At 46.2% G+C, this 1,124,018-nt stretch overlaps 40 protein-coding genes, 1 long non-coding RNA gene and 2 pseudogenes across 48 annotated transcripts in view; 20 read left to right on the top strand and 23 right to left on the bottom strand.

The window, feature by feature from the left end:
• The first annotated feature begins 74,571 nt into the window (after positions 1-74,571).
• LOC147648754 (serine/threonine-protein kinase PAK 3-like) lies at positions 74,572-87,769 on the top strand. The gene is made up of 15 exons (XM_086866510.1): positions 74,572-74,924; positions 76,582-76,619; positions 77,063-77,194; positions 78,677-78,811; positions 79,084-79,425; positions 79,872-79,961; positions 80,361-80,535; positions 81,551-81,614; positions 82,075-82,123; positions 82,894-83,006; positions 83,599-83,716; positions 84,140-84,239; positions 84,704-84,900; positions 86,250-86,387; positions 87,504-87,769. The coding sequence occupies exons 1-15, from the start codon at positions 74,648-74,650 to the stop codon at positions 87,603-87,605; spliced, it is 2,070 nt and encodes a 689-aa protein (XP_086722636.1). The 5' UTR covers positions 74,572-74,647; the 3' UTR covers positions 87,606-87,769.
• A 5,941-nt stretch (positions 87,770-93,710) lies between these two features.
• On the top strand, positions 93,711-104,029 carry LOC147648753 (uncharacterized). The gene is made up of 2 exons (XM_086866580.1): positions 93,711-93,891; positions 102,836-104,029. Exon 2 carries the CDS (start codon positions 102,868-102,870, stop codon positions 103,606-103,608), a length of 741 nt encoding a protein of 246 aa, XP_086722706.1. The 5' UTR covers positions 93,711-93,891; positions 102,836-102,867; the 3' UTR covers positions 103,609-104,029.
• A 1,293-nt stretch (positions 104,030-105,322) lies between these two features.
• On the bottom strand, positions 105,323-118,857 carry LOC147648752 (serine/threonine-protein kinase PAK 3-like). The gene is made up of 15 exons (XM_086866534.1): positions 118,477-118,857; positions 116,774-116,811; positions 116,199-116,330; positions 114,578-114,712; positions 113,964-114,305; positions 113,434-113,523; positions 112,860-113,034; positions 111,316-111,379; positions 110,571-110,619; positions 110,080-110,192; positions 109,370-109,487; positions 108,848-108,947; positions 108,191-108,387; positions 106,706-106,843; positions 105,323-105,589 (listed from the first exon to the last, which is right to left on the bottom strand). The coding sequence occupies exons 1-15, from the start codon at positions 118,751-118,753 to the stop codon at positions 105,470-105,472; spliced, it is 2,088 nt and encodes a 695-aa protein (XP_086722660.1). The 5' UTR covers positions 118,754-118,857; the 3' UTR covers positions 105,323-105,469.
• Positions 117,142-140,529, bottom strand: LOC111946101 (uncharacterized). The gene is made up of 3 exons (XM_086866595.1): positions 140,344-140,529; positions 123,638-124,373; positions 117,142-117,457 (listed from the first exon to the last, which is right to left on the bottom strand). The coding sequence occupies exon 2, from the start codon at positions 124,371-124,373 to the stop codon at positions 123,648-123,650; it is 726 nt and encodes a 241-aa protein (XP_086722721.1). The 5' UTR covers positions 140,344-140,529; the 3' UTR covers positions 117,142-117,457; positions 123,638-123,647.
• Positions 140,530-144,681: 4,152 nt separating this feature from the next.
• Positions 144,682-151,058, bottom strand: LOC147648751 (uncharacterized). The gene is made up of 7 exons (XM_086866482.1): positions 149,635-151,058; positions 149,166-149,254; positions 148,681-148,866; positions 147,152-147,291; positions 146,836-147,046; positions 146,350-146,595; positions 144,682-146,114 (listed from the first exon to the last, which is right to left on the bottom strand). The coding sequence occupies exons 1-7, from the start codon at positions 150,981-150,983 to the stop codon at positions 144,682-144,684; spliced, it is 3,654 nt and encodes a 1,217-aa protein (XP_086722608.1). The 5' UTR covers positions 150,984-151,058.
• Positions 151,059-158,747: 7,689 nt separating this feature from the next.
• On the top strand, positions 158,748-291,159 carry LOC147648746 (uncharacterized). The gene is made up of 3 exons (XM_086866540.1): positions 158,748-159,484; positions 229,421-229,933; positions 290,692-291,159. The coding sequence occupies exons 1-3, from the start codon at positions 158,847-158,849 to the stop codon at positions 291,047-291,049; spliced, it is 1,509 nt and encodes a 502-aa protein (XP_086722666.1). The 5' UTR covers positions 158,748-158,846; the 3' UTR covers positions 291,050-291,159.
• On the bottom strand, positions 167,393-181,021 carry LOC147648750 (serine/threonine-protein kinase PAK 3-like). Its single transcript, XM_086866525.1, has 15 exons — positions 180,781-181,021; positions 179,076-179,113; positions 178,501-178,632; positions 176,884-177,018; positions 176,270-176,611; positions 175,734-175,823; positions 175,166-175,334; positions 173,624-173,687; positions 172,879-172,927; positions 172,388-172,500; positions 171,678-171,795; positions 170,914-171,013; positions 170,253-170,449; positions 168,766-168,903; positions 167,393-167,658 (listed from the first exon to the last, which is right to left on the bottom strand). Exons 1-15 carry the CDS (start codon positions 180,857-180,859, stop codon positions 167,557-167,559), a joined length of 1,866 nt encoding a protein of 621 aa, XP_086722651.1. The 5' UTR covers positions 180,860-181,021; the 3' UTR covers positions 167,393-167,556.
• LOC147648749 (uncharacterized) lies at positions 206,054-206,828 on the bottom strand. Its single transcript, XM_086866481.1, has one exon. It carries the CDS (start codon positions 206,826-206,828, stop codon positions 206,103-206,105), a length of 726 nt encoding a protein of 241 aa, XP_086722607.1. The 3' UTR covers positions 206,054-206,102.
• On the bottom strand, positions 237,810-251,340 carry LOC147648748 (uncharacterized). The gene is made up of 15 exons (XM_086866537.1): positions 250,958-251,340; positions 249,257-249,294; positions 248,682-248,813; positions 247,065-247,199; positions 246,451-246,792; positions 245,916-246,005; positions 245,345-245,516; positions 243,801-243,864; positions 243,056-243,104; positions 242,565-242,677; positions 241,855-241,972; positions 241,332-241,431; positions 240,671-240,867; positions 239,184-239,321; positions 237,810-238,075 (listed from the first exon to the last, which is right to left on the bottom strand). The coding sequence occupies exons 1-15, from the start codon at positions 251,232-251,234 to the stop codon at positions 237,974-237,976; spliced, it is 2,067 nt and encodes a 688-aa protein (XP_086722663.1). The 5' UTR covers positions 251,235-251,340; the 3' UTR covers positions 237,810-237,973.
• LOC147648733 (uncharacterized) lies at positions 269,633-664,330 on the bottom strand. Of its 2 annotated transcripts, none has more exons than XM_086866601.1 (2): positions 664,166-664,330; positions 269,633-271,536 (listed from the first exon to the last, which is right to left on the bottom strand). In XM_086866601.1, the coding sequence occupies exon 2, from the start codon at positions 271,503-271,505 to the stop codon at positions 270,864-270,866; it is 642 nt and encodes a 213-aa protein (XP_086722727.1). In that variant the 5' UTR covers positions 271,506-271,536; positions 664,166-664,330; the 3' UTR covers positions 269,633-270,863. The 2 variants fall into 2 exon arrangements, with proteins under 2 accessions (XP_086722727.1, XP_086722728.1); XM_086866602.1 differs by lacking the exon at positions 664,166-664,330 and adding an exon at positions 272,415-272,582.
• On the top strand, positions 278,918-285,812 carry LOC147648747 (uncharacterized). The gene is made up of 2 exons (XM_086866480.1): positions 278,918-284,080; positions 284,152-285,812. Exon 2 carries the CDS (start codon positions 284,823-284,825, stop codon positions 285,810-285,812), a length of 990 nt encoding a protein of 329 aa, XP_086722606.1. The 5' UTR covers positions 278,918-284,080; positions 284,152-284,822.
• On the top strand, positions 296,710-546,433 carry LOC147648735 (serine/threonine-protein kinase PAK 3-like). 2 transcript variants are annotated; one of them, XM_086866530.1, is made up of 15 exons: positions 296,710-296,944; positions 298,611-298,648; positions 299,091-299,222; positions 300,360-300,704; positions 301,151-301,240; positions 301,640-301,814; positions 303,289-303,352; positions 304,049-304,097; positions 304,476-304,588; positions 305,181-305,298; positions 305,722-305,821; positions 306,286-306,482; positions 307,831-307,968; positions 309,085-309,214; positions 546,309-546,433. In XM_086866530.1, exons 1-14 carry the CDS (start codon positions 296,866-296,868, stop codon positions 309,202-309,204), a joined length of 1,758 nt encoding a protein of 585 aa, XP_086722656.1. In that variant the 5' UTR covers positions 296,710-296,865; the 3' UTR covers positions 309,205-309,214; positions 546,309-546,433. The 2 variants fall into 2 exon arrangements, with proteins under 2 accessions (XP_086722656.1, XP_086722655.1); XM_086866529.1 differs by lacking the exon at positions 546,309-546,433 and having other exon boundaries at positions 309,085-309,351.
• Positions 354,166-642,856, bottom strand: LOC147648734 (uncharacterized). The gene is made up of 3 exons (XM_086866546.1): positions 642,730-642,856; positions 364,048-365,494; positions 354,166-357,587 (listed from the first exon to the last, which is right to left on the bottom strand). Exon 3 carries the CDS (start codon positions 356,232-356,234, stop codon positions 354,987-354,989), a length of 1,248 nt encoding a protein of 415 aa, XP_086722672.1. The 5' UTR covers positions 356,235-357,587; positions 364,048-365,494; positions 642,730-642,856; the 3' UTR covers positions 354,166-354,986.
• On the top strand, positions 399,999-400,841 carry LOC147648745 (uncharacterized). The gene has a single exon (XM_086866597.1). The coding sequence runs from the start codon at positions 400,073-400,075 to the stop codon at positions 400,793-400,795; it is 723 nt and encodes a 240-aa protein (XP_086722723.1). The 5' UTR covers positions 399,999-400,072; the 3' UTR covers positions 400,796-400,841.
• LOC147648744 (serine/threonine-protein kinase PAK 3-like) lies at positions 408,811-421,508 on the bottom strand. Its single transcript, XM_086866528.1, has 14 exons — positions 421,212-421,508; positions 419,510-419,547; positions 418,935-419,066; positions 417,453-417,797; positions 416,917-417,006; positions 416,343-416,517; positions 414,806-414,869; positions 414,061-414,109; positions 413,570-413,682; positions 412,860-412,977; positions 412,337-412,436; positions 411,682-411,878; positions 410,194-410,331; positions 408,811-409,077 (listed from the first exon to the last, which is right to left on the bottom strand). Exons 1-14 carry the CDS (start codon positions 421,486-421,488, stop codon positions 408,949-408,951), a joined length of 1,965 nt encoding a protein of 654 aa, XP_086722654.1. The 5' UTR covers positions 421,489-421,508; the 3' UTR covers positions 408,811-408,948.
• Positions 428,889-430,610, bottom strand: LOC147648743 (uncharacterized; annotated as a pseudogene).
• LOC147648742 (serine/threonine-protein kinase PAK 1-like) lies at positions 440,371-446,799 on the top strand. The gene is made up of 9 exons (XM_086866548.1): positions 440,371-441,315; positions 441,524-441,587; positions 441,913-441,961; positions 442,972-443,081; positions 443,847-443,964; positions 444,358-444,457; positions 444,876-445,072; positions 445,979-446,116; positions 446,569-446,799. The coding sequence occupies exons 1-9, from the start codon at positions 441,078-441,080 to the stop codon at positions 446,656-446,658; spliced, it is 1,104 nt and encodes a 367-aa protein (XP_086722674.1). The 5' UTR covers positions 440,371-441,077; the 3' UTR covers positions 446,659-446,799.
• Positions 460,779-500,641, top strand: LOC147648739 (uncharacterized). Of its 2 annotated transcripts, XM_086866505.1 has the most exons (16): positions 460,846-461,170; positions 462,835-462,872; positions 463,316-463,447; positions 464,930-465,064; positions 465,337-465,678; positions 466,125-466,214; positions 466,614-466,788; positions 468,269-468,332; positions 469,029-469,077; positions 469,456-469,568; positions 470,161-470,278; positions 470,964-471,063; positions 471,528-471,724; positions 473,071-473,208; positions 474,325-474,480; positions 500,530-500,641. In XM_086866505.1, the coding sequence occupies exons 1-15, from the start codon at positions 460,894-460,896 to the stop codon at positions 474,442-474,444; spliced, it is 2,088 nt and encodes a 695-aa protein (XP_086722631.1). In that variant the 5' UTR covers positions 460,846-460,893; the 3' UTR covers positions 474,445-474,480; positions 500,530-500,641. The 2 variants fall into 2 exon arrangements, with proteins under 2 accessions (XP_086722632.1, XP_086722631.1); XM_086866506.1 differs by lacking the exon at positions 500,530-500,641 and having other exon boundaries at positions 460,779-461,170; positions 474,325-474,591.
• LOC147648741 (uncharacterized) lies at positions 480,556-483,654 on the top strand. The gene is made up of 2 exons (XM_086866582.1): positions 480,556-480,723; positions 481,609-483,654. The coding sequence occupies exon 2, from the start codon at positions 481,636-481,638 to the stop codon at positions 482,374-482,376; it is 741 nt and encodes a 246-aa protein (XP_086722708.1). The 5' UTR covers positions 480,556-480,723; positions 481,609-481,635; the 3' UTR covers positions 482,377-483,654.
• On the top strand, positions 487,273-493,096 carry LOC147648740 (uncharacterized). Its single transcript, XM_086866549.1, has 6 exons — positions 487,273-487,479; positions 489,144-489,181; positions 489,624-489,755; positions 491,238-491,372; positions 491,645-492,522; positions 492,922-493,096. Exons 1-5 carry the CDS (start codon positions 487,401-487,403, stop codon positions 492,329-492,331), a joined length of 1,071 nt encoding a protein of 356 aa, XP_086722675.1. The 5' UTR covers positions 487,273-487,400; the 3' UTR covers positions 492,332-492,522; positions 492,922-493,096.
• Positions 495,726-502,097, top strand: LOC147648738 (serine/threonine-protein kinase PAK 3-like). The gene is made up of 4 exons (XM_086866493.1): positions 495,726-495,875; positions 496,468-496,585; positions 497,009-497,108; positions 502,069-502,097. Exons 1-4 carry the CDS (start codon positions 495,751-495,753, stop codon positions 502,095-502,097), a joined length of 372 nt encoding a protein of 123 aa, XP_086722619.1. The 5' UTR covers positions 495,726-495,750.
• LOC147648737 (uncharacterized) lies at positions 509,743-510,967 on the bottom strand. Its single transcript, XM_086866598.1, has 2 exons — positions 510,925-510,967; positions 509,743-510,472 (listed from the first exon to the last, which is right to left on the bottom strand). The coding sequence occupies exons 1-2, from the start codon at positions 510,965-510,967 to the stop codon at positions 509,799-509,801; spliced, it is 717 nt and encodes a 238-aa protein (XP_086722724.1). The 3' UTR covers positions 509,743-509,798.
• On the top strand, positions 533,660-546,433 carry LOC147648736 (uncharacterized). Its single transcript, XM_086866541.1, has 14 exons — positions 533,660-534,050; positions 535,710-535,747; positions 536,190-536,321; positions 537,459-537,803; positions 538,250-538,339; positions 538,739-538,910; positions 540,384-540,447; positions 541,144-541,192; positions 541,571-541,683; positions 542,276-542,393; positions 542,816-542,915; positions 543,380-543,576; positions 544,926-545,063; positions 546,180-546,433. The coding sequence occupies exons 1-14, from the start codon at positions 533,774-533,776 to the stop codon at positions 546,297-546,299; spliced, it is 1,953 nt and encodes a 650-aa protein (XP_086722667.1). The 5' UTR covers positions 533,660-533,773; the 3' UTR covers positions 546,300-546,433.
• On the bottom strand, positions 639,288-678,003 carry LOC147648732 (uncharacterized). The gene is made up of 7 exons (XM_086866491.1): positions 677,838-678,003; positions 676,295-676,358; positions 675,550-675,598; positions 675,059-675,171; positions 674,227-674,466; positions 644,575-644,707; positions 639,288-639,392 (listed from the first exon to the last, which is right to left on the bottom strand). The coding sequence occupies exons 2-7, from the start codon at positions 676,351-676,353 to the stop codon at positions 639,288-639,290; spliced, it is 699 nt and encodes a 232-aa protein (XP_086722617.1). The 5' UTR covers positions 676,354-676,358; positions 677,838-678,003.
• Positions 678,004-679,558: 1,555 nt separating this feature from the next.
• On the bottom strand, positions 679,559-681,774 carry LOC147648731 (uncharacterized). Its single transcript, XR_015279990.1, has 3 exons — positions 681,733-681,774; positions 681,176-681,307; positions 679,559-679,693 (listed from the first exon to the last, which is right to left on the bottom strand). It is a non-coding gene; the product is annotated as an uncharacterized LOC147648731 (long non-coding RNA).
• A 5,553-nt stretch (positions 681,775-687,327) lies between these two features.
• LOC147648730 (uncharacterized) lies at positions 687,328-696,578 on the bottom strand. Its single transcript, XM_086866596.1, has 2 exons — positions 696,478-696,578; positions 687,328-689,419 (listed from the first exon to the last, which is right to left on the bottom strand). The coding sequence occupies exon 2, from the start codon at positions 689,299-689,301 to the stop codon at positions 688,576-688,578; it is 726 nt and encodes a 241-aa protein (XP_086722722.1). The 5' UTR covers positions 689,302-689,419; positions 696,478-696,578; the 3' UTR covers positions 687,328-688,575.
• Positions 696,579-696,744: 166 nt separating this feature from the next.
• Positions 696,745-699,812, top strand: LOC147648729 (uncharacterized). The gene is made up of 2 exons (XM_086866584.1): positions 696,745-696,881; positions 697,765-699,812. The coding sequence occupies exon 2, from the start codon at positions 697,792-697,794 to the stop codon at positions 698,530-698,532; it is 741 nt and encodes a 246-aa protein (XP_086722710.1). The 5' UTR covers positions 696,745-696,881; positions 697,765-697,791; the 3' UTR covers positions 698,533-699,812.
• Positions 699,813-756,578: 56,766 nt separating this feature from the next.
• LOC147648728 (serine/threonine-protein kinase PAK 3-like) lies at positions 756,579-769,466 on the bottom strand. 2 transcript variants are annotated; one of them, XM_086866532.1, is made up of 14 exons: positions 769,236-769,466; positions 767,535-767,572; positions 766,960-767,091; positions 765,481-765,822; positions 764,945-765,034; positions 764,371-764,545; positions 762,830-762,893; positions 762,085-762,133; positions 761,594-761,706; positions 760,886-761,003; positions 760,100-760,199; positions 759,439-759,635; positions 757,952-758,089; positions 756,579-756,844 (listed from the first exon to the last, which is right to left on the bottom strand). In XM_086866532.1, the coding sequence occupies exons 1-14, from the start codon at positions 769,312-769,314 to the stop codon at positions 756,743-756,745; spliced, it is 1,737 nt and encodes a 578-aa protein (XP_086722658.1). In that variant the 5' UTR covers positions 769,315-769,466; the 3' UTR covers positions 756,579-756,742. The 2 variants fall into 2 exon arrangements, with proteins under 2 accessions (XP_086722658.1, XP_086722659.1); XM_086866533.1 differs by having other exon boundaries at positions 765,481-766,574; positions 769,236-769,442.
• A 24,596-nt stretch (positions 769,467-794,062) lies between these two features.
• On the bottom strand, positions 794,063-847,377 carry LOC147648727 (uncharacterized). Of its 3 annotated transcripts, XM_086866504.1 has the most exons (16): positions 847,265-847,377; positions 807,218-807,325; positions 805,520-805,557; positions 804,945-805,076; positions 803,328-803,462; positions 802,714-803,055; positions 802,178-802,267; positions 801,604-801,778; positions 800,061-800,124; positions 799,316-799,364; positions 798,825-798,937; positions 798,115-798,232; positions 797,592-797,691; positions 796,937-797,133; positions 795,446-795,583; positions 794,063-794,329 (listed from the first exon to the last, which is right to left on the bottom strand). In XM_086866504.1, exons 2-16 carry the CDS (start codon positions 807,294-807,296, stop codon positions 794,210-794,212), a joined length of 1,890 nt encoding a protein of 629 aa, XP_086722630.1. In that variant the 5' UTR covers positions 807,297-807,325; positions 847,265-847,377; the 3' UTR covers positions 794,063-794,209. The 3 variants fall into 3 exon arrangements, with proteins under 3 accessions (XP_086722630.1, XP_086722628.1, XP_086722629.1); XM_086866502.1 differs by lacking the exon at positions 847,265-847,377 and having other exon boundaries at positions 807,218-807,718; XM_086866503.1 differs by lacking the exons at positions 803,328-803,462; positions 847,265-847,377 and having other exon boundaries at positions 807,218-807,718.
• A 17,361-nt stretch (positions 847,378-864,738) lies between these two features.
• On the top strand, positions 864,739-865,440 carry LOC147648726 (uncharacterized; the record flags this gene model as incomplete). Its single annotated transcript, XM_086866490.1, has 1 exon — positions 864,739-865,440. A coding segment is annotated over one exon (672 nt), but the record flags the coding sequence as incomplete, so codon positions are not given.
• Positions 865,441-871,114: 5,674 nt separating this feature from the next.
• On the bottom strand, positions 871,115-878,627 carry LOC147648725 (uncharacterized). Its single transcript, XM_086866516.1, has 11 exons — positions 878,027-878,627; positions 877,533-877,570; positions 876,595-877,129; positions 876,324-876,387; positions 875,950-875,998; positions 874,830-874,939; positions 873,947-874,064; positions 873,455-873,554; positions 872,840-873,036; positions 871,799-871,936; positions 871,115-871,346 (listed from the first exon to the last, which is right to left on the bottom strand). Exons 1-11 carry the CDS (start codon positions 878,553-878,555, stop codon positions 871,254-871,256), a joined length of 1,971 nt encoding a protein of 656 aa, XP_086722642.1. The 5' UTR covers positions 878,556-878,627; the 3' UTR covers positions 871,115-871,253.
• Positions 878,628-887,411: 8,784 nt separating this feature from the next.
• LOC111945435 (uncharacterized) lies at positions 887,412-889,172 on the top strand. Its single transcript, XM_086866604.1, has 2 exons — positions 887,412-887,820; positions 887,905-889,172. Exons 1-2 carry the CDS (start codon positions 887,530-887,532, stop codon positions 888,253-888,255), a joined length of 642 nt encoding a protein of 213 aa, XP_086722730.1. The 5' UTR covers positions 887,412-887,529; the 3' UTR covers positions 888,256-889,172.
• Positions 889,173-919,580: 30,408 nt separating this feature from the next.
• Positions 919,581-1,024,607, bottom strand: LOC147648723 (uncharacterized). 2 transcript variants are annotated; one of them, XM_086866514.1, is made up of 15 exons: positions 1,024,378-1,024,607; positions 1,022,676-1,022,713; positions 930,734-930,865; positions 929,117-929,251; positions 928,503-928,844; positions 927,967-928,056; positions 927,393-927,567; positions 925,848-925,911; positions 925,103-925,151; positions 924,612-924,724; positions 923,899-924,016; positions 923,112-923,211; positions 922,451-922,647; positions 920,963-921,100; positions 919,581-919,846 (listed from the first exon to the last, which is right to left on the bottom strand). In XM_086866514.1, exons 1-15 carry the CDS (start codon positions 1,024,454-1,024,456, stop codon positions 919,745-919,747), a joined length of 1,872 nt encoding a protein of 623 aa, XP_086722640.1. In that variant the 5' UTR covers positions 1,024,457-1,024,607; the 3' UTR covers positions 919,581-919,744. The 2 variants fall into 2 exon arrangements, with proteins under 2 accessions (XP_086722640.1, XP_086722638.1); XM_086866512.1 differs by lacking the exons at positions 1,022,676-1,022,713; positions 1,024,378-1,024,607 and adding exons at positions 931,291-931,328; positions 932,996-933,329.
• On the top strand, positions 940,087-950,320 carry LOC111945380 (uncharacterized). Its single transcript, XM_086866592.1, has 2 exons — positions 940,087-940,208; positions 948,337-950,320. Exon 2 carries the CDS (start codon positions 948,337-948,339, stop codon positions 949,060-949,062), a length of 726 nt encoding a protein of 241 aa, XP_086722718.1. The 5' UTR covers positions 940,087-940,208; the 3' UTR covers positions 949,063-950,320.
• LOC147648724 (uncharacterized) lies at positions 1,017,197-1,022,251 on the bottom strand. The gene is made up of 6 exons (XM_086866609.1): positions 1,022,119-1,022,251; positions 1,020,502-1,020,636; positions 1,019,888-1,020,229; positions 1,019,352-1,019,441; positions 1,018,778-1,018,952; positions 1,017,197-1,017,296 (listed from the first exon to the last, which is right to left on the bottom strand). Exons 3-6 carry the CDS (start codon positions 1,020,176-1,020,178, stop codon positions 1,017,229-1,017,231), a joined length of 624 nt encoding a protein of 207 aa, XP_086722735.1. The 5' UTR covers positions 1,020,179-1,020,229; positions 1,020,502-1,020,636; positions 1,022,119-1,022,251; the 3' UTR covers positions 1,017,197-1,017,228.
• A 3,331-nt stretch (positions 1,024,608-1,027,938) lies between the features above and the next one.
• On the bottom strand, positions 1,027,939-1,030,376 carry LOC147648722 (uncharacterized). Its single transcript, XM_086866586.1, has 3 exons — positions 1,030,247-1,030,376; positions 1,030,101-1,030,151; positions 1,027,939-1,029,937 (listed from the first exon to the last, which is right to left on the bottom strand). Exon 3 carries the CDS (start codon positions 1,029,914-1,029,916, stop codon positions 1,029,191-1,029,193), a length of 726 nt encoding a protein of 241 aa, XP_086722712.1. The 5' UTR covers positions 1,029,917-1,029,937; positions 1,030,101-1,030,151; positions 1,030,247-1,030,376; the 3' UTR covers positions 1,027,939-1,029,190.
• Positions 1,030,377-1,036,732: 6,356 nt separating this feature from the next.
• On the bottom strand, positions 1,036,733-1,037,843 carry LOC147648721 (uncharacterized; annotated as a pseudogene).
• Positions 1,037,844-1,039,122: 1,279 nt separating this feature from the next.
• LOC147648720 (uncharacterized) lies at positions 1,039,123-1,045,739 on the top strand. The gene is made up of 9 exons (XM_086866489.1): positions 1,039,123-1,039,164; positions 1,040,060-1,040,669; positions 1,040,839-1,040,902; positions 1,041,228-1,041,276; positions 1,042,287-1,042,396; positions 1,043,162-1,043,279; positions 1,043,672-1,043,771; positions 1,044,191-1,044,387; positions 1,045,294-1,045,739. The coding sequence occupies exons 1-9, from the start codon at positions 1,039,123-1,039,125 to the stop codon at positions 1,045,657-1,045,659; spliced, it is 1,656 nt and encodes a 551-aa protein (XP_086722615.1). The 3' UTR covers positions 1,045,660-1,045,739.
• A 5,974-nt stretch (positions 1,045,740-1,051,713) lies between these two features.
• LOC147648715 (uncharacterized) overlaps positions 1,051,714-1,124,018 on the bottom strand; it is a 96,620-nt gene continuing 24,315 nt past the window's right edge. Inside the window, 2 exon segments of the mRNA XM_086866488.1 lie at positions 1,051,714-1,052,306; positions 1,080,969-1,081,641. Coding sequence (XP_086722614.1) covers positions 1,051,789-1,052,306; positions 1,080,969-1,081,641 — 1,191 coding nt within the window. The 3' untranslated portion in view covers positions 1,051,714-1,051,788.
• On the top strand, positions 1,065,853-1,079,258 carry LOC147648719 (serine/threonine-protein kinase PAK 3-like). The gene is made up of 15 exons (XM_086866524.1): positions 1,065,853-1,066,091; positions 1,067,753-1,067,790; positions 1,068,234-1,068,365; positions 1,069,848-1,069,982; positions 1,070,255-1,070,596; positions 1,071,043-1,071,132; positions 1,071,533-1,071,704; positions 1,073,170-1,073,233; positions 1,073,694-1,073,742; positions 1,074,121-1,074,233; positions 1,074,825-1,074,942; positions 1,075,629-1,075,728; positions 1,076,193-1,076,389; positions 1,077,739-1,077,876; positions 1,078,993-1,079,258. Exons 1-15 carry the CDS (start codon positions 1,066,016-1,066,018, stop codon positions 1,079,092-1,079,094), a joined length of 1,866 nt encoding a protein of 621 aa, XP_086722650.1. The 5' UTR covers positions 1,065,853-1,066,015; the 3' UTR covers positions 1,079,095-1,079,258.
• LOC147648718 (uncharacterized) lies at positions 1,097,177-1,103,886 on the top strand. The gene is made up of 2 exons (XM_086866605.1): positions 1,097,177-1,097,344; positions 1,098,236-1,103,886. The coding sequence occupies exon 2, from the start codon at positions 1,098,263-1,098,265 to the stop codon at positions 1,098,899-1,098,901; it is 639 nt and encodes a 212-aa protein (XP_086722731.1). The 5' UTR covers positions 1,097,177-1,097,344; positions 1,098,236-1,098,262; the 3' UTR covers positions 1,098,902-1,103,886.
• LOC111943441 (uncharacterized) lies at positions 1,111,091-1,123,799 on the top strand. The gene is made up of 2 exons (XM_086866581.1): positions 1,111,091-1,111,226; positions 1,120,196-1,123,799. Exon 2 carries the CDS (start codon positions 1,120,223-1,120,225, stop codon positions 1,120,961-1,120,963), a length of 741 nt encoding a protein of 246 aa, XP_086722707.1. The 5' UTR covers positions 1,111,091-1,111,226; positions 1,120,196-1,120,222; the 3' UTR covers positions 1,120,964-1,123,799.
• The window catches only part of LOC147648717 (serine/threonine-protein kinase PAK 1-like), a 5,132-nt gene continuing 3,792 nt past the window's right edge, over positions 1,122,679-1,124,018 (bottom strand). Inside the window, exon 5 of the mRNA XM_086866612.1 lies at positions 1,122,679-1,124,018. This exon is cut by the window's right edge and continues 181 nt beyond it. The gene's annotated coding sequence lies outside the window, so the exon portion shown is untranslated.

Genomic DNA, 1,124,018 nt, shown 5'->3' with positions numbered 1-1,124,018 from the left:
GGATCCTGAGAGGAACAGGAGGGGCTTTGGTGGGTCCTGGGGAGGCTGGGAAGAGCCTGGCAGTGATTTACCAAAATAGCGATATTGATCCGGTATCAACATCAATCTGTTAATGGACAAAATCCTCTCCAACAGTTTAAAGTTACAAAGTGGATGTTTAATCACAGCACTGGGTGAGTGTGGGACTCACGCCTTAATATGCACTGCAAGTTCACAAAAGATTCCAGTGTTTATTTATTTACAGAAGTCTTAAAATATCTAAAATACTAATACATATTAATACTAATGCATATGCATAATGCTAACACTTCCCATTCCCCAGGTTTGATTAAAATGCACGGTAATGATTTAAAAAGTCATTATGCCTGCATGGTGGGCTCCTTAATTTGAGGAGGGGGTCATTTTGGCATGTAGTGGTCATCAAGAGATGAAGGAAAACCGTTCTTCCTCACTCTCACCTTTCTACCTTTACAATGGTTGACATTACAAATAACATTTGGTACAATTCCAATTTCCTTCCTTGTGACTTTTAAATGGGTTTCCAGATGTAAGGTCTGTGATCTTCCTGAACCCGTTTATCAGTTTCTCTTTTCACATTATAAGCACAGCTGACCAAACATACAATGACAAGTAATTTTTTACCTAAGTTCAAGATTCATGAACTCAAATCCTGCTTCTCACTTAAATCATTAACTCTAACTAGTTCCAGCAAGGCCTATCTCTAGCCATAATCTCTAATTTTTCTCTAATTCTTAATTGTTTAAAATTAGTGACTCCAAAAGAGGTTTCAGAGGGTCCTGCGTGGGCTGGGAGAGACTGGGAGGGTCCTTGGAAAGGCTTGGGATGTCTGTGAGAGGTTTTGGGGGTCCTGACCCTGGCAGTTGCCCCAGGGATGCGTGAAATGCCACCCGCAGCAAGATGCTGACGGGGACCGGGGGCTCCACGTTGGCCTTCATCTTCCTGGCACTGGGGCTCGGCTTCTGCCTGTGCAGGAAGGTGAGGTGGGGTCACGGGGGTCGTGTCCTCCCTCCCCACAGAGTGTGTGTGCTCCCCTCTGGGCCCCCAAGCCCGGTGTCACCCCCTTTTCTCTGCCCACACAGCTCCTGAGGCAAAAGGTTCTTGAAGATTCAAAGTCAACAATTCCCACTGTCATTCTGTATCCTGTTGGATTTTCATTCCCCTGCTTTCATCCAGGTGCCCATAGGGAGCCAGGAAGATGTGGAGCCTCCCAGCCAGGTGTCTTCCCAACACGCATCACCAGGACCACGGATCACCAGGGCTCTGCCCAACGGGGGTCACTGGGGATCATCCAACACCCATCCTCCCATGGGTGATGGAGCTGGAGCAGCGCACGAAGCTCTTCCCGCACTCGGGGCACTCGCAGGGCTTCCCTTACTGGTGACTCCGTTGGTGTCAAGGTTGAGCTGGTGGAGAAGCTCTTCCCACACTGGGGACACTCGTAGGGCCTCTCCCCAGTGTGGATGCGCCGGTGGACGGTGAGGTGGCCGTTGTACTGGAAGCTCTTCCCGCAGTCGGGGCAGCGGAAGGGCCTCTCGTCTGTGTGAATCCGCTCATGTTTGAGAACATCAGAGCTGCGCTGAAACGTCTTCCCACACTCGGGACACTCGAAGGGCCTCTCCCCAGTGTGGATGAGCTGGTGTGCCCTCAGGTAGGAGCTCCACCCAAAGCTCTTCCCACATTCCAAGCAGGTGTAGGGCCGTTCCCCTGTGTGGATCACCTGGTGTGTCATCAGGTTAAGATGTGTTGGTGAAGCTCTTCCCGCATTTCCCACACTCGTAGGGCTTTTCCCCAGTGTGAATCACCTGGTGCTGGATCAGTTGGGAGCTCCACCTGAAACCCTTCCCACATTCCAAGCACTTGTGGGGCTTTTCCTCCAGCTCTGAGCTCTGGCTGGATCTCTGGCCGTGTTCCTGGCACTGGGGGGATCTTTCCTCCTCGGAGCTCCCTGGACTGGATTTGCAGACCCTCCTTGTGCGGCATCTCTGGGGCTTTTTCTTCTCTTCCATCTCAACATAGTTTGGTGTTGAAAGACCCCCGAGCTGTTCACCAGTCTTAACAGAAGTAATTGTGAATGCCGTTTATTTCTATTATTAACACACCTTTTATAGGGTTCTACAGGGTCTGCGGGCAGAGCAAGTTACTATTGGCTAACACACACAGGTTTACATTCTTATCCTTGTACACAAGGATATTGTTTTGCTTTACTCTCTCTTCTGCAGGCAAGTTTCAAGGATTTCAGCCCTTAATATCACGACTTATTTCAAAGACTGGTTTGTGCAGACAGGCCTTTACTAATATATAAAATATAGCAACAATTCCCCCTTTCACTTTTTGCACAAACCAGGCTTTGGATGTGACTCATTCTATAGTTTCATGAAGCCAAGATAACACACAACTTAGACTTTCATCCCCATTAACATTATAAGTAAAGTCCGTCCCCCTTCTAGCACAAGAGACCTCAACCATCCAGTGATGCCCCAGCTGGAGAACCAACTTCCAATGGGGTCACTATCTTCTTTCAGGGCATGTAACCCACCCTGTAGCTGCTGCAGTTGCCCATGGATGGAAACGGAATGATCAGTAAGATTCAGACAGCACATGCCTTCAAACTCCCCACAACCATGTCCTTGTGCTAAGAGCAAAAAGTCAATTGTGGCTCGATTTTGTAATACTGCATGACATACACTACTCACATCAGCTGAAAGCTCACTTAACATTGTGGATGTTAAGTTCAATTTTTTCTTAATCTAACAAGCGAGCCTTTTTAGAGTTGCTAAGCTTTAATTCATTCAGGCTTCACTTTGACTGACTGATGTTTTTTATTTTATCAACTACATTCAGCAATTGGTGTAAGCTTGGATGGAAACAAAGTAAGTTTCCCAAAATAACAGAGTTTTCTATGTGGATTAGCAGGAATCTCATTCCATGCTCTATCTCCACAGATTAGGAATATGGAACTAATTAATCGCTTTGGTAATTGTTCTGTGAGATTGCACCACTAATAAAGGCTTTACTTACAATGGTAGTAACGAGATCAGCTACAGGGTTGTCTGCAGCCCAGTGCTGCATTACTTTGTTAGAATGACGTTTTGTCGGGGGTTCAAACATTATCCATCCACCTGAGGTATTGGTGGAACCTAACAAATCTAATTCTTCTGGGGGGCCCTATGGTAACATTGAGAACTTTGATAATTTTTGCTTGCCAGCAGGCTTCAAGTTGTCTTAATGTGAAGCCAACAGTGCAATTGCACTCTTGCAACATTGCAAATTGATTCAGTCAAGTCTCATTTCTAACTAAACCTTTAAATGCTGCTTGAGGATCCCATTCAGGGACTCCTATGAGACAGGTGTGAAAGGATCTCCAGGTGTGGCTAGGCTCACACACATTGACCTTTGGCCAGTTCAGTGTGCCAGAGTGACCCATATGTTCTGTCACTTTTGGATGTTAGTTAGCAGACAGTTGGTCAGGACTATACACAACACAATTACCATAAGCAGTTTGTTCCATGTAAATGACACCATACTTACAAACTCACAGCTAAACTTTAACGTTAAATGAACTTTCACAGATGCTAGCTCTTGAAGGGGGAAATGCTTATACTTTATACTAATTTATACTAATATAACTACTGCTATACAGGCTAAACTCTTTATCTTAAACTATCTAACTACTTTTATCACATGTGCTCTGGTATATATGTAGTCTAAGCATGAAAGCAATTTGCTGAAAGGGTAAACACACAACTACAGTTTGCTTTATATACAGTTAGATGGAGTCTCTACACTTTTCTTAGATCTTCTACAGAATTTCCTTCACAAACAGATCATGATTTAACACAATTCAGTCTTGGAACGTTCACTGCTCCCTTGATGTCAGCTGGCAGCTGATCGGTGACTGAGGGCTTTGATGTTCAGGTTGTTCTTCACATCCTTCTAAATCTTAAAACAAAAGATAACTGAAAAATTGGTAGAGACACAACATCATAATAACAACATAAAATTTCTGTTGGCAACTGTCTGTGTAGTGCTCAGACACAACTGTGTCCTGACAGCTCCACTTCTGATCCATGTCTGGAGTACCAAGGCTGTGTGGTGACTTCTCTGTTCACTGGATCTCGTGTGTTCAGAGGCAGACAGTCTGGTCAGATGGACAGGTGACCTTTTTGAACCTGTCAACAAAACACAGACACTTCTTCCTTTGAAGTTAATGAATTACACTAATCAAATGCTATTAGGGCATCAATTTCCCCCGTTTGTTTTTTTTTTTTTAAATAAAAATGAGATGCACTTCTGTTATACACATCAACATTAACACAAAACCATATACAATTAGTAAGAACCTATAGCAGTTAAAAATCAATTAAATCATAAACATTATTAATAACATATGTAATATAAAACTACTATTAATTACTAAAACACTGCACCAGCATCCCATAGTTAGCAAACAAACAGAAACAAAAAATCATCAGTGAAGGATTGGATCACCACCTCCGGAAATGATTCTCCAAGCCCACTTCAAAATTGATCCAGCTGTCATATTAATAGGGTCAAATTGCTGAGTCAAAAAGTGACTCAAATACTGATTTGGGACAGAAAACATCTGGATCTGCTGGCAAACTTTCCGTCCAGGTAAAGTCAAGGCTTGGCCAGGGCCTGGCTTTAAACTGGAAAGATGCCTCTTAACTCATTTCTAAAACAAGGTTCTCAATAGCAGCAGCTAGGAGATGCTCACAGCACAGCAAACTGTTAAAATGCATTTGTACAAAGCAAATAATCAGAAGCTTTAGGTACCAGACCAATTAAACCATGCAGCAGTTGGTTTAATCTGAAGCCTCTCCCATGGCAGCTGATCCTCAGCAATGGTACATCTTCTTAAAATTCTGGAAACACTGAAAAATAAGAAAGCTATAACAAACAAAAGCTGCAGAGATTGCAACAACCAATAGAACTCCTGGTGAAGTGAAGGGTGTCACAGACTGCATTCACTTCTATCCACAAGCAGGTGTTCATCAGTGTTCTATCACAGCTGTTTCAGTTGTGGCTATCTTCATCTCTCTAGGAAAATAACTACACTTTGCAGTTTAGACAAGTGTCTCCAATAAGACATAAAACAATTTAAATTAAACAGTATTTAAAATTAATAAAATTAATTATAACAAAAGGAAATAACAAAACTTAACCTTAAAAGAATATCTAAGTTATAAAACTTAACTTAAAAACATTCAAGCCTAAACATAATAAAACTTGACTAGTCTTAATTCTATTAACACTTAATCTATATTAAATAAAAACATAACAATCTTATTCTGTTACTACAAAGAGGCAACTAAAAGTTTGATATATACCTTTTAAACACAATATAACAGTAACATGGATTCACTATAAAGATTATAAAAATGTAACAAATCCACCACAATTCTATGTCATCTAGCCTTGAGAATAACTCACAATAACTGTAAATGTTACTAAAAATACTTATTCATAATAGGAATTTGCCTAGTATATGTTTAAATTGGTTAGGATTTTAAAGTGCAGTTTTTCTAGAGAAAAACCACAACAACACAGGATTTGGCAAGTTGCCATTCAGCTTTTGTAGCACTTTTCAGAAACATTAAGTCTAATTCTTAAACTAAAATCCAAAATCCAAATTGGTATATATGCAGTTATATGTGTTTTATATAACAAAAGGACTCACATTGAAATTACCTTATTAAAATTGTGGAAAAAACAAGCAAATGGGTAATATATACTTTGACTTAACTTTGTCTTGTACAGTAAAGTTCTCTTAACTAATTAATTTTTTTAAACCACAAATCTCATTTTTAGATAACATCAATTGGAAGGTTTTCTTAGTAGCTGTAAATCATACCATATTTTAACCTTAGGTTTTAAAACTAATTATTGCAAGGCAACTTCTGTTAATATTCACCTTAAACACCTTTTTTTTGAAAAGGGACCTATTTAAACTTTCAAAGAATCACAATAACTTCTCCAGGAAAACTCTAAAAACTACAACTAATACTTACTTACATAATTACTTAAAACACAAAATTAACTCTAAAAGGGTATATAAAAACATTCAAAAAACCCATGAATCATGACTTTTTAACAAACTGGGTACTATCCCAGTGCTTTTTCTTAGAGAGGGAGGGGGGGGTGGACTGCCTGCCCTGCTGCTGCTCTCTGCTGCTGTTATCTTTCTTCACATTCTCCACATACTCTCGCAGGAAAAAAACCCCAAAAACCTCACAAAGTTAACTTTAACACATACAGTTGTTTCTCTCAATCTCTCTTGTTCACTGAGAGGAAAAAAGGGGCACAATTTTTACAAAAGCAGGCGATGCAAAGACACAAAAGTCTCTTAGGACCAGGTGGTAACAACGGTGACCATTGCAGCTTATCAACTTCTAATTACAGTGATGAAGTTTGAATTAGATACCATATAGTTTGTGACTTTTTGGCTATTTTGTCTCTTTTTGAAGCTGTCTGAGCCACCTGTTTCTGCTCAGCTGTTTCTGTAATTGTTCAGTGTGGCCTTGGAACTTTTTCTGCACTGCTTCTGCCCCGGGGGTGCCCCTGCTCTCTGCGCACACCTCAGTGCTCCCCCATGTCCCCCTGGTTTGGGTGGAAACCAATCTAAATTTGGATTCTTTTCCTCCAGGGTAGCAAAGTTGGAACTTAAATAAGATTGTAGTGTTAAGAGTGACTCCAAAAGTGAAGCAAATAGTTCAGGATATATCACATCCTGCCGTAACTGAACAGATTCTGTTCGTTGTTTCAGCGTTGCTGTGGAATTTCTTTCTCATTATTTCCTTCTCTCTGACTCTCCCTCCCTCTTTCCATGGGCAGCACGGATAGGAGTGTTTGCCCAGCAGTGGGAGGTAAAGGAATGAGCATACCCACAAGCAAGAAGTCCAGGGAGCTCCTTGCGCAAATCAAAACCCTTAAGCTGTGGCTTTTCTAAAAAGCAGGTAAATAAATCATGTGCAGCTTGCCTTTCCATCTTACCGTCAGCGCTGTTGCAGCCCTACAAGGTTCGGCAGCACGTTACGGCCAGGACTCTCCTCTGAGGTCGCCTGGGGCGCGGCACCGTTGCTTTTCGCCGTCCTTGCTGCGGAGGACCCGTCCCCTGTCGCCGACTCCCGTGGCCTTCGCTTTTTAATGTCCCAAAGGTCCCAAAGGTCCCAAGGGTCCCATTTGTTCGGGCGCCATTTGATGAGTTCGGCGGGAGACAAGCAGCACTCAATATGAATGATCAGCAAGTCTCATTTATTGGCAACTCCAAACTCCCTATATAACATCAATAATTAGGCTCACACCTAGTGCAAAAGCAAGCTCATTATTGGATATTTCATTTAAGGACAACTCCACCTAGTTCCACCTTCTTGTGGTCATTCATATGTGCTGAATCCACATTCTTCTGATCACAGTGTCCTGTTCTCAGTTCACAGTTATCACTAAGGTCTTTTTGACTTTGCAACATCTCATACCAACTACACTCCACTGTTGTTTAATTCTTTCTCAGCTAATTGCTGCATGGGACCACGACCTTTGTTAGCCAGCCACTCTTCCACACTGTTGAGCTTCGGGAGCCTCCTGGGAAGCACCAGCCATGAAGATTCCAGTGGGCTCAGCTGCTACCTGCAGGGGTACTGGGTGTGGCCCGTTGTGACTCAGCGGTGCTAAGAGACCCCTGTGACATCAGAGAGCCCCACCACGACTCAGGGTGTGTCAGCGGCGCAGAACCCTGAGGTGCCCAGTCCCGTGAGAGCCACTCTTGCAGAAGGAAGCAGCTCCCGGGATCCATTCGCGCTTCAGGATCTCAGAGATGGAGGAGAAGAAGGCAAAACCCAAATGCTCCCAGCCACCCAGCCCCCTGCCCAGCTGGGGGCAAGACCAGGCCCTCAGCGGGCACTTGGTGGGGGCAGTGGGTGGCTCAGCCTGGCCACAGTCAGGCACTGAGGAGAAGGAGGGGCCCTTGGTCATCACGGAAGAGAAGAACCCTGACGTGGATGACGAGCCTTTCCAGTGGGGAGACCTTGGGGCCCAAGAGCCTCGCCTCTACGGAGCAGGGAGTCACCAAGAGTTGCACCAGGGGAAGGTGGCTGTGAGAGTGCCCTGGGGAGATGTGGCACAGCAACACCTCTACCAGTGGCAACAAAGGGTGACAGTCAAGGAGCTGCCCCAAGGGGAGAAGGAGGTGAGTGACCTAAAGCTGTCCCAGCAAGGGGAAGGAAGTGCGAACAGCCAGGAGAAGCAGACACATTCTCCTGCCCCCAGTGAGGAGATGCCATCAGCAGGGGTACAGAGCTCAGGCCCTGCCCCTCACAGCACCTGCTGCTCCCCCAGCCTGCCGGGAGCCCAGAGCCCCAGTGAGCAGCAGGCTGTCGCTGAGGGGAGGTCACTCCTAGCAGAGGAAGGGAGTGAGGAGGGGACCCCAGCTGAGTATGATGAAGACTGGGAACAATACACCCAGAGTGAGTCTTCCCAGGAGTGCCAAGCAGAGCCAGAGCTGTCCCAGGAAGAGGTCAGCAGCTGCCAGGACTGGTACGACTCGGAAGAGTGCAGCGAACTGGGCCATGGAGACTTCCTGGACGGGGACTCCAGCAGCCTAGACGATTCCACCGAGGAAGACAACAGCAGCACACAGGACAGCTATGAATATGTGAGCATCCTCAGCTTTGGGATCACCCCCCTGCCACAGGAGGAGGACAGCTTGGACAAAGTCAGCGTCCTCGAGCTGTGTGAAGCAGAAAGCAGGGCCCAAAGCCTGGCAGCTCTTGCGGCAGACGGGCTGCCAGTGCCTGTCCCTCGGGAGGCCTGGCTTGAGGTCCAGGCACCGGAGTCACTCCGTGCCTCGCTTTCCTCCCTGCACGGCCAAGCCTCCATGGCCCAGCAGGGGCCTGAGGCAGGGCCTCAGAGCCTGGGGCCTGCCCTGCACAGCCTCGAGGTCCCCGAGGCCCTCAGGCAGCAGCCGTCTCCCTCCAGCAAACGGCCCGGCTTCCTCAGGCGGGCACGGCGGGCGCTGCGGGCGCTGTTCCGCTGGCCCTGCTGGGCACCACAGCCACAGGAGTAGCGCCGCTGCCAGGCTTACAGATGGCAGCTGGCCCAGGGCCCCAGGGAGCCACACCTTGCCCTGGACATGGCCCTGCAGCTTCAGCTGCCATGGCTACTGTGGACTGTGCCAGGGGCATCTCCCCAACACCCAGAGTCACCGCTGTGGCCAACCCCAAACAGCAGCCATGGGGCACATTGGTGCCAGGGCGCTCAGCAGTGAATCCCAGAGTCATCAAGGTGGGAAGAGACCCCGACAGTCACCCAGTGCCACTGGCCTCCTGGCAGCACCGCCATCACCGCAAAACCACATCCCCAAGGGCCACAACTCTTCGACACTCCAGAGACAGCCACTCCACCACCTCCCCGGGCAACTTCTTCTAATGCCTCACGCCTCTGTCAGAGAAAAACTGCTTCTGATATTGAGTCTGAACTTCCCCTGCTGGCATCACGGGACATTTCCTCTCATGAAAGGATCCCACGCCAGTCCTTTGGGATTATATCCATGAAGAATGGGCACAGACCAGAGGTGCTGCTCCACTGACGTGACTGCAGAACTTTGGCTCGTACCATTCTTCCAAAAAAATCAACGTTGAGTTTAGGAAATAGTAGTAGTTAGGAATAAGAATAGGAATAGGAATAAGAAGATGAATAGGAATAAGAAGATGAAGATAGTCATTAATATAAGAAGAATAGGAATTACAGTAAGCATAACAAGTGAATAAGATTAATTAGAATAAGAAGAATAGGATGAAGAAGAAATAGTAGTAGTAAATAGGAATAAAAATTAGGAATAAGAAGAATAAGAGTAAGACGAAGAAGAAAAAATAGTAGTAGCAATTAAGAAGGGAAAGAAGAAGAAGAAGAAGAAGAAGGGAAAGAAGAAGACGATTTAGATGAAGAAATAGTAAATAGGAAGAAGAAGAAGAAGAAGAAGATCATCAAATTAAAATACACATCTGGGATCCCAGAATGCAGGGAAGGACTTTAAAAAGCACCTACTTCCACCTGATCGTCTTCTGAGCACTCTCTGCCTCTGAGACCTCCTCCCTATTTCTATGTCCCTGGCACCCATTTCTTTCTCAATAAAACCCACGTTCAATAAAATCTGCTTGTTGTCCTCCTATGGTCTCATTTGCACCTTCACTGGGGCAGAGGCACCTCTCCTGCATGGCATCCTAACCCTGGGTGGAACCATGGGCAGGGTCCCTTCCAGTCATGAACACTCCAGGATTCTGTCAGGACTCCCTTCCCTTCTTCTCTCCACTTCCAGCTGGAGAATGTGCAGCAAAGCAACCTTTGCTGTCTGCTCTGGGAGCCCACCCAGCTGCTGGACCCTGCCCAGCTCCCTTGGGAGGCACAGCAGGAGCAGCACCCTGGCAGCCTCGGGAATTGCCCTCTGGGGTCCATGGCACACACTGCAATGGGCTGGCATTCCAGCTTCCAGCAAGGAAAAGATGTTCCTGCCCTTCAAGGCAAAGTTCTCAAAGGGCAGAGACCCAAGTGGAGCAAGATCTTACAATGACATTCCACTGCCAGCCTCCATAACTTCATCCAGGGCTGCTTTACCTCCTGGATTGGGGAAAAACAAAAATCAGGAGAGGGTCTTTGGCTGGGAACTGCCACAGGAAAAGAGGGACACTGGGAGGGAAAAAGAGCAGACAAAGGAAGGCAGGAGAGAAAGGAGGACACAAATGGCAACCAGCTGAGAAGGTGGCACTCTGAAAACCAAACCGGAACTTACGGAAAAAGAACGGGGCAGAAATGAAGGATTCTGAAACTTTATTTACTATGCTTCTCTGGGCAACCTGTGCCAGGACCTCACCACCCTCACAGGGAAGATTTTCTACATTAAACATGAATTTCCTCTCTTTCACTCTGAGCCACACAAACTCGTTTGTGGTAATTCTCATAAACTGCTCAGCTCTTTGCTCCAGTGCACCCAGCAAGCAACAGGCAGGACAGTTCCACCAGCATGGAAACCCAACTCACAGCTGAGGGACTCAGAAAATCTAAACACCAGCAGAACACCAAAAGGGCACATTTATCATTTTTGCTACAATACACAGCACTGAAAGTGATAGCTAATGACAGCCTCCTAGTCACCCCAATCCTTTCTCCATTTTAAACTTTCTCTGAAATAACCAAAATAACTCTTCAAATTCCTTCATCTTTATCAATCACAGATCTTTTCAGAGCAGACTCAGGAAGAGAGCACATTAGCATGTTGTTATTCAGACATGGCTTGTTGTCCGTCTTCCCCTGCTAAATGACAGCAGTAGATACTGGGAATAACCAGGTATCCTGAGGAATTTTTCCTGCAGCAAGTTATTTTCCTATCATGGTCCATCTGTAATTTTATGACTTATTAAAAGACCAATATAAATACAGTACAGTGCCTTGCAATTACTCCCCCATATATTTATAGACCTCAAAGTCTTCCAGGTCCTAAAAACAGGAAAAACCCTGTGTCACTCTTTCAGGAGATTAACGTAGTTAGGGACTAGACACATCCTCTGTAGGACTAACTAGAAAAACAGCTGAAGCTCCAGCAGATCCTTAATAAACTTTTCAGGAATAAAATTGTGTTATTTCAGTATGCTGATTTTTTATTAATCTAGTTATTATCTTTTTATTTCTTTTCTCTTTCTGACTTTTCAAAAGCTGATGTTGCACAAAAAAGTGAGCTGTGGAAACCTGAAGCAAGCTGGGCAATTAGGGCTGAACTGCTCCATCTGCTTCACAGAGAATTTTTATTTGACCCCAGGAATGCTGGTTACTCAAGCAGACTAAACAATTTTGATTCATTTCAGCATGTGAGGACTGGGGTGTGCAGCTTCAGGCCAGGCTGGCAGGGTTGAACAGGAATTCCCAAACAGCACTGGAGTCATGGTCCCCTCAGCATACCCTGCTCCACCCAGCCCCAGCCTGCTGGGAATCAGGCTCAGACGTAAAAGCATGAATTCTGAATATCTCAGGATTGCTGTGTCGCTGCCCGCTCGGCCCTTCACGCCCCGGCTAGCTCATGCCAAGCGTCAGCGGCAGGAGTGGGGAACCAGGTGAGCACTGTGTGGCTCGACCTGGAACCTCTAGAGCTCCTTTGGGCTCGGGCTCTATAGTATGCAGGGCGACACGAGGTGCAGTAAAGGGAGAGAGAGTGCTCGGAGTCCTCCAATTTCCCAGGAACAAGTTTATTCCAGCAGGCGCAGGGAGAAGGCAATGAGGGACAGGGCTGGGATCTCGAGGAGAAAGTCCGAGCCGAGACCCTGGGCACCTCTGTGCGCCAGGTTTTAAAGCCCGTGGGCGGCTCATACAACAACCAATAATATGGCAGCAGGGGAGGTGTTGTGGGAAGGGGTTACAATACACAAATCCAATGGTAGGGACTTGGGGGAGGGAGGATAGCTATACAACCAATAGGGCATCGAGTAAAGGGTGATGAACAGGGAAGGAACCAGAACAAAAGGTGTGGTGTACATAGACTGATAGGGCTTGGGGGTAGGACCAAAGTGATGGATGGGGAACAATCTGGAAAGAGGGGAGAGGTTTACAATGACAGGCAACTGGGAACAAACCATATCGGGATAGTGGGGAGTAACTGGGGCAAACCAACTCTAAACTCAACGAAGGTGAACAAACATACTTAATGAAGGTAAACTAACAGGCGGCAACATCTCCCCCTTTCTTTTTTAGAAAGAGGAGGTTGCATCGGCAGGAGGTGCAGAGGGTTCAACAAACCAGTCTTGGGGTACGGGAGAAGGAGGAGGTGAAGAGGGAGGAGAAGGAGCGCTAACAAAATTGACTTGAGGGGAGGGGGATACAAGATGTAAAACTGATTGAACTAAACATCTTCTTAAAACTGCAAACGCTATTAAAACGATGAAAACGACGAAAACAATCCATAAAACAGTCTTTAAAATGGACGAGAGCCATCCGGAGACCCCCCATCCCGAAAAAAGACTGCTGATCCAGTCATTAGTCTCTTGGCGTATTTGGTGGATCATGCCCTTCATTTCTGTGATGGTTTTCTTGATGTCTGTACTCTTGGTGGTCAGATTCATGCAGCAAAGTCCCTCAAATTCTTTACAATCATGATTATGAAGGAGCAGTAGGAAATCAATAGCAGCGCGATTTTGTAGCGTTGCTCGCCTGGTTATCTCCTCGTCTTCGAGGAGGTCACTCAGCGCGGTTGACGTTAAATTGGCTTGCTTGACCACCCAACACTCTAATTGGCCTAATTCTCCGAGGGCTTGTGCCACAGCCAACCATGGCAGAAATACTGACACAGCAACCCGTTTTGGTTTATTCCAATGAAAAATTTCAGAGTCGCAATCAGGGTCAAGATCTTCGAGACTGCGCTTCTTAATGACCGAATTATTCTTTCGTTCCCAATTTTCAATTTGAGATGTATTGGGCGCAAACAAAGACAACCGGCCTAAAGTGCACGGCCCTCCGAGAAGGCGAGAAGGGATGCCAGCCCACGCTCAGTCCCCACAAACTAAAAATATGCCCTTAGGCAACTTAAGAGGGTAGGAACTGAGGGTTGAGGGCATCTTAACATGGGCGATGTTCTTGCACCAGGAGGCTGCTTGAAACTGTTTGTTGTCCTGCATTAAATTAGAATAAGGAGTAGGATCTGAGGGGTAGTAACGGAAATGGATACAATAGGGTGCGGGGGAGGAGTTTAACAAATCAAATTCTTGGGGCTCAGCGGTTGCCCTTTCCAAGAAGACCAGCCAGTCTCTCCATAGTAGGAGAGGGTTCTGGACAGGCCTCTTAATCTTGTAGGTGAGTGCAGAGCGGGCCACTCGCTGAGATGGCCTCCCTTTATTAGCTTCGCTGAACAAACTCAACAGGGAATCCGGATATTCATTAGGCTTTAACGGGATCCCCACCAGGCAAGTGGTCATCGGATTTCCTGCTGCTCCTGTGGATAGGCATAGCTCATCCCGTTGGAGGGACTTTGCCAACATGACCCAAACATTTTGTTTGGGTTGGGGCACGATCCACATGTTGATCTGGGTCACCAGCATCATCAGGAGTGCAGTGGTTGGTGCAACGATCGGGGTGGTCATCTTTCCGATGGCTCTTTCTGAAAACAAAACATACGAAAAGCATAACTTTAACTGAAAAGAAAGGTAGGTTGACATAACAAAAAGGGGCTTGGGTTGTTTCCTCCTCCTCCTCGGGATGGGGGATGGCTCATCCGGACACGACGTCATTGACATCCTCGACCCTATCTGGTGGCCTGCTTGGATGTCTGGGGACATAAGGTTTCACCCATCTTTGTGGGATCCACCTTAGTCCCTGGGGCGAGGATATGCAAGCGTACCCCCGCCCCCAGGTCACCAGATCGAAAGGACCCAAGATCTTCTGGGTCTCAGGGTCCCGGACCAGCACTGGAGGGCGCTGCTGCAACTGGTAGTTCTTGTTGGTCTTGAAATGCCGGGCCACTGGAGGGTTAGGGTCCTGTTCGGAACAATTGAGAAAGTTTAGCGTGTAAAGGGCTTTGCACAACCGCTCTTGTGGCGTGCAGCCCTTCACAGTCTCCCTTTGATGAGAAAGGACACGCTTGAGCGACTGATGGGCTCGCTCAACGATCGCTTGGCCGGTGGGGGAGTGTGGGATGCCTCTCTTATGTTCCACTCCCCACTCCTGCAGGAATTCCTCCAGTTTCCTGGAGGTGTATGCTGGGCCATTGTCTGTTTTTATTTCTTTGGGGACCCCCAGTACAGAGAAAGCCTGCATTAGGTGCTTACAGACATGCTCGGCTTTCTCTCCTGTGTGGGCAGAAGCAAAGACAGCACCTGAGAAGGTATCGATGGAAAGGTGTACGAACCAAAACCTGCCAAACTCAGGGACGTGTGTTACGTCCATCTGCCACACTTCGCAGCTCTCCAGACCTCGAGGGTTGACTCCCGATCCCAAGGAGGGCATTGCGGTGGATTGGCAGTGCGGGCATGTGGCCACAATGGCTCTGGCCTGATCTCGCCGCAGGTGGAATTGGCGGACCAGACCAGGAACATTTTGATGGAACATCTGATGGCTCAGCTTAGCTTGTTGGAACAGATCTGGGAGCTGAGCCATGGAAACAGGGGCAGCGAGGGAATCAGCTACCTGGTTTCCCTCGGCTACCGGGCCAGGGAGATCCGTATGTGACCTTACATGCATTACAAAAAATGGTTGCTTTCTGTGGGAAACAGCATGTATTAGCTTAGAAAGCAACTCAAACAATTTCGGGTTTGAGACCTCCTTCAGAGCAGCGTGCTCTGCTCTGGCAACTACCCCTGCAACATAGGCCGAATCAGTGATTAAATTGAAAGGTTCAGGAAACCTCTCAAAGGCTCTGACGACTGCATCCAACTCAGCAACTTGTGGAGACCCTTCCACATATTGAATATCTGCTTCCCACTGCTGAGTTTCGGGATCTCGCCAAGTCACTACAGACTTGTGAGATGCCCCGGATGCGTCTGTGAACACAGTCAAAGCTTTGAGGGGCTTTCTGCTCCGCATTTCTTTTGGAATCGGTTCAAATTTAGAATTGAAAAATTTGTGGGCAGGGGCATGGACCGAAACTTGGCCTTCAAAACTATCTAAAGCAATCTGGAGTGTCTCATTCTCCCAAAGTAGTTGATTAAACATTTCTTTTGTCAGCCTATCTGGAGACGCTTTGTCCCGAGACAAGCTGACTGGTACTCGAACGCATGCAAAATCACATCCAGCCATCTCCCGAAGCCGAGCTCGAGCTCTCCCGATGAGCTGAGCCATCAGCTCCTGTGGCCGGGTGATACTTTTGGACCTTTGATGGCTCAAGAAAACCCACTCTATGATTAAGAGGGGATCCTTAGAGCCCTGGTCCCACTGAAAAATCAGCCCACTGAGGTGTGGCATTCTCCCGAGTATGATGAATTCAAAAGGCAGGGTCGGTTCGTACCGATGTGCTTGCCTTTCGACAAGCGCATCCTCCACTTTCTCTAGGGCTTTCCTCGCCTCTGGGGTCAGAGTCCTGGGAGAACTCAGCTCTTTCTCCCCCTTCAAAAGTGTGAAGAGGGGGGCTAGGTCTTCCGTGGAAAGGCCCAGCCAAGGCCTGACCCAGTTTAAGGTCCCACACAGCGAGTGAAGGTCCGCTAAGGTTTTCGGATTGCTGTTTATTGCCAATTTTTGAGGCACAACAGTCCTCTCAGCAATCCGCAGACCCAGATACTTCCAGGGTGGCATCCGTTGAACTTTATCCTCCTGGAGTTGAAAGCCTGCAGATGTTAAAACCTTAACCACTCGGTCAAGTGATCGGGTAAGTAGATCGTCATGGGGGGCGCACACTAGGACATCATCCATGTAGTGATGGATGATGACCTCCCCCATCTCTTTGCGCACAGGAGACAGCAACGAGGAGACGTACCACTGGCAGATGGTGGGTGAATTCTTCATGCCTTGTGGCAAAACCCGCCAGTGGAACCTCCTCATTGGGGCTTCTCGGTTGAGGGTTGGCACCGAGAAGGCAAATCGTGGGGCGTCATCAGGATGTAGGGGAATTTGAAAGAAACAGTCCTTGATGTCGATTATGGCCAGATTCCAATTTCGGGGGAGCATAGTCGGGGTAGGCATCCCTGGTTGAAGGGGCCCCATGTCAACAATGATTTTGTTGATGGCACGAAGGTCGTGGAGGAGTCGCCACTTGTCTTTCCCCGGCTTTCGGATAACTAACACCGGGGAATTCCAAGGGCTGGTAGTTTCTACTATGTTACCCTTATACAACTGCTCCTCCACGAGCTCGTTGAGCGCCCTTAATTTGTCTTTTCGAAGCGGCCACTGATCAATCCAGATTGCTTCATCAGTGGTCCAATCGAGCTTCTGGAAGGGGCGCTCTACAGTGGCCGCTATTAAAAATCCCAAGGGGTTTTCGGGATTTCAATCTTTACCCCCCATTGTGACATAAGGTCCCTCCCCCACAAGGGAACCTGAAAATCCGCAACAAATGGGCGTAAATTTGCCAATTGCCCATCCGGTCCCTTAATTTGTACTACGCTCTTAGATACCTGCGCCAATTGAGTACCCCCTATACCCTGAACCTTCCCCGCCACGGGTTGCAACTCCCAATGTGACGGCCATCTCCTTTGGGGGATGATTGTCACATCTGCCCCTGTATCAAGCAGACCCCTCAAGTTGACAGATTCCGCACCCTGCTTGATGCTGCAGTCGATGATGGGTTTATTTTCACCCACCACCTCTGCCCAGTAGACGCCTGGTGCGTGGTCGTCTACCGGGACTCCCTCTGGGACAGGAATGTACTGAGCTATGATTTGCCCTTTTGGGAGAAAATATGGTGGGTGAATGCAGCGCGCTAAGAGGATGAGATCTTCCGGACCACCCGGGAAGGTGATCGGGGAGATCTCAATCTCCGGGGGTGTGTGTCTCGTGTCCCCGATGGCGATAAACTTACAGTCACGTCCATTCCCTGGCTGGTTCTCCTCCAGTGGGTCCACAGCTACCACCGTCCAGTGCTGGGACCGGAAGAGGATGTCTTTGACGGTGATAAGGTGTCGCATCCGGTAAATTTGCCACGTCCGATGTTTCTTTCCCCCTACCTCCGCGATACCTGCCCCATTTTTTGCATCGCGCGGGGCAGGTTCGCGCCACGCTCTCAGTTTTTTTATTTTTTATTAGCTGTTCCCTCCAGTACCCTCTCCCCAGATCCATTTCCCACGAGCCCCTGGCATAGGTGGGCGGTGGGACAGTCCCTCGCCATGTGACCCAGTTGTCCACATCGGTAACACTGAGTAGTTCTTGCTGGTGGAAGGATGAACTGGCCCGACGGGTGTTGGGTCACTGCCGCTGTTGGTGTTCTCCTGGCCGCCTGTGGTGGTGGTGGTACCCTGGACGCCCCCACTAACGGAACTTTCTTCTCACATGCATCAATGAGGACGTCCAAGGTTGGCGGTGGATACATGGGCAAACTAAATATAACCTGTTTGCAGATGTCATTACAGTTTGCCTTAGCCATTTCTAAGACAAGCTGCTCTTGTAGCTCAGGTTTATCAACTTGTCTTTCTATTTGCTCCTGTAAACGGTTAATAAACACGGTAAATGGCTCATTGGGGAACTGCTTAATATTTGAGAAGTTGGTCAGGGGTTCCCCCCCTGGCAGGATGTTAAATACCTTCTCTGCGGCCTCCGTGATCTTAATTAAGACAGGCCAGGGTAAAACCCTTGCCTGTTCTTCCGGCTTCCCCCAATTCCCTTCACCGCACAAGTGATCTATCGAGAGGGGGTTTTTGTCCGCGTCAACCACAGACTCCTCGCTGTGCAACAGCTCAGGAAGGATGGCCTCTAACGACTTCTTCCACCTCTGTTTCCACAGCCTATAATCAGCTGGGGAAAGGAGGCAGGCAAACAACTCTTTTAAGTCGTGGGGGACCATCTCGTTCGCAGAGAAGGTGGCTTTTAATAAACCCTTAAAGTGTTCACTTCTCCTGCCGAACTCTTTCTGGGCTTTGCACAGCTCCCTCTTTGTCTGGAAGGAGAAGGGTTCCCATTCTCGGTACCTCCCTCCCCTTCCTCTAAAACTGACCGGTGCGGCAAAGGGAATCACTACCTGTTCCGGGTTCTGGTCTTCAGGCCTGTCACTTCCTGTCCCCAAAGCGTGGGAACCGGATGGGACAGTGTGGGAGCTGGGAGGAGGGACGTGGGAACCAGGAGGAGGGGCGTGGGAACTGGGAGGAGGGGCGTGGGAACCGGAAGGAGGGGCGTGGGAACCGGAAGGAGGGGCGTGGGAACCAGAAGCCGGAAGAGGCGGGGCTGGAGGACCGACTGAGGAGGAGGGCTGAAGGGAGGAGCAGCGGCCGGAAGGGGTGGGGTTGTGGGAGGTCACACTTTGGAGACACGCCCCTGAGGAGGAGGAACCACCCAAGGGGAAGTGGGAGGAGTCAGGGTAGGATGGAAGGGAGGGGCTAGGGAGGAAGGGGTTGTTCATTGAGGGAAGAAAGGGGTTCTTGGAAGAAGGAGCACAAGGGGGGGGTCCGACCATGCGGTCCCCGCCATCTTGTGCCCCTTGGAGGCCATTTTTAGGGTTAGGAGAGGGGTCAGAGAATATAGGGGAGCATTGGAAACTGGGGGAAACTGAGGCACGGGGGTTAGAAGAGGAATCGGGGAACATGGAGGAGCCTTGGAGACTGGGGGAAACTGAGGCATGGGGGTCTGAGGGTAAAAACTGGGGACTTGTAACCTGGGAAACGTTTAACTGAGGGCTGATAACTGGGGAAACAGAGGAATGGGAAGACACTCTGGCAGCTTGGCCAGGGCTGCCAGGGCAAGGGTTCTGGGAGAGACGTGGGGAGCCAGGGATCCTGTTACCCTTGGGGGATCCCTGAACAGGACAACTTGCCCTGCAGGTCGCTCTGCAGGTCTCCCTCAACTCGGGATCAGGGGGAGAGGAACATGGGGATAGGGAAACTGGGGAAACTGGGGAATTGTGTGGCGGCTGCTTCTGCATTTTCTTTTCCTCTATTACAGCAGACCGAATTAAAATAAATAATGTTACAAATTTTTCAACTGAATTATCACCTCCATTAACTATTTCCGTTAATTTGGACCCAACCACATTCCAGAATTCTACAGAATTTGCTTTGTCTGGGGTTACATTTGGGAAATGCAGGAACAGCCATCTCACAAACCTCTTTACCCTCCCACGAGAAAACTTCTTATTCCCCCCCTCAAGGGTGCCCACAAGTTGGTAAAAAACTCTCTTTTGCTGTGCTGAAAGACGTGATCCCATCTTGTCAACCCTGGCACAGCAATCCCACCGCCCCCTGCAACCAAACAACAAATCAACTAAAATAAAAATACGGGTCCAGACCGGGCTACACACACACTCCCCCCGAGGGAGTTTTCACACACTGGGCGCCCCCTTTTCCCACACACAGGGACCACTCACCCAAGTCCGGACATTTGTTGCAGGCGACGTCCACACCTCCCGAGGCGACCGTCTGCACGTCTGACGGCTTCCGCCTCGACCTCTGGGAGCGCAACTCGGCAAAAACGAGTCTGCTACTACCAGAGCAGCTGCCGCTCACGGTCTTTGTGAAATAGGTCCACCAACGTCTCCGGGGGTCTCTACACCTCGCGAGAGGCCCCACGTTGGGCGCCAGCTGTCGCTGCCCGCTCGGCCCTTCACGCCCCGGCTAGCTCGTGCCAAGCGTCAGCGGCAGGAGTGGGGAACCAGGTGAGCACTGTGTGGCTCGACCTGGAACCTCTAGAGCTCCTTTGGGCTCGGGCTCTATAGTGTGCAGGGCGACACGAGGTGCAGTAAAGGGAGAGAGAGTGCTCGGAGTCCTCCAATTTCCCAGGAACAAGTTTATTCCAGCAGGTGCAGGGAGAAGGCGATGAGGGACAGGGCTGGGATCTCGAGGAGAAAGTCCGAGCCGAGACCCTGGGCACCTCTGTGCGCCAGGTTTTAAAGCCCGTGGGCGGCTCATACAACAACCAATAATATGGCAGCATAGGAGGTGTTGTGGGAAGGGGTTACAATACTCAAATCCAATGGTAGGGACTTGGGGGAGGGAGGATAGCCATACAACCAATAGGGCATCGAGTAAGTGGTGATGAGCAGGGAAGGAACCAGAACAAAATGTGTGGGGTACATAGATTGATAGGGCTTGGGGGTAGGACCAAAGTGATGGATGGGGAACAATCTGGAAAGAGGGGAGAGGTTTACAATGACAGGCAACTGGGAAAAACTATATCGGGATAGTGGGGGAGTAACTGGGACAAACCAACTCTAAACTCAAAGAAGGTGAACAAATACACTTAATGAAAGTAAACTAACAGGAGGCAACAAATGTCCTCCAATATCCACACAATTTCAGAAATATCCTTCCAAATTCTTCACGTCTCATCAATATCCCACAACATTCCGAAAAAATCCCACAAAATTGCAGAAAAATGCCACAAAATGGCAGAAAACTCCCACAAAATTCCCTAAAAATCTCAAAACTCTAACAAATTCCAGAAACATCCCACAAAATCTCCTCCAATTTCCACACAATTCCAGAAATATCCTTCAAAATTCTTCAAGTCTCATCAACATCCCTTAACATTCCAGAAAAATCACACAACATTCAGAAAGAATCCCACAAAATTGCAGCCAAATCCCACAAAATTGCAGAAAAGTCACAATAAAATCCTTAAATCTTCTCAAAACCATATCAAATATTTGAAATATCCCACAAAATCTTTACCAAGTTCCACAGAATCTAAGATAATTGACTCAAAATTCTTCCTGTCTCCTCAATATCCCTCAAAATTCCACAAAACCCCCACGTAATTCCAGAAACAGCCCACAAAATTTAAGGAACAATCCCACAAAATGGCAGAAAACTCCCACCAAATTCCCTAAAACTTCTCAAAACCCTACCAAATTCCTGAAACATCCCACAAAATCTCCACAAATTTCCACACAATCTAAGAAAAATCCCACAAAATTCTTCAGGTCTCCTCAGAATCCCTCAAAATTCTAAAAAAATTTTACCAAAATTCTACAAAATTCTTAAAAATGTTACCAAATTCCAGAGACATCCCAAAAAATTTCCTCCAATTTCCTCAAAATTCCAGAAATATCCTTCAAAATTCTTCAAGTCTCCTCAATATCCCTCAAAATTCCACAAAACCCACACGTAATTCCAGAAACATCCCACAAAATAGATGCAAAAATCCCATAAAATGGCAGAAAACTCCCACCAAATTCCCTAAAACTTCTCAAAACCCTACCAGATTCCAGAAACATCCCACAAAATCTCCACAAATTTCCACACAATCTAAGAAAATTCCACAAAATTCTTCAAGTCTCCTCAGAATCCCACAAAATCCCACAAAAATTCTACAAAATTCTTAAAAATGTCAACAAATTCCAGAAACATCCCACAAAATCTCCTCAATATCCCACAAAATTAAAAGAAAACCCCATAAAATGGCAGAAAACTCCCACCAAATTCACAACACCATCTCAAAACCCTACCAGATTCCAGAAACATCCCACAAAATCTCTACAAATTTCCACACAATCTAAGAAAATTCCACAAAATTCTTCAAGTCTCCTCAGAATCCCTCAAAATTCCACAAAAATTCCACAAAATTCTTCAAAATGTCACCAAATTCCAGAAACATCCCAAAAAATCACCTCCAATTCCCACAAAATTCCACAAATATCCTTCAAAATTCTTCAAGTCTCATCAATATCCCTCAAAATTCCACAAAACCGACACGTAATTCCAGAAATATCCCACAAAATTTAAGGAACAATCCAACAAAATGGCAATAAACTTCCACAAAATTCCCTAAATCGTCTCTATACACGAACAAATTCAAGAAACATCCCACAAAATCTCCACAAATTTCCACACAATCTAAGAAAAATCCAAAAAAATTCTTCAACTCTCCTCATAATTCCACAAAATTCCACAAAAATTCCACAGAATTTTTAAACTTGTCACCAAATTCCAGAAACATCCCACAAGATCTCCTCCAATTTCCACACAATTCCAGAAATATCCTTCAAAATTCTTCAAGTCTCATCAACATCCCTCAACATTCCAGAAAAATCCCACAACATTCAGAAAGAATCCCACAAAATTGCAGCCAAATCCCACAAAATTGCAGAAAAGTCACAATAAAATCCTTAAATCTTCTCAAAACCATATCAAATATTTGAAATATCCCACAAAATCTTTACCAAGTTCCACAGAATCTAAGATAATTGACTCAAAATTCTTCCTGTCTCCTCAATATCCCTCAAAATTCCACAAAACCCCCACGTAATTCCAGAAACAGCCCACAAAATTTAAGGAACAATCCCACAAAATGGCAGAAAACTCCCACCAAATTCCCTAAAACTTCTCAAAACCCTACCAAATTCCTGAAACATCCCACAAAATCTCCACAAATTTCCACACAATCTAAGAAAAATCCCACAAAATTCTTCAGGTCTCCTCAGAATCCCTCAAAATTCTAAAAAAATTCCACCAAAATTCTACAAAATTCTTAAAAATGTTACCAAATTCCAGAGACATCCCAAAAAATTTCCTCCAATTTCCTCAAAATTCCAGAAATATCCTTCAAAATTCTTCAAGTCTCCTCAATATCCCTCAAAATTCCACAAAACCCACACGTAATTCCAGAAACATCCCACAAAATAGATGCAAAAATCCCATAAAATGGCAGAAAACTCCCACCAAATTCCCTAAAACTTCTCAAAACCCTACCAAATTCCAGAAACATCCCACAAAATCTCCACAAATTTCCACACAATCTAAGAAAATTCCACAAAATTCTTCAAGTCTCCTCAGAATCCTACAAAATCCCACAAAAATTCTACAAAATTCTTAAAAATGTCAACAAATTCCAGAAACATCCCACAAAATCTCCTCAATATCCCACAAAATTAAAAGAAAACCCCATAAAATGGCAGAAAACTCCCACCTAATTCACAACACCTTCTCAAAACCCTACCAGATTCCAGAAACATCCCACAAAATCTCCACAGATTTCCACACAATCTAAGAAAATTCCACAAAATTCTTCAAGTCTCCTCAGAATCCCACAAAATTCCAAAAAAATTCCACAAAATTCTTCAAAATGTCACCAAATTCCAGAAACATCCCAAAAAATCACCTCCAATTCCCACAAAATTCCACAAATATCCTTCAAAATTCTTCAAGTCTCATCAATATCCCTCAAAATTCCACAAAACCGACACGTAATTCCAGAAATATCCCTCAAAATTTAAGGAACAATCCAACAAAATGGCAATAAACTTCCACAAAATTCCCTAAATCGTCTCTATACACGAACAAATTCCAGAAACATCCCACAAAATCTCCACAAATTTCCACACAATCTAAGAAAAATCCAAAAAAATTCTTCAACTCTCCTCATAATTCCACAAAATTCCACAAAAATTCCACAGAATTTTTAAACTTGTCACCAAATTCCAGAAACATCCCACAAGATCTCCTCCAATTTCCACACAATTCCAGAAATATCCTTCAAAATTCTTCAAGTCTCATCAACATCCCTCAACATTCCAGAAAAATCCCACAACATTCAGAAAGAATCCCACAAAATTGCAGCCAAATCCCACAAAATTGCAGAAAAGTCACAATAAAATCCTTAAATCTTCTCAAAACCATATCAAATATTTGAAATATCCCACAAAATCTTTACCAAGTTCCACAGAATCTAAGATAATTGACTCAAAATTCTTCCTGTCTCCTCAATATCCCTCAAAATTCCACAAAACCCCCACGTAATTCCAGAAACAGCCCACAAAATTTAAGGAACAATCCCACAAAATGGCAGAAAACTCCCACCAAATTCCCTAAAACTTCTCAAAACCCTACCAAATTCCTGAAACATCCCACAAAATCTCCACAAATTTCCACACAATCTAAGAAAAATCCCACAAAATTCTTCAGGTCTCCTCAGAATCCCTCAAAATTCTATAAAAATTCCACCAAAATTCTACAAAATTCTTAAAAATGTTACCAAATTCCAGAGACATCCCAAAAAATTTCCTCCAATTTCCTCAAAATTCCAGAAATATCCTTCAAAATTCTTCAAGTCTCCTCAATATCCCTCAAAATTCCACAAAACCCACACGTAATTCCAGAAACATCCCACAAAATAGATGCAAAAATCCCATAAAATGGCAGAAAACTCCCACCAAATTCCCTAAAACTTCTCAAAACCCTACCAAATTCCAGAAACATCCCACAAAATCTCCACAAATTTCCACACAATCTAAGAAAATTCCACAAAATTCTTTGTCTCCTCAGAATCCCACAAAATTCCACAAAAATTCTACAAAATTCTTAAAAATGTCAACAAATTCCAGAAACATCCCACAAAATCTCCTCAATATCCCACAAAATTAAAAGAAAACCCCATAAAATGGCAGAAAACTCCCACCTAATTCACAACACCCTCTCAAAACCCTACCAGATTCCAGAAACATCCCACAAAATCTCTACAAATTTCCACACAATCTAAGAAAATTCCACAAAATTCTTCAAGTCTCCTCAGAATCCCACAAAATTCCAAAAAAATTCCACAAAATTCTTCAAAATGTCACCAAATTCCAGAAACATCCCAAAAAATCACCTCCAATTCCCACAAAATTCCACAAATATCCTTCAAAATTCTTCAAGTCTCATCAATATCCCTCAAAATTCCACAAAACCGACACGTAATTCCAGAAATATCCCTCAAAATTTAAGGAACAATCCAACAAAATGGCAATAAACTTCCACAAAATTCCCTAAATCGTCTCTATACACGAACAAATTCAAGAAACATCCCACAAAATCTCCACAAATTTCCACACAATCTAAGAAAAATCCAAAAAAATTCTTCAACTCTCCTCATAATTCCACAAAATTCCACAAAAATTCCACAGAATTTTTAAACTTGTCACCAAATTCCAGAAACATCCCACAAGATCTCCTCCAATTTCCACACAATTCCAGAAATATCCTTCAAAATTCTTCAAGTCTCATCAACATCCCTCAACATTCCAGAAAAATCCCACAACATTCAGAAAGAATCCCACAAAATTGCAGCCAAATCCCACAAAATTGCAGAAAAGTCACAATAAAATCCTTAAATCTTCTCAAAACCATATCAAATATTTGAAATATCCCACAAAATCTTTACCAAGTTCCACAGAATCTAAGATAATTGACTCAAAATTCTTCCTGTCTCCTCAATATCCCTCAAAATTCCACAAAACCCCCACGTAATTCCAGAAACAGCCCACAAAATTTAAGGAACAATCCCACAAAATGGCAGAAAACTCCCACCAAATTCCCTAAAACTTCTCAAAACCCTACCAAATTTCTGAAACATCCCACAAAATCTCCACAAATTTCCACACAATCTAAGAAAAATCCCACAAAATTCTTCAGGTCTCCTCAGAATCCCTCAAAATTCTAAAAAAATTTTACCAAAATTCTACAAAATTCTTAAAAATGTTACCAAATTCCAGAGACATCCCAAAAAATTTCCTCCAATTTCCTCAAAATTCCAGAAATATCCTTCAAAATTCTTCAAGTCTCCTCAATATCCCTCAAAATTCCACAAAACCCACACGTAATTCCAGAAACATCCCACAAAATAGATGCAAAAATCCCATAAAATGGCAGAAAACTCCCACCAAATTCCCTAAAACTTCTCAAAACCCTACCAAATTCCAGAAACATCCCACAAAATCTCCACAAATTTCCACACAATCTAAGAAAATTCCACAAAATTCTTTGTCTCCTCAGAATCCCACAAAATTCCACAAAAATTCCACAAAATTCTTAAACTTGTCACCAAATTCCAGAAACATCCCACAAAATCTCCTCAATATCCCACAAAATTAAAAGAAAACCCCATAAAATGGCAGAAAACTCCCACCAAATTCCCTACACCTTCTCAAAACCCTACCAGATTCCAGAAACATCCCACAAAATCTCCACAGATTTCCACACAATCTAAGAAAATTCCACAAAATTCTTCAAGTCTCCTCAGAATCCCACAAAATTCCAAAATAATTCCACAAAATTCTTCAAAATGTCACCAAATTCCAGAAACATCCCAAAAAATCACCTCCAATTCCCACAAAATTCCACAAATATCCTTCAAAATTCTTCAAGTCTCATCAATATCCCTCAAAATTCCACAAAACCGACACGTAATTCCAGAAATAGCCCTCAAAATTTAAGGAACAATCCAACAAAATGGCAATAAACTTCCACAAAATTCCCTAAATCGTCTCTATACACGAACAAATTCAAGAAACATCCCACAAAATCTCCACAAATTTCCACACAATCTAAGAAAAATCCAAAAAAATTCTTCAACTCTCCTCATAATTCCACAAAATTCCACAAAAATTCCACAGAATTTTTAAACTTGTCACCAAATTCCAGAAACATCCCACAAGATCTGCTCCAATTTCCACACAATTCCAGAAATATCCTTCAAAATTCTTCAAGTCTCATCAACATCCCTCAACATTCCAGAAAAATCCCACAACATTCAGAAAGAATCCCACAAAATTGCAGCCAAATCCCACAAAATTGCAGAAAAGTCACAAAAAAATCCTTAAATCTTCTCAAAACCATATCAAATATTTGAAATATCCCACAAAATCTTTACCAAGTTCCACAGAATCTAAGATAATTGACTCAAAATTCTTCCTGTCTCCTCAATATCCCTCAAAATTCCACAAAACCCCCACGTAATTCCAGAAACAGCCCACAAAATTTAAGGAACAATCCCACAAAATGGCAGAAAACTCCCACCAAATTCCCTAAAACTTCTCAAAACCCTACCAAATTCCTGAAACATCCCACAAAATCTCCACAAATTTCCACACAATCTAAGAAAAATCCCACAAAATTCTTCAGGTCTCCTCAGAATCCCTCAAAATTCTAAAAAAATTTTACCAAAATTCTACAAAATTCTTAAAAATGTTACCAAATTCCAGAGACATCCCAAAAAATTTCCTCCAATTTCCTCAAAATTCCAGAAATATCCTTCAAAATTCTTCAAGTCTCCTCAATATCCCTCAAAATTCCACAAAACCCACACGTAATTCCAGAAACATCCCACAAAATAGATGCAAAAATCCCATAAAATGGCAGAAAACTCCCACCAAATTCCCTAAAACTTCTCAAAACCCTACCAAATTCCAGAAACATCCCACAAAATCTCCACAAATTTCCACACAATCTAAGAAAATTCCACAAAATTCTTTGTCTCCTCAGAATCCCACAAAATTCCACAAAAATTCCACAAAATTCTTAAAAATGTCAACAAATTCCAGAAACATCCCACAAAATCTCCTCAATATCCCACAAAATTAAAGGAAAACCCCATAAAATGGCAGAAAACTCCCACCAAATTCCCTACACCTTCTCAAAACCCTACCAGATTCCAGAAACATCCCACAAAATCTCCACAAATTTCCTCACAATCTAAGAAAATTCCACAAAATTCTTCAAGTCTCCTCAGAATCCCACAAAATTCTAAAAAAATTCCACAAAATTCTTCAAAATGTCACCAAATTCCAGAAACATCCCAAAAAATCACCTCCAATTCCCACAAAATTCCACAAATATCCTTCAAAATTCTTCAAGTCTCATCAATATCCCTCAAAATTCCACAAAACCCCCATGTAATTCCAGAAATATCCCACAAAATTAAAGGAACAATCCAACAAAATGCCAATAAACTTCCACAAAATTCCCTAAATCGTCTCTATACACGAACAAATTCCAGAAACATCCCACAAAATCTCCACAAATTTCCACACAATCTAAGAAAAATCCAAAAAAATTCTTCAACTCTCCTCATAATTCCACAAAATTCCACAAAAATTCCACAGAATTCTTAAACTTGTCACCAAATTCCAGAAACATCCCACAAGATCTCCTCCAATTTCCACACAATTCCAGAAATATACTTCAAAATTCTTCAAGTCTCATCAATATCCCTCAAAATTCCAGAAAAATCCCACAACATTCAGAAAGAATCCCACAAAATTGCAGCCAAATCCCACAAAATTGCAGAAAAGTCACAAAAAAATCCTTAAATCTTCTCAAAACCATATCAAATATTTGAAATATCCCACAAAATCTTTACCAAGTTCCACAGAATCTAAGATAATTGACTCAAAATTCTTCCTGTCTCCTCAATATCCCTCAAAATTCCACAAAACCCCCACGTAATTCCAGAAACAGCCCACAAAATTTAAGGAACAATCCCACAAAATGGCAGAAAACTCCCACCAAAATCCCTAAAACTTCTCAAAACTCTACCAAATTCCTGAAACATCCCACAAAATCTCCACAAATTTCCACACAATCTAAGAAAAATCCCACAAAATTCTTCAGGTCTCCTCAGAATCCCTCAAAATTCTATAAAAATTCCACCAAAATTCTACAAAATTCTTAAAAATGTTACCAAATTCCAGAGACATCCCAAAAAATTTCCTCCAATTTCCTCAAAATTCCAGAAATATCCTTCAAAATTCTTCAAGTCTCCTCAATATCCCTCAAAATTCCACAAAACCCACACGTAATTCCAGAAACATCCCACAAAATAGATGCAAAAATCCCATAAAATGGCAGAAAACTCCCACCAAATTCCCTAAAACTTCTCAAAACCCTACCAAATTCCAGAAACATCCCACAAAATCTCCACAAATTTCCACACAATCTAAGAAAATTCCACAAAATTCTTTGTCTCCTCAGAATCCCACAAAATTCCACAAAAATTCCACAAAATTCTTAAACTTGTCACCAAATTCCAGAAACATCCCACAAAATCTCCTCAATATCCCACAAAATTAAAAGAAAACCCCATAAAATGGCAGAAAACTCCCACCAAATTCCCTACACCTTCTCAAAACCCTACCAGATTCCAGAAACATCCCACAAAATCTCCACAGATTTCCTCACAATCTAAGAAAATTCCACAAAATTCTTCAAGTCTCCTCAGAATCCCACAAAATTCCAAAAAAATTCCACAAAATTCTTCAAAATGTCACCAAATTCCAGAATCATCCCAAAAAATCACCTCCAATTCCCACAAAATTCCACAAATATCCTTCAAAATTCTTCAAGTCTCATCAATATCCCTCAAAATTCCACAAAACCGACACGTAATTCCAGAAATATCCCTCAAAATTTAAGGAACAATCCAACAAAATGGCAATAAACTTCCACAAAATTCCCTAAATCGTCTCTATACACGAACAAATTCAAGAAACATCCCACAAAATCTCCACAAATTTCCACACAATCTAAGAAAAATCAAAAAAAATTCTTCAACTCTCCTCATAATTCCACAAAATTCCACAAAAATTCCACAGAATTTTTAAACTTGTCACCAAATTCCAGAAACATCCCACAAAATCTCCCCCAATTTCCACACAATTCCAGAAATATCCTTCAAAATTCTTCAAGTCTCATCAACATCCCTCAAAATTCCAGAAAAATCCCACAACGTTCAGAAAGAATCCCACAAAATTGCAGCCAAATCCCACAAAATTGCAGAAAAGTCACAATAAAATCCTTAAATCTTCTCAAAACCATATCAAATATTTGAAATATCCCACAAAATCTTTACCAAGTTCCACAGAATCTAAGATAATTGACTCAAAATTCTTCTTGTCTCCTCAATATCTCTCAAAATTCCACAAAACCCCCACGTAATTCCAGAAACAGCCCACAAAATTTAAGGAACAATCCCACAAAATGGCAGAAAACTCCCACCAAAATCCCTAAAACTTCTCAAAACTCTACCAAATTCCTGAAACATCCCACAAAATCTCCACAAATTTCCACACAATCTAAGAAAAATCCCACAAAATTCTTCAGGTCTCTTCAGAATCCCTCAAAATTCTAAAAAAATTCCACCAAAATTCTACAAAATTCTTAAAAATGTTACCAAATTCCAGAGACATCCCAAAAAATCACCTCCAATTTCCTCAAAATTCCAGAAATATCCTTCAAAATTCTTCAAGTCTCCTCAATATCCCTCAAAATTCCACAAAACCCACACGTAATTCCAGAAACATCCCACAAAATAGATGCAAAAATCCCATAAAATGGCAGAAAACTCCCACCAAATTCCCTAAAACTTCTCAAAACCCTACCAAATTCCAGAAACATCCCACAAAATCTCCACAAATTTCCACACAATCTAAGAAAATTCCACAAAATTCTTTGTCTCCTCAGAATCCCACAAAATTCCACAAAAATTCCACAAAATTCTTAAACTTGTCACCAAATTCCAGAAACATCCCACAAAATCTCCTCAATATCCCACAAAATTAAAAGAAAACCCCATAAAATGGCAGAAAACTCCCACCAAATTCCCTACACCTTCTCAAAACCCTACCAGATTCCTGAAACATCCCACAAAATCTCCACAGATTTCCACACAATCTAAGAAAATTCCACAAAATTCTTCAAGTCTCCTCAGAATCCCACAAAATTCCAAAAAAATTCCACAAAATTCTTCAAAATGTCACCAAATTCCAGAAACATCCCAAAAAATCACCTCCAATTCCCACAAAATTCCACAAATATCCTTCAAAATTCTTCAAGTCTCATCAATATCCCTCAAAATTCCACAAAACCCCCATGTAATTCCAGAAATATCCCACAAAATTTAAGGAACAATCCAACAAAATGGCAATAAACTTCCACAAAATTCCCTAAATCGTCTCTATACACGAACAAATTCAAGAAACATCCCACAAAATCTCCACAAATTTCCACACAATCTAAGAAAAATCCAAAAAAATTCTTCAACTCTCCTCATAATTCCACAAAATTCCACAAAAATTCCACAGAATTTTTAAACTTGTCACCAAATTCCAGAAACATCCCACAAGATCTCCTCCAATTTCCACACAATTCCAGAAATATCCTTCAAAATTCTTCAAGTCTCATCAACATCCCTCAAAATTCCAGAAAAATCCCACAACATTCAGAAAAAATCCCACAAAATTGCAGCCAAATCCCACAAAATTGCAGAAAAGTCACAAAAAAATCCTTAAATCTTCTCAAAACCATATCAAATATTTGAAATATCCCACAAACTCTTTACCAAGTTCCACAGAATCTAAGATAATTGACTCAAAATTCTTCCTGTCTCCTCAATATCCCTCAAAATTCCACAAAACCCCCACGTAATTCCAGAAACAGCCCACAAAATTTAAGGAACAATCCCACAAAATGGCAGAAAACTCTCACCAAATTCCCTAAAACTTCTCAAAACTCTACCAAATTCCTGAAACATCCCACAAAATCTCCACAAATTTCCACACAATCTAAGAAAAATCCCACAAAATTCTTCAGGTCTCCTCAGAATCCCTCAAAATTCTAAAAAAATTCCACCAAAATTCTACAAAATTCTTAAAAATGTTACCAAATTCCAGAGACATCCCAAAAAATCACCTCCAATTTCCTCAAAATTCCAGAAATATCCTTCAAAATTCTTCAAGTCTCCTCAATATCCCTCAAAATTCCACAAAACCCACACGTAATTCCAGAAACATCCCACAAAATAGATGCAAAAATCCCATAAAATGGCAGAAAACTCCCACCAAATTCCCTAAAACTTCTCAAAACCCTACCAAATTCCAGAAACATCCCACAAAATCTCCACAAATTTCCACACAATCTAAGAAAATTCCACAAAATTCTTTGTCTCCTCAGAATCCCACAAAATTCCACAAAAATTCCACAAAATTCTTAAACTTGTCACCAAATTCCAGAAACATCCCACAAAATCTCCTCAATATCCCACAAAATTAAAGGAAAACCCCATAAAATGGCAGAAAACTCCCACCAAATTCCCTACACCTTCTCAAAACCCTACCAGATTCCTGAAACATCCCACAAAATCTCCACAGATTTCCACACAATCTAAGAAAATTCCACAAAATTCTTCAAGTCTCCTCAGAATCCCACAAAATTCCACAAAAATTCCACAAAATTCTTCAAAATGTCACCAAATTCCAGAAACATCCCAAAAAATCACCTCCAATTCCCACAAAATTCCACAAATATCCTTCAAAATTCTTCAAGTCTCATCAATATCCCTCAAAATTCCACAAAACCCCCATGTAATTCCAGAAATATCCCACAAAATTTAAGGAACAATCCAACAAAATGGCAATAAACTTCCACAAAATTCCCTAAATCGTCTCTATACACGAACAAATTCAAGAAACATCCCACAAAATCTCCACAAATTTCCACACAATCTAAGAAAAATCCAAAAAAATTCTTCAACTCTCCTCATAATTCCACAAAATTCCACAAAAATTCCACAGAATTCTTAAACTTGTCACCAAATTCCAGAAACATCCCACAAAATCTCCTCCAATTTCCACACAATTCCAGAAATATCCTTCAAAATTCTTCAAGTCTCATCAATATCCCTCAAAATTCCAGAAAAATCCCACAACATTCAGAAAGAATCCCACAAAATTGCAGCCAAATCACACAAAATTGCAGAAAAGTCACAAAAAAATCCTTAAATCTTCTCAAAACCATATCAAATATTTGAAATATCCCACAAAATCTTTACCAAGTTCCACAGAATCAAAGATAATTGACTCAAAATTCTTCCTGTCTCCTCAATATCCCTCAAAATTCCACAAAACCCCCACGTAATTCCAGAAACAGCCCACAAAATTTAAGGAACAATCCCACAAAATGGCAGAAAACTCCCACCAAATTCCCTAAAACTTCTCAAAACTCTACCAAATTCCTGAAACATCCCACAAAATCACCACAAATTTCCACACAATCTAAGAAAAATCCCACAAAATTCTTCAGGTCTCCTCAGAATCCCTCAAAATTCTAAAAAAATTCCACCAAAATTCTTAAAAATGTCACCAAATTCCTGAAACATCCCACAAAATCTCCTCAATATCCCACAAAATTAAAGGAAAACCCCATAAAATGGCAGAAAACTCCCACCAAATTCCCTACACCTTCTCAAAACCCTACCAGATTCCAGAAACATCCCACAAAATCTCCACAAATTTCCACACAATCTAAGAAAATTCCACAAAATTCTTCAAGTCTCCTCAGAATCCCACAAAATTCAAAAAAAATTCCACAAAATTCTTCAAAATGTCACCAAATTCCAGAAACATCCCAAAAAATCACCTCCAATTCCCACAAAATTCCACAAATATCCTTCAAAATTCTTCCTGTCTCCTCAATATCCCTCAAAATTCCACAAAACCCCCATGTAATTCCAGAAATATCCCACAAAATTTAAGGAACAATCCAACAAAATGGCAATAAACTTCCACAAAATTCCCTAAATCGTCTCTATACACGAACAAATTCAAGAAACATCCCACAAAATCTCCACAAATTTCCACACAATCTAAGAAAAATCCAAAAAAATTCTTCAACTCTCCTCATAATTCCACAAAATTCCACAAAAATTCCACAGAATTCTTAAACTTGTCACCAAATTCCAGAAACATCCCACAAAATCTCCTCCAATTTCCACACAATTCCAGAAATATCCTTCAAAATTCTTCAAGTCTCATCAACATCCCTCAACATTCCAGAGAATCCCACAACATTCAGAAAGAATCCCACAAAATTGCAGCCAAATCCCACAAAATTGCAGAAAAGTCACAAAAAAATCCTTAAATCTTCTCAAAACCATATCAAATATTTGAAATATCCCACAAAATCTTTACCAAGTTCCACAGAATCTAAGATAATTGACTCAAAATTCTTCAAGTCTCCTCAATATCCCTCAAAATTCCACAAAACCCCCACGTAATTCCAGAAACAGCCCACAAAATTTAAGGAACAATCCCACAAAATGGCAGAAAACTCCCACCAAATTCCCTAAAACTTCTCAAAACCCTACCAAATTCCTGAAACATCCCACAAAATCTCCACAAATTTCCACACAATCTAAGAAAAATCCCACAAAATTCTTCAGGTCTCCTCAGAATCCCTCAAAATTCTAAAAAAATTCCACCAAAATTCTACAAAATTCTTAAAAATGTTACCAAATTCCAGAGACATCCCAAAAAATCACCTCCAATTTCCTCAAAATTCCAGAAATATCCTTCAAAATTCTTCAAGTCTCCTCAATATCCCTCAAAATTCCACAAAACCCACACGTAATTCCAGAAACATCCCACAAAATAGATGCAAAAATCCCATAAAATGGCAGAAAACTCCCACCAAATTCCCTAAAACTTCTCAAAACCCTACCAAATTCCAGAAACATCCCACAAAATCTCCACAAATTTCCACACAATCTAAGAAAATTCCACAAAATTCTTTGTCTCCTCAGAATCCCACAAAATTCCACAAAAATTCCACAGAATTCTTAAACTTGTCACCAAATTCCTGAAACATCCCACAAAATCTCCTCAATATCCCACAAAATTAAAAGAAAACCCCATAAAATGGCAGAAAACTCCCACCAAATTCCCTACACCTTCTCAAAACCCTACCAGATTCCTGAAACATCCCACAAAATCTCCACAGATTTCCACACAATCTAAGAAAATTCCACAAAATTCTTCAAGTCTCCTCAGAATCCCACAAAATTCCAAAAAAATTCCACAAAATTCTTCAAAATGTCACCAAATTCCAGAAACATCCCAAAAAATCACCTCCAATTCCCACAAAATTCCACAAATATCCTTCAAAATTCTTCCTGTCTCCTCAATATCCCTCAAAATTCCACAAAACCCCCATGTAATTCCAGAAATATCCCACAAAATTTAAGGAACAATCCAACAAAATGGCAATAAACTTCCACAAAATTCCCTAAATCGTCTCTATACACGAACAAATTCAAGAAACATCCCACAAAATCTCCACAAATTTCCACACAATCTAAGAAAAATCCATAAAAATTCTTCAACTCTCCTCATAATTCCACAAAATTCCACAAAAATTCCACAGAATTCTTAAACTTGTCACCAAATTCCAGAAACATCCCACAAGATCTCCTCCAATTTCCACACAATTCCAGAAATACCCTTCAAAATTCTTCAAGTCTCATCAACATCCCTCAAAATTCCAGAAAAATCCCACAACATTCAGAAAAAATCCCACAAAATTGCAGCCAAATCCCACAAAATTGCAGAAAAGTCACAAAAAAATCCTTAAATCTTCTCAAAACCATATCAAATATTTGAAATATCCCACAAAATCTTTACCAAGTTCCACAGAATCTAAGATAATTGACTCAAAATTCTTCCTGTCTCCTCAATATCCCTCAAAATTCCACAAAACCCCCACGTAATTCCAGAAACAGCCCACAAAATTTAAGGAACAATCCCACAAAATGGCAGAAAACTCCCACCAAATTCCCTAAAACTTCTCAAAACCCTACCAAATTCCTGAAACATCCCACAAAATCTCCACAAATTTCCACACAATCTAAGAAAAATCCCACAAAATTCTTCAGGTCTCCTCAGAATCCCTCAAAATTCTAAAAAAATTCCACCAAAATTCTACAAAATTCTTAAAAATGTTACCAAATTCCCTAAAACATCCCCAAAAATTTCCTCCAATTTCCTCAAAATTCCAGAAATATCCTTCAAAATTCTTCAAGTCTCCTCAATATCCCTCAAAATTCCACAAAACCCACACGTAATTCCAGAAACATCCCACAAAATAGATGCAAAAATCCCATAAAATGGCAGAAAACTCCCACCAAATTCCCTAAAACTTCTCAAAACCCTACCAAATTCCAGAAACATCCCACAAAATCTCCACAAATTTCCACACAATCTAAGAAAATTCCACAAAATTCTTTGTCTCCTCAGAATCCCACAAAATTCCACAAAAATTCCACAGAATTCTTAAACTTGTCACCAAATTCCTGAAACATCCCACAAAATCTCCTCAATATCCCACAAAATTAAAAGAAAACCCCATAAAATGGCAGAAAACTCCCACCAAATTCCCTACACCTTCTCAAAACCCTACCAGATTCCTGAAACATCCCAGAAAATCTCCACAGATTTCCACACAATCTAAGAAAATTCCACAAAATTCTTCAAGTCTCCTCAGAATCCCACAAAATTCCAAAAAAATTCCACAAAATTCTTCAAAATGTCACCAAATTCCAGAAACATCCCAAAAAATCACCTCCAATTCCCACAAAATTCCACAAATATCCTTCAAAATTCTTCCTGTCTCCTCAATATCCCTCAAAATTCCACAAAACCCCCATGTAATTCCAGAAATATCCCACAAAATTTAAGGAACAATCCAACAAAATGGCAATAAACTTCCACAAAATTCCCTAAATCGTCTCTATACACGAACAAATTCAAGAAACATCCCACAAAATCTCCACAAATTTCCACACAATCTAAGAAAAATCCAAAAAAATTCTTCAACTCTCCTCATAATTCCACAAAATTCCACAAAAATTCCACAGAATTTTTAAACTTGTCACCAAATTCCAGAAACATCCCACAAGATCTCCTCCAATTTCCACACAATTCCAGAAATATCCTTCAAAATTCTTCAAGTCTCATCAACATCCCTCAAAATTCCAGAAAAATCCCACAACATTCAGAAAAAATCCCACAAAATTGCAGCCAAATCCCACAAAATTGCAGAAAAGTCACAAAAAAATCCTTAAATCTTCTCAAAACCATATCAAATATTTGAAATATCCCACAAACTCTTTACCAAGTTCCACAGAATCTAAGATAATTGACTCAAAATTCTTCCTGTCTCCTCAATATCCCTCAAAATTCCACAAAACCCCCACGTAATTCCAGAAACAGCCCACAAAATTTAAGGAACAATCCCACAAAATGGCATAAAACTCTCACCAAATTCCCTAAAACTTCTCAAAACCCTACCAAATTCCTGAAACATCCCACAAAATCTCCACAAATTTCCACACAATCTAAGAAAAATCCCACAAAATTCTTCAGGTCTCCTCAGAATCCCTCAAAATTCTATAAAAATTCCACCAAAATTCTACAAAATTCTTAAAAATGTTACCAAATTCCAGAGACATCCCAAAAAATTTCCTCCAATTTCCTCAAAATTCCAGAAATATCCTTCAAAATTCTTCAAGTCTCCTCAATATCCCTCAAAATTCCACAAAACCCACACGTAATTCCAGAAACATCCCACAAAATAGATGCAAAAATCCCATAAAATGGCAGAAAACTCCCACCAAATTCCCTAAAACTTCTCAAAACCCTACCAAATTCCAGAAACATCCCACAAAATCTCCACAAATTTCCACACAATCTAAGAAAATTCCACAAAATTCTTTGTCTCCTCAGAATCCCACAAAATTCCACAAAAATTCCACAAAATTCTTAAACTTGTCACCAAATTCCAGAAACATCCCACAAAATCTCCTCAATATCCCACAAAATTAAAAGAAAACCCCATAAAATGGCAGAAAACTCCCACCAAATTCCCTACACCTTCTCAAAACCCTACCAGATTCCAGAAACATCCCACAAAATCTCCACAGATTTCCACACAATCTAAGAAAATTCCACAAAATTCTTCAAGTCTCCTCAGAATCCCACAAAATTCCAAAAAAATTCCACAAAATTCTTCAAAATGTCACCAAATTCCAGAAACATCCCAAAAAATCACCTCCAATTCCCACAAAATTCCACAAATATCCTTCAAAATTCTTCAAGTCTCATCAATATCCCTCAAAATTCCACAAAACCCCCATGTAATTCCAGAAATATCCCACAAAATTTAAGGAACAATCCAACAAAATGGCAATAAACTTCCACAAAATTCCCTAAATCGTCTCTATACACGAACAAATTCAAGAAATATCCCACAAAATCTCCACAAATTTCCACACAATCTAAGAAAAATCCAAAAAAATTCTTCAACTCTCCTCATAATTCCACAAAATTCCACAAAAATTCCACAGAATTCTTAAACTTGTCACCAAATTCCAGAAACATCCCACAAAATCTCCCCCAATTTCCACACAATTCCAGAAATATCCTTCAAAATTCTTCAAGTCTCATCAATATCCCTCAAAATTCCAGAAAAATCCCACAACATTCAGAAAGAATCCCACAAAATTGCAGCCAAATCCCACAAAATTGCAGAAAAGTCACAAAAAAATCCTTAAATCTTCTCAAAACCATATCAAATATTTGAAATATCCCACAAAATCTTTACCAAGTTCCACAGAATCTAAGATAATTGACTCAAAATTCTTCCTGTCTCCTCAATATCCCTCAAAATTCCACAAAACCCCCACGTAATTCCAGAAACAGCCCACAAAATTTAAGGAACAATCCCACAAAATGGCAGAAAACTCCCAATAAATTCCCTAAAACTTCTCAAAACTCTACCAAATTCCTGAAACATCCCACAAAATCTCCACAAATTTCCACACAATCTAAGAAAAATCCCACAAAATTCTTCAGGTCTCCTCAGAATCCCTCAAAATTCTAAAAAAATTCCACCAAAATTCTTAAAAATGTCACCAAATTCCTGAAACATCCCACAAAATCTCCTCAATATCCCACAAAATTAAAGGAAAACCCCATAAAATGGCAGAAAACTCCCACCAAATTCCCTACACCTTCTCAAAACCCTACCAGATTCCAGAAACATCCCACAAAATCTCCACAAATTTCCACACAATCTAAGAAAATTCCACAAAATTCTTCAAGTCTCCTCAGAATCCCACAAAATTCTAAAAAAATTCCACAAAATTCTTCAAAATGTCACCAAATTCCAGAAACATCCCAAAAAATCACCTCCAATTCCCACAAAATTCCACAAATATCCTTCAAAATTCTTCAAGTCTCCTCAATATCCCTCAAAATTCCACAAAACGCCCATGTAATTCCAGAAATATCCCACAAAATTTAAGGAACAATCCAACAAAATGGCAATAAACTTCCACAAAATTCCCTAAATCGTCTCTATACACGAATAAATTCCAGAAACATCCCACAAAATCTCCACAAATTTCCACACAATCTAAGAAAAATCCAAAAAATTCTTCAAGTCTCCTCATAATTCCACAAAATTCCACAAAAATTCCACAGAATTCTTAAACTTGTCACCAAATTCCAGAAACATCCCACAAAATCTCCTCCAATTTCCACACAATTCCAGAAATATCCTTCAAAATTCTTCAAGTCTCATCAACATCCCTCAAAATTCCAGAAAAATCCCACAACATTCAGAAAGAATCCCACAAAATTGCAGCCAAATCCCACAAAATTGCAGAAAAGTCACAATAAAATCCTTAAATCTTCTCAAAACCATATCAAATATTTGAAATATCCCACAAAATCTTTACCAAGTTCCACAGAATCTAAGATAATTGACTCAAAATTCTTCCTGTCTCCTCAGTATCCCTCAAAATTCCACAAAACCCCCACGTAATTCCAGAAACAGCCCACAAAATTTAAGGAACAATCCCACAAAATGGCAGAAAACTCCCACCAAATTCCCTAAAACTTCTCAAAACTCTACCAAATTCCTGAAACATCCCACAAAATCTCCACAAATTTCCACACAATCTAAGAAAAATCCCACAAAATTCTTCAGGTCTCCTCAGAATCCCTCAAAATTCTAAAAAAATTCCACCAAAATTCTACAAAATTCTTAAAAATGTTACCAAATTCCAGAGACATCCCAAAAAATCACCTCCAATTTCCTCAAAATTCCAGAAATATCCTTCAATATTCTTCAAGTCTCCTCAATATTCCTCAAAATTCCACAAAACCCACACGTAATTCCAGAAACAGCCCACAAAATTTAAGGAACAATCCCACAAAATGGCAGAAAACTCCCACCAAATTCCCTAAAACTTCTCAAAACTCTACCAAATTCCTGAAACATCCCACAAAATCTCCACAAATTTCCACACAATCTGAGAAGATCCCACAAAATTCTTTGTCTCCTCAGAATCCCACAAAATTCCACAAAAATTCCACAAAATTCTTAAAAATGTCACCAAATTCCTGAAACATCCCACAAAATCTCCTCAATATCCCACAAAATTAAAGGAAAACCCCATAAAATGGCAGAAAACTCCCACCAAATTCCCTACACCTTCTCAAAACCCTACCAGATTCCAGAAACATCCCACAAAATCTCCACAGATTTCCACACAATCTAAGAAAATTCCACAAAATTCTTCAAGTCTCCTCAGAATCCCACAAAATTCTAAAAAAATTCCACAAAATTCTTCAAAATGTCACCAAATTCCAGAAACATCCCAAAAAATCACCTCCAATTCCCACAAAATTCCACAAATATCCTTCAAAATTCTTCAAGTCTCCTCAATATCCCTCAAAATTCCACAAAACCCCCATGTAATTCCAGAAATATCCCACAAAATTTAAGGAACAATCCAACAAAATGGCAATAAACTTCCACAAAATTCCCTAAATCGTCTCTATACACGAACAAATTCAAGGAACAATCCCACAAATTTCCACACAATCTAAGAAAAATCCAAAAAAATTCTTCAAGTCTCCTCATAATTCCACAAAATTCCACAAAAATTCCACAAAATTCTTAAAAATGTCACCAAATTCCAGAAACATCCCACAAAATCTCCTCCAATTTCCACACAATTCCAGAAATATCCTTCAAAATTCTTCAAGTCTCATCAACATCCCTCAAAATTCCAGAAAAATCCCACAACATTCAGAAAGAATCCCACAAAATTGCAGCCAAATCCCACAAAATTGCAGAAAAGTCACAAAAAAATCCTTAAATCTTCTCAAAACCATATCAAATATTTGAAATATCCCACAAACTCTTTACCAAGTTCCACAGAATCTAAGATAATTGACTCAAAATTCTTCCTGTCTCCTCAATATCCCTCAAAATTCCACAAAACCCCCACGTAATTCCAGAAACAGCCCACAAAATTTAAGGAACAATCCCACAAAATGGCATAAAACTCTCACCAAATTCCCTAAAACTTCTCAAAACCCTACCAAATTCCTGAAACATCCCACAAAATCTCCACAAATTTCCACACAATCTAAGAAAAATCCCACAAAATTCTTCAGGTCTCCTCAGAATCCCTCAAAATTCTATAAAAATTCCACCAAAATTCTACAAAATTCTTAAAAATGTTACCAAATTCCAGAGACATCCCAAAAAATTTCCTCCAATTTCCTCAAAATTCCAGAAATATCCTTCAAAATTCTTCAAGTCTCCTCAATATCCCTCAAAATTCCACAAAACCCACACGTAATTCCAGAAACATCCCACAAAATAGATGCAAAAATCTCATAAAATGGCAGAAAACTCCCACCAAATTCCCTAAAACTTCTCAAAACCCTACCAAATTCCAGAAACATCCCACAAAATCTCCACAAATTTCCACACAATCTAAGAAAATTCCACAAAATTCTTTGTCTCCTCAGAATCCCACAAAATTCCACAAAAATTCCACAAAATTCTTAAACTTGTCACCAAATTCCAGAAACATCCCACAAAATCTCCTCAATATCCCACAAAATTAAAAGAAAACCCCATAAAATGGCAGAAAACTCCCACCAAATTCCCTACACCTTCTCAAAACCCTACCAGATTCCAGAAACATCCCACAAAATCTCCACAGATTTCCACACAATCTAAGAAAATTCCACAAAATTCTTCAAGTCTCCTCAGAATCCCACAAAATTCCACAAAAATTCCACAAAATTCTTCAAAATGTCACCAAATTCCAGAAACATCCCAAAAAATCACCTCCAATTCCCACAAAATTCCACAAATATCCTTCAAAATTCTTCAAGTCTCATCAATATCCCTCAAAATTCCACAAAACCCCCATGTAATTCCAGAAATATCCCACAAAATTTAAGCAACAATCCAACAAAATGGCAATAAACTTCCACAAAATTCCCTAAATCGTCTCTATACACGAACAAATTCCAGAAACATCCCACAAAATCTCCACAAATTTCCACACAATCTAAGAAAAATCCAAAAAAATTCTTCAAGTCTCCTCATAATTCCACAAAATTCCACAAAAATTCCACAGAATTCTTAAACTTGTCACCAAATTCCAGAAACATCCCACAAAATCTCCTCCAATTTCCACACAATTCCAGAAATATCCTTCAAAATTCTTCAAGTCTCATCAACATCCCTCAAAATTCCAGAAAAATCCCACAACATTCAGAAAGAATCCCACAAAATTGCAGCCAAATCCCACAAAATTGCAGAAAAGTCACAATAAAATCCTTAAATCTTCTCAAAACCATATCAAATATTTGAAATATCCCACAAAATCTTTACCAAGTTCCACAGAATCTAAGATAATTGACTCAAAATTCTTCCTGTCTCCTCAATATCCCTCAAAATTCCACAAAACCCCCACGTAATTCCAGAAACAGCCCACAAAATTTAAGGAACAATCCCACAAAATGGCAGAAAACTCCCACCAAATTCCCTAAAACTTCTCAAAACTCTACCAAATTCCTGAAACATCCCACAAAATCTCCACAAATTTCCACACAATCTAAGAAAAATCCCACAAAATTCTTCAGGTCTCCTCAGAATCCCTCAAAATTCTAAAAAAATTCCACCAAAATTCTACAAAATTCTTAAAAATGTTACCAAATTCCAGAGACATCCCAAAAAATCACCTCCAATTTCCTCAAAATTCCAGAAATATCCTTCAATATTCTTCAAGTCTCCTCAATATTCCTCAAAATTCCACAAAACCCACACGTAATTCCAGAAACAGCCCACAAAATTTAAGGAACAATCCCACAAAATGGCAGAAAACTCCCACCAAATTCCCTAAAACTTCTCAAAACTCTACCAAATTCCTGAAACATCCCACAAAATCTCCACAAATTTCCACACACTCTGAGAAGATCCCACAAAATTCTTCAAGTCTCCTCAGAATCTTACAAAATTCCACAAAAATTCCACTAAATTCTTAAACTTGTCACCAAATTCCAGAAACATCCCACAAAATCTCCTCAATATCCCACAAAATTAAAAGAAAACCCCATAAAATGGCAGAAAACTCCCACCAAATTCCCTACACCTTCTCAAAACCCTACCAGATTCCAGAAACATCCCACAAAATCTCCACAGATTTCCACACAATCTAAGAAAATTCCACAAAATTCTTCAAGTCTCCTCAGAATCCCACAAAATTCCAAAAAAATTCCACAAAATTCTTCAAAATGTCACCAAATTCCAGAAACATCCCAAAAAATCACCTCCAATTCCCACAAAATTCCACAAATATCCTTCAAAATTCTTCAAGTCTCATCAATATCCCTCAAAATTCCACAAAACCCCCATGTAATTCCAGAAATATCCCACAAAATTTAAGGAACAATCCAACAAAATGGCAATAAACTTCCACAAAATTCCCTAAATCGTCTCTATACACGAACAAATTCAAGAAATATCCCACAAAATCTCCACAAATTTCCACACAATCTAAGAAAAATCCAAAAAAATTCTTCAACTCTCCTCATAATTCCACAAAATTCCACAAAAATTCCACAGAATTCTTAAACTTGTCACCAAATTCCAGAAACATCCCACAAAATCTCCCCCAATTTCCACACAATTCCAGAAATATCCTTCAAAATTCTTCAAGTCTCATCAATATCCCTCAAAATTCCAGAAAAATCCCACAACATTCAGAAAGAATCCCACAAAATTGCAGCCAAATCCCACAAAATTGCAGAAAAGTCACAAAAAAATCCTTAAATCTTCTCAAAACCATATCAAATATTTGAAATATCCCACAAAATCTTTACCAAGTTCCACAGAATCTAAGATAATTGACTCAAAATTCTTCCTGTCTCCTCAATATCCCTCAAAATTCCACAAAACCCCCACGTAATTCCAGAAACAGCCCACAAAATTTAAGGAACAATCCCACAAAATGGCAGAAAACTCCCAATAAATTCCCTAAAACTTCTCAAAACTCTACCAAATTCCTGAAACATCCCACAAAATCTCCACAAATTTCCACACAATCTAAGAAAAATCCCACAAAATTCTTCAGGTCTCCTCAGAATCCCTCAAAATTCTAAAAAAATTCCACCAAAATTCTTAAAAATGTCACCAAATTCCTGAAACATCCCACAAAATCTCCTCAATATCCCACAAAATTAAAGGAAAACCCCATAAAATGGCAGAAAACTCCCACCAAATTCCCTACACCTTCTCAAAACCCTACCAGATTCCAGAAACATCCCACAAAATCTCCACAAATTTCCACACAATCTAAGAAAATTCCACAAAATTCTTCAAGTCTCCTCAGAATCCCACAAAATTCTAAAAAAATTCCACAAAATTCTTCAAAATGTCACCAAATTCCAGAAACATCCCAAAAAATCACCTCCAATTCCCACAAAATTCCACAAATATCCTTCAAAATTCTTCAAGTCTCCTCAATATCCCTCAAAATTCCACAAAACGCCCATGTAATTCCAGAAATATCCCACAAAATTTAAGGAACAATCCAACAAAATGGCAATAAACTTCCACAAAATTCCCTAAATCGTCTCTATACACGAATAAATTCCAGAAACATCCCACAAAATCTCCACAAATTTCCACACAATCTAAGAAAAATCCAAAAAATTCTTCAAGTCTCCTCATAATTCCACAAAATTCCACAAAAATTCCACAGAATTCTTAAACTTGTCACCAAATTCCAGAAACATCCCACAAAATCTCCTCCAATTTCCACACAATTCCAGAAATATCCTTCAAAATTCTTCAAGTCTCATCAACATCCCTCAAAATTCCAGAAAAATCCCACAACATTCAGAAAGAATCCCACAAAATTGCAGCCAAATCCCACAAAATTGCAGAAAAGTCACAATAAAATCCTTAAATCTTCTCAAAACCATATCAAATATTTGAAATATCCCACAAAATCTTTACCAAGTTCCACAGAATCTAAGATAATTGACTCAAAATTCTTCCTGTCTCCTCAGTATCCCTCAAAATTCCACAAAACCCCCACGTAATTCCAGAAACAGCCCACAAAATTTAAGGAACAATCCCACAAAATGGCAGAAAACTCCCACCAAATTCCCTAAAACTTCTCAAAACTCTACCAAATTCCTGAAACATCCCACAAAATCTCCACAAATTTCCACACAATCTAAGAAAAATCCCACAAAATTCTTCAGGTCTCCTCAGAATCCCTCAAAATTCTAAAAAAATTCCACCAAAATTCTACAAAATTCTTAAAAATGTTACCAAATTCCAGAGACATCCCAAAAAATCACCTCCAATTTCCTCAAAATTCCAGAAATATCCTTCAATATTCTTCAAGTCTCCTCAATATTCCTCAAAATTCCACAAAACCCACACGTAATTCCAGAAACAGCCCACAAAATTTAAGGAACAATCCCACAAAATGGCAGAAAACTCCCACCAAATTCCCTAAAACTTCTCAAAACTCTACCAAATTCCTGAAACATCCCACAAAATCTCCACAAATTTCCACACAATCTGAGAAGATCCCACAAAATTCTTTGTCTCCTCAGAATCCCACAAAATTCCACAAAAATTCCACAAAATTCTTAAAAATGTCACCAAATTCCTGAAACATCCCACAAAATCTCCTCAATATCCCACAAAATTAAAGGAAAACCCCATAAAATGGCAGAAAACTCCCACCAAATTCCCTACACCTTCTCAAAACCCTACCAGATTCCAGAAACATCCCACAAAATCTCCACAGATTTCCACACAATCTAAGAAAATTCCACAAAATTCTTCAAGTCTCCTCAGAATCCCACAAAATTCTAAAAAAATTCCACAAAATTCTTCAAAATGTCACCAAATTCCAGAAACATCCCAAAAAATCACCTCCAATTCCCACAAAATTCCACAAATATCCTTCAAAATTCTTCAAGTCTCCTCAATATCCCTCAAAATTCCACAAAACCCCCATGTAATTCCAGAAATATCCCACAAAATTTAAGGAACAATCCAACAAAATGGCAATAAACTTCCACAAAATTCCCTAAATCGTCTCTATACACGAACAAATTCAAGGAACAATCCCACAAATTTCCACACAATCTAAGAAAAATCCAAAAAAATTCTTCAAGTCTCCTCATAATTCCACAAAATTCCACAAAAATTCCACAAAATTCTTAAAAATGTCACCAAATTCCAGAAACATCCCACAAAATCTCCTCCAATTTCCACACAATTCCAGAAATATCCTTCAAAATTCTTCAAGTCTCATCAACATCCCTCAAAATTCCAGAAAAATCCCACAACATTCAGAAAGAATCCCACAAAATTGCAGCCAAATCCCACAAAATTGCAGAAAAGTCACAAAAAAATCCTTAAATCTTCTCAAAACCATATCAAATATTTGAAATATCCCACAAACTCTTTACCAAGTTCCACAGAATCTAAGATAATTGACTCAAAATTCTTCCTGTCTCCTCAATATCCCTCAAAATTCCACAAAACCCCCACGTAATTCCAGAAACAGCCCACAAAATTTAAGGAACAATCCCACAAAATGGCATAAAACTCTCACCAAATTCCCTAAAACTTCTCAAAACCCTACCAAATTCCTGAAACATCCCACAAAATCTCCACAAATTTCCACACAATCTAAGAAAAATCCCACAAAATTCTTCAGGTCTCCTCAGAATCCCTCAAAATTCTATAAAAATTCCACCAAAATTCTACAAAATTCTTAAAAATGTTACCAAATTCCAGAGACATCCCAAAAAATTTCCTCCAATTTCCTCAAAATTCCAGAAATATCCTTCAAAATTCTTCAAGTCTCCTCAATATCCCTCAAAATTCCACAAAACCCACACGTAATTCCAGAAACATCCCACAAAATAGATGCAAAAATCTCATAAAATGGCAGAAAACTCCCACCAAATTCCCTAAAACTTCTCAAAACCCTACCAAATTCCAGAAACATCCCACAAAATCTCCACAAATTTCCACACAATCTAAGAAAATTCCACAAAATTCTTTGTCTCCTCAGAATCCCACAAAATTCCACAAAAATTCCACAAAATTCTTAAACTTGTCACCAAATTCCAGAAACATCCCACAAAATCTCCTCAATATCCCACAAAATTAAAAGAAAACCCCATAAAATGGCAGAAAACTCCCACCAAATTCCCTACACCTTCTCAAAACCCTACCAGATTCCAGAAACATCCCACAAAATCTCCACAGATTTCCACACAATCTAAGAAAATTCCACAAAATTCTTCAAGTCTCCTCAGAATCCCACAAAATTCCACAAAAATTCCACAAAATTCTTCAAAATGTCACCAAATTCCAGAAACATCCCAAAAAATCACCTCCAATTCCCACAAAATTCCACAAATATCCTTCAAAATTCTTCAAGTCTCATCAATATCCCTCAAAATTCCACAAAACCCCCATGTAATTCCAGAAATATCCCACAAAATTTAAGCAACAATCCAACAAAATGGCAATAAACTTCCACAAAATTCCCTAAATCGTCTCTATACACGAACAAATTCAAGGAACATCCCACAAAATCTCCACAAATTTCCACACAATCTAAGAAAAATCAAAAAAATTTCTTCAACTCTCCTCATAATTCCACAAAATTCCACAAAAATTCCACAGAATTCTTAAACTTGTCACCAAATTCCAGAAACATCCCACAAAATCTCCTCCAATTTCCACACAATTCCAGAAATATCCTTCAAAATTCTTCAAGTCTCATCAACATCCCTCAAAATTCCAGAAAAATCCCACAACATTCAGAAAGAATCCCACAAAATTGCAGCCAAATCCCACAAAATTGCAGAAAAGTCACAAAAAAATCCTTAAATCTTCTCAAAACCATATCAAATATTTGAAATATCCCACAAAATTATTACCAAGTTCCACAGAATCTAAGATAATTGACTCAAAATTCTTCCTGTCTCCTCAATATCCCTCAAAATTCCACAAAACCCCCACGTAATTCCAGAAACAGCCCACAAAATTTAAGGAACAATCCCACAAAATGGCAGAAAACTCCCACCAAATTCCCTAAAACTTCTCAAAACTCTACCAAATTCCTGAAACATCCCACAAAATCTCCACAGATTTCCACACAATCTAAGAAAATTCCACAAAATTCTTCAAGTCTCCTCAGAATCCCACAAAATTCTAAAAAAATTCCACAAAATTCTTAAAAATGTCACCAAATTCCAGAAACATCCCAAAAAATCACCTCCAATTCCCACAAAATTCCACAAATATCCTTCAAAATTCTTCAAGTCTCCTCAATATCCCTCAAAATTCCACAAAACCCCCATGTAATTCCAGAAATATCCCACAAAATTTAAGGAACAATCCAACAAAATGGCAATAAACTTCCACAAAATTCCCTAAATCGTCTCTATACACGAACAAATTCCAGAAACATCCCACAAAATCTCCACAAATTTCCACACAATCTAAGAAAAATCCAAAAAAATTCTTCAAGTCTCCTCATAATTCCACAAAATTCCACAAAAATTCCACAGAATTCTTAAACTTGTCACCAAATTCCAGAAACATCCCACAAAATCTCCTCCAATTTCCACACAATTCCAGAAATATCCTTCAAAATTCTTCAAGTCTCATCAACATCCCTCAAAATTCCAGAAAAATCCCACAACATTCAGAAAGAATCCCACAAAATTGCAGCCAAATCCCACAAAATTGCAGAAAAGTCACAATAAAATCCTTAAATCTTCTCAAAACCATATCAAATATTTGAAATATCCCACAAAATCTTTACCAAGTTCCACAGAATCTAAGATAATTGACTCAAAATTCTTCCTGTCTCCTCAATATCCCTCAAAATTCCACAAAACCCCCACGTAATTCCAGAAACAGCCCACAAAATTTAAGGAACAATCCCACAAAATGGCAGAAAACTCCCACCAAATTCCCTAAAACTTCTCAAAACTCTACCAAATTCCTGAAACATCCCACAAAATCTCCACAAATTTCCACACAATCTAAGAAAAATCCCACAAAATTCTTCAGGTCTCCTCAGAATCCCTCAAAATTCTAAAAAAATTCCACCAAAATTCTACAAAATTCTTAAAAATGTTACCAAATTCCAGAGACATCCCAAAAAATCACCTCCAATTTCCTCAAAATTCCAGAAATATCCTTCAATATTCTTCAAGTCTCCTCAATATTCCTCAAAATTCCACAAAACCCACACGTAATTCCAGAAACAGCCCACAAAATTTAAGGAACAATCCCACAAAATGGCAGAAAACTCCCACCAAATTCCCTAAAACTTCTCAAAACTCTACCAAATTCCTGAAACATCCCACAAAATCTCCACAAATTTCCACACACTCTGAGAAGATCCCACAAAATTCTTCAAGTCTCCTCAGAATCTTACAAAATTCCACAAAAATTCCACTAAATTCTTAAAAATGTCACCAAATTCCTGAAACATCCCACAAAATCTCCTCAATATCCCACAAAATTAAAGGAAAACCCCATAAAATGGCAGAAAACTCCCACCAAATTCCCTACACCTTCTCAAAACCCTACCAGATTCCAGAAACATCCCACAAAATCTCCACAGATTTCCACACAATCTAAGAAAATTCCACAAAATTCTTCAAGTCTCCTCAGAATCCCACAAAATTCTAAAAAAATTCCACAAAATTCTTCAAAATGTCACCAAATTCCAGAAACATCCCAAAAAATCACCTCCAATTCCCACAAAATTCCACAAATATCCTTCAAAATTCTTCAAGTCTCCTCAATATCCCTCAAAATTCCACAAAACCCCCATGTAATTCCAGAAATATCCCACAAAATTTAAGGAACAATCCAACAAAATGGCAATAAACTTCCACAAAATTCCCTAAATCGTCTCTATACACGAACAAATTCAAGGAACAATCCCACAAATTTCCACACAATCTAAGAAAAATCCAAAAAAATTCTTCAAGTCTCCTCATAATTCCACAAAATTCCACAAAAATTCCACAAAATTCTTCAAAATGTCACCAAATTCCAGAAACATCCCAAAAAATCACCTCCAATTCCCACAAAATTCCACAAATATCCTTCAAAATTCTTCAAGTCTCATCAATATCCCTCAAAATTCCACAAAACCCCCATGTAATTCCAGAAATATCCCACAAAATTTAAGGAACAATCCAACAAAATGGCAATAAACTTCCACAAAATTCCCTAAATCGTCTCTATACACGAACAAATTCCAGAAACATCCCACAAAATCTCCACAAATTTCCACACAATCTAAGAAAAATCCAAAAAAATTCTTCAAGTCTCCTCATAATTCCACAAAATTCCACAAAAATTCCACAGAATTCTTAAACTTGTCACCAAATTCCAGAAACATCCCACAAAATCTCCTCCAATTTCCACACAATTCCAGAAATATCCTTCAAAATTCTTCAAGTCTCATCAACATCCCTCAAAATTCCAGAAAAATCCCACAACATTCAGAAAGAATCCCACAAAATTGCAGCCAAATCCCACAAAATTGCAGAAAAGTCACAATAAAATCCTTAAATCTTCTCAAAACCATATCAAATATTTGAAATATCCCACAAAATCTTTACCAAGTTCCACAGAATCTAAGATAATTGACTCAAAATTCTTCCTGTCTCCTCAATATCCCTCAAAATTCCACAAAACCCCCACGTAATTCCAGAAACAGCCCACAAAATTTAAGGAACAATCCCACAAAATGGCAGAAAACTCCCACCAAATTCCCTAAAACTTCTCAAAACTCTACCAAATTCCTGAAACATCCCACAAAATCTCCACAAATTTCCACACAATCTAAGAAAAATCCCACAAAATTCTTCAGGTCTCCTCAGAATCCCTCAAAATTCTAAAAAAATTCCACCAAAATTCTACAAAATTCTTAAAAATGTTACCAAATTCCAGAGACATCCCAAAAAATCACCTCCAATTTCCTCAAAATTCCAGAAATATCCTTCAATATTCTTCAAGTCTCCTCAATATTCCTCAAAATTCCACAAAACCCACACGTAATTCCAGAAACAGCCCACAAAATTTAAGGAACAATCCCACAAAATGGCAGAAAACTCCCACCAAATTCCCTAAAACTTCTCAAAACTCTACCAAATTCCTGAAACATCCCACAAAATCTCCACAAATTTCCACACACTCTGAGAAGATCCCACAAAATTCTTCAAGTCTCCTCAGAATCTTACAAAATTCCACAAAAATTCCACTAAATTCTTAAAAATGTCACCAAATTCCTGAAACATCCCACAAAATCTCCTCAATATCCCACAAAATTAAAGGAAAACCCCATAAAATGGCAGAAAACTCCCACCAAATTCCCTACACCTTCTCAAAACCCTACCAGATTCCAGAAACATCCCACAAAATCTCCACAGATTTCCACACAATCTAAGAAAATTCCACAAAATTCTTCAAGTCTCCTCAGAATCCCACAAAATTCTAAAAAAATTCCACAAAATTCTTCAAAATGTCACCAAATTCCAGAAACATCCCAAAAAATCACCTCCAATTCCCACAAAATTCCACAAATATCCTTCAAAATTCTTCAAGTCTCCTCAATATCCCTCAAAATTCCACAAAACCCCCATGTAATTCCAGAAATATCCCACAAAATTTAAGGAACAATCCAACAAAATGGCAATAAACTTCCACAAAATTCCCTAAATCGTCTCTATACACGAACAAATTCAAGGAACAATCCCACAAATTTCCACACAATCTAAGAAAAATCCAAAAAAATTCTTCAAGTCTCCTCATAATTCCACAAAATTCCACAAAAATTCCACAAAATTCTTAAAAATGTCACCAAATTCCAGAAACATCCCACAAAATCTCCTCCAATTTCCACACAATTCCAGAAATATCCTTCAAAATTCTTCAAGTCTCATCAACATCCCTCAAAATTCCAGAAAAATCCCACAACATTCAGAAAGAATCCCACAAAATTGCAGCCAAATCCCACAAAATTGCAGAAAAGTCACAATAAAATCCTTAAATCTTCTCAAAACCATATCAAATATTTGAAATATCCCACAAAATCTTTACCAAGTTCCACAGAATCTAAGATAATTGACTCAAAATTCTTCCTGTCTCCTCAATATCCCTCAAAATTCCACAAAACCCCCACGTAATTCCAGAAACAGCCCACAAAATTTAAGGAACAATCCCACAAAATGGCAGAAAACTCCCACCAAATTCCCTAAAACTTCTCAAAACTCTACCAAATTCCTGAAACATCCCACAAAATCTCCACAAAATTCCACACAATCTAAGAAAAATCCCACAAAATTCTTCAGGTCTCCTCAGAATCCCTCAAAATTCTAAAAAAATTCCACCAAAATTCTACAAAATTCTTAAAAATGTTACCAAATTCCAGAGACATCCCAAAAAATCACCTCCAATTTCCTCAAAATTCCAGAAATATCCTTCAAAATTCTTCAAGTCTCCTCAATATCCCTCAAAATTCCACAAAACCCTCACGTAATTCCAGAAACAGCCCACAAAATTTAAGGAACAATCCCGCAAAATGGCAGAAAACTCCCACCAAATTCCCTAAAACTTCTCAAAACTCTACCAAATTCCTGAAACATCCCACAAAATCTCCACAAATTTCCGCACAATCTGAGAAGATCCCACAAAATTCTTCAAGTCTCCTCAGAATCTTACAAAATTCCACAAAAATTCCACTAAATTCTTAAAAATGTCACCAAATTCCTGAAACATCCCACAAAATCTCCTCAATATCCCACAAAATTAAAGGAAAACCCCATAAAATGGCAGAAAACTCCCACCAAATTCCCTACACCTTCTCAAAACCCTACCAGATTCCAGAAACATCCCACAAAATCTCCACAGATTTCCACACAATCTAAGAAAATTCCACAAAATTCTTCAAGTCTCCTCAGAATCCCACAAAATTCTAAAAAAATTCCACAAAATTCTTCAAAATGTCACCAAATTCCAGAAACATCCCAAAAAATCACCTCCAATTCCCACAAAATTCCACAAATATCCTTCAAAATTCTTCAAGTCTCCTCAATATCCCTCAAAATTCCACAAAACCCCCATGTAATTCCAGAAATATCCCACAAAATTTAAGGAACAATCCAACAAAATGGCAATAAACTTCCACAAAATTCCCTAAATCGTCTCTATACACGAACAAATTCAAGGAACAATCCCACAAATTTCCACACAATCTAAGAAAAATCCAAAAAAATTCTTCAAGTCTCCTCATAATTCCACAAAATTCCACAAAAATTCCACAAAATTCTTAAACTTGTCACCAAATTCCAGAAACATCCCACAAAATCTCCTCCAATTTCCACACAATTCCAGAAATATCCTTCAAAATTCTTCAAGTCTCATCAACATCCCTCAAAATTCCAGAAAAATCCCACAACATTCAGAAAGAATCCCACAAAATTGCAGCCAAATCCCACAAAATTGCAGAAAAGTCACAATAAAATCCTTAAATCTTCTCAAAACCATATCAAATATTTGAAATATCCCACAAAATCTTTACCAAGTTCCACAGAATCTAAGATAATTGACTCAAAATTCTTCCTGTCTCCTCAATATCCCTCAAAATTCCACAAAACCCCCACGTAATTCCAGAAACAGCCCACAAAATTTAAGGAACAATCCCACAAAATGGCAGAAAACTCCCACCAAATTCCCTAAAACTTCTCAAAACTCTACCAAATTCCTGAAACATCCCACAAAATCTCCACAAAATTCCACACAATCTAAGAAAAATCCCACAAAATTCTTCAGGTCTCCTCAGAATCCCTCAAAATTCTAAAAAAATTCCACCAAAATTCTACAAAATTCTTAAAAATGTTACCAAATTCCAGAGACATCCCAAAAAATCACCTCCAATTTCCTCAAAATTCCAGAAATATCCTTCAAAATTCTTCAAGTCTCCTCAATATCCCTCAAAATTCCACAAAACCCTCACGTAATTCCAGAAACAGCCCACAAAATTTAAGGAACAATCCCGCAAAATGGCAGAAAACTCCCACCAAATTCCCTAAAACTTCTCAAAACTCTACCAAATTCCTGAAACATCCCACAAAATCTCCACAAATTTCCGCACAATCTGAGAAGATCCCACAAAATTCTTCAAGTCTCCTCAGAATCTTACAAAATTCCACAAAAATTCCACTAAATTCTTAAAAATGTCACCAAATTCCTGAAACATCCCACAAAATCTCCTCAATATCCCACAAAATTAAAGGAAAACCCCATAAAATGGCAGAAAACTCCCACCAAATTCCCTACACCTTCTCAAAACCCTACCAGATTCCAGAAACATCCCACAAAATCTCCACAGATTTCCACACAATCTAAGAAAATTCCACAAAATTCTTCAAGTCTCCTCAGAATCCCACAAAATTCTAAAAAAATTCCACAAAATTCTTCAAAATGTCACCAAATTCCAGAAACATCCCAAAAAATCACCTCCAATTCCCACAAAATTCCACAAATATCCTTCAAAATTCTTCAAGTCTCCTCAATATCCCTCAAAATTCCACAAAACCCCCATGTAATTCCAGAAATATCCCACAAAATTTAAGGAACAATCCAACAAAATGGCAATAAACTTCCACAAAATTCCCTAAATCGTCTCTATACACGAACAAATTCAAGGAACAATCCCACAAATTTCCACACAATCTAAGAAAAATCCAAAAAAATTCTTCAAGTCTCCTCATAATTCCACAAAATTCCACAAAAATTCCACAAAATTCTTAAAAATGTCACCAAATTCCAGAAACATCCCACAAAATCTCCTCCAATTTCCACACAATTCCAGAAATATCCTTCAAAATTCTTCAAGTCTCATCAACATCCCTCAAAATTCCAGAAAAATCCCACAACATTCAGAAAGAATCCCACAAAATTGCAGCCAAATCCCACAAAATTGCAGAAAAGTCACAATAAAATCCTTAAATCTTCTCAAAACCATATCAAATATTTGAAATATCCCACAAAATCTTTACCAAGTTCCACAGAATCTAAGATAATTGACTCAAAATTCTTCCTGTCTCCTCAATATCCCTCAAAATTCCACAAAACCCCCACGTAATTCCAGAAACAGCCCACAAAATTTAAGGAACAATCCCACAAAATGGCAGAAAACTCCCACCAAATTCCCTAAAACTTCTCAAAACTCTACCAAATTCCTGAAACATCCCACAAAATCTCCACAAAATTCCACACAATCTAAGAAAAATCCCACAAAATTCTTCAGGTCTCCTCAGAATCCCTCAAAATTCTAAAAAAATTCCACCAAAATTCTACAAAATTCTTAAAAATGTTACCAAATTCCAGAGACATCCCAAAAAATCACCTCCAATTTCCTCAAAATTCCAGAAATATCCTTCAAAATTCTTCAAGTCTCCTCAATATCCCTCAAAATTCCACAAAACCCTCACGTAATTCCAGAAACAGCCCACAAAATTTAAGGAACAATCCCGCAAAATGGCAGAAAACTCCCACCAAATTCCCTAAAACTTCTCAAAACTCTACCAAATTCCTGAAACATCCCACAAAATCTCCACAAATTTCCGCACAATCTGAGAAGATCCCACAAAATTCTTCAAGTCTCCTCAGAATCTTACAAAATTCCACAAAAATTCCACTAAATTCTTAAAAATGTCACCAAATTCCAGAAACATCCCACAAAATCTCCTCAATATCCCACAAAATTAAAGGAAAACCCCATAAAATGGCAGAAAACTCCCACCAAATTCCCTACACCTTCTCAAAACCCTACCAGATTCCAGAAACATCCCACAAAATCTCCACAGATTTCCACACAATCTAAGAAAATTCCACAAAATTCTTCAAGTCTCCTCAGAATCCCACAAAATTCTAAAAAAATTCCACAAAATTCTTCAAAATGTCACCAAATTCCAGAAACATCCCAAAAAATCACCTCCAATTCCCACAAAATTCCACAAATATCCTTCAAAATTCTTCAAGTCTCCTCAATATCCCTCAAAATTCCACAAAACCCCCATGTAATTCCAGAAATATCCCACAAAATTTAAGGAACAATCCAACAAAATGGCAATAAACTTCCACAAAATTCCCTAAATCGTCTCTATACACGAACAAATTCAAGGAACAATCCCACAAATTTCCACACAATCTAAGAAAAATCCAAAAAAATTCTTCAAGTCTCCTCATAATTCCACAAAATTCCACAAAAATTCCACAAAATTCTTAAAAATGTCACCAAATTCCAGAAACATCCCACAAAATCTTCTCCAATTTCCACACAATTCCAGAAATATCCTTCAAAATTCTTCAAGTCTCATCAACATCCCTCAAAATTCCAGAAAAATCCCACAACATTCAGAAAGAATCCCACAAAATTGCAGCCAAATCCCACAAAATTGCAGAAAAGTCACAATAAAATCCTTAAATCTTCTCAAAACCATATCAAATATTTGAAATATCCCACAAAATCTTTACCAAGTTCCACAGAATCTAAGATAATTGACTCAAAATTCTTCCTGTCTCCTCAATATCCCTCAAAATTCCACAAAACCCCCACGTAATTCCAGAAACAGCCCACAAAATTTAAGGAACAATCCCACAAAATGGCAGAAAACTCCCACCAAATTCCCTAAAACTTCTCAAAACTCTACCAAATTCCTGAAACATCCCACAAAATCTCCACAAAATTCCACACAATCTAAGAAAAATCCCACAAAATTCTTCAGGTCTCCTCAGAATCCCTCAAAATTCTAAAAAAATTCCACCAAAATTCTACAAAATTCTTAAAAATGTTACCAAATTCCAGAGACATCCCAAAAAATCACCTCCAATTTCCTCAAAATTCCAGAAATATCCTTCAAAATTCTTCAAGTCTCCTCAATATCCCTCAAAATTCCACAAAACCCACACGTAATTCCAGAAACAGCCCACAAAATTTAAGGAACAATCCCACAAAATGGCAGAAAACTCCCACCAAATTCCCTAAAACTTCTCAAAACTCTACCAAATTCCTGAAACATCCCACAAAATCTCCACAAATTTCCACACAATCTAAGAAAAATCCCACAAAATTCTTCAGGTCTCCTCAGAATCCCTCAAAATTCTAAAAAAATTCCACCAAAATTCTACAAAATTCTTAAAAATGTTACCAAATTCCAGAGACATCCCAAAAAATCACCTCCAATTTTCCTCAAAATTCCACAAATATCCTTCAAAATTCTTCAAGTCTCCTCAATATCCCTCAAAATTCCACAAAACCCCCATGTAATTCCAGAAATATCCCACAAAATTTAAGGAACAATCCAACAAAATGGCAATAAACTTCCACAAAATTCCCTAAATCGTCTCTATACACGAACAAATTCAAGGAACAATCCCACAAATTTCCACACAATCTAAGAAAAATCCAAAAAAATTCTTCAAGTCTCCTCATAATTCCACAAAATTCCACAAAAATTCCACAAAATTCTTAAAAATGTCACCAAATTCCAGAAACATCCCACAAAATCTCCTCCAATTTCCACACAATTCCAGAAATATCCTTCAAAATTCTTCAAGTCTCATCAACATCCCTCAAAATTCCAGAAAAATCCCACAACATTCAGAAAGAATCCCACAAAATTGCAGCCAAATCCCACAAAATTGCAGAAAAGTCACAATAAAATCCTTAAATCTTCTCAAAACCATATCAAATATTTGAAATATCCCACAAAATCTTTACCATGTTCCACAGAATCTAAGATAATTGACTCAAAATTCTTCCTGTCTCCTCAATATCCCTCAAAATTCCACAAAACCCCCACGTAATTCCAGAAACAGCCCACAAAATTTAAGGAACAATCCCACAAAATGGCAGAAAACTCCCACCAAATTCCCTAAAACTTCTCAAAACTCTACCAAATTCCTGAAACATCCCACAAAATCTCCACAAAATTCCACACAATCTAAGAAAAATCCCACAAAATTCTTCAGGTCTCCTCAGAATCCCTCAAAATTCTAAAAAAATTCCACCAAAATTCTACAAAATTCTTAAAAATGTTACCAAATTCCAGAGACATCCCAAAAAATCACCTCCAATTTCCTCAAAATTCCAGAAATATCCTTCAAAATTCTTCAAGTCTCCTCAATATCCCTCAAAATTCCACAAAACCCTCACGTAATTCCAGAAACAGCCCACAAAATTTAAGGAACAATCCCGCAAAATGGCAGAAAACTCCCACCAAATTCCCTAAAACTTCTCAAAACTCTACCAAATTCCTGAAACATCCCACAAAATCTCCACAAATTTCCGCACAATCTGAGAAGATCCCACAAAATTCTTCAAGTCTCCTCAGAATCTTACAAAATTCCACAAAAATTCCACAAAATTCTTAAAAATGTCACCAAATTCCAGAAACATCCCACAAAATCTCCTCAATATCCCACAAAATTAAAGGAAAACCCCATAAAATGGCAGAAAACTCCCACCAAATTCCCTACACCTTCTCAAAACCCTACCAGATTCCAGAAACATCCCACAAAATCTCCACAGATTTCCACACAATCTAAGAAAATTCCACAAAATTCTTCAAGTCTCCTCAGAATCCCACAAAATTCTAAAAAAATTCCACAAAATTCTTCAAAATGTCACCAAATTCCAGAAACATCCCAAAAAATCACCTCCAATTCCCACAAAATTCCACAAATATCCTTCAAAATTCTTCAAGTCTCCTCAATATCCCTCAAAATTCCACAAAACCCCCATGTAATTCCAGAAATATCCCACAAAATTTAAGGAACAATCCAACAAAATGGCAATAAACTTCCACAAAATTCCCTAAATCGTCTCTATACACGAACAAATTCAAGGAACAATCCCACAAATTTCCACACAATCTAAGAAAAATCCAAAAAAATTCTTCAAGTCTCCTCATAATTCCACAAAATTCCACAAAAATTCCACAAAATTCTTAAAAATGTCACCAAATTCCAGAAACATCCCACAAAATCTCCTCCAATTTCCACACAATTCCAGAAATATCCTTCAAAATTCTTCAAGTCTCATCAACATCCCTCAAAATTCCAGAAAAATCCCACAACATTCAGAAAGAATCCCACAAAATTGCAGCCAAATCCCACAAAATTGCAGAAAAGTCACAATAAAATCCTTAAATCTTCTCAAAACCATATCAAATATTTGAAATATCCCACAAAATCTTTACCAAGTTCCACAGAATCTAAGATAATTGACTCAAAATTCTTCCTGTCTCCTCAATATCCCTCAAAATTCCACAAAACCCCCACGTAATTCCAGAAACAGCCCACAAAATTTAAGGAACAATCCCACAAAATGGCAGAAAACTCCCACCAAATTCCCTAAAACTTCTCAAAACTCTACCAAATTCCTGAAACATCCCACAAAATCTCCACAAAATTCCACACAATCTAAGAAAAATCCCACAAAATTCTTCAGGTCTCCTCAGAATCCCTCAAAATTCTAAAAAAATTCCACCAAAATTCTACAAAATTCTTAAAAATGTTACCAAATTCCAGAGACATCCCAAAAAATCACCTCCAATTTCCTCAAAATTCCAGAAATATCCTTCAAAATTCTTCAAGTCTCCTCAATATCCCTCAAAATTCCACAAAACCCACACGTAATTCCAGAAACAGCCCACAAAATTTAAGGAACAATCCCACAAAATGGCAGAAAACTCCCACCAAATTCCCTAAAACTTCTCAAAACTCTACCAAATTCCTGAAACATCCCACAAAATCTCCACAAATTTCCACACAATCTAAGAAAAATCCCACAAAATTCTTCAGGTCTCCTCAGAATCCCTCAAAATTCTAAAAAAATTCCACCAAAATTCTACAAAATTCTTAAAAATGTTACCAAATTCCAGAGACATCCCAAAAAATCACCTCCAATTTCCTCAAAATTCCACAAATATCCTTCAAAATTCTTCAAGTCTCCTCAATATCCCTCAAAATTCCACAAAACCCCCATGTAATTCCAGAAATATCCCACAAAATTTAAGGAACAATCCAACAAAATGGCAATAAACTTCCACAAAATTCCCTAAATCGTCTCTATACACGAACAAATTCAAGGAACAATCCCACAAATTTCCACACAATCTAAGAAAAATCCAAAAAAATTCTTCAAGTCTCCTCATAATTCCACAAAATTCCACAAAAATTCCACAAAATTCTTAAAAATGTCACCAAATTCCAGAAACATCCCACAAAATCTCCTCCAATTTCCACACAATTCCAGAAATATCCTTCAAAATTCTTCAAGTCTCATCAACATCCCTCAAAATTCCAGAAAAATCCCACAACATTCAGAAAGAATCCCACAAAATTGCAGCCAAATCCCACAAAATTGCAGAAAAGTCACAATAAAATCCTTAAATCTTCTCAAAACCATATCAAATATTTGAAATATCCCACAAAATCTTTACCAAGTTCCACAGAATCTAAGATAATTGACTCAAAATTCTTCCTGTCTCCTCAATATCCCTCAAAATTCCACAAAACCCCCACGTAATTCCAGAAACAGCCCACAAAATTTAAGGAACAATCCCACAAAATGGCAGAAAACTCCCACCAAATTCCCTAAAACTTCTCAAAACCCTACCAAATTCCTGAAACATCCCACAAAATCTCCACAAATTTCCACACAATCTAAGAAAAATCCCACAAAATTCTTCAGGTCTCCTCAGAATCCCTCAAAATTCTAAAAAAATTCCACCAAAATTCTACAAAATTCTTAAAAATGTTACCAAATTCCAGAGACATCCCAAAAAATCACCTCCAATTTCCTCAAAATTCCAGAAATATCCTTCAAAATTCTTCAAGTCTCCTCAATATCCCTCAAAATTCCACAAAACCCACACGTAATTCCAGAAACAGCCCACAAAATTTAAGGAACAATCCCACAAAATGGCAGAAAACTCCCACCAAATTCCCTAAAACTTCTCAAAACTCTACCAAATTCCTGAAACATCCCACAAAATCTCCACAAATTTCCACACAATCTAAGAAAAATCCCACAAAATTCTTCAAGTCTCCTCAGAATCTTACAAAATTCCACAAAAATTCCACTAAATTCTTAAAAATGTCACCAAATTCCAGAAACATCCCACAAAATCTCCTCAATATCCCACAAAATTAAAGGAAAACCCCATAAAATGGCAGAAAACTCCCACCAAATTCCCTACACCTTCTCAAAACCCTACCAGATTCCAGAAACATCCCACAAAATCTCCACAAATTTCCACACAATCTAAGAAAATTCCACAAAATTCTTCAAGTCTCCTCAGAATCCCACAAAATTCCAAAAAAATTCCACAAAATTCTTCAAAATGTCACCAAATTCCAGAAACATCCCAAAAAATCACCTCCAATTCCCACAAAATTCCACAAATATCCTTCAAAATTCTTCAAGTCTCATCAATATCCCTCAAAATTCCACAAAACCCCCATGTAATTCCAGAAATATCCCACAAAATTTAAGGAACAATCCAACAAAATGGCAATAAACTTCCACAAAATTCCCTAAATCGTCTCTATACACGAACAAATTCAAGGAACAATCCCACAAATTTCCACACAATCTAAGAAAAATCCAAAAAAATTCTTCAAGTCTCCTCATAATTCCACAAAATTCCACAAAAATTCCACAAAATTCTTAAAAATGCCACCGAATTCCAGAAACATCCCACAAAATCTCCTCCAATTTCCACAAAATTCCAGAAATATCCTTCAAAATTCTTCAAGTCTCATCAATATTCCACAACATTCCAGAAAAATCCCACAACATTCAGAAAAAATCCCAGAAAATTGCAGCCAAATCCCACAAAATTGCAGAAAAGTCACAAAAAAATCCTTAAATCTTCTCAAAACCATATCAAATATTTGAAATATCCCACAAAATCTTTACCAAGTTCCACAGAATCTTAGATAATTGACTCAAAATTCTTCAAGTCTCCTCAATATCCCTCAAAATTCCACAAAACCCCCACGTAATTCCAGAAACAGCCCACAAAATTTAAGGAACAACCCCACAAAATGGCATAAAACTCTCACCAAATTCCCTAAAACTTCTCAAAACCCTACCAAATTCCAGAAACATCCCACAAAATCTCCACAAATTTCCACACAATCTAAGAAAAATCCCACAAAATTCTTCAAGTATCCTCAAAATTCCAAAAATTTCCACAAAAATTCCACAAAATTCTTAAACTTGTCACCAAATTCCAGAAACATCCCATATAATCTCCTCCAATTTCCACACAATTCCAGAAATATCCTTCAACATTTTTCAATTCTTATCAATATCCCACAACATTCCAGAAAAATTCCATAAAATGGCAGAAAACTCCCACAAAATTCTTTAAAACTTCTCAAAACCTGACCAAATTCCACAAAAATTCCACAAAATTCTTAATAATGTCGCCACATTCCTGAAACATCCCACAAAATCACCACAAAGTTGCACAAAATTCCAAAAAAATACACAAGATTCCAGAAAATTTCCACAAAATTCCCTAAATCTCCTCAATATCCCACAAAATTTTACAGAAAATCCCACAAAATTCCAGTATAATCTGATGAAATTGTTATCGTTCAAGAACACAGACAATCACGGAATGATTATATGAAGGTGCTTTATTGTAGAGATTTGGGATTTATGGGTACACATACCCAAATCTGACCCGACTTGGTTTTGAGTTGAACATGTTTTTGTACTCTATCGTTATATAACTTACATATTAATTGTTAAACTTACATCGTTCTATTGTATACATTGATGTTACCCAAGCATGGATTTCTCATGATCCCCCCCAGCCCCCTAACATTGTTCCTCATGTTCTTTAAACAATAATTATATCTAATTACATCTAACAATTGTATCATTTATCATCTACTGACTACACAGGTGCAGTTTCACCTGATCTTTAGCAAGCACAAGGCCTAACATTTTCCATGGCCTACTTTTCCCAGGCTTGCCAAACCTAACTTTTTTTCTAAGTCCATGAATTTTCTATGATTTCAAAGCCTTTTACTATCATTCCCCCCTTTGAAAGCATTTTCACTTCACTAGAAGTGCAAATGTTTTCACTTGATACAGTCCTTTGTTTCTGAGTTTATACTTGATGTTCTTCGAATCCTTGATTGATGTAAGCGTTGTCCTGGATGTTGTCACGAACTGGAGAACCAGAAGATGGTGGGTGAGGATCTCACATCAGTGCCTTTATTATTTTCTGGTTCCAGGATGTTTTCTTCAGTATTTCTCCCTTGAAGATGCTGTCAACTAACCAAATTGCTAAGAATACAGTTAGTAAGATGATCACACTCTCAATGATAGATTTAATCCATGAACTCACATTCCACCCTAACCCTTTGAAGATTTTGCCTAACCAACATGTAGACAAATCCTTTTGCTCTTCCTGTGCTTCGTGCTCTATTTGTTGCAATTGATTGATGTCATATTCTACATCTGCAGTCACATTTGGGGTGTGGACACAGCAATGATCAATCCATCCCTTTAAAAAACTCACACACTCCATGCTCTTTCAGGAGTAGTAAATTGTAATTGTATGTTTAGTTCTTAAAATCTTTCTCAGGTCACTCTTGCTAATTTATCTACCTGACCTGTAAGTTTGTACAACATTTCTCTCTTCTGATAGTTTGCTATAGGACCAATCAAAGACTCTAGGGTCCACCCAAATTTCACTCTACTAGAGTCTTCTTGCCAAGTGTCATCCTGATTCTGTTCCTATCCTAATCTTCCCTAGCTATGCCTGTGTCTAGTCACTGAGTTGTTTTTTAAGCAGATTTCACATTTTGACATTACTGATTTTGCCATTGTTAGCATCCGTACCGAGATTAATTTTTGTTTCATCAATTTCACCAATGCCTCTGCACCCCAATGACATTTGTTAGGTTTCATTTGTAGAACTTTATTGGAGGACCACCAGCAACCCACCGCTCTTCACAGAAGTAAACGTGAACGGCGTTTATTTCTATCTTTAGCACACCTTTTATAGGGTTCTACAGGGCCTGCGGGCAGAGCAAGTTACTATTGGCTAACACACACAGGTTTACATTTTTTCTCCTGTACACAAGGATTTTGTTTTGCTTTACTCTCTCTTCTGCAGGAGGGTTTCAAGGACTTTAGCCTTTAATATCACGACTTATTTCAAAGACTGGTTTGTGCAGACAGGCCTTTACTAATATATAAAATATAGCAACCATTCCCCCTTTCACTTTTTGCACAAACCAGGCTTTGGATGTGACTCATTCTATAGTTTCATGAAGCCAAGATAACACACAACTTAGACTTTCATCCCCATTAACATTATAATGAAAGTCCGTCCCCCCTCCAGCACAAGAGACCTCAACCATCCAGTGATGCCCCAGCTGGAGAACCAACTTCCAGTGGGGTCACTATCTTCTTTCAGGGCATGTAACCCATCCTGTAGCTGCTGCAGTTGCCCATGGATGGAAACTGAATGATCAGTAAGATTCAAGCAGCACATGCCTTCAAACTCCCCACAACCATGTCCTTGTGCTAAGAGCAAAAAGTCAATTGCAGCTCGATTTTATAATACTGCATGATGTACGCTACTCACATCAGCTGAAAGCTCACTTAACATTGTGGATATTAAATTCAATTTTTTATTAGTCTAACAAGCGAGACTTTTTAGAGTTGCTAAGCTTTAATTCATTCAGGCTTCACTTTGACCGATGTTTTTTATTTTATCAGCTACATTCTACAATTGATGTAAGCTTGGATGGAAACAAAGTAAGTTTCCCAAAATAACAGGGTTTTCTATGTGGATTAGCAGGAATCTAATTCCATGCTCTATCTCCACAGATTAGGAATATGGAACTAGGTAATCACTTTGGTAATTGTTCTGTGAGATTGCACCACTAATAAAGGCTTTACTCTGTGTAGTAACGAGATCAGCTATAGGGTTGTCTGCAGCCCAGTGCTGCATTACTTTGTTAGAATGACTTCTGTTGGGGGTTCAAACATTATCCATCCACCTGAGGTATGGGTGGAACCTAACAAATCTAATTCTTCTGGGGGGCCCTATGGTAACATTAAGAACTTTGCTAATTTTTGCTTGCCAGCAGGCTTCAAGTTGTCTTAATGTGAAGCCAACAGTGCAATTGCACTCTTGCAACATTGCAAATTGATTCAGTCAAGTCTCATTTCTAACTAAACCTTTAAATGCTGCTTGAGGATCCCATTCAGGGATTCCTATGAGACAGGTGTGAAAAGGATCTCCAGGTGTGGCTAGGCTCAGACACATTGACCTTTGGCCAGTTCAATGTGCCAGAGTGACCCATATGTTCTGTCACTTTTGGATGTTAGTTAGCAGACAGTTGGTCAGGACTATACACAACACAATTACCATAAGCACTTTGTTCCATGTAAGTGACACCATACTTGCAAACACACAGCTAAACTTTAACGTTAAATGAACTTTCAAAAATGCTTACACTAGCTTTTGAAGGGGGAAATGCTTATACTTTATACTAATGTAACAATTACTATACAGGCTAAACTCATTATCTTAAACTATTATCTAACTACTTTTAACACACGTGCTCTGGTATATATGTAGTCTAAGCGTGGAAGCAATTTGCTGAAAGGGTAAACACACAACTACAGTTTGCTTTATATACAGTTAGATGGAGTCTCTACACTTTTCTTAGATCTTCTACAGAATTTCTCTAACACGATTCAGTCTTGGAACGTTCACTGCTCCCATGATGTCAGCTGGCAGCTGATCGGTGACTGAGGGCTTTGATGTTCAGGTTGTTCTTCACATCCTTCTAAATCTTAAAACAAAAGATAATTGAAAAAATTGGTAGAGACACAACATCATAATAACAACATAAAATTTCTGTTGGCAACTGTCTGTGTAGTGTTCAGACACAACTGTGTCCTGACAGCTCCACTTCTGATCCATGTCTGGAGTACCAAGGCTGTGTGGTGACTTCTCTGTTCACTGGATCTCGTGTGTTCAGAGGCAGACAGTCTGGTCAGATGGACAAGTGACCTTTTTGAACCTGCCAACAAAACACAGACGCTTCTCCCCTTGAAGTTAATGAATTACACTAATCAAAATGCTTTTAGGATATCAATTTTCCCCGTTTTCTTAAAAAAAAATAAAAATGAGATGTACTTCTGTTATAAACATCAACACAAACCCGTATACACAAGGATTAAGAACCTATAGCAGTTAAAAATCAATTAAATCATAAACATTATTAATAAGATATGTAATATAAAACTACTATTAATTACTAAAACACTGCACCAGCATCCCATAGTTAGCAAGCAAACAGAAACAAAAAATCATCAGTGAAGGATTGGATCACCACCTCCGGAAATGATTCTCCAAGCCCACTTCAAAATTGATCCAGCTGTCATATTAATAGGGTCAAATTGCTGAGTCAAAAAGTGACTCAAATACTGATTTGGGACAGAAAACATCTGGATCTGTTGGCAAACATTCTGTCCAGGTAAAGTTAAGGCTTGGCCAGGGCCTGGCTTTAAACTGGAAAGATGCCTCTTAACTCATTTCTAAAACAAGGTTCTCAATAGTAGCAGCTAGGAGATGCTTACAGCACAGCAAACTGTTAAAATGCATTTGTACAAAGCAAATGATCAGAAGCCTCAGGTACCAGACCAATTAAACCATGCAGCAGTTGGTTTAATCTGAAGCCTCTCCCATGGCAGCTGTGCCTCAGCAATGGTACATCTTCTTAAAATTCTGGAAACACTGAAAAATAAGAAAGCTATAACAAACAAAAACTGCAGAGATTGCAACAACCAATAGAACTCCTGATGAAGTCAAGGGTGTGCATTCCCTTCTATCCACAAGCAGGTTTCATCAGCGTTCTGTCACAGCTGTCTCAGTTGTGGCTGTCTTCATCTCTCTAGGAAAATAACTATACTTTACAGTTTAGACAAGTGTCTCCAATAAAACATAAAACAATTTAAATTAAACAATATTTAAACCTAACAGTAATGATTTATGACAAAAGGAAGTAACAAACTTAACCTTAAAAGAATATCTAAGTTATAAAACTTAACTTAAAAACATTCAAGCCTAAACATAATAAAACTTGACTTTTCTTAATTCTATTAACACTTAATCTATATTAAATAAAAACATAACTTAATCTTATTCTGTTACTACAAAGAGGCAACTAAAAGTTTGATATATACCTTTTAAACACAATATAATAGTAACATGGATTCACTATGAAGATTATAAAAATGTAACAAGTATATCACAATTCTATGTCATCTAGCTTTGAGAATAACCCACAATAACTGCAAATGGTACTAAAAATACTCATTCAAAACAGGAATTTGCCTAGTATATGTTCAAATTGGTTAGGATTTTAAAGTGCAGTTTTTCTAGAGAAAAACCACAACAACACAGGATTTGGCAAGTTGCCATTCAGCTTTTGTAGCACTTTTCAGAAACATTAAGTCTAATTCTTAAACTAAAATCCAAAATCCAAATTGGTATATATGCAGTTATATGTGTTTTATATAACAAAAGGACTCACATTGAAATTACCTTATTAAAATTGTGGGAAAAACAAGCAAATGGGTAATATATACTTTAACTTAACTTTGTCTTGTACAGTAAAGTTCTCTTAACTAATTAATTTTTTCAAACCATAAATATCTTTTGTAGATAACATCAATTGGAAGGTTTTCTTAGAAGCTGTAAATTATACCATATTTTAACCTTAGGTTTTAAGGCTAATTATTGCAAGGTAACTTCTGTTAATATTCACCTTAAACACCTTTTTTTTTTAAAAGGGGCCTTTTTAAACTTTCAAAGAATCACAATAATTTCTCCAGGAAAACTCTAAAAAACTGCAACTGCATAAACTCATAATTACTTAAAACACAAAATTAACTCTAACAGGGTATATAAAAACATTTTTAAAAACCCATGAATCATGACTTTTTAACAAACTGGGTACTATCCTGGTGCTTTTTCTTAGAGAGGGAGCGGGGGGGTGGACTGCCCGCCCTGCTGCTGCTCTCTGCTGCTGTTATCTTTCTTCACATTCTCCACATACCCTTGCAGAAAAAAAACAACAAAAAAACACCTCACAAAGTTAACTTTAACACATACAGCTGTTTCTCTCAATCTCTCTTGTTCACTGATAGAGGAAAAAAGGGGCACAATTTTTACAAAAGCAGGCGATGCAAAGACACAAAAGTCTCTTAGGACCAGGTGGTAACAACGGTGACCATTGCAGCTTATCAACTTCTAATTACAGTGATGAATTTCGAACTAGGTACCATATAGTTTGTGAATTTTGGCTATTTTGTCTCTTTTTGAAGCTGTCTGAGCCACCTGTTCCTGCTCAGCTGTTTCTGTAATTGTTCAGCATGGCCTTGGAACTTTTTCTGCACTGCTTCTGCCCCGGGGGTGCCCCCGCTCTCTGCGCACACCTCAGTGCTCCCCCATGTCCCCCTGGTTCGGGTGGAAACCAATCTAAATTTGGATTCTTTTCTTCCAGGGTAGCAAAGTTGGAACTTAAATAAGATTGTAGTGTTAAGAGTGACTCCAAAAGTGCAGCAAATAGTTCAGGATATATCACATCCTGCCGTAACTGAACAGATTCTGTTGTTTCAGTGTTTGCTCTGGAATTTCTTTCTCATTATTTCCTTCTCTCTGACTCTCCCTCCCTCTTTCCATGGGCAGCATAGATAGGAGTCTTTGCCCAGCAGTGGGAGGCAAAGGCGTGAGCATACCCACAAGCAAGAAGTCCAGGAAGCTCCTTGCGCAAATCAAAACCCTTAAGCTGTGGCTTTTCTAAAAAGCAGGTAAATAAATCATGTGCTGCTTGCCTTTCCATCTTACCGTCAGCGCTGTTGCAGCCCTACAAGGTTTGGCAGCACGTTACGGCCAGGACTCTCCTCTGAGGTCGCCTGGGGCGCGGCACCGTTGCTTTTCGCCGTCCTTGCTGCGGAGGACCCGTCCCCTGTCGCCGACTCCCGTGGCCTTCGCTTTTTAATGTCCCAAAGGTCCCAAAGGTCCCAAGGGTCCCATTTGTTCGGGCGCCATTTGATGAGTTCGGCGGGAGACAAGCAGCACTCAATATGAATGATCAGCAAGTCTCATTTATTGGCAACTCCAAACTCCCTATATAACATCAATAATTAGGCTCACACCTAGTGCAAAAGCAAGCTCATTATTGGGTATTTTGTTTAAGGACAACTCCACCTAGTTCCACATTCTTGTGGTTGTTCATCTGTGCTGAATCCACATTCTTCTGATCACAGTGTCCTGTTCTCAGTTCACAGTTATCACTAAGGTCTTTCTGACATTGCAACATCTCATACCAACTACACTCCACTGTTGTTTAATTCTTTCTCAGCTAATTGCTGCATGGGAACACGACCTTTGTTAGCTAGCCACTCTTCCACACTGTTGAGCTTTGGGAGCCTCCCGGGAAGCACCAGCCCTCCCCAGCCCACCCTTGGTAGCACTTTTTCTTTTCTCTCTCCTGACGATTTTATCCCCAAAACTGCCATGGGAACATTGTATCCAAGCACATCCTCCAGCGCTGCACTTTCCTCCTGTGATTCCCTGTGCAGGGAATGTGTCTGTGCTTTTCCCTGCTCTGTTCACTGACAAACAAACCTGAGCCCGTGGGACAGTCAGAGCTCCTTCATGCCATGAAATCAGGTTGTGTTTCTCATGGCATGTTCTGGAGGAGCTTTTCTTGGTGTGTCTTGTGCTGCTGGAAATGACACAAGAGCCAGGAGGGAACAGAAGCTGCTGCTGCCCGTTGGCTCAGGGCCAGGGAACCAAGTTGTGCTCCCGGGCAGTTGGGCCCTGCTGGAAGCAGAGCCGCGTTTCCCTTGAGCAGCTCAAGCTTGTGACAGCTCCAAACAGGAAACCTCAGCAGAAAACTCTTCCTCCAAACTCAGCTGCTTTCCCTCCTGCAGCTGTTTGGGAAAGAGCCTCAAAGCACAGACTCTGCTGGGAGCCATTGGTGCATTTCCTCCCTCCCGGCAGCAGCAGCTCCTGAGCCCTTCACGGGCTCCTGGCCCTTCGCAAACCCTTCAGCTCCCTTTCAACTCTCAGCACTCACTAACATAGGTATTTCTTTCATATTTAAATTGCATTTAAACTTCTCTTTTTCTCTCCTCTCTATCTTTTTAATCTCCTCTTTATCTCCTTTAATCCCGTCAGCACCAGTAGGATGGGGATGGAGTCTTGGGGTGGGTGTGGGATGAACTGAGGATCCAGCAGAGAAGGGCAAGGCAGAGGGGAGAGGACTCAGCCAACCCTTCTCCTGCTCTCTCCTCCCCCAGGCTCCAGCTAAAGCAAGTCAGACTGGAAAGGATCCCACAAATGCTGTGTTCTCCTCCCTCTGAGCTTGGCTGGGGATCCTCAGCTTCAGCCTGGTGCAGTGGCTGAGATTCGCTAAATTGAGTTTTTTGGCTAATGCACTAAATAATGTGGTGGGTTTAGCGCTGGCTGAAATCTCCAGGGCACTTACTCATTTCTCACTGTGAAATATGGATTAGGAGAAGGGCAAACCTGGCTTAAAAGTTAGAAGGAATAAAGAAACTTTATTAACAGGACTATAAGAAATAAGAAACCAGAATAAAACCTCCAGAAACCTTTTCTCTCCCCAACCAACTTTTTCCTTTCTCAACTGACAGTGTAGGGACAAAACTTGGGATGTTAATGCAGTACCAACTATACGATAGCCTTTTCATCAGTATCTGTAGGGAGAGGAGTTTTCTCTTGTTATTCCATGGAGAGTTGTCCACAAGAAAAGACTTTTCTTGTGCTTTTTCCTTTCCATGAATAGCAGCCACCCAGGGCAAAACTCTGCCATCATGCCTTCCTCCCATTTCCACACCACTCTGAGGTGTGTTCACGGGCCATGAACTCAAGGGGTATTATTTTAAAGATTCAAGAGTTACTCTCTTCATCTGTCTTGGTGATCATCTCTGGGGACAGAAGTTTTCTTCTTCTCTCCCTGGGGACAAAGGATCTTCATCAGCTCTCATCTCTCTCTCTCTGTTCACGCATCTCATGGGATCACAGATACTCCACCACCTGCTTGGCTTCATCAATGGATACCTTTGCTCAGATTTACACTTTGAATCCTTCATTCCCCCCAATACTCTTTCATTAATGAAAGGAGTTATTTTTCAGAATGTTATTGTCCATCTCCATGGCCCTAGCAAAAGACTATTTCAGCTCATTAAAGCATCTCCTCATTCTCCTTCCACCTGAGGCTTGACTCTTCCTCGTACTGACCTTGATGTTTGATGTTGTCTTTTGCGTGTCGATCGCTCCCACTTTGCGCTCTCTGGAGAGGGGATGAAGGCTGCAGGTCTCATCTGTGTAGTGAAAGGGTTAAATGTGGCCCAAGGTGTGGCAGGCATTCCTGGTGTGGGATTTCAGCTCAGCAGCCCCTGGAAGGCAGGGGACGGTTTCCAGCTTGGAGCCGTCTGTGCAGGCCATGGCGGGGATGGGCGAGATGTCAGCAGCCGTGGCCCGGCCCAGCTTAGAGCCGGGGTGCCCCTGGGGAGGGCTTCAGCCACCCCACTGGAATGGGACTGGGAGGGCTTCCCGGGAGGGGCCACAGCAGAGCCCGGCCTGGCCTGGGGCCGGGGGAAGTCCCGCAGTCTCCATCCCCCCAGCCCAGAGCCACTGGGCTCCAGCCCAGCCCCTCCAGGCCACACAGGCCGCGGGCAGCGGGGCCAGCCACACCACAGCTCCAATACCTTTCCAGGCTGCAAACAAAAAGAGACAACTTCCCCAGCTGGAGCTTTTAAAAGGTGCTATTCACAAAGGTGATCTCACTTTTCAGTGCTGCAAAATGCTGTCAGTTCTCAGAACTGGCCAGCTCTTGGCCTGATCTCAAGCAGAGAGAAACTCCCAGCAGCCGCTCTCAGAGAAATCACTTCTGTGGGTGTTTTCTGCTTTTATCTCTAAAATGCCAAACCACCACAGATGGCCTGCTGGGAAGGGGTTCGGTGCCCCCTCACCACCCCTCGGAGGGCAGAAAGAAAGAGAGCTTCCCACGTTTCTTTCCTCTCTTAAATCTGTTGTCATCAAAGTGTTTCCAGCTTTTCTAATTGGCTTAGCAATGGGCCTGTTCTCAGAGCCAGACAGTGATTGGTTTTGCCAGGCATGGAGAAAGCTTTTAGCAGCTCCTTTTAGCAGAAATAGCATTCCCATGGCTGGCTTCTTCCCTCCTCACCAAAATTTAACCCATGCAAAACCAACAAAACTGGCCACTGGTGGTCCTGGGGCAGGGGAACCTGCAGGCTTGGAGAAAACTTGAAGAACTTGTGTGGAGCCATTCAAAAACGTAACGTGGCTTCATATCTAGACACACAGCTAAAACCCAGCTATTTCTCTATTCTTTTTCTTTTCAGCTGAGAAAGGAAGTCACAGGTGATGGGGTCTCTATTCCACATCTCTTGGGTCCCTGCCTCATAGCTCCCAATTTGGATGAAAGTTACCCATTTGGTCCCTCTGGCTTCCTCCTCCCACCATCTCCTACATCTTCCCCCATTCTTCTGTGACTTTCTTCTTCTCTTTCCTTATGACCATTGCAGCCTCATCTCTGTGGCTCACAAATGTGCCCAGGGGGCTCCAGGGGTGAGGCACAGGCCCACATGCTTCTTTGAGATGCCCCAGCAGTGCTGCAGCAGGCTGATGGCTGTGCAGTTCCTTTGGCACAGGAACAGGCATTCCTGGGTTTAGTCAGAAGCATCAGTGGCCAAAATCCCAATTTCCTTTGGTTTAGTCCCACCTCAGAGCTCAGTTGTGGGGCAGGATGTGGGTGCTTGGGGCACTGCAGCGCATGAACGATGCACGGTCCCCAGGGGTGGTATATCTGGAAACATTTATTACAAGTGTACATCACTTTTGTGCTGTTTTTCCTATTGGGTTAGAATAGTGTGAGCCTGGATAGCCAATAGTATAAATGTTCAGATGGCTGCTAAGGAATAATAGTCATGATCAATTCCATATTAGCAACATCAGTTTTATTTCCCTAGGACAAGTGCTTGTATAACAATTTCTTCTGCAAACTACTCTGCTTCTGCTACTTGTTACATTTTAGAAACTCTGTTCCATCCATCCTGCCTTGACTGAGGAGCAACCTTTGTTCTCTTAGGACAAGTTCTCTTTGTTTTCTCTCTCCACAGAGCAGTCTTGGAGTTACTCTTGGATCTCTTGAACAACAGGGTTTGGCCCATTGTCAGGCTGTAAATAATGAGCGGTGGGACCACTGGTGCTGTTAAGTCGATTTATTGCTGGAATGCATCAGAAAAGGTCTCAGTCTGAAGGCATGAGATTTTGGAGGGGTAACAAGTGGGCCATAGCTCAAAGGTAGTCACGAGTTTCTTTGTTACACAGCAATATATCACATTTTGGCCCAATGGACAGCTGACATGGAGTTTATTATTACTTAATCACCTTTCACCTTTGCCAAGTTCTGCTGCACTGTGTCTGCTTTTCACCCAATACACTGCTAGCTCACCTACACACATGTGCTTCTTAGGATAATATTTAGATTCATAGCTTACTCTATAAAATCACACAATTACAGTTGAAATCTCTCCACCATCTCACTCAATGCAGTTTCTTATTTACTTATGGCATATTCTTACTTGCAGCTATAGGAACATAAGCTTATGATTTCTCGACTAAACGTCTGTGAACCTTTAGCATTGCATGAACCCAAGCTCCTTCCAAGGCTGTAAATTAAACCCTTCAGTATCTGTGGAAGTTTCTGTCATTTCCCACAGCCCAGCAAAGGATTTGTGACCCTTTGTGACAGAGGAGAACCTGCCAGGCAATTTTGTGTTTGCTGTAGGGAAGGTTGGGTTGCTCTGCATCAATTCCCAGAGCAGCGCAGAGCATTGGCTTTGTGATGTCAGGGCATGGATGCCACCTTGTCGTGGTGACATCCCAAGGTTGCCTTGGTGCACGGAAGGCCTCAGGCTCAGAGCAGCTCTTGGGCTTGCTCAGTGCAGGAGCATCCTCCTGCTTGAGGCGTTTGTCAGTGGGCAGCTGCACACTGACAGGAGCCTTGTTTGTTTTTGTGGTGGAGCAGAGTGTGCAAACTGGCACAGCAGTGCTACAATGATGGAGCAGCTCGCTGTTGCCGTTTGCACCATTTATGTCATTGGATATTCCGGCTATTATCTGACCAACCTGGCACGTAAGTAGAGGTTTTCCCTGGCTGGAACCTGAGCTGGCTTTTGTAGGTCTCCCTGCTCTTTCTTAGTGACCGGGTTGCTATTGAAACACAAAGACCATGAGGATGCCCCTGGTTTGGTCAAGCTCCTGTCAACACCTTCAGCAAAACACGGGGTGTCTGTAGCCAGGGGGCTGCGGGCAGCATTTGCAGGGCTTCTGTTCCCTCCACGGGAGAGCCTGTGGCAGCAGAGTCTGTCATTTCCTCACTTTGCTGGCTCAATCTCTTGGGGTGACTTTACTTTTAAGATAGCTCTGAGAGCTCGGGAAGTTGAAACTGCTGGAGGCTGATGGGAGTTTTTTCTCCTGACTAATTCCTGGCCATGGCTGAGAATTGGCAGCGGTTTTAACTATTGAGAAGTGAGATCAACCTGTGAACACCACCTGAAGATGTGAGGCCGGGAATTTCTTGCTCTCTTTGGTTTCTGGCTTCTGAGGAGGTCACAGGGCTCTGTCTCGGCCTCCTCCCCCACTCCAGGCCGGACAAGGCTGCAGAGGGCGGGGTGGGGGGAGAAACGGAGCCGGCCAGCCTGACTTGGTTTGCAGTTTCTGCCACTGAACTGAAACCTGACACCATCAACATCTGCAGCTTTAGCAAGATTTTAACTCTTTTACTGCCTGCATGAGACTTGCAGATTAATCCTTTCTTTCCAGAGAGAGGGAGAGGGAGTGATCAACCATCAACCCATCAAAGAGAGTGAAGAAAAAAATTAAATTTAGAGGGGGAAGAGAAAGAAGGAGATGCTTTAATAAGCTGAAATATTTTTCTGTTAAAGCTATGGAGATGGACAGTAGTGTTCTGAAAAAATCTCCTTTAATTCATAAAAGAGTATATTGGGAGGAATGGAGTGTTTCCAAGTGTGGATTTTGAGCAAATGATGAAGTAGTTGTGACACTGTGAGATGCTGGAACAGAGGGGGAGAAGTTGAAGATTTGTGGCTTTTAAGAAGCAAAAAGAGAAAACTTCTGTTTCCAGAGATGCTCACAGAGACAGATGAAGAGAACTTTTGCCTTTGAATAACTCATTCATAAAAATGACATCCCTAGACTCATGACCCATAACACACCTCAGAGTGATGGGAAATGGGAGGAGACAACTGATGGCAGATTTCCGGGCAGCTGGCATCAGAGAAATAGAAAGCTATGAAGAAAAATAGTTTTCTTGTGAAAAACTCCATAGATAGCAGAAGAAGACTTCTGTTTCTCTACAAAGACTGATGAAAAGACTCTAGCAGGAATTGGGACTGTTGTAAACACCAAAGTTCCAAAGTATTTTTGTCTCTATGTTGTCATGTAAACAAGGGAATGGTTGGGTAGTGGGGGAGAAAAGGGTTGTTCTGGAAGTTTTATTCTGGTTTCTTATTCTTGTAGTTTTTGTCAATAAACTGTCTTTATTCCATTTAAGTTTTAAGCTTGTTTTGCTCTTGTTCTAATCCATATCTCACAGCAAGAAATAAGTAAGTTTTCTAGTGATTTTTTAGTTGCTGCTTTAAACCACACCAGTCAAGCAGGACACCTTTGAAAATGCAGACTGGGAGATCTTCTCAGATGCTGCTCTAAATAGGCCACGGTTCTCTCCAGTTTTCTCAAAGAATTTGGTTCCTTTTCCTTGCCCACTGCAGGTCATCTGAGCCGTGTGTTCAGAGGTGCCGATCCTGAGGTGAGTCAGAAAGGAACATTTGATGTTCCTGGTGTTTCAGAACTGTGCAGGGAACTGTGAGCTTGGCCTGTGGCAGTAGAGTGCAGAGGGCCAGCTGGGTGGGCTGAAAGAAGATCCATTTCCATGTTTACAACAGCAATAGCAAAGGCATTGTTGGCTATTTCCTAATTTTCCATTGCAGAGCTTTAAAAGAACTCAAAGCTCAGATTTGCAGAGAGAACGTTGCTTGCTGATAGTAGCCAGGGTGAACTCTCTAATTCAGAGCTATTTGCAGCCTGGCTGAATTAACCCATTTTGATTTAGTTGGAGAGACTTAGAATCCCATTGCTATCAAAGCTGATGATTTGTGCTTGGTAGAGCTGGTTGTAGAAATCGAGCCATAGAGAAATAAGGTTCTAAATGATAGGGAGCTGCCTGTCCCTAACTCCACCATCTGTCCACAGAGCCCAGAAGCAAGAGCAGACTCTGCTGGGGCTCCCTCTGCTCCTGGAGAAGAGGCCAAAGAGGAGCAAAATGAGCAAAAGGAGCACGAGCCTCCAGCTGTGGTCACAGCCCAGCCTGACCATGCCCAGACAGTAAGTGCCAGTGCTGGGTGCTGCTGTCTTTAGTGCAAGGCAGAGCTGCAAGTTTCTGAGCAGCCAGCACTTGCTGTTGCTGGCTGAGGATGCTGAGTGCTGGAGTCCTGCCAGCACCCAGCCATTCCCCCATCCCGTGGCAGCTGGAAATTGGGCTTTGAGCCGTCGTGCTGAGGCCCCAAAGCGCTGCTGCCTGCGGGTGAGCAGCTGGCTGCTTGGCTCAGGGAAGCTCTGTCTCTTGGCTTCTGCCAAGCCATGGCCAAGGCCTCACACGGCATTTCTGGGGCTCACAGGGCTTGCTTTGTTTGCTGTCCCTTTTTGGAAACCTCTGCATGACCTGGAGAAGTGTTCTGCAGTTTCCTTGAGTAATTCTTCACTTCTGCAGAGTCTTTTAGGCCACCTGTCTTTTGGCTTTTGATAAGCTGCAGGGAGATGATTGTGTTGTCCATGAAGCTGTGGCCGGCCATTCTTGTCCTGTGTGGCCAAAGAAACAAACTGTGTAGTTCTGAACCCTTCTTCTGAGGCAAAATCCACAAGTGGCAAGTTTCTCTTGATACGTTTTGTGGTGAAGTCTGCAGCTTTGGAAACTGCATTGGAGCCTAGTGTGGGGGCAAAGCTGCAAGTCCTTGAGTGCTGTCTTGTGCTGCTAAGAACCCCTTTAGAGATGGTTGTTTTTTCTCCTCAGAGCTGTTTTCCTCCTCCTGCCTCTTCTGTCCTGACACTCCCTGTTTAACCTATAAATTTCTGCCTGTCCCAGTGAGGTGGGACAGTTCCATGGTTTAGGTGGTTTTTGGTGACTTTGGTCATACATGCATTACATGACCCATGGCTTCCTTCATTGGCATCCCTAGGGGTGTGTCAATTAATTTGTTGGTGGGGCCTTTTGAGGATCTCTGTCAGTGCCACTCAGAATTCTCAGCTGACAAAAGAGGGAGGAGAAACACCTTGGTCCTCTTCCATATCCTGAGGTGGCCATAGAGGCTCTCTGACCTGCAGCAGAGGATCAAATTGCACACATCCTTGTCTCCTGAATGAGCAGGATTTCTAACAAGAGTGTAGATGTCAGAAGGGCAGGAGTGGCAGGGCAGGCCTGAAAAGAACATGAACTCCAGCAGTGTCTCTCCCAAGGGCTGAGCTCACCCAGGAAGCCCCTGCAGAGCCAGGATGGAGCTGTGGGACAGGGCTGGCTGTCAGTCACTAGGGAGAGACAAGCAGGACACAGCAGAAGGGGAGGGAGGCCCTTGAGAAATGCCCCACATTTCCTGTCATCTGCCCAAGAGTCTGTTGGAGATTCAGTGCCAGATGGGCCCTGACTGCACTGCCAGGGTCACTTTGGAATCTGTGCTTCCCCACGGGCAGAGAACAAGGCAGGAGAGCAGCAGCACAGAGCTTTGGGAACATGGGAGCCCATCAGCCTTTGAGTCTTGGCCCACAAATGTTGGATGAGAAGTTGAAGCCCATCTTCTCTTGCTTTCTCTGCAGGTCCATCCAGAGAAAGAGCAGGAGCAGATTGTTTTATCAGGATGGCCGTGCCAGCCTGAGGGAGAGCTGTTCCCAGCCCAAGAGCAGGAAGAGCAGCTGGGGCAGCAGGTGGAAGAGCCACTGGAGAATGGCCAGGTAAGCCTGACTCAGCAGGGGACAGAGTGAAGGGCAGGAAGAGGGGCATAAAACGCAGCTCTTGGGACTGAGCAGGCCACGAGTGCCAGAGGCCCTGAAAGCAAAGAGCCTCTGCAGAGATCAGCAGCGGGACAGGAGGTTACAGTGGAAGCAGAGGTGGGTAGGGAAGCAGAAAGAAGTGACTGAATGAGTGTGATTTTGAGGCTGAAACTGAGGAAGAAGCTGAGCCTGATGGCAGCTCCCAGGCACTCGCTCTCCATTTGTGTGTACAGAACATCGAGGCAGAGCCCCAGGCAGAGCTGCCCGAAGCTCCGAGGGCCATCATGGCAGTGAAGAGGAGGCCTGAGGAAGACAGAAGCATCGAAGAGGAGATGAATCTCCCCTGGCAGAGAGGAAATCAACAGAACCAGGTGAGTGAAAGTGTGGCAGACACTCCACTCACAGAAATTCCTCTCTGTCATTCTTCACAGGCCTCCGAGGAGGAGCTTCTGGCAGAGCTGCAGGAAGCTGAGGCTAGGATCAGGGCAAGGGAGGAGAGGCTGGAGGAAGAAAGGAGAATCATCGAAGAGAAATTTCATCTCCTCGCTCAGCAGCAAGAGGCTCTAGAAAATCGAGTGAGTGAAAGAGCGATAGGCACAGCAGTCACTGCAGTCTGGTGCTTTCTGCCCTTCTTGCCTTTCCTCTGCAGAGCAGCAGGGGGCTGGGCTGATGCCTCTCAGTGCCATCCTGCTGTAGTGTCTATCCCAGCTGCTTGGAAGGACATTTCCTGCTGTGCTCAATCTCAGCTACTGCCCTGGACAGTGGCACCAGGCATTTGCCCCTTTTGCCAGCACTCATCTCAAGGGATTCCTGCTGGCCTGCTCCTGCTCTCCTTGTTTCTTCAGGGCTTTTTGCAAGTGAACACAGTCCCCCAGACAGATTTGGAATACAAGCTGCAAGCTGTCTGTATCCCTTGGTGAATCTGCTGCTGTCCTGCTCTTTCCCTTTGCTCACAGTCAATGAGCCTTGGCACACAGGGACAAGCTGTGGTCTCTGACTGCTTTGTTCTCTTTGACTTGAGGTGGACGTGTTGATATCTCACCTGGCAGCCTGCGAAGGCTTCCAGCAAATGCCGGCTGATGAAGAGCCCCAAGGTCGGCGGCAGGCACAGGTACTGTCCCAAGCACAAGTGCTGCAGGCTGAGCACCTTCTGAAGATGGTGCAGGAAAAGAGGACTGAGGGGGAGGAGCTCCAACATTAGAACAAGGAGCTGCAAATGTGTCTGCAGCCCTTGGAGGGGGAAAGGGATCCTTGGGAGGAAGTGCAATGGTCGTTGTTGCAGTCATCCTTCAGAAAATCCAGGAAAATGGAATATGAAACTGGCCATGAATTTGATTAAAACCAACCTTGCGTTTTGACCATTTGGTTCCAGAAGTGGGCATCCAAAAAATCCAGTTGATGAGCTTTGCATGTGGCTAACAGCAACTTCCTAAGGGCTTGCATTTGAAAAGGGAACTCGGGGTAATCTCTGCCAGCCAGCTTTCTGACACAAACTCCTTTCTTCTTGCAGATCTACACAGGCTCTTCCATTCAATCTGCTGCAGCAGCAGCAGCAGCAGCAGCATCTAAAGGAGCATTTGTTCCCCAAGCTGAGCAGTGGATCCTGGGCAGTTTGTCCATGTCCAGCAGTGACACATCTGCTGCTCAGCTCCAGGAGAGCCAGGGAGACTTCGTGGAGCAACTGAGTACGTCTGGTGTATTTCTTGTCTGAGGGACAGTGTATTGTGTGCACGTGCCAGCAGAGCTGTAGCAAATGATCCTCCTCACTTTGGTGTCCCAGAGACATTTAGGACTCCCCACAGGAACTGCTGTGCTCTGAGGCAGCGAGAGAGCGCTCTGGCTGTTCCTGCTGCCTCTGAGGGCAGCTTGGACTGGCTCGGCTTTGCCTGGCATTCCCCTGCCACTAAAGGCAGAAGCAGGAATTGTTCTTGGATCAGCAGGAGGCTGTGGCCTAGCAAATGATCTATGCAAGTCCTGTGTGCTAGTGGCCAAACTGAACAGAGTATTTGATTCTGAAATTCTCCTTAGACTCCAGACTTCCCACCAGTCATCAGAACCAAAAGACTTCAGAGATATTGATTGGTTTTGGGGTTTTGTCTTTTTGTTGTGGTTCTGGTTTTAGTTTTCAGATTTTATCCTTTTTTAGTTTCTGATTTGGGGTTTTTTGGAAGAGTTTGTTTTTTCTCCACCCTGAAAGAGCTGTTCTGACCCATGTGTCTTACTGGTGTCATTTTTAGGACTGTTTTTATTGCGTCTACTATATCTACAAGGTTTTTATGAGAATGCTGTATTTTTGTCAGTGAGGACTCCTTTGAAAGTACATCAGGTGACAGCAAAGAGAGCGAGAGATGTTTTCATTGGGCCCACAATGAAGAAACAGATATTTGCTACAAGCTTGTCAGGGGCTCAGGCTGGCTGTGTCTTCTTGCCATTGCTTGTCAGTGCTCACGCTTGGCCTTTGCCAGCCTTGTGCTGTGCCCTGCTGTGCTCTCTGCGCTTCATTTCCTTCCAAGGACTGGACAAAATCAGTCTCTCTGCTGCCCATTTGTACTGCACAACTGCCTGTCTTGTTGCTGCTGTGCTTGCTGCCCAGCTGACCACAGAGGGTTCAGAGCCCCAGACAGCGGGGCTGCCTTTGGCATCTCCTGCAAGTTCGGATCTCTGCCTGAAAGTCAGCATCTTGCATTTTGTTTCCCTCAGGGAGAATGGTGAACAACGAAAATCCCATCACAAAATACATTGAACTGGAAAGTCTTGGCAGCGGGTGAGTCCAACCACAGTCACTTCTACACAGCCATGGGCCAGGTGTTTCACTGGGGGAATATCCATCAAGTGGGAAGTCAGACAAGTTGTCCACATGTTTAGACAGCGGGCTTAGTCTGCCCCATCTCTCAGTACTGGCCAGAATTTGTCAAGTGTGCTCAGAAGGCATTGTCAAAGACATCTCCATGCTGCCAAGGTCTTGCCTGCAGCAAGGAATAGAACCTGGGAAATCTGCTTGAAGGAATAAGCTGCCTTTTGGAGCTGAGGCAGTAAAGCCCAAGGCTTCAGGAACAGGCCCAGTGCCCAGGCACTTGAGGGGAAAATGCATCATCTGCCTTCTGGCAGACTCCTCCTGCAACCTGCAGCTTTTAGGCATTTACAGCAGAGCTCTCCTGTCTGGACTGGCTTCCACTGCAAGATCTAAATGGCTTCTCCTTTCTTTGCTGCTGTTTTGTTTCTAGGGGTTTTGGAGAGGTTTCCAGAGCACTTGACACTGCAACAGGAGGAGAGGTAAATGTCAACAGCCCCTGCAGCCTCTGCTGCTCTCCAGGCCTTTCCCCACTGCTGACAGCTGTGGCTGGAGCTTTGAGTAGAGCTGTGCTGAAAAGGCACAAGAAGCACAGACTGGAGCCAGCCTGCAAATTGCACTTGGAACAGGCTTTGTCCTCCTCAGCTGCCCGTAGGAAGACAAGGAGGGCAGCGGTTCCTTTCAGAGAAGGACGCCCCCACACGCTCTCAATTGCTAAAACAAAGGTGGTGTCTTAGAGCACCTCACTGCTTTTTGGGGCTACAGCTTCAGAGTCCTGAATTCTCATTTCTGGCTGCCAGCAAATACATCTGAATGCTCCTGGTAGTTCCCTAGACACGTGCAGTGCTGCACTTGGGAGCCACACGTAGGGAGAGATCTGCAAGATGTTCCTAAAAGCCCTGAGCCCTGCGCATAGCCCAGGATGTATCCACAGAGAACCAAGGCACCCATTCCTTCTTTTGAACCAAGCAGAGCAGCAGAGAGTGTGGTCAGAGCTTGGTGGGTGATCGTTGATACACCTTAGTTACCAAGTGGACAAATCGCCAGTGGCCACATGTCCTGTAACTGACCCCCAAGGGAGCAGAGAAATGGGCTGTTGCAATGTCACTCCCTAATTACTCCAATGATGAGGTCTAATCACAAGGCACTTGGGCACAGCTTGGCTGTGCCATTCCAAAATCACTTGCTCCATGTGGGTTGTGGTCTCATGCTACCAATTTTCTCAAATTACTCCTTTTCAATGTCATTTGAGGTGGCCATAAAGAAAATAAATGTGCAAGGAGTGAGTAGGAAGATACTAACCATGAATGAAATCAGAATCATGGAGAGTAATAGGAGTCCCAGGATCGTGAATTACTTAGCCAGGTGAGTGGTCACGGTCCTACTCCTTGAATGTTTGTTTACATACTACAAGCATGAGAGCTTAAAAACCCACTTTGGTCACTGGCAGGAAATAGAGTTGTTAATGATTATTTCTCTACTTATCTCCAATGGATGGGAAGAGACTGCATTTTGTCTGCATGAATCCACCCTGGCAAATGCAGACTGAACATTGTTCAAAAACCTGCATCAGCCCTATCTTAAGAATTCAATACCTTCTAAGTTCATTGCCTCCACAGTTCTTTGGGCTTGAGTTTTTCAAGTTTCTTAAATGCTGATGAACCATCCAAGAGAGGATTGCCCTTGCATTGTTGCCCCTCTTTTCCATTGCTGTGCATGCCAGGAAGACTAGGTGCTTATTTCCAGAAATGCCATGCGTGACAGGTTTTTTATCTGGGCTCTTCCTAAACTGCCTTTCTCCTTGAGACAGCACAGACTGCAAACACTGCACAGCCTAGAGGCAATGTCTATGCCTTTACTTCTGCCCTTGTCTCAAAGGGACCCAGAAACAAGGCTCAAGCAAAAAACCAACCTAGGCGTGCATGTTCACCTGCATGGCCTTGTTTCCTTTTTTCAGCTACCTTGTGCATGAGGAACTCTGGCTGGTGATGGAGTACATGGACGGAGGCACTCTGAGAGATCTCATCGATGAGATTCAAATGTCTGAAGGAGAGATTGCAGCCGTCAGTCGGGAGGTCAGGGATCCCATCTGTGCTTCCAAGGCCTTGAGCTGCATTGGCTGGGAAACAGGGGCTCAGAACGGGAAGGATTTCATGGGCCAGGCTTGGTTTCTGTGCTGCTGCTCGGCTATGGGCAAGCAAGAGCATCTCAAGGGAACTGTCTGCCAGTGCCCCTACACTCACTGGACTCACTTCCTGTACTCTTATCCCCTGCTCTTGTATTCTATCTCTGTCTCTTGCATTGGCATTTGCAGTTCTCCACTGAGAAAGGTGCTGCTCTGCTCCTGTTGGAGCAGCAGGCTCTTGCTCTCAATGGCGCTGTGTTCTGCCATTCCTCCCCATTCCCCTGCAAAGGGAACCTTCCACAGCTGTTTCCTTGCTTGTGCGATGAACTCACAGCACTACTTTTTGCCCCCCTGGTTCTCTTTTCTCTCTCAGTGCCTGCAAGGACTGGATTTTCTTCACTCCAACCACGTGATCCATCGAGATGTCAAGAGCAACAACATCCTTCTCAGAACCGATGGCTCTGTCAAGCTGGGTCAGTGTATTCTTGCTCAGCTTCAGCCTTCCAGGAATGGGGGGTGTGGGGCTGCTTTCAGTGACTGCCAGCTCCCCAAAAATGCTGCTGCTGGCAGTGCAGGGGTCCCCCCTGCTGTGGGCTGAAGGCACAGTTGCAGGGTGCACACAGCTATGACAAGGAGCCACAAGCAGCCCAGAGTGCTATTGCTCTGTGTGTGTCTGTGTGTGTTCCTTCCAGAGGGAGTGAGCTGTAATCTAAACCTTCAGGGGAACAAAAGGCACTGCTGGAGGAAGTGTAAGAAATGGGGGGATGTTTGAAGTAGCCAATTCATATTTCCTTGGCTAAAGCCCCAAGGAAAGAGAGCAGGGAGTGTTGTCCAGGAAATTCAAGTGCACATTCTCAACCTTCCACTGGAGAATTCTCTGGCTTGGTTTCCTAATTGAGAGTATTAAAATTAAAAGAGTATTTTGCTTTCTCCTCAGCTGATTTTGGCCTTTCTGCTCAGCTCACCCCTGAGCAAAATCAGCGGTGCTCGGTGACCGGGACTCCTTGGTGGATGGCACCTGAAGTGGTGAAGCGTCAACCATATGGCCCCAAAGTGGACGTGTGGTCTTTTGGAATTGTGGCAATTGAAATGGCCGAACAAAAAACTCCTTATGACAGTTTCACTGCTCGATCGGTAAGGAGCAAATACTCTCTGATCCCGCTGTCTTTCTCACCTGTCCCGTGTTCTGTGCTCACTGCACAAAATCCCATGGCCATCTGTTGGAAGTACTTCCACCAAGGCCCCTTCTACAAATGGCCCTGCAGCACATCAGCATCTGCTGGGGCTTTGGTTGCAGCACTGGGGGAACTCAAGCCTTACCTCGCCCAAACCATCTCCATTCTCAGGCAGCATTTTGCTTTGCCTTAGAAGTCGTTCCAGCTCTTTTGGCGGTGTAGATGGCCCCAAGAATAGGAAACAAGCATCTCAGAGCTGCTGTTATCTTTCCAGAAATGAAGCAAAGAAACTCAAAGCAAACCAAGTTTCTAAAACAGTGCTTTTGAGAGAAGAGGTGCAGCCCCATTCTTCTCACAGGGAAACTTGCCTGAAACCTGGAGATGAGGCTGTAAAGCCAGAGTCTCTTCTGCTTCTTGTGCAGTGCTGCTGAGACACTCAGTGACCACCTTCTTTCCTAACCCAAGCCACTTTCTCCATATCACCAAGCTGGAGCCTGGTGACAGGGAGAGCCTGCCAAAACCTCCTGTTTGTTTCCTGGCACTTTCTGGGATGGGCACAGTGATAATGCATTGACTTGAGAATCCAACGAGCACAGGCTTACCACAGGGATGACACTTCTGATTTCACCATGAATATTTTCCTTTTGCCACCTAAGGGAACCTGAAATTTTCAGAGTGCTGAGAGACAGAGCTGCAGGTGGTTCCTGTGTGCCCAAACAGGCATTTTCAACCCACTACAATTGTGGAGGCATCTTAATGTGTCTGTGTTGAAAATGAGATACCAAAGGTTTGTTTCCTTCCCTGAGGAACACCTGCTGCATTTCCTTTCTTTTCTTCCAATTACCATCATTTTCAAGAACAAGACAAAAAGCCTGAAGAGTTTTGTTTCATGGCAGCTGTGCTTAAGGGACCAACAAGCACTGCAGAGATTCTTTTCACATAAGAATCCTTGGAATAGTACAGTTAGTTAGAATAGCATAATCCCTCTTCCAAAAAGGCTGCCAAGCTGCTGGGAATCCTTTGAGAAGGAAACATGTATTTGCTGATGTAGTTGCCACTAACTAGAGCAGGCAATGAAATCAGCTGCCAAGGCAAGATCTGCTGGATGTTGGCAAAGCTGTGGCTTTGGGGCTTGGGTTTTTTCATGATACAGGAAAGTCGTCATCCAAATGCTACACGAAAGTCATGTCTGCCTCTCTGCCAGGGCAAAAACTGCCACTGCAGAGTGGAGCTGAAACAATGGGCTCTGGGAGAGCAGTTCCAGATGGGAAAGAAGCAGGTGGAGCCTTGTGTTTCCTTTTTCTCCAGGCTAAATTCCACATAGCCACAGAAGGGAGCCCACAGCTGCGGCAGCCCGAGCAATTCTCGCCTTTGCTGCGTGACTTCCTGAGCTGCTGCCTGCAGAAAGGCGAGGCGCAGCGCTGGTCTGCCAAGGAGCTGCTGCAGGTAAAATGCCAAAAGGGCTGCAGGTGAAACAGTGTCCCAGGGATGGGCTCCTCCTCCACTGAAATCCAAGGCATCAGATGAGCCCCCATCCTCCTCCCTTCCAACCTTGGTGCTGTTCAGCTGACAGTGGGGAGCAATCCTAGACTGGGCTGGGCTGGCAGGGAGTGCTGGGTTTTAGCGCTGGCTAAAATCACCAGGGCACTTACTCATTTCTTGCTGGGAGCTATGGATTAGGAGAAGGGCAAAACAGGCTTCAAACTTCAAAGGAATAACAAATTTTATTATCAGGCCCACAAGAATAAGAAAGGTCTCACCTGTGCAGTGAAAGGGTTCAATCTCACCCAGGTCATGGCAGTCACGGTGTTGGATTTCAGGCTGTGCTGGGCCCCTCTCTCTGCCCGGGAGCCGCTGGGAGGGGAGGCTCGGCCTGGAGCCGTCGCTGCACGCCGGGGAGAGGGTTTAGTGTGGGCAAGATGTCAGCAGCCGTGGCCTGGCCCAGCCTGGGGCCGGGGTCCCGCAGCCTCCATCCCCCGCCCGGGAGCCGCTGGGCTCTGGCCCGGCCTCCCCCAGGAGCACAGGCCGTGGGCGAGCAGGGCCGGCCTCACCAGAGCTCCGTTACCTTTGGGCTCCGGAAGCAAAGAGGGCCAGTGCCCGGGCTGGTGGTTTTCAAAATGTGCATCATCACAGAGGCACATCTCATTTCTAAATGGTGCAAAATGTTGTCAGTTCTCAGAACTAGCCAGCCATTGGCCTGTCTCAGGCACAGAGGAAGCTCCCAGCAGCTTCTCTCAAAGAAATCACTTCCATGCGGGGTTTCTTACTTCTTTCCCTAAATGTCAATTCATCTCAAACTAACACACAGGGACATGGAAAGGTCATCTAGTCTGTGTCCTGCAATGAGCAGAGACATCTTTCAAGAGATCAGGATACTCACACCTCAGATATTTCCAGGGGTGGGCCTCCTACCAGCTCTTGGGGCAACCTGTGCCACTCTTGCCCCATGCCCCTGACCTACTCTGACTCAATCCCCTTTCCATTTCAAAAGTATTCCCCTGCCTTTGAAGCTCTTCGCTTGGAAAATCATGCTTTCTTGTTGTTTTCTTTTCCTTTCTGCAGCATCAATTTATAACATTGGCCATGCCTGGGTCCAGCCTGGCACCTCTCATCGTTGCAGTAAAGAAGTGGAAGGAGGAGGCAGGAATGCAACAATTAATTTAGAACTGTCTTCTCCATGCCCAACTTAGAGTAGGACTGTAGAGTAGGATTGTAGAGTAGGACTGGAGAGTAGGATTATGGAGTAGGATTGTAGTGCAGGATGGTAGTGTAGGTTTGTAGTGTAGGATTGTAGAGTAGGATTTTAAATAAAATTTCTAAAATCTCAACTCCTTTGGAACATTTCTCTCCTTCTGACCCTGTGAGAAAGCTCAACATTTCCTCCTGAATTGTCAGTTTTTTCTCAGAGGTGGAAAGTGACATTGATGGCTTCTTTGGTACAGTTTGTAAGGGGGGAAGGCTCCTCTTCATTCATCCTCTCCAGACCACACTGCCTTTGGAATATGGCCACCTGGACAAGTTTTGCCCAGCTGTGGCATTTCTATTTGAGGCAGAAACAGCAATGGCATTTGCAGGAAAAACCAAAGGAGGAGCGGTGCAACGCAAACATCCTGCAGATGCAGGCTGTGCAGATGTGACTCGAGAGTATTTGGGTTCCTGCCACTTGGATTTGTATCCCTAAGAGAAATCTCTTTGGCTGGAGGAGAGTCTGGCTGAAGAGAGAAAGCAGAAAGAGCAGTGAGGGTGCTGTGCAAGGTCTCGTGTGGTGCAGAGCTCTCAGCGACTGTGAGGTGAGAGCAGGCCCGGCCTTGGCCAGGCTGGAGCCCCAGCAGAGCCCTGGCAGAGCCCGGAGAAGCCTGAGCCTCGGCAGAGGCAGGCTGGAAGGAGGCCCTTGGAGCTGCAAGAGGCAGCAGCCTGGCCCTGGCTGCCTCTTGCTGGCACCAGGCAAATCCTCCGCTCTCAGAGCCAAGCTGGCAGCTGGCTGCTCCTGAGGGGAAGCGGCGCCGTGCTGGGCACAGCACACACTGGTGCCATGGGCTGTCTGGAGTCTGCACAGGAGGAGAGAAAGGCAAAGAGCAGCCCAGGGCTGCTGCCCTGCCTGACCATTGCTGCCCTTCTGCCGCCTGCCCTGGAACTCCTGGCAATGGTCAGCAGTGTGTGCAGCACTCTGGGCACAGGGGGAGGGAGCCGGGCTGCTCCGCAGGCTCCAGCACAGGGCAGTGTCCTTCAGGCACGGCATTTCTGCCAGGGGAACCGAGGCCAGCGTGAGGCACTGACAGCAAGTCAGGGCACATCTGCACGAGCCAGTGCCTCACACAGCTCTGGGACCAAGCGCCTGCAATCCTGGAGCTCTGCACTGAGCCACAGCAAAGGTGTGAAATGAAGAGGACTTTGCAGAAATATTCAGGGGCACCAGGCCAGCCTGCTTGGTGCTCTCTGGGGCACAGCAAGCACTGTGCAATGCAGCTCGGAGCTGCTGGCAGAGAGGGACTATGGGCATGTGCCTGAGGCTTGTTCTTGAGTAGTGATTTGGGAGGGAGCAGAAGTGTCTCAGTAGGCAATTTGTGTTTTCTTCATGAATTGCTGAATGAAAGACACAATGTGGCTTTATGCAGCAAGAGCACTTGCAGAACTTACTAAGTTTGTGTTGAATTCCCAGAAAAGGAAGGAGAGGTGTTGAAGTGTAACAAATAGGGCTCGTGAATTCCATTAGCTTTAACAAACAGTGCTGAACCCTGTATTCCCCCACTGCAGTGATTCATGTCTGCAAGTGGCTATATTAGCCTTGAGAATAAAGAGAGTGGTCCTGGTAAGAAGGTAGCTGGAATCCATTCACAGGAAGAAAGTGGTTTTAGGAATCTCTTGACATCCAGAGGAGATGAGGAATGGGTGTTTCCAAAAGATTGTGTCAGGGACTGCAGTCGTGTTTGAGGCCCTGCCACATTTGATCCATGTTTGAGCAGGTTGACAAGACAATGAAGAAAACTGTATCGTTTAAGGGGTGGGAACTTGACCCTTGCAAGAGAAGCAATGTATTGGTCAGTCGGTGGGCAGTTAACTTTTGAAAGAGGAACAATGCATAATGGAGGCCTTGTTGGCCTCATCTCATGCTGGCCACGTGGGAGCTGATGCTGGAACTGGGAAAATGCCACTCCTGAGCAGGAGATATAAGGCCTGCGTCTGGGGTGGAGAGGTGAGAAGGACGAGGTGCACACTGTTTTGGTGCAGGGGATGTCCTGAAAGGGCACTGCCTACCTGCCCTCCCGCTGAGGACGATGCTTCAGCTCCTTCTCCCGCTCAGCGGGTTTTTGGGAATGCTGGGGTTGGTATGCAGTATTTGCTACTGCAACTAATAGAATAAATTTGCTTTGCAACCCCATCTGAGTCTTGGGTTCTTTTGTGCATGGGTCTCCTCCTGAACCTATGACAATGACTACCAGAGACCCTCAGGACAGCCCTACTCTCATGTTGATAAATTCTGAGATGAGATTTAAATATGTCAAATAATTTAGGGGAATGTTTAGCCTGTGAGCTTCAGCAAAGTATTGAGTATGTCTTAGTTCCATGGATACAAACGAGTAGGTGAGATTGCTGGGTGTGCACAAGTTAGGGAAGGGATTTCCCACACAGCCAGTGCAGAAATACAGTATTGCCTGCTTTCTAACTGTTTCTAAGCTGGATGTGGGGATCACACCCTGCTTGGTAACTTTCATTTTGGCCATTTCTGTTGAGCAGGTAAGAAAGGTTGAAATGAAACCTTTTCCAGCTGTTTCCCTCTGGTTTACCTTTTTGGGGGCCAAAGCTCTGTGCCGTAGGTGGCCTGAGTGTGTGAGGAGCAGTGCAGCCCCCACAAAGCTCTTGTTTTTCCCACAAGTCATCATGACTTGTTCCCAGGTGTGCCCAGCAGGAGGAAGAGCCCGCAGTGCGTGGGCACCATGCCCTGCCCAGCCGGGGCTCTCTGGCACAGAGCAGCACCAGCACCAGCACCAGCACCAGCACCAGCACCAGCACCAGCACCAGCACCAGCACCAGCACCGCTTTTCAACCCTGCCCTGCCTTGGCTTCACCTGGGGGACAGAAGCCTCTGGAAATCAGCACCGCCAGTCACGTTCCCAGCTTGGAGCAGCTGCTGCTGGTGGGCAGATCTGTGGACATGATTTTCTGAACCTGAGACAGTTTCAAGCTCTCAGGGGCTGATCTGTTCCCAAGGGAAAGTCTGTTGAGAACTTTCTTCTCTCTCAAGGACTGTAGTGAAAACAAGGTTTTAGTTTCTCAAAATAATCATACAGATGTTCTGAGAGTGTTTCTCTCTTGTCCCACCAATGGGATGAGGGAGCTGTTGTTTCTTCTACCAGTCAGCCTAACCTGTATTGGAACACCTTATAAAAAGGGTTGAAAAACCCCAAAATAAGGGCTTTAAGGGCTTTTGCCTCATGAAATAAACCTCTGGCTGTTTCGTGATTCAAACCCTCGTGCTCCACTTTGTGTCCTCTAGCGACACAGATCCGGCCAGTTCCACCGCTTCCAAAGGGGAATTAAGGCAGAGGTAGAGACGGACACACAGAGCAGCCCTGGGCTTGTCCAATAAATGGACAAATGTATGGGGGAATGGGTTTGGAATTATTACAGCTCTTTTGTCAATAGTGCCTTTTCTCCTGCCCTTTTCTCCATTCACATTTCCTGTCCTTTCTCCCTCACATTTCCACCCCTTCCCAACCAAGACTGTCACACTTCTCCTGATCATTTTTACTCATGATTCCCAGCCTTTTCACCTCATGTTCCTCACACTTTTCCTCTCACATTTCCCACCTTTTTCTCCCCTCTTGGTTCTCTCCTTATCCCAGTTTTCCTTCTCAAAATTTCTCCTTATGTTTCTCACTTTTCTCCTCAGCGTTCTCACTTCTTTCTTCTCATGTTTCTCACACCTTTTTCTTCACATTTATCATTCTTTTCTCTTCATGTTCCTTACACTTTTCCTCTCATATTTTGTGCCCTTTTTTCACTCATATCTTCTGCCTTTTTCCACCCTCAGGTTTCTCTTTTATTTTTTTCCCCTCAGGTTTCCACAATGTTTCCCTCACATTTCCTGACTGTTTTACTGTTTTTAATAGTTAAGTTTCTCATGCTCTTCCCCTCATATTCTCTCCCTTCTCTCCCCTTATGTTTCTCACCCTTATGCACTCATGCTTCTTAGAATTTTCCCATCATCTTTCCTGCCCTTTTCTCCTGTCACCTTCTTCTCCTATTTTCACTCACATTTCTCACTGCAACACCATGGACCAGCCCCTGGGAACCCCAAGGAATTCATATCAGGAGCCAGAGAACCCATTCATCATTTCAGTGCCATAATTAGATTACAAACTGTCAGTGAAATACCTGAGAGGAATGACAGATTTGTCTTTATAAACAAGCTGTGGGTCTGCTGATACATGAAACCAGCACTGAGAGATAGAAGAAACAATGAGAAAGTTTCCACTGATGGATGAATGGAAAATATCTATTTGTCTTTACAGACTGTAGGATTGCTGATAAATGAGATTAAATATTGAAAAATGAAAGAAATAATGCAAGAAAACCATAAATTCCATAAGAGTTAAAAATTAAGAGGGAGGGTTACACATTAGAGGGGAATCTTAGGTATCAGGCATTCCGGGAAGTCTGTACCTCTCCAATACCTCAGGCAGTGGGGAAAGAGAGGGACACGGAGCCGGGAAATTGGGATGAAAACAAGGTTGTGTCTTCCAAAAATTTGAGAGACCCCAGGGGAATGCCCCATGGCCTCTCCCTTTATTCACATGAAGTCAAAGGACTCCCCTGTATCCTTTTTAGACATAAACCTCTGGGGTTTGTGGATTAATTTTCCTGACATACTCAATCAGACAGCTCCCAACCTTCTTCCCAACCAATCCACTCAGATGAGGAACACAACATTTCACCATGGGATGGATCAGATTACCTTTTAGCAGAAAATCGAGGCAGAGTTTGTGGAAAGGTGAATGACTCAAACTGCTCTTGGCAAATAGATCACAAAGGAAAAGTGGAGGAACAGATAAAAAAGGAAATAAAAAAGCAGCTCTTGTACTGGTCCAAACGTAGAAAGGATGGGAATGGGACATAGTCTCATGGTACACTCACAGACCGTGGGTTAAACAAATGCTGTTTCTCCTCTCATGTGCTACAGCAACTCTCATCTTTTTACCATGCACCACACCTTGCTGAGTGCAGCTCATTCAGCAGCTGAGCAAGGGGATGCAGGTGGCAGCCAGGCCTCCTGAGCCACAAACGGCTACAAAAGGACAGAGAATGAGGGCACTGAGAGCAATCCCAAAAACAAAGAACACCCAGGAAGAAAAAACAGAGGCAATGAGTGAATCTGCTTGGAGATAGGGCCAGGGACTTGTACATAAGGAAGCAATGGGAGAAGTCACCAGTTTCAGAAAATGTTACTAATTGACAAGGACTGCTGCTCAAACCAAGTCCCGCTACATTCCTGAACTTCCAGAAGAACAAACACTTCACAGAGCCAGGAATATCGGGTGTTATACAAAAAGGACACGCAGCAGGCGGATCGGGAAGGCTGAACCTTCCAAGCACCTCGGCCAGTGTTGGGCAAAGGGACAGGGACATGCGGCCGGGAAAATCAGGACAAAAACGAGGCCGCGTCCTCCAAGAACTGGAGAGAGCGCACGGCAAATGCCCCATGGCCTCTCCCTTTGGGCAGCAATAAAGTCACTTGCACACCACTCCTCTGGCTCCTTGGGCCACACAAACCTCTGGCGCCGGGAATTTTCCCGCCCAGCCCCGGGCACAGCGCAGCCACCTCCGGCCTCCCGACACGAAGCGGGACGAGCCAGCGCTGCTCCGCCACCGCCTCCTGCCGAGGCCCCAGCGGCAAGGAGACCGCGGGCAGCCGCTCCCGCAGCGCCCTCAGCCCAGGGCCAACACGGGCCGGCCACGGCACAAGCCACCCGCCACAGCCCCCTGCCGCCCCCTCCCGGGCCCGCAGGGAGCCCCGAGCCCCCGCAGAACCGAGCGCGGCTCCCACCTGCGATGGCCGGGGCCGCCTCCGAGCTCCGCCGCCGCCTCACCGGGCTCCGGCCGCTGACTGCCGCCGCTGCCGGGCCCGCACAGACGCTCCGGCAATGGCGGCTCTCCTGCCCCACGGCCGCCCTGGGGGCGCCAGCGGGGCCGGGCTTGTCCCCGCTCTGCCCAATCAGCGCGCGCCAGAGCCACGAGTGACGGCAGAAGCAGCCAATCGCAGCCAGCGGCGGGCTCTGCACACGGCACGGCCTCGCCTGCCTTGGGCTGAGCTCGGCCATTTCTCGGCCCCCTGGGCTGAGGAGCGGCCCCGGCGCTGGGCCCGGCCCGGGCAGGAGGCCAAGGAAGCGCCGCTGCGCTGAAGCGCCGGGAGCTCGGGGTGCCCGGGAGCTGAGGGCGCTGCGAGCTGGGGGTGAGTCCGGGATGGAGCAGGGCATGCCGGAGCGAGGCCAAAACTCTGTGACTCTCCTTCCTGTCCCGGGCGGGGAGCAGAACACACAAGGAAAGGCTCGGGGGTCTGGATGAGGGTGGGGACAGTTCAATCCTTGGTCACGGGCACAGCACACCTGACTTGGGGAAATTAATTGAATTTATTGCCAAACGTATTAGAACAAGAAAATGAGAAGAGAAGTAATTCTTACGGAAATGCATCTTCCCCCCAGCTGTCCCTCCTTCCCGGGCTTGACTTTCTGCCCCTCTCCGTCCCCCTCCCCGCCCAGAGGCACAGGGATGGGGGTCACAGTCAGGTCATGTCACTGCCTCCCCCTGAGGGCCAGGAATCCTTGTCCTGCTGCAGCCTGGGGTCCCTCGCAGGGGCCAGAGTCCCTCAGGAGCAGGCTGCTCCAGCGGGGATGGCCAGGGGGATCCCCGAGTCCGGCCAGGAGCCACTTGCATGGCTGTGCAGGGGCTTCTGCCGGGCTCGGGGCCTCTCTCAGGCACCCCCTGCTCCGGCCCGGCCTCACTGCCCCCCTCACCCCCCATGCAGCGAGTGCCCGGGCAGGGAGATGCACGATTTTCCCGGGGCTGAATCTTGGTGTTTTCTGAGCTTTATTGGGCTAAATGTTGGAGTTTTTTTTTTTTGTAGGGGCTGCATCTTTCTATTTTGAGGGGGATGTCAGATTTTTTGTGTTTTGGAAGTTTTTGATCTGTCTTTGTTAGCGTTCAGGAACACACATAATCACAGACTGATTGTATGCAGGTACTTTATTGACGCGTTGGGGAACTGGGGGTATCAGCAACCCAAATCTAGCTCCATTGTCTTTGTCCAAAGTGCACATATTTCTACAATTTCAGCTGTAGCAGTAATCACTATAACAACCTTATCAATATTGCTTCATTAATAAATCTTCATTAATTTTATCTATATTGCTTCATGAGAGTTAGCTCATCCTTGTATGAACATGTATGACTCTTATCTCTGGGTGGGTGTCTTGGAGACCCCAAGTACCAGTTCCCGTTACCGTAAACATTTCAGTTTCCTAGACCATCCCTAATACCCAGCATTCATGTGGGCTACCTCTACATGATTTTAAGAAACATTTTCAGAAGCATTTAACCCCATAGCAACATATTTCCCCCCTTTGAAAATATTTCACTTTACTATAATAAGTGTAATGCTTTCACTATATACAGTCCTTTTTCTGAGATTATACTTGATGTTCATCTTCGAATCCACAGTTGTCGTAAGCGTTGTTACACTCTGGAGGACTTGGAGATGACAAATGCAGATGTGGATCTTTGTCCCATGTCAGCGCCTTTATTATCTTCTGGTTCCAGGATACTCTTTTCTTTATCTCTCCTTTCAGAACTGCACAGATTAACCAGATTGCTGAGAACACAATCAGTAGGATTATCAGACTCTCAAGAATAGTTTTGATCCATGAGCTCACATTCCATCCTAACCCTTCAAAACTTGTATCTACCCAACTTGTGGTCAGATCTTCCCTCTCTTTCTGTGCTTCATGTTCTATTTGTTTTAAGTGATTAATGTTGTGTTCTACATCTGCAGTTCCATTTGGGATGTGGATGCAGCAGTGATCAATTTGTCCTTTTAGGTACCCGCATACTCTGTGTTCTTTCATCAATAACATATCTAAAGCCAATCTGTTTTGCAGGGTCATTTTAGTTGTGGCTTGTAATTGTACATTTAGCTCTCTAAATCCCTCTTTGGTAACTCTTGCCAATCTTTCTACCTGGCCTGTAAGTTTGTACAACATCTTTCTATTGTTATAATTTGCTATTGGACCAAGCAAGGATTCCAGAGCCCACTCAGATTTTACACTACTGGAGGGTTCCTGCCATGTTTCTTCATCTTCAGCTTTGTTTTTCTGAACTTCTCGTCTCGTCCTTATTTGCAGAAGTTCATGCTCTCCCTTGAATGGGGACCTTTTCCAAATTGGGCATAAGGTGGGGAGGCCTAAAGTAATCTCTTTTACTTTTTTACCTACAGGCAAATGTGTTGTCCAGGTGCCATCGCTTGCTGCCCATCCAAATTGGCCTGGACTCTGAATTGTTCTTCTGCTACATATTACCTTTTGGATCACTTGTCCTATCTGGTCATTTATTTCACCTTGTTTATGTTTGATTCCTCTGCAGGCACATCCAATTTACAGAGCTACCACAAGTGGTGGCATTTGTTTTATTTCTTCATCATCAGAAGTATAGTCCTAAGTTTTGTTCCATACCCACCAATTCACTTTGTCTGCCTCCATTCTATTGCTGGTTGCAGTGTTCCATACCCCTGGATCTGTTTCATTTTCAGAGCCTTCCCACTTAATGCACCAAGGGGTGTCTGCCATAGATTGGAATTTCTGAAGCACACTCATTGACCATGCACTGTCCCAAGCTTCAGCCCGATCTTTTCCTTCCTGTCCTTCACACTTCCACTTCAATACTGGAATCTTTTCTTTAATAACCGTTGCTATCTTTTCATAACACCATCCATAATTCCCTAATCCCCCATACCAGCCTAGTTTTGGTTCATACTTTCCTCCATTTTCATGACAATCCCATGTAGATGAATACTTTGGCTTCACAGCATTTTCAAACACTGTCTTATTTGGGTACTCGTAATCTATTTGCAATACACAGCTCACATTTTCATTTTTATTCTTTTGTATTTCAGGAAATTTTGATGTTATCATTCCCCAATTTATTAGGTCTCCTGTTGCCTTTGGTATTGGCAGACAGGCAGTTATTTTGCTGGTGTTTTGCATGTTGGCCAAATCTTGAATTAATCCAGTCATCCCATTTTCTGCCTGAATAGTATTAGAGACTTTTATCACTTGTGTTTCTGGCTGCACCCCCACATCCCTCTTCATTCTAAAATGAAGAGTTGTCAGCTGATCCTTTTGCATTTCACATCCCAAGGTAACATTGATTCCTACTGATGGCACTAAAGGCCATGAAATAATCACCATTACAGTCACTAGCAACCTAGACATTTGAAACAATCAAACCTGCTTTATCTGCAGCTTTGTTGGCCCTACAGTTTGTGCAGTCCACAGTGCAGGGGAAACCTTCTTCACTCTGGTGTAATGTATGCAGGGATCCAGTCCAGCTCCTTTGACTGCTGTCAAGGTAGTTAACAGTACCTGATAGGGTCCATTCCACCTTTCTTTTAATGGTTCTTCCTTCCAGCTTTTACCGTACACTTCATCTCCCGGGGGGATGTCATGAACTGGATTCTCAGGAGTCAGCGGCCTGTTCCACACAAGGGTGCTCCGAAGTCGAGCTCGAGCTTTTCCAAGAGACAGAACATAATTCTACACCTCTTGCTTCCCTGTAACATGTACATTTGGATTAGGTTCAGGGCATTCATATGGTTTCCCATCCAATATCTCATAAGGACTGACTGACATCCCACTTCTAGGCTTTATCTGAATCCTCAGCAGTGCTATTGGTAAAGCTTGTGGCTACTGCAATTTAGCCTCTTGGCATCTTTTGCTGATTTGCCTCTTCAATGTCTGATTCATCCTCTCTACCTATCCACTGGATTGGGGTCTCCATGGTGTATGGAGATGCCAAGCTATTCCCAGTAACCTACTCACCTCCCTCACTACTGTGGCTGTGAAATGTGGCCCCTATCTGATGATATTCCTGGAGGCACCCCAAATCTTGGAATGATTTCTTGCAGTAACCACTTGACTGTCTCCTTTGCTTGATTTGTGTGTCAGGGAAGAGCTTCTGGCCATCCTGAAAATGTGTCAACCCCTACCAGTAGATGTTTGTATCCTTGAGTTCTTGGTAATTCTACAAAATCTACTTGCCAATAATCTCCTGGTTCTACTCCTACCAGAATTTTCCCTAATTGTGCCTGTCATCTAGCCACTGGATTGTTCTTTAAGCAAATTTCACATTTTGACATTACTGATTTTGCCATTGTTAACATCCGTACTGAAATTAAATTTTGTTTTAACAATTTCACCGATGTCCCTGCACTCCAATGACATTTGTTATGTTTAATTTGTAGAACTTCTCTCATTATCAAGGGGGGTACCACTACTTGTCCCTGTGTAATCACATACCACCCTTCTGAATTCTTCTGTGCATTCAGTGAGTGTCCCAATTTCTCATCCTCTATTGAATATTTTGGTTCTGGGGGTAAATTGAATTGAGATACATTAGTTTTTAAAGGTATCAATGCCATTGCAGTTTGCACTTCTCGAGCAGCTTGTCGGGCTGTCCAGTCTGCTTTCCGATTTCCCACATGAATTTTGGAGCTTCCTGATTGGTGAGCTTTACAGTGTATGATTGCTACTTGCTCTGGCTTTTGTACTGCTTTTATTAATTGCAGGACTGCATCTTGATGTGTGTGCCTTGAGGAGACAGCAGTCCTCTTTCTTTCCCCAGTGCCCCGTGTACATGCACCACTCCAAAAGCGTGTTTTGAATCAGTCCAGATATTTACTTTGTTCCCTTCACTCATCTCTAATGCCCTGGTTAAAGCAACCAATTCTGCTCGTTGGGCAGATGTGTTTGCTGGTAAAGAACAAAGCTGGATTCAAAGGTTTAGCTGTCTTTAATGTGAAATCATCGTGCTCGGTTAGGATTGCCTGGAATTTCATCATCCTGCTTGGAGATAGCCAATGGCCCCCCTTTTGTTCTAAGACAGTGGTCACCATGTGTGGCACATAGACATCTATGTCTCTACCCATCGTGAGTTTCCTGGCTTCTTGGATCAGCATCACAGTGGCTGCAGCCGCCCGCAGGCATGAAGGCCATCCAGCACTCACGTTGTCAAGTTGTTTGGAAAAGCAGCCTACCGGCCTTTTCCAGCTTCCCAAAGGTTGGGTCAGCACTCCCAGTGCTGGGTGTGATCTTTCATGCACAAACAGCTGAAAATCTTTGGACAAATCAGGCAATCCTAACACCGGAGCTGTTGTCAATGCCTCCTTCAGTTTGAGGAAGGCCTCCTTCTGTGGTCTGCCCCAGGTAAGCGGTTGTGTCTTCTGGGCTTCATACAGGGGTTTTGCAATTAGTCCATAGTCCATGATCCATAGGCTGCACCACTCTGTCGTCCCAAGGAAAACTCGTAGCTCATGCAGGTTCTGGGTTTCTGGAATAGCACAAATAGCTTGAATACGATTAGTACCCAGCTTACATTGCCCTTGTGAGATTTCATATTCCAGGTAAATCACACTCTGCTGGGCAATTTGTGCCTTTTCTTTAGACACCTTATATCCTCCCATTCCTAGCTGATTTAAAATTTCAATTGTTACCTTTATGCAGGTTGTTTTCTCTTCTGTAGCTGTCAGTATATCACCAACATACTGTAACAGCAGGTATTGTTCTCTTGGTACTTGCCCATTCTCGTTCCAAATCTCCAGCTCCTTCGCCAGCTGGATTCCAAATAGGGTTGGACTGTTCTTGTATCCTTGTGGGAGTCGTGTTCAGGTGAGCTGAGTTTTCCTTCCATTGTCTGGATTTTCCCATTCAAAGGCAAACAGTTTCCTACTTTCTTTGTCAAGTGGTATGCAGAAAAAGTCATCTTTTGAATCAATTACAGTAAACCATTTCTATTTCTCTTTCACAGATGTCAACAATGTGTAGGGATTAGCTACCACTGGGTAAATATCTTTAGTTATTCCATTTATTGCTCTTAAATCCTGTACTAGTCTGTACTCACCATTTGGTTTCTTCACTGGAAGTATTGGTGTATTCAATTCTGATTCACATTCTTCTAAAATTTGGTACTTCAAAAATTTATCAATAATCTTTACTATTCCTTGCCGTGCTTCTGGCTTTATGGGATACTGTTTAACCTGGACAGCTTTTGCTCCTTCTTTTCATTCTACATGTCCTGGTTGTGCCAACTTAGATTTTCCTGGTATGTCTGTTTCCCATAGAGAGGGAATTACTGCATCCTCTACTTCCCGAGGGATAGCAGGGTCTGGTTTTTCTTTTATCATTAAGATTTGTCCTGTCTTTGATTCAGGTATTTTCATTGAAAGCTCCCCGTTTTCAAAAGTTATCACTGCATCAAGTTTTGCTAATAAATCTCATCCTCAAAGTGGAATTGGACACTGAGGCATATCTAAAAATTCATGTGTTAACACTTTGTTTCCAAAACACAAATCCAGGGGTTGCAGGAATGGTCGATTCTCCTCCTTCCCTGTGGCTCCAACTATTGTTGCTGTTTTGTCTCCTGCTTGCCCTTTTAGATCATTTAGCATAGACTATGTAGCCCCCGAATCCACCAGAAATTTTACTTCTTTATCTCCCAATTGTATAGTTACTAAAGGTTCTTGTGTTGGTTTTTGTTCCGATTCTAGTCAGCTGTTGTACTCCCCCAGCACCATTAATTTGGAAGCATTTTGATTCTGCTTGAACTGCTTGCCCTGGTTAAACCGATTTGGACATTCATTTTTCCAGTGCCCCTCTTGTCTACTAGAAGCACATTGATTTAACCCCAGTCTTGGCAAAACCCATCCCCCTCGTCCTCTGCCAAGTCCGCCCCTCCCCAGTCCACGATCACCTCTGCCGCATCCTCTGAAACCTGGATTCTCTCTTCCTTGGATCACTGCCAAAAGATTTTGCTGCTGCTTTTTACTAGCTTCCTTTTCCCTGTTACTGTATACTTTCCAAGCCACTTCAAGTAATTGATTCAAATTCCTTGTATCTTCTCCTTCTGACTTCTGCAGTTTTCTCCTAATATCATCCTGCGACTGCCCAAGAAAAATGAATGCCAGCTGAACATTCGCTGTTCTGTTTCTACTTGAAGATCTGTATACTTTCTTGCTGCCTCATTAAGCCTTTCCAAAAATGCAGCAGGGGATTCTTTCTTTTCCTGTCTTACCTCATACAATTTAGACCAATTCATTGCCTTAGGTACAGCATTCCCAACCCCTGTCTGGAGCCACTCTTGATATCTCTTCAGGCTCCGCATGTCCCCAAAGGCATTGGGATCCCACCCTGGATCCTCGGTTGGAAAGTTCTCATCTAAAGTCGCCGTCAGCACCCCAGTTCTGAGATCTTCTCTCACCTTCTCCTTGGCTGCTCTAAGCACCATCTCTTTCTCAGTAGAGTCCATTAAATTCTACACTTTTACTTGTATATCATCCCCAACTGGATCTGAGTTTTCATAATCATTTTTACCACCCCTGCTACTTTATCAGGGTTTTCTCTCTAAGTTCCAGCTGATTGTTTCCAAATTATCAAGTCTGCGGGTGAAAAAGGAACTTCCACAAACATCAGCCCTTCTACTGCTACTCCTTGTCTCAAGGGGGCAATCACAGTCCGCCTTTGTCTGCCCAAATCTTTTCCCGTTCTACCCAGAACCGGAGCAAGCTGTGACTGAGTCTGATGGGATACCGGTGTCGCTGATTTATTATCATCACCCCTGCTACTGCTGTCTTCCTCCCCAGCATTTTTCACATTTCCTTGTATCACGGTTAGATTTGGATCATCTCCTGGAGAAGCAGGATCAGGTGAAGGCGGTAGAGGAGGATAAAGAGGGAAAGGTGAAGTGGGATTAGGCGAGATAGGGTTAGGTGAAATAGGATTGGGTGAAGTGGGGGCAGACAAAACAAAATTGGGTTCTTTTCGTTCTGCTGAAACCACTTGTAAATCAACATCCATCTCTTTCCCCCGACACAAACTTTCTTTTAATGCCAGGTGCTCTAAACAACTTTTTCTTTTACACAGACTTCACATTTATCACTCACACGTGCCTTAGCTGCCATCAATCCACACTCAGCCTGCCATTCTGGCTTGTCTCACAAATAGAAAAACAAATCAACGTACGAAACTTCATCCCACTTTCCTCGGGCTTACAGAACAACATCAACTGTAAAATGGTGTTCTGCTGCAAAGATCCATTTCTCAGCCACTTTTCCCCACTGTCCAGGTCATATCCTGGCCACCGTGTATTACAATAATCAATCAACTTTACGTAAATCTTGCCCAAAGTTTCCCTGTTTGCAATGTGCTAATAAGCACCCCAAAGGAGAAGTAGGTGGTACAGGGGCATTGCCACCTCAAATCCCTTTAAGCTTCTCCATGTTACAGTTACAATACACCACACACCACTGCTGCCCAACCTGCAGCGCTTTCGCACTTGTCTGACAGACGGCGCCTGGGCAATACCAGGAATTCCTCCAGCCCAACTGTGCGAAGCTTTGGCTGCGTCTTATCGGCAGGCACCAGAGCAGACCGAAAAGCACCTCACCTCTCTCAGAGGGACGTTGTGAGCAGCGCAGACGGTCGCAGCCGGATGGGCTTCCCGAGAATCCCTCGGTGCCGCCTGGAGCGTGATCGGGTCGTGAGCTCGCTCAGCAGCACTCACAGGGTCCCATCTGGGTCACCAAAATGTTAGCGTTCAGGAACACACATAATCACAGACTGATTATATGCAGGTGCTTTATTGAACTAGGTGTATCAGCAACCCAAATCTAGCTCAATTTTCTTTGTCCAAAGTGCACATATTTCTACAATTTCAGCTGTAGCAGTAATCACTATAACAACCTTATCAATATTGCTTCATTAATAAATCTTCATTAATTTTATCTATATTGCTTCATGAGAGTTAGCTCATCCTTGTATGAACATGTATGACTCTTATCTCTGGGTGGGTATCTTGGAGACCCCAAGTACCAGTTCCCGTTACCGTAAACATTTCAGCTTGCTAGATCATCCCCAACACCAAGCATTCTTGTGGCCTACCTCTACATGATTTTAATAAGCATTTTCAGAAACATTTAACCCCATAGTAACGTCTTGATGTTTGGAGGATGTTTGTGCTGAATCTTGGTGTCCTGGAGGTTCTTCCAGACACAAGATGCCCAATGACTTCCTGCGATGAACTTGGGCAAGAAAGAATCCCCACCCCTAGACACTCTTCTCTTGTTTTTTCCCCAGACCAGGATTTTTCATTCCCAAACGGAGGCCAGATGGAGGAGAAGGAAAAGCCCCAGAGATCCCACACGAGGAGGGGCTGCAAACCCAGCCCAAGGAGCTGTGAAGAGGAAAGATCCCCCCTGTGCCAGGAAGGTGGCCAGAGATCCAGCCAGAGCTCGGAGCTGGGGGTGAAGCCTCATGGAGGGGAGAAGCCCTACAAGTGCTTGGAATGTGGGAAGGGCTTCAAAAAGAGCTCCTACCTGATCCGGCACCAGGTGATTCACACTGGGGAAAAGCCCTGCGAGTGTGGGGAATGTGGGAAGAGCTTCAGCCAGAGCTCCAGCCTCATGCGGCACCAAGTGATTCACACTGGGGAAAAGCCCTACAAGTGTGGAAAATGTGGGAAGAGCTTCAATGACCGCTCCAGCCTTAGGAAGCACCAGAGGAGCCACACAGGGGAACGACCCTACACCTGCTTGGATTGTGGGAAGAGCTTTGGGTGGAGTGACACCCTGAGGACACACCAGCTCGTTCACACCGGGGAGAAGCCCTACGAGTGTCCAGAGTGTGGGAAGAGGTTTCAGCGCAGTTCCACTCTCATCAGACATGAGCGGATTCACACAGATGAGAGGCCCTTCCGCTGCCCTGACTGCGGGAAGGGCTTCAACCGCAACACCATCCTCACTGCCCACCGGCGCATCCACACTGGGGAGAGGCCCTACGAGTGTCCCCAGTGTGGGAAGAGCTTCTCCAGGAGCTCTAACTTGACCCAACACCAACGGAGTCACCATTAAGGGAAGCCCTGCGAGTGCCCCAAGTGTGGGAAGAGCTTCGTGCGCTGCTCCAGCTCCATCCCCCATGGGAGGATGGGCGTTGGATGATCCCCAGTGACCCCCGTTGGGCAGAGCCCTGGTGATCCGTGGTCCTGGTGATCCGTGTTGGGAAGACACCTGGCTGAGAGGCTCCACATCTTCCTGGCTCCCTGTGGACACCTGGATGAACACACGAGCAGGAACATCCATTCAGACACAGATCAACAATGGGAATTCCTTGGGGAAAGCTGATTTGTTGACTTTCAATCCCAGAAAATTGTTAAAAGTAATGGAATTCACAAGCCCTATTTGTTTCACTTCAACATGTTGTTCTTCCCAACACCTCTCCTTCCTTTTTTTGGAATTCAACACAAATTTAGAGTAAAAAAGTTTTCTAAGTGCTCTTGCTGCGTGATGCCACATTGTGTCGTCCATGCAGAAATTAATGAAGAAAACACAAATTGCCTGCTGAGACCCTTCTGCTCCCTTCCAAATCACTACTCAAGAACAAGCCTCAGGCACATGCCCATAGTCCCTCTCTGCCAGCAGCTCCAAGCTGCATTGCACAGTGCTTGCTGTGCCCCAGAGAGCACCAAGCAGGCTGGCCTGATGCCCCTGAATATTTCTGCAAAACCCTTTGCATTTCACACCTTTGCTGTGGCTCAGTGCAGAGCTCCAGGATTGCAGGCGCTTGGTCCCAGAGCTGTGTGAGGCAGTGGCTCGTGCAGATGTGCCCTGACTTGCTGTCAGTGCCTCACGCTGGCCTCGGTTCCCCTGGCAGAAATGCCGTGCCTGAAGGACACTGCCCTGTGCTGGAGCCTGCGGAGCAGCCCGGCTCCCTCCCCCTGTGCCCAGAGTGCTGCACACACTGCTGACCATTGCCAGCAGTTCCAGGGCAGGCGGCAGAAGAGCAGCAATGGTCAGGCAGGGCAGCAGCCCTGGGCTGCTCTTTGCCTTTCTCTCCTCCTGTGCAGACTCCAGACAGCCCATGGCACCAGTGTGTGCTGTGCCCAGCACGGCGCCGCTTCCCCTCAGGAGCAGCCAGCTGCCAGCTTGGCTCTGAGAGCGGAGGATTTGCCTGGGGCCAGCAAGAGGCAGCCAGGGCCAGGCTGCTGCCTCTTGCAGCTCCAAGGGCCTCCTTCCAGCCTGCCTGTGCCGAGGCTCAGGCTTCTCCGGGCTCTGCCAGGGCTCTGCTGGGGCTCCAGCCTGGCCGAGGCCGGGCCCGCTCTCACCTCACAGTCGCTGACAGCTCTGCACCACAGGAGACCTTGCACAGCACCCTCACTGCTCTTTCTGCTTTCTCTCTTCAGCCAGACTCTCCTCCAGCCAAAGAGATTTCTCTTAGGGATACAAATCCAAGTGGCAGGAACCCAAATACTCTTGAGTCACATCTGCACAGCCTGCATCTGCACGGGATGTTTGCGTTGCACCGCTCCTCCTTTGGTTTTTCCTGCAAATGCCATTGCTGTTTCTGCCTCAGATAGAAATGCCACAGCTGGGCAAAACTTGTCCAGTTGGCCATATTCCAAAGGCAGTGTGGTCTGGAGAGGATGAATGAAGAGGAGCCTTCCCCCCTTACAAACTGTACCAAAGAAGCCATCAATGTCACTTTCCACCTCTAAGAAAAAACTGACAATTTAGGAGGAAATGTTGAGCTTTCTCACAGGGTCAAAAGGAGAGAAATGTTCCAAAGGAGTTGAGATTTTAGAAATTTTATTTAAAATCCTACTCTACAATCCTACACTACAAACCTACACTACCATCCTGCACTACAATCCTACTCTATAATCCTATTCTACAATCCTACTCTGCAGTCCTACTCTATAATCCTACTCTAAGTTTTTCATGGAGAAGACAGTTTATAAATTGATTGTTGCATTCCTGCCTCCTCCTTCCACTTCTTCACAGCAACGATGAGAGGTGCCAGGCTGGACCCAGGCATGGCCGATGTTATAAATTGATGCTGCAGAAAGGAAAAGAAAACAACAAGAAAGCATGATTTTCCAAGCTAAGAGCTTCAAAGGCAGGGGAATACTTTTTAAATGAAATTGGGATTGAGTCAGAGTAGGTCAGGAGCATGGGGCAAGAGTGGCACAGGTTGCCCCAAGAGCTGGTAGGTGGCCCATCCCTGGAAATATCTGAGGTGTGAGTATCCTGATCTCTTGAAAGATGTCCCTGCTCATTGCAGGACACAGTCTAAATGACCTTTCCATGTCCCTGTGTGTTAGTTTGAGATGAATTGACATTTAGGGAAAGAAGTAAGAAACCCCACACGGAAGTGATTTCTTTGAGAGAAGCTGCTGGGAGCTTCCTCTGTGCCTGAGACAGGCCAATGGCTGGCTAGTTCTGAGAACTGACAACATTTTGCACCATTTAGAAATGAGATGTGCTTCTGTGATGATGCACATTTTGAAAACCACCAGCCCGGGCACTGGCCCTCTTTGCTTCCGGAGCCCGAAGGTAACGGAGCTCTGGTGAGGCCGGCCCTGCTCGCCCACGGCCTGTGCTCCTGGGGGAGGCCGGGCCAGAGCCCAGCGGCTCCCGGGCGGGGGATGGAGGCTGCGGGACCCCGGCCCCAGGCTGGGCCAGGCCACGGCTGCTGACATCTTGCCCACACTAAACCCTCTCCCCGGCGTGCAGCGACGGCTCCAGGCCGAGCCTCCCCTCCCAGCGGCTCCCGGGCAGAGAGAGGGGCCCAGCACAGCCTGAAATCCAACACCGTGACTGCCATGACCTGGGTGAGATTGAACCCTTTCACTGCACAGGTGAGACCTTTCTTATTCTTGTGGGCCTGCTAATAAAATTTGTTATTCCTTTGAAGTTTGAAGCCTGTTTTGCCCTTCTCCTAATCCATAGCTCCCAGCAAGAAATGAGTAAGTGCCCTGGTGATTTTAGCCAGCGCTAAAACCCAGCACTCCCTGCCAGCCCAGCACAGTCTAGGACTGCTCCCCACTGTCAGCTGAACAGCACCAAGGTTGGAAGGGAGGAGGATGGGGGCTCATCTGATGCCTTGGATTTCAGTGGAGGAGGAGCCCATCCCTGGGACACTGTTTCACCTGCAGCCCTTTTGGCATTTTACCTGCAGCAGCTCCTTGGCAGACCAGCGCTGCGCCTCGCCTTTCTGCAGGCAGCAGCTCAGGAAGTCTCGCAGCAAAGGCGAGAATTGCTCGGGCTGCCGCAGCTGTGGGGTCCCTTCTGTGGCTATGTGGAATTTAGCCTGGAGAAAAAGGAAACACAAGGCTCCACCTGCTTCTTTCCCATCTGGAACTGCTCTCCCAGAGCCCATTGTTTCAGCTCCACTCTGCAGTGGCAGTTTTTGCCCTGGCAGAGAGGCAGAGATGACTTTCCTGTAGCATTTGGATGATGACTTTCCTGTATCATGAAAAAACCCAAGCCCCAAAGCCACAGCTTTGCCAACATCCAGCAGATCTTGCCTTGGCAGCTGATTTCATTGCCTGCTCTAGTTAGTGGCAACTACATCAGCAAATACATGTTTCCTTCTCAAAGGATTCCCAGCAGCTTGGCAGCCTTTTTGGAAGAGGGATTATGCTATTCTAACTAACAGTACTATTCTAAGGATTCTTATGTGAAAAGAATCTCTGCAGTGCTTGTTGGTCCCTTAAGCACAGCTGCCATGAAACAAAACTCATCAGGCTTTTTGTCCTGTTCTTCAAAATGATGGTAATTGGAAGAAAAGAAAGGAAATGCAGCAGGTGTTCCTCAGGGAAGGAAACAAACCTTTGGAATCTCATTTTCAACACAGACACATTAAGATGCCTCCACAAATGTATTGGGTTGAAAATGCCTGTTTGGGCACACAGGAGCCACCTGCAGCTCTGTCTCTCAGCACTGAAAATTTCAGGTTCCCTTAGGTAGCAAAAGGAAAATATTCATGATGAAATCAGAAGTGTCATCCCTGTGGTAAGCCTGTGCTGGTTGGATTCTCAAGTCAATGCATTTACGCTGTGCCCATCCCAGAAAGTGCCAGGAAACAAAGAGGAGGTTTTGGCAGGCTCTCCCCGTCACCAGGCTCCAGCTTGGTGATATGGAGAAAGTGGCTTGGGTTAGGAAAGAAGGTGGTCACTGAGTGTCTCAGCAGCACTGCACAAGAAGCAGAAGAGACTCTGGCTTTACAGCCTCATCTCCAGGTTTCAGGCAAGTTTCCCTGTGAGAAGAATGGGGCTGCACTTCTTCTCTCAAAAGCACTGTTTTAGAAACTTGGTTTGGTTTGAGTTTCTTTGCTTCATTTCTGGAAAGATAACACCAGCTCTGAGATGCTTGTTTCCTATTCTTGGGGCCATCTACACAGCCAAAAGAGCTGGAACGACTTGTAAGGCAAAGCAAAATGCTGCCTGAGAATGGAGATGGTTTGGGCGAGGTAAGGCTTGAGTTCCCCCAGTGCTGCAACCAAAGCTCCAGCAGATGCTGATGTGCTGCAGGGACATTTGTAGAAGGGGCCTTGGTGGAAGTACTTCCAGCAGATGGCCATGGGATTTTGTGCAGTGAGCAGAGAACACGGGACAGGTGAGAAAGACAGCGGGATCAGAGAGTATTTGCTCCTTACCGATCGAGCAGTGAAACTGTCATAAGGAGTTTTTTGTTCGGCCATTTCAATTGCCACAATTCCAAAAGACCACACGTCCACTTTGGGGCCATATGGTTGACGCTTCACCACTTCAGGTGCCATCCACCAAGGAGTCCCGGTCACTGAGCACCGTTGATTTTGCTCAGGGGTGAGCTGAGCAGAAAGGCCAAAATCAGCTGAGGAGAAAGCAAAATACTCTTTTAATACTGTCAATTAGGAAACCAAGCCAGAGAATTCCCCAGTGGAAGGTTGAGAATGTGCACTTGAATTTCCTGGACAACAGTCCCTGCTCTCTTTCCTTAGGGCTTTACCCAAGGCAATATGAATTGGCTACTTCAAACATCCCCCCATTTCTTACACTTCCTCCAGCAGTGCCTTTTGTTTTCCTGAAGGTTTAGATTGCAGCTCCCTCCCTCTGGAAGGAACACACACAGACACACACACAGAGCAATAGCACTCTTGGCTGCTTGTGGTTCCTTGTCATAGCTGTGTGCACCCTGCAACTGTGCCTTCAGCCCACAGCAGGGGGGACCCCTGCACTGCCAGCAGCAGCATTTTTGGGGAGCTGGCAGTCACTGAAAGCAGCCCCACACCCCCCATTCCTGGAAGGCTGAAGCTGAGCAAGAATACACTGACCCAGCTTGACAGAGCCGTCGGTTCTGAGAAGGATGTTGTTGCTCTTGACATCTCGATGGATCACGTGGTTGGAGTGAAGAAAATCCAGTCCTTGCAGGCACTGAGAGAGAAAAGAGAACCAGGGGGGCAAAAAGTAGTGCTGTGAGTTCATCGCACAAGCAAGGAAACAGCTGTGGAAGGTTCCCTTTGCAGGGGAATGGGGAGGAATGGCAGAACACAGCGCCATTGAGAGCAAGAGCCTGCTGCTCCCACAGTAGCAGAGCAGCACCTTTCTCAGTGGAGAACTGCAAATGCCAATGCAAGACACAGAGATAGAATACAAAGCAGGGGATAAGAGTACAGGAAGTGAGTCCAGTGAGTGTAGGGGCACTGGCAGACAGTTCACTTGAGATGCTCTTGCTTGCCCATAGCCGAGCAGCAGCACAGAAACCAAGCCTGGCCCATGAAATCCCTCCCGTTCTGAGCCCCTGTTTCCCAGACAATGCAGCTCAAGGCCTTGGAAGCACAGATGGGATCCCTGACCTCCCGACTGACGGCTGCAATCTCTCCTTCAGACATTTGAATCTCGTCGATGAGATCTCTCAGAGTGCCTCCGTCCATGTACTCCATCACCAGCCAGAGTTCCTCATGCACAAGGTAGCTGAAAAAAGGAAACAAGGCCATGCAGGTGAACATGCACGGCTAGGTTGGTTTTTTGCTTGAGTCTTGTTTCTGGGTCCCTGTGAGACAAGGGCAGAAGTAAAGGCATAGACATTGCCTCTAGGCTGTGCAGTGTTTGCAGTCTGTGCTGTCTCAAGGAGAAAGGCAGTTTAGGAAGAGCCCAGATAAAAAACCTGTCACGCATGGCATTTCTGGAAATAAGCACCTAGTCTTCCTGGCATGCACAGCAATGGAAAAGAGGGGCAACAATGCAAGGGCAATCCTCTCTTGGATGGTTCATCAGCATTTAAGAAACTTGAAAAACTCAAGCCCAAAGAACTGTGGAGGCAATGAACTTAGAAGGTATTGAATTCTTAAGATAGGGCTGATGCAGGGTTTTGAACAATTTTCAGTCTGCATTTGCCAGGGTGGATTCATGCAGACAAAATGCAGTCTCTTCCCATCCATTGGAGATAAGTAGAGAAATAATCATTAACAACTCTATTTCCTGCCAGTGACCAAAGTGGGGTTTTAAGCTCTCATGCTTGTAGTATGTAAACAAACATTCAAGGGATAGGACCGTGACCACTCACCTGGCTAAGTAATTCACGATCCTGGGACTCCTATTACTCTCCATGATCCTGATTTCATTCATGGTTAGTATCTTCCTACTCACTCCTTGCACATTTATTTTCTTTATGGCCACCTCAAATGACATTGAAAAGGAGTAATTTGAGAAAATTGGTAGCATGAGACCACAACACACATGGAGCAAGTGATTTTGGAATGGCACAGCCAAGCTGTGCCAAAGTGCCTTGTGATTAGACCTCATCACTGGAGTAATTAGGGAGTGACATTGCAACAGCCCATTTCTCTGCTCCCTTGGGGGTCAGTTACAGGACATGTGGCCACTGGCGATTTGCCTTGTCCACAAAGCCTGTTCCAAGTGCAATTTGCAGGCTGGCTCCAGTCTGTGCTTCTTGTGCCTTTTCAGCACAGCTCTACTCAAAGCTCCAGCCACAGCTGTCAGCAGTGGGGAAAGGCCTGGAGAGCAGCAGAGGCTGCAGGGGCTGTTGACATTTACCTCTCCTCCTGTTGCAATGTCAAGTGCTCTGGAAACCTCTCCAAAACCCCTAGAAACAAAACAGCAGCAAAGAAAGGAGAAGCCATTTAGATCTTGCACTGAAAGCCAGTCCAGACAGGAGAGCTCTGCTGTAAATGCCTAAAAGCTGCAGGTTGCAGGAGGGGTCTGCCAGAAGGCAGATGATGCATTTTCCCCTCAAGTGCCTGGGCACTGGGCCTGTTCCTGAAGCCTTGGGCTTTACTGCCTCAGCTCCAAAAGGCAGCTTATTCCTTCATCTCGGCTATCAGCTTCTAAACTGTGCAATTCTAATCCTGAGCATGGAGTATTTCCTTTAGCAAACTCTTGGAGAGAAATGTTCCTGAGAACTGTTATCTGACAGCTCTCATTGGAGGTAGGTTGTGCTTTCAGGCAAGCAAGATTCTTCTCCTTTCATTAGTGTGGTCAGATGATTTGGAAACATCCAAAAATGTGAAGGAAATGAATCCTGAGCTGTCCCACACTTGAGAGACAAGCAGATTTCCCAGGTTGTGTTCCTTGCTGCAGGCAAGACCTTGGCAGCATGGAGATGTCTTTGACAATGCCTTCTGAGCACACTTGACAAATTCTGGCCAGTACTGAGAGATGGGGCAGACTAAGCCCGCTGTCTAAACATGTGGACAACTTGTCTGACTTCCCACTTGATGGATATTCCCCCACGGAAACACCTGGCCCATGGCTGTGTAGAAGTGACTGTGGTTGGACTCACCCGCTGCCAAGACTTTCCAGTTCAATGTATTTTGTGATGGGATTTTCGTTGTTCACCATTCTCCCTGAGGGAAACAAAATGCAAGATGCTGACTTTCAGGCAGAGATCCGAACTTGCAGGAGATGCCAAAGGCAGCCCCGCTGTCTGGGGCTCTGAACCCTCTGTGGTCAGCTGGGCAGCAAGCACAGCAGCAACAAGACAGGCAGTTGTGCAGTACAAATGGGCAGCAGAGAGACTGATTTTGTCCAGTCCTTGGAAGGAAATGAAGCGCAGAGAGCACAGCAGGGCACAGCACAAGGCTGGCAAAGGCCAAGCATGAGCACTGACAAGCAATGGCAAGAAGACACAGCCAGCCTGAGCCCCTGACAAGCTGTGGCCCCCGTTCAGGACACAACAGCATTGCCTTGGAGATCAGACACAGCCAGGTGCAGATCAAGGCCCTTTTGTGTCCCAGCAGGTGAAGGTAGACACCAAATCAGCTGGGATCTTTTCTCAGCCCCACCAGGTCTTTTCTGAGAGCACAGCACTGGCAGCTGTCATGGGCAAGAAGCAGATTAAATGGGTTGTGCTGCAGAATCACAGAGGGCTTGATGTGTTTTCCCAGAGACTGATCTGAGCAGGGCTTGGGCCAATAGGTAGGATTCTAAGAGTCATGGGAATGGCTGGGAATCAGGGATGAAAAAGTGCCATGGATCTGAGGAATACACAGCACAGGGGCTGCAGGCTCGCTCCTGAGAAATGCCTGCAGTGCTGTTTTATCTGATCACACCACGTGGATGTGTCTCTTGGACACATCTTTAGAAAAATAAAACTAGGATATTAATTACAGGTTGTTATACAAGTATCTGTTTCTTCATTGTGGGCCCAATGAAAACATCTCTTGCTCTCTGTTTCTGCTGTCACCTGATGTAGTTTCAAAGGAGTCCTCACTGACAAAAATACAGCATTCTCATAAAAACCTTGTAGATGTAGTAGAGGCAATAAAAACAGTCCTAAAAATGACACCAGTAAGACACATGGGGCAGAACAGCTCTATCAGGATGGAGAAAAAACAAACTCTTCCAAAAAACCCCAAACCCAAAACTAAAAAAGGATAAAAACTGAAAACTAAAAACGGAACCACAGCAAAAAGTCAAAACCCCAAAACCAATCAACATCTCTGAAGTCTTTTGGTTCTGACGACAGGTGGGAAGTCTGGAGTCTAAGGAGAATTTAGGAATCAAATATTCTGTTCAGTTTGGCCACTAGCACACAGGACTTGCATAGATCATTTCCTAGGCCACAGCCTTCTGCTGATCCAAGAACAATTCCTGCTTCTGCCTTTAGTGGCAAGGGAATGCCAGGCAAAGCCGAGCCAGTCCAAGCTGCCCTCAGAGGCAGCAGGAACAGCCAGAGCGCTCTCTCGCTGCCTCAGAGCACAGCAGTTCCTGTGGGGAGTCCTAAATGTCTCTGGGACACCAAAGTGAGGAGGATCATTTGCTACAGCTCTGCTGGCACGTGCACACAATACACTGTCCCTCAGACAAGAAATACACCAGACGTACTCAGTTGCTCCACGAAGTCTCCCAGGCTCTCCTGGAGCTGAGCAGCAGATGTGTCACTGCTGGAAATGGACAAACTGCCCCGGCTCCACTGCTCAGCTTGGGCAACAAAGGCTCCTTTAGATGCTGCTGCTGCTGCTGCTGCTGCAGCAGACTGAATGGAAGAGCCTGTGTAGATCTGCGAGAAGAAAGGAGTTTGTGTCAGAAAGCTGGCTGGCAGAGATTACCCCGAGTTCCTTTTTCAAATGCAAGCCCTTAGGAAGTTGCTGTTAGCCACATGCAAAGCTCATCAACTGGATTTTTTGGATGCCCACTTCTGGAACCAAATGGTCAAAACGCAAGGTTGGTTTTAATCAAGTTGATGGCCAGTTTCATATTCCATTTTCCTGGATTTTCTGAAGGATGACTGCAACAACGACCATTGCACTTCCTCCCAAGGATCCCTTTCCCCCTCCAAGGGCTGCAGACACATTTGCAGCTCCTTGTTCTAATGTTGGAGCTCCTCCCCCTCAGTCCTCTTTTCCTGCACCATCTTCAGAAGGTGCTCAGCCTGCAGCACTTGTGCTTGGGACAGTACCTGTGCCTCCCGCCGACCTTGGGGCTCTTCATGAGCCGGCATTTGCTGGAAGCCTTCGCAGGCTGCCAGGTGAGATATCAACACGTCCACCTCAAGTCAAAGAGAACAAAGCAGTCAGAGACCACAGCTTGTCCCTGTGTGCCAAGGCTCATTGACTGTGAGCAAAGGGAAGGACAGCAGCAGATTCACCAAGGGATACAGACAGCTTGCAGCTTGTATTCCAAATCTGTCTGGGGGACTGTGTTCACTTGCAAAAAGCCCTGAAGAAACAAGGAGAGCAGGAGCAGGCCAGCAGGAATCCCTTGAGATGAGTGCTGGCAAAAGGGGCAAATGACTGGTGCCACTGTCCAGGGCAGCAGCTGAGATTGAGCACAGCAGGAAATGTCCTTCCAAGCAGCTGGGATAGACACTACAGCAGGATGGCACTGAGAGGCATCAGCCCAGCCCCCTGCTGCTCTGCAGAGGAAAGGCAAGAAGGGCAGAAAGCACCAGACTGCAGTGACTGCTGTGCCTATCGCTCTTTCACTCACTCGATTTTCTAGAGCCTCTTGCTGCTGAGCGAGGAGATGGAATTTCTCTTCGATGATTCTCCTTTCTTCCTCCAGCCTGTTCTCCCTTGCCCTGATCCTAGCCTCAGTTTCCTGCAGCTCTGCCAGAAGCTCCTCCTCGGAGGCCTGTGAAGAATGACAGAGAGGAATTTCCATGAGTGGAGTGTCTGCCACTCTTTCACTCACCTGGTTCTGTTGATTTCCTCTCTGCCAGGGGAGATTCATCTCCTCTTCGACGCTTCTGTCTTCCTCAGGCCTCCTCTTCACTGCCATGATGGCCCTCGGAGCTTCGGGCAGCTCTGCCTGGGGCTCTGCCTCGATGTTCTGTACACACAAATGGAGAGCAAGTGCCTGGGAGCTGCCATCAGGCTCAGCTTCTTCCTCAGTTTCAGCCTCAAAATCACACTCATTCAGTCACTTCTTTCTGCTTCCCTACCCACCTCTGCTTCCACTGTAACCTCCTGTCCCGCTGCTGATCTCTGCAGAGGCTCTTTGCTTTCAGGGCCTCTGGCACTCGTGGCCTGCTCAGTCCCAAGAGCTGCGTTTTATGCCCCTCTTCCTGCCCTTCACTCTGTCCCCTGCTGAGTCAGCCTTACCTGGCCATTCTCCAGTGGCTCTTCCACCTGCTGCCCCAGCTGCTCTTCCTGCTCTTGGGCTGGGAACAGCTCTCCCTCAGGCTGGCACGGCCGTCCTGAGAAAACAATCTGCTCCTGCTCTTTCTCTGAATGGACCTGCAGAGAAAGCAAGAGAAGATGGGCTTCAGCTTCTCATCCAACATTTGTGGGCCAAGACTCAAAGGCTGATGGGCTCCCACGTTCCCAAAGCTCTGTGCTGCTGCTCTCCTGCCTTGTTCTCTGCCCGTGGGGAAGCACAGATTCCAAAGTGACCCTGGCAGTGCAATCAGGGCCCATCTGGCCCTGAATCTCCAACAGACTCTTGGGCAGCTGACAGGAAATGTGGGGCATTTCTCAAGGGCCTCCCTCCCCTTCTGCTGTGTCCTGCTTGTCTCTCCATAGTGACTGACAGCCAGCCAGCCCTGTCCCACAGCTCCATCCTGGCTCTGCAGGGGCTTCCTGGGTGAGCTCAACCCTTGGGAGAGACACTGCTGGAGTTCATGTTCTTTTCAGGCCTGCACTGCCACTCCTGCCCTTCTGACATCCACACTCTTGTTAGAAATCCTGCTCATTCAGGAGACAAGGATGTGTGCAATTGGATCCTCTGCTGCAGGTCAGAGAGCCTCTATGGCCACCTCAGGATATGGAAGAGGACCAAGGTGTTTCTCCTCCCTCTTTTGTCAGCTGAGAATTCTGAGTGGCACTGACAGAGATCCTCAAAAGGCCCCACCAACAAATTAATTGACACACCCCTAGGGATGCCAATGAAGGAAGCCATGGGTCATGTAATGCATGTATGACCAAAGTCAGCAAAAACCACCTAAACCATGGAATTGTCCCACCTCACTAGGACAGGCAGAAATTTATAGGTTAAACAGGGAGTGTCAGGACAGAAGAGGCAGGAGGAGGAAAACAGCTCTGAGGAGAAAAAACAACCATCTCTAAAGGGGTTCTTAGCAACACAAGACAGCACTCAAGGACTTGCAGCTTTGCCCCCACACTAGGCTCCAATGCAGTTTCTAAAGCTGCAGGCTTCACCACAAAACATATCAAGAGAAACTTGCCACTTGTGGATTTTGTCTCAGAAGAAGGGTTCAGAACTACACAGTTTGTTTCTTTGGCCACACAGGACAAGAATGGCCGGCCACAGCTTCATGGACAACACAATCATCTCCTTGCAGCTTATCAAAAGCCAAAAGACAGGTGGCCTAAAAGACTCTGCAGAAGTGAAGAATTACTCCAGAAAACTGCAGAACACTTCTCCAGGTCATCCAGAGGTTTCCAAAAAGGGACAGCAAACAAAGCAAGCCCTGTGAGCCCCAGAAATGCCGTGTGAGCCATTGGCCATGGCTTGGCAGAAGCCAAGAGACAGAGCTTCCCTGAGCCAAGCAGCCAGCTGCTCACCCGCAGGCAGCAGCGCTTTGGGGCCTCAGCACGACGGCTCAAAGCCCAATTTCCAGCTGCCATGGGATGGGGGAATGGCTGGGTGCTGGCAGGACTCCAGCACTCAGCATCCTCAGCCAGCAACAGCAAGTGCTGGCTGCTCAGAAACTTGCAGCTCTGCCTTGCACTAAAGACAGCAGCACCCAGCACTGGCACTTACTGTCTGGGCATGGTCAGGCTGGGCTGTGACCACAGCTGGAGGCTCGTGCTCCTTTTGCTCATTTTGCTCCTCTTTGGCCTCTTCTCCAGGAGCAGAGGGAGCCCCAGCAGAGTCTGCTCTTGCTTCTGGGCTCTGTGGACAGATGGTGGAGTTAGGGACAGGCAGCTCCCTATCATTTAGAACCTTATTTCTCTTCAGCTCGATTTCTACAACCAGCTCTACCAAGCACAAATCATCAGCTTTGATAGCAATGGGATTCTAAGTCTCTCCAAGTAAATTAAAATGGGTTAATTCAGCCAGGCTGCAAATAGCTCTGAATTAGAGAGTTCACCCTGGCTACTATCAGCAAGCAACGTTCTCTCTGCAAATCTGAGCTTTGAGTTCTTTTAAAGCTCTGCAATGGAAAATTAGGAAATAGCCAACAATGCCTTTGCTATTGCTGTTGTAAACATGGAAATGGATCTTCTTTCAGCCCACCCAGCTGGCCCTCTGCACTCTACTGCCACAGGCCAAGCTCACAGTTCCCTGCACAATTCTGAAACACCAGGAGCATCAAATGTTCCTTTCTGACTCACCTCAGGATCGGTACCTCTGAACACACGGCTCAGATGACCTGCAGGTGGGCAAGGAAAATAAACCAAATTCTTTGAGAAAACTGGAGAGAACCGTGGCCTATTTAGAGCAGCATCTGAGAAGATCTCCCAGTCTGCATTTTCAAAGGTGTCCTGCTTGACTGGTGTGGTTTAAAGCAGCAACTAAAAAATCACTAGAAAACTTACTTATTTCTGGCTGTGAGATATGGATTAGAACAAGAGCAAAACAGGCTTAAAACTTAAATGGAATAAAGAAAGTTCATTAACAAAAACTACAAGAATAAGAAACCAGAATGAAACTTCCAGAACAACCCTTTTCTCCCCCACTACCCAACCATTCCCTTGTTTACATGACAACATGGAGACAAAAAACTTTGGAACTTTGGTGTTTACAACAGTCCCAATTTCTGCTGGAGTCTTCTCATCAGTCTTTGTAGAGAAACAAAAGTCTTCTTCTGCTATCTATGGAGTTTTTCACATGAAAACTATTTTTCTTCATAGCTTTCTATTTCTCTGATGCCAGCTGCTCGCAAATCTGCCATCAGTTGTCTCCTCCCATTTCCCATCACTCTGAGGTGTGTTATGGGTCATGAGTCCAGGGATGTCATTTTTATGAATGAGTTATTCAAAGGCAAAAGTTCTCTTCATCTGTCTCTGTGAGGCCTCCTGGAAACAGAAGTTTTCTTTTTGCTTCTTAAAAGCCACAAATCTTTAACTATTACTTCTCCCCCTCTGTTCCAGCATCTCACAGTGTCACAACTACTTCATCATTTGCTCAAAATCCACACTTGGAAACACTCCATTCCTCCCAATATACTCTGTCATGAATTAAAGGAGTTTTTTTCAGAACACTACTGTCCATGCCCATAGCTTTAACAGAAAAATATTTCAGCTTATTAAAGCATCTCCTTATTTCTCTTCCCCCTCTCAATTTAATTTTTTTCTTCACTCTCTTTGATGGGTTGATGGTTGATCACTCCCTCTCTCTCTCTCTCTCTGGAAAAAAAGGATTAATCTGCAAGTCTCATGCAGGCAGTAAAAGAGTTAAAATCTTGCTAAAGCTGCAGATGTTGATGGTGTCAGGTTTCAGTTCAGTGGCAGAAACTGCAAACCAAGTCAGGCTGGCCGGCTCCGTTTCTCCCCCCACCCCGCCCTCTGCAGCCTTGTCCGGCCTGGAGGGGGGGAGGAGGCCGAGACAGAGCCCTGTGACCTCGTCAGAAGCCAGAAACCAAAGAGAACAAAAAATTCCCGGCCTCACATCTTCAGGTGGTGTTCACAGGTTGATCTCACTTCTCAATAGTTAAAACCGCTGCCAATTCTCAGCCATGGCCAGGAATTAGTCAGGAGAAAAAACTCCCATCAGCCTCCAGCAGTTTCAACTTCCCGAGCTCTCAGAGCTATCTTAAAAGTAAAGTCACCCCAAGAGATTGAGCCAGCAAAGTGAGGAAATGACAGACTCTGCTGCCACAGGCTCTCCCGTGGAGGGAACAGAAGCCCTGCAAATGCTGCCCGCAGCCCCCTGGCTACAGACACCCCGTGTTTTGCTGAAGGTGTTGACAGGAGCTTTACCAAACCAGGGGCATCCTCATGGTCTTTGTGTTTCAATAGCAACCCAGTCACTAAGAAAGAGCAGGGAGACCTACAAAAGCCAGCTCAGGTTCCAGCCAGGGAAAACCTCTACTTACGTGCCAGGTTGGTGAGGTAATAGCCGGCATAGGCGATGCCATAAATGGTGCAAACGGCAGCAGCGAGCTGCTCCATCACTGTAGCACTGCTGTGCCAGTTTGCACACTCTGCTCCACCACAAAAACAAACAAGGCTCCTGTCAGTGTGCAGCTGCCCACTGACAAACGCCTCAAGCAGGAGGATGCTCCTGCACTGAGCAAGCCCAAGAGCTGCTCTGACCCTGAGGCCTTCCGTGCACCAAGGCAACCTTGGGATGTCACCACGACAAGGTGGCATCCATGCCCTGACATCACAAAGCCAATGCTCTGCGCTGCTCTGGGAATTGATGCAGAGCAACCCAACCTTCCCTACAGCAAACACAAAATTGCTTGGCAGGTTCTCCTCTGTCACAAAGGGTCACAAATCCTTTGGTGGGCTGTGGGAAATGGAAAGACAGAAACTTCCACAGATACTGAAGGGTTTCATTTACAGCCTTGGAAGGGGCTTGGGTTCATGCAATGCTAAAGGTTCACAGACGCTGAGCAGAGAATTCATAAGCTTATGTTCCTATAGCTGCAAGTAAGAATATGCCATAAGTAAATAAAAAACTGCAATGAGTGAGATGGTGGAGAGATTTCAACTGTAATTGTGTGATTTTATAGAGTAAGCTATGAATCTAAATATTATCCTAAGAAGCACATGTGTGTAGGTGAGCTAGCAGTGTATTGGGTGAAAAGCAGACACAGTGCAGCAGAACTTGGCAAAGGTGAAAGGTGATTAAGTAATAATAAACCTCTTCAATGTAGTGCATTAGCCAAAAATCTCAAATTAGCGATTCTAAGCCATCACTGCACCAGGCTGAAGCTGAGGATCCCCAGCCAAGCTCAGAGGGAGGAGAACACAGCATTTGTGGGATCTTTTCCAGTCTGACTTGCTTTAGCTGGAGCCTGGGGGAGGAGAGAGCAGGAGAAGGGTTGGCTGAGTCCTCTCCCCTCTGCCTTGCCCTTCTCTGCTGGATCCTCAGTTCATCCCACACCCACCCCAAGACTCCATCCCCATCCTACTGGTGCTGACAGGATTAAAGGAGATAAGGAGGAGATTAAAAAGATAGAGAGGAGAGAAAAAGAGAAGTTTAAATGCAGTTTAAATATGAAAGAAATACATATGTTAGTGAGTGCTGAGAGTTCCAAGGGAGCTGAAGGGTTTGCGAAGGGCCAGGAGCCCGTGAAGGGCTCAGGAGCTGCTGCTGCCGGGAGGGAGGAAATGCACCAATGGCTCCCAGCAGAGTCTGTGCTTTGAGGCTCTTTCCCAAACAGCTGCAGGAGGGAAAGCAGCTGAGTTTGGAGGAAGAGTTTTCTGCTGAGGTTTCCTGTTTGGAGCTGTCACAAGCTTGAGCTGCTCAAGGGAAACGCGGCTCTGCTTCCAGCAGGGCCCAACTGCCCGGGAGCACAACTTGGTTCCCTGGCCCTGAGCCAACGGGCAGCAGCAGCTTCTGTTCCCTCCTGGCTCTTGTGTCATTTCCAGCAGCACAAGACACACCAAGAAAAGCTCCTCCAGAACATGCCATGAGAAACACAACCTGATTTCATGGCATGAAGGAGCTCTGACAGTCCCACGGGCTCAGGGTTGTTTGTCAGTGAACAGAGCAGGGAAAAGCACAGACACATTCCCTGCACAGGGAATTCACAGGAGGAAAGTGCAGTGCTGGAGGATGTGCTTGGATACAACGTTCCCACGGCAGTTTTGGGGATAAATTTGTCAGGAGAGAGAATAGAAAAAGTCCTACCAAGGGTGGGCTGGGGAGGGCTGGTGCTTCCCAGGAGGCTCCCGAAGCTCAAGAGGACAAAGCCCAGACCTTGTCCAAGCTGCGAGCTGGGTCTGAGCCAGAAACCAGGGGGTGGCAGAGACATTGCTGCTGAAGGGCTTCAGATTGCCAAAGCTAAAGTGAGGATCAAGGAACAACTTGAGGTTACAGAAGTCCCAGTGCCCACGTTCCATCCCCTCATTTCAAGCTGAAAGCAGAGCTCTACTTGTGACTCTGCTTTTTAATTATCAATGTCAAACTTAAAAAAATTCCCTTAGAAAGACCCCATGAAGGTTCACACTGTGAGAGCTCACTCGAGGCAGCCCCAACTCCTGCCCTGGTTCAGTCCCTCTCAAGCCCACTGTGCTTTCCAGCTGCTTTGCTCCAGCTCCCCCCAGATCACCACGAATTCCACTGAACTGAAACAAATCCAAATCCTCGTGGGTCGGGACAAGGGCAGGGAGAGGTCACTCAGGGATCACCATCAGGGCCACAACAGCCCGACATGGGGAAATTCACTGAATTTAGGATTGAGCAAATCAGACCAGGAGAATGAGGATTAAAATCAATCTTGAGAAACACCTCCTCCCGCTCTTGAACTTTTCTGTCCGGGCCGCTGCTCGCGGGGCACAGAGAGGGGCCCGGCCGTGTCCCTCCAAACCTCCCTGGGAATCACCCCAGAGCCCTCAGCCTTCCGTGTGCCCATCCCCGGGGCCCCTTGTCCCTCCCAATGGCTCCCGTGGCTCTCCCAGTCCATCCCAGTCACTCCCAGTCCATCCCAGCCTCTCCCAGTCCATCCCAGTCACTCCCAGTGACCCCGCCTGTCCATCTCGCCTCTCCATGGATCTGCCGCCCCTCAGCCAATCAGAGCGCGTCTCTCTGATGACTCATCAGTTGCCGGGCAGATCCACAGAGCCGAGAACCCCGCGCTGGACTCGGCCGCCCAGTGCCGCGCGCTTCATTCCCAGTCCCTCCCAGTGCCACCACAGTCCCTCCCAGTGTCACCACAGTCCCGCCCACTGCCACCACAGTGCCTTCCAGTGCCACCAGTCCCTCCCAGAGGCCCCAGAGTCCTTCCCACTCCTTTTTAGCCCATTCCCAGTCTATTCCGAGTTCATTCCCACTTCACTCCCAGACCTCCACATTCTCTTCCAGTGTCGCAGTATCCACTCTCATCTCTTTCAGTGCCACCCCAGTCCCGGCCAGTCCAATCCCAGTCCCTCTCAATGCCACACCACACCTCTCCACTCTCTCCCAGTGCCCATCCCAGCGTGTCCATCTCGCTGGTGCCCTCCAGCTCCCAGCCCGGCCCCGGCCGCCTGCTCTGCTCCCGGATGGATTTCTCCCCTGCCCACATCCAGCTGAGCTGCTCCCAGGGCCAGCAGCAGCTCTCGGGCCACGTGCTGGCCACTGCCGTGCTCCCCAGCGGGGACTGGAGCCAGCAGCTCCTGGTGCTGCTGGAAACCGCCCCCGGCAATGCGGGCTCAGCTCCAGCTGCCAGGTGCAGCACGGCAGCCTGGAGCACCCCCTGAGCCGGCACTGGGGCACGGCCCGGCCCCCACAGCGCCGGGGGCAGCGGGGGAGGCACTGGGGGGGCCCAGAGGGGGATTGGGGTGTGCTGAAAGGAACTGGGAGGGAGTTTGAGATGGCCTGGTTTAAACTGGGGAAGGGATTGAGGTGCTTAGGATGGCTGGGAAAGGGTTTGAAGGATGTGGTGGAGGGTGGGATGGGGTTCTGGGGGTCTTGCTGGACCCTGGGAGGGAGTTTGGGGTTGCTGGGTGTCACTGGGAGGGATTTGAGTGAGCCTGGAGGAGCTGGAAGGAGATTGGGCATTGGAAAGCAGGGATTGGGATGAGGTTAGTTGTGCTGGAAAGAGACTGGGAGGAGTCTTGATGAGTCCTGGTGGGGCTGGGAAGGGACTGGGAGAGGGTTTGGGGGTCCTGGGGCAGTGGGGGGAAATTGGGAGGGGGCTGTGGGATCCTGAGAAGAACAGGAGGGGCTCTGCTGGGTCCTGGGGAGGCTGGGAAGAGACTGGCAGTGATTTACCAAAATAGCGATATTGATCCAGTATCAACATCAATCTGTTAATGGACAAAAACCTCTCCAACAGTTTAAAGTTACAAAGTGGATGTTTAATCACAGCACTGGGCGAGTGTGGGAGTCACCCCTTAATATGCACTGCAAGTTGACAAAAGATTCCAGTGTCTATTTATTTACAAAAGTCTTGAATATCCAAAATACTTATATATTAATACTAATACATATTCATAATGCTAACAGCTCCCATTCCCCACTTTGGATTAAAATTCATGGTAATGAGTTTAAAAAGTCATTCTGCCTGTGTGGTTGGCTCCCTAATTTGAGGAGGAGGTCGTTTTGGTGAGGAGGGGTCATCAAGAGATGAAGGAAAACCGCTCTTCCTCACTCTCACCTTTCTACCTTTACAATGGTTAACATTACAAATGACATTAGGTACAGCTCCAGTTTTCTCCCTTGTGACTTTTAAATGGGTTTCCAGATGCAAGGTCTGTGATCTTCCTGAACCCGTTTATCAGTTTCTCTTTTCTCATTATAAGCACAGCTGAACAAACACACAATGAAAAGGAATTTTTTAAGTAAGTCCGAGATTCATTATCTCAAATCCTGCTTCTCACTTAATCATTAACTCGAACTACTTCCAGCAAGGCCTATCTCTAGCTAAGAACTCTAATTTTTCTAAAATTCTTAATTTTTTTAAATTAATGACTCTAAAAAAGGTTTCAGAGGGTCCTGGGTGGGCTGGGAGAGACAGGGAGGGTCCTTGGAGGGGCTTGAGGTGTCTGTGAGAGGTTTTAGGGGTCCTGACCACTGCAGACCCCCCAGGGATGCTGTCAAACGCTGCCCACAGCAAGATGCAGATGGAGATTGGAAGTTCCGTGTTGGGCTTCGTATTCCTGGTACTGCAGCTCGGCTTCTGCCTGTGGAGGAAGGTGAAGGGGGGTCCCATGGATCATGTCCTCCCACCCCCAGAGCGTGTGCTCCTCCCAGGGACCCCCACTCTGGTGTCACCACCTTTTCTCTGCCCACACAGCTCCTGAGGCAGCAGGAAAAGGTTCTCTAGGATTAAAAGTCAACAAATCCACTCTCCCAAAGGAATTCCCATTGCTGGTCTGTGTCCCAGTGGATGTTCCTGCTCCAGTGTTCATCCAGGTGCCCACAGGGAGCCAGGAAGATGTGGAGCCTCCCAGACAGGTGTCTTCCCAACACGCATCACCAGGACCACGGATCACCAGGGCTCTGCCCAATGGGGGTCACTGGGGATCATCCAACGCCCATCCTCCCATGGGGGATGGAGCTGGAGCAGCGCACGAAGCTCTTCCCGCACTCGGGGCACTCACAGGGCTTCCCTTACTGGTGACTCCGTTGGTGTTTGGTCAAGTCAGAGCTCCCGGAGAAGCTCTTCCCACACTGGGGACACTCGTAGGGCCTCTCCCCACTGTGGATGCGCCGGTGGACGGTGAGGTGGGAGTTGTGCTTGAAGCCCTTCCTGCAGTCGGGGCAGCGGAAGGGCCTCTCGTCTGTGTGAATCCGCTCATGTTGGAGGACATGGGAGCTGGTCTGAAACCTCTTCCCACACTCAGGACACTCGTAGGGCCTCCTCCTGGTGTGGATGCGCTGGTGTGCCCTCAGATTGGAGTTCCACCCAAAGCTCTTCCCACATTCCAAGCAGGTGTAGGGCCGTTCCCCCGTGTGGATCACCTGGTGTCTCATCAGGTCAGAGATACTTCTGAAGCTCTTCCCACATTTCCCACACTCATAGGGTTGTTCCCCAGTGTGGATCACCTGGTGCCGGATCAGGTGGCAGCTCTGGCTGAAGCTCTTCCCACATTCCCCACACCCATAGGGCTTTTCCCCAGTGTGGATCCTCTGGTGCTGGATCAGCTGGGAGCTGTAGCTGAAGCCCTTCCCACATTCCAAACACTTGTGGGGCTTCTCCCCCAGCTCTGAGCTCCAGCTGGATCTCTGGCCGTGTTCCTGGCACTGGGGGGATCTTTCCTCCTCGCAGCTCCCTGGACTGCGTTTGCAGACCCTCCTTGTGCGGGATCTCCGGGGCTTTTCCTCCTTCTCTTCCATCTGGAAAAAATTTGGGAATGAAAATTCCTGGTTAGGAGGAAAAAAAGAGAGGAGAGCGCCTTGGGCTGGGGGATGCTTCTGTTGGGAAGGCAGAATTTGAAAGAAATTATAAATATGTCTCTTTAGCCAGAAAGGCTAAGGAAGAAATACAAATGAAAGCACAGTTTGAATAATTCAAAGAAACCAGGCTGGTGTGCCAGAGCACGTTCTTTTCCCCAGTAAAACCAAGCTGAGACCCCTCTTCCCAGCCTTATAAGGAAAGGTCTGAAGAACCCTGAGATAACTAAAAATATGCAAAACCAGCGATTTCTATAGGTCGAACACAAATGTTACTGTATTAGGATACTTAGAAAGATTGGTTAGTAAAGGAATAGAATATTCAATGTATAGGTTATATATGTAATTGTAAAAGAGAGTTCTCTTGGTTCTCTTAGTCTCTCTTAACTCTTGGCTCTCTTGCTACTCTCTCTTGGCTCTCTCTTAGCTCTCTTGTTTCTCTTAGCCTTCTTGCCTCATACTTTCTACACTCTTGCTGCTCTCTTTTTCCTGCTCTTTCCTGCTCTTCTTTATCCTCTTTTTCCTGGCTCTCTCACTTCTGTTCTGTTATTCTCTTTCTTAGCAATCTTAAAGTCTTGAACTCATGTATTCATATTTTACCCCCTTTTGTATTGTTCTCTCCGAGCCTGCTTTGCGCTCTATCTGTCGGCTCATGGCAGGCTCTCCCTCTCTCTCTCTCCCACGCCCTGAAATAAACAACTAACATCTAACTCGACTATAGAGGTCTCTGCCGAGTCTCAGACCGTCCACCCCCGATGTGTCTCCTACATGCCTCCTTGCCCAGGTTCGTCTCAGAAAGACATTGGGCATCTTGCGTCTGTAAGAACCTCAAAAACAACAGGATTCAGCCCAAACAACAAAACACAGATCACAAACTAACCAAACAACAAGATTCAGCCAAAACCCCCTGCACAATAGAAAGGTTCAGCCCCTGCAAGAAACTAAAGCACCAACGTTTAGCACAGTAAGGCTCAGAAACACCAAGATTCAGCCCCATAAAAATCGTGGATTGCCCACTGTGGTCACCCGCTGCATGTGGGGAGGCAACGCACCTGGGGCTGGGGGAGCTCCAGATACAGGGATGAACTTCGTGCTGCTTCCTCTCCCTGCTCCTCCTCCTCCTCCTGTGGCCCTACTCGACCTCACACTCCTCCTCCTCCTTCTGCACAACCCCAGGTACATATATTTTGACCGTTTTGTTCTTCAACCCTGCTTCTCCTTCCCTTCTCCTCCTGCCCCCAGGCCCAGCACCCACTGCCGCCTCCCTCTTCCCCCCCAGTCCCACAGCATCCCACCGCAGGGGCACGGATGCAGCTGGGCCAGCTCGGCCTGGGGCAGCGCTGGGCTCTCGGCCGCTTCCGCCCGCACTCGCTCCCCACTGCAGCCGCTCCCGCCACCACAGCGCGGGGGGGCCCGGCCTTGGCGCTCCCCCCTCCCACCTCCCCAAATTCCCCTCCAGGGGGGCGCCAAGGCCCGGGGGGGAGGGGCGCAGCTGGGCTCCAGCTGGGGAACGCTGGCAGCTGCGGCTCTGCCTGGACACTGATGAGTCATCAGCGCCGCGCGCTCTGATTGGCTCAGCCCTGCCTGAGCCCTGCGCCTGCACCAAGGGGGGACACCCTGCTCCAGGGGGGATGGCCCCAAAACGGGGCAACCCCAGCAAAGGAACAACAACAAAGCCTCTTTACAAACTGATCCCCTCAACCTCACTGCACATAGGGCCAGGGACGTGGACATAAGGAAGTGACAGGAGGAGCCATCAGCTGCACAAAATGTTATTAATTGATGACACAGACTGCTGCTCAGCCAAGGTCCTGCTAAATTCATCAACTTCCAGAAGAACAACAAAGACTTAACACAACCATCAATATCGTTAGCTATACAAAAGTGGGGTGCATATTAAGGGGGTATGTAGGAGGTGCATTGGGAAGTCTGTGCCTGTCCAGGACTTCAGCCAGTGGGGAAAGGGAGAGGGAGATGTGACCAAGAAAATTAGGATGAAAAGGAGGCTGTGTCTGCCAACAATTGGAGAGACCCCATGGGAAATGTCCCATGGCCTCTCCCTATTTTTATGAATGAAATTACTGTTACAGGACTCCTCTGTCTTCCTTGTGGACAGAAACCTGTGGGGATGTCAATTTTTCCACACACCCTGGGGCTCCTCCGCAATTCCTTCCACCGTCCGGGCCGGCGGGCAGTGAGTGCAGCTGAAGGGGCCTCACCCAGTTTGGGGGATCGGCTCCCTCGGCTGGCGGCGGCACCGGGCACTGATTGGGTACCCGAGAGTGAGCAGGAGACAGACGAGGGACGGATCAGGGCGGCTCTCAAGAGTCGGCAGGGAGAGAGCACTGAAAATCTCAGCAGTGACTACAGTGGCATCTTCGGGGAGTGAACATGGCAGGGCACCCAGGGAGGGGACAAAAGGGAAAGCCACAATGGGGTCCCAGCAAAAGGGATGAGGATCCCAAAATATCTCTCAAGGGTCCCATGGGAGCATGTGGAGGTCGTTTGCACATTCTCCCAGAGGGAATTAAGGACATGGACACCCAGGGGGCAATAAGGGAAGTCCAGAAGGGATTTAGGCAACAGGGGATGGATGGTGTTGGTGTGCTGGGAAGGGACTGGCTGAAGGGGAGTGTGCAGGAATGTGCTTAAGGCAAGAAGCAGCAAGAGCAATCCATGGGGTAAGAAAAATAATAATGGAAGAGTAAGAGAAAAATACTGAGGATTGTGATGTTTTCCAGAAGATTCTTATCCTCAGAATTTGCCAGAAGATCCTTTGTATCCCAGTTTTGGAGGACAGGAAAACAAGGAGGTGAGGATTTCAGGGGGTTTCTCTGAGCTGGGAGCGGCAGGAGCGGGCGCAGAGCTGCGGCACCGGGAGCACGGGCTGGGGGCCTGTGGGGAGCTGTGGGGCCGGGCCGGGGCTGTGGGGCAGCCGGGGCTCAGCGCCGGGCGCTGCCTGAGCCCAGCACCCCCTGGGCAGGGCCGGCAGTGGCCCCCGGCCCCCAGGAGGCTGCGGGACGCCCCGGCCGCTGCCCGGCCCCGTGGAGCTGCCGGCCCTGCCCGCCGGGGGGGCCGCCTTTGGACACTGCGGCAGGACAGGGACCGGCTCTGGGATACGGGCTGGGGAGGGGAGCCTCAGCACAGCCAGCACGAGGAAGGAACAGCTCACAAATGGCGATTAGACCTGCAAGGATCCACATGATCTTTTAAGCATTTCCTGCTGGGTCCCTGGAGACAGGAAGGATTTTGCAGAAAGCTCAGCAGCTGCCACAGGATGAGCACCCACAGGCACTGAGGGGGGCTGCAGCAGCGACAGAAGAAGCCCCTGCAGCACTTGCTCACAAAGGCTCAGCAGCTGAATGCAGCAAGGGATGAGCAAAAGGCCAAGCTGAAGGCAAAGGCCATGGCAAAGTTCCTACAGCCCCTGAGGGATCAAGCCCAGGGCCCAAGGGGGCCCCAGCACCCAGGGGACACCCTCGGCCACAAGCACCTGGCACAGGCATTGCCCTCCTGGCCAGGGCACAGCCCACCCAAACAGCCCCTAGCAAGGAATCAGCCTTCCAGCTGCAGGGCACAAGGACACTGCAAGCACAGACAGCAGCACCCTCAGCACCAGCAAGTCCAGCCCTTGATGGACACGCATTCTTAGCGGTGGCACAGCTCCCATTCCACCAGGGACCCACCACACTGCAGCCCTTGGGAACATCCAGGGTGGCTCTGGATCCAGAGGAGACCTTTCCTGATGGACACAGGGGCCTCTCCATCCACTCGGAATCTTACACCTAAAGGTGCTAGGGAATATTTAAATTATTAAAGCACTAAGTGGGAAAGATGAGTGGGTGTGTTTCACTCAAACACTATTAGCTGATGTGGGGGATGGGTTTGAAATGCCGGAGCTTTTATTTGCTCACAATTGTGATTCTAATTTACTAGAAACGGATTTGATGGCTAAATTGGGAATGCAAATTAATGTTGCAAAAGGTGATACAGAGGCTGGTTCTGCTGTACCTCTGTGTCAAATGTCTGGCAGAGCCACGGCTGAAGTGAACCCACAAGTGTGGGCAGCCCCAGGGAAACTGGCAAAATTAGATATGGAGCCTCTCCAAATTTCCCTGAAGCAACCAGGACAAGAGGTGTGGAAAAGCAATCCCCTGTTCCAAGGGAGGGAAGGAAGGGCTCACAGCCTGTCTGGGAGTCCTGCTCAAGGCACGGCTTGGGCAGCCAGGGATGGCTCCCTAGAATGCTCCTATCCTGCCAAACAAGAAATCCAATGGAATCCACAGAATGCTGCAGGACCCAAGAAGAAGAAATGAGATGATGAAACCGAGGCACCCCACACTCTCAGATCCTTACACCAGCCTCAACCAGGTGCCCTCCTCACACTGCTGCCATTCACAACTTGATGCAAAAGATGCTTTCTGGGGATCTGCCCACTTCCAGAGGATGCAAACACAATCCTGCCTTGGGCTGGCAACAAGAGCTAGAAGGGAAAATGCTCAAGACATGGACGGTCCTTCTGCAGGGATGCACGGAAGCACCGGCCTGATTGGGGCAAGCCTTGCAGGAAATATCAAAGGAATTGACCTCACCCCCAGGGACTGGCTCAATGCAGGATGTGGATGACTTGATCCAGTCAGAAAAACAAGGAGAAGAGGTAGAGGAAGCCTCTGTGAAATGGCTTCATTTTCAGGCTAAAAAGCAGCTTTGAGTATCTGGAAAAAGAGAAAGAGCAAATGGTAGAGAAAATGTTTAAATATTTGAGACCTATTTTGACTGAAGCTTTGTCATGTATTGACCCTGAGAGGGTCCAGGGAATCTCAGAAATAATGTTTCCCCGGACTAAAAAGGAGCTGAAGCAATTCTTAGGATTAACAGAGAATTGCAGGAGCTGGATTGAGGATTCTCTTTCGCAGCCAACACATTGTGTGACTTCTTTAGCCCCAGATAGTCTAAATGCTATGGAGTGGACATAAGAAAGAGAACAAAACTTAACAAAATGAAAAAAATAAAATGATTGATGCCCCAGCCATGGCTCTTCCACACTCAGAAATCTGAATTGCAAGGGAATATTAAACAGGCCACCCCTGAGCCTGCACTGAAGGCAACGCAGCAGCAGCCAGGGCTCCCCAGTGGGGGAAGCCCCTGCGCCTGCCCACAGATCCTCTGCTCAAATCCTCGGCCTGGCCACCCTCCTTTGCCATCTCCAGCCACTGCAGGACAATCCTTGCTCTCACTCTTGCAGCTTCAGGCCTTTCTGTGCCTGCCCTCGCCACAGCTGCTGGGGAAGGCACCGGGACAATTCCACTCTGCCTCTCAATTCCACTCACACTCTGCCCTGCCTGGGATTAGCTGCTGGCAAAATAGACCAACTTGAAAACGGCTTCAAATCTAATTTCTCTAAAGGGACTTGGTTTGCCTTTGCCTTGGGGAAAGGAATTTTAATGTTTCTTTTCCACCACTCAGCACAGATGAAATTAACATCTCAACAGATTGGGAATAGCCCAAAAGATTCCCCCCAAGACAACGACCATCAACAAAACATCAACAGCCAGCAGCAAACATCAACCAACATCTGACCCAGACACTGCCCCAGGCACAGCTGGAGACACCTGGTCTGGAAAAGGCTGAGCGGGAAATCCAGGAGTGCCCGCCTAATTCCCATCACAGGCACAGAAATCCGGCTGCAACAGGAAACCAAATCCTAACAACTCCACACCTTCAAACCAATGAACATTAAACCAACGGATTTCTATGGGGTCAGACTGTATATAGCTTAGGAAACATCTATTAAATTTACATGTCTTGGAATGACTTTCTCTGCACACCCAGCCAAAGTGAGGAATTAATGATTTCTGTTGCACATTCTGGCCAGACTCAAGTCATGCCTTGATTTTATATTGTTGGAGAGTTTTTATTCATCCCACAGTTTTGGTGACAAGACTACACCATTATTATGCTTTTCCTTAATAATCCTACTTCTATTTTGTTAGTTAGACTGGTAGTGCTGGGCCAGGCTTGCGAGAATCAGTTTTTAGACTTAGGGCAAGAAGTAGAAAAAAACTTTATTGCTTTGGATTCTTTTGGGAATGTGTGTGCGTGGCTGTTATGATGGCAAAAGTTTGGTGTGCGTTTTTGAATGTTCACCCTTATGCCTCCGTTTTAAAAACTAAGAGGTTTAAAGGTGACCCCCATAAGTTGTAAAGAGATAGTATAGTATTTTTTTCTTCAAAAATGTCACTTTTGGAGTGGCCATATGTGAGTCATCCCATGGCCACCTGGGAAGAGAAGTTTCATTCCAGGCAGCCAGGAGAGGAGCTTTAGAAATGCAAATTAACACTGATGACCCAAAGCCTGCACAATGGCCCAGTGGCTTCCTGCCTGCAGGAGGAATTGGACTGATTCCCTTTGCCCCTCAGCCCAAGCTCTGCCTGCTTGCACAGATGGAATTTGCACAGCTAAAGGCAGAGCCCATTGTGAGGATATCTGACTCTGCAGCAGAAATTGGTTCAGCTGCAAAGGAAAACAGAAAATGGAGAATGTTGTGAAAACTTCACTAAAACAAGTGGGGGGGAATCATCCCTGTCCCCACTCCAACATGTGCTGTCACTGTCTATGTTATATAGGGTGTATCAGACCACTGGGGTTTATTTGCTACCAAAAGTTCAGGGAAATCAGTTGGGAATCCAAGTATGTGATGATTTAATGAGAGAAAAGCTGACAATTGATGCAGCCCTGGCTAAAGGGGGCGCCCAGAAATGGGGAAAAGATGAACGGCCGCCAGAAGAAATCCTGCAACACCATGGAGCAGACCCTGGGACCCCTGATGAATTCATAGCAGGTACCAGAGAAACCATTTGTCATTTCAATGGGATAATTAGATTACAGGATGTCATTAAAATAATACCCAACCAGACAGCTCCAGCTCCTGACCTTCCCCCAAACCAATCCACTCATATGAGGAACACAACATTTCACCATGGGATGGATCAGATTATCTTTTAGCAGAAAATCGAGGCAGAGTTTGTGGAAAAGTTAAGTAACTCAAACTACTCTTGGCAAATAGATAGCACTGGAAAAATAGTAAAACACATAACAAAGGAAATAGCAAAGCAGCTCATGTACTTGTTCAAACGTGGAAAGGATGGGAATGGGACAGAGTTTTGTGCTTCCCTCACAGACCACGGGTTAAACAAATGCTGTTTCTCCTCTCATGCGCTACAGCAACTCTCATCTTTTTACCATGCACCACACCTTGCTGAGTGCAGCTCATTCAGCAGCTGAGCAAGGGGATGCAGGTGGCAGCCAGGCCTCCTGAGCCACAAACAGCTACAAAAGGACAGAGAATGAGGGCACTGACAGCAATCCCAAAAACAAAGAACACCCAGGAAGAAAAAACAGAGACAGTGAGTGAATCTGCTTGGAGATGGGGCCAGGGACTTGTACATAAGGAAGCAATGGGAGAAATCACCAGTTTCAGAAAATGTTACTAATTGACAAGGACTGCTGCTCAGACCAAGTCCCACTACATTCCTGAACTTCCAGAAGAACAAACACTTCACAGAGCCATGAATTCTCCGGAAGCCCATCCAGCTGCGACCATCTGCGCCGCTCACAACGTCCCTCTGAGAGAGGTGAGGTGCTTTTCGGTCTGCTCTGGTGCCTGCCGATAAGACGCAGCTAAAGCTTCGCACGGTTGGGCTGGAGGAATTCCTGGTATTGCCCAGGCGCCGTCTGTCAGACAAGTGCGAAAGCGTTGCAGGTTGGGCAGCAGTGGTGTGTGGTGTATTGTAACTGTAACATGGAGAAGCTTAAAGGGATTTGAGGTGGCAATGCCCCTGTACCACCTACTTCTCCTTTGGGGTGCTTATTAGCACGTTGCAAACAGGGAAACTTTGGGCAAGATTTACGTAAAGTTGATTGATTATTGTAATACATGGTGGCCAGGATATGACCTGGACAGTGGGGAAATGTGGCTGAGAAATGGATCTTTGCAGTAGAACACCATTTTACAGTTGATGTTGTTCTGTAAGCCAGAGGCAAGGTGGGATGAAGTTCCGTACATTGATTTGTTTTTCTATTTGTGAGACAAGCCAGAATGGCAGGCTGAGTGTGCATTGATGGCAGTTAAGGCACGAGTGAGTGATAAATGTGAGCTTTGTGTAAAAGGAAAAAGTTCTTTAGAGCACCTGGCATTAAAAGAAAGTTTGTGTCGGGGGAAAGAGATGGATGTTGATTTACAAGTGGTTTCAGCAGAACCAGAAGAACACAATTTTGTTTTGTCTGCCCCCACTTCACCCAATCCTATTTCACCTAACCCTATCTCGCCTAATCCCACTTCACCTTTCCCTCTTTATCCTCCTCTACCGCCTTCACCTGATCCTGCTTCTCCAGGAGATGATCCAAATCTAACCGTGATACAAGGAAATGTGAAAAATGCTGGGGAGGAAGATAGCGGTAGCGGGGGTGATGATAATAAATCAGTGACACCGGTATCCCATCAGACTCAGTCACAGCTTGCTCCGGTTCTGGGTAGAACGGGAAAAGATTTGGGCAGACAAAGGTGGACTGTGATTGCCCCCTTGAGACAAGGAGTACGAGTAGAAGGGCCGGTGTTTGTAGAAGTTCCTTTTTCACCCACAGACCTGATAATCTGGAAACAATCAGTTGGAACTTAGAGAGAAAATCCTGATAAAGTAGCAGGAGTGGTAAAAATTATTATGAAAACTCAGAATCCAGATTGGGATGATATACAAGTAATAGTGGAGAATTTAATGGACTCTACTGAGAAAGAGATGGTGCTTAGAGCAGCCAAGGAGAAGATGAGAGAAGATCTCAGAACTGGGGTGGTGACGGCGACTTTAGATGAGAACTTTCCAACCAAGGATCCAGGGTGGGATCCCAATGCCTCTGGGGACATGCGGAGCCTGAAGAGATATCAAGAGTGGCTCCAGACAGGGGTTGGGAATGCTGTACCTACGGCTATGAATTGGTCTAAATTGTATGAGATAAGACAGGAAAAGAAAGAATCCCCTGCTGCATTTTTGGAAAGGCTTAAGGAGGCAGCAAGAAAGTATACAAATCTTCAACTAGAAACAGAACAAGCGAATGTTCAGCTGGCATTCATTTTTCTTGGGCAGTCGCAGGATGATATTAGGAGAAAATTGCAAAAGTTAGAAGGAGAAGATTCAAGGAATTTGAATCAATTACTTGAAATGGCTTGGAAAATATACAATAACAGGGAAAAGGAAGCTAGTAAAAAGCAGCAGCAAAATCTTTTGGCAGTGATCCAAGGAAGAGAGAATCCAGGTTTCAGAGGATGCGGCAGAGGTGGTCGTGGACTGGGGAGGGGCAGACTTGGCAGAGGACGAGGGGGATGGGTTTTGCCAAGATTGTGGTTAAATCAATGTGCTTCTTGTAGACAAGAGGGGCACTGGAAAAATGAATGCCCAAATCGGTTTAACCAGGGCAAGCAGCTCAAGCAGAATCAAGATGCTTCCAAATTAATGGTGCTGGGGGAGTACAGCAGCTGACTAGAATCGGAACAAAAACCAACACAAGAACCTTTAGTAACTATACAATTGGGAGATAAAGAAGTAAAATTTCTGGTGGATACGGGGGCTACATATTCTGTGCTAAATGATCTAAATGTCTCCAAACTGGAGACAAAACAGCAACAATAGTTGGAGCCACAGGGAAGGAGGAGAATCGACCATTCCTGCAACCCCTGGATTTGTGTTTTGGAAACAAAGTGTTAACACATGAATTTTTATTTATGCCTGAGTGTCCAATTCCACTTTGAGGATGAGATTTATTAGCAAAACTTGATGCAGTGATAACTTTTGAAAACAGGGAGCTTTTAATGAAAATACCTGAATCAAAGACAGGACAGATCTTAATGATAAAAGAAAAACTAGTCCCTACTATCCCTCAGGAAGTAGAGGATGCAGTAATTCCCTCTGTATGGGAAACAGACATACCAGGAAAATCTAAGTTGGCACAACCAGGACATGTAGAATGAAAAGAAGGAGCAAAAGCTGTCCAGGTTAAACAGTATCCCATAAAGCCAGAAGCACGGCAAGGAATAGTAAAGATTACTGGAAAATTTTTGAAGTACCAAATTTTAGAAGAATGTGAATCAGAATTGAATACACCAATATTTCCAGTGAAGAAACCAAATGGTGAGTACAGACTAGTAAGGGATTTAAGAGCAATAAATGGAATAACTAAAGATATTTACCCAGTGGTAGCTAATCCCTACACATTGTTGACATCTGTGAAAGAGAAATAGAAATGGTTTACTGTAATTGATTTAAAAGATGCCTTTTTCTGCATACCCCTTGACAAAGAAAGTAGGAAACTGTTTACCTTTGAATGGGAAAATCCAGACAATGGAAGGAAAACCCAGCTCACCTGGACATGACTCCCACAAGGATACAAGAAGAGTCCAACCCTATTTGGAAGCCAGCTGGTGAAGGAGCTGGAGATTTGGACATGTTCTGAGGAAGAACATGGAGAATGGCATGTTCTGAGGGAGCAATACCTGCTGTTATAGTATGTCGATGATACACTGATAGCTACAGAAAACAACCTGCATAAAGGTAACAATTGAGATTTTAAATCAACTAGGAATGGGAGGATATAAAGTGTCTTAAGAAAAGGCACAAATTGCCCAACAGACTGTGATTTACCTGGGATGTGAAATCTCACAAGGGCAATGTAAGCTGGGTACTAACCTTATTCAAGCTATTTGTACTATTCCAGAACCCCAGAACCTACATGAGCTACGAGTTTTCCTCAGGATGACTGTGTTGCCTGTGGATCATGGACTATGGACTAATTGCAAAACCCCTGTATGAAGCCCAGAAGACACAACCACTTACCTGGGGCAAACCACAGAAGGAGGCCTTCCTCAAACTGAAGGAGGCATTGACAATGGCTCCGGCGTTAGGATTGCCTGATCTATCCAAAGATTTTCAGCTGTTTGTGCATGGAAGATCACACCCAGCACTGGCAGTGCTGACCCAATGTTTGGGAAGCTGGAAAAGGCTGGTAGGCTGCTTTTCCAAACAACTTGACAACGTGAGTGCTGGATGGCCTTCGTGCCTGCGGGCAGCTGCAGCCACTGTGATGCTGATCCAAGAAGCCAGGAAACTCACGATGGGCAGACACATAGATGTCTATGTGCCACACATGGTGACCACTGTTTTAGAACAAAAGGGGGGCCAATGGCTATCTCCAAGCAGGATGATGAAATTCCAGGCAATCCTAACCGAGCACGATGATGTCACAATAAAGACAGCTAAACCTTTTGAATCCAGCTTTGCTCCTTACCAGCAAACACATCTGCCCAACGAACAGAACTGGTTGCTTTAACCAGGGCATTAGAGATGAGTGAAGGGAGCAAAGTAAATATCTGGAATGATTCAAAACATGCTTTTGGAGTGGTGCATGTACACGGGGCACTGGGGAAAGAAAGAGAACCATTGTCTTCTCAAGGCACACACATTAAACATCAAGATGCAGTCCTGCAATTAACAAAAGCATTACAAAAGCCTGACCAAGTAGCAATCATGCACTGCAAAGCTCATCAATCAGGAAGCTCCAAAATTCATGAGGGAAATCGGAAATCAGACTGGACAGCCTGACAAGCTGATCGAGAAGTGCAAACTGCAATGGCATTTATACCTTTAAAAACTAATGTATCTCAATTCAATTTACCCCCAGAACCAAGATATTCAATAGAGGATGAGAAATTGGGATGCTCACAGAATGCACAGAAGAATTCAGAAGGGTGGTATGTGAGTACACAGGGACAAGTAGTGGTACCCCCCTTGAGAATGAGAGAACTTCTACAAATTAAACATAACAAATGCCATTGGAGTGCAGAGGCAGTGGTGAAATTGTTAAAACAAAATTTAATTTCAGGATGGATGTTAACAACGGCAAAATCAGTAATGTCAAAATGTGAAATTTGCTTAAAGAACAATCCAGTGGCTAGATGACAGGCACAATTAGGGAAAATTTGGGTAGGAGCAGAACCAGGAGATTATTGGCAAGTAGATTTTGTAGAATTACCAAGAACTCGAGGATACAAATATCTATTGGTAGGGCTTGACACATTTTCAGGATGGCCAGAAGCTCTTCCCTGTCACACAAATCAAGCAAAGGAGACAGTCAAGTGGTTCCTGCAAGAAATCATTCCAAGATTTGGGGTGCCTCTAGGAATATCATCAGATAGGGGCCCACATTTCACAGCCACAGTAGTGAGGGAGGTGAGTAGGTTACTGGGAATAGCTTGGGATCTCCATACACCATGGAGACCCCAATCCAGTGGATAGGTAGAGAGGATGAATCAGACATTGAAGAGGCAAATCAGCAAAAGATACCAAGAGGCTAAATTGCAGCAGCCACAAGCTTTACCAATAGCACTGCTGAGGATTTGGATAAAGCCTAGAAGCGGGATGTCAGTCAGTCCTTATGAGATATTGGATGGGAAACCATATGAATGCCCTGAACCTAATCCAAATGTACATGTTACAGGGAAGCAAGAGGTGTAGAATTATGTTCTGTCTCTTGGAAAAGCTCGAGCTCGGCTTCGGAGCACCCTTGTGTGGAACAGGCCGCTGACTCTTGAGAATCCAGTTCATGACATCCCCCCGGGAGATGAAGTGTACGGTAAAAGCTGGAACGAAGAACCATTAAAAGAAAGGTGGAATGGACCCTATCAGGTACTGTTAACTACCTTGACAGCAGTCAAAGGAGCTGGACTGGATCCCTGCATACATTACACCAGGGTGAAGAAGGTTTCCCCTGCACTGTGGACTGCACAAACTGTAGGGCCAACAAAGCTGCAGATAAAGCGGGTTTGATTGTTTCAAATGTCTAGGTTGCTAGTGACTGTAATGGTGATTATTTCATGGCCTTTAGGGCCATCAGCAGGAATCAATGCTACCTTGGGATGTGAAATGCAAAAGGATCAGCTGACAACCCTTCATTTTAGAATGAAGAGGGATGTGGGGGTGCAGCCAGAACCACAAGTGATAAAAGTCTCTAATACTATTCAGGCAGAAAATGGGATGATTGGATTAATTCAAGATTTGGCCAACATGCAAAACATCAGCAAAATAACTGCCTGTCTGCCAATACCAAAGGCAGCAGGAGACCAAATAAATTGGAGAATTATAACATCAAAATTACCTGAAATACAAAAGAATAAAAATGAAAATGTGAGCTGTGTACTGCAAATAGATTACGAGTACCCAAATAAGACAGTGTTTGAAAATGCTGTGAAGCCAAAGTATTCATCTATATGGGATTTTAAGAAAATGGAGGAAAGTATGAACCAAAACTAGGCTGGTATGGGGGATTAGGGAATTATGGATGGTGTTATGAAAAGACAGCAAAGGTCATTAAAGAAAAGATTCCATTATCAAAGTGGAAGTGTGAAGGACAGGAAGGAAAAGATTGGGCTGAAGCTTGGGACAGTGCATGGTCAATGAGTGGGCTTCAGAAATTCCAATCTATGGCAGATAGCCCTTGGTGCATTAAGTGGGAAGGCTCTGAAAATGAAACAGATCCAGGGGTATGGAACACTGCAACCAGTAGTAGAATGGAGGCAGACAAAGTGAATTGGTGGGTATGGAACAAAACTTAGGACTGTACTTCTGATGATGAAGAAATAAAACAAATGCCACTACTAGTGGTAGCCCTGCAAATTGGATGTGCCTGCAGAGGAATCAAACATAAACAAGGTGAAATAAATGACAAGATAGGACAAGTGATCCAAAAGGTAATATGTAGCACAAGTACAGTTCAGAGTCCAGGCCAATTTGGATGGGCAGCAAGCGATGGCACCTGGACAACACATTTGCCTGTAGGTGAAAAAGTAAAAGAGATTACTTTAGGCCTCCCCACCTTATGCCAAATTTGGAAAAGGTCCCCATTCAAGGGAGAACATGAACTTCTGCAAATAAGGACTAGACAAGAAGTTCAGGAAAACAAATCTGAAGATGAAGAAAGATGGCAGGAACCCCAGGCAGTAGTATAAAATTTGAGTGGGTTCTGGAATCCTTGATTGGTCCAATAGCAAATTATAACAAATAGAAAGATGTTGTACAAACTTACAGGCCAGGTAGAAAGATTGGCAAGAGTTACCAAAGAGGGATTTAGAGAGCTAAATGTACAATTACAAGCAACAACTAAAATGACCCTGCAAAACAGATTGGCTTTAGATATGTTATTGTTGAAAGAACACGGAATGTGCGGGTACCTAAAAGGACAAATTGATCACTGCTGCATCCACAGCCCAAATGGAACTGCAGATGTAGAACACAACATTAATCCACTAAAACAAATAGAACAGGAAGCACAGAAAGAGAGGGAAGATCTGACCACAAGTTGGGTAGATAAAATTTTTGAAGGGTTAGGTTGGAATGTGAGCTCATGGATCAAACCTATTCTTGAGAGTCTGATAATCCTACTGATTGTGTTCTTTGTAATCTAGTTAATCTGTGCAGTTCTGAAAGGAGAGATAAAGAAAAGAGTATCCTGGAACCAGAAGATAATAAAGGCGCTGACATGGGACAGAGATCCACATCCACATTTGTCATCTCCAAGTCCTCCAGAGTGTAACAACGCTTACGACAACTGTGGATTCAAAGATGAACATCAAGTATAAACACAGAAAAAGGACTGTATAGAGTGAAAGCATTACACTTATTACAGTAAAGTAAAATATTTTTAAAGGGGGGAAATGTGTTACTATGGGGTTAAATGTTTCTGAAGATGTTTCTTAAAATCATTTAGAGGTAGGCCATAACAATGCTCGGTATTAGGAATGGTCTAGCAAGCTGAAATGTTTATGGTAACGGGAACTGCTACTTGGGGTCTCCAAGATACCCACCCAGAGATAAGATTCCGACATGTTCATGCAAGGATGAGCTAACTCTCATGACGCAATATAGATAAAGTTAATGAAGCAATATTAATGAAGCAATATTGATAAGGTTGTTATAGTGATTACTGCTACAGCTGAAATTGTAGAAACATCTGCACTTTGGACAAAGACGATGGAGGTAGATTTGGGTTGCTGATACCCCCAGTTCCTGCACGCTACAATAAAGCACCTGCATACAATCAATCTACAATTATGTATGTTCCTGAATGCTAACAAAGACAGATCAAAAACTTCCAAAACACCAAAAATCTGATATCCCCCCAAAATACAAAGATTCTGCCCCCACAAAAAAAAAAAACCACCAACATTCAGCCCAATAAAGCTCAGAAACACCGAGATTCAGCCCCGTGAAAATCGTGCATCTCCCTGCCCGGGCACTCGCTGCATGGGGGGTGAGGGGGGCAGTGAGGCCGGGCCGGAGCAGGGGGTGCCCGAGAGAGGCCCCGAGCCCGGCAGAAGCCCCTGCACAGCCATGCAAGTGGCTCCTGGCCGGACTCGGGGATCCCCCTGGCCATCCCCGCTGGAGCAGCCTGCTCCTGAGGGACTCTGGCCCCTGCGAGGGACCCCAGGCTGCAGCAGGACAAGGATTCCTGGCCCTCAGGGGGAGGCAGTGACATGAGCTGACTGTGACCCCCATCCCTGTGCCTCTGGGCGGGGAGGGGGACGAAGGGGGGCACAAAGTTAAGCCCGGGAAGGAGGGACAGCTGGGGGGAAGATGGATTTCCGTAGGAATTACTTTACTTCTCGTTTTCTTGTTCTGACACGTTTGAGAATAAACTCAATTAATTTTCCCAAGTCAGGTGTGCTGTGCCCGTGACCAAGGATTGAACTGTCCCCAACCTCATCCCGACCCCCGAGCCTTTCCTTGAGTGTTCTGCTCCCCGCCCGGGACAGGAAGGAGAGTCACAGAGTTTTGGCCTCGCTCCGGTATGCCCTGCTCCATCCCGGACTCACCCCCAGCTCCCAGCGCCCTCAGCTCCCAGCGCCCTCAGCTCCCGGGCACCCCGAGCTCCCGGCGCTTCAGCGCAGCGGCGCTTCCTTGGCCTCCTGCCCGGGCCGGGCCCAGCGCCGGGGCCGCTCCTCAGCCCAGGGGGCCGAGAAATGGCGGAGCGCAGCCCAAGGCACGCGAGGCCGTGCCGTGTGCAGAGCCCGCCGCTGGCTGCGATTGGCTGCTTCTGCCGTCACTCGTGGCTCTGGCGCGCGCTGATTGGGCAGAGCGGGGACAAGCCCGGCCCCGCTGGCGCCCTCAGGGCGGCCGTGGGGCAGGAGCGCCGCCATTGACCGGAGCGTCTGTGCGGGCCCGGCAGCGGCGGCAGCAGCGGCCGGAGCCCGGTGAGGTGGCGGCGGAGCTCGGAGGCGGCCCCGGCCATCGCAGGTGGGAGCCGCGCTCGGTTCTGCGGGGGCTCGGGGCTCGCTGCGGGCCCGGGAGGGGGCGGCAGGGGGCTGTGGCGGGTGGCTTGTGCCGTGGCCGGCCCGTGTTGGCCCTGGGCTGAGGGCGCTGCGGGAGCGGCTGCCCGCGGTCTCCTTGCCGCTGGGGCCTCGGCAGGAGGCGGTGGCGGAGCAGCGCTGGCTCGTCCCGCTTCGTGTCGGGAGGCCGGAGGTGGCTGCGCTGGGCCCGGGGCCGGGCGGGAAAATTCCCGGCGCCAGAGGTTTGTGTGGCCCAAGGAGCCAGAGGAGTGGTGTGCAAGTGACTTTATTGCTGCCCAAAGGGAGAGGCCATGGGGCATTTGCCGTGCGCTCTCTCCAGTTGTTGGAGGACGCGGCCTCGTTTTTGTCCTGATTTTCCCGGCCGCATGTCCCTGTCCCTTTGCCCAACACTGGCCGAGGTGCTTGGAAGGTTCAGCCTTCCCGATCCGCCTGCTGCATGTCCTTTTTGGATAACATCCTGTGAAAAACAAAGTTCACATAATTTTTATAAAATTAAAAGTTTAATAAAAAAACAATTAGGAGAAAAAAATAATGTGTACAGATCCGGCCGGGTGTCTCTGCATTCAGGCAAGAGAGCAGACCTTACTAACAAAGGATTGTCTCTTAAAAACAGAATCCTACTACATGTCCTTACATTCTTATACATATTCATACATTCTTCTTAGGATGTTTGGTGTTCTTCTGTTTAGTTTTCTCTTGCCCCCTTCTCAATGGATCAATCCTCTTGGCGCCATCGAGATTTACATTCCCTGATACCAGAAATGCAATAAATTCCTCCCCCCCACCCCGAGTTCTGGTCACTGCTGTCTTCATCTGGATAAGATAGTTTATAAAAGAAAAGAAGATCTCCAGCTATCTTTTTCAGTCTTTGGGTTACACAAACAAAAGTAGTTTTTGTTTTAATGCTATGTCCTAGCTTAACATACATGTATTATACCACTATTTCTAAGTTTCATTAATAACAGAAATAAAGAAGACTATATTATTACAGCTAAATTTTCTAATCTTATACATATAATATTCATTATAGTACTTGCGAAAAGCCAATAATATGATATGCGTTTATAACAACCCGATATTCCTGGCTCTGTGAAGTGTTTGTTCTTCTGGAAGTTCAGGAATGTATTGGGACTTGGTCTGAGCAGCAGTCCTTGTCAATTAGTAACATTTTCTGAAACTGGTGATTTCTCCCATTCCTTCCTTATGTGCAAGTCCCTGGCCCTATCTCCAAGCAGATTCACTCATTGCCTCTGTTTTTCCTTCCTGGTTCTTCTTTGTTTTTGGGATTGCTCTCAGTGCCCTCATTCTCTGTCCTTTTGTAGCCGTTTGTGGCTCAGGAGGCCTGGCTGCCACCTGCATCCCCTTGCTCAGCTGCTGAATGAGCTGCACTCAGCAAGGTGTGGTGCATGGTAAAAAGATGAGAGTTGCTGTAGCACATGAGAGGAGAAACAGCATTTGTTTAACCCATGGTCTGTGAGGGAAGCACAAAACTCTGTCCCATTCCTATCCTTTCCACATTTGAACAAGTACATGAGCTGCTTTGCTATTTCCTTTTTTATCTGTTTCTGCACCTTTTCCTTGCTGATCTGTTTGCCATCAGCAGTTTGAATCATTTAACTTTTCCCAAACCTCTCCTTTTTCTGCTAAAAGGTAATCTGATCCCATCCCATGGTGAAATGTTGTGTTCCTCATCTGAGTGGATTGGTTGGGGGGAAGGTCAGGAGCTGGAGATGTGTGGTTGGTTATTATTTCAATGACATCCTGTAATCTAATAATGCCATTGAAATGAGAAATGGTTTCTCTGGTACCTGCTATGAATTCATCAGGGTTCCCAGGGTCTGGTCCATGGTGTTGCAGGATTTGTTCTGGTGGTCGTTCGTCTTTTCCCCATTTCTGGGTGCTCCCTCCAGCCAGGGCAGCATCAATTGTCAGCTTTTCTCTCATTAAATCATCACGTACTTGGATTCCAAACTGATTTCCCATAACTTTTGGTAGCAAATAAACCCCAGTGGTCTGATACACCCTATATAACATAGACAGAGACAGCACATGTTGGAGTGGGGACAGGGATGATTCTCCCCCACTTGTTTTAGTGAAGTTTTCACAACATTCTCCATTTTCTGTTTTCCTTTGCAGCTGAACCAATTTCTGCTGCAGAGTCAGATATCCTCACAATGGGCTGTGCCTTTATCTGTGCAAATTCCATCTGTGCAAGCAGGCAGAGCTTGGGCTGAGGGGCAAAGGGAATCAGCCCAATTCCTCCTGCAGGCAGGAAAGCCCTGGGCCATTGTGCAGGCTTTGTCCCATCAGTGTTCATTTGCATTTCTAAAGCTCCTCTCCTGGCTGCCTGGAACAAAGCTTCTCTTCCAGGGCAGACATCCCCTGACTCACATGTGGCCCCACACAGAATCTGCTATTTATTTTTTTAAACAATATTTTATTAACTCTTTATCTGTTAAAGCGCCAACTTTAAAGCTCTTCTAGTTTTCAAAGTGCAGCTTAAGGGTGAACATCGAAAAACTCATACCATCATTTTGTTATCACTAAGAGTCAAGTACAAATATAAAACAAAAATGAGAAAGCAATCAGGTGTTTTCTTTTTATTCTCCTAGGACTAAAAACTGATTCTCACAACATTGTCCCAAACAGAACCAACAATATAGAAGTAAAATAATTACAAAAAATTATTCTAACGGTGTAATCTTTTTTCTGAAACTGTAAAAGCAAAAACTCTTCAACAGTGTCTTTAGAGAAATAAGGTGTTACTTGATTCTGGCCAGAATGTGCAACAGGAATAATTTCATGCACACTTAGGCTGGGTGTGCAGAGAAAATCTTTCCATGACACATGAGTTTGACTAGATTTTCCTAAATTTATACATTCTGACCCCATAGAAATCCATTGGTTTAATGTTCATTGGTTTGAAGGTGTGGAGTTGTTAGGATTTGGTTTCCTGTTGCACCTGGATTTCTGTGCCTGTGATGGGAATTAGGTGGGCACTCCTGGATTTCCTGCTCAGCCTTTTCCAGACCAGGTGTCTCCAGCTGTGCCTTGGGCAGTGTCTGGGGTAGGTGTTGGTTGATGTTAGCTGATGGAATCTTTTGGGCTATTCCCAGTCTGTTGAGATGTAAATTTCATCTCTGCTGAGTGGTGGAAAAGAAATATTAAAATTCCTGACGCTGCCCGCTGTGGCCCGTAACGCTTTAGGCTAGCTCTGCTCACTGGCCGCTTGCAGCGTCAGGAGTGGGGAACGGTCTGGGAGCTGTTTTCCCCAGACCGAACCTTCAGAGCCCTGGTGCCACTATAGGCTCTGCGGAATCACGGCGTCGTGGGCTTCGGCGAAGAGATGGAGGAGACCCAGAGTCTAAGCAGCTTTCCAGGAAGAAGGATTTATTGAGGGAAAGGGAACAGTGACGGGACAAGGGCTGGAAAGGTGCACAGGAACCCCAAGGCTCTGGGCAAGCAGCACCTCTGTGCGCCTCAATTTAAGGTGGGGAGGGTACAAACACAGGAACCAATCAGGGTATCTCAGGGGAGGAGATGGGGGGAGGGCTTACAATGTTGGGGACCAATAGGAATAACCTGTGGGAGGGGCGGCAATCACAATGCCAATGGGGCCTCGAGTGAGGGATGAATGACAGGGAAGGAGCTAGAACAAAAGGTGGGGTTTACACAGATTGATGGGGTTCAGGGGCAGGAACAGGGTGATGGACAAGGAAGGTTCAGGAAAAAGGGGAGGGGTTTACAAAACTGACAAGCGGGTAAAACCATTCCAACTCATGGGGGGAATAACATTGAGAACAAACCATTTAAATTAATAATCAGAACAAAATGAACAGGCGGCAACATCTCCCCCTTTCTTTTTTAGAAAGAGGAGGTTGCATCCGCAGGAGGTGCAGAGGGCTCAGGGTACCAGTCTTTAAGGGAGGGAGAGGGTGGAGGCGAGGAGGAAGGAGAAGGAGCATCAACAAAATTAACTTGGGGAGGAGGAGATACAAGGTGGAGAACAGATTGAATTAAACATTTTCTCAGAATGGCGAACGCAACTAAAATTATAAAAATGATGAAAACAATCCATAAAACAGTTTTCAGGATGGATGAGAGCCATCCGGACAGTCCCCAGTTGGAAAAGATGTTGGTGGCCCAGTCCTCATGTTCTTGTTTTATCTGGTGGACCATGCCTCTCATCTGTTCGATGGTCTGGCGAATGGAGGGACTTTTTGATGTCAAGTTCATGCAGCAAAGCCCCTCAAATTCCCTGCAGTCGTGGTTGTGCAGGAGCAGCAGGTAGTCTATGGCCGCCCGATTTTGGAGGGTGGCTTGCCTGGTGATTTCCTCGTCTTCGAGGAGGTCGCTTAGCGCAGCTGACGTTAAATTTGCTTGTTTTACCACCCAACACTCGAATTGGCCTAATTCTCCAAGGGCTTGAGCAGCGGCCAACCAGGGCAGAAAAACAGACACTGCTACCCGTTTTAGCTTACTCCAATGGAAAATTTCTGAGTCGCAGTCTGGGTCTAAGTCGTCCAGGCTGCGCTTCTTGATAGCCGAATTATTCTTTTGGCTCCAATTTTCGATTTGGGTCGTGTTGGGTGAAAACAAGGACAGCCGGCCCAGTGTGCACGGCCCTCCGAGAAGGCGAGAGGGGATGCCTGCCCATGCCCGATCTCCACAGATCAAAAATAAACCTTTGGGTAACCGAAGAGGGGAAGGATTAAGGGTTGAGGGCATCTTTACATGTGCAATGTTCTGGCACCACTTGGCTGCCTGGAACTGCTTGTTCACTTGTTCCACCTTTGGATATGGGGCAGGATCAGAGGGATAATAACGGAAATGAACGCAGAATGACGCCGGGGAGGAATCTAAAAGGTCGAGCTCTTGGGGCTCAACGGTCGCTTTCTCAAGCGTGGCTTGCCAGTCTCTCCAGAGGAGGAGGGGGTTCTTCGCTGGCCTCCTGATCTTGTACATTGGCGCTGAGCGGACGACACGTTGAGCCGGCCTTCCCTGATTGGCGTCCTGGAGCAAGGTGGTAAGGGAGTCGGGAAACTCTTCAGGCTTCAAAGGGATCCCCACCAGGCATGTTGACATTGGGTTTCCTGCTGCTCCGGTGGAGAGGCACAGCTCGTCGCGCTGCAGGGACTTCGCCAACATGACCCATACGTTTTGCTTTGGCTGAGGCACGATCCACCCTTCCATCTGGGCCACTACCAACATCACACCGAAGATGATCCCGGCGACGCTTGGGGCTGTCATGTCTTCAGGGATGGCTCTCTCTAAAACAAAGCAAACATAAAACATAACTTAACTAAAAGGTAAGTCGGCGTAACAAAAGGGTTCAGGGTTGTTTTCTCCTCCTCTTCGGGTTGGGGGTGGCTCACCCGGACGCAACAGTGCCGGCATCCTTGACCCCATCCGGCGGCCTGCTCGGATGTTTAGGGACGTAAGGCTTAACCCACCGTTGTGGGATCCACCTTAGTCCCTGGGGCGAGGATACGCAAGCGTACCCGCGCCCCCAGGTCACTAGGTCAAAAGGACCCATGATTTTCTGGGTCTCAGGGTCTCGGACCAGCACCGGAGGGCGGTGTTGCAATCGGTAGCTGTCGGCAGTCTGGAAGTGCCGGGTCACTGGAGGGTTGGGATCTTGATCCGAACAATTTAGAAAGTTCAGAGTGTAAAGGGCCTTGCACAGTCGTTCTTGTGGTGTGCAGCCCTTCACAGTCTCCTTCTGGTGGAAAAGGACACGCTTGAGCGACTGATGGGCTCGCTCAACAATCGCTTGGCCTGTGGGGGAGTGTGGGATGCCTTTCTTATGTTCCACTCCCCACTCTTGCAGGAATTCCTCCAGTTTCCTGGAGGTATATGCTGGGCCATTATCTGTTTTTATTTCTTTGGGGACCCCCAACACAGAGAAAGCCTGCATGAGGTGTTTGCAGACATGCTCGGCTTTCTCCCCTGTGTGGGCAGAGGCAAAGACAGCACCCGAGAAGGTGTCGATGGAAAGGTGCACAAAACGGAACCTACCAAACTCAGGGACGTGTGTTACGTCCATCTGCCACACCTCGCAGCTCCCCAGACCTCGAGGGTTGACCCCCGATCCTAGGGAAGGCATGGCGGTAGAATGACAGTGCGGGCATGTGGCCACAATGGCTCTGGCCTGGTCTCGCCTCAGGTGGAACTGACGGACCAGTCCAGGCACATTCTGGTGGAACATCTGATGACTCAGCTTGGCTTGCTGAAACACATCAGGGAGCTGGGCCATTGAAACAGGGGTAGCGAGGGAATCTGCTATTTTATTCCCCTCTGCTACCGGACCAGGGAGCTCCGTGTGTGACCTTACGTGCATTACGAAGAAAGGCTGCTTTCTGTGGGAAACAGCATAGATCAGTTTAGAAAGCAGCTCAAACAGCTTAGGATTGGAGACCTCCTTGAGAGCTGCATGTTCAGCTCTCGCGACCACCCCTGCTACATAGGCCGAATCTGTAACCAGATTGAAAGGTTCAGAAAACCTCTCAAAAGCTCTAACGACTGCATCCAACTCAGCAACTTGTGGAGATCCCTCCACGTATTTAACATCTGCTTCCCACTGCTGAGTCCGAGGATCTTGCCAAGTCACTACTGACTTGTGAGATGCTCCGGATGCGTCTGTAAAAACAGTCAGAGCTTTGAGGGGCTTTCTGCTCCGAACTTCTCTTGGAATTACATCGAACTTTGCGTTAAAGAATTTATGGGCAGGGGCGTGGACCGAAATTTGTCCGCAGTAACTATCCAGAGCAATCTGGAGGGTCTCGTTCTCCTGTAACAGCTGATTGAACATCTCCTTTGTCAGCTTATCTGGGGACGCTTTGTCCCGAGACAAGCTAACAGGCACCCGAATGCACGAAAAGTCACACCCAGCCATTTCCCGAAGTCTAGCCCTAGCTCTCCTGATGAGCTGAGCCATCAGCTCTTGTGGCCGGGTGACACTTTTGGACCGCTGGTGACTCAGGAAGACCCACTCTATGATCAAGAGCGGGTCCCTGGAGCCCTGGTCCCATTGAAAGATGAGCCCACACAGGTGTGGCAGTCTCCCCAATACAATAAATTCAAAGGGTAGGCTCGGTTCGTACCGATGCGCCTGTCTTTTGACTAGCGCATCCTGTACCTTCTCTAGTGCTTCCCTCGCTTCTGGGGTCAGGGTCCTGGGAGAACTTAGCTCCTTCTCCCCCTTCAAAAGTAAGAAGAGGGGGGCTAGGTCTTCAGTAGTGAGGCCCAGCCAAGGTCTGACCCAGTTCAAGGTCCCACACAGAGAGTGAAGGTCTGCCAAAGTTTTCGGATTGCTGTTGATGGCCAATTTTTGAGGCACAATGGTCCTCTCAGCAATCCGCAGACCCAGATATTTCCAGGGTGGCATCTTTTGAACTTTATTTTCCTGGAGTTGAAAACCTGCCGATGTTAAAACCTTAACCACTAGGTCAAGAGATTGTGTAAGTAAATCGTCATGGGGGGCACACACTAGGACATCATCCATGTAGTGATGGATGATGACCTCCCCCATTTTGGAGCGCACAGGAGACAGCAATGAGGAGACATACCACTGGCAGATAGTCGGTGAGTTCTTCATGCCCTGGGGCAATACCCGCCAGTGGAACCTCCTCATTGGGGCTTCTCGGTTAAGGGTGGGCACCGAGAAGGCAAACCGTGGGGCATCTTCAGGGTGTAGAGGAATTTGAAAAAAGCAATCCTTGATGTCAATTATCGCCAAATTCCAATTTCGGGGGAGCATGGTTGGGGAAGGCATCCCTGGTTGAAGGGGCCCCATGTCTACAATGATTTTATTTATCGCACGAAGATCGTGGAGGAGTCGCCACTTGTCTTTCCCCGGCTTACGAATGACAAAAACCGGAGAATTCCAAGGGCTCGTTGTCTCTACGATGTTGCCTTTTACTAATTGCTCCTCCACGAGCTCGTTGAGCGCCCTTAATTTATCCTTTCTGAGCGGCCACTGATCAATCCAGACCGCTTCATCCGTGATCCAATCCAGCTTCTGGAAGGGGCGCTCCACAGTGGCCGCCACTAAAAATCCCGGGGGGTTTTCGGGATTTCAATTCTTGCCCCCCATTGAGACATGAGGTCTCTCCCCCACAAGGGAACCTGGAAGTCTGCGACGAATGGGCGTAAATTAGCCAATTGCCCATCCGGCCCCTTAATTTGCACCACGCTCTTTGAAACTCGAGCCAATTGGGTGCCCCCTATACCCTGTATTTTCCCCGCCACAGGTTGCAACTCCCAATGTGACGGCCATCTCCTTTCGGGGATGATCGTCACATCCGCCCCTGTGTCAAGCAGACCCTTCATGTTAACAAACTCCGCACCCTGCTTGACGCTGCAATCAATGATAGGCTTATCTTCACCCACCACTTCTGCCCAGTAGACGCCTGGTGCGTGGTCATCTACTGAAAATCTTTCAGGCATTGGGATAATTTGGGCAATAATTTGCCCTTTCGGCAGGAAATATGGTGGGTGAGTGCAGCGCGCCAGGAGAGTGAGGTTCTCCGGACCACCCGGGAAGGTAATCGGAGAAATCTCAATCTCTGGGGGTGTGTATTTAGTGTCCCCGATGGCAATAAACTTACAGTCGTGTCCAGTTTCCATCTGATCCCCCTCCAGAGGGTCCACAGCCACCACTGTCCAGTGCTGGGACCGGAAGAGGGTGTCTTTGGTGGTGATGAGATGTCGCGTCCGGGATACGTGCCATGTCCAGCGTTTAAGGTCTCCCCCCTCCGCGATACCTGCCCCATTTTTTGCATCGCGCGGGGCAGGTCCGCGCCGCGCTCCTAGTTTTTTTTATTAGATACTCCTTTATGTACTCTCTCCCCTGAACCGTCCCCCATCGGCCCCTGGTGAGGGTGGTTGGCAGGACAGTTCTTCGCCATGTGGCCCAGCTGTCCACACCGATAGCATTGCGTGGTTCTCGCCAGCGGGATAGCGGTGTGCCCCGCCGGGTGCTGGGTCACTGCTGCCGTTGGTGGTCTCCTGACCGTGTGTGGTGGTGGCGGCACCTTGGACGTCCCCACTAATGGCACTTTCTTCTCGCACGCATCAATGAGGGCGTCCAGGGTCGGCGGTGGATACATAGGCAGACTAAAGATAACTTGTTTGCAGATGTCGTTGCAATTGGCTTTTGCCATTTCGAGGATAAATTGTTCTTGCATCTCAGGCCTATCCACCTGTCTCTCTATTTGTTCCTGCAACCGGTTCACAAAGATGGTAAATGGCTCATTGGGGGATTGTCTGATGTTCGAAAAGTTGGTAAGGGGTTCCCCCCCCGGCAAGATGTTAAATATTTTTTCAGCGGCCTCCGTGATTTTAATCAAAACAGGCCGGGGTAGAACCCTAGCCTGTTCTTCTGGTTTTACCCAATTCCCTTCACCGCACAGATGATCAATTGAGAGAGGGTTTTCATCCGCGTCAACCGCGGACTCCTCGCTGCGCAACAACTCAGGAAGGATGGCCTCCAACGATTTCTTCCACCTCTGTTTCCACAGCCTATAGTCAGCTGGGGAAAGGAGGCAGGCAAACAACTCTTTTAAATCGTGGGGGACCATTTCGTTTGCGGAGAAGGTGGCCTTTAACAGGCCTTTAAAATATTCGCTTCTCCTGCCAAACTCTTTCTGAGCCTTGCACAGCTCCCTCTTCGTCTGGAAGGAGAAGGGCTCCCATTCTCGGTACCTCCCCCCCCTTCCTCTAAAACTAACCGGTGCGGCAAAGGGAATTATAACCTGTTCCGGGTTCTGGCTCTCAGGCCTGTCACTTCCGGTTCCCGAAGCGTGGGAACTGGTGGGAGGGGCGTGGGAACCGGAAGGGGAGGCGTGGGAACCGGGAGGAGGGGCGTGGGAACCGGAAGGGGAGGCGTGGGAACCGGGAGGAGGGGCGTGGGAACCAGAAGCCGGAAGAGGCGGGGCTGGAGGACCGACTGAGGGGGAGGGTTGAAGGGAGGAATGGCGGCCGGAAGGGGTGGAGTTTTGGGAGGTAACAGTTTGGGGACACACCCCCGAGGAGGAGGAACTATCTGAGGGCAAGTGGGAGGGGTCAGGGTAGGAAGGGAAGGAGGAGCTAGGGAGGAAGGGGTTGGACTTTGAGGGGAGGAAGGGATTGTGGGAAGAAGGAGCACAAGGGAGGGGTCCGACCATGCGGTCTCCGCCATCTTGTGTCCCTCGGGGGCCATTTTGGGAATCAAGTAGGGTATGGGGAGACTTAGGGGAAGATTCAGGGGAACACCGGGAATTAGGGAGTGTAAGGGAACCAGGGTTCTGGGAGAGTAACTGGGGATCAATAACTTTATCAACCTGGGGATTTGGAACTTGGAAAGGGGAAAACTTGGGAGTTATTAACTGGGGAAGTAGGGGAATGGGTAAGGGCTCCGGCAGCTTGGCCAGGGCTACCGGGGCAAGGGTTCTGAGGGAGGCTTGGGGAGCCAGGGAGACTACTGCCGACTTCGGAGCCCTGCATTTCACGGGTTGCTCCGCAGGTCTCCCCCAACTTAGGGACAAGGGACGAGGAGCAGGGGTTTGGGGAAACCGGGGAAACTGAAGAAACTGGGGAAGGCTGCGTTGGCTGTTTCTGCTTTTCCTTCTTCTCAACTAAAGCGGTCCGAATCAGAACGAAAAGCGGGATTAATTTGGCGGCTGTCTTGTCCCCCTGAACTACTAAAACCGTTAATTTGGACCCGACCGAATTCCAAAATGACACAGAAAGAACATCTTCGGGGGACATATGGGGAAAATGCAGAAAAAGCCAACGTATCAGCCTCTTAACCAACCCACGTGAATATTTGTGCTTCCCACCCTCAAGGAGACCCACAACTTGGAAATAAATCCCCCTCTGCGGAGCCGACAAACGCGCACCCATCTCTTACACCCCCGGCTCCACAGTCTCACCACCCCCCAACGGCAAACGAGAAATTAAAGAACTAAAACAAGGGTCTGGACCCGAATCACACTCACTCCCCCCCCCAGGGGAGTCTACCAAGGAGCTACCAAGGGGCTCACACACACGCCCCCCCCGCCTTCTCCCCCACCGGGGAAAACTTACCAAGTCCAGACAGTGGCCGTGGGAGGTGTCCAAAGCCCCAGGAGCGGTCCCTCGTGCGCGGAGAGATTGTCGCTCCTTCCCCCGGGAGCGCCGCCGGACAAAAACCGGCCTGCTGCAACCGGGGTAGCTGCCGCCCAAAAGTCTTTATAATCCAAAAACGACTCCTCCGGGGGTCTCTTCTCGCTGAAGAGGCCCCACGTTGGGCGCCAGCTGACGCTGCCCGCTGTGGCCCGTAACGCTTTAGGCTAGCTCTGCTCACTGGCCGCTTGCAGCGTCAGGAGTGGGGAACGGTCTGGGAGCTGTTTTCCCCAGACCGAACCTTCAGAGCCCTGGTGCCACTATAGGCTCTGCGGAATCACGGCGTCGTGGGCTTCGGCGAAGAGATGGAGGAGACCCAGAGTCTAAGCAGCTTTCCAGGAAGAAGGATTTATTGAGGGAAAGGGAACAGTGACGGGACAAGGGCTGGAAAGGTGCACAGGAACCCCAAGGCTCTGGGCAAGCAGCACCTCTGTGCGCCTCAATTTAAGGTGGGGAGGGTACAAACACAGGAACCAATCAGGGTATCTCAGGGGAGGAGATGGGGGGAGGGCTTACAATGTTGGGGACCAATAGGAATAACCTGTGGGAGGGGCGGCAATCACAATGCCAATGGGGCCTCGAGTGAGGGATGAATGACAGGGAAGGAGCTAGAACAAAAGGTGGGGTTTACACAGATTGATGGGGTTCAGGGGCAGGAACAGGGTGATGGACAAGGAAGGTTCAGGAAAAAGGGGAGGGGTTTACAAAACTGACAAGCGGGTAAAACCATTCCAACTCATGGGGGGAATAACATTGAGAACAAACCATTTAAATTAATAATCAGAACAAAATGAACAGGCGGCAACAAATTCCTTTAAAAGAAAGATTAAAATTCCTTTCCCCAAGGCAAAGGCAAACCAACTCCCTTCAGAGAAATAGGATTTGAAGCCATTTTCAAGTTGGTCTATTTTCCCATATTCTAATCCCAGGCAGGGCAGAGTGTGAGTGTAATTGAGAGGCAGAGTGGAATTGTCCCGGTGCCTTCCCCAGCAGCTGTGGCGAGGGCAGGCACAGAAAGGCCTGAAGGTGCAAGAGTGAGAGCAAGGATTGTCCCGCAGTGGCTGGAGATGGCAAAGGAGGGTGGCCAGGCCGAGGATTTGAGCAGAGGATCTGTGGGCAGGCGCAGGGGCTTCCCCCGCTGGGGAGCCCTGGCTACTGCTGCGTTGCCTTCAGTGCAGGCTCAGGGGTGGCCTGTTTAATATTCCCTTCCAGTTCAGATTTCTGAGTCTGGAAGAGCCATGGCTGGGGCATCAATCATTTTATTTTTTTCATTTTGTTAAATTTTGTTCTCTTTCTTATGTCTATAAAATTGAGACTATCTGGGGCTAAAGAAGTAATAGAATGCTCAGGCCAGAATAAAGAATCCTCAGTCCAGTTCCTGCAGTTCCCTAATTATCCTAAGAATTGTTCCAGCTCCATTTTTGTCCTGGGAAACATTATTTCTGAGATTCCCTGAACTCTCTCTGAATCAATACACCACAAACCCTGAGTCAAAAATTGTTTTAAATATTTAACCATTTTCTCTACCATTTGCCCTTTCTTTTTTTTCAGATACTGAAAGCTGCTTTTAGCCTGAAAATGAAGCCATTTCACAGAGGCTTCCTCTACCTCTTCTCCTTGTTTTTCTGACTGGATCAAGTCATCCACATCCTGCATTGAGCCAGTCCCTGGGGGTGAGGTCAATTCCTTTGATATTTCCTGCAAGGCTTGCCCCAATCAGGCCGGTGCTTCCGTGCATCCCTGCAGAAGGACCGTCCATGTCTTGAGCATTTTCCCTTCTACCTCTTGTTGCCAGCCCAAGGCAGAATTGTGTTTGCATCCTCTGGAAGTGGGCAGATCCCCAGAAAGCATCTTTTGCATCAAGTTGTGAATGGCAGCAGTGTGAGGAGGGCACCTGGTTGAGGCTGGTGTAAGGATCTGAGAGTATGGGGTGCCTCGGTTTCATCATCTCATTTCTTCTTCTTGGGTCCTGCAGCATTCTGTGGATTCCATTGGATTTCTTGTTTGGCAGGATAGGAGCATTCTAGGGAGCCATCCCTGGCTGCCCAAGCCGTGCCTTGAGCAGGACTCGCAGACAGGCTGTGAGCCCTTCCTTCCCTCCCTTGGAACAGGGGATTGCTTTTGGACACCTCTTGTCCTGGTTGCTTCAGGGAAATTTGGAGAGGCTCCATATCTAATTTTGCCAATTTCTCTGGGGCTGCCCACACTTGTGGGTTCACTTCAGCCGTGGCTCTGCCAGACATTTGACACAGAGATACAACAGAACCAGCCTCTGTATCACCTTTTGCAACATTAATTTGCATTCCCAATTTAGCCATCAAATCCGTTTCTAGTAAATTAGAATCACAATTGTGAGCAAATAAAAGCTCCAGCATTTCAAACCCATCCTCCACATCTGCTAATAGTGTCTCAATAAAACACACCCACTTATCTTTCCCACTTAGTGTCTTAATAATTTATATATTCCTTAGCACCTTTAGGTGTAAGATTCCAAGTGGATGGAGAGGCCCCTGTGTCCATCAGGAAAGGTCTCCTCTGGATCCAGAGCCACCCTGGATGTTCCCAAGGGCTGCAGTGTGGTGGGTCCCTGGTGGAATGGGAGCTGTGCCACCGCTAAGAATGCGTGTCCATCAAGGGCTGGACTTGCTGGTGCTGAGGGTGCTGCTGTCTGTGCTTGCAGTGTCCTTGTGCCCTGCAGCTGGAAGGCTGATTCCTTGTCAGGGGCTGTTTGGGTGGGCTGTGCCCTGGCCAGGAGGGCAATGCCTGTGCCAGGTGCTTGTGGCCGAGGGTGTCCCCTGGGTGCTGGGGCCCCCTTGGGCCCTGGGCTTGATCCCTCAGGGGCTGTAGGAAGTGTGCCATGGCCTTTGCCTTCAGCTTGGCCTTTTGCTCATCCCTTGCTGCATTCAGCTGCTGAGCCTTTGTGAGCAAGTGCTGCAGGGGCTTCTTCTGTCGCTGCTGCAGCCCCCTCAGTGCCTGTGGGTGCTCATCCTGTGGCAGCTGCTGAGCTTTCTGCAAAACCCTTCCTTTCTCCAGGGTCCCACCAGGAAATGCTTAAAAGATCATGTGGATCCTTGCAGGTCTAATCGCCATTTGTGAGCTGTTCCTTCCTCGTGCTGGCTGTGCTGAGGCTCCCCTCCCCAGCCCGTATCCCAGAGCCGGTCCCTGTCCTGCCGCAGTGTCCAAAGGCGGCCCCCCCGGCGGGCAGGGCCGGCAGCTCCACGGGGCCGGGCAGCGGCCGGGGCGTCCCGCAGCCTCCTGGGGGCCGGGGACCACTGCCGGCCCTGCCCGGGGGGTGCTGGGCTCAGGCAGCGCCCGGCGCTGAGCCCCGGCTGCCCCACAGCCCCGGCCCGGCCCCACAGCTCCCCACAGGCCCCCAGCCCGTGCTCCCGGTGCCGCAGCTCTGCGCCCGCTCCTGCCGCTCCCAGCTCAGAGAAACCCCCTGAAATCCTCACCTCCTTGTTTTCCTGTCCTCCAAAACTGGGATACAAAGGATCTGAGTCAGCTGGCAAATTCTGAGGATAAGACCCTTCTGAAACACATCCCAATCTTCAGTATTTTTCTCTTCCTCTTCTTTTCCATCATCATTTTTCTTACCCCATGGATTCCTCCTGCTGCTTTTTGTCTAAAAAAAAAAGTCCCTGTTGTCTAAATGCCTTCTGGACTTCCCTTCTTGCCCCCCTGGGTGTCCATGTCCTTAATTCCCTCTGGGAGAATGTGCAAACGACCTCCACATGCTCCCAAGGGACCCTTGAGAGATATTTTGGGATCCTCATCCCTTTTGCTGGGACCCCATTGTGGCTTTCCCTTTTGTCCCCTCCCTGGGTGCCCTGCCATGTTCACTCCCCGAAGATGCCACTGTAGTCACTGCTGAGATTTTCAGTGCTCTCTCCCTGCCGACTCTTGAGAGCCGCCCTGATCCGTCACTCGTCTGTCTCCTGCTCACTCTCGGGTACCCAATCAATGCCCGGTGCCGCCGCCAGCCGAGGGAGCCGATCCCCCAAACTGGGTGAGGCCCCTTCAGCTGCACTCACTGCCCGCCGGCCCGGACGGTGGAAGGAATTGCGGAGGAGCCCCAAGGTGTGTGGAAAAATTGACATCCCCAGAGGTTTCTGTCCACAAGGAAGACAGAGGAGTCTTGTAACAGTAATTGTATTCATAAAAAAGGGTGTGCCCATGGGACATTTCCCATGGGGTCTTATTGTAGTAGCTAAAACACTCGCTCGCGGTGAGAGACTTCTCCAGGGTCAAGCTGTTCAAGTATAAGCGATTTATTATAAGAGTAAAAGGAGGGGAGACCCGTGTCCGCCACCAGCCTTGGCGTCCACGTGGTCTGGGGGAGGGGAGAGAGAACAGGTAGAGCAGGGAAGGTGAGGTTGGAAGGGAGAGGGAGGGAGTAAGAGAGCGAGGCTCCTGCTACAATCGATTATATGCTTTCCTATAGTGAATATTCTAATTCTTAGTAACCAATCACCATGAGACACACCCACTAAAGAATTTACATACAGCCTATGAGCTTCCCTATTTTAACATACAGTGTTGCATTTTACACTTCACAGAGCTTTACAAGTTCTATCCTCGTTTCTTTACCTCTGGACTTTCCTATCAACAGGACATTGGTTTGTCAGCAGGGATTCTCCTTCAACTGGCTAGGCTATTTTCCTTTGGTCATATAGTAACTCAGTATCTTATGATTCAAAGCAGGCTTTCATTTCTATCTCAATTCTAGGCCTCATACCTTCAGAATCTTTTGTTAAATAAACACATTCAGGTTTCCCTGCTTCATCCTCCCCAACAGGGTCTCTCCAGTTGTTGGCAGACACAGCCTCCTTTTCACCCTAATTTTCTTGGCCACATCTCCCTGTCCCTTTCCCTACTGGCTGAAGTCCTGGAGAGGTACAGACTTCCCAATGCACCTCCTACATACCCCCTTAATATGCACCCCACTTTTGTATAGCTAACGATATTGATGTCTGTGTTAAGTCTTTGTTGTTCTTCTGGAAGTTGATGAATTTAGCAGGACCTTGGCTGAGCAGCAGTCTGTGTCATCAATTAATAACATTTTGTGCAGCTGCTGGCTCCTCCTGTCACTTCCTTATGTCCACGTCCCTGGCCCTATGTGCAGTGAGGTTGAGGGGATCAGTTTGTAAAGAGGCTTTGTTGTTGTTCCTTTGCTGGGGTTCCCCCTTTTTGGGGCCATCCCCCCTGGAGCAGGGTGTCCCCCCTTGGTGCAGGCGCAGGGCTCAGGCAGGGCTGAGCCAATCAGAGCGCGCGGCGCTGATGACTCATCAGTGTCCAGGCAGAGCCGCAGCTGCCAGCGTTCCCCAGCTGGAGCCCAGCTGCGCCCCTCCCCCCCGGGCCTTGGCGCCCCCCTGGAGGGGAATTTGGGGAGGTGGGAGGGGGGAGCGCCAAGGCCGGGCCCCCCCGCGCTGTGGTGGCGGGAGCGGCTGCAGTGGGGAGCGAGTGCGGGCGGAAGCGGCCGAGAGCCCAGCGCTGCCCCAGGCCGAGCTGGCCCAGCTGCATCCGTGCCCCTGCGGTGGGATGCTGTGGGACTGGGGGGGAAGAGGGAGGCGGCAGTGGGTGCTGGGCCTGGGGGCAGGAGGAGAAGGGAAGGAGAAGCAGGGTTGAAGAACAAAACGGTCAAAATATATGTACCTGGGGTTGTGCAGAAGGAGGAGGAGGAGTGTGAGGTCGAGTAGGGCCACAGGAGGAGGAGGAGGAGCAGGGAGAGGAAGCAGCACGAAGTTCATCCCTGTATCTGGAGCTCCCCCAGCCCCAGGTGCATTGCCTCCCCACATGCAGCGGGTGACCACAGTGGGCAATCCACGATTTTTATGGGGCTGAATCTTGGTGTTTCTGAGCCTTACTGTGCTAAACGTTGGTGCTTTAGTTTCTTGCAGGGGCTGAACCTTTCTATTGTGCAGGGGGTTTTGGCTGAATCTTGTTGTTTGGTTAGTTTGTGATCTGTGTTTTGTTGTTTGGGCTGAATCCTGTTGTTTTTGAGGTTCTTACAGACGCAAGATGCCCAATGTCTTTCTGAGACGAACCTGGGCAAGGAGGCATGTAGGAGACACATCGGGGGTGGACGGTCTGAGACTCGGCAGAGACCTCTATAGTCGAGTTAGATATTAGTTGTTTATTTCAGGGCGTGGGAGAGAGAGAGAGGGAGAGCCTGCCATGAGCCGACAGATAGAGCGCAAAGCAGGCTCGGAGAGAACAATACAAAAGGGGGTAAAATATGAATACATGAGTTCAAGACTTTAAGATTGCTAAGAAAGAGAATAACAGAACAGAAGTGAGAGAGCCAGGAAAAAGAGGATAAAGAAGAGCAGGAAAGAGCAGGAAAAAGAGAGCAGCAAGAGTGTAGAAAGTATGAGGCAAGAAGGCTAAGAGAAACAAGAGAGCTAAGAGAGAGCCAAGAGAGAGTAGCAAGAGAGCCAAGAGTTAAGAGAGACTAAGAGAACCAAGAGAACTCTCTTTTACAATTACATATATAACCTATACACTGAATATTCTATTCCTTTACTAACCAATCTTTCTAAGTATCCTAATACAGTAACATTTGTGTTCGACCTATAGAAATCGCTGGTTTTGCATATTTTTAGTTATCTCGGGGTTCTTCAGACCTTTCCTTATAAGGCTGGGAAGAGGGGTCTCAGCTTAGTTTTCCTGGGGGAAAGAACGTGCTCTGGCACGTCAGCTTGGTTTCATTGAATTATTCAAACTGTGCTTTCATTTGTATTTCTTCCTTAGCCTTTCTGGCTAAAGAGACATATTTATAATTTCTTTCTAATTCTGCCTTCCCAACAGAGGCACCCCCAGCCCAAGGCACTCTCCTCTCTTTTTTTCCTCCTAACCAGGAATTTTCATTCCCAAATTTTTTCCAGATGGAAGAGGAGGAGGAAAAGCCCTGGAGATGCCGCACAAGGAGGGTCTGCAAACGCAGTCCAGGGAGCTGTGAGGAGGAAAGATCCCCCCAGTGCCAGGAACACGGCCAGAGATCCAGCCGGAGCTCAGAGCTGGGGGAGAAGCCCCACAAGTGCTTGGAATGTGGGAAGGGCTTCAGGTACAGCTCCCACCTCATCCAGCACCAGGTGATCCACTCTGGGGAAAAGCCCTACGAGTGTGGGAAATGTGGGAAGGGCTTCAGAGATATCTCTAATTTGATGACACACCAGGTGATCCACACGGGGGAATGGCCCTACACCTGCTTGGAATGTGGGAAGAGCTTTGGGTGGAGCTCCACTCTGAGGGAACACCAGCTCATCCACACTGGGGAGAGGCCCTACGAGTGTCTCCAGTGTGGGAAGAGGTTTCAGACCAGGTCCAGTGTCCTCCTACATGAGCGGATTCACACAGACGAGAGGCCCTTCCGCTGCCCCGACTGCGGGAAGGGCTTCAACCGCAACTCCAACCTCACCGTCCACCGGCGCATCCACAGTGGGGAGAGGCCCTACGAGTGTCCCCAGTGTGGGAAGAGCTTCTCCAGGGGCTATCACTTGACCCAACACCAACGAAGGCACCAGTAAGGGAAGCCCTGCGAGTGCCCCGAGTGCGGGAAGAGCTTCGTGTGCTGCTCCAGCTCCATCCCCCATGGGAGGATGGGCGTTGGATGATCCCCAGTGACCCCCGTTGGGCAGAGCCCTGGTGATCCGTGGTCCTGGTGATCCATGTTGGGAAGACACCTGTCTGGGAGGCTTCACATCTTCCTGGCTCCCTGTGGGCACCTGGATGAAAGCAGGGGAATGAAAATTCAACAGGACACAGAATGACAGTGGGAATTGTTGACTTTTAATCCTCGAGAACCTTTTGCCTCAGGAGCTGTGTGGGCAGAGAAAAGGGGGTGACACCGGGCTTGGGGGCCCAGAGGGGAGCACAAATGCTCTGGGTGAGGGAGACACGACCCCCAGAACCCTCCCTCACCTTCCTGCGCAGGCAGAAGCCGAGCCCCAGTGCCAGGAAGACGAAGCCCAACACTGAGACTCCAATCCCCATCAGCATCTTGCGTTGGGCAGCGTTTGATGGCATCCCTGGGGCATCTGCAGAGGTCAGGACCCCCAAAACCTCTCACAGACACCCCAAGCCCCTCCAAGGACCCTCCCAGTCTCTCCCAGCCCCCCCAAGACCCTCTGAAACCTCCTTTGGAGTCACTAATTTTAAACAATTAAGAATTTTAGAAAAATTGGGGGTCTTGGCTAGAGATAGGCCTTGCTGGAACTAGTTAGAGTTAATGATGAAGGGAAAAGCAGGATTTGAGATAATGAATCTCGGACTTAGGTAAAAAAATTACTTTTCATTGTATGTTTGTTCAGCTGTGCTTATAATGAGAAAAGAGAAACTGATAAATGGGTTCAGGAAGATCAGAGACCTTACATCTGGAAACCCATTTCCAAGTCACAAGGGAGGAAACTGGAGTTGTACCAAATGTCATTTGTAATGTCAACCATTGTAAAGGTAGAAAGGTGAGAGTGGGGAAAAGCGGTTTTCCTTCATCTGCTGATGACCCCTCCTCACCAAAATGACCCCCTCCTCAAATTGGGGAGCCAACCATGCAGGTGTAATGACATTAAAATCATTACCATGAATTCTAATCCGAAGTGGCACATGGGACGTGATAGCATTATGCATATGCATTAGTATATGCATATATACATATATACATTCATATGTATTAGTATTTTGGATATTTAAGACTTTTGTAAATAAATAGACACTGGAATCTTTTGTCAACTTGCAGTGCATATTAAGGGGTGACTCCCGCCCTCGCCCAGTGCTGTGATTAAACATCCACTTTGTAACTTTAAACTGTTGGAGAGGTTTTTTTGTCCATTAACAGATTAATGTTGATACTGGATCAATATTGCTATTTTGGTAAATCACTGCCAGTCTCTTCCCAGCCTCCCCAGGACCCAGCAGAGCCCCTCCTGTTCCTCTCAGGATCCCACAGCCCCCTCCCAATTTCTCCCCACTGCCCCTGGACCCCCAAACCCTCTCCCAGTCCCTTCCTAGCACAACCAGGACTCATCAAGACTCCTCCCAGTCTCTTCCCAGCACAACCAACCTCATCCCAATCCCTGCTTTCCAATGCCCAATCTCCTTCCAGCTCCTCCAGGCTCACTCAAATCCCTCCCAGTGACACCCAGCACCCCCAAACTCCCTCCCAGTGTCCGCCAGGACCCCCAGAACCCCATCCCACCCTCCCCAACATCCTTCAAACCCCTTCCCAGCCATCCTAAGCACCTCAATCCCTTCCCCAGTTTAAACCAGTCTATCTCAAACTCCCTCCCAGTTCCTCCCAGCACACCCCAATCCCCCTCTGGGCCCCCCCAGTGCCTCCCCCGCTGCCCCCGGCGCTGTGGGGGCCGGGCCGTGCCCCAGTGCCGGCTCAGGGGGTGCTCCAGGCTGCCGTGCTCCACCTGGCAGCTGGAGCTGAGCCCGCATTGCCGGGGGCGGTTTCCAGCAGCACCAGGAGCTGCTGGCTCCAGCCCCCGCTGGGGAGCACGGCAGTGGCCAGCACGTGGCCCGAGAGCTGCTGCTGGCCCTGGGAGCAGCTCAGCTGGATGTGGGCAGGGGAGAAATCCATCCGGGAGCAGAGCAGGCGGCCGGGGCCGGGCTGGGAGCTGGAGGGCACCAGCGAGATGGACACGCTGGGATGGGCACTGGGAGAGAGTGGAGAGGAGTGGTGTGGCATTGGGAGGGACTGGGAATGGACTGGGAAGGACTGGGGTGGCACTGGAAGAGATGGGAGCAGGTACTGGAACACTGGAAGAGAGCGTGGAGGTCCTGGAGTGAAGTGGGAATGAACTCGGAAGAGACTGGGAATGGCTAAAAAGAAGTGGGAGGGAATCTCGGGCCTCAGGGCGGGACTGGTGGCAATGGGCGGGACTGTGGTGGCACTGGGCGAGACTGTGGGGCCTCTGGGCGGGACTGTGGTGGCACTGGGCGGGACTGTGGTGGCACTGGGAGGGACTGTGGTGGCACTGGGCGGGACTGTGGTGGCACTGGGAGGGACTGTGGTGGCACTGGGCGGGACTGTGGTGGCACTGGGAGGGACTGTGGTGGCACTGGGCGGGACTGGGAATGAAGTGCGCGGCACTGGGCGGCCGAGTCCAGCGCGGGGCTCTCGGCTCTGTGGATCTGCCCGGCAACTGATGAGTCACCAGAGAGACGCGCTCTGATTGGCTGAGGGGAGGTAGATCCACGGAGGAGTGAGAGGGACCGGGAGGGCATTTGGGGTGATTCCAATGGACTGGGAGAGGCTGGGATGAACAGGGAAAGCCACAGGGGCCACTGGGAGGCCCCGGGGATGGGCACACAGAAGGCTGAGGGCTCTGGGGTGATTCCCAGGGAGGTTTGGAGGGACACGGCCGGGCCCCTCTCTGTGCCCCGCGAGCAGCGGCCCGGACAGAAAAGTTCAGGAGCGGGAGGAGGTGTTTCTCAAGATTGATTTTAATCCTCATTCTCCTGGTCTGATTTGCTCAGTCCTACGTTCAGTTCATTTCCCCAGGTCGGGCTGTTGTGCCCCTGATGGTGATCCCTGAGTGACCTCTCCCTGCCCTTGTCCCGACCCACGAGGATTTGGATTTGTTTCAGTTCAGTGGAATTCGTGGTGATCTGGGGGGAGCTGGAGCAAAGCAGCTGGAAAGCACAGTGGGCTTGAGAGGGACTGAACCAGGGCAGGAGTTGGGGCTGCCTCGAGTGAGCTCTCACATTGTGAACCTTCATGGGGTCTTTCTAAGGGAATTTTGTTGAAGTTTGACATTCTTTATTAAAAAGCAGAGTCACAAGTGGAGCTCTGCTTTCAGCTTGAAATGAGGGGATGGAACGTGGGCACTGGGACTTCCATAACCTCAAGTTGTTCCTTGTTCCTGGACAGTTTAGCTTTGGCAATCTGAAGCCCTTCAGCAGCAATGTCTCTGCCACCCCCTGGTTTCTGGCTCAGACCCAGCTCGCAGCTTGGACAAGGTCTGGGCTTTGTCCTCTTGAGCTTCGGGAGCCTCCCGGGAAGCACCAGCCCTCCCCAGCCCACCCTTGGTAGCACTTTTTATTTTCTCTCTGCTGACGATTTTATCCCCAAAACTGTCGTGGGAACGTTGTATCCAAGCTCATCCTCCAGCGCTGCACTTTCCTCCTGTGAATTCCCTGTGCAGGGAATGTGTCTGTGCTTTTCCCTGCTCTGTTCACTGACAAACAACCCTGAGCCCGTGGGACTGTCAGAGCTCCTTCATGCAATGAAATCAGGTTGTGTTTCTCATGGCATGTTCTGGAGGAGCTTTTCTTGGTGTGTCTTGTGCTGCTGGAAATGACACAAGAGCCAGGAGGGAACAGAAGCTGCTGCTGCCCGTTGGCTCAGGGCCAGGGAACCAAGTTGTGCTCCCGGGCAGTTGGGCCCTGCTGGAAGCAGAGCCGCGTTTCCCTTGAGCAGCTCAAGCTTGTGACAGCTCCAAACAGGAAACCTCAGCAGAAAACTCTTCCTCCAAACTCAGCTGCTTTCCCTCCTGCAGCTGTTTGGGAAAGAGCCTCAAAGCACAGACTCTGCTGGGAGCCATTGGTGCATTTCCTCCCTCCCGGCAGCAGCAGCTCCTGAGCCCTTCACGGGCTCCTGGCCCTTCCCAAACCCTTCAGCTCCCTTTCAACTCTCAGCACTCACTAACATGTGCATTTCTTTCATATTTAAACTGCATTTAAACTTCTCTTTTTCTCTCCTCTCTATCTTTTCAATCTCCTCTTTATCTCCTTTAATCCCGTCAGCCCCAGTAGGATGGGGATGGAGTCTTGGGGTGGGTGTGGGATGAACTGAGGATCCAGCAGAGAAGGGCAAGGCAGAGGGGAGAGGACTCAGCCAACCCTTCTGCTGCTCTCTCCTCCCCCAGGCTCCAGCTAAAGCAAGTCAGACAGGAAAGGATCCCACAAATGCTGTGTTCTCCTCCCTCTGAGCTTGGCTGGGGATCCTCAGCTTCAGCCTGGTGCAGTGGCTGAGATTCGCTAATTTGAGTTTTTGGCTAATGCACTAAATAATGTGGTGGGTTTAGCGCTGGCTGAAATCTCCAGGGCACTTACTCATTTCTCACTGTGAGATATGGATTAGGAGAAGGGCAAAACAGGCTTAAAAGTTAGAAGGAATAAAGAAACTTTATTAACAGGACTACAAGAATGAGAAACCAGAATAAAACTTACAGAATGCCTTTCCTCTCCTGAATAACTTTTGTTGTTTTTTTTTTTAACTGACAGCATAGAGATAGAACTTCGGATGTTAAAACAGAATTCATTACACAAGTTTTTTATCAGTTTTTGTAGGGAGAGGAGTTTTTTCTTATTGTATCATGAAGACTTTTTTACAAGAAACAGGTTTTGTGTGTTTTTTTATTTTTACAAATAGCAGGCATCTGGGAAAAAAATTTTCTATTGTGACATTTTTCTCATTTTTACAGCCCTCATAGAGGTGTGTCTATGGGTTATGAATTCATGGGGTGTTATTTTAAGGATGAGTTGTTTGAAGGCAGATGTTTTCTTCATTTGTTTTTCTGATCATCTCTGGAAACAGAAGTTTTCTACTTCTCTCCCTGGGTGCAATGGGCATGTTATTGTTTTTATTTATTTTCTGTTCAAGCTTTTCATGGGATTACAGTTATTTTAACATTTGTTTCATTAATGGATGCTTTTGTTTAGATTTATAGTTTTAATACTTTATTTTATACTTTTTTCATGAATTAAATGAGATATTTTATTCTATCAATGATTATCCCTATGGCCTTACTAAATGATTATTTTAGTTTCAATTTCCATTTTTTCATTTCTTTTCTATCTGAGGTTTGGCCTTTTTTTTTACTGACTTTGATGTTTTTATGTTGTTTTTTTGTGTGTTATTATTTTGTCCTTTTCTGTCCCTGGAGAGATGAACAAGGTTTGTAGGTCTCATCCCTGTATTGAAAGGGTTAATATCTTGCCCAGGCTCATAATCTTCCTAGTGTTCCAAATAAATAGGTACTGTGAGGGATACATATCACAGGTGAGCACCCACTGCACAATCTGCTTTGGATTAAATCCCATCTCCGTCTTCATCAGCTCACAGTCACTGTGACACTATTCCTGCATGGAAGAAACAGGCTGGGATGGCCCTTTCTGCTTTTGATCCTTTTATTGGCAAATGAAATATTCTATTTGAAAACCTTCAAACCCTGGAGTTTCTTTGTATTTTCACCTGAAAATGCTGCCAGTCGAGGTTCCCAAGTGTGTGGTACGTGTTTGTGTGCACAGAGCAAAGGTGTCAGCCTGTGTGCGTGGCCCGGGTGTCTGTCAATGCCCATTGAAGCAGACGGCTGGAAGGGGGCTCTGCCCGCCCTGCGCTGCTCCGGGGCTGGGGCTGGGCTGGCAGAGGCTGCAGAGCGCTCTGAGAGGCACAGCCTCAGCCCCGGCCGCCATCTTGTGCACGGTGGCACAGCCTCAGCCCCGGCCGGCATCTTGTGCACGGTGGCACAGCCTCAGCCCCGGCCGCCATCTTGTGCACGGTGGCACAGCCTCAGCCCCGGCCGCCATCTTGTGCATGGTGGCACAGCCTCAGCCCCGGCCGCCATCTTGTGCATGGTGGCAGCTCTGAGGGCTGTGCGAGGGACGCTCTTCCCCAGCGCTGTTTCACGTCCTTTCCTTTCCCGGGATGGCATTTGGAAATATTTCTTTGGCCCTATCAATACACAACTCACTGTCTTACTCACTTCATGCTTAGAAGGTTCTAAGAAGAAAATGAAAAGCATAGTGTGATTACGATGAGCAAAACGTAATCAAGAAAACAGTACTCCATAGTGTAGGGCCTACAGAGCAGGGATTTGTTTATTCAACACCAGGAGTGAGGGGGAAGCTCCACCACAAACTCACTTGTCCATTCTTTGCACAGGACAAGCTTTTAAACTTTTTAAACTTAATGGGCACATTCTACTTTCCTAAGCTTCATATTTTCTAATTCCATGATTGTGGAAGCCCTTGCAGCAGGGCTCTACATGAGGTAGTTGTCAGCGTCCTGGTGGTTGTTTTTGATGAAGGCTCAGGAGCTACCTGAATTCAAAAGGCCTTTTTGTTACACTTCAACACTTTCCTTTTCTGGGAATTCAACACAAACTTATGGTCAGTAAGTTCTGCAAGTTCTCTTGCTGTGTGAGGCCACATTGTGTCTTTCATTCAGCAATTCATGAAGAAAACACCAATTACCTACTGAGACCCTTCTGCTCCCTCCCAAATCACTACTCAAGAACAAGCCTCAGGCACATGCCCACAGTCCCTCTCTGCCAGCAGCTCCGAGCTGCATTGCACAGCGCTTGCTGTGCCCCAGAGAGCACCAAGCAGGCTGGCCTGGTGCCCCTGAATATTTCTGCAAAGCCCTCTGCATTTCACACCTTTGCTGTGGCTCAGCGCAGAGCTCCAGGATTGCAGGCGCTTGGTCCCAGAGCTGTGTGAGGCACTGGCTCGTGCAGATGTGCCCTGACTTGCTGTCAGTGCCTCACGCTGGCCTCGGTTCCCCTGGCAGAAATGCCGTGCCTGAAGGACACTGCCCTGTGCTGGAGCCTGCGGAGCAGCCCAGCTCCCTCCCCCTGTGCCCAGAGTGCTGCACACACTGCTGACCATTGCCAGGAGTTCCAGGGCAGGCGGCAGAAGAGCAGCAATGGTCAGGCAGGGCAGCAGCCCTGGGCTGCTCTTTGCCTTTCTCTCCTCCTGTGCAGACTCCAGACAGCCCATGGCACCAGTGTGTGCTGTGCCCAGCACGGTGCCGCTTCCCCTCAGGAGCAGCCAGCTGCCAGCTGGGCTCTGAGAGCGGAGGATTTGCCTGGTGCCAGCAAGAGGCAGCCAGGGCCAGGCTGCTGCCTCTTGCAGCTCCAAGGGCCTCCTTCCAGCCTGCCTGTGCCGAGGCTCAGGCTTCTCCGGGCTCTGCCAGGGCTCTGCTGGGGCTCCAGCCTGGCCAAGGCCGGGCCCGCTCTCACCTCACAGTCGCTGACAGCTCTGCACCACAGGAGACCTTGCACAGCACCCTCACTGCTCTTTCTGCTTTCTCTCTTCAGCCAGACTCTCCTCCAGCCAAAGAGATTTCTCTTAGGGATACAAATCCAAGTGGCAGGAACCCAAATACTCTCGAGTCACATCTGCACAGCCTGCATTTGCACAGGATGTTTGTGTTGCACTGCTCCTCCTTTGGTTTTTCCTGCAAATGCCATTGCTGTTTCTGCCTCAGATAGAAACGCCAGAGCTGGGCAAAACTTGGCCAGTTGGCCATATTCCAAAGGCAGTGTGGTCTGGAGAGGATGAATGAAGAGGAGCCTTCCCCCCTTACAAACTGTACCAAAGAAGCCATTAATGTCACTTTCCACCTCTAAGAAAAAACTGACAATTCAGGAGGAAATGTTGAGCTTTCTCACAGGGTCAGAAGGAGAGAAATGTTCCAAAGGAGTTGAGATTTTAGAAATTTTATTTAAAATCCTACTCTACAATCCTACACTACAAACCTACACTACCATCCTGCTCTACAATCCTACTCTATAATCCTACTCTACAATCCTACTCTGCAATCCTACTCTATAATCCTACTCTAAGCTGGTCATGGAGAAGACAGTTCTAAATTAATTGTTGCATTCCTGCCTCCTCCTTCCACTTCTTTACTGCAACGATGAGAGGTGCCAGGCTGGACCCAGGCATGGCCGATGTTATAAATTGATGCTGCAGAAAGGAAAAGAAAACAACAAGAAAGCATGATTTTCCAAGCTAAGAGCTTCAAAAGACTTTTTAAATGGAAAGGGGATTGAGTCAGAGTAGGTCAGGAGCATGGGGCAAGAGTGGCACAGGTTGCCCCAAGAGCTGGTAGGAGGCCCATCCCTGGAAATATCTGAGGTCTGAGTATCCTGATCTCTTGAAAGATGTCCCTGCTCATTGCAGGACACAGACTAGATGACCTTTCCATGTCCCTGTGTGTTAGTTTGAGATGAATTGACATTTAGGGAAAGAAGTAAGAAACCCCGCACGGAAGTGATTTCTTTGAGAGAAGCTGCTGGGAGCTTCCTCTGTGCCTGAGACAGGCCAATGGCTGGCTAGTTCTGAGAACTGACAACATTTTGCACCATTTAGAAATGAGATGTGCCTCTGTGATGATGCACATTTTGAAAACCACCAGCCCGGGCACTGGCCCTCTTTGCTTCCGGAGCCCGAAGGTAACGGAGCTCTGGTGAGGCCGGCCCTGCTCGCCCACGGCCTGTGCTCCTGGGGGAGGCCGGGCCAGAGCCCAGCGGCTCCCGGGCGGGGGATGGAGGCTGCGGGACCCCGGCCCCAGGCTGGGCCAGGCCACGGCTGCTGACATCTTGCCCACACTAAACCCTCTCCCCAGCGTGCAGCGACAGCTCCAGGCCGAGCCTCCCCTCCCAGCGGCTCCCGGGCAGAGCGAGGGGCCCAGCACAGCCTGAAATCCAACACCGTGACTGCCATGACCTGGGTGAGATTGAACCCTTTCACTGCACAGATGAGACCTTTCTTACTCTTGTGGGCCTGATAATAAAATTTGTTATTCCTTTGAAGTTTGAAGCCTGTTTTGCCCTTCTCCTAATCCATAGCTCCCAGCAAGAAATGAGTAAGTGTCCTGGTGATTTTAGCCAGCGCTAAAACCCAGCACTCCCTGCCAGCCCAGCCCAGTCTAGGATTGCTCCCCACTGTCAGCTGAACAGCACCAAGGTTGGAAGGGAGGAGGATGGGGGCTCATCTGATGCCTTGGATTTCAGTGGAGGAGGAGCCCATCCCTGGGACACTGTTTCACCTGCAGCCCTTTTGGCATTTTACCTGCAGCAGCTCCTTGGCAGACCAGCGCTGCGCCTCGCCTTTCTGCAGGCAGCAGCTCAGGAAGTCACGCAGCAAAGGCGAGAATTGCTCGGGCTGCCGCAGCTGTGGGCTCCCTTCTGTGGCTATGTGGAATTTAGCCTGGGGAAAAAGGAAACACAAGGCTCCACCTGCTTCTTTCCCATCTGGAACTGCTGTCCCAGAGCCCATTGTTCCAGCTCCACTCTGCAGTGGCAGTTTTTGCCCTGGCAGAGAGGCAGAGATGACTTTCCTGTAGCATTTGGATGACGACTTTCCTGTATCATGAAAAAACCCAAGCCCCAAAGCCACAGCTTTGCCAACATCCAGCAGATCTTGCCTTGGCAGCTGATTTCATTGCCTGCTCTAGTTAGTGGCAACTACATCAGCAAATACATGTTTCCTTCTCGGAGGATTCCCAGCAGCTTGGCAGCCTTTTTGGAAGAGGGATTTTGCTATTCTAAGTAACTGTACTATTCCAAGGATTCTTATAAGAAAAGAATCTCTGCAGTGCTTGTTGGTCCCTTAAGCACAGCTGCCATAAAGCAAAACTCATCAGGCTTTTTGTCCTGTTCTTGAAAATGATGGTAATTGGAAGAAAAGAAAGGAAATGCAGCAGGTGTTCCTCAGGGAAGGAAACAAACCTTTGGAATCTCATTTTCAACACAGACACATTAAGATGCCTCCACAAATGTATTGGGTTGAAAATGCCTGTTTGGGCACACAGGAGCCACCTGCAGCTCTGTCTCTCAGCACTCTGAAAATTTCAGGTTCCCTTAGGTGGCAAAAGGAAAATATTCATGGTGAAATCAGAAGTGTCATCCCTGTGGTAACCCTGTGCTGGTTGGATTCTCAAGTCAATGCATTAACGCTGTGCCCATCCCAGAAAGTGCCAGGAAACAAACAGGAGGTTTTGGCAGGCTCTCCCCGTCACCAGGCTCCAGCTTGGTGATATGGAGAAAGTGGCTTGGGTTATGAAAGAAGGTGGTCACTGAGTGTCTCAGCAGCACTGCACAAGAAGCAGAAGAGACTCTGGCTTTACAGCCTCATCTCCAGGTTTCAGGCAAGTTTCCCTGTGAGAAGAATGGGGCTGCACCTCTTCTCTCAAAAGCACTGTTTTTGAAACTTGGTTTGCTTTGAGTTTCTTTGCTTCATTTCTGGAAAGATAACACCAGCTCTGAGATGCTTGTTTCCTATTCTTGGGGCCATCTACACAGCCAAAAGAGCTGGAACGACTTCTAAGGCAAAGCAAAATGCTGCCTGAGAATGGAGATGGTTTGGGCGAGGTAAGGCTTGAGTTCCCCCAGTGCTGCAACCAAAGCTCCAGCAGATGCTGATGTGCTGCAGGGCCATTTGTAGAAGGGGCCTTGGTGGAAGTACTTCCAGCAGATGGCCATGGGATTTTGTGCAGTGAGCAGAGAACATGGGACAGGTGAGAAAGACAGCGGGATCAGAGAGTATTTGCTCCTTACCGATCGAGCAGTGAAACTGTCGTAAGGAGTTTTTTGTTCGGCCATTTCAATTGCCACAATTCCAAAAGACCACACGTCCACTTTGGGGCCATATGGTTGACGCTTCACCACTTCAGGTGCCATCCACCAAGGAGTCCCGGTCACCGAGCACCGCTGATTTTGCTCAGGGGTGAGCTGAGCAGAAAGGCCAAAATCAGCTGAGGAGAAAGCAAAATACTCTTTTAATTTTAATACTCTCAATTAGGAAACCAAGGCAAAGAATTCCCCAGTAGAAGGTTGAGAATGTGCAGTTGAATTTCCTGGACAACACTCCCTGCTCTCTTTCCTTAGGGCTTTAGCCAAGGAAATATGAATTGGCTACTTCAAACATCCCCCCATTTTTTACACTTCCTCCAGCAGTGCCTTTTGTTCCCCTGAAGGTTTAGATTGCAGCTCCCTCCCTCTGGAAGGAACACACACAGACACACACAGAGCAATAGCACTCTTGGCTGCTTGTGGTTCCTTGTCATAGCTGTGTGCACCCTGCAACTGTGCCTTCAGCCCACAGCAGGGGGGACCCCTGCACTGCCAGCAGCAGCATTTTTGGGGAGCTGGCAGTCACTGAAAGCAGCCCCACACCCCCCATTCCTGGAAGGCTGAAGCTGAGCAAGAATACACTGACCCAGCTTGACAGAGCCGTCGGTTCTAAGAAGGATGTTGTTGCTCTTGACATCTCGATGGATCACGTGGTTGGAGTGAAGAAAATCCAGTCCTTGCAGGCACTGAGAGAGAAAAGAGAACCAGGGGGGCAAAAAGTAGTGCTGTGAGTTCATCGCACAAGAAAGGAAACAGCTGTGGAAGGTTCCCTTTGCAGGGGAATGGGGAGGAATGGCAGAACACAGCGCCATTGAGAGCAAGAGCCTGCTGCTCCCACAGGAGGAAAGGCATGTCAGCTTTTGAAAGAGCACCAGAAACTGCTGTTGTAGACTGTCCCCTGCAAAGCAGCCAGGGTGACGGCAGCTGCAGTGCATGTGCTCAGTAGCAAACATCTATTGGGCTGCACTGCTATCCTTTTCAGCTGAGGAATAAAAGAAATTAGTCTCTTTTTTTCTTTCCTGTTTGTTTCAAATCCTGCCACCACACCTTTGCTTTAGAGACAAGGAATGTAGTGCAGACAGGCCAAAGTTTAGCTAGGCAAGGTGGAGAAGTGCAAATGCCAATCTGAGAGACAGAGCTATAATACAAGAGCAGGGGATAAGTGGACAGGAAGTGAGTCCAGTGAGTGTAGGGGCACTGGCAGACAGTTCCCTTGAGATGCTCTTGCTTGCCCATAGCCGAGCAGCAGCACAGAAACCAAGCCTGGCCCATGAAATCCCTCCCGTTCTGAGCCCCTGTTTCCCAGACAATGCAGCTCAAGGCCTTGGAAGCACAGATGGGATCCCTGACCTCCCGACTGACAGCTGCAATCTCTCCTTCAGACATTTGAATCTCGTCAATGAGATCTCTCAGAGTGCCTCCGTCCATGTACTCCATCACCAGCCAGAGTTCCTCATGCACAAGGTAGCTGAAAAAAGGAAACAAGGCCATGCAGGTGAACATGCATGGCTAGGTTGGTTTTTTGCTTGACTCTTGTTTCTGGGTCCCTTGGAGACAAGGGCAGAAGAAAAGGCATAGACATTGCCTCTAGGCTGTGCAGTGTTTGCAGTCTGATCTGTCTCAAGGAGAAAGGCAGTTTAGGAAGAGCCCAGATAAAAAACCTGTCACACATGGCATTTCTGGAAATAAGCACCTAGTCTTCCTGGCATGCACAGCAATGGAAAAGAGGGGCAACAATGCAAGGGCAATCCTCTCTTGGATGGTTCATCAGCATTTAAGAAACTTGAAAAACTCAAGCCCAAAGAACTGTGGAGGCAATGAACTTAGAAGGTATTGAATTCTTAAGATAGGGCTGATGCAGGTTTTTGAACAATTTTCAGTCTGCATTTGTCAGGGTGGATTCATGCAGACAAAATGCAGTCTCTTCCCATCCATTGGAGATAAGTAGAGAAATAATCATTAACAACTCTATTTCCTGCCAGTGACCAAAGTGGGTTTTTAAGCTCTCATGCTTGTAGTATGTAAACAAACATTCAAGGGATAGGACCATGACCACTCACCTGGCTAAGTAATTCACGATCCTGGGACTCCTATTACTCTCCATGATCCTGATTTCATTCATGGTTAGTATCTTCCTACTCACTCCTTGCACATTTATTTTCTTTATGGCCACCTCAAATGACATTGAAAAGGAGTAATTTGAGAAAATTGGTAGCATGAGACCACAACACACATGGAGCAAGTGATTTTGGAATGGCACAGCCAAGCTGTGCCAAAGTGCCTTGTGATTAGACCTCATCACTGGAGTAATTAGGAAGTGACATTGCAACAGCCCATTTCTCTGCTCCCTTGGGGGTCAGTTACAGGACATGTGGCCACTGGCGATTTGCCTTGTCCACAAAGCCTGTTCCAAGTGCAATTTGCAGGCTGGCTCCAGTCTGTGCTTCTTGTGCCTTTTCAGCACAGCTCTACTCAAAGCTCCAGCCACAGCTGTCAGCAGTGGGGAAAGGCCTGGAGAGCAGCAGAGGCTGCAGGGGCTGTTGACATTTACCTCTCCTCCTGTTGCAATGTCAAGTGCTCTGGAAACCTCTCCAAAACCCCTAGAAACAAAACAGCAGCAAAGAAAGGAGAAGCCATTTAGATCTTGCACTGAAAGCCAGTCCAGACAGGAGAGCTCTGCTGTAAATGCCTAAAAGCTGCAGGTTGCAGGAGGGGTCTGCCAGAAGGCAGATGATGCATTTTCCCCTCAAGTGCCTGGGCACTGGGCCTGTTCCTGAAGCCTTGGGCTTTACTGCCTCAGCTCCAAAAGGCAGCTTATTCCTTCATCTCGGCTATCAGCTTCTAAACTGTGCAATTCTAATCCTGAGCATGGAGTATTTCCTTTAGCAAACTCTTGGAGAGAAATGTTCCAGAGAACTGTTATCTGACAGCTCTCATTGGGGGTAGGTTGTGCTTTCAGGCAAGCAAGATTCTTCTCCTTTCATTAGTGTGGCCAGATGATTTGGAGACATCCAAAAATGCGAAGGAAATGAATCCTGAGCTGTCCCACACTTGAGAGACAAGCAGATTTACCAGGTTCTGTTCCTTGCTGCAGGCAAGACCTTGGCAGCATGGAGATGTCTTTGACAATGCCTTCTGAGCACACTTGACAAATTCTGGCCAGTACTGAGAGATGGGGCAGACTAAGCCCGCTGTCTAAACATGTGGACAACTTGTCTGACTTCCCACTTGATGGATATTCCCCCAGTGAAACCCCTGGCCCGTGGCTGTGTAGAAGTGACTGTGGTTGGACTCACCCGCTGCCAAGACTTTCCAGTTCGATGTATTTTGTGATGGGATTTTCCTTGTTCACCATTCTCCCTGAGGGAAACAAAATGCAAGATGCTGACTTTCAGGCAGAGATCCCAACTTGCAGGAGATGCCAAAGGCAGCCCCGCTGTCTGGGGCTCTGAACCCTCTGTGGTCAGCTGGGCAGCAAGCACAGCAGCAACAAGACAGGCAGTTGTGCAGTACAAATGGGCAGCAGAGAGACTGATTTTGTCCAGTCCTTGGAAGGAAATGAAGCGCAGAGAGCACAGCAGGGCACAGCACAAGGCTGGCAAAGGCCAAGCATGAGCACTGACAAGCAATGGCAAGAAGACACAGCCAGCCTGAGCCCCTGACAAGCTGTGGCCCCTGTTCAGGACACACCAGCATTGCCTTGGAGATCAGACACAGCCAGGTGCAGATCAAGGCCCTTTTGTGTCCCAGCAGGTGAAGGTAGACACCAAATCAGCTGGGATCTTTTCTCAGCCCCACCAGGTCTTTTCTGAGAGCACAGCACTGGCAGCTGTTATGGGCAAGAAGCAGATTAAATGGGTTGTGCTGCAGAATCACAAAGGGCTTGATGTGTTTCCCAGAGACTGATCTGAGCAGGGCTTGGGCCAATAGGTAGGATTCTAAGAGTCATGGGAATGGCTGGGAATCAGGGATGAAAAAGTGCCATGGATCTGAGGAATACACAGCACAGGGGCTGCAGGCTCGCTCCTGAGAAATGCCTGCAGTGCTGTTTTATCTGATCACACCACGTGGATGTGTCTCTTGGACACATCTTTATAAAAATAAAACTAGGATATTAATGACAGATTGTTATACAAATATCTGTTTCTTCATTGTGGGCCCAATGAAAACATCTCTTGCTCTCTGTTTCTGCTGTCACCTGATGTTCTTTCAAAGGAGTCCTCACTGACAAAAATACAGCATTCTCATAAAAACCTTGTAGATGTAGTAGAGGCAATAAATACAGTCCTAAAAATGACAGCAGTAAGACACATGGGGCAGAACAGCTCTTTCAGGATGGAGAAAAAACAAACTCTACCAAAAAACACCAAATCTGAAACCAAAAAGTATAGAAACTGAAAACTAAAAACAGAACCACAACAAAAAGACAAAACCCCAAATCCAATCAATATCTCTGAAGTCTTTTGGTTCTGACGACAGGTGGGAAGTCTGGAGTCTAAGGAGAATTTAGGAATCAAATATTCTGTTCAGTTTGGCCACTAGCACACAGGACTTGCATAGATCATTTGCTGGGCCACAGCCTCCTGCTGATCCAAGAACAATTCCTGCTTCTGCCTTTAGTGGCAAGGGAATGCCAGGCAAAGCCGAGCCAGTCCAAGCTGCCCTCAGAGGCAGCAGGAACAGCCAGAGCGCTCTCTCGCTGCCTCAGAGCACAGCAGTTCCTGTGGGGAGTCCTAAATGTCTCTGGGACACCAAAGTGAGGAGGATCATTTGCTACAGCTCTGCTGGCACGTGCACACAATACACTGTCCCTCAGACAAGAAATACACCAGACGTACTCAGTTGCTCCACGAAGTCTCCCTGGCTCTCCTGGAGCTGAGCAGCAGATGTGTCACTGCTGGAAATGGACAAACTGCCCCGGCTCCACTGCTCAGCTTGGGCAACAAAGGCTCCTTTAGATGCTGCTGCTGCTGCTGCAGCAGATTGAATGGAAGAGCCTGTGTAGATCTGCGAGAAGAAAGGAGTTTGTGTCAGAAAGCTGGCTGGCAGAGATTACCCCGAGTTCCCTTTTCAAATGCAAGCCCTTAGGAAGTTGCTGTTAGCCACATGCAAAGCTCATCAACTGGATTTTTTGGATGCCCGCTTCTGGAACCAAATGGTCAAAACCCAAGGTTGGTTTTAATCAAGTTGATGGCCAGTTTCATATTCCATTTTCCTGGATTTTCTGAAGGATGACTGCAACAACGACCATTGCACTTCCTCCCAAGGATCCCTTTCCCCCTCCAAGGGCTGCAGACACATTTGCAGCTCCTTGTTCTAATGTTGGAGCTCCTCCCCCTCAGTCCTCTTTTCCTGCACCATCTTCAGAAGGTGCTCAGCCTGCAGCACTTGTGCTTGGGACAGTACCTGTGCCTCCAGCCGACCTTGGGGCTCTTCATCAGCCGGCATTTGCTGGAAGCCTTCGCAGGCTGCCAGGTGAGATATCAACACGTCCACCTCAAGTCAAAGAGAACAAAGCAGTCAGAGACCACAGCTTGTCCCTGTGTGCCAAGGCTCATTGACTGTGAGCAAAGGGAAAGAGCAGGACAGCAGCAGATTCATCAAGGCATACAGACAGCTTGCAGCTTGTATTCCAAATCTGTCTGGGGGACTGTGTTCACTTGCAAAAAGCCCTGAAGAAACAAGGAGAGCAGGAGCAGGCCAGCAGGAATCCCTTGAGATGAGTGCTGGCAAAAGGGGCAAATGACTGGTGCCACTGTCCAGGGCAGCAGCTGAGATTGAGCACAGCAGGAAATGTCCTTCCAAGCAGCTGGGATAGACACTACAGCAGGATGGCACTGAGAGGCATCAGCCCAGCCCCCTGCTGCTCTGCAGAGGAAAGGCAAGAAGGGCAGAAAGCACCAGACTGCAGTGACTGCTGTGCCTATCGCTCTTTCACTCACTCGATTTTCTAGAGCCTCTTGCTGCTGAGCGAGGAGATGAAATTTCTCTTCCATGATTCTCCTTTCTTCCTCCAGCCTGTTCTCCCTTGCCCTGATCCTAGCCTCAGCTTCCTGCAGCTCTGCCAGAAGCTCCTCATCAGAGGCCTGTGAGGAACCAGAGAGAGGAATATCCATGAGTGGAGTGTCTGCCACACTTTCACTCACCTGGTTTTCTTGATTTCCTCTCTGCCAGGGGAGATTCATCTCCTCTTCGATGCTTCTGTCTTCCTCGTGCCTCTTCTTCACTGCCATGATGGCCCTCGGAGCTTCGGGCAGCTCTGCTTGGGGCTCTGCCTCGATGTTCTGTACACACAAATGGAGAGCAAGTGCCTGGGAGCTGCCATCAGGCTCAGCTTCTTCCTCAGTTTCAGCCTCAAAATCACACTCATTCAGTCACTTCTTTCTGCTTCCCTACCCACCTCTGCTTCCACTGTAACCTCCTGTCCCGCTGCTGATCTCTGCAGAGGCTCTTTGCTTTCAGGGCCTCTGGCACTCGTGGCCTGCTCAGTCCCAAGAGCTGCGTTTTATGCCCCTCTTCCTGCCCTTCACTCTGTCCCCTGCTGAGTCAGCCTTACCTGGCCATTCTCCAGTGGCTCTTCCACCTGCTGCCCCAGCTGCTCTTCCTGCTCTTGGGCTGGGAACAGCTCTCCCTCAGGCTGGCACGGCCGTCCTGATAAAACAATCTGCTCCTGCTCTTTCTCTGGATGGACCTGCAGAGAAAGCAAGAGAAGATGGGCTTCAGCTTCTCATCCAACATTTGTGGGCCAAGACTCAAAGGCTGATGGGCTCCCACGTTCCCAAAGCTCTGTGCTGCTGCTCTCCTGCCTTGTTCTCTGCCCGTGGGGAAGCACAGATTCCAAAGGGACCCTGGCAGTGCAATCAGGGCCCATCTGGCACTGAATCTCCAACAGACTCTTGGGCAGCTGACAGGAAATGTGGGGCATTTCTCAAGGGCCTCCCTCCCCTTCTGCTGTGTCCTGCTTGTCTCTCCCTAGTGACTGACAGCCAGCCCTGTCCCACAGCTCCATCCTGGCTCTGCAGGGGCTTCCTGGGTGAGCTCAGCCCTTGGGAGAGACACTGCTGGAGTTCATGTTCTTTTCAGGCCTGCCCTGCCACTCCTGCCCTTCTGACATCTACACTCTTGTTAGAAATCCTGCTCAGTCAGGAGACAAGGATATGTGCAATTTGATCCTCTGCTGCAGGTCAGAGAGCCTCTATGGCCACCTCAGGATATGGAAGAGGACCAAGGTGTTTCTCCTCCCTCTTTTGTCAGCTGAGAATTCTGAGTGGCACTGACAGAGATCCTCAAAAGGCCCCATCAACAAATTAATTGACACACCCCTAGGGATGCCAGTGAAGGAAGCCATGGGTCATGTAATGCATGTATGACCAAAGTCACCAAAAACCACCTAAACCATGGTATTGTCCCACCTCACTAGGACAGGCAGAAATTTATAGGTTAAACAGGGAGTGTCAGGACAGAAGAGGCAGGAGGAGGAAAACAGCTCTGAGGAGAAAAAACAACCATCTCTAAAGGGGTTCTTAGCAACAAAAGACAGCACTCAAGGACTTGCAGCTTTGCCCCCACACTAGGCTCCAATGCAGTTTCCAAAGCTGCAGACTTCACCACAAAACATATCAAGAGAAACTTGCCACTTGTGGATTTTGCCTCAGAAGAAGGGTTCAGAACTACACAGTTTGTTTCTTTGGCCACACAGGACAAGAATGGCCGGCCACAGCTTCATGGACAACACAAACATCTCCTTGCAGCTTATCAAAAGCCAAAAGACAGGTGGCCTAAAAGACTCCGCAGAAGTGAAGAATTACTCCAGAAAACTGCAGAACACTTCTCCAGGTCATGCAGAGGTTTCCAAAAAGGGACAGCAAACAAAGCAAGCCCTGTGAGCCCCAGAAATGCCGTGTGAGGCCTTGGCCATGGCTTGGCAGAAGCCAAGAGACAGAGCTTCCCTGAGCCAAGCAGCCAGCTGCTCACCCGCAGGCAGCAGCGCTTTGGGGCCTCAGCACGACGGCTCAAAGCCCAATTTCCAGCTGCCACGGGATGGGGGAATGGCTGGGTGCTGGCAGGACTCCAGCACTCAGCATCCTCAGCCAGCAACAGCAAGTGCTGGCTGCTCAGAAACTTGCAGCTCTGCCTTGCACTAAAGACAGCAGCACCCAGCACTGGCACTTACTGTCTGGGCATGGTCAGGCTGGGCTGTGACCACAGCTGGAGGCTCGTGCTCCTTTTGCTCATTTTGCTCCTCTTTGGCCTCTTCTCCAGGAGCAGAGGGAGCCCCAGCAGAGTCTGCTCTTGCTTCTGGGCTCTGTGGACAGATGGTGGAGTTAGGGACAGGCAGCTCCCTATCATTTAGAAACTTATTTCTCTTCAGCTCGATTTCTACAACCAGCTCTACCAAGCACAAATCATCAGCTTTGATAGCAATGGGATTCTAAGTCTCTCCAAGTAAATTAAAATGGGTTAATTCAGCCATACTGCAAATAGTTCTGAATTAGAGAGTTCACCCTGGCTACTATCAGCAAGCAACGTTCTCTCTGCAAATCTGAGCTTTGAGTTCTTTTAAAGCTCTGCAATGGAAAATTAGGAAATAGCCAACAATGCCTTTGCTATTGCTGTTGTAAACATGGAAATGGATCTTCTTTCAGCCCACCCAGCTGGCCCTCTGCACTCTACTGCCACAGGCCAAGCTCACAGTTCCCTGCACAATTCTGAAACACCAGGAGCATCAAATGTTCCTTTCTGACTCACCTCAGGATCGGCACCTCTGAACACACGGCTCAGATGACCTGCAGTGGGCAAGGAAAAGGCACCAAATTCTTTGAGAAAACTGGAGAGAACCGTGGCCTATTTAGAACAGCATCTGAGAAGATCTCCCAGTCTGCATTTTCAAAGGTGTCCTGCTTGACTGGTGTTGTTTAAAGCAGCAACTAAAAAATCACTAGGAAACTTACTTATTTCTGGCTGTGAGATATGGATTAGAACAAGAGCAAAACAGGCTTAAAACTTAAATGGAATAAAGAAAGTTTATTGACAAAAACTACAAGAATAAGAAACCAGAATAAAACTTCCAGAACAACCCTTTTCTCCCCCACTACCCAACCATTCCCTTGTTTACATGACAACATAGAGACAAAAATACTTTGGAACTTTGGTGTATACAACAGTCCCAATTCCTGCTGGAGTCTTTTCATCAGTCTTTGTAGAGAAACAGAAGTCTTCTTCTGCTATCTATGGAGTTTTTCACATGAAAACTATTTTTCTTCATAGCTTTCTATTTCTCTGATGCCAGCTGCCCAGAAATCTGCCATCAGTTGTCTCCTCCCATTTCCCATCACTCTGAGGTGTGTTATAGGTCATGAGTCTAGGGATGTCATTTTTATGAATGAGTTATTCAAAGGCAAAAGTTCTCTTCATCTGTCTCTGTGAGCTTCTCTGGAAACAGAAGTTTTCACTTTTTGCTTCTTAAAAGACACAAATCTTCAACTCTTACTTCTCCTCCTCTGTTCCAGCATCTCAGTATCACAACTACTTCATCATTTGCTCAAAATCCACACTTGGAAACACTCCATTCCTCCCAATATACTCTGTCATGAATTAAAGGAGTTTTTTTCCGAACACTACTGTCCATCTCCATAGCTTAACAGAAAAATATTTCAGCTTATTAAAAGCATCTCCTTCTTTCTCTTCCCCCTCTAAATTTAATTTTTTTCTTCACTCTCTTTGATGGGTTGATGGCTGATCACTCCCTCTCTCTCTCTCTCTCTCTGGAAAAAAAGGATTAATCTGCAAATCTCATGCAGGTAGTAAAAGAGTTAAAATCTTGCTAAAGCTGCAGATGTTGATGGTGTCAGGTTTCAGTTCAGTGGCAGAAACTGCAAACCAAGTCAGGCTGGCCGGCTCCGTTTCTCCCCCCACCCCGCCCTCTGCAGCCTTGTCCGGCCTGGAGCGGGGGAGGAGGCCGAGACAGAGCCCTGTGACCTCGTCAGAAGCCAGAAACCAAAGAGAGCAAGAAATTCCCGGCCTCACATCTTCAGGTGCTGTTCACAGGTTGATCTCACTTCTCAATAGTTAAAACTACTGCCAATTCTCACCCATGGCCAGGAATTAGTCAGGAGAAAAAACTCCCATCAGCCTCCAGCAGTTTCAACTTCCCGAGCTCTCAGAGCTATCTTAAAAGTAAAGTCACCCCAAGAGATTGAGCCAGCAAAGTGAGGAAATGCCAGACTCTGCTGCCACAGGCTCTCCCGTGGAGGGAACAGAAGCCCTGCAAATGCTGCCTGCAGCCCCCTGGCTACAGACACCCCGTGTTTTGCTGAAGGTGTTGACAGGAGCTTTACCAAACCAGGGGCATCCTCATGGTCTTTGTGTTTCAACAGCAACCCGGTCACTAAGAAAGAGCAGGGAGACCTACAAAAGCCAGCTCAGGTTCCAGCCAGGGAAAACCTCTACTTACGTGCCAGGTTGGTCAGATAATATCCGGAATATCCGATGACATAAATGGTGCAAATGGCAGCAGCGAGCTGCTCCATCATTTTTGCCAGTTTGCACACTCTGCTCCACCACAAAAACAAACAGGGCTCCTGTCAGTGTGCAGCTGCCCACTGACAAACGCCTCAAGCAGGAGGATGCTCCTGCACTGAGCAAGCCCAAGAGCTGCTCTGACACTGAGGCCTTCCGTGCACCAAGGCAACCTTGGGATGTCACCACGACATGGTGGCATCCATGCCCTGACATCACAAAGCCAATGCTCTGCGCTGCTCTGGGAATTGATGCAGAGCAACCCAACCTTCCCTACAGCAAACACAATATTGCCTGGGAGGTTCTCCTCTGTCACAAAGGGTCACAAATCCTTTGGTGGGCTGTGGGAAATGGAAAGACAGAAACTTCCACAGATACTGAAGGGTTTCATTTACAGCCTTGAAAGGAGCTTGGGTTCATGCAATGCTAAAGGTTCACAGACGTTGAGTCGAGAATTCATAAGCTTATGTTCCTATAGCTGCAAGTAAGAATATACCAGAAGTAAATAAAAAACTGTATTGAGATGGTAGAGAGTTTTCATCTGTGATTGTGTGATTTTATAGAGTAAGCTATGAATCTAAATATTATCATAAGAAGCACATGTGTGTAGGTGAGCTAGCAGTGTATTGGGTGAAAAGCAGACACAGTGCAGCAGAACTTGGCAAAGGTGAAAGGTGATTAAGTAATAATAAACCTCTTCAATGTAGTGCATTAGCCAAAAATCTCAAATTAGCGAATCTCAGCCACTGCACCAGGCTGAAGCTGAGGATCCCCAGCCAAGCTCAGAGGGAGGAGAACACAGCATTTGTGGGATCCTTTCCAGCCTGACTTGCTTTAGCTGGAGCCTGGGGGAGGAGAGAGCAGGAGAATGGTTGGCTGAGTCCTCTCCCCTCTGCCTTGCCCTTCTCTGCTGGATCCTCAGTTCATCCCACACCCACCCCAAGACTCCAGCCCCATCCTACTGGTGCTGACGGGATTAAAGGAGATAAAGAGAAGATTAAAAAGATAGAGAGGAGAGAAAAAGAGAAGTTTAAATGCAGTTTAAATATGAAAGAAATACATATGTTAGTGAGTGCTGAGAGTTGAAAGGGAGCTGAAGGGTTTGGGAAGGGCCAGGAGCCCGTGAAGGGCTCAGGAGCTGCTGCTGCCGGGAGGGAGGAAATGCACCAATGGCTCCCAGCAGAGTCTGTGCTTTGAGGCTCTTTCCCAAACAGCTGCAGGAGGGAAAGCAGCTGAGTTTGGAGGAAGAGTTTTCTGCTGAGGTTTCCTGTTTGGAGCTGTCACAAGCTTGAGCTGCTCAAGGGAAACGCGGCTCTGCTTCCAGCAGGGCCCAACTGCCCGGGAGCACAACTTGGTTCCCTGGCCCTGAGCCAACGGGCAGCAGCAGCTTCTGTTCCCTCCTGGCTCTTGTGTCATTTCCAGCAGCACAAGACACACCAAGAAAAGCTCCTCCAGAACATGCCATGAGAAACACAACCTGATTTCATGGCATGGAGGAGCTCTGACAGTCCCACGGGCTCAGGTTTGTTTGTCAGTGAACAGAGCAGGGAAAAGCACAGACACATTCCCTGCACAGGGAATTCACAGGAGGAAAGTGCAGCGCTGGAGGATGTGCTTGGATACAACGTTCCCACGGCAGTTTTGGGGATAAAATCGTCAGCAGAGAGAAAAGAAAAAGTCCTACCAAGGGTGGGCTGGGGAGGGCTGGTGCTTCCCGGGAGGCTCCCGAAGCTCAGCAGTGTGAAAGAGTGGCTAGCTAACAAAGGTCGTGTTCCCATGCAGCAATTAGCTGAGAAAGAATTAAACAACAGTAGAGTGTAGTTGGTATGAGATGTTGCAAAGTCAGAAAGACCTTAGTGATAACTGTGAACTGAGAACAGGACACTGTGATCAGAAGAATGTGGATTCAGCACAGATGAATGACCACAAGAAGGTGGAACTAGATGGAGTTGTCCTTAAATGAAATATCCAATAATGAGCTTGCTTTTGCACTATGTGTGAGCCTAATTATTGATGTTATATAGGGAGTTTGGAGTTACCAATAAAGGAGACTTGCTGATCATTCATATTGAGTGCTGCTTGTCTCCCGCCGAACTCATCAAATGGCGCCCGAACAAATGGGACCCTTGGGACCTTTGGGACCTTTGGGACATTAAAAAGCGAAGGCCACGGGAGTCGGCGACAGGGGACGGGTCCTCCGCAGCAAGGACGGCGAAAAGCAACGGTGCCGCGCCCCAGGTGACCTCAGAGGAGAGTCCTGGCCGTAACGTGCTGCCAAACCTTGTAGGGCTGCAACAGCGCTGACGGTAAGATGGAAAGGCAAGCAGCACATGATTTATTTACCTGCTTTTTAGAAAAGCCACAGGTTAAGGGTTTTGATTTGCGCAAGGAGCTCCCTGGACTTCTTGCTTATGGGTATGCTCATTCCTTTACCTCCCACTGCTGGGCAAACACTCCTATCTATGCTGCCCATGGAAAGAGGGAGGGAGAGTCAGAGAGAAGGAAATAATGAGAAAGAAATTCCAGAGCAAACACTGAAACAACAGAATCTGTTCAGTTACGGCAGGATGTGATATATCCTGAACTATTTGCTTCACTTTTGGAGTCACTCTTAACACTACAATCTTATTTAAGTTCCAACTTTGCTACCCTGGAGGAAAAGAATCCAAATTTAGATTGGTTTCCACCCGAACCAGGGGGACATGGGGGAGCACTGAGGTGTGCGCAGAGAGCGGGGGCACCCCCGGGGCAGAAGCAGTGCAGAAAAAGTTCCAAGGCCACACTGAACAATTACAGAAACAGCTGAGCAGAAACAGGTGGCTCAGACAGCTTCAGAAAGAGACAAAATAGCCAAAAAATCACAAACTATATGGTACCTAGTTCGAAATTCATCACTGTAATTAGAAGTTGATAAGCTGCAATGGTCACCGTTGTTACCACCTGGCCATGAGAGATTTTCGTGTAACATCGCCTGCTTTTGTAAAAATTGTGCCCCTTTTTTCCTCTATCAGCGAACAAGAGAGATTGAGAGAAACAACTGTATGTGTTAACTTTGTGAGGTGTTTTTTTGGTTTTTTTTTTCCTGCGAGAGTATGTGGAGAATGTGAAGAAAGATAACAGCAGCAGAGAGCAGCAGCAGGGCGGGCAGTCCACCCCCCGGCTCCCTCTCTAAGAAAAAGCACCGGGATAGTACCCAGTTTGTTGAAAAGTCATGATTCATGGGTTTTTTAAAATGTTTTTATTAACCCTTTTAGAGTTAATTTTGTGTTTTAAGTAATAATGAATTTATGCAGTTGCAGTTTTTTAGAGTTTTACTGGAGAAATTATTGTGATTCTTTGAAAGTTTAAAAAGGCCCCTTTTCAAGAAAAAAGGTGTTCAAGGTGAATATTAACAGAAGTTACCTTGCAATAATTAGCCTTAAAACCTAAGGTTAAAATATGGTATGATTTACAGCTTCTAAGAAAACCTTCCAATTAATATGATCTACAAAAGAGATTTGTGGTTTAAAAAAATTAATTAGTTAAGAGAACTTTACTGTACAAGACAAAGTTAAGTTAAAGTATATATTACCCATTTGCTTGTTTTTTTCACAATTTTAATAAGGTAATTTCAATGTGAGTCCTGTTGTTATATAAAACACGTATAACTGCATATATACCAATTTGGATTTTAGTTTAAGAATTGGTCTTTATGTTTCTGAAAAGTGCTACAAAAGCTGAATGGCAACTTGCCAAATCCTGTGTTGTTGTGGTTTTTCTCTAGAAATACTGCACTTTAAAATCCTAACCAATTTAAGCAAGGCAAATTCCTGTTTTGAATGAGTATTTTAGTACCATTTGCAGTTATTGTGAGTTATTCTCAAAGCTAGATGACATAGAATTGTGATGGATTTGTTATGTTTTTATAATCTTTATAGTGAATCCATGTTATTGTTATATTGTGTTTAAAAAGTATATATCAAGTTATGGTTTTTTTTAGTATAGATTAAGTGTTAATAGAATTAAGAAAAGTCAGGATTTATTGTATTTAGGCTTGAATGTTTTTAAGTTAAGTTTTATAACTTAGATATTCTTTTAAGGTTAAGTTTTGTTATTCCCTTTTGTCATAAATCATTATTGTTAGGTTTAGATATTGTTTAATTTAAATTGTTTTATGTCTTATTGGAGACACGTGTCTAAACTGCAAAGTATAGTTATTTTCCTAGAGAGATGAAGACAGCTACAACTGAGACAGCTGTGACAGAACACTGATGAACACCTGCTTGTGGATAGAAGGGAATGCAGTCTGTGACACCCTTGACTTCATTGGGAGTTCTATTGGTTGTTGCAATCTCTGCAGTTTTTGTTTGTTATAGCTTTCTTATTTTTCAGTGTTTCCAGAATTTTAAGAAGATGCACCATTGCTGAGGATCAGCTGCCATGGGAGAGGCTTCAGATTAAACCAACTGCTGCATGGTTTAATTGGTCTGGTACCTGAGGCTTCTGATCATTTGCTTTGTACAAATGCATTTTAACAGTTTGCTGTGCTGTAAGCATCTCCTAGCTGCTACTATTGAGAACCTTGTTTTAGAAATGAGTTAAGAGGCATCTTTCCAGTTTAAAGCCAGGCCCTGGCCAAGCCTTGACTTTACCTGGACAGATCTGTTTGCCAATAGATCCAGATGTTTTCTGTCCCAAATCAGTATTTGAGTCACTTTTTGACTCAGCAATTTGACCCTATTAATATGACAGCTGGATCAATTTTGAAGTGGGCTTGGAGAATCATTTCCGGAGGTGGTGATCCAATCCTTCACTGATGATTTTTTGTTTCTGTTTGTTTGCTAACTATGGGATGCTGGTGCAGTGTTTTAGTAATTAATAGTAGTTTTATATTACATATCTTATTAATAATGTTTATGATTTAATAAGATTTTTAACTGCTATAGGTTCTTAATCCTTGTGTATATGGGTTTGTGTTGATGTGTATAACAGAAGTACATCTCATTTTTATTTTTTTTTTAAGAAAACGGGGAAAATTGATATCCTAAAAGCATTTTGATTAGTGTAATTCATTAACTTCAAGGGGAGAAGTGTCTGTGTTTTGTTGGCAGGTTCAAAAAGGTCACCTGTCCATCTGACCAGACTGTGCCTCTGAACACACGAGATCCAGTGAACAGAGAAGTCACCACACAGCCTTGGTACTCCAGACATGGATCAGAAGTGGAGCTGTCAGGACACAGTTGTGTCTGAACACTATACAGACAGTTTACCAACAGAGATTTTATGTTGTTACTATGATGTTGTGTCTCTACCAATTTTTTCAGTTATCTTTTGTTTTAAGATTTAGAAGGATGTGAAGAACAACCTGAACATCAAAGCCCTCAGTCACCGATCAGCTGCCAGCTGACATCAAGGGAGCAGTGAACGTTCCAAGACTGAATCGTGTTAAATCATAGTCTGTTTGTGAAGGAAATTCTGTAGAAGATCTAAGAAAAGTGTAGAGACTCCATCTAACTGTATATAAAGCAAATTGTAGTTGTGTGTTTACCCTTTCAGCAAATTGCTTCCACGCTTAGACTACATATATACCAGAGCACCTGTGTTAAAAGTAGTTAGATAATAGTTTAAGAGTTTAGCCTGTGTAGTAATTGTTATGTTAGTATAAAGTATAAGCATTCCCCCCTTCAAGAGGTAGTGTAAGCATCTTTGAAAGTTCATTTAACGTTAAAGTTTAGCTGTGAGTTTGCAAGTATGGTGTCATTTACATGGAACAGACTGCTTATGGTAATTGTGTTGTGTATAGTCCTGACCAACTGTCTGCTAACTAACATCCAAAAGTGACAGAACATATGGGTCACTCTGGCACACTGAACTGGCCAAAGGTCAATGTGTTTGAGCCTAGCCACACCTGGAGATCCTTTTCACACCTGTCTCATAGGAGTCCCTGAATGGGATCCTCAAGCATTTAAAGGTTTAATTAGTAATGAGACTTGACTGAATCAATTTGCAATGTTGCAAGAGTGCAATTGCACTGTTGGCTTCACATTAAGACAACTTGAAGCCTGTTGGCAAGCAAAATTAACAAAGTTCTCAATGTTACCATAGGGGCCCTCAGAAGAATTAGATTTGTTAGGTTCCACCAATACCTCAGGTGGATGGATAATGTTTGAACCCCCAACAGAAGCCATTCTAACAAAGTAATGCAGCACTGGGCTGCAGACAACCCTATAGCTGATCTCGTTACTACACAGAGTAAAGCCTTTATTAGTGGTGCAATCTCACAGGACAATTACCAAAGTGATTAATTAGTTCCATATTCCTAATCTGTGGAGATAGAGCATGGAATGAGATTCCTGCTAATCCACATAGAAGACCCTGTTATCTTGGGAAACTTACTTTGTTTCCATCCAAGCTTACATCAATTGTAGAATGTAGCTGATAAAATAAAAAACATCAGTCAAAGTGAAGCCTGAATGAATTAAAGCTTAGCAACTCTAAAAAGGCTCGCTTGTTAGACTAAGAAAGATTGAACTTAATATGCATGATGTTAAGTGAACTTTCAGCCGATGTGAGTAGTTTATGTCTTGCAGTATTACAAAATCGAGCCACAATTGACTTTTTGCTCTTAGCACAAGGACATGGTTGTAAGGAGTTTGAAGTCATGTGCTGCTTGAATCTTACTGATCATTCAGTTTCCATCCATGGGCAACTGCAACAGCTACAGGATGGGTTACATGCCCTGAAAGAAGATAGTGACCCCACTGGAAGTTGGTTCTCCAGCTGGGGCATCACTGGATGGTTGAGGTCTCTTGTGCTGGAGGGGGGACGGACTTTACTTATAATGTTAATGGGGATGAAAGTCTAAGTTGTGTGTTATCTTGTCTTCATAAGAGTATAGAATGAGTCACATCCAAAGCCTGGTTTGTGCAAAAAGTGAAAGGGGGAATTGTTGCTATATTTTATATATTAATAAAGGCCTGTCTGCACAAACCAGTCTTTGAAATAACTCGTGATATTAAGGGCTAAAGTCCTTGAAACCTTTCTGCAGAAGAGAGAGTAAAGCAAAACAATATCCTTGTGTACAGGAGAAAAAATGTAAACCTGTGTGTGTTAGCCAATAGTAACTTGCTCTGCCCGCAGGCCCTGTAGAACCCTATAAAAGGTGTGCTAAAGATAGAAATAAACGGGGTTCACGTTTACTTCTGTGAAGAGTGGTGAGTTGCTGGCGGTCCTCCAATAAAGTTCTACAAATGAAACATAACAAATGTCATTGGGGTGCAGAGGCATTGGTGAAATTGATGAAACAAAAATTAATCTCGGTACGGATGCTAACAATGGCAAAATCAGTAATGTCAAAATGTGAAATCTGCTTAAAAAACAACTCAGTGACTAGACACAGGCATAGCTAGGGAAGATTAGGATAGGAACAGAAACAGGATGACACTTGGCAAGAAGCCTCTAGTAGAGTGAAATTTGGGTGGGCCCTAGAGTCTTTACTCGGTCCTATAGCAAACTGTCAGAAGAGAGAAATGTTGTACAAACTTAGAGGTCAGGTAGATAAATTAGCAAGAGTGACTAGAGAAAGATTTAAAGAACTAAACATACAATTACAATTTACTACTCCTGAAAGAGCATGGAGTGTGTGAATTTTTTAAAGGGATGGATTGATCATTGCTGTGTCCACACCCCAAATGTGACTGCAGATGTAGAATATGACATCAATCAATTGCAACAAATAGAGCATGAAGCACAGGAGGAGCAAAAGGATTTGTCTCCAAGTTGGTTAGGCAAAATCTTCAAAGGGTTAGGGTGGAATGTGAGTTCATGGATTAAATCTATCATTGAGAGTGTGATCATCTTACTAACTGTATTCTTAGCAATTTGGTTAATTTACAGCATCTTCAAGGGAGAAATACAGAAGAAAATGTCCTGGAACCAGAAAATAATAAAGGCACTGATGTGAGATCCTCACCCACCATCTTCTGGTTCTCCAGTTCGTGACAACATCCAGGACAACGCTTACATCAATCAAGGATTCGAAGAACATCAAGTATAAACTCAGAAACAAAGGACTGTAACAAGTGAAAACATTTGCACTTCTAGTGAAGTGAAAATGCTTTCAAAGGGGGGAATAATAGTAAAAGGTCTTAAAATCTTAGAAAATTCAGGGACTTAGAAATAAAGTTAGGTTTGGCAAGCCTGGGAAAAGTAGGCTCTGGGAAATGTTAGGCCTTGTCCTTGCTAAAGATCAGGTGAAACTGCACCTGTGTAGTCAGTAGATGATAAATGATACAATTGTTAGATGTGATTAGATATAATTATTGTTTAAAGAAGATGAGGAACAATGTTAGGGGTCTGAGGGGGATCATGAGAAATCCATGCTTGGGTAACATCAATGTATACAATAGAACGATGTAAGTTTAATAATTAATATGTAAGTTATATAACGATAGAGTACAAAAACATGTTCAGCTCAAAACCAAGTCGGGTCAGATTTGGGTATGTGTACCCCTGACACCCAGATCTCTTAATAAAGCACCTACATATAATCATTCGTGATTATGTGTGTTCCTGAACGCTAACAATTTCATCAGATTTTACTGGAATTTTGTGAGAAATTTGTGGAATTTTGTGGGATATTTTGTAAAATTTTGTGAGATATTGAGGAGATTTAGGGAATTTTGTGGGAAATTTTCTGGAATTTTGAGGATTTTTCTAGAATTTTGTAAGATTCTGAGAAGACTTGAAGAGTTTTTTGGTATTTTTCTGGAATTTTGTTGAACACTGTGGAGATGTTGTGGATGTTTCTGGAATTTGGTAGGGTTTTGTGAAGATTTAGGGAATTTTGTGGGATTTTTCTGGAATTTGGTGGGATTTTTCTTGAATTTTGTGGGGCTTTTCAATAATTTTGTGATTTTTTTTCTGGAATTCTGTGTAAATAGGAGGAGATCCTGTGGGATGTTTCTGGAAATTGGTAGGGTTTTGATAAGATTGAGAGTTTTTTTTTATTTTTCTGCAATTTTATGGGATTTTTCTGGAATTTTGTAGAAATTTATGAAGATACTTTGGGATGTTTCTGGAAATGTGTAGGGTTTTGAGAAGTTTTAGGAAATTTTGTGGGTGTTTTCTGCCATTTTGTGGGATTTTAAGGAGACTTGAAGGATTTTGTGGGAGGTTTATAGAATTATTGGGATTTTTATGGAATGTTGTGGGGTTTTTGTGGAATTTTGTGGGATTTTGAGGAGACTTTAGGAATTTTGGGGGATTTTTCTTAGGCTTTGTGGAAATTGGAGCAGATTTTTTGGGATGTTTCTGGAATTTGGTAGGGTTTTGAGACGTTTCAGGGATTTTGGTGGGATTTTTCTGGAATTTCATGGGATTTTTCTGAGCTTTTGTGGGATTTTGATAAAATTTAAATACTTTTGTGGGATTTTTTTTGAATGTTGTGAAATTTTGTGGGATTTTGAGGAGTCTTGAAGAATTTTTGGGGGATTTTTCTGGAATATTGTGGGATTGTTCATTAAATTTTGTGTGATGCTTCTGGAATTTCATGGGGGTTTTATGGAATTTTGAAGGATATTGTGGAGACATGAAGAATTTTCAGGCATCTTTCTTAGATTTTGTGGGAATTTGTGGAAATTTTTTGGGATGTTTCTGGAATTCGGTGGGATTTTGAGAAGATTGATGGAATTCTTCGGGGGTATTTTTTTGGAATTTTGTAGGATTTTTTGGAGTTATTCTGGAATTATGAGGAGATTTTGTGGGATGATTCTGGAATTATTGAGGTTTTTGTGAAATTTTGAAAGATTTTGGGAAGAGTTCAAGAATTTTGTGGGCTTTTTCTTAGATTTTGTGGAAATTTGTGGAGATTTTGTGGGTTGTTTCAAAAATTTGATTCGGTTTTGAGAAGATTTAAGGACTTATTTTATTTTTTTCTGCAATTTTGAGGGATTTATATGCAATTTTTGGGGATTTTTTTTTAATTTTGTGGGATTTTTCTGGAATGTTGTGGGATAATGAAGAGACCTGAAGAATTTTGAGGGATATTTCTGGAATTTTGTTGAAAGTGGAAGAGATCTGTGTGGATGTTTCTGGAATTTTGAGGAAATATTTTGGAATGTTGTGGAAATTGGAAGAGATTTTTTTAATGTTTCTGGAATTTGGTGACATTTTGAAGAATTTTGTGGCACTTTTGTGGAATTTTTGTAGAATTTTGTGGGATTTTGAGAAGACTTGAACAATTTTGTGGGATTTTTCTTAGATTGTGTGGAAATTTGTGGAGATTTTGTGGGATTTTTCTGGAATTTGGAGGGGGTATTGTAGAATTTTGAGGGATATTGAGGAAACATGTAGAATTCCGCGGGATTTTTCTTAGATTTTGTGGAACTTTGTGGAGATTTTGTGGGATGTTTCAAAAATTTGGTAGGGTTATGAGAAGATTTAAGGATTTTTTTGGGTTTTTGCTGCAATTTTGTAGGATTTTTCTGGAATTTTGTGATATATTGAGGAAACTTGATGAATTTTGAGGGATATTTCTAATATTTTCTGGAAATTAGTGGAGATTTTGTGAGATGTTTCTGGAATTTGGTGAAGGGAGAAAATTTAGGTAATTTTGTGGTATTTTTTTCAAATGTTGTCGAACTTCTCTTAAATTTTGTGGAATTTTCTCAAATTTTGAGGGATTTTTGTAGAATTTTGTGGAAATTGTGGAGATTTTGTGGGATGTTTCTGGAATTCAGTAAAGTTTTGAGAAGATTTAGGGAATTTTGTGGTATTTTTTTCTTTAATGTTCTGTGATTTTTTTAAAAATTTTGTGGGATATTGAAGAGATTTTTGTGGAAGTTTCTTGAATTTTGTGAGATTTTTTTCAAATTTTGAAACATTTCGAAGACTCATGAAAATTTTTTAGGCATTTTTCTTAGATTGTGTGGAAATTTGTGGAGAATTTTGTGGGATATATCTGGAATTTCGTGAGCCTATGAGAAGATTTAAGGAATTTCTTGCTTTTTTTCTAGAATTTTGTGGGATGTTTCTAGAATTTTTGGGATTTTTTTGGAATGTTTTGGGGTTTTGTGGATCATTGTGGGATATTGAGGGGACTTGAAGAATTTTGAGGGATTTTTCTAAGGTTTTGTGGAAATTTGTAAAGATTATGTGGGATGATTCTGGAATGTCGTAAGGTTTTGAGAAGATTTAGGAAATTTTGTGGGTGTTTTCTGCCATTTTTTGGGATTTTTCTGGAATTTTGAGGGATGTTTCTGGAATTTTGTGATGTTTTTCTGTAATTTGGGTGATTTTGAGGAGACTTGAAGAATTTTGATGGCCTTTTTCTTAGATTTTGTGGAAATTAGTGGAGATTTTGTAGGGTGTTTTTGGAATTTGGTGGGCTTATGAGAATATTAAGGTAATTTCATGTTTTTTTTCTGGAATTTTGTGGACTATTCTGGAATTTTGTGTTATTTTGAGGAGACTTGAAGAATTTTGAGGGGTTTTTCTTAGACTGTGTGGAAATTTGTGGAGATTTTGTGGGATGTTTCTGGAATTTGGTGGGCTTATGAGAAGATTCAGGAAATTTTCTGGAATTTTGAGGGAATGTATCTGGAATTTGGTGGGATTTTTTTGGAATGTTGTGGAATTGTATGGAATTTTGTGGGATTTTGAGGAGACTTGAAGGATTTTGTGGGGTGTTTCTAGAAGTGTTAGGATTTTTTTGGAATGTTTTGTGGTTTCTGTGAAATTTTTTGGGATATTGAGGAAACTTGAAGAATTTTTAAGGATTTTTCTTAGGTTTAGTGGAAATTTGTAAAGATTATGAGGGATGTTTCTAGAATTTGGTAGGGTTTTGAGAAGATTTAGGAACTTTAGTGGGTGTTTTCTGCCATTTTTTGAAATTTTTCTGGAATTTGGTGGGATGTTTCTGGAATTTTGTGGGTTTTTTTGTAATTTGGGTGATTTTGGAGAGACTTGAAGAATTTTGAGTACATTTTTCTTAGATTGTGAGGAAATTAGTGGAGATTTGGTGGGGATATTTCAAGAATTTGGTAGGGTTTTCTGAAGTTTTAGGGAATTTTGTGGGATTTTTTTTGAAAGTTGTGGTAATTTTCTGGAATTTTCTGGGATCTAAAGCAGCCTTGATGAATTGTGTGGGATTTTTCTTAGATTGCATGGAAATTTGTGGAGATTTTTGTGGGATATTTCTGGAATGTGGTAAGCTTATGAGAAGATTTTGGGAATTTTGTGGGTTTTTTTCAGGAATTTTGTGTAATGTTTATGGAATTTTGTGGGATTTTGAGGAGACTTGAAGAATTCTGAAAGGTTTTTCTTAGATTGCGTGGAAATTTGTGGAGATTTTGTGGGATATTTCTGGAATTTGGTGGGCTTATGAGAAGATATTGGGGGTTTTGTGGATTTTTTTCTGGAATTTTGTGGGATGTTTCTGTAATTTGGTGGGATCTCTTTGGAATGTTTTGGAATTGTCTGGAATTATGTGGGATTCTGAGAAGACTTGAGAGATTTTGTGGGTTGTTTCTAGAATTGTTAGGATTTTTTTTGAATGTTGTGGGGTTTTTGAGGAATTTTGTAGGATATTGAGGAGCCTTGAAGAATTTTGTGGGATTTTTCTTAGGCTTTGTGGAAATTTGTGAAGATTAAGTGGGATATTTCTGAAATTTGGTAGGGTTTTGAGAAGATTTAGGGAATTTTGTGGGTTTTTTCTGTAATATTGTTGAATGTTTCTGGAATTTTGTAGGATTTTGAGGAGACTTGAAGAATTGTGTGGGATTTTTCTTAGATTGCGTGGAAACTTGTGGAGATTTTTGTGGGATATTTCCGGAGTTTTGTAAGCTTATGAGAAGATTTAGGGAATTTCGTGGGGTTTTTTCTGGAATTTTGTTCAATGTTTCTGGAATTTTGTGGGATTTTGAGGAGACTTGAAGGAATTTGTGGGATGTTTCTGGAATTTTTAGGATTTTTTTTTTGAATGTTGTGGAGTTTCTGTGGAATTTTGTGGGATATTGAGGAGACTTGAAGAACTTTGAGGGATCTTTCTTAGGTTTAGTGGAAATTTGTAAAGATTATGTGGGATGTATCTGGAAGTTGGTGGGCTTATGAGAAGATTTTGGGGACTTTGTGGGGGTTTTTTTTGGAAGTTTGTGAGGTGTTTCTGGAATTTGGTGGGATTGTTTTGGAATGTTGTGGTAATTTTCTGGAATTTTGTGGGATTTTGAGAAGACTTGAAGAATTTTGAGTACATTTTTCTTAGATTGTGTGGAAATTAGTGGAGATTTTGTGGGATGTTTCTGAAATTTGGTGGGCTTACGAGAAGATTTTTGGAATTTGGTGGGATTGTTTTGGAATGTTGTGGTAATTTTCTGGAATTTTTTGGGATTTTGAGGAGCCTTGAAGAATTGTGTGGGATTTTCCTTAGATTGTGCGGAAATTAGTGAAGATTTTTGTGGAGATTTTCTGGAATTTGGTGGGGTTTTCAGAAGATTTAGGGAATTTTGTTGGATTTTTTTGGAATGTTGTGGCAGTTTTCTTGGATTTTGTGGGATTTTGAGGAGCCTTGAAGAATTGTGTGGGATTTTTCTTAGATTGTGTGGAAATTTGAGGCGATTTTGTGGGATATTTCTGGAATTTGGTGGGCTTATGAGAAGATATTGGGGGTTTTGTGGATTTTTTTCTGGAATTTTGTGGGATGTTTCTGGAATTTGGTGGGATTTCTTTGGAATGTTTTGGAATTGTCTGGAATTCTGTGGGATTCTGAGGAGACTTGAAGAATTTTGAGGGCCTTTTTCTTTGATTGCGTGGAAATTAGTGGATATTTTGTAGGGTGTTTCTGGAATTTGGTGGGGTTTTCAGAAGTTTAAGGGAATTTTCTGGAATTTACTTGTAAAGTTGTGGTAATTTTCGTGAATATTGTAGGATATTGAGGAGCCTTGAAGAATTGTGTGGGATTTTTCTTAGATTTTGTGGAAATTAGTGGAGATTTTCTGTAATTTTGTGGGGTTTTCAGAAGATTTAGGGAATTTTGTTGGATTTTTTTGGAATGTTGTGGCTGTTTTCGTGGATTTTGTGGGATTTTGAGGAGACTTGAAGAATTGTGTGGGGTTTTTCTTAGATTGCGTGGAAACTTGTGGAGATTTTTTGGGATATTTCTGGAATTTGGTAGGCTTATGAGAAGATTCTGGGTAATTTTGCTTTTTTTTCTGGAATTTTGTGAGATGTTTCTGGAATTTGGTGGGATTTCTTTGGAATGTTGAGGAATTGTCTGGAATTTTGTAACATTTTGAGGAGACTTGAAGGAATTTGTGGGGTGTTTCTGGAATTTTTAGGATTTTTTTGGAATGTTGTGGAGTTTCTGTGGAATTTTGTGGGATATTGAGGAGACTTGAAGAACTTTGAGGGATCTTTCTTAGGTTTAGTGAAAATTTGTAAAGATTGTGCGGGATGTATCTGGAATTTGGTGGGCTTATGAGAAGATTTTGGGGACTTCGTGGGGGTTTTTTTTGGAAGTTTGTGAGGTGTTTCTGGAATTTGGTGGGATTGTTTTGGAATGTTGTGGTAATTTTCTGGAATTTTGTGGGATTTTGAGGAGCCTTGAAGAATTGTGTGGGATTTTCCTTAGATTGTGCGGAAATTAGTGGAGATTTTTGTGGTGATTTTCTGGAATTTTGTGGGGGTTTCAGAAGATTTAGGGAATTTTATTGGATTTTTTTGGAATGTTGTGGCAGTTTTCTTGGATTTTGTGGGATTTTGAGGAGCCTTGGAGAATTGTGTGGGATTTTTGTTAGAATGTGTGGAAACTTGTGGAGATTTTGTGGGATATTTCTGGAGTTTGGTAGGCTTATGAGAAGATATTGGGGGTTTTGTGGATTTTTTTCTGGAATTTGGTGGGATGTTTCTGGAATTTGGTGGGATTTCTTTGGCCTGTTTTGGAATTGTCTGGAATTTTGTGGGATTCTGCGGAGACTTGAAGAATTTTGAGGGCCTTTTTCTTAGATTGCGTGGAAATTAGTGGAGATTTTGTAGGGTGTTTCTGGAATTTGGTGGGGTTTTCAGAAGTTTAAAGGAATTTTCTGGAATTTTCTTGTAAAGTTGTGGTAATTTTCTTGAATTTTGTGGGATTTTGAGGAGCCTTGAAGAATTGTGTGATATTTTTCTTAGACTTTGTGGAAATTTGTGGAGTTTTTTTGGAGATTTTCTGGAATTTTGTGAGATGTTTCTGAAATTTGGTGGGATTTCTTTGGAATGTTTTGGAATTGTCTGGAATTTTGTGGGATTCTGAGAAGACTGGAAGAATTTTGAAAGCCTTTTTCCTTGATTGCGTGGAAATTAATGGATATTTTGTAGGGTGTTTCTGGAATTTGGTGGGGTTTTCAGAAGTTTAAGGGAATTTTCTGGAATTTTCTTGTAAAGTTGTGGTAATTGTCTTCAATTTTGTGGGATTTTGAGGAGACTTGAAGAATTTTGAGGGGTTTTTCTTAGATTGTGTGGAAATCTGTGGAGATTTTGTGGGATGTTTCTGGAATTTGGTGGGCTTATGAGAAGATTTTGGGAATTTTGTGGATTTTTTTGGAATGTTGTGGTAATTTTCTTGAATTTTGTGGGATTTTGAGGAGCCTTGAAGAATTGTGTGGGATTTTCCTTAGATTGTGCGGAAATTAGTGGAGATTTTTGTGGTGATTTTCTGGAATTTTGTGGGGGTTTCAGAAGATTTAGGGAATTTTATTGGATTTTTTTGGAATGTTGTGGCAGTTTTCTTGGATTTTGTGGGATTTTGAGGAGCCTTGGAGAATTGTGTGGGATTTTTGTTAGAATGTGTGGAAACTTGTGGAGATTTTGTGGGATATTTCTGGAGTTTGGTAGGCTTATGAGAAGATTCTGGGTAATTTTGCTTTTTTTTTCTGGAATTTTGTGAGATGTTTCTGGAATTTGGTGGGATTTCTTTGGAATGTTGAGGAATTGTCTGGAATTTTGTGGGATTTTGAGGAGACTTGAAGGAATTTGTGGGATGTTTCTGGAATTTTTAGGATTTTTTTTTGAATGTCGTGGAGTTTCTGTGGAATTTTGTGGCATATTGAGGAGACTTGAAGAACTTTGAGGGATCTTTCTTAGGTTTAGTGGAAATTTGTAAAGATTGTGTGGGATGTATCTGGAAGTTGGTGGGCTTATGAGAAGATTTTGGGGACTTCGTGGGGGGTTTTTTTATAAGTTTGTGAGGTGTTTCTGGAATTTGGTGGGATTGTTTTGGAATGTTGTGGTAATTTTCTGGAATTTTGTGGGATTTTGAGAAGACTTGAAGAATTTTGAGTACATTTTTCTTAGATTGTGTGGAAATTAGTGGAGATTTTGTGGGATGTTTCTGAAATTTGGTGGGCTTACGAGAAGATTTTTGGAATTTGGTGGGATTGTTTTGGAATGTTGTGGTAATTTTCTGGAATTTTGTGGGATTTTGAGGAGCCTTGAAGAATTGTGTGGGATTTTCCTTAGATTTTGCGGAAATTAGTGGAGATTTTTGTGGTGATTTTATGGAATTTGGTGGGGTTTTCAGAAGATTTAGGGAATTTTGTTGGATTTTTTTGGAATGTTGTGGCAGTTTTCTTGGATTTTGTGGGATTTTGAGGAGCCTTGAAGAATTGTGTGGGATTTTTCTTAGATTGTGTGGAAATTTGAGGCGATTTTGTGGGATATTTCTGGAATTTGGTGGGCTTATGAGAAGATATTGGGGGTTTTGTGGATTTTTTTCTGGAATTTTGTGGGATGTTTCTGGAATTTGGTGGGATTTCTTTGGAATGTTTTGGAATTGTCTGGAATTCTGTGGGATTCTGAGGAGACTTGAAGAATTTTGAGGGCCTTTTTCTTTGATTGCGTGGAAATTAGTGGATATTTTGTAGGGTGTTTCTGGAATTTGGTGGGGTTTTCAGAAGTTTAAGGGAATTTTCTGGAATTTACTTGTAAAGTTGTGGTAATTTTCGTGAATATTGTAGGATATTGAGGAGCCTTGAAGAATTGTGTGGGATTTTTCTTAGATTTTGTGGAAATTAGTGGAGATTTTCTGTAATTTTGTGGGGTTTTCAGAAGATTTAGGGAATTTTGTTGGATTTTTTTGGAATGTTGTGGCTGTTTTCGTGGATTTTGTGGGATTTTGAGGAGACTTGAAGAATTGTGTGGGGTTTTTCTTAGATTGCGTGGAAACTTGTGGAGATTTTTTGGGATATTTCTGGAATTTGGTAGGCTTATGAGAAGATTCTGGGTAATTTTGCTTTTTTTTCTGGAATTTTGTGAGATGTTTCTGGAATTTGGTGGGATTTCTTTGGAATGTTGAGGAATTGTCTGGAATTTTGTAACATTTTGAGGAGACTTGAAGGAATTTGTGGGGTGTTTCTGGAATTTTTAGGATTTTTTTGGAATGTTGTGGAGTTTCTGTGGAATTTTGTGGGATATTGAGGAGACTTGAAGAACTTTGAGGGATCTTTCTTAGGTTTAGTGAAAATTTGTAAAGATTGTGCGGGATGTATCTGGAAGTTGGTGGGCTTATGAGAAGATTTTGGGGACTTCGTGGGGGGTTTTTTTGGAAGTTTGTGAGGTGTTTCTGGAATTTGGTGGGATTGTTTTGGAATGTTGTGGTAATTTTCTGGAATTTTGTGGGATTTTGAGGAGCCTTGAAGAATTGTGTGGGATTTTCCTTAGATTGTGCGGAAATTAGTGAAGATTTTTGTGGAGATTTTCTGGAATTTGGTGGGGTTTTCAGAAGATTTAGGGAATTTTGTTGGATTTTTTTGGAATGTTGTGGCAGTTTTCTTGGATTTTGTGGGATTTTGAGGAGCCTTGAAGAATTGTGTGGGATTTTTCTTAGATTGTGTGGAAATTTGAGGCGATTTTGTGTGATATTTCTGGAATTTGGTAGGCTTATGAGAAGATATTGGGGGTTTTGTGGATTTTTTTCTGGAATTTGGTGGGATGTTTCTGGAATTTGGTGGGATTTCTTTGGAATGTTTTGGAATTGTCTGGAATTTTGTGGGATTCTGCGGAGACTTGAAGAATTTTGAGGGCCTTTTTCTTAGATTGCGTGGAAATTAGTGGAGATTTTGTAGGGTGTTTCTGGAATTTAGTGGGGTTTTCAGAAGTTTAAGGGAATTTTCTGGAATTTTCTTGTAAAGTTGTGGTAATTTTCTTGAATTTTGTGTGATTTTGAGGAGCCTTGAAGAATTGTGTGATATTTTTCTTAGACTTTGTGGAAATTTGTGGAGTTTTTTTGGAGATTTTCTGGAATTTTGTGAGATGTTTCTGAAATTTGGTGGGATTTCTTTGGAATGTTTTGGAATTGTCTGGAATTTTGTGGGATTCTGAGAAGACTGGAAGAATTTTGAAAGCCTTTTTCCTTGATTGCGTGGAAATTAGTGGAGATTTTGTAGGGTGTTTCTGGAATTTGGTGGGGTTTTCAGAAGTTTAAGGGAATTTTCTGGAATTTTCTTGTAAAGTTGTGGTAATTGTCTTCAATTTTGTGGGATTTTGAGGAGACTTGAAGAATTTTGAGGGGTTTTTCTTAGATTGTGTGGAAATCTGTGGAGATTTTGTGGGATGTTTCTGGAATTTGGTGGGCTTATGAGAAGATTTTGGGAATTTTGTGGATTTTTTTGGAATGTTGTGGTAATTTTCTTGAATTTTGTGGGATTTTGAGGAGCCTTGAAGAATTGTGTGGGATTTTCCTTAGATTGTGCGGAAATTAGTGGAGATTTTTGTGGTGATTTTCTGGAATTTTGTGGGGGTTTCAGAAGATTTAGGGAATTTTATTGGATTTTTTTGGAATGTTGTGGCAGTTTTCTTGGATTTTGTGGGATTTTGAGGAGCCTTGGAGAATTGTGTGGGATTTTTGTTAGAATGTGTGGAAACTTGTGGAGATTTTGTGGGATATTTCTGGAGTTTGGTAGGCTTATGAGAAGATTCTGGGTAATTTTGCTTTTTTTTTCTGGAATTTTGTGAGATGTTTCTGGAATTTGGTGGGATTTCTTTGGAATGTTGAGGAATTGTCTGGAATTTTGTGGGATTTTGAGGAGACTTGAAGGAATTTGTGGGATGTTTCTGGAATTTTTAGGATTTTTTTTTGAATGTCGTGGAGTTTCTGTGGAATTTTGTGGCATATTGAGGAGACTTGAAGAACTTTGAGGGATCTTTCTTAGGTTTAGTGGAAATTTGTAAAGATTATGTGGGATGTATCTGGAAGTTGGTGGGCTTATGAGAAGATTTTGGGGACTTCGTGGGGGTTTTTTTTGGAAGTTTGTGAGGTGTTTCTGGAATTTGGTGGGATTGTTTTGGAATGTTGTGGTAATTTTCTGGAATTTTGTGGGATTTTGAGAAGACTTGAAGAATTTTGAGTACATTTTTCTTAGATTGTGTGGAAATTAGTGGAGATTTTGTGGGATGTTTCTGAAATTTGGTGGGCTTACGAGAAGATTTTTGGAATTTGGTGGGATTTTTTTGGAATGTTGTGGTAATTTTCTTGAATTTTGTGGGATTTTGAGGAGCCTTGAAGAATTGTGTGGGATTTTCCTTAGATTTTGCGGAAATTAGTGGAGATTTTTGTGGTGATTTTATGGAATTTGGTGGGGTTTTCAGAAGATTTAGGGAATTTTGTTGGATTTTTTTGGAATGTTGTGGCAGTTTTCTTGGATTTTGTGGGATTTTGAGGAGCCTTGAAGAATTGTGTGGGATTTTTCTTAGATTGTGTGGAAATTTGAGGCGATTTTGTGGGATATTTCTGGAATTTGGTGGGTTTATGAGAAGATATTGGGGGTTTTGTGGATTTTTTTCTGGAATTTTGTGGGATGTTTCTGGAATTTGGTGGGATTTCTTTGGAATGTTTTGGAATTGTCTGGAATTCTGTGGGATTCTGAGGAGACTTGAAGAATTTTGAGGGCCTTTTTCTTTGATTGCGTGGAAATTAGTGGATATTTTGTAGGGTGTTTCTGGAATTTGGTGGGGTTTTCAGAAGTTTAAGGGAATTTTCTGGAATTTACTTGTAAAGTTGTGGTAATTTTCGTGAATATTGTAGGATATTGAGGAGCCTTGAAGAATTGTGTGGGATTTTTCTTAGATTTTGTGGAAATTAGTGGAGATTTTCTGTAATTTTGTGGGGTTTTCAGAAGATTTAGGGAATTTTGTTGGATTTTTTTGGAATGTTGTGGCTGTTTTCGTGGATTTTGTGGGATTTTGAGGAGACTTGAAGAATTGTGTGGGGTTTTTCTTAGATTGCGTGGAAACTTGTGGAGATTTTTTGGGATATTTCTGGAATTTGGTAGGCTTATGAGAAGATTCTGGGTAATTTTGCTTTTTTTTTCTGGAATTTTGTGAGATGTTTCTGGAATTTGGTGGGATTTCTTTGGAATGTTGAGGAATTGTCTGGAATTTTGTAACATTTTGAGGAGACTTGAAGGAATTTGTGGGATGTTTCTGGAATTTTTAGGATTTTTTTTTGAATGTCGTGGAGTTTCTGTGGAATTTTGTGGGATATTGAGGAGACTTGAAGAACTTTGAGGGATCTTTCTTAGGTTTAGTGGAAATTTGTAAAGATTGTGTGGGATGTATCTGGAATTTGGTGGGCTTATGAGAAGATTTTGGGGACTTCGTGGGGGGTTTTTTTGTAAGTTTGTGAGGTGTTTCTGGAATTTGGTGGGATTGTTTTGGAATGTTGTGGTAATTTTCTGGAATTTGGTGGGATTTTGAGGAGCCTTGAAGAATTGTGTGGGATTTTTCTTTGATTGTGTGGAAATTTGAGGCGATTTTGTGGGATATTTCTGGAATTTGGTGGGCTTATGAGAAGATATTGGGGGTTTTGTGGATTTTTTTCTGGAATTTGGTGGGATGTTTCTGGAATTGTGTGGGATTTCTTTGGAATGTTTTGGAATTGTCTGGAATTTTGTGGGATTCTGCGGAGACTTGAAGAATTTTGAGGGCCTTTTTCTTAGATTGCGTGGAAATTAGTGGATATTTTGTAGGGTGTTTCTGGAATTTGCTGGGGTTTTCAGAAGTTTAAGTGTATTTTCTGGAATTTTCTTGTAAAGTTGTGGAAATTTTCTTGAATTTTGTGGGATTTTGAGGAGCCTTGAAGAATTTTGTGGGTTTTTTCTTAGACTGTGTGGAAATTTGTGGAGATTTTTGTGGGATGTTTCTAGAATTTGGTGGGCTTATGAGAAGATTTTAGGAAATTCGTGCGGGTTTTTTTGCAAGTTTGTGGGGTGTTTCTGGAATTTTGTGGGATTTTGAGGAGCCTATAAGAATTGTGTGGGATTTTTCTTTGTGTGGAAATTTTTGGAGATTTTTGTGGGATATTTCTGGAATTTGGTAGGCTTATGAGAAGATTTAGGGAAATTTGTGGATTTTTTTCTGAAATTTTGTGAGGTTTTTCTGGAATTTTGTGGGATTTTGAGGAGTCTTGAAGAGTTTTGAGGGGTTTTTCTTAGATTGTGCGGAAATTTGTGGAGATTATGTGGGATGCTTCTGGAATTTGGTAGGGTTTTGAGAAGACTTAGGAAATTTTGTGGGTGTTTTCTGCCATTTTTTGGGATTTTTCTGGAATTTTGAGGGATGTTTCTGGAATTTTGTGATGTGTTTGTGTAATTTGGGTGATTGTCCTGGTTTAGGGTAAATTTGGGAGAAAACCTCCAGTGGGTTCCCCCCGGGAAGCAAACCCACGTGGCCCCTTTCTCCCACCCCCCATCCAGTTCGGGAAGAGATTTCCCTGAGAGGAGTGGAAAAAACCTGTTTATTTCCCAGGCACAGCACTACCCAGCACAAAAATGAACGATATCAAATTACAAAACCTCTCGCCCTTCAGCAGAGATGAGGAACTTCAGAGGGTCTCTTTCCTGGGGGTGTTGGCTCTGTTATCAGTCCCTCTGGCGCTGGAAAATGCCGCTGCCCAGGCCGGGCTCCCGGTAGTCCAGGGGTGCTCCCGGTGCTCCCCCGAGTCCCCAGTCCAGAGCAGCTTCGATTCGTTTCAGGAAAAGGGAAAGAAAACAGTCCAGGAAGACCTCTCTGCCCCGGCTAGCTGGAAAGCCAAGGCGATCTGTGTCTTGTTGTCTGTCTGTGCTGTAGTCAAAACTCCCGATGCGGGGGGAGCAAGTGCAGTCTGATAACAGACTCGGTGCTTCTTTTCCACTCACTTTTACTCTCAGATGGAATTTTAAGAATACAAAACCTGTGACGGGGTTAGGTGGACGAATGGGGATACAATTTAACATCATAATCAACCCAGGACACACGCCCACTGTGCTTTCCAGCTGCTTTGCTCCAGCTCCCCCCAAATCACCACGAATTCCACTGAACTGAAACAAATCCAAATCCTCGTGGGTCGGGACAAGGGCAGGGAGAGGTCACTCAGGGATCACCATCAGGGGCACAACAGCCCGACACGGGGAAATGAACTGAATTTAGGACTGAGCAAATCAGACCAGGAGAATGAGGATTAAAATCAATCTTGAGAAACACCTCCTCCCGCTCCTGAACTTTTCTGTCCGGGCCGCTGCTCGCGGGGCACAGAGAGGGGCCCGGCCGTGTTCCTCGAAACCTCCCTGGGAATCACCCCAGAGCCCCCAGCCTTCCTTGTGCCCATCCCCGGGGCCCCTTGTCCGTCCCAGTGGCTCCCGTGGCTCTCCCAGTCCATCCCAGCCTCTCCCAGTCCATCCCAGTCACTCCCAGTGACCCCGCCTGTCCATGTCGCCTTTCCGTGGATCTGCCGCCGCTCAGCCAATCAGAGCGCGCCTCTCTGATGACTCATCAGTTGCCGGGCAGATCCACAGAGCCGAGAGCCCCGCGCTGGACTCGGCCGCCCAGCGCCGCGCACTTCATTCCCAGTCCCTCCCAGTGCCACCACAGTCCCGCCCAGTGCCACCACAGTCCCTCCCAGTGCCACCACAGTCCCGCCCAGAGGCCCGGGAGTCTCTCCCACTCCTTTTAGCCCATTCCCAGTCCATTTCGGATTCATTCCTCCTTCCACTCCCAGACATCTGCGCCTTCATCCAGTGTCCCAGTATCCACTCTCATCTCTTTCAGCGCCATCCCAGTCCCTGACAGCCTGTTCCCGGTCCCACCCGACGCCACACCACTCCTCTCCCATCTCTCCCAGTTACCCCCCAAGCTCATGCCAGTCTGTCCCCGCTGATCCCCAGTGCCCATCCCAGCGTGTCCATCTCGCTGGTGCCCTCCAGCTCCCAGCCCGGCCCCGGCCGCCTGCTCTGCTCCCTGATGGATTTGTCCCCTGCCCACATCCAGCTGAGCTGCTCCCAGGGCCAGCAGCAGCTCTCGGGCCACGTGCTGGCCACTGCCGTGCTCCCCAGCGGGGACTGGAGCCAGCAGCTCCTGGTGCTGCTGGAAACCGCCCCCGGCAATGCGGGCTCAGCTCCAGCTGCCAGGTGGAGCACGGCAGCCTGGAGCACCCCCTGAGCCGGCACTGGGGCACGGCCCGGCCCCCACAGCGCCGGGGGCAGCGGGGGAGGCACTGGGGGGGCCCAGAGGGGGACTGGGCTGTGCTGGGAGGAACTGGGAGGGAGTTTGAGATGGCCTGGTTTAAACTGGGGAAGGGATTGAGGTGCTTAGGATGGCTGGGAAGGGGATTAAAGGATGTTGGGGAGGGTGGGATGGGGTTCTGGGGGTCCTGGTGGAAACTGGGAGGGAGTTTGGGGGTGCTGGGTGTCACAGGGAGGGATTTGAGTGAGCCTGGAGGGGCTGGAAGGAGATTGGGGATTGGAAAGCAGGGATTGGGATGAGGTTGGTTGTGCTGGAAGAGACTGGGAGGAGTCTTGATGAGTCCTGGTGGGGCTGGGAAGGGACTGGGGGAGGGTTTGGGGGTCCAGGGGAAGTGGGGAGAAATTGGGAGGGGGCTGTGGGATCCTGAGAGGAACAGGAGGGGCTCTGCTGGGTCCTGGGGAGGCTGGGAAGAGACTGGCAGTGATTTACCAAAATAGCAATATTGATCCAGTATCAACATCAATCTGTTAATGGACAAAAAACCTCTCCAACAGTTTAAAGTTACAAAGTGGATGTTTAATCACAGCACTGGGCGAGTGCGGGAGTCACCCCTTAATACGCACTGCAGGTTGACAAAAGATTCCAGTGTCTATTTATTTACAAAAGTCTTGAATATCCAAAATACTAATACATATTAATACTAATGCATATGCATAATGCGAACACTTTCTGTTCCCCACTTTGGATTAAAATGCACGGTAATGAGTTTAAAAAGTCATTCTGCCTGTGTGGTTGGCTCCCTAATTTGAGGAGGAGGTCGTTTTGGTGAGGAGGGGTCATCAAGAGATGAAGGAAAACCGCTCTTCCTCACTCTCACCTTTCTACCTTTACAATGGTTGACATTACAAATGACATTTGGTGCAACTCCAGTTTCCTCCCTTGTGACTTTGAAATGGGTTTCCAGATGTAAGGTCTCTGACCTTCCTGAACCCGTTTATCAGTTTCTCTTTTCTCATTATAAGCACAGCTGAACAAACATACAATGACAAGTAATTTTTTACCTAAGTCCAAGACTCATTATCTCAAATCCTGCTTCTCACTCAATCATTAACTCGAAATACTTCCAGCAAGGCCTATCTCTATCTACGATCTCCAATTTTTCTACAGCACCTAATTGTTTAAAATTAGTGACTCCAAAGGAGGTTTCAGAGGGTCCTGGGTGGGCTGGGAAAGACTGGGAGGGTCCTTGGAGGGGCTTGGGGTGTCTCTGAGAAGTTTTGGGGGTCCTGACCTCTGCAGACCCCCCAGGGATACTGTCAGACGCCACCCACAGCAAGATGCTGACGGGGATTGGAGTTTCCGTGTTGGGCTTCGTCTTCCTGGCACTGGGGCTTGGCTTCTGCCTGTGCAGGAAGGTGAGGGGGGATCCCGGGGATCGTGTCCTCCCCCCCCAACAGAGTGAGTGTGCTCCCCTCAGAGCCCCCAAGCCCGGTGTCACCCCCTTTTCTCTGCTCACACAGCTCCTGAGGCAAAAGCTTCTCGAGGATTGAAAGTCAACAATTCCCATTGTCATTCTGTATCCCATTGGATTTTCATTCCCCTGCTTTCATCCAGGTGCCCACAGGGAGCCAGGAAGATGTGGAGCCTCCCAGCCAGGTGTCTTCCCAACACGCATCACCAGGACCACGGATCACCAGGGCTCTGCCCAACGGGGGTCACTGGGGATCATCCAACGCCCATCCTCCCATGGGGGATGGAGCTGGAGCAGCGCACGAAGCTCTTCCCGCACTCGGGGCACTCGCAGGGCTTCCCTTACTGGTGCCTCCGTTGGTGTTGGGTCAAGTTAGATCTCTGTGAGAAGCTCTTCCCACACTGGGGACACTCGTAGGGCCTCTCCCCACTGTGGATGCGCCGGTGGATGGTGAGGTTGCCGTTGCGGTTGAAGCACTTCCCGCAGTCGGGGCAGCGGAAGGGCCTCTCGTCTGTGTGAATCCGCTCATGTTTGAGGACATCAGAGCTGGTCTGAAACCTCTTCCCACACTGGGGACACTTGTAGGGCCTCTCCCCAGTGTGGATGCGCCGGTGTGCCCACAGACTGGAGCTCTGACCAAAATTCTTCCCACATTCCGAGCAGGTGTAGGGCTGTTCCCCTGTGTGGATCACCTGGTGTGTCATCAAATTAGAGATCTCTCTGAAGCTCTTCCCACATTTCCCACACTCATAGGGCTTTACCCCAGTGTGAATCTTCTGGTGTTTCCTCAGGTTGGAGCTCTGGCTGAAGCTCTTCCCACATTCCCCACACTCGTAGGGCTTTTCCCCAGAGTGGATCCTCTGGTGCTGGATGAGCTGGGAGCTGTACCTGAAGCCCTTCCCACATTCCAAGCACTTGTGGGGCTTCTCCCCCAGCTCTGAGCTCCGGCTGGATCTCTGGCCGTGTTCCTGGCACTGGGGGGATCTTTCCTCCTCGCAGCTCCCTGGACTGCGTTTGCAGCCCCTCCTCGTGCGGGATCTCCAGGGCTTTTCCTCCTCCTCTTCCATCTGGTAGAAATTTGGAATGAAAATTCATGATTAGGTGGAAAAAAAGAGAGGAGAGTGCCTTGGGCTGGGGATGCCTCTGTTGGGAAGGCAGAATTAAAAAGAAATTATAAATATGTCTCTTTAGCCAAAAAGGCTAAGGAAGAAATACAAATGAAAGCATGGTTTGAATAAGTCAAAGAAACCAGGCTGGTGTGCCAGAACACGTTCTTTCCCCCAGTAAAACCAAGCTGAGACCCCTCTTCCCAGCCTTATAAGGAAAGGTCTGAAGAACCCTGAGATAACTAAAAATATGCAAAACCAGCGATTTCTATAGGTTGAACACAAATGTTACTGTATTAGGATACTTAGAAAGATTGGTCAGTAAAGGAATAGAATATTCAATGTATAGGTTATATAAGTAATTGTAAAAGAGAGTTCTCTCTCTTGGCTCTCTTTGTTCTCTTAGTCTCTCTTAACTCTTGGCTCTCTTGCTACTCTCTCTTGGCTCTCTCTTAGCTTTCTTGTTTCTCTTAGCCTTCTTGCCTCATGCTTTCTACACTCTTGCTGCTCTCTTTTTCCTGTTCTTTCCTGCTCTTCTTTATCCTCTTTTTCCTGGCTCTCTCACTTCTGTTCTGTTATTCTCTTTCTTAGCAATCTTAAAGTCTTGAACTCATGTATTTTACCCCCTTTTGTATTGTTCTCTCTGAGCCTGCTTTGTGCTCTATCTGTCGGCTCATGGCAGGCTCTCCCTCTCTCTCTCTCCCACGCCCTGAAATAAACAACTAACATCTAACTCGACTATAGAGGTCTCTGCCGAGTCTCAGACCGTCCACCCCCGATGTGTCTCCTACGTGCCTCCTTGCCCAGGTTCGTCTCAGAAAGACATTGGGCATCTTGCGTCTGTAAGAACCTCAAAAACAACAGGATTCAGCCCAAACAACAAAACACAGATCACAAACAAACCAAACAACAAGATTCAGCCAAAACCCCCTGCACAATAGAAAGGTTCAGCTCCTGCAAGAAACTAAAGCACCAACGTTTACCACAGTAAGGCTCAGAAACACCAAGATTCTGCCCCATAAAAATTGTGGATAGCCCACTGTGGTCACCCGCTGCATGTGGGGAGGCACTGCACCTGAGGCTGGGGGAGCTGCAGATACAGGGATGAACTTCGTGCTGCTTCCTCTCCCTGCTCCTCCTCCTCCTCCTGTGTCCCTACTCGACCTCACACTCCTCCTCCTCCTTCTGCACAACCCCAGGTACATATATTTTGACCGTCTTTTTCCTCAACCCTGCTTCTCCTTCCCTTCTCCTCCTGCCCCCAGGCCCAGCACCCACTGCCGCCTCCCTCTTCCCCCCCAGTCCCACAGCATCCCACCGCAGGGGCACGGATGCAGCTGGGCCAGCTCGGCCTGGGGCAGCGCTGGGCTCTCGGCCGCTTCCGCCCGCACTCGCTCCCCACTGCAGCCGCTCCCGCCACCACAGCGCGGGGGGGCCCGGCCTTGGCGCTCCCCCCTCCCACCTCCCCAAATTCCCCTCCAGGGGGGCGCCAAGGCCCGGGGGGGAGGGGCGCAGCTGGGCTCCAGCTGGGGAACGCTGGCAGCTGCGGCTCTGCCTGGACACTGATGAGTCATCAGCGCCGCGCGCTCTGATTGGCTCAGCCCTGCCTGAGCCCTGCGCCTGCACCAAGGGGGGACACCCTGCTCCAGGGGGGATGGCCCCAAAACGGGGCAACCCCAGCAAAGGAACAACAACAAAGCCTCTTTACAAACTGATCCCCTCAACCTCACTGCACATAGGGCCAGGGACGTGGACATAAGGAAGTGACACGAGGAGCCAGCAGCTGCACAAAATGTTATGAATTGATGACACAGACTGCTGCTCAGCCAAGGTCCTGCTAAATTCATCAACTTCCAGAAGAACAACAAAGACTTAACACAGCCATCAATATCGTTAGCTATACAAAAGTGGGGTGCATATTAAGGGGGTATGTAGGAGGTGCATTGGGAAGTCTGTACCTCTCCAGGACTTCAGCCAGTAGGGAAAGGGACAGGGAGATGTGGCCAAGAAAATTAGGGTGAAAAGGAGGCTGTGTCTGCCAACAACTGGAGAGACCCCATGGGAAATGTCCCATGGGCACACCCTTTTTTATGAATACAATTACTGTTACAAGACTCCTCTGTCTTCCTTGTGGACAGAAACCTCTGGGGATGTCAATTTTTCCACACACCTTGGGGCTCCTCCGCAATTCCTTCCACCGTCCAGGCCGGCGGGCAGTGAGTGCAGCTGAAGGGGCCTCACCCAGTTTGGGGGATCGGCTCCCTCGGCTGGCGGCGGCACCGGGCATTGATTGGGTACCCGAGAGTGAGCAGGAGACAGACGAGTGACGGATCAGGGCGGCTCTCAAGAGTCGGCAGGGAGAGAGCACTGAAAATCTCAGCAGTGACTACAGTGGCATCTTCGGGGAGTGAACATGGCAGGGCACCCAGGGAGGGGGACAAAAGGGAAAGCCACAATGGGGTCCCAGCAAAAGGGATGAGGATCCCAAAATATCTCTCAAGGGTCCCTTGGGAGCATGTGGAGGTCGTTTGCACATTCTCCCAGAGGGAATTAAGGACATGGACACCCAGGGGGGCAAGAAGGGAAGTCCAGAAGGCATTTAGACAACAGGGACTTTTTTTTTTAGACAAAAAGCAGCAGGAGGAATCCATGGGGTAAGAAAAATGATGATGGAAAAGAAGAGGAAGAGAAAAATACTGAGGACTGGGATGTGTTCCAGAAGGGTCTTATCCGCAGAAATTGCCAGCTGACTCAGATCCTTTGTATCCCAGTTTTCCAGGACAGGAAAACAAGGAGGTGAGGATTTCAGGGGGTTTCTCTGAGCTGGGAGCGGCAGGAGCGGGCGCAGAGCTGCGGCACCGGGAGCACGGGCTGGGGGCCTGTGGGGAGCTGTGGGGCCGGGCCGGGGCTGTGGGGCAGCCGGGGCTCAGCGCCGGGCGCTGCCTGAGCCCAGCACCCCCCGGGCAGGGCCGGCAGTGGCCCCCGGCCCCCAGGAGGCTGCGGGACGCCCCGGCCGCTGCCCGGCCCCGTGGAGCTGCCGGCCCTGCCCGCCGGGGGGGCCGCCTTTGGACACTGCGGCAGGACAGGGACCGGCTCTGGGATACGGGCTGGGGAGGGGAGCCTCAGCACAGCCAGCACGAGGAAGGAACAGCTCACAAATGGCGATTAGACCTGCAAAGATCCACATGATCTTTTAAGCATTTCCTGGTGGCTCCCTGGAGAAAGGAAGGATTTTGCAGAAAGCTCAGCAGCTGCCACACGATGAGCACCCACAGGCACTGAGGGGGGCTGCAGCAGCGACAGAAGAAGCCCCTGCAGCACTTGCTCACAAAGGCTCAGCAGCTGAATGCAGCAAGGGATGAGCAAAAGGCCAAGCTGAAGGCAAAGGCCATGGCACAGCTCCTACAGCCCCTGAGGGATCAAGCCCAGGGCCCAAGGGGGCCCCAGCACCCAGGGGACACCCTCGGCCACAAGCACCTGGCACAGGCATTGCCCTCCTGGCCAGGGCACAGCCCACCCAAACAGCCCCTGGCAAGGAATCAGCCTTCCAGCTGCAGGGCACAAGGACACTGCAAGCACAGACAGCAGCAGCCTCAGCACCAGCAAGTCCAGCCCTTGATGGACACCCATTCTTAGCGGTGGCACAGCTCCCATTCCACCAGGGACCCACCACACTGCAGCCCTTGGGAACATTCAGGGTGGCTCTGGATCCAGAGGAGACCTTTCCTGATGGACACAGGGGCCTCCCCATCCACTCGGAATCTTACACCTAAAGGTGTTAGGGAATATTTAAATTATTAAAGCACTAAGTAGGAAAGATGAGCAGGTGTGTTTTATTCAAACACTATTAGCTGATGTGGGGGATGGGTTTGAAATGCAGGAGCTTTTAGTTGCTCACAATTGTGATTGTAATTTACTGGGAAGGGATTTGATGGCTAAATTGGGAATGCAAATGAATGTTGCAAAAGGTGATACAGAGGCTGGTTCTGTTGTACCTCTGTGTCAAATGTCTGGCAGAGCCATGGCTGAAGTGAACCCACAAGTGTGGGCAGCCCCAGGGAAATGGGCAAAATTAGATATGGAGCCTCTCCAAATTTCCCTGAAGCAACCAGGACAAGAGGTGTGGAAAAGCAATCCCCTGTTCCAAGGGAGGGAAGGAAGGGCTCACAGCCTGTCTGGGAGTCCTGCTCAAGGCACGGCTTGGGCAGCCAGGGATGGCTCCCTAGAATGCTCCTATCCTGCCAAACAAGAAATCCAATGGAATCCACAGAATGCTGCAGGACCCAAGAAGAAGAAATGAGATGATGAAACCGAGCCACCCCACACTGTCAGATCCTTACACCAGCCTCAACCAGCTGCCCTCCTCACACTGCTGCCATTCACAACTTGATGCAAAAGATGCTTTCTGGCAATCTGCCCACTTCCAGAGGATGCAAACACAATTCTGCCTTGGGCTGGCAACAAGAGCTAGAAGGGAAAATGCTCAAGACATGGACGGTCCTTCTGCAGGGATGCACGGAAGCACCGGCCTGATTGGGGCAAGCCTTGCAGGAAATATCAAAGGAACTGACCTCACCCCCAGGGACTGGCTTAATGCAGGATGTGGATGACTTGATCCAGTCAGGAGGACAAGGAGAAGAGGTAGAGGAAGCCTCTGTGAAATGGCTTCATTTTCAGGCTAAAAATCAGCTTTGAGTAGCTGAAAAAAAAGAAAGGGCAAATGACAGAGAAAATGGTTAAATATTGGAAACAATTTTTGACTGAGGGTTTGTGGTGTATTGATTCAGAGAGAGTTCAGGGAATCTGAGAAATAATGTTTCCCAGGACAAAAATGGAGCTGGAACAATTCTTAGGATAATCAGGGAACTGCAGGAGCTGGACTGAGGATTCTTTGTTCTGGCCTGAGCATTGTGTGACTTCTTTAGCCCCAGATAGCCTCAATTTTACTGAGTGGACATAAAGAAGAGAACAAAACTTAACAAAATGAAAAAAATAAAATGATTGATGCCCCAGCCATGGCTCTTCCCGACTCAGAAATCTGAATTGGAAAGGAATATTAAACAGGCCACCCCTGAGCCTGCACTGAAGGCAACGCAGCAGCAGCCAGGGCTCCCCAGCGGGGGAAGCCCCTGCGCCTGCCCACAGATCCTCTGCTCAAATCCTCGGCCTGGCCACCCTCCTTTGCCATCTCCAGCCACTGCGGGACAATCCTTGCTCTCACTCTTGCAGCTTCAGGCCTTTCTGTGCCTGCCCTCGCCACAGCTGCTGGGGAAGGCACCGGGACAATTCCACTCTGCCTCTCAATTCCACTCACACTCTGCCCTGCCTGGGATTCGCTGCTGGCAAAACAGACCAACTTGAAAATGGCTTCAAATCCTATTTCTCTGAAGGGAGTTGGTTTGCCTTTGCCTTGGGGAAAGGAATTTTAATCTTTCTTTTAAAGGAATTTTAATCTTTCTTTTCCACCACTCAGCAGAGATGAAATTTACATCTCAACAGATTGGGAATACCCAAAAGATTCCATCAGCTAACATCAAACAACATCTGACCCAGAGACTGCCCAAGGCACAGCTGGAGACACCTGGTCTGGAAAAGGCTGAGCAGGAAATCCAGGAGTGCCCACCTAATTCCCATCACAGGCACAGAAATCCGGCTGCAACAGGAAACCAAATCCTAACAACTCCACACCTTGAAACCAATGAACATTAAACCAATGGATTTCTATGGGTTCAGACTGTATAAAGTTTTGGAAAAATCTAGTAAATTCCCGTGTCATGGAATGATTTTCTCTGCACACCCAGCCTAAGTGTGGATTTAATGATTTCTGTTGCACATCCTGGCCAGAATCAGGTTGTGCCTTGACTCTCTAGCACTAAAGACATTGCGGGAGAGTTTTTGATTTTCCCAAAGTTTCCGTGAAAGGATTACACCATTAGAAATTTTTTTTTGTAATAATCTTGATTTTATATTGTCAGTTCAGTTTGGGCCAAGGTAGGGAGAATCAATTTTTAGGCCGAGAGAGAAGTAGGAAAAATTCGATTGCCTTGAAAATTTTTTGGGAATGTTTGTGCCTGGCTCATAGTTATGGCAAAAATTCTGTATGGGTTTTTGGATGTTCACTTTTAGGCTGTTTCTGAAAAACTAGAAGAGCTTTAAAGGTGACCCTTTATCTCATACTTATTAGAGTACTGTTAAAAAAATAAACCAAAACAAAAAACAACCACATTGTGGCACTAACAAATGTGAGTCATCCCATGACTGCCCTGGAAGAGAAGCTTTGTTCCAGGCAGCCAGGAGAGGAGCTTTAGAAATGCAAATTAACACTGAAGGGACAAAGCCTGCACAATGGCCCAGGGGCTTCCTGCCTGCAGGAGGAATTGGGCTGATTCTCTCTGCCCCTCAGCCCAAGCTCTGCCTGCTTGCACAGATGGAATTTGCACAGCTAAAGGCAGAGCCCATTGTGAGGATATCTGACTCTGCAGCAGAAATTGGTTCAGCTGCAAAGGAAAACAGAAAATGGAGAATGTTGTGAAAACTTCACTAAAACAAGTGGGGGGGAATCATCCCTGTCCCCACTCCAACATGTGCTGTCACTGTCTATGTTATATAGGGTGTATCAGACCACTGGGGTTTATTTGCTACCACAAGGTCAGGGAAATCAGTTGGGAATCCAAGTAAGTGATGATTTAATGAGAAAAGCTGACAATTGATGCAGCCCTGGCTGGAGGGAGCACCCAGAAATGGGGAAAAGATGGACAGCCACCAGAACAAATGCTGCAACACCATGGACCAGACCCGGGAACCCTGATGAATTCATAGCAGGTACCAGAGAAACCATTTCTCATTTCAATGGCATAATTAGATTACAGGATGCCATTGAAATAATAACCAACCACACAGCTCCAGCTCCTGACCTTCCCCCCAACCAATCCACTCAGATGAGGAACACAACATTTCACCATGGGATGGGATCAGATTATCTATTATTAGAAGGAGACAGAATTTCTGGAAAAGTAAATGACTCAAACTGCTGTTGACAAATAGATGAGAACAGATACCAAAGGAAACAAGAAAGCAGCTCATGAACCAGACCAAACAAGGAAAGGATGGGAATGAGAAACGTTTTTGTGCTTCCCTGGCAGACCATGGGTTAAACAAATGCCAGACAGAGCTGTCCCCCTTCAAACCTACACCCCAAAATTCCTGTAACGCCAGGATTCCTCCCCGAAGAAATCTGCTAGGATCTCCCCAAATTGAGTGAAAGGGGGGATGGGACCCCCAGACTGAGCAGGAGGGGCCTGGAACACCCAAATCCAAGCACGGGGGAGTGGGTTGGAGATTGGACGGATGATTAGGAAGGGGCTAGAGTGGGAAAAGGAGAGGGCTGGGACCCCCAAAGCGTGGGGGAGGGTGCTGGGAAACTCAAATTGCATTGAGAGGGGTCAGTGGATTGGGGGAAGGAGGAGAAAGGGGGAGAGGAGAGGGAAAGGTGGGGCTGGGATGAAAGAAACCTGGTTCCCCGTCCCCGCAGCACTCGATCCCTGGAGCGATTCCCTGCGGCTTGTAGGGAGGAAGATCTGCACTGGGGGGTCCCCAAGCCCCCTGCCCATCCCAGCGTGTCCATCTCGCTGGTGCCCTCCAGCTCCCAGCCCGGCCCCGGCCGCCTGCTCTGCTCCCTGATGGATTTCTCCCCTGCCCACATCCAGCTGAGCTGCTCCCAGGGCCAGCAGCAGCTCTCGGGCCACGTGCTGGCCACTGCCGTGCTCCCCAGCGGGGACTGGAGCCAGCAGCTCCTGGTGCTGCTGGAAACCGCCCCCGGCAATGCGGGCTCAGCTCCAGCTGCCAGGTGCAGCACGGCAGCCTGGAGCACCCCCTGAGCCGGCACTGGGGCACGGCCCGGCCCCCACAGCGCCGGGGGCAGGGGCTGGCAGGACACGGAGGGGATTTGGGGCTCCTGGCCTTAACTGGCAGCCCCTCCTTGAGAACCCCTCTCCCCCTGGCCCAGCTCCCCTCATCCCCCTCTCCCAGCCCTTTCCCAGCGGCTCCCGGCCCCGCTCCGCTCACCCCAGAGCTCCTCGCCAGCAGCCGAGAGATGGAGGAGGAGGAGGGGAAGGAGGGGAAAGCGGAGGAGCGGGAGGAAGAGGAGGGGTAGAGGAGGAGCAGGAACTGCAAGAGGAGCAGCAGAGGAGGCCCCATGAAACAAAGAAATTAAGAATTAAGAAGAAATGTTTAAAAGTGGTGTCTGACAAAAACCAGACCTGACACCCTAATCCACAAGAACAGGAAAAAGAGTCAGACTGCAAGATAAGATAAGGAGCTGGAATACACAAACAAGATGCAAAGACAAAGGCACCACAGGATAAAGGAGATTCCTGGACCCTAAGCCGGAGGAAACGGATTTGAAGTCCCCCTCCCAAAAAAAAAGCGGCCAAAGGACTGAAAGGGGCACAGGGCTAATTTTAATATGAAGTGAAGACAGGCGGGGTTAGGAAATTAATATGTATTAGCCGTATCGTGTAAACCTGCTCTGTAAAGGATAAAAACGGGAAAACCCAATCAAAAAGGTGTGCATGCTTTTGGAGGAGATATCCCCCATGCACCTCAGCGCTGAATAAATTCATACCTGCTCTTATAACTACTCTGTGAGTTATAGAGTTCCTTTTATTCCGCAAATCACCCAGGTGCGTCCATCGCTCTCTGGATCTGCAGCCCCTTCGCGCCGGGAGCATCGGGCCCCGCAGCCCGCAGCTCACCGGGGACGGGAACCTCGCCCCGAAGCTCTTGGGCCGTCCTGGCAGGATTTGTTTGCAGGGGAAGGGATATTTGGAGCTCACTCGAAGTATCTTTGGGGACCCCTGTTCCTTTTTCTGGGCACGGGCAGGGCAGAGCGATGTCTGGATCTTGCAGGACTCCAAAGCTGAGCTGAGATGCCCGGTACCGGCAGGGGGAGGGGAGCAGCGAAAAGGGGGGAGCCCCGGGAGCCCCGGAGCCTGAAATGGGGGCCTGGAGAGGGGGGACCCCGAGAGCCGGGAGTGAGGGGAGCCTGGAGAAGGGGCAGCCTGGAGAAGGGATGAGCCTGCAGAGGGGGAAGCCCTGGGACACCAAAGTGGGGACCCCAGGAAAGGGAAATCTCAGGGAGGGATTTTTTCCTCTCAGTCCTGATGCTTTGGAGATTTTCATGGACACAAGACACCTGAAGACTTCTAGAGATGGACTCGGGCAGGAGGAACCCTGAATCCTAGGTGGTCACCCCTTGTTTTTCCCCCCAAACCAGACTTCTCATGCCCAAGCATTAGACGAATGGAGGAGAAGAAGGCAGAGAGGAAGATGCTCTGGGACCCCCAGGCAACAACAGTCAGTACAACAGTGGAGGCAAAAGCATTATCACCAAATCCATCTGCCCAGAGGGCAGAACTGGTTGCCTTAACCAGAACACTAGAATTAAGTGAAGGGAAAAGGGTAAACATATGGACTGGCTCAAAGTATGCTTTTGGAGTAGTGCATGTACACAGAGCACTGGGGAAAGAAAGAGGACTGCTGTCTTCTCAACGTACCCACATTAAACATCAAGATGCAGTCCTGCAATCAATAAAAGCAGTACAAAAGCCTGACCAAGTAGCAATCATGCACTGCAAAGCTCAACAATCAGGAAGCTCCAAAATTCATGAGGGAAATCGGAAAGCAGACTGGACAGCCCAACAAGCTGCTCGAGAAGTGCAAACTGCAATGGCATTGATACCTTTAAAAACTAATGTATCTCAATTCAATTTACCCCCAGAACCAAAATATTCAAAAGAAGATGAGAAATTGGGACGCTCACTGAATGCACAGAAGAATTCAGAAGGGTGGTATGTGACTACACAGGGACAAGTAGTGGTACCCCCCTTGAGAATGAGAGAAGTTCTACAAATTAAACATAACAAATGTCATTGGAGTGCAGAGACATTGGTGAAATTGTTAAAACAAAATTTAATTTCAGTACGGATGTTAACAATGGCAAAATCAGTAATGTCAAAATGTGAAATTTGCTTAAAGAACAATCCAGTGGCTAGATGACAGGCACAATTAGGGAAAATTCGGGTAGGAGTAGAACCAGGAGATTATTGGCAAGTAGATTTTGTAGAATTACCAAGAACTTGAGGATACAAATATCTATTGGTAGGGCTTGACACATTTTCAGGATGGCCAGAAGCTCTTCCCTGTCACACAAATCAAGCAAAGGAGACAGTCAAGTGGTTACTGCAAGAAATCATTCCAAGATTTGGGGTGCCTCTAGGAATATCATCAGATAGGGGCCACATTTCACAGCCACAGCAGTGAGGGAGGTGAGTAGGTTACTGGGAATAGCTTGGCATCTCCATACACCATGGAGACCCCAATCCAGTGGACAGGTAGAGAGGATGAATCAGACATTGAAGAGGCAAATCAGCAAAAGATGCCAAGAGGCTAAATTGCAGTAGCCACAAGCTTTACCAATAGCACTGCTGAGGATTCGGATAAAGCCCAGAAGCGGGATGTCAGTCAGTCCTTATGAGATATTGGATGGGAAACCATATGAATGCCCTGAACCTAATCCAAATGTACATGTTACAGGGAAGCAAGAGGTGTAGAATTATGTTCTGTCTCTTGGAAAAGCTCGAGCTCGACTTCGGAGCACCCTTGTGTGGAACAGGCCGCTGACTCTTGAGAATCCAGTTCATGACATCCCCCCAGGAGATGAAGTGTACAGTAAAAGCTGGAAGGAAGAACCATTAAAAGAAAGGTGGAATGGACCCTATCAGGTACTGTTAACTACCTTGACAGCAGTCAAAGGAGCTGGACTGGATCCCTGCATACATTACACCAGAGTGAAGAAGGTTTCCCCTGCACTGTGGACTGCACAAACTGTAGGGCCAACAAAGCTGCAGATAAAGCGGGTTTGATTGTTTCAAATATCTAGGTTGCTAGTGACTGTAATGGTGATTATTTCATGGCCTTTAGTGCCATCAGTTGGAATCAATGTTACCTTGGGATGTGAAATGCAAAAGGATCAGCTGACAACTCTTCATTTTAGAATGAAGAGGGATGTGGGGGTGCAGCCAGAAACACAAGTGATAAAAGTCTCTCATACTATTCAGGCAGAAAATGGGATGATTGGATTAATTAAAGATTTTGCTAACGTGCAAAACACCAGCAAAATAACTGCCTGTCTGCCAATACCAAAGGCAGCAGGAGACCAAATAAAGTGGAGAATTATAACATCCAAATTACCTGAAATACAAAAGAATAAAAATGAAAATGTGAGCTGTGTATTGCAAATAGATTACGAGTACCCAAATAAGACAGTGTTTGAAAATGCTGTGAAGCCAAAGTATTCATCTACATGGGATTGTCATGAAAATGGAGGAAAGTATGAACCAAAACTAGGCTGGTATGGGGGATTAGGGAATTATGGATGGTGTTATGAAAAGATAGCAAAGGTCATTAAAGAAAAGATTCCAGTATCAAAGTGGAAGTGTGAAGGACAGGAAGGAAAAGATCGGGCTGAAGCTTGGGACAGTGCATGGGCAATGAGTGTGCTTCAGAAATTCCAATCTATGGCAGATAGCCCTTGGTGCATTAAGTGGGAAGGCTCTGAAAATGAAACAGATCCAGGGGTATGGAACACTGCAACCAGTAGTAGAATGGAGGCAGACAAAGTGAATTGGTGGGTATGGAACAAAACTTAGGACTGTACTTCTGATGATGAAGAAATAAAACAAATGCCACCACTTGTGGTAGCTCTGCAAATTGGATGTGCCTGCAGAGGAATCAAACATAAACAAGGTGAAATAAATGACAAGATAGGACAAGTGATCCAAAAGGTAATATGGAGCACAAGTACAATTCAGAGTCCAGGCCAATTTGGATGGGCAGCAAGCGATGGCACCTGGACAACACATTTGCCTGTAGGTGAAAAAGTAAAAGAGGTTACTCTAGGCCTCCCCACCTTATGCCCAATTTGGAAAAGGTCCCCATTCAAGGGAGAACATGAACTTCTGCAAATAAGGACAAGACGAGAAGTTCAGGAAAACAAAGCTGAAGATGAAGAAACATGGCAGGAACCCTCCAGTAGTGTAAAATTTCATTGGGCTCTGGAATCCTTGTTTGGTCCAATAACAAATTATAACAATAGAAAGATGTTGTACAAACTTACAGGCCAGGTAGAAAGATTGGCAAGAGTTACCAAAGAGGGATTTAGAGAGCTAAATGTACAATTACAAGCCACAACTAAAATGACCCTGCAAAACAGATTGGCTTTAGATATGTTATTGTTGAAAGAACACGGAGTATGAGGGTACCTAAAAGGACAAATTGATCACTGCTGCATCCACAGCCCAAATGGAACTGCAGATGTAGAACACAACATTAATCCATTAAAACAAATAGAACATGAAGCACAGAAAGAGAGGGAAGATCTGACCACAAGTTGGGTAGATACAAGTTTTGAAGGGTTAGGATGGAATGTGAGCTCCTGGATCAAATCTATTCTTGAGAGTCTGATAATCCTACTGATTGTGTTCTTAGCAATCTGGTTAATCTGTGCAGTTCTGAAAGGAGAGATAAAGAAAAGAGTATCCTGGAACCAGAAGATATTAAAGGCGCTGACACGGGACAGAGATCCACATCCACATTTGTCATCTCCAAGTCCTCCAGAGTGTAACAACGCTTACGACAACTGTGGATTCGAAGATGAACATCAAGTATAATCTCAGAAAAAGGACTGTATATAGTGAAAGCATCACACTTATTATAGTAAAATAAAATATTTTTAAAGGGGGGAAATATGTTACTATGGGGTTAAATGTTTCTGAAAATGTTTCTTCAAATCATGTAGAGGCAGGCCACAAGAATGCTTCGTATTAGGGATGGTCTAGCAAGCTGAAATGTTTATGGTAACGGGAACTGGTACTTGGGGTCTCCAAGATACCCACCCAGAGATAAGATTTGGACATGTTCATACAAGGATGAGTTAACTCTCATGAAGCAATATAGAGAGAGTTAATGAAGCAATATTAATGAAGCAATATTGATAAGGTTGTTATAGTGATTATTGCTACAGCTGAAATTGTAGAAATATGTGCACTTTGGAAAAAGACAATGGAGCTAGATTTGGGTTGCTGATACCCCCAGTTCCTGCGTGCTTCAATAAAGCACCTGCATATAATCAGTCTCTGATTATGTGTGTTCCTGAATGCTAATAAAGACAGACCAAAAACTTCCAAAACACCAAAAATCTGATATCCCCCCAAAATACAAAGATTCTGCCCTCACAAAAAAAAACAAAACACCAACATTCAGCCCAATAAAGCTCAGAAACACCAAGATTCAGCCCCGGGAAAATCGTGCATTTCCCTGCCCGGGCACTCGCTGCATGGGGGGTGAGGGGGGCAATGAGGCCGGGCCGGAGCAGGGGGTGCCTGAGAGAGGCCCCGAGCCCGGCAGAAGCCCCTGCACAGCCATGCAAGTGGCTCCTGGCCGGACTCGGGGATCCCCCTGGCCATCCCCGCTGGAGCAGCCTGGTCCTGAGGGACTCTGGCCCCTGCGAGGGACCCCAGGCTGCAGCAGGACAAGGATTCCTGGCCCTCAGGGGGAGGCAGTGACATGACCTGACTGTGACCCCCATCCCTGTGCCTCTGGGCGGGGAGGGGGACGGAGAGGGGCACAAAGTTAAGCCCGGGAAGGAGGGAGAGCTGGGGGGAAGATCGATTTCCCTAGGAATTACTTTGCTTCTCGTTTTCTTCCTCTGACACGTCGGAATAATAAATTCAATTAATTTCCCCAAGTCAGGTGTGCTGTGCCCGTGACCAAGGATTGAACTGTCCCCACCCTCATCCACACCCCCGAGCCTTTCCTTGTGTGATCTGCTCCCCGCCCGGGACAGGAAGGAAAGTCACAGAGTTTTGGCCTCGCTCCGGCATGCCCTGCTCCATCCCGGACTCACCCCCAGCTCGCAGCGCCCTCAGCTCCCGGGCACCCCGAGCTCCCGGCGCTTCAGCGCAGCGGCGCTTCCTTGGCCTCCTGCCCGGGCCGGGCCCAGCGCCGGGGCCGCTCCTCAGCCCAGGGGGCCGAGAAATGGCGGAGCTCAGCCCAAGGCAGGCGAGGCCGTGCCGTGTGCAGAGCCCGCCGCTGGCTGCGATTGGCTGCTTCTGCCGTCACTTGTGGCTCTGGCGCGCGCTGATTGGGCAGAGCGGGGACAAGCCCGGCCCCGCTGGCGCCCCCAGGGCGGCCGTGGGGCAGGAGAGCCGCCATTGCCGGAGCGTCTGTGCGGGCGCGGCAGCGGCGGCAGCAGCGGCCGGAGCCCGGTGAGGCGGCGGCGGAGCTCGGAGGCGGCCCCGGCCATCGCAGGTGGGAGCCGCGCTCGGTTCTGCGGGGGCTCGGGGCTCGCTGCGGGCCCGGGAGGGGGCGGCAGGGGGCTGTGGCGGGTGGCTTGTGCCGTGGCCGGCCCGTGTTGGCCCTGGGCTGAGGGCGCTGCGGGAGCGGCTGCCCGCGGTCTCCTTGCCGCTGGGGCCTCGGCAGGAGGCGGTGGCGGAGCAGCGCTGGCTCGTCCCGCTTCGTGTCGGGAGGCCGGAGGTGGCTGCGCTGGGCCCGGGGCCGGGCGGGAAAATTCCCGGCGCCAGAGGTTTGTGTGGCCCAAGGAGCCAGAGGAGCGGTGTGCAAGTGACTTTATTGCTGCCCAAAGGGAGAGGCCATGGGGCATTTGCCGTGCGCTCTCTCCAGTTGTTGGAGGACGCGGCCTCGTTTTTGTCCTGATTTTCCCGGCCGCGTGTCCCTGTCCCTTTGCCCAACACTGGCCGAGGTGCTTGGAAGGTTCAGCCTTCCCGATCCGCCTGCTGCATGTCCTTTTTGGATAACATCCTGTGAAAAACAAAGTTCACATAATTTTTATAGAATTAAAAGTTTAATAAAAAAAGAATTAGGAGAAAAAAATAATGTATACAGATCCGGCCGGGTGTCTCTGCATTCAGGCAAGAGAGCAGACCTTACTAACAAAGGATTGTCTCTTAAAAACAGATTCCTACTACATGTCCTTACATTCTTATACATATTCATACATTCTTCTTAGGATCTTTGGTGTTCTTCTGTTTAGTTTTCTCTTGCCCCCTTCTCAATGGATCAATCCTCTTGGCGCCATCGAGATTTACATTCCCTGATACCAGAAATGCAATAAATTCCTCCCCCCCACCCCGAGTTCTGGTCACTGCTGTCTTCATCTGGATAAGATAGTTTATAAAAGAAAAGAAGATCTCCAGCTATCTTTTTCAGTCTTTGGGTTACACAAACAAAAGTAGTTTTTGTTTTAATGCTATGTCCTAGCTTAACATACATGTATTATACCACTATTTCTAAGTTTCATTAATAACAGAAATAAAGAAGACTATATTATTACAGCTAAATTTTCTAATCTTATACATATAATATTCATTATAATACTTGTGAAAAGCCAATATTATGATATGCGTTTATAACAACCCGATATTCCTGGCTCTGTGAAGTGTTTGTTCTTCTGGAAGTTCAGGAATGTAGTGGGACTTGGTCTGAACAGCAGTCCTTGTCAATTAGTAACATTTACTGAAACTGGTGATTTCTCCCATTCCTTCCTTATGTGCAAGTCCCTGGCCCTATCTCCAAGCAGATTCACTCATTGCCTCTGTTTTTTCTTCCTGGTTCTTCTTTGTTTTTGGGATTGCTCTCAGTGCCCTCATTCTCTGTCCTTTTGTAGCCGTTTGTGGCTCAGGAGGCCTGGCTGCCACCTGCATCCCCTTGCTCAGCTGCTGAATGAGCTGCACTCAGCAAGGTGTGGTGCATGGTAAAAAGATGAGAGTTGCTGTAGCACATGAGAGGAGAAACAGCATTTGTTTAACCCATGGTCTGTGAGGGAAGCACAAAACTCTGTCCCATTCCTATCCTTTCCACATTTGAACAAGTACATGAGCTGCTTTGCTATTTCCTTTTTTATCTGTTTCTGCACCTTTTCCTTGCTGATCTGTTTGCCATCAGCAGTTTGAATCATTTAACTTTTCCCAAACCTCTCCTTTTTCTGCTAAAAGGTAATCTGATCCCATCCCATGGTGAAATGTTGTGTTCCTCATCTGAGTGGATTGGTTGGGGGGAAGGTCAGGAGCCGGAGCTGTGTGGTTGGTTATTATTTCAATGACATCCTGTAATCTAATTGTGCCATTGAAATGAGAAATGGTTTCTCTGGTACCTGCTATGAATTCATCAGGGTTCCCAGGGTCTGGTCCATGGTGTTGCAGGATTTGTTCTGGTGGTCGTTCGTCTTTTCCCCATTTCTGGGTGCTCCCTCCAGCCAGGGCAGCATCAATTGTCAGCTTTTCTCTCATTAAATCATCACATACTTGGATTCCCAACTGATTTCCCTGAACTTGTGCTAGCAAATAAACCCCAGTGGTCTGATACACCCTATATAACATAGACAGTGACAGCACATGTTGGAGTGGGGACAGGGATGATTCTCCCTCACTTGTTTTAATGAAGTTTTCACAACATTCTCCATTTTCCTTTGCAGCTGAACCAATTTGTGCTGCAGAGTCAGATATCCTCACAATGGGCTGTGCCTTTAGCTGTGCAAATTCCATCTGTGCAAGCAGGCAGAGCTTGGGCTGAGGGGCAGAGGGAATCAGTCCAATTCCTCCTGCAGGCATGAAGCCCCTGGACCATTGTGCAGGCTTTGTCCCATCAGTGTTAATTTGCATTTCTAAAGCTCCTCTCCTGGCTGCCTGGAACAAAGCTTCTCTTCCAGGGCAGACATCCCCTGACTCACATGTGGCCCACACAGAATCTGCTATTTATTTTTTTAAACAATATTTTATTAACTCTTTATCTGTTAAAGCGCCAACTTTAAAGCTCTTCTAGTTTTCAAAGTGCAGCTTAAGGGTGAACATTGAAAAACTCATACCATCATTTTGTTATCACTAAGAGTAAAGTACAAATATAAAACAAAAATGAGAAAGCAATCAAGTGTTTTCTTTTTATTCTCCTAGGACTAAAATCTGATTCTTACAACATTGTCCCAAACAGAACCAACAATATAGAAGTAAAATAATTACAAAAAATTATTCTAACGGTGTAATCTTTTTTCTGAAACTGTAAAAGCAAAAACTCTTCAACAGTGACTTTAGAGAAATAAGGTGTTACTTGATTCTGGCCAGAATGTGCAACAGGAATAATTTCATGCACACTTAGGCTGGGTGTGCAGAGAAAATCTTTCCATGACACATGAGTTTGACTAGATTTTCCTAAATTTATACATTCTGACCCCATAGAAATCCATTGGTTTAATGTTCATTGGTTTGAAGGTGTGGAGTTGTTAGGATTTGGTTTCCTGTTGCACCTGGATTTCTGTGCCTGTGATGGGAATTAGGTGGGCACTCCTGGATTTCCTGCTCAGCCTTTTCCAGACCAGGTGTCTCCAGCTGTGCCTTGGGCAGTGTCTGGGGCAGGTGTTGGTTGGTGTTAGCTGACGGAATCTTTTGGGCTATTCCCAGTCTGTTGAGATGTAAATTTCATCTCTGCTGAGTGGTGGAAAAGAAATATTAAAATTCCTTTAAAAGAAAGATTGAAATTCCTTTCCCCAAGGCAAAGGCAAACCAACTCCCTTCAGAGAAATAGGATTTGAAGCCATTTTCAAGTTGGTCTATTTTCCCATATTCTAATCCCAGGCAGGGCAGAGTGTGAGTGTCATTGAGAGGCAGAGTGGAATTGTCCCGGTGCCTTCCCCAGCAGCTGTGGCGAGGGCAGGCACAGAAAGGCCTGAAGCTGCAAGAGTGAGAGCAAGGATTGTCCCGCAGTGGCTGGAGATGGCAAAGGAGGGTGGCCAGGCCGAGGATTTGAGCAGAGGATCTGTGGGCAGGCCCAGGGGCTTCCCTCGCTGGGGAGCCCTGGCTGCTGCTGCGTTGCCTTCAGTGCAGGCTCAGGGGTGGCCTGTTTAATATTCCCTTGCAATCCAGATTTCTGAGTCTGGAAGAGCCATGGCTGGGGCATCAATCATTTTATTTTTTTCATTTTGTTAAATTTTGTTCTCTTTCTTATGTCTATAAAATTGAGACTATCTGGGGCTAAAGAAGTAATAGAATGCTCAGGCCAGAATAAAGAATCCTCAGTCCAGTTCCTGCAGTTCCCTAATTATCCTAAGAATTGTTCCAGCTCCATTTTTGTCCTGGGAAACATTATTTCTGAGATTCCCTGAACTCTCTCTGAATCAATACACCACAAACCCTCAGTCAAAAATTGTTTTAAATATTTAACCATTTTCTCTACCATTTGCCCTTTCTTTTTTTTCAGATACTGAAAGCTGCTTTTTAGCCTGAAAATGAAGCCATTTCACAGAGGCTTCCACTACCACTTCTTGTTTTTCTGACTGGATCAAGTCATCCACATCCTGCATGAAGCCAGTCCCTGGGGGTGAGGTCAATTCCTTTGATATTTCCTGCAAGGCTTGCCCCAATCAGGCCGGTGCTTCCGTGCATCCCTGCAGAAGGACCGTCCATGTCTTGAGCATTTTCCCTTCTAGCTCTTGTTGCCAGCCCAAGGCAGAATTGTGTTTGCATCCTCTGTGAGTGGGCAGATCCCCAGAAAGCATCTTTTGCATCAAGTTGTGAATGGCAGCAGTGTGAGGAGGGCACCTGGTTGAGGCTGGTGTAAGGATCTGAGAGTGTGGGGTGCCTCGGTTTCATCATCTCATTTCTTCTTCTTGGGTCCTGCAGCATTCTGTGGATTCCATTGGATTTCTTGTTTGGCAGGATAGGAGCATTCTAGGGAGCCATCCCTGGCTCCCCAAGCCGTGCCTTGAGCAGGACTCCCAGACAGGCTGTGAGCCCTTCCTTCCCTCCCTTGGAACAGGGGATTGCTTTTCCACACCTCTTGTCCTGGTTGCTTCAGGGAAATTTGGAGAGGCTCCATATCTAATTTTGCCAATTTCCCTGGGGCTGCCCACACTTGTGGGTTCACTTCAGCCGTGGCTCTGCCAGACATTTGACACAGAGGTACAACAGAACCAGCCTCTGTATCACCTTTTGCAACATTAATTTGCATTCCCCATTTTGCCATCAAATCCCTTCCCAGTAAATTACAATCACAATTGTGAGCAAATAAAAATCCCTGCATTTTAAACCCATCCCCCATATCTGCTAATAGTGTCTCAATAAAACACACCCACTTATCTTTCCCACTTAGTGTCTTAATAATTTATATATTCCTTAGCACCTTTAGGTGTAAGATTCCAAGTGGATGGAGAGGCCCCTGTGTCCATCAGGAAAGGTCTCCTCTGGATCCAGCCCCACCCTGAATGTTCCCAAGGGCTGCAGTGTGGTGGGTCCCTGGTGGAATGGGAGCTGTGCCACCGCTAAGAATGCGTGTCCATCAAGGGCTGGACTTGCTGATGCTGAGGGTGCTGCTGTCTGTGCTTGCAGTGTCCTTGTGCCCTGCAGCTGGAAGGCTGATTCCTTGCCAGGGGCTGTTTGGGTGGGCTGTGCCCTGGCCAGGAGGGCAATGCCTGTGCCAGGTGCTTGTGGCCGAGGGTGTCCCCTGGGTGCTGGGGCCCCCTTGGGCCCTGGGCTTGATCCCTCAGGGGCTGTAGGAAGTGTGCTATGGCCTTTGCCTTCAGCTTGGCCTTTTGCTCATCCCTTGCTGCATTCAGCTGCTGAGCCTTTGTGAGCAAGTGCTGCAGGGGCTTCTTCTGTCGCTGCTGCAGCCCCCTCAGTGCCTGTGGGTGCTCATCGTGTGGCAGCTGCTGAGCTTTCTGCAAAACCCTTCCTTTCTCCAGGGACCCACCAGGAAATGCTTAAAAGATCATGTGGATCCTTGCAGGTCTAATCGCCATTTGTGAGCTGTTCCTTCCTCGTGCTGGCTGTGCTGAGGCTCCCCTCCCCAGCCCGCATCCCAGAGCCGGTCCCTGTCCTGCCGCAGTGTCCAAAGGCGGCCCCCCCCGGCGGGCAGGGCCGGCAGCTCCACGGGGCCGGGCAGCGGCCGGGGCGTCCCGCAGCCTCCTGGGGGCCGGGGGCCACTGCCGGCCCTGCCCGGGGGGTGCTGGGCTCAGGCAGCGCCCGGCGCTGAGCCCCGGCTGCCCCACAGCCCCGGCCCGGCCCCACAGCTCCCCACAGGCCCCCAGCCCGTGCTCCCGGTGCCGCAGCTCTGCGCCCACTCCTGCCGCTCCCAGCTCAGAGAAACCCCCTGAAATCCTCACCTCCTTGTTTTCCTGTCCTCCAAAACTGGGATACAAAGGATCTGAGTAAGCAAGCAAATTTGGAGGATGAGACCCTTCTGAAACACATCCCAATCCTCAGTATTTTTCTCTTCCTCTTTTCCATTATCCTTTTTCTTACCCCATGGATTCCTCCTGCTGCTTCTTGCCTTAAGCACATTCCTGCACACTCCCCTTCACCCAGTCCCTTCCCAGCACACCAACACCCTCCATCCCCTGTTGTCTAAATCCCTTCTGGACTTCCCTTCTTGCCCCCCTGGGTGTCCATGTCCTTAACTCCCTCTGGGAGAATGTGCAAACGACCTCACCATGCTCCCAAGGGACCCTTGAGAGATATTTTGGGATCCTCATCCCTTTTGCTGGGACCCCATTGTGGCTTTCCCTTTTGTCCCCTCCCTGGGTGCCCTGCCATGTTCACTCCCCGAAGATGCCACTGTAGTCACTGCTGAGATTTTCAGTGCTCTCTCCCTGCCGACTCTTGAGAGCCGCCCTGATCCGTCACTCGTCTGTCTCCTGCTCACTCTCGGGTACCCAATCAATGCCCGGTGCCGCCGCCAGCCGAGGGAGCCGATCCCCCAAACTGGGTGAGGCCCCTTCAGCTGCACTCACTGCCCGCCGGCCTGGACGGTGGAAGGAATTGCAGAGGAGCCCCAAGGTGTGTGGAAAAATTGACATCCCCACAGGCTTCTGTCCACAAGGAAGACAGAGGCAGTCCTGTAACTGTAATTTCATTCAGAAAAAAAGGGAGAGGCCATGGGACATTTCCCATGGGGTCTCTCCAATTGTTGGCAGACACAGCCTCCTTTTCATCCTAATTTTCTTGGTCACTTCTTCCTCTCCCTTTCCCCATTGACTGAAGTCCTGGACAGGTACAGACTTCCCAATGCACCTCCTACATACCCCCTTAATATGCACCCCACTTGTATAGCTAAGGATATTGATGGTTGTGTTAAGTCTTTGTTGTTCTTCTGGAAGTTGATGAATTTAGCAGGACCTTGGCTGAGCAGCAGTCTGTGTCATCAATTAATAACATTTTGTGCAGCTGCTGGCTCCTCGTGTCACTTCCTTATGTCCACGTCCCTGGCCCTATGTGCAATGAGGTTGAGGGGATCAGTTTGTAAAGAGGCTTTGTTGTTGTTCCTTTGCTGGGGTTCCCCCGTTTTGGGGCCATCCCCCCTGGAGCAGGGTGTCCCCACTTGGTGCAGGCGCAGGGCTCAGGCAGGGCTGAGCCAATCAGAGCGCGCGGCGCTGATGACTCATCAGTGTCCAGGCAGAGCCGCAGCTGCCAGCGTTCCCCAGCTGGAGCCCAGCTGCGCCCCTCCCCCCCGGGCCTTGGCGCCCCCCTGGAGGGGAATTTGGGGAGGTGGGAGGGGGGAGCGCCAAGGCCGGGCCCCCCCGCGCTGTGGTGGCGGGAGCGGCTGCAGTGGGGAGCGAGTGCGGGCGGAAGCGGCCGAGAGCCCAGCGCTGCCCCAGGCCGAGCTGGCCCAGCTGCATCCGTGCCCCTGCGGTGGGATGCTGTGGGACTGGGGGGGAAGAGGGAGGCGGCAGTGGGTGCTGGGCCTGGGGGCAGGAGGGGAAGGGAAGGAGAAGCAAGTTTGAAGAACAAAACGGTCGAAGGATTCACGTGGGAGGAGCAGGTGCAGGAGGAGGAGAAATAGTAGGAGGAAGAGGAGTGGGAGGAAGAGTAGGGCCACAGGAGGAGGTGGGAGAGAAGGAAGAGGAAGCAGGACAACGTTCCATTCTCCCTGTATGTGCAGTTCCAGGAGTGTTGCCCTGGAGGTGACTGGGGAGGGGATCCACGATTTTGATGGGACTGAATCTTGGTGTTTCTGAACTTTTTTGGGCTAAATATTGGTGTTTTGTTTTTTTGCAGGGGCTGAATCTTTGTATTCTGGAGGGGGTTTTTCCTGAATTTGGTGTTTGGGTAGTTTTTCATCATTGTTTTGATGTTTGGGCTGAATCTTGGTGCTTTGCTTTGTTACAGACACAAGATGCCCAATGACTTTCTGAGATGAACTTGGGCATGGAGGAACCCCCAGCCCAAGACGCTCTCCTCTCCTTTTCCTCCTAACCAGGAATTTTCATTCCCAAACTGTGTCCAGACGGCAGAGGAGGAGAAAAAGCTCCAGAGATCCTGCATGAGGAGGGGCTGGAAACCCAGTCCAGGGAGCTGCGAGGAGGAAAGATCCCCCCAGTGCCAGGAACACGGCCAGAGATCCAGCCGGAGCTCAGAGCTGGGGGAGAAGCCCCACAAGTGCTTGGAATGTGGGAAGGGCTTCAGCTACAGGTCCCACCTCATCCAGCACCAGAGGATCCACACTGGGGAAAAGCCCTACGAGTGTGGGGAATGTGGGAAGAGCTTCAGCCAGAGCTCCAGCCTGAGGAATCACCAGAAGATCCACATGAGAGAACAACCCTATGAGTGTGGGAAATGTGGGAAGTGTTTCAGAGATATCTCTGACCTGATGAGACACCAGGTGATCCACACGGGGGAACGGCCCTACACCTGCTTGGAATGTGGGAAGAGCTTTGGGTGGAGCTTCAACCTGAGTGCACACCAGCGCATCCACACTGGGGAGAGGCCCTACGAGTGTCCCCAGTGTGGGAAGAGGTTTCAGACCAGCTCTGATGTCCTCGTACATGAGCAGATTCACACAGACGAGAGCCCCTTCCGCTGCCCCGACTGCGGGAAGGGCTTCCAGCACAACTCCACCCTCACCGTCCACCGGCGCATCCACAGTGGGGAGAGGCCCTACGAGTGTCCCCAGTGTGGGAAGAGCTTCTCACAGAGCTCTCACTTGACCCAACACCAACGGAGGCACCAGTAAGGGAAGCCCTGCGAGTGCCCCGAGTGCGGGAAGAGCTTCGTGCGCTGCTCCAGCTCCATCCCCCATGGGAGGATGGGCGTTGGATGATCCCCAGTGACCCCCGTTGGGCAGAGCCCTGGTGATCCGTGGTCCTGGTGATGCGTGTTGGGAAGACACCTGGCTGGGAGGCTCCACATCTTCCTGGCTCCCTGTGGGCACCTGGATGAAAGCAGGAGAATGAAAATTCAACAGGATACAGAATGACAGTGGGAATTGTTGACTTTTAATCCTCGAGAAGCTTTTGCCTCAGGAGCTGTGTGGGCAGAGAAAAGGGGGTGACACCGGGCTTGGGGGCCCAGAGGGGAGCACAAACGCTCTGGGTGAGGGAGACACGACCCCCAGAACCCTCCCTCACCTTCCTGCGCAGGCAGAAGCTGAGCCCCAGTGCCAAGAAGACGAAGCCCAACACTGAGACTCCAATCCCCATCAGCATCTTGCGTTGGGCAGCGTTTGACAGCATCCCTGGGGCATCTGCAGAGGTCAGGACCCCCAAAACCTCTCAGAGACACCCCAAGCCCCTCCAAGGACCCTCCCAGTCTCTCCCAGCCCACCCAAGACCCTCTGAAACCTCCTTTGGAGTCACTAATTTTAAACAATTAAGAATTTTAGAAAAATTACGGATCTTGGCTAGAGATAGGCCTTGCTGGAAGCAGTTAGAGTTAATGATTGAGTGAGAAGCAAGATTTGAGATAATGAATCTCGGACTTAGATAAAAAATTACTTGTCATTGTATGTTTGTTTAAATGTGCTTATAATGAGAAAAGAGAAACTGATAAACGGGTTCAGGAAGATCACAGACCTTACATCTGGAAACCCATTTCAAAGTCACAAGGGAGGAAACTGGAGTTGTACCATATGTCATTTGTAATGTCAACCATTGTAAAGGTAGAAAGGTGAGAGTGAGGAAGAGCGGTTTTCCTTCATCCCTTGATGACCCCTCCTCACCAAAACGACCCCCTCCTCAAATTGGGGAGCCAACCATGCAGGTGTAATGACTTTTTAAACTGATTACCGTGCATTTTAATCCAAAGTGGGGAACGGAAAGTGTTAGCATTATGCATATGCATTAGTATTAATATGTATTAGTATTTTGGATATTCAAGACTTTTGTAAATAAATAGACACTGGAATCTTTTGTCAACTTGCAGTGCGTATTAAGGGGTGACTCCCGCACTCGCCCAGTGCTGTGATTAAACATCCACTTTGTAACTTTAAACTGTTGGAGAGGTTTTTGTCCATTAACAGATTGATGTTGATACTGGATCAATATTGCTATTTTGGTAAATCACTGCCAGTCTCTTCCCAGCCTCCCCAGGACCTACCAGAGCCCCTCCTGTTCCTCTCAGGATCCCACAGCCCCCTCCCAATTTCCCCCCACTGCCCCAGGACCCCCAAACCCTCTCCCAGTCCCTTCCCAGCCCCACCAGGACTCATCAAGACTCCTCCCAGTCTCTTCCCAGCACAACCAACCTCATCCCAATCCCTGCTTTCCAATCCCCAATCTCCTTCCAGCTCCTCCAGGCTCACTCAAATCCCTCCCAGTGACGCCCAGCACCCCCAAACTCCCTCCCAGTGTCCACCAGGACCCCCAGAACCCCATCCCACCCTCCCCAACATCCTTTAATCCCCTTCCCAGCCATCCTAAGCACCTCAATCCCTTCCCCAGTTTAAACCAGGCCATCTCAAACTCCCTTCCAGTTCCTCCCAGCACCCCCCAATCCCCCTCTGGGCCCCCCCCAGTGCCTCCCCCGCTGCCCCCGGCGCTGTGGGGGCCGGGCCGTGCCCCAGTGCCGGCTCAGGGGGTGCTCCAGGCTGCCGTGCTCCACCTGGCAGCTGGAGCTGAGCCCGCATTGCCGGGGGCGGTTTCCAGCAGCACCAGGAGCTGCTGGCTCCAGTCCCCGCTGGGGAGCACGGCAGTGGCCAGCACGTGGCCCGAGAGCTGCTGCTGGCCCTGGGAGCAGCTCAGCTGGATGTGGGCAGGGGAGAAATCCATCAGGGAGCAGAGCAGGCGGCCGGGGCCGGGCTGGGAGCTGGAGGGCACCAGCGAGATGGACACGCTGGGGGGGAACTGGGAGAGATGGGAGACGAGTGGTGTGGCATTGAGAGGGACTGGGAATGGACTGGCAGGGACTGGGATGGCACTGAAAGAGATGAGAGTGGATACTGGGAAACTGGATGAGGGCGTGGAGGTCTGGGAGTGAAGTGAGAATGAATTAGGAATAGACTGGGAATGGCTAAAAAGGAGTGGGCGGGACTGTGTTGGCACTGGGCGGGACTGTGGTGGCACTGGGAGGGACTGTGGTGGCACTGGGCGGGACTGCGGTGGCACTGGGAGGGACTGTGGTGGCACTGGGCGGGACTGTGGTGGCACTGGGAGGGACTGTGGTGGCACTGGGAGGGACTGTGGTGGCACTGGGCGGGACTGTGGTGGCACTGGGAGGGACTGGGAATGAAGTGCGCGGTGCTCGCAGGCCGAGTCCAGCGCGGGGCTCTCGGCTCTGTGGATCTGCCCGGCAACTGATGAGTCATCAGAGATGCGCGCTCTGATTGGCTGAGGGGCGGAAGATCCACGGAGAGGCGAGATGGACAGGCGGGGTCACTGGGAGTGACTGGGATGGACTGGGAGAGCCACGGGAGCCATTGGGAGGGACAAGGGGCCCCAGGGATGGGCACAAGGAAGGCTGAGGGCTCTGGGGTGATTCCCAGGGAGGTTTCGAGGAACACGGCCGGGCCCCTCTCTGTGCCCCGCGAGCAGCGGCCCGGACAGAAAAGTTCAGGAGCGGGAGGAGGTGTTTCTCAAGATTGATTTTAATCCTCATTCTCCTGGTCTGATTTGCTCAGTCCTAAGCTCAGTTCATTTCCCCATGTCGGGCTGTTGTGCCCCTGATGGTGATCCCTGAGTGACCTCTCCCTGCCCTTGTCCCGACCCACGAGGATTTGGATTTGTTTCAGTTCAGTGGAATTCGTGGTGATTTGGGGGGAGCTGGAGCAAAGCAGCTGGAAAGCACAGTGGGCTTGACAGGGACTGAACCAGGGCAGGAGTTGGGGCTGCCTCGAGTGAGCTCTCACATTGTGAACCTTCATGGGGTCTTTAAGGGAATTTTGTGAAGTTTGACATTGATTATTAAAAAGCAGAGTCACAAGTGGAGCTCTGCTTTCAGTTTGAAATGAGGGGATGGAACGTGGGCACTGGGACTTCTGTAACCTCAAGTTGTTCCTTGATCCTGGACACTTTAGCTTTGGCAATCTGAAGCCCTTCAGCAGCAATGTCTCTGCCACCCCCTGGTTTCTGGCTCAGACCCAGCTCGCAGCTTGGACAAGGTCTGGGCTTTGTCCTCTTGAGCTTCGGGAGCCTCCCGGGAAGCACCAGCCCTCCCCAGCCCACCCTTGGTAGCACTTTTTCTTTTCTCTCTGCTGACGATTTTATCCCCAAAACTGTCGTGGGAACGTTGTATCCAAGCACATCCTCCAGCGCTGCACTTTCCTCCTGGGAATTCCCTGTGCAGGGAATGTGTCTGTGCTTTTCCCTGCTCTGTTCACTGACAAACAAACCTGAGCCCGTGGGACTGACAGAGCTCCTGCATGCAATGAAATCAGGTTGTGTTTCTCATGGCATGTTCTGGAGGAGCTTTTCTTGGTGTGTCTTGTGCTGCTGGAAATGACACAAGAGCCAGGAGGGAACAGAAGCTGCTGCTGCCCGTTGGCTCAGGGCCAGGGAACCAAGTTGTGCTCCCGGGCAGTTGGGCCCTGCTGGAAGCAGAGCCGCGTTTCCCTTGAGCAGCTCAAGCTTGTGACAGCTCCAAACAGGAAACCTCAGCAGAAAACTCTTCCTCCAAACTCAGCTGCTTTCCCTCCTGCAGCTGTTTGGGAAAGAGCCTCAAAGCACAGACTCTGCTGGGAGCCATTGGTGCATTTCCTCCCTCCCGGCAGCAGCAGCTCCTGAGCCCTTCACGGGCTCCTGGCCCTTCCCAAACCCTTCAGCTCCCTTTCAACTCTCAGCAGTCACTAACATGTGCATTTCTTTCATATTTAAATTGCATTTAAACTTCTCTTTTTCTCTCCTCTCTATCTTTTCAATCTCCTCTTTATCTCCTTTAATCCTGTCAGCACCAGCAGGATGGGGATGGAGTCTTGGGGTGGGTGTGGGATGAACTGAGGATCCAGCAGAGAAGGGCAAGGCAGAGGGGAGAGGACTCAGCCAACCCTTCTCCTGCTCTCTCCTCCCCCAGGCTCCAGCTAAAGCAAGTCAGACTGGAAAGGATCCCACAAATGCTGTGTTCTCCTCCCTCTGAGCTTGGCTGGGGATCCTCAGCTTCAGCCTGGTGCAGTGGCTGAGATTCTCTAATTTGATTTTTTGGCTAATGCACTAAATAATGTGGTGGGTTTAGCGCTGGCTGAAATCTCCAGGGCACTTACTCATTTCTCACTGTGAGATATGGATTAGGAGAAGGGCAAACCAGGCTTAAAAGTTAGAAGGAATAAAGAAACTTTATTAACAGGACTACAAGAATGAGAAACCAGAATAAAACTTACAGAATGCCTTTCCTCTCCTGAATAACATTTTTTTTTTTTTTTTTTTTTTTAACTGACAGCATAGAGATAGAACTTGGGATGTTAAAACAGTATTCATTACACAAGAGTTTTTATTAGTTTTTGTAGGGAGAGGAGTTTTTTCTTATTGTATCATGAAGACTTTTTTACAAGAAACAGGTTTTGTGTGTTTTTTTATTTTTACAAATAGCAGGCATCTGGGAAAAAAATTTTCTATTGTGACATTTTTCTCATTTTTACAGCCCTCATAGAGGTGTGTCTATGGGTTATGAATTCATGGGGTGTTATTTTAAGGATGAGTTGCTTGAAGGCAGATGTTTTCTTCATTTGTTTTTCTGATCATCTCTGGAAACAGAAGTTTTCTACTTCTCTCCCTGGGTGCAATGGGCATGTTATTGTTTTTATTTATTTTCTGTTCAAGCTTTTCATGGGATTACAGTTATTTTAACATTTGTTTCATTAATGGATGCTTTTGTTTAGATTTATAGTTTTAATACTTTATTTTATACTTTTTTCATGAATTAAATGAGATATTTTATTCTATCAATGATTATCCCTATGGCCTTACTAAATGATTATTTTAGTTTCAATTTCCATTTTTTCATTTCTTTTCTATCTGAGGTTTGGCCTTTTTTTTTACTGACTTTGATGTTTTTATGTTGTTTTTTTGTGTGTTATTATTTTGTCCTTTTCTGTCCCTGGAGAGATGAACAAGGTTTGTAGGTCTCATCCCTGTATTGAAAGGGTTAATATCTTGCCCAGGCTCATAATCTTCCTAGTGTTCCAAATAAATAGGTACTGTGAGGGATACATATCACAGGTGAGCACCCACTGCACAATCTGCTTTGGATTAAATCCCATCTCCGTCTTCATCAGCTCACAGTCACTGTGACACTATTCCTGCATGGAAGAAACAGGCTGGGATGGCCCTTTCTGCTTTTGATCCTTTTATTGGCAAATGAAATATTCTACTTGAAAACCTTCAAACCTTAGAGTTTCTTTGTATTTCCACCTGAAAATGCTGCCAGCCGAGGTTCCCAAGTGTCTGGTACGTGTTTGTGCGCACAGAGCAAAGGTGTCAGCCTGTGTGCGTGGCCTGGGTGTCTGTCAATGCCCATTGAAGCAGACGGCTGGAAGGGGGCTCTGCCCGCCCTGCGCTGCTCCGGGGCTGGGGCTGGGCTGGCAGAGGCTGCAGAGCGCTCTGAGAGGCACAGCCTCAGCCCCGGCCGGCATCTTGTGCACGGTGGCACAGCCTCAGCCCCGGCCACCATCTTGTGCATGGTGGCACAGCCTCAGCCCCGGCCGGCATCTTGTGCACGGTGGCACAGCCTCAGCCCCGGCCGCCATCTTGTGCACGGTGGCACAGCCTCAGCCCCGGCCGCCATCTTGTGCACGGTGGCACAGCCTCAGCCCCGGCCGCCATCTTGTGCATGGTGGCAGCTCTGAGGGCTGTGCGAGGGACGCTCTTCCCCAGCGCTGTTTCACGTCCTTTCCTTTCCCAGGATGGCATTTGGAAATATTTCTTTGGCCCTATCAATACACAACTCACTGTCTTACTCACTTCATGCTTAGAAGGTTCTAAGAAGAAAATGAAAAGCATAGTGTGATTACGATGAGCAAAACGTAATCAAGAAAACAGTACTCCATAGTGTAGGGCCTACAGAGCAGGGATTTGTTTATTCAATGCCAGGAGTGAGGAGGAAAGCTCCACCACAAACTCACTTGTCCATTCTTTGCACAGGACAAGCTTTTAAACTTTTTTAACTTGATGGGCACATTCTACTTTCCTAAGCTTCATATTTTCTAATTCCGTGATTATGGAAGCCCTTGCAGCAGGGCTCTGCACGAGATAGTTGTCAGCCTCCTGGTCGTTGTTTTGGATGAAGGCTCAGGAGCTACCTGAATTCAAAAGCCCTATTTGTTACACTTCAACACTTTCCTTTTCTGGGAATTCAACACAAACTTACAGTCAGTAAGTTCTGCAAGTTCTCTTGCTGCGTGAGGCCACATTGTGTCTTTCATTCAGCAATTCATGAAGAAAACACAAATTGCCTACTGAGACCCTTCTGCTCCCTTCCAAATCACTACTCAAGAACAAGCCTCAGGCACATGCCCACAGTCCCTCTCTGCCAGCAGCTCCGAGCTGCATTGCACAGTGCTTGCTGTGCCCCAGAGAGCACCAAGCAGGCTGGCCTGGTGCCCCTGAATATTTCTGCAAAGCCCTCTGCATTTCAAACATTTGCTGTGGCCCAGTGCAGGGCTCCAGGATTGCAGGCGCTTGGTCCCAGAGCTGTGTGAGGCACTGGCTGGTGCAGATGTGCCCTGACTTGCTGTCAGTGCCTCACGCTGGCCTCGGTTCCCCTGGCAGAAATGCCGTGCCTGAAGGACACTGCCCTGTGCTGGAGCCTGCGGAGCAGCCCGGCTCCCTCCCCCTGTGCCCAGAGTGCTGCACACACTGCTGACCATTGCCAGGAGTTCCAGGGCAGGCGGCAGAAGAGCAGCAATGGTCAGGCAGGGCACAGCCCTGGGCTGCTCTTTGCCTTTCTCTCGTCCTGTGCAGACTCCAGATAGCCCATGGCACCAGTGTGTGCTGTGCCCAGCACGGCGCCGCTTCCCCTCAGGAGCAGCCAGCTGCCAGCTTGGCTCTGAGAGCGGAGGATTTGCCTGGGGCCAGCAAGAGGCAGCCAGGGCCAGGCTGCTGCCTCTTGCAGCTCCAAGGGCCTCCTTCCAGCCTGCCTCTGCCGAGGCTCAGGCTTCTCTGGGCTCTGTCAGGGCTCTGCTGGGGCTCCAGCCTGGCCAAGGCCGGGCCCGCTCTCACCTCACAGGCGCTGACAGCTCTGCACCACAGGAGACCTTGCACAGCACCCTCACTGCTCTTTCTGTTTTCTCTCTTCAGCCAGACTCTCCTCCAGCCAAAGAGATTTCTCTTAGGGATACAAATCCAAGTGGCAGGAACCCAAATACTCTCGAGTCACATCTGCACAGCCTGCATCTGCACAGGATGTTTGCGTTGCACCGCTCCTCCTTTGGTTTTTCCTGCAAATGCCATTGCTGTTTCTGCCTCAAATAGAAATGCCAGAGCTGGGCAAAACTTGTCCAGTTGGCCATATTCCAAAGGCAGTGTGGTCTGGAGAGGATGAATGAAGAGGAGCCTTCCCCCCTTACAAACTGTACCAAAGAAGCCATCAATGTCACTTTCCACCTCTAAGAAAAAACTGACAATTCAGAAGGAAATGTTGAGCTTTCTCACAGGGTCAGAAGGAGAGAAATGTTCCAAAGGAGTTGAGATTTTAGAAATTTTATTTAAAATCCTACTCTACAATCCTACACTACAAACCTACACTACCATCCTGCACTACAATCCTACTCTATAATCCTATTCTACAATCCTACTCTGCAATCCTACTCTATAATCCTACTCTAAGTTGGCCATGGAGAAGACAGTTCTAAATTAATTGTTGCATTCCTGCCTCCTCCTTCCACTTCTTTACTGCAACGATGAGAGGTGCCAGGCTGGACCCAGGCATGGCCGATGTTATAAATTGATGCTGCAGAAAGGAAAATAAAACAACAAGAAAGCATGATTTTCCAAGCTAAGAGCTTCAAAGGCAGGGGAATACTTTTGAAATGGAAAGGGGATTGAGTCAGAGTAGGTCAGGAGCATGGGGCAAGAGTGGCACAGGTTGCCCCAAGAGCTGGTAGGTGGCCCACCCCTGGAAATATCTGAGGTGTGAGTATCCTGATCTCTTGAAAGATGTCCCTGCTCATTGCAGGACACAGACTAGATGACCTTTCCATGTCCCTGTGTGTTAGTTTGAGATGAATTGACATTTAGGGAAAGAAGTAAGAAACCCCGCACGGAAGTGATTTCTTTGAGAGAAGCTGCTGGGAGCTTCCCCTGTGCCTGAGACAGGCCAATGGCTGGCTAGTTCTGAGAACTGACAACATTTTGCACCATTTAGAAATGAGATGTGCCTCTGTGATGATGCACATTTTGAAAACCACCAGCCCGGGCACTGGCCCTCTTTGCTTCCGGAGACCGAAGGTAACGGAGCTCTGCTGAGGCCGGCCCTGCTCGCCCACGGCCTGTGCTCCTGGGGGAGGCCGGGCCAGAGCCCAGCGGCTCCCGGGCGGGGGATGGAGGCTGCGGGACCCCGGCCCCAGGCTGGGCCAGGCCACGGCTGCTGACATCTTGCCCACACTAAACCCTCTCCCCGGCGTGCAGCGACGGCTCCAGGCCGAGCCTCCCCTCCCAGCGGCTCCCGGGCAGAGAGAGGGGCCCAGCACAGCCTGAAATCCAACACCGTGACTGCCATGACCTGGGTGAGATTGAACCCTTTCACTGCACAGGTGAGACCTTTCTTATTCTTGTGGGCCTGCTAATAAAATTTGTTATTCCTTTGAAGTTTGAAGCCTGTTTTGCCCTTCTCCGAATCCATAGCTCCCAGCAAGAAATGAGTAAGTGCCCTGGTGATTTTAGCCAGCGCTAAAACCCAGCACTCTCTGCCAGCCCAGCCCAGTCTAGGATTGCTCCCCACTGTCAGCTGAACAGCACCAAGGTTGGAAGTGAGGAGGATGGGGGCTCATCTGATGCCTTGGATTTCAGTGGAGGAGGAGCCCATCCCTGTTTCACCTGCAGCCCTTTTGGCATTTTACCTGCAGCAGCTCCTTGGCAGACCAGCGCTGCGCCTCGCCTTTCTGCAGGCAGCAGCTCAGGAAGTCACGCAGCAAAGGCGAGAATTGCTCGGGCTGCCGCAGCTGTGGGGTCCCTTCTGTGGCTATGTGGAATTTAGCCTGGGGAAAAAGGAAACACAAGGCTCCACCTGCTTCTTTCCCATCTGGAACTGCTCTCCCAGAGCCCATTGTTTCAGCTCCACTCTGCAGTGGCAGTTTTTGCCCTGGCAGAGAGGCAGAGATAACTTTCCTGTAGCATTTGGATGATGACTTTCCTGTATCATGAAAAAACCCAAGCCCCAAAGCCACAGCTTTGCTAACATCCAGCAGATCTTGCCTTGGCAGCTGATTTCATTGCCTGATCTAGTTAGTGGCAACTACATCAGCAAATACATGTTTCCTTCTTGGAGGATTCCCAGCAGCTTGGCAGCCTTTTTGGAAGAGGAATTTTGCTATTCTAACTAACTGTACTATTCCAAGGATTCTTACATGAAAAGAATCTCTGCAGTGCTTGTTGGTCCCTTAAGCACAGCTGCCATGAAACAAAACTCATCCAGCTTTTTGTCCTGTTCTTGAAAATGATGGTAATTGGAAGAAAAGAAAGGAAATGCAGCAGGTGTTCCTCAGGGAAGGAAACAAACCTTTGGAATCTCATTTTCAACACAGACACATTAAGATGCCTCCACAAATGTATTGGGTTGAAAATGCCTGTTTGGGCACACAGGAGCCACCTGCAGCTCTGTCTCTCAGCACTCTGAAAATTTCAGGTTCCCTTATGTGGCAAAAGGAAAATATTCATGGTGAAATCAGAAGTGTCATCCCTGTGGTAAGCCTGTGCTGGTTGGATTCTCAAGTCAATGCATTAACGCTGTGCCCATCCCAGAAAGTGCCAGGAAACAAACAGGAGGTTTTGGCAGGCTCTCCCCGTCACCAGGCTCCAGCTTGGTGATGTGGAGAAAGTGGCTTGGGTTATGAAAGAAGGTGGTCACTGAGTGTCTCAGCAGCACTGCACAAGAAGCAGAAGAGACTCTGGCTTTACAGCCTCATCTCCAGGTTTCAGGCAAGTTTCCCTGTGAGAAGAATGGGGCTGCACTTCTTCTCTCAAAAGCACTGTTTTAGAAACTTGGTTTGGTTTGCGTTTCTTTGCTTCATTTCTGGAAAGATAACAGCAGCTCTGAGACGCTTGTTTCCTATTCTTGGGGCCATCTACACAGCCAAAAGAGCTGGAACGACTTGTAAGGCAAAGCAAAATGCTGCCTGAGAATGGAGATGGTTTGGACGAGGTAAGGCTTGAGTTCCCCCAGTGCTGCAACCAAAGCTCCAGCAGATGCTGATGTGCTGCAGGGCCATTTGTAGAAGGGGCCTTGGTGGAAGTACTTCCAGCAGATGGCCATGGGATTTTGTGCAGTGAGCAGAGAACCCGGGACAGGTGAGAAAGACAGCAGGATCAGAGAGTATTTGCTCCTTACCGATCGAGCAGTGAAACTGTCATAAGGAGTTTTTTGTTCGGCCATTTCAATTGCCACAATTCCAAAAGACCACACGTCCACTTTGGGGCCATATGGTTGACGCTTCACCACTTCAGGTGCCATCCACCAAGGAGTCCCGGTCACCGAGCACCGCTGATTTTGCTCAGGGGTGAGCTGAGCAGAAAGGCCAAAATCAGCTGAGGAGAAAGCAAAATACTCTTTTAATTTTAATACTGTCAATTAGGAAACCAAGGCAAAGAATTCCCCAGTAGAAGGTTGAGAATGTGCAGTTGAATTTCCTGGACAACAATCCCTGCTCTGTTTCCTTGGGGCTTTAGCCAAGGCAATATGAATTGGCTACTTCAAACATCCCCCCATTTCTTACACTTCCTCCAGCAGTGCCTTTTGTTCCCCTGAAGGTTTAGATTGCAGCTCCCTCCCTCTGGAAGGAACACACACAGACACACACAGAGCAATAGCACTCTTAGCTGCTTGTGGCTCCTTGTCATAGCTGTGTGCACCCTGCAACTGTGCCTTCAGCCCACAGCAGGGGGGACCCCTGCACTGCCAGCAGCAGCATTTTTGGGGAGCTGGCAGTCACTGAAAGCAGCCCCACACCCCCCATTCCTGGAAGGCTGAAGCTGAGCAAGAATACACTGACCCAGCTTGACAGAGCCGTCGGTTCTGAGAAGGATGTTGTTGCTCTTGACATCTCGATGGATCACGTGGTTGGAGTGAAGAAAATCCAGACCTTGCAGGCACTGAGAGAGAAAAGAGAACCAGGGGGGCAAAAAGTAGTGCTGTGAGTTCATCGCACAAGAAAGGAAACAGCTGTGGAAGGTTCCCTTTGCAGGGGAATGGGGAGGAATGGCAGAACACAGTGCCATTGAGAGCAAGAGCCTGCTGCTCCCACAGTAGCAGAGCAGCACCTTTCTCAGTGGAGAACTGCAAATGCCAATGCAAGAGACAGAGATAGAATACAAGAGCAGGGGATAAGAGTACAGGAAGTGAGTCCAGTGAGTGTAGGGGCACTGGCAGACAGTTCCCTTGAGATGCTCTTGCTTGCCCATAGCCGAGCAGCAGCACAGAAACCAAGCTTGGCCCATGAAATCCCTCCCGTTCTGAGCCCCTGTTTCCCAGACAATGCAGCTCAAGGCCTTGGAAGCACAGATGGGATCCCTGACCTCCCGACTGACAGCTGCAATCTCTCCTTCAGACATTTGAATCTCGTCGATGAGATCTCTCAGAGTGCCTCCGTCCATGTACTCCATCACCAGCCAGAGTTCCTCATGCACAAGGTAGCTGAAAAAAGGAAACAAGGCCATGCAGGTGAACATGCACGGCTAGGTTGGTTTTTTGCTTGAGTCTTGTTTCTGGGTCCCTTGGAGACAAGGGCAGAAGTAAAGGCATAGACATTGCCTCTAGGCTGTGCAGTGTTTGCAGTCTGTGCTGTCTCAAGGAGAAAGGCAGTTTAGGAAGAGCCCAGATAAAAAACCTGTCACGCATGGCATTTCTGGAAATAAGCACCTAGTCTTCCTGGCATGCACAGCAATGGAAAAGAGGGGCAACAATGCAAGGGCAATCCTCTCTTGGATGGTTCATCAGCATTTAAGAAACTTGAAAAACTGAGTCCCAAAGAACTGTGGAGGCAATGAACTTACAAGGTATTGAATTCTTAAGATAGGGCTGATGCAGGTTTTTGAACAATGTTCAGTCTGCATTTGCCAGGGTGGATTCATGCAGACAAAATGCAGTCTCTTCCCATCCATTGGAGATAAGTAGAGAAATAATCATTAACAGCTCTATTTCCTGCCATGGACCAAAGTGGGTTTTTAAGCTCTCATGCTTGTAGTATGTAAAGAAACATTCAAGGGATAGGACCGTGACCACTCACCTGGCTAAGTAATTCACGATCCTGGGACTCCTATTACTCTCCATGATCCTGATTTCATTCATGGTTAGTATCTTCCTATTCACTCCTTGCACATTTATTTTCTTTATGGCCACCTCAAATGACATTGAAAAGGAGTAATTTGAGAAAATTGGTAGCATGAGACCACAACACACATGGAGCAAGTGATTTTGGAATGGCACAGCCAAGCTGTGCCAAAGTGCCTTGTGATTAGACCTCATCACCGGAGTAATTAGGGAGTGACATTCCAACAGCCCATTTCTCTGCTCCCTTGGGGGTCAGTTACAGGACATGTGGCCACTGGCGATTTGCCTTGTCCACAAAGCCTGTTCCAAGTGCAATTTGCAGGCTGGCTCCAGTCTGTGCTTCTTGTGCCTTTTCAGCACAGCTCTACTCAAAGCTCCAGCCACAGCTGTCAGCAGTGGGGAAAGGCCTGGAGAGCAGCAGAGGCTGCAGGGGCTGTTGCCATTTACCTCTCCTCCTGTTGCAATGTCAAGTGCTCTGGAAACCTCTCCAAAACCCCTAGAAACAAAACAGCAGCAAAGAAAGGAGAAGCCATTTAGATCTTGCACTGAAAGCCAGTCCAGACAGGAGAGCTCTGCTGTAAATGCCTAAAAGCTGCAGGTTGCAGGAGGGGTCTGCCAGAAGGCAGATGATGCATTTTCCCCTCAAGTGCCTGGGCACTGGGCCTGTTCCTGAAGCCTTGGGCTTTACTGCCTCAGCTCCAAAAGGCAGCTTATTCCTTCATCTCGGCTATCAGCTTCTAAACTGTGCAATTCTAATCCTGAGCATGGAGTATTTCCTGTAGCAAACTCTTGGAGAGAAATGTTCCTGAGAACTGTTATCTGACAGCTCTCATTGGGGGTAGGTTGTGCTTTCAGGCAAGCAAGATTCTTCTCCTTTCATTAGTGTGGCCAGATGATTTGGAGACATCCAAAAATGTGAAGGAAATGAATCCTGAGCTGTCCCACACTTGAGAGACAAGCAGATTTCCCAGGTTCTGTTCCTTGCTGCAGGCAAGACCTTGGCAGCATGGAGATGTCTTTGACAATGCCTTCTGAGCACACTTGACAAATTCTGGCCAGTACTGAGAGATGGGGCAGACTAAGCCCGCTGTCTAAACATGTGGACAACTTGTCTGACTTCCCACTTGATGGATATTCCCCCAGTGAAACACCTGGCCCGTGGCTGTGTAGAAGTGACTGTGGTTGGACTCACCCGCTGCCAAGACTTTCCAGTTCAATGTATTTTGTTCTGGGATTTTCCTTGTTCACCATTCTCCCTGAGGGAAACAAAATGCAAGATGCTGACTTTCAGGCAGAGATCCCAACTTGCAGGAGATGCCAAAGGCAGCCCCGCTGTCTGGGGCTCTGAACCCTCTGTGGTTCAGCTGGGCAGCAAGCACAGCAGCAACAAGACAGGCAGTTGTGCAGTACAAATGGGCAGCAGAGAGACTGATTTTGTCCAGTCCTTGGAAGGAAATGAAGCGCAGAGAGCACAGCAGGGCACAGCACAAGGCTGGCAAAGGCCAAGCATGAGCACTGACAAGCAATGGCAAGAAGACACAGCCAGCCTGAGCCCCTGACAAGCTGTGGCCCCCGTTCAGGACACACCAGCATTGCCTTGGAGATCAGACACAGCCAGGTGCAGATCAAGGCCCTTTTGTGTGCCAGCAGGTGAAGGTAGACACCAAATCAGCTGGGATCTTTTCTCAGCCCCACCAGGTCTTTTCTGAGAGCACAGCACTGGCAGCTGTTATGGGCAAGAAGCAGATTAAATGGGTTGTGCTGCAGAATCACAGAGGGCTTGATGTGTTTTCCTAGAGACTGATCTGAGCAGGGCTTGGGCCAATAGGTAGGATTCTAAGAGTCATGGGAATGGCTGGGAATCAGGGATGAAAAAGTGCCATGGATCTGAGGAATACACAGCACAGGGGCTGCAGGCTCGCTCCTGAGAAATGCCTGCAGTGCTGTTTTATCTGATCACACCACGTGGATGTGTCTCTTGGACACATCTTTAGAAAAATAAAACTAGGATATTAATTACAGATTGTTATACAAGTATCTGTTTCTTCATTGTGGGCCCAATGAAAACATCTCTTGCTCTCTGTTTCTGCTGTCACCTGATGTTCTTGCAAAGGAGTCCTCACTGACAAAAATACAGCATTCTCATAAAAACCTTGTAGATATAGTAGAGGCAATAAAAACAGTCCTAAAAATGACACCAGTAGGACACCTGGGGCAGAACAGCTCTTTCAGGATGGAGAAAAAAAAAACTCTACCAAAAAACCCCAAATCTGAAACCAAAGAGTATAGAAACTGAAAACTAAAAACGGAACCACAACAAAAAGACAAAACCCCAAAACCAATCAGTATCTCTGAAGTCTTTTGGTTCTGACGACTGGTGGGAAGTCTGGAGTCTAAGGAGAAATTAGGAATCAAATACTCTGTTCAGTTTGGCCACTAGCACACAGAACTTGCATAGATCATTTGCTGGGCCACAGCCTTCTGCTGATCCAAGAACAATTCCTGCTTCTGCCTTTAGTGGCAAGGGAATGCCAGGCAAAGCCGAGCCAGTCCAAGCTGCCCTCAGAGGCAGCAGGAACAGCCAGAGCGCTCTCTCGCTGCCTCAGAGCACAGCAGTTCCTGTGGGGAGTCCTAAATGTCTCTGGGACACCAAAGTGAGGAGGATCATTTGCTACAGCTCTGCTGGCACGTGCACACAATACACTGTCCCTCAGACAAGAAATACACCAGACGTACTCAGTTGCTCCACGAAGTCTCCCAGGCTCTCCTGGAGCTGAGCAGCAGATGTGTCACTGCTGGAAATGGACAAACTGCCCCGGCTCCACTGCTCAGCTTGGGCAACAAAGGCTCCTTTAGATGCTGCTGCTGCTGCTGCTGCAGCAGACTGAATGGAAGAGCCTGTGTAGATCTGCGAGAAGAAAGGAGTTTGTGTCAGGAAGCTGGCTGGCAGAGATTACCCCGAGTTCCCTTTTCCAATGCAAGCCCTTAGGAAGTTGCTATTAGCCACATGCAAAGCTCATCAACTGGATTTTTTGGATGCCCGCTTCTGGAACCGAATGGTCAAAACCCAAGGTTGGTTTTAATCAAGTTGATGGCCAGTTTCATATTCCATTTTCCTGGATTTTCTCAAGGATGACTGCAACAACGACCATTGCACTTCCTCCCAAGGATCCCTTTCCCCCTCCAAGGGCTGCAGACACATTTGCAGCTCCTTGTTCTAATGTTGGAGCTCCTCCCCCTCAGTCCTCTTTTCCTGCACCATCTTCAGAAGGTGCTTAGCCTGCAGCACTTGTGCTTGGGACAGTACCTGTGCCTGCCGCCGACCTTGGGGCTCTTCATCAGCCGGCATTTGCTGGAAGCCTTTGCAGGCTGCCAGGTGAGATATCAACACGTCCACCTCAAGTCAAAGAGAACAAAGCAGTCAGAGACCACAGCTTGTCCCTGTGTGCCAAGGCTCATTGACTGTGAGCAAAGGGAAAGAGCAGGACAGCAGCAGATTCACCAAGGGATACAGACAGCTTGCAGCTTGTATTCCAAATCTGTCTGGGGGACTGTGTTCACTTGCAAAAAGCCCTGAAGAAACAAGGAGAGCAGGAGCAGGCCAGCAGGAATCCCTTGAGATGAGTGCTGGCAAAAGGGGCAAATGACTGGTGCCACTGTCCAGGGCAGCAGCTGAGATTGAGCACAGCAGGAAATGTCCTTCCAAGCAGCTGGGATAGACACTACAGCAGGATGGCACTGAGAGGCATCAGCCCAGCCCCCTGCTGCTCTGCAGAGGAAAGGCAAGAAGGGCAGAAAGCACCAGACTGCAGTGACTGCTGTGCCTATCGTCTTTCACTCACTCGATTTTCTAGAGCCTCTTGCTGCTGAGCGAGGAGATGGAATTTCTCTTCGATTATTCTTCTTTCTTCCTCCAGCCTGTTCTCCCTTGCTCTGATCCTAGCCTCAGCTTCCTGCAGCTCTGCCAGAAGCTCCTCATCAGAGGCCTGTGAAGAATGACAGAGAGGAATTTCCATGAGTGGAGTGTCTGCCACTCTTTCACTCACCTGGTTCTGTTGATTGCCTCTCTGCCAGGGGAGATTCATCTCCTCTTCGATGCTTCTGTCTTCCTCAGGCCTCCTCTTCACTGCCATGATGGCCCTCGGAGCTTCGGGCAGCTCTGCCTGGGGCTCTGCCTCGATGTTCTGTACACACAAATGGAGAGCAAGTGCCTGGGAGCTGCCATCAGGCTCAGCTTCTTCCTCAGTTTCAGCCTCAAAATCACACTCATTCAGTCACTTCTTTCTGCTTCCCTACCCACCTCTGCTTCCACTGTAACCTCCTGTCCCGCTGCTGATCTCTGCAGAGGCTCTTTGCTTCCAGAGCCTCTGGCACTCGTGGCCTGCTCAGTCCCAAGAGCTGCGTTTTATGCCCCTCTTCCTGCCCTTCACTCTGTCCCCTGCTGAGTCAGCCTTACCTGGCCATTCTCCAGTGGCTCTTCCACCTGCTGCCCCAGCTGCTCTTCCTGCTCTTGGGCTGGGAACAGCTCTCCCTCAGGCTGGCACGGCCGTCCTGATAAAACAATCTGCTCCTGCTCTTTCTCTGGATGGACCTGCAGAGAAAGCAAGAGAAGATGGGCTTCAACTTCTCATCCAACATTTGTGGGCCAAGACTCAAAGGCTGATGGGCTCCCACGTTCCCAAAGCTCTGTGCTGCTGCTCTCCTGCCTTGTTCTCTGCCCGTGGGGAAGCACAGATTCCAAAGTGACCCTGGCAGTGCAATCAGGGCCCATCTGGCACTGAATCTCCAACAGACTCTTGGACAGCTGGCAGGAAATGTGGGGCATTTCTCAAGGGCCTCCCTCCCCTTCTGCTGTGTCCTGCTTGTCTCTCCCTAGTGACTGACAGCCAGCCCTGTCCCACAGCTCCATCCTGGCTCTGCAGGGGCTTCCTGGCTGAGCTCAGCCCTTGGGAGAGACACTGCTGGAGTTCATGTTCTTTTCAGGCCTGCACTGCCACTCCTGCCCTTCTGACATCTACACTCTTGTTAGAAATCCTGCTCATTCAGGAGACAAGGATGTGTGCAATTGGATCCTCTGCTGCAGGTCAGAGAGCCTCTATGGCCACCTCAGGATATGGAAGAGGACCAAGGTGTTTCTCCTCCCTCTTTTGTCAGCTGAGAATTCTGAGTGGCACTGACAGAGATCCTCAAAAGGCCCCACCAACAAATTAATTGACACACCCCTAGGGATGCCAATGAAGGAAGCCATGGGTCATGTAATGCATGTATGACCAAAGTCAGCAAAAACCACCTAAACCATGGAATTGTCCCACCTCACTAGGACAGGCAGAAATTTATAGGTTAAACAGGGAGTGTCAGGACAGAAGAGGCAGGAGGAGGAAAACAGCTCTAAGGAGAAAAAACAACCATCTCTAAAGGGGTTCTTAGCAACACAAGACAGCACTCAAGGACTTGCAGCTTTGCCCCCACACTAGGCTCCAATGCAGTTTCCAAAGCTGCAGACTTCACCACAAAACGTATCAAGAGAAACTTGCCACTTGTGGATTTTGCCTCAGAAGAAGGGTTCAGAACTACACAGTTTGTTTCTTTGGCCACACAGGACAAGAATGGCTGGCCACAGCTTCATGGACAACACAATCATCTCCCTGCAGCTTATCAAAAGCCAAAAGACAGGTGGCCTAAAAGACTCTGCAGAAGTGAAGAATTACTCCAGAAAACTGCAGAACACTTCTCCAGGTCATGCAGAGGTTTCCAAAAAGGGACAGCAAACAAAGCAAGCCCTGTGAGCCCCAGAAATGCCGTGTGAGCCCTTGGCCATGGCTTGGCAGAAGCCAAGAGACAGAGCTTCCCTGAGCCAAGCAGCCAGCTGCTCACCCACAGGCAGCAGCGCTTTGGGGCCTCAGCACGACGGCTCAAAGCCCAATTTCCAGCTGCCACGGGATGGGGGAATGGCTGGGTGCTGGCAGGACTCCAGCACTCAGCATCCTCAGCCAGCAACAGCAAGTGCTGGCTGCTCAGAAACTTGCAGCTCTGCCTTGCACTAAAGACAGCAGCACCCAGCACTGGCACTTACTGTCTGGGCATGGTCAGGCTGGGCTGTGACCACAGCTGGAGGCTCGTGCTCCTTTTGCTCATTTTGCTCCTCTTTGGCCTCTTCTCCAGGAGCAGAGGGAGCCACAGCAGAGTCTGCTCTTGCTTCTGGGCTCTGTGGACAGATGGTGGAGTTAGGGACAGGCAGCTCCCTATCATTTAGAACCTTATTTCTCTTCAGCTCTATTTCTACAACCAGCTCTACCAAGCACAAATCATCAGCTTTGACAGCAATGGGATTCTAAGTCACTCCAACTAAATTAAAATGGGTTAATTCAGCCATACTGCAAATAGTTCTGAATTAGAGAGTTCACCCTGGCTACTATCAGCAAGCAACGTTCTCTCTGCAAATCTGAGCTTTGAGTTCTTTTAAAGCTCTGCAATGGAAAATTAGGAAATAGCCAACAATGCCTTTGCTATTGCTGCTGTAAACATGGAAATGGATCTTCTTTCAGCCCACCCAGCTGGCCCTCTGCACTCTACTGCCACAGGCCAAGCTCACAGTTCCCTGCACAGTTCTGAAACACCAGGAGCATCAAATGTTCCTTTCTGACTCACCTCAGGATCGGCACCTCTGAACACACGGCTCAGATGACCTGCAGTGGGCAAGGAAAAGGAACCAAATTCTTTGAGAAAACTGGAGAGAACTGTGGCCTATTTAGAGCAGCATCTGAGAAGATCTCCCAGTCTGCATTTTCAAAGGTGTCCTGCTTGACTGGTGTGGTTTAAAGCAACAACTTCAAAAAAATCACTAGAAAAGTTACTTATTTCTTGCTGTGAGATATGGATTAGAACAAGAGGAAAACAAGCTTAAAACATAAATGGAATAAAGAAAGTTTATTGACAAAAACTACAGGAATAAGAAACCAGGATAAAACTTCCAGAACAACCCTTTTCTCCCCCACTACCCAACCATTCCCTTGTTTACATGACAACATAGAGACAAAAAACTTTGGAACTTTGGTGTTTACAACAGTCCCAATTCCTGCTGGAGTCTTTTCATCAGTCTTTGTAGAGAAACAAAAGTCTTCTTCTGCATTCTATGGAGTTTTTCACAAGAAAACTATTTTTCTTCATAGCTTTCTATTTCTCTGATGCCAGCTGCCCTGAAATCTGCCATCAGTTGTCTCCTCCCATTTCCCATCACTCTGAGGTGTGTTATGGGTCATGAGTCTAGGGATGTCATTTTTATGAATGAGTTATTCAAAGGCAAAAGTTCTCTTCATCTGTTTTTGTGAGCCCTCCTGGAAACAGAAGTTTTCTTTTTGCTTCTTAAAAGCCACAAATCTTCAACTCTTACTTCTCCCCCTCTGTTCCAGCATCTCACAGTGTCACAACTACTTCATCATTTGCTCAAAATCCACACTTGGAAACACTCCATTCCTCCCAATATACTCTGTCATGAATTAAAGGAGGTTTTTTCAGAACACTACTGTCCATCTCCATAGCTTTAACAGAAAAATATTTCAGCTTATTAAAAGCATCTCCTTATTTCTCTTCCCCCTCTCAAGTTAATTTTTTTCTTCACTTTCTTGGATGGGTTGATGGTTGATCACTCCCTCTCCCTCACTCTGGAAAAAAAGGATTAATCTGCAAGTCTCATGCAGGTAGTAAAAGAGTTAAAATCTTGCTAAAGCTGCAGATGTTGATGGTGTCAGGTTTCAGTTCAGTGGCAGAAACTGCAAACCAAGTCAGGCTGGCCGGCTCCGTTTCTCCCCCACCCTGCCCTCTGCAGCCTTGTCCGGCCTGGAGGGGTGGAGGAGGCCGAGACAGAGCCCTGTGACCTCGTCAGAAGCCAGAAACCAAAGAGAGCAAGAAATTCCCGGCCTCACATCTTCAGGTGGTGTTCACAGGTTGATCTCACTTCTCAATAGTTAAAACCGCTGCCAAGTCTCACCCATGGCCAGGAATTAGTCAGGAGAAAAAACTCCCATCAGCCTCCAGCAGTTTCAACTTCCCGAGCTCTCAGAGCTATCTTAAAAGTAAAGTCACCCCAAGAGATTGAGCCAGCAAAGTGAGGAAATGCCAGACTCTGCTGCCACAGGCTCTCCCGTGGAGGGAACAGAAGCCCTGCAAATGCTGCCCACAGCCCCCTGGCTACAGACACCCCGTGTTTTGCTGAAGGTGTTGACAGGAGCTTGACCAAACCAGGGGCATCCTCATGGTCTTTGTGTTTCAATAGCAACCCGGTCACTAAGAAAGAGCAGGGAGACCTACAAAAGCCAGCTCAGGTTCCAGCCAGGGAAAACCTCTACTTACGTGCCAGGTTGGTGAGGTAATAGCCGGAGTAGCCGATGACATAAATGGTGCAAACTGCAACAGCGAGCTGCTCCATCATTGTAGCACTGCTGTGCCAGTTTGCACACTCTGCTCCACCACAAGGAAAAACAAGGCTCCTGTCAGTGTGCAGCTGCCCACTGACAAACGCCTCAAGCAGGAGGATGCTCCTGCACTGAGCAAGCCCAAGAGCTGCTCTGACCCTGAGGCCTTCCGTGCACCAAGGCAACCTTGGGATGTCACCACGACAAGGTGGCATCCATGCCCTGACATCACAAAGCCAATGCTCTGCGCTGCTCTGGGAATTGATGCAGAGCAACCCAACCTTCCCTACAGCAAACACAAAATTGCCTGGGAGCTTCTCCTCTGTCACAAAGGGTCACAAATCCTTTGGTGGGCTGTGGGAAATGGAAAGACAGAAACTTCCACAGATACTGAAGGGTTTCATTTCCAGCCTTGGAAGGAGCTTGGGTTCATGCAATGCTAAAGGTTCACAGACGTTGAGTCGAGAATTCATAATCTTATGTTCCTATAGCTGTAAGTAAGAATATGCCATAAGTAAATAAGAAACAGTATTGAGTGAGATGATGGAGAGTTTTCAACTGTAATTGTGTGATTTTATAGAGTAGGCTATGAATCTAAATATTATCCTAAGAAGCACATGTGTGTAGGTGAGCTAGCAGTGTATTGGGTGAAAAGCAGACACAGTGCAGCAGAACTTGGCAAAGGTGAAAGGTGATTAAGTAGTAATAAACTCCATGTCATCTGTCCATTGGGCCAAAATGTGATATATTGCTGTGTAACAAAGGAACTCGTGACTACCTTTGAGCTATGGCCCACTTGTTACCCCTCCAAAATCTCATGCCTTCAGTCAGAGACCTTTTTTGATATATTTCAGCAATAAATCGACTTCACAGCACCAGTGGTCCCACCCCTCATTATTTACAGCCTGACAATGGGCCAAACCCTGTTGTTCAAGAGATCCAAGAGTAACTCCAAGACTGACCGGTGGAGAGAGAAAACAAAGAGAACTTGTCCTAAGAGAACAAAGATTGCTCCTCAGTCAAGGCAGGATGGATGGAACAGAGTTTCTAAAATGTAACAAGTAGCAGAAGCAGAGTAGTTTGCAGAAGAAATTGTTATACAAGCGCTTGTCCTAGGGAAATAAAACTGATGTTGCTAATAGGGAATTGATCATGGCTATTATTCGTTAGCAGCCATCTGAACATTTATACTATTGGCTACCCAGGCTCACACTATTCTAACCCAATAGGAAAAACAGCACAAAAGTGATGTACACTTGTAATAAATGTTTCCAGATATACCACCCCTGGGGACCGTGCATCGTTCATGGGCTGCAGTGCCCCAAGCACCCACATCCTGCCCCACAACTGAGCTCTGAGATGGGACTAAACCAAAGGAAATTGGGATTTTGGCCACTGATGCTTCTGACTAAACCCAAGAATGCCTGTTCCTGTGCCAAAGGAACTGCACAGCCATCAGCCTGCTGCAGCACTGCTGGGGCATCTCAAAGAAGCATGTGGGCCTGTGCCTCACCCCTGGAGCCCCTGGGCACATTTGTGAGCCACAGAGATGAGGCTGCAATGGTCATAAGGAAAGAGAAGAAGAAAGTCACAGAAGAATGGGGGAAGATGTAGGAGATGGTGGGAGGAGGAAGCCAGAGGGATCAAATGGGTAACTTTCATCCAAATTGGGAGCTACGAGGCAGGGACCCAAGAGATGTGGGATAGAGACCCCATCACCTGTGACTTCCTTTCTCAGCTGAAAAGAAAAAGAATAGAGAAATAGCTGGGTTTTAGCTGTGTGTCTAGATATGAAGCCACGTTACATTTTTGAATGGCTCCACACAAGTTCTTCAAGTTTTCTCCAAGCCTGCAGGTTCCCCTGTCCCTGGACCACCAGTGGCCAGTTTTGTTGGTTTTGCATGGGTTAAATTTTGGTGAGGAGGGAAGAAGCCAGCCATGGGAATGCTATTTCTGCTAAAAGGAGCTGCTAAAAGCTTTCTCCATGCCTGGCAAAACCAATCATTGGCTGGCTCTGAGAACAGGCCCATTGCTAAGCCAATTAGAAAAGCTGGAAACACTTTGATGACAACAGATTTAAGAGCGGAAAGAAACGTGGGAAGCTCTCTTTCTTTCTGCCCTCCGAGGGGCGGTGAGGGGGCACCGAACCCCTTCCCAGCAGGCCAGCTGTGGTGGTTTGGCATTTTAGAGATAAAAGCAGAAAACACCCACAGAAGTGATTTCTCTGAGAGCGGCTGCTGGGAGTTTCTCTCTGCTTGAGATCAGGCCAATGGCCGGCCAGTTCTGAGAACTGACAGCATTTTGCAGCACTGAAAAGTGAGATCACCTTTGTCAATAGCACCTTTTAAAAACTCCAGCTGGGGAGTTGTCTCTTTTTGTTTGCAGCCTGGAAAGGTATTGGAGCTGTGGTGTGGCTGGCCCCGCTCCCCGCGGCCTGTGTGGCCTGGGAGGGCTGGGCTGGAGCCCAGTGGCTCTGGGCTGGGGGGATGGAGACTGCGGGACTTCCCCCGGCCCCAGGCCAGGCCGGGCTCTGCTGTGGCCCCTCCCGGGAAGCCCTCCCAGTCCCATTCCAGTGGGGTGGCTGAAGCCCTCCCCAGGGGCACCCTGGCTCTAAGCTGGGCCGGACCACGGCTGCTGACATCTCGCCCATCCCCGCCATGGCCTGCACAGACGGCTCCAAGCTGGAAACCGTCCCCTGCCTTCCAGGGGCTGCTGAGCTGAAATCCCACACCAGGAATGCCTGCCACACCTTAGGCCACATTTAACCCTTTCACTACACAGATGAGACCTGCAGCCTTCATCCCCTCTCCAGAGAGCGCAAAGTGGGAGTGATCGACACGTAAAAGACAACATCAAACATCAAGGTCAGTACGAGGAAGAGTCAAGCCTCAGGTGGAAGGAGAATGAGGAGATGCTTTAATGAGCTGAAATAGTCTTTTGCTAGGGCCATGGAGATGGACAATAACGTTCTGAAAAATAACTCCTTTCATTAATGAAAGAGTATTGGGGGGAATGAAGGATTCAAAGTGTAAATCTGAGCAAAGGTATCTATTGATGAAGCCAAGCAGGTGGTGGAGTATCTGTGACCCCATGAGATGCGTGAACAGAGAGAGAGAGATGAGAGCTGATGAAGACCCTTTGTCCCCAGGGAGAGAAGAAAAAAACTTCTGTCCCCAGAGATGATCACAGAGACAGATGAAGAGAGTAACTCTTGAATAACTCATCCTTAAAATAATACCCCTTGAGTTCATGGCCCATGAAGACACCTCAGAGTGGTGTGGAAATGGGAGGAAGGCATGGAGGCAGAGTTTTGCCCTGGGTGGCAGATATTCATAGAAATGAAAAGCCATGAGGAAACTCTTTTCTTGTGGAGAGCTCTCCATGGAATGAGAAGAGAAAACTCTCCTCTCTACAGAGACTGATGAAAAGACTATCGTATAGTTGGTACTGCATTAACATCCAAAGTTTTATCTCTACATTGTCAGCTGAGAAAGGAAAAAGTTGGGTGGGAAGGGAAAAGGTTTCTGGAGGTTTTATTCAGGTTTCTTATTTCTTGTAGTCCTGTTAATAAAGTTTCTTTATTCCTTCTAAGTTTAAAGCCTGGTTTTCTCTTCTCCTAATCCATATCTCACAGTGAGAAATGAGTAAGTGCCCTGGAGATTTTAGCCAGCACTAAACCCACCACATTATTTAGTGCATTAGCCAAAAATCTCAAATTAGCGAATCTCAGCCACTGCACCAGGCTGAAGCTGAGGATCCCCAGACAAGCTCAGAGGGAGGAGAACACAGCATTTGTGGGATCCTTTCCAGTCTGACTTGCTTCAGCTGGAGCCTGGGGGAGGAGAGAGCAGGAGAAGGGTTGGCTGAGTCCTCTCCCCTCTGCCTTGTCCTTCTCTGCTGGATCCTCAGTTCATCCCACACCCACCCCAAGACTCCATCCCCATCCTGCTGGTGCTGATGGGATTAAAGGAGATAAAGAGGAGATTAAAAAGATAGAGAGGAGAGAAAAAGAGAAGTTTAAATGCAGCTTAAATATGAAAGAAATGCACATGTTAGTGAGTGCTGAGAGTTGAAAGGGAGCTGAAGGGTTTGGGAAGGGCCAGGAGCCCGTGAAGGGCTCAGGAGCTGCTGCTGCCGGGAGGGAGGAAATGCACCAATGGCTCCCAGCAGAGTCTGTGCTTTGAGGCTCTTTCCCAAACAGCTGCAGGAGGGAAAGCAGCTGAGTTTGGAGGAAGAGTTTTCTGCTGAGGTTTCCTGTTTGGAGCTGTCACAAGCTTGAGCTGCTCAAGGGAAACGCGGCTCTGCTTCCAGCAGGGCCCAACTGCCCGGGAGCACAACTTGGTTCCCTGGCCCTGAGCCAACGGGCAGCAGCAGCTTCTGTTCCCTCCTGGCTCTTGTGTCATTTCCAGCAGCACAAGGCACACCAAGAAAAGCTCCTCCAGAACATGCCATGAGAAACACAACCTGATTTCATGGTATGAAGGAGCTCTGACAGTCCCACGGGCTCAGGTTTGTTGGTCAGTGAACAGAGCAGGGAAAAGCACAGACACATTCCCTGCACAGGGAATTCACAGGAGGAAAGTGCAGGGCTGGAGGATGTGCTTGGATACAACGTTCCCACGGCAGTTTTGGGGATAAAATCGTCAGCAGAGAGAAAGAGAAAAGTCCTACCAAGGGTGGGCTGGCGAGGGCTGGTGCTTCCTGGGAGGCTCCCGAAGCTCAACAGTGTGGAAGAGTGGCTAGCTAACAAAGGTCGTGTTCCCATGCAGCAATTAGCTGAGAAAGAATTAAACAACAGTAGAGTGTAGTTGGTATGAGATGTTGCAAAGTTAGAAAGACCTTACTGATAACTGTGAACTGAGAACAGGACACTGTGATCAGAAGAATGTGAATTCAGCACAGATGAACGACCACAAGAATGTGGAACTAGGTGGAGTTGTCCTTAAACAAAATACCCAATAATGAGCTTGTTTTTGCACTATGTATGAGCCTAATTATTGATGTTGTATAGGGAGTTTGGAGTTGCCAATAAATGAGACTTGCTGATCATTCATATTGAGTGCTGCTTGTCTCCCGCCGAACTCATCAAATGGCGCCCGAACAAATGGGACCCTTGGGACCTTTGGGACCTTTGGGACATTAAAAAGCGAAGGCCACGGGAGTCGGCGACAGGGGACGGGTCCTCCGCAGCAAGGACGGCGAAAAGCAACGGTGCCGCGCCCCAGGCGACCTCAGAGGAGAGTCCTGGCCGTAACGTGCTGCCAAACCTTGTAGGGCTGCAACAGCGCTGACGGTAAGATGGAAAGGCAAGCAGCACATGATTTATTTACCTGCTTTTTAGAAAAGCCACAGCTTAAGGGTTTTGATTTGCACAAGGAGCTCCCTGGACTTCTTGCTTATGGGTATGCTCACGCCTTTGCCTCCCACTGCTGGGCAAACACTCCTATCTGTGCTGCCCATGGAAAGAGGGAGGGAGAGTCAGAGAGAAGGAAATAATGAGAAAGAAATTCCAGAGCAAACGCTGAAACAACGAACAGAATCTGTTCAGTTACGGCAGGATGTGATATATCCTGAACTATTTGCTTCACTTTTGGAGTCACTCTTAACATTACAATCTTATTTAAGTTCCAACTTTGCTACCCTGGAAGAAAAGAATCCAAATTTAGATTGGTTTCCACCCGAACCAGGGGGACATGGGGGAGCACTGAGGTGTGCGCAGAGAGCGGGGGCACCCCCGGCACAGAAGCAGTGCAGAAAAAGTTTTAAGGCCACACTGAACAATTACAGAAACAGCTGAGCAGAAACAGGTGGCTCAGACAGCTTCAAAAAGAGACAAAATAGCCAAAAAATCACAAACTATATGGTACCTAGTTCGAAATTCATCACTGTAATTAGAAGCTGATAAGCTGCAATGGTCACCGTTGTTATCACCTGGTCCTAAGAGACTTTTGTGTCTTTGCATCGCCTGCTTTTGTAAAAATTGTGCCCCTTTTTTCCTCTATCAGTGAACAAGAGAGATTGAGAGAAGTAACTGTATGTGTTAAAGTTAACTTTGTGAGGTGTTTTTTTGTTGTTTTTTTTCTGCGAGAGTATGTGGAGAATGTGAAGAAAGATAACAGCAGCAGAGAGCAGCAGCAGGGCGGGCAGTCCACCCCCCACTCCCTCTCTAAGAAAAAGCACCAGGATAGTACCCAGTTTGTTAAAAAGTCATGGTTCATGGGTTTTTAAAAATGTTTTTATATACCCTTTTAGAGTTAATTTTGTGTTTTAAGTAATAATGAATTTATGCAGTTGTAGTTTTTTAGAGTTTTACTGGAGAAATTATTGTGTTTCTTTGAAAGTTTAAAAAGGCCCCTTTTAAAAAAAAAAAGGTGTTTAAGGTGAATATTAGCAGAAGTTACCTTGCAATAATTAGTTTTAAAACCTAAGGTTAAAATATGGTATGATTTACAGCTTCTAAGAAAACCTTACAATTAATGTTATCTACAAAAGAGATTTGTGGTTTAAAAAAAAAATAATTAGTTAAGAGAACTTTACTGTACAAGACAAAGTTAAGTTAAAGTATATATTACCCATTTGCTTGTTTTTCCCACAATTTTAATAAGGTAATTTCAATGTGAGTCCTTTTGTTATATAAAACACATATAACTGCATATATACCAATTTGGATTTTGGATTTTAGTTTAAGAATTAGACTTAATGTTTCTGAAAAGTGCTAAAAAGCTGAATGGCAACTTGCCAAATCCTGTGTTGTTGTGGTTTTTCTCTAGAAAAACTGCACTTTAAAATCCTAACCAATTTAAGCAAGGCAAATTCCTGTTATGAATAAGTATTTTTAGTACCATTTGCAGTTATTGTAAGTTATTCTCAAAGCTAGATGACATAGTATTGTGATGGATTTGTTATGTTTTTATAATCTTTATAGTGAATCTATGTTACTGTTATATTGTGTTTAAAAGGTATATATCAAACCTTTAGTTGCCTCTTTGCAGTAACAGAATAAGATTTAAGGTATGTTTTTATTTAATATAGATTAAGTGTTAATAGAATTAAAATAGTCAAGTTTTATTATATTTAGGCTTGAATGTTTTTAAGTTAAGTTTTATAACTTAGATATTCTTTTAAGGTTAAGTTTGTTACTTCCTTTTGTCATAAATCATTATTGTTAGGTTTAAATATTGTTTAATTTAAATTCTTTATATTTTATTGGAGACACTTGTCTAAACTGCAAAGTATAGTTATTTTCCTAGAGAGATGAAGATAGCCACAACTGAAACAGCTGTGAGAGAACACTGATGAACACCTGCTTGTGGATAGAAGGGAATGCAGTCTGTGACACCCTTGACTTCATCAGGAGTTCTATTGGTTGTTGCAATCTCTGCAGTTTTTGTTTGTTATAGCTTTCTTATTTTTCAGTGTTTCCAGAATTTTAAGAAGATGCACCATTGCTGAGGATCAGCTGCCATGGGAGAGGCTTCAGATTAAACCAACTGCTGCATGGTTTAATTGGTCTGGTACCTGAGGCTTCTGATCATTTGCTTTGTACAAATGCATTTTAACAGTTTGCTGTGCTGTAAGCATCTCCTAGCTGCTGCTATTGAGAACCTTGTTTTAGAAATGAGTTAAGAGGCATCTTTCCAGTTTAAAGCCAGGCCCTGGACAAGCCATGACTTTACCTGGATGGAATATTTGCCAGCAGATCCAGATGTTTTCTGTCCCAAATCAGTATTTGAGTCACTTTTTGACTCAGCAATTTGACCCTATTAATATGGCAGCTGGATCAATTTTGAAGTGAGCTTGGAGAATCATTTCCAGAGGTGGTGATCCAATCCTTCACTGATGATTTTTTGTTTCTGTTTGCTTGCTAACTATGGGATGCTGGTGCAGTGTTTTAGTAATTAATAGTAGTTTTATATTACATATCTTATTAATAATGTTTATGATTTATTGATTTTTAACTGCTATAGGTTCTTACTGATTGTTTATGGTTTTGTGTTAATGTTGATGTTTATAACAGAAGTACATCTCATTTTATTTTTTTTTAAAAAAAAAAACGGGGGAAATGGATGCTCTAAAAGCATTTGATTAGTGTAATTTATTAACTTCAAGGGGAGAAGTGTCTGTGTTTTGTTGGTAGGTTCAAAAAGGTCACCTGTCCCTCTGACCAGACTGTGCCTCTGAACACACGAGATCCAGTGAACAGAGAAGTCACCACACAGCCTTGGTACTCCAGACATGGATCAGAAGTGGAGCTGTCAGGACACAGTTGTGTCTGAACACTATACAGACAGTTTACCAACAGAAATTTTATGTTGTTATTATGATGTTGTGTCTCTACCAATTTTTCAGTTTTCTTTTGTTTTAAGGTTTAGAAGGATGGGAAGAACAACCTGAACATCAAAGCCCTCAGTCACCGATCAGCTGCCATCTGACATCAAGGGAGCAGTGAACGTTCCAAGACTGAATTGTGTTAAATCATAGTCTGTTTGTGAAGGAAATTCTGTAGAAGATCTAAGAAAAGTGTAGAGACTCCATCTAATTGTATATAAAGCAAATTGTAGTTGTGTGTTTACCCTTTCAGCAAATTGCTTCCACGCTTAGACTACATATATACCAGAGCATGTGTGTTAAAAGTAGTTAGATAATAGTTTAAGATAAAGAGTTTAGCCTGTGTCGTAATTGTTATGTTAGTATAAAGTATAAGCATTTCCCCCTTCAAGAGGTAGTGTAAGCATCTTTGAAAGTTCATTTAACGTTAAAGTTTAGCTGTGAGTTTGCAAGTATGGTGTCATTTACATGGAACAGACTGCTTATGGTAATTGTGTTGTGTATAGTCCCGACCAACTGTCTGCTAACTAACATCCAAAAGCTACAGAACATATGGGTCACTCTGGCACATTGAACTGGCCAAAGGTCAATGTGTTTGAGCCTAGCCACACCCGGAGATCCTTTTCACACCTGTCTCATAGGAGTCCCTGAATGGGATCCTCCAGCATTTAAAGGTTTAATTAGTAATGAGACTCGACTGAATGGATTGGCAATGTTGCAAGAGTGCAATTGCACTGTTGGCTTCACATTAAGACAACTTGAAGCCTGCTGGCAAGCAAAAATTACCAAAGTTCTCAATGTTACTATGCAGCCCTCAGAAGAATTAGATTTGTTAGGTTCCACCAATACCTCAGGTGGATGGATAATGTTTGAACCCCCGACAAAACGTCATTCTAACAAAGTAATGCAGCACTGGGCTGCAGACAACCCTATAGCTGATCTCGTTACTACACAGAGTAAAGCCTTTATTAGTGGTGCAATCTCACAGAACAATTACCAAAGTGATTACCTAGTTCCATATTCCTAATCTGTGGAGATAGAGCATGGAATGAGATTCCTGCTAATCCACATAGAAAACCCTGTTATCTTGGGAAACTTACTTTGTTTCCATCCAAGCTTACACCAATTGCTGAATGTAGTTGATAAAATAAAAAACATCAGTCAGTCAAAGTGAAGCCTGAATGAATTAAAGCTTAGCAACTCTAAAAAGGCTCGCTTGTTAGACTAAGAAAGAATTGAATTTAACATCCACAATGTTAAGTGAGCTTTCAGCCGATGTGAGTAGTGTACGTCATGCAGTATTATAAAATCAAGCTGCAATTGACTTTTTGCTCTTAGCACAAGGACATGGTTGTGAGGAGTTTGAAGGCATGTGCTGTCTGAATCTTACTGATCATTCAGCTTCCATCCATGGGCAACTGCAGCAGCTACAGGATGGGTTACATGCCCTGAAAGAAGATAGTGACCCCACTGGAAGTTGGTTCTCCAGCTGGGGCATCACCGGATAGTTGAGGTCTCTTGTGCTAGAAGGGGGACGGACTTTACTTATAATGTTAATGGGGATGAAAGTCTAAGTTGTGTGTTATCTTGTCTTCATAAGAGTATAGAATGAGTCACATCCAAAGCCTGGTTTGTGCAAAAAGAGAAAGGGGGAATGGTTGCTATATTTTATATATTAGTAAAGGCCTGTCTGCACAAACCAGTCTTTGAAATAAGTCGTGATATTAAAGGCTAAAGTCCTTGAAACCTTCCTGCAGAAGAGAGAGTAAAGCAAAACAATATCTTTGTGTGTAGGAGAAAAAATGTAAACCTGTGTGTGTTAGCCAATAGTAACTTGCTCTGCCCGCAGGCCCTGTAGAACCCTATAAAAGGTGTGCTAAAGAAAGAAATAAACGACGTTCACGTTTACTTCTGTGAAGAGCGATGAGTTGCTGGCGGTCCTCCAATAAAGTTCTACAAATGAAACATAACAAATGTCATTGGGGTGCAGAGGCATTGGTGAAATTGATGAAACAAAAATTAATCTCGGTACGGATGCTAACAATGGCAAAATCAGTAATGTAAAAATGTGAAATCTGCTTAAAAAACAACTCAGTGGCTAGACACAGACATAGCTAGGGAAGATTAGGATAGGAACAGAATCAGGGTGACACTTGGCAAGAAGCCTCTAGTAGAGTGAAATTTGGGTGGACTCTAGAGTCTTTACTTGGCCCTATAGCAAACTATCAGAATAAAGAAATGTTGTACAAACTTACAGGTCCGGCAGATAAATTAGCAAGAGTGACCAGAGAAAGATTTAAAGAACTAAACGTACAATTACAATTTACTACTCCTGAAAGAGCATGGAGTGTGTGAGTTTTTTAAAGGGATGGATTGATCATTGCTGCATCCACACCGCAAATGTAATTGCAGATGTAGAATATGACATCAATCAATTGCAACAAATAGAGCACGAAGCATAGGAAGAGCAAAAGGATTTGTCTCCAAGGTGGTTAGGCAAAATCTTCAAAGGGTTAGGGTGGAATGTGAGTTCATGGATTAAATCTATCATTGAGAGTGTGATCATCTTACTAACTGTATTCTTAGCAATTTGGTTAATTTACAGCATCTTCAAGGGAGAAATACAGAAGAAAATGTCCTGGAACCAGAAAATAATAAAGGCACTGATGTGAGATCCACACCCACCATCTTCTGGTTCTCCAATTTGTGACAACATCCAGGACAAAGCTTACATCAATAAAGGATTCGAAGAACATCAAGTATAAACTCAGAAACAAAGGATTGTATCAAGTGAAAACATTTGCACTTCTAGTGAAATAAAAATGCTTTCAAAGGGGGGAATAATAGTAAAAGGTCTTAAAATCTTAGAAAATTCAGGGACTTAGAAATAAAGTTAGGTTTGGCAAGCCTGGGAAAAGTAGGCTCTGGGAAATGTTAGGCCTTGTGCTTGCTAAAGATCAGGTGAAACTGCACCTGTGTTAGCAGTATATAATAAATGATACAATTGTTAGATATGATTAGATATTATTATTGTTTAAAGAACATGAGGAACAATGTTAGGGGTCTGAGGGGGATCATGAGAAATCCATGCTTGGGTAACATCAATGTATACAATAGAACGATGTTAGTTTAATAATTAATATGTAAGTTTTATAACGATAGAGTAGAAAAACATGTTCAACTCAAAACCAAGTTGGGTCAGATTTGGGTATGTGTACCCCTGACACCCAGATCTCTTAATAAAGCACCTGCATATAATCATTCGTGATTATGTGTGTTCCTGAACGCTAACAATTTCATCAGATTTTACTGGAATTTTGTGAGAAATTTGTGGAATTTTGTGGGATATATTGTAAAATTTTGTGAGATATTGAGGAGATTTAGGGAATTTTGTGGGAAATTTTCTGGAATTTTTGAGGATTTTTCTAGAATTTTGTGGGATTCTGAGAAGACTTGAAGAGTTTTTTGGTATTTTTTTTGGAATTTTGTGGAACACTGTGGAGATTTTGTGGATGTTTCTGGAATTTGGTAGGGTTTTGTGAAGATTTAGGGAATTTTGTGGGATTTTTCTGGAATTTGGTGGGATTTTTCTGGAATTTTGTGGGGCTTTTCAAGAATTTTGTGGGGTTTTTTTCTGGAATTCTGTGTAAATAGGAGGAGATTCTGTGGGATGTTTCTGGAGATTGGTAGGGTTTTGATAAGATTGAGAGGTTTTTTTATTTTTCTGCAATTTTATGGGATTTTTCTGGAATTTTGTAGAAATTTATGAAGATACTTTGGGATGTTTCTGGAAATGTGTAGGGTTTTGAGAAGTTTTAGGAATTTTTGTGGGTGTTTTCTGCCATTTTGTGGGATTTTAAGGAGACTTGAAGGATTTTGTGGGAGGTTTATAGAATTATTGGGATTTTTATGGAATGTTGTGGGGTTTTTGTGGAATTTTGTGGGATTTTGAGGAGACTTGAGGAATTTTGAGGGATTTTTCTTAGGCTTTGTGGAAATTGGAGCAGATTTTTTGGGATGTTTCTGGAATTCGGTAGGGTTTTGAGACGTTTCAGGGATTTTTGTGGGATTTTTCTGGAATTTCATGGGATTTTTCTGAGCTTTTGTGGGATTTTGATAAAATTTAAATACTTTCGTGGGATTTTTTTTGAATGTTGTGAAATTTTGTGGGATTTTGAGGAGTCTTGAAGAATTTTTGGGGGATTTTTCTGGAATATTGTGGGATTGTTCCTTAAATTTTGTGTGATGCTTCTGGAATTTCATGGGGGTTTTATGGAAGTTTGAAGGATATTGTGGAGACATGAAGAATTTTCAGGCATCTTTCTTAGACTTTGTGGGAATTTGTGGAAATTTTTTGGGATGTTTCTGGAATTCGGTGGGATTTTGAGAAGATTGATGGAATTCTTTGGGGTTTTTTTTTGGAATTTTGTAGGATTTTTTGGAGTTATTCTGGAATTATGAGGAGATTTTGTGGGATGATTCTGGAATTATTGAGGTTTTTGTGAAATTTTGAAAGATTTTGGGAGGACTTCAAGAATTTTGTGGGCTTTTTCTTAGATTTTGTGGAAATTTGTGGAGATTTTGTGGGATGTTTCAAAAATTTGATTGGGTTTAGAGAAGATTTAAGGACTTATTTTATTTTTTTCTGCAATTTTGAGGGATTTATATGCTATTTTTTGGGATTTTTTTTGAATTTTGTGGGATTTTTCTGGAATGTCGTGGGATAATGAAGAGACTTGAAGAATTTTGAGGGATATTTCTGGAATTTTGTTGAAAGTGGAAGAGATCTGTGTGGATGTTTGGAATTTTCAGGAAATATTTTGGGATGTTGTGGAAATTGGAAGAGGTTTTTTTTATGTTTCTGGAATTTGGTGACATTTTGAAGAATTTTGTGGCACTTTTGTGGAATTTTTGTAGAATTTTGTGGGATTTTGAGAAGACTTGAACAATTTTGTGGGATTTTTCTTAGATTTGTGGAAATTTGTGGAGATTTTGTGGGATATTTACAGAATTTGGAGGGGGTATTGTAGAATTTTGAGGGATATTGAGGAAACATGTAGAATTCCGCGGGATTTTTCTTAGATTTTGTGGAACATTGTGGAGATTTTGTGGGATGTTTCAAAAATTTGGTAGGGTTATGAGAAGATTTAAGAATTTTTTGGGATTTTGCTGCAATTTTGTAGGATTTTTCTGGAATTTTGTGGTATATTGAGGAAACTTGATGAATTTTGAGGGATATTTCTAATATTTTCTGGAAATTTGTGCAGATTTTGTGAGATGTTTCTGAAATATGGTGAAGGGAGAAAATTTAGGTAATTTTGTGGTATTTTTTTCAAATGTTGTGGAACTTCTCTTAAATTTTGTCGAATTTTCTCAAATTTTGAGGGATTTTTGTAGAATTTTGTGGAAATTGTGGAGATTTTGTGGGATGTTTCTGGAATTCGGTAAAGTTTTGAGAAGATTTAGGGAATTTTGTGGTATTTTTTTCTTTAATGTGGGATTTTTTTCTTAAATTTTGTGGGATATTGAAGAGATTTTTGTGGAAGTTTCTTGAATTTTGTGAGATTTTTTTTGAATTTTGAAACATTTCGAAGACTCATGAAAAGTTTTTAAGCATTTTTCTTAGATTGTGTGGAAATTTGTGGAGAATTTTGTGGGATATATCTGGAATTTCGTGAGCCTGTGAGAAGATTTAAGGAATTTCGTGATTTTTTTTTAGAATTTTGTGGGATGTTTCTAGAATTTTTAGGATTTTTTTGGATTGTTTTGGGGTTTTGTGGATCTTTGTAGGATTTTAAGGAGACTTGAAGGATTTTGATGGCCTTTTTCTTAGATTTTGTGGAAATTAGTGGAGATTTTGTGGGATGTTTCTGGAATTTTTTGGGTTTTCTGAAGTTTTAGGGAATTTTGTGGGATTTTTTTGGAATGTTGTAGTAATTTTCTGGAATTTTGTGGGATTTTGAAAAGCCTTGAAGAATTGTGAGGGATTCTTCTTAGATTGTGTGGAAACTTGTGGAGATTTTTTGGGATATTTCTGGAATTTGTTGGGCTTATGAGAAGGTTTTTGGAATTTTGAGGGGTTTTTTTCTGGAATTTTGTGAGGTGTTCCTGGAATTTGGTGGGATTTTTTTGGAATGTTGTGGAATTGTCAGGAATTTTGTGGGATTTTGAGGAGACCTGAGAGATTTTGTGGGTTGTTTCTAGAATTGTTAGGATTTTTTGGAATGTTGTGGGGTTTTTGTGGAATTTTGTAGGATATTGAGGAGCCCTGAAGAATTGTGTGGGATTTTTCTCAGGCTTTGTGGAAATTTGTGAAGATTATTTGGGATATTTCTGGAATTTGGTAGGGTTTTGAGAAGATTTAGGGAATTTTGTGGGTGTTTTCAGGCATTTTTTGGGATTTTTCTGGAAGGTGGCGGGATGTTTCTGGAATTTTGTGATGATTTCTTGTAATTTCGGTGATTTTGGAGAGACTTGAAGGATTTTGAGTACATTTTTCTTAGATTGTGAGGAAATTAGTGGAGATTTTGTGGGGATATTTCAAGAATTTGGTAGGGTTTTCTGAAGTTTTATGGAATTTTGTGGGATTTTTTTGGAATGTTGTGGTAATTTTCTGGAATTGTGTGTGATTTTAAGCAGCCTTGATGAATTGTGTGGGATTTTTCTTAGATTGCATGGAAATTTGTGGAGATTTTTGTGGGATATTTCTGGAATGTGGTAAGCTTATGAGAAGATTTTGGGAATTTTGTGGGATTTTTTTTGAATGTTGTGGTAATTTTCTGGAATTTTCTGGGATTCTGAGGAGACGAGGAATTTTGAGGGCCTTTTTCTTAGATTGTGTGGAAATTAGTGGAGATTTTGTGGGGTGTTTCTGGAATTTTGTGGGGTTTTCAAATGTTTTAGGGAATTTTCTGGGATTTTTTTGGAATGTTGTGGTAATTTTCTGGAATTTTGCGGGATACTGAGGAGACTTGAAGAATTGTGAAGGATTCTTCTTAGATTGTGTGGAAATTTGTGGAGATTTTGTGGGATGTTTCTGGAATTTGGTAGGGTTATGAGAAGATTTTTGGAATTTTGTGAGTTTTTTTCAGGAATTTTGTGAGATGTTTCTGGAATTTTGAAGGATTTCTTTGGAATGTTGTGGAATTGTCTGGAATTTTGTGGGATTTTGAGGAGACTTGAAGGATTTTGTGGCGTGTTTCTTGAATTGTTAGGATTTTTTTGGAATGTTGGGGGGTTACTGTAGAATTTTGTGGGATATTGAGGAAACTTGAAGAATTTTGTGGGACTTTTCATAGGTTTAGTGGAAATTTGTAAAGATTATGAAAGATGTTTCTGGAATTTGGTAGGGTTTTGAGAAGATTTTTGGAATTTTGTGGGATTTTTTTGGAATGTTGTGGTAATTTTGTGGGATTTTGTGGGATTTTGAGAAGCCTTGAAGAATTGTGTCGAATTTTTCTTAGATAGTGTGGAAATTAGTCGTGATTTTGTGGGATATTTCTGGAACTTGGTAGGCTTATGAGAAAATTTAGGGAATTTTGTGGATTTTTTACTGGAATTTTGTGAGGTTTTTCTGGAATTTTTGGGGATTTTGAGGAGTCTTGAAGAGTTTTGAGGGGTTTTTCTTAGATTGTGCGGAAATTTGTGGAGATTATATGGGATGCTTCTGGAATTTGGTAGGGTTTTGAGAAGACTTAGGAAATTTTGTGGGTGTTTTCTGTCAGTTTTTGGGATTTTTCTGGAATTTTGAGGGATGTTTCTGAAATTTTGTGATGTTTTTATGTAATTTGGGTGATTGTCCTGGTTTAGGGTAAATTTGGGAGAAAACCTCCAGTGGGTTCCCCCCGGGAAGCAAACCCACGTGGCCCCTTTCTCCCACCCCCCATCCAGTTCGGGAAGAGATTTCTCTGAGAGGAGTGGAAAAAACCTGTTTATTTCCCAGGCACAGCACTACCCAGCACAAAAATGAACGATATCAAATTACAAAACCTCTCGCCCTTCAGCAGAGATGAGGAACTTCAGAGGGTCTCTTTCCTGGGGGTGTTGGCTCTGTTATCAGTCCCTCTGGCGCTGGAAAATGCCGCTGCCCAGGCTGGGCTCCCGGTAGTCCAGGGGTGCTCCCGGTGCTCCCCCGAGCCCCCAGTCCAGAGCAGCTTCGATTCGTTTCAGAAAAAGGGAAAGAAAACAGTCCAGGAAGACCTCTCTGCTCCGGCTAGCTGGAAAGCCAAGGCGATCTGTGTCTTGTTGTCTGTCTGTGCTGTAGTCAAAACTCCCGATGCGGGGGGAGCAAGTGCAGTCTGATAACAGACTTGGTGCTTCTTTTCCACTCACTTTTACTCTCAGATGGAATTTTAAGAATACAGAACCTGTGTCTGGGTTAGGTGGACGAATGGGGATACAATTTAACATCATAATCAACCCAGGACACACACCCACTGTGCTTTCCAGCTGATTTGCTCCAGCTCCCCCCAAATCACCACGAATTCCACTGAACTGAAACAAATCCAAATCCTCGTGGGTCGGGACAAGGGCAGGGAGAGGTCACTCAGGGATCACCATCAGGGCCACAACAGCCCGACATGGGGAAATGAACTGAACTTAGGATTGAGCAAATCAGACCAGGAGAATGAGGATTAAAATCAATCTAGAGAAACACCTCCTCCCGCTCCTGAACTTTTCTGTCCGGGCCGCTGCTCGCGGGGCACAGAGAGGGGCCCGGCCTTGTCCCTCCAGACCTCCCTGGGAATCACCCCAGAGCCCTCAGCCTTCCGTGTGCCCATCCCCGGGGTCCCTTGTCCCTCCCAATGGCTCCCGTGGCTCTCCCAGTCCATCCCAGCCTCTCCCAGTCCATCCCAGCCTCTCCCAGTCCATCCCAGTCTCTCCCAGTCCATCCCAGTCACTCCCAGTGACCCCGCCTGTCCATCTCGCCTCTCCGTGGATCTGCCGCCCCTCAGCCAATCAGAGCGCGCCTCTCTGATGACTCATCAGTTGCCGGGCAGATCCACAGAGCCGAGAGCCCCGCGCTGGACTCGGCCTGCGAGCACCGCGCACTTCATTCCCAGTCCCGCCCAGTGCCACCACAGTCCCGCCCAGTGCCACCACAGTCCCTTCCAGTGCCACCACAGTCCCGCCCAGTGCCACCACAGTCCCGCCCAGTGCCACCACAGTCCCTCCCAGTGCCACCACAGTCCCGCCCAGTGCCACCACAGTCCCTCCCAGTGCCTCCAGTCCCTCCCAGAGGCCCCAGAGTCCCTCCCACTCCTTTTTAGCCATTTCCAGTCTATTCCTGGCTCATTCTCACTTCACTCCCAGACCTCCACGCCCTCATCCAGTGTCCCAGTATCCACTCTCATCTCTTTCAGTGCCACCCCGGTCCCTCCCTGTCCATTCCCAGTCCCTCCCAATGCCACACCACTCCTCTCCACTCTCTCCCAGTGTCCCCAGCGTGTCCATCTCGCTGGTGCCCTCCAGCTCCCAGCCCGGCCCCGGCCGCCTGCTCTGCTCCCTGATGGATTTCTCCCCTGCCCACATCCAGCTGAGCTGCTCCCAGGGCCAGCAGCAGCTCTCGGGCCACGTGCTGGCCACTGCCGTGCTCCCCAGCGGGGACTGGAGCCAGCAGCTCCTGGTGCTGCTGGAAACCGCCCCCGGCAATGCGGGCTCAGCTCCAGCTGCCAGGTGGAGCACGGCAGCCTGGAGCACCCCCTGAGCCGGCACTGGGGCACGGCCCGGCCCCCACAGCGCCGGGGGCAGCGGGGGAGGCACTGGGGGGGGCCCAGAGGGGGATTGGGGGGTGCTGGGAGGAACTGGGAGGGAGTTTGAGACAGACTGGTTTAAACTGGGGAAGGGATTGAGGTGCTTAGGATGGCTGGGAAGGGGATTAAAGGATGTTGGGGATGATGGGATGGGGTTCTGGGGGTCCTGGTGGACACTGGGAGGGAGTTTGGGGGTGTTGGGTGTCACTGGGAAGGATTTGAGTGAGCCTGGAGTAGCTGGAAGGAGATTGGGGATTGGAAAGCAGGGATTGGGATGAGGTTGGTTGTGCTGGGAAGAGACTGGGAGGAGTCTTGATGAGTCCTGGTGGGGCTGGGAAGGGACTGGGAGAGGCTTTGGGGGTCCTGGGGCAGTGGGGGGAAATTGGGAGGGGGCTGTGGGATCCTGAGGGGAACAGGAGGGGCTCTGCTGGGTCCTGGGGAGGCTGGGAAGAGACTGGCAGTGATTTACCAAAATAGCGATATTGATCTGGTATCAACATCAATCTGTTAATGGACAAAAACCTCTCCAACAGTTTAAAGTTACAAAGTGGATGTTTAATCACAGCACTGGGCGAGTGCGGGAGTCACCCCTTAATACGCACTGCAAGCTGACAAAAGATTCCAGTGTCTATTTATATACAAAAGTCTTAAATATCCTAAATATGAATACATATTCATAATGCTAACACCCCGCATTCCCCACTTTGGATTAAAATTCACAGTAATGAGTTTAAAAAGTCATTACACCTGCCTGGTTGGCTCCCTGATTTGAAGAACAGGTCGTTTTGGTGAGGAGGGGTCATCAAGAGATGAAGGAAAACCGCTCTTCCCCACTCTCACCTTTCTACCTTTACAATGGTTGACATTACAAATGACATTTGGTACAACTCCAGTTTCCTCCCTTGTGACTTTGAAATGGGTTTCCAGATGTAAGGTCTGTGATCTTCCTGAACCCGTTTATCAGTTTCTCTTTTCCCTTATCAGCACATCTAAACATACAATGACAAGTAATTTTTTACCTGAGATTCATTATCTCAAATCCTGCTTCTCACTTCATCATTAACTCTAACTAGTTCCAGCAAGGCCTATCTCTAGCTAAGATCTCCACTTTTTCTAAAATACCTGATTTTTTAAAATTAGTGACTCTGAAAGAGGTTTCAGAGGGTCCTGGGTGGGCTGGGAGGGACTGGGAGGGTGCTTGGAGGGGACTGAAGTGTCTGTGAGAAGTTTTGGGGGTCCTGACCTCTGCAGACCTCCCAGGGATGCCGTCAAACGCTGCCCACAGCAAGATGCTGACGGGGATTGGAGTCTCCGTGTTGGCCTTCGTCTTCCTGGCACTGAGGATTGGCTTCTGCCTGCACAGGGAGGTGAAAGGGGGTCCTAGGGGTGGTGTCCTCCCCCCCCCCACGAACGTGTGTGCTTCCCTCGGGCCCCCCAAGCCCGGTGTCACCCCCTTTTCTCTGCCCACACAGCTCCTGAGGCAAAAGGTTCTCAAGGATTGAAAGTCAACAATTTCCACTGTCATTCTGTATCCCCTTGGATTTTAATTCCCTTGCTTTTATCCAGGTGCCCACAGGGAGCCGGGAAGATGTGGAGCCTCCCAGCCACGTGTCTTCCCAACACGCATCACCAGGACCACGGATCACCAGGGCTCTGCCCAACGGGGGTCACTGGGGATCATCCAACGCCCATCCTCCCATGGGGGATGGAGCTGGAGCAGCGCACGAAGCTCTTCCCGCACTTGGGACACTCCCAGGGCCTTCCTTACTGGTGCCTCCGTTGGTGTTGGGTCAAGGCTGAACTCTGTGAGAAGCTCTTCCCACACTGGGGACACTCGTAGGGCCTCTCCCCAGTGTGGATGCGCCGGTGGATGGTGAGGTTGGAGTTGTGCTTGAAGCCCTTCCCGCAGTCGGGGCAGCGGAAGGGCCTCTCGTCTGTGTGAATCCGCTCATGTTTGAGGACATCAGAGCTGGTCTGAAACCTCTTCCCACACTGGGGACACTCGTAGGGCCTCTCCCCAGTGTGGATGAGCTGGTGTTTTCTCAGGGCGGCGCTCCACCCAAAGCTCTTCCCACATTCCAAGCAGGTGTAGGGCCGTTCCCCCGTGTGGATCACTTGGTGTCTCATCAGGTAAGATGTGCTGGTGAAGCTCTTCCCACATTTCCCACACTCGTAGGGCTTTTCCCCAATGTGGGTCATCTGGTGCCGGAGCAGGTCAGAGCTGTACCTGAAACCCTTCCCACATTCCAAGCACTTGTGGGGCTTCTCCCCCTGCTCTGAGCTCTGGCTGGATCTCTGGCCGTGTTCCTGGCACTGGGGGTATCTTTCCTCCTCACAACTCCCTGGATCGGGTTTGCAGCCCCTCCTTGTGCGGCATCTCCGGGGCTTTTCCTCCTCCTCCTCCATCTGGACACGGTTTGGGAATGTAAAATCCTGGCTGGGGAGAAAAAAACAACAGGAGAGCACCTTGGGCTGGGGGTTCCTCCTTGTCCAAGTTCATCTCAGAAAATCACTGGGCATCTTGTATCTGGAAGAATCTCCACAACACTAAGATTCAGCCCAAACACCCTCCAAACATCAAAACAGATCAAAAACTAATCAAACAAGATTTAGTCAAAATCCCCTCCAAAATAGAAATGTTCAGCCCTCACAAGAAACCAAAGTACCAACATTTAGCCCAATAAAGCTCAGAAAACACCAAGATTCAGCCCCGTGAAGATCGTGCATCTCCCTGCCCGGGCACTCGCTGCATGGGGGGTGAGGGGGGCAGTGAGGCCGGGCCGGAGCAGGGGGTGCCTGAGAGAGGCCCCGAGCCCGGCAGAAGCCCCTGCACAGCCATGCAAGTGGCTCCTGGCCGGACTCGGGGATCCCCCTGGCCATCCCCGCTGGAGCAGCCTGCTCCTGAGGGACTCTGGCCCCTGCGAGGGACCCCAGGCTGCAGCAGGACAAGGATTCCTGGCCCTCAGGGGGAGGCAGTGACATGACCGGACTGTGACCCCCATCCCTGTGCCTCTGGGCGGGGAGGGGGTCGGAGAGGGGCACAAAGTTAAGCCCGGGAAGGAGAGAGAGCGGGGGGGAAGATGCATTTCCGTAAGAATTACTTCTAATTTTCTTTCTCTGAAAAGTTGGATAATAAATTCAATTTAATTTCCCCAAGTCAGGTGTGCTGTGCCCGTGACCAAGGACTGAACTGTCCCCACCCTCATCCCGACCCCCGAGCCTTTCCTTGAGTGTTCTGCTCCCCGCCCGGGACAGGAAGGAGAGTCACAGAGTTTTGGCCTCGCTCCGGCATGCCCTGCTCCATCCCGGACTCACCCCCAGCTCGCAGCGCTCTCAGCTCCCGGGCACCCCGAGCTCCCGGCGTTTCAGCGCAGCGGCGCTTCCTTGGCCTCCTGCCCGGGCCGGGCCCAGCGCCGGGGCCGCTCCTCAGCCCAGGGGTCCGAGAAATGGCCGAGCTCAGCCCAAGGCACGCGAGGCCGTGCCGTGCGCAGAGCCCGCCGCTGGCTGCGATTGGCTGCTTCTGCCGTCACTCGTGGCTCTGGCGCGCGCTGATTGGGCAGAGCGGGGACAAGCCCGGCCCCGCTGGCGCCCCCAGGGCGGCCGTGGGGCAGGAGAGCCGCCATTGCCGGAGCGTCTGTGCGGGCCCGGCAGCGGCGGCAGCAGCGGCCGGAGCCCGGTGAGGCGGCGGCGGAGCTCGGAGGCGGCCCCGGCCATCGCAGGTGGGAGCCGCGCTCGGTTCTGCGGGGGCTCGGGGCTCGCTGCGGGCCCGGGAGGTTGTGTAATAAATGGAATTGATTCGTGCTGACTAAACTGTAACTATTTGGAAAGTTATTATTAGAAGCAACCAAAAGAATCAGTGTTACAAGGCAGATGCACCCCTTTACAGATGTTAAATGTTAAAATTGAGGTACAGAATGTAGTTTAGAAGATAAGTGATGTCTCATGACCAAAACGGCCTTGAGATGGACAAAATTAGAATGACTTTAAGAATTGGGCCTAAAAATCAGTAAATATCAGACTAATTAGTAGAGTAACATAACACAACGCTTAGTACGCACACACAAACCTGTAAGATTATCCAAAGGACAACGAGGAAGAGGAGAAGCCTTTGCCAAAAGACCACCAAAAGAAGACTGAAGATCCCCCTAACAACAAGTGAAGCATGTGCCTTGAAGAAAAGTGACGTAAAGTCAAAAAAATCAGAAATGGGAGGAAACATACGGGAAGCATTAATGAATATGCATAAGCATACAGTATATAAGTTTAGCTTGAAGTGCTTTGTTCTGTAGGTGAGGCAGGGTGAGGAACCCCCTCCGTACCCCAGTCGGTTTTGCTTATGCCTTAACCATTTGTAACCACTGGCCAATTATATTCACACACACACACATACATATCTATATCTATATCTATATCTATATCTATATCTATATCTATATCTATATCTATATCTATATCTATATCTATATCTATATCTATATCTATATCTATATCTATATCTATATCTATATCTTCTATATCTGTCTCTGTCAATATATAAATATATATCTGAATATATCTATTAAATTGTATCTTTCTTACTAAATTGTATGCTTTCACGAAATTGTATTCTTTTATTATTTTGTATCCAATTTATTAAAGTATATTATCAATTAATTAGATTGATTATTTGGAAATTTGAAAGTCATTTATAACAATTTGGTGCCAAATCCCGGGAACTCCAATCTAGGGGAAGAACGGCTAATCCTGGGAAGGAGCTCCCCACCAATTTTTTAAGGTGGTGCCGAGGTTAGATGGTGCTCCCGTGGAAATAGAAGTTCCACTGAGGATAAAGCAGCAGCAAAAGAAGCTGGCTGCAGGAGGCGTGCAGAAGAGCTCCCGCAGAGTGCCGGCCAGAGATAAAGGTGCCTGTAAAACGCCTTGTGCAGCAGAAGCGCCGGGCAAACGGAGCGTGTGAGTGCCACGGGGCTGGGCAGGGGGGAGCTGTGTGCCTGTGTGTGTGTGTGCAGGCTCTGAGACCGGGCTGGGCAGCCCGGACCCCCAAAGGGAGTGCAGACCTCCGGCCGCACCGCCTTCTCGGCTCGCCGCCAGGAGACCGGCCGGGAAAGGAGGGCAGTGAAAGAGAAGAACGAGTGAAAATCCCCGGCAGGGACGGGAGGGAGAGGCCCAGTCTTAAAAGCCACGGGAAAGCCCTCGGGGAGAAGGGAGTGATCTGATCGCTGAGTGAAGGGACTCAGGAGGAGAGAGATTGAGGCAGCTTCAGCTGCCTTTAAAAAGAGAAAAGAGTTGGGAACTTTAGTACGTAGCTGAGAGGGATTGGGAAGAGAAGTAGCCAGAAATGAGCAGTCGAAGAGGGGTAAAAGAAATGGAGAAAGAGAGGAAATTAGACAGGAAGCGAGTAGTTGGCAAAAGACGGGATAGAGCAACAGAGTAATATTGAGGGAGGGGGGAAGCTGAACCACGGAGTGAGGGAGGGGGATCAAGATTCTCCTGGCAGCGGAGATTTCTTGGTTGGTTGTGCCAGAGATGGGCTCAAGGGACAGTAAGTCCTTGAACCCAGGGGCTGGGAATTATAAGGGGAATTCGCAGGAGCCCGGAATATCTGAGAGCCGTGAGGGGGTTTCTCAGGAGGGGAGCATTCCTCAGGACAGTCCACTGAGGATGATGTTGTGAGTTTGGGATACATGGGAATCCCGGAGAGGAAAAACAAGCAGAAAATGATAAATTATTATATGTTTAAATAGACAGAGAAAATTATCCGAAAAGATAATTTGAATTGGCCAAAGTTTGGCTCGTTTAAAGATTGGATTTGTTGAGCTTTAAATCAGTATGTAAATTCTAAAGAACCTTTTAATCAAGAAGAGAGCGACTGTGCTACCCTGTAGCTTCCCTGGGGTGGGGGGAAAGATAAATTTATTACTGAAACACAAGAAAGCGAGAGTTATCTGTTGTATCCTTTACAAACTAAAAAGTAGCAGGAAAAAAAAAAAAAAAAAAAAGAGGTAAAACTGTTCCTTCACCTAAAGATATTTTGCTGGAAATAGAAACAGCAGCACCACCTAAATCCCATTTATCTGAAAAGTGTGCAGTGCTGGCTGTGCCAAGTGAGCTCTAACATATAACACAACTGACCATTTGTTACAACCTGGCATTAATTTGGTTTGGTTTATTATATTTACACATTCAAAAGACAAATTCTGCCTTGCTCAGAGTCTGTGAAGCACAAACATATTTTATGAATATATAGTATCTAAATGGTGTGTTACAGTTGTGTTATGTGCATTATAAGTGTTAAAAAGATGTAGCACAGGTTTTTTTCACAGAACCTTAAATTTCCGTATTTTTTAAATGTTTGTTTTTCAATATTTTGTATAGTATATATAAATGGTTTTGACTAAATGTTTTATTTATTTAACAGCAAAAATTTTGCTAAAAGAACCCCCTGTTAATTAAAGCTTTATTAATAAATTGCTAACTGAAGTTGTGTAAAAAGTAACTTTTATTGTAGTTGGCACATCTCTGGAGCTTTAGTAGTTTAAATTAAAAAGAAAAAAAGAAAAACTGCCTAAGAGAGAGAGAGAGATAAGACAGTGCTGTGAAATCTGTGCCATCCTTGAAACAAGCAGAGTTGCAGTGGCTCATAGGAACCTTATGAGGCCAAGGGTAGCAGTGAGACCAAACGTGTCAGTGACCAGAGCCCAGGGTATAAACTTTGCTACCAAGAAGACTGGCACCTCGGCCCTTGGCTGCAGCCCCAGGGGCCTTGAGGAAGGTAGAGAGTGAAAACTCCTGAGGATTATTTTCACTGTGGTCATTAAGATACCCTTGGCAACTGGCCAAAACCATAAAGCAGGATGGGACAGAATCCAAAAAAATAAGAAAGAAACAAGCGATATTAAAACAAGCAGCACAAAAGCAAACAATGAGCAAACAAACTATGCAAAAACAAAATCACAATAATTCTGATCCATGTGACAAACGCAAACAAATGTGACAAATGAAAAAACAAGATAAAATCTGTGTTTGTGGCACATCCATATGTTAATGCTGCCTGCTACAATCACAGTAATTTTGTAAAAGTATAAAAAAAATCTCAGGGAAAGAATTAGACAAAATGAGTAAGTGGTGTGAACAGTTGAAACAGCAGTATAGCAACTGAGATTGGCCAACCTTAACTAAAATAATTTTCTAGGTTTAATGCAAGAAGTAGTTATAGAATTAAAATTATTTAAACGTTAAATTTGTGAAAGACTTAAAATAGCTAAAAAAATAGCTGTGGGAAAGTGGGAGTCTAGCTCCAGACCAATTTTAAAAATGAAATCTTACTCAAACTTCCAAGACAATAAAATGACCTGGAAGATAGATTTTGAATCATCAAATAATTAAAACAGTTTGTATCAGATAATAATACTAACACCTGGCCACCAAAAACTCCTGCTGGATATTAGAGAATAACAAAAAGAAAGTAATTGTAGGATAACCATGTTGATTTGTGCTGGTATAAAACTTCTGGAGCTAACCCTTACCAATCCATAAGTGACCTAAAATTCTATTGGGAACAACCAGGTACAACAAGTAACAAATGGAAAGCCCCTGATAGAATATATTAAATTTGTGAGCAAAGAGCATACAGTGAATTACCTCAAAAGTGAAAAACAACCTGTATCTTAAGAGTTATATGACCCTCCTTCTTCGTTATACCGAGGTCCAGGAGCAATATGTTAGGAACACCACTTTATGAAACATTAAGAAACAATAAAAGAGACTTGAACCTTGACTTTCCAAAAGCAAGAAGAAACCAGAAATGAAGACAAATGGCCTGCAGAGAGATGACCCAGCCACTTGAGCTGCAGATGGATCTTAGAGACATAGAACCCAAATCTATCTATTGAATCAGTTCATAAAGCTGCAGACAGTAGTTAAAGTTGTTTCAAACCAAACCTCTACTGCCCTAAAGCTGCTGGCCAAGCAACATTCACAAATGTGAGCATTTGTTTATGAAAACAGAATTACCCTGGAGTATTTGTTAGCTGAAGAAGGGGGAGTTTGTAGAAAGTTGAACAAATCTGAGTGTTGTATAAAGATAAATGATTATAGAAAAGCCATCACAGAAATTGCTAAAGATATATATACCAGTTCAAAAATAGAATTTTATTTTGAAGACTGATTAGTGAGATAACCTTTTTAGAAGTACTTAGTGGAAAAAGTTAAAATTTATGGTATAGTGGTTTATATTAAGATTATTGTTTCTATTTTGTATAATTTCATGCCTTATTAGACTAATCCATTCAGTAATTCAAGGAATACTGAACGAAAAGAAACTATAATAGCTCAAAAAAAAAGGTAACTAAATTTGAAAGAGAGGGCAAAAAGCTTGATACAGCATGAAAAATGTTAAGAAATTAGAAATGAAAATAAAGTAAATGCAAGAAATGAAATTATTGAGAAGATAAAAAAATTAAGATTCAAGTTTATGGTTTTTTTTTAAAAAAGCACCAATAAATGTAATTAAAAAGAGAAATTGGGGATTATAATAAATGGAATTGATTCGTGCTGACTAAATTGTAACTATTTGGAAAGCTGTCATTAGAAGCAACAAAAGCAATCAGTGTTACAAGGCAGATGTACGCCTTTGCAGATGTTACATGTTAAAATTGAGGTACAGGATGTAGTTAATAAGATAAGTGATGTCTCAAGACCAAGACGGCCTTGAAATGGACAAAATTAGAACGACTTTAACATTGGACCTAAAAATCAGTAAATATCAGACTAATTAGTAGAGTAACATAACACAACGCTTAGTACGCACACACAAACCTGTAAGGTTATCCAAAGGACAACGAGGAAGAGGAGAAGCCTTCGCCAAAAGACCCCCAAAAGAAGACTGAAGACCCCCTAACAACAAGTGAAACATGTGCCGTGAAGGAAAGTGACATAAAGACAGAAAAATCGGAAATAGGAGGAAACTTATGGGAAGCATTAATGAATATGTATAAGCATACAGTATATAAGTTTAGCTTGAAGTGCTTTGTCCTGTACATGAGGCAGGGTGAGAAACCCGTACCCCGGTCGGTTTTGCTTATGCTTTAATCATACTTAATTACTGGCAAATTATATATATAAATTTTAATTTTTTGCTAAATTATATTCTTTTAGTAAACTGTATTCTTTTATACGAAATTACTATTCCATTTACTAAATTGTATTCATTTTTAATTAAACTGCCATTAACCCAAGGGACCTAGTTGTCAAAATTGTAATTTCATTGATAACAACCGGAGAGGCGGCGGCGGAGCTCGGAGGCGGCCCCGGCCATCGCAGGTGGGAGCCGCGCTCGGTTCTGCGGGGGCTCGGGGCTCGCTGCGGGCCCGGGAGGGGGCGGCAGGGGGCTGTGGCGGGTGGCTTGTGCCGTGGCCGGCCCGTGTTGGCCCTGGGCTGAGGGCGCTGCGGGAGCGGCTGCCCGCGGTCTCCTTGCCGCTGGGGCCTCGGCAGGAGGCGGTGGCGGAGCAGCGCTGGCTCGTCCCGCTTCGTGTCGGGAGGCCGGAGGTGGCTGCGCTGTGCCCGGGACGCTGCGCTGGGGCCGCCTCCGAGCTCCGCCGCCGCCTCACCGGGCTCCGGCCGCTGCTGCCGCCGCTGCCGGGCCCGCACAGACGCTCCGGCAATGGCGGCTCTCCTGCCCCACGGCCGCCCTGAGGGCGCCAGCGGGGCCGGGCTTGTCCCCGCTCTGCCCAATCAGCGCGCGCCAGAGCCACGAGTGACGGCAGAAGCAGCCAATCGCAGCCAGCGGCGGGCTCTGCGCACGGCACGGCCTCGCGTGCCTTGGGCTGATCTCGGCCATTTCTCGGACCCCTGGGCTGAGGAGCGGCCCCGGCGCTGGGCCCGGCCCGGGCAGGAGGCCAAGGAAGCGCCGCTGCGCTGAAGCGCCGGGAGCTCGGTGTGCCCGGGAGCTGAGGGCGCTGCGAGCTGGGGGTGAGTCCGGGGTGGAGCAGGGGATGCCGGAGCGAGGCCAAAACTCTGTGACTCTCCTTCCTGTCCCGGGCGGGGAGCAGAACAAGGAAAGGCTCGGGGGTCGGGATGAGGGTGGGGACAGTTCAATCCTTGGTCACGGGCACAGCACACCTGACTTGGGGAAATTAATTGAATTTATTATCAAACGTGTCAGAGCAAGCAAACGAGAAGCAAAGTAATTCCTAGGGAAATCCATCTTCCCCCCGGCTGTCCCTCCTTCCCGGGCTTAACTTTGTGCCCCTCTCCGTCCCCCTCCCCGCCCAGAGGCACAGGGATGGGGGTCACAGTCAGGTCATGTCACTGCCTCCCCCTGAGGGCCAGGAATCCTTGTCCTGCTGCAGCCTGGGGTCCCTCGCAGGGGCCAGAGTCCCTCAGGAGCAGGCTGCTCCAGCGGGGATGGCCAGGGGGATCCCCGAGTCCGGCCAGGAGCCACTTGCATGGCTGTGCAGGGGCTTCTGCCGGGCTCGGGGCCTCTCTCGGGCACCCCCTGCTCCGGCCCGGCCTCATTGCCCCCCTCACCCCCCATGCAGCGAGTGCCCGGGCAGGGAGATGCACGATCTTCACGGGGCTGAATCTTGGAGTTTCTGAGCTTTATTGGGCTAAATGTCGGTGCTTTGTTTTTTTGTGGGGGCTGAATCTTTGTATTTTGGGGGGATATCAGATTTTTTGTGTTTTGGAAGTTTTTGATCTGTCTTTGTTAGCGTTCAGGAAGACACATAATCACAGTCTGATTATATGCAGGTACTTTATTGAAGCGTGGGGGAACTGGGGGTATCAGCAACCCAAATCTAGCTCCATTGTCTTTGTCCAAAGTGCACGTATTTCTACAATTTCAGCTGTAGCAGTAATCATTGTAACAACCTTATCAATACTGTTTCATTAATAAATCTTCATTAACTTTATCTGTATTGCTTCATGAGAGTTAGCTCATCCTTGTATGAACATGTCCGAATCTTATCTCTGGGTGGGTATCTTGGAGACCCCAAGTACCAGTTCCCGTTACCGTAAACATTTCGGCTTGCTAGTCCATCCCTTATACCCAGCATTCATGTGGCCTACCTCTACATGATTTTAGCAAACATTTTCAGAAACATTTAACCCCATAGTGACGTATTTCCTCTCTTTGGAAGTATTTCACTTTACTATAATAAGTGTAATGCTTTCACTATATACAGTCATTTTTTCTGAGTTTATACTTGATGTTCATCTTCGAATCCACAGTTGTCGTAAGCGTTGTTACACTCTGGAGGACTTGGAGATGACAAATGTGGATGTGGATCTCTGTCCCGTGTCAGTGCCTTTATTATCTTCTGGTTCCAGGTTCCTCTTTTCTTTATCTCTCCTTTCAGAACTGCACAGATTAACCAGATTGCTAAGAACACAATTAGTAGGATTATCAGACTCTCAAGAATAGATTTGATCCAGGAGCTCACATTCCATCCTAACCCTTCAAAAATTTTATCTACCCAACTTGTGGTCAGATCTTCCCTCTCTTTCTGTGCTTCATGTTCTATTTGTTTTAACGGATTAATGTTGTGCTCTACATCTGCAGTTCCATTTGGGCTGTGGATGCAGCAGTGATCAATTTGTCCTTTTAGGTACCCGCACACTCCGTGTTCTTTCAACAATCACATATCTAAAGCCAATCTGTTTTGCAGGGTCATTTTAGTTGTGGCTTGTAATTGTACATTTAGCTCTCTAAATCCCTCTTTGGTAACTCTTGCCAATCTTTCTACCTGGCCTGTAAGTTTGTACAACATCTTTCTATTGTTATAATTTGTTATTGGACCAAACAAGGATTCCAGAACCCACTTAAATTTTACACTACTGGAGGGTTCCTGCCATCTTTCTTCATCTTCAGCTTTGTTTTCCTGAACGTCTCGTCCTTATTTGCAGAAGTTCATGTTCTCCCTTGAATGGGGACCTTTTCCAAACTGGGCATAAGGTGGGGAGGCCTAAAGTAATCTCTTTTGCTTTTTCACCTACAGGCAAATGTGTTGTCCAGGTGCCATCGCTTGCTGCCCATCCAAATTGGCCTGGACTCTGAACTGTACTTGTGCTCCATATTACCTTTTGGATCACTTATCCTATCTTGTCATTTATTTCACCTTGTTTATTTTTGATTCCTCTGCAGGCACATCCAATTTGCAGAGCTACCACAAGTGGTGGCATTTGTTTTATTTCTTCATCATCAGAAGTACAGTCCTAAGTTTTGTTCCATTCCCACCAATTCACTTTGTCTGCCTCCATTCTACTACTGGTTGCAGTGTTCCATACCCCTGGATCTGTTTCACTTTCAGAGCCTTCCCACTTAATGCACCAAGGGCTATCTGCCATAGATTGGAATTTCTGAAGCACACTCATTGACCATGCACTGTCCCAAGCTTCAGCCCGATCTTTTCCTTCCTGTCCTTCACACTTCCACTTCAATACTGGAATCTTTTCTTTAATGACCTTTGCTATCTTTTCAGAACACCATCCATAATTCCCTAATCCCCCATACTAGCCTAGTTTTGGTTCATAATTTCCTCCATTTTCATGACAATCCCATAGAGATGAATACTTTGGCTTCACAACATTTTCAAACACTGTCTTATTTGGGTACTCGTAATCTATTTGCAATACACAGCTCACATTTTCATTTTTATTCTTTTGTATTTCAGGCAATTCTGATGTTATAATTCCCCAATTTATTAGGTCTCCTGCTGCCTTTGGTATTGGCAGACAGGCAGTTATTTTGCTGGTGTTTTGCATGTTGGCCAAATCTTTAATTAATCCAATCATCCCATTTTCTGCCTGAATAGTATTAGAGACTTTTATCACTTGTGTTTCTGGCTGCACCCCCACATCCCTCTTCATTCTAAAATGAAGAGTTGTCAGCTGATCCTTTTGCATTTCACATCCCAAGGTAACATTGATTCCAACTGATGGCACTAAAGGCCATGAAATAATCACCATTACAGTCACTAGCAACCTAGACATTTGAAACAATCAAACCCGCTTTATCTGCAGCTTTGTTGGCCCTACAGTTTGTGCAGTCCACAGTGCAGGGGAAACCTTCTTCACTCTGGTGTAATGTATGCAGGGATCCAGTCCAGCTCCTTTGACTGCTGTCAAGGTAGTTAACAGTACCTGATAGGGTCCATTCCACCTTTCTTTTAATGGTTCTTCCTTCCAGCTTTTACCGTACACTTCATCTCCCAGGGGGATGTCATGAACTGGATTCTCAAGAGTCAGCGGCCTGTTCCACACAAGGGTGCTCCGAAGTCAAGCTCGAGCTTTCCCAAGAGACAGAACATAATTCTACACCTCTTGCTTCCCTGTAACATGTACATTTGGATTAGGTTCAGGGCATTCATATGGTTTCCCATCCAGTATCTCATAAGGACTGACTGACATCCCGCTTCTAGGCTTTATCCGAATCCTCAGCAGTGCTATTGGTAAAGCTTGTGGCTGCTGCAATTTAGCCTCTTGGCATCTTTTGCTGATTTGCCTGTTCAATGTCTGATTCATCCTCTCTACCTGTCCACTGGATTGGGGTCTCCATGGTGTATGGAGATGCCAAGCTATTCCCAGTAACCTACTCACCTCCCTCACTACTGTGGCTGTGAAATGTGGGCCCCTATCTGATGATATTCCTAGAGGCACCCCAAATCTTGGAATGATTTCTTGCAGTAACCACTTGACTGTCTCCTTTGCTTGATTTGTGTGACAGGGAAGAGCTTCTGGCCATCCTGAAAATGTGTCAACCCCTACCAATAGATATTTGTATCCTCGAGTTCTTGCTAATTCTACAAAATCTACTTGCTGATAATCTCCTGGTCCTACTCCTACCTGAATTTTCTCTAATTGTGCCTGTTGTCGAGCCACTGGATTGTTCTTTAAGCAAATTTCACATTTTGACATTACTGATTTTGCCATTGTTAACATCCGTACTAAAATTAAATTTTGTTTTAACAATTTCACCAGTGCCTCTGCACCCCAATGACATTTGTTATGTTTAATTTGTAGAAGTTCTCTCATTATCAAGGGGGGTACCACTACTTGTCCCTGTGTAGTCACATACCACCCTTCTGAATTCTTCTGTGCATTCAGTGAGCATCCCAATTTCTCATCCTCTATTGAATATTTTGGTTCTGGGGGTAAATTGAATTGAGATACATTAGTTTTTAAAGGTATCAATGCCATTGCAGTTTGCACTTCTCGAGCAGCTTGTCGGGCTGTCCAGTCTGCTCTCCGATTTCCCTCATGAATTTTGGAGTTTCCTGATTGGTGAGCTTTACAGTGCATGATTGCTACTTGCTCTGGCTTTTGTACTGCTTTTATTAATTGCAGGACTGCATCTTGATGTTCAATGTGTGTGCCTTGAGGAGACAGCAGTCCTCTTTCTTTCCCCAGTGCCCCATGTACATGCAGTACTCCAAAAGCATACTTTGAGCCAGTCCATATGTTTACCCTTTTCCCTTCACTTAATTCTAGTGTTCTGGTTAAGGCAAACAGTTCTGCCCTCTGGGCAGATGGATTTGGTGATAATGCTTTTGCCTCCACTGTTGTACTGACTGTTGTTGCCTGGGGGTCCCAGAGCATCTTCCTCTCTGCCTTCTTCTCCTCCATTTGTCTAATGCTTGGGCATGAGAAGTGTGGTTTGGGGGGAAAAACAAGGGGTGACCACCTAGGATTCAGGGTTCCTCCTGCCCGAGTCCATCTCTAGAAGTCTTCAGGTGTCTTGTGTCCATGAAAATCTCCAAAGCATCAGGACTGAGAGGAAAAAATCCCTCCCTGCGGTTTCCCTTTCCTGGGGTCCCCACTTTGGTGTCCCAGGGCTTCCCCCTCTGCAGGCTCATCCCTTCTCCGGGCTGCCCCTTCTCCAGGCTCCCCTCACTCCCGGCTCTCGGGGTCCCCCCTCTCCAGGCCCCCATTTCAGGCTCCGGGACTCCCGGGGCTCCCCCCTTTTCGCTGCTCCCCTCCCCCTGCCGGTACCGGGCATCTCAGCTCAGCTTTGGAGTCCTGCAAGATCCAGACATCGCTCTGCCCGGCCCGGCCCCAGAAAAAGGAACAGGGGTCCCCAAAGATACTTCGAGTGAGCTCCAAATATCCCTTCCCCTGTAAATAAATCCTGCCAGGACGGCCCAAGAGCTTCGGGGCGAGGTTCCCGTCCCCGGTGAGCTGCGGGCTGCGGGGCCCGATGCTCCCAGCGCGAAGGGGCTGCAGATCCAGAGAGCGATGGACGCACCTGGGTGATTTGCGGAATAAAAGGAACTCTATAACTCAGAGTAGTTATAAGAGCAGGTATGAATTTATTCAGCACTGAGGTGCATGGGGGATATCTCCTCCAAAATGCATGCACACCTTTTTGATTGGGTTTTCCCTTTTTATCCTTTACAGAGCAGGTTTACACGATACGGCTAATACATATTAATTTCCTAACCCCGCCTGTCTTCACTTCATATTAAAATTAGCCCTGTGCCCCTTTCAGTCCTTTGGCCGCTTTTTTGTTGGGGAGGGGGACTTCAAATCCGTTTCCTCCGGCTTAGGGTCCAGGAATCTCCTTTATCCTGTGGTGCCTTTGTCTTTGCATCTTGTTTGTGTATTCCAGCTCCTTATCTTATCTTGCAGTCTGACTCTTTTTCCTGTTCTTGTGGATTAGGGTGTCAGGGTCTGGTTTTTGTCAAACACCCCTTTTAAACATTTCTTCTTAATTCTTAATTTCTTTGTTTCATGGGGCCTCCTCTGCTGCTCCTCTTGCAGTTCCTGCTCCTCCTCTACCCCTCCTCTTCCTCCCGCTCCTCCGCTTTCCCCTCCTTGCCCTCGTCCTCCTCCATCTCTCGGCTGCTGGCGAGGAGCTCTGGGGTGAGCGGAGCGGGGCCGGGAGCCGGTGGGAAAGGGCTGGGAGAGGGGGATGAGGGGAGCTGGGCCAGGGGGAGAGGGGTTCTCAAGGAGGGGCTGCCAGTTCATCCCAGGAGCCCCAAATCCCCTCCGTGTCCTGCCAGCCCCTGCCCCCGGCGCTGTGGGGGCCGGGCCGTGCCCCAGTGCCGGCTCAGGGGGTGCTCCAGGCTGCCGTGCTCCACCTGGCAGCTGGAGCTGAGCCCGCATTGCCGGGGGCGGTTTCCAGCAGCACCAGGAGCTGCTGGCTCCAGTCCCCGCTGGGGAGCACGGCAGTGGCCAGCACGTGGCCCGAGAGCTGCTGCTGGCCCTGGGAGCAGCTCAGCTGGATGTGGGCAGGGGAGAAATCCATCAGGGAGCAGAGCAGGCGGCCGGGGCCGGGCTGGGAGCTGGAGGGCACCAGCGAGATGGACACGCTGGGATGGGCAGGGGGCTTGGGGACCCCCCAGTGCAGATCTTCCTCCCCACAAGCCGCAGGGAATCGCTCCAGGGATCGAGTGCTGCGGGACAGGGAACCACGTTTCTTTCATCCCAGCCCCACCTTTCCCTCTCCCCTCTCCCCTTTCTCATCCTTTCCCCGATCCCCATCCATTCCCCCCGAATGCAATCTGGGTTTCCCAGCACCCTCCCCCACACTTTGTGGGTCCCAGCCCTCTCTTTTTCCCACTCTTGCCCCTTCCCAATCATCCCTCCAATTTCCAACCCCCTCCCCCGTGCTTGGATTTGGGGGTTCCAGGCCCCTCCTGCTCAGTCTGGGGGTCCCATCCCCCCTTTCACTCAATTCATGGAGATCCTAGCAGATTTTTTTCTGGGAGGAATCCCTGAGTTACAGGATTTTTGGGGTGTAGATTTGAAAGGGGACAGCTCTGTCTGGCGTTTGTTTAACCCATGGTCTGCCAGGGAAGCACATAAACGTTTCCCATTCCCATCCTTTCCTGATTTGGTCTGGTTCATGAGCTGCTTTCTTGTTTCCTTTGGTATCTGTTCTCATCTATTTGTCAACAGCAGTTTGAGTCATTTACTTTTCCAGAAATTCTGTCTCCTTCTGCTAATAGATAATGTGATCCCATCCCGTGGTGAAATGTTGTGTTCCTCATCTGAGTGGATTGGTTGGGGGGAAGGTCAGGAGCTGGAGCTGTCTGGTTGGTTATTATTTCAATGACATCCTGTAATCTAATTGTGCCATTGAAATGAGAAATGGATTCTCTGGTACCTGCTATGAATTCATCAGGGTTCCCAGGGTCTGGTCCATGGTGTTGCAGCATTTGTTCTGGTGGCCATTCATCTTTTCCCCATTTCTGGGCGCTCCCTTTAGCCAGGGCTGCATCAATTGTCAGCTTTTCTCATTAAATCATCACATACTTGGATTCCCAACTGATTTCCCTGAACTTGGGGTAGCAAATAAACCCCAGTGGTCTGATCCACCCTATATAACATGGACAGTGACAGCTTTGGGCCATCAGTGTTCATTTGCATTTCTAAAGCTCCTTTCCTGGCTGCCTGGAACAAAGCTTCTCTTCCTGGGCAGTCATGGGATGATTCACATTTGTTAGTGCCACAATGTGGTTGTTTTTTGTTTTGGTTTATTTTTTTAACAGTACTCTAGTAAGTGTTTATGAGATAAAGGGTCACCTTTAAAGCTTTTCTGGTTTTGAGAAACAGCCTACAAGTGAACATCCAAAAACCCATATAAAATTTTTGCCGTAACTATGAGCCAGGCACAAACATTCCCAAAACATTTTCAAGGCAATTGAATTTTTCCTACTTCTCTCTCGGCCTAAAAATTGATTCTCCCTACCCTGGCCCAAACTGAACTGACAATATAAAATCAGGATTATTACAAGAAAATAAAAAATCTAATGCTGTAATCCTTTCACTGAAACTTTGCAAAAATCAAAAACTCTCCCACAATGTCTTTAGTGCTAGAGAGTCAAGGCACAACGTGATTCTGGCCAGGATGTGCAAAAGAAATCATTAAATCCACACTTAGGCTGGGTGTGCAGAGAAAATCATTCCATGACACATGAGTTTGACTAGATTTTTCCTAAATTCATACACTCTGACCCCATAGAAATCCCTTGGTTTATTGTTCATTGGTTTGAAGGTGTGGAGTTGTTAGGATTTGGTTTCCTGTTGCAGCCGGATTTCTGTGCCTGTGATGGGAATTAGGTGGGCACTCCTGGATTTCCTGCTCAGCCTTTTCCAGACCAGGTGTCTCCAGCTGTGCCTGGGGCAGTGTCTGGGGTAGATGTTGGTTGATGTTTGCTGCTGGGTGTTGATGTTTTGTTGATGGTCATTATCTTGGGGAGAATCTTTTGGGCTATTCCCAGTCTGTTGAGATGTTAATTTCATCTCTGCTGAGTGCTGGAAAAGAAACATTAAAATTCCTTTCCCCAAGGCAAAGGCAAACCAAGTTCCTTTAGAGAAATAAGATTTGAAGCCATTTTCAAGTTGGTCTATTTTCCCAGACTGTAATCCCAGGCAGGGCAGAGTGTGAGTGTAATTGAGAGGCAGAGTGGAATTGTCCCGGTGCCTTCCCCAGCAGCTGTGGCGAGGGCAGGCACAGAAAGGCCTGAAGGTGCAAGAGTGAGAGCAAGGATTGTCCCACAGTGGCTGGAGATGGCAAAGGAGGGTGGCCAGGCCGAGGATTTGAGCAGAGGATCTGTGGGCAGGCCCAGGAGCTTCCCCCGCTGGGGAGCCCTGGCTGCTGCTGCGTTGCCTTCAGTGCAGGCTCAGGGGTGGCCTGTTTAATATTCCCTTCCAATTCAGATTTCTGAGTCTGGAAGAGCCATGGCTGGGGCATCAATCATTTTATTTTTTTCATTTTGTTAAGTTTTGTTCTCTTTCTTATGTCTACCCCATAACATTGAGACTATCTGGGGGTAAAAAATTCACAGAATATTCTGGCTAGAAGAGAGAATCCTCAATCCAGCTCCTGCAATTCCCTGTTAATCCTAAGAATTGCTGCAGCTCCTTTTTAGTCCAGGGAAACATTTTTTCTGAGATTCCCTGAACCCTCTCAGGGTCAATACAAGACAAAGCTTCAGTTAAAATAGGTCCCAAATATTTAACCATTTTTTCTACCGTTTGCCATTTTTTTCCAGATACTCAAAGCTGCTTTTTAGCCTGAAAATGAAGCCATTTCACAGAGGCTTCCTCTACCTCTTCTCCTTGTCCTCCTGACTGGATCAAGTCATCCACATCCTGCATTAAGCCAGTCCCTGGGGGTGAGGTCAATTCCTTTGATATTTCCTGCAAGGCTTGCCCCAATCAGGCCGGTGCTTCCGTGCATCCCTGCAGAAGGACCGTCCATGTCTTGAGCATTTTCCCTTCTAGCTCTTGTTGCCAGCCCAAGGCAGAATTGTGTTTGCATCCTCTGGAAGTGGGCAGATCCCCAGAAAGCATCTTTTGCATCAAGCTCTGAATGGCAGCAGTGTGAGGAGGGCACCTGGTTGAGGCTGGTGTAAGGATCTGAGAGTGTGGGGTGCCTCGGTTTCATCATCTCATTTCTTCTTCTTGGGTCCTGCAGCATTCTGTGGATTCCATTGGATTTCTTGTTTGGCAGGATAGGAGCATTCTAGGGAGCCATCCCTGGCTCCCCAAGCCGTGCCTTGAGCAGGACTCCCAGACAGGCTGTGAGCCCTTCCTTCCCTCCCTTGGAACAGGGGATTGCTTTTGGACACCTCTTGTCCTGGTTGCTTCAGGGAAATTTGGAGAGGCTCCATATCTAATTTTGCCAATTTCCCTGGGGCTGCCCACACTAGTGGGTTCACTTCAGCCTAGGCTCTGCCAGATATTTGATCTTGATCCTTGCAGGTCTAATCACCATTTGTGAGCTGTTCCTTCCTTTTGCTGGCTGTGCTGAGGCTCCCCTCCCCAGCCCGTATCCCAGAGCCGGTCCCTGTCCTGCCGCAGTGTCCAAAGGCGGCCCCCCCGGCGGGCAGGGCCGGCAGCTCCACGGGGCCGGGCAGCGGCCGGGGCGTCCCGCAGCCTCCTGGGGGACGGGGGCCACTGCCGGCCCTGCCCGGGGGGTGCTGGGCTCAGGCAGCGCCCGGCGCTGAGCCCCGGCTGCCCCACAGCCCCGGCCCGGCCCCACAGCTCCCCACAGGCCCCCAGCCCGTGCTCCCGGTGCCGCAGCTCTACGCCCGCTCCTGCCGCTCCCAGCTCAGAGAAACCCCCTGAAATCCTCACCTCCTTGTTTTCCTCTCCTGGAAACTGGGATACAAAGGATCTGAGTCACCTGGCAATTTCTGCGGATAAGAGTCTTCTGAAAAACATCCCAGTCCTCAGTATTTTTTTCTTCCTCCTCTTTTCCATCATCCTTTTTCTTACCCCATGGATTCCTCCTGCTGCTTCTTGCCTTAAGCACATTCCTGCACACTCCCCTTCAGCCAATCCCTTCCCAGCACACCAACACCATCCATCCCCTGTTGTCTGAATCCCTTCTGGACTTCCCTTCTTGCCCCTGTGGGTGTCCATATCCCTAGTTAGCTCTGGGACAATGTGCAAACGACCTCCACATGCTCCCAAGGGACCCTTGAGAGAGATTTTGGGGTCATCATCCCTTTGTCCAGGATGCCCTTCTAACATTCCATTTTCTTCCCTCAATGGTCTTACCTGGACCCCACCTGTGCCTCCCTGGGCCTTGGCGCCCCCCTGGAGGGGAATTTGGGGAGGTGGGAGGGGGGAGCGCCAAGGCCGGGCCCCCCCGCGCTGTGGTGGCGGGAGCGGCTGCAGTGGGGAGCGAGTGCGGGCGGAAGCGGCCGAGAGCCCAGCGCTGCCCCAGGCCGAGCTGGCCCAGCTGCATCCGTGCCCCTGCGGTGGGATGCTGTGGGACTGGGGGGGAAGAGGGAGGCGGCAGTGGGTGCTGGGCCTGGGGGCAGGAGGAGAAGGGAAGGAGAAGCAGGGTTGAAGAACAAAATGGTCAAAGGATTCACGTGGGAGGAAAAGGTGGGATTATTCAGGAGGAGAAATAGTAGGAGGAAGCAGAGTGTGAGGAAGAGTAGGAACACATGAGGAGGAGGAGGAGCAGGAAGAGGAAGCAGCACAAGGTTCCACCCTCCCTGTATGTGCAGTCCCAGGAGTGTTGCCCTGGAGGTGACTGGGGAGGGGATCCATGATTTTGATGGGGCTGAATCTTGGTGTTTCTGAACTTTATTGGGCTAAATGTTGGTGCTTTGTTTTTTTGCAGGGGCTGAATCTTTGTATTCTGGAGGGGGTTTTTCCTGAATTTGGTGTTTGGGTAGTTTCTGATCTTTGTTTTGATGTCTCGGCTGAATCTTGATGTTTTGGTTTGTTACAGACACAAGATGCCAAATGACTTCCTGAGATGAACTTGGGCATGGAGGAACCCCCAGTCCAAGGCGCTCTCCTCTCCTTTTCCTCCTAACCAGGAATTTTCATTCCCAAGCTGTGTCCAGATGGAAGAGGAGGAGAAAAAGCCTCAGAGATCCTGCATGAGGAGGGGCTGCAAACCCAGTCCAGGGAGCTGCGAGGAGGAAAGATCCCCCCAGTGCCAGGAACACGTCCAGAGATCCAGCCGGAGCTCAGAGCTGGGGGAGAAGCCCCACAAGTGTTTGGAATGTGGGAAGGGCTTCAGAAAGAGCTCTGAGCTGCTCCAGCACTAGAGGCTCCACACTGGGGAAAAGCCCTGTGAGTGTGGGAAATGTGGGAAGAGCTTCAAAGATACCTCTAACCTGATGAGACACCAGGTGATCCACACAGGGGAACGGCCCTACACCTGCTTGGAATGTGGGAAGAGCTTTGGGTGGAGCGCTGCCCTGAGGGCACACCAGCTCATCCACACTGGGGAGAGGCCCTACGAGTGTCCCCAGTGTGGGAAGAGGTTTCAGACCAGCTCTGATGTCCTCGTACATGAGTGGATTCACACAGACGAGAGGCCCTTCCGCTGCCCCAACTGCGGGAAGGACTTCAAGCACAACTCTCATCTCAACAGACATCGGCGCATCCACACTGGGGAGAGGCCCTACGAGTGTCCCCAGTGTGGGAAGAGCTTCTCCGGGAGCTCTCACTTGACCCAACACCAACGGAGTCACCAGTAAGGGAAGCCCTGTGAGTGCCCTGAGTGTGGGAAGAGCTTCGTGCGCTGCTCCAGCTCCATCCCCCATGGGAGGATGGGCATTGGATGATCCCCAGTGACCCCCGTTGGGCAGAGCCCTGGTGATCCGTGGTCCTGGTGATGCGTGTTGGGAAGACACCTGGCTGGGAGGCTCCACATCTTCCTGGCTCCCTGTGGGCACCTGGATGAAATCAGGGGAATGAAAATCCATCAGGACACAGACCAACAATGGGAATTCCTTGGGGAGAGTGGATTTGTTAACTTTCAATCCTGGAGAACCTTTTGCCGCTGCTTCAGGAGCTCTGTGGACAAAGAAAAGGGTGTGACACCAGGCTTGGGGTCCCTGAGGAGAGCACACACACTCTGGGGGAGGCGATATCCCAACCTAAGGACCCCCTCTCACATTTTTGCTCAGGTAGAAGCCGAGCCCCAGTGCCAGGAAGACAAAGCCCAACACGGAGACTCCAATTCCCGTCAGCATCTTGCTGTGGGCAGCGTTTGATGGCATCTCTGGGGGGTCTGCAAAGGTCAGGACCTCCAGAACCTCTCAGAGACACCCCAAGCCCTTCCAAGCACCCTCCCAGTGTCCCCCAGCCCACCCAGGACATTCTGAAACATCCTTTGGGGTCACTAATTTTAAATAATTAGGTATTGTAGAAAAATTAGAGATCTTAGCTAGAGATAGGCCTTTGTGGAACTAGTTTGAGTTGATGATGAAGTGAGAAGCAGGATTTGAGATAATGAGTCTTGGACTTAGGTAAAAAATTACTTGTCATTGTATGTTTGTTTAGCTGTGCTTATCATGAGAAAAGAGAAACTGATAAACGGTTTCAGGAAGATCACAGACCTTACATCTGGAAACCCATTTAAATGTCACAAGGGAGGAAACTGGAGTTGTACCAAATGTCCTTTGTAATGTCAACCATTGTAAAGGTAGAAAGGTGAGAGTGAGGAAGAACAGTTTTCCTTCATCTCTTTATAACTCCTCCTCGCCAAAACTACCCCCTCCTCAAATTACGGAGTTAACCACGCAGGCATAGTGACGTTTTAAACTCATTACCATGAATTTTAGTCTGAAGTGGAGCATGGGAGGTGTTAAGCATTAGGAATATGTATTAGTATTAATATGTATTAATATTTTGGATATTCAAGACTTCTGTAAATAGACACTGGAATCTTTTTTCAATTTGCAGTGCATATTAAGGGGATGACTCCTGCACTCTCCCAGTGCTGTGATTAAACATCCACTTTGTAACTTTAAACTGTTGGAGAGGATTTTTGTCCATTAACAGATTGATGTTGATACTGGATTGTTGCCGCCAATTTGTTTACTTTTATTAAGTTCAGAGTTGGTTTATCCCAGTTGCTCCCCCGTTATCCAAAATGGTTTGTCCCCAGTTGCCCATCATTGTAAACCCTTCCCTTTTTCCAGATTGTTCCCCATCCATCACCCCAATCCTGCCCCCGAGTCCTATCAATCTATGTAAACCCCACCTTTTGTTCCCACCTTTTTGTTTCCCTGCCTATCATGCCTTCCTTTACGCCCTATAGATTGTACAACTGCCTTCCCTCCCCCGGGTCCCTGCCATTGGTTCTGCGTATTGTAATCCCCACCCACAACTCCTCCCTTGCTGCTGTCCCATTGGTCGCTGTATGGGCCGCCCACAGTCCTTAAACCTGGCGCAGGGCGGTGCCCAGTGTTCTCGGCTCAGACCTCTTCCCTTCAATTCCGGCTCGTACCTTGTCTCCTTCCCCTACACCTGTTGGAATAAACTTGGTCCTGGGAAATTGGGAGAGCCTGAGCACTCTTTCTCCCTTCGCCACAACCCGTGTCGCCCTGTGAGCTATAACGCCAGAGCGCAGAGGAGCTCTGGAGGTTCCAGGTTGAGCCACGCAGTGCTCGCCTGGTTCCCCACTCCTGCCGCTGCCGTCGGCCAGAACTAGCCGAGGCGTGAAGGGGCGAGCGGGCAGCGACAGCGGATCAATATTGCTATTTTGGTAAATCGCTCCCAGTCTCTTCCCAGCCTCCCCAGGATCCACCAGAGCCCCTCCTGTTCCTCTCAGGATCCCACAGCCCCCTCCCGATTTCTCCCCATTGCCCCTGGACCCCCAAACCCTCTCCCAGTCCCTTCCCAGCCCCACCAGGACTCATCAAGACTCCTCCCAGTCTCTTCCCAGCACAACCAACCTCATCCCAATCCCTGCTTTCCAATCTCCTTCCAGCTCCTCCAGGCTCGCTCAAATCCCTCCCTGTGACACCCAGCCCCCCCAAACTCCCTCCCAGTTTCCACCAGGAACGCCAGAACCCCATCTCACCCTCCTCAGCATCCTTCAAACCCCTTCCCAGCCATTCTTGACCCCCAAACCCCTCTCCCAGTTTAAACCAGTCTGTCTCAAACTCCCTCCCAGTTCCTCCCAGCACACCCCAATCCCCCTCTGGGCCCCCCCAGTGTCTCCCCCGCTGCCCCCGGCGCTGTGGGGGCCGGGCCGTGCCCCAGTGCCGGCTCAGGGGGTGCTCCAGGCTGCCGTGCTCCACCTGGCAGCTGGAGCTGAGCCCGCATTGCCGGGGGCGGTTTCCAGCAGCACCAGGAGCTGCTGGCTCCAGTCCCCGCTGGGGAGCACGGCAGTGGCCAGCACGTGGCCCGAGAGCTGCTGCTGGCCCTGGGAGCAGCTCAGCTGGATGTGGGCAGGGGAGAAATCCATCAGGGAGCAGAGCAGGCGGCCGGGGCCGGGCTGGGAGCTGGAGGGCACCAGCGAGATGGACACGCTGGGATGGGCACTGGGGATCAGCGGGGACAGACTGGGATGAACTTGGGGGGTAACTGGGAGAGATGGGAGAGGAGTGGTGTGGGGTCGGGTGGGACCGGGAACAGGCTGTCAGGGACTGGGGAGGCGCTGAAAGAGATGAGAGTGGATACTGGGACACTGGATGAAGGCGCAGATGTCTGGAAGTGGAAGGAGGAATGAATTCGAAATGGACTGGGACTGGGCTAAAAGGAGTGGGAGAGACTCCCCGGCCTCTGGGAGGGACTGCGGTGGCACTGAGCGGGACTGTGGTGGCACTGGGCGGGACTGTGGTGGCACTGGGCGGGACTGTGGTGGCACTGGGAGGGACTGTGCTGGCACTAGGAGGGACTGGGAATGAAGTGCGCGGCACTGAGAGGCCGAGTCCAGCGCGGGGCTCTCGGCTCTGTGGATCTGCCCGGCAACTGATGAGTCATCACAAAGGTGCGCTCTGATTGGCTTAGGGGCGGCAGATCCACGGAGGGGCGAGATGGACAGGCGGGGTCACTGGGAGTGACTGGGATGGACTGGGAGAGGCTGGGATGGACTGGGAGAGGCTGGGCTGGACTGGGAGAGCCACGGGAGCCACTGGGAGGGACAAGGGGCCCCGGGGATGGGCACACGGAAGGCTGAGGGCTCTGGGGTGATTCCCAGGGAGGTTTGGAGGGACACGGCCGGGCCCCTCTCTGTGCCCCGCGAGCAGCGGCCCGGACAGAAAAGTTCAGGAGCGGGAGGAGGTGTTTCTCAAGACTGATTTTAATCCTCATTCTCCTGGTCTGATTTGCTCAGTCCTAAGTTCAGTGCATTTCCCCATGTCGGGCTGTTGTGCCCCTGATGGTGATCCCTGAGTGACCTCTCCCTGCCCTTGTCCCGACCCACGAGGATTTGGATTTGTTTCAGTTCAGTGGAATTCGTGGTGATTTGGGAGGAGCTGGAGCAAAGCAGCTGGAAAGCACAGTGGGCTTGACAGGGACTGAACCAGGGCAGGAGTTGGGGCTGCCTCGAGTGAGCTCTCACAGTGTGAACCTTCATGGGGTCTTTCTAAGGGAATTTTGTTGAAGTTTGACATTCTTTATTAAAAAGCAGAATCACAAGGGGAGCTCCGCTTTCAGCTTGAAATGAGGGGATGGAACGTGGGCACTGAGACTTCTGTAACCTCAAGTTGTTCCTTGATCCTGGACACTTTAGCTTTGGCAATCTGAAGCCCTTCAGCAGCAATGTCTCTGCCACCCCCTGGTTTCTGGCTCAGACCCAGCTCGCAGCTTGGACAAGGTCTGGGCTTTGTCCTCTTGAGCTTTGGGAGCCTCCTGGGAAGCACCAGCCCTCCCCAGCCCACCCTTGGTAGCACTTTTTCTTTTCTCTCTCCTGACAATTTTATCCCCAAAACTGCCGTGGGAACGTTGTATCCAAGCTCATCCTCCAGCGCTGCACTTTCCTCCTGTGAATTCCCTGTGCAGGGAATGTGTCTGTGCTTTTCCCTGCTCTGTTCACTGACAAACAACCCTGAGCCCGTGGGACTGTCAGAGCTCCTTCATGCCATGAAATCAGGTTGTGTTTCTCATGGCATGTTCTGGAGGAGCATTTATTGGTGTGTCTTGTGCTGCTGGAAATGACACAAGAGCCAGGAGGGAACAGAAGCTGCTGCTGCCCGTTGGCTCAGGGCCAGGGAACCAAGTTGTGCTCCCGGGCAGTTGGGCCCTGCTGGAAGCAGAGCCGCGTTTCCCTTGAGCAGCTCAAGCTTGTGACAGCTCCAAACAGGAAACCTCAGCAGAAAACTCTTCCTCCAAACTCAGCTGCTTTCCCTCCTGCAGCTGTTTGGGAAAGAGCCTCAAAGCACAGACTCTGCTGGGAGCCATTGGTGCATTTCCTCCCTCCCGGCAGCAGCAGCTCCTGAGCCCTTCACGGGCTCCTGGCCCTTCCCAAACCCTTCAGCTCCCTTTCAACTCTCAGCAGTCACTAACATATGCATTTCTTTCATATTTAAACTGCATTTAAACTTCTCCTTTTCTCTCCTCTCTATCTTTTTGATCTCCTCTTTATCTCCTTTAATCCCGTCAGCACCAGTAGGATGGGGATGGAGTCTTGGGGTGGGTGTGGGATGAACTGAGGATCCAGCAGAGAAGGGCAAGGCAGAGGGGAGAGGACTCAGCCAACCCTTCTGCTGCTCTCTCCTCCCCCAGGCTCCAGCTAAAGCAAGTCAGACTGGAAAGGATCCCACAAATGCTGTGTTCTCCTCCCTCTGAGCTTGGCTGGGGATCCTCAGCTTCAGCCTGGTGCAGTGCCTTAGCTTCGCTAATTTGAGTTTTTTGGCTAATGCACTACATTGAAGAGGTTTATTATTACTTAATCACCATTCACCTTTGCCAAGTTCTGCTGCACTGTGCCTGCTTTTCACCCAATACACTGCTAGCTCACCTACACACATGTGCTTCTTAGGATAATATTTAGATTCATAGCTTACTCTATAAAATCACACAATTACAGTTGAAAACTCTCCACCATCTCACTCAATGCAGTTTTTTATTTGCTTATGGCATATTCTTACTTGCAGCTATAGGAACATAAGCTTATGAATTCTCGACTCAACGTCTGTGAACCTTTAGCATTGCATGAACCCAAGCTCCTTCCAAGGCTGTAAATGAAACCCTTCAGTATCTGTGGAAGTTTCTGTCTTTCCATTTCCCACAGCCCACCAAAGGATTTGTGACCCTTTGTGACAGAGGAGAACCTGCCAGGCAATTTTGTGTTTGCTGTAGGGAAGGTTGGGTTGCTCTGCATCAATTCCCAGAGCAGCGCAGAGCATTGGCTTTGTGATGTCAGGGCATGGATGCCACCTTGTCGTGGTGACATCCTAAGGTTGCCTTGGTGCACGGAAGGCCTCAGGGTCAGAGCAGCTCTTGGGCTTGCTCAGTGCAGGAGCATCCTCCTGCTTGAGGCGTTTGTCAGTGGGCAGCTGCACACTGACAGGAGCCGTGTTTGTTTTTGTGGTGGAGCAGAGTGTGCAAACTGGCAAAAATGATGGAGCAGCTCGCTGCTGCCGTTTGCACCATCTATGTCATCGGATATTCTGGATATTACCTCACCAACCTGGCACGTAAGTAGAGGTTTTCCCTGGCTGGAACCTGAGCTGGCTTTTGTAGGTCTCCCTGCTCTTTCTTAGTGACCGGGTTGCTATTGAAACACAAAGACCATGAGGATGCCCCTGGTTTGGTCAAGCTCCTGTCAACACCTTCAGCAAAACACGGGGTGTCTGTAGCCAGGGGGCTGCGGGCAGCATTTGCAGGGCTTCTGTTCCCTCCACGGGAGAGCCTGTGGCAGCAGAGTCTGGCATTTCCTCACTTTGCTGGCTCAGTGTCTTGGGGTGACTTTACTTTTAAGATAGCTCTGAGAGCTGGGGAAGTTGAAACTGCTGGAGGCTGATGGGAGTTTTTTCTCCTGACTAATTCCTGGCCATGGGTGAGAATTGGCAGCGGTTTTAACTATTGAGAAGTGAGATCAACCTGTGAACACCACCTGAAGATGTGAGGCCGGGAATTTCTTGCTCTCTTTGGTTTCTGGCTTCTGACGAGGTCACAGGGCTCTGTCTCGGCCTCCTCCCCCCCTCCAGGCCGGACAAGGCTGCAGAGGGCGGGGTGGGGGAGAAACGGAGCCGGCCAGCCTGACTTGGTTTGCAGTTTCTGCCACTGAACTGAAACCTGACACCATCAACATCTGCAGCTTTAGCGAGATTTTAACTCTTTTACTGCCTGCATGAGACTTGCAGATTAATCCTTTTTTTCCAGAGAGAGAGAGAGGGAGTGATCCACCATCAGCCCATCAAAGACAGTGATGAAAAAAAATAAATTTAGAGGGGGAAGAGGAAGAAGGAGATGCTTTTAATAAGCTGAAATATTTTTCTGTTAAAGCTATGGAGATGGACAGTAGTGTTCTGAATAAAAACTCCTTTAATTCATGACAGAGTATATTGGGAGGAATGGAGTGTTTCCAAGTGTGGATTTTGAGCAAATGATGAAGTAGTTGTGACACTGTGAGATGCTGGAACAGAGGGGGAGAAGTAAGAGTTGAAGATTTGGGCTTTTAAGAAGCAAAAAGAGAAAACTTCTGTTTCCAGGGGGGCTCAGAGAAACAGATAAAGAGAACTTTTGTCTTTGAATAACTCATTCTTAAAAATGACATCCCTAGACTCATGACCCATAACACACCTCAGAGTGATGGAAAATGGGAGGAGACAACTGATGGCAGATTTCCTGACAGCTGGCATCAGAGAAATAGAAAGCTATGAAGAAAAATAGTTTTCTTGTGAAAAACTCCATAGATAGCATAAGAAGACTTTTGTTTCTCTACAAAGACTGATGAAAAGACTCCAGCAGGAATTGGGACTGTTGTAAACACCAAAGATCCAAAGTATTTTTGTCTCTATGTTGTCATGTAAACAAGGGAATGGTTGGGTAGTGGGGGAGAGAAGGGTTGTTCTGGAAGTTTTATTCTGGTTTCTTATTCTTGTAGTTTTTGTTAATGAACTTTCTTTATTCCATTTAAGTTTTAAGCCTGTTTTGCTCTTGTTCTAATCCATATCTCACTGCAAGAAATAAGTAAGTTTTCTAGTGATTTTTTTGAAGTTGTTGCTTTAAACCACACCAGTCAAGCAGGACACCTTTGAAAATGCAGACTGGGAGATCTTCTCAGATGCTGTTCTAAATAGGCCACGGTTCTCTCCAGTTTTCTCAAAGAATTTGGTTCATTTTCCTTGCCCACTGCAGGTCATCTGAGCCGTGTGTTCAGAGGTGCCGATCCTGAGGTGAGTCAGAAAGGAACATTTGATGTTCCTGGTGTTTCAGAATTGTGCAGGGAACTGTGAGCTTGGCCTGTGGCAGTAGAGTGCAGAGGGCCAGCTGGGTGGGCTGAAAGAAGATCCATTTCCATGTTTACAACAGCAATAGCAAAGGCATTGTTGGCTATTTCCTAATTTTCATTGCAGAGCTTTAAAAGAACTCAAAGCTCAGATTTGCAGAGAGAACGTTGCTTGCTGATAGTAGCCAGGGTGAACTCTCTAATTCAGAACTATTTTCTGCCTGGCTGAATTAACCCATTTTAATTTAGTTGGAGTGACTTAGAATCCCATTGCTATCAAAGCTGATGATTTGTGCTCGGTAGAGCTGGTTGTAGAAATAGAGCTGAAGAGAAATAAGGTTCTAAATGATAGGGAGCTGCCTGTCCCTAACTCCACCATCTGTCCACAGAGCCCAGAAGCAAGAGCAGACTCTGCTGTGGCTCCCTCTGCTCCTGGAGAAGAGGCCAAAGAGGAGCAAAATGAGCAAAAGGAGCACGAGCCTCCAGCTGTGGTCACAGCCCAGCCTGACCATGCCCAGACAGTAAGTGCCAGTGCTGGGTGCTGCTGTCTTTAGTGCAAGGCAGAGCTGCAAGTTTCTGAGCAGCCAGCACTTGCTGTTGCTGGCTGAGGATGCTGAGTGCTGGAGTCCTGCCAGCACCCAGCCATTCCCCCATCCCGTGGCAGCTGGAAATTGGGCTTTGAGCCGTCGTGCTGAGGCCCCAAAGCGCTGCTGCCTGCGGGTGAGCAGCTGGCTGCTTGGCTCAGGGAAGCTCTGTCTCTTGGCTTCTGCCAAGCCATGGCCAAGGCCTCACACGGCATTTCTGGGGCTCACAGGGCTTGCTTTGTTTGCTGTCCCTTTTTGGAAACCTCTGCATGACCTGGAGAAGTGTTCTGCAGTTTTCTGGAGTAATTCTTCACTTCTGCAGAGTCTTTTAGGCCACCTGTCTTTTGGCTTTTGATAAGCTGCAAGGAGATGATTGTGCTGTCCATGAAGCTGTGGCCGGCCATTCTTGTCCTGTGTGGCCAAAGAAACAAACTGTGTAGTTCTGAACCCTTCTTCTGAGGCAAAATCCACAAGTGGCAAGTTTCTCTTGATACGTTTTGTGGTGAAGTCTGCAGCTTTGGAAACTGCATTGGAGCCTAGTGTGGGGGCAAAGCTGCAAGTCCTTGAGTGCTGTCTTTTGTTGCTAAGAACCCCTTTAGAGATGGTTGTTTTTTCTCCTTAGAGCTGTTTTCCTCCTCCTGCCTCTTCTGTCCTGACACTCCCTGTTTAACCTATAAATTTCTGCCTGTCCTAGTGAGGTGAGACAATTCCATGGTTTAGGTGGTTTTTGCTGACTTTGGTCATACATGCATTACATGACCCATGGCTTCCTTCATTGGCATCCCTAGGGGTGTGTCAATTAATTTGTTGGTGGGGCCTTTTGAGGATCTCTGTCACTGCCACTCAGAATTCTCAGCTGACAAAAGAGGGAGGAGAAATACCTTGGTCCTCTTCCATATCCTGAGGTGGCCATAGAGGCTCTCTGAGCTGCAGCAGAGGATCCAATTGCACACATCCTTGTCTCCTGACTGAGCAGGATTTCTAACAAGAGTGTGGATGTCAGAAGGGCAGGAGTGGCAGGGCAGGCCTGAAAAGGGCAGCTCCCAGGCACTTGCTCTCCATTTGTGTGTACAGAACATTGAGGCAGAGCCCCAAGCAGAGCTGCCCGAAGCTCCGATGGCCATCATGGCAGTGAAGAGGAGGCCTGAGGAAGAAAGGAGAAACATCGAGGAGGAGATGAATCTCCACTGGCAGAGAGGAAATCAACGAAACCAGGTGAGTGAAAGTGAGGCAGACACTCCACTCATGGAAATTCCTCTCTGTCGTTCTTCACAGGCCTCCGAGGAGGAGCTTCTGGCAGAGCTGCAGGAAGCTGAGGCTAGGATCAGGGCAAGAGAGAACAGGCTGGAGGAAGAAAGGAGAATCATCCAAGAGAAATTAGATCTCCTCGCTCAGCAGCAAGAGGCTCTAGAAAATCGAGTGAGTGAAAGAGCGACAGGCACAGCAGTCACTGCAGTCTGGTGCTTTCTGCCCTTCTTGCCTTTCCTCTGCAGAGCAGCAGGGGGCTGGGCTGATGCCTCTCAGTGCCATCCTGCTGTAGTGTCTATCCCAGCTGCTTGGAAGGACATTTCCTGCTGTGCTCAATCTCAGCTGCTGCCCTGGACAGTGGCACCAGTCATTTGCCCCTTTTGCCAGCACTCATCTCAAGGGATTCCTGCTGGCCTGCTCCTGCTCTCCTTGTTTCTTCAGGGCTTTTTGCAAGTGAACACAGTCCCCCAGACAGATTTGGAATACAAGCTGCAAGCTGTCTGTATGCCTTGGTGAATCTGCTGCTGTCCTGCTCTTTCCCTTTGCTCACAGTCAATGAGCCTTGGCACACAGGGACAAGCTGTGGTCTCTGACTGCTTTGTTCTCTTTGACTTGAGGTGGACGTGTTGATATCTCACCTGGCAGCCTGCGAAGGCTTCCAGCAAATGCCGGCTGATGAAGAGCCCCAAGGTCGGCGGCAGGCACAGGTACTGTCCCAAGCACAAGTGCTGCAGGCTGAGCACCTTCTGAAGATGGTGCAGGAAAAGAGGACTGAGGGGGAGGAGCTCCAACATTAGAACAAGGAGCTGCAAATGTGTCTGCAGCCCTTGGAGGGGGAAAGGGATCCGTGGGAGGAAGTGCAATGGTCGTTGTTGCAGTCATCCTTGAGAAAATCCAGGAAAATGGAATATGAAACTGGCCATCAACTTGATTAAAACCAACCTTGGGTTTTGACCATTTGGTTCCAGAAGTGGGCATCCAAAAAATCCAGTTGATGAGCTTTGCATGTGGCTAACAGCAACTTCCTAAGGGCTTGCATTTGAAAAGGGAACTCGGGGTAATCTCTGCCAGCCAGCTTCCTGACACAAACTCCTTTCTTCTCGCAGATCTACACAGGCTCTTCCATTCAATCTGCTGCAGCAGCAGCAGCAGCAGCAGCATCTAAAGGAGCCTTTGTTGCCCAAGCTGAGCAGTGGAGCCGGGGCAGTTTGTCCATTTCCAGCAGTGACACATCTGCTGCTCAGCTCCAGGAGAGCCTGGGAGACTTCGTGGAGCAACTGAGTACGTCTGGTGTATTTCTTGTCTGAGGGACAGTGTATTGTGTGCACGTGCCAGCAGAGCTGTAGCAAAAGATCCTCCTCACTTTGGTGTCCCAGAGACATTTAGGACTCCCCACAGGAACTGCTGTGCTCTGAGGCAGCGAGAGAGCGCTCTGGCTGTTCCTGCTGCCTCTGAGGGCAGCTTGGACTGGCTCGGCTTTGCCTGGCATTCCCTTGCCACTAAAGGCAGAAGCAGGAATTGTTCTTGGATCAGCAGGAGGCTGTGGCCTAGCAAATGATCTATGCAAGTTCTGTGTGCTAGTGGCCAAACTGAACAGAGTATTTAATTCCTAAATTCTCCTTAGACTCCCGACTTCCCACCTGTTGTCAGCACCAAAAGACTTCACAGAAACTGATTTGGGATTTTGTCTTTTTGTTGTGGTTCTGTTTTCTGTGTGGTGTTTTTTATAGATTTTTGTTTTGGTTTTGGTGGTTTTTTGGTAGTTTTTTTTTTCTCCATCCTGAAAGAGCTGTTCTGCCCCATGTGTCTTACTGGTGTCATTTTTAGGACTGTTTTTATTGCCTCTACTACATCTACAAGGTTTTTATGAGAATGCTATATTTTTGTCAGTGAGGACTCCTTTGAAAGAACATCAGGTGACAGCAGAAACAGAGAGCAAGAGATGTTTTCATTGGGCCCACAATGAAGAAACAGATACTTGTATAACAATCTGTAATTAATATCCTAGTTTTATTTTTCTAAAGATGTGTCCAAGAGACACATCCACATGGTGTGATCAGATAAAACAGCACTGCAGGCATTTCTCAGGAGCGAGCCTGCAGCCCCTGTGCTGTGTATTCCTCAGATCCATGGCACTTTTTCATCCCTGATTCCCAGCCATTCCCATGACTCTTAGAATCCTACCTATTGGCCCAAGCCCTGCTCAGATCAGTCTCTGGGAAAACACATCAAGCCCTTTGTGATTCTGCAGCACAACCCATTTAATCTGCTTCTTGCCCATAACAGCTGCCAGTGCTGTGCTCTCAGAAAAGACCTGGTGGGGCTGAGAAAAGATCCCAGCTGATTTGGTGTCTACCTTCACCTGCTGGGACACAAAAGGGCCTTGATCTGCACCTGGCTGTGTCTGATCTCCAAGGCAATGCTGTTGTGTCCTGAACGGGGGCCACAGCTTGTCAGGGGCTCAGGCTGGCTGTGTCTTCTTGCCATTGCTTGTCAGTGCTCATGCTTGGCCTTTGCCAGCCTTGTGCTGTGCCCTGCTGTGCTCTCTGCGCTTCATTTCCTTCCAAGGACTGGACAAAATCAGTCTCTCTGCTGCCCATTTGTACTGCACAACTGCCTGTCTTGTTGCTGCTGTGCTTGCTGCCCAGCTGACCACAGAGGGTTCAGAGCCCCAGACAGCGGGGCTGCCTTTGGCATCTCCTGCAAGTTGGGATCTCTGCCTGAGAGTGAGCATCTTGCATTTTGTTTCCCTCAGGGAGAATGGTGAACAAGGAAAATCCCAGAACAAAATACATTGAACTGGAAAGTCTTGGCAGCGGGTGAGTCCAACCACAGTCACTTCTACACAGCCATGGGCCAGGTGTTTCCCTGGGGGAATATCCATCAAGTGGGAAGTCAGACAAGTTGTCCACATGTTTAGACAGCGGGCTTAGTCTGCCCCATGTCTCAGTACTGGCCAGAATTTGTCAAGTGTGCTCAGAAGGCATTGTCAAAGACATCTCCATGCTGCCAAGGTCTTGCCTGCAGCAAGGAACAGAACCTGGGAAATCTGCTTGTCTCTCAAGTGTGGGACAGCTCAGGATTCATTTCCTTCACATTTTTGGATGTCTCCAAATCATCTGGCCACACTAATGAAAGGAGAAGAATCTTGCTTGCCTGAAAGCACAACCTACCCCCAATGAGAGCTGTCAGATAACAGTTCTCAGGAACATTTCTCTCCAAGAGTTTGCTAAAGGAAATACTCCGTGCTCAGGATTAGAATTGCACAGTTTAGAAGCTGATAGCCGAGATGAAGGAATAAGCTGCCTTTTGGAGCTGAGGCAGTAAAGCCCAAGGCTTCAGGAACAGGCCCAGTGCCCAGGCACTTGAGGGGAAAATGCATCATCTGCCTTCTGGCAGACCCCTCCTGCAACCTGCAGCTTTTAGGCATTTACAGCAGAGCTCTCCTGTCTGGACTGGCTTCCACTGCAAGATCTAAATGGCTTCTCCTTTCTTTGCTGCTGTTTTGTTTCTAGGGGTTTTGGAGAGGTTTCCAGAGCACTTGACATTGCAACAGGAGGAGAGGTAAATGTCAACAGCCCCTGCAGCCTCTGCTGCTCTCCAGGCCTTTCCCCACTGCTGACAGCTGTGGCTGGAGCTTTGAGTAGAGCTGTGCTGAAAAGGCACAAGAAGCACAGACTGGAGCCAGCCTGCAAATTGCACTTGGAACAGGCTTTGTGGACAAGGCAAATCGCCAGTGGCCACATGTCCTGTAACTGGCCCCCAAGGGAGCAGAGAAATGGGCTGTTGGAATGTCACTCCCTAATTACTCTGGTGATGAGGTCTAATCACAAGGCACTTAGGCACAGCTTGGCTGTGCCATTCCAAAATCACTTGCTCCATGTGTGTTGTGGTCTCATGCTATCAATTTTCTCAAATTACTCCTTTTCAATGTCATTTGAGGTGGCCATAAAGAAAATAAATGTGCAAGGAGTGAGTAGGAAGATACTAACCATGAATGAAATCAGGATCATGGAGAGTAATAGGAGTCCCAGGATCGTGAATTACTTAGCCAGGTGAGTGGTCACGGTCCTATCCCTTGAATGTTTCTTTACATACTACAAGCATGAGAGCTTAAAACCCCACTTTGGTCAGTGGCAGGAAATAGAGTTGTTAATGATTATTTCTCTACTTATCTCCAATGGATGGGAAGAGACTGCATTTTGTCTGCATGAATCCACCCTGGCAAATGCAGACTGAAAATTCTTCAAAACCCTGCATCAGCCCTATCTTAAGAATTCAATACCTTCTAAGTTCATTGCCTCCACAGTTCTTTGGGCTTGAGTTTTTCAAGTTTCTTAAATGCTGATGAACCATCCAAGAGAGGATTGCCCTTGCATTGTTGCCCCTCTTTTCCATTGCTGTGCATGCCGGGAAGACTAGGTGCTTATTTCCAGAAATGCCATGCGTGACAGGTTTTTTATCTGGGCTCTTCCTAAACTGCCTTTCTCCTTGAGACAGCACAGACTGCAAACACTGCACAGCCTAGAGGCAATGTCTATGCCTTTTCTTCTGCCCTTGTCTCCAAGGGACCCAGAAACAAGACTCAAGCAAAAAACCAACCTAGCCGTGCATGTTCACCTGCATGGCCTTGTTTCCTTTTTTCAGCTACCTTGTGCATGAGGAACTCTGGCTGGTGATGGAGTACATGGACGGAGGCACTCTGAGAGATCTCATCGACGAGATTCAAATGTCTGAAGGAGAGATTGCAGCTGTCAGTCGGGAGGTCAGGGATCCCATCTGTGCTTCCAAGGCCTTGAGCTGCATTGTCTGGGAAACAGGGGCTCAGAATGGGAGTGATTTCATGGGCCAAGCTTGGTTTCTGTGCTGCTGCTCGGCTATGGGCAAGCAAGAGCATCTCAAGGGAACTGTCTGCCAGTGCCCCTACACTCACTGGACTCACTTCCTGTACTCTTATCCCCTGCTCTTGTATTCTAGCTCTGTCTCTTGCATTGGCATTTGCAGTTCTCCACTGAGAAAGGTGCTGCTCTGCTACTGTGGGAGCAGCAGGCTCTTGCTCTCAATGGCGCTGTGTTCTGCCATTCCTCCCCATTCCCCTGCAAAGGGAACCTTCCACAGCTGTTTCCTTGCTTGTGTGATGAACTCACAGCACTACTTTTTGCCCCCCTGGTTCTCTTTTCTCTCTCAGTGCCTGCAAGGACTGGATTTTCTTCACTCCAACCACGTGATCCATCGAGATGTCAAGAGCAACAACATCCTTCTCAGAACCGACGGCTCTGTCAAGCTGGGTCAGTGTATTCTTGCTCAGCTTCAGCCTTCCAGGAATGGGGGGTGTGGGGCTGCTTTCAGTGACTGCCAGCTCCCCAAAAATGCTGCTGCTGGCAGTGCAGGGGTCCCCCCTGCTGTGGGCTGAAGGCACAGTTGCAGTGTGCACACAGCTATGACAAGGAACCACAAGCAGCCAAGAGTGCTATTGCTCTGTGTGTGTCTGTGTGTGTTCCTTCCAGAGGGAGGGAGCTGCAATCTAAACCTTCAGGGGAACAAAAGGCACTGCTGGAGGAAGTGTAAGAAATGGGGGGATGTTTGAAGTAGCCAATTCATATTTCCTTGGCTAAAGCCCTAAGGAAACAGAGCAGGGAGTGTTGTCCAGGAAATTCAACTGCACATTCTCAAACTTCTACCGGGGAATTCTCTGGCTTGGTTTCCTAATTGACAGTATTAAAATTAAAAGAGTATTTTGCTTTCTCCTCAGCTGATTTTGGCCTTTCTGCTCAGCTCACCCCTGAGCAAAATCAGCGGTGCTCGGTGACCGGGACTCCTTGGTGGATGGCACCTGAAGTGGTGAAGCGTCAACCATATGGCCCCAAAGTGGACGTGTGGTCTTTTGGAATTGTGGCAATTGAAATGGCCGAACAAAAAACTCCTTATGACAGTTTCACTGCTCAATCGGTAAGGAGCAAATACTCTCTGATCCCGCTGTCTTTCTCACCTGTCCCGGGTTCTCTGCTCACTGCACAAAATCCCATGGCCATCTGCTGGAAGTCCTTCCACCAAGGCCCCTTCTACAAATGGCCCTGCAGCACATCAGCATCTGCTGGAGCTTTGGTTGCAGCACTGGGGGAACTCAAGCCTTACCTCGCCCAAACCATCTCCATTCTCAGGCAGCATTTTGCTTTGCCTTACAAGTCGTTCCAGCTCTTTTGGCTGTGTAGATGGCCCCAAGAATAGGAAACAAGCATCTCAGAGCTGCTGTTATCTTTCCAGAAATGAAGCAAAGAAACTCAAACCAAACCAAGTTTCTAAAACAGTGCTTTTGAGAGAAGAAGTGCAGCCCCATTCTTCTCACAGGGAAACTTGTCTGAAACCCAGAGATGAGGCTGTAAAGCCAGTCTCTTCTGCTTCTTGTGCAGTGCTGCTGAGACACTCAGTGACCACCTTCTTTCCTAACCCAAGCTACTTTCTCCATATCACCAAGCTGGAGCCTGGTGACGGGGAGAGCCTGCCAAAACCTCCTGTTTGTTTCCTGGCACTTTCTGGGATGGGCACAGCGTTAATGCATTGACTTGAGAATCCAACCAGCACAGGGTTACCACAGGGATGACACTTCTGATTTCACCATGAATATTTTCCTTTTGCCACATAAGGGAACCGGAAATTTTCAGAGTGCTGAGAGACAGAGCTGCAGGCGGCTCCTGTGTGCCCAAACAGGCATTTTCAACCCAATACATTTGTGGAGGCATCTTAATGTGTCTGTGTTGAAAATGAGATTCCAAAGGTTTGTTTCCTTCCCTGAGGAACACCTGCTGCATTTCCTTTCTTTTCTTCCAATTACCATCATTTTCAAGAACAAGTCAATAAGCTGGATGAGTTTTGTTTTATGGCAGCTGTGCTTAAGGGACCAACAAGCACTGCAGAGATTCTTTTCATGTAAGAATCCTTGGAAATAGTAGGGTTAGTTAGAATAGCAAAATCCCTCTTCCAAAAAGGCTGCCAAGCTGCTGGGAATCCTCCGAGAAGGAAACATGTATTTGCTGATGTAGTTGCCACTAACTAGATCAGGCAATGAAATCAGCTGCCAAGGCAAGATCTGCTGGATGTTAGCAAAGCTGTGGCTTTGGGGCTTGGGTTTTTTCATGATACAGGAAAGTCGTCATCCAAATGCTACAGGAAAGTCATCTCTGCCTCTCTGCCAGGGCAAAAACTGCCACTGCAGAGTGGAGCTTAAACAATGGGCTCTGGGAGAGCAGTTCCAGATGGGAAAGAAGCAGGTGGAGCCTTGTGTTTCCTTTTTCTCCAGGCTAAATTCCACATAGCCACAGAAGGGACCCCACAGCTGCGGCAGCCCGAGCAATTCTCGCCTTTGCTGCGTGACTTCCTGAGCTGCTGCCTGCAGAAAGGCGAGGTGCAGCGCTGGTCTGCCAAGGAGCTGCTGCAGGTAAAATGCCAAAAGGGCTGCAGGTGAAACAGTGTCCCAGGGATGGGCTCCTCCTCCACTGAAATCCAAGGCATCAGATGAGCCCCCATCCTCCTCACTTCCAACCTTGGTGCTGTTCAGCTGACAGTGGGGAGGAATCCTAGACTGGGCTGGGCTGGCAGGGAGTGCTGGGTTTTAGCGCTGGCTAAAATCACCAGGGCACTTACTCATTTCTTGCTGGGAGCTCTGGATTAGGAGAAGGGCAAAACAGGCTTCAAACTTCAAAGGAATAACAAATTTTATTAGCAGGCCCACAAGAATAAGAAAGGTCTCACCTGTGCAGTGAAAGGGTTCAATCTCACCCAGGTCATGGCAGTCACGGTGTTGGATTTCAGGCTGTGCTGGGCCCCTCTCTCTGCCCGGGAGCCGCTGGGAGGGGAGGCTCGGCCTGGAGCCGTCGCTGCACGCCGGGGAGAGGGTTTAGTGTGGGCAAGATGTCAGCAGCCGTGGCCTGGCCCAGCCTGGGGCCGGGGTCCCGCAGCCTCCATCCCCCGCCCGGGAGCCGCTGGGCTCTGGCCCGGCCTCCCCCAGGAGCACAGGCCGTGGGCGAGCAGGGCCGGCCTCACCAGAGCTCCGTTACCTTCGGGCTCCGGAAGCAAAGAGGGCCAGTGCCCGGGCTGGTGGTTTTCAAAATGTGCATCATCACAGAGGCGCATCTCATTTCTAAATGGTGCAAAATGTTGTCAGTTCTCAGAACTAGCCAGCCATTGGCCTGTCTCAGGCACAGAGGAAGCTCCCAGCAGCTTCTCTCAAAGAAATCACTTCCGTGCGGGGTTTCTTACTTCTTTCCCTAAATGTCAATTCATCTCAAACTAACTCACAGGGACATGGAAAGGTCATCTAGTCTGTGTCCTGCAATGAGCAGGGACATCTTTCAAGAGATCAGGATACTCACACCTCAGATATTTCCAGGGGTGGGCCACCTACCAGCTCTTGGGGCAACCTGTGCCACTCTTGCCCCATGCCCCTGACCTACTCTGACTCAATCCCCTTTCCATTTCAAAAGTATTCCCCTGCCTTTGAAGCTCTTAGCTTGGAAAATCATGCTTTCTTGTTGTTTTCTTTTCCTTTCTGCAGCATCAATTTATAACATCGGCCATGCCTGGGTCCAGCTTGGCACCTCTCATCGTTGCCGTGAAGAAGTGGAAGGAGGAGGCAGGAATGCAACAATCAATTTATAAACTGTCTTCTCCATGAAAAACTTAGAGTAGGATTACAGAGTAGGACTGCAGAGTAGGATTGTAGAATAGGATTATAGAGTAGGATTGTAGTGCAGGATGGTAGTGTAGGTTTGTAGTGTAGGATTGTAGAGTAGGATTTTAAATAAAATTTCTAAAATCTCAACTCCTTTGGAACATTTCTCTCCTTCTGACCCTGTGAGAAAGCTCAACATTTCCTTCTGAACTGTCAGTTTTTTCTTAGAGGTGGAAAGTGACATTGATGGCTTCTTTGGTACAGTTTGTAAGGGGGGAAGGCTCCTCTTCATTCATCCTCCCCAGACCACACTGCCTTTGGAATATGGCCAACTGGCCAAGTTTTGCCCAGCTCTGGCATTTCTATTTGAGGCAGAAACAGCAATGGCATTTGCAGGAAAAACCAAAGGAGGAGCGGTGCAACACAAACATCCTGTGCAGATGCAGGCTGTGCAGATGTGACTCGAGACTATTTGGGCTCCTGCCACTTGGATTTGTATCCCTAAGAGAAATCTCTTTGGCTGGAGGAGAGTCTGGCTGAAGAGAGAAAGCAGAAAGAGCAGTGAGGGTGCTGTGCAAGGTCTCCTGTGGTGCAGAGCTGTCAGCGACTGTGAGGTGAGAGCGGGCCCGGCCTTGGCCAGGCTGGAGCCCCAGCAGAGCCCTGACAGAGCCCAGAGAAGCCTGAGCCTCGGCAGAGGCAGGCTGGAAGGAGGCCCTTGGAGCTGCAAGAGGCAGCAGCCTGGCCCTGGCTGCCTCTTGCTGGCACCAGGCAAATCCTCCGCTCTCAGAGCCAAGCTGGCAGCTGGCTGCTCCTGAGGGGAAGCGGCGCCGTGCTGGGCACAGCACACACTGGTGCCATGGGCTGTCTGGAGTCTGCACAGGAGGAGAGAAAGGCAAAGAGCAGCCCAGGGCTGCTGCCCTGCCTGACCATTGCTGCTCTTCTGCCGCCTGCCCTGGAACTCCTGGCAATGGTCAGCAGTGTGTGCAGCACTCTGGGCACAGGGGGAGGGAGCCGGGCTGCTCCGCAGGCTCCAGCACAGGGCAGTGTCCTTCAGGCACGGCATTTCTGCCAGGGGAACCGAGGCCAGCGTGAGGCACTGACAGCAAGTCAGGGCACATCTGCACGAGCCAGTGCCTCACACAGCTCTGGGACCAAGCGCCTGCAATCCTGGAGCTCTGCACTGAGCCACAGCAAAGGTGTGAAATGCAGAGGACTTTGCAGAAATATTCAGGGGCACCAGGCCAGCCTGCTTGGTGCTCTCTGGGGCACAGCAAGCACTGTGCAATGCAGCTTGGAGCTGCTGGCAGAGAGGGACTATGGGCATGTGCCTGAGGCTTGTTCTTGAGTAGTGATTTGGAAGGGAGCAGAAGGGTCTCAGTAGGCAATTGGTGTTTTCTTCATGAATTGCTGAATGAAAGACACAATGTGGCCTCACGCAGCAAGAGAACTTGCAGAACTTACTGACTATAAGTTTGTGCTGAATTCCCAGAAAAGGGAAGTGTTGAAGTGTAACAAACAGGGCTTTTGAATTCAGGTAGCTCCTGAGCCTTCATCCAAAACAACCACCAGGAGGCTGACAACTATCTCGTGCAGAGCCCTGCTGCAAAGGCTTCCATAATCACGGAATTAGAAAATATGAAGCTTAGGAAAATAGAATGTGCCCATCAAGTTAAAAAAGTTTAAAAGCTTGTCCTGTGCAAAGAATGGACAAGTGAGTTTGTGGTGGAGCTTTCTCCCTCACTCCTGGCATTGAATAAACAAATCCCTGCTCTGTAGGACCTACACTATGGAGTACTGTTTTCTTGATTACGTTTTGCTCATCGTAATCACACTATGCTTTTCATTTTCTTCTTAGAACCTTCTAAGCATGAAGTGAGTAAGACAGTGAGTTGTGTATTGATAGGGCCAAAGAAATATTTCCAAATGCCATCCCGGGAAAGGAAAGGACGTGAAACAGCGCTGGGGAAGCGCTTCCCTCGCACAGCCCTCAGAGCTGCCACCATGCACAAGATGGCGGCCGGGGCTGAGGCTGTGCCACCATGCACAAGATGGCGGCCGGGGCTGAGGCTGTGCCACCGTGCACAAGATGGCGGCCGGGGCTGAGGCTGTGCCACCGTGCACAAGATGGCGGCCGGGGCTGAGGCTGTGCCACCATGCACAAGATGCCGGCCGGGGCTGAGGCTGTGCCACCGTGCACAAGATGGTGGCCGGGGCTGAGGCTGTGCCTCTCAGAGCGCTCTGCAGCCTCTGCCAGCCCAGCCCCAGCCCCGGAGCAGCGCAGGGCGGGCAGAGCCCCCTTCCAGCCGTCTGCTTCAATGGGCATTGACAGACACCCGGGCCACGCACACAGGCTGACACCTTTGCTCTGTGCACACAAACACGTACCACACACTTGGGAACCTCGGCTGGCAGCATTTTCAGGTGGAAATACAAAGAAACTCCAGGGTTTGAAGGTTTTCAAATAGAATATTTCATTTGCCAATAAAAGGATCAAAAGCAGAAAGGGCCATCCCAGCCTGTTTCTTCCATGCAGGAATGGTGTCACAGTGACTGTGAGCTGATGAAGACGGAGATGGGATTTAATCCAAAGCAGATTGTGCAGTGGGTGCTCACCTGTGATATGTATCCCTCACAGTACCTATTTATTTGGAACACTAGGAAGATTATGAGCCTGGGCAAGATATTAACCCTTTCAATACAGGGATGAGACCTACAAACCTTGTTCATCTCTCCAGGGACAGAAAAGGACAAAATAATAACACACAAAAAAACAACATAAAAACATCAAAGTCAGTAAAAAAAAAGGCCAAACCTCAGATAGAAAAGAAATGAAAAAATGGAAATTGAAACTAAAATAATCATTTAGTAAGGCCATAGGGATAATCATTGATAGACTAAAATATCTCATTTAATTCATGAAAAAAGTATAAAATAAAGTATTAAAACTATAAATCTAAACAAAAGCATCCATTAATGAAACAAATGTTAAAATAACTGTAATCCCATTAAAAGCTTGAACAGAAAATAAATAAAAACAATAACATGCCCATTGCACCCAGGGAGAGAAGTAGAAAACTTCTGTTTCCAGAGATGATCAGAAAAACGAATGAAGAAAACATCTGCCTTCAAACAACTCATCCTTAAAATAACACCCCATGAATTCATAACCCATAGACACACCTCTATGAGGGCTGTAAAAATGAGAAAAATGTCACAATAGAAAATTTTTTTCCCAGATGCCTGCTATTTGTAAAAATAAAAAACACACAAAACCTGTTTCTTGTAAAAAAGTCTTCATGATACAATAAGAAAAAACTCCTCTCCCTACAAAAACTAATAAAAAACTTGTGTAATGAATACTGTTTTAACATCCGAAGTTCTATCTCTATGCTGTCAGTTAAAAAAAAAAACAACAAAAGTTATTCAGGAGAGGAAAGGCATTCTGTAAGTTTTATTCTGGTTTCTCATTCTTGTAGTCCTGTTAATAAAGTTTCTTTATTCCTTCTAACTTTTAAGCCTGGTTTTGCCCTTCTCCTAATCCATATCTCACAGTGAGAAATGAGTAAGTGCCCTGGAGATTTCAGCCAGCGCTAAACCCACCACATTATTTAGTGCATTAGCCAAAAAATCAAATTAGAGAATCTCAGCCACTGCACCAGGCTGAAGCTGAGGATCCCCAGCCAAGCTCAGAGGGAGGAGAACACAGCATTTGTGGGATCCTTTCCAGTCTGACTTGCTTTAGCTGGAGCCTGGGGGAGGAGAGAGCGGGAGAAGGGTTGGCTGAGTCCTCTCCCCTCTGCCTTGCCCTTCTCTGCTGGATCCTCAGTTCATCCCACACCCACCCCAAGACTCCATCCCCATCCTACTGGGGCTGACGGGATTAAAGGAGATAAAGAGGAGATTAAAAAGATAGAGAGGAGAGAAAAAGAGAAGTTTAAATGCAATTTAAATATGAAAGAAATACCTATGTTAGTGAGTGCTGAGAGTTCCAAGGGAGCTGAAGGGTTTGCAAAGGGCCAGGAGCCCGTGAAGGGCTCAGGAGCTGCTGCTGCCGGGAGGGAGGAAATGCACCAATGGCTCCCAGCAGAGTCTGTGCTTTGAGGCTCTTTCCCAAACAGCTGCAGGAGGGAAAGCAGCTGAGTTTGGAGGAAGAGTTTTCTGCTGAGGTTTCCTGTTTGGAGCTGTCACAAGCTTGAGCTGCTCAAGGGAAACGCGGCTCTGCTTCCAGCAGGGCCCAACTGCCCGGGAGCACAACTTGGTTCCCTGGCCCTGAGCCAACGGGCAGCAGCAGCTTCTGTTCCCTCCTGGCTCTTGTGTCATTTCCAGCAGCACAAGACACACCAAGAAAAGCTCCTCCAGAACATGCCATGAGAAACACAACCTGATTTCATTGCATGCAGGAGCTCTGTCAGTCCCACGGGCTCAGGTTTGTTTGTCAGTGAACAGAGCAGGGAAAAGCACAGACACATTCCCTGCACAGGGAATTCACAGGAGGAAAGTGCAGCACTGGAGGATGAGCTTGGATACAACGTTCCCACGGCAGTTTTGGGGATAAAATCGTCAGCAGAGAGAATAGAAAAAGTGCTACCAAGGGTGGGCTGGGGAGGGCTGGTGCTTCCCGGGAGGCTCCCGAAGCTCAGCAGTGTGGAAGAGTGGCTATCTAACATAGGTCGTGTTCCCATGCAGCAATTAGCTGAGAAAGAATTAAACAACAGTAGAGTGTAGTTGGTATGAGATGTTGCAAAGTCAGAAAGACCTTAGTGATAACTGTGAACTGACAACAGGACATTGTGATCAGAAGAATGTGGATTCAGCACAGATGAACGACCACAAGAAGGTGGAACTAGGTGGAGTTGTCCTTAAACAAAATACCCAATAATGAGCTTGCTTTTGCACTATGTAGGAGCCTAATTATTGATGTTATATAGGGAGTTTGGAGTTGCCAATAAAGGAGACTTGCTGATCATTCATATTGAGTGCTGCTTGTCTCCTGCCGAACTCATCAAATGGCGCCCGAACAAATGGGACCCTTGGGACCTTTGGGACCTTTGGGACATTAAAAAGCGAAGGCCACGGGAGTCGGCGACAGGGGACGGGTCCTCCGCAGCAAGGACGGCGAAAAGCAACGGTGCCGCGCCCCAGGCGACCTCAGAGGAGAGTCCTGGCCGTAACGTGCTGCCAAACCTTGTAGGGCTGCAACAGCGCTGACGGTAAGATGGAAAGGCAAGCAGCACATGATTTATTTACCTGCTTTTTAGAAAAGCTACAGCTTAAGGGTTTTGATTTGCACAAGGAGCTTCCTGGACTTCTTGCTTGTGGGTATGCTCTCGCCTTTGCCTCCCACTGCTGGGCAAACACTCCTATCTGTGCTGCCCATGGAAAGAGGGAGGGAGACTCAGAGAGAAGGAAATAATGAGAAAGAAATTCCAGAGCAAACACTGAAACAACGAACAGAATCTGTTCAGTTACGGCAGGATGTGATATATCCTGAACTATTTGCTTCACTTTTGGAGTCACTCTTAACACTACAATCTTATTTAAGTTCCAACTTTGCTACCCTGGAGGAAAAGAATCCAAATTTAGATTGGTTTCCACCCGAACCAGGGGGACATGGGGGAGCACTGAGGTGTGCGCAGAGAGCGGGGGCACGCCCAGGGCAGAAGCAGTGCAGAAAAAGTTCCAAGGCCATGCTGAACAATTACAGAAACAGCTGAGCAGAAACAGGTGGCTCAGACAGCTTCAAAAAGAGACAAAATAGCCAAAAAATCACAAACTATATGGTATCTAATTCAAACTTCATCACTGTAATTAGAAGTTGATAAGCTGCAATGGTCACCATTGTTAGCACCTGACCGTGAGAGACTTTTCGTGTAACATCGCTTGCTTTTGTAAAAATCGTGCCCCTTTTTTCCTCTCTCAGTGAACAAGAGAGATTGAGAGAAACAACTGTATGTGTTAAAGTTAACTTTGTGAGGTGTTTTTTTGTTGTTTTTTTTCTGCAAGAGCATGTGGAGAATGTGAAGAAAGATAACAGCAGCAGAGAGCAGCAGCAGGGCAGGCAGTCCACCCCCCTGCTCCCTCTCTAAGAAAAAGCACCAGGATAGTACCCGGTTTGTTAAAAAGTCATGATTCATGGGTTTTTAAAAATGTTTTTATATACCCTGTTAGAGTTAATTTTGTGTTTTAAGTAATTATGAGTTTATGCAGTTGCAGTTTTTTAGAGTTTTCCTGGAGAAATTATTGTGATTCTTTGAAAGTTTAAAAAGGCCCCTTTTCAAGAAAAAAGGTGTTTAAGGTGAATATTAACAGAAGTTACCTTGCAATAATTAGCCTTAAAACCTAAGGTTAAAATATGGTATAATTTACAGCTACTAAGAAAACCTTCCAATTGATGTTATCTACAAAAGATATTTATGGTTTGAAAAAATTAATTAGTTAAGAGAACTTTACTGTATAAGACAAAGTTAAGTTAAAGTATATATTACCCATTTGCTTGTTTTTTCCACAATTCTAATAAGGTAATTTCAATGTGAGTCCTTTTGTTATATAAAACACATATAACTGCATATATACCAATTTGGATTTTGGATTTTAGTTTAAGAATTAGACTTAATGTTTCTGAAAAGTGCTACAAAAGCTGAATGGCAACTTGCCAAATCCTGTGTTGTTGTGGTTTTTCTCTAGAAAAACTGCACTTTAAAATCCTAACCAATTTGAACATATACTAGGCAAATTCCTGTTTTGAATGAGTATTTTTAGTACCATTTGCAGTTATTGTGGGTTATTCTCAAAGCTAGATGACATAGAATTGTGATATACTTGTTACATTTTTATAATCTTCATAGTGAATCCATGTTACTGTTATATTGTGTTTAAAAGGTATATATCAAACTTTTAGTTGCCTCTTTGTAGTAACAGAATAAGATTAAGTTATGTTTTTATTTAATATAGATTAAGTGTTAATAGAATTAAGAGAAGTCAAGTTTTATTATGTTTAGGCTTGAATGTTTTTAAGTTAAGTTTTGTAACTTAGATATTCTTTTAAGGTTAAGTTTGTTACTTCCTTTTGTCATAAATCATTATTGTTAGGTTTAAATATTGTTTAATTTAAATTGTTTTATGTTTTATTGGAGACACTTGTCTAAACTGCAAAGTATAGTTATTTTCCTAGAGAGATGAAGATAGCCACAACTGAAACAGCTGTGACAGAACACTGATGAAACCTGCTCGTGGATAGAAGGGAATGCAGTCTGTGACACCCTTGACTTCATCAGGAGTTCTATTGGTTGTTGCAATCTCTGCAGTTTTTGTTTGTTATAGCTTTCTTATTTTTCAGTGTTTCCAGAATTTTAAGAAGATTTACCATTGCTGACGATCAGCTGCCATGGGAGAGGCTTCAGATTAAACCAACTGCTTTGTGGTTTAATTGGTCTGGTACCTGAGGCTTCTGATCATTTGCTTTGTACAAATGCATTTTAACAGTTTGCTGTGCTGTAAGCATCTCCTAGCTGCTGCTATTGAGAACCTTGTTTTAGAAATGAGTTAAGAGGCATCTTTCCAGTTTAAAGCCAGGCCCTGGCCAAGCCTTAACTTTACCTGGACAGAAAGTTTGCCAGCAGATCCAGACGTTTTCTGTACCAAATCAGTATTTGAGTCACTTTTTGACTCAGCAATTTGACCCTATTAATATGACAGCTGGATCAATTTTGAAGTGGGCTTGGAGAATCATTTCCGGAGGTGGTTATCCAATCCTTCACTGATGATTTTTTGTTTCTATTTGTTTGCAAAGTATGGGATGCTGGTGCAGTGTTTTAGTAATTAATAGTAGTTTTATATTACATATGTTATTAATAATGTTTATAATTTGATTGATTTTTAACTGTTATAGGTTCTTATTCATTGTGTATATGGTTTTGTGTTAATGTTGATGTGTATAACAGAAGTACATCACGTTTTTATTTAAAAAAAAAAAAAAAATGGGGGAAATTGATGCCCTAAAAGCATTTGATTAGTGTAATTCATTAACTTCAAAGGAAGAAGTGTCTGTGTTTTGTTGACAGGTTCAAAAAGGTCACCTCTCCATCTGACCAGACTGTGCCTCTGAACACACGAGATCCAGTGAACAGAGAAGTCACCACACAGCCTTGGTACTCCAGACATGGATCAGAAGTGGAGCTGTCAGGACACAGTTGTGTCTGAACACTACACAGACAGCTGCCAACAGAGATTTTATGTTGTTATTATGATGTTGTGTCTGTACCAATTTTTCAGTTATCTTTTGTTTTAAGATTTAGAAGGATGTGAAGAACAACCTGAACATCAAAGCCCTCAGTCACTGATCAGCTGCCATCTGACATCATGGGAGCAGTGAATGTTCCAAGACTGAATCGTGTTAAATCATAGTCTGTTTGTGAAGGAAATTCTGTAGAAGATCTAAGAAAAGTGTAGAGACTCCATCTAGTTGTATATAAAGCAAATTGTAGTTGTGTGTTTACCCTTTCGGCAAATTGCTTCCACACTTAGACTACATATATACCAGAGCACATGTGATAAAAGTAGTTAGATAATAGTTTAAGATTAAGAGTTTAGCCTGTGTAGTAATTGTTATGTTAGTATAAAGTATAAGCATTTCCCCCTTCAAGAGGTAGTGTAAGCATCTTTGAAAGTTCATTTAACGATTGAAGTTTTAGCTGTGAGTTTGCAAGTATGGTGTCATTTACATGCAACAGACTGCTTATGGTAATTGTGTTGTATATAGTCCTGACCAACTGTCTGCTAACTAACATCCAAAAGTGACAGAACATATGGGTCACTCTGGCACACTGAACTGGCCAAAGGTCAATGTGTCTGAGCCTAGCCACACCTGGAGATCCTTTCACACCTGTCTCATAGGAGTCCCTGAATGGGATCCTCAAGCAGCATTTAAAGGTTTAGTTAGCAATGAGACTCGACTGAATCAATTGGCAATGTTGCAAGAGTGCAATTGCACTGTTGGCTTCACATTAAGACAACTTGAAGCCTGCTGGCAAGCAAAAATTACCAAAGTTCTCAATGTTACAACCCTCAGAAGAATTAGATTTGTTAAGTTCCACCAATACCTCAGGTGGATGGATAATGTTTGAACCCCCGACAAAACGTCATTCTAACAAAGTAATGCAGCACTGGGCTGCAGACAACCCTATAGCTGATCTCGTTACTACATAGAGTAAAGCCTTTATTAGTGGTGCAATCTCACAGAACAATTACCAAAGCGATTAATTAGTTCCATATTCCTAATCTGGGAGATAGAGCATGGAATGAGATTCCTGCTAGTCCACATAGAAACCCCGTTATTTTGGGAAACTTACTTTGTTTCCATCCAAGCTTACACCAATTGCTGAATGTAGTTGATAAAATAAAAAACATCGGTCAAAGTGAAGCCTGAACGAATTAAAGCTTAGCAACTCTAAAAAGGCTCGCTTGTTAGACTAAGAAGGATTGAACTTAACATCCATGATGTTAAGTGAACTTTCAGCCGATGTGAGTAGTGTACGTCATGCAGTATTACAAAATCGAGCCACAATTGACTTTTTGCTCTTAGCACAAGGACATGGTTGTGAGGAGTTTGAAGGCATGTGCTGCTTGAATCTTACTGATCATTCAGTTTCCATCCATGGGCAACTGCAACAGCTACAGGATGGGTTACATGCCCTGAAAGAAGATAGTGACCCCACTGGAAGTTGGTTCTCCAGCTGGGGCATCACTGGATGGTTGAGGTCTCTTGTGCTGGAGGGGGGATGGACTTTACTTATAATGTTAATTGGGATGAAAGTCTAAGTTGTGTGTTATCTTGGCTTCATGAAACTATAGAATGAGTCACATCCAAAGCCTGGTTTGTGCAAAAAGAGAAAGGGGGAATTGTTGCTATATTTTATATATTAGTAAAGGCCTGTCTGCACAAACCAGTCTTTGAAATAAGTCGTGATATTAAAGGCTAAAGTCCTTGAAACCCTCCTGCAGAAGAGAGAGTAAAGCAAAACAATATCCTTGTGTTCAGGAGAAAAAATGCAAACCTGTGTGTGTTAGCCAATAGTAACTTGCTCTGCCCGCAGGCCCTGTAGAACCCTCTTAAAGGTGTGCTAAAGATAGAAATAAACGGCGTTCACGTTTACTTCTGTGAAGAGCGGTGGGTTGCTGGCGGTCCTCCAATGAAGTTCTACAAATGAAACATAACAAATGTCATTGGGGTGCAGAGGCATTGGTGAAATTGATGAAACAAAAATTAATCTCGGTACGGATGCTAACAATGGCAAAATCAGTAATGTCAAAATGTGAAATCTGCTTAAAATCAACTCAGTGACTAGACACAGGCATAGCTAGGGAAGATTAGGATAGGAACAGAATCAGGATGACACTTGGCAAGAAGCCTCTAGTAGAGTGAAATTTGGGTGGGCCCTAGAGTCTTTGGTTGGTCCTATAGCAAACTGTCAGAAGAGAGAAATGTTGTACAAACTTACAGGTCAAGTAGATAAATTAGCAAGAGTGACCTGAGAAAGATTTAAAGAACTAAACATACAATTACAATTTACTACTCCTGAAAGAGCATGGAGTGTGTGAGTTTTTTAAAGGGACGGATTGATCATTTCTGCATCCACACCCCAAATGTGACTGCACATGTAGAATATGACATCAATCAATTGCAACAAATAGAGCATGGAGCACAGGAAGAGCAAAAGGATTTGTCTCCAAGTTGGTTTGGCAAAATCTTCAAAGGGTTTGGGTGGAATGTGAGTTCATGGATTAAATCTATCATTGAGAGTGTGATCATCTTACTAACTGTATTCTTAGCAATTTGGTTAGTTGACAGCACCTTCAAGGGAGAAATACAGAAGAAAACGTCCTGGAACCAGAAAATAATAAAGGCACTGATGTGAGATCCTCACCCACCATCTTCTGGTTCTCCAGTTCGTGACAACATCCAGGACAACGCTTACATCAATCAAGGATTCGAAGAACATCAAGTATAAACTCAGAAACAAAGGACTGTATCAAGTGAAAACATTTGCACTTATAGTGAAGTGAAAATGCTTTCAAAGGGGGGAATGATAGTAAAAGGTCTTATAATCATAGAAAATTTGGGGACTTAGAAAGAAAGTTAGGTTTGGCAAGGCTGGGAAAAGTAGGCCCTGGGAAATGTTAGGCCTTGTGCTTGCTAAAGATCAGGTGAAACTGCACCTGTGTAGTCAGTAGATGATAAATGATACAATTGTTAGATGTAATTAGATATAATTATTGTTTAAAGAACATGAGGAACAATGTTAGGGGGGCTGGGGGGGATCATGAGAAATCCATGCTTGGGTAACATCAATGTATACAATAGAACAATGTAAATTTAATAATTAATATGTAAGTTAAATAAGGATAGAGGATAAAAACATGTTCACGTCAAAACGTAGGGGTCAGATTTGGGTATGTGTACCCATGACACCCAGAGCTCTACATTAAAGCACCTTCATATAATCATTCCATGATTGTGTGTGTTCCTGAACGCTAACAATTTCATCAGATTTTACCGAAATTTTGTGGGATTTTCTGTAAAATTTTATGGGATATTGAGGAGATTTAGGGAATTTTGTGGAAAGTTTTCTGGAATTCTGTGGATTTTTCTGGAATTTTGTGCAACTTTGTGGTGATTTTGTGGGATGTTTCAGGAATTTGGTAGGGTTTTGAGAAGATTTCAGGAATGTTTGGGGACTTTTCTGGAATTTTGAGGGATTTTTTCGGAATGTTTTAGAATTTTTCCCTAAATTTTTTGGGATATTGAGGAGGTTTTTTGGTATGTTTCTGGAATTTTGAGGGATTGGTTTGGAATGTTATGAAAATTGGAGGAGATTTTCTGGGATATTTCTGGAATTTGGTGAGATTTTTAAGAATTTTGTGGAATTCAGAGGAGACTTGAAGAATTTTGTGGGATTTTTCTTAAATTGTATGTAAATTTGTGGAGATTTTGTGGGCTGTTTCTGGAAGTTTGTTTGGGTTTTGAGAAGATTTAGGGAATTTTGTGGGAGATTTCTGCCATTTTATGGGATTTTTCCTTAAATTTTGCGGGATGTTTCTGGAATCAAGTGGGGGTTTTGTGGAATTTTGAGGGATATGGAGGAGACAAGAAGAATTTTGTGGGATTTTTCTTAGATTGTGTAGAAATTTGTGGAGACTTTGTGGGCTGTTTATGGAATTTGGTAGGGTTTTGAGAAGATTTAGGGAATGTTGTGGGATTCATCTGGAATTTTGTGGGATATTGATGAGACTTGAAGAATTCTGAAGGATATTTCTGGAATTGTGTGGAAATTTGTGGAGATTTTGTGGGATGTTTCAGAAATTTGGTAGGGTTTTTAGAAGTCTTATGGAATTTTGTGGGAGTTTTCTGAAATTTTGTGGCATTTTTCTGCAATTTTGTGGGATTTTTTTGGCATGTTGTGGGATTCTTCTGGAATGTTGTGAGATATTGATGAGACTTGAAGAATTTTGAAGGATATTTCTGGAATTGTGTGGAAATTGGAGGAGATTTTGTGGGATGTTTCAGGAATTTGGTAGGGTTTTGAGAAGATTTCTTGAATTTTGTGGGAGTTTTCTGCAATTTTGTGGGAGTTTTCTGCAATTTTGTGGCATTTTTCTGCAATTTGTGGGATTTTTTTCAGAATGTTGTGGGATATTGATGTGACGTGAAGAATTCTGAAGGATATTTCTGGAATTGTGTGGAAATGTGTGGAGATTTTTTGTGCTGTTTCAAGAATTTGGTAGGGTTTTGAGAAGATTTAGGGAATTTTGTAGGAATTTTTCTGCAATTTTGTGTAATATTGATGAGACTTGAAGAATGTTGAAGGATATTTTTGGAATTTTGTTGAAATTGGAGGAGATTTTGTGTGATGTTTCAGGAATTTGGTAGGGTTTTGAGAAGATGTAGGGAATTTTGTAGGATGTTTTCGGAATGTTGTAGAATTTTTCCTTAAATTTTTTGGGATATTGAGGAGGTTTTTTGGTATGTTTCTGGAATTTTGAGGGATTGGTTTGGAATGTTATGGAAATTGGAGGAGATTTTCAGGGATATTTCTGGAATTTGGTGAGATTTGTAAGAATTTTGTGGAATTCAGAGGAGACTTGAAGACTTTTGTGGGATTTTTCTTAGATTGTGTGTAAATTTGTGGAGATTTTGTGGGCGGTTTCTGGAATTTGGTAGAGTTTTGTGAAGTCTTTGGGAATTTTGTAGGATTTTTTCGGAATGTTGTAGAATTTTTCCTAAAAATTTTGGGGTATTGAGGAGGTTTTTTGGTGTGTTTCTGGAATGTTGTGGGATTGGTTTGGAATGTTATGGAAATTTGAGGAAATTTTGTGGGATGTTTCTGGAATTTGGTAGAGTCTTGGGAAGTTTTAGGGAATTTGGTGGGAGTGTTCTGCCATTTTATGGGATTTTTCCTTAAATTTTGCGAATGTATCTGGAATTACGTGGGGATTTTGTGGAATTTTGAGAGATATGGAGGAGACTTGAAGAATTTTGTGTTTTTTTCTTAAATTGTGTGGAAATTTGTGGAGATTTTGAGGGATGTTTCTGGAATTTGGTAGGGTTTTGAGAAGATGTAGGAGATTTTGTGGGAGTTTTCTGCAATTTTGTGGCAATTGTCTGCAATTTTGTGGAATTTTTTCGGAATGTTGTGGGATTCTTCTGGAATGTTGTGGGAAATTGATGAGACTTGAATCATTTGGAAGGATATTTCTAGAATTGTGTGGAAATTGGAGGAGATTTTGTGGGATGTTTCAGAAATTTGGTAGGGTTTTGAGAAGATTTAGGGAATTTGGTGGGAGATTTCTGCCATTTTATGGGATTTTTCCTTAAATTTTGCGAATGTATCTGGAATTACGTGGGGGGTTTGTGGAATTTGGAGAGATATGGAGGAGACTTGCAGAATTTTGTGGGTTTTTTCTTAAATTGTGTGGAAATTTGTGGAGATTTTGAGGGATGTTTCTGGAATTTGGTAGGGTTTTGAGAAGTTTTAGGGAATTTGGTGGGAGATTTCTGCCTTTTTATGGGACTTTTCTTTAAATTTTGTGGGATATATCTGGATTAACGTGGGGGTTTTGTCGGATTTTGAGGGATATGGAGGAGACTTGAAGAATTTTGTTGGATTTTTCTTAGATTGTGTGGAAATGTGTGGAGATTTTGTGGGATGTTTCAGGAATTTGGTAGAGTTTTGAGAAGTCTTAGGGAATTTTGTAGGATTTTTTTGGAATGTTTTAGAATTTTTCCTTAAATTTTTTGGGATATTGAGTAGGTTTTTTTGTATGTTTCTGGAATTTTAAGGTATTGGTTTGGAATGCTATGGAAATTTGAGGAAATTTTGTGGGATGATTCTGGAATTTGGTAGAGTTTTGGGAAGTTTTAGGGAATTTGGTGGGAGTGTTCTGCCATTTTATGGGATTTCTCCTTAAATTTTGCGAATGTATCTGGAATTACGTGGGGGTTTTGTGGAATTTGGAGAGATATGGAGGAGACAAGAAGAATTTTGTGGGATTTTTCTTAGATTGTGTGGAAATGTGTGGAGATTTTGTGGGCTGTTTCAGGAATTTGGTAGGGTTTTGAGAAGATTTAGGGAATTTTGTGGGAGTTTTCTGCAATTTTGTGGAATATTGATGAGACTTGAAGAATTTTGAAGGATATTTTTGGAATTTTGTTGAAATTGGAGGAGATTTTGTGGGATATTTCTGGAATTTGGTGAGATTTGTAAGAATTTTATGGAATTCAGAGGAGACTTGAAGAATTTTGTGGGATTTTTCTTAGATTGTGTGGAAATGTGTGGAGATTTTGTGGGATGTTTCTGGAATTTGGTAGGGTTTTGAGAAGTTTTAGGGAATTTGGTGGGAGATTTCTGCCTTTTTATGGGACTTTTCTTTAAATTTTCTGGGATATATATTGGATTAACGTGGGGGTTTTGTCGGATTTTGAGGGATATGGAGGGGACTTGAAGAATTTTGTTGGATTTTTCTTAGATTGTGTGGAAATGTGTGGAGATTTTGTGGGCTGTTTCAGGAATTTGGTAGTTGTCGTGGTTTTAAACTACTAACTAAGAAAATAACTTACTTCTTGCTGTGAGATATGGATTAGAATAAGAGCAAAACAGGCATACAACTTAAAAGGGAAAAAAAAGAAAGTTTATTGACAAACTACAATAATAAGAACACCAGAATAAACTTCCAGAAAAACCTTTCCATCCCCTATCCACCCACTATTCTCTTGTTCACATGACAACAGAGACAAAAACTCTGGAACTCTGATGGTTAAAACAGTCCCAATTCTTGCTAGTATGTTCACCAGTCTTTATAGAGAAACAGAAGTTTCTTCCTGTTAATTTATGGAGATTCTCACAAGAAAACTATTTTTGTTATAGTTTTCTATTGCCCTAATGTTAGCTGCTCAGAGCTGCTATTATTAGAGTTCACTCCTCCCATTTTCACATCACTCTGAAGTAAGTATGGGCCATGTGTCTAGAGATAACATTTTTAAGGATAAGTTATTCAAAGGCAAAAAAAAGTCTTCTTCATCTGTTTCTGTGAGCTTCACCAGAAAACAGTTTTCTCATGGCCTCTCAAGGCTTTTAATCTCTTAGTACTTCACTATACTATAATTACTCTTTACTCAAATTTACACTTTGAACGCTATTCCTCTCTAGATCCTATATCATGAATTAAAGGAGTTCTTTTCAGGACTTCATTGTCCATCTCCATAGTTTTAACAGGGAGATATTTCAGCTTAATTAAAGCATCTTCTTAATTCTCTACCTTTCTTGAAACTTCTTTTCTTTCTTGTCACTGGTAGTTTATAAAGTCTCTTTTCATGTTGATCTCTCTCTCTCTCTCTCTCTCTGGATAAAAAGATTAATCCGCAAGTCTCATCTGGGTAATGAAGGAGTTAAAATCTTGCCCAGGCTTTTGTAGATGGTTCGGGGATCTCTGCCGAACAGGAGCTGGAGCCGTCTGCGATGGAAAGTTCCTCATGGCTGCTCTGGAGCGTGTGGTCGCTGTTCCAACCTGCTGCAAGTCCAAGGCTTCCTTCTTCCTTCACTGGGCAGTTTCTAGTGAATGTAGTTACAGCAAAACCTGCAGCCGAGCCAGAGATCGGCTCGGCCCGGCCCGGGGAAAACCTTCCCCAGGCCCCCCCATCTCCCGGCCGGGAGACGGGGCAGGCCCGGCCCCATCCCCGCCCGGCCGCATGGCCTGGGCAGGGACGGGAGGCCTGGAGCTCTGCCACCCTCCACAGCCAGAAAACAAAGAGAACCCAGAGAGCTCTGCTTTTACATTTTAAGGTAGGGTTCACAAGTTGATCCCACTTTTCAATGGCCTAAACTGCTGTCAATTCCCAGCAATGACCGATAATTGGTCAGGAGAAAAGACTCCAAGCACTTCCTAGCAACTCCAACTCCCTTAAAGGTAAAGTAACTCCATGACAGTAGTTTTGAGAAGTCTTAGGGAATTTTGTAGGATTTTTTCGGAATGTTTTAGAATTTTTCCTTAAATTTTTTGGGATATTGAGGAGGTTTTTTTGTATGTTTCTGGAATTTTAAGGTATTGGTTTGGAATGTTATGGAAATTTGTGGAGATTTTATGGGCTGTTTCTGGAATTTGGTAGAGTTTTGGGAAGTTTTAGGGAATTTGGTGGGAGATTTCTGCCATTTTATGGGATTTTTCCTTAAATTTAGCGGGATGTTTCTGGAATCAAGTGGGGGTTTTGTGTAATTTTGAGGGATATGGAGGAGACTTGAAGAATTTTGTGGGTTTCTCTTAAATTGTGTGGAAATTTGTGGAGATTTGGAGGGATGTTTCAGGAATTTGGTAGGGTTTTGAGAAGATTTAGGGAATGTTGTGGGATTCATCTGGAATTTTGTGGGATATTGATGAGACTTGAAGAATTCTGAAGGATATTTCTGGAATTGTGTGGAAATTTGTGGAGATTTTGTGGGATGTTTCAGAAATTTGGTAGGGTTTTTAGAAGTCTTATGGAATTTTGTGGGAGTTTTCTGAAATTTTGTGGCATTTTTCTGCAATTTTGTGGGATTTTTTTGGCATGTTGTGGGATTCTTCTGGAATGTTGTGAGATATTGATGAGACTTGAAGAATTTTGAAGGATATTTCTGGAATTGTGTGGAAATTGGAGGAGATTTTGTGGGATGTTTCAGGAATTTGGTAGGGTTTTGAGAAGATTTCTTGAATTTTGTGGGAGTTTTCTGCAATTTTGTGGGAGTTTTCTGCAATTTTGTGGCATTTTTCTGCAATTTGTGGGATTTTTTTCAGAATGTTGTGGGATATTGATGTGACGTGAAGAATTCTGAAGGATATTTCTGGAATTGTGTGGAAATGTGTGGAGATTTTTTGTGCTGTTTCAAGAATTTGGTAGGGTTTTGAGAAGATTTAGGGAATTTTGTAGGAATTTTTCTGCAATTTTGTGTAATATTGATGAGACTTGAAGAATGTTGAAGGATATTTTTGGAATTTTGTTGAAATTGAAGGAGATTTTGTGTGATGTTTCAGGAATTTGGTAGGGTTTTGAGAAGATGTAGGGAATTTTGTAGGATGTTTTCGGAATGTTGTAGAATTTTTCCTTAAATTTTTTGGGATATTGAGGAGGTTTTTTGGTATGTTTCTGGAATTTTGAGGGATTGGTTTGGAATGTTATGGAAATTGGAGGAGATTTTCAGGGATATTTCTGGAATTTGGTGAGATTTGTAAGAATTTTGTGGAATTCAGAGGAGACTTGAAGACTTTTGTGGGATTTTTCTTAGATTGTGTGTAAATTTGTGGAGATTTTGTGGGCGGTTTCTGGAATTTGGTAGAGTTTTGTGAAGTCTTTGGGAATTTTGTAGGATTTTTTCGGAATGTTGTAGAATTTTTCCTAAAAATTTTGGGGTATTGAGGAGGTTTTTTGGTGTGTTTCTGGAATGTTGTGGGATTGGTTTGGAATGTTATGGAAATTTGAGGAAATTTTGTGGGATGTTTCTGGAATTTGGTAGAGTCTTGGGAAGTTTTAGGGAATTTGGTGGGAGTGTTCTGCCATTTTATGGGATTTTTCCTTAAATTTTGCGAATGTATCTGGAATTACGTGGGGATTTTGTGGAATTTTGAGAGATATGGAGGAGACTTGAAGAATTTTGTGTTTTTTTCTTAAATTGTGTGGAAATTTGTGGAGATTTTGAGGGATGTTTCTGGAATTTGGTAGGGTTTTGAGAAGATGTAGGAGATTTTGTGGGAGTTTTCTGCAATTTTGTGGCAATTGTCTGCAATTTTGTGGAATTTTTTCGGAATGTTGTGGGATTCTTCTGGAATGTTGTGGGAAATTGATGAGACTTGAATCATTTGGAAGGATATTTCTAGAATTGTGTGGAAATTGGAGGAGATTTTGTGGGATGTTTCAGAAATTTGGTAGGGTTTTGAGAAGATTTAGGGAATTTGGTGGGAGATTTCTGCCATTTTATGGGATTTTTCCTTAAATTTTGCGAATGTATCTGGAATTACGTGGGGGGTTTGTGGAATTTGGAGAGATATGGAGGAGACTTGCAGAATTTTGTGGGTTTTTTCTTAAATTGTGTGGAAATTTGTGGAGATTTTGAGGGATGTTTCTGGAATTTGGTAGGGTTTTGAGAAGTTTTAGGGAATTTGGTGGGAGATTTCTGCCTTTTTATGGGACTTTTCTTTAAATTTTGTGGGATATATCTGGATTAACGTGGGGGTTTTGTCGGATTTTGAGGGATATGGAGGAGACTTGAAGAATTTTGTTGGATTTTTCTTAGATTGTGTGGAAATGTGTGGAGATTTTGTGGGATGTTTCAGGAATTTGGTAGAGTTTTGAGAAGTCTTAGGGAATTTTGTAGGATTTTTTTGGAATGTTTTAGAATTTTTCCTTAAATTTTTTGGGATATTGAGTAGGTTTTTTTGTATGTTTCTGGAATTTTAAGGTATTGGTTTGGAATGCTATGGAAATTTGAGGAAATTTTGTGGGATGATTCTGGAATTTGGTAGAGTTTTGGGAAGTTTTAGGGAATTTGGTGGGAGTGTTCTGCCATTTTATGGGATTTCTCCTTAAATTTTGCGAATGTATCTGGAATTACGTGGGGGTTTTGTGGAATTTGGAGAGATATGGAGGAGACAAGAAGAATTTTGTGGGATTTTTCTTAGATTGTGTGGAAATGTGTGGAGATTTTGTGGGCTGTTTCAGGAATTTGGTAGGGTTTTGAGAAGATTTAGGGAATTTTGTGGGAGTTTTCTGCAATTTTGTGGAATATTGATGAGACTTGAAGAATTTTGAAGGATATTTTTGGAATTTTGTTGAAATTGGAGGAGATTTTGTGGGATATTTCTGGAATTTGGTGAGATTTGTAAGAATTTTATGGAATTCAGAGGAGACTTGAAGAATTTTGTGGGATTTTTCTTAGATTGTGTGGAAATGTGTGGAGATTTTGTGGGATGTTTCTGGAATTTGGTAGGGTTTTGAGAAGTTTTAGGGAATTTGGTGGGAGATTTCTGCCTTTTTATGGGACTTTTCTTTAAATTTTCTGGGATATATATTGGATTAACGTGGGGGTTTTGTCGGATTTTGAGGGATATGGAGGGGACTTGAAGAATTTTGTTGGATTTTTCTTAGATTGTGTGGAAATGTGTGGAGATTTTGTGGGCTGTTTCAGGAATTTGGTAGTTGTCGTGGTTTTAAACTACTAACTAAGAAAATAACTTACTTCTTGCTGTGAGATATGGATTAGAATAAGAGCAAAACAGGCATACAACTTAAAAGGGAAAAAAAAGAAAGTTTATTGACAAACTACAATAATAAGAACACCAGAATAAACTTCCAGAAAAACCTTTCCATCCCCTATCCACCCACTATTCTCTTGTTCACATGACAACAGAGACAAAAACTCTGGAACTCTGATGGTTAAAACAGTCCCAATTCTTGCTAGTATGTTCACCAGTCTTTATAGAGAAACAGAAGTTTCTTCCTGTTAATTTATGGAGATTCTCACAAGAAAACTATTTTTGTTATAGTTTTCTATTGCCCTAATGTTAGCTGCTCAGAGCTGCTATTATTAGAGTTCACTCCTCCCATTTTCACATCACTCTGAAGTAAGTATGGGCCATGTGTCTAGAGATAACATTTTTAAGGATAAGTTATTCAAAGGCAAAAAAAAGTCTTCTTCATCTGTTTCTGTGAGCTTCACCAGAAAACAGTTTTCTCATGGCCTCTCAAGGCTTTTAATCTCTTAGTACTTCACTATACTATAATTACTCTTTACTCAAATTTACACTTTGAACGCTATTCCTCTCTAGATCCTATATCATGAATTAAAGGAGTTCTTTTCAGGACTTCATTGTCCATCTCCATAGTTTTAACAGGGAGATATTTCAGCTTAATTAAAGCATCTTCTTAATTCTCTACCTTTCTTGAAACTTCTTTTCTTTCTTGTCACTGGTAGTTTATAAAGTCTCTTTTCATGTTGATCTCTCTCTCTCTCTCTCTCTCTGGATAAAAAGATTAATCCGCAAGTCTCATCTGGGTAATGAAGGAGTTAAAATCTTGCCCAGGCTTTTGTAGATGGTTCGGGGATCTCTGCCGAACAGGAGCTGGAGCCGTCTGCGATGGAAAGTTCCTCATGGCTGCTCTGGAGCGTGTGGTCGCTGTTCCAACCTGCTGCAAGTCCAAGGCTTCCTTCTTCCTTCACTGGGCAGTTTCTAGTGAATGTAGTTACAGCAAAACCTGCAGCCGAGCCAGAGATCGGCTCGGCCCGGCCCGGGGAAAACCTTCCCCAGGCCCCCCCATCTCCCGGCCGGGAGACGGGGCAGGCCCGGCCCCATCCCCGCCCGGCCGCATGGCCTGGGCAGGGACGGGAGGCCTGGAGCTCTGCCACCCTCCACAGCCAGAAAACAAAGAGAACCCAGAGAGCTCTGCTTTTACATTTTAAGGTAGGGTTCACAAGTTGATCCCACTTTTCAATGGCCTAAACTGCTGTCAATTCCCAGCAATGACCGATAATTGGTCAGGAGAAAAGACTCCAAGCACTTCCTAGCAACTCCAACTCCCTTAAAGGTAAAGTAACTCCATGACAGTAGTTTTGAGAAGTCTTAGGGAATTTTGTAGGATTTTTTCGGAATGTTTTAGAATTTTTCCTTAAATTTTTTGGGATATTGAGGAGGTTTTTTTGTATGTTTCTGGAATTTTAAGGTATTGGTTTGGAATGTTATGGAAATTTGTGGAGATTTTATGGGCTGTTTCTGGAATTTGGTAGAGTTTTGGGAAGTTTTAGGGAATTTGGTGGGAGATTTCTGCCATTTTATGGGATTTTTCCTTAAATTTAGCGGGATGTTTCTGGAATCAAGTGGGGGTTTTGTGTAATTTTGAGGGATATGGAGGAGACTTGAAGAATTTTGTGGGTTTCTCTTAAATTGTGTGGAAATTTGTGGAGATTTGGAGGGATGTTTCAGGAATTTGGTAGGGTTTTGAGAAGATTTAGGGAATGTTGTGGGATTCATCTGGAATTTTGTGGGATATTGATGAGACTTGAAGAATTCTGAAGGATATTTCTGGAATTGTGTGGAAATTTGTGGAGATTTTGTGGGATGTTTCAGAAATTTGGTAGGGTTTTTAGAAGTCTTATGGAATTTTGTGGGAGTTTTCTGAAATTTTGTGGCATTTTTCTGCAATTTTGTGGGATTTTTTTGGCATGTTGTGGGATTCTTCTGGAATGTTGTGAGATATTGATGAGACTTGAAGAATTTTGAAGGATATTTCTGGAATTGTGTGGAAATTGGAGGAGATTTTGTGGGATGTTTCAGGAATTTGGTAGGGTTTTGAGAAGATTTCTTGAATTTTGTGGGAGTTTTCTGCAATTTTGTGGGAGTTTTCTGCAATTTTGTGGCATTTTTCTGCAATTTGTGGGATTTTTTTCAGAATGTTGTGGGATATTGATGTGACGTGAAGAATTCTGAAGGATATTTCTGGAATTGTGTGGAAATGTGTGGAGATTTTTTGTGCTGTTTCAAGAATTTGGTAGGGTTTTGAGAAGATTTAGGGAATTTTGTAGGAATTTTTCTGCAATTTTGTGTAATATTGATGAGACTTGAAGAATGTTGAAGGATATTTTTGGAATTTTGTTGAAATTGAAGGAGATTTTGTGTGATGTTTCAGGAATTTGGTAGGGTTTTGAGAAGATGTAGGGAATTTTGTAGGATGTTTTCGGAATGTTGTAGAATTTTTCCTTAAATTTTTTGGGATATTGAGGAGGTTTTTTGGTATGTTTCTGGAATTTTGAGGGATTGGTTTGGAATGTTATGGAAATTGGAGGAGATTTTCAGGGATATTTCTGGAATTTGGTGAGATTTGTAAGAATTTTGTGGAATTCAGAGGAGACTTGAAGACTTTTGTGGGATTTTTCTTAGATTGTGTGTAAATTTGTGGAGATTTTGTGGGCGGTTTCTGGAATTTGGTAGAGTTTTGTGAAGTCTTTGGGAATTTTGTAGGATTTTTTCGGAATGTTGTAGAATTTTTCCTAAAAATTTTGGGGTATTGAGGAGGTTTTTTGGTGTGTTTCTGGAATGTTGTGGGATTGGTTTGGAATGTTATGGAAATTTGAGGAAATTTTGTGGGATGTTTCTGGAATTTGGTAGAGTCTTGGGAAGTTTTAGGGAATTTGGTGGGAGTGTTCTGCCATTTTATGGGATTTTTCCTTAAATTTTGCGAATGTATCTGGAATTACGTGGGGATTTTGTGGAATTTTGAGAGATATGGAGGAGACTTGAAGAATTTTGTGTTTTTTTCTTAAATTGTGTGGAAATTTGTGGAGATTTTGAGGGATGTTTCTGGAATTTGGTAGGGTTTTGAGAAGATGTAGGAGATTTTGTGGGAGTTTTCTGCAATTTTGTGGCAATTGTCTGCAATTTTGTGGAATTTTTTCGGAATGTTGTGGGATTCTTCTGGAATGTTGTGGGAAATTGATGAGACTTGAATCATTTGGAAGGATATTTCTAGAATTGTGTGGAAATTGGAGGAGATTTTGTGGGATGTTTCAGAAATTTGGTAGGGTTTTGAGAAGATTTAGGGAATTTGGTGGGAGATTTCTGCCATTTTATGGGATTTTTCCTTAAATTTTGCGAATGTATCTGGAATTACGTGGGGGGTTTGTGGAATTTGGAGAGATATGGAGGAGACTTGCAGAATTTTGTGGGTTTTTTCTTAAATTGTGTGGAAATTTGTGGAGATTTTGAGGGATGTTTCTGGAATTTGGTAGGGTTTTGAGAAGTTTTAGGGAATTTGGTGGGAGATTTCTGCCTTTTTATGGGACTTTTCTTTAAATTTTGTGGGATATATCTGGATTAACGTGGGGGTTTTGTCGGATTTTGAGGGATATGGAGGAGACTTGAAGAATTTTGTTGGATTTTTCTTAGATTGTGTGGAAATGTGTGGAGATTTTGTGGGATGTTTCAGGAATTTGGTAGAGTTTTGAGAAGTCTTAGGGAATTTTGTAGGATTTTTTTGGAATGTTTTAGAATTTTTCCTTAAATTTTTTGGGATATTGAGTAGGTTTTTTTGTATGTTTCTGGAATTTTAAGGTATTGGTTTGGAATGCTATGGAAATTTGAGGAAATTTTGTGGGATGATTCTGGAATTTGGTAGAGTTTTGGGAAGTTTTAGGGAATTTGGTGGGAGTGTTCTGCCATTTTATGGGATTTCTCCTTAAATTTTGCGAATGTATCTGGAATTACGTGGGGGTTTTGTGGAATTTGGAGAGATATGGAGGAGACAAGAAGAATTTTGTGGGATTTTTCTTAGATTGTGTGGAAATGTGTGGAGATTTTGTGGGCTGTTTCAGGAATTTGGTAGGGTTTTGAGAAGATTTAGGGAATTTTGTGGGAGTTTTCTGCAATTTTGTGGAATATTGATGAGACTTGAAGAATTTTGAAGGATATTTTTGGAATTTTGTTGAAATTGGAGGAGATTTTGTGGGATATTTCTGGAATTTGGTGAGATTTGTAAGAATTTTATGGAATTCAGAGGAGACTTGAAGAATTTTGTGGGATTTTTCTTAGATTGTGTGGAAATGTGTGGAGATTTTGTGGGATGTTTCTGGAATTTGGTAGGGTTTTGAGAAGTTTTAGGGAATTTGGTGGGAGATTTCTGCCTTTTTATGGGACTTTTCTTTAAATTTTCTGGGATATATATTGGATTAACGTGGGGGTTTTGTCGGATTTTGAGGGATATGGAGGGGACTTGAAGAATTTTGTTGGATTTTTCTTAGATTGTGTGGAAATGTGTGGAGATTTTGTGGGCTGTTTCAGGAATTTGGTAGTTGTCGTGGTTTTAAACTACTAACTAAGAAAATAACTTACTTCTTGCTGTGAGATATGGATTAGAATAAGAGCAAAACAGGCATACAACTTAAAAGGGAAAAAAAAGAAAGTTTATTGACAAACTACAATAATAAGAACACCAGAATAAACTTCCAGAAAAACCTTTCCATCCCCTATCCACCCACTATTCTCTTGTTCACATGACAACAGAGACAAAAACTCTGGAACTCTGATGGTTAAAACAGTCCCAATTCTTGCTAGTATGTTCACCAGTCTTTATAGAGAAACAGAAGTTTCTTCCTGTTAATTTATGGAGATTCTCACAAGAAAACTATTTTTGTTATAGTTTTCTATTGCCCTAATGTTAGCTGCTCAGAGCTGCTATTATTAGAGTTCACTCCTCCCATTTTCACATCACTCTGAAGTAAGTATGGGCCATGTGTCTAGAGATAACATTTTTAAGGATAAGTTATTCAAAGGCAAAAAAAAGTCTTCTTCATCTGTTTCTGTGAGCTTCACCAGAAAACAGTTTTCTCATGGCCTCTCAAGGCTTTTAATCTCTTAGTACTTCACTATACTATAATTACTCTTTACTCAAATTTACACTTTGAACGCTATTCCTCTCTAGATCCTATATCATGAATTAAAGGAGTTCTTTTCAGGACTTCATTGTCCATCTCCATAGTTTTAACAGGGAGATATTTCAGCTTAATTAAAGCATCTTCTTAATTCTCTACCTTTCTTGAAACTTCTTTTCTTTCTTGTCACTGGTAGTTTATAAAGTCTCTTTTCATGTTGATCTCTCTCTCTCTCTCTCTCTCTGGATAAAAAGATTAATCCGCAAGTCTCATCTGGGTAATGAAGGAGTTAAAATCTTGCCCAGGCTTTTGTAGATGGTTCGGGGATCTCTGCCGAACAGGAGCTGGAGCCGTCTGCGATGGAAAGTTCCTCATGGCTGCTCTGGAGCGTGTGGTCGCTGTTCCAACCTGCTGCAAGTCCAAGGCTTCCTTCTTCCTTCACTGGGCAGTTTCTAGTGAATGTAGTTACAGCAAAACCTGCAGCCGAGCCAGAGATCGGCTCGGCCCGGCCCGGGGAAAACCTTCCCCAGGCCCCCCCATCTCCCGGCCGGGAGACGGGGCAGGCCCGGCCCCATCCCCGCCCGGCCGCATGGCCTGGGCAGGGACGGGAGGCCTGGAGCTCTGCCACCCTCCACAGCCAGAAAACAAAGAGAACCCAGAGAGCTCTGCTTTTACATTTTAAGGTAGGGTTCACAAGTTGATCCCACTTTTCAATGGCCTAAACTGCTGTCAATTCCCAGCAATGACCGATAATTGGTCAGGAGAAAAGACTCCAAGCACTTCCTAGCAACTCCAACTCCCTTAAAGGTAAAGTAACTCCATGACAGTAGTTTTGAGAAGTCTTAGGGAATTTTGTAGGATTTTTTCGGAATGTTTTAGAATTTTTCCTTAAATTTTTTGGGATATTGAGGAGGTTTTTTTGTATGTTTCTGGAATTTTAAGGTATTGGTTTGGAATGCTATGGAAATTTGAGGAAATTTTGTGGGATGATTCTGGAATTTGGTAGAGTTTTGGGAAGTTTTAGGGAATTTGGTGGGAGTGTTCTGCCATTTTATGGGATTTCTCCTTAAATTTTGCGAATGTATCTGGAATTACGTGGGGGTTTTGTGGAATTTGGAGAGATATGGAGGAGACTTGAAGAATTTTGTGGGTTTTTTCTTAAATTGTGTGGAAATTTGTGGAGATTTTGAGGGATGTTTCTGGAATTTGTAAGGGTTTTGAGAAGATTTAGGGAATTTTGTGATAGTTTTCTGCAATTTTGTGGCATTTTTCTACAATTTTGTGGGATTTTTTCGGCATGTTATGGGATTTTTTCGGCATGTTGTGGGATTCTTCTGGAATGTTGTGGGATATTGATGAGACTTGAAGCATTTGGAAGGATATTTCTAGAATTGTGTGGAAATTGGAAGAGATTTTGTGGGATGTTTGAGAAATTTGGTAGGGTTTTGAGAAGTTTTAGGGAATTTGGTGGGAGATTTCTGCCATTTTATGGGATTTTTCCTTAAATTTAGCGGGATGTTTCTGGAATTACTTGGGGGTTTTGTGGGATTTTGAGGGATATGGAGGAGACAAAAAGAATTTTGTGGGATTTTTCTTAGATTGTGTGGAAATTGGAGGAGATTTTATGGGATGTTTCAGGAATTTGGTAGGGTTTTGAGAAGATTTAGGGAATTTTGTAGGATTTTTTTGGAATGTTTTAGAATTTTTCCCTATATTTTTTGGGATATTGAGGAGGTTTTTTGGTATGTTTCTGGAATTTTGTGGGATTGGTTTGGAATGTTATGGAAATTGGAGGAGATTTTATGCGATATTTCTGGAATTTGTTGAGATTTGTAAGAATTTTGTGGAATTCAGAGGAGACATGAAGAATTTTGTGGGATTTTTCTTCAATTGTGTGTAAATTTGTGGAGATTTTGTGGGCTGTTTCTGGAATTTGGTAGGGTTTTGAGAAGATTTAGGGAATTTTGTGGGACTTTTCTTAGATTGTGTGGAAAATGGACTAGATTTTCTGGGATGTTTCTGGAATTTGGTAGAGTTTTGAGAAGTTTTAGGGAATTTGGTAGGAGATTTCTGGCATTTTATGGGATTTTTCCTTAAATTTAGCGGGATGTTTCTGGAATTGCGTGGGGGTTTTGTTGAATTTTGAGGGATATTGAGGAGACAAGAAGAATTTTGTGGGATTTTTCTTAGATTGTGTGGAAATTTTGGAGATTTTGTGGGATGTTTCTGGAATTTGGTAGGGTTTTGAGAAGTTTTCTGGAATTTTGTGGGAGTTTTCTGCAATTTTGTGGCATTGTTCTGCAATTTTGTGGGATTTTTTCGGCATGTTGTGGGATTCGTCCGGAATGTTGTGGGATATTGATGAGACTTGAAGAATTTGGAAGGATATTTCTGGAATTGTGTGGAAATTGGAGGAGATTTTTGTGGGATGTTTCAGAAATTTGTTAAGGTTTTGAGAAATTTTAGGGAATTTGGAGGGATATTTCTGCCATTTTATGGGACTTTTCTTTAAATTTTGCGGGATATGTCTGGATTAACATGGGGGTTTTGTGGAATTTTGGGGAATATGGAGGAGGCAAGAAGAATTTTGTTGGATTATTCTTAGATTGTGTAGAAATTTGTGGAGATTTTGTGGGCTGTTTCAGGAATTTGGTAGAGTTTTGAGAAGTCGTAGGGAATTTTGTAGGATTTTTTCGGAATGTTTTAGAATTTTTCCTTAAATTTTTTGGGATATTGAGGAGGTTTTTTTGTATGTTTCTGGAATTTTAAGGTATTGGTTTGGAATGCTATGGAAATTTGAGGAAATTTTGTGGGATGATTCTGGAATTTGGTAGAGTTTTGGGAAGTTTTAGGGAATTTGGTGGGAGTGTTCTGCCATTTTATGGGATTTCTCCTTAAATTTTGCGAATGTATCGGGAATTACGTGGGGGTTTTGTGGAATTTTGAGGGATATGGAGGAGACAAGAAGAATTTTGTGGGATTTTTCTTAGATTGTGTGGAAATTTGTGGAAATTTTGTGGGCTGTTTCTGGAATTTGGTAGGGTTTTGAGAAGATTTAGGGAATTTTGTGATAGTTTTCTGCAATTTTGTGGCATTTTTCTACAATTTTGTGGGATTTTTTCGGCATGTTATGGGATTTTTTCGGCATGTTGTGGGATTCTTCTGGAATATTGTGGGATATTGATGAGACTTGAAGCATTTGGAAGGATATTTCTAGAATTGTGTGGAAATTGGAGGAGATTTTGTGGGATGTTTGAGAAATTTGGTAGGGTTTTGAGAAGTTTTAGGGAATTTGGTGGGAGATTTCTGCCATTTTATGGGATTTTTCCTTAAATTTAGTGGGATGTTTCTGGAATTACTTGGGGGTTTTGTGGGATTTTGAGGGATATGGAGGAGACAAAAAGAATTTTGTGGGATTTTTCTTAGATTGTGTGGAAATTGGAGGAGATTTTATGGGATGTTTCAGGAATTTGGTAGGGTTTTGAGAAGATGTAGGGAATTTTGTAGGATTTTTTTGGAATGTTTTAGAATTTTTCCCTATATTTTTTGGGATATTGAGGAGGTTTTTTGGTATGTTTCTGGAATTTTGTGGGATTGGTTTGGAATGTTATGGAAATTGGAGGAGATTTTATGCGATATTTCTGGAATTTGTTGAGATTTGTAAGAATTTTGTGGAATTCAGAGGAGACATGAAGAATTTTGTGGGATTTTTCTTCAATTGTGTGTAAATTTGTGGAGATTTTGTGGGCTGTTTCTGGAATTTGGTAGGGTTTTGAGAAGATTTAGGGAATTTTGTGGGACTTTTCTTAGATTGTGTGGAAATTGGACTAGATTTTCTGTGATGTTTCTGGAATTTGGTAGAGTTTTGAGAAGTTTTAGGGAATTTGGTAGGAGATTTCTGGCATTTTATGGGATTTTTCCTTAAATTTAGCGGGATGTTTCTGGAATTGCGTGGGGGTTTTGTTGAATTTTGAGGGATATTGAGGAGACAAGAAGAATTTTGTGGGATTTTTCTTAGATTGTGTGGAAATTTTGGAGATTTTGTGGGATGTTTCTGGAATTTGGTAGGGTTTTGAGAAGTTTTCTGGAATTTTGTGATAGTTTTCTGCAATTTTGTGGCATTTGTCTGCAATTTTGTGGGATTTTTTCGGCATGTTGTGGGATTCTTCTGGAATATTGTGGGATATTGATGAGACTTGAAGCATTTGGAAGGATATTTCTAGAATTGTGTGGAAATTGGAGGAGATTTTGTGGGATGTTTCAGAAATTTGGAAGGGTTTTGAGAAGTTTTAGGGAATTTGGTGGGAGATTTCTGCCATTTTATGGGATTTTTCCTTAAATTTAGCGGGATGTTTCTGGAATTACGTGGGGGTTTTGTGGAATTTTGAGAGATATGGAGGAGACTTGAAGAATTTTGTGGGTTTTTTCTTAAATTGTGTGGAAATTTGTGGAGATTTTATGGGCTGTTTCTGGAATTTGGTAGGGTTTTGAGATGATTTAGGGAATTTTGTGGGAGTTTTCTGCAATTTTGTGGCATTTGTCTGCAATTTTGTGGGATTTTTTCGGCATGTAGTGGGATTCTTTCGGAATGTGGGATTCTTCTGGAATGTTGTGGGATATTGATGAGACTTGAAGAATTTGGAAGGATATTTCTGGAATTGTGTGGAAATTGGCGGAGATTTTTGTGGGATGTTTCAGAAATTTGTTAAGGTTTTGAGAAATTTTAGGGAATTTGGTGGGATATTTCTGCCATTTTATGGGACTTTTCTTTAAATTTTGCGGGATATGTCTGGATTAACATGGGGGTTTTGTGGAATTTTGGGGAATATGGAGGAGGCAAGAAGAATTTTGTTGGATTCTTCTTAGATTGTGTGGAAATTTGTGGAGATTTTGTGGGCTGTTTCAGGAATTTGGTAGGGTTTTGTGAAGTTTTCGGGAATTTTGTGGGAGTTTTCTGCAATTTTGTGGGTATTTTTCGGAATGTTGTGGGATATTTGTTATAAATGCAAAGGCAATTTCGGGTTATATAAAAGAGAAAATTTATTATCAAACAATCATAAATTCGAACAACGAGAAAAAACCACAATAAAATAAGCAGCGCAGCGCTGGGTGGACAGGGTCTATACGCAAGGTATAGGTGCTCCCAAATCCACACCTGAGAGTCCCTTGGCCTGGGTTTTTATAGGAAGTTTGTGTCCCGAGGCCAAATTCCAAGCAGGCACCCTTTGCTAAGAGGTTCTTGATTGTTCGAAGAATAGATTTCCTGGCACTGGAGAATAGGGTCAATAGACGTTGGGCAGAGGCTCCTCATATGTAAAGAGGTCCAGGATGTCTTTTTGATATCATTTTGGTCCGGGCCATTAGGGTGGAGCAGTGGGACCCATCCTGGAGCCGATGGCTATCTCGGCTGTCTCCTCTTCCTTTGTCTAGTTTTTCCATTTCTCCAACACAGGTGGGCAGGGCGGAGATGCTCAGGCTCGGCGATATCTCGTCCGGGCCCGTTCCTTTGTTTGTTCGATGGCTCGTGTCCTGCCCATTCTTTCTGGGCTGATGTGTCTGCTTGTGATCGTTATCTGGGTACTTGGCTGCAATCTGTTGCCTCTCGGAGGAGAATCACGACCAGATCCGGAGAAGGACTTATTCCCATTATATGTTATATTTTTTATGACATCGCAATCACATATATATTTTAATTATACCTTTACGAATTTTTACTCATAGATTAATTTATTACAGTCCCCCGCCTAATAATTTATCACATTAAAAATTCATATTTTATTAAACTGTTACTGTAGGAGGAATACTTTGCATTTCTCCTAATCTATTTCGTTTTCTTCCCAATCTGTTAGTGAATCCCTATTATTTTCTTGAGGCAACATATGTTCATTTTCAAACTTTTCCAAGGCCTTAAGTGCATTTTTATTTTCCCTCTCCTCTTCTAACTTCATTAGTTTAGAAAGAGGGGCTGTTTTCCCTTGTGCTTTTTCCGGGTCTACTGGGAGGGCGGCAATTTGCATTCCTTGTACTACAGAATGTATCAATCTGATCAGACAAGGAATTAAACAAGGTAGAAAAATGATTCCGGCAACCGAACACCCTATAAAGAACACTAGTTTCTTCCACCAAGCCCCCTGTCCAAATATTTGCTCCCACCAGGAGGCTTGTAAAATGGAATTCCATTTCTGGACCGGCACATGTGCCACCTTTTTCATTTCAGCTGCTAGTCCCTTTATAGTTTCTCCGTAATCATCTATTTCCATGCAACACTCGGATTCATTGTATCTTCCACACACTCCTCCCTCCTCAGCTAGCAAATAGTCGAGAGCTAATCTATTTTGATATACAAAGGCTCTCATCTGCGAATGTTGTTTTGCTAGGAGTCCTAGGGCTTCTGAAGTGTGGTTTGAGACTACTTCTACTACAGCCTGCAACCTAATAAGCTGATTGAGGAGATAAATGGGGGTTCGGTAACCCCAACTGCCGTCATTTGCCCATGTGGCGGGCCCATAATATTGAATGATCTTCTCGGCAGGCCATTCCTCCTCTTTCCACTTATGATTGCCTCCTGCCATCGGTAGTTCTCGCTTTAATTCCCTCTTTTGTTGTGCTAACGTTTCAAAGAGGGGAGCACCTAAAGACTTACTTTCGTCTTTAGGTAACGTGAAGAAAAAGGGCCGAATTATTCCAAGTGTGCAGGATCCTTTCCATTTCCTTGGTAATTCACTGTATGCCTTTTTCCCGCATATCCAGTAAATTCCATCCGGTGCCTCCCAACCTTGGTTTGTTTTCGCCGGATCCTCCCAATATTCCCTCAGACCTTTGAATGCATGGAAGGGATTGGCCCCAGGATTTTTATTCCAACAGAGTCCAATTATGTCTACCCATTCGCAGTTATTCTCCCGAGAGTGGCTCCAATAACCCTCGGGTGGTTCTGGTTGCCAGACCTTTGTTTTGCTATCTGAATTTACCGTGAGAGTATTCACACACGGGGTGTACCCTACCAAATCGGTAAATTCTCTCCCTTCCCGACTAATGCAGAAAGTTCCAATTATTCTTTTATCAATTACCCATCCCTCGGGTCTCCGAGTAGTTCTGGATAATTTTAGTCCTGTCCATTTTAGCAATTGTTCTGGGGTTATTTCCTCTCCCTTCCATGGCCATCTTTCGGCCGATTTTAAACCACCACATATCCAACAGTTAGATAGACCTAATTCGGTGGCAATTTCTTGCATTAGATCTATAAATAGGTTCTGGTTGGGGCTGGGCAACCCCCAATTATCATATTGTTTTTCCAATTGTTCGTACTGCTCACTGAGAGAGCTTAGCCTCTCTTGTTCTAATCTCTTTTTCTTATTTTCCATTTCTCGCCTTTTTAGCTCCAGTGTTAGCTGTTTTATTTTACTTTCAGGGTCTAACCCTTCCTCATCTTTAGAAAAACAGAATACCTGGTCGAACTGTAAACATACTCGATCATCATTGCTTTTTAACAAATCTAATATTATAGGTTCGTTATTAAAAGAAGTTTTCATTTTGTGTTTTAAATTTTTCCCTTCCCAATACATTTTTCCCCCAATAGTACATGGTTTTAAGTTTGCTTTATTGTAGCAAAGAGGGTTGACTTGAAAATAAGCTATAAAAGTCGATTGCCTCTTCCCCCCAATCCAGACAGTTTTGTTACACTGTCCGCAGACCGAAATTGGAGGGACTCCCCTTATCTCTCTTTTGTTTCGGAGGTGGGTGGTTTGAATCTTTTGTTCTTTTGAGGTCCGTAATTGCTTTTCCATGATACTTGCTCCTGGGCTGGAGCACCAAACCTTTCCCTTTAATTTACACAGATTCAATTGGGAATCATTCGACCAGCATACCCCTGCGTGCAGTTCCGGAGGACAGTCGATCAATCGCTCGGTTTCTGTGGCAGTCCGGCACTGCTCACACTTCCCCAGGGGACTCTCCCCCGGAGGCGCCTTGGGACTCGTTCCCTCGGCCAAGCACATGGCTAGGTTCAGGATCATCAGGATTCCCCACCATCGCATCCCTCTGCCATGCCCTTTGCCCGTATAGGAACATACGGCGGGGATAACCATCTTCTCAGCAGCAGGGACCGTCTTCAGGGGCCCTTGAAGTCCTGATGGCGTACCTTCTCTTAAAGGTAGCCCACCGAGATGTTTTGATCGGGTCAATCCTACATGGTACTTTTACTGTTCGGCGGCACTCGATCACTAGAGGTTCCGCTTTGCAGTCGAGTTTCCCTCTCAGCCCTTTTTGGAAAAATTGAAACCACTCAGGAGAGTCTAGTTCCAACAAGCCCGCCCGGGTAGCAAGTATCAGGAAACGATTGGTCTGATCTAATTCCTTTTCTAGGCACTGGTTACACAGACCCCTAGGTTGGTTCCCTCCTAAGCAATGAGTCACCCAAATTTGCTTACAATAAGCACACTCAAAGTGTACAAATGGAAAACAGTAACAATCGGAATTTATACAACTTATCTGTCCTTCGCTTGTCATTTGTGGTGACGCCGAAACTTGATTTTCAATTCTCCCAGAGGGGTAGTGACCTTCCACTCAGAAGAATTGTAATCCGTGACGTTTTTTGCCCGAGAAGAGTGTGTCCACCCCTTCTCGGCAGTTCGAATTGCGGTATCTGTAGTCAGAAGGATGAGAAATGGACCTCCCCAATGAGGACTGAGGGGGAGCTCCTTCCACACCTTGATCAGTACTTTATCTCCCGGTCGAATCTGATGGATTGGAAATCCCAATGTTGTGCTTTGGGGAATCAATCCTCTTCTTCTTAACTCCTGTAAGTTTTTATTAATAGAAATAAGATACGGTTGGATTTGCGCATCCTCTACTTGAGGATGGGCTACCGGCATTCCATGCTTATATGGCATTCCATATAGCATTTCAAAGGGGGATAATCCTGTTCCAGAATGTGGCATGGTTCTGATATTCAACAATGCCAGGGGAAGACATTTGATCCAGGACATCTTTGTTTCAATCATCAGTTTAGATAACTGTGATTTCAATGTCTGATTCATTCTTTCCACTTGCCCCGAACTCTGAGGATGCCAGGGGGTGTGATATTGCCATCTTATTCCTAATGCTTCTGATAATTGTTTGATGACTTTTGAAGTAAAATGCGTGCCTTGATCTGAATCAATATGGTCCACTATTCCATATCTGGGAATTATTTCTTCTAATAAAATTTTTGACACCGTTTGGGCGATAGCCTTTGCTCTGGGAAAAGCCTCTACCCAATGTGTTAACTTATCTACAATTACCAGCACATATTTATTCCTACCAATTTTTGGTAGTTCTGTGAAATCTACTTGGATTCTTTCAAACGGCCGGTATGAGAGCAGCCTGCTTCCCCAAGTTGATTGTTTAAAATTTGCCCGATTTACCTTCTGGCATATCACACACCCCTGTACCTCTTGCTTGGCAAGTTCGAAGATTCCTTTGCATCCAAAGAACTTTAAGAATTGTTCTGCCAATGCCCTGGTTCCCCAATGTGTCTGTTCGTGTAACCTTCTGAGTATTCCCTTGGCTATTCCCTTTGGGACTAACTCTCTCCCGTCCGGTAACCACCATTTACCTTTTTCGAGGTAGCCTCCTACCCTTTTGAATTCTTCCAGCTCCTTTTCCGAGGGGAGCATGGAAACCTCTGGTGATTCCTTTGGGACTATCTCAGGAATACTTACTCTTAACAAAGCCGCTCGTTTTGCTTCTTTGTCTGCCCAATTGTTCCCCCTTGTGTGGAATTGCCACCCCGTTTGGTGTCCTTTCACGTGAACAACCGATATCTCTTGTGGCTCTCTGACTGCTTCCAAAATTTGCCTGATTATTTCTCCGTGTATTAACCCCTTCCCTTTGGTGTTAATCAAACCCCTTTCTTCCCATATTTTTCCAAAAGTATGAACCACTCCAAATGCATACCTTGAATCCGTGTAAATGGTCCCCCTTTTTCCTTTCAAACCCTGAAGAGCTCTTAGGAGAGCATACAGCTCACAAGCCTGTGCAGACCAGCTTGCCTGCAGGGGGCCTGATTCTATAGTTTGCCCTGTCGTGCCGTTTATGATGGCATATCCTGATTTTCGCTTTCCTTCAACTACCCTTGAGGAGCCGTCAATGAACCATTTCTCCCCTCCTTTCAGTTCCTGATCCTGAAAGTCCGGTCTTACCTTGGTTTGCAGTTCTACTGTCTCAATACAATTATGAATTAGCTTTCCTGTTAGTTCCCCAAACAAAAACTGCGCGGGATTCTGTGCAGTAGTTGTTTTTAGTTCCAGACCCGGTGAACTGATTAACATTGCTTCATATTTCAGAAGCCTTGAATCAGTTAACCATTTCTCCGCTTTCTGCTGTAAGATATTCCTTACATCGTGTGGGGTGTAAACTACCAAGGGGGCTCCAAAAGTTATCTTTTTCGCTTCCCCAACCAACAGAGCTACTGCCACAATTGCTTGCAGGCAAGTAGGCCAGCCCCGACTAACTGGATCTAGGATTTTTGACAAAAATCCTATGGGCTTTTTCTTTTCTGCCCATTCCTGGGTCAAAACTCCTTGTGCTGTTTGTCCACTCATGTCCACAAACAACTGGAACTCTTTATTAGTGTCTGGCAAAGTTAATACTGGGGTAGTTATGAGAGCATTCTTTAATTCTTGAAATTTAACTTCATCCTGTGTTGCTGCCTGTTAGTTTACTTTCATTAAGTATGTTTGTTGACCTTCGTTGAGTTTAGAGTTGGTTTGCCCCAGTTACTCCCCACTATCCCGATATGGTTTGTTCCCAGTTGCCTGTCATTGTAAACCTCTCCCCTCTTTCCAGATTGTTCCCCATCCATCACTTTGGTCCTACCCCCAAGCCCTATCAGTCTATGTACACCACACCTTTTGTTCTGGTTCCTTCCCTGCTCATCATCCCTTGCTCGATGCCCTATTGGTTGTATAGCTATCCTCCCTCCCCCAAGTCCCTACCATTGGATTTGTGTATTGTAACCCCTTCCCACAACACCTCCCCTGCTGCAATATTATTGGTTGTTGTATGAGCCGCCCACGGGCTTTAAAACCTGGCGCACAGAGGTGCCCAGGGTCTCGGCTCGGACTTTCTCCTCGAGATCCCAGCCCTGTCCCTCATTACCTTCTCCCTGCGCCTGCTGGAATAAACTTGTTCCTGGGAAATTGGAGGACTCCGAGCACTCTCTCTCCCTTTACTGCACCTCGTCTCGCCCTGCATACTATAGAGCCCGAGCCCAAAGGAGCTCTAGAGGTTCCAGGTTGAGCCACACAGTGCTCACCTGGTTCCCCACTCCTGCCGCTGACGCTTGGCACAAGCTAGCCGGGGCGTGAAGGGCCAAGTGGGCAGCGACAGCTGGCGCCCAACGTGGGGCCTCTCGCGAGGCGTAGAGACCCCCGGAGAGGTTGGTGGACCTATTTCACAAAGACCGTGAGCGGCAGCTGCTCTGGTAGTAGCAGACTCGTTTTTGCCGAGTTGCGCTCCCAGAGGTCGAGGCGGCAGCCGTCAGACGTGCAGACGGTCGCCTCGGGAGGTGTGGACGTCGCCTGCAACTGTCCGGACTTGGGTGAGTGGTCCCTGTGTGTGGAAAAAGGGGGCGCCCAGTGTGTGAAAACTCCCTCGGGGGGAGTGTGTGTGTAGCCCGGTCCGGACCCGTATTTTTATTTTAGTTGATTTGTTGTTTGGTTGCAGGGGGCGGTGGGATTGCTGTGCCAGGGTTGACAAGATGGGAGCACGTCTTTCGGCACAGCAAAAGAGAGTTTTTTACCAAGTTGTGGGTATCCTTGAGGGGGGGAATAAGAAGTTTTCTCGTGGGAGGGTAAAGAAGTTTGTGAGATGGCTGTTCCTGCATTTCCCAAATGTAACCCCAGACAAAGCAAATTCTGTAGAATTCTGGAATGCGGTTGGGTCCAAATTAACGGAAATAGTTAATGGAGGTGATAATTCAGTGGAAAAATTTGTAACATTATTTATTTTAATTCGGTCTGCTGTAATAGAGGAAAAGAAAATGCAGAAGCAGCCGCCACACAATTCCCCAGTTTCCCCAGTTTCCCTATCCCCATGTTCCTCTCCCCCTGATCCCGAGTTGAGGGAGACCTGCAGAGCGACCTGCCGGGCAAGTTGTCCTGTTCAGGGATCCCCCAAGGGTAACAGGATCCCTGGCTCCCCACGTCTCTCCCAGAACCCTTGCCCTGGCAGCCCTGGCCAAGCTGCCAGAGTGTCTTCCCATTCCTCAGTTTCCCCAGTTATCAGCCCTCAGTTAAACGTTTCCCAGGTTACAAGTCCCCAGTTTTTACCCTCAGACCCCCATGCCTCAGTTTCCCCCAGTCTCCAAGGTTCCTCCATGTTCCCTGATTCCTCTTCTAACCCCTGTGCCTCAGTTTCCCCCAGTTTCCAGTGCTCCCCTATATTCCCTGACCCCTCTCCTAACCCTCAAAATGGCCTCCAAAGGGCACAAGATGGCGGGGACTGCATGGTCGGACCCCCCCCTTGTGCTCCTTCTTCCAAGAACCCCTTTCTTCCCTCAATGACCAACCCCTTCCTCCCTAGCCCCTCCCTTCCATCCTACCCTGACTCCTCCCACTTCCCCTTGGGTGGTTCCTCCTCCTCGGGGGCGTGTCTCCAAAGTGTGACCTCCCAAAACCCCACCCCTTCCGGCCGCTGCTCCTCCCTTCAGCCCTCCTCCTCAGTCGGTCCTCCAGCCCCGCCTCTTCCGGCTTCTGGTTCCCACGCCCCTCCTTCCGGTTCCCGCGCCCCTCCTTCCGGTTCCCACGCCCCTCCTCCCAGTTCCCCCGCCCCTCCTCCTGGTTCCCACGTCCCTCCTCCCAGCTCCCACACTGTCCCATCCGGTTCCCACGCTTCGGGGACAGGAAGTGACAGGCCTGAAGACCAGAACCCGGAACAGGTAGTGATTCCCTTTGCCGCACCGGTCAGTTTTAGAGGAAGGGGAGGGAGGTACCGAGAATGGGAACCCTTCTCCTTCCAGACAAAGAGGGAGCTGTGCAAAGCCCAGAAAGAGTTCGGCAGGAGAAGTGAATACTTTAAGGGTTTATTAAAAGCCACCTTCTCTGCGAACGAGATGGTCCCCCACGACTTAAAAGAGTTGTTTGCCTGCCTCCTTTCCCCAGCTGATTATAGGCTGTGGAAACAGAGGTGGAAGAAGTCGTTAGAGGCCATCCTTCCTGAGCTGTTGCGCAGCGAGGAGTCTGCGGTTGACGCGGACGAAAACCCCCTCTCGATAGATCACTTGTGCGGTGAAGGGAATTGGGGGAAGCCGGAAGAACAGGCAAGGGTTTTACCACGGCCTGTCTTAGCTAAGATCACGGAGGCCGCAGAGAAGGTATTTAACATCCTGCCGGGGGGGAACCCCTGACCAACTTCTCAAATATTATACAGTTCCCTGATGAGCCATTTACCGTGTTTATTAACCGTTTACAGGAGCAAATAGAAAGACAAGTTGATAAACCTGAGCTACAAGAGCAGCTTGTCTTAGAAATGGCTAAGGCAAACTGTAATGACATCTGCAAACAGGTTATATTTAGTTTGCCCATGTATCCACCGCCAACCTTGGACGTCCTCATTGATGCATGTGAGAAGAAAGTTCCGTTAGTGGGGGCGTCCAGGGTACCACCACCACCACAGGCGGCCAGGAGAACACCAACAGCGGCAGTGACCCAACACCCGTCGGGCCAGTTCATCCTTCCACCAGCAAGAACTACTCAGTGTTACCGATGTGGACAACTGGGTCACATGGCGAGGGACTGTCCCACCGCCCACCTACGCCAGGGGCTCGTGGGAAATGGATCTGGGGAGAGGGTACTGGAGGGAACAGCTAATAAAAAACAAAAAAACTGAGAGCGCGGCGCGAACCTGCCCCGCGCGATGCAAAAAATGGGGCAGGTATCGCGGAGGTGGGGGGAAAGAAACATCGGACGTGGCAAATTTACCGGATGCGACACCTTATCACCGTCAAAGACATCCTCTTCCGGTCCCAGCACTGGACGGTGGTAGCTGTGGACCCACTGGAGGAGAACCAGCCAGGGAATGGACGTGACTGTAAGTTCATCGCCATCGGGGACACTAGACACATACCCCCAGAGATTGAGATCTCCCCGATCACCTTCCCGGGTGGTCCGGAAGATCTCATCCTCTTAGCGCGCTGCATTCACCCACCATATTTTCTCCCAAAAGGGCAAATCATAGCTCAGTACATTCCTGTCCCAGAGGGAGTCCCGGTAGACGACCACGCACCAGGCGTCTACTGGGCAGAGGTGGTGGGTGAAAATAAACCCATCATCGACTGCAGCATCAAGCAGGGTGCGGAATCTGTCAACTTGAGGGGTCTGCTTGATACAGGGGCAGATGTGACAATCATCCCCCAAAGGAGATGGCTGTCACATTGGGAGTTGCAACCTGTGGCGGGGAAGGTTCAGGGTATAGGGGGTACTCAATTGGCGCAGGTATCTAAGAGCGTAGTACAAATTAAGGGACCGGATGGGCAATTGGCAAATTTACGCCCATTTGTTGCGGATTTTCAGGTTCCCTTGTGGGGGAGGGACCTTATGTCACAATGGGGGGTAAAGACTGAAATCCCGAAAACCCCTCGGGATTTTTAATAGCGGCCACTGTAGAGCGCCCCTTCCAGAAGCTCGATTGGACCACTGATGAAGCAATCTGGATTGATCAGTGGCCGCTTCGAAAAGACAAATTAAGGGCGCTCAACGAGCTCGTGGAGGAGCAGTTGTATAAGGGTAACATAGTAGAAACTACCAGCCCTTGGAATTCCCCGGTGTTTGTTATCCGAAAGCCGGGGAAAGACAAGTGGCGACTCCTCCATGACCTTCGTGCCATCAACAAAATCATTGTTGACATGGGGCCCCTTCAACCAGGGATGCCTACCCTGACTATGCTCCCCCGAAATTGGAATCTGGCCATAATCGACATCAAGGACTGTTTCTTTCAAATTCCCCTACATCCTGACGACGCCCCACGGTTTGCCTTCTCGGTGCCAACCCTCAACCGAGAAGCCCCAATGAGGAGGTTCCACTGGCGGGTTTTGCCACAAGGCATGAAGAATTCACCCACCATCTGCCAGTGGTACGTCTCCTCGTTGCTGTCTCCTGTGCGCAAAGAGATGGGGGAGGTCATCATCCATCACTATATGGATGATGTCCTAGTGTGCGCCCCCCATGACGATCTACTTACCCGATCACTTGACCGAGTGGTTAAGGTTTTAACATCTGCAGGCTTTCAACTCCAGGAGGATAAAGTTCAACGGATGCCACCCTGGAAGTATCTGGGTCTGCGGATTGCTGAGAGGACTGTTGTGCCTCAAAAATTGGCAATAAACAGCAATCCGAAAACCTTAGCGGACCTTCACTCGCTGTGTGGGACCTTAAACTGGGTCAGGCCTTGGCTGGGCCTTTCCACGGAAGACCTAGCCCCCCTCTTCACACTTTTGAAGGGGGAGAAAGAGCTGAGTTCTCCCAGGACTCTGACCCCAGAGGCGAGGAAAGCCCTAGAGAAAGTGGAGGATGCGCTTGTCGAAAGGCAAGCACATCGGTACGAACCAACCCTGCCTTTTGAATTCATCATACTTGGGAGAATGCCACACCTCAGTGGGCTGATTTTTCAGTGGGACCAGGGCTCTAAGGATCCCCTCTTAATCATAGAGTGGGTTTTCTTGAGCCATCAAAGGTCCAAAAGTATCACCCGGCCACAGGAGCTGATGGCTCAGCTCATCGGGAGAGCTCGAGCTCGGCTTCGGGAGATGGCTGGATGTGATTTTGCATGCGTTCGAGTACCAGTCAGCTTGTCTCGGGACAAAGCGTCTCCAGATAGGCTGACAAAACAAATGTTTAATCAACTACTTTGGGAGAATGAGACACTCCAGATTGCTTTAGATAGTTTTGAAGGCCAAGTTTCGGTCCATGCCCCTGCCCACAAATTTTTCAATTCTAAATTTGAACCGATTCCAAAAGAAATGCGGAGCAGAAAGCCCCTCAAAGCTTTGACTGTGTTCACAGACGCATCCGGGGCATCTCACAAGTCTGTAGTGACTTGGCGAGATCCCGAAACTCAGCAGTGGGAAGCAGATATTCAATATGTGGAAGGGTCTCCACAAGTTGCTGAGTTGGATGCAGTCGTCAGAGCCTTTGAGAGGTTTCCTGAACCTTTCAATTTAATCACTGATTCGGCCTATGTTGCAGGGGTAGTTGCCAGAGCAGAGCACGCTGCTCTGAAGGAGGTCTCAAACCCAAAATTGTTTGAGTTGCTTTCTAAGCTAATACATGCTGTTTCCCACAGAAAGCAACCATTTTTTGTAATGCATGTAAGGTCACATACGGATCTCCCTGGCCCGGTAGCCGAGGGAAACCAGGTAGCTGATTCCCTCACTGCCCCTGTTTCCATGGCTCAGCTCCCAGATCTGTTCCAACAAGCTAAGCTGAGCCATCAGATGTTCCATCAAAATGTGCCTGGTCTGGTCCGCCAATTCCACCTGCGGCGAGATCAGGCTAGAGCCATTGTGGCCACATGCCCGCACTGCCAATCCACCGCAATGCCCTCCTTGGGATCGGGGGTCAACCCTCGAGGTCTGGAGAGCTGCGAAGTGTGGCAGATGGACGTAACACACGTCCCTGAGTTTGGCAGGTTTCGGTTCGTACACCTTTCCATCGATACCTTCTCAGGTGCTGTCTTTGCTTCTGCCCACACAGGAGAGAAAGCCGAGCATGTCTGTAAGCACCTAATGCAGGCTTTCTCTGTACTGGGGGTCCCCAAAGAAATAAAAACAGACAATGGCCCAGCATACACCTCCAGGAAACCGGAGGAATTCCTGCAGGAGTGGGGAGTGGAACATAAGAGAGGCATCCCACACTCCCCCACCGGCCAAGCGATCGTTGGGCGAGCCCATCAGTCGCTCAAGCGTGTCCTTTCTCATCAAAGGGAGACTGTGAAGGGCTGCACGCCACAAGAGCGGTTGTGCAAAGCCCTTTACACGCTAAACTTTCTCAATTGTTTCGAACAGGACCCTCCAGTGGCCCGGCATTTCAAGACCAACAAGAACTACCAGTTGCAGCAGTGCCCTCCAGTGCTGGTCCGGGACCCTGAGACCCAGAAGATCTTGGGTCCTTTCGATCTGGTGACCTGGGGGCGGGGGTACGCTTGCATATCCTCGCCCCAGGGACCAAGGTGGATCCCACAAAGATGGGTGAAACCTTATGTCCCCAGACATCCAAGCAGGCCACCAGATAGGGTCGAGGATGTCAATGACGTCGTGTCCGGATGAGCCATCCCCCATCCCGAGGAGGAGGAGGAAACAACCCAAGCCCCTTTTTGTTATGTCAACCTACCTTTCTTTTCAGTTAAAGTTATGTTTTTCGTATGTTTTGTTTTCAGAAAGAGCCATCGGAAAGATGACCACCCCGATCGTTGCACCAACCACTGCACTCCTGATGATGCTGGTGACCCAGATCAACATGTGGATCGTGCCCCAACCCAAACAAAATGTTTGGGTCATGTTGGCAAAGTCCCTCCAACGGGATGAGCTATGCCTATCCACAGGAGCAGCAGGAAATCCGATGACCACTTGCCTGGTGGGGATCCCGTTAAAGCCTAATGAATACCCGGATTCCCTGTTGAGTTTGTTCAGCGAAGCTAATAAAGGGAGGCCAGCTCAGCGAGTGGCCCGCTCTGCACTCACCTACAAGATTAAGAGGCCTGTCCAGAACCCTCTCCTACTATGGAGAGACTGGCTGGTCTTCTTGGAAAGGGCAACCGCTGAGCCCCAAGAATTTGATTTGTTAAACTCCTCCCCCGCACCCTATTGTATCCATTTCCGTTACTACCCCTCAGATCCTACTCCTTATTCTAATTTAATGCAGGACAACAAACAGTTTCAAGCAGCCTCCTGGTGCAAGAACATCGCCCATGTTAAGATGCCCTCAACCCTCAGTTCCTACCCTCTTAAGTTGCCTAAGGGCATATTTTTAGTTTGTGGGGACCGAGCGTGGGCTGGCATCCCCTCTCGCCTTCTCGGAGGGCCGTGCACTTTAGGCCGGTTGTCTTTGTTTGCGCCCAATACATCTCAAATTGAAAATTGGGAACGAAAGAATAATTCGGTCATTAAGAAGCGCAGTCTCGAAGATCTTGACTCTGATTGCGACTCTGAAATTTTTCATTGGAATAAACCAAAACGGGTTGCTGTGTCAGTATTTCTGCCATGGTTGGCTGCGGCACAAGCCCTCGGAGAATTAGGCCAATTGGAGTGTTGGGTGGTCAAGCAAGCCAATTTAACGTCAACCGCGCTGAGCGACCTCCTCGAAGACGAGGAGATAACCAGGCGAGCAACGCTACAAAATCGCGCTGCTATTGATTTCCTACTGCTCCTCCATAATCATGATTGTAAAGAATTTGAGGGACTTTGCTGCATGAATCTGACCACCAGGAGCACAGACATCAAGAAAACCATCACAGAAATGAAGGGCATGATCCACCAAATACGTCAAGAGACTAATGACTTGGTCACCAGTCTTTTTTCGGGATGGGGGGTCTCCGGATGGCTCTCGTCCATTTTAAAGACTGTTTTATGGATTGTTTTCGTCGTTTTCATCGTTTTAATAGCGTTTGCAGTTTTAAGAAGATGTTTAGTTCAATCAGTTTTACATCTTGTATCCCCCTCCGCTCAAGTCAATTTTGTTAGCGCTCCTTCTCCTCCCTCTTCACCTCCTCCTTCTCCCGTACCCCAAGACTGGTTTGTTGAACCCTCTGCACCTCCTGCCAATGCAACCTCCTCTTTCTAAAAAAGAAAGGGGGAGATGTTGCCGCCTGTTAGTTTACCTTCATTAAGTATGTTTGTTCACCTTCGTTGAGTTTAGAGTTGGTTTGCCCCAGTTACTCCCCACTATCCCGATATGGTTTGTTCCCAGTTGCCTGTCATTGTAAACCTCTCCCCTCTTTCCAGATTGTTCCCCATCCATCACTTTGGTCCTACCCCCAAGCCCTATCAGTCTATGTACACCACACCTTTTGTTCTGGTTCCTTCCCTGTTCATCACCCCTTACTCAATGCCCTATTGGTTGTATAGCTATCCTCCCTCCCCCAAGTCCCTACCATTGGATTTGTGTATTGTAACCCCTTCCCGCAACACCTCCCCTGCTACCACATTATTGGTTGTTGTATGAGCCGCCCACGGGCTTTAAAACCTGGCGCACAGAGGTGCCCAGGGTCTGGGATCGGACTTTCTCCTCGAGATCCCAGCCCTGTCCCTCATCGCCTTCTCCCTGCGCCTGCTGGAATAAACTTGTTCCTGGGAAATTGGAGGACTCCGAGCACTCTCTCTCCCTTTACTGCACCTCGTCTCGCCCTGCATACTATAGAGCCCGAGCCCAAAGGAGCTCTAGAGGTTCCAGGTCGAGCCACACAGTGCTCACCTGGTTCCCCACTCCTGCCGCCGACGCTTGGCACAAGCTAGCCGGGGCGTGAAGGGCCAAGCGGGCAGCGACACAGCAATCCTGAGATATTCAGAATTCATGCTTTTACGTCTGAGCCTGATTCCCAGCAGGACAAAGCAAAGGTTGCTTTGCTGCACATTCTCCAGCTGGAAGCGGAGGGAAGAAGGGAAGGGAGTCCTGACAGAATCCTGGAGTGTTCATGACTGGAAGGGACCCTGCCCATGGTTCCACCCAGGGTTAGGATGCCATGCAGGAGAGGTGCCTCTGCCCCAGTGAAGGTGCAAATGAGACCATAGGAGGACAACAAGCAGATTTTATTGAAGGTGGGTTTTATTGAGAAAGAAATGGGTGCCAGGGACATAGAAATAGGGAGGAGGTCTCAGAGGCAGAGAGTGCTCAGAAGACGATCAGGTGGAAGTAGGTGCTTTTTAAAGTCCTTCCCTGCATTCTGGGATCCCAGATGTGTATTTTAATTTGATGGTCTTCTTCTTCTTCTTCTTCCTATTTCCTATTTCTTCATCTAAATCGTCTTCTTCTTTCCCTTCTTCTTCTTCTTCTTTCCCTTCTTAATTGCTACTACTATTTTTTCTTCTTCGTCTTACTCTTATTCTTCTTATTCCTAATTTTTATTCCTATTTATACTACTATTTCTTCTTCATCCTATTCTTCTTATTCTAATTAATCTTATTCACTTGTTATGCTTACTGTAATTCCTATTCTTCTTATATTAATGACTATCTTCATCTTCTTATTCCTATTCATCTTCTTATTCCTATTCCTATTCTTATTCCTAACTACTACTATTTCCTAAGCTCAAAGTTGATTTTTTTGGAAGAATGGTACGAGTCAGAGTTCTGCAGTCACGTCAGTGGAGCAGCACCTCTGGTCTGTGCCCATTCTTCATGGACATATTCCCAAAGGACTGGCGTGGGATCCTTTCATGAGAGGAAATGTCCCGTGATGCCACCAGGGCAAGTTCAGACTCAATATCAGAAGCAGTCTTTCCCTGACAGAGGCGTGAGGCATTAGAAGAAGTTGCCCGGGGAGGTGGTGGAGTGGCTGTCTCTGGAGTGTCGAAGAGTTGTGGCCCTTGGGGATGTGGTTTTGCGGTGATGGCGGTGCTGCCAGGAGGCCAGTGGCACTGGGTGACTGTCGGGGTCTCTTCCCACCTTGATGACTCTGGGATTCAGTGCTGAGCGCCCTGGCACCAATGTGCCCCATGGCTGCTGTTTGGGGTTGGCCACAGCGGTGACTCTGGGTGTTGGGGAGATGCCCCTGGCACAGTCCACAGTAGCCATGGCAGCTGAGGCTGCAGGGCCATGTCCAGGGCAAGGTGTGGCTCCCTGGGGCCCTGGGCCAGCTGCCATCTGTAAGCCTGGCAGCGGCGCTACTCCTGTGGCTGTGGTGCCCAGCAGGGCCAGCGGAACAGCGCCTGCAGCGCCCGCCGTGCCCGCCTGAGGAAGCCGGGCCGTTTGCTGGAGGGAGACGGCTGCTGCCTGAGGGCCTTGGGGACCTCGAGGCTGTGCAGGGCAGGCCCCAGGCTCTGAGGCCCTGCCTCAGGCCCCTGCTGGGCCATGGAGGCTTGGCCGTGCAGGGAGGAAAGTGAGGCACGGAGTGACTCCGGTGCCTGGACCTCAAGCCAGGCCTCCCGAGGGACAGGCACTGGCAGCCCGTCTGCCGCAAGAGCTGCCAGGCTTTGGGCCCTGCTTTCTGCTTCACACAGCTCGAGGACGCTGACTTTGTCCAAGCTGTCCTCCTCCTGTGGCAGAGGGGTGATCCCAAAGCTGAGGATGCTCACATATTCATAGCTGTCCTGTGTGCTGCTGTTGTCTTCCTCGGTGGAATCGTCTAGGCTGCTGGAGTCCCCGTCCAGGAAGTCTCCATGGCCCAGTTCGCTGCACTCTTCCGAGTCGTACCAGTCCTGGCAGCTGCTGACCTCTTCCTGGGACAGCTCTGGCTCTGCTTGGCACTCCTGGGAAGACTCACTCTGGGTGTATTTTTCCCAGTCTTCATCATACTCAGCTGGGGTCCCCTCCTCACTCCCTTCCTCTGCTAGGAGTGACCTCCCCTCAGCGACAGCCTGCTGCTCACTGGGGCTCTGGGTTCCCGGCAGGCTGGGGGAGCAGCAGGTGCTGTGAGGGGCAGGGCCTGAGCTCTGTACCCCTGCTGATGGCATCTCCTCACTGGGGGCAGGAGAATGTGTCTGGTTCTCCTGGCTGTTCGCACTTCCTTCCCCTTGCTGGGACAGCTTTAGGTCACTCACCTCCTTCTCCCCTTGGGGCAGCTCCTTGACTGTCACCCTTTGTTGCCACTGGTAGAGGTGTTGCTGTGCCACATCTCCCCAGGGCACTCTCACAGCCACCTTCCCCTGCTGCAACTCTTGGTGACTCCCTGCTCCGTAGAGGCGAGGCTCTTGGGCCCGAAGGTCTCCCCACTGGGAAGGCTCGTCATCCACGTCAGGGTTCTTCTCTTCCGTGATGACCAAGGGCCCCTCCTTCTCCTCAGTGCCTGACTGTGGCCAGGCTGAGCCACCCACTGCCCCCACTAAGTGCCCGCTGAGGGCCTGGTCTTGCCCCCAGCTGGGCAGGGGGCTGGGTGGCTGGGAGCATTTGGGTTTTGCCTTGTTCTCCTCCATCTCTGAGATCCTGAAGCGCGAATGGATCTCGGGAGCTGCTTCCTTCTGCAAGAGTGGCTCTCACGGGACTGGGCACCTCAGGGTTCTGCGCTGCTTACACACCCTGAGTCGTGGTGGGGCTCTCTGATGTCACAGGGGTCTCTTAGCACCGCTGAGTCACAACGGGCCACACCCAGTACCCCTGCAGGTAGCAGCTGAGCCCACTGGAATCTTCATGGAGGATTTGGGCACTTGCAGCCCTTGGTGTGCCCGGGCCTGTCCCACAATCCCACAATGTGCTTGCTCACTGGTGCCACGGTCCTACCACCCTGCAGAGCCCTGGCTTCGGGGAGTGGGCTACTCTGGGCACAAGCCATTGGCCAGAGGGATGCAGCCACGGACTTGTGGGGAGTGGCTCCATGTGCAGCTGCAGCCCTGGGATGAGGAGTGTCCCTCAGCCCCTTGGCCCTGGGGCTCTTTCGTGGCTTCCCCAATAGCACAGAGAGTGGATCAAGCTTTCCCGCAGTGTGTTTGCAGGGGATGGGGGAGCAGAGCGGGCCAGGGGCACCGTGGCAGGATTTCACCATGCACACAGACCTGGGCAAGCTTGAGAAGGGGGACCATGAACCTTACCAGGTCCCACAAGGCCAAGTGCCAGGTGCTGCACCTGATCTGGGACAATTCCTGAGTCCCGGATTCATCCAGCTCAGAAGAGACCTTCACATCTGTCAGGTGCCTTTTCCCTGGCCGCTCCCAGCACCTCCAGAGCCAGCACTTGGCTGGGTCTTGGACTTTTCCTGTGCCCATGCCCACTTCCAACAGGGCTGGCCAGAGGGGAGGACCCCCAGCCTGTGCCTCTGCCCCACAGCCCCTGTGGCCAGTGTCGGGCTGCCATGGGCACGCTCCGGCGGGGAATGTCCTTGCAGCAGAAAGTGCAGAAGGGAACCCAGGGCCAAAGAGAGTCTCCTGCAGTTACTGCTTCTTCAGTGCATTGAAATACTTCCCGTGCTGGAGTGGTCTGAAGAGTGTTTCCTCATCCCACCCAGAAATAATTAGATTAATAAAAAATCAGCACACTGAAATAACACAATTTTATTCCTGAAAAGTTTATTAAGGATCTGCTGGAGCTTCAGCTGTTTTTCTAGTTAGTCCTACAGAGGATGTGTCCAGTCCCTAACTACGTTAATCTCCTGAAAGAGTGACACAGGGTTTTTCCTGTTTTTAGGACCTGGAAGACTTTGAGGTTTATAAATATATGGGGGAGTAATTGCAAGGCACTGTACTGTATTTATATTGGTCTTTTAATAAGTCATAAAATTACAGATGGACCATGATAGGAAAATAACTTGCTGCAGGAAAAATTCCTCAGGATACCTGTGTACTAGTTTGAAATCAAACCAGTGAGAGATCGCAAGTCAGAATTATAATTTAATAGGAAAATGATAAAAAGAATAAATGCAATAATATCAAAAACACTGACAGAGTCAGAATACAGCCTGGAACCCTGTTAGGGTGATGGTAGTCGTCCAGATGAGGTGGTCTTGTTGAAGCGTGATCCTCTGGAAGAAAGGGGGTCTGGTCTTCAGCTGAAAGTCCAGCAGTAGCTCCTGTCCTCTGGAAGTCCCGTAGGTAAGGGCTGCTGTGGTGTTCGAATTCTCAGCTTATATCCAGTATGGAATGCTTGGCTCCTCCCTCGGGGAGGAGCATCTCACAATGGGATGGTGAGTCATGAGATAAGGCCTTGATGAGCCATTAACAGAAAACAGTCCAGGAGGAAGTTATCTCTGAGTCATGCAGCAAGGCAGTGGTGGGCCCATTAACAGGGGACAATACAGGGGGAAGTTATCTATGAGTCATGGGGCAGGGCATTGATGGGCCCATTAACAGAAGGTAGCCCGGGGGGGGGGGGGGGGGAGGCAGGGAGCACTGCCTCACCTGGTTTCAACAGTACATGAGGATGGTGATAGAATATACTGCAACCCAGGACATAATCCACCCCTTATTCTATTACCATCTACATAATTCCAAATCAGTACCTTCCTTAAACTCCACACACACACACACACATATATATATATATATACAATGGAACCTTACACACAGTTCTCACTTAAAATGAGGTCTCCTTGTGGCACACATCGGGTTTCCCCATCTTTCCGCATTACCCACCAAGTGCAACCAGGTCCTTGAGCGAAGACAATCCCACGGATAGGTTTGCTCTTGCCTGAGGTGGGATTAATCCAAACAGTCTTTCCTAACATACCTCTCATGTGTACCACAGGGACTTTATCTCCATCCACCGTGTGCAAGGGTTCAGACTGGGCAGGACCAGCTCGATTGATGGATCCTCTGGTGTTAACCATCCAGGTGGCCTTTGATAAGTTCACTTCCCAATTTTTGAAGGTTCCTCCACCAAGTGCTTTTAGGGTAGTCTTGAGTAGTCCATTGCACCGTTCAACTTTCCCAGCAGCTGGTGCATGATAAGGGATATGATAGATCCATTCAATTCCATGTTCTCTGGCCCAAGTACTTACGAGGCTGTTCTTGAAATGCGTCCCGTTGTCTGACTCGATTCTCTCAGGGGTGCCATGTCTCCAAAGGACTTGCTTTTCCAGGCCCAAGATGGTGTTCCGGGCAGTAGCATGAGGCACAGGGTATGTCTCCAGCCATCCAGTGGTTGCTTCCACCATGGTCAACACGTAGCGCTTGCCTTGGCGGGTTTGGGGAAGGGTGATGTAGTCAATTTGCCAGGCTTCCCCATACCTGTACTTGGACCATCTTCCACCGTACCACAGAGGCTTTACCCGCTTGGCCTGTTTGATTGCAGCGCAGGTCTCGCAGTTGTGGATAACCTGTGAGATGCTGTCCATAGTAAGGTCCACCCCTCGCTCACGAGCCCATCGGTACGTTGCATCTCGTCCCTGATGACCAGAGGCATCATGGGCCCAACGAGCTAAAAATAATTCTCCCTTGTGCTGCCAGTCCAGATCCACCTGTGATATTTTCACCTTGGCAGCTCGATCCACCTGCTCATTGTTACGGTGCTCTTCATTAGCCCGACTTTTGGGTACATGAGCATCCACGTGTCGAACCTTCACGATCAGCTTCTCCACCCGAGCGGCGATGTCCTGCCAAATCTCAGCGGCCCAGATGGGTTTCCCTCTGCGCTGCCAGTTGGCTTTTCTCCAGCGATCCAGCCATCCCCACAGAGCATTAGCTACCATCCAGGAGTCAGTGTAGAGATAGAGCCTCGGCCACTTCTCTCTTTCAGCAATATCTAAAGCCAGCTGGACAGCTTTAAGTTCTGCGACCTGACTCGATCCACCCTCTCCCTCGGTAGCTTGTGCAACTCGTCGTGTGGGGCTCCATACAGCAGCTTTCCATTTCCGGTTAGTGCTTACAATTCGGCAGGAACCATCGGTGAAGAGGGCATATCGTCTTTCACTCTCCGGTAGCTCATTATATGGTGGGGCTTCCTCAGCACGTGTCACTTGCTCCTCTTCTTCAGAAGATAATCCAAAAGTCTCACCTTCAGGCCAGTTTGTTATAATTTCCAGAATCCCAGGGCGGTTCAGGTTTCCAATACGGGCACGCTGTGTAATGAGGGCAATCCATTTGCTCCAAGTAGCATCGGTGGCATGATGCGTGGAAGGAATCTTTCCCTTGAACATCCACCCCAGCACCGGCAGTCGGGGTGCCAGAAGCAGCTGCGCTTCAGTACCAATGACCTCTGAGGCAGCTTGGACTCCTTCATAGGCGGCCAAAATTTCCTTCTCTGTTGGGGTGTAGTTGGCCTCGGATCCTCTGTAGCTTCGGCTCCAGAATCCCAGTGGTCGACCCCGAGTCTCACCAGGCACCTTCTGCCAAAGGCTCCAGGACAGACCATTGTTCCCGGCTGCAGAGTAGAGCACGTTTTTCACTTCTGGCCCCGTTCTGACTGGACCAAGGGCTACCGCATGAGCGATTTCCTGCTTGATCTGGGCGAAAGCTTGTTGTTGTTCAGGGCCCCAATGGAAATTGTTCTTCTTGCGGGTAACCAGGTAGAGAGGGCTCACAATCTGGCTATATTCAGGAATGTGCATTCTCCAAAAGCCTATGGCACCTAGGAAAGCTTGTGTTTCCTTCTTGTTGGTCGGTGGAGACATCGCAGTGATCTTATTGATGACTTCAGTGGGAATCTGACGCCGTCCATCTTGCCACTTTACCCCCAGGAACTGGATCTCCCGGGCAGGTCCCTTGACTTTGCTCCTCTTGATGGCAAAACCAGCCTTCAGGAGAATCTGGATGATCTTCTGTCCCTTCTCAAATACTTCTGCTGCCGTGTTCCCCCACACAATGATGTCATCAATGTACTGCAGGTGTTCTGGAGCCTCACCCTTTTCTAGCACAGTCTGGATCAGTCCATGGCAGATAGTAGGACTGTGCTTCCACCCCTGGGGCAATCGGTTCCAGGTATACTGCACACCCCTCCAGGTGAAGGCAAACTGAGGCCTGCACTCTGCTGCCAGAGGAATGGAGAAAAACGCATTTGCAATATCAATGGTCGCGTACCACTTTGCTGCCTTGGATTCCAGCTCATACTGAAGCTCCAGCATGTCTGGTACGGCTGCACTCAGTGGTGGCGTGACTTCATTCAGTCCACGGTAATCCACCGTCAGTCTCCATTCTCCACTGGACTTACGCACTGGCCATATGGGGCTGTTAAAGGGTGAACGAGCCTTGCTGACCACCCCTTGGCTCTCCAGCTCACGAATCATCGTATGGATGGGGACCACAGAGTCTCTGTCGGTGCGGTATTGCCGACGGTGCACTGTTGCTCTGGCAATTGGTACCTGTTGTTCTTCAATTCTCAGTAGTCCCACAGCAGAAGGGTTGTCTGAGAGACCAGGCAAGGTACTCAGTTGTCTGATGCCTTCTGTCTCTAGAGCAGCTATCCCAAAAGCCCAGCGATAACCTTTTGGGTCTTTGAAGTACCCGTTCCTGAGGTAATCTATGCCGAGGATGCATGGGGCCTCTGGACCAGTCACGATGGGGTGTTTCTGCCACTCATTCCCAGTTAAACTCACTTCAGCTTCCAGTACCGTGAGCTCCTGGGATCCCCCTGTCACCCCAGAAATAGAAATGGGTTCCGCTCCCACATACCTTGATGGCATTAGAGTGCATTGAGCGCCGGTATCAACCAAAGCCGTATATCTTTGTGGGTCAGATGTGCCAGGCCATCGGATCCACACTGTCCAATAGATCCGGTTGTCCCTCTCCTCTACCTGGCTAGAGGCAGGGACCCTCTAATCCTGGTCATGGTGCACGTTGCTCTCCTCCGGTGAATATGCTCTTGATGTCCCTTCAAGAGGATCACTCATATCATCATTTCTATACCTTCTGATGTTCTGGCCACGAGAGACCGGAGCGGCGCTGGCTCTAGATGAGCTCCTTGTGGTAGTTGTCCCTCTTTTTAGTTCACGTACCCGGGCTGCTAGGGAGGAGGTGGGTTTTCCATCCCACTTCCTCATGTCTTCTCCATGCTCCTGGAGAAAAAACCAGAGGTTACCTCGTGGAGTGTATCCTTTCTCCCTGGCTGGGGAATGCCTACTCCTAATAGCAGAGACTCTTGTTGGTTCTGGGGAGACGTGGTAAATTTCTTCCTTAAGTTCCTTTTTTAGTTTCTGATGGCCCTCTTCAATCAAGCTCCGGACTTGCTCAGCCAGCCTTGTTTCCACAGATGAGACATGGGTGCGAAACGGGGCAGTGACAGTGTCCTCGTAGATTCTTAGTTTATTGGCCAGGACACCCACCCTGTCCTCACCTTCCCTCCATTGCAGTGTTGCCAGGTAACGGGAGTACATCTCTGGTCCAAGCCGTGCAAATCTCAGCCACATCTGTGACGTGCACTGGACACCATCTGGGCTCTTAGGAAATCTCTCATCTTCTGCAAAAATGATCTCCAGCACAGCCAACTCCCTCAGGCATCGGATACCCTGTTCCATTGTGCTCCATTTTCCCTGGTGCACCTGGAGGTCTTCTTTGCAGAGGTATCTGTCCCTTACACTTGTCAGCAGTCGCCTCCAGAGGCTGAGAGTTTCTTGGGTTCTCCCAATCCCCTGGTCAATGACCACATCCCGGGACAGCGATCCCAGTTGCCTGGCCTCACTTCCATCCAGGATGGTGTCGTTTGCTGCAGCGTCCCAGATGCGGAGCAGCCAGGTTAGGATGGACTCGTTCGTCTGGCGGGTGAATTCCCTCCGCAGGTCACGCAGCTCACCTAGGGATAGAGAGCGAGTGATAATCTCTGGTTCTGTCTCCTCCGCTGCGTGTGAAGGTCCTGCCTCACCCTCATCAGTCACTATGCGGACTGATTTGCTTTTTGATTTCTTTTTCTGAATGGGGGCAACTTCTACCGGTTTAGGCTGCTCTGGTTCGGTGACTGTTTGTGTGGAGGTGCTCATGGCCCTTTTGGTTCCTTTCTCCTCTGTGGTAGTCTGCGTAGACATGGACGCTGTTGTTTTGCTCTTGGTTCCTTTCTCCTCTGTGGCAGTCTGAGTGGACACGGATGCTGTTGCTTTGCTCTTGGTTTCTTTCTCCTCTGTGGCAGTCTGCGTAGACACGGACGCTGTGGCTTTGCTCTTGGTTCCTTTCTCCTCTGTGGCAGTCTGTGTGGTCATGGATGCTGTTGCTCTGCTCTTGGTTCTTTTCTCTTCCTCCTCAAGAAGACGCTGTACCACACCAAACAGTGCTTTGTTTCTAAGCATGGTGTACATGGTGCAGGCCATGCAGAGAAAACAAAACAGCAAGACTAGGCTGTCCTTGGCATCCAGAGAGAACTCAATATTTTTAAAAACTGCTGTGCCTGACCTGAAAGGCTGGAAGAAACCACTCTCCACTCTTCCCACCAAGGGCAAGGTGCGATTGTTGAGAAGGTCCCAGATGTAGCAGCCCAGACTAGGACAAGCAAACAAAATTGAGTATATATTCCGAATGGTATTCATTGCCTCACAGGTTATCATGCCATAAGCATAATAAACCAATAAAGCAATTCTCATACCATTCCCTGGTCTCAACAGGAGCAATACAACAGGCAAGTAGTTCCCCATGTGAGGGAAAATATAGAGAGCAAGATACAGTACCCATATAGACAAGCCAACCACCATGGTGGATAGGTTTCTGTTAATATGAAATTGCAATTCTGACTTTCTCTCAGGTTAATGCCCCACGTTGGGCGCCAAAATATGTACTAGTTTGAAATCAAACCAGTGAGAGATCGCAAGTCAGAATTATAATTTAATAGGAAAATGATAAAAAGAATAAATGCAATAATATCAAAAACACTGACAGAGTCAGAATACAGCCTGGAACCCTGTTAGGGTGATGGTAGTCGTCCAGATGAGGTGGTCTTGTTGAAGCGTGATCCTCTGGAAGAAAGGGGGTCTGGTCTTCAGCTGAAAGTCCAGCAGTAGCTCCTGTCCTCTGGAAGTCCCGTAGGTAAGGGCTGCTGTGGTGTTCGAATTCTCAGCTTATATCCAGTATGGAATGCTTGGCTCCTCCCTCGGGGAGGAGCATCTCACAATGGGATGGTGAGTCATGAGATAAGGCCTTGATGAGCCATTAACAGAAAACAGTCCAGGAGGAAGTTATCTCTGAGTCATGCAGCAAGGCAGTGGTGGGCCCATTAACAGGGGACAATACAGGGGGAAGTTATCTATGAGTCATGGGGCAGGGCATTGATGGGCCCATTAACAGAAGGTAGCCCGGGGGGGGGGGGGGAGGCAGGGAGCACTGCCTCACCTGGTTTCAACAGTACATGAGGATGGTGATAGAATATACTGCAACCCAGGACAACCTGGTTATTCCCAGTATCTACTGCTGTCATTTAGCAGGGGAAGACGGACAACAAGCCATGTCTGAATAACAACATGCTAATGTGCTCTCTTCCTGAGTCTGCTCTGAAAAGCTCTGTGATTGATAAAGATGAAGGAATTTGGTTATTTCAGAGAAAGTTTAAAATGGAGAAAGGATTGGGGTGACTAGGAGGCTGTCATTAGCTATCACTTTCAGTGCTGTGTATTGTAGCAAAAATGATAAATGTGCCCTTTTGGTGTTCTGCTGGTGTTTAGATTTTCTGAGTCCCTCAGCTGTGAGTTGGGTTTCCTTCATGCTGGTGGAACTGTCCTGCCTGTTGCTTGCTGGGTGCACTGGAACAAAGAGCTGAGCAGTTTATGAGAATTACCACAAACGAGTTTGTGGTGTTTCATTGGGCTCAGAGTGAAAGAGAGGAAATTCATGTTTAATGTAGAAAATCTTCCCTGTGAGGGTGGTGAGGTCCTGCACAGGTTGCCCAGAGAAGCATAGTAAATAAAGTTTCAGAATCCTTCATTTCTGCCCCATTCTTTTTCCGTAAGTTCCGGTTTGGTTTTCAGAGTGCCACCTTCTCAGCTGGTTGCCATTTGTGTCCTCCTTTCTCTCCTGCCTTCCTTTGTCTGCTCTTTTTCCCTCCCAGTGTCCCTCTTTTCCTGTGGCAGTTCCCAGCCAAAGACCCTCTCCTGATTTTTGTTTTTCCCCAATCCAGGAGGTAAAGCAGCCCTGGATGAAGTTATGGAGGCTGGCAGTGGAATGTCATTGTAAGATCTTGCTCCACTTGGGTCTCTGCCCTTTGAGAACTTTGCCTTGAAGGGCAGGAACATCTTTTCCTTGCTGGAAGCTGGAATGCCAGCCCATTGCAGTGTGTGCCATGGACCCCAGAGGGCAATTCCCGAGGCTGCCAGGGTGCTGCTCCTGCTGTGCCTCCCAAGGGAGCTGGGCAGGGTCCAGCAGCTGGGTGGGCTCCCAGAGCAGACAGCAAAGGTTGCTTTGCTGCACATTCTCCAGCTGGAAGCGGAGGGGAGAAGGGAAGGGAGTCCTGACAGAATCCTGGAGCGTTCATGACTGGAAGGGACCCTGCCCATGGTTCCACCCAGGGTTAGGATGCCATGCAGGAGAGGTGCCTCTGCCCCAGTGAAGGTGCAAATGAGACCATAGGAGGACAACAAGCAGATTTTATTGAAGGTGGGTTTTATTGAGAAAGAAATGGGTGCCAGGGACATAGAAATAGGGAGGAGGTCTCAGAGGCAGAGAGTGCTCAGAAGACGATCAGGTGGAAGTAGGTGCTTTTTAAAGTCCTTCCCTGCATTCTGGGATCCCAGATGTGTATTTTAATTTGATGATCTTCTTCTTCTTCTTCTTCCTATTTCCTATTTCTTCATCTAAATCGTCTTCTTCTTTCCCTTCTTCTTCTTCTTCTTCTTCTTTCCCTTCTTAATTGCTACTACTATTTTTTCTTCTTCGTCTTACTCTTATTCTTCTTATTCCTAATTTTTATTCCTATTTACTACTACTATTTCTTCTTCATCCTATTCTTCTTATTCTAATTAATCTTATTCACTTGTTATGCTTACTGTAATTCCTATTCTTCTTATATTAATGACTATCTTCATCTTCTTATTCCTATTCATCTTCTTATTCCTATTCCTATTCTTATTCCTAACTACTACTATTTCCTAAACTCAACGTTGATTTTTTTGGAAGAATGGTACGAGCCAAAGTTCTGCAGTCACGTCAGTGGAGCAGCACCTCTGGTCTGTGCCCATTCTTCATGGATATAATCCCAAAGGACTGGCGTGGGATCCTTTCATGAGAGGAAATGTCCCGTGATGCCAGCAGGGGAAGTTCAGACTCAATATCAGAAGCAGTTTTTCCCTGACAGAGGCGTGAGGCATTAGAAGAAGTTGCCCGGGGAGGTGGTGGAGTGGCTGTCTCTGGAGTGTCGAAGAGTTGTGGCCCTTGGGGATGTGGTTTTGCGGTGATGGCGGTGCTGCCAGGAGGCCAGTGGCACTGGGTGACTGTCGGGGTCTCTTCCCACCTTGATGACTCTGGGATTCAGTGCTGAGCGCCCTGGCACCAATGTGCCCCATGGCTGCTGTTTGGGGTTGGCCACAGCGGTGACTCTGGGTGTTGGGGAGATGCCCCTGGCACAGTCCACAGTAGCCATGGCAGCTGAGGCTGCAGGGCCATGTCCAGGGCAAGGTGTGGCTCCCTGGGGCCCTGGGCCAGCTGCCATCTGTAAGCCTGGCAGCGGCGCTACTCCTGTGGCTGTGGTGCCCAGCAGGGCCAGCGGAACAGCGCCCACAGCGCCCGCCGTGCCCGCCTGAGGAAGCCGGGCCGTTTGCTGGAGGGAGACGGCTGCTGCCTGAGGGCCTCGGGGACCTCGAGGCTGTGCAGGGCAGGCCCCAGGCTCTGAGGCCCTGCCTCAGGCCCCTGCTGGGCCATGGAGGCTTGGCCGTGCAGGGAGGAAAGTGAGGCACGGAGTGACTCCGGTGCCTGGACCTCAAGCCAGGCCTCCCGAGGGACAGGCACTGGCAGCCCGTCTGCCGCAAGAGCTGCCAGGCTTTGGGCCCTGCTTTCTGCTTCACACAGCTCGAGGATGCTGACTTTGTCCAAGCTGTCCTCCTCCTGTGGCAGGGGGGTGATCCCAAAGCTGAGGATGCTCACATATTCATAGCTGTCCTGTGTGCTGCTGTTGTCTTCCTCGGTGGAATCGTCTAGGCTGCTGGAGTCCCCGTCCAGGAAGTCTCCATGGCCCAGTTCGCTGCACTCTTCCGAGTCGTACCAGTCCTGGCAGCTGCTGACCTCTTCCTGGGACAGCTCTGGCTCTGCTTGGCACTCCTGGGAAGACTCACTCTGGGTGTATTGTTCCCAGTCTTCATCATACTCAGCTGGGGTCCCCTCCTCACTCCCTTCCTCTGCTAGGAGTGACCTCCCCTCAGCGACAGCCTGCTGCTCACTGGGGCTCTGGGTTCCCGGCAGGCTGGGGGAGCAGCAGGTGCTGTGAGGGGCAGGGCCTGAGCTCTGTACCCCTGCTGATGGCATCTCCTCACTGGGGGCAGGAGAATGTGTCTGGTTCTCCTGGCTGTTCGCACTTCCTTCCCCTTGCTGGGACAGCTTTAGGGCACTCACCTCCTTCTCCCCTTGGGGCAGCTCCTTGACTGTCACCCTTTGTTGCCACTGGTAGAGGTGTTGCTGTGCCACATCTCCCCAGGGCACTCTCACAGCCACCTTCCCCTGGTGCAACTCTTGGTGACTCCCTGCTCCGTAGAGGCGAGGCTCTTGGGCCCGAAGGTCTCCCCACTGGGAAGGCTCGTCATCCACGTCAGGGTTCTTCTCTTCCGTGATGACCAAGGGCCCCTCCTTCTCCTCAGTGCCTGACTGTGGCCAGGCTGAGCCACCCACTGCCCCCACTAAGTGCCCGCTGAGGGCCTGGTCTTGCCCCCAGCTGGGCAGGGGGCTGGGTGGCTGGGAGCATTTGGGTTTTGCCTTGTTCTCCTCCATCTCTGAGATCCTGAAGCGCGAATGGATCTCGGGAGCTGCTTCCTTCTGCAAGAGTGGCTCTCACGGGACTGGGCACCTCAGGGTTCTGCGCCGCTTACACACCCTGAGTCGTGGTGGGGCTCTCTGATGTCACAGGGGTCTCTTAGCACCGCTGAGTCACAACGGGCCACACCCAGTACCCCTGCAGGTAGCAGCTGAGCCCACTGGAATCTTCATGGCTGGTGCTTCCCGGGAGGCTCCCGAAGCTCAACAGTGTGGAAGAGTGGCTAGCTAACAAAGGTTGTGTTCCCATGCAGCAATTAGCTGAGAAAGAATTAAACAGTGGAGTGTAGTTGGTATGAGATGTTGCAATGTCAGAAAGACCTTACTGATAACTGTGAACTGAGAACAGGACACTGTGATCAGAAGAATGTGGATTCAGCACAGATGAACGACCACAAGAAGGTGGAACTAGGTGGAGTTGTCCTTAAATGAAATATCCAATAATGAGCTTGCTTTTGCACTATGTGTGAGCCTAATTATTGATGTTATATAGGGAGTTTGGAGTTGCCAATAAATGAGACTTGCTGATCATTCATATTGAGTGCTGCTTGTCTCCCGCCGAACTCATCAAATGGCGCCCGAACAAATGGGACCCTTGGGACCTTTGGGACCTTTGGGACATTAAAAAGCGAAGGCCACGGGAGTCGGCGACAGGGGACGGGTCCTCCACAGCAAGGACGGCGAAAAGCAACGGTGCCGCGCCCCAGGCGACCTCAGAGGAGAGTCCTGGCCGTAACGTGCTGCCAAACCTTGTAGGGCTGCAACAGCGCTGACGGTAAGATGGAAAGGCAAGCAGCACATGATTTATTTACCTGCTTTTTAGAAAAGCCACAGCTTAAGGGTTTTGATTTGCGCAAGGAGCTTCCTGGACTTCTTGCTTATAGGTATGCTCATTCCTTTACCTCCCACTGCTGGGCAAACACTCCTATCTGTGCTGCCCATGGAAAGAGGGAGGGAGAGTCAGAGAGAAGGAAATAATGAGAAAGAAATTCCACAGCAACGCTGAAACAACGAACAGAATCTGTTCAGTTACGGCAGGATGTGATATATCCTGAACTATTTGCTTCACTTTTGGAGTCACTCTTAACACTACAATCTTATTTAAGTTCCAACTTTGCTACCCTAGAGGAAAAGAATCCAAATTTAGATTGGTTTCCACCCGAACCAGGGGGACATGGGGAGCACCGAGGTGTGCGCAGAGAGCGGGGGCACCCTCGGGGCAGAAGCAGTGCAGAAAAACTTCCAGGGCCACACTGAACAATTACAGAAACAGCTGAGCAGGAACAGGTGGCTCAGACAGCTTCAAAAAGAGACAAAATAGCCAAAAAATCACAAACTATATGGTACCTAGTTTGAAATTCATCACTGTAATTAGAAGCTGATAAGCTGCAATGGTCACCATTGTTAGCACCTGGCCATGAGAGACTTTTTGTGTAACATCGCCTGCTTTTGTAAAAATTGTGCCCCTTTTTTCCTCTATCAGTGAACAAGAGAGATTGAGAGAAACAACTGTATGTGTTAAACTTAACTTTGTGAGGTGTTTTTTTTGGTTTTTTTTTCTGCAAGAGCGTGTGGAGAATGTGAATAAAGATAACAGCATCAGAGAGCAGCAGCAGGGCGGGCAGTCCACCCCCCGCTCCCTCTCTAAGAAAAAGCACTGGGATAGTACCCAGTTTGTTAAAAAGTCATGGTTCATGGGTTTTTAAAAATGTTTTTATATACCCTTTTAGTGTTGATTTTGTGTTTTAAGTAATTATGAGTTTATGCAGTTGCAGTTTTTGGAGTTTTACTGGAGAAATTATTGCGATTCTTTGAAAGTTAAAAAAAAAAAAAAGGTGTTTAAGGTGAATATTAACAGAAGTTACCTTGCAATAACTGGTTTTAGAACCAAAGGTTAAAATATGGTATGATTTACAGCTACCAGGAAAACACTCCAATTAACGTTATCTGCAGAATAGATTTGTGGTTTAAAAAATAATTAGTTAAGAGAACTTTACTGTACAAGACAAAGTTAAGTTAAAGTATATATTACCCATTTGCTTGTTTTTTCCACAATTTTAATAAGGTAATTTCAATGTGAGTCCTTTTGTTATATAAAACACATATAACTGCATATATACCAATTTGGATTTTAGATTTTAGTTTAAGAATTAGACTTAATATTTCTGAAAAGTGCTACAAAAGCTGAATGGCAACTTGCCAAATCCTGTGTTGTGGTTTTTCTCTAGAAAATCTGCACTTTAAAATCCTAACTAATTTGAATATATACTAGACAAATTCCTGTTTTGAATGAGTATTTTTAGTACCATTTGCAGTTATTGTGAGTTATTCTCAAAGCTAGATGACATAGAATTGTGATGTATTTGTTATGTTTTTATAATCTTTATAGTGAATCCATGTTATTGTTATATTGTGTTTAGAAGGTACATATCAAATTTTTAGTTGCCTCTTTATAGTAACAGAATAAGATTAAGGTATGTTTTTATTTAATATAGATTAAGTGTTAATAGAATTAAGAAAAGTCAAGTTTTATTAAGTTTAGGCTTGAATGTTTTTAAGTTAAGTTTTATAACTTAGATATTTTTTAAGGTTAAGTTTTGTTATTTCCTTTTGTTATAATTAATTTTATTAATTTTAAATACTGTTTAATTTAAATTGTTTATGTTTTATTGGAGACACTTTTCTAAACTGCAAAGTATAGTTATTTTCCTAGAGAGATGAAGATAGCCACAACTGAAACAGCTGTGACAGAACGCTGATGAACACCTGCTTGTGGATAGAAGTGAATGCAGTCTGTGACACCCTTGACTTCATCAGGAGTTCTATTGGTTGTTACAATCTCTGCAGTTTTGTTTGTTATAGCTTTCTTATTTTTCAGTGTTTCCAGAATTTTAAGAAGATGTACCATTGCTGAGGATCAGCTGCCATGGGAGAGGCTTCAGATTAAACCAGCTGCTGAATGGTTTAATTGGTCTGGTACCTGAGGCTTCTGATCATTTGATTTGTACAAATGCATTTTAACAGTTTGCTGTGCTGTAAGCATCTCCTAGCTGCTGCTATTGAGAACCTTGTTTTAGAAATGAGTTAAGAGGCATCTTTCCAGTTTAAAGCCAGGCCCTGGCCAAGCCTTGACTTTACCTGGACAGATCTGTTTGCCAGCAGATCCAGATGTTTTCTGTCCCAAATCAGTATTTGAGTCACTTTTTGACTCAGCAATTTGACCCTATTAATATGGCAGCTGGATCAATTTTGAAGTGAGCTTGGAGAATCATTTCCGGAGGTGGTGATCCAATCCTTCACTGATGATTTTTTGTTTCTGTTTGTTTGCTAACTATGGGATGCTGGTGCAGTGTTTTAGTAATTAATAGTAGTTTTATATTACATATCTTATTAATAATGTTTATGATTTATTGATTTTTAACTGCTATAGGTTCTTACTGATTGTATATGGTTTTGTGTTAATGTTGATGTTTATAACAGAAGTACATCTCATTTTTATTTTTTTTTAAGAAAACAGGGAAAATTGATATCCTAAAAGCAATTTGATTAGTGTAATTCATTAACTTCAAGGAGAGAAGTGTCTGTGTTTTGTTGGCAGGTTCAAAAAGGTCACCTGTCCATCTGACCAGACTGTCTGCCTCTGAACACACGAGATCCAGTGAACAGAGAAGTCACCACACAGCCTTGGTACTCCAGACATGGATCAGAAGTGGAGCTGTCAGGACACAGTTGTGTCTGAACACTACACAGACAGTTGCCAACAGAGATTTTATGTGGTTATTATGATGTTGTGTCTCTACCAATTTTTCAGTTATCCTTTGTTTTATGATTTAGAAGGACGTGAAGAACAACCTGAACATCAAAGCCCTCAGTCACCGATCAGCTGCCAGCTGACATCACGGGAGCAGTGAACGTTCCAAGACTGAATTGTGTTAAATTATAGTCTGTTTGTGAAGGAAATTCTGTAGAAGATCTAAGAAAAGTGTAGAGACTCCATCTAACTGTATATAAAGCAAATTGTAGTTGTGTGTTTACCCTTTCAGCAAATTGCTTTCACGCTTAGACTACATATATACCAGAGCACGTGTGTTAAAAGTAGTTAGATAGTTTAAGATAAAGAGTTTAGCCTGTATAGCAATTGTTATATTAGTATAAATTAGTATAAAGTATAAGCATTTCCCCCTTCAAGAGCTAGTGTAAGCATCTTTGAAAGTTCATTTAACGTTAAAGTTTAGCTGTGAGTTTGCAAGTATGGTGTCATTTACATGGAACAAACTGCTTATGGTAATTGTGTTGTGTATAGTCCTGACCAACTGTCTGCTAACTAACATCCAAAAGTGACAGAACATATGGGTCACTCTGGCACACTGAACTGGCCAAAGGTCAATGTGTTTGAGCCTAGCCACACCTGGAGATCCCTTCACACCTGTCTCATAGGAGTCCCTGAATGGGATCCTCCAGCATTTAAAGGTTTAATAAGTAATGCGACTCAACTGAATCAATTTGCAATGTTGCAAGAGTGCAGTTGCACTGTTGGCTTCACATTAAGACAACTTGAAGCCTGCAGGCAAGCAAAAATTACCAAAGTTCTCAATGTTACCATGCAGCCCTCAGAAGAATTAGATTTGTTAGGTTCCACCAATACCTCAGGTGGATGGATAATGTTTGAACCCCCGACAAAACGTCATTCTAACAAAGTAATGCAGCACTGGGCTGCAGACAACCCTATAGCTGATCTCGTTACTCACACTGAGAGTAAAGCCTTTATTAGTGGGGCAATCTCACAGGACAATTACCAAAGCGATTACTTAGTTCCATATTCCTAATTTGTGGAGATAGAGCATGGAATTAGATTCCTGCTAATCCACATAGAAAACCCTGTTATCTTGGGAAACTTACTTTGTTTCCATCCAAGCTTACACCAATTGCTGAATGTAGTTGATAAAATAAAAAACATCAGTTAAAGTGAAGCCTGAACGAATTAAAGCTTAGCAACTCTAAAAAGGCTCGCTTGTTAGACTAAGAAGGATTGAACTTAACATCCACAATGTTAAGTGAACTTTCAGCTGATGTGAGTAGTGTACGTCATGCAGTATTACAAAATTGAGCTGCAATTGACTTTTTGCTCTTAGCACAAGGACATGGTTGTGGGGAGTTTGAAGGCATGTGCTGCTTGAATCTTACTGATCATTCAGTTTCCATCCATGGGCAACTGCAACAGCTACAGGATGGGTTACATGCCCTGAAAGAAGATAGTGACCCCATTGGAAGTTGGTTCTCCAGCTGGGGCATCACTGGATGGTTGAGGTCTCTTGTGCTAGAAGGGGGACGGACTTTACTTATAATGTTAATCGGGATGAAAGTCTAAGTTTTGTGTTATCTTGTCTTCATAAGAATATAGAATGAGTCACATCCAAAGCCTGGTTTGTGCAAAAAGAGAAAGGGGGAATTGTTGCTATATTTTATATATTAGTAAAGGCCTGTATGCACAAACCAGCCTTTGAAATAAGTCGTGATATTAAAGGCTAAAGTCCTTGAAACCTTTCTGCAGAAGAGAGAGTAAAGCAAAACAATATCTTTGTGTGTAGGAGAAAAAAATGTAAACCTGTGTGTGTTAGCCAATAGTAACTTGCTCTGCCCGCAGGCCCTGTAGAACCCTATAAAAGGTGTGCTAAAGATAGAAATAAACGGTGTTCACGTTTACTTCTGTGAAGAGCGGTGAATCGCTGGCAGTCCTCCAATAAAGTTCTACAAATGAAACATAGCAAATGTCATTGGGGTGCAGAGGCATTGGTGAAATTGATGAAACAAAAAGTAATCTCGGTACAGATGCTAACAATGACAAAATCAGTAATGTCAAAATGTGAAATCTGCTTAAAAAACAACTCAGTGACTAGACACAGGCATAGCTAGGGAAGATTAGGATAGGAACAGAATCAGGATGACACTTGGCAAGAAGCCTCTAGTAGAGTGGAATCTGGGTGGGCCCTAGAGTCTTTGCTCGGTCCTATAGCAAACTATCAGAATAAAGAAATGTTGTACAAACTTACAGGTCAGGTAGATAAATTAGCAAGAGTGACCTGAGAAAGATTTAAATAACTAAACGTACAATTACAATTTACTACTCCTGAAAGAGCATGGAGTGTGTGAGTTTTTTTAAAGGGATGGATTGATCATTGCTGTGTCCACACCCCAAATGTGACTGCAGGTGTAGAATATGACATCAATCAATTGCAACAAATAGAGCATGGAGCACAGGAAGAGCAAAAGGATTTGTCTACAAGTTGGTTAGGCAAAATCTTCAAAGGGTTAGGGTGGAATGTGAGTTCATGGATTAAATCTATCATTGAGAGTGTGATCATCTTACTAACTGTATTCTTAGCAATTTGGTTAGTTGACAGCACCTTCAAGGGAGAAATACAGAAGAAAATGTCCTGGAACCAGAACATAATAAAGGCACTGATGTGAGATCCACCCCCACCATCTTCTGGTTCTCCAGTTCGTGACAACATCCCGGACAATGCTTACATCAATCAAGGATTCGAAGAACATCAAGTATAAACTCAGAAACAAAGGACTGTATCAAGTGAAAACATTTGCACTTCTAGTGAAGTGAAAATGCTTTCAAAGGGGGGAATAATAGTAAAACGTCTTAAAATCTTAGAAAATTCAGGGACTTAGAAATAAAGTTAGGTTTTGCAAGCCTGGGAAAAGTAGGCTCTGGGAAATGTTAGGCCTTGTCCTTGCTAAAGATCAGGTGAAACTGCACCTGTGTTAGCAGTATATAATAAATGATACAATTGTTAGATGTGATTAGATATTATTATTGTTTAAAGAAGATGAGGAACAATGTTAGGGGTCTGAGGGGGATCATGAGAAATCCATGCTTGGGTAACATCAATGTATACAATAGAACGATGTTAGTTTAATAATTAATATGTAAGTTATATAACGATAGAGTAGAAAAACATGTTGAACTCAAAACCAAGTCGGGTCAGATTTGGGTATGTGTACCCCTGACACCCAGATCTCTTAATAAAGCACCTGCATATAATCATTCGTGATTATGTGTGTTCCTGAAAGCTAACAATTTCATCAGATTTTACTGGAATTTTGTGAGAAATTTGTCGAATTTTTTGGGATATTTTGTAAAATTTTTTGAGATATTGAGGAGATTTTGGGAAATTTGTTGGAAATTTTCTGGAATTTTGAGGATTTTTCTAGAATTTTGTGGGATTCTGAGAAGACTTGAAGAGTTTTTTGGTATTTTTCTGGAATTTTGTGGAACACTGTGGAGATTTTGTGGATGTTTCTGGAATTTGGTAGGGTTTTGTGAAGATTTAGGGAATTTTGTGGGATTTTTCTGGAATTTGGTGGGATTTTTCTGGAATTTTGTGGGGCTTTTCAAGAATTTTGTGGGGTTTTTTTCTGGAATTCTGTGTAAATAGGAGGAGATTCTGTGGGATGTTTCTGGAAATTGGTAGGGTTTTGATAAGATTGAGGGGTTTTTTTTTATTTTTCTGCAATTTTGTGGGATTTTTCTGGAATTTTGTAGAAATTTGTGGAGATATTTTGGGATGTTTCATGAAATGTGTAGGGTTTTGAGAAGTTTTAGGAAATTTTGTGGGTGTTTTCTGCCATTTTGTGGGATTTTAAGGAGACTTGAAGGATTTTGTGGGAGGTTTATAGAATTATTGGGATTTTTATGGAATGGTGTGGGGTTTTTGTGGAATTTTGTGGGATTTTGAGGAGACTTGAGGAATTTTGAGGGATTTTTCTTAGGTTTTGTGGAAATTGGAGCAAATTTTTTTGGATATTTCTGGAATTTGGTAGGGTTTTGAGACGTTTCTGGGATTTTGGTGGGATTTTTCTGCAATTTCATGGGATTTTTCTGAGCTTTTGTGGGATTTTGATAAAATTTAAATACTTTTGTGGGATTTTTTGGGAATTTTGTGGGATTTTTTTTGAATGTTGTGAAATTTTGTGGGATTTTGAGGAGACTTGAAGGAGTTTTTGGGGATTTTTCTGGAATCTTGTGGGATTGTTCCTTAAATTTTGTGTGATGCTTCTGGAATTTTGTGGGGGTTTTATGGGATTTTGAGAGATATTGAGGAGACATGAAGAATTTTCAGGCATCTTTCTTAGATTTTGTGGGAATTTGTGGAGATTTTGTGGGATGTTTCTGGAATTCGGTGGGGTTTTGAGAAGATTGATGGAATTCTGTGGGATTTTTTTTTTAATTTTGTGGTATTTTTTTGGAGTTATTCTGGAATTATGAGGAGATTTTGTGGGAAGATTCTGGAATTATTGATGTTTTTGTGAAATTTTGAAGGATTTTGGGAAGACTTGAAGAATTTTGTGGGTCTTTTCTTAGATTTTGTGGAAATTTGTGGAGATTTTGTGGGATGTTTCAAAAATTTGATTCAGTTTTGAGAAGATTTAAGGACTTATTTTTTTTCCCTGAAATTTTCTGGGATTTATATGCAATTCTTGGGGATTTTTTTTTAATTTTGTGGGGTTTTTCTGGAATATTGTGGGATAATGAGGAGACTTGAAGAATTTTGAGGGATATTTCTGGAATTTTGTGGAAAGTGGAGGAGATCTGTGTGGATGTTTCTGGAATTTTGAGGTAATATTTTGGAATGTTGTGGAAATTGGAAGATTTTTTTTTATGTTTCTGGAATTTGGTGACATTTTGAAGAATTTTGTGGCATTTTTGTGGAATTTTTGTAGAATTTTGTGGGATTTTGAGGAGACTTTAACAATTTTGTGGGATTTTTCTTAGATTTTGTGGAACTTTGTGGAGATTTTGTGAGATGTTTCAAAAATTTGGTAGGGTTATGAGAAGATTTAAGGATTTTTTTGGGATTTTTCTGCAATTTTGTAGGATTTTTCTGGAATTTTGTGGTATATTGAGGAAACTTGATGAATTTTGAGGGATATTTCTAATATTTTCTGGAAATTTGTGCAGATTTTGTGAGATGTTTCTGAAATTTGGTGAAGGGAGAAAATTTAGGTAATTTTGTGGTATTTTTTTCAAATGTTGTGGAACTTCTCTTAAATTTTGTGGAATTTTCTCAAACTTTGATGGATTTTTGTAGAATTTTGTGGAAATTGTAGAGATTTTGTGGGATGTTTCTGGAATTCGGTAAAGTTTTGAGAAGATTTAGGGAATTTTGTGGTATTTTTTTCTTTAATGTTGTGGGATTATTTTTAAATTTTGTGGGATATTGAAGAGATTTTTGTGGAAGTTTCTTGAATTTTGTGAGATTTTTTTTGAATTTTGAAAGATTTCAAAGACTAATGAAAAATTTTTTAGGCATTTTTCTTAGATTGTGTGGAAATTTGTGGAGAATTTTGTGGCATATATCTGGAATTTCGTGAGGCTGTGAGAAGATTTAAGGAATTTTGTGATTTTTTTCTAGAATTTTGTGTGATGTTTCTAGAATTTTTGGGATTTTTTTGGAATGTTTTGGGGTTTTGTGGATCTTTGTGGGATATTGAGGGAACTTGAAGAGTTTTGAGGGATTTTTCTTAGGTTTAGTGGAAATTTGTAAAGATTATGAGGGATGATTCTGGAATTTCGTAAGGTTTTGAGAAGATTTAGGGAATTTTGTGGTTGTTTTCTGCCGTTTTTGGGGATTTTTCTGGAATTCTGAGGGATGTTTCTGGAATTTTGTGATGTTTTTGTGTAATTTGCGTAATTTTGAGAAGACTTGAAGGATTTTGAGGGCCTTTTTCTTAGATTTTTGTGGAAATTAGTGGAGATTTTGTGGGGTGTTTCTGGAATGTGGTTGGGTTTTCTGAAGTTTTAGGGAATTTTGTGGGATTTTTTTTGAAAGTTGTGGTAATTTTCTGGAATTTTGTGGGATTTTGAGGAGACTTGAAGGATTTTGTGGGATTTTTCTTAGATTGTGTGGAAATTTGTGGAGATTTTGTGGGATATTTCTGGAATTTGGTAGGCTTATGAGAAGGTTTTGGGAATTTTGTGGGTTTTTTTCTGGAATTTTGTGGTGTGTTTCTGGAATTTGGTGGGAATTTTTTTTGGAATGTTGTGGAATTGTCTGGAATTTTGTTGGATTTTGAGGAGACGTGAGAGATTCTGTGGGTTGTTTCTAGGATTGTTAGGATTTTTTTTGAATGTTGTGGGGTTTTTTTTGAATTTTGTAGGCTATTGAGGAGACTTGAAGAATATTGTGGTATTTTTCTTAGGCTTTCTGGAAATTTGTGAAGATTATGTGGGATATTTCTGGAATTTGGTAGGGTTTTGAGAAGATTTAAGGATTTTTGTGGTAATTTTTTGGAATGTTGTGTTAATTTGGTGGGATTTTGTGGGATTTTGAGGAGCCTTGAAGGATTTTTTTGGATTTTTCTTTGACTGTGTGGAAATTAGTGGATATTTTTGTGGGATATTTCTGGAATTTAGTAGGCTTATGAGAAGATTTTGGGAATTTTATGGATTTTTTTCTGGAATTTTTTGGGAGGTTTCTGGAATTTGGTGGGACTTCTTTGGAATGCTGTGGAATGTTTCTTGAATTTTTTGGGATTTTGAGGAGACTTGAAGAATTGTGTGGGATTTTTCTTAAATTGTGTGGAAATTAGTGGAGATTTTGTGGGGTGTTTCTGGAATTTGGTAGGATTTTCTGAAATTTCAGGGAATTTTGTGGCATTTATTGGGAATGTTGTGGTAATTTTCTGGAATTTTGGTGTATTTTCAGGAGACTTGAAGAATTGTGTGGGATTTTTCCTAGATTGCGTGGAAATTAGTGGAGATTTTGTGGGATATTTCTGAAATTTGGTGAGCTTATGGGAAGATATAGGGAAATTCGTGGGGTTTTTTTTTGCAAGTTTGTGGTTTGTTTCTGGAATCTGGTGGGATTTCCTTGGAATATTGTGGAATTGTCTGAAATTTTGTTAGATTTTGAGGAGACTTGAAGGGACTTCGTAAGGTGTTTCAAGAATTATTGGGATTTTTTTGAAATGTTGTGTGGTTTCTGTGGAATTTTGTGGGATATTGAGGAGACTTGAAGAATTGTGTGGGATTTTTCTTAGATTTTGTGGAAATTTGGGGAGATTTTGTGGGATATTTCTGGAATTTGGTAGGCTTATGAGAAGATTTTAGTATTTTTGTGGATTTATTTCTGGAATTTTGTGGAATGTTTCTGGAATTTGGTGGGATTTCTTTGGAATGTTGTGGAATTGTCTGGAATTTTGTGGGATTTTGGGGAGACTTGAAGAATTTTGAGGGCCTTTTTCTTAGATTGCGTGGAAATTAGTGGAGATTTTGTGGGATGATTGTGGAATTTTGTGGGGGTTTTGGATGTTTTAGGGAATTTTCTGGGATGTTATAGGAAAGTTCTGGTAATTTTCCAGAATTGTGTGGGATTTTGATGACCCTTTAAGAATTGTGTGGGATTTTTCTTAGATTGCGTGGAAATTTGTGGAGATTTTTTGAGATATTTCTGGAATTTGGTGGGCTTATGAGAAGATTTAGGCAATTTTGTGGATTTTTTTCTGGAATTTTGTGGAATGTTTCTGGAATTTGGTGGGATTTCTTTGGAATGTTGTGGAATTGTCTGGAATTTTGTGGGATTTTGGGGAGACTTGAAGAATTTTGAGGGCCTTTTTCTTAGATTGCGTGGAAATTAGTGGAGATTTTGTGGGATGATTGTGGAATTTTGTGGGGGTTTTGGATGTTTTAGGGAATTTTCTGGGATGTTTTAGGAAAGTTCTGGTAATTTTCCAGAATTGTGTGGGATTTTGATGAGCCTTTAAGAATTGTGTGGGATTTTTCTTAGATTGCGTGGAAATTTGTGGAGATTTTTTGAGATATTTCTGGAATTTGGTGGGCTTATGAGAAGATTTAGGCAATTTTGTGGATTTTTTTCTGGAATTTTGTGGGATGTTTCTTGAATTTTGTGGTATTTTGAGGAGACTTGAGGAATTGTGTGGGATTTATCTTAGATTGCATGGAAATTTGTGGAGATTTTGTGGGATATTTCTGGAATTTGGTAGGGTTTTGAGAAGATTCAGGGAATTTAGTGGGATTGTTTTTGGAAAGTTGTGGTAATTTTCTTGGATTTTGTGGGATTTTGAGGAACCTTGAAGAATTGTGTGGGATTTTTCTAAGATTGTGTGGAAATTTGTGGAGATATTGTGGGATGTTTCTGGAATTTGGGAGGCTTATGAGAAGATATTGGTAGTTTTGTGGATTTATTTCTGGAATTTTGTGAGGTGTTTATGGAATTTTGTGGGATTTTGAAGAAACTTGGAGAATTGCGTGGCATTTTTCTTAGATTGTGTGGAAATTAGTGGAGATTTTGTGGGATATTTCTGGAATTTGGTAGGAATTTGAGAAGATTCGGGAACTTTTGTGGCTGTTTTCTGCCATTTTTTGGGATTTTTCTGGAATTTTGAGGGATGTTTCTAGAATTTTGTGATGTTTTTGTGTAATTTGGGTGATTTTGAGGAGACTTGAAGAATTTTGATGGCCTTTTTCTTAGATTTTGTCAAAATTACTGGGGATTTTGTGGGGTGTTTCTGGAATGTGGTAGGGTTTCCTGAAGTTTCAGGGAATTTTGTGGCATTAAATGGGAACATTGTGGTAATTTTCTGGAATTTTGGGGGGATATTGAGGAGACTTGAAGAATTTTGTGGGATATTTCTTAGATTGCATGGAAATTTGTGGAGATTTTGTGGGATATTTCTGGAATTTGGTAGGGTTTTGAGAAGATTCATGGAATTTATTGGAATTGTTTTTGGAAAGTTGTGGTAATTTTGTGGGATTTTGTGGGATTTTGAGGAGCCTTGAAGAATTGTGTGGGATTTTTCTAAAATTGTGTGGAAATTTGTGGAGATTTTGTGGGATGTTTCTGGAATTTGGGAAGCTTATGAGAAGATATTGGTAGTTTTGTGGATTTATTTCTGGAATTTTGTGGGATGTTTCTGGAATTTGGTGGTATTTCTTTGGAATGTTGTGGAATTGTCTGGTATTTTCTGGGATTCTGAGGAGACTTGAAGGATTGTGTGGGATTTTTCTTGGATTGCGTGGAAATTAGTGGAGATTTTTTGGGATGTTTCTTAAATTTTGTGGGGTTTTCAGAAGTTTTAGGGAATTTTGTGAGATTTTTTGGGAATATTATAGTAATTTTCTTGGATTTTGAGGAGACTTGAAGGATTGTGTGGGATTTTTCTTAGATTGTGTGGAAATTAGTGGAGATTTTGTGGGATGTTTCTGGAATTTCGTGGGCTTATGAGAAGATTTAAGGAATTTCATGGGGGTTTGTTTGCAAGTTTGTGGGGTGTTTCTGGAATTTTGTGGGATTTTGAGGAAACTTGGAGAATTGCGTGGCATTTTTCTTAGATTGTGCGGAAATTTGTGGAGATTTTGTGGGATATTTCTGGAATTTGGTAAGCTTATGAGAAGATTTTTGGAATTTTGTGGATTTTTTTCTGGAATTTTTGAGAAATTTCTGGAATTTTGAGGGATTTTTTTGGAATGTCGTGGAATTGTCTGGAATTTTGTGGGATTTTGAGGAGACTTGAAGGATCTGGTGGGATTTTTCTTGGATTGTGTGCAAATTAGTGTAGATTTTGTGGGATGTTTCTTAAATTTTGTAAGGTTTTCAGAAGTTTTAGGGAGTTTTCTGGAATTTTTTTGGAAAGTTGTGGTAATTTTCTTGAATTTTGTGGGATTTAGAGGAGACTTGAAGAATTTTGAAGGGTTTTTCTTAGATTGTGTGGAAATTAGTGGAGATTTTGTGGGATGTTTCTGGAATTTGGTAGGGGTTTGAGAAGATTCGGGAACTTTTGTGGCTGTTTTCTGCCATTTTTTGGGATTTTTCTGGAATTTTGAGGGATGTTTCTAGAATTTTGTGATGTTTTTGTGTAATTTGGGTGATTCTGAGGAGACTTGAAGAATTTTGATGGCCTTTTTCTTAGATTTTGTCGAAATTACTGGGGATTTTGTGGGGTGTTTCTGGACTTTGGTAGGGGTTTCTGAAGTTTCAGGCAATGTTGTGGCATTTATTGGGAATGTTGTGGTAATTTTCTGGAATTTGGGGGGATATTGAGGAGACTTGAAGAATTGTGTGGCATTTTTCTTAGATTTTTTGGAAATTTGTAAAGATTATGAGGGATGTTTCTAGAGTTTGGTAGGGTTTTGAGAAGTTTTATGGGATTTTGTGGGATTTTTTTGGAATGTTGTGGTAATTTTGTGGGATTTTGAGGGATTTTGAGAAGCCTTGAAGAATTGTGTGGAATTTTTCTTAGATTTTGTCAAAATTTGTTGAGATTTTGTGGGATATTTCTGGAACTTGGTAGGCTTATGAGAAGATTTTGGGAATTTTGTGGATTTTTTACTTGAATTTTGTGAGGTTTTTCTTGAATTTTTGGGGATTTTGAGGAGTCTTGAAGAGTTTTGAGAGGTTTTTCTTAGATTGTTCGGAAATTTATGGAGATTTTGTGGGATATTTCTGGAATTTGGTAGGGTTTAGAGAAGATTTAGGAAATTTTGTGGGTGTTTTCTGCCATTTTTTGTGATTTTTCTAGAATTTTGAGGGATCTTTCTGAAATTTTGTGATGTTTTTGTGTAATTTGGGTGATTGTCCTTGTTTAGGGCAAATTTGGGAGAAAACCTCCAGTGGGGCTCCCCCCGGGAAGCAAACCCACGTGGCCCCTTTCTCCCACCCCCCATCCAGTTCGGGAAGAGATTTCTCTGAGAAGAGTGGAAAAAACCTGTTTATTTCCCAGGCACAGCACTACCCAGCACAAAAATGAACGATATCAAATTACAAAACCTCTCGCCCTTCAGCAGAGATGAGGAACTTCAGAGGGTCTCTTTCCTGGGGGTGTTGGCTCTGTTATCAGTCCCTCTGGCGCTGGAAAATGCCGCTGCCCAGGCCGGGCTCCCGGTAGTCCAGGGGTGCTCCCGGTGCTCCCCCGAGTCCCCAGTCCAGAGCAGCTTCGATTCGTTTCAGGAAAAGGGAAAGAAAACAGTCCAGGAAGACCTCTCTGCTCCGGCTAGCTGGAAAGCCAAGGCGATCTGTGTCTTGTTGTCTGTCTGTGCTGTAGTCAAAACTCCCGATGCGGGGGGAGCAAGTGCAGTCTGATAACAGACTTGGTGCTTCTTTTCCACTCACTTTTACTCTCAGATGGAATTTTAAGAATACAAAACCTGTGTCGGGGTTAGGTGGACGAATGGGGATACAATTTAACATCATAATCAACCCAGGACAACCTGGCACAGGCATTGCCCTCCTGGCCAGGGCACAGCCCACCCAAACAGCCCCTGGCAAGGAATCAGCCTTCCAGCTGCAGGGCACAAGGACACTGCAAGCACAGACAGCAGCACCCTCAGCACCAGCAAGTCCAGCCCTTGATGGACACGCATTCTTAGCGGTGGCACAGCTCCCATTCCACCAGGGACCCACCACACTGCAGCCCTTGGGAACATCCAGGGTGGCTCTGGATCCAGAGGAGACCTTTCCTTATGGACACAGGGGCCTCTCCATCCACTCAGAATCTTACACCTAAAGGTGTTAGGGAATATATAAATTATTAAGACACTAACTGGGAAAGATGAGTGGGTGTGTTTTATTCAGGCACTATTAGCAGATGTGGGGGATGGGTTTAAAATGCAGGGATTTTTCTTTGCTCACAATTGTGATTCTAATTTACTGGGAAGGGATTTGATGGCTAAATGGGGAATGCAAATTAATGTTGCAAAAGGTGATACAGAGGCTGGTTCTGTTGTACCTCTGTGTCAAATGTCTGGCAGAGCCATGGCTGAAGTGAACCCACAAGTGTGGGCAGACCCAGGGAAATTGGCAAAATTAGATATGGAGCCTCTCCAAATCTCCCTGAAGCAACCAGGACAAGAGGTGTCCAAAAGCAATCCCCTGTTCCAAGGGAGGGAAGGAAGGGCTCACAGCCTGTCTGGGAGTCCTGCTCAAGGCACGGCTTGGGCAGCCAGGGATGGCTCCCTAGAATGCTCCTATCCTGCCAAACAAGAAATCCAATGGAATCCACAGAATGCTGCAGGACCCAAGAAGAAGAAATGAGATGATGAAACCGAGGCACCCCACACTCTCAGATCCTTACACCATCCTCAACCAGCTGCCCTCCTCACACTGCTGCCATTCACAACTTGATGCAAAAGATGCTTTCTGGGGATCTGCCCACTCACAGAGGATGCAAACACAATTCTGCCTTGGGCTGGCAACAAGAGCTAGAAGGGAAAATGCTCAAGACATGGATGGTCCTTCTGCAGGGATGCACGGAAGCACCGGCCTGATTGGGGCAAGCCTTGCAGGAAATATCAAAGGAATTGACCTCACCCCCAGGGACTGGCTTAATGCAGGATGTGGATGACTTGATCCAGTCAGAAAAACAAGGAAAAGAGGTAGAGGAAGCCTCTGTGAAATGGCTTCATTTTCAGGCTAAAAAGCAGCTTTGAGTATCTGAAAAAAAAGAAAGGGCAAATGGTAGAGAAAATGGTTAAATATTTGGGACCTATGTTGATGGAAGTTTTGTCTTGTATTGACCCTGAGAGGGTTCAGGGAATCTCAGAAATAATGTGACCCAGGACTAAAATGGAGCTGGAACAATTCCTACAATTAACAGGGAATTGCAGGAGCTGGATTGAGGATTCTCTTTTCTAGCCAGAACATTCTGTGACTTCTTTAGCCCCAGATAGTCTCAATGTTATGGTGTAGATATAAGAAAGAGAACAAAACTTAACAAAATGAAAATAATAAAATGATTGATGCCCCAGCCATGGCTCTTGCACACTCAGAAATCTGAATTGGAAGGGAATATTAAACAGGCCACCCCTGAGCCTGCACTGAAGGCAACGCAGCAGCAGCCAGGGCTCCCCAGCGGGGGAAGCCCCTGCGCCTGCCCACAGATCCTCTGCTCAAATCCTCGGCCTGGCCACCCTCCTTTGCCATCTCCAGCCACTGCGGGACAATCCTTGCTCTCACTCTTGCACCTTCAGGCCTTTCTGTGCCTGCCCTCGCCACAGCTGCTGGGGAAGGCACCGGGACAATTCCACTCTGCCTCTCAATTCCACTCACACTCTGCCCTGCCTGGGATTAGCTGCTGGCAAAATAGACCAACTTGAAAATGGCTTCAAATCTTACTTCTCTAAAGGGACTTGGTTTGCATTTGCCTTGGGGAAAGGAATTTTAATGTTTCTTTTCCACCACTCAGCAGAGATGAAATTAACATCTCCACAGACTGGGAATAGCCCAAAAGATTCCCCCCAAGATAATGACCATCAACGAAACATCAACACCCAGCAGCAAACATCAACCAACATCTTACCCCAGACACTGCCCCAGGCACAGCTGGAGACACCTGGTCTGGAAAAGGCTGAGCAGGAAATCCAGGAGTGCCCACCTAATTCCCATCACAGGCACAGAAATCCGGCTGCAACAGGAAACCAAATCCTAACAACTCCACACCTTCAAACCAATGAACAATAAACCAATGGATTTCTATGGGGTCAGAGTGTACGAATTTAGGAAAAATCTAGTCAAACTCATGTGTCATGGAATGATTTTCTCAGCACACCCAGCCTAAGTGTGGGTTTAATGATTTCTTTTGCACATCCTGGCCAGAATCACGTTGCGCCTCGACTCTCTAACACTAAAGACATTGTGGGAGAGTTTTTGATTTTTGCAAAGTTTCAGTGAAAGGATTACAGCATTAGATTTTTTTTTTCTTGTAATAATCCTGATTTTATATTGTCAGTTCAGTTTGGGCCAAGGTAGGGAGAATCAATTTTTAGGCCGAGAGAGAAGTAGGAAAAATTCAATTGCCTTGAAAATGTTTTGGGAATGTTTGTGCCTGGCTCATAGTGATGGCAAAAATTTTATATGGGTTTTTGGATGTTGAATTTTAGGCTGTTTCTGAAAAACCAGAAGAGCTTAAAAGGTGACCCTTTATCTCATAAACACTTATTAGAGTACTGTAAAATAAAATGAACCAAAACAAAACACAAACACATTGTGAGGCTGGCACGTGTGAGTCATCCCATGTCTGCCCTGGAAGAGAAGCTTTGTTCCAGGCAGCCAGGAGAGGAGCTTTAGAAATGCAAATTAACACTGATGGCCCAAAGCCTGCACAATGGCCCAGGGGCTTCCTGCCTGCAGGAGGAATTGGACTGATTCCCTCTGCCCCTCAGCCCAAGCTCTGCCTGCTTGCACAGATGGAATTTGCACAGCTAAAGGCACAGCCCATTGTGAGGATATCTGACTCTGCAGCAGAAATTGGTTCAGCTGCAAAGGAAAACAGAAAATGGAGAATGTTGTGAAAACTTCACTAAAACAAGTGGGGGGGGAATCATCCCTGTCCCCACTCCAACATGTGCTGTCACTGTCTATGTTATATAGGGTGTATCAGACCACTGGGCTTTATTTGCTACCACAAGTTCAGGGAAATCAGTTGGGAATCCAAGTATGTGATGATTTAATGAGAGAAAAGCTGACAATTGATGCAGCCCTGGCTGGAGGGAGCACCCAGAAATGGGGAAAAGATGGACAGCCACCAGAACAAATCCTGCAACACCATGGACCAGACCCGGGAACCCTGATGAATTCATAGCAGGTACCAGAGAAACCATTTCTCATTTCAATGGCAGAATTAGATTACAGGATGTCATTGAAATAACACCCAACCACACAGCTCCAGCTCCCAACCTTCCCCCCAACCAATCCACTCAGATGAGGAACACAACATTTCACCATGGGATGGGATCAGATTACCTTTTAGCAGAAAAAGGAGAGGTTTGGGAAAAGTTAAAAGGTTCGAACTGGTGATGGCAAACAGATCAGCAAGGAAAAGGTGCAGAAACAGATAACAAAGGAAATAAAAAAGCAGCTCATGTACTTGTTCAAACATGGAAAGGATGGGAATGGGACACAGTTTTGTGGTTCCCTCACAGACCATGGGTTAAACAAATGCTGTTTCTCCTCTCGTGCTACAGCAACTCTCATCTTTTTACCATGCACCACACCTTGCTGAGTGCAGCTCATTCAGCAGCTGAGCAAGGGGATGCAGGTGGCAGCCAGGCCTCCTGAGCCACAAACGGCTACAAAAGGACAGAGAATGAGGGCACTGAGAGCAATCCCAAAAACAAAGAACACCCAGGAAGAAAAAACAGAGGCAATGAGTGAATCTGCCTGGAGATGGGGCCAGGGACTTACACATAAGGAAGCAATGGGAGAAATCACCAGTTTCATAAAATGTTACTAATTGACAAGGCTGCTGCTCAGACCAAGTCCCGATACATTCCTGAACTTCCAGAAGAACAAACACATCACAGAGCCAGGAATATCGGATGTTATACAAAAAGGACATGCAGTAGGCGGATCGGGAAGGCTGAACCTTCCAAGCACCTCCGCCAGTGCTGGGCAAAGGGACAGGGACATGCGGCCGGGAAAATCAGGACAAAAACGAGGCCGCGTCCTCCAACACCTGGAGAGAGCGCACGGCAAATGCCCCATGGCCTCTCCCTTTGGGCAGCAATAAAGTCACTCGCACACCGCTCCTCTGGCTCCTTGGGCCACACAAACCTCTGGCGCCGGGAATTTTCCCGCCCGGCCCCGGGCCCAGCGCAGCCACCTCCGGCCTCCCGATACGAAGCGGGACGAGCCAGCGCTGCTCCGCCACCGCCTCCTGCCGAGGCCCCAGCGGCAAGGAGACCGCGGGCAGCCGCTCCCGCAGCGCCCTCAGCCCAGGGCCAACGCGGGCCGGCCACGGCACAAGCCACCCGCCACAGCCCCCTGCCGCCCCCTCCCGGGCCCGCAGCGAGCCCCGAGCCCCCGCAGAACCGAGCGCGGCTCCCACCTGCGATGGCCGGGGCCGCCTCCGAGCTCCGCCGCCGCCTCACCGGGCTCCGGCCGCTGCTGCCGCCGCTGCCGGGCCCGCACAGACGCTCCGGCAATGGCAGCTCTCCTGCCCCACGGCCGCCCTGAGGCCGCCAGCGGGGCCGGGCTTGTCCCCGCTCTGCCCAATCAGCGCGCGCCAGAGCCACGAGTGACGGCAGAAGCAGCCAATCGCAGCCAGCGGCGGGCTCTGCACACGGCACGGCCTCGCCTGCCTTGGGCTGAGCTCCGCCATTTCTCGGACCCCTGGGCTGAGGAGTGGCCCCGGCGCTGGGCCCGGCCCGGGCAGGAGGCCAAGGAAGCGCCGCTGCGCTGAAGCGCCGGGAGCTCGGGGTGCCCGGGAGCTGAGGGCGCTGCGAGCTGGGGGTGAGTCCGGGATGGAGCAGGGCATGCCGGAGCGAGGCCAAAACTTTGTGACTCTCCTTCCTGTCCCGGGCGGGGAGCAGATCACACAAGGAAAGGCTCTGGGGTCGGGATGAGGGTGGGGACAGTTCAATCCTTGGTCACGGGCACAGCACACCTGACTTGGGGAAATTAATTGAATTTATTATTCAGACATGTCAGAACAAGAAAACGAGAAGCAAAGTAATTCCTACGGAAATCCATCTTCCCCCCAGCTGTCCCTCCTTCCCGGGCTTAACTTTGTGCCCCTCTCCGTCCCCCTCCCCGCCCAGAGGCACAGGGATGGGGGTCACAGTCAGCTCATGTCACTGCCTCCCCCTGAGGGCCAGGAATCCTTGTCCTGCTGCAGCCTGGGGTCCCTCGCAGGGGCCAGAGTCCCTCAGGACCAGGCTGCTCCAGCGGGGATGGCCAGGGGGATCCCCGAGTCCGGCCAGGAGCCACTTGCATGGCTGTGCAGGGGCTTCTGCCGGGCTCGGGGCCTCTCTCAGGCACCCCCTGCTCCGGCCCGGCCTCATTGCCCCCCTCACCCCCCCATGCAGCGAGTGCCCGGGCAGGGAGATGCACGATTTTCCCGGGGCTGAATCTTGGTGTTTCTGAGCTTTATTGGGCTGAATGTTGGTGATTTTTTTTTTTTTTTTGTGGGGGCAGAATCTTTCTATTTTGGAGGGATACCAGATTTTTTGTGTTTTGGAAATTTTTGATCTGTCTTTGTTAGCGTTCAAGAACACACATAATCACAGACTGATTATATGCAGGTGCTTTATTGAAGCGTGCAGGAACTGGGGGTATCAGCAACCCAAATCTAGCTCCATTGTCTTTGTCCAAAGTGCACATATTTCTACAATTTCAGCTGTAGCAGTAATCAATGTAACAACCCTATCGATATTGCTTCATTACAAAATTTTCATTAACTTTATCTATATTGCTTCATGAGAGTTACCTCATCCTTGCGTGAGCATGTATGAATCTTATCTCTGGGTGGGTATCTTGGAGACCCCAAGTACCAGTTCCTGTTACCATAAACATTTCAGTTTGCTAGATCATCCCTAATACCAAGCATTCTTGCATATTACCTTTTGGATCACTTGTCCTATCTTGTCATTTATTTCACCTTGTTTGATTCCTCTGCAGGCACATCCAATTTGCAGAGCTACCACAAGTGGTGGCATTTGTTTTATTTCTTCATCATCAGAAGTACAGTCCTAAGTTTTGTTCCATTCCCACCAATTCACTTTGTCTGCCTCCATTCTACTACTGGTTGCAGAGTTCCATACCCCTGGATCTGTTTCATTTTCAGAGCCTTCCCACTTAATGCACCAAGGGGTGTCTGCCATAGATAGGAATTTCTGAAGCCCACTCACTGACCATGCACTGTCCCAAGCTTCAGCCCGATCTTTTCCTTCCTGTCCTTCACACTTCCACTTTGATACTGGAATCTTTTCTTTAATGACCTTTGCTATCTTTTCAGAACACCATCCATAATTCCCTAATCCCCCATACCAGCCTAGTTTTGGTTCATACTTTTCCTCCATTTTCATGACATTCCCATGTAGATGAATACTTTGGCTTCACAGCATTTTCAAACACTGTCTTATTTGGGTTCTCGTAATCTATTTGCAGTACACAGCTCACATTTTCATTTTTATTCTTTTGTATTTCATGTAATTCTGATGTTATAATTCCCCAATTTATTGTGTCTCCTGCTGCCTTTGGTATTGGCAGACAGGCAGTTATTTTGCTGATGTTTTGCATGTTGGCAAAATCTTGAATTAATCCAATCATCCCATTTTCTGCCTGAATAGTATTAGAGACTTTTATCACTTGTGGTTCTGGCTGCACCCCCACATCCCTCTTCATTCTAAAATGAAGAGTTGTCAGCTGATCCTTTTGCATTTCACATCCCAAGGTAACATTGATTCCAACTGATGGCCCTAAAGGCCATGAAATAATCACCATTACAGTCACTAGCAACCTAGACATTTGAAACAATCAAACCCGCTTTATCTGCAGCTTTGTTGGCCCTACAGTTTGTGCAGTCCACAGTGCAGGGGAAACCTTCTTCACTCTGGTGTAATGTATGCAGGGATCCAGTCCAGCTCCTTTGACTGCTGTCAAGGTAGTTAACAGTACCTGATAGGGTCCATTCCACCTTTCTTTTAATGGTTCTTCCTTCCAGCTTTTACCGTACACTTCATCTCCCGGGGGGATGTCATGAACTGGATTCTCAAGAGTCAGCGGCCTGTTCCACACAAGGGTGCTCCGAAGTCGAGCTCGAGCTTTTCCAAGAGACAGAACATAATTCTACACCTCTTGCTTCCCTGTAACATGTACATTTGGATTAGGTTCAGGGCATTCATATGGTTTCCCATCCAATATCTCATAAGGACTGACTGACATCCCGCTTCTAGGCTTTATCCGAATCCTCAGCAGTGCTATTGGTAAAGCTTGTGGCTGCTGCAATTTAGCCTCTTGGCATCTTTTGCTGATTTGCCTCTTCAATGTCTGATTCATCCTCTCTACCTGTCCACTGGATTGGGGTCTCCATGGTGTATGGAGATGCCAAGCTATTCCCAGTAACCTACTCACCTCCCTCACTACGGTGGCTGTGAAATGTGGGCCCCTATCTGATGATATTCCTAGAGGCACCCCAAATCTTGGAATGATTTCTTGCAGTAATCACTTGACTGTCTTCTTTGCTTGATTTGTGTGACAGGGAAGAGCTTCTGGCCATCCTGAAAATGTGTCAACCCCTCCCAATAGATATTTCTATCCTTGAGTTCTTGCTAATTCTACAAAATCTACTTGCCAATAATCTGGTTCTTCTCCTACCTGAATTTTCCCTAATTGTGCCTGTCATCTAGCCACTGGATTGTTCTTTAAGCAAATTTCACATTTTGACATTACTGATTTTGCCATTGTTAACATCCGTACTGAAATTAAATTTTGTTTTAACAATTTCACCAATGCCTCTGCACCCCAATGACATTTGTTATGTTTAATTTGTAGAACTTCTCTCATTATCAAGGGGGGGTACCACTACTTGTCCCTGTGTATTCTTCTGAATTCTTCTGTGCATTCAGTGAGCATCCCAATTTCTCATCTTCTTTTGAATATTTTAGTTCTGGGGGTAAATTGAATTGAGATACATTAGTTTTTAAAGGTATCAATGCCATTGCAGTTTGCACTTCTCGAGCAGCTTGTCGGGCTGTCCAGTCTGCTTTTTGGTTCCCCTCATGAATTTTGGAGCTTCCTGATTGGTGAGCTTTGCAGTGCATGATTGCTACTTGGTCAGGCTTTTGTACTGCTTTTATTAATTGCAGGACTGCATCTTGATGTTTAATGTGTGTGCCTTGAGGAGACAGCAGTCCTCTTTCTTTCCCCAGTGCCCCATGTACATGCACCACTCCAAAAGCATACTTTGAGCCAGTCCATATGTTTACCCTTTTGCCTTCACTTAATTCTAGTGTTCTGGTTAAGGCAACCAGTTCTGCCCTCTGGGCAGATGGATTTGGTGATAATGCTTTTGCCTCCACTGTTGTACTGACTGTTGTTGCCTGGGGGTCCCAGAGCATCTTCCTCTCTGCCTTCTTCTCCTCCATTTGTCTAATGCTTGGGCATGAGAAGTGTGGTTTGGGGGGAAAAAAAAGGGGTGACCACCTAGGATTCAGGGTTCCTCCTGCCCAAGTCCATCTCTAGAAGTCTTCAGGTGTCTTGTATCCATGAAAATCTCCAAAGCATCAGGACTGAGAGGAAAAAATCCCTCCCTGAGGTTTCCCTTTCCTGGGGTCCCCACTTTGGTGTCCCAGGGCTTCCCCCTCTGCAGGCTCATCCCTTCTCCGGGCTGCCCCTTCTCCAGGCTCCCCTCACTCCCGGCTCTCGGGGTCCCCCCTCTCCAGGCCCCCATTTCAGGCTCCGGCACTCCCGGGGCTCCCCCCTTTTCGCTGCTCCCCTCCCCCTGCCGGTACCGGGCATCTCAGCTCAGCTTTGGAGTCCTGCAAGATCCAGACATCGCTCTGCCCTGCCCGTGCCCAGGAAAAGAAACAGGGGTCCCCAAAGCTACTTCGAGTGAGCTCCAAATATCCCTTCCCCTGCAAACAAATCCTGCCAGGACGGCCCAAGAGCTTCGGGGCGAGGTTCCCGTCCCCGGTGAGCTGCGGGCTGCGGGGCCCGATGCTCCCGGCGCGAAGGGGCTGCAGATCCAGAGAGCGATGGACGCACCTGGGTGATTTGCGGAATAAAAGGAACTCTATAACTCACAGAGTAGTTATAAGAGCAGGTATGAATTTATTCAGTGCTGAGGTGCATGGGGAATATCTCCTCCAAAATGCATGCACACCTTTTTGATTGGGTTTTCCCTTTTTATCCTTTACAGAGCAGGTTTACACGATATGGCTAATACATATTAATTTCCTAACCCCGTCTGTCTTCACTTCATATTAAAATTAGCCCTGTGCCCCTTTCAGTCCTTTGGCCGCTTTTTTTTGGGGAGGGGGACTTCAAATCCGTTTCCTCCGGCTTAGGGTCCAGGAATCTCCTTTATCCTGTGGTGCCTTTGTCTTTGCATCTTGTTTGTGTATTCCAGCTCCTTATCTTATCTTGCAGTCTGACTCTTTTTCCTGTTCTTGTGGATTAGGGTGTCAGGGTCTGGTTTTTGTCAGACACCTCTTTTAAACATTTCTTCTTAATTCTTACTTTCTTTGTTTCATGGGGCCTCCTCTGCTGCTCCTCTTGCAGTTCCTGCTCCTCCTCTACCCCTCCTCTTCCTCCCGCTCCTCCACTTTCCCCTCCTTCCCCTCCTCCTCCTCCATCTCTCGGCTGCTGGCGAGGAGCTCTGGGGTGAGCGGAGCGGGGCCGGGAGCCGCTGGGAAAGGGCTGGGAGAGGGGGATGAGGGGAGCTGGGCCAGGGGGAGAGGGGTTCTCAAGGAGGGGCTGCCAGTTCATCCCAGGAGCCCCAAATCCCCTCCGTGTCCTGCCAGCCCCTGCCCCCGGCGCTGTGGGGGCCGGGCCGTGCCCCAGTGCCGGCTCAGGGGGTGCTCCAGGCTGCCGTGCTCCACCTGGCAGCTGGAGCTGAGCCCGCATTGCCGGGGGCGGTTTCCAGCAGCACCAGGAGCTGCTGGCTGCAGTCCCCGCTGGGGAGCACGGCAGTGGCCAGCACGTGGCCCGAGAGCTGCTGCTGGCCCTGGGAGCAGCTCAGCTGGATGTGGGCAGGGGAGAAATCCATCAGGGAGCAGAGCAGGCGGCCGGGGCCGGGCTGGGAGCTGGAGGGCACCAGCGAGATGGACACGCTGGGATGGGCAGGGGGCTTGGGGACCCCCCAGTGCAGATCTTCCTCCCCACAAGCCGCAGGGAATCGCTCCAGGGATTGAGTGCTGCGGGGACGGGGAACCACGTTTCTTTCATCCCAAGCCCACCTTTCCCTCTCCTCTCCCCCTTTCTCCTCCTTCCCCCAATCCATTGACCCCTCTCAATGCAATTTGGGTTTCCCAGCACCCTCCCCCACGCTTTGGGGGGGTCCCAGCCCTCTCTTTTTCCCACTCTTGCCCCTTCCCAATCATCCCTCCAATCTTCAACCCTCTCCCCCGTGCTTGGATTTGGGGGTTCCAGGCCCCTCCTGCTCCGTCTGGGGGTCCCATCCCCCCTTTCACTCAATTCAGGAAGACCCTAGCAGATTTTTTTCTGGGAGGAATCCCCGAGTTACAGGATATTTGGGGTGTGGGTTTGAAGGGGGACAGCTCTGTCTGGCATTAGTTTAACCCATGGTCTGCCGGGGAAGCACAAAAACGTTTCCCATTCCCATCCTTTCCTCATTTGGTCTGGTTCATGAGCTGCTTTCTTGTTTCCTTTGGTATCTGTTCTCATCTATTTGTCAACAGCAGTTTGAGTCATTTACTTTTCCAGAAATTCTGTCTCCTTCTGCTAATAGATAATGTGATCCCATCCCATGGTGAAATGTTGTGTTCCTCAATGAGTGGATTGGTTGGGGGGAAGGTTGGGAGCTGGAGCTGTGTGGTTGGGTGTTATTTCAATGACATCCTGTAATCTAATTATGCCATTGAAATGAGAAATGGTTTCTCTGGTACCTGCTATGAATTTATCAGGGTTCCCAGGGTCTGGTCCATGGTGTTGCAGGATTTGTTCTGGTGGCCGTTCATCTTTTCCCCATTTCTGGGTGCTCCCTCCAGCCAGGGCTGCATCAATTGTCAGCTTTTCTCTCATTAAATCATCACATACTTGGATTCCCAACTGATTTCCCTGAACTTGTGGTAGCAAATAAAGCCCAGTGGTCTGATACACCCTATATAACATAGACAGAGACAGCACATGTTGGAGTGGGGACAGGGATGATTCTCCCCCACTTGTTTTAGTGAAGTTTTCACAACATTCTCCATTTTCTGTTTTCCTTTGCAGCTGAACCAATTTCTGCTGCAGAGTCAGATATCCTCACAATGGGCTGTGCCTTTAGCTGTGCAAATTCCATCTGTGCAAGCAGGCAGAGCTTGGGCTGAGGGGCAGAGGGAATCAGCCCAATTCCTCCTGCAGGCAGGAAGCCCCTGGGCCATTGTGCAGGCTTTGGGCCATCAGTGTTAATTTGCATTTCTAAAGCTCCTCTCCTGGCTGCCTGGAACAAAGCTTCTCTTCCAGGGCAGACATCCCGTGATTCACACGTGGCCCCCACAGAATCTGTTATTTTTTTTTTAAACAATATTTTATTAACTGTTTATGTGTTAAAGCGCCAACTTTTAAGCTCTTCTAGTTTTCAAAGTGCAGCTTAAAGGTGAACATTGAAAAATTCATACCATCATTTTGTCATCACTAAGAGTCATGTTCAAATATAAAACAAAAATGAGAAAGCAATCAAGTGTTTCCTTTTCCTTCTCCTAGGACTGAAAACTGATTCTCACACCACTGGCCCAAACAGAACCGACAATATAGAAGTAAAATTATTATGAAAATGTATTCTAATGGTGTAATCTTTTCACTGAAACTGTGAAAAGCAAAAACTCACCACAATGTCTTTAGAGAAATAAGGCATTACTCGATTCTGGCCAGAATGTGCAACAGGAATAATTTCATGCACACTTAGGCTGGGTGTGCAGAGAAAATCATTCCATGACACATGAGTTTGACTAGATTTTTCTAAATTTATACATTCTGACCCCATAGAAATCCCTTGGTTTATTGTTCATTGGTTTGAAGGTGTGGAGTTGTTAGGATTTGGTTTCCTGTTGCAGCTGGATTTCTGTGCCTGTGATGGGAATTAGGTGGGCACTCCTGGATTTCCTGCTCAGCCTTTTCCAGACCAGGTGTCTCCAGCTGTGCCTGGGGCAGGGTCTGGGGCAGGTGTTGGTTGATGTTAGCTGATGGAATCTTTTGGGCTATTCCCAGTCTGTGGAGATGTTAATTTCATCTCTGCTGAGTGGTGGAAAAGAAAGATTAAAATTCCTTTCCCCAAGGCAAATGCAAACCAAGTCCATTTAGAGAAATTAGATTTGAAGCCATTTTCAAGTTGGTCTATTTTGCCAGCAGCTAATCCCAGGCAGGGCAGAGTGTGAGTGGAATTGAGAGGCAGAGTGGAATTGTCCCGGTGCCTTCCCCAGCAGCTGTGGCGAGGGCAGGCACAGAAAGGCCTGAAGCTGCAAGAGTGAGAGCAAGGATTGTCCCGCAGTGGCTGGAGATGGCAAAGGAGGGTGGCCAGGCCGAGGATTTGAGCAGAGGATCTGTGGGCAGGCGCTTGGGCTTCCCCCACTGGGGAGCCCTGGCTGCTGCTGCCTTGCCTTCAGTGCAGGCACAGGGGTGGCCTGTTTAATATTCCCTTCCAATTCAGATTTCTGAGTCTGGAAGAGCCATGGCTGGGGCATCAATCATTTTATTTTTTTCATTTTGTTAAGTTTTGTTCTCTTTCTTATATCTACACTATAACATTGAGACGATCTGGGGGTAAAAAATTCATGCAATGTTCTGGCTAGAAGAGAGAATCCTCAATCCAGCTCCCGCAATTCCCTGTTAAACAATTTGTAAGAATTGTTTCAGCTCCATTTTAGTCCTGGGTAACATTATTTCTTAGATTCCTTGAACCCTCTCAGGGTCAATACAAGACAAAGCTTCAGTCAAAACAGGTCTCGAATACTTGACTATTTTCTCTACCGTTTGCTCTTCCTTTTTTTTCAGATACTCAAAGCTGGTTTTTAGCCTGAAAATGAAGCCATTTCACAGAGGCTTCCTCTACCTCTTCTCCTTGTTTTTCTGACTGGATCAAGTCATCCACATCCTGCATTAAGCCAGTCCCTGGGGGTGAGGTCAATTCCTTTGATATTTCCTGCAAGGCTTGCCCCAATCAGGCCGGTGCTTCCGTGCATCCCTGCAGAAGGACCGTCCATGTCTTGAGCATTTTCCCTTCTAGCTCTTGTTGCCAGCCCAAGGCAGAATTGTGTTTGCATCCTCTGTGAGTGGGCAGATCCCCAGAAAGCATCTTTTGCATCAAGTTGTGAATGGCAGCAGTGTGAGGAGGGCAGCTGGTTGAGGATGGTGTAAGGATCTGAGAGTGTGGGGTGCCTCGGTTTCATCATCTCATTTCTTCTTCTTGGGTCCTGCAGCATTCTGTGGATTCCATTGGATTTCTTGTTTGGCAGGATAGGAGCATTCTAGGGAGCCATCCCTGGCTGCCCAAGCCGTGCCTTGAGCAGGACTCCCAGACAGGCTGTGAGCCCTTCCTTCCCTCCCTTGGAACAGGGGATTGCTTTTCAACACCTCTTGTCCTGGTTGCTTCAGGGAAATGTGGAGAGGCTCCATATCTAATTTTGCCAATTTCTCTGGGGCTGCCCACACTTGTGGGTTCACTTCAGCCGTGGCTCTGTCAGACATTTGACACAGAGATACAACAGAACCAGCCTCTGTATCACCTTTTGCAACATTAATTTGCATTCCCCATTTAGCCATCAAATCCCTTCCCAGTAAATTACAATCACAATTGTGAGCAAATAAAAGTTCCTGCATTTTAAACCCATCCCCCATATCTGCTAATAGTAGCTGAAGAAAACACTCCGGCTCATGTTTCCCACTTAGTGCCTTAATAATTAAAATATTCCCTAACACCTTTAGGTGTAAGATTCCGAGTGGGTGGAGAGGCCCCTGTGTCCATCAGTAAAGGTCTCCTCTGGATCCAGCCCCACCCTGTGTTCCCAAGGGCTGCAGTGTGGTGGGTCCCTGGTGGAATGGGAGCTGTGCCACCGCTAAGAATGCATGTCCATCAAGGGCTGGACTTGCTGGTGCTGAGGGTGCTGCTGTCTGTGCTTGCAGTGTCCTTGTGCCCTGCAGCTGGAAGGCTGATTCCTTGCCAGGGGCTGTTTGGGTGGGCTGTGCCCTGGCCAGGAGGGCAATGCCTGTGCCAGGTGCTTGTGGCCGAGGGTGTCCCCTGGGTGCTGGGGCCCCCTTGGGCCCTGGGCTTGATCCCTCAGGGGCTGTAGGAACTGTGCCATGGCCTTTGCCTTCAGCTTGGCCTTTTGCTCATCCCTTGCTGCATTCAGCTGCTGGCCCTTTGTGAGCAAGTGCTGCAGGGGCTTCTTCTGTCGCTGCTGCAGCCCCCTCAGTGCCTGTGGGTGCTCATCCTGTGGCAGCTGCTGAGCTTTCTGCAAAATCCTTCCTTTCTCCAGGGACCCAGCAGGAAATGCTTAAAAGATCATGTGGATCCTTGCAGGTCTAATCGCCATTTGTGAGCTGTTCCTTCCTCGTGCTGGCTGTGCTGAGGCTCCCCTCCCCAGCCCGTATCCCAGAGCCGGTCCCTGTCCTGCCGCAGTGTCCAAAGGCGGCCCCCCCGGCGGGCAGGGCCGGCAGCTCCACGGGGCCGGGCAGCGGCCGGGGCGTCCCGCAGCCTCCTGGGGGCCGGGGGCCACTGCCGGCCCTGCCCGGGGGGTGCTGGGCTCAGGCAGCGCCCGGCGCTGAGCCCCGGCTGCCCCACAGCCCCGGCCCGGCCCCACAGCTCCCCACAGGCCCCCAGCCCGTGCTCCCGGTGCCGCAGCTCTGCGCCCGCTCCTGCCGCTCCCAGCTCAGAGAAACCCCCTGAAATCCTCACCTCCTTGTTTTCCTGTCCTCCAAAACTGGGATACAAAGGATCTGATGATGAGACCCTTCCGAAAAACATCCCAATCCTCAGTATTTTTCTCTTCCTCTTTTCCATTATCCTTTTTCTTACCCCATGGATTCCTCCTGCTGCTTCTTGCCTTAAGCACATTCCTGCACACTCCCCTTCAGCCAATCCCTTCCCAGTACACCAACACCATCCATCCCCTGTTGTCTAAATCCCTTCTGGACTTCCCTTCTTGCCCCCCTGGGTGTCCATGTCCTTAATTCCCTCTGGGAGAATGTGCAAACGACCTCACAATGCTCCCGAGGGACCCTTGAGAGATATTTTGGGATCCTCATCCCTTTTGCTGGGACCCCATTGTGGCTTTCCCTTTTGTCCCCTCCCTGGGTGCCCTGCCATGTTCACTCCCCGAAGATGCCACTGTAGTCACTGCTGAGATTTTCAGTGCTCTCTCCCTGCCGACTCTTGAGAGCCGCCCTGCTCCGTCACTCGTCTGTCTCCTGCTCACTCTCGGGTACCCAATCAATCCCCGGTGCCGCCGCCAGCCGAGGGAGCCGATCCCCCAAACTGGGTGAGGCCCCTTCAGCTGCACTCACTGCCCGCCGGCCCGGACGGTGGAAGGAATTGCGGAGGAGCCCCAAGGTGTGTGGAAAAATTGACATCCCCACAGGTTTCTGTCCACAAGGAAGACAGAGGAGTCCTGTACGCGTAATTTTGTTTATAAAAAGGGGATGAGACTGTGGGACATTTCCCATGGGGTCTCTCCAATTGTTGGCAGACACAGCCTCCTTTTCATCCTAATTTTCTTGGTCACATCTCCCTCTCCCTTTCCCCATTGGCTGAAGTCCTGGAGAGGTACAGACTTCCCAATGCACCTCCTACATACCCCCTTAATATGCACCCCACTTTTGTATAGCTAACGATATTGATGGTTGTGTTAAGTCTTTGTTGTTCTTCCGGAAGTTGGTGAATTTAGCAGGACCTTGGCTGAGCAGCAGTCTGTGTCATCAATTCATAACATTTTGTGCAGCTGATGGCTCCTCCTGTCACTTCCTTATGTCCACGTCCCTGGCCCTATGTACAATGAGGTTGAGAGGATCAGTTTGTAAAGAGGCTTTGTTGTTGTTCCTTTGCTGGGGTTGCCCCGTTTTGGGGCCATCCCCCCTGGAGCAGGGTGTCCCCCCTTGGTGCAGGCGCAGGGCTCAGGCAGGGCTGAGCCAATCAGAGCGCGCGGCGCTGATGACTCATCAGTGTCCAGGCAGAGCCGCAGCTGCCAGCGTTCCCCAGCTGGAGCCCAGCTGTGCCCCTCCCCCCCGGGCCTTGGCGCCCCCCTGGAGGGGAATTTGGGGAGGTGGGAGGGGGGAGCGCCAAGGCCGGGCCCCCCCGCGCTGTGGTGGCGGGAGCGGCTGCAGTGGGGAGCCAGTGCGGGCGGAAGCGGCCGAGAGCCCAGCGCTGCCCCAGGCCGAGCTGGCCCAGCTGCATCCGTGCCCCTGCGGTGGGATGCTGTGGGACTGGGGGGGAAGAGGGAGGCGGCAGTGGGTGCTGGGCCTGGGGGCAGGAGGAGAAGGGAAGGAGAAGCAGGGCTGAAGAACAAAACGGTCGAAGGATTCACATTGGAGGAGCAGGTGCAGGAGGAGGAGAAATAGTAGGAGGAAGAGGAGTGGGAGGAAGAGTAGGGCCACAGGAGGAGGTGGGAGAGAAGGAAGAGGAAGCAGGACAACGTTCCATTCTCCCTGTATGTGCAGTTCCAGGAGTGTTGCCCTGGAGGTGACTGGGGAGGGGATCCACGATTTTGATGGGGCTGAATCTTGGTGTTTCTGAACTTTTTTGGGCTAAATATTGGTGCTTTGTTTTTTTGCAGGGGCTGAATCTTTGTATTCTGGAGGGGGTTTTGACTGAATTTGGTGTTTGGGTAGTTTTTCATCACTGTTTTGATGTTTGGGCTGAATCTTGGTGCTTTGCTTTGTTACAGACACAAGATGCCCAATGACTTTCTGAGATGAACTTGGGCATGGAGGAACCCCCAGTCCAAGGCGCTCTCCTCTCCTTTTCCTCCTAACCAGGAATTTTCATTCCCAAGCTGTGTCCAGATGGCAGAGGAGAAAAAGCCCCAGAGATCCTGCATGAGGAGGGGCTGGAAACCCAGTCCAGGGAGCTGCAAGGAAAAAAGATCACCCCAGTGCCAGGAACACGGCCAGAGATCCAGCCGGAGCTCAGAGCTGGGGGAGAAGCCCCACAAGTGCTTGGAATGTGGGAAGGGCTTCAGAAAGAGATCCCACCTGCTCCAGCACCAGAGGATCCACACTGGGGGAAAGCCCTATGGGTGTGGGGAATGTGGGAAGAGCTTCAGCCAGAGCTCCTACCTGAGGAATCACCAGAAGATCCACATGAGAGAACAACCCTATGAGTGTGGGAAATGTGGGAAGAGCTTCAGAAATATCTCTGACCTGATGAGACACCAGGTGATCCACACAGGGGAACGGCCCTACACCTGCTTGGAATGTGGGAAGAGCTTTGGGTGGAGCTCCAATCTGAGGGAGCACCAGCGCATCCACACTGGGGAGAGGCCCTACAAGTGTCCTGAGTGTGGGAAGAGGTTTCAGACCAGCTCCAGTGTCCTCGTACATGAGCGGATTCACACAGACGAGAGGCCCTTCCACTGCCCCGACTGCGGGAAGGGCTTCAAACGCAACGGCAACCTCGCCATCCACCGGCGCATCCACACTGGGGAGAGGCCCTATGAGTGTCCCCAGTGTGGGAAGAGCTTCTCCAGGAGCTCTAACTTGACCCAACACCAACGGAGGCACCACTAAGGGAAGCCCTGCGAGTGCCCCGAGTGCGGGAAGAGCTTTGTGCGCTGCTCCAGCTCCATCCCCCATGGGAGGATGGGCGTTGGATGATCCCCAGTGACCCCCGTTGGGCAGAGCCCTGGTGATCCGTGGTCCTGGTGATGCGTGTTGGGAAGACACGTGGCTGGGAGGCTCCACATCTTCCTGGCTCCCTGTGGACACCTGGGTGAAAGCAGGGGAATAAAAGTCCATCAGGACACAGATCAACAATGGGAATTCCTTGGGGACAGTGGATTTGTTGACTTTCAATCCTAGAGAACCTTTTGCCGCTGCTTCAGGAGCTCTGTGGACAAAGAAAAGGGGGTGACACCAGGCTTGGGGTCCCTGAGGAGAGCACACACACTCTGGGGGAGGGGATATCCCAACCTAAGGACCCCCTCTCACCTTTTTGCTCAGGTAGAAGCCAAGCCCCAGTGCCAGGAAGACAAAGCCCAACACGGAGACTCCAATTCCCGTCAGCATCTTGCTGTGGGCAGCGTTTGATGGCATCTCTGGGGGGTCTGCAAAGGTCAGGACCCCCAAAACCTCTCACAGACACCCCAAGCCCCTCCAAGGACCCTCCCAGTCTCTCCCAGCCCACCCAAGACCCTCTGAAACCTCCTTTGGAGTCACTAATTTTAAACAATTAAGAATTTTAGAAAAATTAGGGGTCTTGGCTAGAGATAGGCCTTGCTGGAACTAGTCAGAGTTAATGATGAAGTGAGAAGCAGGATTTGAGATAATGAATCTTGGACTTAGATAAAAAATTACTTTTCATTGTATGTTTGTTTAGCTGTGCTTATAATGAGAAAAGAGAAACTGATAAACGGGTTCAGGAAGATCACAGACCTTACATCTGGAAACCCATTTCCAAGTCACAAGGGAGGAAACTGGAGTTGTACCAAATGTCATTTGTAATGTCAACCATTGTAAAGGTAGAAAGGTGAGAGTGAAGAAGAGCGGTTTTCCTTCATCTCCTGATGAACCCTCCTCACCAAAACGACACCCTCCTCAAATTAGGGAGCCAACCATGCAGGCGTAATGACATTAAAATCATTACCATGAATTCTAATCCGAAGAGGAACATGGGAGGTGCTAGCATTATGCATATGCATTAGTATTAATATGTATTAGTATTTTGGATATTTAAGACTTTTGTAAATAAATAGACACTGGAATCTTTTGTCAACTTGCAGTGCGTATTAAGGGGTGACTCCCGCACTCGCCCAGTGCTGTGATTAAACATCCACTTTGTAACTTTAAACTGTTGGAGAGGTTTTTTGTCCATTAACAGATTGATGTTGATGCTGGATCAATATTGCTATTTTGGTAAATCACTGCCAGTCTCTTCCCAGCCTCCCCAGGACCCAGCAGAGCCCCTCCTGTTCCTCTCATGATCCCACAGCCCCCTCCCAATTTCTCCCCACTTCCCCTGGACCCCCAAACCCTCTCCCAGTCCCTTCCCAGCCCCACCAGGACTCATCAAGACTCCTCCCAGTCTCTTTCCAGCACAACCAACCTCATCCCAATCCCTGCTTTCCAATGCCCAATCTCCTTCCAGCTCCTCCAGGCTCACTCAAATCCCTCCCTGTGACACCCAGCACCCCCAAACTCCCTCCCAGGGTCCAGCAAGACCCCCAGAACCCCATCCCACCCTCCCCAACATCCTTCAAACCCCTTCCCAGCCATCCTAAGCACCTCAATCCCTTCCCCAGTTTAAACCAGTCTATCTCAAACTCCCTCCCAGTTCCTCCCAGCACACTCCAATCCCCCTCAGTGGCCCCCCCAGTGCCTCCCCCGCTGCCCCCGGCGCTGTGGGGGCCGGGCCGTGCCCCAGTGCCGGCTCAGGGGGTGCTCCAGGCTGCCGTGCTCCACCTGGCAGCTGCAGCTGAGCCCGCATTGCCGGGGGCGCTTTCCAGCAGCACCAGGAGCTGCTGGCTCCAGTCCCCGCTGGGGAGCACGGCAGTGGCCAGCACGTGGCCCGAGAGCTGCTGCTGGCCCTGGGAGCAGCTCAGCTGGATGTGGGCAGGGGAGAAATCCATCAGGGAGCAGAGCAGGCGGCCGGGGCCGGGCTGGGAGCTGGAGGGCACCAGCGAGATGGACACGCTGGGATGGGCACTGGGGATCAGCGGGGACAGACTGGGATGAGCTTGGGGGGTAACTGGGAGAGATGGGAGAGGAGTGGTGTGGCGTCGGGTGGGACCGGGAACAGGCTGTCAGGGACTGGGGAGGCGCTGAAAGAGATGAGAGTGGATACTGGGATACTGGATGAAGGCGCAGATGTCTGGGAGTGGAAGGAGGAATGAATCCGAAATGGACTTGGGAATGGGCTAAAAGGAGTGGGAGAGACTCCCGGGCCTCTGGGAGGGACTGTGGTGGCACTGGGCGGGACTGTGATGGCACTGGGAGGGACTGTGGTGGCACTGGGCGGGACTGTGGTGGCACTGGGCGGGACTGTGGTGGCACTGGGAGGGACTGTGGTGGCCCTGGGAGGGACTGTGGTGGCACTGGGAGGGACTGTGGTGGCACTGGGAGGGACTGGGAATGAAGTGCGCGGCACTGAGCGGCCGAGTCCAGCGCGGGGCTCTCGGCTCTGTGGATCTGCCCGGCAACTGATGAGTCATCAGAGAGACGCGCTCTGATTGGCTGAGGGGCGGCAGATCCACGGAGGGGCGAGATGGACAGGCGGGGTCACTGGGAGAGGCTGGGATGGACTGGGAGAGGCTGGGATGGACTGGGAGAGACTGGGATGGACTGGGAGAGCTACGGGAGCCACTGGGAGGGACAAGGGGTCCCGGGGATGGGCACAAGGAAGGCTGAGAGCTCTGGGGTGATTCCCAGGGAGGTTTGGAGGGACAAGGCCGGGCCCCTCTCTGTGCCCCTCGAGCAGCGGCCCGGACAGAAAAGTTCAGGAGCGGGAGGAGGTGTTTCTCAAGATTGATTTTAATCCTCATTCTCCTGGTCTGATTTGCTCAGTCCTAAGCTCAGTTCATTTCCCCATGTCGGGCTGTTGTGCCCCTGATGGTGATCCCTGAGTGACCTCTCCCTGCCCTTGTCCCGACCCACGAGGATTTGGATTTGTTTCAGTTCAGTGGAATTCGTGGTGATTTGGGAGGAGCTGGAGCAAAGCAGCTGGAAAGCACAGTGGGCTTGAGAGGGACTGAACCAGGGCAGGAGTTGGGGCTGCCTCGAGTGAGCTCTCACAGTGTGAACCTTCATGGGTTCTTTAAGGGAATTTTGTGAGGTTTGACATTGATTATTAAAAAGCAGAATCACAAGGGGAGCTCTGCTTTCAGTTTGAAATGAGGGGATGGAATGTGGGCACTGGGACTTCCATAACCTCAAGTTGTTCCTTGATCCTGGACACTTTAGCTTTGGCAATCTGAAGCCCTTCAGCAGCAATGTCTCTGCCACCCCCTGGTTTCTGGCTCAGACCCAGCTCGCAGCTTGGACAAGGTCTGGGCTTTGTCCTCTTGAGCTTCGGGAGCCTCCCGGGAAGCACCAGCCCTCCCCAGCCCACCCTTGGTAGGACTTTTTCTTTTCTCTCTGCTGACGATTTTATCCCCAAAACTGTCGTGGGAACGTTGTATCCAAGCACATCCTCCAGCGCTGCACTTTCCTCCTGGGAATTCCCTGTGCAGGGAATGTGTCTGTGCTTTTCCCTGCTCTGTTCACTGACAAACAAACCTGAGCCCGTGGGACTGTCAGAGCTCCTTCATGCAATGAAATCAGGTTGTGTTTCTCATGGCATGTTCTGGAGGAGCTTTTCTTGGTGTGTCTTGTGCTGCTGGAAATGACACAAGAGCCAGGAGGGAACAGAAGCTGCTGCTGCCCGTTGGCTCAGGGCCAGGGAACCAAGTTGTGCTCCCGGGCAGTTGGGCCCTGCTGGAAGCAGAGCCGCGTTTCCCTTGAGCAGCTCAAGCTTGTGACAGCTCCAAACAGGAAACCTCCGCAGAAAACTCTTCCTCCAAACTCAGCTGCTTTCCCTCCTGCAGCTGTTTGGGAAAGAGCCTCAAAGCACAGACTCTGCTGGGAGCCATTGGTGCATTTCCTCCCTCCCGGCAGCAGCAGCTCCTGAGCCCTTCATGGGCTCCTGGCCCTTCCCAAACCCTTCAGCTCCCTTTCAACTCTCAGCAGGCACTAACATGTGTATTTCGTTAATATTTAAACTGCATTTAAACTTCTCTTTTTCTCTCCTCTCTATCTTTTTAATCTCCTCTTTATCTCCTTTAATCCCGTCAGCCCCAGTAGGATGGGGATGGAGTCTTGGGGTGGGTGTGGGATGAACTGAGGATCCAGCAGAGAAGGGCAAGGCAGAGGGGAGAGGACTCAGCCAACCCTTCTCCTGCTCTCTCCTCCCCCAGGCTCCAGCTAAAGCAAGTCAGACTGGAAAGGATCCCACAAATGCTGTGTTCTCCTCCCTCTGAGCTTGGCTGGGGATCCTCAGCTTCAGCCTGGTGCAGTGGCTGAGATTCTCTAATTTGATTTTTTGGCTAATGCACTAAATAATGTGGTGGGTTTAGCGCTGGCTGAAATCTCCAGGGCACTTACTCATTTCTCACTGTGAGATATGGATTAGGAGAAGGGAAACCCAGGCTTTAAACTTAGAAGGAATAGAAAACTTTATTAACAGGACTACAAGAATGAGAAACCAGAATAAAACTTACAGAACGCCTTTCCTCTCCTGAATAACTTTTGTTGTTTTTTTCTTTAACTGACAGCATAGAGATAGAACTTCGGATGTTAAAACAGTATTCATTACACAAGTTTTTTATCAGTTTTTGTAGGGAGAGGAGTTTTTTCTTATTGTATCATGAAGACTTTTTTACAAGAAACAGGTTTTGTGTGTTTTTTTATTTTTACAAATAGCAGGCATCTGGGAAAAAAATTTTCTATTGTGACATTTTTCTCATTTTTACAGCCCTCATAGAGGTGTGTCTATGGGTTATGAATTCATGGGGTGTTATTTTAAGGATGAGTTGCTTGAAGGCAGATGTTTTCTTCATTTGTTTTTCTGATCATCTCTGGAAACAGAAGTTTTCTACTTCTCTCCCTGGATGCAATGGGCATGTTATTGTTTTTATTTATTTTCTGTTCAAGCTTTTCATGGGATTACAGTTATTTTAACATTTGTTTCATTAATGGATGCTTTTGTTTAGATTTATAGTTTTAATACTTTATTTTATACTTTTTTCATGAATTAAATGAGATATTTTAGTCTATCAATGATTATCCCTATGGCCTTACTAAATGATTATTTTAGTTTCAATTTCCATTTTTTCATTTCTTTTCTATCTGAGGTTTGGCCTTTTTTTTTACTGACTTTGATGTTTTTATGTTGTTTTTTTGTGTGTTATTATTTTGTCCTTTTCTGTCCCTGGAGAGATGAACAAGGTTTGTAGGTCTCATCCCTGTATTGAAAGGGTTAATATCTTGCCCAGCCTCATAATCTTCCTAGTGTTCCAAATAAATAGGTACTGTGAGGGATACATATCACAGGTGAGCACCCACTGCACAATCTGCTTTGGATTAAATACCATCTCCGTCTTCATCAGCTCACAGTCACTGTGACACTATTCCTGCATGGAAGAAACAGGCTGGGATGCCCCTTTCTGCTTTTGATCCTTTTATTGGCAAATGAAATATTCTATTTGAAAACCTTCAAACCCTGGAGTTTCTTTGTATTTTCACCTGAAAATGCTGCCAGTTGAGGTTCCCAAGTGTGTGGTACGTGTTTGTGTGCACAGAGCAAAGGTGTCAGCCTGTGTGCGTGGCCCGGGTGTCTGTCAATGTCCATTGAAGCAGACGGCTGGAAGGGGGCTCTGCCCGCCCTGCGCTGCTCCGGGGCTGGGGCTGGGCTGGCAGAGGCTGCAGAGCGCTCTGAGAGGCACAGCCTCAGCCCCGGCCAGCATCTTGTGCACGGTGGCACAGCCTCAGCCCCGGCCGGCATCTTGTGCACGGTGGCACAGCCTCAGCCCCGGCCACCATCTTGTGCACGGTGGCACAGCCTCAGCCCCGGCCGCCATCTTGTGCACGGTGGCACAGCCTCAGCCCCGGCCGCCATCTTGTGCATGGTGGCACAGCCTCAGCCCCGGCCGCCATCTTGTGCATGGTGGCACAGCCTCAGCCCCGGCCGCCATCTTGTGCATGGTGGCAGCTCTGAGGGCTGTGCGAGGGACGCTCTTCCCCAGCGCTGTTTCACGTCCTTTCCTTTCCCGGGATGGCATTTGGAAATATTTCTTTGGCCCTATCAATACACAACTCACTGTCTTACTCACTTCATGCTTAGAAGGTTCTAAGAAGAAAATGAAAAGCATAGTGTGATTACGATGAGCAAAACGTAATCAAGAAAACAGTACTCCATAGTGTAGGGCCTACAGAGCAGGGATTTGTTTATTCAATGCCAGGAGTGAGGAGGAAAGCTCCACCACAAACTCACTTGTCCATTCTTTGCACAGGACAAGCTTTTAAACTTTTTTAACTTGATGGGCACATTCTACTTTCCTAAGCTTCATATTTTCTAATTCCGTGATTATGGAAGCCCTTGCAGCAGGGCTCTGCACGAGATAGTTGTCAGCCTCCTGGTCGTTGTTTTGGATGAAGGCTCAGGAGCTACCTGAATTCAAAAGCCCTATTTGTTACACTTCAACACTTTCCTTTTCTGGGAATTCAACACAAACTTACAGTCAGTAAGTTCTGCAAGTTCTCTTGCTGCGTGAGGCCACATTGTGTCTTTCATTCAGCAATTAATGAAGAAAACACAAATTGCCTACTGAGACCCTTCTGCTCCCTTCCAAATCACTACTCAAGAACAAGCCTCAGGCACATGCCCACAGTCCCTCTCTGCCAGCAGCTCCGAGCTGCATTGCACAGTGCTTGCTGTGCCCCAGAGAGCACCAAGCAGGCTGGCCTGGTGCCCCTGAATATTTCTGCAAAGCCCTCTGCATTTCACACGTTTGCTGTGGCTCAGTGCAGGGCTCCAGGATTGCAGGCGCTTGGTCCCAGAGCTGTGTGAGGCAGTGGCTCGTGCAGATGTGCCCTGACTTGCTGTCAGTGCCTCACGCTGGCCTCGGTTCCCCTGGCAGAAATGCCGTGCCTGAAGGACACTGCCCTGTGCTGGAGCCTGCGGAGCAGCCCAGCTCCCTCCCCCTGTGCCCAGAGTGCTGCACACACTGCTGACCATTGCCAGGAGTTCCAGGGCAGGCGGCAGAAGAGCAGCAATGGTCAGGCAGGGCAGCAGCCCTGGGCTGCTCTTTGCCTTTCTCTCGTCCTGTGCAGACTCCAGACAGCCCATGGCACCAGTGTGTGCTGTGCCCAGCACGGCGCCGCTTCCCCTCAGGAGCAGCCAGCTGCCAGCTTGGCTCTGAGAGCGGAGGATTTGCCTGGTGCCAGCAAGAGGCAGCCAGGGCCAGGCTGCTGCCTCTTGCAGCTCCAAGAGCCTCCTTCCAGCCTGCCTCTGCCGAGGCTCAGGCTTCTCTGGGCTCTGTCAGGGCTCTGCTGGGGCTCCAGCCTGGCCAAGGCCGGGCCCGCTCTCACCTCACAGTCGCTGACAGCTCTGCACCACAGGAGACCTTGCACAGCACCCTCACTGCTCTTTCTGCTTTCTCTCTTCAGCCAGACTCTCCTCCAGCCAAAGAGATTTCTCTTCGGGATACAAATCCAAGTGGCAGGAACCCAAATACTCTCGAGTCACATCTGCACAGCCTGCATCTGCACAGGATGTTTGCGTTGCACCGCTCCTCCTTTGGTTTTTCCTGCAAATGCCATTGCTGTTTCTGCCTCAAATAGAAATGCCAGAGCTGGGCAAAACTTGTCCAGTTGGCCATATTCCAAAGGCAGTGTGGTCTGGGGAGGATGAATGAAGAGGAGCCTTCCCCCCTTACAAACTGTACCAAAGAAGCCATCAATGTCACTTTCCACCTCTAAGAAAAAAATGACAGTTCAGAAGGAAATGTTGAGCTTTCTCACAGGGTCAGAAGGAGAGAAATGTTCCAAAGGAGTTGAGATTTTAGAAATTTTATTTAAAATCCTACTCTACAATCCTACACTACAAACCTACACTACCATCCTGCACTACAATCCTACTCTATAATCCTATTCTACAATCCTACTCTGCAATCCTACTCTATAATCCTACTCTAAGTTGGCCATGGAGAAGACAGTTTATAAATTGATTGTTGCATTCCTGCCTCCTCCTTCCACTTCTTCACGGCAACGATGAGAGGTGCCAAGCTGGACCCAGGCATGGCCGATGTTATAAATTGATGCTGCAGAAAGGAAAAGAAAACAACAAGAAAGCATGATTTTCCAAGCGAAGAGCTTCAAAGGCAGGGGAATACTTTTGAAATGGAAAGGGGATTGAGTCAGAGTAGCTCAGGAGCATGGGGCAAGAGTGGCACAGGTTGCCCCAAGAGCTGGTAGGTGGCCCATCCCTGGAAATATCTGAGGTGTGAGTATCCTGATCTCTTGAAAGATGTCCCTGCTCATTGCAGGACACAGACTAGATGACCTTTCCATGTCCCTGTGTGTTAGTTTGAGATGAATTGACATTTAGGGAAAGAAGTAAGAAACCCCGCACGGAAGTGATTTCTTTGAGAGAAGCTGCTGGGAGCTTCCTCTGTGCCTGAGACAGGCCAATGGCTGGCTAGTTCTGAGAACTGACAACATTTTGCACCATTTAGAAATGAGATGTGCCTCTGTGATGATGCACATTTTGAAAACCACCAGCCCGGGCACTGGCCCTCTTTGCTTCCGGAGCCCGAAGGTAACGGAGTTCTGGTGAGGCCGGCCCTGCTCGCCCACGGCCTGTGCTCCTGGGGGAGGCCGGGCCAGAGCCCAGCGGCTCCCGGGCGGGGGATGGAGGCTGCGGGACCCCGGCCCCAGGCTGGGCCAGGCCACGGCTGCTGACATCTTGCCCACACTAAACCCTCTCCCCGGCGTGCAGCGACGGCTCCAGGCCGAGCCTCCCCTCCCAGCGGCTCCCGGGCAGAGAGAGGGGCCCAGCACAGCCTGAAATCCAACACCGTGACTGCCATGACCTGGGTGAGATTGAACCCTTTCACTGCACAGGTGAGACCTTTCTTATTCTTGTGGGCCTGCTAATAAAATTTGTTATTCCTTTGAAGTTTGAAGCCTGTTTTGCCCTTCTCCTAATCCAGAGCTCCCAGCAAGAAATGAGTAAGTGCCCTGGTGATTTTAGCCAGCGCTAAAACCCAGCACTCCCTGCCAGCCCAGCCCAGTCTAGGATTGCTCCCCACTGTCAGCTGAACAGCACCAAGGTTGGAAGTGAGGAGGATGGGGGCTCATCTGATGCCTTGGATTTCAGTGGAGGAGGAGCCCATCCCTGGGACGCTGTTTCACCTGCAGCCCTTTTGGCATTTTACCTGCAGCAGCTCCTTGGCAGACCAGCGCTGCGCCTCGCCTTTCTGCAGGCAGCAGCTCAGGAAGTCACGCAGCAAAGGCGAGAATTGCTCGGGCTGCCGCAGCTGTGGGGTCCCTTCTGTGGCTATGTGGAATTTAGCCTGGGGAAAAAGGAAACACAAGGCTCCACCTGCTTCTTTCCCATCTGCAACTGCTCTCCCAGAGCCCATTGTTCCAGCTCCACTCTGCAGTGGCAGTTTTTGCCCTGGCAGAGAGGCAGACATGACTTTCCTGTAGCATTTGGATGACGACTTTCCTGTATCATGAAAAAACCCAAGCCCCAAAGCCACAGCTTTGCTAACATCCAGCAGATCTTGCCTTGGCAGCTGATTTCATTGCCTGATCTAGTTAGTGGCAACTACATCAGCAAATACATGTTTCCTTCTTGGAGGATTCCCAGCAGCTTGGCAGCCTTTTTGGAAGAGGGATTTTGCTATTCTAACTAACCCTACTATTTCCAAGGATTCTTACATGAAAAGAATCTCTGCAGTGCTTGTTGGTCCCTTAAGCACAGCTGCCATAAAACAAAACTCATCCAGCTTATTGTCTTGTTCTTGAAAATGATGGTAATTGGAAGAAAAGAAAGGAAATGCAGCAGGTGTTCCTCAGGGAAGGAAACAAACCTTTGGAATCTCATTTTCAACACAGACACATTAAGATGCCTCCACAAATGTATTGGGTTGAAAATGCCTGTTTGGGCACACAGGAGCCACCTGCAGCTCTGTCTCTCAGCACTCTGAAAATTTCAGGTTCCCTTATGTGGCAAAAGGAAAATATTCATGGTGAAATCAGAAGTGTCATCCCTGTGGTAAGCCTGTGCTCGTTGGATTCTCAAGTCAATGCATTAACGCTGTGCCCATCCCAGAAAGTGCCAGGAAACAAACAGGAGGTTTTGGCAGGCTCTCCCCGTCACCAGGCTCCAGCTTGGTGATATGGAGAAAGTGGCTTGGGTTATGAAAGAAGGTGGTCACTGAGTGTCTCAGCAGCACTGCACAAGAAGCAGAAGAGACTCTGGCTTTACAGCCTCATCTCCAGGTTTCAGGCAAGTTACCCTGTGAGAAGAATGGGGCTGCACTTCTTCTCTCAAAAGCACTGTTTTAGAAACTTGGTTTGGTTTGCGTTTCTTTGCTTCATTTCTGGAAAGATAACAGCAGCTCTGAGATGCTTGTTTCCTATTCTTGGGGCCATCTACACAGCCAAAAGAGCTGGAACGACTTCTAAGGCAAAGCAAAATGCTGCCTGAGAATGGAGATGGTTTGGGCGAGGTAAGGCTTGAGTTCCCCCAGTGCTGCAACCAAAGCTCCAGCAGATGCTGATGTGCTGCAGGGACATTTGTAGAAGGGGCCTTGGTGGAAGGACTTCCAGCAGATGGCCATGGGATTTTGTGCAGTGAGCAGAGAACCCGGGACAGGTGAGAAAGACAGCGGGATCAGAGAGTATTTGCTCCTTACCGATCGAGCAGTGAAACTGTCATAAGGAGTTTTTTGTTCGGCCATTTCAATTGCCACAATTCCAAAAGACCACACGTCCACTTTGGGGCCATATGGTTGACGCTTCACCACTTCAGGTGCCATCCACCAAGGAGTCCCGGTCACCGAGCACCGCTGATTTTGCTCAGGGGTGAGCTGAGCAGAAAGGCCAAAATCAGCTGAGGAGAAAGCAAAATACTCTTTTAATTTTAATACTCTCAATTAGGAAACCAAGGCAAAGAATTCCCCAGTAGAAGGTTGAGAATGTGCAGTTGAATTTCCTGGACAACAATCCCTGCTCTGTTTCCTTGGGGCTTTAGCCAAGGCAATTGGCTACTTCAAACATCCCCCCATTTCTTACACTTCCTCCAGCAGTGCCTTTTGTTCCCCTGAAGGTTTAGATTGCAGCTCCCTCCCTCTGGAAGGAACACACACAGACACACACAGAGCAATAGCACTCTGGGCTGCTTGTGGTTCCTTGTCATAGCTGTGTGCACACTGCAACTGTGCCTTCAGCCCACAGCAGGGGGGACCCCTGCACTGCCAGCAGCAGCATTTTTGGGGAGCTGGCAGTCACTGAAAGCAGCCCCACACACCCCATTCCTGGAAGGCTGAAGCTGAGCAAGAATACACTTACCCAGCTTGACAGAGCCGTCGGTTCTGAGAAGGATGTTGTTGCTCTTGACATCTCGATGGATCACGTGGTTGGAGTGAAGAAAATCCAGTCCTTGCAGGCACTGAGAGAGAAAAGAGAACCAGGGGGGCAAAAAGTAGTGCTGTGAGTTCATCGCACAAGCAAGGAAACAGCTGTGGAAGGTTCCCTTTGCAGGGGAATGGGGAGGAATGGCAGAACACAGTGCCATTGAGAGCAAGAGCCTGCTGCTCCAACAGGAGCAGAGCAGCACCTTTCTCAGTGGAGAACTGCAAATGCCAATGCAAGAGACAGAGATAGAATACAAGAGCAGGGGATAAGAGTACAGGAAGTGAGTCCAGTGAGTGTAGGGGCACTGGCAGACAGTTCCCTTGAGATGCTCTTGCTTGCCCATAGCCGAGCAGCAGCACAGAAACCAAGCTTGGCCCATGAAATCCCTCCTGTTCTGAGCCCCTGTTTCCCAGACAATGCAGCTCAAGGCCTTGGAAGCACAGATGGGATCCCTGACCTCCCGACTGACAGCTGCAATCTCTCCTTCAGACATTTGAATCTCGTCGATGAGATCTCTCAGAGTGCCTCCGTCCATGTACTCCATCACCAGCCAGAGTTCCTCATGCACAAGGTAGCTGAAAAAAGGAAACAAGGCCATGCAGGTGAACATGCACGGCTAGGTTGGTTTTTTGCTTGAGTCTTGTTTCTGGGTCCCTTGGAGACAAGGGCAGAAGAAAAGGCATAGACATTGCCTCTAGGCTGTGCAGTGTTTGCAGTCTGTGCTGTCTCAAGGAGAAAGGCAGTTTAGGAAGAGCCCAGATAAAAAACCTGTCACGCATGGCATTTCTGGAAATAAGCACCTAGTCTTCCTGGCATGCACAGCAATGGAAAAGAGGGGCAACAATGCAAGGGCAATCCTCTCTTGGATGGTTCATCAGCATTTAAGAAACTTGAAAAACTCAAGCCCAAAGAACTGTGGAGGCAATGAACTTACAAGGTATTGAATTCTTAAGATAGGGCTGATGCAGGTTTTTGAACAATGTTCAGTCTGCATTTGCCAGGGTGGATTCATGCAGACAAAATGCAGTCTCTTCCCATCCATTGGAGATAAGTAGAGAAATAATCATTAACAACTCTATTTCCTGCCACTGACCAAAGTGGGGTTTTAAGCTCTCATGCTTGTAGTATGTAAAGAAACATTCAAGGGATAGGACCGTGACCACTCACCTGGCTAAGTAATTCACGATCCTGGGACTCCTATTACTCTCCATGATCCTGATTTCATTCATGGTTAGTATCTTCCTATTCACTCCTTGCACATTTATTTTCTTGATGGCCACCTCAAATGACATTGAAAAGGAGTAATTTGAGAAAATTGGTAGCATGAGACCACAACACACATGGAGCAAGTGATTTTGGAATGGCACAGCCAAGCTGTGCCAAAGTGTCTTGTGATTAGACCTCATCACTGGAGTAATTAGGGAGTGACATTCCAACAGCCCATTTCTCTGCTCCCTTGGGGACCAGTTACAGGACATGTGGCCACTGGCGATTTGCCTTGTCCACAAAGCCTGTTCCAAGTGCAATTTGCAGGCTGGCTCCAGTCTGTGCTTCTTGTGCCTTTTCAGCACAGCTCTACTCAAAGCTCCAGCCACAGCTGTCAGCAGTGGGGAAAGGCCTGGAGAGCAGCAGAGGCTGCAGGGGCTGTTGACATTTACCTCTCCTCCTGTTGCAATGTCAAGTGCTCTGGAAACCTCTCCAAAACCCCTAGAAACAAAACAGCAGCAAAGAAAGGAGAAGCCATTTAGATCTTGCAGTGGAAGCCAGTCCAGACAGGAGAGCTCTGCTGTAAATGCCTAAAAGCTGCAGGTTGCAGGAGGGGTCTGCCAGAAGGCAGATGATGCATTTTCCCCTCAAGTGCCTGGGCACTGGGCCTGTTCCTGAAGCCTTGGGCTTTACTGCCTCAGCTCCAAAAGGCAGCTTATTCCTTCATCTCGGCTATCAGCTTCTAAACTGTGCAATTCTAATCCTGAGCACGGAGTATTTCCTTTAGCAAACTCTTGGAGAGAAATGTTCCTGAGAACTGTTATCTGACAGCTCTCATTGGGGGTAGGTTGTGCTTTCAGGCAAGCAAGATTCTTCTCCTTTCATTAGTGTGGCCAGATGATTTGGAGACATCCAAAAATGTGAAGGAAATGAATCCTGAGCTGTCCCACACTTGAGAGACAAGCAGATTTACCAGGTTCTGTTCCTTGCTGCAGGCAAGACCTTGGCAGCATGGAGATGTCTTTGACAATGCCTTCTGAGCACACTTGACAAATTCTGGCCAGTACTGAGACATGGGGCAGACTAAGCCCGCTGTCTAAACATGTGGACAACTTGTCTGACTTCCCACTTGATGGATATTCCACCAGTGAAACACCTGGCCCGTGGCTGTGTAGAAGTGACTGTGGTTGGACTCACCCGCTGCCAAGACTTTCCAGTTCAATGTATTTTGTGATGGGATTTTCCTTGTTCACCATTCTCCCTGAGGGAAACAAAATGCAAGATGCTGACTTTCAGGCAGAGATCCGAACTTGCAGGAGATGCCAAAGGCAGCCCCGCTGTCTGGGGCTCTGAACCCTCTGTGGTCAGCTGGGCAGCAAGCACAGCAGCAACAAGACAGGCAGTTGTGCAGTACAAATGGGCAGCAGAGAGGCTGATTTTGTCCAGTCCTTGGAAGGAAATGAAGCGCAGAGAGCACAGCAGGGCACAGCACAAGGCTGGCAAAGGCCAAGCATGAGCACTGACAAGCAATGGCAAGAAGACACAGCCAGCCTGAGCCCCTGACAAGCTGTGGCCCCCATTCAGGACACAACAGCATTGCCTTGGAGATCAGACACAGCCAGGTGCAGATCAAGGCCCTTTTGTGTGCCAGCAGGTGAAGGTAGACACCAAATCAGCTGGGATCTTTTCTCAGCCCCACCAGGTCTTTTCTGAGAGCACAGCACTGGCAGCTGTTATGGGCAAGAAGCAGATTAAATGGGTTGTGCTGCAGAATCACAGAGGGCTTGATGTGTTTTCCCAGAGACTGATCTGAGCAGGGCTTGGGCCAATAGGTAGGATTCTAAGAGTCATGGGAATGGCTGGGAATCAGGGATGAAAAAGTGCCATGGATCTGAGGAATACACAGCACAGGGGCTGCAGGCTCGCTCCTGAGAAATGCCTGCAGTGCTGTTTTATCTGATCACACCACGTGGATGTGTCTCTTGGACACATCTTTATAAAAATAAAACTGGGATATTAATTACAGATTGTTATACAAATATCTGTTTCTTCATTGTGGGCCCAATGAAAACATCTCTTGCTCTCTGTTTCTGCTGTCACCTGATGTTCTTTCAAAGGAGTCCTCACTGACAAAAATACAGCATTCTCATAAAAACCTTGTAGATGTAGTAGAGGCAATAAAAACAGTCCTAAAAATGACATCAGTAAGACACATGGGGCAGAACAGCTCTTTCAGGATGGAGAAAAAAAAACTACCAAAAAACCACCAAAACCAAAACAAAAATCTATAAAAAACACCACACAGAAAACAGAACCACAACAAAAAGACAAAATCCCAAATCAGTTTCTGTGAAGTCTTTTGGTGCTGACAACAGGTGGGAAGTCGGGAGTCTAAGGAGAATTTAGGAATTAAATACTCTGTTCAGTTTGGCCACTAGCACACAGAACTTGCATAGATCATTTGCTAGGCCACAGCCTCCTGCTGATCCAAGAACAATTCCTGCTTCTGCCTTTAGTGGCAGGGGAATGCCAGGCAAAGCCGAGCCAGTCCAAGCTGCCCTCAGAGGCAGCAGGAGCAGCCAGAGCGCTCTCTCGCTGCCTCAGAGCACAGCAGTTCCTGAGGGGAGTCCTAAATGTCTCTGGGACACCAAAGTGAGGAGGATCATTTGCTACAGCTCTGCTGGCACGTGCACACAATACACTGTCCCTCAGACAAGAAATACACCAGACGTACTCAGTTGCTCCACGAAGTCTCCCAGGCTCTCCTGGAGCTGAGCAGCAGATGTGTCACTGCTGGAAATGGACAAACTGCCCCGGCTCCACTGCTCAGCTTGGGCAACAAAGGCTCCTTTAGATGCTGCTGCTGCTGCTGCTGCTGCAGCAGATTGAATGGAAGAGCCTGTGTAGATCTGCGAGAAGAAAGGAGTTTGTGTCAGGAAGCTGGCTGGCAGAGATTACCCCGAGTTCCCTTTTCAAATGCAAGCCCTTAGGAAGTTGCTGTTAGCCACATGCAAAGCTCATCAGCTGGATTTTTTGGATGCCCACTTCTGGAACCAAATGGTCAAAACCCAAGGTTGGTTTTAATCAAGTTGATGGCCAGTTTCATATTCCATTTTCCTGGATTTTCTCAAGGATGACTGCAACAACGACCATTCCACTTCCTCCCAAGGATCCCTTTCCCCCTCCAAGGGCTGCAGACACATTTGCAGCTCCTTGTTCTAATGTTGGAGCTCCTCCCCCTCAGTCCTCTTTTCCTGCACCATCTTCAGAAGGTGCTCAGCCTGCAGCACTTGTGCTTGGGACAGTACCTGTGCCTGCCGCCGACCTTGGGGCTCTTCATCAGCCGGCATTTGCTGGAAGCCTTCGCAGGCTGCCAGGTGAGATATCAACACGTCCACCTCAAGTCAAAGAGAACAAAGCAGTCAGAGACCACAGCTTGTCCCTGTGTGCCAAGGCTCATTGACTGTGAGCAAAGGGAAAGAGCAGGACAGCAGCAGATTCACCAAGGGATACAGACAGCTTGCAGCTTGTATTCCAAATCTGTCTGGGGGACTGTGTTCACTTGCAAAAAGCCCTGAAGAAACAAGGAGAGCAGGAGCAGGCCAGCAGGAATCCCTTGAGATGAGTGCTGGCAAAAGGGGCAAATGACTGGTGCCACTGTCCAGGGCAGCAGCTGAGATTGAGCACAGCAGGAAATGTCCTTCCAAGCAGCTGGGATAGACACTACAGCAGGATGGCACTGAGAGGCATCAGCCCAGCCCCCTGCTGCTCTGCAGAGGAGAGGCAAGAAGGGCAGAAAGCACCAGACTGCAGTGACTGCTGTGCCTGTCGCTCTTTCACTCACTCGATTTTCTAGAGCCTCTTGCTGCTGAGCGAGGAGATCTAATTTCTCTTGGATGATTCTCCTTTCTTCCTCCAGCCTCTCCTCCCTTGCCCTGATCCTAGCCTCAGCTTCCTGCAGCTCTGCCAGAAGCTCCTCCTCGGAGGCCTGTGAAGAATGACAGAGAGGAATTTCCATGAGTGGAGTGTCTGCCTCACTTTCACTCACCTGGTTTCGTTGATTTCCTCTCTGCCAGTGGAGATTCATCTCCTCCTCGATGTTTCTCCTTTCTTCCTCAGGCCTCCTCTTCACTGCCATGATGGCCATCGGAGCTTCGGGCAGCTCTGCTTGGGGCTCTGCCTCGATGTTCTGTACACACAAATGGAGAGCAAGTGCCTGGGAGCTGCCCTTTTCAGGCCTGCCCTGCCACTCCTGCCCTTCTGACATCTACACTCTTGTTAGAAATCCTGCTCATTCAGGGGACAAGGATGTGTGCAATTGGATCCTCTGCTGCAGGTCAGAGAGCCTCTATGGCCACCTCAGGATATGTAAGAGGACCAAGGTGTTTCTCCTCCCTCTTTTGTCAGCTGAGAATTCTGAGTGGCACTGACAGAGATCCTCAAAAGGCCCCACCAACAAATTAATTGACACACCCCTAGGGATGCCAATGAAGGAAGCCATGGGTCATGTAATGCATGTATGACCAAAGTCAGCAAAAACCACCTAAACCATGGAATTGTCTCACCTCACTAGGACAGGCAGAAATTTATAGGTTAAACAGGGAGTGTCAGGACAGAAGAGGCAGGAGGAGGAAAACAGCTCTAAGGAGAAAAAACAACCATCTCTAAAGGGGTTCTTAGCAGCACAAGACAGCACTCAAGGACTTGCAGCTTTGCCCCCACACTAGGCTCCAATGCAGTTTCCAAAGCTGCAGACTTCACCACAAAACGTATCAAGAGAAACTTGCCACTTGTGGATTTTGCCTCAGAAGAAGGGTTCAGAACTACACAGTTTGTTTCTTTGGCCACACAGGACAAGAATGGCCGGCCACAGCTTCATGGACAACACAATCATCTCCTTGCAGCTTATCAAAAGCCAAAAGACAGGTGGCCTAAAAGACTCTGCAGAAGTGAAGAATTACTCCAGAAAACTGCAGAACACTTCTCCAGGTCATGCAGAGGTTTCCAAAAAGGGACAGCAAACAAAGCAAGCCCTGTGAGCCCCAGAAATGCCGTGTGAGGCCTTGGCCATGGCTTGGCAGAAGCCAAGAGACAGAGCTTCCCTGAGCCAAGCAGCCAGCTGCTCACCCGCAGGCAGCAGCGCTTTGGGGCCTCAGCACGACGGCTCAAAGCCCAATTTCCAGCTGCCACGGGATGGGGGAATGGCTGGGTGCTGGCAGGACTCCAGCACTCAGCATCCTCAGCCAGCAACAGCAAGTGCTGGCTGCTCAGAAACTTGCAGCTCTGCCTTGCACTAAAGACAGCAGCACCCAGCACTGGCACTTACTGTCTGGGCATGGTCAGGCTGGGCTGTGACCACAGCTGGAGGCTCGTGCTCCTTTTGCTCATTTTGCTCCTCTTTGGCCTCTTCTCCAGGAGCAGAGGGAGCCACAGCAGAGTCTGCTCTTGCTTCTGGGCTCTGTGGACAGATGGTGGAGTTAGGGACAGGCAGCTCCCTATCATTTAGAACCTTATTTCTCTTCAGCTCGATTTCTACAACCAGCTCTACCAAGCACAAATCATCAGCTTTGATAGCAATGGGATTCTAAGTCTCTCCAACTAAATTAAAATGGGTTAATTCAGCCAGACTGCAAATAGTTCTGAATTAGAGAGTTCACCCTGGCTACTATCAGCAAGCAACGTTCTCTCTACAAATCTGAGCTTTGAGTTCTTTTAAAGCTCTGCAATGGAAAATTAGGAAATAGCCAACAATGCCTTTGCTATTGCTGTTGTAAACATGGAAATGGATCTTCTTTCAGCCCACCCAGCTGGCCCTCTGCACTCTACTGCCACAGGCCAAGCTCACAGTTCCCTGCACAATTCTGAAACACCAGGAGCATCAAATGTTCCTTTCTGACTCACCTCAGGATCGGCACCTCTGAACACACGGCTCAGATGACCTGCAGTTGGCAAGGAAAATGAACCAAATTCTTTGAGAAAACTGGAGAGAACCATGGCCTATTTAGAACAGCATCTGAGAAGATCTCCCAGTCTGCATTTTCAAAGGTGTCCTGCTTGACTGGTGTGGTTTAAAGCAGCAACTAAAAAATCACTAGAAAACTTACTTATTTCTTGCAGTGAGATATGGATTAGAACAAGAGCAAAACAGGCTTAAAACTTAAATGGAATAAAGAAAATTTATTTACAAAAACTACAAGAATACAAAACCAGAATAAAACTTCCAGAACAACCCTTTTCTCCCCCACTACCCAACTATTCCCTCGTTTACATGACAACATAGAGACAAAAAAACTTTGGAACTTTGGTGTTTAAAACAGTCCCAATTCCTGCTAGAGTCTTTTCATCAGTCTTTGTAGAGAAACAGAAGTCTTCTTCTGCTATCTATGGAGTTTTTCACAAGAAAACGATTTTTCTTCATAGCTTTCTATTTCTCTGGTTCCAGCTGCCCAGAAATCTGCCATCAGTTATCTCCTCCCATTTCCCATCACTCTGAGGTGTGTTATGGGTCATGAGTCTAGGGATGTCATTTTTATGAATGAGTTATTCAAAGGCAAAAGTTCTCTTCATCTGTCTCTGTGAGCCCTCCTGGAAACAGAAGTTTTCTCTTTTTGCTTCTTAAAAGCCACAAATCTTCAACTCTTACTTCTCCCCCTCTGTTCCAGCATCTCACAGTGTCACAACTACTTCATCATTTGCTCAAAATCCACACTTGGAAACACTCCATTCCTCCCAATATACTCTGTCATGAATTAAAGGAGTTTTTTTCAGAACACTACTGTCCATCTCCATAGCTTAACAGAAAAATATTTCAGCTTATTAAAGCATCTCCTTCTTTCTCTTCCCCCTCTAAATTTAATTTTTTTCTTCACTCTCTTTGATGGGTTGATGGTTGATCACTCCCTCTCTCTCTCTCTCTGGGAAAAAAGGATTAATCTGCAAGTCTCATGCAGGTAGTAAAAGAGTTAAAATCTTGCTAAAGCTGCAGATGTTGATGGTGTCAGGTTTCAGTTCAGTGGCAGAAACTGCAAACCAAGTCAGGCTGGCCGGCTCCGTTTCTCCCCCCACCCCGCCCTCTGCAGCCTTGTCTGGCCTGGAGGGGGGGAGGAGGCCGAGACAGAGCCCTGTGACCTCGTCAGAAGCCAGAAACCAAAGAGAGCAAGAAATTCCCGGCCTCACATCTTCAGGTGCTGTTCACAGGTTGATCTCACTTCTCAATAGTTAAAACCGCTGCCAATTCTCACCCATGGCCAGGAATTAGTCAGGAGAAAAAACTCCCATCAGCCTCCAGCAGTTTCAACTTCCCCAGCTCTCAGAGCTATCTTAAAAGTAAAGTCACCCCAAGACACTGAGCCAGCAAAGTGAGGAAATGCCAGACTCTGCTGCCACAGGCTCTCCCGTGGAGGGAACAGAAGCCCTGCAAATGCTGCCCGCAGCCCCCTGGCTACAGACACCCCGTGTTTTGCTGAAGGTGTTGACAGCAGCTTTACCAAACCAGGGGCATCCTCATGGTCTTTGTGTTTCAATAGCAACCCGGTCACTAAGAAAGAGCAGGGAGACCTACAAAAGCCAGCTCAGGTTCCAGCCAGGGAAAACCTCTACTTACGTGCCAGGTTGGTCAGATAATAGCCGGAATATCCGATGACATAAATGGTGCAAACGGCAACAGCGAGCTGCTCCATCACTGTAGCACTGCTGTGCCAGTTTGCACACTCTGCTCCACCACAAAAACAAACAAGGCTCCTGTCAGTGTGCAGCTGCCCACTGACAAACGCCTCAAGCAGGAGGATGCTCCTGCACTGAGCAAGCCCAAGAGCTGCTCTGACCCTGAGGCCTTCCGTGCACCAAGGCAACCTTGGGATGTCACCACGACAAGGTGGCATCCATGCCCTGACATCACAAAGCCAATGCTCTGCACTGCTCTGGGAATTGATGCAGAGCAACCCAACCTTCCCTAGAGCAAACACAAAATTGCCTGGCAGGTTCTCCTCTGTCACAAAGGATCACAAATCCTTTGGTGGGCTGTGGGAAATGGAAAGACAGAAACTTCCACAGATACTGAAGGGTTTGATTTACAGCCTTGGAAGGAGCTTGGGTTCATGCAATGCTAAAGGTTCACAGACGCTGAGTCGAGAATTCATAAGCTTATGTTCCTATAGCTGCAAGTAAGAATATGCCATAAGTAAATAAGAAACTGCATTGAGTGAGATGGTGGAGAGATTTCAACTGTAATTGTGTGATTTTATAGAGTAAGCTATGAATCTAAATATTATCCTAAGAAGCACATGTGTGTATGTGAGCTAGCAGTGTATTGGGTGAAAAGCAGACACAGTGCAGCAGAACTTGGCAAAGGTGAAAGGTGATTAAGTAATAATAAACTCCATGTCAGCTGTCCATTGGGCCAAAATGTGATATATTGCTGTGTAACAAAGGAACTCGTGACTACCTTTGAGCTATGGCCCACTTGTTACTCCTCCAAAATCTCATGCCTTCAGACTGAGACCTTTTCTGATGCATTCCAGCAATAAATCGACTTCACAGCACCAGTGGTCCCACCCCTCGTTGTTTACAGCCTGACAATGGGCCAAACCCTGTTGTTCAAGAGATCCAAGAGTAACTCCATGATTGCCCTGTGGAGAGAGAAAACAAAGAGAACTTGTCCTAAGAGAACAAAGATTGCTCCTCAGTCAAGGCAGGATGGATGGAACAGAGTTTCTAAAATGTAACAAGTAGCAGAAGCAGAGTAGTTTGCAGAAGAAATTGTTATACAAGCGCTTGTCCTAGGGAAATAAAACTGATGTTGCTAATAGGGAATTGATCATGACTATTATTCCTTAGCAGCCATCTGAACATTTATACTATTGGCTACCCAGGCTCACACTATTCTAACCCAATAGGAAAAACAGCACAAAAGTGATGTACACTTGTAATAAATGTTTCCAGATATACCACCCCTGTGGACCGTGCATCGTTCATGCGCTGCAGTGCCCCAAGCACCCACATCCTGCCCCACAACTGAGCTCTGAGGTGGGACTAAACCAAAGGAAATCGGGATTTTGGCCACTGATGCTTCTGACTAAACCCAGGAATGCCTGTTCCTGTACCAAAGGAACTGCACAGCCATCAGCCTGCTGCAGCACTGCTGGGGCATCTCAAAGAAGCATGTGGGCCTGTGCCTCACCCCTGGAGCCCCCCTGGGCACATTTGTGAGCCACAGAGATGAGGCTGCAATGGTCATAAGGAAAGAGAAGAAGAAAGTCACAGAAGAATGGGGGAAGATGTAGGAGATGGTGGGAGGAGGAAGCCAGAGGGACCAAATGGGTAACTTTCATCCAAATTGGGAGCTACGAGGCAGGGACCCAAGAGATGTGGAATAGAGACCCCATCACCTGTGACTTCCTTTCTCAGCTGAAAAGAAAAAGAATAGAGAAATAGCTGGGTTTTAGCTGTGTGTCTAGATATGAAGCCACGTTACATTTTTGAATGGCTCCACACAAGTTCTTCAAGTTTTCTCCAAGCCTGCAGGTTCCCCTGCCCCAGGACCACCAGTGGCCAGTTTTGTTGGTTTTGCATGGGTTAAATTTTGGTGAGGAGGGAAGAAGCCAGCCATGGGAATGCTATTTCTGCTAAAAGGAGCTGCTAAAAGCTTTCTCCATGCCTGGCAAAACCAATCACTGGCTGGCTCTGAGAACAGGCCCATTGCTAAGGCAATTAGAAAAGCTGGAAACACTTTGATGACAACAGATTTAAGAGCGGAAAGAAACGTGGGAAGCTCTCTTTCTTTCTGCCCTCCGAGGGGTGGGGAGGGGGCACCGAACCCCTTCCCAGCAGGCCAGCTGTGGTGGTTTGGCATTTTAGAGATAAAAGCAGAAAACACCCACAGAAGTGATTTCTCTGAGAGCGGCTGCTGGGAGTTTCTCTCTGCTTGAGATCAGGCCAATGGCCGGCCAGTTCTGAGAACTGACAGCATTTTGCAGCACTGAAAAGTGAGATCACCTTTGTGAATAGCACCTTTTAAAAGCTCCAGCTGGGGAAGTTGTCTCTTTTTGTCTGCAGCCTGGAAAGGTATTGGAGCTGTGGTGTGGCTGGCCCCGCTCCCCACAGCCTGTGTGGCCTGGGGGGGCTGGGCTGGAGCCCAGTGGCTCTGGGCTGGGGGGATGGAGACTGCGGGACTTGCCCCAGCCCCAGGCCAGGCCGGGCTCTGCTGTGGCCCCTCCCGGGAAGCCCTCCCAGTCCCATTCCAGTGGGGTGGCTGAAGCCCTCCCCAGGGGGACCCCGGCCCTAAGCTGGGCCGAGCCACGGCTGCTGACATCTCGCCCATCCCCGCCATGGCCTGCACAGACGGCTCCAAGCTGGAAACCGTCCCCTGCCTTCCAGGGGCTGCTGAGCTGAAATCCCACACCAGGAATGCCTGCCACACCTTGGGCCACATTTAACCCTTTCACTACACAGATGAGACCTGCAGACTTCATCCCCTTTCCAGAGAGCGCAAAGTGGGAGTGATCGACACGCAAAAGACAACATCAAACATCAAAGTCAGTACGAGGAAGAGTCAAGCCTCAGGTGGAAGGAGAATGAGGAGATGCTTTAATGAGCTGAAATAGTCTTTTGCTAGGGCCATGGAGATGGACAATAACGTTCTGAAAAATAACTCCTTTCATTAATGAAAGAGTATTGGGGAGAATGAAGGATTCAAAGTGTAAATCTGAGCAAAGGTATCCATTGATGAAGCCAAGCAGGTGCTGGAGTATCTGTGATCCCATGAGATGCATGAACAGAGAGAGAGAGATGAGAGCTGATGAAGATCCTTTGTCCCCAGGGAGAGAAGAAGAAAACTTCTGTTCCCAGAGATGATCACCAAGACAGATGAAGAGAATAACTCTTGAATCCTTAAAATAATACCCCTTGAGTTCATGGCCCATGAAGACACCTCAGAGTGGTGTGGAAATGGTCGGAAGGCATGATGGCAGAGTTTTGCCCTGGGTGGCTGCTATTCATAGAAAGGAAAAAGCACAAGAAAAGTCTTTTCTTGTGGACAACTCTCCATGGAATAACAAGAGAAAACTCCTCTCCCTACAGATACTGATGAAAAGGCTATCGTATAGTTGGTACTGCATTAACATCCCAAGTTTTGTCCCTACACTGTCAGTTGAGAAAGGAAAAAGTTGGTTGGGGAGAGAAAAGGTTTCTGGAGGTTTTATTCTGGTTTCTTATTTCTTACAGTCCTGTTAATAAAGTTTCTTTATTCCTTCTAAGTTGTAAGCCTGGTTTGCCCTTCTCCTAATCCATATCTCACAGTGAGAAATGAGTAAGGGCCCTGGAGATTTCAGCCAGCGCTAAACCCACCACATTATTTAGTGCTTTAGCCAAAAAACTCAAATTAGCGAATCTCAGCCACTGCACCAGGCTGAAGCTGAGGATCCCCAGCCAAGCTCAGAGGAAGGAGAACACAGCATTTGTGGGATCCTTTCCAGTCTGACTTGCTTTAGCTGGAGCCTGGGGGAGGAGAGAGCAGGAGAAGGGTTGGCTGAGTCCTCTCCCCTCTGCCTTGCCCTTCTCTGCTGGATCCTCAGTTCATCCCACACCCACCCCAAGACTCCATCCCCATCCTACTGGTGCTGACGGGATTAAAGGAGATAAAGAGGAGATTAAAAAGATAGAGAGGAGAGAAAAAGAGAAGTTTAGATGCAGTTTAAATATGAAAGAAATACATATGTTAGTGAGTGCTGAGAGTTCCAAGGGAGCTGAAGGGTTTGCGAAGGGCCAGGAGCCCGTGAAGGGCTCAGGAGCTGCTGCTGCCGGGAGGGAGGAAATGCACCAATGGCTCCCAGCAGAGTCTGTGCTTTGAGGCTCTTTCCCAAACAGCTGCAGGAGGGAAAGCAGCTGAGTTTGGAGGAAGAGTTTTCTGCGGAGGTTTCCTGTTTGGAGCTGTCACAAGCTTGAGCTGCTCAAGGGAAACGCGGCTCTGCTTCCAGCAGGGCCCAACTGCCCGGGAGCACAACTTGGTTCCCTGGCCCTGAGCCAACGGGCAGCAGCAGCTTCTGTTCCCTCCTGGCTCTTGTGTCATTTCCAGCAGCACAAGACACACCAAGAGAAGCTCCTCCAGAACATGCCATGAGAAACACAACCTGATTTCATTGCATGAAGGAGCTCTGACAGTCCCACGGGCTCAGGTTTGTTTGTCAGTGAACAGAGCAGGGAAAAGCACAGACACATTCCCTGCACAGGGAATTCCCAGGAGGAAAGTGCAGCGCTGGAGGATGTGCTTGGATACAACGTTCCCACGGCAGTTTTGGGGATAAAATTGTCAGGAGAGAGAAAAGAAAAAGTGCTCCCAAGGGTGGGCTGGGGAGGGATGGAGCTTCCCGGGAGGCTCCCGAAGCTCAAGAGGACAAAGCCCAGACCTTGTCCAAGCTGCGAGCTGGGTCTGAGCCAGAAACCAGGGGGTGGCAGAGACATTGCTGCTGAAGGGCTTCAGATTGCCAAAGCTAAAGTGTCCAGTGTCAAGGAACAATTTAAAGTTACAGAAGTCCCCGTGCCCACGTTCCATCCCATCATTTCAAGCTGAAAGCAGAGATCCCCTTGTGATTCTGCTTTTTAACAAAGAATATAAAAATTCAACAAAATTCCCTTAAAGACCCCATGAAGGTTCACACTGTGAGAGCTCACTCGAGGCAGCCCCAACTCCTGCCCTGCTTCAGTCCCTGTCAAGCCCACTGTGCTTTCCAGCTGATTTGCTCCAGCTCCCCCCAAATCACCATGAATTCCACTGAACTGAAACAAATCCAAATCCTCGTGGGTCGGGACAAGGGCAGGGAGAGGTCACTCAGGGATCACCATCAGGGGCACAACAGCCCGACCTGGGGAAATGAACTGAATTTAGGATTGAGCAAATCAGACCAGGAGAATGAGGATTAAAATCAATCTTGAGAAACACCTCCTCCCGCACCTGAACTTTTTTGTCCGGGCCGCTGCTCGCGGGGCACAGAGAGGGGCCCGGCCGTGTCCCTGCAAACCTCCCTGGGAATCACCCCAGAGCCCTCAGCCCTCCATCTGCCCATCCCCGGGGTCCCTTGTCCCTCCCAGTGGCTCCCGTGGCTCTCCCAGTCCATCCCAGCCTCTCCCAGTGACCCCGCCTGTCCATCTCGCCCCTCCGTGGATCTGCCTCCCCTCAGCCAATCAGAGCGCGTCTCTCTGATGACTCATCAGTTGCCGGGCAGATCCACAGAGCCGAGAGCCCCGCGCTGGACTCGGCCTGCGAGCACCGCGCACTTCATTCCCAGTCCCTCCCAGTGCCACCACAGTCCCTCCCAGTGCCACCACAGTCCCGCCCAGTGCCACCACAGTCCCTCCCAGTGCCACCACAGTCCCTCCTAGTGCCACCACAGTCCCGCCCAGTGCCACCACAGTCCTGCCCAGTGCCACCACTGTCCCGCCCTGAGGCCCCAGAGTCCCTCCCACTCCTTTTCAGCCCATTCCCAGTCTATTCCGAGTTCATTCCCACTTCACTCCCAGACCTCCACACTCTCTTCCAGTGTCCCAGTACCCACTCTCATCTCTCTCAGCGTCACCCCAGTCCCTGCCAGTCCATTCCCACTCCCTCTCAATGCCACGCCACTCGTCTCCCATCTCTCCCAGTTCCTTCCCATCTGATCCCACTCTGTTCCCACTCACTCCCAGTGCCCATCCCAGCGTGTCCATCTCGCTGGTGCCCTCCAGCTCCCAGCCCGGCCCCGGCCGCCTGCTCTGCTCCCTGATGGATTTCTCCCCTGCCCACATCCAGCTGAGCTGCTCCCAGGGCCAGCAGCAGCTCTCGGGCCACGTGCTGGCCACTGCCGTGCTCCCCAGCGGGGACTGGAGCCAGCAGCTCCTGGTGCTGCTGGAAACCGCCCCCGGCAATGCGGGCTCAGCTCCAGCTGCCAGGTGGAGCACGGCAGCCTGGAGCACCCCTTGAGCCGGCACTGGGGCACGGCCCGGCCCCCACAGCGCCGGGGGCAGCGGGGGAGGCACTGGGGGGCCCAGAGGGGGATTGGGGTGTGCTGGGAGGAACTGGGAGGGAGTTTGAGATAGACTGGTTTAAACTGGGGAAGGGATTGAGGTGCTTAAGATGGCTGGGAAGGGGTTTGAAGGATGCTGGGTTAGGGTAGGATGGGGTTCTGGGGGTCCTGGTGGACACTGGGAGGGAGTTTGGGGTGCTGGGTGTCACTGGGAGGGATTTGAGTGAGCCTGGAGGAGCTGGAAGGAGATTGGGGATGGGAAAGCAGGGATTGGGATGAGGTTGGTTGTGCTGGGAAGAGACTGGGAGGAGTCTTGATGAGTCCTGGTGGGGCTGGGAAGGGACTGGGAGAGGGTTTGGGGGTCCTGGGGCAGTGGGGGGAAATTAGGGGGGGGGCTGTGGGATCCTGAGAGGAACAGGAGGGGCTCTGCTGGGTCCTGGGGAGGCTGGGAAGAGACTGGCAGTGATTTACCAAAATAGCGATATTGATCCAGTATCAACATCAATCTGTTAATGGACAAAAAACCTCTCCAACAGTTTAAAGTTACACAGTGGATGTTTAATCACAGCACTGGGCGAGGGCAGGAGTCACCCCTTAATACGCACTGCAAGTTGACAAAAGATTCCAGTGTGAATTTATTTACAAAAGTCTTAAATATCCAAAATACTAATACATATTAATACTAATGCATATGCATAATGCTATCACGTCCCATGTGCCACTTCGGATTAGAATTCATGGTAATGATTTTAATGTCATTACGCCTGCATGGTTGGCTCCCTAATTTGAGGAGGGGGTCGTTTTGGTGTGGAGGGTTCATCAGGAGATGAAGGAAAACCGCTCTTCCTCACTCTCACCTTTCTACCTTTACAGTGGTTGACATTACAAATGACATTTGGTACAACTCCAGTTTCCTCCCTTGTGACTTTGAAATGGGTTTCCAGATGTAAGGTCTGTGATCTTCCTGAACCCGTTTATCAGTTTCTCTTTTCTCATTATAAGCACATCTAAACGTACAATGACAAGTAATTTTTTACCTGAGATTCATTATCTCAAATCCTGCTTCTCACTTCATCATTAACTCTAACTAGTTCGGGCAAGGCCTATCTCTAGCTAAGATCTCCACTTTTTCTAAAATACCTAATTTTTTAAAATTAGTGACTCTGAAAGAGGTTTCAGAGCGTCCTGGCTGGGCTGGAAGGGACTGGGAGGGTGCTTGGAGGGGATTGAAGTGTCTGTGAGAAGTTTTGGGGGTCCTGATTTCTGCAGACCTCCCAGGGATGCCGTCAAACACTGCCCACAGCAAGATGCTGACGGGGATTGGAGTCTCCGTGTTGGGCTTCGTCTTCCTGGCACTGGGGCTCGGCTTCTGCCTGCACAGGAAGGTGAAAAAGGGTCCTAGGGGTGGTGTCCTCACCCCCCCAAGAGCGTGGGTGCTCCCCTCGGGCCCCCCAAGCCCAGTGTCACCCCCTTTTCTCTGCCCACACGGCTCCTGAGGCAAAAGGTTCTCAAGGATTGAAAGTCAACAATTCCCATTGTCATTCTGTATCCAGTTGGATTTTAATTCCCTTGCTTTTATCCAGGTGCCCACAGGGAGCCAGGAAGATGTGGAGCCTCCCAGCCAGGTGTCTTCCCAACACGGATCACCAGGACCACGGATCACCAGGGCTCTGCCCAACGGGGGTCACTGGGGATCATCCAACGCCCATCCTCCCATGGGGGATGGAGCTGGAGCAGCGCACGAAGCTCTTCCTGCACTCGGGGCACTCGCAGGGCTTCCCTTACTGGTGCCTCCGTTGGTGTTGGGTCAAGTTAGAGCTCCTGGAGAAGCTCTTCCCACACAGGGGACACTCATAGGGCCTCTCCGCAGTGTGGATGCGCCGGTGGGTGGTGAGGGTGGAGTTGTGCTTGAAGCCCTTCCCGCACTCGGGGCAGCGGAAGGGCCTCTCCTCTGTGTGAATCCGCTCATGTCTGATGAGAGTGGAGCTGGTCTGAAACCTCTTCCCACACTGGGGACACTCGTAGGGCCTCTCCCCAGTGTGGATGAGCTGGTGTGCCCTCAGGTTGGAGCTCCACCCAAAGCTCTTCCCACATTCCAAGCAGGTGTAGGGTCGTTCCCCTGTGTGGATCACCTGGTGTCTCATCAGGTCAGAGATACTTCTGAAGCTCTTCCCACATTTCCCACACTCATAGGGCCGTTCCCCAGTGTGGATCCTCTGGTGTTTCATCAGGTTGGAGCCCCGGTTGAAGCTCTTCCCACATTCCCCACACTCATAGGGCTTTTCCCCAGTGTGGATCACCTGGTGCCGGACCCGGTCAGAGCTCTTTCTGAAGCCTTTTCCACATTCCAAGCACTTGTGGGGCTTCTCCCCCAGCTCTGAGCTCCGGCTGGATCTCTGGCCGTGTTCCTGGCACTGGGGGGATCTTTCCTCCTCGGAGCTCCCTGGACTGGGTTTGCAGCCCATCCTCATGCGGGATCTCTGGGGCTTTTTCTCCTCCTCTTCCATCTGGACACAGTTTGGGAATGAAAATTCCAGATTAGGAGAAAGAAAGAGAGGAGAGCGCTTTGGGCTGGGGGTTCCTCCTTGCCCAAGGTCATCTCAGAAAGTCACTGGGCATCTTGTGTCTGTAACAAACCAAAATACCAAGATTCAGCCCAGACATCCTCCAAATATCAAAACAAAGATGACAAACTAGCCAAACACCAAATTCAGGCAAAACTCCCTGCAGAAGAGAAAGATTCAGCCCCTGCAAAAAGACAAAGCACCAACATTTAGCCCAATAAAGCTCAGAAACACCAAGGTTCAGCCCTGTGAAAACTGCGGATCCCGCTCCTCAATCACCTGCTGACTGTGGGCAGGGCAACACTCCTGGAACTGCATATATAGGGAGGGAGGAACCTTGTGCTGCTTCCTCTTCCTGCTCTTCCTCCTCCTGTGGCCCTTCTCTTCCTCACACTCCTCTTCCTCCTATGCCTGCACAATCCCACCTTCTCCTCCCACGTGCATCCTTTGACCATTTTGTTCCTCAACCTTGCTTCTCCTTCCCTTCTCCTGCTGCCCCCAGGCCCAGCACCCACTGCCGCCTCCCTCTTCCCCCCCAGTCCCACAGCATCCCACCGCAGGGGCACGGATGCAGCTGGGCCAGCTCGGCCTGGGGCAGCGCTGGGCTCTCGGCCGCTTCCGCCCGCACTCGCTCCCCACTGCAGCCGCTCCCGCCACCACAGCGCGGGGGGGCCCGGCCTTGGCGCTCCCCCCTCCCACCTCCCCAAATTCCCCTCCAGGGGGGCGCCAAGGCCCGGGGGGGAGGGGCGCAGCTGGGCTCCAGCTGGGGAACGCTGGCAGCTGCGGCTCTGCCTGGACACTGATGAGTCATCAGCGCCGCGCGCTCTGATTGGCTCAGCCCTGCCTGAGCCCTGCGCCTGCACCAAGGGGGGACACCCTGCTCCAGGGGGGATGGCCCCAAAACGGGGCAACCCCAGCAAAGGAACAACAACAAAGCCTCTTTACAAACTCATCCCCTCAACCTCATTGCACATAGGGCCAGGGACGTGGACATAAGGAAGTGACAGGAGGAGCCATCAGCTGCACAAAATGTTATTAATTGATGACACAGACTGCTGCTCAGCCAAGGTCCTGCTAAATTCATCAACTTCCAGAAGAACAACAAAGACTTAACACAGCCATCAATATCGTTAGCTATACAAAAGTGGGGTGCATATTAAGGGGGTATGTAGGAGGTGCACTGGGAAGTCTGTGCCTCTCCAGGACTTCAGCCAGTGGGGAAAGGGAGAGGGAGATGTGGCCAAGAAAATTAGGATGAAAAGGAGGCTGTGTCTGCCAACAATTGGAGAGACCCCATGGGAAATGTCCCAGGGCCTCTCCCTTTTTTTCTGAATGAAATTACTTTTACAGGACTCCTCTGCCTTCCTTTTGGACAGAAACCTCTGGGGATGTCAATTTTTCCACACACCTTGGGGCTCCTCCGCAATTCCTTCCACCGTCCGGGCCGGCGGGCAGTGAGTGCAGCTGAAGGGGCCTCACCCAGTTTGGGGGATCGGCTCCCTCGGCTGGCGGCGGCACCGGGCATTGATTGGGTACCCGAGAGTGAGCAGGAGACAGACGAGTGACGGATCAGGGCGGCTCTCAAGAGTCGGCAGGGAGAGAGCACTGAAAATCTCAGCAGTGACTACAGTGGCATCTTCGGGGAGTGAACATGGCAGGGCACCCAGGGAGGGGACAAAAGGGAAAGCCACAATGGGGTCCCAGCAAAAGGGATGAGGATCCCAAAATATCTCTCAAGGGTCCCATGGGAGCATGTGGAGGTCGTTTGCTCATTCTCCCAGAGGGAATTAAGGACATGGACACCCAGGGGGGCAAGAAGGGAAGTCCAGAAGGGATTTAGACAACAGGGGATGGATGGTGTTGGTGTACTGGGAAGGGATTGGCTGAAGGGGAGTGTGCAGGAATGTGCTTAAGGCAAGAAGCAGCAGGAGGAATCCATGGGGTAAGAAAAAGGATAATGGAAAAGAGGAGGAAGAAAGAAATACTGAGGATTGGAAGGATTTTCAGAAGGGTCTCATCCTCCAAATTTGCTTGCTTACTCAGATCCTTTGTATCCCAGTTTTGGAGGACAGGAAAACAAGGAGGTGAGGATTTCAGGGGGTTTCTCTGAGCTGGGAGCGGCAGGAGCGGGCGCAGAGCTGCGGCACCGGGAGCACGGGCTGGGGGCCTGTGGGGAGCTGTGGGGCCGGGCCGGGGCTGTGGGGCAGCCGGGGCTCAGCGCCGGGCGCTGCCTGAGCCCAGCACCCCCCGGGCAGGGCCGGCAGTGGCCCCCGGCCCCCAGGAGGCTGCGGGACGCCCCGGCCGCTGCCCGGCCCCGTGGAGCTGCCGGCCCTGCCCGCCGGGGGGGCCGCCTTTGGACACTGCGGCAGGACAGGGACCGGCTCTGGGATACGGGCTGGGGAGGGGAGCCTCAGCACAGCCAGCACGAGGAAGGAACAACTCAAAAATGGCGATTAGACCTGCAAGGATCCACATGATCTTTTAAGCATTTCCTGCTGGGTCCCTGGAGAAAGGAAGGATTTCGCAGAAAGCTCAGCAGCTGCCACAGGATGAGCACCCACAGGCACTGAGGGGGGCTGCAGCAGCGACAGAAGAAGCCCCTGCAGCACTTGCTCACAAAGGCTCAGCAGCTGAATGCAGCAAGGGATGAGCAAAAGGCCAAGCTGAAGGCAAAGGCCATGGCACAGCTCCTACAGCCCCTGAGGGATCAAGCCCAGGGCCCAAGGGGGCCCCAGCACCCAGGGGACACCCTCGGCCACAAGCACCTGGCACAGGCATTGCCCTCCTGGCCAGGGCACAGCCCACCCAAACAGCCCCTGGCAAGGAATCAGCCTTCCAGCTGCAGGGCACAAGGACACTGCAAGCACAGACAGCAGCACCCTCAGCACCAGCAAGTCCAGCCCTTGATGGACACGCATTCTTAGCGGTGGCACAGCTCCCATTCCACCAGGGACCCACCACACTGCAGCCCTTGGGAACATCCAGGGTGGGGCTGGATCCAGAGGAGACCTTTCCTGATGGACACAGGGGCCTCTCCATCCACTCAGAATCTTACACCTAAAGGTGTTAGGGAATATTTAAATTATTAAGGCACTAAGTGGGAAACATGAGCCGGAGTGCTTTATTCAGCCACTATTAGCAGATGTGGGGGATGGGTTTGAAATGCAGGAATTTTTATTTGCTCACAATAGTGATTTTAATTTATTGGGAAGGGACTTGATGGCTAAATTGGGAATACAAATTAATATTGCATAAGGTGATACAGAGGCTGGTTCTGTTGTACCTCTGTGTCAAATGTCTGGCAGAGCCACGGCTGAAGTGAACCCACAAGTGTGGGCAGACCCAGGGAAATTGGCAAAATTAGATATGGAGCCTCTCCAAATTTCCCTGAAGCAACCAGGACAAGAGGTGTCCAAAAGCAATCCCCTGTTCCAAGAGAGGGAAGGAAGGGCTCACAGCCTGTCTGGGAGTCCTGCTCAAGGCACGGCTTGGGGAGCCAGGGATGGCTCCCTAGAATGCTCCTATCCTCCCAAACAAGAAATCCAATGGAATCCACAGAATGCTGCAGGACCCAAGAAGAAGAAATGAGATGATGAAACCGAGGCACCCCACACTCTCAGATCCTTACACCAGCTTCAACCAGGTGCCCTCCTCACACTGCTGCCATTCACAACTTGATGCAAAAGATGCTTTCTGGGGATCTGCCCACTTCCAGAGGATGCAAACACAATTCTGCCTTGGGCTGGCAACAAGAGCTAGAAGGGAAAATGCTCAAGACATGGACGGTCCTTCTGCAGGGATGCACGGAAGCACCGGCCTGATTGGGGCAAGCCTTGCAGGAAATATCAAAGGAATTGACCTCACCCCCAGGGACTGGCTTAATGCAGGATGTGGATGACTTGATCCAGTCAGGAGGACAAGGAAAAGAAGTAGAGGAAGCCTCTGTGAAATAACCAAAAAAATAACGAACCAGACAGCTCCAGCTCCTGACCTTCCCCCCAACCAGTCCATTCAGATGAGGAACACAGTATTTCACCATGGGATGGGATCAGATTACCTTTTAGCAGAAAAAGGAGAGGTTTGGGAAAAGTTAAGTTTAAAAAAGTTTAAAAGTTAAATCTGCTCGTGGCAAATGGATGGCAATGGAAAAGTAGTAAAACAGATAACAAAGGAAATAAAAAAGCAGCTCATGTACCAGCCCAAATGTGGAAAGGATGGGAATGGGACAGAGTTTTGTGCTTCCCTCACAGACCATGGATTTAACAAATGCTGTTTCTCCTCTCATGTGCTACAGCAACTCTCATCTTTTTACCATGCACCACACCTTGCTGAGTGCAGCTCATTCAGCAGCTGAGCAAGGGGATGCAGGTGGCAGCCAGGCCTCCTGAGCCACAAACGGCTACAAAAGGACAGAGAATGAGGGCACTGAGAGCAATCCCAAAAACAAAGAACACCCAGGAAGAAAAAACAGAGGCAATGAGTGAATCTGCTTGGAGATGGGGCCAGGGACTTGTACATAAGGAAGCAATGGGAGAAATCACCAGTTTCAGAAAATGTTACTAATTGACAAGGACTGCTGCTCAGACCAAGTCCCGAAACATTCCTGAACTTCCAAAAGAACAAACACTTCACAGAGCTAGGAATATCGGGTTGTTATAAACGCATATCATATTATTGGCTTTTCACAAGTATTATAATGAATATTATATGTATAACATTAGAAAATTTAGCTGTAATAATATAGTCTTCTTTATTTCTGTTATTAATGAAACTTAGAAATAGTGGCATAATACATGTATGTCAAGCTAGGACATAGCATTAAAACAAAAACTACTTTTGTTTGTGTAACCCAAAGACTGAAAAAGATAGCTGGAGACCTTCTTTTCTTTTATAAACTATCTTATCCAGATGAAAACAGCAGTGACCAGAACTGGGGGGGGGGGGGGAGGAATTTATTGCATTTCTGGTATCAGGGAATGTAAATCTCAATGGCGCCAAGAGGATTGATCCATTGAGAAGGGGGCAAGAGAAAACTAAACAGAAGAACACCAAAGATCCTAAGAACGATGTATGAATATGTAGGAGAATTTATGGATATGTAGTAGGATTCTGTTCTTAATGGACAATCCTTTGTTAATAAGGTGTGCTCTCTTGGCTGAATGCAGAGACACCCGGCCGTATCTGTATACATTATTTTTTTCTCCTAATTATTTTTTTATTAAACTTTTAAATTCGATAAAAATTATGTGAACTTCGTTTTTCACAGGATGTTATACAAAAAGGATATGCAGCAGGCGGATCGGGAAGGCTGAACCTTCCAAGCCCCTCGGCCAGTGCTGGGCAAAGGGACAGGGACATGCGGCCGGGAAAATCAGGACAAAAACGAGCCCGCGTCCTCCAACACCTGGAGAGAGCGCACGGCAAATGCCCCATGGCCTCTCCCTTTGGGCAGCAATAAAGTCACTTGCACACCGCTCCTCTGGCTCCTTGGGCCACACAAACCTCTGGCGCCGGGAATTTTCCCGCCCGGCCCCGGGCACAGCGCAGCCACCTCCGGCCTCCCGACACGAAGCGGGACGAGCCAGCGCTGCTCCGCCACCGCCTCCTGCCGAGGCCCCAGCGGCAAGGAGACCGCGGGCAGCCGCTCCCGCAGCGCCCTCAGCCCAGGGCCAACACGGGCCGGCCACGGCACAAGCCACCCGCCACAGCCCCCTGCCGCCCCCTCCCGGGCCCGCAGCGAGCCCCGAGCCCCCGCAGAACCGAGCGCGGCTCCCACCTGCGATGGCCGGGGCCGCCTCCGAGCTCCGCCGCCGCCTCACCGGGCTCCGGCCGCTGCTGCCGCCGCTGCCGGGCCCGCACAGACGCTCCGGCAATGGCGGCTCTCCTGCCCCACGGCCGCCCTGGGAGCGCCAGCGGGGCCGGGCTTGTGCCCTCTCTGCCCAATCAGCGCGCGCCAGAGCCACGAGTGACGGCAGCAGCAGCCAATGGCAGCCAGCGGCGGGCTCTGCACACGGCACAGCCCCGCCCCGCGCTCTCAGGGCCCGCCCCGGGCTGCGTGAGGGGAAAGGCGGGGATGAGGAACAGCCCTGGAACGGGCCGGGCCCGAGCCGCCATTGAGCTCCCAACACAAACAAAGTTCTCCGCACCTCCCGGCTCACCTTGCCCAGCCCTGGCTGCTGGGTGCCTCCGGCTCAGCGGGAAACTCTGGAGCCTCATGCACGTCTAATTAGGAGCATCAGTGCATCGCTTTGATTTCCCCCAAAAAAGGGGACCCGCCCTCCAAACCCCTTCAGCTGAGTGGAGGAGAGATTTCTTGCAGAAAACTCCCAAAAATACCAAAACCAAAGCGAAGTGAGCCAGGACCCCCCAGCAGCGCCTCTCTGCCGTCCCAGCTGAAGCCCTCGCTGGCTGCTCCAGGCTGGAGCGTCACACTGGGAGCACTGGGAAGGGGCCCCGGCTCGGGGCGCAGCCCCCGGGGCAGCCCCACGGCCCCCACGGCAGCTCCAAGGCTCCGCCAGCCGGGATGGAACGTGGGACGGGGAGCAGGGGAAGGGACGGGGATACCGGCGCCGAGGAAACACGAGGGACACCGGGGGCACTTCACGAGCATTTAACGCAAAAGATAAAATCATAAGGGAGACAAAAGCAACAGCACCTGTAGCACCATAGCACAGGGCCACACAAGGACATGTCCCACTGCTGTGGGGTGATGCTGGCCCGAGTCCAGGCACCCACCACAGCTGCTCTCTCACTGCCCTCCACAGCCACACAGGGAGAGAAAATTTAACCAAGGGTTCATGAGTTAAGGACCCGGGACCTTTCCTCATTAAACACAGTCATGGGCAAAACAGGAAATATGAATTGAATTTATTGCCAATAAGCTCAGAGCAGGAGAATAAGAAGACCCTTAAAAGCACCTTCCTTCCACCCCTCCCTCCTACCAACTCTGCATCCTAACCTGGCAGTGCAGGGATACAGGGAATGGAGCCATGGTCAGTTCATCTCCCAGGGCTTTTCCTGCTGTTCAAGGACAGGAGTTGTTCCCCTGCTGCACTCTGGGATCTCTCCCACCAGAGAGGTCTCCAGGAACTTCTCCAACCTGAGTCCATTCCATGGGAGCAGCCCCCTCACAGTGCTGCAGCGTGGGTCACTCTGACACGGGGTCAGACCTTCCAGGACAGGCGGCTCCAGCAGGGACCCCTCTGTCCACAGGTGTCCCCTGGGGTCACAGCCTCATCTCAGGCATTCCCCTGCTCGGGCATGGGCTTCTCCAGGGGCTGTGGGGGGATCTCTGCATTCTGGTGAATCTTCAGGGGCAGTCAATCTGCAATTCCCATTGTTGCTCTGTGTTCTGATGGATATTCCTGCCCCTGTGTTCATCCAGGTGCCCACAGGGAGTCAGGAAGATCTGTCTGGTCAAGGTTGAGCTCTGTGAGAAGCTCTTCCCACACTGGGGACACTCATAGGGCCTCTCCCCAGTGTGGATGTGTCGGTGCCTGATGAGGGTGCAGTTTTGTGAAGCCCTTCCCGCAGTCAGGGCAGCGTTAGGGCCTCTCCTCTGTGTGAATCCACTGATGTTTGATGAGACCTGAGCTCCTTGGAAATCTCTTCCCACACTCAGGATGCACTGGTGTGCTCCGAGGTTGCATCTCCAGCTGAAGCCCTTTCCACACTCCCCACACGTGTAGGGCTTTTCCCCTGTGTGGATCTTCTGGTGACAAATCAGATTGGACATCTCAATGAAGCTCTTACCACATTCCCCACACTCACTGGGGCATTCTCCTGTGTGGATGTTCTGGTGCCAGATCAGGTGGGAGCTGCAATTGAAGCTCTTCCCACATTCCAAGCACTTTCCAGGCTTTTCCCCTGTGTGGATCCTATGGTGGTTAATCAGGACAGAGATCTTCCTGAACCTCTTCCCACACTCCCCACACTCCTAGGGGCTCTCCCCAGTGTGAATCACCTGGTGCCAGATCAGATGGGACCTGTTCTTGAAGCCCTTCCCACACTCCCCAGACTCACAGAGCCATTTCCCAGGGTGGATCCTTTGGTGTTCCCTCAGCTTGAAACTCCAGCTGAAGCCCTTCCCACATTCCAAGCATTTGTGGGGCTTCTCCCTGCCATGAGCTCTCTCCCCCAGCTCTGAGCTCCGGCAGGATCTCCAGATGCCTTCCTGGCACAGGGGGGATCTTTCCTCCTTGCAGCTCCCTGGGCTGAGTTTGCAGCCCCTCCTCATGCAGGATCTCCAGAGCTTTTTCTCTTTCTCCATCTGGCCATGGCTTGGAAATGACAAATCCTGGTTTGGGAGTAACCAAAGTGGGAGTGCCTTGGAGCAGAAGCTCCTCCTACCCAAGTCTATGCCTAGAGCTAAGCAGGAGTCTTGTGTCCATGATAATCTCCAAAATATCAAGATTCAGCCTGAAAAAAACTCCCCCGGGAGTTCCCCATCTCTTGTCTTTACACTTTTAGGCTTCCAGAGGTTTCAGTTCCCTGGGATGATGGGGGTCCAAGGGCTCCAGGGGTTCCCCCTCCTCTGGGGTCCCCCTTAGCGATGATCCAGGGGCTTTTGGGGGTCCATGGGCTCCCTTCTCCCCTGATCTCTGCTTTGAGATCCCAGGGATCCCAGGAGTCTCTCCTCTCCAGGCTCCCACCTCTCCAAGCTGCCAGGGTCCCCCAGCTCTGGGATCGCCCCTCTCTGCTCTCCCCACTCTGGGGGTCCCAGGGGTTCCTCTCCTCTGCTCTCCCGGGGGTCCCCAGGACCAATGTCCTCCCCCAGCCAATACTGGGCAATGGCCATGTGGACCCCAAAGATCCCCCAAGGGGCTCAGCTTTGGGGTCCTGCAAGATCCAAACCTACACACCCAGAGAAAAAAACCTCCCAGGGACGCCAGACAATATTTGGGGCTCAGTTCCTCAATCTGCAAGTTCCAAACACACCCCAATAAAAAGACCCTCTCAGGCTCCCCCTGACAGATTTGGGACCAGCTCCCCCTCCCTGCTCACCTGCAGGATGAGGTGGGGGCGATGGGCCAGTGGCTGGGGGTGCTGGGGACACAGGGGGCACTGGAACCTCCAGCTTCTCCTTCTATTCCTGTTCCTGCTCCTCCTTTTCCTTTCTCCCTCCTCCTGCTCCTCCTCCTTCCTAATCCCACCTCCTGCTTTCTGTATATTTAAAGTGGAGAACCTTGCTTGTTTTTAGAACTAGAACAAAGATTCCAGATGGAACAAGCCTTGCTGGTTTTATTCAGCAGTATCAGTGACTACAGGTCGTGTTTGCTCTGGTTTGGTGCTGTCCTCGTTCCTCCTCAGTGCTCAGGCTGGGCTATGGGGTGTCCTTGTTTGCTGCATTTTCAGAGTTCCTCTTGGATCCTTTGGGCAATAGGCCGTGCCCTGGGAGGATTCTTTATGCTCCTTTGTGACACAGGAGAAGCTTCCAGGCGGTTTTTGCGTGAGCGGCTGCTGTGGTGTCACAGGAGCGTTGCCACGTCCCCGTGGTGTTCCCGTTGCTGTGGGACACGGAGGCCTCAGTGTCCAGAGCGGCTCTGGGCGCCTGCTCGTTGCCAGAGGATCCTCCTGCCCGAGGCATTCTCAGCAGCCAGCCCAGCCCCTGACGGGTGTCCTTCTGTGCTTGCAGGGGTACAGTCTGCAGACGTGTGCAGCGCAGCCAAAATGATGCAGCAAGTGGTTGCTGCAGTTGGCACTCTGTTCTCTGTGGCTTATTCGGGGTATTTTTTAACCCACTTGGCACGTAAGTTGAGGTTTTCCCTTGGTGCAGCCTCTGTGGCTTTGGGCTTGCTGTGTGCTTTCTGTTTTTCCACTGGAACGGAGTTGACTCTGTGACCAAATTGCCATGAGGACAGGGTTGGTTTGGGAGAGCTCCTGCCAGCAGCTGCAGCTGAAAAAGGGGGTGTCTGCAGCCAGCGGGGCGTGCACAGCATTTGCAATGAGGCCTGGGGGGGTTCTGTTCCCTCAAGCGGGGAGTCTGTGGCAGCGGAGCCTGGAACTCCCTCCGTTTGCTGCTCCAGCCAAGAGCTGACACAGCCCAGTATTTTGTGCTGCTCTCTTGCTTGCTGTGTGAAGGGCCTGTGGCTCCTGGAGGGATGCTATGAAACCAAAATGCTCTCTCGGGCTTGCCTTGCTCATTTCCCACCATAGGCAGTTTTTTCCTAACAACATCTGGTTCACGTTCCCTCTCCCGTTGCAGGGCACCTCACGCGTGGATCCCCAGCAGCTCCTCCTTCGGTGAGTGGCAAAGGAAGCTTTGGTGTTCAGAATTGTGCAGCAAGTTGTGAGCTCGGCGTGTGGCAGCCGAGTGCCAGCCTGGGAGGCTGAAGGAAAGTTCCTGTAGTGTCTTTGCAGCAGCAGCAGCAGCAAAGAGATCCCTGGCAGTTTTCTCTGTTTCTGCTGAAGAGCTTTTGAAGAGCTGCAGGACTGGTTTTGCAGGCAGAAGATTGCTTGCTGGCTTTAGCCATGCTGGAATATGGAATTCCCAACAATAAGTGGCAATGTCGGCTTTAGCCCATTGTTAGTTTGAACAGCTCTGAACCCTATTTCTGCTTAGTGCAGCTGGATGTGTAGCTGAGGATAAAGAAGGTGATAACTGAGATAGAACTTCCCGTCCCTCACGCTCCCGTCTGTCCACAGGGCACCAAAGCAGCATCAGCACCTCCTCTGGCTCCCTCTGCTTGCAAAGAGGAGGCCAAAGAGGAGGAAGAGAGCAGTGAACTTCCCGCTGTTCTGGGAGACGAGGGCGAACACCCCACGGTTTGGGAAAACAACGGCGAGGCTCCCGCGGTGTGTGACAAGGACAGTGGACATCTCCCGGTGGGGGACGAGGACGGTGGACATCCTGTGGCTTGGGAAGAGGAGGGTGAACATCTTCCAGCATGGGAAGCGGACAGAGAATGTCCCATGGCTTGGAAAGATGATGATGAACCTGCAGCTTTTTGGGAAGAGGACAGAGAAGCTGCAGAGTTTTGGGAAGAGGAAAGAGAAGATGCTGTGCTTTGGGAAGAAGATGGAGAACCTCCCTCTGCTCCTGAAGAGGACACTGAAGCTCCCTGTGCTGCAGGATCCTGGGCTGAACATTCTGACAGCAGCACAGCCCTGCAGCCAGAGGGGAGCGGGGAGTGGAGCCTGATGCAGCTGAGTACGTCTGCTCTGTTCCTGTGTGCCAGAGCAGGGTGCTGTGTGTGTGTCTCAGCATCAGCTGCACCCAGGGTTGCTCTGCAGCTGAATGGCACAGGGTCATTTATTGTCCTTCCCCAGCTGAGAGCAAGGGGCTCCCGGCCCCAGGGAGTGGGGCTGCATTCTGGCTCTCATCTGAGAGGGAGCATCTTCCACCTGGTTTCTTTCAGGGAACACCGTGAGCGTGGGGGAGCCTGCCGAGAAATACCTGGAACTGGAGCAGATTGGCCAAGGGTAAGTGCAAGGCAGTTACTTCTGCACAAGCAGGGCCCAGGTATTTTGCTGGTGCAGGATGCAGTGAGAAGTCAGGAGAGCCCCAAACCCCTTCAGACACTGGGGTACGATGCTGCTGCCTCTCAGGGCTGATCAGAATTGATAACTGTGGTCAGAAGGCACCTTGCATGGCAGAGGGCTGGTGGCTGCTGTGCTGTTGTTTGAAGGGTGGATGCACTCGGGTGTTTTGTGAACGCTGCAGGCAGCAGAGATCTCCTGTCTGGGCTGGCTTTCACTGCCAGGGCCTAAAGCGCTGCTTCTTTCTTCTCTGCTGTTTTGTCTCCAGGGCTTTTGGAACCGTTTCCAAAGGACTCGACAGGGCCACGGGAGGAGAGGTCAGTGTCAACACGCCCGGCACGTCTGGCAGCTCTCGAGGGCTTTCCCCTCTGCTGGGAGCTGTGGCTGGAGCTGTGGGGCCCAGCAGAGCTTTCCTGCACAGGCTGCTCCTCTGAAGGCAGAGCAGGGTCAGCCTGCAGAGCACAGCTGGGACAGACTTGGTCCTTCTCAAGTGCCCAAAGGAAGGCAAGGAGGGCAGCGGTGTCTGTCAGAGCAGGACACACTGGCCTGGTCTTCATGTCTAAAAGTGTGAATGCATCAGCTGCTGGAGACTGAGGCCCAATTTACCTTCATCCCAGCCTCGAACAGGAACACTATTTAGCAGTTTTATCATCCTGAGTTTCATCAGGATACCTCAAGGCCTAATTAAGGAGAGATCCTGCTTGGGCTCAGTTTGGGGTTTTAGTTCTACTTCAGCTGTTACCACAGAGCCAGGGAGAGAAATGAGAAGATGGATGTGCAGAGCAAAGCTCTCTCCTAAACCCTGCAGCTGTGTTTGGGTCTGGTGTCAGTGGCAGCTGGGACAGGGATTATCTGAGCAATGGATGTGCACGTTTGCTTTGTTGTGCTATCCCAAACAGAGCAGGGACATTTGAAATCCTGGCCAAATGCCATAGAATTGCTAAAGGGTTCCCGGCTGTTTTGCTCTATGTGCACAGAAACAGAATTACCTCCTGCTTGCAAAATGTGTTGGAATAATAATCCTAAGAGTGCTGAGGCCATTTGAGAAGACTGTAGGTGCAGAGAATGTTGTTATAGCTTTGAGGCTGACAGCTGAGGGAGCATTTCTGCAGAGCTTACAGAGCCAAATGTCTCTGGCCATGAGTCCTGTAACAGCCCCAGCGAGCAGAGCAATGGGCTGTGGGAATGGCACTTGCTGAGCTCTGGTGTCCCATCCCAAGGCAGTTTGGCACAGCCCGGCTCGCTCGCTCCAAAAAGACTCGCTCCGTGTTTGCTGTGGCCTCCTGCCACAGACTGCTCCAGTTAAAGGTCTGCAATGTCCCTTCAGGTGGCCATCAAGAAAATGAGTCTCAGAGGGCAGAACAGGGAACGAGCTGTGAATGAGGTCGTGGTCCTGAAGGACAAGAAGAACCCCAACATTGTCAACTCTCTGGACAGGTGAGTGCTTCAGGTCTTCTCCCGTGCACAGGCCCTGTGTTCATCTTTCCTGGCATCCCCAGTCTGTAGCCTGTTCTGAAAATGCCTGACCCGGCCATATCTTCCCAGAACAACAGCCTGGCACTTCACTCCTTCCATGTGCTTTTGTTGCTTTGCTTTGGCTTTTTCTTCAACTTCACCCCATTTGCTGTGTTTTACAGCAAGTGCTGATAAACCCTGGTAGAAATTATTTTCCTTGGCTTCTTCTTCCCAGCCCTGTCCCATTGCTGCAGATGCCAGGAAGACCAGGTTCTTGTTTCCAGAAATGCCTCATTTGCCCATTTTTCCATGGCCCTGCCTATTTCTGAAGGGACTTTGTGCAAGGTTTTCCAAGCATTTGACTGCTTTTGCCCCAAGTGCTGCACGGCCTCCTCCCCTGGATAACTCTGGAAGTTGTGTTGCCTTGTTCCGGAGGGAATGGTGGAAGTGATGAGTTCAGATGCTGAAGCAGCTGGGGACAAGTGTTGTGGTTCCACATTGAGCTGGGCTGTGGCTAAAGTGCATTTTTCACCTGCTTGCCATCTAAGGCCTCTCCTTTCTCCCGGGTGCCTCCTTCTCCTTCAGACTGTGCAGATTCCAAGGCCTGTGCAGCCTGGCAGGAATGTCTCTCCATCTGATTCTGTCCTCATTGACAAGTGACCTGGGAACAAAACTCCACTCTGGGCTTTTCCCTGGGGGAACTGAGCAATGCACATTCATCTCTGTGCCACTGTTCTCCTCTTCCAGCTTCCTTGTTGATGGAGATCTCTGGCTGGTGATGGAATACATGGATGGAGGAACTTTGCAGGACGTTGTCAGACAGACACGCATGGCTGAAGGAGAGATGGCAGCTGTCAGTCAGGAGGTGAGGGATCCTGCTTGTGCTTCCCATGGCTGGGACACCATGGTCCTTCCAAAGAGGCTGTGAGAGCAGAGTGGCTCCATGCTCAGGCCTTTGTTTCTCTGTTGTTTTTATGAGCTGGAGAGGAAAGAGCCTCTGAAGTGAACAGCCTTCAAATATCACTGCATTTCTACTTTGCTCATGTCCCTCTTTCCTGCTGTTGTGGTACTCTCTGTCTTTTTTGGATCTGATTTCCTGTTCTCAGCTTTGCCTTGAACCTTTTGCCTGGAGCTTGTCTGCACTGCACTCCTGGGCTGTCACAGCAAAGTTGCTGTTGGCAGAATTCTAAACTGTCCTTTCTTGTATGATATATTCTGGCCTCTGATTTTTTCCCTCGTGTTTCTTGTTGTCTCTCAGTGTCTGCAGGGCCTGGATTTCCTCCATTCCATCCGGGTGATCCACCGAGATCTGAAGAGCTCCAACATCCTTCTGGGAATGGACGGCTCTGTCAAGCTGGGTGGGTGTTCCTGGCCAGGCACGGCGCTCCCGGGGTGCGGCTGTGGGGCTGCTTCCCAGTGAGGGCCAGAGCCCCACAAGTGCTGCTGGTGGCACTGCCCGGCCCCTGCTGCCAGCTGAGAGCGGCTGCCCCGTGCAGAGAGCTCAGGAGAGGAGCAGGCTGTCAGGAGTGCCTTTGCTCTGGGTATGGCCCTCCCAGAGGGGCAGGAGTTGCAATCTAAAGCTTCAAAGGAAATCAGTAAAGCCAAGCATGAAAGCTGAGGGCTTCTTTAAGGGTCCAGTTCCATCTTTCCTTGGCTACAGCCCTGAGGACATTTCCAGCTGGATTCAGCACTGCATTCCCAGACTGAGAGTGGGGAATCTTTGTGCTTGGTTTCCTCATTGCAGCTGCCTTTGACAGTGCTTGTTTCTGTCCTCAGCTGATTTTGGCCTCTGCGCTCAGCTCAGCCCTGAGCAGGACCAGTGCAGCTCCATGGTGGGCACTGCTCACTGGATGGCCCCAGAAGTTGTGACCAGTTCTCCTTATGGCCCCAAGGTGGACATCTGGTCCTTTGGCATTGTGACCATCGAGATGGTGGAAGGAGAACCTCCTTACTTCCAGCAAACGGGGGCCATGGTAAGAGGCAAATTCTCCAGGCTTTGCAGAGGCCTGTGAGCACAGGGTGACCCTGCACTGGGAGGAGCAGCTGGAGGTTTCTGCACATCGCAAAGGGAATTCCCACAGCACCTGAGCCTGAACACAGACAAATATTCTGCAGCCTCCAGCAACAATTTGCTTTGGGATTTAAGTTGTTGCAGCTCTTGTGAGGATGACCCAAATACATGAAGCAAGTGCATCAGCTCTAATGTTGTCTTGCAGAATACCCCAAACCAACCCCAACACCCACACCCAAACCCAACAAGATTTCTGGAGGAGTTTCTAAAAGAGGTTTTGTGAGATGAACTCCCCCTGGCTCTTCTCACTGGGAAACTTGTCTAAAACATGAAGATGATTGTTTAACATCCCCACACTCTAACATATTTCTTTCCTAGTCCAAGCTACTTTCTCTGTGTCACCAAGCCTGAGCTTTCAGCCACACAAACCTGCTGTTCCTTGCCTGGCAGTTTCTGGCATGGGGCATCAGGAATGCTTTTAACTTGAGTGTCAGTGGCACTGCAGAGATGCATTTGATGTAAGAATCCCTTGAAATAACACAGGCAGACCACACTAACTCTTGAAAATGGCCTGTAAAGCTGGTGTCTGTATTTGGAGAAGCAAAATGGGCTATTTCTGATGGAGTTCCTACTGACAAAGTCAGCCAATGCAGTCGGCTCTGAAGGCAAGATCATTTGGATGTTGCAATGGCTGTGGCTGCACCAGGGTTTGGGTTTTTTGGCTGGCCCAGAAGAATGAGCTGTGAGCAGCAGCATCTGTGCCAGGGAGGAAAGTGCCCGGGGAGCTGGGGCAGAGAAAGCGGGCTGGATGTGAGCACGTGTGGGTGTGGAGGAAGCTGTCAGAGCGCTGTGTTTGCTTTTCCTGCAGGCCCGCGCTCTGATCCGGCAGAACGGGAGCCCGCAGCTGCAGGAGCCCAGGCGCCTGTCGGCTCTGCTGCGGGACTTCCTCGAGTGCAGCCTGGAGCCGGACGAGGAGCGGCGCTTCTCTGCCCAGGAGCTGCTGCAGGTGAATGCCAAGCGGCTGCGGGGGAAACGGCAGCGCCAGGGAGGGCTTTTCTTGTGGGGCCCCCCTCCCATCATCTCCAGTCCCGCTGCTTTTCACACGCAAAGCCAGCAGAATCCTCGCCTGCTTTGGCTTGGCAGGCTCCTGTCGAGCTCATCTGGAGCTGGTGCCCCACCACGAGCGGGGACATCTTCAAGCACATCAGGTGGCTCAGAGCCCTGCCTGACCTGAGCCTGGATGTTTCCAGGGAGGAGCCACCTCCCACATCTCTGGGCTCCCTCTCTCAGTGTTTCCCCACTCTCCTGCTACAGCAATTCTTCTTTACATCTAATCTGAGCCTGCTTTCCTCTCTTGACTTTCAAACCATTCCCCTTTGTCCTGTTGCAACAGAGCCTGTGAGGAACTTGAGTCTGGAAAGTAACAGTTCATTTCTTTCTTTTTTATCCCTTGGGCAGCACCCATTTTTGTCATCAGCCAAGCCTCTCTCCAGCCTGACCCCTCTGATCACTGCAGCAAAGCAACTGAGGGAGCAGCGCAGGAGATGAAGCACAGGAGGCCAACTTTTCGTTATAGTAGTTAGGACAAGTAGTTAGTTATGTTAGTTAACACTGTTAGTTAGTTAGAGTAGGTTAGGACAGCCTGTTTGTTATGGCAGTTATTTGAATAAAATCTCTGTTAAACCTCAATCCCTTGAGGTGTCCTGTCCTTCTCCCGCTGTGACTCAGCTGCCCGGAGCACTGCGAGGGGAGAGCGGGCCCAGCCTCGCCCAGAGCTGAGCCCCAGCAGAGCCTGGCAGAGCCCAGAGCAGCCTCGGCATCTGCAGAGTCAGCCTGGAAGGAGGCGCTTGGAGCCTTCTGGGCTGCAGCCGGCTCTTGCTTACAAACTGTGTGCGCTGGAAAATGCCTCTGGTTCTGCGGGAGGGCAGAAGGGGCCCGGGGAAGGCCCAAGTGCTCCATGCAAGGGAAAAACCTGCCTTGTGTTTGTGAGAAAGAACTATGTTGTTGTTGCCCTTTGCTATTATGTGCTGGCTTTTGCCAATTATTATAATCACAATGATTTTGATATAGCACAGTTTGTAATCACTTTTATCTGCTTTTGATATAGTAGAATTTGTCAGCTTTCTGTGGCCGATGCCCTGGCCCCTGTGTAGCTCATATCCTCAGGACATCATTTATGGATGATATTTTAGCTTGTGGACAGTGTGATAAACATATATTATAGTTTTGGCTTTTACAGAATATTAAGGTGTATGTTATGTGTTGTGCAATATAATGTTAACTTTGGCAGAAGTAGCTGTGATATAACAACAAATGCTTTTATTTTTGTAACTAACTGACAATAATGAGAATAACTCAGATGTATTTCTGAAATAGCTGATGTTGATTTAAAGTACTTGTGGAAGTAGCTAAAACTGTCTGCACGGTCAGATAACATTTAAGGAACAGATGTGACAAGGACCCGTGCCACTGACCCTTGGGCTATCAGTACCTGTCTCCTGCTGCGAGCATGGAACGGGGCTGTTGTGAGGGAGTCACACACAACCCTCAAAACAACAATCCACAATTACTGCTCCTACTCTAAAAAGGCAGGTCAGGGGTTGAAACAAGCTAAAGAATTCCTGGAACATATAAACGAGTTCAGAGCAATGTTTGAATATGTATTAATGTTATGGATATGTATTTGACCAATGCAATGAAAAAAAATAGAAGAGTTGTTACTGATGTGCTTCTGGTTATGGCTACGCACCCAATGCTGTTTTTATCCCCTTTTATCCCTTATTAAACTTTTAAAAATTTTCAAGAGGTAGGCTCATTTCTCACAAAACCCAAGGTGCTCACACCTTGCTTTTTCCCCAAGCCAAGATTTGTCAATCCCAAACTTTGTCCGGATGGAGAAGGAGGATTAGAGGTAAAGGAAGGTACCCCGGGATCCCCAGGAAGGTCAGGAGGAAGCCACTGCCCTTTTCCCCCCTCTCCTCTGCTCCATCTCCCAGCCCAGCATTGCCCCTAGCTGCAGGACAACCCTGCTGCTAATGCCAGATTGGGGGGATCTCCTTCCCCATCCCTCTGGCATGGAGACAAATCCCATCCTCTCTTTCTCCAAACTCCTTCCTCTCTTCATTCTGCCTTTCACCCATCTACATTCCTTTACCTTTTCCATCCTCTCTGGTTCCTTCTTGTACCTTCCCCTCATTCTGCTTTTTCCTTTCCCTTCTCCCTGTCTCTTCCTCTCCTTGTTCTTCCTCCTGCAGGCACTGAGCTGTGGACAGAGACCAGGGAAAACAAATCCCTGCCACAGAACCTCGTGGAAGAGGCCGTTTGGAGCAGCTGCTCCACAAAGAAATCCAAAGGGGAGGAAAAGCCCCAAAGATCCCACAGCAGGAGGGGCTGCAAACCCAGCCCAGGGAGCTGTGAGGGGGAAAGACCCTCCCTGTCCCACGAAGGTGGCCGGAGACCCGGCCAGAGTTCAGAGCTGGGGGAGAAGCCTCATGGTGGGGAGAAGCCCCACAAGTGCTTGGAATGTGGGAAAGACTTTAAGTGGAGCTTCAAGCTGAAGAAACCTCAGAACATCCACAGCGGGGATTGGCCCTACGTGTGTGGGGAACGTGAGAAGACCGTCAGGTGCAGCTCTGCCTAGTTCTGGTGCCTCCAAAGATGGCGGTGCTGGATGCAGAGATCCATGAGGATGCAGAGATCCCCCCCCACAGTCCCTGGAGAAGCCCATGCCCGAGCAGGGGAATGCCTGAGATGAGGCTGTGACCCTGGGGGACACCTGTGGACAGAGGGGCCCCCACTGGAGCCACTTGTCCTGGAAGGACTGACCCCGTGTCAGAGTGACCCACGCTGCAGCACTGTGAGGGGGCTGCTCCCCATGGAATGGACTCAGGTTGGAAAAGATCCTGCAGACCTCTTCGATGGGAGAGATCCCAGAGTGCAGCAGGGGAACGACTCCTGTCGCTGAGAAGTGAGAAAAGCCACGGAAGATGAACTGACCATGGCTCCATCCCGGCTGGCGGAGCCTTGGAGCTGCTGTGGGGGCCGTGGGGCTGCCCCGGGGGCTGCGCCCCGAGCCGGGGCCCCTTCCCAGTGCTCCCAGTGTGCCGATCCAGCCTGGAGCAGCCAACGAGGGCTTCAGCTGGGACGGCAGAGAGGCGCTGCTATGGGGTCTTGGCTCATTTCGCTTTGGCTGGCTCTTCCCAAGCTGGGGACAAACTATTTTGGTTGTTTTCTACCAGAATTCGCCCTCTTTCTCATCCACAGGGTTTGGGGCTGTTTTCCCTATTTGGGGGAAATCAAAGCAATGCACTGATGCTCCTAATTAGAGGTGGGAGAAGTGAGGCTCCAGGGCTTCCCGCTGAGCCGGAGCCACCCAGCAGCCAGGGCTGGGCAAGGCGGGCCGGGAGGTGCGGAGGACTTTGTGTTGGGAGCTCAATGGCGGCTCGGGCCGGGCCCGTTCCAGGGCTGTTCCTCATCCCCGCCTTTCCCCTCACGCAGCCCGGGGCGGGCCCTGAGAGCGCGGGGCGGGGCTGTGCCGTGTGCAGAGCCCGCCGCTGGCTGCCATTGGCTGCTGCTGCCGTCACTCGTGGTTCTGGCGCGCGCTGATTGGGCAGAGCGGGGACAAGCCCGGCCCCGCTGGCGCCGCCAGGGCGGCCGTGGGGCAGGAGAGCCGCCATTGCCGGAGCGTCTGTGCGGGCCCGGCAGCGGCGGCAGCAGCGGCCGGAGCCCGGTGAGGCGGCGGCGGAGCTCGGAGGCGGCCCCGGCCATCGCAGGTGGGAGCCGCGCTCGGTTCTGCGGGGGCTCGGGGCTCGCTGCGGGCCCGGGAGGGGGCGGCAGGGGGCTGTGGCGGGTGGCTTGTGCCGTGGCCGGCCCGTGTTGGCCCTGGGCTGAGGGCGCTGCGGGAGCGGCTGCCCGCGGTCTCCTTGCCGCTGGGGCCTCGGCAGGAGGCGGTGGCGGAGCAGCGCTGGCTCGTCCCGCTTCGTGTCGGGAGGCCGGAGGTGGCTGCGCTGTGCCCGGGGCCGGGCGGGAAAATTCCCGGCGCCAGAGGTTTGTGTGGCCCAAGGAGCCAGAGGAGCGGTGTGCAAGTGACTTTATTGCTGCCCAAAGGGAGAGGCCATGGGGCATTTGCCGTGCGCTCTCTCCAGGTGTTGGAGGACGCGGCCTCGTTTTTGTCCTGATTTTCCCGGCCGCATGTCCCTGTCCCTTTGCCCAACACTGGCCGAGGTGCTTGGAAGGTTCAGCCTTCCCGATCCGCCTGCTGCAAGTCCTTTTTGTATAACACCCGATATTCCTGGCTCTGTGAAGTCTTTGTTCTTCTGGAAGTTCAGAAATGCATTGAGACTTGGTCTGAACAGCAGTCCTTGTCAATTAGTAACATTTTCTGAAAATGATGGTTTCTCCCTTTGTTGCCTTATGTACAAGTCCCTGGCCCTATCTCCAAGCAGATTCACTCATTGCCTCTGTTTTTTCTTCCTGGAATCAGCCCAATTCCTCCTGCAGGCAGGAAGCCCCTGGTCCATTGTGCAGGCTTTGTCTCATCAGTGTTAATTTGCATTTCTAAAGCTCCTCTCCTGGCTGCCTGGAGCAAAGCTTCTCTTCCAGGACAGACATCCCCTGACTCACACGTGGCCCCCCACAGATCTGCTATTTTTTTTTTTTTTAAACAATATTCTAATAATTGTTTATGTGTTAAAGCACCAACTTTAAAGCTCTTCTAGTTTTCAAAGTGCAGCTTAAAGGGGAACATCAAAAAACTCATACCATCATTTTGTCATGACTAAGAGTCAAGTACAAATATAAAACAAAAATGAGAAAGCAATCAAGTGTTTTCTTTTTATTCTCCTGGGACTAAAAACTGATTCTCACACCACTGGCCCAAACAGAACCGACAATATAGAAGTAAAATTATTATGAAAATGTATTCTAATGGTGTAATCTTTTCACTGAAACTGTGAAAAGCAAAAACTCACCACAATGTCTTTAGAGAAATAAGGCATTACTTGATTCTGGCCAGAATGTGCAACAGGAATAATTTCATGCACACTTAGGCTGGGTGTGCAGAGAAAATCATTCCATGACACATGAGTTTGACTAGATTTTTCTAAATTCATACACTCTGACACCATAGAAATCCATTGGTTTAATGTTCAATGGTTTGAAGGCGTGGAGCTGTTAGGATTTGGTTTCCTGTTGCACCCGGATTTCTGTGCCTGTGATGGGAATTAGGTGGGCACTCCTGGATTTCCTGCTCAGCCTTTTCCAGACCAGGTGTCTCCAGCTGTGCCTGGGGCAGTGTCTGGGGTAAGATGTTGGTTGATGTTTGCTGCTGGGTGTTGATGTTTTGTTGATGGTCGTTATCTTGGGGGGAATCTTTAGGGCTATTCCCAGTCTGTTGAGATGTTAATTTCATCTCTGCTGAGTGGTGGAAAAGAAACATTAAAATTCCTTTCCCCAAGGCAAAGGCAAACCAAGTTCCTTTAGAGAAATTAGATTTGAAGCCATTTTCAAGTTGGTCTATTTTGCCAGCAGCTAATCCCAGGCAGGGCAGAGTGTGAGTGTCATTGAGAGGCAGAGTGGAATTGTCCCGGTGCCTTCCCCAGCAGCTGTGGCGAGGGCAGGCACAGAAAGGCCTGAAGCTGCAAGAGTGAGAGCAAGGATTGTCCCGCAGTGGCTGGAGATGGCAAAGGAGGGTGGCCAGGCCGAGGATTTGAGCAGAGGATCTGTGGGCAGGCACAGGGGCTTCCCCCGCTGGGGAGCCCTGGCTGCTGCTGCCTTGCCTTCAGTGCAGGCTCAGGGGTGGCCTGTTTAATATTCCCTTCCAGTTCAGATTTCTGAGTCTGCAAGAGCCATGGCTGGGGCATCAATCATTTTATTTTTTCCATTTTGTTAAGTTTTGTTCTCTTTCTTATGTCCACCCCATAACATTGAGACTATCTGGGGGTAAAAAATTCATGCAATGTTCTGGCTAGAAGAGAGAATCCTCAATCCAGCTCCCGCAATTCCCTGTTAATTGTAAGAATTGTTTCAGCTCCATTTTAGTCCTGGGTAACATTATTTCTTAGATTCCTTGAACCCTCTCAGGGTCAATACAAGACAAAGCTTCAGTCAAAACAGATCTCGAATACTTGACTATTTTCTCTACCATTTGCCCTTTCTTTTTCTTCAGATACTCAAAGCTGCTTTTTAGCCTGAAAATGAAGCCATTTCACAGAGGCTCCCTCTACCTCTTCTCCTTGTCCTCCTGACTGGATCAAGTCATCCACATCCTGCATTAAGCCAGTCCCTGGGGGTGAGGTCAATTCCTTTGATATTTCCTGCAAGGCTTGCCCCAATCAGGCCGGTGCTTCCGTGCATCCCTGCAGAAGGACCGTCCATGTCTTGAGCATTTTCCCTTCTACCTCTTGTTGCCAGCCCAAGGCAGAATTCAGTTTGCATGCTGTGGGAGTGGGTAGATCCCCAGAAAGCATTTTTGGATCAAGTTGTGAATGGCAGCAGTGTGAGGAGGGCAGCTGGTTGAGGCTGGTGTAAGGATCTGAGAGTGTGGGGTGCCTCGGTTTCATCATCTCATTTCTTCTTCTTGGGTCCTGCAGCATTCTGTGGATTCCATTGGATTTCTTGTTTGGCAGGATAGGAGCATTCTAGGGAGCCATCCCTGGCTCCCCAAGCCGTGCCTTGAGCAGGACTCCCAGACAGGCTGTGAGCCCTTCCTTCCCTCCCTTGGAACAGGGGATTGCTTTTTGACACCTCTTGTCCTGGTTGCTTCAGGGAAATTTGGAGAGGCTCCATATCTAATTTTGCCAATTTCCCTGGGGCTGCCCACACTTGTGGGTTCACTTCAGCCTTGGCTCTGCCAGACATTTGACACATAGGTGCAACAGAACCAGCCTCTGTATCACCTTATGCAACATTAATTTGTATTCCCAATTTAGCCATCAAGTCCCTTCCCAATAAATTAAAATCACTATTGTGAGCAAATAAAAATTCCTGCATTTTAAACCCATCCCCCACATGTGCTAATAGTGGCTGAATAAAGCACTCAGGCTCATCTTTCCCACTTAGTGCCTTAATAATTAAAATATTCTCTAACACCTTTAGGTGTAAGATTCCGATTGGATGGAGAGGCCCCTGTGTGCATCAGGAAAGGTCTCCTCTGGATCCAGAGCCACCCTGAATGTTCCCAAGGGCTGCAGTGTGGTGGGTCCCTGGTGGAATGGGAGCTGTGCCACCGCTAAGAATGCGTGTCCATCAAGGGCTGGACTTGCTGGTGCTGAGGGTGCTGCTGTCTGTGCTTGCAGTGTCCTTGTGCCCTGCAGCTGGAAGGCTGATTCCTTGCCAGGGGCTGTTTGGGTGGGCTGTGCCCTGGCCAGGAGGGCAATGCCTGTGCCAGGTGCTTGTGGCCGAGGGTGTCCCCTGGGTGCTGGGGCCCCCTTGGGCCCTGGGCTTGATCCCTCAGGGGCTGTAGGAACTGTGCCATGGCCTTTGCCTTCAGCTTGGCCTTTTGCTCATCCCTTGCTGCATTCAGCTGCTGAGCCTTTGTGAGCAAGTGCTGCAGGGGCTTCTTCTGTCGCTGCTGCAGCCCCCCTCAGTGCCTGTGGGTGCTCATCCTGTGGCAGCTGCTGAGCTTTCTGCGAAATCCTTCCTTTCTCCAGGGACCCAGCAGGAAATGCTTAAAAGATCATGTGGATCCTTGCAGGTCTAATCGCCATTTTTGAGTTGTTCCTTCCTCGTGCTGGCTGTGCTGAGGCTCCCCTCCCCAGCCCGTATCCCAGAGCCGGTCCCTGTCCTGCCGCAGTGTCCAAAGGCGGCCCCCCCGGCGGGCAGGGCCGGCAGCTCCACGGGGCCGGGCAGCGGCCGGGGCGTCCCGCAGCCTCCTGGGGGACGGGGGCCACTGCCGGCCCTGCCCGGGGGGTGCTGGGCTCAGGCAGCGCCCGGCGCTGAGCCCCGGCTGCCCCACAGCCCCGGCCCGGCCCCACAGCTCCCCACAGGCCCCCAGCCCGTGCTCCCGGTGCCGCAGCTCTGCGCCCGCTCCTGCCGCTCCCAGCTCAGAGAAACCCCCTGAAATCCTCACCTCCTTGTTTTCCTGTCCTCCCAAACTGGGATACAAAGGATCTGAGTCAGCTGGCAAATTCTGAGGATAAGACCCTTCTGAAACACATTCCAATCCTCGGTATTTTTTTTCTTCCTCTTCTTTTCCATCATCATTTTTCTTACCCCATGGATTCCTCCTGCTGCTTCTTGCCTTAAGCACATTCCTGCACACTCCCCTTCAGCCAATCCCTTCCCAGCACACCAACACCATCCATCCCCTGTTGTCTAAATCCCTTCTGGACTTCCCTTCTTGCCCCCCTGGGTGTCCATGTCCTTAACTCCCTCTGGGAGGATGTGCAAACGACCTCCACATGCTCCCAAGGGACCCTTGAGAGATATTTTGAGGTCATCATCTCTTTGTCCAGGATGTCTTTTTAACATTCATTTTTTCCCCACAGTGGTCTCACTTGGATCCCACCTATGCCCTCCCCGGGCCTTGGCGCCCCCCTGGAGGGGAATTTGGGGAGGTGGGAGGGGGGAGCGCCAAGGCCGGGCCCCCCCGCGCTGTGGTGGCGGGAGCGGCTGCAGTGGGGAGCGAGTGCGGGCGGAAGCGGCCGAGAGCCCAGCGCTGCCCCAGGCCGAGCTGGCCCAGCTGCATCCGTGCCCCTGCGGTGGGATGCTGTGGGACTGGGGGGGAAGAGGGAGGCGGCAGTGGGTGCTGGGCCTGGGGGCAGGAGGAGAAGGGAAGGAGAAGCAGAGCTGAAGAACAAAATGGTCAAAGGATTCACGTGGGAGAAGGTTGGATTGTGCAGCAAGAGAAATAGTAGGAGGAAGAGGAGTGTGAAGAAGAGTAGGGCCACAGGAGGAGGAGGAGGAGCAGGAAGAGGAAGCAGCACAAGGTTCCACCTTCCCTGTGTGTGCAGTTCCAGGAGTGTTGCCCTGGAGGTGACTGGGGAGGGGATCTACGATTTTGATGGGGCTGAATCTTGATGTTTCTGAACTTTCTTGGGCTAAATATTGGTGCTTTGTTTTTTTGCTGGGGCTGAATCTTTCTATTCTGGAGGGGGTTTTGACTGAATTTGGTGTTTGGGCAGTTTCTGATCTTTGTTTTGATGTTTGGGCTGAATCTTGGTGCTTTGCTTTGTTACAGACACAGGATGCCCAATGACTTTCTGAGATGAACTTGGGCATGGAGGAACCCCCAGTCCAAGGCGCTCTCCTCTCCTTTTCCTCCTAACCAGGAATTTTTCTTCCCAAACTGTGTCGAGATGGAAGAGGAGGAGGAAAAGCCCTGGAGATGCCGCACAAGGAGGGGCTGGAAACGCAGTCCAGGGAGCTGCAAGGAAGAAAGATCCCCCCAGTGCCAGGAACACAGCCAGAGATCAAGCCGGAGCTCAGAGCTGGGGGAGAAGCCCCACAAGTGCTTGGAGTGTGGGAAGGGTTTCAGGTGGAGCTCCCACCTGCTCCAGCACCAGGTGACCCACACTGGGGAAAAGCCTTATGAGTGTGGGGAATGTGGGAAGAGCTTCAGCCAGAGCTACAGCCTGAGGAAACACCAGAGGATCCACACTGGGGAACGGCCCTATGAGTGTGGGAAATGTGGGAAGAGCTTCAGAGATATCTCTAACCTGATGCAACACCAGGTGATTCACACTGGGGAACGGCCCTACACCTGCTTGGAATGTGGAAAGAGCTTTGGGTGGAGCTCTGACCTGAGAAATCACCAGCTCATCCACACTGGAGAGAGGCCCTTCGAGTCTCCCCAGTGTGGGAAGAGGTTTCAGCGCAGCTCCCATGTCCTTCTACATGAGCGGATTCACACAGACGAGAGGCCCTTCCGCTGCCCCGACTGCGGGAAGGGCTTCAAGCACAACTCCAACCTCACTGCCCACCAGCGCATCCACACTGGGGAGAGGCCCTACGAGTGTCCCCAGTGTGGGAAGAGCTTCTCCAGGGGCTATCACTTGACCCAACACCAACCGGGGCACCAGTAAGGGAAGCCCTGTGAGTGCCCTGAGTGCGGGAAGAGCTTCGTGCGCTGCTCCAGCTCCATCCCCCATGGGAGGATGGGCGTTGGATGATCCCCAGTGACCCCCGTTGGGCAGAGCCCTGGTGATCCGTGGTCCTGGTGATGCGTGTTGGGAAGACACCTGGCTGGGAGGCTCCACATCTTCCTGGCTCCCTGTGGGCACCTGGATGAAATCAGGGGAATTAAAATCCAAGGGGATACAGAATGACAGTGGGAATTGTTGACTTTCAATCCTTGAGAACCTTTTGCCTCAGGAGATGTGTGGGCAGAGAAACGGCGGTAACACCATGCTTGGGGGATTCTGAGGGGAGCACACACGCTCTGTGGGGGGGGAGGACACGACCCCCAGGATCCCACTCACCTTCCTGCACAGGCAGAAGCCGAGCCCCAGTGCCAGGAAGACAAAGCCCAACACGGAGACTCCGATCCCCTTCAGCTTCTTGCTGTGGGCAGCATCTGTCATCATCCCTGGGGGGGTCTGCAGGGGTCAGGACCCCCAAAACGTCTCACAGACATCCCAGGCCATTCCAAGGACCCTCCCAGTGTCTCTCAGCCCATCCAGGACCCTCTGAAACCTTCTTTGGAGATAATAATATTTAAAAACTAAGAATTTTATAAAAATAATTGATATTAGTTAGAGATAGGCCTTGCTGGAACTAGTTAGAGTTAATGATTAATTGAGAAGCAGGATTTGAGATAATGAATCTCAGGTAAAAAATTACTTTTCGTTGTATGTTTGTTCAGCTGTGCTTATAATGAGAAAAGAGAAACTGATAAACGGGTTCAGGAAGATCACAGACCTTACATCTGGAAACCCATTTCAAAGTCACAAGGGAGGAAACTGGAGTTGTACCAAATGTCATTTGTAATGTCAACCATTGTAAAGGCAGAATGGTCAGAGTGAGGAAAAGCGGTTTTCCTTCATCTCTTGATGACCCCTTCTCACCAACACAAATCCCTCCTCAAATTAGGGAGCCAACCACACAGGCGTAATGACTTTTTAAAATCATTATTGTGCATTTTAATATTTAGGATATTTAAGACTTTTGTAAATAAGTAGACACTGGAATCTTTTGTCAGCCTGCAGTGCTTATTAAGGGGTGACTCCCGCACTCGTCCAGTGCTGTGATTAAACATCCACTTTGTAACTTTAAACTGTTGGAGAGGTTTTTTTGTCCATTAACAGATTGATGTTGATACTGGATCAATATCGCTATTTTGGTAAATCACTGCCAGTCTCTTCCCAGCCTCCCCAGGACCCAGCAGAGCCCCTCCTGTTCCTCTCAGGATCCCACAGCCCCCTCCCAATTTCCCCCCACTGCCTCAGAACCCCCAAACTCTCTCCCAGTCCCTTCCCAGCCCCACCAGGACGCATCAAGACTCCTCCCAGTCTCTTCCAGCACAACCAACCTCATCCCAATCCCTGTTTTCCAATGCCCAATGTCCTTCCAGCCCCTCCAGGCTCACTCAAATCCCTCCCAGTGACACCCAGCACCCCCAAACTCCCTCCCAGGGTCCACCAGGACCCCCAGAACCCCATCCCACCCTCCCCAACATCCTTTAATCCCCTTCCCAGCCATTCTAAGCACCTCAATCCCTTCCCCAGTTTAAACCAGTCTGTCTCAAACTCCCTCCCAGTTCCTCCCAGCACAGCCCAATCCCCCTCTGGGCCCCCCCAGTGCCTCCCCCGCTGCCCCCGGCGCTGTGGGGGCCGGGCCGTGCCCCAGTGCCGGCTCAGGGGGTGCTCCAGGCTGCCGTGCTCCACCTGGCAGCTGGAGCTGAGCCCGCATTGCCGGGGGCGGTTTCCAGCAGCACCAGGAGCTGCTGGCTCCAGCCCCCGCTGGGGAGCACGGCAGTGGCCAGCACGTGGCCCGAGAGCTGCTGCTGGCCCTGGGAGCAGCTCAGCTGGATGTGGGCAGGGGAGAAATCCATCAGGGAGCAGAGCAGGCGGCCGGGGCCGGGCTGGGAGCTGGAGGGCACCAGCGAGATGGACACGCTGGGATGGGCACTGGGAGAGAGTGGAGAGGAGTGGTGTGGCATTGGGAGGGACTGGGAATGGACTGGCAGGGACTGGGGTGGCACTGAAAGAGATGAGAGTGGATAATGGGACACTGGAAGTAAGTGTGGAGGTCTGGGAGTAAAGTAGGAATGAACTCGGAGTAGACTGGGAATGGGCTAAAAAGGAGTGGAAGGGACTCTGGGGCCTCAGGGCGGGACTGTGGTGGCACTGGGCGGGACTGTGGTGGCACTGGGCGGGACTGTGGTGGCACTGGGAGGGACTGGGAATGAAGTGCGCGGCACTGGGGGGCCGAGTCCAAGCGCGGGGCTCTCGGCTCTGTGGATCTGCCCGGCAACTGATGAGTCATCACAGAGACGCGCTCTGATTGGCTGAGAGGAGGTAGATCCACGGAGGAGTGAGAGGGACCGGGAGGGCATTTGGGATGATTCGAATGGACTGGGAGAGGCTGGGATGAACAGGGAAAGCCACAGGGGCCACTGGGAGGCCCCGGAGATTGGCACACAGAAGGCTGAGGGCTCTGGGGTGATTCCCAGGGAGGTTTGCAGGGACACGGCCGGGCCCCTCTCTGTGCCCCTCGAGCAGCGGCCCGGACAGAAAAGTTCAGGAGCGGGAGGAGGTGTTTCTCAAGACTGATTTTAATCCTCATTCTCCTGGTCTGATTTGCTCAGTGCTAAGTTCAGTTCATTTCCCCAGGTCGGGCTGTTGTGCCCCTGATGGTGATCCCTGAGTGACCTCTCCCTGCCCTTGTCCCGACCCACGAGGACTTGGATTTGTTTCAGTTCAGTGGAATTCATGGTGATCTGGGGGGAGCTGGAGCAAAGCAGCTGGAAAGCACAGTGGGCTTGACAGGGAGTGAACCAGGGCAGGAGTTGGGGCTGCCTCGAGTGAGCTCTCACAGTGTGAACCTTCATGGGGTCTTTAAGGGAATTTTGTTGAAGTTTGACATTCTTTATTAAAAAAGCAGTCACAGATGGAGCTGTGCTTTCAGCTTGAAATGAGGGGATGGAACGTGGGCACTGTAACTTCCGTAACCTCAAGATGTTCCTTGATCCTGGACACTTTAGCTTTGGCAATCTGAAGCCCTTCAGCAGCAATGTCTCTGCCACCCCCTGGTTTCTGGCTCAGACCCAGCTCGCAGCTTGGACAAGGTCTGGGCTTTGTCCTCTTGAGCTTCGGGAGCCTCCTGGGAAGCACCAGCCCTCCCCAGACCACCCTTGGTAGCACTTTTTCTTTTCTCTCTGCTGACGATTTTATCCCCAAAACTGTCGTGGGAACGTTGTATCCAAGCACATCCTCCAGCGCTGCACTTTCCTCCTGTGAATTCCCTGTGCAGGGAATGTGGCTCTGCTTTTCCCTGCTCTGTTCACTGACAAACAAACCTGAGCCCGTGGGACTGTCAGAGCTCCTTCATGCAATGAAATCAGGTTGTGTGTTCTCATGGCATGTTCTGGAGGAGCTTTTCTTGGTGTGTCTTGTGCTGCTGGAAATGACACAAGAGCCAGGAGGGAACAGAAGCTGCTGCTGCCCGTTGGCTCAGGGCCAGGGAACCAAGTTGTGCTCCCGGGCAGTTGGGCCCTGCTGGAAGCAGAGCCGCGTTTCCCTTGAGCAGCTCAAGCTTGTGACAGCTCCAAACAGGAAACCTCAGCAGAAAACTCTTCCTCCAAACTCAGCTGCTTTCCCTCCTGCAGCTGTTTGGGAAAGAGCCTCAAAGCACAGACTCTGCTGGGAGCCATTGGTGCATTTCCTCCCTCCCGGCAGCAGCAGCTCCTGAGCCCTTCACGGGCTCCTGGCCCTTCGCAAACCCTTCAGCTCCCTTTCAACTCTCAGCAGGCACTAACATGTGTATTTCGTTAATATTTAAACTGCATTTAAACTTCTCTTTTTCTCTCCTCTCTATCTTTTTAATCTCCTCTTTATCTCCTTTAATCCTGTCAGCACCAGTAGGATGGGGATGGAGTCTTGGGGTGGGTGTGGGATGAACTGAGGATCCAGCAGAGAAGGGCAAGGCAGAGGGGAGAGGACTCAGCCAACCCTTCTCCTGCTCTCTCCTCCCCCAGGCTCCAGCTAAAGCAAGTCAGGCTGGAAAGGATCCCACAAATGCTGTGTTCTCCTCCCTCTGAGCTTGGCTGGGGATCCTCAGCTTCAGCCTGGTGCAGTGATGGCTTAGATTCGCTAATTTGAGATTTTTGGCTAATGCACTAAATTGAAGAGGTTTATTATTACTTAATCACCTTTCAGCTTTGCCAAGTTCTGCTGCACTGCATCTGCTTTTCTCCCAATACACTGCTAGCTCACCTACACACATGTGCTTCTTAGGATAATATTTAGATTCATAGCTTGCTCTATAAAATCACACAATCACAGATGAAAACTCTCCACCATCTCACTCAATACAGTTTTTTCTTTACTTATGGCATATTCTTACTTGCAGCTATAGGAACATAAGCTTATGAATTCTCGACTCAACATCTGTGAACCTTTAGCATTGCATGAACCCAAGCTCCTTCCAAGGCTGTCAATGAAACCCTTCAGTATCTGTGGAAGTTTCTGTCTTTCCATTTCCCACAGCCCAGCAAAGGATTTGTGACCCTTTGTGACAGAGGAGAAGCTCCCAGGCAATTTTGTGTTTGCTGTAGGGAAGGTTGGGTTGCTCTGCATCAATTCCCAGAGCAGCGCAGAGCATTGGCTTTGTGATGTCAGGGCATGGATGCCACCTTGTCGTGGTGACATCCCAAGGTTGCCTTGGTGCACGGAAGGCCTCAGGGTCAGAGCAGCTCTTGGGCTTGCTCAGTGCAGGAGCATCCTCCTGCTTGAGGCGTTTGTCAGTGGGCAGCTGCACACTGACAGGAGCCGTGCTTGTTTTTGTGGTGGAGCAGAGTGTGCAAACTGGCACAGCAGTGCTACAATGATGGAGCAGCTCGCTGTTGCCGTTTGCACCATTTATGTCATCGGCTACTCCGGCTATTATCTGACCAACCTGGCACGTAAGTAGAGGTTTTCCCTGGCTGGAACCTGAGCTGGCTTTTGTAGGTCTCCCTGCTCTTTCTTAGTGACCGGGTTGCTATTGAAACACAAAGACCATGAGGATGCCCCTGGTTTGGTAAAGCTCCTGTCAACACCTTCAGCAAAACACGGGGTGTCTGTAGCCAGGGGGCTGCGGGCAGCATTTGCAGGGCTTCTGTTCCCTCCACGGGAGAGCCTGTGGCAGCAGAGTCTGGCATTTCCTCACTTTGCTGGCTCAATCTCTTGGGGTGACTTTACTTTTAAGATAGCTCTGAGAGCTGGGGAAGTTGAAACTGCTGGAGGCTGATGGGAGTTTTTTCTCCTGACTAATTCCTGGCCATGGGTGAGAATTGGCAGCGGTTTTAACTATTGAGAAGTGAGATCAACCTGTGAACACCACCTGAAGATGTGAGGCCGGGAATTTCTTGCTCTCTTTGGTTTCTGGCTTCTGACGAGGTCACAGGGCTCTGTCTCGGCCTCCTCCCCCCCTCCAGGCCGGACAAGGCTGCAGAGGGCGGGGTGGGGGGAGAAACGGAGCCGGCCAGCCTGACTTGGTTTGCAGTTTCTGCCACTGAACTGAAACCTGACACCATCAACATCTGCAGCTTTAGCAAGATTTTAACTCTTTTACTACCTGCATGAGACTTGCAGATTAATCCTTTTTTTCCAGAGAGAGGGAGAGGGAGTGATCAACCATCAACCCATCAAAGAGAGTGAAGAAAAAAATTAACTTTAGAGGGGGAAGAGAAATAAGGAGATGCTTTAATAAGCTGAAATATTTTTCTGTTAAAGCTATGGAGATGGACAGTAGTGTTCTGAATAAAAACTCCTTTAATTCATGACAGAGTATATTGGGAGGAATGGAGTGTTTCCAAGTGTGGATTTTGAGCAAATGATGAAGTAGTTGTGACACTGTGAGATGCTGGAACAGAGCGGGAGAAGTAATAGTTGAAGATTTGTGGCTTTTAAGAAGCAAAAAGAGAAAACTTCTGTTTCCAGGGGGGCTCACAAAAACAGATGAAGAGAACTTTTGCCTTTGAATAACTCATTCATAAAAATGACATCCCTAGACTCATGACCCATAACACACCTCAGAGTGATGGGAAATGGGAGGAGACAACTGATGGCAGATTTCCGGGCAGCTGGCATCAGAGAAATAGAAAGCTATGAAGAAAAATAGTTTTCTTGTGAGAAACTCCATAGATAGCAGAAGAAGACTTCTGTTTCTCTACAAAGACTGATGAAAAGACTCCAGCAGGAATTGGGACTGTTGTAAACACCAAAGTTCCAAAGTATTTTTGTCTCTATATTGTCATGTAAACAAGGGAATGGTTGGGTAGTGGGGGAGAAAAGGGTTGTTCTGGAAGTTTTATTCTGGTTTCTTATTCTTGTAGTTTTTGTTAATGAACTTTCTTTATTCCATATAAGCTTTAAGCCTGTTTTTCTCTTGTTCTAATCCATATCTCACAGCAAGAAATAAATAAGTTTTCTAGTGATTTTTTAGTTCCTGCTTTAAACCACACCAGTCAAGCAGGACACCTTTGAAAATGCAGACTGGGAGATCTTCTCAGATGCTGTTCTAAATAGGCCACGGTTCTCTCCTCTTTTCTCAAAGAATTTGGTTTATTTTCCTTGCCCACTGCAGGTCATCTGAGCCGTGTGTTCAGAGGTGCCGATCCTGAGGTGAGTCAGAAAGGAACATTTGATGCTCCTGGTGTTTCAGAATTGTGCAGGGAACTGTGAGCTTGGCCTGTGGCAGTAGAGTGCAGAGGGCCAGCTGGGTGGGCTGAAAGAAGATCCATTTCCATGTTTACAGCAGCAATAGCAAAGGCATTGTTGGCTATTTCCTAATTTTCCATTGCAGAGCTTTAAAAGAACTCAAAGCTCAGATTTCCAGAGAGAACGTTGCTTGCTGATAGTAGCCAGGGTGAACTCTCTAATTCAGAACTATTTGCAGCCTGGCTGAATTAACCCATTTTAATTTACTTGGAGAGACTTAGAATCCCATTGCTATCAAAGCTGATGATTTGTGCTTGGTAGAGCTGGTTGTAGAAATCGAGCTGAAGAGAAATATGGTTCTAAATGATAGGGAGCTGCCTGTCCCTAACTCCACCATCTGTCCACAGAGCCCAGAAGCAAGAGCAGACTCTGCTGTGGCTCCCTCTGCTCCTGGAGAAGAGGCCAAAGAGGAGCAAAATGAGCAAAAGGAGCACGAGCCTCCAGCTGTGGTCACAGCCCAGCCTGACCATGCCCAGACAGTAAGTGCCAGTGCTGGGTGCTGCTGTCTTTAGTGCAAGGCAGAGCTGCAAGTTTCTGAGCAGCCAGCACTTGCTGTTGCTGGCTGAGGATGCTGAGTGCTGGAGTCCTGCCAGCACCCAGCCATTCCCCCATCCCGTGGCAGCTGGAAATTGGGCTTTGAGCCGTCGTGCTGAGGCCCCAAAGCGCTGCTGCCTGCGGGTGAGCAGCTGGCTGCTTGGCTCAGGGAAGCTCTGTCTCTTGGCTTCTGCCAAGCCATGGCCAAGGGCTCACACGGCATTGCTGGGGCTCACAGGGCTTGCTTTGTTTGCTTTCCCTTTTTGGAAACCTCTGGATGACCTGGAGAACTGTTCTGCAGTTTTCTGGAGTAATTCTTCACTTCTGCAGAATCTTTTAGGCCACCTGTCTTTTGGCTTTTGATAAGCTGCAAGGAGATGATTGTGTTGTCCATGAAGCTGTGGCCGGCCATTCTTGTCCTGTGTGGCCAAAGAAACAAACTGTGTAGTTCTGAACCCTTCTTCTGAGGCAAAATCCACAAGTGGCAAGTTTCTCTTGATACGTTTTGTGGTGAAGTCTGCAGCTTTGGAAACTGCATTGGAGCCTAGTGTGGGGGCAAAGCTGCAAGTCCTTGAGTGCTGTCTTGTGTTGCTAAGAACCCCTTTAGAGTTGGTTGTTTTTTCTCCTCAGAGCTGTTTTCCTCCTCCTGCCTCTTCTGTCCTGACACTCCCTGTTTAACCTATAAATTTCTGCCTGTCCTACTGAGGTGGGACAATTCCATGTTTTAGGTGGTTTTTGGTGACTTTGGTCATACATGCATTACATGACCCATGGCTTCCTTCATTGGCATCCCTAGGGGTGTGTCAATTAATTTGTTGGTGGGGCCTTTTGAGGATCTCTGTCAGTGCCACTCAGAATTCTCAGCTGACAAAAGAGGGAGGAGAAACACCTTGGTCCTCTTCCATATCTTGAGGTGGCCATAGAGGCTCTCTGACCTGCAGCAGAGGATCCAATTGCACACATCCTTGTCCCCTGAATGAGCAGGATTTCTAACAAGAGTGTGGATGTCAGAAGGGCAGGAGTGGCAGGTCAGGCCTGAAAAGAACATGAACTCCAGCAGTGTCTCTCCCAAGGGCTGAGCTCACCCAGGAAGCCCCTGCAGAGCCAGGATGGAGCTGTGGGACAGGGCTGGCTGTCAGTCACTAGGGAGAGACAAGCAGGACACAGCAGAAGGGGAGGGAGGCCCTTGAGAAATGCCCCACATTTCCTGTCAGCTGCCCAAGAGTCTGTTGGAGATTCAGTGCCAGATGGGCCCTGATTGCACTGCCAGGGTCACTTTGGAACCTGTGCTTCCCCACGGGCAGAGAACAAGGCAGGAGAGCAGCAGCACAGAGCTTTGGGAACGTGGGAGCCCAACAGCCTTTGAGTCTTGGCCCACAAATGTTGGATGAGAAGCTGAAGCCCATCTTCTCTTGCTTTCTCTGCAGGTCCATCCAGAGAAAGAGCAGGAGCAGATTGTTTTATCAGGACGGCCGTGCCAGCCTGAGGGAGAGCTGTTCCCAGCCCAAGAGCAGGAAGAGCAGCTGGGGCAGCAGGTGGAAGAGCCACTGGAGAATGGCCAGGTAAGGCTGACTCAGCAGGGGACAGAGTGAAGGGCAGGAAGAGGGGCATAAAACGCAGCTCTTGGGACTGAGCAGGCCACGAGTGCCAGAGGCCCTGAAAGCAAAGAGCCTCTGCAGAGATCAGCAGCGGGACAGGAGGTTACAGTGGAAGCAGAGGTGGGTAGGGAAGCAGAAAGAAGTGACTGAATGAGTGTGATTTTGAGGCTGAAACTGAGGAAGAAGCTGAGCCTGAAGGCAGCTCCCAGGCACTTGCTCTCCATTTGTGTGTACAGAACATCGAGGCAGAGCCCCAGGCAGAGCTGCCCGAAGCTCCGAGGGCCATCATGGCAGTGAAGAGGAGGCCTGAGGAAGACAGAAGCATCGAAGAGGAGATGGATCTCCCCTGGCAGAGAGGAAATCAACAGAACCAGGTGAGTGAAAGTGTGGCCGACACTCCACTCATGGAAATTCCTCTCTGTCATTCTTCACAGGCCTCCGAGGAGGAGCTTCTGGCAGAGCTGCAGGAAACTGAGGCTAGGATCAGGGCAAGGGAGGAGAGGCTGGAGGAAGAAAGGAGAATCATCAAAGAGAAATTCCATCTCCTCGCTCAGCAGCAAGAGGCTCTAGAAAATCGAGTGAGTGAAAGAGCGATAGGCACAGCAGTCACTGCAGTCTGGTGCTTTCTGCCCTTCTTGCCTTTCCTCTGCAGAGCAGCAGGGGGCTGGGCTGATGCCTCTCAGTGCCATCCTGCTGTAGTGTCTATCCCAGCTGCTTGGAAGGACATTTCCTGCTGTGTTCAATCTCAGCTGCTGCCCTGGACAGTGGCACCAGTCATTTGCCCCTTTTGCCAGCACTCATCTCAAGGGATTCCTGCTGGCCTGCTCCTGCTCTCCTTGTTTCTTCAGGGCTTTTTGCAAGTGAACACAGTCCCCCAGACAGATTTGGAATACAAGCTGCAAGCTGTCTGTATCCCTTGGTGAATCTGCTGCTGTCCTGCTCTTTCCCTTTGCTCACAGTCAATGAGCCTTGGCACACAGGGACAAGCTGTGGTCTCTGACTGCTTTGTTCTCTTTGACTTGAGGTGGACGTGTTGATATCTCACCTGGCAGCCTGCGAAGGCTTCCAGCAAATGCCTGCTGATGAAGAGCCCCAAGGTCGGCGGGAGGCACAGGTACTGTCCCAAGCACAAGTGCTGCAGGCTGAGCACCTTCTGAAGATGGTGCAGGAAAAGAGGACTGAGGGGGAGGAGCTCCAACATTAGAACAAGGAGCTGCAAATGTGTCTGCAGCCCTTGGAGGGGGAAAGGGATCCTTGGGAGGAAGTGCACTGGTCGTTGTTGCAGTCATCCTTCAGAAAATCCAGGAAAATGGAATATGAAACTGGCCATCAACTTCATTAAAACCAACCTTGGGTTTAGACCATTTGGTTCCAGAAGCGGGCATCCAAAAAATCCAACTGATGAGCTTTGCATGTGGCTAACAGCAACTTCCTAAGGGCTTGCATTTGAAAAGGGAACTCGGGGTAATCTCTGCCAGCCAGCTTCCTGACACAAACTCCTTTCTTCTCGCAGATCTACACAGGCTCTTCCATTCAATCTGCTGCAGCAGCAGCAGCAGCAGCAGCATCTAAAGGAGCCTTTGTTGCCCAAGCTGAGCAGTGGATCCTGGGCAGTTTGTCCATTTCCAGCAGTGACACATCTGCTGCTCAGCTCCAGGAGAGCCTGGGAGACTTCGTGGAGCAACTGAGTACGTCTGGTGTATTTCTTGTCTGGGGGACAGTGTATTGTGTGCATGTGCCAGCAGAGCTGTAGCAAATGATCCTCCTCACTTTGGTGTCCCAGAGACATTTAGGACTCCCCACAGGAACTGCTGTGCTCTGAGGCAGCGAGAGAGCGCTCTGGCTGTTCCTGCTGCCTCTGAGGGCAGCTTGGACTGGCTCGGCTTTGCCTGGCATTCCCTTGCCACTAAAGGCAGAAGCAGGAATTGTTCTTGGATCAGCAGGAGGCTGTGGCCCAGCAAATGATCTATGCAAGTTCTGTGTGCTAGTGGCCAAACTGAACAGAATATTTGATTCCTAGATTCTCCTTAGACTCCAGACTTCCCACCTGTCGTCAGAACCAAAAGACTTCAGAGATATTGATTGGTTTTGGGGTTTTGTCTTTTTGTTGTGGTTCCGTTTTTAGTTTTCAGTTTTTATCCTTTTTTGGTTTCAGATTTGGTGTTTTTTGGTAGAGTTTGTTTTTTCTCCATCCTGAAAGAGCTGTTCTTCCCCATGTGTCTTACTGGTGTCATTTTTAGGACTGTATTTATTGCCTCTACTACATCTACAAGGTTTTTATGAGAATGCTGTATTTTTGTCAGTGAGGACTCCTTTGAAAGAACATCAGGTGACAGCAGAAACAGAGAGCAAGAGATGTTTTCATTGGGCCCACACTGAAGAAACAGATATTTGTGCCACAATCTGTAATTAATATTCTAGTTTTATTTTTATAAAGATGTGTCCAAGAGACACATCCACGTGGTGTGATCAGATAAAACTGCACTGCAGGCATTTCTCAGGAGCGAGCCTGCAGCCCCTGTGCTGTGTATTCCTCAGATCCATGGCACTTTTTCATCCCTGATTCCCAGCCATTCCCATGACTCTTAGAATCCTACCTATTGGCCCAAGCCCTGCTCAGATCAGTCTCTGGGAAAACACATCAGGCCCTTTGTGATTCTGCAGCACAACCCATTTAATCTGCTTCTTGCCCATGACAGCTGCCAGTGCTGTGCTCTCAGAAAAGACCTGGTGGGGCTGAGAAAAGATCCCAGCTGATTTGGTGTCTACCTTCACCTGCTGGGACACAAAAGGGCCTTGATCTGCACCTGGCTGTGTCTGATCTCCCAGGCAATGCTGTTGTGTCCTGAACAGAGGCCACAGCTTGTCAGGGGCTCAGGCTGGCTGTGTCTTCTTGCCATTGCTTGTCAGTGCTCATGCTTGGCCTTTGCCAGCCTTGTGCTGTGCCCTGCTGTGCTCTCTGCGCTTCATTTCCTTCCAAGGACTGGACAAAATCAGTCTCTCTGCTGCCCATTTGTACTGCACAACTGCCTGTCTTGTTGCTGCTGTGCTTGCTGCCCAGCTGACCACAGAGGGTTCAGAGCCCCAGACAGCGGGGCTGCCTTTGGCATCTCCTGCAAGTTGGGATCTCTGCCTGAAAGTCAGCATCTTGCATTTTGTTTCCCTCAGGGAGAATGGTGAACAAGGAAAATCCCATCACAAAATACATCGAACTGGAAAGTCTTGGCAGCGGGTGAGTCCAACCACAGTCACTTCTACACAGCCATGGGCCAGGTGTTTCCCTGGGGGAATATCCATCAAGTGGGAAGTCAGACAAGTTGTCCACATGTTTAGACAGCGGGCTTAGTCTGCCCCATCTCTCAGTACTGGCCAGAATTTGTCAAGTGTGCTCAGAAGGCATTGTCAAAGACATCTCCATGCTGCCAAGGTCTTGCCTGCAGCAAGGAACAGAACCTGGTAAATCTGCTTGTCTCTCAAGTGTGGGACAGCTCAGGATTCATTTCCTTCGCATTTTTGGATGTCTCCAAATCATCTGGCCACACTAATGAAAGGAGAAGAATCTTGCTTGCCTGAAAGCACAACCTACCCCCAATGAGAGCTGTCAGATAACAGTTCTCAGGAACATTTCTCTCCAAGAGTTTGCTAAAGGAAGTACTCCGTGCTCAGGATTAGAATTGCACAGTTTAGAAGCTGACAGCCGAGATGAAGGAATAAGCTGCCTTTTGGAGCTGAGGCAGTAAAGCCCAAGGCTTCAGGAACAGGCCCAGTGCCCAGGCACTTGAGGGGAAAATGCATCATCTGCCTTCTGGCAGACCCCTCCTGCAACCTGCAGCTTTTAGGCATTTACAGCAGAGCTCTCCTGTCTGGACTGGCTTCCACTGCAAGATCTAAATGGCTTCTCCATTCTTGGCTGCTGTTTTGTTTCTAGGGGTTTTGGAGAGGTTTCCAGAGCACTTGACATTGCAACAGGAGGAGAGGTAAGTGTCAACAGCCCCTGCAGCCTCTGCTGCTCTCCAGGCCTTTCCCCACTGCTGACAGCTGTGGTTGGAGCTTTGAGTAGAGCTGTGCTGAAAAGGCACAAGAAGCACAGACTGGAGCCAGCCTGCAAATTGCACTTGGAACAGGCTTTGTGGACAAGGCAAGTCGCCAGTGGCCACATGTCCTGTAACTGACCCCCAAGGGAGCAGAGAAATGGGCTGTTGCAATGTCACTCCCTAATTACTCCAGTGATGAGGTCTAATCACAAGGCACTTGGGCACAGCTTGGCTGTGCCATTCCAAAATCACTTGCTCCATGTGTGTTGTGGTCTCATGCTACCAATTTTCTCAAATTACTCCTTTTCAATGTCATTTGAGGTGGCCATCAAGAAAATAAATGTGCAAGGAGTGAGTAGGAAGATACTAACCATGAATGAAATCAGGATCATGGAGAGTAATAGGAGTCCCAGGATCGTGAATTACTTAGCCAGGTGAGTGGTCACGGTCCTATCCCTTGAATGTTTCTTTACATACTACAAGCATGAGAGCTTAAAAACCCACTTTGGTCAGTGGCAGGAAACAGAGTCGTTAATGATTATTTCTCTACTTATCTCCAATGAATGGGAAGAGACTGCATTTTGTCTGCATGAATCCACCCTGGCAAATGCAGACTGAAAATTGTTCAAAAACCTGCATCAGCCCTATCTTAAGAATTCAATACCTTCTAAGTTCATTGCCTCCACAGTTCTTTGGGCTTGAGTTTTTCAAGTTTCTTAAATGCTGATGAACCATCCAAGAGAGGATTGCCCTTGCATTGTTGCCCCTCTTTTCCATTGCTGTGCATGCCAGGAAGACTAGGTGCTTATTTCCAGAAATGCCATGCGTGACAGGTTTTTTATCTGGGCTCTTCCTAAACTGCCTTTCTCCTTGAGACAGCACAGACTGCAAACACTGCACAGCCTAGAGGCAATGTCTATGCCTTTACTTCTGCCCTTGTCTCCAAGGGACCCAGAAACAAGACTCAAGCAAAAAACCAACCTAGCCGTGCATGTTCACCTGCATGGCCTTGTTTCCTTTTTTCAGCTACCTTGTGCATGAGGAACTCTGGCTGGTGATGGAGTACATGGACGGAGGCACTCTGAGAGATCTCATTGACGAGATTCAAATGTCTGAAGGAGAGATTGCAGCTGTCAGTCGGGAGGTCAGGGATCCCATCTGTGCTTCCAAGGCCTTGAGCTGCATTGTCTGGGAAACAGGGGCTCAGAACGGGAGGGATTTCATGGGCCAGGCTTGGTTTCTGTGTTGCTGCTAGGCTATGGGCAAGCAAGAGCATCTCAAGGGAACTGTCTGCCAGTGCCCCTACACTCACTGGACTCACTTCCTGTCCTCTTATCCCCTGCTCTTGTATTCTAGCTCTGCCTCTTGCATTGGCATTTGCACTTCTCCACCTTGCCTAGCTAAACTTTTGCCTGTCTGCACTACATTCCTAGGCTCTAAAGCAAAGGTGTGCTGGCAGGATTTGAAACAAACAGGAAAGAAAAAAGAGAGACTAATTTCTTTTATTCCTCAGCTGAAAAGGATAGTAGTGCAGCCCAAATGCTGTTTGCTTCTGAGCACATGCACTGCAGCTGCAGTCACCCTGGCTGCTTTGCAGGGGACAGTCTACAACAGCAGTTGCTGGTGCTCTTTCAAAAGCTGACATGCCTTTCCTGAGAAAGGTGCTGCTCTGCTCCTGTTGGAGCAGCAGGCTCTTGCTCTCAATGGCGCTGTGTTCTGCCATTCCTCCCCATTCCCCTGCAAAGGGAACCTTCCACAGCTGTTTCCTTGCTTGTGCGATGAACTCACAGCACTACTTTTTGCCCCCCTGGTTCTCTTTTCTCTCTCAGTGCCTGCAAGGACTGGATTTTCTTCACTCCAACCACGTGATCCATCGAGATGTCAAGAGCAACAACATCCTTCTCAGAACCGATGGCTCTGTCAAGCTGGGTCAGTGTATTCTTGCTCAGCTTCAGCCTTCCAGGAATGGGGGGTGTGGGGCTGCTTTCAGTGACTGCCAGCTCCCCAAAAATGCTGCTGCTGGCAGTGCAGGGGTCCCCCCTGCTGTGGGCTGAAGGCACAGTTGCAGGGTGCACACAGCTATGACAAGGAGCCACAAGCAGCCAAGAGTGCTATTGCTCTGTGTGTGTCTGTGTGTGTTCCTTCCAGAGGGAGGGAGCTGCAATCTAAACCTTCAGGGGAACAAAAGGCACTGCTGGAGGAAGTGTAAGAAATGGGGGGATGTTTGAAGTAGCCAATTCATATTTCCTTGGCTAAAGCCCTAAGGAAAGAGAGCAGGGAGTGTTGTCCAGGAAATTCAACTACACATTCTCAAACTTCCACTGGGGAATTCTCTGGCTTGGTTTCCTAATTGACAGTATTAATATTAAAAGAGTATTTTGCTTTCTCCTCAGCTGATTTTGGCCTTTCTGCTCAGCTCACCCCTGAGCAAAATCAGCGGTGCTCGGTGACCGGGACTCCTTGGTGGATGGCACCTGAAGTGGTGAAGCGTCAACCATATGGCCCCAAAGTGGACGTGTGGTCTTTTGGAATTGTGGCAATTGAAATGGCCGAACAAAAAACTCCTTATGACAGTTTCACTGCTCGATCGGTAAGGAGCAAATACTCTCTGATCCCGCTGTCTTTCTCACCTGTCCCGTGTTCTCTGCTCACTGCACAAAATCCCATGGCCATCTGCTGGAAGTCCTTCCACCAAGGCCCCTTCTACAAATGGCCCTGCAGCACATCAGCATCTGCTGGACCTTTGGTTGCAGCACTGGGGGAACTCAAGCCTTACCTCGCCCAAACCATCTCCATTCTCAGGCAGCATTTTGCTTTGCCTTAGAAGTCGTTCCAGCTCTTTTGGCTGTGTAGATGGCCCCAGGAATAGGAAACAAGCATCTCAGAGCTGCTGTTATCTTTCCAGAAATGAAGCAAAGAAACTCAAAGCAAACCAAGTTTCTAAAACAGTGCTTTTGAGAGAAGAAGTGCAGCCCCATTCTTCTCACAGGGAAACTTGCCTGAAACCTGGAGATGAGGCTGTAAAGCCAGAGTCTCTTCTGCTTCTTGTGCAGTGCTGCTGAGACACTCAGTGACCACCTTCTTTCCTAACCCAAGCCACTTTCTCCATATCACCAAGCTGGAGCCTGGTGACGGGGAGAGCCTGCCAAAACCTCCTGTTTGTTTCCTGGCACTTTCTGGGATGGGCACAGCGTTAATGCATTGACTTGAGAATCCAATGAGCACAGGGTTACCACAGGGATGACACTTCTGATTTCACCATGAATATTTTCCTTTTGCCACCTAAGGGAACCTGAAATTTTCAGAGTGCTGAGACAGAGCTGCAGGTGGCTCCTGTGTGCCCAAACAGGCATTTTCAACCCAATACATTTGTGGAGGCATCTTAATGTGTCTGTGTTGAAAATGAGATTCCATAGGTTTGTTTCCTTCCCTGAGGAACACCTGCTGCATTTCCTTTCTTTTCTTCCAATTACCATCATTTTCAAGAACAGGACAAAAAGCCTGATGAGTTTTGTTTCATGGCAGCTGTGCTTAAGGGACCACAAGCACTGCAGAGATTCTTTTCACATAAGAATCCTTGGAATAGTACAGTTAGTTAGAATAGCATAATCCCTCTTCCAAAAAGGCTGCCAAGCTGCTGGGAATCTTCCGAGAAGGAAACACGTATTTGCTGATGTAGTTGCCACTAACTAGAGCAGGCAATGAAATCAGCTGCCAAGGCAAGATCTGCTGGATGTTGGCAAAGCTGCGGCTTTGGGGCTTGGGTTTTTTCATGATACAGGAAAGTCGTCATCCAAATGCTACAGGAAAGTCATGTCTGCCTCTCTGCCAGGGCAAAAACTGCCACTGCAGAGTGGAGCTGAAAGAATGGGCTCTGGGAGAGCAGTTCCAGATGGGAAAGAAGCAGGTGGAGCCTTGTGTTTCCTTTTTCTCCAGGCTAAATTCCACATAGCCACAGAAGGGAGCCCACAGCTGCGGCAGCCCGAGCAATTCTCGCCTTTGCTGCGTGACTTCCTGAGCTGCTGCCTGCAGAAAGGCGAGGCGCAGCGCTGGTCTGCCAAGGAGCTGCTGCAGGTAAAATGCCAAAAGGGCTGCAGGTGAAACAGCGTCCCAGGGATGGGCTCCTCCTCCACTGAAATCCAAGGCATCAGATGAGCCCCCATCCTCCTCACTTCCAACCTTGGTGCTGTTCAGCTGACAGTGGGGAGCAATCCTAGACTGGGCTGGGCTGGCAGGGAGTGCTGGGTTTTAGCGCTGGCTAAAATCACCAGGGCACTTACTCATTTCTTGCTGGGAGCTATGGATCAGGAGAAGGGCAAAACAGGCTTCAAACTTCAAAGGAATAACAAATTTTATTATCAGGCCCACAAGAATAAGAAAGGTCTCACCTGTGCAGTGAAAGGGTTCAATCTCACCCAGGTCATGGCAGTCACGGTGTTGGATTTCAGGCTGTGCTGGGCCCCTCGCTCTGCCCGGGAGCCGCTGGGAGGGGAGGCTCGGCCTGGAGCCGTCGCTGCACGCCGGGGAGAGGGTTTAGTGTGGGCAAGATGTCAGCAGCCGTGGCCTGGCCCAGCCTGGGGCCGGGGTCCCGCAGCCTCCATCCCCCGCCCGGGAGCCGCTGGGCTCTGGCCCGGCCTCCCCCAGGAGCACAGGCCGTGGGCGAGCAGGGCCGGCCTCACCAGAGCTCCGTTACCTTCGGGCTCCGGAAGCAAAGAGGGCCAGTGCCTGGGCTGGTGGTTTTCAAAATGTGCATCATCACAGAGGCGCATCTCATTTCTAAATGGTGCAAAATGTTGTCAGTTCTCAGAACTAGCCAGCCATTGGCCTGTCTCAGGCACAGAGGAAGCTCCCAGCAGCTTCTCTCAAACAAATCACTTCCGTGCGGGGTTTCTTACTTCTTTCCCTAAATGTCAATTCATCTCAAACTAACACACAGGGACATGGAAAGGCCATCTAGTCTGTGTCCTGCAATGAGCAGAGACATCTTTCAAGAGATCAGGATACTCACACCTCAGATATTTCCAGGGATGGGCCACCTACCAGCTCTTGGGGCAACCTGTGCCACTCTTGCCCCATGCCCCTGACCTACTCTGACTCAATCCCCTTTCCATTTAAAAAGTATTCCCCTGCCTTTGAAGCTCTTAGCTTGGAAAATCATGCTTTCTTGTTGTTTTCTTTTCCTTTCTGCAGCATCAATTTATAACATCGGCCATGCCTGGGTCCAGCCTGGCACCTCTCATCGTTGCAGTGAAGAAGTGGAAGGAGGAGGCAGGAATGCAACAATCAATTTATAAACTGTCTTCTCCATGAAAAACTTAGAGTAGGATTACAGAGTAGGACTGCAGAGTAGGATTGTAGAATAGGATTATAGAGTAGGATTGTAGTGCAGGATGGTAGTGTAGGTTTGTAGTGTAGGATTGTAGAGTAGGATTTTAAATAAAATTTCTCAAATCTCAACTCCTTTGGAACATTTCTCTCCTTCTGACCCTGTGAGAAAGCTCAACATTTCCTCCTGAATTGTCAGTTTTTTCTTAGAGGTGGAAAGTGACATTGATGGCTTCTTTGGTACAGTTTGTAAGGGGGGAAGGCTCCTCTTCATTCATCCTCTCCAGACCACACTGCCTTTGGAATATGGCCAACTGGACAAGTTTTGCCCAGCTCTGGCATTTCTATTTGAGGCAGAAACAGCAATGGCATTTGCAGGAAAAACCAAAGGAGGAGCGGTGCAACGCAAACATCCTGTGCAGATGCAGGCTGTGCAGATGTGACTCGAGAGTATTTGGGTTCCTGCCACTTGGATTTGTATCCCTAAGAGCAATCTCTTTGGCTGGAGGAGAGTCTGGCTGAAGAGAGAAAGCAGAAAGAGCAGTGAGGTTGCTGTGCAAGGTCTCGTGTGGTGCAGAGCTGTCAGCGACTGTGAGGTGAGAGCGGGCCCGGCCTTGGCCAGGCTGGAGCCCCAGCAGAGCCCTGGCAGAGCCCGGAGAAGCCTGAGCCTCGGCACAGGCAGGCTGGAAGGAGGCCCTTGGAGCTGCAAGAGGCAGCAGCCTGGCCCTGGCTGCCTCTTGCTGGCACCAGGCAAATCCTCCGCTCTCAGAGCCAAGCTGGCAGCTGGCTGCTCCTGAGGGGAAGCGGCGCCGTGCTGGGCACAGCACACACTGGTGCCATGGGCTGTCTGGAGTCTGCACAGGACGAGAGAAAGGCAAAGAGCAGCCCAGGGCTGCTGCCCTGCCTGACCAGTGCTGCTCTTCTGCCGCCTGTCCTGGAACTCCTGGCAATGGTCAGCAGTGTGTGCAGCACTCTGGGCACAGGGGGAGGGAGCCGGGCTGCTCCGCAGGCTCCAGCACAGGGCAGTGTCCTTCAGGCACGGCATTTCTGCCAGGGGAACCGAGGCCAGCGTGAGGCACTGACAGCAAGTCAGGGCACATCTGCACGAGCCACTGCCTCACACAGCTCTGGGACCAAGCGCCTGCAATCCTGGAGCTCTGCACTGAGCCACAGCAAAGGTGTGAAATGCAGAGGGTTTGGCAGAAATATTCAGGGGCACCAGGCCAGCCTGCTTGGTGCTCTCTGGGGCACAGCAAGCACTGTGCAATGCAGCTCGGAGCTGCTGGCAGAGAGGGACTATGGGCATGTGCCTGAGGCTTGTTCTTGAGTAGTGATTTGGGAGGGAGCAGAAGGGTCTCAGTAGGCAATTGGTGTTTTCTTCATGAATTGCTGAATGAAAGACACAATGTGGCTTTACGCAGCAAGAGCACTTGCAGAACTTACTAAGTTTGTGTTGAATTCCCAGAAAAGGAAGGAGAGGTGTTGAAGTGTAACAAATAAGGCTCGTGAATTCCATTAGCTTTAACAAACAGTGCTGAACCCTGTATTCCCCCACTGCAGTGATTCATGTCTGCAAGTGGCTATCTTAGCCTTGAGAATAAAGAGAGTGTTCCTGGTAAGAAGGTAGCTGGAATGCATTCACAGGAAGAAAGTGGTTTTAGGAATCTCTTGACATCCAGAGGAGAAGATGAGGAATGGGTGTTTCCAAAAGATTGTGTCAGGGACTGCAGTCGTGTTTGAGGCCCTGCCACATTTGATCCATGTTTGAGCAGGTTGACAAGACAATGAAGAAAACTGCATCGTTTAAGGGGTGGGAACTTGACCCTTGCAAGAGAAGCAATGTATTGGTCAGTCGGTGGGCAGTTAACTTTTGAAAGAGGAACAATGCATAATGGAGGCCTTGTTGGCTTGGAGTCGCTATTCTGAGCCATTGTGGCCTCATCTCATGCTGGCCCTGTGGGAGCTGATGCTGGAACTGGGAAAATGCCACTCCTGAGCAGGAGATATAAGGCCTGCATCTGGGGTGGAGAGGTGAGAAGGACGAGGTGCACACTGTTTTGGTGCAGGGGATGTCCTGAAAGGGCACTGCCTACCTGCCCTCCCGCTGAGGACGATGCTTCAGCTCCTTCTCCCGCTCAGCGGGTTTTTGGGAATGCTGGGGTTGGTATGCAGTATTTGCTACTGCAACTAATAGAATAAATTTGCTTTGCAACCCCATCTGAGTCTTGCGTTCTTTTGTGCATGGGTCTCCTCCTGAACCTATGACAATGACTACCAGAGACCCTCAGGACAGCCCTACTCTCATGTTGATAAATTCTGAGATGAGATTTAAATATGTCAAATAATTTAGGGGAATGTTTAGCCTGTGAGCTTCAGCAAAGTATTGAATATGTCTTAGTTCCATGGATACAAACGAGTAGGTGAGATTGCTGGGTGTGCACAAGCTAGGGAAGGGATTTCCCACACAACCAGTGCAGAAATACAGTATTGCCTTCTTTCTAACTGTTTCTAAGCTGGATGTGGGGATCACACCCTGCTTGGTGACTTTCATTTTGGCCATTTCTGTTGAGCAGGTAAGAAAGGTTGAAATGAAACCTTTTCCAGCTGTTTCCCTCTGGTTTACCTTTTTGGGGGCCAAAGCTCTGTGCCGTAGGTGGCCTGAGTGTGTGAGGAGCAGTGCAGCCCCCACAAAGCTCTTGTTTTTCCCACAAGTCATCATGACTTGTTCCCAGGTGTGCCCAGCAGGAGGAAGAGCCCGCAGTGCGTGGGCGCCGTGCCCTGCCCAGCCGGGGCTCTCTGGCACAGAGCAGCACCAGCACCAGCAGCACCAGCAGCACCAGCACCAGCAGCGCTTTTCAACCCTGCCCTGCCTTGGCTTCACCTGGGGGACAGAAGCCTCTGGAAATCAGCACCGCCAGTCACGTTCCCAGCTTGGAGCAGCTGCTGCTGGTGGGCAGATCTGTGGACATGATTTTCTGAACCTGAGACAGTTTCAAGCTCTCAGGGGCTGATCTGTTCCCAAGGGAAAGTCTGTTGAGAACTTTCTTCTCTCTCAAGGACTGTAGTGAAAACAAGGTTTTAGTTTCTCAAAATAATCATAGATGTTCTGAGAGTGTTTCTCTCTTGTCCCACCAATGGGATGAGGGAGCTGTTGTTTCTTCTACCAATCAGGCTAACCTGTATTGGAACACCTTATAAAAAGGGTTGAAAAACCCCAAAATAAGGGCTTTAAGGGCTTTTGCCTCATGAAATAAACCTCTGGCTGTTTCGTGATTCAAACCCTCGTGCTCCACTTTGTGTCCTCTAGCGACACAGATCCAGCCAGTTCCACCGCTTCCAAAGGGGAATTAAGGCAGAGGTAGAGACGGACACACAGAGCAGCCCTGGGCTTGTCCAATAAATGGACAAACGGATGGGGGAATGGGTTTGGAATTATTACAGCTCTTTTGTCAATGGTGCCTTTTCTCCTGCCCTTTTCTCCATTCACATTTCCTGTGCTTTCTCCCTCACATTTCCAACCCTTCCCAACCAAGACTGTCACACTTCTCCTGATCATTTTTACTCATGATTCCCAGACTTTTCACCTCATGTTCCTCACACTTTTCCTCTCACATTTCCCACCTTTTTCTCCCCTCTTGGTTCTCTCCTTATCCCAGTTTTCCTTCTCAAAATTTCTCCTTATGTTTCTCACTTTTCTCCTCAGCGTTCTCACTTCTTTCTTCTCATGTTTCTCACACCTTTTTCTTCACATTTATCATTCTTTTCTCTTCATGTTCCTTACACTTTTCCTCTCATATTTTGTGCCCTTTTTTCACTCATATTTTCTGCCTTTTTCCACCCTCAGGTTTCTCTTTTATTTTTTCTCCTCAGGTTTCCACAATGTTTCCCTCACATTTCCTGACTGTTCTACTGTTTTTAATAGTTAAGTTTCTCATGCTCTTCCCCTCACATTCTCTCCCTTCTCTCCCCTTTTGTTTCTCACCCTTTTGCACTCATGCTTCTTAGAATTTTCCCATCATCTTTCCTGCCCTTTTCTCCTGTCACCTTCTTCTCCTATTTTCACTCACATTTCTCACTGCAGCACCATGGACCAGCCCCTGGGAACCCTAAGGAATTCATATCAGGAGCCAGAGAACCCATTCATCATTTCAATGCCATAATTAGATTACAAACTGTCAGTGAAATACCTGAGAGGAATGACAGATTTGTCTTTATAAACAAGCTGTGGGTCTGCTGATACATGAAACCAGCACTGAGAGATAAAAGAAACAATGAGAAAGTTTCCACTGATGGATGAATGGAAAATACCTATTTGTCTTTACAGACTGTAGGATTGCTGATAAATGAGATTAAATATTGAAAAATGAAAGAAATAATGCAAGAAAACCATAAATTCCATAAGAGTTAAAAATTAAGAGGGAGGGTTACACATTAGAGGGGAATCTTAGGTATCAGGCATTCCGGGAAGTCTGTACCTCTCCAATACCTCAGGCACTGGGGAAAGAGAGGGACACGGAGCCGGGAAATTGGGATGAAAACAAGGTTGTGTCTTCCAAAAATTTGAGAGACCCCAGGGGAACGCCCCATGGCCTCTCCCTTTATTCAAATAAAGTCAAAGGACACCCCTGTATCCTTTTTGGACATAAACCTCTGGGGTTTGTGGATTAATTTTCCTGACATACTCAATCAGACAGCTCCCAACCTTCTTCCCGACCAATCCATGCAGATGAGGAACACAACATTTCACCATGGGATGGGATCAGATTACCTTTTAGCAGAAAATCGAGGCAGAGTTTGTGGAAAGGTAAATGACTCAAACTGCTCTTGGCAAATAGATCACAAAGGAAAAGCGGAGGAACAGATAAAAAAGGAAATAAAAAAACAGCTCTTGTACTGGTCCAAACGTGGAAAGGATGGGAATGGGACACGGTTTTGTGGTTCCCTGGCAGACCATGGGTTAAACAAATGCTGTTTCTCCTCTCATGTGCTACAGCAACTCTCATCTTTTTACCATGCACCACACCTTGCTGAGTGCAGCTCATTCAGCAGCTGAGCAAGGGGATGCAGGTGGCAGCCAGGCCTCCTGAGCCACAAACGGCTACAAAAGGACAGAGAATGAGGGCACTGACAGCAACCCCAAAAACAAAGAACACCCAGGAAGAAAAAACACAGGCAATGAGTGAATCTGCTTGGAGATAGGGCCAGGGACTTACACATAAGGAAGCAATGGGAGAAATCACCAGTTTCAGAAAATGTTACTAATTGACAAGGACTGCTGCTCAGACCAAGTCCCAATACATTCCTGAACTTCCAGAAGAACAAACACTTCACAGAGCCAGGAATATCGGGTGTTATACAAAAAGGACATGCAGCAGGCGGATCGGGAAGGCTGAACCTTCCAAGCACCTCGGCCAGTGTTGGGCAAAGGGACAGGGACATGCGGCCGGGAAAATCAGGACAAAAACGAGGCCGCGTCCTCCAACAACTGGAGAGAGCGCACGGCAAATGTCCCATGGCCTCTCCCTTTGGGCAGCAATAAAGTCACTTGCACACCACTCCTCTGGCTCCTTGGGCCACACAAACCTCTGGCGCCGGGAATTTTCCCGCCCAGCCCCGGGCCCAGCGAAGCCACCTCCGGCCTCCCGACACGAAGCGGGACGAGCCAGCGCTGCTCCGCCACCGCCTCCTGCCGAGGCCCCAGCGGCAAGGAGACCGCGGGCAGCCGCTCCCGCAGCGCCCTCAGCCCAGGGCCAACACGGGCCGGCCACGGCACAAGCCACCCGCCACAGCCCCCTGCCGCCCCCTCCCGGGCCCGCAGCGAGCCCCGAGCCCCCGCAGAACCGAGCGCGGCTCCCACCTGCGATGGCCGGGGCCGCCTCCGAGCTCCGCCGCCGCCGCCTCACGGGGCTCCAGCCGCTGCTGCCGCCGTTGCCGGGCCCGCACAGACGCTCCGGCAATGGCGGCTCTCCTGCCCCACGGCCGCCCTGAGGGCGCCAGCGGGGCCGGGCTTGTCCCCGCTCTGCCCAATCAGCGCGCGCCAGAACCACGAGTGACGGTAGCAGCAGCCAATCGCAGCCAGCGGCGGGCTCTGCACACGGCACGGCCTCGCCTGCCTTGGGCGGAGCTCCGCCATTTCTCGGCCCCCTGGGCTGAGGAGCGGCCCCGGCGCTGGGCCCGGCCCGGGCAGGAGGCCAAGTAAGCGCCGCTGCGCTGAAGCGCCGGGAGCTCGGGGTGCCCGGGAGCTGAGGGCGCTGCGAGCTGGGGGTGAGTCCGGGATGGAGCAGGGCATGCCGGAGCGAGGCCAAAACTCTGTGACTCTCCTTCCTGTCCCGGGCGGGGAGCAGAACACACAAGGAAAGGCTCGGGGGTCGGGATGAGGGTGGGGACAGTTCAATCCTTGGTCACGGGCACAGCACACCTGACTTGAGGAAATTAAATTGAATTTATTATCCAACGTGTCAGAACAAGAAAACGCGAAACAAAGTAATTCTTACGGAAATCCATCTTTCCCCCCAGCTGTCCCTCCTTCCCGGGCTTAACTTTCTGCCCCTCTCCGTCCCCCTCCCCGCCCAGAGGCACAGGGATGGGGGTCACAGTCAGGTCATGTCACTGCCTCCCCCTGAGGGCCAGGAATCCTTGTCCTGCTGCAGCCTGGGGTCCCTCGCAGGGGCCAGAGTCCCTCAGGACCAGGCTGCTCCAGCGGGGATGGCCAGGGGGATCCCCGAGTCCGGCCAGGAGCCACTTGCATGGCTGTGCAGGGGCTTCTGCCGGGCTCGGGGCCTCTCTCAGGCACCCCCTGCTCCGGCCCGGCCTCACTGCCCCACTCACCCCCCATGCAGCGAGTGCCCGGGCAGGGAGATGCACGATTTTCACGGGGCTGAATCTTGGTGTTTCTGAGCTTTATTGGGCTGAATGTTGGTGCTTTGTTTTTTTGTGGGGGCGGAATCTTTCTATTTTGGGAGGATATCAGCTTTTTGGTGTTTTGGAAGTTTTTGATCTCTTTTGATGTTTGGAGGATGTTGGTGCTGAATCTTGGTGTCCTGGAGGTTCTTTCAGACACAAGATGCCCAGTGACTTCCTGAGAGCACCTTGGGCAAGGAGGTACCCCCAGCCCAAAGTGCTCTCCTCTTGTTTTTTCCCCCAAACCAGGATTTTTCATTCCTAAGCCGTGGCTGGATGGAGGAGGTGGAAAAGCCCTGGAGAAGCCGCATGAGAAGGGTCTGCAAACCCAGCCCAGGGAGCTGTGAGGAGGAAAGATCCCCCCTATACCAGGAACATGGCCAGAGATCCAGCCGGAGCTCAGAGCTGGAGGAGAAGCCTCATGGTGGGGAGAAGCCCTGCAACTGCTTGGAATGTGGGAAGGGTTTCAGGTACAGGTGCGAGCTGATCCAGGACCAGGTGATTCACACTGGGGAAAAGCCCTACAAGTGTGGGGAATGTGGGATGAGCTTCAGCTACATCTCCTACCTGAGGGAACACCAGAGGATCCACACTGGGGAAAAGCCCTACGAGTGTGGAAAATGTGGGAAGTGCTTCAGCAAGAGGTCCAACCTGAGGGCACACCAGGTGATCCACACTGGGGAACGGCCCTACACCTGCTTGGAATGTGGGAAAAGCTTTGGGTGGAGCTCTGACCTGAGAAAACACCAGCTCATCCACACTGGGGAGAGGCCCTATGAGTGTCCCGAGTGTGGGAAGAGGTTTCAGCGCAGCTCCACTGTCATCAGACATGAGCGGATTCACACAGACGAGAGGCCCTTCCGCTGCCCCGACTGCGGGAAGAGCTTCAACCGCAACTCCACCCTCACTGTCCACCGGCGCATCCACACTGGGGAGAGGCCCTACGAGTGTCCCCAGTGTGGGAAGAGCTTCTCACAGAGCTCTCACTTGACCCAACACCAACGGGGGCACCAGTAAGGGAAGCCCTGAGAGTGCCCCGAGTGCGGGAAGAGCTTCGTGCGCTGCTCCAGCTCCATCCCCCATGGGAGGATGGGTGTTGGATGATCCCCAGTGACCCCCGTTGGGCAGAGCCCTGGTGATCCGTGGTCCTGGTGATCTGTGTTGGGAAGACACCTGGCTGGGAGGCTCCACATCTTCCTGGCTCCCTGTGGGCACCTGGATGAAAGCAGGGGAATGAAAATCCATCAGGATACAGACCAACAATGGGAATTCCTTGAGGAGACTGGATTTGTTGACTTTCAATCCTAGAGAACCTTTTGTCGCTGCCTCAGGAGCTCTGTTGGCAGAGAAAAGGGGGTGACACCAGGCTTGGGGGCCCTGAGGGAACACACATGCTCTGGGGGAGGGGATATCCAAACTTAGGGACCCTGTCTCACATTCTTGCTCAGGTAGATGCTGAGCCCCAGAACCAGGAAGACGAAACCCAACATGGAGACTCCAATCTCCGTCAGCATCTTACTGCAGGTGGCATTTCATGGCGTCCCTGGGGCAACTGCAGAGGTCAGGACCCCCAAAACCTCTCAGAGACCCCACAGGTACCTCAAAGGACCCTCTGTCTCCGCCAGCCTGCCCAGGACCCTCTGGAACCTCCTTTGGACTAACTAATTTTAAAAAATTAGGTATTTTAGAAAATTTGGAGATCTCAGCTAGAGACAGGCCTTGCTGGAGCTAGTTAGAGTTAATGATTAAGTGAGAAGCAGGATTTGAGATAATGAATCTTGGACTTAGGTAAAAAATTACTTGTCACTGTATGTTTGTTTAGAGGTGCTTATAATGAGAAAAGAGAAACTGATAAATGGGTTCAGGAAGATCACAGACCTTACATCTGGAAACCCATTTCAAAGTCACAAGGGAGGAAATTGGAGTTGTACCAAATGTCATTTGTAATGTCAACCATTGTAAAGGTAGAAAGGTGAGAGTGAGGAAGAGCCGTTTTCCTTCATCTCTTGATGACCCCTCCTCACCAAAACGACCCCCTCCTCAAATTGGGGAGCCAACCACGCAGTTGTAATGACATTTTAAACTGATTACAGTGCATTTTAATCCAAAGTGGGGAATGGGAAGTGTTAGCATTATGCATATGTATTGGTATTAATATGTATTAGTATTTTGGATATTCAAGACTTTTGTAAATAAATTCACACTGGAATCTTTTGTCAACTTGCAGTGCATATTAAGGGGTGACTCCCGCCCTCGCCCAGTGCTGTGATTAAACATCCACTGTGTAACTTTAAACTGTTGGAGAGGTTTTTTTGTCCATTAACAGATTGATGTTGATACTGGATCAATATTGCTATTTTGGTAAATCACTGCCAGTCTCTTCCCAGCCTCCCCAGGACCCAGCAGAGCCCCTCCTGTTCCTCTCAGGATCCCACAGCCCCCTCCCAATTTCTCCCCACTTCCCCTGGACCCCCAAACCCTCCCCCAGTCCCTTTCCAGCCCCACCAGGACTCATCAAGACTCCTCCCAGTCTCTGCCCAGCACAACCAACCTCATCCCAATCCCTGCTTTCCAATGCCCAATCTCCTTCCAGCTCCTCCAGGCTCACTCAAATCCCTCCCAGTGACACCCAGCACCCCCAAACTCCCTCCCAGTTTCCACCAGGACCCCCAGAACCCCATCCCACCTTCCCCAACATCCTTTAATCCCCTTCCCAGCCATCCTAAGCACCTCAATCCCTTCCCCAGTTTAAACCAGTCTGTCTCAAACTCCCTCCCAGTTCCTCCCAGCACAGCCCAATCCCCCTCTGGGCCCCCCAGTGCCTCCCCCGCTGCCCCCGGCGCTGTGGGGGCCGGGCCGTGCCCCAGTGCCGGCTCAGGGGGTGCTCCAGGCTGCCGTGCTCCACCTGGCAGCTGGAGCTGAGCCCGCATTGCCGGGGGCGGTTTCCAGCAGCACCAGGAGCTGCTGGCTCCAGCCCCCGCTGGGGAGCACGGCAGTGGCCAGCACGTGGCCCGAGAGCTGCTGCTGGCCCTGGGAGCAGCTCAGCTGGATGTGGGCAGGGGAGAAATCCATCAGGGAGCAGAGCAGGCGGCCGGGGCCGGGCTGGGAGCTGGAGGACACCAGCGAGATGGACACGCTGGGATGGGCACTGGGAGAGATGGGAGACGAGTTGTGTGGCATTGAGAGGGACTGGGAATGGACTGGCAGGGACTGGGATGGCACTGAAAGAGATGAGAGTGGATACTGGGACACTGGATGAGGGCGTGGAGGTCTGGGAGTGAAGTGAGAATGAACTAGGAATAGACTGGGAATGGCTAAAAAGGAGTGGGCGGGACTGTGGTGGCACTGGGCGGGACTGTGGTGGCACTGGGAGGGACTGTGGTGGCACTGGGAGGGACGGGGAATGAAACGCGCGGCACTGAGGGGCCGAGTCCAGCGCGGGGCTCTCGGCTCTGTGGATCTGCCCGGCAACTGATGAGTCATCAGAGAGACGCGCTCTGATTGGCTGAGGGGCGAGAGATGCACGGAGGGGCGAGATGGACAGGCGGGGTCACTGGGAGTGACTGGGATGGACTGGGAGAGGCTGAGATGGACTGGGAGAGCCACGGGAGCCATTGGGAGGGACAAGGGGCCCCGGGGATGGGCACAAGGAAGCCTGAGGGCTCTGGGGTGATTCCCAGGGAGGTTTGGAGGGACAAGGCCGGGCCCCTCTCTGTGCCCCGCGAGCAGCGGCCCGGACAGAAAAGTTCAGGAGCGGGAGGAGGTGTTTCTCAAGATTGATTTTAATCCTCATTCTCCTGGTCTGATTTGCTCAGTCCTAAGTTCAGTTCATTTCCCCATGTCGGGCTGTTGTGCCCCTGATGGTGATCCCTGAGTGACCTCTCCCTGCCCTTGTCCCGACCCACGAGGATTTGGATTTGTTTCAGTTCAGTGGAATTCGTGGTGATTTGGGGGGAGCTGGAGCAAAGCAGCTGGAAAGCACAGTGGGCTTGACAGGGACTGAACCAGGGCAGGAGTTGGGGCTGCCTCGAGTGAGCTCTCACAGTGTGAACCTTCATGGGGTCTTTCTAAGGGAATTTTGTTGTAGTTTGACATTCATTATTAAAAAGCAGAGTCACAGATGGAGCTGTGCTTTCAGCTTGAAATGTGGGGGTGGAACGTGGGCACTGGGACTTCCGTAACCTCAAGTTGTTCCTTGATCCTCGTCACTTTAGCTTTGGCAATCTGAAGCCCTTCAGCAGCAATGTCTCTGCCACCCCCTGGTTTCTGGCTCAGACCCAGCTCGCAGCTTGGACAAGGTCTGGGCTTTGTCCTCTTGAGCTTCGGGAGCCTCCTGGGAAGCACCAGCCCTCCCCAGCCCACCCTTGGTAGCACTTTTTCTTTTCTCTCTGCTGACAATTTTATCCCCAAAACTGCCGTGGGAACGTTGTATCCAAGCACATCCTCCAGCGCTGCACTTTCCTCCTGTGAATTCCCTGTGCAGGGAATGTGGCTGTGCTTTTCCCTGCTCTGTTCACTGACAAACAAACCTGAGCCCGTGGGACTGTCAGAGCTCCTTCATGCAATGAAATCAGGTTGTGTTTCTCATGGCATGTTCTGGAGGAGCTTTTCTTGGTGTGTCTTGTGCTGCTGGAAATGACACAAGAGCCAGGAGGGAACAGAAGCTGCTGCTGCTCGTTGGCTCAGGGCCAGGGAACCAAGTTGTGCTCCCGGGCAGTTGGGCCCTGCTGGAAGCAGAGCCGCGTTTCCCTTGAGCAGCTCAAGCTTGTGACAGCTCCAAACAGGAAACCTCAGCAGAAAACTCTTCCTCCAAACTCAGCTGCTTTCCCTCCTGCAGCTGTTTGGGAAAGAGCCTCAAAGCACAGACTCTGCTGGGAGCCATTGGTGCATTTCCTCCCTCCCGGCAGCAGCAGCTCCTGAGCCCTTCACGGGCTCCTGGCCCTTCGCAAACCCTTCAGCTCCCTTTCAACTCTCAGCACTCACTAACATGTGCATTTCTTTCATATTTAAACTGCATTTAAACTTCTCTTTTTCTCTCCTCTCTATCTTTTTAATCTCCTCCTTATCTCCTTTAATCCCGTCAGCACCAGTAGGATGGGGATGGAGACTTGGGGTGGGTGTGGGATGAACTGAGGATCCAGCAGAGAAGGGCAAGGCAGAGGGGAGAGGACTCAGCCAACCCTTCTCCTGCTCTCTCCTCCCCCAGGCTCCAGCTAAAGCAAGTCAGACTGGAAAGGATCCCACAAATGCTGTGTTCTCCTCCCTCTGAGCTTGGCTGGGGATCCTCAGCTTCAGCCTGGTGCAGTGGCTGTGATTCGCTAATTTGAGATTTTTGGCTAATGCACTAAATTGAAGAGGTTTATTATTACTTAATCACCTTTCACCTTTGCCAAGTTCTGCTGCACTGTGTCTGCTTTTCACCCAATACACTGCTAGCTCACCTACACACATGTGCTTCTTAGGATAATATTTAGATTCATAGCTTACTCTATAAAATCACACAATTACAGTAGAAAACTCTCCACCATCTCACTCAATGCAGTTTTTTATTTACTTATGGCATATTCTTACTTGCAGCTATAGGAACATAAGCTTATGAATTCTTGACTCAGCGTCTGTGAACCTTTAGCATTGCATGAACCCAAGCTCCTTCCAAGGCTGGAAATCAAACCCTTCAGTATCTGTGGAAGTTTCTGTCTTTCCATTTCCCACAGCCCACCAAAGGATTTGTGACTCTTTGTGACAGAGGAGAACCTGCCAGGCAATTTTGTGTTTGCTGTAGGGAAGGTTGGGTTGCTCTGCATCAATTCCCAGAGCAGCGCAGAGCATTGGCTTTGTGATGTCAGGGCATGGATGCCACCTTGTCGTGGTGACATCCCAAGGTTGCCTTGGTGCACGGAAGGCCTCAGGGTCAGAGCAGCTCTTGGGCTTGCTCAGTGCAGGAGCATCTTCCTGCTTGAGGCGTTTGTCAGTGGGCAGCTGCACACTGACAGGAGCCGTGCTTGTTTTTGTGGTGGAGCAGAGTGTGCAAACTGGCAAAAATGATTGAGCAGCTCGCTGTTGCCGTTTGCACCATTTATGGCATTGGCTACGCCGGCTATTACCTCACCAACCTGGCACGTAAGTAGAGGTTTTCCCTGGCTGGAACCTGAGCTGGCTTTTGTAGGTCTCCCTGCTCTTTCTTAGTGACCGGGTTGCTATTGAAACACAAAGACCATGATGCTGCCCCTGGTTTGGTCAAGCTCCTGTCAACACCTTCAGCAAAACACGGGGTGTCTGTAGCCAGGGGGCTGCGGGCAGCATTTGCAGGGCTTCTGTTCCCTCCACGGGAGAGCCTGTGGCAGCAGAGTCTGGCATTTCCTCACTTTGCTGGCTCAATCTCTTGGGGTGACTTTACTTTTAAGATAGCTCTGAGAGCTCGGGAAGTTGAAACTGCGGGAGGCTGATGGGAGTTTTTTCTCCTGACTAATTCCTGGCCATGGGTGAGAATTGGCAGCGGTTTTAACTATTGAGAAGTGAGATCAACCTGTGAACACCACCTGAAGATGTGAGGCGGGGAATTTTTTGTTCTCTTTGGTTTCTGGCTTCTGACGAGGTCACAGGGCTCTGTCTCGGCCTCCTCCCCCCCTCCAGGCCGGACAAGGCTGCAGAGGGCGGGGTGGGGGGAGAAACGGAGCCGGCCAGCCTGACTTGGTTTGCAGTTTCTGCCACTGAACTGAAACCTGACACCATCAACATCTGCAGCTTTAGCAAGATTTTAACTCTTTTACTACCTGCATGAGACTTGCAGATTAATCCTTTTTTTCCAGAGAGAGAGAGAGAGGGAGTGATCAACCATCAACCCATCAAAGAGAGTGAAGAAAAAAATTAAATTGAGAGGGGGAAGAGAAAGAAGGAGATGCTTTAATAAGCTGAAATATTTTTCTGTTAAAGCTATGGGCATGGACAGTAGTGTTCTGAAAAAAACTCCTTTAATTCATGACAGAGTATATTGGGAGGAATGGAGTGTTTCCAAGTGTGGATTTTGAGCAAATGATGAAGTAGTTGTGACACTGTGAGATGCTGGAACAGAGGGGGAGAAGTAAGAGTTGAAGATTTGTGGCTTTTAAGAAGCAAAAAGAAAACTTCTGTTTCCAGGAGGCCTCACAAAAACAGATGAAGAGAACTTTTGCCTTTGAATAACTCATTCATAAAAATGACATCCCTAGACTCATGACCCATAACACACCTCAGAGTGATGGGAAATGGGAGGAGACAACTGATGGCAGATTTGCGAGCAGCTGGCATCAGAGAAATAGAAAGCTATGAAGAAAAATAGTTTTCATGTGAAAAACTCCATAGATAGCAGAAGAAGACTTTTGTTTCTCTACAAAGACTGATGAAAAGACTCCAGCAGAAATTGGGACTGTTGTAAACACCAAAGTTCCAAAGTATTTTTGTCTCTATGTTGTCATATAATCAAGGGAATGGTTGGGTAGTGGGGGAGAAAAGGGTTGTTCTGGAAGTTTTATTCTGGTTTCTTATTCTTGTAGTTTTTGTTAATGAACTTTCTTTATTCCATTTAAGTTTTAAGCCTGTTTTCCTCTTGTTCTAATCCATATCTCACAGCAAGAAATAAGTAAGTTTTCTAGTGATTTTTTAGTTGCTGCTTTAAACCACACCAGTCAAGCAGGACACCTTTGAAAATGCAGACTGGGAGATCTTCTCAGATGCTGTTCTAAATAGGCCACGGTTCTCTCCAGTTTTCTCAAAGAATTTGGTTTATTTTCCTTGCCCACCTGCAGGTCATCTGAGCCGTGTGTTCAGAGGTGCCGATCCTGAGGTGAGTCAGAAAGGAACATTTGATGCTCCTGGTGTTTCAGAATTGTGCAGGGAACTGTGAGCTTGGCCTGTGGCAGTAGAGTGCAGAGGGCCAGCTGGGTGGGCTGAAAGAAGATCCATTTCCATGTTTACAACAGCAATAGCAAAGGCATTGTTGGCTATTTCCTAATTTTCCATTGAAGAGCTTTAAAAGAACTCAAAGCTCAGCTTTGCAGAGAGAATGTTGCTTGCTGATAGTAGCCAGGGTGAACTCTCTAATTCAGAGCTATTTGCAGCCTGGCTGAATTAACCCATTTTAATTTAGTTGGAGAGACTTAGAATCCCATTGCTATCAAAGCTGATGATTTGTGCTTGGTAGAGCTGGTTGTAGAAATCGAGCTGAAGAGAAATAAGGTTCTAAATGATAGGAGCTGCCTGTCCCTAACTCCACCATCTGTCCACAGAGCCCAGAAGCAAGAGCAGACTCTGCTGTGGCTCCCTCTGCTCCTGGAGAAGAGGCCAAAGAGGAGCAAAATGAGCAAAAGGAGCACGAGCCTCCAGCTGTGGTCACAGCCCAGCCTGACCATGCCCAGACAGTAAGTGCCAGTGCTGGGTGCTGCTGTCTTTAGTGCAAGGCAGAGCTGCAAGTTTCTGAGCAGCCAGCACTTGCTGTTGCTGGCTGAGGATGCTGAGTGCTGGAGTCCTGCCAGCACCCAGCCATTCCCCCATCCCGTGGCAGCTGGAAATTGGGCTTTGAGCCGTCGTGCTGAGGCCCCAAAGCGCTGCTGCCTGCGGGTGAGCAGCTGGCTGCTTGGCTCAGGGAAGCTCTGTCTCTTGGCTTCTGCCAAGCCATGGCCAAGGGCTCACACGGCATTTCTGGGGCTCACAGGGCTTGCTTTGTTTGCTTTCCCTTTTTGGAAACCTCTGGATGACCTGGAGAACTGTTCTGCAGTTTTCTGGAGTAATTCTTCACTTCTGCAGAGTCTTTTAGGCCACCTGTCTTTTGGCTTTTGATAAGCTGCAAGGAGATGATTGTGTTGTCCATGAAGCTGTGGCCAGCCATTCTTGTCCTGTGTGGCCAAAGAAACAAACTGTGTAGTTCTGAACCCTTCTTCTGAGGCAAAATCCACAAGTGGCAAGTTTCTCTTGATACGTTTTGTGGTGAAGTCTGCAGCTTTGGAAACTGCATTGGAGCCTAGTGTGGGGGCAAAGCTGCAAGTCCTTGAGTGCTGTCTTGTGTTGCTAAGAACCCCTTTAGAGATGGTTGTTTTTTCTCCTCAGAGCTGTTTTCCTCCTCCTGCCTCTTCTGTCCTGACACTCCCTGTTTAACCTATAAATTTCTGCCTGTCCTACTGAGGTGGGACAATTCCATGGTTTAGGTGGTTTTTGGTGACTTTGGTCATACATGTATTACATGACCCATGGCTTCCTTCATTAGCATCCCTAGGGGTGTGTCAATTAATTTGTTGGTGGGGCCTTTTGAGGATCTCTGTCAGTGCCACTCAGAATTCTCAGCTGACAAAAGAGGGAGGAGAAACACCTTGGTCCTCTTCCATATCCTGAGGTGGCCATAGAGGCTCTCTGACCTGCAGCAGAGGATCCAATTGCACACATCCTTGTCTCCTGAATGAGCAGGATTTCTAACAAGAGTGTAGATATCAGAAGGGCAGGAGTGGCAGTGCAGGCCTGAAAAGAACATGAACTCCAGCAGTGTCTCTCCCAAGGGCTGAGCTCACCCAGGAAGCCCCTGCAGAGCCAGGATGGAGCTGTGGGACAGGGCTGGCTGTCAGTCACTATGGAAGGACAAGCAGGACACAGCAGAAGGGGAAGGAGGCCCTTGAGAAATGCCCCACATTTCCTGTCAGCTGCCCAAGAGTCTGTTGGAGATTCAGTGCCAGATGGGCCCTGATTGCACTGCCAGGGTCACTTTGGAATCTGGGCTTCCCCACGGGCAGAGAACAAGGCAGGAGAGCAGCAGCACAGAGCTTTGGGAATGTGGGAGCCCATCAGCCTTTGAGTCTTGGCCCACAAATGTTGGATGAGAAGCTGAAGCCCATCTTCTCTTGCTTTCTCTGCAGGTCCTCCTAGAGACAGAGCAGGAGCAGATTGTTTTATCAGGACGGCCGTGCCAGCCTGAGGGAGAGCTGTTCCCAGCCCAAGAGCAGGAAGAGCAGCTGGGGCAGCAGGTGGAAGAGCCACTGGAGAATGGCCAGGTAAGGCTGACTCAGCAGGGGACAGAGTGAAGGGCAGGAAGAGGGGCATAAAACGCAGCTCTTGGGACTGAGCAGGCCACGAGTGCCAGAGGCCCTGAAAGCAAAGAGCCTCTGCAGAGATCAGCAGCGGGACAGGAGGTTACAGTGGAAGCAGAGGTGGGTAGGGAAGCAGAAAGAAGTGACTGAATGAGTGTGATTTTGAGGCTGAAACTGAGGAAGAAGCTGAGCCTGATGGCAGCTCCCAGGCACTTGCTCTCCATTTGTGTGTACAGAACATCGAGGCAGAGCCCCAGGCAGAGCTGCCTGAAGCTCCGAGGGCCATCATGGCAGTGAAGAGGAGGCCTGAGGAAGACAGAAGCATCGAAGAGGAGATGAATCTCCCCTGGCAGAGAGGCAATCAACAGAACCAGGTGAGTGAAAGAGTGGCAGACACTCCACTCACAGAAATTCCTCTCTGTCATTCTTCACAGGCCTCCGAGGAGGAGCTTCTGGCAGAGCTGCAGGAAGCTGAGGCTAGGATCAGGGCAAGGGAGGAGAGGCTGGAGGAAGAAAGAAGAATAATCGAAGAGAAATTCCATCTCCTCGCTCAGCAGCAAGAGGCTCTAGAAAATCGAGTGAGTGAAAGAGCGATAGGCACAGCAGTCACTGCAGTCTGGTGCTTTCTGCCCTTCTTGCCTTTCCTCTGCAGAGCAGCAGGGGGCTGGGCTGATGCCTCTCAGTGCCATCCTGCTGTAGTGTCTATCCCAGCTGCTTGGAAGGACATTTCCTGCTGTGCTCAATCTCAGCTGCTGCCCTGGACAGTGGCACCAGTCATTTGCCCCTTTTGCCAGCACTCATCTCAAGGGATTCCTGCTGGCCTGCTCCTGCTCTCCTTGTTTCTTCAGGGCTTTTTGCAAGTGAACACAGTCCCCCAGACAGATTTGGAATACAAGCTGCAAGCTGTCTGTATCCCTTGGTGAATCTGCTGCTGTCCTGCTCTTTCCCTTTGCTCACAGTCAATGAGCCTTGGCACACAGGGACAAGCTGTGGTCTCTGACTGCTTTGTTCTCTTTGACTTGAGGTGGATGTGTTGATATCTCACCTGGCAGCCTGCGAAGGCTTCCAGCAAATGCCTGCTGATGAAGAGCCCCAAGGTCGGCGGGAGGCACAGGTACTGTCCCAAGCACAAGTGCTGCAGGCTGAGCACCTTCTGAAGATGGTGCAGGAAAAGAGGACTGAGGGGGAGGAGCTCCAACATTAGAACAAGGAGCTGCAAATGTGTCTGCAGCCCTTGGAGGGGGAAAGGGATCCGTGGGAGGAAGTGCAATGGTCGTTGTTGCAGTCATCCTTCAGAAAATCCAGGAAAATGGAATATGAAACTGGCCATCAACTTGATTAAAACCAACCTTGGGTTTTGACCATTTGGTTCCAGAAGTGGGCATCCAAAAAATCCAGTTGATGAGCTTTGCATGTGGCTAGCAGCAACTTCCTAAGGGCTTGCATTTGAAAAGGGAACTCGGGGTAATCTCTGCCAGCCAGCTTTCTGACACAAACTCCTTTCTTCTCGCAGATCTACACAGGCTCTTCCATTCAGTCTGCTGCAGCAGCAGCAGCAGCAGCAGCATCTAAAGGAGCCTTTGTTGCCCAAGCTGAGCAGTGGAGCCGGGGCAGTTTGTCCATTTCCAGCAGTGACACATCTGCTGCTCAGCTCCAGGAGAGCCTGGGAGACTTCGTGGAGCAACTGAGTACGTCTGGTGTATTTCTTGTCTGAGGGACAGTGTATTGTGTGCACGTGCCAGCAGAGCTGTAGCAAATGATCCTCCTCACTTTGGTGTCCCAGAGACATTTAGGACTCCCCACAGGAACTGCTGTGCTCTGAGGCAGCGAGAGAGCGCTCTGGCTGTTCCTGCTGCCTCTGAGGGCAGCTTGGACTGGCTCGGCTTTGCCTGGCATTCCCTTGCCACTAAAGGCAGCAGCAGGAATTGTTCTTGGATCAGCAGAAGGCTGTGGCCTAGCAAATGATCTATGCAAGTCCTGTGTGCTAGTAGCCAGACTGAACAGAATATTTGATTCCTAAATTCTCCTTAGACTCCAGACTTCCCACCAGTCGTCAGAACCAAAAGACTTCAGAGATACTGATTGGTTTTGGGGTTTTGTCTTTTTGTTGTGGTTCCGTTTTTAGTTTTCAGTTTCTATACTTTTTGGTTTCAGATTTGGTGTTTTTTGGTAGAGTTTTTTTTTTCTCCATCCTGAAAGAGCTGTTCTGCCCCATGTGTCCTACTGGTGTCATTTTTAGGACTGTTTTTATTGCCTCTACTATATCTACAAGGTTTTTATGAGAATGCTGTATTTTTGTCAGTGAGGACTCCTTTGAAAGAACATCAGGTGACAGCAGAAACAGAGAGCAAGAGATGTTTTCATTGGGCCCACAATGAAGAAACAGATACTTGTATAACAATCTGTAATTAATATCCTAGTTTTATTTTTCTAAAGATGTGTCCAAGAGACACATCCACGTGGTGTGATCAGATAAAACAGCACTGCAGGCATTTCTCAGGAGCGAGCCTGCAGCCCCTGTGCTGTGTATTCCTCAGATCCATGGCACTTTTTCATCCCTGATTCCCAGCCATTCCCATGACTCTTAGAATCCTACCTATTGGCCCAAGCCCTGCTCAGATCAGTCTCTGGGAAAACACATCAAGCCCTTTGTGATTCTGCAGCACAACCCATTTAATCTGCTTCTTGCCCATAACAGCTGCCAGTGCTGTGCTCTCAGAAAAGACCTGGTGGGGCTGAGAAAAGATCCCAGCTGATTTGGTGTCTACCTTCACCTGCTGGGACACAAAAGGGCCTTGATCTGCACCTGGCTGTGTCTGATCTCCAAGGCAATGCTGGTGTGTCCTGAACGGGGGCCACAGCTTGTCAGGGGCTCAGGCTGGCTGTGTCTTCTTGCCATTGCTTGTCAGTGCTCATGCTTGGCCTTTGCCAGCCTTGTGCTGTGCCCTGCTGTGCTCTCTGCGCTTCATTTCCTTCCAAGGACTGGACAAAATCAGTCTCTCTGCTGCCCATTTGTACTGCACAACTGCCTGTCTTGTTGCTGCTGTGCTTGCTGCCCAGCTGACCACAGAGGGTTCAGAGCCCCAGACAGCGGGGCTGCCTTTGGCATCTCCTGCAAGTTCGGATCTCTGCCTGAAAGTCAGCATCTTGCATTTTGTTTCCCTCAGGGAGAATGGTGAACACGGAAAATCCCATCACAAAATACATTGAACTGGAAAGTCTTGGCAGCGGGTGAGTCCAACCACAGTCACTTCTACACAGCCATGGGCCAGGTGTTTCCCTGGGGGAATATCCATCAAGTGGGAAGTCAGACAAGTTGTCCACATGTTTAGACAGCGGGCTTAGTCTGCCCCATCTCTCAGTACTGGCCAGAATTTGTCAAGTGTGCTCAGAAGGCATTGTCAAAGACATCTCCATGCTACCAAGGTCTTGCCTGCAGCAAGGAACAGAACCTGGTAAATCTGCTTGTCTCTCAAGTGTGGGACAGCTCAGGATTCATTTCCTTCGCATTTTTGGATGTCTCCAAATCATCTGGCCACACTAATGAAAGGAGAAGAATCTTGCTTGCCTGAAAGCACAACCTACCTCCAATGAGAGCTGTCAGATAACAGTTCTCAGGAACATTTCTCTCCAAGAGTTTGCTAAAGGAAATACTCCGTGCTCAGGATTAGAATTGCACACTTTAGAAGCTGATAGCCGAGATGAAGGAATAAGCTGCCTTTTGGAGCTGAGGCAGTAAAGCCCAAGGCTTCAGGAACGGGCCCAGTGCCCAGGCACTTGAGGGGAAAATGCATCATCTGCCTTCTGGCAGACCCCTCCTGCAACCTGCAGCTTTTAGGCATTTACAGCAGAGCTCTCCTGTCTGGACTGGCTTCCACTGCAAGATCTAAATGGCTTCTCCTTTCTTTGCTGCTGTTTTGTTTCTAGGGGTTTTGGAGAGGTTTCCAGAGCACTTGACATTGCAACAGGAGGAGAGGTAAATGTCAACAGCCCCTGCAGCCTCTGCTGCTCTCCAGGCCTTTCCCCACTGCTGACAGCTGTGGCTGGAGCTTTGAGTAGAGCTGTGCTGAAAAGGCACAAGAAGCACAGACTGGAGCCAGCCTGCAAATTGCACTTGGAACAGGCTTTGTGGACAAGGCAAATCGCCAGTGGCCACATGTCCTGTAACTGGCCCCCAAGGGAGCAGAGAAATGGGCTGTTGGAATGTCACTCCCTAATTACTCTGGTGATGAGGTCTAATCACAAGGCACTTGGGCACAGCTTGGCTGTGCCATTCCACAATCACTTGTTCCATGTGTGTTGTGGTCTCATGCTACCAATTTTCTCAAATTACTCCTTTTCAATGTCATTTGAGGTGGCCATAAAGAAAATAAATGTGCAAGGAGTGAGCAGGAAGATACTAACCATGAATGAAATCAGGATCATGGAGAGTAATAGGAGTCCCAGGATCGTGAATTACTTAGCCAGGTGAGTGGTCACGGTCCTATCCCTTGAATGTTTGTTTACATACTACAAGCATGAGAGCTTAAAACCCCACTTTGGTCAGTGGCAGGAAATAGAGCTGTTAATTATTATTTCTCTACTTATCTCCAATGGATGGGAAGAGACTGCATTTTGTCTGCATGAATCCACCCTGGCAAATGCAGACTGAAAATTGTTCAAAAACCTGCATCAGCCCTATCTTAAGAATTCAATACCTTCTAAGTTCATTGTCTCCACAGTTCTTTGGGCTTGAGTTTTTCAAGTTTCTTAAATGCTGATGAACCATCCAAGAGAGGATTGCCCTTGCATTGTTGCCCCTCTTTTCCATTGCTGTGTATGCCAGGAAGACTAGGTGCTTATTTCCAGAAATGCCATGCGTGACAGGTTTTTTATCTGGGCTCTTCCTAAACTGCCTTTCTCCTTGAGACAGCACAGACTGCAAACACTGCACAGCCTAGAGGCAATGTCTATGCCTTTACTTCTGCCCTTGTCTCCAAGGGACCCAGAAACAAGACTCAAGCAAAAAACCAACCTAGCCGTGCATGTTCACCTGCATGGCCTTGTTTCCTTTTTTCAGCTACCTTGTGCATGAGGAACTCTGGTTGGTGATGGAGTACATGGACGGAGGCACTCTGAGAGATCTCATCGACGAGATTCAAATGTCTGAAGGAGAGATTGCAGCTGTCAGTCGGGAGGTCAGGGATCCCATCTGTGCTTCCAAGGCCTTGAGCTGCATTGTCTGGGAAACAGGGGCTCAGAACGGGAGGGATTTCATGGGCCAAGCTTGGTTTCTGTGCTGCTGCTAGGCTATGGGCAAGCAAGAGCATCTCAAGGGAACTGTCTGCCAGTGCCCCTACACTCCCTGGACTCACTTCCTGTCCTCTTATCCCCTGCTCTTGTATTCTATCTCTGTCTCGTGCATTGGCATTTGCAGTTCTCCACTGAGAAAGGTGCTGCTCTGCTACTGTGGGAGCAGCAGGCTCTTGCTCTCAATGGCGCTGTGTTCTGCCATTCCTCCCCATTCCCCTGCAAAGGGAACCTTCCACAGCTGTTTCCTTGCTTGTGCGATGAACTCACAGCACTACTTTTTGCCCCCCTGGTTCTCTTTTCTCTCTCAGTGCCTGCAAGGACTGGATTTTCTTCACTCCAACCACGTGATCCATCGAGATGTCAAGAGCAACAACATCCTTCTCAGAACCGACGGCTCTGTCAAGCTGGGTCAGTGTATTCTTGCTCAGCTTCAGCCTTCCAGGAATGGGGGGTGTGGGGCTGCTTTCAGTGACTGCCAGCTCCCCAAAAATGCTGCTGCTGGCAGTGCAGGGGTCCCCCCTGCTGTGGGCTGAAGGCACAGTTGCAGTGTGCACACAGCTATGACAAGGAACCACAAGCAGCCCAGAGTGCTATTGCTCTGTGTGTGTCTGTGTGTGTTCCTTCCAGAGGGAGGGAGCTGCAATCTAAACCTTCAGGGGAACAAAAGGCAATGCTGGAGGAAGTGTAACAAATGGGGGGATGTTTGAAGTAGCCAATTGCCTTGGCTAAAGCCCCAAGGAAACAGAGCAGGGAGTATTGTCCAGGAAATTCAACTGCACATTCTCAAACTTCCACTGGGGAATTCTCTGGCTTGGTTTCCTAATTTGAGAGTATTAAAATTAAAAGAGTATTTTGCTTTCTCCTCAGCTGATTTTGGCCTTTCTGCTCAGCTCACCCCTGAGCAAAATCAGCGGTGCTCGGTGACCGGGACTCCTTGGTGGATGGCACCTGAAGTGGTGAAGCGTCAACCATATGGCCCCAAAGTGGACGTGTGGTCTTTTGGAATTGTGGCAATTGAAATGGCCGAACAAAAAACTCCTTATGACAGTTTCACTGCTCAATCGGTAAGGAGCAAATACTCTCTGATCCCGCTGTCTTTCTCACCTGTCCCGTGTTCTCTGCTCACTGCACAAAATCCCATGGCCATCTGCTGGAAGTACTTCCACCAAGGCCCCTTCTACAAATGGCCCTGCAGCACATCAGCATCTGCTGGAGCTTTGGTTGCAGCAGGGGGGGAACTCAAGCCTTACCTCGCCCAAACCATCTCCATTCTCAGGCAGCATTTTGCTTTGCCTTAGAAGTCGTTCCAGCTCTTTTGGCTGTGTAGATGGCCCCAAGAATAGGAAACAAGCATCTCAGAGCTGGTGTTATCTTTCCAGAAATGAAGCAAAGAAACTCAAACCAAACCAAGTTTCTAAAACTGTGCTTTTGAGAGAAGAAGTGCAGCCCCATTCTTCTCACAGGGAAACTTGCCTGAAACCTGGAGATGAGGCTGTAAAGCCAGAGTCTCTTCTGCTTCTTGTGCAGTGCTGCTGAGACACTCAGTGACCACCTTCTTTCCTAACCCAAGCCACTTTCTCCATATCACCAAGCTGGAGCCTGGTGACAGGGAGAGCCTGCCAAAACCTCCTGTTTGTTTCCTGGCACTTTCTGGGATGGGCACAGCGTTAATGCATTGACTTGAGAATCCAACGAGCACAGGGTTACCACAGGGATGACACTTCTGATTTCACCATGAATATTTTCCTTTTGCCACATAAGGGAACCTGAAACTTTCAGAGTGCTGAGAGACAGAGCTGCAGGTGGCTCCTGTGTGCCCAAACAGGCATTTTCAACCCAATACATTTGTGGAGGCATCTTAATGTGTCTGTGTTGAAAATGAGATTCCAAAGGTTTGTTTCCTTCCCTGAGGAACACCTGCTGCATTTCCTTTCTTTTCTTCCAGTTACCATCATTTTCAAGAACAGGACAAAAAGCTGGACGAGTTTTGTTTTATGGCAGCTGTGCTTAAGGGACCAACAAGCACTGCAGAGATTCTTTTCATATAAGAATCCTTGGAATAGTACAGTTAGTTAGAATAGCAAAATCCCTCTTCCAAAAAGGCTGCCAAGCTGCTGGGAATCCTCCGAGAAGGAAACACGTATTTGCTGATGTAGTTGCCACTAACTAGAGCAGGCAATGAAATCAGCTGCCAAGGCAAGATCTGCTGGATGTTGGCAAAGCTGTGGCTTTGGGGCTTGGGTTTTTTCATGATACAGGAAAGTCGTCATCCAAATGCTACAGGAAAGTCATCTCTGCCTCTCTGCCAGGTCAAAAACTGCCACTGCAGAGTGGAGCTGGAACAATGGGCTCTGGGAGAGCAGTTCCAGATGGGAAAGAAGCAGGTGGAGCCTTGTGTTTCCTTTTTCTCCAGGCTAAATTCCACATAGCCACAGAAGGGAGCCCACAGCTGCGGCAGCCCGAGCAATTCTCGCCTTTGCTGCGTGACTTCCTGAGCTGCTGCCTGCAGAAAGGCGAGGCGCAGCGCTGGTCTGCCAAGGAGCTGCTGCAGGTAAAATGCCAAAAGGGCTGCAGGTGAAACAGTGTCCCAGGGATGGGCTCCTCCTCCACTGAAATCCAAGGCATCAGATGAGCCCCCATCCTCCTCACTTCCAACCTTGGTGCTGTTCAGCTGACAGTGGGGAGCAATCCTAGACTGGGCTGGGCTGGCAGGGAGTGCTGGGTTTTAGCGCTGGCTAAAATCACCAGGGCACTTACTCATTTCTTGCTGGGAGCTCTGGATTAGGAGAAGGGCAAAACAGGCTTCAAACTTCAAAGGAATAACAAATTTTATTATCAGGCCCACAAGAATAAGAAAGGTCTCACCTGTGCAGTGAAAGGGTTCAATCTCACCCAGGTCATGGCAGTCACGGTGTTGGATTTCAGGCTGTGCTGGGCCCCTCTCTCTGCCCGGGAGCCGCTGGGAGGGGAGGCTCGGCCTGGAGCCGTCGCTGCACGCCGGGGAGAGGGTTTAGTGTGGGCAAGATGTCAGCAGCCGTGGCCTGGCCCAGCCTGGGGCCGGGGTCCCGCAGCCTCCATCCCCCGCCCGGGAGCCGCTGGGCTCTGGCCCGGCCTCCCCCAGGAGCACAGGCCGTGGGCGAGCAGGGCCGGCCTCACCAGAGCTCCGTTACCTTCGGGCTCCGGAAGCAAAGAGGGCCAGTGCCTGGGCTGGTGGTTTTCAAAATGTGCATCATCACAGAAGCATATCTCATTTCTAAATGGTGCAAAATGTTGTCAGTTCTCAGAACTAGCCAGCCATTGGCCTGTCTCAGGCACAGAGGAAGCTCCCAGCAGCTTCTCTCAAAGAAATCACTTCCGTGCGGGGTTTCTTACTTCTTTCCCTAAATGTCAATTCATCTCAAACTAACACACAGGGACATGGAAAGGTCATCTAGTCTGTGTCCTGCAATGAGCAGGGACATCTTTCAAGAGATCAGGATACTCACACCTCAGATATTTCCAGGGGTGGGCCTCCTACCAGCTCTTGGGGCAACCTGTGCCACTCTTGCCCCATGCTCCTGACCTACTCTGACTCAATCCCCTTTCCATTTAAAAACTATTCCCCTGCCTTTGAAGCTCTTAGCTTGGAAAATCATGCTTTCTTGTTGTTTTCCTTTCTGCAGCATCAATTTATAACATCGGCCATGCCTGGGTCCAGCCTGGCACCTCTCATCGTTGCAGTGAAGAAGTGGAAGGAGGAGGCAGGAATGCAACAATTAATTTAGAACTGCCTTCTCCATGCCCAGTTTAGAGTAGGATTATAGAGTAGGATTGTAGAGTAGGGTTGTAGAGTAGGGTTGTAGAGTAGGATTATAGAGTAGGATTGTAGTGCAGGATGGTAGTGTAGGTTTGTAGTGTAGGATTGTAGAGTAGGATTTTAAATAAAATTTCTCAAATCTCAACTCCTTTGGAACATTTCTCTCCTTCTGACCCTGTGAGAAAGCTCAACATTTCCTTCTGAATTGTCAGTTTTTTCTTAGAGGTGGAAAGTGACATTGATGGCTTCTTTGGTACAGTTTGTAAGGGGGGAAGGCTCCTCTTCATTCATCCTCTCCAGACCACACTGCCTTTGGAATATGGCCAACTGGACAAGTTTTGCCCAGCTCTGGCATTTCTATTTGAGGCAGAAACAGCAATGGCATTTGCAGGAAAAACCAAAGGAGGAGCAGTGCAACGCAAACATCCCATGCAGATGCAGGCTGTGCAGATGTGACTCGAGAGTATTTGGGTTCCTGCCACTTGGATTTGTATCCCTAAGAGAAATCTCTTTGGCTGGAGGAGAGTCTGGCTGAAGAGAGAAAGCAGAAAGAGCAGTGAGGGTGCTGTGCAAGGTCTCGTGTGGTGCAGAGCTGTCAGCGACTGTGAGGTGAGAGCGGGCCCGGCCTTGGCCAGGCTGGAGCCCCAGCAGAGCCCTGACAGAGCCCAGAGAAGCCTGAGCCTCGGCACAGGCAGGCTGGAAGGAGGCCCTTGGAGCTGCAAGAGGCAGCAGCCTGGCCCTGGCTGCCTCTTGCTGGCACCAGGCAAATCCTCCGCTCTCAGAGCCAAGCTGGCAGCTGGCTGCTCCTGAGGGGAAGCGGCGCCGTGCTGGGCACAGCACACACTGGTGCCATGGGCTGTCTGGAGTCTGCACAGGACGAGAGAAAGGCAAAGAGCAGCCCAGGGCTGCTGCCCTGCCTGACCATTGCTGCTCTTCTGCCGCCTGCCCTGGAACTCCTGGCAATGGTCAGCAGTGTGTGCAGCACTCTGGGCACAGGGGGAGGGAGCCGGGCTGCTCCGCAGGCTCCAGCACAGGGCAGTGTCCTTCAGGCACGGCATTTCTGCCAGGGGAACCGAGGCCAGCGTGAGGCACTGACAGCAAGTCAGGGCACATCTGCACGAGCCAGTGCCTCACACAGCTCTGGGACCAAGCGCCTGCAATCCTGGAGCTCTGCACTGAGCCACAGCAAAGGTGTGAAATGCAGAGGGTTTGCAGAAATATTCAGGGGCACCAGGCCAGCCTGCTTGGTGCTCTCTGGGGCACAGCAAGCACTGTGCAATGCAGCTCGGAGCTGCTGGCAGAGAGGGACTGTGGGCATGTGCCTGAGGCTTGTTCTTGAGTAGTGATTTGGGAGGGAGCAGAAGGGTCTCAGTAGGCAATTTGTGTTGTCTTCATTAATTGCTGAATGAAAGACACAATGTGGCCTCACGCAGCAAGAGAACTTGCAGAACTTACTAAGTTTGTGTTGAATTCCCAGAAAAGGAAGCAGAGGTGTTGAACTGTAACAAATAGGGCTCGTGAATTCCATTAGCTTTAACAAACAGTGCTGAACCCTGTATTCCCCCACTGCAGTGATTCATGTCTGCAAGTGGCTATCTTAGCCTTGAGAATAAAGAGAGTGGTCCTGGTAAGAAGGTAGCTGGAATGCATTCACAGGAAGAAAGTGGTTTTAGGAGTCTCTTGACATCCAGAGGAGAAGATGAGGAACGGGTGTTTCCAAAAGATTGTGTCAGGGACCGCAGTCGTGTTTGAGGCCCTGCCACATTTGATCCATGTTTGAGCAGGTTGACAAGACAATGAAGAAAACTGTATCGTTTAAGGGGTGGGAACTTGACCCTTGCAAGAGAAGCAATGTATTGGTCAGTCGGTGGGCAGTTAACTTTTGAAAGAGGAACAATGCATAATGGAGGCCTTGTTGGCTTGGAGTCGCTATTCTGAGCCATTGTGGCCTCATCTCATGCTGGCCCTGTGGGAGCTGATGCTGGAACTGGGAAAATGCCACTCCTGAGCAGGAGATATAAGGCCTGCGTCTGGGGTGGAGAGGTGAGAAGGACGAGGTGCACACTGTTTTGGTGCAGGGGATGTCCTGAAAGGGCACTGCCTACCTGCCCTCCCGCTGAGGACGATGCTTCAGCTCCTTCTCCCGCTCAGCGGGTTTTTGGGAATGCTGGGGTTGGTATGCAGTATTTGCTACTGCAACTAATAGAATAAATTTGCTTTGCAACCCCATCTGAGTCTTGCGTTCTTTTGTGCATGGGTCTCCTCCTGAACCTATGACAATGAGACCAGAGACCCTCAGGACAGCCCTACTCTCATGTTGATAAATTCTGAGATGAGATTTAAATATGTCAAATAATTTAGGGGAATGTTTAGCCTGTGAGCTTCAGCAAAGTATTGACTATGTCTTAGTTCCATGGATACAAACGAGTAGGTGAGATTGCTGGGTGTGCACAAGTTAGGGAAGGGATTTCCCACACAGCCAGTGCAGAAATACAGTATTGCCTTCTTTCTAACTGTTTCTAAGCTGGATGTGGGGATCACACCCTGCTTGGTAACTTTCATTTTGGCCATTTCTGTTGAGCAGGTAAGAAAGGTTGAAATGAAACCTTTTCCAGCTGTTTCCCTCGGATTTACTTTTTGGGGGCCAAAGCTCGGTGCCGTAGGTGGCCTGAGTGTGTGAGGAGCAGTGCAGCCCCCACAAAGCTCTTGTTTTTCCCACAAGTCATCATGACTTGTTCCCAGGTGTGCCCAGCAGGAGGAAGAGCCCGCAGTGCGTGGGCACCGTGCCCTGCCCAGCCGGGGCTCTCTGGCACAGAGCAGCACCAGCACCAGCACCAGCACCAGCACCAGCAGCGCTTTTCAACCCTGCCCTGCCTTGGCTTCACCTGGGGGACAGAAGCCTCTGGAAATCAGCACCGCCAGTCACGTTCCCAGCTTGGAGCAGCTGCTGCTGGTGGGCAGATCTGTGGACATGATTTTCTGAACCTGAGACAGTTTCAAACTCTCAGGGGCTGATCTGTTCCCAAGGGAAAGTCTTTTGAGAACTTTCTTCTCTCTCAAGGACTGTAGTGAAAACAAGGTTTTAGTTTCTCAAAATAATCATACAGATGTTCTGAGAGTGTTTCTCTCTTGTCCCACCAATGGGATGAGGGAGCTGTTGTTTCTTCTACCAGTCAGCCTAACCTGTATTGGAACACCTTATAAAAAGGGGTGAAAAACCCCAAAATAAGGGCTTTAAGGGCTTTTGCCTCATGAAATAAACCTCTGGCTGTTTCGTGATTCAAACCCTCGTGCTCCACTTTGTGTCCTCTAGCGACACAGATCCGGCCAGTTCCACCGCTTCCAAAGGGGAATTAAGGCAGAGGTAGAGACGGACACACAGAGCAGCCCTGGGCTTGTCCAATAAATGGACAAATGTATGGGGGAATGGGTTTGGAATTATTACAGCTCTTTTGTCAATAGTGCCTTTTCTCCTGCCCTTTTCTCCATTCACATTTCCTGTGCTTTCTCTCTCACATTTTCACCCCTTCCCAACCAAGACTGTGACACTTCTCCTGATCATTTTTACTCATGATTCCCAGCCTTTTCACCTCATGTTCCTCACACTTTTCCTCTCACATTTCCCACCTTTTTCTCCCCTCTTGGTTCTCTCCTTATCCCAGTTTTCCTTCTCAAAATTTCTCCTTATGTTTCTCACTTTTCTCCTCATCGTTCTCACTTCTTTCCTCTCATGTTTCTCACACCTTTTTCTTCACATTTATCATTCTTTTCTCTTCATGTTCCTACACTTTTCCTCTCATATTTTGTGCCCTTTTTTCACTCATATCTTCTGCCTTTTTCCACCCTCAGGTTTCTCTTTTTTTTTTTTCCCTCAGGTTTCCACAATGTTTCCCTCACATTCCCTGACTGTTCTACTGTTTTTAATAGTTAAGTTTCTCATGCTCTTCCCCTCACATTCTCTCCCTTCTCTCCCCTCATGTTTCTCACCCTTTTGCACTCATGTTTCTTAGAATTTTCCCATCATCTTTCCTGCCCTTTTCTCCTGTCACCTTCTTCTCCTATTTTCACTCACATTTCTCACTGCAACACCATGGACCAGCCCCTGGGAACCCTAAGGAATTCATATCAGGAGCCAGAGAACCCATTCATCATTTCAATGCCATAATTAGATTACAAACTGTCAGTGAAATACCTGAGAGGAATGACAGATTTGTCTTTATAAACAAGCTGTGGGTCTGCTGATACATGAAACCAGCACTGAGAGATAAAAGAAACAATGAGAAAGTTTCCACTGATGGATGAATGGAAAATATCTATTTGTCTTTACAGACTGTAGGATTGCTGATAAATGAGATTAAATATTGAAAAATGAAAGAAATAATGCAAGAAAACCATAAATTCCATAAGAGTTAAAAATTAAGAGGGAGGGTTACACATTAGAGGGGAATCTTAGGTATCAGGCATTCCGGGAAGTCTGTACCTCTCCAATACCTCAGGCAGTGGGGAAAGAGAGGGACACGGAACTGGGAAATTGGGATGAAAACAAGGTTGTGTCTTCCAAAAATTTGAGAGACCCCAGGGGAATGCCCCATGGCCTCTCCCTTTATTCAAATAAAGTCAAAGGACTCCCCTGTATCCTTTTTGGACATAAACCTCTGGGGTTTGTGGATTAATTTTCCTGACATACTCAATCAGACAGCTCCCAACCTTCTTCCCGACCAATCCATGCAGATGAGGAACACAACATTTCACCATGGGATGGATCAGATTACCTTTTAGCAGAAAATCGAGGCAGAGTTTGTGGAAAGGTAAATGACTCAAACTGCTCTTGGCAAATAGATCACAAAGGAAAAGTGGAGGAACAGATAAAAAAGGAAATAAAAAAGCAGCTCTTGTACTGGTCCAAACGAAGAAAGGATGGGAATGGGACACGGTTTTGTGGTTCCCTGGCAGACCATGGGTTAAACAAATGCTGTTTCTCCTCTCATGTGCTACAGCAACTCTCACCTTTTTACCATGCACCACACCTTGCTGAGTGCAGCTCATTCAGCAGCTGAGCAAGGGGATGCAGGTGGCAGCCAGGCCTCCTGAGCCACAAACGGCTACAAAAGGACAGAGAATGAGGGCACTGAGAGCAATCCCAAAAACAAAGAACACCCAGGAAGAAAAAACAGAGACAGTGAGTGAATCTGCTTGGAGATGGGGCCAGGGACTTGCACATAAGGAAGCAATGGGAGAAACCATCAGTTTCAGAAAATGTTACTAATTGATAAGGACTGCTGCTCAGACCAAGTCCCACTTGTTGGAGTCTGGGATGCAGAGTGTGTGCATGTTTCTGATACTTAACTCTAAGATCCAGAAAAACACTGAATTTCATATCATATGAAATTCATGAGCATGTTTTCATGGTGATACATGAAAACAACTGTTAAAGTTAGATAGAAAAAGCTGAAAGTGTGTGGAGATTATAGAGTTTTCTTAAGTCACTGGGTGAAAAAGTTAGTTTAGAGAACAGAAGACAAGATGGAGGATTTAGTGTTGTCTCTTGTCCTTCTTTCGTCTTCATGTTCTTCTCCTAGAGGTTTTTGGGTAATAGTAAGTGATCGGTTAGAAAATGCCGCAGTGCATCACACAGGTGATGGGTCATTGGGTCATTAAGAAAAATAATATACGTGTCTATTGCTAACTGAGTAAGAATAAGTATAAAGATAAAAGAACTCCATAGTTCCGGGCCATTTTCTGCTATCAAACACAAAGTGAGCCACAAGGCCTTGTTGTACCATCAGAAGAAATGTACCAGATTGCATAGAATTAAGCTTGTACAGCTAGTCTGGAGAGACCTGCCAAGTTTTGTAATGACCTTCTAATAAACAAGAGAAACAAGATTCTAATGATGTCGGGAGTTTTCTTCAAACCTAAAGAACTGAGATAAGTAGGGCTCCCCACGAGGGAGAATTCAGCCCAAAGGAGCCTAAAAATCCAAGAAAAGAAAGAAAAATATAGAAGTGCAGCAGAATCAGAGAAAAAGAATATTTTAGAGAAAAGTTACAGCACTACATTCCTGAACTTCCAGAAGAACAAACACTCCACAGAGCCAGGAATATCGGGTGTTACACAAAAAGGACATGCAGCAGGCGGATCGGGAAGGCTGAACCTTCCAAGCACCTCGGCCAGTGTTGGGCAAAGGGACAGGGACATGCGGCCGGGAAAATCAGGACAAAAACGAGGCCGCGTCCTCCAACAACTGGAGAGAGCGCACGGCAAATGCCCCATGGCCTCTCCCTTTGGGCAGCAATAAAGTCACTTGCACACCGCTCCTCTGGCTCCTTGGGCCACACAAACCTCTGGCGCCGGGAATTTTCCCGCCCGGCCCCGGGCCCAGCGCAGCCACCTCCGGCCTCCCGACACGAAGCGGGACGAGCCAGCGCTGCTCCGCCACCGCCTCCTGCCGAGGCCCCAGCGGCAAGGAGACCGCGGGCAGCCGCTCCCGCAGCGCCCTCAGCCCAGGGCCAACACGGGCCGGCCACGGCACAAGCCACCCGCCACAGCCCCCTGCCGCCCACAAATGAAGCCCCAATTGAGGGCGTTCTCTGCTTGGCTGAGCGCTGCCTGAGCGCTGGGGCTGCGCCAAGGGGGGACACCCTCCTCCAGCAGGGATGTCCCGCAAATGGGGGAGCCCCACAAAGCCCTCAGGACCCCCGGGGCTGGGCTGGCCCTGCGTGGATGCCGGGAGCCACCAAAAACTCTCTGTCCCTGCCCTCTGCAACTGCACAGGGACACGGAATACAAGGAAAGGCTCAGGAGCTGGGAGAAGGATGGGAAGGGATCCTGGTCCCAGCATTGACACGAGCACAACAGACCCAGCCTGGACACACAGGGTGAATTTATTCGCAGCAGGACCAAAGGAGAACGGAGAGAAATCTCTCCAACATCTCCCCTACCCAACAGGGATATGGGGGATGGGGTCTGCAATGAGACAGCCACACGTTGGGATGATGAGCTTGGGGTGATCCGGTTACTAAAGAGGTTTCGGGGCATCTTCCAATCCTGAGGGAGGAGTAACTTGGAAGGGGAAGGCACCTGGCTCTGACACTGGAGTGGGGCCCCACATGGAAGGACATGGGGAGCCCGTATTAGGGAAGATCCTGCTGCATTTTCCCACTTTTGGGGGGTTATAAACAGTTTTGGGGGGGGTTCCTGGTCAGTTTAGGGGGTGAAGGTGACCTCTTTTTTGGGAAAATCCTGGGTTTTGCCAGTTTTGGGGGGCTCTAAATGGCTTGTGGTGGACCCCCACTCTTGTGAGTTTTGATGTTCTCCACCCACACTTCGAACTGGTCCGGACTGATGCTCCCAGCACTGTGCAGGGCAGGACCATGGGGACCCCTCCGGCCCAGCGCTGCTGCTTTGGGGCTGGTGGCCCCTGCCTGGCACTGGGGATGGGGCATGTGGGGGAGCTGGGGCTGTACTGGTGGTACTGGTGGTGCTGTGAGCTCACCTGTTGGGGGGCCAGTGGGATGTGGGTGAACATGTGTGCTCCCTCCAGGGCCCCCAGCCTGGTGTCACCCCCTTTTCTCTGCCCACAGAGCTCCTGGGCCGGCAGGGGCAGCAGCCCCTCCCCGTGGCCTCAGGCCCGGCCGGGACCCCCGCTCTGTCCCTGCACTGATTTTGGGGGGGGTTGTGTGTCCCCCCTCAGCCCTGTTGCCACTCTGCCCACGCCTGGCTGCTCGCAGTGTTCCCAATAAAGCTTCCCACTTTGCCCTGGGAATGGGGACCCCCATGTGTCTCCCCCGTGTCACCCTGCTCTGGGACTCCTTGGGAAGCACCAGAACACTAGCAGGGAACCCACTGAACCCCAAAAGGCACTGGGACACCCCAAAGCTGCCAGGGAAATTTGGGGAGGGGGTGCATGGGGGGAGCCCAGGCCAAGAGCCCAGCGCTGCCCCAGCCCAACCTGCCCTGGCTCCATCCCGGCTCCTCCCATGGAATGAGGAGGCATTGGGAAAAGGTAAGGCCAAGGGTGGGTGTTGGGCCTGGGGGGAACAGGTCAAGGGATTGAGGAGGAGGGCAGAGGAATGAGTGGAAGAAAGGCACGAGATGAGGAGGCAGGATGAAGAAAGAGGAGTGGATCCCTCCAACACCATTTGGGGGTCCCAGCCAACCTCATTTCCCCTGCACTTCCACCCCTTCTCCGGTGTCCCCCAAACCACCAGCCCCATCCCTCATGCCTGACTTTGGTGGTTCCAGGTCCCTCAGTCTCAGATTCCCATATTCCCTTCCCCTCAATTCAGGCACCTCCTGGCAGATTTTTCCTATGAGAAATCTCTGACTTTGGGGATTTTTGGGGTGCAGTTCTGGAGGGGGACAGCTCTGTCTGGCTTTCCCCTCCCTGCTGTGGCCTCTCAGCTGCCCCCCACACCCTGGGGGTGCTGGGATTTCCCTCCTGGGCACAAGGACGTTCATTCCCTTCCAGGAGCCCAATGCCCGGCTGGGGCTCCAGGCCAGGGGGTTCTTGAGCAGCTGCCCCAGAACCTCCGCCAGGGGCTCCCAGCGCAGCCGCAGCCGCTCAGCCTGGGCTCCCCAAAGCCCTCAGCAAGCCCCAAGTCCCTGCCAGGAACCCTCAACTCCCTCAAACCCAGCATCCCCCACAGCCCCTGCAAGTTCCCCCCATGGCAGCAGCCAAGGCCATGGCCCCACATGTCACTGGCCATGTCCCACCATGTCCTCACCCATGGCTGTGTCCCCACCATGTTTCCACCCCTGGCATTGTCCCCCACATCTCCATCTGTGCCCGTGTCCCCCCATGTCCCCATGAATGGCCATGTCCATGTCCTTGTGTCCCCACGTCACTCTCCATGTCCCACCATGTCTATGTCCCTCAATGTTCTCACCCATGTCTTAATTCAATGTCTTTATTTTTACCACAAAATTAGATATTTTAAAGGAAAGAAGAGAAATGAAAAAAAATCAAGGCCAAAACAAAAGGATTTCTTTGTGCTGGCTGAGCATCCCTGTGACTGAGTGGAAGGGAAGAAGCATTTTTGGAGGGGTTTCCACCCCACTGTCTCCAAAACCTTGATCTTTGCCCCACTTCATCACCATTTGGCTGTGGAAGACACCCTTGGGCAATAGGAAATCAAAATTGTGCAATCAGTGAGTCCACCCTTACTGCTGGTTGGTGTTGGGTCAAGTTGGAGCTGGTGGAGAAGCTCTTCCCACACTGGGGACACTCGTAGGGCCTCTCCCCACTGTGGATGCGCCGGTGGACGATGAGGTGGGCGTTGTCTTTGAAGCCCTTCCTGCAGTCAGCAGCAGAAGGGCCTCTCCTCCGTGTGTGTTTTCTGATGCCTGAGGAGATTTGACCTGGTCCGAAATCCTTTCCCACACTCGGGACACTCGTAGGGCCGTTCCTCACTGTGGCTCTTCTGGTGGCTGATCAGGCTGGATTTCTGGCAGAAGCTCTTGCCACACCTGAAGCACTTGTAGGGCCGTTCCCCAGAGTGGATCTTCTGGTGCTGGACCAGGACAGAGCTCAGGCTGAAGCTCTTCCCACATTCCCCACACTCGTAGGGCCGTTCCCCTGTGTGCTGGCGCATGTGGGGGATGAGATGGGAGGTGCAGTTGAAGCTCTTCCCACATTCCAAGCACTTGTAGGGCCATTGCCCCGTGTGTACTTGGTGGTGGATGAAGAGGTGGGAGGTGTGGCTGAAGCTCTTCCCATATTCCAAGCACCTGTAGGGCTTCTCCCCGGCATGAAGCTGCTCATGGACCACCAGGTTGGATCTCTGGATGAAGCCAAGGGGGGGTCTTTTCTCCTCAGAGCAGCCTGGGATGGGTTTGGAGCCCCTCCCTGTGGGGGATCCCTTTGGCATTTCCTCCCCATTGGATTCCTGCCCCTTGGAGCTGCTCAAAACGGCCTCGTCCACGAGGTTCTGCTGCGGGGATTTGTCCTCCCTGGTCTCCCTCTGCAGCTCAGTGCCTGGGGGAGGAAGGACAAGGGGAGGAAGGGACAAGGAAAGGAAGGAGTGAGGAAGGAAGAAGGGAAGAACAAGGAGAAGAAGGAGGGTAGAGAAGGATGAAGGAGAGGAAGGGACAGTAAGAAAAAAGGGAAAAAGAAAGGGATCAAGAAGGTACAGAAACAAGAAGAGGAAAGAACAAGGGGAGGGAGGGAGGGAGGGGAGGGGAGGGAGGGAGGGAGGGAGGGAGGGAGGGAGGGAGGGAGGGAGGGAGGGAGGGAGGGAGGGAGGGAGGGAGGGAGGGAGGGAGGGAGGGAGGATTTGTCTCCAAGCCACAGGGAAGGGGAAGGAGCTCTGCCCAGTCTGTCCCTGGCAGGACGGCATCTACAGCAGGGTTGTCCTTCAGCCGGGGGCCATCCTGGGCTGGGAGATGGAGCAGAAGAGAGGGGGAAAGGGGCAGTGACTTCCTCCTCACCTGCCTGGGGGTCCCAGAGCATCTTCCTCTCTGCCTTCTCCATTCGTCTAATGCTTGGGCATGAGAAGTCTGGTTTGGGGGGAAAAAAAGGGGTGACCACCTAGGATTCAGGGTTCCTCCTGCCCAAGTCCATCTCTGGAAGTCATCAGCCATGAAAATCTCCAAAGCATCAGGACTGAGAGGAAAAAATCCCTCCCTGAGGTTTCCCTTTCCCTGGGGTCCCCACTTTGGTGTCCCAGGGCTTCCCCCTCTGCAGGCTCATCCCTTCTCCGGGCTGCCCCTTCTCCAGGCTCCCCTCACTCCCGGCTCTCGGGGTCCCCCCTCTCCAGGCCCCCATTTCAGGCTCCGGCACTCCCGGGGCTCCCCCCTTTTCGCTGCTCCCCTCCCCCTGCCGGTACCGGGCATCTCAGCTCAGCTTTGGAGTCCTGCAAGATCCAGACATCGCTCTGCCCGGCCCGGCCCCAGAAAAAGGAACAGGGGTCCCCAAAGATACTTCGAGTGAGCTCCAAATATCCCTTCCCCTGCAAACAAATCCTGCCAGGACGGCCCAAGAGCTTCGGGGCGAGGTTCCCGTCCCCGGTGAGCTGCGGGCTGCGGGGCCCGATGCTCCCGGCGCGAAGGGGCTGCAGATCCAGAGAGCGATGGACGCACGTGGGGCCTCCTCTGCTGCTCCTCTTGCAGTTCCTGCTCCTCCTCTACCCCTCCTCTTCCTCCCGCTCCTCCGCTTTCCCCTCCTTGCCCTCCTCCTCCTCCATCTCTCGGCTGCTGGCGAGGAGCTCTGGGGTGAGCGGAGCGGGGCCGGGAGCCGGTGGGAAAGGGCTGGGAGAGGGGGATGAGGGGAGCTGGGCCAGGGGGAGAGGGGTTCTCAAGGAGGGGCTGCCAGTTAAGGCCAGGAGCCCCAAATCCCCTCCGTGTCCTGCCAGCCCCTGCCCCCGGCGCTGTGGGGGCCGGGCCGTGCCCCAGTGCCGGCTCAGGGGGTGCTCCAGGCTGCCGTGCTCCACCTGGCAGCTGGAGCTGAGCCCGCATTGCCGGGGGCGGTTTCCAGCAGCACCAGGAGCTGCTGGCTCCAGTCCCCGCTGGGGAGCACGGCAGTGGCCAGCACGTGGCCCGAGAGCTGCTGCTGGCCCTGGGAGCAGCTCAGCTGGATGTGGGCAGGGGAGAAATCCATCAGGGAGCAGAGCAGGCGGCCGGGGCCGGGCTGGGAGCTGGAGGGCACCAGCGAGATGGACACGCTGGGATGGGCACTGGGAGAGAGTGGAGAGGAGTGGTGTGGCATTGAGAGGGACTGGGATGGCACTGAAAGAGATGAGAGTGGATACTGGGACACTGGAAGAGAGTGTGGAGGTCTGGGAGTAAAGTGAGAATGAATTAGGAATAGACTGGGAATGGCTAAAAAGGAGTGGGCGGGACTGTGGTGGCACTGGGCGGGACTGTGGTGGCACTGGGCGGGACTGTGGTGGCACTGGGCGGGACTGTGGTGGCACTGGGCGGGACTGTGGTGGCGCTGGGAGGGACTGTGGTGGCACTGGGAGGGACTGTGGTGGCCCTGGGCGGGACTGTGGTGGCACTGGGAGGGACTGTGGTGGCACTGGGCGGGACTGTGGTGGCACTGGGAGGGACTGTGGTGGCACTGGGAGGGACTGGGAATGAAGTGCGCGGCACTGGGCGGCCGAGTCCAGCGCTCTCGGCTTTGTGGATCTGCCCGGCAACTGATGAGTCATCTGAGAGACGCGCTCTGATTGGCTGAGGGGCGGGAGATCCATGGAGGGGAGAGATGGACAGGCGGGGTCACTGGGAGTGATTGGGATGGACTGGGAGAGGCTGGGATGGACTGGGAGAGCCACGGGAGCCATTGGGAGGGACAAGGGGCCCCGGGGATGGGCACAAGGAAGCCTGAGGGCTCTGGGGTGATTCCCAGGGAGGTTTGGAGGGACAAGGCCGGGCCCCTCTCTGTGCCCCGCGAGCAGCGGCCCGGACAGAAAAGTTGAGGAGCGGGAGGAGGTGTTTCTCAAGATGGATTTTAATCCTCATTCTCCTGGTCTGATTTGCTGAATCCTAAGTTCAGTTCATTTCCCCGTGTGGGGCTGTTGTGGCCCTGATGGTGAGCCCTGAGTGACCTCTCCCTGCCCTTGTCCCGACCCACGAGGATTTGGATTTGTTTCAGTTCAGTGGAATTCGTGGTGATTTGGGAGGAGCTGGAGCAAAGCAGCTGGAAAGCACAGTGGGCATGTGTCCTGGGTTGATTATGATGTTAAATTGTATCCCCATTCATCCACCTAACCCCGACACAGGTTCTGTATTCTTAAAATTCCATCTGAGAGTAAAAGTGAGTGGAAAAGAAGCACCAAGTCTGTTATCAGACTGCACTTGCTCCCCCCGCATCGGGAGTTTTGACTACAGCACAGACAGACAACAAGACACAGATCGCCTTGGCTTTCCAGCTAGCCGGGGCAGAGAGGTCTTCCTGAACTGTTTTCTTTCCCTTTTTCTGAAACGAATCGAAGCTGCTCTGGACTGGGGACTCGGGGGAGCACCGGGAGCACCCCTGGACTACCGGGAGCCCAGCCTGGGCAGCGGCATTTTCCAGCGCCAGAGGGACTGATAACAGAGCCAACACCCCCAGGAAAGAGACCCTCTGAAGTTCCTCATCTCTGCTGAAGGGCGAGAGGTTTTGTAATTTGATATCGTTCATTTTTGTGCTGGGTAGTGCTGTGCCTGGGAAATAAACAGGTTTTTTCCACTCCTCTCAGGGAAATCTCTTCCCGAACTGGATGGGGGGTGGGAGAAAGGGGCCACGTGGGTTTGCTTCCCGGGGGGAACCCACTGGAGGTTTTCTCCCAAATTTGCCCTAAACCAGGACAATCACTCAAATTACACAAACACATCACAAAATTCCAGAAAAATCCCAAAAAATGACAGAAAACACCCACAAAATTTCCTAAATCTTCTCAAAACCCTACCAAATTCCAGAAATATCCCACATTATCTCAAAAAATTTCCGCATAATCTAAGAAAAACCCCTCAAAACACTTCAAGACTCCTCAAAATCCCACAAAATTCCAGAAAATTACCACAACATTCCAAAACAATCCCACCAAATTCCAGAAACGCCTCACAAACTGACAAAAAAAACCCCCACAAAGTCCCCAAAATCTTCTCATAAGCCCACCAACTTCCAGATACATCCCACACAATCTTTAAAAATTTCCAAAAAACCTAAGAAAAATCCATCAAAGTTCTTCAATTCTCCTCCATATCCCACAATATTCCACAGAAACCACACAACATTCAAAAAATATCCCACAAAATTCCAGAAACATCCCACAAAATCCTTCAAGTCTCCTCAGAATCCCACAAAATTACAGACAATTCCTCAACATTCCAAAGAAATCCCAACAAATTCCAGAAACATCTCACAAAATTCCTGAAAAAACCCCACAATATTCCCCAGATCTCCTCATAAGCCTACAAAATTCCACAGAAACCACACAACATTCCAAAATAATCCTAAAAATTCTAGAAACATCCCACAAAATCCTTCAAGTCTCCTCAAAATCCCACAATATTTCAGACAATTCCACAACATTCCAAAGAAATCCCACCAAATTCCAGAAACATCTCAAGAATTCAAGAAAAAAATCCACAAAATTCCCAAAATCTTCTCATAAGCCTGCCAAATTCCAGAAAATCTCCCACAAAATCTCCACAAGTTTCCATGCAATCTAAGAAAAATCCCACACAATTCTCCAAGTCTCCTCAAAATCCCACACAATTCCAGAAAATTACCACAACATTCCCAATAAATGCCACAAAATTCCCTGAAACTTCTAAAAACCCAACCAAATTCCAGAAACACCCCACAAAATCTCCACTAATTTCCACAAAATCTAAGAAAAAGGCCATCAAAATTCTTCAAGTCTCCTCAAAATCACCCAAATTACACAAAAACATCACAAAATTCTAGAAACACACCGCAAAATTCCAGAAAAATCCCAAAAAATGGCAGAAAACACCCACAAAAGTTCCCGAATCTTCTCAAAACCCTACCAAATTCCAAAAATATCACACAAAATCTCCACTAATTTCCACTAAACCTAAGAAAAACCCCTCAAAATTCTTTAGGTCTCCTCAAAATCCCACAAAATTCCACAGAAACCACACAACATTCCAAAATAATCATAAAAATTCTAGAAACACCCCACGAAATCCTTCAAGTCTCCTCAAAATCCCACAAAATTCCAGACAATTAAACAACATTCCAAAGAAATCCAATCAAATTCCAGAAACACCTCAAAAATTACAGAAAAAAAATCCACAAAATTCCCAAAATCTTCTCATAAGCCCACCAAATTCCAAAAACATCCCACAAAATCTCCACAAGTTTGCACACAATCTAACAAAACTCCCACTAAATCCTTCAAGTCTCCTCAAAATCCCATAAAATTCCAGACGATTCCACGACATTCCAAAGAAATCCCTCAAAATTCCAGAAACATCTCACAAAATTCCTGAAAAAACCCCACAAAATTCCCAAAATCGTCTAATAAGCCTACCAAATTGCAGAAATATCCCACAAAATCTCCACTAATTTCCACACAATCTAAGAAAAATCCCACACAATTCTCCAAGTCTCCTTAAAATCCAAAAAAATTTCAGAAAATTACAACTTTACAAAAAAAATCCCACAAAATTCTCTAAATCTTCTCAAAACCCTACCAAATTCCAGAAACATCCCACATAATCTTTACAACTTTCCACTAAACCTAAGAAAAATCCCTCAAAACTCTTCAAGTCTCCTCCATATCCCACAAAATTCCACAGAAACCACACAACATTCCAAAATAATCATAAAAATTCTAGAAACATCCCTCAAAATCCTTCAAGTCTCCTCAAAATCCCAAAATATTTCAGACAATTCCACAACATTCCAAAGAAATCCCACCAAATACCAGAAACATCTCAAGAATTCAAGAAAAAAATCCACAAAATTCCCAAAATCATCTCATAAACCTACAAAATTCCAAAAATATCCCACATAATCTCCACCAGTTTCCATGCAATCTAAGAAAAATCCCACACAATTCTTCAAGTCTCCTCAAAATCCCACAAAATTCCAGAAACACCTCACAAAATTCCAGACAAAAATCCACAAAATTCCCAAAATCTTCTCATAAGCCCAACAAATTCCAGAAATATCCCAAAAAATCTCCACTAATTTCCACACAATCTAAGAAAAATATACTCAAAATTCTTCAAGTCTCCTCAAAATCCCACAAAATTTCAAACAATTCCACAACATTCCAAAGAAATCCCTCAAAATTCCAGAAACACCTCACAAAATTCCTGAAAAAAATCCATAAAATTCTCTAAATCTTCTCAAACCCCCACCAAATTCCAGAAACATCCCACAAAATCTCCACTAATTTCCACTAAACCTAAGAAAAATCCCTCAAAACTCTTAAGTCTCCTCCATATCCCACAGAATTCCACAGAAACCACACAACATTCCAAAATAATCCTAAAAATTCTAGAAACACCCCTCAAAATCCTTCAAGTCTCCTCAAAATCCCACAAAATTCCAGACAATTCCACAACATTCCAAAGAAATCCCAACAAATTCCAGAAACACCTCACAAAATTCCAGACAAAAATCCAAAAAATTCCCAAAATCTTCTCATAAGCCTACCAAATTCCAGAAAATCTCCCACAAAATCTCCACAAGTTTCCACACATTCTAACAAAAATCCCACACAATTCTTCAAGTCTCCTCATAATCCCAAAAAATTCCAGAAAATTACCACAACATTCCCAATAAATGCCACAAAATTCCCTGAAACTTCCGAAAACCCAACCAAATTCCAGAAACACCCCACAAAATCTCCACCAATTTCCACAAAATCTAAGAAAAAGGCCATCAAAATTCTACAAGTCTCCTCAAAATCACCCAAATTGCACAAAAACATCACAAAATTCTAGAAACACACAGCAATATTCCAGAAAAATCCCAAAAAATGGCAGAAAACAGCCACAAAAGTTCCCTAAATCTTCTCAAAACCCTACCAAATTCCAGAAATATCCCACAAAATCTCCACTAATTTCCACGCAATCTAAGAAAAATCCCACAAAATCCTTCAAGTCTCCCCAAAATCCCACCAAATTCCATAAACATTCCACAAAATTCCAGAAAAAAATCCACGAAATTCCCAAAATCTTCTCATAAGCCCACCAAATTACAAAAAAATCCCACAAAATTCCCTAAATCTTCTCATAACCTAACCAAATTATAGAAACAACCCTCATGGTCTTTAAAAATTTCCACCAAACCTAAGAAAAATCCCACACAATTCTTCAAGGCTCCTCAAAATCCCACAAAATTCCAGAAACATTGAACAAAATTTCATAAAAAACCCCACAAAATTCCCAAAATCTTCCCATAAGCTTGACAAATTCCAGAAACATCCCACAAAATCTCCACTAATTTCCACACAATATAAGAAAAACCCCTCAAAATCCTTCAAGTCTCCTCAAAATCCCACAATATTTCAGACAATTCCACAACATTCCAAAGAAATCCCACCAAATTCCAGAGACATCTCAAAAATTCCTGAAAAAAACCCACAAAATTCCCAAAATTTTCTCATAACCTCAACAAATTCCAGAAACATCCCACAAAATCTCCACTAATTTCCACACAATCTAAGAAAAATCCCACACAATTCTTCAGGGCTCCTCAAAATCCCACCAAATTCCAGAAAATTACCACAACATTCCCAATAAATGCCACAAAATTCCCTGAAACTTCCGAAAACCCAACCAAATTCCAGAAACATCCCACAAAATCTCCAATAATTTCCACACAATCTATGAAAAATATACTCAAAATTCTTCAAGTTTCCTCAAAATCCCACAAAATTTCAGACAATTCCACAACATTCCAAAGAAATCCCTCAAAATTCCAGAAACACCTCACAAAATTCCTGAAAAAAATCCATAAAATTCCCCAAATCTTCTCATAAGCCCACCAAATTCCAGAAATATCCCACAAAATCTCCACTAATTTCCACTAAACCTAAGAAAAATCCCTCAAAATTCTTCAAGTCTCCTCCATATCTCACAAAATTCCACAGAAACCACACAACATTCCAAAATAATCCTAAAAATTCTAGAAACACTCCTCAAAATCCTTCAAGTCTCCTCAAAATCCCACAAAATTCCAGACAATTCCACAACATTCCAAAGAAATCCCAACAAATTCCAGAAACACCTCACAAAATTACAGAAAAAAATCCACAAAATTACATAAATCTTCTAATAAGCCTACCAAATTCCAGAAATATCCCACAAAATCTCCACAATTTTCCACACAATCTAAGAAAAATCCCACACAGTTCTCCAAGTCTTCTCAAAATCAAAAAAAAATCCAGAAAATTACCACAACTTTCCAAAAAAAATCCCACAAAATTCCCTAAATCTTCTCAAAACCCTACCAAATTCCAGAAATATCCCACAAAATCTCCACTAATTTCCACAAAGCTAAGAAAAATCCCTCAAAAATCTTCAAGTCTCCTCCATATCCCACAAAATTCCACAGAAACCACACAACATTCAAAATAATCCTAAAAATTCTAGAAACACCACTCAAAATCCTTCAAGTCTCCTCAAAATCCCACAAAATTCCAGAAATACATCACAAAATTCCAGACAAAAATCCACAAAATTCCCAAAATCTTCTCATAAGCCCAACAAATTCCAGAAATATCCCAAAAAATCTCCACTAATTTCCACACAATCTAAGAAAAATCCCACACAATTCTTCAAGTCTCCTCAAAATCCCACACAATTCCAGAAAATTACCACAACATTCCCAATAAATGCCACAAAATTCCCTGAAACTTCCGAAAACCCAACCAAATTCCAGAAACACCCCACAAAATCTCCACCAATTTCCACAAAATCTAATAAAAAGGCCATCAAAATTCTACAAGTCTCCTCAAAATCACCCAAATTGCACAAAAACATCAAAAAATTCTAGAAACATCCCTCAAAATTCCAGAAAAATCTCAAAAAATGGCAGAAAACAGCCACAAAAGTTCCCTAAATCTTCTCAAAACCCTACCAAATTCCAGAAATATCCCATAAAATCTCCACTAATTTCCACACAATATAAGAAACATCCCACAAAATCCTTCAAGTCTCCTCAAAATCCCACAAAATTCCAGACGATTCCACGACATTCCAAAAAAATCCCACCAAATTCCAGGAACACCTCACAAAATTCCTGAAAAAAACCCTCAAAATTCCAAAAATCTTCTCATAAGCCCAACAAATTCCAGAAATATCCCAAAAAATCACCACAAATTTCCACACAATCTAAGAAGAATCCCTCACAATTCTTCAAGTCTCCTCAAAATCCCAGAAAATTCCAGAAAATTACCACAACATTCCAAAGAAATCCCACAAAATTCCCTAAATCTTCTCATAAGCCCAACAAATTCCAGAAACATCCCACAAAATCCCCACAAATTTCCACACAATCTAAGAAAAATCCCGCACAATTCTTGAAGGCTCCTCCATATCCCACAAAATTCCACAGAAACCACACAACATTCCAAAAAATTCCTAAAAATTCTAGAAACATCCCACAAAATCCTTCAAGTCTCCTCAAAATCCCACAAAATTCCAGACAATTCCACAACATTTCAAAGAAATCGCACCGAAATCCAGAAATACCTCACAAAATTCCAGACAAAAAGCCGCAAAATTCCCAAAATCTTCTCCTAAGCCCAACAAATTCCAGAAACATCCCACAAAATCTCCCCAAATTTCCACGCAATCTACGAAAAACCTTTCAAAATTTTTCAAGGCTCCTCAAAATCCCACAAAATTCCAGAAACACCTCACAAAATTCCTGAAAAAAATCTACAAAATTCCCTAAATCTTCTCATAAGCCTACCATATTCCAGAAATATCCCACAAAAATCTCCAGAAATTTCCATGCAATCTAAGAAAAATCCCACACAATTCATCAAGGCTGCTTAAAATCACACAAAATTCCAGAAAATTACCACAAAATTCCAAAAAAATCCCACAAAATTCCCTAAAACTTCAGAAAACCCTACCAAATTCTTGAAATATCCCCACAAAATCTCCACTAATTTCCTCACAATCTAAGAAAAATGTACTCAAAATTCTTCAAGTCTCTCCAAAAGCACCCAAATTACAAAAAATCATCACAAAATTCCAGAAACATCCCGCCACCTTCCAGAAAAATCCAGAAAAATGCCTGAAAACACCCACAAAATTCCCTAAATCTTCTCAAAACCCTACCAAATTCCAGAAATATCCCACATAATCTTCACAAATTTCCACAAAGCCTGAGAAAAATCCCACACAATTCTTCAGGGCTCCTCAATATCATACAAAATTCCACAAAAACCCCACAACATTCCAAAAAATCCTAACAATTCTAGAAACAACCCACAAAATATCTCAGGTCTTCTCAAAATCCTACAAAATTCCTGACAATTCCACAACATTCAAAAAAAATCCCACCAAATTCCACGAACACCTCACAAAATTCCAGAAAAAAACCCCTCAAAATTCCAAAAATCTTCTCATAAGCCCAACAAATTCCAGAAATATCCCAAAAAATCTCCACAAATTTCCACACAATCTAAGAAGAATCCCTCACAATTCTTCAAGTCTCCTCAAAATCCCACAAAATTCCAGAAAATTACTACAACATTCCAAAAAAATCCCACAAAATTCCCTGAAACTTCCGAAAACCCAACCAAATTCCAGAAACACCCCACAAAATCTCCACTAATTTCCACACAATCTAAGAAAAAGGCCATCAAAATCCTTCAAGTCTCCTCAAAATCCTACAAAGATCCACAAAACAATCCAAAAAAATCCTAAAAATTCTAGAAACATCCCACAAAATTCTAGAAAAAAATCACGAAATTCCTTAAATCTTCTCACAGGCTCATGAAATTCCAGATATATCCCACAAAATTCTCCACAAATTTCCACACAATCTAAGAAAAATGCTTAAAAACTTTTCATGAGTCTTCGAAATCTTTCAAAATTCAAAGAAAATCTCACAAAATTCAAGAAACTTCCACAAAAATCTCTTCAAAATCCCACAAAATTTTTAAAAAAATCCCACAACATTAAAGAAAAAAATACCACAAAATTCACTAAATCTTCTCAAAACTTTACCGAATTCCAGAAACATCCCACAAAATCTCCACAATTTCCACAAAATTCTACAAAAATCCCTCAAAATTTGAGAAAATTCCTCAAAATTTAAGAGAAGTTTGACAACATTTGAAAAAAATACCACAAAATTACCTAAATTTTCTCCCTTCATCAAATTCCAGAAACATCTCACAAAATCTGCACAAATTTCCAGAAAATATTAGAAATATCCCTCAAAATTCATCAAGTTTCCTCAATATACCAGAAAATTCCAGAAAAATCCTACAAAATTGCAGCAAAATCCCAAAAAATTCTTAAATCTTCTCATAACCCTACCAAATTTTTGAAACATCCCACAAAATCTCCACAAATTTCCACACAATCTAAGAAAAATCCCACAAAATTGTTCAAGTCTCCTCAAAATCCCACAAAATTTCACAACATTCAAAACAAATCCCACAAAATTCCAAAAAAATCCCACAAAAATATTTAAATTTTATCAAAATCCCACAAAAGCTCTGAAAAATCCCATGAAATTCCAGAAAAATCACACAAAAATCCCTGAAACGTCTCAAAACTCTACCAAATTCCAGAAACATCCCAAAAAATCTGCTCCAATTTCCTCAAAGCCTAAGAAAAATCCCTCAAAATTCCTCAAGTCTCCTCAAAATCCCACAAAATTCCACAAAAACCCCACAACATTCCATAAAAATCCCAATAATTCTATAAACCTCCCACAAAATCCTTCAAGTCTCCTTAAAATCTCACAAAATGGCAGAAAACACCCACAAAATTTCCTAAAACTTCTCAAAACCCTACACATTTCCAGAAACATCCCAAAATATCTCCACAATTTTTACAAAATTCCAGAAAAATCCCATAAAATTGCAGAAAAATTAAAAAAACCCCTCAATCTTATCAAAACCCTACCAATTTCCAGAAACATCCCACAGAATCTCCTCCTATTTACACAGAATTCCAGAAAAAAAAATCACAAAATTCTTGAAAAGCCCCACAAAATTCAAGAAAAATCCCACCAAATTCCAGAAGCATCCACAAAATCTCCACAGTGTTCCACAAAATTCCAGAAAAATACCAAAAAACTCTTCAAGTCTTCTCAGAATCCCAAAAAATTCTAGAAAAATCCTCAAAATTCCAGAAAATTTCCCACAAAATTCACTATATCTCCTCAATATCTCACAAAATTTTACAAAATATCCCACAAAATTCCACAAATTTCTCACAAAATTCCAGTAAAATCTGATGAAATTGTTAGCGTTCAGGAGCACAGACAATCATGAATGATTATATGCAGGTGCTTTATTAAGAGATCTGGGTGTCAGGGGTAAACATACCCAAATCTGACCTGACTTGGTTTTGAGTTGAACATGTTTTTCTACTCTATCATTATAAAACTTATATATTAATTATTAAACTTACAGCGTTCTATTGTATACATTGATGTTACCCAAGCATGGATTTCTCATGATCCCCCTCAGACCCCTAACATTGTTTCTCATGTTCTTTAAACAATAATAATATCTAATCACATCTAACAATTGTATCATTTATTATATACTGCTAACACAGGTGCAGTTTCACCTGATCTTTAGCAAGGACAAGGCCTAACATTTCCCATAGCCTACTTTTCCCAGGCTTGCCAAACCTAACTTTCTTTCTAAGTCCCTGAATTTTCTAAGATTTTAAGACCTTTTACTATTATTCCCCCCTTTGAAAGCATTTTTACTTCACTAGAAGTGCAAATGTTTTCACTTGTTACAGTCCTTTGTTTCTGAGTTTATACTTGATGTTCTTCGAATCCTTGATTGATGTAAGCATTGTCCTGGATGTTGTCACGAACTGGAGAACCAGAAGATGGTGGGTAAGGATCTCACATCAGTGCCTTTATTATTTTCTGGTTCCAGGACATTTTCTTCTGTATTTCTCCCTTGAAGATGCTGTCAACTAACCAAATTGCTAAGAATACAGTTAGTAAGATGATCACACTCTCAATGATAGATTTAATCCATGAACTCACATTCCACCCTAACCCTTTGAAGATTTTGCCTAACCAACTTGTAGACAAATCCTTTTGCTCTTCCTGTGCTTCGTGCTCTATTTGTTGCAATTGATTGATGTCATATTCTACATCTGCAGTCACATTTGGGGTGTGGACGCAGCAATGATCAATCTGTCCCTTTAAAAAAACTCACACACTCCATGCTCTTTCAGGAGTAGTAAATTGTAATTGTACGTTTAGTTCTTTAAATCTTTCTCAGGTCACTCTTGCTAATTTATCTACCGGACCTGTAAGTTTGTACAACATTTCTTTATTCTGATAGTTTGCTATAGGACCGAGCAAAGACTCTAGGGCCCACCCAGATTCCACTCTACTAGAGGCTTCTTGCCAAGTGTCATCCTGATTCTGTTCCTATCCTAATCTTCCCTAGCTATGCCTGTGTCTAGTCACTGAGTTGTTTTTTAAGCAGATTTCACATTTTGACATTACTGATTTTGTCATTGTTAGCATCTGTACTGAGATTAATTTTTGTTTCATCAATTTCACCAATGCCTCTGCACCCCAATGACATTTGCTATGTTTCATTTGTAGAACTTTATTGGAGGACTGCCAGCGATTCACCGCTCTTCACAGAAGTAAACGTGAACGCCGTTTATTTCTATCTTTAGCACACATTTTATAGGGTTCTACAGGGCCTGCGGGCAGAGCAAGTTACTATTGGCTAACACACACAGGTTTACATTTTTTCTCCTACACACAAAGATATTGTTTTGCTTTACTCTTCTGCAGAAAGGTTTCAAGGACTTTAGCCTTTAATATCACGACTTATTTCAAAGGCTGGTTTGTGCAGACAGGCCTTTACTAATATATAAAATATAGCAACAATTCCCCCTTTCTCTTTTTGCACAAAACAGGCTTTGGATGTGACTCATTCTATATTCTTATGAAGACAAGATAACACAAAACTTAGACTTTCATCCCAATTAACATTATAAGTAAAATCCGTCCCCCTTCTAGCACAAGAGACCTCAACCATCCAGTGATGCCCCAGCTGGAGAACCAACTTCCAATGGGGTCACTATCTTCTTTCAGGGCATGTAACCCATCCTGTAGCTGCTGCAGTTGCCCATGGATGGAAACTGAATGATCAGTAAGATTCAAGCAGCACATGCCTTCAAACTCCCCACAACCATGTCCTTGTGCTAAGAGCAAAGAGTCAATTGCAGCTCGATTTTATAATACTGCATGACGTACACTACTCACATCAGCTGAAAGTTCACTTAACATCATGGATGTTAAGTTCAATCCTTCTTAGTCTAACAAGCGAGCCTTTTTAGAGTTGCTAAGCTTTAATTCATTCAGGCTTCACTTTGACTGATGTTTTTTATTTTATCAACTACATTCAGCAATTGGTGTAAGCTTGGATGGAAACAAAGTAAGTTTCCCAAGATAACAGGGTTTTCTATGTGGATTAGCAGGAATCTAATTCCATGCTCTATCTCCACAAATTAGGAATATGGAACTAAGTAATCGCTTTGGTAATTGTCCTGTGAGATTGCACCACTAATAAAGGCTTTACTTTCAATGGTAGTAACGAGATCAGCTATAGGGTTGTCTGCAGCCCAGTGCTGCATTACTTTGTTAGAATGACGTTTTGTCGGGGGTTCAAACATTATCCATCCACCTGAGGTATGGGTGGAACCTAACAAATCTAATTCTTCTGAGGGCTGCATGGTAACATTGAGAACTTTGATAATTTTTGCTTGCCTGCAGGCTTCAAGTTGTCTTAATGTGAAGCCAACAGTGCAACTGCACTCTTGCAACATTGCAAATTGATTCAGTCGAGTCTCATTACTAATTAAACCTTTAAATGCTGGAGGATCCCATTCAGGGACTCCTATGAGACAGGTGTGAAGGGATCTCCAGGTGTGGCTAGGCTCAAACACATTGACCTTTGGCCAGTTCAGTGTGCCAGAGTGACCCATATGTTCTGTCACTTTTGGATGTTAGTTAGCAGACAGTTGGTCAGGACTATACACAACACAATTACCATAAGCAGTTTTTTCCATGTAAATGACACCATACTAGCAAATTCACAGCTAAACTTTAACGTTAAATGAACTTTCAAAGATGCTTACACTACCTCTTGAAGGGGGAAATGCTTATACTTTATACTAATTTATACTAATATAACAATTGCTATACAGGCTAAACTCTTTATCTTAAACTATCTAACTACTTTTAACACACGTGCTCTGGTATATGTGTAGTCTAAGCGTGAAAGCAATTTGCTGAAAGGGTAAACACACAACTACAATTTGCTTTATATACAGTTAGATGGAGTCTCTACACTTTTCTTAGATCTTCTACAGAATTTCCTTCACAAACAGACTATAATTTAACACAGTTCAGTCTTGGAACGTTCACTGCTCCCGTGATGTCAGCTGGCAGCTGATCGGTGACTGAAGGCTTTGATGTTCAGGTTGTTCTTCACGTCCTTCTAAATCATAAAACAAAAGATAACTGAAAAATTGGTAGAGACACAACATCATAATAACAACATAAAATCTCTGTTGGCAACTGTCTGTGTAGTGTTCAGACACAACTGTGTCCTGACAGCTCCACTTCTGATCCATGTCTGGAGTACCAAGGCTGTGTGGTGACATCTCTGTTCACTGATCTCGTGTGTTCAGGGGCACACAGTCTGGTCAGATGGAGAGGTGACCTTTTTGAACCTGCCAACAAAACACAGACACTTCTCCCCTTGAAGTTAATGAATTACACTAATCAAATGCTTTTAGGGCATCAATTTCCCCCGTTTTTTTTTAAAAAAAATAAAAACGAGATGTACTTCTGTTATAAACATCAACATTAACACAAAACCATATACAATCAGTAAGAACCTATAGCAGTTAAAAATCTTATTAAATCATAAACATTATTAATAACATATGTAATATAAAACTACTATTAATTACTAAAACACTGCACCAGCATCCCATAGTTAGCAAACAAACAGAAACAAAAAATCATCAGTGAAGGATTGGATCACCACCTCCGGAAATGATTCTCCAAGCTCACTTCAAAATTGATCCAGCTGTCATATTAATAGGGTCAAATTGCTGAGTCAAAAAGTGACTCAAATACTGATTTGGTACAGAAAACATCTGGATCTGTTGGCAAACATTCTGTCCAGGTAAAGTTAAGGCTTGGCCAGGGCCTGGCTTTAAACTGGAAAGATGCCGCTTAACTCATTTCTAAAACAAGGTTCTCAATAGCAGCAGCTAGGAGATGCTCACAGCACAGCAAACTGTTAAAATGCATTTGTACAAAGCAAATGATCAGAAGCCTCAGGTACCAGAACAATTAAACCATGCAGCAGTTGGTTTAATCTGAAGCCTCCCCCATGGCAGCTGATCCTCAGCAATGGTACATCTTCTTAAAATTCTGGAAACACTGAAAAATAAGAAAACTATGGCAAACAAAAACTGCAGAGATTGTAACAACCAATAGAACTCCCGATGAAGTCAAGGGTGTCACCGACTGCATTCCCTTCTATCCACAAGCAGGTGTTCATCAGCGTTCTGTCACAGCTGTTTCAGTTGTGGCTGTCTTCATCTCTCTAGGAAAATAACTATACTTTGCAGTTTAGACAAGTGTCTCCAATAAAACATAAACAATTTAAATTAAACAATATTTAAACCTAACAATAATGATTTATGACAAAAGGAAATAACAAAACTTAACCTTAAAAAATATCTAAGTTATAAAACTTAACTTAAAAACATTCAAGCCTAAACATAATAAAACTTGACTTTTCTTAATTCTATTAACACTTAATCTATATTAAATAAAAACATACCTTAATCTTATTCTGTTACTATAAAGAGGCAACTAAAAATTTGATATTTACCTTCTAAACACAATATAACAATAACATGGATTCACTATAAAGATTATAAAAACATAACAAATCCATCACAATTCTATGTCATCTAGCTTTGAGAATAACTCACAATAACTGCAAATGGTACTAAAAATACTCATTCAAAACAGGAATTTGTCTAGTATATATTCAAATTAGTTAGGATTTTAAAGTGCAGATTTTCTAGAGAAAAACCACAACACAGGATTTGGCAAGTTGCCATTCAGCTTTTGTAGCACTTTTCAGAAATATTAAGTCTAATTCTTAAACTAAAATCTAAAATCCAAATTGGTATATATGCAGTTATATGTGTTTTATATAACAAAAGGACTCACATTGAAATTACCTTATTAAAATTGTGGAAAAAACAAGCAAATGGGTAATATATACTTTAACTTAACTTTGTCTTGTACAGTAAAGTTCTCTTAACTAATTATTTTTTAAACCACAAATCTCTTCTGCAGATAACGTTAATTGGAGTGTTTTCCTAGTAGCTGTAAATCATACCATATTTTAACCTTAGGTTCTAAAACCAGTTATTGCACGGTAACTTCTGTTAATATTCACCTTAAACACCTTTTTTTTTTTTTAACTTTCAAAGAATCACAATAATTTCTCCAGTAAAACTCCAAAAACTGCAACTGCATGAACTCATAATTACTTAAAACACAAAATCAACTCTAAAAGGGTATATAAAAACATTTTAAAAAACCAATGAACCGTGACTTTTTAACAAACTGGTACTATCCCGGTGCTTTTTCTTAGAGAGGGAGCGGGGGGTGGACTGCCCGCCCTGCTGCTGCTCTCTGCTGCTGTTATCTTTATTCACATTCTCCACATACTCTCGCAGGAAAAAAAAAAACAAAAAAACACCTCACAAAGTTAACTTTAACACATACAGTTGTTTCTCTCAATCTCTCTTGTTCACTGATAGAGGAAAAAAGGGGCACAATTTTTACAAAAGCAGGCGATGTTACACGAAAAGTCTCTCACGGTCAGGTGCTAACAATGGTGACCATTGCAGCTTATCAGCTTCTAATTACAGTGATGAATTTCGAACTAGATACCATATAGTTTGTGATTTTTTGGCAATTTTGTCTCTTTCTGAAGCTGTCTGAGCCACCTGTTCCTGCTCAGCTGTTTCTGTAATTGTTCAGTGTGGCCTTGGAACTTTTTCTGCACTGCTTCTGCCCCGGGGGTGCCCCCGCTCTCTGCGCACACCTCAGTGCTCCCCATGTCCCCCTGGTTTGGGTGGAAACCAATCTAAATTTGGATTCTTTTCCTCCAGGGTAGCAAAGTTGGAACTTAAATAAGATTGTAATGTTGAGAGTGACTCCATAAGTGAAGAAAATAGTTCAGGATATATCACATCCTGCCGTAACTGAACAGATTCTGTTCGTTGTTTCAGCGTTTGCTCTGGAATTTCTTTCTCATTATTTCCTTCTCTCTGACTCTCCCTCCCTCTTTCCATGGGCAGCACAGATAGGAGTGTTTGCCCAGCAGTGGGAGGCAAAGGCGTGAGCATACCCGTAAGCAAGAAGTCCAGGAAGCTCCTTGCACAAATCAAAACCCTTAAGCTGTGGCTTTTCTAAAAAGCAGGTAAATAAATCATGTGCTGCTTGCCTTTCCATCTTACCGTCAGCGCTGTTGCAGCCCTACAAGGTTTGGCAGCACGTTACGGCCAGGACTCTCCTCTGAGGTCGCCTGGGGCGCGGCACCGTTGCTTTTCGCCGTCCTTGCTGCGGAGGACCCGTCCCCTGTCGCCGACTCCCGTGGCCTTCGCTTTTTAATGTCCCAAAGGTCCCAAAGGTCCCAAGGGTCCCATTTGTTCGGGCGCCATTTGATGAGTTCGGCGGGAGACAAGCAGCACTCAATATGAATGATCAGCAAGTCTCATTTATTGGCAACTCCAAACTCCCTATATAACATCAATAATTAGGCTCACACCTAGTGCAAAAGCAAGCTCATTATTGGGTATTTTGTTTAAGGACAACTCCACCTAGTTCCACATTCTTGTGGTTGTTCATCTGTGCTGAATCCACATTCTTCTGATCACAGTGTCCTGTTCTCAGTTCACAGTTATCACTAAGGTCTTTCTGACATTGCAACATCTCATACCAACTACACTCTACTGTTGTTTAATTCTTTCTCAGCTAATTGCTGCATGGGAACACGACCTTTGTTAGCTAGCCACTCTTCCACACTGTTGAGCTTCGGGAGCCTCCCGGGAAGCACCAGCCCTCCCCAGCCCACCCTTGGTAGCACTTTTTCTTTTCTCTCTGCTGACGATTTTATCCCCAAAACTGCCGTGGGAACATTGTAACCAAGCACATCCTCCAGCGCTGCACTTTCCTCCTGTGAATTCCCTGTGCAGGGAATGTGTCTGTGCTTTTCCCTGCTCTGTTCACTGACAAACAAACCTGAGCCCGTGGGACAGTCAGAGCTCCTTCATGCCATGAAATCAGGTTGTGTTTCTCATGGCATGTTCTGGAGGAGCTTTTCTTGGTGTGTCTTGTGCTGCTGGAAATGACACAAGAGCCAGGAGGGAACAGAAGCTGCTGCTGCCCGTTGGCTCAGGGCCAGGGAACCAAGTTGTGCTCCCGGGCAGTTGGGCCCTGCTGGAAGCAGAGCCGCGTTTCCCTTGAGCAGCTCAAGCTTGTGACAGCTCCAAACAGGAAACCTCAGCAGAAAACTCTTCCTCCAAACTCAGCTGCTTTCCCTCCTGCAGCTGTTTGGGAAAGAGCCTCAAAGCACAGACTCTGCTGGGAGCCATTGGTGCATTTCCTCCCTCCCGGCAGCAGCAGCTCCTGAGCCCTTCACGGGCTCCTGGCCCTTCCCAAACCCTTCAGCTCCCTTGGAACTCTCAGCACTCACTAACATAGGTATTTCTTTCATATTTAAATTGCATTTAAACTTCTCTTTTTCTCTCCTCTCTATCTTTTTAATCTCCTCTTTATCTCCTTTAATCCCGTCAGCACCAGCAGGATGGGGATGGAGTCTTGGGGTGGGTGTGGGATGAACTGAGGATCCAGCAGAGAAGGGCAAGGCAGAGGGGAGAGGACTCAGCCAACCCTTCTCCTGCTCTCTCCTCCCCCAGGCTCCAGCTAAAGCAAGTCAGACTGGAAAGGATCCCACAAATGCTGTGTTCTCCTCCCTCTGAGCTTGGCTGGGGATCCTCAGCTTCAGCCTGGTGCAGTGGCTGAGATTCGCTAAATTGAGTTTTTTGGCTAATGCACTAAATAATGTGGTGGGTTTAGCGCTGGCTGAAATCTCCAGGGCACTTACTCATTTCTCACTGTGAGATATGGATTAGGAGAAGGGAAAACCAGGCTTAAAAGTTAGAAGGAATAAAGAAACTTTATTAACAGGACTATAAGAAATAAGAAACCAGAATAAAACCTCCAGAAACCTTTTCTCTCCCCAACCAACTTTTTCCTTTCTCAACTGACAGTGTAGGGACAAAACTTGGGATGTTAATGCAGTACCAACTATACGATAGCCTTTTCATCAGTATCTGTAGGGAGAGGAGTTTTCTCTTGTTATTCCATGGAGAGTTGTCCACAAGAAAAGACTTTTCTTGTGCTTTTTCCTTTCCATGAATAGCAGCCACCCAGGGCAAAACTCTGCCATCATGCCTTCCTCCCATTTCCACACCACTCTGAGGTGTGTTCACGGGCCATGAACTCAAGGGGTATTATTTTAAAGATTCAAGAGTTACTCTCTTCATCTGTCTTGGTGATCATCTCTGGGGACAGAAGTTTTCCTCTTCTCTCCCTGGGGACAAAGGATCTTCATCAGCTCTCATCTCTCTCTCTCTGTTCACGCATCTCATGGGATCACAGATACTCCACCACCTGCTTGGCTTCATCAATGGATACCTTTGCTCAGATTTACACTTTGAATCCTTCATTCCCCCCAATACTCTTTCATTAATGAAAGGAGTTATTTTTCAGAATGTTATTGTCCATCTCCATGGCCCTAGCAAAAGACTATTTCAGCTCATTAAAGCATCTCCTCATTCTCCTTCCACCTGAGGCTTGACTCTTCCTCGTACTGACCTTGATGTTTGATGTTGTCTTTTACGTGTCGATCGCTCCCACTTTGCGCTCTCTGGAGAGGGGATGAAGGCTGCAGGTCTCATCTGTGTAGTGAAAGGGTTAAATGTGGCCCAAGGTGTGGCAGGCATTCCTGGTGTGGGATTTCAGCTCAGCAGCCCCTGGAAGGCAGGGGACGGTTTCCAGCTTGGAGCCGTCTGTGCAGGCCATGGCGGGGATGGGCGAGATGTCAGCAGCCGTGGCCCGGCCCAGCTTAGGGCCGGGGTCCCCCTGGGGAGGGCTTCAGCCACCCCACTGGAATGGGACTGGGAGGGCTTCCCGGGAGGGGCCACAGCAGAGCCCGGCCTGGCCTGGGGCCGGGGGAAGTCCCGCAGTCTCCATCCCCCCAGCCCAGAGCCACTGGGCTCCAGCCCAGCCCCTCCAGGCCACACAGGCCGTGGGGAGCAGGGCCAGCCACACCACAGCTCCAATACCTTTCCAGGCTGCAAACAAAAAGAGACAACTTCCCCAGCTGGAGCTTTTAAAAGGTGCTATTCACAAAGGTGATCTCACTTTTCAGTGCTGCAAAATGCTGTCAGTTCTCAGAACTGGCCAGCTCTTGGCCTGATCTCAAGCAGAGAGAAACTCCCAGCAGCCGCTCTCAGAGAAATCACTTCTGTGGGTGTTTTCTGCTTTTATCTCTAAAATGCCAAACCACCACAGATGGCCTGCTGGGAAGGGGTTCGGTGCCCCCTCACCACCCCTCGGAGGGCAGAAAGAAAGAGAGCTTCCCACGTTTCTTTCCTCTCTTAAATCTGTTGTCATCAAAGTGTTTCCAGCTTTTCTAATTGGCTTAGCAATGGGCCTGTTCTCAGAGCCAGACAGTGATTGGTTTTGCCAGGCATGGAGAAAGCTTTTAGCAGCTCCTTTTAGCAGAAATAGCATTCCCATGGCTGGCTTCTTCCCTCCTCACCAAAATTTAACCCATGCAAAACCAACAAAACTGGCCACTGGTGGTCCTGGGGCAGGGGAACCTGCAGGCTTGGAGAAAACTTGAAGAACTTGTGTGGAGCCATTCAAAAACGTAACGTGGCTTCATATCTAGACACACAGCTAAAACCCAGCTATTTCTCTATTCTTTTTCTTTTCAGCTGAGAAAGGAAGTCACAGGTGATGGGGTCTCTATTCCACATCTCTTGGGTCCCTGCCTCATAGCTCCCAATTTGGATGAAAGTTACCCATTTGGTCCCTCTGGCTTCCTCCTCCCACCATCTCCTACATCTTCCCCCATTCTTCTGTGACTTTCTTCTTCTCTTTCCTTATGACCATTGCAGCCTCATCTCTGTGGCTCACAAATGTGCCCAGGGGGCTCCAGGGGTGAGGCACAGGCCCACATGCTTCTTTGAGATGCCCCAGCAGTGCTGCAGCAGGCTGATGGCTGTGCAGTTCCTTTGGCACAGGAACAGGCATTCCTGGGTTTAGTCAGAAGCATCAGTGGCCAAAATCCCAATTTCCTTTGGTTTAGTCCCACCTCAGAGCTCAGTTGTGGGGCAGGATGTGGGTGCTTGGGGCACTGCAGCGCATGAACGATGCACGGTCCCCAGGGGTGGTATATCTGGAAACATTTATTACAAGTGTACATCACTTTTGTGCTGTTTTTCCTATTGGGTTAGAATAGTGTGAGCCTGGATAGCCAATAGTATAAATGTTCAGATGGCTGCTAAGGAATAATAGTCATGATCAATTCCATATTAGCAACATCAGTTTTATTTCCCTAGGACAAGTGCTTGTATAACAATTTCTTCTGCAAACTACTCTGCTTCTGCTACTTGTTACATTTTAGAAACTCTGTTCCATCCATCCTGCCTTGACTGAGGAGCAACCTTTGTTCTCTTAGGACAAGTTCTCTTTGTTTTCTCTCTCCACAGAGCAGTCTTGGAGTTACTCTTGGATCTCTTGAACAACAGGGTTTGGCCCATTGTCAGGCTGTAAATAATGAGCGGTGGGACCACTGGTGCTGTTAAGTCGATTTATTGCTGGAATGCATCAGAAAAGGTCTCAGTCTGAAGGCATGAGATTTTGGAGGGGTAACAAGTGGGCCATAGCTCAAAGGTAGTCACGAGTTTCTTTGTTACACAGCAATATATCACATTTTGGCCCAATGGACAGCTGACATGGAGTTTATTATTACTTAATCACCTTTCACCTTTGCCAAGTTCTGCTGCACTGTGTCTGCTTTTCACCCAATACACTGCTAGCTCACCTACACACATGTGCTTCTTAGGATAATATTTAGATTCATAGCTTACTCTATAAAATCACACAATTACAGTTGAAATCTCTCCACCATCTCACTCAATGCAGTTTCTTATTTACTTATGGCATATTCTTACTTGCAGCTATAGGAACATAAGCTTATGATTTCTCGACTCAACGTCTGTGAACCTTTAGCATTGCATGAACCCAAGCTCCTTCCAAGGCTGTAAATTAAACCCTTCAGTATCTGTGGAAGTTTCTGTCATTTCCCACAGCCCAGCAAAGGATTTGTGACCCTTTGTGACAGAGGAGAACCTGCCAGGCAATTTTGTGTTTGCTGTAGGGAAGGTTGGGTTGCTCTGCATCAATTCCCAGAGCAGCGCAGAGCATTGGCTTTGTGATGTCAGGGCATGGATGCCACCTTGTCGTGGTGACATCCCAAGGTTGCCTTGGTGCACGGAAGGCCTCAGGCTCAGAGCAGCTCTTGGGCTTGCTCAGTGCAGGAGCATCCTCCTGCTTGAGGCGTTTGTCAGTGGGCAGCTGCACACTGACAGGAGCCTTGTTTGTTTTTGTGGTGGAGCAGAGTGTGCAAACTGGCACAGCAGTGCTACAATGATGGAGCAGCTCGCTGTTGCCGTTTGCACCATTTATGTCATTGGATATTCCGGCTATTATCTGACCAACCTGGCACGTAAGTAGAGGTTTTCCCTGGCTGGAACCTGAGCTGGCTTTTGTAGGTCTCCCTGCTCTTTCTTAGTGACCGGGTTGCTATTGAAACACAAAGACCATGAGGATGCCCCTGGTTTGGTAAAGCTCCTGTCAACACCTTCAGCAAAACACGGGGTGTCTGTAGCCAGGGGGCTGCGGGCAGCATTTGCAGGGCTTCTGTTCCCTCCACGGGAGAGCCTGTGGCAGCAGAGTCTGTCATTTCCTCACTTTGCTGGCTCAATCTCTTGGGGTGGCTTTACTTTTAAGATAGCTCTGAGAGCTGGGGAAGTTGAAACTGCTGGAGGCTGATGGGAGTTTTTTCTCCTGACTAATTCCTGGCCATGGGTGAGAATTGGCAGCGGTTTTAACTATTGAGAAGTGAGATCAACCTGTGAACACCACCTGAAGATGTGAGGCCGGGAATTTCTTGCTCTCTTTGGTTTCTGGCTTCTGAGGAGGTCACAGGGCTCTGTCTCGGCCTCCTCCCCCGCTCCAGGCCGGACAAGGCTGCAGAGGGCGGGGTGGGGGGAGAAACGGAGCCGGCCAGCCTGACTTGGTTTGCAGTTTCTGCCACTGAACTGAAACCTGACACCATCAACATCTGCAGCTTTAGCAAGATTTTAACTCTTTTACTACCTGCATGAGACTTGCAGATTAATCCTTTTTTTCCAGAGAGAGGGAGAGGGAGTGATCAACCATCAACCCATCAAAGAGAGTGAAGAAACAAATTAAATTGAGAGGGGGAAGAGAAAGAAGGAGATGCTTTAATAAGCTGAAATATTTTTCTGTTAAAGCTATGGGCATGGACAGTAGTGTTCTGAAAAAATCTCCTTTAATTCATGACAGAGTATATTGGGAGGAATGGAGAGTTTCCAAGTGTGGATTTTGAGCAAATGATGAAGTAGTTGTGACACTGTGAGATGCTGGAACAGAGGGGGAGAAGTAATAGTTGAAGATTTGTGTCTTTTAAGAAGCAAAAAAGAAAACTTCTGTTTCCAGGGGGGCTCAGAAAAACAGATAGAGAACTTTTGCCTTTGAATAACTCATTCATAAAAATGACATCCCTGGACTCATGACCCATAACACACCTCAGAGTGATGGGAAATGGGAGGAGACAACTGATGGCAGATTTCTGGGCAGCTGGCATCAGAGAAATAGAAAGCTATGAAGAAAGATAGTTTTCATGTGAAAAACTCCATAGATAGCAGAAGAAGACTTCTGTTTCTCTGCAAAGACTGATGAAAAGACTCTAGCAGGAATTGGGACTGTTGTAAACACCAAAGATCCAAAGTTTTTTGTCTCCATGTTGTCATGTAAACAAGGGAATGGTTGGGTAGTGGGGGAGAAAAGGGTTGTTCTGGAAGTTTTATTCTGGTTTCTTATTCTTGTAGTTTTTGTCAATAAACTTTCTTTATTCCATTTAAGTTTTAAGCCTGTTTTGCTCTTGTTCTAATCCATATCTCACAGCAAGAAATAAGTAACTTTTCTAGTGATTTTTTAGTTGCTGCTTTAAACCACACCAGTCAAGCAGGACACCTTTGAAAATGCAGACTAGGAGATCTTCTCAGATGCTGTTCTAAATAGGCCACGGTTCTCTCCTCTTTTCTCAAAGAATTTGGTTCTTTTTCCTTGCCCACTGCAGGTCATCTGAGCCGTGTGTTCAGAGGTGCCGATCCTGAGGTGAGTCAGAAAGGAACATTTGATGCTCCTGGTGTTTCAGAATTGTGCAGGGAACTGTGAGCTTGGCCTGTGGCAGTAGAGTGCAGAGGGCCAGCTGGGTGGGCTGAAAGAAGATCCATTTCCATGTTTACAACAGCAATAGCAAAGGCATTGTTGGCTATTTCCTAATTTTCCATTGCAGAGCTTTAAAAGAACTCAAAGCTCAGATTTGCAGAGAGAACGTTGCTTGCTGATAGTAGCCAGGGTGAACTCTCTAATTCAGAGCTATTTGCAGCCTGGCTGAATTAACCCATTTTAATTTACTTGGAGAGACTTAGAATCCCATTGCTATCAAAGCTGATGATTTGTGCTTGGTAGAGCTGGTTGTAGAAATAGAGCTGAATAGAAATAAGGTTCTAAATGATAGGAGCTGCCTGTCCCTAACTCCACCATCTGTCCACAGAGCCCAGAAGCAAGAGCAGACTCTGCTGTGGCTCCCTCTGCTCCTGGAGAAGAGGCCAAAGAGGAGCAAAATAAGCAAAAGGAGCACGAGCCTCCAGCTGTGGTCACAGCCCAGCCTGACCATGCCCAGACAGTAAGTGCCAGTGCTGGGTGCTGCTGTCTTTAGTGCAAGGCAGAGCTGCAAGTTTCTGAGCAGCCAGCACTTGCTGTTGCTGGCTGAGGATGCTGAGTGCTGGAGTCCTGCCAGCACCCAGCCATTCCCCCATCCCGTGGCAGCTGGAAATTGGGCTTTGAGCCGTCGTGCTGAGGCCCCAAAGCGCTGCTGCCTGCGGGTGAGCAGCTGGCTGCTTGGCTCAGGGAAGCTCTGTCTCTTGGCTTCTGCCAAGCCATGGCCAAGGGCTCACACGGCATTTCTGGGGCTCACAGGGCTTGCTTTGTTTGCTGTCCCTTTTTGGAAACCTCTGCATGACCTGGAGAAGTGTTCTGCAGTTTTCTGGAGTAATTCTTCACTTCTGCAGAGTCTTTTAGGCCACCTGTCTTTTGGCTTTTGATAAGCTGCAAGGAGATGATTGTGTTGTCCATGAAGCTGCGGCCGGCCATTCTTGTCCTGTGTGGCCAAAGAAACAAACTGTGTAGTTCTGAACCCTTCTTCTGAGGCAAAATCCACAAGTGGCAAGTTTCTCTTGATACGTTTTGTGGTGAAGTCTGCAGCTTTGGAAACTGCATTGGAGCCTAGTGTGGGGGCAAAGCTGCAAGTCCTTGAGTGCTGTCTTTTGTTGCTAAGAACCCCTTTAGAGATGGTTGTTTTTTCTCCTCAGAGCTGTTTTCCTCCTCCTGCCTCTTCTGTCCTGACACTCCCTGTTTAACCTATAAATTTCTGCCTGTCCTAGTGAGGTGAGACAATTCCATGGTTTAGGTGGTTTTTGGTGACTTTGGTCATACATGCATTACATGACACATGGCTTCCTTCATTGGCATCCCTAGGGGTGTGTCAATTAATTTGTTGGTGGGGCCTTTTGAGGATCTCTGTCACTGCCACTCAGAATTCTCAGCTGACAAAAGAGGGAGGAGAAATACCTTGGTCCTCTTCCATATCCTGAGGTGGCCATAGAGGCTCTCTGAGCTGCAGCAGAGGATCCAATTGCACACATCCTTGTCTCCTGAATGAGCAGGATTTCTAACAAGAGTGTGGATGTCAGAAGGGCAGGAGTGGCAGGGCAGGCCTGAAAAGGGCAGCTCCCAGGCACTTGCTCTCCATTTGTGTGTACAGAACATCGAGGCAGAGCCCCAGGCAGAGCTGCCCGAAGCTCCGATGGCCATCATGGCAGTGAAGAGGAGGCCTGAGGAAGAAAGGAGAAACATCGAGGAGGAGATGAATCTCCACTGGCAGAGAGGAAATCAACGAAACCAGGTGAGTGAAAGTGAGGCAGACACTCCACTCATGGAAATTCCTCTCTGTCGCTCTTCACAGGCCTCCGAGGAGGAGCTTCTGGCAGAGCTGCAGGAAGCTGAGGCTAGGATCAGGGCAAGAGAGAACAGGCTGGAGGAAGAAAGGAGAATCATCCAAGAGAAATTAGATCTCCTCGCTCAGCAGCAAGAGGCTCTAGAAAATCGAGTGAGTGAAAGAGCGACAGGCACAGCAGTCACTGCAGTCTGGTGCTTTCTGCCCTTCTTGCCTTTCCTCTGCAGAGCAGCAGGGGGCTGGGCTGATGCCTCTCAGTGCCATCCTGCTGTAGTGTCTATCCCAGCTGCTTGGAAGGACATTTCCTGCTGTGCTCAATCTCAGCTGCTGCCCTGGACAGTGGCACCAGTCATTTGCCCCTTTTGCCAGCACTCATCTCAAGGGATTCCTGCTGGCCTGCTCCTGCTCTCCTTGTTTCTTCAGGGCTTTTTGCAAGTGAACACAGTCCCCCAGACAGATTTGGAATACAAGCTGCAAGCTGTCTGTATGCCTTGGTGAATCTGCTGCTGTGCTGCTCTTTCCCTTTGCTCACAGTCAATGAGCCTTGGCACACAGGGACAAGCTGTGGTCTCTGACTGCTTTGTTCTCTTTGACTTGAGGTGGACGTGTTGATATCTCACCTGGCAGCCTGCGAAGGCTTCCAGCAAATGCCGGCTGATGAAGAGCCCCAAGGTCGGCGGGAGGCACAGGTACTGTCCCAAGCACAAGTGCTGCAGGCTGAGCACCTTCTGAAGATGGTGCAGGAAAAGAGGACTGAGGGGGAGGAGCTCCAACATTAGAACAAGGAGCTGCAAATGTGTCTGCAGCCCTTGGAGGGGGAAAGGGATCCGTGGGAGGAAGTGGAATGGTCGTTGTTGCAGTCATCCTTCAGAAAATCCAGGAAAATGGAATATGAAACTGGCCATCAACTTGATTAAAACCAACCTTGGGTTTTGACCATTTGGTTCCAGAAGTGGGCATCCAAAAAATCCAGTTGATGAGCTTTGCATGTGGCTAACAGCAACTTCCTAAGGGCTTGCATTTGAAAAGGGAACTCGGGGTAATCTCTGCCAGCCAGCTTCCTGACACAAACTCCTTTCTTCTCGCAGATCTACACAGGCTCTTCCATTCAATCTGCTGCAGCAGCAGCAGCAGCAGCATCTAAAGGAGCCTTTGTTGCCCAAGCTGAGCAGTGGAGCCGGGGCAGTTTGTCCATTTCCAGCAGTGACACATCTGCTGCTCAGCTCCAGGAGAGCCTGGGAGACTTCGTGGAGCAACTGAGTACGTCTGGTGTATTTCTTGTCTGAGGGACAGTGTATTGTGTGCACGTGCCAGCAGAGCTGTAGCAAATGATCCTCCTCACTTTGGTGTCCCAGAGACATTTAGGACTCCCCACAGGAACTGCTGTGCTCTGAGGCAGCGAGAGAGCGCTCTGGCTGTTCCTGCTGCCTCTGAGGGCAGCTTGGACTGGCTCGGCTTTGCCTGGCATTCCCTTGCCACTAAAGGCAGAAGCAGGAATTGTTCTTGGATCAGCAGGAGGCTGTGGCCTAGCAAATGATCTATGCAAGTTCTGTGTGGTAGTGGCCAAACTGAACAGAGTATTTAATTCCTAAATTCTCCTTAGACTCCCGACTTCCCACCTGTTGTCAGCACCAAAAGACTTCACAGAAACTGATTTGGGATTTGTCTTTTTGTTGTGGTTCTGTTTTCTGTGTGGTGTTTTTTATAGATTTTTGTTTTGGTTTTGGTGGTTTTTTGGTAGGTTTTTTTTTCTCCATCCTGAAAGAGCTGTTCTGCCCCATGTGTCTTACTGGTGTCATTTTTAGGACTGTTCTTATTGCCTCTACTACATCTACAAGGTTTTTATGAGAATGCTGTATTTTTGTCAGTGAGGACTCCTTTGAAAGAACATCAGGTGACAGCAGAAACAGAGAGCAAGAGATGTTTTCATTGGGCCCACAATGAAGAAACAGATACTTGTATAACAATCTGTAATTAATATCCTAGTTTTATTTTTCTAAAGATGTGTCCAAGAGACACATCCACGTGGTGTGATCAGATAAAACAGCACTGCAGGCATTTCTCAGGAGCGAGCCTGCAGCCCCTGTGCTGTGTATTCCTCAGATCCATGGCACGTTTTCATCCCTGATTCCCAGCCATTCCCATGACTCTTAGAATCCTACCTATTGGCCCAAGCCCTGCTCAGATCAGTCTCTGGGAAAACACATCAAGCCCTCTGTGATTCTGCAGCACAACCCATTTAATCTGCTTCTTGCCCATAACAGCTGCCAGTGCTGTGCTCTCAGAAAAGACCTGGTGGGGCTGAGAAAAGATCCCAGCTGATTTGGTGTCTACCTTCACCTGCTGGGACACAAAAGGGCCTTGATCTGCACCTGGCTGTGTCTGATCTCCAAGGCAATGCTGGTGTGTCCTGAACGGGGGCCACAGCTTGTCAGGGGCTCAGGCTGGCTGTGTCTTCTTGCCATTGCTTGTCAGTGCTCATGCTTGGCCTTTGCCAGCCTTGTGCTGTGCCCTGCTGTGCCCTCTGTGCTTCATTTCCTTCCAAGGACTGGACAAAATCAGTCTCTCTGCTGCCCATTTGTACTGCACAACTGCCTGTCTTGTTGCTGCTGTGCTTGCTGCCCAGCTGACCACAGAGGGTTCAGAGCCCCAGACAGCGGGGCTGCCTTTGGCATCTCCTGCAAGTTCAGATCTCTGCCTGAAAGTCAGCATCTTGCATTTTGTTTCCCTCAGGGAGGATGGTGAACAAGGAAAATCCCATCACAAAATACATTGAACTGGAAAGTCTTGGCAGCGGGTGAGTCCAACCACAGTCACTTCTACACAGCCATGGGCCAGGTGTTTCACTGGTGGAATATCCATCAAGTGGGAAGTCAGACAAGTTGTCCACATGTTTAGACAGCGGGCTTAGTCTGCCCCATCTCTCAGTACTGGCCAGAATTTGTCAAGTGTGCTCAGAAGGCATTGTCAAAGACATCTCCATGCTGCCAAGGTCTTGCCTGCAGCAAGGAACAGAACCTGGTAAATCTGCTTGTCTCTCAAGTGTGGGACAGCTCAGGATTCATTTCCTTCACATTTTTGGATGTCTCCAAATCATCTGGCCACACTAATGAAAGGAGAAGAATCTTGCTTGCCTGAAAGCACAACCTACCCCCAATGAGAGCTGTCAGATAACAGTTCTCAGGAACATTTCTCTCCAAGAGTTTGCTAAAGGAAATACTCCGTGCTCAGGATTAGAATTGCACAGTTTAGAAGCTGATAGCCGAGATGAAGGAATAAGCTGCCTTTTGGAGCTGAGGCAGTAAAGCCCAAGGCTTCAGGAACAGGCCCAGTGCCCAGGCACTTGAGGGGAAAATGCATCATCTGCCTTCTGGCAGACCCCTCCTGCAACCTGCAGCTTTTAGGCATTTACAGCAGAGCTCTCCTGTCTGGACTGGCTTTCAGTGCAAGATCTAAATGGCTTCTCCTTTCTTTGCTGCTGTTTTGTTTCTAGGGGTTTTGGAGAGGTTTCCAGAGCACTTGACATGGCAACAGGAGGAGAGGTAAATGTCAACAGCCCCTGCAGCCTCTGCTGCTCTCCAGGCCTTTCCCCACTGCTGACAGCTGTGGCTGGAGCTTTGAGTAGAGCTGTGCTGAAAAGGCACAAGAAGCACAGACTGGAGCCAGCCTGCAAATTGCACTTGGAACAGGCTTTGTGGACAAGGCAAATCGCCAGTGGCCACATGTCCTGTAACTGGCCCCCAAGGGAGCAGAGAAATGGGCTGTTGCAATGTCACTCCCTAATTACTCCAGTGATGAGGTCTAATCACAAGGCACTTGGGCACAGCTTGGCTGTGCCATTCCAAAATCACTTGCTCCATGTGTGTTGTGGTCTCATGCTATCAATTTTCTCAAATTACTCCTTTTCAATGTCATTTGAGGTGGCCATAAAGAAAATAAATGTGCAAGGAGTGAATAGGAAGATACTAACCATGAATGAAATCAGGATCATGGAGAGTAATAGGAGTCCCAGGATCGTGAATTACTTAGCCAGGTGAGTGGTCACGGTCCTATCCCTTGAATGTTTCTTTACATACTACAAGCATGAGAGCTTAAAACCCCACTTTGGTCAGTGGCAGGAAATAGAGTTGTTAATGATTATTTCTCTACTTATCTCCAATGGATGGGAAGAGACTGCATTTTGTCTGCATGAATCCACCCTGGCAAATGCAGACTGAACATTGTTCAAAACCCTGCATCAGCCCTATCTTAAGAATTCAACACCTTCTAAGTTCATTGCCTCCACAGTTCTTTGGGCTTGAGTTTTTCAAGTTTCTTAAATGCTGATGAACCATCCAAGAGAGGATTGCCCTTGCATTGTTGCCCCTCTTTTCCATTGCTGTGTATGCCAGGAAGACTAGGTGCTTATTTCCAGAAATGCCATGCGTGACAGGTTTTTTATCTGGGCTCTTCCTAAACTGCCTTTCTCCTTGAGACAGCACAGACTGCAAACACTGCACAGCCTAGAGGCAATGTCTATGCCTTTTCTTCTGCCCTTGTCTCCAAGGGACCCAGAAACAAGACTCAAGCAAAAAACCAACCTAGCCGTGCATGTTCACCTGCATGGCCTTGTTTCCTTTTTTCAGCTACCTTGTGCATGAGGAACTCTGGTTGGTGATGGAGTACATGGACGGAGGCACTCTGAGAGATCTCATCGACGAGATTCAAATGTCTGAAGGAGAGATTGCAGCTGTCAGTCGGGAGGTCAGGGATCCCATCTGTGCTTCCAAGGCCTTGAGCTGCATTGTCTGGGAAACAGGGGCTCAGAATGGGAGTGATTTCATGGGCCAAGCTTGGTTTCTGTGCTGCTCCTCGGCTATGGGCAAGCAAGAGCATCTCAAGGGAACTGTCTGCCAGTGCCCCTACACTCACTGGACTCACTTCCTGTACTCTTATCCCCTGCTCTTGTATTCTAGCTCTGTCTCATGCATTGGCATTTGCAGTTCTCCACTGAGAAAGGTGCTGCTCTGCTACTGTGGGAGCAGCAGGCTCTTGCTCTCAATGGCGCTGTGTTCTGCCATTCCTCCCCATTCCCCTGCAAAGGGAACCTTCCACAGCTGTTTCCTTTCTTGTGGGATGAACTCACAGCACTACTTTTTGCCCCCCGGTTCTCTTTTCTCTCTCAGTGCCTGCAAGGACTGGATTTTCTTCACTCCAACCATGTGATCCATCGAGATGTCAAGAGCAACAACATCCTTCTCAGAACCGACGGCTCTGTCAAGCTGGGTCAGTGTATTCTTGCTCAGCTTCAGCCTTCCAGGAATGGGGGGTGTGGGGCTGCTTTCAGTGACTGCCAGCTCCCCAAAAATGCTGCTGCTGGCAGTGCAGGGGTCCCCCCTGCTGTGGGCTGAAGGCACAGTTGCAGGGTGCACACAGCTATGACAAGGAACCACAAGCAGCCAAGAGTGCTATTGCTCTGTGTGTGTCTGTGTGTGTTCCTTCCAGAGGGAGGGAGCTGCAATCTAAACCTTCAGGGGAACAAAAGGCACTGCTGGAGGAAGTGTAAGAAATGGGGGGATGTTTGAAGTAGCCAATTCATATTTCCTTGGCTAAAGCCCTAAGGAAACAGAGCAGGGAGTGTTGTCCAGGAAATTCAACTGCACATTCTCAAACTTCTACCGGGGAATTCTCTGGCTTGGTTTCCTAATTGAGAGTATTAAAATTAAAAGAGTATTTTGCTTTCTCCTCAGCTGATTTTGGCCTTTCTGCTCAGCTCACCCCTGAGCAAAATCAGCGGTGCTCGGTGATCGGGACTCCTTGGTGGATGGCACCTGAAGTGGTGAAACGTCAACCATATGGCCCCAAAGTGGACGTGTGGTCTTTTGGAATTGTGGCAATTGAAATGGCCGAACAAAAAACTCCTTATGACAGTTTCACTGCTCGATCGGTAAGGAGCAAATACTCTCTGATCCCGCTGTCTTTCTCACCTGTCCCGTGTTCTCTGCTCACTGCACAAAATCCCATGGCCATCTGCTGGAAGTACTTCCACCAAGGCCCCTTCTACAAATGGCCCTGCAGCACATCAGCATCTGCTGGAGCTTTGGTTGCAGCACTGGGGGAACTCAAGCCTTACCTCGCCCAAACCATCTCCATTCTCAGGCAGCATTTTGCTTTGCCTTACAAGTCGTTCCAGCTCTTTTGGCTGTGTAGATGGCCCCAAGAATAGGAAACAAGCATCTCAGAGCTGCTGTTATCTTTCCAGAAATGAAGCAAAGAAACTCAAAGCAAACCAAGTTTCTAAAACAGTGCTTTTGAGAGAAGAAGTGCAGCCCCATTCTTCTCACAGGGAAACTTGTCTGAAACCCAGAGATGAGGCTGTAAAGCCAGAGTCTCTTCTGCTTCTTGTGCAGTGCTGCTGAGACACTCAGTGACCACCTTCTTTCCTAACCCAAGCCACTTTCTCCATATCACCAAGCTGGAGCCTGGTGACGGGGAGAGCCTGCCAAAACCTCCTGTTTGTTTCCTGGCACTTTCTGGGATGGGCACAGCGTTAATGCATTGACTTGAGAATCCAATGAGCACAGGGTTACCACAGGGATGACACTTCTGATTTCACCATGAATATTTTCCTTTTGCCACATAAGGGAACCTGAAATTTTCAGAGTGCTGAGAGACAGAGCTGCAGGTGGCTCCTGTGTGCCCAAACAGGCATTTTCAACCCAATACATTTGTGGAGGCATCTTAATGTGTCTGTGTTGAAAATGAGATTCCAAAGGTTTGTTTCCTTCCCTGAGGAACACCTGCTGCATTTCCTTTCTTTTCTTCCAATTACCATCATTTTCAAGAACAAGACAATAAGCTGGATGAGTTTTGTTTTATGGCAGCTGTGCTTAAGGGACCAACAAGCACTGCAGAGATTCTTTTCACATAAGAATCCTTGGAATAGTACAGTTAGTTAGAATAGCAAAATCCCTCTTCCAAAAAGGCTGCCAAGCTGCTGGGAATCCTCCGAGAAGGAAACATGTATTTGCTGATGTAGTTGCCACTAACTAGATCAGGCAATGAAATCAGCTGCCAAGGCAAGATCTGCTGGATGTTAGCAAAGCTGTGGCTTTGGGGCTTGGGTTTTTTCATGATACAGGAAAGTTGTCATCCAAATGCTACAGGAAAGTCATCTCTGCCTCTCTGCCAGGGCAAAAACTGCCACTGCAGAGTGGAGCTTAAACAATGGGCTCTGGGAGAGCAGTTCCAGATGGGAAAGAAGCAGGTGGAGCCTTGTGTTTCCTTTTTCCCCAGGCTAAATTCCACATAGCCACAGAAGGGACCCCACAGCTGCGGCAGCCCGAGCAATTCTCGCCTTTGCTGCGTGACTTCCTGAGCTGCTGCCTGCAGAAAGGCGAGGCGCAGCGCTGGTCTGCCAAGGAGCTGCTGCAGGTAAAATGCCAAAAGGGCTGCAGGTGAAACAGTGTCCCAGGGATGGGCTCCTCCTCCACTGAAATCCAAGGCATCAGATGAGCCCCCATCCTCCTCCCTTCCAACTTTGGTGCTGTTCAGCTGACAGTGGGGAGCAATCCTAGACTGGGCTGGGCTGGCAGGGAGTGCTGGGTTTTAGCGCTGGCTAAAATCACCAGGGCACTTACTCATTTCTTGCTGGGAGCTCTGGATTAGGAGAAGGGCAAAACAGGCTTCAAACTTCAAAGGAATAACAAATTTTATTATCAGGCCCACAAGAATAAGAAAGGTCTCATCTGTGCAGTGAAAGGGTTCAATCTCACCCAGGTGATGGCAGTCACGGTGTTGGATTTCAGGCTGTGCTGGGCCCCTCTCTCTGCCCGGGAGCCGCTGGGAGGGGAGGCTCGGCCTGGAGCCGTCGCTGCACGCCGGGGAGAGGGTTTAGTGTGGGCAAGATGTCAGCAGCCGTGGCCTGGCCCAGCCTGGGGCTGGGGTCCCGCAGCCTCCATCCCCCGCCCGGGAGCCGCTGGGCTCTGGCCCGGCCTCCCCCAGGAGCACAGGCCGTGGGCGAGCAGGGCCGGCCTCACCAGAGCTCCGTTACCTTCGGGCTCCGGAAGCAAAGAGGGCCAGTGCCCGGGCTGGTGCTTTTCAAAATGTGCATCATCACAGAGGCGCATCTCATTTCTAAATGGTGCAAAATGTTGTCAGTTCTCAGAACTAGCCAGCCATTGGCCTGTCTCAGACACAGGGGAAGCTCCCAGCAGCTTCTCTCAAAGAAATCACTTCCGTGCAGGGTTTCTTACTTCTTTCCCTAAATGTCAATTCATCTCAAACTAACACACAGGGACATGGAAAGGTCATCTAGTCTGTGTCCTGCAATGAGCAGGGACATCTTTCAAGAGATCAGGATACTCACACCTCAGATATTTCCAGGGGTGGGCCACCTACCAGCTCTTGGGGCAACCTGTGCCACTCTTGCCCCATGCTCCTGACCTACTCTGACTCAATCCCCATTTCATTTAAAAAGTATTCCCCTGCCTTTGAAGCTCTTAGCTTGGAAAATCATGCTTTCTTGTTGTTTTCATTTCCTTTCTGCAGCATCAATTTATAACATCGGCCATGCCTGGGTCCAGCCTGGCACCTCTCATTGTTGCCGTGAAGAAGTGGAAGGAGGAGGCAGGAATGCCTCAATCAATTTATAAACTGTCTTCTCCATGAAAAACTTAGAGTAGGATTATAGAGTAGGGTTGTAGAGTAGGATTATAGAGTAGGATGGTAGTGTAGGTTTGTAGTGTAGGTTTGTAGTGTAGGATTGTAGAGTAGGATTTTAAATAAAATTTCTAAAATCTCAACTCCTTTGGAACATTTCTCTCCTTCTGACCCTGTGAGAAAGCTCAACATTTCCTTCTGAATTGTCAGTTTTTTATCAGAGGTGGAAAGTGACATTGATGGCTTCTTTGGTACAGTTTGTAAGGGGGGAAGGCTCCTCTTCATTCATCCTCTCCAGACCACAATGCCTTTGGAATATGGCCAACTGGACAAGTTTTGCCCAGCTCTGACATTTCTATTTGAGGTAGAAACAGCAATGGAATTTGCAGGAAAAACCAAAGGAGGAGCAGTGCAACGCAAACATCCCATGCAGATGCAGGCTGTGCAGATGTGACTCGAGAGTATTTGGGTTCCTGCCACTTGGATTTGTATCCCTAAGAGAAATCTCTTTGGCTGGAGGAGAGTCTGGCTGAAGAGAGAAAGCAGAAAGAGCAGTGAGGGTGCTGTGCAAGGTCTCCTGTGGTGCAGAGCTGTCAGCGACTGTGAGGTGAGAGCGGGCCCGGCCTTGGCCAGGCTGGAGCCCCAGCAGAGCCCTGGCAGAGCCCGGAGAAGCCTGAGCCTCGGCACAGGCAGGCTGGAAGGAGGCCCTTGGAGCTGCAAGAGGCAGCAGCCTGGCCCTGGCTGCCTCTTGCTGGCACCAGGCAAATCCTCCGCTCTCAGAGCCAAGCTGGCAGCTGGCTGCTCCTGAGGGGAAGCGGCGCCGTGCTGGGCACAGCACACACTGGTGCCATGGGCTGTCTGGAGTCTGCACAGGAGAAGAGAAAGGCAAAGAGCAGCCCAGGGCTGCTGCCCTGCCTGACCATTGCTGCTCTTCTGCCGCCTGCCCTGGAACTGCTGGCAATGGTCAGCAGTGTGTGCAGCACTCTGGGCACAGGGGGAGGGAGCCGGGCTGCTCCGCAGGCTCCAGCACAGGGCAGTGTCCTTCAGGCACGGCATTTCTGCCAGAGGAACCGAGGCCAGCGTGAGGCACTGACAGCAAGTCAGGGCACATCTGCATGAGCCAGTGCCTCACACAGCTCTGGGACCAAGCGCCTGCAATCCTGGAGCTCTGCACTGAGCCACAGCAAAGGTGTGAAATGCAGAGGGTTTTGCAGAAATATTCAGGGACACCAGGCCAGCCTGCTTGGTGCTCTCTGGGGCACAGCAAGCACTGTGCAATGCAGCTCGGAGCTGCTGGCAGAGAGGGACTATGGGCATGTGCCTGAGGCTTGTTCTTGAGTAGTGATTTGGGAGGGAGCAGAAGGGTCTCAGTAGGCAATTGATGTTTTCTTCATGAATTGCTGAATGAAAGACACAATGTGGCCTCAAACAGCAACAGAACTTGCAGAACTTACTGACCATAAGTTTGTGTTGAATTCCCAGAAAAGATAAGTGTTGAAGTGTAACAAAAAGGCCTTTTGAATTCAGTTAGCTCCTGAGCCTTCATCAAAAACAACCACCAGGAGGCTGACAACTACATGCAGAGCCCTGCTGCATGGGCTTCCACAATCATGGAATTAGAAAATATGAAGCTTAGGAAAGTAGAATGTGCCCATCAAGTTAAAAAAGTTTAAAAGCTTGTCCTGTGCAAAGAATGGACAAGTGAGTTTGTGGTGGAGCTTCCCCCTCACTCCTGGTGTTGAATAAACGAATCCCTGCTCTGTAGGCCCTACACTATGGAGTACTGTTTTCTTGACTACTATTTGTGCATCATAATCACGCTATGCTTTTCACTGTCTTCTTAGAACCTTCCAGGCATAAAGTGAGTAAGACAGTGAGTTGTGTATTGATAGGGCCGAAGAAACATTTCCAAATGCCATCCTGGGAAAGGAAAGGACGTGAAACAGCGCTGGGGAAGAGCGTCCCTCGCACAGCCCTCAGAGCTGCCACCATGCACAAGATGGCGGCCGGGGCTGAGGCTGTGCCACCATGCACAAGATGGCGGCCGGGGCTGAGGCTGTGCCACCGTGCACAAGATGCCGGCCGGGGCTGAGGCTGTGCCACCGTGCACAAGATGCCGGCCGAGGCTGAGGCTGTGCCACCGTGCACAAGATGCCGGCCGGGGCTGAGGCTGTGCCACCGTGCACAAGATGCCGGCCGGGGCTGAGGCTGTGCCTCTCAGAGCGCTCTGCAGCCTCTGCCAGCCCAGCCCCAGCCCCGGAGCAGCGCAGGGCGGGCAGAGCCCCCTTCCAGCCGTCTGCTTCAATGGACATTGACAGACACCCGGGCCACGCACACAGGCTGACACCTTTGCTCTGTGCACACAAACACGTACCACACACTTGGGAACCTCGGCTGGCAGCATTTTCAGGTGAAAATACAAAGAAACTCCAGGGTTTGAAGGTTTTCAAATAGAATATTTCATTTGCCAATAAAAGGACCAAAGGCAGAAAGGGCCATCCCAGCCTGTTTCTTCCATGCAGGAATAGTGTCACAGTGACTGTGAGCTGATGAAGACGGAGATGGGATTTAATCCAAAGCAGATTGTGCAGTGGGTGCTCACCTGTGATATGTATCCCTCACAGTACCTATTTATTTGGAACACTAGGAAGATTATGAGCCTGGGCAAGATATTAACCCTTTCAATACAGACATGAGACCTACAAACCTTCTTCATCTCTCCAGGGACAGAAGAGGACAGAGTAATAACACACAAAAAAAACAACAAAAAAACATCAAAGTCAGTAAAAAAAAAGAAGTCAAACATTAGATAGAAAAGTAATGAAAAAATGGTAATTGAAACAAAAATATTCTTATAGTAAAGCCATAGAAATAAACAATGATATACAAAATAACTCCTTTAATTAATGAAAAAAGTATAAAAATATATTAAAACTGTAAATCTAAACAAAAGCATCCATTAAAGAAACCAAACACATGTTAAAGTAACTGTTATCCCATAAAAGTTTGAACAGAAAAACAAATAAAAACAATAAAATGCCCTTTGCCCCCAGGGAGAGAAGAAAACTTCTGTTTCCAACGATGATCACAAAAACAAATGAAGAGAACCTTTGCCTTCAAACAACTCATCCTTAAAATAAAACCCCATGAATTCATAATCCATTGACACACCTCTAGGAGGGCTGTAAAAATCAGGAAAATGTCACGACAGAAAAATTTCTTCCCAGGCGGCTGCTATTTGTAAAAATGAAAAAGCACAAAAAAATCCATTCCTTGTAAAAAAGCCTCCATGACATAACAGGAAAAAACTTCTCTCCCTACAAAAACTAATACAAAACTATTGTGTAATTAATACTGTGTTAACATCCCAAGTTCTATCTCTACAGTGTCAGGAAAAAAAAAAGGAGAGGAAAGGCGTTCTGAAAGTTTTATTAGAGTTTCTCATTCTTGTAGTCCTGTTAATAAAGTTCCTTTATTCCTTCTAAGTTTTAAGCCTATTTTGCCCTTCTCCTAATCCATATCTCACAGTGAGAAATGAGTAAGTGCCCTGGAGATTTCAGCCAGCGCTAAACCCACCACATTATTTAGTGCATTAGCCAAAAAATCAAATTAGCGAATCTCAGCCACTGCACCAGGCTGAAGCTGAGGATCCCCAGCCAAGCTCAGAGGGAGGAGAACACAGCATTTGTGGGATCCTTTCCAGTCTGACTTGCTTTAGCTGGAGCCTGGGGGAGGAGAGAGCAGGAGAAGGGTTGGCTGAGTCCTCTCCCCTCTGCCTTGCCCTTCTCTGCTGGATCCTCAGTTCATCCCACACCCACCCCAAGACTCCATCCCCATCCTACTGGTGCTGACGGGATTAAAGGAGATAAAGAGGAGATTAAAAAGATAGAGAGGAGAGAAAAGGAGAAGTTTAAATGCAGTTTAAATATGAAAGAAATACACATGTTAGTGAGTGCTGAGAGTTGAAAGGGAGCTGAAGGGTTTGCGAAGGGCCAGGAGCCCGTGAAGGGCTCAGGAGCTGCTGCTGCCGGGAGGGAGGAAATGCACCAATGGCTCCCAGCAGAGTCTGTGCTTTGAGGCTCTTTCCCAAACAGCTGCAGGGGGGAAAGCAGCTGAGTTTGGAGGAAGAGTTTTCTGCTGAGGTTTCCTGTTTGGAGCTGTCACAAGCTTGAGCTGCTCAAGGGAAACGCGGCTCTGCTTCCAGCAGGGCCCAACTGCCCGGGAGCACAACTTGGTTCCCTGGCCCTGAGCCAACGGGCAGCAGCAGCTTCTGTTCCCTCCTGGCTCTTGTGTCATTTCCAGCAGCACAAGACACACCAAGAAAAGCTCCTCCAGAACATGCCATGAGAACACACAACCTGATTTCATTGCATGAAGGAGCTCTGACAGTCCCACGGGCTCAGGGTTGTTTGTCAGTGAACAGAGCAGGGAAAAGCACAGACACATTCCCTGCACAGGGAATTCACAGGAGGAAAGTGCAGCGCTGGAGGATGTGCTTGGATACAACGTTCCCACGGCAGTTTTGGGGATAAAATTGTCAGGAGAGAGAAAAGAAAAAGTGCTCCCAAGGGTGGGCTGGGGAGGGCTGGTGCTTCCCGGGAGGCTCCCGAAGCTCAACAGTGTGGAAGAGTGGCTAGCTAACAAAGGTCGTGTTCCCATGCAGCAATTAGCTGAGAAAGAATTAAACAACAGTAGAGTGTAGTTGGTATGAGATGTTGCAATGTCAGAAAGACCTTAGTGATAACTGTGAACTGAGAACAGGACACTGTGATCAGAAGAATGTGGATTCAGCACAGATGAACGACCACAAGAATGTGGAACTAGGTGGAGTTGTCCTTAAACGAAATACCCAATAATGAGCTTGCTTTTGCACTATGTGTGAGCCTAATTATTGATGTTATATAGGGAGTTTGGAGTTGCCAATAAATGAGACTTGCTGATCATTCATATTGAGTGCTGCTTGTCTCCCGCCGAACTCATCAAATGGCGCCCGAACAAATGGGACCCTTGGGACCTTTGGGACCTTTGGGACATTAAAAAGCGAAGGCCACGGGAGTCGGCGACAGGGGACGGGTCCTCCGCAGCAAGGACGGCGAAAAGCAACGGTGCCGCGCCCCAGGCGACCTCAGAGGAGAGTCCTGGCCGTAACGTGCTGCCAAACCTTGTAGGGCTGCAACAGCGCTGACGGTAAGATGGAAAGGCAAGCAGCACATGATTTATTCACCTGCTTTTTAGAAAAGCCACAGGTTAAGGGTTTTGATTTGCGCAAGGAGCTCCCTGGATTTCTTGCTTATGGGTATGCTCTCGCCTTTGCCTCCCACTGCTGGGCAAACACTCCTATCTATGCTGCCCATGGAAAGAGGGAGGGAGAGTCAGAGGGAAGGAAATAATGAGAAAGAAATTCCACAGCAAACACTGAAACAACAGAATCTGTTCAGTTACGGCAGGATGTGATATATCCTGAACTATTTGCTTCACTTTTGGAGTCACTCTTAACACTACAATCTTATTTAAGTTCCAACTTTGCTACCCTGGAGGAAAAGAATCCAAATTTAGATTGGTTTCCACCCGAACCAGGGGGACATGGGGGAGCACTGAGGTGTGCGCAGAGAGCGGGGGCACCCCTGGGACAGAAGCAGTGCAGAAAAAGTTCCAAGGCCACACTGAACAATTACAGAAACAGCTGAGCAGGAACAGGTGGCTCAGACAGCTTCAAAAAGAGACAAAATAGCCAAAAAATCACAAACTATATGGTATCTAATTCAAACTTCATCACTGTAATTAGAAGTTGATAAGCTGCAATGGTCACCGTTGTTGCCACCTGGTCCTAAGAGACTTTTGTGTCTTTGCATTGCCTGCTTTTGTAAAAATTGTGCCCCTTTTTTCCTCTATCAGTGAACAAGAGAGATTGAGAGAAACAACTGTATGTGTTAAACTTAACTTTGTGAGGTTTTTGGGGTTTTTTTCTGCGAGAGTATGTGGAGAATGTGAAGAAAGATAACAGCAGCAGAGAGCAGCAGCAGGGCGGGCAGTCCACCCACCCGCCCTCTAAGAAAAAGCACTGGGATAGTACCCAGTTTGTTAAAAAGTCATGGTTCATGGGTTTTTTAAATGTTTTTATATACCCTTTTAGAGTTAATTTTGTGTTTTAAGTAATAATGAATTTATGCAGTTGCAGTTTTTTGGAGTTTTCCTGGAGAAATTATTGTGATTCTTTGAAAGTTTAAAAAGGCCCATTTTCAAGAAAAAAGGTGTTTAAGGTGAATATTAACAGAAGTTACCTTGCAATAATTAGCCTTAAAACCTAAGGTTAAAATATGGTATAATTTACAGCTACTAAGAAAACCTTCCAATTGATGTTATCTACAAAAGATATTTATGGTTTAAAAAAATTAATTAGTAAAGAGAACTTTACTGTACAAGACAAAGTTAAGTTAAAGTATATATTACCCATTTGCTTGTTTTTTCCACAATTTTAATAAGGTAATTTCAATGTGAGTCCTTTTGTTATATAAAACACATATAACTGCATATATACCAATTTGGATTTTAGATTTTAGTTTAAGAATTGGTCTTTATGTTTCTGAAAAGTGCTACAGAAGCTGAATGGCAACTTGGCCAAATCCTGTGTTGTTGTGGTTTTTCTCTAGAAATACTGCACTTTAAAATCCTAACCAATTTGAACATATACTAGGCAAATTCCTGTTATGAATGTGTATTTTTAGTACTATTTGCAGTTATTGTGAGTTATTCTCAAAGCTAGATGACATAGAATTGTGATGTACTTGTTACATTTTTATAATCTTTATAGTGAATCCATGTTACTGTTATATTGTGTTTAAAAGGTATATATCAAACTTTTAGTTGCCTTTTTGTAGTAACAGAATAAGATTAAGGTATGTTTTTATTTAATATAGATTAAGTGTTAATAGAATTAAGAAAAGTCAAGTTTTATTATATTTAGGCTTGAATGTTTTTAAGTTAAGTTTTATAACTTAGATATTCCTTTAAGGTTAAGTTTGTTACTTCCTTTTGTCATAAATAATTATTGTTAGGTTTAAATATTGTTTAATTTAAATTATTTATGTTTTATTGGAGACACTTGTCTAAACTGCAAAGTATAGTTATTTTCCTAGAGAGATGAAGATAGCCACAACTGAAACAGCTGTGACAGAACGCTGATGAACACCTGCTTGTGGATAGAAGGGAATGCAGTCTGTGACACCCTTGACTTCATCAGGAGTTCTATTGGTTGTTGCAATCTCTGCAGTTTTTGTTTGTTATAGCTTTCTTATTTTTCAGTGTTTCCAGAATTTTAAGAAGATTTACCATTGCTGAGGATCAGCTGCCATGGGAGAGGCTTCAGATTAAACCAACTGCTGCATGGTTTAATTGGTCTGGTACCTAAAGCTTCTGATCATTTGATTTGTACAAATGCATTTTAACAGTTTGCTGTGCTGTGAGCATCTCCTAGCTGCTGCTATTGAGAACCTTGTTTTAGAAATGAGTTAAGAGGCATCTTTCCAGTTTAAAGCCAGGCCCTGGCCAAGCCTTGACTTTACCTGGACAAATCTGTTTGCCAGCAGATCCAGATGTTTTCTGTCCCAAATCAGTATTTGAGTCACTTTTTGACTCAGCAATTTGACCCTATTAATATGACAGCTGGATCAATTTTGAAGTGGGCTTGGAGAATCATTTCTGGAGGTGGTTGTCCAATCCTTCACTGATGATTTTTTGTTTCTATTTGTTTGCAAAGTATGGGATGCTGGTGCAGTGTTTTAGTAATTAATAGTAGTTTTATATTATATATGTTATTAATAATGTTTATAATTTGATTGATTTTTAACTGTTATAGGTTCTTATTCATTGTGTATATGGTTTTGTGTTAATATTGATGTGTATAACAGAAGTACATCTCGTTTTTATTTAAAAAAAAAAAAAATGGGGGAAATTGATGCCCTAAAAGCATTTGATTAGTGTAATTCATTAACTTCAAAGGAAGAAGTGTCTGTGTTTTGTTGGCAGGTTCAAAAAGGTCACCTGTCCATCTGACCAGACTGTCTGCCTCTGAACACACGAGATCCAGTGAACAGAGAAGTCACCACACAGCCTTGGTACTCCAGACATGGATCAGAAGTGGAGCTGTCAGGACACAGTTGTGTCTGAACACTACACAGACAGTTGCCAACAGAAATTTTATGTTGTTATTATGATGTTGTGTCTCTACCAATTTTTCAGTTATCTTTTGTTTTAAGATTTAGAAGGATGTGAAGAACAACCTGAACATCAAAGCCCTCAGTCACCGATCAGCTGCCAGCTGACATGACGGGAGCAGTGAACGTTCCAAGACTGAATCGTGTTAGAGAAATTCTGTAGAAGATCTAAGAAAAGTGTAGAGACTCCATCTAACTGTATATAAAGCAAACTGTAGTTGTGTGTTTACCCTTTCAGCAAATTGCTTCCACACTTAGACTACATATATACCAGAGCACCTGTGTTAAAAGTAGTTAGATAATAGTTTAAGATAAGGAGTTTAGCCTGTATAGTAATTGTTATATTAGTATAAAGTATAAGCATTTCCCCCTTCAAAAGCTAGTGTAAGCATTTTTGAAAGTTCATTTAACGTTAAAGTTTAGCTGTGTGTTTGCAAGTATGGTGTCATTTACATGGAACAAAGTGCTTATGGTAATTGTGTTGTGTATAGTCCCGACCAACTGTCTGCTAACTAACATCCAAAAGTGACAGAACATATGGGTCACTCTGGCACACTGAACTGGCCAAAGGTCAATGTGTCTGAGCCTAGCCACACCTGGAGATCCTTTTCACACCTGTCCCATAGGAGTCCCTGAATGGGATCCTCAAGCATTTAAAGGTTTAATTAGTAATGAGACTCGACTGAATGGATTGGCAATGTTGCAAGAGTGCAATTGCACTGTTGGCTTCACATTAAGACAACTTGAAGCCTGCAGGCAAGCAAAAATTTTCAAAGTTCTTAATGTTACCATAGGGCCCCCCAGAAGAATTAGATTTGTTAGGTTTCACCCATACCTCAGGTGGATGGATAATGTTTGAACCCCCAACAGAAGCCATTCTAACAAAGTAATGCAGCACTGGGCTGCAGACAACCCTATAGCTGATCTCGTTACTACACAGAGTAAAGCCTTTATTAGTGATGCAATCTCACAGAACAATTACCAAAGTGATTACCTAGTTCCATATTCCTAATCTGTGGAGATAGAGCATGGAATTAGATTCCTGCTAATCCACATAGAAAACCCTGTTATTTTGGGAAACTTACTTTGTTTCCATCCAAGCTTACATCAATTGTAGAATGTAGCTGATAAAATAAAAAACATCAGTCAAAGTGAAGCCTGAATGAATTAAAGCTTAGCAACTCTAAAAAGGCTCGCTTGTTAGACTAATAAAAAATTGAATTTAATATCCACAATGTTAAGTGAACTTTCAGCTGATGTGAGTAGTGTACGTCATGCAGTATTATAAAATCGAGCTGCAATTGACTTTTTGCTCTTAGCACAAGGACATGGTTGTGGGGAGTTTGAAGGCATGTGCTGCTTGAATCTTACTAATCATTCAGTTTCCATCCATGGGCAACTGCAGCAGCTACAGGATGGGTTACATGCCCTGAAAGAAGATAGTGACCCCACTGGAAGTTGGTTCTCCAGCTGGGGCATCACTGGATGGTTGAGGTCTCTTGTGCTGGAGGGGGGACGGACTTTACTTATAATGTTAATGGGGATGAAAGTCTAAGTTGTGTGTTATCTTGTCTTCATGAAACTATAGAATGAGTCACATCCAAAGCCTGGTTTGTGCAAAAAGTGAAAGGGGGAATGGTTGCTATATTTTATATATTAGTAAAGGCCTGTCTGCACAAACCAGTCTTTGAAATAAGTCGTGATATTAAAGGCTAAAGTCCTTGAAACCCTCCTGCAGAAGAGAGAGTAAAGCAAAACAAAATCCTTGTGTACAGGAGAAAAAATGTAAACCTGTGTGTGTTAGCCAATAGTAACTTGCTCTGCTCCCAGACCCTGTAGAACCCTATAAAAGGTGTGCTAAAGATAGAAATAAACAGCGTTCACGTTTACTTCTGTGAAGAGCGGTGGGTTGCTGGTGGTCCTCCAATAAAGTTCTACAAATGAAACATAACAAATGTCATTGGGGTGCAGAGGCATTGGTGAAATTGATGAAACAAAAATTAATCTCGGTACGGATGCTAACAATGGCAAAATCAGTAATGTCAAAATGTGAAATCTGCTTAAAAAACAACTCAGTGACTAGACACAGGCATAGCTAGGGAAGATTAGGATAGGAACAGAATCAGGATGACACTTGGCAAGAAGACTCTAGTAGAGTGAAATTTGGGTGGACCCTAGAGTCTTTGATTGGTCCTATAGCAAACTATCAGAAGAGAGAAATGTTGTACAAACTTACAGGTCAGGTAGATAAATTAGCAAGAGTGACCTGAGAAAGATTTAAAGAACTAAACGTACAATTACAATTTACTACTCCTGAAAGAGCATGGAGTGTGTGAGTTTTTTAAAGGGACGTATTGATCATTGCTGCATCCACACCGCAAATGTAACTGCACATGTAGAATATGACATCAATCAATTGCAACAAATAGAGCACGGAGCACAGGAAGAGCAAAAGGATTTGGCTACAAGTTGGTTAGTCAAAATCTTCAAAGGGTTAGGGTGGAATGTGAGTTCATGGATTAAATCTATCATTGAGAGTGTGATCATCTTACTAACTGTATTCTTAGCAATTTGGTTAGTTGACAGCATCTTCAAGGGAGAAATACAGAAGAAAACGTCCTGGAACCAGAAAATAATAAAGGCACTGATGTGAGATCCTCACCCACCATCTTCTGGTTCTCCAGTTCGTGACAACATCCAGGACAACGCTTATATCAATCAAGGATTCGAAGAACATCAAGTATAAACTCAGAAACAAAAGACTGTATCAAGTGAAAACATTTGCACTTCTAGTGAAGTGAAAATGCTTTCAAAGGGGGGAATGATAGTAAAAGGCTTTGAAATCATAGAAAATTCGGGGACTTAGAAAGAAAGTTAGGTTTGGCAAGCCTGGGAAAAGTAGGCCATGGAAAATGTTAGGCCTTGTGCTTGCTAAAGATCAGGTGAAACTGCACCTGTGTAGTCAGTAGATGATAAATGATACAATTGTTAGATGTAATTAGATATAATTATTGTTTAAAGAACATGAGGAACAATGTTAGGGGGCTGGGGGGGATCATGAGAAATCCATGCTTGGGTAACATCAATGTATACAATAGAACAATGTAAGTTTAACATTAAGTTAAACATCGTAAATATGTAAGTATAACATCGTTATATAACTTACATATTAATAATATGTAAGTTATATAACGATAGAGTACAAAAACATGTTCAACTCAAAACCAAGTCGGGTCAGATTTGGGTATGTGTACCCATAAATCCCAAATCTCTACAATAAAGCACCTTCATATAATCATTCCGTGATTGTGTTCTTGAAAGATAACAATTTCATCAGATTTTACTGGAATTTTGTGGGATTTTCTGTAAAATTTTGTGGGATATTGAGGAGATTTAGGGAATTTTGTGGAAATTTTCTGGAATCTTGTGTATTTTTTTGGAATTTTGTGCAACTTTGTGGTGATTTTGTGGGATGTTTCAGGAATTTGGTGACATTTTTAAGAATTTTGTGGAATTTTTGTGGAATTTGGTCAGGTTTTGAGAAGTTTTAAAGAATTTTGTGGGAGTTTTCTGCCATTTTATGGAATTTTTCTGGAATGTTGTGGGATATTGATAAGAACTGAAAAATGTTGAAGGATATTTCTGGAATTGTGTGGAAATTGGAGGAGATTTTATGGGATGTTTCTGGAATTTGGTGACAAGTTTAAGAATTTTGTGGAATTTTTGTGGAAATTTTTGGAATTTTGAGGATACTTGAAGAATTTTGTGGGATTTTTCTTAGATTGTGTGGAAATTTGTGGAGATTTTGTGGGATGTTTCTGGAATTTGGTAGGGTTTTGAGAAGTTTTAGGGAATTTGGTTGGAGTTTTCTGCCATTTTGTGGGGTTGTTCCTTAAATTTTGTGGGCTGTTTCTGGAATTACGTGGGGGTTTTGTGGAATTTTGAGGGATATTGAGGAGACTTGAAGAATTTTGAGTCAATTATCTAAGATTCTGTGGAACTTGGTAAAGATTTTGTGGGATATTTCAAATATTTGATATGGTTTTGAGAAGATGTAAGGATTTTTTTGTGACATTTCTGCAATTTTGTGGGATTTGGCTGCAATTTTGTGGGATTTTTTTCTGAATGTTGTGGGATTTTTCTGGAATGTTGTGGGATATTGATGAGACTTGAAGAATTTTGAAGAATATTTCTGGAATTGTGTGGAAATTGGAGGAGATTTTGTGGGATGTTTCTGGAATTTGGTGACAAGTTTAAGAATTTTGTGGAATTATGAGGAGACTTGAAGAATTTTTTTGGATTTTTCTTAGATTGTGTGGAAATTTGAGGAGATTTTGTGGGATTGTTCCTTGAATTTGTTCGTGTATAGAGACGATTTAGGGAATTTTGTGGAAGTTTATTGCCCTTTTGTTGGATTGTTCCTTAAATTTTGTGGGATATTTCTGGAATTACATGGGGGTTTTGTGGAAATTTGAGGGATATTGATGAGACTTGAAGAATTTTGAAGGATATTTGTGGAATTTTGTGGGAATTGGAGGTGATTTTTTGGGATGTTTCTGGAATTTGGTGACATTTTTAAGAATTTTGTGGAATTTTTTTGGAATTTTGTGGGATTCTGAGGAGACTTGAAGAATTTTGTGGAATTTTCTTAGATTGTGTGGAAATTTGTGGAGATTTTGTGGGATGTTTCTGGAATCTGGTAGGGTTTTGAGAAGTTTTAGGGAATTTGGTGGGAGTTTTCTGCCATTTTGTGGGGTTGTTCCTTAAATTTTGTGGGCTGTTTCTGGAATTACGTGGGGGTTTTGTGGAATTTTGAGGGATATTGAGGAGACTTGAAGAATTTTGAGTCAATTATCTAAGATTCTGTGGAACTTGGTAAAGATTTTGTGGGATATTTCAAATATTTGATATGGTTTTGAGAAGATGTAAGGATTTTTTTGTGACATTTCTGCAATTTTGTGGGATTTGGCTGCAATTTTGTGGGATTTTTTCTGAATGTTGTGGGATTTTTCTGGAATGTTGTGGGATATTGATGAGACTTGAAGAATTTTGAAGAATATTTCTGGAATTGTGTGGAAATTGGAGGAGATTTTGTGGGATGTTTCTGGAATTTGGTGACAAGTTTAAGAATTTTGTGGAATTATGAGGAGACTTGAAGAATTTTTTTGGATTTTTCTTAGATTGTGTGGAAATTTGAGGAGATTTTGTGGGATTGTTCCTTGAATTTGTTCGTGTATAGAGACGATTTAGGGAATTTTGTGGAAGTTTATTGCCCTTTTGTTGGATTGTTCCTTAAATTTTGTGGGATATTTCTGGAATTACATGGGGGTTTTGTGGAAATTTGAGGGATATTGATGAGACTTGAAGAATTTTGAAGGATATTTGTGGAATTTTGTGGGAATTGGAGGTGATTTTTTGGGATGTTTCTGGAATTTGGTGACATTTTTAAGAATTTTGTGGAATTTTTTTGGAATTTTGTGGGATTCTGAGGAGACTTGAAGAATTTTGTGGAATTTTCTTAGATTGTGTGGAAATTTGTGGAGATTTTGTGGGATGTTTCTGGAATCTGGTAGGGTTTTGAGAAGTTTTAGGGAATTTGGTGGGAGTTTTCTGCCATTTTGTGGGGTTGTTCCTTAAATTTTGTGGGCTGTTTCTGGAATTACGTGGGGGTTTTGTGGAATTTTGAGGGATATTGAGGAGACTTGAAGAATTTTGAGTCAATTATCTAAGATTCTGTGGAACTTGGTAAAGATTTTGTGGGATATTTCAAATATTTGATATGGTTTTGAGAAGATGTAAGGTTTTTTTTGTGACATTTCTGCAATTTTGTGGGATTTGGCTGCAATTTTGTGGGATTTTTTCTGAATGTTGTGGGATTTTTCTGGAATGTTGTGGGATATTGATGAGACTTGAAGAATTTTGAAGAATATTTCTGGAATTGTGTGGAAATTGGAGGAGATTTTGTGGGATGTTTCTGGAATTTGGTGACATTTTTAAGAATTTTGTGGAATTATGAGGAGACTTGAAGAATTTTTTTGGATTTTTCTTAGATTGTGTGGAAATTTGAGGAGATTTTGTGGGATTGTTCCTTGAATTTGTTCGTGTATAGAGACGATTTAGGGAATTTTGTGGAAGTTTATTGCCCTTTTGTTGGATTGTTCCTTAAATTTTGTGGGATATTTCTGGAATTACATGGGGGTTTTGTGGAATTTTGAGGGATATTGATGAGACTTGAAGAATTTTGAAGGATATTTGTGGAATTTTGTGGGAATTGGAGGTGATTTTTTGGGATGTTTCTGGAATTTGGTGACATTTTTAAGAATTTTGTGGAATTTTTTTGGAATTTTGTGGGATTCTGAGGAGACTTGAAGAATTTTGTGGAATTTTCTTAGATTGTGTGGAATTTTGTGGAGACTTTGTGGGATGTTTCTGGAATCTGGTAGGGTTTTGAGAAGGTGTAGGGAATTTGGTGGGAGTTTTCTGCCATTTTGTGGGATTGTTCCTTAAATTTTGTGGGCTGTTTCTGGAATTACGTGTTGGTTTTGTGGAATTTTGAGGGATATTGAGGAGACAAGAAGAATTTTGAGTCAATTATCTTAGATTCTGTGGAACTTGGTAAAGATTTTGTGGGATATTTCAAATATTTGATATGGTTTTGAGAAGATTTAAGGAATTTTTTGTGACTTTTCTGCAATTTTGTGGGATTTGGCTGCAATTTTGTGGGATTTTTTCTGAATGTTGTGGGATTTTTCTGGAATGTTGTGGGATATTGATGAGACTTGAAGAATTTTGAAGGATATTTCTGGAATTTTGTGGAAATTGGAGGAGATTTTGTGGGATGTTTCTGGAATTTGGTGACATTTTTAAGAATTTTGTGGAATTTTTGTGGAATTTTGTGGAATTATGAGAAGACTTGAAGAATTTTGTGGGATTTTTCTTAGATTGTGTGGAAATTTGTGGAGATTTTGTGGGATGTTTCTTGAATTTGTTCGTGTAGAGAGACGATTTAGGGAATTTTGTGGAAGTTTATTGCCATTTTGTTGGATTGTTCCTTAAAATTTGTGGGATATTTCTGGAATTACATGGGGGTTTTGTGGAATTTTGAGGGATATTGATGAGACTTGAAGAATTTTGAAGGATATTTGTGGAATTTTTTGGGAATTGGAGGTGATTTTGTGGGATGTTTCTGGAATTTGGTGACAAGTTTAAGAATTTTGTGGAATTTTTGTGGAATTTTGTGGGATTCTGAGGAGACTTGAAGAATTTTGTGGGATTTTTCTTAGATTGTGTGGAAATTTGTGGAGATTTTGTGGGATGTTTCTGGAATTTGGTCGAGTTTAGAGACTATTTAGGGAATTTGATGGGAGTTTTCTGCCATTTTATGGGGTTTTCCTTTAATTTTGTGGGATATTGAGGAGATTTTGTGGGATGTTTCAGGAATTTGGTGACATTTTTAAGAATTTAGTGGAATTTTGGTGGAATTTTGTAAGATTCTGAGGAGACTTGAAGAATTTTGTGGGATCTTCTCAGATTGTGTGGAAATTTGTGGAGATTTTGTGGGATGTTTCAGGAATTTGGTAGAGTTTTGAGAAGTTTTAGGGAATTTGGTGGTAGTTTTCTGCCATTTTTTAGGATTGTTCCTTATATTTTGTGGGCTGTTTCTGGAATTACGTGTGGGTTTTGTGGAATTTTGAGGGATATTGAGGAGACAAGAAGAATTTTGAGTCAATTATCTTAGATTGTGTGGAACTTGGTAAAGATTTTGTGGGATATTTCAAATATTTGATATGGTTTTGAGAAGATTTAAGGATTTTTTTGTGACTTTTCTGCAATTTTGTGGGATTTGGCTGCAATTTTGTGGGATTTTTTCTGAATGTTGTGGGATTTTTCTGGAATGTTGTGGGATATTGATGAGACTTGAAGAATTTTGAAGGATATTTCTGGAATTTTGTGGAAATTGGAGGAGATTTTGTGGGATGTTTCTGGAATTTGGTGACATTTTTAAGAATTTTGTGGAATTATGAGGAGACTTGAAGAATGTTTTTGGATTTTTCTTAGATTGTGTGGAAATTTGAGGAGATTTTGTGGGATTGTTCCTTGAATTTGTTCGTGTATAGAGACGATTTAGGGAATTTTGTGGAAGTTTATTGCCCTTTTGTTGGATTGTTCCTTAAATTTTGTGGGATATTTCTGGAATTACATGGGGGTTTTGTGGAATTTTGAGGGATATTGATAAGACTTGAAGAATTTTGAAGAATATTTGTGGAATTTTGTGGGAATTGGAGGTGATTTTTTGGGATGTTTCTGGAATTTGGTGACATTTTTAAGAATTTTGTGGAATTTTTTTGGAATTTTGTGGGATTCTGAGGAGACTTGAAGAATTTTGTGGAATTTTCTTAGATTGTGTGGAATTTTGTGGAGACTTTGTGGGATATTTCTGGAATCTGGTAGGGTTTTGAGAAGGTGTAGGGAATTTGGTGGGAGTTTTCTGCCATTTTGTGGGATTGTTCCTTAAATTTTGTGGGCTGTTTCTGGAATTACGTGTTGGTTTTGTGGAATTTTGAGGGATATTGAGGAGACAAGAAGAATTTTGAGTCAATTATCTTAGATTCTGTGGAACTTGGTAAAGATTTTGTGGGATATTTCAAATATTTGATATGGTTTTGAGAAGATTTAAGGAATTTTTTGTGACTTTTCTGCAATTTTGTGGGATTTGGCTGCAATTTTGTGGGATTTTTTCTGAATGTTGTGGGATTTTTCTGGAATGTTGTGGGATATTGATGAGACTTGAAGAATTTTGAAGGATATTTCTGGAATTTTGTGGAAATTGGAGGAGATTTTGTGGGATGTTTCTGGAATTTGGTGACATTTTTAAGAATTTTGTGGAATTTTTGTGGAATTTTGTGGAATTATGAGAAGACTTGAAGAATTTTTTTTGATTTTTCTTAGATTGTGTGGAAATTTGTGGAGATTTTGTGGGATTGTTCCTTGAATTTGTTCGTGTATAGAGACGATTTAGGGAATTTTGTGGAAGTTTATTGCCATTTTGTTGGATTGTTCCTTAAAATTTGTGGGATATTTCTGGAATTACATGGGGGTTTTGTGGAATTTTGAGGGATATTGATGAGACTTGAAGAATTTTGAAGGATATTTGTGGAATTTTTTGGGAATTGGAGGTGATTTTGTGGGATGTTTCTGGAATTTGGTGACAAGTTTAAGAATTTTGTGGAATTTTTGTGGAATTTTGTGGGATTCTGAGGAGACTTGAAGAATTTTGTGGGATTTTTCTTAGATTGTGTGGAAATTTGTGGAGATTTTGTGGGATGTTTCTGGAATTTGGTCGAGTTTAGAGACTATTTAGGGAATTTGATGGGAGTTTTCTGCCATTTTATGGGGTTTTCCTTTAATTTTGTGGGATATTGAGGAGATTTTGTGGGATGTTTCAGGAATTTGGTGACATTTTTAAGAATTTAGTGGAATTTTGGTGGAATTTTGTAAGATTCTGAGGAGACTTGAAGAATTTTGTGGGATCTTCTCAGATTGTGTGGAAATTTGTGGAGATTTTGTGGGATGTTTCAGGAATTTGGTAGAGTTTTGAGAAGTTTTAGGGAATTTGGTGGGAGTTTTCTGCCATTTTTTAGGATTGTTCCTTATATTTTGTGGGCTGTTTCTGGAATTACGTGTGGGTTTTGTGGAATTTTGAGGGATATTGAGGAGACAAGAAGAATTTTGAGTCAATTATCTTAGATTGTGTGGAACTTGGTAAAGATTTTGTGGGATATTTCAAATATTTGATATGGTTTTGAGAAGATTTAAGGATTTTTTTGTGACTTTTCTGCAATTTTGTGGGATTTGGCTGCAATTTTGTGGGATTTTTTCTGAATGTTGTGGGATTTTTCTGGAATGTTGTGGGATATTGATGAGACTTGAAGAATTTTGAAGGATATTTCTGGAATTTTGTGGAAATTGGAGGAGATTTTGTGGGATGTTTCTGGAATTTGGTGACATTTTTAAGAATTTTGTGGAATTATGAGGAGACTTGAAGAATTTTGTGGGATTTTTCTTAGATTGTGTGGAAATTTGAGGAGATTTTGTGGGATTGTTCCTTGAATTTGTTCGTGTATAGAGACGATTTAGGGAATTTTGTGGAAGTTTATTGCCCTTTTGTTGGATTGTTCCTTAAATTTTGTGGGATATTTCTGGAATTACATGGGGGTTTTGTGGAATTTTGAGGGATATTGATGAGACTTGAAGAATTTTGAAGGATATTTGTGGAATTTTGTGGGAATTGGAGGTGATTTTTTGGGATGTTTCTGGAATTTGGTGACATTTTTAAGAATTTTGTGGAATTTTTTTGGAATTTTGTGGGATTCTGAGGAGACTTGAAGAATTTTGTGGAATTTTCTTAGATTGTGTGGAATTTTGTGGAGACTTTGTGGGATGTTTCTGGAATCTGGTAGGGTTTTGAGAAGGTGTAGGGAATTTGGTGGGAGTTTTCTGCCATTTTGTGGGATTGTTCCTTAAATTTTGTGGGCTGTTTCTGGAATTACGTGTTGGTTTTGTGGAATTTTGAGGGATATTGAGGAGACAAGAAGAATTTTGAGTCAATTATCTTAGATTCTGTGGAACTTGGTAAAGATTTTGTGGGATATTTCAAATATTTGATATGGTTTTGAGAAGATTTAAGGAATTTTTTGTGACTTTTCTGCAATTTTGTGGGATTTGGCTGCAATTTTGTGGGATTTTTTCTGAATGTTGTGGGATTTTTCTGCAATGTTGTGGGATATTGATGAGACTTGAAGAATTTTGAAGGATATTTCTGGAATTTTGTGGAAATTGGAGGAGATTTTGTGGGATGTTTCTGGAATTTGGTGACATTTTTAAGAATTTTGTGGAATTTTTGTGGAATTTTGTGGAATTATGAGAAGACTTGAAGAATTTTGTGGGATTTTTCTTAGATTGTGTGGAAATTTGTGGAGATTTTGTGGGATGTTTCTTGAATTTGTTCGTGTAGAGAGACGATTTAGGGAATTTTGTGGAAGTTTATTGCCATTTTGTTGGATTGTTCCTTAAAATTTGTGGGATATTTCTGGAATTACATGGGGGTTTTGTGGAATTTTGAGGGATATTGATGAGACTTGAAGAATTTTGAAGGATATTTGTGGAATTTTTTGGGAATTGGAGGTGATTTTGTGGGATGTTTCTGGAATTTGGTGACAAGTTTAAGAATTTTGTGGAATTTTTGTGGAATTTTGTGGGATTCTGAGGAGACTTGAAGAATTTTGTGGGATTTTTCTTAGATTGTGTGGAAATTTGTGGAGATTTTGTGGGATGTTTCTGGAATTTGGTCGAGTTTAGAAACTATTTAGGGAATTTGATGGGAGTTTTCTGCCATTTTATGGGGTTTTCCTTTAATTTTGTGGGATATTGAGGAGATTTTGTGGGATGTTTCAGGAATTTGGTGACATTTTTAAGAATTTAGTGGAATTTTTGTGGAATTTTGTAAGATTCTGAGGAGACTTGAAGAATTTTGTGGGATCTTCTCAGATTGTGTGGAAATTTGTGGAGATTTTGTGGGATGTTTCAGGAATTTGGTAGAGTTTTGAGAAGTTTTAGGGAATTTGGTGGGAGTTTTCTGCCATTTTTTAGGATTGTTCCTTATATTTTGTGGGCTGTTTCTGGAATTACGTGTGGGTTTTGTGGAATTTTGAGGGATATTGAGGAGACAAGAAGAATTTTGAGTCAATTATCTTAGATTGTGTGGAACTTGGTAAAGATTTTGTGGGATATTTCAAATATTTGATATGGTTTTGAGAAGATTTAAGGATTTTTTTGTGACTTTTCTGCAATTTTGTGGGATTTGGCTGCAATTTTGTGGGATTTTTTCTGAATGTTGTGGGATTTTTCTGGAATGTTGTGGGATATTGATGAGACTTGAAGAATTTTGAAGGATATTTCTGGAATTTTGTGGAAATTGGAGGAGATTTTGTGGGATGTTTCTGGAATTTGGTGACATTTTTAAGAATTTTGTGGAATTTTTGTGGAATTTTGTGGAATTATGAGAAGACTTGAAGAATTTTGTGGGATTTTTCTTAGATTGTGTGGAAATTTGTGGAGATTTTGTGGGATTGTTCCTTGAATTTGTTCGTGTATAGAGACGATTTAGGGAATTTTGTGGAAGTTTATTGCCATTTTGTTGGATTGTTCCTTAAATTTTGTGGGATATTTCTGGAATTACATGGGGGTTTTGTGGAATTTTGAGGGATATTGATGAGACTTGAAGAATTTTGAAGGATATTTGTGGAATTTTGTGGGAATTGGAGGTGATTTTTTGGGATGTTTCTGGAATTTGGTGACATTTTTAAGAATTTTGTGGAATTTTTTTGGAATTTTGTGGGATTCTGAGGAGACTTGAAGAATTTTGTGGAATTTTCTTAGATTGTGTGGAAATTGGAGGAGATTTTGTGGGATGTTTCTGGAATCTGGTAGGGTTTTGAGAAGGTGTAGGGAATTTGGTGGGAGTTTTCTGCCATTTTGTGGGATTGTTCCTTAAATTTTGTGGGCTGTTTCTGGAATTATGTGGGGGTTTTGTGGAATTTTGAGGGATATTGAGGAGACAAGAAGAATTTTGAGTCAATTATATTAGATTCTGTGGAACTTGGTAGAGATTTTGTGGGATATTTCAAATATTTGATATGGTTTTGAGAAGATGTAAGGATTTTTTTGTGACTTTTCTGCAATTTTGTGGGATTCGGCTGCAATTTTGTGGGATTTTTTCTGAATGTTGTGGGATTTTTCTGGAATTTTGTGGGATATTGATGAGACTTGAAGAATTTTGAAGGATATTTCTGGAATTGTGTGGAAATTGGAGGAGGTTTTGTGGGATGTTTCTGGAATTTGGTGACAAGTTTAAGAATTTTGTGGAATTTTTGTGGTATTTTGTGGGGTATTGAGGAGAGTTGAAGAATTTTGTGGGATTTTTCTTAGATTGTGTGGAAATTTGTGGAGATTTTGTGGGATGTTTCTGGAATTTGGTCGAGTTTAGAGACTATTTAGGGAATTTGGTGGGAGTTTTCTGCCATTTTATGGGGTTTTCCTTTAATTTTGTGGGATATTGAGGAGATTTTGTGGGATGTTTCAGGAATTTGGTGACATTTTTAAGAATTTAGTGGAATTTTTGTGGAATTTTGTAAGATTCTGAGGAGACTTGAAGAATTTTGTGGGATCTTCTCAGATTGTGTGGAAATTTGTGGAGATTTTGTGGGATGTTTCAGGAATTTGGTAGAGTTTTGAGAAGTTTTAGGGAATTTGGTGGGAGTTTTCTGCCATTTTGTGGGATTGTTCCTTAAATTTTGTGGGCTGTTTCTGGAATTACGTGGGGGTTTTGTGGAATTTTGAGAGATATTGAGGAGACAAGAAGAATTTTGAGTCAATTATCTTAGATTGTTTGGAACTTGGTAAAGATTTTGTGGGATATTTCAAATATTTGATATGGTTTTGAGAAGATTTAAGGAATTTTTTGTGACTTTTCTGCAATTTTGTGGGATTTGGCTGCAATTTTGTGGGATTTTTTCTGAATGTTGTGGGATTTTTCTGGAATGTTGTGGGATATTGATGAGACTTGAAGAATTTTGAAGGATATTTCTGGAATTGTGTGGAAATTGGAGGAGGTTTTGTGGGATGTTTCTGGAATTTGGTGACAAGTTTAAGAATTTTGTAGAATTTTTGTGGTATTTTGTGGGGTATTGAGGAGAGTTGAAGAATTTTGTGGGATTTTTCTTAGATTGTGTGGAAATTTGTGGAGATTTTGTGGGATTGTTCCTTGAATTTGTTCGTGTATAGAGACGATTTAGGGAATTTTGTGGAAGTTTATTGCCATTTTGTTGGATTGTTCCTTAAAATTTGTGGGATATTTCTGGAATTACATGGGTGTTTTGTGGAATTTTGAGGGATATTGATGAGACTTGAAGAATTTTGAAGGATATTTGTGGAATTTTGTGGGAATTGGAGGTGATTTTGTGGGATGTTTCTGGAATTTGGTGACAAGTTTAAGAATTTTGTGGAATTTTTTTGGAATTTTGTGGGATTCTGAGGAGACTTGAAGAATTTTGTGGAATTTTCTTAGATTGTGTGGAAATTTGTGGAGATTTTGTGGGATGTTTCTGGAATCTGGTAGGGTTTTGAGAAGGTGTAGGGAATTTGGTGGGAGTTTTCTGCCATTTTATGGGGTTTTCCTTTAATTTTGTGGGATATTGAGGAGATTTTGTGGGATGTTTCAGGAATTTGGTGACATTTTTAAGAATTTAGTGGAATTTTTGTGGAATTTTGTAAGATTCTGAGGAGACTTGAAGAATTTTGTGGGATCTTCTCAGATTGTGTGGAAATTTGTGGAGATTTTGTGGGATGTTTCAGGAATTTGGTAGAGTTTTGAGAAGTTTTAGGGAATTTGGTGGGAGTTTTCTGCCATTTTGTGGGATTGTTCCTTAAATTTTGTGGGCTGTTTCTGGAATTACGTGTGGGTTTTGTGGAATTTTGAGGGATATTGAGGAGACAAGAAGAATTTTGAGTCAATTATCTTAGATTCTGTGGAACTTGGTAAAGATTTTGTGGGATATTTCAAATATTTGATATGGTTTTGAAAAGATTTAAGGATTTTTTTGTGACTTTTCTGCAATTTTGTGGGATTTGGCTGCAATTTTGTGGGATTTTTTCTGAATGTTGTGGGATTTTTCTGCAATGTTGTGGGATATTGATGAGACTTGAAGAATTTTGAAGGATATTTCTGGAATTTTGTGGAAATTGGAGGAGATTTTGTGGGATGTTTCTGGAATTTGGTGACAAGTTTAAGAATTTTGTGGAATTTTTGTGGTATTTTGTGGGGTATTGAGGAGAGTTGAAGAATTTTGTGGGATTTTTCTTAGATTGTGTGGAAATTTGTGGAGATTTTGTGGGATGTTTCTTGAATTTGTTCGTGTAGAGAGACGATTTAGGGAATTTTGTGGAAGTTTATTGCCATTTTGTTGGATTGTTCCTTAAATTTTGTGGGATATTTCTGGAATTACATGGGGGTTTTGTGGAATTTTGAGAGATATTGAGGAGACAAGAAGAATTTTGAGTCAATTATCTTAGATTGTTTGGAACTTGGTAAAGATTTTGTGGGATATTTCAAATATTTGATATGGTTTTGAGAAGATTTAAGGAATTTTTTGTGACTTTTCTGCAATTTTGTGGGATTTGGCTGCAATTTTGTGGGATTTTTTCTGAATGTTGTGGGATTTTTATGGAATGTTGTGGGATATTGATGAGACTTGAAGAATTTTGAAGGATATTTCTGGAATTGTGTGGAAATTGGAGGAGGTTTTGTGGGATGTTTCTGGAATTTGGTGACAAGTTTAAGAATTTTGTAGAATTTTTGTGGAATTTTGTGGGATTCTGAGGAGACTTGAAGAATTTTGTGGAATTTTCTTAGATTGTGTGGAAATTTGTGGAGATTTTGTGGGATGTTTCTGGAATCTGGTAGGGTTTTGAGAAGGTGTAGGGAATTTGGTGGAAGTTTATTGCCATTTTGTTGGATTGTTCCTTAAAATTTGTGGGATATTTCTGGAATTACATGGGTGTTTTGTGGAATTTTGAGGGATATTGATGAGACTTGAAGAATTTTGAAGGATATTTGTGGAATTTTGTGGGAATTGGAGGTGATTTTTTGGGATGTTTCTGGAATTTGGTGACAAGTTTAAGAATTTTGTGGAATTTTTTTGGAATTTTGTGGGATTCTGAGGAGACTTGAAGAATTTTGTGGAATTTTCTTAGATTGTGTGGAAATTTGTGGAGATTTTGTGGGATGTTTCTGGAATCTGGTAGGGTTTTGAGAAGGTGTAGGGAATTTGGTGGGAGTTTTCTGCCATTTTATGGGGTTTTCCTTTAATTTTGTGGGATATTGAGGAGATTTTGTGGGATGTTTCTGGAATTTGGTGACATTTTTAAGAATTTTGTGGAATTTTGGTGGAATTTTGTAAGATTCTGAGGAGACTTGAAGAATTTTGTGGGATCTTCTCAGATTGTGTGGAAATTTGTGGAGATTTTGTGGGATGTTTCAGGAATTTGGTAGAGTTTTGAGAAGTTTTAGGGAATTTTGTGGGAGTTTTCTGCTATTTTATGGGATTTTTGCATCTATTTTGTGGGCTGTTTCTGGAATTACGTGTGGGTTTTGTGGAATTTTGAGGGATATTGAGGAGACAAGAAGAATTTTGAGTCAATTATCTTAGATTGTGTGGAACTTGGTAAAGATTTTGTGGGATATTTCAAATATTTGATATGGTTTTGAGAAGATTTAAGGAATTTTTTGTGACTTTTCTGCAATTTTGTGGGATTTGGCTGCAATTTTGTGGGATTTTTTCTGAATGTTGTGGGATTTTTCTGGAATGTTGTGGGATATTGATGAGACTTGAAGAATTTTGAAGGATATTTCTGGAATTTTGTGGAAATTGGAGGAGATTTTGTGGGATGTTTCTGGAATTTGGTGACATTTTTAAGAATTTTGTGGAATTTTTGTGGAATTTTGTGGAATTATGAGGAGACTTGAAGAATTTTTTTGGATTTTTCTTAGATTGTGTGGAAATTTGTGGAGATTTTGTGGGATTGTTCCTTGAATTTGTTCGTGTATAGAGACGATTTAGGGAATTTTGTGGAAGTTTATTGCCATTTTGTTGGATTGTTCCTTAAATTTTGTGGGATATTTCTGGAATTACATGGGGGTTTTGTGGAATTTTGAGGGATATTGATGAGACTTGAAGAATTTTGAAGGATATTTGTGGAATTTTGTGGGAATTGGAGGTGATTTTTTGGGATGTTTCTGGAATTTGGTGACATTTTTAAGAATTTTGTGGAATTTTTTTGGAATTTTGTGGGATTCTGAGGAGACTTGAAGAATTTTGTGGAATTTTCTTAGATTGTGTGGAAATTGGAGGAGATTTTGTGGGATGTTTCTGGAATCTGGTAGGGTTTTGAGAAGGTGTAGGGAATTTGGTGGGAGTTTTCTGCCATTTTGTGGGATTGTTCCTTAAATTTTGTGGGCTGTTTCTGGAATTATGTGGGGGTTTTGTGGAATTTTGAGGGATATTGAGGAGACAAGAAGAATTTTGAGTCAATTATATTAGATTCTGTGGAACTTGGTAGAGATTTTGTGGGATATTTCAAATATTTGATATGGTTTTGAGAAGATGTAAGGATTTTTTTGTGACTTTTCTGCAATTTTGTGGGATTCGGCTGCAATTTTGTGGGATTTTTTCTGAATGTTGTGGGATTTTTCTGGAATTTTGTGGGATATTGATGAGACTTGAAGAATTTTGAAGGATATTTCTGGAATTGTGTGGAAATTGGAGGAGGTTTTGTGGGATGTTTCTGGAATTTGGTGACAAGTTTAAGAATTTTGTGGAATTTTTGTGGTATTTTGTGGGGTATTGAGGAGAGTTGAAGAATTTTGTGGGATTTTTCTTAGATTGTGTGGAAATTTGTGGAGATTTTGTGGGATGTTTCTGGAATTTGGTCGAGTTTAGAGACTATTTAGGGAATTTGGTGGGAGTTTTCTGCCATTTTATGGGGTTTTCCTTTAATTTTGTGGGATATTGAGGAGATTTTGTGGGATGTTTCAGGAATTTGGTGACATTTTTAAGAATTTAGTGGAATTTTTGTGGAATTTTGTAAGATTCTGAGGAGACTTGAAGAATTTTGTGGGATCTTCTCAGATTGTGTGGAAATTTGTGGAGATTTTGTGGGATGTTTCAGGAATTTGGTAGAGTTTTGAGAAGTTTTAGGGAATTTGGTGGGAGTTTTCTGCCATTTTGTGGGATTGTTCCTTAAATTTTGTGGGATGTTTCTGGAATTACGTGGGGGTTTTGTGGAATTTTGAGAGATATTGAGGAGACAAGAAGAATTTTGAGTCAATTATCTTAGATTGTTTGGAACTTGGTAAAGATTTTGTGGGATATTTCAAATATTTGATATGGTTTTGAGAAGATTTAAGGAATTTTTTGTGACTTTTCTGCAATTTTGTGGGATTTGGCTGCAATTTTGTGGGATTTTTTCTGAATGTTGTGGGATTTTTCTGGAATGTTGTGGGATATTGATGAGACTTGAAGAATTTTGAAGGATATTTCTGGAATTGTGTGGAAATTGGAGGAGGTTTTGTGGGATGTTTCTGGAATTTGGTGACAAGTTTAAGAATTTTGTAGAATTTTTGTGGTATTTTGTGGGGTATTGAGGAGAGTTGAAGAATTTTGTGGGATTTTTCTTAGATTGTGTGGAAATTTGTGGAGATTTTGTGGGATTGTTCCTTGAATTTGTTCGTGTATAGAGACGATTTAGGGAATTTTGTGGAAGTTTATTGCCATTTTGTTGGATTGTTCCTTAAAATTTGTGGGATATTTCTGGAATTACATGGGTGTTTTGTGGAATTTTGAGGGATATTGATGAGACTTGAAGAATTTTGAAGGATATTTGTGGAATTTTGTGGGAATTGGAGGTGATTTTGTGGGATGTTTCTGGAATTTGGTGACAAGTTTAAGAATTTTGTGGAATTTTTTTGGAATTTTGTGGGATTCTGAGGAGACTTGAAGAATTTTGTGGAATTTTCTTAGATTGTGTGGAAATTTGTGGAGATTTTGTGGGATGTTTCTGGAATCTGGTAGGGTTTTGAGAAGGTGTAGGGAATTTGGTGGGAGTTTTCTGCCATTTTATGGGGTTTTCCTTTAATTTTGTGGGATATTGAGGAGATTTTGTGGGATGTTTCAGGAATTTGGTGACATTTTTAAGAATTTAGTGGAATTTTTGTGGAATTTTGTAAGATTCTGAGGAGACTTGAAGAATTTTGTGGGATCTTCTCAGATTGTGTGGAAATTTGTGGAGATTTTGTGGGATGTTTCAGGAATTTGGTAGAGTTTTGAGAAGTTTTAGGGAATTTGGTGGGAGTTTTCTGCCATTTTGTGGGATTGTTCCTTAAATTTTGTGGGCTGTTTCTGGAATTACGTGTGGGTTTTGTGGAATTTTGAGGGATATTGAGGAGACAAGAAGAATTTTGAGTCAATTATCTTAGATTCTGTGGAACTTGGTAAAGATTTTGTGGGATATTTCAAATATTTGATATGGTTTTGAAAAGATTTAAGGATTTTTTTGTGACTTTTCTGCAATTTTGTGGGATTTGGCTGCAATTTTGTGGGATTTTTTCTGAATGTTGTGGGATTTTTCTGCAATGTTGTGGGATATTGATGAGACTTGAAGAATTTTGAAGGATATTTCTGGAATTTTGTGGAAATTGGAGGAGATTTTGTGGGATGTTTCTGGAATTTGGTGACAAGTTTAAGAATTTTGTGGAATTTTTGTGGTATTTTGTGGGGTATTGAGGAGAGTTGAAGAATTTTGTGGGATTTTTCTTAGATTGTGTGGAAATTTGTGGAGATTTTGTGGGATGTTTCTTGAATTTGTTCGTGTAGAGAGACGATTTAGGGAATTTTGTGGAAGTTTATTGCCATTTTGTTGGATTGTTCCTTAAATTTTGTGGGATATTTCTGGAATTACATGGGGGTTTTGTGGAATTTTGAGAGATATTGAGGAGACAAGAAGAATTTTGAGTCAATTATCTTAGATTGTTTGGAACTTGGTAAAGATTTTGTGGGATATTTCAAATATTTGATATGGTTTTGAGAAGATTTAAGGAATTTTTTGTGACTTTTCTGCAATTTTGTGGGATTTGGCTGCAATTTTGTGGGATTTTTTCTGAATGTTGTGGGATTTTTATGGAATGTTGTGGGATATTGATGAGACTTGAAGAATTTTGAAGGATATTTCTGGAATTGTGTGGAAATTGGAGGAGGTTTTGTGGGATGTTTCTGGAATTTGGTGACAAGTTTAAGAATTTTGTAGAATTTTTGTGGAATTTTGTGGGATTCTGAGGAGACTTGAAGAATTTTGTGGAATTTTCTTAGATTGTGTGGAAATTTGTGGAGATTTTGTGGGATGTTTCTGGAATCTGGTAGGGTTTTGAGAAGGTGTAGGGAATTTGGTGGAAGTTTATTGCCATTTTGTTGGATTGTTCCTTAAAATTTGTGGGATATTTCTGGAATTACATGGGTGTTTTGTGGAATTTTGAGGGATATTGATGAGACTTGAAGAATTTTGAAGGATATTTGTGGAATTTTGTGGGAATTGGAGGTGATTTTTTGGGATGTTTCTGGAATTTGGTGACAAGTTTAAGAATTTTGTGGAATTTTTTTGGAATTTTGTGGGATTCTGAGGAGACTTGAAGAATTTTGTGGAATTTTCTTAGATTGTGTGGAAATTTGTGGAGATTTTGTGGGATGTTTCTGGAATCTGGTAGGGTTTTGAGAAGGTGTAGGGAATTTGGTGGGAGTTTTCTGCCATTTTATGGGGTTTTCCTTTAATTTTGTGGGATATTGAGGAGATTTTGTGGGATGTTTCTGGAATTTGGTGACATTTTTAAGAATTTTGTGGAATTTTGGTGGAATTTTGTAAGATTCTGAGGAGACTTGAAGAATTTTGTGGGATCTTCTCAGATTGTGTGGAAATTTGTGGAGATTTTGTGGGATGTTTCAGGAATTTGGTAGAGTTTTGAGAAGTTTTAGGGAATTTTGTGGGAGTTTTCTGCTATTTTATGGGATTTTTGCATCTATTTTGTGGGCTGTTTCTGGAATTACGTGTGGGTTTTGTGGAATTTTGAGGGATATTGAGGAGACAAGAAGAATTTTGAGTCAATTATCTTAGATTGTGTGGAACTTGGTAAAGATTTTGTGGGATATTTCAAATATTTGATATGGTTTTGAGAAGATTTAAGGAATTTTTTGTGACTTTTCTGCAATTTTGTGGGATTTGGCTGCAATTTTGTGGGATTTTTTCTGAATGTTGTGGGATTTTTCTGGAATGTTGTGGGATATTGATGAGACTTGAAGAATTTTGAAGGATATTTCTGGAATTTTGTGGAAATTGGAGGAGATTTTGTGGGATGTTTCTGGAATTTGGTGACATTTTTAAGAATTTTGTGGAATTTTTGTGGAATTTTGTGGAATTATGAGGAGACTTGAAGAATTTTTTTGGATTTTTCTTAGATTGTGTGGAAATTTGTGGAGATTTTGTGGGATTGTTCCTTGAATTTGTTCGTGTATAGAGACGATTTAGGGAATTTTGTGGAAGTTTATTGCCATTTTGTTGGATTGTTCCTTAAATTTTGTGGGATATTTCTGGAATTACATGGGGGTTTTGTGGAATTTTGAGGGATATTGATGAGACTTGAAGAATTTTGAAGGATATTTGTGGAATTTTGTGGGAATTGGAGGTGATTTTTTGGGATGTTTCTGGAATTTCGTGACATTTTTAAGAACTTTGTGGAATTTTTTTGGAATTTTGTGGGATTCTGAGGAGACTTGAAGAATTTTGTGGAATTTTCTTAGATTGTGTGGAAATTTGTGGAGATTTTGTGGGATGTTTCTGGAATCTGGTAGGGTTTTGAGAAGGTGTAGGGAATTTGGTGGGAGTTTTCTGCCATTTTGTGGGATTGTTCCTTAAATTTTGTGGGATATTTCTGGAATTACGTGTGGGTTTTGTGGAATTTTGAGGGATATTGAGGAGACAAGAAGAATTTTGAGTCAATTATATTAGATTCTGTAAAACTTGGTAGAGATTTTGTGGGATATTTCAAATATTTGATATGGTTTTGAGAAGATGTAAGGATTTTTTTGTGACTTTTCTGCAATTTTGTGGGATTTGGCTGCAATTTTGTGGGATTTTTTCTGAATGTTGTGGGATTTTTCTGGAATTTTGTGGGATATTGATGAGACTTGAAGAATTTTGAAGGATATTTCTGGAATTGTGTGGAAATTGGAGGAGGTTTTGTGGGATGTTTCTGGAATTTGGTGACAAGTTTAAGAATTTTGTGGAATTTTTGTGGTATTTTGTGGGGTATTGAGGAGAGTTGAAGAATTTTGTGGGATTTTTCTTAGATTGTGTGGAAATTTGTGGAGATTTTGTGGGATGTTTCTTGAATTTGTTCGTGTAGAGAGACGATTTAGGGAATTTTGTGGAAGTTTATTGCCATTTTGTTGGATTGTTCCTTAAAATTTGTGGGATATTTCTGGAATTACATGGGGGTTTTGTGGAATTTTGAGGGATATTGATGAGACTTGAAGAATACTGAAGGATATTTGTGGAATTTTGTGGGAATTGGAGGTGATTTTTTGGGATGTTTCTGGAATTTGGTGACAAGTTTAAGAATTTTGTGGAATTTTTGTGGAATTTTGTGGGATTCTGAGGAGACTTGAAGAATTTTGTGGAATTTTCTTAGATTGTGTGGAAATTTGTGGAGATTTTGTGGGATGTTTCTGGAATTTGGTCGAGTTTAGAGACTATTTAGGGAATTTGGTGGGAGTTTTCTGCCATTTTATGGGGTTTTCCTTTAATTTTGTGGGATATTGAGGAGATTTTGTGGGATGTTTCAGGAATTTGGTGACATTTTTAAGAATTTAGTGGAATTTTTGTGGAATTTTGTAAGATTCTGAGGAGACTTGAAGAATTTTGTGGGATCTTCTCAGATTGTGTGGAAATTTGTGGAGATTTTGTGGGATGTTTCAGGAATTTGGTAGAGTTTTGAGAAGTTTTAGGGAATTTGGTGGGAGTTTTCTGCCATTTTGTGGGATTGTTCCTTAAATTTTGTGGGCTGTTTCTGGAATTACGTGGGGGTTTTGTGGAATTTTGAGAGATATTGAAGAGACAAGAAGAATTTTGAGTCAATTATCTTAGATTGTTTGGAACTTGATAAAGATTTTGTGGGATATTTCAAATATTTGATATGGTTTTGAGAAGATTTAAGGAATTTTTTGTGACTTTTCTGCAATTTTGTGGGATTTGGCTGCAATTTTGTGGGATTTTTTCTGAATGTTGTGGGATTTTTCTGGAATGTTGTGGGATATTGATGAGACTTGAAGAATTTTGAAGGATATTTCTGGAATTTTGTGGAAATTGGAGGAGATTTTGTGGGATGTTTCTGGAATTTGGTGACATTTTTAAGAATTTTGTGGAATTTTTGTGGAATTTTGTGGAATTATGAGGAGACTTGAAGAATTTTTTTGGATTTTTCTTAGATTGTGTGGAAATTTGTGGAGATTTTGTGGGATTGTTCCTTGAATTTGTTCGTGTATAGAGACGATTTAGGGAATTTTGTGGAAGTTTATTGCCATTTTGTTGGATTGTTCCTTAAATTTTGTGGGATATTTCTGGAATTACATGGGGGTTTTGTGGAATTTTGAGGGATATTGATGAGACTTGAAGAATTTTGAAGGATATTTGTGGAATTTTGTGGGAATTGGAGGTGATTTTTTGGGATGTTTCTGGAATTTCGTGACATTTTTAAGAACTTTGTGGAATTTTTTTGGAATTTTGTGGGATTCTGAGGAGACTTGAAGAATTTTGTGGAATTTTCTTAGATTGTGTGGAAATTTGTGGAGATTTTGTGGGATGTTTCTGGAATCTGGTAGGGTTTTGAGAAGGTGTAGGGAATTTGGTGGGAGTTTTCTGCCATTTTGTGGGATTGTTCCTTAAATTTTGTGGGATATTTCTGGAATTACGTGTGGGTTTTGTGGAATTTTGAGGGATATTGAGGAGACAAGAAGAATTTTGAGTCAATTATATTAGATTCTGTAAAACTTGGTAGAGATTTTGTGGGATATTTCAAATATTTGATATGGTTTTGAGAAGATGTAAGGATTTTTTTGTGACTTTTCTGCAATTTTGTGGGATTTGGCTGCAATTTTGTGGGATTTTTTCTGAATGTTGTGGGATTTTTCTGGAATTTTGTGGGATATTGATGAGACTTGAAGAATTTTGAAGGATATTTCTGGAATTGTGTGGAAATTGGAGGAGGTTTTGTGGGATGTTTCTGGAATTTGGTGACAAGTTTAAGAATTTTGTGGAATTTTTGTGGTATTTTGTGGGGTATTGAGGAGAGTTGAAGAATTTTGTGGGATTTTTCTTAGATTGTGTGGAAATTTGTGGAGATTTTGTGGGATGTTTCTTGAATTTGTTCGTGTAGAGAGACGATTTAGGGAATTTTGTGGAAGTTTATTGCCATTTTGTTGGATTGTTCCTTAAAATTTGTGGGATATTTCTGGAATTACATGGGGGTTTTGTGGAATTTTGAGGGATATTGATGAGACTTGAAGAATTTTGAAGGATATTTGTGGAATTTTGTGGGAATTGGAGGTGATTTTTTGGGATGTTTCTGGAATTTGGTGACAAGTTTAAGAATTTTGTGGAATTTTTGTGGAATTTTGTGGGATTCTGAGGAGACTTGAAGAATTTTGTGGAATTTTCTTAGATTGTGTGGAAATTTGTGGAGATTTTGTGGGATGTTTCTGGAATTTGGTCGAGTTTAGAGACTATTTAGGGAATTTGGTGGGAGTTTTCTGCCATTTTGTGGGATTGTTCCTTAAATTTTGTGGGCTGTTTCTGGAATTACGTGGGGGTTTTGTGGAATTTTGAGAGATATTGAGGAGACAAGAAGAATTTTGAGTCAATTATCTTAGATTGTTTGGAACTTGGTAAAGATTTTGTGGGATATTTCAAATATTTGATATGGTTTTGAGAAGATTTAAGGAATTTTTTGTGACTTTTCTGCAATTTTGTGGGATTTGGCTGCAATTTTGTGGGATTTTTTCTGAATGTTGTGGGATTTTTCTGGAATGTTGTGGGATATTGATGAGACTTGAAGAATTTTGAAGGATATTTCTGGAATTGTGTGGAAATTGGAGGAGATTTTGTGGGATGTTTCTGGAATTTGGTGACATTTTTAAGAATTTTGTGGAATTTTTTTGGAATTTTGTGGAATTATGAGGAGAGTTGAAGAATTTTGTGGGATTTTTCTTAGGTTGTGTGGAAATTTGTGGAGATTTTGTGGGATTCTTCCTTGAATTTGTTCGTGTATAGAGACGATTTAGGGAATTTTGTGGAAGTTTATTGCCGTTTTGTTGGATTGTTCCTTAAATTTTGTGGGATATTTCTGGAATTACATGGGGGTTTTGTGGAATTTTGAGGGATATTGATGAGACTTGAAGAATTTTGAAGGATATTTGTGGAATTTTGTGGGAATTGGAGGTGATTTTTTGGGATGTTTCTGGAATTTGGTGACATTTTTAAGAACTTTGTGGAATTTTTTTGGAATTTTGTGGGATTCTGAGGAGACTTGAAGAATTTTGTGGAATTTTCTTAGATTGTGTGGAAATTTGTGGAGATTTTGTGGGATGTTTCTGGAATCTGGTAGGATTTGAGAAGGTGTAGGGAATTTGGTGGGAGTTTTCTGCCATTTTATGGGGTTTTCCTTTAATTTTGTGGGATATTGAGGAGATTTTGTGGGATGTTTCAGGAATTTGGTGACATTTTTAAGAATTTAGTGGAATTTTTGTGGAATTTTGTAAGATTCTGAGGAGACTTGAAGAATTTTGTGGGATCTTCTCAGATTGTGTGGAAATTTGTGGAGATTTTGTGGGATGTTTCTGGAATCTGGTAGGGTTTTGAGAAGGTGTAGGGAATTTGGTGGGAGTTTTCTGCCATTTTGTGGGATTGTTCCTTAAATTTTGTGGGATATTTCTGGAATTACGTGGGGGTTTTGTGGAATTTTGAGGGATATTGAGGAGACAAGAAGAATTTTGAGTCAATTATATTAGATTCTGTGGAACTTGGTAGAGATTTTGTGGGATATTTCAAATATTTGATATGGTTTTGAGAAGATGTAAGGATTTTTTTGTGACTTTTCTGCAATTTTGTGGGATTTGGCTGCAATTTTGTGGGATTTTTTCTGAATGTTGTGGGATTTTTCTGGAATTTTGTGGGATATTGATGAGACTTGAAGAATTTTGAAGGATATTTCTGGAATTGTGTGGAAATTGGAGGAGGTTTTGTGGGATGTTTCTGGAATTTGGTGACAAGTTTAAGAATTTTGTGGAATTTTTGTGGTATTTTGTGGGGTATTGAGGAGAGTTGAAGAATTTTGTGGAATTTTCTTAGATTGTGTGGAAATTTGTGGAGATTTTGTGGGATGTTTCTGGAATTTGGTCGAGTTTAGAGACTATTTAGGGAATTTGGTGGGAGTTTTCTGCCATTTTATGGGGTTTTCCTTTAATTTTGTGGGATATTGAGGAGATTTTGTGGGATGTTTCAGGAATTTGGTGACATTTTTAAGAATTTAGTGGAATTTTTGTGGAATTTTGTAAGATTCTGAGGAGACTTGAAGAATTTTGTGGGATCTTCTCAGATTGTGTGGAAATTTGTGGAGATTTTGTGGGATGTTTCAGGAATTTGGTAGAGTTTTGAGAAGTTTTAGGGAATTTGGTGGGAGTTTTCTGCCATTTTGTGGGATTGTTCCTTAAATTTTGTGGGCTGTTTCTGGAATTACGTGGGGGTTTTGTGGAATTTTGAGGGATATTGAGGAGACAAGAAGAATTTTGAGTCAATTATCTTAGATTGTGTGGAACTTGGTAAAGATTTTGTGGGATATTTCAAATATTTGATATGGTTTTGAAAAGATTTAAGGATTTTTTTGTGACTTTTCTGCAATTTTGTGGGATTTGGCTGCAATTTTGTGGGATTTTTTCTGAATGTTGTGGGATTTTTATGGAATGTTGTGGGATATTGATGAGACTTGAAGAATTTTGAAGGATATTTCTGGAATTGTGTGGAAATTGGTGGAGATTTTATGGGATGTTACTGGAATTTGGTGACAAGTTTAAGAATTTTGTGGAATTTTTGTGGAATTTTGTGGGGTATTGAGGAGAGTTGAAGAATTTTGTGGGATTTTTCTTAGATTGTGTGGAAATTTGTGGAGATTTTGTGGGATGTTTCTGGAATCTGGTAGGATTTGAGAAGGTGTAGGGAATTTGGTGGGAGTTTTCTGCCATTTTATGGGGTTTTCCTTTAATTTTGTGGGATATTGAGGAGATTTTGTGGGATGTTTCAGGAATTTGGTGACATTTTATAAGAATTTAGTGGAATTTTGGTGGAATTTTGTAAGATTCTGAGGAGACTTGAAGAATTTTGTGGGATCTTCTCAGATTGTGTGGAAATTTGTGGAGATTTTGTGGGATGTTTCAGGAATTTGGTAGAGTTTTGAGAAGTTTTAGGGAATTTTGTGGGAGTTTTCTGCTATTTTATGGGATTTTTGCATCTCTTTTGTGGGCGGTTTCTGGAATTACGTGGGGGTTTTGTGGAATTTTGAGGGATATTGAGGAGACAAGAAGAATTTTGAAGGATATTTCTGGAATTTTGAGGAAATTGGAGGAAATTTTTTGGGATGTTCCTGGAATTTGGTAACATTTTAAAGAATTTTGTAGAATTTTGGTGGAATTTTTTTTAGAATTTTGAGGGATTCTGAGGAGACCTGAAGAATTTTGTGGGATTTTTCTTAGATTGTGTGGAAATTTGTGGAGATTTTGTGGGATGTTTCAGGAATTTGGTAGAGTTTTGAGAAGTTTTAGGGAATTTGGTGGGAGTTTTCTGCCATTTTGTGGGATTGTTCCTTAAATTTTGTGGGCTGTTTCTGGAATTACGTGTGGGTTTTGTGGAATTTTGAGAGATATTGAGGAGACAAGAAGAATTTTGAGTCAATTATCTTAGATTGTTTGGAACTTGGTAAAGATTTTGTGGGATATTTCAAATATTTGATATGGTTTTGAGAAGATTTAAGGAATTTTTTGTGACTTTTCTGCAATTTTGTGGGATTTGGCTGCAATTTTGTGGGATTTTTTCTGAATGTTGTGGGATTTTTCTGGAATGTTGTGGGATATTGATGAGACTTGAAGAATTTTGAAGGATATTTCTGGAATTGTGTGGAAATTGGAGGAGGTTTTGTGGGATGTTTCTGGAATTTGGTGACAAGTTTAAGAATTTTGTGGAATTTTTGTGGAATTTTGTGGGATTCTGAGGAGACTTGAAGAATTTTGTGGAATTTTCTTAGATTGTGTGGAAATTTGTGGAGATTTTGTGGGATGTTTCAGGAATTTGGTCGAGTTTAGAGACTATTTAGGGAGTTTGGTGGGAGTTTTCTGCCATTTTATGGGGTTTTCCTTTAATTTTGTGGGATATTGAGGAGATTTTGTGGGATGTTTCAGGAATTTGGTGACATTTTTAAGAATTTTGTAGAATTTTGGTGGAATTTTGTAAGATTCTGAGGAGACTTGAAGAATTTTGTGGGATCTTCTCAGATTGTGTGGAAATTTGTGGAGATTTTGTGGGATGTTTCAGGAATTTGGTAGAGTTTTGAGAAGTTTTAGGGAATTTGGTGGGAGTTTTCTGCCATTTTGTGGGATTGTTCCTTAAATTTTGTGGGCTGTTTCTGGAATTACGTGTGGGTTTTGTGGAATTTTGAGGGATATTGAGGAGACAAGAAGAATTTTGAGTCAATTATCTTAGATTGTGTGGAACTTGGTAAAGATTTTGTGGGATATTTCAAATATTTGATATGGTTTTGAAAAGATTTAAGGATTTTTTTGTGACTTTTCTGCAATTTTGTGGGATTTGGCTGCAATTTTGTGGGATTTTTTCTGAATGTTGTGGGATTTTTCTGGAATTTTGTGGGATATTGATGAGACTTGAAGAATTTTGAAGGATATTTCTGGAATTGTGTGGAAATTGGAGGAGGTTTTGTGGGATGTTTCTGGAATTTGGTGACATTTTTAAGAATTTTGTGGAATTTTTGTGGTATTTTGTGGGGTATTGAGGAGAGTTGAAGAATTTTGTGGGATTTTTCTTAGATTGTGTGGAAATTTGTGGAGATTTTGTGGGATGTTTCTTGAATTTGTTCATGTAGAGAGACGATTTAGGGAATTTTGTGGAAGTTTATTGCCATTTTGTTGGATTGTTCCTTAAATTTTGTGGGATATTTCTGGAATTACATGGGGGTTTTGTGGAATTTTGAGGGATATTGATGAGACTTGAAGAATACTGAAGGATATTTGTGGAATTTTGTGGGAATTGGAGGTGATTTTTTGGGATGTTTCTGGAATTTGGTGACATTTTTAAGAATTTTGTGGAATTTTTGTGGAATTTTGTGGGATTCTGAGGAGACTTGAAGAATTTTGTGGAATTTTCTTAGATTGTGTGGAAATTTGTGGAGATTTTGTGGGATGTTTCTGGAATTTGGTCGAGTTTAGAGACTATTTAGGGAATTTGGTGGGAGTTTTCTGCCATTTTATGGGGTTTTCCTTTAATTTTGTGGGATATTGAGGAGATTTTGTGGGATGTTTCAGGAATTTGGTGACATTTTTAAGAATTTAGTGGAATTTTTGTGGAATTTTGTAAGATTCTGAGGAGACTTGAAGAATTTTGTGGGATCTTCTCAGATTGTGTGGAAATTTGTGGAGATTTTGTGGGATGTTTCAGGAATTTGGTAGAGTTTTGAGAAGTTTTAGGGAATTTGGTGGGAGTTTTCTGCCATTTTGTGGGATTGTTCCTTAAATTTTGTGGGCTGTTTCTGGAATTACGTGTGGGTTTTGTGGAATTTTGAGGGATATTGAGGAGACAAGAAGAATTTTGAGTCAATTATCTTAGATTGTGTGGAACTTGGTAAAGATTTTGTGGGATATTTCAAATATTTGATATGGTTTTGAAAAGATTTAAGGATTTTTTTGTGACTTTTCTGCAATTTTGTGGGATTTGGCTGCAATTTTGTGGGATTTTTTCTGAATGTTGTGGGATTTTTATGGAATGTTGTGGGATATTGATGAGACTTGAAGAATTTTGAAGGATATTTCTGGAATTGTGTGGAAATTTGTGGAGATTTTATGGGATGTTACTGGAATTTGGTGACAAGTTTAAGAATTTTGTGGAATTTTTGTGGAATTTTGTGGGGTATTGAGGAGAGTTGAAGAATTTTGTGGGATTTTTCTTAGATTGTGTGGAAATTTGTGGAGATTTTGTGGGATGTTTCTGGAATCTGGTAGGATTTGAGAAGGTGTAGGGAATTTGGTGGGAGTTTTCTGCCATTTTATGGGGTTTTCCTTTAATTTTGTGGGATATTGAGGAGATTTTGTGGGATGTTTCAGGAATTTGGTGACATTTTATAAGAATTTAGTGGAATTTTTGTGGAATTTTGTAAGATTCTGAGGAGACTTGAAGAATTTTGTGGGATCTTCTCAGATTGTGTGGAAATTTGTGGAGATTTTGTGGGATGTTTCAGGAATTTGGTAGAGTTTTGAGAAGTTTTAGGGAATTTTGTGGGAGTTTTCTGCTATTTTATGGGATTTTTGCATCTCTTTTGTGGGCGGTTTCTGGAATTACGTGGGGGTTTTGTGGAATTTTGAGGGATATTGAGGAGACAAGAAGAATTTTGAAGGATATTTCTGGAATTTTGAGGAAATTGGAGGAAATTTTTTGGGATGTTTCTGGAATTTGGTAACATTTTAAAGAATTTTGTAGAATTTTGGTGGAATTTTTTTTAGAATTTTGAGGGATTCTGAGGAGACCTGAAGAATTTTGTGGGATTTTTCTTAGATTGTGTGAAAATTTGTGGAGATTTTGTGGGATGTTTCAGGAATTTGGTAGAGTTTTGAGAAGTTTTAGGGAATTTGGTGGGAGTTTTCTGCCATTTTGTGGGATTGTTCCTTAAATTTTGTGGGCTGTTTCTGGAATTACGTGGGGGTTTTGTGGAATTTTGAGAGATATTGAGGAGACAAGAAGAATTTTGAGTCAATTATCTTAGATTGTTTGGAACTTGGTAAAGATTTTGTGGGATATTTCAAATATTTGATATGGTTTTGAGAAGATTTAAGGAATTTTTTGTGACTTTTCTGCAATTTTGTGGGATTTGGCTGCAATTTTGTGGGATTTTTTCTGAATGTTGTGGGATTTTTCTGGAATGTTGTGGGATATTGATGAGACTTGAAGAATTTTGAAGGATATTTCTGGAATTTTGTGGAAATTGGAGGAGATTTTGTGGGATGTTTCTGGAATTTGGTGACAAGTTTAAGAATTTTGTAGAATTTTTGTGGTATTTTGTGGGGTATTGAGGAGAGTTGAAGAATTTTGTGGGATTTTTCTTAGATTGTGTGGAAATTTGTGGAGATTTTGTGGGATTGTTCCTTGAATTTGTTCGTGTATAGAGACGATTTAGGGAATTTTGTGGAAGTTTCTTGCCATTTTGTTGGATTGTTCCTTAAATTTTGTGGGATATTTCTGGAATTACATGGGGGTTTTGTGGAATTTTGAGGGATATTGATGAGACTTGAAGAATTTTGAAGGATATTTGTGGAATTTTGTGGGAATTGGAGGTGATTTTTTGGGATGTTTCTGGAATTTGGTGACATTTTTAAGAATTTTGTGGAATTTTTTAGGAATTTTGTGGGATTCTGAGGAGACTTGAAGAATTTTGTGGAATTTTCGTAGATTGTGTGGAAATTTCTGGAGATTTTGTGGGATGTTTCTGGAATCTGGTAGGGTTTTGAGAAGGTGTAGGGAATTTGGTGGGAGTTTTCTGCCATTTTGTGGGATTGTTCCTTAAAATTTGTGGGATATTTCTGGAATTACATGGGGGTTTTGTGGAATTTTGAGGGATATTAATGAGACTTGAAGAATTTTGAAGGATATTTGTGGAATTTTGTGGGAATTGGAGGTGATTTTTTGGGATGTTTCTGGAATTTGGTGACATTTTTAAGAATTTTGTGGAATTTTTTTGGAATTTTGTGGGATTCTGAGGAGACTTGAAGAATTTTGTGGAATTTTCTTAGATTGTGTGGAAATTTGTGGAGATTTTGTGGGATGTTTCTGGAATCTGGTAGGGTTTTGAGAAGGTGTAGGGAATTTGGTGGGAGTTTTCTGCCATTTTATGGGGTTTTCCTTTAATTTTGTGGGATATTGAGGAGATTTTGTGGGATGTTTCAGGAATTTGGTGACAAGTTTAAGAATTTAGTGGAATTTTTGTGGAATTTTGTAAGATTCTGAGGAGACTTGAAGAATTTTGTGGGATCTTCTCAGATTGTGTGGAAATTTGTGGAGATTTTGTGGGATGTTTCAGGAATTTGGTAGAGTTTTGAGAAGTTTTAGGGAATTTGGTGGGAGTTTTCTGCCATTTTGTGGGATTGTTCCTTAAATTTTGTGGGCTGTTTCTGGAATTACGTGTGGGTTTTGTGGAATTTTGAGGGATATTGAGGAGACAAGAAGAATTTTGAGTCAATTATCTTAGATTGTTTGAAACTTGGTAAAGATTTTGTGGGATATTTCAAATATTTGATATGGTTTTGAAAAGATTTAAGGATTTTTTTGTGACTTTTCTGCAATTTTGTGGGATTTGGCTGCAATTTTGTGGGATTTTTTCTGAATGTTGTGGGATTTTTCTGCAATGTTGTGGGATATTGATGAGACTTGAAGAATTTTGAAGGATATTTCTGGAATTTTGTGGAAATTGGAGGAGATTTTGTGGGATGTTTCTGGAATTTGGTGACAAGTTTAAGAATTTTGTGGAATTTTTTTGGTATTTTGTGGGGTATTGAGGAGAGTTGAAGAATTTTGTGGGATTTTTCTTAGATTGTGTGGAAATTTGTGGAGATTTTGTGGGATGTTTCTTGAATTTGTTCGTGTAGAGAGACGATTTAGGGAATTTTGTGGAAGTTTATTGCCATTTTGTTGGATTGTTCCTTAAAATTTGTGGGATATTTCTGGAATTACATGGGGGTTTTGTGGAATTTTGAGGGATATTGATGAGACTTGAAGAATACTGAAGGATATTTGTGGAATTTTGTGGGAATTGGAGGTGATTTTTTGGGATGTTTCTGGAATTTGGTGACAAGTTTAAGAATTTTGTGGAATTTTTGTGGAATTTTGTGGGATTCTGAGGAGACTTGAAGAATTTTGTGGAATTTTCTTAGATTGTGTGGAAATTTGTGGAGATTTTGTGGGATGTTTCTGGAATTTGGTCGAGTTTAGAGACTATTTCGGGAATTTGGTGGGAGTTTTCTGCCATTTTATGGGGTTTTCCTTTAATTTTGTGGGATATTGAGGAGATTTTGTGGGATGTTTCAGGAATTTGGTGACATTTTATAAGAATTTAGTGGAATTTTTGTGGAATTTTGTAAGATTCTGAGGAGACTTGACGAATTTTGTGGGATCTTCTCAGATTGTGTGGAAATTTGTGGAGATTTTGTGGGATGTTTCAGGAATTTGGTAGAGTTTTGAGAAGTTTTAGGGAATTTTGTGGGAGTTTTCTGCTATTTTTTGGGATTTTTGCATCTCTTTTGTGGGCTGTTTCTGGAATTACGTGGGGGTTTTCTGGAATTTTGAGGGATATTGAGGAGACAAGAAGAATTTTGAAGGATATTTCTGGAATTTTGAGGAAATTGGAAAAAATTTTTTGGGATGTTTCTGGAATTTGGTAACATTTTAAAGAATTTTGTAGAATTTTGGTGGAATTTTTTTTAGAATTTTGAGGGATTCTGAGGAGACCTGAAGAATTTTGTGGGATTTTTCTTAGATTGTGTGGAAATTTGTGGAGATTTTGTGGGATGTTTCAGGAATTTGGTAGAGTTTTGAGAAGTTTTAGGGAATTTGGTGGGAGTTTTCTGCCATTTTGTGGGATTGTTCCTTAAATTTTGTGGGCTGTTTCTGGAATTACGTGTGGGTTTTGTGGAATTTTGAGAGATATTGAGGAGACAAGAAGAATTTTGAGTCAATTATCTTAGATTGTTTGGAACTTGGTAAAGATTTTGTGGGATATTTCAAATATTTGATATGGTTTTGAGAAGATTTAAGGAATTTTTTGTGACTTTTCTGCAATTTTGTGGGATTTGGCTGCAATTTTGTGGGATTTTTTCTGAATGTTGTGGGATTTTTCTGGAATGTTGTGGGATATTGATGAGACTTGAAGAATTTTGAAGGATATTTCTGGAATTTTGTGGAAATTGGAGGAGATTTTGTGGGATGTTTCTGGAATTTGGTGACAAGTTTAAGAATTTTGTAGAATTTTTGTGGTATTTTGTGGGGTATTGAGGAGAGTTGAAGAATTTTGTGGGATTTTTCTTAGATTGTGTGGAAATTTGTGGAGATTTTGTGGGATTGTTCCTTGAATTTGTTCGTGTATAGAGACGATTTAGGGAATTTTGTGGAAGTTTCTTGCCATTTTGTTGGATTGTTCCTTAAATTTTGTGTGATATTTCTGGAATTACATGGGGGTTTTGTGGAATTTTGAGGGATATTGATGAGACTTGAAGAATTTTGAAGGATATTTGTGGAATTTTGTGGGAATTGGAGGTGATTTTTTGGGATGTTTCTGGAATTTGGTGACAAGTTTAAGAATTTTGTAGAATTTTTGTGGTATTTTGTGGGGTATTGAGGAGAGTTGAAGAATTTTGTGGGATTTTTCTTAGATTGTGTGGAAATTTGTGGAGATTTTGTGGGATTGTTCCTTGAATTTGTTCGTGTATAGAGACGATTTAGGGAATTTTGTGGAAGTTTCTTGCCATTTTGTTGGATTGTTCCTTAAATTTTGTGGGATATTTCTGGAATTACATGGGGGTTTTGTGGAATTTTGAGGGATATTGATGAGACTTGAAGAATTTTGAAGGATATTTGTGGAATTTTGTGGGAATTGGAGGTGATTTTTTGGGATGTTTCTGGAATTTGGTGACATTTTTAAGAATTTTGTGGAATTTTTTAGGAATTTTGTGGGATTCTGAGGAGACTTGAAGAATTTTGTGGAATTTTCTTAGATTGTGTGGAAATTTCTGGAGATTTTGTGGGATGTTTCTGGAATCTGGTAGGGTTTTGAGAAGGTGTAGGGAATTTGGTGGGAGTTTTCTGCCATTTTGTGGGATTGTTCCTTAAAATTTGTGGGATATTTCTGGAATTACATGGGGGTTTTGTGGAATTTTGAGGGATATTAATGAGACTTGAAGAATTTTGAAGGATATTTGTGGAATTTTGTGGGAATTGGAGGTGATTTTTTGGGATGTTTCTGGAATTTGGTGACATTTTTAAGAATTTTGTGGAATTTTTTTGGAATTTTGTGGGATTCTGAGGAGACTTGAAGAATTTTGTGGAATTTTCTTAGATTGTGTGGAAATTTGTGGAGATTTTGTGGGATGTTTCAGGAATTTGGTCGAGTTTAGAGACTATTTAGGGAGTTTGGTGGGAGTTTTCTGCCATTTTATGGGGTTTTCCTTTAATTTTGTGGGATATTGAGGAGATTTTGTGGGATGTTTCAGGAATTTGGTGACATTTTTAAGAATTTTGTGGAATTTTGGTGGAATTTTGTAAGATTCTGAGGAGACTTGAAGAATTTTGTGGGATCTTCTCAGATTGTGTGGAAATTTGTGGAGATTTTGTGGGATGTTTCAGGAATTTGGTAGAGTTTTGAGAAGTTTTAGGGAATTTGGTGGGAGTTTTCTGCCATTTTGTGGGATTGTTCCTTAAATTTTGTGGGCTGTTTCTGGAATTACGTGTGGGTTTTGTGGAATTTTGAGGGATATTGAGGAGACAAGAAGAATTTTGAGTCAATTATCTTAGATTGTGTGGAACTTGGTAAAGATTTTGTGGGATATTTCAAATATTTGATATGGTTTTGAAAAGATTTAAGGATTTTTTTGTGACTTTTCTGCAATTTTGTGGGATTTGGCTGCAATTTTGTGGGATTTTTTCTGAATGTTGTGGGATTTTTCTGGAATTTTGTGGGATATTGATGAGACTTGAAGAATTTTGAAGGATATTTCTGGAATTGTGTGGAAATTGGAGGAGGTTTTGTGGGATGTTTCTGGAATTTGGTGACAAGTTTAAGAATTTTGTGGAATTTTTGTGGTATTTTGTGGGGTATTGAGGAGAGTTGAAGAATTTTGTGGGATTTTTCTTAGATTGTGTGGAAATTTGTGGAGATTTTGTGGGATGTTTCTTGAATTTGTTCATGTAGAGAGACGATTTAGGGAATTTTGTGGAAGTTTATTGCCATTTTGTTGGATTGTTCCTTAAATTTTGTGGGATATTTCTGGAATTACATGGGGGTTTTGTGGAATTTTGAGGGATATTGATGAGACTTGAAGAATACTGAAGGATATTTGTGGAATTTTGTGGGAATTGGAGGTGATTTTTTGGGATGTTTCTGGAATTTGGTGACAAGTTTAAGAATTTTGTGGAATTTTTGTGGAATTTTGTGGGATTCTGAGGAGACTTGAAGAATTTTGGGGAATTTTCTTAGATTGTGTGGAAATTTGTGGAGATTTTGTGGGATGTTTCTGGAATTTGGTCGAGTTTAGAGACTATTTAGGGAATTTGGTGGGAGTTTTCTGCCATTTTATGGGGTTTTCCTTTAATTTTGTGGGATATTGAGGAGATTTTGTGGGATGTTTCAGGAATTTGGTGACATTTTTAAGAATTTAGTGGAATTTTTGTGGAATTTTGTAAGATTCTGAGGAGACTTGAAGAATTTTGTGGGATCTTCTCAGATTGTGTGGAAATTTGTGGAGATTTTGTGGGATGTTTCAGGAATTTGGTAGAGTTTTGAGAAGTTTTAGGGAATTTGGTGGGAGTTTTCTGCCATTTTGTGGGATTGTTCCTTAAATTTTGTGGGCTGTTTCTGGAATTACGTGAGGGTTTTGTGGAATTTTGAGGGATATTGAGGAGACAAGAAGAATTTTGAGTCAATTATCTTAGATTGTGTGGAACTTGGTAAAGATTTTGTGGGATATTTCAAATATTTGATATGGTTTTGAAAAGATTTAAGGATTTTTTTGTGACTTTTCTGCAATTTTGTGGGATTTGGCTGCAATTTTGTGGGATTTTTTCTGAATGTTGTGGGATTTTTCTGGAATGTTGTGGGATATTGATGAGACTTGAAGAATTTTGAAGGATATTTCTGGAATTGTGTGGAAATTGGTGGAGATTTTATGGGATGTTACTGGAATTTGGTGACAAGTTTAAGAATTTTGTGGAATTTTTGTGGAATTTTGTGGGGTATTGAGGAGAGTTGAAGAATTTTGTGGGATTTTTCTTAGATTGTGTGGAAATTTCTGGAGATTTTGTGGGATGTTTCTGGAATCTGGTAGGATTTGAGAAGGTGTAGGGAATTTGGTGGGAGTTTTCTGCCATTTTATGGGGTTTTCCTTTAATTTTGTGGGATATTGAGGAGATTTTGTGGGATGTTTCAGGAATTTGGTGACATTTTATAAGAATTTAGTGGAATTTTTGTGGAATTTTGTAAGATTCTGAGGAGACTTGACGAATTTTGTGGGATCTTCTCAGATTGTGTGGAAATTTGTGGAGATTTTGTGGGATGTTTCAGGAATTTGGTAGAGTTTTGAGAAGTTTTAGGGAATTTTGTGTGAGTTTTCTGCTATTTTTTGGGATTTTTGCATCTCTTTTGTGGGCGGTTTCTGGAATTACGTGGGGGTTTTCTGGAATTTTGAGGGATATTGAGGAGACAAGAAGAATTTTGAAGGATATTTCTGGAATTTTGAGGAAATTGGAAAAAATTTTTTGGGATGTTTCTGGAATTTGGTAACATTTTAAAGAATTTTGTAGAATTTTGGTGGAATTTTTTTTAGAATTTTGAGGGATTCTGAGGAGACCTGAAGAATTTTGTGGGATTTTTCTTAGATTGTGTGGAAATTTGTGGAGATTTTGTGGGATGTTTCAGGAATTTGGTAGAGTTTTGAGAAGTTTTAGGGAATTTGGTGGGAGTTTTCTGCCATTTTGTGGGATTGTTCCTTAAATTTTGTGGGCTGTTTCTGGAATTACGTGTGGGTTTTGTGGAATTTTGAGAGATATTGAGGAGACAAGAAGAATTTTGAGTCAATTATCTTAGATTGTTTGGAACTTGGTAAAGATTTTGTGGGATATTTCAAATATTTGATATGGTTTTGAGAAGATTTAAGGAATTTTTTGTGACTTTTCTGCAATTTTGTGGGATTTGGCTGCAATTTTGTGGGATTTTTTCTGAATGTTGTGGGATTTTTCTGGAATGTTGTGGGATATTGATGAGACTTGAAGAATTTTGAAGGATATTTCTGGAATTTTGTGGAAATTGGAGGAGATTTTGTGGGATGTTTCTGGAATTTGGTGACAAGTTTAAGAATTTTGTAGAATTTTTGTGGTATTTTGTGGGGTATTGAGGAGAGTTGAAGAATTTTGTGGGATTTTTCTTAGATTGTGTGGAAATTTGTGGAGATTTTGTGGGATTGTTCCTTGAATTTGTTCGTGTATAGAGACGATTTAGGGAATTTTGTGGAAGTTTCTTGCCATTTTGTTGGATTGTTCCTTAAATTTTGTGGGATATTTCTGGAATTACATGGGGGTTTTGTGGAATTTTGAGGGATATTGATGAGACTTGAAGAATTTTGAAGGATATTTGTGGAATTTTGTGGGAATTGGAGGTGATTTTTTGGGATGTTTCTGGAATTTGGTGACATTTTTAAGAATTTTGTGGAATTTTTGTGGAATTTTGTGGGATTCTGAGGAGACTTGAAGAATTTTGTGGAATTTTCTTAGATTGTGTGGAAATTTGTGGAGATTTTGTGGGATGTTTCTGGAATCTGGTAGGGTTTTGAGAAGGTGTAGGGAATTTGGTGGGAGTTTTCTGCCATTTTGTGGGATTGTTCCTTAAATTTTGTGGGATATTTCTGGAATTACATGGGGGTTTTGTGGAATTTTGAGGGATATTAATGAGACTTGAAGAATTTTGAAGGATATTTGTGGAATTTTGTGGGAATTGGAGGTGTTTTTTTGGGATGTTTCTGGAATTTGGTGACATTTTTAAGAATTTTGTGGAATTTTTTTGGAATTTTTTGGGATTCTGAGGAGACTTGAAGAATTTTGTGGAATTTTCTTAGATTGTGTGGAAATTTGTGGAGATTTTGTGGGATTGTTCCTTGAATTTGTTCGTGTATAGAGACGATTTAGGGAATTTTGTGGAAGTTTATTGCCATTTTGTTGGATTTTTCCTTAAATTTTGTGGGATATTTCTGTAATTACATGGGGGTTTTGTGAAATTTTGAGGGATATTGATGAGACTTGAAGAATTTTGAAGGATATTTCTGGAATTGTGTGGAAATTGGAGGGGATTTTTTGGGATGTTTCTGGAATTTGGTGACAAGTTTAAGAATTTTGTGGAATTTTTGTGGAATTTTGTGGGATTCTGAGGAGACTTGAAGAATTTTGTGGAATTTTCTTAGATTGTGTGGAAATTTGTGGAGATTTTGTGGGATGTTTCTGGAATTTGGTCGAGTTTAGAGACTATTTCGGGAATTTGGTGGGAGTTTTCTGCCATTTTATGGGGTTTTCCTTTAATTTTGTGGGATATTGAGGAGATTTTGTGGGATGTTTCAAGAATTTGGTGACATTTTTAAGAATTTAGTGGAATTTTTGTGGAATTTTGTAAGATTCTGAGGAGACTTGAAGAATTTTGTGGGATCTTCTCAGATTGTGTGGAAATTTGTGGAGATTTTGTGGGATGTTTCAGGAATTTGGTAGAGTTTTGAGAAGTTTTAGGGAATTTGGTGGGAGTTTTCTGCCATTTTGTGGGATTGTTCCTTAAATTTTGTGGGCTGTTTCTGGAATTACGTGTGGGTTTTGTGGAATTTTGAGGGATATTGAGGAGACAAGAAGAATTTTGAGTCAATTATCTTAGATTGTGTGGAACTTGGTAAAGATTTTGTGGGATATTTCAAATATTTGATATGGTTTTGAAAAGATTTAAGGATTTTTTTGTGACTTTTCTGCAATTTTGTGGGATTTGGCTGCAATTTTGTGGGATTTTTTCTGAATGTTGTGGGATTTTTCTGGAATTTTGTGGGATATTGATGAGACTTGAAGAATTTTGAAGGATATTTCTGGAATTGTGTGGAAATTGGAGGAGGTTTTGTGGGATGTTTCTGGAATTTGGTGACAAGTTTAAGAATTTTGTGGAATTTTTGTGGTATTTTGTGGGGTATTGAGGAGAGTTGAAGAATTTTGTGGGATTTTTCTTAGATTGTGTGGAAATTTGTGGAGATTTTGTGGGATGTTTCTTGAATTTGTTCGTGTATAGAGACGATTTAGGGAATTTTGTGGAAGTTTATTGCCATTTTGTTGGATTGTTCCTTAAAATTTGTGGGATATTTCTGGAATTACATGGGGGTTTTGTGGAATTTTGAGGGATATTGATGAGACTTGAAGAATTTTGAAGGATATTTGTGGAATTTTGTGGGAAGTGGAGGTGATTTTTTGGGATGTTTCTGGAATTTGGTGACAAGTTTAAGAATTTTGTGGAATTTTTGTGGAATTTTGTGGGGTATTGAGGAGAGTTGAAGAATTTTGCGGGATTTTTCTTAGATTGTGTGGAAATTTGTGGAGATTTTGTGGGATGTTTCTGGAATCTGGTAGGATTTGAGAAGGTGTAGGGAATTTGGTGGGAGTTTTCTGCCATTTTATGGGGTTTTCCTTTAATTTTGTGGGATATTGAGGAGATTTTGTGGGATGTTTCAGGAATTTGGTGACATTTTATAAGAATTTAGTGGAATTTTTGTGGAATTTTGTAAGATTCTGAGGAGACTTGAAGAATTTTGTGGGATCTTCTCAGATTGTGTGGAAATTTGTGGAGATTTTGTGGGATGTTTCAGGAATTTGGTAGAGTTTTGAGAAGTTTTAGGGAATTTTGTGGGAGTTTTCTGCTATTTTATGGGATTTTTGCATCTCTTTTGTGGGCGGTTTCTGGAATTACGTGGGGGTTTTGTGGAATTTTGAGGGATATTGAGGAGACAAGAAGAATTTTGAAGGATATTTCTGGAATTTTGAGGAAATTGGAGGAAATTTTTTGGGATGTTTCTGGAATTTGGTAACATTTTAAAGAATTTTGTAGAATTTTGGTGGAATTTTTTTTAGAATTTTGAGGGATTCTGAGGAGACCTGAAGAATTTTGTGGGATTTTTCTTAGATTGTGTGGAAATTTGTGGAGATTTTGTGGGATGTTTCAGGAATTTGGTAGAGTTTTGAGAAGTTTTAGGGAATTTGGTGGGAGTTTTCTGCCATTTTGTGGGATTGTTCCTTAAATTTTGTGGGCTGTTTCTGGAATTACGTGGGGGTTTTGTGGAATTTTGAGGGATATTGAGGAGACAAGAAGAATTTTGAGTCAATTATCTTAGATTGTTTGGAACTTGGTAAAGATTTTGTGGGATATTTCAAATATTTGATATGGTTTTGAAAAGATTTAAGGATTTTTTTGTGACTTTTCTGCAATTTTGTGGGATTTGTCTGCAATTTTGTGGGATTTTTTCTGAATTTTGTGGGATTTTTCTGGAATTTTGTGGGATATTGATGAGACTTGAAGAATTTTGAAGGATATTTCTGGAATTGTGTGGAAATTGGAGGAGGTTTTGTGGGATGTTTCTGGAATTTGGTGACAAGTTTAAGAATTTTGTGGAATTTTTGTGGTATTTTGTGGGGTATTGAGGAGAGTTGAAGAATTTTGTGGGATTTTTCTTAGATTGTGTGGAAATTTGTGGAGATTTTGTGGGATGTTTCTTGAATTTGTTCGTGTAGAGAGACGATTTAGGGAATTTTGTGGAAGTTTATTGCCATTTTGTTGGATTGTTCCTTAAATTTTGTGGGATATTTCTGGAATTACATGGGGGTTTTGTGGAATTTTGAGGGATATTGATGAGACTTGAAGAGTACTGAAGGATATTTGTGGAATTTTGTGGGAATTGGAGGTGATTTTTTGGGATGTTTCTGGAATTTGGTGACAAGTTTAAGAATTTTGTGGAATTTTTGTGGAATTTTGTGGGATTCTGAGGAGACTTGAAGAATTTTGTGAAATTTCCTTAGATTGTGTGGAAATTTGTGGAGATTTTGTGGGATGTTTCTGGAATTTGGTCGAGTTTAGAGACTATTTAGGGAATTTGGTGGGAGTTTTCTGCCATTTTATGCGGTTTTCCTTTAATTTTGTGGGATATTGAGGAGATTTTGTGGGATGTTTCAGGAATTTGGTGACATTTTTAAGAATTTAGTGGAATTTTTGTGGAATTTTGTAAGATTCTGAGGAGACTTGAAGAATTTTGTGGGATCTTCTCAGATTGTGTGGAAATTTGTGGAGATTTTGTGGGATGTTTCAGGAATTTGGTAGAGTTTTGAGAAGTTTTAGGGAATTTGGTGGGAGTTTTCTGCCATTTTGTGGGATTGTTCCTTAAATTTTGTGGGCTGTTTCTGGAATTACGTGGGGGTTTTGTGGAATTTTGAGGGATATTGAGGAGACTTGAAGAATTTTGAGTCAATTATCTTAGATTGTTTGGAACTTGGTAAAGATTTTGTGGGATATTTCAAATATTTGATATGGTTTTGAAAAGATTTAAGGATTTTTTTGTGACTTTTCTGCAATTTTGTGGGATTTGGCTGCAATTTTGTGGGATTTTTTCTGAATGTTGTGGGATTTTTATGGAATGTTGTGGGATATTGATGAGACTTGAAGAATTTTGAAGGATATTTCTGGAATTGTGTGGAAATTGGTGGAGATTTTATGGGATGTTACTGGAATTTGGTGACAAGTTTAAGAATTTTGTGGAATTTTTGTGGAATTTTGTGGGGTATTGAGGAGAGTTGAAGAATTTTGCGGGATTTTTCTTAGATTGTGTGGAAATTTGTGGAGATTTTGTGGGATGTTTCTGGAATCTGGTAGGATTTGAGAAGGTGTAGGGAATTTGGTGGGAGTTTTCTGCCATTTTATGGGGTTTTCCTTTAATTTTGTGGGATATTGAGTAGATTTTGTGGGATGTTTCAGGAATTTGGTGACATTTTTAAGAATTTAGTGGAATTTTTGTGGAATTTTGTAAGATTCTGAGGAGACTTGAAGAATTTTGTGGGATTTTTCTTAGATTGTATGGGAATTTGTGAAGATTTCGTGAGATGTTTCTGGAATTTGGTAAGGTTTTGAGAAGTTTTAGGGAATTTGGTGGGAGTTTTCTGCCATTTTATGGGATATTTGCAACTATTTTGTGGGCTGTTTCTGGAATTACGTGGTGGTTTTGTGGAATTTTGAGGGATATTGAGGAGACTTGAAGAATTTTGAAGGATATTTCTGGAATTTTGAGGAAATTGGAAGTGATTTTTTGGGATGTTTCTGGAATTTGGTAACATTTTTAAGAATTTTGGTGGAATTTTGGTGGAATTTTTTTAGAATTTTGAGGGATTCTGAGGAGACCTGAAGAATTTTGTGGGATTTTTCTTAGATTGTGTGGAAATTTGTGGATATTTTGTGGGATGTTTCAGGAATTTGGTAGAGTTTTGAGAAGTTTTAGGGAATTTGGTGGGAGTTTTCTGCCATTTTGTGGGATTGTTCCTTAAATTTTGTGGGCTGTTTCTGGAATTACGTGGGGGTTTTGTGGAATTTTGAGAGATATTGAGGAGACAAGAAGAATTTTGAGTCAATTATCTTAGATTGTGTGGAACTTGGTAAAGATTTTGTGGGATATTTCAAATATTTGATATGGTTTTGAGAAGATGTAAGGATTTTTTTGTGACTTTTCTGCAATTTTGTGGGATTTGGCTGCAATTTTGTGGGATTTTTTCTGAATGTTGTGGGATTTTTCTGGAATGTTGTGGGATATTGATGAGACTTGAAGAATTTTGAAGGATATTTCTGGAATTTTGTGGAAATTGGAGGAGATTTTGTGGGATGTTTCTGGAATTTGGTGACATTTTTAAGAATTTTGTGGAATTTTTGTGGAATTTTGTGGAATTATGAGGAGACTTGAAGAATTTTTTTGGATTTTTCTTAGATTGTGTGGAAATTTGTGGAGATTTTGTGGGATGTTTCTTGAATTTGTTCGTGTAGAGAGACGATTTAGGGAATTTTGTGGAAGTTTATTGCCATTTTGTTGGATTGTTCCTTAAAATTTGTGGGATATTTCTGGAATTACATGGGGGTTTTGTGGAATTTTGAGGGATATTGATGAGACCTGAAGAATTTTGAAGGATATTTGTGGAATTTTGTGGGAATTGGAGGTGATTTTTTGGGATGTTTCTGGAATTTGGTCGAGTTTAGAGACTATTTAGAGTATTTGGTGGGAGTTTTCTGCCATTTTATGGGGTTTTCCTTTAATTTTGTGGGATATTGAGGAGATTTTGTGGGATGTTTCAGGAATTTGGTGACATTTTTAAGAATTTAGTGGAATTTTTGTGGAATTTTGTAAGATTCTGAGGAGACTTGAAGAATTTTGTGGGATCTTCTCAGATTGCGTGGAAATTTGTGGAGATTTTGTGGGATGTTTCAGGAATTTGGTAGAGTTTTGAGAAGTTTTAGGGAATTTTGTGGGAGTTTTCTGCTATTTTATGGGATTTTTGCATCTATTTTGTGGGCTGTTTCTGGAATTACGTGTGGGTTTTGTGGAATTTTGAGGGATATTGAAGAGACAAGAAGAATTTTGAAGGATATTTCTGGAATTTTGAGGAAATTGGAGGAAATTTTTTGGGATGTTTCTGGAATTTGGTAACATTTTAAAGAATTTTGTAGAATTTTGGTGGAATTTTTTTTAGAATTTTGAGGGATTCTGAGGAGACCTGAAGAATTTTGTGGGATTTTTCTTAGATTGTGTGGAAATTTGTGGAGATTTTGTGGGATGTTTCAGGAATTTGGTAGAGTTTTGAGAAGTTTTAGGGAATTTGGTGGGAGTTTTCTGCCATTTTGTGGGATTGTTCCTTAAATTTTGTGGGCTGTTTCTGGAATTACGTGTGGGTTTTGTGGAATTTTGAGGGATATTGAGGAGACAAGAAGAATTTTGAGTCAATTATCTTAGATTCTGTGGAACTTGGTAAAGATTTTGTGGGATATTTCAAATATTTGATATGGTTTTGAGAAGATTTAAGGATTTTTTTGTGACTTTTCTGCAATTTTGTGGGATTTGGCTGCAATTTTGTGGGATTTTTTCTGAATGTTGTGGGATTTTTCTGGAATGTTGTGGGATATTGATGAGACTTGAAGAATTTTGAAGGATATTTCTGGAATTGTGTGGAAATTGGAGGAGATTTTGTGGGATGTTTCTGGAATTTGGTGACATTCTTAAGAATTTTGTGGAATTTTTGTGGAATTTTGTGGGGTATTGAGGAGAGTTGAAGAATTTTGTGGGATTTTTCTTAGATTGTGTGTAAATTTGTGGAGATTTCGTGAGATGATTCGGGAATTTGGTAGAGTTTTGAGAAGTTTTAGGGAATTTTATGGGAGTTTTCTGCCATTTTATGGGATTTTTGCATCTATTTTGTTGGATATTGGAGGAATTACGTGTGGGTTTTCTGGAATTTTGAGGGATATTGAGGAGCCTTAAAGAATTTTGAAAGATATTTGTGGAATTTTGAGGAAATTGGAGGAATTTTTTGGGATGTTTCTGGAATTTGGTAACATTTTAAAGAATTTTGTAGAATTTTGGTGGAATTTTTTTTAGAATTTTGAGGGATTCTGAGGAGACCTGAAGAATTTTGTGGGATTTTTCTTAGATTGTGTGGAAATTTGTGGAGATTTTGTGGGATGTTTCAGGAATTTGGTAGAGTTTTGAGAAGTTTTAGGGAATTTGGTGGGAGTTTTCTGCCATTTTGTGGGATTGTTCCTTAAATTTTGTGGGCTGTTTCTGGAATTACGTGTGGGTTTTGTGGAATTTTGAGGGATATTGAGGAGACAAGAAGAATTTTGAGTCAATTATCTTAGATTCTGTGGAACTTGGTAAAGATTTTGTGGGATATTTCAAATATTTGATATGGTTTTGAGAAGATTTAAGGATTTTTTTGTGACTTTTCTGCAATTTTGTGGGATTTGGCTGCAATTTTGTGGGATTTTTTCTGAATGTTGTGGGATTTTTATGGAATGTTGTGGGATAGTGATGAGACTTGAAGAATTTTGAAGGATATTTCTGGAATTTTGTGGAAATTGGAGGAGATTTTGTGGGATGTTTCTGGAATTTGGTGACATTCTTAAGAATTTTGTGGAATTTTTGTGGAATTTTCTGGAATTATGAGGAGACTTGAAGAATTTTGTGGGATTTTTCTTAGATTGTGTGGAAATTTGTGGAGATTTCATGAGATGTTTCTGGAATTTGGTAAAGTTTTGAGAAGTTTTAGGGAATTTGGTGTGAGTTTTCTGCCATTTTATGGGATTTTTGCATCTATTTTGTGGGCTGTTTCTGGAATTACGTGTGGGTTTTGTGGAATTTTGAGGGATATTGAGGAGACAAGAAGAATTTTGAGTCAATTAGATTCTGTGGAACTTGGTAAAGATTTTGTGGGATATTTCAAATATTTGATATGGTTTTGAAAAGATTTAAGGATTTTTTGTGACTTTTCTGCAATTTTGTGGGATTTGGCTGCAATTTTGTGGGATTTTTTCTGAATGTTGTGGGATTTTTCTGGAATGTTGTGGGATATTGATGAGACTTGAAGAATTTTGAAGGATTTTTCTGGAATTGTGTGGAAATTGGAGGAGATTTTGTGGGATGTTTCTGGAATATGGTGACAAGTTTAAGAATTTTTTGGATTTTTTGTGGAATTTTGTGGGGTATTGAGGAGAGTTGAAGAATTTTGTGGGATTTTTCTTAGATTGTGTGGAAATTTGAGGAGATTTCGTGAGATGTTTCTGGGATTTGGTAAGGTTTTGAGAAGTTTTAGGGAATTTTGTGGGAGTTTTCTGCCATTTTATGGGATTTTTGCATCTATTTTGTGGGCTGTTTCTGGAATTACGTGGGGGTTTTGTGGAATTTTGACGGATATTGAGGAGACAAGAAGAATTTTGAGTCAATTATCTTAGATTCTGTGGAACTTGGTAAAGATTTTGTGGGATATTTCAAATATTTGATATGGTTTTGAGAAGATGTAAGGATTTTTTTGTGACTTTTCTGCAATTTTGTGGGATTTGGCTGCAATTTTGTGGGATTTTTTCTGAATGTTGTGGGATTTTTCTGGAATGTTGTGGGATATTGATGAGACTTGAAGAATTTTGAAGGATATTTCTGGAATTTTGTGGAAATTGGAGGAGATTTTATGGGATGTTTCTGGAATTTGGTGACAAGTTTAAGAATTTTGTGGAATTTTTGTGGAATTTTGTGGGGTATTGAGGAGAGTTGAAGAATTTTGCGGGATTTTTCTTAGATTGTGTGGAAATTTGTGGAGATTTTGTGGGATGTTTCTGGAATCTGGTAGGATTTGAGAAGGTGTAGGGAATTTGGTGGGAGTTTTCTGCCATTTTATGGGGTTTTCCTTTAATTTTGTGGGATATTGAGGAGATTTTGTGGGATGTTTCAGGAATTTGGTGACATTTTATAAGAATTTAGTGGAATTTTTGTGGAATTTTGTAAGATTCTGAGGAGACTTGAAGAATTTTGTGGGATCTTCTCCAATTGTGTGGAAATTTGTGGAGATTTTGTGGGATGTTTGAGGAATTTGGTAGAGTTTTGAGAAGTTTTAGGGAATTTTGTGGGAGTTTTCTGCTATTTTATGGGATTTTTGCATCTATTTTGTGGGCGGTTTCTGGAATTACGTGGGGGTTTTCTGGAATTTTGAGGGATATTGAAGAGACAAGAAAAATTTTGAAGGATATTTCTGGAATTTTGAGGAAATTGGAGGAAATTTTTTGGGATGTTTCTGGAATTTGGTAACATTTTAAAGAATTTTGTAGAATTTTGGTGGAATTTTTTTTAGAATTTTGAGGGATTCTGAGGAGACCTAAAGAATTTTGTGGGATTTTTCTTAGATTGTGTGGAAATTTGTGGAGATTTTGTGGGATGTTTCAGGAATTTGGTAGAGTTTTGAGAAGTTTTAGGGAATTTGGTGGGAGTTTTCTGCCATTTTGTGGGATTGTTCCTTAAATTTTGTGGGCTGTTTCTGGAATTACGTGGGGGTTTTGTGGAATTTTGAGGGATATTGAGGAGACAAGAAAAATTTTGAGTCAATTATCTTAGATTGTGTGGAACTTGGTAAAGATTTTGTGGGATATTTCAAATATTTGATATGGTTTTGAGAAGATGTAAGGATTTTTTTGTGACTTTTCTGCAATTTTGTGGGATTTGGCTGCAATTTTGTGGGATTTTTTCTGAATGTTGTGGGATTTTTCTGGAATGTTGTGGGATATTGATGAGACTTGAAGAATTCTGAAGGTTATTTCTGGAATTTTGAGGAAATTGGAGGAAATTATTTGGGATGTTTCTGGAATTTGGTAACATTTTTAAGAATTTTGTAGAATTTTGGTGGAATTTTTTTAGAATTTTGAGGGATTCTGAGGAGACCTGAAGAATTTTGTGGGATTTTTCTTAGATTGTGTGGAAATTTGTGGAGATTTTGTGGGATGTATCAGGAATTTGGTAGGGTTTTGAGAAGTTTTAGGGAATTTGATGGGAGTTTTCTGCCATTTTGTGGGATTGTTCCTTAAATTTTGTGGGCTGTTTCTGGAATTACGTGGGGGTTTTGTGGAATTTTGAGGAATATTGAGGAGACAAGAAGAATTTTGAGTCAATTATCTTACATTCTGTGGAACTTGGTAAAGATTTTGTGGGATATTTCAAATATTTGATATGGTTTTGAAAAGATTTAAGGATTTTTTTGTGACTTTTCTGCAATTTTGTGGGATTTGGCTGCAATTTTGTGGGATTTTTTCTGAATGTTGTGGGATTTTTCTGGAATGTTGTGGGATATTGATGAGACTTGAAGAATTTTGACGGATATTTCTGGAATTGTGTGGAAATTGGAGGAGATTTTGTGGGATGTTTCTGGAATTTGGTGACATTTTTAAGAATTTTGTGGAATTTTTGTGGAATTTTGTGGAATGATGAGGAGACTTGAAGAAATTTTTTTGATTTTTCTTAGATTGTGTGGAAATTTGTGGAGATTTTGTGGGATGTTTCTGGAATCTGGTAGGGTTTTGAGAAGTTTTAGGGAATTTGGTGGGAGTTTTCTGCCATTTTATGGGATTGTTCCTTAAATTTTGTGGGATATTTCTGGAATTACATGGGGGTTTTGTGGAATTTTGAGGGATATTGATGAGACTTGAAGAATTTTGAAGGATATTTGTGGAATTTTGTGGGAATTGGAGGTGATTTTTTGGGATGTTTCTGGAATTTGGTGACATTTTTAAGAATTTTGTGGAATTTTTTTAGAATTTTGTAAGATTCTGAGGAGACTTGAAGAATTTTGTGGAATTTTCTTAGATTGTGTGGAAATTTGTGGAGATTTTGTGGGATGTTTCTGGAATCTGGTAGGGTTTTGAGAAGGTGTAGGGAATTTGGTGGGAGTTTTCTGCCATTTTGTGGGATTGTTCCTTAAATTTTGTGGGCTGTTTCTGGAATTACGTGTGGGTTTTGTGGAATTTTGAGGGATATTGAGGAGACAAGAAGAATTTTGAGTCAATTATCTTAGATTGTGTGGAACTTGGTAAAGATTTTGTGGGATATTTCAAATATTTGATATGGTTTTGAGAAGATTTAAGGATTTTTTTGTGACTTTTCTGCAATTTTGTGGGATTTGGCTGCAATTTTGTGGGATTTTTTCTGAATGTTGTGGGATTTTTATGGAATGTTGTGGGATAGTGATGAGACTTGAAGAATTTTGAAGGATATTTCTGGAATTTTGTGGAAATTGGAGGAGATTTTGTGGGATGTTTCTGGAATTTGGTGACATTCTTAAGAATTTTGTGGAATTTTTGTGGAATTTTCTGGAATTATGAGGAGACTTGAAGAATTTTGTGGGATTTTTCTTAGATTGTGTGGAAATTTGTGGAGATTTCATGAGATGTTTCTGGAATTTGGTAAAGTTTTGAGAAGTTTTAGGGAATTTGGTGTGAGTTTTCTGCCATTTTATGGGATTTTTGCATCTATTTTGTGGGCTGTTTCTGGAATTACGTGTGGGTTTTGTGGAATTTTGAGGGATATTGAGGAGACAAGAAGAATTTTGAGTCAATTAGATTCTGTGGAACTTGGTAAAGATTTTGTGGGATATTTCAAATATTTGATATGGTTTTGAAAAGATTTAAGGATTTTTTGTGACTTTTCTGCAATTTTGTGGGATTTGGCTGCAATTTTGTGGGATTTTTTCTGAATGTTGTGGGATTTTTCTGGAATGTTGTGGGATATTGATGAGACTTGAAGAATTTTGAAGGATTTTTCTGGAATTGTGTGGAAATTGGAGGAGATTTTGTGGGATGTTTCTGGAATATGGTGACAAGTTTAAGAATTTTTTGGATTTTTTGTGGAATTTTGTGGGGTATTGAGGAGAGTTGAAGAATTTTGTGGGATTTTTCTTAGATTGTGTGGAAATTTGAGGAGATTTCGTGAGATGTTTCTGGGATTTGGTAAGGTTTTGAGAAGTTTTAGGGAATTTTGTGGGAGTTTTCTGCCATTTTATGGGATTTTTGCATCTATTTTGTGGGCTGTTTCTGGAATTACGTGGGGGTTTTGTGGAATTTTGACGGATATTGAGGAGACAAGAAGAATTTTGAGTCAATTATCTTAGATTCTGTGGAACTTGGTAAAGATTTTGTGGGATATTTCAAATATTTGATATGGTTTTGAGAAGATGTAAGGATTTTTTTGTGACTTTTCTGCAATTTTGTGGGATTTGGCTGCAATTTTGTGGGATTTTTTCTGAATGTTGTGGGATTTTTCTGGAATGTTGTGGGATATTGATGAGACTTGAAGAATTTTGAAGGATATTTCTGGAATTTTGTGGAAATTGGAGGAGATTTTATGGGATGTTTCTGGAATTTGGTGACAAGTTTAAGAATTTTGTGGAATTTTTGTGGAATTTTGTGGGGTATTGAGGAGAGTTGAAGAATTTTGCGGGATTTTTCTTAGATTGTGTGGAAATTTGTGGAGATTTTGTGGGATGTTTCTGGAATCTGGTAGGATTTGAGAAGGTGTAGGGAATTTGGTGGGAGTTTTCTGCCATTTTATGGGGTTTTCCTTTAATTTTGTGGGATATTGAGGAGATTTTGTGGGATGTTTCAGGAATTTGGTGACATTTTATAAGAATTTAGTGGAATTTTTGTGGAATTTTGTAAGATTCTGAGGAGACTTGAAGAATTTTGTGGGATCTTCTCCAATTGTGTGGAAATTTGTGGAGATTTTGTGGGATGTTTGAGGAATTTGGTAGAGTTTTGAGAAGTTTTAGGGAATTTTGTGGGAGTTTTCTGCTATTTTATGGGATTTTTGCATCTATTTTGTGGGCGGTTTCTGGAATTACGTGGGGGTTTTCTGGAATTTTGAGGGATATTGAAGAGACAAGAAAAATTTTGAAGGATATTTCTGGAATTTTGAGGAAATTGGAGGAAATTTTTTGGGATGTTTCTGGAATTTGGTAACATTTTAAAGAATTTTGTAGAATTTTGGTGGAATTTTTTTTAGAATTTTGAGGGATTCTGAGGAGACCTAAAGAATTTTGTGGGATTTTTCTTAGATTGTGTGGAAATTTGTGGAGATTTTGTGGGATGTTTCAGGAATTTGGTAGAGTTTTGAGAAGTTTTAGGGAATTTGGTGGGAGTTTTCTGCCATTTTGTGGGATTGTTCCTTAAATTTTGTGGGCTGTTTCTGGAATTACGTGGGGGTTTTGTGGAATTTTGAGGGATATTGAGGAGACAAGAAAAATTTTGAGTCAATTATCTTAGATTGTGTGGAACTTGGTAAAGATTTTGTGGGATATTTCAAATATTTGATATGGTTTTGAGAAGATGTAAGGATTTTTTTGTGACTTTTCTGCAATTTTGTGGGATTTGGCTGCAATTTTGTGGGATTTTTTCTGAATGTTGTGGGATTTTTCTGGAATGTTGTGGGATATTGATGAGACTTGAAGAATTCTGAAGGTTATTTCTGGAATTTTGAGGAAATTGGAGGAAATTATTTGGGATGTTTCTGGAATTTGGTAACATTTTTAAGAATTTTGTAGAATTTTGGTGGAATTTTTTTAGAATTTTGAGGGATTCTGAGGAGACCTGAAGAATTTTGTGGGATTTTTCTTAGATTGTGTGGAAATTTGTGGAGATTTTGTGGGATGTATCAGGAATTTGGTAGGGTTTTGAGAAGTTTTAGGGAATTTGATGGGAGTTTTCTGCCATTTTGTGGGATTGTTCCTTAAATTTTGTGGGCTGTTTCTGGAATTACGTGGGGGTTTTGTGGAATTTTGAGGAATATTGAGGAGACAAGAAGAATTTTGAGTCAATTATCTTACATTCTGTGGAACTTGGTAAAGATTTTGTGGGATATTTCAAATATTTGATATGGTTTTGAAAAGATTTAAGGATTTTTTTGTGACTTTTCTGCAATTTTGTGGGATTTGGCTGCAATTTTGTGGGATTTTTTCTGAATGTTGTGGGATTTTTCTGGAATGTTGTGGGATATTGATGAGACTTGAAGAATTTTGACGGATATTTCTGGAATTGTGTGGAAATTGGAGGAGATTTTGTGGGATGTTTCTGGAATTTGGTGACATTTTTAAGAATTTTGTGGAATTTTTGTGGAATTTTGTGGAATGATGAGGAGACTTGAAGAAATTTTTTTGATTTTTCTTAGATTGTGTGGAAATTTGTGGAGATTTTGTGGGATGTTTCTGGAATCTGGTAGGGTTTTGAGAAGTTTTAGGGAATTTGGTGGGAGTTTTCTGCCATTTTATGGGATTGTTCCTTAAATTTTGTGGGATATTTCTGGAATTACATGGGGGTTTTGTGGAATTTTGAGGGATATTGATGAGACTTGAAGAATTTTGAAGGATATTTGTGGAATTTTGTGGGAATTGGAGGTGATTTTTTGGGATGTTTCTGGAATTTGGTGACATTTTTAAGAATTTTGTGGAATTTTTTTAGAATTTTGTAAGATTCTGAGGAGACTTGAAGAATTTTGTGGAATTTTCTTAGATTGTGTGGAAATTTGTGGAGATTTTGTGGGATGTTTCTGGAATCTGGTAGGGTTTTGAGAAGGTGTAGGGAATTTGGTGGGAGTTTTCTGCCATTTTGTGGGATTGTTCCTTAAATTTTGTGGGCTGTTTCTGGAATTACGTGTGGGTTTTGTGGAATTTTGAGGGATATTGAGGAGACAAGAAGAATTTTGAGTCAATTATCTTAGATTCTGTGGAACTTGGTAAAGATTTTGTGGGATATTTCAAATATTTGATATGGTTTTGAGAAGATTTAAGGATTTTTTTGTGACTTTTCTGCAATTTTGTGGGATTTGGCTGCAATTTTGTGGGATTTTTTCTGAATGTTGTGGGATTTTTATGGAATGTTGTGGGATAGATGAGACTTGAAGAATTTTGAAGGATATTTCTGGAATTTTGTGGAAATTGGAGGAGATTTTGTGGGATGTTTCTGGAATTTGGTGACATTCTTAAGAATTTTGTGGAATTTTTGTGGAATTTTCTGGAATTATGAGGAGACTTGAAGAATTTTGTGGGATTTTTCTTAGATTGTGTGGAAATTTGTGGAGATTTCATGAGATGTTTCTGGAATTTGGTAAAGTTTTGAGAAGTTTTAGGGAATTTGGTGTGAGTTTTCTGCCATTTTATGGGATTTTTGCATCTATTTTGTGGGCTGTTTCTGGAATTACGTGTGGGTTTTGTGGAATTTTGAGGGATATTGAGGAGACAAGAAGAATTTTGAGTCAATTAGATTCTGTGGAACTTGGTAAAGATTTTGTGGGATATTTCAAATATTTGATATGGTTTTGAAAAGATTTAAGGATTTTTTGTGACTTTTCTGCAATTTTGTGGGATTTGGCTGCAATTTTGTGGGATTTTTTCTGAATGTTGTGGGATTTTTCTGGAATGTTGTGGGATATTGATGAGACTTGAAGAATTTTGAAGGATTTTTCTGGAATTGTGTGGAAATTGGAGGAGATTTTGTGGGATGTTTCTGGAATATGGTGACAAGTTTAAGAATTTTTTGGATTTTTTGTGGAATTTTGTGGGGTATTGAGGAGAGTTGAAGAATTTTGTGGGATTTTTCTTAGATTGTGTGGAAATTTGAGGAGATTTCGTGAGATGTTTCTGGGATTTGGTAAGGTTTTGAGAAGTTTTAGGGAATTTTGTGGGAGTTTTCTGCCATTTTATGGGATTTTTGCATCTATTTTGTGGGCTGTTTCTGGAATTACGTGGGGGTTTTGTGGAATTTTGACGGATATTGAGGAGACAAGAAGAATTTTGAGTCAATTATCTTAGATTCTGTGGAACTTGGTAAAGATTTTGTGGGATATTTCAAATATTTGATATGGTTTTGAGAAGATGTAAGGATTTTTTTGTGACTTTTCTGCAATTTTGTGGGATTTGGCTGCAATTTTGTGGGATTTTTTCTGAATGTTGTGGGATTTTTCTGGAATGTTGTGGGATATTGATGAGACTTGAAGAATTTTGAAGGATATTTCTGGAATTTTGTGGAAATTGGAGGAGATTTTATGGGATGTTTCTGGAATTTGGTGACAAGTTTAAGAATTTTGTGGAATTTTTGTGGAATTTTGTGGGGTATTGAGGAGAGTTGAAGAATTTTGCGGGATTTTTCTTAGATTGTGTGGAAATTTGTGGAGATTTTGTGGGATGTTTCTGGAATCTGGTAGGATTTGAGAAGGTGTAGGGAATTTGGTGGGAGTTTTCTGCCATTTTATGGGGTTTTCCTTTAATTTTGTGGGATATTGAGGAGATTTTGTGGGATGTTTCAGGAATTTGGTGACATTTTATAAGAATTTAGTGGAATTTTTGTGGAATTTTGTAAGATTCTGAGGAGACTTGAAGAATTTTGTGGGATCTTCTCCAATTGTGTGGAAATTTGTGGAGATTTTGTGGGATGTTTGAGGAATTTGGTAGAGTTTTGAGAAGTTTTAGGGAATTTTGTGGGAGTTTTCTGCTATTTTATGGGATTTTTGCATCTATTTTGTGGGCTGTTTCTGGAATTACGTGTGGGTTTTGTGGAATTTTGAGGGATATTGAAGAGACAAGAAAAATTTTGAAGGATATTTCTGGAATTTTGAGGAAATTGGAGGAAATTTTTTGGGATGTTTCTGGAATTTGGTAACATTTTAAAGAATTTTGTAGAATTTTGGTGGAATTTTTTTTAGAATTTTGAGGGATTCTGAGGAGACCTAAAGAATTTTGTGGGATTTTTCTTAGATTGTGTGGAAATTTGTGGAGATTTTGTGGGATGTTTCAGGAATTTGGTAGAGTTTTGAGAAGTTTTAGGGAATTTGGTGGGAGTTTTCTGCCATTTTGTGGGATTGTTCCTTAAATTTTGTGGGCTGTTTCTGGAATTACGTGGGGGTTTTGTGGAATTTTGAGGGATATTGAGGAGACAAGAAAAATTTTGAGTCAATTATCTTAGATTGTGTGGAACTTGGTAAAGATTTTGTGGGATATTTCAAATATTTGATATGGTTTTGAGAAGATGTAAGGATTTTTTTGTGACTTTTCTGCAATTTTGTGGGATTTGGCTGCAATTTTGTGGGATTTTTTCTGAATGTTGTGGGATTTTTCTGGAATGTTGTGGGATATTGATGAGACTTGAAGAATTCTGAAGGTTATTTCTGGAATTTTGAGGAAATTGGAGGAAATTATTTGGGATGTTTCTGGAATTTGGTAACATTTTTAAGAATTTTGTAGAATTTTGGTGGAATTTTTTTAGAATTTTGAGGGATTCTGAGGAGACCTGAAGAATTTTGTGGGATTTTTCTTAGATTGTGTGGAAATTTGTGGAGATTTTGTGGGATGTATCAGGAATTTGGTAGGGTTTTGAGAAGTTTTAGGGAATTTGATGGGAGTTTTCTGCCATTTTGTGGGATTGTTCCTTAAATTTTGTGGGCTGTTTCTGGAATTACGTGGGGGTTTTGTGGAATTTTGAGGAATATTGAGGAGACAAGAAGAATTTTGAGTCAATTATCTTACATTCTGTGGAACTTGGTAAAGATTTTGTGGGATATTTCAAATATTTGATATGGTTTTGAAAAGATTTAAGGATTTTTTTGTGACTTTTCTGCAATTTTGTGGGATTTGGCTGCAATTTTGTGGGATTTTTTCTGAATGTTGTGGGATTTTTCTGGAATGTTGTGGGATATTGATGAGACTTGAAGAATTTTGACGGATATTTCTGGAATTGTGTGGAAATTGGAGGAGATTTTGTGGGATGTTTCTGGAATTTGGTGACATTTTTAAGAATTTTGTGGAATTTTTGTGGAATTTTGTGGAATGATGAGGAGACTTGAAGAAATTTTTTTGATTTTTCTTAGATTGTGTGGAAATTTGTGGAGATTTTGTGGGATGTTTCTGGAATCTGGTAGGGTTTTGAGAAGGTGTAGGGAATTTGGTGGGAGTTTTCTGCCATTTTTTGGGATTGTTCCTTAAATTTTGTGGGATATTTCTGGAATTACATGGGGGTTTTGTGGAATTTTGAGGGATATTAATGAGACTTGAAGAATTTTGAAGGATATTTGTGGAATTTTGTGGGAATTGGAGGTGATTTTTTGGGATGTTTCTGGAATTTGGTGACATTTTTAAGAATTTTGTGGAATTTTTTTAGAATTTTGTGGGATTCTGAGGAGACTTGAAGAATTTTGTGGATTTTTCTTAGATTGTGTGGAAATTTGTGGAGATTTTGTGGGTTGTTTCTGGAATCTGGTAGGGTTTTGAGAAGGTGTAGGGAATTTGGTGGGAGTTTTCTGCCATTTTATGGGGTTTTCCTTTAATTTTGTGGGATATTGAGGAGATTTTGTGGGATGTTTCAGGAATTTGGTGACATTTTTAAGAATTTAGTGGAATTTTTGTGGAATTTTGTAAGATTCTTAGGAGACTTGAAGAATTTTGTGGGATCTTCTCAGATTGTGTGGAAATTTGAGGAGATTTTGTGGGATTGTTCCTTGAATTTGTTCGTGTATAGAGACGATTTAGGGAATTTTGTGGAAGTTTATTGCCATTTTGTTGGATTGTTCCTTAAATTTTGTGGTATATTTCTGGAATTACATGGGGGTTTTGTGGAATTTTGAGGGATATTGATGAGACTTGAAGAATTTTGAAGGATATTTGTGGAATTTTGTGGGAATTGGAGGTGATTTTTTGGGATGTTTCTGGAATTTGGTGACATTTTTAAGAATTTTGTGGAATTTTTGTGGAATTTTGTGGGATTCTGAGGAGACTTGAAGAATTTTGTGGATTTTTCTTAGATTGTGTGGAAATTTGTGGAGATTTTGTGGGATGTTTCTGGAATCTGGTAGGGTTTTGAGAAGGTGTAGGGAATTTGGTGGGAGTTTTCTGCCATTTTATGGGGTTTTCCTTTAATTTTGAAGGATATTGAGGAGATTTTGTTTGATGTTTCTTTAATTTGGTGACATTTTTAAGAATTTTGTGGAATTTTGGTGGAATTTTGTAAGATTCTGAGGAGACTTGAAGAATTTTGTGGGATCTTCTCAGATTGTGTGGAAATTTGTGGAGATTTTGTGGGATGTTTCAGGAATTTGGTAGAGTTTTGAGAAGTTTTAGGGAATTTGGTGGGAGTTTTCTGCCATTTTATGGGATTTTTGCATCTATTTTGTGGGCTGTTTCTGGAATTACGTGGGGGTTTTGTGGAATTTTGAGGGATATTGAGGAGACAAGAAGAATTTTGAGTCAATTATCTTAGATTCTGTGGAACTTGGTAAAGATTTTGTGGGATATTTCAAATATTTGATATGGTTTTGAGAAGATGTAAGGATTTTTTTGTGACTTTTCTGCAATTTTGTGGGATTTGGCTGCAATTTTGTGGGATTTTTTCTGAATGTTGTGGGATTTTTCTGGAATGTTGTGGGATATTGATGAGACTTGAAGAATTTTGAAGGATATTTCTGGAATTGTGTGGAAATTGGAGGAGATTTTGTGGGATGTTTCTGGAATTTGGTGACATTTTTAAGAATTTAGTGGAATTTTTGTGGAATTTTGTGGAATTATGAGGAGACTTGAAGAAATTTTTTGGATTTTTCTTAGATTGTGTGGAAATTTGTGGAGATTTTGTGGGATTGTTCCTAGAATTTGTTCGTGTATAGAGACAATTTAGGGAATTTTGTGGAAGTTTATTGCCCTTTTGTTGGATTGTTCCTTAAATTTTGTGGGATATTTCTGGAATTACATGGGGGTTTTGTGGAATTTTGAGGGATATTGATGAGACTTGAAGAATTTTGAAGGATATTTCTGGAATTGTGTGGAAATTGGAGGTGATTTTTTGGGATGTTTCTGGAATTTGGTGACATTTTTAAGAATTTTGTGGCATTTTTGTGGAATTTTGTGGGATTCTGAGGAGACTTGAAGAATTTTGTGGATTTTTCTTAGATTGTGTGGAAATTTCTGGAGATTTTGTGGGATGTTTCTGGAATTTGGTAGAGTTTTGAGAAGTTTTAGGGAATTTGGTGGGAGTTTTCTGCCATTTTGTGGGATTGTTCCTTAAATTTTGTGGGCTGTTTCTGGAATTACGTGTGGGTTTTGTGGAATTTTGAGGGATATTGAGGAGACAAGAAAAATTTTGAGTCAATTATCTTAGATTGTGTGGAACTTGGTAAAGATTTTGTGGGATATTTCAAATATTTGATATGGTTTTGAGAAGATGTAAGGATTTTTTTGTGACTTTTCTGCAATTTTGTGGGATTTGGCTGCAATTTTGTGGGATTTTTTCTGAATGTTGTGGGATTTTTCTGGAATGTTGTGGGATATTGATGAGACTTGAAGAATTTTGAAGGATATTTCTGGAATTGTGTGGAAATTGGTGGAGATTTTATGGGATGTTTCTGGAATTTGGTGACAAGTTTAAGAATTTTGTGGAATTTTTGTGGAATTTTGTGGGGTATTGAGGAGAGTTGAAGAATTTTGCGGGATTTTTCTTAGATTGTGTGGAAATTTGTGGAGATTTTGTGGGATGTTTCTGGAATCTGGTAGGATTTGAGAAGGTGTAGGGAATTTGGTGGGAGTTTTCTGCCATTTTATGGGGTTTTCCTTTAATTTTGTGGGATATTGAGGAGATTTTGTGGGATGTTTCAGGAATTTGGTGACATTTTATAAGAATTTAGTGGAATTTTTGTGGAATTTTGTAAGATTCTGAGGAGACTTGAAGAATTTTGTGGGATCTTCTCCAATTGTGTGGAAATTTGTGGAGATTTTGTGGGATGTTTCAGGAATTTGGTAGAGTTTTGAGAATTTTTAGGGAATTTGGTGGGAGTTTTCTGCCATTTTATGGGATTTTTGCATCTATTTTGTGGGCTGTTTCTGGAATTACGTGGGGGTTTTGTGGAATTTTGAGGGATATTGAAGAGACAAGAAGAATTTTGAAGGATATTTCTGGAATTTTGAGGAAATTGGAGGAAATTTTTTGGGATGTTTCTGGAATTTGGTAACATTTTAAAGAATTTTGTAGAATTTCGGTGGAATTTTTTTTAGAATTTTGAGGGATTCTGAGGAGACCTGAAGAATTTTGTGGGATTTTTCTTAGATTGTGTGGAAATTTGTGGAGATTTTGTGGGATGTTTCAGGAATTTGGTAGAGTTTTGAGAAGTTTTAGGGAATTTGGTGGGAGTTTTCTGCCATTTTGTGGGATTGTTCCTTAAATTTTGTGGGCTGTTTCTGGAATTACGTGGGGGTTTTGTGGAATTTTGAGAGATATTGAGGAGACAAGAAGAATTTTGAGTCAATTATCTTAGATTGTGTGGAACTTGGTAAAGATTTTGTGGGATATTTCAAATATTTGATATGGTTTTGAGAAGATGTAAGGATTTTTTTGTGACTTTTCTGCAATTTTGTGGGATTTGGCTGCAATTTTGTGGGATTTTTTCTGAATGTTGTGGGATTTTTATGGAATGTTGTGGGATATTGAGGAGACTTGAAGAATTTTGAAAGATATTTCTGGAATTTTGTGGAAATTGGAGGAGATTTTGTGGGGTGTTTCTGGAATTTGGTGACATTTTTAAGAATTTTGTGGAATTTTTGTGGAATTTTGTGGAATTATGAGGAGACTTGAAGAAATTTTTTGGATTTTTCTTAGATTTTGTGGAAATTTGTGGAGATTTTGTGGGATGTTTCTGGAATCTGGTAGGGTTTTGAGAAGGTGTAGGGAATTTGGTGGGAGTTTTCTGCCATTTTATGGGGTTTTCCTTTAATTTTGTGGGATATTGAGGAGATTTTGTTGGATGTTTCAGGAATTTGGTGACATTTTTAAGAATTTAGTGGAATTTTTGTGGAATTTTGTAAGATTCTTAGAAGACTTGAAGAATTTTGTGGGATCTTCTCAGATTGTGTGGAAATTTGTGGAGATTTTGTGGGATTGTTCCTAGAATTTGTTCGTGTATAGAGACGATTTAGGGAATTTTGTGGAAGTTTATTGCCCTTTTGTTGGATTGTTCCTTAAATTTTGTGGGATATTTCTGGAATTACATGGGGGTTTTGTGGAATTTTGAGGGATATTGATGAGACTTGAAGAATTTTGAAGGATATTTCTGGAATTGTGTGGAAATTGGAGGTGATTTTTTGGGATGTTTCTGGAATTTGGTGACATTTTTAAGAATTTTGTGGCATTTTTGTGGAATTTTGTGGGATTCTGAGGAGACTTGAAGAATTTTGTGGATTTTTCTTAGATTGTGTGGAAATTTGTGGAGATTTTGTGGGATGTTTCAGGAATTTGGTAGAGTTTTGAGAAGTTTTAGGGAATTTGGTGGGTGTTTTCTGCCATTTTGTGGGATTGTTCCTTAAATTTTGTGGGCTGTTTCTGGAATTACGTGTGGGTTTTGTGGAATTTTGAGGGATATTGAGGAGACAAGAAAAATTTTGAGTCAATTATCTTAGATTGTGTGGAACTTGGTAAAGATTTTGTGGGATATTTCAAATATTTGATATGGTTTTAGAAGATGTAAGGATTTTTTTGTGACTTTTCTGCAATTTTGTGGGATTTGGCTGCAATTTTGTGGGATTTTTTCTGAATGTTGTGGGATTTTTCTGGAATGTTGTGGGATATTGATGAGACTTGAAGAATTTTGAAGGATATTTCTGGAATTGTGTGGAAATTGGTGGAGATTTTATGGGATGTTTCTGGAATTTGGTGACAAGTTTAAGAATTTTGTGGAATTTTTGTGGAATTTTGTGGGGTATTGAGGAGAGTTGAAGAATTTTGCGGGATTTTTCTTAGATTGTGTGGAAATTTGTGGAGATTTTGTGGGATGTTTCTGGAATCTGGTAGGATTTGAGAAGGTGTAGGGAATTTGGTGGGAGTTTTCTGCCATTTTATGGGGTTTTCCTTTAATTTTGTGGGATATTGAGGAGATTTTCTGGGATGTTTCAGGAATTTGGTGACATTTTATAAGAATTTAGTGGAATTTTTGTGAAATTTTGTAAGATTCTGAGGAGACTTGAAGAATTTTGTGGGATCTTCTCAGATTGTGTGGAAATTTGTGGAGATTTTGTGGGATGTTTCAGGAATTTGGTAGAGTTTTGAGAAGTTTTAGGGAATTTGGTGGGAGTTTTCTGCCATTTTGTGGGATTGTTCCTTAAATTTTGTGGGCTGTTTCTGGAATTACGTGGGGGTTTTGTGGAATTTTGAGGGATATTGAGGAGACAAGAAGAATTTTGAAGGATATTTCTGGAATTTTAAGGAAATTGGAGGAAATTTTTTGGGATGTTTCTGGAATTTGGTAACATTTTAAAGAATTTTGTAGAATTTTGGTGGAATTTTTTTTAGAATTTTGAGGGATTCTGAGGAGACCTGAAGAATTTTGTGGGATTTTTCTTAGATTGTGTGGAAATTTGTGGATATTTTGTGGGATGTTTCAGGAATTTGGTAGAGTTTTGAGAAGTTTTAGGGAATTTGGTGGGAGTTTTCTGCCATTTTGTGGGATTGTTCCTTAAATTTTGTGGGCTGTTTCTGGAATTACGTGGGGGTTTTGTGGAATTTTGAGAGATATTGAGGAGACAAGAAGAATTTTGAGTCAATTATCTTAGATTGTGTGGAACTTGGTAAAGATTTTGTGGGATATTTCAAATATTTGATATGGTTTTGAGAAGATGTAAGGATTTTTTTGTGACTTTTCTGCAATTTTGTGGGATTTGGCTGCAATTTTGTGGGATTTTTTCTGAATGTTGTGGGATTTTTCTGGAATGTTGTGGGATATTGATGAGACTTGAAGAATTTTGAAGGATATTTCTGGAATTTTGTGGAAATTGGAGGAGATTTTGTGGGATGTTTCTGGAATTTGGTGACATTTTTAAGAATTTTGTGGAATTTTTGTGGAATTTTGTGGAATTATGAGGAGACTTGAAGAAATTTTTTTGATTTTTCTTAGATTGTGTGGAAATTTGTGGAGATTTTGTGGGATGTTTCTGGAATCTGGTAGGGTTTTGAGAAGTTTTAGGGAATTTGGTGGGAGTTTTCTTCCATTTTATGGGATTGTTCCTTAAATTTTGTGGGATATTTCTGGAATTACATGGGGGTTTTGTGGAATTTTGAGGGATATTGATGAGACTTGAAGAATTTTGAAGGATATTTGTGGAATTTTGTGGGAATTGGAGGTGATTTTTTGGGATGTTTCTGGAATTTGGTGACATTTTTAAGAATTTTGTGGAATTTTTTTAGAATTTTGTAGCATTCTGAGGAGACCTGAAGAATTTTGTGGAATTTTCTTAGATTGTGTGGAAATTAATGGAGATTTTGTGGGATGTTTCTGGAATCTGGTAGGGTTTTGAGAAGGTGTAGGGAATTTGGTGGGAGTTTTCTGCCATTTTATGGGGTTTTCCTTTAATTTTGTGGGATATTGAGGAGATTTTGTGGGATGTTTCAGGAATTTGGTGACATTTTTAAGAATTTAGTGGAATTTTTGTGGAATTTTGTAAGATTCTGAGGAGACTTGAAGAATTTTGTGGGATCTTCTCAGATTGTGTGGAAATTTGAGGAGATTTTGTGGGATTGTTCCTTGAATTTGTTCGTGTATAGAGACGATTTAGGGAATTTTGTGGAAGTTTATTGCCATTTTGTTGGATTGTTCCTTAAATTTTGTGGTATATTTCTGGAATTACGTGGGGGTTTTGTGGAATTTTGAGGGATATTGAAGAGACAAGAAGAATTTTGAAGGATATTTCTGGAATTGTGTGGAAATTGGAGGTGATTTTTTGGGATGTTTCTGGAATTTGGTGACATTTTTAAGAATTTTGTGGCATTTTTGTGGAATTTTGTGGGATTCTGAGGAGACTTGAAGAATTTTGTGGATTTTTCTTAGATTGTGTGGAAATTTGTGGAGATTTTGTGGGATGTTTCAGGAATTTGGTAGAGTTTTGAGAAGGTGTAGGGAATTTGGTGGGAGTTTTCTGCCATTTTATGGGGTTTTCCTTTAATTTTGAAGGATATTGAGGAGATTTTGTTTGATGTTTCTTTAATTTGGTGACATTTTTAAGAATTTTGTGGAATTTTGGTGGAATTTTGTAAGATTCTGAGGAGACTTGAAGAATTTTGTGGGATCTTCTCAGATTGTGTGGAAATTTGTGGAGATTTTGTGGGATGTTTCAGGAATTTGGTAGAGTTTTGAGAAGTTTTAGGGAATTTTGTGGGAGTTTTCTGCCATTTTATGGGATTTTTGCATCTATTTTGTGGGCTGTTTCTGGAATTACGTGGGGGTTTTGTGGAATTTTGAGGGATATTGAGGAGACAAGAAGAATTTTGAGTCAATTATCTTAGATTCTGTGGAACTTGGTAAAGATTTTGTGGGATATTTCAAATATTTGATATGGTTTTGAGAAGATGTAAGGATTTTTTTGTGACTTTTCTGCAATTTTGTGGGATTTGGCTGCAATTTTGTGGGATTTTTTCTGAATGTTGTGGGATTTTTCTGGAATGTTGTGGGATATTGATGAGACTTGAAGAATTTTGAAGGATATTTCTGGAATTGTGTGGAAATTGGAGGAGATTTTGTGGGATGTTTCTGGAATTTGGTGACATTTTTAAGAATTTAGTGGAATTTTTGTGGAATTTTGTGGAATTATGAGGAGACTTGAAGAAATTTTTTGGATTTTTCTTAGATTGTGTGGAAATTTGTGGAGATTTTGTGGGATTGTTCCTAGAATTTGTTCGTGTATAGAGACAATTTAGGGAATTTTGTGGAAGTTTATTGCCCTTTTGTTGGATTGTTCCTTAAATTTTGTGGGATATTTCTGGAATTACATGGGGGTTTTGTGGAATTTTGAGGGATATTGATGAGACTTGAAGAATTTTGAAGGATATTTCTGGAATTGTGTGGAAATTGGAGGTGATTTTTTGGGATGTTTCTGGAATTTGGTGACATTTTTAAGAATTTTGTGGCATTTTTGTGGAATTTTGTGGGATTCTGAGGAGACTTGAAGAATTTTGTGGATTTTTCTTAGATTGTGTGGAAATTTGTGGAGATTTTGTGGGATGTTTCTGGAATCTGGTAGGGTTTTGAGAAGGTGTAGGGAATTTGGTGGGAGTTTTCTGCCATTTTGTGGGATTGTTCCTTAAATTTTGTGGGCTGTTTCTGGAATTACGTGTGGGTTTTGTGGAATTTTGAGGGATATTGAGGAGACAAGAAAAATTTTGAGTCAATTATCTTAGATTGTGTGGAACTTGGTAAAGATTTTGTGGGATATTTCAAATATTTGATATGGTTTTGAGAAGATGTAAGGATTTTTTTGTGACTTTTCTGCAATTTTGTGGGATTTGGCTGCAATTTTGTGGGATTTTTTCTGAATGTTGTGGGATTTTTCTGGAATGTTGTGGGATATTGATGAGACTTGAAGAATTTTGAAGGATATTTCTGGAATTGTGTGGAAATTGGTGGAGATTTTATGGGATGTTTCTGGAATTTGGTGACAAGTTTAAGAATTTTGTGGAATTTTTGTGGAATTTTGTGGGGTATTGAGGAGAGTTGAAGAATTTTGCGGGATTTTTCTTAGATTGTGTGGAAATTTGTGGAGATTTTGTGGGATGTTTCTGGAATCTGGTAGGATTTGAGAAGGTGTAGGGAATTTGGTGGGAGTTTTCTGCCATTTTATGGGGTTTTCCTTTAATTTTGTGGGATATTGAGGAGATTTTGTGGGATGTTTCAGGAATTTGGTGACATTTTATAAGAATTTAGTGGAATTTTTGTGGAATTTTGTAAGATTCTGAGGAGACTTGAAGAATTTTGTGGGATCTTCTCCAATTGTGTGGAAATTTGTGGAGATTTTGTGGGATGTTTCAGGAATTTGGTAGAGTTTTGAGAATTTTTAGGGAATTTGGTGGGAGTTTTCTGCTATTTTATGGGATTTTTGCATCTATTTTGTGGGCTGTTTCTGGAATTACGTGGGGGTTTTGTGGAATTTTGAGGGATATTGAAGAGACAAGAAGAATTTTGAAGGATATTTCTGGAATTTTGAGGAAATTGGAGGAAATTTTTTGGGATGTTTCTGGAATTTGGTAACATTTTAAAGAATTTTGTAGAATTTCGGTGGAATTTTTTTTAGAATTTTGAGGGATTCTGAGGAGACCTGAAGAATTTTGTGGGATTTTTCTTAGATTGTGTGGAAATTTGTGGAGATTTTGTGGGATGTTTCAGGAATTTGGTAGAGTTTTGAGAAGTTTTAGGGAATTTGGTGGGAGTTTTCTGCCATTTTGTGGGATTGTTCCTTAAATTTTGTGGGCTGTTTCTGGAATTACGTGGGGGTTTTGTGGAATTTTGAGAGATATTGAGGAGACAAGAAGAATTTTGAGTCAATTATCTTAGATTGTGTGGAACTTGGTAAAGATTTTGTGGGATATTTCAAATATTTGATATGGTTTTGAGAAGATGTAAGGATTTTTTTGTGACTTTTCTGCAATTTTGTGGGATTTGGCTGCAATTTTGTGGGATTTTTTCTGAATGTTGTGGGATTTTTATGGAATGTTGTGGGATATTGAGGAGACTTGAAGAATTTTGAAAGATATTTCTGGAATTTTGTGGAAATTGGAGGAGATTTTGTGGGGTGTTTCTGGAATTTGGTGACATTTTTAAGAATTTTGTGGAATTTTTGTGGAATTTTGTGGAATGATGAGGAGACTTGAAGAAATTTTTTGGATTTTTCTTAGATTTTGTGGAAATTTGTGGAGATTTTGTGGGATGTTTCTGGAATCTGGTAGGGTTTTGAGAAGGTGTAGGGAATTTGGTGGGAGTTTTCTGCCATTTTATGGGATTGTTCCTTAAATTTTGTGGGATATTTCTGGAATTACATGGGGGTTTTGTGGAATTTTGAGGGATATTGATGAGACTTGAAGAATTTTGAAGGATATTTGTGGAATTTTGTGGGAATTGGAGGTGATTTTTTGGGATGTTTCTGGAATTTGGTGACATTTTTAAGAATTTTGTGGAATTTTTTTAGAATTTTGTGGGATTCTGAGGAGACTTGAAGAATTTTGTGGATTTTTCTTAGATTGTGTGGAAATTTGTGGAGATTTTGTGGGATGTTTCTGGAATCTGGTAGGGTTTTGAGAAGGTGTAGGGAATTTGGTGGGAGTTTTCTGCCATTTTATGGGGTTTTCCTTTAATTTTGTGGGATATTGAGGAGTTTTTGTGGGATGTTTCAGGAATTTGGTGACATTTTTAAGAATTTAGTGGAATTTTTGTGGAATTTTGTAAGATTCTGAGGAGACTTGAAGAATTTTGTGGGATCTTCTCAGAATGTGTGGAAATTTGAGGAGATTTTGTGGGATTGTTCCTTGAATTTGTTCGTGTATAGAGACGATTTAGGGAATTTTGTGGAAGTTTATTGCCCTTTTGTTGGATTGTTCCTTAAATTTTGTGGGATATTTCTGGAATTACATGGGGGTTTTGTGGAATTTTGAGGGATATTGATGAGACTTGAAGAATTTTGAAGGATATTTCTGGAATTGTGTGGAAATTGGAGGTGATTTTTTGGGATGTTTCTGGAATTTGGTGACATTTTTAAGAATTTTGTGGCATTTTTGTGGAATTTTGTGGGATTCTGAGGAGACTTGAAGAATTTTGTGGATTTTTCTTAGATTGTGTGGAAATTTGTGGAGATTTTGTGGGATGTTTCAGGAATTTGGTAGAGTTTTGAGAAGTTTTAGGGAATTTGGTGGGTGTTTTCTGCCATTTTGTGGGATTGTTCCTTAAATTTTGTGGGCTGTTTCTGGAATTACGTGTGGGTTTTGTGGAATTTTGAGGGATATTGAGGAGACAAGAAAAATTTTGAGTCAATTATCTTAGATTGTGTGGAACTTGGTAAAGATTTTGTGGGATATTTCAAATATTTGATATGGTTTTGAGAAGATGTAAGGATTTTTTTGTGACTTTTCTGCAATTTTGTGGGATTTGGCTGCAATTTTGTGGGATTTTTTCTGAATGTTGTGGGATTTTTCTGGAATGTTGTGGGATATTGATGAGACTTGAAGAATTTTGAAGGATATTTCTGGAATTTTGTGGAAATTGGAGGAGATTTTGTGGGATGTTTCTGGAATTTGGTGACATTTTTAAGAATTTTGTGGAATTTTTGTGGAATTTTGTGGAATTATGAGGAGACTTGAAGAAATTTTTTTGATTTTTCTTAGATTGTGTGGAAATTTGTGGAGATTTTGTGGGATGTTTCTGGAATCTGGTAGGGTTTTGAGAAGTTTTAGGGAATTTGGTGGGAGTTTTCTTCCATTTTATGGGATTGTTCCTTAAATTTTGTGGGATATTTCTGGAGTTACATGGGGGTTTTGTGGAATTTTGAGGGATATTAATGAGACTTGAAGAATTTTGAAGGATATTTGTGGAATTTTGTGGGAATTGGAGGTGATTTTTTGGGATGTTTCTGGAATTTGGTGACATTTTTAAGAATTTTGTGGAATTTTTTTAGAATTTTGTGGGATTCTGAGGAGACTTGAAGAATTTTGTGGATTTTTCTTAGATTGTGTGGAAATTTGTGGAGATTTTGTGGGATGTTTCTGGAATCTGGTAGGGTTTTGAGAAGGTGTAGGGAATTTGGTGGGAGTTTTCTGCCATTTTATGGGGTTTTCCTTTAATTTTGTGGGATATTGAGGAGATTTTGTTGGATGTTTCAGGAATTTGGTGACATTTTTAAGAATTTAGTGGAATTTTTGTGGAATTTTGTAAGATTCTTAGAAGACTTGAAGAATTTTGTGGGATCTTCTCAGATTGTGTGGAAATTTGTGGAGATTTTGTGGGATTGTTCCTAGAATTTGTTCGTGTATAGAGACGATTTAGGGAATTTTGTGGAAGTTTATTGCCCTTTTGTTGGATTGTTCCTTAAATTTTGTGGGATATTTCTGGAATTACATGGGGGTTTTGTGGAATTTTGAGGGATATTGATGAGACTTGAAGAATTTTGAAGGATATTTCTGGAATTGTGTGGAAATTGGAGGTGATTTTTTGGGATGTTTCTGGAATTTGTTGACATTTTTAAGAATTTTGTGGCATTTTTGTGGAATTTTGTGGGATTCTGAGGAGACTTGAAGAATTTTGTGGATTTTTCTTAGATTGTGTGGAAATTTGTGGAGATTTTGTGGGATGTTTCAGGAATTTGGTAGAGTTTTGAGAAGTTTTAGGGAATTTGGTGGGTGTTTTCTGCCATTTTGTGGGATTGTTCCTTAAATTTTGTGGGCTGTTTCTGGAATTACGTGTGGGTTTTGTGGAATTTTGAGGGATATTGAGGAGACAAGAAAAATTTTGAGTCAATTATCTTAGATTGTGTGGAACTTGGTAAAGATTTTGTGGGATATTTCAAATATTTGATATGGTTTTAGAAGATGTAAGGATTTTTTTGTGACTTTTCTGCAATTTTGTGGGATTTGGCTGCAATTTTGTGGGATTTTTTCTGAATGTTGTGGGATTTTTCTGGAATGTTGTGGGATATTGATGAGACTTGAAGAATTTTGAAGGATATTTCTGGAATTGTGTGGAAATTGGTGGAGATTTTATGGGATGTTTCTGGAATTTGGTGACAAGTTTAAGAATTTTGTGGAATTTTTGTGGAATTTTGTGGGGTATTGAGGAGAGTTGAAGAATTTTGCGGGATTTTTCTTAGATTGTGTGGAAATTTGTGGAGATTTTGTGGGATGTTTCTGGAATCTGGTAGGATTTGAGAAGGTGTAGGGAATTTGGTGGGAGTTTTCTGCCATTTTATGGGGTTTTCCTTTAATTTTGTGGGATATTGAGGAGATTTTCTGGGATGTTTCAGGAATTTGGTGACATTTTATAAGAATTTAGTGGAATTTTTGTGAAATTTTGTAAGATTCTGAGGAGACTTGAAGAATTTTGTGGGATCTTCTCAGATTGTGTGGAAATTTGTGGAGATTTTGTGGGATGTTTCAGGAATTTGGTAGAGTTTTGAGAAGTTTTAGGGAATTTGGTGGGAGTTTTCTGCCATTTTGTGGGATTGTTCCTTAAATTTTGTGGGCTGTTTCTGGAATTACGTGGGGGTTTTGTGGAATTTTGAGGGATATTGAGGAGACAAGAAGAATTTTGAAGGATATTTCTGGAATTTTGAGGAAATTGGAGGAAATTTTTTGGGATGTTTCTGGAATTTGGTAACATTTTAAAGAATTTTGTAGAATTTTGGTGGAATTTTTTTTAGAATTTTGAGGGATTCTGAGGAGACCTGAAGAATTTTGTGGGATTTTTCTTAGATTGTGTGGAAATTTGTGGATATTTTGTGGGATGTTTCAGGAATTTGGTAGAGTTTTGAGAAGTTTTAGGGAATTTGGTGGGAGTTTTCTGCCATTTTGTGGGATTGTTCCTTAAATTTTGTGGGCTGTTTCTGGAATTACGTGGGGGTTTTGTGGAATTTTGAGAGATATTGAGGAGAGAAGAAGAATTTTGAGTCAATTATCTTAGATTGTGTGGAACTTGGTAAAGATTTTGTGGGATATTTCAAATATTTGATATGGTTTTGAGAAGATGTAAGGATTTTTTTGTGACTTTTCTGCAATTTTGTGGGATTTGGCTGCAATTTTGTGGGATTTTTTCTGAATGTTGTGGGATTTTTCTGGAATGTTGTGGGATATTGATGAGACTTGAAGAATTTTGAAGGATATTTCTGGAATTTTGTGGAAATTGGAGGAGATTTTGTGGGATGTTTCTGGAATTTGGTGACATTTTTAAGAATTTTGTGGAATTTTTGTGGAATTTTGTGGAATTATGAGGAGACTTGAAGAAATTTTTTTGATTTTTCTTAGATTGTGTGGAAATTTGTGGAGATTTTGTGGGATGTTTCTGGAATCTGGTAGGGTTTTGAGAAGTTTTAGGGAATTTGGTGGGAGTTTTCTTCCATTTTATGGGATTGTTCCTTAAATTTTGTGGGATATTTCTGGAATTACATGGGGGTTTTGTGGAATTTTGAGGGATATTGATGAGACTTGAAGAATTTTGAAGGATATTTGTGGAATTTTGTGGGAATTGGAGGTGATTTTTTGGGATGTTTCTGGAATTTGGTGACATTTTTAAGAATTTTGTGGAATTTTTTTAGAATTTTGTAGCATTCTGAGGAGACCTGAAGAATTTTGTGGAATTTTCTTAGATTGTGTGGAAATTAATGGAGATTTTGTGGGATGTTTCTGGAATCTGGTAGGGTTTTGAGAAGGTGTAGGGAATTTGGTGGGAGTTTTCTGCCATTTTGTGGGATTGTTCCTTAAATTTTGTGGGATATTTCTGGAGTTACATGGGGGTTTTGTGGAATTTTGAGGGATATTAATGAGACTTGAAGAATTTTGAAGGATATTTGTGGAATTTTGTGGGAATTGGAGGTGATTTTTTGGGATGTTTCTGGAATTTGGTGACATTTTTAAGAATTTTGTGGAATTTTTGTGGAATTTTGTGGAATGATGAGGAGACTTGAAGAAATTTTTTGGATTTTTCTTAGATTTTGTGGAAATTTGTGGAGATTTTGTGGGATGTTTCTGGAATCTGGTAGGGTTTTGAGAAGGTGTAGGGAATTTGGTGGGAGTTTTCTGCCATTTTATGGGATTGTTCCTTAAATTTTGTGGGATATTTCTGGAATTACATGGGGGTTTTGTGGAATTTTGAGGGATATTGATGAGACTTGAAGAATTTTGAAGGATATTTGTGGAATTTTGTGGGAATTGGAGGTGATTTTTTGGGATGTTTCTGGAATTTGGTGACATTTTTAAGAATTTTGTGGAATTTTTTTAGAATTTTGTGGGATTCTGAGGAGACTTGAAGAATTTTGTGGATTTTTCTTAGATTGTGTGGAAATTTGTGGAGATTTTGTGGGATGTTTCTGGAATCTGGTAGGGTTTTGAGAAGGTGTAGGGAATTTGGTGGGAGTTTTCTGCCATTTTATGGGGTTTTCCTTTAATTTTGTGGGATATTGAGGAGATTTTGTTGGATGTTTCAGGAATTTGGTGACATTTTTAAGAATTTAGTGGAATTTTTGTGGAATTTTGTAAGATTCTTAGAAGACTTGAAGAATTTTGTGGGATCTTCTCAGATTGTGTGGAAATTTGTGGAGATTTTGTGGGATTGTTCCTAGAATTTGTTCGTGTATAGAGACGATTTAGGGAATTTTGTGGAAGTTTATTGCCCTTTTGTTGGATTGTTCCTTAAATTTTGTGGGATATTTCTGGAATTACATGGGGGTTTTGTGGAATTTTGAGAGATATTGAGGAGACAAGAAGAATTTTGAGTCAATTATCTTAGATTGTGTGGAACTTGGTAAAGATTTTGTGGGATATTTCAAATATTTGATATGGTTTTGAGAAGATGTAAGGATTTTTTTGTGACTTTTCTGCAATTTTGTGGGATTTGGCTGCAATTTTGTGGGATTTTTTCTGAATGTTGTGGGATTTTTATGGAATGTTGTGGGATATTGAGGAGACTTGAAGAATTTTGAAAGATATTTCTGGAATTTTGTGGAAATTGGAGGAGATTTTGTGGGGTGTTTCTGGAATTTGGTGACATTTTTAAGAATTTTGTGGAATTTTTGTGGAATTTTGTGGAATGATGAGGAGACTTGAAGAAATTTTTTGGATTTTTCTTAGATTTTGTGGAAATTTGTGGAGATTTTGTGGGATGTTTCTGGAATCTGGTAGGGTTTTGAGAAGGTGTAGGGAATTTGGTGGGAGTTTTCTGCCATTTTATGGGATTGTTCCTTAAATTTTGTGGGATATTTCTGGAATTACATGGGGGTTTTGTGGAATTTTGAGGGATATTGATGAGACTTGAAGAATTTTGAAGGATATTTGTGGAATTTTGTGGGAATTGGAGGTGATTTTTTGGGATGTTTCTGGAATTTGGTGACATTTTTAAGAATTTTGTGGAATTTTTTTAGAATTTTGTGGGATTCTGAGGAGACTTGAAGAATTTTGTGGATTTTTCTTAGATTGTGTGGAAATTTGTGGAGATTTTGTGGGATGTTTCTGGAATCTGGTAGGGTTTTGAGAAGGTGTAGGGAATTTGGTGGGAGTTTTCTGCCATTTTATGGGGTTTTCCTTTAATTTTGTGGGATATTGAGGAGATTTTGTTGGATGTTTCAGGAATTTGGTGACATTTTTAAGAATTTAGTGGAATTTTTGTGGAATTTTGTAAGATTCTTAGAAGACTTGAAGAATTTTGTGGGATCTTCTCAGATTGTGTGGAAATTTGTGGAGATTTTGTGGGATTGTTCCTAGAATTTGTTCGTGTATAGAGACGATTTAGGGAATTTTGTGGAAGTTTATTGCCCTTTTGTTGGATTGTTCCTTAAATTTTGTGGGATATTTCTGGAATTACATGGGGGTTTTGTGGAATTTTGAGGGATATTGATGAGACTTGAAGAATTTTGAAGGATATTTCTGGAATTGTGTGGAAATTGGAGGTGATTTTTTGGGATGTTTCTGGAATTTGGTGACATTTTTAAGAATTTTGTGGCATTTTTGTGGAATTTTGTGGGATTCTGAGGAGACTTGAAGAATTTTGTGGATTTTTCTTAGATTGTGTGGAAATTTGTGGAGATTTTGTGGGATGTTTCAGGAATTTGGTAGAGTTTTGAGAAGTTTTAGGGAATTTGGTGGGTGTTTTCTGCCATTTTGTGGGATTGTTCCTTAAATTTTGTGGGCTGTTTCTGGAATTACGTGTGGGTTTTGTGGAATTTTGAGGGATATTGAGGAGACAAGAAAAATTTTGAGTCAATTATCTTAGATTGTGTGGAACTTGGTAAAGATTTTGTGGGATATTTCAAATATTTGATATGGTTTTAGAAGATGTAAGGATTTTTTTGTGACTTTTCTGCAATTTTGTGGGATTTGGCTGCAATTTTGTGGGATTTTTTCTGAATGTTGTGGGATTTTTCTGGAATGTTGTGGGATATTGATGAGACTTGAAGAATTTTGAAGGATATTTCTGGAATTGTGTGGAAATTGGTGGAGATTTTATGGGATGTTTCTGGAATTTGGTGACAAGTTTAAGAATTTTGTGGAATTTTTGTGGAATTTTGTGGGGTATTGAGGAGAGTTGAAGAATTTTGCGGGATTTTTCTTAGATTGTGTGGAAATTTGTGGAGATTTTGTGGGATGTTTCTGGAATCTGGTAGGATTTGAGAAGGTGTAGGGAATTTGGTGGGAGTTTTCTGCCATTTTATGGGGTTTTCCTTTAATTTTGTGGGATATTGAGGAGATTTTCTGGGATGTTTCAGGAATTTGGTGACATTTTATAAGAATTTAGTGGAATTTTTGTGAAATTTTGTAAGATTCTGAGGAGACTTGAAGAATTTTGTGGGATCTTCTCAGATTGTGTGGAAATTTGTGGAGATTTTGTGGGATGTTTCAGGAATTTGGTAGAGTTTTGAGAAGTTTTAGGGAATTTGGTGGGAGTTTTCTGCCATTTTGTGGGATTGTTCCTTAAATTTTGTGGGCTGTTTCTGGAATTACGTGGGGGTTTTGTGGAATTTTGAGGGATATTGAGGAGACAAGAAGAATTTTGAAGGATATTTCTGGAATTTTGAGGAAATTGGAGGAAATTTTTTGGGATGTTTCTGGAATTTGGTAACATTTTAAAGAATTTTGTAGAATTTTGGTGGAATTTTTTTTAGAATTTTGAGGGATTCTGAGGAGACCTGAAGAATTTTGTGGGATTTTTCTTAGATTGTGTGGAAATTTGTGGATATTTTGTGGGATGTTTCAGGAATTTGGTAGAGTTTTGAGAAGTTTTAGGGAATTTGGTGGGAGTTTTCTGCCATTTTGTGGGATTGTTCCTTAAATTTTGTGGGCTGTTTCTGGAATTACGTGGGGGTTTTGTGGAATTTTGAGAGATATTGAGGAGACAAGAAGAATTTTGAGTCAATTATCTTAGATTGTGTGGAACTTGGTAAAGATTTTGTGGGATATTTCAAATATTTGATATGGTTTTGAGAAGATGTAAGGATTTTTTTGTGACTTTTCTGCAATTTTGTGGGATTTGGCTGCAATTTTGTGGGATTTTTTCTGAATGTTGTGGGATTTTTCTGGAATGTTGTGGGATATTGATGAGACTTGAAGAATTTTGAAGGATATTTCTGGAATTTTGTGGAAATTGGAGGAGATTTTGTGGGATGTTTCTGGAATTTGGTGACATTTTTAAGAATTTTGTGGAATTTTTGTGGAATTTTGTGGAATTATGAGGAGACTTGAAGAAATTTTTTTGATTTTTCTTAGATTGTGTGGAAATTTGTGGAGATTTTGTGGGATGTTTCTGGAATCTGGTAGGGTTTTGAGAAGTTTTAGGGAATTTGGTGGGAGTTTTCTTCCATTTTATGGGATTGTTCCTTAAATTTTGTGGGATATTTCTGGAATTACATGGGGGTTTTGTGGAATTTTGAGGGATATTGATGAGACTTGAAGAATTTTGAAGGATATTTGTGGAATTTTGTGGGAATTGGAGGTGATTTTTTGGGATGTTTCTGGAATTTGGTGACATTTTTAAGAATTTTGTGGAATTTTTTTAGAATTTTGTAGCATTCTGAGGAGACCTGAAGAATTTTGTGGAATTTTCTTAGATTGTGTGGAAATTAATGGAGATTTTGTGGGATGTTTCTGGAATCTGGTAGGGTTTTGAGAAGGTGTAGGGAATTTGGTGGGAGTTTTCTGCCATTTTGTGGGATTGTTCCTTAAATTTTGTGGGATATTTCTGGAGTTACATGGGGGTTTTGTGGAATTTTGAGGGATATTAATGAGACTTGAAGAATTTTGAAGGATATTTGTGGAATTTTGTGGGAATTGGAGGTGATTTTTTGGGATGTTTCTGGAATTTGGTGACATTTTTAAGAATTTTGTGGAATTTTTTTAGAATTTTGTGGGATTCTGAGGAGACTTGAAGAATTTTGTGGATTTTTCTTAGATTGTGTGGAAATTTGTGGAGATTTTGTGGGATGTTTCTGGAATCTGGTAGGGTTTTGAGAAGGTGTAGGGAATTTGGTGGGAGTTTTCTGCCATTTTATGGGGTTTTCCTTTAATTTTGTCGGATATTGAGGAGATTTCGTGGGATGTTTCAGGAATTTGGTGACATTTTTAAGAATTTAGTGGAATTTTTGTGGAATTTTGTAAGATTCTTAGGAGACTTGAAGAATTTTGTGGGATCTTCTCAGGTTGTGTGGAAATTTGAGGAGATTTTGTGGGATTGTTCCTTGAATTTGTTCGTGTATAGAGACGATTTAGGGAATTTTGTGGAAGTTTATTGCCATTTTGTTGGATTGTTCCTTAAATTTTGTGGGATATTTCTGGAATTACATGGGGGTTTTGTGGAATTTTGAGGGATATTGAGGAGACTTGAAGAATTTTGAAGGATATTTGTGGAATTTTGTGGGAATTGGAGGTGATTTTTTGGGATGTTTCTGGAATTTGGTGACATTTTTAAGAATTTTGTGGAATTTTTGTGGAATTTTGTGGGATTCTGAGGAGACTTGAAGAATTTTGTGGATTTTTCTTAGATTGTGTGGAAATTTCTGGAGATTTTGTGGGATGTTTCTGGAATCTGGTAGGGTTTTGAGAAGGTGTAGGGAATTTGGTGGGAGTTTTCTGGCATTTTATGGGGTTTTCCTTTAATTTTGTGGGATATTGAGGAGATTTTGTGGGATGTTTCTTTAATTTGGTGACATTTTTAAGAATTTTGTGGAATTTTTGTGGAATTTTGTGGGGTATTGAGGAGAGTTGAAGAATTTTGTGGGATTTTTCTTAGATTGTGTGGAAATTTGTGGAGATTTCGTGAGATGATTCGGGAATTTGGTAGAGTTTTGAGAAGTTTTAGGGAATTTTATGGGAGTTTTCTGCCATTTTATGGGATTTTTGCATCTATTTTGTGGGCTGTTTCTGGAATTACGTGTGGGTTTTGTGGAATTTTGAGGGATATTGAGGAGACTTGAAGAATTTTGAAAGATATTTCTGGAATTTTGAGGAAATTGGAGGTGATTTTTTGGGATGTTTCTGGAATTTGGTGACATTTTTAAGAATTTTGTGGAATTTTTGTGGAATTTTGTGGGATTCTGAGGAGACTTGAAGAATTTTGTGGATTTTTCTTAGATTGTGTGGAAATTTCTGGAGATTTTGTGGGATGTTTCTGGAATCTGGTAGGGTTTTGAGAAGGTGTAGGGAATTTGGTGGGAGTTTTCTGCCATTTTATGGAGTTTTCCTTTAATTTTGTGGGATATTGAGGAGATTTTGTGGGATGTTTCTTTAATTTGGTGACATTTTTAAGAATTTAGTGGAATTTTTGTGGAATTTTGTAAGATTCTGAGGAGACTTGAAGAATTTTGTGGGATCTTCTCAGATTGTGTGGAAATTTGTGGAGATTTTGTGGGATGTTTCAGGAATTTGGTAGAGTTTTGAGAAGTTTTAGGGAATTTGGTGGGAGTTTTCTGCCATTTTATGGGATTTTTGCATCTATTTTGTGGGCTGTTTCTGGAATTACGTGGGGGTTTTGTGGAATTTTGAGGGATATTGAGGAGACAAGAAGAATTTTGAGTCAATTATCTTAGATTCTGTGGAACTTGGTAAAGATTTTGTGGGATATTTCAAATATTTGATATGGTTTTGAGAAGATTTAAGGATTTTTTTGTGACTTTTCTGCAATTTTGTGGGATTTGGCTGCAATTTTGTGGGATTTTTTCTGAATGTTGTGGGATTTTTCTGGAATGTTGTGGGATATTGATGAGACTTGAAGAATTTTGAAGGATATTTCTGGAATTGTGTGGAAATTGGAGGAGATTTTGTGGGATGTTTCTGGAATTTGGTAGAGTTTTGAGAAGTTTTAGGGAATTTTGTGGGAGTTTTCTGCCATTTTGTGGCATTTTTCTGCAATTTTGTGGGATTTTTTCGGAATGTTGTGGGATATTGATGAGGCGTGAAGAATTTGGAAGGATATTTCTGAAATTGTGTGGATATTGGGGGAGATTTGTTGCCGCCTGTTAGTTTACTTTCAAGTATGTTTGTTCACCTTCTTTGAGTTTAGAGTTGGTTTGTCCCAGTTTCTCCCCACTATCCCGATATAGTTGTTCCCAGTTGCCTGTCATTGTAAACCTCTCCCCTCTTTCCAGATTGTTCCCCATCCATCACTTTGGTCCTACCCCCAAGCCCTATCAATCTATGTACACCACACCTTTTGTTCTGGTTCCTTCCCTGCTCATCATCCCTTACTCGATGCCCTATTGGTTGTATGGCTATCCTCCCTCCCCCAAGTCCTTACCATTGGATTTGTGTATTGTAACCCCTTCCCACAACACCTCCCCTGCTGCCATATTATTGGTTGTTGTATGAGCCGCCCACGGGCTTTAAAACCTGGCGCACAGAGGTGCCCAGGGTCTCGGCTCGGACTTTCTCCTCGAGATCCCAGCCCTGTCCCTCATCGCCTTCTCCCTGCGCCTGCTGGAATAAACTTGTTCCTGGGAAATTGGAGAACTCCGAGCACTCTCTCTCCCTTTACTGCACCTTGTGTCGCCCTGCACACTATAGAGCCCGAGCCCAAAGGAGCTCTAGAGGTTCCAGGTCGAGCCACACAGTGCTCACCTGGTTCCCCACTCCTGCCGCTGACGCTTGGCACGAGCTAGCTGGGGCGTGAAGGGCTGAGCGGGCAGCGACAGCTGGCGACCAACGTGGGGCCTCTTGCGAGGCGTGGAGACCCCCGGAGAGGTTGGTGGACCTATTTCACAAAGACCGTGAGCGGCAGCTGCTCTGGTAGTAGCAGACTCTTTTTTGCCGAGTTGCGCTCCCAGAGGTCAAGGCGGCAGCTGTCAGACGTGCAGACGGTCGCCTCGGGAGGTGTGGACGTCGCCTGCAACAACTGTCCGGACTTGGGTGAGTGGTCCCTGTGTGTGGGAAAAGGGGGCGCCCAGTGTGTGAAAACTCCCTTGGGGGGAGTGTGTGTGTAGCCCGGTCTGGACCCGTATTTTTATTTTAGTTGATTTGTTGTTTGGTTGCATGGGGCGGTGGGATTGCTGTGCCAGGGTTGACAAGATGGGAGCACGTCTTTCAGCACAGCAAAAGAGAGTTTTTTACCAAATTGTGGGTACCCTTGAGGGGTGGAATAAGAAGTTTTCTCGTGGGAGGGTAAAGAAGTTTGTGAGATGGCTGTTCCTGCATTTCCCAAATGTAACCCCAGACAAAGCAAATTCTGTAGAATTCTGGAATGCGGTTGGGTCCAAATTAACGGAAATAGTTAATGGAGGTGGTAATTCAGTGGAAAAATTTGTAACATTATTTATTTTACTTCGGTCTGCTGTAATAGAGGAAAAGAAAATGCAGAAGCAGCTGCCACACAATTCCTCAGTTTCCCCAGTTTCCCTATCCCCATGTTCCTCTCCCCCTGATCCCGAGTTGAGGGAGACCTGCAGAGCGACCTGCAGGGCAAGTTGTCCTGTTCAGGGATCCCCCAAGGGTAACAGGATCCCTGGCTCCCCATGTCTCTCCCAGAACCCTTGCCCTGGCAGCCCTGGCCAAGCTGCCAGGGTGTCTTCCCATTCCTCAGTTTCCCCAGTTATCAGACCTCAGTTAAACATTTCCCAGGTTACAAGTCCCCAGTTTTTACCCTCAGACCCCCATGCCTCAGTTTCCCCCAGTCTCCAAGGCTCCTCCATATTCCCTGATTCCTCTTCTAACCCCCGTGCCTCAGTTTCCCCCAGTTTCCAATGCTCCCCTATATTCCCTGACCCCACTCCTAACCCTCAAAATGGCCTCCAAAGGGCACAAGATGGCGGGGACCGCATGGTCGGACCCCCCCCTTGTGCTCCTTCTTCCAAGAACCCCTTTCTTCCCTCAATGACCAACCCCTTCCTCCCTAGCCCCTCCCTTCCATCCTACCCTGACTCCTCCCACTTCCCCTTGGGTGGTTCCTCCTCCTCGGGGGCGTGTCTCCAAAGTGTGACCTCCCAAAACCCCACCCCTTCCGGCCGCTGCTCCTCCCTTCAGCCCTCCTCCTCAGTCGGTCCTCCAGCCCCGCCTCTTCCGGCTTCCGGTTCCCACGCCCCTCCTTCCGGTTCCCACACCCCTCCTCCCGGTTCCCACGCCCCTCCTCCCAGTTCCCACGCCCCTCCTCCTGGTTCCCACGTCCCTCCTCCCAGCTCCCACACTGTCCCATCCGGTTCCCACGCTTCGGGGACAGGAAGTGACAGGCCTGAAGACCAGAACCCGGAACAGGTAGTGATTTCCTTTGCCGCACCGGTCAGTTTTAGGGGAAGGGGAGGGAGGTACCGAGAATGGGAACCCTTCTCCTTCCAGACAAAGAGGGAGCTGTGCAAAGCCCAGAAAGAGTTCGGCAGGAGAAGTGAATACTTCAAGGGTTTATTAAAAGCCACTTTCTCCGCGAACAAGATGGTCCCCCACGACTTAAAAGAGTTGTTTGCCTGCCTCCTTTCCCCAGCTGATTATAGGCTGTGGAAACAGAGGTGGAAGAAGTCGTTAGAGGCCATCCTTCCTGAGCTGTTGCGCAGCGAGGAGTCCGCGGTTGACGCGGATGAAAACCCCCTCTCGATAGATCACTTGTGCTGTGAAGGGAATTGGGGGAAGCCGGAAGAACAGGCAAGGGTTTTACCACAGTCTGTCTTAGCTAAGATCACGGAGGCCGCAGAGAAGGTATTTAACATCCTGCTAGGGGGGGAACCCCTGACCAACTTCTCAAATATTAAACAGTTCCCCGATGAGCCATTTACCGTGTTTATTAACCGTTTACAGGAGCAAATAGAAAGACAAGTTGATAAACCTGAGCTACAAGAGCAGCTTGTCTTAGAAATGGCTAAGGCAAACTGTAATGACATCTGCAAACAGGTTATATTTAGTTTGCCCATGTATCCACCGCCAACCTTGGACGTCCTCATTGATGCATGTGAGAAGAAAGTTCCGTTAGTGGGGGCGTCCAGGGTACCACCACCACCACAGGCGGCCAGGAGAACACCAACAGTGGCAGTGACCCAACACCCGTCGGGCCAGTTCATCCTTCCACCAGCAAGAAATACTCAGTATTACCGATGTGGACAACTGGGTCACATGGCGAGGGACTGTCCCACCGCCCACCCACGCCAGGGGCTCGTGGGAAATGGATCTGCGGAGAGGGTACTGGAGGGAACAGCTAATAAAAAACAAAAAAACTGAGAGCGCGGCGCGAACCTGCCCCGCGCGATGCAAAAAATGGGGCAGGTATCGTGGAGGTGGGGGGAAAGAAACATCGGACGTGGCAAATTTACCGGACGCAACACCTTATCACCGTCAAAGACATCCTCTTCCGGTCCCAGCACTGGACGGTGGTAGCTGTGGACCCACTGGAGGAGAACCAGCCAGGGAATGGACGTGACTGTAAGTTCATCGCCATCGGGGACACTAGACACACACCCCCAGAGATTGAGATCTCCCCGATCACCTTCCCGGGTGGTCCGGAAGATCTCATCCTCTTAGCGCGCTGCATTCACCCACCATATTTTCTCCCAAAAGGGCAAATCATAGCTCAGTACATCCCTGTCCCAGAGGGAGTCCCGGTAGACGACCACGCACCAGGCGTCTACTGGGCAGAGGTGGTGGGTGAAAATAAACCCATCATCGACTGCAGCATCAAGCAGGGTGCGGAATCTGTCAACTTGAGGGGTCTGCTTGATACAGGGGCAGATGTGACAATCATCCCCCAAAGGAGATGGCCGTCACATTGGGAGTTGCAACCCGTGGCGGGGAAGGTTCAGGGTATAGGGGGTACTCAATTGGTGCAGGTATCTAAGAGCGTAGTACAAATTAAGAGACCGGATGGGCAATTGGCAAATTTACGCCCATTTGTTGCGGATTTTCAGGTTCCCTTGTGGGGGAGGGACCTTATGTCACAATGGGGGGTAAAGATTGAAATCCCGAAAACCCCTCGGGATTTTTAATAGCGGCCACTGTAGAGCGCCCCTTCCAGAAGCTCGATTGGACCACTGATGAAGCAATCTGGATTGATCAGTGGCTGCTTCGAAAAGACAAATTAAGGGCGCTCAACGAGCTCATGGAGGAGCAGTTGTATAAGGGTAACATAGTAGAAACTACCAGCCCTTGGAATTCCCCGGTGTTTGTTATCCGAAAGCCGGGGAAAGACAAGTGGCGACTCCTCCACAACCTTCGTGCCATCAACAAAATCATTGTTGACATGGGGCCCCTTCAACCAGGGATGCCTACCCCGACTATGCTCCCCCAAAATTGGAATCTGGCCATAATCGACATCAAGGACTGTTTCTTTCAAATTCCCCTACATCCTGACGACGCCCCACGGTTTGCCTTCTCGGTGCCAACCCTCAACCGAGAAGCCCCAATGAGGAGGTTCCACTGGCGGGTTTTGCCACAAGGCATGAAGAATTCACCCACCATCTGCCAGTGGTATGTCTCCTCGTTGCTGTCTCCTGTGCGCAAAGAGATGGGGGAGGTCATCATCCATCACTACATGGATGATGTCCTAGTGTGCGCCCCCCATGACGATCTACTTACCCAATCACTTGACCGAGTGGTTAAGGTTTTAACATCTGCAGGCTTTCAACTCCAGGAGGATAAAGTTCAATGGATGCCACCCTGGAAGTATCTGGGTCTGCGGATTGCTGAGAGGACTGTTGTGCCTCAAAAATTGGCAATAAACAGCAATCCGAAAACCTTAGCGGACCTTCACTCGCTGTGTGGGACCTTAAACTGGGTCAGGCCTTGGCTGGGCCTTTCCACGGAAGACCTAGCCCCCCTCTTCACACTTTTGAAGGGGGAGAAAGAGCTGAGTTCTCCCAGGACTCTGACCCCAGAGGCGAGGAAAGCCCTAGAGAAAGTGGAGGATGCGCTTGTCGAAAGGCAAGCACATCGGTACGAACCGACCCTGCCTTTTGAATTCATCATACTCGGGAGAATGCCACACCTCAGTGGGCTGATTTTTCAGTGGGACCAGGGCTCTAAGGATCCCCTCTTAATCATAGAGTGGGTTTTCTTGAGCCATCAAAGGTCCAAAAGTATCACCCGGCCACAGGAGCTGATGGCTCAGCTCATCGGGAGAGCTCGAGCTCGGCTTCGGGAGATGGCTGGATGTGATTTTGCATGCGTTCGAGTACCAGTCAGCTTGTCTCGGGACAAAGCGTCTCCAGATAGGCTGACAAAAGAAATGTTTAATCAACTACTTCGGGAGAATGAGACCCTCCAGATTGCTTTAGATAGTTTTGAAGGCCAAGTTTCGGTCCATGCCCCTGCCCACAAATTTTTCAATTCTAAATTTGAACCGATTCCAAAAGAAATGCGGAGCAGAAAGCCCCTCAAAGCTTTGACTGTGTTCACAGACGCATCCGGGGCATCTCACAAGTCTGTAGTGACTTGGCGAGATCCCGAAACTCAGCAGTGGGAAGCAGATATTCAATATGTGGAAGGGTCTCCACAAGTTGCTGAGTTGGATGCAGTCGTCAGAGCCTTTGAGAGGTTTCCTGAACCTTTCAATTTAATCACTGATTCGGCCTATGTTGCAGGGGTAGTTGCCAGAGCAGAGCACGCTGCTCTGAAGGAGGTCTCAAACCCGAAATTGTTTGAGTTGCTTTCTAAGCTAATACATGCTGTTTCCCACAGAAAGCAACCATTTTTTGTAATGCATGTAAGGTCACATACGGATCTCCCTGGCCCGGTAGCCGAGGGAAACCAGGTAGCTGATTCCCTCGCTGCCCCTGTTTCCATGGCTCAGCTCCCAGATCTGTTCCAACAAGCTAAGCTGAGCCATCAGATGTTCCATCAAAATGTGCCTGGTCTGGTCCGCCAATTCCACCTGCGGCGAGATCAGGCTAGAGCAATTGTGGCCACATGCTCGCACTGCCAATCCACCGCAATGCCCTCCTTGGGATCGGGGGTCAACCCTCGAGGTCTGGGGAGCTGCGAAGTGTGGCAGATGGATGTAACACACGTCCCTGAGTTTGGCAGGTTTCGGTTCGTACACCTTTCCATCGATACCTTCTCAGGTGCTGTCTTTGCTTCTGCCCACACAGGAGAGAAAGCCGAGCATGTCTGTAAGCACCTAATGCAGGCTTTTTCTGTACTGGGGGTCCCCAAAGAAATAAAAACAGACAATGGCCCAGCATACACCTCCAGGAAACTGGAGGAATTCCTGCAGGAGTGGGGAGTGGAACATAAGAGAGGCATCCCACACTCCCCCACCGGCCAAGCGATCGTTGAGGGAGCCCATCAGTCGCTCAAGCGTGTCCATTCTCATCAAAGGGAGACTGTGAAGGGCTGCACGCCACAAGAGCGGTTGTGCAAAGCCCTTTACACGCTAAACTTTCTCAATTGTTCCGAACAGGACCCTAACCCTCCAGTGGCCCGGCATTTCAAGACCAACAAGAACTACCAGTTGCAGCAGCGCCCTCCAGTGCTGGTCCGGGACCCTGAGACCCAGAAGATCTTGGGTCCTTTCGATCTGGTGACCTGGGGGCGGGGGTACGCTTGCATATCCTCGCCCCAGGGACTAAGGTGGATCCCACAAAGATGGGTGAAACCTTATGTCCCCAGACATCCAAGCAGGCCACCAGATAGGGTCGAGGATGTCAATGACGTCGTGTCCGGATGAGCCATCCCCCATCCCGAGGAGGAGGAGGAAACAACCCAAGCCCCTTTTTGTTATGTCAACCTACCTTTCTTTTCAGTTAAAGTTATGTTTTTTGTATGTTTTGTTTTCAGAAAGAGCCATTGGAAAGATGACCACCCCGATCGTTGCACCAACCACTGCACTCCTGATGATGCTGGTGACCCAGATCAACATGTGGATCGTGCCCCAACCCAAACAAAATGTTTGGGTCATGTTGGCAAAGTCCCTCCAACGGGATGAGCTATGCCTATCCACAGGAGCAGCAGGAAATCCGATGACCACTTGCCTGGTGGGGATCCCGTTAAAGCCTAATGAATACCCGGATTCCCTGTTGAGTTTGTTCAGCGAAGCTAATAAAGGGAGGCCAGCTCAGCGAGTGGCCCGCTCTGCACTCACCTACAAGATTAAGAGGCCTGTCCAGAACCCTCTCCTACTATGGAGAGACTGGCTGGTCTTCTTGGAAAGGGCAACCGCTGAGCCCCAAGAATTTGATTTGTTAAACTCCTCCCCCGCACCCTATTGTATCCATTTCCGTTACTACCCCTCAGATCCTACTCCTTATTCTAATTTAATGCAGGACAACAAACAGTTTCAAGCAGCCTTCTGGTGCAAGAACATCGCCCATGTTAAGATGCCCTCAACCCTCAGTTCCTACCCTCTTAAGTTGCCTAAGGGCATATTTTTAGTTTGTGGGGACCGAGCGTGGGCTGGCATCCCCTCTCGCCTTCTCGGAGGGCCGTGCACTTTAGGCCGGTTGTCTTTGTTTGCGCCCAATACATCTCAAATTGAAAATTGGGAACGAAAGAATAATTCGGTCATTAAGAAGCGCAGTCTCGAAGATCTTGACCCTGATTGCGACTCTGAAATTTTTCATTGGAATAAACCAAAACGGGTTGCTGTGTCAGTATTTCTGCCATGGTTGGCTGCGGCACAAGCCCTTGGAGAATTAGGCCAATTAGAGTGTTGGGTGGTCAAGCAAGCCAATTTAACGTCAACCGCGCTGAGCGACCTCCTCGAAGACGAGGAGATAACCAGGCGAGCAACGCTACAAAATCGCGCTGCTATTGATTTCCTACTGCTCCTCCATAATCATGATTGTAAAGAATTTGAGGGACTTTGCTGCATGAATCTGACCACCAGGAGCACAGACATCAAGAAAACCATCACAGAAATGAAGGGCATGATCCACCAAATACGCCAAGAGACTAATGACTGGTTTTTTCGGGATGGGGGGTCTCCGGATGGCTCTCATCCATTTTAAAGACTGCTTTATGGATTGTTTTCGTGTTTTCATCGTTTTAATAGCGTTTGCAGTTTTAAGAAGATGTTTAGTTCAATCAGTTTTACATCTTGTATCCCCCTCCCCTCAAGTCAATTTTGTTAGCGCTCCTTCTCCTCCCTCTTCACCTCCTCCTTCTCCCGTACCCCAAGACTGGTTTGTTGAACCCTCTGCACCTCCTGCCGATGCAACCTCCTCTTTCTAAAAAAGAAAGGGGGAGATGTTGCCGCCTGTTAGTTTACCTTCATTAAGTATGTTTGTTCACCTTCGTTGAGTTTAGAGTTGGTTTGCCCCAGTTACTCCCCACTATCCCGATATGGTTTGTTCCCAGTTGCCTGTCATTGTAAACCTCTCCCCTCTTTCCAGATTGTTCCCCATCCATCACTTTGGTCCTACCCCCAAGCCCTATCAGTCTATGTACACCACACCTTTTGTTCTGGTTCCTTCCCTGCTCATCACCCCTTACTCGATGCCCTATTGGTTGTATAGCTATCCTCCCTCCCCTAAGTCCCTACCATTGGATTTGAGTATTGTAACCCCTTCCCACAACACCTCCCCTGCTGCCATATTATTGGCTGTTGTATGAGCCGCCCACGGGCTTTAAAACCTGGCACACAGAGGTGCCCAGGGTCTCGGCTCGGACTTTCTCCTCGAGATCCCAGCCCTGTCCCTCATCGCCTTCTCCCTGCGCCTGCTGGAATAAACTTGTTCCTGGGAAATTGGAGGACTCCGAGCACTCTCTCTCCCTTTACTACACCTCGTGTCGCCCTGCATACTATAGAGCCCGAGCCCAAAGGAGCTCTAGAGGTTCCAGGTCGAGCCACACAGTGCTCACCTGGTTCCCCAGTCCTGCCGCTGACGCTTGGCACAAGCTAGCCGGGGCGTGAAGGGCCGAGCAGGCAGCGACACAGCAATCCTGAGATATTCAGAATTCATGCTTTTACGTCTGAGCCTGATTCCCAGCAGGCTGGGGCTGGGTGGAGCAGGGTATGCTGAGGGGACCATGACTCCAGTGCTGTTTGGGAATTCCTGTTCAACCCTGCCAGCCTGGCCTGAAGCTGCACACCCCAGTCTTCACATGCTGAAATGAATCAAAATTGTTTAGTCTGCTTGAGTAACCAGCATTCCTGGGGTCAAATAAAAATTCTCTGTGAAGCTGATGGAGCAGTTCAGCCCTAATTGAACAGCTTGCTACAGGTTTCCACAGCTCACTTTTTTGTGCAACATCAGCTTTTGAAAAGTCAGAAAGAGAAAAGAAATAAAAAGATAATAACTAGATGAATAAAAAATCAGCACACTGAAATAACACAATTTTATTCCTGAAAAGTTTATTAAGGATCTGCTGGAGCTTCAGCTGTTTTTCTAGTTAGTCCTACAGAGGATGTGTCCAGTCCTTAACTACGTTAATCTCCTGAAAGAGTGACACAGGGTTTTTCCTGTTTTTAGGACCTGGAAGACTTTGAGGTTTATAAATATATGGGGGAGTAATTGCAAGGCACTGTACTGTATTTATATTGGTCTTTTAATAAGTCATAAAATTACAGATGGACCATGATAGGAAAATAACTTGCTGCAGGAAAAATTCCTCAGGATACCTGGTTATTCCCAGTATCTACTGCTGTCATTTAGCAGGGGAAGACGGACAACAAGCCATGTCTGAATAACAACATGCTAATGTGCTCTCTTCCTGAGTCTGCTCTGAAAAGATCTGTGATTGATAAAGATGAAGGAATTTGAAGAGTTATTTTGGTTATTTCAGAGAAAGTTTAAAATGGAGAAAGGATTGGGGTGACTAAGAGGCTGTCATTAGCTATCACTTTCAGTGCTGTGTATTGTAGCAAAAATGCTAAATGTGCCCTTTTGGTGTTCTGCTGGTGTTTAGATTTTCTGAGTCCCTCAGCTGTGAGTTGGGTTTCCATGCTGGTGGAACTGTCCTGCCTGTTGCTTGCTGGGTGCACTGGAACAAAGAGCTGAGCAGTTTATGAGAATTACCAGAAACGAGTTTGTGTGGCTCAGAGTGAAAGAGAGGAAATTCATGTTTAATGTAGAAAATCTTCCCTGTGAGGGTGGTGAGGTCCTGGCACAGGTTGCCCAGAGAAGCATAGTAAATAAAGTTTCAGAATCCTTCATTTCTGCCCCATTCTTTTTCCATAAGTTCCGGTTTGGTTTTCAGAGTGCCACCTTCTCAGCTGGTTGCCATTTGTGTCCTCCTATCTCTCCTGCCTTCCTTTGTCTGCTCTTTTTCCCTCCCAGTGTCCCTCTTTTCCTGTGGCAGTTCCCAGCCAAAGACCCTCTCCTGATTTTTGTTTTTCCCCAATCCAGGAGGTAAAGCAGCCCTGGATGAAGTTATGGAGGCTGGCAGTGGAATGTCATTGTAAGATCTTGCTCCACTTGGGTCTCTGCCCTTTGAGAACTTTGCCTTGAAGGGCAGGAACATCTTTTCCTTGCTGGAAGCTGGAATGCCAGCCCATTGCAGTGTGTGCCATGGACCCCAGAGGGCAATTCCCGAGGCTGCCAGGGTGCTGCTCCTGCTGTGCCTCCCAAGGGAGCTGGGCAGGGTCCAGCAGCTGGGTGGGCTCCCAGAGCAGACAGCAAAGGTTGCTTTGCTGCACATTCTCCAGCTGGAAGCGGAGGGAAGAAGGGAAGGGAGTCCTGACAGAATCCTGGAGTGTTCATGACTGGAAGGGACCCTACCCATGGTTCCACCCAGGGTTAGGATGCCATGAAGGAGAGGTGTCTCTGCCCCAGTGAAGGTGCAAATGAGACCATAGGAGGACAACAAGCAGATTTTATTGAACGTGGGTTTTATTGAGAAAGAAATGGGTGCCAGGGACATAGAAATAGGGAGGAGGTCTCAGAGGCAGAGAGTGCTCAGAAGACGATCAGGTGGAAGTAGGTGCTTTTTATAGTCCTTCCCTGCATTCTGGGATCCTAGATGTGTATTTTAATTTGATGATCTTCTTCTTCTTCTTCCTATTCACTATTTCTTCATCTAAATCGTCTTCTTCTTTCCCTTCTTCTTCTTCTTCTTCTTTCCCTTCTTAATTGCTACTACTATTTTTTCTTCTTCGTCTTACTCTTATTCTTCTTATTCCTAATTTTTATTCCTATTTACTACTACTATTTCTTCTTCATCCTATTCTTCTTATTCTAATTAATCTTATTCACTTGTTATGCTTACTGTAATTCCTATTCTTCTTATATTAATGACTATCTTCTTATTCCTATTCATCTTCTTATTCCTATTCCTATTCTTATTCCTAACTACTACTATTTCCTAAGCTCAACGTTGATTTTTTTGGAAGAATGGTACGAGTCAGAGTTCTGCAGTCACGTCAGTGGAGCAGCACCTCTGGTCTGTGCCCATTCTTCATGGATATAATCCCAAAGGACTGGCGTGGGATCCTTTCATGAGAGGAAATGTCCCGTGATGCCACCAGGGGAAGTTCAGACTCAATATCAGAAGCAGTTTTTCTCTGACAGAGGCGTGAGGCATTAGAAGAAGTTGCCCGGGGAGGTGGTGGAGTGGCTGTCTCTGGAGTGTCGAAGAGTTGTGGCCCTTGGGGATGTGGTTTTGCGGTGATGGCGGTGCTGCCAGGAGGCCAGTGGCACTGGGTGACTGTCGGGGTCTCTTCCCACCTTGATGACTCTGGGATTCACTGCTGAGCGCCCTGGCACCAATGTGCCCCATGGCTGCTGTTTGGGGTTGGCCACAGCGGTGACTCTGGGTGTTGGGGAGATGCCCCTGGCACAGTCCACAGTAGCCATGGCAGCTGAGGCTGCAGGGCCATGTCCAGGGCAAGGTGTGGCTCCCTGGGGCCCTGGGCCAGCTGCCATCTGTAAGCCTGGCAGCGGCGCTACTCCTGTGGCTGTGGTGCCCAGCAGGGCCAGCGGAACAGCGCCCACAGCGCCCGCCGTGCCCGCCTGAGGAAGCCGGGCCGTTTGCTGGAGGGAGACGGCTGCTGCCTGAGGGCCTCGGGGACCTCGAGGCTGTGCAGGGCAGGCCCCAGGCTCTGAGGCCCTGCCTCAGGCCCCTGCTGGGCCATGGAGGCTTGGCCGTGCAGGGAGGAAAGTGAGGCACGGAGTGACTCCGGTGCCTGGACCTCAAGCCAGGCCTCCCGAGGGACAGGCACTGGCAGCCCGTCTGCCGCAAGAGCTGCCAGGCTTTGGGCCCTGCTTTCTGCTTCACACAGCTCGAGGACGCTGACTTTGTCCAAGCTGTCCTCCTCCTGTGGCAGGGGGGTGATCCCAAAGCTGAGGATGCTCACATATTCATAGCTGTCCTGTGTGCTGCTGTTGTCTTCCTCGGTGGAATTGTCTAGGCTGCTGGAGTCCCCGTCCAGGAAGTCTCCATGGCCCAGTTCGCTGCACTCTTCCGAGTCGTACCAGTCCTGGCAGCTGCTGACCTCTTCCTGGGACAGCTCTGGCTCTGCTTGGCACTCCTGGGAAGACCCACTCTGGGTGTATTGTTCCCAGTCTTCATCATACTCAGCTGGGGTCCCCTCCTCACTCCCTTCCTCTGCTAGGAGTGACCTCCCCTCAGCGACAGCCTGCTGCTCACTGGGGCTCTGGGCTCCCGGCAGGCTGGGGGAGCAGCAGGTGCTGTGAGGGGCAGGGCCTGAGCTCTGTACCCCTGCTGATGGCATCTCCTCACTGGGGGCAGGAGAATGTGTCTGGTTCTCCTGGCTGTTCGCACTTCCTTCCCCTTGCTGGGACAGCTTTAGGTCACTCACCTCCTTCTCCCCTTGGGGCAGCTCCTTGACTGTCACCCTTTGTTGCCACTGGTAGAGGTGTTGCTGTGCCACATCTCCCCAGGGCACTCTCACAGCCACCTTCCCCTGGTGCAACTCTTGGTGACTCCCTGCTCCGTAGAGGCGAGGCTCTTGGGCCCGAAGGTCTCCCCACTGGGAAGGCTCGTCATCCACGTCAGGGTTCTTCTCTTCCGTGATGACCAATCCTCTATCAGTGAACAAGAGAGATTGAGAGAAGTAACTGTATGTGTTAACTTTGTGAGGTGTTTTTTTGTTGTTTTTTTTCTGCAAGAGCATGTGGAGAATGTGAAGAAAGATAACAGCAGCAGAGAGCAGCAGCAGGGCGGGCAGTCCACCCCCGGCTCCCTCTCTAAGAAAGAGCACCAGGATAGTACCCAGTTTGTTAAAAAGTCATGGTTCATGGGTTTTTAAAAATGTTTTTATATACCCTTTTAGAGTTAATTTTGTGTTTTAAGTAATAATGAATTTATGCAGTTGCAGTTTTTTAGAGTTTTACTGGAGAAATTATTGTGTTTCTTTGAAAGTTTAAAAAGGCCCCTTTTCAAAAAAAAAAGGTGTTTAAGGTGAATATTAGCAGAAGTTACCTTGCAATAATTAGTTTTAAAACCTAAGGTTAAAATATGGTATGATTTACAGCTTCTAAGAAAACCTTACAATTAATGTTATCTACAAAAGAGATTTGTGGTTTAAAAAAAAAATAATTAGTTAAGAGAACTTTACTGTACAAGACAAAGTTAAGTTAAAGTATATATTACCCATTTGCTTGTTTTTCCCACAATTTTAATAAGGTAATTTCAATGTGAGTCCTTTTGTTATATAAAACACATATAACTGCATATATACCAATTTGGATTTTGGATTTTAGTTTAGGAATTAGACTTAATGTTTATGAAAAGTGCTACAAAAGCTGAATGGCAACTTGCCAAATCCTGTGTTGTTGTGGTTTTTCTCTAGAAAAACTGCACTTTAAAATCCTAACCAATTTAAGCAAGGCAAATTCCTGTTATGAATAAGTATTTTTAGTACCATTTGCAGTTATTGTGAGTTATTCTCAAAGCTAGATGACATAGTATTGTGATGGATTTGTTATGTTTTTATAATCTTTATAGTGAATCTATGTTACTGTTATATTGTGTTTAAAAGGTATATATCAAACCTTTAGTTGCCTCTTTGTAGTAACAGAATAAGATTAAGTTATGTTTTTATTTAATATAAATTAAGTGTTAATAGAATTAAGAATAGTCAAGTTTTATTATATTTAGGCTTGAATGTTTTTAAGTTAAGTTTTATAACTTAGATATTCTTTTAAGGTTAAGTTTGTTACTTCCTTTTGTCATAAATCATTATTGTTAGGTTTAAATATTGTTTAATTTAAATTCTTTATATTTTATTGGAGACACTTGTCTAAACTGCAAAGTATAGTTATTTTCCTAGAGAGATGAAGATAGCCACAACTGAAACAGCTGTGAGAGAACACTGATGAACACCTGCTTGTGGATAGAAGGGAATGCAGTCTGTGACACCCTTGACTTCATCAGGAGTTCTGTTGGTTGTTGCAATCTCTGCAGTTTTTGTTTGTTATAGCTTTCTTATTTTTCAGTGTTTCCAGAATTTTAAGAAGATGTACCATTGCTGAGGATCAGCTGCCATGGGAGAGGCTTCAGATTAAACCAACTGCTGCATGGTTTAATTGGTCTGGTACCTGAGGCTTCTGATCATTTGCTTTGTACAAATGCATTTTAACAGTTTGCTGTGCTGTAAGCATCTCCTAGCTGCTGCTATTGAGAACCTTGTTTTAGAAATGAGTTAAGAGGCATCTTTCCAGTTTAAAGCCAGGCCCTGGCCAAGCCTTGACTTTACCTGGATGGAATATTTGCCAGCAGATCCAGATGTTTTCTGTCCCAAATCAGTATTTGAGTCACTTTTTGACTCAGCAATTTGACCCTATTAATATGACAGCTGGATCAATTTTGAAGTGAGCTTGAAGAATCATTTCCAGAGGTGGTGATCCAATCCTTCACTGATGATTTTTTGTTTCTGTTTGCTTGCTAACTATGGGATGCTGGTGCAGTGTTTTAGTAATTAATAGTAGTTTTATATTACATATCTTATTAATAATGTTTATGATTTATTGATTTTTAACTGCTATAGGTTCTTACTGATTGTTTATGGTTTTGTGTTAATGTTGATGTTTATAACAGAAGTACATCTCATTTTATTTTTTTTTAAAAAAAAAACGGGGGAAATTGATGCTCTAAAAGCATTTGATTAGTGTAATTTATTAACTTCAAGGGGAGAAGTGTCTGTGTTTTGTTGGTAGGTTCAAAAAGGTCACCTGTCCCTCTGACCAGACTGTGTGCCTCTGAACACACGAGATCCAGTGAACAGAGAAGTCACCACACAGCCTTGGTACTCCAGACATGGATCAGAAGTGGAGCTGTCAGGACACAGTTGTGTCTGAACACTATACAGACAGTTTACCAACAGAAATTTTATGTTGTTATTATGATGTTGTGTCTCTACCAATTTTTCAGTTATCCTTTGTTTTAAGATTTAGAAGGATGTGAAGAACAACCTGAACATCAAAGCCCTCAGTCACCGATCAGCTGCCAGCTGACATCAAGGGAGCAGTGAACGTTCCAAGACTGAATCTTGTTAAATCATAGTCTGTTTGTGAAGGAAATTCTGTAGAAGGTCTAAGAAAAGTGTAGAGACTCCATCTAACTGTATATAAAGCAAATTGTAGTTGTGTGTTTACCCTTTCAGCAAATTGCTTCCACACTTAGACTACATATATACCAGAGCACCTGTGTTAAAAGTAGTTAGATAATAGTTTAAGATAAAGAGTTTAGCCTGTGTAGTAATTGTTATATTAGTATAAAGTATAAGCATTTCCCCCTTCAAGAGGTAGTGTAAGCATCTTTGAAAGTTCATTTAACGTTAAAGTTTAGCTGTGAGTTTGCAAGTATGGTGTCATTTACATGGAACAGACTGCTTATGGTAATTGTGTTGTGTATAGTCCCGACCAACTGTCTGCTAACTAACATCCAAAAGCTACAGAACATATGGGTCACTCTGGCACACTGAACTGGCCAAAGGTCAATGTGTTTGAGCCTAGCCACACCTGGAGATCCTTTTCACACCTGTCTCATAGGAGTCCCTGAATAGGATCCTCCAGCATTTAAAGGTTTAATTAGTAATGAGACTCGACTGAATGGGTTGGCAATGTTGCAAGAGTGCAATTGCACTGTTGGCTTCACATTAAGACAACTTGAAGCCTGCAGGCAAGCAAAAATTACCAAAGTTCTCAATGTTACTATGCAGCCCTCAGAAGAATTAGATTTGTTAGGTTCCACCAATACCTCAGGTGGATGGATAATGTTTGAACCCCCAACAGAAGCCATTCTAACAAAGTAATGCAGCACTGGGCTGCAGACAACCCTATAGCTGATCTCGTTACTACACAGAGTAAAGCCTTTATTAGTGGTGCAATCTCACAGAACAATTACCAAAGCGATTAATTAGTTCCATATTCCTAATCTGTGGAGATAGAGCATGGAATGAGATTCCTGCTAATCCACATAGAAAACCCTGTTATTTTGGGAAACTTACTTTGTTTCCATCCAAGCTTACACCAATTGCTGAATGTAGTTGATAAAATAAAAAACATCAGTCAGTCAAAGTGAAGCCTGAATGAATTAAAGCTTAGCAACTCTAAAAAGGCTCGCTTGTTAGACTAAGAAAGAATTGAATTTAACATCCACAATGTTAAGTGAGCTTCAGCCGATGTGAGTAGTGTACGTCATGCAGTATTACAAAATCGAGCCGCAATTGACTTTTTGCTCTTAGCACAAGGACATGGTTGTGAGGAGTTTGAAGGCATGTGCTGTCTGAATCTTACTGATCATTCAGCTTCCATCCATGAGCAACTACAACAGCTACAGGATGGGTTACATGCCCTGAAAGAAGATAGTGACCCCACTGGAAGTTGGTTCTCCAGCTGGGGCATCACCGGATGGTTGAGGTCTCTTGTGCTAGAAGGGGGACGGACTTTATTTATAATGTTAATGGGGATGAAAGTCTAAGTTGTGTGTTATCTTGTCTTCATAAGAGTATAGAATGAGTCACATCCAAAGCCTGGTTTGTGCAAAAAGAGAAAGGGGGAATGGTTGCTATATTTTATATATTAGTAAAGGCCTGTCTGCACAAACCAGTCTTTGAAATAAGTCGTGATATTAAAGGCTAAAGTCCTTGAAACCTTCCTGCAGAAGAGAGAGTAAAGCAAAACAATATCTTTGTGTGTAGGAGAAAAAATGTAAACCTGTGTGTGTTAGACAATAGTAACTTGCTCTGCCCGCGGGCCCTGTAGAACCCTATAAAAGGTGTGCTAAAGATAGAAATAAACGGCATTCACATTTACTTCTGTGAAGAGCGGTGAGTTGCTGGCGGTCCTCCAATAAAGTTCTACAAATGAAACATAACAAATGTCATTGGGGTGCAGAGGCATTGGTGAAATTGATGAAACAAAAATTAATCTCGGTACGGATGCTAACAATGGCAAAATCAGTAATGTCAAAATGTGAAATCTGCTTAAAAAACAACTCAGTGGCTAGACACAGACATAGCTAGGGAAGATTAGGGTAGGAACAGAATCAGGGTGACACTTGGCAAGAAGCCTCTAGTAGAGTGAAATTTGGGTGGACCCTAGAGTCTTTACTTGGCCCTATAGCAAACTATCAGAATAAAGAAATGTTGTACAAACTTACAGGTCCGGCAGATAAATTAGCAAGAGTGACCAGAGAAAGATTTAAAGAACTAAACGTACAATTACAATTTACTACTCCTGAAAGAGCATGGAGTGTGTGAGTTTTTTAAAGGGATGGATTGATCATTGCTGCATCCACACCGCAAATGTAATTGCACATGTAGAATATGACATCAATCAATTGCAACAAATAGAGCACGAAGCATAGGAAGAGCAAAAGGATTTGTCTCCAAGGTGGTTAGGCAAAATCTTCAAAGGTTTAGGGTGGAATGTGAGTTCATGGATTAAATCTATCATTGAGAGTGTGATCATCTTACTAACTGTATTCTTAGCAATTTGGTTAGTTGACAGCATCTTCAAGGGAGAAATACAGAAGAAAATGTCCTGGAACCAGAAAATAATAAAGGCACTGATGTGAGATCCTTACCCACCATCTTCTGGTTCTCCAGTTCGTGACAACATCCAGGACAATGCTTACATCAATAAAGGATTCGAAGAACATCAAGTATAAACTCAGAAACAAAGGATTGTATCAAGTGAAAACATTTGCACTTCTAGTGAAATAAAAATGCTTTCAAAGGGGGGAATAATAGTAAAAGGTCTTAAAATCTTAGAAAATTCAGGGACTTAGAAATAAAGTTAGGTTTGGCAAGCCTGGGAAAAGTAGGCTCTGGGAAATGTCAGGCCTTGTCCTTGCTAAAGATCAGGTGAAACTGCACCTGTGTTAGCAGTATATAATAAATGATACAATTGTTAGATGTGATTAGATATTATTATTGTTTAAAGAACATGAGGAACAATGTTAGGGGTCTGAGGGGGATCATGAGAAATCCATGCTTGGGTAACATCAATGTATACAATAGAATGATGTAAGTTTAATAATTAATATATAAGTTATATAACGATAGAGTAGAAAAACATGTTCAACTCAAAACCAAGTCGGGTCAGATTTGGGTATGTGTACCCCTGACACCCAGATCTCTTAATAAAGCACCTGCATATAATCATTCGTGATTGTGCTCCTGAACGCTAACAATTTCATCAGATTTTACTGGAATTTTGTGAGAAATTTGTGGAATTTTGTGTGATATTATGTAAAATTTTGTGAGATATTGAGGAGATTTAGGGAATTTTGTGGGAAATTTTCTGGAATTTTGAGAATTTTTCTAGAATTTTGTGGGATTCTGAGAAGACTTGAAGAGTTTTTTGGTATTTTTCTGGAATTTTGTGGAACACTGTGGAGATTTTGTGGATGTTTCTGGAATTTGGTAGGGTTTTGTGAAGATTTAGGGAATTTTGTGGGATTTTTCTGGAATTTGGTGGGATTTTTCTTGAATTTTGTGGGGCTTTTCAACAATTTTGTGATTTTTTTTTTTCTGGAATTCTGTGTAAATAGGAGGAGATTCTGTGGGATGTTTCTGGAAATTGGTATGGTTTTGATAAGATTGAGAGGTTTTTTTATTTTTCTGCAATTTTATGGGATTTTTCTGGAATTTTTTAGAAATTTATGAAGATACTTTGGGATGTTTCTGGAAATGTGTAGGGTTTTAAGAAGTTTTAGGAAATTTTGTGGGTGCTTTCTGCCATTTTGTGGGATTTTAAGGAGACTTGAAATATTTTGTGGGAGGTTTATAGAATTATTGGGATTTTTATGGAATGTTGTGGGGTTTTTGTGGAATTTTGTGGGATTTTGAGGAGACGAGGAATTTTGAGGGATTTTTCTTAGGCTTTGTGGAAATTGGAGCAGATTTTTTAGGATGTTTCTGGAATTCGGTAGGGTTTTGAGAGGTTTCAGGGATTTTTGTCGGATTTTTCTGGAATTTCATGTGATTTTTCTGAGCTTTTGTGGGATTTTGATAAAATTTAAATACTTTTGTGGGATTTTTTTGGAATTTTGTGGGATTTTTTTTGAATGTTGTAAAATTTTGTGGGATTTTGAGAAGTCTTGAAGAATTTTTGGGGGATTTTTCTGGAATATTGTGGGATTGTTCCTTAAATTTTGTGTGATGCTTCTGGAGTTTCGTGGGGGTTTTATGGAATTTTGAGGGATATTGAGGAGACATGAAGAATTTTCAGGCATCTTTCTTAGATTTTGTGGGAATTTGTGGAGATTTTGTGGGATGTTTCAAAAATTTGATTCAGTTTTGAGAAGATTTAAGGACTTATTTTATTTTTTTCTGCAATTTTGAGGGATTTATATGCTATTTTTTGGGATTTTTTTTTAATTTTGTGGGATTTTTCTGGAATGTTGTGGGATAATGAAGAGACTTGAAGAATTTTGAGGGATATTTCTGGAATTTTGTTGAAAGTGGAAGAGATCTGTGTGGATGTTTCTGGAATTTTGAGGAAATATTTTGGAATGTTGTGGAAATTTGAAGAGATTTTTTTTATGTTTCTGGAATTTGGTGGCATTTTGAAGAATTTTGTGGCACTTTTGTGGAATTTTTGTAGAATTTTGTGGGATTTTGAGAAGACTTGAACAATTTTGTGGGATTTTTCTTAGATTGTGTGGAAATTTGTGGAGATTTTGTGGGATATTTCCAGAATTTGGAGGGGGTATTGTAGAATTTTGAGGGATATTGAGGAAACATGTAGAATTCCACGGGATTTTTCTTAGATTTTGTGGAACTTTGTGGAGATTTTGTGGGATGTTTCATAAATTTGGTAGGGTTATGAGAAGATTTAAGGATTTTTTGGGGTTTTTGCTGCAATTTTGTAGGATTTTTCTGGAATTTTGTGATATATTGAGGAAACTTGATGAATTTTGAGGGATATTTCTAATATTTTCTGGAAATTAGTGGAGATTTTGTGAGATGTTTCTGGAATTTGGTGAAGGGAGAAAATTTAGGTAATTTTCTGGTATTTTTTTCAAATGTTGTCAAACTTCTCTTAAATTTTGTGGAATTTTCTCAAACTTTGAGGAATTTTTGTAGAATTTTGTGGAAATTGTGGAGATTTTGTGGGATGTTTCTGGAATTCAGTAAAGTTTTGAGAAGATTTAGGGAATTTTGTGGTATTTTTTTCTTTAATGTTGTGTGATTTTTTTTAAAATTTTGTGGGATATTGAAGAGATTTTTGTGGAAGATTCTTGAATTTTGTGAGATTTTTTTCGAATTTTGAAACATTTTGAAGACTCATGAAAAGTTTTTTTAGGCATTTTTCTTAGATTGTGTGGAAATTTGTGGAGAATTTTGTGGGATATATCTGGAATTTCGTGAGCCTGTGAGAAGATTTAAGGAATTTCTTGCTTTTTTTCTAGAATTTTGTGGGATATTTCAAGAATTTTTGGGATTTTTTTTTTGAATGTTTTGGGGTATTGTGGATCATTGTGGGATATTGAGGGGACTTGAAGAATTTTGAGGGATTTTTCTAAGGTTTTGTGGAAATTTGTAAAGATTATGTGGGATGATTCTGGAATGTCGTAAGGTTTTCAGAAGATTTAGGAAATTTTGGGGGTGTTTTCTGCCATTTTTTGGGATTTTTCTGGAATTTTGAGGGATGTTTCTGGAATTTTGTGATGTTTTGGTGTAATTTGGGTGATTTTGAGGAGACTTGAGGAATTTTGATGGCCTTTTTCTTAGATTTTGTGGAAATTAGTGGAGATTTTGTAGGGTGTTTTTGGAATTTGGTAGGCTTATGAGAAGATTAAGGTAATTTCATGGGTTTTTTCTGGAATTTTGTGGACTATTTCTGGAATTTTGTGTTATTTTGAGGAGACTTGAAGAATTTTGAGGGGTTTTTCTTAGATTGTGTGGAAATTTGTGGAGATTTTGTGGGATATTTCTGGAATTTGGTGGGCTTATGAGAAGATTCAGGAACTTTTCCGGAATTTTGAGGGAATGTATCTGGAATTTGGTGGGATTTTTTTTGAATGTTGTGGAATTGTATGGAATTTTGTGGGATTTTGAGGAGACTTGAAGGATTTTGTGGGGTGTTTCTAGAAGTGTTAGTATTTTTTTGGAATGTTTTGTGGTTTCTGTGGAATTTTGTGGGATATTGAGGAGACTTGAAGAATTTTTAAGGATTTTTCTTAGGTTTAGTTGAAATTTGTAAAGATTATGAGGGACGTTTCTAGAATTTAGTGGGGTTTTGAGAAGATTTAGGAACTTTTGTGGGTGTTTTCTGCCATTTTTTGGAATTTTTCTGGAATTTGGTGGGATGTTTCTGGAATTTTGTGGGTTTTTTTGTAATTTGGGTGATTTTGTAGAGACTTGAAGAATTTTGAGTACATTTTTCTTAGATTTTGTGGAAATTAGTGGAGATTTTGTGGGGATATTTCAAGAATTTGGTAGGGTTTTCTGAAGTTTTATGGAATTTTGTGGGATTTTTTTGGAAAGTTGTGGTAATTTTCTGGAATTTTGTGGGATTTTAAGCAGCCTTGATGAATTGTGTGGGATTTTTCTTAGATTGCATGGAAATGTGTGGAGATTTTTGTGGGATATTTCTGGAATGTGGTAAGCTTATGAGAAGATTTTGGGAATTTTGTGGATTTTTTTCAGAAATTTTGTGTAATGTTTATGGAATTTTGTGGGATTTTGAGGAGACTTGAAGAATTCTGAAAGGTTTTTCTTAGATTGCGTGGAAATTTGTGGAGATTTTATGGGATATTTCTGGAATTTGGTGGGCTTATAAGAAGATCTGGGGAATTTTGTGGATTTTTTCAGTAATTTTGTGAGGTATTTCTGGATTTTGATGGGATTTCTTTAGAATGTTATGGAATGGTCTGGAATTTTGTGGGATTTTGAGGAGACTTGAAGGATTTTGTTGGATGTTTCTAGAATTTTTTGGATTTTTTTGGAATGTTTGGGGTTTCTGTGGAATTTTGTAGGATATAGAGGAGCCCTGAAGAATTATGTGGGATTTTTGTTAGAATGTGTGGAAACTTGTGGAGATTTTTTGGGGGATATTTCTGGAATTTGGTAGGGTTTTGAGAAGATTTAGGTAATTTTGTGGTTTTTTTCTGGAATTTTGTGGAATGTTTCTGAAATTTTGTGAGATTTTGAGGAAGGAGACTTGAAGAATTTTGAGGGGTTTTTCTTAGATTGCGTGGAAACTTGTGGAGATTTTGTGGGATATTTCTGGAATTTGGTAGGCTTATGAGAAGATTTTGGGAATTTTGTGGATTTTTTCTGGAATTTTTTGAGGTGTTTCTGGAATTTGGTGGGATTTCTTTGGAATGTTGTGGAATTGTCTGGAATTTTGTGGGATTCTGAGGAGACTTGAAGAACTTTGAGTACATTTTTCTTAGATTGTGTGGAAATTAGTGGAGATTTTGTGGGATGTTTCTGGAATTTGGTAGGGTTATGAGAAGATTTTTGGAATTTGTGGGATTTTTTTGGAATGTTGTGGTAATTGTCTGCAATTTTGTGGGACTTTGAGGAGACCTGAGAGATTTTGTGGGTTGTTTCTACAATTGTTAGGATTTTTTCTGACTGTTGTGGGGTTTTTGAGGAATTTTGTAGGATACTGAGGAGCCTTGAATAATTTTGTGGGATTTTTCTTAGGCTTTGTGGAAATTTGTGAAGATTATGTGGGATATTTCAGGAATTTGGTAGGGTTTTGAGAAGATTTAGGGAATGTTGTGGGTTTTTTCTGGAATTTTGTGGAATGTTTCTGGAATTTTGTGGGATTTTGAGGAGACTTGAAGAATTTTGAGGGGTTTTTCTTAGATTGTGTGGAAACTTGTGGAGATTTTTGTGGGATGTTTCTGGAGTTTTGGAAGCTTATGAGAAGATTTTGGGAATTTCGTGGGGTTTTTTTTGGAATTTTGTTCAATGTTTCTGGAATTTTGTGGGATTTTGAGGAGACTTGGAGAATTTTGTGGGATTTTTCTTAGATTTTGTGGATATTTGTGGAGATTTTTGTGGAGATTTTCTGGAATTTGGTAGGGTTTTCAGAAGATTTAGGGAATTTTGTTGGATTTTTTTGGAATGTTGTGGCAGTTTTCTTGGATTGTGTGTGATTTTGAGGAGCCTTGAAATGTTGTGTGGGATTTTTTTTAGATTGTGTGGAAACTTGTGGAGATTTTGTGGGATATTTCTGGAATTTGGTGGTCTTATGAGAAGATATTGGGGGTTTTGTGGATTTTTTTCTGGAATTTTGTGGGATGTTTCTGGAATTTGGTGGGATTTCTTTGGAATGTTTTGGAATTGTCTGGAATTATGTGGGATTCTGAGGAGACTTGAAGAATTTTGAGGGGTTTTTCTTAGATTGTGTGGAAACTTGTGGAGATTTTTGTGGGATGTTTCTGGAGTTTTGTAAGCTTATGAGAAGATTTTGGGAATTTCGTGGGTTTTTTTCTGGAATTTTGTTCAATGTTTCTGGAATTTTGTGGGATTTTGAGGAGACTTGGAGAATTGAGTGGGATTTTTCTTAGATTGCGTGGAAACTTGTGGAGATTTTGTCGGTTATTTCTGGAATTTGGTAGGCTTATGAGAAGATTTTGGGAATTTTGTGGGTTTTTTTCAGGAATTTTGTGTAATGTTTCTGGAATTTTGTGGGATTTTGAGGAGCCTTGAAGAATTGTGTGGGATTTTTCTTAGATTGTGTGGAAATTTGTGGAGATTTTTGTGGAGATTTTCTGGAATTTTGTGGGATGTTTCTGGAATTTGGTGGGATTTCTTTGGAATGTTTTGGAATTGTCTGGAATTTTGTAAGATTCTGAGGAGCCTTGAAGAATTGTGTGGGCCTTTTTGTTAGATTGCGTGGAAATTAGTGGAGATTTTTTAGGGTGTTTCTAGAATTTGGTGGGGTTTTGAGAAGATTTAGGGAATTTTGTGGTTTTTTTCTGGAATTTTGTGGAATGTTTCTGGAATTTTGTGGGATTTTGAGGAGACTTGAAGAATTGTGTGGGATTTTTCTTAGATTACGTGGAAACTTGTGGAGATTTTGTGGGATATTTCTGGAATTTGGTAGGCCTATGAGAAGATTTTGGGAATTTTGTGGATTTTTTCTGGAATTTTTGAGGTGTTTCTGGAATTTGGTGGGATTTCTTTGGAATGTTGTGGAATTGTCTGGAATTCTGTGGGATTCTGAGGAGACCTGAAGAATTTTGAGTACATTTTTCTTAGATTTTGTGTAAATTAGTGGAGATTTTGTGTAATGTTTTCTGGAATTTGGTAGGGTTATGAGAAGATTTTTGGAATTTGGTGGGATTTTTTTGAAATGCTGTCGTAATTTTCTGGAATTCTGTGGGATACTGAGGAGACCTGAGAGATTTTGTGGGCTGTTTCTAGAATTGTTAGGATTTTTTTGGAATGTTGTGGCAGTTTTCTTGGATTTTGTGGGATTTTGAGGAGCCTTGAAGAATTGTGTGGGATTTTTGTTAGAATGTGTGGAAATTTGTGGAGATTTTTGTGGAGATTTTCTGGAATGTGGTAAGCTTATGAGAAGATTTTGGGAATTTTGTGGGTTTTTTCAGGAATTTTGTGTAATGTTTATGGAATTTTGTGGGATTTTGAGGAGTCTTGAAGAATTTTGAGGGGGTTTTCTTAGATTGCGTGGAAATTTGTGGAGATTTTATGGGATATTTCTGGAATTTGGTGGGCTTATAAGAAGATCTGGGGAATTTTGTGGCTTTTTTTAAGGAATTTTGTGAGGTATTTCTGGATTTCGGAGGGATTTCTTTGGAATGTTTTGGAATTGTCTGGAATTTTGTGGGATTTTGAGGAGACTTGAAGGAATGTGTGGGATGTTTCTGGAATTTTTTGGATTTTTTTGGAATGTTGTGGGGTTTCTGTGGAATTTTGTGGGATATTGAGGAGCCTTGAAGAATTTAGAGGGATCTTTCTTAGGTTTAGTGGAAATTTGTAAAGATTATGATGGATGTTTCTGGAATTTGGTAGGGTTTTGAGAAGATTTAGGTAATTTTGTGGTTTTTTTCTGGAATTTTGTGGAATGTTCCTGGAATTTGGTGGGATTTTGAGGAGACTTGAAGAATTGTGTGGGATTTTTCTTAGATTGCGTGGAAACTTGTGGAGATTTTGTGGGATATTTCTGGAATTTGGTAGGCTTATGAGAAGATGTTGGCAATTTTGTGGATTTTTTCTGGAATTTTTTGAGGTGTTTCTGGAATTTGGTGGGATTTCTTTGGAATGTTGTGGAATTGTCTGGAATTTTGTGGGATTCTGAGGAGACTTGAAGAATTTTGAGTACATTTTTCTTAGATTGTGTGGAAATTAGTGGAGATTTTGTGGGATGTTTCTGGAATTTGGTAGGGTTATGAGAAGATTTTTGGAATTTGTGGGATTTTTTTGGAATGTTGTGGTAATTGTCTGCAATTTTGTGGGATTTTGAGGAGACTTGAGAGATTTTGTGGGTTGTTTCGAGAATTGTTAGAAATTTTTTTGAATGTTGTGGGGTTTTTGAGGTATTTTGTAGGATATTGAGGAGCCTTGAATAATTTTGTGGGATTTTTCTTAGGCTTTGTGGAAATTTGTGAAGATTTTGTGGGATATTTCTGAAATTTGGTAAGGTTTGGAGAAGATTTAGGGAATTTTGTGGTTTTTTCTGGAATTTTGTGGAATGTTTCTGGAATTTTGTGGGATTTTGAGGAGACTTGAAGAATTTTGAGGGGTTTTTCTTAGATTGTGTGGAAACTTCTGGAGATTTTTGTGGGATGTTTCTGGAGTTTTGGAAGCTCATGAGAAGATTTTGGGAATTTCGTGGGTTTTTTTCTGGAATTTTGTTCAGTGTTTCTGGAATTTTGTGGGATTTTGAGGAGACTTGGAGAATTGTGTGGGATTTTTCTTAGATTGCGTGGAAACTTGTGGAGATTTTGTGGGTTATTTCTGGAATTTGGTAGGCTTATGAGAAGATTTTGGGAATTTTGTGGGTTTTTTTCAGGAATTTTGTGTAATGTTTATAGAATTTGGTGGGATTTTGAGGAGACTTGAAGAATTCTGAAAGGTTTTTCTTTGCGTGGAAACTTGTGGAGATTTTTTGGGATATTTCTGGAATTTGGTAGGCTTATGAGAAGGTCTGGGTAATTTTGCTTATTTTTTCTGGAATTTTGTGAGATGATTCTGCAATTTGGTGGGATTTCTTTGGAATGTTGAGGAATTGTCTGGAATTTTGTGGGATTTTGAGGAGACTTGAAGGAATTTTTGGGATGTTTCTGGAATTTGGTAGGCTTATGAGAAGATTTTGGGAATTTTGTGGATTTCTTTCAGGAATTTTTGAGGTGTTTCTGGAATTTTGTGGGATATTGAGGAGACTTGAAGAACTTTGAGTGATCTTTCTTAGGTTTAGTGGAAATTTGTAAAGATTGTGTGGGATGTATCTGGAAGTTGGTGGGCTTATGAGAAGATTTTGGGGACTTCGTGGGGTTTTTTTTTGTAAGTTTGTGAGGTGTTTCTGGAATTTTGTGGGATTGTTTTGGAATGTTGTGGTAATTTTCTGGAATTTTGTGGGATTTTGAGGAGACTTGAATCGTTTTGAGGGGCTTTTCTTAAATTGTGCGGAAATTTTTGGAGATTATGTGGGAAGCTTCCGGAATTTGGTAGAGATTTGAGAAGATTTAGGAAATTTTGTGGGTGTTTTCTGCCATTTTTTGTCATTTTTTCTAGAATTTTGAGGGATGTTTCTGAAATTTTGTGATGTGTTTGTGTAATTTGGGTTATTGTCCTGGTTTAGGGTAAATTTGGGAGAAAACCTCCAGTGGGCTCCCCCCGGGAAGCAAACCCACGTGGCCCCTTTCTCCCACCCCCCATCCAGTTCGGGAAGAGATTTCCCTGAGAGGAGTGGAAAAAACCTGTTTATTTCCCAGGCACAGCACTACCCAGCACAAAAATGAACGATATCAAATTACAAAACCTCTCGCCCTTCAGCAGAGATGAGGAACTTCAGAGGGTCTCTTTCCTGGGGGTGTTGGCTCTGTTATCAGTCCCTCTGGCGCTGGAAAATGCCGCTGCCCAGGCCGGGCTCCCGGTAGTCCAGGGGTGCTCCCGGTGCTCCCCCGAGTCCCCAGTCCAGAGCAGCTTCGATTCGTTTCAGGAAAAGGGAAAGAAAACAGTCCAGGAAGACCTCTCTGCTCCGGCTAGCTGGAAAGCCAAGGCGATCTGTGTCTTGTTGTCTGTCTGTGCTGTAGTCAAAACTCCCGATGCGGGGGGAGCAAGTGCAGTCTGATAACAGACTTGGTGCTTCTTTTCCACTCACTTTTACTCTCAGATGGAATTTTAAGAATACAGAACCTGTGTCGGGGTTAGGTGGACGAATGGGGATACAATTTAACATCATAATCAACCCAGGACACACGCCCACTGTGCTTTCCAGCTGCTTTGCTCCAGCTCCTCCCAAATCACCACGAATTCCACTGAACTGAAACAAATCCAAATCCTCGTGGGTCGGGACAAGGGCAGGGAGAGGTCACTCAGGGATCACCATCAGGGCCACAACAGCCCGACATGGGGAAATGAACTGAACTTAGGACTGAGCAAATCAGACCAGGAGAATGAGGATTAAAATCAATCTTGAGAAACACCTCCTCCCGCTCCTGAACTTTTCTGTCCGGGCCGCTGCTCGCGGGGCACAGAGAGGGGCCCGGCCGTGTCCCTCCAGACCTCCCTGGGAATCACCCCAGAGCCCTCAGGCTTCCTTGTGCCCATCCCCGGGGTCCCTTGTCCCTCCCAATGGCTCCCGTGGCTCTCCCAGTCCATCCCAGCCTCTCCCAGTCCATCCCATTCAATCCCAGTGACCCCGCCTGTCCATCTCGCCCCTCCGTGGATCTGCCGCCCCTCAGCCAATCAGAGCGCGTCTCTCTGATGACTCATCAGTTGCCGGGCAGATCCACAGAGCCGAGAGCCCCGCGCTGGACTCGGCCGCCCAGTGCCGCGCACTTCATTCCCAGTCCCTCCCAGTGCCACCACAGTCCCTCCCAGTGCCACCACAGTCCCGCCCAGCGCCACCACAGTCCCGCCCTGAGGCCCCAGAGTCCCTCACACTCCTTTTTAGCCACTCCCAGTCTATTCCTAGTTCATTCTCACTTCAATCCAGATCTCTACACCCTCATCCAGTGTGCCAGTATCCGCTCTGATTTTTTTCAGTGCCACCCCAGTTCCTCCCTGTCCATTCCCAGTCCCTCCCAATGCCACACCACTCCTCTCCACTCTCTCCCAGTGCCCATCCCAGCGTGTCCATCTCGCTGGTGCCCTCCAGCTCCCAGCCCGGCCCCGGCCGCCTGCTCTGCTCCCTGATGGATTTCTCCCCTGCCCACATCCAGCTGAGCTGCTCCCAGGGCCAGCAGCAGCTCTCGGGCCACGTGCTGGCCACTGCCGTGCTCCCCAGCGGGGACTGGAGCCAGCAGCTCCTGGTGCTGCTGGAAACTCCCCCGGCAATGCGGGCTCAGCTCCAGCTGCCAGGTGGAGCACGGCAGCCTGGAGCACCCCCTGAGCCGGCACTGGGGCACGGCCCGGCCCCCACAGCGCCGGGGGCAGGGGGGGAGGCACTGGGGGGGCCCAGAGGGGGACTGGGCTGTGCTGGGAGGAACTGGGAGGGAGTTTGAGACAGACTGGTTTAAACTGGAGAAGGGATTGAGGTGCTTAGGATGGCTGGGAAGGGGATTAAAGGATGTTGGGGAGGGTGGGATGGGGTTCTGGGGGTGCTGGTGGACACTGGGAGGGAGTTTGGGGGGGCTGGGTGTCACTGGGAGGGATTTGAGTGAGCCTGGAGGAGCTGGAAGGAGATTGGGGATTGGAAAGCAGGGATTGGGATGAGGTTGGTTGTGCTGGAAGAGACTGGGAGGAGTCTTGATGAGTCCTGGTGGGGCTGGGAAGGGACTGGGAGAGGGTCTGGGGGTCCAGGGGCAGTGGGGGGAAATTGGGAGGGGGCTGTGGGATCCTGAGAGGAACAGGAGGGGCTCTGCTGGGTCCTGGGGAGGCTGGGAAGAGACTGGCAGTGATTTACCAAAATAGCAATATTGATCCAGTATCAATATCAATCTGTTAATGGACAAAAAACCTCTCCAACAGTTTAAAGTTACAAAGTGGATGTTTAATCACAGCACTGGGCGAGTGCTGGAGTCACCCCTTAATATGCACTGCAAGTTGACAAAAGATTCCAGTGTGAATTTATTTACAAAAGTCTTGAATATCCAAAATACTAATACATATTAATACTAATACATATGCATAATGCTAACACTTCCCATTCCCCACTTTGGATTAAAATGCACTGTAATCAGTTTAAAATGTCATTACAACTGCGTGGTTGGCTCCCCAATTTGAGGAGGGGGTCGTTTTGGTGAGGAGGGGTCATCAGGAGATGAAGGAAAACCGCTCTTCCTCACTCTCACCTTTCTACCTTTACAATGGTTGACATTACAAATGACATTTGGTACAACTCCAGTTTCCTCCCTTGTGACTTTGAAATGGGTTTCCAGATGTAAGGTCTGTGATCTTCCTGAACCCGTTTATCAGTTTCTCTTTTCTCATTATAAGCACCTCTAAACAAACATACAGTGACAAGTAATTTTTTACCTAAGTCTGAGATTCATTATCTCAAATCCTGCTTCTCACTTCATCATTAACTCTAACTAGCTCCAGCAAGGCCTATCTCTAGCTGAGATCTCCAAATTTTCTAAAATACCTAATTTTTTAAAATTATTTAGTCCAAAGGAGGTTCCAGAGGGTCCTGGGCAGGCTGGGGGAGACTGAGAGGGTCCTTTGAGGTACCTGTGGGGTCTGTGGGAGGTTTTGGGGGTCCTGCCCTCTGCAGTTGCCCCAGGGATGCCATGAAATGCCACCTGCAGTAAGATGCTGACGGAGATTGGAGTCTCCATGTTGGGTTTCGTCTTCCTGGTTCTGGGGCTCAGCATCTACCTGAGCAAGAATGTGAGACGGGGTCCCTCCCCCAAAGCATGTGTGTTCCCTCAGGGCCCCCATGCCCGGTGTCACCCCCTTTTCTCTGCCAACAGAGCTCCTGAGGCAGCGACAAAAGGTTCTCTAGGATTGAAAGTCAACAAATCCAGTCTCCTCAAGGAATTCCCATTGTTGGTCTGTGTCCTGATGGATTTTCATTCCCCTGCTTTCATCCAGGTGCCCACAGGGAGCCAGGAAGATGTGGAACCTCCCAGCCACGTGTCTTCCCAACACGGATCACCAGGACCACGGATCACCAGGGCTCTGCCCAACGGGGGTCACTGGGGATCATCCAACGCCCATCCTCCCATGGGGGATGGAGCTGGAGCAGCGCACGAAGCTCTTCCCGCACTCGGGGCACTCGCAGGGCTTCCCTTACTGGTGCCTCCGTTGGTGTTGGTCAAGTGAGAGCTCTGTGAGAAGCTCTTCCCACACTGGGGACACTCGTAGGGCCTCTCCCCACTGTGGATGCGCCGGTGGAGAGTGAGGGTGGAGTTGCGGTTGAAGCTCTTCCCGCAGTCGGGGCAGCGGAAGGGCCTCTCGTCTGTGTGAATCCGCTCATGTCTGATGACAGTGGAGCTGCGCTGAAACCTCTTCCCACACTCGGGACACTCATAGGGCCTCTCCCCAGTGTGGATGAGCTGGTGTTTTCTCAGGTCAGAGCTCCACCCAAAGCTTTTCCCACATTCCAAGCAGGTGTAGGGCCGTTCCCCAGTGTGGATCACCTGGTGTGCCCTCAGGTTGGACCTCTTGCTGAAGCACTTCCCACATTTTCCACACTCGTAGGGCTTTTCCCCAGTGTGGATCCTCTGGTGTTCCCTCAGGTAGGAGATGTAGCTGAAGCTCATCCCACATTCCCCACACTTGTAGGGCTTTTCCCCAGTGTGAATCACCTGCTCCTGGATCAGCTCGCACCTGTACCTGAAACCCTTCCCACATTCCAAGCAGTTGCAGGGCTTCTCCCCACCATGAGGCTTCTCCCCCAGCTCTGAGCTCTGGCTGGATCTCTGGCCATGTTCCTGGCATAGGCGGGATCTTTCCTCCTCGCAGCTCCCTGGGCTGCGTTTGCAGACCCTTCTCATGCGGCTTCTCCAGGGCTTTTCCACCTCCTCCATCCAGCCACGGCTTAGGAATGAAAAATCCTGGTTTGGGGGAAAAAACAAGAGGAGAGCACTTTGGGCTGGGGGTACCTCCTTGCCCAAGGTGCTCTCAGGAAGTCACTGGGCATCTTGTGTCTGAAAGAACCTCCAGGACACCAAGATTCAGCACCAACATCCTCCAAACATCAAAAGAGATCAAAAACTTCCAAAACACCAAAAAGCTGATATCCTCCCAAAATACAAAGATTCAGCCCCCACAAAAAAACAAAGCACCAACATTCAGCCCAATAAAGCTCAGAAACACCAAGATTCAGCCCCGGGAAAATCGTGCATCTCCCTGCCCGGGCACTCGCTGCATGGGGGGTGAGGGGGGCAATGAGGCCGGGCCGGAGCAGGGGGTGCCTGAGAGAGGCCCCGAGCCCGGCAGAAGCCCCTGCACAGCCATGCAAGTGGCTCCTGGCCGCACTCGGGGATCCCCCTGGCCATCCCCGCTGGAGCAGCCTGGTCCTGAGGGACTCTGGCCCCTGCGAGGGACCCCAGGCTGCAGCAGGACAAGGATTCCTGGCCCTCAGGGGGAGGCAGTGACATGACCTGACTGTGACCCCCATCCCTGTGCCTCTGGGCGGGGAGGGGGACGGAGAGGGGCACAAAGTTAAGCCCGGGAAGGAGGGACAGCTGGGGGGAAAGATGGATTTCCGTAGGAATTACTTTGCTTCTCGTTTTCTTGTTCTGACATGTTGGATAATAAATTCAATTAATTTCCCCAAGTCAGGTGTGCTGTGCCCGTGACGAAGGATTGAACTGTCCCTACCCCCATCCCGACCCCCGAGCCTTTCCTTGAGTGTTCTGCTCCCCGCCCGGGACAGGAAGGAAAGTCACGGAGTTTTGGCCTCTTTCTGGCATCCCCTGCTCCATCCCGGACTCACCCCCAGCTCGCAGCGCCCTCAGCTCCCGGGCACCCCGAGCTCCCGGCGCTTCAGCGCAGCGGCGCTTCCTTGGCCTCCTGCCCGGGCCGGGCCCAGCGCCGGGGCCGCTCCTCAGCCCAGGGGGCCGAGAAATGGCGGAGCGCAGCCCAAGGCACGCGAGGCCGTGCCGTGTGCAGAGCCCGCCGCTGGCTGCGATTGGCTGCTTCTGCCGTCACTCGTGGCTCTGGCGCGCGCTGATTGGGCAGAGCGGGGAGAAGCCCAACCCCGCTGGCGCCCTCAGGGCGGCCGTGGGGCAGGAGAGCCGCCATTGCCGGAGCGTCTGTGCGGGCCCGGCAGCGGCGGCAGCAGCGGCCGGAGCCCGGTGAGGCGGCGGCGGAGCTCGGAGGCGGCCCCGGCCATCGCAGGTGGGAGCCGCGCTCGGTTCTGCGGGGGCTCGGGGCTCGCTGCGGGCCCGGGAGGGGGCGGCAGGGGGCTGTGGCGGGTGGCTTGTGCCGTGGCCGGCCCGTGTTGGCCCTGGGCTGAGGGCGCTGCGGGAGCGGCTGCCCGCGGTCTCCTTGCCGCTGGGGCCTCGGCAGGAGGCGGTGGCGGAGCAGCGCTGGCTCGTCCCGCTTCGTGTCGGGAGGCCGGAGGTGGCTGCGCTGGGCCCGGGGCCGGGCGGGAAAATTCCCGGCGCCAGAGGTTTGTGTGGCCCAAGGAGCCAGAGGAGCGGTGTGCAAGTGACTTTATTGCTGCCCAAAGGGAGAGGCCATGGGGCATTTGCCGTGCGCTCTCTCCAGGTCTTGGAGGACGCGGCCTCGTTTTTGTCCTGATTTTCCCGGCCGCACGTCCCTGTCCCTTTGCCCAACACTGGCCGAGGTGCTTGGAAGGTTCAGCCTTCCCGATCCGCCTGCTGCATGTCCTTTTTGTATAACATCCGATATTCGTGGCTCTGTGAAGTGTTTGTTCTTCTGGAAGTTCAGAAATGTAGCGGGACTTGGTCTGAGCAGCAGTCCTTATCAATTAGTAACATTTTCTGAAACTGATGGTTTCTCCCATTGCTTCCTTATGTACAAGTCCCTGTCCCCATCTCCAAGCAGATTCACTCATTGCCTCTGTTTTTTCTCCCTGGGTGTTCTTTGTTTTTGGGATTGCTCTCAGTGCCCTCATTCTCTGTCCTTTTGTAGCCATTTGTGGCTCAGGAGGCCTGGCTGCCACCTGCATCCCCTTGCTCAGCTGCTGAATGAGCTGCACTCAGCAAGGTGTGGTGCATGGTAAAAAGATGAGAGTTGCTGTAGCACATGAGAGGAGAAACAGCATTTGTTTAACCCATGGTCTGTGAGAGAACCACAAACTGTGTCCCATTCCCATCCTTTCCACATTTGGACCAGTACAAGAGCTGGTTTTTTATTTCCTTTTTTATCTGTTCCTCCACTTTTCCTTTGTGATCTATTTGCCAAGAGCAGTTTGAGTCATTTACCTTTCCACAAACTCTGCCTCGATTTTCTGCTAAAAGGTAATCTGATCCATCCCATGGTGAAATGTTGTGTTCCTCATCTGAGTGGATTGGTCAGGAAGAAGGTTGGGAGCTGTCTGATTGAGTATGTCAGGAAAATTAATCCACAAACCCCAGAGGTTTATGTCTAAAAAGGATACAGGGGAGTCCTTTGACTTTATTTGAATAAAGGGAGAGGCCATGGGGCATTTTCCTGGGGTCTCTCAAATTTTTGGAAGACACAACCTTGTTTTCATCCCAATTTCCCGGCTCCGTGTCCCTCTCTTTCCCCACTGCCTGAGGTATTGGAGAGGTACAGACTTCCCGGAATGCCTGATACCTAAGATTCCCCGCTAATGTGTAACCCTCCCTCTTAATTTTTAACTCTTACGGAATTTATGGTTTTCTTGCATTATTTCTTTCATTTTTCAATATTTAATCTCATTTATCAGCAATCCTACAGTCTGTAAAGACAAATAGATATTTTCCATTCATCCATCAGTGGAAACTTTCTCATTGTTTCTTTTATCTCTCAGTGCTGGTTTCATGTATCAGCAGACCCACAGCTTGTTTATAAAGACAAATCTGTCATTCCTCTCAGGTATTTCACTGACAGTTTGTAATCTAATTATGGCATTGAAATGATGAATGGGTTCTCTGGCTCCTGATATGAATTCCTTGGGGTTCCCAGGGGCTGGTCCATGGTGCTGCAGTGAGAAATGTGAGTGAAAATAGGAGAAGAAGGTGACAGGAGAAAAGGGCAGGAAAGATGATGGGAAAATTCTAAGAAACATGAGTGCAAAAGGGTGAGAAACATGAGGGGAGAGAAGGGAGAGAATGTGAGGGGAAGAGCATGAGAAACTTAACTATTAAAAACAGTAGAACAGTCAGGAAATGTGAGGGAAACATTGTGGAAACCTGAGGAAAAAAAAAAAAAAAAAGAGAAACCTGAGGGTGGAAAAAGGCAGAAGATATGAGTGAAAAAAGGGCACAAAATATGAGAGGAAAAGTGTAAGGAACATGAAGAGAAAAGAATGATAAATGTGAAGAAAAAGGTGTGAGAACGATGAGGAGAAAAGTGAGAAACATAAGGAGAAATTTTGAGAAGGAAAACTGGGATAAGGAGAGAACCAAGAGGGGAGAAAAAGGTGGGAAATGTGAGAGGAAAAGTGTGAGGAACATGAGGTGAAAAGGCTGGGAATCATGAGTAAAAATGATCAGGAGAAGTGTCACAGTCTTGGTTGGGAAGGGGTGAAAATGTGAGAGAGAAAGCACAGGAAATGTGAATGGAGAAAAGGGCAGGAGAAAAGGCACTATTGACAAAAGAGCTGTAATAATTCCAAACCCATTCCCCATACATTTGTCCATTTATTGGACAAGCCCAGGGCTGCTCTGTGTGCACGTCTCTACCTCTGCCTTAATTCCCCTTTGGAAGCGGTGGAACTGGCCGGATCTGTGTCGCTAGAGGACACAAAGTGGAGCACGAGGGTTTGAATCACGAAACAGCCAGAGGTTTATTTCATGAGGCAAAAGCCCTTAAAGCCCTTATTTTGGGGTTTTTCAACCCTTTTTATAAGGTGTTCCAATACAGGTTAGGCTGACTGGTAGAAGAAACAACAGCTCCCTCATCCCATTGGTGGGACAAGAGAGAAACACTCTCAGAACATCTGTATGATTTTTTTGAGAAACTAAAACCTTGTTTTCACTACAGTCCTTGAGAGAGAAGAAAGTTCTCAAAAGACTTTCCCTTGGGAACAGATCAGCCCCTGAGAGCTTGAAACTGTCTCAGGTTCAGAAAATCATGTCCACAGATCTGCCCACCAGCAGCAGCTGCTCCAAGCTGGGAACGTGACTGGCGGTGCTGATTTCCAGAGGCTTCTGTCCCCCAGGTGAAGCCAAGGCAGGGCAGGGTTGAAAAGCGCTGCTGGTGCTGGTGCTGGTGCTGGTGCTGCTGCTGCTGCTGCTGCTGCTGCTGCTGCTGCTGCTGCTGCTGCTGCTCTGTGCCAGAGAGCCCCGGCTGGGCAGGGCACGGCGCCCACGCACTGCGGGCTCTTCCTCCTGCTGGGCACACCTGGGAACAAGTCATGATGACTTTTGGGAAAAACAAGAGCTTTGTGGGGGCTGCACTGCTCCTCACACACTCAGGCCACCTACGGCACAGAGCTTTGGCCCCCAAAAAGGTAAACCAGAGGGAAACAGCTGGAAAAGGTTTCATTTCAACCTTTCTTACCTGCTCAACAGAAATGGCCAAAATGAAAGTTACCAAGCAGGGTGTGATCCCCACATCCAGCTCAGAAACAGTTAGAAAGAAGGCAATACTGTATTTCTGCACTGGCTGTGTGGGAAATCCCTTCCCTAACTTGTGCACACCCAGCAATCTCACCTACTCGTTTGTATCCATGGAACTAAGACATACTCAATACTTTGCTGAAGCTCACAGGCTAAACATTCCCCTAAATTATTTGACATATTTAAATCTCATCTCAGAATTTATCAACATGAGAGTAGGGCTGTCCTGAGGGTCTCTGGTCTCATTGTCATAGGTTCAGGAGGAGACCCATGCACAAAAGAACCCAAGACTCAGATGGGGTTGCAAAGCAAATTTATTCTATTAGTTGCAGTAGCAAATACTGCATACCAACCCCAGCATTCCCAAAAACCCGCTGAGCGGGAGAAGGAGCTGAAGCATCGTCCTCAGCGGGAGGGCAGGTAGGCAGTGCCCTTTCAGGACATCCCCTGCATCAAAACAGTGTGCACCTCGTCCTTCTCACCTCTCCACCCCAGACACAGGCCTTATATCTCCTGCTCAGGAGTGGCATTTTCCCAGTTCCAGCATCAGCTCCCACAGGGCCAGCATGAGATGAGGCCACAATGGCTCAGAATAGCGACTCCAAGCCAACAAGGCCTCCATTATGCATTGTTCCTCTTTCAAAAGTTAACTGCCCACCGACTGACCAATACATTGCTTCTCTTGCAAGGGTCAAGTTCCCACCCCTTAAACGATACAGTTTTCTTCATTGTCTTGTCAACCTGCTCAAACATGGATCAAATGTGGCAGGGCCTCAAACACGACTGCGGTCCCTGACACAATCTTTTGGAAACACCCGTTCCTCATCTTCTCCTCTGGATGTCAAGAGATTCCTAAAACCACTTTCTTCCTGTGAATGCATTCCAGCTACCTTCTTACCAGGACCACTCTCTTTATTCTCAAGGCTAAGATAGCCACTTGCAGACATGAATCACTGCAGTGGGGGAATACAGGGTTCAGCACTGTTTGTTAAAGCTAATGGAATTCACGAGCCCTATTTGTTACAGTTCAACACCTCTGCTTCCTTTTCTGGGAATTCAACACAAACTTAGTAAGTTCTGCAAGTTCTCTTGCTGCATAAAGCCACATTGTGTCTTTCATTCAGCAATTCATGAAGAAAACACAAATTGCCTACTGAGACCCTTCTGCTCCCTCCCAAATCACTACTCAAGAACAAGCCTCAGGCACATGCCCATAGTCCCTCTCTGCCAGCAGCTCCGAGCTGCATTGCACAGTGCTTGCTGTGCCCCAGAGAGCACCAAGCAGGCTGGCCTGGTGCCCCTGAATATTTCTGCAAAACCCTCTGCATTTCACACCTTTGCTGTGGCTCAGTGCAGAGCTCCAGGATTGCAGGCGCTTGGTCCCAGAGCTGTGTGAGGCAGTGGCTCGTGCAGATGTGCCCTGACTTGCTGTCAGTGCCTCACGCTGGCCTCGGTTCCCCTGGCAGAAATGCCGTGCCTGAAGGACACTGCCCTGTGCTGGAGCCTGCGGAGCAGCCCGGCTCCCTCCCCCTGTGCCCAGAGTGCTGCACACACTGCTGACCATTGCCAGGAGTTCCAGGGCAGGCGGCAGAAGAGCAGCACTGGTCAGGCAGGGCAGCAGCCCTGGGCTGCTCTTTGCCTTTCTCTCCTCCTGTGCAGACTCCAGACAGCCCATGGCACCAGTGTGTGCTGTGCCCAGCACGGCGCCGCTTCCCCTCAGGAGCAGCCAGCTGCCAGCTTGGCTCTGAGAGCGGAGGATTTGCCTGGGGCCAGCAAGAGGCAGCCAGGGCCAGGCTGCTGCCTCTTGCAGCTCCAAGGGCCTCCTTCCAGCCTGCCTCTGCCGAGGCTCAGGCTTCTCCGGGCTCTGCCAGGGCTCTGCTGGGGCTCCAGCCTGGCCAAGGCCGGGCCCGCTCTCACCTCACAGTCGCTGACAGCTTTGCACCACAGGAGACCTTGCACAGCACCCTCACTACTCTTTCTGCTTTCTCTCTTCAGCCAGACTCTCCTCCAGTCAAAGAGATTTCTCTTAGGGATACAAATCCAAGTGGCAGGAACCCAAATGTTCTCGAGTCACATCTGCACAGCCTGCATCTGCACAGGATGTTTGTGTTGCACCGCTCCTCCTTTGGTTTTTCCTGCAAATGCCATTGCTGTTTCTGCCTCAAATAGAAATGCCACAGCTGGGCAAAACTTGTCCAGTTGTCCATATTCCAAAGGCAGTGTGGTCTGGAGAGGATGAATGAAGAGGAGCCTTCCCCACTTTGAAACCGTAAAAAGAAGCCATCAATGTCACTTTCCACCTCTAAGAAAAAACTGACAATTCAGAAGGAAATGTTGAGCTTTCTCACAGGGTCAGAAGGAGAGAAATGTTCCAAAGGAGTTGAGATTTGAGAAATTTTATTTAAAATCCTACTCTACAATCCTACACTACAAACCTACACTACCATCCTGCACTACAATCCTACTCTATAATCCTACTCTACAATCCTACTCTATAATCCTACTCTACAGTCCTACTCTAAGTTGGTCATGGAGAAGACAGTTTCTAAATTAATTGTTGCATTCCTGCCTCCTCCTTCCACTTCTTCACTGCAACGATGAGAGGTGCCAGGCTGGACCCAGGCATGGCCGATGTTATAAATTGATGCTGCAGAAAGGAAATGAAAACAACAAGAAAGCATGATTTTTCCAATCTAAGAGCTTTAAAGGCAGGGGAATACTTTTTAAATGAAAAGGGGATTGAGTCAGAGTAGGTCAGGAGCATGGGGCAAGAGTGGCACAGGTAGGTGCTGGTAGGTGGCCCATCCCTGGAAATATCTGAGGTGTGAGTATCCTGATCTCTTGAAAGATGTCCCTGCTCATTGCAGGACACAGACTAGATGACCTTTCCATGTCCCTGTGTGTTAGTTTGAGATGAATTGACATTTAGGGAAAGAAGTAAGAAACCCCGCACGGAAGTGATTTCTTTGAGAGAAGCTGCTGGGAGCTTCCCCTGTGCCTGAGACAGGCCAATGGCTGGCTAGTTCTGAGAACTGACAACATTTTGCACCATTTAGAAATGAGATGCGCCTCTGTGATGATGCACATTTTGAAAACCACCAGCCCGGGCACTGGCCCTCTTTGCTTCCGGAGCCCGAAGGTAACGGAGCTCTGGTGAGGCCGGCCCTGCTCGCCCACGGCCTGTGCTCCTGGGGGAGGCCGGGCCAGAGCCCAGCGGCTCCCGGGCGGGGGATGGAGGCTGCGGGACCCCGGCCCCAGGCTGGGCCAGGCCACGGCTGCTGACATCTTGCCCACACTAAACCCTCTCCCCGGCGTGCAGCGACGGCTCCAGGCCGAGCCTCCCCTCCCAGCGGCTCCCGGGCAGAGAGAGGGGCTCAGCACAGCCTGAAATCCAACACCGTGACTGCCATGACCTGGGTGAGATTGAACCCTTTCACTGCACAGATGAGACCTTTCTTACTCTTGTGGGCCTGATAATAAAATTTGTTATTCCTTTGAAGTTTGAAGCCTGTTTTGCCCTTCTCCTAATCCATAGCTCCCAGCAAGAAATGAGTAAGTGCCCTGGTGATTTTAGCCAGCGCTAAAATCACCGCACTCCCTGCCAGCCCAGCCCAGTCTAGGATTGCTCCCCACTGTCAGCTGAACAGCACCAAGGTTGGAAGGGAGGAGGATGGGGGCTCATCTGATGCCTTGGATTTCAGTGGAGGAGGAGCCCATCCCTGGGACACTGTTTCACCTGCAGCCCTTTTGGCATTTTACCTGCAGCAGCTCCTTGGCAGACCAGCGCTGCGCCTCGCCTTTCTGCAGGCAGCATCTCAGGAAGTCACGCAGCAAAGGCGAGAATTGCTCGGGCTGCCGCAGCTGTGGGGTCCCTTCTGTGGCTATGTGGAATTTAGCCTGGAGAAAAAGGAAACACAAGGCTCCACCTGCTTCTTTCCCATCTGGAACTGCTCTCCCAGAGCCCATTGTTTAAGCTCCACTCTGCAGTGGCAGTTTTTGCCCTGGCAGAGAGGCAGACATGACTTTCCTGTAGCATTTGGATGGTGGCTTTCCTGTATCATGAAAAAACCCAAGCCCCAAAGCCACAGCTTTGCCAGCATCCAGCAGATCTTGTCTTGGCAGCTGATTTCATTGCCTGCTCTAGTTAGTGGCAACTACATCAGCAAATACGTGTTTCCTTCTCAGAGGATTCCCAGCAGCTTGGCAGCCTTTTTGGAAGAGGGATTTTGCTGTTCTAACTAACTACTATTTCCAAGGATTCTTACATGAAAAGAATCTCTGCAGTGCTTGTTGGTCCCTTAAGCACAGCTGCCATAAAACAAAACTCATCAGGCTTTTTGTCCTGTTCTTGAAAATGATGGTAATTGGAAGAAAAGAAAGGAAATGCAGCAGGTGTTCCTCAGGGAAGGAAACAAACCTTTGGAATCTCATTTCCAACACAGACACATTAAGATGCCTCCACAAATGTATTGGGTTGAAAATGCCTGTTTGGGCACACAGGAGCCACCTGCAGCTCTGTCTCTCAGCACTCTGAAAATTTCAGGTTCCCTTAGGTGGCAAAAGGAAAATATTCATGGTGAAATCAGAAGTGTCATCCCTGTGGTAAGCCTGTGCTGGTTGGATTCTCAAGTCAATGCATTAACGCTGTGCCCATCCCAGAAAGTGCCAGGAAACAAACAGGAGGTTTTGGCAGGCTCTCCCCGTCAGCAGGCTCCAGCTTGGTGATATGGAGAAAGTGGCTTGGGTTAGGAAAGAAGGTGGTCACTGAGTGTCTCAGCAGCACTGCACAAGAAGCAGAAGAGACTCTGGCTTTACAGCCTCATCTCCAGGTTTCAGGCAAGTTTCCCTGTGAGAAGAATGGGGCTGCACTTCTTCTCTCAAAAGCACTGTTTTAGAAACTTGGTTTGCTTTGAGTTTCTTTGCTTCATTTCTGGAAAGATAACAGCAGCTCTGAGATGCTTGTTTCCTATTCTTGGGGCCATCTACACAGCCAAAAGAGCTGGAACGACTTGTAAGGCAAAGCAAAATGCTGCCTGAGAATGGAGATGGTTTGGGCGAGGTAAGGCTTGAGTTCCCCCAGTGCTGCAACCAAACCTCCAGCAGATGCTGATGTGCTGCAGGGCCATTTGTAGAAGGGGCCTTGGTGGAAGTACTTCCAGCAGATGGCCATGGGATTTTGTGCAGTGAGCAGAGAACACGGGACAGGTGAGAAAGACAGCGGGATCAGAGAGTATTTGCTCCTTACCGATCGAGCAGTGAAACTGTCATAAGGAGTTTTTTGTTCGGCCATTTCAATTGCCACAATTCCAAAAGACCACACGTCCACTTTGGGGCCATATGGTTGACGCTTCACCACTTCAGGTGCCATCCACCAAGGAGTCCCGGTCACCGAGCACCGCTGATTTTGCTCAGGGGTGAGCTGAGCAGAAAGGCCAAAATCAGCTGAGGAGAAAGCAAAATACTCTTTTAATTTTAATACTCTCAATTAGGAAACCAAGCCAGAGAATTCCCCGGTAGAAGTTTGAGAATGTGCAGTTGAATTTTCTGTACAATACTCCCTGCTCTGTTTCCTTGGGGCTTTAGCCAAGGCAATTCGCTACTTCAAACACCCCCCCATTTCTTACACTTCCTCCAGCAGTGCCTTTTGTTTTCCTGAAGGTTTAGATTGCAGCTCCCTCCCTCTGGAAGGAACACACACAGACACACACAGAGCAATAGCACTCTTGGCTGCTTGTGGTTCCTTGTCATAGCTGTGTGCACCCTGCAACTGTGCCTTCAGCCCACAGCAGGGGGGACCCCTGCACTGCCAGCAGCAGCATTTTTGGGGAGCTGGCAGTCACTGAAAGCAGCCCCACACCCCCCATTCCTGGAAGGCTGAAGCTGAGCAAGAATACACTGACCCAGCTTGACAGAGCCGTCGGTTCTGAGAAGGATGTTGTTGCTCTTGACATCTCGATGGATCACGTGGTTGGAGTGAAGAAAATCCAGTCCTTGCAGGCACTGAGAGAGAAAAGAGAACCAGGGGGGCAAAAAGTAGTGCTGTGAGTTCATCGCACAAGCAAGGAAACAGCTGTGGAAGGTTCCCTTTGCAGGGGAATGGGGAGGAATGGCAGAACACAGCGCCATTGAGAGCAAGAGCCTGCTGCTCCAACAGTAGCAGAGCAGCACCTTTCTCAGTGGAGAACTGCAAATGCCAATGCACGAGACAGAGCTAGAATACAAGAGCAGGGGATAAGAGTACAGGAAGTGAGTCCAGTGAGTGTAGGGGCACTGGCAGACAGTTCCCTTGAGATGCTCTTGCTTGCCCATAGCCGAGCAGCAGCACAGAAACCAAGCTTGGCCCATGAAATCCCTCCCGTTCTGAGCCCCTGTTTCCCAGACAATGCAGCTCAAGGCCTTGGAAGCACAGATGGGATCCCTGACCTCCCGACTGACAGCTGCAATCTCTCCTTCAGACATTTGAATCTCATCGATGAGATCTCTCAGAGTGCCTCCGTCCATGTACTCCATCACCAGCCAGAGTTCCTCATGCACAAGGTAGCTGAAAAAAGGAAACAAGGCCATGCAGGTGAACATGCACGGCTAGGTTGGTTTTTCGCTTGAGTCTTGTTTCTGGGTCCCTTGGAGACAAGGGCAGAAGAAAAGGCATAGACATTGCCTCTAGGCTGTGCAGTGTTTGCAGTCTGTGCTGTCTCAAGGAGAAAGGCAGTTTAGGAAGAGCCCAGATAAAAAACCTGTCACGCATGGCATTTCTGGAAATAAGCACCTAGTCTTCCTGGCATGCACAGCAATGGAAAAGAGGGGCAACAATGCAAGGGCAATCCTCTCTTGGATGGTTCATCAGCATTTAAGAAACTTGAAAAACTCAAGCCCAAAGAACTGTGGAGGCAATGAACTTAGAAGGTATTGAATTCTTAAGATAGGGCTGATGCAGGGTTTTGAACAATTTTCAGTCTGCATTTGCCAGGGTGGATTCATGCAGACAAAATGCAGTCTCTTCCCATCCATTGGAGATAAGTAGAGAAATAATCATTAACAACTCTATTTCCTGCCAGTGACCAAAGTGGGTTTTTAAGCTCTCATGCTTGTAGTATGTAAACAAACATTCAAGGGATAGGACCTTGACCACTCACCTGGCTAAGTAATTCACGATCCTGGGACTCCTATTACTCTCCATGATCCTGATTTCATTCATGGTTAATATCTTCCTACTCACTCCTTGCACATTTATTTTCTTTATGGCCACCTCAAATGACATTGAAAAGGAGTAATTTGAGAAAATTGGTAGCATGAGACTACAACACACATGGAGGAAGTGATTTTGGAATGGCACAGCCAAGCTGAGCCAAAGTGCCTTGTGATTAGACCTCATCACTGGAGTAATTAGGGAGTGACATTCCAACAGCCCATTTCTCTGCTCCCTTGGGGGCCAGTTACAGGACATGTGGCCACTGGCGATTTGCCTTGTCCACAAAGCCTGTTCCAAGTGCAATTTGCAGGCTGGCTCCAGTCTGTGCTTCTTGTGCCTTTTCAGCACAGCTCTACTCAAAGCTCCAGCCACAGCTGTCAGCAGTGGGGAAAGGCCTGGAGAGCAGCAGAGGCTGCAGGGGCTGCTGACATTTACCTCTCCTCCTGTTGCAATGTCAAGTGCTCTGGAAACCTCTCCAAAACCCCTAGAAACAAAACAGCAGCAAAGAAAGGAGAAGCCATTTAGATCTTGCAGTGGAAGCCAGTCCAGACAGGAGAGCTCTGCTGTAAATGCCTAAAAGCTGCAGGTTGCAGGAGGGGTCTGCCAGAAGGCAGATGATGCATTTTCCCCTCAAGTGCCTGGGCACTGGGCCTGTTCCTGAAGCCTTGGGCTTTACTGCCTCAGCTCCAAAAGGCAGCTTATTCCTTCATCTCGGCTATCAGCTTCTAAACTGTGCAATTCTAATCCTGAGCATGGAGTATTTCCTTTAGCAAACTCTTGGAGAGAAATGTTCCTGAGAACTGTTATCTGACAGCTCTCATTGGGGGTAGGTTGTGCTTTCAGGCAAGCAAGATTCTTCTCCTTTCATTAGTGTGGCCAGATGATTTGGAGACATCCAAAAATGTGAAGGAAATGAATCCTGAGCTGTCCCACACTTGAGAGACAAGCAGATTTACCAGGTTCTGTTCCTTGCTGCAGGCAAGACCTTGGCAGCATGGAGATGTCTTTGACAATGCCTTCTGAGCACACTTGACAAATTCTGGCCAGTACTGAGAGATGGGGCAGACTAAGCCCGCTGTCTAAACATGTGGACAACTTGTCTGACTTCCCACTTGATGGATATTCCACCAGTGAAACACCTGGCCCGTGGCTGTGTAGAAGTGACTGTGGTTGGACTCACCCACTGCCAAGACTTTCCAGTTCGATGTATTTTGTTCTGGGATTTTCCTTGTTCACCATTCTCCCTGAGGGAAACAAAATGCAAGATGCTGACTCTCAGGCAGAGATCCCAACTTGCAGGAGATGCCAAAGGCAGCCCCGCTGTCTGGGGCTCTGAACCCTCTGTGGTCAGCTGGGCAGCAAGCACAGCAGCAACAAGACAGGCAGTTGTGCAGTACAAATGGGCAGCAGAGAGACTGATTTTGTCCAGTCCTTGGAAGGAAATGAAGCGCAGAGAGCACAGCAGGGCACAGCACAAGGCTGGCAAAGGCCAAGCATGAGCACTGACAAGCAATGGCAAGAAGACACAGCCAGCCTGAGCCCCTGACAAGCTGTGGCCCCCGTTCAGGACACAACAGCATTGCCTTGGAGATCAGACACAGCCAGGTGCAGATCAAGGCCCTTTTGTGTCCCAGCAGGTGAAGGTAGACACCAAATCAGCTGGGATCTTTCTCAGCCCCACCAGGTCTTTTCTGAGAGCACAGCACTGGCAGCTGTTATGGGCAAGAAGCAGATTAAATGGGTTGTGCTGCAGAATCACAAAGGGCTTGATGTGTTTTCCCAGAGACTGATCTGAGCAGGGCTTGGGCCAATAGGTAGGATTCTAAGAGTCATGGGAATGGCTGGGAATCAGGGATGAAAAAGTGCCATGGATCTGAGGAATACACAGCACAGGGGCTGCAGGCTCGCTCCTGAGAAATGCCTGCAGTGCTGTTTTATCTGATCACACCACGTGGATATGTCTCTTGGACACATCTTTATAAAAATAAATCTGGGATATTAATTACAGATTGTGGCACAAGTATCTGTTTCTTCATTGTGGGCCCAATGAAAACATCTCTTGCTCTCTGTTTCTGCTGTCACCTGATGTTCTTGCAAAGGAGTCCTCACTGACAAAAATACAGCATTCTCATAAAAACCTTGTAGATGTAGTAGAGGCAATAAAAACAGTCCTAATAATGACACCACTAAAACCCATGGGGCAGAACAGCCCTTTCAGGATGGAGAAAAAAAAAACTCTACCAAAAAACCCCAAATCCGAAACCAAAAAAGGATAAAAACTGAAAACTAAAAACGAAACCCCAACAAAAAGACAAAACCCCAAATCCAATCAATATCTCTGAAGTCTTTTGGTTCTGACGACTGGTGGGAAGTCTGGAGTCTAAGGAGAATCTAGGAATCAAATATTCTGTTCAGTTTGGCCACTAGCACACAGAACTTGCATAGATCATTTGCTGTGCCACAGCCTTCTGCTGATCCAAGAACAATTCCTGCTGCTGCCTTTAGTGGCAAGGGAATGCCAGGCAAAGCCGAGCCAGTCCAAGCTGCCCTCAGAGGCAGCAGGAACAGCCAGAGCGCTCTCTCGCTGCCTCAGAGCACAGCAGTTCCTGTGGGGAGTCCTAAATGTCTCTGGGACACCAAAGTGAGGAGGATCATTTGCTACAGCTCTGCTGGCACGTGCACACAATACACTGTCCCTCAGACAAGAAATACACCAGACATACTCAGTTGCTCCACGAAGTTTCCCAGGCTCTCCTGGAGCTGAGCAGCAGATGTGTCACTGCTGGAAATGGACAAACTGCCCCGGCTCCACTGCTCAGCTTGGGCAACAAAGGCTCCTTTAGATGCTGCTGCTGCTGCTGCTGCAGCAGATTGAATGGAAGAGCCTGTGTAGATCTGAGAGAAGAAAGGAGTTTGTGTCAGGAAGCTGGCTGGCAGAGATTACCCCGAGTTCCCTTTTCAAATGCAAGCCCTTAGGAAGTTGCTGTTAGCCACATGCAAAGCTCATCAACTGGATTTTTTGGATGCCCACTTCTGGAACCAAATGGTCAAAACCCAAGGTTGGTTTTAATCAAGTTGATGGCCAGTTTCATATTCCATTTTCCTGGATTTTATGAAGGATGACTGCAACAACGACCATTGCACTTCCTCCCAAGGATCCCTTTCCCCCTCCAAGGGCTGCAGACACATTTGCAGCTCCTTGTTCTAATGTTGGAGCTCCTCCCCCTCAGTCCTCTTTTCCTGCACCATCTTCAGAAGGTGCTCAGCCTGCAGCACTTGTGCTTGGGACAGTACCTGTGCCTCCCGCCGACCTTGGGGCTCTTCATCAGCAGGCATTTGCTGGAAGCCTTCGCAGGCTGCCAGGTGAGATATCAACACGTCCACCTCAAGTCAAAGAGAACAAAGCAGTCAGAGACCACAGCTTGTCCCTGTGTGCCAAGGCTCATTGACTGTGAGCAAAGGGAAAGAGCAGGACAGCAGCAGATTCACCAAGGGATACAGACAGCTTGCAGCTTGTATTCCAAATCTGTCTGGGGGACTGTGTTCACTTGCAAAAAGCCCTGAAGAAACAAGGAGAGCAGGAGCAGGCCAGCAGGAATCCCTTGAGATGAGTGCTGGCAAAAGGGGCAAATGACTGGTGCCACTGTCCAGGGCAGCAGCTGAGATTGAGCACAGCAGGAAATGTCCTTCCAAGCAGCTGGGATAGACACTACAGCAGGATGGCACTGAGAGGCATCAGCCCAGCCCCCTGCTGCTCTGCAGAGGAAAGGCAAGAAGGGCAGAAAGCACCAGACTGCAGTGACTGCTGTGCCTATTGCTCTTTCACTCACTCGATTTTCTAGAGCCTCTTGCTGCTGAGCGAGGAGATCTAATTTCTCTTGGATGATTCTCCTTTCTTCCTCCAGCCTCTTCTCCCTTGCACTGATCCTAGCCTCAGCTTCCTGCAGCTCTGCCAGAAGCTCCTCCTCGGAGGCCTGAGAAGAATGACAGAGAGGAATTTCCATGAGTGGAGTGTCTGCCACTCTTTCACTCACCTGGTTTTCTTGATTTCCTCTCTGCCAGGGGAGATCCATCTCCTCTTCGATGCTTCTGTCTTCCTCGTGCCTCCTCTTCACTGCCATGATGGCCATCGGAGCTTCGGGCAGCTCTGCCTGGGGCTCTGCCTCGATGTTCTGTACACACAAATGGAGAGCAAGTGCCTGGGAGCTGCCATCAGGCTCAGCTTCTTCCTCCGTTTCAGCCTCAAAATCACACTCATTCAGTCACTTCTTTCTGCTTCCCTACCCACCTCTGCTTCCACTGTAACCTCCTGTCCCGCTGCTGATCTCTGCAGAGGCTCTTTGCTTTCAGGGCCTCTGGCACTCGTGGCCTGCTCAGTCCCAAGAGCTGCGTTTTATGCCCCTCTTCCTGCCCTTCACTCTGTCCCCTGCTGAGTCAGCCTTACCTGGCCATTCTCCAGTGGCTCTTCCACCTGCTGCCCCAGCTGCTCTTCCTGCTCTTGGGCTGGGAACAGCTCTCCCTCAGGCTGGCACGGCCGTCCTGATAAAACAATCTGCTCCTGCTCTTTCTCTGGATGGACCTGCAGAGAAAGCAAGAGAAGATGGGCTTCAGCTTCTCATCCAACATTTGTGGGCCAAGACTCAAAGACTGATGGGCTCCCACGTTTCCAAAGCTCTGTGCTGCTGCTCTCCTGCCTTGTTCTCTGCCCGTGGGGAAGCACAGATTCCAAAGGGACCCTGGCAGTGCAATCAGGGCCCATCTGGCACTGAATCTCCAACAGACTCTTGGGCAGCTGACAGGAAATGTGGGGCATTTCTCAAGGGCCTCCCTCCCCTTCTGCTGTGTCCTGCTTGTCTCTCCCTAGTGACTGACAGCCAGCCCTGTCCCACAGCTCCATCCTGGCTCTGCAGGGTCTTCCTGGGTGAGCTCAGCCCTTGGGAGAGACACTGCTGGAGTTCATGTTCTTTTCAGGCCTGCACTGCCACTCCTGCCCCTCTGACATCCACACTCTTGTTAGAAATCCTGCTCAGTCAGGAGACAAGGATGTGTGCAATTTGATCCTCTGCTGCAGGTCAGAGAGCCTCTATGGCCACCTCAGGATATGGAAGAGGACCAAGGTGTTTCTCCTCCCTCTTTTGTCAGCTGAGAATTCTGAGTGGCACTGACAGAGATCCTCAAAAGGCCCCAGCAACAAATTAATTGACACACCCCTAGGGATGCCAATGAAGGAAGCCATGGGTCATGTAATGCATGTATGACCAAAGTCAGCAAAAACCACCTAAAACATGGACTTGTCCCACCTCACTAGGACAGGCAAAAATTTATAGGTTAAACAGGGAGTGTCAGGACAGAAGAGGCAGGAGGAGGAAAACAGCTCTGAGGAGAAAAAACAACCATCTCTAAAGGGGTTCTTAGCAACACAAGACAGCGCTCAAGGACTTGCAGCTTTGCCCCCACACTAGGCTCCAATGCAGTTTCCAAAGCTGCAGACTTCACCACAAAACATATCAACAGAAACTTGCCACTTGTGGATTTTGCCTCAGAAGAAGGGTTCAGAACTACACAGTTTGTTTCTTTGGCCACACAGGACAAGAATGGCCGGCCACAGCTTCATGGACAACACAATCATCTCCTTGCAGCTTATCAAAAGCCAAAAGACAGGTGGCCTAAAAGACTCTGCAGAAGTGAAGAATTACTCAAGGAAACTGCAGAACACTTCTCCAGGTCATGCAGAGGTTTCCAAAAAGGGACAGCAAACAAAGCAAGCCCTGTGAGCCCCAGAAATGCCGTGTGAGCCCTTGGCCATGGCTTGGCAGAAGCCAAGAGACAGAGCTTCCCTGAGCCAAGCAGCCAGCTGCTCACCCGCAGGCAGCAGCGCTTTGGGGCCTCAGCACGACGGCTCAAAGCCCAATTTCCAGCTGCCACGGGATGGGGGAATGGCTGGGTGCTGGCAGGACTCCAGCACTCAGCATCCTCAGCCAGCAACAGCAAGTGCTGGCTGCTCAGAAACTTGCAGCTCTGCCTTGCACTAAAGACAGCAGCACCCAGCACTGGCACTTACTGTCTGGGCATGGTCAGGCTGGGCTGTGACCACAGCTGGAGGCTCGTGCTCCTTTTGCTCATTTTGCTCCTCTTTGGCCTCTTCTCCAGGAGCAGAGGGAGCCACAGCAGAGTCTGCTCTTGCTTCTGGGCTCTGTGGACAGATGGTGGAGTTAGGGACAGGCAGCTCCCTATCATTTAGAACCTTATTTCTCTTCAGCTCTACCAAGCACAAATCATCAGCTTTGATAGCAATGGGATTCTAAGTCTCTGCAACTAAATCAAAATGGGTTAATTCAGCCAGGCTGCAAATAGCTCTGAATTAGAGAGTTCACCCTGGCTACTATCAGCAAGCAACGTTCTCTCTGCAAAGCTGAGCTTTGAGTTCTTTTAAAGCTCTTCAATGGAAAATTAGGAAATAGCCAACAATGCCTTTGCTATTGCTGTTGTAAACATGGAAATGGATCTTCTTTCAGCCCACCCAGCTGGCCCTCTGCACTCTACTGCCACAGGCCAAGCTCACAGTTCCCTGCACAATTCTGAAACACCAGGAACATCAAATGTTCCTTTCTGACTCACCTCAGGATCGGCACCTCTGAACACACGGCTCAGATGACCTGCAGTGGGCAAGGAAAAGGAACCAAATTCTTTGAGAAAACTGGAGAGAACCGTGGCCTATTTAGAACAGCATCTGAGAAGATCTCCCAGTCTACGTTTTCAAAGGTGTCCTGCTTGACTGGTGTGGTTTAAAGCAGCAACTGAAAAATCACTAGAAAACTTATTTATTTCTTGCTGTGAGATATGGATTAGAACAAGAGAAAAACAGGCTTAAAACTTAAATGGAATAAAGAAAGTTTATTGACAAAAACTACAAGAATAAGAAACGAGAATGAAACTTCCAGAACAACCCTTTTCTCCCCCACTACCCAACCATTCCCTTGTTTACATGACAACATAGAGACAAAAAAACTTTGGAACTTTGGTGTTTACAACAGTCCCAATTCCTGCTAGAGTCTTTTCATCAGTCTTTGTAGAGAAACAGAAGTCTTCTTCTGCTATCTATGGAGTTTCTCACAAGAAAATGATTTTTCTTCATAGCTTTCTATTTCTCTGATGCCAGCTGCCGGGAAATCTGCCATCAGTTGTCTCCTCCCATTTCCCATCACTCTGAGGTGTGTTATGGGTCATGAGTCTAGGGATGTCATTTTTATGAATGAGTTATTCAAAGGCAAAAGTTCTCTTTATCTGTTTTTGTGAGCTTCTCTGGAAACAGAAGTTTTCTCTTTTTGCTTCTTAAAAGCCACAAATCTTCAACTATTACTTCTCCCGCTCTGTTCCAGCATCTCACAGTGTCACAACTACTTCATCATTTGCTCAAAATCCACACTTGGAAACACTCCATTCCTCCCAATATACTCTGTCATGAATTAAAGGCGGTTTTTTCAGAACACTACTGTCCATCTCCATAGCTTTAACAGAAAAATATTTCAGCTTATTAAAGCATCTCCTTATTTCTCTTCCCTCTCTCAATTTAATTTTTTTCTTCACTCTCTTTGATGGGTTGATGGTTGATCACTTCCTCTCCCTCTCTCTGGAAAAAAAGGATTAATCTGCAAGTCTCATGCAGGTAGTAAAAGAGTTAAAATCTTGCTAAAGCTGCAGATGTTGATGGTGTCAGGTTTCAGTTCAGTGGCAGAAACTGCAAACCAAGTCAGGCCGGCTCCGTTTCTCCCCCCACCCCGCCCTCTGCAGCCTTGTCCGGCCTGGAGGGGGGGAGGAGGCCGAGACAGAGCCCTGTGAGCTCGTCAGAAGCCAGAAACCAAAGAGAGCAAGAAATTCCCGGCCTCACATCTTCAGGTGGTGTTCACAGGTTGATCTCACTTCTCAACAGTTAAAACCGCTGCCAATTCTCACCCATGGCCAGGAATTAGTCAGGAGAAAAAACTCCCATCAGCCTCCAGCAGTTTCAACTTCCCCAGCTCTCAGAGCTATCTTAAAAGTAAAGTCACCCCAAGAGATTGAGCCAGCAAAGTGAGGAAATGACAGACTCTGCTGCCACAGGCTCTCCCGTGGAGGGAACAGAAGCCCTGCAAATGCTGCCCGCAGCCCCCTGGCTACAGACACCCCGTGTTTTGCTGAAGGTGTTGACAGGAGCTTGACCAAACCAGGGGCATCCTCATGGTCTTTGTGTTTCAATAGCAACCCGGTCACTAAGAAAGAGCAGGGAGACCTACAAAAGCCAGCTCAGGTTCCAGCCAGGGAAAACCTCTACTTACGTGCCAGGTTGGTCAGATAATAGCCGGAATATCCGATGACATAAATGCTGCAAACTGCAACAGCGAGCTGCTCCATCACTGTAGCACTGCTGTGCCAGTTTGCACACTCTGCTCCACCACAAGAAGAAACACGGCTCCTGTCAGTGTGCAGCTGCCCACTGACAAACGCCTCAAGCAGGAGGATGCTCCTGCACTGAGCAAGCCCAAGAGCTGCTCTGACCCTGAGGCCTTCCGTGCACCAAGGCAACCTTGGGATGTCACCATGACAAGGTGGCATCCATGCCCTGACATCACAAAGCCAATGCTCTGCGCTGCTCTGGGAATTGATGCAGAGCAACACAACCTTCCCTACAGCAAACACAAAATTGCCTGGCAGGTTCTCCTCTGTCACAAAGGGTCACAAATCCTTTGGTGGGCTGTGGGAAATGGAAAGACAGAAACTTCCACAGATACTGAAGGATTTGATTGACAGCCTTGGAAGGAGCTTGGATTCATGCAATGCTAAAGGTTCACAGACGCTGAGTCGAGAATTCATAAACTTATGTTCCTATAGCTGCAAGTAAGAATATGCCATAAGTAAATAAAAAACTGCATTGAGTGAGATGGTGGAGAGATTTCAACTGTAATTGTGTGATTTTATAGAGTAAGCTATGAATCTAAATATTATCCTAAGAAGCACATGTGTGTAGGTGAGCTAGCAGTGTATTGGGTGAAAAGCAGACACAGTGCAGCAGAACTTGGCAAAGGTGAAAGGTGATTAAGTAATAATAAACCTCTTCAATTTAGTGCATTAGCCAAAAATCTCAAATCAGCGAATCTCAGCCACTGCACCAGGCTGAAGCTGAGGATCCCCAGCCAAGCTCAGAGGGAGGAGAACACAGCATTTGTGGGATCCTTTCCAGTCTGACTTGCTTTAGCTGGAGCCTGGGGGAGGAGAGAGCAGGAGAAGGGTTGGCTGAGTCCTCTCCCCTCTGCCTTGCCCTTCTCTGCTGGATCCTCAGTTCATCGCACACCCACCCCAAGACTCCATCCCCATCCTACTGGTGCTGACAGGATTAAAGGAGATAAAGAGGAGATTAAAAAGATAGAGAGGAGAGAAAAAGAGAAGTTTAAATGCAGTTTAAATATGAAAGAAATGCACATGTTAGTGAGTGCTGAGAGTTCCAAGGGAGCTGAAGGGTTTGCGAAGGGCCAGGAGCCCGTGAAGGGCTCAGGAGCTGCTGCTGCCGGGAGGGAGGAAATGCACCAATGGCTCCCAGCAGAGTCTGTGCTTTGAGGCTCTTTCCCAAACAGCTGCAGGAGGGAAAGCAGCTGAGTTTGGAGGAAGAGTTTTCTGCTGAGGTTTCCTGTTTGGAGCTGTCACAAGCTTGAGCTGCTCAAGGGAAACGCGGCTCTGCTTCCAGCAGGGCCCAACTGCCCGGGAGCACAACTTGGTTCCCTGGCCCTGAGCCAACGGGCAGCAGCAGCTTCTGTTCCCTCCTGGCTCTTGTGTCATTTCCAGCAGCACAAGACACACCAAGAAAAGCTCCTCCAGAACATGCCATAAGAAACACAACCTGATTTCATGGCATGGAGGAGCTCTGACAGTCCCACGGGCTCAGGGTTGTTTGTCAGTGAACAGAGCAGGGAAAAGCACAGACACATTCCCTGCACAGGGAATTCACAGGAGGAAAGTGCAGCGCTGGAGGATGTGCTTGGATACAATGTTCCCATGGCAGTTTTGGGGATAAAATCGTCAGCAGAGATAAAAGAAAAAGTGCTCCCAAGGGTGGGCTGGGGAGGGCTGGTGCTTCCCGGGAGGCTCCCGAAGCTCAAGAGGACAAAGCCCAGACCTTGTCCAAGCTGTGAGCTGGGTCTGAGCCAGAAACCAGGGGGTGGCAGAGACATTGCTGCTGAAGGGCTTCAGATTGCCAAAGCTAAAGTGTCCAGCATCAAGGAACAACTTGAGGTTATGGAAGTCCCAGTGCCCACGTTCCATCCCCTCATTTCAAGCTGAAAGCAGAGCGCCCCTTGTGACTCTGCTTTTTAATAATCAATGTCAAACTTCAACAAAATTCCCTTAGAAAGACCCCATGAAGGTTCGCACTGTGAGAGCTCACTCGAGGCAGCCCCAACTCCTGCCCTGGTTCAGTCCCTGTCAAGCCCACTGTGCTTTCCAGCTGCTTTGCTCCAGCTCCCCCCAAATCACCACGAATTCCACTGAACTGAAACAAATCCAAATCCTCGTGGGTCGGGACAAGGGCAGGGAGAGGTCACTCAGGGATCATCATCAGGGGCACAACAGCCCGACCTGGGGAAATGAACTGAACTTAGGACTGAGCAAATCAGACCAGGAGAATGAGGATTAAAATCAATCTTGAGAAACACCTCCTCCCGCACCTGAACTTTTCTGTCCGGGCCGCTGCTCGAGGGGCACAGAGAGGGGCCCGGCCTTGTCCCTCCAAACCTCCCTGGGAATCACCCCAGAGCCCTCAGGCTTCCTTGTGCCCATCCCCGGGGCCCCTTGTCCCTCTGAATGGCTGCCGTGGCTCTCCCAGTCCATCCCAGCCTCTCCCAGTCCATCCCAGCCTCTCCCAGTGACCCCGCCTGTCCATCTCGCCTCTCCGTGGATCTGCCGCCCCTCAGCCAATCAGAGCGCGTCTCTCTGGTGACTCATCAGTTGCCGGGCAGATCCACAGAGCCGAGAGCCCCGCGCTGGACTCGGCCACCCAGTGCCGCGCACTTCATTCCCAGTCCCGCCCAGTGCCACCACAGTCCCGCCCAGTGCCACCACAGTCCCTCCCAGTGCCACCACAGTCCCTCCCAGTGCCACCACAGTCCCTCTCGGTGCCACCACAGTCCCGCCCTGTGGACCCAGAGTCCCTTCCACTCCTTTTTAGCCCATTCCCAGTCTACTCCGAGTTCATTCCTACTTTACTCCCAGACCTCCGCACTTACTTCCAGTGTCCCAGTATCCACTCTCATCTCTTCAGTGCCACCCCAGTCCCTCCCTGTCCATTCCCAGTCCCTCCCAATGCCACACCACTCCTCTCCACTCTCTCCCAGTGCCCATCCCAGCGTGTCCATCTCGCTGGTGCCCTCCAGCTCCCAGCCCGGCCCCGGCCGCCTGCTCTGCTCCCTGATGGATTTCTCCCCTGCCCACATCCAGCTGAGCTGCTCCCAGGGCCAGCAGCAGCTCTCGGGCCACGTGTTGGCCACTGCCGTGCTCCCCAGCGGGGACTGGAGCCAGCAGCTCCTGGTGCTGCTGGAAACCGCCCCCGGCATTGCGGGCTCAGCTCCAGCTGCTAGGTGGAGCACGGCAGCCTGGAGCACCCCCTGAGCCGGCACTGGGGCACGGCCCGGCCCCCACAGCGCCGGGGGCAGCGGGGGAGGCACTGGGGGGGCCCAGAGGGGGATTGGGGTGTGCTGGGAGGAACTGGGAGGGAGTTAGAGATAGACTGGTTTAAACTGGGGAAGGGATTGAGGTGCTTAGGATGGCTGGGAAGGGGTTTGAAGAATGTTGGGGAGGGTGGGATGGGGTTCTGGGGGTCCTGGTGGACCCTGGGAGGGAGTTTGGGGGTGCTGGGTGTCACTGGGAGGGATTTGAGTGAGCCTGGAGGGGCTGGAAGGAGATTGGGGATTGGAAAGCAGGGATTGGGATGAGGTTGGTTGTGCTGGAAAGAGACTGGGAGGAGTCTTGATGAGTCCTGGTGGGCCTGGGAAGGGACTGGGAGAGGGTTTGGGGGTCCAGGGGCAGTGGGGAGAAATTGGGAGGGGGCTGTGGGATCCTGAGAGGAACAGGAGGGGCTCTGCTCGGTCCTGGGGAGGCTGGGAAGAGACTGGCAGTGATTTACCAAAATAGCGATATTGATCCAGTATCAACATCAATCTGTTAATGGACAAAAAACCTCTCCAACAGTTTAAAGTTACAAAGTGGATGTTTAATCACAGCACTGGGCGAGTGCGGGAGTCACCCCTTAATACGCACTGCAAGTTGACAAAAGATTCCAGTGTCTATTTATTTACAAAAGTCTTAAATATCCAAAATACTAATACATATTAATACTAATGCATATGCATAATGCTAGCACCTCCCATGTTCCACTTCGGATTAGAATTCATGGTAATGATTTTAATGTCATTACGCCTGCATGGTTGGCTCCCCAATTTGAGGAGGGGGTCGTTTTGGTGAGGAGGGTTCATCAAGGGATGAAGGAAAACCGCTCTTCCTCACTCTCACCATTCTACCTTTACAATGGTTGACATTACAAATGACATTTGGTACAACTCCAGTTTCCTCCCTTGTGACTTGGAAATGGGTTTCCTGATGTAAGGTCTGTGATCTTCCTGAACCCGTTTATCAGTTTCTCTTTTCTCATTATAAGCACAGCTGAACAAACATACAATGAAAAGTAATTTTTTATCTAAGTCCGAGATTCATTATCTCAAATCCTGTTTCTCACTTAATCATTAACTCGAACTAGTTCCAGCAAGGCCTATCTCTAGCCAAGATCCCTAATTTTTCTAAAATTCTTAATTGTTTAAAATTAGTGACTCCAGAGGTTTCAGAGGGTCCTGGGTAGGCTGGGGGAGACTGGGAGGGTCCTTGGAGGGGCTTGGGGTGTCTGTGAGAGGTTTTGGGGGTCCTGACCTCTGCAGATGCCCCAGGGACGCCATCAAACGCTGCCCAACGCAAGATGCTGATGGGGATTGGAGTCTCAGTGTTGGGCTTCGTCTTCTTGGCACTGGGGCTCGGCTTCTGCCTGCGCAGGAAGGTGAGGGAGGGTTCTGGGGTCGTGTCTCCCTCACCCAGAGCGTTTGTGCTCACCTCTGGGCCCCCAAGCCCGGTGTCACCCCCTTTTCTCTGCCCACACAGCTCCTGAGGCAAAAGGTTCTTGAAGATTCAAAGTCAACAATTCCCATTGTCATTCTGTATCCTGTTGAATTTTCATTCCCCTGTTTCATCCAGGTGCCCACAGGGAGCCAGGAAGATGTGGAGCCTCCCAGCCAGGTGTCTTCCCAACACGCATCACCAGGACCACGGATCACCAGGGCTCTGCCCAACGGGGGTCACTGGGGATCATCCAACGCCCATCCTCCCATGGGGGATGGAGCTGGAGCAGCGCACGAAGCTCTTCCCGCACTCGGGGCACTCGCAGGGCTTCCCTTACTGGTGCCTACGTTGGTGTCGGGTCAAGTTAGAGCTCCGTGAGAAGTTCTTCCCACACTGGGGACACTCGTAGGGCCTCTCCCCAGTGTGGATGCGCCGGTGCCTGATGAGGTGGGAGTTGCGTTTGAAGCTCATCCCGCAGTCGGGGCAGCGGAAGGGCCTCTCGTCTGTGTGAATCCGCTCATGTTTGAGGACATTGGAGCTGGTCTGAAACCTCTTCCCACACTCAGGACACTCATAGGGCCTCTCCCCAGTGTGGATGCGCTGGTGTTTCCTCAGGTTGGAGCTCCACCCAAAGCTCTTCCCACATTCCAAGTAGGTGTAGGGCCGTTCCCCTGTGTGGATCACCTGGTGTCTCATCGGGTCAGAGATATTTCTGAAGCTCTTCCCACATTTCCCACACTCATAGTGTTGTTCTCTCATGTGGATCTTCTGGTGATTCCTCAGGCTGGAGCTCTGGCTGAAGCTCTTCCCACATTCTCCACACCCATAGGGCTTTTCACCAGTGTGGATCCTCTGGTGCTCGATCAGGTGGGATCTCTTTCTGAAGCCCTTCCCACATTCCAAGCACTTGTGGGGCTTCTCCCCCAGCTCTGAGCTCCAGCTGGATCTCTGGCCGTGTTCCTGGCACTGGGGGGATCTTTCCTCCTCGCAGCTCCCTGGACTGGGTTTCCAGCCCCTCCTCATGCAGGATCTCTGGGGCTTTTTCTCCTCCTCTGCCATCTGGACACAGTTTGGGAATGAAAATTCCTGGTTAGGAGGAAAAGGAGAGGAGAGCGCCTTGGACTGGGGGTTCCTCCATGCCCAAGTTCATCTCAGGAAGTCATTGGGCATCTTGTGTCTGTAACAAAGCAAAGCACCAAGATTCAGCTTAAACAAGAAAACAATGATGAAAAACTACCCAAACACCAAATTCAGGAAAAACCCCCTCCAGAATACAAAGATTCGGCCCCTGCAAAAAAACAAAGCACCAATATTTAGCCCAAAAAAGTTCAGAAACACCAAGATTCAGCCCCATCAAAATCGTGGATCCCCTCCCCAGTCACCTCCAGGGCAACACTCCTGGAACTGCACATACAGGGAGAATGGAACGTTGTCCTGCTTCCTCTTCCTTCTCTCCCACCTCCTCCTGTGGCCCTACTCTTCCTCCCACTCCTCTTCCTCCTACTATTTCTCCTCCTCCTGCACCTGCTCCTCCCACGTGAATCCTTAGACCGTTTTGTTCTTCAACCCTGCTTCTCCTTCCCTTCTCCTCCTGCCCCCAGGCCCAGCACCCACTGCCGCCTCCCTCTTCCCCCCCAGTCCCACAGCATCCCACCGCAGGGGCACGGATGCAGCTGGGCCAGCTCGGCCTGGGGCAGCGCTGGGCTCTCGGCCGCTTCCGCCCGCACTCGCTCCCCACTGCAGCCGCTCCCGCCACCACAGCGCGGGGGGGGCCGGCCTTGGCGCTCCCCCCTCCCACCTCCCCAAATTCCCCTCCAGGGGGGCGCCAAGGCCCGGGGGGGAGGGGCGCAGCTGGGATCCAGCTGGGGAACGCTGGCAGCTGCGGCTCTGCCTGGACACTGATGAGTCATCAGCGCCGCGCGCTCTGATTGGCTCAGCCCTGCCTGAGCCCTGCGCCTGCACCAAGGGGGGACACCCTGCTCCAGGGGGGATGGCCCCAAAACGGGGCAACCCCAGCAAAGGAACAACAACAAAGCCTCTTCACAAACTGATCCCCTCAACCTCACTGCACATAGGGCCAGGGACGTGGACATAAGGAAGTGACAGGAGGAGCCATCAGCTGCACAAAATGTTATTAATTGATGACACAGACTGCTGTTCAGCCAAGGTCCTGCTAAATTCATCAACTTCCAGAAGAACAACAAAGACTTAACACAGCCATCAATATCCTTAGCTATACAAAAGTGAGGTACATATTAAGGGGGTATGTGGGAGGTGCATTGGGAAGTCTGTGCCTCTCCAGGACTTCAGCCAATGGGGAAAGGGAGAGGGAGATGTGACCAAGAAAATTAGGATGAAAAGGAGGCTGTGTCCTCCAATAATTGGAGAGACCCCATGGGAAATGTCCCATGGCCTCGCCCTATTTTTATGAATGAAATTACTGTTACAGGACTCCTCTGTCTTCCTTGTGGACAGAAACCTCTGGGGATGTCAATTTTTCCACACACCTTGGGGCTCCTCCGCAATTCCTTCCACCGTCCGGGCCGGCGGGCAGTGAGTGCAGCTGAAGGGGCCTCACCCAGTTTGGGGGATCGGCTCCCTCGGCTGGCGGCGGCACCGGGCATTGATTGGGTACCCGAGAGTGAGCAGGAGACAGACGAGGGACGGATCAGGGCGGCTCTCAAGAGTCGGCAGGGAGAGAGCACTGAAAATCTCAGCAGTGACTACAGTGGCATCTTCAGGGAGTGAACATGGCAGGGCACCCAGGGAGGGGACAAAAGGGAAAGCCACAATGGGGTCCCAGCAAAAGGGATGAGGATCCCAAAATATCTCTCAAGGGTCCCTTGGGAGCATGTGGAGGTCGTTTGCACATTCTCCCAGAGGGAATTAAGGACATGGACACCCAGGGGGGCAAGAAGGGAAGTCCAGAAGGGATTTAGACAACAGGGGATGGATGGTGTTGGTGTGTTGGGAAGGGATTGGCTGAAGGGGAGTGTGCAGGAATGTGCTTAAGGCAAGAAGCAGGAGGAGGAATCCATGGGATAAGAAAAAGGATAATGGAAAAGAGGAAGAGAAAAATACTGAGGATTGGGATGTGTTTCAGAAGGGTCTCATCCTCCAAATTTGCTTGCTTACTCAGATCCTTTGTATCCCAGTTTTCCAGGACAGGAAAACAAGGAGGTGAGGATTTCAGGGGGTTTCTCTGAGCTGGGAGCGGCAGGAGCGGGCGCAGAGCTGCGGCACCGGGAGCACGGGCTGGGGGCCTGTGGGGAGCTGTGGGGCCGGGCCGGGGCTGTGGGGCAGCCGGGGCTCAGCGCCGGGCGCTGCCTGAGCCCAGCACCCCCCGGGCAGGGCCGGCAGTGGCCCCCGGCCCCCAGGAGGCTGCGGGACGCCCCGGCCGCTGCCCGGCCCCGTGGAGCTGCCGGCCCTGCCCGCCGGGGGGGCCGCCTTTGGACACTGCGGCAGGACAGGGACCGGCTCTGGGATACGGGCTGGGGAGGGGAGCCTCAGCACAGCCAGCACGAGGAAGGAACAGCTCACAAATGGCGATTAGACCTGCAAGGATCCACATGATCTTTTAAGCATTTCCTGCTGGGTCCCTGGAGACAGGAAGGATTTTGCAGAAAGCTCAGCAGCTGCCACAGGATGAGCACCCACAGGCACTGAGGGGGGCTGCAGCAGCGACAGAAGAAGCCCCTGCAGCACTTGCTCACAAAGGCTCAGCAGCTGAATGCAGCAAGGGATGAGCAAAAGGCCAAGCTGAAGGCAAAGGCCATGGCACACTTCCTACAGCCCCTGAGGGATCAAGCCCAGGGCCCAAGGGGGCCCCAGCACCCAGGGGACACCCTCGGCCACAAGCACCTGGCACAGGCATTGCCCTCCTGGCCAGGGCACAGCCCACCCAAACAGCCCCTGGCAAGGAATCAGCCTTCCAGCTGCAGGGCACAAGGACACTGCAAGCACAGACAGCAGCACCCTCAGCACCAGCAAGTCCAGCCCTTGATGGACACGCATTCTTAGCGGTGGCACAGCTCCCATTCCACCAGGGACCCACCACACTGCAGCCCTTGGGAACATTCAGGGTGGGGCTGGATCCAGAGGAGACCTTTCCTGATGGACACAGGGGCCTCTCTATCCACTCAGAACCTCACACCTAAGGGGGAAAATTGTTAAGGTATATTTTAATTAATAAGGCACTAAGTGAGAAAGATGAGTAGTTGACTTTTATTCAGCCACTATTAGCAGATGTGGAGGATGGGTTTAAAATGCAGGAATTTTTCTTTGCTCACAGTTGTGATTGTAATTTACTGGGAAGGGATTTGATGGCTAAACGGGGAATGCAGATTAATGTTGCAAAAGGTGATACAGAGGCTGGTTCTGTTGTACCTCTGTGTCAAATGTCTGGCAGAGCCATGGCTGAAGTGAACCCACAAGTGTGGGCAGACCCAGAGAAACTGGCAAAATTAGATATGGAGCCTCTCCAAATTTCCCTGAAGCAACCAGGACAAGAGGTGTCGAAAAGCAATCCCCTGTTCCAAGGGAGGGAAGGAAGGGCTCACAGCCTGTCTGGGAGTCCTGCTCAAGGCACGGCTTGGGGAGCCAGGGATGGCTCCCTAGAATGCTCCTATCCTGCCAAACAAGAAATCCAATGGAATCCACAGAATGCTGCAGGACCCAAGAAGAAGAAATGAGATGATGAAACCGAGACACCCCACACTCTCAGATCCTTACACCAGCCTCAACCAGGTGCCCTCCTCACACTGCTGCCATTCACAACTTGATGCAAAAGATGCTTTCTGGGGATCTGCCCACTTCCAGAGGATGCAAACACAATTCTGCCTTGGGCTGGCAACAAGAGGTAGAAGGGAAAATGCTCAAGACATGGACGGTCCTTCTGCAGGGATGCTCGGAAGCACCGGCCTGATTGGGGCAAGCCTTGCAGGAAATACCAAAGGAATTGACCTCACCCCCAGGGACTGGCTTAATGCAGGATGTGGATGACTTGATCCAGTCAGGAGGACAAGGAGAAGAGGCAGAGGAAGCCTCTGTGAAATGGCTTCATTTCAGGCTAAAAAACAGCTTTGAGTATCTGAAAAAAAAGAAAGGGCAAATGGTAGAGAAAATGGTTAAATATTTGGGACCTATATTGACAGAAGCTTTGTCTTGTATTGACCCTGAGAGGGTCCAGGAAATCTCAGAAATAATGTGACCCTGGACTAAAATGGAGCTGCAGCAATTCTTACAATTAACAGGGAATTGCAGGAGCTGGATTGAGGATTCTCTCTTCTAGCCAGAACATTGTGTGAACTTTTAATCCCCAGATAGCCTCAATGTTATGGGGTGGACATAAGAAAGAGAACAAAACTTAACAAAATGAAAATAATAAAATGATTGATGCCCCAGCCATGGCTCTTCCACACTCAGAAATCTGAATTGCAAGGGAATATTAAACAGGCCACCCCTGAGCCTGCACTGAAGGCAACGCAGCAGCAGCCAGGGCTCCCCAGCGGGGGAAGCCCCTGGGCCTGCCCACAGATCCTCTGCTCAAATCCTCGGCCTGGCCACCCTCCTTTGCCATCTCCAGCCACTGCGGGACAATCCTTGCTCTCACTCTTGCAGCTTCAGGCCTTTCTGTGCCTGCCCTCGCCACAGCTGCTGGGGAAGGCACCGGGACAATTCCACTCTGCCTCTCAATGACACTCACACTCTGCCCTGCCTGGGATTAGCTGCTGGCAAAATAGACCAACTTGAAAATGGCTTCAAATCTTATTTCTCTAAAGGGACTTGGTTTGCCTTTGCCTTGGGGAAAGGAAATTTAAAGGTTTTTTTAAGGGATGTTCCACCACTCAGCAGAGATGAAATTAACATCTCAACAGACTGGGAATAGCCCAAAAGATTCCCCCCAAGATAACGACCAGCAACAAAACATCAACACCCAGCAGCAAACATCAACCAACATCTTACCCCAGACACTGCCCCAGGCACAGCTGGAGACACCTGGTCTGGAAAAGGCTGAGCAGAAAATCCAGGAGTGCCCACCTAATTCACATCAGAGGCACAGAAATCCCGGTGCAACAGGAAACCAAATCCTAACAACTCCACACCTTGAAACCAATGAACATTAAACCAATGGATTTCTATGGGGTCAGAATGTATAAATTTAGGAAAAAATTAGTCAAACTCATGTGTCATGGGATGATTTTCTCTGCACACCCAGCCTAAGTGTGCATGAAATTATTCCTGTTGCACATTCCGGCCAGAATCAAGTAATGCCTTATTTCTCTAAAGACATTGTTGAAGAGTTTTTGCTTTTCACAGTTTCAGTGAAGGGATTACACCATTAGAATATTTTTTCATAATAATTTTATTTCCATATTGTGGGTTCTGTTTGGGCCAGTGTTGTGAGAATCAGTTTTTAGTCCTAGTTGAATAAAAAGAAAATACTTGATTGCTTTGTAATTTCTCTTTTTATGTTTGTATGTGGCCCATACTGATGGCAAAAGGATGGTATGGGTTATCTTATGTTCACATTTAAGATGTATTTTGAAAAACTAGAAAAGCTTAAAAGGTGGCCCTTTAACTCGTAAACCACTAATAGAATATTTTTTTTGTCAAAAAAAGAAAATCGGCAAAGAAGGCACCAGCAGGGAAGTGGGGAGAACACTTGAATCACCCCCAGCTGCCCAGAAAGAGAAGCTTTGTTCCAGGTAGCCAGGAGAGGAGCTTTAGAAATGCAAATGAACACTGATGGCCCAAAGCCTGCACAATGGCCCAGGGGCTTTGGGTATCAGACCATTGGGGTTTATTTGCTGCCACAAGTTCAGGGAAATCAGTTGGGAATCCACGTATGTGATGATTTCATGAGAGAAAAGCTGACAATTGATGCAGCCCTGGCTAGAGGGAGCACCCAGAAATGGGGAAAAGATGAACGACCACCAGAACAAATCCTGCAACACCATGGACCAGACCCTGGGAACCCTGATGAATTCACATCAGGTACCAGAGAAACCATTTCTCATTTCAATGGGATAATTAGATTACAGGATGCCATTGAAATAATAACCAACCACACAGCTCCAGCTCCTGACCTTCCCCCCAACCAATCCACTCAGATGAGGAACACAACATTTCACCATGGGATGGGATCAGATTACCTTTTAGTAGAAAAAGGAGAGGTTTGGGAAAAGTTACGTAACTCAAACTGCTGATGGAAAACAGATGGCAATGGAAAAGTAGTAAAACAGATAACAAAGGAAATACCAAAGCAGCTCATATACTTGACCTGGAAAGGATGGGAATGGGACACACTTTTGTGGTTCCCTCGCAGACCATGGGTTAAACAAATGCTGTTTCTCCTCTCATGTGCTACAGCAACTCTCATCTTTTTACCATGCACCACACCTTGCTGAGTGCAGCTCATTCAGCAGCTGAGCAAGGGGATGCAGGTGGCAGCCAGGCCTCCTGAGCCACAAACGGCTACAAAAGGACAGAGAATGAGGGCACTGAGAGCAACCCCAAAAACAAAGAACACCCAGGAAGAAAAAACAGAGACCATGAGAAAATCTGCTTGGAGATAGGGCCAGGGACTTGTACATAAGGAAGCAATGGGAGAAATCACCAGTTTCAGAAAATGTTACTAATTGACAAGGACTGCTGTTCAGACCAAGTCCCGCTACATTCCTGAACTTCCAGAAGAACAAACACTTCACAGAGACAGGAATATCGGGTGTTATACAAAAAGGACATGCAGCAGGCGGATCGGGAAGGCTGAACCTTCCAAGCACCTCGGCCAGTGTTGGGCAAAGGGACAGGGACATGCGGCCGGGAAAATCAGGACAAAAACGAGGCCGCGTCCTCCAACAACTGGAGAGAGCGCACGGCAAATGCCCCATGGCCTCTCCCTTTGGGCAGCAATAAAGTCACTTGCACACCACTCCTCTGGCTCCTTGGGCCACACAAACCTCTGGCGCCGGGAATCTTCCCGCCCGGCCCCGGGCCCAGCGAAGCCACCTCCGGCCTCCCGACACGAAGCGGGACGAGCCAGCGCTGCTCCGGCACCGGCTCCTGCCGAGGCCCCAGCGGCAAGGAGACCGCGGGCAGCCGCTCCCGCAGCGCCCTCAGCCCAGGGCCAACACGGGCCGGCCACGGCACAAGCCACCCGCCACAGCCCCCTGCCGCCCCCTCCCGGGCCCGCAGCGAGCCCCGAGCCCCCGCAGAACCGAGCGCGGCTCCCACCTGCGATGGCCGGGGCCGCCTCCGAGCTCCGCCGCCGCCTCACCGGGCTCCGGCCGCTGCTGCCGCCGCTGCCGGGCCCGCACAGACGCTCCGGCAATGGCGGCTCTCCTGCCCCACGGCCGCGCTGGGGGCGGCAGCGGGGTTGGGCTTGTTCCCGCTCTGCCCAATCAGCGCGCGCCAGAACCACGAGTGACGGCAGCAGCAGCCAATCGCAGCCAGCGGCGGGCTCTGCACACGGCACGGGCTCGCCTGCCTTGGGCTGATCTCGGCCATTTCTCGGCCCCCTGGGCTGAGGAGCGGCCCCGGCGCTGGGCCCGGCCCGGGCAGGAGGCCAAGGAAGCGCCGCTGCGCTGAAGCGCCGGGAGCTCGGGGTGCCCGGGAGCTGAGGGCGCTGCGAGCTGGGGGTGAGTCCGGGATGGAGCAGGGCATGCCGGAGCGAGGCCAAAACTTTGTGACTCTCCTTCCTGTCCCGGGCGGGGAGCCGAACACACAAGGAAAGGCTCGGGGGTCGGGATGAGGGTGGGGACAGTTCAATCCTTGGTCACGGGCACAGCACACCTGACTTGGGAAAATTAATTGAATTTATTATCCAACATGTCAGAACAAGAAAACGAGAAGTAAAGTAATTCCTACGGAAATCCATCTTCCCCCCAGCTGTCCCTCCTTCCCGGGCTTAACTTTGTGCCCCTCTCCGTCCCCCTCCCCGCCCAGAGGCACAGGGATGGGGGTCACAGTCAGCTCATGTCACTGCCTCCCCCTGAGGGCCAGGAATCCTTGTCCTGCTGCAGCCTGGGGTCCCTCGCAGGGGCCAGAGTCCCTCAGGACCAGGCTGCTCCAGCGGGGATGGCCAGGGGGATCCCCGAGTGCGGCCAGGAGCCACTTGCATGGCCGTGCAGGGGCTTCTGCCGGGCTCGGGGCCTCTCTCAGGCACCCCCTGCTCCGGCCCGGCCTCACTGCCCCCCTCACCCCCCATGCAGCGAGTGCCCGGGCAGGGAGATGCACGATTTTCCCGGGGCTGAATCTCGGTGTATCTGAGCTTTATTGGGCTAAATGTTGGTGCTTTGTTTTTTTGTGGGGGCTGAATCTTTCTATTTTCGGAGGATATCAGCATTTTGGTGTTTTGGAAGTTTTTGATCTCTTTTGATGTTTGGAGGATGTTGGTGCTGAATCTTGGTGTCCTGGAGGTTCTTTCAGACACAAGATGCCCAGTGACTTCCTGAGAGCACCTTGGGCAAGGAGGTACCCCCAGCCCAAAGTGCTCTTCCCTTGTTTTTTCCCCCAAACCAGGATTTTTCATTCCTAAGCCGTGGCTGGATGGAGGAGGTGGAAAAGCCCTGGAGAAGCCGCATGAGAAGGGTCTGCAAACCCAGCCCAGGGAGCTGCGAGGAGGAAAGATCCCCCCTATACCAGGAACATGGCCAGAGATCCAGCCAGAGCTCAGAGCTGGGGGAGAAGCCTCATGGTGGGGAGAAGCCCTGCAACTGCTTGGAATGTGGGAAGGGTTTCAGGTACAGGTGCGAGCTGATCCAGGACCAGGTGATTCACACTGGGGAAAAGCCCTACAAGTGTGGGGAATGTGGGATGAGCTTCAGCTACATCTCCTACCTGAGGGAACACCAGAGGATCCACACTGGGGAAAAGCCCTACGAGTGTGGAAAATGTGGGAAGTGCTTCAGCAAGAGGTCCAACCTGAGGGCACACCAGGTGATCCACACTGGGGAACGGCCCTACGCCTGCTTGGAATGTGGGAAAAGCTTTGGGTGGAGCTCTGACCTGAGAAAACACCAGCTCATCCACACTGGGGAGAGGCCCTATGAGTGTACCGAGTGTGGGAAGAGGTTTCAGTGCAGCTCCACTGTCATCAGACATGAGCGGATTCACACAGACGAGAGGCCCTTCCGCTGCCCCGACTGCGGGAAGGGCTTCAAGGACAACTCCACCCTCACTCTCCACCGGCGCATCCACAGTGGGGAGAGGCCCTACGAGTGTCCCCAGTGTGGGAAGAGCTTCTCACAGAGCTCTCACTTGACCCAACACCAACGGAGGCACCAGTAAGGGAAGCCCTGCGAGTGCCCCGAGTGCAGGAAGAGCTTCGTGCGCTGCTCCAGCTCCATCCCCCATGGGAGGATGGGCGTTGGATGATCCCCAGTGACCCCCGTTGGGCAGAGCCCTGGTGATCCGTGGTCCTGGTGATGCGTGTTGGGAAGACACCTGGCTGGGAGGCTCCACATCTTCCTGGCTCCCTGTGGGCACCTGGATGAAAGCAGGGGAATGAAAATCCATCAGGATACAGACCAACAATGGGAATTCCTTGAGGAGACTGGATTTGTTGACTTTCAATCCTAGAGAACCTTTTGTCGCTGCCTCAGGAGCTCTGTTGGCAAAGGAAAGGGGGTGACACCGGGCATGGGGACCCTGAGGGAACACACATGCTTTGGGGGAGGGGATATCCAAACTTAGGGACCCTGTCTCACATTCTTGCTCAGGTAGATGCTGAGCCCCAGAACCAGGAAGACGAAACCCAACATGGAGACTCCAATCTCCGTCAGCATCTTAATGCAGGTGGCATTTCATGGCGTCCCTGGGGCAACCGCAGAGGGCAGGACCCCCAAAACCTCTCAGAGACCCCACAGGTACCTCAAAGGACCCTCCTAGTCTCCCCCAGCCTGCCCAGGACCCTCTGGAACCTCCTTTGGACTAACTAATTTTAAAAAATTAGGTATTTTAGAAAATTTGGAGATCTCAGCTAGAGACAAGCCTTGCTGGAGCTAGTTAGAGTTAATGATTAAGTGAGAAGCAGGATTTGAGATAATGAATCTCGGACTTAGGTAAAAAATTACTTGTCATTGTATGTTTGTTTAGCTGTGCTTATAATGAGAAAAGAGAAAGTGATAAACGGGTTCAGGAAGATCACAGACCTTACATCTGGAAACCCATTTAAAAGTCACAAGGGAGGAAACTGGAGTTGTACCAAATGTCATTTGTAATGTCAACCATTGTAAAGGTAGAAAGGTGAGAGTGAGGAAGAGCGGTTTTCCTTCATCTCCTGATGACTCCTCCGCACCAAAACGACCCCCTCCTCAAACTGGGGAGCCAACCACGCAGTTGTAATGACATTTTAAACTGATTACAGTGCATTTTAATCCAAAGTGGGGAATGGGAAGTGTTAGCATTATGCATATGTATTAGTATTAATATGTATTAGTATTTTGGATATTCAAGACTATTGTAAATAAATTCACACTGGAATCTTTTGTCAACTTGCAGTGCGTATTAAGGGGTGACTCCCGCCCTCACCCAGTGCTGTGATTAAACATCCACTGTGTAACTTTAAACTGTTGGAGAGGTTTTTTGTCCATTAACAGATTGATGTTGATACTGGATCAATATTGCTATTTTGGTAAATCACTGCCAGTCTCTTCCCAGCCTCCCCAGGACCCAGCAGAGCCCCTCCTGTTCCTCTCAGGATCCCACAGCCCCCTCCCAATTTCCCCCCACTGCCCCAGGACCCCCAGACCCTCTCCCAGTCCCTTCCCAGCCCCACCAGGACTCATCAAGACTCCTCCCAGTCTCTGCCCAGCACAACCAACCTCATCCCAATCCCTGCTTTCCAATGCCCAATCTCCTTCCAGCTCCTCCAGGCTCACTCAAATCCCTCCCAGTGACACCCAGCACCCCCAAACTCCCACCCAGTGTCCACCAGGACCCCCAGAACCTCATCCCACCCTCCCCAATATCCTTTAATCCCCTTCCCAGCCATCCTAAGCACCTCAATCCCTTCCCCAGTTTAAACCAGTCTATCTCAAACTCCCTCCCAGTTCCTCCCAGCACCCCCCAATCCCCCTCTGGGCCCCCCCAGTGCCTCCCCCGCTGCCCCCGGCGCTGTGGGGGCCGGGCCGTGCCCCAGTGCCGGCTCAGGGGGTGCTCCAGGCTGCCGTGCTCCACCTGGCCGCTGGAGCTGAGCCCGCATTGCCGGGGGCGGTTTCCAGCAGCACCAGGAGCTGCTGGCTCCAGTCCCCGCTGGGGAGCACGGCAGTGGCCAGCACGTGGCCCGAGAGCTGCTGCTGGCCCTGGGAGCAGCTCAGCTGGATGTGGGCAGGGGAGAAATCCATCAGGGAGCAGAGCAGGCGGCCGGGGCCGGGCTGGGAGCTGGAGGGCACCAGCGAGATGGACACGCTGGGATGGGCACTGGGAGAGATGGGAGACGAGTTGTGTGGCATTGAGAGGGACTGGGAATGGACTGGCAAGGACTGGGATGGCACTGAAAGAGATGAGAGTGGATACTGGGACACTGGATGAGGGCGTGGAGGTCTGGGAGTGAAGTGAGAATGAACTAGGAATAGACTGGGAATGGCTAAAAAGGAGTGGGCGGGACTGTGGTGGCACTGGGAGGGACTGTGGTGGCACTGGGAGGGACTGTGGTGGCACTGGGCGGGACTGTGGTGGCACTGGGAGGGACTGTGGTGGCACTGGGCGGGACTGTGGTGGCACTGGGAGGGACTGTGGTGGCACTGGGAGGGACTGTGGTGGCACTGGGCGGGACTGGGAATGAAGTGCGCGGCACTGGGTGGCCGAGTCCAGCGCGGGGCTCTCGGCTCTGTGGATCTGCCCGGCAACTGATGAGTCATCAGAGAGACGCGCTCTGATTGGCTGAGGGGCGGCAGATCCACGGAGGGGCGAGATGGACAGGCGGCGTCACTGGGAGTGACTGGGATGGACTGGGAGAGGCTGGGATGGACTGGGAGAGCCACGGGAGCCACTGGGAGGGACAAGGGGCCCCAGGGATGGGCACAAGGAAGGCTGAGTGCTCTGGGCTGATTCCCAGGAAGGTTTGGAGGGACACGGCCGGGCCCCTCTCTGTGCCCCGCGAGCAGCGGCCCGGACAGAAAAGTTCAGGAGCGGGAGGAGGTGTTTCTCAAGATTGATTTTAATCCTCATTCTCCTGGTCTGATTTGCTCAGTCCTAAATTCAGTGCATTTCCCCATGTCGGGCTGTTGTGGCCCTGATGGTGATCCCTGAGTGACCTCTCCCTGCCCTTGTCCCGACCCACGAGGATTTGGATTTGTTTCAGTTCAGTGGAATTCGTGGTGATTTGGGGGGAGCTGGAGCAAAGCAGCTGGAAAGCACAGTGGGCGTGTGTCCTGCGTTGATTATGATGTTAAATTGTATCCCCATTCGTCCACCTAACCCAGACACAGGTTTTGTATTCTTAAAATTCCATCTGAGAGTAAAAGTGAGTGGAAAAGAAGCACCAAGTCTGTTATCAGACTGCACTTGCTCCCCCCGCATCGGGAGTTTTGACTACAGCACAGACAGACAACAAGACACAGATCGCCTTGGCTTTCCAGCTAGCCGGAGCAGAGAGGTCTTCCTGGACTGTTTTCTTTCCCTTTTCCTGAAACGAATCGAAGCTGCTCTGGACTGGGGACTCGGGGGAGCACCGGGAGCACCCCTGGACTACCGGGAGCCCAGCCTGGGCAGCGGCATTTTCCAGCGCCAGAGGGACTGATAACAGAGCCAACACCCCCAGGAAAGAGACCCTCTGAAGTTCCTCATCTCTGCTGAAGGGCGAGAGGTTTTGTAATTTGATATCGTTCATTTTTGTGCTGGGTAGTGCTGTGCCTGGGAAATAAACAGGTTTTTTCCACTCCTCTCAGAGAAATCTCTTCCCGAACTGGATGGGGGGTGGGAGAAAGGGGCAACGTGGGTTTGCTTCCCGGGGGAACCCACTGGAGGTTTTGTCCCAAATTTGCCCTAAACCAGGACAATCACCCAAATTACACAAAAACATCAGAAAATTTCAGAAACATCCCTCAAAATTCTAGAAAAAATGACAAAAAATGGCAGAAAACACCCAGAAAATTTCCTAAATCTTCTCAAATCTCTACCAAATTCCAGAAGCATCCCACATAATCTCCAAAAATTTCCGCACAATCTAAGAAAAACCCCTCAAAACTCTTCAAGACTCCTCAAAATCCCACCAAATTCCAGAAAAACCTCACAAAATTCCAGAAAAAAATCCACAAAATTCCCTAAATCTTCTCATAAGCCTACCAAATTCCAGAAATATCCCACAAAAATCTCCAAAAATTTCCGCACAAAGAAAAATCCCACACAATTCTTATAGGCTCCTCAAAATCCCACAAAATTCCAGAAACACCCCACAAACTTGCAAAAAAACCCGCACAAATTTCCTAAAATCTTCTCATAAGCCCACCAAATTCTAGAAACATCCCAGAAAAATCTCCACAAATTTCCACACAGTCTAAGGAAAATCCCACACAATTCTTCAAGGCTCCTCAAAATCCCACAAAATTCCAGAAAATTACCACAACATTCCAAAAAAATCCCACCAAATTCCAAAAATCTTCTCATAACCCTACCAAATTCCAGAAACATCCCACAAAATCTCCACAAATTTCCACACAATCTAAGAAAAATGTACTCAAAATTATTCAAGTCTCCTCAGAATCCCACAAAATTTCAGACAATTCCACAACATTCCAAAACAATCCCACCAAATTCCAGAAACACTTCACAAACTTACAAAAAAAACCCCCACCAAGTCCCCAAAATCTTCTCATAAGCCCACCAACTTCCAGATACATCCCACACAATCTTTACAAATTTCCACTAAACCTAAGAAAGATCCCTGAAAGTTCTTCAAGTGTCCTCAATATCCCACAAAATTCCACAGAAACTCCACAACATTCCAAAAAAATCCTAAAAATTCCAGAAACATCCCACAAATTCCTTCAAGTCTCCTCAAAATCCCACAAAATTCCAGACAATTCCAACATTCCAAAGAAATCCCACCAAATTCCGGAAACATCTCACAAAATACCAGAAAAAAATCCACAAAACCGCCAATATCTTCTCATAAGCCCAACAAATTCCAGAAATATCCCAAAAAATCGCCTCAAATTTCCACACAATCTAAGAAAAATCCCACACAATTCTTCAAGGCTCCTCAAAATCCCACAAAATCCAAGAAAACTGCCACAACATTCCAAAAAAATCCAACAAAATTCCCTAAATCTTCTGAAAACCCCACTAAATTCCAGAAAATCACCACAACATTCCAAAAAAATCCCACCAAATTCCAAAAATCTTCTCATAACCCTACCAATTTCCAGAAACATCCCACAAAATCTCCACTAATTTCCACACAATCTAAGAAAAATATACTCAAAATTCTTCAAGTCTCCTCAGAATCCCACAAAATTTCAGACAATTCCAAAACATTCCAAAGAAATCCCACCAAATTCCAGAAACACCTCAAAAAATTCCTGAAAAAATCCACAAAATTCCCAAAATCTTCTCATAAGCCCACCAAATTCTAGAAACATCCCACAAAATCTCCACAAATTTCCACACAATCTAAGAAAAACCCCTCAAAATTCTTCAAGTCTCCTCAAAATCCCACAAAATTCAAGAAAATTACCACAACTTTACAAGAAAATTCCAGAAAATTCCCTTAAACTTCTGAAAACCACACCAAATTCCAGAAACACCCTACAAAATCTCCACGAATTTCCACGATATCTAAGAAAAAGGCCCTCAAAATTCTTCCAGTCTTCTCAGAATCCCACAAAATTCCAGACAATTCCAAAACATTCCAAAGAAATCCCACCAAATTTCAGAAACATCTCACAAAATTCCAGAAAATCTCCACAAAAATCTCCACAAATTTCCACAAAATCTAAGAAAAATATCACACAATTCTTCAAGGCTCCTAAAAATCCCACAAAATTCAAGAAAATTACCACAACATGCCAAAGAAATCCCACCAAATTCCAAAAATCTTCTCATAACCCTACCAAATTCCAGAAACATCCCACAAAATCTCCACTAATTTCCACACAATCTAAGAAAAATGTACTCAAAATTCTTCAAGTCTCCTCAGTATCCCACAAAATTTCAGACAATTCCACAACATGCCAAAGAAATCCCACCAAATTCCAGAAACATCCCACCAAATTCCAGAAAAAAATCCACAAAACCCCCAATATCTTCTCATAAGCCCACCAAATTCCAGAAATATCCCACAAAATCGCCTGAAATTTCCACACAATCTAAGAAAAATCCCACACAATTCTTCAAGGCTCCTCAAAATCCCACAAAATCCGAGAAAACTGCCACAACATTCCAAAAAAATCCCACAAAATTCCCTAAACCTTATGAAAACCCCACCAAATTCCAGAAAATCTCCACAAAAATCTTCACTAACTTCCGCACAATCCAAGGAAAATCCCACACAATTCTTCAAGGCTCCTCAAAATCCCACAAAATTCCAGAAAATTACCACAACATTCCAAAACAATCCCACCAAATTCCAGAAACACCTCACAAACTTACAAAAAAAAAACCCACGAAGTCCCCAAAATCTTCTCATAAGCCCACCAACTTCCAGATACATCCCACACAATCTTTACAAATTTCCACTAAACCTAAGAAAGATCCCTCAAAGTTCTTCAAGTCTCCTCAATATCCCACAAAACTCCACAGAAACTCCACAACATTCCAAAAAAATCCTAAAAATTCCAGAAACATCCCACAAATTCCTTCAAGTCTCCTCAGAATCCCACAAAATTCCAGACAATTCCACAACATTCCGAAGAAATCCCACCAAATTCCAGAAACATCTCACAAAATTCCAGAAAAAAAAAGCAAAATTACCCAGATCTTCTCATAAGCCTACCAAACTCCAGAAATATCCCAAAAAATCTCCACAAGTTTCCACACATTCTAACAAAAATCCCACACAATTCTCCAAGGCTCCTCAAAATCCCACAAAATCCAAGAAAACTGCCACAACATTCCAAAAAAATCCAACAAAATTCCGTAAATCTTCTGAAAACCCCACAAAACTCCAGGAAATTACCACAACATTCCAAAAAAATCCCACCAAATTCCAAAAATCTTCTCATAACCCTACCAAAATCCAGAAACATCCCACAAAATCTCCACTAATTTCCACGCAATCCAAGAAAAATGTACTCAAAATTCTTCAAGTCTCCTCAGAATCCCACAAAATTCCAGACAATTCCACAACATTCCAAAGAAATCCCACCAAATTCCAGAAACACATCAAAAAATTCCAGAAAAAAAGGCAAAATTACCCAGATCTTCTAATAAGCCTACCAAATTCCAGAAATATCCCAAAAAATCTCCACAATTTTCCACGCAATCTAACAAAAATCCCACACAATTCTCCAAGTCTCCTCAAAATCCCACAAAATTCCAGAAACATTACATAAAATTCCAGAAAAAACCCACAAAATTCCCTAAATCTTCTCAAAACCCTACCAAATTCCAGAAATATCCCACAAAAATCTCCACAAGTTTCCACACAATCTAAGAAAAATCCCAAACAAATCTTCAAGGCTCCTCAAAATCCTACAAAATTCAAGAAAATTACCACAACTTTACAAGAAAATTCCAGAAAATTCCCTAAATCTTCTGAAAACCCCACCAAATTCCAGAAACACCCTACAAAATCTCCACTAATTTCCACGCAATCTAAGAAAAAGGCACTCAGAATTCTTCAACTCTCTTCAGAATCCCACAGAATTCCAGACAATTCCAAAACATTCCAAAGAAATCCCACCAAATTCCAGAAAAAAATCCACAAAACCCCCAATATCTTCTCATAAGCCCACCAAATTCCAGAAATATCCCACAAAATCGCCTCAAATTTCCACACAATCTAAGAAAAATCCCACACAATTCTTCAAAACTCCTCAAAATCCCACAAAATCCAAGAAAACTGCCACAACATTCCAAAAAAATCCCACAAAATTCCAAAAATCTTCTGAAAACCCAACCAAATTCCAGAAAATCTCCACAAAAATCTCCACTAATTTCCGCACAATCTAAGGAAAATCCCACACAATTCTTCAAGGCTCCTCAAAATCCCACAAAATTCCAGAAAATTACCACAACATTCCAAAAAAATCCCACCAAATTCCAAAAATCTTCTCATAACCCTACCAAATTCCAGAAACATCCTACAAAATCTCCACTAATTTCCACACAATCTAAGAAAAATGTACTCAAAGTTCTTCAAGTCTCCTCAGAATCCCACAAAATTCCAGACAATTCCACAACATTCCAAAGAAATCCCACGAAATTCCAGAAACACCTCAAAAATTCCAGAAAAAAATCCCCAAATTTCCAAAATCTTCTCATAAGCCCACCAAATTCCAGAAATATCCCACAAAATCTCCACAAATTTCCACGCAATCTAACAAAAATCACCACAAAATTCTTCAAGTCTTTTCAAAATTCCAAAAAATTCCAGAAACACTCCACAAAATTCCAGAAAAAAACCCACAAAATTCCCTAAATCTTCTCAAAACCCTACCAAATTCCAGAAATATCTCACATAATCTTCACAAATTTCCACAAAACCTAAGAAAAATCCCACAAAATTCTTCAGGTCTCCTCAAAATCCCACAAAATTCCAGAAAATTACCACAACATTCCAAAAAAATCCCTCCAAATTCCAGAAACACCTCACAAAATTCCAGAAAAAAATCCACAAAATTCCCTAAATCTTCTCATAAGCCTACCAAATTCCAGAAATATCCCACAAAAATCTCCACAAATTTCTGCACATTCTAACAAAAATCCCACACAATTCTTCAAGGCTTCTCAAAATCCCACAAAATTCCAGAAAATTACCACAACATTCCAAAAAAATCCCACAAAATACCCTAAATCTTCTGAAAACCCCACCAAATTCCAGAAACACCCTACAAAATCTCCACTAATTTCCACACAATCTATGAAAAAGGCCCTCAAAATTCTTCAACTCTCCTCAGAATCCCACAAAATTCCAGGCAATTCCAAAATATTCCAAAGAAATCCCACCAAATTCCAGAAACATCCCACCAAATTCCAGAAAAAAATCCACAAAACCCCCAATATCTTCTCATAAGCTTACCAAATTCCAGAAATATCCCACAAAATCGCCACAAATGTCCACACAATCTAAGAAAAATTCCACACAATTCTTCAAGGCTCCTCAAAATCCCACAAAATCCAAGAAAACTGCCACAACATTCCAAAAAAATCCAACAAAATTCCCTAAATCTTCTGAAAACCCCACCAAATTCCAGAAAATCTCCACAAAAATCTCCACTAATTTCCGCACAATCTAAGGAAAATCCCACACAATTCTTCAAGGCTCCTCAAAATCCCACAAAATTCCAGAAAATTACCACAACATTCCAAAAAAATCCCACCAAATTCCAAAAATCTTCTCATAACCCTACCAAATTCCAGAAATCCCACAAAATCCCCAGAAATTTCCACATAATCTAAGAAAAATCCCACACAATTCTTCAAGGCTCCTCAAAATCCCACAAAATTCCAGAAAATTACCGCAACATTCCAAAAAAATCCCACAAAATTCCATGAATCGTCTCAAAACCCTACCAAATTCTAGAAACATCCCTCCTAATCTTTACAAATTTCCACTAAACCTAAGAAAGATCCCTCAAAATTCTTCAAGGCTCCTCAATATCCTACAAAATTCCACAGAAACCCCAAACATTCCAAAGAAATCCCACCGAATTCCAGAAATACCTCACAAAATTCCTGAAAAAAATCCACAAAATTCCCCAGATCTTCTTATAAGCCCAACAAATTCCAGAAATATCCCATAAAATCTCCACAAATTTCCACGCAATCTAAGAAAAACCTTTCAGAAATCTTCAAGTCTCCTCAAAATCCCACGAAATTCCATAAACATTACACAAAATTCCAGAAAAAAACCCACAAAATTCCCAAAATCTTCTCATAAGCTTACCACATTCCAGAAATATCCCACAAAAATCTCCACAAATTTCCATGCAATCTAAGAAAAATCCCACACAATTCATCAAGGCTCCTCAAAATCCCACAAAATTCCAGAAAATTACCACAACTTTCCAAAAAAATCCCACAAAATTCCATAAAACTTCAGAAAACCCTACCAAATTCTTGAAATATCCCCACAAAATCTCCACTAATTTCCACAAAATCTAAGAAAAATATACTCAAAATTCTTCAAGTCTCTCCAAAATCACCCAAATTACAAAAAACCCCACAAAATTCCAGAAACATCCCACCAAATTCCAGAAAAATTCCAAAAAATGGCAGAAAACACCCACAAAAGTTCCTAAATCTTCTCAAAACCCTACCAAATTCTAGAAACATCCCTCATAATCTTTACAAATTTCCACAAAACCTTAGAAAAATCCTTAAAAATTCTTCAAGTCTCCTCAATATCCCACAAAATTCCACAGAAACCACAAAACATTCCAAAAAAATCCTAACACTTCTAGAAACACTCCACAAAATCCTTCAAGTCTCCTCAAAATCCCACAAAATTCCATACAATTCCACAACATTCCAGAAAAATCCCAACAAATTCCAGATACATTCCCTCAAAATTCCAGAAAAGTTCCTGAATTTTCTCATAAGCCCACCAAATTCCAGAAATATCCCACAAAATCTCCACAAATTTCCACACAATCTAACAAAAACCCCTCAAAATTCTTCAAGTCTCCTCAAAATAACACAAAATTCCAGAAATAGTCCAAAAAGTTCCAGAAAAAACCATGAAATTACCATAATCTTCTCAGAAGCCCACCAAATTCCAAAAACACCCTACAAAATCTCCACTAATTTCCACAAAATCTAAGAAAAAGGCCATCAAAATTCTTCAAGTCTCCTCAAAATCACCCGAATTACACAAAAACATCACAAAATTCCAGAAACGTCCCTCAAAATTCCAGAAAAATCCAAAAAAATGGCAGAAAACACCCACAAAATTTCCTAAATCTTCTCAAAACCTTACGACATTCCAGAATCATCCCACATAATCTTTACACATTTCCACAAAACCTTGGAAAAATCCCTCAAAATTCTTCAAGTCCCCTCAATATCCCACAATGATCCACAAAACCCCAAAACATTAAAAAAAAAATCCCAAAAATTCTAGAAACATCCCACAAAATTCTAGAAAAAAAGCAAGAAATTCCTTAAATCTTCTCACAGGCTCACGAAATTCCAGATATATCCCACAAAATTCTCCACAAATTTCCACACAATCTAAGAAAAATGCTTAAAAACTTTTCATGAGTCTTCGAAATCTTTCAAAATTCAAAAAAAATCTCACAAAATTCAAGAAACTTCCACAAAAATCTCTTCAATATCCCACAAAATTTAAAAAAAATCCCACAATATTAAAGAAAATAATACCACAAAATTCACTAAATCTTCTCAAAACTTTACTGAATTCCAGAAACATCCCACAAAATCTCCACAATTTCCACAAAATTCTACAAAAATCCCTCAAAATTTGAGAAAATTCCACAAAATTTAAGAGAAGTTCCACAACATTTGAAAAAAATACCACAAAATAACCTAAATTTTCTCCCTTCACCAAATTCCAGAAACACCTCACAAAATCTGCACAAATTTCCGGAAAATATTAGAAATATCCCTCAAAATTCATCAAGTTTCCTCAATATATCACAAAATTCCAGAAAAATCCTACAAAATTGCAGCAAAAACCCAAAAAAATCCTTAAATCTTCTCATAACCCTACCAAATTTTTGAAACATCCCACAAAATCTCCACAAAGTTCCACAACATCTAAGAAAAATCCCGCGGAATTCTACATGTTTCCTCAATATCCCTCAAAATTCCACAATACCCCCTCCAAATTCTGGAAATATCCCACAAAATCTCCACAAATTTCCACACAATCTAAGAAAAATCCCACAAAATTGTTCAAGTCTTCTCAAAATCCCACAAAATTCTACAAAAATTCCACAAAAGTGCCACAAAATTCTTCAAAATGTCACCAAATTCCAGAAACATAAAAAAAATCTCTTCCAATTTCCACAACATTCCAAAATATTTCCTCAAAATTCCAGAAACATCCACACAGATCTCTTCCACTTTCAACAAAATTCCAGAAATATCCCTCAAAATTCTTCAAGTCTCTTCATTATCCCACAACATTCCAGAAAAATCCCACAAAATTAAAAAAAAATCCCCAAAAATAGCATATAAATCCCTCAAAATTGCAGAAAAAAATAAAATAAGTCCTTAAATCTTCTCAAAACTGAATCAAATTTTTGAAACATCCCACAAAATCTCCACAAATTTCCACAAAATCTAAGAAAAAGCCCACAAAATTCTTGAAGTCATCCCAAAATCCTTCAACATTTCACAAAAACCTCAATAATTCCAGAATCATCCCACAAAATCTCCTCATAATTCCAGAATAACTCCAAAAAATCCTACAAAATTCCAAAAAAAACCCCCAAAGAATTCCATCAATCTTCTCAAAACCCCACCGAATTCCAGAAACATCCCAAAAAATCTCCACAAATTCCCACAAAATCTAAGAAAGATGCCTGAAAATTCTTCATGTCTCCTCAATATCCCTCAAAATTCCATAAAACCCCCACGAAATTCTAGAAGCATCACACAAAATTTAAGGAACAATCCCATAATATTCCAGAAAAATCCCCCCAAAATTCTTCAAGGCTTCTCAAAATCCCACAAAATTTCACAACATTCAAAAAAAATCCCACAAAATTCCAAAAAAATCCCACAAAAATATTTAAATTTTATCAAAATCCCACAAAAGCTCAGAAAAATCCCATGAAATTCCAGAAAAATCCCACAAAAATCCCTGAAACGTCTCAAAACCCTACCGAATTCCAGAAACATCCTAAAAAATCTGCTCCAATTTCCACAAAGCCTAAGAAAAATCTCTCAAAATTCCTCAAGTCTCCTCAAAATCCCACAAAATTCCACAAAAACCCCACAACATTCCATAAAAATCCCAATAATTCTATAAACCTCCCACAAAATCCTTCAAGTCTCCTTAAAATCCCACAAAATGGCAGAAAACACCCACAAAATTTCCTAAAACTTCTCAAAGCCCTACACATTTCCAGAAACATCCCAAAGTATCTTCATAAATTTCTACAAAATTCCAGAAAAATCCCATAAAATTGCAGAAAAATAAAAAAATCCCTCAATCTTATCAAAACCCTACCAATTTCCAGAAACATCCCACAGAATCTCCTCCTATTTACACAGAATTCCAGAAAAAAAAAATCACAAAATTCTTGAAAAGCCCCACAAAATTCAAGAAAAATCCCACCAAATTCCAGAAAAATCCCACAAAATTCCCTAAATCTTCACAAAACCCTACCAAATTCCAGAAACATCCACAAAATCTCCACAGTGTTCTAAAAATTCCAGAAAAATACCAAAAAACTCTTCAAGTCTTCTCAGAATCCCACAAAATTCTAGAAAAATTCTCAAAATTCCAGAAAATTTCCCACAAAATTCCCTAAATTACCTCAATATCTCACAAAATTTTACAAAATATCCCACAAAATTCCACAAATTTCTCACAAAATTCCAGTAAAATCTGATGAAATTGTTAGCGTTCAGGAGCACAGACAATCACGAATGATTATATGCAGGTGCTTTATTAAGAGATCTGGGTGTCAGGGGTACACATACCCTAATCTGACCCGACTTGGCTTTGAGTTGAACATGTTTTTCTACTCTATCGTTATATAACTTACATATTAATTATTAAACTAACATCGTTCTATTGTATACATTGATGTTACCCAAGCATGGATTTCTCATGATCCCCCTCAGACCCCCTAACATTGTTCCTCATGTTCTTTAAACAATAATTATATCTAATTACATCTAACAATTGTATCATTTATTATATACTGCTAACACAGGTGCAGTTTCACCTGATCTTTAGCAAGGACAAGGCCTAACATTTCCCAGAGCCTACTTTTCCCAGGCTTGCCAAACCTAACTTTATTTCTAAGTCCCTGAATTTTCTAAGATTTTAAGACCTTTTACTATTATTCCCCCTTTGAAAGCATTTTTACTTCACTAGAAGTGCAAATGTTTTCACTTGTTACAGTCCTTTGTTTCTGAGTTTATACTTGATGTTCTTCGAATCCTTGATTGATGTAAGCGTTGTCCGGGATGTTGTCACGAATTGGAGAACCAGAAGATGGTGGGGGTGGATCTCACATCAGTGCCTTTATTATTTTCCGGTTCCAGGACATTTTTTTCTGTATTTCTCCCCTGAAGATGCTGTCAACTAACCAAATTGCTAAGAATACAATTAGTAAGATGATCACACTCTCAATGATAGATTTAATCCATGAACTCACATTCCACCCTAACCCTTTGAAGATTTTGCCTAACCAACTTGAAGACAAATCCTTTTGCTCTTCCTGTGCTCCGTGCTCTATTTGTTGCAATTGATTGATGTCATATTCTACATCTGCAGTCACATTTGGGGTGTGGACACAGCAATGATCAATCCATCCCTTTAAAAAACTCACACACTCCATGCTCTTTCAGGCGTAGTAAATTGTAATTGTATGTTTAGTTCCTTAAATCTTTCTCAGGTCACTCTTGCTAATTTATCTACCTGACCTGTAAGTTTGTACAACATTTCTCTCTTCTGATAGTTTGCTATAGGACCGAGCAAAGACTCCAGGGCCCACCCAAATTTCACTCTACTAGAGGGTTCTTGCCAAGTGTCATCCTGATTCTATTCCTATCCTAATCTTCCCTAGCTATGCCTGTGTCTAGTCACTGAGTTGTTTTTTAAGCAGATTTCACATTTTGACATTACTGATTTTGCCACTGTTAGCATCTGTACCGAGATTAATTTTTGTTTCATCAATTTCACCAATGCCTCTGCACCCCAATGACATTTGTTATGTTTCATTTGTAGAACTTCATTGGAGGACCGCCAGTGATTCACCGCTCTTCACAGAAGTAAACGTGAACCCCGTTTATTTCTATCTTTAGCACACCTTTTATAGGGTTCTACAGGGCCTGCGGGCAGAGCAAGTTACTATTGGCTAACACACACAGGTTTACATTTTTTCTCCTGTACACAAGGATATTGTTTTGCTTTACTCTCTCTTCTGCAGAAAGGTTTCAAGGACTTTAGCCTTTAATATCACGACTTATTTCAAAGACTAGTTTGTGCAGACAGGCCTTTACTAATATATAAAATATAGCAACAATTCCCCCTTTCTCTTTTTGCACAAACCAGGCTTTGGATGTGACTCATTCTATATTCTTATGAAGACAAGATAACACACAACTTAGACTGTCATCCCAGATAACATTATAATTAAATCCGTCCCCCTTCTAGCACAAGAGACCTCAACCATCCGGTGATGCCCCAGCTGGAGAACCGACTTCCAATGGGGTCACTATCTTCTTTCAGGGCATGTAACCCATCCTGTAGCTGCTGCAGTTACCCATGGATGGAAACTGAATGATCAGTAAGATTCAGACAGCACATGCCTTCAAACTCCTCACAACCACGTCCTTGTGCTAAGAGCAAAAAGTCAATTGCAGCTCGATTTTATAATACTGCATGACGTACACTACTCACATCAGCTGAAAGTTCACTTAACATTGTGGATATTAAATTCAATTTTTTATTAGTCTAACAAGCGAGCCTTTTTAGAGTTGCTAAGCTTTAATTCATTCAGGCTTCACTTTGACCGATGTTTTTTATTTTATCAGCTACATTCTACAATTGATGTAAGCTTGGATGGAAACAAAGTAAGTTTCCCAAAATAACAGGGTTTTCTATGTGGATTAGCAGGAATCTCATTCCATGCTCTATCTCCACAGATTAGGAATATGGAACTAGGTAATCACTTTGGTAATTGTTCTGTGAGATTGCACCACTAATAAAGGCTTTACTTTCAATGGTAGTAACGAGATCAGCTATAGGGTTGTCTGCAGCCCAGTGCTGCATTACTTCGTTAGAATGGCTTCTGTTGGGGGTTCAAATATTATCCATCCACCTGGGGTATTGGTGGAACCTAACAAATCTAATTCTTCTGAGGGCTGCATGGTAACATTGAGAACTTTGGTAATTTTTGCTTGCCTGCAGGCTTCAAGTTGTCTTAATGTGAAGCCAACAGTGCAATTGCACTCTTGCAACATTGCAAATTGATTCAGTCGAGTCTCATTACTAATTAAACCTTTAAATGCTGCTTGAGGATCCCATTCAGGGTCTCCTATGAGACAGGTGTGAAAGGATCTCCAGGTGTGGCTAGGCTCAGACACATTGACCTTTGGCCAGTTCAATGTGCCAGAGTGACCCATATGTTCTGTCACTTTTGGATGTTAGTTAGCAGACAGTTGGTCAGGACTATACACAACACAATTACCATAAGCACTTTGTTCCATGTAAATGACACCATACTTGCAAACTCACAGCTAAACTTTAACGTTAAATGAACTTTCAAAAATGCTTACACTAGCTTTTGAAGGGGGAAATGCTTATACTCTATACTAACATAACAATTACTACACAGGCTAAACTCTTAAACTATTATCTAACTACTTTTAACACAGGTGCTCTGGTATATATGTAGTCTAAGCGTGAAAGCAATTTGCTAAAAGGGTAAACACACAACTACAATTTGCTTTATATACAGTTAGATGGAGTCTCTACACTTTTCTTAGATCTTCTACAGAATTTCCTTCACAAACAGACTATGATTTAACACAATTCAGTCTTGGAACGTTCACTGCTCCCGTCATGTCAGCTGGCAGCTGATCGGTGACTGAGGGCTTTGATGTTCAGGTTGTTCTTCACATCCTTCTAAATCTTAAAACAAAGGATAACTGAAAAATTGGTAGAGACACAACATCATAATAACAACATAAAATTTCTGTTGGTAAACTGTCTGTGTAGTGTTCAGACACAACTGTGTCCTGACAGCTCCACTTCTGATCCATGTCTGGAGTACCAAGGCTGTGTGGTGACATCTCTGTTCACTGATCTCGTGTGTTCAGAGGCACACAGTCTGGTCAGATGAACAGGTGACCTTTTTGAACCTGCCAACAAAACACAGACACTTCTTCCTTTGAAGTTAATGAATTACACTAATCAAATGCTTTTAGGGCATCAATTTCCCCCATTTTTTTTTTTAAATAAAAACGAGATGTACTTCTGTTATACACATCAACATTAACACAAAACCATATACACAATGAATAAGAACCTATAACAGTTAAAAATCAATCAAATTATAAACATTATTAATAACATATGTAATATAAAACTACTATTAATTACTAAAACACTGCACCAGCATCCCATAGTTAGCAAACAAACAGAAACAAAAATTCATCAGTGAAGGATTGGATAACCACCTCCGGAAATGATTCTCCAAACTCACTTCAAAATTGATCCAGCTGTCATATTAATAGGGTCAAATTGCTGAGTCAAAAAGTGACTCAAATACTGATTTGGTACAGAAAACATCTGGATCTGCTGGCAAACATTCTGTCCAGGTAAAGTCAAGGCTTGGCCAGGGCCTGGCTTTAAACTGGAAAGATGCCTCTTAACTCATTTCTAAAACAAGGTTCTCAATAGCAGCAGCTAGGAGATGCTTACAGCACAGCAAACTGTTAAAATGCATTTGTACAAAGCAAATGATCAGAAGCCTCAGGTACCAGACCAATCAAACCATGCAGCAGTTGGTTTAATCTGAAGCCTCTCCCATGGCAGCTGTGCCTCAGCAATGGTAAATCTTCTTAAAATTCTGGAAACACTGAAAAATAAGAAAGCTATAACAAACAAAAACTGCAGAGATTGCAACAACCAATAGAACTCCTGATGAAGTGAAGGGTGTCACAGACTGCATTCCCTTCTATCCACAAGCAGGTGTTCATCAGTGTTCTATCACAGCTGTTTCAGTTGTGGCTGTCTTCATCTCTCTAGGAAAATAACTATACTTTGCAGTTTAGACAAGTGTCTCCAATAAAACATAAAGAATTTAAATTAAACAATATTTAAACCTAACAATAATGATTTATGACAAAAGGAAGTAACAAACTTAACCTTAAAAGAATATCTAAGTTAGAAAACTTAACTTAAAAACATTCAAGCCTAAATATAATAAAACTTGACTATTCTTAATTCTATTAACACTTAATCTATATTAAATAAAAACATAACTTAATCTTATTCTGTTACTACAAAGAGGCAACTAAAGGTTTGATATATACCTTTTAAACACAATATAACAGTAACATGGATTCACTATGAAGATTATAAAAACATAACAAATCCATCACAATACTATGTCATCTAGCTTTGAGAATAACAATAACTGCAAATGGTACTAAAAATACTTATTCATAATAGGAATTTGCCTTGCTTAAATTGGTTAGGATTTTAAAGTGCAGTTTTTCTAGAGAAAAACCACAACAACACAGGATTTGGCAAGTTGCCATTCAGCTTTTGTAGCACTTTTCAGAAACATTAAGTCTAATTCTTAAACTAAAATCTAAAATCCAAATTGGTATATATGCAGTTATATGTGTTTTATATAACAAAAGGACTCACATTGAAATTACCTTATTAAAATTGTGGAAAAAACAAGCAAATGGGTAATATATACTTTAACTTAACTTTGTCTTGTACAGTAAAGTTCTCTTAACTAATTATTTTTTTTTTTAAACCATAAACATCTTTTGTAGATAACATCAATTGGAAGGTTTTCTTAGTAGCTGTAAATTATACCATATTTTAACCTTAGGTTTTAAGGCTAATTATTGCAAGGTAACTTCTGTTAATATTCACCTTAAACACCTTTTTTTTTGAAAAGGGGCCTTTTTAAACTTTCAAAGAATCACAATAATTTCTCCAGGAAAACTCTAAAAAACTGCAACTGCATAAATTCATAATTACTTAAAACACAAAATTAACTCTAAAAGGGTATATAAAAACATTTAAAAAACCCATGAATCATGACTTTTTAACAAACTGGGTACTATCCCAGTGCTTTTTCTTAGAGGGGGGGTGGGTGGACTGCCCGCCCTGCTGCTGCTCTCTGCTGCTGTTATCTTTCTTCACATTCTCCACATACTCTCGCAGGAAAAAACCCCAAAAACCTCACAAAGTTAACTTTAACACATACAGTTGTTTCTCTCAATCTCTCTTGTTCACTGATAGAGGAAAAAAGGGGCACAATTTTCACAAAAGCAGGCGATGATACATGAAAAATCTCTCATGGCCAGGTGCTAACAGCGGCGATCATTGCAGCTTATCAGCTTTGAATTACAGTGATGAAGTTTGAATTAGATACCATATAGTTTGTGATTTTTTGGCTATTTTGTCTCTTTTTGAAGCTGTCTGAGCCACCTGTTTCTGCTCAGCTGTTTCTGTAATTGTTCAGCATGGCCTTGGAACTTTTTCTGCACTGCTTCTGTCCCAGGGGTGCCCCCGCTCTCTGCGCACACCTCAGTGCTCCCCCATGTCCCCCTGGCTCGGGTGGAAACCAATCTAAATTTGGATTCTTTTCTTCTAGGGTAGTAAACTTGGAACTTAAATATGATTGTAGTGTTAAGAGTGACTCCAAAAGTGAAGCAAATAGTTCAGGATATATCACATCCTGCCGTAACTGAACAGATTCTGTTGTTTCAGTGTTTGCTCTGGAATTTCTTTCTCATTATTTCCTTCCCTCTGACTCTCCCTCCCTCTTTCCATGGGCAGCATAGATAGGAGTGTTTGCCCAGCAGTGGGAGGCAAAGGCGTGAGCATACCCATAAGCAAGAAGTCCAGGAAGCTCCTTGAGCAAATCAAAACCCTTAAGCTGTGGCTTTTCTAAAAAGCAGGTAAATAAATCATGTGCTGCTTGCCTTTCCATCTTACCGTCAGCACTGTTGCAGCCCTACAAGGTTCGGCAGCACGTTACGGCCAGGACTCTCCTCTGAGGTCGCCTGGGGCGCGGCACCGTTGCTTTTCGCCGTCCTTGCTGCGGAGGACCCGTCCCCTGTCGCCGACTCCCGTGGCCTTCGCTTTTTAATGTCCCAAAGGTCCCAAAGGTCCCAAGGGTCCCATTTGTTCGGGCGCCATTTGATGAGTTCGGCGGGAGACAAGCAGCACTCAATATGAATGATCAGTAAGTCTCATTTATTGGCAACTCCAAACTCCTTATGTAACATCAATAATTTGTTGCTAGAGGTCAGGGATTACCGGAGCCGCGGAAGACTGGCCTCATGCTTTCATGGTCAGCAAGTCTCAGTTTATTGAAATCTTATGCACAACTTATAATGCTTTTAATTCGCTCATACATATTGCAAAAACTCAGCTCATTATTGGTCTGCTACTATTGACGCATATTGTTCTTTGTGGTTGGCCTTGCAGTTACCAGTTCTTAATCTTCAGCTTGCAGTTCTGCATATTTTGGCAGTTTCGACATCTTGTTATCTATGTAACTCTCTCTTCAGGGGCATACTGACCCTGAGGTCTCATACTTTAACTAACCTTACAGTATCATGTCCTTTTTCTCTTAGCCATTCTTCTGTCAGGCTCTCAACAATAATTAGGCTTCTACATAGTGCAAAAGCAAGCTCATTATTGGATATTTTGTTTAAGGACAACTCCACCTAGTTCCACATTCTTGTGGTTGTTCATCTGTGCTGAATCCACATTCTTCTGATCACAGTGTCCTGTTCTCAGTTCACAGTTATCACTAAGGTCTTTCTGACATTGCAACATCTCATACCAACTACACTCTACTGTTGTTTAATTCTTTCTCAGCTAATTGCTGCATGGGAACACGACCTTTGTTAGCTAGCCACTCTTTCACACTGCTGAGCTTCGGGAGCCTCCCGGGAAGCACCAGCCATGAAGATTCCAGTGGGCTTAGCTGCTACCTGCAGGGGTACTGGGTGTGGCCCGTTGTGACTCAGCGGTGCTAAGAGACCCCTGTGACATCAGAGAGCCCCACCACGACTCAGGGTGTGTAAGCAGCGCAGAACCCTGAGGTGCCCAGTCCCGTGAGAGCCACTCTTGCAGAAGGAAGCAGCTCCCGAGATCCATTCGCGCTTCAGGATCTCAGAGATGGAGGAGAAGAAGGCAAAACCCAAATGCTCCCAGCCACCCAGCCCCCTGCCCAGCTGGGGGCAAGACCAGGCCCTCAGCGGGCACTTGGTGGGGGCAGTGGGTGGCTCAGCCTGGCCACAGTCAGGCACTGAGGAGAAGGAGGGGCCCTTGGTCATCACGGAAGACAAGAACCCTGACGTGGATGACGAGCCTTCCCAGTGGGGAGACCTTCGGGCCCAAGAGCCTCGCCTCTACGGAGCAGGGAGTCACCAAGAGTTGCACCAGGGGAAGGTGGCTGTGAGAGTGCCCTGGGGAGATGTGGCACAGCAACACCTCTACCAGTGGCAACAAAAGGTGACAGTCAAGGAGCTGCCCCAAGGGGAGAAGGAGGTGAGTGACCTAAAGCTGTCCCAGCAAGGGGAAGGAAGTGCGAACAGCCAGGAGAACCAGACACGTTCTCCTGCCCCCAGTGAGGAGATGCCATCAGCAGGGGTACAGAGCTCAGGCCCTGCCCCTCACAGCACCTGCTGCTCCCCCAGCCTGCCAGGAGCCCAGAGTCCCAGTGAGCAGCAGGCTGTCGCTGAGGGGAGGTCACTCCTAGCAGAGGAAGGGAGTGAGGAGGGGACCCCAGCTGAGTATGATGAAGACTGGGAACAATACACCCAGAGTGAGTCTTCCCAGGAGTGCCAAGCAGAGCCAGAGCTGTCCCAGGAAGAGGTCAGCAGCTGCCAGGACTGGTACGACTCGGAAGAGTGCAGCGAACTGGGCCATGGAGACTTCCTGGACGGGGACTCCAGCAGCCTAGACAATTCCACCGAGGAAGACAACAGCAGCACACAGGACAGCTATGAATATGTGAGCATCCTCAGCTTTGGGATCACCCCCCTGCCACAGGAGGAGGACAGCTTGGACAAAGTCAGCGTCCTCGAGCTGTGTGAAGCAGAAAGCAGGGCCCAAAGCCTGGCAGCTCTTGCGGCAGACGGGCTGCCAGTGCCTGTCCCTCGGGAGGCCTGGCTTGAGGTCCAGGCACCGGAGTCACTCCGTGCCTCACTTTCCTCCCTGCACGGCCAAGCCTCCATGGCCCAGCAGGGGCCTGAGGCAGGGCCTCAGAGCCTGGGGCCTGCCCTGCACAGCCTCGAGGTCCCCGAGGCCCTCAGGCAGCAGCCGTCTCCCTCCAGCAAACGGCCCGGCTTCCTCAGGCGGGCACGGCGGGCGCTGCGGGCGCTGTTCCGCTGGCCCTGCTGGGCACCACAGCCACAGGAGTAGCGCCGCTGCCAGGCTTACAGATGGCCGCTGGCCCAGGGCCCCAGGGAACCACACCTTGCCCTGGACATGGCCCTGCAGCCTCAGCTGCCATGGCTACTGTGGACTGTGCCAGGGGCATCTCCCCAACACCCAGAGTCACCGCTGTGGCCAACCCCAAACAGCAGCCATGGGGCACATTGGTGCCAGGGCGCTCAGCAGTGAATCCCAGAGTCATCAAGGTGGGAAGAGACCCCGACAGTCACCCAGTGCCACTGGCCTCCTGGCAGCACCGCCATCACCGCAAAACCACATCCCCAAGGGCCACAACTCTTCGACACTCCAGAGACAGCCACTCCACCACCTCCCCGGGCAACTTCTTCTAATGCCTCACGCCTCTGTCAGGGAAAGACTGCTTCTGATATTGAGTCTGAACTTCCCCTGGTGGCATCACGGGGCATTTCCTCTCATGAAAGGATCCCACGCCAGTCCTTTGGGATTATATCCATGAAGAATGGGCACAGACCAGAGGTGCTGCTCCACTGACGTGACTGCAGAACTCTGACTCGTACCATTCTTCCAAAAAAATCAACTTTGAGCTTAGGAAATAGTAGTAGTTAGGAATAAGAATAGGAATAGGAATAAGAAGATGAATAGGAATAAGAAGATGAAGATAGTCATTCATATAAGAAGAATAGGAATTACAGTAAGCATAACAAGTGAATAAGATTAATTAGAATAAGAAGAATAGGATGAAGAAGAAATAGTAGTAGTAAATAGGAATAAAAATTAGGAATAAGAAGAATAAGAGTAAGACGAAGAAGAAAAAATAGTAGTAGCAATTAAGAAGGGAAAGAAGAAGAAGAAGAAGAAGGGAAAGAAGAAGACGATTTAGATGAAGAAATAGTAAATAGTAAGAAGAAGAAGAAGAAGAACATCAAATTAAAATACACACCTGGGATCCCAGAATGCAGGGAAGGACTTTAAAAAGCACCTACTTCCACCTGATCGTCTTCTGAGCACTCTCTGCCTCTGAGACCTCCTCCCTATTTCTATGTCCCTGGCACCCATTTCTTTCTCAATAAAACCCACGTTCAATAAAATCTGCTTGTTGTCCTCCTATGGTCTCATTTGCACCTTCACTGGGGCAGAGGCACCTCTCCTGCATGGCATCCTAACCCTGGGTGGAACCATGGGCAGGGTCCCTTCCAGTCATGAACACTCCAGGATTCTGTCAGGACTCCCTTCCCTTCTTCCCTCCGCTTCCAGCTGGAGAATGTGCAGCAAAGCAACCTTTGCTGTCTGCTCTGGGAGCCCACCCAGCTGCTGGACCCTGCCCAGCTCCCTTGGGAGGCACAGCAGGGGCAGCACCCTGGCAGCCTCGGGAATTGCCCTCTGGGGTCCATGGCACACACTGCAACGGGCTGGCATTCCAGCTTCCAGCAAGGAAAAGATGTTCCTGCCCTTCAAGGCAAAGTTCTCAAAGGGCAGAGACCCAAGTGGAGCAAGATCTTACAATGACATTCCACTGCCAGCCTCCATAACTTCATCCAGGGCTGCTTTACCTCCTGGATTGGGGAAAAACAAAAATCAGGAGAGGGTCTTTGGCTGGGAACTGCCACAGGAAAAGAGGGACACTGGGAGGGAAAAAGAGCAGACAAAGGAAGGCAGGAGAGAAAGGAGGACACAAATGGCAACCAGCTGAGAAGGTGGCACTCTGAAAACCAAACCGGAACTTACGGAAAAAGAACGGGGCAGAAATGAAGGATTCTGAAACTTTATTTACTATGCTTCTCTGGGCAACCTGTGCCAGGACCTCACCACCCTCACAGGGAAGATTTTCTACATTAAACATGAATTTCCTCTCTTTCACTCTGAGCCACACAAACTCGTTTGTGGTAATTCTCATAAACTGCTCAGCTCTTTGTTCCAGTGCACCCAGCAAGCAACAGGCAGGACAGTTCCACCAGCATGGAAACCCAACTCACAGCTGAGGGACTCAGAAAATCTAAACACCAGCAGAACACCAAAAGGGCACATTTATCATTTTTGCTACAATACACAGCACTGAAAGTGATAGCTAATGACAGCCTCCTAGTCACCCCAATCCTTTCTCCATTTTAAACTTTCTCTGAAATAACCAAAATAACTCTTCAAATTCCTTCATCTTTATCAATCACAGATCTTTTCAGAGCAGACTCAGGAAGAGAGCACATTAACATGTTGTTATTCAGACATGGCTTGTTGTCCGTCTTCCCCTGCTAAATGACAGCAGTAGATACTGGGAATAACCAGGTATCCTGAGGAATTTTTCCTGCAGCAAGTGATTTTCCTATCATGGTCCATCTGTAATTTTATGACTTATTAAAAGACCAATATAAATACAGTACAGTGCCTTGCAATTACTCCCCCATATATTTATAAACCTCAAAGTCTTCCAGGTCCTAAAAACAGGAAAAACCCTGTGTCACTCTTTCAGGAGATTAACGTAGTTAGGGACTGGACACATCCTCTGTAGGACTAACTAGAAAAACAGCTGAAGCTCCAGCAGATCCTTAATAAACTTTTCAGGAATAAAATTGTGTTATTTCAGTGTGCTGATTTTTTATTAATCTAGTTATTATCTTTTTATTTCTTTTCTCTTTCTGGCTTTTCAAAAGCTGATGTTGCACAGAAAAGTGAGCTGTGGAAACCTGAAGCAAGCTGGGCAATTAGGGCTGAACTGCTCCATCTGCTTCACAGAGAATTTTTATTTGACCCCAGGAATGCTGGTTACTCAAGCAGACTAAACAATTTTGATTCATTTCAGCATGTGAGGACTGGGGTGTGCAGCTTCAGGCCAGGCTGGCAGGGTTGAACAGGAATTCCCAAACAGCACTGGAGTCATGGTCCCCTCAGCATACCCTGCTCCACCCAGCCCCAGCCTGCTGGGAATCAGGCTCAGACGTAAAAGCATGAATTCTGAATATCTCAGGATTGCTGTGTCGCTGCCCGCTCGGCCCTTCACGCCCCGGCTAGCTCGTGCCAAGCGTCAGCGGCAGGAGTGGGGAACCAGGTGAGCACTGTGTGGCTCGACCTGGAACCCCTAGAGCTCCTTTGGGCTCGGGCTCTATAGTATGCAGGGCGACACGAGGTGCAGTAAAGGGAGAGAGAGTGCTCGGAGTCCTCCAATTTCCCAGGAACAAGTTTATTCCAGCAGGTGCAGGGAGAAGGCGATGAGGGACAGGGCTGGGATCTCGAGGAGAAAGTCCGAGCCGAGACCCTGGGCACCTCTGTGCGCCAGGTTTTAAAGCCCGTGGGCGGCTCATACAGCAACCAATAATATTGCAGCAGGGGAGGTGTTGTGGGAAGGGGTTACAATACACAAATCCAATGGTAGGGACTTGGGGGAGGGAGGATAGCTATACAACCAATAGGGCATCGAGTAAGGGGTGATGAACAAGGAAGGAACCAGAACAAAAGGTGTGGTGTACATAGATTGATAGGGCTTGGGGGTAGGACCAAAGTGATGGATGGGGAACAATCTGGAAAGAGGGGAGAGGTTTACAATGACAGGCAACTGGGAACAAACCATATCGGGATAGTGGGGAGTAACTGGGGCAAACCAACTCTAAACTCAACGAAGGTGAACAAACATACTTAATGAAAGTAAACTAACAGGCGGCAACATCTCCCCCTTTCTTTTTTAGAAAGAGGAGGTTGCATCGGCAGGAGGTGCAGAGGGTTCAACAAACCAGTCTTGGGGTACGGGAGAAGGAGGAGGTGAAGAGGGAGGAGAAGGAGCGCTAACAAAATTGACTTGAGGGGAGGGGGATACAAGATTTAAAACTGATTGAACTAAACGTCTTCTTAAAACTGCAAACGCTATTAAAACGATGAAAACGACGACAACAATCCATAAAACAGTCTTTAAAATGGATGAGAGCCATCCGGAGACCCCCCCATCCCGAAAAAAGACTGGTGACCCAGTCATTAGTCTCTTGGCGTATTTGGTGGATCATGCCCTTCATTTCTGTGATGGTTTTCTTGATGTCTGTGCTCCTGGTGGTCAGATTCATGCAGCAAAGTCCCTCAAATTCTTTACAATCATGATTATGGAGGAGCAGTAGGAAATCAATAGCAGCGCGATTTTGTAGCGTTGCTCGCCTGGTTATCTCCTCGTCTTCGAGGAGGTCGCTCAGCGCGGTTGACGTTAAATTGGCTTGCTTGACCACCCAACACTCTAATTGGCCGAATTCTCCGAGGGCTTCTACCGCAGCCAACCATGGCAGAAATACTGACACAGCAACCCCTTTTGGTTTATTCCAATGAAAAATTTCAGAGTCGCAATCAGGGTCAAGATCTTCGAGACTGCGCTTCTTAATGACCGAATTATTCTTTCGTTCCCAATTTTCAATTTGAGATGTATTGGGCGCAAACAAAGACAACCGGCCTAAAGTGCACGGCCCTCCGAGAAGGCGAGAGGGGATGCCAGCCCACGCTCGGTCCCCACAAACTAAAAATATGCCCTTAGGCAACTTAAGAGGGTAGGAACTGAGGGTTGAGGGCATCTTAACATGGGCGATGTTCTTGCACCAGGAGGCTGCTTGAAACTGTTTGTTGTCCTGCATTACATTAGAATAAGGAGTAGGATCTGAGGGGTAGTAACGGAAATGGATACAATAGGGTGCGGGGGAGGAGTTTAACAAATCAAATTCTTGGGGCTCAGCGGTTGCCCTTTCCAAGAAGACCAGCCAGTCTCTCCATAGTAGGAGAGGGTTCTGGACAGGCCTCTTAATCTTGTAGGTGAGTGCAGAGCGGGCCACTCGCTGAGCTGGCCTCCCTTTATTAGCTTCGCTGAACAAACTCAACAGGGAATCCGGGTATTCATTAGGCTTTAACGGGATCCCCACCAGGCAAGTGGTCATCGGATTTCCTGCTGCTCCTGTGGATAGGCATAGCTCATCCCGTTGGAGGGACTTTGCCAACATGACCCAAACATTTTGTTTGGGTTGGGGCACAATCCACATGTTGATCTGGGTCACCAGCATCATCAGGAGTGCAGTGGTTGGTGCAACGATCGGGGTGGTCATCTTTCCGATGGCTCTTTCTGAAAACAAAACATACGAAAAACATAACTTTAACTGAAAAGAAAGGTAGGTTGACATAACAAAAAGGGGCTTGGGTTGTTTCCTCCTCCTCCTCGGGATGGGGGATGGCTCATCCGGACACGACGTCATTGACATCCTCGACCCTATCTGGTGGGCTGCTTGGATGTCTGGGGACATAAGGTTTCACCCATCTTCGTGGGATCCACCTTAGTCCCTGGGGCGAGGATATGCAAGCATACCCCCGCCCCCAGGTCACCAGATCGAAAGGACCCAAGATCTTCTGGGTCTCAGGGTCCCGGACCAGCACTGGAGGGCGCTGCTGCAACTGGTAGTTCTTGTTGGTCTTGAAATGCCGGGCCACTGGAGGGTTAGGGTCCTGTTCGGAACAATTGAGAAAGTTTAGCGTGTAAAGGGCTTTGAACAACCGCTCTTGTGGCGTGCAGCCCTTCACAGTCTCCCTTTGATGAGAAAGGACACGCTTGAGCGACTGATGGGCTCGCTCAACGATCGCTTGGCCGGTGGGGGAGTGTGGGATGCCTCTCTTATGTTCCACTCCCCACTCCTGCAGGAATTCCTCCAGTTTCCTGGAGGTGTATGCTGGGCCATTGTCTGTTTTTATTTCTTTGGGGACCCCCAGTACAGAAAAAGCCTGCATTAGGTGCTTACAGACATGCTCGGCTTTCTCTCCTGTGTGGGCAGAAGCAAAGACAGCACCTGAGAAGGTATCGATGGAAAGGTGTACGAACCGAAACCTGCCAAACTCAGGGACGTGTGTTACGTCCATCTGCCACACTTCGCAGCTCTCCAGACCTCGAGGGTTGACCCCCGATCCCAAGGAGGGCATTGCAGTGGATTGGCAGTGCGGGCATGTGGCCACAATGGCTCTGGCCTGATCTCGCCGCAGGTGGAATTGGCGGACCAGACCAGGCACATTTTGATGGAACATCTGATGGCTCAGCTTAGCTTGTTGGAACAGATCTGGGAGCTGAGCCATGGAAACAGGGGCAGCGAGGGAATCAGCTACCTGGTTTCCCTCGGCTACCGGGCCAGGGAGATCCGTATGTGACCTTACATGCATTACAAAAAATGGTTGCTTTCTGTGGGAAACAGCATGTATTAGCTTAGAAAGCAACTCAAACAATTTCGGGTTTGAGACCTCCTTCAGAGCAGCGTGCTCTGCTCTGGCAACTACCCCTGCAACATAGGCCGAATCAGTGATTAAATTGAAAGGTTCAGGAAACCTCTCAAAGGCTCTGACGACTGCATCCAACTCAGCAACTTGTGGAGACCCTTCCACATATTGAATATCTGCTTCCCACTGCTGAGTTTTGGGATCTCGCCAAGTCACTACAGACTTGTGAGATGCCCCGGATGCGTCTGTGAACACAGTCAAAGCTTTGAGGGGCTTTCTGCTCCGCATTTCTTTTGGAATCGGTTCAAATTTAGAATTGAAAAATTTGTGGGCAGGGGCATGGACCGAAACTTGGCCTTCAAAACTATCTAAAGCAATCTGGAGTGTCTCATTCTCCCGAAGTAGTTGATTAAACATTTCTTTTGTCAGCCTATCTGGAGACGCTTTGTCCCGAGACAAGCTGACTGGTACTCGAACGCATGCAAAATCACATCCAGCCATCTCCCGAAGCCGAGCTCGAGCTCTCCCGATGAGCTGAGCCATCAGCTCCTGTGGCCGGGTGATACTTTTGGACCTTTGATGGCTCAAGAAAACCCACTCTATGATTAAGAGGGGATCCTTAGAGCCCTGGTCCCACTGAAAAATCAGCCCACTGAGGTGTGGCATTCTCCCGAGTATGATGAATTCAAAAGGCAGGGTCGGTTCGTACCGATGTGCTTGCCTTTTGACAAGCGCATCCTCCACTTTCTCTAGGGCTTTCCTCGCCTCTGGGGTCAGAGTCCTGGGAGAACTCAGCTCTTTCTCCCCCTTCAAAAGTGTGAAGAGGGGGGCTAGGTCTTCCGTGGAAAGGCCCAGCCAAGGCCTGACCCAGTTTAAGGTCCCACACAGCGAGTGAAGGTCCGCTAAGGTTTTCGGATTGCTGTTTATTGCCAATTTTTGAGGCACAACAGTCCTCTCAGCAATCCGCAGACCCAGATACTTCCAGGGTGGCATCCGTTGAACTTTATCCTCCTGGAGTTGAAAGCCTGCAGATGTTAAAACCTTAACCACTCGGTCAAGTGATCGGGTAAGTAGATCGTCATGGGGGGCGCACACTAGGACATCATCCATGTAGTGATGGATGATGACCTCCCCCATCTCTTTGCGCACAGGAGACAGCAACGAGGAGACATACCACTGGCAGATGGTGGGTGAATTCTTCATGCCTTGTGGCAAAACTCGCCAGTGGAACCTCCTCATTGGGGCTTCTCGGTTGAGGGTTGACACCGAGAAGGCAAACCGTGGGGCGTCGTCAGGATGTAGGGGAATTTGAAAGAAACAGTCCTTGATGTCGATTATGGCCAGATTCCAATTTCGGGGGAGCATAGTCGGGGTAGGCATCCCTGGTTGAAGGGGCCCCATGTCAACAATGATTTTGTTGATGGCACGAAGGTCATGGAGGAGTCGCCACTTGTCTTTCCCCGGCTTTCGGATAACTAACACCGGGGAATTCCAAGGGCTGGTAGTTTCTACTATGTTACCCTTATACAACTGCTCCTCCACGAGCTCGTTGAGCGCCCTTAATTTGTCTTTTCGAAGCGGCCACTGATCAATCCAGATTGCTTCATCAGTGGTCCAATCGAGCTTCTGGAAGGGGCGCTCTACAGTGGCCGCTATTAAAAAACCCGAGGGGTTTTCGGGATTTCAATCTTTACCCCCCATTGTGACATAAGGTCCCTCCCCCACAAGGGAACCTGAAAATCCGCAACAAATGGGCGTAAATTTGCCAATTGCCCATCCGGTCCCTTAATTTGTACTACGCTCTTAGATACCTGCGCCAATTGAGTACCCCCTATACCCTGAACCTTCCCCGCCACGGGTTGCAACTCCCAATGTGACGGCCATCTCCTTTGGGGGATGATTGTCACATCTGCCCCTGTATCAAGCAGACCCCTCAAGTTGACAGATTCCGCACCCTGCTTGATGCTGCAGTCGATGATGGGTTTATTTTCACCCACCACCTCTGCCCTGTAGACGCCTGGTGCGTGGTCGTCTACCGGGACTCCCTCTGGGACAGGAATGTACTGAGCTATGATTTGCCCTTTTGGGAGAAAATATGGTGGGTGAATGCAGCGCACTAAGAGGATGAGATTTTCCGGACCACCCGGGAAGGTGATCGGGGAGATCTCAATCTCTGGGGGTATGTGTCTTGTGTCCCCGATGGTGATAAACTTACAGTCACGTCCATTCCCTGGCTGGTTCTCCTCCAGTGGGTCCACAGCTACCACCGTCCAGTGCTGGGACCGGAAGAGGATGTCTTTGACGGTGATAAGGTGTCGCGTCCGGTAAATTTGACACGTCCGATGTTTCTTTCCCCCCACCTCCGCGATACCTGCCCCATTTTTTGCATCGCGCGGGGCAGGTTCGCGCCGCGCTCTCAGTTTTTTTGTTTTTTATTAGTTGTTCCCTCCAGTACTCTCCCCCCAGATCCATTTCCCACGAGCCCCTGGCGTGGGTGGGCGGTGGGACAGTCCCTCGCCATGTGACCCAGTTGTCCACATCGGTAGCACTGAGTAGTTCTTGCTGGTGGAAGGATGAACTGGCCCGACGGGTGTTGGGTCACTGCCGCTGTTGGTGTTCTCCTGGCCGCCTGTGGTGGTGGTTGTACCCTGGACGCCCCCACAAACGGAACTTTCTTCTCACATGCATCAATGAGGACGTCCAAGGTTGGCGGTGGATACATGGGCAAACTAAATATAACCTGTTTGCAGATGTCATTACAGTTTGCCTTAGCCATTTCTGAGACAAGCTGCTCTTGTAGCTCAGGTTTATCAACTTGTCTTTCTATTTGCTCCTGTAAACGGTTAATAAACACGGTAAATGGCTCATCGGGGAACTGTTTAATATTTGAGAAGTTGGTCAGGGGTTCCCCCCCTGGCAGGATGTTAAATACCTTCTCTGCGGCCTCCGTGATCTTAGCTAAGACAGGCCGTGGTAAAACCCTTGCCTGTTCTTCCGGCTTCCCCCAGTTCCCTTCACCACACAAGTGATCTATCGAGAGGGGGTTTTCATCCGCATCAACCGCGGACTCCTCGCTGCGCAACAGCTCAGGAAGGATGGCCTCTAACGACTTCTTCCACCTCTGTTTCCACAGCCTATAATCAGCTGGGGAAAGGAGGCAGGCAAACAACTCTTTTAAGTCGTGGGGGACCATCTCGTTCGCGGAGAAGGTGGCTTTTAATAAACCCTTAAAGTATTCACTTCTCCTGCCGAACTCTTTCTGGGCTTTGCACAGCTCCCTCTTTGTCTGGAAGGAGAAGGGTTCCCATTCTCGGTACCTCCCTCCCCTTCCTCTAAAACTGACCGGTGCGGCAAAGGGAATCACTACCTGTTCCGGGTTCTGGTCTTCAGGCCTGTCACTTCCTGTCCCCGAAGCGTGGGAACCGGATGGGACAGTGTGGGAGCTGGGAGGAGGGACGTGGGAACCAGGAGGAGGGGCGTGGGAACCGGGAGGAGGGGCGTGGGAACCAGAAGCCGGAAGAGGCGGGGCTGGAGGACCGACTGAGGAGGAGGGCTGAAGGGAGGAGCAGCGGCTGGAAGGGGTGGGGTTTTGGGAGGTCACACTTTGGAGACACGCCCCCGAGGAGGAGGAACCACCCAAGGGGAAGTGGGAGGAGTCAGGGTAGGATGGAAGGGAGGGGCTAGGGAGGAAGGGTTTGGTCATTGAGGGAAGAAAGGGGTTCTTGGAAGAGGGAGCACAAGGGGGGGTCCGACCATGCGGTCCCCGCCATCTCGTGCCCTTTGGAGGCCATTTTGAGGGTTAGGAGAGGGGTCAGGGAATATAGGGGAGCATTGGAAACTGGGGGAAACTGAGGCATGGGGGTTAGAAGAGGAATCAGGGAATATGGAGGAGCCTTGGAGACTGGGGGAAACTGAGGCATGGGGGTCTGAGGGTAAAAACTGGGGACTTGTAACCTGGGAAACGTTTAACTGAGGGCTGATAACTGGGGAAACTGAGGAATGGGAAGACACTCTGGCAGCTTGGCCAGGGCTGCCAGGGCAAGGGTTCTGGGAGAGACATGGGGAGCCAGGGATCCTGTTACCCTTGGGGGATCCCTGAACAGGACAACTTTCCCTGCAGGTCGCTCTGCAGGTCTCCCTCAACTCAGGATCAGGGGGAGAGGTACATGGGGATAGGGAAACTGGGGAAACTGGGGAATTGTGTGGCGGCTGCTTCTGCATTTTCTTTTCCTCTATTACAGCAGACCGAATTAAAATAAATAATGTTACAAATTTTTCCACTGAATTATCACCTCCATTAACTATTTCCGTTAATTTGGACCCAACCACATTCCAGAATTCTACAGAATTTGCTTTGTCTGGGGTTACATTTGGGAAATGCAGGAACAGCCATCTCACAAACTTCTTTACCCTCCCACGAGAAAACTTCTTATTCCCCCCCTCAAGGGTGCCCACAATTTGGTAAAAAACTGTCTTTTGCTGTGCTGAAAGACGTGCTCCCATCTTGTCAACCCTGGCACAGCAATCCCACCGCTCCCTGCAACCAAACAACAAATCAACTAAAATAAAAATACGGGTCCGGACCGGGCTACACACACACTCCCCCCGAGGGAGTTTTCACACACTGGGCGCCCCCTTTTCCCACACACAGGGACCACTCACCCAAGTCCGGACAGTTGTTGCAGGCGACGTCCACACCTCCCGAGGCGACTGTCTGCACGTCTGACAGCTGCCGCCTCGACCTCTGGGAGCGCAACTCGGCAAAAATGAGTCTGCTACTACCAGAGCAGCTGCCGCTCACGGTCTTTGTGAAATAGGTCCACCAACCTCTCCGGGGGTCTCTACGCCTCGCGAGAGGCCCCACGTTGGTCGCCAGCTGTCGCTGCCCGCTCGGCCCTTCACGCCCCGGCTAGCTTGTGCCAAGCGTCAGCGGCAGGAGTGGGGAACCAGGTGAGCACTGTGTGGCTTAACCTGGAACCTCTAGAGCTCCTTTGGGCTCAGGCTCTATAGTGTGCAGGGCGACACGAGGTGCAGTAAAGGGAGAGAGAGTGCTCGGAGTTCTCCAATTTCCCAGGAACAAGTTTATTCCAGCAGGTGCAGGTAGAAGGCAATGAGGGACAGAGCTGGGATCTCGAGGAGAAAGTCCGAGCCGAGACCCTGGGCACCTCTGTGCGCCAGGTTTTAAAGCCCGTGGGCGGCTCATACAACAACCAATAATATGGCAGCAGGGGAGGTGTTGTGGGAAGGGGTTACAATACACAAATCCAATGGTAGGGACTTGGGGGAGGGAGGATAGCCATACAACCAATAGGGCATCGAGTAAGGGATGATGAGCAGGGAAGGAACCAGAACAAAAGGTGTGGGGTACATAGATTGATAGGGCTTGGGGGTAAGACCAAAGTGATGGATGGGGAACAATCTGGAAAGAGGGGAGAGGTTTACAATGACAGGCAACTGGGAACAACTATATCGGGATAGTGGGGGAGTAACTGGGACAAACCAACTCTAAAATCAAAGAAGGTGAACAAACATAATTAATGAAAGTAAACTAACAGGCGGCAACAAATCTCCTCCAATATCCACACAATTTCAGAAATATCCTTCCAAATTCTTCACGTCTCATCAATATCCCACAACATTCCGAAAAAATCCCACAAAATTGCAGAAAAATGCCACAAAATGGCAGAAAACTCCCACCAAATTCCCTAAAACTTCTCAAAACTCTACCAAATTCCTGAAACATCCCACAAAATCTCCACAAATTTCCACACAATCTAAGAAAAATCCACAAAATCCTTCAACTCTCCTCAATACCCCACAAAATTCCACAAAAATTCCAGAAAATTCTTAAACTTGTCACCACATTCCAGAAACATCCCACAAAATCTCCTCCAATTTCCACACAATCTGAGAAGATCCCACAAAATTCTTCAAGTCTCATCAACATCCTTCAAAATTCCACAAAAATTCCACAAAATTCTTAAAAATGTCACCAAATTCCTGAAACATCCCACAAAATTTCCTCCAATTTCCACAAATTTCCAGAAATATCCTTCAAAATTCTTCAAGTCTCATCAATATCCCACAACATTCCCGAAAAATCCCACAACATTCAGAAAAAATCCCACAAAATTGCAGCCAAATCCCACAAAATTGCAGAAAAGTCACAAAAAAATCCTTAAATCTTCTCAAAACCATATCACATATTTGAAATATGCCACAAAATCTTTACCAAGTTCCACAGAATCTAAGATAATTGACTCAAAATTCTTCTTGTCTCCTCAATATCTCCCAAAATTCCACAAAACCCCCACGTAATTCCAGAAACAGCCCACAAAATTTAAGGAACAATCCCACAAAATGGCAGAAAACTCCCACCAAATTCCCTAAAACTTCTCAAAACCCTACCAAATTCCAGAAACATCCCACAAAATCTCCACAAATTTCCACACAATCTGAGAAGATCCCACAAAATTCTTCAAGTCTCATCAGAATCTTACAAAATTCCGCAAAAATTCCACAAAATTCTTAGAAATGTCACCAAATTCCTGAAACATCCCACAAAATCTCCTCCAATTTCCACAAATTTCCAGAAATATCCATCAAAATTCTTCAAGTCTCATCAACATCCCTCAAAATTCCACAAAACCCCCACGTAATTCCAGAAATATCCCACAAAATTTAAGGAAAAATCCAACAAAAAGGGAATAAACTTCCACAAAATTCCCTAAATTGTCTCTATACCCGAACAAATTCCAGAAACATCCCACAAAATCTCCACAAATTTCCACACAATCTAAGAAAAATCCCACAAAATTCTTCAACTCTCCTCAATACCCCACAAAATACCAAAAAAATTCCACAAAATTCATCGTATCCTCAGAATCCCACAAAATTCCACAAAAATTCCACAGAATTCTTAAACTTGTCACCAAATTCCAGAAGCATCCCACAAAACCTCCTCTAATTTCCACACAATACCAGAAATATCCTTCAAAATTCTTCAAGTCTCATCAATATCCCACAACATTCCCGAAAAATTTCACAACATTCAGAAAAAATCCCACAAAATTGCAGCCAAATCCCACAAAATTGCAGAAAAGTCACAAAAAAATCCTTAAATCTTCTCAAAACCATATCAAATATTTGAAATATCCCACAAAATCTTTACCAAGTTCCACAGAATCTAAGATAATTGACTCAAAATTCTTCTTGTCTCCTCAATATCCCTCAAAATTCCACAAAACCCCCACATAATTCCAGAAACAGCCCACAAAATTTAAGGAACAATCCCACAAAATGGCAGAAAACTCCCACCAAATTCCCTAAAACTTCTCAAAACTCTACCAAATTCCTGAAACATCCCACAAAATCTCCACAAATTTCCACACAATCTAAGAAAAATCCCACAGAATTCTTCAGGTCTCCTCAGAATCTCTCAAAATTCTAAAAAAATTCCACCAAAATTCTACAAAATTCTTAAAAATGTTACCAAATTCCAGAAACATCCCAAAAAATTTCCTCCAATTTCCTCAAAATTCCAGAAATATCCTTCAAAATTCTTCAAGTCTCCTCAATATCCCTCAAAATTCCACAAAACCCACACGTAATTCCAGAAACATCCCACAAAATAGATGCAAAAATCCCATAAAATGGCAGAAAAATCCCACAAAATTCCCTAAAACTTCTCAAAACCTTACCAAATTCCAGAAACATCTCACGAAATCTCCACAAATTTCCACACAATCTGAGAAAAATCCCACAAAATTCTTCAACGCTCCTCAATACCCCACAAAATTCCACAAAAATTCCAGAAAATTCTTAAACTTGTCACCAAATTCCAGAAACATCCCACAAAATCTCCTCCAATTTCCACACAATTCCAGAAATATCCTTCAAAATTCTTCTAGTCTCATCAATATCCCACAGCATTCCCGAAAAATCCCGCAACATTCAGAAAAAATCCCACAAAATTGCAGCCAAATCCCACAAAATTGTAGAAAAGTCACCAAAAAATCCTTAAATCTTCTCAAAACCATATCAAATATTTGAAATATCCCACAAAATCTTTACCAAGTTCCACAGAATCTAAGATAATTGACTCAAAATTCTTCTTGTCTCCTCAATATCTCCCAAAATTCCACAAAACCCCCACGTAATTCCAGAAACAGCCCACAAAATTTAAGGAACAATCCCACAAAATGGCAGAAAACTCCCACCAAATTCCCTAAAACTTCTCAAAACCCTACCAAATTCCTGAAACATCCCACAAAATCTCCATCAATTTCCACACAATCTAAGAAAAATCCCACTAAATTCTTCAAGTATCCTCAGAATCTTACAAAATTGCACAAAAATTCCACAAAATTTTTTAAAATGTCACCAAATTCCAGAAACATCCCACAAAATCTCCTCCACTTTCCACACAATTCCAGAAATATCCTTCAACATTTTTCAATTCTTATCAATATCCCACAACATTCCAGAAAAATCCCATAAAATGGCAGAAAACTCCCACCAAATTCCCTACATCTTCTCAAAACCCTACCAGATTCCAGAAACATCCCACAAAATCTCCACAAATTTCCACACAATCTAAGAAAAATCTTCAGGTTTCCTCAGAATGTCTCAAAATTCTTCAGGTCTCCTCAGAATCTCTCAAAATTCTACAAAAATTCCACCAAAATTCTACAAAATTCTTAAAAATGTTACCAAATTCCAGAAACATCCCAAAAAATTTCCTCCAATTCCCTCAAAATTCCAGAAATATCCTTCAAAATTCTTCAAGTCTCCTCAATATCCCTCAAAATTCCACAAAACCCACACGTAATTCCAGAAACATCCCACAAAATAGTAGCAAAAATCCAATAAAATTGCAGAAAACTCCCACCAAATTCCCTACACCTTCTCAAAACCCTACCAGATTCCAGAAACATCCCACAAAATCTCCACAAATTTCCACACAATCTAAGAAAAATCCCACAAAATTCTTCAAGTCTCTTCAGAATCCCAAAAAATTCCACAAAAATTCCACAAAATTCTTAAAAATGTCACCAAATTCCAGAAACATCCCACAAAATCTCCTCCAATTTCCACAAATTTCCAGAAATATCCTTCAAAATTCTTCAAGTCTCATCAACATCCCTCAAAATTCCACAAAACCCCCACGTAATTCCAGAAATATCTCACAAAATTTAAGGAACAATCCTACAAAATGACAGAAAACTCCCACCAAATTCCCTAAAACGTCTCAAAACCCTACCAAATTCCTGAAACATCCCACAAAATCTCCATCAATTTCCACACAACCTGAGAAGATACCACAAAATTCTTCAAGTCTCCTCAGAATCCCACAAAATTCCACAAAAATTCCACAAAATTCTTAAAAATGTCACCAAATTCCAGAAACATCCCATAAAATCTCCTCCAATTTCCACACAATTCCAGAAATATCCTTCAACATTTTTCAATTCTTATCAATATCCCGCAACATTCCAGAAAAATCCCATAAAATGGCAGAAAACTCCCACCAAATTCCCTAAAACTTCTCAAAACCCTACCAAATTCCTGAAACATCCCACAAAATCTCCTCCGATTTCCACACAATCTGAGAAGATTCCACAAAATTCTTCAAGTCTCATCAATATCCCTAAAATTCCGCAAAAATTCCACAAAATTCTTAGAAATGTCACCAAATTCCTGAAACATCCCACAAAATCTCCTCCAATTTCCACAAATTTCCAGAAATATCCTTCAAAATTCTTCAAGTCTCATCAACATCCCTCAAAATTCCACAAAACCCCCACGTAATTCCAGAAATATCCCACAAAATTTAAGGAAAAATCCAACAAAAAGGGAATAAACTTCCACAAAATTCCCTAAATTGTCTCTATACCCGAACAAATTCCAGAAACATCCCACAAAATCTCCACAAATTTCCACACAATCTAAGAAAAATCCCACAAAATTCTTCAACTCTCCTCAATACCCCACAAAATACCAAAAAAATTCCACAAAATTCATCGTATCCTCAGAATCCCACAAAATTCCACAAAAATTCCACAGAATTCTTAAAGTTGTCACCAAATTCCAGAAGCATCCCACAAAACCTCCTCCAATTTCCACACAATTCCAGAAATATCCTTCAAAATTCTTCAAGTCTCATCAATATCCCACAACATTCCCGAAAAATTTCACAACATTCAGAAAAAATCCCACAAAATTGCAGCCAAATCCCACAAAATTGCAGAAAAGTCACAAAAAAATCCTTAAATCTTCTCAAAACCATATCAAATATTTGAAATATCCCACAAAATCTTTACCAAGTTCCACAGAATCTAAGATAATTGACTCAAAATTCTTCTTGTCTCCTCAATATCCCTCAAAATTCCACAAAACCCCCACATAATTCCAGAAACAGCCCACAAAATTTAAGGAACAATCCCACAAAATGGCAGAAAACTCCCACCAAATTCCCTAAAACTTCTCAAAACTCTACCAAATTCCTGAAACATCCCACAAAATCTCCACAAATTTCCACACAATCTAAGAAAAATCCCACAAAATTCTTCAGGTCTCCTCAGAATCTCTCAAAATTCTAAAAAAATTCCACCAAAATTCTACAAAATTCTTAAAAATGTTACCAAATTCCAGAAACATCCCAAAAAATTTCCTCCAATTTCCTCAAAATTCCAGAAATATCCTTCAAAATTCTTCAAGTCTCCTCAATATCCCTCAAAATTCCACAAAACCCACACGTAATTCCAGAAACATCCCACAAAATAGATGCAAAAATCCCATAAAATGGCAGAAAAATCCCACAAAATTCCCTAAAACTTCTCAAAACCTTACCAAATTCCAGAAACATCTCACGAAATCTCCACAAATTTCCACACAATCTGAGAAAAATCCCACAAAATTCTTCAACGCTCCTCAATACCCCACAAAATTCCACAAAAATTCCAGAAAATTCTTAAATTTGTCACCAAATTCCAGAAACATCCCACAAAATCTCCTCCAATTTCCACACAATTCCAGAAATATCGTTCAAAATTCTTCTAGTCTCATCAATATCCCACAGCATTCCCGAAAAATCCCACAACATTCGGAAAAAATCCCACAAAATTGCAGCCAAATCCCACAAAATTGTAGAAATTCACAAAAAAATCCTTAAATCTTCTCAAAACCATATCAAATATTTGAAATATCCCACAAAATCTTTACCAAGTTCCACAGAATCTAAGATAATTGACTCAAAATTCTTCTTGTCTCCTCAATATCTCCCAAAATTCCACAAAACCCCCACGTAATTCCAGAAATATCCCACAAAATTTAAGGGACAATCCCACAAAATGGCAGAAAACTCCCACCAAATTCCCTAAATCGTCTCAAAACCCTACCAAATTCCAGAAACATCCCACAAAATCTCCATCAATTTCCACACAATTCCAGAAATGTCCTTCAAAATTCTTCAAATCTCATCAATATCCCACAACACTCCAGAAAAATCCCATAAAATGGCAGAAAACTCCCACCAAATTCCCTACACCTTCTCAAAACCCTACCAGATTCCAGAAACATCCCACAAAATCTCCACAAATTTCCACACAATCTAAGAAAATTCCACAAAATTCTTCAAGTCTCCTCAATACCCCACAAAATTCCATAAAAATTCCACAAAATTCTTAAAAATGTTACCAAATTCCAGAAACATCCCATAAAATCTCCACCAATTTCCACACAATTCCAGAAATGTCCTTCAAAATTCTTCAATTCTCATCAATATCCCACAACACTCCAGAAAAATCCCATAAAATGGCAGAAAACTCCCACAAAATTCCCTACATCTTCCCAAAACCCTACCAGATTCCAGAAACATCCCGCAAAATCTCCTCAATATCCCACAAAATTAAAAGAAAACCCCATAAAATGGCAGAAAACTCCCACCAAATTCCCTACACCTTCTCAAAACCCTACCAGATTCCAGAAACATCCCACAAAATCTCCACAAATTTCCACACAATCTAAGAAAAATCCCACAAAATTCTTCAACTCTCCTCAATACCCCACAAGATTCCACAAAAATTCCACAAAATTCTTAAACTTGTCACCAAATTCCAGAAACATCCCACAAAATCTCCTCCAATTTCCACACAATTCCAGAAATATCTTTCAACATTTTTCAATTCTTATCAATATCCCACAACATTCCAGAGAAATCCCATAATATGACAGAAAACTCCCACCAAATTCCCTAAAACTTCTCAAAACTCTACCAAATTCCTGACATCCCACAAAATCTCCACAAATTTCCACACAATCTAAGAAAAATCCCACAAAATTCTTCAGGTCTCCTCAGAATCCCTCAAAATTCTACAAAACTTCCACCAAAATTCTACAAAATTCTTAAAAATGTTACCAAATTCCAGAAACATCCCAAAAAATTTCCTCCAATTTCCTCAAAATTCCAGAAATATCCTTCAAAATTCTTCAAGTCTCCTCAATATCCCTCAAAATTCCACAAAACCCACACGTAATTCCAGAAACATCCCACAAAATAGATGCAAAAATCCCATAAAATGGCAGAAAAATCCCACAAAATTCCCTACACCTTCTCAAAACCCTACCAGATTCCAGAAACATCCCACAAAATCTCCACAAATTTCCACACAATCTAAGAAAAATCCCACAAAATTCTTCAAGTCTCTTCAGAATCCCAAAAAATTCCACAAAAATTCCACAAAATTCTTAAAAATGTCACCAAATTAAAGAAACATCCCACAAAATCTCCTCCAATTTCCACAAATTTCCAGAAATATCCTTCAAAATTCTTCAAGTCTCATCAACATCCCTCAAAATTCCACAAAACCCCCACGTAATTCCAGAAATATCTCACAAAATTTAAGGAACAATCCTACAAAATGACAGAAAACTCCCACCAAATTCCCTAAAACTTCTCAAAACCCTACCAAATTCCTGAAACATCCCACAAAATCTCCACAAATTCCCACACAACCTGAGAAGATACCACAAAATTCTTCAAGTCTCCTCAGAATCCCACAAAATTCCACAAAAATTCCACAAAATTCTTAAAAATGTCACCAAATTCCAGAAACATCCCATAAAATCTCCTCCAATTTCCACACAATTCCAGAAATATCCTTCAAAATTCCTCAAGTCTCATCAATATCCCACAACATTCCAGAAAAATCCCACAACATTCAGAAAAAATCCCACAAAATTGCAGCCAACTCCCACAAAATTGCAGAAAAGTCACCAAAAAATCCTTAAATCTTCTCAAAACCATATCAAATATTTGAAATATCCCACAAAATCTTTACCAAGTTCCACAGAATCTAAGATAATTGACTCAAAATTCTTCTTGTCTCCTCAATATCCCTCAAAATTCCACAAAACCCCCACGTAATTCCAGAAATATCCCAAAAAATTTAAGGAACAATCCCACAAAATGGCAGAAAACTCCCACCAAATTCCCTAAAACTTCTCAAAACCCTACCAAATTCCTGAAACATCCCACAAAATCTCCACAAATTTCCACACAATCTAAGAAAAATCTTCAGGTCTCCTCAGAATCTCTCAAAATTCTTCAGGTCTCCTCAGAATCTCTCAAAATTCTAAAAAAATTCCACCAAAATTCTACAAAATTCTTAAAAATGTTACCAAATTCCAGAAACATCCCAAAAAATTTCCTCCAATTCCCTCAAAATTCCAGAAATATCCTTCAAAATTCTTCAAGTCTCCTCAATATCCCTCAAAATTCCACAAAACCCACACGTAATTCCAGAAACATCCCACAAAATAGATGCAAAAATCCAATAAAATTGCAGAAAACTCCCACCAAATTCCCTAAAACTTCTCAAAACCTTACCAAATTCCAGAAACATCTCACGAAATCTCCACAAATTTCCACACAATCTAAGAAACATCCCGCAAAATTCTTCAACTCTCCTCAATACCCCACAAAATTCCACAAAAATTCCACAAAATTCTTAAACTTGTCACCAAATTCCAGAAACATCCCACAAAATCTCCTCCAATTTCCACACAATTCCAGAAATATCCTTCAAAATTCTTCAAGTCTCATCAATATCCCACAACATTCCAGAAAAATCCCGCAACATTCAGAAAAAATCCCACAAAATTGCAGCCAAATCCCACAAAATTGCAGAAAAGTCACCAAAAAATCCTTAAATCTTCTCAAAACCATATCAAATATTTGAAATATCCCACAAAATCTTTACCAAGTTCCACAGAATCTAAGATAATTGACTCAAAATTCTTCTTGTCTCCTCAATATCTCCCTAAATTCCACAAAACCCCCACGTAATTCCAGAAACAGCCCACAAAATTTAAGGAACAATCCCACAAAATGGCAGAAAACTCCCACCAAATTCCCTAAAACTTCTCAAAACCCTACCAAATTCCTGAAACATCCCACAAAATCTCCACAAATTCCCACACAATCTAAGAAAAATCCCACAAAATTCTTCAAGTCTCCTCAGCATCTTACAAAATTCCACAAAAATTCCACAAAATTCTTAAAAATGTCACCAAATTCTAGAAACATCCCATAAAATCTCCACCAATTTCCACACAATTCCAGAAATATCCTTCAAGATTTTTCAATTCTTATCAATATCCCACAACATTCCAGAAAACTCCCATAAAATGGCAGAAAACTCCCACCAAATTGCCTACATCTTCTCAAAACCCTACCAGATTCCAGAAACATCCCACAAAATCTCCACAAATTTCCACACAATCTAAGAAAATTCCACAAAATTCTTCAAGTCTCCTCAGAATCCCAAAAAATTCCACAAAAATTCCACAAAATTCTTAAAAAGTCACCAAATTAAAGAAACATCCCACAAAATCTCCTCCAATTTCCACAAATTTCCAGAAATATCCTTCAAAATTCTTCAAGTCTCATCAACATCCCTCAAAATTCCACAAAACCCCCACGTAATTCCAGAAATATCCCAAAAAATTTAAGGAACAATCCCACAAAATGAGAGAAAACTCCCACCAAATTCCCTAAAACTTCTCAAAACCCTACCAAATTCCTGAAACATCCCACAAAATCTCCACAAATTTCCACACAATCTAAGAAAAATCTTCAGGTCTCCTCAGAATCTCTCAAAATTCTTCAGGTCTCCTCTGAATCTCTCAAAATTCTAAAAAAATTCCACCAAAATTCTACAAAATTCTTAAAAATGTTACCAAATTCCAGAAACATCCCAAAAAATTTCCTCCAATTCCCTCAAAATTCCAGAAATATCCTTCAAAATTCTTCAAATCTCCTCAATATCCCTCAAAATTCCACAAAACCCACACGTAATTCCAGAAACATCCCACAAAATAGATGCAAAAATCCCATAGAATGGCAGAAAACTCCCACCAAATTCCCTAAAACTTCTCAAAACCTTACCAAATTCCAGAAACATCTCACGAAATCTCCACAAATTTCCACACACTCTAAGAAAAATCCCGCAAAATTCTTCAACTCTCCTCAATACCCCACAAAATTCCACAAAAATTCCACAAAATTCTTAAACTTGTCACCAAATTCCAGAAACATCCCACAAAATCTCCTCCAATTTCCACACAATTCCAGAAATATCCTTCAAAATTCTTCAAGTCTCATCAATATCCCACAACATTCCAGAAAAATCCCGCAACATTCAGAAAAAATCCCACAAAATTGCAGCCAAATCCCACAAAATTGTAGAAAAGTCACCAAAAAATCCTTAAATCTTCTCAAAACCATATCAAATATTTGAAATATCCCACAAAATCTTTACCAAGTTCCACAGAATCTAAGATAATTGACTCAAAATTCTTCTTGTCTCCTCAATATCTCCCAAAATTCCACAAAACCCCCACGTAATTCCAGAAACAGCCCACAAAATTTAAGGAACAATCCCACAAAATGGCAGAAAACTCCCACCAAATTCCCTAAGACTTCTCAAAACCCTACCAAATTCCTGAAACATCCCACAAAATCTCCACAAATTCCCACACAATCTAAGAAAAATCCCACTAAATTCTTCAAGTATCCTCAGAATCTTACAAAATTGCACAAAAATTCCACAAAATTTTTTAAAATGTCACCAAATTCCAGAAACATCCCACAAAATCTCCTCCACTTTCCACACAATTCCAGAAATATCCTTCAACATTTTTCAATTCTTATCAATATCCCACAACATTCCAGAAAAATCCCATAAAATGGCAGAAAACTCCCACCAAATTCCCTACATCTTCTCAAAACCCTACCAGATTCCAGAAACATCCCACAAAATCTCCACAAATTTCCACACAATCTAAGAAAATTCCACAAAATTCTTCAAGTCTCCTCAAAATTCCAAAAAATTCCAAAAAAATTCCACAAAATTCTTAAAAATGTCACCAAATTAAAGAAACATCCCACAAAATCTCCTCCAATTTCCACAAATTTCCAGAAATATCCTTCAAAATTCTTCAAGTCTCATCAACATCCCTCAAAATTCCACAAAACCCCCACGTAATTCCAGAAATATCCCACAAAATTTAAGGAACAATCCCACAAAATGAGAGAAAACTCCCACCAAATTCCCTAAAACTTCTCAAAACCCTACCAAATTCCTGAAACATCCCACAAAATCTCCACAAATTTCCACACAATCTAAGAAAATCCCACAAAATTCTTCAAGTCTCCTCAGAATCTTACAAAATTCCACAAAAATTCCACAAAATTCTTAAAAATGTCAACAAGTTCCTGAAACATCCCACAAAATCTCCTCAATATCCCACAAAATTAAAAGAAAACCCCATAAAATGGCAGAAAACTCCCACCAAATTCCCTAAATAGTCTCTAAACTCGACCAAATTCCAGAAACATCCCACAAAATCTCCACAAATTTCCACACAATCTAAGAAAATTCCACAAAATTCTTCAAGTCTCCTCAATACTCCACAAAATTCCATAAAAATTCCACAAAATTCTTAAAAATGTTACCAAATTCCAGAAACAACCCATAAAATCTCCTCCAATTTCCACACAATTCCAGAAATGTCCTTCAAAATTCTTCAATTCTCATCAATATCCCACAACACTCCAGAAAAATCCCATAAAATGGCAGAAAACTCCCACCAAATTCCCTACATCTTCCCAAAACCCTACCAGCTTCCAGAAACATCCCACAAAATCTCCACAAATTTCCACACAATCTAAGAAAATTCCACAAAATTCTTCGTCTCCTCAGAATCCCACAAAATTCCACAAAAATTCCACAAAATTCTTAAAAATGTCACCAACTTCCAGAAACATCCCAAAAAATCACCTCCAATTCCCTCAAAATTCCAGAAATATCTTTCAAAATTCTTCAAGTCTCCTCATAATTCCACAAAATTCCACAAAAATTCCACAAAATTCTTAAAAATGCCACCAAATTCCAGAAACATCCCACAAAATCTCCTCCAATTTCCACACAATTCCAGAAATATCCTTCAAAATTCTTCAAGTCTCATCAATATCCCACAACATTCCCGAAAAATCCCACAACATTCAGAAAAAATCCCACAAAATTGCAGCCAAATCCCACAAAATTGCAGAAAAGTCACAAAAAAAATCCTTAAATCTTCTCAAAACCATATCAAATATTTGAAATATCCCACAAAATCTTTACCAAGTTCCACAGAATCTAAGATAATTGACTCAAAATTCTTCTTGTCTCCTCAATATCCCTCAAAACTCCACAAAACCCCCACGTAATTCCAGAAACAGCCCACAAAATTTAAGGAACAATCCCACAAAATGGCAGAAAACTCCCACCAAATTCCCTAAAACTTCTCAAAACCCTACCAAATTCCTGAAACATCCCACAAAATCTCCACAAATTCCCACACAATCTAAGAAAAATCCCACAAAATTCTTCAAGTATCCTCAAAATTCCAAAAATTTCCACAAAAATTCCACAAAATTCTTAAAAATGTCACCAAATTCCAGAAACATCCCATAAAATCTCCTCCAATTTCCACACAATTCCAGAAATATCCTTCAACATTTTTCAATTCTTATCAATATCCCACAACATTCCAGAAAAATTCCATAAAATGGCAGAAAACTCCCACAAAATTCTTTAAAACTTCTCAAAACCTGACCAAATTCCACAAAAATTCCACAAAATTCTTAAAAATGTCACCAAATTCCTGAAACATCCCACAAAATCACCACAAAGTTGCACAAAATTCCAAAAAAATACACAAGATTCCAGAAAAATTTCCACAAAATTCCCTTAATCTTCTCAATATCCCACAAAATTTTACAGAAAATCCCACAAAATTCCAGTAAAATCTGATGAAATTGTTATCGTTCAAGAACACAGACAATCACGGAATGATTATATGAAGGTGCTTTATTGTAGAGATTTGGGATTTATGGGTACACATACCCAAATCTGACCCGACTTGGTTTTGAGTTGAACATGTTTTTGTACTCTATCGTTATATAACTTACATATTAATTGTTAAACTTACATTGTTCTATTGTATACATTGATGTTACCCAAGCATGGATTTCTCGTGATCCCCCCCCAGCCCCCTAACATTGTTCCTCATGTTCTTTAAACAATAATTATATCTAATCACATCTAACAATTGTATCATTTATCATCTACTGACTACACAGGTGCAGTTTCACCTGATCTTTAGCAAGCACAAGGCCTAACATTTCCCAGGGCCTACTTTTCCCAGGCTTGCCAAACCTAACTTTATTTCTAAGTCCCTGAATTTTCTATGATTTCAAAGTCTTTTACTATCATTCCCCCCTTTGAAAGCATTTTTACTTCACTAGAAGTGCAAATGTTTTCACTTGATACAGTCCTTTTTTTCTGAGTTTATACTTGATGTTCTTCGAATACTTGATTGATGTAAGCGTTGTCCTGGATGTTGTCACGAACTGGAGAACCAGAAGATGGTGGGTGAGGATCTCACATCAGTGCCTTTATTATTTTCTGGTTCCAGGACGTTTTCTTCTGTATTTCTCCCTTGAAGGTGCTGTCAACTAACCAAATTGCTAAGAATACAGTTAGTAAGATGATCACACTCTCAATGATAGATTTAATCCATGAACTCACATTCCACCCTAACCCTTTGAAGATTTTGCCTAACCAACTTGTAGACAAATCCTTTTGCTCTTCCTGTGCTCTGTGCTCTATTTGTTGCAATTGATTGATGTCATATTCTACATGTGCAGTTACATTTGGGGTGTGGATGCAGCAATGATCAATCCATCCCTTTAAAAAACTCACACACTCCATGCTCTTTCAGGAGTAGTAAATTGTAATTGTACATTTAGTTCTTTAAATCTTTCTCAGGTCACTCTAGCTAATTTATCTACCTGACCTCTAAGTTTGTACAACATTTCTCTCTTCTGATAGTTTGCTATAGGACCAAGCAAAGACTCTAGGGCCCAACCAAATTTCACTCTACTAGAGGGTTCTTGCCAAGTGTCATCCTGATTCTGTTCCTATTCTAATCTTCCCTAGCTATGCCTGTGTCTAGTCACTGAGTTGTTTTTTAAGCAGATTTCACATTTTGACATTACTGATTTTGCCATTGTTAGCATCTGTACCGAGATTAATTTTTGTTTCATCAATTTCACCAATGCCTCTGCACCCCAATGACATTTGTTATGTTTAATTTGTAGAACTTCATTGGAGGAATGCCAGCAACCCACCGCTCTTCACAGAAGTAAACGTGAACCCCGTTTATTTCTATCTTTAGCACACCTTTTATAGGGTTCTACAGGGTCCGTGGGCAGAGCAAGTTACTATTGGCTAACACACACAGGTTTGCATTTTTTCTCCTACACACAAGGATTTTGTTTTGCTTTACTCTCTCTTCTGCAGGAGGGTTTCAAGGACTTTAGCCTTTAATATCATGACTTATTTCAAAGACTGGTTTGTGCAGACAGGCCTTTACTAATATATAAGGTATAGCAACAATTCCCCCTTTCTCTTTTTGCACAAACCAGGCTTTGGATGTGACTCATTCTATATTCTTATGAAGACAAGATAACACACAACTTAGACTTTCATCCCCATTAACATTATAAGTAAAGTCTGTCCCCCTTCTAGCACAAGAGACCTCAACCATCCAGTGATGCCCCAGCTGGAGAACCAACTTCCAATGGGGTCACTATCTTCCTCCAGGGCATGTAACCCATCCTGTAGCTGTTGCAGTTGCCCATGGATGGAAACTGAATGATCAGTAAGATTCAGACAGCACATGCCTTCAAACTCCTCTCAACCATGTCCTTGTGCTAAGAGCAAAAAGTCAATTGCAGCTCGATTTTATAATACTGCATGACATACACTACTCACATCGGCTGAAAGTTCACTTAACATTGTGGATATTAAATTCAATCTTTTATTAGTCTAACAAGCGAGCCTTTTTAGAGTTGCTAAGCTTTAATTCATTCAGGCTTCACTTTGACTGATGTTTTTTATTTTATCAGCTACATTCTACAATTGATGTAAGCTTGGATGGAAACAAAGTAAGTTTCCCAAAATAACAGGGTTTTCTATGTGGATTAGCAGGAATCTAATTCCATGCTCTATCTCCACAGATTAGGAATATGGAACTAGGTAATCACTTTGGTAATTGTCCTGTGAGATTGCACCACTAATAAAGGCTTTACTCTCAGTGTGAGTAACGAGATCAGCTATAGGGTTGTCTGCAGCCCAGTGCTGCATTACTTTGTTGGAATGACTTTTTGTTGGGGGTTCAAACATTATCCATCCACCTGAGGTATTGGTGGAACCTAACAAATCTAATTCTTCTGAGGGCTGCATGGTAACATTGAGAACTTTGGTAATTTTTGCTTGCCTGCAGGCTTCAAGTTGTCTTAATGTGAAGCCAACAGTGCAATTGCACTCTTGCAACATTGCCAATCCATTCAGTCGAGTCTCATTACTAATTAAACCTTTAAATGCTGCTTGAGGATCCCATTCAGGGACTCCTATGGGACAGGTGTGAAAAGGATCTCCAGGTGTGGCTAGGCTCAGACACATTGACCTTTGGCCAGTTCAGTGTGCCAGAGTGACCCATATGTTCTGTCACTTTTGGATGTTAGTTAGCAGACAGTTGGTCAGGACTATACACAACACAATTTCCATAAGCAGTCTGTTCCATGTAAATGACACCATACTTGCAAACTCACAGCTAAACTTTAACGTTAAATGAACTTTCAAAGCTCATTTCATTTCACTAGCTCTTGAAGGGGGAAATGCTTATACTTTATACTAACATAACAATTACTACACAGGCTAAACTCTTAAACTATTATCTAACTACTTTTAACACACATGCTCTGGTATATATGTAGTCTAAGCGTGTAAGCAATTTGCTGAAAGGGTAAACACACAACTACAATTTGCTTTATATACAGTTAGATGGAGTCTCTACACTTTTCTTAGATCTTCTACAGAATTTCCTTCACAAACAGACTATGATTTAACACGATTCAGTCCTGGAACGTTCACTGCTCCCATGATGTCAGCTGGCAGCTGATCGGTGACTGAGGGCTTTGATGTTCAGGTTGTTCTTCACATCCTTCTAAATCTTAAAACAAAAGATAATTGAAAAAATTGGTAGAGACACAACATCATAATAACAACATAAAATTTCTGTTGGCAACTGTCTGTGTAGTGCTCAGACACAACTGTGTCCTGACAGCTCCACTTCTGATCCATGTCTGGAGTACCAAGGCTGTGTGGTGACTTCTCTGTTCACTGGATCTCGTGTGTTCAGAGGCAGACAGTCTGGTCAGATGGACAAGTGACCTTTTTGAACCTGCCAACAAAACACAGACGCTTCTCCCCTTGAAGTTAATGAATTACACTAATCAAAATGCTTTTAGGATATCAATTTTCCCCGTTTTCTTAAAAAAAAATAAAAATGAGATGTACTTCTGTTATAAACATCAACACAAACCCGTATACACAAGGATTAAGAACCTATAGCAGTTAAAAATCAATTAAATCATAAACATTATTAATAAGATATGTAATATAAAACTACTATTAATTACTAAAACACTGCACCAGCATCCCATAGTTAGCAAGCAAACAGAAACAAAAAATCATCAGTGAAGGATTGGATCACCACCTCCGGAAATGATTCTCCAAGCCCACTTCAAAATTGATCCAGCTGTCATATTAATAGGGTCAAATTGCTGAGTCAAAAAGTGACTCAAATACTGATTTGGGACAGAAAACATCTGGATCTGTTGGCAAACATTCTGTCCAGGTAAAGTTAAGGCTTGGCCAGGGCCTGGCTTTAAACTGGAAAGATGCCTCTTAACTCATTTCTAAAACAAGGTTCTCAATAGTAGCAGCTAGGAGATGCTTACAGCACAGCAAACTGTTAAAATGCATTTGTACAAAGCAAATGATCAGAAGCCTCAGGTACCAGACCAATTAAACCATGCAGCAGTTGGTTTAATCTGAAGCCTCTCCCATGGCAGCTGTGCCTCAGCAATGGTACATCTTCTTAAAATTCTGGAAACACTGAAAAATAAGAAAGCTATAACAAACAAAAACTGCAGAGATTGCAACAACCAATAGAACTCCTGATGAAGTCAAGGGTGTGCATTCCCTTCTATCCACAAGCAGGTTTCATCAGCGTTCTGTCACAGCTGTCTCAGTTGTGGCTGTCTTCATCTCTCTAGGAAAATAACTATACTTTGCAGTTTAGACAAGTGTCTCCAATAAAACATAAAACAATTTAAATTAAACAATATTTAAACCTAACAGTAATGATTTATGACAAAAGGAAGTAACAAACTTAACCTTAAAAGAATATCTAAGTTATAAAACTTAACTTAAAAACATTCAAGCCTAAACATAATAAAACTTGACTTTTCTTAATTCTATTAACACTTAATCTATATTAAATAAAAACATAACTTAATCTTATTCTGTTACTACAAAGAGGCAACTAAAAGTTTGATATATACCTTTTAAACACAATATAATAGTAACATGGATTCACTATGAAGATTATAAAAATGTAACAAGTATATCACAATTCTATGTCATCTAGCTTTGAGAATAACCCACAATAACTGCAAATGGTACTAAAAATACTCATTCAAAACAGGAATTTGCCTAGTATATGTTCAAATTGGTTAGGATTTTAAAGTGCAGTTTTTCTAGAGAAAAACCACAACAACACAGGATTTGGCAAGTTGCCATTCAGCTTTTTAGCACTTTTCAGAAACATTAAGTCTAATTCTTAAACTAAAATCCAAAATCCAAATTGGTATATATGCAGTTATATGTGTTTTATATAACAAAAGGACTCACATTGAAATTACCTTATTAAAATTGTGGAAAAACAAGCAAATGGGTAATATATACTTTAACTTAACTTTGTCTTGTACAGTAAAGTTCTCTTAACTAATTAATTTTTTCAAACCATAAATATCTTTTGTAGATAACATCAATTGGAAGGTTTTCTTAGTAGCTGTAAATTATACCATATTTTAACCTTAGGTTTTAAGGCTAATTATTGCAAGGTAACTTCTGTTAATATTCACCTTAAACACCTTTTTTTTTGAAAAGGGGCCTTTTTAAACTTTCAAAGAATCACAATAATTTCTCCAGGAAAACTCTAAAAAACTGCAACTGCATAAACTCATAATTACTTAAAACACAAAATTAACTCTAAAAGGGTATATAAAAACATTTTTAAAAACCCATGAATCATGACTTTTTAACAAACTGGGTACTATCCTGGTGCTTTTTCTTAGAGAGGGAGCGGGGGGGTGGACTGCCCGCCCTGCTGCTGCTCTCTGCTGCTGTTATCTTTCTTCACATTCTCCACATACCCTTGCAGAAAAAAAACAACAAAAAAACACCTCACAAAGTTAACTTTAACACATACAGCTGTTTCTCTCAATCTCTCTTGTTCACTGATAGAGGAAAAAAGGGGCACAATTTTTACAAAAGCAGGCGATGCAAAGACACAAAAGTCTCTTAGGACCAGGTGGTAACAACGGTGACCATTGCAGCTTATCAACTTCTAATTACAGTGATGAATTTCGAACTAGGTACCATATAGTTTGTGAATTTTGGCTATTTTGTCTCTTTTTGAAGCTGTCTGAGCCACCTGTTCCTGCTCAGCTGTTTCTGTAATTGTTCAGCATGGCCTTGGAACTTTTTCTGCACTGCTTCTGCCCCGGGCGTGCCCCCGCTCTCTGCGCACACCTCAGTGCTCCCCCATGTCCCCCTGGTTCGGGTGGAAACCAATCTAAATTTGGATTCTTTTCCTCCAGGGTAGCAAAGTTGGAACTTAAATAAGATTGTAGTGTTAAGAGTGACTCCAAAAGTGAAGTAAATAGTTCAGGATATATCACATCCTGCCGTAACTGAACAGATTCTGTTCGTTGTTTCAGCGTTTGCTCTGGAATTTCTTTCTCATTATTTCCTTCTCTCTGACTCTCCCTCCCTCTTTCCATGGGCAGCATAGATAGGAGTGTTTGCCCAGCAGTGGGAGGCAAAGGCGTGAGCATACCCACAAGCAAGAAGTCCAGGAAGCTCCTTGTGCAAATCAAAACCCTTAAGCTGTGGCTTTTCTAAAAAGCAGGTAAATAAATCATGTGCTGCTTGCCTTTCCATCTTACCGTCAGCGCTGTTGCAGCCCTACAAGGTTCGGCAGCACGTTACGGCCAGGACTCTCCTCTGAGGTCGCCTGGGGCGCGGCACCGTTGCTTTTCGCCGTCCTTGCTGCGGAGGACCCATCCCCTGTCGCCGACTCCCGTGGCCTTCGCTTTTTAATGTCCCAAAGGTCCCAAAGGTCCCAAGGGTCCCATTTGTTCGGGTGCCATTTGATGAGTTTGGCGGGAGACAAGCAGCACTCAATATGAATGATCAGCAAGTCTCATTTATTGGCAACTCCAAACTCCCTATATAACATCAATAATTAGGCTCCTACATAGTGCAAAAGCAAGCTCATTATTGGGTATTTTGTTTAAGGACAACTCCACCTAGTTCCACCTTCTTGTGGTCGTTCATCTGTGCTGAATTCACATTCTTCTGATCACAGTGTCCTGTTCTCAGTTCACAGTTATCAGTAAGGTCTTTCTGACATTGCAACATCTCATACCAACTACACTCTACTGTTGTTTAATTCTTTCTCAGCTAATTGCTGCATGGGAACACGACCTTTGTTAGCTAGCCACTCTTCCACACTGTTGAGCTTCGGGAGCCTCCCGGGAAGCACCAGCCCTCCCCAGCCCACCCTTGGGAGCACTTTTTCTATTCTCTCTCCTGACAATTTTATCCCCAAAACTGCCGTGGGAACGTTGTATCCAAGCACATCCTCCAGCCCTGCACTTTCCTCCTGGGAATTCCCTGTGCAGGGAATGTGTCTGTGCTTTTCCCTGCTCTGGTCACTGACAAACAAACCTGAGCCCGTGGGACTGTCAGAGCTCCTTCATGCAATGAAATCAGGTTGTGTTTCTCATGGCATGTTCTGGAGGAGCTTTTCTTGGTGTGTCTTGTGCTGCTGGAAATGACACAAGAGCCAGGAGGGAACAGAAGCTGCTGCTGCCCGTTGGCTCAGGGCCGGGGAACCAAGTTGTGCTCCCGGGCAGTTGGGCCCTGCTGGAAGCAGAGCCGCGTTTCCCTTGAGCAGCTCAAGCTTGTGACAGCTCCAAACAGGAAACCTCAGCAGAAAACTCTTCCTCCAAACTCAGCTGCTTTCCCTCCTGCAGCTGTTTGGGAAAGAGCCTCAAAGCACAGACTCTGCTGGGAGCCATTGGTGCATTTCCTCCCTCCCGGCAGCAGCAGCTCCTGAGCCCTTCACGGGCTCCTGGCCCTTCGCAAACCCTTCAGCTCCCTTGGAACTCTCAGCACTCACTAACATATGCATTTCTTTCATATTTAAACTGCATTTAAACTTCTCTTTTTCTCTCCTCTCTATCTTTTTTATCTCCTCTTTATCTCCTTTAATCCCGTCAGCACCAGTAGGATGGGGATGGAGTCTTGGGGTGGGTGTGGGATGAACTGAGGATCCAGCAGAGAAGGGCAAGGCAGAGGGGAGAGGACTCAGCCAACCCTTCTCCTGCTCTCTCCTCCCCCAGGCTCCAGCTGAAGCAAGTCAGACTGGAAAGGATCCCACAAATGCTGTGTTCTCCTCCCTCTGAGCTTGGCTGGGGATCCTCAGCTTCAGCCTGGTGCAGTGATGGCTTAGATTCGCTAATTTGAGATTTTTGGCTAAAGCACTAAATAATATAGTGGGTTTAGCGCTGGCTGAAATCTCCAGGGCACTTACTCATTTCTCACTGTGAGATATGGATTAGGAGAAGGGCAAAATAGGCTTAAAACTTAGAAGGAATAAAGGAACTTTATTAACAGGACTACAAGAATGAGAAACTCTAATAAAACTTTCAGAACGCCTTTCCTCTCCTTTTTTTTTTTTCCTGACACTGTAGAGATAGAACTTGGGATGTTAACACAGTATTAATTACACAATAGTTTTGTATTAGTTTTTGTAGGGAGATAAGTTTTTTCCTGTTTTGTCATGGAGGCTTTTTTACAAGGAATGGATTTTTTTGTGCTTTTTCATTTTTACAAATAGCAGCCGCCTGGGAAGAAATTTTTCTGTCGTGACATTTTCCTGATTTTTACAGCCCTCCTAGAGGTGTGTCAATGGATTATGAATTCATGGGGTTTTATTTTAAGGATGAGTTGTTTGAAGGCAAAGGTTCTCTTCATTTGTTTTTGTGATCATCATTGGAAACAGAAGTTTTCTTCTCTCCCTGGGGGCAAAGGGCATTTTATTGTTTTTATTTGTTTTTCTGTTCAAACTTTTATGGGATAACAGTTACTTTAACATGTGTTTGGTTTCTTTAATGGATGCTTTTGTTTAGATTTACAGTTTTAATATATTTTTATACTTTTTTCATTAATTAAAGGAGTTATTTTGTATATCATTGTTTATTTCTATGGCTTTACTATAAGAATATTTTTGTTTCAATTACCATTTTTTCATTACTTTTCTATCTAATGTTTGACTTCTTTTTTTTACTGACTTTGATGTTTTTATGTTGTTTTTTTTGTGTGTTATTACTCTGTTCTTTTCTGTCCCTGGAGAGATGAACAAGGTTTGTAGGTCTCATCCGTGTATTGAAAGGGTTAATATCTTGCCCAGGCTCATAATCTTCCTAGTGTTCCAAATAAATAGGTACTGTGAGGGATACATATCACAGGTGAGCACCCACTGCACAATCTGCTTTGGATTAAATCCCATCTCCGTCTTCATCAGCTCACAGTCACTGTGACACTATTCCTGCATGGAAGAAACAGGCTGGGATGGCCCTTTCTGCTTTTAATCTTTTTATTGGCAAATGAAATATTCTATTTGAAAACCTTCAAACCCTGGAGTTTCTTTGTATTTTCACCTTAAAATGCTGCCAGCCGAGGTTCCCAAGTGTGTGGTACGTGTTTGTGTGCACAGAGCAAAGGTGTCAGCCTGTGTGCGTGGCCCGGGTGTCTGTCAATGCCCATTGAAGCAGACGGCTGGAAGGGGGCTCTGCCCGCCCTGCGCTGCTCCGGGGCTGGGGCTGGGCTGGCAGAGGCTGCAGAGCGCTCTGAGAGGCACAGCCTCAGCCCCGGCCGGCATCTTGTGCATGGTGGCACAGCCTCAGCCCCGGCCGGCATCTTGTGCACGGTGGCACAGCCTCAGCCCCGGCCGCCATCTTGTGCACGGTGGCACAGCCTCAGCCCCGGCCGGCATCTTGTGCATGGTGGCACAGCCTCAGCCCCGGCCGCCATCTTGTGCACGGTGGCAGCTCTGAGGGCTGTGCGAGGGACGCTCTTCCCCAGCGCTGTTGCACGTCCTTTCCTTTCCCAGGATGGCATTTGGAAATGTTTCTTCGGCCCTATCAATACACAACTCACTGTCTTACTCACTTTATGCCTGGAAGGTTCTAAGAAGACAGTGAAAAGCATAGTGTGATTATGATGCACAAATAGCAGTCAAGAAAACAGTACTCCATAGTGTAGGGCCTGCAGAGCAGGGATTCGTTTATTCAACACCAGGAGTGAGGGGGAAGCTCCACCACAAACTCACTTGTCCATTCTTGGCACAGGACAAGCTTTTAAACTTTTTAAACTTAATGGGCACATTCTACTTTCCTAAGCTTCATATTTTCTAATTCCATGATTGTGGAAGCCCTTGCAGCAGGGCTCTACATGAGGTAGTTGTCAGCCTCCTGGTGGTTGTTTTTGATGAAGGCTCAGGAGCTACCTGAATTCAAAAGGCCTTTTTGTTACACTCCAACACTTCCCTTTTCTGGGAATTCAACACAAACTTATGGTCAGTAAGTTCTGCAAGTTCTCTTGCTGTGTGAGGCCACATTGTGTCTTTCATTCAGCAATTCATGAAGAAAACACCAATTGCCTACTGAGACCCTTCTGCTCCCTCCCAAATCACTACTCAAGAACAAGCCTCAGGCACATGCCCATAGTCCCTGTCTGCCAGCAGCTTCGAGCTGCATTGCACAGTGCTTGCTGTGCCCCAGAGAGCGCCAAGCAGGCTGGCCTGGTGCCCCTGAATATTTCTGCAAAACCCTCTGCATTTCACACCTTTGCTGTGGCTCAGTGCAGAGCTCCAGGATTGCAGGCGCTTGGTCCCAGAGCTGTGTGAGGCACTGGCTCATGCAGATGTGCCCTGACTTGCTGTCAGTGCCTCACGCTGGCCTCGGTTCCCCTGGCAGAAATGCCGTGCCTGAAGGACACTGCCCTGTGCTGGAGCCTGCGGAGCAGCCCGGCTCCCTCCCCCTGTGCCCAGAGTGCTGCACACACTGCTGACCATTGCCAGGAGTTCCAGGGCAGGCGGCAGAAGAGCAGCAATGGTCAGGCAGGGCAGCAGCCCTGGGCTGCTCTTTGCCTTTCTCTCGTCCTGTGCAGACTCCAGACAGCCCATGGCACCAGTGTGTGCTGTGCCCAGCACGGCGCCGCTTCCCCTCAGGAGCAGCCAGCTGCCAGCTTGGCTCTGAGAGCGGAGGATTTGCCTGGTGCCAGCAAGAGGCAGCCAGGGCCAGGCTGCTGCCTCTTGCAGCTCCAAGGGCCTCCTTCCAGCCTGCCTGTGCCGAGGCTCAGGCTTCTCCGGGCTCTGCCAGGGCTCTGCTGGGGCTCCAGCCTGGCCAAGGCCGGGCCCGCTCTCACCTCACAGGCGCTGACAGCTCTGCACCACAGGAGACCTTGCACAGCACCCTCACTGCTCTTTCTGCTTTCTCTCTTCAGCCAGACTCTCCTCCAGCCAAAGAGATTGCTCTTAGGGATACAAATCCAAGTGGCAGGAACCCAAATACTCTCGAGTCACATCTGCACAGCCTGCATTTGCACAGGATGTTTGCGTTGCACTGCTCCTCCTTTGGTTTTTCCTGCAAATGCCATTGCTGTTTCTGCCTCAGATAGAAATGCCAGAGCTGGGCAAAACTTGTCCAGTTGGCCATATTCCAAAGGCAGTGTGGTCTGGAGAGGATGAATGAAGAGGAGCCTTCCCCCCTTACAAACTGTACCAAAGAAGCCATTAATGTCACTTTCCACCTCTAAGAAAAAACTGACAATTCAGAAGGAAATGTTGAGCTTTCTCACAGGGTCAGAAGGAGAGAAATGTTCCAAAGGAGTTGAGATTTTAGAAATTTTATTTAAAATCCTACTCTACAATCCTACACTACAAACCTACACTACCATCCTGCTCTACAATCCTACTCTATAATCCTACTCTACAATCCTACTCTGCAATCCTACTCTATAATCCTACTCTAAGTTGGTCATGGAGAAGACAGTTCTAAATTAATTGTTGCATTCCTGCCTCCTCCTTCCACTTCTTTACTGCAACGATGAGAGGTGCCAGGCTGGACCCAGGCATGGCCGATGTTATAAATTGATGCTGCAGAAAGGAAAAGAAAACAACAAGAAAGCATGATTTTCCAAGCTAAGAGCTTCAAAAGACTTTTTAAATGGAAAGGGGATTGAGTCAGAGTAGGTCAGGAGCATGGGGCAAGAGTGGCACAGGTTGCCCCAAGAGCTGGTAGGAGGCCCATCCCTGGAAATATCTGAGGTGTGAGTATCCTGATCTCTTAAAAGATGTCCCTGCTCATTGCAGGACACAGACTAGATGACCTTTCCATGTCCTTGTGTGTTAGTTTGAGGTGAATTGACATTTAGGGAAAGAAGTAAGAAACCCTGCACGGAAGTGATTTCTTTGAAAGAAGCTGCTGGGAGCTTCCTCTGTGCCTGAGACAGGCCAATGGCTGGCTAGTTCTGAGAACTGACAACATTTTGCACCATTTAGAAATGAGATGCGCCTCTGTGATGATGCACATTTTGAAAACCACCAGCCCGGGCACTGGCCCTCTTTGCTTCCGGAGCCCGAAGGTAACGGAGCTCTGCTGAGGCCGGCCCTGCTCGCCCACGGCCTGTGCTCCTGGGGGAGGCCGGGCCAGAGCCCAGCGGCTCCCGGGCGGGGGATGGAGGCTGCGGGACCCCGGCCCCAGGCTGGGCCAGGCCACGGCTGCTGACATCTTGCCCACACTAAACCCTCTCCCCGGCGTGCAGCGACGGCTCCAGGCCGAGCCTCCCCTCCCAGCGGCTCCCGGGCAGAGAGAGGGGCCCAGCACAGCCTGAAATCCAACACCGTGACTGCCATGACCTGGGTGAGATTGAACCCTTTCACTGCACAGATGAGACCTTTCTTATTCTTGTGGGCCTGATAATAAAATTTGTTATTCCTTTGAAGTTTGAAGCCTGTTTTGCCCTTCTCCTAATCCATAGCTCCCAGCAAGAAATGAGTAAGTGCCCTGGTGATTTTAGCCAGCGCTAAAACCCAGCACTCCCTGCCAGCCCAGCCCAGTCTAGGATTGCTCCCCACTGTCAGCTGAACAGCACCAAGGTTGGAAGGGAGGAGGATGGGGGCTCATCTGATGCCTTGGATTTCAGTGGAGGAGGAGCCCATCCCTGGGACACTGTTTCACCTGCAGCCCTTTTGCCATTTTACCTGCAGCAGCTCCTTGGCAGACCAGCGCTGCGCCTCGCCTTTCTGCAGGCAGCAGCTCAGGAAGTCACGCAGCAAAGGCGAGAATTGCTCGGGCTGCCGCAGCTGTGGGCTCCCTTCTGTGGCTATGTGGAATTTAGCCTGGAGAAAAAGGAAACACAAGGCTCCACCTGCTTCTTTCCCATCTGGAACTGCTCTCCCAGAGCCCATTGTTTCAGCTCCACTCTGCAGTGGCAGTTTTTGCCCTGGCAGAGAGGCAGAGATGACTTTCCTGTAGCATTGGGATGACGACTTTCCTGTATCATGAAAAAACCCAAGCCCCAAAGCCGCAGCTTTGCCAACATCCAGCAGATCTTGCCTTGGCAGCTGATTTCATTGCCTGCTCTAGTTAGGGGCAACTACATCAGCAAATACATGTTTCCTTCTCAGAGGATTCCCATCAGCTTGGCAGCCTTTTTGGAAGAGGGATTTTGCTATTCTAAGTAACTCTACTATTCCAAGGATTCTTACATGAAAAGAATCTCTGCAGTGCTTGTTGGTCCCTTAAGCACAGCTGCCATAAAACAAAACTCATCAGGCTTTCTGTCCTGTTCTTGAAAATTATGGTAATTGGAAGGAAAGAAAGGAAATGCAGCAGGTGTTCCTCAGGGAAGGAAACAAACCTTTGGAATCTCATTTTCAACACAGACACATAAAGATGCCTCCACAATTGTAGTGGGTTGAAAATGCCTGTTTGGGCACACAGGAGCCACCTGCAGCTCTGTCTCTTAGCACTCTGAAAATTTCATGTTCCCTTGGGTGGCAAAAGGAAAATACTCATGGTGAAATCAGAAGTGTCATCCCTGTGGTAAGCCTGTGCCCGTTGGATTCTCAAGTCAATGCATTAACGCTGTGCCCATCCCAGAAAGTGCCAGGAAACAAACAGGAGGTTTTGGCAGGCTCTCCCCGTCACCAGGCTCCAGCTTGGTGATATGGAGAAAGTGGCTTGGGTTAGGAAAGAAGGTGGTCACTGAGTGTCTCAGCAGCACTGCACAAGAAGCAGAAGAGACTCTGGCTTTACAGCCTCATCTCCGGGTTTCAGGCAAGTTTCCCTGTGAGAAGAATGGGGCTGCACTTCTTCTCTCAAAAGCACTGTTTTAGAAACTTGGTTTGCTTTGAGTTTCTTTGCTTCATTTCTGGAAAGATAACACCAGCTCTGAGATGCTTGTTTCCTATTCTTGGGGCCATCTACACAGCCAAAAGAGCTGGAACGACTTCTAAGGCAAAGCAAAATGCTGCCTGAGAATGGAGATGGTTTGGGCGAGGTAAGGCTTGAGTTCCCCCAGTGCTGCAACCAAAGCTCCAGCAGATGCTGATGTGCTGCAGGGACATTTGTAGAAGGGGCCTTGGTGGAAGTACTTCCAGCAGATGGCCATGGGATTTTGTGCAGTGAGCAGAGAACACGGGACAGGTAAGAAAGACAGCGGGATCAGAGAGTATTTGCTCCTTACCGATCGAGCAGTGAAACTGTCATAAGGAGTTTTTTGTTCGGCCATTTCAATTGCCACAATTCCAAAAGACCACACGTCCACTTTGGGGCCATATGGTTGACGCTTCACCACTTCAGGTGCCATCCACCAAGGAGTCCCGGTCACCGAGCACCGCTGATTTTGCTCAGGGGTGAGCTGAGCAGAAAGGCCAAAATCAGCTGAGGAGAAAGCAAAATACTCTTTTAATTTTAATACTCTCAATTAGGAAACCAAGCCAGAGAATTCCCCAGTGGAAGTTTGAGAATGTGCACTTGAATTTCCTGGACAACACTCCCTGCTCTCTTTCCTTAGGGCTTTAGCCAAGGAAATATGAATTGGCTACTTCAAACATCCCCCCATTTTTTACACTTCCTCCAGCAGTGCCTTTTGTTCCCCTGAAGGTTTAGATTACAGCTCCCTCCCTCTGGAAGGAACACACACAGACACACACAGAGCAATAGCACTCTGGGCTGCTTGTGGTTCCTTGTCATAGCTGTGTGCACCCTGCAACTGTGCCTTCAGCCCACAGCAGGGGGGACCCCTGCACTGCCAGCAGCAGCATTTTTGGGGAGCTGGCAGTCACTGAAAGCAGCCCCACACCCCCCATTCCTGGAAGGCTGAAGCTGAGCAAGAATACACTGACCCAGCTTGACAGAGCCGTCGGTTCTGAGAAGGATGTTGTTGCTCTTGACATCTCGATGGATCACGTGGTTGGAGTGAAGAAAATCCAGTCCTTGCAGGCACTGAGAGAGAAAAGAGAACCAGGGGGGCAAAAAGTAGTGCTGTGAGTTCATCGCACAAGCAAGGAAACAGCTGTGGAAGGTTCCCTTTGCAGGGGAATGGGGAGGAATGGCAGAACACAGCGCCATTGAGAGCAAGAGCCTGCTGCTCCCACAGTAGCAGAGCAGCACCTTTCTCAGGAAAGGCATGTCAGCTTTTGAAAGAGCACCAGCAACTGCTGTTGTAGACTGTCCCCTGCAAAGCAGCCAGGGTGACTGCAGCTGCAGTGCATGTGCTCAGAAGCAAACAGCATTTGGGCTGCACTACTACCCTTTTCAGCTGAGAACTAAAACAAATATGTCTCTCTTTTTTCTCTTTCCTGTTTGTTTCAAATCCTGCCAGTACACCTTTGCTTTAGAGACAAGGAATGTAGTGCAGACAGGCAAAAGTTTAGCTAGGCAAGGTGGAGAAGTGCAAATGCCAATGCGAGAGACAGAGCTAGAATACAAGAGCAGGGGATAAGAGTACAGGAAGTGAGTCCAGTGAGTGTAGGGGCACTGGCAGACAGTTCCCTTGAGATGTTCTTGCTTGCCCATAGCCTAGCAGCAGCACAGAAACCAAGCTTGGCCCATGAATCCCTCCCGTTCTGAGCCCCTGTTTCCCAGACAATGCAGCTCAAGGCCTTGGAAGCACAGATGGGATCCCTGACCTCCCGACTGACAGCTGCAATCTCTCCTTCAGACATTTGAATCTCATCGATGAGATCTCTCAGAGTGCCTCCGTCCATGTACTCCATCACCAGCCAGAGTTCCTCATGCACAAGGTAGCTGAAAAAAGGAAACAAGGCCATGCAGGTGAACATGCACGGCTAGGTTGGTTTTTTGCTTGAGTCTTGTTTCTGGGTCCCTTGGAGACAAGGGCAGAAGAAAAGGAATAGACATTGCCTCTAGGCTGTGCAGTGTTTGCAGTCTGTGCTGTCTCAAGGAGAAAGGCAGTTTAGGAAGAGCCCAGATAAAAAACCTGTCACGCATGGCATTTCTGGAAATAAGCACCTAGTCTTCCTGGCATGCACAGCAATGGAAAAGAGGGGCAACAATGCAAGGGCAATCCTCTCTTGGATGGTTCATCAGCATTTAAGAAACTTGAAAAACTGAGTCCCAAAGAACTGTGGAGGCAATGAACTTAGAAGGTATTGAATTCTTAAGATAGGGCTGATGCAGGTTTTTGAACAATGTCCAGTCTGCATTTGCCAGGGTGACATGCCATGCAGACAAAATGCAGTCTCTTCCCATCCATTGGAGATAAGTAGAGAAATAATCATTAACAGCTCTATTTCCTGCCACTGACCAAAGTGGGTTTTTAAGCTCTCATGCTTGTAGTATGTAAACATTCAAGGGATAGGACCGTGACCACTCACCTGGCTAAGTAATTCACGATCCTGGGACTCCTATTACTCTCCATGATCCTGATTTCATTCATGGTTAGTATCTTCCTACTCACTCCTTGCACATTTATTTTCTTGATGGCCACCTGAAATGACATTGAAAAGGAGTAATTTGAGAAAATTGGTAGCATGAGACCACAACACACATGGAGCAAGTGATTTTGGAATGGCACAGCCAAGCTGTGCCCAAGTGCCTTGTGATTAGACCTCATCACTGGAGTAATTAGGAAGTGACATTCCAACAGCCCATTTCTCTGCTCCCTTGGGGGTCAGTTACAGGACATGTGGCCACTGGCGATTTGCCTTGTCCACAAAGCCTGTTCCAAGTGCAATTTGCAGGCTGGCTCCAGTCTGTGCTTCTTGTGCCTTTTCAGCACAGCTCTGCTCAAAGCTCCAGCCACAGCTGTCAGCAGTGGGGAAAGGCCTGGAGAGCAGCAGAGGCTGCAGGGGCTGTTGACATTTACCTCTCCTCCTGTTGCAATGTCAAGTGCTCTGGAAACCTCTCCAAAACCCCTAGAAACAAAACAGCAGCAAAGAAAGGAGAAGCCATTTAGATCTTGCAGTGGAAGCCAGTCCAGACAGGAGAGCTCTGCTGTAAATGCCTAAAAGCTGCAGGTTGCAGGAGGGGTCTGCCAGAAGGCAGATGATGCATTTTCCCCTCAAGTGCCTGGGCACTGGGCCTGTTCCTGAAGCCTTGGGCTTTACTGCCTCAGCTCCAAAAGGCAGCTTATTCCTTCATCTCGGCTATCAGCTTCTAAACTGTGCAATTCTAATCCTGAGCACGGAGTATTTCCTTTAGCAAACTCTTGGAGAGAAATGTTCCTGAGAACTGTTATCTGACAGCTCTCATTGGGGGTAGGTTGTGCTTTCAGGCAAGCAAGATTCTTCTCCTTTCATTAGTGTGGCCAGATGATTTGGAGACATCCAAAAATGTGAAGGAAATGAATCCTGAGCTGTCCCACACTTGAGAGACAAGCAGATTTACCAGGTTCTGTTCCTTGCTGCAGGCAAGACCTTGGCAGCATGGAGATGTCTTTGACAATGCCTTCTGAGCACACTTGACAAATTCTGGCCAGTACTGAGAGATGGGGCAGACTAAGCCCGCTGTCTAAACATGTGGACAACTTGTCTGACTTCCCACTTGATGGATATTCCCCCAGGGAAACACCTGGCCCATGGCTGTGTAGAAGTGACTGTGGTTGGACTCACCCGCTGCCAAGACTTTCCAGTTCGATGTATTTTGTGATGGGATTTTCCTTGTTCACCATTCTCCCTGAGGGAAACAAAATCCAAGATGCTGACTTTCAGGCAGAGATCCCAACTTGCAGGAGATGTCAAAGGCAGCCCCGCTGTCTGGGGCTCTGAACCCTCTGTGGTTCAGCTGGGCAGCAAGCACAGCAGCAACAAGACAGGCAGTTGTGCAGTACAAATGGGCAGCAGAGAGACTGATTTTGTCCAGTCCTTGGAAGGAAATGAAGCGCAGAGAGCACAGCAGGGCACAGCACAAGGCTGGCAAAGGCCAAGCATGAGCACTGACAAGCAATGGCAAGAAGACACAGCCAGCCTGAGCCCCTGACAAGCTGTGGCCCCCGTTCAGGACACAACAGCATTGCCTTGGAGATCAGACACAGCCAGGTGCAGGTCAAGGCCCTTTTGTGTCCCAGCAGGTGAAGGTAGACACCAAATCAGCTGGGATCTTTTCTCAGCCCCACCAGGTCTTTTCTGAGAGCACAGCACTGGCAGCTGTCATGGGCAAGAAGCAGATTAAATGGGTTGTGCTGCAGAATCACAAAGGGCTTGATGTGTTTTCCCAGAGACTGATCTGAGCAGGGCTTGGGCCAATAGGTAGGATTCTAAGAGTCATGGGAATGGCTGGGAATCAGGGATGAAAAAGTGCCATGGATCTGAGGAATACACAGCACAGGGGCTGCAGGCTCGCTCCTGAGAAATGCCTGCAGTGCTGTTTTATCTGATCACACCACGTGAATGTGTCTCTTGGACACATCTTTAGAAAAATAAAACTAGGATATTAATTACAGGTTGTTATACAAGTATCTGTTTCTTCATTGTGGGCCCAATGAAAACATCTCTTGCTCTCTGTTTCTGCTGTCACCTGATGTTCTTTCAAAGGAGTCCTCACTGACAAAAATACAGCATTCTCATAAAAACCTTGTAGATGTAGTAGAGGCAATAAAAACAGTCCTAAAAATGACACCAGTAAGACACACGGGGCAGAACAGCTCTTTCAGGATGGAGAAAAAACAAACTCTACCAAAAAACCACCAAACCCAAAACAAAAATCTATAAAAAACACCACACAGAAAACACAACCACAACAAAAAGACAAAATCCCAAATCAGTTTCTGTGAAGTCTTTTGGTTCTGACGACTGGTGGGAAGTCTGGAGAATCAGGAGATTTTAGGAATCAAATATTCTGTTCAGTTTGGCCACTAGCACACAGAACTTGCATAGATCATTTGCTGGGCCACAGACTTCTGCTGATCCAAGAACAATTCCTGCTTCTGCCTTTAGTGGCAAGGGAATGCCAGGCAAAGCCGAGCCAGTCCAAGCTGCCCTCAGAGGCAGCAGGAACAGCCAGAGCGCTCTCTCGCTGCCTCAGAGCACAGCAGTTCCTGTGGGGAGTCCTAAATGTCTCTGGGACACCAAAGTGAGGAGGATCATTTGCTACAGCTCTGCTGGCACGTGCACACAATACACTGTCCCTCAGACAAGAAATACACCAGACGTACTCAGTTGCTCCACAAAGTCTCCCTGGCTCTCCTGGAGCTGAGCAGCAGATGTGTCACTGCTGGAAATGGACAAACTGCCCCGGCTCCACTGCTCAGCTTGGGCAACAAAGGCTCCTTTAGATGCTGCTGCTGCTGCTGCTGCTACAGCAGATTGAATGGAAGAGCCTGTGTAGATCTGCGAGAAGAAAGGAGTTTGTGTCAGGAAGCTGGCTGGCAGAGATTACCCCGAGTTCCCTTTTCAAATGCAAGCCCTTAGGAAGTTGCTGTTAGCCACATGCAAAGCTCATCAACTGGATTTTTTGGATGCCTGCTTCTGGAACCAAATGGTCAAAACCCAAGGTTGGTTTTAATCAAGTCGATGGCCAGTTTCATATTCCATTTTCCTGGATTTTCTGAAGGATGACTGCAACAACGACCATTGCACTTCCTCCCACGGATCCCTTTCCCCCTCCAAGGGCTGCAGACACATTTGCAGCTCCTTGTTCTAATGTTGGAGCTCCTCCCCCTCAGTCCTCTTTTCCTGCACCATCTTCAGAAGGTGCTCAGCCTGCAGCACTTGTGCTTGGGACAGTACCTGTGCCTGCTGCCGACCTTGGGGCTCTTCATCAGCAGGCATTTGCTGGAAGCCTTCGCAGGCTGCCAGGTGAGATATCAACACGTCCACCTCAAGTCAAAGAGAACAAAGCAGTCAGAGACCACAGCTTGTCCCTGTGTGCCAAGGCTCATTGACTGTGAGCAAAGGGAAAGAGCAGGACAGCAGCAGATTCACCAAGGGATACAGACAGCTTGCAGCTTGTATTCCAAATCTGTCTGGGGGACTGTGTTCACTTGCAAAAAGCCCTGAAGAAACAAGGAGAGCAGGAGCAGGCCAGCAGGAATCCCTTGAGATGAGTGCTGGCAAAAGGGACAAATGACTGGTGCCACTGTCCAGGGCAGCAGCTGAGATTGAGCACAGCAGGAAATGTCCTTCCAAGCAGCTGGGATAGACACTACAGCAGGATGGCACTGAGAGGCATCAGCCCAGCCCCCTGCTGCTCTGCAGAGGAAAGGCAAGAAGGGCAGAAAGCACCAGACTGCAGTGACTGCTGTGCCTGTCGCTCTTTCACTCACTCGATTTTCTAGAGCCTCTTGCTGCTGAACGAGGAGATGGAATTTCTCTTCGATTGTTCTTCTTTCTTCCTCCAGCCTCTCCTCCCTTGCCCTGATCCTAGCCTCAGTTTCCTGCAGCTCTGCCAGAAGCTCCTCCTCAGAGGCCTGTGAAGAACCAGAGAGAGGAATGTCCATGAGTGGAGTGTCTGCCACACTTTCACTCACCTGGTTTTCTTGATTTCCTCTCTGCCAGGGGAGATTCATCTCCTCTTCGATGCTTCTGTCTTCCTCAGGCCTCCTCTTCACTGCCATGATGGCCCTCGGAGCTTCGGGCAGCTCTGCCTGGGGCTCTGCCTCGATGTTCTGTACACACAAATGGAGAGCAAGTGCCTGGGAGCTACCCTTTTCAGGCCTGCACTGCCACTCTTGCCCTTCTGACATCTACACTCTTGTTAGAAATCCTGCTCATTCAGGGGACAAGGATGTGTGCAATTGGATCCTCTGCTGCAGCTCAGAGAGCCTCTATGGCCACCTCAGGATATGGAAGAGGACCAAGGTGTTTCTCCTCCCTCTTTTGTCAGCTGAGAATTCTGAGTGGCACTGACAGAGATCCTCAAAAGGCCCCACCAACAAATTAATTGACACACCCCTAGGGATGCCAATGAAGGAAGCCATGGGTCATGTAATGCATGTATGACCAAAGTCAGCAAAAACCACCTAAACCATGGAATTGTCCCACCTCACTAGGACAGGCAAAAATTTAGAGGTTAAACAGGGAGTGTCAGGACAGAAGAGGCAGGAGGAGGAAAACAGCTCTGAGGAGAAAAAACAACCATCTCTAAAGGGGTTCTTAGCAACAAAAGACAGCACTCAAGGACTTGCAGCTTTGCCCCCACACTAGGCTCCAATGCAGTTTCCAAAGCTGCAGACTTCACCACAAAACGTATCAAGAGAAACTTGCCACTTGTGGATTTTGCCTCAGAAGAAGGGTTCAGAACTACACAGTTTGTTTCTTTGGCCACACAGGACAAGAATGGCCGGCCACAGCTTCATGGACAACACAATCATCTCCTTGCAGCTTATCAAAAGCCAAAAGACAGGTGGCCTAAAAGACTCTGCAGAAGTGAAGAATTACTCCAGAAAACTGCAGAACACTTCTCCAGGTCATCCAGAGGTTTCCAAAAAGGGACAGCAAACAAAGCAAGCCCTGTGAGCCCCAGCAATGCCGTGTGAGGCCTTGGCCATGGCTTGGCAGAAGCCAAGAGACAGAGCTTCCCTGAGCCAAGCAGCCAGCTGCTCACCCGCAGGCAGCAGCGCTTTGGGGCCTCAGCACGACGGCTCAAAGCCCAATTTCCAGCTGCCACGGGATGGGGGAATGGCTGGGTGCTGGCAGGACTCCAGCACTCAGCATCCTCAGCCAGCAACAGCAAGTGCTGGCTGCTCAGAAACTTGCAGCTCTGCCTTGCACTAAAGACAGCAGCACCCAGCACTGGCACTTACTGTCTGGGCATGGTCAGGCTGGGCTGTGACCACAGCTGGAGGCTCGTGCTCCTTTTGCTCATTTTGCTCCTCTTTGGCCTCTTCTCCAGGAGCAGAGGGAGCCACAGCAGAGTCTGCTCTTGCTTCTGGGCTCTGTGGACAGATGGTGGAGTTAGGGACAGGCAGCTCCCTATCATTTAGAACCTTATTTCTCTTCAGCTCGATTTCTACAACCAGCTCTACCAAGCACAAATCATCAGCTTTGATAGCAATGGGATTCTAAGTCTCTCCAACTAAATTAAAATGGGTTAATTCAGCCAGGCTGCAAATAGTTCTGAATTAGAGAGTTCACCCTGGCTACTATCAGCAAGCAACGTTCTCTCTGCAAATCTGAGCTTTGAGTTCTTTTAAAGCTCTGCAATGGAAAATTAGGAAATAGCCAACAATGCCTTTGCTATTGCTGCTGTAAACATGGAAATGGATCTTCTTTCAGCCCACCCAGCTGGCCCTCTGCACTCTACTGCCACAGGCCAAGCTCACAGTTCCCTGCACAATTCTGAAACACCAGGAACATCAAATGTTCCTTTCTGACTCACCTCAGGATCGGCACCTCTGAACACACGGCTCAGATGACCTGCAGTGGGCAAGGAAAATGAACCAAATTCTTTGAGAAAACTGGAGAGAACCGTGGCCTGTTTAGAACAGCATCTGAGAAGATCTCCCAGTCTGCGTTTTCAAAGGTGTCCTGCTTGACTGGTGTGGTTTAAAGCAGCAACTCAAAAATCACTAGAAAACTTACTTATTTCTTGCTGTGAGATATAGATTAGATCAAGAGAAAAACAGGCTTAAAACTTAAATGGAATAAAGAAAGTTTATTTACAAAAACTACAAGAATAAGAAACCAGAATAAAACTTCCAGAACAACCCTTTTCTCCCCCACTACCCAACCATTCTCTTGTTTACATGACAACATAGAGACAAAAAACTTTGGAACTTTGGTGTTTACAACAGTCCCAATTCCTGTTAGAGTCTTTTCATCAGTCTTTGTAGAGAAACAGAAGTCTTCTTCTGCTATCTATGGAGTTTCTCACAAGAAAATGATTTTTCTTCATAGCTTTCTATTTCTCTGATGCCAGCTGCCCGCAAATCTGCCATCAGTTGTCTCCTCCCATTTGCCATCACTCTGAGGTGTGTTATGGGTCATGGGTTTGGGATGTCATTTTTATGAATGAGTTATTCAAAGGCAAAAGTTCCCTTTATCTGTTTTTGTGAGCCCTCCTGGAAACAGAAGTTTTCTCTTTTTGCTTCTTAAAAGCCACAAATCTTCAACTCTTACTTCTCCCCCTCTGTTCCAGCATCTCACAGTGTCACAACTACTTCATCATTTGCTCAAAATCCACACTTGGAAACACTCCATTCCTCCCAATATACTCTGTCATGAATTAAAGGAGTTTTTATTCAGAAAACTACTGTCCATCTCCATAGCTTCAACAGAAAAATATTTCAGCTTATTAAAAGCATCTCCTTATTTCTCTTCCCCCTCTCAATTTAATTTTTTTCTTCACTCTCTTTGATGGGTTGATGGTTGATCACTCCCTCTCTCTCTCTCTGGAAAAAAAGGATTAATCTGCAAGTCTCATGCAGGCAGTAAAAGAGTTAAAATCTTGCTAAAGCTGCAGATGTTGATGGTGTCAGGTTTCAGTTCAGTGGCAGAAACTGCAAACCAAGTCAGGCCGGCCGGCTCCGTTTCTCCCCCCACCCCGCCCTCTGCAGCCTTGTCCGGCCTGGAGGGGGGGAGGAGGCCGAGACAGAGCCCTGTGACCTCGTCAGAAGCCAGAAACCAAAGAGAGCAAGAAATTCCCGGCCTCACATCTTCAGGTGGTGTTCACAGGTTGATCTCACTTCTCAATAGTTAAAACCGCTGCCAAGTCTCACCCATGGCCAGGAATTAGTCAGGAGAAAAAACTCCTATCAGCCTCCAGCAGTTTCAACTTCCCCAGCTCTCAGAGCTATCTTAAAAGTAAAGTCACCCCAAGAGATTGAGCCAGCAAAGTGAGGAAATGACAGACTCTGCTGCCACAGGCTCTCCCGTGGAGGGAACAGAAGCCCTGCAAATGCTGCCCGCAGCCCCCTGGCTACAGACACCCCGTGTTTTGCTGAAGGTGTTGACAGGAGCTTTACCAAACCAGGGGCATCCTCATGGTCTTTGTGTTTCAATAGCAACCCGGTCACTAAGAAAGAGCAGGGAGACCTACAAAAGCCAGCTCAGGTTCCAGCCAGGGAAAACCTCTACTTACGTGCCAGGTTGGTGAGGTAATAGCCGGAATAGCCGATGACATAGATGGTGCAAATGGCAGTAGCGAGGTGCTCAATCATTTTTGCCAGTTTGCACACTCTGCTCCACCACAAGAAGAAACAAGGCTCCTGTCAGTGTGCAGCTGCCCACTGACAAACGCCTCAAGCAGGAGGATGCTCCTGCACTGAGCAAGCCCAAGAGCTGCTCTGACCCTGAGGCCTTCCGTGCACCAAGGCAACCTTGGGATGTCACCACGACAAGGTGGCATCCATGCCCTGACATCACAAAGCCAATGCTCTGCGCTGCTCTGGGAATTGATGCAGAGCAACCCAACCTTCCCTAGAGCAAACACAAAATTGCCTGGCAGGTTCTCCTCTGTCACAAAGGGTCACAAATCCTTTGCTGGGCTGTGGGAAATGGAAAGACAGAAACTTCCACAGATACTGAAGGGTTTCATTTACAGCCTTGGAAGGAGCTTGGGTTCATGCAATGCTAAAGGTTCACAGACGTTGAGTCGAGAATTCATAAGCTTATGTTCCTATAGCTGCAAGTAAGAATATGCCATAAGTAAATAAAAAACTGCAATGAGTGAGATGGTGGAGAGATTTCAACTGTAATTGTGTGATTTTATAGAGTAAGTTATGAATCTAAATATTATCCTAAGAAGCACAAGTGTGTAGGTGAGCTAGCAGTGTATTGGGTGAAAAGCAGACACAGTGCAGCAGAACTTGGCAAAGGTGAAAGGTGATTAAGTAATAATAAACTTTTTCAATTTAGTGCATTAGCCAAAAAATCAAATTAGCGAATGTAAGCCATCACTGCACCAGGCTGAAGCTGAGGATCCCCAGCCAAGCTCAGAGGGAGGAGAACACAGCATCTGTGGGATCCTTTCCAGTCTGACTTGCTTTAGCTGGAGCCTGGGGGAGGAGAGAGCAGGAGAAGGGTTGGCTGAGTCCTCTCCCCTCTGCCTTGCCCTTCTCTGCTGGATCCTCAGTTCATCCCACACCCACCCCAAAACTCCATCCCCATCCTACTGGTGGTCAGAGGATTAAAGGAGATAAAGAGGAGATTAAAAAGATAAGAGAGGAGAGAAAAAGAGAAGTTTAAATGCAGTTTAAATATGAAAGAAATGCATATGTTAGTGAGTGCTGAGAGTTCCAAGGGAGCTGAAGGGTTTGCGAAGGGCCAGGAGCCCGTGAAGGGCTCAGGAGCTGCTGCTGCCGGGAGGGAGGAAATGCACCAATGGCTCCCAGCAGAGTCTGTGCTTTGAGGCTCTTTCCCAAACAGCTGCAGGAGGGAAAGCAGCTGAGTTTGGAGGAAGAGTTTTCTGCGGAGGTTTCCTGTTTGGAGCTGTCACAAGCTTGAGCTGCTCAAGGGAAACGCGGCTCTGCTTCCAGCAGGGCCCAACTGCCCGGGAGCACAACTTGGTTCCCTGGCCCTGAGCCAACGGGCAGCAGCAGCTTCTGTTCCCTCCTGGCTCTTGTGTCATTTCCAGCAGCACAAGACACACCAAGAAAAGCTCCTCCAGAACATGCCATGAGAAACACAACCTGATTTCATTGCATGAAGGAGCTCTGACAGTCCCACGGGCTCAGGTTTGTTTGTCAGTGAACAGAGCAGGGAAAAGCACAGCCACATTCCCTGCACAGGGAATTCACAGGAGGAAAGTGCAGCGCTGGAGGATGTGCTTGGATACAACGTTCCCATGGCAGTTTTGGGGATAAAATTGTCAGCAGAGAGAAAAGAAAAAGTGCTCCCAAGGGTGGGCTGGGGAGGGCTGGTGCTTCCCGGGAGGCTCCCGAAGCTCAAGAGGACAAAGCCCAGACCTTGTCCAAGCTGCGAGCTGGGTCTGAGCCAGAAACCAGGGGGTGGCAGAGACATTGCTGCTGAAGGGCTTCAGATTGCCAAAGCTAAAGTGTCCAGTATCAAGGAACAATTTGAAGTTACAGAAGTCCCCGTGCCCACGTTCCATCCCATCATTTCAAGCTGAAAGCAGAGATCCCCTTGTGATTCTGCTTTTTAACAAAGAATATAAAAATTCAACAAAATTCCCTTAAAGACCCCATGAAGGTTCACACTGTGAGAGCTCACTCGAGGCAGCCCCAACTCCTGCCCTGCTTCAGTCCCTGTCAAGCCCACTGTGCTTTCCAGCTGATTTGCTCCAGCTCCCCCCAAATCACCACGAATTCCACTGAACTGAAACAAATCCAAATCCTCGTGGGTCGGGACAAGGGCAGGGAGAGGTCACTCAGGGATCATCATCAGGGGCACAACAGCCCGATCTGGGGAAATGAACTGAATTTAGGATTGAGCAAATCAGACCAGGAGAATGAGGATTAAAATCAATCTTGAGAAACACCTCCTCCCGCACCTGAACTTTTTTGTCCGGGCCGCTGCTCGCGGGGCACAGAGAGGGGCCCGGCCGTGTCCCTGCAAACCTCCCTGGGAATCACCCCAGAGCCCTCAGCCCTCCATCTGCCCATCCCCGGGGTCCCTTGTCCCTCCCAGTGGCTCCCGTGGCTCTCCCAGTCCATCCCAGCCTCTCCCAGTGACCCCGCCTGTCCATCTCGCCCCTCCGTGGATCTGCCGCCCCTCAGCCAATCAGAGCGCGTCTCTCTGATGACTCATCAGTTGCCGGGCAGATCCACAGAGCCGAGAGCCCCGCGCTGGACTCGGCCTGCGAGCACCGCGCACTTCATTCCCAGTCCCGCCCAGTGCCACCACAGTCCCTCCCAGTGCCACCACAGTCCCGCCCAGTGCCACCACAGTCCCGCCCAGTGCCGCCACAGTCCCGCCCAGTGCCACCACAGTCCCGCCCAGTGCCACCACAGTCCTGCCCAGTGCCACCACAGTCCCGTCCAGTGCCACCACAGTCCTGCCCAGTGCCACCACTGTCCCGCCCTGAGGCCCCAGAGTCCCTCCCACTCCTTTTTAGCCCATTCCCAGTCTATTCTGAGTTCATTCCCACTTCACTCCCAGACCTCCACACTCTCTTCCAGTGTCCCAGTACCCACTCTCATCTCTCTCAGCGTCACCCCAGTCCCTGCCAGTCCATTCCCACTCCCTCTCAATGCCACGCCACTCGTCTCCCATCTCTCCCAGTTCCTTCCCATCTGATCCCACTCTGTTCCCACTCACTCCCAGTGCCCATCCCAGCGTGTCCATCTCGCTGGTGCCCTCCAGCTCCCAGCCCGGCCCCGGCCGCCTGCTCTGCTCCCTGATGGATTTCTCCCCTGCCCACATCCAGCTGAGCTGCTCCCAGGGCCAGCAGCAGCTCTCGGGCCACGTGCTGGCCACTGCCGTGCTCCCCAGCGGGGACTGGAGCCAGCAGCTCCTGGTGCTGCTGGAAACCGCCCCCGGCAATGCGGGCTCAGCTCCAGCTGCCAGGTGGAGCACGGCAGCCTGGAGCACCCCCTGAGCCGGCACTGGGGCACGGCCCGGCCCCCACAGCGCCGGGGGCAGCGGGGGAGGCACTGGGGGGGCCCAGAGGGGGATTGGGCTGTGCTGGGAGGAACTGGGAGGGAGTTTGAGATGGCCTGGTTTAAACTGGGGAAGGGATTGAGGTGCTGAGGATGCCTGGGAAAGGGTTTGAAGAATGTTGGGGAGGGTGGGATGGGGTTCTGGGGGTGCTGGTGAACCCTGGGAGGGTGTTTGGGGGTGCTGGGTGTCACTGGGAGGGATTTGAGTGAGCCTGGAGGAGCTGGAAGGAGACTGGGGATTGGAAAGCAGGGATTGGGATGAGGTTGGTTGTGCTGGGAAGAGACTGGGAGGAGTCTTGATGAGTCCTGGTGGGGCTGGGAAGGGACTGGGAGAGGGTTTGGGGGTCCTGGGGCAGTGGGGAGAAATTGGGAGGGGGCTGTGGGATCCTGAGAGGAACAGGAGGGGCTCTGGTGGGTCCTGGGGAGGCTGGGAAGAGACTGGCAGTGATTTAGCAAAATAGCAATATTGATCCAGTATCAACATCAATCTGTTAATGGACAAAAAACCTCTCCAACAGTTTAAAGTTACAAAGTGGATGTTTAATCACAGCACTGGGCGAGTGCGGGAGTCACCCCTTAATATGCACTGCAAGTTGACAACAGATTCCAGTGTCTATTTATTTACAAAAGTCTTGAATATCCAAAATACTAATACATATTAATACTAATGCATATGCATAATGCTAACACTTTCCGTTCCCCACTTTGGATTAAAATGCATGGTAATGAGTTTAAAAAGTCATTATGCCTGCGTGGTTGGCTCCCCAATTTGAGGAGGGGGTCATTTTGGTGAGGAGGGGTCATCAGGAGATGAAGGAAAACGGCTCTTCCTCACTCTCACCTTTCTACCTTTACAATGGTTGACATTACAAATGACATTTGGTACAATTCCAGTTTCCTCCCTTGTGACTTTGAAATGGGTTTCCAGATGTAAGGTCTGTGACCTTCCTGAACCCGTTTATCACTTTCTCTTTTCTCATTATAAGCACAGCTGAACAAACATTCAATGAAAAGTAATTTTTTACCTAAGTCCAAGACTCATTGTCTCAAATCCTGCTTCTCACTTAATCATTAACTCGAACTACTTCCAACAAGGCCTGTCTCTAGCTGAGATCTACAATTTTTCTAAAGTACCTAATTTTTTAAAATTAGTGATTCCAAAGGAGGTTTCAGAGGGTCCTGGGTGGGCTGGGAGAGACTGGGAGGGTCCTTGGAGAGGCTTGGGGTGTCTCTGAGAAGTTTTGGGGGTCCTGACCTCTGCAGACCCCCCAGGGATGATGTCAGACGCCACCCACAGCAAGATGCTGACAGGGATTGGAGTCTCCGTGTTGGGCTTCGTCTTCTTGGCACTGGGGCTCGGCTTCTGCCTGTGCAGGAAGGTGAGGGGGGGTCCTAGGGGTCGTGTCCTCCCCCCCACAGAGCGAGTGTGCTCCCCTCAGAGCCCCCAAGCCCAGTGTCACCCCCTTTTCTCTGCCCACACAGCTCCTGAGGCAAAAGGTTCTCAAGGATTGAAAGTCAACAATTCCCACTGTCATTCTGTATCCCCTTGGATTTTCATTCCCCTGATTTCATCCAGGTGCCCACAGGGAGCCAGGAAAGTGTGGAGCCTCCCAGCCAGGTGTCTTCCCAACACGCATCACCAGGACCACGGATCACCAGGGCTCTGCCCAACGGGGGTCACTGGGGATCATCCAACGCCCATCCTCCCATGGGGGATGGAGCTGGAGCAGCGCACGAAGCTCTTCCCGCACTCGGGGCACTCGCAGGGCTTCCCTTACTGGTGCCTACGTTGGTGTTTGGTCAAGGCTGAGCTCTGTGAGAAGCTCTTCCCACACTGGGGACACTCGTAGGGCCTCTCCCCAGTGTGGATGCGCCGGTGGGCAGTGAGGGTGGAGTTGCGGTTGAAGCCCTTCCCGCAGTCGGGGCAGCGGAAGGGCCTCTCATCTGTGTGAATCCGCTCATGTTTGAGGACATCAGAGCTGGTCTGAAACCTCTTCCCACACTGGGGACACTCGTAGGGCCTCTCCCCAGTGTGGATGAGCTGGTGTTTTGTCAGGGCGTGCTCCACCCAAAGCTCTTCCCACATTCCAAGCAGGTGTAGGGCCGTTCCCCTGTGAGGACCACCTGGTGTCTCATCAGGCGAAAGATATTTCTGAAGCTCTTCCCACATTTCCCACACTCATAGGGTCGTTTCCCAGTGTGGATCCTCTGGTGCTGGATCAGGTGGGAGCTCCACCTGAAACCCTTCCCACATTCCAAGCACTTGTGGGGCCTCTCCCCCAGCTCTGAGCTCCGGCTGGATCTCTGGCCGTGTTCCTGGCACTGGGGGGATCTTTCCTCCTCGCAGCTCCCTGGACTGGGTTTCCAGCCCCTCCTCATGCAGGATCTCTGGGGCTTTTTCTCCTCCTCTGCCATCTGGACACAGTTTGGGAATGAAAATTCCTGGTTAGGAGGAAAAGGAGAGGAGAGCGTCTTGGGCTGGGGGTTCCTCCATGCCCAAGTTCATCTCAGAAAGTCATTGGGCATCTTGTGTCTGTAACAAAGCAAAGCACCAAGATTCAGCCCAAACATCAAAACAATGATGAAAAACTACCCAAACACCAAATTCAGGAAAAACCCCCTCCAGAATACAAAGATTCGGCCCCTGCAAAAAAACAAAGCACCATTATTTAGCCAAAAAAAGTTCAGAAACACCAAGATTCAGTCCCATCAAAATCGTGGATCTCCTCCCCAGTCACCTCCAGGGCAACACTCCTGGGACTGCACACACAGGGAGAGTGGAACGTTGTCCTGCTTCCTCTTCCTTCTCTTCCACCTCCTCCTGTGGCCCTACTCTTCCTCCCACTCCTCTTCCTCCTACTATTTCTCCTCCTCCTGCACCTGCTCCTCCCACGTGAATCCTTCAACCGTTTTGTTCTTCAGCCCTGCTTCTCCTTCCCTTCTCCTCCTGCCCCCAGGCCCAGCACCCACTGCCGCCTCCCTCTTCCCCCCCAGTCCCACAGCATCCCACCGCAGGGGCACGGATGCAGCTGGGCCAGCTCGGCCTGGGGCAGCGCTGGGCTCTCGGCCGCTTCCGCCCGCACTCGCTCCCCACTGCAGCCGCTCCCGCCACCACAGCGCGGGGGGGCCCGGCCTTGGCGCTCCCCCCTCCCACCTCCCCAAATTCCCCTCCAGGGGGGCGCCAAGGCCCGGGGGGGAGGGGCGCAGCTGGGCTCCAGCTGGGGAACGCTGGCAGCTGCGGCTCTGCCTGGACACTGATGAGTCATCAGCGCCGCGCGCTCTGATTGGCTCAGCCCTGCCTGAGCCCTGCGCCTGCACCAAGGGGGGACACCCTGCTCCAGGGGGGATGGCCCCAAAACGGGGGAACCCCAGCAAAGGAACAACAACAAAGCCTCTTTACAAACTGATCCCCTCAACCTCATTGCACATAGGGCCAGGGACGTGGACATAAGGAAGTGACAGGAGGAGCCAGCAGCTGCACAAAATGTTATTAATTGATGACACAGACTGCTGCTCAGCCAAGGTCCTGCTAAATTCATCAACTTCCAGAAGAACAACAAAGACTTAACACAGCCATCAATATCCTTAGCTATACAAGTGGGGTGCATATTAAGGGGGTATGTAGGAGGTGCATTGGGAAGTCTGTACCTCTCCAGGACTTCAGCCAATGGGGAAAGGGAGATGTGACCAAGAAAATTAGGGTGAAAAGGAGGCTGTGTCTGCCAACAACTGGAGAGACCCCATGGGAAATGTCCCATGGGCACACCCTTTTTTATGAATACAATTACTGTTACAAGACTCCTCTGTCTTCCTTGTGGACAGAAACCTCTGGGGATGTCAATTTTTCCACACACCTTGGGGCTCCTCCGCAATTCCTTCCACCGTCCGGGCCGGCGGGCAGTGAGTGCAGCTGAAGGGGCCTCACCCAGTTTGGGGGATCGGCTCCCTCGGCTGGCGGCGGCACCGGGCATTGATTGGGTACCCGAGAGTGAGCAGGAGACAGACGAGGGACGGATCAGGGCGACTCTCAAGAGTCGGCAGGGAGAGAGCACTGAAAATCTCAGCAGTGACTACAGTGGCATCTTCGGGGAGTGAACATGGCAGGGCACCCAGGGAGGGGACAAAAGGGAAAGCCACAATGGGGTCCCAGCAAAAGGGATGAGGATCCCAAAATATCTCTCAAGGGTCCCTTGGGAGCATGTGGAGGTCGTTTGCACATTCTCCCAGAGGGAATTAAGGACATGGACACCCAGGGGGGCAAGAAGGGAAGTCCAGAAGGGATTTAGACAACAGGGGATGGATGGTGTTGGTGTGCTGGGAAGGGATTGGCTGAAGGGGAGTGTGCAGGAATGTGCTTAAGGCAAGAAGCAGCAGGAGGAATCCATGGGGTAAGAAAAAGGATGATGGAAAAGAAGAGGAAGAGAAAAATACTGAGGATTGGGATGTTTTTCGGAAGGGTCTTATCATCAGATCCTTTGTATCCCAGTTTTGGAGGACAGGAAACAAGGAGGTGAGGATTTCAGGGGGTTTCTCTGAGCTGGGAGCGGCAGGAGCGGGCGCAGAGCTGCGGCACCGGGAGCACGGGCTGGGGGCCTGTGGGGAGCTGTGGGGCCGGGCCGGGGCTGTGGGGCAGCCGGGGCTCAGCGCCGGGCGCTGCCTGAGCCCAGCACCCCCCGGGCAGGGCCGGCAGTGGCCCCCGGCCCCCAGGAGGCTGCGGGACGCCCCGGCCGCTGCCCGGCCCCGTGGAGCTGCCGGCCCTGCCCGCCGGGGGGGCCGCCTTTGGACACTGCGGCAGGACAGGGACCGGCTCGGGGATACGGGCTGGGGAGGGGAGCCTCAGCACAGCCAGCACAAGGAAGGAACAGCTCACAAATGGCGATTAGACCTGCAAGGATCCACATGATCTTTTAAGCATTTCCTGCTGGGTCCCTGGAGAAAGGAAGGGTTTCGCAGAAAGCTCAGCAGCTGCCACAGGATGAGCACCCACAGGCACTGAGGGGGGCTGCAGCAGCGACAGAAGAAGCCCCTGCAGCACTTGCTCACAAAGGCTCAGCAGCTGAATGCAGCAAGGGATGAGCAAAAGGCCAAGCTGAAGGCAAAGGCCATGGCACAGTTCCTACAGCCCCTGAGGGATCAAGCCCAGGGCCCAAGGGGGCCCCAGCACCCAGGGGACACCCTCGGCCACAAGCACCTGGCACAGGCATTGCCCTCCTGGCCAGGGCACAGCCCACCCAAACAGCCCCTGGCAAGGAATCAGCCTTCCAGCTGCAGGGCACAAGGACACTGCAAGCACAGACAGCAGCACCCTCAGCACCAGCAAGTCCAGCCCTTGATGGACACGCATTCTTAGCGGTGGCACAGCTCCCATTCCACCAGGGACCCACCACACTGCAGCCCTTGGGAACATCCAGGGTGGCTCTGGATCCAGAGGAGACCTTTCCTGATGGACACAGGGGCCTCTCCATCCACTCAGAATCTTACACCTAAAGGTGTTAGGGAATATTTTAATTATTAAGGCACTAAGTGGGAAAGATGAGCCGGAGTGTTTTCTTTAGCCACTATTAGCAGATGTGGGGGATGGGTTTAAAATGCAGGAACTTTTATTTGCTCACAATTGTGATTTTAATTTATTGGGAAGGGACTTGATGGCTTCCAGAGGATGCAAACACAATTCTGCCCTGGGCTGGCAACAAGAGCTAGAAGGGAAAATGCTCAAGACATGGACGGTCCTTCTGCAGGGATGCACGGAAGCACCGGCCTGATTGGGGCAAGCCTTGCAGGAAATATCAAAGGAATTGACCTCACCCCCAGGGACTGGCTTCATGCAGGATGTGGATGACTTGATCCAGTCAGGAGGACAAGGAGAAGAGGTAGAGGAAGCCTCTGTGAAATGGCTTCATTTTCAGGCTAAAAAGCAGCTTTGAGTAGCTGAAAAAAAAGAAAGGGCAAATGGTAGAGAAAATAGTCAAGAATTCGAGACCTGTTTTGACTGAAGCTTTGTCTTGTATTGACCCTGAGAGGGTTCAAGGAATCTAAGAAATAATGTTACCCAGGACTAAAATAGTGCTGCAGCAATTCTTACAATTAACAGGGAATTGCGGGAGCTGGATTGAGGATTCCCTCTTCTAGCCAGAACATTGCATGAATTTTTTACCCCCAGATAGTCTCAATGTTATGGGGTGGACATAAGAAAGAGAACAAAACTTAACAAAATGGAAAAAATAAAATGATTGATGCCCCAGCCATGGCTCTTCCAGACTCAGAAATCTGAACTGGAAGGGAATATTAAACAGGCCACCCCTGAGCCTGCACTGAAGGCAACGCAGCAGCAGCCAGGGCTCCCCAGCGGGGGAAGCCCCTGCGCCTGCCCACAGATCCTCTGCTCAAATCCTCCGCCTGGGCACCCTTCTTTGCCATCTCCAGCCACTGCGGGACAATCCTTGCTCTCACTCTTGCAGCTTCAGGCCTTTCTGTGCCTGCCCTCGCCACAGCTGCTGGGGAAGGCACCGGGACAATTCCACTCTGCCTCTCAATTCCACTCACACTCTGCCCTGCCTGGGATTACAGTCTGGGAAAATAGACCAACTTGAAAATGGCTTCAAATCTAATTTCTCTAAAGGGACTTGGTTTGCCTTTGCCTTGGGGAAAGGAATTTTAATCCTTCTTTTCCACCACTCAGCAGAGATGAAATTAACATCTCAACAGACTGGGAATAGCCCAAAAGATTCCATCAGCTAACATCAACCAACACCTGCCCCAGACACTTCCCCAGGCACAGCTGGAGACACCTGGTCTGGAAAAGGCTGAGCAGGAAATCCAGGAGTGCCCACCTAATTCCCATCACAGGCACAGAAATCCGGCTGCAACAGGAAACCAAATCCTAACAACTCCACACCTTCAAACCAATGAACAATAAACCAATGGATTTCTATAGGGTCAGAGTGTATGAATTTAGAAAAATCTAGTCAAACTCATGTGTCATGGAATGATTTTCTCTGCACACCCAGCCTAAGTGTGCATGAAATTATTCCTGTTGCACGTTCTGGCCAGAATCAAGTAATGCCTTATTTCTCTAAAGACATTGTGGTGAGTTTTTGCTTTTCACAGTTTCAGTGAAAAGATTACACCATTAGAATACATTTTCATAATAATTTTACTTCTATATTGTCGGTTCTGTTTGGGCCAGTGGTGTGAGAATCAGTTTTCAGTCCTAGGAGAAGGAAAAGAAAACACTTGATTGCTTTCTCATTTTTGTTTTATATTTGAACGTGACTCTTAGTGATGACAAAATGATGGTATGAGTTTTTCAATGTTCACCTTTAAGCTGCACTTTGAAAACTAGAAGAGCTTAAAAGTTGGCGCTTTAACACATAAACAGTTAATAAAATATTGTTTAAAAAAAAAAATAACAGATTCTGTGGGGGCCACGTGTGAGTCACGGGATGTCTGCCCTGGAAGGGAAGCTTTGTTCCAGGCAGCCAGGAGAGGAGCTTTAGAAATGCAAATTAACACTGATGACCCAAAGCCTGCACAATGGCCCAGGGGCTTCCTGCCTGCAGGAGGAATTGGGCTGATTCCCTCTGCCCCTCAGCCCAAGCTCTGCCTGCTTGCACAGATGGAATTTGCACAGATAAAGGCACAGCCCATTGTGAGGATATCTGACTCTGCAGCAGAAATTGGTTAAGTTGCAAAGGAAAACAGAAAATGGAGAATGTTGTGAAAACTTCACTAAAACAAGTGGGGGAGAATCATCCCTGTCCCCACTCCAACATGTGCTGTCTCTGTCTATGTTATATAGGGTGTATCAGACCACTGGGGTTTATTTGCTACCACAAGTTCAGGGAAATCAGTTGGGAATCCAAGTATGTGATGATTTAATGAGAGAAAAGCTGACAATTGATGCAGCCCTGGCTGGAGGGAGCACCCAAAAATGGGGAAAAGATGGACAGCCACCAGAACAAATCCTGAAACACCATGGACCAGACCCTGGGAACCCTGATGAATTCATAGCAGGTACCAGAGAAACCATTTCTCATTTCAATGGCATAATTAGATTACAGGATGTCATTGAAATAATAACCAACCAGACAGCTCCAGCTCCTGACCTTCCCCTCAACCAATCCACTCAGATGAGGAACACAACATTTCACTGTGGGATGGGATCACATGATCTATTAGCAGAAGGAGACAGGATTTCTGGAAAAGTAAATGACTCAAACTGCGGTTGACAAATAGATGAGAACAGACACCAAAGGCAACAAGAAAGCAGCTCATGAACCAGACCAAATGAGGAAAGGATGGGAATGGGAAACGTTTTTGTGCTTCCCCGGCAGACCATGGGTTAAACAAATGCCAGACAGAGTTCTCCCCCTTCAAACCCACACCCCAAAAATCCTGTAACTCAGGGATTCCTCACAGAAAAAAATCTGCTAGGGTCTTCCTGAATTGAGTGAAAGGGGGGATGGGACCCCCAGACGGAGCAGGAGGGGTCTGGAACCCCCAAATCCAAGCACGGAGGAGAGGGTTGAAGATTGGAGGGATGATTGGGAAGGGGCAAGAGTGGGAAAAAGAGAGGGCTGGGACCTCCAAAGCGTGGGGGAGGCTGCTGGGAAACCCAAATTGCATTGAGAGGGGTCAATGGACTGGGAGAAGGATGAGAAAGGGGGAGAGGGGAGAGGGAAAGGTGGGGCTGGGATGAAAGAAACGTGGTTCCCTGTCCCGCAGCACTCGATCCCTGGAGCGATTCCCTGCGTCTTGTGGGGAGGAAGATCTGCACTGGGGGGTCCCCAAGCCCCCTGCCCATCCCAGCGTGTCCATCTCGCTGGTGCCCTCCAGCTCCCAGCCCGGCCCCGGCCGCCTGCTCTGCTCCCTGATGGATTTCTCCCCTGCCCACATCCAGCTGAGCTGCTCTCAGGGCCAGCAGCATCTCTCGGGCCACGTGCTGGCCACTGCCGTGCTCCCCAGCGGGGACTGGAGCCAGCAGCTCCTGGTGCTGCTGGAAACCGCCCCCGGCAATGCGGGCTCAGCTCCAGCTGCCAGGTGGAGCACGGCAGCCTGGAGCACCCCCTGAGCCGGCACTGGGGCACGGCCCGGCCCCCACAGCGCCGGGGGCAGGGGTTGGCAGGACACGGAGGGGATTTGGGGCTCCTGGGCTTAACTGGCAGCCCCTCCTTGAGAACCCCTCTCCCCCTGGCCCAGCTCCCCTCATCCCCCTCTCCCAGCCCTTTCCCACCGGCTCCCGGCCCCGCTCCGCTCACCCCAGAGCTCCTCGCCAGCAGCCGAGAGATGGAGGAGGAGGAGGGGAAGGAGGGGAAAGCGGAGGAGCGGGAGGAAGAGGAGGGGTAGAGGAGGAGCAGGAACTGCAAAAGGAGCAGCAGAGGAGGCCCCATGAAACAAAGAAATTAAGAATTAAGAAGAAATGTTTAAAAGGGGTGTCTGACAAAAACCAGACCCTGACACCCTAATCCACAAGAACAGGAAAAAGAGTCAGACTGCAAGATAAGATAAGGAGCTGGAATACACAAACAAGATGCAAAGACAAAGGCACCACAGGATAAAGGAGATTCCTGGACCCTAAGCCGGAGGAAACGGATTTGAAGTCCCCCTCCCCAAAAAAAAGCGGCCAAAGGACTGAAAGGGGCACAGGGCTAATTTTAATATGAAGTGAAGACAGACGGGGTTAGGAAATTAATATGTATTAGCCGTATCGTGTAAACCTGCTCTGTAAAGGATAAAAAGGGGAAAACCCAATCAAAAGGGTGTGCATGCATTTTGGAGGAGATATCCCCCATGCACCTCAGCGCTGAATAAATTCATACCTGCTCTTATAACTACTCTGTGAGTTATAGAGCTCCTTTTATTCCGCAAATCACCCAGGTGCGTCCATCGCTCTCTGGATCTGCAGCCCCTTCGCGCCGGGAGCATCGGGCCCCGCAGCCCGCAGCTCACCGGGGACGGGAACCTCACCCCGAAGGTCTTGGGCCGTCCTGGCAGGATTTGTTTGCAGGGGAAGGGATATTTGGAGCTCACTCGAAGTAGCTTTGGGGACCCCTGTTCCTTTTCTGGGCATGGGCCGGGCAGAGCGATGTCTGGATCTTGCAGGACTCCAAAGCTGAGCTGAGATGCCCGGTACCGGCAGGGGGAGGGGAGCAGCGAAAAGGGGGGAGCCCCGGGAGTGCCGGAGCCTGAAATGGGGGCCTGGAGATGGGGGACCCCGAGAGCCAGGAGTGAGGGGAGCCTGGAGAAGGGGCAGCCCGGAGAAGGGATGAGCCTGCAGAGGGGGAAGCCCTGGGACACCAAAGTGGGGACCCCAGAGAAGGTGAACCTCAGGGAGGGAATTTTTCCTCTCAGTCCTGATGCTTTGGAGATTTTCATGGATACAAGACACCTGAAGACTTCTAGAGATGGACTTGGGCAGGAGGAACCCTGAATCCTAGGTGGTCACCCCTTGTTTTTTCCCCAAACCAGACTTCTCATGCCCAAGCATTAGACAAATGGAGGAGAAGAAGGCAGAGAGGAAGATGCTCTGGGACCTCCAGGCAACAACAGTCAGTACAACAGTGGAGGCAAAAGCATTATCACCAAATCCATCTGCCCAGAGGGCAGAACTGGTTGCCTTAACCAGAACACTAGAATTAAGTGAAGGGAAAAGGGTAAACATATGGACTGGCTCAAAACATGCTTTTGGAGTAGTGCATGTACACAGAGCACTGGGGAAAGAAAGAGGACTGCTGTCTTCTCAAGGCACACACATTAAACATCAAGATGCAGTCCTGCAATTAATAAAAGCAGTACAAAAGCCTGACCAAGTAGCAATCATGGACTGTAAAGCTCACCAATCAGGAAGCTCCAAAATTCATGTGGGAAATCGGAAAGCAGACTGGACAGCCCGACAAGCTGCTCGAGAAGTGCAAACTGCAATGGCATTGATACCTTTAAAAACTAATGTATCTCAATTCAATTTACCCCCAGAACCAAAATATTCAATAGAGGATGAGAAATTGGGACGCTCACTGAATGCACAGAAGAATTCAGAAGGGTGGTATGTGACTACACAGGGACAAGTAGTGGTACCCCCCTTGAGAATGAGAGAACTTCTACAAATTAAACATAACAAATGTCACTGGAGTGCAGAGGCATTGGTGAAATTGTTAAAACAAAATTTAATTTCAGTACGGATGTTAACAATGGCAAAATCAGTAAAATCAAAATGTGAAATTTGCTTAAAGAACAATCCAGTGGCTAGATGACAGGCACAATTAGGGAAAATTCGGGTAGGAGTAGGACCAGGAGATTACTGGCAAGAAGATTTTGTAGAATTAGCAAGAACTCGAGGATACAAATATCTATTGGTAGGGGTTGACACATTTTCAGGATGGCCAGAAGCTCTTCCCTGTCACACAAACCAAGCAAAGGAGACAGTCAAGTGGTTAGTGCAAGAAATCATTCCAAGATTTGGGGTGCCTCTAGGAATATCATCAGATAGGGGCCCACATTTCACAGCCACAGCAGTGAGGGAGGTGAGTAGGTTACTGGGAATAGCTTGGGCTCTCCATACACCATGGAGACCCCAATCCAGTGGACAGGTAGAGAGGATGAATCAGACATTGAAGAGGCAAATCAGCAAAAGATGCCAAGAGGCTAAATTGCAGCAGCCACAAGCTTTACCAATAGCACTGCTGAGGATTCGGATAAATCCTAGAAGCGGGATGTCAGTCAGTCCATATGAGATATTGGATGGGAAACCATATGAATGCCCTGAACCTAATCCAAATGTACATGTTACAGGGAAGCAAGAGGTGTAGAATTATGTTCTGTCTCTTGGAAAAGCTCGAGCTCGACTTCGGAGCACCCTTGTGTGGAACAGGCCGCTGACTCTTGAGAATCCAGTTCATGACATCCCCCCGGGAGATGAAGTGTACGGTAAAAGCTGGAAGGAAGAACCATTAAAAGAAAGGTGGAATGGACCCTATCAGGTACTGTTAACTACCTTGACAGCAGTCAAAGGAGCTGGACTGGATCCCTGCATACATTACACCAGGGTGAAGAAGGTTTCCCCTGCACTGTGGACTGCACAAACTGTAGGGCCAACAAAGCTGCAGATAAAGCGGGTTTGATTGTTTCAAATGTCTAGGGTGCTAGTGACTGTAATGGTGATTATTTCATGGCCTTTAGTGCCATCAGTAGGAATCAATGTTACCTTGGGATGTGAAATGCAAAAGGATCAGCTGACAACTCTTCATTTTAGAATGAAGAGGGATATTGGGGTGCAGCCAGAAACACAAGTGATAAAAGTCTCTAATACTATTCAGGCAGAAAATGGGATGATTGGATTAATTCAAGATTTGGCCAACATGCAAAACACCAGCAAAATAACTGCCTGTCTGTCAATACCAAAGGCAGCAGGAGACCCAATAAATTGGGGAATTATAACATCAGAATTACCTGAAATACAAAAGAATAAAAATAAAAATGTGAGCTGTGTATTGCACATAGATTACGAGTACCCAAATAAGACAGTGTTTGAAAATGCTGTGAAGCCAAAGTATTCATCTACATGGGATTGTCATGAAAATGGAGGAAAGTATGAACCAAAACTAGGCTGGTATGGGGGATTAGGGAATTATGGATTGTGTTATGAAAAGATAGCAAAGGTCATTAAAGAAAAGATTCCAGTATCGAAGTGGAAGTGTGAAGGACAGGAAGGAAAAGATCGGGCTGAAGCTTGGGACAGTGCATGGGCAATGAGTGGGCTTCAGAAATTCCAATCTATGGCAGATAGCCCTTGGTGCATTAAGTGGGAAGGCTCTGAAAATGAAACAGATCCAGGGGTATGGAACACTGCAACCAGTAGTAGAATGGAGGCAGACAAAGTGAATTGGTGGGTATGGAACAAAGCTTAGGACTGTACTTCTGATGATGAAGAAATAAAACAAATGCCACCACTTGTGGTAGCTCTGAAAATTGGATGTGCCTGCAGAGGAATCAAACATAAACAAGGGGAAATAAATGACAAGATAGGACAAGTGATCCAAAAGGTAATATGTAGCAAAAGAACAATTCAGAGTCCAGGCCAATTTGGATGGGCAGCAAGTGATGGCACCTGGACAACACATTTGCCTGTAGGTGAAAAAGTAAAAGAGATTACTTTAGGCCTCCCCACCTTATGCCCAATTTGGAAAAGGTCCCCATTCAAGGGAGAACATGAACTTCTGCAAATAAGCATGAGACGAGAAGTTCAGGAAAACACAGCTGAAGATGAAGAAAGATGGCAGGAACCCTCCAGTAGTGTAAAATTTGAGTGGGCCCTGGAATCCTTGTTTGGTCCAATAGCAAATCATAACAAATAGAAAGATGTTTTACAAACTTACAGGCCAGGTAGAAAGATTGGCAAGAGTTACCAAAGAGGGATTTAGAGAGCTAAATGTACAATTACAAGCCACAACTAAAATGACCCTGCAAAACAGATTGGCTTTAGATATGTTATTGTTGAAAGAACACGGAGTGTGCGGGTACCTAAAAGGACAAATTGATCACTGCTGCATCCACAGCCCAAATGGAACTGCAGATGTAGAACACAACATTAATCCGTTAAAACAAATAGAACATGAAGCACAGAAAGAGAGGGAAGATCTGACCACAAGTTGGGTAGATAAAAGTTTTGAAGGGTTAGGATGGAATGTGAGCTCCTGGATCAAATCTATTCTTGAGATTCTGATAATCCTACTATTTGTGTTCTTAGTAATCTAGTTACTCTGTGAAGTTTTAAAAGAAGAAATAAGGAAAAGAGTGTCCTGGAACCAGAAGATAATAAAGGCGCTGACACGGGACAGAGATCCACATCCGCATTTGTCATCTCCAAGTCCTCCAGAGTGTAACAACGCTTACGACAACTGTGCATTCAAAGATGAACATCAAGTATAAACACAGAAAAAAGGACTGTATAGAGTGAAAGCATTACACTTATTATAGTAAAGTGAAATATTTTCAAAGGAGGGAAATATGTTACTATGGCGTTAAAAGTTTCTGAAAATGTTTCTTAAAATCATGTAGAGGTAGGCCACAAGAATGTTTGGTATTAGGGATGATCTAGCAAGCTGAAATGTTTACGGTAACGGGAACTGGTACTTGGGGTCTCCAAGATACCCACCCACAGATAAGATCTGGACACGTTCATACAAGGATGAGCTAACTCTCATGAAGCAATATAGATAAAGTTAATGAAAATTTAGTAATGAAGCAATATCGATAAGGTTGTTACAGTGATTACTGCTACAGCTGAAATTGTAGAAATATGTGCACGTTGGACAAAGACAATGGAGCTAGATTTGGGTTGCTGATACTCCCAGTTCCTGCACGCTTCAATAAAGTACCTGGATATAATCAGTCTGTGATTATGTGTGTTCCGGAACGCTAACAAAGACAGATCAAAAACTTCCAAAACACAAAACATCTGGTATCCCTCCAAAATAGAAAGATTCTGCCCTCACAAAAAAAAAAAAAAAAAATCACCAACATTCACCGCAATAAAGCTCAGAAAACACCAAGATTCAGTCCCGGGAAAATCGTGCATCTCCCTGCCCGGGCACTCGCTGCATGGGGGGGTGAGGGGGGCAATGAGGCCGGGCCGGAGCAGGGGGTGCCTGAGAGAGGCCCCGAGCCCGGCAGAAGCCCCTGCACAGCCATGCAAGTGGCTCCTGGCCGCACTCGGGGATCCCCCTGGCCATCCCCGCTGGAGCAGCCTGCTCCTGAGGGACTCTGGCCCCTGCGAGGGACCCCAGGCTGCAGCAGGACAAGGATTCCTGGCCCTCAGGGGGAGGCAGTGACATGACCTGACTGTGACCCCCATCCCTGTGCCTCTGGGCGGGGAGGGGGACGGAGAGGGGCACAAAGTTAAGCCCGGGAAGGAGGGACAGCTGGGGGGAAGATGGATTTCCGTAAGAATTACTTTACTTCTCGTTTTCTTGTCCTGACATGTTGGATAATAAATTCAATTAATTTCCCCAAGTCAGGTGTGCTGTGCCCGTGACCAAGGATTGAACTGTCCCCACCCTCATCCCGACCCCCGAGCCTTTCCTTGTGTGTTCTGCTCCCCGCCCGGGACAGGAAGGAGAGTCACAGAGTTTTGGCCTCGCTCCGGCATGCTCTGCTCCATCCCGGACTCACCCCCAGCTCGCAGCGCCCTCAGCTCCCGGGCACCCCGGGCACCCCGAGCTCCCGGCGCTTCAGCGCAGCGGCGCTTCCTTGGCCTCCTGCCCGGGCCGGGCCCAGCGCCGGGGCCGCTCCTCAGCCCAGGGGGCCGAGAAATGGCGGAGCTCAGCCCAAGGCACGCGAGGCCGTGCCGTGTGCAGAGCCCGCCGCTGGCTGCGATTGGCTGCATCTACCGTCACTCGTGGCTCTGGCGCGCGCTGATTGGGCACAGCGGGGACAAGCCCGGCCCCGCTGGCGCCCCCAGGGCGGCCGTGGGGCAGGAGAGCCGCCATTGCCGGAGCGTCTGTGCGGGCCCGGCAGCGGCGGCAGCAGCGGCCGGAGCCCGGTGAGGCGGCGGCGGAGCTCGGAGGCGGCCCCGGCCATCACAGGTGGGAGCCGCGCTGGGTTCTGCGGGGGCTCGGGGCTCGCTGCGGGCCCGGGAGGGGGCGGCAGGGGGCTGTGGCGGGTGGCTTGTGCCGTGGCCGGCCCGTGTTGGCCCTGGGCTGAGGGCGCTGCGGGAGCGGCTGCCCGCGGTCTCCTTGCCGCTGGGGCCTCGGCAGGAGGCGGTGGCGGAGCAGCGCTGGCTCGTCCCGCTTCGTGTCGGGAGGCCGGAGGTGGCTGCGCTGTGCCCGGGGCCGGGCGGGAAAATTCCCGGCGCCAGAGGTTTGTGTGGCCCAAGGAGCCAGAGGAGCGGTGTGCAAGTGACTTTATTGCTGCCCAAAGGGAGAGGCCATGGGGCATTTGCCGTGCGCTCTCTCCAGTTGTTGGAGGACGCGGCCTCGTTTTTGTCCTGATTTTCCCGGCCGCATGTCCCTGTCCCTTTGCCCAGCACTGGCCGAGGTGCTTGGAAGGTTCAGCCTTCCCGATCCGCCTACTGCATTTCCTTTTTGTATAACATCCGATATTCGTGGCTCTGTGAAATGTTTGTTATTCTGGAAGTTCAGGAATGTATCGGGACTTGGTCTGAGCAGCAGTCCTTGTCAATTAGTAACATTTTCTGAAACTGGTGATTTCTCCCATTGCTTCCTTATGTGTAAGTCCCTGGCCCCATCTCCAAGCAGATTCACTCATTGCCTCTGTTTTTTCTTCCTGGGTGTTCTTTGTTTTTGGGATTGCTATCGGTGGCCTCATTCTCTGTCCTTTTGTAGCCGTTTGTGGCTCAGGAGGCCTGGCTGCCACCTGCATCCCCTTGCTCAGCTGCTGAATGAGCTGCACTCAGCAAGGTGTGGTGCATGGTAAAAAGATGAGAGTTGCTGTAGCACATGAGAGGAGAAACAGCATTTGTTTAACCCGTGGTCTGTGAGGGAACCACAAAAGTGTGTCCCATTCCCATCCTTTCCACGTTTGGACCAGTACAAGAGCTGCTTTTTTATTTCCTTTTTTATCTGTTCCTCCACTTTTCCTTTGTGATCTATTTGCCAAGAGCAGTTTGAGTCATTTACCTTTCCACAAACTCTGCCTCGATTTTCTGCTAAAAGGTAATCTGATCCCATCCCATGGTGAAATGTTGTGTTCCTCATCTGCATGGATTGGTCGGGAAGAAGGTTGGGAGCTGTCTGATTGAGTATGTCAGGAAAATTAATTCACAAATCCCAGAGGTTTATGTCTAAAAAGGATACAGGGGAGTCCTTTGACTTTATTTGAATAAAGGGAGAGGCCATGGGGCATTCCCCTGGGGTCTCTCAAATTTTTGGAAGACACAACCTTGTTTTCATCCCAATTTCCCGGCTCCGTGTCCCTCTCTTTCCCCGCTGCCTGAGGTATTGGAGAGGTACAGACTTCCCGGAATGCCTGATACCTAAGATTCCCCTCTAATGTGTAACCCTCCCTCTTAATTTTTAACTCTTATGGAATTTATGGTTTTCTTGTATTATTTCTTTCATTTTTCAATATTTAATCTCATTTATCAGCAATCCTACAGTCTGTAAAGACAAATAGATATTTTCCATTCATCCATCAGTGGAAACTTTCTCATTGTTTCTTCTATCTCTCGGTGCTGGTTTCATGTATCAGCAGACCCACAGCTTGTTTATAAAGACAAATCTGTCATTCCTCTCAGGTATTTCACTGACAGTTTGTAATCTAATTATGGCATTGAAATGATGAATGGATTCTCTGGCTCCTGATACGAATTCCTTGGGGTTCCCAGGGGCTGGTCCATGGTGTTGCAGTGAGAAATGTGAGTGAAAATAGGAGAAGAAGGTGACAGGAGAAAAGGGCAGGAAAGATGATGGAAAAATTCTAAGAAACATGAGTGCAAAAGGGTGAGAAACATGAGGGGAGAGAAGGGAGAGAATGTGAGGGGAAGAGCATGAGAAACTTAACTATTAAAAACAGTAAAACAGTAAGGAAATGTGAGGGAAACATTGTGGAAACCTGAGGAGGAAAAAAAAAAAAGAGAAAACTGAGGGTGGAAAAAGGCAGAAGATATGAGTGAAAAAAGGGCACAAAATATGAGAGGAAAAGTGTAAGGAACATGAAGAGAAAAGAATGATAAATGTGAAGAAAAAGGTGTGAGAAACATGAGAAGAAAGAAGTGAGAACGCTGAGGAGAAAAGTGAGAAACATAAGGAGAAATTTTGAGAAGGAAAACTGGGATAAGGAGAGAACCAAGAGGGGAGAAAAAGGTGGGAAATGTGAGAGGAAAAGTGTGAGGAACATGAGGTGAAAAGGCTGGGAATCATGAGTAAAAATGATCAGGAGAAGTGTCACAGTCTTGGTTGGGAAAGGGTGGAAATGTGAGGGAGAAAGGACAGGAAATGTGAATGGAGAAAAGGGCAGGAGAAAAGGCACTATTGACAAAAGATCTGTAATAATTCCAAACCCATTCCCCCATACATTTGTCCATTTATTGGACAAGCCCAGGGCTGCTCTGTGTGTCCATCTCTACCTCTGCCTTAATTCCCCTTTGGAAGCGGTGGAACTGGCCGGATCTGTGTCGCTAGAGGACACAAAGTGGAGCACGAGGGTTTGAATCACGAAACAGCCAGAGGTTTATTTCATGAGGCAAAAGCCCTTAAAGCCCTTATTTTGGGGTTTTTCAACCCTTTTTATAAGGTGTTCCAATACAGGTTAGCCTGACTGGTAGAAGAAACAACACCTCCCTCATCCCATTGGTGGGACAAGAGAGAAACACTCTCAGAACATCTGTATGATTATTTTGAGAAACTAAAACCTTGTTTTCACTACAGTCCTTGAGAGAGAAGAAAGTTCTCAACAGACTTTCCCTTGGGAACAGATCAGCCCCTGAGAGCTTGAAACTGTCTCAGGTTCAGAAAATCATGTCCACAGATCTGCCCACCAGCAGCAGCTGCTCCAAGCTGGGAACGTGACTGGCAGTGCTGATTTCCAGAGGCTTCTGTCCCCCAGGTGAAGCCAAGGCAGGGCAGGGTTGAAAAGCGCTGCTGGTGCTGGTGCTGGTGCTGGTGCTGGTGCTGGTGCTGGTGCTGGTGCTGGTGCTGGTGCTGGTGCTGGTGCTGGTGCTGCTCTGTGCCAGAGAGCCCCGGCTGGGCAGGGCACGGTGCCCACGCACTGCGGGCTCTTCCTCCTGCTGGGCACACCTGGGAACAAGTCATGATGACTTGTGGGAAAAACAAGAGCTTTGTGGGGGCTGCACTGCTCCTCACACACTCAGGCCACCTACGGCACAGAGCTTTGGCCCCCAAAAACGTAAACCAGAGGGAAACAGCTGGAAAAGGTTTCATTTCAACCTTTCTTACCTGCTCAACAGAAATGGCCAAAATGAAAGTTACCAAGCAGGGTGTGATCCCCACATCCAGCTCAGAAACAGTTAGAAAGAAGGCAATACTGTATTTCTGCACTGGCTGTGTGGGAAATCCCTTCCCTAACTTGTGCACACCCAGCAATCTCACCTACTCGTTTGTATCCATGGAACTAAGACATACTCAATACTTTGCTGAAGCTCACAGGCTAAACATTCCCCTAAATTATTTGACATATTTAAATCTCATCTCAGAATTTATCAACATGAGAGTAGGGCTGTCCTGAGGGTCTCTGGTAGTCATTGTCATAGGTTCAGGAGGAGACCCATGCACAAAAGAACCCAAGACTCAGATGGGGTTGCAAAGCAAATTTATTCTATTAGTTGCAGTAGCAAATACTGCATACCAACCCCAGCATTCCCAAAAACCCGCTGAGCGGGAGAAGGAGCTGAAGCATCGTCCTCAGCGGGAGGGCAGGTAGGCAGTGCCCTTTCAGGACATCCCCTGCATCAAAACAGTGTGCACCTCGTCCTTCTCACCTCTCCACCCCAGACGCAGGCCTTATATCTCCTGCTCAGGAGTGGCATTTTCCCAGTTCCAGCATCAGCTCCCACAGGGCCAGCATGAGATGAGGCCACAATGGCTCAGAATAGCGACTCCAAGCCAACAAGGCCTCCATTATGCATTGTTCCTCTTTCAAAAGTTAACTGCCCACCGACTGACCAATACATTGCTTCTCTTGCAAGGGTCAAGTTCCCATCCCTTAAACGATACAGTTTTTCTTCATTGTCTTGTCAACCTGCTCAAACATGGATCAAATGTGGCAGGGCCTCAAACACGACTGCAGTCCCTGACACAATCTTTAGGAAACAAGCGTTCCTCCTCTTCTCCTCTGGATGTCAAGAGATTCCTAAAACCACTTTCTTCCTGTGAATGCATTCCAGCTACCTTCTTACCAGGACCACTCTCTTTATTCTCAAGGCTAAGATAGCCACTTGCAGACATGAATCACTGCAGTGGGGGAATACAGGGTTCAGCATTGTTTGTTAAAGCTAATGGAATTCAGGAGCCCTATTTGTTACACTTCAACACCTCTGCTTCCTTTTCTGGGAATTCAACACAAACTTAGTAAGTTCTGCAAGTGCTCTTGCTGCGTAAAGCCACATTGTGTCTTTCATTCAGCAATTCATGAAGAAAACACCAATTGCCTACTGAGACACTTCTGCTCCCTCCCAAATCACTACTCAAGAACAAGCCTCAGGCACATGCCCATAGTCCCTCTCTGCCAGCAGCTCCGAGCTGCATTGCACAGTGCTTGCTGTGCCCCAGAGAGCACCAAGCAGGCTGCCCTGGTGCCCCTGAATATTTCTGCAAACCCTCTGCATTTCACACCTTTGCTGTGGCTCAGTGCAGAGCTCCAGGATTGCAGGCGCTTGGTCCCAGAGCTGTGTGAGGCACTGGCTCGTGCAGATGTGCCCTGACTTGCTGTCAGTGCCTCACGCTGGCCTCGGTTCCCCTGGCAGAGATGCCGTGCCTGAAGGACACTGCCCTGTGCTGGAGCCTGCGGAGCAGCCCGGCTCCCTCCCCCTGTGCCCAGAGTGCTGCACACACTGCTGACCATTGCCAGGAGTTCCAGGGCAGGCGGCAGAAGAGCAGCAATGGTCAGGCAGGGCAGCAGCCCTGGGCTGCTCTTTGCCTTTCTCTCCTCCTGTGCAGACTCCAGACAGCCCATGGCACCAGTGTGTGCTGTGCCCAGCACGGCGCCGCTTCCCCTCAGGAGCAGCCAGCTGCCAGCTTGGCTCTGAGAGCGGAGGATTTGCCTGGTGCCAGCAAGAGGCAGCCAGGGCCAGGCTGCTGCCTCTTGCAGCTCCAAGGGCCTCCTTCCAGCCTGCCTCTGCCGAGGCTCAGGCTTCTCCGGGCTCTGCCAGGGCTCTGCTGGGGCTCCAGCCTGGCCAAGGCCGGGCCTGCTCTCACCTCACAGGCGCTGACAGCTCTGCACCACAGGAGACCTTGCACAGCACCCTCACTGCTCTTTCTGCTTTCTCTCTTCAGCCAGACTCTCCTCCAGCCAAAGAGATTTCTCTTAGGGGTACAAATCCAAGTGGCAGGAACCCAAATACTCTCGAGTCACATCTGCACAGCCTGCATCTGCACAGGATGTTTGCGTTGCACCGCTCCTCCTTTGGTTTTTCCTGCAAATGCCATTGCTGTTTCTGCCTCAAATAGAAATGCCAGAGCTGGGCAAAACTTGTCCAGTTGGCCATATTCCAAAGGCAGTGTGGTCTGGAGAGGATGAATGAAGAGGAGCCTTCCCCACCTTGTAACCATACCAAAGAAGCCATCAATGTCACTTTCCACCTCTAAGAAAAAACTGACAATTCAGGAGGAAATGTTGAGCTTTCTCACAGGGTCAGAAGGAGAGAAATGTTCCAAAGGAGTTGAGATTTTAGAAATTTTATTTAAAATCCTACTCTACAATCCTACACTACAAACCTACACTACCGTCCTGCACTACAATCCTACTCTATAATCCTATTCTACAATCCTACTCTGCAGTCCTACTCTATAATCCTACTCTAAGTTTTTCATGGAGAAGACAGTTTATAAATTGATTGTTGCATTCCTGCCTCCTCCTTCCACTTCTTCACGGCAACGATGAGAGGTGCCAGGCTGGACCCAGGCATGGCCGATGTTATAAATTGATGCTGCAGAAAGGAAAAGAAAACAACAAGAAAGCATTATTTTCCAAGCTAAGAGCTTCAAAGGCAGAGGAATACTTTTTAAATGAAAAGGGGATTGAGTCAGAGTAGGTCAGGGGCATGGGGCAAGAGTGGCACAGGTTGCCCCAAGAGCTGGTAGGTGGCCCATCCCTGGAAATATCTGAGGTGTGAGTATCCTGATCTCTTGAAAGATGTCTCTGCTCATTGCAGGACACAGACTAGATGACCTTTCCATGTCCCTGTGTGTTAGTTTGAGATGAATTGACATTTAGGGAAAGAAGTAAGAAACCCCACACGGAAGTGATTTCTTTGAGAGAAGCTGCTGGGAGCTTCCTCTGTGCCTGAGACAGGCCAATGGCTGGCTAGTTCTGAGAACTGACAACATTTTGCACCATTTAGAAATGAGATGCGCCTCTGTGATGATGCACATTTTGAAAACCAGCAGCCCGGGCACTGGCCCTCTTTGCTTCCGGAGCCCGAAGGTAACGGAGCTCTGGTGAGGCTGGCCCTGCTCGCCCACGGCCTGTGCTCCTGGGGGAGGCCGGGCCAGAGCCCAGCGGCTCCCGGGCGGGGGATGGAGGCTGCGGGACCCCGGCCCCAGGCTGGGCCAGGCCACGGCTGCTGACATCTTGCCCACACTAAACCCTCTCCCCAGCGTGCAGTGACGGCTCCAGGCCGAGCCTCCCCTCCCAGCGGCTCCCGGGCAGAGAGAGGGGCCCAGCACAGCCTGAAATCCAACACCGTGACTGCCATGACCTGGGTGAGATTGAACCCTTTCACTGCACAGATGAGACCTTTCTTATTCTTGTGGGCCTGATAATAAAATTTGTTATTCCTTTGAAGTTTGAAGCCTGTTTTGCCCTTCTCCTAATCCATAGCTCCCAGCAAGAAATGAGTAAGTGCCCTGGTGATTTTAGCCAGCGCTAAAACCCAGCACTCCCTGCCAGCCCAGCCCAGTCTAGGATTCCTCCCCACTGTCAGCTGAACAGCACCAAGGTTGGAAGGGAGGAGGATGGGGGCTCATCTGATGCCTTGGATTTCAGTGGAGGAGGAGCCCATCCCTGGGACACTGTTTCACCTGCAGCCCTTTTGGCATTTTACCTGCAGCAGCTCCTTGGCAGACCAGCGCTGCGCCTCGCCTTTCTGCAGGCAGCAGCTCAGGAAGTCACGCAGCAAAGGCGAGAATTGCTCGGGCTGCCGCAGCTGTGGGCTCCCTTCTGTGGCTATGTGGAATTTAGCCTGGAGAAAAAGGAAACACAAGGCTCCACCTGCTTCTTTCCCATCTGGAACTGCTCTCCCAGAGCCCATTGTTCCAGCTCCACTCTGCAGTGGCAGTTTTTGCCCTGGCAGAGAGGCAGACATGACTTTCCTGTAGCATTTGGATGACGACTTTCCTGTATCATGAAAAAACCCAAGCCCCAAAGCCACAGCTTTGCCAACATCAGATCAGCAGATCTTGCCTTGGCAGCTGATTTCATTGCCTGCTCTAGTTAGTGGCAACTACATCAGCAAATACGTGTTTCCTTCTCGGAGGATTCCCAGCAGCTTGGCAGCCTTTTTGGAAGAGGGATTTTGCTATTCTAACTAACTCTACTATTTCCAAGGATTCTTATATGAAAAGAATCTCTGCAGTGCTTGTTGGTCCCTTAAGCACAGCTGCCATAAAGCAAAACTCATCCAGCTTTTTGTCCTGTTCTTGAAAATGATGGTAATTGGAAGAAAAGAAAGGAAATGCAGCAGGTGTTCCTCAGGGAAGGAAACAAACCTTTGGAATCTCATTTTCAACACAGACACATTAAGATGCCTCCACAAATGTATTGGGTTGAAAATGCCTGTTTGGGCACACAGGAGCCACCTGCAGCTCTGTCTCTCAGCACTCTGAAAATTTCAGGTTCCCTTATGTGGCAAAAGGAAAATATTCATGGTGAAATCAGAAGTGTCATCCCTGTGGTAAGCCTGTGCTCGTTGGATTCTCAAGTCAATGCATTAACGCTGTGCCCATCCCAGAAAGTGCCAGGAAACAAACAGGAGGTTTTGGCAGGCTCTCCCCGTCACCAGGCTCCAGCTTGGTGATATGGAGAAAGTGGCTTGGGTTAGGAAAGAAGGTGGTCACTGAGTGTCTCAGCAGCACTGCACAAGAAGCAGAAGAGACTCTGGCTTTACAGCCTCATCTCCAGGTTTCAGGCAAGTTTCCCTGTGAGAAGAATGAGGCTGCACCTCTTCTCTCAAAAGCACTATTTTTGAAACTTGGTTTGCTTGAGTTTCTTTGCTTCATTTCTGGAAAGATAACACCAGCTCTGAGATGCTTGTTTCCTATTCTTGGGGCCATCTACACAGCCAAAAGAGCTGGAACGACTTCTAAGGCAAAGCAAAATGCTGCCTGAGAATGGAGATGGTTTGGGCGAGGTAAGGCTTGAGTTCCCCCAGTGCTGCAACCAAAGCTCCAGCAGATGCTGATGTGCTGCAGGGCCATTTGTAGAAGGGGCCTTGGTGGAAGTACTTCCAGCAGATGGCCATGGGATTTTGTGCAGTGAGCAGAGAACACGGGACAGGTGAGAAAGACAGCGGGATCAGAGAGTATTTGCTCCTTACCGATTGAGCAGTGAAACTGTCATAAGGAGTTTTTTGTTCGGCCATTTCAATTGCCACAATTCCAAAAGACCACACGTCCACTTTGGGGCCATATGGTTGACGCTTCACCACTTCAGGTGCCATCCACCAAGGAGTCCCGGTCACCGAGCACCGCTGATTTTGCTCAGGGGTGAGCTGAGCAGAAAGGCCAAAATCAGCTGAGGAGAAAGCAAAATACTCTTTTAATTTTAATACTCTCAATTAGGAAACCAAGGCAAAGAATTCCCCAGTAGAAGGTTGAGAATGTGCAGTTGAATTTCCTGGACAACAATCCCTGCTCTGTTTCCTTGGGGCTTTAGCCAAGGCAATTGGCTACTTCAAACATCCCCCCATTTCTTACACTTCCTCCAGCAGTGCCTTTTGTTCCCCTGAAGGTTTAGATTGCAGCTCCCTCCCTCTGGAAGGAACACACACAGACACACACAGAGCAATAGCACTCTTGGCTGCTTGTGGTTCCTTGTCATAGCTGTGTGCACCCTGCAACTGTGCCTTCAGCCCACAGCAGGGGGGACCCCTGCACTGCCAGCAGCAGCATTTTTGGGGAGCTGGCAGTCACTGAAAGCAGCCCCACACCCCCCATTCCTGGAAGGCTGAAGCTGAGCAAGAATACACTGACCCAGCTTGACAGAGCCGTCGGTTCTGAGAAGGATGTTGTTGCTCTTGACATCTCGATGGATCACGTGGTTGGAGTGAAGAAAATCCAGTCCTTGCAGGCACTGAGAGAGAAAAGAGAACCAGGGGGGCAAAAAGTAGTGCTGTGAGTTCATCGCACAAGCAAGGAAACAGCTGTGGAAGGTTCCCTTTGCAGGGGAATGGGGAGGAATGGCAGAACACAGTGCCATTGAGAGCAAGAGCCTGCTGCTCCAACAGGAGCAGAGCAGCACCTTTCTCAGTGGAGAACTGCAAATGCCAATGCAAGAGACAGAGCTAGAATACAAGAGCAGGGGATAAGAGTACAGGAAGTGAGTCCAGTGAGTGTAGGGGCACTGGCAGACAGTTCCCTTGAGATGCTCTTGCTTGCCCATAGCCGAGCAGCAGCACAGAAACCAAGCTTGGCCCATGAAATCCCTCCTGTTCTGAGCCCCTGTTTCCCAGACAATGCAGCTCAAGGCCTTGGAAGCACAGATGGGATCCCTGACCTCCCGACTGACAGCTGCAATCTCTCCTTCAGACATTTGAATCTCATCGATGAGATCTCTCAGAGTGCCTCCGTCCATGTACTCCATCACCAGCCAGAGTTCCTCATGCACAAGGTAGCTGAAAAAAGGAAACAAGGCCATGCAGGTGAACATGCACGCCTAGGTTGGTTTTTTACTTGAGTCTTGTTTCTGGGTCCCTTGGAGACAAGGGCAGAAGAAAAGGAATAGACATTGCCTCTAGGCTGTGCAGTGTTTGCAGTCTGTGCTGTCTCAAGGAGAAAGGCAGTTTAGGAAGAGCCCAGATAAAAAACCTGTCACGCATGGCATTTCTGGAAATAAGCACCTAGTCTTCCTGGCATGCACAGCAATGGAAAAGAGGGGCAACAATGCAAGGGCAATCCTCTCTTGGATGGTTCATCAGCATTTAAGAAACTTGAAAAACTCAAGCCCAAAGAACTGTGGAGGCAATGAACTTAGAAGGTATTGAATTCTTAAGATAGGGCTGATGCAGGTTTTTGAACCATTTTCAGTCTGCATTTGCCAGGGTGGATTCATGCAGACAAAATGCAGTCTCTTCCCATCCATTGGAGATAAGTAGAGAAATAATCATTAACAGCTCTATTTCCTGCCACTGACCAAAGTGGGTTTTTAAGCTCTCATGCTTGTAGTATGTAAAGAAACATTCAAGGGATAGGACCGTGACCACTCACCTGGCTAAGTAATTCACGATCCTGGGACTCCTATTACTCTCCATGATCCTGATTTCATTCATGGTTAGTATCTTCCTACTCACTCCTTGCACATTTATTTTCTTGATGGCCACCTCAAATGACATTGAAAAGGAGTAATTTGAGAAAATTGGTAGCATGAGACCACAACACACATGGAACAAGTGATTGTGGAATGGCACAGCCAAGCTGTGCCAAAGTGCCTTGTGATTAGACCTCATCACTGGAGTAATTAGGAAGTGACATTCCAACAGCCCATTTCTCTGCTCCCTTGGGGGCCAGTTACAGGACATGTGGCCACTGGCGATTTGCCTTGTCCACAAAGCCTGTTCCAAGTGCAATTTGCAGGCTGGCTCCAGTCTGTGCTTCTTGTGCCTTTTCAGCACAGCTCTACTCAAAGCTCCAGCCACAGCTGTCAGCAGTGGGGAAAGGCCTGGAGAGCAGCAGAGGCTGCAGGGGCTGTTGACATTTACCTCTCCTCCTGTTGCAATGTCAAGTGCTCTGGAAACCTCTCCAAAACCCCTAGAAACAAAACAGCAGCAAAGAAAGGAGAAGCCATTTAGATCTTGCACTGAAAGCCAGTCCAGACAGGAAAGCTCTGCTGTAAATGCCTAAAAGCTGCAGGTTGCAGGAGGGGTCTGCCAGAAGGCAGATGATGCATTTTCCCCTCAAGTGCCTGGGCACTGGGCCTGTTCCTGAAGCCTTGGGCTTTAGTGCCTCAGCTCCAAAAGGCAGCTTATTCCTTCATCTCGGCTATCAGCTTCTAAACTGTGCAATTCTAATCCTGAGCATGGAGTACTTCCTTTAGCAAACTCTTGGAGAGAAATGTTCCTGAGAACTGTTATCTGACAGCTCTCATTGGGGGTAGGTTGTGCTTTCAGGCAAGCAAGATTCTTCTCCTTTCATTAGTGTGGCCAGATGATTTGGAGACATCCAAAAATGCGAAGGAAATGAATCCTGAGCTGTCCCACACTTGAGAGACAAGCAGATTTCCCAGGTTCTGTTCCTTGCTGCAGGCAAGACCTTGGCAGCATGGAGATGTCTTTGACAATGCCTTCTGAGCACACTTGACAAATTCTGGCCAGTACTGAGAGATGGGGCAGACTAAGCCCGCTGTCTAAACATGTGGACAACCTGTCTGACTTCCCACTTGATGGATATTCCACCAGTGAAACACCTGGCCCATGGCTGTGTAGAAGTGACTGTGGTTGGACTCACCCGCTGCCAAGACTTTCCAGTTCGATGTATTTTGTGATGGGATTTTCCTTGTTCACCATTCTCCCTGAGGGAAACAAAATGCAAGATGCTGACTTTCAGGCAGAGATCCCAACTTGCAGGAGATGCCAAAGGCAGCCCCGCTGTCTGGGGCTCTGAACCCTCTGTGGTCAGCTGGGCAGCAAGCACAGCAGCAACAAGACAGGCAGTTGTGCAGTACAAATGGGCAGCAGAGAGACTGATTTTGTCCAGTCCTTGGAAGGAAATGAAGCGCAGAGAGCACAGCAGGGCACAGCACAAGGCTGGCAAAGGCCAAGCATGAGCACTGACAAGCAATGGCAAGAAGACACAGTCAGCCTGAGCCCCTGACAAGCTGTGGCCCCCGTTCAGGACACAACAGCATTGCCTTGGAGATCAGACACAGCCAGGTGCAGATCAAGGCCCTTTTGTGTCCCAGCAGGTGAAGGTAGACACCAAATCAGCTGGGATCTTTTCTCAGCCCCACCAGGTCTTTTCTGAGAGCACAGCACTGGCAGCTGTTATGGGCAAGAAGCAGATTAAATGGGTTGTGCTGCAGAATCACAAAGGGCTTGATGTGTTTTCCCAGAGACTGATCTGAGCAGGGCTTGGGCCAATAGGTAGGATTCTAAGAGTCATGGGAATGGCTGGGAATCAGGGATGAAAAAGTGCCATGGATCTGAGGAATACACAGCACAGGGGCTGCAGGCTCGCTCCTGAGAAATGCCTGCAGTGCTGTTTTATCTGATCACACCATGTGGATGTGTCTCTTGGACACATCTTTAGAAAAATAAAACTGGGATATTAATTACAGATTGTTATACAAATATCTGTTTCTTCATTGTGGGCCCAATGAAAACATCTATTGCTCTCTGTTTCTGCTGTCACCTGATGTTCTTTCAAACGAGTCCTCACTGACAAAAATACAGCATCCTCACAAAAACCTTGTAGATGTAGTAGAGGCAATAAAAACAGTCCTAAAAATGACAGCAGTAAGACACATGGGGCAGAACAGCTCTTTCAGGATGGAGAAAAAACAAACTCTACCAAAAAACACCAAATCTGAAACCAAAAAGGATAAAAACTGAAAACTAAAAACGGAACCACAACAAAAAGACAAAACCACAAAACCAATCAATATCTCTGAAGTCTTTTGGTTCTGACGACTGGTGGGAAGTCTGGAGTCTAAGGAGAATTTAGGAATCAAATATTCTGTTCAGTTTGGCCACTAGCACACAGAACTTGCATAGATCATTTGCTGGGCCACAGCCTCCTGCTGATCCAAGAACAATTCCTGCTTCTGCCTTTAGTGGCAAGGGAATGCCAGGCAAAGCCGAGCCAGTCCAAGCTGCCCTCAGAGGCAGCAGGAACAGCCAGAGCGCTCTCTCGCTGCCTCAGAGCACAGCAGTTCCTGTGGGGAGTCCTAAATGTCTCTGGGACACCAAAGTGAGGAGGATCATTTGCTACAGCTCTGCTGGCACGTGCACACAATACACTGTCCCTCAGACAAGAAATACACCAGACGTACTCAGTTGCTCCACGAAGTCTCCCTGGCTCTCCTGGAGCTGAGCAGCAGATGTGTCACTGCTGGACATGGACAAACTGCCCTGGCTCCACTGCTCAGCTTGGGCAACAAAGGCTCCTTTAGATGCTGCTGCTGCTGCTGCTGCTGCAGCAGATTGAATGGAAGAGCCTGTGTAGATCTGCGAGAAGAAAGGAGTTTGTGTCAGGAAGCTGGCTGGCAGAGATTACCCCGAGTTCCCTTTTCAAATGCAAGCCCTTAGGAAGTTGCTGTTAGCCACATGCAAAGCTCATCAACTGGATTTTTTGGATGCCCACTTCTGGAACCAAATGGTCAAAACCCAAGGTTGGTTTTAATGAAGTTGATGGCCAGTTTCATATTCCATTTTCCTGGATTTTCTGAAGGATGACTGCAACAACGACCATTGCACTTCCTCCCACGGATCCCTTTCCCCCTCCAAGGGCTGCAGACACATTTGCAGCTCCTTGTTCTAATGTTGGAGCTCCTCCCCCTCAGTCCTCTTTTCCTGCACCATCTTCAGAAGGTGCTCAGCCTGCAGCACTTGTGCTTGGGACAGTACCTGTGCCTGCCGCCGACCTTGGGGCTCTTCATCAGCAGGCATTTGCTGGAAGCCTTCGCAGGCTGCCAGGTGAGATATCAACACGTCCACCTCAAGTCAAAGAGAACAAAGCAGTCAGAGACCACAGCTTGTCCCTGTGTGCCACGGCTCATTGACTGTGAGCAAAGGGAAAGAGCAGGACAGCAGCAGATTCACCAAGGGATACAGACAGCTTGCAGCTTGTATTCCAAATCTGTCTGGGGGACTGTGTTCACTTGCAAAAAGCCCTGAAGAAACAAGGAGAGCAGGAGCAGGCCAGCAGGAATCCCTTGAGATGAGTGCTGGCAAAAGGGGCAAATGACTGGTGCCACTGTCCAGGGCAGCAGCTGAGATTGAGCACAGCAGGAAATGTCCTTCCAAGCAGCTGGGATAGACACTACAGCAGGATGGCACTGAGAGGCATCAGCCCAGCCCCCTGCTGCTCTGCAGAGGAAAGGCAAGAAGGGCAGAAAGCACCAGACTGCAGTGACTGCTGTGCCTATCGCTCTTTCACTCACTCGATTTTCTAGAGCCTCTTGCTGCTGAGCGAGGAGATGGAATTTCTCTTGGATGATTCTTCTTTCTTCCTCCAGCCTCTCCTCCCTTGCCCTGATCCTAGCCTCAGTTTCCTGCAGCTCTGCCAGAAGCTCCTCCTCGGAGGCCTGTGAAGAATGACAGAGAGGAATGTCCATGAGTGGAGTGTCTGCCACTCTGTCACTCACCTGGTTTTCTTGATTTCCTCTCTGCCAGGGGAGATTCATCTCCTCTTGGATGCTTCTGTCTTCCTCAGGCCTCCTCTTCACTGCCATGATGGCCCTCGGAGCTTCGGGCAGCTCTGCCTGGGGCTCTGCCTCGATGTTCTGTACACACAAATGGAGAGCAAGTGCCTGGGAGCTGCCTTCAGGCTCAGCTTCTTCCTCAGTTTCAGCCTCAAAATCACACTCATTCAGTCACTTCTTTCTGCTTCCCTACCCACCTCTGCTTCCACTGTAACCTCCTGTCCCGCTGCTGATCTCTGCAGAGGCTCTTTGCTTTCAGGGCCTCTGGCACTCGTGGCCTGCTCAGTCCCAAGAGCTGCGTTTTATGCCCCTCTTCCTGCCCTTCACTCTGTCCCCTGCTGAGTCAGGCTTACCTGGCCATTCTCCAGTGGCTCTTCCACCTGCTGCCCCAGCTGCTCTTCCTGCTCTTGGGCTGGGAACAGCTCTCCCTCAGGCTGGCACGGCCGTCCTGATAAAACAATCTGCTCCTGCTCTTTCTCTAGGAGGACCTGCAGAGAAAGCAAGAGAAGATGGGCTTCAACTTCTCATCCAACATTTGTGGGCCAAGACTCAAAGACTGATGGGCTCCCACGTTCCCAAAGCTCTGTGCTGCTGCTCTCCTGCCTTGTTCTCTGCCCGTGGGGAAGCACAGATTCCAAAGTGACCCTGGCAGTGCAATCAGGGCCCATCTGGCACTGAATCTCCAACAGACTCTTGGGCAGCTGACAGGAAATGTGGGGCATTTCTCAAGGGCCTCCCTCCCCTTCTGCTGTGTCCTGCTTGTCTCTCCCTAGTGACTGACAGCCAGCCCTGTCCCACAGCTCCATCCTGGCTCTGCAGGGGCTTCCTGGGTGAGCTCAGCCCTTGGGAGAGACACTGCTGGAGTTCATGTTCTTTTCAGGCCTGCACTGCCACTCCTGCCCCTCTGACATCTACACTCTTGTTAGAAATCCTGCTCATTCAGGAGACAAGGATGTGTGCAATTGGATCCTCTGCTGCAGGTCAGAGAGCCTCTATGGCCACCTCAGGATATGGAAGAGGACCAAGGTGTTTCTCCTCCCTCTTTTGTCAGCTGAGAATTCTGAGTGGCACTGACAGAGATCCTCAAAAGGCCCCACCAACAAATTAATTGACACACCCCTAGGGATGCCAATGAAGGAAGCCATGGGTCATGTAATGCATGTATGACCAAAGTTACCAAAAACCACCTAAACCATGGAATTGTCCCACCTCACTAGGACAGGCAGAAATTTATAGGTTAAACAGGGAGTGTCAGGACAGAAGAGGCAGGAGGAGGAAAACAGCTCTGAGGAGAAAAAACAACCATCTCTAAAGGGGTTCTTAGCAACACAAGACAGCACTCAAGGACTTGCAGCTTTGCCCCCACACTAGGCTCCAATGCAGTTTCCAAAGCTGCAGACTTCACCACAAAACGTATCAAGAGAAACTTGCCACTTGTGGATTTTGCCTCAGAAGAAGGGTTCAGAACTACACAGTTTGTTTCTTTGGCCACACAGGACAAGAATGGTCGGCCACAGCTTCATGGACAACACAATCATCTCCCTGCAGCTTATCAAAAGCCAAAAGACAGGTGGCCTAAAAGACTCTGCAGAAGTGAAGAATTACTGCAGAAAACTGCAGAACACTTCTCCAGGTCATCCTGAGGTTTCCAAAAAGGGAAAGCAAACAAAGCAAGCCCTGTGAGCCCCAGAAATGCCGTGTGAGACCTTGGCCATGGCTTGGCAGAAGCCAAGAGACAGAGCTTCCCTGAGCCAAGCAGCCAGCTGCTCACCCGCAGGCAGCAGCGCTTTGGGGCCTCAGCACGACGGCTCAAAGCCCAATTTCCAGCTGCCACGGGATGGGGGAATGGCTGGGTGCTGGCAGGACTCCAGCACTCAGCATCCTCAGCCAGCAACAGCAAGTGCTGGCTGCTCAGAAACTTGCAGCTCTGCCTTGCACTAAAGACAGCAGCACCCAGCACTGGCACTTACTGTCTGGGCATGGTCAGGCTGGGCTGTGACCACAGCTGGAGGCTCGTGCTCCTTTTGCTCATTTTGCTCCTCTTTGGCCTCTTCTCCAGGAGCAGAGGGAGCCACAGCAGAGTCTGCTCTTGCTTCTGGGCTCTGTGGACAGATGGTGGAGTTAGGGACAGGCAGCTCCCTATCATTTAGAACCTTATTTCTCTTCAGCTCGATTTCTACAACCAGCTCTACCAAGCACAAATCATCAGCTTTGATAGCAATGGGATTCTAAGTCTCTCCAACTAAATCAAAATGGGTTAATTCAGCCAGGCTGCAAATAGCTCTGAATTAGAGAGTTCACCCTGGCTACTATCAGCAAGCAACGTTCTCTCTGCAAATCTGAGCTTTGAGTTCTTTTAAAGCTCTGCAATGGAAAATTAGGAAATAGCCAACAATGCCTTTGCTATTGCTGTTGTAAACATGGAAATGGATCTTCTTTCAGCCCACCCAGCTGGCCCTCTGCACTCTACTGCCACAGGCCAAGCTCACAGTTCCCTGCACAATTCTGAAACACCAGGAGCATCAAATGTTCCTTTCTGACTCACCTCAGGATCGGCACCTCTGAACACACGGCTCAGATGACCTGCAGTGGGCAAGGAAAATGAACCAAATTCTTTGAGAAAACTGGAGAGAACCGTGGCCTATTTAGAACAGCATCTGAGAAATCTCCCAGTCTGCATTTTCAAAGGTGTCCTGCTTGACTGGTGTGGTTTAAAGCAGCAACTAAAAAATCACTAGGAAACTTACTTATTTCTTGCTGTGAGGTATGGATTAGAACAAGAGCAAAACAGGCTTAAAACTTAAATGGAATAAAGTAAGTTTATTGACAAAAACTACAAGAATAAGAAACCAGAATAAAACTTCCAGAACAACCCTTTTCTCCCCCACTACCCAACCATTCCCTTGTTTACATGACAACATAGAGACAAAAAACTTTGGAACTTTGGTGTTTACAACAGTCCCAATTCCTGCTAGAGTCTTTTCATCAGTCTTTGTAGAGAAACAGAAGTCTTCTTCTGCTATCTATGGAGTTTTTCACAAGAAAACGATTTTTCTTCATAGCTTTCCATTTCTCTGGTTCCAGCTGCCCAGAAATCTGCCATCAGTTGTCTCCTCCCATTTCCCATCACTCTGAGGTGTGTTATGGGTCATGAGTCCAGGGATGTCATTTTTATGAATGAGTTATTCAAAGGCAAAAGTTCTCTTTATCTGTTTTTCTGAGCCCCCCTGGAAACAGAAGTTTTCTTTTTTGCTTCTTAAAAGCCACAAATCTTCAACTCTTACTTCTCCCCCTCTGTTCCAGCATCTCACAGTGTCACAACTACTTCATCATTTGCTCAAAATCCACACTTGGAAACACTCCATTCCTCCCAATATACTCTGTCATGAATTAAAGGAGGTTTTTTCAGAACACTACTGCCCATGCCCATAGCTTTAACAGAAAAATATTTCAGCTTATTAAAGCATCTCCTTATTTCTCTTCCCCCTCTCAAGTTAATTTTTTTCTTCACTTTCTTGGATGGGTTGATGGTTGATCACTCCCTCTCCCTCACTCTGGAAAAAAAGGATTAATCTGCAAGTCTCATGCAGGTGGTAAAAGAGTTAAAATCTTGCTAAAGCTGCAGATGTTGATGGTGTCAGGTTTCAGTTCAGTGGCAGAAACTGCAAACCAAGTCAGGCCGGCCGGCTCCGTTTCTCCCCCCACCCCGCCCTCTGCAGCCTTGTCCGGCCTGGAGGGGGGGAGGAGGCAGAGACAGAGCCCTGTGACCTCATCAGAAGCCAGAAACCAAAGAGAGCAAGAAATTCCCGGCCTCACACCTTCAGGTGGTGTTCACAGGTTGATCTCACTTCTCAATAGTTAAAACCGCTGCCAATTCTCACCCATGGCCAGGAATTAGTCAGGAGAAAAAACTCCCATCAGCCTCCAGCAATTTCAACTTCCCGAGCTCTCAGAGCTATCTTAAAAGTAAAGTCACCCCAAGAGATTGAGCCAGCAAAGTGAGGAAATGCCAGACTCTGCTGCCACAGGCTCTCCCGTGGAGGGAACAGAAGCCCTGCAAATGCTGCCCGCAGCCCCCTGGCTACAGACACCCTGTGTTTTGCTGAAGGTGTTGACAGGAGCTTTACCAAACCAGGGGCATCCTCATGGTCTTTGTGTTTCAATAGCAACCCGGTCACTAAGAAAGAGCAGGGAGACCTACAAAAGCCAGCTCAGGTTCCAGCCAGGGAAAACCTCTACTTACGTGCCAGGTTGGTCAGGAAATAGCCGGAGTAGCCGATGACATAAATGGTGCAAACGGCAACAGCGAGCTGCTCCATCATTGTAGCACTGCTGTGCCAGTTTGCACACTCTGCTCCACCACAAAAACAAACACGGCTCCTGTCAGTGTGCAGCTGCCCACTGACAAACGCCTCAAGCAGGAGGATGCTCCTGCACTGAGCAAGCCCAAGAGCTGCTCTGACCCTGAGGCCTTCCGTGCACCAAGGCAACCTTGGGATGTCACCACGACAAGGTGGCATCCATGCCCTGACATCACAAAGCCAATGCTCTGCGCTGCTCTGGGAACTGATGCAGAGCAACCCAACCTTCCCTACAGCAAACACAAAATTGCCTGGCAGGTTCTCCTCTGTCACAAAGGGTCACAAATCCTTTGGTGGGCTGTGGGAAATGGAAAGACAGAAACTTCCACAGATACTGAAGGGTTTGATTTACAGCCTTGGAAGGAGCTTGGGTTCATGCAATGCTAAAGGTTCACAGACGTTGAGTCGAGAATTCATAATCTTATGTTCCTATAGCTGTAAGTAAGAATATGCCAGAAGTAAATAAGAAACAGTATTGAGTGAGATGATGGAGAGTTTTCAACTGTAATTGTGTGATTTTATAGAGTAGGCTATGAATCTAAATATTATCCTAAGAAGCACATGTGTGTACGTGAGCTAGCAGTGTATTGGGTGAAAAGCAGACACAGTGCAGCAGAACTTGGCAAAGGTGAAAGGTGATTAAGTAGTAATAAACTCCATGTCATCTGTCCATTGGGCCAAAATGTGATATATTGCTGTGTAACAAAGGAACTCGTGACTACCTTTGAGCTATGGCCCACTTGTTACCCCTCCAAAATCTCATGCCTTCAGTCTGAGACCTTTTCTGATGCATTCCAGCAATAAATCGACTTCACAGCACCAGTGGTCCCACCCCTCATTATTTACAGCCTGACAATGGGCCAAACCCTGTTGTTCAAGAGATCCAAGAGTAACTCCAAGACTGACCGGTGGAGAGAGAAAACAAAGAGAACTTGTCCTAAGAGAACAAAGATTGCTCCTCAGTCAAGGCAGGATGGATGGAACAGAGTTTCTAAAATGTAACAAGTAGCAGAAGCAGAGTAGTTTGCAGAAGAAATTGTTATACAAGTGCTTTTCCTAGGGAAATAAACTGATGTTGCTAATAGGGAATTGATCATGGCTATTATTCCTTAGCAGCCATCTGAACATTTATACTATTGGCTACCCAGGCTCACACTATTCTAACCCAATAGGAAAAACAGCACAAAAGTGATGTACACTTGTAATAAATGTTTCCAGATATACCACCCCTGGGGACCGTGCATCGTTCATGCGCTGCAGTGCCCCAAGCACCCACATCCTGCCCCACAACTGAGCTCTGAGATGGGACTAAACCAAAGGAAATTGGGATTTTGGCCACTGATGCTTCTGACTAAACCCAGGAATGCCTGTTCCTGTACCAAAGGAACTGCACAGCCATCAGCCTGCTGCAGCACTGCTGGGGCATCTCAAAGAAGCATGTGGGCCTGTGCCTCACCCCTGGAGCCCCCTGGGCACATTTGTGAGCCACAGAGATGAGGCTGCAATGGTCATAAGGAAAGAGAAGAAGAAAGTCACAGAAGAATGGGGGAAGATGTAGGAGATGGTGGGAGGAAGAAGCCAGAGGGATCAAATGGGTAACTTTCATCCAAATTGGGAGCTACGAGGCAGGGACCCAAGAGATGTGGAATAGAGACCCCATCACCTGTGACTTCCTTTCTCAGCTGAAAAGAAAAAGAATAGAGAAATAGCTGGGTTTTAGCTGTGTGTCCAGATATGAAGCCATGTTACATTTTTGAATGGCTCCACACAAGTTCTTCAAGTTTTCTCCAAGCCTGCAGGTTCCCCTGCCCCAGGACCACCAGTGGCCAGTTTTGTTGGTTTTGCATGGGTTAAATTTTGGTGAGGAGGGAAGAAGCCAGCCATGGGAATGCTATTTCTGCTAAAAGGAGCTGCTAAAAGCTTTCTCCATGCCTGGCAAAACCAATCACTGGCTGGCTCTGAGAACAGGCCCATTGCTAAGGCAATTAGAAAAGCTGGAAACACTTTGATGATAACAGATTTAAGAGAGGAAAGAAACGTGGGAAGCTCTCTTTCTTTCTGCCCTCCGAGGGGTGGGGAGGGGGCACCGAACCCCTTCCCAGCAGGCCATCTGTGGTGGTTTGGCATTTTAGAGATAAAAGCAGAAAACACCCACAGAAGTGATTTCTCTGAGAGCGGCTGCTGGGAGTTTCTCTCTGCTTGAGATCAGGCCAATGGCCGGCCAGTTCTGAGAACTGACAGCATTTTGCAGCACTGAAAAGTGAGATCACCTTTGTGAACAGCACATTTTAAAAGCTCCAGCTGGGGAAGTTGTCTCTTTTTGTTTGCAGCCTGGAAAGGTATTGGAGCTGTGGTGTGGCTGGCCCCGCTCCCTGCGGCCTGTGTGGCCTGGGGGCGCTGGGCTGGAGCCCAGTGGCTCTGGGCTGGGGGGATGGAGACTGCGGGACTTCCCCTGGCCCCAGGCCAGGCCGGGCTCTGCTGTGGCCCCTCCCGGGAAGCCCTCCCAGTCCCATTCCAGTGGGGTGGCTGAAGCCCTCCCCAGGGGGACCCCGGCCCTAAGCTGGGCCGGGCCACGGCTGCTGACATCTCGCCCATCCCCGCCATGGCCTGCACAGACGGCTCCAAGCTGGAAACCGTCCCCTGCCTTCCAGGGGCTGCTGAGCTGAAATCCCACACCAGGAATGCCTGCCACACCTTGGGCCACATTTAACCCTTTCACTACACAGATGAGACCTGCAGCCTTCATCCCCTCTCCAGAGAGCGCAAAGTGGGAGTGATCAACACGCAAAAGACAACATCAAACATCAAGGTCAGTACAAGGAAGAGTCAAGCCTCAGGTGGAAGGAGAATGAGGAGATGCTTTAATAAGATGAAATAGTCTTTTGCTAGGGCCATGGAGATGGACAATAACGTTCTGAAAAATAACTCCTTTCATTAATGAAAGAGTATTGGGGGGAATGAAGGATTCAAAGTGTAAATCTGAGCAAAGGTATCCATTGATGAAGCCAAGCAGGTGCTGGAGTATCTGTGATCCCATGAGACGCGTGAACAGAGAGAGAGAGAGATGAGAGCTGATGAAGACCCTTTGTCCCCAGGGAGAGAAGAAAAAAACTTCTGTTCCCAGAGATGATCACAGAGACAGATGAAGAGAGTAACTCTTGAATAACTCAACCTTAAAATAATACCCCTTGAGTTCATGGCCCATGAAGACACCTCAGAGTGGTGTGGAAATGGGAGGAAGGCATGGAGGCAGAGTTTTGCCCTGGGTGGCAGATATTCATAGAAATGAAAAGCCATGAGGAAACACTTTTCTTGTGGAGAGCTCTCCATGGAATGAGAAGAGAAAACTCTCCTCTCTACAGAGACTGATGAAAAGACTATCGTATAGTTGGTACTGCATTAACATCCCAAGTTTTATCTCTACTATGTCAGCTGAGAAAGGAAAAAGTTGTGTGGGAAGGGAAAAGGTTTCTGGAGGTTTTATTCAGGTTTCTTATTTCTTGTAGTCCTGTTAATAAAGTTTCTTTATTCCTTCTAACTTTTAAGCCTGTTTTACCCTTCTCCTAATCCATATCTCACAGTGAGAAATGAGTAAGTGCCCTGGAGATTTCAGCCAGTGCTAAACCCACCACATTATTTAGTGCATTAGCCAAAAAACTCAAATTAGCGAATCTCAGCCACTGCACCAGGCTGAAGCTGAGGATCCCCAGACAAGCTCAGAGGGAGGAGAACACAGCATTTGTGGGATCCTTTCCAGTCTGACTTGCTTTAGCTGGAGCCTGGGGGAGGAAAGAGCAGGAGAAGGGTTGGCTGAGTCCTCTCCCCTCTGCCTTGCCCTTCTCTGCTGGATCCTCAGTTCACCCCACACCCACTCCAAGACTCCATCCCCACCCTACTGGGGCTGACAGGATTAAAGGAGATAAAGAGGAGATTAAAAAGATAGAGAGGAGAGAAAAAGAGAAGTTTAAATGCAGATTAAATATGAAAGAAATACCTATGTTAGTGAGTGCTGAGAGTTCCAAGGGAGCTGAAGGGTTTGGGAAGGGCCAGGAGCCCGTGAAGGGCTCAGGAGCTGCTGCTGCCGGGAGGGAGGAAATGCACCAATGGCTCCCAGCAGAGTCTGTGCTTTGAGGCTCTTTCCCAAAGAGCTGCAGGAGGGAAAGCAGCTGAGTTTGGAGGAAGAGTTTTCTGCTGAGGTTTCCTGTTTGGAGCTGTCACAAGCTTGAGCTGCTCAAGGGAAACGCGGCTCTGCTTCCAGCAGGGCCCAACTGCCCGGGAGCACAACTTGGTTCCCTGGCCCTGAGCCAACGGGCAGCAGCAGCTTCTGTTCCCTCCTGGCTCTTGTGTCATTTCCAGCAGCACAAGACACACCAAGAAAAGCTCCTCCAGAACATGCCATGAGAAACACAACCTGATTTCATGGCATGAAGGAGCTCTGACAGTCCCACGGGCTCAGGTTTGTTTGTCAGTGAACAGAGCAGGGAAAAGCACAGACACATTCCCTGCACAGGGAATTCACAGGAGGAAAGTGCAGCGCTGGAGGATGTGCTTGGATACAACGTTCCCACGGCGGTTTTAGTGGAGAAATTATTGTGATTCTTTGAACGTTTAAAAAGGCCCCTTTTCAAAAAAAAAGGTGTTTAAGGTGAATATTAACAGAAGTTACCTTGCAATAATTAGTTTTAAAACCTAAGGTTAAAATATGGTATAATTTACAGCTACTAAGAAAACCTTCCAATTGATGTTATCTACAAAAGATATTTATGGTTTAGAAAAATTAATTAGTTAAGAGAACTTTACTGTACAAGACAAAGTTAAGTTAAAGTATATATTACCCATTTGCTTTTTTTTCCCACAATTTTAATAAGGTAATTTCAATGTGAGTCCTTTTGTTATATAAAACACATATAACTGCATATATACCAATTTGGATTTTAGATTTTAGTTTAAGAATTGGACTTAATGTTTCTGAAAAGTGCTACAAAAGCTGAATGGCAATTTGCCAAATTCTGTGTTGTTGTGGTTTTTCTCTAGAAAAACTGCACTTTAAAATCCTAACCAATTTGAACATATACTAGGCAAATTCCTGTTATGCATGAGTATTTTTAGTACCATTTGCAGTTATTCTCAAAGCTAGATGACATAGAATTGTGATGTACTTGTTACATTTTTATAATCTTTATAGTGAATCCATGTTACTGTGATATTGTGTTTAAAAGGTATATATCAAACTTTTAGTTGCCTCTTTGTAGTAACACAATAAGTTATGTTTTTATTTAATATAGATTAAGTGTTAATAGAATTAAGAAAAGTCAAGTTTTATTATGTTTAGGCTTGAATGTTTTTAAGTTAAATTTTATAACTTAGATATTCTTTTAAGGTTAAGTTTGTTACTTCCTTTTGTCATAAATCATTATTGTTAGGTTTAAATATTGTTTAATTTAAATTGTTTATGTTTTATTGGAGACACTTGTCTAAACTGCAAAGTATAGTTATTTTCCTAGAGAGATGAAGACAGCTACAACTGAAAGAGCTGTGACAGAACGCTGATGAAACCTGCTTGTGGATAGAAGGGAATGCAGTCTGTGACACCCTTGACTTCATCAGGAGTTCTATTGGTTGTTGCAATCTCTGCAGTTTTTGTTTGTTATAGCTTTCTTATTTTTCAGTGTTTCCAGAATTTTAAGAAGATGTACCATTGCTGAGGATCAGCTGCCATGGGAGAGGCTTCAGATTAAACCAACTGCTGCATGGTTTAATTGGTCTGGTACCTGAGGCTTCTGATCATTTGATTTGTACAAATGCATTTTAACAGTTTGCTGTGCTGTGAGCATCTCCTAGATGCTGCTATTGAGAACCTTGATTTAGAAATGAGTTAAGAGGCATCTTTCCAGTTTAAAGCCAGGCCCTGGCCAAGCCTTGACTTTACCTGGACAGAAAGTTTGCCAGCAGATCCAGATGTTTTCTGTCCCAAATCAGTATTTGAGTCACTTTTTGACTCAACAATTTGACCCTATTAATATGACAGCTGGATCAATTTTGAAGTGGGCTTGGAGAATCATTTCCGGAGGTGGTGATCCAATCCTTCACTGATGATTTTTTGTTTCTGTTGGTTTGCTAACTATGGGATGCTGGTGCAGTGTTTTAGTAATTAACAGTAGTTTTATATTACATATCTTATTAATAATGTTTATGATTTAATTGATTTTTAACTGCTCTAGGTTCTTACTAATTGTATATAGTTTTGTGTTAATGTTGATGTGTATAACAGAAGTACATCTCGTTTTTTGGTTTTTTTTAAAAAAACGGGGGAAATTGATGCCCTAAAAGCATTTGATTAGTGTAATTCATTAACTTCAAGGGGAGAAGTGTCTGTGTTTTGTTGGCAGGTTCAAAAAGGTCACCTATCCATCTGACCAGACTGTCTGCCTCTGAACACACGAGATCCAGTGAACAGAGAAGTCACCACACAGCCTTGGTACTCCAGACATGGATCAGAAGTGGAGCTGTCAGGACACAGTTGTGTCTGAGCACTACACAGACAGTTGCCAACAGAAATTTTATGTTGTTATTATGATGTTGTGTCTCTACCAATTTTTCAGTTATCCTTTGTATTAAGATTTAGAAGGATGTGAAGAACAACCTGAACATCAAAGCCCTCAGTCACCGATCAGCTGCCAGCTGACATGACGGGAGCAGTGAACGTTCCAAGACTGAATCGTTTTAAATCATAGTCTGTTTGTGAAGGAAATTCTGTAGAAGATCTAAGAAAAGTGTAGAGACTCCATCTAACTGTATATAAAGCAAATTGTAGTTGTGTGTTTACCCTTTCAGCAAATTGCTTTCACGCTTAGACTACATATATACCAGAGCATGTGTGTTAAAAGTAGTTAGATAATAGTTTAAGAGTTTAGCCTGTGTAGTAATTGTTATGTTAGTATAAAGTATAAGCATTTCCCCCTTCAAGAGGTAGTGTAAGCATCTTTGAAAGTTCATTTAACGTTAAAATTTAGCTGTGAGTTTGCAAGTATGGTGTCATTTACATGGAACAAACTGCTTATGGTAATTGTGTTGTGTATAGTCCTGACCAACTGTCTGCTAACTAACATCCAAAAGTGACAGAACATATGGGTCACTCTGGTACACTGAACTGGCCAAAGGTCAATGTGTTTGAGCCTAGCCACACCTGGAGATCCTTTTCACACTTGTCTCATAGGAGTCCCTGAATGGGATCCTCAAGCAGCATTTAAAGGTTTAATTAGTAATGAGACTCGACTGAATCAATTTGCAATGTTGCAAGAGTGCAATTGCACTGTTGGCTTCACATTAAGACAACTTGAAGCCTGCAGGCAAGCAAAAATTACCAAAGTTCTCAATGTTACCATGCAGCCCTCAGAAGAATTAGATTTGTTAGGTTCCACCAATACCTCAGGTGGATGGATAATGTTTGAACCCCCAACAAAAAGTCATTCCAACAAAGTAATGCAGCACTGGGCTGCAGACAACCCTATAGCTGATCTCGTTACTCACACTGAGAGTAAAGCCTTTATTAGTGGTGCAATCTCACAGGACAATTACCAAAGTGATTACCTAGTTCCATATTCCTAATCTGTGGAGATAGAGCATGGAATTAGATTCCTGCTAATCCACATAGAAAACCCTGTTATTTTGGGAAACTTACTTTGTTTCCATCCAAGCTTACATCAATTGTAGAATGTAGCTGATAAAATAAAAAACATCAGTCAAAGTGAAGCCTGAATGAATTAAAGCTTAGCAACTCTAAAAAGGCTCGCTTGTTAGACTAATAAAAGATTGAATTTAATATCCACAATGTTAAGTGAACTTTCAGCCGATGTGAGTAGTGTAAGTCATGCAGTATTACAAAATCGAGCTGCAATTGACTTTTTGTTCTTAGCACAAGGACATGGTTGTGAGGAGTTTGAAGGCATGTGCTGTCTGAATCTTACTGATCATTCAGTTTCCATCCATGGGCAACTGCAACAGCTACAGGATGGGTTACATGCCCTGAAAGAAGATAGTGACCCCATTGGAAGTTGGTTCTCCAGCTGGGGCATCACCGGATGGTTGAGGTCTCTTGTGCTAGAAGGGGGACAGACTTTACTTATAATGTTAATGGGGATGAAAGTCTAAGTTGTGTGTTATCTTGTCTTCATAAGAGTATAGAATGAGTCACATCCAAAGCCTGGTTTGTGCAAAAAGTGAAAGGGGGAATTGTTACTATATTTTATATATTAGTAAAGGCCTGTCTGCACAAACCAGTCTTTGAAATAAGTCATGATATTAAAGGCTAAAGTCCTTGAAACCCACCTGCAGAAGAGAGAGTAAAGCAAAACAAAATCCTTGTGTGTAGGAGAAAAAATGCAAACCTGTGTGTGTTAGCCAATAGTAACTTGCTCTGCCCGCAGGCCCTGTAGAACCCTATAAAAGGTGTGCTAAAGATAGAAATAAACGGCGTTCACGTTTACTTCTGTGAAGAGCGGTGAGTTGCTGGCGGTCCTCCAATGAAGTTCTACAAATGAAACATAACAAATGTCATTGGGGTGCAGAGGCATTGGTGAAATTGATGAAACAAAAATTAATCTCGGTACGGATGCTAACAATGGCAAAATCAGTAATGTCAAAATGTGAAATCTGCTTAAAAAACAACTCAGTGACTAGACACAGGCATAGCTAGGGAAGATTAGGATAGGAACAGAATCAGGGTGACACTTGGCAAGAAGCCTCTAGTAGAGTGAAATTTGGGTGGGCCCTAGAGTCTTTGCTTGGTCCTATAGCAAACTATCAGAAGAGAGAAATGTACAAACTTACAGGTCGGGTAGATAAATTAGCAAGAGTGACCAGAGAAAGATTTAAAGAACTAAATGTACAATTACAATTTACTACTCCTGAAAGAGCATGGAGTGTGTGAGTTTTTTAAAGGGATGGATTGATCATTGCTGCATCCACACCCCAAATGTGACTGCACATGTAGAATATGACATCAATCAATTGCAACAAATAGAGCACGGAGCACAGGAAGAGCAAAAGGATTTGTCTCCAAGTTGGTTAGGCAAAATCTTCAAAGGGTTAGGGTGGAATGTGAGTTCATGGATTAAATCTATCATTGAGAGTGTGATCATCTTACTAACTGTATTCTTAGCAATTTGGTTAATTTACAGCATCTTCAAGGGAGAAATACGGAAAAAAATGTCCTGGAACCAAAAAATAATAAAGGCACTGATGTGAGATCCACACCCACCATCTTCTGGTTCTCCAGTTCGTGACAACATCCAGGACAACGCTTACATCAATCAAGGATTCAAAGAACATCAAGTATAAACTCAGAAACAAAGGACTGTATCAAGTGAAAACATTTGCACTTCTAGTGAAGTAAAAATGCTTTCAAAGGGGGGAATAATAGTAAAAGGTCTTAAAATCTTAGAAAATTCAGGGACTTAGAAATAAAGTTAGGTTTGGCAAGCCTGGGAAAAGTAGGCTCTGGGAAATGTTAGGCCTTGTCCTTGCTAAAGATCAGGTGAAACTGCACCTGTGTTAGCAGTATATAATAAATGATACAATTGTTAGATATGATTAGATATTATTATTGTTTAAAGAACATGAGGAACAATGTTAGGGGTCTGAGGGGGATCATGAGAAATCCATGCTTGGGTAACATCAATGTATACAATAGAACGATGTAAGTTTAATAATTAATATGTAAGTTAATTAAGGATAGAGGATAAAAACATGTTCAACTCAAAACCAAGTCGGGTCAGATTTGGGTATGTGTACCCCTGACACCCAGATGTCTTAATAAAGCACCTGCATATAATCATTTGTGATTGTCTGTGCTCCTGAACGCTAACAATTTCATCAGATTTTACTGGAATTTTGTGAGAAATTTGTGGAATTTTGTGGGATATATTGTAAAATTTTGTGAGATATTGAGGAGATTTAGGGAATTTTGTGGGAAATTTTCTGGAATTTTGAGGATTTTTCTAGAATTTTGTGGGATTCTGAGAAGACTTGAAGAGTTTTTTGGTATTTTTCTGGAATTTTGTGGAACACTGTGGAGATTTTGTGGATGTTTCTGGAATTTGGTAGGGTTTTGTGAAGATTTAGGGAATTTTGTGGGATTTTTCTGGAATTTGGTGGGATTTTTCTTGAATTTTGTGGGGCTTTTCAAGAATTTTGTGATTTTTTTTTCTGGAATTCTGTGTAAATAGGAGGAGATTCTGTGGGATGTTTCTGGAGATTGGTATGGTTTTGATAAGATTGAGAGGTTTTTTTATTTTTCTGCAATTTTATGGGATTTTTCTGGAATTTTGTAGAAATTTATGAAGATACTTTGGGATGTTTCTGGAAATGTGTAGGGTTTTGAGAAGTTTTAGGAAATTTTGTGGGTGTTTTCTGCCATTTTGTGGGATTTTAAGGAGACTTGAAGGATTTTGTGGGAGGTTTATAGAATTATTGGGATTTTTATGGAATGTTGTGGGGTTTTTGTGGAATTTTGTGGGATTTTGAGGAGACTTGAGGAATTTTGAGGGATTTTTCTTAGGCTTTGTGGAAATTGGAGCAGATTTTTTTGGATGTTTCTGGAATTCGGTAGGGTTTTGAGACGTTTCAGGGATTTTTGTGGGATTTTTCTGGAATTTCATGTGATCTTTCTGAGCTTTTGTGGGATTTTGATAAAATTTAAATACTTTCGTGGGATTTTTTTTGAATGTTGTGAAATTTTGTGGGATTTTGAGGAGTCTTGAAGAATTTTGGGGGGATTTTTCTGGAATATTGTGGGATTGTTCCTTAAATTTTGTGTGATGCTTCTGGAATTTCATGGGGGTTTTATGGAAGTTTGAAGGATATTGTGGAGACATGAAGAATTTTCAGGCATCTTTCTTAGATTTTGTGGGAATTTGTGGAAATTTTTTGGGATGTTTCTGGAATTCGGTGGGATTTTGAGAAGATTGATGGAATTCTTCGGGGGTTTTTTTTGGAATTTTGTAGGATTTTTTGGAGTTATTCTGGAATTATGAGGAGATTTTGTGGGATGATTCTGGAATTATTGAGGTTTTTGTGAAATTTTGAAAGATTTTGGGAAGATTTCAAGAATTTTGTGGGCTTTTTCTTAGATTTTGTGGAAATTTGTGGAGATTTTGTGGGATGTTACAAAAATTTGATTGGGTTTTGAGAAGATTTAAGGACTTATTTTATTTTTTTCTGCAATTTTGAGGGATTTATATGCTATTTTTGGGGATTTTTTTAATTTTGTGGGATTTTTCTGGAATGTTGTGGGATAATGAAGAGACTTGAAGAATTTTGAGGGATATTTCTGGAATTTTGTTGAAAGTGGAAGAGATCTGTGTGGATGTTTCTGGAATTTTGAGGAAATATTTTGGAATGTTGTGGAAATTGGAAGAGATTTTTTTTGTTGTTTCTGGAATTTGGTGACATTTTGAAGAATTTTGTGGCACTTTTGTGGAATTTTTGTAGAATTTTGTGGGATTTTGAGAAGACTTGAACAATTTTGTGGGATTTTTCCTCGATTGTGTGGAAATTTGTGGAGATTTTGTGGGATATTTCCAGAATTTGGAGGGGGTATTGTAGAATTTTGAGGGATATTGAGGAAGCATGTAGAATTCCGCGGGATTTTTCTTAGATGTTGTGGAACTTTGTGGAGATTTTGTGGGATGTTTCTAAAATTTGGTAGGGTTATGAGAAGATTTAAGGATTTTTTTTGGTTTTTGCTGCAATTTTGTAGGATTTTTCTGGAATTTTGTGATATATTGAGGAAACTTGATGAATTTTGAGGGATATTTCTAATATTTTCTGGAAATTAGTGGAGATTTTGTGCGATGTTTCTGGAATTTGGTGAAGGGAGAAAATTTAGGTAATTTTGTGGTATTTTTTTCAAATGTTGTCAAATATCTCTTAAATTTTGTGGAATTTTCTCAAATTTTGAGGGATTTTTGTAGAATTTAGTGGAAATTGTGGAGATTTTGTGGGATGTTTCTGGAATTCAGTAAAGTTTTGAGAAGATTTAGGGAATTTTGTGGTATTTTTTTCTTTAATGTTGTGTGATTTTTTTAAAAATTTTGTGGGATATTGAAGAGATTTTTGTGGAAGTTTCTTGAATTTTGTGAGATTTTTTTCGAATTTTGAAACATTTCGAAGACTCATGAAAATTTTTTAGGCATTTTTCTTAGATTGTGTGGAAATTTGTGGAGAATTTTGTGGGATATATCTGGAATTTCGTGAGCCTGTGAGAAGATTTAAGGAATTTCTTGCTTTTTTTCTAGAATTTTGTGGGATGTTTCTAGAATTTTTGGGACTTTTTTTGGAATGTTTTGGGGTTTTGTGGATCATTGTGGGATATTGAGGGGACTTGAAGAATTTTGAGGGATTGTTCTAAGGTTTTGTGGAAATTTGTAAAGATTATGTGGGATGATTCTGGAATGTTGTAAGGTTCTGAGAAGATTTAGGAAATTTTGTGGGTGTTTTCTGCCATTTTTTGGGATTTTTCTGGAATTTTGAGGGATGTTTCTGGAATTTTGTGGGTTTTTTTGTAATTTGGGTGATTTTGGAGAGACTTGAAGAATTTTGAGTACATTTTTCTTAGATTTTATGGAAATTAGTGGAGATTTTGTGGGGATAATTCGAGAATTTGGTAGGGTTTTCTGAAGTTTTATGGAATTTTGTGGGATTTTGAGGAGCCTTGATGAATTGTGTGGGATTTTTCTTAGATTGCATGGAAATTTGTGGAGATTTTTGTGGGATATTTCTGGAATGTGGTAAGCTTATGAGAAGATTTTGGGAATTTTGTGGGGTTTTTTCAGGAATTTTGTGTAATGTTTATGGAATTTTTTTTGATTTTGAGGAGACTAGAAGAATTTTGTGGGGTTTTTCTTAGACTGCGTGGAAATTTGTGGAGATTTTATGGGATATTTCTGGAATTTGTTGGGCTTATAAGAAGATCTGGGGAATTTTGTGGATTTTTTTCAGGAATTTTGTGAGGTATTTCTGGATTTTGGTGGGATTTCTTTGGAATGTTATGGAATGGTGAGGAATTTTGTGGGATTCTGAAGAGAGTTGAAGAATTTTGAGGGCCTTTTTCTTAGATTGCGTGGAAATTAGTGGAGATTTTGTAGGGTGTTTCTGGAATTTGGTGGGGTTTTCAGAAGTTTAAGGGAATTTTCTGGAATTTTCTTGTAAAGTTGTGGTAATTTTCTGGAATTTTGTGGGATTTTGAGGAGACCTGAAGAATTTAGTGGGATTTTTCTTAGGTTTTGTGGAAGTTTGTGAAGATTATGTGGGATATTTCTGGAATTTGGTAGGGTTTTGAGAAGATTTAGGGAATTTTGTGGGTTTTTTCTGGAATTTTGTGGAATGTTTCTGGAATTTTGTGGGATTTTGAGGAGACTTGAAGAATTTTGAGGGATTTTTCTTAGATTGTGTGGAAACTTGTGGAGATTTTTGTGGGATATTCCTGGAGTTTTGTAAGCTTATGAGAAGATTTTGGGAATTTCGTGGGGTTTTCTTGGAATGTTGTGGTGATTTTCTGGAATTTTGTGGGATTTTGAGGAGCCTTGATGAATTGTGTGGGATTTTTCTTCGATTTTGTGGAAATTTGTGGAGATTTTTGTGGGATATTTCTGGAATTTGGTAGGCTTATGAGAAGATTTTGGGAATTTTGTGGATTTTTTTCTGGAATTTTTGAGGTGTTTCTGGAATTTGGTGGGATTTCTTTGGAATCTTGTGGAATTGTCTGAAATTTTGTGGGATTCTGAGGAGACTTGAAGAACTTTCAGTACATTTTTCTTAGATTGTGTGGAAATTAGTGGAGATTTTGTGGGATGTTTCTGGAATTTGGTAGGGTTATGAGAAGATTTTTGGAATTTGGTGGGATTTTTTTGGAATGTTGTGGTAATTTTCTTGAATTTTGTGGGATTTTGAGGAGCCTTGAAGAATTGTGGGGGATTTTTCTTAGATTTTGTGGAAATTTGTGGAGATTTTTGTGGAGATTTTCTGGAATTTGGTGGGGTTTTGAGAAGATTTAGGGATTTTTGTTGTATTTTTTTGGAATGTTGTGGCCGTTTTCTTGGATTTTGTGGGATTTTGAGGAGCCTTGAAGAATTGTGTGGGATTTTTGTTAGAATGTGTGGAAACTTGAGACGATTTTGTGGGATGTTTCTGGAATTTGGTAAGCTTATGAGAAGATATTGGGGGTTTTGTGGATTTTTTCTGGAATTTTGTGAGATGTTTCTGGAATTTGGTGGGATTTCTTTGGAATGTTGTGGAATTGTCTGGAATTTTGTGGGATTTTGAGGAGACCTGAGAGATTTTGTGGGTTGTTTCTAGAATTGTTAGGATTTTTTTTGAATGTTGTGGGGTTTTTGAGGAATTTTGTAGGATATTGAGGTGCCTTGAAGAATTTTGAGGGATTTTTCTAAGGTTTTGTGGAAATTTGTAAAGATTATGTGGGATGATTCTGGAATGTCGTAAGGTTTTGAGAAGATTTAGGAACTTTTGTGGGTGTTTTCTGCAATTTTTGGGGATTTTTCTGGAATTTTGAGGGATGTTTCTGGAATTTTGTGATGTTTTTGTGTAATTTGGGTGATTTTGAGGAGTCTTGATTAAGGTAATTTCATGGTTTTTTTCTGGAATTTTGTGGACTATTTCTGGAATTTTGTGTTATTTTGAGGAGACTTGAAGAATTTTGAGGGGTTTTTCTTAGATTGTGTGGAAACTTGTGGAGATTTTGTGGGATATTTCTGGAATTTGGTGGGCTTATGAGAAGATTCAGGAACTTTTCTGGAATTTTGAGGGAATGTATCTGGAATTTGGTGGGATTTTTTTGGAATGCTGTGGAATTGTATGGAATTTTGTGGGATTTTGAGGAGCCTATAAGAATTGTGTGGGATTTTTCTTTGTGTGGAAATTTGTGGAGATTTTTGTGGGATATTTCTTGAATTTGTTGGGCTTACGAGAAGATTTTGGGGATTTTGTGGATTTTTTACTGGAATTTTGTGAGGTTTTTCTGGAATTTTGTGAGATTTTGAGGAGTCTTGAAGAGTTTTGAGAGGTTTTTCTTAGATTGTGCAGAACATTGTGGAGATTATGTGGGATATTTCTGGAATTTGGTAGAGTTTTTAGAAGATTTAGGAAATTTTGTGGGTGTTTTCTGCCATTTTTTGTCATTTTTTCTAGAATTTGGAGGGATGTTTCTGAAATTTTGTGATGTTTTTGTGTAATTTGGGTGATTGTCCTGGTTTAGGTTAAATTTGGGAGAAAACCTCCAGTGGGTTCCCCCCGGGAAGCAAACCCACGTGGCCCCTTTCTCCCACCCCCCATCCAGTTCGGGAAGAGATTTCTCTGAGAGAAGTGGAAAAAACCTGTTTATTTCCCAGGCACAGCACTACCCAGCACAAAAATGAACGATATCAAATTACAAAACCTCTCGCCCTTCAGCAGAGATGAGGAACTTCAGAGGGTCTCTTTCCTGGGGGTGTTGGCTCTGTTATCAGTCCCTCTGGCGCTGGAAAATGCCGCTGCCCAGGCTGGGCTCCCGGTAGTCCAGGGGTGCTCCCGGTGCTCCCCCGAGTCCCCAGTCCAGAGCAGCTTCGATTCGTTTCAGGAAAAGGGAAAGAAAACAGTCCAGGAAGACCTCTCTGCTCCGGCTAGCTGGAAAGCCAAGGCGATCTGTGTCTTGTTGTCTGTCTGTGCTGTAGTCAAAACTCCCGATGCGGGGGGAGCAAGTGCAGTCTGATAACAGACTTGGTGCTTCTTTTCCACTCACTTTTACTCTCAGATGGAATTTTAAGAATACAGAACCTGTGTCGGGGTTAGGTGGACGAATGGGGATACAATTTAACATCATAATCAACCCAGGACACACGCCCACTGTGCTTTCCAGCTGCTTTGCTCCAGCTCCCCCCAAATCACCACGAATTCCACTGAACTGAAACAAATCCAAATCCTCGTGGGTCGGGACAAGGGCAGGGAGAGGTCACTCAGGGATCACCATCAGGGCCACAACAGCCCGACATGGGGAAATGAACTGAACTTAGGACTGAGCAAATCAGACCAGGAGAATGAGGATTAAAATCAATCTTGAGAAACACCTCCTCCCGCTCCTGAACTTTTCTGTCCGGGCCGCTGCTCGCGGGGCACAGAGAGGAGCCCGGCCGTGTCCCTCCAGACCTCCCTGGGAATCAGCCCAGAGCCCTCAGCCTTCCTTGTGCCCATCCCCGGGGCCCCTTGTCCCTCCCAATGGCTCCCGTGGCTCTCCCAGTCCATCCCAGCCTCTCCCAGTCCATCCCAGCCTCTCCCAGTCCATCCCATTCAATCCCAGTGACCCCGCCTGTCCATCTCGCCCCTCCGTGGATCTGCCGCCCCTCAGCCAATCAGAGCGCGTCTCTCTGATGACTCATCAGTTGCCGGGCAGATCCACAGAGCCGAGAGCCCCGCGCTGGACTCGGCCGCCCAGTGCCGCGCACTTCATTCCCAGTCCCTCCCAGTGCCACCACAGTCCCTCCCAGTGCCACCACAGTCCCGCCCAGTGCCACCACAGTCCCGCCCAGTGCCACCACAGTCCCGCCCACTCCTTTTTAGCCATTCCCAGTCTATTCCTAATTCATTCTCACTTCACTCCCAGACCTCCACGCCCTCTTCCAGTGTCCCAGTATCCACTCTCATCTCTTTCAGTGCCATCCCAGTCCCTGCCAGTCCATTCCCAGTCCCTCCCATTTCCACACCACTCCTCTCCACTCTCTCCCAGTGCCCATCCCAGCGTGTCCATCTCGCTGGTGCCCTCCAGCTCCCAGCCCGGCCCCGGCCGCCTGCTCTGCTCCCTGATGGATTTCTCCCCTGCCCACATCCAGCTGAGCTGCTCCCAGGGCCAGCAGCAGCTCTCGGGCCACGTGCTGGCCACTGCCGTGCTCCCCAGCGGGGACTGGAGCCAGCAGCTCCTGGTGCTGCTGGAAACTCCCCCGGCAATGCGGGCTCAGCTCCAGCTGCCAGGTGGAGCACGGCAGCCTGGAGCACCCCCTGAGCCGGCACTGGGGCACGGCCCGGCCCCCACAGCGCCGGGGGCAGGGGGGGAGGCACTGGGGGGGCCCAGAGGGGGACTGGGCTGTGCTGGGAGGAACTGGGAGGGAGTTTGAGACAGACTGGTTTAAACTGGAGAAGGGATTGAGGTGCTTAGGATGGCTGGGAAGGGGATTAAAGGATGTTGGGGAGGGTGGGATGGGGTTCTGGGGGTGCTGGTGGACACTGGGAGGGAGTTTGGGGGGGCTGGGTGTCACTGGGAGGGATTTGAGTGAGCCTGGAGGAGCTGGAAGGAGATTGGGGATTGGAAAGCAGGGATTGGGATGAGGTTGGTTGTGCTGGAAGAGACTGGGAGGAGTCTTGATGAGTCCTGGTGGGGCTGGGAAGGGACTGGGAGAGGGTCTGGGGGTCCAGGGGCAGTGGGGGGAAATTGGGAGGGGGCTGTGGGATCCTGAGAGGAACAGGAGGGGCTCTGCTGGGTCCTGGGGAGGCTGGGAAGAGACTGGCAGTGATTTACCAAAATAGCAATATTGATCCAGTATCAATATCAATCTGTTAATGGACAAAAAACCTCTCCAACAGTTTAAAGTTACAAAGTGGATGTTTAATCACAGCACTGGGCGAGGGCGGGAGTCACCCCTTAATACGCACTGCAAGCTGACAAAAGATTCCAGTGTCTATTTATTTACAAAAGTCTTGAATATCCAAAATACTAATACATATTAATACTAATACATATGCATAATGCTAACACTTCCCATTCCCCACTTTGGATTAAAATGCACTGTAATCAGTTTAAAATGTCATTACAACTGCGTGGTTGGCTCCCCAATTTGAGGAGGGGGTCGTTTTGGTGAGGAGGGGTCATCAGGAGATGAAGGAAAACCGCTCTTCCTCACTCTCACCTTTCTACCTTTACAATGGTTGACATTACAAATGACATTTGGTACAACTCCAGTTTCCTCCCTTGTGACTTTGAAATGGGTTTCCAGATGTAAGGTCTGTGATCTTCCTGAACCCGTTTATCAGTTTCTCTTTTCTCATTATAAGCACCTCTAAACAAACATACAGTGACAAGTAATTTTTTACCTAAGTCTGAGATTCATTATCTCAAATCCTGCTTCTCACTTCATCATTAACTCTAACTAGCTCCAGCAAGGCCTATCTCTAGCTGAGATCTCCAAATTTTCTAAAATACCTAATTTTTTAAAATTAGTTAGTCCAAAGGAGGTTCCAGAGGGTCCTGGGCAGGCTGGGGGAGACTGAGAGGGTCCTTTGAGGTACCTGTGGGGTCTGTGGGAGGTTTTGGGGGTCCTGCCCTCTGCAGTTGCCCCAGGGATGCCATGAAATGCCACCTGCAGTAAGATGCTGACGGAGATTGGAGTCTCCATGTTGGGTTTCGTCTTCCTGGTTCTGGGGCTCAGCATCTACCTGAGCAAGAATGTGAGACGGGGTCCCTCCCCCAAAGCATGTGTGTTCCCTCAGGGCCCCCATGCCCGGTGTCACCCCCTTTTCTCTGCCAACAGAGCTCCTGAGGCAGCGACAAAAGGTTCTCTAGGATTGAAAGTCAACAAATCCAGTCTCCTCAAGGAATTCCCATTGTTGGTCTGTGTCCTGATGGATTTTCATTCCCCTGCTTTCATCCAGGTGCCCACAGGGAGCCAGGAAGATGTGGAACCTCCCAGCCACGTGTCTTCCCAACACGGATCACCAGGACCACGGATCACCAGGGCTCTGCCCAACGGGGGTCACTGGGGATCATCCAACGCCCATCCTCCCATGGGGGATGGAGCTGGAGCAGCGCACGAAGCTCTTCCCGCACTCGGGGCACTCGCAGGGCTTCCCTTACTGGTGCCTCCGTTGGTGTTGGGTCAAGTGAGAGCTCTGTGAGAAGCTCTTCCCACACTGGGGATACTCGTAGGGCCTCTCCCCACTGTGGATGCGCCGGTGGAGAGTGAGGGTGGAGTTGCGGTTGAAGCCCTTCCCGCAGTCGGGGCAGCGGAAGGGCCTCTCGTCTGTGTGAATCTGCTCATGTCTGATGAGAGTGGAGCTGCGCTGAAACCTCTTCCCACACTCGGGACACTCATAGGGCCTCTCCCCAGTGTGGATGAGCTGGTGTTTTCTCAGGTCAGAGCTCCACCCAAAGCTTTTCCCACATTCCAAGCAGGTGTAGGGCCGTTCCCCAGTGTGGATCACCTGGTGTGCCCTCAGGTTGGACCTCTTGCTGAAGCACTTCCCACATTTTCCACACTCGTAGGGCTTTTCCCCAGTGTGGATCCTCTGGTGTTCCCTCAGGTAGGAGATGTAGCTGAAGCTCATCCCACATTCCCCACACTTGTAGGGCTTTTCCCCAGTGTGAATCACCTGGTCCTGGATCAGCTCGCACCTGTACCTGAAACCCTTCCCACATTCCAAGCAGTTGCAGGGCTTCTCCCCACCATGAGGCTTCTCCCCCAGCTCTGAGCTCTGGCTGGATCTCTGGCCATGTTCCTGGCATAGGCGGGATCTTTCCTCCTCGCAGCTCCCTGGGCTGCGTTTGCAGACCCTTCTCATGCGGCTTCTCCAGGGCTTTTCCACCTCCTCCATCCAGCCACGGCTTAGGAATGAAAAATCCTGGTTTGGGGGAAAAAACAAGAGGAGAGCACTTTGGGCTGGGGGTACCTCCTTGCCCAAGGTGCTCTCAGGAAGTCACTGGGCATCTTGTGTCTGAAAGAACCTCCAGGACACCAAGATTCAGCACCAACATCCTCCAAACATCAAAAGAGATCAAAAACTTCCAAAACACCAAAAAGCTGATATCCTCCCAAAATACAAAGATTCAGCCCCCACAAAAAAACAAAGCACCAACATTCAGCCCAATAAAGCTCAGAAACACCAAGATTCAGCCCCGGGAAAATCGTGCATCTCCCTGCCCGGGCACTCGCTGCATGGGGGGTGAGGGGGGCAATGAGGCCGGGCCGGAGCAGGGGGTGCCTGAGAGAGGCCCCGAGCCCGGCAGAAGCCCCTGCACAGCCATGCAAGTGGCTCCTGGCCGGACTCGGGGATCCCCCTGGCCATCCCCGCTGGAGCAGCCTGGTCCTGAGGGACTCTGGCCCCTGCGAGGGACCCCAGGCTGCAGCAGGACAAGGATTCCTGGCCCTCAGGGGGAGGCAGTGACATGACCTGACTGTGACCCCCATCCCTGTGCCTCTGGGCGGGGAGGGGGACGGAGAGGGGCACAAAGTTAAGCCCGGGAAGGAGGGACAGCTGGGGGGAAGATGGATTTCCGTAGGAATTACTTTGCTTCTCGTTTTCTTGTTCTGACATGTTGGATAATAAATTCAATTTAATTTTCCCAAGTCAGGTGTGCTGTGCCCGTGACCAAGGATTGAACTGTCCCCACCCTCATCCCGACCCCCGAGCCTTTCCTTGAGTGTTCTGCTCCCCGCCCGGGACAGGAAGGAAAGTCACGGAGTTTTGGCCTCTTTCTGGCATCCCCTGCTCCATCCCGGACTCACCCCCAGCTCGCAGCGCCCTCAGCTCCCGGGCACCCCGAGCTCCCGGCGCTTCAGCGCAGCGGCGCTTCCTTGGCCTCCTGCCCGGGCCGGGCCCAGCGCCGGGGCCGCTCCTCAGCCCAGGGGGCCGAGAAATGGCGGAGCGCAGCCCAAGGCAGGCGAGGCCGTGCCGTGTGCAGAGCCCGCCGCTGGCTGCGATTGGCTGCTTCTGCCGTCACTCGTGGCTCTGGCGCGCGCTGATTGGGCAGAGCGGGGACAAGCCCAACCCCGCTGGCGCCCCCAGGGCGGCCGTGGGGCAGGAGAGCCGCCATTGCCGGAGCGTCTGTGCGGGCCCGGCAGCGGCGGCAGCAGCGGCCGGAGCCCGGTGAGGCGGCGGCGGAGCTCGGAGGCGGCCCCGGCCATCGCAGGTGGGAGCCGCGCTCGGTTCTGCGGGGGCTCGGGGCTCGCTGCGGGCCCGGGAGGGGGCGGCAGGGGGCTGTGGCGGGTGGCTTGTGCCGTGGCCGGCCCGTGTTGGCCCTGGGCTGAGGGCGCTGCGGGAGCGGCTGCCCGCGGTCTCCTTGCCGCTGGGGCCTCGGCAGGAGGCGGTGGCGGAGCAGCGCTGGCTCGTCCCGCTTCGTGTCGGGAGGCCGGAGGTGGCTGCGCTGGGCCCGGGGCCGGGCGGGAAAATTCCCGGCGCCAGAGGTTTGTGTGGCCCAAGGAGCCAGAGGAGCGGTGTGCAAGTGACTTTATTGCTGCCCAAAGGGAGAGGCCATGGGGCATTTGCCGTGCGCTCTCTCCAGGTCTTGGAGGACGCGGCCTCGTTTTTGTCCTGATTTTCCCGGCCGCACGTCCCTGTCCCTTTGCCCAACACTGGCCGAGGTGCTTGGAAGGTTCAGCCTTCCCGATCCGCCTGCTGCATGTCCTTTTTGTATAACATCCGATATTCGTGGCTCTGTGAAGTGTTTGTTCTTCTGGAAGTTCAGAAATGTAGCGGGACTTGGTCTGAGCAGCAGTCCTTATCAATTAGTAACATTTTCTGAAACTGATGGTTTCTCCCATTGCTTCCTTATGTACAAGTCCCTGTCCCCATCTCCAAGCAGATTCACTCATTGCCTCTGTTTTTTCTCCCTGGGTGTTCTTTGTTTTTGGGATTGCTCTCAGTGCCCTCATTCTCTGTCCTTTTGTAGCCGTTTGTGGCTCAGGAGGCCTGGCTGCCACCTGCATCCCCTTGCTCAGCTGCTGAATGAGCTGCACTCAGCAAGGTGTGGTGCATGGTAAAAAGATGAGAGTTGCTGTAGCACATGAGAGGAGAAACAGCATTTGTTTAACCCATGGTCTGTGAGAGAACCACAAACTGTGTCCCATTCCCATCCTTTCCACATTTGGACCAGTACAAGAGCTGGTTTTTTATTTCCTTTTTTATCTGTTCCTCCACTTTTCCTTTGTGATCTATTTGCCAAGAGCAGTTTGAGTCATTTACCTTTCCACAAACTCTGCCTCGATTTTCTGCTAAAAGGTAATCTGATCCATCCCATGGTGAAATGTTGTGTTCCTCATCTGAGTGGATTGGTCAGGAAGAAGGTTGGGAGCTGTCTGATTGAGTATGTCAGGAAAATTAATCCACAAACCCCAGAGGTTTATGTCTAAAAAGGATACAGGGGAGTCCTTTGACTTTATTTGAATAAAGGGAGAGGCCATGGGGCATTCCCCTGGGGTCTCTCAAATTTTTGGAAGACACAACCTTGTTTTCATCCCAATTTCCCGGCTCCGTGTCCCTCTCTTTCCCCACTGCCTGAGGTATTGGAGAGGTACAGACTTCCCGGAATGCCTGATACCTAAGATTCCCCTCTAATGTGTAACCCTCCCTCTTAATTTTTAACTCTTATGGAATTTATGGTTTTCTTGCATTATTTCTTTCATTTTTCAATATTTAATCTCATTTATCAGCAATCCTACAGTCTGTAAAGACAAATATGTATTTTCCATTCATCCATCAGTGGAAACTTTCTCATTGTTTCTTTTATCTCTCAGTGCTGGTTTCATGTATCAGCAGACCCACAGCTTGTTTATAAAGACAAATCTGTCATTCCTCTCAGGTATTTCACTGACAGTTTGTAATCTAATTATGGCATTGAAATGATGAATGGGTTCTCTGGCTCCTGATATGAATTCCTTGGGGTTCCCAGGGGCTGGTCCATGGTGCTGCAGTGAGAAATGTGAGTGAAAATAGGAGAAGAAGGTGACAGGAGAAAAGGGCAGGAAAGATGATGGGAAAATTCTAAGAAACATGAGTGCAAAAGGGTGAGAAACATGAGGGGAGGAGAGAAGGGAGAGAATGTGAGGGGAAGAGCATGAGAAACTTAACTATTAAAAACAGTAGAACAGTCAGGAAATGTGAGGGGAACATTGTGGAAACCTGAGGAAAAAAAAAAAAAAAAAAGAGAAACCTGAGGGTGGAAAAAGGCAGAAGATATGAGTGAAAAAAGGGCACAAAATATGAGAGGAAAAGTGTAAGGAACATGAAGAGAAAAGAATGATAAATGTGAAGAAAAAGGTGTGAGAACGATGAGGAGAAAAGTGAGAAACATAAGGAGAAATTTTGAGAAGGAAAACTGGGATAAGGAGAGAACCAAGAGGGGAGAAAAAGGTGGGAAATGTGAGAGGAAAAGTGTGAGGAACATGAGGTGAAAAGGCTGGGAATCATGAGTAAAAATGATCAGGAGAAGTGTCACAGTCTTGGTTGGGAAGGGGTGAAAATGTGAGAGAGAAAGCACAGGAAATGTGAATGGAGAAAAGGGCAGGAGAAAAGGCACTATTGACAAAAGAGCTGTAATAATTCCAAACCCATTCCCCATACATTTGTCCATTTATTGGACAAGCCCAGGGCTGCTCTGTGTGCACGTCTCTACCTCTGCCTTAATTCCCCTTTGGAAGCGGTGGAACTGGCCGGATCTGTGTCGCTAGAGGACACAAAGTGGAGCACGAGGGTTTGAATCACGAAACAGCCAGAGGTTTATTTCATGAGGCAAAAGCCCTTAAAGCCCTTATTTTGGGGTTTTTCAACCCTTTTTATAAGGTGTTCCAATACAGGTTAGGCTGACTGGTAGAAGAAACAACAGCTCCCTCATCCCATTGGTGGGACAAGAGAGAAACACTCTCAGAACATCTGTATGATTTTTTTGAGAAACTAAAACCTTGTTTTCACTACAGTCCTTGAGAGAGAAGAAAGTTCTCAAAAGACTTTCCCTTGGGAACAGATCAGCCCCTGAGAGCTTGAAACTGTCTCAGGTTCAGAAAATCATGTCCACAGATCTGCCCACCAGCAGCAGCTGCTCCAAGCTGGGAACGTGACTGGCGGTGCTGATTTCCAGAGGCTTCTGTCCCCCAGGTGAAGCCAAGGCAGGGCAGGGTTGAAAAGCGCTGCTGGTGCTGGTGCTGGTGCTGGTGCTGGTGCTGCTGGTGCTGCTGCTGCTGCTGCTGCTGGTGCTGCTCTGTGCCAGAGAGCCCCGGCTGGGCAGGGCACGGTGCCCACGCACTGCGGGCTCTTCCTCCTGCTGGGCACACCTGGGAACAAGTCATGATGACTTTTGGGAAAAACAAGAGCTTTGTGGGGGCTGCACTGCTCCTCACACACTCAGGCCACCTACGGCACAGAGCTTTGGCCCCCAAAAAGGTAAACCAGAGGGAAACAGCTGGAAAAGGTTTCATTTCAACCTTTCTTACCTGCTCAACAGAAATGGCCAAAATGAAAGTTACCAAGCAGGGTGTGATCCCCACATCCAGCTCAGAAACAGTTAGAAAGAAGGCAATACTGTATTTCTGCACTGGCTGTGTGGGAAATCCCTTCCCTAACTTGTGCACACCCAGCAATCTCACCTACTCGTTTGTATCCATGGAACTAAGACATACTCAATACTTTGCTGAAGCTCACAGGCTAAACATTCCCCTAAATTATTTGACATATTTAAATCTCATCTCAGAATTTATCAACATGAGAGTAGGGCTGTCCTGAGGGTCTCTGGTCTCATTGTCATAGGTTCAGGAGGAGACCCATGCACAAAAGAACCCAAGACTCAGATGGGGTTGCAAAGCAAATTTATTCTATTAGTTGCAGTAGCAAATACTGCATACCAACCCCAGCATTCCCAAAAACCCGCTGAGCGGGAGAAGGAGCTGAAGCATCGTCCTCAGCGGGAGGGCAGGTAGGCAGTGCCCTTTCAGGACATCCCCTGCATCAAAACAGTGTGCACCTCGTCCTTCTCACCTCTCCACCCCAGACGCAGGCCTTATATCTCCTGCTCAGGAGTGGCATTTTCCCAGTTCCAGCATCAGCTCCCACAGGGCCAGCATGAGATGAGGCCACAATGGCTCAGAATAGCGACTCCAAGCCAACAAGGCCTCCATTATGCATTGTTCCTCTTTCAAAAGTTAACTGCCCACCGACTGACCAATACATTGCTTCTCTTGCAAGGGTCAAGTTCCCACCCCTTAAACGATACAGTTTTCTTCATTGTCTTGTCAACCTGCTCAAACATGGATCAAATGTGGCAGGGCCTCAAACACGACTGCGGTCCCTGACACAATCTTTTGGAAACACCCGTTCCTCATCTTCTCCTCTGGATGTCAAGAGATTCCTAAAACCACTTTCTTCCTGTGAATGCATTCCAGCTACCTTCTTACCAGGACCACTCTCTTTATTCTCAAGGCTAAGATAGCCACTTGCAGACATGAATCACTGCAGTGGGGGAATACAGTGTTCAGCACTGTTTGTTAAAGCTAATGGAATTCACGAGCCCTATTTGTTACAGTTCAACACCTCTGCTTCCTTTTCTGGGAATTCAACACAAACTTAGTAAGTTCTGCAAGTTCTCTTGCTGCATAAAGCCACATTGTGTCTTTCATTCAGCAATTCATGAAGAAAACACAAATTGCCTACTGAGACCCTTCTGCTCCCTCCCAAATCACTACTCAAGAACAAGCCTCAGGCACATGCCCATAGTCCCTCTCTGCCAGCAGCTCCGAGCTGCATTGCACAGTGCTTGCTGTGCCCCAGAGAGCGCCAAGCAGGCTGGCCTGGTGCCCCTGAATATTTCTGCAAAACCCTCTGCATTTCACACCTTTGCTGTGGCTCAGTGCAGAGCTCCAGGATTGCAGGCGCTTGGTCCCAGAGCTGTGTGAGGCAGTGGCTCGTGCAGATGTGCCCTGACTTGCTGTCAGTGCCTCACGCTGGCCTCGGTTCCCCTGGCAGAAATGCCGTGCCTGAAGGACACTGCCCTGTGCTGGAGCCTGCGGAGCAGCCCGGCTCCCTCCCCCTGTGCCCAGAGTGCAGCACACACTGCTGACCATTGCCAGGAGTTCCAGGGCAGGCGGCACAAGAGCAGCAATGGTCAGGCAGGGCACAGCCCTGGGCTGCTCTTTGCCTTTCTCTCCTCCTGTGCAGACTCTAGACAGCCCATGGCACCAGTGTGTGCTGTGCCCAGCACGGCGCCGCTTCCCCTCAGGAGCAGCCAGCTGCCAGCTTGGCTCTGAGAGCGGAGGATTTGCCTGGGGCCAGCAAGAGGCAGCCAGGGCCAGGCTGCTGCCTCTTGCAGCTCCAAGGGCCTCCTTCCAGCCTGCCTGTGCCGAGGCTCAGGCTTCTCCGGGCTCTGCCAGGGCTCTGCTGGGGCTCCAGCCTGGCCAAGGCCGGGCCCGCTCTCACCTCACAGTCGCTGACAGCTTTGCACCACAGGAGACCTTGCACAGCACCCTCACTACTCTTTCTGCTTTCTCTCTTCAGCCAGACTCTCCTCCAGCCAAAGAGATTTCTCTTAGGGATACAAATCCAAGTGGCAGGAACCCAAATGTTCTCGAGTCACATCTGCACAGCCTGCATCTGCACAGGATGTTTGTGTTGCACCGCTCCTCCTTTGGTTTTTCCTGCAAATGCCATTGCTGTTTCTGCCTCAAATAGAAATGCCACAGCTGGGCAAAACTTGTCCAGTTGTCCATATTCCAAAGGCAGTGTGGTCTGGAGAGGATGAATGAAGAGGAGCCTTCCCCCCTTACAAACTGTACCAAAGAAGCCATCAATGTCACTTTCCACCTCTAAGAAAAAACTGACAATTCAGAAGGAAATGTTGAGCTTTCTCACAGGGTCAGAAGGAGAGAAATGTTCCAAAGGAGTTGAGATTTGAGAAATTTTATTTAAAATCCTACTCTACAATCCTACACTACAAACCTACACTACCATCCTGCACTACAATCCTACTCTATAATCCTACTCTACAATCCTACTCTATAATCCTACTCTACAGTCCTACTCTAAGTTGGTCATGGAGAAGACAGTTTCTAAATTAATTGTTGCATTCCTGCCTCCTCCTTCCACTTCTTCACTGCAACGATGAGAGGTGCCAGGCTGGACCCAGGCATGGCCGATGTTATAAATTGATGCTGCAGAAAGGAAATGAAAACAACAAGAAAGCATGATTTTTCCAATCTAAGAGCTTTAAAGGCAGGGGAATACTTTTTAAATGAAAAGGGGATTGAGTCAGAGTAGGTCAGGAGCATGGGGCAAGAGTGGCACAGGTAGGTGCTGGTAGGTGGCCCATCCCTGGAAATATCTGAGGTGTGAGTATCCTGATCTCTTGAAAGATGTCCCTGCTCATTGCAGGACACAGTCTAGGTGACCTTTCCATGTCCCTGTGAGTTAGTTTGAGATGAATTGACATTTAGGGAAAGAAGTAAGAAACCCCGCACGGAAGTGATTTCTTTGAGAGAAGCTGCTGGGAGCTTCCCCTGTGCCTGAGACAGGCCAATGGCTGGCTAGTTCTGAGAACTGACAACATTTTGCACCATTTAGAAATGAGATGCGCCTCTGTGATGATGCACATTTTGAAAACCACCAGCCTGGGCACTGGCCCTCTTTGCTTCCGGAGACCGAAGGTAACGGAGCTCTGGTGAGGCCGGCCCTGCTCGCCCACGGCCTGTGCTCCTGGGGGAGGCCGGGCCAGAGCCCAGCGGCTCCCGGGCGGGGGATGGAGGCTGCGGGACCCCGGCCCCAGGCTGGGCCAGGCCACGGCTGCTGACATCTTGCCCACACTAAACCCTCTCCCCGGCGTGCAGCGACGGCTCCAGGCCGAGCCTCCCCTCCCAGCGGCTCCCGGGCAGAGAGAGGGGCTCAGCACAGCCTGAAATCCAACACCGTGACTGCCATGACCTGGGTGAGATTGAACCCTTTCACTGCACAGATGAGACCTTTCTTACTCTTGTGGGCCTGATAATAAAATTTGTTATTCCTTTGAAGTTTGAAGCCTGTTTTGCCCTTCTCCTAATCCATAGCTCCCAGCAAGAAATGAGTAAGTGCCCTGGTGATTTTAGCCAGCGCTAAAACCCAGCACTCCCTGCCAGCCCAGCCCAGTCTAGGATTGCTCCCCACTGTCAGCTGAACAGCACCAAGGTTGGAAGGGAGGAGGATGGGGGCTCATCTGATGCCTTGGATTTCAGTGGAGGAGGAGCCCATCCCTGGGACACTGTTTCACCTGCAGCCCTTTTGGCATTTTACCTGCAGCAGCTCCTTGGCAGACCAGCGCTGCGCCTCGCCTTTCTGCAGGCAGCAGCTCAGGAAGTCACGCAGCAAAGGCGAGAATTGCTCGGGCTGCCGCAGCTGTGGGCTCCCTTCTGTGGCTATGTGGAATTTAGCCTGGGGAAAAAGGAAACACAAGGCTCCACCTGCTTCTTTCCCATCTGGAACTGCTCTCCCAGAGCCCATTGTTCCAGCTCCACTCTGCAGTGGCAGTTTTTGCCCTGGCAGAGAGGCAGAGATGACTTTCCTGTAGCATTTGGATGGTGGCTTTCCTGTATCATGAAAAAACCCAAGCCCCAAAGCCACAGCTTTGCCAGCATCCAGCAGATCTTGTCTTGGCAGCTGATTTCATTGCCTGCTCTAGTTAGTGGCAACTACATCAGCAAATACGTGTTTCCTTCTCAGAGGATTCCCAGCAGCTTGGCAGCCTTTTTGGAAGAGGGATTTTGCTGTTCTAACTAACTACTATTTCCAAGGATTCTTACATGAAAAGAATCTCTGCAGTGCTTGTTGGTCCCTTAAGCACAGCTGCCATAAAACAAAACTCATCAGGCTTTTTGTCCTGTTCTTGAAAATGATGGTAATTGGAAGAAAAGAAAGGAAATGCAGCAGGTGTTCCTCAGGGAAGGAAACAAACCTTTGGAATCTCATTTCCAACACAGACACATTAAGATGCCTCCACAAATGTATTGGGTTGAAAATGCCTGTTTGGGCACACAGGAGCCACCTGCAGCTCTGTCTCTCAGCACTCTGAAAATTTCAGGTTCCCTTATGTGGCAAAAGGAAAATATTCATGGTGAAATCAGAAGTGTCATCCCTGTGGTAAGCCTGTGCTCGTTGGATTCTCAAGTCAATGCATTAACGCTGTGCCCATCCCAGAAAGTGCCAGGAAACAAACAGGAGGTTTTGGCAGGCTCTCCCCGTCACCAGGCTCCAGCTTGGTGATATGGAGAAAGTGGCTTGGGTTAGGAAAGAAGGTGGTCACTGAGTGTCTCAGCAGCACTGCACAAGAAGCAGAAGAGACTCTGGCTTTACAGCCTCATCTCCAGGTTTCAGGCAAGTTTCCCTGTGAGAAGAATGGGGCTGCACTTCTTCTCTCAAAAGCACTGTTTTAGAAACTTGGTTTGCTTTGAGTTTCTTTGCTTCATTTCTGGAAAGATAACAGCAGCTCTGAGATGCTTGTTTCCTATTCTTGGGGCCATCTACACAGCCAAAAGAGCTGGAACGACTTGTAAGGCAAAGCAAAATGCTGCCTGAGAATGGAGATGGTTTGGGCGAGGTAAGGCTTGAGTTCCCCCAGTGCTGCAACCAAAGCTCCAGCAGATGCTGATGTGCTGCAGGGCCATTTGTAGAAGGGGCCTTGGTGGAAGTACTTCCAGCAGATGGCCATGGGATTTTGTGCAGTAAGCAGAGAACACGGGACAGGTGAGAAAGACAGCGGGATCAGAGAGTATTTGCTCCTTACCGATCGAGCAGTGAAACTGTCATAAGGAGTTTTTTGTTCGGCCATTTCAATTGCCACAATTCCAAAAGACCACACGTCCACTTTGGGGCCATATGGTTGACACTTCACCACTTCAGGTGCCATCCACCAAGGAGTCCCGGTCACCGAGCACCGCTGATTTTGCTCAGGGGTGAGCTGAGCAGAAAGGCCAAAATCAGCTGAGGAGAAAGCAAAATACTCTTTTAATTTTAATACTCTCAATTAGGAAACCAAGCCAGAGAATTCCCCGGTAGAAGTTTGAGAATGTGCAGTTGAATTTTCTGTACAACAGTCCCTGCTCTGTTTCCTTGGGGCTTTAGCCAAGGCAATTGGCTACTTCAAACACCCCCCCATTTCTTACACTTCCTCCAGCAGTGCCTTTTGTTTTCCTGAAGGTTTAGATTGCAGCTCCCTCCCTCTGGAAGGAACACACACAGACACACACAGAGCAATAGCACTCTTGGCTGCTTGTGGTTCCTTGTCATAGCTGTGTGCACCCTGCAACTGTGCCTTCAGCCCACAGCAGGGGGGACCCCTGCACTGCCAGCAGCAGCATTTTTGGGGAGCTGGCAGTCACTGAAAGCAGCCCCACACCCCCCATTCCTGGAAGGCTGAAGCTGAGCAAGAATACACTGACCCAGCTTGACAGAGCCGTCGGTTCTGAGAAGGATGTTGTTGCTCTTGACATCTCGATGGATCACGTGGTTGGAGTGAAGAAAATCCAGTCCTTGCAGGCACTGAGAGAGAAAAGAGAACCAGGGGGGCAAAAAGTAGTGCTGTGAGTTCATCGCACAAGAAAGGAAACAGCTGTGGAAGGTTCCCTTTGCAGGGGAATGGGGAGGAATGGCAGAACACAGCGCCATTGAGAGCAAGAGCCTGCTGCTCCCACAGGAGCAGAGCAGCACCTTTCTCAGTGGAGAAGTGCAAATGCCAATGCACGAGACAGAGATAGAATACAAGAGCAGGGGATAAGAGTACAGGAAGTGAGTCCAGTGAGTGTAGGGGCACTGGCAGACAGTTCCCTTGAGATGCTCTTGCTTGCCCATAGCCGAGCAGCAGCACAGAAACCAAGCTTGGCCCATGAAATCCCTCCCGTTCTGAGCCCCTGTTTCCCAGACAATGCAGCTCAAGGCCTTGGAAGCACAGATGGGATCCCTGACCTCCCGACTGACAGCTGCAATCTCTCCTTCAGACATTTGAATCTCGTCGATGAGATCTCTCAGAGTGCCTCCGTCCATGTACTCCATCACCAGCCAGAGTTCCTCATGCACAAGGTAGCTGAAAAAAGGAAACAAGGCCATGCAGGTGAACATGCACAGCTAGGTTGGTTTTTCGCTTGAGTCTTGTTTCTGGGTCCCTTGGAGACAAGGGCAGAAGTAAAGGCATAGACATTGCCTCTAGGCTGTGCAGTGTTTGCAGTCTGTGCTGTCTCAAGGAGAAAGGCAGTTTAGGAAGAGCCCAGATAAAAAACCTGTCACGCATGACATTTCTGGAAATAAGCACCTAGTCTTCCTGGCATGCACAGCAATGGAAAAGAGGGGCAACAATGCAAGGGCAATCCTCTCTTGGATGGTTCATCAGCATTTAAGAAACTTGAAAAACTCAAGCCCAAAGAACTGTGGAGGCAATGAACTTAGAAGGTATTGAATTCTTAAGATAGGGCTGATGCAGGTTTTTGAACAATTTTCAGTCTGCATTTGCCAGGGTGACATGCCATGCAGACAAAATGCAGTCTCTTCCCATCCATTGGAGATAAGTAGAGAAATAATCATTAACAGCTCTATTTCCTGCCAGTGACCAAAGTGGGTTTTTAAGCTCTCATGCTTGTAGTATGTAAAGAAACATTCAAGGGATAGGACCGTGACCACTCACCTGGCTAAGTAATTCACGATCCTGGGACTCCTATTGCTCTCCATGATCCTGATTTCATTCATGGTTAGTATCTTCCTACTCACTCCTTGCACATTTATTTTCTTGATGGCCACCTCAAATGACATTGAAAAGGAGTAATTTGAGAAAATGGGTAGCATGAGACCACAACACACATGGAGCAAGTGATTTTGGAATGGCACAGCCAAGCTGTGCCCAAGTGCCTTGTGATTAGACCTCATCACTGGAGTAATTAGGAAGTGACATTCCAACAGCCCATTTCTCTGCTCCCTTGGGGGTCAGTTACAGGACATGTGGCCACTGGCGATTTGCCTTGTCCACAAAGCCTGTTCCAAGTGCAATTTGCAGGCTGGCTCCAGTCTGTGCTTCTTGTGCCTTTTCAGCACAGCTCTCCTCAAAGCTCCAGCCACAGCTGTCAGCAGTGGGGAAAGGCCTGGAGAGCAGCAGAGGCTGCAGGGGCTGTTGACATTTACCTCTCCTCCTGTTGCAATGTCAAGTGCTCTGGAAACCTCTCCAAAACCCCTAGAAACAAAACAGCAGCAAAGAAAGGAGAAGCCATTTAGATCTTGCACTGAAAGCCAGTCCAGACAGGAGAGCTCTGCTGTAAATGCCTAAAAGCTGCAGGTTGCAGGAGGGGTCTGCCAGAAGGCAGATGATGCATTTTCCCCTCAAGTGCCTGGGCACTGGGCCTGTTCCTGAAGCCTTGGGCTTTACTGCCTCAGCTCCAAAAGGCAGCTTATTCCTTCATCTCGGCTATCAGCTTCTAAACTGTGCAATTCTAATCCTGAGCATGGAGTATTTCCTTTAGCAAACTCTTGGAGAGAAATGTTCCTGAGAACTGTTATCTGACAGCTCTCATTGGGGGTAGGTTGTGCTTTCAGGCAAGCAAGATTCTTCTCCTTTCATTAGTGTGGCCAGATGATTTGGAGACATCCAAAAATGTGAAGGAAATGAATCCTGAGCTGTCCCACACTTGAGAGACAAGCAGATTTCCCAGGTTCTGTTCCTTGCTGCAGGCAAGACCTTGGCAGCATGGAGATGTCTTTGACAATGCCTTCTGAGCACACTTGACAAATTCTGGCCAGTACTGAGAGATGGGGCAGACTAAGCCCGCTGTCTAAACATGTGGACAACTTGTCTGACTTCCCACTTGATGGATATTCCACCAGTGAAACACCTGGCCCGTGGCTGTGTAGAAGTGACTGTGGTTGGACTCACCCACTGCCAAGACTTTCCAGTTCGATGTATTTTGTGACGGGATTTTCCTTGTTCACCATTCTCCCTGAGGGAAACAAAATGCAAGATGCTGACTCTCAGGCAGAGATCCCAACTTGCAGGAGATGCCAAAGGCAGCCCCGCTGTCTGGGGCTCTGAACCCTCTGTGGTCAGCTGGGCAGCAAGCACAGCAGCAACAAGACAGGCAGTTGTGCAGTACAAATGGGCAGCAGAGAGACTGATTTTGTCCAGTCCTTGGAAGGAAATGAAGCGCAGAGAGCACAGCAGGGCACAGCACAAGGCTGGCAAAGGCCAAGCATGAGCACTGACAAGCAATGGCAAGAAGACACAGCCAGCCTGAGCCCCTGACAAGCTGTGGCCGCCGTTCAGGACACAACAGCATTGCCTTGGAGATCAGACACAGCCAGGTGCAGATCAAGGCCCTTTTGTGTCCCAGCAGGTGAAGGTAGACACCAAATCAGCTGGGATCTTTCTCAGCCCCACCAGGTCTTTTCTGAGAGCACAGCACTGGCAGCTGTCATGGGCAAGAAGCAGATTAAATGGGTTGTGCTGCAGAATCACAAAGGGCTTGATGTGTTTTCCCAGAGACTGATCTGAGCAGGGCTTGGGCCAATAGGTAGGATTCTAAGAGTCATGGGAATGGCTGGGAATCAGGTATGAAAAAGTGCCATGGATCTGAGGAATACACAGCACAGGGGCTGCAGGCTCGCTCCTGAGAAATGCCTGCAGTGCTGTTTTATCTGATCACACCACGTGGATATGTCTCTTGGACACATCTTTATAAAAATAAATCTGGGATATTAATTACAGATTGTGGCACAAGTATCTGTTTCTTCATTGTGGGCCCAATGAAAACATCTCTTGCTCTCTGTTTCTGCTGTCACCTGATGTTCTTGCAAAGGAGTCCTCACTGACAAAAATACAGCATTCTCATAAAAACCTTGTAGATGTAGTAGAGGCAATAAAAACAGTCCTAATAATGACACCACTAAAACCCATGGGGCAGAACAGCCCTTTCAGGATGGAGAAAAAAAAAACTCTACCAAAAAACCCCAAATCCGAAACCAAAAAAGGATAAAAACTGAAAACTAAAAACGAAACCCCAACAAAAAGACAAAACCCCAAATCCAATCAATATCTCTGAAGTCTTTTGGTTCTGACGACTGGTGGGAAGTCTGGAGTCTAAGGAGAATCTAGGAATCAAATATTCTGTTCAGTTTGGCCACTAGCACACAGAACTTGCATAGATCATTTGCTGGGCCACAGCCTCCTGCTGATCCAAGAACAATTCCTGCTGCTGCCTTTAGTGGCAAGGGAATGCCAGGCAAAGCCGAGCCAGTCCAAGCTGCCCTCAGAGGCAGCAGGAACAGCCAGAGCGCTCTCTCGCTGCCTCAGAGCACAGCAGTTCCTGTGGGGAGTCCTAAATGTCTCTGGGACACCAAAGTGAGGAGGATCATTTGCTACAGCTCTGCTGGCACATGCACACAATACACTGTCCCTCAGACAAGAAATACACCAGACGTACTCAGTTGCTCCACGAAGTCTCCCAGGCTCTCCTGGAGCTGAGCAGCAGATGTGTCACTGCTGGACATGGACAAACTGCCCTGGCTCCACTGCTCAGCTTGGGGAACAAAGGCTCCTTTAGATGCTGCTGCTGCTGCTGCTGCAGCAGATTGAATGGAAGAGCCTGTGTAGATCTGCGAGAAGAAAGGAGTTTGTGTCAGGAAGCTGGCTGGCAGAGATTACCCCGAGTTCCCTTTTCAAATGCAAGCCCTTAGGAAGTTGCTGTTAGCCACATGCAAAGCTCATCAGCTGGATTTTTTGGATGCCCACTTCTGGAACCAAATGGTCAAAACCCAAGGTTGGTTTTAATCAAGTTGATGGCCAGTTTCATATTCCATTTTCCTGGATTTTCTGAAGGATGACTGCAACAACGACCATTGCACTTCCTCCCACGGATCCCTTTCCCCCTCCAAGGGCTGCAGACACATTTGCAGCTCCTTGTTCTAATGTTGGAGCTCCTCCCCCTCAGTCCTCTTTTCCTGCACCATCTTCAGAAGGTGCTCAGCCTGCAGCACTTGTGCTTGGGACAGTACCTGTGCCTCCCGCCGACCTTGGGGCTCTTCATCAGCCGGCATTTGCTGGAAGCCTTCGCAGGCTGCCAGGTGAGATATCAACACGTCCACCTCAAGTCAAAGAGAACAAAGCAGTCAGAGACCACAGCTTGTCCCTGTGTGCCAAGGCTCATTGACTGTGAGCAAAGGGAAAGAGCAGGACAGCAGCAGATTCACCAAGGGATACAGACAGCTTGCAGCTTGTATTCCAAATCTGTCTGGGGGACTGAGTTCACTTGCAAAAAGCCCTGAAGAAACAAGGAGAGCAGGAGCAGGCCAGCAGGAATCCCTTGAGATGAGTGCTGGCAAAAGGGGCAAATGACTGGTGCCACTGTCCAGGGCAGCAGCTGAGATTGAGCACAGCAGGAAATGTCCTTCCAAGCAGCTGGGATAGACACTACAGCAGGATGGCACTGAGAGGCATCAGCCCACCCCCTGCTGCTCTGCAGAGGAAAGGCAAGAAGGGCAGAAAGCACCAGACTGCAGTGACTGCTGTGCCTATTGCTCTTTCACTCACTCGATTTTCTAGAGCCTCTTGCTGCTGAGCGAGGAGATGGAATTTCTCTTTGATGATTCTCCTTTCTTCCTCCAGCCTCTCCTCCCTTGCCCTGATCCTAGCCTCAGCTTCCTGCAGCTCTGCCAGAAGCTCCTCATCAGAGGCCTGTGAGGAACCAGAGAGAGGAATTTCCATGAGTGGAGTGTCTGCCACTCTGTCACTCACCTGATTTTGTTGATTTCCTCTTTGCCAGGGGAGATTCATCTCCTCTTGGATGCTTCTGTCTTCCTCAGGCCTCCTCTTCACTGCCACGATGGCCCTCGGAGCTTCGGGCAGCTCTGCCTGGGGCTCTGCCTCGATGTTCTGTACACACAAATGGAGAGCAAGTGCCTGGGAGCTGCCATCAGGCTCAGCTTCTTCCTCAGTTTCAGCCTCAAAATCACACTCATTCAGTCACTTCTTTCTGCTTCCCTACCCACCTCTGCTTCCACTGTAACCTCCTGTCCCGCTGCTGATCTCTGCAGAGGCTCTTTGCTTTCAGGGCCTCTGGCACTCGTGGCCTGCTCAGTCCCAAGAGCTGCGTTTTATGCCCCTCTTCCTGCCCTTCACTCTGTCCCCTGCTGAGTCAGGCTTACCTGGCCATTCTCCAGTGGCTCTTCCACCTGCTGCCCCAGCTGCTCTTCCTGCTCTTGGGCTGGGAACAGCTCTCCCTCAGGCTGGCACGGCCGTCCTGATAAAACAATCTGCTCCTGCTCTTTCTCTAGGAGGACCTGCAGAGAAAGCAAGAGAAGATGGGCTTCAGCTTCTCATCCAACATTTGTGGGCCAAGACTCAAAGGCTGATGGGCTCCCACGTTCCCAAAGCTCTGTGCTGCTGTTCTCCTGCCTTGTTCTCTGCCCGTGGGGAAGCACAGATTCCAAAGTGACCCTGGCAGTGCAATCAGGGCCCATCTGGCACTGAATCTCCAACAGACTCTTGGGCAGCTGACAGGAAATGTGGGGCATTTCTCAAGGGCCTCCCTCCCCTTCTGCTGTGTCCTGCTTGTCTCTCCCTAGTGACTGACAGCCAGCCCTGTCCCACAGCTCCATCCTGGCTCTGCAGGGGCTTCCTGGGTGAGCTCAGCCCTTGGGAGAGACACTGCTGGAGTTCATGTTCTTTTGAGGCCTGCACTGCCACTCCTGCCCCTCTGACATCTACACTCTTGTTAGAAATCCTGCTCAGTCAGGAGACAAGGATGTGTGCAATTTGATCCTCTGCTGCAGGTCAGAGAGCCTCTATGGCCACCTCAGGATATGGAAGAGGACCAAGGTGTTTCTCCTCCCTCTTTTGTCAGCTGAGAATTCTGAGTGGCACTGACAGAGATCCTCAAAAGGCCCCACCAACAAATTAATTGACACACCCCTAGGGATGCCAATGAAGGAAGCCATGGGTCATGTAATGCATGTATGACCAAAGTCAGCAAAAACCACCTAAACCATGGAATTGTCCCACCTCACTAGGACAGGCAGAAATTTAGAGGTTAAACAGGGAGTGTCAGGACAGAAGAGGCAGGAGGAGGAAAACAGCTCTGAGGAGAAAAAACAACCATCTCTAAAGGGGTTCTTAGCAACACAAGACAGCACTCAAGGACTTGCAGCTTTGCCCCCACACTAGGCTCCAATCCAGTTTCCAAAGCTGCAGACTTCACCACAAAACGTATCAAGAGAAACTTGCCACTTGTGGATTTTGCCTCAGAAGAAGGCTTCAGAACTACACAGTTTGTTTCTTTGGCCACACAGGACAAGAATGGCCGGCCACAGCTTCATGGACAACACAATCATCTCCTTGCAGCTTATCAAAAGCCAAAAGACAGGTGGCCTAAAAGACTCTGCAGAAGTGAAGAATTACTCCAGAAAACTGCAGAACAGTTCTCCAGGTCATCCAGAGGTTTCCAAAAAGGGACAGCAAACAAAGCAAGCCCTGTGAGCCCCAGAAATGCCGTGTGAGGCCTTGGCCATGGCTTGGCAGAAGCCAAGAGACAGAGCTTCCCTGAGCCAAGCAGCCAGCTGCTCACCCGCAGGCAGCAGCGCTTTGGGGCCTCAGCACGACGGCTCAAAGCCCAATTTCCAGCTGCCACGGGATGGGGGAATGGCTGGGTGCTGGCAGGACTCCAGCACTCAGCATCCTCAGCCAGCAACAGCAAGTGCTGGCTGCTCAGAAACTTGCAGCTCTGCCTTGCACTAAAGACAGCAGCACCCAGCACTGGCACTTACTGTCTGGGCATGGTCAGGCTGGGCTGTGACCACAGCTGGAGGCTCGTGCTCCTTTTGCTCATTTTGCTCCTCTTTGGCCTCTTCTCCAGGAGCAGAGGGAGCCCCAGCAGAGTCTGCTCTTGCTTCTGGGCTCTGTGGACAGATGGTGGAGTTAGGGACAGGCAGCTCCCTATCATTTAGAACCTTATTTCTCTTCAGCTCGATTTCTACAACCAGCTCTACCAAGCACAAATCATCAGCTTTGACAGCAATGGGATTCTAAGTCTCTCCAACTAAATTAAAATGGGTTAATTCAGCCAGGCTGCAAATAGCTCTGAATTAGAGAGTTCACCCTGGCTACTATCAGCAAGCAACGTTCTCTCTGCAAAGCTGAGCTTTGAGTTCTTTTAAAGCTCTGCAATGGAAAATTAGGAAATAGCCAACAATGCCTTTGCTATTGCTGTTGTAAACACGGAAATGGATCTTCTTTCAGCCCACCCAGCTGGCCCTCTGCACTCTACTGCCACAGGCCAAGCTCACAGTTCCCTGCACAATTCTGAAACACCAGGAGCATCAAATGTTCCTTTCTGACTCACCTCAGGATCGGCACCTCTGAACACACGGCTCAGATGACCTGCAGTGGGCAAGGAAAATGAACCAAATTCTTTGAGAAAACTGGAGAGAACCGTGGCCTATTTAGAACAGCATCTGAGAAGATCTCCCAGTCTGCATTTTCAAAGGTGTCCTGCTTGACTGGTGTGGTTTAAAGCAGCAACTAAAAAATCACTAGAAAACTTACTTATTTCTTGCTGTGAGATATGGATTAGAACAAGAGGAAAACAGGCTTAAAACTTAAATGGAATAAAGAAAGTTCATTAACAAAAACTACAAGAATAAGAAACCAGAATAAAACTTCCAGAACAACCCTTTTCTCCCCCACTACCCAACCATTCTCTTGTTTACATGACAACATGGAGACAAAAAACTTTGGAACTTTGGTGTTTACAACAGTCCCAATTTCTGCTGGAGTCTTTTCATCAGTCTTTGTAGAGAAACAAAAGTCTTCTTCTGCTATCTATGGAGTTTTTCACACAAAAACGATTTTTCTTCATAGCTTTCTATTTCTCTGATGCCAGCTGCCGGGAAATCTGCCATCAGTTGTCTCCTCCCATTTCCCATCACTCTGAGGTGTGTTATGGGTCATGAGTCTAGGGATGTCATTTTTATGAATGAGTTATTCAAAGGCAAAAGTTCTCTTCATCTGTCTCTGTGAGCTTCTCTGGAAACAGAAGTTTTCTCTTTTTGCTTCTTAAAACCCCAAATCTTCAACTCTTACTTCTCCCCCTCTGTTCCAGCATCTCACAGTGTCACAACTACTTCATCATTTGCTCAAAATCCACACTGTGAAACACTCCATTCCTCCCAATATACTCTGTTATGAATTAAAGGAGATTTTTTCAGAACACTACTGTCCATCTCCATAGCTTTAACAGAAAAATATTTCAGCTTATTAAAGCATCTCCTTCTTTTTCTTCCCCCTCTAAATTTAATTTTTTTCTTCACTCTCTTTGATGGGTTGATGGTTGATCACTCCCTCTCCCTCTCTCTGGAAAGAAAGGATTAATCTGCAAGTCTCATGCAGGCAGTAAAAGAGTTAAAATCTTGCTAAAGCTGCAGATGTTGATGGTGTCAGGTTTCAGTTCAGTGGCAGAAACTGCAAACCAAGTCAGGCTGGCCGGCTCTGTTTCTCCCCCCACCCCGCCCTCTGCAGCCTTGTCCGGCCTGGAGGGGGGGAGGAGGCCGAGACAGAGCCCTGTGACCTCGTCAGAAGCCAGAAACCAAAGAGAGCAAGAAATTCCCGGCCTCACATCTTCAGGTGGTGTTCACAGGTTGATCTCACTTCTCAGTAGTTAAAACCGCTGCCAATTCTCACCCATGGCCAGGAATTAGTCAGGAGAAAAAACTCCCATCAGCCTCCAGCAGTTTCAACTTCCCGAGCTCTCAGAGCTATCTTAAAAGTAAAGTCACCCCAAGAGACTGAGCCAGCAAAGTGAGGAAATGCCAGACTCTGCTGCCACAGGCTCTCCCGTGGAGGGAACAGAAGCCCTGCAAATGCTGCCCGCAGCCCCCTGGCTACAGACACCCCGTGTTTTGCTGAAGGTGTTGACAGGAGCTTTACCAAACCAGGGGCATCCTCATGGTCTTTGTGTTTCAATAGCAACCCGGTCACTAAGAAAGAGCAGGGAGACCTACAAAAGCCAGCTCAGGTTCCAGCCAGGGAAAACCTCTACTTACGTGCCAGGTTAGTGAGGTAATAGCCGGAGTAGCCGATGACATAAATGGCACAAACGGCAACAGCGAGCTGCTCCATCACTGTAGCACTGCTGTGCCAGTTTGCACACTCTGCTCCACCACAAGAACAAACAAGGCTCCTGTCAGTGTGCAGCTGCCCACTGACAAACGCCTCAAGCAGGAGGATGCTCCTGCACTGAGCAAGCCCAAGAGCTGCTCTGAGCCTGAGGCCTTCCGTGCACCAAGGCAACCTTGGGATGTCACCACGACAAGGTGGCATCCATGCCCTGACATCACAAAGCCAATGCTCTGCGCTGCTCTGGGAATTGATGCAGAGCAACCCAACCTTCCCTACAGCAAACACAAAATTGCCTGGCAGGTTCTCCTCTGTCACAAAGTGTCACAAATCCTTTGCTGGGCTGTGGGAAATGACATAAACTTCCACAGATACTGAAGGGTTTGATTTACAGCCTTGGAAGGAGCTTGGGTTCATGCAATGCTAAAGGTTCACAGACGTTGAGTCGAGAATTCATAAGCTTATGTTCCTATAGCTGCAAGTAAGAATATGCCATAAGTAAATAAAAAACTGTATTGAGTGAGATAGTGGAGAGTTTTCAACTGTAATTGTGTGATTTTATAGAGTAAGCTATGAATCTAAATATTATCCTAAGAAGCACATGTGTGTAGGTGAGCTAGCAGTGTATTGGGTGAAAAGCAGACACAGTGCAGCAGAACTTGGCAAAGGTGAAAGGTGATTAAGTAATAATAAACTCCATGTCAGCTGTCCATTGGGCCAAAATGTGATATATTGCTGTGTAACAAAGGAACTCGTGACTACCTTTGAGCTATGGCCCACTTGTTACCCCTCCAAAATCTCATGCCTTCAGACTGAGACCTTTTCTGATATATTCCAGCAATAAATCGACTTCACAGCACCAGTGGTCCCACCGCTCATTATTTACAGCCTGACAATGAGCCAAACCCTGTTGTTGAAGAGATCCAAGAGTAACTCCAAGACTGCCCTGTGGAGAGAGAAAACAAAGAGAACTTGTCCTAAGAGAACAAAGATCGCTCCTCAGTCAAGGCAGGATGGATGGAACAGAGTTTCTAAAATGAAACAAGTAGCAGAAGCAGAGTAGTTTGCAGAAGAAATTGTTATACAAGTGCTTTTCCTGGGGAAATAAAACTGATGTTGCTAATATGGAATTGATCATGACTATTATTCCTTAGCAGCCATCTGAACATTTATACTATTGGCTACCCAGGCTCACACTATTCTAACCCAATAGGAAAAACAGCACAAAAGTGATGTACACTTGTAATAAATGTTTCCAGATATACCACCCCTGGGGACCGTGCATCGTTCATGCGCTGCAGTGCCCCAAGCACCCACATCCTGCCCCACAACTGAGCTCTGAGGTGGGACTAAACCAAAGGAAATTGGGATTTTGGCCACTGATGCTTCTGACTAAACCCAGGAATGCCTGTTCCTGTACCAAAGGAACTGCACAGCCATCAGCCTGCTGCAGCACTGCTGGGGCATCTCAAAGAAGCATGTGGGCCTGTGCCTCACCCCTGGAGCCCCCCTGGGCACATTTGTGAGCCACAGAGATGAGGCTGCAATGGTCATAAGGAAAGAGAAGAAGAAAGTCACAGAAGAATGGGGGAAGATGTAGGAGATGGTGGGAGGAGGAAGCCAGAGGGACCAAATGGGTAACTTTCATCCAAATTGGGAGCTACGAGGCAGGGACCCAAGAGATGTGGAATAGAGACCCCATCACCTGTGACTTCCTTTCTCAGCTGAAAAGAAAAAGAATAGAGAAATAGCTGGGTTTTAGATGTGTGTCTAGATATGAAGCCACGTTACATTTTTGAATGGCTCCACACAAGTTCTTCAAGTTTTCTCCAAGCCTGCAGGTTCCCCTGCCCCAGGACCACCAGTGGCCAGTTTTGTTGGTTTTGCATGGGTTAAATTTTGGTGAGGAGGGAAGAAGCCAGCCATGGGAATGCTATTTCTGCTAAAAGGAGCTGCTAAAAGCTTTCTCCATGCCTGACAAAACCAATCACTGTCTGGCTCTGAGAACAGGCCCATTGCTAAGCCAATTAGAAAAGCTGGAAACACTTTGATGACAACAGATTTAAGAGCGGAAAGAAACGTGGGAAGCTCTCTTTCTTTCTGCCCTCCAAGGGGTGGGGAGGGGGCACCGAACCCCTTCCCAGCAGGCCAGCTGTGGTGGTTTGGCATTTTAGAGATAAAAGCAGAAAACACCCACAGAAGTGATTTCTCTGAGAGCGGCTGCTGGGAGTTTCTCTCTGCTTGAGATCAGGCCAAGAGCCGGCCAGTTCTGAGAACTGACAGCATTTTGCAGCACTGAAAAGTGAGATCACCTTTGTGAATAGCACATTTTAAAAGCTCCAGCTGGGGAAGTTGTCTCTTTTTGTTTGCAGCCTGGAAAGGTATTGGAGCTGTGGTGTGGCTGGCCCCGCTCCCCGCGGCCTGTGTGGCCTGGGGGGGCTGGGCTGGAGCCCAGTGGCTCTGGGCTGGGGGGATGGAGACTGCGGGACTTGCCCCGGCCCCAGGCCAGGCCGGGCTCTGCTGTGGCCCCTCCCGGGAAGCCCTCCCAGTCCCATTCCAGTGGGGTGGCTGAAGCCCTCCCCAGGGGGACCCCGGCCCTAAGCTGGGCCGGGCCACGGCTGCTGACATCTCGCCCATCCCCGCCATGGCCTGCACAGACGGCTCCAAGCTGGAAACCGTCCCCTGCCTTCCAGGGGCTGCTGAGCTGAAATCCCACACCAGGAATGCCTGCCACACCTTGGGCCACGTTTAACCCTTTCACTACACAGATGAGACCTGCAGACTTCATCCCCTCTCCAGAGAGCGCAAAGTGGGAGTGATCGACACGTAAAAGACAACATCAAACATCAAGGTCAGTACGAGGAAGAGTCAAGCCTCAGGTGGAAGGAGAATGAGGAGATGCTTTAATGAGCTGAAATAGTCTTTTGCTAGGGCCATGGAGATGGACAATAACGTTCTGAAAAATAACTCCTTTCATTAATGAAAGAGTATTGGGGAGAATGAAGGATTCAAAGTGTAAATCTGAGCAAAGGTATCCACTGATGAAGCCAAGCAGGTGCTGGAGTATCTGTGATCCCATGAGATGCGTGAACAGAGAGAGAGAGATGAGAGCTGATGAAGATCCTTTGTCCCCAGGGAGAGAAGAAGAAAACTTCTGTTCCCAGAGATGATCACCAAGACAGATGAAGAGAATAACTCTTGAATCCTTAAAATAATACCCCTTGAGTTCATGGCCCATGAAGACACCTCAGAGTGGTGTGGAAATGGTCGGAAGGCATGATGGCAGAGTTTTGCCCTGGGTGGCTGCTATTCATAGAAAGGAAAAAGCACAAGAAAAGTCTTTTCTTGTGGACAACTCTCCATGGAATAACAAGAGAAAACTCCTCTCCCTACAGATACTGATGAAAAGGCTATCGTATAGTTGGTACTGCATTAACATCCCAAGTTTTGTCCCTACACTGTCAGTTGAGAAAGGAAAAAGTTGGTTGGGGAGAGAAAAGGTTTCTGGAGGTTTTATTCTGGTTTCTTATTTCTTACAGTCCTGTTAATAAAGTTTCTTTATTCCTTCTAAGTTGTAAGCCTGGTTTGCCCTTCTCCTAATCCATATCTCACAGTGAGAAATGAGTAAGGGCCCTGGAGATTTCAGCCAGCGCTAAACCCACCACATTATTTAGTGCTTTAGCCAAAAAACTCAAATTAGCGAATCTCAGCCACTGCACCAGGCTGAAGCTGAGGATCCCCAGCCAAGCTCAGAGGAAGGAGAACACAGCATTTGTGGGATCCTTTCCAGTCTGACTTGCTTTAGCTGGAGCCTGGGGGAGGAGAGAGCAGGAGAAGGGTTGGCTGAGTCCTCTCCCCTCTGCCTTGCCCTTCTCTGCTGGATCCTCAGTTCATCCCACACCCACCCCAGGACTCCATCCCCATCCTACTGGTGCTGATGGGATTAAAGGAGATAAAGAGGAGATTAAAAAGATAGAGAGGAGAGAAAAAGAGAAGTTTAAATGCAGTTTAAATATGAAAGAAATACATATGTTAGTGAGTGCTGAGAGTTCCAAGGGAGCTGAAGGGTTTGCGAAGGGCCAGGAGCCCGTGAAGGGCTCAGGAGCTGCTGCTGCCGGGAGGGAGGAAATGCACCAATGGCTCCCAGCAGAGTCTGTGCTTTGAGGCTCTTTCCCAAACAGCTGCAGGAGGGAAAGCAGCTGAGTTTGGAGGAAGAGTTTTCTGCTGAGGTTTCCTGTTTGGAGCTGTCACAAGCTTGAGCTGCTCAAGGGAAACGCGGCTCTGCTTCCAGCAGGGCCCAACTGCCCGGGAGCACAACTTGGTTCCCTGGCCCTGAGCCAACGGGCAGCAGCAGCTTCTGTTCCCTCCTGGCTCTTGTGTCATTTCCAGCAGCACAAGACACACCAAGAGAAGCTCCTCCAGAACATGCCATGAGAAACACAACCTGATTTCATGGCATGGAGGAGCTCTGACAGTCCCACGGGCTCAGGTTTGTTTGTCAGTGAACAGAGCAGGGAAAAGCACAGACACATTCCCTGCACAGGGAATTCACAGGAGGAAAGTGCAGCGCTGGAGGATGTGCTTGGATACAACGTTCCCACGGCAGTTTTGGGGATAAAATTGTCAGGAGAGAGAAAAGAAAAAGTGCTCCCAAGGGTGGGCTGGGGAGGGCTGGAGCTTCCCGGGAGGCTCCCAAAGCTCAAGAGGACAAAGCCCAGACCTTGTCCAAGCTGCGAGCTGGGTCTGAGCCAGAAACCAGGGGGTGGCAGAGACATTGCTGCTGAAGGGCTTCAGATTGCCAAAGCTAAAGTGTCCAGTGTCAAGGAACAATTTGAAGTTACAGAAGTCCCCGTGCCCACGTTCCATCCCATCATTTCAAGCTGAAAGCAGAGATCCCCTTGTGATTCTGCTTTTTAACAAAGAATATAAAAATTCAACAAAATTCCCTTAAAGACCCCATGAAGGTTCACACTGTGAGAGCTCACTCGAGGCAGCCCCAACTCCTGCCCTGCTTCAGTCCCTGTCAAGCCCACTGTGCTTTCCAGCTGATTTGCTCCAGCTCCCCCCAAATCACCATGAATTCCACTGAACTGAAACAAATCCAAATCCTCGTGGGTCGGGACAAGGGCAGGGAGAGGTCACTCAGGGATCACCATCAGGGGCACAACAGCCCGATCTGGGGAAATGAACTGAATTTAGGATTGAGCAAATCAGACCAGGAGAATGAGGATTAAAATCAATCTTGAGAAACACCTCCTCCCGCACCTGAACTTTTTTGTCCGGGCCGCTGCTCGCGGGGCACAGAGAGGGGCCCGGCCGTGTCCCTCCAAACCTCCCTGGGAATCACCCCAGAGCCCTCAGCCCTCCATCTGCCCATCCCCGGGGTCCCTTGTCCCTCCCAGTGGCTCCCGTGGCTCTCCCAGTCCATCCCAGCCTCTCCCAGTCCATCCCAGCCTCTCCCAGTGACCCCGCCTGTCCATCTCGCCCCTCCGTGGATCTGCCGCCCCTCAGCCAATCAGAGCGCGTCTCTCTGATGACTCATCAGTTGCCGGGCAGATCCACAGAGCCGAGAGCCCCGCGCTGGACTCGGCCTGCGAGCACCGCGCACTTCATTCCCAGTCCCGCCCAGTGCCACCACAGTCCCGCCCAGTGCCACCACAGTCCCTCCCAGTGCCACCACAGTCCCTCCTAGTGCCACCACAGTCCCGCCCAGTGCCACCACAGTCCTGCCCAGTGCCACCACTGTCCCGCCCTGAGGCCCCAGAGTCCCTCCCACTCCTTTTTAGCCCATTCCCAGTCTATTCCGAGTTCATTCCCACTTCACTCCCAGACCTCCACACTCTCTTCCAGTGTCCCAGTACCCACTCTCATCTCTCTCAGCGTCACCCCAGTCCCTGCCAGTCCATTCCCACTCCCTCTCAATGCCACGCCACTCGTCTCCCATCTCTCCCAGTTCCTTCCCATCTGATCCCACTCTGTTCCCACTCACTCCCAGTGCCCATCCCAGCGTGTCCATCTCGGTGGTGCCCTCCAGCTCCCAGCCCGGCCCCGGCCGCCTGCTCTGCTCCCTGATGGATTTCTCCCCTGCCCACATCCAGCTGAGCTGCTCCCAGGGCCAGCAGCAGCTCTCGGGCCACGTGCTGGCCACTGCCGTGCTCCCCAGCGGGGACTGGAGCCAGCAGCTCCTGGTGCTGCTGGAAACCGCCCCCGGCAATGCGGGCTCAGCTCCAGCTGCCAGGTGGAGCACGGCAGCCTGGAGCACCCCCTGAGCCGGCACTGGGGCACGGCCCGGCCCCCACAGCGCCGGGGGCAGCGGGGGAGGCACTGGGGGGCCCAGAGGGGGATTGGGGTGTGCTGGGAGGAACTGGGAGGGAGTTTAAGATAGACTGGTTTAAACTGGGGAAGGGATTGAGGTGCTTAAGATGGCTGGGAAGGGGTTTGAAGGATGCTGGGTTAGGGTAGGATGGGGTTCTGGGGGTCCTGGTGGACACTGGGAGGGAGTTTGGGGGTGCTGGGTGTCACTGGGAGGGATTTGAGTGAGCCTGGAGGAGCTGGAAGGAGATTGGGGATGGGAAAGCAGGGATTGGGATGAGGTTGGTTGTGCTGGGAAGAGACTGGGAGGAGTCTTGATGAGTCCTGGTGGGGCTGGGAAGGGACTGGGAGAGGGTTTGGGGGTCCTGGGGCAGTGGGGGGAAATTGGGAGGGGGCTGTGGGATCCTGAGAGGAACAGGAGGGGCTCTGCTGGGTCCTGGGGAGGCTGGGAAGAGACTGGCAGTGATTTACCAAAATAGCAATATTGATCCAGTATCAACATCAATCTGTTAATGGACAAAAAACCTCTCCAACAGTTTAAAGTTACACAGTGGATGTTTAATCACAGCACTGGGCGAGGGCAGGAGTCACCCCTTAATACGCACTGCAAGTTGACAAAAGATTCCAGTGTTTATTTATTTACAAAAGTCTTAAATATCCAAAATACTAATACATATTAATACTAATGCATATGCATAATGCTATCACGTCCCATGTGCCACTTCGGATTAGAATTCATGGTAATGATTTTAATGTCATTACGCCTGCATGGTTGGCTCCCTAATTTGAGGAGGGGGTCGTTTTGGTGTGGAGGGTTCATCAGGAGATGAAGGAAAACCGCTCTTCCTCACTCTCACCTTTCTACCTTTACAGTGGTTGACATTACAAATGACATTTGGTACAACTCCAGTTTCCTCCCTTGTGACTTTGAAATGGGTTTCCAGATGTAAGGTCTGTGATCTTCCTGAACCCGTTTATCAGTTTCTCTTTTCTCATTATAAGCACCTCTAAACGTACAATGACAAGTAATTTTTTACCTGAGATTCATTATCTCAAATCCTGCTTCTCACTTCATCATTAACTCTAACTAGTTCGGGCAAGGCCTATCTCTAGCTAAGATCTCCACTTTTTCTAAAATACCTAATTTTTTAAAATTAGTGACTCTGAAAGAGGTTTCAGAGGGTCCTGGGTGGGCTGGAAGGGACTGGGAGGGTGCTTGGAGGGGATTGAAGTGTCTGTGAGAAGTTTTGGGGGTCCTGATTTCTGCAGACCTCCCAGGGATGCCGTCAAACACTGCCCACAGCAAGATGCTGATGGGGATTGGAGTCTCCGTGTTGGGCTTCGTCTTCCTGGCACTGGGGCTCGGCTTCTGCCTGCACAGGAAGGTGAAAAAGGGTCCTAGGGGTGGTGTCCTCCCCCCCCCTAAGAGCGTGTGTGCTCTCCTCGGGCCCCCCAAGCCCAGTGTCACCCCCTTTTCTCTGCCCACACAGCTCCTGAGGCAAAAGGTTCTCAAGGATTGAAAGTCAACAATTCCCATTGTCATTCTGTATCCAGTTGGATTTTAATTCCCTTGCTTTTATCCAGGTGCCCACAGGGAGCCAGGAAGATGTGGAGCCTCCCAGCCAGGTGTCTTCCCAACACGGATCACCAGGACCACGGATCACCAGGGCTCTGCCCAACGGGGGTCACTGGGGATCATCCAACGCCCATCCTCCCATGGGGGATGGAGCTGGAGCAGCGCACGAAGCTCTTCCTGCACTCGGGGCACTCGCAGGGCTTCCCTTACTGGTGCCTCCGTTGGTGTTGGGTCAAGTTAGAGCTCCTGGAGAAGCTCTTCCCACACTGGGGACACTCGTAGGGCCTCTCCGCAGTGTGGATGCGCCGGTGGGTGGTGAGGGTGGAGTTGTGCTTGAAGCCCTTCCCGCAGTCGGGGCAGCGGAAGGGCCTCTCCTCTGTGTGAATCCGCTCATGTCTGATGAGAGTGGAGCTGGTCTGAAACCTCTTCCCACACTGGGGACACTCGTAGGGCCTCTCCCCAGTGTGGATGAGCTGGTGTGCCCTCAGGTTGGAGCTCCACCCAAAGCTCTTCCCACATTCCAAGCAGGTGTAGGGTCGTTCCCCTGTGTGGATCACCTGGTGTATCATCAGGTCAGAGATACTTCTGAAGCTCTTCCCACATTTCCCACACTCATAGGGCCGTTCCCCAGTGTGGATCATCTGGTGTTTCATCAGGTTGGAGCCCCGGTTGAAGCTCTTCCCACATTCCCCACACTCATAGGGCTTTTCCCCAGTGTGGATCACCTGGTGCCGGACCCGGTCAGAGCTCTTTCTGAAGCCCTTCCCACATTCCAAGCACTTGTGGGGCTTCTCCCCCAGCTCTGAGCTCCGGCTGGATCTCTGGCCGTGTTCCTGGCACTGGGGGGATCTTTCCTCCTCGCAGCTCCCTGGACTGGGTTTCCAGCCCATCCTCATGCGGGATCTCTGGGGCTTTTTCTCCTCCTCTTCCATCTGGACACAGTTCTGGAATGAAAATTCCAGATTAGGAGAAAGAAAGAGAGGAGAGCGCTTTGGGCTGGGGGTTCCTCCTTGCCCAAGGTCATCTCAGAAAGTCACTGGGCATCTTGTGTCTGTAACAAACCAAAATACCAAGATTCAGCCCAGACATCCTCCAAATATCAAAACAAAGATGACAAACTAGCCAAACACCAAATTCAGGCAAAACTCCCTGCAGAAGAGAAAGATTCAGCCCCTGCAAAAAGACAAAGCACCAACATTTAGCCCAATAAAGCTCAGAAACACCAAGGTTCAGCCCTGTGAAAACTGCGGATCCCGCTCCTCAATCACCTGCTGACTGTGGGCAGGGCAACACTCCTGGAACTGCATATATAGGGAGGGAGGAACCTTGTGCTGCTTCCTCTTCCTGCTCTTCCTCCTCCTGTGGCCCTTCTCTTCCTCACACTCCTCTTCCTCCTATGCCTGCACAATCCCACCTTCTCCTCCCACGTGCATCCTTTGACCATTTTGTTCCTCAACCTTGCTTCTCTTTCCCTTCTCCTGCTGCCCCCAGGCCCAGCACCCACTGCCGCCTCCCTCTTCCCCCCCAGTCCCACAGCATCCCACCGCAGCGGCACGGATGCAGCTGGGCCAGCTCGGCCTGGGGCAGCGCTGGGCTCTCGGCCGCTTCCGCCCGCACTCGCTCCCCACTGCAGCCGCTCCCGCCACCACAGCGCGGGGGGGCCCGGCCTTGGCGCTCCCCCCTCCCACCTCCCCAAATTCCCCTCCAGGGGGGCGCCAAGGCCCGGGGGGGAGGGGCGCAGCTGGGCTCCAGCTGGGGAACGCTGGCAGCTGCGGCTCTGCCTGGACACTGATGAGTCATCAGCGCCGCACGCTCTGATTGGCTCAGCCCTGCCTGAGCCCTGCGCCTGCACCAAGGGGGGACACCCTGATCCAGGGGGGATGGCCCCAAAACGGGGCAACCCCAGCAAAGAACAACAACAAAGCCTCTTTACAAACTCATCCCCTCAACCTCATTGCACATAGGGCCAGGGACGTGGACATAAGGAAGTGACAGGAGGAGCCATCAGCTGCACAAAATGTTATTAATTGATGACACAGACTGCTGCTCAGCCAAGGTCCTGCTAAATTCATCAACTTCCAGAAGAACAACAAAGACTTAACACAGCCATCAATATCGTTAGCTATACAAAAGTGGGGTGCATATTAAGGGGGTATGTAGGAGGTGCATTGGGAAGTCTGTGCCTCTCCAGGACTTCAGCCAGTGGGGAAAGGGAGAGGGAGATGTGGCCAAGAAAATTAGAATGAAAAGGAGGCTGTGTCTGCCAACAATTGGAGAGACCCCATGGGAAATGTCCCATGGCCTCTCCCTTTTTTTCTGAATGAAATTACTTTTACAGGACTCCTCTGCCTTCCTTTTGGACAGAAACCTCTGGGGATGTCAATTTTTCCACACACCCTGGGGCTCCTCCGCAATTCCTTCCACCGTCCGGGCCGGCGGGCAGTGAGTGCAGCTGAAGGGGCCTCACCCAGTTTGGGGGATCGGCTCCCTCGGCTGGCGGCGGCACCGGGCATTGATTGGGTACCCGAGAGTGAGCAGGAGACAGACGAGTGACGGATCAGAGCGGCTCTCAAGAGTCGGCAGGGAGAGAGCACTGAAAATCTCAGCAGTGACTACAGTGGCATCTTCAGGGAGTGAACATGGCAGGGCACCCAGGGAGGGGACAAAAGGGAAAGCCACAATGGGGTCCCAGCAAAAGGGATGAGGATCCCAAAATCTCTCTCAAGGGTCCCATGGGAGCATGGTGAGGTCGTTTGCTCATTCTCCCAGAGGGAATTAAGGACATGGACACCCCGGGGGGGCAAAAAGGGAAGTCCAGAAGGGATTTAGACAACAGGGGATGGATGGTGTTGGTGTACTGGGAAGGGATTGGCTGAAGGGGAGTGTGCAGGAATGTGCTTAAGGCAAGAAGCAGCAGGAGGAATCCATGGGGTAAGAAAAAGGATAATGGAAAAGAGGAGGAAGAAAGAAATACTGAGGATTGGAAGGATTTTCAGAAGGGTCTCATCCTCCAAATTTGCTTGCTTACTCAGATCCTTTGTATCCCAGTTTTGGAGGACAGGAAAACAAGGAGGTGAGGATTTCAGGGGGTTTCTCTGAGCTGGGAGCGGCAGGAGCGGGCGCAGAGCTGTGGCACCGGGAGCACGGGCTGGGGGCCTGTGGGGAGCTGTGGGGCCGGGCCGGGGCTGTGGGGCAGCCGGGGCTCAGCGCCGGGCGCTGCCTGAGCCCAGCACCCCCCGGGCAGGGCCGGCAGTGGCCCCCGGCCCCCAGGAGGCTGCGGGACGCCCCGGCCGCTGCCCGGCCCCGTGGAGCTGCCGGCCCTGCCCGCCGGGGGGGCCGCCTTTGGACACTGCGGCAGGACAGGGACCGGCTCGGGGATACGGGCTGGGGAGGGGAGCCTCAGCACAGCCAGCACGAGGAAGGAACAGCTCACAAATGGCGATTAGACCTGCAAGGATCCACATGATCTTTTAAGCATTTCCTGCTGGGTCCCTGGAGAAAGGAAGGATTTTGCAGAAAGCTCAGCAGCTGCCACAGGATGAGCACCCACAGGCACTGAGGGGGGCTGCAGCAGCGACAGAAGAAGCCCCTGCAGCACTTGCTCACAAAGGCTCAGCAGCTGAATGCAGCAAGGGATGAGCAAAAGGCCAAGCTGAAGGCAAAGGCCATGGCACACTTCCTACAGCCCCTGAGGGATCAAGCCCAGGGCCCAAGGGGGCCCCAGCACCCAGGGGACACCCTCGGCCAAAGCACCTGGCACAGGCATTGCCCTCCTGGCCAGGGCACAGCCCACCCAAACAGCCCCTGGCAAGGAATCAGCCTTCCAGCTGCAGGGCACAAGGACACTGCAAGCACAGACAGCAGCACCCTCAGCACCAGCAAGTCCAGCCCTTGATGGACACGCATTCTTAGCGGTGGCACAGCTCCCATTCCACCAGGGACCCACCACACTGCAGCCCTTGGGAACATCCAGGGTGGCTCTGGATCCAGAGGAGACCTTTCCTGATGGACACAGGGGCCTCTCCATCCACTCAGAATCTTAAACCTAAGGATGGAAAATAATTAGGGAATATTTTAATTAAGGCACTAAGTGGGAAAGATGAGTGGGTGTGTTTTATTCAGCCACTATTAGCAGATGTTGGGGACGGGTTTGAAACGCAGGAATTTTTATTTGCTCACAATTGTGATTGTAACTTAGTGGGAAGGGATTTGATGGCTAAATTGGGATTGCAAATGAATGTTGCAAAAGGTGATACAGAGGCTGGTTCTGTTGTACCTCTGTGTCAAATGTCTGGCAGAGCCTAGGCTGAAGCGAACCCACAAGTGTGGGCAGCCCCAGGCAAATTGGCAAAATTAGATATGGAGCCTCTCCAAATTTCCCTGAAGCAACCAGGACAAGAGGTGTCGAAAAGCAATCCCCTGTTCCAAGGGAGGGAAGGAAGGGCTCACAGCCTGTCTGGGAGTCCTGCTCAAGGCACGGCTTGGGGAGCCAGGGATGGCTCCCTAGAATGCTCCTATCCTGCCAAACAAGAAATCCAATGGAATCCACAGAATGCTGCAGGACCCAAGAAGAAGAAATGAGATGATGAAACCGAGGCACCCCACACTCTCAGATCCTTACACCAGCCTCAACCAGGTGCCCTCCTCACACTGCTGCCATTCACAACTTGATGCAAAAGATGCTTTCTGGGGATCTGCCCACTCACAGAGGATGCAAACACAATTCTGCCTTGGGCTGGCAACAAGAGCTAGAAGGGAAAATGCTCAAGACATGGACGGTCCTTCTGCAGGGATGCATGGAAGCACCGGCCTGATTGGGGCAAGCCTTGCAGGAAATATCAAAGGAATTGACCTCACCCCCAGGGACTGGCTTAATGCAGGATGTGGATGACTTGATCCAGCCAGAAAAACAAGGAGAAGAGGTAGAGGAAGCCTCTGTGAAATGGCTTCATTTTCAGGCTAAAAAGCAGCTTTGCTGCTTTGCTTTTTCTGAAAAAAAAGGAAGAGCAAATGGTAGAGAAAATGGTTAAATATTTGGGACCTATTTTGACTGAAGCTTTGTATTGTATTGACCCTGAGAGGGCTCAAGGAATCTCAGAAATAATGTGACCCAGTACTAAAATGGAGCTGGTACAATTCCTACAATTAACAGGGAATTGCAGGAGATGAATTGAGGATTCTCTCTTCTAGCCAGATCATTCTGTGACTTTTTTAGCCCTAGATAGTCTCAATATTATGGAGTGGACATAAGAAAGAGAACAAAACTCAACAAAATGAAAAAAATAAAAAAGAGTGATGCCCCAGCCATGGCTCTTGCAGACTCAGAAATGTGAATTGCAAGGGAATATTAAACAGGCCACCCCTGAGCCTGCACTGAAGGCAACGCAGCAGCAGCCAGGGCTCCCCAGCGGGGGAAGCCCCTGCGCCTGCCCACAGATCCTCTGCTCAAATCCTCGGCCTGGGCACCCTCCTTTGCCATCTCCAGCCACTGCGGGACAATCCTTGCTCTCACTCTTGCACCTTCAGGCCTTTCTGTGCCTGCCCTCGCCACAGCTGCTGGGGAAGGCACCGGGACAATTCCACTCTGCCTCTCAATTCCACTCACACTCTGCCCTGCCTGGGATTAGCTGCTGGCAAAATAGACCAACTTGAAAATGGCTTCAAATCTTATTTCTCTCAAGGCACTTGGTTTGCATTTACCTTGGGGAAAGGAATTTTAATGTTTCTTTTCCACCACTCAGCAGAGATGAAATTAACATCTCAACAGACTGGGAATAGCCCAAAAGATTCCCACCAAGATAACGACCATCAACAAAACATCAACACCCAGCAGCAAACATCAACCAACATCTACCCCAGACACTGCCCCAGGCACAGCTGGAGACACCTGGTCTGGAAAAGGCTGAGCAGGAAATCCAGGAGTGCCCACCTAATTCCCATCACAGGCACTGAAATCCGGCTGCAACAGGAAACCAAATCCTAACAACTCCACACCTTCAAACCAATGAACATTAAACCAATGGATTTCTATGGGGTCAGACTGTATGAATTTAGGAAAAATCTAGTCAAACTCATGTGTCATGGAATGATTTTCACAGCACACCCAGCCTAAGTGTGGATTTAATGATTTCTTTTGCACATCCTGGCCAGAATCACGTTGTGCCTTGACTCTCTAGCACTAAAGACATTGTGGGAGAGTTTTTGATTTTTGCAAAGTTTCAGTGAAAGGATTACAGCATTCGATTTTTTTTTTTTGTAATAATCCTGATTTTATATTGTCAGTTCAGTTTGGGCCAAGGTAGGGAGAATCAATTTTTAGGCCGAGAGGGAAGTAGGAAAAATTCAATTGCCTTGAAAATTTTTTGGGAATGTTTGTGCCTGGCTCATAGTGATGGCAAAAATTTTATATGGGTTTTTGGATGTTGAATTTTAGGCTGTTTCTGAAAACCAGAAGAGCTTTAAAGGTGAGCCTTTATCTCATAAACACTTATTAGAGTACTGTTAAAAAAATAAACCAAAACAAAAAACAACCACATTGTGGCACTAACAAATGTGAATCATCCCATGACTGCCCTGGAAGAGAAGCTTTGTTCCAGGCAGCCAGGAGAGGAGCTTTAGAAATGCAAATTAACACCGATGGGCCAAAGCCTGCACAATGGACATGAGGCTTCCTACCTGGGGGGAACTGAGCTGATTCTTTCTGCCCCTCAGCCCAAGCTCTGCCTGCTTGCACAGATGGAATTTGCACAGATAAAGGCACAGCCCATTGTGAGGATATCTGACTCTGCAGCAGAAATTGGTTAAGCTGCAAAGGAAAACAGAAAATGGAGAATGTTGTGAAAACTTCACTAAAACAAGTGAGGGAGAATCATCCCTGTCCCCACTCCAACATGTGCTGTCTCTGTCTATGTTATATAGGGTGTATCAGACCACTGGGGTTTATTTACTACCACAAGTTCAGGGAAATCAGTTGGGAATCCAAGTACGTGATGATTTAATGAGAGAAAAGCTGACAATTGATGCAGCCCTGGCTGGAGGGAGCACCCAGAAATGGGGAAAAGATGAACGACCACCAGAACAAATCCTGCAACACCATGGACCAGACCCTGGGAACCCTGATGAATTCACATCAGGTACCAGAGAAACCATTTCTCATTTCATTGGGATAATCAGATTATAGGATATCATTGAAATAATAACCAACCACACAGCTCCAGCTCCTGACCTTCCCCCCAACCAATCCACTCAGATGAGGAACACAACATTTCACCATGGGATGGGATCACATTATCTATTAGCAGAAGGAGACAGAATTTCTGGAAAAGTAAATGACTCAAACTGCTGTTGACAAATAGATGAGAACAGATACCAAAGGAAACAAGAAAGCAGCTCATGAACCAGACCAAATGAGGAAAGGATGGGAATGGGAAACGTTTTCGTGCTTTCCTGGCAGACCATGGGTTAAACAAATGCCAGACAGAGCTGTCCCCCTTCAAACCCACACCCCAAATATCCTGTAATTCAGGGATTCCTCACAGAAAAAAATCTGCTAGGATCTCCCCAAATTGAGTGAAAGGGGGGATGGGACCCCCAGACGGAGCAGGAGGGGCCTGGAACCCCCAAATCCAAGCACGGGGGAGGAGGCTGGAGATTGGAGTGACGATTGGGAAGGGGAAAGAGTGGGAAAAAGAGAGGGCTGGGACCCCCCCAAAGCGTGGGGGAGGGTGCTGGGAAACGCAAATCGCAGTGTGAGGGGGCAATGGACTGGGAGAAGGATGAGAAAGGGGGAGAGAGGAGAGGGAAAGGTGGGGCTGGCATGAAAGAAACGTGGTTCCCCGTCCCGCAGCACTCGATCCCTGGAGCGATTCCCTGCGGCTTGTAGGGAGGAAGATCTGCACTGGGGGGTCCCCAAGCCCCCTGCCCATCCCATCGTGTCCATCTCGCTGGTGCCCTCCAGCTCCCAGCCCGGCCCCGGCCGCCTGCTCTGTTCCCTGATGGATTTCTCCCCTGCCCACATCCAGCTGAGCTGCTCCCAGGGCCAGCAGCAGCTCTCGGGCCACGTGCTGGCCACTGCCGTGCTCCCCAGCGGGGACTGGAGCCAGCAGCTCCTGGTGCTGCTGGAAACCGCCCCCGGCAATGCGGGCTCAGCTCCAGCTGCCAGGTGGAGCACGGCAGCCTGGAGCACCCCCTGAGCCGGCACTGGGGCACGGCCCGGCCCCCACAGCGCCAGGGGCAGGGGCTGGCAGGACACGGAGGGGATTTGGGGCTCCTGGGCTTAACTGGCAGCCCCTCCTTGAGAACCCCTCTCCCCCTGGCCCAGCTCCCCTCATCCCCCTCTCCCAGCCCTTTCCCACCGGCTCCCGGCCCCGCTCCGCTCACCCCAGAGCTCCTCGCCAGCAGCCGAGAGATGGAGGAGGAGGAGGGCAAGGAGGGGAAAGCGGAGGAGCGGGAGGAAGAGGAGGGGTAGAGGAGGAGCAGGAACTGCAAGAGGAGCAGCAGAGGAGGCCCCACGTGCGTCCATCGCTCTCTGGATCTGCAGCCCCTTCGCGCCGGGAGCATCGGGCCCCGCAGCCCGCAGCTCACCGGGGACGGGAACCTCGCCCCGAAGGTCTTGGGCCGTCCTGGCAGGATTTGTTTGAAGGGGAAGGGATATTTGGAGCTCACTCGAAGTAGCTTTGGGGACCCCTGTTCCTTTTTCTGGGGCCGGGCCGGGCAGAGCGATGTCTGGATCTTGCAGGACTCCAAAGCTGAGCTGAGATGCCCGGTACCGGCAGGGGGAGGGGAGCAGCGAAAAGGGGGGAGCCCCGGGAGTGCCGGAGCCTGAAATGGGGGCCTGGAGAGGGGGGACCCCGAGAGCCGGGAGTGAGGGGAGCCTGGAGAAGGGGCAGCCCGGAGAAGGGATGAGCCTGCAGAGGGGGAAGCCCTGGGACACCAAAGTGGGGACCCCAGGGAAGAGAAACCGCAGGGAGGGATTTTTATCTCTCAGTCCTGATGCTTTGGAGATTTTCATGGCTGATGACTTCCAGAGATGGACTTGGGCAGGAGGAACCCTGAATCCTAGGTGGTCACCCCTTTTTTTCCCCCCAAACCAGACTTCTCATGCCCAAGCATTAGACAAATGGAGGAGGCAGAGAGGAAGATGCTCTGGGACCCCCAGGCAGGTGAGGAGGAAGTCACTGCCCCTTTCCCCCTCTCTTCTGCTCCATCTCCCAGCCCAGGATGGCCCCCGGCTGAAGGACAGCCCTGCTGCAGATGCCGTCCTGCCAGGGACAGACTGGGCAGAGCTCCTTCCCCTTCCCTGTGGCTTGGAGACAAATCCTCCCTCCCTCCCTCCCTCCCTCCCTCCCTCCCTCCCTCCCTCCCTCCCTCCCTCCCTCCCTCCCTCCCTCCCTCCCTCCCTCCCTCCCTCCCTCCCTCCCTCCCTCCCTCCCTCCCTCCCTCCCTCCCTCCCTCCCTCCCCTTGTTCTTTCCTCTTCTTGTTTCTGTACCTTCTTGATCCCTTTCTTTTTCCCTTTTTTCTTACTGTCTCTTCCACTCCTTCATCCTTCTCTACCCTCCTTCTTCTCCTTGTTCTTCCCTTCTTCCTTCCTCGCTCCTTCCTTTCCTTGTCCCTTCCTCCCCTTGTCCTTCCTCCCCCAGGCACTGAGCTGCAGAGGGAGACCAGGGAGGACAAATCCCCGCAGCAGAACCTTGTGGACGAGGCCGTTTTGAGCAGCTCCAAGGGGCAGGAATCCAATGGGGAGGAAATGCCAAAGGGATCCCCCACAGGGAGGGGCTCCAAACCCATCCCAGGCTGCTCTGAGGAGAAAAGACCCCCCCTTGGCTTCATCCAGAGATCCAACCTGGTGGTCCATGAGCAGCTTCATGCCGGGGAGAAGCCCTACAGGTGCTTGGAATGTGGGAAGAGCTTCAGCCACACCTCCCACCTCTTCATCCACCACCAAGTACACACGGGGCAATGGCCCTACAAGTGCTTGGAATGTGGGAAGAGCTTCAACTGCACCTCCCATCTCATCCCCCACATGCGCCAGCACACAGGGGAACGGCCCTACGAGTGTCCCGAGTGTGGGAAAGGATTTCAGACCAGGTCAAATCTCCTCAGTCATCAGAAAACACACACAGACGAGAGGCCCTTCCGCTGCCCCGACTGCGGGAAGGGCTTCAACCGCAACTCCAACCTCGTCAGGCACCAGCGCATCCACAGTGGGGAGAGGCCCTACGAGTGTCCCCAGTGTGGGAAGAGCTTCTCACAGAGCGCTCACTTGTCCCAACACCAACGGAGGCACCAGTAAGGGAAGCCCTGTGAGTGCCCCGAGTGCGGGAAGAGCTTCGTGCGCTGCTCCAGCTCCATCCCCCATGGGAGGATGGGCATTGGATGATCCCCAGTGACCCCCGTTGGGCAGAGCCCTGGTGATCCGTGGTCCTGGTGATGCGTGTTGGGAAGACACCTGGCTGGGAGGCTCCACATCTTCCTGGCTCCCTGTGGGCACCTGGATGAACACCGGGGCGGGAACATCCACTGGGACACAGACCAACAATGGGAATTCCTTGGAGGGAGCAGATTTGTTGACTTTCAATCCCAGAAAATCTTTTGCATTCAATCTTATCTTCTGGTGGCATCGAGGAATAACTGGATGGTCTTGGAGGTCTTTTCCAACCTCACTGAATTCACAATTTTGATTTCCTATTGCCCAAGGGTGTCTTCCACAGCCAAATGGTGATGAAGTGGGGCAAAGATCAAGGTTTTGGAGACAGTGGGGTGGAAACCCCTCCAAAAATGCTTCTTTCCTTCCACTCAGTCACAGGGATGCTCAGCCAGCACAAAGAAATCCTTTTGTTTTGGCCTTGATTTTTTTTCATTTCTCTTCTTTCCTTTAAAATATCTAATTTGGGGGTAAAAATAAAGACATTGAATTAAGACATGGGTGAGGACATTGAGACACATAGACATGGTGGGACATGGAGAGTGACGTGGGGACACATGGACAGGGACATGGCCATTCATGGGGACATGGGGGGACACGGGCACAGATGGACACATGGGGGACAATGCCAGGGGTGGAAACATGGTGGGGACACAGCCATGGGTGAGGACATGTGGGGCCATGGCCTTGGCCGCTGCCATGGGGGGAACTTGCAGGGGCTGTGGGGGATGCTGGGTTTGAGGGAGTTGAGGGTTCCTGGCAGGGACTTGGGGCTTGCTGAGGGCTTTGGGGAGCCCAGGCCGAGCGGCTGCGGCTGCGCTGGGAGCCCCTGGCGGAGGTTCTGGGGCAGCTGCTCAAGGACCCCCTGGCCTGGAGCCCCAGCCGGGCATTGGGCTCCTGGAAGGGAATGAACGTCCTTGTGCCCAGGAGGGAAATCCCAGCACCCCCAGGGTGTGGGGGGCAGCTGAGAGGCCACAGCAGACAGCGCTGTCCTCCTCTGTGGAGCCCAAAGAACCTGCCAGCTCAGAGATTTTGGCTCTTCCCTGGAGAGCTTCTCCCTAGGTGAGACACTTTCTCTCATGGAGAGAAAAAGTGTCACTCCCAGAGGCCTTTGAGTTGAACATGTTAATTTGTTACACCCCATTGGTTTTCCTCCCTATCAATCCACCCTGATACACGTATCCCAGTTTCCCCCGCCCCTCTCCTCTATAAATACCCCGAGTTTTCCCCTGTTCAGAGAGCTGCTGTCACTGGCTCGCTTCACTGAGGGCCCTGCTATAATAAAGGCTATTTCTCAGTGGAATGCCATACAGCTCCCTAGCCTCTCTCCCTGTCGCCTGCACGCTGCCACTGAGCTGAGACCACTCACTGGGCAGAGGATGTGCCTGTGCCCCTGGACAGTCCTTTTCAGGACGGCTTCTTCAGGGTAGTCGTGGCACCCCTGCCATTGACACCGGCGCGGCACTCCTCCAGAACTGCACCTCATAATTCCCAAACTCTGGGATTCTGCCCAGGAAAAGGCTGCCAGGAGCTGCCAGAATTGAGTGAAGTGGGGGATGGGAGGCTCAGAGCAGGAGGGACCTGGAACTCCCAAAACCAAGCAGAGGGGTGGCGTGGTGGATTGGGTGGCAGTGGGGCGGGGTGGAAGTGCAGAGGACAAGGGGCACATGGGAGCTCCATATTGGGTTTGGATGAGTGGCACTCCTCCTTCTTCTTCATCCCGCCTCCTTCTCCTCTCCAGCCCTTCTCCCGCTACTTCCTCTGCCCTCCTCCTCCTCCTCCATCTCTTCTGCTCCCCTGAGCCCAGCGCCCAGCCTTGGATCCCCATTTTTCCAATTCCTTCACATCCCACAGGAGGAGCCGGGGCAGGCCGGGCTGGGGCAGCGCTGGGCTCTTGGCATGGTCCAGGTACCACCCATGTGCCCCCTCCCCAAATTTCCCTGGTCGCTTCAGGGGTCCCAGCCCTTTTTAGGGTTTGCTGGGTGCCATGCTGGAGTTTGGTGTCTCCCAAGGAGTCCCCAGAACAGGGTGACAGATCGGGGGGACACACGGGGGTCCTGATCCATCCTGGGGCAGCATCTGTCCCTGACAGGGTACCCCCATGGGGTCTCCCAAGTCCCTCCCCACTGTCCCCCATAAACGGGACAGGGGCGAACTGGGAAGCTTTACTGGGAACACTGGGAGCAGCTGGGCAAGGGCAGAGTCACAGCAGGGCTGGGGGGGCACACGACCTCTCCAAAATCAGCCCAGGGATGGAGCGGGGGGTCCTGGCTGGGCCTGAAGCCATGGGGATGGGCTGCGGCTGCCAGCGGCTCAGGAGCTCTGTGGGCAGAGAAAAGGGGGTGACACTGGGCTGGGGGCCCCGGGGGAGCACACACGTTCCGGGAGAGGGAGGATATGACCCCCAGGACCCCCCCTCACCTTCTTGTGCAGGCAGAAGCTGAGCCCCAGTGCCAGGAAGACGAAGCCCAACATGGAGCCCTCGATCCATATCAGCATCTTCCTGCGGGCAGTGTACAGCAACATCTCTGGAGGTCTGCAGGGGTCAGGATCCCCCCTAAAACCTCTCACAGACACCCCAAGCCCTTCCAAGCACCCTTCCACTCTCACCCACCCCACCAGGACCTCTGAAATGTCCTCCCAGTCCCTTCCCAGCCTCCCCAGGATCCACCAAAGCCCCTCCTGTCCCTATCAAGATCCCACAGCCCCCTCCCAGATGCCCCCCTGGACAATGCCCTGCCCCTGGACCTCCAAACCCTCTCCCAGTTCCTTCCCAGCCCCACCAGGACTCATCAGGAACCCTCTCAGTCTCTTCCCAGCACAATGAACCACATCCCAATCTCTGCTTTCCAATCTTCAGTCTCCATCCAGCCCCTCCAGGCTCACTCAAATCCCTCCCAGTTACACCCAGCACCCCCAAACTCCCTCCCAGTTTCCACCAGGACCCCCAGAACCCCATCCCACCCTCCCCAATAACCTTTAATCCCCTTCTCAGCCATTCTTGGCCCACAAACCCCTCTCCCAGTTTAAATCACTCTATCTCAAACTCCCTCCCAGTTACTCCCAGTGTCGCTCTATTGGGAACGGTGAGAAGAACAACACAGACTCTCTTGTGAGTTGAACAGGAGAGCTCTTAAGGTTTATTACCTCAGATCTTTTTTTATAGACCGATACATGAAAGTATAGAAAGTTAAAACTCTTATTGGTCAGTGAACTAACACATCACCATCATTGGTCACTGGGGTACACCACCCCTCGACCTTCTCTTGCAAGAAAACACGAAACTGACAAACAGCACCTGCAGGGCTGTTCTCTATCTCTGAGGATTGTTTTAATTCCTCCCCATGATTTCCCCGGCCACTTTCTCAGGCGGGACTGAGAAAGTTATGCAGCCTGCTATTCTACAGGCACTGTGCTCCCTACTTTTGCTCATAGTTAACATCCACACTCCCAGTACACCCCAATCCCCCTCCCAGCCCCCCCAGTGCCTCCCCCGCTGCTCCCAGCGCTGTGGGGGCCGGGCCGTGCCCCAGTGCCGGCTCAGGGGGTGCTCCAGGCTGCCGTGCTCCACCTGGCAGCTGGAGCTGAGCCCGCATTGCCGGGGGAGTTTCCAGCAGCACCAGGAGCTGCTGGCTCCAGCTCAAGGCCACCAGCGAGATGGACACGCTGGAGGGCACTGGGAGAGAGTGGAGACACACTGGGATCAGCTGGGTGTGAAATGGTGCCAAGGCCGGTCAGCTCTTCCTCAGCTCCACGCCAGGAGTGGAACACACCTCAGGAGCAGGATGACCCGAGGTGTGGCTTAGAGCAATGCTCTACAGCACTTAACAGCTGTCAGACACAGTGTGGAGGCAAGAATGGGGGGAAGGTCTTTCATATTGGGGTTCAGGGAAAGGTTTAACCGCCCAAGGGTCCAGGGACAAAAGACACAGAATACAAGTGTACAGCAATTTATATATGGGGAGGGCTCAGGGGTGGATACAAAACTTCAACCAGTGAGGGATATCCTGGGGAGGGGAATAGGACACATGGACCAATGGGGTGCCTTGGATTAGGGGATTTCCAAAGGGGACGTCCAAGCAGGGGGTTGGCATAAGGCAGGATTGACAGGGAACATTTGGGAACAAGGGGCAGGGTGGACAAGATTGATAGGGAAGGTGCTGGAAAAAGGGGTTGGGATACAATGATGGGCAGGGCAGGGGAGGAGATAACTTTGGGTTAAACCAACAAAGCAGGGGGGTAACAGCCTGGCTCAGCTGCAGGGGGGTCCCAGGGTGTGAGGATGGAGGGTTTGGGAGGGTTCCAGCCCTGGATACATGGATGCACGGGGGTCCTGCTGCAGCGGAATGGGAGTTCAGGGGGGTCCCTTCCTCTGTTCTGGGGCTCAAGGGGTCCCGGTGCCTGAAAATGGAGGTTCAGGGGGGTCCTGGTGTCCAGAAATGGGGGTTCTGGGAGGTTTCCATTCCCGAGAATGGGGGTTCAGGGGATTCCAGGTTCCAGATAAGGGGGTGCAGGGGTTTTTGGGGCCGGGGAAGGGGGTCCCAGGGGGTCCTGGTGCCCCGAAATGAACGTTCAAGGGGGTCTCTGTGCCCAGGAAGGAGGGTTCACCCAGAAATGGAAGCGCAGGGGTTCCCCATTCCCAGTGTAATAAATGGAATTGATTCGTGCTAACTAAATTGTAACTGTTATTAAAGTTATTATTAGAAACTATCAAGAATCAGTGTTATAAAGCAGATGTACCCCTTTGCAGATGTTACATGTCAAAATTAAGGTACAGGATGTAGTTTAGAAAAGAAATGGTCAGTAAAACCAGAAAAAGGAGGAAACTTATGGGAAACATTAATGAATATGTATAAGCATACAGTATATAAGTTTAGCTTGAAGTGCTTTGTTTCATATGTGAGGTGAGGCGAGAAGACCCCCCCACACCCCGGTCGATTTTGATTATGCCTTAAGCATTTGTAACCACAGGCCAATTATATTCACACACATATATATATATATAAAATATGTATCTGATTATATCTACTAAATTGTATCTCTTTTTTACTAAATTGTATTCTTTTATTATTTTGTATCCAATTTATTAAGCTATGTTATCAATTAATTAAATTTGATTGTTTGGAAATTTGAAAGTCATTTATAACACTACTATATCAAAAGCAGTTAAAAGTGATTACAAACTGTGCTATATCAAAATCGTTGTGATTATAATAATTTGGAAAAGCCAACACATAATAGCGAAGGTCAACAACAACATAGTTCTTTATCACAAACACAGGGCAGGTTTTTCCCTTGCATGGAGCACTTGGGCCTTCCCCGGGCCCCTTCTGCCCTCCCGCAGAACCAGAGGCATTTTCCAGCGCACACAGTTTGTAAGCAAGAGCCGGCTGCAGCCCAGAAGGCTCCAAGCGCCTCCTTCCAGGCTGACTCTGCAGATGCCGAGGCTGCTCTGGGCTCTGCCAGGCTCTGCTGGGGCTCAGCTCTGGGCGAGGCTGGGCCCGCTCTCCCCTCGCAGTGCTCCGGGCAGCTGAGTCACAGCGGGAGAAGGACAGGACACCTCAAGGGACTGGAGGTTTAACAGAGATTTTATTCAAATAACTGCCATAACAAACAGGCTGTCCTAACCTACTCTAACTAACTAACAGTGTTAACTAACATTACTAACTACTTGTCCTAACTACTATAACGAAAAGTTGGCCTCCTGTGCTTCATCTCCTCCTGCGCTGCTCCCTCAGTTGCTTTGCTGCAGTGATCAGAGGGGTCAGGCTGGAGAGAGGCTTGGCTGATGACAAAAATGGGTGCTGCCCAAGGGATAAAAAAGAAAGAAATGAACTGTTACTTTCCAGACTCAAGTTCCTCACAGGCTCTGTTGCAACAGGACAAAGGGGAATGGTTTGAAAGTCAAGAGAGGGAAGCAGGCTCAGATTAGATGTAAAGAAGAATTGCTGTAGCAGGAGAGTGGGGAAACACTGAGAGAGGGAGCCCAGAGATGTGGGAGGTGGCTCCTCCCTGGAAACATCCAGGCTCAGGTCAGGCAGGGCTCTGAGCCACCTGATGTGCTTGAAGATGTCCCCGCTCGTGGCGGGGCACCAGCTCCAGATGAGCTCGACAGGAGCCTGCCAAGCCAAAGCAGGCGAGGATTCTGCTGGCTTTGCGTGTGAAAAGCAGCGGGACTGGAGATGATGGGAGGGGGGCCCCACAAGAAAAGCCCTCCCTGGCGCTGCCGTTTCCCCCGCAGCCGCTTGGCATTCACCTGCAGCAGCTCCTGGGCAGAGAAGCGCCGCTCCTCGTCCGGCTCCAGGCTGCACTCGAGGAAGTCCCGCAGCAGAGCCGACAGGCGCCTGGGCTCCTGCAGCTGCGGGCTCCCGTTCTGCCGGATCAGAGCGCGGGCCTGCAGGAAAAGCAAACACAGCGCTCTGACAGCTTCCTCCACACCCACACGTGCTCACATCCAGCCCGCTTTCTCTGCCCCAGCTCCCCGGGCACTTTCCTCCCTGGCACAGATGCTGCTGCTCACAGCTCATTCTTCTGGGCCAGCCAAAAAACCCAAACCCTGGTGCAGCCACAGCCATTGCAACATCCAAATGATCTTGCCTTCAGAGCCGACTGCATTGGCTGACTTTGTCAGCAGGAACCTCCATCAGAAATAGCCCATTTTGCTTCTCCAAATACAGACGCCAGCTTTACAGGCCATTTTCAAGAGTTAGTGTGGTCTGCCTGTGTTATTTTAAGGGATTCTTACATCAAATGCATCTCTGCAGTGCCACTGACCCTCAAGTAAAAGCATTCCTGTTGCCCCATGCCAGAAACTGCCAGGCAAGGAACAGCAGGTTTGTGTGGCTGAAAGCTCAGGCTTGGTGACACAGAGAAAGTAAAAGGAAGGAAAGAAATATGTTAGAGTGTGGGGATGTTAAACAATCATCTTCATGTTTTAGACAAGTTTCCCAGTGAGAAGAGCCAGGGGGAGTTCATCTCACAAAACCTCTTTTAGAAACTCCTCCAGAAATCTTGTTGGGTTTGGGTGTGGGTGTTGTCGCTGGTTTGGGGTTTTGTACAAGACAACATTAGAGCTGATGCACTTGCTTCATGTATTTGGGTCATCCTCACAAGAGCTGCAACAACTTAAATCCCAAAGCAAATTGTTGCTGGAGGCTGCAGAATATTTGTCTGTGTTCAGGCTCAGGTGCTGTGGGAATTCCCTTTGCGATGTGCAGAAACCTCCAGCTGCTCCTCCCAGTGCAGGGTCACCCTGTGCTCACAGGCCTCTGCAAAGCCTGGAGAATTTGCCTCTTACCATGGCCCCCGTTTGCTGGAAGTAAGGAGGTTCTCCTTCCACCATCTCGATGGTCACAATGCCAAAGGACCAGATGTCCGCCTTGGGGCCGTAAGGAGAACTGGTCACAACTTCTGGGGCCATCCAGTGAGCAGTGCCCACCATGGAGCTGCACTGGTCCTGCTCAGGGCTGAGCTGAGCACAGAGGCCAAAATCAGCTGAGGACAGAAACAAGCACTGTCAAAGGCAGCTGCAATGAGGAAACCAAGCACAAAGATTCCCCACTCTCAGTCTGGGAATGCAGTGCTGAATCCAGCTGGAAATGTCCTCAGGGCTGTAGCCAAGGAAAGATGGAACTGGACCCTGAAAGAAGCCCTCAGCTTTCATGCTTGGCTTTACTGATTTCCTTTGAAGCTTTAGACTGCAACTCCTGCCCCTCTGGGAGGGCCATTCCCAGAGCAAAGGCACTCCTGACAGCCTGCTCCTCTCCTGAGCTCTCTGCACGGGGCAGCTGCTCTCAGCTGGCAGCAGGGGCCGGGCAGTGCCACCAGCAGCACTTGTGGGGCTCTGGCCCTCACTGGGAAGCAGCCCCACAGCCGCACCCCGGGAGCGCCGTGCCTGGCCAGGAACACCCACCCAGCTTGACAGAGCCGTCCATTCCCAGAAGGATGTTGGAGCTCTTCAGATCTCTGTGGATCACCCGGATGGAATGGAGGAAATCCAGGCCCTGCAGACACTGAGAGACAACAAGAAACACGAGGGGAAAAATCAGAGGCCGGAATATATCACACAAGAAAGGACAGTTTAGAATTCTGCCAGCAGCAACTTTGCTGTGACAGCCCAGGAGTGCAGTGCAGACAAGCTCCAGGCAAAAGGTTCAAGGCAAAGCTGAGAACAGGAAATCAGATCCAAAAAAGACAGAGAGTACCACAACAGCAGGGAAGAGGACAAGAACAGAGTAGAAATGCAGTGATATTTGCAGGCCATTCACTTCAGAGGCTTTTTCCTCTCCAGCTCATAAAAACAACACAGAAACAAAGGCCTGAGCATGGAGCCACTCTGCTCTCACAGCCTCTTTGGAAGGACCACGGTGTCCCAGCCATGGGAAGCACAAGCAGGATCCCTCACCTCCTGACTGACAGCTGCCATCTCTCCTTCAGCCATGCGTGTCTGTCTGACAACGTCCTGCAAAGTTCCTCCATCCATGTATTCCATCACCAGCCAGAGATCTCCATCAACAAGGAAGCTGGAAGAGGAGAACAATGGCACAGAGATGAATGTGCATTGCTCAATTCCCCCAGGGAAAAGCCCAGAGTGGAGTTTTGTTCCCAGGTCACTTGTCAATGAGGACAGAATCAGATGGAGAGACATTCCTGCCAGGCTGCACAGGCCTTGGAATCTGCACAGTCTAAAGGAGAAGGAGGCACCCGGGAGAAAGGAGAGGCCTTAGATGGCAAGCAGGTGAAAAATGCACTTTAGGAACAGCCCAGCTCAATGTGGAACCACAACACTTGTCCCCAGCTGCTTCAGCATCTGAACTCATCAGTTCCACCATTCCCTCCGGAACAAGGCAACACAACTTCCAGAGTTATCCAGGGGAGGAGGCCGTGCAGCACTTGGGGCAAAAGCAGTCAAATGCTTGGAAAACCTTGCACAAAGTCCCTTCAGAAATAGGCAAGGCCATTGAAAAATGGGAAAATGAGGCATTTCTGGAAACAGGAACCTGGTCTTCCTGTCACCTGCAGCAATGGGAAAGGGCTGGGAAGAAGAAGCCAAGGAAAATAATTTCTACCAGGGTTTATCAGCACTTGCTGTAAAACACAGCAAATGGGGTCAACTTGAAGAAAAAGCCAAAGCAAAGCAACAAAAGCACATGGAAGGAGTGAAGTGCCAGGCTGTTGTTCTGGGAAGATATGGCCGGGTCAGGCATTTTCAGAACAGGCTACAGACTGGGGATGCCAGGAAAGATGAACGCAGGGCCCGTGTATGGGAAAAGACCTGAAGCACTCACCTGTCCAGAGAGTTGACAATGTTGGGGTTCTTCTTGTCCTTCAGGACCACGACCTCATTCACAGCTCGTCCCCTGTTGTGCCCTCTGAGGCTCATTTTCTTGATGGCCACCTGAAGGGACATTGCAGACCTTTAACTGGAGCAGTCTGTGGCAGGAGGCCACAGCAAACACGGAGCGAGTCTTTTTGGAGCGAGCGAGCCGGGCTGTGCCAAACTGCCTTGGGATGGGACACCAGAGCTCAGCAAGTGCCATTCCCACAGCCCATTGCTCTGCTCGCTGGGGCTGTTACAGGACTCATGGCCAGAGACATTTGGCTCTGTAAGCTCTGCAGAAATGCTCCCTCAGCTGTCAGCCTCAAAGCTATAACAACATTCTCTGCACCTACAGTCTTCTCAAATGGCCTCAACACTCTTAGGATTATTATTCAAACACATTTTGCAAGCAGGAGGTAATTCTGTTTCTGTGCACACAGAGCAAAACAGCCGGGAACCCTTTAGCAATTCTATGGCATTTGGCCATGATTTCAAATGTCCCTGCTCTGTTTGGGATAGCACAACAAAGCAAACGTGCACATCCATTGCTCAGATAATCCCTGTCCCAGCTGCCACTGACACCAGACCCAAACACAGCTGCAGGGTTTAGGAGAGAGCTTTGCTCTGCACATCCATCTTCTCATTTCTCTCCCTGTCTCTGTGGGGACAGCTGCAGTAGGACTAAAACCCCAAACTGAGCCCAAGCAGGATCTCTCCTTAATTAGGCCTTGAGGTATCCTGATGAAACTCAGGATGATAAAACTGCTAAACAGTGTTCCTGTCTGAGGCTGGGATGAAGGTAAATTGGGCCTCAGTCTCCACCAGCTGATGCATTCACACTTTTAGACATGAAGACCAGGCCAGTGTGTCCTGCTCTGACAGACACCGCTGCCCTCCTTGCCTTCCTTTGGGCACTTGAGAAGGACCAAGTCTGTCCCAGCTGTGCTCTGCAGGCTGACCCTGCTCTGCCTTCAGAGGAGCAGCCTGTGCAGGAAAGCTCTGCTGGGCCCCACAGCTCCAGCCACAGCTCCCAGCAGAGGGGAAAGCCCTCGAGAGATGCCAGACGTGCTGGGCGTGTTGACACTGACCTCTCCTCCCGTGGCCCTGTCGAGTCCTTTGGAAACGGTTCCAAAAGCCCTGGAGACAAAACAGCAGAGAAGAAAGAAGCAGCGCTTTAGGCCCTGGCAGTGAAAGGCAGCCCAGACAGGAGATCTCTGCTGCCTGCAGCGTTCACAAAACACCCGAGTGCATCCACCCTTCAAACAACAGCAGAGCAGCCACCAGCCCTCTGCCATGCAAGGTGCCTTCTGACCACAGTTATCAATTCTGATCAGCACTGAGAGGCAGCAGCATTGTACCCCAGTGTCTGAAGGGGTTTGGAGCTCTCCTGACTTCTCACTGCATCCCGCACCAGCAAAATACCTGGGCCCTGCTTGTGCAGAAGTAACTGCCTTGCCCTTACCCTTGGCCAATCTGCTCCAGTTCCAGGTATTTCTCGGCAGGCTCCCCCACGCTCACGGTGTTCCCTGAAAGAAACCAGGGGGAAGATGCTCCCTCTCAGATGAGAGCCAGAATGCAGCCCCACTCCCTGGGGCCGGGAGCCCCTTGCTCTCAGCTGGGAAGGACAATAAATGACCCTGTGCCATTCAGCTGCAGAGCAACCCTGGGTGCAGCTGATGCTGAGACACACACACAGCACCCTGCTCTGGCACACAGGAACAGAGCAGACGTACTCAGCTGCATCAGGCTCCACTCCCCGCTCCCCTCTGGCTGCAGGGCTGTGCTGCTGTCAGAATGTTCAGCCCAGGATCCTGCAGCACAGGGAGCTTCGGTGTCCTCTTCAGGAGCAGAGGGAGGTTCCTCATCCTCTTCCCAAAGCAGTGCAGGTTCCTCATCCTCTTCCCAAAATGCTGCTGGTTCACCCTCCTCTTCCCAAGCCACAGGACGTTCTCTGTCCTCATTCCACACCGGCAGATTGCCGTCATCCTCGTCACACGCCATGGGAGCTTGGCCATGCTCATCCCACACCAGGGGACATCCACCATCCTCGTCCCCCACCGGGAGATGTCCACTGTCCTTGTCCCACACCGGGAGATGTCCACTGTCCTTGTCCCACACCGCGGGAGCCTCGCCGTTGTATTCCCAAACTGCGGGGTGTTCTCCCTCGTCTCCCGGAACAGCGGGAAGTTCACTGCTCTCTTCCTCCTCTTTGGCCTCCTCTTTGCAAGCAGAGGGAGCCAGAGGAGGTGCTGATGCTGCTTTGGTGCCCTGTGGACAGACGGGAGCGTGAGGGACGAGAAGTTCTATCTCAGTTATCACCTTCTTTATCCTCAGCTACACATCCAGCTGCACTAAGCAGAAATAGGGTTCAGAGCTGTTCAAACTAACAATGGGCTAAAGCCCACATTGCCACTTATTGTTGGGAATTCCATATTCCAGCATGGCTAAAGCCAGCAAGCAATCTTCTGCCTGCAAAACCAGTCCTGCAGCTCTTCAAAAGCTCTTCAGCAGAAACAGAGAAAACTGCCAGGGATCTCTTTGCTGCTGCTGCTGCTGCAAAGACACTGACAGGAACTTTCCTTCAGCCTCCCAGGCTGGCACTCGGCTGCCACACGCCGAGCTCACAACTTGCTGCACAGTTCTGAACACCAAAGCTTCCTTTGCCACTCACCGAAGGAGGAGCTGCTGGGGATCCACGCGTGAGGTGCCCTGCAACGGGAGAGGGAACGTGAACCAGATGCTGTTAGGAAAAAACTGCCTGTGGTGGGAAATGAGCAAGGCAAGCCCGAGAGAGCATTTTGCTTTCACAGCATCCCTCCAGGAGCCACAGGCCCTTCACACAGCAAGCAAGAGAGCAGCACAAAATACTGGGCTGTGTCAGCTCTTGGCTGGAGCAGCAAACGGAGGGAGTTCCAGGCTCCGCTGCCACAGACTCCCTGCTTGAGGGAACAGAACCCCCCCAGGCCTCATTGCAAATGCTGTGCACGCCCCGCTGGCTGCAGACACCCCCTTTTTCAGCTGCAGCTGCTGGCAGGAGCTCCCCCAAACCAACCCTGTCCTCAGGGCAATTTGGTTACAGAGTCAACTCCGTTCCAGTGGAAGAACAGAAAGCACACAGCAAGCCCAAAGCCACAGAGGCTGCACCGAGGGAAAACCTCAACTTACGTGCCAAGTGGGTTAAAAAATACCCCGAATAAGCCACAGAGAACAGAGTTCCAACTGCAGCAACCACTTGCTGCATCATTTTGGCTGCGCTGCACACGTCTGCAGACTGTACCCCTGCAAGCACAGAAGGACACCCGTCAGGGGCTGGGCTGGCTGCTGAGAATGCCTCGGGCAGGAGGATCCTCTGGCAACGAGCAGGCGCCCAGAGCCGCTCTGGACACTGAGGCCTCCGTGTCCCACAGCAACGGGAACACCACGGGGACGTGGCAACGCTCCTGTGACACCACAGCAGCCGCTCACGCAAAAACCGCCTGGAAGCTTCTCCTGTGTCACAAAGGAGCACAAAGAATCCTCCCAGGGCACAGCCTATTGCCCAAAGGATCCAAGAGGAACTCTGAAAATGCAGCAAACAAGGACACCCCATAGCCCAGCCTGAGCACTGAGGAGGAACGAGGACAGCACCAAACCAAAGCAAACACGACCTGTAGTCACTGATACTGCTGAATAAAACCAGCAAGGCTTGTTCCATCTGGAATCTTTGTTCTAGTTCTAAAAACAAGCAAGGTTCTTCACTGTAAATATACAGAAAGCAGGAACTGGGGAGGAGGTGGGATTAGGAAGGAGGAGGAGCAGGAGGAGGGAGAAAGGAAAAGGAGGAGCAGGAACAGGAATAGAAGGAGAAGCTGGAGGTTCCAGTGCCCTCTGTGTCCGCAGCACCCCCGGCCACGGGCCCATCGCCCCCACCTCATCCTGCAGGTGAGCAGGGAGGGGGAGCTGGTCCCAAATCTGTCAGGGGGTCCCTGAGAGGGTCTTTTTATTGGAGTGTGTTTGGAACTTGCAGATTGTGGAATTGAGCCCCAAATATTGTCTGGTGTCCCTGGGAGGTTTTTATCCTCTGTGTGTGTAGGTTTGGATCTTGCAGGACCCCAAAGCTGAGCCCCTTGGGAGATCTTTGGGGTCCACGTGGCCATTGCCCAGTATTGGCTGGGGAGGACATTGGTCCTGGGGAGCCCTGGGAGAGCAGAGGAGAGGAACCCCTGGGACCCCCAGAATGGGGAGAGCAGAGAGGGGCGATCCCGGAGCTGGGGGACCCTGGCAGCTTGGAGAGGTGGGAGCCTGAGAGGAGACACTCCTGGGATTCCTGGGATCTCAAAGCAGAGATCAGGGGAGAAGGGACCCCATGGACCCCCAAAAGCCTCTGGATCATCGCTAAGGAGGACCCCAGAGAAGGGGGAACCCCTGGAGCCCTTGGACCCCCATCATCCCAGGGAAGGGAAACCTCTGGAATCCCAAATAGGAAAGACAAGAGATGGGGAAATCCTGGGAGACTTTTTTTGAGGCTGAATCTTGATATTTTGGAGATTATCATGGACACAAGACTCCTGCTGAGCTCGAGACATGGACTTAGGCAGGAGGAGCCTCTACTTCAAGGCACTCCCACTTTGTTTACCCCCAAATCAGGATTTGTCATTCCCAAGCCATGGCCAGATGGAGGAAGAGGAGGAAAATCCCCAGAGATCCTGCATGAGGAGGGGCTGCAAACCCAGCCCAGGGAGCTGCAAGGAGGAAAGATCCCCCCTGTGCCAGGAAGGCATCTGGAGATCCTGCCGGAGCTCAGAGCTGGGGGAGAGAGCTCATGGCAGGGAGAAGCCCCACAAATGCTTGGAATGTGGGAAGAGCTTCAGCTGGAGCTTCAAGTGGAGGAAACACCAAAGGATCCACCCTGGGAAATGGCTCTGGGAGTGTGGGGAGTGTGGGAAGGGCTTCAAGAACAGCTCCCATCTGATCTGGCACCAGGTGATTCACACTGGGGAGAGCCCCTAGGAGTGTGGGGAGTGTGGGAAGAGGTTCAGGAAGATCTCTGTCCTGATTAACCACCGTAGGATCCACACAGGGGATAAGCCTGGAAAGTGCTTGGAATGTGGGAAGAGCTTCAGTCGCAGCTCCCACCTGATCTGGCACCAGAACATCCACACAGGAGAATGCCCCAGTGAGTGTGGGGAATGTGGTAAGAGCTTCATTGAGATGTCCAATCTGATCCACACAGGGGAAAAGCCCTACACGTGTGGGGAGTGTGGAGAGGGCTTCAGCTGGAGCTCCAACCTCGGGGCACACCAGTGCATCCTGAGTGTGGGAAGAGATTTCCAAGGAGCTCAAGTCTCATCAAACATCAGTGGATTCACACAGAGGAGAGGCCCTTCCGCTGCCCTGACTGTGGGAAGGGCTTCACAAAACTGCACCCTCATCAGGCACCGGCACATCCACACTGGGGAGAGGCCCTATGAGTGTCCCCAGTGTGGGAAGAGCTTCTCACAGAGCTCAACCTTGACCAAACAGATCTTCCGGACTCCCTGTGGGCACCTGGATGAACACAGGGGCAGGAACATCCATCAGAACACAGAGCAACAATGGGAATTGCAGATTGACTGCCCCTGGAGATTCACCAGAATGCAGAGATCCCCCCACAGCCCCTGGAGAAGCCCATGCCCGAGCAGTGGAATGCCTGAGATGAGGCTGTGACCCCAGGGGACACCTGTGGACTGAGGGGCCCCTGCTGGAGCCCCCTGTCATGGAAGGTCTGACCCCATGGCAGAGTGACCCACGCTTCAGCACTGTGAGGGGGCTGCTTCCATGGAATAGACTCAGGTTGGAGAAGTTCCTGGAGACCTCTCTGGTGGGAGAGATCCCAGAGTGCAGCAGGGGAATGACTCCTGTCCCTGAACAGCAGGAAAAGCCCTGGGAGATGAACTGACCATGGCTCCATTCCCTGTATCCCTGCACTGCCAGGTTAGGATGCAGAGCTGGAAGGAGGGAGGGGTGGAAGGAAGGTGCTTTTAAGGGTCTTCTTATTCTCCTGCTCTGAACTTATTTGCAATAAATTCAATTTATATCTGCTGTTTTGCCCATGACTGTGTTTGATGAGGAAACAGTCTCGGGTCCTTAACTCATGAACCCTTGGTTAAATTTTCTCTCCCTGTGTGGCTGTGGAGGGCAGTGAGAGAGCAGCTGTGGTGGGTGCCTGGACTCGGGCCAGCATCACCCCACAGCAGTGGGACATGTCCTTGTGTGGCCCTGTGCTATGGTGCTACAGGTGCTGTTGCTTTTGTCTCCCTTATGATTTTATCTTTTGCATTAAATGCTTGTGAAGTGCCCCCGGTGACCCTCGTCTTCCCTCAGCTCCGGTATCCCCGTCCCTTCCCCTGCTCCCTGTCCCACGTTCCATCCCGGCTGGCGGAGCCTTGGAGCTGCCGTGGGGGCCGTGGGGCTGCCCCGGGGGCTGCGCCCCGAGCCGGGGCCCCTTCCCAGTGCTCCCAGTGTGCCGCTCCAGCCTGGAGCAGCCAGCGAGGGCTTCAGCTGGGACGGCAGAGAGGCGCTGCTGGGGGGTCCTGGCTCACTTCGCTTTGGTTTTGGTATTCTTGGGAGTTTTCTGCAAGAAATCTCTCCTCCACTCAGCTGAAGGGGTTTGGAGGGCGGGTCCCCTTTTTTGGGGGAAATCAAAGCGATGCACTGATGCTCCTAATTAGACGTGCATGAGGCTCCAGAGTTTCCCGCTGAGCCGGAGGCACCCAGCAGCCAGGGCTGGGCAAGGTGAGCCGGGAGCTGCGGAGAACTTTGTTTGTGTTGGGAGCTCAATGGCGGCTCGGGCCGGGCCCGTTCCAGGGCTGTTCCTCGTCCCCGCCTTTCCCCTCACGCAGCCCGGGGCGGGCCCTGAGAGCGCGGGGCGGGGCTGTGCCGTGTACAGAGCCCGCCGCTGGCTGCGATTGGCTGCTGCTGCCGTCACTCGTGGCTCTGCCGCGCGCTGATTGGGCAGAGAGGGGACAAGCCCGGCCCCGCTGGCGCTCCCAGGGCGGCCGTGGGGCAGTAGAGCCGCCATTGCCGGAGCGTCTGTGCGGGCCCGGCAGCGGCGGCAGCAGCGGCCGGAGCCCGGTGAGGCGGCGGCGGAGCTCGGAGGCGGCCCCGGCCATCGCAGGTGGGAGCCGCGCTCGGTTCTGCGGGGGCTCGGGGCTCGCTGCGGGCCCGGGAGGGGGCGGCAGGGGGCTGTGGCGGGTGGCTTGTGCCGTGGCCGGCCCGTGTTGGCCCTGGGCTGAGGGCGCTGCGGGAGCGGCTGCCCGCGGTCTCCTTGCCGCTGGGGCCTCGGCAGGAGGCGGTGGCGGAGCAGCGCTGGCTCGTCCCGCTTCGTGTTGGGAGGCCGGAGGTGGCTGCGCTGGGCCCGGGGCCGGGCGGGAAAATTCCCGGCGCCAGAGGTCTGTGTGGCCCAAGGAGCCAGAGGAGTGGTGTGCAAGTGACTTTATTGCTGCCCAAAGGGAGAGGCCATGGGGCATTTGCCGTGCGCTCTCTCCAGGTGTTGGAGGACGCGGCCTCGTTTTTGTCCTGATTTTCCCGGCCGCATGTCCCTGTCCCTTTGCCCAACACTGGCGGAGGAGCTTGGAAGGTTCAGCCTTCCCGATCCGCCTGCTGCATGTCCTTTTTGTATAACACCCGATATTCCTGGCTCTGTTAAATGTTTGTTCTTCTGGAAGTTCAGGAATGTAGCGGAACTTGGTCTGAGCAGCAGTCCTTGTCAATTAGTAACATTTTCTGAAACTGATGGTTTCTCCCATTGCTTCCTTATGTACAAGTCCCTGGCCCTATCTCCAAGCAGATTCACTCATTGCCTCTGTTTTTTCCTTCCTGGAATCAGCCCAATTCCTCCTGCAGGCAGGAAGCCCCTGGGCCATTGTGCAGGCTTTGGGCCATCAGTGTTAATTTGCATTTCTAAAGCTCCTCTCCTGGCTGCCTGGAACAAAGCTTCTCTTCCAGGGCAGACATCCCGTGATTCACACGTGGCCCCCCACAGATCTGCTATTTATTTTTCGTTAAACAATATTCTAATAATTGTTTATGTGTTAAAGCACCAACTTTAAAGCTCTTCTAGTTTTCAAAGTGCAGCTTAAAGGTGAACATCGAAAAACTCATGCCATCATTTTGTCATCACTAAGTGTCACGTTCAAATATAAAACAAAACTGCGAAAGTAATCAGGTGTTTTCTTTTTATTCTCCTGGGACTAAAAACTGATTCTCACACCACTGGCCCAAACAGAACCGACAATAGAGAAGTAAAATTATTAGAAAAAATTACTCTAACGGTGTAATCCTTTCACTGAAACTGAGAAAAGCAAAAACTATTCAACAGTGTCTTTAGAGAAATAAGGCATTACTTGATTCTGGCCAGGATGTGCAACAGGAATAATTTCATGCACACTTAGGCTGGGTGTGCAGAGAAAATCATTCCATGACACACGAGTTTGACTAGATTTTTCTAAATTTATACAGTCTGACCCCATAGAAATCCCTTGGTTTAATGTTCATTGGTTTGAAGGTGTGGAGTTGTTAGGATTTGGTTTCCTGTTGCACCTGGATTTCTGTGCCTGTGATGGGAATTAGGTGGGCACTCCTGGATTTCCTGCTCAGCCTTTTCCAGACCAGGTGTCTCCAGCTGTGCCTGGGGCAGTGTCTGGGGTAGGTGTTGGTTGATGTTTGCTGCTGGGTGTTGATGTTTTGTTGATGGTCGTTATCTTGGGGGGAATCTTTTGGGCTATTCCCAGTCTGTTGAGATGTTAATTTCATCTCTGCTGAGTGGTAGAAAAGAAACATTAAAATTCCTTTCCCCAAGGCAAAGGCAAACCAAGTCCCTTTAGAGAAATAAGATTTTAAATCATTTTCAAGTTGGTCTATTTTGCCAGCAGCTAATCCCAGGCAGGGCAGAGTGTGAGTGGAATTGAGAGGCAGAGTGGAATTGTCCCGGTGCCTTCCCCAGCAGCTGTGGCGAGGGCAGGCACAGAAAGGCCTGAAGCTGCAAGAGTGAGAGCAAGGATTGTCCCGCAGTGGCTGGAGATGGCAAAGGAGGGTGGCCAGGCCGAGGATTTGAGCAGAGGATCTGTGGGCAGGCGCAGGGGCTTCCCCCGCTGGGGAGCCCTGGCTGCTGCTGCGTTGCCTTCAGTGCAGGCTCAGGGGTGGCCTGTTTAATATTCCCTTGCAGTTCAGATTTCTGAGTCTGGAAGAGCCATGGCTGGGGCATCAATCTTTTATTTTTTTCATTTTGTTAAGTTTTGTTCTCTTTCTTACATCTACACCATAACATTGAGACTCTCTGGGGCTAAAGAAGTCACACAATGTTCTGCCTAGAAAAGAGAATCCTCAATCCAGCTCCTGCAATTCCCTGTTAATTGTAGGAATTGTTCCAGCTCCATTTTAGTACTGGGTCACATTATTTCTGAGATTCCCTGAACCCTCTCAGGGTCAATAAAAGACAAAACTTCCATCAACGTAGGTCCCAAATATTTAACCATTTTCTCTACCTTTTGCCCTTTCTTTTTTTTCAGCTACTCAAAGCTGCTTTTTAGCCTGAAAATGAAGCCATTTCACAGAGGCTTCCTTTACCTCTTCTCCTTGTTTTTCTGACTGGATCAAGTCATCCACATCCTGCATGAAGCCAGTCCCTGGAGGTGAGGTCAATTCCTTTGATATTTCCTGCAAGGCTTGCCCCAATCAGGCCAGTGCTTCCGTGCATCCCTGCAGAAGGACCGTCCATGTCTTGAGCATTTTCCCTTCTAGCTCTTGTTGCCAGCCCAAGGCAGAATTGTGTTTGCATCCTCTGGAAGTGGGCAGATCCCCAGAAAGCATCTTTTGCATCAAGTTGTGAATGGCAGCAGTGTGAGGAGGGCACCTGGTTGAGGCTGGTGTAAGGATCTGAGAGTGTGGGGTGCCTCGGTTTCATCATCTCATTTCTTCTTCTTGGGTCCTGCAGCATTCTGTGGATTCCATTGGATTTCTTGTTTGGCAGGATAGGAGCATTCTAGGGAGCCATCCCTGGCTCCCCAAGCCGTGCCTTGAGCAGGACTCGCAGACAGGCTGTGAGCCCTTCCTTCCCTCCCTTGGAACAGGGGATTGCTTTTGGACACCTCTTGTCCTGGTTGCTTCATGGAGATTTGGAGAGGCTCCATATCTAATTTTGCCAATTTCCCTGGGGCTGCCCACACTTGTGGGTTCACTTCAGCCTAGGCTCTGCCAGACATTTGACACAGAGGTACAACAGAACCAGCCTCTGTATCACCTTTTGCAACATTCATTTGCAATCCCAATTTAGCCATCAAATCCCTTCCCAGTAAATTACAATCACAATTGTGAGCAAATAAAAGTTCCTGCATTTCAAACCCATCCCCCACATCTGCTAATAGTGGCTGAATACAACACACCTGCTCATCTTTCCCACTTAGTGCCTTAATAATTAAAATATACCTTAACAATTTACTCCCCTTAGGTGTAAGATTCCGAGTGGATGGAGAGGCCCCTGTGTCCATCAGGAAAGGTCTCCTCTGGATCCAGAGCCACCCTGGATGTTCCCAAGGGCTGCAGTGTGGTGGGTCCCTGGTGGAATGGGAGCTGTGCCACCGCTAAGAATGCGTGTCCATCAAGGGCTGGACTTGCTGGTGCTGAGGGTGCTGCTGTCTGTGCTTGCAGTGTCCTTGTGCCCTGCAGCTGGAAGGCTGATTCCTTGCCAGGGGCTGTTTGGGTGGGCTGTGCCCTGGCCAGGAGGGCAATGCCTGTGCCAGGTGCTTGTGGCCGAGGGTGTCCCCTGGGTGCTGGGGCCCCCTTGGGCCCTGGGCTTGATCCCTCAGGGGCTGTAGGAACTGTGCCATGGCCTTTGCCTTCAGCTTGGCCTTTTGCTCATCCCTTGCTGCATTCAGCTGCTGAGCCTTTGTGAGCAAGTGCTGCAGGGGCTTCTTCTGTCGCTGCTGCAGCCCCCCTCAGTGCCTGTGGGTGCTCATCCTGTGGCAGCTGCTGAGCTTTCTGCAAAATCCTTCCTGTCTCCAGGGACCCAGCAGGAAATGCTTAAAAGATCATGTGGATCCTTGCAGGTCTAATCGCCATTTGTGAGCTGTTCCTTCCTCGTGCTGGCTGTGCTGAGGCTCCCCTCCCCAGCCCGTATCCCCGAGCCGGTCCCTGTCCTGCCGCAGTGTCCAAAGGCGGCCCCCCCGGCGGGCAGGGCCGGCAGCTCCACGGGGCCGGGCAGCGGCCGGGGCGTCCCGCAGCCTCCTGGGGGCCGTGGGCCACTGCCGGCCCTGCCCGGGGGGTGCTGGGCTCAGGCAGCGCCCGGCGCTGAGCCCCGGCTGCCCCACAGCCCCGGCCCGGTCCCACAGCTCCCCACAGGCCCCCAGCCTGTGCTCCCGGTGCCGCAGCTCTGCGCCCGCTCCTGCCGCTCCCAGCTCAGAGAAACCCCCTGAAATCCTCATCTCCTTGTTTTCCTGTCCTGAAAACTGGGATACAAAGGATCTTAGTAAGCTGGCAAATTCTGAGGATAAGAGCCTTCTGAAACACATCTAAATCCTCGGTGTTTTTTTCTTCCTCCTCTTTTCCATCATCCTTTTTCTTACCCCATGGATTCCTCCTGCTGCTTCTTTCCTTAAGCACATTCCTGCACACTCCCCTTCAGCCAATCCCTTCCCAGCACACCAACACCATCATCCCCTGTTGTCTAAATCCCTTCTGGACTTCCCTTCTTGCCCCCCCGGGGTGTCCATGTCCTTAATTCCCTCTGGGAGAATGTGCAAACGACCTCCACATGCTCCCAAGGGACCCTTGAGAGATATTTTGGGATCCTCATCCCTTTGTCCAGGATGCCCTTCTAGCATTCCCTTTTCTCCCCTCAATGGTTCTACCTGGATCCCACCTATGCCCTCCCCGGGCCTTGGCGCCCCCCTGGAGGGGAATTTGGGGAGGTGGGAGGGGGGAGCGCCAAGGCCGGGCCCCCCCGCGCTGTGGTGGCGGGAGCGGCTGCAGTGGGGAGCGAGTGCGGGCGGAAGCGGCCGAGAGCCCAGCGCTGCCCCAGGCCGAGCTGGCCCAGCTGCATCCGTGCCCCTGCGGTGGGATGCTGTGGGACTGGGGGGGAAGAGGGAGGCGGCAGTGGGTGCTGGGCCTGGGGGCAGGAGGAGAAGGGAAGGAGAAGCAGGGTTGAAGAACAAAACGGTCGAAGGATTCACGTAGGAGGAGCAGGTGCAGGAGGAGGGAGAAATAGTAGGAGGAAGAGGAGTGTGAGGAAGAGTAGGGCCACAGGAGGAGGTGGAGGAGAAGGAAGAGAAAGCAGGACAACGTTCCACCCTCCCTGTATGTGCAGTCCCAGGAGTGTTGCCCTGGAGGTGACTGGGGAAGGGATCCACGATTTTGATGGGGCTGAATCTTGGTGTTTCTGAACTTTTTTGGGCTAAATATTGGTGCTTTTTTTTTTTTTTTGCAGAGGCTGAATCTTTGTATTCTGGAGGGGGTTTTGCCTGAATTTGGTGTTTGGGTAGTTTTTCATCATTGTTTTGATGTTTGGGCTGAATCTTGGTGCTTTGCTTTGTTACAGACACAAGATGCCCAATGTCTTTCTGAGATGAACTTGGGCATGGAGGAACCCCCACCCCAAGGCGCTCTCCTCTCTTTTTTCTCCTAACCAGGAATTTTCATTCCCAAACTGTGTCCAGATGGCAGAGGAGGAGAAAAAGCCCCAGAGATCCTGCATGAGGAGGGGCTGGAAACCCAGTCCAGGGAGCTGTGAGGAGAAAAGATCCCCCCAGTGCCAGGAACATGGCCAGAGATCCAGCCGGAGCTCAGAGCTGGGGGAGAAGCCCCACAAGTGCTTGGAATGTGGGAAGGGCTTCAGGTACAGCTCCCACCTCATCCAGCACCAGAGGATCCACACTGGTGAAAAGCCCTATGGGTGTGGGAAATGTGGGAAGAGCTTCAGCCAGAGCTCCAGCCTGAGGAATCACCAGGTGATCCACACTGGGGAACGGCCCTATGAGTGTGGGAAATGTGGGAAGAGCTTCAGAAATATCTTTGGCCTGATGACACACCAGGTGGTCCACACAGGGGAACGGCCCTACACCTGCTTGGAATGTGGGAAGAGCTTTGGGTGGAGCTCCAACCTGAGGGCACACCAGCTCATCCACACTGGGGAGAGGCCCTACGAGTGTCCCCAGTGTGGGAAGAGGTTTCAGACCAGCTCTGATGTCCTTGTACATGAGCGGATTCACACAGACGAGAGGCCCTTCCGCTGCCCCGACTGCGGGAAGGGCTTCAAGCACAACTCCAACCTCGCCATCCACCGGCGCATCCACACTGGGGAGAGGCCCTACGAGTGTCCCCAGTGTGGGAAGAGCTTCTCACAGAGCTCAGCCTTGACCCAACACCAACGTAGGCACCACTAAGGGAAGCCCTGCGAGTGCCCCGAGTGCGGGAAGAGCTTCGTGCGCTGCTCCAGCTCCATCCCCCATGGGAGGATGGGCGTTGGATGATCCCCAGTGACCCCCGTTGGGCAGAGCCCTGGTGATCCGTGGTCCTGGTGATGCGTGTTGGGAAGACACGTGGCTGGGAGGCTCCACATCTTCCTGGCTCCCTGTGGGCACCTGGATAAAAGCAAGGGAATTAAAATCCAAGGGGATACAGAATGACAATGGGAATTGTTGACTTTCAATCCTCGAGAAGCTTTTGCCTCAGGAGCTGTGTGGGCAGAGAAAAGGGGGTGACACTGGGCTTGGGGGGCCCGAGGAGAGCACACACGCTCCTGCGGGGGGGAGGACACCACCCCTAGGACCCCCTTTCACCTTCCTGCGCAGGCAGAAGCTGAGCCCCAGTGCCAGGAAGACGAAGCCCAACACAGAAACTCCAATCCCCATCAGCATCTTGCTCTGGGCAGCGTTTATCGGCATCCCTGGGAGGTCTGCAGAGGTCAGGACCCCCAAAACTTCTCACAGACACTTCAATCCCCTCCAAGCACCCTCCCAGTCCCTCCCAGCCCACCCAGGACCCTCTGAAACCTCCTTCAGAGTCACTAATTTTAAAAAATTAGGTATTTTAGAAAAAGTGGAGATCTTAGCTAGAGATAGGCCTTGCTGGAACTAGTTAAGAGTTAATGATGAAGTGAGAAGCAGGATTTGAGATAATGAATCTCAGGTAAAAAATTACTTGTCATTGTATGTTTAGATGTGCTTATAATGAGAAAAGAGAAACTGATAAACGGGTTCAGGAAGATCACAGACCTTACATCTGGAAACCCATTTCCAAGTCACAAGGGAGGAAACTGGAGTTGTACCAAATGTCATTTGTAATGTCAACCACTGTAAAGGTAGAAAGTTGAGAGTGGGGAAGAGCCATTTTCCTTCATCTCCTGATGACCCCTCCTCACCAAAACGACCCCCTCCTCAAATTGGGGAGCCAACCATGCAGGCATAATGACTTTTTAAACTCATTACCGTGCATTTTAATCCAAAGTGGGGAACAGAAAGTGTTCGCATTATGCATATGCATTAGTATTAATATGTATTAGTATTTTGGATATTCAAGACTTTTGTAAATAAATAGACACTGGAATCTTTTGTCAGCTTGCAGTGCGTATTAAGGGGTGACTCCCGCCCTCGCCCAGTGCTGTGATTAAACATCCACTTTGTAACTTTAAACTGTTGGAGAGGTTTTTTGTCCATTAACAGATTGATGTTGATACTGGATCAATATTGCTATTTTGGTAAATCACTGCCAGTCTCTTCCCAGCCTCCCCAGGACCCAGCAGAGCCCCTCCTGTTCCCCTCAGGATCCCACAGCCCCCTCCCAATTTCTCCCCACTTCCCCTGGACCCCCAAACCCTCTCCCAGTCCCTTCCCAGCCCCACCAGGACTCATCAAGACTCCTCCCAGTCTCTGCCCAGCACAACCAACCTCATCCCAATCCCTGCTTTCCAATGCCCAATCTCCTTCCAGCCCCTCCAGGCTCACTCAAATCCCTCCCAGTGACACCCAGCACCCCCAAACTCCCTCCCAGTTTCCACCAGGACCCCCAGAACCCCATCCCACCCTCCCCAACATCCTTTAATCCCCTTCCCAGCCATCCTAAGCACCTCAATCCCTTCCCCAGTTTAAACCAGGCCATCTCAAACTCCCTCCCAGTTCCTCCCAGCACACCCCAATCCCCCTCTGGGCCCCCCCAGTACCTCCCCCGCTGCCCCCGGCGCTGTGGGGGCCGGGCCGTGCCCCAGTGCCGGCTCAGGGGTGCTCCAGGCTGCCGTGCTCCACCTGGCAGCTGGAGCTGAGCCCGCATTGCCGGGGGCGGTTTCCAGCAGCACCAGGAGCTGCTGGCTCCAGTCCCCGCTGGGGAGCACGGCAGTGGCCAGCACGTGGCCCGAGAGCTGCTGCTGGCCCTGGGAGCAGCTCAGCTGGATGTGGGCAGGGGAGAAATCCATCAGGGAGCAGAGCAGGCGGCCGGGGCCGGGCTGGGAGCTGGAGGGCACCAGCGAGATGGACACGCTGGGATGGGCACTGGGGATCAGCGGGGACAGACTGGGATGAGCTTGGGGGGTAACTGGGAGAAATGGGAGAGGAGTGGTGTGACGTCGGGTGGGACCGGGAACAGGCTGTCAGGGACTGGGGAGGCGCTGAAAGAGATGAGAGTGGATACTGGGACACTGGATGAAGGCGTAGATGTCTGGGAGTGGAAGGAGGAATGAATTCGAAATGGACTGGGAATGGGCTAAAAGGAGTGGGAGAGACTCCCGGGCCTCTGGGCGGGACTGTGATGGCACTGGGAGGGACTGTGTGGTGGCACTGGACGGGACTGTGGTGGCACTGGGCGGGACTGTGGTGGCACTGGGAGGGGCTGTGGTGGCACTGGGTGGGACTGTGGTGGCACTGGGCGGGACTGTGGTGGCACTGGGAGGGACTGTGGTGGCACTGGGAGGGACTGTGGTGGCACCGAGAGGGACTGTGGTGGCACTGGGCGGGACTGTGGTGGCACTGGGCGGGACTGTGGTGGCACTGGGAGGGACTGGGAATGAAGTGCGCGGCACTGGGAGGCCGAGTCCAGCGCGGGGCTCTCGGCTCTGTGGATCTGCCCGGCAACTGATGAGTCATCAGAGAGACGCGCTCTGATTGGCTGAGCGGCGAGAGATGCACGGAGAGGCGAGATGGACAGGCGGGGTCACTGGGAGAGGCTGGGATGGACTGGGAGAGCCACGGGAGCCATTGGGAGGGACAAGGGGCCCCGGGGATGGGCACACGGAAGGCTGGGGGCTCTGGGGTGATTCCCAGGGAGGTTTGGAGGGACACGGCCGGGCCCCTCTCTGTGCCCCGCGAGCAGCGGCCCGGACAGAAAAGTTCAGGAGCGGGAGGAGGTGTTTCTCAAGATTGATTTTAATCCTCATTCTCCTGGTCTGATTTGCTCAGTCCTAAATTCAGTTCATTTCCCCGTGTCGGGCTGTTGTGCCCCTGATGGTGATCCCTGAGTGACCTCTCCCTGCCCTTGTCCCGACCCACGAGGATTTGGATTTGTTTCAGTTCAGTGGAATTCATGGTGATTTGGGAGGAGCTGGAGCAAAGCAGCTGGAAAGCACAGTGGGCGTGTGTCCTGGGTTGATTATGATGTTAAATTGTATCCCCATTCGTCCACCTAACCCAGACACAGGTTCTGTATTCTTAAAATTCCATCTGAGAGTAAAAGTGAGTGGAAAAGAAGCACCAAGTCTGTTATCAGACTGCACTTGCTTCCCCCGCATCGGGAGTTTTGACTACAGCACAGACAGACAACAAGACACAGATCGCCTTGGCTTTCCAGCTAGCCGGGGCAGAGAGGTCTTCCTGGACTGTTTTCTTTCCCTTTTTCTGAAACGAATCGAACCTGCTCTGGACTGGGGACTCGGGGGAGCACCGGGAGCACCCCTGGACTACCGGGAGCCCAGCCTGGGCAGCGGCATTTTCCAGCGCCAGAGGGACTGATAACAGAGCCAACACCCCCAGGAAAGAGACCCTCTGAAGTTCCTCATCTCTGCTGAAGGGCGAGAGGTTTTGTAATTTGATATCGTTCATTTTTGTGCTGGGTAGTGCTGTGCCTGGGAAATAAACAGGTTTTTTCCACTCCTCTCAGAGAAATCTCTTCCCGAACTGGATGGGAGGTGGGAGAAAGGGGCCACGTGGGTTTGCTTCCCGGGGGAACCCACTGGAGGTTTTCTCCCAAATTTACCCTAAACCAGGACAATCACCCAAATTACACAAAAACATCACAAAATTCCAGAAACATCCCTCAAAATTCTAGAAAAAATGACAAAAAATGGCAGAAAACACCCACAAAATTTCCTAAATGTTCTTAAAACCCTACCAAATTACAGAAGCATCCCACATAATCTCCAAAAATTTCCGCACAATTTAAGAAAAACCCCTCAAAACTCTTCAAGTCTCCTCAAAATCCCACAAAATTCCAGAAACACCCCACAAACTTGCAAAAAAACCCGCACGAATTTCCCAAAATCTTCTCATAAGCCCACCAAATTCCAGAAACATCCCACAAAATCTCCACAAATTTCCACACAATCTAAGAAAAATCCCACACAATTCTTCAAGTCTCCTCAAAATCCCATAAAATTCAAGAAACTTACCACAACTTTGCAAGAAAATTCCAGAAAATTCCCTAAATCTTCTGAAAACCCCACCAAATTCCAGAAACACCCTACAAAATCTCCACTAATTTCCACGCAATCTAAGAAAAAGGCCCACACAATTCTTCAAGGCTCCTCAGAATCCCACAAAATTCCAGACAATTCCAAAACATTCGAAAGAAATCCCACCAAATTCCAGAAACAACCCAAAAATTCCAGAAAATCTCCACAAAAATCTCCACAAATTTCCACACAATCTAAGAAAAATCACACACAATTCTTCAAGGCTCCTCAAAATCCCACAAAATTCCAGAAAATTACCACAACATTCCAAAAAAATCCCACCAAATTCCAAAAACCTTCTCATAACCCTACCAAATTCCAGAAACATCCCACTAAATCTCCACTAATTTCCACACAATCTAAGAAAAATGTACTCAAAGTTCTTCAAGTCTCCTCAGAATACCACAAAATTTCAGACAATTCCACAACATTCCAAAGAAATCCCACCAAATTCCAGAAACACCTCAAAAATTCCAGAAAAAAATCCACAAAACTCCCAAAATCTTCTCATAAGCTTACAAAACTCCAGAAACATCCCAAATAATCTCCACAAGTTTCCACGCAATCTAAGAAAAACCTTTCAGAATTCTTCAAGTCTCCTCAAAATCCCACCAAATTCCAGAAACACCTCAAAAATTCCTGAAAAAATCCACAAAATTCCCTAAATCTTCTCAAAACCCTACCAAATTCCAGAAATATCCCACAAAATCTTCACAAATTTCCACAAACCCTAAGAAAAATCCCAAAAAATTCTTCAAGGCTCCTCAAAATCCCACAAAATTCCAGAAAATTACCACAACATTCCAAAAAAATCCAACAAAATTCCCTAAATCTTCTCAAAACCCCACCAAATTCCAGAAAATCACCACAAAAATCTCCACAAATTTGTACAAAATCTAAGAAAAATCCCACACAATTCTTCAAGGCTCCTCAAAACCCCACAAAATTCCAGAAAATTCCACAACATTCCAAAGAAATCCCACCAAATTCCAGAAACACCTCAAAAATGCCTGAAAAAAATTCCACAAAATTCCCAAAATCTTCTCATAAGCCTACCAAATTCCAGAAACATCCCACAAATTCCTTCAAGTCTCCTCAAAATCCCACAAAATTGCAGAAAATTACCAAAACATTCCAAAAAAATCCCACCAAATTCCAAAAACATCTCACAAAATTCCAGAAAAAATAAGCAAAATTACCCAGATCTTCTCATAAGCCTAACAAATTCCAGAAATATCCCAAAAAATCTCCACAAGTTTCCACGCAATCTAAGAAAAATCCCACACAATTCTCCAAGTCTCCTCAAAATCCCACAAAATTCCAGAAACATTGAACAAAATTCCAGAAAAAAAATCCACAAAATTCCCAAAATCTTCTCATAAGCCTACCAAATTCCAGAAACATCCCACAAATTCCTTCAAGTCTCCTCAAAATCCCACAAAATTCCAGACAATTCCTCATCATTCCAAAGAAATCCCACCAAATTCCAGAAACATCTCACAAAATTCCAGAAAAAATAAGCAAAATTACCCAGATCTTCTCATAAGCCTAACAAATTCCAGAAATATCCCAAAAAAATTCCACAAGTTTCCACGCAATCTAAGAAAAACCCCTCAAAATTCTTCAAGTCTGCTCAAAATCCCACAAAATTCCAGAAACATTCCACAAAATTCCAGAAAAAACCCACAAAATTCCCTAAATCTTCTGAAAACCCCACCAAATTCCAGAAATATCCCACAAAATCCTCACAAATTTCCACAAAATCTAAGAAAAATCCCACACAATTCTTCAAGGCTCCTCAAAATCCCAAAAATTCCAGAAAATTACCACAACATTCCAAAACAATCCCACCAAATTCCAAAAATCTTCTCATAACCCTACCAAATTCCAGAAACATCCCACTAAATCTCTACTAATTTCCACACAATCTAAGAAAAATGTACTCAAAGTTCTTCAAGTCTCCTCAGAATCCCACAAAATTTCAGACAATTCCACAACATTCCAAAAAAATCCCACCAAATTCCAGAAACACCTAAAAATTCCAGAAAAAAAATCCACAAAATTCCCAAAATCTTCTCATAAGCCTACCAAATTCCAGAAACATCCCACAAATTCCTTCAAGTCTCCTCAAAATCCCACAAAATTGCAGAAAATTACCAAAACATTCCAAAAAAATCCCACCAAATTCCAAAAACATCTCACAAAATTCCAGAAAAAATAAGCAAAATTCCAAAAACCTTCTCATAACCCTTCCAAATTCCAGAAACATCCCACTAAATCTCCACTAATTTCCACACAATCTAAGAAAAATGTACTCAAAGTTCTTCAAGTCTCCTCAGAATCCCACAAAATTTCAGACAATTCCACAACATTCCAAAGAAATCCCACCAAATTCCAGAAACACCTCAAAAATTCCAGAAAAAAATCCACAAAACTCCCAAAATCTTCTCATAAGCTTACAAAACTTCAGAAACATCCCAAAAAATCTCCACAAGTTTCCACGCAATCTAAGAAAAATCCCACACAATTCTTCAATTCTCCTCAAAATCCCACAAAATTCCAGAAACATTCCACAAAATTCCAGAAAAAATGCACAAATTTCCCTAAATCTTCTCAAAACCCTACCAAATTCTAGAAATATCCACCAAAATCCTCACAAATTTCCACAAAGCCTAAGAAAAATCCCAAAAAATTCTTCAAGGCTCCTCAAAATCCCACAAAATCCAAGAAAACTGCCACAACATTCCAAAAAAATCCAACAGAATTCCCTAAATCTTCTGAAAACCCCACCAAATTCCAGAAAATCTCCACAAAATCTCCACAAATTTCCACAAAATCTAAGAAAAATCCCTCAAAATTCTTCAAGGCTCCTCAAAATCCCTCAAAATTCCAGAAAATTACCACAACATTCCAAAAAAATCCAACAAAATTCCCTAAATCTTCTCAAAACCCCACCAAATTCCAGAAAATCACCACAAAAATCTCCACAAATTTGTACAAAATCTAAGAAAAATCCCACACAATTCTTCAAGTCTCCTCAGAATCCCACAAAATTTCAGACAATTCCACAACATTCCAAAGAAATCCCACCAAATTCCAGAAACACCTAAAAACTCCAGAAAAAAAATCCACAAAATTCCCAAAATCTTCTCATAAGCCTACCAAATTCCAGAAACATCCCACAAATTCCTTCAAGTCTCCTCAAAATCTCACAAAATTGCAGAAAATTACCAAAACATTCAAAAAAAATCCCACCAAATTCCAGAAACATCTCACAAAATTCCAGAAAAAATAAGCAAATTTTCAAAAACCTTCTCATAACCCTACCAAATTCCAGAAACATCCCACTAAATCTCCACTAATTTCCACACAATCCAAGAAAAATGTACTCAAAGTTCTTCAAGTCTCCTCAGAATACCACAAAATTTCAGACAATTCCACAACATTCCAAAGAAATCACACCAAATTCCAGAAACACCTCAAAAATTCCAGAAAAAAATCCACAAAATTCCCAAAATCTTCTCATAAGCCTACCAAATTTCAGAAACATCCCACAAATTCCTTCAAGTCTCCTCAAAATCCCACAAAATTCCAGAAAATTACCACAACATTCCAAAACAATCCCACCAAATTCCAAAAATCTTCTAATAACCCTTCCAAATTCCAGAAACATCCCACTAAATCTCCACTAATTTCCACACAACCTAAGAAAAATGTACTCAAAGCTCTTCAAGTCTCCTCAGAATCCCACAAAATTTCAGACAATTCCACAACATTCCAAAGAAATCCCACCAAATTCCAGAAACACCTAAAAATTCCAGAAAAAAAATCCACAAAATTCCCAAAATCTTCTCATAAGCCTACCAAATTCCAGAAACATCCCACAAATTCCTTCAAGTCTCCTCAAAATCCCACAAAATTGCAGAAAATTACCAAAACATTCCAAAAAAATCCCACCAAATTCCAGAAACATCTCACAAAATTCCAGAAAAAATAAGCAAAATTACCCAGATCTTCTCATAACCCTACCAAATTCCAGAAATATCCCAAAAAATCTCCACAAGTTTCCACGCAATCTAAGAAAAATCCCGCACAATTCTCCAAGTCTCCTCAAAATCCCACCAAATTCCAGAAACATTCCACAAAATTCCAGAAAAAACCCACAAAATTCCCTAAATCTTCTCAAAACACTACCAAATTCCAGAAATATCCCACAAAATCTTCACAAATTTCCACGCAATCTAAGAAAAAGGCCCTTTAAATTCTTCAAGTCTCCTCAGAATCCCACAAAATTCCAGACAATTCCAAAACATTCCAAAGAAATCCCACCAAATTCCAGAAACATCCCACAAAATTCCAGAAAAAAATCCACAATACCCCCAATATCTTCTCATAAGACCACCAAATTCAAGAAATATCCCACAAAATCGCCTCAAATTTCCACACAATCTAAGAAAAATCCCACACAATTCTTCAAGGCTCCTCAAAATCTCACAAAATTCCAGAAAATTTGGAATTAACATTCCAAAACAATCCCACCAAATTCCAGAAACACCTCACAAACTTACAAAAAAAACCCTACGAAGTCCCCAAAATCTTCTCATAAGCCCACCAACTTCCAGATACATCCCACACAATCTTTACAAATTTCCACTAAACCTAAGAAAGATCACTCAAAGTTCTTCAAGTCTCCTCAATATCCCACAAAATTCCACAGAAACTCCACAACAGTCCAAAAAAATCCTAAAAATTCCAGAAACATCCCACAAATTCCTTCAAGTCTCCTCAAAATCCCACAAAATTGCAGACAATTCCTCAACATTCCAAAGAAATCCCACCAAATTCCAGAAACATCTCACAAAATTCCAGAAAAAATAAGCAAAATTACCCAGATCTTCTCATAAGCCTACCAAATTCCAGAAATATCCCACAAAATCTCCACAAGATTCCACACATTCTAACAAAAATCCTACACAATTCTTCAAGGCTCCTCAACATCCCACAAAATCCAAGAAAACTGCCACAACATTCCAAAAAAATCCAACAGAATTCCCTGAATCTTCTGAAAACCCCACCAAATTCCAGAAAATCACCACAAAAATCTCAAAAAAATTTCCACAAAATCTAAGAAAAATCCCACACAATTCTTCAAGGCTCCTCAAAATCCCACAAAATTCCAGAAAATTACCACAACATTCCAAAACAATCCCAAAAATTCCCAAAATCTTCTCATAACCCTACCAAATTCCAGAAACATCCCACTAAATCTCCACTAATTTCCACACAATCCAAGAAAAATGTACTCAAAGTTCTTCAAGTCTCCTCAGAATCCCACAAAATTTCAGACAATTCCACAACATTCCAAAGAAAACCCACCAAATTCCAGAAACACCTCAAAAATTCCAGAAAACAACCCACAAAATTCACAAAATCTTCTCATAAGCTTACAAAACTCCAGAAACATCCCAAAAAATCTCCACAAGTTTCCACGCAATCTAAGAAAAATCCCACACAATTCTTCAATTCTCCTCAAAATCCCACAAAATTCCAGAAACATTCCACAAAATTCCAGAAAAAACGCACAAATTTCCCTAAATCTTCTCAAAACCCTACCAAATTCTAGAAATATCCACCAAAATCCTCACAAATTTCCACAAAGCCTAAGAAAAATCCCAAAAAATTCTTCAAGGCTCCTCAAAATCCCACAAAATCCAAGAAAACTGCCACAACATTCCAAAAAAATCCAACAGAATTCCCTAAATCTTCTGAAAACCCCACCAAATTCCAGAAAATCTCCACAAAATCTCCACAAGTTTCCACAAAATCTAAAAAAAATCCCTCAAAATTCTTCAAGGCTCCTCAAAATCCCTCAAAATTCCAGAAAATTACCACAACATTCCAAAAAAATCCAACAAAATTCCCTAAATCTTCTCAAAACCCCACCAAATTCCAGAAAATCACCACAAAAATCTCCACAAATTTGTACAAAATCTAAGAAAAATCCCACACAATTCTTCAAGGCTCCTCAAAATCCCACAAAATTCCAGAAACATTGAACAAAATTCCAGAAAAAAAATCCACAAAATTCCCAAAATCTTCTCATAAGCCTACCAAATTCCAGAAACATCCCACAAATTCCTTCATGTCTCCTCAAAATCCCACAAAATTGCAGACAATTCCTCATCATTCCAAAGAAATCCCACCAAATTCCAGAAACATCTCACAAAATTCCAGAAAAAATAAGCAAAATTACCCAGATCTTCTCATAAGCCTAACAAATTCCAGAAATATCCCAAAAAAATTCCACAAGTTTCCACGCAATCTAAGAAAAACCCCTCAAAATTCTTAAAGTCTGCTCAAAATCCCACAAAATTCCAGAAACATTACACAAAATTCCAGAAAAAACCCACAAAATTCCCAAAATCTTCTCATAAGCCTACCAAATTCCAGAAATATCCCACAAAATCCTCACAAATTTCCACATAATCTAAGAAAAATCCCACACAATTCTTCAAGGCTCCTCAAAATCCCTCAAAATTCAAGAAAATTACCACAACATTCCAAAACAATCCCACCAAATTCCAAAAATCTTCTCATAACCCTACCAAATTCCAGTAACATCCCACTAAATCTCCACTAATTTCCACACAATCTAAGAAAAATGTACTCAAAGTTCTTCAAGTCTCCTCAGAATCCCACAAAATTTCAGACAATTCCACAACATTCCAAAGAAATCCCACCAAATTCCAGAAACACCTAAAAATTCCAGAAAAAAAATCCACAAAATTCCCAAAATCTTCTCATAAGCCTACCAAATTCCAGAAACATCCCACAAATTCCTTCAAGTCTCCTCAAAATCCCACAAAATTGCAGAAAATTACCAAAACATTCCAAAAAAATCCCACCAAATTCCAAAAACATCTCACAAAATTCCAGAAAAAATAAGCAAAATTACCCAGATCTTCTCATAAGCCTACCAAATTCCAGAAATATCCCAAAAAATCTCCACAAGTTTCCACGCAATCTAAGAAAAATCCCACACAATTCTCCAAGTCTCCTCAAAATCCCACAAAATTTCAGACAATTCCACAACATTCCAAAGTAATCCCACCAAATTCCAGAAACACCTCAAAAATTCCTGAAAAAAATCCACAAAATTCCCAAAATCTTCTCATAAGCCTACCAAATTCCAGAAATATCCCACAAAATCTCCACAAGTTTCCACGCAATCTAAGAAAAACCTTTCAGAATTCTTCAAGTCTCCTCAAAATCCCACAAAATTCCAGAAACATTGAACAAAATTCCAGAAAAAAACCCACAAAATTCCCAAAATCTTCTCATAAGCTTACAAAACTCCAGAAACATCCCAAAAAATCTCCACAAGTTTCCACGCAATCTAAGAAAAATCCCACACAATTCTTCAATTCTCCTCAAAATCCCACAAAATTCCAGAAACATTCCACAAAATTCCAGAAAAAAACGCACAAATTTCCCTAAATCTTCTCAAAACCCTACCAAATTCTAGAAATATCCACCAAAATCCTCACAAATTTCCACAAAGCCTAAGAAAAATCCCAAAAAATTCTTCAAGGCTCCTCAAAACCCCACAAAATTCCAGAAAATTCCACAACATTCCAAAGAAATCCCACCAAATTCCAGAAACACCTCAAAAATTCCTGAAAAAAAATCCACAAAATTCCCAAAATCTTCTCATAAGCCTACCAAATTCCAGAAACATCCCACAAATTCCTTCAAGTCTCCTCAAAATCCCATAAAATTCCAGAAAATTACCACAACATTCCAAAACAATCCCACCAAATTCCAAAAATCTTCTAATAACCCTTCCAAATTCCAGAAACATCCCACTAAATCTCCACTAATTTCCACACAACCTAAGAAAAATGTACTCAAAGCTCTTCAAGTCTCCTCAGAATCCCACAAAATTTCAGACAATTCCACAACATTCCAAAGAAATCCCACCAAATTCCAGAAACACCTAAAAATTCCAGAAAAAAAATCCACAAAATTCCCAAAATCTTCTCATAAGCCTACCAAATTCCAGAAACATCCCACAAATTCCTTCAAGTCTCCTCAAAATCCCACAAAATTGCAGAAAATTACCAAAACATTCCAAAAAAATCCCACCAAATTCCAGAAACATCTCACAAAATTCCAGAAAAAATAAGCAAAATTACCCAGATCTTCTCATAACCCTACCAAATTCCAGAAATATCCCAAAAAATCTCCACAAGTTTCCACGCAATCTAAGAAAAATCCCGCACAATTCTCCAAGTCTCCTCAAAATCCCACCAAATTCCAGAAACATTCCACAAAATTCCAGAAAAAACCCACAAAATTCCCTAAATCTTCTCAAAACACTACCAAATTCCAGAAATATCCCACAAAATCTTCACAAATTTCCACGCAATCTAAGAAAAAGGCCCTTTAAATTCTTCAAGTCTCCTCAGAATCCCACAAAATTCCAGACAATTCCAAAACATTCCAAAGAAATCCCACCAAATTCCAGAAACATCCCACAAAATTCCAGAAAAAAATCCACAAAACCCCCAATATCTTCTCATAAGACCACCAAATTCAAGAAATATCCCACAAAATCGCCTCAAATTTCCACACAATCTAAGAAAAATCCCACACAATTCTTCAAGGCTCCTCAATATCCCACAAAATTCCAGAAAATTTGGAATTAACATTCCAAAACAATCCCACCAAATTCCAGAAACACCTCACAAACTTACAAAAAAACCCCCCACGAAGTCCCCAAAATCTTCTCATAAGCCCACCAACTTCCAGATACATCCCACACAATCTTTACAAATTTCCACTAAACCTAAGAAAGATCACTCAAAGTTCTTCAAGTCTCCTCAATATCCCACAAAATTCCACAGAAACTCCACAACAGTCCAAAAAAATCCTAAAAATTCCAGAAACATCCCACAAATTCCTTCAAGTCTCCTCAAAATCCCACAAAATTGCAGACAATTCCTCAACATTCCAAAGAAATCCCACCAAATTCCAGAAACATCTCACAAAATTCCAGAAAAAATAAGCAAAATTACCCAGATCTTCTCATAAGCCTACCAAATTCCAGAAATATCCCACAAAATCTCCACAAGATTCCACACATTCTAACAAAAATCCCACACAATTCTTCAAGGCTCCTCAACATCCCACAAAATCCAAGAAAACTGCCACAACACTCCAAAAAAATCCAACAGAATTCCCTGAATCTTCTGAAAACCCCACCAAATTCCAGAAAATCACCACAAAAATCTCAAAAAAATTTCCACAAAATCTAAGAAAAATCCCACACAATTCTTCAAGGCTCCTCAAAATCCCACAAAATTCCAGAAAATTACCACAACATTCCAAAACAATCCCACAAATTCCTAAAATCTTCTCATAACCCTACCAAATTCCAGAAACATCCCACTAAATCTCCACTAATTTCCACACAACCTAAGAAAAATGTACTCAAAGTTCTTCAAGTCTCCTCAGAATACCACAGAATTTCAGACAATTCCACAACATTCCAAAGAAATCCCACCAAATTCCAGAAACACCTCAAAAATTCCAGAAAAAAATCCACAAAATTCCCAAAATCTTCTCATAAGCCTACCAAATTCCAGAAATATCCCACAAAATCTCCACAAATTTCCACGCAATCTAAGAAAAATCCCACACAATTCTCCAAGGCTCCTCAAAATCCCACAAAATTCCATAAACATTACACAAAATTCCTGAAAAAACCCCACAAAATTCCCAAAATCTTCTCATAAACTTACCACATTCCAGAAATATCCCACAAAAATCTCCACAAATTTCCATGCAATCTAAGAAAAATCCCACACAATTCATCAAGGCTGCTTAAAATCCCACAAAATTCCAGAAAATCTCCACAAAAATCTCCACAAATTTCCACACATTCTAACAAAAATCCCACACAATTCTTCAAGGCTCCTCAAAATCCCACAAAATCCAAGAAAACTGCCACAACATTCCAAAAAAATCCTAACAATTCTAGAAACAGCCCACAAAATCTCTCAGGTCTCCTCAGAATCCCACCAAATTCCAGAAACATCTCACAAAATTCCAGAAAAAATAAGCAAAATTACCCAGATTTTCTCATAAGCCTACCAAATTCCAGAAATATCCCAAAAAATCGCCTCAAATTTCCACACAATCTAAGAAAAATCCCACACAATTCTTCAAGGCTCCTCAAATTCCCACAAAATTCCAGAAACATTCCACAAAATTCCAGAAAAAACCCACAAAATTCCCTAAATCTTCTCAAAACACTACCAAATTCCAGAAATATCCCACAAAATCTTCACTAATTTCCACGCAATCTAAGATATAGGCCCTCAAAATCTTCAAGTCTCCTCAGAATCCCACAAAATTCCAGACCATTCCAAAACATTCCAAAGAAATCCCACCAAATTCCAGAAACATCCCACGAAATTCCAGAAAAAAATCTACAAAACCCCCAATATCTTCTCATAAGACCACCAAATTCAAGAAATATCCCACAAAATCGCCTCAAATTTCCACACAATCTAAGAAAAATCCCACACAATTCTTCAAGGCTCCTCAAAATCTCACAAAATTCCAGAAAATTTGGAATTAACATTCCAAAACAATCCCACCAAATTCCAGAAACACCTCACAAACTTACAAAAAAAACCCCACGAAGTCCCCAAAATCTTCTCATAAGCCCACCAACTTCCAGATACATCCCACACAATCTTTACAAATTTCCACTAAACCTAAGAAAGATCACTCAAAGTTCTTCAAGTCTCCTCAATATCCCACAAAATTCCACAGAAACTCCACAACAGTCCAAAAACTCCTAAAAATTCCAGAAACATCCCACAAATTCCTTCAAGTCTCCTCAAAATCCCACAAAATTGCAGACAATTCCTCAACATTCCAAAGAAATCCCACCAAATTCCAGAAACATCTCACAAAATTCCAGAAAAAATAAGCAAAATTACCCAGATCTTCTCATAAGCCTACCAAATTCCGGAAATATCCCACAAAATCTCCACAAGATTCCACACATTCTAACAAAAATGCCACACAATTCTTCAAGGCTCCTCAAAATCCCACAAAATTCCAGAAAATTACCACAACATTCCAAAACAATCCCACAAATTCCAAAAATCTTCTCATAACCCTACCAAATTCCAGAAACATCCCACTAAATCTCCACTAATTTCCACACAATCTAAGAAAAATGTACTCAAAGTTCTTCAAGTCTCCTCAGAATCCCACAAAATTTCAGACAATTCCACAACATTCCAAAGAAATCCCACCAAATTCCAGAAACACCTCAAAAATTCCAGAAAAAAATCCACAAAATTCCCAAAATCTTCTCATAAGCCTACCAAATTCCAGAAATAGCCCACAAAATCTCCACAAATTTCCACGCAATCTAAGAAAAATCCCACACAATTCTCCAAGTCTCCTCAAAATCCCATCAAATTCCAGAAACATTCCACAAAATTCCAGAAAAAAACCACAAAAATACCTAAATCTTCTCAAAACCCTACCAAATTCCAGAAACATCCATCATAATCTTTACAAATTTCCACTAAACCTAAGAAAGATCCCTCTAAATTCTTCAAGGCTCCTCAAAATCCCACAAAATTCCACAGAAACCCCAAACATTCCAAAAAAATCCTAAAAATTCCAGAAACATCCCACACATTCCTTCAAGTCTCCTCAAAATCCCACAAAATTCCAGACCATTCCATAAAATTCCAAAGAAATCCCACCGAAATCCAGAAATACCTCACAAAATTCCTTAAAAAAATCCACAAAATTCCCCAGATCTTCTTATAAGCCCACCAAATTCCAGAAATATCCCATAAAATCTCCACAAATTTCATCACAATCTAAGAAAAACCTTTCAGAATTCTTCAAGTCTCCTCAATATCCCACAAAATTTCATAAACATTACACAAAATTCCTGAAAAAACCCACAAAATTCCCAAAATCTTCTCATAAGCTTACCACATTCCAGAAATATCCCACAAAAATCTCCACAAATTTCCATGCAATCTAAGAAAAATCCCACACAATTCATCAAGGCTGCTTAAAATCCCACAAAATTCCAGAAAATTACCACAACTTTCCAAAAAAATCCCACAAAGTCCATAAAACTTCAGAAAACCCTACCAAATTCTTGAAATATCCCCACAAAATCTCCACTAATTTCCACAAAATCTAAGAAAAATGTACTCAAAATTCTTCAAGTCTCTACAAAATCACCCAAATTACAAAAAAACCCACAAAATTCCAGAAACATCCCACCAAATTCCAGAAAAATTCCAAAAAATGGCAGAAAACACCCACAAAAGTTCCTAAATCTTCTTAAAACCCTACCAAATTCTAGAAACATCCCACACAATCTTTACAAATTTCCACTAAACCTAAGAAAAATCCTTAAAAATTCTTCAAGTTTCCTCAATATCCCAAAAAATTCCACAGAAACCACAAAACATTCCAAAAAAATCCTAACACTTCTAGAAACACCCCACAAAATCCTTCAAGTCTCCTCAAAATCCCACAAAATTCCAGACAATTCCACAACATTCCAAAAAAATCCCAACAAATTCCAGATACATTCCCTCAAAATTCCAGGAAAGTTCCTGAATCTTCTCATAAGCCCACCAAATTCCAGAAATATCCCACAAAATCTCCACAAATTTCCACACAATCTAAGAAAAACCCCTCAAAATTCTTCAAGTCTCCTCAAAATAACACAAAATTCCAGAAATAGTCCACAAAATTCCAGAAAAAAACCATGAAATTACCTTAATCTTCTCATAAGCCCACCAAATTCCAAAAACACCCTACAAAATCTCCACAAATTTTTACAAAATCTAAGAAAAAGGCCATCCATATTCTTCAAGTCTCCTCAAAATCACCCAAATTACACAAAAACATCACAAAATTCCAGAAACATCCCTCAAAGTTCCAGAAAAATCCCAAAAAATGGCAGAAAACACCCACAAAATTTCCTAAATCTTCTCAAAACCTTACGACATTCCAGAATCATCCCACATAATCTTTACAAATTTCCACAAAACCTTAGAAAAATCCCTCAAAATTCTTCAAGTCCCCTCAATATCCCACAATGATCCACAATACCCCAAAACATTAAAAAAAAAATCCCAAAAATTGTTGAAACATCCCACAAAATTCTAGAAAAAAAGCAAGAAATTCCTTAAACCTTCTCACAGGCTCACAAAATTCCAGATATATCCCACAAAATTCTCCACAAATTTCCACATAATCTAAGAAAAATGCCTAAAAAAATTTTCATGAGTCTTCAAAATGTTTCAAAATTCGAAAAAAACTCACAAAATTCAAGAAACTTCCACAAAAATCTCTTCAATATCCCACAAAATTTTAAAAAAAACCCCACAACATTAAAGAAAAAAATACCACAAAATTCCCTAAATCTTCTCAAAACTTTACTGAATTCCAGAAACATCCCACAAAATCTCCACAATTTCCACAAAATTCTACAAAAATCCCTCAAAATTTGAGAAAATTCCACAAAATTTAAGAGAAGTTTGACAACATTTGAAAAAAATACCACAAAATTACCTAAATTTTCTCCCTTCACCAAATTCCAGAAACATCTCACAAAATCTCCACAAATTTCCAGAAAATATTAGAAATATCCCTCAAAATTCATCAAGTTTCCTCAATATATCACAAAATTACAGAAAAATCCTACAAAATTGCAGCAAAAACCCAAAAAAATCATTAAATCTTCTCATAACCCTACCAAATTTTTGAAACATCCCACAAAATCTCCACAAAGTTCCACAAAATCTAAGAAAAATCCTGCGGAATTCTACATGTTTCCTCAATATCCCTCAAAATTCTACAATACCCCCTCCAAATTCTGGAAATATCCCACAAAATCTCCACAAATTTCCACACAATCTAAGAAAAATCCCACAAAATTGTTCAAGTCTTCTCAAAATCCCACAAAATTCTACAAAAATTCCACAAAAGTGCCACAAAATTCTTCAAAATGTCACCAAATTCCAGAAACATTAAAAAAATCTCTTCCAATTTCCACAACATTCCAAAATATTTCCTCAAAATTCCAGAAACATCCACACAGATCTCTTCCACTTTCAACAAAATTCCAGAAATATCCCTCAAAATTCTTCAAGTCTCTTCATTATCCCACAACATTCAAGAAAAATCCCGCAAAATTAAAAAAAAATCCCAAAAAATAGCATATAAATCCCTGAAAATTGCAGAAAAAAATAAAATAAGTCCTTAAATCTTCTCAAAACTGAATCAAATTTTTGAAACATCCCACAAAATCTCCACAAATTCCCACAAAATCTAAGAAAGATGCCTGAAAATTCTTCATGTCTCCTCAATATCCCTCAAAATTCCATAAAACCCCCACGAAACTCCAGAAGCATCACACAAAATTTAAGGAACAATCCCACAAGATTCCAGAAAAATCCCCCAAAAATTCTTCAAGGCTCCTCAAAATCCCACAAAATTTCACAACATTCAAAAAAAATCCCACAAAATTCCAAAAAAATCCCACAAAAATATTTAAATTTTATCAAAATCCCTCAAAAGCTCAGAAAAATCCCATGAAATTCCAGAAAAATCCCACAAAAATCCCTGAAACGTCTCAAAACCCTACCAAATTCTAGAAACTTCCCAAAAAATCTGCTCCAATTTCCACAAAGCCTAAGAACAATCCCTCAAAATTCCTCAAGTCTCCTCAAAATCCCACAAAATTCCACAAAAACCCCACAACATTCCATAAAAATCCCAGTAATTCTATAAACCTCCCACAAAATCCTTCAAGTCTCCTTAAAATCCCACAAAATGGCAGAAAACACCCACAAAATTTCCTAAAACTTCTCAAAACCCTACACATTTCCAGAAACATCCCAAAATATCTCCACAAATTTCTACAAAATTCCAGAAAAATCCCACAAAATTGCAGAAAAATAAAAAAAAAGCCTCAATCTTATCAAAACCCTACAATTTTCCAGAAAGAACCGAAAATGTCTCCATAAATTTCTACAAAATTCCAGAAAAATCCCATAAAATTGCAGAAAAAAAAAAAACCAACTCAATCTTATCAAAACCCTACCAATTTCCAGAAACATCCCACAGAATCTCCTCCTATTTACACAGAATTCCAGAAAAAAAATATCACAAAATTATTGAAAAGCCCCACAAAATTCAAGAAAAATCCCACCAAATTCCAGAAAAATCCCACAAAATTCCCTAAATCTTCACAAAACCCTACCAAATTCCAGAAACATCCACAAAATCTCCACAGTGTTCCACAAAATTCCAGAAAAATACAAAAAAACTCTTCAAGTCTTCTCAGAATCCTACAAAATTCTAGAAAAAATCCTCAAAATTCCAGAAAATTTCCCACAAAATTCCCTCAATCTCCTCAATATCTCACAAAATTTTACAAAATATCACACAAAATTCCACAAATTTCTCACAAAATTCCAGTAAAATCTGATGAAATTGTTAGCGTTCAGGAGCACAGACAATCATGAATGATTATATGCAGGTGCTTTATTAAGAGATCTGGGTGTCAGGGGTACACATACCCAAATCTGACCCGACTTGGTTTTGAGTTGAACATGTTTTCGTACTCTATCGTTATATAACTTACATATTAATTATTAAACTTCCATCGTTCTATTGTATACATTGATGTCACCCAAGCATGGATTTCTCGTGATCCCCCCCCCAGCCCCCCTAACGTTGTTCCTCATGTTCTTTAAACAATAATAATATCTAATCACATCTAACAATTGTATCATTTATCATCTACTGACTACACAGGTGCAGTTTCACCTGATCTTTAGCAAGGACAAGGCCTAACATTTTCCATGGCCTACTTTTCCCAGGCTTGCCAAACCTAACTTTCTTTCTAAGTCCCCGAATTTTCTATGATTTCAAAGCCTTTTACTATCATTCCCCCCTTTGAAAGCATTTTCACTTCACTAGAAGTGCAAATGTTTTCACTTGATACAGTCCTTTTTTTTCTGAGTTTATACTTGATGTTCTTCGAATCCTTGATTGTTGTAAGCGTTGTCCTGGATGTTGTCACGAACTGGAGAACCAGAAGATGGTGGGTGTGGATCTCACATCAGTGCCTTTATTATTTTCTGGTTCCAGGACGTTTGCTTCTGTATTTCTCCCTTGAAGATGCTGTAAATTAACCAAATTGCTAAGAATACAGTTAGTAAGATGATCACACTCTCAATGATAGATTTAATCCATGAACTCACATTCCACCCTAAGCCTTTGAAGATTTTGCCTAACCAACTTGGAGACAAATCCTTTTGCTCCTCCTGTGCTTCATGCTCTATTTGTTGCAATTGATTGATGTCATATTCTACATCTGCAGTCACATTTGGGGTGTGGACACAGCAATGATCAATCTGTCCCTTTAAAAAACTCACACACTCCATGCTCTTTCAGGAGTAGTAAATTGTAATTGTATGTTTAGTTCTTTAAATCTTTCTCAGGTCACTCTTGCTAATTTATCTACCTGACCTGTAAGTTTGTACATTTCTTTATTCTGATAGTTTGCTATAGGACCGAGCAAAGACTCTAGGGCCCACCCAAATTTCACTCTACTAGAGGCTTCTTGCCAAGTGTCATCCTGATTCTGTTCCTATCCTAATCTTCCCTAGCTATGCCTGTGTCTAGTCACTGAGTTGTTTTTTAAGCAGATTTCACATTTTGACATTACTGATTTTGCCATTGTTAGCATCCGTACCGAGATTAATTTTTGTTTCATCAATTTCACCAATGCCTCTGCACCCCAATGACATTTGTTATGTTTCATTTGTAGAACTTTATTGGAGGACCGCCAGCGACTCACCGCTCTTCACAGAAGTAAACATGAACGCCGTTTATTTCTATCTTTAGCACACCTTTTCTAGGGTTCTACAGGGCCCGCGGGCAGAGCAAGTTACTATTGGCTAACACACACAGGTTTACATTTTTTCTCCTACACACAAGGATATTGTTTTGCTTTACTCTCTCTTCTGCAGGAGGGTTTCAAGGACTTTAGCCTTTAATATCATGACTTATTTCAAAGGCTGGTTTGTGCAGACAGGCCTTTATTAATATATAAAATATAGCAACAATTCCCCCTTTCACTTTTTGCACAAACCAGGCTTTGGATGTGACTCATTCTATACTCTTATGAAGACAAGATAACATACAACTTAGACTTTCATCCCCATTAACATTATAAGTAAAGTCTGTCCCCCTTCTAGCACAAGAGACCTCAACCATCCAGTGATGCCCCAGCTGGAGAACCAGCTTCCAGTGGGGTCACTATCTTCTTTCAGGGCATGTAACCCATCCTGAAGCTGTTGTAGTTGCCCATGGATGGAAACTGAATGATCAGTAAGATTCAGACAGCACATGCCTTCAAACTCCTCACAACCACGTCCTTGTGCTAAGAGCAAAAAGTCAATTGCAGCTTGATTTTATAATACTGCATGACGTACACTACTCACATCAGCTGAAAGTTCACTTAACATTGTGGATATTAAATTCAATCTTTTATTAGTCTAACAAGCGAGCCTTTTTAGAGTTGCTAAGCTTTAATTCATTCAGGCTTCACTTTAACTGACTGATGTTTTTTATTTTATCAACTACATTCAGCAATTGATGTAAGCTTGGATGGAAACAAAGTAAGTTTCCCAAAATAACAGGGTTTTCTATGTGGATTAGCAGGAATCTCATTCCATGCTCTATCTCCACAGATTAGCAATATGGAACTAATTAATCGCTTTGGTAATTGTTCTGTGAGATTGCACCACTAATAAAGGCTTTACTCTCAGTGTGAGTAACGAGATCAGCTATAGGGTTTTCTGCAGCCCAGTGCTGCATTACTTTGTTAGAATGGCTTCTGTTGGGGGTTCAAACATTATCCATCCACCTGAGGTATTGGTGGAACCTAACAAATCTAATTCTTCTGGGGGGCCCTATGGTAACATTGAGAACTTTGGTAATTTTTGCTTGCCAGCAGGCTTCAAGTTGTCTTAATGTGAAGCCAACAGTGCAATTGCACTCTTGCAACTTTGCCAATTGATTCAGTCGAGTCTCATTACTAATTAAACCTTTAAATGCTGGAGGATCCCATTCAGGGACTCCTATGAGACAGGTGTGAAAGGATCTCCAGGTGTGGCTAGGCTCAAACACATTGACCTTTGGCCAGTTCAGTGTGCCAGAGTGACCCATATGTTCTGTCACTTTTGGATGTTAGTTAGCAGACAGTTGGTCAGGACTATACACAACACAATTACCATAAGCACTTTGTTCCATGTAAATGACACCATACTTGCAAACTCACAGCTAAACTTTAACGTTAAATGAACTTTCAAAGATGCTTACACTACCTCTTGAAGGGGGAAATGCTTATACTTTATACTAACATAACAATTACTACACAGGCTAAACACTTAAACTATTACCTAACTACTTTTACCACAGGTGCTCTGGTATATATGTAGTCTAAGTGTGGAAGCAATTTGCTGAAAGGGTAAACACACAACTACAATTTGCTTTATATACAGTTAGATGGAGTCTCTACACTTTTCTTAGATCTTCTACAGAATTTCCTTCACAAACAGACTATGATTTAACACAATTCAGTCTTGGAATGTTCACTGCTCCCTTGATGTCAGCTGGCAGCTGATTGGTGACTGAGGGCTTTGATGTTCAGATTGTTCTTCACATCCTTCTAAATCTTAAAACAAAAGATAACTGAAAAAATTGGAAGAGACACAACATCATAATAACAACATAAAATTTCTGTTGGTAAACTGTCTGTGTAGTGCTCAGACACAACTGTGTCCTGACAGCTCCACTTCTGATCCATGTCTGGAGTACCAAGGCTGTGTGGTGACTTCTCTGTTCACTGGATCTCATGTGTTCAGAGGCAGACAGTCTGGTCAGATGGACAGGTGACCTTTTTAAACCTGCCAACAAAACACAGACACTTCTCCCCTTGAAGTTAATGAATTACACTAATCAAAATGCTTTTAGGATATCAATTTTCCCCATTTTCTTAAAAAAAAATAAAAATGAGACGTACTTCTGTTATAAACATCAACATCAACACAAACCTATATACACAAGGATTAAGAATCTATAGCAGTTAAAAATCAATTAAATCATAAACATTATTAATAAGATATGTAATATAAAACTACTATTAATTACTAAAACACTGCACCAGTATCCCATAGTTAGCAAACAAACAGAAACGAAAAATCATCAGTGAAGGATTGGATCACCACCTCCGGAAATGATTCTCCAAGCTCACTTCAAAATTGATCCAGCTGTCATATTAATAGGGTCAAATTGCTGAGTCAAAAAGTGACTCAAATACTGATTTGGTACAGAAAACATCTGGATCTGCTGGCAAACATTCTGTCCAGGTAAAGTCAAGGCTTGGCCAGGGCCTGGCTTTAAACTGGAAAGATGCCTCTTAACTAATTTCTAAAACAAGGTTCTCAATAGCAGCAGCTAGGAGATGCTCACAGCACAGCAAACTGTTAAAATGCATTTGTACAAAGCAAATGATCAGAAGCCTCAGGTACCAGACCAATTAAACCACACAGCAGTTGCTTTAATCTGAAACCTCTCCCATGGCAGCTGATCCTCAGCAATGGTAAATCTTCTTAAAATTCTGGAAACACTGAAAAATAAGAAAGCTATAAGAAACAAAAACTGCAGAGATTGCAACAACCAATAGAGCTCCCGATGAAGTGAAGGGTGTCACAGACTGCATTCCCTTCTATCCACAAGCAGGTGTTCATCAGCGTTCTGTCACAGCTGTTTCAGTTGTGGCTATCTTCATCTCTCTAGGAAAATAACTATACTTTGCAGTTTAGACAAGTGTCTCCAATAAGACATAAAACAATTTAAATTAAACAGTATTTAAACCTAACAATAATGATTTATGACAAAAGGAAGTAACAAACTTAACCTTAAAAGAATATCTAAGTTATAAAACTTAACTTAAAAACATTCAAGCCTAAACATAATAAAACTTGACTTTTCTTAATTCTATTAACACTTAATCTATATTAAATAAAAACATAATATTTTTCTGTTACTACAAAGAGGCAACTAAAGGTTTGATATGTACCTTTTAAACACAATATAACAGTAACATGGATTCACTATAAAGATTATAAAAACATAACAAATCCATCACAATTCTATGTCATCTAGCTTTGAGAATAACTCACAATAACTGCAAATGGTACTAAAAATACTTATTCATAATAGGAATTTGCCTTGCTTAAATTGGATAGGATTTTAAAGTGCAGTTTTTCTAGAGAAAAACCACAACAACACTGGATTTGGCAAGTTGCCATTTAGCTTTTGTAGCGCATTTCAGAAACATTAAGTCCAATTCTTAAACTAAAATCCAAATTGGTATATATGCAGTTATATGTGTTTTATATAACAAAAGGACTCACATTGAAATTACCTTATTAAAATTGTGAAAAAAACAAGCAAATGGGTAATATATACTTTAACTTAACTTTGTCTTGTACAGTAAAGTTCTCTTAACTAATTAATTTTTTTAAACCACAAATCTCTTTTGTAGATCTAATTAATTGGAAGGTTTTCTTAGAAGCTGTAAATCATACCATATTTTAACCTTAGGTTTTAAAACTAATTATTGCAAGGTAACTTCCGTTAATATTCAGCTTAAACACCTTTTTTCTTGAAAAGGGGCCTTTTTAAACTTTCAAAGAATCACAGTAATTTCTCCAGTAAAACTCTAAAAAACTGCAACTGCATAAATTCATTATTACTTAAAACACAAAATTAACCCTAAAAGGGTTAATAAAAACATTTTAAAAAACCCATGAATCATGACTTTTCAACAAACTGGGTACTATCCCAGTGCTTTTTCTTAGAGAGGGAGGGGGGGGTGGACTGCCCACCCTGCTGCTGCTCTCTGCTGCTGTTATCTTTCTTCACATTCTCCACATACTCTCGCAGGAAAACAAAAACCAAAAAAACACCTCACAAAGTTAACACATACAGTTGTTTCTCTCAATCTCTCTTGTTCGCTGATAGAGGAAAAAAGGGGCACAATTTTTACAAAAGCAGGCGATGTTACACGAAAATCTCTCATGGCCAGGTGGTAACAACGGTGACCATTGCAGCTTATCAACTTCTAATTACAGTGATGAATTTCGAACTAGGTACCATATAGTTTGTGACTTTTTGGCTATTTTGTCTCTTTCTGAAGCTCTCTGAGCCACCTGTTTCTGCTCAGCTGTTTCTGTAATTGTTCAGTGTGGCCTTGGAACTTTTCCTGCACTGCTTCTGCCCCAGGGGTGCCCCTGCTCTCTGCGCACACCTCAGTGCTCCCCCATGTCCCCCTGGTTCGGGTGGAAACCAATCTAAATTTGGATTCTTTTCCTCCAGGGTAGCAAAGTTGGAACTTAAATAAGATTATAGTGTTAAGAGTGACTCCAAAAGTGAAGCAAATAGTTCAGGATATATCACATCCTGCCGTAACTGAACAGATTCTGTTTGTTGTTTCAGCGTTGCTGTGGAATTTCTTTCTCATTATTTCCTTCTCTCTGACTCTCCCTCCCTCTTTCCATGGGCAGCATAGATAGGAGTGTTTGCCCAGCAGTGGGAGGCAAAGGCGTGAGCATACCTGTAAGCAAGAAGTCCAGGGAGCTCCTTGCGCAAATCAAAACCCTTAACCTGTGGCTTTTCTAAAAAGCAGGTAAATAAATCATGTGCTGCTTGCCTTTCCATCTTACCGTCAGCGCTGTTGCAGCCCTACAAGGTTTGGCAGCACGTTACGGCCAGGACTCTCCTCTGAAGTCGCCTGGGGCGCGGCACCGTTGCTTTTCGCCGTCCTTGCTGCGGAGGACCCGTCCCCTGTCGCCGACTCCCGTGGCCTTCGCTTTTTAATGTCCCAAAGGTCCCAAGGGTCCCAAGGGTCCCATTTGTTCGGGCGCCATTTGATGAGTTCGGTGGGAGACAAGCAGCACTCAATATGAATGATCAGCAAGTCTCATTTATTGGCAACTCCAAACTCCCTATATAACATCAATAATTAGGCCCACACATAGTGCAAAAGCAAGCTCATTATTGGATATTTTGTTTAAGGACAACTCCACCTAGTTCCACATTCTTGTAGTCATTCATCTGTGCTGAATCCACATTCTTCTGATCACAGTGTCCTGTTCTCAGTTCACAGTTATCACTAAGGTCTTTCTGACATTGCAACATCTCATACCAACTACACTCTACTGTTGTTTAATTCTTTCTCAGCTAATTGCTGCATGGGAACACGACCTTTGTTAGCTAGCCACTCTTCCACACTGTTGAGCTTCGGGAGCCTCTCGGGAAGCACCAGCCCTCCCCAGCCCACCCTTGGTAGGACTTTTCTTTTCTCTCTCCTGACGATTTTATCCCCAAAACTGCCGTGGGAACGTTGTATCCAAGCACATCCTCCAGCGCTGCACTTTCCTCCTGTGAATTCCCTGTGCAGGGAATGTGTCTGTGCTTTTCCCTGCTCTGTTCACTGACAAACAAACCTGAGCCCGTGGGACTGTCAGAGCTCCTTCATGCCATGAAATCAGGTTGTGTTTCTCATGGCATGTTCTGGAGGAGCTTTTCTTGGTGTGTCTTGTGCTGCTGGAAATGACACAAGAGCCAGGAGGGAACAGAAGCTGCTGCTGCCCGTTGGCTCAGGGCCAGGGAACCAAGTTGTGCTCCCGGGCAGTTGGGCCCTGCTGGAAGCAGAGCCGCGTTTCCCTTGAGCAGCTCAAGCTTGTGACAGCTCCAAACAGGAAACCTCAGCAGAAAACTCTTCCTCCAAACTCAGCTGCTTTCCCTCCTGCAGCTGTTTGGGAAAGAGCCTCAAAGCACAGACTCTGCTGGGAGCCATTGGTGCATTTCCTCCCTCCCGGCAGCAGCAGCTCCTGAGCCCTTCACGGGCTCCTGGCCTTTCGAAAACCCTTCAGCTCCCTTTCAACTCTCAGCACTCACTAACATACGTATTTCTTTCATATTTAAACTGCATTTAAACTTCTCCTTTTCTCTCCTCTCTATCTTTTTAATCTCCTCTTTATCTCCTTTAATCCCCTGACCACCAGTAGGATGGGGCTGGAGTCTTGGGGTGGGTGTGGGATGAACTGAGGATCCAGCAGAGAAGGGCAAGGCAGAGGGGAGAGGACTCAGCCAACCCTTCTCCTGCTCTCTCCTCCCCCAGGCTCCAGCTAAAGCAAGTCAGGCTGGAAAGGATCCCACAAATGCTGTGTTCTCCTCCCTCTGAGCTTGGCTGGGGATCCTCAGCTTCAGCCTGGTGCAGTGGCTGAGATTCGCTAATTTGATTTTTTGGCTAATGCACTAAATAATGTGGTGGGTTTAGCGCTGGCTGAAATCTCCAGGGCACTTACTCATTTCTCACTGTGAGATATGGATTAGGAGAAGGGAAAACCAGGCTTAAAACTTAGAAGGAATAAAAAACTTTATTAACAGGACTATAAGAATGAGAAACCAGAATAAAACTTACAGAATGCCTTTCCTCTCCTGAATAACTTTTTTTTTTTTTTTTTTTTTTTTTTTAACTGACAGCATAGAGATAGAACTTGGGATGTTAAAACAGTATTAATTACACAAGAGTTTTTTTATTAGTTTTTGTAGGGAGAGGAGTCTTTTCTTATTGTATCATGAAGACTTTTTTACAAGAAACAGGTTTTTTGTGGTTTTTCATTTTTACAAATAGCAGGCATCTGGGAAAAAAATTTTCTATTGTGACATTTTTCTCATTTTTACAGCCCTCCTAGAGGTGTGTCTATGGGTTATGAATTCATGGGGTGTTATTTAAAGGATGAGTTGTTTGAAGGCAGATGTTTTCTTCATTTGTTTTTCTGATCATCTTTGGAAACAGAAGTTTTCTACTTCTCTCCCTGGGGGCAATGGGCATGTTATTGTTTTTATTTATTTTCTGTTCAAGCTTTTCATGGGATTACAGTTATTTTAACATTTGTTTCATTAATGGATGCTTTTGTTTAGATTTACAGTTTTAATACTTTATTTTATACTTTTTTTCATGAAGTAAATTAGATATTTTAGTATATCAATGATTGTCTCTATAGTCTTACTAAATGATTATTTTGGTTTCAATTGCCATTTTTTCATTTATTTTCTATCTGAGGTTTGGCCTTTTTTTTTACTGACTTGGATGTTTTTATGTTGTTTTTTTGTGTGTTATTATTCTGTCCTTTTCTGTCCCTGGAGAGATGAACAAGGTTTGTAGGTCTCATGTCTGTATTGAAAGGGTTAATATCTTGCCCAGGCTCATAATCTTCCTAGTGTTCCAAATAAATAGGTACTGTGAGGGATACATATCACAGGTGAGCACCCACTGCACAATCTGCTTTGGATTAAATCCCATCTCCGTCTTCATCAGCTCACAGTCACTGTGACACTATTCCTGCATGGAAGGAACAGGCTGGGATGGCCCTTTCTGCTTTTGGTCCTTTTATTGGCAAATGAAATATTCTATTTGAAAACCTTCAAACCCTGGAGTTTCTTTGTATTTCCACCTGAAAATGCTGCCAGTTGAGGTTCCCAAGTGTGTGGTACGTGTTTGTGTGCACAGAGCAAAGGTGTCAGCCTGTGTGCGTGGCCCGGGTGTCTGTCAATGTCCATTGAAGCAGACGGCTGGAAGGGGGCTCTGCCCGCCCTGCGCTGCTCCGGGGCTGGGGCTGGGCTGGCAGAGGCTGCAGAGCGCTCTGAGAGGCACAGCCTCAGCCCCGGCCGCCATCTTGTGCACGGTGGCACAGCCTCAGCCCCGGCCGCCATCTTGTGCACGGCGGCACAGCCTCAGCCCCGGCCGCCATCTTGTGCACGGTGACACAGCCTCAGCCCCGGCCGGCATCTTGTGCACGGTGGCACAGCCTCAGCCCCGGCCGCCATCTTGTGCACGGTGGCACAGCCTCAGCCCCGGCCGCCATCTTGTGCACGGTGGCACAGCCTCAGCCCCGGCCGCCATCTTGTGCATGGTGGCACAGCCTCAGCCCCGGCCGCCATCTTGTGCATGGTGGCACAGCCTCAGCCCCGGCCGCCATCTTTTGCATGGTGGCAGCTCTGAGGGCTGTGCGAGGGATGCTCTTCCCCAGCGCTGTTTCGCGTCCTTTCCTTTCCCAGGATGGCATTTGGAAATGTTTCTTTGGCCCTATCAATACACAGCTCACTGTCTTACTCACTTCATGCCTGGAAGGTTCTAAGAAGACCATGAAAAGCATAGCGTGATTATGATGCACAAATAATAGTCAAGAAAACAGTACTCCATCGTGTAGGGCCTACAGAGCAGGGATTCGTTTATTCAACACCAGGAGTGAGGGGGAAGCTCCACCACAAACTCACTTGTCCATTCTTTGCACAGGACAAGCTTTTAAACTTTTTAAACTTAATGGGCACATTCTACTTTCCTAAGCTTCATATTTTCTAATTCCATGATGGTGGAAGCCCTTGCAGCAGGGCTCTGCATGAGGTAGTTGTCAGCCTCCTGGTGTCATTTTGGATGAAGGCTCAGGAGCTACCTAAATTCAAAAGGCCTTTTTGTTACACTTCAACACATTCCTTTTCTGGGAATTCAACACAAACTTATAGTCAGTAAGTTCTACAAGTTCTCTTGTTGCGTGAGGCCACATTGTGTCTTTCATTCAGCAATTAATGAAGAAAACACAAATTGCCTACTGAGACCCTTCTGCTCCCTCCCAAATCACTACTCAAGAAGAAGCCTCAGGCACATGCCCATAGTCCCTCTCTGCCAGCAGCTCCGAGCTGCATTGCACAGTGCTTGCTGTGCCCCAGAGAGCACCAAGCAGGCTGGCCTGGTGCCCCTGAATATTTCTGCAAAGCCCTCTGCATTTCACACCTTTGCTGTGGCTCAGTGCAGAGCTCCAGGATTGCAGGCGCTTGGTCCCAGAGCTGTGTGAGGCAGTGGCTCGTGCAGATGTGCCCTGACTTGCTGTCAGTGCCTCACGCTGGCCTCGGTTCCCCTGGCAGAAATGCCGTGCCTGAAGGACACTGCCCTGTGCTGGAGCCTGCGGAGCAGCCCGGCTCCCTCCCCCTGTGCCAAGAGTGCTGCACACACTGCTGACCATTGCCAGGAGTTCCAGGGCAGGCGGCAGAAGAGCAGCAATGGTCAGGCAGGGCAGCAGCCCTGGGCTGCTCTTTGCCTTTCTCTCCTCCTGTGCAGACTCCAGACAGCCCATGGCACCAGTGTGTGCTGTGCCCAGCACGGCGCCGCTTCCCCTCAGGAGCAGCCAGCTGCCAGCTTGGCTCTGAGAGCGGAGGATTTGCCTGGTGCCAGCAAGAGGCAGCCAGGGCCAGGCTGCTGCCTCTTGCAGCTCCAAGGGCCTCCTTCCAGCCTGCCTGTGCCGAGGCTCAGGCTTCTCCGGGCTCTGCCAGGGCTCTGCTGGGGCTCCAGCCTGGCCAAGGCCGGGCCCGCTCTCACCTCACAGGCGCTGACAGCTCTGCACCACAGGAGACCTTGCACAGCACCCTCACTGCTCTTTCTGCTTTCTCTCTTCAGCCAGACTCTCCTCCAGCCAAAGAGATTTCTCTTAGGGATAAAAATCCAAGTGGCAGGAAGCCAAATACTCTCGAATCACATGTGCACAGCCTGCATCTGCACAGGATGTTTGCGTTGCACCGCTCCTCCTTTGGTTTTTCCTGCAAATGCCATTGCTGTTTCTGCCTCAAATAGAAATGTCACAGCATTCTGGCAAAACTTGGCCAATTGGCCATATTCCAAAGGCAGTGTGGTCTGGAGAGGATGAATGAAGAGGAGCCTTCCCCCCTTACAAACTGTACCAAAGAAGCCATCAGTGTCACTTTCCACCTCTAAGAAAAAACTGACAATTCAGAAGGAAATGTTGAGCTTTCTCACAGGGTCAGAAGGAGAGAAATGTTCCAAAGGAGTTGAGATTTTAGAAATTTTATTTAAAATCCTACTCTACAATCCTACACTACAAACCTACACTACCATCCTGCACTACAATCCTACTCTATAATCCTACTCTACAATCCTACTCTGCAATCCTACTCTATAATCCTACTCTAAGTTGGTCATGGAGAAGACAGTTCTAAATTAATTGTTGCATTCCTGCCTCCTCCTTCCACTTCTTCACAGCAACGATGAGAGGTGCCAGGCTGGACCCAGGCATGGCCGATGTTATAAATTGATGCTGCAGAAAGGAAAAGAAAACAACAAGAAAGCATGATTTTCCAAGCTAAGAGCTTCAAAGGCAGGGGAATACTTTTTAAATGAAAAGGGGATTGAGTCAGAGTAGGTCAGGAGCATGGGGCAAGAGTGGCACAGGTTGCCCCAAGAGCTGGTAGGAGGCCCACCCCTGGAAATATCTGAGGTGTGAGTATCCTGATCTCTTGAAAGATGTCCCTGCTCATTGCAGGACACAGACTAGGTGACCTTTCCATGTCCCTGTGTGTTAGTTTGAGATGAATTGACATTTAGGGAAAGAAGTAAGAAACCCCGCATGGAAGTGATTTCTTTGAGAGAAGCTGCTGGGAGCTTCCTCTGTGCCTGAGACAGGCCAATGGCTGGCTAGTTCTGAGAACTGACAACATTTTGCACCATTTAGAAATGAGATGTGCCTGTGTGATGATGCACATTTTGAAAACCACCAGCCCGGGCACTGGCCCTCTTTGCTTCCGGAGCCCAAAGGTAACGGAGCTCTGCTGAGGCCGGCCCTGCTCGCCCACGGCCTGTGCTCCTGGGGGAGGCCGGGCCAGAGCCCAGCGGCTCCCGGGCGGGGGATGGAGGCTGCGGGACCCCGGCCCCAGGCTGGGCCAGGCCACGGCTGCTGACATCTTGCCCACACTAAACCCTCTCCCCGGCGTACAGCGACGGCTCCAGGCCGAGCCTCCCCTCCCAGCAGCTCCCGGGCAGAGAGAGGGGCCCAGCACAGCCTGAAATCCAACACCGTGACTGCCATGACCTGGCTAAGATTGAACCCTTTCACTGCACAGATGAGACCTTTCTTTTTCTTGTGGGCCTGATAATAAAATTTGTTATTCCTTTGAAGTTTGAAGCCTGTTTTGCCCTTCTCCTAATCCATAGCTCCCAGCAAGAAATGAGTAAGTGCCCTGGTGATTTTAGCCAGCGCTAAAACCCAGCACTCCCTGCCAGCCCAGCCCAGTCTAGGATTGCTCCCCACTGTCAGCTGAACAGCACCAAGGTTGGAAGGGAGGAGGATGGGGGCTCATCTGATGCCTTGGATTTCAGTGGAGGAGGAGCCCATCCCTGGGACACTGTTTCACCTGCAGCCCTTTTGGCATTTTACCTGCAGCAGCTCCTTGGCAGACCAGCGCTGCGCCTCGCCTTTCTGCAGGCAGCAGCTCAGGAAGTCACGCAGCAAAGGCGAGAATTGCTCGGGCTGCCGCAGCTGTGGGCTCCCTTCTGTGGCTATGTGGAATTTAGCCTGGAGAAAAAGGAAACACAAGGCTCCACCTGCTTCTTTCCCATCTGGAACTGCTCTGCCAGAGCCCATTGTTCCAGCTCCACTCTGCAGTGGCAGTTTTTGCCCTGGCAGAGAGGCAGACATGACTTTCCTGTAGCATTTGGATGACGACTTTCCTGTATCATGAAAAAACCCAAGCCCCAAAGCCACAGCTTTGCCAACATCCAGCAGATCTTGCCTTGGCAGCTGATTTCATTGCCTGCTCTAGTTAGGGGCAACTACATCAGCAAATACATGTTTCCTTCTCGGAGGATTCCCAGCAGCTTGGCAGCCTTTTTGGAAGAGGGATTTTGCTATTCTAACTAACTCTACTATTTCCAAGGATTCTTACATGAAAAGAATCTCTGCAGTGCTTGTTGGTCCCTTAAGCACAGCTGCCATAAAACAAAACTCATCAGGCTTTTTGTCCTGTTCTTGAAAATGATGGTAATTGGAAGAAAAGAAAGGAAATGCAGCAGGTGTTCTTCAGGGAAGGAAACAAACCTTTGGAATCTCATTTTCAACACAGACACATTAAGATGCCTCCACAAATGTATTGGGTTGAAAATGCCTGTTTGGGCACACAGGAGCCACCTGCAGCTCTGTCTCTCAGCACTCTGAAAATTTCAGGTTCCTTTATGTGGCAAAAGGAAAATATTCATGGTGAAATCAGAAGTGTCATCCCTGTGGTAACCCTGTGCTCGTTGGATTCTCAAGTCAATGCATTAACGCTGTGCCCATCCCAGAAGGTGCCAGGAAACAAACAGGAGGTTTTGGCAGGCTCTCCCCGTCACCAGGCTCCAGCTTGGTGATATGGAGAAAGTGGCTTGGGTTAGGAAAGAAGGTGGTCACTGAGTGTCTCAGCAGCACTGCACAAGAAGCAGAAGAGACTCTGGCTTTACAGCCTCATCTCCAGGTTTCAGGCAAGTTTCCCTGTGAGAAGAATGGGGCTGCACCTCTTCTCTCAAAAGCACTGTTTTAGAAACTTGGTTTGGTTTGAGTTTCCTTGCTTCATTTCTGGAAAGATAACAGCAGCTCTGAGATGCTTGTTTCCTATTCTTGGGGCCATCTACACAGCCAAAAGAGCTGGAACGACTTGTAAGGCAAAGCAAAATGCTGCCTGAGAATGGAGATGGTTTGGGCGAGGTAAGGCTTGAGTTCCCCCAGTGCTGCAACCAAAGCTCCAGCAGATGCTGATGTGCTGCAGGGCCATTTGTAGAAGGGGCCTTGGTGGAAGTACTTCCAGCAGATGGCCATGGGATTTTGTGCAGTGAGCAGAGAACACGGGACAGGTGAGAAAGACAGCGGGATCAGAGAGTATTTGCTCCTTACCGATCGAGCAGTGAAACTGTCATAAGGAGTTTTTTGTTCGGCCATTTCAATTGCCACAATTCCAAAAGACCACACGTCCACTTTGGGGCCATATGGTTGACGCTTCACCACTTCAGGTGCCATCCACCAAGGAGTCCCGGTCACCGAGCACCGCTGATTTTGCTCAGGGGTGAGCTGAGCAGAAAGGCCAAAATCAGCTGAGGAGAAAGCAAAATACTCTTTTAATTTTAATACTCTCAATTAGGAAACCAAGCCAAAGAATTCAGCGGTGGAAGTTTGAGAATGTGCAGTTGAATTTCCTGGACAACACTCCCTGCTCTCTTTCCTTAGGGCTTTAGCCAAGGAAATATGAATTGGCTACTTCAAACATCCCCCCATTTTTTACACTTCCTCCAGCAGTGCCTTTTGTTCCCCTGAAGGTTTAGATTGTAGCTCCCTCCCTCTGGAAGGAACACACACAGACACACACAGAGCAATAGCACTCTTGGCTGCTTGTGGTTCCTTGTCATAGCTGTGTGCACACTGCAACTGTGCCTTCAGCCCACAGCAGGGGGGACCCCTGCACTGCCAGCAGCAGCATTTTTGGGGAGCTGGCAGTCACTGAAAGCAGTCCCACACCCCCCATTCCTGGAATGCTGAAGCTGAGCAAGAATACACTGACCCAGCTTGACAGAGCCGTCGGTTCTGAGAAGGATGTTGTTGCTCTTGACATCTCGATGGATCACGTGGTTGGAGTGAAGAAAATCCAGTCCTTGCAGGCACTGAGAGAGAAAAGAGAACCAGGGGGGCAAAAAGTAGTGCTGTGAGTTCATCGCACAAGAAAGGAAACAGCTGTGGAAGGTTCCCTTTGCAGGGGAATGGGGAGGAATGGCAGAACACAGCGCCATTGAGAGCAAGAGCCTGCTGCTCCAACAGGAGCAGAGCAGAACCTTTCTCAGGAAAGGCATGTCAGCTTTTGAAAGAGCACCAGCAACTGCTGTTGTAGACTGTCCCCTGCAAAGCAGCCAGGGTGACTGCAGCTGCAGTGCATGTGCTCAGAAGCAAACAGCATTTGGGCTGCACTACTATCCTGTTCAGCTGAGGACTAAAAGAAATTAGTCTCTCTTTTTTTTCTTTCCTGTTTGTTTCAAATCCTGCCAGCACACCTTTGCTTTAGAGACAAGGAATGTAGTGCAGACAGGCAAAAGTTTAGCTAGGCAAGGTGGAGAAGTGCAAATGCCAATGCAAGAGACAGAGCTAGAATACAAGAGGAGGGGATAAGAGTACAGGAAGTGAGTCCAGTGAGTGTAGGGGCACTGGCAGACAGTTCCCTTGAGATGCTCTTGCTTGCCCATAGCCTAGCAGCAACACAGAAACCAAGCCTGGCCCATGAAATCACTCCCGTTCTGAGTCCCTGTTTCCCAGCCAATGCAGCTCAAGGCCTGGGAAGCACAGATGGGATCCCTGACCTCCCGACTGACAGCTGCAATCTCTCCTTCAGACATTTGAATCTCATCGATGAGATCTCTCAGAGTGCCTCCGTCCATGTACTCCATCACCAGCCAGAGTTCCTCATGCACAAGGTAGCTGAAAAAAGGAAACAAGGCCATGCAGGTGAACATGCACAGCTAGGTTGGTTTTTCGCTTGAGTCTTGTTTCTGGGTCCCTTGGAGACAAGGGCAGAAGTAAAGGCATAGACATTGCCTCTAGGCTGTGCAGTGTTTGCAGTCTGAGCTGTCTCAAGGAGAAAGGCAGTTTAGGAAGAGCCCAGATAAAAAACCTGTCACGCATGGCATTTCTGGAAATAAGCACCTAGTCTTCCTGGCATGCACAGCAATGGGAAAGAGGGGCAGCAATGCAAGGGCAATCCTCTCTTGGATGGTTCATCAGCATTTAAGAAACTTGAAAAACTCAAGCCCAAAGAACTGTGGAGGCAATGAACTTAGAAGGTATTGAATTCTTAAGATAGGGCTGATGCAGGGTTTTGAACAATTTTCAGTCTGCATTTGCCAGGGTGGATTCATGCAGACAAAATGCAGTCTCTTCCCATCCATTGGAGGAGATAAGTAGAGAAATAATCATTAACAGCTCTATTTCCTGCCAGTGACCAAAGTGGGTTTTTAAGCTCTCATGCTTGTAGTATGTAAACAAACATTCAAGGGATAGGACCTTGACCACTCACCTGGCTAAGTAATTCACGATCCTGGGACTCCTATTACTCTCCATGATCCTGATTTCATTCATGGTTAATATCTTCCTACTCACTCCTTGCACATTTATTTTCTTTATGGCCACCTCAAATGACATTGAAAAGGAGTAATTTGAGAAAATTGGTAGCATGAGACTACAACACACATGGAGGAAGTGATTTTGGAATGGCACAGCCAAGCTGAGCCAAAGTGCCTTGTGATTAGACCTCATCACTGGAGTAATTAGGGAGTGACATTCCAACAGCCCATTTCTCTGCTCCCTTGGGGGCCAGTTACAGGACATGTGGCCACTGGCGATTTGCCTTGTCCACAAAGCCTGTTCCAAGTGCAATTTGCAGGCTGGCTCCAGTCTGTGCTTCTTGTGCCTTTTCAGCACAGCTCTCCTCAAAGCTCCAGCCACAGCTGTCAGCAGTGGGGAAAGGCCTGGAGAGCAGCAGAGGCTGCAGGGGCTGTTGACATTTACCTCTCCTCCTGTTGCAATGTCAAGTGCTCTGGAAACCTCTCCAAAACCCCTAGAAACAAAACAGCAGCAAAGAAAGGAGAAGCCATTTAGATCTTGCACTGAAAGCCAGTCCAGACAGGAGAGCTCTGCTGTAAATGCCTAAAAGCTGCAGGTTGCAGGAGGGGTCTGCCAGAAGGCAGATGATGCATTTTCCCCTCAAGTGCCTGGGCACTGGGCCTGTTCCTGAAGCCTTGGGCTTTACTGCCTCAGCTCCAAAAGGCAGCTTATTCCTTCATCTCGGGTGTCAGCTTCTAAACTGTGCAATTCTAATCCTGAGCATGGAGTATTTCCTTTAGCAAACTCTTGGAGAGAAATGTTCCTGAGAACTGTTATCTGACAGCTCTCATTGGGGGTAGGTTGTGCTTTCAGGCAAGCAAGATTCTTCTCCTTTCATTAGTGTGGCCAGATGATTTGGAGACATCCAAAAATGCGAAGGAAATGAATCCTGAGCTGTCCCACACTTGAGAGACAAGCAGATTTACCAGGTTCTGTTCCTTGCTGCAGGCAAGACCTTGGCAGCATGGAGATGTCTTTGACAATGCCTTCTGAGCACACTTGACAAATTCTGGCCAGTACTGAGAGATGGGGCAGACTAAGCCCGCTGTCTAAACATTTGGACAACCTGTCTGACTTCCCACTTGATGGATATTCCCCCAGTGAAACCCCTGGCCCATGGCTGTGTAGAAGTGACTGTGGTTGGACTCACCCACTGCCAAGACTTTCCAGTTCGATGTATTTTGTGATGGGATTTTCCTTGTTCACCATTCTCCCTGAGGGAAACAAAATACAAGATGCTCACTTTCAGGCAGAGATCCGAACTTGCAGGAGATGCCAAAGGCAGCCCCGCTGTCTGGGGCTCTGAACCCTCTGTGGTCAGCTGGGCAGCAAGCACAGCAGCAACAAGACAGGCAGTTGTGCAGTACAAATGGGCAGCAGAGAGACTGATTTTGTCCAGTCCTTGGAAGGAAATGAAGCGCAGAGAGCAGAGCAGGGCACAGCACAAGGCTGGCAAAGGCCAAGCATGAGCACTGACAAGCAATGGCAAGAAGACACAGCCGGCCTGAGCCCCTGACAAGCTGTGGCCCCCATTCAGGACACAACAGCATTGCCTTGGAGATCAGACACAGCCAGGTGCAGATCAAGGCCCTTTTGTGTCCCAGCAGGTGAAGGTAGACACCAAATCAGCTGGGATCTTTTCTCAGCCCCACCAGGTCTTTTCTGAGAGCACAGCACTGGCAGCTGTTATGGGCAAGAAGCAGATTAAATGGGTTGTGCTGCAGAATCACAAAGGGCTTGATGTGTTTTCCCAGAGACTGATCTGAGCAGGGCTTGGGCCAATAGGTAGGATTCTAAGAATCATGGGAATGGCTGGGAATCAGGGATGAAAAAGTGCCATGGATCTGAGGAATACACAGCACAGGGGCTGCAGGCTCGCTCCTGAGAAATGCCTGCAGTGCTGTTTTATCTGATCACACCACGTGGATGTGTCTCTTGGACACATCTTTATAAAAATAAATCTGGGATATTAATTACAGATTGTGGCACAAGTATCTGTTTCTTCATTGTGGGCCCAATGAAAACATCTCTTGCTCTCTGTTTCTGCTGTCACCTGATGTTCTTGCAAAGGAGTCCTCACTGACAAAAATACAGCATTCTCATAAAAACCTTGTAGATGTAGTAGAGGCAATAAAAACAGTCCTAATAATGACACCACTAAAACCCATGGGGCAGAACAGCCCTTTCAGGATGGAGAAAAAAAAAAACTCTACCAAAAAACCCCAAATCCGAAACCAAAAAAGGATAAAAACTGAAAACTGAAAACGGAACCACAACAAAAAGACAAAACCCCAAATCCAATCAATATCTCTGAAGTCTTTTGGTTCTGACGACTGGTGGGAAGTCTGGAGTCTAAGGAGAATCTAGGAATCAAATATTCTGTTCAGTTTGGCCACTAGCACACAGAACTTGCATAGATCATTTGCTGTGCCACAGCCTTCTGCTGATCCAAGAACAATTCCTGCTGCTGCCTTTAGTGGCAAGGGAATGCCAGGCAAAGCCGAGCCAGTCCAAGCTGCCCTCAGAGGCAGCAGGAACAGCCAGAGCGCTCTCTCGCTGCCTCAGAGCACAGCAGTTCCTGTGGGGAGTCCTAAATGTCTCTGGGACACCAAAGTGAGGAGGATCATTTGCTACAGCTCTGCTGGCACGTGCACACAATACACTGTCCCTCAGACAAGAAATACACCAGACGTACTCAGTTGCTCCACGAAGTTTCCCAGGCTCTCCTGGAGCTGAGCAGCAGATGTGTCACTGCTGGAAATGGACAAACTGCCCCGGCTCCACTGCTCAGCTTGGGCAACAAAGGCTCCTTTAGATGCTGCTGCTGCTGCTGCTGCTGCAGCAGATTGAATGGAAGAGCCTGTGTAGATCTGCGAGAAGAAAGGAGTTTGTGTCAGAAAGCTGGCTGGCAGAGATTACCCCGAGTTCCCTTTTCAAATGCAAGCCCTTAGGAAGTTGCTGTTAGCCACATGCAAAGCTCATCAACTGGATTTTTTGGATGCCCACTTCTGGAACCAAATGGTCAAAACCCAAGGTTGGTTTTAATCAAGTTGATGGCCAGTTTCATATTCCATTTTCCTGGATTTTCTGAAGGATGACTGCAACAACGACCAGTGCACTTCCTCCCAAGGATCCCTTTCCCCCTCCAAGGGCTGCAGACACATTTGCAGCTCCTTGTTCTAATGTTGGAGCTCCTCCCCCTCAGTCCTCTTTTCCTGCACCATCTTCAGAAGGTGCTCAGCCTGCAGCACTTGTGCTTGGGACAGTACCTGTGCCTGCCGCCGACCTTGGGGCTCTTCATCAGCCGGCATTTGCTGGAAGCCTTCGCAGGCTGCCAGGTGAGATATCAACACGTCCACCTCAAGTCAAAGAGAACAAAGCAGTCAGAGACCACAGCTTGTCCCTGTGTGCCAAGGCTCATTGACTGTGAGCAAAGGGAAAGAGCAGGACAGCAGCAGATTCACCAAGGGATACAGACAGCTTGCAGCTTGTATTCCAAATCTGTCTGGGGGACTGTGTTCACTTGCAAAAAGCCCTGAAGAAACAAGGAGAGCAGGAGCAGGCCAGCAGGAATCCCTTGAGATGAGTGCTGGCAAAAGGGGCAAATGACTGGTGCCACTGTCCAGGGCAGCAGCTGAGATTGAGCACAGCAGGAAATGTCCTTCCAAGCAGCTGGGATAGACACTACAGCAGGATGGCACTGAGAGGCATCAGCCCAGCCCCCTGCTGCTCTGCAGAGGAGAGGCAAGAAGGGCAGAAAGCACCAGACTGCAGTGACTGCTGTGCCTATTGCTCTTTCACTCACTCGATTTTCTAGAGCCTCTTGCTGCTGGGCGAGGAGATGGAATTTCTCTTCGATTATTCTTCTTTCTTCCTCCAGCCTGTTCTCCCTTGCCCTGATCCTAGCCTCAGCTTCCTGCAGCTCTGCCAGAAGCTCCTCATCGGAGGCCTGTGAAGAATGACAGAGAGGAATTTCCATGAGTGGAGTGTCTGCCACTCTTTCACTCACCTGGTTCTGTTGATTTCCTCTCTGCCAGGGGAGATTCATCTCCTCTTGGATGCTTCTGTCTTCCTCGTGCCTCCTCTTCACTGCCATGATGGCCCTCGGAGCTTCAGGCAGCTCTGCCTGGGGCTCTGCCTCGATGTTCTGTACACACAAATGGAGAGCAAGTGCCTGGGAGCTGCCATCAGGCTCAGCTTCTTCCTCCGTTTCAGCCTCAAAATCACACTCATTCAGTCACTTCTTTCTGCTTCCCTACCCACCTCTGCTTCCACTGTAACCTCCTGTCCCGCTGCTGATCTCTGCAGAGGCTCTTTGCTTTCAGGGCCTCTGGCACTCGTGGCCTGCTCAGTCCCAAGAGCTGCGTTTTATGCCCCTCTTCCTGCCCTTCACTTTGTCCCCTGCTGAGTCAGCCTTACCTGGCCATTCTCCAGTGGCTCTTCCACCTGCTGCCCCAGCTGCTCTTCCTGCTCTTGGGCTGGGAACAGCTCTCCTTCAGGCTGGCACGGCCGTCCTGATAAAACAATCTGCTCCTGCTCTTTCTCTGGATGGACCTGCAGAGAAAGCAAGAGAAGATGGGCTTCAACTTCTCATCCAACATTTGTGGGCCAAGACTCAAAGGCTGATGGGCTCCCACGTTCCCAAAGCTCTGTGCTGCTGCTCTCCTGCCTTGTTCTCTGCCTGTGGGGAAGCACAGATTCCAAAGTGACCCTGGCAGTGCAATCAGGGCCCATCTGGCACTGAATCTCCAACAGACTCTTGGGCAGCTGACAGGAAATGTGGGGCATTTCTCAAGGGCCTCCTTCCCCTTCTGCTGTGTCCTGCTTGTCTCTCCCTAGTGACTGACAGCCAGCCCTGTCCCACAGCTCCATCCTGGCTCTGCAGGGGCTTCCTGGCTGAGCTCAGCCCTTGGGAGAGACACTGCTGGAGTTCATGTTCTTTTCAGGCCTGCACTGCCACTCCTGCCCCTCTGACATCTACACTCTTGTTAGAAATCCTGCTCATTCAGGAGACAAGGATGTGTGCAATTGGATCCTCTGCTGCAGGTCAGAGAGCCTCTATGGCCACCTCAGGATATGGAAGAGGACCAAGGTGTTTCTCCTCCCTCTTTTGTCAGCTGAGAATTCTGAGTGGCACTGACAGAGATCCTCAAAAGGCCCCACCAACAAATTAATTGACACACCCCTAGGGATGCCAATGAAGGAAGCCATGGGTCATGTAATGCATGTATGACCAAAGTCACCAAAAACCACCTAAACCATGGAATTGTCCCACCTCACTAGGACAGGCAGAAATTTATAGGTTAAACAGGGAGTGTCAGGACAGAAGAGGCAGGAGGAGGAAAACAGCTCTGAGGAGAAAAAACAACCATCTCTAAAGGGGTTCTTAGCAACAAAAGACAGCACTCAAGGACTTGCAGCTTTGCCCCCGCACTAGGCTCCAATGCAGTTTCCAAAGCTGCAGACTTCACCACAAAACGTATCAAGAGAAACTTGCCACTTGTGGATTTTGCCTCAGAAGAAGGGTTCAGAACTACACAGTTTGTTTCTTTGGCCACACAGGACAAGAATGGCTGGCCACAGCTTCATGGACAACACAATCATCTCTTTGCAGCTTATCAAAAGCCAAAAGTCAGGTGGCCTAAAAGACTCTGCAGAAGTGAAGAATTACTCAAGGAAACTGCAGAACACTTCTCCAGGTCATGCAGAGGTTTCCAAAAAGGGACAGCAAACAAAGCAAGCCCTGTGAGCCCCAGCAATGCCGTGTGAGCCCTTGGCCATGGCTTGGCAGAAGCCAAGAGACAGAGCTTCCCTGAGCCAAGCAGCCAGCTGCTCACCCGCAGGCAGCAGCGCTTTGGGGCCTCAGCACGACGGCTCAAAGCCCAATTTCCAGCTGCCACGGGATGGGGGAATGGCTGGGTGCTGGCAGGACTCCAGCACTCAGCATCCTCAGCCAGCAACAGCAAGTGCTGGCTGCTCAGAAACTTGCAGCTCTGCCTTGCACTAAAGACAGCAGCACCCAGCACTGGCACTTACTGTCTGGGCATGGTCAGGCTGGGCTGTGACCACAGCTGGAGGCTCGTGCTCCTTTTGCTCATTTTGCTCCTCTTTGGCCTCTTCTCCAGGAGCAGAGGGAGCCACAGCAGAGTCTGCTCTTGCTTCTGGGCTCTGTGGACAGATGGTGGAGTTAGGGACAGGCAGCTCCCTATCATTTAGAACCTTATTTCTCTTCAGCTCTACCAAGCACAAATCATCAGCTTTGATAGCAATGGGATTCTAAGTCTCTCCAACTAAATCAAAATGGGTTAATTCAGCCAGGCTGCAAATAGCTCTGAATTAGAGAGTTCACCCTGGCTACTATCAGCAAGCAACGTTCTCTCTGCAAAGCTGAGCTTTGAGTTCTTTTAAAGCTCTTCAATGGAAAATTAGGAAATAGCCAACAATGCCTTTGCTATTGCTGTTGTAAACATGGAAATGGATCTTCTTTCAGCCCACCCAGCTGGCCCTCTGCACTCTGCTGCCACAGGCCAAGCTCACAGTTCCCTGCACAATTCTGAAACACCAGGAACATCAAATGTTCCTTTCTGACTCACCTCAGGATCGGCACCTCTGAACACACGGCTCACATGACCTGCAGTGGGCAAGGAAAATGAACCAAATTCTTTGAGAAAACTGGAGAGAACCGTGGCCTATTTAGAACAGCATCTGAGAAGATCTCCCAGTCTGCATTTTCAAAGGTGTCCTGCTTGACTGGTGTGGTTTAAAGCAGCAACTAAAAAATCACTAGAAAACTTATTTATTTCTTGCTGTGAGATATGGATTAGAACAAGAGCAAAACAGGCTTAAAACTTAAATGGAATAAAGAAAGTTTATTTACAAAAACTACAAGAATACGAAACCAGAATAAAACTTCCAGAACAACCCTTTTCTCCCCCACTACCCAACCATTCTCTTGTTTACATGACAACATAGAGACAAAAATACTTTGGAACTTTGGTGTTTACAACAGTCCCAATTCCTGCTAGAGTCTTTTCATCAGTCTTTGTAGAGAAACAAAAGTCTTCTTCTGCATTCTATGGAGTTTTTCACAAGAAAATGATTTTTCTTCATAGCTTTCTATTTCTCTGATGCCAGCTGCGGGGAAATCTGCCATCAGTTATCTCCTCCCATTTGCCATCACTCTGAGGTGTGTTATGGGTCATGAGTCTAGGGATGTCATTTTTAAGAATGACTTATTCAAAGACAAAAGTTCTCTTTATCTGTTTTTGTGAGCCCCCCTGGAAACAGAAGTTTTCTCTTTTTGCTTCTTAAAAGCCACAAATCTTCAACTCTTACTTCTCCCGCTCTGTTCCAGCATCTCACAGTGTCACAACTACTTCATCATTTGCTCAAAATCCACACTTGGAAACACTCCGTTCCTCCCAATATACTCTGTCACGAATTAAAGGAGTTTTTATTCAGAAAACTACTGTCCATCTCCATAGCTTTAACAGAAAAATATTTCAGCTTATTAAAAGCATCTCCTTCTTTCTCTTCCCCCTCTAAATTTATTTTTTTTCATCACTGTCTTTGATGGGCTGATGGTTGATCACTCCCTCTCTCTCTCTCTCTGGAAAAAAAGGATTAATCTGCAAGTCTCATGCAGGTGGTAAAAGAGTTAAAATCTTGCTAAAGCTGCAGATGTTGATGGTGTCAGGTTTCAGTTCAGTGGCAGAAACTGCAAACCAAGTCAGGCTGGCCGGCTCCGCTTCTCCCCCCACCCCGCCCTCTGCAGCCTTGTCCGGCCTGGAGGGGGGGAGGAGGCCGAGACAGAGCCCTGTGACCTCGTCAGAAGCCAGAAACCAAAGAGAGCAAGAAATTCCCGGCCTCACACCTTCAGGTGCTGTTCAAAGGTTGATCTCACTTCTCAATAGTTAAAACCGCTGCCAATTCTCACCCATGGCCAGGAATTAGTCAGGAGAAAAAACTCCCATCAGCCTCCAGCAGTTTCAACTTCCCCAGCTCTCAGAGCTATCTTAAAAGTAAAGTCACCCCAAAAGATTGAGCCAGCAAAGTGAGGAAATGCCAGACTCTGCTGCCACAGGCTCTCCCGTGGAGGGAACAGAAGCCCTGCAAATGCTGCCCGCAGCCCCCTGGCTACAGACACCCCGTGTTTTGCTGAAGGTGTTGACAGGAGCTTTACCAAACCAGGGGCATCCTCATGGTCTTTGTGTTTCAATAGCAACCTGGTCACTAAGGAAGAGCAGGGAGACCTACAAAAGCCAGCTCAGGTTCCAGACAGGGAAAACCTCTACTTACGTGCCAGGTTGGTCAGGAAATAGCCAGAGTAGCCAATGACATAGATGGTGCAAATGGCAGCAGCGAGCTGCTCAATCATTTTTGCCAGTTTGCACGCTCTGCTCCACCACAAGAAGAAACAGGGCTTCTGTGCAGTGTGCAGCTGCCCACTGACAAACGCCTCAAGCAGGAGGATGCTCCTGCACTGAGCAAGCCCAAGAGCTGCTCTGACCCTGAGGCCTTCCGTGCACCAAGGCAACCTTGGGATGTCACCACGACAAGGTGGCATCCATGCCCTGACATCACAAAGCCAATGCTCTGCGCTGCTCTGGGAATTGATGCAGAGCAACCCAACCTTCCCTAGAGCAAACACAAAATTGCCTGGCAGGTTCTCCTCTGTCACAAAGGGTCACAAATCCTTTGGTGGGCTGAGGGAAATGGAAAGACAGAAACTTCCACAGATACTGAAGGGTTTCATTTACAGCCTTGGAAGGAGCTTGGGTTCATGCAATGCTAAAGGTTCACAGACGTTGAGTCGAGAATTCATAAGCTTATGTCCCTATAGCTGTAAGTAAGAATATGCCAGAAGTAAATAAAAAACTGCATTGAGTGAGATGGTGGAGAGTTTTCTACTGTAATTGTGTGATTTTATAGAGTAAGCTATGAATCTAAATATTATCCTAAGAAGCACATGTGTGTAGGTGAGCTAGCAGTGTATTGGGTGAAAAGCAGACACAGTGCAGCAGAACTTGGCAAAGGTGAAGGGTGATTAAGTAATAATAAACCTCTTCAATTTAGTGCATTAGCCAAAAATCTCAAATTAGCGAATCTAAGCCATCACTGCACCAGGCTGAAGCTGAGGATCCCCAGCCAAGCTCAGAGGGAGGAGAACACAGCATTTGTGGGATCCTTTCCAGTCTGACTTGCTTTAGCTGGAGCCTGGGGGAGGAGAGAGCAGGAGAAGGGTTGGCTGAGTCCTCTCCCCGCTGCCTTGCCCTTCTCTGCTGGATCCTCAGTTCATCCCACACCCACCCCAAGACTCCATCCCCATCCTACTGGTGGTCAGGGGATTAAAGGAGATAAAGAGGAGATTAAAAAAATAGAGAGGAGAGAAAAAGAGAAGTTTAAATGCAGTTTAAATATGAAAGAAATGCACATGTTAGTGAGTGCTGAGAGTTGAAAGGGAGCTGAAGGGTTTTCGAAGGGCCAGGAGCCCGTGAAGGGCTCAGGAGCTGCTGCTGCCGGGAGGGAGGAAATGCACCAATGGCTCCCAGCAGAGTCTGTGCTTTGAGGCTCTTTCCCAAACAGCTGCAGGAGGGAAAGCAGCTGAGTTTGGAGGAAGAGTTTTCTGCGGAGGTTTCCTGTTTGGAGCTGTCACAAGCTTGAGCTGCTCAAGGGAAACACGGCTCTGCTTCCAGCAGGGCCCAACTGCCCGGGAGCACAACTTGGTTCCCTGGCCCTGAGCCAACGGGCAGCAGCAGCTTCTGTTCCCTCCTGGCTCTTGTGTCATTTCCAGCAGCACAAGACACACCAAGAAAAGCTCCTCCAGAACATGCCATGAGAAACACAACCTGATTTCATTGCATGAAGGAGCTCTGACAGTCCCACGGGCTCAGGTTTGTTTGTCAGTGAACAGAGCAGGGAAAAGCACAGCCACATTCCCTGCACAGGGAATTCACAGGAGGAAAGTGCAGCGCTGGAGGATGTGCTTGGATACAACGTTCCCACGGCAGTTTTGGGGATAAAATCGTCAGCAGAGAGAAAAGAAAAAGTGCTCCCAAGGGTGGGCTGGGGAGGGCTGGTGCTTCCCGGGAGGCTCCCAAAGCTCAAGAGGACAAAGCCCAGACCTTGTCCAAGCTGCGAGCTGGGTCTGAGCCAGAAACCAGGGGGTGGCAGAGACATTGCTGCTGAAGGGCTTCAGATTGCCAAAGCTAAAGTGACCAGGATCAAGGAACAACTTGAAGTTACAGAAGTCCCAGTACCCACGTTCCACCCCCTCATTTCAAGGTGAAAGCAGAGCTCCATCTGTGACTCTGCTTTTTAATAATGAATGTCAAACTACAACAAAATTTCCTTAGAAAGACCCCATGAAGGTTCACAATGTGAGAGCTCACTCGAGGCAGCCCCAACTCCTGCCCTGGGTCAGTCCCTGTCAAGCCCACTGTGCTTTCCAGCTGCTTTGCTCCAGCTCCCCCCAGATCACCACGAATTCCACTGAACTGAAACAAATCCAAATCCTCGTGGGTCGGGACAAGGGCAGGGAGAGGTCACTCAGGGATCACCATCAGGGGCACAACAGCCCGACATGGGGAAATGAACTGAACTTAGGACTGAGCAAATCAGACCAGGAGAATGAGGATTAAAATCAATCTTGAGAAACACCTCCTCCCGCTCCTGAACTTTTCTGTCCGGGCCGCTGCTCGCGGGGCACAGAGAGGGGCCCGGCCTTGTCCCTCCAAACCTCCCTGGGAATCACCCCAGAGCCCTCAGGCTTCCTTGTGCCCATCCCCGGGGCCCCTTGTCCCTCCCAATGGCTCCCGTGGCTCTCCCAGTCCATCCCAGCCTCTCCCGGTCCATCCCAGTCACTCCCAGTGACCCCGCCTGTCCATCTCGCCCCTCCGTGCATCTCTCGCCCCTCAGCCAATCAGAGCGCGCCTCTCTGATGACTCATCTGTTGCCGGGCAGATCCACAGAGCCGAGAGCCCCGCGCTGGACTCGGCCCCTCAGTGCCGTGCACTTCATTCCCAGTCCCTCCCAGTGCCACCACAGTCCCTCCCAGTGCCACCACAGTCCCGCCCAGTACCACCACAGTCCCTCCCAGTGCCACCACAGTCCCGCCCAGTGCCACCACAGTCCCGCCCAGTGCCACCGCAGTCCCTCCCAGTGCCACCACAGTCCCGCCCACTCCTTTTTAGCCATTCCCAGTCTATTCCTAATTCATTCTCACTTCACTCCCAGACCTCCACACTTACTTCCAGTGTCCCAGTATCCACTCTCATCTCTTTCAGTGCCATCCCAGTCCCTGCCAGTCCATTCCCAGTCCCTCTCAATGCCACACAACTCGTCTCCCATCTCTCCCAGTGCCCATCCCAGCGTGTCCATCTCGCTGGTGCCCTCCAGCTCCCAGCCCGGCCCCGGCCGCCTGCTCTGCTCCCTGATGGATTTCTCCCCTGCCCACATCCAGCTGAGCTGCTCCCAGGGCCAGCAGCAGCTCTCGGGCCACGTGCTGGCCACTGCCGTGCTCCCCAGCGGGGACTGGAGCCAGCAGCTCCTGGTGCTGCTGGAAACCGCCCCCGGCAATGCGGGCTCAGCTCCAGCTGCCAGGTGGAGCACGGCAGCCTGGAGCACCCCCTGAGCCGGCACTGGGGCACGGCCCGGCCCCCACAGCGCCGGGGGCAGCGGGGGAGGCACTGGGGGGGCCCAGAGGGGGATTGGGGTGTGCTGGGAGGAACTGGGAGGGAGTTTGAGACAGACTGGTTTAAACTGGGGAAGGGATTGAGGTGCTTAGGATGGCTGGGAAGGGGATTAAAGGATGTTGGGGAGGGTGGGATGGGGTTCTGGGGGTCCTGGTGGAAACTGGGAGGGAGTTTGGGGGTGCTGGGTGTCACTGGGAGGGATTTGAGTGAGCCTGGAGGAGCTGGAAGGAGATTGGGGATGGGAAAGCAGGGATTGGGATGAGGTTGGTTGTGCTGGGAAGAGACTGGGAGGAGTCTTGATGAGTCCTGGTGGGGCTGGGAAGGGACTGGGAGAGGGTTTGGGGGTCCTGGGGCAGTGGGGGGAAATTGGGAGGGGGCTGTGGGATCCTGAGAGGAACAGGAGGGGCTCTGCTGGGTCCTGGGGAGGCTGGGAAGAGACTGGCAGTGATTTACCAAAATAGTGATATTGATGCAGTATCAACATCAATCTGTTAATGGACAAAAAACCTCTCCAACAGTTTAAAGTTACAAAGTGGATGTTTAATCACAGCACTGGGCGAGGGCGGGAGTCACCCCTTAATATGCACTGCAAGTTGACAAAAGATTCCAGTGTGAATTTATTTACAAAAGTCTTGAATATCCAAAATACTAATACATATTAATACCAATACATATGCATAATGCTAACACTTCCCATTCCCCACTTTGGATTAAAATGCACTGTAATCAGTTTAAAATGTCATTACAACTGCGTGGTTGGCTCCCCAATTTGAGGAGGGGGTCGTTTTGGTGAGGAGGGGTCATCAGGAGATGAAGGAAAACCGCTCTTCCTCACTCTCACCTTTCTACCTTTACAATGGTTGACATTACAAATGACATTTGGTACAACTCCAGTTTCCTCCCTTGTGACTTTGAAATGGGTTTCCAGATGTAAGGTCTGTGATCTTCCTGAACCCGTTTATCAGTTTCTCTTTTCTCATTATAAGCACCTCTAAACAAACATACAGTGACAAGTAGTTTTTTACCTAAGTCCAAGATTCATTATCTCAAATCCTGCTTCTCACTTAATCATTAACTCTAACTAGCTCCAGCAAGGCCTGTCTCTAGCTGAGATCTCCAAATTTTCTAAAATACCTAATTTTTTAAAATTAGTTAGTCCAAAGGAGGTTCCAGAGGGTCCTGGGCAGGCTAGGGGAGACAGAGAGGGTCCTTTGAGGTACCTGTGGGGTCTCTGAGAGGTTTTGGGGGTCCTGACCTCTGCAGTTGCCCCAGGGATGCCATGAAATGCCACCTGCAATAAGATGCTGACGGAGATTGGAGTCTCCATGTTGGGTTTCGTCTTCCTGGTTCTGGGGCTCAGCATCTACCTGAGGAAGAATGTGAGACGGGGTCCCTCCCCCAAAGCATGTGTGTTCCCTCAGGGCCCCCAAGCCCGGTGTCACCCCCTTTTCTCTGCCAACAGAGCTCCTGAGGCAGCGACAAAAGGTTCTCTAGGATTGAAAGTCAACAAATCCAATCTCCTCAAGGAATTCCCATTGTTGGTCTGTATCCTGATGGATTTTCTTTCCCCTGCTTTCATCCAGGTGCCCACAGGGAGCCAGGAAGATGTGGAGCCTCCCAGCCAGGTGTCTTCCCAACACGCATCACCAGGACCACGGATCACCAGGGCTCTGCCCAACGGGGGTCACTGGGGATCATCCAACGCCCATCCTCCCATGGGGGATGGAGCTGGAGCAGCGCACGAAGCTCTTCCTGCACTCGGGGCACTCGCAGGGCTTCCCTTACTGGTGCCTCCGTTGGTGTTGGGTCAAGTGAGAGCTCTGTGAGAAGCTCTTCCCACACTGGGGACACTCGTAGGGCCTCTCCCCAGTGTGGATGCGCCGGTGGAGAGTGAGGGTGGAGTTGCGGTTGAAGCCCTTCCCGCAGTCGGGGCAGCGGAAGGGCCTCTCGTCTGTGTGAATCCGCTCATGTCTGATGACAGTGGAGCTGCGCTGAAACCTCTTCCCACACTCGGGACACTCATAGGGCCTCTCCCCAGTGTGGATGAGCTGGTGTTTTCTCAGGTCAGAGCTCCACCCAAAGCTTTTCCCACATTCCAAGCAGGTGTAGGGCCGTTCCCCTGTGTGGATCACCTGGTGTGCCCTCAGGTTGGACCTCTTGCTGAAGCACTTCCCACATTTTCCACACTCGTAGGGCTTTTCCCCAGTGTGGATCCTCTGGTGTTCCCTCAGGTAGGAGATGTAGCTGAAGCTCATCCCACATTCCCCACACTTGTAGGGCTTTTCCCCAGTGTGAATCACCTGGTCCTGGATCAGCTCGCACCTGTACCTGAAACCCTTCCCACATTCCAAGCAGTTGCAGGGCTTCTCCCCACCATGAGGCTTCTCCCCCAGCTCTGAGCTCCGGCTGGATCTCTGGCCATGTTCCTGGTATAGGGGGGATCTTTCCTCCTCGCAGCTCCCTGGGCTGGGTTTGCAGACCCTTCTCATGCGGCTTCTCCAGGGCTTTTCCACCTCCTCCATCCAGCCACGGCTTAGGAATGAAAAATCCTGGTTTGGGGAAAAAACAAGAGGAGAGCACTTTGGGCTGGGGGTACCTCCTTGCCCAAGGTGCTCTCAGGAAGTCACTGGGCATCTTGTGTCTGAAAGAACCTCCAGGACACCAAGATTCAGCACCAACATCCTCCAAACATCAAAAGAGATCAAAAACTTCCAAAACACCAAAAAGCTGATATCCTCCCAAAATAGAAAGATTCAGCCCCCACAAAAAAACAAAGCACCAACATTCAGCCCAATAAAGCTCAGATACACCAAGATTCAGCCCCGGGAAAATCGTGCATCTCCCTGCCCAGGCACTCGCTGCATGGGGGGTGAGGGGGGCAGTGAGGCTGGGCCGGAGCAGGGGGTGCCTGAGAGAGGCCCCGAGCCCGGCAGAAGCCCCTGCACAGCCATGCAAGCGGCTCCTGGCCGGACTCGGGGATCCCCCTGGCCATCCCCGCTGGAGCAGCCTGCTCCTGAGGGACTCTGGCCCCTGCGAGGGACCCCAGGCTGCAGCAGGACAAGGATTCCTGGCCCTCAGGGGGAGGCAGTGACATGACCTGACTGTGACCCCCATCCCTGTGCCTCTGGGCGGGGAGGGGGACGGAGAGGGGCACAAAGTTAAGCCCGGGAAGGAGGGACAGCTGGGGGGAAGATGGATTTCCGTAGGAATTACTTTACTTCTCGTTTTCTTGTTCTGACACGTTTGAGAATAAACTCAATTAATTTTCCCAAGTCAGGTGTGCTGTGCCCGTGACCAAGGATTGAACTGTCCCCAACCTCATCCCGACCCCCGAGCCTTTCCTTGAGTGTTCTGCTCCCCGCCCGGGACAGGAAGGAGAGTCACAGAGTTTTGGCCTCGCTCCGGCATGCCCTGCTCCATCCCGGACTCACCCCCAGCTCGCAGCGCCCTCAGCTCCCGGCGCTTCAGCGCAGCGGCGCTTCCTTGGCCTCCTGCCCGGGCCGGGCCCAGCGCCGGGGCCGCTCCTCAGCCCAGGGGGCCGAGAAATGGCGGAGCGCAGCCCAAGGCACGCGAGGCCGTGCCGTGTGCAGAGCCCGCCGCTGGCTGCCATTGGCTGCTTCTGCCGTCACTCGTGGTTCTGGCGCGCGCTGATTGGGCAGAACGGGGACAAGCCCGGCCCCGCTGGCGCCCCCAGGACGGCCGTGGGGCAGGAGAGCCGCCATTGCCGGAGCGTCTGTGCGGGCCCGGCAGCGGCGGCAGCAGCGGCCGGAGCCCGGTGAGGCGGCGGCGGAGCTCGGAGGCGGCCCCGGCCATCGCAGGTGGGAGCCGCGCTCGGTTCTGCGGGGGCTCGGGGCTCGCTGCGGGCCCGGGAGGGGGCGGCAGGGGGCTGTGGCGGGTGGCTTGTGCCGTGGCCGGCCCGTGTTGGCCCTGGGCTGAGGGCGCTGCGGGAGCGGCTGCCCGCGGTCTCCTTGCCGCTGGGGCCTCGGCAGGAGGCGGTGGCGGAGCAGCGCTGGCTCGTCCCGCTTCGTGTCGGTAGCCCGGAGGTGGCTGCGCTGGGCCCGGGGCCGGGCGGGAAAATTCCCGGCGCCAGAGGTCTGTGTGGCCCAAGGAGCCAGAGGAGTGGTGTGCAAGTGACTTTATTGCTGCCCAAAGGGAGAGGCCATGGGGCATTTGCCGTGCGCTCTCTCCAGGTGTTGGAGGACGCGGCCTCGTTTTTGTCCTGATTTTCCCGGCCGCATGTCCCTGTCCCTTTGCCCAACACTGGCGGAGGTGCTTGGAAGGTTCAGCCTTCCCGATCCGCCTGCTGCATGTCCTTTTTGTATAACACCCGATATTCCTGGCTCTGTGAAGTGTTTGTTCTTCTGGAAGTTCAGGAATGTATCGGGACTTGGTCTGAGCAGCAGTCCTTGTCAATTAGTAACATTTTCTGAAACTGGTGATTTCTCCCATTGCTTCCTTATGTGTAAGTCCCTGGCCCCATCTCCAAGCAGATTCACTCATTGCCTCTGTTTTTTCTTCCTGGGTGTTCTTTGGTTTTGGGATTGCTCTCAGTGCCCTCATTCTCTGTCCTTTTGTAGCCGTTTGTGGCTCAGGAGGCCTGGCTGCCACCTGCATCCCCTTGCTCAGCTGCTGAATGAGCTGCACTCAGCAAGGTGTGGTGCATGGTAAAAAGATGAGAGTTGCTGTAGCACATGAGAGGAGAAACAGCATTTGTTTAACCCGTGGTCTGCCAGGGAACCATAAAACTGTGTCCCATTCCCATCCTTTCCACGTTTGAACAAGTACCTGAGCTGCTTTGCTATTTCCTTTGTTATCTGTTTCTGCACCTTTTCCTTGCTGATCTGTTTGCCATCAGCAGTTTGAATCTTTTAACTTTTCCCAAACCTCTCCTTTTTCTGCTAAAAGGTAATCTGATCCCATCCCATGGTGAAATGTTGTGTTCCTCATCTGAGTGGATTGGTTGGGGGGAAGGTCAGGAGCCGGAGCTCTGTGGTTGGTTATTATTTCAATGACATCCTGTAATCTAATTGTGCCATTGAAATGAGAAATGGTTTCTCTGGTACCTGCTATGAATTCATCAGGGTTCCCAGGGTCTGGTCCATGGTGTTGCAGGATTTGTTCTGGTGGTCGTTCGTCTTTTCCCCATTTCTGGGTGCTCCCTCCAGCCAGGGCTGCATCAATTGTCAGCTTTTCTCTCATTAAATCATCACGTATTTGGATTCCCAACTGATTTCCCTGAACTTGTGGTAGCAAATAAACCCCAGTGGTCTGATACACCCTATATAACATAGACAGTGACAGCACATGTTGGAGTGGGGACAGGGATGATTCCCCCCACTTGTTTTAATGAAGTTTTCACAACATTCTCCATTTTCCTTTGCAGCTTAACCAATTTCTGCTGCAGAGTCAGATATCCTCACAATGGGCTGTGCCTTTAGCTGTGCAAATTCCATCTGTGCAAGCAGGCAGAGCTTGGGCTGAGGGGCAAAGGGAATCAGCCCAATTCCTCCTGCAGGCAGGAAGCCCCTGGGCCATTGTGCAGGCTTTGGGCCATCAGTGTTAATTTGCATTTCTAAAGCTCCTCTCCTGGCTGCCTGGAACAAAGCTCTTCCAGGGCAGACATCTCCTGACTCACATGTGGCCCCACACAGAATCTGCTATTTATTTTTTTAAACAATATTTTATTAACTCTTTATCTGTTAAAGCGCCAACTTTAAAGCTCTTCTAGTTTTCAAAGTGCAGCTTAAGGGTGAACATCGAAAAACTCATACCATCATTTTGTTATCACTAAGAGTCAAGTACAAATATAAAACAAAAATGAGAAAGCAATCAAGTGTTTTCTTTTTATTCTCCTAGGACTAAAAACTGATTCTTACAACATTGTCCCAAACAGAACCAACAATATAGAAGTAAAATAATTACAAAAAATTATTCTAACGGTGTAATCTTTTTTCTGAAACTGTAAAAGCAAAAACTCTTCAACAGTGTCTTTAGAGAAATAAGGTGTTACTTGATTCTGGCCAGAATGTGCAACAGGAATAATTTCATGCACACTTAGGCTGGGTGTGCAGAGAAAATCTTTCCATGACACATGAGTTTGACTAGATTTTCCTAAATTTATACATTCTGACCCCATAGAAATCCATTGGTTTAATGTTCATTGGTTTGAAGGTGTGGAGTTGTTAGGATTTGGTTTCCTGTTGCAGCCGGATTTCTGTGCCTGTGATGGGAATTAGGTGGGCACTCCTGGATTTCCTGCTCAGCCTTTTCCAGACCAGGGGTCTCCAGCTGTGCCTTGGGCAGTGTCTGGGGTAGGTGTTGGTTGATGTTTGCTGATGGAATCTTTTGGGCTATTCCCAGTCTGTTGAGATGTAAATTTCATCCCTGCTGAGTGGTGGAAAAGAAATATTAAAATTCCTTTAAAAGAAAGATTAAAATTCCTTTCCCCAAGGCAAAGGCAAACCAACTCCCTTCAGAGAAATAGGATTTGAAGCCATTTTCAAGTTGGTCTATTTTCCCATATTCTAATCCCAGGCAGGGCAGAGTGTGAGTGTCATTGAGAGGCAGAGTGGAATTGTCCCGGTGCCTTCCCCAGCAGCTGTGGCGAGGGCAGGCACAGAAAGGCCTGAAGCTGCAAGAGTGAGAGCAAGGATTGTCCCGCAGTGGCTGGAGATGGCAAAGGAGGGTGGCCAGGCCGAGGATTTGAGCAGAGGATCTGTGGGCAGGCGCAGGGGCTTCCCCCGCTGGGGAGCCCTGGCTGCTGCTGCGTTGCCTTCAGTGCAGGCTCAGGGGTGGCTGTTTAATATTCCCTTGCAATTCAGATTTCTGAGTCTGGAAGAGCCATGGCTGGGGCATCAATCATTTTATTTTTTTCATTTTGTTAAATTTTGTTCTCTTTCATATGTCTATAAAATTGAGACTATCTGGGGCTAAAGAAGTAATAGAATGCTCAGGCCAGAATAAAGAATCCTCAGTCCAGTTCCTGCAGTTCCCTAATTATCCTAAGAATTGTTCCAGCTCCATTTTTGTCCTGGGAAACATTATTTCTGAGATTCCCTGAACTCTCTCTGAATCAATACACCACAAACCCTGAGTCAAAAATTGTTTTAAATATTTAACCATTTTCTCTACCATTTGCCCTTTGTTTTTTTTCAGATACTGAAAGCTGCTTTTTAGCCTGAAAATGAAGCCATTTCACAGAGGCTTCCTCTACCTCTTCTCCTTGTTTTTCTGACTGGATCAAGTCATCCACATCCTGCATTAAGCCAGTCCCTGGGGGTGAGGTCAATTCCTTTGATATTTCCTGCAAGGCTTGCCCCAATCAGGCCGGTGCTTCCGTGCATCCCTGCAGAAGGACCGTCCATGTCTTGAGCATTTTCCCTTCTAGCTCTTGTTGCCAGCCCAAGGCAGAATTGTGTTTGCATCCTCTGGAAGTGGGCAGATCCCCAGAAAGCATCTTTTGCATCAAGTTGTGAATGGCAGCAGTGTGAGGAGGGCACCTGGTTGAGGCTGGTGTAAGGATCTGAGAGTGTGGGGTGCCTCGGTTTCATCATCTCATTTCTTCTTCTTGGGTCCTGCAGCATTCTGTGGATTCCATTGGATTTCTTGTTTGGCAGGATAGGAGCATTGTAGGGAGCCATCCCTGGCTCCCCAAGCCGTGCCTTGAGCAGGACTCCCAGACAGGCTGTGAGCCCTTCCTTCCCTCCCTTGCAACAGGGGATTGCTTTTGGACACCTCTTGTCCTGGTTGCTTCAGGGAGATTTGGAGAGGCTCCATATCTAATTTTGCCAATTTCCCTGGGGCTGCCCACACTTGTGGGTTCACTTCAGCCTTGGCTCTGCCAGACATTTGACACAGAGGTACAACAGAACCAGCCTCTGTTTCACCTTTTGCAACATTAATTTGCATTCCAAATTTAGCCATCAAATCCCTTCCCAGTAAATTACAATCACAATTGTGAGTAAATAAAAGGTTCTGCATTTCAAACCTATCCCCCACATCAGCTAATAGTGCCTGAATAAAACACACCCACTCATCTTTCCCTCTTAGTGCTTTAATAATTTAAATATTCCCTAACACCTTTAGGTGTAAGATTCCGAGTGGATGGAGAGGCCCCTGTGTCCATCAGGAAAGGTCTCCTCTGGATCCAGAGCCACCCTGGATGTTCCCAAGGGCTGCAGTGTGGTGGGTCCCTGGTGGAATGGGAGCTGTGCCACCGCTAAGAATGCGTGTCCATCAAGGGCTGGACTTGCTGGTGCTGAGGCTGCTGCTGTCTGTGCTTGCAGTGTCCTTGTGCCCTGCAGCTGGAAGGCTGATTCCTTGCCAGGGGCTGTTTGGGTGGGCTGTGCCCTGGCCAGGAGGGCAATGCCTGTGCCAGGTGCTTGTGGCCGAGAGGGTGTCCCCTGGGTGCTGGGGCCCCCTTGGGCCCTGGGCTTGATCCCTCAGGGGCTGTAGGAACTGTGCCACGGCCTTTGCCTTCAGCTTGGCCTTTTGCTCATCCCTTGCTGCATTCAGCTGCTGAGCCTTTGTGAGCAAGTGCTGCAGGGGCTTCTTCTGTCGCTGCTGCAGCCCCCCTCAGTGCCTGTGGGTGCTCATCGTGTGGCAGCTGCTGAGCTTTCTGCAAAACCCTTCCTTTCTCCAGGGACCCAGCAGGAAATGCTTAAAAGATCCTCTGGATCCTTGCAGGTCTAATCGCCATTTGTGAGCTGTTCCTTCCTCGTGCTGGCTGTGCTGAGGCTCCCCTCCCCAGCCCGTATCCCAGAGCCGGTCCCTGTCCTGCCGCAGTGTCCAAAGGCGGCCCCCCCGGCGGGCAGGGCCGGCAGCTCCACGGGGCCGGGCAGCGGCCGGGGCGTCCCGCAGCCTCCTGGGGGCCGGGGGCCACTGCCGGCCCTGCCCGGGGGGTGCTGGGCTCAGGCAGCGCCCGGCGCTGAGCCCCGGCTGCCCCACAGCCCCGGCCCGGCCCCACAGCTCCCCACAGGCCCCCAGCCCGTGCTCCCGGTGCCGCAGCTCTGCGCCCGCTCCTGCCGCTCCCAGCTCAGAGAAACCCCCTGAAATCCTCACCTCCTTGTTTTCCTGTCCTCCAAAACTGGGATACAAAGGATCTGAGTAAGCAAGCAAATTTGGAGGATGAGACCCTTCTGAAACACATCCCAATCCTCAGTATTTTTCTCTTCCTCTTTTCCATTATCCTTTTTCTTATCCCATGGATTCCTCCTGCTGCTTCTTGCCTTAAGCACATTCCTGCACACTCCCCTTCAGCCAATCCCTTCCCAGCACACCAACACCATCCATCCCCTGTTGTCTAAATCCCTTCTGGAGTTCCCTTATTGCCCCCCTGGGTGTCCATGTCCTTAATTCCCTCTGGGAGAATGTGCAAACGACCTCCGCATGCTCCCAAGGGACCCTTGAGAGATATTTTGGGATCCTCATCCCTTTGGCTGGGACCCCATTGTGGCTTTCCCTTTTGTCCCCTCCCTGGGTGCCCTGCCATGTTCACTCCCCGAAGATGCCACTGTAGTCACTGCTGAGATTTTCAGTGCTCTCTCCCTGCCGACTCTTGAGAGCCGCCCTGATCCGTCACTCGTCTGTCTCCTGCTCACTCTCGGGTACCCAATCAATGCCCGGTGCCGCCGCCAGCCGAGGGAGCCGATCCCCCAAACTGGGTGAGGCCCCTTCAGCTGCACTCACTGCCCGCCGGCCCGGACGGTGGAAGGAATTGTGGAGGAGCCCCAAGGTGTGTGGAAAAATTGACATCCCCACAGGTTTCTGTCCAAAAGGAAGACAGAGGAGTCCTGTAAAAGTAATTGTATTCCTAAAAAAGGGTGTGCCCATGGGACATTTCCCATGGGGTCTCTCCAGTTGTTGGCAGACACAGCCTCCTTTTCATCCTAATTTTCTTGGTCACATCTCCCTCTCTCTTTCCCCATTGGCTGAAGTCCTGGAGAGGTACAGACTTCCCAATGCACCTCCTACATACCCCCTTAATATGCACCCCACTTTTATATAGCTAACGATGTTGATGGCTGTGTTAAGTCTTTGTTGTTCTTCTGGAAGTTGATGAATTTAGCAGGACCTTGGCTGAGCAGCAGTCTGTGTCATCAATTCATAACATTTTGTGCAGCTGATGGCTCCTCCTGTCACTTCCTTATGTCCACGTCCCTGGCCCTATGTGCAATGAGGTTGAGGCGATCAGTTTTTAAAGAGGCTTTGTTGTTGTTCCTTTGCTGGGGTTGCCCCGTTTTGGGGCCATCCCCCCTGGAGCAGGGTGTCCCCCCTTGGTGCAGGCGCAGGGCTCAGGCAGGGCTGAGCCAATCAGAGCGCGCGGCGCTGATGACTCATCAGTGTCCAGGCAGAGCAGCAGCTGCCAGCGTTCCCCAGCTGGAGCCCAGCTGCGCCCCTCCCCCCCGGGCCTTGGCGCCCCCCTGGAGGGGAATTTGGGGAGGTGGGAGGGGGGAGCGCCAAGGCCGGGCCCCCCCGCGCTGTGGTGGCGGGAGCGGCTGCAGTGGGGAGCGAGTGCGGGTGGAAGCGGCCGAGAGCCCAGCGCTGCCCCAGGCCGAGCTGGCCCAGCTGCATCCGTGCCCCTGCGGTGGGATGCTGTGGGACTGGGGGGGAAGAGGGAGGCGGCAGTGGGTGCTGGGCCTGGGGGCAGCAGGAGAAGGGAAGGAGAAGCAGGGTTGAGGAAAAAAACGGTCAAAATATATGTACCTGGGGTTGTGCAGAAGGAGGAGGAGGAGTGTGAGGAAGAGTAGGGCCACAGGAGGAGGAGGAGGAGCAGGGAGAGGAAGCAGCACGAAGTTCATCTCTGTATCTGGAGCTCCCCCAGCCCCAGGAGCGTTGCCTCCCCACATGCAGCGGGTGACCACAGTGGGCGATCCACGATTTTTATGGGGCTGAATCTTGGTGTTTCTGAGCCTTACTGTGGTAAACGTTGGTGCTTTAGTTTCTTGCAGGGGCTGAACCTTTCTATTGTGCAGGGGGTTTTGGCTGAATCTTGTTGTTTGGTTTGTTTGTGATCTGTGTTTTGTTGTTTGGGCTGAATCCTGTTGTTTTTGAGGTTCTTACAGACGCAAGATGCCCAATGTCTTTCTGAGACGAACCTGGGCAAGGAGGCATGTAGGAGACACATCGGGGGTGGATGGTCTGAGACTCGGCAGAGACCTCTATAGTCGAGTTAGATGTTAGTTGTTTATTTCAGGGCGTGGGAGAGAGAGAGGGAGAGCCTGCCATGAGCCGACAGATAGAGCGCAAAGCAGGCTCAGAGAGAACAATACAAAAGGGGGTAAAATATGAATACATGAGTTCAAGACTTTAAGATTGCTAAGAAAGAGAATAACAGAACAGAAGTGAGAGAGCCAGGAAAAAGAGGATAAAGAAGAGCAGGAAAGAACAGGAAAAAGAGAGCAGCAAGAGTGTAGAAAGCATGAGGCAAGAAGGCTAAGAGAAACAAGAAAGCTAAGAGAGAGCCAAGAGAGAGTAGCAAGAGAGCCAAGAGTTAAGAGAGACTAAGAGAACAAAGAGAGCCAAGAGAGAGAACTCTCTTTTACCATTACTTATATAACCTATACATTGAATATTCTATTCCTTTACTGACCAATCTTTCTAAGTATCCTAATACAGTAACATTTGTGTGCGACCTGTAGAAATCGCTGGTTTTGCATATTTTTAGTTATCTCAGGGTTCTTCAGACCTTTCCTTATAAGGCTGGGAAGAGGGGTCTCAGCTTGGTTTTACTGGGGGAAAGAACGTGCTCTGGCACGTCAGCTTGGTTTCTTTGAATTATTCAAACTGTGCTTTCATTTGTATTTCTTCCTTAGCCTTTCTGGCTAAAGAGTCATATTTATAATTTCTTTCTAATTCTGCATTCCCAACAGAGGCATCCCCAGCCCAAGGCACTCTCCTCTCTTTTTTTCCACCTAATCAGGAATTTTCATTCCAAATTTCTTCCAGATGGAAGAGGAGGAGGAAAAGCCCTGGAGATCCCGCACGAGGAGGGGCTGCAAACGCAGTCCAGGGAGCTGCGAGGAGGAAAGATCCCCCCAGTGCCAGGAACACGGCCAGAGATCCAGCCGGAGCTCAGAGCTGGGGGAGAAGCCCCACAAGTGCTTGGAATGTGGGAAGGGCTTCAGAAAGAAATCCCACCTCATCCAGCACCAGAGGATCCACTCTGGGGAAAAGCCCTACGAGTGTGGGGAATGTGGGAAGAGCTTCAGCCAGAGCTCCAACCTGAGGAAACACCAGAAGATTCACACTGGGGTAAAGCCCTATGAGTGTGGGAAATGTGGGAAGAGCTTCAGAGAGATCTCTGAACTGATGAGACACCAGGTGATCCACACAGGGGAACGGCCCTACACCTGCTCGGAATGTGGGAAGAATTTTGGTCAGAGCTCCAGTCTGTGGGCACACCGGCGCATCCACACTGGGGAGAGGCCCTACGAGTGTCCCCAGTGTGGGAAGAGGTTTCAGACCAGCTCCAGTGTCCTCCTACATGAGCGGATTCACACAGACGAGAGGCCCTTCAGCTGCCCTGACTGCGGGAAGGGCTTCAACCGCAACGGCAACCTCACCGTCCACCGGCGCATCCACACTGGGGAGAGGCCCTACGAGTGTCCCCAGTGTGGGAAGAGCTTCTCACAGAGATCTAACTTGATCCAACACCAATGTAGGCACCAGTAAGGGAAGCCCTGCGAGTGCCCCGAGTGCGGGAAGAGCTTCGTGCGCTGCTCCAGCTCCATCCCCCATGGGAGGATGGGCGTTGGATGATCCCCAGTGACCCCCGTTGGGCAGAGCCCTGGTGATCCGTGGTCCTGGTGATGCGTGTTGGGAAGACACCTGGCTGGGAGGCTCCACATCTTCCTGGCTCCCTGTGGGCACCTGGATGAAAGCAGGGGAATGAAAATCCAATGGGATACAGAATGACAATGGGAATTGTTGACTTTCAATCCTCGAGAAGCTTTTGCCTCAGGAGCTGTGTGAGCAGAGAAAAGGGGGTGACACCGGGCTTGGGGGCTCTGAGGGGAGCACACTCACTCTGTTGGGGGGGGAGGACACGATCCCCGGGATCCCCCCTCACCTTCCTGCACAGGCAGAAGCCAATCCCCAGTGCCAGGAAGACGAAGCCCAACACGGAGACTCCAATCCCCGTCAGCATCTTGCTGTGGGTGGCGTCTGACAGTATCCCTGGGGGGTCTGCAGAGGTCAGGACCCCCAAAACTTCTCAGAGACACCCCAAGCCCCTCCAAGGACCCTCCCAGTCTTTCCCAGCCCACCCAGGACCCTCTGAAACCTCCTTTGGAGTCACTAATTTTAAACAATTAGGTACTGTAGAAAAATTGGAGATCGTAGATAGAGATAGGCCTTGCTGGAAGTATTTCGAGTTAATGATTGAGTGAGAAGCAGGATTTGAGATACTGAGTCTTGGACTTAGGTAAAAAATTACTTGTCATTGTATGTTTGTTCAGCTGTGCTTATAATGAGAAAAGAGAAACTGATAAACGGGTTTAGGAAGATCACAGACCTTACATCTGGAAACCCATTTCAAAGTCACAAGGGAGGAAACTGGAGTTGCACCAAATGTCATTTGTAATGTCAACCATTGTAAAGGTAGAAAGGTGAGAGTGAGGAAGAGCGGTTTTCCTTCATCTCCTGATGACCCCTCCTCACCAAAACGACCCCCTCCTCAAATTGGGGAGCCAACCATGCAGGCATAATGACTTTTTAAACTCATTACCGTGCATTTTAATCCAAAGTGGGGAACAGAAAGTGTTCGCATTATGCATATGCATTAGTATTAATATGTATTAGTATTTTGGATATTCAAGACTTTTGTAAATAAATAGACACTGGAATCTTTTGTCAGCTTGCAGTGCGTATTAAGGGGTGACTCCCGCCCTCGCCCAGTGCTGTGATTAAACATCCACTTTGTAACTTTAAACTGTTGGAGAGGTTTTTTGTCCATTAACAGATTGATGTTGATACTGGATCAATATTGCTATTTTGGTAAATCACTGCCAGTCTCTTCCCAGCCTCCCCAGGACCCAGCAGAGCCCCTCCTGTTCCCCTCAGGATCCCACAGCCCCCTCCCAATTTCTCCCCACTTCCCCTGGACCCCCAAACCCTCTCCCAGTCCCTTCCCAGCCCCACCAGGACTCATCAAGACTCCTCCCAGTCTCTGCCCAGCACAACCAACCTCATCCCAATCCCTGCTTTCCAATGCCCAATCTCCTTCCAGCTCCTCCAGGCTCACTCAAATCCCTCCCAGTGACACCCAGCACCCCCAAACTCCCTCCCAGTTTCCACCAGGACCCCCAGAACCCCATCCCACCCTCCCCAACATCCTTTAATCCCCTTCCCAGCCATCCTAAGCACCTCAATCCCTTCCCCAGTTTAAACCAGGCCATCTCAAACTCCCTCCCAGTTCCTCCCAGCACAGCCCAGTCCCCCTCTGGGCCCCCCCAGTGCCTCCCCCGCTGCCCCCGGCGCTGTGGGGGCCGGGCCGTGCCCCAGTGCCGGCTCAGGGGGTGCTCCAGGCTGCCGTGCTCCACCTGGCAGCTGGAGCTGAGCCCGCATTGCCGGGGGCGGTTTCCAGCAGCACCAGGAGCTGCTGGCTCCAGTCCCCGCTGGGGAGCACGGCAGTGGCCAGCACGTGGCCCGAGAGCTGCTGCTGGCCCTGGGAGCAGCTCAGCTGGATGTGGGCAGGGGAGAAATCCATCCGGGAGCAGAGCAGGCGGCCGGCGCCGGGCTGGGAGCTGGAGGGCACCAGCGAGATGGACACGCTGGGATGGGCACTGGCGATCAGCGGGGACAGACTGGGATGAGCTTGGGGGGTAACTGGGAGAAATGGGAGAGGAGTGGTGTGACGTCGGGTGGGACCGGGAACAGGCTGTCAGGGACTGGGGAGGCGCTGAAAGAGATGAGAGTGGATACTGGGACACTGGATGAAGGCGTAGATGTCTGGGAGTGGAAGGAGGAATGAATTCGAAATGGAGTGGGAATGGGCTAAAAGGAGTGGGAGAGACTCCCGGGCCTCTGGGCGGGACTGTGATGGCACTGGGAGGGACTGTGGTGGCACTGGACGGGACTGTGGTGGCACTGGGAGGGGCTGTGGTGGCACTGGGTGGGACTGTGGTGGCACTGGGCGGGACTGTGGTGGCACTGGGAGGGACTGTGGTGGCACTGGGAGGGACTGTGGTGGCACCGAGAGGGACTGTGGTGGCACTGGGCGGGACTGTGGTGGCACTGGGCGGGACTGTGGTGGCACTGGGAGGGACTGGGAATGAAGTGCGCGGCACTGGGAGGCCGAGTCCAGCGCGGGGCTCTCGGCTCTGTGGATCTGCCCGGCAACTGATGAGTCATCAGAGAGACGCGCTCTGATTGGCTGAGGGGCGGCAGATCCACGGAGAGGCGAGATGGACAGGCGGGGTCACTGGGAGAGGCTGGGATGGACTGGGAGAGGCTGGGATGGACTGGGAGAGCCACGGGAGCCATTGGGAGGGACAAGGGGCCCCGGGGATGGGCACAAGGAAGGCTGGGGGCTCTGGGGTGATTCCCAGGGAGGTTTGGAGGGACACGGCCGGGCCCCTCTCTGTGCCCCGCGAGCAGCGGCCCGGACAGAAAAGTTCAGGAGCGGGAGGAGGTGTTTCTCAAGATTGATTTTAATCCTCATTCTCCTGGTCTGATTTGCTCAGTCCTAAATTCAGTTCATTTCCCCGTGTCGGGCTGTTGTGCCCCTGATGGTGATCCCTGAGTGACCTCTCCCTGCCCTTGTCCCGACCCACGAGGATTTGGATTTGTTTCAGTTCAGTGGAATTCGTGGTGATTTGGGAGGAGCAGGAGCAAAGCAGCTGGAAAGCACAGTGGGCGTGTGTCCTGGGTTGATTATGATGTTAAATTGTATCCCCATTCGTCCACCTAACCCAGACACAGGTTCTGTATTCTTAAAATTCCATCTGAGAGTAAAAGTGAGTGGAAAAGAAGCACCGAGTCTGTTATCAGACTGCACTTGCTCCCCCCGCATCGGGAGTTTTGACTACAGCACAGACAGACAACAAGACACAGATCGCCTTGGCTTTCCAGCTAGCCGGGGCAGAGAGGTCTTCCTGGACTGTTTTCTTTCCCTTTTTCTGAAACGAATCGAACCTGCTCTGAACTGGGGACTCGAGGGAGCACCGGGAGCACCCCTGGACTACCGGGAGCCCAGCCTGGGCAGCGGCATTTTCCAGCGCCAGAGGGACTGATAACAGAGCCAACACCCCCAGGAAAGAGACCCTCTGAAGTTCCTCATCTCTGCTGAAGGGCGAGAGGTTCTGTAATTTGATATCGTTCATTTTTGTGCTGGGTAGTGCTGTGCCTGGGAAATAAACAGATTTTTTCCACTCCTCTCAGAGAAATCTCTTCCCGAACTGGATGGGAGGTGGGAGAAAGGGGCCACGTGGGTTTGCTTCCCGGGGGAACCCACTGGAGGTTTTCTCCCAAATTTACCCTAAACCAGGACAATCACCCAAATTACACAAACACATCACAAAATTCCAGAAACATCCCTCAAAATTCTAGAAAAAATGACAAAAAATGGCAGAAAACACCCACAAAATTTCCTAAATCTTCTCTAAACCCTACCAAATTCCAGAAATATCCCACATAATCTCCAAAAATTTCTGCACAATCAAAGAAAAACCCCTCAAAACACTTCAAGACTCCTCAAAATCCCACAAAATGCCAGAAAAACCTCACAAAATTCCAGAAAAAAATCCACAAAAGTCCCAAAATCTTCTCATAAGCCTACCAAATTAAAGAAATATCCCACAAAAATCTCCACAGATTTCCGCACAAAGAAAAATCCCACACAATTCTTCAAGGCTCCTCAAAATCCCACAAAATTCCAGAAACACCCCACAAACTTGCAAAAAAACCCGCACGAATTTCCTAAATCTTCTCATAAGCCCACCAAATTCCAGAAAATCACCACAAAAATCTCCACTAATTTCCACACAATCTAAGAAAAATCCCACACAATTCTTCAAGGCTCCTCAAAATCCCACAAAATTCAAGAAAATTACCACAACTTTACAAGAAAATTCCAGAAAATTCCCTTAAACTTCTGAAAACCCCACCAAATTCCAGAAACACCTTACAAAATCTCCACTAATTTCCACGCAATCTAAGAAAAAGGCCCTCAAAATTCCTCAACTCTCCTCAGAATCCCACAAAATTCCTGACAATTCCACAACATTCCAAAGAAATCCCACCAAATTCCAGAAACATCCCACAAAATTCCAGAAAAAATCCACAAAACACCCAATATCTTCTCATAAGCCCACCAAATTCCAGAAATATCCCACAAAATCGCCTCAAATTTCCACACAATCTAAGAAAAATCCCACACAATTCTTCAAGTCTCCTCAGAATCCCACAAAATTTCAGACAATTCCACAACATTCCAAAGAAATCCCACCAAATTCCAGAAACACCTCAAAAATTCCAGAAAAAAACCCACAAAATTCCCAAAATCTTCTCATAAGCCTACCAAATTCCAGAAATATCCCACAAAATCTCCACAAGTTTCCACGCAATCTAAGAAAAATCCCACACAATTCTTCAAGTCTCCTCAAAATCCCACAAAATTCCAGAAACACTGAACAAAATTCCAGAAAAAACCCCCACGAAATTCCCAAAATCTTCTCATAAGCTTACAAGACTCCAGGGATATCCCACAAAAATCTCCACTAGTTTCCACGCAATCTAAGAAAAATCCCTCAAAATTCTTCAAGTCTCCTCAAAATCCCACAAAATTCCAGAAACATTCCACAGAATTCCAGAAAAAACTCACAAAATTCCCTAAATCTTCTCAAAACCCTACCAAATTCCAGAAATATCCCACATAATCTTCACAAATTTCCACAAAACCTAAGAAAAATCCCACAAAATTCTTCAGGTCTCCTCAAAATCCCACAAAATTCCAGAAAATTACCACAACATTCCAAAAAATTCCCACCAAATTCCAGAAACACCTCACAAAATTCCAGAAAAAAAATCCACAAAATTCTCTAAATCTTCTCATAAGCCTACCAAATTCCAGAAATATCCCACAAAAATGTCCACAAATTTCCGCACAAAGAAAAATCCCACACAATTCTTCAAGGCTCCTCAAAATCCCACAAAATTCAAGAAAATTACCACAATTTTACAAGAAAATTCCAGAAAATTCCCTTAAACTTCTGAAAACCCCACCAAATTCCAGAAACACCCTACAAAATCTCCACTAATTTCCACGCAGTCTAAGAAAAAGGCCCTCAAAATTCTTCAAGTCTCCTCAGAATCCCACAAAATTCCAGATAATTCCACAACATTCCAAAGAAATCCCACCAAATTCCAGAAACATCCCACAAAATTCCAGAAAAAAATCCACAAAACCCCCAATATCTTCTCATAAGCCCACCAAATTCCAGAAATATCCCACAAAATCTCCACAAATTTCCACAAAATCAAAGAAAAATCCAACACAATTCATCAAGGCTCGTCAAAATCCCACAAAATTCCAGAAAATTACCACAACATTCCAAAAAAACCCCACGAAATTCCCAAAATCTTCTCATAAGCTTACAGAACTCCAGAAATATCCCACAAAAATCTCCACAAGTTTTCACGTAATCTAAGAAAAACCCCACAAAATTCTTCTAGTCTCCTCAAAATCCCACAAAATTCCAGAAACATTCCACAAAATTCCAGAAAAAACCCACAAAATTCCCTAAATCTTATCAAAACCCTGCCAAATTCCAGAAATATCCCACATAATCTTCACAAATTTCCACAAAACCTAATAAAAATCCTACACAATTCTTCAGGTGTCCTCAAAATCCCACAAAATTCCAGAAAATTACCACAACATTCCAAAAAATTCCCACCAAATTCCAGAAACACCTCACAAAATTCCAGAAAAAAATCCACAAAATTCCCTAAATCTTCTCATAAGCCTACCAAATTCCAGAAATATCCCACAAAAATGTCCACAAATTTCCGCACAAAGAAAAATCCCACACAATTCTTCAAGGCTCCTCAAAATCCCACAAAATTCCAGAAACACCCCACAAACATTCAAAAAAACCCGCACGAATTTCCCAAAATCTTCTCATAAGCACACCAAATTCCAGAAACATCCCACAAAATCTCCACAAATTTCCACACAATCTAAGAAAAATCCCACACAATTCTTCAAGGCTTCTCAAAATGCCACAAAATTCAAGAAAATTACCACAACTTTACAAGAAAATTCCAGAAAATTCCCTTAAACTTCTGAAAACCCCACCAAATTCCAGAAACACCCTACAAAATCTCCACTAATTTCCACGCAATCTAAGAAAAAGGCCCTCAAAATTCTTCAACTCTCCTCAGAATCCCACAAAATTCCAGACAATTCCTCAACATTCCAAAGAAATCCCACCAAATTCCAGAAACATCCCACAAAATCTCCACTAATTTCCACACAATCTAAGGAAAATCCCACACAATTCTTCAAGGCTTCTCAAAATCCCACAAAATCGAAGAAAACTGCCACAACATTCCAAAAAAATCCCACCAAATTCCAGAAACATTGAACAAAATTCCAGAAAAAATAAGCAAAATTACCTAAATCTTCTCAAAACCCTACCAAATTCCAGAAATATCCCAATACGCATGTGTTTCCTCGCCCCAGGGACTAGATCGAACGGACCCAGGATTTTTTGGGTCTCTGGGTCTCTGGGTCCCGAACCAGCACTGGAGGGCGGTGCTGTAGCTGGTAGTTGCTGGTGGAGGCAAGTGCTGGGTCACCGGAGGGTTGGGATTACTATCACTGCAGTTTAGAAAATTGATGGTGAACAGTGCCTTTGATAGTCTGTCCTGAGGGGCACAACCTTTCATGGAATCCCACTGATGTTTGAGGACGCGCTTGAGCGATTGGTGGGCTCGCTCCACGATCGCTTGGCCGGTGGGGGAGTGTGGGATGCCTCTCTTATGTGTCACTCCCCAACTCTGCAGGAATTCCTCCAGTTTCCTGGAGGCATATGCTGGGCCATTATCCGTTTTTAACTCCTTGGGGACCCCCAACACAGAGAAAGCTTGCATGAGGTGTTTACAGACATGCTCGGCTTTCTCCCCGGCATGGGCAGAAGCAAAGACTGCTCCCGAGAAAGTGTCTACCGAAACGTGCACAAACTTTAACCTGCCGAATTCAGAAATATGGGTCACATCCATTTGCCACACCTCACAACTCCCCAGACCTCGAGGGTTCACCCCTGACCCCAGAGAGGGCATTGCGATAGTCTGGCAATGTGGGCATGTGGCCACAATGGCTCTGGCCTGATCTCGCCGCAGGTGGAATTGGCGGACCAGACCAGGCACATTTTGATGGAACATCTGGTGGCTCAGCTTAGCTTGTTGGAACAGATCTGGGAGCTGAGCCATGGAAACAGGGGCAGCGAGGGAATCAGCTACCTGGTTTCCCTCGGCTACCGGGCCAGGGAGATCCGTATGTGACCTTACATGCATTACAAAAAATGGTTGCTTTCTGTGGGAAACAGCATATATTAGCTTAGAAAGCAACTCAAACAATTTCGGGTTTGAGACCTCCTTCAGAGCAGCGTGCTCTGCTCTGGCAACTACCCCTGCAACATAGGCTGAATCAGTGATTAAATTGAAAGGTTCAGGAAACCTCTCAAAGGCTCTGACGACTGCATCCAACTCAGTAACTTGTGGAGACCCTTCCACATATTGAATATCTGCTTCCCACTGCTGAGTTTCGGGATCTCGCCAAGTCACTACAGACTTGTGAGATGCCCCGGATGCGTCTGTGAACACAGTCAAAGCTTTGAGGGGCTTTCTGCTCCGCATTTCTTTTGGAATCGGTTCAAATTTAGAATTGAAAAATTTGTGGGCAGGGGCATGGACCGAAACTTGGCCTTCAAAACTATCTAAAGCAATCTGGAGTGTCTCATTCTCCCGAAGTAGTTGATTAAACATTTCTTTTGTCAGCCTATCTGGAGACGCTTTGTCCCGAGACAAGCTGACTGGTACTCGAACGCATGCAAAATCACATCCAGCCATCTCCCGAAGCCGAGCTCGAGCTCTCCCGATGAGCTGAGCCATCAGCTCCTGTGGCCGGGTGATACTTTTGGACCTTTGATGGCTCAAGAAAACCCACTCTATGATTAAGAGGGGATCCTTAGAGCCCTGGTCCCACTGAAAAATCAGCCCACTGAGGTGTGGCATTCTCCCGAGTATGATGAATTCAAAAGGCAGGGTTGGTTCGTACCGATGTGCTTGCCTTTCGACAAGCGCATCCTCCACTTTCTCTAGGGCTTTCCTCGCCTCTGGGGTCAGAGTCCTGGGAGAACTCAGCTCTTTCTCCCCCTTCAAAAGTGTGAAGAGGGGGGCTAGGTCTTCCGTGGAAAGGCCCAGCCAAGGCCTGACCCAGTTTAAGGTCCCACACAGCGAGTGAAGGTCCGCTAAGGTTTTCGGATTGCTGTTTATTGCCAATTTTTGAGGCACAACAGTCCTCTCAGCAATCCGCAGACCCAGATACTTCCAGGGTGGCATCCATTGAACTTTATCCTCCTGGAGTTGAAAGCCTGCAGATGTTAAAACCTTAACCACTCGGTCAAGTGATCGGGTAAATAGATCGTCATGGGGGGCGCACACTAGGACATCATCCATATAGTGATGGATGATGACCTCCCCCATCTCTTTGCGCACAGGAGACAGCAACGAGGAGACGTACCACTGGCAGATGGTGGGTGAATTCTTCATGCCTTGTGGCAAAACCCGCCAGTGGAACCTCCTCATTGGGGTTTCTCGGTTGAGGGTTGGCACCGAGAAGGCAAACCGTGGGGCGTCGTCAGGATGTAGGGGAATTTGAAAGAAACAGTCCTTGATGTCAATTATGGCCAGATTCCAATTTCGGGGGAGCATAGTCGGGGTAGGCATCCCTGGTTGAAGGGGCCCCATGTCAACAATGATTTTGTTGATGGCACGAAGGTCGTGGAGGAGTCGCCACTTGTCTTTCCCCGGCTTTCGGATAACAAACACCAGGGAATTCCAAGGGCTGGTAGTTTCTACTATGTTACCCTTATACAACTGCTCCTCCACGAGCTCGTTGAGCGCCCTTAATTTGTCTTTTCGAAGCGGCCACTGATCAATCCAGATTGCTTCATCAGTGGTCCAATCGAGCTTCTGGAAGGGGCGCTCTACAGTGGCCGCTATTAAAAATCCCGAGGGGTTTTCGGGATTTCAATCTTTACCCCCCATTGTGACACAAGGTCCCTCCCCCACAAGGGAACCTGAAAATCCGCAACAAATGGGCGTAAATTTGCCAATTGCCCATCCGGTCCCTTAATTTGTACTACGCTCTTAGATACCTGCGCCAATTGAGTACCCCCTATACCCTGAACCTTCCCCGCCACGGGTTGCAACTCCCAATGTGACGGCCATCTCCTTTGGGGGATGATTGTCACATCTGCCCCTGTATCAAGCAGACCCCTCAAGTTGACAGATTCCGCACCCTGCTTGATGCTGCAGTCGATGATGGGTTTATTTTCACCCACCACCTCTGCCCAGTAGACGCCTGGTGCGTGGTCATCTACTGGGACTCCCTCTGGGACAGGAATGTACTGAGCTATGATTTGCCCTTTTGGGAGAAAATATGGTGGGTGAATGCAGTGCGCTAAGAGGATGAGATCTTCCGGACCACCCGGGAAGGTGATCGGGGAGATCTCAATCTCTGGGGGTGTGTGTCTTGTGTCCCCGATGGCGATGAACTTACAGTCACGTCCATTCCCTGGCTGGTTCTCCTCCAGTGGGTCCACAGCTACCACCGTCCAGTGCTGGGTCCGGAAGAGGATGTCTTTGACGGTGATAAGGTGTCGCGTCCGGTAAATTTGCCACGTCCGATGTTTCTTTCCCCCCACCTCCGCGATACCTGCCCCATTTTTTGCATTGCGCGGGGCAGGTTCGTGCCGCGCTCTCAGTTTTTTTGTTTTTTATTAGTTGTTCCCTCCAGTACTCTCCCCCCAGATCCATTTCCCACGAGCCCCTGGCGTGGGTGGGCGGTGGGACAGTCCCTCGCCATGTGACCCAGTTGTCCACATCGGTAACACTGAGTAGTTCTTGCTGGTGGAAGGATGAACTGGCCCGACGGGTGTTGGGTCACTGCCGCTGTTGGTGTTCTCCTGGCCGCCTGTGGTGGTGGTGGTACCCTGGACGCCCCCACTAACGGAACTTTCTTCTCACATGCATCAATGAGGACGTCCAAGGTTGGCGGTGGATACATGGGCAAACTAAATATAACCTGTTTGCAGATGTCATTACAGTTTGCCTTAGCCACTTCTAAGACAAGCTGCTCTTGTAGCTCAGGTTTATCAACTTGTCTTTCTATTTGCTCCTGTAAATGTTTAATAAACACGGTAAATGGCTCATCGGGGAACTGTTTAATATTTGAGAAGTTGGTCAGGGGTTCCCCCCCGGCAGGATGTTAAATACCTTCTCTGCGGCCTCCGTGATCTTAGCTAAGACAGGCTGTGGTAAAACCCTTGCCTGTTCCTCCGGCTTCCCCCAATTCCCTTCACCGCACAAGTGATCTATCGAGAGGGGGTTTTCATCCGCGTCAACCGCGGACTCCTCGCTGCGCAACAGCTCAGGAAGGATGGCCTCTAACGACTTCTTCCACCTCTGTTTCCACAGCCTATAATCAGCTGGGGAAAGGAGGCAGGCAAACAACTCTTTTAAGTCGTGGGGGACCATCTCGTTCGCGGAGAAGGTGGCTTTTAATAAACCCTTAAAGTATTCACTTCTCCTGCTGAACTCTTTCTGGGCTTTGCACAGCTCCCTCTTTGTCTGGAAGGAGAAGGGTTCCCATTCTCGGTACCTCCCTCCCCTTCCTCTAAAACTGACCGGTGCGGCAAAGGGAATCACTACCTGTTCCGGGTTCTGGTCTTCAGGCCTGTCACTTCCTGTCCCCGAAGCGTGGGAACCGGATGGGACAGTGTGGGAGCTGGGAGGAGGGACGTGGGAACCAGGAGGAGGGGCGTGGGAACCGGGAGGAGGGGCGTGGGAACCGGAAGGAGGGGCGTGGGAACCGGAAGAGGCGGGGCTGGAGGACCGACTGAGGAGGAGGGCTGAAGGGAGGAGCAGCGGCCGGAAGGGGTGGGGTTGTGGGAGGTCACACTTTGGAGACACGCCCCCGAGGAGGAGGAACCACCCAAGGGAAAGTGGGAGGAGTCAGGGTAGGATGGAAGGGAGGGGCTAGGGAGGAAGGGGTTGGTCATTGAGGGAAGAAAGGGGTTCTTGGAAGAAGGAGCACAAGGGGGGGGTCCGACCATGCGGTCCCCGCCATCTTGTGCCCTTTGGAGGCCATTTTGAGGGTTAGGAGAGGGGTCAGGGAATATAGGGGAGCATTGGAAACTGGGGGAAACTGAGGCACGGGGGTTAGAAGAGGAATCAGGGAACATGGAGGAGCCTTGGAGACTGGGGGAAACTGAGGCATGGGGGTCTGAGGGTAAAAACTGGGGACTTGTAACCTGGGAAACGTTTAACTGAGGGCTGATAACTGGGGAAACTGAGGAATGGGAAGACACCCTGGCAGCTTGGCCAGGGCTGCCAGGGCAAGGGTTCTGGGAGAGACGTGGGGAGCCAGGGATCCTGTTACCCTTGGGGGATCCCTGAACAGGACAACTTGCCCTGCAGGTCGCTCTGCAGGTCTCCCTCAACTCGGGATCAGGGGGAGAGGAACATGGGGATAGGGAAACTGGGGAAACTGGGGAATTTTGTGGCGGCTGCTTCTGCATTTTCTTTTCCTATATTACAGCAGACCAAATTAAAATAAATAATGTTACAAATTTTTCCACTGAATTATCACCTCCATTAACTATTTCCGTTAATTTGGACCCAACCGCATTCCAGAATTCTACAGAATTTGCTTTGTTACATTTGGGAAATGTAAAATTTGTTTGGGAAATTGGTTACATTTGGGAAATGCAGGAACAGCCATCTCACAAACTTCTTTACCCTCCCACGAGAAAACTTCTTATTCCCCCCCTCAAGGGTACCCACAACTTGGTAAAAAACTCTCTTTTGCTGTGCTGAAAGACGTGATCCCATCTTGTCAACCCTGGCACAGCAATCCCACCGCCCCCTGCAACCAAACAACAAATCAACTAAAATAAAAATACGGGTCCAGACCGGGCTACACACACACTCCCCCCGAGGGAGTTTTCACACACTGGGCGCCCCCTTTTCCCACACACAGGGACCACTCACCCAAGTCCGGACAGTTGTTGCAGGCGACGTCCACACCTCCCGAGGCGACCGTCTGCACGTCTGACGGCTGCCGCCTCGACCTCTGGGAGCGCAACTCGGCAAAAACGAGTCTGCTACTACCAGAGCAGCTGCTGCTCACGGTCTTTGTGAAATAGGTCAACCAACCTCTCCGGGGGTCTCTACGCCTCGCGAGAGGCCCCACGTTGGGCGCCAGCTGTCGCTGCCCGCTCGGCCCTTCATGCTCCGGCTAGCTTGTGCCAAGCGTCAGCGGCAGGAGTGGGGAACCAGGTGAGCACTGTGTGGCTTGACCTGGAACCTCTAGAGCTCCTTTGGGCTCGGGCTCTATAGTGTGCAGGGCGACACGAGGTGCAGTAAAGGGAGAGAGAGTGCTCGGAGTCCTCCAATTTCCCAGGAACAAGTTTATTCCAGCAGGTGCAGGGAGAAGGCGATGAGGGACAGGGCTGGGATCTCGAGGAGAAAGTCCGAGCCGAGACCCTGGGCACCTCTGTGCGCCAGGTTTTAAAGCCCGTGGGCGGCTCATACAACAACCAATAATATGGCAGCAGGGGAGGTGTTGTGGGAAGGGGTTACAATACACAAATCCAATGGTAGGGACTTGGGGGAGGGAGGATAGCCATACAACCAATAGGGCATCGAGTAAGGGATGATGAGCAGGGAAGGAACCAGAACAAAAGGTGTGGTGTACATAGATTGATAGGGCTTGGGGGTAGGACCAAAGTGATGGATGGGGAACAATCTGGAAAGAGGGGAGAGGTTTACAATGACAGGCAACTGGGAACAACTATATCGGGATAGTGGGGAGTAACTGGGGCAAACCAACTCTAAACTCAACGAAGGTGAACAAACATACTTAATGAAAGTAAACTAACAGGCGGCAACAAATCTCCTCCAATATCCACACAATTTCAGAAATATCCTTCCAAATTCTTAACATCTCATCAATATCCCACAACATTCCGAAAAAATCCCACAAAATTGCAGAAAAATGCCACAAAATGGCAGAAAACTCCCACAAAATTCCCTAAAACTTCTCAAAACTCGACCAAATTCCAGAAACATCCCACAAAAATCTCCTCCAATTTCCACACAATTCCAGAAATATCCTTCAAAATTCTTCAAGTCTCATCAATATCGCACAACATTCCAGAAAAATCCCACAACATTCAGAAAAAATCCCACAAAATTGCACCCAAATCCCACAAAATTGCAGAAAAGTCACAAAAAAATCCTTAAATCTTCTCAAAACCATATCAAATATTTGAAATATCCCACAAAATCTTAACCAAGTTCCACAGAATCTAAGATAATTGACTCAAAATTCTTCCTGTCTCCTCAATATTCCTCAAAATTCCACAAAACCCCCACGTAATTCCAGAAACATCCCACAAAATTAAGGAACAATCCCACAAAATGTCAGAAAACTCCCACCAAATTCCCTAAAACTTCTCAAAACCCTACCAAATTCCTGAAACATCTCACGAAATCTCCACAATTTCCACACAATCTAAGAAAAATCCCACAAAATTCTTCAAGTATCCTCAAAATTCCAAAAATTTCCACAAAAATTCCACAAAATTCTTAAAAATGTCACCAAATTCCAGAAACATCCCAAAAAATCACCACCAATTTCCACACAATTCCAGAAATATCCTTCAACATTTTTCAATTCTTATCAATATCCCACAACGTTCCAGAAAAATTCCATAAAATGGCAGAAAACTCCCACCAAATTCCCTACACCTTCTCAAAACCCTACCAGATTCCAGAAACATCCCACAAAATCTCCACAAATTTCCACACAATCTAAGAAAAATTCCACAAAATTCTTCAAGTCTCCTCAGAATCCCACAAAATTCCAGAAAAATTCCACAAAATTCTTAAAAATGTCACCAAATTCCAGAAACATCCCAAAAAATCACCTCCAATTCCCACAAAATTCCACAAATATCCTTCATAATTCTTCAAGTCTCATCAATATCCCTCAAAATTCCACAAAACCACCATGTAATTCCAGAAATATCCCCCAAAATTTAAGGAACAATCCAACAAAATGGCAATAAACTTCCACAAAATTCCCTAAATCATCTCTATACACGAACAAATTCCAGAAACATCCCACAAAATCTCCACAAATTTCCACACAATCTAAGAAAAATCCAAAAAAATTCTTCAAGTCTCCTCATAATTCCACAAAATTCCACAAATATTCCACAGAATTCTTAAAGTTGTCACCAAATTCCAGAAACATCCCACAAAACCTCCTCCAATTTCCACACAATTCCAGAAATATCCTTCAAAATTCTTCAAGTCTCATCAACATCCCTCAAAATTCCAGAAAAATCCCACAACATTCAGAAAAAATCCCACAAAATTGCAGCCAAATCCCACAAAATTGTAGAAAAGTCACAAAAAAATCCTTAAATCTCCTCAAAACCATATCAAATATTTGAAATATCCCACAAAATCTTTACCAAGTTCCACAGAATCTAAGATAATTGACTCAAAATTCTTCTTGTCTCCTCAATATCCCTTCAAAATTCCACAAAACCCCCACGTAATTCCAGAAACAGCCCACAAAATTTAAGGAACAATCCCACAAAATGGCAGAAAACTCCCACCAAATTCCCTAAAACTTCTCAAAACTCTACCAAATTCCTGAAACGTCCCACAAAATCTCCACAAATTTCCACACAATCTAAGAAAATTCCACAAAATTCTTCAAGACTCCTCAGAATCCCACAAAATTCCAAAAAAATTCCACAAAATTCTTAAAAATGTCACCAAATTCCAGAAACATCACAAAAAAATCACCTCCAATTCCCACAAAATTCCAGAAATATCCTTCAAAATTCTTCAAGTCTCCTCAATATCCCTCAAAATTCCACAAAACCCCCATGTAATTCCAGAAATATCCCACAAAATTTAAGGAACAATCCAACAAAATGGCAATAAACTTCCACAGAATTCCCTAAATCGTCTCTATACACGAACAAATTCAAGGAACAATCCCACAAAATCTCCACAAATTTCCACACAATCTAAGAAAAATCCAAAAAAATTCTTCAAGTCTCCTCATAATTCCATAATATTCCACAAAAATTCCACAGAATTCTTAAAAATGTCACCAAATTCCAGAAACATACCACAAAATCTCCTCCAATTTCCACACAATTCCAGAAATATCCTTCAAAATTCTTCAAGTCTCATCAACATCCCTCAAAATTCCAGAAAAATCCCACAACATTCAGAAAAAATCCCACAAAATTGTAGAAAAGTCACAAAAAAATCCTTAAATCTTCTCAAAACCATATCAAATATTTGAAATATCCCACAAAATCTTTACCAAGTTCCACAGAATCTAAGATAATTGACTCAAAATTCTTCCTGTCTCCTCAATATTCCTCAAAATTCCACAAAACCCCCACGTAATTCCAGAAACATCCCACAAAATAAAGGAACAATCCCACAAAATGTCAGAAAACTCCCACCAAATTCCCTAAAACTTCTCAAAACCCTACCAAATTCCTGAAACATCTCACGAAATCTCCACAAATTTCCACACAATCTAAGAAAAATCCCACAAAATTCTTCAAGTATCCTCAAAATTCCAAAAATTTCCACAAAAATTCCACAAAATTCTTAAAAATGTCACCAAATTCCAGAAACATCCCAAAAAATCACCACCAATTTCCACACAATTCCAGAAATATCCTTCAACATTTTTCAATTCTTATCAATATCCCACAACGTTCCAGAAAAATTCCATAAAATGGCAGAAAACTCCCACCAAATTCCCTACACCTTCTCAAAAGCCTACCAGATTCCAGAAACATCCCACAAAATCTCCACAAATTTCCACACAATCTAAGAAAAATTCCACAAAATTCTTCAAGCCTCCTCAGAATCCCACAAAATTCCAGAAAAATTCCACAAAATTCTTAAAAATGTCACCAAATTCCAGAAACATCCCAAAAAATCACCTCCAATTCCCACAAAATTCCACAAATATCCTTCATAATTCTTCAAGTCTCATCAATATCCCTCAAAATTCCACAAAACCACCATGTAATTCCAGAAATATCCCCCAAAATTTAAGGAACAATCCAACAAAATGGCAATAAACTTCCACAAAATTCCCTAAATCATCTCTATACCCGAACAAATTCCAGAAACATCCCACAAAATCTCCACAAATTTCCACACAATCTAAGAAAAATCCAAAAAAATTCTTCAAGTCTCCTCATAATTCCACAAAATTCCACAAATATTCCACAGAATTCTTAAAGTTGTCACCAAATTCCAGAAACATCCCACAAAACCTCCTCCAATTTCCACACAATTCCAGAAATATCCTTCAAAATTCTTCAAGTCTCATCAACATCCCTCAAAATTCCAGAAAAATCCCACAACATTCAGAAAAAATCCCACAAAATTGCAGCCAAATCCCACAAAATTGTAGAAAAGTCACAAAAAAATCCTTAAATCTCCTCAAAACCATATCAAATATTTGAAATATCCCACAAAATCTTTACCAAGTTCCACAGAATCTAAGATAATTGACTCAAAATTCTTCTTGTCTCCTCAATATCCCTTCAAAATTCCACAAAACCCCCACGTAATTCCAGAAACAGCCCACAAAATTTAAGGAACAATCCCACAAAATGGCAGAAAACTCCCACCAAATTCCCTAAAACTTCTCAAAACTCTACCAAATTCCTGAAACGTCCCACAAAATCTCCACAAATTTCCACACAATCTAAGAAAATTCCACAAAATTCTTCAAGACTCCTCAGAATCCCACAAAATTCCAAAAAAATTCCACAAAATTCTTAAAAATGTCACCAAATTCCAGAAACATCACAAAAAAATCACCTCCAATTCCCACAAAATTCCAGAAATATCCTTCAAAATTCTTCAAGTCTCCTCAATATCCCTCAAAATTCCACAAAACCCCCATGTAATTCCAGAAATATCCCACAAAATTTAAGGAACAATCCAACAAAATGGCAATAAACTTCCACAGAATTCCCTAAATCGTCTCTATACACGAACAAATTCAAGGAACAATCCCACAAAATCTCCACAAATTTCCACACAATCTAAGAAAAATCCAAAAAAATTCTTCAAGTCTCCTCATAATTCCATAATATTCCACAAAAATTCCACAGAATTCTTAAAAATGTCACCAAATTCCAGAAACATACCACAAAATCTCCTCCAATTTCCACACAATTCCAGAAATATCCTTCAAAATTCTTCAAGTCTCATCAACATCCCTCAAAATTCCAGAAAAATCCCACAACATTCAGAAAAAATCCCACAAAATTGTAGAAAAGTCACAAAAAAATCCTTAAATCTTCTCAAAACCATATCAAATATTTGAAATATCCCACAAAATCTTTACCAAGTTCCACAGAATCTAAGATAATTGACTCAAAATTCTTCCTGTCTCCTCAATATTCCTCAAAATTCCACAAAACCCCCACGTAATTCCAGAAACATCCCACAAAATTAAGGAACAATCCCACAAAATGTCAGAAAACTCCCACCAAATTCCCTAAAACTTCTCAAAACCCTACCAAATTCCTGAAACATCTCACGAAATCTCCACAAATTTCCACACAATCTAAGAAAAATCCCACAAAATTCTTCAAGTATCCTCAAAATTCCAAAAATTTCCACAAAAATTCCACAAAATTCTTAAAAATGTCACCAAATTCCAGAAACATCCCAAAAAATCACCACCAATTTCCACACAATTCCAGAAATATCCTTCAACATTTTTCAATTCTTATCAATATCCCACAACGTTCCAGAAAAATTCCATAAAATGGCAGAAAACTCCCACCAAATTCCCTACACCTTCTCAAAAGCCTACCAGATTCCAGAAACATCCCACAAAATCTCCACAAATTTCCACACAATCTAAGAAAAATTCCACAAAATTCTTCAAGCCTCCTCAGAATCCCACAAAATTCCAGAAAAATTCCACAAAATTCTTAAAAATGTCACCAAATTCCAGAAACATCCCAAAAAATCACCTCCAATTCCCACAAAATTCCACAAATATCCTTCATAATTCTTCAAGTCTCATCAATATCCCTCAAAATTCCACAAAACCACCATGTAATTCCAGAAATATCCCCCAAAATTTAAGGAACAATCCAACAAAATGGCAATAAACTTCCACAAAATTCCCTAAATCATCTCTATACCCGAACAAATTCCAGAAACATCCCACAAAATCTCCACAAATTTCCACACAATCTAAGAAAAATCCAAAAAAATTCTTCAAGTCTCCTCATAATTCCACAAAATTCCACAAATATTCCACAGAATTCTTAAAGTTGTCACCAAATTCCAGAAACATCCCACAAAACCTCCTCCAATTTCCACACAATTCCAGAAATATCCTTCAAAATTCTTCAAGTCTCATCAACATCCCTCAAAATTCCAGAAAAATCCCACAACATTCAGAAAAAATCCCACAAAATTGCAGCCAAATCCCACAAAATTGTAGAAAAGTCACAAAAAAATCCTTAAATCTCCTCAAAACCATATCAAATATTTGAAATATCCCACAAAATCTTTACCAAGTTCCACAGAATCTAAGATAATTGACTCAAAATTCTTCTTGTCTCCTCAATATCCCTTCAAAATTCCACAAAACCCCCACGTAATTCCAGAAACAGCCCACAAAATTTAAGGAACAATCCCACAAAATGGCAGAAAACTCCCACCAAATTCCCTAAAACTTCTCAAAACTCTACCAAATTCCTGAAACGTCCCACAAAATCTCCACAAATTTCCACACAATCTAAGAAAATTCCACAAAATTCTTCAAGACTCCTCAGAATCCCACAAAATTCCAAAAAAATTCCACAAAATTCTTAAAAATGTCACCAAATTCCAGAAACATCACAAAAAAATCACCTCCAATTCCCACAAAATTCCAGAAATATCCTTCAAAATTCTTCAAGTCTCCTCAATATCCCTCAAAATTCCACAAAACCCCCATGTAATTCCAGAAATATCCCACAAAATTTAAGGAACAATCCAACAAAATGGCAATAAACTTCCACAGAATTCCCTAAATCGTCTCTATACACGAACAAATTCAAGGAACAATCCCACAAAATCTCCACAAATTTCCACACAATCTAAGAAAAATCCAAAAAAATTCTTCAAGTCTCCTCATAATTCCATAATATTCCACAAAAATTCCACAGAATTCTTAAAAATGTCACCAAATTCCAGAAACATACCACAAAATCTCCTCCAATTTCCACACAATTCCAGAAATATCCTTCAAAATTCTTCAAGTCTCATCAACATCCCTCAAAATTCCAGAAAAATCCCACAACATTCAGAAAAAATCCCACAAAATTGTAGAAAAGTCACAAAAAAATCCTTAAATCTTCTCAAAACCATATCAAATATTTGAAATATCCCACAAAATCTTTACCAAGTTCCACAGAATCTAAGATAATTGACTCAAAATTCTTCCTGTCTCCTCAATATTCCTCAAAATTCCACAAAACCCCCACGTAATTCCAGAAACATCCCACAAAATTAAGGAACAATCCCACAAAATGTCAGAAAACTCCCACCAAATTCCCTAAAACTTCTCAAAACCCTACCAAATTCCTGAAACATCTCACGAAATCTCCACAAATTTCCACACAATCTAAGAAAAATCCCACAAAATTCTTCAAGTATCCTCAAAATTCCAAAAATTTCCACAAAAATTCCACAAAATTCTTAAAAATGTCACCAAATTCCAGAAACATCCCAAAAAATCACCACCAATTTCCACACAATTCCAGAAATATCCTTCAACATTTTTCAATTCTTATCAATATCCCACAACGTTCCAGAAAAATTCCATAAAATGGCAGAAAACTCCCACCAAATTCCCTACACCTTCTCAAAAGCCTACCAGATTCCAGAAACATCCCACAAAATCTCCACAAATTTCCACACAATCTAAGAAAAATTCCACAAAATTCTTCAAGCCTCCTCAGAATCCCACAAAATTCCAGAAAAATTCCACAAAATTCTTAAAAATGTCACCAAATTCCAGAAACATCCCAAAAAATCACCTCCAATTCCCACAAAATTCCACAAATATCCTTCATAATTCTTCAAGTCTCATCAATATCCCTCAAAATTCCACAAAACCACCATGTAATTCCAGAAATATCCCCCAAAATTTAAGGAACAATCCAACAAAATGGCAATAAACTTCCACAAAATTCCCTAAATCATCTCTATACCCGAACAAATTCCAGAAACATCCCACAAAATCTCCACAAATTTCCACACAATCTAAGAAAAATCCAAAAAAATTCTTCAAGTCTCCTCATAATTCCACAAAATTCCACAAATATTCCACAGAATTCTTAAAGTTGTCACCAAATTCCAGAAACATCCCACAAAACCTCCTCCAATTTCCACACAATTCCAGAAATATCCTTCAAAATTCTTCAAGTCTCATCAACATCCCTCAAAATTCCAGAAAAATCCCACAACATTCAGAAAAAATCCCACAAAATTGCAGCCAAATCCCACAAAATTGTAGAAAAGTCACAAAAAAATCCTTAAATCTCCTCAAAACCATATCAAATATTTGAAATATCCCACAAAATCTTTACCAAGTTCCACAGAATCTAAGATAATTGACTCAAAATTCTTCTTGTCTCCTCAATATCCCTTCAAAATTCCACAAAACCCCCACGTAATTCCAGAAACAGCCCACAAAATTTAAGGAACAATCCCACAAAATGGCAGAAAACTCCCACCAAATTCCCTAAAACTTCTCAAAACTCTACCAAATTCCTGAAACGTCCCACAAAATCTCCACAAATTTCCACACAATCTAAGAAAATTCCACAAAATTCTTCAAGACTCCTCAGAATCCCACAAAATTCCAAAAAAATTCCACAAAATTCTTAAAAATGTCACCAAATTCCAGAAACATCACAAAAAAATCACCTCCAATTCCCACAAAATTCCACAAATATCCTTCAAAATTCTTCAAGTCTCCTCAATATCCCTCAAAATTCCACAAAACCCCCATGTAATTCCAGAAATATCCCACAAAATTTAAGGAACAATCCAACAAAATGGCAATAAACTTCCACAGAATTCCCTAAATCGTCTCTATACACGAACAAATTCAAGGAACAATCCCACAAAATCTCCACAAATTTCCACACAATCTAAGAAAAATCCAAAAAAATTCTTCAAGTCTCCTCATAATTCCATAATATTCCACAAAAATTCCACAGAATTCTTAAAAATGTCACCAAATTCCAGAAACATACCACAAAATCTCCTCCAATTTCCACACAATTCCAGAAATATCCTTCAAAATTCTTCAAGTCTCATCAACATCCCTCAAAATTCCAGAAAAATCCCACAACATTCAGAAAAAATCCCACAAAATTGTAGAAAAGTCACAAAAAAATCCTTAAATCTTCTCAAAACCATATCAAATATTTGAAATATCCCACAAAATCTTTACCAAGTTCCACAGAATCTAAGATAATTGACTCAAAATTCTTCCTGTCTCCTCAATATTCCTCAAAATTCCACAAAACCCCCACGTAATTCCAGAAACATCCCACAAAATTAAGGAACAATCCCACAAAATGTCAGAAAACTCCCACCAAATTCCCTAAAACTTCTCAAAACCCTACCAAATTCCTGAAACATCTCACGAAATCTCCACAAATTTCCACACAATCTAAGAAAAATCCCACAAAATTCTTCAAGTATCCTCAAAATTCCAAAAATTTCCACAAAAATTCCACAAAATTCTTAAAAATGTCACCAAATTCCAGAAACATCCCAAAAAATCACCACCAATTTCCACACAATTCCAGAAATATCCTTCAACATTTTTCAATTCTTATCAATATCCCACAACGTTCCAGAAAAATTCCATAAAATGGCAGAAAACTCCCACCAAATTCCCTACACCTTCTCAAAAGCCTACCAGATTCCAGAAACATCCCACAAAATCTCCACAAATTTCCACACAATCTAAGAAAAATTCCACAAAATTCTTCAAGTCTCCTCAGAATCCCACAAAATTCCAGAAAAATTCCACAAAATTCTTAAAAATGTCACCAAATTCCAGAAACATCCCAAAAAATCACCTCCAATTCCCACAAAATTCCACAAATATCCTTCATAATTCTTCAAGTCTCATCAATATCCCTCAAAATTCCACAAAACCACCATGTAATTCCAGAAATATCCCCCAAAATTTAAGGAACAATCCAACAAAATGGCAATAAACTTCCACAAAATTCCCTAAATCATCTCTATACACGAACAAATTCCAGAAACATCCCACAAAATCTCCACAAATTTCCACACAATCTAAGAAAAATCCAAAAAAATTCTTCAAGTCTCCTCATAATTCCACAAAATTCCACAAATATTCCACAGAATTCTTAAAGTTGTCACCAAATTCCAGAAACATCCCACAAAACCTCCTCCAATTTCCACACAATTCCAGAAATATCCTTCAAAATTCTTCAAGTCTCATCAACATCCCTCAAAATTCCAGAAAAATCCCACAACATTCAGAAAAAATCCCACAAAATTGCAGCCAAATCCCACAAAATTGTAGAAAAGTCACAAAAAAATCCTTAAATCTCCTCAAAACCATATCAAATATTTGAAATATCCCACAAAATCTTTACCAAGTTCCACAGAATCTAAGATAATTGACTCAAAATTCTTCTTGTCTCCTCAATATCCCTTCAAAATTCCACAAAACCCCCACGTAATTCCAGAAACAGCCCACAAAATTTAAGGAACAATCCCACAAAATGGCAGAAAACTCCCACCAAATTCCCTAAAACTTCTCAAAACTCTACCAAATTCCTGAAACGTCCCACAAAATCTCCACAAATTTCCACACAATCTAAGAAAATTCCACAAAATTCTTCAAGACTCCTCAGAATCCCACAAAATTCCAAAAAAATTCCACAAAATTCTTAAAAATGTCACCAAATTCCAGAAACATCACAAAAAAATCACCTCCAATTCCCACAAAATTCCAGAAATATCCTTCAAAATTCTTCAAGTCTCCTCAATATCCCTCAAAATTCCACAAAACCCCCATGTAATTCCAGAAATATCCCACAAAATTTAAGGAACAATCCAACAAAATGGCAATAAACTTCCACAGAATTCCCTAAATCGTCTCTATACACGAACAAATTCAAGGAACAATCCCACAAAATCTCCACAAATTTCCACACAATCTAAGAAAAATCCAAAAAAATTCTTCAAGTCTCCTCATAATTCCATAATATTCCACAAAAATTCCACAGAATTCTTAAAAATGTCACCAAATTCCAGAAACATACCACAAAATCTCCTCCAATTTCCACACAATTCCAGAAATATCCTTCAAAATTCTTCAAGTCTCATCAACATCCCTCAAAATTCCAGAAAAATCCCACAACATTCAGAAAAAATCCCACAAAATTGTAGAAAAGTCACAAAAAAATCCTTAAATCTTCTCAAAACCATATCAAATATTTGAAATATCCCACAAAATCTTTACCAAGTTCCACAGAATCTAAGATAATTGACTCAAAATTCTTCCTGTCTCCTCAATATTCCTCAAAATTCCACAAAACCCCCACGTAATTCCAGAAACATCCCACAAAATTAAGGAACAATCCCACAAAATGTCAGAAAACTCCCACCAAATTCCCTAAAACTTCTCAAAACCCTACCAAATTCCTGAAACATCTCACGAAATCTCCACAAATTTCCACACAATCTAAGAAAAATCCCACAAAATTCTTCAAGTATCCTCAAAATTCCAAAAATTTCCACAAAAATTCCACAAAATTCTTAAAAATGTCACCAAATTCCAGAAACATCCCAAAAAATCACCTCCAATTTCCACACAATTCCAGAAATATCCTTCAACATTTTTCAATTCTTATCAATATCCCACAACGTTCCAGAAAAATTCCATAAAATGGCAGAAAACTCCCACCAAATTCCCTACACCTTCTCAAAACCCTACCAGATTCCAGAAACATCCCACAAAATCTCCACAAATTTCCACACAATCTAAGAAAAATTCCACAAAATTCTTCAAGTCTCCTCAGAATCCCACAAAATTCCAGAAAAATTCCACAAAATTCTTAAAAATGTCACCAAATTCCAGAAACATCCCAAAAAATCACCTCCAATTCCCACAAAATTCCACAAATATCCTTCATAATTCTTCAAGTCTCATCAATATCCCTCAAAATTCCACAAAACCACCATGTAATTCCAGAAATATCCCCCAAAATTTAAGGAACAATCCAACAAAATGGCAATAAACTTCCACAAAATTCCCTAAATCATCTCTATACACGAACAAATTCCAGAAACATCCCACAAAATCTCCACAAATTTCCACACAATCTAAGAAAAATCCAAAAAAATTCTTCAAGTCTCCTCATAATTCCACAAAATTCCACAAATATTCCACAGAATTCTTAAAGTTGTCACCAAATTCCAGAAACATCCCACAAAACCTCCTCCAATTTCCACACAATTCCAGAAATATCCTTCAAAATTCTTCAAGTCTCATCAACATCCCTCAAAATTCCAGAAAAATCCCACAACATTCAGAAAAAATCCCACAAAATTGCAGCCAAATCCCACAAAATTGTAGAAAAGTCACAAAAAAATCCTTAAATCTCCTCAAAACCATATCAAATATTTGAAATATCCCACAAAATCTTTACCAAGTTCCACAGAATCTAAGATAATTGACTCAAAATTCTTCTTGTCTCCTCAATATCCCTTCAAAATTCCACAAAACCCCCACGTAATTCCAGAAACAGCCCACAAAATTTAAGGAACAATCCCACAAAATGGCAGAAAACTCCCACCAAATTCCCTAAAACTTCTCAAAACTCTACCAAATTCCTGAAACGTCCCACAAAATCTCCACAAATTTCCACACAATCTAAGAAAAATCCCACAAAATTCTTCAGGTCTCCTCAGAATCCCACAAAATTCCACAAAAATTCCACCAAAATTCTACAAAATTCTTAAAAATGTTACCAAATTCCAGAAACATCCCAAAAAATTTCCTCCAATTTCCTCAAAATTCCAGAAATGGCCTTCAAAATTCTTCAAGTCTCCTCAATACCCCTCAAAATTCCACAAAACCCCCACGTAATTCCAGAAACATCCCAAAAAAATAGATGCAAAAATCCCATAAAATGGCAGAAAAATCCCATCAAATTCCCTAAAACTTCTCAAAACCTTACCAAATTCCAGAAACATCTCACGAAATCTCCACAAATTTCCACACAATCTAAGAAAAATCCAAAAAAATTCTTCAAGTCTCCTCAATACCCCACAAAATTCCACAAAAATTCCACAAAATTCTTAAACTTGTCACCAAATTCCAGAAACATCCCACAAAACCTCCTCCAATTTCCACACAATTCCAGAAATATCCTTCAAAATTCTTCAAGTCTCATCAATATCCCACAACATTCCAGAAAAATCCCACAACATTCAGAAAAAAATCCCACAAAATTGCAGCCAAATCCCACAAAATTGCAGAAAAGTCACAAAAAAATCCATAAATCTTCTCAAAACCATATCAAATATTTGAAATATCCCACAAAATCTTTACCAAATTCCACAGAATCTAAGATAATTGACTCAAAATTCTTCTTGTCTCCTCAATATCCCTCAAAATTCCATAAAACCCCCATGTAATTCCAGAAACAGCCCACAAAATTTAAGGAACAATCCCACAAAATGGCAGAAAACTCCCACCAAATTCCCTAAAACTTCTCAAAACCATACCAAATTCCTGAAACATCCAACAAAATCTCCACAAATTTCCACACAATCTAAGAAAAATCATACAAAAATCTTCAACTCTCCTCAATACCCCACAAAATTCCACCAAAATTCCAGAAAATTCTTAAAAATGTCACCAAATTCCAGAATCATCCCACAAAATCTCCTCAATATCCCACAAAATTAAAAGAAAACCCCATAAAATGGCAGAAAACTCCCACCAAATTCCCTAAATAGTCTCTAAACTCGACCAAATTCCAGAAACATCCCACAAAATCTCCACAAATTTCCACACAATCTAAGAAAATTCCACAAAATTCTTCAAGTCTCCTCAATACCCCACAATATTCCATAAAAATTCCACAAAATTCTTAAAAATGTTACCAAATTCCAGAAATATCCCATAAAATCTCCACCAATTTCCACACAATTCCAGAAATGTCCTTCAAAATTCTTCAATTCTCAACAATATCACACAACACTCCAGAAAAATCCCATAAAATGGCAGAAAACTCCCACAAAATTCCCTACATCTTCCCAAAACCCTACCAGATTCCAGAAACATCCCACAAAATCTCCAAAACTTCCACACAATCTAAGAAAATTCCACAAAATTCTTCAAGTCTCCTTAGAATCCCACAAAATTCCACAAAATTTCCACAAAATTCTTAAAAATGTCACCAAATTCCTGAAACATCCCATAAAATCTCCTCAATATCCCACAAAATTAAAAGAAAACCCCATAAAATGGCAGAAAACTCCCACCAAATTCCCTACACCTTCTCAAAACCCTACCAGATTCCAGAAACATCCCACAAAATCTCCACAAATTTCCACACAATCTAAGAAAATTCCACAAAATTCTTCAAGTCTCCTCAGAATCCCACAAAATTCCAAAAAAATTCCACAAAATTCTTAAAAATGTCACCAAATTCCAGAAACATCACAAAAAAATCACCTCCAATTCCCACAAAATTCCAGAAATATCCTTCAAAATTCTTCAAGTCTCCTCAATATCCCTCAAAATTCCACAAAACCCCCATGTAATTCCAGAAATATCCCACAAAATTTAAGGAACAATCCAACAAAATGGCAATAAACTTCCACAGAATTCCCTAAATCGTCTCTATACACGAACAAATTCAAGGAACAATCCCACAAAATCTCCACAAATTTCCACACAATCTAAGAAAAATCCAAAAAAATTCTTCAAGTCTCCTCATAATTCCATAATATTCCACAAAAATTCCACAGAATTCTTAAAAATGTCACCAAATTCCAGAAACATACCACAAAATCTCCTCCAATTTCCACACAATTCCAGAAATATCCTTCAAAATTCTTCAAGTCTCATCAACATCCCTCAAAATTCCAGAAAAATCCCACAACATTCAGAAAAAATCCCACAAAATTGTAGAAAAGTCACAAAAAAATCCTTAAATCTTCTCAAAACCATATCAAATATTTGAAATATCCCACAAAATCTTTACCAAGTTCCACAGAATCTAAGATAATTGACTCAAAATTCTTCCTGTCTCCTCAATATTCCTCAAAATTCCACAAAACCCCCACGTAATTCCAGAAACATCCCACAAAATTAAGGAACAATCCCACAAAATGTCAGAAAACTCCCACCAAATTCCCTAAAACTTCTCAAAACCCTACCAAATTCCTGAAACATCTCACGAAATCTCCACAAATTTCCACACAATCTAAGAAAAATCCCACAAAATTCTTCAAGTATCCTCAAAATTCCAAAAATTTCCACAAAAATTCCACAAAATTCTTAAAAATGTCACCAAATTCCAGAAACATCCCAAAAAATCACCACCAATTTCCACACAATTCCAGAAATATCCTTCAACATTTTTCAATTCTTATCAATATCCCACAACGTTCCAGAAAAATTCCATAAAATGGCAGAAAACTCCCACCAAATTCCCTACACCTTCTCAAAACCCTACCAGATTCCAGAAACATCCCACAAAATCTCCACAAATTTCCACACAATCTAAGAAAAATTCCACAAAATTCTTCAAGTCTCCTCAGAATCCCACAAAATTCCAGAAAAATTCCACAAAATTCTTAAAAATGTCACCAAATTCCAGAAACATCCCAAAAAATCACCTCCAATTCCCACAAAATTCCACAAATATCCTTCATAATTCTTCAAGTCTCATCAATATCCCTCAAAATTCCACAAAACCACCATGTAATTCCAGAAATATCCCCCAAAATTTAAGGAACAATCCAACAAAATGGCAATAAACTTCCACAAAATTCCCTAAATCATCTCTATACACGAACAAATTCCAGAAACATCCCACAAAATCTCCACAAATTTCCACACAATCTAAGAAAAATCCAAAAAAATTCTTCAAGTCTCCTCATAATTCCACAAAATTCCACAAATATTCCACAGAATTCTTAAAGTTGTCACCAAATTCCAGAAACATCCCACAAAACCTCCTCCAATTTCCACACAATTCCAGAAATATCCTTCAAAATTCTTCAAGTCTCATCAACATCCCTCAAAATTCCAGAAAAATCCCACAACATTCAGAAAAAATCCCACAAAATTGCAGCCAAATCCCACAAAATTGTAGAAAAGTCACAAAAAAATCCTTAAATCTCCTCAAAACCATATCAAATATTTGAAATATCCCACAAAATCTTTACCAAGTTCCACAGAATCTAAGATAATTGACTCAAAATTCTTCTTGTCTCCTCAATATCCCTTCAAAATTCCACAAAACCCCCACGTAATTCCAGAAACAGCCCACAAAATTTAAGGAACAATCCCACAAAATGGCAGAAAACTCCCACCAAATTCCCTAAAACTTCTCAAAACTCTACCAAATTCCTGAAACGTCCCACAAAATCTCCACAAATTTCCACACAATCTAAGAAAATTCCACAAAATTCTTCAAGACTCCTCAGAATCCCACAAAATTCCAAAAAAATTCCACAAAATTCTTAAAAATGTCACCAAATTCCAGAAACATCACAAAAAAATCACCTCCAATTCCCACAAAATTCCAGAAATATCCTTCAAAATTCTTCAAGTCTCCTCAATATCCCTCAAAATTCCACAAAACCCCCATGTAATTCCAGAAATATCCCACAAAATTTAAGGAACAATCCAACAAAATGGCAATAAACTTCCACAGGATTCCCTAAATCGTCTCTATACACGAACAAATTCAAGGAACAATCCCACAAAATCTCCACAAATTTCCACACAATCTAAGAAAAATCAAAAAAAATTCTTCAAGTCTCCTCATAATTCCATAATATTCCACAAAAATTCCACAGAATTCTTAAAAATGTCACCAAATTCCAGAAACATACCACAAAATCTCCTCCAATTTCCACACAATTCCAGAAATATCCTTCAAAATTCTTCAAGTCTCATCAACATCCCTCAAAATTCCAGAAAAATCCCACAACATTCAGAAAAAATCCCACAAAATTGTAGAAAAGTCACAAAAAAATCCTTAAATCTTCTCAAAACCATATCAAATATTTGAAATATCCCACAAAATCTTTACCAAGTTCCACAGAATCTAAGATAATTGACTCAAAATTCTTCCTGTCTCCTCAATATTCCTCAAAATTCCACAAAACCCCCACGTAATTCCAGAAACATCCCACAAAATTAAGGAACAATCCCACAAAATGTCAGAAAACTCCCACCAAATTCCCTAAAACTTCTCAAAACCCTACCAAATTCCTGAAACATCTCACGAAATCTCCACAAATTTCCACACAATCTAAGAAAAATCCCACAAAATTCTTCAAGTATCCTCAAAATTCCAAAAATTTCCACAAAAATTCCACAAAATTCTTAAAAATGTCACCAAATTCCAGAAACATCCCAAAAAATCACCACCAATTTCCACACAATTCCAGAAATATCCTTCAACATTTTTCAATTCTTATCAATATCCCACAACGTTCCAGAAAAATTCCATAAAATGGCAGAAAACTCCCACCAAATTCCCTACACCTTCTCAAAAGCCTACCAGATTCCAGAAACATCCCACAAAATCTCCACAAATTTCCACACTATCTAAGAAAAATCCAAAAAAATTCTTCAAGTCTCCTCATAATTCCACAAAATTCCACAAATATTCCACAGAATTCTTAAAGTTGTCACCAAATTCCAGAAACATCCCACAAAACCTCCTCCAATTTCCACACAATTCCAGAAATATCCTTCAAAATTCTTCAAGTCTCATCAACATCCCTCAAAATTCCAGAAAAATCCCACAACATTCAGAAAAAATCCCACAAAATTGCAGCCAAATCCCACAAAATTGTAGAAAAGTCACAAAAAAATCCTTAAATCTCCTCAAAACCATATCAAATATTTGAAATATCCCACAAAATCTTTACCAAGTTCCACAGAATCTAAGATAATTGACTCAAAATTCTTCTTGTCTCCTCAATATCCCTTCAAAATTCCACAAAACCCCCACGTAATTCCAGAAACAGCCCACAAAATTTAAGGAACAATCCCACAAAATGGCAGAAAACTCCCACAAAATTCCCTAAATAGTCTCTAAACTCGACCAAATTCCAGAAACATCCCACAAAATCTCCACAAATTTCCACACAATCTAAGAAAATTCCACAAAATTCTTCAAGTCTCCTCAATACCCCACAATATTCCATAAAAATTCCACAAAATTCTTAAAAATGTTACCAAATTCCAGAAATATCCCATAAAATCTCCACCAATTTCCACACAATTCCAGAAATGTCCTTCAAAATTCTTCAATTCTCAACAATATCACACAACACTCCAGAAAAATCCCATAAAATGGCAGAAAACTCCCACAAAATTCCCTACATCTTCCCAAAACCCTACCAGATTCCAGAAACATCCCACAAAATCTCCAAAACTTCCACACAATCTAAGAAAATTCCACAAAATTCTTCAAGTCTCCTTAGAATCCCACAAAATTCCACAAAATTTCCACAAAATTCTTAAAAATGTCACCAAATTCCTGAAACATCCCATAAAATCTCCTCAATATCCCACAAAATTAAAAGAAAACCCCATAAAATGGCAGAAAACTCCCACCAAATTCCCTACACCTTCTCAAAACCCTACCAGATTCCAGAAACATCCCACAAAATCTCCACAAATTTCCACACAATCTAAGAAAATTCCACAAAATTCTTCAAGTCTCCTCTGAATCCCACAAAATTCCAGAAAAATTCCACAAAATTCTTAAAATTGTCACCAAATTCCAGAAACATCACAAAAAAATCACCTCCAATTCCCACAAAATTCCACAAATATCCTTCAAAATTCTTCAAGTCTCATCAATATCCCTCAAAATTCCACAAAACCCCCATGTAATTCCAGAAATATCCCACAAAATTTAAGGAACAATCCAACAAAATGGCAATAAACTTCCACAAAATTCCCTAAACCGTCTCTATACACGAACAAATTCAAGAAACATCCCACGAAATCTCCACAAATTTCCAAACAATCTAAGAAAAATCAAAAAAAATTCTTCAAGTCTCCTCAGAATCTTACAAAATTCCACAAAAATTCCACAAAATTCTTAAAAATGTCACCAAATTCCTGAAACATCCCACAAAATCTCCTCAATATCCCACAAAATTAAAAGAAAACCCCATAAAATGGCAGAAAACTCCCACAAAATTGCCTACATCTTCCCAAAACCCTACCAGATTCCAGAAACATCCCACAAAATCTCCACAAATTTCCACACAATCTAAGAAAATTCCACAAAATTCTTCAAGACTCCTCAGAATCCCAAAAAATTCCACAAAAATTCCACAAAATTCTTAAAAATGTCACCAAATTCCAGAAACATCCCACAAAATTTCCTACAATTTCCACACAATTCCAGAAATATCCTTCAAAATTCTTCAAGTCTCATCAACATCCCTCAAAATTCCACAAAACCCCCACGTAATTCCAGAAATATCCCACAAAATTTAAGGAACAATCCAACAAAATGGCAATAAACTTCCACAAAATTCCCTAAAAATTGTCTCTATACCCGAACAAATTCCAGAAACATCCCATAAAATCTCCACAAATTTCCACACAATCTAAGAAAAATCCCACAAAATTCTTCAAGTCTCCTCATAATTCCACAAAATTCCAAAAAAAATCCACAAAATTCTTAAAAATGTCACCAAATTCCAGAAACATCCCAAAAAATCACCTCCAATTCCCACAAAATTCCAGAAATATCCTTCAAAATTCTTCAAGTCTCCTCAATATCCCTCAAAATTCCACAAAACCCCCACGTAATTCCAGAAACAGACCACAAAATTTAAGGAACAATCCCACAAAATGGCAGAAAACTCCCACAAAATTCCCTAGAACTTCTCAAAACCCTACCAAATTCCTGAAACATCCCACATAATCTCCACAAATTTCCACACAATCTGAGAAGATCCCACAAAATTCTTCAAGTCTCCTCAGAATCTTACAAAATTCCACAAAAATTCCACTAAATTCTTAAAAATGTCACCAAATTCCTGAAACATCCCAAAAAAATCTCCCCAAATTTCCACACAATCTAAGAAAAATCCCACAAAATTCTTCAGATCTCCTCAGAATCCCTCAAAATTCTACAAAAATTCCACCAAAATTCTACAAAATTCTTAAAAATGTTACCAAATTCCAGAAACATCCCAAAAAATTTCCTCCAATTTCCTGAAAATTCCAGAAATATCCTTCAAAATTCTTCAAGTCTCCTCAATATCCCTCAAAATTCCACAAAACCCACACGTAATTCCAGAAACATCCCACAAAATCGATGCAAAAATCCCATAAAATGGCAGAAAACTCCCACCAAATTCCCTAAAACTTCTCAAAACCTTACCAAATTCGAGAAACATCTCACGAAATCTCCACAAATTTCCACACAATCTAAGAAAAATCCCACAAAATTCTTCTTGTCTCCTCAATACCCCACAAAATTCCACAAAAATTCCACAAAATTCTTAAAAATGTCACCAAATTCCAGAAACATCTCACAAAATCTCCACAAATTTCCACACAATTCCAGAAATATCCTTCAAAATTCTTCAAGTCTCATCAATATCCCACAACATTCCACAAAACCCCCACGAAATTCCAGAAACAGCCAACAAAATTTAAGGAACAATCCCATAAATGGCAGAAAACTCCCACCAAATTCCCTAAATCTTCTCAAAACCCTACCAAATTCCAGAAACAGCCCACAAAATCTCCACAAATTTCCACACAATCTGAGAAACATCCCACAAAATTCTTCAAGTATCCTCAAAATTCCAAAAATTTCCACCAAAATTCCAGAAAACTCTTAAAAATGTCACCAAATTCCAGAATCATCCCACAAAATCTCCTCAATATCCCACAAAATTAAAAGAAAACCCCATAAAATGGCAGAAAACTCCCACCAAATTCCCTAAATAGTCTCTAAACTCGACCAAATTCCAGAAACATCCCACAAAATCTCCACAAATTTCCACACAATCTAAGAAAATTCCACAAAATTCTTCAAGTCTCCTCAATACCCCACAATATTCCATAAAAATTCCACAAAATTCTTAAAAATGTTACCAAATTCCAGAAATATCCCATAAAATCTCCACCAATTTCCACACAATTCCAGAAATGTCCTTCAAAATTCTTCAATTCTCAACAATATCACACAACACTCCAGAAAAATCCCATAAAATGGCAGAAAACTCCCACAAAATTCCCTACATCTTCCCAAAACCCTACCAGATTCCAGAAACATCCCACAAAATCTCCAAAACTTCCACACAATCTAAGAAAATTCCACAAAATTCTTCAAGTCTCCTTAGAATCCCACAAAATTCCACAAAATTTCCACAAAATTCTTAAAAATGTCACCAAATTTCTGAAACATCCCATAAAATCTCCTCAATATCCCACAAAATTAAAAGAAAACCCCATAAAATGGCAGAAAACTCCCACCAAATTCCCTACACCTTCTCAAATCCTACCAGATTCCAGAAACATCCCACAAAATCTCCACAAATTTCCACACAATCTAAGAAAATTCCACAAAATTCTTCAAGACTCCTCAGAATCCCACAAAATTCCAGAAAAATTCCACAAAATTCTTAAAATTGTCACCAAATTCCAGAAACATCCCACAAAATTTCCTACAATTTCCACACAATTCCAGAAATATCCTTCAAAATTCTTCAAGTCTCATCAACATCCCTCAAAATTCCACAAAACCCCCACGTAATTCCAGAAATATCCCACAAAATTTAAGGAACAATCCAACAAAATGGCAATAAACTTCCACAAAATTCCCTAAAAATTGTCTCTATACCCGAACAAATTCCAGAAACATCCCATAAAATCTCCACAAATTTCCACACAATCTAAGAAAAATCCCACAAAATTCTTCAAGTCTCCTCATAATTCCACAAAATTCCACAAAAATTCCACAAAATTCTTAAACTTGTCACCAAATTCCAGAAACATCCCACAAAATCTCCTCCAATTTCCACACAATCTAAGAAAATTCCACAAAATTCTTAGAGTCTCCTCAGAATCTCACAAAATTCCAAAAAAATTCCACAAAATTCTTAAAAATGTCACCAAATTCCAGAAACATCCCAAAAAATCACCTCCAATTCCCACAAAACTCCAGAAATATCCTTCAAAATTCTTCAAGTCTCCTCAATATCCCTCAAAATTCCACAAAACCCCCACGTAATTCCAGAAACAGACCACAAAATTTAAGGAACAATCCCACAAAATGGCAGAAAACTCCCACAAAATTCCCTAGAACTTCTCAAAACCCTACCAAATTCCTGAAACATCCCACATAATCTCCACAAATTTCCACACAATCTGAGAAGATCCCACAAAATTCTTCAAGTCTCCTCAGAATCTTACAAAATTCCACAAAAATTCCACTAAATTCTTAAAAATGTCACCAAATTCCTGAAACATCCCAAAAAAATCTCCCCAAATTTCCACACAATCTAAGAAAAATCCCACAAAATTCTTCAGATCTCCTCAGAATCCCTCAAAATTCTACAAAAATTCCACCAAAATTCTACAAAATTCTTAAAAATGTTACCAAATTCCAGAAACATCCCAAAAAATTTCCTCCAATTTCCTGAAAATTCCAGAAATATCCTTCAAAATTCTTCAAGTCTCCTCAATATCCCTCAAAATTCCACAAAACCCACACGTAATTCCAGAAACATCCCACAAAATCGATGCAAAAATCCCATAAAATGGCAGAAAACTCCCACCAAATTCCCTAAAACTTCTCAAAACCTTACCAAATTCGAGAAACATCTCACGAAATCTCCACAAATTTCCACACAATCTAAGAAAAATCCCACAAAATTCTTCTTGTCTCCTCAATACCCCACAAAATTCCACAAAAATTCCACAAAATTCTTAAAAATGTCACCAAATTCCAGAAACATCTCACAAAATCTCCACAAATTTCCACACAATTCCAGAAATATCCTTCAAAATTCTTCAAGTCTCATCAATATCCCACAACATTCCACAAAACCCCCACGAAATTCCAGAAACAGCCAACAAAATTTAAGGAACAATCCCATAAATGGCAGAAAACTCCCACCAAATTCCCTAAATCTTCTCAAAACCCTACCAAATTCCAGAAACAGCCCACAAAATCTCCACAAATTTCCACACAATCTGAGAAACATCCCACAAAATTCTTCAAGTATCCTCAAAATTCCAAAAATTTCCACAAAAATTCCACAAAATTCTTAAAAATGTCACCAAATTCCAGAATCATCCCACAAAATCTCCTCAATATCCCACAAAATTAAAAGAAAACCCCATAAAATGGCAGAAAACTCCCACCAAATTCCCTAAATAGTCTCTAAACTCGACCAAATTCCAGAAACATCCCACAAAATCTCCACAAATTTCCACACAATCTAAGAAAATTCCACAAAATTCTTCAAGTCTCCTCAATACCCCACAATATTCCATAAAAATTCCACAAAATTCTTAAAAATGTTACCAAATTCCAGAAATATCCCATAAAATCTCCACCAATTTCCACACAATTCCAGAAATGTCCTTCAAAATTCTTCAATTCTCAACAATATCACACAACACTCCAGAAAAATCCCATAAAATGGCAGAAAACTCCCACAAAATTCCCTACATCTTCCCAAAACCCTACCAGATTCCAGAAACATCCCACAAAATCTCCAAAACTTCCACACAATCTAAGAAAATTCCACAAAATTCTTCAAGTCTCCTTAGAATCCCACAAAATTCCACAAAATTTCCACAAAATTCTTAAAAATGTCACCAAATTCCTGAAACATCCCATAAAATCTCCTCAATATCCCACAAAATTAAAAGAAAACCCCATAAAATGGCAGAAAACTCCCACCAAATTCCCTACTCCTTCTCAAAACCCTACCAGATTCCAGAAACATCCCACAAAATCTCCACAAATTTCCACACAATCTAAGAAAATTCCACAAAATTCTTCAAGTCTCCTCTGAATCCCACAAAATTCCAGAAAAATTCCACAAAATTCTTAAAATTGTCACCAAATTCCAGAAACATCACAAAAAAATCACCTCCAATTCCCACAAAATTCCACAAATATCCTTCAAAATTCTTCAAGTCTCATCAATATCCCTCAAAATTCCACAAAACCCCCATGTAATTCCAGAAATATCCCACAAAATTTAAGGAACAATCCAACAAAATGGCAATAAACTTCCACAAAATTCCCTAAACCGTCTCTATACACGAACAAATTCAAGAAACATCCCACGAAATCTCCACAAATTTCCAAACAATCTAAGAAAAATCAAAAAAAATTCTTCAAGTCTCCTCAGAATCTTACAAAATTCCACAAAAATTCCACAAAATTCTTAAAAATGTCACCAAATTCCTGAAACATCCCACAAAATCTCCTCCATATCCCACAAAATTAAAAGAAAATCCCATAAAATGGCAGAAAACTCCCACAAAATTACCTACATCTTCCCAAAACCCTACCAGATTCCAGAAACATCCCACAAAATCTCCACAAATTTCCACACAATCTAAGAAAATTCCACAAAATTCTTCAAGACTCCTCAGAATCCCAAAAAATTCCACAAAAATTCCACAAAATTCTTAAAAATGTCACCAAATTCCAGAAACATCCCACAAAATTTCCTACAATTTCCACACAATTCCAGAAATATCCTTCAAAATTCTTCAAGTCTCATCAACATCCCTCAAAATTCCACAAAACCCCCACGTAATTCCAGAAATATCCCACAAAATTTAAGGAACAATCCAACAAAATGGCAATAAACTTCCACAAAATTCCCTAAAAATTGTCTCTATACCCGAACAAATTCCAGAAACATCCCATAAAATCTCCACAAATTTCCACACAATCTAAGAAAAATCCCACAAAATTCTTCAAGTCTCCTCATAATTCCACAAAATTCCACAAAAATTCCACAAAATTCTTAAACTTGTCACCAAATTCCAGAAACATCCCACAAAATCTCCTCCAATTTCCACACAATCTAAGAAAATTCCACAAAATTCTTAGAGTCTCCTCAGAATCCCACAAAATTCCAAAAAAATTCCACAAAATTCTTAAAAATGTCACCAAATTCCAGAAACATCCCAAAAAATCACCTCCAATTCCCACAAAATTCCAGAAATATCCTTCAAAATTCTTCAAGTCTCCTCAATATCCCTCAAAATTCCACAAAACCCCCACGTAATTCCAGAAACAGACCACAAAATTTAAGGAACAATCCCACAAAATGGCAGAAAACTCCCACAAAATTCCCTAGAACTTCTCAAAACCCTACCAAATTCCTGAAACATCCCACATAATCTCCACAAATTTCCACACAATCTGAGAAGATCCCACAAAATTCTTCAAGTCTCCTCAGAATCTTACAAAATTCCACAAAAATTCCACTAAATTCTTAAAAATGTCACCAAATTCCTGAAACATCCCAAAAAAATCTCCCCAAATTTCCACACAATCTAAGAAAAATCCCACAAAATTCTTCAGATCTCCTCAGAATCCCTCAAAATTCTACAAAAATTCCACCAAAATTCTACAAAATTCTTAAAAATGTTACCAAATTCCAGAAACATCCCAAAAAATTTCCTCCAATTTCCTGAAAATTCCAGAAATATCCTTCAAAATTCTTCAAGTCTCCTCAATATCCCTCAAAATTCCACAAAACCCACACGTAATTCCAGAAACATCCCACAAAATCGATGCAAAAATCCCATAAAATGGCAGAAAACTCCCACCAAATTCCCTAAAACTTCTCAAAACCTTACCAAATTCGAGAAACATCTCACGAAATCTCCACAAATTTCCACACAATCTAAGAAAAATCCCACAAAATTCTTCTTGTCTCCTCAATACCCCACAAAATTCCACAAAAATTCCACAAAATTCTTAAAAATGTCACCAAATTCCAGAAACATCTCACAAAATCTCCACAAATTTCCACACAATTCCAGAAATATCCTTCAAAATTCTTCAAGTCTCATCAATATCCCACAACATTCCACAAAACCCCCACGAAATTCCAGAAACAGCCAACAAAATTTAAGGAACAATCCCATAAATGGCAGAAAACTCCCACCAAATTCCCTAAATCTTCTCAAAACCCTACCAAATTCCAGAAACAGCCCACAAAATCTCCACAAATTTCCACACAATCTGAGAAACATCCCACAAAATTCTTCAAGTATCCTCAAAATTCCAAAAATTTCCACCAAAATTCCAGAAAATTCTTAAAAATGTCACCAAATTCCAGAATCATCCCACAAAATCTCCTCAATATCCCACAAAATTAAAAGAAAACCCCATAAAATGGCAGAAAACTCCCACCAAATTCCCTAAATAGTCTCTAAACTCGACCAAATTCCAGAAACATCCCACAAAATCTCCACAAATTTCCACACAATCTAAGAAAATTCCACAAAATTCTTCAAGTCTCCTCAATACCCCACAATATTCCATAAAAATTCCACAAAATTCTTAAAAATGTTACCAAATTCCAGAAATATCCCATAAAATCTCCACCAATTTCCACACAATTCCAGAAATGTCCTTCAAAATTCTTCAATTCTCAACAATATCACACAACACTCCAGAAAAATCCCATAAAATGGCAGAAAACTCCCACAAAATTCCCTACATCTTCCCAAAACCCTACCAGATTCCAGAAACATCCCACAAAATCTCCAAAACTTCCACACAATCTAAGAAAATTCCACAAAATTCTTCAAGTCTCCTTAGAATCCCACAAAATTCCACAAAATTTCCACAAAATTCTTAAAAATGTCACCAAATTCCTGAAACATCCCATAAAATCTCCTCAATATCCCACAAAATTAAAAGAAAACCCCATAAAATGGCAGAAAACTCCCACCAAATTCCCTACTCCTTCTCAAAACCCTACCAGATTCCAGAAACATCCCACAAAATCTCCACAAATTTCCACACAATCTAAGAAAATTCCACAAAATTCTTCAAGTCTCCTCTGAATCCCACAAAATTCCAGAAAAATTCCACAAAATTCTTAAAATTGTCACCAAATTCCAGAAACATCACAAAAAAATCACCTCCAATTCCCACAAAATTCCACAAATATCCTTCAAAATTCTTCAAGTCTCATCAATATCCCTCAAAATTCCACAAAATCCCCATGTAATTCCAGAAATATCCCACAAAATTTAAGGAACAATCCAACAAAATGGCAATAAACTTCCACAAAATTCCCTAAACCGTCTCTATACACGAACAAATTCAAGAAACATCCCACGAAATCTCCACAAATTTCCAAACAATCTAAGAAAAATCAAAAAAAATTCTTCAAGTCTCCTCAGAATCTTACAAAATTCCACAAAAATTCCACAAAATTCTTAAAAATGTCACCAAATTCCTGAAACATCCCACAAAATCTCCTCCATATCCCACAAAATTAAAAGAAAATCCCATAAAATGGCAGAAAACTCCCACAAAATTACCTACATCTTCCCAAAACCCTACCAGATTCCAGAAACATCCCACAAAATCTCCACAAATTTCCACACAATCTAAGAAAATTCCACAAAATTCTTCAAGACTCCTCAGAATCCCAAAAAATTCCACAAAAATTCCACAAAATTCTTAAAAATGTCACCAAATTCCAGAAACATCCCACAAAATTTCCTACAATTTCCACACAATTCCAGAAATATCCTTCAAAATTCTTCAAGTCTCATCAACATCCCTCAAAATTCCACAAAACCCCCACGTAATTCCAGAAATATCCCACAAAATTTAAGGAACAATCCAACAAAATGGCAATAAACTTCCACAAAATTCCCTAAAAATTGTCTCTATACCCGAACAAATTCCAGAAACATCCCATAAAATCTCCACAAATTTCCACACAATCTAAGAAAAATCCCACAAAATTCTTCAAGTCTCCTCATAATTCCACAAAATTCCACAAAAATTCCACAAAATTCTTAAACTTGTCACCAAATTCCAGAAACATCCCACAAAATCTCCTCCAATTTCCACACAATCTAAGAAAATTCCACAAAATTCTTAGAGTCTCCTCAGAATCCCACAAAATTCCAAAAAAATTCCACAAAATTCTTAAAAATGTCACCAAATTCCAGAAACATCCCAAAAAATCACCTCCAGTTCCCACAAAATTCCAGAAATATCCTTCAAAATTCTTCAAGTCTCCTCAATATCCCTCAAAATTCCACAAAACCCCCACGTAATTCCAGAAACAGACCACAAAATTTAAGGAACAATCCAACAAAATGGCAGAAAACTCCCACAAAATTCCCTAGAACTTCTCAAAACCCTACCAAATTCCTGAAACATCCCACATAATCTCCACAAATTTCCACACAATCTGAGAAGATCCCACAAAATTCTTCAAGTCTCCTCAGAATCTTACAAAATTCCACAAAAATTCCACTAAATTCTTAAAAATGTCACCAAATTCCTGAAACATCCCAAAAAAATCTCCCCAAATTTCCACACAATCTAAGAAAAATCCCACAAAATTCTTCAGATCTCCTCAGAATCCCTCAAAATTCTACAAAAATTCCACCAAAATTCTACAAAATTCTTAAAAATGTTACCAAATTCCAGAAACATCCCAAAAAATTTCCTCCAATTTCCTGAAAATTCCAGAAATATCCTTCAAAATTCTTCAAGTCTCCTCAATATCCCTCAAAATTCCACAAAACCCACACGTAATTCCAGAAACATCCCACAAAATCGATGCAAAAATCCCATAAAATGGCAGAAAACTCCCACCAAATTCCCTAAAACTTCTCAAAACCTTACCAAATTCGAGAAACATCTCACGAAATCTCCACAAATTTCCACACAATCTAAGAAAAATCCCACAAAATTCTTCTTGTCTCCTCAATACCCCACAAAATTCCACAAAAATTCCACAAAATTCTTAAAAATGTCACCAAATTCCAGAAACATCTCACAAAATCTCCACAAATTTCCACACAATTCCAGAAATATCCTTCAAAATTCTTCAAGTCTCATCAATATCCCACAACATTCCACAAAACCCCCACGAAATTCCAGAAACAGCCAACAAAATTTAAGGAACAATCCCATAAATGGCAGAAAACTCCCACCAAATTCCCTAAATCTTCTCAAAACCCTACCAAATTCCAGAAACAGCCCACAAAATCTCCACAAATTTCCACACAATCTGAGAAACATCCCACAAAATTCTTCAAGTATCCTCAAAATTCCTAAAATTTCCACAAAAATTCCACAAAACTTAAAAATGTCACGAAATTCCAGAAACATCCCAAAAAATCACCTCCAATTTCCACACAATTCCAGAAATATCCTTCAAAATTCTTCAAGTCTCATCAATATCCCACAACATTCCAGAAAAATCCCATAAAATGGCAGAAAACTCACACAAAATTCTTTAAAACTTCTCAAAACATGACCAAATTCCAGAAACATCCCACAAAATCTTCTCAATATCCAAAAAAATTTTAAAAATCCCCACAAAATTGCATCAAACTCCCACCAAATTCCCTAAAACTTCTCAAAACCCTACCAAATTCCTGAAACATCCCACAAAATCTCCTCAATACCCCAAAAAATTAAAAGAAAACCCCATAAAATGGCAGAAAACTCCCACCAAATTCCCTAAATAGTCTCTAAACTCGACCAAATTCCAGAAACATCCCACAAAATCTCTACAAATTTCCACACAATCTAAGAAAATTCCACAAAATTCTTCATGTCTTCTCAATACCCCACAAAATTCCATAAAAATTCCACAAAATTCTTAAAAATGTCACCAAATTCCAGAAACATCCCATAAAATCTCCACCAATTTCCACACAATTCCAGAAATGTCCTTCAAAATTCTTCAGTTCTCATCAATATCCCACAACACTCCAGAAAAATCCCATAAAATGGCAGAAAACTCCCACAAAATTCCCTACATCTTCCCAAAACCCTAACAGATTCCAGAAACATCCCACAAAATCTCCACAAATTTCCACAAAATCTAAGAAAATTCCACAAAATTCTTCGTGTCCTCAGAATCCCAGAAAATTCCACAAAAATTCCACCAAAATTCTTAAAAATGTCAACAAATTCTAGAAACATCCCACAAAATCTCCTCAATATCCCACAAAATTAAAAGAAAACCCCATAAAATGGCAGAAAACTCCCACCAAATTCCCTAAATCTTCTCAAAACCCTACCAGATTCTAGAAACATCCCACAAAATCTCCACAAATTTCTACACAATCTAAGAAAATTCCACAAAATTCTTCAAGTCTCCTCAGAATCCCACAAAATTCCACAAAAATTCCACAAAATTCTTAAAAATGTCACCAAATTCCAGAAACATCCCAAAAAATCACCTCCAATTCCCACAAAATTCCACAAATATCCTTCAAAATTCTTCAAGTCTCATCAATATCCCTCAAAATTCCACAAAACCCCCATGTAATTCCAGAAATATCCCCCAAAATTTAAGGAACAATCCAACAAAATGGCAATAAACTTCCACAAAATTCCCTAAATCGTCTCTATACACGAACAAATTCAAGAAACATCCCACAAAATCTCCACAAATTTCCACACAATCTAAGAAAAATCCAAAAAAATTCTTCAAGTCTCCTCATAATTCCACAAAATTCCACAAAAATTCCACAGAATTCTTAAACTTGTCACCAAATTCCAGAAACATCCCACAAAATCTCCTCCATATCCCACAAAATTAAAAGAAAATCCCATAAAATGGCAGAAAACTCCCACAAAATTACCTACATCTTCCCAAAACCCTACCAGATTCCAGAAACATCCCACAAAATCTCCACAAATTTCCACACAATCTAAGAAAATTCCACAAAATTCTTCAAGACTCCTCAGAATCCCAAAAAATTCCACAAAAATTCCACAAAATTCTTAAAAATGTCACCAAATTCCAGAAACATCCCACAAAATTTCCTACAATTTCCACACAATTCCAGAAATATCCTTCAAAATTCTTCAAGTCTCATCAACATCCCTCAAAATTCCACAAAACCCCCACGTAATTCCAGAAATATCCCACAAAATTTAAGGAACAATCCAACAAAATGGCAATAAACTTCCACAAAATTCCCTAAAAATTGTCTCTATACCCGAACAAATTCCAGAAACATCCCATAAAATCTCCACAAATTTCCACACAATCTAAGAAAAATCCCACAAAATTCTTCAAGTCTCCTCATAATTCCACAAAATTCCACAAAAATTCCACAAAATTCTTAAACTTGTCACCAAATTCCAGAAACATCCCACAAAATCTCCTCCAATTTCCACACAATCTAAGAAAATTCCACAAAATTCTTAGAGTCTCCTCAGAATCCCACAAAATTCCAAAAAAATTCCACAAAATTCTTAAAAATGTCACCAAATTCCAGAAACATCCCAAAAAATCACCTCCAGTTCCCACAAAATTCCAGAAATATCCTTCAAAATTCTTCAAGTCTCCTCAATATCCCTCAAAATTCCACAAAACCCCCACGTAATTCCAGAAACAGACCACAAAATTTAAGGAACAATCCAACAAAATGGCAGAAAACTCCCACAAAATTCCCTAGAACTTCTCAAAACCCTACCAAATTCCTGAAACATCCCACATAATCTCCACAAATTTCCACACAATCTGAGAAGATCCCACAAAATTCTTCAAGTCTCCTCAGAATCTTACAAAATTCCACAAAAATTCCACTAAATTCTTAAAAATGTCACCAAATTCCTGAAACATCCCAAAAAAATCTCCCCAAATTTCCACACAATCTAAGAAAAATCCCACAAAATTCTTCAGATCTCCTCAGAATCCCTCAAAATTCTACAAAAATTCCACCAAAATTCTACAAAATTCTTAAAAATGTTACCAAATTCCAGAAACATCCCAAAAAATTTCCTCCAATTTCCTGAAAATTCCAGAAATATCCTTCAAAATTCTTCAAGTCTCCTCAATATCCCTCAAAATTCCACAAAACCCACACGTAATTCCAGAAACATCCCACAAAATCGATGCAAAAATCCCATAAAATGGCAGAAAACTCCCACCAAATTCCCTAAAACTTCTCAAAACCTTACCAAATTCGAGAAACATCTCACGAAATCTCCACAAATTTCCACACAATCTAAGAAAAATCCCACAAAATTCTTCTTGTCTCCTCAATACCCCACAAAATTCCACAAAAATTCCACAAAATTCTTAAAAATGTCACCAAATTCCAGAAACATCTCACAAAATCTCCACAAATTTCCACACAATTCCAGAAATATCCTTCAAAATTCTTCAAGTCTCATCAATATCCCACAACATTCCACAAAACCCCCACGAAATTCCAGAAACAGCCAACAAAATTTAAGGAACAATCCCATAAATGGCAGAAAACTCCCACCAAATTCCCTAAATCTTCTCAAAACCCTACCAAATTCCAGAAACAGCCCACAAAATCTCCACAAATTTCCACACAATCTGAGAAACATCCCACAAAATTCTTCAAGTATCCTCAAAATTCCTAAAATTTCCACAAAAATTCCACAAAACTTAAAAATGTCACGAAATTCCAGAAACATCCCAAAAAATCACCTCCAATTTCCACACAATTCCAGAAATATCCTTCAAAATTCTTCAAGTCTCATCAATATCCCACAACATTCCAGAAAAATCCCATAAAATGGCAGAAAACTCACACAAAATTCTTTAAAACTTCTCAAAACATGACCAAATTCCAGAAACATCCCACAAAATCTTCTCAATATCCAAAAAAATTTTAAAAATCCCCACAAAATTGCATCAAACTCCCACCAAATTCCCTAAAACTTCTCAAAACCCTACCAAATTCCTGAAACATCCCACAAAATCTCCTCAATACCCCAAAAAATTAAAAGAAAACCCCATAAAATGGCAGAAAACTCCCACCAAATTCCCTAAATAGTCTCTAAACTCGACCAAATTCCAGAAACATCCCACAAAATCTCTACAAATTTCCACACAATCTAAGAAAATTCCACAAAATTCTTCATGTCTTCTCAATACCCCACAAAATTCCATAAAAATTCCACAAAATTCTTAAAAATGTCACCAAATTCCAGAAACATCCCATAAAATCTCCACCAATTTCCACACAATTCCAGAAATGTCCTTCAAAATTCTTCAGTTCTCATCAATATCCCACAACACTCCAGAAAAATCCCATAAAATGGCAGAAAACTCCCACAAAATTCCCTACATCTTCCCAAAACCCTAACAGATTCCAGAAACATCCCACAAAATCTCCACAAATTTCCACACAATCTAAGAAAATTCCACAAAATTCTTCGTGTCCTCAGAATCCCAGAAAATTCCACAAAAATTCCACCAAAATTTATAAAAATGTCAACAAATTCTAGAAACATCCCACAAAATCTCCTCAATATCCCACAAAATTAAAAGAAAACCCCATAAAATGGCAGAAAACTCCCACCAAATTCCCTAAATCTTCTCAAAACCCTACCAGATTCTAGAAACATCCCACAAAATCTCCACAAATTTCTACACAATCTAAGAAAATTCCACAAAATTCTTCAAGTCTCCTCAGAATCCCACAAAATTCCACAAAAATTCCACAAAATTCTTAAAAATGTCACCAAATTCCAGAAACATCCCAAAAAATCACCTCCAATTCCCACAAAATTCCACAAATATCCTTCAAAATTCTTCAAGTCTCATCAATATCCCTCAAAATTCCACAAAACCCCCATGTAATTCCAGAAATATCCCCCAAAATTTAAGGAACAATCCAACAAAATGGCAATAAACTTCCACAAAATTCCCTAAATCGTCTCTATACACGAACAAATTCAAGAAACATCCCACAAAATCTCCACAAATTTCCACACAATCTAAGAAAAATCCAAAAAAATTCTTCAAGTCTCCTCATAATTCCACAAAATTCCACAAAAATTCCACAGAATTCTTAAACTTGTCACCAAATTCCAGAAACATCCCACAAAACCTATTCCAATTTCCACACAATTCCAGAAACATCCTTCAAAATTCTTCAAGTCTCATCAATATCCCACAACATTCCAGAAAAATCCCACAACATTCAGAAAAAATCCCACAAAATTGCACCCAAATCCCACAAAATTGTAGAAAAGTCACAAAAAAATCCTTAAATCTTCTCAAAACCATATCAAATACTTGAAATATCCCACAAAATCTTTACCAAGTTCCACAGAATCTAAGATAATTGACTCAAAATTCTTCTTGTCTCCTCAATATCCCTCAAAATTCCACAAAACCCACACGTAATTCCAGAAACATCCCACAAAATTTAAGGAACAATCCCACAAAATGGCAGAAAACTCCCACCAAATTCCCTAAAACTTCTCAAAACCCTACCAAATTCCTGAAACATCCCACATAATCTCCACAAATTTCCACACAATCTGAGAAGATCCCACAAAATTCTTCAAGTCTCCTCAGAATCTTACAAAATTCCACAAAAATTCCAGAAAATTCTTAAACTTGTCACCAAATTCCTGAAACATCCCACAAAATCTCCTCAATATCCCACAAAATTAAAAGAAAACCCCATAAAATGGCAGAAAACTCCCACCAAATTCCCTAAATAGTCTTGAAACTCGACCAAATTCCAGAATCATCCCACAAAATCTCCACAAATTTCCACACAATCTAAGAAAATTCCACAAAATTCTTCAAGTCTCCTCAATACCCCACAAAATTCTATAAGAATTCCACAAAATTCTTAAAAATGTTACCAAATTCCAGAAACATCCCACAAAATCTCTACAAATTTCCACACAATCTAAGAAAATTCCACAAAATTCTTCATGTCTTCTCAATACCCCACAAAATTCCATAAAAATTCCACAAAATTCTTAAAAATGTCACCAAATTCCAGAAACATCCCATAAAATCTCCACCAATTTCCACACAATTCCAGAAATGTCCTTCAAAATTCTTCAGTTCTCATCAATATCCCACAACACTCCAGAAAAATCCCATAAAATGGCAGAAAACTCCCACAAAATTCCCTACATCTTCCCAAAACCCTAACAGATTCCAGAAACATCCCACAAAATCTCCACAAATTTCCACACAATCTAAGAAAATTCCACAAAATTCTTCGTGTCCTCAGAATCCCAGAAAATTCCACAAAAATTCCACCAAAATTTATAAAAATGTCAACAAATTCTAGAAACATCCCACAAAATCTCCTCAATATCCCACAAAATTAAAAGAAAACCCCATAAAATGGCAGAAAACTCCCACCAAATTCCCTAAATCTTCTCAAAACCCTACCAGATTCTAGAAACATCCCACAAAATCTCCACAAATTTCTACACAATCTAAGAAAATTCCACAAAATTCTTCAAGTCTCCTCAGAATCCCACAAAATTCCACAAAAATTCCACAAAATTCTTAAAAATGTCACCAAATTCCAGAAACATCCCAAAAAATCACCTCCAATTCCCACAAAATTCCACAAATATCCTTCAAAATTCTTCAAGTCTCATCAATATCCCTCAAAATTCCACAAAACCCCCATGTAATTCCAGAAATATCCCCCAAAATTTAAGGAACAATCCAACAAAATGGCAATAAACTTCCACAAAATTCCCTAAATCGTCTCTATACACGAACAAATTCAAGAAACATCCCACAAAATCTCCACAAATTTCCACACAATCTAAGAAAAATCCAAAAAAATTCTTCAAGTCTCCTCATAATTCCACAAAATTCCACAAAAATTCCACAGAATTCTTAAACTTGTCACCAAATTCCAGAAACATCCCACAAAACCTATTCCAATTTCCACACAATTCCAGAAACATCCTTCAAAATTCTTCAAGTCTCATCAATATCCCACAACATTCCAGAAAAATCCCACAACATTCAGAAAAAATCCCACAAAATTGCACCCAAATCCCACAAAATTGTAGAAAAGTCACAAAAAAATCCTTAAATCTTCTCAAAACCATATCAAATACTTGAAATATCCCACAAAATCTTTACCAAGTTCCACAGAATCTAAGATAATTGACTCAAAATTCTTCTTGTCTCCTCAATATCCCTCAAAATTCCACAAAACCCACACGTAATTCCAGAAACATCCCACAAAATTTAAGGAACAATCCCACAAAATGTCAGAAAACTCCCACCAAATTCCCTAAAACTTCTCAAAACCCTACCAAATTCCTGAAACATCCCACATAATCTCCACAAATTTCCACACAATCTGAGAAGATCCCACAAAATTCTTCAAGTCTCCTCAGAATCTTACAAAATTCCACAAAAATTCCAGAAAATTCTTAAACTTGTCACCAAATTCCTGAAACATCCCACAAAATCTCCTCAATATCCCACAAAATTAAAAGAAAACCCCATAAAATGGCAGAAAACTCCCACCAAATTCCCTAAATAGTCTTGAAACTCGACCAAATTCCAGAATCATCCCACAAAATCTCCACAAATTTCCACACAATCTAAGAAAATTCCACAAAATTCTTCAAGTCTCCTCAATACCCCACAAAATTCTATAAGAATTCCACAAAATTCTTAAAAATGTTACCAAATTCCAGAAACATCCCATAAAATCTCCACCAATTTCCACACAATTCCAGAAATGTCCTTCAAAATTCTTCAAGTCTCCTCAATATCCCTCAAAATTCCACAAAACCCACACGTAATTCCAGAAACATCCCACAAAATAGATGCAAATATCCCATAAAATGGCAGAAAACTCCCACCAAATTCCCTAAAACTTCTCAAAACCTTACCAAATTCGAGAAACATCTCACGAAATCTCCAGAAATTTCCACACAATCTAAGAAAAATCCCACAAAATTCTTCAACTCTCCTCAATACCCCACAAAATTCCACAAAAATTCCACAAAATTCTTAATCTTGTCACCAAATTCCAGAAACATCCCATAAAATCTCCTCCAATTTCTACACAATTCCAGAAATATCCTTCAACATTTTTCAATTCTTATCAATATCCCACAACATTCCAGAAAAATTCCATAAAATGGCAGAAAACTCCCACAAAATTCTTTAAAACTTCTCAAAACCTGACCAAATTCCACAAAATTCTTAAAAATGTCACCAAATTCCTGAAACATCCCACAAAATCACCACAAAGTTGCACAAAATTCAAAAAAAATACACAAGATTCCAGAAAAATTTCCACAAAATTCCCTAAATCTCCTCAATATCCCACAAAATTTTACAGAAAATCCCACAAAATTCCAGTAAAATCTGATGAAATTGTTATCGTTCAAGAACACAGACAATCACAGAATGATTATATGAAGGTGCTTTATTGTAGAGATTTGGGATTTATGGGTACACATACCCAAATCTGACCCGACTTGGTTTTGAGTTGAACATGTTTTTGTACTCTATCGTTATATAACTTACATATTAATTGTTAAACTTACAGCGTTCTATTGTATACATTGATGTTACCCAAGCATGGATTTCTCGTGATCCCCCCCAGCCCCCTAACATTGTTCCTCATGTTCTTTAAACAATAATTATATCTAATCACATCTAACAATTGTATCATTTATCATCTACTGACTACACAGGTGCAGTTTCACCTGATCTTTAGCAAGCACAAGGCCTAACATTTTCCATGGCCTACTTTTCCCAGGCTTGCCAAACCTAACTTTCTTTCTAAGTCCCCGAATTTTCTATGATTTCAAAGCCTTTTACTATCATTCCCCCCTTTGAAAGCATTTTCACTTCACTAGAAGTGCAAATGTTTTCACTTGATACAGTCCTTTGTTTCTGAGTTTATACTTGATGTTCTTCGAATCCTTGATTGATGTAAGCGTTGTCCTGGATGTTGTCACGAACTGGAGAACCAGAAGATGGTGGGTGAGGATCTCACATCAGTGCCTTTATTATTTTCTAGTTCCAGGACATTTTCTTCTGTATTTCTCCCTTGAAGATGCTGTAAATTAACCAAATTGCTAAGAATACAGTTAGTAAGATGATCACACTCTCAATGATAGATTTAATCTATGAACTCACATTCCACCCTAACCCTTTGAAGATTTTGCCTAACCAACTGGTAGACAAATCCTTTTGCTCTTCCTGTGCTTCGTGCTCTATTTGTTGCAATTGATTGATGTCATATTCTACATCTGCAGTTACATTTGCGGTGTGGATGCAGCAATGATCAATCCGTCCCTTTAAAAAACTCACACACTCCATGCTCTTTCAGGAGTAGTAAATTGTAATTGTACGTTTAGTTCTTTAAATCTTTCTCAGGTCACTCTTGCTAATTTATCTACCGGACCTGTAAGTCTGTACAACATTTCTTTACTCTGATAGTTTGCTATAGGACCAAGCAAAGACTCTAGGGCCCACCCAAATTTCACTCTACTAGAGTCTTCTTGCCAAGTGTCATCCTGATTCTGTTCCTATCCTAATCTTCCCTAGCTATGCCTGTGTCTAGTCACTGAGTTGTTTTTTAAGCAGATTTCACATTTTGACATTACTGATTTTGCCATTGTTAGCATCTGTACCGAGATTAATTTTTGTTTCATCAATTTCACCAATGCCTCTGCACCCCAATGACATTTGTTATGTTTCATTTGTAGAACTTTATTGGAGGACCGCCAGCAACTCACCGCTCTTCACAGAAGTAAACGTGAACCCCGTTTATTTCTATCTTTAGCACACCTTTTATAGGGTTCTACAGGGCCTGCGGGCAGAGCAAGTTACTACTGGCTAACACACACAGTTTACATTTTTTCTCCTGTACACAAGGATATTGTTTTGCTTTACTCTCTCTTCTGCAGGAGGGTTTCAAGGACTTTAGCCTTTAATATCACAAGTTATTTCAAAGACTGGTTTGTGCAGAAAGGCCTTTACTAATATATAAAATATAGCAACAATTCCCCCTTTCACTTTTTGCACAAACCAGGCTTTGGATGTGACTCATTCTATACTCTTATGAAGCCAAGATAACACACAACTTAGACTTTCATCCCCATTAACATTATAAGTAAAGTCCGTCCCCCTTCTAGCACAAGAGACCTCAACCATCCAGTGATGCCCCAGCTGGAGAACCAACTTCCAATGGGGTCACTATCTTCTTTCAGGGCATGTAACCCATCCTGTAGCTGCTGCAGTTGCCCATGGATGGAAACTGAATGATCAGTAAGATTCAGACAGCACATGCCTTCAAACTCCTTACAACCATGTCCTTGTGCTAAGAGCAAAAAGTCAATTGCAGCTCGATTTTGTAATACTGCATGACGTACACTACTCACATCGGCTGAAAGTTCACTTAACATCATGGATATTAAGTTCAATCCTTCTTAGTCTAACAAGCGAGCCTTTTTAGAGTTGCTAAGCTTTAATTCATTCAGGCTTCACTTTGACTGACTGATGTTTTTTATTTTATCAACTACATTCAGCAATTGGTGTAAGCTTGGATGGAAACAAAGTAAGTTTCCCAAGATAACAGGGTCTTCTATGTGGATTTGCAGGACTCTCATTCCATGCTCTATCTCCACAAATTAGGAATATGGAACTAGGTAATCACTTTGGTAATTGTCCTGTGAGATTGCACCACTAATAAAGGCTTTACTCTCAGTGTGAGTAACGAGATCAGCTATAGGGTTGTCTGCAGCCCAGTGCTGCATTACTTTGTTAGAATGGCTTCTGTTGGGGGTTCAAACATTATCCAGCCACCTGAGGTATTGGTGGAACCTAACAAATCTAATTCTTCTGAGGGCTGCATGGTAACATTGAGAACTTTGGTAATTTTTGCTTGCCAGCAGGCTTCAAGTTGTCTTAATGTGAAGCCAACAGTGCAATTGCACCCTTGCAACATTGCCAATTGATTCAGTCGAGTCTCATTACTAATTAAACCTTTAAATGCTGGAGGATCCCATTCAGGGACTCCTATGAGACAGGTGTGAAAAGGATCTCCAGGTGTGGCTAGGCTCAAACACATTGACCTTTGGCCAGTTCAGTGTGCCAGAGTGACCCATATGTTCTGTCACTTTTGGATGTTAGTTAGCAGACAGTTGGTCGGGACTATACACAACACAATTACCATAAGCACTTTGTTCCATGTAAATGACACCATACTTGCAAACTCACAGCTAAACTTTAACGTTAAATGAACTTTCAAAGATGCTTACACTACCTCTTGAAGGGGGAAATGCTTATACTTTATACTAATTTATACTAATATAACAATTGCTATACAGGCTAAACTCTTTATCTTAAATTATTATCTAACTACTTTTATCACACGTGCTCTGGTATATGTGTAGTCTAAGCGTGAAAGCAATTTGCTGAAAGGGTAAACACACAACTACAATTTGCTTTATATACAGTTAGATGGAGTCTCTACACTTTTCTTAGATCTTCTACAGAATTTCCTTCACAAACAGACTATGATTTAACACGATTCAGTCTTAGAACGTTCACTGCTCCCGTGATGTCAGCTGGCAGCTGATCGGTGACTGACGGCTTTGATGTTCAGGTTGTTCTTCACATCCTTCTAAATCTTAAAACAAAGGATAACTGAAAAATTGGTAGAGACACAACATCATAGTAACAACATAAAATTTCTGTTGGTAAACTGTCTGTGTAGTGTTCAGACACAACTGTGTCCTGACAGCTCCACTTCTGATCCATGTCTGGAGTACCAAGGCTGTGTGGTGACATCTCTGTTCACTGGATCTCGTGTGTTCAGAGGCAGACAGTCTGGTCAGATGAACAGGTGACCTTCTTGAACCTGCCAACAAAACACAGACACTTCTCCCCTTGAAGTTAATGAATTACACTAATCAAAATGCTTTTAGGATATCAATTTTCCCCGTTTTCTTAAAAAAAAAAAAAAAATGAGATGTACTTCTGTTATAAACATCAACATCAACACAAACCCATATATACAAGGATTAAGAACCTATAGCAGTTAAAAAATCAATTAAATCATAAACATTATTAATAAGATATGTAATATAAAACTACTATTAATTACTAAAACACTGCACCAGCATCCCATAGTTAGCAAACAAACAGAAACAAAAAATCATCAGTGAAGGATTGGATAACCACCTCTGGAAATGATTCTCCAAGCTCACTTCAAAATTGATCCAGCTGCCATATTAATAGGGTCAAATTGCTGAGTCAAAAAGTGACTCAAATACTGATTTGGGACAGAAAACATCTGGATCTGCTGGCAAACATTCTGTCCAGGTAAAGTCAAGGCTTGGCCAGGGCCTGGCTTTAAACTGGAAAGATGCCTCTTAACTCATTTCTAAAACAAGGTTCTCAATAGCAGCAGCTAGGAGATGCTTACAGCACAGCAAACTGTTAAAATGCATTTGTACAAAGCAAATGATCAGAAGCCTCAGGTACCAGACCAATTAAACCATGCAGCAGTTGGTTTAATCTGAAGCCTCTCCCATGGCAGCTGATCCTCAGCAATGGTACATCTTCTTAAAATTCTGGAAACACTGAAAAATAAGAAAGCTATAACAAACAAAAACTGCAGAGATTGCAACAACCAATAGAACTCCTGATGAAGTCAAGGGTGTCACAGACTGCATTCCCTTCTATCCACAAGCAGGTTTCATCAGCGTTCTGTCACAGCTGTTTCAGTTGTGGCTGTCTTCATCTCTCTAGGAAAATAACTATACTTTGCAGTTTAGACAAGTGTCTCCAATAAAACATAAACAATTTAAATTAAACAATATTTAAACCTAACAATAATGATTTATGACAAAAGGAAGTAACAAACTTAACCTTAAAAGAATATCTAAGCTATAAAACTTAACTTATAAACATTCAAGCCTAAATATAATAAAACTTGACTTTTCTTAATTCTATTAACACTTAATCTATATTAAATAAAAACATAATCTTATTCTGTTACTATAAAGAGGCAACTAAAGGTTTGATATGTACCTTTTAAACACAATATAACAGTAACATGGATTCACTATAAAGATTATAAAAACATAACAAATCCATCACAATACTATGTCATCTAGCTTTGAGAATAACTCGCAATAACTGCAAATGGTACTAAAAATACTTATTCATAATAGGAATTTGCCTTGCTTAAATTGGTTAGGATTTTAAAGTGCAGTATTTCTAGAGAAAAACCACAACAACACCGGATTTGGCAAGTTGCCATTTAGCTTTTGTAGCACTTTTCAGAAACATAAAGACCAATTCTTAAACTAAAATCCAAATTGGTATATATGCAGTTATACGTGTTTTATATAACAAAAGGACTCACATTGAAATTACCTTATTAAAATTGTGAAAAAAACAAGCAAATGGGTAATATATACTTTAACTTAACTTTGTCTTGTACAGTAAAGTTCTCTTAACTAATTAATTTTTTTAAACCACAAATCTCTTTTGTAGATCTAATTAATTGGAAGGTTTTCTTAGAAGCTGTAAATCATACCATATTTTAACCTTAGGTTTTAAAACTAATTATTGCAAGGTAACTTCCGTTAATATTCAGCTTAAACACCTTTTTTCTTGAAAAGGGGCCTTTTTAAACTTTCAAAGAATCACAGTAATTTCTCCAGTAAAACTCTAAAAAACTGCAACTGCATAAATTCATTATTACTTAAAACACAAAATTAACCCTAAAAGGGTTAATAAAAACATTTTAAAAAACCCATGAATCATGACTTTTCAACAAACTGGGTACTATCCCGGTGCTTTTTCTTAGAGAGGGAGGGGGGGGTGGACTGCCCACCCTGCTGCTGCTCTCTGCTGCTGTTATCTTTCTTCACATTCTCCACATACTCTCGCAGGAAAACAAAAACCAAAAAAACACCTCACAAAGTTAAGTTTAACACATACAGTTGTTTCTCTCAATCTCTCTTGTTCGCTGATAGAGGAAAAAAGGGGCACAATTTTTACAAAAGCAGGCGATGTTACACGAAAATCTCTCATGGCCAGGTGGTAACAACGGTGACCATTGCAGCTTATCAACTTCTAATTACAGTGATGAATTTCGAACTAGGTACCATATAGTTTGTGACTTTTTGGCTATTTTGTCTCTTTCTGAAGCTGTCTGAGCCACCTGTTTCTTCTCAGCTGTTTCTGTAATTGTTCAGTGTGGCCGTGGAACTTTTTCTGCACTGCTTCTGCCCCGGGGGTGCCCCCGCTCTCTGCGCACACCTCAGTGCTCCCCCATGTCCCCCTGGTTCGGGTGGAAACCAATCTAAATTTGGATTCTTTTCCTCCAGGGTAGCAAAGTTGGAACTTAAATAAGATTGTAGTGTTAAGAGTGACTCCAAAAGTGAAGCAAATAGTTCAGGATATATCACATCCTGCCGTAACTGAACAGATTCTGTTTGTTGTTTCAGCGTTGCTGTGGAATTTCTTTCTCATTATTTCCTTCTCTCTGACTCTCCCTCCCTCTTTCCATGGGCAGCATAGATAGGAGTGTTTGCCCAGCAGTGGGAGGCAAAGGCGTGAGCATACCCGTAAGCAAGAAGTCCAGGGAGCTCCTTGCGCAAATCAAAACCCTTAAGCTGTGGCTTTTCTAAAAAGCAGGTAAATAAATCATGTGCTGCTTGCCTTTCCATCTTACCGTCAGCGCTGTTGCAGCCCTACAAGGTTTGGCAGCACGTTACGGCCAGGACTCTCCTCTGAAGTCGCCTGGGGCGCGGCACCGTTGCTTTTCGCCGTCCTTGCTGCGGAGGACCCGTCCCCTGTCGCCGACTCCCGTGGCCTTCGCTTTTTAATGTCCCAAAGGTCCCAAAGGTCCCAAGGGTCCCATTTGTTCGGGCGCTATTTGATGAGTTCGGCGGGAGACAAGCAGCACTCAATATGAATGATCAGCAAGTCTCATTTATTGGCAACTCCAAACTCCCTATATAACATCAATAATTAGGCCCACACATAGTGCAAAAGCAAGCTCATTATTGGATATTTTGTTTAAGGACAACTCCACCTAGTTCCACATTCTTGTAGTCATTCATCTGTGCTGAATCCACATTCTTCTGATCACAGTGTCCTGTTCTCAGTTCACAGTTATCACTAAGGTCTTTCTGACATTGCAACATCTCATACCAACTACACTCTACTGTTGTTTAATTCTTTCTCAGCTAATTGCTGCATGGGAACACGACCTTTGTTAGCTAGCCACTCTTTCACACTGTTGAGCTTCGGGAGCCTCTCGGGAAGCACCAGCCCTCCCCAGCCCACCCTTGGTAGGACTTTTCTTTTCTCTCTCCTGACGATTTTATCCCCAAAACTGCCGTGGGAACGTTGTATCCTCCACACATCCTCCAGCGCTGCACTTTCCTCCTGTGAATTCCCTGTGCAGGGAATGTGTCTGTGCTTTTCCCTGCTCTGTTCACTGACAAACAAACCTGAGCCCGTGGGACTGTCAGAGCTCCTTCATGCAATGAAATCAGGTTGTGTTTCTCATGGCATGTTCTGGAGGAGCTTTTCTTGGTGTGTCTTGTGCTGCTGGAAATGACACAAGAGCCAGGAGGGAACAGAAGCTGCTGCTGCCCGTTGGCTCAGGGCCAGGGAACCAAGTTGTGCTCCCGGGCAGTTGGGCCCTGCTGGAAGCAGAGCCGCGTTTCCCTTGAGCAGCTCAAGCTTGTGACAGCTCCAAACAGGAAACCTCAGCAGAAAACTCTTCCTCCAAACTCAGCTGCTTTCCCTCCTGCAGCTGTTTGGGAAAGAGCCTCAAAGCACAGACTCTGCTGGGAGCCATTGGTGCATTTCCTCCCTTCCCGGCAGCAGCAGCTCCTGAGCCCTTCACGGGCTCCTGGACCTTCCCAAACCCTTCAGCTCCCTTTCAACTCTCACCACTCACTAACATACGTATTTCTTTCATATTTAAACTGCATTTAAACTTCTCCTTTTCTCTCCTCTCTATCTTTTTAATCTCCTCTTTATCTCCTTTAATCCCCTGACCACCAGTAGGATGGGGCTGGAGTCTTGGGGTGGGTGTGGGATGAACTGAGGATCCAGCAGAGAAAGGCAAGGCAGAGGGGAGAGGACTCAGCCAACCCTTCTCCTGCTCTCTCCTCCCCCAGGCTCCAGCTAAAGCAAGTCAGGCTGGAAAGGATCCCACAAATGCTGTGTTCTCCTCCCTCTGAGCTTGGCTGGGGATCCTCAGCTTCAGCCTGGTGCAGTGGCTGAGATTCGCTAATTTGATTTTTTGGCTAATGCACTAAATAATGTGGTGGGTTTAGCACTGGCTGAAATCTCCAGGGCACTTACTCATTTCTCACTGTGAGATATGGATTAGGAGAAGGGAAAACCAGGCTTAAAACTTAGAAGGAATAAAAAACTTTATTAACAGGACTATAAGAATGAGAAACCAGAATAAAACTTACAGAATGCCTTTCCTCTCCTGAATAACTTTTTTTTTTTTTTTTTTTTTTTTTTTAACTGACAGCATAGAGATAGAACTTGGGATGTTAAAACAGTATTAATTACACAAGAGTTTTTTTATTAGTTTTTGTAGGGAGAGGAGTCTTTTCTTATTGTATCATGAAGACTTTTTTACAAGAAACAGGTTTTTTGTGGTTTTTCATTTTTACAAATAGCAGGCATCTGGGAAAAAAATTTTCTATTGTGACATTTTTCTCATTTTTACAGCCCTCCTAGAGGTGTGTCTATGGGTTATGAATTCATGGGGTGTTATTTTAAGGATGAGTTGTTTGAAGGCAGATGTTTTCTTCATTTGTTTTTCTGATCATCTTTGGAAACAGAAGTTTTCTACTTCTCTCCCTGGGGGCAATGGGCATGTTATTGTTTTTATTTATTTTCTGTTCAAGCTTTTCATGGGATTACAGTTATTTTAACATTTGTTTCATTAATGGATGCTTTTGTTTAGATTTATAGTTTTAATACTTTATTTTATACTTTTTTTCATGAAGTAAATTAGATATTTTAGTATATCAATGATTGTCTCTATAGTCTTACTAAATGATTATTTTGGTTTCAATTGCCATTTTTTCATTTATTTTCTATCTGAGGTTTGGCCTTTTTTTTTACTGACTTGGATGTTTTTATGTTGTTTTTTTGTGTGTTATTATTCTGTCCTTTTCTGTCCCTGGAGAGATGAACAAGGTTTGTAGGTCTCATGTCTGTATTGAAAGGGTTAATATCTTGCCCAGGCTCATAATCTTCCTAGTGTTCCAAATAAATAGGTACTGTGAGGGATACATATCACAGGTGAGCACCCACTGCACAATCTGCTTTGGATTAAATCCCATCTCCGTCTTCATCAGCTCACAGTCACTGTGACACTATTCCTGCATGGAAGGAACAGGCTGGGATGGCCCTTTCTGCTTTTGGTCCTTTTATTGGCAAATGAAATATTCTATTTGAAAACCTTCAAACCCTGGAGTTTCTTTGTATTTCCACCTGAAAATGCTGCCAGTTGAGGTTCCCAAGTGTGTGGTACGTGTTTGTGTGCACAGAGCAAAGGTGTCAGCCTGTGTGCGTGGCCCGGGTGTCTGTCAATGTCCATTGAAGCAGACGGCTGGAAGGGGGCTCTGCCCGCCCTGCGCTGCTCCGGGGCTGGGGCTGGGCTGGCAGAGGCTGCAGAGCGCTCTGAGAGGCACAGCCTCAGCCCCGGCCGCCATCTTGTGCACGGCGGCACAGCCTCAGCCCCGGCCGCCATCTTGTGCACGGTGGCACAGCCTCAGCCCCGGCCGCCATCTTGTGCACGGCGGCACAGCCTCAGCCCCGGCCGCCATCTTGTGCACGGTGACACAGCCTCAGCCCCGGCCGGCATCTTGTGCACGGTGGCACAGCCTCAGCCCCGGCCGCCATCTTGTGCACGGTGGCACAGCCTAAGCCCCGGCCGCCATCTTGTGCACGGTGGCACAGCCTCAGCCCCGGCCGCCATCTTGTGCATGGTGGCACAGCCTCAGCCCCGGCCGCCATCTTGTGCATGGTGGCACAGCCTCAGCCCCGGCCGCCATCTTTTGCATGGTGGCAGCTCTGAGGGCTGTGCGAGGGATGCTCTTCCCCAGCGCTGTTTCGCGTCCTTTCCTTTCCCAGGATGGCATTTGGAAATGTTTCTTTGGCCCTATCAATACACAGCTCACTGTCTTACTCACTTCATGCCTGGAAGGTTCTAAGAAGACCATGAAAAGCATAGCGTGATTATGATGCACAAATAATAGTCAAGAAAACAGTACTCCATCGTGTAGGGCCTACAGAGCAGGGATTCATTTATTCAACACCAGGAGTGAGGGGGAAGCTCCACCACAAACTCACTTGTCCATTCTTTGCACAGGACAAGCTTTTAAACTTTTTAAACTTGATGGGCACATTCTACTTTCCTAAGCTTCATATTTTCTAATTCCATGATGGTGGAAGCCCTTGCAGCAGGGCTCTGCATGAGGTAGTTGTCAGCCTCCTGGTGTCATTTTGGATGAAGGCTCAGGAGCTACCTAAATTCAAAAGGCCTTTTTGTTACACTTCAACACTTTCCTTTTCTCGGAATTCAACACAAACTTATAGTCAGTAAGTTCTGCAAGTTCTCTTGCTGTGTGAGGCCACATTGTGTCTTTCATTCAGCAATTCATGAAGAAAACACAAATTGCCTACTGAGACCCTTCTGCTCCCTCCCAAATCACTACTCAAGAAGAAGCCTCAGGCACATGCCCATAGTCCCTCTCTGCCAGCAGCTCCGAGCTGCATTGCACAGTGCTTGCTGTGCCCCAGAGAGCACCAAGCAGGCTGGCCTGGTGCCCCTGAATATTTCTGCAAAGCCCTCTGCATTTCACACCTTTGCTGTGGCTCAGTGCAGAGCTCCAGGATTGCAGGCGCTTGGTCCCAGAGCTGTGTGAGGCAGTGGCTCGTGCAGATGTGCCCTGACTTGCTGTCAGTGCCTCACGCTGGCCTCGGTTCCCCTGGCAGAAATGCCGTGCCTGAAGGACACTGCCCTGTGCTGGAGCCTGCGGAGCAGCCCGGCTCCCTCCCCCTGTGCCCAGAGTGCTGCACACACTGCTGACCATTGCCAGGAGTTCCAGGGCAGGCGGCAGAAGAGCAGCAATGGTCAGGCAGGGCAGCAGCCCTGGGCTGCTCTTTGCCTTTCTCTTCTCCTGTGCAGACTCCAGACAGCCCATGGCACCAGTGTGTGCTGTGCCCAGCACGGCGCCGCTTCCCCTCAGGAGCAGCCAGCTGCCAGCTTGGCTCTGAGAGCGGAGGATTTGCCTGGTGCCAGCAAGAGGCAGCCAGGGCCAGGCTGCTGCCTCTTGCAGCTCCAAGGGCCTCCTTCCAGCCTGCCTGTGCCGAGGCTCAGGCTTCTCCGGGCTCTGCCAGGGCTCTGCTGGGGCTCCAGCCTGGCCAAGGCCGGGCCCGCTCTCACCTCACAGGCGCTGACAGCTCTGCACCACAGGAGACCTTGCACAGCACCCTCACTGCTCTTTCTGCTTTCTCTCTTCAGCCAGACTCTCCTCCAGCCAAAGAGATTTCTCTTAGGGATAAAAATCCAAGTGGCAGGAAGCCAAATACTCTCGAATCACATGTGCACAGCCTGCATCTGCACAGGATGTTTGCGTTGCACCGCTCCTCCTTTGGTTTTTCCTGCAAATGCCATTGCTGTTTCTGCCTCAAATAGAAATGTCACAGCATTCTGGCAAAACTTGGCCAATTGGCCATATTCCAAAGGCAGTGTGGTCTGGAGAGGATGAATGAAGAGGAGCCTTCCCCCCTTACAAACTGTACCAAAGAAGCCATCAGTGTCACTTTCCACCTCTAAGAAAAAACTGACAATTCAGAAGGAAATGTTGAGCTTTCTCACAGGGTCAGAAGGAGAGAAATGTTCCAAAGGAGTTGAGATTTTAGAAATTTTATTTAAAATCCTACTCTACAATCCTACACTACAAACCTACACTACCATCCTGCACTACAATCCTACTCTATAATCCTACTCTACAATCCTACTCTGCAATCCTACTCTATAATCCTACTCTAAGTTGGTCATGGAGAAGACAGTTCTAAATTAATTGTTGCATTCCTGCCTCCTCCTTCCACTTCTTCACAGCAACGATGAGAGGTGCCAGGCTGGACCCAGGCATGGCCGATGTTATAAATTGATGCTGCAGAAAGGAAAAGAAAACAACAAGAAAGCATGATTTTCCAAGCTAAGAGCTTCAAAGGCAGGGGAATACTTTTTAAATGAAAAGGGGATTGAGTCAGAGTAGGTCAGGAGCATGGGGCAAGAGTGGCACAGGTTGCCCCAAGAGCTGGTAGGAGGCCCATCCCTGGAAATATCTGAGGTGTGAGTATCCTGATCTCTTGAAAGATGTCCCTGCTCATTGCAGGACACAGACTAGGTGACCTTTCCATGTCCCTGTGTGTTAGTTTGAGATGAATTGACATTTAGGGAAAGAAGTAAGAAACCCCGCACGGAAGTGATTTCTTTGAGAGAAGCTGCTGGGAGCTTCCTCTGTGCCTGAGACAGGCCAATGGCTGGCTAGTTCTGAGAACTGACAACATTTTGCACCATTTAGAAATGAGATGTGCCTGTGTGATGATGCACATTTTGAAAACCACCAGCCCGGGCACTGGCCCTCTTTGCTTCCGGAGCCCAAAGGTAACGGAGCTCTGCTGAGGCCGGCCCTGCTCGCCCACGGCCTGTGCTCCTGGGGGAGGCCGGGCCAGAGCCCAGCGGCTCCCGGGCGGGGGATGGAGGCTGCGGGACCCCGGCCCCAGGCTGGGCCAGGCCACGGCTGCTGACATCTTGCCCACACTAAACCCTCTCCCCGGCGTACAGCGACGGCTCCAGGCCGAGCCTCCCCTCCCAGCAGCTCCCGGGCAGAGAGAGGGGCCCAGCACAGCCTGAAATCCAACACCGTGACTGCCATGACCTGGCTAAGATTGAACCCTTTCACTGCACAGATGAGACCTTTCTTTTTCTTGTGGGCCTGATAATAAAATTTGTTATTCCTTTGAAGTTTGAAGCCTGTTTTGCCCTTCTCCTAATCCATAGCTCCCAGCAAGAAATGAGTAAGTGCCCTGGTGATTTTAGCCAGCGCTAAAACCCAGCACTCCCTGCCAGCCCAGCCCAGTCTAGGATTGCTCCCCACTGTCAGCTGAACAGCACCAAGGTTGGAAGGGAGGAGGATGGGGGCTCATCTGATGCCTTGGATTTCAGTGGAGGAGGAGCCCATCCCTGGGACACTGTTTCACCTGCAGCCCTTTTGGCATTTTACCTGCAGCAGCTCCTTGGCAGACCAGCGCTGCGCCTCGCCTTTCTGCAGGCAGCAGCTCAGGAAGTCACGCAGCAAAGGCGAGAATTGCTCGGGCTGCCGCAGCTGTGGGCTCCCTTCTGTGGCTATGTGGAATTTAGCCTGGAGAAAAAGGAAACACAAGGCTCCACCTGCTTCTTTCCCATCTGGAACTGCTCTCCCAGAGCCCATTGTTCCAGCTCCACTCTGCAGTGGCAGTTTTTGCCCTGGCAGAGAGGCAGAGATGACTTTCCCGTAGCATTTGGATGACGACTTTCCTGTATCATGAAAAAACCCAAGCCCCAAAGCCACAGCTTTGCCAACATCCAGCAGATCTTGCCTTGGCAGCTGATTTCATTGCCTGCTCTAGTTAGGGGCAACTACATCAGCAAATACATGTTTCCTTCTCGGAGGATTCCCAGCAGCTTGGCAGCCTTTTTGGAAGAGGGATTTTGCTATTCTAACTAACTGTACTATTTCCAAGGATTCTTACATGAAAAGAATCTCTGCAGTGCTTGTTGGTCCCTTAAGCACAGCTGCCATAAAACAAAACTCATCAGGCTTTTTGTCCTGTTCTTGAAAATGATGGTAATTGGAAGAAAAGAAAGGAAATGCAGCAGGTGTTCTTCAGGGAAGGAAACAAACCTTTGGAATCTCATTTTCAACACAGACACATTAAGATGCCTCCACAAATGTATTGGGTTGAAAATGCCTGTTTGGGCACACAGGAGCCACCTGCAGCTCTGTCTCTCAGCACTCTGAAAATTTCAGGTTCCTTTATGTGGCAAAAGGAAAATATTCATGGTGAAATCAGAAGTGTCATCCCTGTGGTAACCCTGTGCTCGTTGGATTCTCAAGTCAATGCATTAACGCTGTGCCCATCCCAGAAGGTGCCAGGAAACAAACAGGAGGTTTTGGCAGGCTCTCCCCGTCACAAGGCTCCAGCTTGGTGATATGGAGAAAGTGGCTTGGGTTAGGAAAGAAGGTGGTCACTGAGTGTCTCAGCAGCACTGCACAAGAAGCAGAAGAGACTCTGGCTTTACAGCCTCATCTCCAGGTTTCAGGCAAGTTTCCCTGTGAGAAGAATGGGGCTGCACCTCTTCTCTCAAAAGCACTGTTTTAGAAACTTGGTTTGCTTTGAGTTTCCTTGCTTCATTTCTGGAAAGATAACAGCAGCTCTGAGATGCTTGTTTCCTATTCCTGGGGCCATCTACACAGCCAAAAGAGCTGGAACGACTTCTAAGGCAAAGCAAAATGCTGCCTGAGAATGGAGATGGTTTGGGCGAGGTAAGGCTTGAGTTCCCCCAGTGCTGCAACCAAAGCTCCAGCAGATGCTGATGTGCTGCAGGGCCATTTGTAGAAGGGGCCTTGGTGGAAGTACTTCAAGCAGATGGCCATGGGATTTTGTGCAGTGAGCAGAGAACACGGGACAGGTGAGAAAGACAGCGGGATCAGAGAGTATTTGCTCCTTACCGATCGAGCAGTGAAACTGTCATAAGGAGTTTTTTGTTCGGCCATTTCAATTGCCACAATTCCAAAAGACCACACGTCCACTTTGGGGCCATATGGTTGACGCTTCACCACTTCAGGTGCCATCCACCAAGGAGTCCCGGTCACCGAGCACCGCTGATTTTGCTCAGGGGTGAGCTGAGCAGAAAGGCCAAAATCAGCTGAGGAGAAAGCAAAATACTCTTTTAATTTTAATACTCTCAATTAGGAAACCAAGCCAAAGAATTCAGCGGTGGAAGTTTGAGAATGTGCAGTTGAATTTCCTGGACAACACTCCCTGCTCTCTTTCCTTAGGGCTTTAGCCAAGGAAATATGAATTGGCTACTTCAAACATCCCCCCATTTTTTACACTTCCTCCAGCAGTGCCTTTTGTTCCCCTGAAGGTTTAGATTGTAGCTCCCTCCCTCTGGAAGGAACACACACAGACACACACAGAGCAATAGCACTCTGGGCTGCTTGTGGCTCCTTGTCATAGCTGTGTGCACCCTGCAACTGTGCCTTCAGCCCACAGCAGGGGGGGACCCCTGCACTGCCAGCAGCAGCATTTTTGGGGAGCTGGCAGTCACTGAAAGCAGCCCCACACCCCCCATTCCTGGAAGGCTAAAGCTGAGCAAGAATACACTGACCCAGCTTGACAGAGCCGTCGGTTCTGAGAAGGATGTTGTTGCTCTTGACATCTCGATGGATCACGTGGTTGGAGTGAAGAAAATCCAGTCCTTGCAGGCACTGAGAGAGAAAACAGAACCAGGGGGGCAAAAAGTAGTGCTGTGAGTTCATCCCACAAGAAAGGAAACAGCTGTGGAAGGTTCCCTTTGCAGGGGAATGGGGAGGAATGGCAGAACACAGCGCCATTGAGAGCAAGAGCCTGCTGCTCCAACAGGAGCAGAGCAGAACCTTTCTCAGGAAAGGCATGTCAGCTTTTGAAAGAGCACCAGCAACTGCTGTTGTAGACTGTCCCCTGCAAAGCAGCCAGGGTGACTGCAGCTGCAGTGCATGTGCTCAGAAGCAAACAGCATTTGGGCTGCACTACTATCCTGTTCAGCTGAGGACTAAAAGAAATTAGTCTCTCTTTTTTTTCTTTCCTGTTTGTTTCAAATCCTGCCAGCACACCTTTGCTTTAGAGACAAGGAATGTAGTGCAGACAGGCAAAAGTTTAGCTAGGCAAGGTGGAGAAGTGCAAATGCCAATGCAAGAGACAGAGCTAGAATACAAGAGGAGGGGATAAGAGTACAGGAAGTGAGTCCAGTGAGTGTAGGGGCACTGGCAGACAGTTCCCTTGAGATGCTCTTGCTTGCCCATAGCCGAGCAGCAACACAGAAACCAAGCCTGGCCCATGAAATCACTCCCGTTCTGAGTCCCTGTTTCCCAGCCAATGCAGCTCAAGGCCTGGGAAGCACAGATGGGATCCCTGACCTCCCGACTGACAGCTGCAATCTCTCCTTCAGACATTTGAATCTCATCGATGAGATCTCTCAGAGTGCCTCCGTCCATGTACTCCATCACCAGCCAGAGTTCCTCATGCACAAGGTAGCTGAAAAAAGGAAACAAGGCCATGCAGGTGAACATGCACAGCTAGGTTGGTTTTTCGCTTGAGTCTTGTTTCTGGGTCCCTTGGAGACAAGGGCAGAAGTAAAGGCATAGACATTGCCTCTAGGCTGTGCAGTGTTTGCAGTCTGAGCTGTCTCAAGGAGAAAGGCAGTTTAGGAAGAGCCCAGATAAAAAACCTGTCACGCATGGCATTTCTGGAAATAAGCACCTAGTCTTCCTGGCATGCACAGCAATGGGAAAGAGGGGCAGCAATGCAAGGGCAATCCTCTCTTGGATGGTTCATCAGCATTTAAGAAACTTGAAAAACTCAAGCCCAAAGAACTGTGGAGGCAATGAACTTAGAAGGTATTGAATTCTTAAGATAGGGCTGATGCAGGGTTTTGAACAATTTTCAGTCTGCATTTGCCAGGGTGGATTCATGCAGACAAAATGCAGTCTCTTCCCATCCATTGGAGGAGATAAGTAGAGAAATAATCATTAACAGCTCTATTTCCTGCCAGTGACCAAAGTGGGTTTTTAAGCTCTCATGCTTGTAGTATGTAAACAAACATTCAAGGGATAGGACCTTGACCACTCACCTGGCTAAGTAATTCACGATCCTGGGACTCCTATTACTCTCCATGATCCTGATTTCATTCATGGTTAATATCTTCCTACTCACTCCTTGCACATTTATTTTCTTTATGGCCACCTCAAATGACATTGAAAAGGAGTAATTTGAGAAAATTGGTAGCATGAGACTACAACACACATGGAGGAAGTGATTTTGGAATGGCACAGCCAAGCTGAGCCAAAGTGCCTTGTGATTAGACCTCATCACTGGAGTAATTAGGGAGTGACATTCCAACAGCCCATTTCTCTGCTCCCTTGGGGGCCAGTTACAGGACATGTGGCCACTGGCGATTTGCCTTGTCCACAAAGCCTGTTCCAAGTGCAATTTGCAGGCTGGCTCCAGTCTGTGCTTCTTGTGCCTTTTCAGCACAGCTCTCCTCAAAGCTCCAGCCACAGCTGTCAGCAGTGGGGAAAGGCCTGGAGAGCAGCAGAGGCTGCAGGGGCTGTTGCCATTTACCTCTCCTCCTGTTGCAATGTCAAGTGCTCTGGAAACCTCTCCAAAACCCCTAGAAACAAAACAGCAGCAAAGAAAGGAGAAGCCATTTAGATCTTGCACTGAAAGCCAGTCCAGACAGGAGAGCTCTGCTGTAAATGCCTAAAAGCTGCAGGTTGCAGGAGGGGTCTGCCAGAAGGCAGATGATGCATTTTCCCCTCAAGTGCCTGGGCACTGGGCCTGTTCCTGAAGCCTTGGGCTTTACTGCCTCAGCTCCAAAAGGCAGCTTATTCCTTCATCTCGGGTGTCAGCTTCTAAACTGTGCAATTCTAATCCTGAGCATGGAGTATTTCCTTTAGCAAACTCTTGGAGAGAAATGTTCCTGAGAACTGTTATCTGACAGCTCTCATTGGGGGTAGGTTGTGCTTTCAGGCAAGCAAGATTCTTCTCCTTTCATTAGTGTGGCCAGATGATTTGGAGACATCCAAAAATGCGAAGGAAATGAATCCTGAGCTGTCCCACACTTGAGAGACAAGCAGATTTACCAGGTTCTGTTCCTTGCTGCAGGCAAGACCTTGGCAGCATGGAGATGTCTTTGACAATGCCTTCTGAGCACACTTGACAAATTCTGGCCAGTACTGAGAGATGGGGCAGACTAAGCCCGCTGTCTAAACATTTGGACAACCTGTCTGACTTCCCACTTGATGGATATTCCCCCAGTGAAACCCCTGGCCCATGGCTGTGTAGAAGTGACTGTGGTTGGACTCACCCACTGCCAAGACTTTCCAGTTCGATGTATTTTGTGATGGGATTTTCCTTGTTCACCATTCTCCCTGAGGGAAACAAAATACAAGATGCTCACTTTCAGGCAGAGATCCGAACTTGCAGGAGATGCCAAAGGCAGCCCCGCTGTCTGGGGCTCTGAACCCTCTGTGGTCAGCTGGGCAGCAAGCACAGCAGCAACAAGACAGGCAGTTGTGCAGTACAAATGGCCAGCAGAGAGACTGATTTTGTCCAGTCCTTGGAAGGAAATGAAGCGCAGAGAGCAGAGCAGGGCACAGCACAAGGCTGGCAAAGGCCAAGCATGAGCACTGACAAGCAATGGCAAGAAGACACAGCCGGCCTGAGCCCCTGACAAGCTGTGGCCCCCATTCAGGACACACCAGCATTGCCTTGGAGATCAGACACAGCCAGGTGCAGATCAAGGCCCTTTTGTGTCCCAGCAGGTGAAGGTAGACACCAAATCAGCTGGGATCTTTTCTCAGCCCCACCAGGTCTTTTCTGAGAGCACAGCACTGGCAGCTGTTATGGGCAAGAAGCAGATTAAATGGGTTGTGCTGCAGAATCACAAAGGGCTTGATGTGTTTTCCCAGAGACTGATCTGAGCAGGGCTTGGGCCAATAGGTAGGATTCTAAGAGTCATGGGAATGGCTGGGAATCAGGGATGAAAAAGTGCCATGGATCTGAGGAATACACAGCACAGGGGCTGCAGGCTCGCTCCTGAGAAATGCCTGCAGTGCTGTTTTATCTGATCACACCACATGGATGTGTCTCTTGGACACATCTTTATAAAAATAAATCTGGGATATTAATTACAGATTGTGGCACAAGTATCTGTTTCTTCATTGTGGGCCCAATGAAAACATCTCTTGCTCTCTGTTTCTGCTGTCACCTGATGTTCTTGCAAAGGAGTCCTCACTGACAAAAATACAGCATTCTCATAAAAACCTTGTAGATGTAGTAGAGGCAATAAAAACAGTCCTAATAATGACACCACTAAAACCCATGGGGCAGAACAGCCCTTTCAGGATGGAGAAAAAAAAAAACTCTACCAAAAAACCCCAAATCCGAAACCAAAAAAGGATAAAAACTGAAAACTGAAAACGGAACCACAACAAAAAGACAAAACCCCAAATCCAATCAATATCTCTGAAGTCTTTTGGTTCTGACGACTGGTGGGAAGTCTGGAGTCTAAGGAGAATCTAGGAATCAAATATTCTGTTCAGTTTGGCCACTAGCACACAGAACTTGCATAGATCATTTGCTGTGCCACAGCCTTCTGCTGATCCAAGAACAATTCCTGCTGCTGCCTTTAGTGGCAAGGGAATGCCAGGCAAAGCCGAGCCAGTCCAAGCTGCCCTCAGAGGCAGCAGGAACAGCCAGAGCGCTCTCTCGCTGCCTCAGAGCACAGCAGTTCCTGTGGGGAGTCCTAAATGTCTCTGGGACACCAAAGTGAGGAGGATCATTTGCTACAGCTCTGCTGGCACGTGCACACAATACACTGTCCCTCAGACAAGAAATACACCAGACGTACTCAGTTGCTCCACGAAGTTTCCCAGGCTCTCCTGGAGCTGAGCAGCAGATGTGTCACTGCTGGAAATGGACAAACTGCCCCGGCTCCACTGCTCAGCTTGGGCAACAAAGGCTCCTTTAGATGCTGCTGCTGCTGCTGCTGCTGCTGCAGATTGAATGGAAGAGCCTGTGTAGATCTGCGAGAAGAAAGGAGTTTGTGTCAGAAAGCTGGCTGGCAGAGATTACCCCGAGTTCCCTTTTCAAATGCAAGCCCTTAGGAAGTTGCTGTTAGCCACATGCAAAGCTCATCAACTGGATTTTTTGGATGCCCACTTCTGGAACCAAATGGTCAAAACCCAAGGCTGGTTTTAATCAAGTTGATGGCCAGTTTCATATTCCATTTTCCTGGATTTTCTGAAGGATGACTGCAACAACGACCATTGCACTTCCTCCCAAGGATCCCTTTCCCCCTCCAAGGGCTGCAGACACATTTGCAGCTCCTTGTTCTAATGTTGGAGCTCCTCCCCCTCAGTCCTCTTTTCCTGCACCATCTTCAGAAGGTGCTCAGCCTGCAGCACTTGTGCTTGGGACAGTACCTGTGCCTGCCGCCGACCTTGGGGCTCTTCATCAGCCGGCATTTGCTGGAAGCCTTCGCAGGCTGCCAGGTGAGATATCAACACGTCCACCTCAAGTCAAAGAGAACAAAGCAGTCAGAGACCACAGCTTGTCCCTGTGTGCCAAGGCTCATTGACTGTGAGCAAAGGGAAAGAGCAGGACAGCAGCAGATTCACCAAGGGATACAGACAGCTTGCAGCTTGTATTCCAAATCTGTCTGGGGGACTGTGTTCACTTGCAAAAAGCCCTGAAGAAACAAGGAGAGCAGGAGCAGGCCAGCAGGAATCCCTTGAGATGAGTGCTGGCAAAAGGGGCAAATGACTGGTGCCACTGTCCAGGGCAGCAGCTGAGATTGAGCACAGCAGGAAATGTCCTTCCAAGCAGCTGGGATAGACACTACAGCGGGATGGCACTGAGAGGCATCAGCCCAGCCCCCTGCTGCTCTGCAGAGGAGAGGCAAGAAGGGCAGAAAGCACCAGACTGCAGTGACTGCTGTGCCTATTGCTCTTTCACTCACTCGATTTTCTAGAGCCTCTTGCTGCTGGGCGAGGAGATGGAATTTCTCTTCGATTATTCTTCTTTCTTCCTCCAGCCTGTTCTCCCTTGCCCTGATCCTAGCCTCAGCTTCCTGCAGCTCTGCCAGAAGCTCCTCATCGGAGGCCTGTGAAGAATGACAGAGAGGAATTTCCATGAGTGGAGTGTCTGCCACTCTTTCACTCACCTGGTTCTGTTGATTTCCTCTCTGCCAGGGGAGATTCATCTCCTCTTGGATGCTTCTGTCTTCCTCGTGCCTCCTCTTCACTGCCATGATGGCCCTCGGAGCTTCAGGCAGCTCTGCCTGGGGCTCTGCCTCGATGTTCTGTACACACAAATGGAGAGCAAGTGCCTGGGAGCTGCCATCAGGCTCAGCTTCTTCCTCCGTTTCAGCCTCAAAATCACACTCATTCAGTCACTTCTTTCTGCTTCCCTACCCACCTCTGCTTCCACTGTAACCTCCTGTCCCGCTGCTGATCTCTGCAGAGGCTCTTTGCTTTCAGGGCCTCTGGCACTCGTGGCCTGCTCAGTCCCAAGAGCTGCGTTTTATGCCCCTCTTCCTGCCCTTCACTTTGTCCCCTGCTGAGTCAGCCTTACCTGGCCATTCTCCAGTGGCTCTTCCACCTGCTGCCCCAGCTGCTCTTCCTGCTCTTGGGCTGGGAACAGCTCTCCCTTAGGCTGGCACGGCCTCCCTGATAAAACAATCTGCTCCTGCTCTTTCTCTGGATGGACCTGCAGAGAAAGCAAGAGAAGATGGGCTTCAACTTCTCATCCAACATTTGTGGGCCAAGACTCAAAGGCTGATGGGCTCCCACGTTCCCAAAGCTCTGTGCTGCTGCTCTCCTGCCTTGTTCTCTGCCTGTGGGGAAGCACAGATTCCAAAGTGACCCTGGCAGTGCAATCAGGGCCCATCTGGCACTGAATCTCCAACAGACTCTTGGGCAGCTGACAGGAAATGTGGGGCATTTCTCAAGGGCCTCCTTCCCCTTCTGCTGTGTCCTGCTTGTCTCTCCCTAGTGACTGACAGCCAGCCCTGTCCCACAGCTCCATCCTGGCTCTGCAGGGGCTTCCTGGGTGAGCTCAGCCCTTGGGAGAGACACTGCTGGAGTTCATGTTCTTTTCAGGCCTGCACTGCCACTCCTGCCCCTCTGACATCTACACTCTTGTTAGAAATCCTGCTCATTCAGGAGACAAGGATGTGTGCAATTGGATCCTCTGCTGCAGGTCAGAGAGCCTCTATGGCCACCTCAGGATATGGAAGAGGACCAAGGTGTTTCTCCTCCCTCTTTTGTCAGCTGAGAATTCTGAGTGGCACTGACAGAGATCCTCAAAAGGCCCCACCAACAAATTAATTGACACACCCCTAGGGATGCCAATGAAGGAAGCCATGGGTCATGTAATGCATGTATGACCAAAGTCACCAAAAACCACCTAAACCATGGAATTGTCCCACCTCACTAGGACAGGCAGAAATTTATAGGTTAAACAGGGAGTGTCAGGACAGAAGAGGCAGGAGGAGGAAAACAGCTCTGAGGAGAAAAAACAACCATCTCTAAAGGGGTTCTTAGCAACAAAAGACAGCACTCAAGGACTTGCAGCTTTGCCCCCACACTAGGCTCCAATGCAGTTTCCAAAGCTGCAGACTTCACCACAAAACGTATCAAGAGAAACTTGCCACTTGTGGATTTTGCCTCAGAAGAAGGGTTCAGAACTACACAGTTTGTTTCTTTGGCCACACAGGACAAGAATGGCTGGCCACAGCTTCATGGACAACACAATCATCTCTTTGCAGCTTATCAAAAGCCAAAAGTCAGGTGGCCTAAAAGACTCTGCAGAAGTGAAGAATTACTCAAGGAAACTGCAGAACACTTCTCCAGGTCATGCAGAGGTTTCCAAAAAGGGACAGCAAACAAAGCAAGCCCTGTGAGCCCCAGAAATGCCGTGTGAGCCCTTGGCCATGGCTTGGCAGAAGCCAAGAGACAGAGCTTCCCTGAGCCAAGCAGCCAGCTGCTCACCCGCAGGCAGCAGCGCTTTGGGGCCTCAGCACGACGGCTCAAAGCCCAATTTCCAGCTGCCACGGGATGGGGGAATGGCTGGGTGCTGGCAGGACTCCAGCACTCAGCATCCTCAGCCAGCAACAGCAAGTGCTGGCTGCTCAGAAACTTGCAGCTCTGCCTTGCACTAAAGACAGCAGCACCCAGCACTGGCACTTACTGTCTGGGCATGGTCAGGCTGGGCTGTGACCACAGCTGGAGGCTCGTGCTCCTTTTGCTCATTTTGCTCCTCTTTGGCCTCTTCTCCAGGAGCAGAGGGAGCCACAGCAGAGTCTGCTCTTGCTTCTGGGCTCTGTGGACAGATGGTGGAGTTAGGGACAGGCAGCTCCCTATCATTTAGAACCTTATTTCTCTTCAGCTCTACCAAGCACAAATCATCAGCTTTGATAGCAATGGGATTCTAAGTCTCTCCAACTAAATCAAAATGGGTTAATTCAGCCAGGCTGCAAATAGCTCTGAATTAGAGAGTTCACCCTGGCTACTATCAGCAAGCAACGTTCTCTCTGCAAAGCTGAGCTTTGAGTTCTTTTAAAGCTCTGCAATGGAAAATTAGGAAATAGCCAACAATGCCTTTGCTATTGCTGTTGTAAACATGGAAATGGATCTTCTTTCAGCCCACCCAGCTGGCCCTCTGCACTCTACTGCCACAGGCCAAGCTCACAGTTCCCTGCACAATTCTGAAACACCAGGAGCATCAAATGTTCCTTTCTGACTCACCTCAGGATCGGCACCTCTGAACACACGGCTCAGATGACCTGCAGTGGGCAAAGAAAAGGAACCAAATTCTTTGAGAAAACTGGAGAGAACCGTGGCCTATTTAGAACAGCATCTGAGAAGATCTCCCAGTCTGCATTTTCAAAGGTGTCCTGCTTGACTGGTGTGGTTTAAAGCAGCAACTAAAAAATCACTAGAAAACTTACTTATTTCTTGCTGTGAGATATGGATTAGAACAAGAGCAAAACAGGCTTAAAACTTAAATGGAATAAAGAAAGTTTATTGACAAAAACTACAAGAATACGAAACCAGAATAAAACTTCCAGAACAACCCTTTTCTCCCCCACTACCCAACCATTCCCTTGTTTACATGACAACATGGAGACAAAAAACTTTGGATCTTTGGTGTTTACAACAGTTCCAATTCCTGCTGGAGTCTTTTCATCAGTCTTTGTAGAGAAACAGAAGTCTTCTTCTGCTATCTATGGAGTTTTTCACAAGAAAACGATTTTTCTTCATAGCTTTCTATTTCTCTGATGCCAGCTGCCCGGAAATCTGCCATCAGTTGTCTCCTCCCATTTCCCATCACTCTGAGGTGTGTTATGGGTCATGAGTCTAGGGATGTCATTTTTATGAATGAGTTATTCAAAGACAAAAGTTCTCTTTATCTGTTTTTGTGAGCCCTCCTGGAAACAGAAGTTTTCTTTTTGCTTCTTAAAAGCCATAACTCTTCAACTATTACTTCTCCTCCTCTGTTCCAGCATCTCACAGTGTCACAACTACTTCATCATTTGCTCAAAATCCACACTTGGAAACACTCCATTCCTCCCAATATACTCTGTCATGAATTAAAGGAGTTTTTTTCAGAACACTACTGTCCATCTCCATAGCTTTAACAGAAAAATATTTCAGCTTATTAAAGCATCTCCGTCTTTCTCTTCCCCCTCTCAATTTAATTTGTTTCTTCACTCTCTTTGATGGGTTGATGGTTGATCACTCCCTCTCTCTCTCTCTCTCTGGAAAAAAAGGATTAATCTGCAAGTCTCATGCAGGCAGTAAAAGAGTTAAAATCTTGCTAAAGCTGCAGATGTTGATGGTGTCAGGTTTCAGTTCAGTGGCAGAAACTGCAAACCAAGTCAGGCTGGCCGGCTCCGTTTCTCCCCCCACCCCGCCCTCTGCAGCCTTGTCCGGCCTGGAGGGGGGGAGGAGGCCGAGACAGAGCCCTGTGACCTCGTCAGAAGCCAGAAACCAAAGAGAGCAAGAAATTCCCGGCCTCCCATCTTAAGGTGGTGTTCACAGGTTGATCTCACTTCTCAATAGTTAAAACTGCTGCCAGTTCTCACCCATGGCCAGGAATTAGTCAGGAGAAAAAACTCCCATCAGCCTCCCGCAGTTTCAACTTCCCGAGCTCTCAGAGCTATCTTAAAAGTAAAGTCACCCCAAGAGATTGAGCCAGCAAAGTGAGGAAATGCCAGACTCTGCTGCCACAGGCTCTCCCGTGGAGGGAACAGAAGCCCTGCAAATGCTGCCCGCAGCCCCCTGGCTACAGACACCCCGTGTTTTGCTGAAGGTGTTGACAGGAGCTTGACCAAACCAGGGGCATCCTCATGGTCTTTGTGTTTCAATAGCAACCCGGTCACTAAGAAAGAGCAGGGAGACCTACAAAAGCCAGCTCAGGTTCCAGCCAGGGAAAACCTCTACTTACGTGCCAGGTTGGTGAGGTAATATCCGGAATATCCGATGACATAGATGGTGCAAATGGCAGCAGCGAGCTGCTCCATCATTTTTGCCAGTTTGCACACTCTGCTCCACCACAAAAACAAACAAGGCTCCTGTCAGTGTGCAGCTGCCCACTGACAAACGCCTCAAGCAGGAGGATGCTCCTGCACTGAGCAAGCCCAAGAGCTGCTCTGACCCTGAGGCCTTCCGTGCACCAAGGCAACCTTGGGATGTCACCACGACAAGGTGGCATCCATGCCCTGACATCACAAAGCCAATGCTCTGCGCTGCTCTGGGAATTGATGCAGAGCAACCCAACCTTCCCTACAGCAAACACAAAATTGCCTGGCAGGTTCTCCTCTGTCACAAAGGGTCACAAATCCTTTGGTGGGCTGTGGGAAATGGAAAGACAGAAACTTCCACAGATACTGAAGGGTTTCATTTACAGCCTTGGAAGGAGCTTGGGTTCATGCAATGCTAAAGGTTCACAGACGTTTAGTTAAGAATTCATAAGCTTATGTTCCTATAGCTGCAAGTAAGAATATGCCATAAGTAAATAAAAAACTGCATTGAGTGAGATGGTGGAGAGATTTCAAGTGTAATTGTGTGATTTTAGAGAGTAAGCTATGAATCTAAATATTATCCTAAGAAGCACATGTGTGTAGGTGAGCTAGCAGTGTATTGGGTGAAAAGCAGACACAGTGCAGCAGAACTTGGCAAAGGTGAAAGGTGATTAAGTAATAATAAACCTCTTCAATTTAGTGCATTAGCCAAAAATCTCAAATTAGCGAATCTCAGCCACTGCACCAGGCTGAAGCTGAGGATCCCCAGCCAAGCTCAGAGGGAGGAGAACACAGCATTTGTGGGATCCTTTCCAGTCTGACTTGCTTTAGCTGGAGCCTGGGGGAGGAGAGAGCAGGAGAAAGGTTGGCTGAGTCCTCTCCCCTCTGCCTTGCCCTTCTCTGCTGGATCCTCAGTTCATCCCACACCCACCCCAAGACTCCAGCCCCATCCTACTGGTGCTGATGGGATTAAAGGAGATAAAGAGGAGATTAAAAAGATAGAGAGGAGAGAAAAAGAGAAGTTTAAATGCAGCTTAAATATGAAAGAAATGCACATGTTAGTGAGTGCTGAGAGTTCCAAGGGAGCTGAAGGGTTTGCGAAGGGCCAGGAGCCCGTGAAGGGCTCAGGAGCTGCTGCTGCCGGGAGGGAGGAAATGCACCAATGGCTCCCAGCAGAGTCTGTGCTTTGAGGCTCTTTCCCAAACAGCTGCAGGAGGGAAAGCAGCTGAGTTTGGAGGAAGAGTTTTCTGCGGAGGTTTCCTGTTTGGAGCTGTCACAAGCTTGAGCTGCTCAAGGGAAACGCGGCTCTGCTTCCAGCAGGGCCCAACTGCCCGGGAGCACAACTTGGTTCCCTGGCCCTGAGCCAAGGGGCAGCAGCAGCTTCTGTTCCCTCCTGGCTCTTGTGTCATTTCCAGCAGCACAAGACACACCAAGAAAAGCTCCTCCAGAACATGCCATGAGAAACACAACCTGATTTCATGGCATGAAGGAGCTCTGACAGTCCCACGGGCTCAGGTTTGTTTGTCAGTGAACAGAGCAGGGAAAATCACAGCCACATTCCCTGCACAGGGAATTCACAGGAGGAAAGTGCAGGGCTGGAGGATGTGCTTGGATACAACGTTCCCACGGCAGTTTTGGGGATAAAATCGTCAGCAGAGAGAAAAGAAAAAGTGCTACCAAGGGTGGGCTGGGGAGGGCTGGTGCTTCCCGGGAGGCTCCCGAAGCTCAAGAGGACAAAGCCCAGACCTTGTCCAAGCTGCGAGCTGGGTCTGAGCCAGAAACCAGGGGGTGGCAGAGACATTGCTGCTGAAGGGCTTCAGATTGCCAAAGCTAAAGTGTCCAGCATCAAGGAACAACTTGAGGTTATGGAAGTTCCAGTGCCCACGTTCCATCCCCTCATTTCAAGCTGAAAGCAGAGCTCCACTTGTGACCCTGCTTTTTAATAACGAATGTAAAAATTCAACAAAATTCCCTTAAAGACCCCATGAAGGTTCACACTGAGAGCTCACTCAAGGCAGCCCCAACTCCTGCCCTGGTTCAGTCCCTGTCAAGCCCACTGTGCTTTCCAGCTGCTTTGCTCCAGCTCCTCCCAAATCACCATGAATTCCACTGAACTGAAACAAATGCAAATCCTCGTGGGTCGGGACAAGGGCAGGGAGAAGTCCCTCCAAACCTTCCTTGGAATCACCCCAGAGCCCTCAGCCCTCCATCGGCCCATGCCCGGGGCCCCCCAGTGGCTCCTGTAGCACTCCCAGTCCATCCCAGCCCCTTCTAGTTCATTCCAGTCACCCCAAATGCCCCCGTTCAGGCTCGCTCCTCCGTGGATCTGCCGCCCCTCAGCCAATCAGAGCGCGCCTCTCTGATGACTCATCAGTTGCTGGGCAGATTCACAGAGCAGAAAACCCCGCGCACTTCATTCCCAGTCTCTCCCAGTGCCACCAGAGTCCCTCCCACTCCTTCTTAGCCCATTCCCAGTCTATTCCGAGTTCATTCCCACTTCACTCCCAGACGTTCACACTCTCTTCCGGTGTCTCATTATCCACTCTCATCTCTTTCAGTGCCACCCCAGTCCCTGCCAGTCCATTCCCAGTCCCTCTCAATGCCACACCACTCCACTCCCATCTCTCCCAGTGTCCCCAGCGTGTCCATCTCGCTGGTGCCCTCCAGCTCCCAGCCCGGCCCCGGCCGCCTGCTCTGCTCCCTGATGGATTTCTCCCCTGCCCACATCCAGCTGAGCTGCTCCCAGGGCCAGCAGCAGCTCTCGGGCCACGTGCTGGCCACTGCCGTGCTCCCCAGCGGGGACTGGAGCCAGCAGCTCCTGGTGCTGCTGGAAACCGCCCCCGGCAATGCGGGCTCAGCTCCAGCTGCCAGGTGCAGCACGGCAGCCTGGAGCACCCCCTGAGCCGGCACTGGGGCACGGCCCGGCCCCCACAGCGCCGGGGGCAGCGGGGGAGGCACTGGGGGGCCCAGAGGGGGATTGGGGGGTGCTGGGAGGAACTGGGAGGGAGTTTGAGACAGACTGGTTTAAACTGGGGAAGGGATTGATGTGCTTAGGATGGCTGGGAAGGGATTTGAAGGATGCTGGGGAGGGTGGGATGAGGTTCTGGGGGTCCTGGTGGACACTGGGAGGGAGTTTGGGGGTGCTGGGTGTCACTGGGAGGGATTTGAGTGAGCCTGGAGGAGCTGGAAGGAGATTGGGCATTGGAAAGCAGGGATTGGGATGAGGTCGGTTGTGCTCGGAAGAGAAGGGGAGGGGTCTCAATGAGTCCTGGTGGGGCTGGAAGGGACTGGGAGAGGGTTTGGGGGTCCTGGGGCAGTGGGGAGAAATTGGGAGGGGGCTGTGGGATCCTGAGAGGAACAGGAGGGGCTCTGGTGGGTCCTGGGGAGGCTGGGAAGAGACTGGCAGTGATTTACCAAAATAGCAATATTGATCCAGTATCAACATCAATCTGTTAATGGACAAAAAACCTCTCCAACAGTTTAAAGTTACAAAGTGGATGTTTAATCACAGCACTGGGCGAGTGTGGGAGTCATCCCTTAATACGCAAGTTGACAAAAGATTCCAGTGTCTATTTATGTACAAAAGTCTTAAATATCCAAAATACTAATACATATACATAATGCTAACATCTCCCATGCTCCACTTCAGATTAATATGCACTGTAATGATTTAAAATGACATTATGCCTGCATGGTTTGCTCCCTAATTTGAGGAAGAGGTCGTTTTGGTGAGGAGGGGTCATCAAGAGATGAAGGAAAACCGTTCTTATTCACTCTCACCTTTCTACCTTTACAATGGTTGACATTACAAATGACATTTGGTACAACTCCAGTTTCCTCCCTTGTGACTTGGAAATGGGTTTCCAGATGTAAGGTCTGTGATCTTCCTGAACCCATTTATCAGTTTCTCTTTTCTCATTATAAACACAGCTAAACAAACATACAATGAAAAGTAATTTTTTACCTAAGTCCAAGATTCATTATCTCAAATCCTGCTTCTCACTTCATCATTAACTCTAACTACTTCCAGCAAGGCCTATCTCTAGCTAAGATCTCAAATTTTTCTAAAATTCTTCATTTTTTAAAATTAGTGACTCCAAAGGAGGTTTCAGACGGTCTTGGGTGGGCTGGGGGAGACTGGGAGGGTCCTTGGAGGAGCTTGAGGTGTCTGTGAGAGGTTTTGGAGGTCCTGACCTCTGCAGACCACCCAGGGATGCCATGAAATGCTGCCCACAGCAAGATGCTGACGGGGATTGGGGACTCCGTGTTGGGTTTCGTCTTCCTGGTGCAGGGGCTTGGCTTCTACCTGAGCAAGAATGTGACAGGGGGTCCCTAGGTTGGGATATCCCCTCCCCCAGAGTGTGTGTGCTCTCCTCAGGGACCCCAAGCCTGGTGTCACCCCCTTTTCTCTGTCCACAGAGCTCCTGAAGCAGCAGCAAAAGGTTCTCTAAGATTGAAAGTCAACAAATCCACTCTCCCCAAGGAATTCCCATTGTTGGTCTCTGTCCTGATGGACTTGCATCCCCTGATTTCATCCAGGTGCCCACAGGGAGCCAGGAAGATGTGGAGCCTCCCAGACAGGTGTCTTCCCAACACGCATCACCAGGACCACGGATCACCAGGGCTCTGCCCAACAGGGGTCACTGGGGATCATCCAACGCCCATCCTCCCATGGGGGATGGAGCTGGAGCAGCGCACGAAGCTCTTCCCACACTCGGGGCACTCACAGGGCTTCCCTTACTGGTGACTCCGTTGGTGTTGGGTCAAGTTAGAGCTGGTGGAGAAGCTCTTCCCACACTGGGGACACTCGTAGGGCCTCTCCCCACTGTGGATGCGCCGGTGGGTGGTGAGGGCGGAGTTGTGCTTGAAGCCCTTCCCGCAGTCGGGGCAGTGGAAGGGCCTCTCCTCTGTGTGAATCCGCGCATGTAGGAGGACATGGGAGCTGGTCCGAAACCTCTTCCCACACTGGGGACACTCGTAGGGCCTCTCCCCAGTGTGGATGAGCTGGTGTGCCCTCAGGTAGGAGCTCCACCCAAAGCTCTTCCCACATTCCAAGCAGGTGTAGGGCCGTTCCCCTGTGTGGATCACCTGGTGTCTCATCAGGTTAGAGATCTCTCTGAAGCTCTTCCCACATTTCCCACACTCATAGGGTCGTTCCCCAGTGTGGATCACCTGGTGCCGGATCAGGTGGGAGCTCTGGCTGAAGCTCTTCCCACATTCCCCACACCCGTAGGGCTTTTCCCCAGTGTGGATCCTCTGGTGCTGGATCAGGTGGGAGCTCTTTCTGAAGCCCTTCCCACATTCCAAGCACTTGTGGGGCTTCTCCCCCAGCTCTGAGCTCCGGCTGGATCTCTGGCCGTGTTCCTGGCACTGGGGGGATCTTTCCTCCTCGCAGCTCCCTGGGCTGTGTTTGCAGACCCTCCTTATGCGGGATCTCTGGGGCTTTTCCTCCTCCTCTTCCATTTAGACACGGTATGAAAATTCCTGATTAGGAGGAAAAAAAGAGAGGAGAGCGCCTTGGACTGGGGGTTCCTCCATGCCCAAGTTCATCTCAGAAAGTCATTGGGCATCTTGTGTCTGTAAGAACCAAAACACCAAGATTCAGCCCAGACATCCTCCAAACATCAAAACAAAGATCAAAACCTACCCAAACACGAAATTCAGGCAAAACCCCCTCCAGAATAGAAAGATTCAGCCCCTGCAAAAAGACAAAGCACCAACATTAAGCCCAATAAAGATCAGAAACATCAAGATTCAGCCCAGTGAAAATTGTGGATCCCCCTCTCCAGTCACCTGCTGACTGTGGGCAGGGAAACACTCCTGGGACAGCACACACAGGGAGGGTGGAACCTTGTGCTGCTTCCTCTTCCTGCTCCTCCTCCTCTTGTGTTCCAGCACTTGCTCACACCTCTTCCTTCTTCTTCTGTAAAACCCGAGATAGATACTTTGACCATTTTGTTCTTCAGCCCTGCTCCTCCTTCCCTTCTCCTCCTGCCCCCAGGCCCAGCACCCACTGCCGCCTCCCTCTTCCCCCCCAGTCCCACAGCATCCCACCGCAGGGGCACGGATGCAGCTGGGCCAGCTCGGCCTGGGGCAGCGCTGGGCTCTCGGCCGCTTCCGCCCGCACTCGCTCCCCACTGCAGCCGCTCCCGCCACCACAGCGCGGGGGGGCCCGGCCTTGGCGCTCCCCCCTCCCACCTCCCCAAATTCCCCTCCAGGGGGGCGCCAAGGCCTGGGGGGGAGGGGCGCAGCTGGGCTCCAGCTGGGGAACGCTGGCAGCTGCGGCTCTGCCTGGACACTGATGAGTCATCAGCGCCGCGCGCTCTGATTGGCTCAGCCCTGCCTGAGCCCTGCGCCTGCACCAAGGGGGGGGACACCCTGCTCCAGGGGGGATGGCCCCGAAATTTTCCAGCTGACTCAGATCCTTTGTATCCCAGTTTTCCAGGACAGGAAAACAAGGAGGTGAGGATTTCAGGGGGTTTCTCTGAGCTGGGAGCGGCAGGAGCGGGCGCAGAGCTGCGGCACCGGGAGCACGGGCTGGGGGCCTGTGGGGAGCTGTGGGGCCGGGCCGGGGCTGTGGGGCAGCCGGGGCTCAGCGCCGGGCGCTGCCTGAGCCCAGCACCCCCCGGGCAGGGCCGGCAGTGGCCCCCGGCCCCCAGGAGGCTGCGGGACGCCCCGGCCGCTGCCCGGCCCCGTGGAGCTGCCGGCCCTGCCCGCCGGGGGGGCCGCCTTTGGACACTGCGGCAGGACAGGGACCGGCTCTGGGATACGGGCTGGGGAGGGGAGCCTCAGCACAGCCAGCACGAGGAAGGAACAGCTCACAAATGGCGATTAGACCTGGGAGGATCCACATGATCTTTTAAGCATTTCCTGCTGGGTCCCTGGAGAAAGGAAGGATTGTGCAGAAAGCTCAGCAGCTGCCACAGGATGAGCACACACAGGCACTGAGGGGGCTGCAGCAGCGACAGAAGAAGCCCCTGCAGCACTTGCTCACAAAGGCTCAGCAGCTGAATGCAGCAAGGGATGAGCAAAAGGCCAAGCTGAAGGCAAAGGCCATGGCACACTTCCTACAGCCCCTGAGGGATCAAGCCCAGGGCCCAAGGGGGCCCCAGCACCCAGGGGACACCCTCGGCCACAAGCACCTGGCACAGGCATTGCCCTCCTGGCCAGGGCACAGCCCACCCAAACAGCCCCTGGCAAGGAATCAGCCTTCCAGCTGCAGGGCACAAGGACACTGCAAGCACAGACAGCAGCAGCCTCAGCACCAGCAAGTCCAGCCCTTGATGGACACGCATTCTTAGCGGTGGCACAGCTCCCATTCCACCAGGGACCCACCACACTGCAGCCCTTGGGAACATCCAGGGTGGCTCTGGATCCAGAGGAGACCTTTCCTGATGGACACAGGGGCCTCTCCATCCAATCAGAATCTTACAATAAAAGGGGGGAAAATTGTTAAGGAATATTTTAGCTATTAAGGCACTAAGTGGGAAAGATGAGTGGGTGTGTTTTATTCAGCCACTATTAACAAATGTGGGGGATGGGTTTAAAATGCAGGGATTTTTATTTGCTCACAATTGTGATTCTAATTTACTGGGAAGGGATTTGATGGCCAAATTGGGAATGCAAATTAATGTTGCCAAAGGTGATACAGAGGCTGGTTCTGTTGTACCTCTGTGTCAAATGTCTGGCAGAGCCATGGCTGAAGTGAACCCACAAGTGTGGGCAGCCCCAGGGAAATGGGCAAAATTAGATATGGAGCCTCTCCAAATTTCCCTGAAGCAACCAGGACAAGAGGTGTCGAAAAGCAATCCCCTGTTCCAAGGGAGGGAAGGAAGGGCTCACAGCCTGTCTGGGAGTCCTGCTCAAGGCACGGCTTGGGCAGCCAGGGATGGCTCCCTAGAATGCTCCTATCCTGCCAAACAAGAAATCCAATGGAATCCACAGAATGCTGCAGGACCCAAGAAGAAGAAATGAGATGATGAAACCGAGGCACCCCACACTCTCAGATCCTTACACCAGCCTCAACCAGGTGCCCTCCTCACACTGCTGCCATTCACAACTTGATGCAAAAGATGCTTTCTGGGGATCTGCCCACTCACAGAGGATGCAAACTGAATTCTGCCTTGGGCTGGCAACAAGAGCTAGAAGGGAAAATGCTCAAGACATGGACGGTCCTTCTGCAGGGATGCACGGAAGCACCGGCCTGATTGGGGCAAGCCTTGCAGGAAATATCAAAGGAATTGACCTCACCCCCAGGGACTGGCTTAATGCAGGATGTGGATGACTTGCTCCAGTCAGAAAAACAAGGAGAAGAGGTAGAGGAAGCCTCTGTGAAATGGCTTCATTTTCAGGCTAAAAAGCAGCTTTCAGTATCTGAAAAAAAAAAAAGGGCAAATGGTAGAGAAAATGGTTAAATATTTGGGACCTACGTTGATGGAAGTTTTGTCTTTTATTGACCCTGAGAGGGTTCAGGGAATCTCAGAAATAATGTGACCCAGGACTAAAATGGAGCTGGAACAATTCCTACAATTAACAGGGAATTGCAGAAGCTGGATTGAGGATTCTCTTTTCTAGGCAGAACATTCTGTGACTTCTTTAGCCCCAAAGAGTCTCAATGTTATGGTGTAGATATAAGAAAGAGAACAAAACTTAACAAAATGAAAAAAATAAAATGATTGATGCCCCAGCCATGGCTCTTCCCGACTCAGAAATCTGAACTGGAAGGGAATATTAAACAGGCCACCCCTGAGCCTGCACTGAAGGCAACGCAGCAGCAGCCAGGGCTCCCCAGCGGGGGAAGCCCCTGGGCCTGCCCACAGATCCTCTGCTCAAATCCTCGGCCTGGCCACCCTCCTTTGCCATCTCCAGCCACTGCGGGACAATCCTTGCTCTCACTCTTGTACCTTCAGGCCTTTCTGTGCCTGCCCTCGCCACAGCTGCTGGGGAAGGCACCGGGACAATTCCACTCTGCCTCTCAATTCCACTCACACTCTGCCCTGCCTGGGATTAGCTGCTGGCAAAATAGACCAACTTGAAAATGGTTTAAAATCTAATTTCTCTAAAGGGACTTGGTTTGCCTTTGCCTTGGGGAAAGGAATTTTAAAGGTTTTTTTAAGGGATGTTCCACCACTCAGCAGAGATGAAATTAACATCTCAACAGACTGGGAATAGCCCAAAAGATTCCCACCAAGATAACGACCATCAACAAAACATCAACACCCAGCAGCAAACATCAACCAACATCTTACCCCAGACACTGCCCCAGGCACAGCTGGAGACACCTGGTCTGGAAAAGGCTGAGCAGGAAATCCAGGAGTGCCCACCTAATTCCCATCACAGGCACAGAAATCCGGCTGCAACAGGAAACCAAATCCTAACAACTCCACACCTTCAAACCAATGAACATTAAACCAAGGGATTTCTATGGGGTCAGAATGTATAAATTTAGGAAAATCTAGTCAAACTCATGTGTCATGGAATGATTTTCTCTGCACACCCAGCCTAAGTGTGCATGAAATAATTCCTGTTGCACATCCTGGCCAGAATCAAGTAATGCCTTATTTTTCTAAAGACATTGTTGAAGAGTTTTGCTTTTCACAGTTTCAGTGAAAGGATTACATCGTTAGAGTAATTTTTTGTAATAATTTTACTTCTCTATTGTCGGTTCTGTTTGGGCCAGTGGTGTGAGAATCAGTTTTTATTCCTAGGAGAATAAAAAGAAAACACTTGATTACTTTCGCAGTTTTGTTTTATATTTGAACGTGACTCTTAGTGATGACAAAATGATGGCATGAGTTTTTCGATGTTCACCTTTAAGCTGCACTTTGAAAACTAGAAGAGCTTTAAAGTTGGTGCTTTAACACATAAACAATTATTAGAATATTGTTTAACGAAAAATAAATAGCAGATCTGTGGGGGGGCCACGTGTGAATCACGGGATGTCTGCCCTGGAAGAGAAGCTTTGTTCCAGGCAGCCAGGAGAGGAGCTTTAGAAATGCAAATTAACACTGATGGCCCAAAGCCTGCACAATGGCCCAGGGGCTTCCTGGCTGCAGGAGGAATTGGGCTGATTCCAGGAAGGAAAAAACAGAGGCAATGAGTGAATCTGCTTGGAGATAGGGCCAGGGACTTGTATATAAGGAAGCAATGGGACAAACCATCAGTTTCAGAAAATGTTACTAATTGACAAGGACTGCTGCTCAGACCAAGTTCCGCTACATTCCTGAACTTCTAGAAGAACAAACATTTCACCGAGCCAGGAATATCGGGTGTTATACAAAAAGGACATGCAGCAGGCGGATCGGGAAGGCTGAACCTTCCAAGCACCTCGGCCAGTGTTGGGCAAAGGGACAGGGACGTGCGGCCGGGAAAATCAGGACAAAAACGAGGCCGCGTCCTCCAACAACTGGAGAGAGCGCATGGCAAATGCCCCATGGCCTCTCCCTTTGGGCAGCAATAAAGTCACTTGCACACCGCTCCTCTGGCTCCTTGGGCCACACAAACCTCTGGCGCCGGGAATTTTCCCGCCCGGCCCCGGGCCCAGCGCAGCCACCTCCGGCCTCCCGACACGAAGCGGGACGAGCCAGCGCTGCTCCGCCACCGCCTCCTGCCGAGGCCCCAGCGGCAAGGAGACCGCGGGCAGCCGCTCCCGCAGCGCCCTCAGCCCAGGGCCAACACGGGCCGGCCACGGCACAAGCCACCCGCCACAGCCCCCTGCAGCCCCCTCCCGGGCCCGCAGCGAGCCCCGAGCCCCCGCAGAACCGAGCGCGGCTCCCACCTGCGATGGCCGGGGCCGCCTCCGAGCTCCGCCGCCGCCTCACCGGGCTCCCGCCGCTGCTGCCGCCGCTGCCGGGCCCGCACAGACGCTCCGGCAATGGCGGCTCTCCTGCCCCACGGCCGCCCTGGGAGCGCCAGCGGGGCCGGGCTTGTGCCCTCTCTGCCCAATCAGCGCGCGCCAGAACCACGAGTGACGGCAGAAGCAGCCAATGGCAGCCAGCGGCGGGCTCTGCACACGGCACAGCCCCGCCCCGCGCTCTCAGGGCCCGCCCCGGGCTGCGTGAGGGGAAAGGCGGGGACGAGGAACAGCCCTGGAACGGGCCCGGCCCGAGCCGCCATTGAGCTCCCAACACAAACAAAGTTCTCCGCACCTCCCGGCCCGCCTTGCCCAGCCCTGGCTGCTGGGTGCCTCCGGCTCAGCGGGAAACTCTGGAGCCTCATGCACGTCTAATTAGGAGCATCAGTGCATCGCTTTGATTTCCCCCAAAAAAGGGAACCCGCCCTCCAAACCCCTTCAGCTGAGTGGAGGAGAGGAGAGATTTCTTGCAGAAAACTCCCAAAAGTACCAAAACCAAAGCGAAGTGAACCGGGACCCCCCAGCAGCGCCTCTCTGCCGTCCCAGCTGAAGCCCTCGCTGGCTGCTCCAGGCTGGAGCGGCACACTGGGAGCACTGGGAAGGGGCCCCGGCTCGGGGCGCAGCCCCCGGGGCAGCCCCACGGCCCCCACGGCAGCTCCAAGGCTCCGCCAGCCGGGATGGAACGTGGGACGGGGAGCAGGGGAAGGGACGGGGCTACCGGCGCCGAGGAAACACGAGGGACACCGGGGGCACTTCACGAGCATTTAACGCAAAAGATAAAATCATAAGGGAGACAAAAGCAACAGAACCTGTAGCACCATAGCACAGGGCCACACAAGGACATGTCCCACTGCAGTGGGGTGATGCTGGCCCGAGTCCAGGTACCCACCACAGCTGCTCTCTCACTGCCCTCCACAGCCACACAGGGAGAGAAAATTTAACCAAGGGTTCATGAGTTAAGGACCCGGGAGCATTTCCTCATCAAATGAAGTCACGGATAAAACAGGAGATTTGACTTGAATTTATTGCCAATAAGCTCAGAGCAGGAGAATAAGAAGACCCTTAAAAGCACCTTCCTTCCACCCCTCCCTCCTTCCAGCTCTGCATCCTAACCTGGCAGTGCAGGGATACAGGGAATGGAGCCATGGTCAGTTCATCTCCTGGGGCTTTTCCTGCTGCTCAGGGACAGGAGTCATTCCCCTGCTGCACTCTGGGATCTCTCCCACCAGAGAGGTCTCCAGGAACTTCTCCAACCTGAGTCCATTCCATGGGGAGCAGCCCCCTCACAGTGCTGCAGCGTGGGTCACTCTGCCACAGGGTCAGACCTTCCAGGACAGGCGGCTCCAGCAGGGGCCCCTCTGTCCACAGGTGTCCCCTGGGGTCACAGCCTCATCTCAGGCATTCCCCTGCTCGGGCATGGGCTTCTCCAGGGGCTGTGGGTGTATCTCTGCATTCTGGTGAATCTCCAGGGGCAGTCAATCTGCAATTCCCATTGTTAGTCTGTGTTCTGATGGATATTCCTGCCCCTGTGTTCATCCAGGTGCCCACAGGGAGTCCGGAAGATCTGTTTGGTCAAGGTTGAGCTCTGTGAGAAGCTCTTCCCACACTGGGGACACTCGTAGGGCCTCACCCCAGTGTGGATGTGCCGGTGCCTGATGAGGGTGCAGTTTTGTGAAGCCCTTCCCACAGTCAGGGCAGTGGAAGGGCCTCTCCTCTGTGTGAATCCACTGATGTTTGATGAGACTTGAGCTCATTGGAAATCTCTTCCCACACTCAGGATGCACCGGTGTGCCCTGAGGTTGGAGCTCCAGCTGAAGCCCTCTCCACACTCCCCACACGTGTAGGGCATTTCCCCTGTGTGTATCTTCTGGTGACAAATCAGATTGGACATCTCAATGAAGCTCTTCCCACATTCCCCACACTCGCTGGGGCATTCTCCTGTGTGGATGTTCTGGTGCCAGATCAGGTGGGAGCTGCGACTGAAGCTCTTCCCACATTCCAAGCACTTTCCAGGCTTTTCCCCTGTGTGGATCCTACAGTGGTTAATCAGGACAGAGATCTTCCTGAACCTCTTCCCACACTCCCCACACTCCTAGGGGCTCTCCCCAGTGTGAATCACCTGGTGCCAGATCAGATGGGAGCTGTTCTTGAAGCCCTTCCCACACTCCCCACACTCCCAGAGCCATTTCCCAGGGTGGATCCTTTGGTGTTTCCTCCACTTGAAGCTCCAGCTGAAGCTCTTCCCACATTCCAAGCATTTGTGGGGCTTCTCCCTGCCATGAGCTCTCTCCCCCAGCTCTGAGCTCCGGCAGGATCTCCAGATGCCTTCCTGGCACAGGGGGGATCTTTCCTCTTTGCAGCTCCCTGGGCTGGGTTTGCAGCCCCTCCTCATGCAGGATCTCTGGGGATTTTCCTCCTCTTCCTCCATCTGGCCATGGCTTGGGAATGACAAATCCTGATTTGGGGGTAAACAAAGTGGGAGTGCCTTGAAGTAGAGGCTCCTCCTGCCTAAGTCCATGTCTCGAGCTCAGCAGGAGCCTTGTGTCCATGAAAATCTCCAAAATATCAAGATTCAGCCCAAAAAAGTGTCCCAGGATTTCCCCATCTCTTGTCTTTCCTATTTGGGATTCCAGAGGTTTCCCTTCCCTGGGATGATGGGGGTCCAAGGGCTCCAGGGGTTCCCCCTCCTCTGGGGTCCTCCTTAGCGATGATCCAGGGGCTTTTGGGGGTCCATGGGGTCCCTTCTCCCCTGATCTCTGCTTTGAGATCCCAGGGATCCCAGGAGTGTCTCCTCTCCAGGCTCCCACCTCTCCAAGCTGCCAGGATCCCCCAGCTCTGGGATCGCCCCTCTCTGCTCTCCCCACTCTGGGGGTCCCAGGGGTTCCTCTCCTCTGCTCTCCCAGGGGTCCCCAGGACCAATGTCCTCCCCAGCCAATACTGGGCAATGGCCACGTGGACCCCAAAGATCCCCCAAGGGGCTCAGCTTTCGGGTCCTGCAAGATCCAAACCTACACACCCAGAGAAAAAAACCTCCCAGGGATGCCAGACAATATTTGGGGCTCAATTCCGCAATCTGCAAGTTCCAAACACACCCCAATTAAAAGACCCTCTCAGGGACCCCCTGACAGATTTGGGACCAGCTCCCCCTCTCTGCTCACCTGCAGGATGAGGTGGGGGCGATGGGCCCGTAGCCGGGGGTGCTGCGGACACAGAGGGCACTGGAACCTCCAGCTTCTCCTTCTATTCCTGTTCCTGCTCCTCCTTTTCCTTTCTCCCTCCTCCTGCTCCTCCTCCTTCCCAATCCCATCTCCTCCCCAGTTCCTGCCTTCTGTATATTTACAGTGAAGAATCTTGCTTGTTTTTAGAACTAGAACAAAAATTCCAGATGGAAGAAGCCTTGCTGGTTTTATTCAGCAGTATCAGTGACTACAGGTCGTGTTTGCTTTGGTTTGGTGCTGTCCTCGTTCCTCCTCAGTGCTCAGGCTGGGCTATGGGGTGTCCTTGTTTGCTGCATTTTCAGAGTTCCTCTTGGATCCTTTGGGCAATAGGCTGTGCCCTGGGAGGATTCTTTGTGCTCCTTTGTGACACAGGAGAAGCTTCCAGGCGGTTTTTGCGTGAGCGGCTGCTGTGGTGTCACAGGAGCGTTGCCACGTCCCCGTGGTGTTCCCGTTGCTGTGGGACACGGAGGCCTCAGTGTCCAGAGTGGCTCTGGGCGCCTGCTCGTTGCCAGAGGATCCTCCTGCCCGAGGCATTCTCAGCAGCCAGCCCAGCCCCTGACGGGTGTCCTTCTGTGCTTGCAGGGGTACAGTCTGCAGACATGTGCAGCGCAGCCAAAATGATGCAGCAAGTGGTTGCTGCAGTTGGCACTCTGTTCTCTGTGGCTTATTCGGGGTATTTTTTAACCCACTTGGCACGTAAGTTGAGGTTTTCCCTCGGTGCAGCCTCTGTGGCTTCGGGCTTGCTGTGTGCTTTCTGTTCTTCCACTGGAACAGAGTTGACTCTGTAACCAAATTGCCATGAGGACAGGGTTGGTTTGGGAGAGCTCCTGCCAGCAGCTGCAGCTGAAAAAGGGGGTGTCTGCAGCCAGCGGGGCGTGCACAGCATTTGCAATGAGGCCTGGGGGGGTTCTGTTCCCTCAAGCGGGGAGTCTGTGGCAGCGGAGCCTGGAACTCCCTCCGTTTGCTGCTCCAGCCAAGAGCTGACACAGCCCAGTATTTTGTGCTGCTCTCTTGCTTGCTGTGTGAAGGGCCTGTGGCTCCTGGAGGGATGCTGTGAAAGCAAAATGCTCTCTCGGGCTTGCCTTGCTCATTTCCCACCACAGGCAGTTTTTTCCTAACAACGTCTGGTTCACGTTCCCTCTCCCGTTGCAGGGCACCTCACGCGTGGATCCCCAGCAGCTCCTCCTTCGGTGAGTGGCAAAGGAAGCTTTGGTGTTCAGAACTGTGCAGCAAGTTGTGAGCTCGGCGTGTGGCAGCCGAGTGCCAGCCTGGGAGGCTGAAGGAAAGTTCCTGTCAGTGTCTTTGCAGCAGCAGCAGCAGCAGCAGCAGCAAAGAGATCCCTGGCAGTTTTCTCTGTTTCTGCTGAAGAGCTTTTGAAGAGCTGCAGGACTGGTTTTGCAGGCAGAAGATTGCTTGCTGGCTTTAGCCATGCTGGAATATGGAATTCCCAACAATAAGTGGCAATGTCGACTTGAGCCCATTGTTAGTTTGAACAGCTCTGAACCCTATTTCTGCTTAGTGCAGCTGGATGTGTAGCTGAGGATAAAGAAGGTGATAACTGAGATAGAACTTCTCGTCCCTCACGCTCCCGTCTGTCCACAGGGCACCAAAGCAGCATCAGCACCTCCTCTGGCTCCCTCTGCTTGCAAAGAGGAGGCCAAAGAGGAGGAAGAGAGCAGTGAACTTCCCGCTGTTCTGGGAGACGAGGGCGAACACCCCGCGGTTTGGGAAAACAACGGCGAGGCTCCCGCGGTGTGTGACAAGGACAGTGGACATCTCCCGGTGGGGGACGAGGATGGTGGATGTCCCCTGGTGTGGGATGAGAATGGCCAAGCTCCCATGGCATGGGACGAGGATGACAGCAATCTCCCGGTGTGGGATGAGGACAGAGAACATCCTGTGGCTTGGGAAGAGGAGGGTGAACCAGCAGCTTTTTGGGAAGAGGATGAGGAACCTGCACTGCTTTGGGAAGAGGACGAGGAACCTCCCTCTGCTCCTGAAGAGGACACCGAAGCTCCCTGTGCTGCAGGATCCTGGGCTGAACATTCTGACAGCAGCACAGCCCTGCAGCCAGAGGGGAGCGGGGAGTGGAGCCTGATGCAGCTGAGTACGTCTGCTCTGTTCCTGTGTGCCAGAGCAGGGTGCTGTGTGTGTGTCTCAGCATCAGCTGCACCCAGGGTTGCTCTGCAGCTAAATGGCACAGGGTCATTTATTGTCCTTCCCCAGCTGAGAGCAAGGGGCTCCCAGCCCCAGGGAGTGGGGCTGCATTCTGGCTCTCATCTGAGAGGGAGCATCTTCCACCTGGTTTCTTTCAGGGAACACCGTGAGCGTGGGGGAGCCTGCCGAGAAATACCTGGAACTGGAGCAGATTGGCCAAGGGTAAGTGCAAGGCAGTTACTTCTGCACAAGCAGGGCCCAAGTATTTTGCTGGTGCAGGATCCAGTGAGAAGTCAGGAGAGCTCCAAACCCCTTCAGACACTGGGGTACGATGCTGCTGCCTCTCAGGGCTGATCAGAATTGATAACTGTGGTCAGAAGGCACCTTGCATGGCAGAGGGCTGGTGGCTGCTGTGCTGTTGTTTGAAGGGTGGATGCACTCGGGTGTTCTGTGAACGCTGCAGGCAGCAGAGATCTCCTGTCTGGGCTGGCTTTCACTGCCAGGGCCTAAAGCGCTGCTTCTTTCTTCTCTGCTGTTTTGTCTCCAGGGCTTTTGGAACCGTTTCCAAAGGACTCGACAGGGCCACGGGAGGAGAGGTCAGTGTCAACACGCCCAGCACGTCTGGCAGCTCTCGAGGGCTTTCCCCTCTGCTGGGAGCTGTGGCTGGAGCTGTGGGGCCCAGCAGAGCTTTCCTGCACAGGCTGCTCCTCTGAAGGCAGAGCAGGGTCAGCCTGCAGAGCACAGCTGGGACAGACTTGGTCCTTCTCAAGTGCCCAAAGGAAGGCAAGGAGGGCAGCGGTGTCTGTCAGAGCAGGACACGCTGGCCTGGTCTTCATGTCTAAAAGTGTGAATGCATCAGCTGCTGGAGACTGAGGCCCAATTTACCTTCATCCCAGCCTCGGACAGGAACACTGTTTATCAATTTTATCATCCTGAGTTTCATCAGGATACCTCAAGGCCTAATTAAGGAGAGATCCTGCTTGGGCTCAGTTTGGGGTTTTAGTCCTACTGCAGCTGTTCCCACAGAGCCAGGGAGAGAAATGAGAAGATGGATGTGCAGAGCAAAGCTCTCTCCTAAACCCTGCAGCTGTGTTTGGGTGTGGTGTCAGTGGCAGCTGGGACAGGGATTATCTGAGCAATGGATGTGCACGTTTGCTTTGTTGTGCTATCCCAAACAGAGCAGGGACATTTGAAATCCTGGCCAAATGCCATAGAATTGCTAAAGGGTTCCCGGCTATTTTGCTCTGTGTGCACAGAAACAGAATTACCTCCTGCTTGCAAAATGTGTTGGAATAATAATCCTAAGAGTGCTGAGGCCATTTGAGAAGACTGTAGGTGCAGAGAATGTTGTTAGAGCTTTGAGGCTGACAGCTGAGGGAGCATTTCTGCAGAGCTTACAGAGCCAAATGTCTCTGGCCATGAGTCCTGTAACAGCCCCAGCGAGCAGAGCAATGGGCTGTGGGAATGGCACTTGCTGAGCTCTGGTGTCCCATCCCAAGGCAGTTTGGCACAGCCCGGCTCGCTCGCTCCAAAAAGACTCGCTCCGTGTTTGCTGTGGCCTCCTGCCACAGACTGCTCCAGTTAAAGGTCTGCAATGTCCCTTCAGGTGGCCATCAAGAAAATGAGTCTCAGAGGGCACAACAGGGAACGAGCTGTGAATGAGGTCGTGGTCCTGAAGGACAAGAAGAACCCCAACATTGTCAACTCTCTGGACAGGTGAGTGCTTCAGGTCTTCTCCCGTGCACAGGCCCTGCGTTCATCTTTCCTGGCATCCCCAGTCTGTAGCCTGTTCTGAAAATGCCTGACCCGGCCATATCTTCCCAGAACAACAGCCTGGCACTTCACTCCTTCCATGTGCTTTTGTTGCTTTGCTTTGGCTTTTTCTTCAACTTCACCCCATTTGCTGTGTTTTACAGCAAGTGCTGATAAACCCTGGTAGAAATTATTTTCCTTGGCTTCTTCTTCCCAGCCCTTTCCCATTGCTGCAGGTGACAGGAAAACCAGGTTCTTGTTTCCAGAAATGCCTCATTTGCCCATTTTTCCATGGCTTTGCCTATTTCTGAAGGGACTTTGTGCAAGGTTTTCCAAGCATTTGACTGCTTTTGCCCCAAGTGCTGCACGGCCTCCTCCCCTGGATAACTCTGGAAGTTGTGTTGCCTTGTTCCGGAGGGAATGGTGGAACTGATGAGTTCAGATGCTGAAGCAGGTGGGGACAAGTGTTGTGGTTCCACATTGAGCTGGGCTGTTGCTAAAGTGCATTTTTCACCTGCTTGCCATCTAAGGCCTCTCCTTTCTCCCGGGTGCCTCCTTCTCCTTTAGCCTGTGCAGATTCCAAGGCCTGTGCAGCCTGGCAGGAATGTCTCTCCATCTGATTCTGTCCTCACTGACAAGTGACCTGGGAACAAAACTCCACTCTGGGCTTTTCCCTGGGGGAATTGAGCAATGCACATTCATCTCTGTGCCATTGTTCTCCTCTTCCAGCTTCCTTGTTGATGGAGATCTCTGGCTGGTGATGGAATACATGGATGGAGGAACTTTGCAGGACGTTGTCAGACAGACACGCATGGCTGAAGGAGAGATGGCAGCTGTCAGTCAGGAGGTGAGGGATCCTGCTTGTGCTTCCCATGGCTGGGACACCATGGTCCTTCCAAAGAGGCTGTGAGAGCAGAGTGGCTCCATGCTCAGGCCCTTGTTTCTCTGTTGTTTTTATGAGCTGGAGAGGAAAGAGCCTCTGAAGTGAATGGCCTGCAAATATCACTGCATTTCTACTCTGTTCTTGTGTTCTTTCCTGCTGTTGTGGTACTCTCTGTCTTTTTTGGATCTGATTTCCTGTTCTCAGCTTTGCCTTGAACCTTTTGCCTGGAGCTTGTCTGCACTGCACTCCTGGGCTGTCACAGCAAAGTTGCTGCTGGCAGAATTCTAAACTGTCCTTTCTTGTGTGATATATTCCGGCCTCTGATTTTTTCCCTCGTGTTTCTTGTTGTCTCTCAGTGTCTGCAGGGCCTGGATTTCCTCCATTCCATCCGGGTGATCCACAGAGATCTGAAGAGCTCCAACATCCTTCTGGGAATGGACGGCTCTGTCAAGCTGGGTGGGTGTTCCTGGCCAGGCACGGCGCTCCCGGGGTGCGGCTGTGGGGCTGCTTCCCAGTGAGGGCCAGAGCCCCACAAGTGCTGCTGGTGGCACTGCCCGGCCCCTGCTGCCAGCTGAGAGCGGCTGCCCTGTGCAGAGAGCTCAGGAGAGGAGCAGGCTGTCAGGAGTGCCTTTGCTCTGGGTATGGCCCTCCCAGAGGGGCAGGAGTTGCAATCTAAAGCTTCAAAGGAAATCAGTAGAAGCCAAGCATGAAAGCTGAGGGCTTCTTTAAGGGCCCAGTTCCATCTTTCCTTGGCTACAGCCCTGAGCACTTTTCCAGCTGGATTCAGCACTGCATTCCCAGACTGAGAGTGGGGAATCTTTGTGCTTGGTTTCCTCATTGCAGCTGCCTTTGACAGTGCTTGTTTCTGTCCTCAGCTGATTTTGGCCTCTGTGCTCAGCTCAGCCCTGAGCAGGACCAGTGCAGCTCCATGGTGGGCACTGCTCACTGGATGGCCCCAGAAGTTGTGACCAGTTCTCCTTACGGCCCCAAGGCGGACATCTGGTCCTTTGGCATTGTGACCATCAAGATGGTGGAAGGAGAACCTCCTTACTTCCAGCAAACGGGGGCCATGGTAAGAGGCAAATTCTCCAGGCTTTGCAGAGGCCTGTGAGCACAGGGTGACCCTGCACTGGGAGGAGCAGCTGGAGGTTTCTGCACATCGCAAAGGGAATTCCCACAGCACCTGAGCCTGAACACAGACAAATATTCTGCAGTCTCCAGCAACAATTTGCTTTGGCATTTAAGTTGTTGCAGCTCTTGTGAGGATGACCCAAATACATGAAGCAAGTGCATCAGCTCTAATGTTGTCTTGTAGAAAACCCCAAACCAGCCCCAACACCCACACCCAAACCCAACAAGTTTTCTGAAGGAGTTTCTAAAAGAGGTTTTGTAGGATGAACTCTCCCTGGCTCTTCTCACTGGGAAACTATACTGAAACATGAAGATGATTGTTTAACATCCCCACAGTCTAACACATTTATTTCCTAGTCCAAGCTACTTTCTCTGTGTCACCAAGGCTGAGCTTTCAGCCACACAAACCTGCTGTTCCTTGCCTGGCAGTTTCTGGCATGGGGCAACAGGAATGCTTTTCCTTGAGGGTCAGTGGCACTGCAGAGATGCATTTGATGTAAGAATCCCTTGAAATAACACAGGCAGACCACACTAACTCTTGAAAATGGCCTGTAAAGCTGGTGTCTGTATTTGGAGAAGCAAAATGGGCTATTTCTGATGGAGGTTCCTACTGACAAAGTCAGCCAATGCAGTCGGCTCTGAAGGCAAGATCATTTGGATGTTGCAATGGCTGTGGCTGCACCAGGGTTTGGGTTTTTTGGCTGGCCCAGAAGAATGAGCTGTGAGCAGCAGCATCTGTGCCAGGGAGGAAAGTGCCCGGGGAGCTGGGGCAGAGAAAGCGGGCTGGATGTGAGCACGTGTGGGTGTGGAGGAAGCTGTCAGAGCGCTGTGTTTGCTTTTCCTGCAGGCCCGCGCTCTGATCCGGCAGAACGGGAGCCCGCAGCTGCAGGAGCCCAGGCGCCTGTCGGCTCTGCTGCGGGACTTCCTCGAGTGCAGCCTGGAGCCGGACGAGGAGCGGCGCTTCTCTGCCCAGGAGCTGCTGCAGGTGAATGCCAAGCGGCTGCGGGGGAAACGGCAGCGCCAGGGAGGGCTTTTCTTGTGGGGCCCCCCTCCCATCATCTCCAGTCCCGCTGCTTTTCACACGCAAAGCCAGCAGAATCCTCGCCTGCTTTGGCTTGGCAGGCTCCTGTCGAGCTCATCTGGAGCTGGTGCCCCGCCACGAGCGGGGACATCTTCAAGCACATCAGGTGGCTCAGAGCCCTGCCTGACCTGAGCCTGGATGTTTCCAGGGAGGAGCCACCTCCCACATCTCTGGGCTCCCTCTCTCAGTGTTTCCCCACTCTCCTGCTACAGCAATTCTTCTTTACATCTAATCTGAGCCTGCTTCCCTCTCTTGACTTTCAAACCATTCCCCTTTGTCCTGTTTCAACACAGCCTGTGAGGAACTTGAGTCTGGAAAGTAACAGTTCATTTCTTTCTTTTTTATCCCTTGGGCAGCACCCATTTTTGTCATCAGCCAAGCCTCTCTCCAGCCTGACCCCTCTGATCACTGCAGCAAAGCAACTGAGGGAGCAGCGGAGAAGATGAAGCACAGGAGGCCAACTTTTCATTATAGTAGTTAGGACAAGTTATGTTAGTTATGTTAGTTAACACTGTTAGTTAGTTAGAGTAGGTTAGGACAGCCTGTTTGTTATGGCAGTTATTTGAATAAAATCTCTGTTAAACCTCCAGTCCCTTGAGGTGTCCTGTCCTTCTCCCGCTGTGACTCAGCTGCCCGGAGCACTGCGAGGGGAGAGCGGGCCCAGCCTCGCCCAGAGCTGAGCCCCAGCAGAGCCTGGCAGAGCCCAGAGCAGCCTCGGCATCTGCAGAGTCAGCCTGGAAGGAGGCGCTTGGAGCCTTCTGGGCTGCAGCCGGCTCTTGCTTACAAACTGTGTGCGCTGGAAAACGCCTCTGGTTCTGCAGGAGGGCAGAAGGGGCCCGGGGAAGGCCCAAGTGCTCCATGCAAGGGAAAAACCTGCCCTGTGTTTGTGATAAAGAACTATGTTGTTGTTGCCCTTTGCTATTATGTGCTGGCTTTTGCAAATTATTATAATCAGAACGATTTTGATATAGCACAGTTTGTAATCACTTTTAACTGCTTTTGATATAGTAGTGTTATAAATGACTTTCAAATTTCCAAACAATCAAATTTAATTAATTGATAACATAGCTTAATAAATTGGATACAAAATAATAAAAGAATAGAATTTAGTAAAAGAATACAATTTAGTAAAAAAGAGATACAATTTAGTAGATATATTCAGATAGATATTTTTATATATATATATATATATATATATATATATGTGAATATAATTGGCCAGTGGTTACAAATGCTTAAGGCATAAGCAAAACCGACTGGGGTGTAGGGGGGACGCTTCTCACCTCACCTCACGTACGAAACAAAGCACTTCAAGCTAAACTTATATACTGTATGCTTATACATATTCATTAATGTTTCCCATAAGTTTCCTCCTTTTTCTGATTTTACTGACCATTTATTTTCTAAACTACATCCTGTACCTTAATTTTGACATGTAACATCTGCAAAGGGGTGCATCTGCTTTATAACACTGATTCTTGATCGTTTCTAATGATAACTTTAGTAACAGTTGCAATTTAAGTAGCACGAATCAATTCCATTTATTACACTGGGAATGGGGAACCCCTGCACTTCCATTTCCGGGCAAACCCCCCTTCCTGGGCACAGAGACCCCCTTGAACTTTCATTTCGGGGCACTGGGAACCCTGGAACTCCCTTACCCACCCCCAAAAACCCCTGCACCCCCTTATCTGGAACCTGGAATCCCCTGAACACCCATTCTCGGGAATGGAAACCTCCCAGAACCCCCATTCCTGGGCACCAAAACCCCCCTGAACCTCCATTTTCAGGCACTGGGACCCCTTGAACCGCAGAACAGAGGAAGGGATCCCCCTGAACTCCCATTCCGCTGCAGCAGGACCCCCGTGCACCCCTGTATCCAGGACTGGAACCCTCCCAAACCCCCCATCCTCACACCCTGGGACCCCCCTGCAGCTGAGCCAGGCTGTTACCCCCCTGCTTTGTTGGTTTAACCCAAAGTTATCTCCTCCCCTGCCCTGCCCATCATTGTATCCCAACCCCTTTTTCCAGCACCTTCCCTATCAATCTTGTCCACCCTGCCCCTTGTTCCCAAATGTTCCCTGTCAATCCTGCCTTATGCCAACCCCCTGCTTGGACGTCCCCTTTGGAAATCCCCTAATCCACAGCACCCCATTGGTCCATGTGTCCTATTCCCCTCCCCAGGATATCCCTCACTGGTTGAAGTTTTGTATCCACCCCTGGGCCCTCCCCATATATAAATTGCTGTACACTTGTGTTCTGTGTCTTTTGTCCCTGGACCCTTGGGCGGTTAAACCTTTCTCTGAACCCCAATATAAAAGACCTTCCCCCCATTCTTGCCTCCACACTGTGTCTGACAGCTGTTAAGTGCTGTAGAGCATTGCTCTAAGCCACACCTCGGGTCATCCTGCTCCTGAGGTGTGTTCCACTCCTGGCGTGGAGCTGAGGAAGAGCTGACCGGCCTTGGCACCATTTCACACCCAGCTGATCCCAGTGTGTCCCCACTCTCTCCCAGTGCCCTCCAGCGTGTCCATCTCGCTGGTGCCCTTGAGCTGGAGCCAGCAGCTCCTGGTGCTGCTGGAAACTCCCCCGGCAATGCGGGCTCAGCTCCAGCTGCCAGGTGGAGCACGGCAGCCTGGAGCACCCCCTGAGCCGGCACTGGGGCATGGCCCGGCCCCCACAGCGCCGGGGGCAGCGGGGGAGGCACTGGGGGGGCCCAGAGGGGGATTGGGGTGTGCGGGGAGTATGGATGTTAACTATGAGCAAAAGTAGGGAGCGCAGTGCCTGTGGAATAGCAGGCTGCATAACTTTCTCAGTCCCGCCTGAGAAAGTGGCCTGGGAAATCATGGGGAGGAATTAAAACAATCCTCAGAGACAGAAGACAGCCTTGCAGGTGCTGTTTGTCAGTTTCGTGTTTTCTTGCAAGAGAAGGTCGAGGGGTGGTGTACCCCACTGACCAGTGATGGTGATGTGTTAGTTCACTGACCAATAAGTTTTACCTTTCTGTACTTTCATGTATCGGTCTATAAAAAAAGATCTGAGGTAATAAACCTTAAGAGCTCTCCTGTTCAACTCACAAGAGAGTCTGTGTTGTTCTTCTCACCGTTCCCAATAGAGCGACACTGGGAGTAACTGGGAGGGAGTTTGAGATAGACTGATTTAAACTGGGAGAGGGGTTTGTGGGCCAAGAATGGCTGAGAAGGGGATTAAAGGTTATTGGGGAGGGTGGGATGGGGTTCTGGGGGTCCTGGTGGAAACTGGGAGGGAGTTTAGGGGTGCTGGGTGTCACTGGGAGGGATTTGAGTGAGCCTGGAGGGACTGGAAGGAGATTGGGGATTGGAAAGCAGGGATTGGGATGAGGTTCATTGCACTGGGAAGAGACTGAGAGGGTTCCTGATGAGTCCTGGTGGGGCTGGGAAGGAACTGGGAGGGGGTCCTGGGGCTCCTGTGGTGGTGAGGGGCAACTGGGAGGGGGCTGTGGGATCCTGATAGGGACAGGAGGGGCTTTGGTGGATCCTGGGGAGGCTGGGAAGGGACTGGGAGGATGTTTCAGAGGTCCTGGTGGGGTGGGTGAGAGTGGAAGGGTGCTTGGAAGGGCTTGGGGTGTCTGTGAGAGGTTTTAGGGGGGATCCCGACCCCTGCAGACTTCCCAGAGATGCTGCTGTACACTGCCCGCAGGAAGATGCTGATATGGATCGAGGGCTCCATGTTGGGCTTCGTCTTCCTGGCACTGGGGCTCAGCTTCTGCCTGCACAAGAAGGTGAGGGGGGGTCCTGGGGGTCATATCCTCCCTCTCCCGGAACGTGTGTGCTCCCCCAGGGCCCCCAGCCCAGTGTCACCCCCTTTTCTCTGCCCACAGAGCTCCTGAGCTGCTGGCAGCCACAGCCCCTCCCCATGGCTTCAGGCCCAGCCAGCATCCCCCGCTCCATCCCTGGGCTGATTTTGGAGGGGTTGTGTGTGTCCCCAGCCCTGCTGTCACTCTGCCCCCGGCCGGCTGCTCCCAGTGTTCCCAGTAAAGCTTCCCAGTTCGCCCCTGTCCCATTTATGGGGGGCAGTGGGGAGGGACTTGGGGAGACCCCATGGGGGTACCCTGTCAGGGACAGATGCTGCCCCAGGTTGGATCAGGACCCCCGTGTGTCCCCCCGATCTGTCACGCTGTTCTGGGGACTCCTTGGGAGACACCAAACTCCAGCATGGCACCCAGCAAACCCTAAAAAGGGCTGGGACCCCTGAAGCCACCAGGGAAATTTGGGGAGGGGGCACATGGGTGGTACCTGGACCATGCCAAGAGCCCAGTGCTGCCCCAGCCCAACCTGCCCCGGCTCCATCCTGGCTCCTCCTGTGGGATGTGAAGGAATTGGAAAAATGGGGATCCAAGGCTGGGCGCTGGGCTCAGGGGAGCAGAAGAGATGGAGGAGGAGGAGGAGGGCAGAGGAAGTAGCGGGAGAAGGGCTGGAGAGGAGAAGGAGGCAGGATGAAGAAGAAGGAGGAGTGAGACTAATCCAAACCCAATATGGAGCTCCCATGCGCCCCTTGTCCTCTGCACTTCCACCCCTGCCCCACTGCCGCCCAATCCATCACCCCACCCCTCTGCTTGGTTTTGGGAGTTCCAGGTCCCTCCTGCTCTGAGCCTCCCATCCCCCACTTCACTCAATTCTGGCAGCTCCTGGCAGCCTTTTCCTGGGCAGAATCCCAGAGTTTGGGAATTATGAGGTGCAGTTCTGGAGGAACGCCGCGGTGGTGTCGATGGCAGGGGTGCCACAACTACCCTGAAGAAGCCGTCCTGAAAAGGACTGTCCAGGGGCACAGGCACGTCCTCTGCCCAGTGAGTGGTCTCAGCTCAGTGGCAGCGTGCAGGCGACAGGGAGAGAGGCTAGGGAGCTGTATGACATTTCAGCAAGAAACAGCCTTTATTATAGCAGGGCCCTCAGTGAAGGGAGCCAGTGACAGCAGCTGCCTGAACTGGGGAAAAACCTGGGGTTGATATAGGGAAGGAGAGGGGCGGGGAAAACTGGGATACATGTATCAGGGTGGATTGACAGGGAGGAAAACCAATGGGGTGTAACAAATTAACATGTTCAACTCAAAGGCCTCTGGGAGTGACACTTTTTCTCTCCATGAGAGCAAAGTGTCTCACCTAGGGAGAAGCTCTCCAGGGGAGAGCAAAAATCTCTGAGCTGGCAGGTTCTTTGGGCTCCACAGAGGAAGACAGCACTGCCTGCTGTGGCCTCTCAGCTGCCCCCCACACCCTGGGGGTGCTGGGATTTCCCTCCTGGGCACAAGGACGTTCATTCCCTTCCAGGAGCCCAATGCCCGGCTGGGGCTCCAGGCCAGGGGGTCCTTGAGCAGCTGCCCCAGAACCTCTGCCAGGGGCTCCCAGCGCAGCCACAGCTGCTCGGCCTGGGCTCCCCAAAGCCCTCAGCAAGCCCCAAGTCCCTGCCAGGAACCCTCAACTCCCTCAAACCCATCATCCCCCACAGCCCCTGCAAGTTCCCCCCATGGCAGTGCCCATGGCCATGTCCCCACATGTCACTGGCCATGGCCCACCATGTCCTCACCCATGGCTGTGTCCCCACCATGTTTCCACCCCTGGCATTGTCCTCCACGTCTCCATCTGTGCCCGTGTCCCCCCATGTCCCCATGAATGGCCATGTCCATGTGTCACCATGTCACTCTCCATGTCCCACCATGTCTATGTCCCTCAATGTTCTCACCCGTGTCTTAATTCAATGTCTTTATTTTTACCACAAAATTAGATATTTTAAAGGAAAGAAGAGAAATGAAAAGCAAATCACGGCCAAAACAAAAGGATTTCTTTCTGCTGACTGAGCATCCCTGTGATTGAGTGGGAGGGAAGAAGCTTTTTTGGAGAGGTTTCCACCCCACTGTCTCCAAAACCTTGATCTTTGCCCCACTTCATCACCATTTGGCTGAGGAAGACACCCTTGGGCAATAGGAAATCAAAATTGTGAATTCAGTGAGGTTGGAAAAGACCTCCAAGACCATCCAGTTATTCCTCGATGCCACCAGAAGATAAGATTGAATGCAAAAGATTTTCTGGGATTGAAAGTCAACAAATCCACTCCCTCCAAGGAATTCCCATTGCTGGTCTGTGTCCCAGTGGATGTTCCCGCCCCGGTGTTCATCCAGGTGCCCACAGGGAGCCAGGAAGATGTGGAGCCTCCCAGCCAGGTGTCTTCCCAACATGCATCACCAGGACCACGGATCACCAGGGCTCTGCCCAACGGGGGTCACTGGGGATCATCCAACGCCCATCCTCCCATGGGGGATGGAGCTGGAGCAGCGCACGAAGCTCTTCCCGCACTCGGGGCACTCGCAGGGCTTCCCTTACTGGTGCCTCCGTTGGTGTTGGGTCAAGTGAGAGCTCTGTGAGAAGCTCTTCCCACACTGGGGACACTCGTAGGGCCTCTCCCCAGTGTGGATGCGCTGGTGCCTGACAAGGTTGGAGTTGCGGTTGAAGCCCTTCCCGCAGTCGGGGCAGCGGAAGGGCCTCTCGTCTGTGTGTGTTTTCTGATGCCTGAGGAGATTTGACCTGGTCTGAAATCCTTTCCCACACTCGGGACACTCGTAGGGCCGTTCCCCTGTGTGCTGGCGCATGTGGGGGATGAGATGGGAGGTGCAGTTGAAGCTCTTCCCACATTCCAAGCACTTGTAGGGCCATTGCCCCGTGTGTACTTGGTGGTGGATGAAGAGGTGGGAGGTGTGGCTGAAGCTCTTCCCACATTCCAAGCACCTGTAGGGCTTCTCCCCGGCATGAAGCTGCTCATGGACCACCAGGTTGGATCTCTGGATGAAGCCAAGGGGGGGTCTTTTCTCCTCAGAGCAGCCTGGGATGGGTTTGGAGCCCCTCCCTGTGGGGGATCCCTTTGGCATTTCCTCCCCATTGGATTCCTACCCCTTGGAGCTGCTCAAAACGGCCTCGTCCACGAGGTTCTGCTGCGGGGATTTGTCCTCCCTGGTCTCCCTCTGCAGCTCAGTGCCTGGGGGAGGAAGGACAAGGGGAGGAAGGGACAAGGAAAGGAAGGAGTGAGGAAGGAAGAAGGGAAGAACAAGGAGAAGAAGGAGGGTAGAGAAGGATGAAGGAGAGGAAGGGACAGTAAGAAAAAAGGGAAAAAGAAAGGGATCAAGAAGGTACAGAAACAAGAAGAGGAAAGAACAAGGGGAGGGAGGGAGGGAGGGAGGGAGGGAGGGAGGGAGGGAGGGAGGGAGGGAGGGAGGGAGGGAGGGAGGGAGGGAGGGAGGGAGGGAGGGAGGGAGGGAGGGAGGGAGGGAGGGAGGGAGGGAGGGAGGGAGGGAGGATTTGTCTCCAAGCCACAGGGAAGGGGAAGGAGCTCTGCCCAGTCTGTCCCTGGTAGGACGGCATCTGCAGCAGGGTTGTCCTTCAGCCGGGGGCCATCCTGGGCTGGGAGATGGAGCAGAAGAGAGGGGGAAAGGGGCAGTGACTTCCTCCTCACCTGCCTGGGGGTCCCAGAGCATCTTCCTCTCTGCCTCCTCCATTTGTCTAATGCTTGGGCATGAGAAGTCTGTTTTGGGGGGAAAAAAAGGGGTGACCACCTAGGATTCAGGGTTCCTCCTGCCCAAGTCCATCTCTGGAAGTCATCAGCCATGAAAATCTCCAAAGCATCAGGACTGAGAGGAAAAAATCCCTCCCTGCGGTTTCCCTTCCCTGGGGTCCCCACTTCGGTGTCCCAGGGCTTCCCCCTCTGCAGGCTCATCCCTTCTCCGGGCTGCCCCTTCTCCAGGCTCCCCTCACTCCCGGCTCTCGGGGTCCCCCCTCTCCAGGCCCCCATTTCAGGCTCCGGCACTCCCGGGGCTCCCCCCTTTTCGCTGCTCCCTTCCCCCTGCTGGTACCGGGCATCTCAGCTCAGCTTTGGAGTCCTGCAAGATCCAGACATCGCTCTGCCCGGCCCGGCCCCAGAAAAAGGAACAGGGGTCCCCAAAGATACTTCGAGTGAGCTCCAAATATCCCTTCCCCTGCAAACAAATCCTGCCAGGACGGCCCAAGAGCTTCGGGGCGAGGTTCCCGTCCCCGGTGAGCTGCGGGCTGCGGGGCCCGATGCTCCCGGCGCGAAGGGGCTGCAGATCCAGAGAGCGATGGACGCACCTGGGTGATTTGCGGAATAAAAGGAACTCTATAACTCACAGAGTAGTTATAAGAGCAGGTATGAATTTATTCAGCACTGAGGTGCATGGGGGATATCTCCTCCAAAAAGCATGCACACCTTTTTGATTGGGTTTTCCCTTTTTATCCTTTACAGAGCAGGTTTACACGATACGGCTAATACATATTAATTTCCTAACCCCGCCTGTCTTCACTTCATATTAAAATTAGCCCTGTGCCCCTTTCAGTCCTTTGGCCGCTTTTTTTTGGGGGAGTGGGACTTCAAATCCGTTTCCTCCGGCTTAGGGTCCAGGAATCTCCTTTATCCTGTGGTGCCTTTGTCTTTGCATCTTGTTTGTGTATTCCAGCTCCTTATCTTATCTTGCAGTCTGACTCTTTTTCCTGTTCTTGTGGATTAGGCTGTCAGGGTCTGGTTTTTGTCAGACACCCCTTTTAAACATTTCTTCTTAATTCTTAATTTCTTTGTTTCATGGGGCCTCCTCTGCTGCTCCTCTTGCAGTTCCTGCTCCTCCTCTACCCCTCCTCTTCCTCCCGCTCCTCCGCTTTCCCCTCCTTGCCCTCCTCCTCCTCCATCTCTCGGCTGCTGGCGAGGAGCTCTGGGGTGAGCGGAGCGGGGCCGGGAGCCGGTGGGAAAGGGCTGGGAGAGGGGGATGAGGGGAGCTGGGCCAGGGGGAGAGGGGTTCTCAAGGAGGGGCTGCCAGTTCATCCCAGGAGCCCCAAATCCCCTCCGTGTCCTGCCAGCCCCTGCCCCCGGCGCTGTGGGGGCCGGGCCGTGCCCCAGTGCCGGCTCAGGGGGTGCTCCAGGCTGCCGTGCTCCACCTGGCAGCTGGAGCTGAGCCCGCATTGCCGGGGGCGGTTTCCAGCAGCACCAGGAGCTGCTGGCTCCAGTCCCCGCTGGGGAGCACGGCGGTGGCCAGCACGTGGCCCGAGAGCTGCTGCTGGCCCTGGGAGCAGCTCAGCTGGGTGTGGGCAGGGGAGAAATCCATCAGGGAGCAGAGCAGGCGGCCGGGGCCGGGCTGGGAGCTGGAGGGCACCAGCGAGATGGACACGCTGGGATGGGCAGGGGGCTTGGGGACCCCCCAGTGCAGATCTTCCTCCCCACAAGCCGCAGGGAATCGCTCCAGGGATCGAGTGCTGCGGGACAGGGAACCACGTTTCTTTCATCCCAGCCCCACCTTTCCCTCTCCCCTCTCCCCTTTCTCATCCTTTCCCCGATCCCCATCCATTCCCCCCGAATGCAATCTGGGTTTCCCAGCACCCTCCCCCACACTTTGTGGGTCCCAGCCCTCTCTTTTTCCCACTCTTGCCCCTTCCCAATCATCCCTCCAATTTCCAACCCCCTCCCCCGTGCTTGGATTTGGGGGTTCCAGGCCCCTCCTGCTCAGTCTGGGGGTCCCATCCCCCCTTTCACTCAATTTGGGGTGATCCTAGCAGATTTTTTTTCTGGAAGGAATCCCCGAGTTACAGGATTTTTGGGGTGTAGGTTTGAAGGGGGAGAGCTCTGTCTGGCATTAGTTTAACCCATGGTCTGCCGGGGAAGCACAAAAACGTTTCCCATTCCCATCCTTTCCTCATTTGGTCTGGTTCATGAGCTGCTTTCTTGTTTCCTTTGGTATCTGTTCTCATCTATTTGTCAACAGCAGTTTGAGTCATTTACTTTTCCACAAATTCTGCTACCTTCTGTATAAGTCCCTGACCCCATCTCCAAGCAGATTCACTCATTGCCTGTGTTTTTACTTCCTGGGTGTTCTTTGTTTTTGGGATTGCTGTCAGTGCCCTCATTCTCTGTCCTTTTGTAGCCGTTTGTGGCTCAGGAGGCCTGGCTGCCACCTGCATCCCCTTGCTCAGCTGCTGAATGAGCTGCACTCAGCAAGGTGTGGTGCATGGTAAAAAGATGAGAGTTGCTGTAGCACATGAGAGGAGAAACAGCATTTGTTTAACCCATGGTCTGCCAGGGAACCATAAAACTGTGTTCCATTCCCATCCTTTCCACGTTTGGACAAGTACATGAGCTGCTTTGGTATTACATTTTTTATCTGTTTTACTATTTTCCACTGCCATCTGTTTGCCAAGAGCAGTTTGATTTACGTAACTTTTCCCAAACCTCTCCTTTTTCTGCTAAAAGGTAATCTAAAAGGTATCCCATGGTGAAATGTTGTGTTCCTCATCTGAGTGGATTGGTTGGGAGGAAGGTCAGGAACTGGAGCTGTGTGGTTGGTTATTATTTCAATGACATCCTATAATCTAATTATGCCATTGAAATGAGAAATGGTTTCTCTGGTACCTGATATGAATTCTTTCAGGTTCCTGGAGTCTGGTGTTGCAGGATTTGTTCTGATGGCAGGTCATCTTTTCCCGTTTTTTGGGTGCTCCCTCCAGCCAGGGCTGCATCAATTGTCAACTTTTCCCTAATTATTCATCACATACTTGGATTCTCAACTGATTTCTCTGAACTTGTGGTAGCAAATAAACCCCAGTAGTCTTCTTAAAAACGAGATTCACTTAATAAATTATAAAAAGAATTTAATATAAACAAAAGACAATTAGGAGACAAAAGAAATAAAGCAAAGGGTTAAAACGGCCGGGTGCCCTGGTGGGTTACCAGGAACACACCTGGTATCTCAGGAGTGTCCTTTTTATCCCATCTTTGCTGTGAGAGGTTAATGCATATTCAAGCATGTCCCCTCCCTGGTTCCACCTTCTTGGATCATGTTATTTTCTGCTGGTCAGCATTATTTTGGAGTTTGGTTTCTTTTTTGCTGCAGATGGTCACTTGTTGATAACAGCCTGGGCCCCTCATCCTTCCCCTGAGGGCAGCTGGTCTTCATATCTTCCGCTGATAACAATTTGGGCTCTATTGTTCTCCTGATAACAACTTGGGCCCCACTGTCCTTGCCCTCTGGAGTTTCCTTGCCTTGTACCTAGGAAATTCTTTTAAACTTAAGACTTGTTAGCATAGCTAAAAAGTATTTAATATATAATATTCATCTGCGAAAGCCAATATCACAATACAAATTTATAACAGTCTGATACACCCTATATAACATAGACAGAGACAGCACATGTTGGAGTGGGGACAGGGATGATTCCCCCCACTTGTTTTAGTGAAGTTTTCACAACATTCTCCATTTTCTGTTTTCCATTGCAGCTGAACCAATTTCTGCTGCAGAGTCAGATATCCTCACAATGGGCTGTGCCTTTAGCTGTGCAAATTCCATCTGTGCAAGCAGGCAGAGCTTGGGCTGAGGGGCAGAGAGAATCAGCCCAATTCCTCCTGCAGGCAGGAAGCCCCTGGGCCATTGTGCAGGCTTTGGGCCATCAGTGTTAATTTGCATTTCTAAAGCTCCTTTCCTGGCTGCCTGGAACAAAGCTTCTCTTTCTGGGCAGCTGGGGGTGATTCAAGTGTTCTCCCCAATTCCCTATTGGTGCCTTCTTTGGCCCTTTTCTTTTTTTGACAAAAAAATATTCTATTAAAGGTTTACGAGTTAAAGGGTCATCTTTAAAGCTCTTCTAGTTTTTCAAAATGCAGCTTAAATGTGAAGATAACCCATACCATTTTGCCAACACTATGAGCCACACACATACATAAAAAGAAAAATTACAAAGCAATCAAGTATTTTCTTTTTCTTCTCCTAGGACTAAAAACTGATTCTCACACCACGGTCCCAAACAGAACCGACAATATAGAAGTAAAATTATTATGAAATTTTTTTCTAATGGTGTAATTCTTTCACTGAAACTGTGAATATCAAAAATTCTTCAACAATGTCTTTAGGGAAATAAATCATTACTTGATTCTGTACAGAATGTGCAACAGGAATAATTTCATGCACACTTAGGCTGGGTGTGCAGAGAAAATCATTCCATGACACATGAGTTTGACTAGATTTTTCTAAATTTATACATTCTGACCCCATAGAAATCCCTTGGTTTAATGTTCATTGGTTTGAAGGTGTGGAGTTGTTAGGATTTGGTTTCCTGTTGCACCCGGATTTCTGTGCCTGTGATGGGAATTAGGTGGGCACTCCTGGATTTCCTGCTCAGCCTTTTCCAGACCAGGTGTCTCCAGCTGTGCCTGGGGCAGTGTCTGGGTAGATGTTGGTTGATGTTTGCTGCTGGGTGTTGATGTTTTGTGGATGGTTGTTATCTTGGGGGGAATCTTTTGGGCTATTCCCAGTCTGTTGAGATGTTAATTTCATCTCTGCTGAGTGGTGGAGCATCCCTTAAAAAACACCTTTAAATTTCCTTTCTCCAAGGCAAAGGCAAACCAAGACCATTTAGAAAAATAAAATTTGAAGCCATTTTCAAGTTGGTCTATTTTGCCAGCAGCTAATCCCAGGCAGGGCAGAGTGTGAGTGTAATTGAGAGGCAGAGTGGAATTGTCCCGGTGCCTTCCCCAGCAGCTGTGGCGAGGGCAGGCACAGAAAGGCCTGAAGCTGCAAGAGTGAGAGCAAGGATTGTCCCGCAGTGGCTGGAGATGGCAAAGGAGGGTGGCCAGGCCGAGGATTTGAGCAGAGGATCTGTGGGCAGGCGCAGGGGCTTCCCCCGCTGGGGAGCCCTGGCTGCTGCTGCGTTGCCTTCAGTGCAGGCTCAGGGGTGGCCTCTTTAATATTCCCTTGCAGTTCAGATTTCTGAGTGTGGAAGAGCCATGGCTGGGGCATCAATCATTTTATTTTTCTTATTTTGTTAAGTTTTGTTCTCTTTCTTATGTCCACCCCATAATATTGAGACTATCTGGGGGTAAAAAATGCACGCAATGTTCTGGGTGGAAAAGAGAATCCTCAATCCAGCTCCTGCAATTCCCTGTTAATCCTAAGAATTGCTGCAGCTCCATTTTAGTCCGGGGAAACATTATTTCTGAGATTCCCTCGACTCTCTCAGGGTCAATACAAGACAAACCTGCAATCAAAATAGGTCTTGAATATTTAACCATTTTCTCTACCATTTGCCCTTTCTTTTTTTTCAGATACTCAAAGCTGCTTTTTTGCCTGAAAATGAAGCCATTTCACAGAGGCTTCCTCTACCTCTTCTCCTTGTTTTTCTGACTGGATCAAGTCATCCACATCCTGCATGAAGCCAGTCCCTGGGGGTGAGGTCAATTCCTTTGATATTTCCTGCAAGGCTTGCCCCAATCAGGCCGGTGCTTCCGTGCATCCCTGCAGAAGGACCGTCCATGTCTTGAGCATTTTCCCTTCTACCTCTTGTTGCCAGCCCAAGGCAGAATTGTGTTTGCATCCTCTGTGAGTGGGCAGATCCCCAGAAAGCATCTTTTGCATCAAGTTGTGAATGGCAGCAGTGTGAGGAGGGCACCTGGTTCAGGCTGGTGTAAGGATCTGAGAGTGTGGGGTGCCTCGGTTTCATCATCTCATTTCTTCTTCTTGGGTCCTGCAGCATTCTGTGGATTCCATTGGATTTCTTGTTTGGCAGGATAGGAGCATTCTAGGGAGCCATCCCTGGCTCCCCAAGCCGTGCCTTGAGCAGGACTCCCAGACAGGCTGTGAGCCCTTCCTTCCCTCCCTTGGAACAGGGGATTGCTTTTGGACACCTCTTGTCCTGGTTGTTTCAGGGAAATTTGGAGAGGCTCCATATCTAATTTTGCCAATTTCCCTGGGGCTGCCCACACTTGTGGGTTCACTTCAGCCTAGGCTCTGCCTGACATTTGACACAGAGGTACAGCAGAACCAGCCTCTGTATCCCCTTTTGCAACATTAATTTGCATTCCCAATTTAGCCATCAAATCCCTTCCCAGTAAATTACAATCACAATTGTGAGCCAATAAAAGTTCCTGCATTTTATACCCATCCCCCACATCTGTTAATAGTGGCTGAAGAAAACAGACCAGCTCATCTTTCCCACTTAGTGTCTAAATAATTAAAATATTCCCTAACACCTTTAGGTGTAAGATTCTGAGTGGATGGAGAGGCCCCTGTGTCCATCAGGAAAGGTCTCCTCTGGATCCAGCCCCACCCTGGATGTTCCCAAGGGCTGCAGTGTGGTGGGTCCCTGGTGGAATGGGAGCTGTGCCACCGCTAAGAATGCGTGTCCATCAAGGGCTGGACTTGCTGGTGCTGAGGGTGCTGCTGTCTGTGCTTGCAGTGTCCTTGTGCCCTGCAGCTGGAAGGCTGATTCCTTGCCAGGGGCTGTTTGGGTGGGCTGTGCCCTGGCCAGGAGGGCAATGCCTGTGCCAGGTGCTTGTGGCCGAGGGTGTCCCCTGGGTGCTGGGGCCCCCTTGGGCCCTGGGCTTGATCCCTTAGGGGCTGTAGGAACTGTGCCATGGCCTTTGCCTAAATGTTGGTGCTTTGGTTTCTTTTGAGGGCTGAACCTTTCTATTCTGTAGGGGGTTTTGGCTGAATCTTGTTATTTGATTAGTTTTTGATCTGTTTTGATATTTGGAGGATATTTGGGCTGAGTCTTGGTGTCCTGGAGGTTCTTACAGATACAAGATGCCAAATGACTTTCTGAGATGAATTGGGCAAGGAGGAACCCCCAGTCCAAGACGCTCTCCTGTTTTGTTTTTTTTTCTCCCCAACCAGGATTTACATTCCCGAACTGTGTTCAGATGGAGGGGAGGAGGAAAAGCCCTGGGGATCGCACACAAGGAGGGGCTGCAAACCCAGTCCAGGGAGCTGTGAGGAGAGACCCTCCCAGTTCCAGGAACACGGCCAGAGGTCCAGTCTAGGCTCAGAGCTGGAGGAGAAGCCCCACAAGTGTTTGGAATGTGGGAAGGGCTTCAGCTACAGGTCCTTCCTGCTCCGGCACCAGGTGATCCACACTGGGGAAAAGCCCTACGAGTGTGGGGAATGTGGGAAGAGCTTCAGCCAGAGCTCTGACCTGAGGAATCACCAGAGGATCCACACTGGGGAAAAGCGCTATGAGTGTGAGAAATGTGGGAAGAGCTTCACCACACGTTTTACCTGATTAAACACCAGGTGATTCACACAGGGGAACGGCCGTACACCTGCTTGGAATGTGGGAAGAGCTTTGGGTGGAACTCCTACCTGAGGGCACACCAGCGCATCCACACCAGGGAGAGGCCGTACGAGTGTCCCAAGTGTGGGAAGAGGTTTCAGACCAGCTCCAATGTTCTCAGACACGAGCGGATTCACACAGGGGAGAGGCCCTTCTGCTGCCCCAACTGCAGGAAGGGCTTCCAGCACAACTCCAACCTTCTCAGGCACCGGCGCATCCACACTGGGGAGAGGCCCTACGAGTGTCCCCAGTGTGGGAAGAGCTTCTCACAGAGCGCTCACTTGACCCGACACCAACGGAGGCACCAGTAAGGGAAGCCCTGCGAGTGCCTGAGTGTGGGAAGAGCTTCGTGCGCTGCTCCAGCTCCATCCCCCATGGGAGGATGGGCGTTGGATGATCCCCAGTGACCCCCGTTGGGCAGAGCCCTGGTGATCCGTGGTCCTGGTGATGCGTGTTGGGAAGACACCTGGCTGGGAGGCTCCACATCTTCCTGGCTCCCTGTGGGCACCTGGATGAAAGCAGGGGAATGAAGTCCATCAGGACACAGACCAACAATGGGAATTCCTTCAGGAGAGTGGATTTTTTGACCTTCAATCCTAGAGAAACTTTTGTTGCTGCCTCAGGAGCTCTGTGGGCAGAGAAAAGTGTGTGACACTGGGCTTGGGGGTCCTGAAGGAAGACACATGCTCTAGGAGAGGGGATATCCAAACCTAGGGACCCCGTCTCACATTCTTGCTCAGGTAGAAGCCAAGCCCCAGTGCCAGAAAGACTAAACCCAACATGGAGCCCCCGATCCCCATCAGCATCTTGCTGCAGGTGGCATTTTACGGCGTCACTGGGGCATCTGCAGAGGTCAGGACCCCCAAAACCTCTCACAGAACCCCCAAGTACCTCAAAGTTCCCTCCCAGTGTCCCCCAGCCCACCCAGGACCCTCTGAAACCTCCTTCAGAGTCACTAATTTTAAACAATTAGGTATTTTAGAAAAATTGGAGATCTTAGCTAGAGATAGGCCTTGCTGGAACTAGTCAGAGATAATGATTAAGTGAGAAGCAGGATTTGAGATAATGAATTTCAGACTGAGGTAAAAAGTTACTTGTCATTGTATGTTTGGTCAGCTGTGCTTATAATGAGAAAAGAGAAAGTGATAAACGGGTTCAGGAAGATCACAGACCTTACATCTGGAAACCCATTTCCAAGTCACAAGGGAGGAAATTGGAGTTGTACCAAATGTCATTTGTAATGTCAACCACTGTAAAGGTAGAAAGGTGAGAGTGAGGAAGAGCTGTTTTCCTTCATCTCTTGATGACCCCTCCTCACCAAAACGACCCCCTCCTCAAATTGGGGAGCCAACCACGCAGGCATAATGACGTTTTAAACTCATTACCATGAATTTTAGTCTGAAGTGGAGCATGGGAGGTGTTAGCATTATGAATATGTATTTATATTTTGGATATTCAAGACTCCTGTGAATAGACACTGGAATCTTTTGTCAACTTGCAGTGCGTATTAAGGGGATGACTCCTGCACTCTCCCAGTGCTGTGATTAAACATCAACTGTGTAACTTTAAACTGTTGGAGAGGTTTTTTGTCCATTAACAGATTGATATTGATACTGGATCAATATTGCTATTTTGGTAAATCACTGCCAGTCTCTTCCCAGCCTCCCCAGGACCCACCAGAGCCCCTCCTGTTCCTCTCAGGATCCCACAGCCCCCTCCCAATTTCCCCCCACTGCCCCAGGACCCCCAGACCCTCTCCCAGTCCCTTCCCAGCCCCACCAGGACTCATCAAGATTCCTCCCAGTCTCTTCCTAGCACAACCAACCTCATCCCAATCCCTGCTTTCCAATCCCCAGTCTCCTTCCAGCTCCTCCAGGCTCACTCAAATCTCTCCCAGAGACACCCAGCACCCCCAAACTCCCTCCCAGGGTCCACCAGGACCCCCAGAACCCCATCCCACCCTCCCCAACATCCTTCAAACCCCTTCCCAGCCATCCTAAGCACCTCAATCCCTTCCCCAGTTTAAACCAGGCCATCTCAAACTCCCTCCCAGTTCCTCCCAGCACACCCCAATCCCCCTCTGGGCCCCCCCAGTGCCTCCCCCGCTGCCCCCGGCGCTGTGGGGGCCGGGCCGTGCCCCAGTGCCGGCTCAGGGGGTGCTCCAGGCTGCCGTGCTCCACCTGGCAGCTGGAGCTGAGCCCGCATTGCCGGGGGCGGTTTCCAGCAGCACCAGGAGCTGCTGGCTCCAGTCCCCGCTGGGGAGCACGGCAGTGGCCAGCACGTGGCCCGAGAGCTGCTGCTGGCCCTGGGAGCAGCTCAGCTGGATGTGGGCAGGGGAGAAATCCATCAGGGAGCAGAGCAGGCGGCCGGGGCCGGGCTGGGAGCTGGAGGGCACCAGCGAGATGGACACGCTGGGGACTCTGGGAGAGATGGGAGAGGAGTGGTGTGAGTGAGTGGTGTGTCATTGGGAGGGACTGGGAATGGACTGGGAGGGACTGGGGTGGCACTAAAAGAGATGGGAGCAGATACTGGGACACTGGAAGAGAGCGTGGAGGTCTGGGAGTGAAGTGGGAATGAACTCGGAATAGACTGGGAATGGGCTAAAAAGGAGTGGGAGGGACTCTGGGGCCTCTGGGAGGGACTGTGGTGGCACTGGGAGGGACTGTGGTGGCACTGGGAGGGGCTGTGGTGGCACTGGGAGGGACTGGGAATGAAGTGCGCGGTGCTCTCAGGCCGAGTCCAGCGCGGGGCTCTCGGCTCTGTGGATCTGCCCGGCAACTGATGAGTCATCAGAGAGACGCGCTCTGATTGGCTGAGGGGCGGCAGATCCATGGAGGGGCGAGATGGACAGGCGGGGTCACTGGGAGTGACTGGGATGGACTGGGAGAGGCTGGAATGGACTGGGAGAGGCTGGGATGGACTGGGAGAGCCACGGGAGCCACTGGGAGGGACAAGGGGCCCCGGGGATGGGCACAAGGAAGGCTGAGGGCTCTGGGGTGATTCCCAGGGAGGTTTGCAGGGACACGGCCGGGCCCCTCTCTGTGCCCCGCGAGCAGCGGCCCGGACAGAAAAGTTCAGGAGCGGGAGGAGGCGTTTCTCAAGATTGATTTTAATCCTCATTCTCCTGGTCTGATTTGCTCAGTTTTAAGCTCAGTTCATTTCCCCATGTCTGGGGATCTGTGCCCCTGATGGTGATCCCTGAGTGACCTCTCCCTGCCCTTGTCCCGACCCACGAGGACTTGGATTTGTTTCAGTTCAGTGGAATTCGTGGTGATTTGGGGGGAGCTGGAGCAAAGCAGCTGGAAAGCGCAGTGGGCATGAGAGGGACTGAACCAGGGCAGGAGTTGGGGCTGCCTTGAGTGAGCTCTCAGTGTGAACCTTCATGGGGTCTTTAAGGGAATTTTGTTGAATTTTTATATTCATTATTAAAAAGCAGGGTCACAAGTGGAGCTCCACTTTCAGCTTGAAATGAGGGGATGGAACGTGGGCACTGGAACTTCTGTAACCTCAAGTTGTTCCTTGATCCTGGACACTTTAGCTTTGGCAATCTGAAGCCCTTCAGCAGCAATGTCTCTGCCACCCCCTGGTTTCTGGCTCAGACCCAGCTCGCAGCTTGGACAAGGTCTGGGCTTTGTCCTCTTGAGCTTCGGGAACCTCCCGGGAAGCACCAGCCCTCCCCAGCCCACCCTTGGTAGCACTTTTTCTTTTCTCTCTCCTGACGATTTTATCCCCAAAACTGCCGTGGGAACGTTGTATCCAAGCACATCCTCCAGCGCTGCACTTTCCTCCTGTGAATTCCCTGTGCAGGGAATGTGTCTGTGCTTTTCCCTGCTCTGTTCACTGACAAACAAACCTGAGCCCGTGGGACTGTCAGAGCTCCTTCATGCAATGAAATCAGGTTGTGTTTCTCATGGCATGTTCTGGAGGAGCTTTTCTTGGTGTGTCTTGTGCTGCTGGAAATGACACAAGAGCCAGGAGGGAACAGAAGCTGCTGCTGCCCGTTGGCTCAGGGCCAGGGAACCAAGTTGTGCTCCCGGGCAGTTGGGCCCTGCTGGAAGCAGAGCCGCGTTTCCCTTGAGCAGCTCAAGCTTGTGACAGCTCCAAACAGGAAACCTCAGCAGAAAACTCTTCCTCCAAACTCAGCTGCTTTCCCTCCTGCAGCTGTTTGGGAAAGAGCCTCAAAGCACAGACTCTGCTGGGAGCCATTGGTGCATTTCCTCCTCCCGGCAGCAGCAGCTCCTGAGCCCTTCACGGGCTCCTGGCCCTTCCCAAACCCTTCAGCTCCCTTTCAACTCTCAGCACTCACTAACATATGCATTTCTTTCATATTTAATCTGCATTTAAACTTCTCTTTTTCTCTCCTCTCTATCTTTTTAATCTCCTCTTTATCTCCTTTAATCCCGTCAGCACCAGTAGGGTGGGGATGGAGTCTTGGGGTGGGTGTGGGATGAACTGAGGATCCAGCAGAGAAGGGCAAGGCAGAGGGGAGAGGACTCAGCCAACCCTTCTCCTGCTCTCTCCTCCCCCAGGCTCCAGCTAAAGCAAGTCAGACTGGAAAGGATCCCACAAATGCTGTGTTCTCCTCCCTCTGAGCTTGGCTGGGGATCCTCAGCTTCAGCCTGGTGCAGTGCCTTAGATTCTCTAATTTGAGTTTTTGGCTAATGCACTAAATTGAAGAGGTTTATTATTACTTAATCACCTTTCACCTTTGCCAAGTTCTGCTGCACTGTGTCTGCTTTTCACCCAATACACTGCTAACTCACCTACACACATGTGCTTCTCATGATAATATTTAGATTCATAGCTTACTCTATAAAATCACACAATCACAGATGAAAACTCTCCACCATCTCGCTCAATACAGTTTTTTATTTACTTCTGGCATATTCTTACTTGCAGCTATAGGAACATAAGCTTATGAATTCTCGACTCAACGTCTGTGAACCTTTAGCATTGCATGAACCCAAGCTCCTTCCATGGCTGTCAATGAAACCCTTCAGTATCTGTGGAAGTTTCTGTCTTTCCATTTCCCACAGCCCACCAAAGGATTTGTGACCCTTTGTGACAGAGGAGAACCTGCCAGGCAATTTTTTGTTTGCTGTAGGGAAGGTTGGGTTGCTCTGCATCAATTCCCGGAGCAGCGCAGAGCATTGGCTTTGTGATGTCAGGGCATGGATGCCACCTTGTTGTGGTGACATCCCAAGGTTGCCTTGGTGCACGGAAGGCCTCAGGGTCAGAGCAGCTCTTGGGCTTGCTCAGTGCAGGAGCATCCTCCTGCTTGAGGCATTTGTCAGTGGGCAGCTGCACACTGACAGGAGCCTTGTTTGTTCTTGTGGTGGAGCAGAGTGTGCAAACTGGCACAGCAGTGCTACAGTGATGGAGCAGCTCGCTGTTGCCGTTTGCACCATTTATGTCATCGGCTACTCCGGCTATTTCCTGACCAACCTGGCACGTAAGTAGAGGTTTTCCCTGTCTGGAACCTGAGCTGGCTTTTGTAGGTCTCCCTGCTCTTTCTTAGTGACCGGGTTGCTATTGAAACACAAAGACCACGAGGATGCCCCTGGTTTGGTAAAGCTCCTGTCAACACCTTCAGCAAAACACGGGGTGTCTGTAGCCAGGGGGCTGCGGGCAGCATTTGCAGGGCTTCTGTTCCCTCCACGGGAGAGCCTGTGGCAGCAGAGTCTGGCATTTCCTCACTTTGCTGGCTCAATCTCTTGGGGTGACTTTACTTTTAAGATAGCTCTGAGAGCTGGGGAAGTTGAAACTGCTGGAGGCTGATGGGAGTTTTTTCTCCTGACTAATTCCTGGCCATGGGTGAGAATTGGCAGCGGTTTTAACTATTGAGAAGTGAGATCAACCTGTGAACACCACCTGAAGATGTGAGGCCGGGAATTTCTTGCTCTCTTTGGTTTCTGGCTTCTGACGAGGTCACAGGGCTCTGTCTCGGCCTCCTCCCCCCCTCCAGGCCGGACAAGGCTGCAGAGGGCGGGGTGGGGGGAGAAACGGAGCCGGCTGGCCTGACTTGGTTTGCAGTTTCTGCCACTGAACTGAAACCTGACACCATCAACATCTGCAGCTTTAGCAAGATTTTAAATCTTTTACTTCCTGCATGAGACTTGCAGATTAATCCTTTTTTTCCAGAGAGAGAGAGAGGGAGTGATCAACCATCAACCCATCAAAGAGAGTGAAGAAACAAATTAAATTGAGAGGGGGAAGAGAAAGAAGGAGATGCTTTAATAAGCTGAAATATTTTTCTGTTAAAGCTATGGAGATGGACAGTAGTGTTCTGAATAAAAACTCCTTTAATTCATGACAGAGTATATTGGGAGGAATGGAGTGTTTCCAAGTGTGGATTTTGAGCAAATGATGAAGTAGTTGTGACACTGTGAGATGCTGGAACAGAGGAGGAGAAGTAAGAGTTGAAGATTTATGGCTTTTAAGAAGCAAAAAGAAAACTTCTGTTTCCAGAAGGCCTCACAGAGACAGATAAAGAGAACTTTTGCCTTTGAATAACTCATTCATAAAAATGACATCCCTAGACTCATGACCCATAACACACCTCAGAGTGATGGGAAATGGGAGGAGACAACTGATGGCAGATTTCAGGGCAGCTGGCATCAGAGAAATAGAAAGCTATGAAGAAAAATCGTTTTCTTGTGAAAAACTCCATAGATAGCAGAAGAAGACTTCTGTTTCTCTACAAAGACTGATGAAAGGACTCTAGCAGGAATTGGGACTGTTTCAAACACCAAAGTTTCAAAGTTTTTTGTCTCTATGTTGTCATGTAAACAAGGGAATGGTTGGGTAGTCGGGGAGAAACGGGTTGTTCTGGAAGTTTTATTCTGGTTTCTTATTCTTGTAGTTTTTGTAAATAAACTTTCTTTATTCCATTTAAGTTTTAAGCCTGTTTTGCTCTTGTTCTAATCCATATCTCACAGCCAGAAATAAGTAAGTTTTCTAGTGATTTTTTCGTTGCTGCTTTAAACCACACCAGTCAAGCAGGACACCTTTGAAAATGTAGCCTGGGAGATCTTCTCAGATGCTGCTCTAAACAGGCCACGGTTCTCTCCAGTTTTCTCAAAGAATTTGGTTTATTTTCCTTGCCCACTGCAGGTCATCTGACCCGTGTGTTCAGAGGTGCCGATCCTGAGGTGAGTCAGAAAGGAACATTTGATGCTCCTGGTGTTTCAGAATTGTGCAGGGAACTGTGAGCTTGGCCTGTGGCAGTAGAGTGCACAGGGCCAGCTGGGTGGGCTGAAAGAAGATCCATTTCCATGTTTACAACAGCAATAGCAAAGGCACTGTTGGCTATTTCCTAATTTTCCATTGCAGAGCTTTAAAAGAACTCAAAGCTCAGATTTGCAGAGAGAACGTTGCTTGCTGATAGTAGCCAGGGTGAACTCTCTAATTCAGAGCTATTTGCAGCCTGGCTGAATTAACCCATTTTAATTTAGTTGGAGTGACTTAGGATCCCATTGCTATCAAAGCTGATGATTTGTGCTTGGTAGAGCTGGTTGTAGAAATCGAGCTGAAGAGAAATAAGGTTCTAAATGATAGGGAGCTGCCTGTCCCTAACTCCACCATCTGTCCACAGAGCCCAGAAGCAAGAGCAGACTCTGCTGTGGCTCCCTCTGCTCCTGGAGAAGAGGCCAAAGAGGAGCAAAATGAGCAAAAGGAGCACGAGCCTCCAGCTGTGGTCACAGCCCAGCCTGACCATGCCCAGACAGTAAGTGCCAGTGCTGGGTGCTGCTGTCTTTAGTGCAAGGCAGAGCTGCAAGTTTCTGAGCAGCCAGCACTTGCTGTTGCTGGCTGAGGATGCAGAGTGCTGGAGTCCTGCCAGCACCCAGCCATTCCCCCATCCCGTGGCAGCTGGAAATTGGGCTTTGAGCCGTCGTGCTGAGGCCCCAAAGCGCTGCTGCCTGCGGGTGAGCAGCTGGCTGCTTGGCTCAGGGAAGCTCTGTCTCTTGGCTTCTGCCAAGCCATGGCCAAGGCCTCACACGGCATTTCTGGGGCTCACAGGGCTTGCTTTGTTTGCTTTCCCTTTTTGGAAACCTCTGCATGACCTGGAGAAGTGTTATGCAGTTTTCTGAAGTAATTCTTCACTGCTATAGAGTCTTTTAGGCCACCTGTCTTTTGGCTATTGATAAGCTGCAGGGAGATGATTGTGTTGTCCATGAAACTGTGGCCGACCATTCTTGTCCTGTGTGGCCAAAGAAACAAACTGTGTAGTTCTGAACCCTTCTTCTGAGGCAAAATCCACAATTGGCCAGTTTCTCTTGATACGTTTTGTGGTGAAGTCTGCAGCTTTGGAAACTGCATTGGAGCCTAGTGTGGGGGCAAAGCTGCAAGTCCTTGAGTGCTGTCTTGTGTTGCTAAGAACCCCTTTAGAGATGGTTGTTTTTTCTCCTTAGAGCTGTTTTCCTCCTCCTGCCTCTTCTGTCCTGACACTCCCTGTTTAACCTATAAATTTCTGCCTGTCCTAGTGAGGTGGCACAATTCCATGGTTTAGGTGGTTTTTGGTGACTTTGGTCATACATGTATTACATGACCCATGGCTTCCTTCATTGGCATCCCTAGGGGTGTGTCAATTAATTTGTTGGTGGGGCCTTTTGAGGATCTCTATCAGTGCCACTCAGAATTCTCAGCTGACAAAAGAGGGAGGAGAAACACCTTGGTCCTCTTCCATATCCTGAGGTGGCCATAGAGGCTCTCTGACCTGCAGCAGAGGATCAAATTGCACACATCCTTGTCTCCTGAATGAGCAGGATTTCTAACAAGAGTGTAGATGTCAGAAGGGCAGGAGTGGCAGTGCAGGCCTGAAAAGAACATGAACTCAAGCAGTGTTTCTCACACGGGCTGAGCTCACCCAGGAAGCCTCTGCAGAGCCAGGATGGAGCTGTGGGACAGGGCTGGCTGTCAGTCACTAGGGAGAGACAAGCAGGACACAGCAGAAGGGGAGGGAGGCCCTTGAGAAATGCCCCACATTTCCTGTCAGCTGCCCAAGAGTCTGTTGGAGATTCAGTGCCAGATGGGCCCTGATTGCACTGCCAGGGTCACTTTGGAATCTGTGCTTCCCCACAGGCAGAGAACAAGGCAGGAGAGCAGCAGCACAGAGCTTTGGGAACGTGGGAGCCCATCAGTCTTTGAGTCTTGGACCACAAATGTTGGATGAGAAGTTGAAGCCCATCTTCTCTTGCTTTCTCTGCAGGTCCTTCCAGAGAAAGAGCAGGAGCAGATTGTTTTATCAGGGAGGCCGTGCCAGCCTGAGGGAGAGCTGTTCCCAGCCCAAGAGCAGGAAGAGCAGCTGGGGCAGCAGGTGGAAGAGCCACTGGAGAATGGCCAGGTAAGGCTGACTCAGCAGGGGACAGAGTGAAGGGCAGGAAGAGGGGCATAAAACGCAGCTCTTGGGACTGAGCAGGCCACGAGTGCCAGAGGCCCTGAAAGCAAAGAGCCTCTGCAGAGATCAGCAGCGGGACAGGAGGTTACAGTGGAAGCAGAGGTGGGTAGGGAAGCAGAAAGAAGTGACTGAATGAGTGTGATTTTGAGGCTGAAACTGAAGAAGAAGCTGAGCCTGATGGCAGCTCCCAGGCACTTGCTCTCCATTTGTGTGTACAGAACATCGAGGCAGAGCCCCAGGCAGAGCTGCCCGAAGCTCCAAGGGCCATCATGGCAGTGAAGAGGAGGCCTGAGGAAGACAGAAGCATCCAAGAGGAGATGAATCTCCCCTGGCAGAGAGGAAATCAAGAAAACCAGGTGAGTGAAAGTGAGGCAGACACTCCACTCATGGAAATTCCTCTCTCTGGTTCCTCACAGGCCTCCGAGGAGGAGCTTCTGGCAGAGCTGCAGGAAACTGAGGCTAGGATCAGGGCAAAGGAGAACAGGCTGGAGGAAGAAAGGAGAATCATCGAAGAGAAATTCCATCTCCTCGCTCAGCAGCAAGAGGCTCTAGAAAATCGAGTGAGTGAAAGAGCGATAGGCACAGCAGTCACTGCAGTCTGGTGCTTTCTGCCCTTCTTGCCTTTCCTCTGCAGAGCAGCAGGGGGCTGGGCTGATGCCTCTCAGTGCCATCCTGCTGTAGTGTCTATCCCAGCTGCTTGGAAGGACATTTCCTGCTGTGCTCAATCTCAGCTGCTGCCCTGGACAGTGGCACCAGTCATTTGCCCCTTTTGCCAGCACTCATCTCAAGGGATTCCTGCTGGCCTGCTCCTGCTCTCCTTGTTTCTTCAGGGCTTTTTGCAAGTGAACACAGTCCCCCAGACAGATTTGGAATACAAGCTGCAAGCTGTCTGTATCCCTTGGTGAATCTGCTGCTGTCCTGCTCTTTCCCTTTGCTCACAGTCAATGAGCCTTGGCACACAGGGACAAGCTGTGGTCTCTGACTGCTTTGTTCTCTTTGACTTGAGGTGGACGTGTTGATATCTCACCTGGCAGCCTGCGAAGGCTTCCAGCAAATGCCTGCTGATGAAGAGCCCCAAGGTCGGCGGCAGGCACAGGTACTGTCCCAAGCACAAGTGCTGCAGGCTGAGCACCTTCTGAAGATGGTGCAGGAAAAGAGGACTCAGGGGGAGGAGCTCCAACATTAGAACAAGGAGCTGCAAATGTGTCTGCAGCCCTTGGAGGGGGAAAGGGATCCTTGGGAGGAAGTGCACTGGTTGTTGTTGCAGTCATCCTTCAGAAAATCCAGGAAAATGGAATATGAAACTGGCCATGAACTTGATTAAAACCAACCTTGGGTTTTGACCATTTGGTTCCAGAAGTGGGCATCCAATAAAATCCAGTTGATGAGCTTTGCATGTGGCTAACAGCAACTTCCTAAGGGCTTGCATTTGAAAAGGGAACTCGGGGTAATCTCTGCCAGCCAGCTTTCTGACACAAACTCCTTTCTTCTCGCAGATCTACACAGGCTCTTCCATTCAATCTGCTGCAGCAGCAGCAGCAGCAGCATCTAAAGGAGCCTTTGTTCCCCAAGCTGAGCAGTGGATCCTGGGCAGTTTGTCCATTTCCAGCAGTGACACATCTGCTGCTCAGCTCCAGGAGAGCCAGGGAGACTTCGTGGAGCAACTGAGTACGTCTGGTGTATTTCTTGTCTGAGGGACAGTGTATTGTGTGCACGTGCCAGCAGAGCTGTAGCAAATGATCCTCCTCACTTTGGTGTCCCAGAGACATTTAGGACTCCCCACAGGAACTGCTGTGCTCTGAGGCAGCGAGAGAGCGCTCTGGCTGTTCCTGCTGCCTCTGAGGGCAGCTTGGACTGGCTCGGCTTTGCCTGGCATTCCCTTGCCACTAAAGGCAGAAGCAGGAATTGTTCTTGGATCAGCAGGAGGCTGTGGCCCAGCAAATGATCTATGCAAGTCCTGTGTGCTAGTGGCCAAACTGAACAGAATATTTGATTCCTAAATTCTCCTTAGACTCCAGACTTCCCACCTGTCGTCAGAACCAAAAGACTTCAGAGATATTGATTGGTTTTGGGGTTTTGTCTTTTTGTTGTGGTTCCGTTTTTAGTTTTCAGTTTTTATCCTTGTTTGGTTTTGCATTTAGGGGTTTTTGCTTTTTCTCCATCCTGAAAGAGCTGTTCTGCCCCATGTGTCTTACTGGTGTCATTTTTAGGACTGTATTTATTGCCTCTACTGCATCTACAAGGTTTTTGTGAGAATGCTGTATTTTTTGTCAGTGAGGACTCGTTTGAAAGAACATCAGGTGACAGCAGAAACAGAGAGCAAGAGATGTTTTCATTGGGCCCACAAGGAAGAAACAGATATTTGTATAACAATCTGTAATTAATATCCCAGTTTTATTTTTATAAAGATGTGTCCAAGAGACACATCCACGTGGTGTGATCAGATAAAACAGCACTGCAGGCATTTCTCAGGAGCGAGCCTGCAGCCCCTGTGCTGTGTATTCCTCAGATCCATGGCACTTTTTCATCCCTGATTCCCAGCCATTCCCATGACTCTTAGAATCCTACCTATTGGCCCAAGCCCTGCTCAGATCAGTCTCTGGGAAAAAACATCAAGCCCTTTGTGATTCTGCAGCACAACCCATTTAATCTGCTTCTTGCCCATAACAGCTGCCAGTGCTGTGCTCTCAGAAAAGACCTGGTGGGGCTGAGAAAAGATCCCAGCTGATTTGGTGTCTACCTTCACCTGCTGGGACACAAAAGGGCCTGCACCTGGCTGTGTCTGATCTCCAAGGCAATGCTGGTGTGTCCTGAACGGGGGCCACAGCTTGTCAGGGGCTCAGGCTGGCTGTGTCTTCTTGCCATTGCTTGTCAGTGCTCATGCTTGGCCTTTGCCAGCCTTGTGCTGTGCCCTGCTGTGCTCTCTGCGCTTCATTTCTTTCCACGGACTGGACAAAATCAGTCTCTCTGCTGCCCATTTGTACAGCACAACTGCCTGTCTTGTTGCTGCTGTGCTTGCTGCCCAGCTGACCACAGAGGGTTCAGAGCCCCAGACAGCGGGGCTGCCTTTGGCATCTCCTGCAAGTTCGGATCTCTGCCTGAAATTCAGCATCTTGCATTTTGTTTCCCTCAGGGAGAATGGTGAACAAGGAAAATCCCATCACAAAATACATCGAACTGGAAAGTCTTGGCAGCGGGTGAGTCCAACCACAGTCACTTCTACACAGCCATGGGCCAGGTGTTTCCCTGGGGGAATATCCATCAAGTGGGAAGTCAGACAAGTTGTCCACATGTTTAGACAGCGCGCTTAGTCTGCCCCATCTCTCAGTACTGGCCAGAATTTGTCAAGTGTGCTCAGAAGGCATTGTCAAAGACATCTCCATGCTGCCAAGGTCTTGCCTGCAGCAAGGAACAGAACCTGGTAAATCTGCTTGAAGGAATAAGCTGCCTTTTGGAGCTGAGGCAGTAAAGCCCAAGGCTTCAGGAACAGGCACAGTGCCCAGGCACTTGAGGGGAAAATGCATCATCTGCCTTCTGGCACACCCCTCCTGCAACCTGCAGCTTTTAGGCATTTACAGCAGAGCTCTCCTGTCTGGACTGGCTTTCAGTGCAAGATCTAAATGGCTTCTCCTTTCTTTGCTGCTGTTTTGTTTCTAGGGGTTTTGGAGAGGTTTCCAGAGCACTTGACATTGCAACAGGAGGAGAGGTAAATGTCAACAGCCCCTGCAGCCTCTGCTGCTCTCCAGGCCTTTCCCCACTGCTGACAGCTGTGGCTGGAGCTTTGAGTAGAGCTGTGCTGAAAAGGCACAAGAAGCACAGACTGGAGCCAGCCTGCAAATTGCACTTGGAACAGGCTTTGTGGACAAGGCAAATCGCCAGTGGCCACATGTCCTGTAACTGACCCCCAAGGGAGCAGAGAAATGGGCTTTTGGAATGTCACTCCCTAATTACTCCAGTGATGAGGTCTAATCACAAGGCACTTTGGCACAGCTTGGCTGTGCCATTCCAAAATCACTTGCTCCATGTGTGTTGTGGTCTCATGCTACCAATTGTCTCAAGTTACTCCTTTTCAATGTCATTTGAGGTGGCCATAAAGAAAATAAATGTGCAAGGAGTGAGTAGGAAGATACTAACCATGAATGAAATCAGGATCATGGAGAGTAATAGGAGTCCCAGGATCGTGAATTACTTAGCCAGGTGAGTGGTCACGGTCCTATCCCTTGAATGTTTGTTTACATACTACAAGCATGAGAGCTTAAAAACCCACTTTGGTCAGTGGCAGGAAATAGAGCTGTTAATGATTATTTCTCTACTTATCTCCAATGGATGGGAAGAGACTGCATTTTGTCTGCATGAATCCACCCTGGCAAATGCAGACTGAACATTGTTCAAAAACCTGCATCAGCCCTATCTTAAGAATTCAATACCTTCTAAGTTCATTGCCTCCACAGTTCTTTGGGATTGAGGTTTTCAAGTTTCTTAAATGCTGATGAACCATCCAAGAGAGGACTGCCCTTGCATTGTTGCCCCTCTTTTCCATTGCTGTGCATGCCAGAAGACTAGGTGCTTATTTCCAGAAATGCCATGCGTGACAGGTTTTTTATCTGGGCTCTTCCTAAACTGCCTTTCTCCTTGAGACAGCACAGACTGCAAACACTGCACAGCCTAGAGGCAATGTCTATGCCTTTTCTTCTGCCCTTGTCTCCAAGGGACCCAGAAACAAGACTCAAGCAAAAAACCAAGCTAGCCGTGCATGTTCACCTGCATGGCCTTGTTTCCTTTTTTCAGCTACCTTGTGCATGAGGAACTCTGGCTGGTGATGGAGTACATGGACGGAGGCACTCTGAGAGATCTCATCGACGAGATTCAAATGTCTGAAGGAGAGATTGCAGCTGTCAGTCGGGAGGTCAGGGATCCCATCTGTGCTTCCAAGGCCTTGAGCTGCATTGTCTGGGAAACAGGGGCTCAGAACGGGAGGGATTTCATGGGCCAGGCTTGGTTTCTGTGCTGCTGCTCGGCTATGGGCAAGCAAGAGCATCTCAAGTGAACTGTCTGCCAGTGCCCCTACACTCACTGGACTCACTTCCTGTACTCTTATCCCCTGCTCTTGTATTCTAGCACTGTCTCTTGCATTGGCATTTGCACTTCTCCACCTTGCCTAGCTAAACTTTTGCCTGTCTGCACTACATTCCTTGTCTCTAAAGCAAAGGTGTGCTGGCAGGATTTGAAACAAACAGGAAAGAAGAAAAGAGAGACTAATTTCTTTTAGTCCTCAGCCGAAAAGGATAGTAGTGAAGCCCAAATGCTGTTTGCTTCTGAGCACATGCACTGCAGCTGCAGTCACCCTGGCTGCTTTACAGGGGACAGTCTACAACAGCAGTTGCTGGTGCTCTTTCAAAAGCTGACATGCCTTTCCTGAGAAAGGTGCTGCTCTGCTACTGTGGGAGCAGCAGGCTCTTGCTCTCAATGGCGCTGTGTTCTGCCATTCCTCCCCATTCCCCTGCAAAGGGAACCTTCCACAGCTGTTTCCTTGCTTGTGCGATGAACTCACAGCACTACTTTTTGCCCCCCTGGTTCTCTTTTCTCTCTCAGTGCCTGCAAGGACTGGATTTTCTTCACTCCAACCACGTGATCCATCGAGATGTCAAGAGCAACAACATCCTTCTCAGAACCGACGGCTCTGTCAAGCTGGGTCAGTGTATTCTTGCTCAGCTTCAGCCTTCCAGGAATGGGGGGTGTGGGGCTGCTTTCAGTGACTGCCAGCTCCCCAAAAATGCTGCTGCTGGCAGTGCAGGGGTCCCCCCTGCTGTGGGCTGAAGGCACAGTTGCAGGGTGCACACAGCTATGACAAGGAACCACAAGCAGCCAAGACTGCTATTGCTCTGTGTGTGTCTGTGTGTGTTCCTTCCAGAGGGAGGGAGCTGCAATCTAAACCTTCAGGGGAACAAAAGGCACTGCTGGAGGAAGTGTAAAAAATGGGGGGATGTTTGAAGTAGCCAATTCATATTTCCTTGGCTAAAGCCCCAAGGAAACAGAGCAGGGACTGTTGTCCAGGAAATTCAAGTGCACATTCTCAACCTTCCACTGGGGAATTCTCTGGCTTGGTTTCCTAATTGAGAGTATTAAAATTAAAACAGTATTTTGCTTTCTCCTCAGCTGATTTTGGCCTTTCTGCTCAGCTCACCCCTGAGCAAAATCAGCGGTGCTCGGTGACCGGGACTCCTTGGTGGATGGCACCTGAAGTGGTGAAGTGTCAACCATATGGCCCCAAAGTGGACGTGTGGTCTTTTGGAATTGTGGCAATTGAAATGGCCGAACAAAAAACTCCTTATGACAGTTTCACTGCTCGATCGGTAAGGAGCAAATACTCTCTGATCCCGCTGTCTTTCTCACCTGTCCCGTGTTCTCTGCTCACTGCACAAAATCCCATGGCCATCTGCTGGAAGTACTTCCACCAAGGCCCCTTCTACAAATGGCCCTGCAGCACATCAGCATCTGCTGGAGCTTTGGTTGCAGCACTGGGGGAACTCAAGCCTTACCTCGCCCAAACCATCTCCATTCTCAGGCAGCATTTTGCTTTGCCTCAGAAGTCGTTCCAGCTCTTTTGGCTGTGTAGATGGCCCCAAGAATAGGAAACAAGCATCTCAGAGCTGCTGTTATCTTTCCAGAAATGAAGCAAAGAAACTCAAACCAAACCAAGTTTCTAAAAAAGTGCTTTTGAGAGAAGAAGTGCAGCCCCATTCTTCTCACAGGGAAACTTGCCTGAAACCTGGAGATGAGGCTGTAAAGCCAGAGTCTCTTCTGCTTCTTGTGCAGTGCTGCTGAGACACTCAGTGACCACCTTCTTTCCTAACCCAAGCCACTTTCTCCATATCACCAAGCTGGAGCCTGGTGACAGGGAGAGCCTGCCAAAACCTCCTGTTTGTTTCCTGGCACTTTCTGGGATGGGCACAGCGTTAATGCATTGACTTGAGAATCCAACGAGCACAGGCTTACCACAGGGATGACACTTCTGATTTCACCATGAATATTTTCCTTTTGCCACATAAGGGAACCTGAAACTTTCAGAGTGCTGAGAGACAGAGCTGCAGGTGGCTCCTGTGTGCCCAAACAGGCATTTTCAACCCAATACATTTGTGGAGGCATCTTAATGAGTCTGTGTTGAAAATGAGATTCCAAAGGTTTGTTTCCTTCCCTGAGGAACACCTGCTGCATTTCCTTTCTTTTCTTCCAATTACCATCATTTTCAAGAACGAGACAAAAAGCTGGATGAGTTTTGTTCTATGGCAGCTGTGCTTAAGGGACCAACAAGCACTGCAGAGATTCTTTTCATATAAGAATCCTTGGAATAGTAGAGTTAGCTAGAATAGCATAATCCCTCTTCCAAAAAGGCTGCCAAGCTGCTGGGAATCCTCCGAGAAGGAAACATGTATTTGCTGATGTAGTTGCCACTAACTAGAGCAGGCAATGAAATCAGCTGCCAAGGCAAGATCTGCTGGATGTTGGCAAAGCTGTGGCTTTGGGGCTTGGGTTTTTTCATGATACAGGAAAGTCGTCATCCAAATGCTACAGGAAAGTCATGTCTGCCTCTCTGCCAGGGCAAAAACTGCCACTGCAGAGTGGAGCTGGAACAATGGGCTCTGGGAGAGCAGTTCCAGATGGGAAAGAAGCAGGTAGAGCCTTGTGTTTCTTTTTTCTCCAGGCTAAATTCCACATAGCCACAGAAGGGAGCCCACAGCTGCGGCAGCCCGAGCAATTCTCGCCTTTGCTGCGTGACTTCCTGAGCTGCTGCCTGCAGAAAGGCGAGGCGCAGCGCTGGTCTGCCAAGGAGCTGCTGCAGGTAAAATGCCAAAAGGGCTGCAGGTGAAACAGTGTCCCAGGGATGGGCTCCTCCTCCACTGAAATCCAAAGCATCAGATGAGCCCCCATCCTCCTCCCTTCCAACCTTGGTGCTGTTCAGCTGACAGTGGGGAGCAATCCTAGACTGGGCTGGGCTGGCAGGGAGTGCTGGGTTTTAGCGCTGGCTAAAATCACCAGGGCACTTACTCATTTCTTGCTGGGAGCTATGGATTAGGAGAAGGGCAAAACAGGCTTCAAACTTCAAAGGAATAACAAATTTTATTATCAGGCCCACAAGAATAAGAAAGGTCTCATCTGTGCAGTGAAAGGGTTCAATCTCACCCAGGTCATGGCAGTCACGGTGTTGGATTTCAGGCTGTGCTGGGCCCCTCTCTCTGCCCGGGAGCCGCTGGGAGGGGAGGCTCGGCCTGGAGCTGTCGCTGCACGCCGGGGAGAGGGTTTAGTGTGGGCAAGATGTCAGCAGCCGTGGCCTGGCCCAGCCTGGGGCCGGGGTCCCGCAGCCTCCATCCCCCGCCCGGGAGCCGCTGGGCTCTGGCCCGGCCTCCCCCAGGAGCACAGGCCGTGGGCGAGCAGGGCCGGCCTCACCAGAGCTCCGTTACCTTCGGGCTCCGGAAGCAAAGAGGGCCAGTGCCCGGGCTGGTGGTTTTCAAAATGTGCATCATCACAGAGGCGCATCTCATTTCTAAATGGTGCAAAATGTTGTCAGTTCTCAGAACTAGCCAGCCATTGGCCTGTCTCAGGCACAGAGGAAGCTCCCAGCAGCTTCTCTCAAAGAAATCACTTCCGTGCGAGGTTTCTTACTTCTTTCCCTAAATGTCAATTCATCTCAAACTAACACACAGGGACATGGAAAGGTCATCTAGTCTGTGTCCTGCAATGAGCAGAGACATCTTTCAAGAGATCAGGATACTCACACCTCAGATATTTCCAGGGGTGGGCCACCTACCAGCTCTTGGGGCAACCTGTGCCACTCTTGCCCCATGCTCCTGAGCTACTCTGACTCAATCCCCTTTTCATTTAAAAAGTATTCCTCTGCCTTTGAAGCTCTTCGCTTGGAAAATCATGCTTCCTTGTTGTTTTCTTTTCCTTTCTGCAGCATCAATTTATAACATCGGCCATGCCTGGGTCCAGCCTGGCACCTCTCATCGTTGCAGTGAAGAAGTGGAAGGAGGAGGCAGGAATGCAACAATTAATTTAGAACTGTCTTCTCCATGACCAACTTAGAGTAGGATTATAGAGTAGGATTGCAGAGTAGGATTGTAGAGTAGGATTATAGAGTAGGATTGTAGTGCAGGATGGTAGTGTAGGTTTGTAGTGTAGGATTGTAGAGTAGGATTTTAAATAAAATTTCTCAAATCTCAACTCCTTTGGAACATTTCTCTCCTTCTGACCCTGTGAGAAAGCTCAACATTTCCTCCTGAATTGTCAGTTTTTTCTTACAGGTGGAAAGTGACATTGATGGCTTCTTTGGTACAGTTTGTAAGGGGGGAAGGCTCCTCTTCATTCATCCTCTCCAGACCACACTGCCTTTGGAATATGGCCAACTGGACAAGTTTTGCCCAGCTGTGGCATTTCTATTTGAGGCAGAAACAGCAATGGCATTTGCAGGAAAAACCAAAGGAGGAGCGGTGCAACGCAAACATCCTGTGCAGATGCAGGTTGTGCAGATGTGACTCGAGAGTATTTGGGTTCCTGCCACTTGGATTTGTATCCCTAAGAGAAATCTCTTTGGCTGGAGGAGAGTCTGGCTGAAGAGAGAAAGCAGAAAGAGCAGTGAGGGTGCTGTGCAAGGTCTCCTGTGGTGCAGAGCTGTCAGCGACTGTGAGGTGAGAGCGGGCCCGGCCTTGGCCAGGCTGGAGCCCCAGCAGAGCCCTGGCAGAGCCCGGAGAAGCCTGAGACTCGGCACAGGCAGGCTGGAAGGAGGCCCTTGGAGCTGCAAGAGGCAGCAGCCTGGCCCTGGCTGCCTCTTGCTGGCCCCAGGCAAATCCTCCGCTCTCAGAGCCAAGCTGGCAGCTGGCTGCTCCTGAGGGGAAGCGGCGCCGTGCTGGGCACAGCACACACTGGTGCCATGGGCTGTCTGGAGTCTGCACAGGACGAGAGAAAGGCAAAGAGCAGCCCAGGGCTGTGCCCTGCCTGACCATTGCTGCTCTTCTGCCGCCTGCCCTGGAACTCCTGGCAATGGTCAGCAGTGTGTGCAGCACTCTGGGCACAGGGGGAAGGAGCCGGGCTGCTCCGCAGGCTCCAGCACAGGGCAGTGTCCTTCAGGCACGGCATTTCTGCCAGGGGAACCGAGGCCAGCGTGAGGCACTGACAGCAAGTCAGGGCACATCTGCACGAGCCAGTGCCTCACACAGCTCTGGGACCAAGCGCCTGCAATCCTGGAGCTCTGCACTGAGCCACAGCAAAGGTGTGAAATGCTGAGGGTTTTGCAGAAATATTCAGGGGCACCAGGCCAGCCTGCTTGGTGCTCTCTGGGGCACAGCAAGCACTGTGCAATGCAGCTCGGAGCTGCTGGCAGAGAGGGACTATGGGCATGTGCCTGAGGCTTGTTCTTGAGTAGTGATTTGGGAGGGGGCAGAAGGGTCTCAGTAGGCAATTGGTGTTTTCTTCATTAATTTCTGCATGGACGACACAATGTGGCATCACGCAGCAAGAGCACTTGGAAAACTTTTTGACTCTAAGTTTGTGCTGAATTCCAAGAAAAGGAAGGAGAGGTATTGGGAAGATGCTGAAGTGTAACAAATAGGGGTTGTGAATTCCGTTACTTTTAACAAACAGTTTTCTGGGATTGAAAGTCAACAAATGTGCTTTCCCCAAGGAATTCCCATTGTTGGTCTGTGTCCGAATGGATGTTCCTGCCCTGGTGTTCATCCAGGTGCCCACAGGGAGCCAGGAAGATGTGGAGCCTCCCAGCCAGGTGTCTTCCCAACACGCATCACCAGGACCACGGATCACCAGTGGGGGTCACTGGGGATCATCCAATGCCCATCCTCCCATGGGGGATGGAGCTGGAGCAGCGCACGAAGCTCTTCCCGCACTCGGGGCACTCGCAGGGCTTCCCTTACTGGTGCCTCCGTTGGTGTTGGGTCAAGTTAGAGCTCCTGGAGAAGCTCTTCCCACACTGGGGACACTCGTAGGGCCTCTCCCCAGTGTGGATGCGCCGGTGGGCAGTGAGGATGGTGTTGCGGTTGAAGCTCTTCCCGCAGTCGGGGCAGCGGAAGGGCCTCTCGTCTGTGTGAATCCGCTCATGTCTGATGAGAGTGGAGCTGCGCTGAAACCTCTTCCCACACTCCGGACACTCGTAGGGCTTCTCCCTGGTGTGCATGACCTGGTGATTCCTCAGGTCAGAGCTCCACCCAAAGCTCTTCCCACAATCCAAGCAGGTGTAGGGTCGTTCCCCTGTGTGGCTCCTCTGGTGATTCCTAAGGCTGGAGCGGTCACTGAAGCTCTTCCCACATTTCCCACACTCGTAGGGCTTTTCCCCAGTGTGAATCATTTGGTGCCGCATGAGGCTGGAGCTGTGGTTGAAGCTCTTCCCACATTTCCCACACTCGTAGGGCTTTTCCCCAGTGTGAATCATTTGGTGCCGCATGAGGCTGGAGCTGTGGTTGAAGCTCTTCCCACATTCCCCACACTCATAGGGCTTTTCCCCAGTGTGAATCACCTGGTGCCGGAGCAGGTGAGAGCTCTTTTTGAAGCCCTTCCCACATTCCAAGCACTTGTAGGGCTTCTCCCCTCCATGAGGCTTCACCCCAAGCTCCGAGCTCTGGCTGGATCTCTGGCCACCTTCCTGGCACAGGGGGGATCTTTCCTCTTCACAGCTCCTTGGGCTGGGTTTGCAGACCCACCTCGTGTGGGATCTCTGGGGCTTTTCCTTCTCCTCCATCTGGCCTCGGTTTGGGAATGAAAAATCCTGGTTTGGGGGAAAAACAAGAGAAGAGTGTCTAGGGGTGGGGATTCCTCCTTGCCCAAGTTCATCTCAGGAAGTCATTGGGCATCTTGTGTCTGTAAGAACCTCCAGGACACCAAGATTCAGCACAAACATCCTCCAAACATCAAGATGTTACTGTGGAGTTAAATGTTTCTGAAAATGCTTATTAAAATCATGTAGAGGTAGGCCACAAGAATGCTTGGTATTGGGGATGATCTAGCAAGCTGAAATGTTTACGATAATGGGAACTGTTTCTTGGGGTCTCCAAGATACCCACCCAGAGATAAGATTCGTACATGTTCATACAAGGATGAGCTAACCGTCATGAAGCAATATAGATAAAGTTAATGAAGATTTATTAACAAAGCAGTATTGATAAGGTTGTTATAGTGATTACTGCTACAGCTGGAATTATATAAATATGTGCACTTTGGACAAAGACAATGGAGCTAGATTTGGGTTGCTGATACCCCCAGTTCCCGCACACTTCAATAAAGCACCTGCATATAATCAGTCTGTGATTATGTGTGTTCCTGAACGCTAACATTTTGGTGACCCAGATGGGTCCCTGTGAGTGCTGCTGAGCGAGCTCACGACCCGATCATGCTCCAGCCGGCACCGAGGGATTCTCGGGAAGCCCATCCAGCTGCGACCGTCTGCGCTGCTCACAACGTCCCTCTGAGAGAGGTGAGGTGCTTTTCGGTCTGCTCTGGTGCCTGCCGATAAGACACAGCCACAGCTTCGCACGGTTGGGCTGGAGGAATTCCTGGTATTGCCCAGGCGCCGTCTGTCAGACAAGTGCAAAAGCGCTGCAGGTTGGGCAGCAGTGGTGTGTGGTGTATTGTAACTGTAACATGGAGAAGCTTAAAGGGATTTGAGGTGGCAATACCCCTGTACCACCTACTTCTCCTTTGGGGTGCTTATTAGCACATTGCAAACAGGGAAACTTTGGGCAAGATTTACGTAAAGTTGACTGATTATTGTAATACACGGTGGCCAGGATATGACCTGGACAGTGGGGAAAAGTGTCAACATCAAGAAAGATGTTGTTCTGTAAGCCAGAGGGAAAGTGGGATTAAGTTCCGTACGTTGATTTGTTTTTCTATTTGCGAGACAAGCCAGAATGGCAGGCTGAGTGTGGATTGATGGCAGCTAAGGCACGTGTGAGTGATAAATGTGAGCTTTGTGTAAAAGGAAAAAGTTCTTTAGAGCACCTGGCATTAAAAGAAAGTTTGCATCGGGGGAAAGAGATGGATGTTGATTTACAAGTGGTTTCAGCAGAACCAAAAGAGCACAACTTTGTTTTGTCTGCCCCCACTTCACCCAATCCTATTTCACCTAACCCTATCTCGCCTAATCCCACTTCACCTTGCCCTCTTTATCCTCCTCTACCGCCTTCACCTGATCCTTCTTCTCCGGGAGATGATCCAAATCTAACTGTGATACAAGGAAATGTGAAAAATGCTGGGGAGGAAGATAGCAGTAGCAGGGGTGATGATAATAAATCAGCGACACCGGTATCCCATCGGACTCAGTCACAGCTTGCTCCGGTTCTGGGTAGAACGGGAAAAGATTTGGGCAGACAAAGGCGGACTGTGATTGCCCCCTTGAGACAAGGAGTACGAGTAGAAGGGCTGGTGTTTGTGAAAATTCCTTTTTTCCCCTGCAGACTTGATAATTTGGAAACAATCAGCTGGAACTTAGAGAGAAAATCCTGATAAAGTAGCAGGGGTGGTAAAAATGATTATGAAAACTCAGATCCAGATTGGAATGATATACAAGTAATAGTGGAGAATTTAATGGACTCTACTGAGAAAGAGATGGTGCTTAGAGCAGCCAAGGAGAAGGTGAGAGAAGATCTCAGAACTGGGGTGCTGACGGCGACTTTAGATGAGAACTTTCCAACCGAGGATCCAGGGTGGGATCCCAATGCCTTTGGGGACATGCGGAGCCTGAAGAGATATCAAGAGTGGCTCCAGACAGGGGTTGGGAATGCTGTACCTAAGGCTATGAATTGGTCTAAATTGTATGAGGTAAGACAGGAAAAGAAAGAATCCCCTGCTGCATTTTTGGAAAGGCTTAAGGAGGCAGCAAGAAAGTATACAGATCTTCAACTAGAAACAGAACAAGTGAATGTTCAGCTTGTGTTCATTTTTCTTGGGCAGTCGCAGGATGATATTAGGAGAAAACTGCAGAAGTCAGAAGAAGAAGATTCAAGGAATTTGAATCAATTACTTGAAGTGGCTTGGAAAGAATACAATAACAGGAAAAAGGAAGCTAGTAAAAAGCAGCAGCAAAATCTTTTGGCAGTGATCCAAGGAAGAGAGAATCCAGGTTTCAGAGGATGCGGCAGAGGTGGTCGTGGACTGGGGAGGGGCAGACTTGGCAGAGGACGAGGGGGATGGGTTTTGCCAAGATTGTGGTTAAATCAATGTGCTTCTTGTAGACAAGAGGGGCACTGGAAAAATGAATGTCCAAATCGGTTTAACCAGGGCAAGCAGTTCAAGCAGAATCAAGATGCTTCCAAATTAATGGTGCTGGGGGAGTACAGCAGCTGACTAGAATCGGAACAAAAACCAATACAAGAACCTTTAGTAACTATACAATTGGGAGATAAAGAAGTAAAATTTCTGGTGGATACAGGGGCTACATAGTCTGTGCTAAATGATCTAAAAGGGCAAGCTGGAGACAAAACAGCAACAATAGTTGGAGCCACAGGGAAGGAGGAGAATCGACCATCCCTGCAACCCCTGGATTTGTGTTCTGGAAACAAAGTGTTAACACATGAATTTTTAGATATGCCTGAGTGTCCAATTCCACTTTGAGGATGAGATTTATTAGCAAAATTTGATGCAGTGATAACTTTTGAAAACGGGGAGCTTTTAATGAAAATACCTGAATCAAAGACAGGACAAATCTTAATGATAAAAGAAAAACCAGTCCCTGCTATCCCTCGGGAAGTAGAGGATGCAGTAATTCCCTCTCTATGGGAAACAGACATACCAGGAAAATCTAAGTTGGCACAACCAGGACATGTAGAATGAAAAGAAGGAGCAAAAGCTGTACAGGTTAAACAGTATCCCATAAAGCCAGAAGCACGGCAAGGAATAGTAAAGATTATTGATAAATTTTTGAAGTACCAAATTTTAGAAGAATGTGAATCAGAACTGAATACACCAATACTTCCAGTGAAGAAACCAAATGGTGAGTACAGACTAGTACAGGATTTGAGAGCAATAAATGGAATAACTAAAGATATTTACCCAGTGGTAGCTAATCCCTACACATTGTTGATATCTGTGAAAGAGAAATAGAAATGGTTTACTGTAATTGATTCAAAAGATGACTTTTTCTGCATAGCCCTTGACAAAGAAAGTAGGAAACTGTTTACCTTTGAATGGGAAAATCCAGACAATGGAAGGAAAACTCAGCTCACCTGAACACGACTCCCACAAGGATACAAGAACAGTCCAACCCTATTTGGAAGTCAGGTGGCGAAGGAGCTGGAGATTTGGAACGAGAATGGGCAAGTACCAAGAGAACAATACCTGCTGTTACAGTATGTTGGTGATATACTGACAGCTACAGAAGAGAAAACAACCTGCATAAAGGTAACAATTGAAATTTTAAATCAACTAGGAATGGGAAGATATAAGGTGTCTAAAGAAAAGGCACAAATTGTCCAACAGACTGTGATTTACCTGGGATGTGAAATCTCACAAGGGCAATGTAAGCTGGGTACTAACCGTATTCAAGCTATTTGTGCTATTCCAGAACCCCAGAACCTACATGAGCTACGAGTTTGCTTTGGGATGACAGAGTGGTGCAGCCTGTGGATCATGGACTATGGACTAATTGCAAAACCCCTGTATGAAGCCCGGAAGACACAACCGCTTACCTGGGGCAGACCACAGAAGGAGGCCTTCCTCAAACTGAAGGAGGCATTGACAACAGCTCTGGCATTAGGATAGCCTGATCTATCCAAAGATTTTCAGCTGTTTGTGCATGAAAGATCACACCCAGCACTGGGAGTGCTGACCCAACCTTTGGGAAGCTGGAAAAGGCTGGTAGGCTGCTTTTCCAAACAACTTGACAACGTGAGTGCCGGATGGCCTTCATGCCTGCAGACAGCTGCAGCCACTGTGATGCTGATCCAAGAAGCCAGGAAACTCACGATGGGTAGAGACATAGATGTCCATGTGCCACACACGGTGACCACTGTCTTAGAACAAAAGGGGGGCCAATGGCTATCTCCAAGCAGGATGATGAAATTCCAGGCAATCCTAACCGAGCACGATGGTGTCACATTAAAGACAGCTAAACCTTCTGAATCCAGCTTTGCTCCTAACCAGCAAACACATCTGCCCAACGAGCAGAACTGGTTGCTTTAACCAGGGCATTAGAGATGAGTGAAGGGAACAAAGTAAATATCTGGACTGATTCAAAACATGCTTTTGGAGTGGTGCATGTACATGGGGTACCGGGGAAAGAAAGAGGACTGCTGTCTTCTAAAGACACACACATTAAACATCAAGATGCAGTCCTGCAATTAATAAAAGCAGTACAAAAGCCCGAGCAAGTAGGAATCATGCAATGCAAAGCTCACCAATCAGGAAGCTCCAAAATTCATGAGGGAAATCGGAGAGCAGACTGGACAGCCCGACAAGCTGCTCGAGAAGTGAAAACTGCAATGGCATTGATACCTTTAAAAACTAATGTATCTCAATTCAATTTACCTCCAGAACCAAAATATTCAATAGAGGATGAGAAATTGGGACGCTCACTGAATGCACAGAAGAATTCAGAAGGGTGGTATGTGACTACACAGGGACAAGTAGTGGTACCCCCCTTGAGAATGAGAGAAGTTCTACAAATTAAACATAACAAATGTCATTGGAGTGCAGAGGCATTGGTGAAATCGTTAAAACAAAATTTAATTTCAGTATGGATGTTAACAATGGCAAAATCAGTAATGTCAAAATGTGAAATTTGCTTGAAGAACAATCCAGTGGCTAGATGACAGGCACAATTAGGGAAAATACGGGTAGGAGTAGAACCAGGAGATTATTGGCAAGTAGATTTTGTAGAATTAGCAAGAACTCGAGGATACAAATATCTATTGGTAGGGCTTGACACATTTTCAGGATGGCCAGAAGCTCTTCCCTGTCACACAAATCAATCAAAGGAGACAGTCAAGTGGTTACTGCAAGAAATCATTCCAAGATTTGGGGTGCCTCTAGGAATATCATCAGATAGGGGCCCACATTTCACAGCCACCGTAGTGAGGGAGGTGAGTAGGTTACTGGGAATAGCTTGGCATCTCCATACACCATGGAGACCCCAATCCAGTGGACAGGTAGAGAGGATGAATCAGACATTGAAGAGGCAAATCAGCAAAAGATGCCAAGAGGCTAAACTGCAGTAGCCACAAGCTTTACCAATAGCACTGCTGAGGATTCAGATAAAGCCTAGAAGCGGGATGTCAGTCAGTCCTTATGAGATATTGGATGGGAAACCATATGAATGCCCTGAACCTAATCCAAATGTACATGTTACAGGGAAGCAAGAGGTGTAGAATTATGTTCTGTCTCTTGGAAAAGCTCGAGCTCGACTTCGGAGCACCCTTGTGTGGAACAGGCCACTGACTCTTGAGAATCCAGTTCATGACATCCCCCCGGGAGATGAAGTGTACGGTAAAAGCTGGAAGGAAGAACCATTAAAAGAAAGGTGGAATGGACCCTGTCAGGTACTGTTAACTACCTTGACAGCAGTCAAAGGAGCTGGACTGGATCCCTGCATACATTACACCAGGGTGAAGAAGGTTTCCCCTGCACTGTGGACTGCACAAACTGTAGGGCCAACAAAGCTGCAGATAAAGCGGGTTTGATTGTTTCAAATGTCTAGGTTGCTAGTGACTGTAATGGTGATTATTTCATGGCCTTTAGTGCCATCAGTTGGAATCAATGTTACCTTGGGATGGGAAATGCAAAAGGATCAGCTCACAACTCTTCATTTTAGAATGAAGAGGGATGTGGGGGTGCAGCCAGAAACACAAGTGATAAAAGTCTCTAATACTATTCAGGCAGAAAATGGGATGATTGGATTAATTCAAGATTTGGCCAACATGCAAAACACCAGCAAAATAACTGCCTGTCTGCCAATACCAAAGGCAGCAAGAGACCTAATAAATCGGGGAATTAGAACATCAAAATTACATGAAATACAAAAGAATAAAAATGAAAATGTGAGCTGTGTACTGCACATAGATTACGAGTACCCAAATAAGACAGTGTTTGAAAATGCTGTGAAGCCAAAGTATTCATCTATATGGGATTGTCATGAAAATGGAGGAAAGTATGAACCAAAACTAGGCTGGTATGGGGGATTAGGGAATTATGGATGGTGTTATGAAAAGATAGCAAAGGTTATTAAAGAAAAAGATTCCAGTATTGAAGTGGAAGTGTGAAGGACAGGAAGGAAAAGATCGGGCTGAAGCTTGGGACAGTGCATGGTCAGTGAGTGTGCTTCAGAAATTCCAATCTATGGCAGATAGCCCTTGGTGCATTAAGTGGGAAGGCTCAGAAAATGAAACAGATCCAGGGGTATGGAACACTGCAACCAGTAGTAGAATGGAGGCAGACAAAGTGAATTGGTGGGTATGGAACAAAGCTTAGGACTGTACTTCTGATGATGAAGAAATAAAACAAATGCCACCACTTGTGGTAGCCCTGCAAATTGGATGTGCCTGCAGAGGAATCAAACATAAACAAGGTGAAATAAATGACAAGATAGGACAAGTGATCCAAAAGGTAATATGTAGCACAAGTACAGTTCAGAGTCCAGGCCAATTTGGTGGGCAGCAAGCGATGGCACCTGCACAACACATTTGCCTGAAGGTGAAAAAGTAAAAGAGATTACTTTAGGCCTCCCCACCTTATGCCCAATTTGGAAAAGGTCCCCATTCAAGGGAGAACATGGACATCTTCAAATAAGAACGAGACAAGAACTTCAGGAAAACAAAGCGGAGGATGAAGAAAGATGTCAGGAACCCTCCAGTAGTGTAAAATGTGAGTGGGCCCTGGAATCCTTGTTTGGTCCAATAGCAAATTATAACAATAGAAAGATGTTGTACAAACTTACAGGCCAGGTAGAAAGATTGGCAAGAGTTACCAAAGAGGGATTTAGAGAGCTAAATGTACAATTACAAGCCACAACTAAAATGACCCAGCAAAACAGATTGGCTTTAGATATGTTATTGTTGAAAGAACACGGAGTGTGCGGGTACCTAAAAGGACAAATTGATCACTGCTGCATCCACAGCCCAAATGGAACTGCAGATGTAGAACACAACATTAATCCACTAAAACAAACAGAACATGGAGCACAGAAAGAGAGGGAAGATCTGACCACAAGTTGGGTAGATAAAAGTTTTGAAGGGTTAGGATGGAATGTGAGCTCCTGGATCAAATCTATTCTTGAGAGACTGATAATCCTACTAATTGTGTTCTTAGCAATCTGGTTAATCTGTGCAGTTCTGAAAGGAGAGAGAAAGAAAAGAGGATCCTGGAACCAGAAGATAATAAAGGCACTGACATGGGACAGAGATCCACATCCGCATTTGTCATCTCCAAGTCCTCCAGAGTGTAACAACGCTTATGACAACTGTGGATTCGAAGATGAACATCAAGTATAAACACAGAAAAAGGACGGTATAGAGTGAAAGCATTACACCTATTATAGTAAAGTGAAATACTTCCAAAGAGGGGAAATATGTTACTATGGGGTTAAATGTTTCTGAAAATGTTTCTTAAAACCATTTTTAATGTAGGGGCAGGCCACAGGAATGCTGGGTATTAGGGATGGCCTAGCAAGCTGAAATGCTTACGGTAATGGGAACTGGTACTTGGGGTCTCCAAGATACCCACCCAGAGATAAGATTCAGACATGTTCATAAAAGGATGAGCTAACTCTCATGAAGCAATAAAGTTAATGAAGCAATATTAATGAAACAGTATTGATAAGGTTGTTACAGTGATTACTGCTACAGCTGAAATTGTAGAAATATGTGCACTTTGGACAAAGACAATGGAGCTAGATTTGCGTTGCTGATACCCCCAGTTCCCCCACGCTTCAATAAAGCACCTGCATATAATCAGTCTGTGATTATGTGTGTTCCTGAATGCTAACAAAGACAGATCAAAAACTTCCAAAACACCAAAAATCTGATATCCCCCCAAAATACAAAGATTCTGCCCTCACAAAAAAAACAAAACACCAACATTCAGCCCAATAAAGCTCAGAAACACCAAGATAGAGCCCCGGGAAAATCGTGCATCTCCCTGCCCGGGCACTCGCTGCATGGGGGGTGACGGGGGCAATGAGGCCAGGCCGGAGCAGGGGGTGCCTGAGAGAGGCCCCGAGCCCGGCAGAAGCCCCTGCACAGCCATGCAAGTGGCTCCTGGCCGGACTCGGGGATCCCCCTGGCCATCCCCGCTGGAGCAGCCTGGTCCTGAGGGACTCTGGCCCCTGCGAGGGACCCCAGGCTGCAGCAGGACAAGGATTCCTGGCCCTCAGGGGGAGGCAGTGACATGACCTGACTGTGACCCCCATCCCTGTGCCTCTGGGCGGGGAGGGGGACGGAGAGGGGCACAAAGTTAAGCCCGGGAAGGAGGGACAGCTGAGGGGAAGATGGATTTCCCTAGGAATTATTTTATTTTTCGTTTTCTTGTTCAGACATGTTTGAGAATAAATTCAATTAATTTCCCCAAGTCAGGTGTGCTGTGCCCGTGACCAAGGATTGAACTGTCCCCACCCTCATCCCGACCCCCGAGCCTTTCCTTGTGTGTTCTGCTCCCCGCCCGGGACAGGAAGGAGAGTCACAGAGTTTTGACCTCGCTCCGGCATGCCCTGCTCCATCCCGGACTCACCCCCAGCTCCCAGCGCCCTCAGTTCCCGGGCACCCCGAGCTCCCGGCGCTTCAGCGCAGCGGCGCTTCCTTGGCCTCCTGCCCGGGCCGGGCCCAGCGCCGGGGCCGCTCCTCAGCCGAGGCTTCCGAGAAATGGCGGAGCTCAGCCCAAGGCAGGCGAGGCCGTGCCGTGTGCAGAGCCCGCCGCTGGCTGCGATTGGCTGCTTCTGCCGTCACTCGTGGTTCTGGCGCGCGCTGATTGGGCAGAGCGGGGACAAGCCCGGCCCCGCTGGCGCCCTCAGGGCGGCCATGGGGGCAGGAGAGCCGCCATTGCCGGAGCGTCTGTGCGGGCCCGGCAGCGGCGGCAGCAGCGGCCGGAGCCCGGTGAGGCGGCGGCGGAGCTCGGAGGCGGCCCCAGCGCAGCGTCCCGGGCCCAGCGCAGCCACCTCCGGCCTCCCGACACGAAGCGGGACGAGCCAGCGCTGCTCCGCCACCGCCTCCTGCCGAGGCCCCAGCGGCAAGGAGACCGCGGGCAGCCGCTCCCGCAGCGCCCTCAGCCCAGGGCCAACACGGGCCGGCCACGGCACAAGCCACCCGCCACAGCCCCCTGCCGCCCCCTCCCGGGCCCGCAGCGAGCCCCGAGCCCCCGCAGAACCGAGCGCGGCTCCCACCTGCGATGGCCGGGGCCGCCTCCGAGCTCCGCCGCCGCCTCTCCGGTTGTTGTCAATGAAATTACAATTTTGACAACTAGGTCCCTTGGGTTAATGGCAGTTTAATTAAAAAGGAATACAATTTAGTAAATGGAATAGTAATTTGGTATAAAACAATACAATTTAGTAAAAGAATATCATTAAGCAAAAAATTCACGATTTATATTTATAATTTGCCCGTAATTCAGTACGATTAAAGCATAAGCAAAACCGACCAGGGTACGTGGGGTGCTTCTCACCCCACCTCACATACAAAACAAAGCACTTCAAGCTAAACTTATATACTGTATGCTTATACATATTCATTCATGTTTCCCATATGTTTTCTCCTATTTCTGATTTTTTTTTGATTTTATGTCACTTTCCTTCACAGCACATGTTTCTCTTGTTGTTAGGGGGTCTTCAATCTTCTTTTGGGGGTCTTTTGGCGAAGGCTTCTCCTTTTCTTCATTGTCCTTTGGATAACCTTACAGGTTTGTGTGTGCGTACTAAGCCTTGTGTTATGTTACTCTACTAATTAGTCTGATATTTACTGGTTTTTAAGCCCAATAGCTAAAGTCATTCTAATTTTGTCCATCTCAAGGCCGTTTTGGTCTTGAGACATCACTTATCTTCTAAACTACATCCTGTACCTCAATTTTAACATGTAACATCTGTAAAGGGGTGCATCTGCCTTGTAACACTGATTCTTTTGGTTGCTTCTAATAATAACTTTCAAAATAGTTACAATTTAGTCAGCACGAATCAATTCCATTTATTATAATCCCCCATTTCTCTTTTTGATTACATTTATTTGTGCCTTTTTAAAAAAAAACATAAACTTGAATCTTAATTTTTTTATCTTCTCAATAATTTCAGTTCTTGCATTTATTTTATTTTCATTTCTAATTTCTTAACATTTTTCATGCTGTATCAAGCTTTTTGCCCCCTCTTTCAAATTTAGTTAACTTATTTTTTTGAGCTATTATAGTTTCTTTTTGTTCAGTATTCCTTGAATTACTGAATGGATTGGTCTAATAAGGCATGAAATTATACAAAATAGAAACAATAATCTTAATATAAACCACTATACCATAAATTTTAACTTTTTCCACTAAGTACTTCTAAAAAGGTTATCTCACTAATCAGTCTTGAAAATAAAATTCTATTTTTGAACTGGTATATATATCTTTAGCAATTTCTGTGATGGCTCTTCTATAATCATTTATCTTTATACAACACTCAGATTTGTTCAACTTTCTACAAACTCCCCCTTCAGCTAACAAATAGTCCAGAGCAATTCTGTTTTCATAAACAAAAGTTCATTAACAAGTTTTCATAAACAAATGCTCACATTTGTAAATGTTGCTTGGCCAGCAGCTTTAGGGCAGTAGAGGTTTGGTTTGAAACAACTTTAACTACTGTCTGCAGCTTTATGAACTGATTCAATAGATAGATTTGGGTTCTATATCTCTAAGATCCATCTGCAGCTCAAGTGGCTGGGTCATCTCTCTGCAGGCCATTTGTCTTCATTTCTGGTTTCTTCTTGCTTTTGGAAAGTCAAGGTTCAAGTCCCTTTTATTGTTTTTTAATGTTTCATAAAGTGGTGTTCTTAACATATTGCTCCTGGACCTCGGTGTAACGAAGAAGGAGGGTCATATAACTCTTAAGATACAGGTTCCTTTTCACTTTTGAGGTAATTCACTGTATGCTCTTTGCTCACAAACTTAATATATTCTATCAGGGGCTTTCCATTTGTTACTTGTTGTACCTGGTTGTTCCAAATAGAATTTTAGGTCACTTATGGATTGGTAAGGGTTAGCTCCAGAACTTTTACACCAGCACAAATCAACATGGTTATCCTGCAATTACTTTCTTTTTGTTATTCTCTAATATCCAGCAGGAGTTTTTGGTTGCCAGGTGTTAGTATTATTATCTGATACAAATTGTTTTATTTGATGATTCAAAATTTATCTTCCAGGTCATTTTATTGTCTTGGAAGTTTGAGTAAGATTTCATTTTTAAAATTGGTCTGGAGCTAGACTCCCACTTTCCCACAGCTATTTTTTTAGCTATTTTAAGTCTTTCACAAATTTAACATTTAAATAATTTTAATTCTATAACTACTTCTTGCATTAAACCTACAAAATTATTTTAGTTAAGGTTGGCCAATCTCAGTTGCTATACTGCTGTTTCAACTGTTCACACCACTTACTCATTTTGTCTAATTCTTTCCCTGAGATTTTTTTTATACTTTTATAAAATTACTGTGATTATAACAGGCAGCATTAACATATGGATGTGCCACAAACACAGATTTTATCTTGTTTTTGCATTTGTCAAATTTGTTTGCATTTGTCACATGGATCAGAATTATTGTGATTGTGTTTTTGCATAGTTTGTTTGCTCATTGTTTGCTTTTGTGCTGCTTGTTTTAATATCGCTTGTTTATTTCTTATTTTTTTGGATTCTGTCCCATCCCATTAAGATGCCAAGGGCATGACCACAGTGAAAATAATCCTCAGGAGTTTTCACTCTCTACCTTCCTCAAGGCCCCTGGGGCTGCAGCCAAGGGCCAAGGTGCCAGTCTTCTTGGTAGCAAAGTTTATACCCTGGGCTCTGGTCACTGACACGTTTGGTCTCACTGCTACCCTTGGCCTCATAAGGTTCCTATGAGCCACTGCAACTCTGCTTGTTTCAAGGATGGCACAGATTTCACAGCACTGTCTTATCTCTCTCTCTGAGTTAGTCAGTTTTGGTTTTTTTTTCTTTTTAATTTAAACTACTAAAGATCCAGAGATGTGCCAACTACAATAAAAGTTAATTTTATACAACTTCAGTTAGTAATTTATTAATAAAACTTTAATTAACAGGGAATTCTTTTAGCAGAATTTTTGCTGTTAAATAAATAAAACATTTAGTCAAAACCATTTATATTTACTATACAAAATATTGAAAAACAAACATATTTTAAAAATACGTAAATTTAAGGTTCTGTGAAAAAAAACTGTGCTACATGTTTTTAACACTTATAATGCACATAACACAACTGTAACACACCATTTAGATACTATATATTCATAAAATATGTTTGTGCTTCACAGACTCTGAGCAAGGCAGAATTTGTCTTTTGAATGTGTAAATATAATAAACCAAACCAAATTAATGCCAGGTTGTAACAAATGGTCAGTTGTGTTATATGTTAAAGTTCACTTGGCACTGCCAGCACTGCACACTTTTCAGATAAATGGGATTTAGGTAGTGCTGCTGTTTCTATTTCCAGCAAAATATCTTTAGGTGAAGGAACAGTTTTACCTCTTTTTTTTTTTTTTTTTTTTTTTTCTGCTACTTTTTAGTTTGTAAAGGATACAACAGATAACTCTCGCTTTCTTGTGTTTCAGTAATGAATTTATCTTTCCCCCCACCCCAGGGAAGCTACAGGGTAGCACAGTCGCTCTCTTCTTGATTAAAAGGTTCTTTAGAATTTACATACTGATTTAAAGCTCAACAAATCCAATCTTTAAACGATCCAAACTTTGGCCAATTCAAATTATATTTTCAGATCATTTTCTTTGTCTATTTAAACATATAATAATTTATCATTTTCTGCTTGTTTTTCCTCTCCGGGATTCCCATGTATCCCAAACTCACAACATCATCCTCAGTGGACTGTCCTGAGGAATGCTCCCCTCCTGAGAAACCCCCTCACGGCTCTCAGATATTCCGGGCTCCTGCGAATTCCCCTTATAATTCCCAGCCCCTGGGTTCAAGGACTTACTGTCCCTTGAGCCCATCTCTGGCACAACCAACCAAGAAATCTCCGCTGCCAGGAGAATCTTGATCCCCCTCCCTCACTCCGTGGTTCAGCTTCCCCCCTCCCTCAATATTACTCTGTTGCTCTATCCCGTCTTTTGCCAACTACTCGCTTCCTGTCTAATTTCCTCTCTTTCTCCATTTCTTTTACCCCTCTTCGACTGCTCATTTCTGGCTACTTCTCTTCCCAATCCCTCTCAGCTACGTACTAAAGTTCCCAACTCTTTTCTCTTTTTAAAGGCAGCTGAAGCTGCCTCAATCTCTCTCCTCCTGAGTCCCTTCACTCAGCGATCAGATCACTCCCTTCTCCCCGAGGGCTTTCCCGTGGCTTTTAAGATTGGGCCTCTCCCTCCCGTCCCTGGCGGGGATTTTCACTCGTTCTTCTCTTTCACTGCCCTCCTTTCCCGGCCGGTCTCCTGGCGGAGAGCCGAGAAGGCGGTGCGGCCGGAGGTCTGCACTCCCTTTGGGGGTCCGGGCTGCCCAGCCCGGTCTCAGAGCCTGCACACACACACACAGGCACACAGCTCCCCCCTGCCCAGCCCCGTGGCACTCACACGCTCCGTTTGCCCGGCGCTTCTGCTGCACAAGGCCTTTTACAGGCACCTTTATCTCTGGCCGGCACTCTGCGGGAGCTCTTCTGCACGCTCCCTGCAGCCAGCTTCTTTTGCTGCTGCTTTATCCTCAGTGGAACTTCTATTTCCACGGGAGCACGATCTAACCTCGGCACCACCTTAAAAAATTGGTGGGGAGCTCCTTCCCAGGATTAGCCGTTCTTCCCCTAGATTGGAGTTCCCGGGTTTTGGCACCAAATTGTTACAAATGACTTTCAAATTTCCAAACAGTCAATCTAATTAATTAATTAATAATAAACTTTAATAAATTGGATACAAAATAATAAAAGAATACAATTTCGTGAAAGCATACAATTTAGTAAGAAAGATACAATTTAATAGATATATTCAGATTTATATTTAAATATATTTATATATTGACAGAGACAGATATAGATACAGATATAGATATATAAAGATATATGTGTGTGTGTGTGTGAATATAATTGGCCAGTGGTTACAAATGGTTAAGGCATAAGCAAAACCGACTGGGGTACGGAGGGGGTTCCTCACCCTGCCTCATGTACAGAACAAAGCAATTCAAGCTGAACTTATATACTGTATGCTTATGCATATTCATTAATGTTTCCCGTATGTTTCCTCCTATTTCCGATTTCTCTTGGCTTTACGTCACGTTTCTTCAAGGCACATGCATCATTTGTTGTTAGGGGGTCTTCAGTCTTCTTTTGGCGAAGGCTTCTCCTCTTCCTCGTTGTCCTTTGGATAACCTTACAGGTTTGTGTGTGCGTACTAAGCGTTGTGTTATGTTACTCTACTAATTAGTCTGATATTTACTGACTTTTAGGCCCAATGCTTAAAGTCGTTCGAATTTTATCCATTTCAAGGCCGTCTTGGTCATGAGACATCACTTATCTTCTAAACTACATCCTGTACCTCAATTTTAACATGTAACATTTGTAAAGGGGTGCATCTGCCTTATAACACTGATTCTTTAGGTTGCTTCTAATAATAGCTTTCCAAATAGTTACAGTTTAGTCAGCACGAATCAATTCCATTTATTACACTACCTTATTACACTACCTCCCGGGCCCGCAGCGAGCCCCGAGCCCCCGCAGAACCGAGCGCGGCTCCCACCTGCGATGGCCGGGGCCGCCTCCGAGCTCCGCCGCCGCCTCACCGGGCTCCGGCCGCTGCTGCCGCCGCTGCCGGGCCCGCACAGACGCTCCGGCAATGGCGGCTCTCCTGCCCCACGGCCGCCCTGGGAGCGCCAGCGGGGCCGGGCTTGTCCCCGCTCTGCCCAATCAGCGCGCGCCAGAACCACGAGTGACGGCAGCAGCAGCCAATGGCAGCCAGCAGCGGGCTCTGCACACGGCACGGCCTCGCCTGCCTTGGGCGGAGCTCCGCCATTTCTCGGAAGCCTCGGCTGAGGAGCGGCCCCGGCGCTGGGCCCGGCTCGGGCAGGAGGCCAAGGAAGCGCCGCTGCGCTGAAGCGCCGGGAGCTCGGGGTGCCCGGGAGCTGAGGGCGCTGCGAGCTGGGGGTGAGTCCGGGATGGAGCAGGGCATGCCGGAGCGAGGCCAAAACTCTGTGACTCTCCTTCCTGTCCCGGGCGGGGAGCCGAACACACAAGGAAAGGCTCGGGGGTCTGGATGAGGGTGGGGAGAGTTCAATCCTTGGTCACGGGCACAGCACACCTGACCTGGGGAAATTAATTGAATTTATTCTCAAACATGTCTGAACAAGAAAACGAGAAGTAAAGTAATTCCTAGGGAAATCCATCTTCCCTCAGCTGACCCTCCTTCCCGGGCTTAACTTTGTGCCCCTCTCCGTCCCCCTCCCCGCCCAGAGGCACAGGGATGGGGGTCACAGTCAGGTCATGTCACTGCCTCCCCCTGAGGGCCAGGAATCCTTGTCCTGCTGCAGCCTGGGGTCCCTCGCATGGGCCAGAGTCCCTCAGGACCAGGCTGCTCCAGCGGGGATGGCCAGGGGGATCCCCGAGTCCGGCCAGGAGCCACTTGCATGGCTGTGCAGGGGCTTCTGCCGGGCTCGGGGCCTCTCTCAGGCACCCCCTGCTCCTGCCCGGCCTCACTGCCCCCCTCACCCCCCATGCAGCGAGTGCCCGGGCAGGGAGATGCACGATTTTCACGGGGCTGAATCTTGGTGTTTTCTGAGCTTTATTGGGCTAAATGTTGGTGGTTTTTTTTTTTTTTTTTTGTGGGGGCTGAATCTTTCTGTGTTGGGGGGATATCAGATTTTTGGTGTTTTGGAAGTTTTTGATCTGTCTTGATGTTTGGAGGATTTTTTGGGCTGAATCTTGGTGTCTTAGAGGTTCTTACAGACACTAGATACCCAATGAATTCCTGAGATGAACTCGGGAAAGGAGAAAACCTCAGCCCAAGGCTTCTTCCTTTCTTTTTTTCCCCCAAACTAGGATTTTTCATTCCCAAGCTGTGGCCAGATGGAGGAGGAGGAAAATCCCTGGAGATCTTGCACAAGGAGGGGCTGCAAACCCAGCCCAGTTAGCTGTGAGGAGGAAAGATCCTCCCTGTGCCGGGAAGGTGGCCGGAGATCCAGCCGGAGCTCAGAGCTGGGGGAGAAGCCCCACAAGTGTTTGGAATGTGCGAGAGATTTCCGCCACAGCTCCAACCTGCTCCGGCACCAGGTGATCCACAGTGGGGAAAGACCCTATGAGTGTGGGAAATGTGGGAAGAGCTTCAGAGATACCTCTGAACTGATGAGACACCAGGTGATCCACACAGGGGAACTGCCCTACACCTGCTTGGAATGTGGGAAGAGCTTTGGGTGGAGCTCCAATCTGAGGAAACACCAGCTCATCCACACCAGGGAGAGGCCCTACAAGTGTCCCCAGTGTGGGAAGAGGTTTCGGACCAGCTCCCATGTCCTCGTACATGAGCGGATTCACACAGACGAGAGGCCCTTCCGCTGCCCCGACTGCGGGAAGGGCTTCAAGCACAACTCCCACCTCACCGTCCACCGGCGCATCCACAGTGGGGAGAGGCCCTACGAGTGTCCCCAGTGTGGGAAGAGCTTCTCCAGGGGCTATCACTTGACCCAACACCAACGGAGGCACCAGTAAGGGAAGCCCTGCGAGTGCCCCGAGTGCGGGAAGAGCTTCGTGCGCTGCTCCAGCTCCATCCCCCATGGGAGGATGGGCGTTGGATGATCCCCACTGACCCCCGTTGGGCAGAGCCCTGGTGATCCGTGGTCCTGGTGATGCATGTTGGGAAGACACCTGGCTGGGAGGCTCCACATCTTCCTGGCTCCCTGTGGACACCTGGATTGAACACCGGTGCAGGAACATCCACTGGGACACAGACCAACAATGGTAATTCTTTGGGGGGAGTGGATTTGTTGACTTTCAATCCCAGAAAATCTTTTGCATTCAATCCACCTATCTTCTGGTGGCATCAAGGAGGTCTTGGAGGTCTTGTCCAACCTCAGTGATTCCACAATTTTGATTTCCTATTGCCCAAGGGTGTCTTCCACAGCCAGATGTCGATGAAATGGGTCACAGACCAAGATTTTGGAGACAGTGGTGTGTAAAGCCTTCCCAAAAATTTTGTACCCTTCCAACCAAGCACGGGGATTCTCAGCTGGCAAAAATCCTTTCAATATGGCCTGACTGGCTTTTCATTTTTCTTTATCCCTTCAAAATATCCAACTTTGGGGTGAAAATAAAGACATTGAACTAAGATGTTGGTGAGGACATTGAGACATTCTCTTGAAAATGTCAAAAGACATTCTTTTTTTGGGGCCGGGCCGGGCAGAGCGATGTCTGGATCTTGCAGGACTCCAAAGCTGAGCTGAGATGCCCAGTACCGGCAGGGGGAGGGGAGCAGCGAAAGGGGGGGAGCCCCGGGAGTCCCGGAGCCTGAAATGGCGGCCTGGAGAGGGGGGACCCCGAGAGCCGGGAGTGAGGGGAGCCTGGAGAAGGGGCAGCCCGGAGAAGGGATGAGCCTGCAGAAGCCCTGGGACACCAAAGTGGGGACCCCAGGAAAGGGAAACCGCAGGGACGGATTTTTTCCTCTCAGTCCTGATGCTTTGGAGATTTTCATGGATACAAGACACCTGAAGACTTCTAGAGATGGACTCGGGCAGGAGGAACCCTGAATCCTAGGTGGTCACCCCTTGTTTTTCCCCCCAAACCACACTTCTCATGCCCAAGCATTAGACAAATGGAGGAGAAGAAGGCAGAGAGGAAGATTCTCTGGGACCCCCAGGCAACAACAGTCAGTGCAAGAGTGGAGGCAAAAGCATTATCACCAAATCCATCTGCCCAGAGGGCAGAACTGGTTGCCTTAACCAGAACACTAGAATTAAGTGAAGGCAAAAGGGTAAACATATGGACTGGCTCAAAGTATGCTTTTGGAGTGGTGCATGTACACAGAGCACTGGGGAAAGAAAGAGGACTGCTGTCTCCTCAAGGCATACACATTAAACATCAAGATGCAGTCCTGCAATCAATAAAAGCAGTACAAAAGCCTGACCAAGTAGCAATCATGCACTGCAAAGCTCAACAATCAGGAAGCTCCAAAATTCATGAGGGAAATCGGAAAGCAGACTGGACAGCCCGACAAGCTGCTCGAGAAGTGAAAACTGCAATGGCATTGATACCTTTAAAAACGAATGTATCTCAATTCAATTTACCCCCAGAACCAAAATATTCAATAGAGGATGAGAAATTGGGACGCTCACTGAATGCACAGAAGAATTCAGAAGGGTGGTATGTGACTACACAGGGACAAGTAGTGGTACCCCCCTTGATAATGAGAGAACTTCTACAAATTAAACATAACAAATGTCATTGGGGTGCAGAGGCATTGGTGAAATTGTTAAAACAAAATTTAATTTCAGTATGGATGTTAATAATGGCAAAATCAGTAATGTCAAAATGTGAAATTTGCTTAAAGAACAATCCAGTGGCTCGACGACAGGCACAATTAGGGAAAATTCGGGTAGGAGTAGAACGAGGGGATTATTGGCAAGTACATTTTGTAGAATGACCAAGAACTCGAGGATACAAATATCTATTGGTAGGGCTTGACACATTTTCAGGATGGCCAGAAGCTCTTCCCTGTCACACAAATCAATCAAAGGAGACAGTCAAGTGGTTACTGCAAGAAATCATTCCAAGATTTGGGGTGCCTCTAGGAATATCATCAGATAGGGGCCCACATTTCACAGCCACAGCAGTGAGGGAGGTGAGTAGGTTACTGGGAATAGCTTGGCATCTCCATACACCATGGAGACCCCAATCCAGTGGACAGGTAGAGAGGATGAATCAGACATTGAAGAGGCAAATCAGCAAAAGATGCCAAGAGGCTAAATTGCAGCAGCCACAAGCTTTACCAATAGCACTGCTGAGGATTTGGATAAAGCCTAGAAGCAGGATGTCAGTCTGTCCTTATGAGATATTGGATGGGAAACCATATGAATGCCCTGAACCTAATCCAAATGTACATGTTACAGGGAAGCAAGAGGTGTAGAATTATGTTCTGTCTCTTGGAAAAGCTCGAGCTCGACTTCGGAGCACCCTTGTGTGGAACAGGCCGCTGACTCTTGAGAATCCAGTTCATGACATCCCCCGGGAGATGAAGTGTACGGTAAAAGCTGGAAGGAAGAACCATTAAAAGAAAGGTGGAATGGACCCTGTCAGGTACTGTTAACTACCTTGACAGCAGTCAAAGGAGCTGGACTGGATCCCTGCATACATTACACCAGAGTGAAGAAGGTTTCCCCTGCACTGTGGACTGCACAAACTGTAGGGCCAACAAAGCTGCAGATAAAGCGGGTTTGATTGTTTCAAATGTCTAGGTTGCTAGTGACTGTAATGGTGATTATTTCATGGCCTTTAGTGCCATCAGTTGGAATCAATGTTACCTTGGGATGTGAAATGCGAAAGGATCAGCTGACAACTCTTCATTTGACAATGAAGAGGGATGTGGGGGTGCAGCCAGAAACACAAGTGATAAAAGTCTCTAACACTATTCAGGCAGAAAATGGAATCATTGGATTAATTAAAGATTTTGCCAACATGCAAAACATCAGCAAAATAACTGCCTGTCTGTCAATACCAAAGGCAGCAGGAGACCAAATAAATTGGGGAATTATAACATCAGAATTACCTGAAATACAAAAGAATAAAAATGAAAATGTGAGCTGTGTATTGCAAATAGATTACAAGTACCCAAATAAGACAGTGTTTGAAAATGCTGTGAAGACAAAGTATTCATCTCTATGGGAATGTCATGAAAATGGAGGAAAGTATGAACCAAAACTAGGCTGGTATGGGGGATTAGGGAATTATGGGTGGTGTTATGAAAAGACAGCAAAGGTCATTAAAGAAAAGATTCCAGTATTGAAGTGGAAGTGTGAAGGACAGGAAGGAAAGATCGGGCTGAAGCTTGGGACAGTGCATGGTCAATGAGTGGGCTTCAGAAATTCCAATCTATGGCAGATAGCCCTTGGTGCATTAAGTGGGAAGGCTCTGAAAATGAAACAGATCCAGGGGTATGGAACACTGCAACCAGTAGTAGAATGGAGGCAGACAAAGTGAATTGGTGGGTATGGAACAAAACTTAGGACTGTACTTCTGATGATGAAATAAAACAAATGCCACCACTTGTGGTAGCTCTGCAAATTGGATGTGCCTGCAGAGGAATCAAACATAAACAAGGTGAAACAAATGACAAGATAGGATAAGTGATCCAAAAGGTAATATGTAGCACAAGTACAATTCAGAGTCCAGGCCAATTTGGATGGGCAGCAAGCGATGGCACCTGGACAACACATCTGCCTGTAGGTGAAAAAGTAAAAGAGATTTCTTTAGGCCTCCCCACCTTATGCCCAATTTGGAAAAGGTCCCCATTCAGGGGAGAACATGAACTTCTGCAAATAAGGACAAGACGAGAAGTTCAGGAAAACACAGCTGAAGATGAAAAAAGATGGCAGGAACCCTCCAGTAGTGTAAAATTTGAGTGGGCCCTGGAATCCTTGCTTGGTCCAATAGCAAATTATAACAAATAGAAAGATGCTGGACAAACTTACAGGCCAGGTAGAACGACTGGCAAGAGTTACCAAAGAGGGATTTAGAGAGCTAAATGTACAATTACAAGCCACAACTAAAATGACCTTGCAAAACAGATTGGCTTTAGATATGTTATTGTTGAAAGAACACGGAGAGTGCGGGTACCTAAAAGGACAAATTGATCACTGCTGCATCCACAGCCCAAATGGAACTGCAGATGTAGAACACAACATTAATCCATTAAAACAAATAGAACATAAAGCACAGAAAGAGAGGGAAGATCTGACCACAAGTTGGGTAGATAAAAGTTTTGAAAGGTTAGGATGGAATGTGAGCTCCTGGATCAAATCTATTCTTGAGAGTCTGATAATCCTACTAATTGTGTTCTTTGTAATCTAGTTAATCTGTGCAGTTCTGAAAGGAGAGATAAAGAAAAGAGTATCCTGGAACCAGAAGATAATAAAGGTGCTGACATGGGACAGAGATCCACATCCACATTTGTCATCTCCAAGTCCTCCAGAGTGTAACAACACTTACAACAACTGTGGATTCAAAGACGAACATCAAGTATAAACTCAGAAAAAGGACTGTATATAGTGAAAGCATTACACTTATTATAGTAAAGTGAAATATTTTCAAAGAGGGGAAATATGTTACTATGGGGTTAAATGTTTCTGAAAATGTTTCTTAAAATCATGTAGAGGTAGGTCACAAGAATGCTTGGTATTAGGGATGGACTAGCAAGCTGAAATGTTTACGGTAACGGGAACTGGTACTTGGGGTCTCCAAGACACCCACCCAGAGATAAGATTTGGACATGTTCATACAAGGATGAGGTAACTCTCATGAAGCAATATAGATAAAGTTAATGAAAATTTAGTAATGAAGTAATATTGATAAGGTTGTTACAGTGATTACTGCTACAGCTGAAATTGTATAAACATGTGCACGTTGGACAAAGATGATGGAGCTAGATTTGGGTTGCTGATACCCCCAGTTCCTGCACGCTTCAATAAAGCACCTGCATATAATCAGTCTGTGATTATGTGTGTTCCTGAACGCTAACAAAGACAGATCAGAAACTTCCAAAACACAAAAAATCTGGTATCCCTCCAAAATAGAAAGATTCTGCCCTCACAAAAAAAAAAAAAAAAAATCACCAACATTTAGCCCAATAAAGCTCAGAAACACCAAGATTCAGCCCCGGGAAAATCGTGCATCTCCCTGCCCGGGCACTCGCTGCATGGGGGGTGAGGGGGGCAGTGAGGCCGGGCCGGGGCAGGGGGTGCCTGAGAGAGGCCCCGAGCCCGGCAGAAGCCCCTGCACAGCCATGCAAGTGGCTCCTGGCCGGACTCGGGGATCCCCCTGGCCATCCCCGCTGGAGCAGCCTGCTCCTGAGGGACTCTGGCCCCTGCGAGGGACCCCAGGCTGCAGCAGGACAAGGATTCCTGGCCCTCAGGGGGAGGCAGTGACATGACCTGACTGTGACCCCCATCCCTGTGCCTCTGGGGGACGGAGAGGGGCACAAAGTTAAGCCCGGGAAGGAGGGAGAACTGGGGGGAAGATGCATTTCCGTAGGAATTACTTTACTTCTCGTTTTCTTGTTCTGACACGTTTGAGAATAAATTCAATTAATTTCCCCAAGTCAGGTGTGCTGTGCCCGTGACCAAGGATTGAACTGTCCCCACCCTCATCCCGACCCCCGAGCCTTTCCTTGTGTGTTCGGCTCCCCGCCCGGGACAGGAAGGAGAGTCACAGAGTTTTGGCCTCGCTCCGGCATCCCCTGCTCCATCCCGGACTCACCCCCAGCTCGCAGCGCCCTCAGCTCCCGGGCATCCCGAGCTCCCGGCGCTTCAGCGCAGCGGCGCTTCCTTGGCCTCCTGCCCGGGCCGGGCCCAGCGCCGGGGCCGCTCCTCAGCCCAGGGGTCCAAGAAATGGCGGAGCGCAGCCCAAGGCAGGCGAGGCCGTGCCGTGTGCAGAGCCCGCCGCTGGCTGCCATTGGCTGCTTCTGCCGTCACTCGTGGTTCTGGCGCGCGCTGATTGGGCAGAGCGGGGACAAGCCCGGCCCCGCCGGCGCCCCCTGGGCATGCGTGGGGCAGGAGAGCCGCCATTGCCGGAGCGTCTGTGCGGGCCCGGCAGCGGCGGCAGCAGCGGCCGGAGCCCGGTGAGGCGGCGGCGGAGCTCGGAGGCGGCCCCGGCCATCGCAGGTGGGAGCCGCGCTCGGTTCTGCGGGGGCTCGGGGCTCGCTGCGGGCCCGGGAGGCAGTGTAATAAATGGAATTGATTCGTGCTGACTAAACTGTAACTATTTGGAAAGCTGTTATTAGAAGCAACCAAAAGAATCAGTGTTATGAGGCAGATGCACCCCTTTGCAGATGTTAAGTGTTAAAATTGAGGTACAGAATGTAGTTTAGAAGATAAGTGATGTCTCAAGACCAAAACGGCCTTGAGATGGACAAAATTAGAATGACTTTAAGCATTGGGCCTAAAAATCAGTAAATATCAGACTAATTAGTAGAGTAACATAACACAACGCTTAGTACGCACACACAAACCTGTAAGGTTATCCAAAGGACAACGAGGAAGAGGAGAAGCCTTCGCCAAAAGACCCCCAAAAGAAGATTGAAGACCCCCTAACAACAAATTATGCATGTACCTTGAAGAAACGTGACGTAAAGCCAGAGAAATCGGAAATAGGAGGAAACATACGGGAAACATTAATGAATATGCATAAGCATACAGTATATAAGTTTAGCTTGAAGTGCTTTGTTCTGTAGGTGAGGCAGGGTGAGGAACCCCCTCCGTACCCCAGTCGGTTTTGCTTATGCCTTAACCATTTGTAACCACTGGCTAATTATATTCACACACACACACATACATATCTTTATATATCCATATCTATATCTGTCTCTGTCAATATATAAATATATATAAATATATATAAATATATATAAATATAAATCTGAATATATCTATTAAATTGTATCTTTCTTACTAAATTGTATGCTTTCACGAAATTGTATTATTTTATTATTTTGTATCCAATTTATTAAAGTATATTATCTATTAATTAGGTTGATTATTTGGAAATTTGAAGGTCATTTATAACAATTTGGTGCCAAATCCCGGGAACTCCAATCTAGGGGAAGAACGGCTAATCCTGGGAAGGAGCTCCCCACCAATTTTTTAAGGTGGTGCCGAGGTTAGATCGCGCTCCCGTGGAAATAGAAGTTCCACTGAGGATAAAGCAGCAGCAAAAGAAGCTGGCTGCAGGAGGCGTGCAGAAGAGCTCCCGCAGAGTGCCGGCCAGAGATAAAGGTGCCTGTAAAACGCCTTGTGCAGCAGAAGCGCCGGGCAAACGGAGTGTGTGAGTGCCACGGGGCTGGGCAGGGGGGAGCTGTGTGCCTGTGTGTGTGTGTGCAGGCTCTGAGACCGGGCTGGGCAGCCCGGACCCCCAAAGGGAGTGCAGGCCTCCGGCCGCACCGCCTTCTCGGCTCTCCGCCAGGAGACCGGCCGGGAAAGGAGGGCAGTGAAAGAGAAGAACGAGTGAAAATCCCCGCCAGGGACGGGAGGGAGAGGCCCAATCTTAAAAGCCACGGGAAAGCCCTCGGGGAGAAGGGAGTGATCTGATCGCTGAGTGAAGGGACTCAGGAGGAGAGAGATTGAGGCAGCTTCAGCTGCCTTTAAAAAGAGAAAAGAGTTGGGAACTTTAGTACGTAGCTGAGAGGGATTGGGAAGAGAAGTAGCCAGAAATGAGCAGTCGAAGAGGGGTAAAAGAAATGGAGAAAGAGAGGAAATTAGACAGGAAGCGAGTAGTTGGCAAAAGACGGGATAGAGCAACAGAGTAATATTGAGGGAGGGGGGAAGCTGAACCACGGAGTGAGGGAGGGGGATCAAGATTCTCCTGGAAGCGGAGATTTCTTGGTTGGTTGTGCCAGAGATGGGCTCAAGGGACAGTAAGTCCTTGAACCCAGGGGCTGGGAATTATAAGGGGAATTCGCAGGAGCCCGGAATATCTGAGAGCCGTGAGGGGGTTTCTCAGGAGGGGAGCATTCCTCAGGACAGTCCACTGAGGATGATGTTGTGAGTTTGGGATACATGGGAATCCCGGAGAGGAAAAACAAGCAGAAAATGATTAATCATTATTTGTTTAAATAGACAAAGAAAATGATCTGAAAATATAATTTGAATTGGCCAAAGTTTGGATCGTTTAAAGATTGGATTTGTTGAGCTTTAAATCAGTATGTAAATTCTAAAGAACCTTTTAATTAAGAAGAGAGCGACTGTGCTACCCTGTAGCTTCCCCGGGGTGGGGGGAAAGATAAATTTATTACTAAAACACAAGAAAGCGAGAGTTATCTGTTGTATCCTTTATAAACTAAAAAGTAGGGGGAAAAAAAAAAAAAAGAGGTAAAACTGTTCCTTCACCTAAAGATATTTTGCTGGAAATAGAAACAGCAGCACTACCTAAATCCCATTTATCTGAAAAGTGTGCAGTGCTGGCTGTGCCAAGTGAACTCTAACATATAACACGACTGACCATTTGTTACAACCTGGCATTAATTTGGTTTGGTTTATTATATTTACACATTCAAAAGGCAAATTCTGCCTTGCTCAGAGTCTGTGAAGCACAAACATATTTTATGAATATATAGTATCTAAATGGTGTGTTACAGTTGTGTTATGTGCATTTTAAGTGTTAAAAACATGTAGCACAGGTTTTTTTCACAGAATCTTAAATTTCCGTATTTTTAAAATATGTTTGTTTTTCAATATTTTGTATAGTAAATATAAATGGTTTTGACTAAATGTTTTATTTATTTAACAGCAAAAATTCTGCTAAAAGAATTCCCTGTTAATTAAAGTTTTATTAATAAATTACTAACTGAATTTGTGTAAAATTAACTTTTATTGTAGTTGGCACATCTCTGAAGCTTTAGTAGTTTAAATTAAAAAGAAAAATAAAATAACTGCCTAAGAGAGAGAGAGATAAGACAGTGCTGTGAAATCTGTGCCATCCTTGAAACAAGCAGAGTTGAAGTGGCTCATAGGAACCTTATGAGGCCAAGGGTAGCAGTGAGACCAAACGTGTCAGTGACCAGAGCCCAGGGTATAAACTTTGCTACCAAGAAGACTGGCACCTCGGCCCTTGGCTGCAGCCCCAGGGGCCTTGAGGAAGGTAGAGAGTGAAAACTCCTGAGGATTATTTTCACTGTGGTCATTAAGACACCCTTGGCAACTGGCCAAATCCATAAAGCAGGATGGGACAGAATCCAAAAAATAAGAAAGAAACAAGCGATATTAAAACAAGCAGCACAAAAGCAAACAATGAGCAAACAAACTATGCAAAAACAAAATCACAATAATTCTGATCCATGCGACAAATGCAAACAAATGTGACGAATGCAAAAACAAGATAAAATCTGTGTTTGTGGCACATCCATATGTTAATGCTGCCTGCTACAATCACAGTAATTTTGTAAAAGTATAAAAAAAATCTCAGGGAAAGAATTAGACAAAATGAGTAAGTGGTGTGAACAGTTGAAACAGCAGTATAGCAACTGAGATTGGCCAACCTTAACTAAAATAATTTTCTAGGTTTAATGCAAGAAGTAGTTATAGAATTAAAATTATTTAAATGTTAAATTTGTGGAAGACTTAAAATAGCTAAAAAAATAGCTGTGGGAAAGTGGGAGTCTAGCTCCAGACCAATTTTAAAAATGAAATCTTACTCAAACTTCCAAGACAATAAAATGACCTGGAAGATAAATTTTGAATCATCAAATAATTAAAACAGTTTGTATCAGATAATAATACTAACACCTGGCCACCAAAAACTCCTGCTGGATATTAGAGAATAACAAAAAGAAAGTAATTGTAGGATAACCATGTTGATTTGTGCTGGTATAAAAGTTCTGGAGCTAACCCTTACCAATCCATAAGTGACCTAAAATTCTATTGGGAACAACCAGGTACAACAAGTAACAAATGGAAAGCCCCTGATAGAATACATTAAATTTGTGAGCAAAGAGCATACAGTGAATTACCTCAAAAGTGAAGAAGAACCTGTATCTTAAGAGTTATATGACCCTCCTTCTTCGTTATACCGAGGTCCAGGAGCAATATGTTAGGAACACCACTTTATGAAACATTAAGAAACAATAAAAGAGACTTGAACCTTGACTTTCCAAAAGCCAGAAGAAACCAGAAATGAAGACAAATGGCCTGCAGAGAGATGACCCAGCCACTTGAGCTGCAGATGGATCTTAGAGATATAGAACCCAAATCTATCTATTGAATCAGTTCATAAAGCTGCAGACAGTAGTTAAAGTTGTTTCAAACCAAACCTCTACTGCCCTAAAGCTGCTGGCCAAGCAACATTCACAAATGTGAGCATTTGTTTATGAAAACAGAATTTCCCTGGACTATTTGTTAGCTGAAGAAGGGGGAGTTTGTAGAAAGTTGAACAAATCTGAGTGTTGTATAAAGATAAATGATTATAGAAAAGCCATCACAGAAATTGCTAAAGATATATATACCAGTTCAAAAATAGAATTTTATTTTGAAGACTGATTAGTGAGATAACCTTTTTAGAAGTACTTAGTGGAAAAAGTTAAAATTTATGGTATAGTGTTTTATATTAAGATTATTGTTTCTATTTTGTATAATTTCATGCCTTATTAGACCAATCCATTCAGTAATTCAAGGAATACTGAACAAAAAGAAACTATAATAGCTCAAAAAAATAAGTTAACTAAATTTGAAAGAGAGGGCAAAAAGCTTGATACAGCATGAAAAATGTTAAGAAATTAGAAATGAAAATAAAATAAATGCAAGAACTGAAATTATTGAGAAGATAAAAAAATTAAGATTCAAGTTTATGTTTTTTTTTAAAAAGGCACAAATAAATGTAATCAAAAAGAGAAATGGGGGATTATAATAAATGGAATTGATTCGTGCTGACTAAATTGTAACTATTTTGAAAGTTATTATTAGAAGCAACCAAAAGAATCAGTGTTACAAGGCAGATGCACCCCTTTACAGATGTTACATGTTAAAATTGAGGTACAGGATGTAGTTTAGAAGATAAGTGATGTCTCAAGACCAAAACGGCCTTGAGATGGACAAAATTAGAATGACTTTAGCTATTGGGCTTAAAAATCAGTAAATATCAGACTAATTAGTAGAGTAACATAACACAAGGCTTAGTACGCACACACAAACCTGTAAGGTTATCCAAAGGACAACGAGGAAGAGGAGAAGCCTTCGCCAAAAGACCCCCAAAAGAAGACTGAAGACGCCCTAACAACAAATGAAGCATGTGCCGTGAAGGAAAGTGACATAAAATCAAAAAAAAAATCAGAAATAGGAGAAAACATATGGGAAACATGAATGAATATGTATAAGCATACAGTATATAAGTTTAGCTTGAAGTGCTTTGTTTTGTATGTGAGGTGGGGTGAGAAGCACCCCACGTACCCTGGTCGGTTTTGCTTATGCTTTAATCGTACTGAATTACTGGCAAATTATATATATAAATTGTGAATTTTTTGCTTAATGATATTCTTTTACTAAATTGTATTGTTTTATACGAAATTACTATTCCATTTACTAAATTGTATTCATTTTTAATTAAACTGCCATTAACCCAAGGGACCTAGTTGTCAAAATTGTAATTTCATTGACAACAACCGGAGAGGCGGCGGCGGAGCTCGGAGGCGGCCCCGGCCATCGCAGGTGGGAGCCGCGCTCGGTTCTGCGGGGGCTCGGGGCTCGCTGCGGGCCCGGGAGGGGGCGGCAGGGGCTGTGGCGGGTGGCTTGTGCCGTGGCCGGCCCGTGTTGGCCCTGGGCTGAGGGCGCTGCGGGAGCGGCTGCCCGCGGTCTCCTTGCCGCTGGGGCCTCGGCAGGAGGCGGTGGCGGAGCAGCGCTGGCTCGTCCCGCTTCGTGTCGGGAGGCCGGAGGTGGCTGCGCTGGGCCCGGGACGCTGCGCTGGGGCCGCCTCCGAGCTCCGCCGCCGCCTCACCGGGCTCCGGCCGCTGCTGCCGGGCCCGCACAGACGCTCCGGCAATGGCGGCTCTCCTGCCCCACGGCCGCCCTGGGGGCGCCAGCGGGGCCGGGCTTGTCCCCGCTCTGCCCAATCAGCGCGCGCCAGAGCCACGAGTGACGGCAGAAGCAGCCAATCGCAGCCAGCGGCGGGCTCTGCACACGGCACGGAGTCGCCTGCCTTGGGCTGAGCTCCGCCATTTCTCGGCCCCCTGGGCTGAGGAGCGGCCCCGGCGCTGGGCCCGGCCCGGGCAGGAGGCCAAGGAAGCACCGCTGCGCTGAAGCGCCGGGAGCTCGGGGTGCCCGGGAGCTGAGGGCGCTGGGAGCTGGGGGTGAGTCCGGGATGGAGCAGGGCATGCCGGAGCGAGGCCAAAACTCTGTGACTCTCCTTCCTGTCCCGGGCGGGGAGCCGAACACACAAGGAAAGGCTCGGGGGTCTGGATGAGGGTGGGGACAGTTCAATCCTTGGTCACGGGCACAGCACACCTGACTTGGGGAAATTAATTGAATTTATTATTCAAACATGTCAGAACAAGAAAACGAAACGTAAAATAATTCCTAGGGAAATCCGTCTTCCCCCCAGCTGTCCCTCCTTCCCGGGCTTAACTTTGTGCCCCTCTCCGTCCCCCTCCCCGCCCAGAGGCACAGGGATGGGGGTCACAGTCAGGTCATGTCACTGCCTCCCCCTGAGGGCCAGGAATCCTTGTCCTGCTGCAGCCTGGGGTCCCTCGCAGGGGCCAGAGTCCCTGAGGACCAGGCTGCTCCAGCGGGGATGGCCAGGGGGATCCCCGAGTCCGGCCAGGAGCCACTTGCATGGCTGTGCAGGGGCTTCTGCCGGGCTCGGGGCCTCTCTCAGGCACCCCCTGCTCCGGCCCGGCCTCATTGCCCCCCTCACCCCCCATGCAGCGAGTGCCCGGGCAGGGAGATGCACGATCTTCACGGGGCTGAATCTTGGTGTTTCTGAGCTTTATTGGGCTGAATGTTGGTGTTTTGTTTTTTTGTCGGGGGGCTGAATCTTTCTATTTTGGAGGGATATCAGATTTTTTGTGTTTTGGAAGTTTTTGATCTGTCTTTGGTCGCGTTCAGGAACACACATAATCACAGACTGATTGTATGCAGGTGCTTTATTGAAGTGTGCGGGAACTGGGGGTATCAGCAACCCAAATCTAGCTCCATCGTCTTTGTCCAAAGTGCACATATTTCTACAATTTCAGCTGTAGCAGTAATCAGTATAAAAACCTTATCAATATTGCGTTATTAATATTGCTTCATTAGCCTTATCTATATTGCTTCATGAGAGTTAGCTCATCCTTTTATGAACATGTCCGAATCTTATCTCTGGGTGGGTATCTTGGAGACCCCAAGTACCAGTTCCCATTACCGTAAGCATTTCAGCTTGCTAGGCCATCCCTAATACCCAGCATTCCTGTGGCCTACCTCTGCATGATTTTAGCAAACATTTTCAGAAACATTTAACCCCATAGTGACGTATTTCCTCTCTTTGGAAGTATTTCACTTTACTATAATAAGTGTAATGCTTTCACTATATACAGTCATTTTTTCTGTGTTTATACTTGATGTTCATCTTCGAATCCACAGTTGTCGTAAGCGTTGTTACACTCTGGAGGACTTGGAGATGACAAATGCAGATGTGGATCTCTGTCCCGTGTCAGCGCCTTTATTATCTTCTGGTTCCAGGATCCTCTTTTCTTTATCTCTCCTTTCAGAACTGCACAGATTAACCAGATTGCTAAGAACACAATTAGTAGGATTATCAGACTCTCAAGAATAGATTTGATCCAGGAGCTCACATTCCATCCTAACCCTTCAAAACTTGTATCTACCCAACTTGTGGTCAGATCTTCCCTCTCTTTCTGTGCTTCATGTTCTATTTGTTTTAACGGATTAATGTTGTGTTCTACATCTGCAGTTCCATTTGGGATGTGGATGCAGCAGTGATTAATTTGTCCTTTTAGGTACCCGCACACTCCGTGTTCTTTCAACAATAACAGATCTAAAGCCAATCTGTTTTGCTGGGTCATTTTAGTTGTGGCTTGTAATTGTACATTTAGCTCTCTAAATCCCTCTTTGGTAACTCTTGCCAGTCTTTCTACCTGGCCTGTAAGTTTGTACAACATCTTTCTATTGTTATAATTTGCTATTGGACCAAACAAGGATTCCAGAGCCCACTCAAATTTTACACTGCTGGAGGGTTCCTGCCATCTTTCTTCATCTTCAATTTTGTTTTCCTGAACTTTTTGTCTCATGCTTATTTGCAGAAGTTCATGTTCTCCCTTGAATGGGGACCTTTTCCAAACTGGGCATAAGGTGGGGAGGCCTAAAGTAATCTCTTTTACTTTTTCACCTTCAGGCAGATGTGTTGTCCAGGTGCCATCGCTTGCTGCCCGTCCAAATTGGCCTGGACTCTGAACTGTACTTGTGCTCCATATTACCTTTTGGATCACTTGTCCTATCTGGTCATTTATTTCACCTTGTTTATGTGTGATTCCTCTGCAGGCACATCCAATTTGCAGAGCTACCACAAGTGGTGGCATTTGTTTTATTTCTTCATCATCAGAAGTACAGTCCTAAGTTTTGTTCCATTCCCACCAATTCACTTTGTCTGCCTCCATTCTACTACTGGTTGCAGTGTTCCATACCCCTGGATCTGTTTCACTTTCAGAGCCTTCCCACTTAATGCACCAAGGGCTATCTGCCATAGATTGGAATTTCTGAAGCCCACTCATTGACCATGCACTGTCCCAAGCTTCAGCCCGATCTTTTCCTTCCTGTCCTTCACACTTCCACTTTGATACTGGAATCTTTTCTTTAATAACCTTTGCTATCTTTTCATAACACCATCCATAATTCCCTAATCCCCCATACTAGCCTAGTTTTGGTTCATACTTTCCTCCATTTTCATGACAATCCCATATAGATGAATACTTTGGCTTCACAGCATTTTCAAACACTGTCTTATTTGGGTACTCGTAATCTATGTGCAGTACAAAGCTCACATTTTCATTTTTATTCTTTTGTATTTCATGTAATTTTGATGTTCTAATTCCCCGATTTATTTGGTCTCCTGCTGCCTTTGGTATTGGCAGACAGGCAGTTATTTTGCTGGTGTTTTGCATGTTGGCCAAATCTTGAATTAATCCAATCATCCCATTTTCTGCCTGAATAGTATTAGAGACTTTTATCACTTGTGTTTCTGGCTGCACCCCCACATCCCTCTTCATTGTCAAATGAAGAGTTGTGAGCTGATCCTTTTGCATTTCACATCCCAAGGTAACATTGATTCCAACTGATGGCACTAAAGGCCATGAAATAATCACCATTACAGTCACTAGCAACCTAGACATTTGAAACAATCAAACCCGCTTTATCTGCAGCTTTGTTGGCCCTACAGTTTGTGCAGTCCACAGTGCAGGGGAAACCTTCTTCACTCTGGTGTAATGTATGCAGGGATCCAGTCCAGCTCCTTTGACTGCTGTCAAGGTAGTTAACAGTACCTGATAGGGTCCATTCCACCTTTCTTTTAATGGTTCTTCCTTCCAGCTTTTACCGTACACTTCATCTCCTGGGGGGATGTCATGAACTGGATTCTCAAGAGTCAGCGGCCTGTTCCACACAAGGGTGCTCCGAAGCCGAGCTCGAGCTTTTCCAAGAGACAGAACATAATTCTACACCTCTTGCTTCCCTGTAACATGTACATTTGGATTAGGTTCAGGGCATCCATATGGTTTCCCATCCAATATCTCATAAGGACTGACTGACATCCCGCTTCTAGGCTTTATCTGAATCCTCAGCAGTGCTATTGGTAAAGCTTGTGGCTACTGCAATTTAGCCTCTTGGCATCTTTTGCTGATTTGCCTCTTCAATGTCTGATTCATCCTCTCTACCTGTCCACTGGATTGGGGTCTCCATGGTGTATGGAGATGCCAAGCTATTCCCAGTAACCTACTCACCTCCCTCACTACTGTGGCTGTGAAATGTGGGCCCCTATCTGATGATATTCCTAGAGGCACCCCAAATCTTGGAATGATTTCTTGCAGTAAGCACTTGACTGTCTCCTTTGCTTGATTTGTGTGACAGGGAAGAGCTTCTGGCCATCCTGAAAATGTGTCAACCCCTTTCAATAGATATTTGTATCCTCGAGTTCTTGCTAATTCTACAAAATCTACTTGCCAATAATCTCCTGGTTCTACTCCTACCCGTATTTTCCCTAATTGTGCCTGTCATCTAGCCACTGGATTGTTCTTTAAGCAAATTTCACATTTTGACATTACTGATTTTGCCATTGTTAACATCCGTACTGAAATTAAATTTTGTTTTAACGATTTCACCAATGCCTCTGCACTCCAATGACATTTGTTATGTTTAATTTGTAGAACTTCTCTCATTATCAAGGGGGGTACCACTACTTGTCCCTGTGTAGTCACATACCACCCTTCTTAATTCTTCTGTGCATTCAGTGAGCGTCCCCATTTCTCATCCTCTATTGAATATTTTGGTTCTGGAGGTAAATTGAATTGAGATACATTAGTTTTTAAAGGTATCAATGCCATTGCAGTTTGCACTTCTCGAGCAGCTTGTCGGGCTGTCCAGTCTGCTTTCCGATTTCCCTCATGAGTTTTGGAGCTTCCTGATTGGTGAGCTTTGCAGTGCATGATTGCTACTTGCTCGGGCTTTTGTACTGCTTTTATTGATTGCAGGACTGCATCTTGATGTGTGTGTCTTTAGAAGACAGCAGTCCTCTTTCTTTCCCCGGTACCCCATGTACATGCACCACTCCAAAAGCATGTTTTGAATCAGTCCAGATATTTACTTTGTTCCCTTCACTCATCTCTAATGCCCTGGTTAAAGCAACCATTTCTGCTTGTTGGGCAGATGTGTTTGCTGGTTAGGAGCAAAGCTGGATTCAGAAGGTTTAGCTGTCTTTAATGTGACACCATCGTGCTCGGTTGGGATTACCTGGAATTTCATCATCCTGCTTGGAGATAGCCAATGGCTCCCCTTTTGTTCTAACACAGTGGTCACCATGTGTGGCACATAGACATCTATGTGTCTGCCCATCGTGAGTTTCCTGGCTTCTTGGATCAGCATCACAGTGGCTGCAACTGCCCGCAGGCATGAAGGCCATCCGGCACTCACGTTGTCAAGTTGTTTGGAAAAGCAGCCTACCAGCCTTTTCCAGCTTCCCAAAGGTTGGGTCAGCACTCCCAGTGCTGGGTGTGATCTTTCATGCACAAACAGCTGAAAATCTTTGGATAGATCAGGCAATCCTAATGCCAGAGCTGTTGTCAATGCCTCCTTCAGTTTGAGGAAGGCCTCCTTCTGTGGTCTGCCCCAGGTAAGCGGTTGTGTCTTCTGGGCTTCATACAGGGGTTTTGCAATTAGTCCATAGTCCATGATCCACAGGTGGCACCACTCTGTCATCCCAAAGCAAACTCGCAGCTCATGCAGGTTCTGGGGTTCTGGAATAGCACAAATAGCTTGAATACGGTTAGTACCCAGCTTACATTGCCCTTGTGAGATTTCACATCCCAGGTAAATCACAGTCTGTTGGACAATTTGTGCCTTTTCTTTAGACACCTTATATCTTCCCATTCCTAGCTGATTTAAAATTTCAATTGTTACCTTTATGCAGGTTGTTTTCTCTTCTGTAGCTGTCAGTATATCACCAACATACTGTAACAGCAGGTATTGTTCTCTTGGTACTTGCCCATTCTCGTTCCAAATCTCCAGCTCCTTCGCCACCTGACTTCCAAATAGGGTTGGACTGTTCTTGTATCCTTGTGGGAGTCGTGTTCAGGTGAGCTGAGTTTTCCTTCCATTGTCTGGATTTTCCCATTCAAAGGTAAACAGTTTCCTACTTTCTTTGTCAAGTGGTATGCAGAAAAAGTCATCTTTTGAATCAATTACAGTAAACCATTTCTATTTCTCTTTCACAGATGTCAACAATGTGTAGGGATTAGCTACCACTGGGTAAATATCTTTAGTTATTCCATTTATTGCTCTCAAATCCTGTACTAGTCTGTACTCACCATTTGGTTTCTTCACTGGAAGTATTGGTGTATTCAATTCTGATTCACATTCTTCTAAAATTTGGTACTTCAAAAATTTTCCAGTAATCTTTACTATTCCTTGCCGTGCTTCTGGCTTTATGGGATACTGTTTAACCTGGACAGCTTTTGCTCCTTCTTTTCATTCTACATGTCCTGGTTGTGCCAACTTAGATTTTCCTGGTATGTCTGTTTCCCATAGAGAGGGAATTACTGCATCCTCTACTTCCCGAGGGATAGCAGAGACTGGTTTTTCTTTTATCATTAAGATTTGTCCTGTCTTTGATTCAGGTATTTTCATTAAAAGCTCCCCGTTTTCAAAAGTTATCACTGCATCAAATTTTGCTAATAAATCTCGTCCTCAAAGTGGAATTGGACACTGAGGCATATCTAAAAATTCATGTGTTAACACTTTGTTTCCAAAACACAAATCCAGGGGTTGCAGGAATGGTCGATTCTCCTCCTTCCCTGTGGCTCCAACTATTGTTGCTGTTTTGTCTCCAGTTTGGAGACATTTAGATCATTTAGCACAGAATATGTAGCCCCCGTATCCACCAGAAATTTTACTTCTTTATCTCCCAATTGTATAGTTACTAAAGGTTCTTGTATTGGTTTTTGTTCCGATTCTAGTCAGCTGCTGTACTCCCCCAGCACCATTAATTTGGAAACATCTTGATTCTGCTTGAACTGCTTGCCCTGGTTAAACCGATTTGGACATTCATTTTTCCAGTGCCCCTCTTGTCTACAAGAAGCACATTGATTTAACCCCAATCTTGGCAAAACCCATCCCCCTCGTCCTCTGCCAAGTCCGCCCCTCCCCAGTCCACGACCACCTCTGCAGCATCCTCTGAAACCTGGATTCTCTCTTCCTTGGATCACTGCCAAAAGATTTTGCTGCTGCTTTTTACTAGCTTCCTTTTCCCTGTTACTGTATACTTTCCAAGCCATTTCAAGTAATTGATTCAAATTCCTTGAATCTTCTCCTTCTGACTTCTGCAGTTTTCTCCTAATGTCATCCTGCAGCTGCCCAAGAAAAATGAACGCCAGCTGAACATTCGCTTGTTCTGTTTCTAGTTGAAGATCTGTATACTTTCTTGCTGCTTCCTTAAGCCTTTCCAAAAATGCAGCAGGGGATTCTTTCTTTTCCTGTCTTACCTCATACAATTTAGACCAATTCATAGCCTTAGGTACAGCATTCCCAACCCCTGTCTGGAGCCACTCTTGATATCTCTTCAGCCTCCGCATGTCCCCAGAGGCATTGGGATCCCACCCAGGATCCTCGGTTGGAAAGTTCTCATCTAAAGTCGCTGTCAGCACCCCAGTTCTGAGATCTTCTCTCACCTTCTCCTTGGCTGCTCTAAGCACCATCTCTTTCTCAGTAGAGTCCATTAAATTCTCCACTATTACTTGTATATCATCCCAATCTGGATCTGAGTTTTCATAATCATTTTTACCACTCCTGCTACTTTATCAGGATTTTCTCTCTAAGTTCCAACTGATTTTTTCCAAATTATCAAGTCTGCGAGTGGAAAAGGAATTTTTACAAACACCGGCCCTTCTACTGCTACTCCTTGTCTCAAGGGGGCAATCACAGTCCGCCTTTGTCTGCCCAAATCTTTTCCCGTTCTACCCAGAACCGGAGCGAGCTGTGACCGAGTCCGATGGGATACCGGTGTCGCTGATTTATTATCATCACCCCCGCTACTGCTATCTTCCTCCCCAGCATTTTTCACATTTCCTTGTATCACGGTTAGATTTGGATCATCTCCTGGAGAAGAAGGATCAGGTGAAGGCGGTAGAGGAGGATAAAGAGGGCAAGGTGAAGTGGGATTAGGCGAGATAGGGTTAGGTGAAATAGGATTGGGTGAAGTGGGGGCAGACAAAACAAAATTGGGTTCTTTTCGTTCTGCTGAAACCACTTGTAAATCAACATCCATCTCTTTCCCCCAACACAAACTTTCTTTTAATGCCAGGTACTCTAAACAACTTTTTCCTTTTACACAAAGCTCACATTCATCACTCACACGTGCCTTAGCTGCCATCAATCCACACTCAGCCTGCCATTCTGGCTTGTCTCACAAATAGAAAAACAAATCAACGTACGGAACTTCATCCCACTTTCCCTCTGGCTTACAGAACAACATCAACTGTAAAATGGTGTTCTACTGCAAAGATCCATTTCTCAGCCACTTTTCCCCACTGTCTAGGTCATATCCTGGCCACCATGTATTACAATAATCAATCAACTTTACGTAAATCTTGCCCAAAGTTTCCCTGTTTGCAATGTGCTAATAAGCACCCCAAAGGAGAAGTAGGTGGTACAGGGGCATTGCCACCTCAAATCCCTTTAAGCTTCTCCATGTTACAGTTACAATACACCACACACCACTGCTGCCCAACCTGCAGCGCTTTCGCACTTGTCTGACAGGCGGCGCCTGGGCAATACCAGGAATTCCTCCAGCCCAACTGTGCGAAGCTTTGGCTGCATCTTATCGGCAGGCACCAGAGCAGACTGAAAAGCACCTCACCTCTCTCAGAGGGACGTTGTGAGCAGCGCAGACGGTCGCAGCCGGATGGGCTTCCCGAGAATCCCTCGGTGCCGGCTGGAGCATGATCGGGTCGTGAGCTCGCTCAGCAGCACTCACAGGGACCCATCTGGGTCACCAAAATGTTAGAGTTCAGGAACACACATAATCACAGACTGATTATATGCAGGTGCTTTATTGAAGTGCGTGGGCACTAGGTGTATCAGCAACCCAAATCTACCTCCATCGTCTTTGTCCAAAGTGCACATGTTTATACAATTTCAGCTGTAGCAGTAATCACTATAACAACCTTGTCAATATTGCTTCATTAATATTGCTTCATTAACTTTATCTATATTGCTTCATGAGAGTTAGCTCATCCTTGTATGAACATGTACGAATCTTATCTCTGGGTGGGTATCTTGGAGACCCCAAGAAACAGTTCCCATTATCGTAAACATTTCCGCTTGCTAGATCATCCCCAATACCAAGCATTCTTGTGGCCTACCTCTACATGATTTTAATAAGCATTTTCAGAAACATTTAACTCCACAGTAACATCTTGATGTTTGGAGGATGTTTGTGCTGAATCTTGGTGTCCTGGAGGTTCTTACAGACACAAGATGCCCAATGACTTCCTGAGATGAACTTGGGCAAGGAGGAATCCCCACCCCTAGACACTCTTCTCTTGTTTTTCCCCCAAACCAGGATTTTTCATTCCCAAACCGAGGCCAGATGGAGGAGAAGGAAAAGCCCCAGAGATCCCACACGAGGTGGGTCTGCAAACCCAGCCCAAGGAGCTGTGAAGAGGAAAGATCCCCCCTGTGCCAGGAAGGTGGCCAGAGATCCAGCCAGAGCTCGGAGCTTGGGGTGAAGCCTCATGGAGGGGAGAAGCCCTACAAGTGCTTGGAATGTGGGAAGGGCTTCAGAAAGAGCTCTCACCTGCTCCGGCACCAGGTGATTCACACTGGGGAAAAGCCCTGCGAGTGTGGGGAATGTGGGAAGAGCTTCAACCACAGCTCCAGCCTCATGCGGCACCAAATGATTCACACTGGGGAAAAGCCCTACGAGTGTGGGAAATGTGGGAAGAGCTTCAGTGACCGCTCCAGCCTTAGGAATCACCAGAGGAGCCACACAGGGGAACGACCCTACACCTGCTTGGATTGTGGGAAGAGCTTTGGGTGGAGCTCTGACCTGAGGAATCACCAGGTCATGCACACCAGGGAGAAGCCCTACGAGTGTCCGGAGTGTGGGAAGAGGTTTCAACGCAGCTCCACTCTCATCAGACATGAGCGGATTCACACAGACGAGAGGCCCTTCCGCTGCCCCGACTGCGGGAAGAGCTTCAACCGCAACACCATCCTCACTGCCCACCGGCGCATCCACACTGGGGAGAGGCCCTACGAGTGTCCCCAGTGTGGGAAGAGCTTCTCCAGGAGCTCTAACTTGACCCAACACCAACGGAGGCACCAGTAAGGGAAGCCCTGCGAGTGCCCCGAGTGCGGGAAGAGCTTCGTGTGCTGCTCCAGCTCCATCCCCCATGGGAGGATGGGCGTTGGATGATCCCCAGTGACCCCCGTTGGGCAGAGCCCTGGTGATCCGTGGTCCTGGTGATGCGTGTTGGGAAGACACCTGGCTGGGAGGCTCCACATCTTCCTGGCTCCCTGTGGGCACCTGGATGAACACCAGGGCAGGAACATCCATTCGGACACAGACCAACAATGGGAATTCCTTGGGGAAAGCACATTTGTTGACTTTCAATCCCAGAAAACTGTTTGTTAAAAGTAACGGAATTCACAACCCCTATTTGTTACACTTCAGCATCTTCCCAATACCTCTCCTTCCTTTTCTTGGAATTCAGCACAAACTTAGAGTCAAAAAGTTTTCCAAGTGCTCTTGCTGCGTGATGCCACATTGTGTCGTCCATGCAGAAATTAATGAAGAAAACACCAATTGCCTACTGAGACCCTTCTGCCCCCTCCCAAATCACTACTCAAGAACAAGCCTCAGGCACATGCCCATAGTCCCTCTCTGCCAGCAGCTCCGAGCTGCATTGCACAGTGCTTGCTGTGCCCCAGAGAGCACCAAGCAGGCTGGCCTGGTGCCCCTGAATATTTCTGCAAAACCCTCAGCATTTCACACCTTTGCTGTGGCTCAGTGCAGAACTCCAGGATTGCAGGCACTTGGTCCCAGAGCTGTGTGAGGCAGTGGCTCGTGCAGATGTGCCCTGACTTGCTGTCAGTGCCTCACGCTGGCCTCGGTTCCCCTGGCAGAAATGCCGTGCCTGAAGGACACTGCCCTGTGCTGGAGCCTGCGGAGCAGCCCGGCTCCCTCCCCCTGTGCCCAGAGTGCTGCACACACTGCTGACCATTGCCAGGAGTTCCAGGGCAGGCGGCAGAAGAGCAGCAATGGTCAGGCAGGGCACAGCCCTGGGCTGCTCTTTGCCTTTCTCTCCTCCTGTGCAGACTCCAGACAGCCCATGGCACCAGTGTGTGCTGTGCCCAGCACGGCGCCGCTTCCCCTCAGGAGCAGCCAGCTGCCAGCTTGGCTCTGAGAGCGGAGGATTTGCCTGGTGCCAGCAAGAGGCAGCCAGGGCCAGGCTGCTGCCTCTTGCAGCTCCAAGGGCCTCCTTCCAGCCTGCCTGTGCCGAGGCTCAGGCTTCTCCGGGCTCTGCCAGGGCTCTGCTGGGGCTCCAGCCTGGCCACGGCCGGGCCCGCTCTCACCTCACAGTCGCTGACAGCTCTGCACCACAGGAGACCTTGCACAGCACCCTCACTGCTCTTTCTGCTTTCTCTCTTCAGCCAGACTCTCCTCCAGCCAAAGAAATTTCTCTTAGGAATACAAATTCAAGTGGCAGGAACCCAAATACTCTTGAGTCACATCTGCACAACCTGCATCTGCACAGGATGTTTGCGTTGCACCGCTCCTCCTTTGGTTTTTCCTGCAAATGCCATTGCTGTTTCTGCCTCAAATAAAAATGTCACAGCATTCTGGCAAAACTTGTCCAGTTGGCCATATTCCAAAGGCAGTGTGGTCTGGGGAGGATGAATGAAGAGGAGCCTTCCCCCCTTTACAAACTGTACCAAAGAAGCCATCAATGTCCCTTTCCACCTCTAAGAAAAAACTGACAATTCAGGAGGAAATGTTGAGCTTTCTCACAGGGTCAGAAGGAGAGAAATGTTCCAAAGGAGTTGAGATTTTAGAAATTTTATTTAAAATCCTACTCTACAATCCTACACTACAAACCTACCCTACCATCCTGCACTACAATCCTACTCTATAATCCTATTCTACAATCCTACTCTGCAATCCTACTCTATAATCCTACTCTAAGTTTTTCATGGAGAAGACAGTTTATAAATTAATTGTTGCATTCCTGCCTCCTCCTTCCACTTCTTCACGGCAGCAATGAGAGGTGCCAGGCTGGACCCAGGCATGGCCGATGTTATAAATTGATGCTGCAGAAAGGAAAAGAAAACAACAAGAAAGCATGATTTTCCAATCTAAGAGCTTCAAAGGCAGGGGAATACTTTTTAAATGAAAAGGGGATTGAGTCAGAGTAGGTCAGGGGCATGGGGCAAGAGTGGCACAGGTTGCCCCAAGAGCTGGTAGGTGGCCCACCCCTGGAAATATCTGAGGTGTGAGTATCCTGATCTCTTGAAAGATGTCCCTGCTCATTGCAGGACACAGACTAGATGACCTTTCCATGTCCCTGTGTGTTAGTTTGAGATGAATTGACATTTAGGGAAAGAAGTAAGAAACCCCACACGGAAGTGATTTCTTTGAGAGAAGCTGCTGGAAGCTTCCCCTGTGCCTGAGACAGGCCAATGGCTGGCTAGTTCTGAGAACTGACAACATTTTGCACCATTTAGAAATGAGATGCGCCTCTGTGATGATGCACATTTTGAAAACCACCAGCCCGGGCACTGGCCCTCTTTGCTTCCGGAGCCCGAAGGTAACGGAGCTCTGGTGAGGCCGGCCCTGCTCGCCCACGGCCTGTGCTCCTGGGGGAGGCCGGGCCAGAGCCCAGCGGCTCCCGGGCGGGGGATGGAGGCTGCGGGACCCCGGCCCCAGGCTGGGCCAGGCCACGGCTGCTGACATCTTGCCCACACTAAACCCTCTCCCCGGCGTGCAGCGACGGCTCCAGGCCGAGCCTCCCCTCCCAGCGGCTCCCGGGCAGAGAGAGGGGCCCAGCACAGCCTGAAATCCAACACCGTGACTGCCATCACCTGGGTGAGATTGAACCCTTTCACTGCACAGATGAGACCTTTCTTATTCTTGTGGGCCTGATAATAAAATTTGTTATTCCTTTGAATTTTGAAGCCTGTTTTGCCCTTCTCCTAATCCATAGCTCCCAGCAAGAAATGAGTAAGTGCCCTGGTGATTTTAGCCAGCGCTAAAACCCAGCACTCCCTGCCAGCCCAGCCCAGTCTAGGATTCCTCCCCACTGTCAGCTGAACAGCACCAAGGTTGGAAGGGAGGAGGATGGGGGCTCATCTGATGCCTTGGATTTCAGTGGAGGAGGAGCCCA

Source organism: Cyanistes caeruleus, chromosome 31, assembly GCF_971803275.1.
Source record: "Cyanistes caeruleus chromosome 31, bCyaCae1.hap1.1, whole genome shotgun sequence".
NCBI classification, from domain to species: Eukaryota; Metazoa; Chordata; class Aves; order Passeriformes; family Paridae; genus Cyanistes; species Cyanistes caeruleus.
This window is presented reverse-complemented; position numbering and strand designations above follow the sequence as displayed.

What these genes read in the sequence shown, in the direction of transcription:
- LOC147648745 (XM_086866597.1), top strand. Translation starts at nt 400,073, where the DNA reads ATGGCAGAGGAGAAAAAGCCCCAGAGATCCTGCATGAGGAGGGGCTGG.
- LOC147648751 (XM_086866482.1), bottom strand. Translation starts at nt 150,983, where the DNA reads ATGGTCGGACCCCTCCCTTGTGCTCCTTCTTCCCACAATCCCTTCCTC. An exon ending in AGCCTTTCTTCGTAATGCAC is followed by an intron (nt 147,047 to 147,151) that starts GTAAGGTCACAC and finishes GATGTGTTTCAG; the next exon opens with CAAGCCAAGCTGAGTCATCA. An exon ending in AACACACGTCCCTGAGTTTG is followed by an intron (nt 146,596 to 146,835) that starts GTAGGTTCCGTT and finishes ACTCCCCCACAG; the next exon opens with GCCAAGCGATTGTTGAGCGA.
- LOC147648723 (XM_086866512.1), bottom strand. Translation starts at nt 933,263, where the DNA reads ATGCCACCTTGTCGTGGTGACATCCCAAGGTTGCCTTGGTGCACGGAA. An exon ending in CTGGAAAGTCTTGGCAGTGG is followed by an intron (nt 925,152 to 925,847) that starts GTGAGTCCAACC and finishes TTTTGTTTCTAG; the next exon opens with GGGTTTTGGAGAGGTTTCCA. An exon ending in ACAGTTTCACTGCTCGATCG is followed by an intron (nt 921,101 to 922,450) that starts GTAAGGAGCAAA and finishes CTTTTTCTCCAG; the next exon opens with GCTAAATTCCACATAGCCAC.
- LOC147648736 (XM_086866541.1), top strand. Translation starts at nt 533,774, where the DNA reads ATGCCACCTTGTCGTGGTGACATCCCAAGGTTGCCTTGGTGCACGGAA. An exon ending in TTATCTGACCAACCTGGCAC is followed by an intron (nt 534,051 to 535,709) that starts GTAAGTAGAGGT and finishes TGCCCACTGCAG; the next exon opens with GTCATCTGAGCCGTGTGTTC. An exon ending in AGACTTCGTGGAGCAACTGA is followed by an intron (nt 538,911 to 540,383) that starts GTACGTCTGGTG and finishes TGTTTCCCTCAG; the next exon opens with GGAGGATGGTGAACAAGGAA.
- LOC111945435 (XM_086866604.1), top strand. Translation starts at nt 887,530, where the DNA reads ATGGCAGAGGAGGAGAAAAAGCCCCAGAGATCCTGCATGAGGAGGGGC. An exon ending in CCAGCCTGAGGAATCACCAG is followed by an intron (nt 887,821 to 887,904) that starts GTGATCCACACT and finishes ATGACACACCAG; the next exon opens with GTGGTCCACACAGGGGAACG.
- LOC147648738 (XM_086866493.1), top strand. Translation starts at nt 495,751, where the DNA reads ATGTCATTTGAGGTGGCCATAAAGAAAATAAATGTGCAAGGAGTGAGC. An exon ending in ATCGTGAATTACTTAGCCAG is followed by an intron (nt 495,876 to 496,467) that starts GTGAGTGGTCAC and finishes TCCTTTTTTCAG; the next exon opens with CTACCTTGTGCATGAGGAAC. An exon ending in TTGCAGCTGTCAGTCGGGAG is followed by an intron (nt 496,586 to 497,008) that starts GTCAGGGATCCC and finishes TTTCTCTCTCAG; the next exon opens with TGCCTGCAAGGACTGGATTT.
- LOC147648746 (XM_086866540.1), top strand. Translation starts at nt 158,847, where the DNA reads ATGGAAGAGGAGGAGGAAAAGCCCTGGAGATGCCGCACAAGGAGGGTC. An exon ending in CAACACCAACGAAGGCACCA is followed by an intron (nt 159,485 to 229,420) that starts GTAAGGGAAGCC and finishes CCAGCACCAGAG; the next exon opens with GATCCACACTGGGGAAAAGC. An exon ending in CAACACCAACGGAGGCACCA is followed by an intron (nt 229,934 to 290,691) that starts GTAAGGGAAGCC and finishes TAACCTGATGAG; the next exon opens with ACACCAGGTGATCCACACAG.
- LOC147648729 (XM_086866584.1), top strand. Translation starts at nt 697,792, where the DNA reads ATGGAGGAGGTGGAAAAGCCCTGGAGAAGCCGCATGAGAAGGGTCTGC.
- LOC147648728 (XM_086866532.1), bottom strand. Translation starts at nt 769,314, where the DNA reads ATGATTGAGCACCTCGCTACTGCCATTTGCACCATCTATGTCATCGGC. An exon ending in AGCCTGACCATGCCCAGACA is followed by an intron (nt 765,823 to 766,959) that starts GTAAGTGCCAGT and finishes TTGTGTGTACAG; the next exon opens with AACATCGAGGCAGAGCCCCA. An exon ending in TTGCAGCTGTCAGTCGGGAG is followed by an intron (nt 760,200 to 760,885) that starts GTCAGGGATCCC and finishes TTTCTCTCTCAG; the next exon opens with TGCCTGCAAGGACTGGATTT.
- LOC147648734 (XM_086866546.1), bottom strand. Translation starts at nt 356,234, where the DNA reads ATGGAGGAGAACAAGGCAAAACCCAAATGCTCCCAGCCACCCAGCCCC.
- LOC147648750 (XM_086866525.1), bottom strand. Translation starts at nt 180,859, where the DNA reads ATGATGGAGCAGCTCGCTGCTGCCATTTGCACCATTTATGTCATCGGA. An exon ending in ACATTGCAACAGGAGGAGAG is followed by an intron (nt 172,501 to 172,878) that starts GTAAATGTCAAC and finishes ATGTCATTTGAG; the next exon opens with GTGGCCATAAAGAAAATAAA. An exon ending in TTGCAGCTGTCAGTCGGGAG is followed by an intron (nt 171,014 to 171,677) that starts GTCAGGGATCCC and finishes TTTCTCTCTCAG; the next exon opens with TGCCTGCAAGGACTGGATTT.
- LOC147648744 (XM_086866528.1), bottom strand. Translation starts at nt 421,488, where the DNA reads ATGCCACCTTGTCGTGGTGACATCCCAAGGTTGCCTTGGTGCACGGAA. An exon ending in AAGGTCGGCGGCAGGCACAG is followed by an intron (nt 416,518 to 416,916) that starts GTACTGTCCCAA and finishes TTCTTCTCGCAG; the next exon opens with ATCTACACAGGCTCTTCCAT. An exon ending in AGACTTCGTGGAGCAACTGA is followed by an intron (nt 414,870 to 416,342) that starts GTACGTCTGGTG and finishes TGTTTCCCTCAG; the next exon opens with GGAGAATGGTGAACAAGGAA.
- LOC147648754 (XM_086866510.1), top strand. Translation starts at nt 74,648, where the DNA reads ATGCCACCTTGTCGTGGTGACATCCCAAGGTTGCCTTGGTGCACGGAA. An exon ending in AAGGTCGGCGGCAGGCACAG is followed by an intron (nt 79,962 to 80,360) that starts GTACTGTCCCAA and finishes TTCTTCTTGCAG; the next exon opens with ATCTACACAGGCTCTTCCAT. An exon ending in ATCGTGAATTACTTAGCCAG is followed by an intron (nt 83,007 to 83,598) that starts GTGAGTGGTCAC and finishes TCCTTTTTTCAG; the next exon opens with CTACCTTGTGCATGAGGAAC.
- LOC147648739 (XM_086866505.1), top strand. Translation starts at nt 460,894, where the DNA reads ATGCCACCTTGTCGTGGTGACATCCCAAGGTTGCCTTGGTGCACGGAA. An exon ending in CTGGAAAGTCTTGGCAGCGG is followed by an intron (nt 468,333 to 469,028) that starts GTGAGTCCAACC and finishes TTTTGTTTCTAG; the next exon opens with GGGTTTTGGAGAGGTTTCCA. An exon ending in CTGCCAAGGAGCTGCTGCAG is followed by an intron (nt 473,209 to 474,324) that starts GTAAAATGCCAA and finishes TCCTTTCTGCAG; the next exon opens with CATCAATTTATAACATCGGC.
- LOC147648732 (XM_086866491.1), bottom strand. Translation starts at nt 676,353, where the DNA reads ATGGTGAACAAGGAAAATCCCAGAACAAAATACATCGAACTGGAAAGT. An exon ending in ACATTGCAACAGGAGGAGAG is followed by an intron (nt 675,172 to 675,549) that starts GTAAATGTCAGC and finishes ATGTCATTTGAG; the next exon opens with GTGGCCATAAAGAAAATAAA. An exon ending in TGCTGCTCGGCTATGGGCAA is followed by an intron (nt 644,708 to 674,226) that starts GCAAGAGCATCT and finishes GTTCACTGATAG; the next exon opens with AGGATTGGTCATCACGGAAG.
- LOC147648718 (XM_086866605.1), top strand. Translation starts at nt 1,098,263, where the DNA reads ATGGAGGAGGAGGAAAATCCCTGGAGATCTTGCACAAGGAGGGGCTGC.
- LOC147648724 (XM_086866609.1), bottom strand. Translation starts at nt 1,020,178, where the DNA reads ATGGCAGTGAAGAGGAGGCACGAGGAAGACAGAAGCATCCAAGAGGAG. An exon ending in AAGAGGCTCTAGAAAATCGA is followed by an intron (nt 1,019,442 to 1,019,887) that starts GTGAGTGAAAGA and finishes CTTTGACTTGAG; the next exon opens with GTGGACGTGTTGATATCTCA. An exon ending in AAGGTCGGCGGCAGGCACAG is followed by an intron (nt 1,018,953 to 1,019,351) that starts GTACTGTCCCAA and finishes TTCTTCTCGCAG; the next exon opens with ATCTACACAGGCTCTTCCAT.
- LOC147648740 (XM_086866549.1), top strand. Translation starts at nt 487,401, where the DNA reads ATGATTGAGCAGCTCGCTGTTGCCGTTTGCACCATTTATGGCATTGGC. An exon ending in TTACCTCACCAACCTGGCAC is followed by an intron (nt 487,480 to 489,143) that starts GTAAGTAGAGGT and finishes GCCCACCTGCAG; the next exon opens with GTCATCTGAGCCGTGTGTTC. An exon ending in AGCCTGACCATGCCCAGACA is followed by an intron (nt 489,756 to 491,237) that starts GTAAGTGCCAGT and finishes CTTTCTCTGCAG; the next exon opens with GTCCTCCTAGAGACAGAGCA.
- LOC147648719 (XM_086866524.1), top strand. Translation starts at nt 1,066,016, where the DNA reads ATGGAGCAGCTCGCTGTTGCCGTTTGCACCATTTATGTCATCGGCTAC. An exon ending in TTTCCTGACCAACCTGGCAC is followed by an intron (nt 1,066,092 to 1,067,752) that starts GTAAGTAGAGGT and finishes TGCCCACTGCAG; the next exon opens with GTCATCTGACCCGTGTGTTC. An exon ending in AGCCACTGGAGAATGGCCAG is followed by an intron (nt 1,069,983 to 1,070,254) that starts GTAAGGCTGACT and finishes TTGTGTGTACAG; the next exon opens with AACATCGAGGCAGAGCCCCA.
- LOC111946101 (XM_086866595.1), bottom strand. Translation starts at nt 124,373, where the DNA reads ATGGAAGAGAAGGAGGAAAAGCCCCGGAGATCCCGCACAAGGAGGGTC.
- LOC147648735 (XM_086866530.1), top strand. Translation starts at nt 296,866, where the DNA reads ATGATGGAGCAGCTCGCTGCTGCCGTTTGCACCATCTATGTCATCGGA. An exon ending in ACAGTTTCACTGCTCAATCG is followed by an intron (nt 306,483 to 307,830) that starts GTAAGGAGCAAA and finishes CTTTTTCTCCAG; the next exon opens with GCTAAATTCCACATAGCCAC. An exon ending in CTGCCAAGGAGCTGCTGCAG is followed by an intron (nt 307,969 to 309,084) that starts GTAAAATGCCAA and finishes TCCTTTCTGCAG; the next exon opens with CATCAATTTATAACATCGGC.
- LOC147648722 (XM_086866586.1), bottom strand. Translation starts at nt 1,029,916, where the DNA reads ATGGAAGAGGAGGAGGAAAAGCCCCAGAGATCCCGCATAAGGAGGGTC.
- LOC147648753 (XM_086866580.1), top strand. Translation starts at nt 102,868, where the DNA reads ATGGAGGAGAAGGAAAAGCCCCAGAGATCCCACACGAGGAGGGGCTGC.
- LOC111943441 (XM_086866581.1), top strand. Translation starts at nt 1,120,223, where the DNA reads ATGGAGGAGAAGGAAAAGCCCCAGAGATCCCACACGAGGTGGGTCTGC.
- LOC147648752 (XM_086866534.1), bottom strand. Translation starts at nt 118,753, where the DNA reads ATGCCACCTTGTCGTGGTGACATCCCAAGGTTGCCTTGGTGCACGGAA. An exon ending in AAGGTCGGCGGGAGGCACAG is followed by an intron (nt 113,035 to 113,433) that starts GTACTGTCCCAA and finishes TTCTTCTCGCAG; the next exon opens with ATCTACACAGGCTCTTCCAT. An exon ending in CTGGAAAGTCTTGGCAGCGG is followed by an intron (nt 110,620 to 111,315) that starts GTGAGTCCAACC and finishes TTTTGTTTCTAG; the next exon opens with GGGTTTTGGAGAGGTTTCCA.
- LOC111945380 (XM_086866592.1), top strand. Translation starts at nt 948,337, where the DNA reads ATGGAAGAGGAGGAGGAAAAGCCCTGGAGATCCCGCACGAGGAGGGGC.
- LOC147648741 (XM_086866582.1), top strand. Translation starts at nt 481,636, where the DNA reads ATGGAGGAGGTGGAAAAGCCCTGGAGAAGCCGCATGAGAAGGGTCTGC.
- LOC147648725 (XM_086866516.1), bottom strand. Translation starts at nt 878,555, where the DNA reads ATGGAACAAGCCTTGCTGGTTTTATTCAGCAGTATCAGTGACTACAGG. An exon ending in CTGGAGCAGATTGGCCAAGG is followed by an intron (nt 875,999 to 876,323) that starts GTAAGGGCAAGG and finishes TTTTGTCTCCAG; the next exon opens with GGCTTTTGGAACCGTTTCCA. An exon ending in GGACGGCTCTGTCAAGCTGG is followed by an intron (nt 873,037 to 873,454) that starts GTGGGTGTTCCT and finishes TTCTGTCCTCAG; the next exon opens with CTGATTTTGGCCTCTGTGCT.
- LOC147648742 (XM_086866548.1), top strand. Translation starts at nt 441,078, where the DNA reads ATGGCTTGGAAAGATGATGATGAACCTGCAGCTTTTTGGGAAGAGGAC. An exon ending in ATTGTCAACTCTCTGGACAG is followed by an intron (nt 443,082 to 443,846) that starts GTGAGTGCTTCA and finishes CTCCTCTTCCAG; the next exon opens with CTTCCTTGTTGATGGAGATC. An exon ending in CTGCCCAGGAGCTGCTGCAG is followed by an intron (nt 446,117 to 446,568) that starts GTGAATGCCAAG and finishes TCCCTTGGGCAG; the next exon opens with CACCCATTTTTGTCATCAGC.
- LOC147648748 (XM_086866537.1), bottom strand. Translation starts at nt 251,234, where the DNA reads ATGCCACCTTGTCGTGGTGACATCCCAAGGTTGCCTTGGTGCACGGAA. An exon ending in AGCCACTGGAGAATGGCCAG is followed by an intron (nt 246,793 to 247,064) that starts GTAAGGCTGACT and finishes TTGTGTGTACAG; the next exon opens with AACATCGAGGCAGAGCCCCA. An exon ending in AAGAGGCTCTAGAAAATCGA is followed by an intron (nt 246,006 to 246,450) that starts GTGAGTGAAAGA and finishes CTTTGACTTGAG; the next exon opens with GTGGACGTGTTGATATCTCA.
- LOC147648720 (XM_086866489.1), top strand. Translation starts at nt 1,039,123, where the DNA reads ATGTGCAGCGCAGCCAAAATGATGCAGCAAGTGGTTGCTGCA. An exon ending in GTGTGCCAGAGCAGGGTGCT is followed by an intron (nt 1,040,670 to 1,040,838) that starts GTGTGTGTGTCT and finishes GGTTTCTTTCAG; the next exon opens with GGAACACCGTGAGCGTGGGG. An exon ending in CTGGAGCAGATTGGCCAAGG is followed by an intron (nt 1,040,903 to 1,041,227) that starts GTAAGTGCAAGG and finishes TTTTGTCTCCAG; the next exon opens with GGCTTTTGGAACCGTTTCCA.
- LOC147648737 (XM_086866598.1), bottom strand. Translation starts at nt 510,967, where the DNA reads ATGGAGAAGGCAGAGAGGAAGATGCTCTGGGACCCCCAGGCAG. An exon ending in GCTCTGGGACCCCCAGGCAG is followed by an intron (nt 510,473 to 510,924) that starts GTGAGGAGGAAG and finishes TTCCTCCCCCAG; the next exon opens with GCACTGAGCTGCAGAGGGAG.
- LOC147648733 (XM_086866601.1), bottom strand. Translation starts at nt 271,505, where the DNA reads ATGGAGGAGGAGGAGGAAAAGCCCCGGAGATGCCGCACAAGGAGGGGC.
- LOC147648747 (XM_086866480.1), top strand. Translation starts at nt 284,823, where the DNA reads ATGGGGCCTCCTCTGCTGCTCCTCTTGCAGTTCCTGCTCCTCCTCTAC.
- LOC147648730 (XM_086866596.1), bottom strand. Translation starts at nt 689,301, where the DNA reads ATGGCAGAGGAGGAGAAAAAGCCCCAGAGATCCTGCATGAGGAGGGGC.
- LOC147648749 (XM_086866481.1), bottom strand. Translation starts at nt 206,828, where the DNA reads ATGGAAGAGGAGGAGGAAAAGCCCTGGAGATCCCGCACGAGGAGGGGC.
- LOC147648727 (XM_086866502.1), bottom strand. Translation starts at nt 807,494, where the DNA reads ATGCCACCTTGTCGTGGTGACATCCCAAGGTTGCCTTGGTGCACGGAA. An exon ending in CGACGGCTCTGTCAAGCTGG is followed by an intron (nt 797,134 to 797,591) that starts GTCAGTGTATTC and finishes CTTTCTCCTCAG; the next exon opens with CTGATTTTGGCCTTTCTGCT. An exon ending in CTGCCAAGGAGCTGCTGCAG is followed by an intron (nt 794,330 to 795,445) that starts GTAAAATGCCAA and finishes TCCTTTCTGCAG; the next exon opens with CATCAATTTATAACATCGGC.